Here is a 1,153,433-nt window from a genome sequence, read left to right as displayed (position 1 = left end):
GCCTTTGGTATACTCTTCTGCAATTGACCACTTTGCCTTCAGTCCATGAGTTGCTTGCGGGAACCGGACAGGAATTTCTTCAAAGGAGCACCTTCCAACCGTCTCAGATCACACATGTTATAGCACCGCTGTCTGCAGGAAGGTCCACTATCGTCCGGCTAATGGTGGAAGATGCATCAGAGGATATGGATCTGAACCATCCGCACCGCTACCAACATGTGCAGTAGCACTTTTTGGGCATTTCTATGTGCAGAATGGAGTTACCATAACAAAATCTCTTGTACTCAAATAACCGGACAGACTTAAAAATACTACTTTATTATCAGTTCAATAAAGTAGGGAAACCTAGCGAACAACAAATCGTAGGCAACACACTCTCAACTATATTTCAGTTACACAAAGGCGTTATACGTTGATGTACGTCAGCTATGATGTCATCCTACATGACAAGCCTATCGGATGGAGGGATTGGTTAGGGCAACATATCTACGTATAGTCTCTATAAGTGTTAGTAACATCATTGGCTTCCCCTCATCTGGTAGGCATGCCTTGAACTTCCCTCTACATAAAATACATATTATAGCAGCATAACAGCAGCGGATTGGCCCCTACAACAATGTATGCTCACCATTGCATAGGCCCCCTGATTGGTTGGCATGTTCTCCCAACCTTGGACACTCGGCTAGTTAGCAGCACGTAAGCAAAATGAAACCCAGGTGCAGAGAACAACGTCAGACTACTGCTCACTTGCCCAATTAGTCTACTATCTCTCATCAGCCAAGCCTTCAGCAAAGGCTCCTCCTTTTTACTTGACCTTGCTGGATGTACTCTTCTCTGGAACTTTAAGGGAGTTAGGATACATCATTATCTTCATGTGGAGCTTATGAATATGCATTGTTTTCTGGTCTTACACCACGTGTGAAGAGACCACAGTTTTTTCAATTTCACCTTTTATTTAGTGCTATTTGATTCAATTATGTCAGGTGTCATTATCCTCTCCCGTCTCTGGGGACTTGGTTGTCCCGTCTCTCATATGCTTTCTGCATCTTTAATCGTCAATACTTGGCATTCACAAATGTTCACTCATTTAGTTAATCTAAGAGAAATATGTCCTGCGCACATTGCTTATCCTCGTTGACTCCCCCTGTACCCTCCAGTTGCTTCTGGCTGTGGCATCCCTGATCTCTGGCCAACAGCTATTCTTTGTTCATGCACAAATGTGCATTTCTAGCCTCTGTCAGCTCTGCAGCCCTGGTCTCCCTTCTTAGATCCATTTGCTTACTATTATTCAAAGCCAACGTCCATCTTTCCAACATGGCTGCTTTAACCATGTTATATTTTCTATTGCAGCAAGCTTCTATGTGACTCATCTACCTTGCGTTTCTGCGTATATACATTCACTACTCATCTGGTTACTTATCTTCTTTGTATATATGGTTTCTTCTCACTTGTATGTAGACCTACTCTTGTTTCTTCAGTTATATCTTCATTCTTTAAGTATCCTCATATCGTTTCAGTGTGTCATCATCTCCTTTTCTTATGACATCACTTTGCACCCGTCAGGTTTTCTTTACAGCTCCTCGATATTCAGCGGTACCTTTAGATCTCCTGCTACCCCTTCAGTTCGAGGATACGTTCGGTACAGTGGTCTGAGTGCATAACATCTCTCATACACCCGATGCAGTATTGGAATGATACCGGGTGTCATGCACAGTGTCTTCTTGTTCTTCATCCAATATGTCGGAGGTGAGGGGGTGGGTTCTATCAGTGACATACATATCTGCTTTTCTACACCATGATTCGCAGATCCAGGTGTATTTTAGTAAGAGGCAACAAGATTGGCTAGTTGAAAGACAGCTGCCACTCTGATTGTTCTGTGGCACCGGGGCATTTTCAAAAAGGTCATCTTTGTGGCCATGGATTTTTCCTGGGTGCTACGGGCCTGCACTGCAAAAACTTTCAAAAGAGCATACTATAGCCATCTTTGCCATCCCTGCACTAGCATGAATGAGGGGGGTCTCCAGGAAATTATGTTTTTTTTCATGAGACCTGCAGAACCGAACCCTGCAGACTGGGTACACGGGGCTTATGGTAGCCTGTAAACCATAGCCACAAATGACATGCACATAACCAAACATTTTGAACGAGTCTTATTTTTAGTTAACATTTAATGTAATGGCCAAGGCAAAATAAAGCTTGTGGGTGAGGGCAAGACTAAAATCCAAAATGCTTATGGTTTGTTTACATTCATGTAAGGCCCAAGAAAAAACAATATTCTCACAGACCAGAATTCAGAGGGAACCACACACACATTTGCCAGTTAGGTTTCCTAAATCATTCATATCTCGGCCACCAGAATGCACTTCTTAGGAAGTCTCAGGTTGCGCTAACTTACATCGAAAATCGGTTCTTGTGCTCTGTAATGTGTTGGCACTCAAACTAAATTAAAAGTTAGCATAACCAACTAATGGCAATGGCACTCGTGTCAGCAAATCCAGAGTGGGAATCAGGTTCAGTCCCCCCTCCCTACATTAAAGTGTTCGATCAACATATAGCAGAGGCATTTCGGCACCTCGTCTGTTAACCACCTGAGCTGTATTACCAAATAGTGATATGAATTAATGTTATACTTATTTATGCTATATCAGTACACCCTTACTGTTACTCTTTGTCAATACTATTCACTGGGTTAATGGGCCTGCTGCAGACATCTGTGCATGCTGGGTTACAACACCACAGCTGATCAGAGAGCAAGCGGTCCATACGGAGTAGCCCAAACGAGGGCCGTCCGATCTAAACTCAGATGTAGTCATGAAAGGAATGCTGTTTATTAGCTTTCTGGCCTGGATGTTTCTACAATAGCCATGTGGGACTTTTCCACAGGAATCTGCTCTGTTGGTTCACCTGAGGAAGGCAACATCTTTCTTCGGGGCATGGGAACTCTCCCCAGGAGGTCCCTGGGAAAGAATGCTTCAAAGGAAGGCCTACATAACAAAGCCACACTCACCTCACTGGAGTTCTTTTGAAGAAGGCATATGTGAAAAGGGAGTGGAGGTAGAGTACCAAAGGAGAGGTTTAGCTCCAGAGGGGGGTACCACCATCTTGGATTCTGCTATGTCTCTCTAAACCTCCTGCCCCTACCCACTCTGGGTATGCCACAAGTTAGTTATTCCAAGCCCTCCTATCATGAAAACAGCATTCACAAAACTACCCAGGGAACAAACCTAACATGAGCCCCAAAGCAACAGGGCATCTACAGACCCTTCATTACTTTAAAAGAATTCCTGAATTAATTGTAATCTTCTTGACATTAATTTTTAAATGCCCAACACCAGACAAGGTTTTAACTGGAGAATGAACAGAGAAATTGCAGGACATAATTACATAATATTTTAATCCCTCTAACAACCTCCTGCTAGTAAAACAACATCAATCTGAGATACATGTTAATGATTACGCAAACAAAAGGTGCATGCCTTAGATTTCAAAAGATAGTGTTGCTATTCATTGAGAAATGTCCCTAATTTGCTTAATAATTTACCTTCCCCCTGTTCAAGGAATGGCTCCTCCCTAACACCTAGGTCTATACACTGTCCACTCCCCACCATACCTGAGACTAGGTGATCTGATCCCCACTGTTTCCTCCCGGGGTTACTTACAGATCCATTCCTGACAATTACCCTCTATTGTTGTTAGATTCCCACTCCCTTGTTTACCTTCTCCCTAACCTTCTTCTCCCTCCTATGATTGTTAAGCACTCTGTTGGTTCCCGAACTAGGCCCAAGGAGTCTAATATATTTCTGTTTGGCTGTCTTCTCCAGCTGGGCACCTATGGGAGGTAAAATATCATCTGCTATAAAAAAATTATGAAGGCAATGAACAATTCCTGTAGTAGCTCATCATAATAAATATGATCCTCACAATTATGCGCATGTAAAGCCCTAAGATCAACTTGATCCCATGCCCTCTCATTTCTTCACTAAACCATCTCCTGAGAACATCTGGTCTGATCTTCTGGACACATAAAGAAATGGACAGGTACCCTCTTCTTTGTTGACGGGGGGCCTGACTCTCAAGGGTTGAATAAATGTACAGGAAGTTCTGTTATCAGATTGTACTAATGGAAACATTCCTTAGTAGACTGTAGTGTTTTGTGTCAACATTTCCCGAGCGTCTCAGGGTGAGGTAGCCTTGACTCAATCCCTCCTTGCTGTACACTGATCTTCTGGACTCCAAGTCTAGATTATTATTAAACAAACTTGCTCTCCCTCTAACCAAATATGTTTGAGTGGAACAGCCCCACACAACCAAATACATGTGTCTACAGTCTGACCAACCTTCGGATAGATGCGTTTATGAAAAATCATCATGGCGTCATAAATAAAAATGAAAGATACTAATGTGATCCCAGCATCTTCCACTGCATCAACAAACCCACTATATTCATGAATGTTGACTGACTTCCATCTGCCCTGTTCCTCTCTTCCCCGTAACTTAGCTTTGTTTCTGTAGGATATTGTGTAGGCTAAAAATTCACAATTGCCGGCCAGCAAATAGCTTTGGCAGATAGTCTCTAAAAAAGAAAAACATTACAAACAGTGGGATGCTCCTGCTGTACTTAGGCCCTTTGAAGAATCCAAAAATCTAAAGCCTGTGACACTGAAGCAAATTCTCATATTTTATTTTCATACATTATTTAAAGACCTAAAAATAAATCTTAACAATAGCCCTTAACTCTGAACTGGTTTGTATGTGAATAAAATTGCACTGCAAATCATATGTTTCTGGGGCTATATCGGATTTAAATGAAAAAGGAAAACAAGCGTATTACTGGAAGTCATTATCTAAGCTTAATCTTCTCCATAACTGAAAAGGTTTGTAAAAAGGCAAAAATCCATATGGTCTCTTCTTAGCCACAGGCATTTGCACTGGAATCCTATGGGTGCAGGGGAATTCATAGAGTGAGCACTTGGGTGGATGCACCCAACCAATCAGACTGCTCCTAACGCAGGCTGCACCTACAGTGTATACCTGTATTCAAAGCAAGCTGAAGGCTGCTCTTGTGTGCACCGACACTTCTCCAGCATCCTGATTGCCAGCTTACCTTCTCTTAACTCTCCCAGATCCTCGCTCTATGAATCTTTGTCATTGACAACTTCAACTTTCCCACCATTTGAAGTTTTTCTGCTCATCTGACTATAAAAGGGAAGCCAGTGAAGCAAAAGGCTTCTTCCGATCATATGTTGTCCACCCACTTCTACCATCCTTTTTCCCACAATTATTTTTTGCCCCCCAATATTTGACTATACTGGTTCCTGTATGATACGGCAGAGGAGCCGGAAGTGGAGCGCTATCTTCTTGCACCACCGGCCGCAGTCAGACCCCAGCCCAACCCCCACTCTGATGTTAGTCAGGGTGAGGGCTGAGGCAGACCCCTACCTGAAGATGGGGCAGTGGTCCGAAGGCAGAGCACCTCTTTCCTGCGCCACCATACCCAACTGTACTGTGGTTCAAGTATGAAAGAATGTCCAACTAAGGTTCTATAAAATAGGATGCTTCGATTAAACAAAAAATACAAACACACTAATCAAAAACACTATAACCTACCCCTGTAAAAGAACACACAGGAGAAGCAGGCTTTGTAAAGAAAGGGAGCTTTCTGTGTCTGAAGACGGGGGTGCACAGGCCATGATTTCAGCAGCAGTGTCAGTTTACTGAAGATGCCTTTCAGGAAGGTAGGGGTGGGGTCTTACTAGTCACTATGACCCTAAAAGGCAGGTCAGGGGGACATAACCACTTTAGATACCTTTAAATGCGTGTTCTTGGGGCTCAACAGCATCAAGCTAAGCTTCTAGGTATTTTAAATGGGTCGATTCAGCATCAAGACATTTTGAGTCGAATGTTCCCTATAGATTGCAGGAGTGCAAACTGTCATTTCAGCTCAAGATGATCCAGCAATGTGGTCCTGCCCTGCGGCAGTTATCAGCTTGAATCAGGTAAAGACACCAGGCAGGTTGTGGCTTCATTCAGCATCTCAAATCGGTCAATCGAAGAGGTCCAACAATGCGATGCTGTTCTGAGATCAGCTCGAAAATGTTGGAGCACGGTCAGCAGCGTGACAGCTAAACGGTGGATCGAAAAATAGCGAGTGGAGTGGTAAAGGCAACTCAGGTTGCTAGCAGTGTCTTGAAAAGGATCTCAAGATTCAGAGCTGTTTCTCAGGGTCTCCAAAGACAAGGAAAGCCCTTTGTTCTGTCTTTCCTATGAAGGAACGTTTGTAGAGAGCACCTGGTCCTGTCATCTCCAAAGAGTCGATTCCTGGGTACCAGTGGTCTCAACTGTAGGCGTTGGCCAGCCACCAGATTACCCCAAATTATCCTCTAGAATGGTTGCAGGAAAAGGAACGCTCTTTTCGAAGAGGTCTTTTCTGCACCTCCTGGAACAAGACTTTGGAGCAGACTCTACTCCCAACAAAATTCCAGATGTTCTTCCTCTTCAGATGTCCAAACATGATTCCTGGGGGGTGGTCTTAGACATTTAAATCCCTTCTAGACTTCTGGAAGGGGTCCAATCCTGGCAACTGTTTCTGAATCTTCTGCCTGGTGATGTCCTACACAGATTGCTTTGCCTGCAGGAAGTGGTGCAGGGGTACAGGAAGGTTCAAAGCCCTAAGAACTTCCAAGAAGGTGTAGGTCTTCTCTTACTGGAAATGTTGCTCCTTAGATACTCATCTCAACCCCCTGTCTGCCTACACCAAAGAATTCCTTTTAATTACCATCCTAACGTGATTTCCTATGGCCTGGAAAAGATTGTGTTTTGAAGCACTGGACTCACTATGCCTCCTGGGGCAGTTCCTATCTTCATGGAAGGTGACAATCCCTTCATAGGGAAGACAAAGGATTTTGCTGGGGCAGAGCCCACATTTATATTTAGTTTTCGTGGAAACTCAGTCCCAGAACACACAGGAGGCCCTGACAGGAAGGTCACATTAAACCAAGCTGACAATAACTTGACGCCAAAGGATATTGGGCAGTATAATTGTGGATGCCCAGCGGCCACCTTGTCATAACCAGTCATGTCTCATGTTTAGTTAATAATCAGGTTCTGGGAGCACACAGCAATGCAGGAATGCATATGTCACTTTGCTATGCAATCTGGCTAAACTACAAGGCAGCCCTGAGAGGTGTAATTCATCACAGCTAAGATTGTTTCTATGTCTTTTAGCAACTCGGACCCACATCAGCGGTGATAAACAAAGCAATTAAACATTATAGCCAATGTGAGAGCCCACCCCATCAGAGTACAGTGGCAGACGGAACAGAAGAAGCAATAGAAAGGCTGTTGGTAGAGATGGTCCATACAATGTCAGATGAACAAGAGGTAAGTGGGTGATGTATGGTGAAGGAGAAAGTAGCTGGTACAAAGGCGAAAGGGACACACACGCCAACAAGAAGGGAGAACCTGAAAAGCTACTGTAGATGAACCAGAGAAGTAGCAGGACAGGCTATGATTCTTTCGGCAGCCATGGCTTATGAGAGCTTAAACTTGGTCTTCAGGAGAGTCCTGAAGCTACTGAGCAAATGGGCCAACTTGCTGTGGGGAAAACAAAAGGATGGTCCTAGGAGATGGACGCAAGGAAAACCTGACAAGGGCTACACTGCTTGCCTGGATGAAAGGTATCCCCACCCATTTTTGGAATGCATGGGTACCATTTCCCTTAAGGGTGACATGACACCACATCTCTTTTGAGACAGAGAACGGCAAGTGATCCCTTATGCTTGGGAGGACACTACAGACCTCATTAGGAGTCTGCTGGTCTGGAAATAAGTGTGCCAGTAGCAACGTACCGGCACCCTTTCCAGACTGGCAGACTACAACTCTGCCTGCCGGTGCCCATGCACCCGGCAGGTCTGACCTGCCAAGCGCATCGGCCCCGCTAGGCAGGGTTGCCATAGAAGCACCAGCACTGCTGACAACGGTGCCGGTGCTTCCGTGCACCCATTCCTGTGGAGTCCTATGAGACGCCACAGGAATGGGGCAAAACATTTCCCGGCGCCTGATATCCCGGGCCACCGGGATTTGCAATGTCACGGTGGCACCGGGAAGTCAGGCACCAGTAAAATGTTACGGGTCTGGTGGAAACCCGCTGGAAGCACCGGCAGGGCTACCACCTGACTCGTAATGAGGCCCTATATCTCTTATGAACAGCCCCGGTGGGTGGAGTTGTCACAGAAGCACCGGCACCGTTAGCAACAGTGCTGGTGCTTTCGTGTGCCCATTCCCATGGAGTACTATAGGACTCCACCATGGGAATGGGGACTTACACTTTCCGCCGCCTGATATCCCGGGCCGCTGGGACTTGTAATGTCCCGGTGGCACCGGGATATCAGGCGTGGGAAACGGTGTGAGTTTGGTGGCAACCCACCAGTAGTACCGGCGGGTTACCGCCAAACTCATAATGAGGCCCATCTTGGATTAGTGAACTGGGGCACTATACCCCTGGATTGGGAAGAAGAGAACCATGCCCTATCCTCCTCCTCCTAGCTGGATTATAAACAGTGGGCTGGGTGCTATGTCCCTGTGACTGTGAGTTTCAGAAAATAAACGGCTGGGCACTTTGTTTCTTTGGCTGTGAGTTTGAACCAAGAGGCAGCTTGGCACACTACTCTGAGACTGTTTGGCTTAGAAATACTCCTGGCCTTTCCTTATTTCACCCATCCTGACACTATTTGCTTACAATGTTCTTTGTTGTAGATGAACCCCAAATGGCATTTATTCCAACCTAGATTCCTGAGAGGGGCTGAGGTTTGACTAGCCACACAGGAAGACAACCGCTGACAGCTCATTATGTGACCCATCCTGATAGTGCTATGTTAGACCTGTTCCAAACAGGGAATTTTAACTATATTGTACATCAAGGTTGTCCAAAATACGAGACTGTTAAATAAATTAATCGGGTCCACGGACCCGACAAACATTGAATAAATAAATAAATAAACCGGGCCGTGCGTGGCGGAGCACTGTTACTGCCTCTGGTGCCCCAGTAACAGTGCTCCGCCACGCATGGCCCGGTTTATTTATTTATCTGTTCAATGTTTGTCGGGTCCGTGGACCCGATTAATTAATTTATTTCTGCAATTGGGGGTATCAGAGGCAGTTACAGGCCCGGTTTTTGTTTTCCCAGAATGTTTGTCGGGTCCAAGGTTGGGTGATATTGTAAGCATATTTGTTTTATAAAAAAGAGCTTTAGTGTAAGTGCTATACAATAACATATTATCATTTGGCCTTGGACGTCTGCTTCCACTCATAGTAATTTGAGAATATGGATCTATACACAAAGATATTAATGATACATATGGTGATCCATTCTTGTATGAAATGTGTTCAATGTTTGTCGGGTCTGTGGACCCGGACTCGAGTAATTTTATTTCGGGGCCGTGGCGGAGGACTTTACTGCCTCTGGTGCCCCCTGGACCAGTCACCTATGGTAGCAGACATACAGGCTGCAATGGATCTAGTTGCAGCTCACTAATTTTGCCTTCTGCTCCTCATGAACCCCCATAGTTGCTCAATCTAGTGGTGTCATCAGGAATCAAATTTAGGAGGGGCACAGAGGGGGCCAAAGGCAAAAGTAGGGACCATGGTCAACATAGATACAGAATATTTACCTGGCACCACTTGTCAAAACTATTATCTGCATAGTGAAGTACCTAATCACCAGTGCCATGGAAGTGGTTCGAAGTGGAATTGATATATACTTTGGGAAAGAAGTATTGTGAAAGAAATTGCGCCTCCCCACTTATATAATGACATTATGTGTACGGGTTAATAGCCTTGCCTTTAATTTGCAGCACTACAAAGCTGGAAGACTCTGGCCACAAGCACGACGTAACAAACAATGCCAAGTGTCACACTGAAAACATGTGCAGTGTTAGTAGAATTATTGGACTTCTTCTTAACTGTGCTGAATGCGTTGCAAGTTACTAATGATGCAATAAAAAAAGTCCTTCATACTTTTAGATTGTGCTCGCATTGCGTTTCTTCAATTGGGTTCACCTTTGGGTGATCAATTTTCCACATTTTATCTTTTGAATGGGATTATGCTTCTTTCATTACCACAGAAGTAATGAATGTGTATTACAGAGATAAGTTGCCATATGTTTTGGGCACACTGCACAGGCAGCATCAATCATTAACAAAGAAGTAATGAATGTGTATTACAGAGATAAGATGCCATATGTTTTGGGCACACTGCACAGGCAGCATCAATCATTAACAAAGAAGTAATGATTGTGTATTACAGAGATAAGATGCCATATGTTTTGGGTACACTGCACAGGCAGCATCAATCATTAACAAAGAAGTAATGATTGTCTATTACAGAGATAAGCTGGCATGTGTATTGGGCACACTGCACAGGCAGCATCAATCATTAACAAAGAAGTAATGAATGTGTATTACAGAGATAAGATGCCATATGTTTTGGGTACACTGCACAGGCAGCATCAATCATTAACAAAGAAGTAATGATTGTCTATTACAGAGATAAGCTGGCATGTGTATTGGGCACACTGCACAGGCAGCATCAATCATTAACAAAGAAGTAATGAATGTGTATTACAGAGATAAGATGCCATATGTTTTGGGTACACTGCACAGGCAGCATCAATCATTAACAAAGAAGTAATGATTGTGTATTACAGAGATAAGCTGGCATGTGTATTGGGCACACTGCACATGCTCAGGCAGCATCAATCATGCTTTGTACAGGACAATGCTGTCCTAAATTGGGAACAACCAGCATAGACATGTTGCAACAGAGGCATATTTTGGGCACAACCAGCATGCTAATGTGTTACATCAGTGACAGTGCTATCTTATAGTGTGGACACATTGATCATTAAAATGTGTTGTGTTCTACAATGTTCTTGTCTGCTGTTGGTGACATGGAATGTACATGTTCCCCTTTAGAACTGATTGTAAACTTATGGCTTTTTGGCCACTTTCCCTGCTGTAAAAAGCACCATTTCAGCCCCATATTTTGAAAAACATCTTGGGGGGGGAAACCCCCAAACCCTCCCTAGATCGTTATAGCTCCCTCACTACGCTTGGTCGCCACCACCGTTTCAGAAAATTATCAACACATACACACTGGTGGACGAAATCACAAGATCACTGTCCCTGACACCAAAAGCTATCTTTGGGACTGCATGGCTATCACTGCCTTTGATGCTGTTGTGTCAAAGATCACACACCATCGATTTTGAATATACTGCTTCGGGTTTAGTGCGATGACTTTTGGCTCGCCGGCCCACCGGCCCACCGGGTGACAAAAAGTTCATGCTTCGGCCCCACATTCAAAAAGGTTGGACACGCCTGTTGTAGATGAACTGCTAGAAGATGTAGGTGTTTTTCCCTACCTTGATCCCAGAGGCATTGTTGAGTCAAGAGATCCTTTTAAGGCCGGAATCCCCATTAGAAGAATCGTGACATTTTATTATTTGACCAGTTTTGACACAAATTAGGACAAGCCCAAAGAGGGAATTCCTGTTTTGTTGTAGATATAACCCTGGACCTTATAGATGCGTAGCTTATCCCAACCAACTCCCATGTTTGAAAATGCTAAGTTTGAGCTTTTGCTTCTTGTGTCTTGTGTTCTGTAGGAACTCACCTTTTTTTGGGACCATGTGTATCCAGGATGGATGTGATCTCTTAGTCTGGATGGACTGTATATAAAATGGCACTGCCCAGGCTCAGTCTTCCTTGGTATCTATAAGATGTACACCGTCCAGAAAGGACCATGGTAGACCTTAAGCCACTCACAAGTAGATAATATGCAAGAAACATTCATTCTGGGTGATCGAAGGCCATTCCATGGATTTAATGTATTTCTATATCGTGTCTGCAGCCACAGAAACCATTGTTATCTACCTGTTGGCTCTTATGGACAAGTTTCTTCTTGATAACATTCAATATGTTGTTGCATGTTTCTAGGTGTTGTTGGATACATGTCATGGGATGCTGTGCTGTTGAAGTAATGCCATCACAATGTTATGATATTTGGCGTACACACTTAATTTGCCTGTGCCTAGATGCAGCCACTGGATCCTCCGGTGTCAGATCTGTGTGTGCCTGTTGGGTTGCTTATGCCATATGCCGATCTCCTCAACTACTGGTGCATGTACACACCTTATGTTGATTGCTGACTGGTGCTTTCATGCATCCTTGGCTGCATTGGCACACGCAATATCGGAGATAAGAGTATGTAAATGCACAGTTCCAAGCAAGAACCACGTATGATTATTAATAAGGCCGGCCAGTGTACCCCTCATTGTGCACAAACCATTGTCATGATCCCAGTTATTGCTTCAAGTGCATGCCAAAGATCTGGCCGAATCATGATGGACTGTTCTGCAAAAAGAGCTCTGAGCTGTGATATGGAAGGTTTTGCATGTGGCTCCGTTGTTGTATCATTCAAACTCTTATGCTGTGCACGGGTATATTTCTCGGTGCCAATTCTTTACTGGACCTCTAAATCACTTTCAATCCACCCACATTTTATGGCTGTATGTTTGCACCATTCACAGTCGTCTATGAAGAAGTCCACCCATTACCCAACTTTAATTCAATATCCATTCAATCGATCTTTTGAAAGTGCACTGCAAATTAACTTTTAATCAAAGGAGGTCATTTTAAATGGAATGCAGATTGCATGAGGGAGCCACCAAAGTTTGCACTTCTCAACATTTACAAAGCTGAGTGTAATTGTTAAAGTGTCAATGCAGGCTTTTGTTTTTCACTTTTATGCTCGCCTTTGTAAAAAATAAACACTGTCTGCAAATTACACTTTTCAGGAGGTGTTTACATTGGATTCCTATGAAATCTTGCTGCTTGCTCATTAGCAGGTGCAAATTAAAAGCGGATTCTATAGGAATTCACTCGTTTTACGCCTGCATGAAAACCTCGTGCAGACGTAAAACCTTCCAAAACAGATAAGATAAGCGAAGAAGAGATGCAAACTCGGTTTTGTTCCCGTCATACGCCTTGCGTCAAACTACGGCGTACATGGCTAACGACTTGCATTTACACCTTACGTTTGTACTCCACAGCAATTAAAATGGCCCCAATATAGTACTCATAATAATGGATCATACAGCAATGACTCGCCAGATAGTCAAAATGGCCAATCTCAATGGTGCACTGTTTTGTCTTTTGCAAGGATTAAAGGCTGGACTTGCATCACAGAGATGTGACCGTCTCTGAAATGTCGATGTGTTCGATGACAGGAGCAAGTAGTTTACCCAGACTTGGTGTGACTTTGCATCTTAGCTTCTGTCCGTTATAGAAATAAACTACATGTGCTGCAATGCAGAGTCAAAAGATCGCTTGGATCAAGAACTCTTGTAGTGGAATCCCTTGTGTGTTATGTTTCAAGGGGAATTCCACATTCGGTTCTGAAATTACGGTTGGTGGTGCTCTCGTGTGGTGGCGCGGCTGGGTGGTAAGTCTTCAATAAACCTTCTTCCTAGCAACCTCATTCGCCTCCATCCTAACCACAAACTCACATCTGAAATGAGAGAACTTGTGATCACTGCTGGGCGAGTCACAGTATTCACAAAGTTATTTAAGCAGGTGCATTGCCCTGCTGAGCTGGTTTGCTATCTCTACAACCATTTAACTCACGTACTCATGCTGGCTTGCGCCATCTGGTGATTTATGAGCTCTCACACATTTTCTAGTTGCCGTTTGATTTCTGAAATTCTGTATTCTGCCTGTGGTGATGAATGGCCTGATTACTTCTGGTAATCCTCATTATGCTGGACTCCCCCATCACAATGCTCATATATAAATTGATTGTGTGTTCCTAAAATGACAAGAGTATTAGACTAGAACATGCAGGGAAGAGCCGCTGATATACGGCTCCAATGCACATTAGTATATAAAATGCCAATGTTGACAGCCACAGTAGTATAGCCAACTGATGGGAACCTCGAGCACTGACACAGTGGTGCTTTGTCATTTTAGGAATACCGGGGATCCAAATACACAGAAGAACCTCCTGTTTAACAATCACTCACCAAAGACAGGTAAAAAGGGCTCTCTCTTTCTCTGTATGACTGATGTTGGAAAGATACAGCACAGAAAGGGACAATAGTAACACACCATCAATTTATCCCCATATACCTTACAAGACAATAAAGTAGGAGGACGGACAAGTACAGGAACATACCTCCCCAAGACACTCTTGAAAAATGAACCCATGGGGCTTCAAAGACCAACACAGGTAGGAAGGAATTACCTAAGAAATATGTGTATCCAAGTTCCACACACTGGCATTATTGATCTACCCGTAGTAAAGCACTTTAAGACTGATGACACCCCCATCTGTCTATCTTTTTAACCCCATAGGGCCCGGGGATTGACCCAACAAGCCCAATTGAAACCTGAAGATATCCTTTAAGCATCCATGGAATGGAGACTTGAAAAGAAATCAGATATCGCACGCAGAATGCAGTACTAGCAGCATTTGTCCTGAAGAAAGCGGCCCTTGACTAGATCCACTGAAACCGGTTGACTGTTATTTAAGTAGTGTTGGATTGATAATCCAAACTCCGATACCCCTCATATATTGATGCAAGGGCTTGTTAAAGAAATATATCATAGCTATCCAAATGTAACACAAAATAAACTATCTGTTAAATGGATGTCTAGTTTTTAACCACTCATCGAACTCATTGCTCAAATAACTAATATTGATAAGACACACGCATTGGAGGCGGTACTAATAAAGACAAACACCGACCACCAATAAATGCGCACTTGACTTTTTAAGAGCACAGGAAAGTAGTGAGAGAGGAAAGGGCAAGGACCTCTACACCTCATTTGTAGGTGTCACACCAGCGCACACTAGGGCTGGTTCTGACGGGCAAAATAAGTATTGATAGGGACTTAGTTGTAGGAATAACTTTTTAACAAAAATTCTAAATGAAAAGCAGAACAGATTTTAGGTAAATAACTTGGTCCTGTCCTTAACACCAACGCCTCTTGGCGATAGCACAAATATGGGGGGCTACAAACTAACACACCACATCGCCTAGCCTCTTCAAGGTGGAAAAGAGCACCAAAAACACTGTCCTGAATAACCAAACGCTCACCAGCCAATTTTCTATTGACTTAAAGGAAGGGCCCTGGATAAGTCTCACAGCCCTATTCTGGATTAGCTGGATTAGCTGGAAGGGTCATAGAGAAGAAGAGGGTAGATTAAAGAAAAGGCTATTGCAGTAGTCTAGCCTAGCGAGAACCAGAGCTCTAGAGACATTAAGCTCCTGGGGGAAAGGAAGAATTCCTGGAGGAGGTGAAGTTGAAAGTGGGACTTCTTAGCAAGGTCCTGAATGTGAGGGATGAAGGAAAGAGAGGAGTCAAAGATGACTCCAAGGTTTTTTGGCTTCAGATGAAGGAGAAAGGGGAGAGACCATAGACGATGGCCAAAGTGAGGGACATAAAGAGGGAGCAGGAGTCCCAATAGGAAGGATCTCAGTCTTGTTTGCATAATTGGAAGTACACCAGGACTGGATAGCAGATAGGTAGTCAGGAATGATGTAGGAAGTAAGAAAAGGATCAGAGGGAAGTTTGAAGAACAGTTGTGTGTCATCTGCATAACACTGGAAGTTTGGGGAGAAGGTGGAAATGAGGAGTACAAGCAGAGCAAGGTAGTTGTTAAAGAGCCAGGGAGAGAGGTTGGAGCCCTAAGACACGCTGCAGGTGGAGATAGAGGTGTGGGAGGAGAAGAAGCCCAGAATAACCCGGGATGGACTGTCACCGAGGAAGGAGGTCAACCAGTCCAGTGCCCTCTCCGAGATACCTAGGGTATCGTGGAGTTGTTTTATGAGGATGGAATGGTTGGCCGTATGAAATGCAGAGGAGGGATCAAGTAGAATGAGAACAGCTGGAGAGTTGGAATCAAGAGATGAATCACAATGTGGAGAAGAATAGTTTTCATGCCTCTGTATGATCGAAATCCAGATTGATGGTCATGGAGGCAACCAACAAGTTCAGTGTGCTGGGTCATTTAGGGGAACACCAGTTTCTCCAGGAGTTTCCCAAGGAAGGGGGTAATAGATATGGGGTGGTAGTTGGCCGGACAAGATGGTCGGCAGAAGGTCTTCTCAGGAGGGGGCACACAAGGGAGTGCTTGGGGGAGGAGGAGAAAGATCCAGAAGCAAAAGAGCGGATGCAGTAATCAGCAGATTCAGGGGCAAGGGAGCCAAATTGTCATTAATGGTTCTGGAGGAGCAGGGGGAAACCTGTTTGGAGGAGACCGTCATGGAGCTGATGTCTTTGGTGACCTCATCAAGTGCGATAGGAGAGAAGGAGGAGAGAAAGGCAGGAGGAGGATGGGAGGCCATAAGAGGCAAGGGGGTGGGTGGAGGGGAGGGGGATGTGAGGGTGCTTAGGATGTTCTGAGTCTTTGCAGTTAATTGTGTGGCCAGTGCGTTGCAAAGGGCCTGGGAGGGAAGAGGTGAGGAGGAGACTGCAGAGGGGTTGGCTAGTTCCCTGCAGATTTTAAAGAGTTCAGCCATGTTGTTGGATGCACTAGAGACGCAGGCCTGGATGTGGGCCCTTTTCTTGGTGCGGAAGGAGAGTCTGTATTGCCTTTGAGTAGGAGACAGGCCAGTTTGTCAGAGGTTGAGCATGAGGTCTGCCACTTAAGTTCCACAGCTCTGCACTTGCGTTTCAGGGCTGCAAGTTTGGAGTTGTACAAAGTGTTAACGCTTAGAGGCTTATTACAGGTATGATATATGATATGATATGATATGGCATTTATAACGCGCCTATACACAGGTGTTTCAAGGCGCGACGAGGCAGGGAGGGGAGGAACAAGGGGAGACAGACAACGATCCTACTAGGCCAGGTGTCATTCAGATCGCGCAAGTGCAGGGTTGGGGGAAGGGGGAAAAGTACAAGGGGAAGGGGAGGGGGGGAAGTGCAGTACAAGGTAAGTGGCGTAAAGTAATAAATAAATAGGGCCAGCTGGTGGCAAGTGCAAGGTAAGTGCAGAACAAGTGCTGGAAAGGGGGGGGGCTGAAGGGATACAGAGACAGTCCCGCAGTGCAGAGGGGATTCCAGGGCATCAGTGCAAGTGGAGAGTGGCTGGGCCCAGGACCGAGGCCGTTAAGAGTGGTCCAGTTGCAGAATCAGTGCAGTTTCAGTGAAGAATATTTGCTGTTCAGCAGGGGAGAGGGAGAGAGAAAGCAGAAGCAAAGAGGAAGGTTTTGAGGTGCTTCCGGAACCGGAGATGGTTCTCCTCAAGTTTCAGGGAGGCAGGAAGGCTGTTCCAGAGGGAGGCCCCTGCCGTGGAGAGAGATCTACCCCCAGCTCGTTGCTTCGAGAAGCGGCTGACCCTGAGGGAGTTGGAGGCGGATGAGCGAAGGGCTCGGGAAGGAAGATATTTGGGAAGAGAGAGTTGAAGGTATTTAGGACCAAGGCCCCAGAAGGCCTTGTGGACAATGCAGAGGGTTTTGAACTTTATCCTCGCAGCCACTGGGAGCCAGTGTAGAGATTTCAGTCCTGGAGAGATACGGTCCCTGGGCTTGAGGCCAAGGACAAGTCTCGCAGTTCTGTCCTGGATGAGTTGCAGAGGGCGGAGAGTGGAGGCAGGCAGATTAAGATAGAGGCTGTTACAGTAATCCAGCTTCGAGAGAACCAGGGCTCGGGAGACAGTGAGCTTCTGGGGGAAGGAGAGGAAGGGAAGAATACCTCTGAGGAGGTGCAGCTGGTAGTGTGACTTCATAGCGACGTCAGAAATATGAGGAGAGAAGGAGAGTGTGGAGTCGAAGATGACCCCAAGGTTTTTTGCATTGCAGGTAGGAGCAGGGAGGGGGCCAAGGGAGGCAGGCCAGAGAGCTGCAGGGAAGGAGGGAGTGGGTGTACCGATGAGTAGAATCTCAGTCTTACTGGCATTAAGGCAGAGGTCATTGGCGGCACACCATTCCTGGATAGCAGACAGACAGTCAGGGATGAGGGAAGGAGAGGGGGAGGCTGAGGGTAGCCTGAAAATGAGCTGGGTATCGTCCGCATAGCACTGGAAATTAGGGCAGAGAGCGGCGATGCGGTGGGCAAGGAGTGCCAGATACTGGTTGAACAGCCAGGGAGAGAGATTAGATCCCTGGGGGACACCGCAGGTGGAGAAAAAGATGTCGGAGAGGAAGGACCCCAGTTGGACCTGGGAGGGTCGATTTGAAAGGAAAGAGGTCAGCCACGCCAGAGCCTGACCAGTGATACCCAGGTTTTCACGGAGACGGTTGAGCAGGATGGCATGGTTGACAGTGTCAAAGGCAGAGGAGAGATCGAGCAGAATGAGAACACACGGAGTGTTGGAATCGAGGTTCAAGAGCAGGTCTTCACGGATGTTCAGGAGAGCAGTTTCCGTGCTTCTGGCAGCTCTGAAACCAGATTGATGGTCATGAAGACTACCAACAGATTCAGCATGGAGGTTAAGCTGGGAGATGGCCAGTTTCTCCAGGAGCTTGCCCAGGAAGGGAGTGATGGAGATAGGGCGATAGTTAGCCGGGCAGGATGGGTCGGAAGAGGGTTTCTTGAGAAGAGGGTGCACAAGGGAGTGCTTGAGGGGGGAAGGGAAGACTCCAGAGGCGAAGGAGTGGTTGCAAAAGTCAGCCAGGGCAGGAGCCAGGGAGTCGATGTGGTCCTTGATAGTTTTGGAGGAACAGGGGTGAACCTGTTTAGAAGAGACTTTCATAGATCGGACTTGTCTGGAAACCTCGTCAGCAGAGAAGAGTGGAAAGGCAGAGAAAGAGGGAGGAGGGGCGACTGCAGAAGGGCCAGAGGAAGAGCCGGGAAGGGAGGGAGGGAGGTGAAAGGAGGAGAGCGAGGACAGGATGTCCTGAGTTTTAGAGATGAAGTGAGAGGCCAATGCAGTGCAGAGGGCCTGGGAGGGGACAGGAGAGGTAGAGACTGCAGCAGGGTTGGCCAGCTCCTTGCAGATTTTAAAGAGTTCGGCCGAGTTGTTAGATGCCGCAGAGATGCGGGCTTGGATAAGGGCTCTCTTCTTGGTGAGAACGGAGAGCCGATACTGCCTTTGGAGCAGGCGGCAGGCCAGTTTGTCTGAGGATGAACATGAAGCACGCCATTTCCTCTCTGCAACCCTGCACTTGCGTTTTAGGGTGGCGAGATCCGAGTCATACCAGGAGTTACATTTGGCTTTGGGCTTCAGGCGGATTCTCATGACGGGGGCAAGGATATCAAGAGTAACAGATATAGCAGAGTGGAGCATGGAGAGGGCTGTGTCAGGGTGGGAGTCAGCCGAAGGGGCAGGGGGGGGGCGAGAAGGTAGCAGCGAAAGCCTCAACTGACACACGCTTCATGGGTCGGATGACCGAGAAGGTGGGTGGCAGTGAAGAGGGTGGCTTTGCCTGTGGGGTAGGGAGGGTGAGGTGGGAGGATAGGAGAAAGTGATCACTCCAGGAGAGAGGAGTGGAGAGAGGGACGGAGAGGGGAAGGTCAGAAGAGATCAGAGCATCAAGAGTGTGCCCAGCAGAGTGAGAAGGCCCAGACGGGAGAATAGAGAGTGAGAGAGAGTCGCAGAGGTCACGAAAGAGAGCAGTGGGGGGACTCGAGGCATCAAGGTGGATGTTGAAGTCGCCAAGAAAGAGGAGTTGAGTAGTTGAGGACAGGAGTGAGGAGGAGAGGTCAGCCCACTCAGAGAGGAAGGAGGAAATTTGACCAGGTGGCCGATAGATAGTAGCCACGGTAAGGGAATGGCTAGGAGAGAGAGAGAGTCGGCAGACAAGACATTCAAAAGAGGAGTAGGTCTGCGTAGGAGTGACAGTGGCAGGAATCCACTCAGGGAAGATAAGGGCAACACCACCCCCTGCACGGTTAGGCCTGGGCATGGAGAGGATCTTGTAACCGTCAGGTAGGAGTGTGTCAAAGCTGGTGGCAGAGCTGGCTGTGAACCATGTCTCAGTGAGACAGAGGACGTCGAGGTCCAGTTCCTCAAGAAGGTGACAGATATCAGAGGAGTGCTTGATGGCAGAGCGAGAATTTGGAGTGGCAATGTGGAGAAGGTTGCCCTCCTTGAAGAACTTCCGGGGAGGGGTACAGATCAGAGGTACGCCCTGCGGAGGTGTTGAAGAAGGAGGTGAAGAAGGAGCACGAGAGGGGGCAGGGAGGGAGGGTAGAGGCAAGGTAGCCAAGGATAGAGGAGGGGGGACAGCAGGAGAGGAGAGGAAGTTGATGAGGTGTGGGAAGCGTCTATCAAAGAGGAGAAGGTTGGCCTGAGGGCCTTGGACCAAGATGGTCCCATTAGCGTAGACATTGATGATGGCCTTAGAGGAGCGGAAGGGGGCCAAGAGGACATCCCAACGGGTGCCACCATTAATGGGAGAGGAGGAGAAAGGAGAGAGCACAGAGACCATATGAAGGGTCCATAGGTCAGGCGAAGGCACGAAAAAGAGGATGTCAGTGAGAGTTTCCTTAGAGCAGGCACTGGTGTAGGTGTCAGCGATAGGGAGGCCTGGGTTGGAGACCAGGATGTCCTTTTTAAACTTTTTCCTACCAGATTTAGTGAGGAGAGCAGGATAGTCAATGGAGAAGCAGTTAGAGAAGATAGGCGAGACAGAGAGCACCATGGAGTAGGAGGGAGGGGGGAGGGGGGGAGACAGACGAAACGAGAGCACGCAGACAGGAAGTGAGCGGCAAGCACGAGTTACCACAATTAGCGCAAACAAACAGTAATGCGTATTAGGTACCGGGCCACCTAAGTTTGAGAATCCTGCGAGGGGAGAAAAAACACCGTAGTTTACCACAGTTCAGAGCAAACAGTAATGCGTATTAGGTACCGGGCCACCTAAGTTTGAGAATCCTGCGAGGGGAGAAAAAACACCCTAGTTTACCACAGTTCAGAGCAAACAGTAATGCGTATTAGGTACCGGGCCACCTAAGTTTGAGAATCCTGCGAGGGGAGAAAACACCCTAGTTTACCTCAACTGTGAATACAGTGAGGCAAGGCCCCATGCGGATGTAACCAGGAGTAGGAGGGGTGGGCCGGGGAAAGGTGGATCCTCATGACTGGGGCAACATTCTCAAGGGTGTTGATAATAGCAAGATGGAGGTTGCTGAGTGCGGAGTCTGAGGTAGAGTCTGTAGTGGGGAGAGGGGGGGCTGAAGGTAGATGCGAAGGCAGCAACTGACATTCGTTTCATCGTACAAATATTCGTGAACGAGGATGGCATTGCTGAGGGTCGAGTGGTCAGAGGGTCGAGAGAACCTAGGTGAGAGGAGAGAATGGTCTGACCAGGAGAGTGGGGTAGTCAGTGGGGAGGAGAGTGATAGATCGGTGTGGATGAAGGCATCAAGAGTGTGTCCATCTGAGTGGGTAGAACCAGAATGCGAGATTGGAGAGGGATAGTGTGGTGCAGATGTCATGGAAGAGCGTTTACGCCGTGATTGAGGAGTCAAGGTGGATGTTAAAACCGCCCATGAGAAGGAGTTTAATGATGGTAGTGAGGAGAGAGTAGGAGAAATCAGCCCATTCAGAGAGGAACAGGGTAGTAGAGCCAGGTGGCCTTTAGATGGTGGCAATGGTCAGTGAGGAGGTGGGAGAGATGACCAGCTTGCAAACCAGACTCTCAAAGGAAGAGTAAGGATGGGTGGGTATGAGGGAGGAAGGAACCCACTCAGGGAAGATAAGAGTGACGCTTGCACGGTTAGGCAAGGCTTGGAGATGATCTTAAAGCCATCAGGGACAAGGGAGTCAAACGCAGAGACTGAGCTAGCCTTGAACCATGCCTCGGTAACAGCAAAGATATCGAGGTCCAGGTCTTCAAGAAGGAGGCAGATGTCAGCAGAGTGTTTAATGACAGAGCGAGCATTAAGGGTGGCTGGATGCAAGAGATCGCCACCTTTGATGGTTTTCCGAGGAGGGGTACAGGGGTGTGGTACACCAGTCAGAGAGGTGGGGACAGAGAGAGAGGAAGAAGGAATAGCAGGAGTGGGGAGGAAGTTAATGAGGGACGGCAGGCACTGGTCAAAGAGGAGTAGGTTGGGTTGAGGACCCTGAACCAAGATAGTGCCAGCGTGATAGACATTAATGATACACCTGGATGATGCAAAGCCCACCAACAGGATTTCCCATTTAGTTCCACCATTAATGGGTGAGGATGTAAAAGTGTAAGAGGAGAGGGAGTAGCGATGAGATGAGGAGTCCATAGATCTGGACAGGGGACAGAGAAGAGGATGTCAATAAAGATCTGTCTGGAGGTTGTGCTGACATAGGTTTCTGTGATAGGCAGGCCAGGGTTAGTGGTCAGGGTATCATTTTAAAGCTTTTTTCTAACAGACTTTGTGAGAGAGGGAGGATAGGTGATAGTATAGAAGTTAGAAAAATAGGGAAGATGGTGAGTGCCATAGTGGTGGAGGAAGGAGGAAGAAAGAGGAGTGACTGCACAGCACAGTACAAGCACAAACCCACCAGGCAGTTTAGGAGCCAAGGGAAGCAAGAGGCAGATGCACTGGAATAGCAATCAGAGCATAAAAAACATACATAGGGCACCTACATTTGGTTTTTGATGCAAGGCACTCTATACACACAAAACGAAAATAGCAGTCCAGATGTAAGGGCCCCTGCATTCGGTTTTTGATGCAACGCATTCTAAACACACAAAACGAAATTAGCAGTCCAGATGTAAGGGGCCCTAAATTTGGTTTTTGATGCCAAGAACTCTAAACACACAAAACGAAGTTAGCAACACAGGTGAAGGGTGCATTCGAAGAATGTTTTGGCTAGGCAGGTATTCATAGGCATGTAGCACAAGGTGGTGATGACTCATGCTATGTGGGAGCAGGAGGGAGAAAGTTCATGAAGGAACACGCCAAGGTGTCAGAGATGTTATAAAAACACACACCAAGCTTTGAATTTTCAAAAGGACAAAATGTGTTGTTGGAAGGAATGAGTGAGATTAAGTAAGGCAAGGAAGTCAGAGTGGTGTAGGCCCACCTTGGTCCAGCAGTTGTTGGGATTAATAAAGAGGCAGTTCCAATGCTCAGTCCTCCTCACTGGTATGTTGGCGGGCTCATTGAGTTGCAGGGGCCCAAGTTCTTGAGTTAACAGGCCGTCCACCCGGGGGCTGCTCCATGCTTTGTGGGAGAAAAAAAGGAGGGGGAACTCCGAGCTCTCCTCTGCCCTGACAGGCGCAGACAGGGTCCTTGGTATGGGCCGGCTTTCACCTGCTGGCTAGCCCGATTGGGCCTAAAGTGTAGGCAGGGCACCATCAGATCAGGGTAGGCACTCCAGTGTTTCCAGATACGGCGGCGGCCATGCTGGAAAGGGATAGCCTGCAAAGAGAGGCACTGTGAATTGAAGGCACACAGCAAGGAAATCTTCAATGGAACGCTGCTAATAGTGTTCACAGGCAGCTACAATATAAAAAAGTTTGCGTCCGACATTTTGCATTAATTATTTGAAAAGATCTGTACAAATGCTCGGCTTCAGGTGGGGGTGCTGTAATACCCCTTAAAGCACAACAAGGCTTACCTTTTGATGTCTTGTGGTAGTTGGGACTCATTGGCTTCGTGGTGGAGAGGTAGGCCAGTGCTTGCTGGAGGGCTCCGGTGCAGGAATGGTGGCAGGGGAGGGCTTGGTCCTGGGTCTAGAAGTAGGCCTTGTGGATGGGCTGGCTATCCTGATTGGGCCTAAGATGTGAGCATGGCCCAATCAGATCACGGGAGGCACTCCAGTGTCTCCAAATATGGCGGAGGCCATGCTGGAAAGGGATAGCCCGCAAAGGGAGGCACTGTGATGTGAAGGCACACAGGAAGGAAATCGGCAATGGAACGATTCCTATAGCGTTCACAGGCAGCTACTAAATAAAAATGTTTACGTCTGACATTTTCGCATTAATAATTTGAAAAGATCTGTGCAAATGCTCTGCTTCAGCTGGGGGTGCTGTAATGCTCCTTAAAGCCCAACAGGGCTTACCTTTTTCATGTGTTGTGGTAGTTGGGACTCCTTGGCCTCGTGGAAGAGAGGGAGGCCAGTGCTTGCTGGAGGGCTGCGGTGTAGAAATAGAGGCAGGGGAGGGTTTGGTCCTGGGCCTAGAAGTAGGCCATGTTGGTGGGCCGGCTTTCACTTGCCGGCTAGTCTGATTGGGCCTGAGTTGTACGCAGGGTACAATCAGATCTGGGGAGGCAGTCCAGTGACTCAAGATACGGCGGCGGCCATGCTAGAAAGGGATAGCTATAAAGAGAGGCACTGTGAAGTGAAGGCACACAGCAAGGAAATCGGCAATGGAACGCTGTCGATAGTGTTCACAGGCAGCTACTAAATAAAACATTTGCATTTGTCATTTCACATTCATTATTCGAAAAAATCTGTGAAAATGCTCCGCTTCAGCTGGGGTTGCTGTAATACCCCTTAAAGCCCAACAGGGCTTACCTTTCGATGTTGTGTGGTAGTTGGGACTCCTTGGCCTTGTGGTGGAGAGGGAGGCCAGCTACTAAATAAAAATGTTTGCATCTGACATTTCACATTCATTATTTAAAAAGATCTGTGCAAATGCTCAGCTTCAGCCTGGGGGTGATGTAGTACCCCTTAAAGCCCAACAGGGCTTACCTTTCGATGTCGTGTGGTAGTTGGGACTCCTTGGCCTTGTGGTGGAGAGGGAGGCCAGTGCTTGCTGGAGGGCTCCAGTAGAGGAATGGAGGCAGGGAAGGGCTCCTGCAATTCATACTGCAGTTCATTGTTTCAAGATAATTCACAAACATCCTTTCATAAAGATTAATAATCTTTCTTTCACTCCTCTCAAGGTTCAAAAGTGTTCACAACTCGCTTTCATTTCGTTCATTATTCAAATTGCCTTATATCTGTTTTCATTCAAATAGCAATGCATGTTTCCATGTAAATCGTTGTCCATTACTTAGTTTCTATGTCCGCCTGCAAGCCCGGTGTTCCCCCTTCTGGTTTCACTCATTGGTCATTGCTTATGTGTTTTTATAAGGTCTTCTGCTGCCACAGGTTCCTTTCTTCCCATGCAGTACCTCATGTCTTCACAGAGTGGTCCTCTGGGGCTGGCGCTCACCCAGCAGTGCTTCTTCTGCGACTCAGGACTCACACGACCTGTCTCCTTCCTACAGTTTGCCACCGGCCTCCCGCGTCATGTACCTTCGCTTCCTGCTGCATAAACTCTGCACTTTTCCATTGGTCTTGAGCGCTCATACTGCCTCACCGCTACACCGGAGAGGTCTACCTGTACCCAGCAGTTTGTGGGTGTTCTCCTGCAGCTGACCCCAATTGAATCTTGATTCCGTCTTTTAAAGCTCCCCTCTCCATGCGTATTCCAAAAAGGACTAGACCGCTCCCCACTAAAGCAGTAGTCATGCTTTACTCTTTTTGTCCTTCTCGTCTCAGTACCTGGCTGGGGTTAATATGTGTCTGCATTAACAAAGTGAGGATGGGTTGCTCTAGTTGTCCTCTTCTTCGCCCAAGTAGCCAAACAAGGTTGATATGTGTCTGCATTAATAAAATCAGGATGTGTTGCTCTAGTTGTCCTCTTCTCCATCCCAGTAGCATACTGGTGTGCTTTTGGGAATGTTTTAGGGGAAGATCAGGGAAAGGGCTGACAAATGCCTATGAAGGCTTGAGAGGCTTGAGGGATAGAGGTTTTATTGTGATAGGAAAATGGGGAGTACTATGTCTCACCTAAGGATGTCTTCTCCCCACTCCCCAACTCTCCTCCACCCAGGTGATTGTTTTTCGCATATCCAACCCCAGGGTCAAGATCCAAAAGTGATGGCCTTTCCCTGGCCATCCGAGAAGAGCCTAACAGGCAAAAAGAAGTGAGGATTCCCTCAGGTTCCTCACAACTGCTCCTGCAGCCCTTTCAGACTGGCTGAAGCCTAGTAGCCCTCTTTCTCAATAGCCAAGCCGAGAGACTGATATGCACACATTCCTAGGGAGACGAGAGAAGAAACCTCAGGAGAGGAGGCACCAGATCCAACAACCCCCTTCTCAGACCATGCCTAACTCATCAAGGCTCGGAACAAGTATCTTCATGACCAATATGGAACAACTAGGATAAGGGAAGCATACTCTTGTTTGAACTTTTCTAGGACCCACTTGATGAGAGGAAAGGGGGTAAACAACTAGAGCATTTCCTCTGGCCAGACTAACGTCAAGGTGTCCATGCCAAACAATATAGGCACTGGAGCTAGCAAGCATAATATTTCCATCTTCCTGTTCCCTTGCATAGCCATCAGATCTGTCAGGGGCCATTTTTCCTTCACTGTGAGAGCAGAAGTGCAGCCATTTTTAACTCACTGCCGAAACTGAAGGAAAACACTCATGTTAGGCAATGTTTGTGCTGACACTGTGGCTTCATATTTCAGCTAAACAAGCCTTGAGGGGAAGTAAGCATGAGAGAACGACAGTGTTTGACATATGGCAGTCTGTGTTTGACATGGGAGAGATAGCGCAGAATGGATTGTCTCGATCAACAACACAAGGTCACTTGTGTCCTGAGAGCAAGGTAGATATACTTAAAAAACCAGGTCAGGCCCAACATAACCCACTAAATTACAGTCCCAGAACTAATACCCCCTTCCTCCTCAAACGTTTAGATCGGGTTGCCTACTTGCAGATAGACCAGCATCTTAATCTACATCCTATTCTGAATCCCCTTCAATCTGGATTCAGACTGGGTTTCGGTACGGAAACGTCATTGCTGGAGCTGAAGTCCAGACTATTGGGTCGTATGGATAAGGGTCTCACATCTCTTCTTATCTCTTTGGATTAATCTGCAGCATTCAATCTTGTGGATCATGCTATACTTACAGATCGACTCGCGGAAGTTGCAAACTTCTCTCCCTCCGCAGTGCGTTGGGTTGACTCCTATCTTGCAAACAGGATAAGTAGAGTTTGTGCCAACAAAGCCATGGCTCCCCCATCCTAATCCAGTATGGGGTCCCGCAGGGAGCCAGCACTTCTCCATGCATTTACAATATCTTCATGGCCCCGTTTTTGCCCACCTGAAACAGGAAGGAGTCATATTCTCCAACTACGCCGATGACAACGAGCGTGTTAAGCCCCTCACAAGTTCTCATAGTCAATACGAAATTGAACTCAATAGAATCTTCACCATCATAGAGACCTGGATGATGTGCAACAATCTTGCACTAAACAGAGGGAAGACAGAGTTTATGATTGTGGGCTCGCCAGCGACTCTGGCTAATCTGGACCCAACCTACAAGCTTTTTCAACTTGGGGAGGTGGCTATTGCACTTCAACCTAAAGTAAAAATTATCGGCGTTTACTTTCGATCAGCTGCTAAAAATGAAAGCCCATGTGAGAAACACGGTATCCGCTGCTACCTATTACGTCAAGTTACCTGCACATCTTCGGCCATACATCTCACAAGCTAACGCTGAAACAATTGCACAAGCCATAATAGGAGCGTAAATCGACTATTGCAGTAGTCTTCTTGCAGGAATGAGCAAAGCAGCCATTAACCTACTCCAAGTAGTACAAAATGGTGGAGTAAGAGTCATTACTGGGCTTGCCCATCAGGTTCACGTCACCGATGCTAGACGCTCTCTGCACTGGCTCCCAGTGGAGGCTCGTATCACATTTAGGCTTGCAGCCATAACCTTTAAATGTAGACTGGGCATTATGCCATCCTACCTGCAAGGCCACATTAGGGAGAAACCTAGCTCTAGAAGCCTGAGGTCGAGCAATCAGAATGATCTATTCTTGCCAAGATGCAAAAACAAGAAGGCACAGACGGGTGCTTTTTTCAGTGCCGCCCAGTTGATACAGAACTCTCTGCCCTCCTCCCTTCGAGCTCATTCTTCTCTTTTCCCCTTCAAGAAAGATCTCAAGACCTTCTTATTCCACTGATCAGACTAGGGAGTTGCTAAACTGTGCCTCTGGCTATCAAACTTCCGCATTGGCGGTGGCTTTCCTCTCTATGTTTCTCATTCTTGTCTGTCTTTGTCTGCGCCCTCACGCCTCAGGGTTCATAGATGTGCACGACACTAATCTTCAAGCATAATTCTGAGAACCAGACAGTATGTGTGTGTGATCATTTATTTCTGTGGCACCCTTCTGCAAAACTCTTCTTTAGAATCGAGAAACCAAGATGTGAAGGAATTGACCTAACTGCCAGTGCCGTGTTGGTCTGAGATATTTTCGAAGACGAGCTGACAATCTGCTGAGGAGGGGCTGGAAGCAGCTTCAACAGTGGGGTGAGTATCCGTGGCTGCTTCCCCTGCTACTGATGCAAGCGTTCATTTTATCCTGCCATTCTCTCTACAAAAAGAACACAAGGCAGAGTCTCGGTTCTGAACGGGATACCCAGGTTTTAAAAGGAGAAGTTTTGTTACATGATTATTTTGGGTTTAAAGTTTTTTGAGTTTGTATTTTCGTTCTCTCTGGAGCATTGACGCTAACCCTCCCTAAATTGTCTCTGGGCCACTGTGGCAACACTTCCCTTGTTGTCTCTGGAGCGATATTTTCGCTAGTTTATTCCCGTAATGAGAGAATGGGTAATTCCCAATCACATGCACACTGTGTTTAGTGTCCAGCTGACCCCCTGCAGCCAGGATGGCGATAGGCTGTGGCCCAGAATCAGTTAAATTTGTTATTAAGTGGAATGCAAATTTCACCACAAGACAGGGGATGAAATAATTACCACAATCAGATTCCTTTAGTTCAGTTAGAACAACCTGCTGTGAAGCTGTTGACACTGCAACTAGCTCAGTTTGACCGACCACAAAAACAAGACCCTGCAAGACCAGGTACACAAGGGGCAAGGAGGGGAGGGGCACCAGACCTCAGAGAAACATTGCCCATTCAGTCCAAGACCCCAATAATAGCCCCCACAGGGTTCTGAATGTCACTATTGCAAAGAGTTTGGACACTGGATGCACAATGTCCTAACCGCTTTACCCCATACATGCAAGTCCCTGCAAATGTATATGGTTGGTCTGGTCAGACTCTGAAGACACCCTGGTACCCTTTGCCATTTACACAGCAGCCACAAGGGCCCCCTAATCATCAAGGGCCCCCTGGTAATACTAACAAGGTGCGAAGGCAACCCCAATATCAGCCTAGCCAATTAAATCAACACACAACCCTTTTCCCAAATGGCTACTCAGACTTGTCATGTTCACATGAGGATGCCCCAGGACCATGCGTTATTGCATCTATATTTCAATTTGATACCTCCAATCCTTCACTCACAGCTAGATTAAAGAGACGCCGCACAAGTCTCTTAGTGGACACAGGAGCATCAGAAAATTGCCCTAAAAGCACACAACATTCCCTTAGCACATTCAGAGAAAGCTGTATTTACCATGGCAGTAGAAGGTGTACCTACGTGCTTATCCGTAACCATCCCAACTGCGTTGTCCCTGAGGCCCTCTCACCACTACACAGGCATTCCTGCTCAGCCCAACTAACCCTAGAGATCTTTTGTGTATGGACTGCCTCAGCGCCACTGGATGATACAATGTACTGCAGTCCACACAGCTCATACATTTATCCACCTCAAGACCCTGCTTTGATGGTAATTCTACCAACAGCAGTATAAGCTTATACTCTAGCCACACATACTGAAGTATTTGCCATACTCCCTTACTCCTCAAGCAATAAAGGAGTTGAACCTATTATCCATGACCTTTTGACACAAGGTATACTTGTCTACACTCTCTCTCCCTGCAATACCCCGGTATTGCCTGGGTGGAAGTACAGAGCAAGCAATTATGTCAGGCATCAATGTTTACAGTGTGATTGACTTATGCTCAGCATTTCTCTCAGTACCAGTACCTGTTGTACCCCAGTATTGGCCTTCGTCTACTGGGGGGAGAAGAGCAAATACCAAAATTATCAAATGACTTGGACTAGGTGCCCCCACTCTAGTAGCAACCTTTCAAGGATTTTGCAAGCTGACACAGTATCTCTTTGCTTTCTGGGGAATTCCACATGCATTCAGTATGTTGATGATTTGTTACTTTGCTCCCCTGATCAAGAAGCAGCACAGAAGGATGTTCATTATTTGTTAATTAAATTGGCAAACTCAAGCCACAGGTTGTCTCCATCAGAGATGCAGTTGAGTCATTCTGAAGTAGAATACCTGGGACACATCTTAACGCCTACTCAATGGGCATTAGCTCTGTCCAGAGTAAGCACCATAATGACTATTTCTCCACCACACACCTAAGCTGGCTTGAGATTGTTTCTTGGATGTCGTAGGGTATTGTCTGGTTTGAATTTTGGGAATATGCTTTTTTGGAACAAAGTTTGCAAAATGCATGTAAGGGGGATGCCCCCGGTGTGAACAAATAATTTTGAAGCATTCGAAAATGCATTATGCATTGGCCCGGCATTGGGTTTACCATGTTATGATAAGATTTTTGTTTTTATGTTATGACAAGATTTTTGTTTTTGTTTATTACTGCCATGAGCGCTCAGACATAGCGTCTGGAGTACTCACACATAGTCATGGGGGTAGGCATGCCCCATTGCTCACATTTCAACACCTCTTGATACTGTGGCTCAGAGTTTTCCAGGTTGTTTGAGAGCAGTTTTCCTTAACTATTAGGGTCCCACACGGTGTGCATTCTTTATTGCTACAGAGCAGAACACAGCACCTTACACAGCAGCGTTTATTGCGCTATGAAGAAACACTTTTTACTGGTCCTTCCATCACGTTACAGTGTGTGGGCCTTCTTAATATTGCCACATTGTTGTCAGCATCCGCACAGCCTGATGAAGTTTACATGACTGTCTGACTTGTTTCTCAATGTACTACCCTCAGAACTGCGGTTCCCTTGGAAGAATGGTACACTATTTCGGTGGACTGATCATTCATGTGTCTTTCTTCCTGCAGTGCCCTCTTGTCCGCTCTTTCTGTTGTTGAATTGTTGAATGATGAATTTGTTGTTTTAATTGCTCAGGTGACACACGTTCCCACCTCAGCCGACATTGCTGAACCCTCCATCTTGCATCCGCTGTATCCGACACCATATACGTAGATAGTAGATATGCATGGGACATACCTCATGATTTTCGCAAAATTTGGAGAGAGCGGAGGGTTCTAACCTCAGAAAGGACACCTATTCTTAATGGCCCCTACATTGCAGCCCTTCTTGATGCTATCTTCTTGCCCACAAATATTGCAATTGTCAAATGCTTTGCACATACAAAGGGGGGAGACATGGTGTCCAAAGGTAATCAAGCAGCTAACAACACAGCACGGGGAGTGGTCCTAGGGATAATCCCATCTACATGAAGCACCCCTGATACCATGGCCAGTATCTTATGTGAGCGACAGTCATGTGTATGTGACAGACAGTTTGAGCAAGTTGAAAATGATGGCCACAGAAGAGAAGGCCAGGTGGGAAAGGAAGGGAGCCGTGATGATACAGAGGGGATTTGGAGACTGGGAGGGAAACCTATAGTGCCTCAAAAGTCACGTTTTCAGTTAGCAAGATGTGTGCATGGATTAGCACAGGTGAATGAACATGCCATGGTCTCACAGGTGTTTTCAGCATGGTGGGTCCCAGAGTTTGCAGCGGCAGCACGTCCGACTGTCCACCAATTTAATCTGGGGTGGAGACCAGAATGTCCCTTTTGGGATAGCACCGCCCCCAGCTGACCCATTTCGGGGCCTCTAAATTGACTTTGCCCATTTGCCACCATCTGTTAACTCATGCGCCTAACTCCTTGTAGTGAGTGACATATTCAGCGAAGGGGTGGAAGCTTACTCCTGTAAGAGGAATGACACTCAGACAGTAGCTAAATGCTTGTTGCAAGATTGTATACCAGGATGGGGAATTCCTGTCTCCATAGATAGCGACAGAGTCTGCCATTTTTGACAATGCTTTAATATCTTTTATTTGTAAAGCAAATCCATGGAGCAGGAGCATTCTCATCTCTCCCATTATCTGACAATTCTATGATGCAGTACTTTATTTCCTTGATCTCTGCCCACCAGTCGCTTAATTCTCAGGTCTCTGCCTACTTTCAAGAACAGCCCACGAAGCCACTGCATGATGTACAGCCTGAAGAATTGCCTTTGTTTGAGTGCACTCCCGAAAATCTCTTTTGGAGCCCAAGAGACATAAGGAGCCCTCTGCCCTTGCATCACCACCACTAGCGCCTTAACAGACTGTGCCCAATCTTTGGCAGGTAAAGGACTCAATAGCTACAACATCACATTATAATTTAGGAAGCAGGCCATAGATAGGTACACAGATATTGGAAGACAGTGGTCTTTTAGCTGAACTGTTATAACCATCCGCAAGTGTCAAATGTTAGCAGCAAAATGGTGGGAAAAGACTGTGTAGTTGTCCTCCCCAGCAGGTGGAAATAAATAGCAGTGATAGGGATATTGTAGATTTTCCTCAAAGACATAACATTAATCAAATTGCCACATAGAACTGTACTTGCAGAGCACTAGGTGCTACATATGTTGCATCTATTCCATGTCATAGATTACCCACTGGTTGTATTAGCTAAATGGTCAGTGCATGAATAGTATTGGGATTGTGAACCGTCCCTTTTGGGAATTTCTGCCAACTTTGAGAAGGGAGGCTGAAAAGACAACTGTGGGCACACAAACTCTTTCAGACAACACCACACGATCTGTAATACGCAAAGGAAAAACTAATTTTACCGCACTAACCAAATGCCTTATCCACAGTTTATGGCATATGATCCCATAACATATTGCCCACCCTACCCACATGCTTATAGTCAGAAGATATATGCAGAATAAATGTACTCAAACAGAGGACAATAGCTCCTTAACATAGCAGCTTCTGGCACAACTACACCTGAGGGGCCTATAGCCTATATGCTCCACAAGGTAAACCCGAGTCAAGAGCAGGTAAGGATCTGTGGCACCAGTAGGCCAGTCACCCTTTAGGGGAAGGAGGAGCGATAGGAATAAAATAGAAAATGACGGCCTGTCAGGTTACATTAGCCATTTCATTGACAGGGATCATTATACATGTCCGTGTTCATTGTGCCCATGCCAATCTATCATCTTTATTAGAGGGTAATTAATAATTGAAATCGGCATACATAACTGCTTTTGAATTAAATATAAGTGATTGCTGGATATGCAGTCACCTGCTACACTATTCTGAAGACACTTATCCTCTTGTTGCTGTTTCTGACCTAGCACTATTGAGCTATTCAAATTTAGTGCTGGGACCCACAAATGTGACTACCTCTAAGGGCCAGAACAGATTGTCCAGCACACTTAAAGTACACCCTGCATACCACTTCTGTCTTTGTTTAGAGATAAAAGAAGGGTGAGGGAAGATGCTGCATAATACAACAGGGTGTGCCTTTACAGTGGAACTGCTTGCAAATGCACTGCCTTACTGACAGGAGACAATTGGGGGAACAGACAGGCTTGAATACCAATGGACCAAAACCACAGATCCTGTCTTACGTCTACGGAAAGGGCAACACTGGTTTAAGAATGTGCACGCCTCTAATGTCATTAAGCAGTATTCTTATAATGATACTAACAGTACCATGGACATAGTGAAGGGCAATGTTCCCCTCACTAGGTTAGTGTGGCAATATCACTGCAGCATGAACAACACTGAGTCATATTCTAACCTGTGCGCCCGAAATACCACTAGCCTTCCACTACCACAAGGGGTGTTTTGGTTCTGCAGGACAAGAGTGCATAAGGCACTACCTTCCCCATGGGTAGGATGATACACCCTCACATATGTGATTGATGGGTTGTGGGTGTTTTAGGTTTCCCCTCTTCCCCCAGTAAAATTAGAAACACTTACTTGCTGCATAAGAGGAGCGAAGACGATGCACTTGAAATTGTGGATACTTGCCGCCCACTAACATCTGGGGAGATTGTAGGAGGTGGAGTAGCGTGCGTATTTGCCAGTTTTGGAAGTTGCACATATTCCACTGCACAAATTGGTACTGCCCTCTTTACACTCCAGGCAATGCTTACGCTAGTAACCAATGAGACAAGTTAAATGCTGGATGTTCTGGCTCGGGAACAGGGGGAAAGGGCTATGGTTCTACAACATAGATTAGCCCTTGACGTGATTCTGGCAGCACAAGGGGGAGTCTGTACACTCATTAAAGGAAGTTGCTGTGCTTACATATCAAGTAACGAACAGCATGTAGACGACCACGTGGCACACATCAGGGAACTTGCCCACATCCTCACAGACCACTCTATGGATTGGTGGACAGCATTGACAAGCATGTTTGGTGGATAGGGCTCATACATTGTCATGTTTCTCCTAGCAGGCATACTTATATTGGTAATAGTTTGCTTGTCTTTCAGGCTTACATCAGCCTGATGAACTAGTAGCTTGAACAACATTACCACAATTGCCTTGCACATACTCCCTGACACAGGAGTAGGGAGGGTGGATCATGATATTAGCCAGGAAGAATATCTTAGACTGACTAAGATTGCAGACCAATGTTTTATAGTGCCAGGGGCCATTTTGCCTTCACCATTAGTACAGAAGTGCAGCCATTTTTAGCTCACTGCTGAAACTGGAGGAATGTTTGGGCTGGCACTGAGGCTTCACATTTCAGCTAAACAAGCCTTGGGGTGAAGTAAGTATGCAAGGCCGGCAGTGTTTGACATGGAAGAGATAACGCAGAAAGGATTGTCTTGATCAACAAGACGAGTTCACTTGTGTCCTGAGAGCAAGGTTATGTAAACTTCCCACTATGTAGTAAATCGCATGCAGTGACTTATTTATCGCAAACCTTGAGGCTGCGTCTAGACATTGTTAAGGATTAAAAGCAAAGAGAACAAAAGATGAAATATGCACACATTCTTTGCTTGTTATTGCATATGTTTGCTATAAATAATGCATGCAGTTTTGAAGAATAGAAGGCATATGAAATTACACTCATCTGTGCGCATAATTCGGAGAACCAAACAGTGTGTGTGTGAGATCATTTATTTCTGCGGGGCCCTTCTACCAAACCCTTCTTCAGAATTGAGAAACCGGGATGTGTCAAGGAATTCACCTAACAGATCTATCCATGGAGTCACAAACTGTTTGCAGATCTGCTCAAAGGGTGTTTCCGTCAAGGAGTACCCTAGAGATGAGAGGAACACCCTGGTCAATGTGTCCGCTTTGATATTCAGTCTTCCTTGAGTATGCACTGCTAAAATGTGCCAAAGATGTTCTTCTGCCCACTCAAGGTTACGATCTGCCACCTTTGACAGAGATTTGACTCTCGTAACCCCAAGTCTGTTGAAGTAGGTTTTTGTCACTACGTTGTCCATGTGGATCAAAACTCTCTTCTCTTCCCGGAAACTTGAAAATGATATAATTGCTTTCAAGACTGACTGAAGCTTCTAACAATTTGACAAATTCTGGCTTTCTCCTGGGGACCTAATACCCCGCATTTTGTAATATATCTGGCATGCTCCCAAACCGTTCCTGAGGCAGTGAGCGAAATTTCTTGTGCCAGATTCTCTGTCTCAAGCCATCATGCCATTTGAATATTCAATTGAGGAGTCATCCTGATGGCTGACGCATAATTGCTCAGCATCAGTGACCACATTTTCTGTCTATGGTTCACAAGAGCCTTTAAGTGATAACGGGATAATGGTACCACAAAAACCATTGCTGCCTTATCCCCCTGCATTCTGAGCCAACTTCTGAATGGCACTGTTCAGAGTTCTTTCCCTTGGTAGAAAGACCTCCCCCAAGTCTGTCCACAATCTGCCATCTTTTGTAGGTAAGGTCAATAACTGGTGACAGATGGGACTTCCACTGATTGATTATGAATCCCATGTCCTCCAAAAACAGACACATTCTTGCTTTAACATGCATAGTCTATCGGTACCTAGTACTACAATTCTTTTGGCCTTTAGCAGCAACCCCTCTAGATCTAAGGATAGTATAGTGCCTGCCACTAGTTCTGGGGACACCATAGGTTGAAAGATGAAATCTGTTTGTACTCTCCAGCAAGTTATGGTGATCTGGGGCACAGCTTTTGCAATCACTGTAATGCCATAAATTAACATGTCTGGATTTACAGGGATGCCTTGTACCACCACGTCACACGTCATGGCATGTATCACGAGCATTGCTCTCATTGAACACATGCCAGGTGTCACGCAGATGATACCTCTGTCTGTGAAGAAGATTGTCATGTTCAGCTTGCTATGCAGGTCTCTGCTGAGCTAGTTTACAGGAGAGCTCTCCAAATACAGGAGGTGAGCCTTTATGACCTTACCCCCTACTTTTACATCCAAATAGTTTGTGTAGGGAACCGTTAAAACAACCCCACAGAATCCCTGCGCATCAAGAGTTTTTCCTGACAATGGGAAGTCACCTTCACTGAAGCACAACTTCTCGGCTCCTGAGTCCACCATAAAGATTAATTGTTTGTTCCCTATTTCTGCCCCCACCAATGGTTCCACTTCTGGATTTAGGGTCATTGACAGGACTGGACATGCAAGGGCTCTCTGTGGGTTGTCCTAGTCTGGGTATGTGTCTTTCCCCGGGAATGAAAAAGGGGTTCCCCCCACCACTGTAGTGCCTTGAAACGGGGCCACTGTGCCATTTGGTGTGCCTCCAAAGGCATTCATGTTTCCCGCTTGCTGCATGTGTGGGTGGGGCTGATATTGCTGTACTGCCTGTTGCTGGTGTCACATTGGTTTGGGGCTGGGTATCTGCGGGGGCATCTGTGTGTAAGCCTGCTGGATCTCATATGGTATTGAGGACCTCCTCGGGGGTGGTCCCTGGGAGGCTCCACGCTGTGGGGGGCCATAGTTTTGTTGACCGTAGTTATACCCCATACCTTGTCTACTCCGACACTCCCTTGAAAAGTGTCCCCACTTCCTGCATGTCCAACACTAACCCACGCCTTCTCCTCTTGGTCCCATGCCCCCGAACCCTTCTCCTCTTGCCCCTTGAAAACCACCTCAGCCTTGCTGCTGTCCTCCTTGCCACTGTGGACCAGAAAATTGTCCTTGCGCCCCTTCGGCCCACATCGCTGCTATCCTAGCATTCGTAGCAGGATGGGTGTACCCTTCCTCTTCCGTCTTTGCCAGCGCCGATCCTGACACCACCACAGCTACTTTGGCTAATCTATTTTGTACTAGTTTCACTTCCTCTGCCTGTTGCCTCTGAATTATTTCTTTCTCATGCTCGTTTATTCTCCTACAATGGTGAACTATGATGCTTTGAATTTCGGGCCACACCTTTGTTCAATCCCTGCTATTTTGTCTAGCGTTTTCTGCACTTCGCTGGGTAGGCCCTGTTTCACTATGAAATAGAGAAAGGGGGTGGACTGGTCTCAGGCGTTGCCTGTTTCTGCCCTCCACATATCTTTGACCCTAAGAATAAACTGCGCAGTGTCCTCATTGTCCCCCATTGTGCACTGCATGATGGACTCTGAATCTGGAGAGTCTGGGAACGCTCGCTGCAGTGCATCCCATACCCTAGCTCTAATCTTGTTGAAAGAGGCTCAGTCATTGGCGTTGTTATTTATTGTTACTCCTGGGTACCCTGCTTTCACCCATACATCCTCAGCATGGTCCTCCAACAGCTGGTTACTCTAGCAAATCCCAGCTTCGAAGCTAGCTTACAACTAATAGACTAGCTATAACCCTTCTTCAGATACAGTTCCCAAGCATGTTTCTGCTTTGAATCATTACCAGGAAATATGTGTACAATTACTGTGTGCCCCGTGTGCACTACTGTATCCTCTATGTGTAAACATTGTCACCCTTTTCGTTGTTTTTCACAAAATGGTCTAAATATGATGTAATATTTACCACACAAAAAGTACTAACACAGCATTGTTTCAGACGTTGGTTTTGTGACTCAGTACTGTACCAAGTATTATGCTATCTGTATTGTTTTCATTTGATGACGCATGAGTACTAAAGATGTTTGCCCAGCCATAGGGCATGACCTGCTAAATAAAGCAGTTTCTTGTGCATAAAATCGTCTTCCTAAGATATGTGCATGATTAAATCCATAAAAAACTATTCCACTATGGGATACTTAGCTTACTTTTGAAGCTTGAATATGTAATGAAACTGATACAACGCAGTAGACACACAAATAGGATAGTAGTGTCTAGTTATACTTCCCTTTTTCCTCACTAATGCTGTCCGACCAAACCTCTCACACAACCTTTCGATCCACAAGCTCTCCACCCTCGGGGTGCATTGAGGTGCTTGCTCTGCATCTCCCTCCTCCTCATCGTCATCCAACTCGCTCCATTCTTCCTCTTCTTCTCTGTGTGACCGTACATTATTGTTACCCAAGCTATCTGTCTCTCCATCCCGCTCTATGTGAACGTCCTTATGGAGCGTTGTCTTTTCTAAATAAGAAGTCTCCTGACTTCCACTCATCCCCCGTTGATGGCATGGGTACCTCTGCTTTTGCCATGTTGCATGCTGCTGGGAGTCTGGCTAACTCTGTTTTTGTCGAGGCCAGTGCTACTTCTAGGTCTCTTGGGCTCACCACTGTGTGTGTGGTTACTTCCAGAGGAGAAACATAAGTTGGGGGTGGGGCTGTAGACACATATGTTGGGGTCAAATACCCCTCTGCAGGGCAGGTTGCTAGGGGATATATTCCTTTTGTCCCCACCGAGTTCTTTCCATTTTTCCCAGAGTCTGCGTCTCTGTCTCTGTGGTGTTTTGCTCTTTCCCCTTTGTCATCCTCTGTATCCTCAAACATTTTCCAGAGGTTCAATACTTCCTTTCTATTCTGTATTGGTCTCCCTTCATATTTTGCTGTCAGGAAGGTCGACATATGGACCAACACACTTCTGTCGAAGGAGACCTCCTCTGGCCAGGAGCTGGGCATCCCTCCTCTCCTAGTTTCAGTCACCCACTGGTTGTGGTATTTCTTAATATTCCCGCATTACAATGGCAGGGCCTTGCACATGTGTTCTATGGGTGTCTCAACCCCCATTGTTGTGTCTCCTTTGTCTCTAGTAGTGGGGCTGCACCTATGCTATGGTGCCACAGTTATACAATACAAAAGGCAGTTCATCTCCATTTCGATCCCCCAGCCCTTTATCCCCCGCTAGGGATTTTGTTCACGCACACCACACTCTCCTCTCATGCCCACACACAATACGCATATGACCCTCATGGGCCTCCTCCCTACACCTTAAAATACACTAAAAGAAACAAACTAAAATAACAAACTAAAACAACAACCACTACTATTCCCGAGCTCTCTACTTATATGGAGCTCCTATGTATGTCTCCTTTTCCCTTATAGTTAAACAATAATCGTGGTGCAACCTTCTCCCCTCACTCGGGGAGGTTCCTGCTCTTCCGTTTTCCTTTTCCTTATTATCCTTAAAAACATAATAAAACACTTAAGAAAAATCACTAAAATCCACAGGCATGTCACACTCCCACTATCACTCTTCGTGTGTTTACACTACTCCCACTCCTACGTACAGCCAACCCTACTTTGTTTTCCCTTGCAGGCTATACTCACGTGCGCGTGTTAACGTGAACTCCTCCGTTCACGGGGTTCCAACACCAGCTTGCACCTCTCCCTGGGGCTGCACCCCGCTACAAAGACTAGGCAGGAATCTGCCAAGACAGCACGCGTTTTGGGACTGGTCGCTCTAGGTGGGCACGGCCCTTCCAGCAAGGTCGCCTGGATACCTCCAGAGGTACGGAGGGCACTGGGATCACGTCGGCACGGTAGCCAAATGAAGGCAAATCCCTGCTTATGCTTATGCCAGAGAAAATACAACGCCCTAGGGAAAAACAGCCAAGAGTTTGCTTGCAAGGATAACAAGGTGTAATGATAGAAAGTAAAGGGGTCAGCAGAGGACTCTGCTGCTCGAAAGAGCATTCTGCCTCCAAATTGATTGTTAGTACATTATGAACGGCCACAGCGTCACTAAGGACGTCACATATAGGGTCTAAACCTGTACAGCTGATTGGTAAGACAGTATACATGGTCCTGCTCCATAGTGGACACCCGACTATGATTGGTTCTTGTATCAGCCATCTGACTGTATTCACATGGGTCAGCTGGGCTCATCTCTTCAAGGACTGAAGGTCAGGCGCTTCTCATTTTGCTGTTTCAAGGCTGTTTCAAGGCTACTCTTTGTGAGCTCATGATACTGCTACATCATTATGGCATGCACCTGTGAGGCTCATGGACTGGCATCAGGGGGGAGGGAAGAAATACAGTCAGGCTGACCCACACATTCTGTGCTCTATCTCTATTGCAGTCCTCGCACCCAATGCCCCCACCTTCGTTTGGATCTATAATTGATCCCCCTTTGTACTTCGTACTAGAAAGGGTGCGTTTATGGGAAGAGGTGACATGGTCATGCATGTTCAGGTTGTTTATGACCATTTGTTTCATTGCGGGTGGGCTGGCGTCACTCACTTATCGGAGAATGCAGGGACTCTTGGACAAGGTCAGAAAGGGGTGCTTTCCGTCCTGGTGGGCTGGGTGGGGATTAGAGGTCTGCTGTTGGCCTAGTTGTGATGACCGGGCATGGCGAGGAGTCTGGTGCTGTCTCACGATCTTGCAGGGTGCTTTTCTCATTGTTATACTAAATAATGGCAACAGTCAGGGACCAAGAGGAAGTTTCTGTGGGAATTAGCTGCGCAGGCTCAACTCTCCTCAGCGTTTTTTGGTATTGTTCATGTTTCTCCATCGGGCCTACGTTAACCGTGCAACCATGTAGGGCTACCTTTGTCTTCCATAGACTAACTTTACATTTTCTTCACATTCTACATAACAGCAAGCTGCATGCCCATGTCAAAATTTACTACAAGCAGGTTACTTTATCACTGTTTCTTTAATTCTCTGTCTTAGAGATACAGTTAAAAACATATTTACATATTTACATAGACTCACATATCTTTATGTGCTGGTACTTGCAGTCTTTCATTTACAATGTGGACCTAAAGATACAATCAAACCCTTTTTGCTTAACATGTAGTTAGAAAGAAGTCTTATATATTGTCTGGTTGGTTTATCATGCAGTTGTATGTAAATCAGCTCTATACAAGAGAGCACTATTTAGAGCTTGAAAGCCAAACATGAACCACTATGTGTACCTTTATATAAAAGAATATAAAGAATACAATGAAAACATACAATATCTTTAGCCTCCTCAGAGAAAATAGTGAACATCAGGAAACAACCCACAAAGTCTATGATGTTTAATCATAGGCTTTGTTTATTATTAAATTGAAGACTGGGCTTAAATCCCAGCTTCACTATTTAACCAATCTGGGTGATCTTGGGCAAATCATTTGCCTCGCTGTGCCTGTACTACCATAATGGTGAGTCCCTAGAAATGATTACATTCACATCATACTCTACTGAAAATAAACATTGCTCGTGGCTTGATAGACATAAGTGTTTGACTTATATTAGTGATCATTCATACATTGACCACCACATCAGTGCTCCCTTGGTGTACATATGGAAACACCATTTCAAAATCATGTCCCTCTTTTCACTGAAATGTGAATTGAATAATATATTGCAATGCTTATTGGCATCTTTGTTTTAGATATTTGTATATTTTTGAATAAACAGCTACATGCTATCCTTGGGCATCTACCCTCATCGTTTAGAACCCCCAAGTTGTATTTGTTACCTATTCTATGCAAAGATTATGGCTACGTTAAATGACAGGTTACATATGGACTGTTGGGGCAGAACAAGTTATTATGTTTGTAAAAAAGAAAGTGACCAAAAACGTAAAGGTTAGACATGGAGGGGTTCAGATGTAATAATCATGGGGAAGCATTTTATTGTGCAGCCCATAAACAGAACTGTCTCCAAGTGCTTCAGGGTGTCCTACTCTGCTGTTGACACTCTGCTTTATTACCCTGGAGTGTCCAATTTTAGTATATGCGCTGCCGAAAACGAGCATGACCATAGAAGAAAGACTGATCCAGTCAGGAGTCAAAAAGTATTACTTGCAGGGGAGTGCTAAAACCACTGAGGTCTCCCCAGTTAGATTGCTACGTTCTCATGTCATCTTGTAATGCATTTATATCTTTTTTTTGCTGATGTCCCTTGCTTGCTTTGCTATTTATTTATTTATTTATTTATTTATTTATTTAATATGTTCACAGCCAACAAAGGCTTTACATATATTTGACAAAACAGCAAAATCCAAATTTATCACAAAAAACAGTTTCTATAAAAACAGAATGCCAACAGACAATTTTTTAAGAATAGATTAAACAAAGTCATAAAACTTCATCATATGAAAGATAAGATTCAAATTGTTTCCATGTAAAAGAGATTCCCATATTTCATTCATGTTCTGCGAATTGCTAGTGTTGTCATATTCTTTCAAATATTTCGTTCTTAAGGAATTAAGACTCTCCCATTGACAAATAATATTTTCCGCAGATTATATTGAAGATGTACCGCACAGTCTACATAGCCTTTGATCCCTTACAATACCACATTGTGCACCCATTATTTCTAATGTGTTGCACATGTTGAATTTAAATAATAGATAACGTCTGATGGTATTGCTGTCTGGGAAGGGAGCTTGATATTGAGGTTTTCTAGAAGCATTTGACCAGTACTGTAGGAATATACTGCTATTTACTTTTTTGCAAGCTTCATCACATCTCTTTCTTTCCCATATTCATGTATCAACACTTTCAATAGCTGAGCAAAGATTTCGGCATCCTGAATAAAATCCTTAACATTTTTGCTTCAAACTTATTCATTTCAGTTTTAAAATGTTTGCCCCAAACCTCAGCAGCATATATAAATCTGCATGTTGACACTCTGATTTTTTACCCTGGACGTTCCAATTTTAGTATAGGTGCTGCCGAAAACAAGCATGACCATAGAAGAAAGACTGATCCAGTCAGGAGTCAAAAAGGATTACCTGCAGTGCAGTGCTAAAACCACTGAGGTCTCCCCAGTTAGATGTTTAATGCTACGTTCTCTCAGCACACTTGGGTTCACTTGCATCTCAATGGCCTTCTGCAGCAGATAATGGAGCAGTGTGTGCCCATGTGGTTATTAAGCATATGCTTTCAATGTAACCCAATGTCATTTTTAAATGCATTGTCATCTTGCAATGCATTTGTATCTTTTTTGCTGATGTCCCTTGCTTGCTTTTTTTGTAATGCCACCTCCCATGATGTTTTCAAGCATCAAAGGTTGTGATGTCAGTCACTCTCTGAAATTCAATTTTGTTTTAATGCTGCAACCTGTGATGCCACTGCATATGCACGTTTTGTTGTCCTTGTATGTCTTTTACTGCATAAGATCATCCCTAGCACCAACAAATGCTTATAGGTAAATACTCAGAGTATTAAACAAGACTTCTTCCCTTCAACACTGCTAAGACCTAATCTCCTCTTTAGTACTCTCTCGATCTGACAACTGTCCCAGTCTCCTCTATGTCTTTCCCAATTATGCTTTTTCACCTCTCGACAAAGTTCTCAACATTTCTGTCCGTACAGTCTTCAAGCTTCCCAGGTTCGCCTCGACCTCCCAGGCCCGTTGTCAGATAGGCTGATTTTCCATGAGACTGAGGGCAAAGTATAAACCCATTCATATCATCTTCAAAACTATACACAGACATGCCCCACCCTAACTATCGGCCCATCTCACTCCCATTTCTCTCCCTCGCTTCCTACGATCATCCTCGGCTCACTGCCTTGCCACCTCTCGTGCCCCTTGAGCTTCCTCTCATTTCCGCTCTCATCCTCTCCTCTCTTCCTTACTCTGGAATGCTCTTCCTCCCCTATGCTACACTACTCCCTCCACTTTAATCCTGTTTAAATCCAACCTCCTAGCTCTCCTCCTTTCGGAAGAACCACTTGCAAAGCATCCTATGCCACCACGTCTCCCTGTCCTCCTCTTCCCCAACCTCTCTACGACAACTGCACTTATCCCTCACCATTTCATCTTAAAATGTAGCACTTCCTCCACTATCCTGTTCCTATATTGTGCTCTACTGTCCTCGTCCCTGGTCCATGTTTCTTCCTCCCCTGCATCATCTTGTCTTATCACCCCACCATTAACCACATTGTTAAGGACACAGGTCCCCCGCTCTATAAATCAATGTATAAATGTTTTGTAAGCATTTTGGTGCAAAAAATGCTTGTTTTCCCTGTAATTTTCAGTATATAAATAAATGTGCAGTTGGGGTATTCCACCCAAGCCAGCCCTGGGGCCAGATTACAGAAACTTTGCACCGGTGCAAGTGCAAAGTTTGCACAGTAGTGGCACTAGGGAAATGTTTCCTTATATTTTAAAAAACACTGGGACACATAAAAATAAAACATTGCACCTCGACAAGTGCAGTTTGGCATATTAAAAGCACCAGGGCAAAAATTGTCCTAATGCAATAAAAATGCATTTTCACTACATTTTTTCCACCACAGCAAAGTTTGTCCTAGTGCTAATACGGAATGTTATTAGCACTAGGACAAACTTTGCCCTGATGCAAAAATGCACCCAAAATGTATCATTTTAGCACTAGGGCAATTTTAGCCCTGGTGCTTTTAATAAGGTGCAATGGTTTTTAATGTGTCCCAGTGTTTTAACAAATAGGGAAAACTTTGCCCTAGTGCTAATACTGTGCAACCTAGCACTTGCACCGTGACAATGTTTCTATAATCTGGCCCCTGGAGGGCTCCCTCAGCTGCACGACGGAGTCGAGGGAGTGCTCAGGTTTTCTCTGGGGTGGCTCTGGCTCATCCATAATGGGTGGAGGCAACGGATGTATGTGATTTCTACGAAAATATTTTAGCTAATGGAAGATTCACCGAACTTGTTCTACTTTGTTTTTTTTGTATAATGCGGGGAAGACCCCTGCAACGACCCCTCACACCTGCGTACCCAAGCTTATACCCTTACCCCACACCCCACCTATTATGCACTATACATATACGACTTTACCTATCATTTTCGGTGAAATAAATTCAGTGAAATATGATTAGGTAAAATGGTCTCAGTGAAATCTATGGTAACGGGAGGCAACAGCATCTCTCAATTGATCACGTCACTTCTATGTGATGGTGACTAACAACCACAAGAAACCACAATCTCTGAATGGCCAAATGAAAGCAAAGGCACCTCCTGCAGGCATTGCTTCCGCTTCTGCCGACATCCCCGTCTAATTGGATGAGTAACTTTTAAAGGCAGGAGGATCACGTAGCGTTCTTGCAGACAGTCACACGCTACAAACCCACCAGATCCCCTTTCACTGCCAGCCACAACTTAGCGTGACACTCGTCTCCAACTTTCTCAGTGCGGTGTCCAACGCATGACCCCTACCACTTTAATAATGGATTGGTCGGTGTCGCTTGTCCGGTGGCAGGGCCAACTCACTATATTTCCAGCTTGCTTGGCAACAAAAGGATACCAGGAAGGAAAACGAACCTGTTTATCTATGCAAATGGACACCCTTCACTGACACCTGTCATCAAAGTGAAACTATAAGCTCACTGCAATGTCAGGTTTAAAATAACCGCTTAGCTTTATCATCGTTTAGGAAATGCTTGCACGGGTGCCAGCGTTTCAAAGTTTTTTTGTTTTTTTTATATGGTATATAACATTAGTCAATCTACAATTACTCCATGAAATGTGCAAATAGAGGGGGCTATGCTAAGAAGGGCTGGATATAGCAAAACAGTACATTCCACTGAGTTGCTTCGAGATAATTGGCAGGTCCTCAGTCGATTGTACTTCAGATTTCAATGGCGCTCAGCAGTGCGTATTGCAGATGGAAACATTGGCTATTTGTCTGCTTTCCACTTAATGTTTCCTCGCCCCAGTCTACGCCATATGAGGGATGTCAGCCGCAGACAGACCCTTGGTTAACAAGCTTAAAAGAAATGACCTTTTCCCCCTTTTCCTTATTTAGCTCAGCCTCCCCCCAGAAGGCTGGATATTCATACCAATGTCAGGCCATCCACATCCTGTCAGAGGTGGACTGGGAACCAAAAGTAGCCCTGGAAAAGTGTTTTAAAGTGGCCTCATATTACACTGTGCGAGTAAGCGCAACACCTCTTCTCCTACAAGCAATTTATGGGAGAAATGAGTCTAAATAGTTAGTTTTAAAGCTCATTTGTCCCTTTATAGGGTTAGTCAAAAATAACAAGAACTGACATACAGTATTTGTTAAGAGAGAGGAATAACATATTGGAAGCTGCATTACAAATGCTTTACTTCAAAGGTATGTGGGATGAAGAGTGATGGGAGGAAGAGATGAGGGGTCCATGGGAGAGGGACAGTGACGTTGATTCACTAAAATGCCAGGGGTAGCAGAAGTGACATCACACACCTGATGGCATCACAGGAAGTGATGCCAGATGACCTTAGACCCGATGATGTCAAGAAAGTTACATTGTGGTGTGACCTTTGTCCTTGATGACATAACAGATATACCAGAGAAAACTGATCTAAGCTCATGATTAATAAAATAACACATATTTATATAAATACATTTTTGACTGGTTTAGTTAGGAACCATTATTTCCCTTGGGTGTTGCAGTCATGTGCTATTGGTGGGGACATGATATACCAGGGGTTTACACTTCCAAAACAACATATGTCAGGCCACTTCCACCTAATGGCAATTATAACCTCAAGCACCAGGTGAAAATCACTATTTAAATACAGCCCTAGATTCCATGTTGCTGCTATATTATACCAAATGTAGACTGTGATACACAGATGATGCTATCTTATCCCTGCTATAACCTTACAAGTCAGGTGTAGGGCCTCATTACGACCCAGGCGCTCCCATAATGAAGGGTGCCGGTACGGGACCGGCACCCTTCATTACGGGAGCACCTATTACGAGGTTCCCTTTGTGGGACCCGGAACAGACGTCTGGTAAAACCAGACGTCCTTTCTGGGTCCTGCGAGGGGAACAGGGAGCTAATAATGGGCCGTTATTAACGTGCCCGTTATTAGCTCCCTCCCCATTCCCATTGAGCCCTATGGGGGCTCAAATGGGAATGGGGAATGGTTCCTTCAAGGAGGAATTACCGGGTCGTCCAATGTTGGAATGATCCAGTTATTCCTCATTGAAGGAACCCGGTATTGGAGGCAGCCATGGCGCTAATAGCACCATGGCTACCTCCATACTCGTAATGAGGCCCATAGTCGTTAAATATACTGTATAGCCTTATATGTCCAGTTGCTAGCACTCATTTCCAAGCCTAGCCACAAATTTACCAGAAGAGCTGTTCACCCGCAGATAATGCCTCTTATTCCTGGTAAAGCCACCACTTTGAAGCTGGATCCTCACAAAATCAGCTGTTGTTATCAAATGCCAACTGCAGCCTGAAATTGCTCAGCAATGTCCTCTGTGATGATGGAAATGCTTTGGAGGGACGGGGTCTCCTCGTCCTTGTCCCACTATTCAGCTATTCTGTGTTTTCTGTTTGTTTTCTGCACAGGACTCTAGTCTGGACCCCTAGCAGTGCAGTTCTTCATCTTTATTTCGTGGAGAACAATACCCATGAGATAGCCCTATGGCACCCATGGGTAAGGGTACCCCCTGGTACCGTAGTGTGTGTTTTGGGGCACCTGTGTGTTGCCCCACAGAGCAGGGTATGAGCTGGTGGCATCTACATGCTGATTTTGCAGAAGCTCTGGGTCTCCCCCATTTTGGGAAACGCAGGCCCTGCCATAGGAATCAATGGATTCCTTAACAAGGGTAAGGTGGTTACTGCCACTGCCTTCCCTTCCTGTTTATAAAAGTTCTGAGAAGCCCTGGCTCTGTCCCCCTTCCCCTGATTGGATGTTGGGCAGAAGGACCATGAATGGCTTTGGGGCTGCCTTTCCCAGAGATTTCTTGTTTTGGGTACACCATAGGGGTGGGACCTGACTGAATGCAAAGGGGAGTCAGCACATATTCTGTGTTGTGGGTGTCTGGTTTTGGTTGTGTATTTATTATTTGTTTATTTATATATGGTGCTGAAAGCCCGCAGGCATTGGGGCGCCAAACACATCAACACAATAAGACAAAGGGAGACGGGACATAGATCGGAGGGGCTAAGTCAGATCACAAATGATGAAATGACAGTTACTTGAAGAGAAAGGTTTTTAACTCTCATAGGAATCGCATTAAGTTTTATTCTTGTCTCAAGGCCAGGGGGAGAAAGCTCCAAAGTTTGGCTGTAAGGACAGGGAAAATGTTCCCAGTCCATTGGTCCGTTTAAAGCTTGGAATGGTAATCAGCGCTTGCGTGGTTGAGCGCAGAGTTCGTCTAGGCTCGTAAAGGGTCACAATTTTTTTAAGGTAGGCTGACGCATCCCATGTAAGCATCTGTGAATGAGCACTGATGCCTTGAAGTGGACCATTGCATACCCCGGGAGCCAGTGTAGGTCTTGTCAACTGCTGGAGATATGTCCCCGTCTAGATTTAGTTTTGATAATGCAGACAGTGAATGAAAAAGAGAGGTAACTAGGAATGGATTTAAGCCTTGCCTAGGATGACCCAAATATCAACATTTCTGTCTTGTTTCCGTTCAGACACATCGGGCCTCATTACAACCTGGGCGGTAACCATGGCGCTATTTGCACCATGGTTGCCACCGGTAAACTACCGATTCTGCCATGGTGAATGGCGGAATTACCGCCCCATTCCAAGGTTTGCGGGGCGGTAATTCCCCATTCACCATGGCCCTTCCCCCTACCCATTTGAGCCCCAATAGGGCTAAAATGGGAATGGGGAAGGCGGTAATTACGGTACTGCAAATTGCGGTACCATAATTACCTCCAAAGTCCCTTTGCGGGTCCCGTCCTTAACGGCTTGTAAAACCAGCCGTTAAGGGAGGACCCGCAAAGGGACCTCAGATTTGGGCGGTAAGGGATTTCCGGTACCGGTGCCCTTACCGGTGCCGGCAATCCCTTTCCGCCCGGGTCGTAATGAGGCCCATCCAGTTTAAGTGTCACATTGCCTTTAGTCCTGCCTGAGCCAGCAGTACCTGAAACTGAATGAATACAGTGTATGCCCTAAACGGCAGGCAGTGGTCCCCAAAACACATCCACTGTTTTGGGTGACTGATTTTTAGGTGAGTGGCCTAAATGCCTGGGAGCCTGATTGGATGCACTATGATGAATACACAGTGTGTGATTGGCTGACTGAACCTAGCCCAGCATGAGTGAATGGGGGGTTTTGTGTATATCAGAAGACCCGTCACCTCTGTGTCAAAAGCTTGGAGTTTTTCTGGAGGCATATCCTGAATCTAGCTGGATGAAGAAGTCTGCTGCTGCGACTCTTCTCAAAATCTGAAGGCTGCTGTGCTGATTCAAGGACTGATCAAGAGAGGACCTGGACAGGCAACCTCTTCCCGTAGCTAAGATGGGACCTTGTGCAACTGCTGCTCTTCACTAGACGTGTCTGGGAAGCCAGTCCTGCGAGTCTGCAGTCCTGCAGAAGTATCTTCATGGGTCCTGAAGAAGAGTGACCGGACATCTTGAGCCCAAGAAGTCCACCAGAGTTGTCCTGGGTCTGAAGGCTGTCGGGACTGCTGGGAAGCCAGACTGCAGTCTAACACCCAGAAGAGGTGGCACCCTGGCATAGTGCTGCTGGATGCCTAGAGCTTGCAAAGTTCCAACATACTGAAGACATTTTCAAGAGTCACTGCAGACCCAACATCTCTCCATTTTTCCATGGCTAAGAAAATCCAGTGTTGATGCCTGAGGATAAGTGCACGCTGGTGGATTTCCCAACACTCCACATTGAGGAACGAATCCTGAAGGTCCAAACTTGGTAGTGTCCCACAGAGAAGTGCAGTGCTTGGGTCCAAGTCACCAGAGGCCATCCTGTCACCAGTGCTTCGGCTGCAGCACAGAAGAAACAAACAGCGGCAAACCGAGAACCAACGAAAGCCAACACCTACTTCTTTCACTGCGCCCATCACCAACAAAGGTCATCGACGAAACCTAAAAGGCCAATTCTCACCTCCCAAGCCTGGTTGAGGTCTACAGTGAGTTTCATCTTTGTGGGATATCCATAACAGGCATAGTAACCCAAGCAAGGAGACTGCCGCGACAAACCTTCACTGCGGCCTTTCCGAAACGGCTTGATTCCCACCTCCTACTCGACAGCAACGACCCTGTGACTTCTTCTTTCAGAGGTGGTCCATCCTCATGGGGCATCATCGGGTAAAGCTGAGAGACTCCACCACTTTGCCTTCCAAGGCACCGAAAGTACTGTGTGGAGGAAGAGGGGCTTCCTCCAGCAGGAGTCCATCCATGGGTCTCAGATTCTTCTGGGGCCCGGCTCCCTTGTTGTTTCCCAGGTATTTTGGGGTGATGGGACCTGTGAAGAGAAAAGCAGACAATTAATGAACATATATGGACTGGGCATTAGTATAAAAGAAAAGTAGAACTCACCTTTTATTTTTTATTTTTTTTATTGTATTTGGTTTATTGTCTTATTACAATTAGAAACAAACCTTTACAATTTAATACAAAATTACAGTATTACATTCTTCGCATTTCAATTTCCATTAAAACAATAAAACACCAAAAAGTCTAATCCCTCCTCCCCTATTCTTGGGTATGTCCAGTGTTGGCGGAGATCCAATAGCTCCCATTTTGGGAGTGATTACTTCCTCCTTTCCCTACCTGAACTTTTCCCCATAACTGGGGTCTCCCTTCTTTTTCCTTGGTTATTTATAAAAGATTGGCTCAATACCTAGGATTTAATTTTCCTGTGACTGGGAAGACTTCTTGTATTTCGTTCAAGTACCGCCCTTCTCACCCTACCCTAGTGGTGATTTATCTTTCTCTAGGAGGTGTAGGGATCTCAATAAGTTTACCACCGCTGCTGTCAGCTGAACTTCCTGACCGATATCATTCTGTGCCACATATTCTCTGATGTTAACCACTCAACCCTTTCACAAATCTTCCTAGCTTTGTAACCCTTCTGTCCCATGTTCCTCCACATTCCATTAATAGATGTCTGAGGGACTGATTTGATGGCACTACGCACCCCTCACAATATGTCATTGCTTGCTGCCCCTGTTTCCGAATGTCTAATATTTCCCCAGTTGGAAGAATATTCAGCCTGGCCCTAAGAAAGTTGTTTCTAATCTTTTTGTTTGGGAATTTGTCTAGGTATCGTGGGAGTGAGCCTAATTTTTTGTCTATAACCAGGAATGTATTCTGTGGACATGACAATCTTACTTTCGCAGTGGTTCTATCCAGTCCATTAGCTCCAATTCCCGTTTTATCTTTAGGGGGTTGGCAACCAGTGTTTTATGTCTTGCACCTAATTTGGCTAGCACAGTTTTTACTTTTAATTCTAACCCCTGCAGGCTGTTGGATTTTAGACTACCATAATGTTTTTTAATATCCTCGTATAGAGAGCCTATTTTGGGATTTATAATCTCTCTATAGAGGGAGAGCAGTTTCCATTCTGCCAAACAGCCTAGGGATTTTAGTCCGAGTTCATATCGCAAGTGCCAACCTGGAGTACTGCATGGGAGATTTAGTGCCCCCTTCCAAATTCTACCCTCCAATTTAGACCAGTTTAGTTCCCACAGTTGTGGTTTAGCTTCTAAGCCATACAATAGTATGGGAACTATTTTAACCGAATAATATTTTATCATCGGTTGAATGGAGAATTTACAGTATCTGAACGGGATTCTTATCAGGTGAGGGATTAATGAGAGAGATTTAGTGAGGATGTCCATTTCTACTTTGTATATTGCTGGGCTTGCATAGATCTTATAGCCCAGATATATTAGGTCTTCGACTTGCGGTATTATTTGTCCTTTAGTATCCAGTGTTTAAAGTGTATCTTCTTTTTGGGGTGTTTAAATACCAAGATCTCAGATTGTTTTGGATTTATTGTTAAGCTGTTTTTGGTGGTGTACTCGCCCAACTCATTCAACAATCTTTGCAGCCCAATAGCGGTTCTATCTAGCAGTACGATGTCGTCGGCGTAGGCCAGCCAGAATATCTTCCACCCATTTAACTCCGGACTGGCCAGAGCTGACAACATTAGATGTTCCCCTACGTCTGCTAGGAATAGATTGAAGAACATGGGGGCTCCCAAGCATCCTTGTCTGGCCCCTCTTTCTACTGGCACTGTAGCTGACAAATTACCCTTTTCATCAAGGCGTACTTTCACTGTGGTCCCTCTATGAAGTTCTCTTATCATTGACAATAATGATTCCGGGATACCTTTTCTCGTTAATTCCCCCCATAACTTTGATCTATCAATCTGATTAAAGGCCTTAGAAAGGTCGGTCCAGGCTCCGTATAATGGTGTACCTCCTTTAGTTATGGCAGTTTCACTAAGCAAGTTTAATATAATCCCGTTCAGTGCTGTCGATAACCCTTTCCTAAATCCTGTCTGACAACAAAATAGAACCTTCTCCTTTACCTCCCAGGCAGAGAGCTCATTCATTAGCAACCTCATAAATATTTTGCTCTCGATATCAAGGAGGGCGATAGGTCGATAGTTGGAAGGATTTGTCCAATCGCCCTCCTTAGAGAATGGTATTACCAATGCCGTTTTCCAGGACGGAGGGAAACGCCATCTACATAGAATCTCATTAAAGAGCTGTTTTAGTAATTTGGCCCACAGTGTTGGGTTCTTTCTAAGTACCAGGTATGTGAGACCATTTGGGCCAGCTGCTCTTGATAACGAGGCCTTATTTATTATCTCCGCTATCTCCTCCTCCTCGAGTTGTAACACCCACTCACTTTCTAACAGTGTGTGTTCTGGCTCCTCTTGTACTCCTGCAAAAGCTTTTGTGAGATGTTCTATCCACTCCCTTTCAGGCACCAGGTTACACAAAGAGCTATTGGACTGAGGATCTAGTTCCCGTATTATGGACCAGAAGTTTGTTGAGTTTGATTCCGAGACCAGTTTTAGCATTTGCCCCCTCCTCTTTTTGGTGGAGTAGAGTTTTTTGGTTTTTTACCCATGCTTTGTAATTGTTTCTAATTGTTTTTATTTCCAGATTATATGTTTTTTGATGTAATTTTAATGCCTTTAGATCTCAGATGCTTTTTCTCAGGCTTCTCTTTCTTGTCCAGATTTCCTCATCAAAACTGTGGGTATATTTATGCTGTGCCTGGTCTAGGGGGGATTTCGGGGGAACCAGCGACCAGATGACATTAACACATTTCTCTGGTTGGCAAAGCTCTTGAGTTATTTGCTCTGTAATATTTTGTAGTTTTTTGTTTAGCTCCCTCCTCCCTTAACCATATTTCACCAGCCGTAGCTTCCCTTGTATTCCCATTATCTCTTGATTATGTACTAACTTTATAGATTCAGAAAAGTCTGTGAATGAGAGCTCCAGTCTTCAGTGGTCGCTACCCCTTTCATGTTTAACTTCTAATGAGGAATCACAGGAGAACAATCCCTCACTTAAAAAGATATAATCTAGCATAGAGGCTGAGTCGCCTCTGTGCCATGTCATTTGTGGGTCTTCACTTCCTCGTGGTACCTTGTTTAGCATTTTAAATTCCCATGCATTAGTAAATTCTAACCAGGCCTTCCCCTTATTCTGTAGCTTTTGAATCCCTCCTGTCCCAGATTTTTTGTTCAGGTATACACACTCTGCGTTGAGGTCACCTGCCAGCAATATATTTGCTCCTTGCCACTCCATCTTAATCATCCCTATTAGTTCTGTTAACTTTTGCAGGAAAACCTGGATTTTGGAGGATGCCGGATTGCAGTATACATTTATCGCAATCACGACAGGGTTTTTCAGGCTTGAGGACAGATGTACTTTACATGCTAAAATACCTATTTCATCTTTCCAGACAGGAACGACATATTTAATAGAGCTGTTTATACAAGCAATAAACAACCCGCTCGCTGGACGACCTTTTGCCTTTTGATTGGCTGGCAGACAAAATGTTACAAACCCTTCAATTTCTATTGGCTTTACCAGCCACGTTTCCTGAAACATAAGTATGTCCATCTTTCCAAAAAGATAGTCTCTTGTATCCTTTGCCCTAAATGTGCTGGAACCACATGTGTTCCAGCTCACCATATGGAACCCTTTTTGACTAAAGGCTCTGAGTACCTAGGCCCATACTTTTTAAGACTTGCGATAGAATTTCTGGAAAAGCTGCCAGTGGCCCTCATTACGACCCTGGCGGAAATCGCGGTGCTAAATGCACCGCGGAGCACGGCGGAAAGCTGCCGATAGCGCCATGGAGGTTGGCGGATTTTCCGCCCCATGCCGACCTTGGCGGGGCGGTAAATCCCCATTCCCCATTTTACCCTTCCCCATTCCCATTTTTGCCCCATAGGGTATAATGGGAGTGGGGAAGGCGTTAATTGCGCCACCGTAAAATACGGTGGCGTAATTAACAACATGGTCCCGTAGCGCCATGGATTTCTCCGCCCGGAAAAACCAGGCGGAAAACGGCTCCATGGCGCTACGGGAACTCGTAGTAGGGCGGACGGGTCCGCCGCGAATAACGCTGGCGTAAACCCACTCCGCCAGGGTCGTAATGAGGCCCAGTGTCTTTTCCTGTGTTGAAGATCTTTCAACAGAGCCAATGCCCTTGATTCCCCCAGACCCCTGTGGACCTCTTCCGTATCGTTGCGGACATCCCCCTTGTGTGTCCTTCGGTTGATTCTGTAGAACGGGGATGGTGTTTGGTGAGTTACTATACACTGCTATTCCTTGTTGTTCTAGATGCCTAGTTGCTTTCAGGATTGCGGTCTGTGCTTTTTTGGAGCTCAGTCCTATATCCACCATAAATGAGTTGTTCCGGTCTGGGAATTTTACACATTCAATGTCGTCTGTGGAAAATGCACAATGATGGAAAAGTTTGAAACCAAACTAAAACATCAAAAAAAAAAACAAAAAAAAAAAAGGAAGAGGCATCTGTTTTTTTAAAATATAGACAAAATCATGGATCTACTCAGGGATTTAGGTTTTACTGATTTGGCTATGATCTTCAACCATAATTTTGGTATTACAATACCCGTGGAGTGGGAGTTTCATCTGGGTTATCTGTTTCGTTTCCCTGTGTCTCCATCTTCTCGTCATTTTTTCCCTCCACCAATCCCTCTCTTCTTGACTTCCCTTCTCCCATTTCTGTCTCTGGGATAGTTTGAAACTTTCCTTCCCCCAAGCTCATAGTCACTAGTGGTGGAGTATCCCTCTGGCCGTTTACTCGCTGTTTTGGATCTTCTTTCTTTGGCCTGTTTTATATTAATACTTTCCATAGCTGTACCGTCACTCCTAGTTTGATCAGTTGCTCCCCCCAACTGTCGACTCTTCTGAGTGAATGTAGGGCCAAGCCTCAGGGGTTTGTCTCTTTGAACTTTGGGAATTACATCTGGTTTTGCTTGTATTTCAGTTTGGAGACCTATACTCACTATCACAAATTCAAGGTAGCTGTTTGGATTCAACTGTTCCGCACTTTTAGACCTTATCTGATTGTGGCTGGGGCTTTCTAGCTTGCTGACTTCTGTTTCCAAGCAGATCTCCATATCTTTCTTCAGTTATTTTTTTGTTTTTATTATCTTTCCTTTTCCTAATCACTTTGATTATTTTCAGTATTTACACCTTGATTTTTCAGTATTTTTTGATTTATAGATTGTTTTTCTTGTTTTTTTGTCAAATGAATATTGGTTTCCATTTCGATATTCTTTCCCTTCCGTCTTTTCTTTGTTTTTCTTCTCCTTCTGTTGTTTTGATTGCTTGCTTCTGTCCATTTTGATTCGTTTGGTGTTCCCTTTGTTTTCGCTGCCTGGTGTTTGTTGGTTCTTGCTTGTGTTAACATCTTGATCTTCTAAAATTTGGACCGTCCTCAGAAGTTCTTCTATTGTTGATTCTGACAGAGGAGTGTCTTCAGGTATTGTGGAGTTTACCTCGCCAGTTTGACTTTCTTCTTCTCTCTGTTTTGGTTTGTCCCGCCAAAGTTGCAGGATCTCCCGGAGCTGGTTTCTCTCCTTCTCTTAATTCTTCCCATTTTCCACCATTAAGGCGTGGAGGAGGTCAACATCTTTACTTTGCTTTGCGTTTTCTCTTTTGACCTCTAATATAGATGGTATCAGTGTTACATTATAAATATTAAACAAATGGAAGACAGAAGGGCAACTTAATAATGCCACGAGATTCGTCCCCCCTAATCTGGCCTACGAATGTTTCAAAACTTAAAGAATCTCGTGACATCCATGTCTGACCTCCTAAGGACTTAGAAATTCACCAAAAAAGGAAAGTTATACATATTAATACTTGACACCACCAGGTAAATGTAAATCGACACATTATTTTATTAAATTGACATATTAAATAGTTCAATTCTTTCAAAAACAGAAGATAAAATACAATGAATATCACTGACAGGTAAAAACCACATTAGGAATCACAAAACCTTACATACATGTGTTAAAGTGCAAAAATGAACTTGAAATGATCAGGAGATTTTTTAAGACTTTCTGATACAGACAACTAACTTCATTGACAAGTTATAAGAACAGAGTGAAAAAACACACCCAATTACGAGAAAGGAAGTTTTGTTTTTATGCTGAGCTCAAGGATGGTCCCTACTGGCAAGGTACCAACTCTCTATATCGAATGCCTAATTTAATGAATCCGTCTATGAATTAGCTGACGGTTCTAAACAGTTAAATATAACCTTTTAATATTTAAATGTTGGTGAATGTACAACATAAACAAAACCCTACATGTTTCATTCTCAAACCAAATCGTGTAAATATGAGAAATTCATCAGGGGTAGAGCAGAAAAACAACAACAACAACAGCCAAAGATTGGGGTTAGATTGCAAAAGCTCCAAAAAATCTTTTCGGGTCTTTTCAGATTGGGTTCTTTCGTGGTGAACCTCATTTGCCTAGGAGGAAAAACATGGAAAAAAGGGGGACAGCTGTAAGTGAAAGCTGTACACACTATGTTAAACTATGTTAAACTCGATAACCAAAAGGAATAACAATTAACAACTTCTGGGAGCTTACCGTCAACACTAACACATGGACTGTGACGGGACGGGTGAGTAAAGGTATCTTCTTTGTAGATACAAGCAGAACTAGAGGTAATAATAAAACAACGCTTGAGAGATAGCTAATCACGAGATACATATTGAAAAAAGTATTATTATAGGGCAGAATAATGGTATGCATTCTAGCACCAACCCTTCATATCAATGGATTTATTATCACGTCTTAAACCAATCTGCATAATGACTTATATTACCAAGTTAGTAATTGCTATACTGAGGACCTCTGGATATACGCCTGGCCTAAAACCTGGTGCGGAAATTTTTAAACTGTAATCTAGCCATGCACCATTTAATCCCAAGTTTAAATGACCGTGTCTAAAAGAAAGGTCAAATATCATTATTTACCTTAGGTGCGAGGCAAATGTTCGTTCTTTTTCGCCAGAAAACCAAACTAGGGTTTTAAGGTTTTAAGACTGTGGAATTCGGCTCCCAAAGCTGATGAAAATAAGCTAGAAAAGACGCTTGGTACCGCTTGGTTAAACCACAGCCTAATCGGCGTAGTGGACGTTCATTATAGTCTTCGTGGGTAGACTCCTAAATGAAAAAACACACAGTCATACCCATTAGGCCCGTATTAACCGTGTGCGGTCACCTTCGACTCTCTAGTTAGAAAAGCACTATAGGTACTTACTTCTGTGTCCGTTAGGGAAGCTCTCAGGCGCTTGTTCCTGGGTCGCAAAAAATGACGCTAGGCAGACTTGCCGACGGATATGACGGCTTACAAAAGGCCGGACTATAATAGTGCAAGTGTTAACAGGAACCACCTGTGTACATCGTGGCAGGCTGCCAATCAAGAGAGAAGGGACCCGTATGTGCGCGGCGCAAGGCTAAATTGGTGCACTAGTAACAGCCTTCATGTTGACAAGGTCTGAATTGAGCTGAAACGCTGGAAGTGATTGGAATCGCTACAGGTGACTGTTCACGGTACGTGTTACTGATTAAATCTGCACTAAACAGGTGCAGGGATCATGGAGGTTATATGGCTTCCGTATTGAAATACTGATCTGATCGACGGCTTTGTTCCGCCTGAAGACATTAACACAAAACCTCTGTGCACAACAAGACAGGCTGTAAAGTAGGTAAAAAAACAGGTAACAAAACACCCATATATGCGCAGTGCGAGCCTAAATGGGTGCACAGGTCGCGTCTTCGTCATGACATGCTCTGAACTGGGCTGGAAAGCCAGAAGCATCTAGTATTTCTACAGGTACATGTACACAACAGGGTTAACAGATGGTGCCTGCACCCAGCAATAAAGGATGTAAAAATTGTAGTAGCTAGGTGACTACAGTTTTAAACGCTGTTCCAATCGATAACTTCATTCAGTCCTACTATTGTAGTATTACACAGAAAAATTAGCCAAGTTTCTTTGGTTTGTAATCTCTTAGTAACAGAATCGCCTTCCGTGCCTGCAGAGATGTGCAATAGCACAGTCCATCTCAATTCCTCTGCTTTATGGTCCATAGCAACAAAATGACCTACCATAGGAGCTAACATCACCTTATTCTTTATGCAACTTCTGTGCTCGGAAATCCTTATTTTAATTTTACGCTTGGTCATACCTATGTACATCTTTTTGCAAGGGCACCAGACCGCATATATCACGTTGTTAGAGTTACAATTGGTGAAGGTATTTTGGGACCATAACTTTTTGAGGCCGATGTCGACTTTCAGGGTTCTGCTAGTAAGCTTACAATTAGTGCACTGACCGCATGGTGCATGGCCCGACATTTTAGGGAGGCCCCACATTTCGGTAACACTCTTTTGCCGAGATTGGCCTCTAGAGATGTCATTCTTCGTGAGGAGCTCTTTAAGGTTAGGTCCTCTTCTGAACGCACACAAAGGGGGGTCCACCGGGCAATCGCCTCCCTGCAGAATGTGCCAGTTCTTTCTAATAATTTTGACAACATGATTGGCTGAAGGATTAAAAGTGCTCACAAACACTAAGTTTTTGCTATCTGTGGGCTTGTCCCGATATTCTAGAAGCGCGCTTCGATCGTTATTCGAGGACCTTTTGTACGCGTGCCTAATGATATTTTTAGGATAACTTCGCGCTTCCAATTTAGACCCCAGAACTAGCGATTCTTGACGGAAAATGTCCCGTGTGGAGCTGTTCCTCTTAAGGCGCAGAAATTGGCCGAAAGGTAAATTTTCTCTCGTATGTCGAGGGTGGCAACTGCCAAAGTCAAGTAGTGAGTTGCGGTCTGTAGGTTTATGAAAAGGTTTGATTTTCAAAACATTGGACACGCTGTCAACCCAAATCGTAACATCCAGGAAATTAAGTTCCTTTCTACTATGAGTAGAGGTAAATTTCAAATACCGATTTTGTGTATTGATCCAAACAACAAACTGTTCAAACTGGGCTAAAGTACCGTTCCATATGATTAAAATATCATCGATGTAGCGTCGCCACAAACCCAAATTATCAAAAAAGGGATTTGTGGGACTATAGATGCTAGCCCTTTCAAAGCTTTCTACATATAAATTTGCTGCTGAGGGGGCAACAGACGAGCCCATCGCTGTACCGTGAACTTGGCGATATAACTGGCCATTAAATCCAAAGTAGTTTTCGGTTAAGGCCATTTCGGCACACTACAGAATGAAACTGTTGGGTACTTTACCCGTTGTTCTTTTGGTTAAAAGGGTCTCTTCCAACACCTGTAATGTTTCTTGCTGTGGGATAGAAGTGTAAAGTGACACTATATCTAAACTGACCAATAGCTGTTTTTGAGGATCGAATTGCATGTCTTCGACCATGTTAATCACTTCAGTAGTATCTTGTACAAACGAATACATGGCTGCAACGTACGGTTTAAGATATCTGTCAGCAAAGCGCGAGAGTGGTTCTAGAATTGCTCCAGTACCTGATACGATCGGACGTCCCGGAGGGTCTACCATTGTTTTGTGGATTTTAGGAAGAATGTAAAATTTCGGTACGATAGGGTCTTTCACTTGTAAGAAATCACACTCTTGCTGACAAATCCAACCATGTTCAAGTGCTTTCTCAACTTTGTTGGTAATGAGTGAGGCTAGACGTTTAGTAGGATCTTCGGTGATGGGTTGATAGAAACTGTTATCATTCAACTGTCTGAGGCATTCGTCTATATAATCATTTCTATTTAGCATAACAACCGCTCCTCCTTTGTTACATTAATCATGTTTTTGAGGCCGACCATAGACGCATCACATTTTGCCATTTCATTCGTAAGTTCCAACAATATCATATCCCTGCTTGGGATTGCACCTCTGCTCTTAACAATTCAAAAACCGAGACCAGAGAATTTAGGATGAAAATTTAGGGACACCAGTGTTGCTCCACTTGGTAATGTAACTTCTGCTGTTTACCCCTCTCTTCCCTCTGTAGGTTCATTGTTTTGAGCAGTTATATCTGTACTTATCTTCCTCCCTTCCTTCCTCTTCATTTCCGAAATTACTGGTCCCCTGTTCCTCCTCTACATCCTCTCGTGTGGCCTGTTGCTGCAGCTCTTCTTCCAGAGTGTTTCTGCTCCCTCTGCTGCTTATTGCTGAGCAAATCCAATTTAGATCTGGCTGTTCTACCAGCTCGTTCAGGCTTCTACTTCTTCTCTTCCTGAAGTATTCTTTGATTTTTTTTTTTATTATGTTCTTGGTAGTACATGTGTATTCCAAGCCCCTTTTCCAATGATTTATCTGCTCAATTTGACTCTCTTTCTCAATAGGCTCTTCTTCTTGCCTTATCGACTTGGGCCTTCGTTTTAGCAGATTGTTGGCTGGGGTTTCGGGTAAACCACCTATTAAAGGTGTCCCTGTTGTAGTGGAGTGTTCCACAGGTTCCAAATAGGAGCCGTCCTACTCTGGTACCTGTGTTTGGTCGAAATGGGCTGTGCTCCTTAGTTTCATTTTTGCTATTAATGATATTCTTATCCAACTAAAGAAAGCCCAAACCGCCCCAAATTCGTATGTACTTCTGTTGTCGGGAGTGATGTATACGTAGTTTATAGGGATAAGGTTGGAAAGTTTCCCAGAAATGTTGCACAAAATATCAAATGTGCCAAGGTAGCTGTGTTACAGATGGGGATTCGTAGGGAAGCTCCAAGGCACAAAGGCCCTCAGTCCCCTCCACCCCACAGCTTTTGTGTCTTTAGCACAACTGGTAGGCTTACACAAGTAAGAAAATCCAAGGTAGTTTTTTCCTCCCAGTCACTGCCTAGCAGTTTTAACAGTGGGCAGAGAGAGCACTCTATGTGGCATGGGAGCTCAAAGACATATAGCCCACAGTCACTCCCATGCAACACGTGCAATCTGCTGTTCTCCGCTCGTGAAAAAGAAAAAATGCTGTGTCACAGTGTCATTTAAAATCAAATTCCCTCAATGAGCAAGTCAGTCAGCAGCCTGCAAGCTAGATAATGCTATACAGCACCTTCTCAACCCTACACAGCCCTTACTGCAGTTATGTTGTGATCCTTTTTTCCTCCACCCATTCGTTATGACTACAGACAGCAGGAAGCAATCGTTTTAGTTATAGTTGTTATGGCTGCAGACAGCTGTAGACCGGAGGCAGACAGGCAGCAGTGGCAGCAGTGATGGCACCCGCGACTCCCTGTGACTCCTGCGACTCCCGTGACTCTCCCTCCAGCATGGGCACGGGTGCGGGCGCAGGCACGCTGTCCAGGACGTGCCCAGGATGCACGGCCTCGAAGATTCGAGGAAAGGACCTGAATTGCACACAGCTCACTCCGACTATTATTTGATCAAGCCGCACCTCGCTGAAAACAAAAGACAGAAAGAGGCCGCCTCTGAGTCAACTCACCTTTTATTGCCCAGGGGGGATGTGGGGGGCATCTCCATACAATGTTGCATTTTGACTCTAAAAAGCATTCTGCCAGTGTTCTAAAGAAATTGCCTGCATCTCAACAACTGTAGTTTTGAAGTTAAACAGTGCTTAGTAATTTTGGTGCATATTATTACAATAGCCAGTTGGTGCATTATTGTTGAAGTTAAGAATAACTGTGGTACCACGTAGTACTGTATATATTGTGTTAACTGTTGAAGTAGAGTTTTCTGAGTACAAAGTGAGTTTTATTTATTTGTATATATCCAGCCAAATCTTATGTTATTTAATAAAAGGGGTGGTACATAATGTAGCGTGTAGACATTTTGTTAAGGGGTTTAGGGATTCACTGTACCAAAGAACCAGCCTGCATCACCTCCCTGTGAGTCTCAGCATTGGTTGCTCGTCCACTACTGCCATTTGCAAGACTTGGTAAGGGTGCCTCTGTGTCTACATCCCAACCAGTACCCCTTCCAGTCTTTAGATCCTCCAAAACCATCTAAAGCTTCCTTTGCATGCCATGGAATGTGCAGCCTAACATGTCCAGTTGCTGCCACCATATGTCAAGCGCAGCCTCATTGCCCCAAAAATGCCAGTTAGTGCCCTGTATGAATGGTATCTCCCCCTATGCAACCTACAGCCTCATGTCCAATTGCTGCCACATGGGAAAAGCTCAGACTCAAATGACCTAGTAACACAGTTCAAAGCCTGTATGCCTTACATTCAGGATTCAATCACCAGATAAAATTGCATGGGCCAGGCACCTACCCGAAGCGCGCTTGGAAGGACCTTTCAGCTCTGACCTGATGTCCGTCACCGCTCTGGTTCATCTTCATGTCATTCCTCTGGGCAGCATCAATTTCCCAGCACTGGTCCCACTCGGTCACCTGGTGCTTTTGGCTGTCTCCAGCAGCGATGCTGCTCCCCACACACCGCTCAAGGCTTCACCTCCTGCACCTCCTCGCCTTGCTCGCAAAGGTTCTGCTCTCTGGAAGAATGCTCCAGGGCTAATGCCCCATTTGATCAAGTTGTCCCCAGGAGTCTCTGTGCCTGAAGCGTGACTTGATCCTATGCTACAAAGTGCCACCGCCCCTGCGGCCAGGCCCCCATTGTTTCTACTGTTTCATCATTACCAAATATTTGGGAATGTGCAAGGTGTGGACGAGCAACAGAAAGTCAAATGAAGGCACTCGCCTCTTGGATTCTTTCTTCTGATGCCTGTGCTCCTCTAAGATTCCCACATGACGTTCTTTTGGGGCTGCCATTGTGCCGCTAAACGATTCTATGCTTATGTCAACTGATAAATGTGGCTTACTTGCATTCATAGGTGAGTGCTCCAATAAGGCATTTATTTCTAAGCAACTCACAAGCTCGCAATCGGTGCCGTGCTGACCCTAAAACTTAAACATGCCAGTGTACGAAGGCAGCAGCTGGCTCCAAAATTATACTTGGCTTGAAGCAACCTAAATAATTTCATCGCCACGATTCAAATGGGCTCGAGCACACCCAAATGCCTTTCAGTATTAAGGCGTGGCAGTATTCTTTGCATATATTTATAGAAATAAATTGCTTGTCATGCACAGAAATGTCCCATCGCAGACGATTTTGTGAGATCACAGGGAAATATTGGCTAAAATGAAAATGCAATTTTCCCTCATGACTGCTATCTAGAAAGTGTTTCCTTACTAGCAGGGAACACCCATTGTGTCCATTTCATCTCTCCTAGAGGTGAAACTGACAGGAGGTCATTTTCCGGAAAGGGTTGGGGGGAGGGTAGAGTGTTCATCATTATAGAATGAGGTTTGGACATCGGACGGTCCATAGGACAATTGCAGCCATGTTTTTGGCACAGGAGTCCCATTAGCAGCCTGTGGTCTGGCCTGCATGTTTGCATGCTGACACGTCTGCTGGGAGACAGGAAGCCACCGCACTGGTGGCGCGTCCACGCAGGATCTCATTAGTGTTTAAAAAGCTTGACAGGTGGGGGCAGAATAATGAGTTCTGCATTGGCACCTCTAGGGCAGTCAGAATAAGGGTAGAGCTAGAGACCTCTTATGCTCTCCGGCTAGGGTGTCCTTTGGGAGGCAGCTCTGACTACACATGGGTGCCGAGGGCTTCCGGATGTTCGCAAAGTAGCAGAATCGGAGCACAAAGGGCACGTTCATCCAGGAACATGGAATCCCATGGAGCGAGCCTGTCTTCGAGTTTTCCAATACTGTGTGTATGGGAAGAGTGCACACCTCAAGTAAACGAGCTGTGTTCCCACCTGTCTGCCAAGCAGCTAAATGATAACTAATGTAAAACGTTATCTTCTCTCAGGCTAGTGCATGACAACGTATTTTCCCTTCCGATGAGGGGTCGCAGAGAAGAAACGTATGCAGGAAGATAAGAACTTTTTCCAACCTAATGTGTAGCGATTATCAAAGCCTCTACGAAACGCATTGCAGCTGAGTGAATGCTTGGGGAGTTGAAAGAGAGAGCTTGGAACTTCACAGGTGATAGATTGGGTGTTCTGAGGTGAAAGGTTGGGGCTGTGCAGGAGACCACCTTGGCTGTGCAGCTGAAACCTTGCCTTGCCATGTGAAAGCTTGGGCCTTCGCAGATGAAAGTCTTCCTTTGGCAGGTAGGGTTTAGTGCTGCAGATCTGATCACCTGTGCTTTAATTTTTCCTGCCCATCTCCTAGCCAACAAACAATAAATGTCCACACCACAAAATAAACATACATTCGAATAAAACAGAACACCCTAACTGGTTCAATTCAAAAATAATAAACACAAAAGGCTTTTCTTTAGGGTCCAAACAGTAGCCATACGAAGTACCCAACACATGAATAGCACTGATGAGTAGAGTGTTCCCTTCTGCATTCTTGCCCTCCCTTCTGAACACGAGCTCAGGTGCTGCTGTTCCCATCAGTCATTCACTCGCCTGTACCATCAATGCTCACTAGACTCAGTTCATTGGATTTTCTGATGCTTCAGAATAACAGCCTTGGTGCTGCTGTCTCCATCCTGCATGTATTGCCCTGCCCTGCCCCCTTGCTCTGCCAGAAACTCTATTTGTATTACTAAATAACATGAAGAATAAATCCTACTGCTGGTTCATTAACAAAATATATTTATTGCGCTTGTAGCTGTTACGAATATCCTCATTTGCAACTTGCTGTACACACGGGGAAGAGTTTGCATTTGTTGAAGTAAAGAATTAGAGTGAAGTATTTAATTAGAATAGAGTAATTAACGATCTGTTGCGGGCACCAACGGACGCGCTCTCTTTGGGATATGATAAAATCCCAGTTCTCAGTTTCACAGACGACGCAGTACTAATATCACTAACCACAATGGGACTGCACCGGCAGCTAAGCATCTTTGAGGGCCCCTCTATTAACATCCAGAAGACCAAGGCCATGGCCTTTAGAGGGAGCAGGGCGACGATGAATCTGAAATTTAGACTTACCCTAGGTGATGGTCTGATTGAACAAGTACATGCCTTTGACTGCCTGGGTGTAAGAATGAAGGATGATTGTACGTGGCCTGAGCAACTGGGCAAAGCTGGGCTGGTGCTTGCTAGGTACAGTGGTGCCCTAGCCAAGTTCACCAGAGGGTATGGGGGGTTTGAGGGGTAATGCTAGAGGCATACAGCTGCCGGGTTCAGTAGGCTGCACGTTACGGTACAGAGTTGTGGGGTTGGACTAACATCAGACCCTTGGTCGTAAAATACATTCCCGAATAATCTGCTGGGCCTACCGATCTGTGCTCCAAATCTGCCTGTCGGACTTGAACTGGATCTTCTCCCCATTGGAAAAGCATGTAGGACCAAACCACTATTCTATTGGCCCAGGATTTGGACCAGTGAAAATCTGTCGAAGTATCAGCATGGGTTAGACGACATGCTCTCCCAGGAAGAAGGCATGTCTTTACCCTGGTTTGCATTTTTGAAAAAGGAATTTCAGGCATTTGGCTTAATTGACTATTGCACATCCCTAATGCTATCGGTGGAGATTACAAAGCCTGTATCACCCATGCTCTTAAGGTGGCAAGGGAGCTGGAAATCAGTGCAGGGGTGGTCCCCCCAACCCCCGGTCGGTTTTCAAGGTACTGGGCCTTAAAGCATGCCATGGGGTATGAGGATTACCTGGGACAAATGCAACTCAAGCAAATACAAAACCTATTCATCAAGGCTCACATGGGCATTTTACCCATGGTCGCCTTGAGGAGTAAATGCAACCATAACGTAATTTCGACATGTCCATTTTGCTTGGATGCGACTGAAGATATGGTGCATTTCGTCCTGCTATGCCCATACTGCGGTGATCTGAGGAGAGGCTCTTTAAAGCACCTCCTGATTGACCGTGGAATACATACTGTGCTGTAGGTCCTGTCCTTATGCTTAGCAGCTAAAGACAAGGCCGTAGCATTTGCTATGGGCTGGTACTTGTTGAGGGCCTGGAGAAGAAGAGCTAAATGTACTACCTAGCCCAAGGAGGCTACCAACGGTTATTTGTATCTGTTTTTGAACTTTTGCGTGACAAGTCCCACTTCCTGGTTCCCATAAAACAATGTGTAAAATAGGGCATACCGTTTAATGAAACCGATTGGCCTCTGCTGTGGAATATAGATTCTTTGATTGTCTAGTAACTGGCAGAAGCAATTGCACATTTGCACTTTGTAAGAACCCGCTCGTTAATGGCTTAAAACTGTCAATCTTAATTTCAGATTTGCATTTTTGCACATTTCTGTTTTCCTACTGCCCCTCCCTATGTCACGGGCTGATGCAAGGATTTTTGGCACCCTAGGCAAATCATCATACCGGCAGCCCCTGAATCCTAGTCCAGCATCTAGCATGTGCCAACAATCTTGTGCAGTGTGAACACCAGCCCTACCCTTTGAGCTTCCCTCTGTTAACATAAGTATTGTATGTGTCCCAGCAGTCACTGTGGGATGCTTGGACTTCAAGCTTCCTCATGTTAAACAGGTACAGCATAGACCAAATTAGAGCAAGCTTCCCCCACATAGAAAGGTTCTAGCGTGGGCATCAGCTGTACAAGATCCCCTCCTATGGAATTAGGTACGCAGACGACTTTAAGACAAGAGTTAATACTCCAGCCTTTAGAGAAGGCCCTCTTGTCGCAGGGTTCTGACTGTGCATTGCTCACTGACCCCGCCTGGCACTTACCACCAAAACAGGCATCCTGTTGTCAGAATGTCACGATGTAGTGCAGTCCACATGGGGCCACAAGAAACGAGAATAAAGCACAACATGTGTGGGGGGTTTTCCGGTGATGCAGTGGGAGTTACCCATAGACACATGAATGGCCTCACAAGGAACGGAGAGCAGACATATTCTGAAACTGAAATACACATTCACACATGGCGTTATGTGGGAGTGGCAGATAGCTCTTTTGTCACTCCTTGTCAATGAAAAGTGTTGTGTGTGAGACTCTGCACTTGTTTGGCACTTGCCTGCTCACGTAAGAGCCGGATGTCACAGACTCACTTAGACATCCTCTTATCTAATGATACAGGTTTTCCGAGCCTGGGAATAAAATCAGTCCCGCGACCCTTGTCAAAAGCAAGATTTGCCTTTGCAAAGACTGTGCTCTGCATACCCCTTGCTCTTTCCTGCCCATGCCTGCAAGTCACTGCGACTGGAAGTGAGGTGGTCAGGCCAAATCCTAGCCTATGCCCAGGCCCGGCTCCACCAGGGGGCCTAGGGGGGCCAGGCCCCCCCCAAGGCCACTCCCTGCCCCCCCCTAGAAAGGAGGCCTTCAATGTGGGACCCAAGGGAGTGTGGAATGTGGGGTGTGGGGGGGCATTTAGAGTGGTGGAAATGGAAAGAAATTGGTGGGGGATCCCACAAGGGCCGGGTGGGGGCAGTGGTTTGGGGGGACGGTGCCCGAGGAGGCAGGGTTTAGGGGAGCGTAGTTAGCAGTTGACCTCCTATAAAGGAAATGTCCAAAATAATAGTTTTAAACAGCGCTATTACTTTCATGCTGCTTCTTTTCTAAACTACATATCAATTCCACTTTAAACCACTTCCATGGCACTGGTGATGAGTTACTTCACTATGCGGAAAAATAGTTTTGACCAGTGTTGCTGAGTAAATATTCTTTAAAATGCACAGTTTGCATCCCATTTTTTTTTAAAAACTTCCCCTTCGGTACTATTCAAACGGGGTGATTTCTGTTGCTATAAGCAAGGTTTTCTTTTACTTGAACCACACCCGGCACAGCTCCTGCAGCTCCCCTCTGAAAGCAGTTGGGTGGCTGCATCATGTGTGATAGTTTCAATGTTAATAGGGGTATTTATTTATTCATGTAATGTTTGTCAGATACCTGCATATTTATTTATTTATGCAATGTTTGTCGGATACAGGTATTTTACAAACATTACATAAATAAATAAATAATCTGGGTCCATGTATCCGACAAACATTGCATAAATAAATAAATGAACCGGGTTGTGGCTGAGGACTGTAACTCCCTCTTGTGACCCCTTGCACATGGTCACCAGAGGAAGTTATAGTTTGCTCACGGGCACTTCCTTTTTTTTCCCCCAGCTCTGGCTCTGGCCGTATCCCGAGATCCAGCTACACATCTGGTGCCGGATCTTGGTTCTGGCGAGAGCCGGCTCAATCCCAGCACTGGGCATTTCACTCGAAGGGCCTGATTCACAGAAGTGTTTTAAAATTGCGCAATCCCATAGCAAAGCGTTCTGTGAATCAGGCCCTAAATGTGCAGCAGGAACCTCTGAGAGATTATCATTCTGAGAGGCTGCACTGCAGGAGGCCCAGCCAGGATTTGTTTGCTTGCCCTGGACAATGATCTATGCCTCACAGACATGAAAGCACAAACAACCAGGGAGATGAAGGGCCATTAAACACCACTAAGTGAAGAAGCACACTTACTCAAGCATACTCAATCACACTTACTTAGACAGGCCTACAACTATTTTCTCAAACCTAAAATCACAAAGTTGGTTTCTGTCATTTAAAGCATGTCTATTTTGTTGTGGGAATATAGCATTTTTTCACATCATGCTTTATTAAATGTTTAACTATATCAAACAATAAATGAAACATGGGGGTCATTATGAGTTGGGCGGTAAGGGATTACCGGCACCGGTAAGGAGACCGGTGCAGGTAATCCCCTAACGCCCAATTCCGAGGTCCCTTAGCGGGAACCGTAAGGGACGTGTGGTCGGACCACACGTCCTTTACGGGTCCCGCTAAGGGACCAGGGCGCTAATAACAGGCTTGCTAGTCGCGAGCCCGTTATTGGCGCCCTAACCATTCCTATTGAGCTCTATGGGAGCTCAAATGGGAATGGGGAATGGTTTGTTCAATAGGGATTTACCGGTCCCTCCGGGGCGGAATGGACTGGACAATGGACTTGAACAAGACCGGACTCGGTCACGGTATGGGAGGCAGCCATGGTGCTAATAGCACCATGGCTACCTCCTATCTCGTAATGACCCCCATGATGTTGCTTTCACACAGATGTCTACAGAAGGTGCATCAATCAACTGGGGTCCTTTACAAATTACATTGAAAATATATATTCTGCTGCAATAACAACTTAAGTATAAGTGAAAAAATAAGGTTGGTAGTAACAAAATGTAATTCTGGACCGGAGAGGAATAAAATCAAAAAGTTAAAAAAACAATGGGGGCCCTGGGAGTCCCTCTGTCGGACATTAGTCCCAGTTACGAGAGACTTACCCGGAGTCTTTAGCTCACTATCTTTCACAGATGAGAAATATCTAAATCATATCAGTCTTTGCCCTGCCCTAGGGCAGTCCAGCACTGAAATACTAAGCAATTCTCCTCTGAACAAGAGTACCAACAGCAACCCCAGACACGTGTTTCGGTCTAGTTGGACCTCATCAGTAGGGTGGAGCTGTGTCTCTCTAAGAATAGTGAGCAAGGGGTCCACGTCTGGATTCCCTAGTAACTTAGGGTGAGACCCAAAGTTACTTAATATGCAAAAAACAAGGGGGGACCTGGGAGTACCTCAGCCGGACATTAGTCCAAGTTATGATAGACTTACCCAGAGTCTTTAGCTCACTATCTTTCACAAGGAGAAATATCTAAACCATATCAGTCTTTGTCCTGCCCTAGGGCAGTCCAGCACCGAAATGCTAATCAATTCTCCTCTGAACAAGAGTACCAGCAACAGCCCCAGACGTTGACCCTTTTCTCACTATTCTTAGAGAGGCACAGCTCCACCATACTGATGAGGTCCAACCAGACCGAAACACTTGTCTGGGGTTGATGTTGGTACTCTTATCAGATTTCTTTTAAATTCTCATTAACTTTTATGCTGGAGTTTGTAGGCTATCATTCAGGATGGGGAAAATAAAGCTACAATCATAGTGGATCATTTTCCAAGTCAAGCGAAGTGGAAAAGGTTGCGCTAAAAGCATTTATCACAACTTTTTGTTCACTGCAGGAATTTGGATGGTGTGGTAGGCGAAGTTGGAGAGCAAATCGAATTTAACAAGTTTGCCTGCTCTTAAAGGTCCCTTTGCCGAATCCGATTGGTTTTCCACCAGAATGTATTTTTATGTTGCTGCAAAACCAATGGATTCCTATGGAATCCACCAGACTTTTTTACACTTGTAAAAGCAGGCAGATTCCAAAAGAAAACATTGTGGATGGCTCCCACAATTGTTAATTGTGGGAGGTATTTACACTTTTCCAGACACATAGAGGAAAAGGGAAGATCAAAGGCGATATTTACCAGTGTTTTATGCTTTAATTTACCAGTACTTGGTGGAAACAATTACAATTGCATGGAGGTGTACTTTTGCAAAAAACTGAAAACAGGAGTGGTGCAATTTAGGATTGCAAACAAAATTACTCCCTTACTTTTTTTCATCAACACGTTTCTACAATGATAACCTTGTCAGGTTGGTTTATCATGTGACTTTTTAAAGCAATTGTATAAAATTTAGTATTATTTTAGATATTCAAAACCAAATTTCAACACATATTTGTACCAACTTGAGATTGGAGGATGCGTAGTCAACTATCTAAATTTCAAGCAAGTTTCAAATTCTGACTTTCCCGTTTAACCAAAGTGTGCGATCCTGGGCAATAATGTAATCATTCAGTTCACAGTATAAGCTATTTCAAAAAAGCCTCACTTGCGGTTTAAGAGATGAGTAGCGCATGTGTCAGGACCTGCCAAGAACACACACGCACCATTCTTTGAAAATATCAGGCCACATATATTGAACAAAATTGTGAAATTGAATAGCAAATCAAAGTAAACACATCAAACAAAAAGCCATCATGGACAATTGCATATTTTCTAACCAGCATGTAAACAGTATGAACTAGACAATGATGTACAGGGGGATGGCAGGGAGGAAGCACCTCTCCTCCCTGCCAAGCCCAACCGGGAGCGATACAAGGCAGCTGGAAACCCCTTAACCTGCACTGTCTGCCTATTGATCGCACTCCCCCAACCCTAAGTTCTCTCTCCTACATGCTACCACTGGTTTATAGTCAAAAAGTCGAAAAAATAATGTCGAATAGCAAAAATGTCGAAAAAAAAATGTCGAATGTAAAAAAGTCGAAAACACATACATATAGTAGGAAAAGTCATAATTTCGAAAATAAAATGTCGAAAAAAAAAATGAAAACCCAAAACACTCTTTTTTTTTTTTTTACCCAGATAGTAACATTTATTATGGGGGGGGGTCCCCCCATCCCAAACCCCTACCCCAACCACCCCCCATAGATATACCTTTAATTATTTAAAAAAAATCTTTAATATAATATTAAATAATTAATTAATTATTTAAAAAACCATCCCAAACCCCTATCCCCAACCCCCCCCCATCCTCCCCATCACCTCCACCCCCCATGGAAATACCTTTAATTACTTTTAAAAAAAAGTTTAATAAAATATTTATTATTAACACATAAAATCGAAAAAAGTCGAAAAAAATTCGACATTTTTGTAATTCGACATTTTTATTTTCGACATTTTGACTTTCGATATTATTGTATTCGACATTATGACTGGACACCGCTACCACTCCCTTGTGCACTCAACTCAATTAAAGTGTTCTTCAAAAATGTAACAAAAAAATAAAATGTTTTTCTTCGAAATGTCATTTTGTAAGAAACAAGATGTCCTATTCCTTGCTTCAGTATTCTGGAGAGGGGGGACTGTCTTTTACAACTAGATGGCGGGACAAAAAGCACCTCCTTCTGGGCCTGCTGGGAGTAGCCACAGTGTTTAGGATGGCATTGTTGGGCACGCACCAACTGAAATGGAACAAAGACTGGGGGCCTCGCTGCCCAATCCTCGCAGAGGAAGAGGCAGCATCACCCTTGATTCTCCGCAGCCAGGCCAAGAAAGACATGGGGGGCTCATTAAGAGTCTGGCGATAACCGTGCTGGTACTACCGGCAGGTTGCCGCCAGACCCTTAATGATTTACCGGCGCCAGACTTGCCGGAAAGACTGGGGTATTACAACCCGGGCGTTCCGGAAAGCCAGGCGCCGGTAAATTGTAAGTCCCCATTCCCATGGAGTCCCGTAAGACTCCATGGGAATGGGGACCAGGGAAGCACCGGCACCGTTGTTAACAGTGCTGGTCCTCCCGTGACGGTCTGCCTACCGTGGCTGATGTGTCCGGCAGGGTCTGCCTTGTCAGACACAGCGGCTCTGGCAGGCAGTAGTTTGCCAGTCCGGAAAAAAAAGTGCTGGTAAGCTTACCGGCACCATTATTTCCGGACCGGCAAACCTGTAATGATGACCATGGTGTGGGTTTTTGGGTTAGGTGGGATTGGAGGTAAATGGGAACGGCGGTCAGGGGGACCTGACCTGATGGAAGGTGATTGGGTGTGCAAGGTGAAGAAGTGGATATAATAGAAACGGGAGGAGCAGATGACAAGTGAAGATAGGTAGATTGATGTTGCAACACTATTTTCCTAGTTTCTATTTTGCTCTGTGCTGTTTTTATAGAGTGGTGCCACAAAAACAACGGTTTTGTAGGAAAAAATAGTATTCAAGGTGCATCGAATGTATGCCAAACAAATGAATAAATTGAAGTGCTCACACTCGATTACATGAAAAGGAGGGCCACCTGGCTCGGCGTACCTAGCCCTAAGGAAGAACACCCTGACCCTAACAGGGTGCCTCTCCCTGGGTTGCGCGTGATGTAACGCCTACTAAAAAGATATAGAGGAGAGTACTGTCCCTCAACCTTCTATACTGGTGGCGGTGTCTGAGAACAGGCACAAATAGTCCAACAGGGACATCTAAAAGTGGTAGACTTCAGCAGGTTGGGCAGCATGCAACAAAACTCTATATTAGATTTTGGGGCCGCTAAATTGTGTGGATACAACCTACCAAACAGGTCAACTGCTTATATTCCATTCAGAATGTATAACTTTAATGGTTCCCGTAGGACATTGTGGTTGGAGTTTAAAGCAGTGCTGCTGGAGACACCACTGGAGGGTGCAATAAAATCAAACACAGCCTAAGGGCTGTAGGGCTAAAAAAATGGCTCTTGTAAAAAGGGTGGTGTAGCTCGCTCTATTAAGGTGAGTGTGCTACAGTAAGCAATTTATTTAAGAGTGCAGTCTCTAAAGTTGGTGTGGAAGAGATCACGGATAGGTCATGAGAGCCCTCATGACCAAGGAAGGTCGACCGGTTTCGATGGCACGGGAAATTCAAACCATCTTCTTCAGGACCGTGACTTTGAAATGCAAGCTAAATTGCCAGATGTTCAGGTAAATACTGAACAAGGGGATGCTGGTGTCTCCTGAAGGGAGACAGAAGGGAGGGGGAAAGAGAGAAAGGGGCAATCAAACAATATTGAAAAACAAACACCAATAGTGTGCAGAATAACGGGCGGTGCTTGTCATGCGTAGAGTAGAGCATGTCTAGACAACAAAAACTGCAGTGGTCAGAAGGTTACAGGAATGGTAAAGGTGCCTGAACACCTGTGTAGGGTCTCTACGCCAAGAGTGGAGGAAGTCGGGGACACGAAGGTGGTGTAGAGGGGGGCCGTGAACAAACGAGTCTCTCCGGGTAACAGGCTATCTAATGCCTGGGTAGTGAGGGTCAGCAAGAAATGCTGGTGTGGGAAGTGGTGCAGTATACACTGGGTTGTTTAAATCATCATGCCGGTAGGAGGAATAAAAAAAAACCCGCACAATTGGGTGAAAATGTGCCTGAAAGAAAACAAGCAGACCACACAATGTAGTTTGGAAGGGCTCAAAAGCCTTGGCTCCGAACACTCGAGGCGTTTCCTAGAGCCAGCCGCGTCACTCCGACGCCGCCGCCGCCTTAATTAGTACGAGCACGCTGCTCGTTCCTTTTTATAGGCGATGGGCCTTTTTCCTTGTAGAACGCCAGTTTCGAGCTGTACCAGCTCGATACAGCACACAGATCTTCCGGAGCCCAGCAGTTACAGCCAAATAGGTATGGCACCTTCCATAGACACCATGGCTTTAGACTTTAGACCATACAGCCATGGTTTGAGCCCTTCCAAACTACATTGTGTGGTCTGCTTGTTTTCTTTCAGGCACATTTTCACCCAATTGTGCGGGTTTTTTTGATTCCTCCTACCGGCATGATGATTTAAACAACCCAGTGTCATCCCTCGCCTCCTAAACAGACCTTGTGTTTAGAGATTTCGGCGTAGAGGTAGGTTCTTCCTACTTGCACCATTTTGGGACAGCTCCCCCTTCTCTTGTGGACCACACAGAGGCTCACGCCCTTTGTATTATATACTGCACCACTTCCCACACCAGCATTTCTTGCTGACCCTCACTACCCAGGCATTAGATAGCCTGTTACCCGGAGAGACTCGTTTGTTCACGGCCCCCCTCTGCACCACCTTCGTGTCCCCGACTTCCTCCACTCTTGGCGTAGAGACCCTACACAGGTGTTCAGGCACCTTTACCATTCCTGTAACCTTCTGACCACTGCAGTTTTTGTTGTCTAGACATGCTCTACTCTACGCATGACAAGCACCGCCCGTTATTCTGCACACTATTGGTGTTTGTTTTTCAATATTGTTTGATTGCCCCTTTCTCTCTTTCCCCCTCCCTTCTGTCTCCCTACAGGAGACACCAGCATCCCCTTGTTCAGTATTTACCTGAACATCTGGAAATTTAGCTTGCATTTCAAAGTCACGGTCCTGAAGAAGATGGTTTGAATTTCCCGTGCCATCGAAACCGGTCGACCTTCCTTGGTCATGAGGGCTCTCATGACCTATCCGTGATCTCTTCCACACCAACTTTAGAGACTGCACTCTTAAATAAATTGCTTACTGTAGCACACTCACCTTAATAAAGCGAGCTACACCACCCTTTTTACAAGAGCCATTTTTTTAGCCCTACAGCCCTTAGGCTGTGTTTGATTTTATTGCACCCTCCAGTGGTGTCTCCAGCAGCACTGCTTTAAACTCCAACCACAATGTCCTACGGGAACCATTAAAGTTATACATTCTGAATGGAATATAAGCAGTTGACCTGTTTGGTAGGTTGTATCCACACAATTTAGCAGCCCCAAAATCTAATATAGAGTTTTGTTGCATGCTGCCCAACCTGCTGAAGTCTACCACTTTTAGATGTCCCTGTTGGACTATGTGTGCCTGTTCTCAGACACCGCCACCAGTATAGAAGGTTGAAGGTTGAGGGACAGTACTCTCCTCTATATCTTTTTAGTAGGCGTTACATCACGCGCAACCCAGGGAGATGCACCCCGTTAGGGTCAGGGTGTTCTTCCTTAGGGCTAGGTACGCCGAGCCAGGTGGCCCTCCTTTTCATGTAATCGAGTGTGAGCACTTCAATTTATTCATTTGTTTGGCATACATTCGATGCACCTTGAATACTATTTTTTCCTACAAAACCGTTGTTTTTGTGTTACCCCATGTGATCCCGTTAACGGTTAAAAGGACAAACACGGTCGTACCGTGCTTAGCTTTATAAGCTCTCCCTGTTGTTTTTGGATTTATAGAGTGGTGCACATTTATTTTTGTCCGGATCTGGGAAGACATTTTCTTCTGGATCAACGATCTGGGAAATCTGGATTAATATCAGCCCTTTCTTTAGAGTACTCAAACGCCAACACAGAATAGAAATTGGGCCCCCCTGATCACAAACCTGGCCCACCCAGATGAACATTCCTGGAGCCGGGCCTGCCTATGCCACAGATCCAAAAAGTAGTCTGTTTAGGCATTTAGGTAGATATTCTTATATATATCACGTGGTATGTCATACTCCGCCAGCTTCAGCCAGTGCCCGAGATCGACCTCAAGTTGCACTGGCATCTCCCTATAACCAAGACGAGCGCATTGTCCCTGAGGCATCCTCCCAGCCCCAGGGCTATCCTGCCATTGTTTTCAGAATCAAACAAATGCAGATAGCAAGGAGTCACAGAAGCATGCGCTGAAATGCCTGCCATGTTAGATCCGCCTACAGAAAGAGCGTGTGGCACTTCCCACCTTCCATAACCATTACCGCCCAGTACTGAAGCTCGGGTGCCATGAGTGGGTTCATACAGGATGATGAGGATCAGCCTTCTGGTGGTTTACTTTCATGCCACCAATGAATCAGACAGGAGCACCAACCTTTACATTTACCTGGAGGGTGGAGAGAAGCTGAACCGAATGGCAATCTTTGACCCAGGTGATGTCATGGGAAGTGGCATCAAAGGAAGCGACGACACAGGTGCTTGCCTTTGGGTAATGAACTGGCTGGGCAAAGATTTTTGGGTGGTAGGCTGCTTTCCATGAAAACTAAAAAGTGCTGGATAGAAAGTTTTAAATGAATCATAACCACTAGCCTTCTACTGGGAAATCTTACATACCACACATTGGTGGTAGGACCAATACTGGTTTGTAACTGGCTGATCCCCTTCTGAAATGGGACAGATAGAGTACATAAAGTGGAGTGGAAGGCTGCTAGCAGCAATAGTGTCTGTCTTTTTTGTAATTATTGAAAGGTTGTTTTACACAGCCAAACAATAAATAAATTAAATAAATAGTAGTTGTCTACATTAATTGAAATCCTTGCATTCATCACTTTTGCAGTTCAAATGGGCCACTCAATTGGAAGAAGTTGCCCTATAAAATCTTCCTTCATGACTTTTCTAATAAATCAACACCTATTTTTCAACTATTTTTCACGAGAAGACCTGGCTCTTCCAACCACACATCGGTGTAACCTCGAGTGTGGCTATCTTGCACACATCTGCATCAATCTATTGGGTGGTGATAGTTGTTACTAATGTGTACTTGATGACTTGTCAAATTCTCGCTACCAGTGCTTTGTTCTAGGACCCGTACAGCATTCTGTTGCTCCTGAGCTAGGTTTGCGTTGTAAAAATATATATTAATAATAATAATAATAATAATGATGATGATAATGATATGATAATAATATTCTCAGAAAGGTAAATCCACAGAATACTTATTAGATTCAAACTCTGTCCAGTGCGCCTGCCGCTAGATAATCTCTAAAACGAACAATTAATAAAACGCATTGGTTCATCAGACTCCGTATTTAATACAATATAATGATTTCTTCATATTGTTCGCGGTCTTGCCAACACGTGTTTCTACCTTAACAGGCTTGGGTCTTCATCAGGGCTGGTACATAACAACATCAATACAAATTAATAAGTGGTTCAAAGTAAAAATAAAGTAGTTAGTTTAACAAATTCTAAATGAAAATTATACCGACCAGATAGTGGATCAACACAGCAAGGGCAAAACAAAAGAGAAAAGGAACACAATAAACCATGTACACAATACGTTCATGTATGTGGGCATATATATTTCATCAAGATTGCCTACATGCCAATATATTATGCTCCCACCAATGTGGTTAAATAAACAGTATCTTGAAAACAAATAAACACAACCCTACCCAGGTACCGTAAATTCATGTGTCCACCACCAACTGATATTTGTGAATTACCAAAACATCTTCAGAATAGATTGTTGGAATATAATTTGTAAGGTGCCTCGGTTGCCTGGTGCACCTTCCTCAGCGATCTGTGTGAAATTTGTGGGTCACAATTTTGTATCCTGAATGTGCCTATAAATCCTTTAATGCTTCCAGGGCCGATGCAGTGAGTAATATTGAGATGGCTCATGCCTTCCTTTATGGAAAGGGACGGGCAAGTATTTAACAGCAATGCTAGTGGGTATAAGCACTAGGCAAGCTTTACTATGACCCCCACCTGGCAAAAGTGGGAACAGAAGGCTGCACTCACATGTCCTGTTTGTTGGGAGAGAGGGCAGAAAAAGTAAAGCAATGTGTGGAAGTAAGCGGACCTCCGGATTAGTCCAGCAACTCCCATGTATAAAATGAGTTTCTCTCCTCGTCTTTCCCACTCACAAACTATGTAGCAGAAGGAAACCAAATGGCGATTCCCCTGAGACTGATGGAGGTGCTAAGATTAAATGAGACTACCAAACACCTTTCAAGCTGAGGAAAGGCCCCTCGCACAACCAAATATTGCAGCACTTAATTCATTTGACTGTTTTGTTATAGAGTACCATTTTTATATACTTTGGATATTTATTGAATGCAGACTTAGCTTTGATAAGCAACAGAGCATTGCACATCAGAGGTTAATAGAATAAACTTTAGGAGCAAAGGTACAACTGGGCTGTGTCACATTACAGTTAAGCAACAGGAGCAGTAATGAGGGGTGAGGCAGGGCTGGCTGGGGGTAGGATTGGGAGTGTTATGGTGCGTGAAGAAGGTGTTCCTTGAAGAGGGGGGTCTTGAGCTCTTCATGGGTGAGAGTTTAATTCTGGTGAGTGGGAGGTTCCAGAGCCTGTGGGTGTAGATCGAGAAAGCCTGTTTAATGTTATTTTTTCTTTTTTTGCATTTTTGCCACTCTAATCTGAGCAGGCCTTGGCTTTTTGTAGAGGGTTGGCCATGAGACCGTGGTTCACAATTGATAGTACCATGAACAAAGATCAAGCTAAGGGGCCATTATGCATGTAATAGGCACCATAGTACATTTTCCCTGTGAGGACGAACACCTCCCGCACCCGCGCAGATGGCACTGCTGGATTCAGACCCGGGAAGGAAGGGATCGATGCAGCTCTATCATTTTGGTGAAGAGGTGAACATGTTGTTCCTCTCCCAGCTGAAAGCTAGAGTTGGCAATGAATATCCAACATGATCCCGAGTACTGACACCACATTTTCATCCACAGCTAAACCTAGGTTTGATTGATTCCACGAATAACAGGCTTGGTTGAACTCCGTCACGTCCAAAGACAATTTTGAGCAACAACTCCCCAACGCCCCCCCCCCACCCCCACCCTACCTGTGTCCCTCTGGGTACATCCCCTAGATACAGCTTTTCTGCTTCCCAGTTAGGTTTGAGGTTTATAAATCCCATACATACATACATACTTACAAAGGTGCTACATCTTGAGGTCTCCTGGGTGTTTAATGCTGCAGAAATGATATTTATGTGTAGGTCATTCAGGGTAGTGAATATTCTGCAAAATCACAACCGAATCAACGCTGGACCATCTGCGATGGACCAGGTGCTAGGCTAGACCGCAAATGAGAATGAATACGCCGTCCATCAACACAACACGAGGGACCCTCTGCAAACGCACAAGTTCAGGAGCATGGGATACAACACGCAGGCAAATTCCATAGCATGATGCACGGTGAAAGCCGTCCACCCACAATTATAGACACTGCAAAAGGTTGTGAATGTAAGCATTGCCACACGTGTCACCACTTCGCCATATTATACAAAGCTTTGCTCAAGACACACGGGCAGCAACCAGTGTCAATAATTCATATATGTGGCCAAGGGGGCAAAAACACACACACACTGCGCAAGCTGACTCCAGAGAGAAAGACACATTTTATGTGGACATGTAAAAAGGCACCATGAACAGCCCAAGGAGCAAGTCACCATGGTGTTTAAACTATATTGACAGAGTCTGGCCATAAGCCATTGTTGACAAAGATTCATTATTGATGGTGCTCCCCGTGAAGAATTTCAGGACCCTGGCGAGGATGCAAGTGCTGCAAGGTGCTAAAGTGTAACTGTTTGCACATAGACACCGTACAGGGAGTGTCCACTATTATGCTTCCAAGATAAGACAACCTGAAGAGAGAATGGGTGGTTGCGGTGACTACAGGTTCTGGCATGCTGATCAGTTTAGTTGCGTGATTGCTAAACTACTGGACCGCATCATGTTCACCTTCAATGTCCAAAAAGCTGACCGCAAAGAACGTATGTATCAATTCCAAGCCATGCAAACAGGCAGTGGATACATGAAGGGCAAAGTGATCCAACTGCATGTAGACAAGACCATCCAGCTTACAGCAACAAGTCACCAGAGAGTACCTTTCCACATGCAAGCCAAAGGAGAAGAGCAACCCCTGCCACTGGTGGGTCAGGCATGATCATCGCAAAGGTACATGGCCTTATATCATGGGTTGCAACCACAGTCATCAACAAGAAAGGCAAACACCTCTGACAAATTGGCATCACTGTAAACCTAGACATGCCCAAAAAAAGTGATTCAGAGGGAGCTGTATTTTGTTACTACTATCAATGGTATCATCACCAACAGGACCAGTGTTGAGTTACCATTTTCTTGTACCTTGACCTGATGGTGAGGTACCAGCGCCTGAATATGAGTAAGGAGTTTCGGTCAATCACCACGTTCTTCACTCACGTGAGCTTTAGAAATGACTGTGGACTGAATTGAGGCCTGTTGTCATTAACAGAAGCATTCCAAGGTGCAAACCGTAGTGCCGTCATGGCACTGCCGGGCATAATAAACAGGGGCAATGGAATTCTGCTATACTCCCACATAAAGAATGAACACATGCAATGGCTAAGAGTCATTACCCAGTGGGTAACCAAACAAGGACTGATCCTGCACAGAGACAGATGTGAGTTCCTTACACACTAGAATCAAGGATACCCCTCTCCTCGAGGCGTTGGTCCATTGCACATCCTTGGGGGTATAGCCGGGTACTGTGGCTGTTTCATCCCCCGGCACGCAGCCTTATTTTTCGCACCTGCTAATTCCACTTCCCTGTGGTTCTTTCCTCTCCATCCTGGCATTACTTTGATTTTCCCCAAACACTTTTTTTGTCATTCTTCTCCGGAGGGCAAGTTTGCTTTGACCTCTTCACTGGAATACCATGGGAATAATTTGAATCCTGACGTTTTCAATTGCTAATTGTAAATGCGCCCATTCAGGCGCTCCCTCCATGCTAACACCTCTCTCCCGCATCCCACAAGCTGTGCACAGTTGGCTTAAGACCAGGACCCTGGACTTTATTTGAACTTCCTGTGAAACTATTCTATGAATAAACCACGCAACCAGGTGGTAATTCCATTCCCGGCGTTTTCCCGCGCAGATGTCTCGCACGTCTTCCCTCTTGCTGAGAAGCGGATCACAAGTTAACGCGTTTTGCATATGGACCCTCAGTAGGTGTCTGTGGGGTGCACAGGTCAGGTGGTCCCATAAGTCTCTGCTTCTAGCTGTAGCTATGATTCAGTTGCTCTGGTCAACACCAGGCAGAGGAAGTCTCCAAAAAAGTTGCAGCTCGCCATGTGTGCTCTTTATCACGTAAACTACGCACTGCAGCTGCTGTGTCAATAAGGAGGTGTGTAGGTTTGTGGGAACACTCTCCACTGTCAAATCACAAGAGGAGCTTTTGGTGTTATTTGGAATGCCACAAATCACAATTCACCAAAATGGCTGTCAGTAAAACGTGGTAGTAAAATGGCAGTAATTCAATTGGCGCCACTTTGCCTCTATTTTTTTGCACTGCCAAATGACAAGTTTAGAGTGAAAGTGTTGCACATATCTCCTGCCTGTTGCTTTAGATATCTCCTGCACTTTAGTTACACTGATTGGAGGAATTCTAAGAAATCCGCCTGGACGCCAGAAATGGGATTAACTCTGTTATTACACCACTGGTAAACTGGCGGTAAATCTGCCCAACCAAGTTGCAGTAACCGCAAACAGGTTTGGTGGTATTTCAGTGGTAAATATCACCAAACGCCTCAGATTCTGACCCATAGGAGGTCATCCTGATAATGTTGAATAAGATAAAAAGTGCATGTATTCTTGGCCCATGGGGAAAAATAAATGTTAAAGTTATACATCCTGGATCCCCTGACAGACGCCCTAATAATGTGCGTCATATGGTCATAATCTTAACTGAGGTACACACTCATCAGAATCAAGGGCCTCACTATGAGTTTGACGGTGCGGTAATTCAGTGGTAATACAGTGGTAGAGTTACCGAATTACTGCCAAATTACTGTACTGCTGAAATATGGGTTTTGAGGTACGGTGGAGGAAAAACAGCAAAATGCTGGAGGTCATTCCTCTGCCTTACCACATAAAAAAATGAATCGCCGGAATTAACGCCAGCGGTAATTTCACCTAAATCCCCAAAGAGCCGTATGGACTCCAATAAATGGGGACTAGCAATGCTTACCGCCACTTGTGATCCAGCAGTAATTCCACTGGACCAAGTGGCAGTAATGGTAAATTCATTTGTCAGTGTTTCAGCAGATTTAATGCTAAAATACCACCAAATACCACCAAACTTGTGGTGATGCCAAAATCTCTTTTGTGAAGATAACGGGCCTCATTACGAGTCTGGCAGCAAGTGAAAAAAGTGGCAGTTACGGAATTACTGTTACTTTTACCACTCTTTTGAAATAATGGTAACTGAAAATGGGCACTAATTCCTCTGGCAGAATTATCCCCGCTGGAATTACCACTGAAAACCTGCGGAAATTCTGCCGGCGCATTACAAGCCAAAATACTGCCAAAAAGCCAACAAAATGGGGCTGAAAAAAAGAGTGCAGTTGCCTCCACCCACAAGGTGGAGGTAAATGCATACAGGTCATGCAATTGAAGCAACAGGTGCAACTAATTGCCCCTGAAAGGGTATGTAAGGGCCACAACTTGCCTAAATACACTTCCCAACACCATACAGTCACAAGCAGTTACAAACCACGAGATCCAGGACCATATGCTCTACACTGAGCTGCAGAAGCACCACAGAGCACAAGCAGCAGGGAGAGTTCCCTGGGTCAGGCCATCCCCCTAGGCACTTAATTATGGGCAGCTGATAACACTATACATAACACTATACCACCTTTAGCTGTGCCATTAGTACAGAAGTAAACAGCAGCCGCTATATCATGACCAATTGTTAAACTTGCTCCTACTTCTGTAACTTAGCCTATCCACATTGCATTAGCAGGTCACTCTGGCTACCCCAAGACCCTGTGGCTGATGACACCTGCCTGGAACCCACACACAACACGGGAGGAGGCCTGCAATCAGGCACATATTAGGACCAGGCTCTGCATGGAAAGAACCTTTGGACTGCTGAAGGGACGGTCCCAGTGTCTCCATCAGACAGGAGGGGTACTGCTGTACAAGCAAGACAAGGTGGGCACAATCTTTGTTGTGAGTACCATACTGCACAACTGCACAACCTGTGCATTAGGATAAATGTTGCCCTGCCCCTGGATGTCGACAACCCCCTGGCCCCCGAGGAGGATGCTGGTGACTGTGATGAAGGCAGAAACAGATGTCTAATTGGGCAAAAATTGATTGAGAACTTCTTTTGAGATTTGATTTCACTTACCTTACACACATGTATACAGACACATAGTAAATCTGTCACACCCACTCTAAGAGTGTATGCATGATTTTGTTTCTATTCCAAAAAACACCTGTGACCTCCCACCTCTCTCATCCCAAACAGCCCTGCTCTCCCACCTACCTCAACCCCAACACCTGTGGTCTCCCACCTTGCGTTTTCCCATCATGAGTGTCACATGTAGTCCAGTGTCATTTGAGTGACCTCTTGGGCATTGCAGTTTGCTCTGCCTTCGTGCATGCTGCTTTTCATTGTAACTTATAACAGAGGCTACCAGGCAGTGAGCCTTCTGAGGGGGTGAATGAATTAGAAGGCTCCGGCTCCTGGTCCTGGATGTGCTGCAAGGTGAGGAGCAGGGTACTCTGCTAAGATGCAGAGATTGCCTCCCTGAGCTATATGGCCCTATCCCCCACAACCATGTTTGATGCCATTCCTGCTGACAGGTGATGGTACTGCCTATGCATGGCCCTTGCCATACGGTGGGATGATCCCTTTACAGTAATCCCTGATTGCCTGCAGGTGTTCTGCTGCTCTTCAATATTCTCAATGAGCACCTGGCACCGCTCGATATTATTGAGCCTTCTCCAGATCCCTTCTAAGGTATGCTGTGGCACAGGGCTGGGGCTGTCGCTCTGGTGCATGCCCCCCAACCAGCCTGCATCCACTGGTCCAATGCCACCATCATCGGTCACTATGTCTGAGCCCTGATGCCGGTGGCATAGGATCAATGGAACAGGTGAGGAGTGGATGTCAGGGGGCAGGAGAGTGGATGCCAGTGTCATCCCATGGGTGGCTGGGATGGAATGGGAGTGGTCACCTGTTTCCACAGGGGCCTGCAGGCTAATCGTGTTGGCAGCAGGTGGCTCTGTGGCATCTGCAGTAGTGTCGGGTGGTGGTGGCACAGCATCGGCAGCAGGGTTGATAGTGGCCACACTTGATGGGATGGAGCCAGTCTTGCTGGTTTTTGCAACTGGATGCTGGTGCCAGATACATTTTTGGTAGTGGTCTTCTTCCGGTTGCCACTGGTGCAGGGGAGGAAGCACAGGTACTTGCAGCTGTAGTTGTGGCCTCAGTGCTCCCAGTGGCATGTCCCATTGACCCCAATGTACTGGGCCCAGCTTCATCTCCCTGGGTGGGTTGTGTACCCGTTGGGTGATGAATGATATGCAGTTACTCATCATGCAGACTGCTACGTGGCATAGCAAGACACACATGACGTTTGGTGGATGCTGACCAAGACTAATGGGCTAAGGATGGGTTCACGTGCAGGTGACTGTCTACCCAACTATTGCTAACTATTGTCTCTCAGGTGCACACATCTTGCAGCATGTGAAGGTTGATTTTCATGTGGCATAGTGTTTGCTGTGAGGTTCCCTATGTCCACTGCTTTGTGGAGTCACAATAGTACATGGATAGTTTATCAGGTACCACACACAGCATCTGCGAGGTAGGACATGGGGATTTGCCCCACAATTTATGCAGGTCCTCATTTATTTATTTATTTTTATTTATTTTTTTACATTTGTAGAGTGTGCTGCAGCCCGAAGGCATCGAGGCGCTAAACATGAAAGTGTACGCAGGCAAGATAGTGGATACATAGATAACATGAGGTACTTAGTTGCAGAGTCAGAATGTGGTTACATGTGCCGTTGGCATGCAGGCAGAAGTCAAAGCAGGTGGGTCAGACAAACAGCCTGGTTTTGATGGCTTTGCGGAAGGCAAGAGGCCTTGCTTACATAATGTTTACATGTGCCGGGTAAGTTATTGGTTTCCTGTGTGACTCGATTGTCATTTGTGTGTTGTAGGGATGCATGTAGGCAGAAGGAGTTTCAGTTGAGCGCACAGCCAAGAGCTGTCCTGATAGGTCCATCTCCAGATTGCACAAGGTCACATATCCATTTCTGCAATGATACTTTTCTATTTTAAGTCAGGGAGAAATGGTGTTTTGAATTGCACATGCATGGTGTTGCCCTGGCATTGCTACCATTGCTGTTGGCCTGCCAATTGTGGCCATCTGACTATGCAGCCAGCCACAAGCCTAGGCTAGGCAGTCAGGTCATGCAGTCACACTAGAGAGGTGACATGCCTACTCACCATCGTCTGGTTGACTGGCTGCTCTAACTTCCGCTCCTGCAATCCCGACAATGCCATCTGGAGAAAACTGCTGGCCCGTTCCTCCCAGGGACAAGGGGGAGTGATTCCACTGTGCTGCCTCCTCTGCTGTCTTCCAGTGAATGGACAGTAGGCTGCGTATCCTGCGTTCAGGTCATTCCACCGCTTCCTGCAATCTTCAATGTGACAGGACTCAGTGCCATCCGCCAGAGCCTTCACCCATATTTCTGTCCAGATGGCATTTTTCCTCTGGACAGAGATTTTTCTATGGTGTGCCCAAAACAACTCCTTAGCATGGCTAACAACTTCGTCTGCAAGGACCCGGAGCTCCGCCTCATTAAATGTGGGTTTTCTCATCCATAATTCAGACACTGTTCCCATGTTTTTGTCAACAGACATTTTAGTCACTCCTTCTGGGCTTTGATGGTAACAGTAAATGGGTGATTCAGATTGTATTGTGTTTTTAAAGATGGCCACCACAGAGCTCTCTGTTTGCAGCATGGTGCTTTTCCTCTCAGTAGTAATTCAGTCGGCAGAATTACCATTCGGTAATTTCTCCAATTTTCCAGTGGTAACGGTAATTTCCAGTGGTAACGGTAATTCCATCCAAAATTGGAGGAATTACCGATCCAAGATGATTTTCAGCTGTAATTCAGTGGGACTAAACTACTGCTACCATTGATGGCTGGTGTGCGCCTCCGTCCACTCATAATCTAGCCATAATTCCACCCGACAAAATTCCTTTTAGCGAAATTACCACTGAACTCACCCCCCAACTCCTAATGAGGCCCAATGTCTTACCCAGGGTAGCACAATATCACGTGGAAAAATGGAATGTATGGCACTATTCAGTTCTATCATATTTGGTGAGTTCAAAAGCAATACACTTTGAAGAAAGAATTACCAAAGCTTGTGTAATGAGGCACTAATCACTCCCTAAAGGTACAACACAATGCAATTCCAAAACACGCAATGCACAGCCTTTTAACCAGAATAGATGTGTAGTGTGACATGGTGAACAAGCAGTCACACCAAATATTTGAAGCACTGCGTGACACATCTTTCTTGCATAGGCAGCTTGTAGCTATATCTCTAGGGAAAAGATATTCTTCCAAGGAAGCGTTATAATTCTTTTTTTTTTGTAATACAATTTTATTTACCGTATGGCAATTAAAGTGGCCTTAGTAAATACAGTTTCAAAACAAGCCACAGCACATTTCCCAAAGCAAGATAAAATGCGGAGCAGCTGATGGTACAGTTAACTCGGTATTATGGAGGAGGCTAGAAGCAGGATTATGGCATCTTATCAGAGAGACATGCATATAAACCACGAGGAGACTAGGGAAATTACCATTTGCTGCAGGTGGTTCCTTGTTCGTGCCCAATTTTTCAATTTACCGGGCACTAAAAGGGTCTTACTGGGCCATACAATTGTCTCGGCCACCAATGAAAAAGTGGCCCACAGTTGCAAATGGCAGTTCATTCCTTTGGTGACAGTTTGAGTAGTACCCAATGGGGAGTTTTGTGATAACATGTGATGCTAATTGTGCATTTATAAGGATATTTATTCTGCAGCACTGGTCAAAACTATTAGACGCATAGTGAAGTAATTCATCAAAATGGCCCGCATTGGCCAAACAAGTGGCCCATTTTGACCAAAACAACTGGCTCACACCAGCATTTTGCGTTTTTTGGTTCGGCCATGGGCCTATAGGCCAGTCCGCGCCTGGGCACTAATAGGGAGACAGGACTGCATACAGGAGGACAGAGAGACAGGAAAAAAGAAAAGGGGGGGGCGGGGTTGAGTTAGGTAAGCAAGCAGCCCAAACAGGCAGTCCTAGAAGCTATTGAAAAAAGCCCAGATATCCTGAAATGAGCGCACAGAGGTTTTTCTTTTTAAGTGTCCCTTTTTCTCTGGCAAAAAATGACAATCAAATACTTTTTAGCAGTAATCAGTGCTCGATGAATCCACATACTGTTCCCATAACCCAGGTTCAAATGAGTAGGAAGCCCACCCAGGGCAGCCATGATAGAGCACCTCAGAAATGCGCAATACGCGCCACACGTTCCCAAACAAACCTCCAAAAGTCTTCTATCCAATGACACTCCCATAGCAAAGGCAGAAGTGTGCCCACTGTTCCCCCGAGGCCCCAAATACATGTATTAATTGCTTAATGTACACTTTACATCCTCCTGGGAGTCCAATGGAGGCAGAGTATAATACTCTGTTGTGTTAACCCCGGTTTGGAGAGTGTGTTTGCCCTGGAAGCAAGGTAACGTACAGCAACACGGGTTCAAATCCCGGTCCCGTGCTTACTGACTGGTTTCCGGTATTAAGTGTGTCATTCAAAAAAAGATGAATTAACCTCGAGTTCAGATACTCTTGATTTTGATGCATAGTGACGACCAGCAGTTCATATCTCACCAAGTTCCATGTTCCATCCAGCCTGGCTGCTATCGACAAGTTTGTCTCTCATATCCGTTTTAGCCCCTGACCTGAATAAAGTGCAGGCTGAAAGGGAGGCATCATGGAGTGTCTGTATGAAGAAGGGGCTTCCCTGAACATCACATCTGAGACTATGGTCAGTCTCTCGCAATGGTGAGATAGCTTTTGATATCTGTGTACCTCTCTCTGGGCTAACTTGGATTTGAACTTCAGCACTTCAAGCGATGGTTATGTGCTGTACACATTTCAGTTAATTCATAATACATGGCAGCAAATGTAAAGTAGCCCCTAAATGGCTGGTCTGGCAGCTTGAAGATATCACCCCCATACTAATAAAGGGAAGTGCACGGAGTATACTAGTGAGGAAGAGGAGAAAAGAAGCGATAAGTCTTAAGACAGGGGTCCACGGGGCAACGGCTAGTTGCCCAAATGACTATGATGCCAAGATCCCCGGGGATTGTTCCAAAGTAGCTGATACCATGCTTTAAGCAGAGCACACATTTAATAAGGAACAACATCAACACGAGATTTAAGAACGCACCCTTTAGTGCAAGGTTGCTTAAGGTGATGAGCCCCCCCCCCACACATTAGGCTGCATTGAAAGGGGCACCAGTGAAGACAATGCCATCGTTCGATGGCTTTCCTGAAAGCCTGAATTTCTGGAATGCCACTAATACTATGTGGCAGAGAATTCCGCATTTGGGTACTATGCCTAGAGAAGTCTCCTGCCCATCTTTTGGAGACCGGAGGCACGGCTTGAGCCAGTGGTGTGGATGAACTCAAGGTTCTGACAGGAAGGTGTCTTTTTTTGATTGAAGGAATGCTGCTGCTGTCCCATCAGTAATGCACAGCACATTCAATGCCACCCTGCACCAGACTCGGAACCAATGGAAAGGCACAATTGCAGAGGAGATACAGTTATTCACCCTGATCTCTCGAGCAAATGCGCAGCTGTATTCTGAACCCTGTGCCGCCCTGCCAGTAGGTATACCCTTGCACCCATGTTGTGGTTATTTGCAAAGTCCATTCTAGACAGAATAATAACCATGATGTCCGTGTATTTCTGTGGGGATGCAAATAAAGGGAAGATTGCTCAAAGAGTTTTGAGGTATAGACTGGAATGCATGACTATTTTTTATTTATTTATTTAGTTGATTTAATCAAATTAATGATTTTTACAAACGAATCGAAATCAAAACGAAGTGAAGAACAAAGAGTAGAGCTGAAGGCTGAAAGCTGAGAAGGAAAGGGAAACTGAAGTGAAACCGAAGTGAAACCGAAAAAAAAAAAAAAAAATGAATGTTGAGTAGAACTTAAGTTTTCAGAGAGATAGAATAAACTTCAGAGTCTGTGTAGTAGCGATAGTCCAGGTATTTCTTTCTCCGCTCATCAGACGTGTCCACCACATTTCTTCTTCCCTGGTATATGATGCAGAAAGGTGTGGTAGCAGAAATTTCTCACCTATGGCTCTGGTTCCTGGGCAATTTAAAAGGAGATGGCGTATGGTTTCTACGTGTGTCTCGTTTTTGCAAAAACGACACGTGTTCGAGTTACTTTGTCCTCTGAGTTTTAAGATCTCATTTGTCGGCAGTAGGTTCAGACGCGCTCTCAAGAACACGTTTCTGGCAGCTTTATTTAGTAGTTCGGAACAATGTTTAGTTTGCTCTGATAGGGAGGCAAATGGCTGACTGATTTTGCTTTAGATGCATTGTTCAAGGTTTCAATCCAGTCGAGCTCACTGATTTTCCTTTTTATTTTTAGCGAATTGCCGATGAGATCCTGCTCCGAAGAGTTAATTTCCACAAGCTTCTTTTTACGAGCCATTTCCCAAGATTTTAGCACAGAGGGGGAAGATGTCAATAGTTCCGTGAGTACGATAGCTAGCACATGAGGACAGTCCAAAAGCAACAACTTCCTATACAGTATCATCGATTTAATTTCCATGGTCCCTTCCAACGATAATAGGCCAAGCTCTCTTCTGATCAAGGGGGCCGATGTTGACTTGGGGAGACCTAGAACAGTGCGCCAAAATAGACCCTGTAACTTCAGCCACAAGTTTGTAGGTGTGTGAGGGAGGGCTTCTGCAGCATAGGTGAGGGATGGCACCACCTTCATCTTGTAAAATTTAATCAAGGGTAACAGGGAAACCACCGAACTTGTTGTCCAATGCCCGGCCTTGTGCCGCTAGGTTTTTTACTTTGGTCATTAAGCAACTTTGGAGGGTTGCGTTTATACTCGAGCAGTCCAGTGCTACTCCCAAGTATGTGATATTTGCGACTTTTTCCAGTGCTACCCCATCCAGGTACCAGGCAAGTTTTTCCTTTGGTCGTTTGTGTTTTTCCATTATCAGGATCTTGGTTTTGGCTGTGTTTATAGTTAGATCATTCGTTTGAATATATGTCGCCAGATGGTCAAGTTGACGGTGGAGACCAATAGGAGTCAAATCCATTAAGATTAGGTCATCAGCATAGAGTAGTCTCGATGTTTTCGACTTGCCCATAGTTGGTGGAAAGGAGCGGATCGTTTGCTCCGAGGCTTTGAAATCGCTGAGATAGGCAATGAAGTGTGACGGAGCAAGGGGGCAACCCTGTTTCACTCCGCGGTCAACTGGGATTTCAGATGATAACAAACCAGCCTGAGTTAGTCTCACTTGCACCCTTGTTTCTTGATGTAATGCTTGAATCAGTTGGAGGAGTTCAGCCGGGCATTTCCAAAGACTCCGTTTTCTCCACAGGCGCTCACGGTTTACTTGATCGAAAGCTTGCGCCAGATCTATGAACGCTAAAAACACTTGTGGGCCTCCTCCCAACACCTTACTTTTGAGTGCGCTGAGAAACATGATGTTAGTGGTTGTACCGCTGTTTTTTGTAAATCCCGTTTGAAACGGGTCAGCGCATTCGGCCTCCCTGGCCCAATCCTGAAATTTTTGTAGTAATAGAGAACCAAACACCTTACCGACCGTATCCAGAAGTGCGATAGGGCGGTAGTTTTTTGGATCTTCTTTCCAGCCCTTTTTGAATATCGGGACTATGATAGATGTTGTCCATGAAGACGGAATTTGCCTTGCCTGTTTGCAGCGTTTGAAGATTTCACTTATCAACACAGCCCACTGACTTGGATATTTCTTTAGGTCGAGGTTTGTTATTCCGTCCGGGCCGGGTGCTTGCGATGGTTTCAGTCTATGCAGGACTTTGAGAATCTCAGATTCACTGCTCAAATCTATCCATGGTGCTAGTTTTGTAGTAAGTTCGAAGAGGCTTGACGGTGCAGGCGCTTTGAACAGATTTGAATAGAATGTTATCCAAGTTATTTCCCCAATAGGGTTTGATGGTAGAATCTCGTGAGGCGACAAAGAAGATCTTAAGAGTGCCCAGAACTCTCGGGGGTGGTGGCCGCAGACAAGCTTCAACATGGCTTCAGCATCTTGTTGGTAAAAATTGCTACGGTGGTGCCTGAGCCATGATTTGTAAGATTTCTTTTCTTGATTCAAGGTTGCCTGATTTTCAGGTGAGGGAAAAACACCGAATTTTCTTCTGGCTCGCCTTACTGATCTCCGTCTTAGGACCAGTTCTTTGCTGTATTGATGTCTAGCACAATCGTTATTTTGTCTGAGGCCAGCAAGTTTAGCTCTAAAAGGAACCAGAAGTGGTTGATAGTCTGGTAATTGCGGGTCACTCAGTAGGTTGTGCTCATTTTCAATTGCCAAATATTGAGCCTGTTTCTTTAAGATCGAGGTTTCTGAGAGTCTTAGGCGATTTTGCTGGTTATTTAACTCCACTTGTGCTGGCGTAACTGAGTTCACAAGCCTTGTAGTCTTCCATTTCAATACAAGCAGGTTATGGTCGCTAGCCGAGGACCTACGTACCTCGAACGAAGTGGTCAACGCTGCCAAGAGCCTGCTTATGAAGATGTGGTCGAAGTCCGCTGAGGAGTTACCTCTTTCCCAGGTGGGCGGCCTCTCACCTCTGGGGAATAAATCCTCAGCACAGAGCAGATCACGAGATGACATCAACGACAACCAAGCCACGCCACGTTTGCTTCTTAAGGTCGAAAAAAGAGGAAGGTCACCGGCTGAATCATGTGGTAACCAGGTGGCATTTAGATCTCCGCAGATGATGAGCAGGGCCTCAGGACACCCTACTCGTGCTTCATCGATTGAGTCCTCAATCAGTGCTATGAAGAGTGAATCAGTCATAACCGCGGGATTTCAATAAACATTGAAGATGATTAAAGATTGTTTTTTGGGCTTTCCCTTTTCACCTCGGCATCAATCCAAATAACTTCCGTGGCCAATAAGTGAGTTGTCACTCTCAGAGTGTTCTTTAAGTGTAGGCCGGATCCACAGCGAATTGCAGTTATAACGCCTGATGACGGTCGGCCAAAAGGTCCTTTAACAGCTGGAGCGAATGTCAAATCGTATCTGTCTATGGAGGGGCGTTCTATCATCCAAGTTTCTTGCAAGCAGATGATATCTAAACACCCCAAGTTTAGGTCTCCTTGTTTCGTTAGATGCTGGAATCCACGAGTATTCCATGACCCCAAAGAGAGATCTGGTTTACCAGTTAGTAGTGTAGAGGCAAGTGGTGCAGACAGACGCTCAACGAATTGCTATTTGTTCTTGTTTATCGTCAGTGCGTTGGGCAACCATGCCCATTGTTCCGCTGGTGGAACTTGTTGTTGAAGTTCATGAGTGCCGGTCTCTTTGCCCCCCGGTAATTGATGTATGGTCCTTACGATTCTCGACCTGGGTCCCTGAGGACATCTTCCTATACCCAAAGGATCCTTAAGGGCAATTCCGTCTATCTTTGTGGCCATTTTGGGACACTGACTCTCCTCTTTGCCACTGGTGTTCAAAAGAGAAGACCGGGGGGAGGCATTCTGTAAAGCTGGCTCATTGTGTGTAGAAGTTTGTCTGGATCCTCTCTCCTCGCCAGGTCTTGAGTGCGATTGTAGTTTATTACTCCTCGTGGCTGCGATACGAAGTGTAACTGAATTAGTCGATTCTGATGGTTTCCTGGGGGGGGGGGGGTAAATAGAGCACTCTCTTCCAATTCAAACAGGTCAAAGCCCATTTTTAATAGATGTTCCGCCGCCTCGGAGATCCTCACTTTGGCCCAGTTCGTTTGCACGTGCAAGTAAGCGCATGCCATTTTTCCTTGATGAAAAGGTTCGACCCTGGCAAGGTCGTTTGATTCGACTTTTCTGAGCGATGGTACGCATTTAAGAAGTTGTTGCAGGTAGCTTCTATTCAATATCACGTACTTTCTGTTATTTGGCAACTGTTCGATTTTGAAGTTTCGTTTTGATTTAGAAGCATGTGCCATTGACCCTCGCCCTTTGTTTTCACCAGATTTAGAGTGGTGCAGCTTTTGCTTATCTTTCGTATTTGTAGCTGGGGAAAGTCGATTATCCGAAAACCATTTGTCCCGGGTGGCGTGCACCCCTTTAGTTACAGAAGGGGAACTTGGTCTTAAAGGAGAATCGTTTCTTCTAACCCCCGGTCTTAAGCGAGGATTTTCGGAATTGAGATCTCCCCTTTCCGCTTCTTGGAAGTTAGTATGGTGCCGTTTGGGGCTACTGTCCTTCAGCGGACGCACCCCCCAGCTACACTTTTTTTGAAGCTTCTTACAGCGACTTTCCAAAGTACAAAAGGGAGAGGGCTCCTTGTCCATATGATGAGAGTTGTTAGTTGATTCCTGATCATCAGATAGTGTGTAAACACTACAATTCAGTAAGTCCTCATCTATCGCATGCTCAGATTCCTTATTTACAGGAACGCTATCTAGTACATTGGACCCCGACTTCAGACTTCGGATTTCCCGTTCAGCCACTGCTTTAGGTGGTTCGCAATTAAGGGGGGTCTCAGAGCCACGGTTCCTTTCGCCTTTGTCTTTCCCCGACTGTACTTTGTTAATAGTCGGTTGAGGAGAAAAGAACTTGATAGTCATTTGCTTTTGGGTCGTGAGGTGACCTTTCGTTACAAGAGTAGCCTCCTTTGCTTTCCTGTCTGGAACAGACCCCTGGTCTATTGTGATTACATTCGGTTCATCACATATTGCTCCATTTCCCTTAGCCTTGGTGGACTGTGGCTTGGTCTTTATCGGACCCTCACACAGGGGCACGTGGCTGACAGTTGTTCTTAGTTCATCAAGTTGGAATTGCGAACTTGGGGCCAAAGTCTGGGAACTAACATCCACCAAGAGGCCTTTCGTTGATTGTGTTGAGGACTGACCAAACCCCTCGTCTTTGGCGCCCTTTTCCATTTTGTTGTTCAGTGCGTTGATATAGCCTTCCAAAAAAATTAGACGGCTATTCATCATCGCTATGATGGAGGTATGATCTCTCATTGAGTCGTTTATTGACTCATATAGTTTGCAAAAAGGAGCCATGGCCAGAGTTACAGTTGACATAATGAGTCTTAGATCAGTCTTTTTAGGCGAGGTGTCTTTTGTAGGCTTTCCTCCATTCTCATTAGAACTATGGGGCTCGTTGAGCTAGATACCGTTTGGGTGCTCCCAAACAGCGGGCCAATGGAAGGACTGGGGATCCCAAGACTCGTTTGTGCCACCACTGCGGGGCCCTTTTCTTGCATAAAAGGCTCAATGGGGACCGGGACTTTCCCTTGCGTAGCTAAGCAGGGCACCTCGATAGACCCCTGATCAAATTGATCCGGAGTCGTAGGTGCTGAGACGCTGATTTCTGTGTCGTTTACATGAGAGGAAATGAAAGCAGGATCTTCAACACCACTTAAGTCGATGATAGTGGACACCGGAGATCTTAAACATGCCTGTTTTTGCAATAAAGACTTGGCTGTCGATGGTGTAGCTGCTGAAACCACCGACCCAACCGGCAGTGGCCTGGCAAGGGGGCCCGTTGCTTCAAGGGCCGTAAAAACAGCTGATGATGATTGGGAGTTTGAGAAGTTGGTAGCTCTCTCCAGGTCGGTTGTAGGCTTGGTAGGTGGGATTTGCGGGGGTGGTACACCAATTCGGGGAGAGCCAAAATGCCCCCTGATATTTGCTTCCGCCACAGTTCCTGCAAAAGAAAAGCGTGCTGGTTCCAGTGAAAAGGCTGGACGCAAGTCAGTAGGGCCTCCCATGACATTTATGGGAGCATTTTGATCCGCTGTTACTTCTAAAATCTCCGCATCCGAAAGTTCCTCTGAAAGTGAGACTTTCTTTTTTAGAAGATTTGCGAAGAATCTGTTGTTTACCGACAGATGTGTTATATCGTCCTTCTGCTGGTTATGCTGAAGATGTGACAGAGCACAGGAATGTCTTGGGCGCTGTGTTTGCTGGGCTTTTAACCCCAACTTTTGATGTGAATGTGCACATCGTTTCCTGCGAACCGGTCCTCCTCTCTTTTTTGGATACAAGACATGTGTGGAGACCTGAGCTGATTTGATTACACTATCGGCTCTTGCAGCCCTTATCAAAGGGTCGAACAGCCCCATGTCAGGAGGAGCCGCTTCAGTTGAAGCCGCTCGGTTCGCTCCCTCCAGCGCATCCACCTCTAGAGGATGCGCCCCTAATTGAGCTTCGCCAACATCTGGGGGGGGAGGATGCAGGGTCGGTGCCACTATAAGGCGGTTTGCGTCCAAACTTATCTGAAATGGCAGATCGTCCGCCAGCGCTGCCTCTCCACTGACCTCATCGCCCACCTGAAAACTAGGGCTTCGAGCCCTTGGGCGTGATGAACACAGAGGGTCAGCGGGAGGTAGCTTGTCGCCCGCCGCCCCCTCTTCACCCACCAGACCCACCAGTCCCTCCTCACCTGCGACACACGGCGCTTCCTCTCCTCCGAGGGGGAACTCCGCACACGCTTCACACGGCGGGGGGTGACTGGCGGTCGCGGGGGACTTCTCCATTGGCTGGGGACAGGCAGGAAGACAAACAGGTGGGCAAGCAGACGGTGAAGACTCCCGGGCATCCAGCTGGCGTGCTCCCGGGTCCTGGTTCACTGCTACAGAGGGTCCGGGTATGATGAGGGCCAGCCTTGACACAGAAGAGTCTGCCTCGGAATCCGAGTGAGGCTGATTGAGCGCAAGGATCATCTTTGATTTGGCGCTCTGCAATCGGGGACCCAGGGTCTCGGTTTGTAGTGGTGTTGACTCCGGGTAAGTGGCGGAGGTCGAAACGCCAGCCAAAGTCAAAGTCTTTTTGGTCGCCGCAGCGGCAGACACTTGGGACACTAGGGGAGTGCGGCTTTTTCTGCTGGCAAGCCGCCTTGCCCTAGCTGCCATAGACTGCAGAGATTGCCACTCTGCAGCCACTCCGCGGCCGCTCCGCGGGAAAGAGGGGTTTTGAATGAAAAGTCCAACCCTCTCAGTAGTAGGCACTGAAAACAGACTCCAAAACACAGGAATCCAACAGGAACTCGTAGAATGCTGTAGAGACTGCCACTCTGCAGCCACTCCGCGGCCGCTCCGCGGGAAAGAGGGGTTTTGAATGAAAAGTCCAACCCTCTCAGTAGTAGGCACTGAAAACAGACTCCAAAACACAGGAATCCAACAGGAACTCGTAGAACGCTGCAGAGACTGCCACTCTGCAGCCACTCCGCGGCCGCTCCGCGGGAAAGAGGGGTTTTGAATGAAAAGTCCAACCCTCTCAGTAGTAGGCACTGAAAACAGACTCCAAAACACAGGAATCCAACATGAACTCGTAGAACGCTGCAGAGACTGCCACTCTGCAGCCACTCCGCCACTCAATGCATGACTATTTCTACTTCATTGGCATGGGAAGTAGGGACTAGGGCATGGGAGGGGTTCAGAAGATCAGATAGAAAGACAGGATGTCATGATGGATTGCCTGTGATCATGAGTTCATTTTTGGGGGTGATTAGCAGTAGGGTACACTCAGTAATGATGGTCTTGGTATTCCGAACATTAGTTGAGTGTCGTTGGCATCATTATGGCAAGGGAGGTTGAGTGATCTCAGGAAAGAAGGGGCGAGTGAGATAGATTTTAAACAGAATGAGGAAAGCGAGGTACATTGGTGTCCACCAAACAGGCCCTCTTTTAGACCGGAGGTATGCGTTTGTCTGGTGATCTTCTGTGACCTATTTTACAGAAAGGCAATTATCCATTCTAGTGCCTAGTTTCTTATAAGTTAATCAAATAAGGGGGAGCTAGATCTATTTTCATCAACTAAGTTAAAATCAACTGAGAGGTCAAGCAGGATGCATGCTGCCACATTGCCCTGGTCCCCATTTGCTTTTATCTCATCCTATATCGACAGCAGAGTAATTTGGTTCTGTGCTGGATCTGAAACAGGCTAGTGGCGAGTAGAGAGGCGGATAATCTTCGGTAAAGAGCATTCGCGTTATTAGATGTTTGTGAGACAATTCCCGATGAGAAATGAGCATTGAAAATAGCTCTAGTTGCCTCACCCACTATTGGCAATTAGAGAAGAGCATTGAAGATAGACGGAGGTGGGCCAAGGGTCGGACAGTAATCCTGCGGTGGTTCTTCCAACGACTAGTTTCTGAAATTGATCAAAGAACAGTCGGTTGAATGTTGCCAAAGTCGCCTGCACTGGGGAAAGGAAGTGTGTAGAACTCTGGGGAGAGTGAAGACGGTACTAATTTGTTCATCGTCCATCAAGGGTAAGTTGTTTCAGATGGAGGAGGGTGGGTACAAAGTTGCAGAGAGATAATATAGGCGCTATGTATGTTGCGAGGGCAGGTGGATTGCGAAATTCTGAGATCATTTTGAAGGCCTCCCTCTGGGAGTTCTTGGCCATTGATAATCAGTCTGGGGAAACCCTAGATTTGGCTTTCTTAATATCAGAGTGGTATCCTCCACTCTGTTTCATGTAAACGATTTTAGCCACTATTTTGGTTGACTCTCCATTTTTGCTCAAAGTGTTCTATCAATACGTAGGGATGTGTTTAGCTCTTCGTCGAGGCACACACATTTGATAGACTTCCTCTTCCAATTCCTGCCTTTGAAAGTGGCGTTTCGGTTGATGGATTATGTGAACCATTTATCAAAAGCCCCATTTCCTCTTGGTGGGTCCCTTAGAGTAGAATCTGCTGGTCCAGTCCAGCAGTCGTATCAGGTCAAATCGGATGGTAATAGCTCTCCAATTTCGATAGGTACCATTAGGTCCATAAGTTTGTTGGGGGCGTAGGGGCAGTGAAATACCAGAGGAAAAAAGGGCTGAGTAGTCATCTCAAGCAGGGTGTTGTTAGGTCTGGAAAAGATCTGGGGATACGCTATGCCGAGACTGTCAGGACTCAGAGCTAGATAACCTTTTGGCTGTAGCCCCTGAGCTTCTATGCAGGGCTACAACCAAAAGACCCGGGGATATAGCCCCTAAGCCCCACACTAGCAATGCCTGAGATCCCAAGGTATGTTGGGTAACGGTAGGGTGAGTGCAAGATTGGGGGGCAAACTACCTGCTATGTGGGTAGCTTCAGTACACATCAGGTGTAAATCTACACTTCCCAGGTTTGGTACATGTCTTTTAGAGGAACTATTTTGGAGTGTGTCCAGCCAAATACAAAGCTGTTGTAGTGTATGGCAAGGTCACTGGGAAGAGAGTCTGCCAATTGTTCTCGAAATTATCTTTGCAGCTCACCTGCCTGTAAATATGTAAGGAGGATGTTGAAAACAAAGGTATAATCCTCTAGGTGATTAACATGGATGCACAGGAAAGTGCAGTGATATCTGGTGATGAGACTTTGGAGAGGGCTTTCTTGTACATTAGCACCATTCCACACACTCTTTCTAACCTGTTATTCAAGATAGAATTATAGTCAGAATAGCTTCCTGAACAATGGGCATATAGTCTTCCTTAAGCAAAGTTTCCATAATAAACAGCATTAGTTTTCATCTTCCAAGATAAAGTTGCAAATTTGGGGAGCGTGGCCAGGGTCCATGCAGTGAGGACGTGCCTGGCATGAGCTCCTGTTCTGATCCTGCCAATGATCCTGCCTGAAGTGCAGTTTTATGGGCCACTACACGGAACTCGATTGAGGTTGCCGCTACATAGGGCTACTCATGTGGCGTTGTTCAGGTGCATTTTGAAGCTCAGGGGGCTGAGGAAACCGTGCGGCTTCAGCATGCCCACACGATCCAAAATGGCAGCCGCGCCGGCTCTGAGGGAGAAGCAGTGACGGACCGGTGACTGGAGCTCCCTCCTGTGCCCCTGCCCTGATCTGGAGCTGCACTGAGGCGGGAAGGTGAGCCAGGAGACCCGCATTGGAGGTCTGTATCCTCCCTGGTGACTGTCACTTGTGCAGCGACGTAGACATTCCTCTGCTGGGCGCTTGGTGTGAGGGGACCTGGAGCCGCGGAGGAGTGCTGCGACGACCATCGAGAAGCCGGTGCTGCAGGGGCGGGGGTCGCGCAATAGTGCGTATGCTATCCTGGCACCCTCCCTTACCCCGGCACTCCCTGAGGAGCTGCAGTGGCTTCGGAGGCTGCCCTTGCATCCATCGAGGCATCCGACCATGAGTCTTGGAGTCAGCGCATATGAATGCTGATTTGCTGAGGGGATGCATTCTGTCCAGAGTGACATTGGTTTCTGCAAGCCTTTGGCTGGGGCCATGGAGGGCACATGGCCTGATGCAGAAGGGTGGGCCACTTTTCCAGATGGCAGTTATTGAAACTGGTGGATTCCGACTTTATTGATGATATATGTTACCAGTGACTTGGGTGGGAGAACAGTACACCCATAGGTACAAATTGAAACAGAGTGCCTCCACCTGGAAATCTCAGTCCACAGTGGCTATGCGTTTGGGCCCCCCCTCATGAGAGCTGACATTTGCGGACTGATCAGGGAACTGTGCCCTTTGTTGTTTCTGCTTCCCCTTCTTGTCTGCAGTGTCGCCTATGCAGGCTGTCTGGTGACATATGCACCCTGGTGCGGGGGCCAGGAGGGGCTACCTCCCAGGATACTGTGGGCTTGTGACTCACATCTAATTGCTCTGGCTGCTTGCTGGTGGAGTGTAGGCGCAAGTTGGGTGCGGGCCCCCTAATATTTGTTAACTTGTGCTTGCTAAAGGAGGGTGTATCCTCGCTTCCATCACCATATACAAGTCCCACCTGCTTTTATGGACTGTAATTGTGCTGCGGGCCGAAGGGGGTGCACCCCAAGTGCCTTCCGCTATGCCAGTCACTAAGCAGAAGGGAGGCAGCAAGGGCACGATGATGGAACCCTTCGCAAGGCAGGGGAAGCATGAGGACCCTATCTCTGCTAGGGAGACAAAGCAGCCCGATGAACTGGCAGCACAAAAGGCTCCCAAGAAGACAAGATCCTGGCTGCTTTCGCAGCCTTGCAATCATCCCTAGAGAGCAAAGTAGAGGAGGTGAAAGTAGATGTGCAACTCCTGAGCAAGGAGTTAGTGTCCCTGGGGAGAGGGTCACGGCTATAGACTCACTGCTGCAGGAGACAGTGACTACTGGAATCGAGGGTGAAAGCTTTGGAGGTGAAGAATGCTGCACTGAAACTGTGTGCCGAGGATGCAGAGGGAATTTCACGTAGGAATAACATTCTGGTGCTGGGTATGCCTGAGTGTGCAGAGGGCTGAGATCCTACATCTTACATCGAGAAATTAATACTGCAAGAAGTTGGCCCGGGGAGGCTGTCCCAAGGCTTCACCATAGAGAGGGCCTGCTGCTCGCTGCAGAAGAGACCGCCTCCGGGATTCAATCCACGACCCACAATCCCTAGGGTCCTTAATTTTAAGGACAGAGAAGTGATACTGCAGTATTGCAGAGAGGGCAGTACGATACAAAGGGACAATTTTAAGATTGCAGAAGGTGACTGCAATAATCCTTTATGGATGTGAGACAAAACCTCCAAAGACCCAGATATTCTGGACCAAAATCGAAGGGATCTATTGGAAAAGAGTCCTGAATTTGCCAAGAAGTCAGCCATGTGTCTCATTAGATACGAGTTGGGCCTCCCGTCTTCATACATGATGGCTAACTGGAAATTCTTGGCTTTGTACAGAAAGTTAATCATGTTACCAGCTTCACCTTCGATATCATCTAAACTTGCACGGTACATGTTGGAATCTGAGCATGCATATCCCCAATTGTGGCAAAAGCTTGTACGATCTGTGATGATTGCAACAAATATATCGGAACTCTTATTGAAAACTAATCCAAACAAAGTCAAAAGTAACCTAAGGTGTTTGGATTGGATTAATACATTAGACTTATGCAAAAAATATAAAGTATGCAAAGATAATCCCTTGCAGGTCAAGAAACTTAAAACCACGGAAATGTACCTTCTCAAATTTCCTCACTCAAACTTGCGAAGCACTTTTTTACACTTTCGCTTGAATTTGTGTCTTACCAGAGATCTGAAACACCGACGACTGCAACTACAGTCTAGTGAGAACTTCTGTCGATTTCGTTGCAATCAACAGTGCATTGAAACACTCATCTGTTAACCGAGTGTCCCACCCTAATTGACCAGCGTATTATGCTATTTAAACCTTACCTGGCAAATGTAACAATTCTAACCTCAGATGATCTTTGGAAGAGATTGTATCATACAAGACTAATACATCTGCAAATAGCTATTGTTAAATATATTCGCTTACTTGACCTAGATTCATCATCATAATGAAACTAATGTGAAAGAGCACTTCATATTTTTGTCTTTTGCCCTTTACCTTTTTATAATTAATATCTTCTGTTATTCTCTTGTATTCTCTTATCTCATAACTTATTATCTCTTCTATTCTCCTCCTATTTTTCCTCTCTTTTTTCTTTCTTCTTTTTACTCAGATATTTGTAACTTCATTTTTTACTAATATTTGTTTAGTTCTGTTTTCGTATTTTATAAGCATTTGCTCGTTTTTATCATATCAAAGTTTAAGATCGCATCATTATTGTTTTTACTTTGTTTTTCTTTATTACCTATGTTTACTTATCTGATGTTTATTCTTTTACGATTTATACTGTTAAATGATTTATTGAAAAGTTTTTTCAACAACTGTAACAATCAAAAAAAGAAATAAAAAAAAGATTGCTATGTATCCTGATTATACGCCACTAGTCCAAAGGAGAAGGAACATGTTTGTTCCTACAAAGGAGAGGCCTTGTCAGCTGGGTCTGAAGTACCTGCTTGTCTACCATGCCAGACTGAAAGTGCTGTATAAAGGGAAATCGCTCTTCTTTGAGAGCCCAAAGGCAGCAAATTTGTGGATGGATCACAATTTTATGACGAACAAGGCTGCGGACGATGGATCGGATAACAGAAGGATGCACCCCTGAGCTACTCGATTTGAAAGATGTGTCGCCAGACACTGAAAGCACTTGAGACTTGCATGGTCACCGCTGCCTGGGGAGACATTTTGCAGCAGGAGTGCAATGCCACTGCTCATGGCGTGGAATCTCTGTCACCCCCGGAATAGTTAACACAGCTGGTACCTGCCCATTGCTGGTACTTTGAGCCCGATACCCCAATAGCGTGGATTGGCCTCGAGGGTAGGGGGGCTCCCGAACGGCTTGATGCTATTGAGCACTGTTTTGGCCCTATTACTGTGGGCTCACTGTTCTTCTTACAATATGCTTGGTTACTCTGGTTTGTTGAGGCTTACATTTGGGATTTTTGGAATTGGCTGGTGGTGGGGTTGGGGCTGCAGAGGTTTGGTTTCTGTACGAGGGGCATGAGTGTGGCTATTGTGGGTTTACTGTCACAAGAATTGCTATTTTGGAGGGGGAGTGTTGGAAACTCCGTTTGGAGAGAGTTCCGGGTGGCGCGCATTAGAATTTTGACCTGGAAAGTCAGGGGCTGCGCTCCTATCTGCGTAGGAACCGTGTGCGATCCTATTTGCGCAGGAAAAATATATCGATTGCTTTATTACAAGAATCACACTTGTTGCCTGAGCAACAGGGAAGAGTTGTTTCCAGGTGGGGCAGCGGGGACTGGTTATGGAGCCACTTATTCGAAGTTCACTAGAGGGGTACTGGTGTGGATAGATGTGATGTTTCCATTCCGTCTCCTGAATGTGAAGGCTGACTGAGAGGGCCGGTGTGTGTTAGTGCATGACTTTGTGGAATACCAGGAAATATGTATAATGAACTCCTACTTCCCTAGCCATATAATACCGGCCCACCTACGCTCATAGAGTGGCCAACTGACCCTAAAGAGGAATGCCTTGTTCCTTTGCGGTGGGAATTTCAATTACGTTTGGAACCCATCTCTGGATAAATCGATCCCTGTGCGGGCTGGCCTTCGCTGGCTTCGGTGGCCCTTTACGTTGCTTTGATGGAGCTATCGCTGGTGGACATATGGAGGGAGCTGAATGCCGACACAAGGGGGTATTCCTATTATTCTGCCCCTCATGGGTTTTATACCAGAATCGATTATTTGTCTGTGGGGGATGAGCACTTGGCAGAGTTCTCGGGTGCAGAATATATGGGGCGCTCCATGTCGGACCACTTTCCGTTGATGGTATGCTGGGACAACAGGGGACCTAGGACTCCTGTTCCGATGTGGCGCATGTCCGCGGAATTGCTGCGGGACGACGCCATCAGAGACAGCTAGAGGATTTCCTGGTGGTCTTCCTGGAAACTAATGTGGGCAGTGTTGACAGTTGGGGGACTGTGTGGGAGATACTGAAGGAGGTGACTAGTGGGGAGGTAAGTGCTAGCGCAGGGGATATTAGACGTTTGCTGCAGTAAGACCTGGGGGCTCTGGAAGATCGGATTCGCACCATCGAAGAGAATATGATTGAGGTTTCTTTGGTGGAGGCAGACCTTTCGCGTTGCAGACCCAATGTAGGGAGGCATTGGAAAAGCTATACAAATTTGAATATTCACCACAATTGGCACATGCGCATGTTGAGGGGGACAAATCAGGGCGGTTATAAGTGTGAACCTTGCAGGACTGAGCAGCTTTGGTGCACAGTCACACTTCTATATGAGCGTGGCACCCCTGGCAGTCTTAGACAGCGATAAATTATATTTTTAGCACATTCCATAGTCATCTCTATAAGCATGACGCTCTGGGTTGACTCAGAACATTTGAGCTGTGCGCTTTCCCAAGTCCTGCTGGCACGACTCACTATTGAACAGGCCGCCGCCCTGGAGATGCCTTTGACAGAAGACGAGTTAGGCAGTGTGATCTCGTCCTTGACATCCGTTAGGGCACCAGGGTGGGATGGGCTCCCTGCAAAGTTTTATAAGGCATACAGCCGCACCCTTACCCCTGTGTTTCTGAGAGTGTATGAACAAGCCTATGAGAAAGGATCGCTCCTGCCCAGCATGCAAGAGATGCTGGTGGTCCCAAAAAGTCTGCGGAACACTGTGAATCGTATTCACCTCTGGCTATGCTGAACCAGGACATCAAAATATTAACTGCACTGTTGGCTGGGAAACTGCGCAAGGTAATCAGCACCTTAATACATGAGGACCAGATGGGATTTATGCCTGGACGGAGCACTGCTTTGAATCTCCATCACTTGCAACATATAATTGTCCGGAATAAACCCCAGGATGTGCCGTACGCAGTGGCTCGCTACATGCTATTAAGGCGTTTGATTAAATTGATTGGGAGGGGAGGTGTGTGGAGCTGCAGGGCTTTGGGATTGAAGACGGCTTTATTTGTTGGGTCATGTTACTATATACACAACCAGTGGCCAGGGTGAAAACGGGGAGGCAGATATCAGACTCATGGGATATACAGAGGGGTACTCGCCAGGGATGCCCGTTGTCACCTATGCTTTACATATTAGCATTGGAACCCCTGGCAGTGGATTTGCAAGAAGAATTTTCAGAGGCTGCCATTGAGGTGGGGGGTTCTAGGCACCTCATATCTCTTTACGCAGATGACGTTCTCCTATATCTGTGCGAACCGGACCATAATTTACCCATCATCTTAGACGTTTTAGATGAATTTGCCAGGCTGTTCCGCGATTCCCTTCAGTAGACAGAAGTCGTGCCTCTTCCCTTTTGCTAGACTGCGGTGGTATGATGTCAGGGACCTACCGGATCTGGGACTGAAGTGCAAGGTGCACACTTTTAGGTACTTAGGTATCCATATAGCACACATGCCTGAGGATATGTATGCCAGGAATACTGTTAGGGCTGTAGAGGGAGTGAATTACCACTATCTCTAATGGGATGGGTAACCCTGGTGAAAATGATAGTACTTCCACGGTTACTTTACGTTTTCATGAACATTGAACATTTTTACATTGGGGCTGATTCCTTTCGCGGCCTCCACACTATGCTCTAGGGCTTTCTCTGGAGTCACGGATGGCAAAGGATTGCGTTACACACCTTGTGTACGAGATACCAGGATGGGAGAGGGCAACTGCCGCGTTTGAAATTCTACTACTTAGCTGCGCAGCTCCGGTATGTGGTTGACTGGCTGTCGGATGAGCCTACTATGGAATCAATGTTGTTGCTGGCACTGTTGCGACCAGTATGGATTAAAGAGGCTTTATGGGTCCCAGACTGCTTCATAGGTCAGCAGATGCTGCTGGTTAGGTTGGGCCGACCAGTATGGAACAGACCGCTGAGGATGCTGAAGGTACGACATTCCTACTAACTGCATGTCCCCATAACAGCAGATGCATGCTCTAATGTGAATGAGCTGGCGGTTGCCAGGAAGTGTGAGGAGCTGGGGCAGACCACATGGGGAGACATGTACAAACATGGGGCTTTCTGAGATTTGGGGGATCTAGAGCAGACGGAAGGTCTACCCAGAGGTCAGTTTCTGCAATACTTAAAATTGGTAAGGCTGGCCAAGTGCAGATGGGCAACCTGGCCTGGTGAACCGCAATCTCCAGTGCTGCTAGCTTAGATGTATGAGATGGATGATGGCTGGTGCCCGGTGTTCTGGCTGTATGAGTGCTTGTTGAACAGGTTCAGTGTCAGGAATGTGAGACTGAAGGAGCAGTGGGAGGCGGATTTTGGACGGGAGCTTACTGATGCGCAATGGGAGAACGCATTGATTTTTGTCAAAAGGGCGTCACGCAATGCATGGTTTCGTCTCTTGCAACTTAATGTGCTCCACCAAACATGCATGACACCTAGCTGAGTGGCCAGGTTTGAACCTAAGGTGTTGCCTGTCTGTCCTTGGTGTGGCGCTGATGAAGTGGACCTCATACATATGTTTTGGCAATGTGCGTTAGTACGTGTTTTTTGGCTCTGGATAGAGATGGCCTCTGTCGGTGCTGCAGTCACGCAATACCGATGGCACCCGATTGAATGCCTGCTGGGTGCATATCCCAGACCAGACAAATATAGGCATGTGATCAAATTGATGGATCTTGCATATGTCCTGGCAAAGCAGCACATGGCAATGTCCTGGAAATGAAAGAAGGGCTCACAACATAGTTTATGGTATAATGACTTTGAGCTCTGGAGAGTAGCAGAAACAACGAGAACCTTCAGGGAACATTGGGGCCTGGGACGCACTCCTTCTTGCGATGTTCCACCCGTCAGATGATAAGCCCCCGTGAATGTTGGATGATGGCCTCTTTGGACTTTTCTTTACTATTGTGTGACATTTATGTTAGACTACGAACCCCACTCAATTGAGCAGTGTTTACTTCTGCAGGGTCGTCTGGGATGGGCCGCCTTGGCGGCCCAAACTGAGCCCGGCGAATCCACTGTACAATGTTGCCTTGTAATGCCTCGTTTTCCATTCATTTCTTTTGTTGTTTTTATTTTGTGTACTGTTGCACTTGGTTATTGCAATGAATGTTACTGTATTTGCTTTTTAAGGCGTGATATACTTGACTGAGTAGTAGATGTTGTTTATATATAACTATTAATTAAAAAGAAATACAAATAAATTAATAAAGTTGCAGATTTGGCGCTTGTGTTTTCACATAGCCTGCACGTTAAGAAGGGAACGAATTGGAGGTGTTTCGGGGTAGGTAGCCTGTTATTCTCATGTTCTTAAAGCCCATTTCCTCACCCAACATTTTAGAACTGGTTAAGGAATCTATAGGAGATTTGTTGGGCAGCCAGTGATGCCTGGAGATGGGCGTATTCTTAGTAGAGTTAATTGAGGGGCAGCTAATGCTGCCTGGGGATGGCTGTATTCTTAGTAGAGTTGATCGAGGGGCAGCTAATGCTGTCCGGGAATGGTTGGATTCTTAGTAGAGTTGGTTGATGGGCAGCCAGTGATGCCTGGGGATGGGTGTATTCTTAGTAGAACTGATCGAGGGGCCGCCAGTGATGCCTGGGGATGTGTGGATTCTTAGTAGAGTTGGTCAATGGGAAGCCAGTGGTGCTTGGGGATGGGTGTATTCTTAGTAGAATTGAGTGAGGGGCCGCCAGTGATGCCTGGGGAAGAGTGTATCCTTAGTAGAGTTGACTGAGTGGCAGCTAATGCTGTCTGGGAATGGTTGGATTCTTAGTAGAGTTGGTTGATGGGCAGCCAGTGATGCCTGGGGATGGGTGTATTCTTAGTAGAACTGATCGAGGGGCCGCCAGTGATGCCTGGGGATGTGTGGATTCTTAGTAGAGTTGGTCAATGGGAAGCCAGTGGTGCTTGGGGATGGGTGTATTCTTAGTAGAATTGAGTGAGGGGCCGCCAGTGATGCCTGGGGAAGAGTGTATCCTTAGTAGAGTTGACCGAGTGGCAGCTAATGCTGTCTGGGAATGGTTGGATTCTTAGTAGAGTTGGTTGATGGGCAGCCAGTGATGCCTGGGGTTGGGTGTATTCTTAGTAGAACTGATCGAGGGGCCGCCAGTGATGCCTGGGGATGTGTGGATTCTTAGTAGAGTTGGTCAATGGGAAGCCAGTGATGCCTTGGGATGTGTGGATTCTTAGACAAGTTGATCGAGGGGCAGTCAGTGATACCTGGGGATGGGTGTATTGTTAGATAAGTTGATCGAGGGGCAGTCAGTGATACCTGGGGATGGGTGTATTCTTAGTAGAGTTGATCGAGGGACAGCTAATGATGCCTGGGGTGGTGATTCTTAGTGGAGTTGATCGAGGGGCAGCCGGTGATGCCTGCCAATGGGTGTATACGTAGAAGAGTGTATGAAAGGGCAGCTAATGCTGCCTGGGGGATGTGTGGATTCTTAGTAGAGTTGGTCAATGGGAAGCCAGTGATGCCTGGGGATGGGTGTATCCTTAGTAGAGTTGGTCAATGGGAAGCCAGTGATGCCTGGGGATGGGTGTATTGTTAGACAAGTTGATCGAGGGGCAGTCAGTGATACCTGGGGATGGGTGTATTGTTAGACAAGTTGATCGAGGGGCAGTCAGTGATACCTGGGGATGGGTGTATTCTTAGTAGAGTTGATCGAGGGACAGCTAATGATGCCTGGGGTGGTGATTCTTAGTGGAGTTGATCGAGGGGCAGCCGGTGATGCCTGCCAATGGGTGTATACGTAGAAGAGTGTATGAAAGGGCAGCTAATGCTGCCTGGGGGATGTGTGGATTCTTAGTAGAGTTGGTCAATGGGAAGCCAGTGATGCCTGGGGATGGGTGTATCCTTAGTAGAGTTGGTCAATGGGAAACCAGTGATGCCTGGGGATGGGTGTATTGTTAGACAAGTTGATCGAGGGGCAGTCAGTGATACCTGGGGATGGGTGTATTCTTAGTAGAGTTGATCGAGGGACAGCTAATGATGCCTGGGGTGGTGATTCTTAGTGGAGTTGATCGAGGGGCAGCCGGTGATGCCTGCCAATGGGTGTATACGTAGAAGAGTGTATGAAATGCTGCCTGGGGGATGTGTGGATTCTTAGTAGAGTTGGTCAATGGGAAGCCAGTGATGCCTGGGGATGGGTGTATCCTTAGTAGAGTTGATCGAGGGGCAGCTATTGATGCCTGGGCGTGGTGGATTTTTAGTAGATTTGCTTGATGGGCAGCCAGTGATGCCTCGAGATGGGTGTGTTTTTGGAAGAGTTGATCGAGGGGCAGCTATATTGAAAAGGGGGATCAGAGTGAAATATTAATTGACTCCAGGTAAATTGGCCATAGGGGAATTAAAGGAAGTGGTAAATGTATGACACAAAGAGTTATTGCATGTCAGCGCGACATGGGAGACGGGATCCCAGCAGATGGGTTGGTGTCAATACTGTAGAGAGATGTGGCTTGTGTTATTGTGGTGAGCAGGTTTAGCGATTAAAAAGCGACACGACTGTCTGCCAATGTAAATTTTGGGACATTGGGTTAATACGCGATTTCGGGTGGCGGAAAAATTGTAAGCCGAGTTTGCCGGGAAGCCAGAGACAATACCGGCAGGTAGCTTACCGGCAAAGTCGTAATGACCCCCATAGTCATAGTGTGCAAGGTATAGTCTAACATATCTATGCAATGCCAAGTATTGGCAAGCGCAGTTTCATATGCCCAAGAGCCACCATCTTATAACAGGTATTCCAGGTACAATGAACCTATGTCAGGTACGGCCTTACACTCACAAGTCCACAATCATTCACTACATGCAGCCTCAGATGCCAACCTGCTGGGATCTATCGCCAGATAAGGGGAAATATAACATGTATACATAAGGCGCAAACTCACATAGAGAGCTGCTTCCATCATATGCTAAATGCAGCCTCAAACGGCTCATTTCTGCCATCATATGCCAGGGATAGTCATCATCACATGCAAGGTACAGACTTGCATGGCACAGTGCTGCCACCATATACCAAGAGCAATCTCAAATAATTCCTGTGCCACGTGCCTGAAATGCCCAAGTACAACCAGCGTAGGGCATCTAATGCTTTGTGTCAGGTGCAGTTATGTGCCAGGCACCGTCTCACATGCCCATGGCTTTTATGTCCTTTCAAAGAACCTTCTTTTGACTAAATAGCCGCCTGATGAAAATGAAACTCAGTAATGACTATTCTTCACATGTAATACTTTCATAGCCATGTTGTTCCTGACATGCTGTGTTAAGGGTTCTATGTCATTCTATTGCCAGGGCGTTTTTCGCTGATGTTTTTGCCACCAAGTTTTTTTTTTTAAAGCTCATCAACATTTTTTTATTTTATTTCTCCCATCCTCCCCTTCCCAGTTATTTACCACCTATCCCCTACCCCTATCACATATATCACTTTACCCTCCCCCCCCCCCGCATTTTCGTGATGACTTTTTTCAGCCATGAATCAAATGCAAAAAACTCGGTGAAAAAACCCTGGCGATGAATGAACGTGGTACTTTTTTAAGAATGCCAACTCGCTGACATAAAGACAAAGTTATACGTTTTCGATTGATGATTTGTTTATGCCAGCCACCCTTTTCCTTTTTTTTGTCAGGGGAGGGAAATCGTTGCTATTGTTTGCATTGTGCTACTTTTCCTTGGAAAGAGATCTCCTCCGTACCCCTATTTTCATGAGTTGCTTTTTACAAGAATCTGGGTTGAAAGCCCACACTCATGGCATTTTCAATAAATGTCTCTATTTTATTCGTTCTTTTTACACAATTAATATTTCTTTCGACACATTTTTTAATTTATTTTTGGGAGTCTTGATTCTAATTAGCTTTGGGTTTACCCCCCTCAAGTGGAAATTGTCGGTATTACACTTTACCTTAAATGATTGTGCGATTAGTAAACCCCTTAGATTCTGCCTTTATTTAAAATTGATTTCCTTTTCTACTGCTTTATTTCGTCTATTTTCCAGTGTCATCATCCCGTCCTGATACTCCCATCATATACCAAGAGCAGCCGCAAATGCCTCAGTGCTGCCATTTTATGCCACAAAATGGCTCATATGTCATTGTATGCAAGTTGCAATGCCGCAGCGTTGCCATCATGTGCTGGGTGCATCTTCACCTGTATTGTCTTCTTATGCCAGGGAAAGCCCCATATGACAGGTATATATTTTTTAAATATTTAATGCACATTAGATCTGGGATGCCCAAGATTTCCAGGGTAAAGATGACCAAAGGCTGAGCCAGCTCAGTTAGCTTGGCTATTACAGCCAAACACACGCCGAGGCGGCAAACCAATGTGTAAGCTTTCGGTTCATCCAGTACAGTACTCTCACTGGACCCATTCCTGGCATCCTGCTTCCTCGCTCCACACAGCAACATAGCTCTACCTAGCGTCCTGGCTCTCCACCAACACAAAACTCCTACTTGAAGGACTGTTTTGGTGAGGAGCAGTAAAGAGGTTTTAGTTTTGCAGATATGTGTGGTTAACTATGGCCCAACAGCTGCTTGAAAATATGGGTGTTAAGGGTCGGTACGCCACGTTTTGGCGCCGGCCATTTCGGCGCATAACTTTCGGTGCCTGTTATTTGGCGCAAGGGTCCTCTAGACGCAGCTCACATTGCAGCCAATGTGTGAAGGGCCCTCGTGCCAAATGTATCATATATGTCATATGTGGGGTTCTGTGCGAGTTTGACCCATATTAGAAATATGTTGATTTCTATCCCCACCATAGATGGCCCTTGTTCTTAAGTAGTGTTTGAACTGCTTGAAGCACTAGGCCCACCTGCACTGAACATGTCTTTGTTTTCTCTATTTCCAGCACGGCTAGACAAGCCAGAAACAACATATTTGGTATATATAGCGTGTGCCCAGATCTCGCATGAAATATGTTATTGTTCCAAAAAACACCCGTCCAGCACCGGCGAACTGAATTGTGTTTGCAAAGTCACAAGAAATGGCAAGAAATCCAAGCACAAGTCTTATATGTTCCCCAGTGCACTACAGTAAGGAGAGCATGGTACCAACGTGGGCTAAAATACAGTAAATGCCCATCTGAATTAAATTTTATGTCTCCCAAAGCACTATTAACTCCATGGCTTTAGTGTTTACACAATGAGCTTCTATAAGTGTAAATGGATTAACAAAATCGAATGACTGTAATTGGTTATTTATAATGCACTTAATACCCAGAGGTTTCTAAGCGCGGACGCGCGGATTGAACCCGCGTTACTGCGCATCATCTTGCTTCCAAGGCGAGCACATTGCCCCTGAGCTATCCTCCCGAGCTCCTGAGTGTTTGTGAATGGGCCTGCTGACAGGGGTGTCAGTGCTTTGCAATATCTGCACAGAAGCTCAACTCAACTCATGCTGCTACTACTCAGATCTATTGTGTATTCTATTTACCAAGACCAAGCCGTGCAACCCTGCATGCCCCAAGAGCCCCCTAGCCTCCATGTTGCAACCCTCCACTGAGGAAAATGATGCCCAGTGCTCCCTCGACACTCACCAGAACCCGCATGGGGAACCAAGACACCCAGAGGGAGCGGCAACAGGATAAGCAAGGCAGTGGGGTTTTTGCATGTTCTCTTTACCTCCACGCCCCTCTTCCTTGTCCCAGTACTCCTCTATGAGTTTCTGCCTCCCATACAGGATGTATACGTCCCACTTACCCACAATCCTGAGTTATTTTTCTCCTGTCTCCGAAAGGGACTGACTCTTCTTGGAGCGGGGCTCTGGGGAGCGACCTTGAGAGCCCTCCTGGGCAGGGTCTCCGGCGGGACGGATGTGGTCGCCTGGTGAGGTGGTGTTTCCTGGTCTCCCTGCAGGGATTCGGGTCCGGTTGAGCGTGGGTCCACTCCTTTGACCCTCTTGCCAGGCTTGTGGGTTCTTGGGCAGCAGGCTGGTCACGGCTGGTTGTCGGCAGGGAGGTGTGGTTGGCCCTCGTCGTTCCTCACGGCCTGCTGCTGCAGAAACCCTGGTTCCGGATTGGTGGGGAGGGAGTTTGTATGTCCTCCCCGCTGCTTCTCTGCTGTCGGCTGCGGCTATGCCTGGTTGGGGCCAGAGCCCCGTCAGGCCTTTCGCTCCTGTCTCTCCTCTACTGCCTGTGGCGCGGCAGCCAGGATATGTTAATCTGTCACCTGTCACAGACGTTCTTGGCAACACAGTGGTATGATCGGCTCTCCCCATTTCCCGCTGCCTGTTGCTGCTGCCCTGGCTCTGGATGGCATGGGGGGTTGTGTGCCCTCTCTGCTGCTTCTGCTTCTCTGCTGTCGGCTGTGGCTATGCCTAGTTGGGAGTGTGGCCCCTATAGGGCCTCTTGCTCGTGCAGCTTCTCTGCGGCCTGCAGTGCAGTGGCTGGGAGCTTGTTCCCGTGTGGGGCAGGCGGGTTGGTGGGCCCCTTCCCATCCTTGGGCCTACTGCAGGGCTTACTGGTCCATGGGAAGGCTGGTTTGCATGTGGTGCTGACTTATGCAGCTGCCTTCTCTTGTTGTCAGGGCTGGAGGGTTGCTGGGGGGCAGGGGCGTGCTCGCTTCTCCTCGGTTTTTCTGCTGGCACTGGCTTTTCAGGTGCTGTGGGGAGGGGGGTTATTGTGGCCCTCCCTGTATCTCTGTTGCCGGCTGCGGGTCTCGGCAGTGGTGACCGTGCCTGGTTGGTGTGCCACCCCACCACTCCTGTTGTCGTGGGCTGGCACCGTCCTCAGCTCAGGGGGGGTGTTGTGTGGCACTGGTGGGTTCTCTTCCATGGTCTGGAGGTCAGTCTTCTTATCCCAGGGGGCCGGGGTGAGGGGGTGCTTTGGTTGTTGTGCTATTCCTGCTTCTCTGATGTCTGCTTGTCGCCTGGGTTGCAGTTTGGCATGGTGGGTGGGGGACTTCTGCCCTTCCTTCCTTCTGCCACGGGGGCTTGGTGGGGCCTCCTGCAGGGTTGGGTTTTGGGGCAGGCTGCTGTCCCTCGTGGCCTGGGGGATGGGCATTTACTTCCGTCTGCCTTCTGGATGCTTCGCCTACTGCTGACTCTGTGCTCCTATACTGTCCCCGCCCGTTTTTTCCCCTCTTGGTGGTTCCTGTGGGATTCTTGGTCACTGTGCTCTTGCTCCTTCTCCTGTGGTGTTCTCACCCTGGTGGTTAGCTGCATGTAGGCTTGGGGTGGTCTCCTCTGGTCCTGCCCACCTGTGGGTTTGCCTTTGTTTCTAACTCGGATGGGGGTTCCATGCCTACGGTGAGTGGTCCTGTGGGTGCTGGTCGGTGTCCAGCGCCGGAAGGTCGTGTCCCCTTTGCTTCTTCCTCGTATTCCTCCTCTGGCGGGTGTCCCTGGCCTGTGGTCCGGTGATTGTTGTCTCTCCAGTTTTGGCATTGGTGGGCATCTCAGAGGCTTGGGTGTGGAGGGAGTGGAGGGTCCTCCGCTCCCATCTCTGGCTGTTTTGGCCCACCTCTGTGTGTGCCTTCCCCTATTCTAGGGGTCCGGGTCATGGAGTTGTGCGGCTGGTGGGTCCCTGCCTGCATTGTCCCCCCCACCCCCCGTTTGAGGGTGCATCTACTTCCTCTTTTGCTAGTTGCATATGGCTGGTCTATTGCCGGGTTTGGTGTGTGGCTATTGGGTGTCTGGTAGGCTGTGTAGCTGCCTCTGCTCCACGGTGGACCTGGGTGGGCTCCTGTCCGTAGCTCTGTGCTGCCTTCTGTGGGTTTTGCGCTGCAGAGGCGGTCCTGGGTGTTTCCTGCATATTCTCATGGCTTTGGCAGATGATTCCCCTGGGCTCCTGTCCTTTTTGTTGGCACTGGTGACCCGCCGTTCACTTTCTTCTTCAACAGTGTGTGTGGCTGTTCCTTGGCTGTGGGGATCTCTGTTTCCGATCAGCTTCCTCTCTGTCACTGGGTTGGTGGACCTTTGGACAGTGAGTGGTGGCTTCCTTTCAGCTTCCCTTTGTTGGTTTCCCTCCTTGGTGTTCAGTGGGAGCTGCGGTTGCAGGCTGTTCTGGGTGCTATGCATGCATGTGAATGGCTGGGCTAGCTTCTTATCCCACAGGCTGCGTGCCCTCTGTGACTGGGCCCTGGATGCGTTCTGGTGGTGGCCCTTTGTTGTTCCCATGGGGGTTGCCCTCTTCTTGGCACCTCAGCTCTCTTTGTGTCTCTTCCTCCTTCCTTTGGTACTGGGGCTGTCTGGTGTTGGTTCCAGATCCTCCTTGGAAGTCGTTCGACTCTGGGGGGTGTCAGTAATTTTGGTAGTTGGTGGCTCCTTTGCCTTTCTGGGGTCTGCTGTTCCCATTCCTTGGCCCCTGGTGCTTGAGGCGGTCCACAGGTATGCTGTCCTGTACCCTCTGCTCCGGGTCTGTCGAGGTCTCTGGTTGTTGTTCCTGTTCTCTGGCCCGGCCCTGGTCTTGGGGCTTGGTGTTGCTCTGACCTGGTGTCGGTCCTCCTCCCCTGGCTGTGGCCTCTTGTGTCCCGTCAGTCTTCTCTGTTGTCTTCCGGAGTCCCTGGGCTTGGGCGCTTGTGCTGGTGGTGGTTGGGGGTGCATGGCTTCGGCTGGTTCCTGGTGGTCCTTCCTCTGGCGGTGGGTCCTGGCTTGGTTGTTCCTCACCTGGGGTCCTTTGCTGTGCTTCTGGGTGCTTTGTGGTTCTCTCTCAGCCTCTGGGGTCGTTCCGCGATGCTCGTGTCCTTTCTTCCGCTGTGGCCCACATGTGGGTTGGGCCGCTGCTTTCTGTGGTGGGGTGCTCAGAGGCCCTGGGCCTCTGTCTCCAGTTGCCCCTGGAGTTGGTTCCTCTGGGGGTGTGGAGGAAGGGGTGCCGGTATACCCCAGCAGGAGGTTTCCTGGTCCTCGTGTGCTGGTGTTGTCTGCTGGGTAGTTTTGTTGGTCTGTGGGGGTCCGGCCTTCTGGTGGGTCCTCCTGTCTCCCTCTCCTGGGTCTCTGTTCCCCAGTTTGGTGCTCGGGGTGGTTCCCCTCCCTTCTGGCCTCTGTCAGTTCGTACCCTCTGTCACTGCACTGCTGGGGGTGTGCCCCACCCAGGTTGCATATTTGCCTTGCCTCTCTGCAGGTGAGTTGGGGCTTTGTGTGTTCTGCTGGTCGGCCTGTCTCCTGGCGAGGAGTGTTGTTGGCCTGGGGTCTCTCGACTGGGGGCTGCTTCTTTATGGTCTCTGGGCGACCTTGTTTACTGCTCTTCGTTCCTCCTGGTGGGTTCTCCTGCGGGTGCTGGGATTGGTGGGCCTTCTCGTTGTGGCCCTGGCTTCCTCCCGGCTTCGCCGGTTTTGGGTCATACTACTTGGGGCCTGTCCCTTGGTTTCCGGTTCCGCTGTCCATGTCTGTGACTCTTCATGTCCGGGGTGTTTTCATGCTCTTTGCTCTGCGGTTCTTGGCTGCTGTTCTTCCCTTTGGCATTGCAGGAGTTGTTCTGGCTCTGCTTTGCATTCCCCTGTTTTCAGCTTCTCCCTTTTGGTTGGTCCTGCTTTGTGGTTCTTGATTGTTGCCTGCTGAGCCTTCACACCTTCCTTTGTTTTGGCGGGGGGCCTCTTCTATTTCTATCTTGGTCTGTTCTCTCTGCGGTTTCCTTGGCTCCTTGGCAGGTCTGGGGTTGGTCTGCTGGGGATGTGGTGGCCTTTTGGGCTGCTGTTCTCTGGGTTCCTCTGCGATTTCCTTGCTGAGCGGCTTCCTGGCCGTTCTCTGGCCATTGTCACTAGCTGCACGTTCCTTGTTGGTTACCAATGGTTGGTTTCCCTGTGGTCGGGGTGTCTTGGTAGTGCTCCTTTACCTGTCTCTTGGTTCCTTTGCGGTTCCTTGGGGTGTTGTTTCGTTTGTTCTCTTGGGACCTTCCACTTCTTTTGGCTTGGGTATTCCTCATAGGTGATTACTGGAACGAGGACGAGGGACGTGGAGATAATGCTCTGATTACTTACTGGTAAAATCTTCACTAGTCCTAGAACTACTCTTCCTCGTCACAGTACTGCCGACCATCTGCACCCTCCCGTGGTGTGGGCAGTCCCATGATTAGTCTGAGCTTGCTATGAACTGAGGATTGTGGGTAAGTGGGAGGTATATACCTCGAGAAAAATAAGGGGAAAAAGTTCCTGTATGGGAGGCAGAGCCTCATAGGTGAGTACTGTGACGAGGAGGAGTAGGACCAGGATTAATGAAGATTACCAATAAGTAATCTGAGCATGAACTCACCCCCAGCACATGGCACCACCCCCTTAGTGATAATTAAGAAGAAATTGCCATGTAACCAACAGATGATAAGCCAGGCAAGAAAATAACACTAATGCAGGTTTCCTATGCCACAACATTAACATGCCTGTCCTGTAAGTATCATACAACATCTGTGCTTCGGGGATTGTAGGTGCCATACAGGGACGTGCTAAGTACAAGTCAAGAATTAATAGAGAACTGAAATGTGGCATGTTGTCTGTCAACGTTTGTTGTAGAAAACAAATAAGCTTCTTATGTTTCATGTTTGTTTTCATGAGTCTGCATGGCGGATAAGCATCAAAACTTCCTCTGTTTATGCAGAAATTAGATAACATTCCTTTAAGGATTCTGCAATACAATATAGCTCTTTTTTTGCATAATTCAAGAAGATAAACAATTTTTTACTGCTTTACACATAGTAGTTCTAGGTCGATCACTGCAAATGGAATAAATGGAGGTCCCATTTGTCTAAGGCCATTAGAGGGAGGACATGTCCTATTAGTACCCAGCGTGGGTTATTATAAATGTAACAAATGCACCGATTGGTGCATTTGCGAGCCTTACCACACGGTCAGCCCGCACACGTTGCTGCGTGTCCCTCGCACCGGTCTTTGTATTATTTTTTTTCTTCAGGCCACCATGGAAGGGAGAAGGGACTACGTTTAGGCCCTTCTCTCTGTTCCATGGCGGCCATTTTTTTGGTTTACTTTTTTTTCCAGTTACTTGAATGGCTACCACAGAAAGGGAGAATGGACTATGTTTCCCAGTCTGCCGCTGCCATTTTTATTCCTTTTATTTTTTTTGGCTGCGAAATGCAATGTGTCTCGCAACGGAAAGAAACTGCATTAATACGCCAGTCTAACGGCCCGGGAGACTAATGGCAATAAGCCCCTCGCCGGCGGGCCATTACCGCATATGGTAATGCCTCCGGGGCCTTCGTTAAGGCCCTTGCAGCTGTAACTATGGGCCCCAGGGGCATTACCTTATGCACTAATGGGCTGCCGACAAGGGGCTTACTGCCTTAAAAATGGCATATTTCTGTGCGCCAAAGCATACTCGCACCTAAAGATCCCTGCGTCCTGTTGGCTGCGTTCAACAGGGCACGCTGAAAGAGGACCTGCGGCAAAACAGCAGCGCCAAAACCGCAGCCCCTAAACGTCTCTTTGTGTAGTTCTTAACTGTGGTGCAATACCACCTGGGGGCCACTTCTGAAAATTCATAATGTGTTAAGATGGCAGGTGAAGGGTTTCATATTTTCAGGCAAGTAGTACAAGGAGGATCAGCAGAGCTCAGCTTTTTTTAAATCATGATTCAGGGGTCGATTAGGAACCAAAAGAGGCCCTGAAAATAATGTTCAAAGTGGCCTCACATTACACATTTTCAGCTAGCTGAACCCTTTTTATATGAGAACATTTGTAAAGGAAATAGGTTTTCACACAAAAGAGACCCACTGTGCAGAGGCCTACTGGGAAATCTGCAGAGATCCCTGTAGGCCAATCCACCCCTGCCCGAGCCTGTGTCGCTCAATGGTGCTGACACCATATGCCAAGTGCACCTGAACTGTCTTACGCCAGTTGGCATGTAACATCATATGCTAGGTGTAGTCATTGTATTCAAGGCACAGGCTCACTGGCAGATATCCTACCTCTGTTCAATCTGCTCTGTGTCACTTTAGTCTTGCCTTAATGGGTTTGGGGACTGCAGTGAGGCTGGGGAAGTAGTGTTGCACCCACCACGGGGTATCATCCCCACTCTCCTGCTTGGGTGTAGGATGTACTAGAGAAGGTGGACCCTTCCAGCTACCTTCTCCCCAGAACACAAGCCTGAAAATCGGGTACACCATTGTGCCCTCTAGGTATGCAGTGACTGCAAGCATCACTGGGGGAAGAGGCGAAAGGACGCAGGTGGAAGCCTGCAGCACGATACGGGCTGCTCGCCGAACGGTCATTAGATGGTGTTCTTCTTGGCTTCCTCCTTGTTCATGGTTCTCTCCTCACGCTTCTCTGTGCAGAGGATGGAACAATGTCCACATCTTTTCCCTCCACTTCCCTCTCAACTGCAAGCAGTGAACAGGAGGTGGCTGTGGGGGAACACCAAGGGGATTTTGTTCCCACTCCCTGTCCCGGAAGAGGGGGGACAAGAGATGGGAAGTCCAGAAAGTAGACCTTTACTTTATGTCCCTGGCAGTGCCTCTGCCTCTGTGAACTCGAACCCATGCTATGAAAGAGCAATGCTATTAGTATCAAAGAGGGCACTGCCGCTATGCTGTCAGGTTGCAGATTCCTTTATGTTCTGCTGGGCGGTGACTTAAAATTTGGAACCTGTACCGCAGGTTGTATCCCGCTTTGTGGAAGCCAGGCTTGCTGCGTTAGATTTGTTTATTTATGTGCTGGAGAAGTGCATAGACTGGCAGACCTGCACTGCTACATTTACAGCACCCTTTTCAACTGGAAGACCATGACATGATGATCCGTTTAGGGTTACTTGGGTTGTGGTATAGCAATGTAACGTGAGATGATAACAAAATAGTTCTTAGCAACACGCTTTGGTATTCTGGTGGAGATGCAGAGAGAGTATAAGCTTTGCATGCTATACCTGAATATGGCAACACATATTCCAGCCAGTCACAGACAGAGGTGGGCTCTGTAAGGTACATCGACTGGCCAAGCTCAAGGCGTGACACTGCTGTAGTCCATGTGTGTTTCGTAGTCAGTGCAACATAATTCAGAACAGTCAAAAACATATACCTGGGCGGTCCAAATTAAATTTTAAAATATATATATACATACTAGCAGGTGCTCCTACTTCAGCCCTAGTTTAAAGTGTACTTAATGAAGTAAACGAATGCTTCGTTGTAGTCAATATTGCTAGTCTTTCCTGTAGGTGCTAGTGTGAACAAATTGTCTTTGTTTCCAACTTTGGAGCAAGCCACATAGAGCTGACCACGAGAAAAGCATGAGTCCCGTAAATTAGTTCCAGGTACTTTGAGTTAGAGCGCTGAGATTGCACAGCAACATTATTGGTGTCCTCATCTACATTCAAAGTAGAAGCAACATCAACATGTTAATGTTAAAGGACATTTGTACCGCGCACTATCACCACCGGAGTGGTCCCCTGGCGCTCTGGCGGCTCTGAAAGAGGAAGGAGCGGGGGGTTAGTGGGAAGAAGCTGGAAAAGTGCAAGAGAGCAGTGATGTGCTGTTGGCGGCCTCAGCCCGGTGGGTCCGTTGCTGCGCCTGGGGTGCATTCGGCCGGTAGTCGTCGTGTACTGTTGTGCGAGTCTATGTGAGTTTTTTGTTTTGTTGTTGCAATGTAGTGAAGTTTGTGCGGTTTGTTGTGCTGAAGGTTTGTGGTTGTGTTTGGTTTGGGGTTTGAGAGGTGTATGGAGGGGGGGGGGTTGTTAGTGCAGTTGGTTAATTGGCATCTTTATCCTGAATTGAGGCGCTGGGCTTACGTAATCTCCCCATGTGGGGGTCGGGAGCACCTTGCGCCTCTGTTCTGATCTGGATCCGTCTGGCCTTCAAGGTCCCTTTCACATCTGGTCCCCTCCTCCCCCAGCCTCCCTTGCAGCGCTACCTGTCTTCCCTTCCCACTCGTAGGGCTAGTGCCCCTGTCAGTGTCCACAGCTCTGATAGTGTGGTGATTGCCAATATCCCGGCAATTCCACCACACTGTGGTACCTGGTGACAACTAAGGTGCGTGTGTGGGTATTGGGTGGGAATAAGTGTGGGTTGTTCAGGTGCTGTGGGAGTTTCTTCACATAGGGAGTTGTTCACGGTCTGTACTGGGAGTTGTCCATGTCCACTCCAGTTTAGTCATCCCTTTTCCTTTCTGTTTCTGTTTTCAGTTTAAGTCTGTGGTGTTTTTAGTAATTTCCTAAATTTTAGGTGATTTTTGGTGTTTCTTATTTCTTTTGGGATGTTGTTCCAGGTTTTCACGGCTAAGTGGTAGAAGGAGGTGCCTCCAAGTTTCTTCTTGAGGTACGGTTTTTGTTCCAGGCGGATTTCGTTGGTCGACCTGAGGAGTCTTGTTGGCTTGTAGATTGTTATTTTCTTTTGTAGAAATTCTGCTCCTTGTCCACTGATTGCCCTCTTCGTTAGGCACATTGTTTTGAAGGTGATGCGTGTTTTACTGAGAGCCAGTGTAGTGTTTTTAAGGCAAGAGTGATGTGTTCTCTTCTTAATAGTTTGAGGAGTAGTCTTGCTGCTGCATTTTGGATCCGTTGTAGTTTCTTCACCCAAAGCATAAGTGCTACCTGTACAGTTGAAGCATATAAGCTTTGTACTGTTGTGATGGCATACATTCATCAACTTCCACGCCAAAATGAAGTTTGTGTAATTATCATGAAAGATTTACCACGATGTGATGGACAACGTCATTGTGGACACTATTGAAGAAGCATACACCATTTCCCGTCACCCGCATTACTGCAAAAGGACAGACTTTGTATCACCCGCATCACTTCAAACATGAGTGCTGCTAATGTGAGCTATAATGCTGATAGTGTGGAAAGTTTAGGAACAACAAACTGCAGAAGTTTTCATGAACTGTTGAACTTTAGGGACAAGCAATGTAGGACCACGGCAGAACCACGGCGCAAAGAACCATTTGGCAGGGGAAAGCATTGCAGAATGCTAAAAACAATCTGAAAAGGGTATATTTTATATTTGCTACATTGTGTACACCATGGAACCCACCCGCATGCCAAATTTAAGGTTTGTAGCATGTTGGAAAGTATGATGAACATTTCGAACAGACACACAGATACACATTAAAGTATTGCAGACCGCAAAAGTTAGAAAAATGTATATTGTATAATTTTACATTGTTAACACCATGGAACCTGCCCACATGTCACATTTCAGGTTTGTGGCATGTTGGGAAGTATGCCGAACATTTCGAACAGACACACACATCCACACATTTACCTTTTTTATATAGAGAGCTGGCTTCGAATATCTGTTTGGAACAGTTGCAAGCACACACTTCCCCCACTAGATGGCAGCACAGTTGAAAGAAACTTCAGCAGGTGGCATTATGGTTGAAAGTCTGATAATTCAGTACAAGGGACATGGCTTGGTAAGCGTATGTTATTTTGTGGATGGCGAGCATAAGTATATCCCTAGAGTTTGTTCCAGGTGTGTATTCCAAAACGTCTGTAAGCCATGAGGACTCTACGAACAGGTAATCTCTGGGCTCAAGTACCCAATATGTAGATTGATTAACCAAAGTAAGACACTGAAACCTTCTCCTGGAATAAGAGCTACACGATATCCCAACTACTAGGCTAGTGCAAAAGTACCTTTACTCGATTGGGTTGTATGAAAGCAAGATCTTGTGCATTGAAAATAATCAACAGTTTGGTTTGGCCATAGAAAATACACAGGTAAACTCTGCAAAAGTGTGTGGCATTCACCCAGATGCGGGCCAGGCAGCCCCAAAGCCATTCATCAAGTAACACATACTCTCTCCTGTACTGAGCAACGTGGGCTGATTCTCAAAGAGGTGGTGCAGTGAATATGCATAATGAATGTCATTGAGTGCTCGTCCCAGACCTGGCTCCAGCCTGCGCTTCGCAAGCTCAAATCCTGCGACAGAGCTGTCTCAGTCCTTCATCAATAAATGCAGTACCTTTAAATTGGCAAAAAATGATACCTAGTACTACAGTGCTTAGAACAGGAGAAATCCAGCAACTGCTATTATCATTTATTATTATAGTTATTATTATTATTATTATTATTATCATCAAATTGTATGAGTCTTTGGGGGTCATTATAACCTTGCCTGTGCGGCAATAACGTGCCGATAATTCGTTTACTGGCACATCACTCCACCGGCAAAGTACATGTTTTCCACTAAGGTTCCTGATTTACCTCCAGCTAGTAGCTGGAGATAGGTCAGGTGCCTTACCGGCAAAAATCACTGGTATAACCGGCATCAGCAGCAAAAGAGTTTCCAGAAGAGAAGCTGGTCTTGTCCTCAAATGTTCCCTGCCTTGGCATGGACTTTTGGGGTAGCTCTTGTTGCAGAGTGGGGGCAGAATTTCAAAGTGCATTGGGTTGTGTCCACCAAGACTGACACTTGTATAGCTGACTATGTTATAGGTGTTTGCTGCTTTCTGAGATGTCTAAACGTAGGAAGGTCTTTGCTGTGGACAGAGAAGGTATCACTTCAAATGGCGGGTTTCCTCCCGCCTTACATGTGCCTCTTACGGTGGATGTCTGCTTAAGATAGATAAGCTTCCTTGAAGATTAAGCGGCTCTCCACAGGGAGTCAGTGTATGCAAATATGCCCTCTTCGAAACCCACCCAGATGACATTTCCATAGTAAGGTAAGAATATGATTAGAGCCTTCATGATGGGCATGCAAGGCCAGAGTTGTTTTGCTTCCCCAGCCTGGCATGGCCCAGTGGGGATGCAGGCTGGGGAACTATAGGTCGGAATGTGCATAAGGTGCACTCCTGTGCCTCCCTGCACATTTAAACTGATTGGGGCATTGAGCTTGGTGTGCTCTGGCTCCTCCACACATGTGCAAGAACAAGGTAGCCCCCCCAGTTTCCTGTTTCATTGTGCGCAGAGGGCTTTCACGACAGGCGGTGTGAGGATCAACGTATGATGAACGTATGTGTTTATGCTTGCATGTGTGGGTTTGTGTATAAATGAGGGAGTGTCCAGTTATGGGTGGGTGCTCATGTGAAGGAGCGAGTGAATATTGTATGGGTGCGTGTGTGAATGAGCCAGTCAATGTTGTATGCATTTTCATTCATAATAGCAGTTGCTGGATTTCTCCTCTTCTAAGCACTGTAGTACTAGGTGTCTTTTTTGCCAATTTAAAGGTACTCCATTTATCGACCTCAGAAGGTTGAAGGACTGAATAAGCCCTGTCGCAGGATTTGAACTTGCAAAGTGCAGGCTGGACCCAGGTATGGGACGAGCACTTCATTACATGTTATATATATCCTCATTCTCCTCGATCTCTCCTCTGCCTTTGACAGTCAACCATTCATCCTCATGAAACGACTCAGTGACACCCTTAGCATCATTGACCAGGCACTGGACTGGCTGACCTCTTTCCTCTCTAATCGCCCTTCCCAGCTGCAATTGGACCATTTCTCCTCCACCACCCTCTCTACCTGTGGTGTCCCCATGGCTCTATCCTATAGGCTTGGCTCTTCAACATCTATTTCGCCCCCTCTTGCTCACCTGATTTCCTCCTTCTTCCCTCATTTCCTGTGTTATGCCAATGGCACACAGCTTTCCTTCAAACTTCCCTCTACTGCCCCTTCTTCCTCCTCTCTCATCTGTGACTGTCTGTCCACCATTCAGGCATGGTGTGCAGAGAATGATCTCTGTCTCAATGTCAGTAAGACAGAGATCCTCCTCATCAGGACCCCTGTACCCTCTTTTCCTCTTAACCTACCCTGAAGAGGGAGTCTTTGGGCCCTCTACCCCACCATATTGTGAGGCCAAAAACATGGGGGTCATCCTTGACTCTGCTCTCTCCTTCACCCCTCACATCATGAACCTTACCAAAAAGTCCCACTTTCAGCTCCAGCTCCTCAGAGGCGTTCTTCCTTTTCTCACCTTCCCCCAGAAGCTCAATGTCTCCAGAGTGCTGGTCCTCTCCAGGCTGGACTACTGCAACAGCCTCTTTCTCAATCTCCGTCTCTCCACCCTTTGCCCCTCCAGCTAATCCAGAATAGGGCTGCAAGACTTATCCTTGGCCTCACACCCAGGGACCGTGGGCCTCATCACAAGTCTGGAAGTAACTCTTAAAAGCGGCAGTAATGATAATGGCGCCGTCAATACCGCTCTGCCGGATCATGAGCCGGCGCACATACCGCAGAATGTAAAAGCAGGCGGCTCTATTACAGCTGGTGCCAAGCCAGCGCTATTACAGCCGCCCACACGAGGCACAAACACAGCTGCATCACAAGTCCATCTTCGCCGGTATTAGCGCTAAAAACCGGTGCAAGTACAGCCAAAAACACAGCACAATTACCTCCAGCATCCGGCTGGAGGTAATGAACACAGGCGGCAGAAATCAAGGCACAAATGCAACCAATACACTCCAAATGGCTACATAAGGCACACCCTCACTCCAAACATTGTTGTCCACACCATGCTGCCATCCTACTGAGCAAAATCCCCAGAGAAGTACCAGTTGCGGTGGTAGTGGATTCAGACTACATCTTCAGTGGGCAACGATACACTTACCATGGTAGAAGGCAACGGGCATCAGAGGCACGCATGGCTCTCAAATTCATAGATATTTGGTCCAACATCCATGACAAGAGAATGAGGCGCAGTACAATTTTGATGGTAAAGGTAAGGGCACATAAGTAAAACCGAAAATGGGCAGACGGCAATAGAAAAACAGATGCTGTCTTCTGCTATGAACCTGCACTGATGTGCCCACTGACACATGATCAGGCTAAGGCCACTGCTTTAAATGGAAAAAAAAGAAGTGCAGGCACTCACCAAGCTACGAAGCCGGCCATTCAGGTGCAGCGATTTCGGCTCCAGTCATTTCGGCGCGGCACCTTGGGCACAGTGTCTTTTAGACACATCCTGTTGTTTGCAGGCAATGCCCAGTGAGATTAAATTATGTGCCAAGGAGCACCCACTTTGGTAAAGCAGTGTATCTGAGACCTTTTCACACAAAGTCCAGTTTGTTGTTATGCATTGTGTTAAGAAAATGTGAATGTCTATATTAAATGAGACTTTATTTTTTGCGTATAAAACTAGCAGATATCATAGCCTTAAATGCAGCTTTAGAAGGGAAGTTTTATTACTGCTCGCTTTCATTGCCTAATAAGAAATTTGGTAGGTAACTGGAGCTGTTTGTGAGTTTACAGACAAAAACGTTGAATCACAACTCCAAATTACTTAAACATTTACATATTAGAATAAGCACTGCTAATAACAGAGAAACATATTTAAAAAGTAATTGCCCAGGCTTTCCAAATCAATTCCTGATCCATCAAAGGAAAACAATGGTAACAGGTGAAGCCCACTTAGCCAAACAGTGTGCCGTGCCTGAGTGCTGAGAGCGAAGTTGCGACATGCTTGTCTCCCCTTGTGTTCTGCAGGATGGGTCCTGAAGGAGACATTATGGGCACTGGTGGCGGTGGATAGAGGAGGAGGGAAGAGGCGCTGCTTTCCCCAGCAAAGGCTGCAGAAGCCTATCCTTTAGCAAAATAGCTGAGTACTGGTACACCCTTTCATTTATTGAGAAGTGCAGGCACTCAAATGCTCAGAAATAAGAAGTGCACTTACTGAGCGCCGGGTAGGGCTGGCCCATTTAAAGCACTGCCGGTAAGACCAGTGGATGGTGTATCACAAAAAAAGAAGGCAACCAAATGCAATTGACATTACAGAAATAGAAGGACTCACCAAACAGGCAGGAAGTGATTGTGAACGTGCCGGCACAGGATAAAAGCATTGGGCCTCATTACGACCATTGGCGGCTGCGGTATGAACGGTGCTGGTAAGGTACCGGCACTGTTCATACCTGGCCGCCACATTACGAGCTTGCTCGCGGGTGGCGGTATGCACGACTGGTCTGGCCATTAACGGGTCCATTGTTAGCATCCTCCCCATTCCCATTCAGCACTATGGGGGCTCAAGTGGGAATGGGGACGTACCGGGTACCGGTCACGAAAATGGAAATTAACGGGCTCGCAAAAGTCGGAATGGCCCGGTAATTCCATTTTTTCCATACCCGGACACAAGTTTGGAGGTAGTCATGCCGGTAATGACGGCATGGCTACCTCCAAACTCGTAATGAGTCCCATTGTCTTATTAACAGGGAACAACATCATTAGAAAATTTGGAGTACTGTGGAAAAGGTTGCGAGTGAAATGGCTCCTAGTGATTCTGAAAAACATGAAACGTGACATCTTCCACTGGGCACATGAGATAGGAGAGTTCGGAGGACCAGCCTATAACCAATTGGCTGGTGGCCCACTATGTGGAAAGACTGGAACGAAAAGTTGAATAACTCTACAGCTTGCTGTAAACATGACAGGGCGCACTCGCACAAAAGAAGAGTGTTAGGCTATGAGAAAGGTTCCAGCGTGCCCTGGCACTACATCCACTTAGATTTTATTGGTACAATGCCAACAAAGGCCAGGGGTAACAGCTACGCCCTACTTTCAGTGGAGTGTTTCAGCAGAGGCCAGAAGCATTTCCTTTAAAGTGCTTCTTGGCAGCAACAGTTGTAAAAAATCTCACCCAAGAAATAACATGCAGGTTTGGGATATCACAGAAAATAACATCTGACAAACAAACACCTGACAATGACATTCACTTCACTACCGACCTGATCCAACAACTTTGCGTAGCGCTCAAAATAAACCAGAAATACCACATTCAATACCACCCACAATTGTTGAGGATGGTAGAATGACTCAATCAACAACTAAAAAAGAAATGTACAAGTGAGTGGAGGGCAAAGGGAACAGTAAGATGTACAACCTCACTTTGTATTACATGCCCTAAGATCAAGGAAACTCTCAGGGACAGATTATAGTCCCCTATAGTGCTATTCGGCAAGGGTATGATGGGTATGAAGAATCTATGCCTACCCCTAACACTAGGGCACACCAAGGATTATGACGCCAACAAGAACAAATACACGTAGCAGGATGTGTTACAGGGCCTGTGCAAAATCACACAGGTGGTCTGGACAAATCAAAACAAAATAGACAAAACTGGCTAAACACTGAAAGAGGCACTTGCAAGACATAACATACTACTTGCGAAATATGGCAATCTTGAGAAATAAACAACGTGCAGGTAAGGTGGGTACAGAAGTGAAAAGGACCATACATGATAACGGACATGGTGGGCAATGGTGGGAGACTTGATATACACCATAGATTTATGGGATGACTCAGACATCATCTTCAGTCAAAGAGAGTAAAGAAGGCAATAGAGCAGGAACAAATCGCACTACTGTATTGCTTATATAGACTGCCACACATGCACTAATTGATCTCTCTTGCAGCAATGAAGATTTGCTTGATGATACTGGTGCGAAGCCTGTTGGGATGGTGCGATACATCTGACCGTGACATCATGCTTATTAAGTTGACAAGGGGAGAAGCAGTGGCATTGAACATAACAAAGTGTTGAGTAGGTGCACATTGCCAAATCATAGCAAAGATAATTTCCAGTTTCTAGCAAATCCTGCATATACTCCCTCCTCCCATGAGCCAGCTTGAGCCCCAAGGACATCACCGCTGAGCAAGGCATGCATCATGTTGCCAGGTATGGCCATTTGGGCTTGTTCTTAGTTGGCCAGCTCTTTCCAGCCATTAAGAAGTGAAAAAAGCACATGTCTTATTTCTGAATGTGCCTGTTCTTTTACTAATTGAATTGCTTGCTGTCTCTGACCCACGTGGTCCACCGGACCTGTTTGTTCCTTGCCCCACTCACTGTGCTAAGATGCGTGCTACTCAACCAATGCAGTGATTAGCTGCAGCTTTCCTCTTAGCCTATTTGGGGAGCCGTTAGGCGAATGCTGGCCCCATCCAAAGGCCCACACCTAAGACCCCTGTCTGGGCCTGGGAGGGCCCCCATACCACCACCGCAGCACCTCACGCTCCACCACCTTCATGGACAATCCTCAAGCATGCAGCCCGTGACACCCAAGAATTCAGACTCCCCAGAGCCTTGTCCCCCCACTGCGGAGCATCAGTGAGTTCCGCTCTAAACACCAGATGCCCACTCACTAACTCCTATATGTTTAACAAGCTGTGCCATAGCCAATCCACTGTTTTCACCTAGAACTTCTATACCGCCTTCATCCTTCTGCATTTGTGTACTGTCTGGGCAATTTTAAAAGTAGTTCTGCTTAAACAACTGCACCCCCCCCCATGTATTACATTTCTATACTGTTTGAGCAGTTTTTAAACTAGGTGTGTCTTCAACAACTGCTACCGCCACCCCCCACTCAGTATTGCATTTGTGTACTGTCTGGGCAACTTTGAAACTAAGTGTGTTTTTAACAACGGCAACCCCCCATTTTGTATTGCATTTGTGTCTGTTTGCTCCCCTTTCGGCTACTAGGCCATCTGGCGAGTTTTTGATCTTTCTGTGCAGCCTCTCCTTCTATCATCCATCCATGTCTCTCTGACACTCCTATGTCACTCACTATCTCACCTATCTATTCTAACTGCTTCACTATCACCTATCCTCCTTCGCTCACAAAGTCTGGAAGGAAAACATTGCAAAATGATTTACTGACCACTTAGCTGGGTCTAGCCTACCCATTGCAGATATCTCGGTCTGCACAACTTCCAGACAGACTGTTACTGACATCCTCTTCTCTGTCCCATGCCCAGATCTCTGGACACCTCATCTTATCTCTACTCTCTCTCCTTTCCTATCCTCATCCATTAATGGGGGCACTAGATGGGAAGTACTCTTGGCAGGATTCTCATCATCCAGGTGTATCATTAATGTCTATCGCAATGGCACTATCATGGCTCAGGGTCCTCAACCCAAACTTCTCCTCTTTGTTCGGTGCCTGCCGTCCCTCATCAACTTCCTTCTTGCTACTCCTCCCTCCTCTCTCCCTTTCCCTCTTCCTCCTCTGATTGTTGTACCACACCCTGTAGCCTTCCTGGGAAAACATTCAAAGGCAGAGACCTGCTTCAAGTAGCTCGCTCTGCTTCCAAACACTCTGCTGACATCTGCCTCCTCCTTGAAGACCTTGATATCCTCGCTCATACCGGGATGCGGTTCAATGCCAGCTCAGTCACTGCTTTTGACTCCCTCTCCCTGATGGCTACAAGATCATCTCTAAACCTCATCCTAACCGTTCTGGTGGTGGGGTTGTCCTGACCTTCCCTGAGTGGGTCCCTTCTTCTCTCGTGCCCACCCAGCCATACTCCTCCTTTGAGAGTCTGGCCTGGAAGCTGGTCATCTCTCCTACCGTCTCCCTGACCATTGCCACTATCTATAGGCCACCTGGCTCTATCACCCTGTTCCTCTCAGAATGGGCTGATTTGCCCTCTTCTCTCCTGACATCTTCCTCTAAACTCCTTCTACTAGGTGACTTCAACATCCGACTTGATGCCTCAAACACAGCGTCCACTCTCTTCCGTGACCTCTCCATTATCCCCTTGGGTGCTACCCACACGGCTGGACACACTCTTGATGCTTTTATCCTCACAGACCCTTCTCTCTTTCCCCTACTCACCACCCCTCTCCTGGTCAGACCACTCCCTCATCTCCTCCCACCAGGGCCCTCTCATCCCGCTAACCGCACCTCTCCCTGCTCTGCCAACCTCATTCATGGACATCCTCCTGATGAAACGAGTGTCAGTTGCTGCCTTTGCATCCACTTTCATCCTACCCTCTCCTCCCTCTGCAGACTCTACCACTGACTCTGCTCTCAGCAACCCACATCTCGCTATCTATAACACTCTCACCATTCTTGCCCCAGTCATGAGGATCCACCAGAAACATGCCACCAAGCGTAACACCTGCTACAACTCCGACCTAGCACCCTAAAGCGCAAATGCAGAGCCTTAGAATAGAAGTGGCAGACCACAGGCTCATCCTCTGACAAACTGGCCTGCCACCTTCTCCAAAGGCAATATATTCTCACCATGTGTTCCAGGAAGAGGGCCCACATCCAGGCCTGTGTCTCAGGAGCATCCAACAACACAGCTGAACCCTTTAAAATCTGCAAGGAATTTGCAGATCCTTCCGCAGTCTCCACCGTGCCTCTTCCCTCTCAGGCCCTGCACTGCACTGGTCATCCACTTCACTGCAAAAACTCAGGACATCCTGAATACACTTTCGTCCTCCCCTTCATCCCCCCATCCTCCCGTCCCCCTGCAACCTCTGTCCTCCTGCAACCCCTGTCCCCCCAACCTCCCTCAGCCTTTGTCTCCTACTTATCTCCTATCACATTGGACAAGGTCACTAGGGTTGTCTGCTCTATGAAGGTCTTCTCCAAACAGTTCTCCCCCACTATTCCAGAACTATTAAGGACAACATCAGCTCCCTTGCTCCTGCACTTACTGATTTCTGCAATCAATCTCTTGCTACTGGGTCTATCCCCTCTTCCCTCAAGAACCCCCTTGTGTCCGGCTAACTACAGCCCCACCTCTATCCCTCCCTTCCTTGGGAACCTCCTGGAGAAGCTGGTCTTACCCTAACTGGTCCAGCATACTGACCTCGTTGGTGGCATACATGACCATCAATCTGGATTCTGAGAATCCAGGGGCACGGAAACTGCTCTTGTGAACACCCGTGAAGTACTGCTTGCATCTCTTGACACTAACTCTCCCGCTGTTCTCATTCTACTTGATCTTTCCTCTGCATTTGATACAGTCAACCACTCCATCCTCATAAAACGGCTCCATGATACCATTGGTATCTCAGAGCGTGCACTGGAATGGTTGACCTCCTTTCTCACTAAGCGCCCCTCCCAGGTCATCATGGGCTCTTTCTCCTCTCCTACCTCTATTTCGACTTGTGACATCCACAGGGATCTATCCACCTTATACCCCTCTTCCTCCCCTCTCTTCCAGTGCTATGCTAATGACAGCCAACTCTTCTTCACACCTCCCTCTGATGCTCTCCCTACTTCCTCTACCATCCCCGACTGCCTATCTGCTATCCAGTCCTGGTGTGCCTCCAATGATCTGTGCCTCAATGCCTGCAAGACTGATATCCTTAGTATTGGGATCCCACTTCCTCTTTCCTCTCTTCACTTTGGCCACCCTCTCTGAGCTCACCTCCTTCTCCTTCATCTGAAACCAGGAACGTTGGAGTCATCTTTGACTCCTCTCTCTCTTTCCTCCCTCACATCTTGGACCTTGCCTAGCAGGCCCATTTTCAACTCCACCTCCTCAGAGGCATCCTTCTTTTCCTCACTTTTCCCCATAAGCTCAATGTCTCTAGAGCTCTGGTACTATCTAGCCTGGACTATTGCAACAGTCTCTTCCTTAATATACCCTCTTCCTCTCTCTGCCCCCTTCAGCTTGTCCTGAATAAGGCTGCAAGACTTATCCTTGGCCTCAAGCACAGGGACGGTATCTCTCCAGCCCTGAAGTCCCTCCACTGGCTCCCGTTTGCTAAAAACGATCATATTCAAAACCCTCTGCATCATCCATAAAGTTGTCTGGGATTGAGGGCCAATTTATCTACAACTTCCTCTCACCAAATACCTTCCTTCAAGATCTCTACAATCCTCTGGCTCCAACTCTCTGTGTGCCAGGTGCTTTTCTAAGCAGACCTCTCTCTTCGGCTGGCTCCCTCCTCTGGAACAGCCTCCCCCTCCTCTCCGTCCTGAGCTGAATCTTCTCAAATTCCAGAAGCTCTTCAACACTTTCCTCTTCACCTCCTCCTTCCACCTCTCAGTTGCGTGCTTATACCCACAGTCGCTGAGATTGGTGGCCTGGGACCTTATGTGTCCTTCCGGGTTCGGGTTGCCCGCCCAATCGCCCTCAGCCTGCGGCCCATCCCAGCACTTGCCTTCGGGCACCCACTACCTATATTCTCACAGGCCTGCACTTAATTTTGGTAGGTGATGACTTAATTCCAAGCGATCTCGGCCAGGCACTTACTGCTGCGCATAATTGACTGCTTGGCACTTCCCTCTGGCGAACTCCTAGCACTTACCACTCCCCTGTCCCTTCTCTCTCTCTCCCTTCTCTCTCTCCCTGCACTTGCATGTTCTGAATTCTCACAAGGCCTAGTAGGACCACCCCTCTCTTGTTCATCAATTCTATTTGCCTTTTGTTCCAATGTTCCTTCCCCTTTGCCATGTGGGCGCTTTAAAACACAATTTCTTGTAGTATAAGCGCATCACAAATGAACAATAAATAAATAAATACCCTGTGGACCACTGAAAGGGTAGGACCACGCCCCATTTACTTAACATCATGTATGCAGAAGACCTATACAAATACAATGACCTCACTGCCGGCCTGAGTCATGGGCAGTCTATGCAGTTTCCCAGGGCCAACGCTGATAGGGGGTGGGGCAAACACAGCAGTTGCCACATGTAACTGATATTTCTGCAGGAGCAATGGCATGAGACCTTCTTCCACTTCTTAGCTCCCTGTAACCCTGAGGCCCTAGACACAACTCCTCTCCCCCTCTTCCTCAACGGCTCAGCAGATATGATACTGCAGGTCCCACTGGGGTCTGGCAAATACTTAACTGCTTTGTTATGACTACAGCCAACTATCCTTATCAAACATTATCTGTTGTTGCATTCCAAGTGTTAAAAGCTTATTTACAAAATCCAGAGGCCACTTTTTCAAACTGAATTGCATTCTGGCACTTGTAGTTCTCCATCCAACATACGGAAATAAATGCTACAATCAAAATGTTTTCCTTACTTTGCTTGACATATTTCTACAATGATTTAAACATTAGGACGAGTGGTTTATTATGAATTGGGTACATTTCAAGTCCACAAAATAGAGTATTATGGAAAAACAAACACATATTTGTTCCATCTACGGCTTGGAACATATATGGTCAAGTACCTAAATTGCAAACTAGTCTCTAATCCCAGTTAAACAACTTAAATTAATTGTGTGATCCTGGGCATATCGTTTTCTCTTACTGTGCCCTATCTGCTAAAATGAAGTCCTTAATAGTAGCTCACTCCACATTGACCAGTACTCATAAAACACCTCAATCATGTTATTGCTCCATATTCTACAATAATTATTATAATAATGATCATTAATATTGTACATTACAAAGTATAAACTGCCTCATGGCTTACTAATTCCAACTTCTTGTAAAGAAACGTCCTATGATCTCCTCCCCAGTACAAAAAGGCTCATATCAATTAATGTGACATACTTTCCTTTGATGCACTGTCTGTATGCAATGTCAATTAATATGCAAATTATGTGCATCTCTTGGCCCATGGGCCTCGCAAACCTTGATACAGGACTGTCAAACTTGTCACTTAATTTCACAGGGAGAAGCAAGTTCAGTGTTCTTTTTTAAAATGAATAACTTGGATGAAAAAAGTAGGTTTGGGTCTATTTGACCTAAACATTTCTCCTAATCACATTTGATTGAATTTATTTGACCTTTTATTCAGTCTGAAATGCGGGGGGGGGCACCATCCCACCCACTTCCCCTCAACCTAAACTATACCCTTACACAAACCCAAATATATATATTTAATTAAATGTGATCAAAAAAATGTGATCAAATGTTTTAGGTCAAATGTTTTTAGGCCAATTATGCTAATACCAAAATGTATATTAAAGTGTATACAACAAAGAAAATCAAAAGAGGGAATGAGCGATACAGCTATGGATAAAACAAATTGGAACTGCGCAGCATGGTAATGGACAGTGCCCTTTGTAGACATGAAAAATGTAAGCATATAAATCAAATACTTACTGTGAGCAGGGGTCAGAAGATCATTTGGCCCCTCTGGGACTCTCGCACTAATTAACCTGCAATGAAACAGCTTTCAGGCCTGCATGGACTTTTGAACACAAACACACGCAGCTAAATTTGGAACTATAAGAGAAACTCCCATGACCACGTATGATCTGTGCACGGTTCATGACTCACATTTACAAAGCCCTGTAATAAATAGGCTCCTTTTTCAAAAATACTAATGTTGTGGGCTCCCCCCGGATCACCGGGGCGGACCAGTCCAGACGTCGGGACCTCCCGACGGGGCTCCAGGAGCTGCACTCACGCAGCTCGATATGCGCAGGGATCACCCCACACAGTCCGGTTCACCGGACTACCGACATGTGCTGGGGGCACCCAGCACAATGGAGGCACGGACCTGGGGTCACCCAGGCTGCACCACACCAAGTAGGCCATGATCACGTGGCAAACCCCGGCCCCCAAAGAATCACACGCAGACACGAGTTGCCGATTCCTGGGACTCTGCTGCTCTAGTCCGTGCGTGCCAGCAGAGTCCCTTTTATTGCAGAGGCGTCATGACGAGGTCATGACGCTCTCTGCCCAAAAGAACTAGACCAACACACCACATCCCTCCTTTATTATAACTAACCAAAACTCACCCCACTGCAAACAGAAACTTCTACTGGGTTGCACGTGGCACATTCTAGTCCGCGCACCCACAGTGCCCCTACATCATCACAGCACACATTGGGTGCATTCCAGTCCGAGCACCACTAACGTTCAACACGGCAAACAAATGGGGCGTGTTCCAGTCCGCACCCCACGGGGCCCGACGACAGGCTCTCCAGACTCAGAAGATCCCCGGATCAAACTGGCCACTGGCGCTGCTGCAGGACAAGAAGAATATATTTTCTTCATATTCCTCCTTTCCCATATCATATAGTACTTCTCGGGGACCCTCTGCCACCTGGACCGCCGCCACCTTGGGGGTCTTCCTCCCCTAAGACTCGTTTTCCCCCCTCATACCCCGCCATGCTGGCTGGAGCTGGGGCAAGGCACACCCGTGCAAAGTGATCTCCTTTCCCGCACCTTCCACAGATGTGTCCTATCGCCAGGCAGTCCTGCGGGTGTGGAAGGTCCCACCCACACTGATGACACATGGTGGCATTGGGGTCTCTCCTCAGCCAGTCTCCCCTCCTCATCACTCTTCCTCCTGGCCACTTGCCGACAGCGGACACCTCCTCAACCTTCACTCGCTGCATGGGGCATCCATCTTGAGGTGGTGTCTAGAGGAGTCCATAACCGAGGCCCGCACCTCCGCCAGTTCCTGGGCCGGGCCGAGCTCTAGTATTCGATCGAGGGTGAGCGTCGGTCCCTCAGGACTTGTTTGCATAAGCTGCAGCCATAAATGTTCTGCGCTCTGATCTCATCCCCCTCGAATTTTCCCAGGACGCAGGACAGTGCAATGCCACACAGCCTCCCATGGAACGCATCAAGGCTCTCCCCTTCTTTCTGCTTTGCACACCTCATCCGGAAACGTTCGTAGTCCCGGTTGACCATGGGACGAAAATACTCATTCAGGGCTGTAACGGCTGCATCATACAACTGACCTTGGGGCCTTAATATCTTAAATAGCCTCTGAACAGCCAGTCCAGCGGAGTACAGGAGTGTTGGGCATTTCGCTGCATATTGATCTCCATCGCCTCGAAGTATAGCTCTACATTTTCTACCCAGGCTGTCCACGGCGAACCCATAGTGTCAAAATGGGGCAGTGGCGCAAGCTGCCCTCGACATATGCCCTTGTTGTCATCTTCCGCCATGGTAGATGCTGGGCCGGATGCCTGTTGCGGCTATCGTGGTTGGATGATTTGAACTGTTCAGCGACAGTGCCCCCCCCGGTGCCTTGACCCCTCGTGGGGAGGTCCTCTGTATTTCTTTTTCAGTGCTCCCTGTGTGAAAACAAAATCAAAATATCGAGGCTGAGTACCCCAAAAGGAAATACACCGAACACAGGTTACAAAAGAACATACAAAGTACTTTATTTTATACTGAATCCAGTTACAAAGTTCGGAGGCATGTCTGGTTTGTCTGTGCCAAATGTCATTAAATACTATACTTCCAATGCCATGCTTACAGTACATAGTACATGCCGGCGACCCCTCCTGTGGTGCCGGACGGCTAAATTCCAAAAATTGTCTATCACTGCGGAATAATGCCCTAAAGCGGGTAGACAATTTCACAGGCATATCTAAAATTCTTGGTGTTACCTGGTCAATAATTGTGTCTGCAGATACAATACGCCAAAATTCAAATTGTCAGGATTAAATTAAGAATCGGGTCATGACTCACCTGACCAAACCTAAGGAGGTCCGATCGGATTTCAAAGAATCTTTTACCTAACTAATCTTACCTCGTGTATGGTGATTTCGACAAATCTGCCTGCCTCGATAAGTGGACCCTCGTCAAGCTGCCGTCTTGGACCACACACTTATCGTCCAAGGATCGGGTCGTGCAGCGCTGCTGAGGTGTCGCGTCTCGTTCAGTGGGGCCCCTTATGTCACACCGTCCGATCCCGGTCCGATAGCGTGCGTCAACCTTCAACAATCCGGCATCAATCTTGAGGGTCCCTATTCGGGCGCCAACTGTAAAAACAAAATCAAAATATCGAGGCTGAGTACCCCAAAAGGAAATACACCGAACACGGGTTACAAAGGAACATACAAAGTACTTTATTTTATACTGAATCCAGTTACAAAAAACAGAGCAAAATTAGATAGTTATCGGCCCTCAGTACAACACAACAAACTCCAGCGTGGTTCAGTGTGTTCAGTGAGAGACGTTGTACATTGGAATGCATTCGCTTTTTATACACTTGGTGGGCACGATGTCCAGCCCCACTTCGGGTTAATATTCCACTTAATACATCACCGATCTAGGGTTCGTGCCAAGTCTCGAACAACCGCATATAAATGGTTTGCCTTTAATACATGTATCAACAAGCCTATGCAATAACTGTGTATTCTTAGATTTTCCATGCAGGCCTTCTCAAACATTAATACAATGTAGTTAAACAGATGTTCTACGTTCAGTATTTGAATACATTGTTTCAACATATGCTCGTGGATTAGTTTCATTGCACGAGTAGTCCTTCTACAAACAGGTCAACGAAGGACAAGTTCTCAGTTCACGACCTCAAAAAGTGGCCTGCAGGTAAGTTACATATTAGCTATGTACAGAGGTCAAGAGGGCCATGTTGTATTCTGGAATGACATCGTCCACCATTTTAACTCACAGTGACTTTTATAAAGTGAATCCTAAAATAGCGGATTGACCTAAAATGGCGGCTTGCATTAATTTAAGGTCAGGACCTTGCAACACAGATTCTTTTGCAAGCGACTTTCGAGCAGCTTGGCGTAGGCCAATATTCATATATTTATTGCAATAGGAGGCACAAAATGATTTCTCTTTTGACAAACCCTCCTTTTGGCCTATGCCAAGTGCTGAAAACTATTTTGGATCTCCTTGAAAATAACTCCATGCATCATCGTCCATGCACCCTGAATCACTATCGGAAATATCTATTGCCATAAGGTCATTTGCTTAAATATCTTTCAACACATATTCTTTGGAAGTTTTATCCGGGGCATACACTTTATGTCCTATCGAACCTATCGCTTGTGCGCAACATCCCCCTAGCATCGAACACATACCAGGCAGACACTGAATACAGCAATAAAGAAAGTACCTTCCAACCCCAAGATCGCAAGAAGTCCCAGAACCAAGCGCTTAGATCCCAGTTTCCCTCGGGAAAATGCACTTCTGAATTAAGGACGTGCAGATTCTGTATTGCCTTGAAGATAGTTGGGGAGGAATCTGGTACGAAAACACAGCAAGCGGACCCCACTAATTTACACACTACACCACGCTCAGCCAGAATGACATCTAATGCCATTCGGTTTTGAAGTGCTACTAATCTGATCGCCTTTTGTTCTAACGTCATATTATAGAGTATGTCCGTGGTCCGGTTGATGGTTCTCTCCAGTACTCTCGCTAGTTTTCTGATATCTTCTGAATTCGCTATCTGCCCCCAAAATGGCACAACTGATTTAGCTATATCTCCCAAAATTTGTGCTGGGGTGTTTCCATTCTCGTCCCGCCATGGACGAGCCTTCGAAACTTATCTTGTAGTAACTATAAACACCCCAGGTAGCAGGATCCCTAAATAATAGGTTCCCTGACAATCCCTGGGCAACCATGGGAATGCTACATTACGGCAGACAAAGTAGACAGGTTTGCCTACATACAAAGGTCTGTTTTCCCCAGTCAAATTTGCAACGTTGGCACAACCTAGAAAATTTCCCATTGACTGAGTTCCATTCCTCTGTATGCAAAAAGAAACTGAATGCGGGCTATGGTTAACAGTGTAAGAAGGAGTCATGGCATCTTTATTGCCTATTGGAGCCATCTTAAAGGAAATCAAAGATTGGAAAGGACGAGACAGTTTATCAGATGGCCTAATAGAAGCAACATTCGGTTTACTCCTGTTTGCGAAAAGCAAGCATCCCAGGGGAGTCAAAACACGTTTCTCAAAACTATTCAAATTGGTGCCATCAAAGTTCCCTGAGATGCTATCATTCCATCGGCCAAAGAACAGTGCTCTAAGAGAAGCATAGCAAGCAGTTATCAAAGGTAAAGGATGAATATACCAACCTAGCCCCTTATCCCCGTGTTGCGGTAAATGTGAGCAGACCCAACAGTTAGATTTATTAAAAATGGCAAACGTAGCATTCATGATAAGCAGTAGAGTGTTATTGTGGTACCTTTGTCTGTGCTGAGAATCCCTAGGGGATAGAGTATGCAAATGTACAAAGGGAGACGGAACAATAGGTGCACTTTCAGTAGGCAACAAAAGTTCTAAAGAATGAGTTTCCTCGAGCTACCACAATCCTAAGGCAGCGACTATTAAAAAAACAAATATCATTACTAAAATACAGCAATACATTTTCGGGGGCCCAGGCATTTTGTCCATTGTCCCAGTTGGTGACCCCCTTATTTACAAGTCCCATACGAGAGGTAGCGGTAGAAGGCATTGTAGTCTTCAAATGGATACCCCAAAGTTCGTTGCTGGCGACCTCCTGGTCGAGCGACTTCTTAGTCCTTCCACAACCCTAACCAACAGAATCCCCTTTCTTAAATTTGGGCAAAAACAAGCCCTCGATGATCCTTTTCTTCTTCAAATGCACAGCCGAACCATGCTGTAAGTCTATCAGAAGCACAGCAAAACCGTGCCGTAAGTCTACCTGATGCACAGCAAAACCGTGCAGTAAGTCTATCAGATTGACAGCAAAACCACGCCGTAGGTCTATTTTCGTGGACGTAGATTGTACCTTACGTTTCCCGGTACTGATTGATCCGGAAACAATATGTCGTCACTTCCTGCTGGAAGCAACGTGTCAGAAGCAAGTGAAGGTGCTGAATTCGAAATAGCAGTTTCCGGATGCAAAATTTATAGAGAGTGTGGAGACAAAATGGCAGCTTCCCCATGCCTCACGGGCTCAGAGAGATTCTCCAACACACTCTCAGTGCTACTTACTGCTTTGGGATTGTTGGTTGCAGTGTCAGCGAGGGGTTCTGTTTCTTCTGTAACGTGTGGCACAGAGTGAGGAAGTTTCTTAACGTGGGACGCGTGGATCCAGTTCTTTCTCCCAGCGACTCGCACTGCTGTCTGGGTGACCAACAGGACTTAGAATGGCCCACGCCAGAGAGGCGCGAGGCAAGAGGAGTGCTCAAAAGATTTGATGAGCACCCAGCTTCCAGGCCGTATGCTGTGGCCTGGGCCCTCGTATCGCACAGGTAAAGCTTCTCGTACCTGGTGATAAATGAAATACAGGTTTTTAGTCAACTGGCTACAATAATCTGAAAGTAATACATTTTCAACATTTCTTAATGAGTTACATTTAGGAAGGTTCCAAATATTGGCAGGGCTCCCCATTACCACCTCAAATGGAGAGAGCCCAGTCTTAGTTTGAGGGGTTGTGCGCATGGATAACAACACGATTGGTAAGGCGTCCGACCATTTTAGTTTGGTGCCGGCACACGTCTTAGCGAGCTTGTTCTTGATGATACTGTTGTGTCTTTCTACTAGTCCGGCGCTCTGAGCATGTCTGGCCGAATGGAACTGTTTGTCAATTTGTAATGCCGTACATATCTGCAGAATTACAGCAGCGACAAAATGTGGACCGTTGTCCGACCAGATAACTCTTGGCAAGCCGAACCTTGGAAAGTATTCCTTTAACATGATTTTTGCAGTAGTCATAGCTGTAGCATCTTTAACAGGGAAAGCCTCAACCCATTTACTAAAAGCACAGATAACCACCAGTACATATTTCTTATTATCGCATCGTTCCATTTCAATAAAGTCAAAGTGGATCACTTCAAAAGGGACAGAGGGTGGCCCAAAACTACCCCTTGCAGTTACTGTCCCCTTTCCCACGTTGTGTTGTAGGCAAATCATGCATTCCTGGACGTAGCGCTGGGCAATTTTCGAAATTTTGTCATTTACCCAAACTTTCTCTAACATTTTTGTCATCTTCTGGGCACATACATGCGTAGGACCATGGGCCATGATGACCATCATCATGACATATGCGTCAGGGAGTAGCCATTTTCCTTCTGCTATGTCTACCCAACACCCGTCATCGTCAAGTTTCCCCAAGCGTTCAGCCCACCTTTTGGATTCTTCTAACGTGGCATCAGCTTGGATATCCCATACAGACCCAACACCCTCATCCATTGCATAAGCATCTACAGACTCCCTTGAAACATACATCTCCGTAAGGAGATCGGTAGCAGTTTGCCTAGCTATCTGATCAGCGAAAGCATTCCCTTTCCCTATATCATCTGTAATCTTTCGATGTGCTGCACATTTCATAACTGCTAACTGAGTAGGGAGCACAAGCGCTGAGAGTAGTTGTACTATTAGGGAGCCATGTTGAATTTTGGTGCCATGCGAAGTTAGGAACCCTCTCTCTGACCAAAGTCTCCCAAAGTTGTGAACCACCTCAAAGGCATACTGACTGTCAGTATATATATTTACTGCAAGCCCTTTGGAAAGTTCACAAGCTCGGGTCATTGCTATAATCTCTGCGGCCTGCGCAGAATTATGCGTGATTCTCTTAGTTTCCACAACCGTGCTCAATATAGTGATCGCATAAGCAGCTGTGGATGTACCATCCGGAAGTTTGAAGCAGGAGCCGTCACAAAACAGCTCTCTTTGCGGATTATCCAAGGGAATATCTTTCAAATCAATTCCACCTTTTGTCTCTTGTTCGGTCGTATACAAACAATCATGTGGCACTTCATCGCCGCAAGTAGTAGCTTGCGGGAAAGGTAGGAGTTCAGCCGGATTAAGAACACAACACCTCTTAATTTGAATATGAGGAGAAAACAAGATCAATTCATATCTTGCCAACCGTGCAGAAGTGAGGTGTTGCGTTTGAGTTCGGTTCAGTAGAACATATACAGAGTGAGGCACCATCAGGGTTAGATCATGGCCTAGGACCATTCCCTCACTCTGTTTTACAGACGCAGCAGCAGCAGCAACAGCTTGCAAACATCTTGGCAAAGCGCTTGCTACAGGATCAAGGGCGGAAGAAAAGTTACCGCACGGCCTCTTCTTCCCTCCATGTTCCTGCGTTAATACAGCCAAAACACATCCATCACATTCATGCACAAACAACACAAAGGCCTTTTCATAGTTTGGTGTGCCCAAAACTGGTGCAGAGCATAATGCAGTTTTAAGCAAGTCAAACGATTGCTGGTGTACCGCGTTCCATGGCAATGGCAAAGAAATGCCCTTCTTTGTCAAAGCCAACATCGGTTTGATCACTAGTGAAAAATTTGGGATCCACAACCTACAGTAAGAAGCCATACCTATCAAGGCTCTAACTTCCTTCTGTGTATTTGGGACGGACATGCCAGAAATGTGTTTTATTCTTTCAGGTGTCAATCTTCTTCCCTCCTTTGACAGGAGATAGCCTAAATAGGCGACCTCCTGACAACAATATTGACATTTTTTAAGCAAAGCTTTGTGACCACGTGTCAGGATTCCGACTGTGCTTAATGCAGGTTTGGGGCATTTGGTACACACCACGCACAAAGAGCAACATCCAGGGCTAGGGAAGAACAGGCAGTGGTCCAAGCATCTGTATTTTAGGACTTTGTTGTGCCCTATTTGTAGAATGCAAGCCTGGAGGCAGCAGAATGCAGCATTCGGCATCAGGACCAAGAAAGACTTCAATACCCAGCATGCTCGCGCCTTCGCGAGCAAAAGAACTACTTCGGGACAACGCCCGAGGACCAGCGCATGCGCGCGACGCGCGCAAGGATCCCTGCTTGTGCTAAAGGAGTTTAACCAGAGAAGACGTGCAGATCGAGGGCTCCTGCAGGCAGCGACCCGCGGGGCCAAACCCCGCCTGTGAATACTGCAGGCCCCGCGCACCATGACAGATAAATGCATTCCTTTCTTGGGCTAAATTAATGTGAACAAGCGACCGCTAACGGAACGCTTACAAAGAATAACAGTTACTTCCAGCGTGCGTCTGGAACACGCTGGTTGGGATTCAGCGTTGGGTGCACACGTCGGGAGTGGGGTGAAGCCTAGCACTGGAAGAGATTTCAAAGTCCGTCTTGGCGGAACGTTCACCCGGTGCCGATTAGTTTGTGTGAAGTAACACGGCCTGACTATACTCAGAACGAATGAATGTGTGATTGTGCCGTGTGAGGAAACACGGTTGTTGACATTACACTCATACCTTTTTTTGGTTTTCTTGTAGCGGCGCTCCGCTGTAGTGTGCAGCAGGAACTCGTATTGCGCCGTAGTGTTACGGCAAGAACTGGGGCAAGCCGCATACCTCTCAGCTGCATCACACGAAGCTAAGTGTCTCTTGAGTTATTCTATGACTGTGTATAGTAATACTTGTTCTAGGGGTGTCTGTGTGAACAGCTCAAGAAGCGTGATAGGAACGCTTCTACCAGAGTAACGTACTATGTGCATCAATCACCATTGTGTATAGCGTGAGACCCAACAGGTCTCTGAGGTTCTTGCTGAGTGTAAGAGTGAGTGTAAGGGCGGAGTGCCATCGATCTCAGGAACCCCACAAGGGGACAGCATGACGGACCTTTCCCTATAACCCCCTTTACCTACCATTCCCTTATCCCTTCTTCCCGGTTACCCTAACTTCCCCCTACCTATCCAATCCAGCGGACCCTAACCCTCTTTCCCCGGCGGGTTACGGAAGCCTGAGTTTATTACCAAGCCAGGCACCAAGACCCAACGGGGAGGCAGGTGTACGTGCTACCTCCGCGCAAGGTTGAGTGTCTGACACCATGCTTAGCTAGATGGATAAGTAATAACACAGTGCCCTCCTTACAGGCACTCTCAGAGTCAGCAGCTAGAAGCAAATCATCAACGTACTGAAGCAAAGTACAGGTAGAGGGCAGTTGAAGGGTATCAAGTTGTTCTTTCAAAGCCCTACTATAAATGCTAGGACTCTCTGTGTACCCTTGAGGTGCACGAGTAAATGTGAACGAGCGTCCCTCTAAGGTGAACGCGAACAAATATCTACTATCCTTGTGTATAGGAATACAAAAGAAAGCATTCTTCAGGTCCACAACACTAAAGTAAGTAGCTGTAGCTGGAATCATGGTTAGGATTGTCGTTACATCAGGCACAATTGGAAATTGTGGAGCCACGACTTTATTAATGGCACGTAAATCAATTATGAAACGGAATGGAATTACATTATCGCCTTTCTTGTACACGGGTAAAATCGGACTGTTACACAAACTCCCTGAAATTTCTTCAATCACCCCGCGATGCACAAAATCGGAAACAATGCATTTCAAAGCTTGCTCGCCCTCAACTGAAATCTTATACTGAGGAATGCGTGGCAGCTCAATTCCATGTTTCAAAACTATCTTGACAGGTTCAGTCTATAAAACACCGACATCATTGTCGTCGACAGCCCTCAAGCTCTCTGGTACATTAATGAATTCTGGAGGCAAAGGTCTAGTCAAGAATTGCGAGACAGAAAATTGCTATGGTGAAATCGTCAAGCGTACTCCATCAGGAGAACAATAAATCACTGTATTTAATTATTTTAACAGATTCAACCCCAGCAAGTTCTCTCCGCAATCCGAAGTCAACAGAAATGGACAATGGTTCGTAAAGGGACCCAAAGAAATAGATACCGGCAAAGAAACCGGACAAACAACTGGTGTACCAGAAAACCCTACAGAAACATTGGTTTGCCCTGACAGTGGAATGTTTGGAACCCGTGAATGATCGATGGAACACTTCTGTGCTCCAGTGTCTATCAAAAACTGATGTTTCCTATTTCCCACCACCATTTCAACGTAGGGACCTTTCTGATTGACGGGAATAGGTGTAGGTTCCAAACCCTGCTTCGGGCAATCCTAATGAAACAGAATATCATCAAAAGGAAGCTCTTCAGATAAGTATACAGCGGAAGGATGATCAAATATGTTCCTGGTGTCCACACTCGGAGTCTGATTGTCCTGCGAGAAAGGTTGCTAAGGGTCCTGTGTAAACTGACCTCTACCAGGGCCCCCTACACCCGGGCGACCTCTAGATCGCCTACCCATATTTCCAAATGTATTATTTGACCTTTGTTGAAGGACGGCGCATTGTGCTCACCAATGACCCTCTCAACGACAATAAGCGCACTGGTTAATGTTCACAGGACCCAAGGGCACATTCCCCTGCGGGACATACTGACCTCTAACCTGAGAACTACCCCCTCTGGGGCCTCTAACAATTTGCTGCAATAGCACTTTAGTTTTCAAATCGCCTTTTTGTTTTTCAACCCTATCTTTTTCATTATTGACACGGTTCTCGTAGTACTGAGCCATGTGCAGTACTTCTGATTGTGATTTCGCCTGCCAAGCACTCTCAGAAGACATCATTTGTGACTGGATGTCAGGCAGCAATCCACGCACAAATTTGTCTACAAATAATCTTTTCCCAGACTCTGTGCCTAAGTCTTGTCCACTGAAATCCGAGAATACCTGTTCGAACCGATTAAAGAACTCGGTAGCACCCTCAGACTTTCCTTGGACACAGGCCGTAAGTTTGTCCCATATAATTATTTTTTCTGGAATTATAGTTTTTAATTTTGCAATCATTTTATCAGGCAAAGTTAGTATCACCTGAGGCGGTCTTTCACCAGCTGACCTTTCTCCATCGAGTCTAGTTATATTCACCCATGTATCTCCCAACCCTGATACGTCGTCAATAGTTCTAACTTGTTTCCATAAATCTACGGACAAGAGTACAGGAAACAACAAATCAATGTCGCCTAGGGTGAACACTGAGGACTGCAAAATGGACTCTATCTCTTTATAGAACCATGTCAGATTTTTCCTAGTGTCGGGAATGGATTGTCTAATAGTTTTTACTTCCTGTCGTGAAAACGGGATGTGAACAAACTGCGATACATAATGTGCGGGTATGTCCACAGCAGGTGTACCTGCTGCAACATTAGCCGGAATCTCAACCTTTGGGACAAATACCGGAGGTACCTCTCTCATAGGCAACTGAGATATAGGCAACTCTGAACGCTTACTAAGCAACAGAGCTAAGTCGAGCGCTAAAGCAGTCGAAGAAGTGTCAAGTGAAAAAGTTCTTTTGTAAATACTCAATAACTCTGTGGGACAACTAATCTTCCTTTTTACACACTCTACCATTACCGGTATCACTTTCCTCTGCATTTGTAGCGTATATTGACCATACGTGTCATATACTTCAACAGGAGTTATCGACATATCCGAAATCCATCTAAGTGCATCTTTCGTACAAATTCGTGCTTCCTCAGATATCAATTTACGACAAGGAAGGAACCGTTTCTGTACATACATATTTTCCTCCTCGTCATCCTCATTCTGTAACTTTTCTAACTCCTTTCTATACCCAAATAACCTCTCGACATGCTCATTTACCTTTTCCACAGTGTCTCTAGAAAACGCTAGAGTATTTAGATCCCTTAACCCTTGCTGTAGATCCGCATAATTTAATCTTCCCCACATTATACATAACTGAATCCCTAAACCTTCAATAAAAACATTTTTCTCAGGAAAATTATCCATATTACAAAGTGTGGCAAAAACGCTAGCTTGATCATCCTTCTCCATACAATGCTTGGCCCATGCAATTAACTCACGTTTCTTCCTCGGTGGTACAGTATTGCGAGTGACAACCTTTGACCCTGCACCTCGATCGATTACAAGCGGCTCAGGACCACTTGGAAGAGAGGGAGCAGGCAAATTCGATGGAGGTACCGTAACTGGTGCGATAAAAAGAGGTGGGGGAGCTGGAGGGAGGGGAACATTAGGAGGAGCAAGAACAGCAGGAACACCAACAGGTGGAGCAGGAATAACAGGAGGAAGAGGCAAAGCAGCAGGAAGAGGAACATACAGAGGTGGCGCAGAAGCACCAGGCCTTCGTTCATTTAATAATTTGTCAATAAACTCATCAGAAACATGAAGATCTTTAGAAGGATAGATTTTCTGAATACCGAGTGAAAAAGCCCTATCCATATTTTTAGTCGCGTCAGACTGTTTGTCCTGATCATATAACAACGCTTTTTCAGCGTTCGTTTTATGACGGCGCGCATGTTTCTCTCTACTCTTAAGTTGTTGCAACGCTTCTTTTTTCCAATTCTGCAAGACATCAAATGCTGCAGGTCTAGCCTTTTTCTTTAATAGAATTGACTCTAAATACTCAATACGAGGGATTTCAAAACTACCATTGATTGGCCACTGAAGTTCGGAGGCATGTCTGGTTTGTCTGTGCCAAATGTTATTAAATACTATACTTCCAATGCCATGCTTACAGTACATAGTACATGCCGGTGACCCCTCCTGTGGTGCCGGACGGCTAAATTCCAAAGATTGTCTATCACTGCGGAATAATGCCCTAAAGCAGGTAGACAATTTCCCAGGCATATCTCAAATTCTTGGTGTTACCTGGTCAATAATTGTGTCTGCAGATACAATGTGCCAAAATTCAAATTGTCAGGATTAAATTAAGAATCAGGTCACGACTCACCTGACCAAACCTAAGGAGGTCCGATCGGATTTCAAAGAATCTTACCTAACTAATCTTACCTCATGTATGGTGATTTCGACAAATCTGCCCGCCTCGATAAGTGGACCCTCGTCAAGATGCCGTCTCGGACCACACACTTATCGTCCAAGGATCGGGTCATGCAGCGCTGCTGAGGTGTCGCATCTCGTTCAGTGGGGCCCCTTATGTGACACCGTCCGATCCCGGTCCGATAGCGTGCGTCAACCTTCAACAATCCGGCATCAATCTTGAGGGTCCCTATTCGGGCGCCAACTGTGAAAATAAAATCAAAATATCGAGGCTGAGTACCCCAAAAGGAAATACACCGAACACGGGTTACAAAGGAACATACAAAGTACTTTATTTCATAATGAATACAGTTACAAGAAACAGAGCAAAATTAGATAGCTATCGGCCCTCAGTACAACACAACGAACTCCAGCGTGGTTCAGTGTGTTCAGTGAGAGACGTTGTACATTAGAATGCATTTGCTTTTTATACACTTGGTGGGTACGATGTCCAGCCCCACTTCGGGTTAATATTCCACTTAAAACATCACCAATCTAGGGTTCGTGCCAAGTCTCGAACAACCGCATATAACTGGTTTGCCTTTAATACATGTATCAACAAGCCTATGCAATAACTGTGTATTCTAAGATTTTCCATGCAGGCCTTCTCAAACATTAATACAATGTAGTTAAACAGATGTTCTACGTTCAGTATTTGAATACATTGTGTCAACATATGCTCGTGGATTAGTTTCATTGCACGAGTAATCCTTCTACACACAGGTCAACGAAGGACAAGGTCTCAGTTCACGACGTCAACAAGTGGCCTGCAGGCAAGTTACATATTAGCTATGTACAGAGGTCAAGACGGCCATGTTGTATTCTGGAATGACATTGTCCACCATTTTAACTCACAGGGTGACTTTTACAAAGCGAATACTAAAATGGCGGATTGACCTAAAATGGCGGCTTGCATTGATTTAAGGTCAGGACCTTGCAACACGGATTCTTTTGCAAGCGACTTTCGAGCAGCTTGGCGTAGGCCAATATTCATATATTTATTGCAATAGGAGGCACGATATGATTTCTCTTTTGACACCTGGGTGGCCAGTACCTTCCGGGGTACCGATGATGGCAGGGGTGTTCAGACTGGACAGCCTGCTGGGGCCAGCACTGGGCCAAACCCACGCGCTTCTTGCCGCGGTCAGCCCTTCTCCTGGCGCACACTGGTATTGGGCTTCACTGGTACTTCCTCACTTGTCCCTCTCAGCGGGCACACGAGCACTCCAAATGGAGCCGCTACCCCTGGGGCAGACAGTCAAAATGCAGGCACCAGGATGGATTGTCTGGGATACCCTTCTACCACTACTGTTGTCCCGTTGGCTTCCTGTGCATGCAAGGAGCAGGCAGCCTGATTGTTCTTCCTTCTTCACCGCCGTGGCCTGGTTCATTTGGCCACTCCCCTTTTCGTGAGCGAGGTGGAGATGGCCCGACCCGCTTCCTTTGTTCCCTGCAGTGCTAGGGACACATGCAGGCCGTAAGCGGGTGTAGCACTAAATGGAGGGTGTCCCCTGCTACACTGGCAAGAAGGGGAAGCAATTCACAATAGAAGACAGTGGTCAAGCCAGCGGATATGAAACTCAGTTCACTTAAAAGGACATGGAGTCATCAATAGCATGAGAACAGGAACCCTCAGTCATCGCCGCAGATCAGCCCATACAGACCACAGTAAAGACTTTACAAAGAAAGAAGAATACATTTTATTTATTTCAATCAAATTACATTAAAAAGTTATTAAATCATTTGAAATTCACACGAGGAATTAATATACAGAAATATAAAGTGCAATGTGTAATAAAAAGTGCTAGTCATAAAAGGAGGTTATGGACAATTCAATGCCTCATGGCCAAACAGGGGAAGAATGACAATAATCCCTCAGGTGGATATTCAGTTGCCAAAATCAGCATTATCCATTGGGGAAAAAAATGCAATCTCACCAACGGAAAGAGCCAAGACAACTGGGCCAAAGTGGATATAGCAATTGAATTCAGTTAATAAATTGATAAGCTTAACCCATCACATAGGCGAAAGAAAAAATGGAACAGTAATTTAGTCCTAAATAAAGCAGTCCAATAGTGTGAAAACACTACAAAAAACCTCACAATCATAAAACCATGCACACAAAGTCTACCATAGGATGCTGTACGTCAACTACTGTAGTGGCATGCACAAATTCACATACAAACATATAGAAAAAATGTAATGAGCATGACACCAAAGCAAAGTAGTTTTGATGGAAGAAACATCTAACTAGATTGCAGATGATGTCCATCTTCATCAGGACGTAGCATTCTCATATGCATATTCTTGAAAGTTTGTCTATGATTTGTTTTAAAGACGAATGTACAAATTGGTGAATGTTAAAAACATTAAAGACGGTGTCACATAAATAGTGATTCTACCTGAAAATAGAAGAAGAAAAGAAAGCAAACATATAAACAATACTGATCGTCTGTACATATAAAGCGAGTGATCTGAGGTTCAACCCAAGGGAACCCCTCCCATGCCAGTCAGATCAAACATGTCAAGTAACTGAGGGGGGAGAACATTTAATTACCATAATCTCAACTGCTGAAAGGGCAAAGGATCCGGAGGCCTGTCTAAAAAAGTCCAGGAGGTTACAATCCGGCCATGCCAGCAAAAAGATCACAAGTAAATTGGATCTGAAAATTAAAACATAATGGATTTACAAAAACTGAAAGCTAAAAAATGGCCACATATTGGTCATTAAAATAATCTGAATTCAAGAAAGACCTAGTGAAAGAATAAGGGAACCATATACACCAAGTGAAAGAAAGGTTCAGTGGAAAACAAGTCATAATGAATAATAAAAATGAAATGAGATTGGAGACAAAAAAAGCCGGAAAATGTTAAAGGAAAAAGTAGAAAAGGAGTTTAAGAAAAACACATAATTGTATAATAAGGATATTATAAGGTCCAAAGAAAAGAATCAGAGTAAAGCTAGACACAACTCCTGACCAAAAATGCCCTGTCAAGTTGTTAATGTGCCACCTTCAAGTGGCATGCCAACTAAAGTAAATGCAACCAACAATTGCTCACCTTAAAGCTAAATAGAATCCGATTTAGCCAGATTTAGCCAGCGGCACAAGCACCTGTCCTTGTTTTTCAGTAATGCCTAGGAGTTAGAATCGGGTTTCTAAATCTCCATGGACTCCCAATAGGGTAATTCACAGGATGTCAACCAGTGTGAGTCTTTATCTAATGAATAATAAAGTAAGACAAAATGCATAAGTAAAGTGTCCAGAGTAGACATAAAGTCTACAGACAAGGTAATAACTTCACGAGATTTGGTAAGAGTCACGTAGGACTCAACTGGAAAGTGCTGCAGCAGCATCACTAATGCACCCACCCACAGGAAAAACCTGTGTCATCTCACAGTTAAACATATGCATGATCAGTGTGGAGACTTGCACAAAAAGGACTTGTTCCGCCCGCGAGAAAGGCTTGTGTCATCTTGCAATGGAACTGAGTCAAATCAACATGAAACCCCGCACGAGAAAGTCTTGTGAATTGCCTAGTTTTCAATCTAAACTCCAGCAGTAAAGAGACCGCCCATGCTCAGCGTGTTCTAACTCTAACAGCTTACCTGAATCGGACGTCTACAAGCGAACGGCAAAGCAAAGCTGGTCAGGTTAATCAGGCTGCCGCCATACGAGTGTGGCTCTATTTAAATCAAAATGGGGGCGTGGCTAATAGGACGTAACATGCGATCCAAGAAATGGAAACAGCACGGACGTATCAAGTCTAAAGTCACGTGCCTCAAAAACGGCTAGAGGAGTTGATAACTACTAAAGACAAAAGGGCGTGGCTATAGAAACTTGCTGGATCAGCGATGGTGGCCCAAGGTATACGGCAGAAATAAAGTCACGTGTAACTAAAAGCACAAGTAATCCCTAAAAGGTAAGAAAAATGAATAAAATAAAAGGAAATAAAATAAGGTGAAAACCTAAAGACCAAGAATGAGACTGCTTTACCCCTTGAGTGCACCAGGCACCAAGCAAACCAAGCATATTCTATTTAGAGTAAACGGAAACATCATATAGCTAAACATCTCGTATATCCACACATATGTTTATATACACACATATGTGTATACAAATACATATATACACATGTGTGTACCAGTGAATCACTGGTCACCGAACGATGGAAAAAGGCAAAGGTGGCAGAAAACGGTGGGAACAACGGGTGGAAATGATGGTACCTACAAATGGCCATATAGTTAAAAGGGCTGTTTATTAAATAGCGTATGCCACTCTTCTTGGCCATTCAAGCCCACTATATGGCTCTGTGTATTATATATCCACCATTGTTCTCGTGCGGATAATTTGGTGGCTACGGCATAATGGTCTGGCCCCATAACCCGTTCAATGCACCACCAGTGTAAATCATCACACCCATGTTGGCATTCAATCAAATGCGCAACTAGGGGGGACGAAAGATTGCGAGTCCTTATTCTTGATTTATGCTCCGTGATCCTCAATTTAATTGGTCTAGATGTTTTCCCAATATATGTCTTATTGCATGGGCACGTTACAGCATAGACCACATTTTTAGAATTGCACGTAGTGTGGTCCCTGAGCTTCCAGTCTCTATGGTTGATGGTAATAATTTTTGAAGCTGTGGTAGAGACACACTGACAGCAATTGCCACACGGATAATTGCCAGTAACTTTTTCCATGCCCCACATTTCAGTGATGGTTTTGGGTGCTTGAGTAGCTTGCAATCTATCAGCCTGCGATAACCAACTTTTCAAGTTCTTACCTTTTTTGAAAGCATACATAGGTTGTTCCAAATTAGGCATGTTCATTGGTAGCAAATGCCAATGTTTGGCAATTGCTTTCTTAATTTTAGCATGGTGGGTACTGTACAATAGTGTTGCGATCTGTCGTTTTACGAAACAGATCAACCGTAATAACACCATCCTTAGTTTTCAGTTCAAGGTATAGACACGCAATGGATGTGCTGTTGACAGACATAGTGAACTTAAGATGATCATTCAGCAAATTAATCCAAGCAAAGAATAATAAACCCGTAAGCGGGTGTAGGCCACACCCCACTTTGTCTCTGTAGAAATGATGGGGAGTGCACGCCACCCCTTCTAGGCACACTGCGGGCGAGTTGAGCAGATGCCCATCACCCGTTCCAGGTTTTTTTTTCTTTTTTTTTCTAGCCCGAACATATTCACCCGTCGGCGGCCCGGGCCCAGTGGGTGTGCTCCCTGCTCCGATGAAGTGCGCAGGTGAATCACAGGCCGGAGCTCTAGTCTCTGCCCCCTTCCTTTGTTCTCGGCCTGGGCTCCACGCGGCTCATGCCGCAGGCCGAACCTCTCTGGCTCGGCAGATATGTGCTCCCCTTTCTTTCCGGGCAGGGCGGCCGCTCCACCTCAGCGCCGTCGCGGGCACCAGGCGACCAGTGTAGCAACACCCCCGCAGGTCCCTGGGCCACCCGCGACGCTGCTGCCACCATGTGCTTCCGCCACACAGCCGCCGACTGCGGCCGCGTGCGCAGGTCCTTTAATCCGCCAGCCGCGAGTGCCAGCAGGCGGGCGCAACTTCCTCGTCGCCAATGTTGTGGGCTCCCCCCGGATCACCGGGGTGGGCCAGTCCAGATGTCGGGAACTCCCGACGGGGCTCCAGGAGCTGCGCTCACGCAGCTCGATATGTGCAGGGATCACCCCACACAGTCCGGTTCACCGGACTACCGACATGTGCTGGGGCACCCAGCACAATGGAGGCACGGACCTGGGGTCACCCAGGCTGCACCACACCAAGAAGGCCACGATCACGTGGCAAACCCCGGCCCCCAAAGAATCACACGCAGACACGAGTTGCCGCTTCCTGCGACTCTGCCGCTCTGGTCCGTGCGTGCCAGCAGAGTCCCTTTTATTGCAGAGGCGTCATGACGAGGGCATGACGCTCTCTGCCCAAAAGAACTAGACCAACACACCACATCTAATACAACTTTTTTTCTTGCATTTGCGAGAGGAAGTGCCAGATGAATGAAAGCAACATATGTGGTTGAAGATTGGTATGTGTGCAAACATAGCACTGCTGGGCTGGCAGTGAGGATTTCTTTCAGGAAATGTACAGAAGAAAGGAGGGGGGCCTGAAGCACCTGCAGCACCCCTACTTCCAGCGCGCCACTGCAATAGTACTGATGTGAGTAGCAATAGTGTGTCGTTGTATTGGTCGAGCGCTGAAGAGGTTCAGAATAGCTCTGCCATTAATTCCCTGCTGTTACATGACGCCTCAAGCAGTAGCCGCATACGCGGGATGACTAACAGTAGTGATGAGGTTCAGTAGTTGACACACTAGAGAAAAGTTATAAAAAGCTGAGGAATGCGGAACTACGCAAACAAAAAACAGCTCGACCTGCAGCAGGAAGCTTAGCTGTGCTTCCTCGTGTCCATGTGCTACCTGCGTCACGAACTTCGCAGAGATAAGCAGCAAACAGCAGGTTGCGATAGGCTGATCCGGCCATGGTGGAATGCGTGCTACATACCTCAAGTGAAAAGTACACCCCTCCACAGAAGGCCAAGGAGAGTCCAGCACAACCGGAACATCCTGCAGGTAGTGTGTCATCAGGCCGAACCCAGGTGCTGAGGCTGCTCTGCCATTGGACTGCTGATCCCGGACATACAAGAGCTCCCTCAAGAGCATTTGCTAGGGCCAATCACGGAAGGGCATGCACTGCAACCAAACATCCTGGAATGGGGGAGCCTACCAGGCAATGTGTACAAAAGCCCTAGGAAATGGAGGGGCAGAGCTGACCCAGCACTGCCACAGGAGCCATCTTTGGCCCATAACCTTTCATACTTGGATTAGGACCTCTGACGGCTTTGTCACATGCAAAGGCCTTTAGCAAGGGATTTAACCCCTTAACCATCTCACTGAACGTGGATTCTGGAACCTACAAGAAAAATAATATTTGATGTTTTCTATAGCACAAACTCCAACTTTCTTGCCGTTTCATAGCGCTGTAAATAACAGATGCCCTATTACCCAATTTACAGTACTCGGTTTATTGACATCAGAAGGATGAAGGGCTGAGTCGGGAGCGGGAATAGCATCTGTGAAGTACAGCCGCATAGCTCTCAACCCTTCAAGCCCAAAGAGCAGGTGACCATACACTTCATTCTTGTGGGTGAGAGTCCATTGAAGTAAATGGACACATGAGGAACTTGACGAGTGGGTGAACACTTTCCCTGGCAGGTGACACCTGCCAAAACCGTGTGATTGAGAGGTATGCAGGCTGGCCCATTATCACCCCGACGGACTTTACTACATGAGTTATCCTCCTGGGAACAACCCGGACTGCCTGTACAAAGCCTTTGCTTGTGATATGATATGGCATTTATAACGCACCTATACACAAGTGTTTCTAGGCGCGACAAGACAAGGAGGAGGCAAAAGGGGAGGACAAAAAAATTATCTTACTAGGCATTGTGTCATTCAGATCATGCAAGTGCAGGGAAGTGGGAGGGGAGAAGTGCCAGAGGGGCGGGGGGATGGGAGAAGAACAGGTACATAATAAGTGAGGCCAGCAGGTGGCTCATAAGCGCAGGTAACTAAAAAGTGCTGCCAGCAGGTGGTTAATAAGTGCAGAGAAAGGTACTGTAGGGTTACAGGTACAGACCCTAAGCGTTGGGGGAGCCCAGAGGCAGTGCGAGGGCAAGTGGATAAGCAGGAGCCTGGGCCCAAGTTCAGAGGGTAGCCAGGTGACCAGTGCACGGAGCAGTCAGGTCAGGGACATCAGCAGGGGAGACGAAGAGAGAAAGCTGAAGTGAAAAGGAAGGTCTTGAGTTGCTTCCTGAACCAAAGGTGGTTCTGCTCAAGTTTGAGAGTGGCAGGGAGGCTGTTCCAGATGGAGGCCCCAGCCAAGGAGAGAGATATACCCCCCACTCTCTGCTTGGAGAAGCGTCTGACCCTCAGAGAGTTGAAGGTAGATGAGCAGAGAGCTCGAGAAGGAAGATGTTTAGGAAAAGAAAGTTGGAGGTAGAGAGGTTCCAGGCCCCAGGAAGTCTTGTGAACGATGCAAAGGGTCTTACTTGATCCTTGCATCCACAGGGAGCCAGTGGAGCGATTTCAAGCTGGAGAGATACGATCCGTGTGCTTGAGGCCAAGGACAGGTCTCACAGTCCTGTTCTGGATAAGTTGTAGAGGTCAAAGAGTAGAGGCAGGCAGATTTAGAAAGCGGCTGTTGCAGTAGTCCAGCTTAGAGAGGACCCAGGGCTCTGGAGACAGTGAACTTCTGGGGGAAAGTGAGAAAAGGAAGAGTACCTCTGAAGAGGTGCAGATGATAGTTGGACTTCTTAGAGACGTCAAAGATGTGAAGAGAGAAGGAGAGATGACACCAAGGTTCTAAGCCCCACAAGAAGAAGGAAAAGGGCCCAGGATGGACAGCCAGAGAGAGAAAGGAAAGGGGGTAAGAGGTGTCCTAATGAGGAGGTTCTTGGTCTTACTGGCATTAAAGCAGAGATCATTGGTGGCACACCACTCCTGAATTGCGACCAGACAGTCTACTATGAGAGAAGGAGCAGAGGTGGCTGAGGGTAGCCTGAAGGAGAACTGGGTGTCATCCACATTACACTGAAAGTTGGAGCAGAAAGAAGCGATTCAGTGGGCAAGAGGTGCCAGGTAGTGATTGAAAAGCCAGGGAGAAAGGTTACACCCCTGGGGAACACAACAAGTAAAGAGAGAGGTGGAAGAGAGAAAGGACCCCAGTTGGACCAGGGAGGGTCGGTCAGTGAGAAAAGGGATCAACCAGGCCAATGCCTGATCAGTGATACCCAGGTTGTCTCAGAGATGGTTGAGCAGGATGGTATGCTTGACCGTATCAAAAAGAGAGGCGAATGAGGAAAGAAGGACGATTAGAGTCAAGGTTGGAGAGAAGGTCTTTATACAACCTCTACATACAAAATATATCTGCTATAACATTGTGCATCCGAGCACTGTGCCTGGCCTCTACTTCCCACTCTTACTCTTAGACTGAATCAATCACTACCCCGAGCTGGCGGTGTGCTCTGGCACCCAGCCTGAGCACTCAGCCCTCACTGCCCATATAAAGCCATTGCTGCATACGTCCTGTACATGCAAAGGTCTCTTCTATAATATTTTGGATTGCCGTTACTCAATCACTACCCAGAGATGGCTGGCATAGGGAGTGTAAGGGGGCCGGCTATAAATTGGTCTATTTACCTAGAGCCATGCTGGATCTAGACACCCCTGGTGGCCTTCTGGCATTACTTTCCTCCAACCCTCAGAGCTCCACTCAGCTCACCTTGCCTGCTCAAGATTCCATACCTCCATTGCAGATCTCTTTAATTCTTGACCCATACCGAGGCTCCAGCTATTGGGAGGAATGGATTTTGTCCCCTTTCCATTGCCACTGGTTCAAGTGGTAAGAATTCATGTGTCAAATTCTCAAATACACAGGGAGCTTCCTTCACTCTTCAATCGGCTCAGCCAACTAACCACAATAGTCTTTGACCAGCAAAAGGACATAATGTTCATCTCCAATATTTCTGCCACCCACTTTGTAACTACTAGAGGATTGCGAGCAGTGGAATGCTGTTTTTAACCTTACACCTTTCTCCTTTAAAAGTGGCAGCATCATCTCACAAATGTTTTGTAAGAATTTAATGTGTCTGGTGTTATCCGGTGCACCTGACTGTCAACTTTGGTGATATTTACGGTTACCAGTCAAATGGTCGAAAACATTTGGTCGACAGACAATTTGGTCGACACCGTTTGGTCGAATGCCAAATGGTCGAATTTTTTTTTTTTTTTTTTTTTACCCATTTTTTGGGTTTTTTTGGGGGGTCCCCTCCCCGACCCCCTTTTTTTTCTTTTTTATTTTTTTTCCCCACACGAAAACCCACAAAACACATATATATATAAAAAAAAAAAAAATTCGACCATTTGGCATTCGACCAAATGGTGTCGACCAAATTGCAGTCGACCAGTTGGACACCGATATTTACAAGTGCAAAAGTATGAATAAAGGCTGGTTATGCACAAATAATGTGTGAAGGAGGACCAGGAGACACAGCAAAAATTAGGGACATGCTGGGCTCACTGTGGGTGTTATGTTAGGTTATTGATCCGATTATTTACTGGTAATATTAATGACTCCTTGTCCTGCTCTTCCTCGTCACAGTACTTATTTATGCAGCCGTACCTGAGTTTGGAGTATGGTGGATGGTAACAAACAATTATTAAAGGCACATCTGACCTGTGTCTATGTGTCATACATAAACCAGCTCTGGGAGCCCAGGCCAGGTGTGTAAGGGCTGTATGTATTCTAGTTAGACAGTCTGTCCCTGTTACTGGTAAGTAAAAATATCACAGTGTAACAAAAACCCTGGGCAAGGGGAAGAAACACTTGCCCCTAGATGTGTGGCACAGCGTATCATCATTAGCGCAGGCGGTTGAGCCATGACTTGAGTGTGATAGTATGCATGCCCACATCTTTACAATAAGTAACTTAGATAGATCCCTGCATCGGTTGTCTACAATGCATCCTGCCTGACACCATTAGCAGTCATATTTATTGTGGAATAGTTAGAAACCTAGAAGCATAGATTTGTATCCAAACCATCCTGTTACTTTTTAATAAAGGTGTTGAACTGCACTTGTGTCTCTTGAGTATTCTCTTGGTCCTTCATCACAGGATACTAGGGTCACCTCATTTCCAACAGCCCCTTGCCAGCAGGGGTTTCATTGCCTGCTTTTGTCTTATAGACATGAGTCTGGTACTAGTGTTTTAGGTCCTCCAATAACTTGCCCCATTCTTGTTCCTCCATCAATACTTTCACTAAGAGCACTCTAATCAATTAGGGAAACAAGAACACAGTAATCCCCTGCACAGTGTAAACTCACCGTTCATGAAAAGCTACACTTGAAACAGCGAGTACAAGGCAATACTAGTAGGTTAGGTGGCAAACGAAGCAGCTTCAACCAAACCTTTTCTTCTGCTGTCTCTAGTTGTGCCTCCAAGCAGTTTTTAATTTGTTCCAGCGTTTGCCAGGTTCAGCCCTGGCACATCATTTATAGCCGGGGTTGAGCAAAAACACTTCTGAATTTGCATTCGTGAGCTCTGGATCTGTCTCCTGCTGACTCCCACTCATGCCCCTCCCTCCCTTCTTGAGTTTGCAGTCAGAGAGGGTCTGCAGTTCTGCTCCGGTTTGCCTCGCAGCAGTAAATTTAGTGAGAAAAGATTTACATCATGCTGGACTCAGCTGTATCTGAGTGCAGACATTTAATTCGAAAGTCGGCGCCCAAGATCACAGGGACAAAGAGGTTTCAGAAGTGTGAAAGGAGAGGAGAGAGATTATGTACTGTGGAGCTATATGGGGTAATATGAAGGACAGGACCTGCGTTTCCAGCAGTTGTTCACTGGTGGCGAACTTTGCTATTTGAGCATATGTTCCTTCTGAGAAAAAAACTTTACAGAACCAATTCTTATATAAAAGTGTGCATGATGACCCCGATGAAGGCGTAGGTCTTTGATGGAATGTAATTGACATAGCCGAAACTTGAGTTGGCCAAGCATTCTGCTTTTTTTCTATTTGGTATTTTACTGGTTGGACTTAAGCTCCCTATTTGATGCATACTGTTGATGGAATGTAATTGACATAGCCGAAACTTGAGTTGGCCAAGCATTCTGCTTTTTTTCTATTTGGTATTTTACTGGTTGGACTTAAGCTCCCTATTTGATGCATTGTGCATCAGGGGCAGTCATTTCTTAAGCATTTAGCTATTGATAAAGAGAAGCAAATGAAAGCCAGGATTTACCATTGTGCGTCTTATTTGTCAATTTTATGGTATAGGAATTGTTTTTTAGTTGTAGTAATTTTTTGGGAGGTGAATATGTGAAGATGCAATTGAAGAGAGGGTGAGGTATTCAAGTTGTTCGTGACAGAAAGCAAAGTGACCATTTCAAGTGTTTATATTGAGGTATATGTGTTCAAGGATTTGTTGTATTTCTTTATGTTTACATTTCCTGAAAATGGTGTGTTGTAGACCATTTTGCGCAGTTGTCGTTATTTTTTGTACATTTATTACTGTATTGTCATAGAACGGAATACATTTTTTTTCTGATTAAATACAAAAATATTTTGCAAGGGCCATTGATTTTGTCGATTGACTGCTCGGGGCTCCCAACAGGGACTTTAATGACCGTGATGCACTCTTGCCCCCTTAACAACTTCCTCCATCCTCTGTTTTCTGCAGCCTGGCAGACAATAAACAATTTCTTCTAAAAGGATTGAGCCAGGGCCTCACTTCCTTCAGCAGAACCATGGCACGATATGTGTAATGGTGCTAACAATTACCCTTAATACATTTTCTAAACAATTTGCTAATGTATAGTTACAAATAAATGACATGAGGATGCTTTTTACCATGTTTTTCAGAGTTCCATACAGTAAAAGGATTACCGAAATGAAATTCCTCAGGTTTACATATGGCCATTACTTTGACATTTTTGCTTTAAGAAAATGAGTTCAAAGCCATATAAGGTTGTTTGCATATGTGTTATGAGAGCTTTTTGTTAACATTTTTGATGTGTCCACGTGTGCTCTATTGCTGTAAATAGGAAAAGACCAGCTAAGAATCTGCAACTCTTATTTAAATGTTCATCCACGACTGGATAACTGAATGATTTAATTTAGCAATCCGGGAGGACAAGTTGACCAATATAATGATGGTGTGGGGTTTGCAGAGGACTCAAATGTATGAAGGGATGTTCGGAAAGGTCGAAACACTTGTTGGCAGGCAGGAGCACAGCAATCACCGATAAAAAATTAAACAGGGACTTGAAAGTGAAGAGTTTACTGAGATCTCTTATTTGCAAGAATCAGAAACAATCACGGTTGTTAATCAAAAGACTGTATATTGTAAAAATGTGAATATTTGTCTTTGCGCAGTGGATAAGCCAGTGTTCTGTAGGATGTGAGGAGGTTTGCAGGCACCTGATGCATAAAGGGAGCTCTGCAGAGGACCATGATGTTGTGGCTATTCTAGGGGAAGGTAGCCCATATTGTTACCTTTATTTGTGGCAGTCTGGTAGCAGAAGGAAATAATGTGGGGCGTTTGCAGAGGACCTAGATGCATGCAGGGAACACTGCAGAGGCTCATGCTGTGGCTACTTCATGTGAGGGAGCAGGCATTGCCAAGGCCCATATTGTGACTATTAAATGTGGTAGTCTGGGAGCACAACAAGTGGGCAGATTTACATAGGACCTTAATGCATGGAGCAAGCACTGCAGAAGCCCATGCTGTGGCTATGTTACAATGGGGAAGATTGAATTGCCAAAATCAATGAAGTGCCTATTCTACATGAAGAGTGAATGTACTGCTGCGCCACATGTTATGCCTGTTAGATTACAGGGATACCCGCACCGAGAAGCCCCAGTCTATGCACGTTCCTTACAAGCAGAACTTGAACTGCAACTGCTTATACCACTGTGTCTGTTCTATATGAGCGGAGCATAGGCTGCATAGGCCCATGCTCTGATTGTTTTACAGGAAAGGATCAGGCACTACAAAAGCCCATACTGTGAAGAATATTATGTGTGGTGCGATTGCTCTCCTGAGGCCCATTCTGCGCCTGTTTTACTTGCGCAGAGCTTACACTTGGGACACACATGCAGTTTTACATAATGGGACCTTTCACTGCTGAAGCCGTTCCTATTGACAGTTCTTTGTGACTGGAGTTTGAACGGCTAAGGGCAATATCTGAGGGAAGGTTGCACTGCTGAAACCAATCTGCAACCATTCTCTGTAATCGAAGCGTGCACTGCTCAGTCCCATGCAGTGCCTATTTATTTATTTGAAAGCTTGCACTGCTGCTTACAGGTTCTCTAATGAAGAAGGTTAGCTTACACCAGTGCAGCCCACAAGGCCCTCTTCTATTTGAGGGAAGGCTTCACTGCTGAGGCTGATGATGATTTCTTATGTGCAGGAGAAGCTTGCACTACTGAAGTTCATGGTTACTTGTTTGAGAGGGAAACACTCACTTCTGCAGCTCATGCTGACATACACTATTTAAAATAACATGCAGTGCTGCGGCCCATTCTGTACCCGATCTGTTTGAGGATATGTCCTTCTACTGAGGCCTATCGTGACGTTCTCTGTGAGAAAAGTTCATGATGACCCATTCCGCGCGCGCGCGCGTGTGTGTGTGTGTGTGTGAAACTGTAATGCTGTAGCTGTTATGCTTACGTTACTGTTGCACATGATGTGACTAGTTGTTTTGTCATTAAAACCTGCAGTGTGCTGGCCGTAATGTGCCTGTTCTGTGTGCGAGCGAAAAATGTGCGCTTATGCCCTACCATACACACTGAGGTCACCGCAACATACCTTGAACAAATGTTCAAACTGCTTTAGGTGTGAAATGGACAGCCAGGCTCACCCCACCACCCCCCACCCCTACAAAAGTCAACTGTCACAGCTTCCACCACCCCATTCACACACGTGTCAGGCAGGATTTAGGCTGATCACATTAGCTATCAAGGAAGAACACAACAGGTCAAGCTGAACATTTCTGTGTGAAGTGAGAGAATCATTCAAATTCTTGCACTGCTGTTGAATGTGTTCTACATGTGTGAGACATCCAGATTGGTGATGCCCATAATATGCCTGGTCTATGCAGATTGATCTGCTGTACCTGCAACTTTACCTATTATTTGTGAAGAAAGCTTGCATTGCTGCTGGCTGGATGAGTTCTACATGTGTGAGAAGCTGGTGTTGCTGAGGCCCATGCTGTGCCTGTTCTATGCAGATTGATCTGCTGTACCTGCAACTTTACCTATTATTTGTGAAGAAAGCTTGCATTGCTGCTGGATGAGTTCTACATGTGTGAGAAGCCGGTGTTGCTGAGGCCCATGCTGTGCCTGTTCTATGCAGATTGATCTGCTGCACCTGCAACTTTACCTGTTATTTGTGAAGGAAGATTGCAAACTGCTCTGTTTTATGTGCATGTGACCCTTTCTATGCTACCTGGTTCTCTACATAGGAGTTTGCATTTATGTTGCCCGTACTGCATTTGTTTTATATTCCCTTCATAAGTGCTAGTAAAACCTATATCCACGTAGCTTTTTCTTTAGAAAATTATACTGCAAAAAATCATTATACCCATATTTCCATATTTTTTCATGAATCTGAAACCCCCTCAAAACCTCCTGTAAGAAGAGAGTCTTGCTCTCTTCACTCGCTCATGCGATTTACACCTCCATTTTTTCAAGTTCAACAGTTGTCACTGCCTTTACTATGATAACAATGGTTATTCTTTTCTCAAATACCCAAGTTTCCAAGCTCCAATGTGTTCAACACCTTCCTGACCTCTTGTAGGTAGAGTCGTATAAAGCACTGGTGGCCAAGAAAGGAAACTGTTGAGCCCTTGCATTTTTTTTTACACTGACTACAGCTCTGCATCATTAAGCCAAGTGGTGCATGTGATGAGTCCAATGGACTCATCACTGTTTTCGTGGCAGTGACTTCCTCCCATGTGGACAGGGGATGGCAGCTGCTACCTGATCCTGACCCTGGGGGCGGCTATTTGAGGGAGGATCAAATGGGAGGAGACAACCACCGCGCAAGTTGGTGATTATCGCACAAAATGTGGTATTCCCTACTTTCCCCTAAGAGAAGACATGGAAATCCAGGCGGTTACTCACGAACGCAATGCACGCATACTGGTGTGGCAAGAAGTGAGGAGAGGCGCAGCAGGAACACTTGAAGGACAGTGGAAGCACTGGGAGTCGTGGAGGAGCTCCTTGAGGTACGGTCCTGCAGAGAGGCAGTGTTCTCTGGTCCAGGCCACAGATGAAAGCCAGCAAGTGATCGCAGAGTGGCAGGAAATGCTGGGGGGAATGTCCACACAGTGTGAGAAGCAAAACCAGTGAGTAAGCTTCATCACAGAGGCACGCCAAGAGTAAGAGAGGCTGGAAACTACCGGTAAATCCACCCGAAACCTTTGTGGGCCCCGGGGTATACCAGCATGCATGCAACCGAGTGACTGAATGGTATGAGATTGTTAATAAAGACACTACTCAAAAGTGGCTTGAATGCAGAAAAAAACCTAACACCAATTCAATATCCAATAAGAAGAATATTTGAATGCAGCCAAGACAAAGTGCAGCAGCAAACCCCAAGCAAGTACAGACGTATGAGATGCCAGTGTGGGGAAAACTGAAGCAAGTGTTACCATAGGCAAATACACAGAGCACCTCAGGGTATATATATGCTACTGTGGTATAGTGAAAAGAATAGTGGCACAAATAAGAAGTCCTAGCAGGCAAGTACACCAGGCAGCTGACATTGTGAGAAGATACCTGGCTGGGGAGTATAGCAGGGAATTGAAGAAGCCCATGAAAGTAGTCCTGGCAGGCAAGTATACCAGGCACCTGAAGTTGTATAAGGATTCTGACATTGTGGGAAGATACCTGGCAGGGGAGTATACCAGGGGATATAAGAAGCCCAGGAAAGAAGTCATGGCAGGCAAGTATACCAGGCACCTGAAGTTGGTTAAAGATGATGACATTGTGGGAAGATACCTGGCAGAGAAGAATACCAGATGATCTGCTAAAAAACCTATAGAAGGATTCCTGGCAGGCAGTTTTATACCAGCACAACATAAGTTCCCACAGTACGGCCAGATAAGGTGTTTTGTGAATCAAAATTGGGAGTTCAATCAATGGTGTTCAAACCTTGATGAACAGGCTGAACAATAAAGGGCCAAGGATGCAGCCTTGTTTAAATCCACTGTCAATGTACATATATTCAGTGCATGTCCGTCTGTTCCTGCTGCTAAAACTCTGTCCCAATGGGTACATCTGTCGTTCCTTGCTAATGTTGGAAAGGGTACGTTCGTCCCAAACCCCCAAGCGTTTTCAGATGTGGTAGAGGCCTGGAAGTGTGCAGTAGTGGCTTTGAGAGTCTACAGGGAGGTTACAGGGAGGTTACAGGGGGAGTGGGTGTCACCAGGGGCTATAGTGCAGGAGGGTGGTGTATGCTTTAGCTTTAAAATACATTGGGACTTACATATTAGCAGTCATATTGAAATTGAGGCCTAGCTTTGCACTGCAGTCAGATTCGCAGACTGAGCCACACACATGGAAATAATTGTATGCATGCAGGAATAGGGAATAGGTTGTAGCATGGTCACCGGTGAGAAAGGCCAGAGCTGCAGAGATTCATAGACCTTTCATTGCCTCATGTTGCCAGCATTCTTATCTCAGAAGGAGTGCATTCCTGCAAGGCTACAAGCGGTTTGAGAGCTCTCTGCGTAAAGTGATCCCACGAGAAGAAGGGCACAAGCCTCTGACCTTCCCTGTCCTAGCTCTAAGTAAAAGCACCCAGATGCCCCTGTCCCAAGCCCCCCAGCATTCCAATGTACAGTCAGTCCCAGACCACCGACCATAAAACTGTTAAATCCCCAATCGATCAGAAAGGATCAGAAAGCAGGGACCAGTTGCCTTCACCAGAGTCCACGTGATTTGTGCTGAAAGGTGCCGGGAGGGGTAAAACAACATAGCCAAAACCAGGGTGGGGAACTTTGGATGGGAACCGACGTGCCTGGAACCGAGCTAGTGTGTGCGATGCAATGACCTTGAAGTATCCTCTTAGCTCTTGTCTGAAGTACCAGGTGGACATTAGGTTAGAGATAGAGCCTGCATTGTTTTTCTTCACGTAATCACCAATTGGGTGTAGCTTCATGCAAGATGGCACGCAAGGAGGAACCCACGTAGAAGAAGATGGACAGACGGACTGGGACCAACAGCCTGGTATCCCTCATGAAGTAGGTACCCTATGTATAGGGTTTAACCAACCAACCGGTTGGATTTGTACATTATGTCATTTAACTCACTGATGATGCATTGTGCCTTCATAAAGTTTTGCTGGTCTCTTTTCTCTAGTGGATTGCATTTTTTCTGGTGTGAGCTTTGAGGGGTTTCTCTACACTGCCAATCCTGTAATCCAAAATATGTGTGATCTAAATTAATGGGACCAGTAACACAGAATCTACCCCATTGTCTGTTAGCTTCTGACACAGTAGGCAATGATTAACCGTATCAAAAGTGGTGGTCAAATTGATGAAGCCAGCATACAGTTGTTGAGTTGGGCTCCGGTTACATCTTTGTACAAAGTACGATTCTGAAGTACATAGCCTTAATTGAAAGTAGAATGTTCACAGCAAAATCCTGCTTGTGAGTGGTATTATGTGGTTCATCTAACACCAGCATTCCAACTGCCGCAGCACCCCTTTAAAAAATAAACCCCAGAGTTGTTTTTCTAAATTGTTCTCACCAAATGTCCTTTTCATAAACTCCTAAATTTGCCTGGTGGTTACACACTGTTTAAAGAGCAATTCTAGCCATGAGTCCAAAAACATGGGATTGGCAATGTGGCTTTAGAATGCATCCAATCAGGCCCTGCTGCTTTGGAGTAGTGCATGTCTCTTATACGTAATTGAACTTTCTGCGAGGTGTAATCCACATTTGCTCTGATGTAAAATGTGGCACTTAGAAGGAGGTTTTCTTTTTCCAGCTAGAATATCCACCCACAAAATCCTCAATCATTCTACTTAATATTTGCAATTTCAAGGTGTCTATGATGGTTGAGGTTACTCTTATCAATTGTCAAATACTTAATTCTATTGTTTGTATTAATGGATTCTTGCATGCCTCTCTACTTTCTTTAACTTTTTGCAGACTATAGTTTTATAATCTCTTTTTTTAGTCATAATAGTAATGGAAATTAGCTTCCAGGATTTTTCACTGCATTCCCAACCATTGACCATCATTAAGCCAATTTGGCTAAGCACTGACAATACATCTATGCCCCTCTTGTTTATCATCTGATCACATGATTCCCTCAAGAAGACAGAATAAAGGGATTCCCTTTTATCCAATAACATATTTTCTAAAACTGCACACATTATCGCTCTACAACCGTCAGTAACCACAATTATGTAATTGAATCTTCCACTGCATCTAGCAGGTTTCCCAATACCACTTTCCCATATGGGTGTAGGAAGTGTAAGGGTGCAGAAGCAGACGTGGAACACAAAGGTGGCATGCTTGTTGGCATAAACCTTTATTTAACAGAAAGTAAGAAAAAACCTGCCTGTCCTTATAACGACCGCTGATGCACCACAGGGCAAACATTAGCCCATGAACTCGCTATCCAATTAAAGTCTTTTACGAAAGAAATGAATGCCTGTGCATTGGCTAAAACATCATTGACAGTTCACTTATAAGCTGCTGTATAGGGTACGTGGTGTATTGCACAATATATACTATGGACCATAATCTGGTGAGACAGCCTGTGTAGTCTTAGATAAGGGTCATGCCCCAAGGGCGTCTCATCCGATGCCCCATTCCTCATGCACAGGTCTTTTCCATGGTGTCCTGGGCCAAGTCGTCTTTCCCAAAGGGAGTGTGTTTGAGCCAGAGTGTTCAAGGGCGGGTTGGTTCGTTTTGGGGGGACTATCGACATGGTTTGGCAAGTATGCCTTCATTTCAATCGTGCAGTTTTGTGGTTGCTTGAATCTCACGCCCATGCCCAGTATGCCATTGGCCGCTCTCGACTGTCTAAATACAATTTGCATTGAGTCAGTGTTGGTAACTCCATGGTGGTCGAGCCAAATGCATCTTGCAATATCATCTCTTATTACAGATGTGCAGCCGTGCACTGCAGAAAACCAGTGGATGCATTTGTTGATAAATGACTCTCTGGTTTCGTGGTGGTTTTGGGGCAATTTGGACACCTTATCCGCCATGCCACCCTCAGCCCCATTGTTAGCTTGCTTGACCTTCCCGGGGTGCGAACTTGGTTGAGCAGGTCCAGCAGGGCTATAAAGATAGAGGTTAGATTTGACAATGCCATTCCCATTGGTTAACTTGCCAGCCCCACAATCTGTGCTTATCTCACCTTCTACCCACCAGGGAGAGTTCTGCAGGAATGGGGGTACTGGGAGTATCTGTATGCTTGGGTTTTGTATGGGGGTTGCAAGGGTACCTGCAGTAGTTGGGACCAAGAGATCACTTTCTGGCAGGTTACTTTTTGGCCCAATGGTCACTTCGCTTTCCATGGTAGGCCCTGTTGGTATGAGCTAGTTTAGTTACAGCACCAGCCTCCATGGCCCCCTCCTTATTAATAGGTAGCTCCATCCTGGTTCCCCTCTACCTTGGAGTTCTATGAGATAATCTTAGAGTTCTGCTAAAACCATAATGCACTGGCAGCCACTGATCGCAGCTGCCCCCTTATTATCAGGGAGATAAAATATGGGTGCACCCGGGATGATTAGTGGGTTAAACTGCTGCTAGAAGCCAATGAACTGCTCTCAACACTCCTGGTGTGCCCTTCGCACACATGACAGCCATCAGGCTCCCTGCCCTCTTTTTCCATGATGGGACTAGTTCTACCGGGGGATCAAGGAGAAAGGAGAATAGTGCATCCTATCAGTGTGCCCTGCACAATGACATGCAGGTCCATTTGGTCTTGCTTAGGGAGGTTATCCAAAGTCCTCCCCAATCCCTCATGAGTTCGGCTTGCGTCATCGTAAGACATCATATTCAGGGGAGTCAGCCCTAATCCCGTGGGGGCCACCTCTTTGTCATCTGCCCCATTGTTTGTGATTGGCATAATTGACAGAATGAATGGGTTGACAATGGCGGTGGACAAGCACTTGTTAGGGGTCAAGGCTGCCTTGGGGACCTTTGACGTCATAAGGTCTGTGGCACCACCTGTGTTCTTCTGTATGTCAGTTCCAATAACAGAGCACGGATAGTCAGAGGTGCCCACTGTACTATTCCAAAAATCTGTGCCCCAGCTTTCGGGGTCGGTGTGAGTGCCTGTGCCCCTACTCACAAGGCCTCAGTCAATTATGTGATGCTTGCTCTTTACATGTTAGTCGTTGTTGGCTTCCTTAGCATCAGTGTCTTTAGTTGTTTCTTTTCGTGGATCCAGGACAATAAGAGAATGCATGGTATCGAGTAAATTGTGGATTTCATTCATCAGAATGTTAGCCTCCCCCGTTGGTCTAGAGGGGCTTTGAGGGCACTTTTTAGTTATGCGAGGTGGTTGGACTTTGTTGGGATTTTCCTTTTGACTATTAGGATTTTCCTCTTTGGAATTGCGGTCAACATGATGACTGATTGAGGTAGGACGGAGCTGAATAACTGGGCAGTGGGCAGTAAGCAGTGAATAGGTACATAGAGCATGCTATAGTGCATTATATCATTGAGAGAATTCAGTCTTTTTTAGGAATGGCACTTTCAATCTTCTTGACCCGCCTGTCCTCCCTGCGTGGACCTAGCCTGGGCCTCTCACCTGCTCTGGCAATCTACAAACCGTGGCAGCCGTAAAAGGTCATCACATTGGCCAGTCCGACCCGGGGCCCAATTCGGCTGCTGCTGTGATATCACTCTTCCGTGATATTACAGAGAGTGGCCTCTGCCTTCCTGGCGCTGAACACCCTGCAGGTGCTAAACACCTGTGCCCTTGCCGCAGGCTTCACCCTGTGGGCTGGGTTAGTGCCAGAAGTAGTCCAGGGGGTATGGCCAAGCAAATGCAGGTCCAGAGAGTCCCAAGGAACAAAGCCTCCCTGCAGGTGCTCAACAACCGCTCCCCTGCTGCGGCTTTCACCCTGTGGGCCGGTGCGCGCCAGAGTGTAGTTCAGGGGGCGTGGCCAAGCAAATCCAGGTACGTAGAGTCCCAAGAAACAAAGCCCCCCTTGCAGGTGCTCAACACCTGTGCCCTTGCAGCGGGCTTCTCACTGCGGGTGGGGTGCTGACCAGAAGTAGTCCAGGGGGCATGGCAAAGCAAATCCAGGTACAGAGAGTTCCAAGGAACAAAGCCCCCCTACAAGCACTCAACACCCATGCCCTTGCTGCAGGCTACACCCTGCGGAGAGGGTACGGGCAAGACGTAGTCATGGGGGCAAGGCCACGCAAATCCAGGTACGCAGAGTCCCAAGGAACAATGGCACCTTCAGGTGCTCAGCACTACAGCCTTTCCCACAGGCTTCTCCCTGTGGGCTGGGAGTGGGCCAGAAGTAGTCCAGGGGGTGTGGCCAAGCAAATCCAGGTATGGAGAGTTCCAAGGAACAAAGGCCCTCTGCAGGCACTCAACACCTGTGCCCTTGCCACAGGCTTCGCCCTGATGGCTGAGTTCGGGTCAGAAGTAGTTTAGGGGGTGTGGCCAAGCAAATCCGGTTACGGCGAGTCCCAAGGTACGAAGCCCCGCTGCAGGCGCTCAACACCTGTGCCCTTACCGTTGGCTTCACCCTGCAGGCTGGGTGTGGGCCAGAAGTAAATCGTGGGGGGGGTTGACTAAGCAAATCCAGGTACAGAGAGTCTCAAGGAACAAAGTCCCCCTGCAGGAACTCAACACTTGTGCCCTTGCTGCGGCCTTCACTCTGCGAGCTGGGTGCGGGCCAGAAGCAGTCCAGGGGGCGTGGCCAACAAAATCCAGGTACAGAGAGTCCCAGGGAACAAAGTCCCACTGTAGCCACTACACACCCCCACCCTTGCAGCAGGCTTCACCCTGTGGGCTGGGTGCTGGCCAGAAGTAGTCCAAGGGGCATGGCCAAATCCAGGTACAGAGAGTCCCAAGGAACAAAGCACCCCCTGCAAGTGCTCAACACTCACTCCCTTGCTGCAGACTTCACTTTGAGGGCTGGGTGTGACCCAGAAGTATTCCAGGGGGCGTGGGCAAGCAAATCCAGGCACAGAGAGTCCCAAGGAACAAAACCCCCCTGCAGGAGCTCAATACCCATGCCCTTTGCCGCGGACCAGACCCTGTGGACTGGGTACGGGCCAGAAGTAGTTTAGGGTGTGTGGCCAAGCAAATCCAGTTACGGCGAGTACAAAGGTACAAAGCCCTGCTGCAGGTACTCAACACCCATGCGATTGCTGCTGGTTTCACCCTGCGGGCCGGATGCGGGCCAGAAGTAGTCCAGGGGGTTCACCAAGCAAACCCAAGCACTGAAAGTCCCAAGGAACAAAAGCCCCTGCAGGGTCTCAATACCCGTGGCCTTGCCGCAGGCTTAGTGCGGGTCAGAAGTAGTCCAGGGGGCATGGGCAAGCAAATCCAGGTACGGGGAGTCCCAAGGAACAAAGTCCCCCTGCAGGAGCTCAACACCGATACCCTTGCCACGGGCTAAACCCTGCGGACTGGGTACGGGCCAGAAGTAGTTTAGAGTGTGTTGGCAAGCAAATCCAGTCACAGCGAGTCCCAAGGTACAAAGTCCCACTGCAGGTGCTCAACACCCATGTCCTTGCTGCTGGATACACCCTGTGGGCTGGGTGTGGGTCAGAAGTGGTCCAGGGGGCCTGGGCAAGCAAATCCAGGTACAGGGAGTCCCAGGGAACAAAGGCCCCCTGCAGGCGCTCAACACTCAAGCCCTTGCCGCAGACTTCACCCTGCTGGCTGGGTTCGGGCCAAAAAGTTTAGGGGGCATGGCCAAGCAAATCCAGTTACGGCGAGTGCCAAGGTACAAAGCCACGCTGTAGGCGCTCAACATCTGTGCCCTTCCCACTGGCTTCACCCTGTGGACTGGGTACGGGCCAAGTAGTCAGGGGGCGTGGCCAAGCAAATCCAGGTACGGAGAGTCCCAGGGAACAAAGGCCCCCTGCAAGGTCTCAATACCTGCAGCCTTTCGGTCTTCACCCTGCAGGGTGGGCACGAGCCAGAAGTAGTCCCGAAGGCATGGGCAAGCAAATCCAATTACGGTGAGTGCCAAGGTACAAAGCCACACTGTAGGTGCTCAACACCTGTGCCCTTCCCACTGGCTTCATCCTGTGGCCTGGGTACGGTCCAGAAGTAGTCCAGGGGGCGTGACCAAGCAAATCCAGGTACAGAGAGTCCCAGGGAACAAAGGCCCCATGCAGCTGCTCAACACTCAAGCCCTTGCCGCAGGCTTCACCCTGCTGGCTGGGTTCGGGCCAGAAGTAGTTTAAGGGGCATGGCCAAGCAAATCCAGGTACAGAGATTCCCAAGGAACAAAGGCCCTCTGCAGACTCTCAATACCTGTGCCCTTGCCGTGGGCTACACTCTACAGACTGGGTACGGGCCAGAAGTGGTCAGGGGGCGTGGCCAAGCAAAGCTAGGTACGGAGAGTCCCAGGGAACAAAGGCCCCCTTCAGGGTCTCAATACCTGCGGCTCTGCCACAGGCTTCACCCTGCTGGCTGGGTGCGGACCAGAAGTAGTCCAGGGGGCATGGGCAAGAAAATCCTGGTACGGGGAGTCTCAGTGAACAAAGGCCTGCTGCAGGCACTCAACACTCAAGCCCTTGCCGGAGGCTTCCCCCTGCTGGCTGGGTTCGGGCCAGAAGTAGTTAAGGCGGCAAGGCCAAGCAAATCCAGTTACGGCGAGTGCCAAGGTACAAAGCCACGCTGTAGGTGGTCAACACCTGTGCCCTTCCCGCTGGCTTCATCCTGCGGACTGGGTACGGGCCAGAAGTAGTCCAGGGGGGCGTGACCAAGCATATCCAGGTACAGAGAGTCCCAGGGAGAAAGGCCCCCTGCAGGCGCTCAACACTCCAGCCCTTGCCCCAGGCTGCACCTTGCTGGCTGGGTTCGGGCCAGAAGTAGTTTATGGGCCATGGCCAAGCAAATCCAGTTACAGCGAATGCCAAGGTACAAAGCCACGCTTTAGGCACTCAACACCTATTCCCTTCCCGCTGGCTTCCCCCTGCGGGCTGGGTGCAGGCAAGAAGTACTCCAGGGAGCATGACCAAGCCAATCCAGGTACAGAGATTCCCAAGGAACAAAGGCCCCCTGCAGACTCTCAATACCCACAGCCTTGCCGCAGGCTTCACTCTGCAGAGTGGGTGCGGGCCAGTAGTAGTCCAGGGGGCATGGGTAAACAAATCCAGGTACAGGGAGTACCAAGGAAGAAAGTCCCCCTGCAGGCACTCAACACCCATGCCCTTGCCGCAGGGTTCACCCTGCGGACTGGGAGTGGGCCAGAAGTAGTTCAGGGGATGTGGCCAAGAAAATACAGGTAGGGAGAGTCCCAAGGAACAAAGGCCCCCTGCGGGCAGTCAACACCGGCACCCTTGCCGTGGGCTGCGTGCGGGCCAGAAGTAGTCCAGGGGGCATGGCCAAGCAAATCCAGGCACAAAGAGTGCCAAGGAACAAAGCCCACTGCAGGCGCTCAACACGCAAGTCCTATTAAGGTATTTGTAAAGTGCTTCATTGCTTCCCGAAGCTTGGTGTACGCTCAATATCATAGAGGGAAACAAGGTTAGGGAGCAGAGAAACAAGGGAATGGTGAACTAACAAAAGGGAATTGTCAGCAATGGACCTACAAGTAACCAGGGGAGGAGGCAGTGGGATCAGATCACCCAGCCTCAAGTATGGTGGGGAGTGGATGGTATATTACGGACCTACGTGTTAGGGAGGAGCCATCCCTTGGAGAGTAGGGTCTTGAGTTCGTTCCTGAACTGTAGAAGCGAGGGAGTAAGTCAGATGATGATGGGGAGGAGATTGGGGAATAGAGAGAGAATGCCTGTCTTCTAGGTTTTTCCTTCCTACACTGGGGGAGTTCAAGTCTGCATATGTCCTTACTTCTGGTGGATCGTAGGCCTCTGGATATGCTGAGTATTTCAGTGAGGTAGCTTGGGGACTTCAGGGTGACAGCCTTGTAGATGATGCAGCAAGATAGGAAGATAATACAGGCTTGCAGCGGGAGCAAGTGCAATTTGATGAGAGTCGGTGTGATGTCAGGGTGATGTGGCCTTCCAGAAGGGCATTGACACCATCCAGGTGGGAGAGGACCAAGGCTTAGACAGCAAATCTGTAGTTGTTTTATGGGATGAAGGGCTTGATTTTCTGCATGAAAGAAAGTTGGTACCAAGCTGTTTGTGTCTTCTTTGCTATGTGCTGTTTGAAGGAGAGGTGTCTGTCGATGTCAAACCCAAGGGGCTTGGCACAGGTGGGCAGCTTGGGTGTGAAGCCATTGAGGTGCATAGCGGAGAGCCAGGTCTGGATGTTCAGGTGTTTGGTGTTGTTGTTGAGCAGTAGGAATTCAGTCTTGTACATCCCCAACTCGATCAACAAGAGGCAGGCCTTGAGCCTGTGGGTATCTGCGATGGAGAATATCTTGAGGTAAAGCTGCATGTCATCTGCGTCTTGGTGGATGTGGATGTTGTGGAGCGAGGGGCGTTCAACACATTTCTGTCAGAGGTGTTTCTGGGGGGTTTAGTGGGCTATAGCCCCATGTCTTTTGGTTGTAGCCACTGATAGAAGCTCAGGGTCTACAACCAAAAGGATAGCTAGCCCTGAGTCCTGACAGTCCCGACATTATCGAAGCCCCAGATCTTTAGCAGACCTAGATCCTTGCAGGACCCCACAGGCGATAGGTAAAGCTGGTGATCTGGAGAAATCCATTTATACAAATTGGTGTCTTTTTGCAAGATACACTTTGTACCAGCTGAGGACGATCGCGCTGATCCAGATACGGCGATGGAAATTGTCAGCGAGTGTCTGGTTGTCCACTGTGTCAAATGCTGCTGAAAGGTCAAGGAGAACCAGGAGGCAAGGATGGCTATCACCAAGGATTTTAATGGCATCGTCAATGAACTTTCTGTGGTGCATCTGTGTCTGAAGCCAGATTGGTAGAAGTGAAGGGGGTTGTTGGCTTTGATGTGTTGGAGGAGTTGCGTGGCTATGGCTTTCTCAGGGATTTTATCTACAAAGAGAAGATTGGTGATGGGGCAGTAGTTGCTAAAGTCATCAGGGTTCAATGTTGGTTTCTTGAGAAGCGAGATGATTTGTCCGGTTCTGAGGGTTGATGGGAAGGTGCCTTAAGTTAGGCACCTGTTGATGATTGCCCGATTAGGAAGGAGTGCTTCAGTCAGAGGTTTCTTGTGTACGGGTACAGGGAGGATGTCACCTGCATATGATGTGGCCTTGAGGGATGCTAGAATGGCAGTGAGGTCTTCCGTAGAGACTGTCTTGAAATTTGGGCCGGTAGATGCAGTTTTATGAGAGGTGATGTGTAGTGTGCTGTCAGTTGTAGCACTGCTGTCTATGTGTTGGCAGCTCATGCTGATCTTATTGATGAAGAAAGAGTTGATGGCCATCGATTTCTTGAGGGAGTGCAGTACGGGTGGGCCAGGCAGAGGGATGATGCAGTGCTTGATGGCTTTGAAGAGGGCTCTGTTTGCATTATTGGCCTTGACTATGGTGTTTTGGTAGTAGTTGACCTTGGCAGTGGCGATCAGTCATCTGTATGTAGCATGGTGTTCCTTGAGCAGAAGGAGGTCGGATCCCTTTCCTAATGGTATGTATGAATGAGTGTAAGTAAACGTTGATATGTAAATTGTCCCTTGGTTTCAAAATGCCATTATGACTCAGCGGGGCACAGTACTGGTGAGAATAACCGCAATTTAGCAAAAGGGAGGTGTCCTACTGACACCGCACCTGCCCGGCCTATCCGCGATCCCAATGGAGGCATCTGTACCATGCCAGTACAAACCGCATGTCTGCACCTTGTGAACCACCTATAACTAATTGTGGGAGTGGACGTTTGTCCGTTGCACAAGAACGTGCATGCGTATCTCTTCCTCTATCTCCTGGTAACACTGCGCCTGTCCAGCAGATGCAAAGAAACATCTGACGAACTTTAGGTAGTTCGAGGTGCCCACCCACGTCCTACAGCAAGCTGTACACATAAACATCCCACCTGAAACACTTGTGTATAGGCGCATTATAAATGCCATATCATATCACATCATCATCATATCATCATCCTATCATATCATGCCTACTATACCCTACAAACACCCAGCGTGTCCCAAAATGGTCGGCGCACGTGTGTAGCACTATTAATCACTGCAGAGATCCCAAGGGTGTGCATAGGACACCTATGCACATGCGCACAAAGTATCCCACCCAAAATGTGACCTGCTGACAGCCGTCCCAATCAAGAACATGTGCGACATCACCATGGGACCGCACCCACACTATGCGTGGGCCCTTATGTCACGGACACAATCCAGACCCTCGAACAGTGGAAAAGTGCAATGTTCTGCGATCTACAGAATGTAATTGGGAAATTACACGCTTACAAACTCCCCACAATGTGCCATTGCACATGTATGTATTTGGTTCAACGATGTAGGCCTCTTTGCCTGTTGCAAGGTTTCCGCAGCAGCCCTACAAAAGGTCACACCCCAGAACTGCTCTGCATTATGTTTGTAGCTTTTCAGAACAGATTAGCAGCCTACATAGCTGTGAGCTGCAACTGAGTTTGCAATTGCAATTTCTGCTATGCTACATTACCATTTCAAGTGATGGCAACCATCGCAGTCTGGCTCACTACGCATAGTAATGGAGAGAAGTATTAACGCTCCTTCCTGTAAACCACACCCTCAGTACTGATAATCCCCACTATCCCATTCCCATGGGCAGCATGCTGACAATGGTAGTATGTAGCACATGCGCTTCCCCAAGTACCGTAAGGGCCGTGCCCCAGTAAAGCAGTAACAGCCCTTCTTCCCTTTCCACTATCTTCTTTCCAGCAACCCCTCATTCGGTACTGATAAATAGTCACACACACATCCACCAATCACAGTAACAAGCTCTCCATGTAACACTATCATTTCTGAACAACATTCCTCTGCGTAGACACCACACCCAGAAATGTTATTGCGCAATCCCTTAGCCTCCACAGTCCCATTTCCATGCCTGCCATCCTCAAAAGCCCCGGATGTGGCTTTTGTGCTGCGTGCGGGCATGGGGGAATAAATTGCAACCAGGGTAGGGGATTTCGTCTTCAGTGGTGGCTCTGAAAAGAGCCTTTAAACATTTTTTTTAGATGCTTCTAGAGAAACACCTGGATTTTCGGTTTTTATAGGGTTTTCTATTTTCTTCTCCTCCTCACATTCTTACATTAAACTTTTCAACACCTCTTGCATATGGGCAAACAAAAGAGCATCACCAATGCTGGACAATGAAATGCCATTTGCATGGAAATACACCGCATTTCGAGAATGAATGCTGTAATTGTTGCAGAAGAAAATCCCACGAGCGGACAAAAAAATCACACATGCTTCTGTTGATGAGACTCTTTCCAGCCTCTGGCTGGGAACAACAAGCATTAGGATAGTCCCATACTCTTCTTGGTGGTATGGCAGAGAAAACCACCTGGGCAGTGGGAAAAAGCCTCTTCACTGGCTTCATCAACCTCTTCAGTTGATGGAACAAACGTGAACAAGCCATGTAACCCAAATGCATGCCACCATAATGCACAACGACAATGTGCATTGTACCGAAACTGGCCACTTGTCTGCAAGGGACAAGCATAACGCCGAAACTGCGGACATGGACAGCGCACGACAATGCGTCCACTCCTTCCAAACCGAAATTGCCATCAATGTGTCTTCCATGGGCATATTTGTGCAGATCTACCACAAAGGCATCATCCAAAATCAATACAATGTGTTTCTCCATGTCAGCCCTCCTCACTACGCAGAGTAGTGAAAAATAGTTTTACCGCCCCTTCCTGTGAACCACACCTTCAGTACCTGATTGTATAATCCGCACAGTCCAATTTCCATTGACCCGCATGGTGAGAAGCACAGACTGTGGCACGTGTGCTTCCCCAAGTACCGCGAGGGCCGCGCCCCAGCAAAGCAGTAGCAGTCCTTCTTCCCTTTCCACTATTTTTTGTCCAGCACTACCCCATTGGGTACTGTTAAATAGTCACACACGCATCCACCAATCACAGGCAAGACGGCAGCATCTAACACTGTCATATGTACTGTTACACATTCAGACTGCAAGTGTCATGTGAATAGAAAGCACCTCCAGTACAACGTTCAGTAACACTATCCAAGACTTCTGTATCCAGATTCATCCACATCGCCAGGAGTTGGGGGAATACATTTCAACCAGGGTAGGGGATTTCGTCTGTAGTGGCGACTCTGAAAAGATCCTTTTCTTTCTTTTTTTTTCTTTCTGTTTTTTTAATGTGCTTGCACAGAACTTTGCTTGTTTTTGCTCTTTATCTCAGTTTGTGTTTCCTTTTCCTCCTTACTTTTTGACAGGATTCTCTTCATCGCTTCTTGCACAGTGTAAAACAACATAGCATTGCCAATGGCGGTCAAAGAAATGCCATTTGCATGGAAATAGTGCAAATTTAGCTCATTAATGATGTGATAGTCGGTGGAGAACATCTCAGCACTGCACATGAACTGACACATGCTTCTGTTTATAAGACACTTTCCAACCTCTGGCTGGGGACAAATTACACCGGCATGGTCACATTCTCCTATTGGTGGTATGCTTGAGAAAACCACCTTGGCAGTGGGAAAAATCTGCATCACTACTTTCATCAACTTCTTCAGGTGACGGATCAAACGTCCACACGTCCCTCCATCTCTGCCAACCTCACTACAGAGTATTGGGAAAAAATAGTACTGCCCGTTCCTGTGAAGCACACCCTCGACACCTGATTGGATAATCCCCACATTTCTATTTCCATGCCCACCATGATGAGGATGGCAGAATGTGGCACGTGCGCTTTCCCAGCTACAGCAAAGTCCACACACCAGTAAAGCAGGGGCAGGCCTTCTTCCCTTTCCACATTTGTTTTTCCAGCTCTCCCTCGTTAGGTACTATCAAATAGTCACACAGGCATGCAGCAATCACATCCAAGACCCCTGCATCGAACACTATAATTTCTGTACAGCACTCCATATGTACCGTTACTCACAGTACACGTCTTGTGTGCTTTCAAACCACCTCCAGTTAAAAGTTTGCCAAAAGTATCCATGCTTTCAGCCTCCAGATTCACCCAAAGCGGCACCCACCACCACTAAGTACAGTACAGTAAGCAGTAATCTGTGCAATGCACACTACCCAAGCACATAAAATATCCGGTTCACCCCTATCCACTTCTGTACATACAGTATTTCAACACAGCACTCAGTGGACACACTGCAGGAGTGTTCACGCCATAAGCTCCAGCCATGGACTAAAAACTGTAGGATCTGCTAACAACCACCACACCCATGGAACCAACAAAGTATGCAATGCTCAGAAACCACACACAGACCGCAACAATGATATGATATGATATAATATGGCATTTATAACATGCCTATACACAAGTGTTTCAATGGAAAACCTACATGCAAGCAGGCCACATAGTTGTCGGTGCAAGGGATCCAGCCATGCATCCAAGACGCTAGGACCTCACCACACACAACACACTGTAGTCCCCCCTTGTTTAAATGCTCATGTCATCTGCAATGCACTCCCCAGCTGCAATTGAGCCTGCCAACTTTCACTCTAGCCACATGTTTGCATGCATGGCTGCATGATGCTGAATTGGGTGTGGTGAGCGGTATGTGGGTGGCTGTGTACATTGTCCATATTTGAAATTTGTGTTGCTGAGGACTTCCTTTCATGGCACAATATCTTAAAGCACTTCCTACAGCAAGGGTCTTATAAGGGGGACACTATAGCAAACGCAACTCTCCTCCTGCCTTACTGCTATTAAAAACTGGATGTCTTCCCAATTTCTCTCTCTTAACCCAGACAAAACCGAATTTTTATTCTTTCCCTCTAACTCTCTTCCAACTCCCTCCCCTCCCCCATTCATTCACTTTTCTCCCTCCAATCTTCCTATCTCTCTTCAAGCTCGTAATTTAGGAGTTGTCTTTGACTCCTCTCTCTCCTTCTCTCAACATATTTCCCTTACTTCCCGCACCTGTCGCTACCACCTCTTGAATATCCGCAAAATCCGTCCTTCTCTTACCTTCCATGCCACTAAACTCTTAATCTCCTCCCTCCACTTCTTCCCGCCTCTTTTACTGCTCCTCCCTACTCTTTGGGCTTCCTACTTCTCACCTTGCCCCTCTTAAATCCATCTACCACTCTGCGGTTCGAACCCTCTGTCTACTTACCACCCATGACTCCATCTCTACCTCTCTCTCTTCCCTTGGCTGGCTTCCTTTCCATTCCCAACTTAAATTTCAATTTCTCTGCCTTGTCTTTAAATCTCTCTATGGTCTCGCTCCCCCTTATCTCTCCTCCCTTCTCTCCTTCTACTCTCCCTCCCATTCCCTTCGTTCAGCTGACCACTTCCTTCTCACTGTACCTCCCTCCCCCTGTGCCTCCTCTCGCTTCCGCTCCTTCCAACTCCTAGCACCTCTACACTGGAACTCCCTTCCTCTTGCCATCCGCTCTACCCCCACCTTCACCTCCTTCCGCTCTTCCCTTAAATCTCTCCTCCTCCATTCTCCTCCCTGAATCACCTCCCCCCTCCTGCTTCCCCCCTCTCCTCCATATTCTTCCCCTAACTATCCCCCCTCTCACCCTCCTCATCCCTCCTCTTACCATTTTTCACCACTTCCCTCCCATCTACTCCCTCTCCCCTTCCCAACCTAACTCCCTTAGTTAATTGCTCTTTTCATTGTTTAGTCGACTGATTCATAATGTATTTGCTTCTACTGTTATTGTTTGTTTATGTAATTTGTTGTTCAATTGTACAGCGCTTTGGCGTAAAGCGCTTAATAAATCAATAAATACAAATACAAATGTAGCTCCCTAATGTGCAACACGTGTAATAACCTACACCATATGGTAATGTGTTCATATGAGCTCACTTCTGCTGTTCTACCACCTCTAAAATGTCCTCCACAACTATTCTTTGAAGGTCTCCACCCTCGGAGAGATGCAGAGGTAAAACTGCATGGCTGTATTATGTTGTGGTGGCTGTGGTGAAGGCATAGGCTCTTGGGTGCATGGCCTATGGCCTATGACCTTTTGCCATGCTCCCAACAGTGTAGGCATTGCCCACACCCAGCACAACATAACAAAGCCATGCAGGCGAACATGTGGCCAGGTACCACAATCTACAAATGTAACATAGGCAGCAACACATCTACCCAACCCCCGCACCATAATACAGCGATGCATGCACACATGTAACAGTTAGCAGAATCCACAAACATACCACAGGGTCTGGCACCCCTACCCACCTCTATTCACATAGCATTGTATTACTGCCAACCCAAGCACAAAATCTTCACAACAGTGGCCCTGCTCCCAGCACTGTAATAGGTGTAGAAAACCAATACCTCATGGTGCAGTACAGTAGTCTGCACTCCGCACAATGGACAGTACCGAAGCCCATAAAATATGCAGTTCAACCCTATACACTTCTATGCACACAGTACTTCAACAATGCACCCAGTGGACACACTACAGGACTGTTCACTCCATCAGGTCCAGCCATGGACTACACACTGTAGGATGTGCTAACAATCCGCACACCCATGGAACCAACAGTGTATGCAATGTTACCAAACCACACACACACATGGCAACAATGTGAAACCTACTTGCAACCAGGGCACATAGTTGTCGGTGCAAGGCCTCCACCCATGCATCGAAGGGCCTACATCCTTACCACATACAACACACCATAGTACACTGTATATTAAAATGTTGATGTCATGTGCAATGCACTCCCCTTCTGTCATTGATCTGCCATCAGTCACCACAGAAAGAGGTCGCCGCACCAGCTATCGTGCCGTAACGCAGGCTGCCTGCATTCACAACACAAGGTAGTTGCCTGTGGAGTTACCCTCGAATTGGCATAATACGCACGGATACTGCAGGCACACCACCGTCTTCTTCCACCTAATGAGATATATCAGATGAACCACTTGTTACTCCCCCAGCCTTTCCATCCCTTCTTTCCACCACCACATGGTGTAAAGTATGTTTTCCAGGACCTTCTGTTGCCGCACTGTCCTCCGACACACCATGGCAGCATTTCCCAAAACAAACATTTTGACGCATAGCACGTTTCCCTCCAGCCAACCACCGGCCGCGTCCAATATTCGCCGACATCACGGCGTACTGCAAGCCAATGAGACTTTTGTCTACAGAGCGAACAGGGAAATGGGTCCGCGGAGCCAGATATCACTCATTTTTTGAGATGTACATTTCAGTTCTTTGCAACAAAAGTACTGGTCGGATTTCCACCAAACACACAAAAGCACACTTTCGGAACCAAGCCCCCGCTCCTGCTGCATATTTGGTTAAAATCCGTCAAGCAGTTCGGCCTGTAGGCGTGCACAAGGTTTTTGCCCATTTAGTCTATGGAAAATAAAAATGTTTGGGACCCCACCTATAACTTTGCCCCCCCCTTCCACGAAACCTCAACCAACTTTCCAAATAAATTCAGTGGGACCCATATACTTTTTGTTTACAATGTTTTAGCCAAATTCGTCCAAAGGGGAGAAAAGATATAAGCCGCCCAAAAGGTGGTCTCCCTATGGGTTTAGCAACTTAACCATAACTACACGCCCGCTATTGCGGGCCATGTAATATATATTTTATAGAAGCTTGCTTAATTGGACATTCCTTTTATTTTTGACTGTTATACTTTGTTGTTTGGAGTGCTACTGGATCACATTCATACCCCTCTTAGGAGTGTAGCCTTCCCTCGGCCCACGTTAACACACCAGATAAAGGAGGCATATCTATTAACTGTGCCTGTTGTACCTATATGATTGGAATCAGACTTGTGTTTGTAGAAGTATGAGGGCTGGGTAGGCACTTTTTTACCCACTCTTCATCCTTGTACTCCTTCAGGGCAGAGGTCAATCCGTCACAACATGGCACGCGTTCCCATCAACAATCACATGCCAAGTACTGCCATCACACGCCACATACCCAGGTAGAACGGGCAGATCCATCAAATGCCAAGGCACTCCATCCATATGTTACCTATTTTCATGATATGCCCATGAACTCCTACCATAGACACACATGCACTATCACTGCCACACAAACAGATAAGCACTTTTTCAGGCACACACAGCTATACACATACCCCCTGCACATTCATACATACATTCATGCATACAATCCTACTAAGCACTGTTAGGGAGATATTCCTAAAACCTTGTAGTCAGGATCTTTAGGTATGTCTGCCTTACTTAGATATCAAGGATTCCCTTCCATTTCTGGAGGTTCTCTAAGTGGTTGCATGGCAGAGGAGCCCAAGGAGGAGGGTGGGATGGTTAGCAGGTACAGTGGAGACTTTTAAAAAATAGAAAATAAGAGCATGTCCACTATAATCTTTTATAGAATATGTATTCTTTATATAGGACCACAAATTCCACACCAGCGGACCCTACCCCTCCCAGCCTCTCCCACCACCACACCACATCTCCCCCTGATACTAATACCAACAACAACAAAACAGCACCTGCGCTAGGTATCACCATATTGAAGAGGCTCAAGGCCAGAACCAGCTCCAACCATCAAGTGCCCATATCCATCGCAACTGTTACTTCCCCAGCCTCAGCAACAACCGCGCCAAATATCCGCAAAATTAGAACTCCCTATCAAAATAATAGTAAACCCTTCATAAGGACTCAGAAATGCACACATCAGCCCAACCCAAACACATTACCACTCCATCATACCACCCCTAAAATCAAAGGTGCACTTATTAATGCACGATCATTAGGAGCGCATGCCATTGTAATCCATGACCTCATAACAGAACAACAACTTGATATGCTAGTTATAACAGAATAGTTTTACAAAGGTAGCGGGCGCCCCTCTCTCGCAAGAACAGACATGATAACCTGTTCAGTGGTTATTAACCACTTGAGAGTTCGCAGCCACTGCTTTTACTCACTGTGCCTTTCACAGATGGGTAATATCCATTTGCATATCAGTCTTTGTCCTGCCCAGGGGCAGTCCAGCACCAAAATACAATGGCAATTCCAATCTGAACGAGAGTACCACCAGCAACCCCATACACGTGTTTCACCCTTGTTGGGGATCATCAGTGAGGTGAAGCTGATGCCTCTCTAAGCACAGCGAGAGGGAGACCACGTCTGGTTGCCCCCAGGAGACCTAGGGTTACCAATCCCAGGTTCCTTAAAAAATAGTTTTACAAAGGTAGCGGGCGCCCCTCTCTCGCAAGAACAGACATGATAACCTGTTCAGTGGTTATTAACCACTTGAGAGTTCGCAGCCACTGCTTTTACTCACTGTGCCTTTCACAGATGGGTAATATCCATTTGCATATCAGTCTTTGTCCTGCCCAGGGGCAGTCCAGCACCAAAATACAATGGCAATTCCAATCTGAACGAGAGTACCACCAGCAACCCCATACACGTGTTTCACCCTTGTTGGGGATCATCAGTGAGGTGAAGCTGATGCCTCTCTAAGCACAGCGAGAGGGAGACCACGTCTGGTTGCCCCCAGGAGACCTAGGGTTACCAATCCCAGGTTCCTTAAAAAATAGTTTTACAAAGGTAGCGGGCGCCCCTCTCTCGCAAGAACAGACATGATAACCTGTTCAGTGGTTATTAACCACTTGAGAGTTCGCAGCCACTGCTTTTACTCACTGTGCCTTTCACAGATGGGTAATATCCATTTGCATATCAGTCTTTGTCCTGCCCAGGGGCAGTCCAGCACCAAAATACAATGGCAATTCCAATCTGAACGAGAGTACCACCAGCAACCCCATACACGTGTTTCACCCTTGTTGGGGATCATCAGTGAGGTGAAGCTGATGCCTCTCTAAGCACAGCGAGAGGGAGACCACGTCTGGTTGCCCCCAGGAGACCTAGGGTTACCAATCCCAGGTTCCTTAAAAAATAGTTTTACAAAGGTAGCGGGCGCCCCTCTCTCGCAAGAACAGACATGATAACCTGTTCAGTGGTTATTAACCACTTGAGAGTTCGCAGCCACTGCTTTTACTCACTGTGCCTTTCACAGATGGGTAATATCCATTTGCATATCAGTCTTTGTCCTGCCCAGGGGCAGTCCAGCACCAAAATACAATGGCAATTCCAATCTGAACGAGAGTACCACCAGCAACCCCATACACGTGTTTCACCCTTGTTGGGGATCATCAGTGAGGTGAAGCTGATGCCTCTCTAAGCACAGCGAGAGGGAGACCACGTCTGGTTGCCCCCAGGAGACCTAGGGTTACCAATCCCAGGTTCCTTAAAAAATAGTTTTACAAAGGTAGCGGGCGCCCCTCTCTCGCAAGAACAGACATGATAACCTGTTCAGTGGTTATTAACCACTTGAGAGTTCGCAGCCACTGCTTTTACTCACTGTGCCTTTCACAGATGGGTAATATCCATTTGCATATCAGTCTTTGTCCTGCCCAGGGGCAGTCCAGCACCAAAATACAATGGCAATTCCAATCTGAACGAGAGTACCACCAGCAACCCCATACACGTGTTTCACCCTTGTTGGGGATCATCAGTGAGGTGAAGCTGATGCCTCTCTAAGCACAGCGAGAGGGAGACCACGTCTGGTTGCCCCCAGGAGACCTAGGGTTACCAATCCCAGGTTCCTTAAAAAATAGTTTTACAAAGGTAGCGGGCGCCCCTCTCTCGCAAGAACAGACATGATAACCTGTTCAGTGGTTATTAACCACTTGAGAGTTCGCAGCCACTGCTTTTACTCACTGTGCCTTTCACAGATGGGTAATATCCATTTGCATATCAGTCTTTGTCCTGCCCAGGGGCAGTCCAGCACCAAAATACAATGGCAATTCCAATCTGAACGAGAGTACCACCAGCAACCCCATACACGTGTTTCACCCTTGTTGGGGATCATCAGTGAGGTGAAGCTGATGCCTCTCTAAGCACAGCGAGAGGGAGACCACGTCTGGTTGCCCCCAGGAGACCTAGGGTTACCAATCCCAGGTTCCTTAAAAAATAGTTTTACAAAGGTAGCGGGCGCCCCTCTCTCGCAAGAACAGACATGATAACCTGTTCAGTGGTTATTAACCACTTGAGAGTTCGCAGCCACTGCTTTTACTCACTGTGCCTTTCACAGATGGGTAGGTCTCCTGGGGGCAACCAGACGTGGTCTCCCTCTCACTCTGCTTAGAGAGGCATCAGCTTCACCTCACTGATGATCCCCAACAAGGGTGAAACACGTGTATGGGGTTGCTGGTGGTACTCTCGTTCAGATTGGAATTGCCATTGTATTTCGGTGCTGGACTGCCCCTGGGCAGGACAAAGACTGATATGCAAATGGATATTTCCCATCTGTGAAAGGCACAGTGAGTAAAAGCAGTGGCTGCGAACTCTCAAGTGGTTAATAACCACTGAACAGGTTATCATGTCTGTTCTTGCGAGAGAGGGGCGCCCGCTACCTTTGTAAAACTATTTGTTAAGGAACCTGGGATTGGTAACCCTAGGTCTCCTGGGGGCAACCAGACGTGGTCTCCCTCTCACTCTGCTTAGAGAGGCATCAGCTTCACCTCACTGATGATCCCCAACAAGGGTGAAACACGTGTATGGGGTTGCTGGTGGTACTCTCGTTCAGATTGGAATTGCCATTGTATTTCGGTGCTGGACTGCCCCTGGGCAGGACAAAGACTGATATGCAAATGGATATTTCCCATCTGTGAAAGGCACAGTGAGTAAAAGCAGTGGCTGCGAACTCTCAAGTGGTTAATAACCACTGAACAGGTTATCATGTCTGTTCTTGCGAGAGAGGGGCGCCCGCTACCTTTGTAAAACTATTTGTTAAGGAACCTGGGATTGGTAACCCTAGGTCTCCTGGGGGCAACCAGACGTGGTCTCCCTCTCACTCTGCTTAGAGAGGCATCAGCTTCACCTCACTGATGATCCCCAACAAGGGTGAAACACGTGTATGGGGTTGCTGGTGGTACTCTCGTTCAGATTGGAATTGCCATTGTATTTCGGTGCTGGACTGCCCCTGGGCAGGACAAAGACTGATATGCAAATGGATATTTCCCATCTGTGAAAGGCACAGTGAGTAAAAGCAGTGGCTGCGAACTCTCAAGTGGTTAATAACCACTGAACAGGTTATCATGTCTGTTCTTGCGAGAGAGGGGCGCCCGCTACCTTTGTAAAACTATTTGTTAAGGAACCTGGGATTGGTAACCCTAGGTCTCCTGGGGGCAACCAGACGTGGTCTCCCTCTCACTCTGCTTAGAGAGGCATCAGCTTCACCTCACTGATGATCCCCAACAAGGGTGAAACACGTGTATGGGGTTGCTGGTGGTACTCTCGTTCAGATTGGAATTGCCATTGTATTTCGGTGCTGGACTGCCCCTGGGCAGGACAAAGACTGATATGCAAATGGATATTTCCCATCTGTGAAAGGCACAGTGAGTAAAAGCAGTGGCTGCGAACTCTCAAGTGGTTAATAACCACTGAACAGGTTATCATGTCTGTTCTTGCGAGAGAGGGGCGCCCGCTACCTTTGTAAAACTAGTTATAACAGAAACCTGGCTGCACCCGGCTGCAGGCCCACTATTAACCATTGCCATCTCACAAGGGTTTAGCATCCTTAGATCAGACAGGAAAAACCTCCAAGGAGGAGGAGTGGCTATAATAGCCAGAGACACACTACAACTAAGAGGCTGCCCACTATAACAACTAGAGGGCTATGAACTCCTACTAGTCAAATTCACGCCCAACCCAAAAACTACCACAAACTTCCTAGTGGTCTACAGATCACCTAATAAAAAAATCCAACCCCATCCTGGATATCCCTTACTGCTTCCACCCATTATCAAGCCTAAAACTAAATGTATCGTGCTAGGGGATATCAACCTAGGGTTCAGTGACCCTTCTGACACAGACGCCTCTGCTTTCCACTCAGCAATGTCAGACATGAACTTTGTCCAAATGATGAATGAACCCACTCACTCCAAAGGCAGAACACTGGACTGGATCCTCACCCTGAACTCCCAAATCACCATCGACTCCGTCATCCCGGTAGCATGGTCAGACCACTGCGTCATTAGTTTCACCCTGGAATGTAGCAGCACCGATCTCACTAGCCCCAAACCGTTTGCCACTTTTGAATCCAGGAATATTAAAAAGCTCTCAGCAGATAACCTATTCCCAGTCCTGAGCTCAGCATTAGCCAATGTCATACCCAACACTAACAATCCTGACTATCTAGCAGGATGCTACCAACAAAGTCTTACTCAAACCATAGACACTCTCGCCCCTGTTACCACTAAAAGGAGGAAACCTGACAAACGCTCTAGCTTCTGGTTTGATGAAGAACTAGTCTCCCTTAGACGAACAAAAAGATCGCTTGAACACATTCATAGGAAAACTAACAGCCTAGATTCAGCAAAGGCCTTTGAATTGCTAACAAAAAATACAAATTAGCGATCATCTCACACAAAGCCAACACCTTTAACCAGCATATAGCAAGTGCCAAATCAGACAGCAGAGAGTTATTCTCTATCCTCAGAAAACTTGAGAATCCCGGCCAAATAACAGCACCCCATAATACCAGTAAAACCTGGTGCACTACAATCCAAGATGACTAGCCTCTAAAATAATGCTCTTACAAAAGAAAATAGACAGCAAAAAACACTCATTGCTGACAAAATATCTCCGACTATTGCCAACATCTCTACTCACACCCCTTCATGCACCCCCTTTCATTTCACCCCAGTCACCAACAAGGAAGTATTTAATCCCATAACCAAACTCAAAGCCTCCAACTGCAAAGAAGACAAATTCCCATCCCAGCTAGTTAAACTATGTGCCCATACCCTTTCACCCATCATCACAGAATTTGTTAACGCCTCTTTCAGTACAAACATAGTCCCTGCCAGCATCAAAAAAGCTTGGGCAACACCCTTCTAAAAAAAAAACCCTGGACCCATCCATCCCCACCAACTACCGACCAATAACTACTGTCCCTTTTCTTTTGAAAATTATCGACAAAATAGCCCTCTCAGTTCCAAAACCATTTACAACATAACCAATTACTGGGGGACCGTCAGTCAGGCTTCTGCCCCAATCACATTACGGAAACAGCCTTACTTGACTTGAAGATCCAAATGGATGCTTCCAGAGAATCAGGTAAACTATGTCTACTTATGCTACTAGACCTATCAGCAGCTTTTGATTTGGTCGACCACGACAAACTCTGTGCCACCCTAGCCAACAACTTCAATCTATCTAACAATGCCACTAACTGGATCAAATCCTTCTTTGCAGATAGGACCTCAAGAGTGGCCATTGGCAAAGCATCAGCTGATCCTCTACCAGTCCCTTTAGGCATCCCACAAGGGTCCTGCCTATCCTCTACACTTTACAACACCTACACCAAGCTACTTTTTGCAGCACTGGATGCTATGGGTGTCATCTACACCAATTTCGCAGATTACACACAGATCCTTATCCCCTTAACAGGGAACTACAAGCAAGACACACTCCTTGTTAATGATATCTACTCACTAATCCAAAACTGGATGGCTAACAATAGCCTTTGTCTCAATGATGACAAAACAGAGTTACTCATACTAGGATCTGGATCCAAAATTGCTTCCCTACAGCAGGCCTATTCATCCTTCATCATCGATGGCACTACTATCCCAGTACTTAAACAAGTGAAGACGCTTGGTGTCTACCTAGACGCCACCCAAACTATGACCAAACAAATCAACACCCTAGCCTCCTCCACCTCCTAGACATCCAAACTCATCTCCCTTAGCCGCAAATTCCTCTCAGCAAATAACTGTGTCACCCTAGCAAGAGCTCTCATACTTTTGAAACTTGACTACTGTAATATCCTCTACCTAGGCACTTCCAACACCACCCTAGAAAAACTCCAACTGATGCAAAATAAAGCCCTGCGAGCAGCACTAGGAATGAAAAAATCCGACCACATCTCCAACATCAGGAGAACTAACCACATTTTCCCATCAAAGCAAAAATACTCTTTAAATCCCTCATCATCACCCATAAATGTATCAACAACAAAGCGCCAAAATATCTCCTCAATGCAGTTACCAAGAAAAACTACACCAGACTCCTCAGATCCAATAACAGCGAAAACCTCGATATTCCACGAAAAAAAAGAGAAAAAGCAGGCGGGAGAAGCTTCAAAGTACTTACTCCTAGGCACTGGAACTCCCTTCCCATCAATATCAAGAATGTAAATTCATGCCCACTATTTAAAAAATCACTAAAAACCTGGTTATTCAATCAATTCTAACATGATTGATCATAGAACCAGACCAGTGCAGACCGAATTTATCTGCCCCCTGTATATAATTGTTTATAATACTGTTCATGTATCATGTCCTGTTTTGCTCTGTTGCACTCCAAGTTTGTATTTTTGCTGTGTTTTACTCCAAGCCTGTATTTTTTCATTGTCTGTAACTATGGCGTGATACCTCAGGGTCTGGGCGTATAACAAATGTAATAAAATAAAAAATAAAATAAAATAGGAAAATGCAAGAGAAAAAAACACTATACTAACAGATGAGTAAACTCTGTCAAACAAATACGTTTTCAAGCGATTCAAAGAGTTAAATGAAAGGGTCATACCTAGAAGAAAGCATGCAGTTACAGCCAATTAAAATGCTTTTACTATCTAGGGCAGCAGAGGCCAAGGTAAACGGGTGTGCAGATTAGGGCAGTCTTTTGCGAAGATGAGTCGCCTTTTGCAAAAATGTCGAAACAAGTAGTTTCTGGAGTTCAAGCCACAGAAGACTCTTGGTGAAGTAGAGGTGTCCCCCGGATGGAGATCAAACTGAGGCAATACTGGAGGGTCAGCGATGCAGTACCCTGGGTCCTAGAAGCAGTTCTTCAGCAGGCAGTATTGAAGTGGCATGTTGTTTGGCAACCACCAAGGGATCCAGTGGTGATACAATAGTGCAGGGGGCCCCTAAAACCCTTGGGAAGAATGGTTATTGAAGGTTCAGCCTCTTCAGTGTCCAGGGTCTGAACCAGAGGCAAGGAAATGTGAAGAAGCTGTGGTCTGAGGTAGACGGCAATAAAGGGTTACTCAGTTAGTCTCTGGCTCAGGATTCAGCTTCTGAGGATTATTAGAAACCTGTAGGTGTCTCACCCACTAGTCCCAAGGGATCTGTCCTGCAGGTGGCCAGAATACAACCATCGCTTTTGGATTCAGTTCCCGGGGTGGATCAGTGAGGGATGATCACCTGGGTGAGGGGTCTATAGGGAGCAGGAGAGGGACGTCGGATGGTGAGACACGCCATGCCCTTACCTGTATCACCTTTCCCCCATCCTACCAGGTAGGATACTTAGGAACTCAAACCCCACATTTTCCCGACATGAACACTCTCACAGACAGGTCACTATGAGAAAAAACACACTCACACCCGAGCCGTATACCCAACATGTCCCAATACAATGGTCAGGCAGGGTAAAGCAATTACTGATCATTACACATATCTGACTTTCATTACAATCCCCACACGGATAAAAGGCGGACGTGAGTGCACACTCTGAGCAAGGCAAATCACATGAGGAAGCAGAAGTTCCAAGGCTGTAGTTTAATACAAGGCGAAAGATGGCAAGACAAAAGAGGATCGCAAGGAGGGAAGTGCCCTTGACCTTTTCAACGAGAGACTGTTACTTTCATGAACCTTCAAGAAAAGGAAACGTAAGATCAGGAATGAAGGCTGAAGAATCCTGCATTGTGTGTCGGAGGTACCCAGGGCTCTGCCTCATCGATGGTCTAGGCGGGGAGAATCGCTTGCCGCTGTTGTACTGTCCTTGGCTCCTACAACAAAGCAGCAGCAGTGAAGTCAGCACAGCCGTTGAGATGGGAAGACTGATACCAAATCTGTGTTGAAGCCAAGGTTGCAAGTGGCAACACTGTATTAAAGATAGTGAAAGCTGAAGTGTATGTGGTGGTCGACACAAGCAAAACTGAACAACAGATCAGTGATTGAACTTTGGACCTAAGATACGATACCTTAGACAGAGTGGTCCAGTACCACGCGTGTGCTCATTCGAAAGTCTCTGTATGGTATCCAACTGAAAGGTTTGTTTGTTTGTTTGTTTGTTTGTTTGTTTGTTTATTTATTTGTATCGCGCACCTTACCCAGGGGCAACAGGGTGCAGGCAAAAGATAATTCGAAGCTTACAATGTTGCAGAAATATACACTTTGAGGTAGTGATAAAGATAATCAGAATTACAGGAATAAGAAATGTACAAAACTTCATGCAAACAAAGTCAATATCTATGCAGGGGTAAATATACAAATATGTGCAGGGCTGTTAAAGGCGGGTACTCCTGAGAGAAATATTCAGGATTACACGAATAAGAGGTATACAAATCTTCATACATAAAAGGTCAATATCTATACAGGAGGTAAATGTACAGATGTGTGCTGTAGGACTGATAGAGGCGAGGGCGAAGTCGCGAGCAAGGTATCACTATCTATGCCTAGGTATAGAGAGTGCAGCTACATACAAGGGTTATTGGAGTTAAGGTGACTGATGAGGTGTCTTCTAAAGTGTAAATATGGTTGGTCAGCTCTTAAGTTGTGTGGCAGAGAATTCCAGAGTATGGCAGCTTTCACCGGGAAACTGTTCCCACCAATGGTGGAGAGTTTGAATCTGGGAATTATCAGGCGGTTGGAATTGATAGTTCTTGTTTGTCGGATGGAGGACTTTCTCTTTACCTTGTCCATCAGGTAGCTGGGGGTGGCATTGTTGAGGGCTTTATGGGTTAGGGAGGCCAACTTTAGTTTGATTTTGTTGTCTGTGGAGAGCCATTTCTGTTGGCGTCTGGTGGTTGAGATATGATCTCTCTTATTAATGCCGAGGGCAGCTCTCAAGGCATTGTTTTGTAGGATTTGAAGCCTGTGGATAATGGCTTTGTTAGCGCCACTATAGAGGGCATTACAATAATCGAGCCTGGATAGTATGAGTGCTCTTGCCAGGATCAAGCAGCTGTCATTGGATAGGAATGGTCTGCCTGCCCTTATTAATTTGCAGGTGTACGCAGTGGTAGATGCTAGTGAGTTGACCTGTTTAGTGAATGACATTGTGGCATCTAGATAAAAGCCGAGGGTTTTTACTTCCCTGGATACTCTGATGAGATTGCCATCTATGTTGAATTCGGCATATTCAAGGCCTAGTTTGTTGATATTAGCGGGGGAACCTAAGATGATGAGCTCTGTCTTGTCATCATTCAGGCATAGACCATGCGATGCCATCCATGCCTGAATGATGAGATATACCCTATTCACCAACTCTCTGTCCTTACTGTGATCCCCTGAAAGTGGGAGGAGAATCTGAGTGTCATCAGCATAGTTAGTGTAGGTGACACCCAGATGGTCCAGATCGTCGAACAGGGGTTTGGTGAAGATGTTATATAGTGTGGGGGAGACGTAGGAGCCCTGCAGGACTCCACAAGTAATAGGAGAGGGGTCTGCTGCTGCTGAAGGGGAGAAGACTCTCATGGTTCTCTCGCTCAGAAAGGATTCAATCCATTTGATAGCTTCTGGGGAGAAGTGAGCAGCTGAGTCAAGGTGTCTGCAGAGGACCTTGTGGTCGACGAGGTCGAAAGCCGCGGAGAGGTCGAGTAAGAGGAGAAGTGCTGTCTTGCCCTTGTCCCTCAGATCATCAATTTGGGTTTTCAGATCGATAAGGGCTGTTTCCATGCCGTGTAGTGGGCGGAAACCTGATTGTCTGGAGCCTAGTAACTTGTGTAGCTCTAGGTATTTTTGAATCTGGACATAGGCAACTTTGTCCAAGATTTTCAGTAGGAAGGGTACCGTGGTGATGGGTCGGTAGTTGGTGGGGATGAGGGGATCAAGCGTCTGTTTTTTGAGGAGGGGGAGTACCCAAGATTGTTTTAAGTTGGCAGGGATGCTGCCTGAGGAGAAAGAGGCGTTTATGAGTTTAGAGATAAAGGGCGTCAGGTCTCTGGCTGCGTCCTTTATTATGTGTGCGGGGCAGATATCGCCTTTACAGTTTGATGGTTTAAGAGAAAGGATGATTTTCTCAACCTCCAGGGTGGTGGTTTTAGAGAAGGTGAATGAGTTGATGTGTGTACTTGGTGAGGCATTGGGCGGAGGTATGGGAGGGATAGTGAGGTTTAGGGAGTCTTTTTTTAGTTGAATTTAATTTTGTAGGGTGTTTATTTTATTTGCTAGTGCTTGTTGGATGTCTGTGCACCAGGTCTGGTTCTTAGTGCAGGTGTCGGGTGTGGCAATGGGTGACTCAAGTTCCTTCAGTATGGAAAAGAGCTCCTTCATACTTGAATTGGATTTGGCAATGCGGATGTTATAGGAATTCCGTTTGGCTAAGCAGATTTCAGCTTTGTAGTGACGAGAAATCGTGTCAAGGATGGCTTTCTTTTCACTGGAGGGGCATAGTTTCCAATCAGCTTCACATTTTCGCTTTTTTAGGCGGAGGGCTTTGAGTTCGGGTGTATACCATTTGTTTAAATGGGTTTTTGGCTTATTGGTGCGAAGTTTGAGTGGGGCAATTTTGTCCATGGTAGTTAACATGATTTTATTGTATTCGTGAACTAGTGTGTTGGAATCTAGATTGCCTGGCAGTGCGTTTAGGGTTGGAAGGATAGCTGGGATGATTTTTTCTATTGAGATATTTTTCTTGTTTCTTGTGAGGCAGGGTGGTGCCAGTGACACGGTTGTGGTAGGTGATCTAGAGGTCAGTAGGTTAAAAGAGACCAACGAGTGGTCGGTCCAGGGTAGTGGTGTGGTGGCGGTGATGACCGCTGAGCAATTAGCATCAGCAACCCAGTCTAGGGTTCTACCCTTCAGGTGGGTGGGTAGGTTGACTTTTTGAGAGAGTCCGAGTGATGAGATCGTATTGGCTATGGTAGATGCATGTATGTCTGCTGGGTCGCTGAACCCTAGGTTGAGGTCCCCTAGTAGCAGTAGTTGTGTGGTGGTTTTCGCATTGTTAGAGATAAAGTTGTGTAGATCTTCCTTGAATGTTCCAAGTGGACCTGGTGGTCTGTAGATCAGGTGGATAGTGAGGGATTGGGTGTGATTTATGGGGAGTTTGGCAGTGAGGGATTCACACGATTGCAGAGTTTGGGTCGGGGCTAGTCTGAGAGCTAAGCTTACTTTGGATATGATGGCGATGCCACCGCCCCGATTACCTACCCGGTCCTGCCTAGATATAGTGTAGCCGTCTGGGATGGCCAGCATTAGAGATGGGCCTGCTGCATTGTGGAGCCACGTTTCGGTTAGAGCGATGAAGTCTAATTTATCTTTGATAATTAGGTCTGCTATATCAAGGGCATGTGCGACCAATGATCTGGTATTGAGGAGAGCTCCTTTGTAGGAGTGTACATCTGTTTTTACCGAGATGTTTGTATGAGTGATAGGCTTGGACTTGGTTGTGGGGATAGTGGTGCCTTTGGTGGACCTTTTGGCTTCGCATTTGGAATCAGACAGGGATCTTCGGGGCGGCTCATAAAGTTTAGAGAGTCTGGCGTGAAGTTTGTTGTTTCTTTCGGTGGTAGGGCAGGGGTGGGAGGCAAGGGTTATGGGTCCTGACTTGCAATAATATCTTGGGTAGGAAGGGTCAGGATAGTACCTAGTTGTGTAGGAGTTGTGGGTGAGATTAGAGCCTGGCTGGGGAGGGGGGGCTCCTGAGCCAGTCTCCTGGATGGGAGTGTCTGGGGATGCGGGCGTGGTCATTGCACAGAAGATGAATAATATGGTTAGCATTTTCTGCAGTACTGCGCTGGCGTTGTGTGGGAGTGGGAGTAGCAATGTAGGTGTTATCTGGGAGATGGGGTGGGCAGGGGCGAGAAGCAATACAAATACGTATCATTCAATTCAGGCGAGGCAGTAAAGGTGCAATATGCAGATAGGGTAGTAACACCTAGATTAAGTTTGTGGTCAGGGGGTGAACTTTGGGTTGCAGTAGGAGCTCAGTAGTCTCTGGGAGGACATGGGTGGCTATGTAAACAGAGCATGTGCAGGAATAGTGGTAGACAGCGAGTATGCGGTGGGGCATCATCTAGATTCAAATAACACAATTTGGCAATAATACAGTGGGGTATCACCTAGATTCAAATAACACAATTTGGCAGTAATGCAGTGGGGTATCACCTAGGTTCAAATAGCACAATTGGCAATAGTGCAGTGGGGTATCACCTATATTCAAATAACACAATTTGGCAATAATGCAGAGGGGTATCACCTAAGTTCAAATAGCACAATTGGCAATAGTGCAGTGGGGTCTCACCTAGGTTCAAATAGCACAATTGGCAATAATACAGTGGGGTATCACCTAGATTCAAATAACACAATTTGGCAGTAATGCAGTGGGGTATCACCTAGGTTCAAATAGCACAATTGGCAATAGTGCAGTGGGGTATCACCTAGATTCAAATAACACAATTTGGCAATAATGCAGAGGGGTATCACCTAGATTCAAATAACACAATTTGGCAATAGTGCAGTGGGGTATCACCTAGATTCAAATAACACAATTTGGCAACAATGCAGAGGGGTATCACCTAGATTCAAATAACACAATTTGGCAGTAATGCAGTGGGGTATCACCTAGATTCAAATAACACAATTTGGCAGTAATACAGTGGGGTATCACCTAGGTTCAAATAACACAATTGGCAATAATGCAGTGGGGTATCACCTAACAGTCCTGCACACGGGTTATGCATTTGGTTACTATTTCCTGGGGTTTCCTGGGGTGTCACAGACACACATAGTGCTGGAGACAATGGTAGCTGGGAGTAGTGCAGTAGTGAAGGCCAAAAGTTACCTAGAATAAGGTGGGCATAGGGTATTGCAGACGGCAGATTTAGGCATAAACAGGCACAGAAACAGGTGGCAGGTGGCAGCGTTGGCTTACCCGGAGCGGTAAGTGCAGAGTTCCTGGCCCCTGGCTCCTATGGCTCCAAACAGGCACCCAACAGGCCTTAGTGTGGCCTTCGTGAGGGCCGGCGTATCCGCCTGCCGGCGGATGCCCGAAAGTAGAAGAAGGCGGTCTCAGCCTCGTTTCGGCGCCGCGATGAGCCCGGCATTGGGAGGTCAGGCAGGCCTCGGGACCTGATCAGGCAGGTCTCTCGGGACCTCCTCGTCGACGCTGGCTGCTTGGGCGGCTTCAGGGAGGGGGAGAGGGCTCCTGCCCTCTTCCCTAGGCAAATAGTGAAGAATGGGGGAAACACAGGCACCCAACAGGCCTTAGTGTGGCCTTCGTGAGGGCCGGCGTATCCGCCTGCCGGCGGATGCCCGAAAGTAGAAGGAGGCGGTCTCAGCCTCGTTTCGGCGCCGCGATGCGCCCGGCATTGGGAGGTCAGGCAGGCCTCGGGACCTTATCAGGCAGGTCTCTCGGGACCTCCTCGTCGACGCTGGCTGCTTGGGCGGCTTCAGGGAGGGGGAGAGGGCTCCTGCCCTCTTCCCTAGGCAAATAGTGAAGAATGGGGGAAACACAGGCACCCAACAGGCCTTAGTGTGGCCTTCATGAGGGCCGGCGTATCCGCCTGCCGGCGGATGCCCGAAAGTAGAACGAGGCGGTCTCAGCCTTGTTTCGGCGCCGCGATGCGCCCGGCATTGGGAGGTCAGGCAGGCCTCGGGACCTGATCAGGCAGGTCTCTCGGGACCTCCTCGTCGATGCTGGCTGCTTGGGCGGCTTCAGGGAGGGGGAGAGGGCTCCTGCCCTCTTCCCTAGGCAAATAGTGAAGAATGGGGGAAACACAAGCACCCAACAGGCCTTAGTGTGGCCTTTGTGAGGGCCGGCGTATCCGCCTGCCGGCGGATGCCCGAAAGTAGAAGGAGGCGGTCTCAGCCTCGTTTCGGCGCCGCGATGCGCCCGGCATTGGGAGGTCAGGCAGGCCTCGGGACCTGATCAGGCAGGTCTCTCGGGACCTCCTCGTCGACGCTGGCTGCTTGGGCGGCTTCAGGGAGGGGGAGAAGGTAGCAAAAGAGTGAAAAGGAATTGTGAAATCGAAGTTATCCTGCAATGGATCAAGTAAAATCCTGTGCACAGTTGAAAGACTTTGATGTTAATAGCGTAACGAAAGTTGATGACAAAGTGAATGAAGTTGGTCCAAGCCCGGGCTGAGGGAGATAAGTTGAGAGCTTTTGGCTAAAGCAATTTGTGTTAAAAAGTTAATTGGTCCGAGCCCGGCGGAGGAAGACTAATTGAACAGTGTATTAAAAGGATCCGAGCCCGGTTGAGGGGATCCGGGGTAAACAGTGAAACACCCAAGAAATTGGACAAGTAGATATCCTGCGAGCATTTTGTTAAAGTGGATCTGAGCCCGGCAGAGGGGGATCCGAGGTGAAGTGGATCTGATCCCGGTAGAGGGGGATTCGAGGTGAATCGTGAATATCCTACGAGCATTGTGTTAAAGTGGATTTGAGCCCAACTGAGGGGGATCCGAGGGGAATAGTGAATCACCTGAGAAATTCAGTACTTGTGAAAATCTAAGAGGAAAAGAACGTATTGTTTGTTTGATGCATCAGGACCTCTGAAAGAAGAGATTTTGAGACGGAAAGAGACTTGGGCATGCAAGGCCCTTATGCTAACGACTGAACTGTATCCTCATGCTAGAGAAGCCAGAGACTGTGCAACACTCGAGTATTCCACCTTGTCCTGTGCTGAAAACATGTGAAAGGTAGGCCAACAGCCTGAACATCCTGGCATATCATTTTGTGAACACTTCTTTCTTTTTCGTAACACTGTTACCCACACTATTTGTATTTAGAGGTAAGGATTGGCAATATGTTTATTAGTATAGGCCCTTTTATTTTGACAAGACACCACTAGGACTGTGTTATTATTATTTGATGGTCGTAGCTTGCTCCCATCTGTAGATTTGGCATTAGATAAGCATTTTTCCAACCCTTTTTGAAGTTCAATAAACACCTTTGAACTGTGGTCACTTGTGTCGTTTTACTGTTGATACCATGCCTTCCTTACAGGATAGGTTCAACTTGAGAAAAGGCTTGGCTGGTATGATTACTGAAGATTCACCCACGGAGAAACATCAGAGAGGAGACAGTCATGGAAGAAAAACACAAAGGCAATTTGATGTTACAGCTCCAGTACAGAAAGGTAGCACATGGCCTTCCCAGACTTTGGCGATTGAACAAGGGTGCTTGCCCGATGTACTGCAACTGCAATACCAAATAGTCTGGTTTGAAGAAATATAGGTCCAGATGGTGCGAAGAGTTTTTAGGGTCCTGGTAGCGAAGGGAATAGGACTACTGGATCTTGCAATGCAGACATGGCCAGGAGCTTCTGGGGGTCTGGGCCTTCAAGCAGGAGAGGTAATCCAGTTGTCCCTACCGGATCCAGGGAAAGTAGCAATGCAGTCATCCCCTTCTGGTCTTCTACAGAGGCAAAGCTTCACCATCAGATTTGGTGGACGTCAAAGGATACTGGTACAGAGCTTTAGATCTTCCTGAAGAATCAGTTCTTTCAGGAGTGCACGTTAGGGTTTCGAACAGTAGACAAGGAGAGTGGGTAAAGGTGTTTGCTTTTATACCACTGAGGAGGCAGTGAGTAAATACAGCATCCAATCACACATGATGCAACATTCAAACAGAGGGATGGTGAGCCAATATCTGACCATTGACAGCTGTAGCCCATATTATTCAGCACAAACTCACCTAGTGAAATGTCCACATGGACAATGGTCACACGCAATGTTATTCCTGACCAATTCATAAGGTCCATTGTTGTTAACCAACACCATTAGTCTACCCTTAGGCCTACCAAGTTTGTTGGTTGCCTTAGTTTTTTTTAACTCAGTTAACTCCACCATGTCTAAATCTCCAGATTATGTTCATATTGTTTTTGCTTGTTGCACACTAAGACAACTCCAATTTCGCTCTTGGAAAATATTTTTCCCAGGGTTGATGTTGTAACATATGCTCTTGAATTCCTGGTCATATGTGGATGGACACCTGGTTTAAACACTTGCTACAGCAAGGTACACCTATCACTTAGGACTTCATCAAATGCATGGATCTTATCTAGGTGACATGATGAAGTCACTTAAATGAGACTAAGTAATGGGGCTGGTCTTGCCTGTTTCTGTAAAGACCAAGGAGGTTGTATTTGCCCAAGTTCAAAAACAAAGGGCAGACCCTGCCAAATTGTCAGCACAAAAAATGTATTTTACTCTATAAAAAAGGAAGACTGAGTTGGCCTTAAGAGGAATGCTTTAGAGATGTACAATGTTTCTCCGGCAGCAACTGCCTTTGAAATGGCTACTAGGGTTCCTCATGAGAAGGACAATGGCCCTCATTACGACCCTGGCGGAAATCGAAAAACGATGGCGGAAATGCAATACCGCCATCGAATAGCGCTCGGTGCGATTATGACCCGTCACCGTAAAGTACGATGCCATTAGCGACACCGTAGTGAACGCCAACGCTAACTGCACCAAGTACGCGCACGCGCGCCATGCCAAACCGTAAATACCACCATGGTGCAACGGTATGCGAATTCTGACCCTAGCGGACATGTACCTAACGCCATCAAGCATGGTGGAAAGTACCATTCCGCCATGGTGAGAAGTACGGCGTCGCGAATCAACCGTAAACGGCCCTACAGAGTGCCTGTACACCACTCCCTGGCCACATTGCACAACTCCTCGTAGGTGCAATGAAGTCACACAATGCAACCAGTGAAATGTACAAGTCACCCATGCATGCCAACGAACAAATGAATGTAGGGGCTCCAAGTGCCTTGTGAGTGGCCATCCATATTTGCCATGGCACCATTTCCGCACTGATGCAGCACAGGCATGTGAAGGTTCAAGTCCAGCAACATGAACAGAAAAATGAGACAAACAAAAACAGGCCCCCCCATCGACTGACACCAGTGTAAGGCAACATTCAAAGCAGTATCCTGAGTGAGACTGCACCAGCCCTGTACTCCTGCCAGTAAACAAACCAACCATCAGCATAAGCATGTACCACACAAGTTGGCAGAGTGACTGAGCAGCCAGGCTCATCTCAAGAGGGGCCAATGGGAGCTGCAGGGCACAGATGGCACGAATACAGAAGCTATTCAAATGGACATGACCTCAGTCTCCCTCCAAGAAACGCACGCAAACACAGGCACCTGTGACCAGCCATATTCTGATAATCACATCATTCCACCAATCCACCTGGCTGACCGGCATCTGTTACACAAAAGCTAATCCCCCGCCCCTGAGCATGACATCATTAAAACAGTCATAATGGTAGCCCCTATCCGTGACCACACTGGGCTCCGTAGGCAAACGCGCCCAGTACAGTACCACGCAACTATACCCAGAAGCCGGAACCCAATGCAGATCTTCTCACAATACATCGCTCCACAAATAGGAATATGCTACATTACTTGCAAAGAAGAACGCTACACGGTTAATATCAGAATAGAAATTTAATGCACAACAAAATCACCAAGCCCATACAGCCATTAGGTCATGAACTCCAAAATATATTTCATTATTGTGGGCTGCATCCGCAATAAATGACCAGCTTCTTCTTGTGTGACGCCCTGTTCCTTCATGGTACACAGGGGCTACATTCACGTTCAAAAAGGCAACATGGAAGCGCCTAGAACCGCAGGGCCGTCCCATTAGGTAGGCACTAGTCCAGCTGAAAGGTCGATATGTTGCTCCTAGCCACTAGTACTGCGTAAGGGCATGTGGCCCATTGGCGATCGTCCCATAAGATCGTAATGGTGCTCCACTGATTAACACGAAGCAGCAGGTGTCGGGAGTAAAAGCCATCTGCAGGAGTGGCATACAGATGGCAGCGGCAAAAGGGGAGGAGATACCTGTCACCCAAATGAAATGAAAAAGAACAGTATGGGCATCAGAACTTCATTTGTATTACTCACTTCAATGATCACACTAAATCTACAGCCATATGCATGCTAGCCCACTCCAAAGGATAATTCCCACCCAAAAAGCACTTGCGAATCATAACTATATTAATCGAGGTGAAAACACTATTACAAACGAGTGTTTGTGTGCATGCGTCTGTTAAAACAGAATCCATTAGATGGGATTAGTAACGTGCATAGACACAAGTGTTTGAAGGCGCGTCGAGACAGGGAGGGTTCAACAAGGGCAGATAGACGATGGTCCCACTATGGCAGCCCTGCATCACATAGCGCAGGGAAGGTGGATAGATTCCAAAAAGCCCTGTACATGGCAAACTCTCAATTAAATCATCTGTCCATGCATCCATACATCATTCCCTCATCCCGGTATGAAAACGCCTGATTATTTACTCACATAACATGTGAAATTTCCATTGAGTCTGTGCGTAATGCAGTCTGCAAAATCCACTGTGCTCCAGCCCGTAATTCCAGTGTTGTGAAGTGACATGTATTTGGGAACGTCCGGCCTCATCGTCCACTACGCTATTGCGCATCCCATACTATTCATATCAATCATTGCATTCTCGCCATGGCCCCTGTCCCAAGGACATTGAACAATAGAACGTTATATTTGCAGTCAGATCTGTGGGCATCTCCTCGCCGCTAGCTGAAAACCGAAAGCGCCGTCCTTCGAATTCCTCATTTGCAACATCACGTCGAAAAGGCATCTGTGACCGCTTGAAATCACAAATTCATCCATGTAGTGTGGCAGTGTGTGAAAATGGCAACTGGCTCCACTCACAAATGGGACGCCCCGCCCGTCGGTGAACCTCGGTACAGTGCTGCATGAGGGTCCACCGTTAATCGAGTACTACATTCCACTGACCCTTCACAAGTTTGTTCGCGACTGCAAAGATAGTATGTGAAACAATGGGACCATAGCAGAATGAACATATGAACCAATATTTCACTGCCATCGGGATCAAATACATGATTGTAATAGCAAGATGCCATTCGTCGAATTGCAGCGTTGTGTGCGGGACGTGCTCGCCCAAAGGGGATTGCAGCTTGCACAGGTGGAATGAATCACCACAGGTGGAGGCTATACAGCCTGAAAACACATAAATTGCACACCCAACCCCCTCTCACAACCACACCCACTCCAAAATGCTACCGGCAGGACTAGCGATGTTGGCCCTGGGGGACCTGATAGCACTGCAAGTACTCCAACTTCAAGAAGAAGACGAACACCAACTACTACAACAACCGGCCGCACAGAGGAGACGCAGGAGGAGGAGGAGGGCAAGGCAGGGACAGCAAGGCCCGCCAGCACAGCCACTACCACCACGCAGGCAGCCCGCAATCCCACGCCTCCGAGCACATCCGTTCAACCTCACTGCTGAGCAGATCCACACCCTCTACCGTTTGGACCGGGACACCATAACCGCCTTTGTGGACATGACACAGGCTGACCTTGTCAGCATGATAGATAGCCCAACCGCCATCCCACCCCTACTGAAGGTGGTGTCTGTACTCCACTTCCTGGCCACAGGCACCTACCAGCACACAGTCGGACAGTTGCATGGCATTTCACAGCCAGTGTTCTCACGGACACTATTGCAAGTGCTCGATGCCCTCCTGAAGCACGCAGACGACTACATCTCTCTACCACGCTCGGAGCAGGAAATCACGAACACAAAAGTGGGATTCCATGCACTTGGCGGCATACCGGGTTGCATTGGTGCCATCGACTGCACCCATGTGGAATTGGTCGTCCCACATGCCATGGAGGCCCAGTACCGCAACCGAAAACAATTTCATTCTCTTAATGTACAAATGGTGTGTGACTCCAACAGGATCATTACACATTGTTGTGCCTGATTTCCTGGATCAACCCATGATTCTATGGTCTTGAGGAACTCTACAATACCACGCTACATGGAGCGACACGCAGAGAACAGATCCTGGTTACTCGGTGAGTCTCATTTCATGCATGATAATGTGGGGTATGTGATGCGGCAATGACCTGGCAGGAAGGGGGGGGGTGCGTACATAGCAATGTCATTCCACAAACATCCTTTATTGTCCACATACAGGTGATGCCGGGTATCCACTGAAGAGATGGCTCCTTACACCACTCCGGAACCCACAGAACCAGCATGAGGAGGACTACAACCATGCCCACTCACGTACCCGTGTAGTCCGAGAACAGGCATTCGGCCTACTGAAGACCCGTTTCCGCTGCCTCAGCAGGTCTGGCGGGGCACTCCTGTACCGCCATGAGAAGGTTGCAAAGATGGTCATGGCATGTGTCATGCTACACAACATGTGCGTACGTAGAAATGTGCCCATGCCCCCTGACGCAGAACTGCAAGCACCTGAAGATGGTCATGATGAGGGTGGGGATGTGGCAGCACCTCAAGGAGTCCGCGAGGCACAGGAGGGCCGTGACATTCGTCAGATTCTCATAGATTCATGCTTCTAGCACTCACGCCTGGTGGCTGATACATGGACACGGGACTTGTGGCACTGTGTGTGTCTGGAACATGCACAATATGGACTGTACGCCTATAAAGGCCTCGTACACAAAGATCAATGTCCACACATCTCATTGGATGATCGTGCATTGTTTATAGCATATGTGAAATTATGTTACACACCCCATCGACCCGCCACCCAAGTGAGCCCAACACACCCCCTCCACCCTCCTACCTCCCCCCCGAACACCAGTGTCCGAAGATGCTCATTGTCAGTGGGCAGACGCTATTGCAAGCCCCCTCTCCGGGTATCAGGGGCACCCCTGCCTGTGGAGCGCAGGTTCCTCCCAGATCTACGTTGGGGGCTGCCCTGGACGGAACTTGCAACGGATGATGTCTCTGCCTGCTCACGTCCATGCATGTCCCTAAGGGTTTGTGAGAGCTCAGTGAGCACACGGCGCACAGCGGCAAGTTCAGCACATACGTCTTTGGACGTCGCATGCAGTTCCCCCCTCAGGCTCTCGGTGCTTCTCTCCATTTGTGCCCTTAGTGTCTCTGTACTTCTCTCCATTTCTGCCCTAAGTGTCTCAGTTGATGTTTCTATGGCTGCCTTAGTACCCCCACATTCATCAGCATGGTCCTTGAGGAGCGTGGCCAGTTGCTGCTGTTGCACGATCACCTGGTCGAGGGACTGTTGCCTCTGCTGTGCCATGGCCATTTGCGGTGGTGTCACAGAGGGGCTGGTCACCTCATGTTGCCTTGCCACAGGGCTTGTGGGGGATGGCCAGTCGTCGTCTTGTGGGTGCCCCTGCGTGGTATCCTCATGGTGTATGGGATGAAACAAACAGGGGGATTGAGACAGGTCATGGATGGATCTTACTTCGACATCCCCGTTTTCTGTGTCGGAGCATGCTGCCATTAATGCAGTGTCACCTATGGTGCTGCTGCCACCAGAAGCAGTGCCTTCTGTGACATCCATTGGGGGGACCTGTGGTGGTGCTGTTGTGGGCATGCTGGCTGCTGGGGTGCCTGTTGAAGTTCCCTCCTGTGTGCTGCCACTTGATTTGTGCTGCTGCCGTGTCTTGATCCGTGCAGCTGAGGTGGAGGGTCTTTGGCCGTTGGTCTTGGCCCTCTTTGCAGGTGTGCTGGTAGGGGTGTCCTGGAGCTCGTCGTTTGAATCGGACCCTGTGGTGGAGTAAAGGAGGGCGAGCGTTATTAATGGGTCTGTGGAAATTGGTATGGCAATGTATCACATGCATTGGGGTGGTACCTGAGGGTGATTTGGGTCGGGGCCTTGGAGGTGGTTTCATTTTTGTGTGGATTGAGGATGCAGTTGTTTTGCAGCCTGCAGTTAGGGTGTGCCTGCTGCACGTGTAGAGGGTGTTTTTAGGATTTTTAATTATTTATGTATTTAATGTGACTTTTAAAGTGTGCTATCAGGCCAATGTATGTGGACGTTCTCCTGGACATGTGTTTCTGTTGCACTATGTGGACACATGGTACTTCACATGATTGGACATTGTGGATTTAGCATTGTTTTATTTGGCCCACCTACCTGATTCTTCAGATGTCTGCACTCCTTTCTCCATCCCTCCGACTCCCTCTATACTCTCCATTCCAATGGTGGAGGCACAGATTACTTCCCAGGGGGTCAACTTGATGGGTGATTCCGATCCTCCCCCGGTAGCTGTGGCAATGTTACGGTTTGCGGATAGTATGCTCCGTACGCGTATCCGCAAGTCGTCCCATCGCTTTCTGCATTGCTGTGGGTTGCGGGGTGCGGTCCCCACCGCACTTACCCGCTGTGCCACCAGGGCCCATATGGCCTTCTTGTTCGCAAGTGCCGTCCTGGCCATTTGCGTCGAGAAGACGACGGCAGCATTCTCCTGGAGGGTCTCTGTGAGCACGGTGAGTTCCTCAGGGGAGAAGTGGACCTGCCACTTGCGGTCGCACGCTTTTTTCGCTACTTTTCCCATTTTTATTGCTTTCACTAGGGTGGATGACGGGTTGGGATGAGTCTCAGGGTAGTATTTTTTATGGTTGTGTGGGAATTCTGATTTTATAGGTGTACGGCGTGCTGTTTCCCGTTCCGGGACCATGTTTTTACTTCCGTTTCCGTATATTTACGGTCACCGTACTTTCCGATTGCCGCTCATTGCGGTGACCGCTAAGATGGGTGGCGGAATTGCACCTAGGGCGCCGTACGGCGGCGGTGAGGGGCGTTTTGGGGACATTTCCGCCATCGCGGACTTTGCACTTCCGCCATGGCGTGGTGCTCGTGCCCGATGGGTCGGAATTAGCCGCACTTTGCTCCGTCGTGCAATGGCGGAAACGCTATTTACGCTATGGCGGTCAGGTCAGTCACTTTCCGCCAGGGTCGTAATGAGGGCCAATGTGAACTTGATTCCCTGATTGGAGCGAACACAGTGTTTGCTCCCAAAGCATCTTTGCACAGCTGGCAGCAATCTTGCACTGCTAGGGCTCACATAAGGAAGCTGAGCGTGAGGAACCAAACATTTAACAATGTTTTTGAATCAGAAATGCACAAATAAACTTAGCATTCTCAGCTGCAGACTCAAAAATGGGTGAATCTTAAATGGCAGCTAACCTTCACATTGAAACATCGGACTGTGGACCTGCATTGTAGCATTCACACCAATTGAAAATGGCTGAGGTTTTTGTTTGCCTGCAGCATTTTAGCTAAACACAGAACTCCCAAGAAACAAAATCCCACATGAATTTAAACAATTACAATGTCAGCGGGAAGACCCACTTGATTATAAAATGGGACACAAACTTTAGGATAACATGTGCAGCTCAACCACAGTGTGTTGGTAGATGCCGCACCGACACTACCTTGAGCAAGGGGGATATGGCAGTCCAGATTTTAATGAGGCTGACAATGTCATTGTGGATCAGGTTGGAGAGATTTGGGAGTTAAATTTTGAATCAAAGTAGAAAGCAGGAAAATGTGTGATGGTGTTGTAAGGAGGCTGAAGGAGAAGAGGAGGTGGCAGAGAGGAGGTGGGTGTGAGTGAGAAGGAAGTGGTGGAAAAAAGAACGTCAGAGAAGTGAAGTAGAGTGAAAGAGTTAATAAGGAAAAGACAGCGAGAACAAGTAAGCAGAAGGTGGAGGACAGTGAATGAAGTTATAAGGAGTTTGAGAGAACAGCTAAGGAGGAAGATGCAGAGTAGGGCGAAATGAGTTATAAGGAGGAGGCAGTGAGGACTATTATGGAATAGTAGTGTCAAAGAAGGTAGTGAGGCGAACAACTAATAACCTGCGGATAGGTGAGCCTGAGAATAATGGTAAAACGGTAGTCGCAAGAACTGTAGGGGGAAAAAGAGGAGGACAAGTGGTCGTGATACCAAAGAAAGCTAAGTAGAAATCCAGTGAAGAGCTTAGCTTGAAAGAAGCGTTATTGAGGAGGAAAGGAGAGCTAGAGATGTGAAGGAGAGGAGGAGACCAAATACAAGGAGTACAAAGCATGGGGAATTGAGCTAATACCGTGGTTAAGACCCAGGTACCTGGAGAGACTCCAGCAGGGTCTGCAACACGAAAAATGGGATTAAGGTTGGCAACCTCAGCGGCCTCTGCAAACATTGACAATATCTTAAAGAATCTGATGCCTAGCCCATGGTCAGATGCACCATGCCACCAGAAATGGAGGTGCCCGGATCATATCAAAAGAAGAACGACATGCTGAGAAACCTCTACAAAAACCAAATATCTAACCTCAAGAGCCAAGAATTAAGTGTTGGACTTTTTTTTCACCACCAAGTGTCAGAGACCAAGTGTGAGAGGGAAGATCGGATTAACTATGATCTTCTTAAAGAGAAATCCTGATTTGCTCATTTTTTATTTTTCCCACATTCAATGTAATCCCTTAACACTTTTGTTGTTTAATAAAGACCTTTGAGCTTTGAGACCTTGCCTTTGGCCTGTACAGGGATCTGTAACTTAACTTACTTATTTTTGCAAAGTCTTTCTTTAACTACCTACATTTAGGGTTTTTGGGTTGCCATAAGTATGAGGTGGACGTCACATGTCCTAATCCTCAAAGAGTAATGCTAAAACATCTGTAATTACCGCTACCACATGTTCTACAGCTCGTCCAAACTATGAGTTTCATTGTTTAACACCTGCTTTTGTGTGAGGTGGCTACCTCTACACAAAAGCAGTATTCCATGCAGTATTGACCATATGCAGAAATTACCACATACAGTAAATACCAGATGCATGCAATCCTATGCACCTCCAAAATGGGGAGTAACAGGAAGGTCCACATGACTTGGAATCTTGCAGACATTTTGGGTACCCAGTATCTGCTCAATTTGGTAACAGTTAATGAATTTGGTGGCATTATCAAAGGTAATCCCACCAAATTTATAATCAGACCCCATATGTAGGGCACACTACTAGTGGTTCCAAACCCCCACCGGGGACATACAAGTATGTGTTCTAGTTTGACTCCAAAGTGGACATGGGCTATAGTAAATGATCCAGTGACCACCCTCGACCATCAATCATCCACAAGCAATGGCCCCACATTGATTGTGGAGCAATCTTTACATCCTATCAAGTTGCCCAAGCATCATTTGGAATCTTGTGGTTGACCCTAAGTAAATCTCCATGCACCATCCTAAGCTATGAGGACCTGGCCCACTTGATGTCATCTCTGCATTCTTTGCACACCCAGTCTGCTAATTTCCTGTCTCAACCTTTAGCATTTCTTTGTCAGAGACATACATCGCCTCAAAGCCAACTATTAATGTTGATCCACACCCTGGTTCTCTTCCAGGCTATCTTCATCATCGCCCTCTGGTCCTATCCTGCTTTGCTAAGCAAGAGATTCTGAAACTCCCACCAAAAGAGCCAGCATGTTTTAACTGGGTGTAGGTGTCTGATGATGGGCTCCTTCCCATATTGCTAGATCTCGGAATGACCCTGCACAGCTAGGAGGACACTTGCACATCAATTTAAGACGTAGGCTCATCGTGACTAGTGCTATCACTCAACTACTGAATCTAGTTTGCAATTGGGCAAGACCAAATAATTCCCAAAGCAGCATGTGGTCCAGCTCAATGCGCCACCCTCATATTTCAACTGTATCATTTACAACTCCGGCCAAAAAACATGCCAGGTCCAGGAATTCCCAGATCAGATGAAAATAAATGTGCCATCTGTCACCCCACAACCAACACACTGCATTGTATGTGTCAATCTGGGGCGAATTATAGCAATATGGGATTTATAGTCAGAATGTAAGGTATGCGATGCCATGGATTAAGGGCTACTCTCCTGGTCACCATGCATGTCCTCGTCCAATTATTGTCTGGAACTTCCATTCCCGGGCCCGTCCTCCCTTGGTCATTTATCAGCCTCATCTCTTTTATTCGGGAATATTGTGTAGATATTGGTGCGTATCTTCCTGGATGCCTCACCTTTAATATAAAGGATAACAAGGGCGGGGTCATTCCTCAGGCACGTCTTGCCATATCTGCTTAACGATTTTGATCAGCAGTTCACATAAAGCACGTTCACAACATTATGAGTTCTACTAATTCAACAATAAATATAATTTTCACACTATAAAAAGATCCTTCAGAGATTTCGAGGCAGCTGGACTGTGTTCACCAGATCGCCCACATCAATCCCCCATAGACTGGCATCACCCCTGAAGCTGCAAATGTACACTACATGTGGCTTGACACCTGCCCAGAGAGCACCACATTTGTGATATATACTGTTATTTTTCTAGGAGATCTGCCTGTACCAGTCCCCTTCTCAGCTGGACCAAAGTGCTCATGATCTTCTCACGAGCCTCACACTCCCTGTCAATCATTGTGTGTGGTGCTGATGTTCCAAGCGGCACTCCCCATAGATGTAACAGATACACATGAGAAAGTAGGTGCATAATTCCGGGACTTGCAGTCCACTGTGTTTTTGTCCCAGGCTGAGATATTTTATAGTCACGCTACAGACTTCAGCTGCCAACGCAAATTTAGTGTTGAGTGAGTTGCAGCTGGTGAAAAACTCCTTAAGTGGTTTGGACTGGCTACTCACAGATATATAATCTTGGGTTCAATAATGATTTCCACTATGGATATCCGGCCTGACCTTGTAACTCGGTGCTGAAAGCCCTTCTATACCTTCCTCTCAAGACTTGAGTCTACATTATGTTAGAGTTAAATGCATCAGTTATATCTTATGCTGTTGACTTAGGCTCTAATCAATATCAGGAGGCAGCAGCACGGTCTAAATAAGGCTTTACTGCTTAAGATACAGAACAAGTCAATAGTTAAACCTTTAAGCATATTTATGACAAGGGACACTGGCCGGCCACCTCACTCACTCACCTCAGCCTTCAACAGAGTCTCTATATATAACACTCATTCAAAGCACCCACAGAGTATTCCAAACATTCTCTGTGTTCACAGACACACGTCATTTATTAACTTTCTATCTCCCATTCAGTGTGGCCAGCAGGAGAAGCAAAGTGGGCATAACAGATCTCCTTTCCTCACACACACCTAAACCAATCACAATCTCACTTGAAGGAAACTCCAAGCATCTCCTTTCTTCACATGACAGTCACACACAACATGAACGCAGCATTTTCCTACCAGAACAAAACCTTCTACGAACATAAATACATCATACTCTCATCACAATTAAAAAACAGTGGATACCTGGGCTCCATGCCGAAATATGATGCCAGGCAAATCTCCTGGCATATGGACTTACAAAATCCATGACACACCAAACATATACGGTGAGGAAACAAAAGGAAGCATGCAGCTGCCTTAAATGTCCATGCAGCTTCAGAGAACTCACAGAGAGAAGGCACTTCAAAGAATTCCTTCTCATAAGCAGATGGAGCTAGGACCTTCTTCATACTCATGCTGCTCACACATGGTGGATCACATGTGCCATGGAGAAGAAGCACAATCACACCAGCATGTGTCACCTAACAAAAATAAAACACCTACGCCAGGTCTGCCCCACCCGGGAACCTTCAACTTATATCACGCCTGGATTATCCATTCCAAGACCCACACCGCTCCCTATGGTGTGACACTGCTACTGGCAGGGGAAGGGAAGCCATCCAAATACGCCTGCCAAACATAGTACCACTCAACAACCTCAAATAACACTGTGTAAGGTGAACGCTCCAACTCCACCCAAGCACAAGTTTCATCAAGTCAAAAAGTATGTAGAACACATATGAGCCATGCATCATACAAACACCAACCAAAAAAGTGGTTCACTTGCAGCACTTGGTAGAACACTGACACCACCATATCATACATATACTCATGACATTTTGTACATAGCTCAATGTCCCTTTACACAAACCGCCAATTGGCAATCTAAAGGCAACTAAACTCTTGCACAGTAAAATCCTGTAGTGCTGCATTCCTATGAGACAGCACATTAACAACTTTGGCAAGTTGAGTCACCGTAAACACACATACGGGTTCTATTTAAGGGGATGGTTACTCTCTTACCTCTTAAGTGAAGCACTAAATTAACTGAGCAAGATAGGTGTGTACTGTGCACTTACTAAACATCTTCTGTAAGCATATTAATACACTCCATCAAAACAAACCACTTTAATAATCTCCAATCAGACAATCCTATCAAGTACTCTTAAGGATTGAAAATGCGCCGTTAGACTGCCCAAATGGAAACAAAATACTGAATGGAATGTAACCTAAATCACATTTGTAAAACTGCAATCTGACACAAAATTAATTACCATTAGGGCCACAACACTGACTCACTCAAACACAACAACGGTCCAATGACCATCAATCAACAATCAACAACAAATGAATGTCAGAGATGGCCTCAGGAACACCTCAACTCCCGAAGACAGTTTAAGGGATTTTATTGAAGGTTCAGCAAAGGGGTTCACTACGGGCCATCCCTCTCCCCCTCTAATCTCATCTAGTCGGCTCCCTCTCTAGCTCACGGGTCCTTCAAACCCAGTATAGTCTATAGAGATCTGTAACCCCTACTGTTTACTAACTGCCTCGCTGGCCCTGCCGTTCTATTCTTCTTCTCCCTTCCTTCCGGTCTCCTTCCTTTCTTCCTCCAACTCTCCTTTGTTTACCTTATGTCTCTCCAATGTTCTCTCTCTAGTCCTACCCTCCCCTCCCCTCCCCTCTCCACACTACTCCCCTCCCCACTCCAGACTACTACTCTCCCCTCTCCAAACGACCACTCTCCCTTTTCCCCACTCCTCTCTACTACTCTCTCAGCCCAATGCTCTTCACTACTGTCTCCTCCCACTGATTTCTATTACACCTCTCTCTGCCACAACCTCACCCAACAGTCACATTCCTGTCACTCTATCAGTCACCCTTCTCAACAGCTAACAATCACACCTCCTTACACTCTTTCTTCTTCTCAATAACTCATCTTGCATGCACACTCACACCCAAGTACCAATTTCTACCACCAACCAATACCGCACCTTGTACAAGACTTCAGCAATCCTCCTCTGCACTCCTCTGCACTGTCTTTCCCCAGTTTGGTCATTTGGTCATCCTCTTCTCTTGACCTCACTGGAACAACCCACCCATTCCTGTTTTCTGTGCCCCATTTTATCCTCCATCTTCCCCCTCCATTGGTTCTCTGCCTCAGGTCGTTAGTGTGCAAATCACTGGCTCCTCTCTCGATGGGCCGGATTACAGGTTCACAAGTTCATATAATGGATGTTAAGCCATGCACCCTTTTACATGCGGGTCCATCAGCATTTGGAAATGGCGGCACACTCAACTTATAATCAATTGTAGAGTTTGTGTCATGTTCAAATGTATTCTCCAAATTACCGGTTTGACATGCGGATTGCTCTGTGGACCTGCTAAAGGTAACGTGAGGGTTGCAGTCCGGTTCTTGCAGTAAGTCTGGATTGCTGGTGCGGAAGTCAGACAAGCAAGTGACAGTTGGCCACCAATGTTTGGAGTTGTTGGCGACAGTTGAACCCAGACCTGTAAGCTACTATGCCTCTTCAAAAGCCTTGAAGCTGCGAGGAGCACAGCATGGAAGTGAGGCATACAAGTGATAGTTCGGCGGCAGTGCGGAAGTGCGATCTGACTAGGGGTAAACCTTGTCCACTTTTCCCTGTCCACACAATGCCTACCTCTAACTCCCCTAGATACAATCTTTTCAGGGGCCCAGGCAGAGAAGAAAACAACTCCACCCATATCTCACGTTACGGCTTATTTGTCGAACAGAACGATACTCGTGAATTGCGGTCATGTCTCCTCCCAGTAAGTCTAATTTGGGAAAAATTACTAGCCACTTTCCTGTGGTTTAAATTGCTGATACTGAATGGGATTGTATTCTCTTCTTATCTTCTAATTTAGAGAATTCTTCTATAACGGCCAAAAAGAATCTTATGACCAGAAACTACAATCATCCCTTGGAGTGGTTGAACATTCTTTTTTATAGCTATGCCAGAGCCTGGATAATGAGGCTCAAAAAGGGGCTCCAAGAAAGGAGATTGATTCCATTCTTGCAACCCATGTGCCATTTCAGGGCTCGACTGTCCAAACACCTGTCACATTTAATACTATGAAAAGAATTGGGTACAGTAAGAAGAGCGGTCAAATTTATGCCGGCCACAAACCACTGTCTGCCTGCAGTGCAAAATAATTCTCATCCAAATTCCCTTAGATCTCTAACGAATATGGCAACTTACATCACCTTAAAGTCGTTAGTAAGGATGAATGATGAACTGAGGCCCAACTCACGGTTGCTAGCAAGCATCTTTAAGTGCCTAGCAATCACAATTCTGAGTTGCACTCTATATTAATGGATCCAGTCTTGTATGCCCATTGCTTTCCTTCCTCCCTTGGCCCCTCCAAGTAACCTCCATGCAATGCTTTGGACCTTCCTGTGCATTTACTGGCCACCGAAGACAACTTAAGTGAGCCTATTTAGTTTATAAATTACAGGGCTTTGGTGACTTGGGCAGAGACGAATACCTATTGTCACCATACAAAGGCAACTTGGAAGAAATCAAAAGTCACTATCACCTCAAGGGCATAAGAGGAGGCACTAAAAAAAATCTTTGCTCTCTAAATCCAGACTGCTCAAATGTTATGGTCATACCTGAGGAATCTGCCTCCTCATCAATAGTCGACTAAAAACTCCTGAAGTTAGAGAAAAAAGGCATAAAGAATGGGCGAAGGGTTCAAAGTTGAATTCACCAAATTGAGTATTCTAGCCTATCCTATCATTGACTGTTCATCTTGCTCCAGTTGGAAGGTCAAACACTTTAGAAAAATCAGCCAGAGAGTTCAACCCAGCATTTTCCTGCCCCTACAGCCGATGAGGACTTGGTGGAGGTTGGGTCCTTAATAAGTCAAGAGGAGAATTAAATCGTACTCACCACTGCACCCTTAAAAACAGGATGTAGAATTCGACAGGTTATTGATTCTATATCTACCTCTAATCGTCCGCTTCCAATGGGTACGGTACAGACATTATCAGCCCTACCCCCGCCAGATCCCTACTCCTTTCAGGATTGGTTTTCATTCTATGAATACGTTCTCTCTGACAATGACAGTTCCCCTTCTCATAGTTTTTGAAGGGATCTTTAAAGACTCTGATGACATTGCTTCGAATAGAGATTTCATCTTATTTTTATTTTCTTCTACTCCAGCGTTGAGGCTTGTTATAAACCAAATAAAGGCTGATATAAACCAAGTAGAATTTGTTGACGGTGTCAGAATACACATGTTGTGCTTCATTTAAACTTCAAACTGATTTTTAATCTAATTCTAAAGGAAATGGAAACATTCTTACGAATGGGCTTTCGCGTGTATTCTCTTGGCAAGTACCAGTTGATTTCTTCCACTAACTCTGGTTTCTCTATTCCAAGTGGTGAAATCAGCTGTAATGTTTCCAAAGGGGAACTAGAGTGGTCTCTGTGCCGTTTTCAAACAAAAGTTAACCTCTATTAAATGATGATTGATTGCCTCCCTTACTAACATCAAAGTGGTAGGGTCACACCACAATCTTTGGCCCTACATTGTGTGATTTAATTTCCTGGAACACAAGAGGTCACTCTAGCTTTCCTAATCCCTTGAGTACGTCTTGCGATGTAACACAATTTGAGATTTTTGCCTTGCAGGTCTCTGGCTAATTGAAATTCCTATCTTGTATGGTATTCCCTATAAAGCACAAAAAGGCCTCTCGGGCCATCCCTTATGGAGGCTTATTGACTGGAGTTAAGATGTCTTTCTGCCTCTTAATAAAAGAATGGGAATCAGAGTCTGAGAATATTTTAGCTGTCATGTTGTCATGGAAAATGGTTCCTAATTGTATGGATTTTCATATTCTGTTATTGAATGTTTATTGGAATCCCAGATGAACAGTGACATTGTACTTTATTAATACCTTGGAGAATTTCCTACATAGTTTGTACTCCTCCTCTGGCATAGCCCCAATCTTTTTAATGGGAGACTTTAACTGTTGTGTTCCTTACTTTCATCTTAAAAGGCAAACACAAATGATGGTTTTAAATGAGGAGAGTGCAGACAGGAGGGACCAATTTTGGAGTGAGATTATGACAACCTGTCAATTACACTAACTAAATGGCAATTTTTTATTTATTTATTTATTGCATTTATTACTCGCCCAAACCCTTGGGTACCACGGCGATGTTACAGACAGCTTGGTTAAAACATTTCTTAGAAATTGCCAATCGGGCGCAGTGCATTTGAATACAAAATAATCATACAGGAAGACATTTAATGCAGGGCTTCAGTACAGTGATATTTCCTGAAGCATGGAAGGGGATTTTAGTCTTGGTTAAATAGCCACGTTTTCAGGGATTTCTTGAAGCCTGAGAACGTTTGCTCATTTTTGATGGGGAGGGGAAGAGTGTTCCAATATGTGGGTGCGAGGTATTGGAAACTACTGCCTCCTGCCTTGGTTGTCTTGTAGCGGGGGATGGCTAGGAGTAGTTGACTGTTAGATCTGAGGGGCCTCTTTGATACTTTTTTGGTGATGGCGTGGTTAAGGTAGATGGGGACACAAGAGTGGATGCATTTGAATGTGACGCACAGGGCTTTGAATGTGACCCTGGCTTTGATGGGGAGCCAGTGATGGTTTCTTCTAATATTTGAGATGTGATCTGACTTCCTTAATCCAAGGGCCGCCCGAAGGGCTTTATTTTGAATAAGCTGTAGTTTGTTTAGATTGGCTTTTGAGGTACCCAGGTAGAGTACGTTGCAGTAGTCGAGTCTGGATAAGATTAAAGCTCTTGCCAGCGTGATACAGTTGGTGGGTGTCAAGAATTGGCGACTGAGAGCAATAAGTTTTGCGGTGTAGGAGGTAGAGGAAGAGAGGGCGTTAATGTGCTTGTCATGGTGAGGTTGGCATCTAGGTAGACACCTAGTGTTTTTACTTGTTTGAGTACTGATATGTTTGTGCCATCGATGTTGATGGATGAGTAATCAGCATGTAATGCTTCTATTTTGGATTGGGAGCCCACAATGAGAACCTCAGTCTTCTCATCATTGAGACATAGGCTATTTAGTGCCATCCAATTTTGGATTATGGCATATATTTTGTTGATAGTGTCGGTGTCTTGAGTGTAGTCTCCCGATAAAGGGATGAGGATCTGGGTGTCGTCTGCAAAGTTGGTGTAGATGACACCCATGTCGTCTAGCGCTGAGAAGAGGAGTTTAGTGTATGCATTGTATAATGTTGGTGCGAGACAGGAACCTTGGGGGACACCAATGGGTACTATGATGGGGTTGGCGGCTTCTTTACCTATGGCGACCCTGGAGGTGCGGTCAGCAAGAAAAGATTTGATCCAGGTAGTAGCTTCGGTGGAGAAGTTGAAGTCTTTCGCTAGTGTGGCGCACAGTTTATTATGGTCTACTAAATCAAACGCTGCGGAGAGATCGAGTAGGAGGAGGATGCAGAGTTTTCCTGAGTCTCTGATGGTATCCATCTGGATTTTTAAGTCAAGGAGTGCCGTTTCTGTGCTATGGTTGGGGCGGAAGCCTGATTGCCTCGTGCCAAGGAGGTGGTTTTGTTCAAGGTGAGTTTGGATTTGGTTGTATGCTAATTTATCCAATATTTTGAGGAGAAATGGGACAGTTGTTATTGGCCTGTAATTAGTGGGCACAGTAGGGTCTAGGGTAGGTTTTTTCAGGAGAGGGGTGACCCAGGCTTCTTTGATGCTAGCTGGTACTAGGTTAGTATTGAAGGATGCGTTCACGAAGTTGGTGATAATGGGGGTGAGGGTGTGGGCGCAGGATTTGACTACTGATGCGGGGACAGAATCTCCTTTGCAGTTGAAGGCTTTAAGTTTGGCGATGGTGTCAAACACTACATTTTGGGATACTGGTGTGAAGTGGAATGGGGAGCTGGTGAATTCCTGATGTGGTCGATTTAGATTAAGGAGGGCAGGTTTGTTGGCTAGTGATTGTTTTTTGGATGTGATTTTTATTTGGAGTAGTTCAATTTTGGCTGTTAGTGCGTCTTGAATAGTGGTGCACCATTCCTTGCTGGGGATGGTTGGGTTTAAGGCTGGGGTAGGGTTTTCCAATTCTTTTAGAATGGCAAATAGTTCCTTGGTATCTGAGGTCGCATTGCTGATCCTATTATTATACGCATTAGATTTGTAGGTAATAGTAGCTGTTTTATAGGTTTTGTTTATTTCTTGGTAGGCTTTTTCTGCCTCTGCAGTAGGATGCTTTCTGTAGGCATGTTCACACGCGCGTTTGGTTCTTCTGAGGGCGATAAGATCATCATTGAACCAGAAGCTAGATCGCTTGTCTGAGCGTTTAGCCTTGGTGGTGAGCGGTGCTATAGCATTAATGGTTGCAGTGAGGCAGTTGTGATATATGTCTGCTAGGAGACAGGGGTTGTCACTAGTGATCGAGGTAGAATCTAGGATTTTTGAAAGAGGAGGCGTGAGGTTTTCTGGCGTGAGTTTGCGGGCGTTTCTAGTTTCATAGGTAATCATGGTTTTAGGTTTCTTTTGTGTGGGTTCGGAGGGATTGATTGTAAATACAATGTTATGGTGATCGGTCCAAGTAAGAGGGGAGATGGCCTCAATGGTTATGGGGGTATTAAGGGAGAGGATCCAGTCAAGAGTCCTGCCTTTGATATGTGTGGGTGCATTAACTAGTTGGCTGAAGCCCATGTCCTTCAGGGCGGAGTGAAGTGATTCTGCTTTGGCATCTTGGCTGTCATTGAAACCTAGGTTAAGGTCACCCAGGATGATGTATTTTGAGCTAGGTTTTATTAGTGGAGCTAATAGCAACGGAATTTCAGTCTCTGGGTGGTTGTTGGGGCTAGGTGCTCTATAAATTACTATTAAATTAATCGTAGTTTTAGCATTTATGGGAAATTTTACGAGTAATGTTTCATACCCTTCAATACTTTCGATGGGACAAGAGCTAAGCTGTAATTTAGTCTTGACTATTATAGCAACACCGCCTCCTTGTGAGTGGGTCCTATCTGTTCTAAATATGGTGTAGTCGGATGGGATTGCCAGAGTTAGTAGTGGACCTGATGCTTGATGGAGCCAGGACTCTGTGACTACTAGTATGTCGAGCTGTGATTCCATAATGAGGTTGTGAACTTCTATAGCATGCGCCCCTAAGGAGCGGGCATTGATAAGCGCTCCTTTAAAGGTGGCTAGTAATTTATTGGGGGTGTCCGGGGCTGGTTTGGAAGTGGTGTTGGGTTTCTGGCTAGGAGTATGGTTTTGATGAGGGGGAAGTACTCTGGGCCTAATTTGTTTGGGAGGTGTGTATTCATATTTGACTGGGTTGGGGTGGTTGAAAGTACGAGACCTTAATCGGAAGTGTCTTGCTACACCTGTCACGGGGTTAGAGAATTTTTCAGTATGGCTGTGGTGAGGTGACTCTGCAGTGGGCAATATGTGTGAGATTGGATCAGGGCTGATAGCATGATGCTTGATGGTATTCAGATAGGTCCTAGGGGTAAGACGTGCGCTGTTTGGGAATGGGGGAGTAGAGGGAAGGAACGGTGTAGGACATGGGATAGGGTGATGCCGGGGGCATGCCGGCTTGCTGAGACCGTTGTTATGGGTCCACGGCGATATGCCTAGTAGACATACTTGGCAAAGATGATCAAGTGTCTCCACAATTGATCATATATTTTTACCTGCGAGTCATTGTTGCCCTATATTAAATCCTTCGTCATCGACGATTCCTTAGCTAGTGATCATGCATGTTTGATACTACAATGTTCTTTACCTATAGCCATTAATAAAAACACAATATGCCGAAGGATGTGTCTGGCTCGAGCCAAAAAAAAAATGTCTATTGGTCCAGAAGAAGAATTGCAAAATGTAATAGTGACATACTTTTTAGTATTAAAATGGCAGCATCATTGGCTGCCAGAATCTAGACCCATGATCATTTACAAGCCTCGCCAACATGGTTGCTCAATTTGTAACTAATAGTGCCACTGCAGGGGTTCAAGGAACCTTTGCCATGCACCACACATTTGACAAAGTGGTCCAAGATAGGAAGATTGGTCCTTAAGGGAAAGTAAGCTTGACTGCGGCATATCTGACTATGATAGATTACAGAAATCAAAAACATGTAAACAGCAATATAGGAGCTGGATAAAATCGTATCAAATTAATCTCGCTGTTCGTGACAGTCAACATATGTTAAACAAAAGAGGTGATGGCTGGAAGGTTTGGAATTATTCCTAGCCTCTGGCATTGCTCTGGACAACCCTCCAGACCACCGTTCTTCGTCTGCCAAGCCATTACAAAAGGGAAAGACCATATGCAAATCAGTCTTGGTCCCACCCCAAAAGAGGCAGTCCAGCCCGAATTGTTTGGTCACAGCAGTTAACAAGTATAACCCACAGACACTTTGGAATTGCATTAATAATGCAGATATGAACCTTGTACATATGAATTCGACACTAAATAATGTAATTTCCGATTCCTAATGGCATGACTTGCTTGTGAGGCAGTTCACTCACATCAACCCAACTCAATAAGAATTAGTTATATAGTGCCTATATTTAAAAATGTTCACTATACCGACCTGGCGAACTATCGTCCAATAGTCCTTCTGGATGCCCCTTCAAAGATTTTTGCGGCATTACTTAACTTGACTTAACTGCCTGGTCTAAATGTATTAGTCGCCCCTGCAAATTCTAAACGGGCTTTTGCCAACATTGTGGAACATCCTTAGATGGCCTATTAATTAATCATTTTTATTTTTTATTTTTTCATTAGCACTTTGGTTTACAAAATTTGAAAACCTCTGGCTATTTTATCACTCAACAGTTTTGAGAAAAAGAAAACAAACAAGTGCAAGGAAAAGAGAAGCAGACTGCAGAAATAGGCAATAGCACTTAAAGAAAAAGTAAAAAAGAAAAGCAAGGAATGCAGTTCCTTAAATTGTAGAATAATAAAATCTGTCACAATGCCAACTTTGATGTAATAATTGTCATTCAGGGTCCTTTGTGACGTTTCTAAAATGAATCCATTAGACCTGTAGGATGTCAGTCTTGTATTTCCTTTTTTTTAAGGTTCTAAGAAGGACTGGGTCTGAGTGTCTTTCGCAGTATAGTTTTCACGTTTCTTCATTATCACCATGATACATTTTGACACTGCTAGATTGATTCTCGTTTTCACCCCTTGAAGCAGTATGGGCCAACAAGTGTCTATCTCTCTCAATCGGTATTCTTTCCAAATTTCACCCAGGTATAGGTGTCTTCCATGTGTCAAATCCGGACATTCCAGTGTTAAATGTTTCATTGATTCAATTGTATTTAAGTTTTTGCACAGTCGACAGTACTTTGCTTTGTTGCTGTCTCTTCTCTGGTACGGATTGTCTCTAAATGGCAGGAGATTTAAACAAAGTCGTAGGTAAGTATTCATCAGAAACCAGTTCGGAAAAAGGGTCAGATATTGTGGCAGTCTGTTCAATTTATAGGGGATTGCCCAAAAGTCATTATATCCATGAAATTTCAGAATTTCCTCTTGGGTCTCTATCCAGTCATATGTGAACATCTTTTTCTTTACCAGGTCTGGGTTATTCTGTAACGATTCCTCTGTTTTGTTCAGATTTGCTAGAATTGCCCTGCATATTGTTTCCCATTCTGCGAGGATCGCCTCTGTATGTTCTTCCACGGCCTTACAGGACCAAGCTCCTTATCATGACTTCAGTCGATCTTTCTTGTGCATTCGACTGTGTGAATTGTGCTATTTTATGGAATAAGTTGTGTAAGTGGGATATTCTGGGGAGGATCTTAATGCTACTGGTTCTCCTACACACTGATGCCACATTTCAAATGAGTGTGGAAAATGCAGGCACTATGAGCACCAGGGACCAAACTGGGACATATGCATTTTCCAATTCTGTTATTTGCAGATGAGATTGTCCTATTCGACAAAAAACACAGATTTGGTTGTCATAAGCCCTCGAAAGCCTGAACATACACATGAAGGAACATGGATTCAGGTTGAATGCACTTAAATCGACTGCCCAGATAACTTCATGATCAAATGTTAAACAAAATGTTTTCTGGTCAATAGATGGTGTATCCTTAATTCTAGATCCTAGATCAGGAGATCCACATTTCGCCGAAATAGAACAGCCCAGATAAGGAATACTTGTAGGTACATTTAAGACCAAACTTACTCCACTTTACAAATTCACAATATTTATTTTAAATTCTGCAAGTTTTCATTGATACCTTTAAGGGATTCTACAATCGTAAAGTTCTACCGTCTATTCCATATGGCCTAGAACTTCAACTGCTTGATTGGGAAATAGTGCATATTATTGAAGGTAAATTCTGGAAAAGATTGTTGGGTTTGCCCCTTTCTGTGCCCTTTGTATTAATTAGGCGCCAACGTTGGGCATCATTATGAGTTCGGTGGTGTGGTCAAAAATGGTGGTAATGCAGCGGTAACTCTGTTACCGCTGCATTACCGCACTGCTGAACTATGGGTTTGGAGGTAAGGTGGAAGAAAAACCTCCAGCAAAATAATGCAGGTAATTATGTCACCTTAACGTAAAAAAACAGCCATTTCGGCAGAATTACCGCTGGCGGAATTAACACTGGTGGCCATTCTGCCAAAATCCCCATGGACTCCATAAATGGGGACTAACACCACCATACCGCCACTTGTACTCCGGCGGTAATTCTGCCAGACCAAGTGGCGGTAAAGGTAAAACCGTTTATTGGTATATCGGCGGATTTACTGCCGAGATACCACCAAACTCATAATGAAACCCTTTGTCTCCAATCTTGGTAGTCGTATATATTTCCATGCAAAAATTGAAATTATTTATGAAAATATTAGACCCCCTGATGGATTCTCTTTTTTCAGAACTAAGTATCTTAATGAGGTCTCAGCAATCTTCATCTTTTAACAATTGCATTAATGATTGTGACAAGCTCCTGGCTGCCATGCACCTGTGGAGAGATCTCTTACTTGAAAATCCTGATGCCCTTAAAGAAAAAATAAAACTTTTTGACTGGTGTAAGGACCACGACATTATTCCTAAATATAAACTCTTCCATGATTTATTTATTTTTTTAAAACATTTTTATTAATTATTCAAACAAACAATACAAACCAAACTTGCAGTGTATGCAATAACATTTCAATTGTTCCTCCTTCAATCGTGTTCACTGCTTCCCCTGTCCCACCCCCCATTACAAGCCTACTTCTACTAATGTTCTATTCCTGCATCCAGTGATAGGGTATTCTCTTCTGTGGGATCCGAGGGGCCTTGTATTGACCCAAATAGTTCTGCTATCAGTAACTTCCAGGCCATCAGGGTCTCAGTCTCTTCCTCCCCCCCAGCGCTGCTAGCTTCTTGCCATACCATAGTTTCCGCCTCTGCCCATTTCTGCAGATCTTTCCACCATACCTCCAATCGTGGCTTGTGGCATGTCTTCCACCCCAAAGCAATTCTCCTCTTCGCAAGCGCATATGCCAGATCCTTCAGTTTGCTCACATGCCTAAGTTTCCGCAGCCTAGGGAACCCCCCTAACAGGCAGGCCCACACAGTGTCCACCACGATCTTAATACCCTTTCCCGCCAGTTTGCATGCGATCTCACTCCAGAAGCACTCAATAACCGGGCAGGACCAGAACATATGCACCATGCCCACGTTCTCCTCATCACATTTAGGGCATGTTTGCCATCCCGCATTTTTGAACTTGGCTATTCTCTGGGGTGTCAGATACGCCCTATGTGTAATATACAACTGCATCTGTTTAAGTCTTGCGTTCCTCGACACCTTCTTATGATACCCTTGGACTCGCTCCCACATCCCATCCTCCATCGGGGTCCCTACTTCCTCCTCCCATTCTAGTCTCAATTGCACCACCTCCTTCCCCACTTTGGACATCATCATCTCGTATATTCTAGATATCTCATGTCCCCCCTCTGCTATGTCATATATTGTGTCTATTGTAGCATCTGGTTCTTCCTCAAGCACCGGTTCGGGCCACATTCTCTTATAAACTCTTCCATGATTATTGGAAATTGAACAGTTCTTTCAGTGTATTGCCTATGTACGTGACTAGATTTCCAAGCCCTGGCTTTCGAAAAAAAATGTTCATGAGATTCAGATTTAATCTACTTGGGACCCTAAAGACCCTAAAGAGATGGGGTACCATTAGAAATATATCTCACAAGAAGAAGCTATTGTAGATTATGCAAACGGGAAACTATAAGGCATATTATGCTTAGCTGTGGGGCAATCAATTTTTAAATGATATATTACATTGTTTAGAGGATTTGTGTATTTCAATGAGGCTCCAGCTTGAGAGAAATGTTGGTTGAAACTATTAAATGGCCATCACATTTCATTGATTACTTGTTCACTGTCTTATATCCATTCATACTTTTTAGGTGACAATGTTTATAATGCTTAAATTACTGGGTGCTTCTGTGCCTGCATCACAAGAATGGATTGAGCACCCTACTGTCGACCTTTCCTGCCTGCGAGCATCCGACATCTGCAGCTACCTTCAAAAAGCCATTACTAGGGTGAATGCGTGCGCAAAGTGCAGCAAGGCCGAGTGCAAGCAGCAGTTTGGCAGTTCGGGAGGTGGATAGGGGTGGGGGCACCCTCTCTTCTGAAAAACCTCATAAAAAGTGAGTGTGCTACGCTGTGCCGTTTTCAGTGTCTGGAGCTGTGGAGTCCTGGCCCGGGGTTCCGCCCTGTGCACTGGGAAATAATACCACTTATGAGATCAATTGCGGGTGATCTGGCAGAGTGGTTACAAAGTGGAGCAGTTGGAAGTCTGCAGGCAACAACCGACAACCATCATCAGAGTCCATTTATCATCTTTTCCCCAGCCTTTCCCGGCCAGCAACAATGGGTAAGCAGTTGCCTGAAAAGGGGCATTTTGCTAACGCGGCAGGAACCCATGTGAGAAAGGCTGCTATTATTTCCCCTGTGACTCCTGGTATCGTCAAACACTGCCACCTTGTGTGGGGAGGGGAACGAAATTGTTGACAACAGGTTTTGGTTTTAACGCGGCTCAAGGTGAATATCACCCAACAAGGAAGCCTCATGATGGCAAACAAAATGCGGAGCAATAACAAATACTACCATTTGAGAAGTGGGGTGAAAACCCACAGGCAGAAACTATGGCTGCTAACGCGGGACATCCTGAAAAAGGGTCTCGATCCCAGGATCTAGGGAAAATCACTCCCTTCTTCCCCCATTTACAAAACCAATCGTACAGCCAAGCTATTCAACTGACCCGTGCAATCTTGGATCTCTCAATGGCAGGGGTAGGGTTTGATTCTGACACTGTGTGTGAAATTTCCAGTCCAGATCTGCGTGAAGTCGAACACAGACTTAGCACTGCTATACTAACTGACTGCATTAGCCTCGAAAACCAAATAGAGGAACTCGAAAGAGTTAATGAAAGGCTAAGCATGTCGCCTGGCCTTTTCATAACATCACTTCCGCCTCTATCAATCAATCTGCTGACCCAGTTTCCGTCTCCCTGGAAAGGTTGGATCGTTCCTCCCTTCCCTTTCAAGGAGACGATTGCTCTTGCAAAGATACCGCCAAACTATGTATGAGCACACTTGTCACCTTAAATATCGTACTGCAATCTTTTATTTTCCTCACCGATATGGTGGCCCACGAAGTTAGGGCAAATTCCGACATTCTAAATGACATTCGGGTATTACTGGTATTACTAACACAGGGCAGACTCAACAAAGTCACGGGAGCCACAAAGGGCAACATCAAGGGCAAAGAACAAGAAGCTAATTCAAAGAATGAAGAGGAAGAGCACTCCTTGCCCACTGCTGCATCTAAGACAGCCTTGACAGCAGGGCTAGAAACCCCCTGGTGAAAAGCCCGATAGTTGTCAGAAGGCATGGGTCGCCTCCTTTTCTCACAAGGAAAAACCTAAAAACATCAAGGGGACGTCCAGGTCCAACAACAAAGGGTCAAGGACATTACAATGTTTCTGAAGTGCAGACTCCAACTTCAACTACCAGCAAGGATAGGCCAGGTGAAGGGCCTTCAGTACAACCAATTACAGCATCTGAGAGCAGGTCACAAGCAAACCTAAACCAGCCTTTAATGATCCACTTTGCAGGGGCACGGTCGAACAAGAAATGCAAAATAAATAAAAGAAGCGAAGAAAGTCGGTAGGTTAGATGTGTCTGTTACATCTGGCACCTGTCTATATATCCCGTATCTCGTACCCAAGAACCTATGCTGCATATTCGTGACAGCAATCCAGTGAAGTTAAGACCCAGAGCACACATGGATGACAGAGCAAGTGACTTCCATACTGGTTTATCTGATAAAATGGGATCTACTAGACTCTCGTAAAGGGAACAGAGTTAAATTTGATACTATTTCATTCGTCTCCAGAAACAACGGGTTAAATAGAAAGAGCCATGGAGAAGTATCCTTTAGGAACAGAACAGAGCAGAGGCAGCCAATCATCTTTGCGTCAGTATTTGATGAGGAACGAAATCTCTCCCTAAATAGTGCTAGAATAGTGGCCCTACTATCATCGTTTTCAGACCTGAGTTTTATTGCATCGTCAGACATAACATTTGTGCACCTTTTTGAAAAACCGGCAGAGGGAAATGTGCTGTCTACTTCTTCTCTGAACTAATTGACAAATTAGTTTACGACCATCAAGAAGACGTTTTGCTAAAAGGGTTTGAAAGCTACTACTCTCAGTACACAGATTAGCTTTTTGAGCATCCCTGCAAAACCTGACTGCAACCTGTTATTTTGATCACCATCAAGGGAGGCAAATTAACCATGACCATCCATCTTTGGATGGTCGCGGACCAACTTGGCTGATTGATTGTCCAGTACTTGATGGATTTGTATTGAACATCAAACCTGAAAAAAAGCCCACCCGTGGGAGACCTATGGGAGGTCTACTAACTGCCACAAAGAACACCAAAAATCATTCATTATTGTGTTGGAAGTCTTTGTCAGAAGCACTGTTGGCCACGGAAATCATAGATCGGAGTGGGGAAAATTAGTTACATATTCTTTTATTAAATATCTATTTTAATTCAATTCGCTCAGACATAGAAACCCTATCAAATATGTATTTTAATTCAATTCACTAAGACATAGGGCCTCATTACGACTCAGACAGTAGAGGGTTAACAGCGCTGGTAGAGCTGCCAGTGCCGTTAATCCTCTACTGCCTCATTACGAGGTCTGCTCGCGGGTCCCGCTAAGGACGTCTGGTAAAACGGGCCCGTTGTTAGCATCCTCCCCGTTCCCATTGAGCCCTATGGGGGCTCAAATGGGAATGGGGATGTACTGGGTCCGGGTCCCGGGAATGGGAATTACAGGGCCCTCCAAGGTCGGAATGGCCCGGTATTTCTCCATTCCAGGAACCCGGACCTGGTACCTGGTATGGGGGTAGCCATGCCGCTAAAAGCGGCATGGCTACCTCCATACTCGTAATGAGGCCCATAGAAACCCTATTAGGGGAAATTGTGAACATACTGATAAAGTGGCAGGCGCACCATCAGGCCAGCCCAATCCTTCAAGGAGGAGATTCCCATATTGACTGTAATCTTTTAGAGGGCGATTTCGATATACTTGATGAGAACCAAGGTTCCCTAATGCCAGTCACCTATGGCACAAGGAAACGGAGCACGTATGGCAGGCAATGGTCATCCTTCCTCCTCCGATTTTATTTTGCAAATGAATGCGCTATCTGATGAGTAATCAAAAAAAGTTCCAACATGGTATAATTCAGTGGCATCATCTACAATAGACTATTTGTTCATAAAGAACTTTGAAATGAAGAAGGAACCCTCTATTTGTACAGTAGGAACACCTCTTAGTGGTGTGCACAAAGGTAAGTAAATCCGGGGATCTGCAACATTTAGTAGTAATGGAAAAAAAGAATAGACTATCACAGCTAGGCAACAGTAAGAAAGCCAACAGTAGATTAAGAACCTGGTGGGAGAATCTATTTTACAAGGAACAAGTTGCATACTCTCTTGCCAACACATTTCCAACTCTAATATCCACACTGGGGAAAGCCCCCATTAAACAAATTGTTTTCCCAAGTGCTCCCTTTCTTTCTGGCCATAGGAATCATGTTGATATAGAAATCAAACAAGAAAAGTGAGTTGCGGAGAGCAATTAAAATGGTGCAGGAAAGAGCTTCATCATTAAATAGGGAAGAAACAGCAAACGTATAGAAAACATTGGAACAGAATTATTATACCTGGTTTAAATTTCATAAAATCCCCAACATATAATAAAAAATCTGATTCTATAAAAATAAATGGTAAACAAAGATGCACGTTCAATTTGGAAAATTCTGAATAACACCAAGGGTGCCCAACTGACTGTACAATCTTGCTGCGTGTCGCAGGAAACATGGGTCACATACTTTACCAATAAATTCAAAGCATTTACAGATGATTCAGGGATTCCTGAAATCAATGCCTCAAAGGTACCTGTTTGGATCCCTTAATTTGATAAAAATGGATGTCAACGCGGTAATAGGGAAGCTGAATAACTCCCGAGCTAGTGGACCGGATGCAATACCTAACAGAATATTTAAAGATGATCAGTCACTTTGGCCGGACATCTTGTTTAAGCTTTTTTCCCCATATTGCCACCGGTGAACAATGTCCTAGTTTCTGGCAAAAAGCTTTTTTTAACATTTTTTAAAATGGTATAGTTTAATTTTTAAACTTTTCATTTGTCACAGTTTCTAAGAAATTTTCCATTTTATGCATTTCTAGTTTATGGTGTCTTTGGGCCTCATTACAAGTGCATCGGTCCGGACTTAACGCTGCCGGTATAACCATACCGGCACCGTTTCCGCATCCGCCCAATAATGACCTGCGGACCCAGAAATAGCACCACCCTCAACCGCCACCGCAGGGTTTAGGCTCCCATAAACTCTGCCTGCACGGAAACCCCTCCGTTACCAGCAATAATAAACACCGCGAGCATCACAACTAGCGCGGACATGGAAACACTGCCTCAAAAATGGCATTAAAACCGTGATCACGGTGTCGGTACAGCCGCCACCACGAACATGACGTTAAACAGTGCCTGCTGACCTGAATCAGGGCACAGGTGCACCAAATGAGCCCAGCCGGACCCAGCAGGCCACTGGGAGCCTACAAAAGGGCCACACCCAGCCCAACACAAAACAGAACCATGCAGGCAGCAGCTCTAGTAGCATTGGGACTGGGCCTACTCAACCAACAGGCAGCACTGCACATGATGGCAGTAATGTTGCAGAGGAGGAGGCGGAGGCGTAGGAGGCGCAGGCGGCAACGAGCTAACCCTGTACCCATGGCAAACCCCATTGTCCAGCCGGCACCACCTCGCAGGCAGCCTGCAATACCACGCATCAGGGCCTCACCCTGGAACCTTACCACAGGACAGATCCACACACCATACCGGCTGGACCGTCCAACAATCCTATACATCACTTCCATGATAGAGGACGACATCAGCAGCCACATAGACACCCCCACCACCACCCCACCTCCCCCTCCTGAAGGTTGTGTCTTTTCTTCATTTTCTTGGCACCGGCACCTATCAACACACAGTTGGTGAGCTGCACGGCCTATCACAACCCTGTTTCTCCTAAATCCTGGTACAGGTACTGGATGCCCTGTTGCGCCATGTGTCAGAACAGATAGCCCTTCCCCGTACCCTCCCCCAGGTTATTGCCACCAAGTTGGCCTTCCATGCCATAGCAGGCATGCCAAATTGCATAGGTGCAGTTGACTGCACCCACATTGAGCTGACAGTACCACGTGCAATCGAGATGGTGTTCCGCAACAGGAAACAGTACCACTCACTGTATGTACAGATGGTATGTGATGCCACGCAAGTGATGACACATTGCTGCGCACATTTCCCGGGCTCAACCCATGACTCAATGGTACTGCGGAATTCCACATTGCCACGGTACATGGAACGCTATGCTGGACAAAGCACATGGCTATTGGGTGAGTACAGTTGCCAATGCACCGGCCCTGTCAAAGTGGTGTGTGTGTGTCCAGGGCCATGAGCAATGTGAGTGTGCCGCTGTGACTGCACATGCATCACCCCCGCGCCCATCAGCTGAATAGACAGCAGAACCCAAACATCACAAAGCAACACATGACAGGTTGCCACAGTGTCCCCGTACACACCCTGCCACATGACACACACTGCCTGAACTGCCGCTGGCACATACACCAGGAGCCACTGCAAACACCCACCCACAATATGCAACACTGCCCTCCCAATGCACATGATGCCTGTACATGAGACGTCCTGCATCGACTACATCATCACGGTGGACTGACCCTGCCATGTGTGCACATCACTTCACAATGCCATACTCACAAGCCAATGTCACCCGCAGGGCAGAGTACACATGCACACCAATGCGTTGGTCAATGTCCAGTTGCCAACGTCCTCTACGATGGTCAAAGAACAGAACCACCCACCGGTCCAACCACTGCATGCCACATAACCATGAATGAACAATGACACAAGATTGCACTGCATCTGATGAAAACATGATACCACAAACACTGACATGTCCCCCCCATCTACATCCCATGTAGGTGATGCTGGACATGCACTCACGCCATGGCTGATGACGCCTGTACGGAGGCCAAGGAACAGGCATTAAGAGGCGTACAACATGGCACATGTCCGCACACGTGGCATGATTGAGAGGACATTTGGACTACTGAAGGCCTGGTTCCACTGTTTGAGCAGATCTGGCGGATCACTGCAGTACAGCCCAGTGAAGACAGGTAAAATCACGCACGTTTGTGCCATGATGCACAATCTCTGCCTGCGCAGGAACATTCCAATGCCCCCAGACGCAGATGATGAAGATGGGAATGGAGACGGAGATGGGGATGGGGATGGGGATGGGGATGGGATGGCACAACCACCTCCTGGGGGTCCACTGGATGGACAACGAGCACGGGATGCAGTGATTCGCATTTACTTTTGAGAGACAGCACATTCACAGCATTGCATGGATATGGTGATGCCAATAAATGAATTGTTGTACTGGAAATGAAATGATGGATGTCCACTATGTATGTTTTTTTTTAAATGATGATATATTGATGAATTAACAACAGGGAATGAGGTGCAATGGTTAGGGAAGCTGTACACCCGTGCCCACCCACCATCCAAACGTACCCACCCCCAACCAGGCCCCAATACCCAAACCCCCTAATGGTCCTCCCGCACCTCCCAAACGTACCCACCCCCAACCAGGCCCCAATACTCAAACCCCCTAATGGTCCTCCCCTACCTCCCAAACGTACCTACCCCCAACCAGGCCCCAATACTCAAACCCCCTAATGGTCCTCCCCCACCTCCCAAACGTACCTACCCCCAACCAGGCCACAATACTCAAACCCCCTAATGGTCCTCCCCCACCACCCAAACGTACCCACCCCCTCACACCCTCTAGTCCACATGTGTCCTGCAGTGCCCGACACACATGCCATAATTTCCGTGTGCGCTTATGTGCTTGTGCATCCTTGCCCGAGAGCCCTGTTAGCCGACTCGAGCGCCTTCTTGGACTGGCAATGGTGGACCTGGATGGGGTGGTGGTATTGGATGGGACAGAATCTGGAATAGGTGGCATATGTGCAAGATTTGCCTGTTGGCCAATCAACATGGACTCAATCATCCTCGAGGTGTTGTCATTGCCCTCCCGCACATGGCGTGCCAGGGTGACTATAGTGCTGGCAAAGCGTCCAATGGACCTTGAGAGACAACGTACAGATGTGCTGTAGCACTCTCTCTGCAGCCTAGATTCCTCAAGCTGCCTCTCCACCAGCTGGGTGAGGGTAGCCTGCTGCTCCTCCATCCGCTGCATGCAGGAATTTACCTCTACCACCCAGGGGGTAGGTGACCTCATAGGACTGTGGAGTGATGTGGGACTGAACTCCAGCTGATGGAACGATTCCAAGTCATCCAGGGTGGGCACCTCCCCCTGTGGCCCTGTATCAGACTGCACTGCCAGGACACTGTTGTCACTACATGCTGCCTCCTCTGCAGTGCAGATGCTCTCTGTGGTGGGTTGCATTGGCATGATGGGTGCCCGTGGAGGCAGCGTGGAGATGGTGGAGATGTTGGTGATGGTGGCCGGCACATGTGTTGCAATTGCTAATGGGGGCAGAGATGCCGAACTGCTGGCAGCATCCGCCTGGGCAGGGGCGCTGGCTTGCACACGTGCAGGAGCTGATTGCCTTGGCTGTTGTGCAGTATCACTGTCACTCGATAGGGCTGTGGGGACACAGAGGGCATGCATTTAGTTATGTGGTGGTGCCTGATGGGTGCATCAAATGCATCATACAGGTTGATCATTAAATAGTAGAATTTACATGCATCTGCTTGTTGCCGTTAATGCATTGTAGTGATATGGGTCACCATCTGGTTCATGATGGGTCCTTTGGCCCAGTCATGCACTGCCTGGGGGAGGGTTGTTAATGGGTCCTTTGGCCCAGTCATGCACTGCCTGGGGGGGGGGGTTGTTAATGGGTCCTTTGGCCCAGTCATGCACTGCCTGGGGGGGTTGTTAATGTGTCCTTTAGCCCCGTCATGCACTGCCCGGGGGGCAGAGGGTTGTTAATGGGTCCTTTGGCCCAGTCATGCACTGCCTGGGGGGAGGTTATTAATGGGTCCTTTGGCCCAGTCATGCACTGCCTGGGGGGGGGGGTTGTTAATGGGTCCTATGGCCTAGTCATGCACTGACTGCGGGGGGGGGTGTTAATGGGTCCTTTGGCCCAGTCATGCACTGCCTGGGGGGGGGGGTTGTTAATGGGTCCTTTGGCCAAGTCATGCACTGCCTGGGGGGGGTTGTTAATGGGTCTTTTGGCCCAGTCATGCACTGCCTGGGGGGCGGGGGGGTTGTTAATTGGTCCATTGGGCCACTCCTGGCCTCAACATATGCTCATATGGCATTCAAATTTGCGCACTTACCAGCATCTGCAGGTGGACTCACTCCTGCCTCAGCATCCCCGATCCCATGGATGCCCTCAAGGTGGAGGACACTGCTGCAGCGCTCCTCCCATGTTTGCAGCCTCAGTGGGGAAGGGGGTCCTCCACCTGTCCCACTGCTGCATTGGCGATGAGTGGAGATCAGGTTCTGCACCCTCAGCCTGAGGTCGTCCCACCGCTTGTGGCAGTCCTTTACGCTCCTCACAGTCACACCCACAGCGGTGCACTTGCGTGCTGCTTCCGCCCACACTTCCTTCCTCCGCTGCTGTGTAGCATGTCAGTGATCGGCACTGAACAGCATCGCAGCATGCTCCACTATGTGCTCGACCAGAACAGTTAGCTCCGCCTCGCTAAAGCGCTGTTTGCGCTGCCTCTGGGCTGGAATCCTCGCAGACATGCTGGTGGTCCCTTTTGGCTTCTCACAGTGTGGATTTTGCTTGTGCTGACTCTGGATGGCAATGGATTGTGCTTTATATGATGGCCGCCTCTCTGTTTCCTATTTTGGCGATCATGGTATTTCCGGTTCTGTGTCCATGGCGCCGGGGGCGGAAACGGGTTTTACGCTACTTGTGGCACTGCTATGTCCATTTCCGTGGGTTTTTCTGTGACGGCGTTTACACCGTTTCCGCGTCCGTGTGGTGCGCGCGACTGACAGCACGTAATCGGCCGGTCTTTCCGCAACCTTGCAGACGCGGAAACTTTGTAACCGCCGCCGCGGAATCACCGCAGTCCGGACCAGGGAAGTTGTAATGAGGCCCTTTGTCTAGCTTTAGTATTTCTTGAAGAAATTGGCAGATCGTGAAAATCAGTTTGTTTGAATTGCCATTGAGCATATCGTCCATCTTTCTTCTGCCTCCATGTTCTGTTCTGCGATCTTATAGAAGGCACCGAATCGGAGTCTTTGTGCTGTAAGGTTGTCGCATTCCATCAGGAGATGGTGTAATGTTTCTGGTTTCTGTGTCTCTGGACAGAATCAGCAAAATTGTTCTGTGGACGGGATTAGCCTCGTTTTTGCTAGGTAAAAGCAGAGAGGTATGGTGTTCATTCGTATTTTCAGGTATATTGCTTGAATCTTGTTATCTGGGAAGATGGTCAAATAGGCTGGAAGCTCATTGATTGCTCTTATGTCCGTTTTGCATTGTATATTCAGGCTATATTTTCTTTTGTGGTTATTTGTTTTTATCCGTAAGCATTTCGTGGGAGATTTCTTTGTCTATCATATGTCGATCAAGTTTGTCTTTCCATTTACGAAGGATTGTGTTGTTCATTGCGCGGGTATGATCTTAAAATTTTGATTGACTGTGTTTTTTTCGTCCGCTAGCAGTTTACGGTATAGATCAAGATGTTCCCATGGGACGATCGAGCTGATTGATTGCACTGCTACTTCATGTCTTATTCTGGGCATTGGAAATGAAGGTGGGAGTTGCAGGATCTTGCGCCAGAAGCAAGCTTCTAATTTTGTCCAGTTATATGTGGTGGCGTTCATCATTGCTTCAGTTCCATAGACAATAGTTGGGATCACTTTTTGCTTGTAGTATGTCGTTATGGGTTTGAATGAGTATTTTCCGTACTTTCGCTGTATTACACATCCTTGTCTCGCTAATGATTGGATTTTTCCTTACAGTTTCGTAATCCATTCCTTTTCTGATTTTGATTGGTTTATGTTGATTACCAAATATTTGAATGTAAATACTTCGTCTAGCTGATTACCCTTTAGTCGGAGTGTTAGTTGTTTTTCCTTCTTATAGTGCATTTTGGTCGGTGGCATGACTTTCATTTTCTTTGTATTGATTGTGAGTTCATTGAGATCCATGTATTGGCCTAGTTGTGATAGACTATTTAGAAGGCCGGAAGTTGTCTTATCCAGTGGGATGATGTCATCCACATACATCATGATTTTCACTGGTGTTGAGTTGATCGTTGGAGGATTCAAGGCATCTAGTTATCTAGTTGTAAGTGGGTCTTAATATCTGCTGTGAAAAGGTTATAGAGCGTGGCTGCTAGGGGACAGCCCTGTTTTAGACCATCAGAGGTGGGGATATTCGCTGTTGTTTGTGCTTCTCTGGTAAGTCTTATTGTTATTGCAGTGTTTGAATAGAGTTGTTTGATTGGTCCCAAGATGTTGTTTGGGCATTTCCATATTTCAAGTTTGTCCCATAGTTTTTGCCTGGAGATGCCATCGAAGGCCATGTGCAGATCTATGAAAGCCGCATATATGGTTGTTTTTTTTTCCGATTGCTTCATGCTTAATCAAATTCAGTAAAAGTAAGTTGAAGTTTGTGCCAACGTTTGGAGTGAAGCCAGTTTGTCTGGTTGCAAACTGGTGTGTCATGGTTGCCCATTGCTTGAGTTTTTTCAGAAGAATAGATGCAAACAGCTTCCCCAGAGGATCTAGTAGTGCGATTGGGCGAAAGTTTGCTGGGTCATCTCTTGGACCTTGTTTGTAGATGGGTACTATTGTTGCAGTTTTCCACGTCAAGGGTATCTGGTTGAGGTTGTTTATTAGTACCAGGATGTTGCTCATAAGGTTGGCCCATGATTGTGGGTCTTTCTTAATTATTGCATTTGAGGTCCCATCAGGACTTGGAGCGCTGGATATGTTTAGTTTTTGTATCATATCCAAGATGTCTTGGTTGTCGCAGAGTACTGTCCACTTTGTCTCCTTGATCAGAGGTTTGTTGTCCGTTTCTGAGTGTCGGGCTTTATATATGTTCGGGTAGTGTTGGTGTCATGACCATAGCCCCTGGCCTGGGAACTCGGGGTCTCTAGCCCTCGCCACAGTGTTCCTGCAAGGCCCCAAGGGCCCAATCATGTCCCCCTCGGCCGTCCCGGAGCCAGTCCTGGCGCCTTTGGCGCCAGGCTCATGTGGCAGGTGGAGTTTCCATTGGGGAATGGACCAACATGGCTGCCCTCACAAGGTTTGGCGTGGAACTGCATCATGCAGTCTAGCATCTAGGGCGTGGTCCGCCCTGGAGGCCCCTGGGATACCTGCTGGCTATTTAAGCCACGCCCGAGCTGGGGCACGCACTTCGCGTTGTTCTGCATTTGCAGCGTGACATTCACCAAGACCTGCTCGCAGCATCCTTGGCCTGCATCTACAGGGAGTAGAAGAACACCATTATTCCTCCTTACCTGTTCAGCATCCAGCCCCTCAATCACTCCGGAGTCTTCCCTGGAGCTCGTCTTCTTCTGCAAGCAACTTCCTAGAGAGGAGAGACAAGAAGAGGACAATTAGTAAGTGCTCGTCTTCCGATTCCATTGCCTTCAGACGCTGCTTACCTACTGAAGCTCTCCTGGTATTCAACAACATTCCGGACATCTTACACACTACGCTCCGCTTCCATCTGGCCGCATTTCTTCCAGGAACTTCTCGGCGACCTGCAAGGAAGAATATCACAGGTTAGCCTTATTCAAAGGACGCTTATAGCGCCGCACTTCGTGCATTCTCTTACCTTCTCGAGCACCGCCCTCTCCATCAGCTCGACGTCTCCATCATCACTTCTGCATCTACGAGAGAAGGAGAAGGTTAACAGGGCAACAACTATTGTGGACACACATTCTTTTAGAACTTAAGACTTAGTGGACTCCTGGGCGCATGCCAGTGAAATAACTTGGCCAAAATGCGCCCAGCCACAACGCGCCCCTGCACAGAAAGGTAGGACAGAGAGCACACCTTATTGACATAGAAGGTGAGGAAGGCTCAAGGGGGGTCTCTAGGGGAACACTTGGGAGGCCGGCCCCGAAAGGAGGTGATTGTGGCTAAAACTGAACTCCTGTGTTCCAGAATAAACCCACGGCAGCGCGAGTCCCCGGAGGAGGTGAATCCAACCCAGAAGCGCTCCAGTCCAGTCGGGTGGCGTCCCTGTGGATACAAGGTGAGCGTTACAGTTGGGTCCATCGTTGTTCTGTCACGTTTCCAGTGAGTTTGTGTTGGTTAGCTGAGTTGTTATTCAGTATGTTCCATAACTCTCTGTTATGATATGATATGGCATTTGTAACGCGCCTATACACAAGTGTTTCAAGGCGCGACGAGGCAGGGAGGGGGGAACAAGGGGAAGACAGACAACGATCCTACTAGGCCAGGTGTCATTCAGACCGCGCAAGTGCAGGGGTAGGGGGAAGGGAAAAAGTGCAAGGGGAAGGGGGAGGGGGGGCGAGTGCAGGTCAAATAAGTAGAATAGAAATAAAATAATAAATAAATAGGGCCAGCTGGTGGCAAGTGCAAGGTAAGTGAAGACAAGTGCTGGGGGGGGGCTGTAGTGATACAGAGACAGTCCCGCAGTGCAGGGGTTGCCAGGGAGGCAGTGCAAGTGAAGAGTGACTGGGCCCAGGACCGAGGTCGGTGAGAGTGGCCCAGTTGCAGAATCAGTGCAGTTTTGGTGAAGAATTTAGCAGGGGAGAGGGAGAGAGAAAGCAGAAGTGAAGAGGAAGGTTTTGAGGTGCTTCCGGAACCGGAGATGGTTCTCCTCAAGTTTCAGGGAGGCAGGAAGGCTGTTCCAGAGGGAGGCCCCTGCCGTGGAGAGAGATCTACCCCCAGCTCGTTGCTTCGAGAAGCGGCTGACCCTGAGGGAGTTGGAGACGGATGAGCGTAGGGCTCGGGAAGGAAGATATTTAGGAAGAGAGAGTTGAAGGTATTTAGGCCCCAGGCCCCAGAAGGCCTTGTGGACAATGCAGAGGGTTTTGAACTTAATCCTCGCAGCCACTGGGAGCCAGTGTAGAGATTTCAGTCCTGAGAGGTTGTGGGTTGTGTATGTTTCTAAGACGGCCCCTGCGCAAAAAGCTTTACTAATGCCCATCTTCAAAAATGGTGACAGAAGCAATCCAGTGTGCTATCGCCAAATTGCTTTGATCGATATCTAAGATATTTGCAAATCAGTCCATTACAAGGAGGTTTCAGGAAGGGTGTTTGAAACCTAACAAGTGCCTTCACATTTTCTGCATGCTGGTGGGATCTTCGGGAAATCCTTATTTGTGGTGGCAATTGATTTATCAGCCACGTTTGATACTATTAACATCACAAGTTCATGGCAAAAATTAATGAAATGGGGCATCAACCAGGGTCTTCTACGTATGATTCATATACTGTATACGGGGAATTCCATCAAAGTCAGACTTTCTAGAGAAATACCAATACGGAGAGGAGTACGGCAGGAATACGTTCTAGCCCCTACCCTCTTCAACCTTTATTTGGCTGATTCGTGGTAGGAAAGTAAAACACAGAAGTTTTGCGCTCCTAAATGGTTGGATCTTACAGTGAATATAATAGCTTACGCCGACGACCTCATTCTGCTGGACTACACTTCGGCAGGACTGCAACATCTCTTAGATGGTGTTAACAGTTTTTTGAGCGACAATTGGTTCACAATCAACGCTTCCAAATCTTACGTAATGACTTGCACTACCAGGGTAAGAAATAAATCATACGTATGAAGACTGAATAACATCCCAATCAAATGGGTAAACTCGCTAAGCTATTTAGGCTTCATTATATCAGTAAAAGCCCAACTTAAATATGAAAAGAGATAATGGAGGGGGAAGACCCAATCTTGTATCTCTTTAATGAAAGTGTTAAAACGTATATTTTGCGCCTACTCTTTAGGACCATTAATAGAGTTTTATACATTAAAGGTCATTGCAATGATTCTGTATGGCTGCAAAATGATTGCATTTAAGAAAATAATAGGAAATATCTGGATTGCCTGGAAGTTAAGATCTGGAAGGCAACCCTTCAACTACCTAAATCCGTTTCAATCAGCATAATCAGGCTGGAACTTGGGTTGACCTCTTGGTGGGGACAATATATAAAAAGGAGTGTATCGTATTTAAAGAAATTAATGCTCTCAGAGAAACCCATGTTGGGGTCCTATCTGCATGAAGATCTAATGAAGCTTCCTTGTGCCAGCTCCTTTCTCACTAAATTCCGTAAGAGATGTTGCTCCTTTGGACAAACAGTTGATTTTTAAGCCTTGGATTCAGATTATGTAAGGAAAAAGAAAACAATCTGTTGGGATAGGAGTCTTGATCTTGAAGATCCAGTAAGGTTAAAGCTGTTTAAAGAGCAAACACAGTTCTATCTCCCATCAGTCATACCAAGATCATACTTTTTGAAATTCCCATCTCAGAAACATAGGGAATGGTTTATGAAGTTCAGTTTTAATTGCCTTGCAATGCTAGAGGTAAAAGGGGCAATCTTCTTTGAGCTTAACATTCTAATGCAGCAGGGAGAGAGTGATTTGAATCAATTTTGGGATGCATAATTCAATTTGGACCTAATATCAAGATCCTACATAGATGATCGAATTCAACTATAATCTGTGTTCTTTTTTTTATTGAGAGTCCATACATTTGATTGGAAATGGTTTTAATTAAAGGGATAAGCTTTATTTTATGATGTTATGAGCTTTGTTGTAATCGTTCAATCATCTCTCGTTTTACTTTTGTACGAAACATACGCAAGTTTGTGATCTTGCAATTTCGTTCTCTTTTATTTTGATAATTGGTTTGAAAAGTTTAACTGTAAACTGAAATACACCTAATAATAACAAATAAATGACCAGGCCTTCTTGGTAATGTAGTTCTACAGGACAAGCAAAGAAACTGATCAGCATTGTGCAATACAGGTATGGGGCAATAAAAGGTGGTACTTGATTTGCATATCCAGGCACTGGTAGAAGGGACAGACACTGGGGCACTGTCAAATCCCACACCATTCCTCTGAGGCTGCACTGGCTCTGGTGAACACTAGGGTAGGCATTCCACCCCAGGGTGAGATTGGTCCACATCCCCTCTTGATACGTCCAGGTCCCATAAAACAACAAACATATACAAATGTGAAAATACTTGTAAATTATCATTCAGAGCAAAACACAGAGATGAATTTATCTAAAAAGTAGACAACAGCAATGCGTGACAAGTAACAAGTGGGAAACTGGACCCACGGACAGACATTAACAGGAAGTCATGGCAGAGTTAGGAAAACTATGTAGTTTCAGTAATTACAGTTAAGCCTACAAGAACAGGCCCAATGTAATGTCTCAATATGAAAGTTCCCAAAATTGTTCAAGAAAGTAGGTTAGAATGGCATTTGAAGTGCAAATAATTTGCAGAAATGGAACATAATTGAAGCTTGCCAAAAGCCACTTCAATTCAATAGAATGGGCAACATTCTCCAAGTCGATCTGCACAAACATGACACTTGAGGCAGCTTTAGAAGCAATGATCACCAGTTTACATCCGTGGCAAACTGTTGCAACCTACATAGTGCCGTACATAAGGAAGCACCAATGAGCTGGTTGGCAGGTCCTGTGGCAGTTCCAGGATTGCTGCCCAGCTCGAGGAGTAGGAACCCCAAGAAGCAGAGTGACAATGATGCCACACCATACTCCACACATTAGCATTGCTACTCAACGTCTGTCTTAGAGCAGTGGTTGTTTGGATTGGTTATCATGTTCATTTCTTGGTGTTCCCCGACCTTTGGCAACATCTCCTGGAATCTGGCTTTTGGATCTCCCCATAATTGGATATGGTTTCTCGGTTCTGCGTGTATGCTTTCCCCTGTTCTCGAACTCGTATTACGCTCACACATTGAATTACAGACTCATATCTCTGTTTTGGTAGATTTGGACCTTTGGCTTCCTGACTTTGTTTTCATCTCCCACAGAACACAGGGAATGCTTGGATTCTACGCCTGCTGGGACTCTATCCCTCAAGGACCCTTGTCTACACCTCTGAGCAAACAAACTCCCTGTAACTTCTGGATTGACTTACCCTTCTATCCAATCCCATTAGTGTACCGTCCTTGTGCCGTCCAGGTCAGGGCCCAACACCTTGGGGGTCATTCCGAGGTTGGAGGTAAGTATTGGTTTTTACCGGCATGGCGGAAAGAGCGAGTCCGATCTGGTACCACGCCGCTATTTACAGGCTATTCCGACCTTGCGGGCACGAGCTTTCCGCCATGCCGGTAAATCCCCTAGCGGCATACCGCTAAAGGGCCCGTTAAACCCCTTACCGGCATGAAGCGAGATGTTCTTCCCAACTCCACCATCGAAGCTTCGCCGTCCGTAATTAGCGGTGACCGTAATTTACGGATACCGTAAATTACGGTCACCGCTAATTAACGGATACGGAAATTACGTCATCGCACAGGAACGGGAAGGAGCGCGGCGGCCATCTTTAAAAACACAATCCATTGCCATCCTCTCCAGGCAGCACCCTTGGGACGAACCTGAACCTCGGAAAAGGCCTACACAACCGCCAGCTATGCCCAAAGCCCCGAAAAAGTCAGCGGACCGCCTCCGCAAGCAGCGCTTCAGCCCCGAGGAGCTGCAGGCCATGGTGGGCCACCTGGAGGAGCACGCAGACGTAGTTTTCAGCAGCGACATGCGCAGAGAGGCAGTGGTCCGGAAAAAAAACATCTGGGCAGAACTTGCTCAAAGGGTGAGCGCAGTAGGCACCACCCCCCGAACCCCCAGGGACTGCCGCAAGCGGTGGGACGACTTGCGGTTGAGGGTGCGGAGCATCCTCGCAGCCAACCTCAGCCAGGCACTGCTGACTGGAGGTGGACCAAGTTCACCAATGAAACTAGCGCCATGGGAGGAGACATGCGCTGCATTGATTGGCACAGAATCAATCGAGGGCGTCAGTGAAATGGAGTGTGGGGCTTCGTCGTCTGCTGATGGAGGTGAGTGTCCAAAGTCAACACCGCCAATGGCAAATACATGCTGAATACACTACCAAGCCCCGTCCAATGCACCTTGTCATACTGCCCTCCACCGTTTCTGATAATGGCAAGAAAACTGCCACCAAGGGACAAGTGCTACCACATAATGCCCACCAACCACAGTGCAGTAACTAGCACATCCCAATAAGCACACTGTGCAGCAGGCTTGGCAGTGTGCGAGTCAGACTGCACATGAACAGGCCAGGATTAGTGACTCCCACACCTGCGTACATATCCGACACATCCGTAGAAACCAGTGATGTAGTAACGGCCAAAATGCCACCAATCCAAAATGACTGAAATGTGAATGCTGCCTTTAATGACATTAGCGTCTCACACAACCACTCATGTTGTACCTTTGTTCTACACCCACAGGCAGTGAGCATGAGAGCGATGAGCCTGAGAGAAGCCGTCCCACCATATCCAGTGCCAAAGGCAGGGACCACTGCGTACCGGCCAGGAAGGACAAAACCACCACAGCTCCTCCAAGGCCCATTGAGGTTGCACCACCCCCATCCCTCACTGCATCAGCGCCTGAAACAATCACCACACCAAGGTCAGAGGAGTCCAGCATCTCTGGGGAGGTGGCAGCCACGGCCCCTCTGCAAATCGTGGACAGCCCCTTGTCCATCTGTGGGGCGTCAGAGGAGGACTCCTACCCCACTGTATACACCCCCGAGCCCTGCAATGTCCCCCAGGTGTCGTGCAGGGACTCTGGGGAGGGTGACACACCAGTCCGAAGTGCACGTGGCGATGCACCGGGAGACGCAGATCCCGTGCCCAGTACCCCATTCGAGGCCCTGTCAGGGCATGTCAACCCAATACCCAGCAGGGATGATACGCCATCCCAGGAAGCACTACGTGCAGGACAACTCACTGCCCTCATCACTGACTTCAATGAGGAAAACCGCCAGGGCAGGTTGGAGTTACTCGAGGAGCTCAGGCAAATGCGTCAGGTGTTCACGGAAAGCACCAACCGTGTGTGTGAGGCACTTGGACGCATTGCAGACGCCCTTGTGGCAGCACGTCCCATTCATGCGACTCAGCAGGAGGACACCCCCTCAACCAGTCCCCACACCCCGGCAAGCCCAGCGCGCCGCTTGCTGCGTTCTCAGCGGCGCAGGAACATGCCCCCCCGGGCACCGGGAGCATGGATCAATAGACAATGCTGCCACATGTGGCCTCAATGTGCCACACGGGACTACTATTGCTGAGTTGGGGGGAAGGGGGGTGAGGGTGTGCATGGAAGTTGGGGGGAGGGTGGTGAGGGTGTGTATGGGAGTTGGAAGGAGGGGGGTGAGGGTGTGTATGGGAGTTGGGGGGAGGGGGGTGAGTATGGGAGTTGGGGGGAGGGGGGTGAGGGTGGAGGTTTTGTTGTTCACGTGTGAACCTACAAATACAATACACCGGTTGTGCATAAAAAATATCAGAGTGGACATTGATCAATGTGCATGTGTCTTTTAATGACTCACTGTGCATGGTGTACATGTATCCCCACAACTAGTGCCCTGTCATCCTGACACCCTCAGCTGACTTGAGTGTCAGAAATATTGTCCAATCAATGATTGCCACACGGCACATCCCTCCTGTGCATCTGCACTGTGATGCTGCCCTGCCAATTCTTCATCCACCCCCTCATCATCATCTGGTGGTAGCAGTCCCAGGTCAGGGGGCAGTGGCACGTTCCGACGGATGCACATATTGTGCAGCTTTACACATGCCATGGTGATCCTGGCCACCTTCTCGTGGCTGTTGATGAGTGCTCCACCCGAACGGCTGTGGCAACAAAATGGTGCCTTCAACAGGCCAAATGTCTGCTCTATGGCCACCCGTGTACGGGTATGGGCTCGATTGTAGTCCTCCTCATGCCTGTTCTGTGGGTTGCGGATAGGGACAATGAGCCATGGCTTCAAAGGGTAGCCACCATCATCTGCATGGAAGGGGAATGAAGGTAAGTGTTTGCACATTGATGGTGGCGAACTGTAGCAGTCTTGCATGGCAGCTGGTGATTCCTGGCCATACACACATGTCCCTGGTTGCATCAACCCCATTACTGGCCCGGCCATGTGTCCTGTGCCATGGAATGATGGAGGGGTAGCTTCTTCAAGATGGCTTATGGTGTGCACTCAAATCTTGTTGCACGTGCACCGTATATGCGTGCAGCAGTGTTGTCCTGAATTCATTGATGTGTTGGGTCCTGTGAGATTTGGTGGCAGGGGGTGTTGACTGTAGTCAGTAGCATACTTGTCTTACTGCACTGATCAGTACCATGTTGACTTGCACCACTACTATGGGTGTGCGGAACCAGTGACACGCTGCTGTATCCCTGTTGGGCTCACTTCTATGCACTCCCAGGGACGTCTGTCTTGTGTGGTGGGATGCAGGAGGCTGTGAGATAGTGCATATGCAGTGCATGGTGCAGGATGCCCTTACGGTGTCTGAGGTCCGCCGATGAGTGGTGCTTGTGTTGTGGTATTGGGCCAGGTTACCTTTCGGACAGGTAGTGTTGTATTTTCTACATTCTAGCATCGCTGTGAGGTTAGGCAGTCATGTGCCATATCGATTCCTTTGGGGCACTTTGTTCTGTGGGGTGCACATCGTGCACCGGCGTCAACATTCCCACACAGGTGTAGTATGCACCCCCCCTTTCCCACCAAGTTGGGGTATGCATCCACCCTACTCAAGGCCCCAATGCGCTGCCATGGCCCAATCAGGTGACTCACCAAGCTGCCAGGCACGTTGTCCAGCATGTTGCTCCATATAGCGTGGTAGCGTGGTGTTCCGCAGGACCAGGGGGTCATGTGTTGATCGGGGGTATCGGGCACAGCAATGTGTGATGGCTTTACTGGCATTTCATACCATCTGGACGTCAATGGATTGGTATTGCTTGCGGTTGCGATACGCCACCTCCATTGCATGTGGAAAGACCAATTCCACGTGGGTGCAGTCGAGGGCACCTATGCAATTTGGCATGTCTGCCAGTGCATGGTAGGCAACTTATGTATCCAATATCTCCTGGGGTGTCCGGGGTAGGGATATGTAGTCCCTTGTGTGTTTGATGAGGGCATCCAGCACTTGGTTGAGTATATGTGAAAATATGGCCTGTGGTATGCCATGCATGTGCCCCACTGTATGCTGCTACGTGCCTGTGGCAAGGAAGTGGAGAACAGACACTACCTTGAGTAGAGGGGGAATTTCAGTGTGGATTTCTATGAGGCTCACTATGTCGTCATGTGTCAGGTCCACTATGGTGGTGATGGTGTCCCGGTCAAGGCGGTACAGGGTGTGGATCTGCTCTGGTGTGAGGTTGAAGGGGGAGGCTCTGATGCGAGGGATTGGGGGCTGCCGGCGTGGTAATGGTGGCTGCACTGGTAGGGCATGCTGGGCCTGTCTCACCCTCCTTCTCCTCCTGTGTATCCTCTGTGGTGGGGGCTGTGGTTGTTGTTGTTGCTGTTGTTGTCGTTGCTGCCTTGCAAGCAGGGCCTCCAGCTCCAGTAATCCTGCTACAATTGGTATCATCTTGGTGTGGGAGGGGGTGTGGTGAGTGGGTGTGCTCCTTTTGTGCTGTGCCAGACTCCATTGCCTCCACCTGTGCTGGTTGAGTGCACCTGTGCCTCTTGGAAACACTGCTCAGGGTTCTTAACACCTCCTCGGCGATGCTGGTATTTACTCCATGCCGGTAAGGTACTTTGCGACCTTGTAGAGGCCGTTTTTTGCATGTCCGCATGACTTGGGATCAGCTCCGGTTTACGCCATACCGCTAATTTCGGCATGGGGTGTCGTGCGCGCGCCACGAGACCGCTATTTATGGCCTCGTACTTTACGGCGCCGTAAATAACGGTCTAGAGGGTCAGAATGGCCCGTAAAGGTAAACGATGCCGGTAATCCTTTACCGGCATCGTTTTTCCCTTAACACCCAACTCAGAATGACCCCCCCTTGTCTTCTTTGCATTTCCCCTTGTTAGGGAAACAGGTTTTCTTCCTCTAGACCTTTTTTTTGTATCCCTAAGTCATTTTTCTGATACTAGCAGGTAAGAGCAGGGAGGTACGGTTAACAGAAATAACTTGATAGTATGCAAGACCTTACTACAAGTCCTGTTTAGGATGACACCTTGTTCCACTATTTTTTGCAATTAACCTTTAGCAAAGTTGCTATTATGTTAGAGTCAGCCATTTGATTTATCCCTGGCACTCAATGTACTCTATGCTTATTGTGCATTTAATGCTCATTGATGTTCTCCTCACATATATTTACAAAATGTTCTTATGATTAATGCCTGATACTATGCTTGATTTTTCATATTGGCTAATGAATAAATGAAACGATCACTGATTCCATATATGTTTACCTTCCTATTTAGGATTTAGTCCATGTTCAAACTGGAAACAGGAAACTTTGATTCTGTTCAAAATTAAGACTGCCATAACTAATTGCCCATTCAATTGGTTAATTATGACTTAAATGTATTAGTTATAGCATTCCACTAGGAACACCCCTCCGTTAGAACATTGATATTATAGAGGGCCTCATTACACGGACGGCGGTAAGGGTTAACGGTCACCGTTAATGGTACCGGTGACCGTTAACCCTTACCGCCTTACTACGAGGTCCCTTTGCAGGTTGGAGACTTTAACGCCTGCTTTTTGCAGGCGTTAAAAACCATCCCGCAAAGGGACCAGGGAGCTAATTACGGTACCACAATTTGCGGTGCCGTAATTAGCACCTTCCCCACTCCCATTATGCCCTATGGGGCAAAAATGGGATGGGGAAGGGCAATGGGGGAAGGGGGAATTACCACCCCACCAACCTTGGAATAGGGCGGTAATTCCCCTTTCCTCCAAGGCGGTGCCGGTATTTTACCGGCATGGACCAAGGTGATAATAGCACTTTGGTCCACCGCCGTCTGTGTAATGAGGCCCAGAGGCATTAGGAAGAGTACTCATTCACGTTGTTCTTTTTTCCTTTGCTGCTCGGAGGAGGCCTTTGGGGTTCCCTCCACCCTTCCGCATATGCCCTCTCAGTAAGCTGTTATTCAGCTCTATGACGTGGGCTGGAGAGAAGGTCTGCCACCTTCCAGGAGCCATGTTGCCCGTACACAGCTCAAACACCTTCTCTCTCTGTATACAACAGCCATTCATGTGATGGCCTCCGTTAGAGCGTATGTTCAATCATTTGGGCCCTAATCAGGCAGGGAAAATGATGTCTGAGCTCCTGGGAATGGTCACCTGTCTCTAGGAAAATCCCTTCACCCAAGGCAATCCCTTGTGGCTCCTCGGAGCTTGAGTTTCCTGTAACTCTCTTTTCAAGGACAGACTTGCACAAAAGGCAAACAAAATGACCCTCTTCACCTCAAATGAAAGGCAGCCCAAATTGTAACTGAGGTAGGGTAAGGGCACTAGCATGCCTCGTCAATTAAGTGAGCACAGACTAAAGCATTTTATAATTTCCACTTCAACCTATGTAAACGCAGAATTGGCGCCATTTTAAACAGTGCAGCATAAATCACTTATTCCTGTGACCATTTTAGATGGCATCAACGGATGAGAAAAAGACACTGTTGAACTGGTACCCAAGTGCATGGTACCGAGGGGGCCCCCTCACAATGATAAGCGGGAGCCGGGGTTTTGCACACAACCTTCTTTATTAACATCAACGATGTGGGCATGCTAACATCTCCCCCCTTTTTAACATGCAAGTCCATTATCATTTGTCCTTACCCCATTTCTTCTATGAGGTGAAGTGGTTTCATGTGGCTCCTCTGAGGGCGCCTTGACTTGCACGGAGTTACCCTCTCAGTGGTGTTTATCTCAGCGATTACCTCACTTTCAGACTCTTCACCATCTCCGTGGTATAGTTCTTCACGGGTTCTGTCCTCTTCACTGTCTCTGTCCCTTTCCCAGCGATCTTCCTGGTGGGACATCACGCTTTTGAAGTGCGAGCTGTTTCTTGTCACTGACGAGCAGTCACTCCTCTGTGCCGTGACCATCATGCCTTTCGTGTGCGTTACGATGAGGGAGGTAGGTGGCCTCCTCCTTTCTATTCTTTGGTTGTCTGAGCCATACTTCGTCACCTGGTTGCATGAGATTTTCGCTGGCACGTCTCTTCCTATCAGTGCTTTCCTTCGTCTTCGCCTTGCTCGTTTCATCGTTGGTGCTTGCCTCTTGTTCTAGGGAGGTCGGTTGCTTTGGCCGGGGGTCCTCCGGTAACATCGTGGTGATTGGCCTCCTAAACAATAGGTCCACGTGGCATATTCCCGTCGTGCTGTGGGGCGTGTGTCTATATTCCCTGAGCAATTGGTTGAGGGCCTGCTCGAATGGTTTGTTTTGAATGTGGGTAATTTGTAGAGTCCTCTTGACGCAGGCCATGAACCTCTCAACCATGCCGTTTGCTTGTGGCCAACGAGGGGTTATTTTGCGGTGTTGGAAACCCATGTATTTGGCAAACTTTTGGAAGTTGTGGCTTATGAACGTGGGGCCGTTGTCCGACTTTATGACTTTGGGACTTCCGTATGCTGACAGCATTCGGTCAAGTGCTGGGATGACGCTTGATGTTGCACTGCTTTCAACAATCTGTGCATCTGGGAATCGTGAGTGTTCATCCATGAGTACTACTACATAAGTGCCGTCACTCAGAGGTCCGAACAGATCTACTGCGAGTTCTTCCCACACCTGTTTTGGTAGTGGTGACGTCTGTAGTGGGTTTGGGTGTGGAGGTGGAGCCACCTAGGCACAGATGTGACATCCTCCCACGATGGTTTCTACCAGGCGGTCAAGTTGCGGGAACCACACCTTTTGTCGAAGAAGACGCTTCGTTGCTGCCACCCCTCGATGTCCTTCATGGGCCAGGTGTACTGTTCGTTCTCGGAGGGTTCTTGGGACCATCACCTTGCATCCTTTTAGCAGTATGTGGTCATCCACCACCGTTAGTTCGTCTCTGACTTGGTCGAGCCACTTGACATCTTCCCGCGTCGTGTCTGCCCCCGATCTTGCCTGTTTCCTCATGAGGGATTTCTCATCTGTCCGCAGGCAGTGCCTTACTATTCGGAGAGCTGGGTCTAACTCCGATTGCGCAGACAGTTCTGGCCATCCCACCAGCAGTGGTTGGAGGTGGTGAATCACGTAGTTTATATACGCGTCTGCAATGGATGGTTGAGACGCGGTTGAGGCCGTGGGGTGACGGGTTAGATAGTCCACCTGGTTTTCTTCCTTGCCAGGGCGGTGCTTGATCGTGAATTTATAGTCTTGTAACCGCAAGTCCCATCTGGCGATTCTTGGCGGCATTCTGGCTTTGGGGTCACCATAAATGGTGAGCAGTGCTTGGTGATCTGTGAATATCGTGAATTTCTTGCCGAATAGAAACAGATGGAAGTACTCGCATGCCCAAACCACTGCCAGGCATTCTTTTTCCGCTTGCGAGTACGCCTGTTCCGTGGCGGTCAAGCTCCTGCTGGCATAAGCCACTATGTAGTTGTTGCGTGGCTCCATCGGGTCTGTTTGGGTCAGTATTGCACCGAGTCCTACTGGACTGGCGTCCACGATTATTTTGGTGTCCCAGCGGGCGTCGAAGTATGCCATGTCTTCCGCCTGTGAGATGGCACTGCGGATCGCCTCGAATGCCTTCTGGCACTCCTTTGACCATACGAATGGTGTGTCTTTGCACGTGAGCAGGCGTAGGGGATTGCTCATGGTGGCGTAGTCCTTCAAGTACCTGGAGCAGTAACTGGCCAAACCCAAGAACGAGCGCAAGTCCGTCATGTTTTCAGGGTGTGTGGCCGAGTTGAGTGCTTTGACTTTGTCGGGATCCTGTCTCATTCTCTTGTCTGAAAAGATGTGGCCAAAGAATCTTAGTGACCCTCTTGAGAATTCGCACTTTGATTTGTTTAGCGTTAGTCCCGCTTCCTCTAATGCCTAACACACCCTGTGAAGAGCCATGTCGTGCTCCTCTTGTGTTTTGCTGTACACTAGGACATCGTCTGAATAGTTCAGACAATTCGGGACATGTCGAATCACTCACCGAATCTCCTCTTGAAAAATGTTCCCGGCAGATGAGATGCCGAAACTCAGGCATTTATACTGAAACAGGCCCAGGTGGGTTATGAACGTGGTGATGTATCGGGATTCCGGTGCTATTTCAATTTGGTGATATCCTTTTGTCAAATCAAGCTTCGAGAAGATCCTTGCCCCGTGCAGAAGGTGAATCATGTCTGTGATTCTGGGTGCTTGGTGTCTCTCTTTCTCAATGGCCATGTTGGCTCTGCGCATGTCGACACACAGGCGTATGGATCCATCTGGTGATTTCTTGGGCACAGGGACGATGGGTGATACCCAGGGTGTGGGGCCTGATACGGGTTCAATGACGTTCATTTTGATGAGTTTGTAGAGTTCATCCTCCACCTGTCTTTGACTATTGATAGGAATGTCTCGATAATATTGAGCCACAGGTTTGACAGCCGGGTTTATGTGGAGGTGCACTTTACGATTTTTCAGTTTGCAGAGCCCGGTGAATAGTTTCGGGAAAGTTTGTTCAATTGCCTCTGGTTTGGCAAAGTATTTATGGGCCATCAGCTGGTATAGGATGTGTACGAGGCCGATGTTCACGGCAGTTCGAAAACTTAGAATGCACCCGCTGTTAGCTTCGGTTTTTAGGATGTGCAACAGTATTTTTGCTGTGTGTTCCTTGTGGGTACACCATGCTGTGATCGTGCCTTTGCACGGTAGAGGCGTTGTGGCGCCATAGGGATATATGTCCACGTCGGCTTTCTTGATTTTTGGTGGCGGTGTGAGCGACTCGTAGGCTTGTTCGCTGATGATATTGACCGTCGCTCCGGTATCTATTAGAAATTTGAGCGGGGTGTTGTTCACGTGTAATGTGAGTATGGGACTGTGTTGAGTAGCTGTGGTGTTGTTGTTTAGAGCCCACACGTAACCCTTTTTCCTTTGATCTTCCTCCGACGATGAGGTGTCGCTGCAGGTGGGGATCTCATCTCAATGTACCTCACAAATCACCTTCTTTGTGAGCGTGTGGTATCATCAGAGGGACGTCTGTCCTCCCGGGTGTAGAGGCTTTTCCGATCTCTGTCTTCTCTTCTCGTGCTTTGGCGGTCGGTCTCCCTTCTGGATCTAGGTGGGCTTGGGTGGCTGTATCTGCGCTTGTCCTGCATTTGGGGTTTCCCTGGTGTGTGTACAGGTGCATTTTTGCACATGGCTCTGTAGTGGTCCATGCCCCCGCATGTGGCGCATTGCTGTCCAATGGCAGGGCATTCCCCTGCATGAGGGTATTCATATCCACATTTGTAACACTTGGCCTCTTGGCATTTGCCTCCTTGAGTGGGAGTAGCATATAATTTGTTGATTGTGTCGGGGTTTTCTGATTGCTGTTGTATAGAGACCTTGCCCAGGTTGTCCAGTTGAGAGTCGACTGCGGCTTCCATGCAGGCTAGCGCCAGAATTTCTCCCAGGGACCTCTGTTTCTGTAGCAGTTGTTTCTGTAATGGTTGTGAGAGACATCCTGCGATCACTTGGGATCTGAGGGCTTCTCCGTTGGAATATTTGTGGAATTCACAGTGTTTTAGTTTAATGCGAAGACGCATGACAAAATTGTCTATGGATTCTCCCTTCTCTTGTCTGGTCGTGTGAAAGATATGGCGCTCATAATCAACATTCGCATGCGGCGCGAAATACTCCGATAGTTTGGCATGGAGTTCACCATATGTCACTGTGTCTACGTTTAGTAACTCACCCGCAATGTCTCTCACTGGCGGCCCCACTGCCATGAACAGCGTGTTCTTCAGTCTCGCATCATCCGTTAGACCTATGGCACCCACATAAAATTTGAAGTCCCGGAGCCATATGGCCCAGGGAGGCCCTAGGTTCGAGGTGTCCCGTATTTCAAATGGGTTGGGCATGTGCATGACTTGTGACGCACCCTCTTCATTTTGCGTGGGCTGGTTGTTGCCTTGAGACACATCTGACCCCCTTGATAGTGGTGCTGTGGCGCCTGCCCCTCCTGATGATGACGCTGTGGCGGCATCCTGGTCCGACATTGTGGCTTTTCCACTGGGACTGTGTTTTATATAGGAAGTTGTTGTCTGTTTCTTGTGGTGGGCTTGTACTCTTCTCCGTTGTTCTTAGGGGTTGACTTATAGTGTTCTCTTCCCTTGGGCGTCCGCCTCCCCGCCTTTGTCTGGCTGACTCTTCAGTCTCCTGACACCATCTGCTATGCGTGGTGGGGAGGAGGGTCTTTATGGGCTTCCGTGTTGCCTGTGCTGTTGGGGTGGGGCGTGAGGCATTCGCGGCGCTTACAGCTCGACGTGGCCTGCTTTTCCGGGGCCTGTCGGCCTCTGCCGTGGCTTCGTGCAGGTTCGCCTCTGCTTGCTCATGCCTCTGCAGTCACGGGGTCTCCCCGTGAGTGGCGGGTGGCTGTGTGCGTGCGGCGGCCACTCGCCACGCTCGATGAATGCAGGCCCTTCTGCGTGCACCCGTGCTCCAGTGTCTGTGGGCGAGCGTGCTGCTTGGTCGAGGTGCGCCGATGCGCTATACTGCCCGACAGCAGACCTCGCAACGGCACGGATGGGTGTCGCTGACCCTCGTCGCCATTGTTGAACTAGTACCCAAGTGCGTGGTACTGAGGGGGCCCCCTCACAATGATACACGGTAGCCGGGGTTTTGCACACAACCTTCTTTATTAACATCAAGCAGCAACTGTTGCAACCCCGTCCCGCCCCTCCCTATCCCCTGCGTCATGTCCGGTGCGTCTCACGCCCGGGCCGCAACGGCGGCCCGCCCACATAACGATGTGGGCATGCTAACAGACACCATTACTGCACGATGTAATAGCCACTCTGCACAGCACAGCATATCCGAGAAACCTTTCATCATTATGATGTTCAACACGTTACTCAAATAAAAGCTCACCAGTGCCAACATTTTTGCACGCTTGCATAGCTCTCAACCATTTGCCTCGCAAAGGCGGGTGAAATCACCCGATTTTGTTTTTGGCGGGTGAGACGCCCATTGGAATGAATGGGAGTGCAGGAGGCTTGGCGGGTGAGTCAGCCCTTTGCAAGGCGGGTGACACCCGCCAAAAGCGGGTGAGTTGAGAGCTATGCGCTTGTTTAGATGCTGCATTTACAGCATTTTTTGTGGAGCTGCAATCACTCTCTGAAATACAGCTCTAGCTAGCATTGCAATGAGGGCAGCTTGTCTTGTGGAAGCAACACTTTTGGGAGTCACAGGTGTCCCTGGCCGTGCCAGCCTCTTTTTTCTTCAGCAGGTTGTACCTCACGGTCCATCAATTGAAAAGTCAGCGTTCTCTGAACAGATTGTCACCAGTTTTTTATCTTTTTCATGTGACCTAAACTAGAAACAACATCAGGAGGCGGCAGCAGCAAGATCTAAAGGTGGATATATTTGTTAAGATACTCGATTAGTCAACAGTTAAACCTTTAGGGACAGTTATGATGGCGACCTCACTTACTCATCTCAGCCCATGACACATTACATAGAGAACTGTTTGAAAGCACCCACACTGTATTCCAAATATATTCCGTAGAACATGCAAACAGGACATAAAGCGTCTCCTTTCCACACCCACATGCGCACACACACGCACACACACCTCAACCAATCACAACCACACTTAAAAGTAGACAACAGTATGTGTGGGTATATATTATATGTATAGTTATAGGTGAGAGGAGTGACTTCATTAGGATAGTTAAGGTGGGAGACTTTATCCAAAGAAAATGTGAAAACCTATTGCTAATAACCTCAATAACTTTTGACTTGCAGGAAGGATTTGGCTGATAATTTCCAAACAAACGCGCCCTCCACGCAAGAGCGGAAATGCTGGGGGATACTCGTTAAGAAATTAAATTTTATTTAAAAAAGCAAAAGCAAAAAGACGCTGTTTTCGCCCCACTCCCATTCATTTTCCCATAGAGAAAAAGTCAACATTTTGGGAAGCCGACGCGCAAAAACTGCTGGACGGAATTGGACCAAATGAGAAGCAACTTGGGCATGAAGCGTTGACTCTATTTCCAGGACAGGTTTGGGGTAGATCCGTCCAGGAGATTAAAACATTTTCAACAAGGAAGGGGGTCCTCCTAGCTCCCATGGCCCCCAAAAGGAGGTATATCTCGCATTGTGCTTTGCTGCAGTGACAGTGAGAGGCTTTTCAAAATGGAAAGGAAGCCATTTTTTTTACTTGCTGCATGGATTTGGATGACATTTTCAAAATAAAATGTTTGTCAAGCTGCCCCTCCACCCCAAAACTACAAACCTTGGGGACAATACATTATAAAAGGAAAATGTTATAAAGGAAACAAAACACCAGATTTGGACCAAATGAGAAACAACTTTGGCACAAAGCGTTGATGTAATTTCCTTGACTGGTTTGGGGTAAATCCATCCAGAAGTTTTTAAAATATTAGACAGAGAACGGGGTGTCCTCCGCTCCTTAAAACCTTTATATCAGTATTGGTGCTTTGCAGCGGAGAGAGGCTAATAACTTTTGACTAGCAGGCTGGATTTGGATATTTCTAAACAAAATATTTGTCAAGGCCCCTGCACCCCCAAATTGGAAATATTAGGGAAAAATTCATAACAAAATGAAAAGGATATTAAGAAAACATAAAAATGCAGTTTTCAGACTACGCTCATTCATTTTCCCATTGAGAAAAGGTGCAGTGTTTGAACAGCCGTAGCACGAAAACTGCTTGGCAGTTTTGGACCAAATAAGAAAATATTTGGACACAAAGGGCCTCATCACGACCCCAGCGGTAAGCCTTAAAAGTGGCTGTACTGGATTTTCCCCCGCAATTACAGCTCTGTCGGATAATAGGTCGGTGCAAATACCACTGACTGTATTACAGCCAACGGACTTACAACTGGCGCAATTACAGCTGGCGGAATCAGCACTGATAAAAGGAAGCGCAATTACCGCCACATCATAAGTCCCGACACGGCTGAATTAGCACCGAATTACAGCGCTAATACTGCCGAAAACACAGTGCAGTTACCTCCAACCTCCAGGTGGAGATAAATGCATAAAGGTGCCACAAATTAAGCCAAATGTGAACCCAGTCCACTCACGAGGGCTACATAAGGCACACGACTTCCCCAAACATAGTTCCCAACACCAGGCTGCATCATGCCAGTACACATTTGGGAGATGGGATATGCAGCTGCTCATGCTGTGCCTGGAACTACAGAGGCAGGATAACCAGCCCATGGCACAGGGTGCATAGAGGAGGATGAGGAGGAAGAGGAGAAGAGGACAAACAAGGTGTGCACACTCACCGTGGACCCTCACTGACAGTCAGTTGGTAACCCTGTACCGCCTCAAAATGGAGACCATACGTGAGCTGCTCACCACAATCCAGGGGGGCATAGAGAGCAGGATCAACATCAGGACAGCTGTGCCCCCACTGCAAATATTAGTGCCCGTCATGCAATTCCTAGGAACTTCCAGCACCTCTGTGGCCATGCTGCATGGCATGGCACAACCAACATTTTGTGATGTGTTAGTTCACGTGCTGGAGGCCCACCTGCGGCATGTCTCACGCTGCATCTCACTGCCCACCACACCAGCACAGGTGCAGGCCATAAAGACACAGTTCCATGCTTCCGCACACATGCCAAATGCCATCACATCCCTGGACTGTACCCATGTAGTGTTGGTGGCCCCCTCCAGGCCCACGAAGCGGTGTACTGCAACAGGAAGCACTAACTCTTACTGAAAGTGCAGGTCATCTACAATGCACGAGGCGATAGATACTTGCACATGCAGTGAATCAACACACATGCCATGCAATGAAGCCCTATTTGCATGCACATGATGCCCTTCGCCCTGATGCCATGAAAGGCTACAGCCACTAAATACGCAATGGGGGTAATTCATAGAATCCAGCGCACAAGTGGCGCACGCGGCTGGCGCACAGTGTGCGCGTGCGAATATCTGCGCCAGCCGCGTGTGCTAAAATCCATTTCCGCGCACAGCATATTCATGGATTTTACCTACCAAAACCAGCCGTGGCGCACAGTGGCGCAGTGACCCTGCAGCAGTGCCAGTTACGCCCCCAAGACCGCCCCTCGTGCAAGGAAAAGCCATCAAAATCCCCAATTCAGTGCAAAGGGCCGCGCTAACCCTGGACCAGTTTACAGAGCCACCAAACAGCAAAGCCAAGTGGGGAACGTGTATTACTGGGGTGCGCGTGAAGTTTCACATTGGAAAGGGCCTGTGCGAGTGGGGTACGTGTATTCCTGGGGTTCGCGTGAAGTTTGGCACGCGAAAGGGCCCTGTGCGAGCGGGGTAAGTGTATTATGGGGTTCGCGGGAAGTCTCACACGCGATTTCAGCAGGGTACGTGCATTATGGGGTTCGCGGGAAGTCTCACACGCGAAAGGGCCCTATGCGAGCGGGGTATGTGTATTTCAGGGGTGCGCGGGAAGTTTCACACGTGATTGACCTGTGTACGTGTATTTCAGGGGTGCACGGGAAGTTTCACACGCGATTGGCCTGGGTACGTGTATTTCAGGGGTGCGAGGGAAGTTTCACACGCAATTGGGCTGGGTACGTGTATTTCAGGGGTGCGTGGGAAGTTTTACACGCGATTTCAGCAGGGTATGTGTATTTCAGGGGTGCGCGGGAAGTTTTATACACGATTGAGCTGGGTACGTGTATTTCAGGGGTGCGCGGGAAGTTTCACATGCGATTTCAGCAGGGTACGTGTATTTCAGGGGTGCGCGGGAAGTTTTACACGCGATTGGGCTGGGTACGTGTATTTCAGGGGTGCGCGGGAAGTTTCACACGCGATTGGCCTGTGTACATGTATTTCAGGGGTGCGTGGGAAGTTTCACATGCGATTGGCCTGGGTACGTGTATTTCAGGGGTGCGCGGGAAGTTTCACACGCGATTTCAGCAGGGTACGTGCTTTTCAGGGGTGCGTGAGAAGTTTCACACGCGATTGGCCTGGGTACGTGTATTTCATGGGTGCACGGGAAGTTTCACACGCAATTTCAGCAGGGTACGTGTATTTCAGGGGTGCGCGGGAAGTTTTACACGCGTTTGGCCTGGGTACGTGTATTTCAGGGGTGCGTGGGAAGTTTCACACGCGATTGGCCTGGGTATGTGTATTTCAGGGGTGCGCAGGAAGTTTTACACGCGATTTCAGCAGGGTACGTGTATTACTGCGCTGCGCATGAAGTTTCATACGCGATTTTGCTGTCAGAGCGGAGAACGCATATTTCAGGGGTGCGCGGGGAGTCCTACACGTGAATTGGCAGTGTGGGTCCTCCCAGGTGTCCCCTCTACCCCTTCCACGGCCCCTGCAGGCAGCCCACACCACAGGGGACTACCCTGCACCCCTGGTCATGTCCCGCAGGCAGCCCATCCACCATGGGCATGCCCCCCAGCCAAGCCACATGTCACGTTGCAATATGATCACCAACTCATGTCTCCTAGCACCCCCACCCCCCAGCAGTGAGGGGCACCTGCCAGCAGGCCCCCACTCAAATCCCCCAGCCCCCCATCATTGACAGGCACCTGCCAGCAGGCCCCGACACATGTCCCCCAGCACCCCCACCCCCAGCAGTCAGGGGCACCTGCCAGCAGGCCCCCACTCATGTCCCCCAGTCCCCCCCATCATTGACAGGCACCTGCCAGCAGGTCCCGACACATGCCCCCCAGCACCCCCACCCCCCAGCAGTCAGGGGCACCTGCCAGCAGGCCCCCACTCATGTCCCCCAGCCCCCCCACACCCCCATCATTGACAGGCACCTGCCAGCAGGCCCCGACACATGTCCCCCAGCCAACACGTCATCACAATCTAGATCCCTGGCTCTTATGGCCACCCAAATCCCACCCCACGCCACCCCAGTCCAAACACCCAATCAAGCTTTACATCCACTACAAATTGAAATCCCCATTACATGATAGATCACAAATAAGCAGTATGCGCATGAGTACAAGCCTGTCAGACCCACACAATGGCAACACATGACTGAGAAAACCCACATTGTGACATGCATGAAACCAAGACCACACATTGAAGTAAGAAACAAAAATGTATTCAAGTCAAAATGAAGGGAATGAAATAAAAACACACACTAATGCCAATAATAATCAAAATGCAGCATGTCCCAAAAAATGATAAATAAATAAAATGAGAATCCAAATGAATCCAAATGAAAATGTGTCCAAAGTCACCGTCCAACAAAGCAAATCCAAAGGGAAAGAAAAGCGTAATATCCATTGCTCCATGGTGAAAAAAAAAAGATGAAGGAGAAAAATCCACTGTAAAACTATGTACAAATAGCAAATCCAGGGTCCATGAGCCCAACGACATAAATGAAACCTACAATGAAACCTACCTAATTACTAGCTATATACAAAAATGTGGGGCATAGTCCATGCGCCCCAAATGAAAGAAAAAAAATGAAACTTAACACTAATGAACTATATACAATGGCGGCGTGCAAGTCCAACGGCTCACTTGTTGATGTCATGGGCCAGGGCATCATCGAACTCCTGTTCAATGTCTTGGAGGTGGGCCTGTTCTCTGGCCCCGAGGTCTCGCAGGGATAACACCCATGTCCACCTCCAACTCCCTGCGAATTCCCTCGAGGCACTCAGCCCGCCTCAGCGCCCTGCCCATGGAGTTCTTCGCCCTGACCATTGTGAGCCGCGCCTCCTCCGCCCGCCGCCGCTCCGCACCTATCTGCTGGCCCAACCGCTGCCACACGGAAGACACTCCCATTCCAGGGTCCTCCTGCCCTCCGGCCGATGCCTGCCCCTCTGATGTAGATGGCCCTGAGCCATGATGCCTGCCACGTTGAGCCTGCCGCTGCCTCCGACGCAACTGCCTCTGCCAGCACGACGGCATCCAGGCTGATGGAATCCACCGACGCCGTTGTGCACGTGCCCGGCCCGATGATGCCGGCACATCCTCCATCTGCTGGGGTCAAGTTGCTGGGGTGTCCACCCCTGCTGGACCTCCGACTCCTAACTGTGGCAGGGATTGGATCCCCACCGAGCTGGCTGCGTTGGTCAGGGCAGGTCCACAGGGGGCCCTGGTGGCATCTGGGCCGGAAGACGGCATGGAGAACGACTGGCGCATAGTCTCCACAGAGGAGGAGAGGGCCGCCAGAGTGGCCGACACATGTACAAAACCCCCGACCATGGACACTCCCAACTGGGCCACGTTGGCACGCTGCTCTTCGTGATGACGTACGTTATCCCCCCAGGAAGCACGCACATCATCACGAAAGTCACGCGTGCGCAACGCGACACCAATCAGGACCTTCTCCATACAGCCAGGGGTCCCCTCGTCCGCAGGTAGAGGAGTGTCAGATGACATGGACATCCCCCCTACCTGCGGACGGGCCTGGGATGGGGCATCCCTGCTGGTGCATGGTGGTGCAGTCACAGTGTCAGGGACAGTGACATGCACAGGCCCCTCCACGGCGACCTGTGCTGCCTCCTGCCCCTGGACTGCACCACTTGCACCAGTGGTACCACCCCCACCAGGCCCCATGTGCGGCTCAGTAGCGCCCTCCTCCTCCTCTGTGGAAACCACCAACCTGGATGGCTCCACATCGTCTTCCGCCATTGCAAGCCCCTGTGGGGGCTCACCCACCCCTTCCGCTGCAGCCGTAGTGGCAGACGCAGCACCAGTCCCCTCACTCCCGGACGATGGTAATTTCTGGGAGGGTGACTGGGCCTTGCGTCGCCGGCCGGTGGGGGCATCACCGCCACTTTGCTCCACAGCGCCGTCTCCGCCCTCTTCATCACTTGTCACTGTGTAGAGGGAGACATAGAACACAAGCATCAGGGTACTGTACAATGGTCCCCTAGACAGGAAGCAATATCAGATGAGTGACACTGTCAAACATCACTTCCATCATGTCCCTCCACAACACATGTGTCAGTGCAGGCAAAACACATGCAGTAACTGGCATGGCGCATGCTATGAACATTAGCATACATGGCCAAGGGACTCTTGAAACATACAATGCTGGTTTGAAACTCACATGCATCATGGGTCATGCCTATCACATGCACACACTTCACTGTAGTTTCATCCATCTGGCCTCTTACACCCCAGACACAGTGGATACAAGGATGATTAGGCTGCATTAGTGAATCTGAACATTGTCACAGACATGTGTCATACATCCATGGCATTTACAAGTCACAGACACGCAAGTCAGACACACAGAGATGGACACCATACATGTCCATGACAGCAGCACCCATCTCTCACACCCCATCCATGTCCAATAACAGAGACAGGCATGCATTAATGTGTGCATTCCGCATGTTGCATTGTAACACATGCACCTACCATGTGGTTCACACATTACTGGTCTCACATGCATGACCATGATGTCCCCGCACACACACATACGTACATGGCCTATGTCACACATACAGGCAAGGATCAGACAACCAGCACCCTGCAACATGCCCTGTCTCACACAGCAATGCTTGGCCACTTACCGTTCAACTCCAGACGCGTCTGCCTCTGAAGGATCTGGGCGTGGAGCGCTGGGCCTACGTGTTCCAGGACCCTCATCTGGATGGTACTCATGCGGCCCCGGCCCCCCTCCACAAGGTGCCGGGCCTTTATGAGGGCCCTGGACCTCAAGTCCTCCCAGCGCTTCTTGACTTGCTTGATGTTGCGGGTTGCCACCCCCTCCGCGTTGATGGCAACCACAAAGTCGTCCCAGATCCTATCCCGTCCTTCCTTGTTGGTGCGTGATGTTCCGAAGAGGGCATCATAATGCCCCAGGACATGCTCCACCAGGACACCAATTTCCTTCTGACTGAAGCTGGTGGCCCTCTGCCCCTCTGGCTGGGGGTCGCCAGTGGTCTCAGATGGTGTTTGCCCCGACATGGCGACCCCGAGGCAGGCGTGGGTTGGCAACTGTGTCCTGGGGCTGGGCTGTGGAGCGATGGTATCCCAGTCAGGAGTCTTATGTTCCAGCAGGGGTGGACACAGCAACTGGACCCCTGCAGATGGCTGATGTGCAGGCACCAAATAGCAGGGCACATGGGCAGCAGGCAGTCAGGCAGCAGCAGATGGCAGGTGGGAGCGTGCTCAGGGCTCTGGGGGGCAGGAAAATGGCCTTCAGGGCAGGAACGTGGTCTTCCGTGTGTTTTTGCGTGGCCAGCTTGATACGGAGTGATTTGGCACGTGAAAAAATTGCCCGTCAGCGTGTAATTTGAGGAAAGGCACTTAGTGCGTAAGCACGTCAGCATACGTACACGATTTCATTGGACCAAAGGCCCTTAGCGCGTAAGCGCTTCTGTGACGTATCGTGCATGGGTGTTGCCCTTTCGCGTGTAGAACTTCCCGCGACCCCAGGAATACACGTACCCTGCTGAAATCGCATGTGAAACTTCTTGCGCACCCCCGAAATACACGTACCCTGCTGAAATCGCGTGTGAAACTTCCCGCGCACCCCCGAAATACGAGTACCCTGCTGAAATCACATGTGAAACTTCCCGCGCACCCCCGAAATACACGTACCCTGCTGAAATCGTGTGAAACTTCCCGCACACCCCTAAATACATGTACCCTGCTAAAATCGCGTGTGAAACTTCCCGCGCACCCTCGAAATACACATACCCTGCTGAAATCGCATGTGAAACTTCCCGCGCACCCCTGAAATACACGTACCCTGCTGAAATCGCGTGTGAAACTTCCCGCACACCCCCGAAATACACGTACCCTGCTGAAATCGCGTGTGAAACTTCCCGCGCACCCCCTGAAATACACGTACCCCACTCGCACAGGGCCCTTTCCCCCAGGAATACATGTACCCCACTCAGTATATGCGTGCTTTTTATTTGTGCACACTTTTGTAATGTGCAGGGACGCTTCCGCCTGCCTTCGTGTGGCGGACGTGTTTAGGCCTGTGCGTGTCTTTGCCCGTGCCTGGGTTTGCCCTATTCGATTCCATGAATACGTGTGGTTCGCGTGCGTGTGGGCGTTCCGTGTACTTCCCAGCAGTACTTCCCCTGTTAGGCCTTCTTTTTCACGCGTTATTCCCCATTCCGCGTGTTACGCCCCCTGTTCCACCTACTTTTGTTGTGTGCGCTGCGCTAAGTGCGCTTTCCCTGTGCGCTTAGCGCACGCTGCTTGGAGACGTGTGCGCCAGCGTGCGCCATGCACGCATTTGGCGCACAACCAGTAGGAAAGTAGCACAGCGCTTTCCTTGAATCGCACGCGTGCGCTTGCTTTCTCACGCTTGCGCCTCCTTGTGCCTGCTTGCGCTGGGATTTTCGGCGCACGTTTGTTCCATGAATCGGCCCCTGTGACTCATGGCTCTGCCTTTCTACTTGCAGGTGACTCCAGATACCCGCAGTTGTCTTGGCTCATGACACCTGTGTGGGATCCACAGACACCAAAGGAGGTGACGTACAATCACGCTCACATCAGGACCCGTACCTGTACAGAGTGTACCTTTGGCCTCCTGAAGGTCTGTTTCTGCTGCCTGGACTGTACAGGGAGGGCACTAATGTATAGCCCAGAAAAAGTGGGGAAAATAGTGCTGGTGTGTGCCATGCTGCACAATATCTGCCTCCAGAGAAATGTCCCTCTACCCACTGATGTGGACATGCCACCCCGAGAGGATGAGGACACAGTGCCTGTGGCAGAGGCGTCTGTACGCATCTGTAGAGATGATGTCAGAGCTGGACGAGTGGTGCGCCAGGAACTGATGGCCAATTTTTTTCTAAAATGCCATGGCACATACCATGCACCACTGTGTACCCACACACATTAAGGATTTAACACAATGAAACAATGAGGAATGTACTTGCATTAATTCAGTTGATTAATGGTTTAATGCTGTAGTGCGCAAACTATCCCCCTTCCCCACCCAACTACACCACCCGAACACAATATCCCCCTCCCCCACAACATCACCCCAAAACACTATCCCACCTCCCCACACCGCCACCACCCGAACATGCACACTGTGGGGAACAACTAGGATAGTGTTGATTGTGTGGCCTCTTCCCCGTCAGGGCTTCTCGAAGTGACTTCAGGCCCAGATTGCACTCGAACTGGTGACTTGGGGTGCTTGGCAATGACCTCTCTGTAGGAGTAGTAGAGCTTGAGGATATGGACCCTGGCACCCGGATATGTTGCAGAGTCAGTTCCATGCTCTGCTGCATGGACTCTGCAAAAGCAGAGATGCCTTCTGTGAGCACCCTCACATGGTGACCTACACTGTCAGTGCGGCAGTTGTTGCAACCGCCTGTGCCCGGTTGTGTTCCATGCTGCGCACGATCCTGCATGTGGTACCCTGCATGCAGTCCCGTATGGCCTGGAGGTGGAAACAGTGGCTGTTTGCAGTAGTCTCCATTTCAACTTGCTGCCTCTCCATGGTGTCCAGCCTCTGCAGGATGTTGTGGCTTGGTGTTGGCTGGGAAATGTGTTAGCACCTACGTGGTGAGCCAGGATTGAAACAGAGAGACCCATATTAGGGGGTGACCATGTCACCCTGTGGTGTCTGGGCCTGATGGTTGTGTGGCATGCTGTCAGGGCTGTGCGATTCGACAGCATCCTGTGGCTGTAAGGTGTTTTCCTCCAGACTGTATTCATCACACTTGCCAGCAGGTGTGTCATCAGTCACAGGTACTGTGGCCGGCTGTTTGGGTGCAGTTGGAGTGGTGGTGCTCCCTGAGGCACGTGGAGTGGGTGCAGGTCCTGTGCTGTTGCCAGCAGGCCTGGTCTTGCTGGGGCCAGGTGCAGCATGCTGTGGCTTGCACTTGCGCATTCAGGTGTTTCAGTGGACGTCGATGCCCTGGAGGCACCAGTCGCTGACAGGCCTTCCCCCTAATCCTCCTCAGCCTCTTCCTGAGCTACCTGAGAGCATGTAGAGTACAAACTAAATGCTGTCAGGCATTGGCATACGATTCACACATGCAATTGATCAGAGTGACACCCCACCCATGTGGCCAGGTGGGCATGGATGTACATGGCCCATTGCATGTGCCCACGGCAGTGTTGGTCTGCTCGCAGCTGTGTGCGCGTGACCCATGGCCAAGTGACCTTTGGACCTTGTGCGGCCAAGGTGGGCTGTCCATGCAGGTGCAGCTGACTGGGTCAACCAAGCATGCAAGAGGCCCTGCAGGGCCATGCATATTGTGGCATACTCTCATGGTTATGTGCTGGCATCCAGGACCAGCCTTTGGTTTAGCAGCACTAAACGATCGTATGTGCTTATGCCCTCACAGCCCCTCCCCAGGCGATGTACACCTGGTGGGAGTAGATTTCATTGCATAATCTAGGGCCATGTCTCAACGGGACGCTGCTGTGCAGCAAGAAGCGGTGCTGTGTTTGGTTTTGTGTTTGGCTCGCTGTAGGTGCAGGGAGTAGGTGCAGGGAGTCGAACACTGCCATGGGGATCGTCTGACATACCAGCATGGGTCTGACCGACTGGACCCGGCACATGTTGGTGTGACGACTGCGCGGTGTCATGGATCCTCACATGATATACTCATGCTTGCACGGAAAGCGCCAACAGGGGAGTGGGGTGCTTTGCACTTGGATAGGCCGCTTGCCACACTTTCACACTCCACACCAGTTCAGGAGTGCACTTGGTGGCCTCTCCTCAGCCTGCTGTGGAGGTGGGCTGATGTGTCACCCCATCAGGTCATCCGAACTGTCCGGGCCAGCTGCTCGGTCTACTGGCATGTGTCCCTGTCCATTGGTACATTTTATGCTAATGTGCATTGTGGGGATGACTCACCTCCGCCTACTCCCTCAATCCCCTCCATATTGAGGATGCTGCTAGCCTTCTCCGCCCATGGTGTGAGGGCAAGGGGCTCTGTGGTTCCACCTCCTGTGGCCATGGTCTCCTGCTGGTATAGGGAGAGGAGGCCCTGTACCCTGATCTTTAGTTCATTCCAGCTCTTGCTGCAGTCTTAAGGATCCCATGGGACCATGCCAACCGCTGTGACCGTCTGGCTTATTGCCTGCCAGATTGCGGTCTTACGCTGCCCCGATATTTTCCTCTGTCTGCTCCCGTAAAGCACCTCACAGTGCCCTACCACTTCATCAGTGAGGACTTGTAGCTCCCCCTCACAGAATTTGGGATTCCAGAGCTGGTTTTCGGGCACCTTCCCTCAGGTCCTGTTCTGCAACATGATCCCAGTGGCTTTGGAGTTCGTACAGCTGCAGGAATTGGGGAATTCAGGGTGGATTCTGTTTTTAAAGATGCTTTCCGTTCCGGCGATGACGCTATTTCTGCCAGTGCTAATTGTGCCAGCGCTATTAGCGCCGAATATTGTCCAGCAGTAATGGTAATTGCGCCAGTGTTTCGGTGGTATGCACTGTTTCAGCATTGATTCCGACAGACGGTATTAGCGTTACCGTCAAAGTGGTGTGTCCATTCATGACACATTGTGATCCGTGGCAAATTGCGCAACAGGACACAGCAGTAACGCTAATTCCGCTTGGCCGAATTAACGCTGGAATACCGCCAGACTCATAATGAAGCCCAAAGCATTGGGCCTTTAAGTGCTACAGGCACGGCTGCCGCCGGTATCCATTTTTTTCGGCACCCGCGAATGGGCAATTACCGGGTCATGCCATGTTTGGCAGACCCGGTAATTGCCCATTCGCGGGTGCCGGCATTAAGGGACTCCCATCCCCATTCAGCCCCATAGGGCTGAATGGGAATGGGGAAGGTGGCAGCACTGGTAACGTTAACAATGGTACCGGTGCTACAGTCCTGCTCTGCTCGTGGGTGCAGGTATGGCCACGAGGACAGACCTGGTGGCTGCAAAGGCACCCGCAAGCAGAACTCGTAGTATGGCAGTACGGTAGCAATGGTGCCAGTAGCGCTACCGCGACTGTTGTTGCCTTACCACCATACTTGTAATAAGGCCCATTGACTTGATTTCCTTGGCTGGTTTGGGGTAAGTCCAGCCAGTATATTTTAAAATTCCAACATAGACATGGGGGTGCCCCCTGTTCCTTAAAAACGTAATATATATCGGCCTTGGTGCTTTGAACCAGTGAGACTGAGAGACATTTCAGAAATGAAAAGGCACAATTATTTTTTGCTCGATGCAAGTGATTCCTACAATATTACTGGGAGAAGCCGCAAATGAAAGAACTCAAAACTATACTTACTCTAATAAAGAAGGATGCCATCAAACTTTGGAATGAACTCCACCACGACTTTACAGATTCTAATAACGTTCTCGACATCAGGAAGAGACTCAAAACTATAATGTTTGTGTAGTCACTCCTAGGGTAACAATGATTGTTTTGTAAGACAGCGCTTAGATGTCCTGTTCGTAGGCACAATATAAATTCCAATAGCAATCCCATCAGGTTAGAGGTTGGCGATTTGGGGGTGTGTTGGGGAGCAAGTTATGGGTAAAACATGTTTGGCTAATCAGTGAACGACCATGTGAATCTCATGAGATTACATCAGCAACACAGCAAGATGCGCTCAGACAAAAATGCGCGTCACACGAAGCTAGTGATAGGGGGTAATGGGAGAAGGTTAGGGAGGAGAAAAAGCAATTGAGTGGAGTGAGGGGACCTGGAAAAAAGAAGGGGGGCATGTGTTGAGTGCCTGTGAGAATGTGGGAGACTTTTTAATTCTGAGCAATTTTCTAGTTATCGTGGAATTGCTGTGATTGGAAATGATTACTATGAAATTATCACTGGAATGAGGTGCTAGAAAAAAAAGGCTAAACACCTACAGTGCCTACATCTACTGGGCGGGGGCAATGGTTGTTTGGTAACAAATGAATGGTGTTAAATGGCTAGTGGCCATGGCTAGTGGGCCCAAAATGAAGATATTGGTGCAACACGTACAGAGTACATGGTCGAAGGCCATAGCTAGTGGGACCTTAAGAAACTATGCAACATGCATGCCGTGTTACGCTCACCTGGTTTCTGCAGTGGCGTTTGGGCATGGTTGCAGCCCTCCCGGGGGTGAGGTTGCTCGGGTCCGACTTTGCCCTCTGCGCTTATGTGGTGACTGGACTGATGGTAATAGGTGATGCTGCTCGGGTGATGCTGCCTGGTTTCAAAGGTAAGTAAACTGGTCCAAGCAGCAGTGAGCGTCACGGGAGTGCACAGTAACGCAAAGCACAAACCTTAAGGATGGAGCAGCTTATATAGCTGAGCTTCTGAAGCCACGCCCACCAGCTTCAGCCTGCCTGCCACACCCTGCCACATCCAATGAGTCAGCACATGAAGACCAGGTCTAGGGAGTCACACCCGATAAGTCAGCACATGAGGATGTTCTCTGGAATAAAGCCTTTCAGCTCCTGGAAAGTTCTTGTAAAATAAAAGCACTCCTTCACTGAAATAAAGTAAAAGCACTCCTAAACTGAAATAAAGTGTTTCTGCTCAAATCGCTATATGAGCCTGACGCCAAAGGCGCCAGGACTGAGTCCAGCCAGGGCCTCTGTGTTTATGGGTCCCAAAGGGACATAAGTGAGTCAAGTGACCCATTGCCCCATCACTAGATGGTGTGGTTTTTGTGTTCTGGGGCCTGTGGCCATGACAGCACTCCCCCTCAAGGCCCCTCTCATGGGTGTTTTCCCCCCTGGCCCTGGTTTAGTGGAGTTATTGCGGTGGAACTGCCTGATTAATCGTGGAGCGTGGACATGACCAATGGGTTCCCAGGTCCGATCTTGCGGTCCATAACCTTTCCAGTCTATAAGGTAATATAACTTAGACCGGACCATCTTAGAGTCTAGGATCCTTTTAACTTTGTATTCTGGTTCTCCTTCAACTATTTCGGGATCCGGTGAAGTATCGATCCGCGTACCTGGGCTCAATGGTTTTAGGAGGGAGACATGAAACACCGGGTGGATCTGCATGTGGGCCGGTAATTCTAATTTCATGGCCGCAGGATTGATCACAGCCTTGATAGTGTAGGGTCCCAGATATCTGGGACGGAACGCCCGTGGTCCTTTCAGGGGGATGTTTTTGGATGCTAACCAAACCTTGTCTCTGACTTGATAGATGGGAGCTTCCCTTTGGTGTCGATCCGCAAACTGCTTCTGTTTTTCTTTGGTTCTGGCAATATGCTCTGCTGCTTCCTTAAAAACCTGGGTGATGGTTTTGTGTAAGGTCGTTACATCAGGCTTTTCTAATGGTTCGAGTGGGTCGAAAAAACGGATGTTCGTGGATGTCGACCGTACTCTATGTAGAATGGCCTTTGTCCCGTACTGGTGTGAATGGAGTTGTTATATGTGTATTCCGCTAGCCAAAGTATGTCCTTCCAGATATTCTCGGTTTGTTGCAGCATACAACTTATGTATTGCTCGAGGGTCTGGTTAGTCTATTCGACTGGCCAACGGTTTGGGGGTGATGGCTTGTAGATAACCGGAGGTCGAAGTTTGGCAATTTTATAACACCTTTTCCAGAATGCAGAGACAAAGTGAGTTCCTCGGTCTGATAGCAATATTGATGGGAACCTGTGTAGCCAGACGATCTGTTCCAAAAACACGGTAGCCAGAGTAGAAGCAGTTGGGAGACCTTTCAGGGGAAGAAAGTGGGCCATTTTGGAAAACAGATCTACAACGACTAAGATGGTATCATATCTGTTACAGGAGGGAAGGTCTGTAATAGAATCCACTGATAGCATATGCCAAGGTGCTGGGGGTACTTCTAAAGGACGTAGCAGACCTGCAGGACTTTGTTTTTGGGACTTGTGTTGTGCACAGGTGCCACAGGTTGCGATGAACTGGACAATGTCCTTTCGCCAAGATGGCCACCAGTAATTTTTCTTTATTTTAGCTTGGGTTTTGGCTATTCCCGGATGCCCTCCTACTAATGAATCGTGATAGTTTGCAATGATTTGATTCTGTAATTTCTTATCCGGGATGTACAATCGTCCTTGGTAGTATGGTAGGTTGTCCACGATCGTATACCGGTCTCCCTTCCCTAGCCATTCCTGTTGCACTTGTGGACTCATCAAGTGTTGCAGGTCAGATTTTAAGTTGTCTAGAGTGGTGTTTGCGGCAATCATGCCTTGGATTCATCCTTCTGGGATGATGGCCACGGGATCTAGTGTAGTGAATGCCTCTTCTCCCTCACTCATGCGAGACAGGGCATTCACTTTTACATTGCATACTCCGGGTCTATAGGTGATGACAAAGTCGCATTCCACAAAGAAGAGAGCCCAGCGGAGTTGGTGTGATGATTGCACTTTAGTGGTCTTCAGATATTGTAGATTGTGATGATCCGTGACGACGGTGACTGTATGTCTAGCTTCAAGAAGATAATGTCGGGGCATGGCCAACTGCGAGATGCGATAGACGTGAGCCTCTCGAGCTCCCGCTACCGCGGCTGACATCCTGATTGTAACGCCTGCATATCTGCACCTGCCGACCTTCAAAACACACCCCCGGTGTGTGACACCTTGGGGCACATCCACACCAAAAATCGGCACATATCGCACCGAGGCGGCGGAAAAGGAGGCTGGTGAAGATTGGCCCCGTCGCTGACCTGCAGGCAACCAAGATGGCCACCGGAATCGGCCTAATGGGCGAACTGTGATAGGAGTGGGACGGCCCTGCAGCGGTCGTGGAACGCCGACCCACCAGCCTGTAGCCTGCCAGATCTGAAGCGCTGGGTGAGGTGGTGGCCCCCCAGGTGCATTGACTGAGAAGGCAGTCGCGTCCTGAGGATTGAGGGTGTGAGGTCGCGAAAGAGCCAGGACGGAGAACCGAGGGACCTCGGCGCGGAGGGATCCGAAACGAGAGCGGCCCGTCCGGGACCAAAGAGGAACAGAGGGGCCCAACTGAGACATTGCTGATCCAGCACAGCGACCTGCCGGTGAGTGCTCATACCAGAGCCCCCCCACGTGAAGCCCAGCCCCCCCGCTCGCCCGACCAGGAGGCAGCCCGACCAGCGCCGGGCTCTCTCGCCTCAGAGAACACTGCAACGTGTGGGGAGCTCAGGAACCACCCAACCCCCACCCGGAAGAATTACTACGCGGCCTGCCAGCATATCCACGAATGCTGGGGCATAACCCTCTCGAATGGATGCATAAGAGCGGCAAACAGGGGGGCGGCAGTGTGAACAGTTGCTGAGTAGAACCATGAGGCCATCCACCTCACACGACACCGCGGCCCACCATTGTTCAGGGGGCCGACAACAGGGAGCGAACCACACCGCACCCCCCCTCCTCGGAGCTGAGGTAACCCCACTGTTGTGACATAGAGCTGCTAAGTGGGGATCGACCTTCGCAATAAGCCTTGCGATCAGAAAGTCAGGAACCTCGCTACAGGATCATGCCCGCAGGGCCTGGCAGCAAGCATGGGAAATGAGAAAACGAAGAGACCCACCATACAAAATAGGATCGACCAATACACTGTTCCCCCATCACAGTCCCCCGAACATCAACCGCTGCCCTCTGAAGACACAGACTCGGCACACACGCTCTCTTTAAGGGATGTCATGCTGCCATAGCGAAGTCCCGCTCATCCATGGAGCAGAAGATAGATGGAATAAGCCTGAATGTATCCCTCCTCAGACATGACTTACAGAAGCTATCGGCACGCACTGGAGAAGCAGAACAGCACATTTCCAACACGGAGGATGGCCTACACAGTGTGCAACAACAACACCAAAGAGTCTCCGCCAAGCTCAAGACTCTGGAAGCTAGGGTCGAGGAAGGTGAAGGAAGGTCCAGGCGTAACAACTTCCGCATACTCGGTATCCCCGAGAAAACCGAAGGTCCATGTATGGAACTTTTCCTGGAACAGTGACTAACAGACCTGTTTGACCCACAATCTTTCTCCAAATTTTTCTCTATAGAAAGAGCACACTGCATGCCCACAGGTAGACCTCTGCCCGGAGCTCCCCCATGAACTGTGATAGCGAAGCTGCTAAACTACCGAGATCGAGATGCACTTCTACAGCAAGCACGAACCAAGGGCACAATCACCTTAAATGGATCCAAGATAGCCTTCTTCCCCGACTGTATGAGGGAGGTACAGAAGGCTAGACAATACTTTGGCAAGCTCAAAAGACAACTGCAAACATTAGGAGTTAAATACGGCCTGCTTTTTCCTGCGCAGCTGAACATTTATCATAAAGGCACAACAGTCCACTTTGACGACCCTGGGGAGGCATGGCGCTGGGCGCAGTAGCACATAGAAGGAGACTGGTCCGCACCCCGACGTAATAGGGGCAGAAACCCCAGACCAGCAGCAGACCAATGTCGAGTGCCGGACCAGCCACCATTACCGGAGCATCCAGCGAACGTTGAGGACGAACCCCCGCCCTGATCCCCACTGAGGGCTCAGAACCTACCAGCAGGCACGAAACCACTCTATGAACAACGCCGGAGGGTGTCCGCAGTAACCTACATAAGGCGTTCCACATACTCATAATGCGGTAAGCGGAGGCGTACTACCCCCCTTGCACTTGGGGAACCCCCCTCAACTTTTTACTTTAACTTAATCAGGGACTGTTAACGCTGACACCCTACTTCTTTTGAGTGTCAGCAATGTTTGGGCGACAGGTACTTCGTGTTGGGGTGGAGTATGGGAAGGGGGAGGGAGGGGCTAGTTGGGAAGAGTTTTTTGTTGCCCCAGGACCAACGAACCCTTGCAGGTTTCAGGGGTTATTATGGTTCTTGGCTAGTTGGGACCACAGCATGCTCGGACAGCAATTCAATCAGCATCTTTCATATGACCTACATTACATCACCATCCACCGGGGTCCTATCCCCGCAAGACATCTGCCCAACCCTCTATCAGATTTGCTAGATGGCATCTGACCAACCTCAGTTGTTATCGACTGAACGTCCCAAGTCCCCCAAGGTGCTCACCTGGAACCTGAAAGGGATGGGCTTTGCGATCGAAAGGCACCTGGTTAAGCAATTATTCAGTAGACACTCCCCCGAAGTGGCCCTGCTAACAGAAACACACCTAGCGGGATCACAATGTACTCTCTTCCACAGAACCAATTATAGGACCGCCTTTCATGGGATCCAGGGGCACCCTCATCCTTATACACAAACACATCCCATTTGCCTTACAGGAATTAGAACAGGACCCTCGGGGTCACTTTGTGCTAATCCTAGGAATGCTCTGGGGTGAGAAATTTAGGTTTGTCTCAATTTACTCCCCACCAGGACTGGGGCAGGAACTGCTAGATGAATTGACTACCCTCATGGGCAAACATCAACCTGATAATTGATTTCTGGGTGGTGACTTTAACGAGGTCATGTGTAACATCATAGACCGCACCCATCTCAGACAACGCAACCCGAATACCCCCACGAGGCTGTCCAACTTGGTATCCGCCTTAGGTCTTTGCGACGTGTGGCGGGAACTACACCCGGGAACTAGAGTTTACTCATTCCACTCGGGAGCCCATGGTTCCCTCTCCCGGCTTGACTACCTCTTCCTTCCGCATATAGACCTCTTCAGAGTACTGTCGGCAAACTTACTCCCTCTGGGAGTCTCCGACCACTCACCTCTGACGGTGGAGATACGGTTGCAAAGTACAATCCCCCCTAAAACGGGGAGGCTGAATAACTACTATTTGGGCTTCCCCGAGCTGGTGGACCGCCTCACTGAAGTCTCCACCGAATACTTCGAGATTAATGAGACTGGGGAAAACGACCCGGTAGTGATATGGGAGGCCTACAAAACCATGTTGCATGGTGAAATAATTTCCTGGACGGCGAACAAAAAGAGGGAGAAACATCGGAGGATAATAGAGGCAGAAGAGGAGGTAACCCAATGGGAGAACGACCACAGCCTTGATCCAACCCAGATCCGACCCAAACATCCCTCAAATGCGCCACTGAGCGCCTCCGAAACCTAATGCTAGATAATGCCAAACAAACCCATTGGGAATCCAGAGCAAGAGTATACGAGTTTGGGGATAAAGTGGGCAAACTTTTGGCCTGGTTGGAGAGGAGGGATGAGGGACAGCGCTGTGTCCGGGAGATCGTCACTCCACAGGGAGAGAGATGTCGTTCGGACGCTGAGATAGCGGAAGCCTTTGCCCAATTTTACGCTGCACTGTACCAGGCCCCAACCTCGTCACTAGATCCAACCCTCCTAAATGACATAACAATACCAACCCTTTCAGCACAACAGAGGGCGACACCGGACTCTGACCTCTCAGAAGCTGAAATAGTTGAAGCCCTAGCACAACTGCAATCGGGGAAAACTCTGGGTTCCCGTTGAAATCTGGCAAAAACTAGGCGGGAACACCATAGCGCCCCCCTGCATAAAATGCTGCTAAGCGCCCGGGAACAGGGCACCCTCCCACCGGACCTGTGCAAGGCGACCATTGTAGTTATCCCTAAACCCGACAAACCCCAGGAAAGATGTGCCTCCTACAGGCCGATCCCGTTAATTAACGGTGAAGCCAAGGTCCTGGCCAAAACTCCTAGCCAACAGGCTCCAACCTGTGGCAGACACTTTGATACACCCGGACCAATGTGGCTTCATGCCACACAAGTCAACTCGAATGAATCGGTGTTGGCTTCACCTGGAATTAGAACAAGCCCCTATCATAGACACCCCACTCGCCCTTTTGGCAATTGATTTTGAAAAGGCCTTTGACTCGATCCGATGGGATAGCCTTTGGGAGATCATGAAACGCATGGTGTTTGGAGATGGTTTCTTGGGATGGGTAAAGCTGCTGTATATGAATATCCAGGCAGAGGTCAAGGTGAACGGGTGGATTTCCCGATCCTTCCCCTTGGGCATTGGCACGCGACAGGTTTGCCCCCTCTCCCACTCCTCTTCGCCCTCGAGCGCGGCCTGGACGGGATTTAGATGGCCTGAGGGACATGAAGACCGAACCTCCCTATATGCAGACAACCTCCTGGTATATCTGGGCGAACCGGCCCGGACCTGCCCTATAGTAACTCAGATGCTCATCCGTTACGGGGAGTTCAGAGGATTGAGAATCAATTGGAAGAAATCTGTATTCAACACGGCTTCAAGTACCTGGGAATGTGGATAACAGCAGATCTTACCAGATATGTATTGCACAATCTTCAACCGATCATTGACCGGTTTGGCAATGATGTTCACCACTGGAAACTTCTCCCTCTGACCCTCATGGGTAGAGCCACAATTTTTAAAATGATGGCCCTACCGAGATTCCTCTTTGTCCTCCAGAATGCCCCACTGAAGATCCCAAACTCTGAATTTAGCCGGGTCGAGACCCTTCTTAGGGAGCTTATATGGGGTGGAGGCCAATCACGTATAGCACTAACCACACTTCAAAGGTCAATTTGGGAGGCTGGGATAGCGGTGCCCCGCCTCCAAACCTATTACTGGGCCTCACAACTTGCGGTGGTCAACGACCTGCTTCACGGGGACCAGGAACTACTCCACATTAGGGCTGAGGTGGAGGCCATGCAGGGCGCAGATCCACTACATCTGTTATACCGATCCCCCCAGAGACCCCCTCTGCCAACTATGACAGATACCACTACTATCTGGAGACAGGCACACGGGTTTGTAGGGTGGGGAAACAGAATAACCGTGGCACAACCCCTATGGCATAATTGCAACCTAAAAGAAATTGAGAAACTCGAACGATGGCCACGCTGGGTGAGGACTGGGATTCTAAAAGTAGCAGATATCCTGAAAGACAGGAAACCAACCTCATTCGAAGATATGCAGTGCAAATTCCAACTCCCGGATACCGAACGGTACCACCAAATGCAACTAACCCAGGCCCTGAGAACCCATATACCCGCAGAGTACACGGTCCCAGACTACACACCGATAGAACGTAATATGCTACCAGCGCACATCCCCACCAAATGCACATCTATCCTCTATAACGCTATCACATCCTTTGCCACCCCTGAACTAACGAGCCTAAAAACCAAATGGGAAAAAGATGTAGGAGAGATAGACCCAGAGGACTGGATCCAGGTACTAATGCACCCACGGGAAGTCGACATCTCCTCTACGCTCAGGCTGGTGCAACTTAAATTCCTGCACAGAGTGTACTACCCTAGAACTACATTGTACAGCTGGAAGAGACCCACAAACCCGAACTGTCTCCGGTGTGGAGATGAGCAGGGAACTTTCTTTCATATCCTGTGGTCATGCCTCCGGATCTGCACCTTCTGGGATGCTTGTTGTACTGAACTGGCCAGAATACTCACTTGCACTATACAATTGGACCCAAGGGTCCTAGTCCTGGGAGTACCAGATGCGACCAAACTTAATAAATGGGAAAAGCTGCTTTTAAACACAGCTGCGCACCTAATGAAGAGCAATATTGCACAAAAATGGGGAGTGCCGGAGCCCCCGACATTGTAACAGTGTGTAATGGACATGGACACATGCGCTATGATTGAACGTCGGATATATAACGCAAGAAGCTGTCCAACCAAAGCCTCTAAAATATGGGGGATATGGGAGGAGGGTGGGCCTTAATGGCCATGGACAATGGTGATGATAACATGAATAGATAAACAGAAGGCCAAGGGAAATGATCTTGGTGATGGTGATACTAATATTAATGCTAACTTATGATTGGAAATGCTGGTCCTTGAATGCTTTTATTTCTCTTTTTATTGTTTTCATTGTGTGGTTGTTTTGTTGACTATGTTATGAAAAACAATAAAAAATGTTTTATCAAAAAAAAGAAGATAATTTCTGCAGGCTTTGAACGCTGCCTTAATTGCTAGCAGTTCTTTATCAGTGATTGCATAATTCAATTCAGGGGCTGAAAACTTGCGAGACTAGAATGCCACGGGATGCAACTGACCTGTTTAGGGGTCTTGTTGTGACAGGACTGTTCCCATTGCTATGTTGTAAGATCAGTTTCGACCACGTATGGTATTTCTAGTCGAGGATGCTGTAGAATTGGTGCTGTGGTAAATGCTTGTTTTAGCTCCTGAAAGGCTTTCTCTGCCTCTGCGGACCAATTAAATTGTTTATTTTTCCGTAGTAAAGAGGTGATTGGGTGGACGATCTGGGAGAACCCGGGAATGAACCGGAGATAAAAGTTGGCAAATCCGAGTACACTCTGTACTCCCTTTATGGATGTCGGTGAGGGCCAGTTAAGGATAGCGTCTACCTTGCGCATGTCCATGCGTACGTCCCGTGGGGTGAAAATAAAGCAGAGGAATTCCACCTCTGTCACATGAAACAAGTATTTTTCTAATTTGGCATATAGCCGGTGTTGCCGCAGTTTCTCCAAAACTGTCCGGACATGGTTGACGTGGTCCTCCTTGGTGGTGGAATAGATAAGAATGTCATCAATATAGACAAGAGCGCAGACGTCCAACAGTTCGCGGAGCATGCCATTCTTGAAAAATTGGAACGCTGCCGGGGCATGACATAGTCCAAAGGGCATATAATATTCATAAAGACCATATTTCGTGCGAAAGGCCATCTTCCACTCACCTCCTTTTTTGATTCTTACTAGATGGTAGGCCCCTCGTAAGTCTAGTTTTGTATATATCTGAGCGTTTTTGACTTGATGCAAGAGCTCAGGGATAAGTGGTAACGGGTACCGTTTTTTTACCGTGATCTGGTTAAGTGCTCTGTAGTCAATGCAAGTTATCAGGTCTCCCTCCTTTTTAGGCACAAAAAAGAGGGGCGAGGATGCAGGGGACTTGGACGGATGAATGAAGCCATTTGCCAGATACTGATCGAGGTAGGTTTTTAGATGCTGGTTTTCCTGTTCTGTTAGGGCGTAAATCTGGCTGCAGGGAACTTGAGCTCCAGGTACCAGATCAATTTGGCAGTCATACGGTCTGTACGGAGGTAGGGTGTTTGCTTGCTCTTTTTGACAGACATCTCGGTAATCCAGGTTTTCAGGTGGTAGTGAACTGGTGAGGCCCAGTATGGTTCTTTCTTCGACGAACCTGGGTTGGTGAGAACATTTAATGAGAATCCCTTGCTATAACAGGTGTTGGCACAGTCTTGGGGAAAGGTCAGAACTCGTTTACGCCAGTCAATCCTGGGATTATGGGTCTCCAGCCAGGGCATTCCCAATATCATCTGGAACTGAGGAGCGCCGATGAGATCGAAGGTGATGTCCTCTTGGTGACCATCCTGACACAGAAGCATGACCTTCTCTGTCTAATGTGTCACTGGGCCGGATGATAGTTGAGATCCATCCACTGCTGTGACGTTTTCTGAAACCTGCTTCTGTCTGAGAGGAAGGCCTGTCCGGGTAGCCAGATCTTGGTCCATGTAATTTCCCACAGCCCCACTGTCAATGTATGCCTCAAGGCATGTATTTTTGACGGTTGCTTGTGGTTTACCAGGAGCACAGGGATGACTAGATGTGAGGTCTGTATAGGTTCCTGTTTTCCTTTTCACCGCTCGACAAGTGGACCCCTACGCTTGCCGGGTGTTGGAGTTTCCTGAGTCCTGTTCTTCTTCTTCACCCTTGTCAGTTGCTCCAACTGCTTTCCTGGGTGATTTCACCAGGCATTAGCGGAGATAGTGACCTGCCTTACCACACTACAAACAAAGCTATTGCTGTCTCCTTTTCTCCCTTTCTGCCTTGGTGAGTGGGCTCTAAAGGCCTCTGATTTGCACTGGCTCAGACTGATCGTGTGATTTGGTTTGATTCTCACATGGTCGCACGTAGACCGACTGCCCCTCCTTGGCCTTGGCCCAATCCATCTTCCGATCCTGCAATCTATGATTGAGCTGCACTCTCAGGTCGATGTATTCAGCATATCTTTCCGGGGGATTTACTACATGAGCTAATACGTCCTTTAGTTCCCCTCGCAAGCCTTGGTAAAAGAGCATAGTTCTTTTCTCCTCTAGCCAGTTAGTTTGTGCTATCAGACGATTGAAGGAAGTGATATATGTTAGTAAGTCTTGATTACCCTGCCGTAGTGATAAGAGTTCATTGTCCAGACCCGCCCCTTAAGTATGCCATGCAAATAGTTTCTCCATTTCATGCTGGAAACCTCTGAAGTCTTGAAGCAAAGGATCATCCTGGTTTACCAAGGGTATTGACCAGTCCGCTGCACTACCTCCCAAATACGAGAGTACAAATGCCACTCTCACTTGATCGTTGGGGAATGACCCAGGTCTGCACAAGAAATGTAGGCAACATTGATTCATAAACATGGCATACTTATTCGGATCACCTGTGAAGCCTTCTGGTGGGCCCAGGGGCACCCTCCCTGGAAGAACCACCTGTACTGGCGTGGGCTGTGGAGGCGTGGCAGGAGGGGCAGTGGGACCTGGCCTGCCTGTGTCTGGAGCATTTGCCTTGCTAGTTCATCTGTCTGCTCCCAGTTCACAATTAGATCGCTCTTTAGGGCATTGGTTTCCTGTCTTGAGGCATGAACTTCAGCCTGTTACTCTCCCAGTAATCGGGTAATCTGGTCCGTTTCATAAGTTTCCATAACGCCCAGGCAGAGATTCGAAGAGGCTTCGCGTTCTGTTATGCTCACCTGGTCTCTGCAGAGGCGTTGGGGCACGGATGCAGCCCTCCTGGGTGTGGGGTCGCTCGGTTCCGACTTCGCCCTTTGTGCTTATGTGGTGACTGGTGGTAATAGATGATGCTGCTCGGGACTGCTCCTGTTGATTAGTTTTGGCGAGCACTCCGTCCTGCTGCTTCTGGCAGGGGCGCTTGTATGATCTGGATCGAGTTCCATCACTGGTCCCTTGCACGTGGTAGTCCAGCTCTGCTGCGACTAAGCCACTAGGTAAGTGTTCCTGTTCGCCTTTGTCTTTCCTCGTCTGTATTGTTGTATTGTAAAGTTTGTTGTCTTGTATTGCTGTCCGTTCCACTTTTGATGTTTGCTCTTTTGCTTTCTTCCCTTGCAGGTGATGTTGCCGGCCCGGCAGAAGCTGCGGAGCTCGAGGCGGCAGCCGGAGGGAATGAGGAACGAAGCTTATCTTTCTTCTTCTTCACAGGGTCCGAGTTTGTGGATGCGGAGTGCAGTGCTGCAGCATCAGGATCACTGGATGTCAGGAGATGAGTCTGCATATGAAGCGATGAAGCACCGGTTTCCTGGAGGTGAGTATGCAGGAGAACGCCTGGTTTCAAAGGTAAGTAAACTGGTCCAAGCGGTGGTGAGCGTCACATTGCACGCGAGTGCACATTAACGCGAAGCACCGGCCTTAAGGATGGAGCAGCTTATATAGCTGAGCTTCTGAAGCCACACCCACCAGGTTCAGCCTGCCTGCCACGCCCTGCCACACCCTACCACACCTGATGAGTCAGCACATGAAGACCAGGCCTAGGGAGCCACACTCCATGAGTCAGCACATGAGGATGTTCTCTGGAATAAAGGCTTTCAGCTCCTGGAAAGTTCTTGTAAAATAAAAGCACTCCTGCACTGAAATAAAGTAAAAGCACTCCTAAACTGAAATAAAGTGTTTCTGCTCACATCTCTATATGAGCCTGACGCCAAAGGCGCCAGGACTGAGCCCAGCCACAGCCCCTGTGTTTATGGGTCCCAAGGGACATAAGTGAGTCAAGTGACCCATTGTCCCCATTACTAGATGGTGTGGTTTTTGTGTTCTGGGGCCTGTGGCCATGACAGGCCGTGGCTGAAAACTATTGGTACAACATGTATAGAGGCCATGGCAAAAGGCCATGGCTAGTGGTCCCTGAGGAGACTAAGGTATAGCCAAACCCTTGAAATTCAGTGAAAAACCATTAGTTAAGAGACAGTTAAGGTGATCCGATTAAACGCCGCAAAACCCAAGATATTCAACACTTGCATATCAATCAAGTACACCTGGGAGAGGAAAATGCATCACACAAACCAAGCAGTGATAGGGGTAATGGCCAGGAGAGGACCAGGGAGGAAAAAAAGCAATTGAGAGGAGCGTGGGGACCATGGCAAGAGGAGGGGGCACTTGGTGAGTGCCTGTGAAGACAAGGAAGAGTTTGGGATTTTCAAGAGTTATCAGGGAAATATCGGGGGAATCCCACATGAATGGGTAGTTCAATTCTGTGGTATGCCTAGTTCGTTGCCATTATCGGCGGATTATCGGGGGACTCCCACAGGAATGGGGAGAGAATGGGGAAAAAAGTAATTTTATACCTGGAGTGATCACATCTCCTAGGCAGGAGGTAATGGGTCCCTGTGCCGAAGGCCATGTCTAGTGGGCCCCAAAGAAACCTATTAGTGCAACATGTACATTGGCCATGGCCGAAGGCCATGGCTAGTGGACCCAGAGAAACCTATTGGTGAAATATGTACATTGGCCCTGGCCAAGGCCATGGCTAGTGGGCCCGAAGAAACTATAATATAACAAACACCTTGAAATTCAGTGACAAAACCTAAGTTAGGAGAGAGTTAAGGAGATCAGTTTTAATGTGAAAAATACATAGCAACAAAGCCTTTGAAATTCACTGAATAATTCCTGGGTTAGGAAAGAGTTATGGTGATCTGATTTAACACAACAAAAACCCTGAAATTCAGCAATCCCATTTCGAGCAAGTCCACCTTACCTATGCACCCCCTGTTGCTCAGCGTATGACCATAATGATTACATCACTGATGACATCACTCATTAGATCATACATGACATCACTGCTGGTGTCATTAAATAGATCATGCATGACATCACTGATGTCACTGGTTTGATTCATTATATATTGAAATATGACAACTCTGTTTTTTAACATAACATATATGTACATGGAGGAGATAAAGGATGCAATTGCATCAGGCTAGAGGTGGGGGGGAGAGGAAACTGGAGAGTTGGGGGTTGCTGGGCAGCCAGTTACAGTTTGCAAATTTTAGGATTATGGGGGAATACCAGGGGATCTCGTGAGATCCCTGCAGCAATAACGCAAGACACACCGGAAAAGAAAACGCGTCACATGAACCAGAAAGTGAAAGGGTGTAATGGTAGAGGGCCAGGCAGGGAAAAGCAGCAGAAGGAAGTATGGGTACCAGGAAAAGAGGAGGGGGCACTTGGTGAGTGCCTTTGAGGAATGGGAAGAGTTTTTGATTTTCAAGCATTATTAGGGGAAGAATTGGGGCATGGGTAGTTCATTCTCGTTATATATGTAGTTTGTTGCCGTTATCGGGGAATCCCGTGGAAATCGGAAGAGAGTGAAAAGAAAGGAAATTTTACACCTAGAGTGAACACATCTACTAGGCAAGGGGTAATGGGTCTTTGTGTCACTGGCCATGGCCAAGGCTGGTGGGCCTCAAAGGAACGTATTGTTACAACATGTACAGTGGCCACGGCTGAAAGACATGGCTAGTGGGCCCCAAAGAAAGCTATTGGTGCAACATGTACAGTGTGCATTGACGAAGGCCGTAGCCACTGGCTATGACTGAAGGCCAGGTCTAGTGGGCCCCAAAGAAACCTATTAGTGACACATGTACAATGGCCAAAGCCAAGGCTAGTGGCCTAGTTAAGAGAGAGTTTAGGTGATCAGATTTAACATAAAAAACATAGTAATGAAACCTTTGCAATTCAGTGAAAGAAACCTTGGTTAGGAGAGAGTTAAGGTGATCAGATTTAACGCAACAAAAACCTTGAAATTCAGCACTTGCATTTGAAGCAAGTCCACCTTAACTTTGTGCCCCTCTGTCGCGCAGCATAAGACCACAATTATAATATAACAAAATGACATCACTGTTGACATCACCAATTTCATCATACATGACATCCCTAATATCACTCGTTTGATTCACTACATTTTGAAATGTGACAACTCTGCTTTGTTACATACCATATATGTACATATTATAAACTTAAACATTACATTGTAGTTTGCCCTTGTTTCTTTAAATGTAACACACAGTATACAATTATGTGATATAAGTAACTGATTTTATTTGTGTGTTAACAAAAACTTTGATGCATAGATTCTATACTATCACAATACACATGGGCACGTACTCTCTTTAATATGAGTTTTCTTTTATAAAACTTGCTATCTAGAAAAAAAATGTGTTTATGTAATTTTATTACGGAAGGGGAATACTAAATTTAAGTGTGAGCATTGACTATTTTTAAAACACTTACTATTAAACATGTTTCTACTTCTACCTATCCTTCTTATTTTGTTTTTCCTACTACATCCACTTATTATATTATATTTGAAATACCTGTAATAGATGTATCGGGATCAAGTACTTTTCTTGCAATGAAGTATTGTAATTGCTCACGAATTCATGAAATTCAAACCATTTGTAAAATGTTACATATTAAATTCAATTACATATTTTTAAAATAAATTGTATAAGTTGATAAGTACTAGAAATGAATGCTCCACACGTAATCACATGATACTTGTGTAGGACTGTATTGTTCCATGTCATGTTATTATTAAGTGTATTAATTAAAATATATATCAGAGTGGGTAACAAAATAATTTTAACTTATATAATCAGTAATGTCATATATGAGGTAATTATTGATATCATCAATGATGTTCTGTAGGATGTCATTAGTGATGCCATCAGTGATGTTATTCATGAAGTAAATAGTGATGTCACCATTGATGTCATCATTGTGGCCAAACGCTGTGCAACAGAAGGTGCAAAGTTAAGGTGGACTTGCTTCAAATGAAAGCACTGAATTTCAAGGGTTTTGTTGTGTTTAATTTGATCACCTTAACTCTCCCTTAACCAAGGTTTTTTCACTGAATATATATATATATATATATATATTCATTGAAAAAGCTTTAGTTAAGGTGATCAGATTTAACGCAACAAAACCCTTGAAATTGTTGTGTTTAATCTGATCACCTTAAGTCTCCCTTAACCAAGGTTTTTTCACTGAATAGTAGTGGCCATGTAGTTATGGTTAAGTTGGTGTTTCCATAGGAAGAGCGGCTTATAACTTCGCTCCCCCTGGACGAATCCTCACCAAACTTTGCAAAAAAAGTATATGGCCCACTCTGAATATGTTTGCAAAGTTTGGTGAGGATTCGTCCAGGGGGTCCCAAAACCTTTTTTTTCACATAGACTGAATGGGAAAAAACTCAGCCCGAACCGCTGGACGGATTTACACCAAATTTGCGGCAGGAGCGGCGGCCTGGTCCCGAAAGCGTGCTTTTGCAAATTTGGTGTAAATCCGTCCAGTAGTTTTTTTTAAAAATTACCAAAATGTAAGGCAAAAAAATTAGTGATATCTGTGTTCGCTTCGCGGACGGACTTCCCTGTTCGCTCCGCGGACAGCACCCCGATTGGCCCATGGCCTTGCGTCATGTCCGTGTACAGCGCGGTGAAATGTGGATAAAAAATTGTATTTAATGCCCTGTGTTGGTGTGTAAGAGTGTTTGGGGAGGGTGGGGGAGTATGAGATAGGTTCAATGTTTTGTTTTTTTATGTGTTAGACGTTTTTGTTGCGTTCGATTTGTCCGCGGAGAACATGGCTGTTCTGACATTTTGTAAATAAACTAAATGGTGGGGTGTTTAGAGGACGGAGTATGTGTCATTTTTGTTCGCAAGGAAGGTAAAAATGAGCTATGAACACTCGCGGTGTACTTAATTGTTCGTAAATACACAAACTGGGGATGTCCTCAGGACGCTGTCCGTATTGTAATCTGTCTAGTTGAATGTGTTCGAAGAACACTCGCGGTGTCCCGAAATGGTTGCAATTACACAAAATGGGGGTGGTCTGAGAACGTTGTTTGTATTGTTCGTTGTCAGGGTGAAAGTGTTTTAAGACCACTTCTTTTGTCCGCTAATAGTACAATTTCCTATGGGCGTCAACTGACATTTTGCCCACTAAAGAAACAATAAATCCGGCTGGTGTGTGCCGACATTATGTGATAATCCTATGAATGGCGCTATTGACCTGGCTGACTTGCTTTTGCGACACTGAATCATATCTCCCGCCCCTAAGCCTGATATTATCAAAATATTCATATTCCCCGCCTCGCTCCGTGACGTTACAGGGTGCGTCATCAAACGCGCCCAGTCCTCTCCAGTCCTAAGTGACTTTACACAGAACCCGGAAGACAACACATATTATGTCACAACACAGCGCACCACAATTCGGAATATGAAACAGTGATTTAAAAGCAAACAGCAAGATTGTAAATTTTGTAAAGTACATTTATTAGACATCAAATGTTTAGAGAATATTCAGCAATTTGCATTTGTCTTTGTTGTCGATCCACAAAAGTTCATGTTGAGGCACGCGATGTTCCTTTGCGGTACAGAGGGTGTTAGATCAGCTTACAACTCAGTGTGCCACAATTCGGAATATGAAACTGTGGTTTAAAAGTAAACAGCAGGATTGTACATTTGGTAAAGTACATTTATTTCACATGAAATGTTTAGTGAATATTCAGCGATTTGCTATTGTCTCTGCTGTCGATCAGCAAAAGTTTATTTGGAGCCACGCGTTGTTCCTTTGCGGTAGATAGGCTGTTGGTTTATGATAAAAGCAGTAAATGGTTGCTCTGACAATCGGAAGGTTGCTCCAAAAACGAGCCATTAGACCACCCTATTGGTTGGTATGTTGTTTGTAGCCGCTAGTACTGCGTAAGGGCATATTGGTCCTTGGCGTTTGTCCCATAAAATGGTGAGGGTCATGAAGTTGCATATTTGGACCTGCACCTGGCAGTTGAAGACCCCATCCGCTGGAGTCTGTAAATCGTGACATAGGCAAAATGGGGCCACATACCTGTTTTAAAAAACATAAATTAGTCTCACCAGCCGATCTTTATTAAAAATCATCATTTTATTTATTAGGGCGTGAAACAATTTGCTATCGAAGATAGTGCAACGGAGTATGTTAACAATAAAATAATAATATTTTCCCATTCATATAGCGCTAAGAACCGTGAGGTATCTAAGCGGTGCTTATTATTAACCACGGTGTGTGGTGCTCATTTATCGACCACGGAAGGATGAAAGGCTGAGTTTGGCCTTGCCGGGATTCGAACTTGCGTTAGCAAGCTGTGCACGGATGTCAAAGCGAGCGTTGTACTCGCTGTGCCACTTGACAGGCTACAGTGAAGTGGCACAGCGAGTAGAGCGCTTGACCGCCTATAGACCGGTTAAATTATTTATATTAACCCACCCTGTGTCGTCTGCCTTTTTCAGAGCCCTCTAAACAACAGGGGATCAATTCGGCGGTGATAGTGCGCGGTAGAAAACATTATGCCACTTTCAACGAACAAGTTCAACTTGAGCGGTCTTTAATGCTACGCTATTGTAATTATATTTGGTATAAAATAATCTAAAGGGTTACTTACAGTACAATTGCAATTTCCATTGTCTACGAGTGGTGCAGTCCCAAAATACGACTCCGCGTGTGCCAACGACCTTTCGCATAGTGATATAATATATAAAAGTGGTTTTGTTTCATAAATTTCACCCTTATCTTCTCTTACGTTTTAGCAACACTCCTTCAAGAGAAGTCTTTCATCACAATCTCTGTCTGTCAAGGTCAAAACACAATACAACCTTATAGTCCGCTTCGTGAGCCTCTCCGGGGCCCGAGAAAAAAATGGAAGCATCTGACCTTCACTGTGAATGAGCATAAATTCTTACTTTGCAACATTCTGTGTAAAGCCATCTGTAAGAAGTTGGTTTTTGCACGCCATGTTTGTATATTGTTTGCGTGATATTAAAAAAAGTTTGTTTAAGGGACGTTATGGTTGTAAGTACAGCCAAAAGACCCCTGAAAATCGCAAGTTATGGTAAGATATGAAAAATAACTCGCGCCACCACAGTGCACTGCTAAGACTAACACCCAGGACATCAAAGATGACATCGCAAATGTCATTGATGAAATCACTGATGACATCACATGTGTATGTACTTTTCATGGAATTTGTGTACTAGGGATTTTTATTATAATGTTGCGAAAAAAGTGTCAAGGATATTGCAATAAATATCATACCGTTATTAGTGCTTTGAACGATGCATTGATATAAATAGCATTGTATTATGGGATTCTATCTAGTATACTGAGCTACTAATGGAGAAACATAGCATTGTGTGCAGAGTACAAGATGAAAGTATAATATTTGTAATGTTAATATGTTGAATAATGAAATGATAATTGTCCTGAAATGTTCGAAAATTCACAAAATGGGGGTGTTCTGAGGACGTTATTCGTATTGTGTGATTGCTTAGCTGTATGCAATGAGGGAATGGCACAGAGAGTAAAGTGGACACCGTCCGTGGACACCGCGGCTGTTCATGGACAGGGCGTGCTACATCCGGGTTTTTCCAGGAAATCCAACATGGAAAGAAGACTGTACGGATCAGCCAATCAGATGTCGAGGTTGTGGATTTGTGTTGAAAGAGACTGTGTGTGGTGAAGATGGCAGAAGTGGAGAAAGTCAGGGTGTTGGTGCTCGGAGATATGTTTGTGCATGGTTTACAGCAGTACGCTGAATGCAGGCATATTGCAAAGAACTTTGATGTGAAAGGAGTGGAGGTGGTGTGGAGCACTGTGCCTGATTGCAATGTACAGGGAATTGTACAAGTTTGTGAGGATATGGCCACGATGAACAGTCCGCATGTGGTATTTTTTCACTATGGTGCTTTCCATTTGGGCAATGTCAGTGCCCCTACTTTGTTGGCTGATTTGGAACGCTTGGTTCAAGCTGTAATGAAGATCCTTCCAAATGCGAAAGTAATTTTTTCTGGATTACTACTTAGGGCAATATGGGACAATAGTTCAGTTTTTTGTCCTCAGCAAAACATTGCTAGGTGTGTCATCAACCGAGGCATGTGTGCCTTCATGCTTAGAGCTGGTATGTTCTTCTGTAACAATGAGAATATTGATGCCAGTAATGCTGTTAATTTGAAAGAAGATGGCATTTCTTTATCTTTTACGGGAAATGCCTTTCTATTTTGGAATGTAAGGGTTGCTTTGGAGAAGGTTATGTAAAGATTTTAGGAGTAAAGTAAGAAAAAAAAACAAGAAAAAAAATACAAAATAACAGGTGTCTGTCAAGCATCTGTAAAAAAAAAACGGCTCTTTTCAGAGCCAACTTCAAAGGGGAAATGGGGCACACTATTTAAATGTACATTCACCACGCTCAGATTTTCTATGTGTCCGCGGATATGGCGGTAGTCCGCGGACATGAAAATCACTACGAGGGGGTTAGTATGTTCTATGTTACATGTATATGAAGTCAGGGATATTATGGTTAAGTTGTGCTACTAAAAACCTATGAAATTCAGTGAAAAAACTTTGTTAAAGGGACGTTATGGTTAAGTTGTGCTACTAAAAACCTATGAAATTCAGTAAAAAAAACTTTGTTAAAGGGACGTTATGGTTAAGTTGCGCTACTAAAAACCTATGAAATTCAGTGAAAAAACGTTGTTAAAGGGACGTTATGGTTCAAAGTAAAACCGAAAAACCCCTGAAATTCGGCAGTTATGGTAAGATAAGCAACCATAACTCGTGCTGCCACCGTGCACTGCTAACACTAACACCCAGGACATCAAAGATGACATCACAAATGTCATTGATGACATCACTGATGACATCACATGTGCATTTACCTTTCATGAAAAGTCTGTACAAGGGATTCTTAGTGTAATGTTAATAAAAAAAGTGTCAAAGATTATTGGAATAAATATCAAGTGCTAATCAGTGCATTAAGCTATGCATTGATATAAATAGCATTATATTATTAACTTCAATCCAGTATACTAAGGTACTCATGTAGAAACATAGGCATTGTGTACAGCATACATGATGGAGGTGTAATATTCATAAGCTTGCCATGTTGAATATTGAAATGATAACTGTTTTCATATTAGAGTTTTGCGTACAGTGAAACTTGTGATAAGTAGGTAATAAAACCCACTTACTACATAATTGCATTATTATACACAAATCACAAAGAGGCAACACCACATACAAATATGAATATATACAAGGGAATTGAAGTAGGAAAAAGAAACAGCAATAGTAGCAGAAAGTGTTCATAACCTAACTGATTACCTTTACGGAGAGAAATGATTGCTCTGTTTCAAAGCTGTTACTTACCCTATCTATATATATCACATGATGTGTCTGGACCCTAAGGAAAATAGTGTGAGTACAACATATAAACATATGAGCATATACAGGGAAAGTACAGTAATAAAAAAACATCAAAAGTATCAGAAAGTGCTGATAAATCTACTGATAATTTTAATGCACAAAAAGGATTGCTGTCTTTCAAGGTTGTGACTTCTCCTAAGTATATGTTTCATATGATATGACTGGACCATAAGGGAATTATTCGAAGAACATACTTGAAGGATAAGTCTACGAATATAGTAATTTACAATTTTTAGTTCCTGACTGTTACTGAAGAAAATCATGTGGCCTAGATATGTCAGGAAAGTAAAAAAAGGGAGAGCCAGCCACGTGATTTCATCAGTGATGTCATCAATGACATTTGTGATGTCATCTTTGATGTCCTGGGTGTTAGTGTTAGCAGTGCACGGTGGCGGCGCGAGTTATGGTTGCTTATCTTACCATAACTGCCGAATTTTAGGGGTTTTTCGGTTTTACTTTGAACCATAACGTCCCTTTAACAAAGTTTTTTCACTGAATTTCATAGGTTTTTAGTAGCGCAACTTAACCATAACGTCCCTTTAACAAAGTTTTTTTTACTGAATTTCATAGGTTTTTAGTAGCGCAACTTAACCATAACGTCCCTTTAACAAAGTTTTTTCACTGATATATATATATATATATATATATATTCATTGAAAAAGCTTTAGTTAAGGTGATCAGATTTAACGCAACAAAACCCTTGAAATTCTGCCGATGTGGGAAGCGATAATCATCTTAACGCGGCACCCCCATGCTGATGACGCCTAGGAATGATGTGTCATTTATATAGCGCTTACTCTTATGCGCTTAACATAGAACACATACACACACAATGAGAGTTGGTATTCATTTATCAACCTCAGAACGATGAAAGGCCGAGTTGGTCTTGCCGGAATAAGAACCTGCGACATGCAGATCACACACAGATTGCTGCAGAGAGTGCTCAACCCACTGAGCTATCCTGCCAGCCTCTAATTTTGTTTGTCATTGTGAATCCCATCTGTTATGTATGTGCTCATGGGGTTTGCAACATGGGGGATACTGAGTTAAAATGATCATCTCTTCCCACATCTGCCGAAATTCAAGGGTTTTGTTGCGTTAAATCTGATCACCTTAACTGTCCCTTAACTAAAGTGTTTTCAATGAATGTCAAGGGTCTTGTTATGCCATTGTTTATGCAAGGGCCACTAGCCATGGGCTTCGGACGTGGCCACTGTACATGTTGCACCAATAGGTTTTGTTGGGGTCCACTGACCAGGGTTTGTGACACATTTTCATTCCCGAGCGCTTCTTGCATTATTACTGCTGTAATCTTGCGGGATTCTCCCAGTATTACCCCAAAAATGCAGAAATGTCTGAACTGTAACTGGCTCCCCAGACTAACCCAAACTCCCCAACTTCACATGATGTCCTCTTCCCCCTGTCCACCTCTAGCTTGATGTGATTTCTTTGCACTTTTCATTTTTGCATTCCACAGTATTACCACAATTTCACACTTCATCAAAACAGTCAGTGGTTCCATCATGAGCACAAACAGCCAGGAAGACGGGGGTATCCTTGCCTATTGCCTATATGTAGTTTGAATCCCTGTGATGTCCTTTGGTTTATACTGACCAATACCTTAGGGGACCGCTATGGCCCTGGTGGTAGCCTCCTACCCCTACTCTCTCCAACAGCCATCTGAGAAATGGTCAGGACTCCAACTCGAATGCCTTCTCAGCAGTGAGGGCCACCATCGCTTTAACCAACAGATGTCATCAGATTCACCTCTCCCACTATCACATTTGCCTAATATTCTTCCACGTGGACTGGCCGAGGACACATCTCACCAAGTCCAGGTGGACTAGCAAAGTCAGCAGCAACTGCATTATGTTCACTATCACTTTATCCACTATTTCAGCATTGTTATTCATGATAATGGTGAATAAGAGATTCGCTGTGAAGGGTACATTTACAGTATCAGGAAGACCCCTATATTGGACAATTCAGTGCTGTCCAGGAGGAACTTGGCTCCGAGGCATTTTTATAAACCTTACTATAGTAGATAGACTGGAGAGCCAACTTAACATCCTACGATTCAAATGTTAATTTAGGGCCTGTACTCACATCATCTGAACGATGTGACTGTGTCCCCTGCGCGGCCCTTAAGGTGTGTGAAGTTTGACTCATGTGCCATACCCCATCACCTGTTATGTGTTGTGAGGGGTCAGAAATGAGAGGCAGACACAAAGTTGTACTGTTTTCAACATCAGACATTTTATTAACTCAAAAGGGTTTGATAAAGGATTTTCTATCCCTACCCTAGAGAGAGTTTCCTTACCTAGGAAACTAAAGCTAAAGATCAGTCTGAGTCTTATCGTCAAAATTATATAAACAGTCCTTGTGTCCAAACTATATCTAACCCTCACACTCAAACAATTAAACAGTGCACGGTAAATGTTCCGAATTTTACTTATTGAAAAGTGTATAGAAACGCAAATATGAAAATTTAACAAATAATGTGTAAGTCCAGGAGGGGTTCCCTTCCCCTGGATTATTTCATGTAGGATAATCAATGTGTTTTCTAAAGTCTGAGGCTTTAAGAGTAGCTGAAAAGTCTCTTTCATAAAGTACTTTCTTAAGGAAGGCAAACAGTGTCCTTTTCCAAACAATACTTTCTCAGAAAATAGCAGAAATGTCGTTTCCCATAACACTGAGCAAAATAGGTCTTTTCAACTTTACTTGAGGATGGCAAACAGTGTCTTTTCCCAAACAGTGATTCCTCAGCATTGGTAGAAATATATTTTCCCACAATATTGGTTGGAGGATAACAAAAGAAGTCTTTTCAACTTTAAAGCATGGCAACATTGTATATTTTTCACAACTACTTCAAAAATGACAGGATGGCAAAATGTCTCTTTCACACTACTTTTCCAAAGAGGGTTTCCTGGTATATTCTCCTGCCAGGAGTTTGTCCTTTGATTCTTTAGTTCACTTGGTATATTCTCTTGCCAGGTATCTTTCACTGTGTCTCTTTCATAGGTTTTATGGATTACCTGGTATACTCCCCTGCCAGGAATCCCCTGTTCTGGAATTTGCAGATCCCCTGTTGTACTCTTCTGCCAGGTATCTTTCTCCAAAAAGAGTTCACTGTCTGATGCGCTTTGTTCTCCAGGTCTTTCTACAATGTTCACTTTATTTCTAAGTATAATACAGTTACACACCTTCACTGCTTATACCTCTTTTACTTCAGGTTTCACTTGTTCCAACTTCCCCCACATTGACATCTCATACATGGAGTTTGGTACAAGTTCTTTCTGTTAACCTTTTCAGTATTAACATGCTTGGCTTGTGGCAATGCGTGTTCCAAGTTTCCCCAACTTGACATCTCATATAAGGAGATTTGTACAATCCTTGCCTTTCCACTCTATTTGGTTGGTATTCAAAATGACTATTCAATTGTTCGTTAGTTTGAAAACACGTCCCGGGACCCACAACTTCTGCGGACCGACTCATCAGTCTGACGTGTGGCTGCAGCGAAGTGCTTTCTATGGAAAGGCTACCTCAGACCCTCTTTTGGTTCCTGCGTCGGCTTTCCAACTCCTCACCGATGGACCCAGGGCAAGCCCACAACACTACGTTTCTTGGAGCCTCGCTGCAGCGGTCTGCTTTGCAGCGGTCCTCCCGCTGCTCTCTCACCGGATTCCCGCTCCTATGGTGTAGTAGGCCTCCAGGCGGTTGCCTGTGGGCGATTCGCTTTCCCAACCAGGCTCATCTCCGCATCTCTCCTTCTGCTGTTGGTCACGCTTCCAGCTTCACCTGCTCTACAGCTCTCCTCTCCTTTCCTCCACTGAAGTTCTTCATCAGGTTTAAATGCCCCATGCAGCTGATTATCAGTCTGACAACTAGTCCACATGTTGTGTTTGATTTTCCTTTCATTCCACTTTGACCCCTTCCTCCTTTTCCTCGTCTCAGTACTTGAGGCTTTATGGGAGTGGGATTCCCTAGGAGTTTCAAACCTTTTAATGTGACATTGCTTTACATTTGTGTTTCCATCAAAAACATTAGAGACAGAATATTTTATGTTGGTGTTATGCTCATATGAAGTATGAATGACATTTTGTTTAGAATGTTTGACAAGGAGGGGTTTTATGATTTCACAACTAGAGGGATTTGAATATTGACAATATGCCTTCAGGAACTCTGGAATTATAGTCTTCATCAAATGGAAGAGGAGCCTACCACGTCCCTCCTGATGGGGTCACCACTTCTTCCCAACAGCCATCCCCTCCCATGTGATCCTCCCTCATAATACCACCCCAAAGGTCAGGATCAGGTAGCAGCTGCCTTCCCCTGGCCAGATGGGAGGATATTTTAGGCTGGGGATCAGTGATGACTCTGTAGGAGTCCTCACAGTGTTGTGCAGGTGAAGGTTGATATAGGGAATAAGCGCTGGACCCCCACAATAATGGGGACATAGGTCCACATTGATAATTCTGCAACTTCTGCCCCTTTCAGAAATCAGATCCCAAATGTTAAATGCATTCTGTAACCTTGGACTTGCAGAGTTCGACATAGTTTGATAACCCTCAGAAGGTTGCCAGGTTAAAGTTAAAGAGAAACATTAGCAACACTACCATGCAGAAAGAGAAGACAAGCATGGAGGAGACGCAGGTCCTGCTAGCTCCACTCGTGGGACCAGGCTTTTGCATTCCAGTCTGCATGCACGACTCTCGCAGATACAATATGGGAGACTGAATTTTAACGTCTTGGTCCACACTGGGAGAAAAAAAAGGTGAAGTGAATTAAACACAGCTGCACTCATGAAGCCCTGGCAGCTCAGCTGATTCATGGTAGGGAAAAATAGCATACCAAGCTGGAAGTCTTACTGAATGTCTGACCTACTGATAGGGAAGGAACTGCTATAAAAGCCCATACAGGGAAAATAGTAGTGTGTACGTTTGGCATAGAGGCCCAGTGACAGGAGTTGTAGTTGTAAAATGAGTTGAAGATTAAGTAGTTAAAGGTGCTGGAGGAGTTATCGGTGCATGAGAGGGGAACGCAGACGGGTTTGGAGAAGGTGAACATCTAGGACGAGGGGAGAAAGCAAGAAAGGTTGGAGGAGGTAAGCACCCAAGATGGGAGTGCAAAGGCAGGTTGGTTGAAGGAGACGAGAAGAATTGGGAAGTGTGTGAGGGGGGGCAATGGGAAGTCCTTTGCTGGCATACAGAGAGTGCCCCAACCAGGCACCTAGAAAGCCACCTGACAAATCTCGCCTCTGAGGGACACCTTGGGACCTGCTTAAGAGCCTATCGCTCCTATAAGAGTACCCGAGACAACTTGGGGAGTGAGTATACCCAATGGCCTAATGGGGGCCGCCATTCACTCACCAACATATTTTTCATTGGGGCAACTTTTTACGAGTAGCTAATAGACATCAAGAAGCTGGCTTCATGAAAACACACATTTAGTTAATCTTCCTTAATTGGGTAAATCCCTGCTTTTGATAGGTTTTAAACACTTCAACAATCTCCTTGGTATTTCTTATGCTTGCTCCCATGTTTGAGAGCATCTCGAGTACATTGCTGCTGCCCGCTCCAGGCCAGCACCTACATTACTCTCTACCCGTAGCCACATTTTCTGGCCATCATATAATTCCCAGTGAAATTGATTTCCTATGAAACTGATTCCTCAAGACTATCCTTAAGTCTCCACATTACAACAACCACTTGCGTGTCACGTGTGTTGTTATAGTGGTCATCCACATATCGTCTTAAGTATGCCCCGACAATAGACATTCAAATGTCCCTAATGTCAGTCTTGAAAGCATTCCATATCATACTCACCCCTACTTCCCTCTCCCAATAATGATCGGGGTGCAAGTAGATTCGCAAGCTAAAGAGTTCTCTAAAAGCTGCAGTGACCACCACTGTATCCAGTGTAAAACTCCATCGAGTCCCGCTCTGCACATCCTGGCGTGTCTGCCATACTCTCAACATCAAGGAATGGGGGGGCGTGGCTAGCAGCGCGATGAGGAGGACGTAGCCTTTTGTCGCACCCGCGATCGCCGCATGAATCCTGATAAAACGCCTGATATCGCTAATTGTAAAACTTTAAAAACTACCTCTATGCTTAGAGGGAACCGTGGTGCTCACTCGGTCCAGACGGTGAAAACATTCGAAAGCCGGGCACGAAGATACGTCGAGGCGAAGGTGGACGGAGAATCGCCTGGCGCTTTCCCAAAATGGCCGCCTGAGTGAAGAAGCGTAACGAACGGTACACACTGGGTGACGAGGTGCCGCGACGGTTTCGGCCGAGGGAAAGACCGCGGAGGGAACTGGTGTGCTTCTGTGCGAACCTTAAGCGGCGACCTCACGACGAACCAGACCCGGAGCTGAGCAGAACGACGGGGGAGGTGGACGACTCGCCCCGGCCCTAAGGACCCGGGCCCGGGTCAAGGCGATCGAAGCCCTGCAACGTGTGTCCCCGGAACCCCCGCTCCCCTCCCCCCGGGACACGAACTGGTTTCCCCACCCGTCACATTTGTGAAGAGGAGCCGGGCCTCGTCGAGAGTTGCTCCCGGGCCTCCCCCACCAACCGCTCAAGTGCACAGTAGATCCGGCAAATCAGCCACTCGAGGACCGGGGGGCCTCGACGAATGGGAAGGTCCGGAGTATAGATCCTGGAAGAACACACTGGGCCGAGACACCAACCCATATATCATTTGGGCTGAGGCATCCGGCACGTCGTGCCTTGTGCTGCAGAACCAGTGCTCGCAGAGGGGGCCCCCTGAGAAGGAGAAGAACCGGCAACACCGGCCTAGACGTCGGATGCCTCCCGCACTGAGACCACAGCCCCGAGACACAGGGCACGGGAAGTGGGAGTGGTACACCATCGGGAAGAACCCAGCGGTGCCGTGGTTGGAGAGCAAGAACGTTTTACATTCCGAACCCACGGTACACACCCTGACACACGTTAAGGGCCACAAAGCTGCGGATGCCCGCTGAGGGGTGACACCACCTGGGCAGGCGGTGTGCCCAACCACACCACCCCTCGCCCGACTGAGACGGGACCAACCCAGCGGACGCTACCGAAGGCCCTTGGTAAGAACACTGTTATCGAGCTACTGCCCCAGGGTCGGGGTGCGACCATGGGTAAAGAAAGAACGAGGAAGCCCAACATGCAGAACAGAATTGAACAATATACTGTGCCCTCATCACAACAGATGGACTCCCAATTGCTACATCCCGACGGGATGGAAACTGAACACGCGCTCTCGTTTAAAGACGTTATGGCGGCCATTGTGGACTCATCTATGGAGCAGAAGATAGATTGCATAAGCCTCGACGTCTCCCTCCTTAGACACGACCTCCAGAAGCTGTCAGCGTGTACTGGAGAGGAAGAACAATGGATCGCGACGACAGTAAACGGCCTACACAATGTGCAGCAACAGATCCAAGGAATCTCGGGCACACTCAAGACGCTGGGGGCCAAGGTGGAGGAGAGCGAGGGAAGGTCCAGACGCAATAACGTTCGCATCCTTGGTATTCCCGAAAAAGAAGAAGGGCCCTGCATGGAACTCTTTTTGGAACAATTGCTAACAGATCTGTTTGACTTGCAATCCTTTTCAAAGTTCTTTTCCATCGAGAGAGCACACCGAATGCCCGCAGGCAGACCACTGCCTGGCGCTCCCCCACGCACCGTGATCGCGAGATTCTTAAATTATCGAGACCGGGATGCACTGCTACAACTTGCAAGATCCAAAGGTACAATTACATTCAACGGATCTAGACTAGCCTTCTTCCCTGACTACACCAGGGAAGTACAGAAAGCGAGGCAGTCCTTTGGGAAGCTTAAGAAGCAACTACAGACATTGGGAATCAAGTACGGCCTCCTCTTTCACGCACAATTGAAAATTTATCACAGAGGCACGACGGTCCATTTAGATGATCCTGGAGAAGCGTGGCGCTGGGCGGAGCAGCACATTGAAGGAGACTGGTCCGCAACCAGGGGTAACAACAACAGAAACAGGAACCCCAGACCATCACCGGAGCAACACCCCAGGCCGGACCGGCCACAACCACCAGATCCGCCAAAAGAAGGGGGAGATGAGTCACTGCCCTGAACCTGCTGAGAGCCTTGCCCATGGGGTACCCACCTTGTGGTCATTGTCAGTACGAAGCCATGAGACTACTAAAGGCGATTTCACACGTTTGTAATGCGGTAAGTGGGGGATCGCTGCCCTCCCACTTGGGTGTTTAAGAGGGGGTACAACACCATCACAGCCCCCCCCTTTGACTTTCTAGTTAAACTTTAATAAGGGCAGTTAAAGCTGACAATCAACTCCTCTTGATTGTCAGCAATGTTGGATCGACAGGTACTTCAAGTTGGGGTGGAGTATTGGGAGGGGGAGGGAGGAGTTAGTTGGGGAACTTTGTTTGTTATTTCAGGACCGACTCTCCCTCGTAGTTCTCCAGGGATGGTCGAGTTCCTGGCCGGTTGGGACCACACCACACAGGATCAGCGCTTCAGACTTGGATCTTTATCTTTCTCGCACCGCATGCTCACACGCCGGGGCTTCACCCTTAGGGGCAGCCTGCCTATCCCTCTTATACCTCCACCAGATGTCACTTGACCAATCTCACCCACCCATGTCTACGCGCCCCAGCTCTCTCAAGGTTCTCACCTGGAACGTGAATGGGATGGGTTCCACGATCAAAAGACGTCTGGTCAAGCAGCTACTCTCCAGATATTCCCCCGATGTGGCTTTGCTCACTGAAACACACCTTGCGGGGGCACACTGTAAATGTTTTCTACGCACCAATTACAAGACCGCCTTTCATGCGAGATACACCATGGGATCCTGGGGCACCCTTATCCTTCTACATAAATGGGTCCTGTTTGTTCTACATGCACTAGAGCAGGACCCTCGTGGACGCTACGTGATGGCGCTTGGGACACTCCGGGAAAAAACACTAGGACTTGTTTCCATTTACTCTCCACCTGGGCTGGGCCAAGAACTTCTTGATGACCTGACCTCCTTGTTGGGTGAGCACCAATCAGACAAGTGGTTCCTGGGAGGGGATTTTTATGACGTCATGTGCAATACCTTAGATCCTCCCCACGAAGCTGTTCAACTTTGTGTCTGCCCTGGGTCTTGGTGATGTGTGGCGGGAACTGCACCCGGGAACCAGAGGCTACTCGTTCCACTCCAGGGCCCACGGCTCCCTTTCAAGGCTTGACTACCTATTTGTTCCACACACAGACCTGTCCAATATGCTCTCAGCGGACTTGCTCCCCCGGGGGGTTTCGGACCACTCTCCTCTCCTGGTGGAAAGGCGACTGCATGGAGAGGCCCCCCCTAGAACATGGCGATTGAACACTTACTATTTAGGCAGCTCGGATTTGGTAGACCGCCTCACAGAGGCCTCAACTGAATACTTCGAGATTAATGGTTCTGACGAAACCGACCCAATTGTGCTGTGGGAGGCCTATAAGGCCGTGCTGCGGGGAGAGAGTATCTCCTGGACAGCGAACAAAAAAAAGGAGAGGCTTCAGAAGATAACTGAGGCAGAGGAGGAGGTAATCCACAGAGAAAACGAGCACACCCTAGACCCTACCCCACAGACCCATAGGTCCCTTCAACGCGCCAGTGAATGCCTCTGAAACCTTATGTTAGACAATGCCAAAGAGGCCCACTGGGAATCCAGAGCCCGGATATACGAGCTTGGGGATAAAGCCGGTAAGCTGCTGGCTTGGCTTGAGAAGAGGGATGAGGGTCGGCACTCGGTCCGTGAGATCATCACCCCGCAGGGGGAGATCTGTCAGTCAGACGCCGATATAGCAGAAGCCTTCACCCAATTTTATGCTGAATTATACCAGGCCCCGGAGCTACCGCTGGACCGGACCCTCCTTGATGAGGTGGTGCTCCCCTCCCTATCGGATCAGCAACGCGAAATGTTGGACTCTGATCTCTCTGAGGCCGAACTGGTAGAAGCCCTGGAACAGCTGCAACCGGGGAAGACCCCGGGCCTAAACGGATTCCCTATAGAGATATGGCAGAAACTGGGAGGCAATAACGTATCACCTCCCCTGCACCAGATGCTGCTGGCCGCGTTAGAGCGGGGCTCCCTCCCGGACGACCTATGTAGGGCCACCATAGTGGTCATCCCCAAGCCTGATAAACCCCAAGAGCAATGCGCGTCTTATAGGCCGATCTCGCTAATCAACGGCGAAGACAAGGTCCTGGCCAAGCTCTTGGCTAACTGACTACAACGGGTAGCGGACACACTTATACATCCAGATCAATGTGGCTTTATGCCTCATAAATCAAGCAGGATGAATCTGCGCCGACTCCACCTGGCGTTAGAACGGGCCCCCATCCTTGACACCCCATTGACACTTCTGGCAATAGATTTTGAGAAGGCATTTGATTCTGTCCGTTGGGATTGCCTTTGGGAAATCATGGCCCGTATGGGATTTGGGAAAAGCTTCCTAGGTTGGGTGAAATTGCTTTACACAAACATCCGGGCAGAAGTCAAAGTGAACGGATGGACCTCCCGGGCCTTTCCCTTGGGTAGAGGCACGCGGCAGGGCTGCACCCTCTCCTCTTCGCCCTCGCCATTGAACCACTGGCACTGTGGCTTCGTCAAAGCGGAGCATGGAAGGGATTCAAATGGCCCTAAGGGCATGACGACCGCATATCTCTTTATGCTGACGATCTTCTCCTGTACCTGGCTGACCCAGTTCAGAGCTGCCCCATAGTAACTCAAATGCTAGTCACTTACGGGGAATTCAGCGGGTTGAAAATTAATTGGAAGAAATCCGTAATGTTCCCGGTGAAGGGGGGGAGCAGGCAGAGTTACCGGGCTGTCCATACCGGCTGGAACGGCAGGGCTTTAAATATTTGGGGATTTGGGTAACACCTGACCTCACTAGATACACAAGACACAACCTCCAGCTGATCATGGATAGGTTGGTCAACAACGTCCACCACTGGAAACTCCTCCCTCTGACCCTCATGGGGAGAGCCGCGTTGTTTAAAATGATGTCATTGCCAAGATTCCTTTACGTTTTGCAGAATGCCCCGCTTGCGATCCCTACCCCCGAATTCAATCGTATAGAAACCCTTATTAGGGAACTCATTTGGGGGGCAGGCCGCTCACGCATTGCACTAAGTACCTTGCAGAGGTCAGTCTGGGAGGGTGGGATAGGCGTACCCCGTCTCCAGACTTACTATTGGGCTTCACAACTCTCAGTGGTCAACGACCTGCTTCACGGGGGTCGGGTGCTACCTCACATTAGGGCAGAAGTGGAACCCATACAAGGTACGGACCTGTTGCAGGAACTGTACCAACCTACGGGTAGGCCCACCCCCGCTCACAACTAAGGCTCACATTACTACGGTCTGGAGGCAGGCACACGTGTTTGTTGGGTGGGAAGACAAAATAACAGCAGCACAACCCCTATGGCACAACATCAATCTGAAGGAAATCGAGAAATTTGAACCATGGCCAGGCTGGGTAAGAGCGGGAATCCTTTGAATCAAAGATGTCCTAAAAGATGGGAAACTAACCTCATTTGAAGACATCCAGTGTAGATTCCAACTGCCCAACACCGAGCTGTACCACTTTACACAACTTATCCACGCCCTCCGAACCCACATGCCCCCAGGTGATTCAATCCCTGACTACACTCCGATCGAACGCAATATGCTACCCGAGTATATCCCCAGCAAATGCACATCCACTCTCTATAACGCTATCACCTTCTTCGTGACTCCCGAGCTAATGGGATTAAAGGCTAAATGGGAAAGGGAGGTGGGGGAAATAGACCCTGGGGACTGGATCCAGGTCCTAATGCACCCACGGGAGGCAGCCATCTCCTCCAGACTTAGGGCCTCATTACAACCCAGGCGCAAAGCGAAAAACGATGGTGTTAAAGGATTACCGCCATCGTTTTCCGCTAGGTCCGATTAAGACCCGTGACCGTTAACTACGATGCCATTAGCGGCATCGTAGTTAACGCTGCCGCTAACTGCACCAAGGACGCGCGCACGCGACCCCCCACACCGTAATTACCGGCATGGCGGAAAGGTACGCGAATGCCGACCCAAGCGGACATGCACCTAACGCCATCACCCAGCCCGTTAAGTACCTTACCGCCATGCCAGTAATTACGCCATCACGAACCAACCGTAAAGGGCCTTGTGCAGTGAATCCAGCTGCCACAGGTGCACAGAATCAGCACAGGTGGAGGCAATACAGACTCAGGAAGTACAAAAAGAGCACACCCAACCCCTTCCCAGACTCAGTCACACTCCACAATGATACCAATAGGACTAGCAATCTTGGGGCTGGAGGACCTGATAGCAATGCAAGTGCTACAACTACAACAACAACAACAACAACAACAACAACAACAACAGGCTGCACAGAGAAGACGCAGGAGGAGAAGGAGGGCAAGGCAGGCCCAGCAAGGCCAACTAGCACAGCCAGTACCACCACGCAGGCAGCCCACGCATCAGAGCCAGTCCATTCAACCTCACTGCTGAGCAGATCCACACCCTGTACTGTTTGGACCGGGACACCATCACCACCATCGTGGACATGACGCACAACGACATTGTCAGCAAGATAGAAACACCAACTGCCATCCCACCCCTACTGAAGGTAATGTCTGTACTCCACTTCCTGGCCACAGGCACCTACCAGCACACAGTGGGGCACTTGCATGGTATTTCACAACCATTATTCTCATGTACACTGATCCAAGTGCTCGATGCCCTCCTCAAGCACACAGACGACCACATCTCATTACCACGGTCTGCCCAGGAGATTGCAAACACCAAAGTGGGTTTCCATGCACTAGCCGGCATACCTGGTTGCATTGGTGCCATCGACTGCACCCATGTGGAATTGGTGGTCCCACATGCCATGGAGGTACCGTACCGCAACCGTAAACAATTTCACTCAATCAACGTGCAGATGGTCTGTGACTCCAACAGGATCCTCACACATTGTTGTGCCCGATTCCCCGGATCAACCCATGATTCAATGGTCCTGAGGAACTCCACAATACCACGCTACATGGAGCGACATGCAGGCCCAAGATCCTGGCTACTCGGTGAGTCTCACGTCATGACCTTGGTATGGCAGAAAGGGGGGGGGGAATGATGCATATTCCACCTGGCAGAAAGGGGGGGGGATTATTCATACTCCACCTGGCAGAAAGGGGGGGGGATGATGCATACTCCACCTGGCAGAAAGGGGGGGGAATGATGCATACTCCATCTGGCAGAAAGGGGGGGAATGATGCATACTCCACCTGGCAGAAAGGGGGGGGAATGATGCATACTCCACCTGGCAGAAAGGGGGGGGAATGATGCATACTCCGCCTGGCAGAAAGGGGGGGGGAATGATGCATACTCCACCTGGCAGAAAGGGGGGGGGGGAAATGATGCATACTCCACCTGGCAGAAAGGGGGGGAATGATGCATACTCCACCTGGCTGCGACTAGCAGAGATGATCATACCCTAAAGCAGCACTAACGTAATCTCACACCTGTAGACATTATGCCTGACCGAAGCAGCCCCACCATGTCAAAGAAGGTGTGTTCCAACCATGACACAACCATCTGCAAGTGCATTGTACCAATTTGGACCATTGACTCCAACGAAATGCACCTACATGCACGTCACTATACACCATCTACTGAAAGGCCTGTCCCACATAACAGCGCACAAAGGAGGCACATGACGGACAGAAACACCACAACACCACAGCACAGACAGCAAGGCCCACTAAATGTCCCTATCAACATCCGGATAGTTCACTGGGGTCATAATGATGCAGACAGCAATGTAGCAATCATGTGAGCATTGACATTACAGGACATGTGCCAGGTCACCTAAACATACGGGATGGACGGACACAATGGATGGGCACTCACAAGGCACTCGACCACCCTGCATATATGGTTTGTTGGCATGCAAAACTGTCCATGAGAGCCATGGACATATACCGTTTGCATAGCGTGAATCCATCAGCGCAACTGAAAGTGGTCCAAAGTAACAGTTCAATGTGCATGTTGGCACGTCATGTTCAGAATTAGATGTAATGACTGACACATACATTGTTTCCTACATACAGGTGATGCTGGCTATCCCCTCAAGAGGCGGCTCCTTACACCAGTCAGGAACCCACAGAACCAGCATGAGGCGGACTTCAACCGTGTCCATGCACGTACCCGTGTGGTGATTGAGCAGGCATTTGGCCTACTGAAGGCACGGTTTCGCTGCCTCAGCAGGTCTGGCGGGGCACTCCTGTACTGCCATGAGAAGGTTGCAAAGATTGTCATGGCATGTGTGATGCTACACAATATGTGTGTCAGACGGAATGTTCCACTGCCCCCTGACGCAGAACTGCAACCACCTGACGATGAGGATGATGAGGGTGGGGATGGGGCAGCACCTCAAGGAGGCAGCGATGCACAGGAGGGCCGTGAAATGCATCAGAATATCATTGACCAATGCTTCTAGCACACACGGCTGGTGTGTGTAACATGGAGACGGCACTTGGGGCACTGTGTGTGTCTGGGACATGCACACTGTGGACTGTACACCAATAAAGCACACATACGCAATGAGCAATGTCCACACATTTGATTTGTGCAAATCAAAAAAGTGTATTATCAATGTGCATAGGTCTGAAACACCCAATCCCCCATCCCCCTCCCCCCTGAACTCCCCAACACACCCAATCCCCCCTCCTCCTCCCCCCTGAACTCCCCAACACACCCAATCCCCCCTCTCCCCCCCATGAACTACACCGTGTGTCCATGATTGTCTGTATGAGTTCACTTATTATATTCCGCACCGCGGCTAGTTCTGCACAAATGCCCTTACTTGCTGATTGGATGGCTGCCTTGATGTTCTCAGCACATCTCTCCATGCCTGCACTTACGCCTCCACAATCAGCAACATGCTGCGTCAGTAGTGAGGACAATTGTTGCCTCGTTGATATTTTGTCCAGCGATTGCTGGAAATCAGGGGCAATGGAGGTTGCAATTGCTGGCCCAATTGGATTACTCCCCTCCTCCCCTACTCCCACTGTGCTGGGAGCGGCTGGCCATGTATCTCCAAGGGATAGCCCCTGTGTGTCGTCTCCGTGCAGGCTACATGGAGACGGGTGTGGGGAGTGAAGGTGGGCGTTGGGGGAACCTTCAGTGTCATCCTCCATATTCCCCACGTCGCTGTCGGAGCATGCTGCGACGGCAGCAGTCTCCCCAATGGTACTGCTCCCCGCTGACACATTGCCCTCAGTGGGCAGCAGTTGTTGTGTGTCTTCCGTGGGTGCTATCATGACACTTTCGTCGGGGGTCATTGCTGCCCTGGGCTGTCTTTCAACAGGGAATTTGGCCTGGTGTGGTTTGGGAATGGGTCCAGCAGAGGTGGAGGGTTGTTGTGCTCTTCCCTCTGTCCTGGGCTTCTTGGCTGGGGTGGTGCCACTCTCGTCCCTGCCGGTGTCCGATTGTGAGCCTGTGGTGGAGCAGAGGAGGGAATGTGTTATTGATGGGTCAGCGAACATTGAGCAGGCATGAAGATTGCCATGGTTTTGAAGGATAGATGGTGGACTTTGTAGGCTGTGACATACAGGTTGTCTCCCTTTTGGGTCGGTTGAGCATGCAGAAATGTGTGTGTCTGCTGTGGAGTGTGCATGCTGCATGTGTGCAGGGTGTGGGTCTCCTGCTGATGTGTTGTGTTTCCCATATGGAGCGACATTGTGATTCCCATGTAAGTGTAATTCAGGGTGTTTGCATGGCTGAATTGGAGGCACCTACCTGTGTCTCCTGATGTCGGGGCTCCTCTCTCCATTCCACCAACGCCCTCAATGCACTCTATGCCGATCGTCGAGGCACAAATCTCCTCCCATGGCTGCATCTTGATTGGGGAGTCTGCTCCCCCGCCAGTTGCCAGGCCCAGGTTTCGATTGGCTGACAGTATGCTCCTTACTCGGAGCCGGAGGTCATCCCACCTTTTGCGGCACTGTTTGGAGGTGCAGGGGTGGTACCTACGGCACTGCCCCGTTGTGCCACAAGTTCCCATATTTCCTTTTTGCGGGCTATGGCTGCTCTTGTCATTTCTGGCGAGAAGACGATGTCCGCCTTTTCCTGCAGCATTTCTGCCAACATCGTTAGTTCTTCCCGACTGAAGCGGTCCTGCCGCTGCCGATTGCAGGCTTTCTTCAGAACTTTGGGCATGTTTAGGTGGGGAAATGGGTGGGTAATGGGTTTTACAAGGTCTGAGGGTCAGGTGTGGTGTGGTTGGGTAGGATGGCAATGGATTGTGTTTTCAAAGATGGCCGCCGTGCTCTTTCCCGTTCCGCCGCGATGACGCTACGTCCAGTTCCGCTTATTTCCGGTGACCGCTAATTACGGTGACCGCTAATTACGGTGACCGCTAATTACAGTCATCGCAATGATGGGTGGCGGTAGTGCCCCTTGCGCTGCGTACGATGCCGGTAAGGGCCGTTTTGGGGTCATTTACGCCATGGCGTAGTTTACATTACCGGCATGGTGTAGTGCTCGTGCACGATGGGTCGTAATGTGCCGCACTTTACGGCATCGGACCAAGGCGTTAACGCTTATTACGCCATGCCGGTAATGTTGGATACTTACCGCCTGGGTTGTAATGAGGGCCTTAGACTGGTGCAACCTAAAATCCTGCATAGGTTGTACTACCCTCGCACTCTTTTATTTGGCTGGAGGAGGGTAGTGAGTCCGAACTGTCTTCGCTGTGGAGAGGAGGAAGGCACCTTCTTTCATATCCTCTGGGCATGCCCTCGGATCCGTGACTATTGGACTGCATGCTGTACGGAATTGTCCAGAGCCCTTACTTGTCCTGTTGAACTAGATCCGAAGGTCTTAATATTGGGAGTACCGGACATGTCTGAATTCAATAAATGGGAAAAACTACTATTGAACACTGCCATGGCCCTAGTGAAACGCAACATTGCCCAAAAATGGGGAGCGCCTGACCCTCCGACACTGGAACAATGGATACTTGACATGGACTCATGTGCCATGACGGAGCACCGAGTCTATCGCGCAAGAGGATGCCCGAATAAAGCATCCAAGATATGGGGGAAATGGGAAGAGACTGGGCCTTGATGTCCTAAGCAGTGGTGGTCTCCACATGAACAGAAGGTGGGCGGGATGAGTGGCCCGCGACCCACGGCGATGTGAGATACCAAAATATCATGTAAACACATGACTGGAGAAGCTGTACTGGAGTGCTCTTAATGTGTTGTCCCCTTTTTTTTCGTTGTTTTTGGCCCCCCATTTGGTGGCTGTTTTGGTTATGTCAAAATTCAATAAAAATGTTTTATCCAAAAAAAACATCAAGGAGTGGTATGACAGTCCCGGTGACAATCTCTCAAATTGGACTACACAACCAATAACCTCATGGTTCATCAATACACAATCTATACCCGAGGATGAGTCATAAACAGATGACAGATAGGTATATTGTAACTAGGTCTGACAAATGTCCAGCACACTTTCAAAAGTTCATAAAAAGCCATGTATTCTTTCCAGGTCGCGGACTGAGTTTGTGCATGCAAGTCAGTATGGTGTTAAAGTCCCAGCTATTATAATAGTAAACGCCATCGAGTCCTGGAATATTATAAACAATTCTCCTACATGGACAGATTGTCTGATTTAGGCCATACACATTCGCCAGTACCACCTATTTGCCCCTATAGGGTACCCTTAAGTACCACTTGTCACCCATCCCCTCGCAATGATACTTTTCTGTAAACAAAACTAGACTGATTTCTGCATTAGCATTAGCACTGCCCTACCCTCTGAACTAGACTTGTAAAACCTAGCTGACCCCCATTGCACTATGCTTTTCTCACATTCATTTATTGTAAGAAGTGTTAATAAGTTGTACTTCAAGCAACAGAAAGAGGAAAGTCCACAAAAAGAACACAAAAGAATAAATGTGTGCAAACTAACACACAGTCAATACAGAGCGGAGGATGTAACACGTAACATCGAGTGCCCGTCAATTAAAAATGGCAAAAGAGCAACGGACATACAATAACGAGATGTCATGAGCACTGCTCCCGAGAAGCCAAGTCAAGCCCAGCATCCCCGGAAGCAGGCTCACGACCCTCGTCCCCGGCTCCAGCAAACCCCTATTGGGGCCCTTTGGACCATGTCCTGGCGCCTCTGGCGCCAGGCTCATAAGGAACCTCAGTCCCGGTGCCAGAGGCGCCGGGCTCATAATTCTTGCAAAGGTGCTTGGGTGGACCTACCTGTAGCAGACCATGCTGCATACTCACCTTTGCAAATGCTGGCAGGATGAAGTCCCCAGCCTTCTCCTGGGAGGAACTATATCCTGAACTGGGACTACTTTCTTACCTGGGTGGGGCTGGTGCCACTCCTTAGCTCTGGAACACAGGAACTCTTTTACCTGGGCGAGGCTGAGGAAGAAGACACCCAATCACTCCAACACTATTTAAACCACACCCGATTGGGAAAACGTGCTTTGCGTTATTCTGCATCTACAGCAGGACGCTCACCTAGTCAGCTCCAGCATTCCAGTGACATCTCCAGCTTCAGCTCAGCAACCTGTGGAAGAAAGACACGAGAACTATACTTACCATCCAGGAATCCAGACACCGGCAGAACCTGCAAGCAAAAGAAACATACGGTTAGCAAGTTGCAACACGTTCGCAGCCGCGCTCGCTTACCTGATCCATCTGTGCTTTCACGGATTCTTCGCGGCCTTCTCTTCAGCAGCCTAACGGCACCTGTAAAGACAAAGAACATTGTTAAGTAGGAATCGGGTGAAGGCGGCCGCATTTACTTTTCTTACCTGCTTTTGTGCGCGTATTACGATCTCTTCAACCGCAGCAGCCCCGGCACCTGAAAACAAGAAAAGACATTATTTAAGTGCCATTAAAGACTGCAAGAAAGCCTAACACTTACGTGTTTCCCCACGTGCATCTGCGACTGGGAAAACGCCTGCAAGGTCCCGACACCTGCAAATAAGAAAAGAACATTGTTAGAGGTGCTATAATAAGGTCACAGATCATTATACTCACATACTTCGCACGTGCAACGGCAACGGACGAACAACGCCCGCAACATCTCAAGACCTGAAAACAGAAAACAAGGGACATTATTGAGGTGTCATTGAAATTCCCATACCTACGTACAACCGCACGTGTCGCGCTCTCAGTGACCACGCCCTCAGCATCCAGGCACCTGAAAAAGACAATGCAAAGACTTCATTAAAGGTGCCCATCTCTTCAAGACTATAAACTCTTTATACCTACTGGCATCCGCTCGTGCAGTAACGGCGGCATCACCTTTTGGCATCTCAGCACCTGTGCCACTTCTAAGGCCACAAAAGACTTTGAGGACCTCCAGTGACGTAACTGGAACCCACGCACCCCTGCATAAGTCGCAGGATGGAGAGCCCAGCATTTATACGCCTAAGGTGAGAGCTCAACAGGACATTTGACTTTCGGAGAGTTGGCGATTAGTGAGGAGGAAGTCCAGCCAAGCGGTCATTAACCCTTTTTTCTTCCGCCTGCAGAAACCTTACCCTGCACGCCAGATGGTCAATAAGAGGAAGCCCAGTCCAGAGAGTCATCCGAGCTCTACGCTTCTCAATTGAAGAGACTATAACAGTTCAGCCGGGACCAGCGCCTCCGTGGGAACCAGGTGAGCTTTACAGAACGCGAAGCCCTCCAATAACCTCCTACCCAGGCGCTATGGAAACTTTCGACACTGATCAACTGGCCCAGTTACTAGGGGAATTAAGAGCTGAAGTACATGCTGCCCGCCAGGAAACGAATGCCCTGAGGAGGGAATTGATTATGTCCAAAGAACGAACTGATGACCTCGCCAGACAGTTATTACAAACACAAGCGGGGCAAACCCCTCTACCTAATTCAGGAGGGACCTATACCCCGGCGGCTTCAGCCAATCCTGTTCAAATCAATCTGCCCGGAAATGTGCCTTTGGCTCCGCCCGAACGCTTCTCTGGTGACCCTAAGAGATTTGCGGTGTTCATAAATCAGTGCCGATTGCACTTTCTTTGTAGACCAGCTGCTTTTCCGACTGATCAGACTAAAGTAGCCTTTGTGCTTTCGTATTTTAGCGGCAGCGCCGCTGATTGGTCGATCCCTCTGGTTGCACAGGATGACCCGATTCTTCGCAATTTCCAGGCCTTCCAGGCCAATATGGAAAGACTTTTCGCAAGACATTCCCAGGGGCAGGCCCTGGACAACGAACTCCTTTCCCTACGGCAGGGCAATCAGGATCTTCTGGCTTATATTGCGTCATTTAACAGACTAATCGTTGAAACCAGATGGCCCGAAGACAAGAGGATCACGCTTTTCCACAGGGGTTTGCGTGGCGAACTCAAAGACGTCCTAGCCCAGGTCGTGAATCCCCCTCAAGATTGTTCAGAGTACATTGATTTAGTGGTCCAATTGGATCACAGACTACAAAACAGAAAGGCAGACCGCTCCAGGTTCGAAACTCGAGTATTCTCTAAGCCACTAACTCACACCAAAGGAGTTGAAGCCGTAGAACCTATGCAAATAGGGGTCGTAAAGGGTCCCCTAACCCAGAAAGAACGCGACAGGAGACGACAATTGCAGCTATGTCTCTATTGTGGAAATTCAGGACATTTCCTCCGAGATTGCCCGGTGAAACCTCCGAAGAAGACAGTGGGAGCTTCTGATAAGAATTCCGAAAAGCCCGAGCCGGGAAACGACCTCGTCCGACAAGTGTAGAGGTCCGCTTGCCGAGCGTAAAAACCAGTTCTTTGACCTTGCACTTCATAATGTCAATGGTCCTCATAAATCCAGAACGACCGGATCATTTGCATGCCATTAAAGCATACATTGATAGCAGAGCGATTGGAAATTATGTAGACCGCGAGATGGCTTCCAGGATGAACCTACCCCTTTGTCCTAAGGTAATTAAAGACGTCATTACCACAGTGGATGGTACGGAAATAGCCTCCGGACCGGTAACCCATACCACCACAGAAGTGACGTTATTAGGCCAAGATGGTCATCGGGAGGTAATCGTGTTCGATGTGATCAAGGACCCTCAGTTCCAAATAATTCTGCGGATCCCTTGGTTGGAGAAACACAATCCTCAAATTGATTGGCGAGCAAAGACGATACAGTTCCCAGAGTGTGCACCTACTTGTTATCCTCGACCCAGTATTCGCCTAGCGGTAGCAACATCCGAAGGACCGCAATTGCCTCCAGAGTATCAAGAATTCCAAGATGTCTTTCAGAAGGAACAGGCTAATACCCTGCCTCCCCACAGATCTTACGACTATCAAATAGACCTGATACCCGGAGCCACTCCCCCTTGTAGTAAAATTTACGCCCTTACCGAGCCTGAAAATCTTCATTTGCGACAGTATCTGGACCAGTACCTGGCCAATGGATTTATCCGCCCATCAAAGTCTCCTGCATCCTCGGCTCTGTTCTTCGTACCTAAAAAAGAAGGTGACCCTAGAACCTGTATTGATTATCGTGCCCTGAACCAGATAATGGTAAAGAACAGATACCCCCTACCTCTGATTCCGGAACTCCTTGACCAAGTTAAGAACGCCTGCATTTATACAAAGCTAGATCTCCGGGGAGCCTACCACTTGGTACGGATTAAAGAAGGCGACGAATGGAAGACGGCATTTTGCACCAAGTATGGACTATTTGAATACCAAGTGATGCCCTTCGGACTATGCAATGCACCAGCCGCTTTTCAGTATTTTATGAATGATGTCCTCAGAGAACTCATAGATGTTTGCGTAGTCGTCTACATAGATGACATCCTTGTGTACTCATCTTCAGAAGCAGATCATCGGAAACATGTTAGAACCGTCCTTGAAAAACTCTGCCAACATAAGCTTTTTGCTAAGCTCGAAAAATGTGTTTTTCACATCACGGAGGTCGAATTTCTAGGCTTTATTCTGACACCCAAAGGAGTCCACATGGACTCGAGAAAGGTAGACGCTATCATCAAGTGGCCATCACCTACTTCCGTGAAAGGTGTCCAAAGCATGTTAGGTTTCGCCAACTTTTACCGCAGGTTTATTCCAGAGTTTTCACGAGTGGTGCAGCCCATCACCGCCCTCTTAAGAAAAAACAAACGTTTCGAGTGGTCAACAGAAGCAGAACAAGCCTTTCAAGAGCTAAAAGCCAAGTTCACCTCCACACCCATACTGAAACACCCACGCCCAGACCTCCCTTACATCGTTGAGACCGACGCCTCCAGCTTAGCAATGGGGGCGGTTCTATCACAGAGAGATCCGGAAACTAACCAATTGCACCCCGTGGCATTCTGGTCTCGCAAGTTCTCTGCACCTGAAATTAACTACACCATCACAGATAAAGAGCTTTTAGCAATTAAGTCCGCTTTCAAGGCCTGGCGGCACTATCTCCTTGGAGCCAAACACACTGTCACGGTAATCACCGATCATCGAAACCTACAATACCTGAAAACCGCCAAAGCTCAGTCCTCCAGACAGCTTCGCTGGGCACTTTTCTTTGCTGAATTTGACTTTGTAATTACTTATCGCCCCGGCAACAAAAATGGCAAAGCGGATGCCCTTTCCCGGATTGGAATGGGAGATAATATTGTCAATCCTGAACCTGTGCCAATAATTCCAGAACAGAGAATCCTGGGCCTGATTTCTTCACAATCCATCGAAGATATCGAAGCAAAAGTTAAACAACTTGTGACCCCTTCGGACTTACAAAACTGGCAACTGAAGGGAAAGGACTTCATCATAAAAAAAGACCTGCCTTATTTTCAGGGACGACTATTCCTACCACATGCCGATTTACAAAAACAGGTAATCTCTTGCTACCATGATTCCTTGATGGAGGGCCACCCAGGCATTGCCAAAACCTCGGAAAAAGTCAAGAGACACTTCTGGTGGCCGTCATGGAGAAAAGACATAAAGGAGTTTGTGATGTCCTGTGGTGTGTGTGCCCAAAACAAAGGTCAGAAGGAAAGACCAGTGGGTCTCCTGCATCCGCTAGACATCCCGCCACATCCCTGGCATACCCTCTCCATGGACTTCATCACCGATTTACCCTCCTGTTCCGGATGCAACACTATTCTAGTAATTGTAGATTTGTTTTCTAAAATGGCCCACTTCGTTCCACTAAAGGGCTTACCTTCAGCTTCAGTTCTAGCACGGGAATTCCTTGAAAATATTGTAAGATTTTACTACTTTTGGCGAAGCTGCTGTCGTTTAGCTCAAATCGATGTGAGACTTTCAACCAGCCATCATCCCCAGACCGACGGACAAACTGAGAGGACAAACCAAACTCTGCAACAATATTTACGTTGTATGCTACAGCAGTCGGAAAGTACTTGGAAAGATATCCTTTGTATAGCCGAATATGCTTACAATAACTCGATCCATTCAGGAACCGGAAAAAGTCCCTTTTACATTTTATATGGGATTCATCCTCGAACCTCCAATCTCGACCCGCCCCAAGATCTTGGAACGCCTGCCGTGGATCAACTTCACAATGCTATCACTCAAGCTTTCAAAGAAGCGACAATCCACCTACAACAGGCTAAAGAACGGTATAAAAGGGGAGCAGACCAACACCGAAGAGACGCCCCTCAATACCAGGTTGGAGATCAAGTTTGGTTATCCACCAAACATTTATCACTTAAAGGACCTCACACCTTCAACCCAAAATATATGGGACCATATCCAATTACAGCCATAATAAACCCAGTGGCTGTCACATTGGGTTTGCCTTACCACATGAAAATACATCCGGTGTTTCACGTATCTCTACTAAAACCTATGCAACCTGGAACCAGACTGAATAAACCTCCAGAGCCTATTCAAGTAAATGGAGGACCTGAATTTGGGGTTAAAAACATACTGGACTCCAAGATAATCAAGTCAAAATTATACTATCTGATCGACTGGAAGGGTTACGGACCTCAAGAACGATCATGGGAACCCTCTGACCACGTCCATGCTCCTCGTCTAGTCAGAAAATTCCACCGAACTTTTCCCAATAGGCCAAAACCTCCGGGGAAGACAAGTTTGGGATGGGCCTTGAGGGGGGGTGCTGTCATGAGCACTGCTCCCGAGAAGCCAAGTCAAGCCCAGCATCCCCGGAAGCAGGCTCACGACCCTCGTCCCCGGCTCCAGCAAACCCCTATTGGGGCCCTTTGGACCATGTCCTGGCGCCTCTGGCGCCAGGCTCATAAGGTGTCAGGACCCGAGATTGGAAACATTGGTATCGCTGGCGGTTCCGCCGGTGATCGGTCTAGTCCTCACCCAACATGGCGCCCATCATGACGCTGAGCTTATATAATCCGGCTCCGCCCACTTTTCGGCGCGTTGTATCTGTTATTTCACTCTCTCTCAACGCTCCGACTTTGGATTATCGCCTACCTGTGTATACCTCCTAGTCCTCATTTCCCCTGGTTCCTTCCCTTTATCCCTATTCCTTACCTTTCTATTATCTCCGTATTCGCTACAGTTTTTCTCTGCGCCCACGAGTGCAGCTGTTACATCTGTTGCGGTACCCTTCCGCTTCGCTATTTCTTTCTTTGCTCTAAACTTCCACTTACCTTACTTCAACCTGGGACTCCGGCCGCGAGGGTGCTTCTCGCACTGTGTTTCCGCATCCGGAAACAGGAGCTTTCTTACTGGACTTGCTATCGGCTGTTCCTTCAACCCTTCTGACTGGTATTTCTTTCTTTTACAAACACGGAAGCGCTGTGCTGGTCGCCGCGGCGTTTCTCAAGCCTTTGTTACTTTTCTACCTTTGTCTATCTTCTCGGCGTAATACCTTCTGGCAAGTTGTTCCTTTCCGTTTCACCGCAGGGGGTTAGCGCTGCTTCAGACTACTTGAGACTTTGGTACAGTAGCCCTTTCTAATTACTGTTTCCCTTTTCCCTTTTCGATACTTTCCTTTTCTACCCTTATCTCAGGGTCAGCTACCCCTTTACTCCGTACCTTGCTTTTTTTGCCTCTTTGATTCCTGCCTTCAAACACACTATCTACGTCATCACCCCTGACATCTTGGAACTGCAAATTATAGTTCTGAACCATCTAAAGGACCTACCTTACGAACCCATCTATGACTAGGGTTTTTTCCGCCTTCGGGCTTTTTCCCCAGAACTGAGGCTGGCCCCCTGGGGTTCCCCGGTGATAGGTCCACTCTTCTGTCACGGTGGCCTCCGGAGGGGCCAGACCTTATCTTCACGAAAAGAAGGCCAGAACACAGAAAAGCAGGGTTCCAAGGACTAAGGAGAAGCCAGGCAAGTTTGAGACCGATCCTTGTGTACGTACATCGGAGGAGTCAAGTGAGGAGAAAGGGGAGGTGGACTCGGAACAGGACAGAATACAACGCCTGAACCCTAACATGGCTTCCTTGGAACAATATCAAGAGCTGGTGGCGGTAATGCAGAACCTCACAGTTGAAGTCCAAGCTTTGAGGACAGAGAACATAGCACTCCGACAGCAGGTAGTCCTACATAGAGACGACCGTGGAGATCTACCTGCGATGCCCCTTTCCTTTGGCAAGTACAACGGTTACCCGGGAGGAATGAAGGAATTCCTTGATGCCTGTGGTGTGTATTTTGCCTTCCGGACCCATGCCTATGAATCGGCAAGATCTAGGGTTGGAGTCATCATTGCCAACCTCACAGGAAATGCTCTGGCTTGGGCCACTCCTCTTGTTGCCAGAAACGGCCCTTCTTTGATTGATTATGATCGTTTTATAGAGGGCTTCAAGGAACGATTCGGCAGACCAGAGGTATTATACTCCTCCTTAGAAGCTATCCTGGATGTCGAACAAGGGAACACAGACGTCCAGACTTACATCACCCGCTTTCAGAGACTAGCAGCTAAGGCAGACTGGCCCGATTCAGCTCAACAAACTATATTTCGGAGAGGACTCCATGACGAGCTCAAGGACGAGTTAGCTCGTGTAGCCCGACCAGTATCTTGTCAGGAACTGATGACCTTAGCATTACAGATTGAATTCCGATTAACAGAAAGACGACAAGAAAGAAGACGATTCAGGAACAATCCTCAGTCTCTCAGTCTACCGAACCCTTCTCCAACAACCCGGACCAATGCCCCTTCTGAAGAACCCATGCAAGTCGGAACTACCAGGGGACCCCTTACACCGGGAGAGCGTAAACGAAGAAGAGAGACCGGGTTATGTATGTATTGTGGTTCCGCCAAACACTTATTGAGAAACTGTCCTGAAGTGCCACCCCGGAGGAAGGAAAACTTCAACCCCCGATTTACAGCAAGGGAAGTCTCGGGGGAAGTGCCAAGTACCCTTGCAACCACTCAAGAACCATGAACAACCCTGAGGAAAACAACCTGATGGTTTTCCAAGTCACGTTATGGTTATCTCTTTCGAGTTCCATTGAGGTACTTGCTATGCTGGACTGTGGAGCTGCAGGTAACTTCATGGATGCTAACTGGGCTATAGAACATCACATAGCTACCAAACGTAAGATAACTCCCATTCCGGTAGAGGGTGTAGACGGTCGACCCCTGTCATCCGGTCCTATCACCACAGAAACAATACCACTAAGAATGGAGATGAGCCATCACTGGGAATATCTGGTCTTTGATCAGATCAGAGCAGCCCATTTCCCTCTGGTCATCGGTATTCCATGGCTAAGGAAACACAATCCCCACATTGACTGGAAGGCTAATAAGGTGAGCTTCGACTCACTCTTTTGTAAATCAACTTGTATGGGCAACATGGTTTCCTCCACTCATCCTGAAACGGAACCACTTCCTACACAGAGTTCGACAATCATCGCCTCAGTTCCACCTCGATATCACAAATTCTCTGAGGTATTCATAGACATCCAACCTCGTGATCTTCCCCCTCACAGACCAGAAGATTGCAGCATTGACCTAGTACCTGAAGCAGTGATTCCTTTCGGGCGGATGTACCCTTTGTCACTCCCAGAAAGGAAGGTCTTACGAGAATATCTGGATTCTAATCTCCAGAATGGGCTCATTCAAGAGTCGAGATCTGCCTGTGGAGCCTCCTTATTCTTTATACCAAAGAAGGACAGCTCCGAACTGCGTCCATGTATTGACTATAGAGGGCTTAAGAAGGTGACGATCAGAGACCGGTATCCTATGCCATTAATCCGAGACATCTTGGAGGCGGTGCAAGGAGCCGTATATTTTACCAAACTGGATCTAAGAGGCGCCTACCATCTCCTAAGGATAAGAAGAGGCGACGAGTGGAAGACCGCGTTTCGCACTCCTTTCGGATTATTCGAATACCGGGTGATGCCATTCGGCCTGGTCAACGCCCCCGCTGTCTTTCAGAGGAATATGGATAAGGTGTTCGAAGACATGTTGTTTGTCTCGGTGGTGGTGTATCTGGACGATATCCTGGTATACTCTCGGTCGCTAAACGAACACAGGTCACTGGTGAGAAAGGTACTCCAACGTCTTCTTGAACACCAGCTTTTGGTTAAACCGGAAAAATGCAAGTTCGAGACCACTTCCGTATCCTACCTAGGATTCGTTTTGTCAGGTGAAGGCATAGAGATGGACCCAGCAAAGGTTAAGGCTATCATGGAGTGGAGAGAACCCAGCACTATCAAAGAGCTACAAAGCTTCTTAGGGTTAGCCAACTTTTATAGAAGATTTATACCAACCTTCTCCAACCTAGTGCTTCCTCTCACATTCCTGCTCAAGAAAGGAGTCAAGTTTGCTTTGGGAGATGAACAAAGAAGAGCTATTCAGACTCTGAAGGAACGTTTCTCCTCCGCTCCCATTTTGATACAGCCGGATCAGACCATACCATACATCCTGGAGACGGATGCTTCGATAGGAGCAGTAGGTGCCATCCTATTACAGAAGGCAGCTGATGACTATGAACACCCAGTGGCGTATTTCTCGAAGACCCTCACCAGTAGTGAACGGAACTACTCCGTCTTAGAGAGAGAACTCTTAGCCATCAAGTTAGCCTGCCAAGAATGGCGACATCTCTTACAAGGCGCAACCCATCCCTTCGTAATCAGAACTGACCATAGCAATCTCCGAGTTCTACAACAAATGGAGTGCACCAATGCCCGACATGCCCGGTGGGCATATTTCTTCCTACAGTTCGACTTCATAATAACCTATATTCCGGGCACAGAAGACAAGAAGGCAGATGCCTTATCAAGAAGTATCGGGAACAGTTCAGGAACCTACAATGAACATGACCACATTTTCCCAAATCTCAAGGTCCTAGCTTCCACAGTCTCTTTTTTCCGAGATCTGATACCCCATTATCAGTCCGGTGCAAGTCTACCCGCCACAGTCATTCAAGGCAAGGATGGACTGTACTATCATGATCACGCCCTTTTCATTCCCACCAAGGATCTCCAGAAGCTCGTCCTTTCATGGTGCCATGATACCCCCTTGTCGGGTCACCCGGGCATCAGAAAGACCTATGAACTCTTGCAAAGAGGCTTTTGGTGGCCAAAATTAAAGGCTGATGTATATCAGTATGTTACCTCCTGCTCAATCTGTGCCTCTAACAAATACCGAACCGGTAAACCGCTCGCACTCCTACAACAACATACCTTACCGTCACGACCATGGGAACATATTTGCACAGATTTCATCGTCGATCTTCCCCCTTCTGAGGGCATGACAGTGATTATGGTCACAATAGATTCATTCAGCAAACTGGCCCATTTTTCAGCATTTAAACAAATCCCTTCTGCCTCGGAGACAGCTGATATCTTCCTTCGAGATATAGTCCGTCTACACGGTCTACCCCAGACCATTGTATCTGACCGGGGACCTCAGTTTACATCCAAATTCTGGGCTTCGCTTTGTCAGGCCCTGGGCATCAACAGAGCTCTTTCTTCGGGATACCACCCCCAGAGTAACGGACAGACCGAAAGGTTAAACGCAAACCTGGAACAGTACTTAAGGTGTTTCTGCAGCACACAACAAGAGAGATGGCATTGTTTCCTTTCCCAAGCTGAGTTCGCCTATAATAACACCCTGCATACCACTATCCAAATGAGTCCTTTTTTGTGCACTTATGGATTCCATCCCAAACACCTACCAGAGTTTAGCTCTCTAGCCCCTAAGATCCCATCTCTGGACGGCGTGATACAGGAACTTCAGGAAGTTCATAGTCTCGCCAAGAAAGCACACCAACTCAGTCAACAATCACAGAAGAGATGGGCAGATAGGAGCAGAGCTTCCAATCCTACATGGGGACCAGGACAACTAGTCTGGTTAGCTACTAGATTTCTTCCTAGATGGGTTCATTCCGGAAAATTCTCTCCCCGTTATCTTGGTCCATTTTCCATTCTCCAACAGGTCAACCCGGTTGCCTTCCGACTCAAACTTCCTGACTATCTCAAAAGGGTTCACCCGGTGTTTCACGTCTCTTTGCTCAAGGAGTACAAGGTAGACCCGTTCCTTAGACCCATCCGCAAGAGTCGAGCCCAGGTACGTTCCATTCCAGAAGAATACGAAGTGGCATACCTAGTGGACTCCAGATACCACAGAGGTTGGCTCCAATACCTGGTTCACTGGAAAGGCTATCCTCTGGAAGAGAGGTCTTGGGAACCAGTAAGCCATGTTCATGCCCCTAGGCTCTTGAGAAAGTTTCATCGCCTTCACCCGGGCAAGCTGGGGGGTACCCCGAGAGGAAAGGGGTATACTGTCAGGACCCAAGATTGGAAACATTGGTATCGCTGGCGGTTCCGCCGGTGATCGGTCTAGTCCTCACCCAACATGGCGCCCATCATGACGCTGAGCTTATATAATCCGGCTCCGCCCACTTTTCGGCGCGTTGTATCTGTTATTTCACTCTCTCTCAACGCTCCGACTTTGGATTATCGCCTTCCTGTGTATACCTCCTAGTCCTCATTTCCCCTGGTTCCTTCCCTTTATCCCTATTCCTTACCTTTCTATTATCTCCGTATTCGCTACAGTTTTTCTCTGCGCCCACGAGTGCAGCTGTTACATCTGTTGCGGTACCCTTCCGCTTCGCTATTTCTTTCTTTGCTCTAAACTTCCACTTACCTTACTTCAACCTGGGACTCCGGCCGCGAGGGTGCTTCTCGCACTGTGTTTCCGCGTCCGGAAACAGGAGCTTTCTTTCTGGACTTGCTATCGGCTGTTCCTTCAACCCTTCTGACTGGTATTTCTTTCTTGTACAAACACGGAAGCGCTGTGCTGGTCGCCGCGGCGTTTCTCAAGCCTTTGTTACTTTTCTACCTTTGTCTATCTTCTCGGTGTAATACCTTCTGGCGAATTGTTCCTTTCCGTTTCACCGCATGGGGTTAGCGCTGCTTCAGACTACTTGAGACTTTGGTACAGTAGCCCTTTCTAATTACTGTTTCCCTTTTCCCTTTTCGATACTTTCCTTTTCTACCCTTATCTCAGGGTCAGCTACCCCTTTACTCCGTACCTTGCTTTTTTTGCCTCTTTGATTCCTGCCTTCAAACACACTATCTACGTCATCACCCCTGACATCTTGGAACTGCAAATTATAGTTCTGAACCATCTAAAGGACCTACCTTCCAAACTCATCTATGACTAGGGTTTTTTCCGCCTTCGGGCTTTTTCCCTAGAACTGAGGCTGGCCCCCTGGGGTTCCCCGGTGATAGGTCCACTCTTCTGTCACGGTGGCCTCCGGAGGGGCCAGACCTTATCTTCACGAAAAGAAGGCCAGAACACAGAAAAGCAGGGTTCCAAGGACTAAGGAGAAGCCAGGCAAGTTTGAGACCGATCCTTGTGTACGTACATCGGAGGAGTCAGGTGAGGAGAAAGGGGAGGTGGACTCGGAACAGGACATAAGGAACCTCAGTCCCGGCGCCAGGGGCGCCGGGCTCATAATTCTTGAAAAGGTGCTTGGGTGGACCTACCTGTAGCAGACCATGCTGCATACTTACCTTTGCAAATGCTGGCAGGATGAAGTCCCCAGCCTTCTGCTGGGAGGAACTATTCCCTGAACTGGGACTACTTTCTTACCTGGGTGGGGCTGGTGCCACTCCTTAGCTCTGGAACACAGGAACTCTTTTACCTGGGCGAGGCTGAGGAAGAAGACACCCAATAACTCCAACACTATTTAAACCACACCCGATTGGGAAAACGTGCTTCGCGTTATTCTGCATCGCAGCAGGACGCTCACCGAGTCAGCTCCAGCATTCCAGTGACATCTCCAGCTTCAGCTCAGCAACCTGTGGAAGAAAGACATGAGAACTATACTTACCATCCAGGAATCCAGACACCGGCAGAACCTGCAAGCAAAAGAAACATAAGGTTAGCAAGTTGCAATACGTTCGCAGCCGCGCTCGCTTACCTGATCCATCTGTGCTTTCACGGATTCTTCGCTGCCTTCTCTTCAGCAGCCTAACAGCACCTGTAAAGACAAAGAACATTGTTAAGTAGGAATCGGGTGAAGGCGGCCGCATTTACTTTTCTTACCTGCTTTTGTGCGCGTATTACGATCTCTTCAACCGCAGCAGCCCGGCACCTCAAAACAAGAAAAGACATTATTTAAGTGCCATTAAAGACTGCAAGAAAGCCTAACGCTTATGTGTTTCCCCACGTGCATCCGCGACTGGGAAAACGCCCGCAAGGTCCCGACACCTGCAAATAAGAAAAGAACATTGTTAGAGGTGCTATAATAAGGTCACAGATCATTATACTCACGTACTTCGCACGTGCAACGGCAACGGACGAACAACGCCCGCAACATCTCAAGACCTGAAAACAGAAAACAAGGGACATTATTGAGGTGTCATTGAAATTCCCATACCTACGTACAACCGCACGTGTCGCGCTCTCAGTGACCACGCCCTCAGCATCCAGGCACCTGAAAAAGACAATGCAAAGACTTCATTAAAGGTGCCCATCTCTTCAAGACTATAAACTCTTTATACCTACTGGCATCCGCTCGTGCAGTAACGGCGGCATCACCTTTTGGCATCTCAGCACCTGTGCCACTTCTAAGGCCACAAAAGACTTTGAGGACCTCCAGTGACGTAACTGGAACCCACGCACCCCTGCATAAGTCGCAGGATGGAGAGCCCAGCATTTATATGCCTAAGGTGAGAGCTTACCAGGACATTGGACTTTCGGAGAGTTGGCGATTAGTGAGGAGGAAGTCCAGCCAAACGGTCATTATCCCTTTTTTCTTCCGCCTGCAGAAACCTTACCCTGCAAGCCAGACGGTCAATAAGAGGAAGCCCAGTCCAGAGAGTCATCCGAGCTCTACGCTTCTCAATTGAAGAGACTACAACAGTTCAGCCGGGACCAGCGCCTCCGTGGGAACCAGGTGAGCATTACACGAGAGTGCGACGACAAGAACAATCATACAAAAAGTAGACAATAGCCCGACAGGACAATACCAAAACGCTCCTCAAAGCAGCAAAACAGGGTTATGGGCCTGGCTCCCGAAAGCACTCACACTGCACCGTAAGAAATAGCCATGCTTGCGGTCAGAGACAGCGACAAGTGACCAGACTGAGGAGCAACCAAAAGAAGTAACTCTATGCTCTTGGAATACGCGAGGACATTCACATTTGACGGTTCCAGGGGGACCAAATTTTGGAGAATTTGATATCATATGTCTCCAGGAGACATGGCTGCAACAAACGCCAACGATGGAAGGCTATCAGATCATTCTAGCACCAACCGCTAGAGGCTGTAAAGGGCAACCAACCTCAGGGCTGATGACGGCATGTCGAAATGGATGTGGAGTATCAATTGAAAAAACAATAACCGCAAATCAATCAATTTTGGCAGTAATACTCTCCTGGCAAGATCCAAAGAAGCAAAAAGCAGAGATCACAAAAGCCATTTTAGTCAACATCTATTGGAATCCCGCAACAACAAGTGCAAAAAAACATATTGCACTGTGCGAGGATGCAATTGACGTAGCCACGTCTGGACATCTAGTGACAACAATTCTCATATGCAGAGATTTAAACGCAATCTGTAAAGCAACAAAAAAATGCAAGATCAACCGTAGCCCCTCATGCTATAGAACAACGAGGCAAAGAATGGCTCAAGTTTGCCAGCTTGCGTGGGCTGCATAATCTGGACGATGCATTTCCGCACGCAAACAGATTGCCAACGTGGGAGCGTGCACTCTCTGCATCTACGATTGATTACATCTTCGTCTCACAGCCGTTACTACATATTACGAAAGACTTCAATGTCCGGCGCACAACAGCAAGTGATCACAATCTGCTAGAAACATCGTGGCATTTAGTGAACAATAATAACACTAAAACAAGCTTCCAAGTCGAGCCTGATGCCCAAAATATTCGAATTAAAATAAGCGCCAAGGACATCATCAAAGTGACAACAAAATACAAAGCAGCTTTACATTCAGAATCAGAGAATGCAGTTGATTACCAACCCTTGCTGATCCCGCACAAGTGTCGTAAAAAAAGAAGTGGGAATGCAACAAAATGGGACACAAAACATGCATATAATAAAGAGTTAATTGAAAAAAGGTGTGAATATAGAAGAGCATTACGAGGTGCACATAAGAACACGCCAGTAGAAGTGCCCAAAATCATCAAAGGCATCAAGACAAGGTATAAAGCATGGGTGAGGGCGCATAGACACACACTGTACCAGGCTGATGCAGAACAAATCACAAAAGCACTCATTACGAATAATAGCAGAGGCTTTTGGACCGTACTAAGAGACACAGGGAAAACGTTAAACAACCAAATTTTGAATAACATCAGTCAACACACGTGGAAAAAGCACTTTGAAACAGACTTCAAAGCAGCGACAACGGACAACAGCAGTGAGCAACAATTGGAAGCAGCAAATTGGATCAACCTAGAAAGCAAAGAGGACATTCTGGACGTAATTAAGAAGTTAAAAAATTCAAGAGCTCCAGGCCCAGACGGCATCTCCAACGCCGAATTGAAAACATATCCAACGGAATGGGCCAGTCTCATGAGCACCATCTTTCGCCGCTGCACCGAATCTAGATCAATACCCAAGTCATGGACAAAAGCGATAATCATACCGATTTATAAAAAAGGCAATTTAACGGATCCAATGAACTTTCGTCCTATAGCCCTATTAGACGTCATAGGCAAGGTGTACGCCTCACTATTAATGAAGAGATTTCAAGTGTGGGCTGCTTCGGCAGAATGTAATGACGACTTCCAAGCCGGCTTAAAAAAAAACACGGGCACCACGGGCAACATCCTAGCCTGCAGCATATTAAAAAGTAAAGCCCTGCAAAATAGGTGCAGTTTATTCGTGGTCTTCATTGACTTCACTTTCGACCGAGTAGAGAGACCACTCTTATGGAAGAAACTAAAGGAGTGGAATTGCCCCAATGACATCTTGGCTCCGATACAAGCTCTTCACCGCAACACCACAATGAGAGTGCGACTCAGTCGTGAACGCGAACTGTCAGCCGAAATCAACAGCACACGTGGAGTGAAACAAGGGTGTCCGCTGGCTTCCGCTCTTTTTTTGACCTATATCGGCGATATGCAAGAATTTGGGAAAACAGTAAGAGCTTTTCCGCCGAAACTTGGAACAACGGAAATTGGTCACCTTCTGTATGCTGATGACCTGTATGCTGATGACCTTACCATATTCGATCAGACGCAAATACGGCGACAACGCAAACTCAATGCTCAACAACAGTATGCTATGGACAACCTCTTACAAATCAATATAAGCTAAACAAAAATCATGATCTTTCAAAATCATAATAAAAAACCTAGCAACTTCAACTGGCAGCTGGGTCAAACAAAAATTGAGACTGTGAACACGTTCAAATATCTTGGAGTACTCCTGGACAGTTCATGTCAAGAAGCCACAATGCAATCCGAACTATACGCGAAGATGAACAAACTAGCGGCAGAAGCAAAGGCCATCAATAGCAAATTCGGAAAGTACTCACTCGTGCCAACATTAAACTTCTATAAAATGAAGGTTGTGCCGGCTGTTACATATGGGACTGAAGCAATGCCTGCGATCCCTAAGCGAATATGGGCAAAACTGGAGGCCTTGTTCTGGTGTAAAATACTGAAACTACCCAACTCTACATTAGGGGCAGCCATTCGTCGGGAACTAAGTCTCCAGTCATTAGAATGCACAGTGACCTGCAATACCATCATGCTTTTCAGAAAGACCAGAATGGACAGCAGCAACAAGATATTCAACATGATAAAACGCGAAAAGGACACCAAAAGTTGTGTCATGCTGATGGCATGGCAAGAAGAAAATCTTGCAGTGCTACACGAAATTGCATCAGATGAAGTGGAACTTATTGGTAACCCAAATAAAGTTGTATGAAAAATCAAAGATGCAGATTGGGCAAGGACAATAGATACGTCTGCAAAGTTACAGCTCACCTCTCATTTGCCACCCAACATGCTGAAAAGAAATGAGTTGCAAAGTTTTATAAAGCAATTTCCGAACAAACAGGCTTGAAACCTAATCTTGCGAGCAGGACTTAATTTATTAAAAACAAATTAGATATTACACATCAGAGGACAAGCCCAAACAAACAGCTGTAGATTCTGCGACAACACTTTATATCCCATAAAAGAGACTATAAGACATTTACTTATGGTATGTCCTTCTACTGCAGACAACACTACTTGCGGCAATTGGATGGTTTTGACATCCTACATGAAGAAAACACATGGAGGTGCAGACTCATTGGAGGCGATAAAACTACCTGGCAAATTGCTACGGCTAAAATGTTAGAACACATTGAGCAAAACCTACTTAACGGCAACGTCTGTGAACAAGCAACAAATCACGCGCAAAAAACTGCAAATGAAACTGCAACACTTAGATAAGCATTGATCCACTGTCAGGAATCGTCAAGAAAGTATTGTATTGTAAAAATCTGTCTTGATTAAACAACAAAAAATAAAAAAAAAGAAGTGTTTTTTTGGAGTAGGGCAATGTTAATCTGGTGTCTGCCGTTTATGCTGCTTAATCTTGTTGTTGATCTCCCTGGCATTCCAGGCCACCACTCTGACCTCCTTCTTGCCATTAGCCCAGTATTATTGGAATCAGATACTGGTCCAGCCCAACATCTGCATTCATTGACTGATTAGTCTTTAAATAGCAATACAAGCATGATCCTCTGTAATGCCACCAATTTCTGAACATTAGTCTCAATCCCACCCACATCTGCCTCCTCATTTGACAGACAATCTCCTCCAGTACACCCCACTGAGAACTTCAATAACAACAGTGATACAGTTCGGGTATACTTTCTCACAGTTTCTTCTATGCAGGGCATACGTTGTTGCCTAGTTTGGTGCTCTATTTTAAAATTTTCATTTATTTAATAGTTTTTTTTATAACATGGCTAATACCATACCTGACTTTGGTTTCTAAGCGCGGATCGGGATTCAAAACTTGGTTGCTCTGCGTTGTCTTGCTTCCAAGACCAGCGCCTTGCCCCTGTGCTATCATCTAGTGCCTGAGCTCCCCACTTCAATCCCCTGAATGTGAATTTAAGGGAGCAGTCCCCATCTCACCGATCACACCATTGAGCGTCTTAATGCAATGGGAAAGGCATTGGATGGAGTCGCTGGACCAGTCTTCTCCCGATCTGTTGCTTCTAGCTGCTTCCACTAGAGATCTGGCTCTCAATAGATAGCCTCATTCCCTTGCACCACAAAAGTCTCCACCACAGAGTGAGCAGCAGGCTTACGCATTGCAGTGGCTCTCGGCACCAAGCTCAGATGCCATGTCACCAAGTCAACAAGTGGTTTGGCAGGTCCCATTGTTAATCCCTGCAGAATGTGGTCGGCAATGCCTGTCTCCATGCCATACGTACTGTATTGAGGCACTGGCCAATTATCGTATTCCACTGTGCGCAAGGGAAAGCCTGGAAGGAGGCAGCTTGTAAGAAAATAAGTGCCAGGGCCCAAATATTTTCTAGCACGCTTGTGACACGGTTGCCGGGAAGTTCCCCACCATTGCTGCCACCTCCCACAGCTGCTCCCAGAAGTGTCGACACATTTGGGGTTAAACTACAGCTTGCACATGCTCACTGGAGTTCATGGATGCCCTGGCTGTCAAATCTTCAAAATCAATCTGAGTCTGAGACAATACGTGCCAGGCCCCAGAAATACGCGCGGGGGTTGAGCCCTGGCAAACATCCCCCCACAAATTAAGTACTGGAAGGGGTAGAGGCAGGGACACACTGCACTGGTCCTGTCATTAAAAAGTGAGTACCATTTCCCCTTACGCATCCTAAGTGACAAACCCTCTAACCCCAGCCATTTCATTCATCACGGGTGTTTTTATGTCCCGTCTATAAAATCCCTCATTCAAGTGTGTCTCTGCTCAGATTTAACAGGAATGAGAAATGACGGGCAGTCAAACTATTATTCGCCACTCGACACGCGGAAGCATTATCTCATCATAGCTGAACAGCTGTGCATTCCACACTTCCCAGTGGCTGGGCTCACCCCTCATAGAGCTACAGTGCAACCCCAGTAGGACCTGTCAGAGAAGCCACACGTGGGAAGCCCCCCCCCCCTCCCCTAAGCACACCAAAGGTGTGCTGGTCGGCAGGGGACATCGTTGTATACAACCAGCACATCATTTAAAACTGTTGGGCATCCGTGTAGAGGAAAAAGAAAACGTGGGAGAAAGTCATGCAGCCGCTCAGGGCAGGTCGTACGTGTCTGACGGGTTGGGCAGGGCACTGTTGGGCATCCGTGTAGAGGAAAAAGAAAACGTGGGAGAAAGTCATGCAGCCGCTCAGGGCAGGTCGTACGTGCCTGACGGGTTGGGCAGGGCACTTGCGCGTGGGAGGAACAGGATCGGGCGTTGCCTACAAAGGGAGCGTGTGTTAAAACAATGCACTGCAGCTTGGCAACAAGCGTCGGTCCCATCGCTGTTCCGTGTGACACCGCATAAAATTGGGAGGGGACGTACTATGAAAAACTTAACCTCATAACATGGTAGATGGTCGTGTTGCTGGCACTGATTTTCAACTAGTCTGTATATCTGCTCTTTTGGCAGGTGGTCTCTCCAGGGAAGAGGTAGGCAACCCCATTCCCCAGACAAACAGCAACACTGCAGGCTGGTCAGTGAAATGCAGCGTCTTAACCAGCGCACACTCAAATCACTGGACCGTGAGTGGGAAGCAAGGATAACAATATAACGTTCTCAGGTTATAGCTGCTGCCCCGCATTTTTTTCGATACTTGTAGTTCATCATGTTAGCCACAGTCATCCATATGGTTACAGCTAGTGCCCACATACATGAAGAGCTGGCTTCACCAGGAAAGCCCCCAAACAGACGGGCCCGCGTCATTACCTCCCACGCCAGCTGCTCAACAAATTCATACATGGATCCCTTTAGATTTCCCTGCAGGACTCAGCGAGGGGGGCGGGGGTTAATGTTACTTTACCTGACTCTACTCTCCTGGTCCCAGTGCTTTAAGTGGTTCGGGGACAGCTGGTGCCAGGCCCTGGCAGTCTCCAAAAAGTGGGGCTGATCCGGGGCCCTACCGGGCCCCGTCCCACCACAATTTTTGAGGGAGCATTATCCTGCCACGGCCGCAGCCGCAACGGGAGATGCGCCCCCCATGAAGTGAGGCGAGCTGACTGAAGTGCCAGCCATCCACATCGTCGCTGTAACTGGCTGGCACTTCTGTCAGTCACTTCCTCTGGTGATCCCTCTCGCAAGGTGGTACCAGAGGAAGTTACTGTCTATTTGTTTCCCCAGGTCGCCAAGGCGTCTTTAAGCCTCGGCGAACCTGAGGATTCCATTAAATATTTCTAGTTTTATAAAAGATGACTTGAAAAGTACTCAATTCAAGCCATCTTTTATAAAGCTTTGCCGACGGACAAAGACGTCTCTGGCTTTGTCCGTCAGCAAAGCTTTATAAAAGATGGCTTGAATTGTGCACTTTTCAAGCCATCTTTCATAAACATAGAAATGTTTAAAAAAGATGATTTGAAAAGTATGCAAACCATAAGGTAGGCACACAAATATATACATGTTATATATTTGTGTGCGTACCTTACTATGGTTTGTGTAGTTTTCAAGCCATCTTGAAGTACACAAAACATACCATGGCACGCAAACAAATATATAAATATAAGCATTTATATATTTATTTGTGTACCTTATGGTTTGTGTACCTTTTTAGGCCATACCCACCACCCAAGCCACACCCACAAATGAGGCCCACCCCCCGATTTCTTAACCCACTTGAAGCCCTGCCTGGTGTTATGTTATGTTACTTTGCATTTATATAGCGCCTTATGTACCATTGGTATGGTCTCAAGGCGCTGGTAGGTTGAACGCCCTCGGGAACTGAAGTTCAGGTCAGTAGAAAGAATTTAGAGAGTCAAAAGGAGCGTGTGAGCACCGGATATGTGTGCAGCTGGTGTGGCAATCGTGTGATAGCTGCTTCTTAGCTGTAGGTGTGGGGGCTGAGAGATCAGGAGTATGTGCTCGTTCTAGCAGGTTATTATCCAGACCGGTTTGGCTGCGTTAGGCCTGAGGAAAAACGCCTAGGCTGGAGGCTGTGTGACCAGCAGTGTTTAGTTAGGGTGATGGGGAGTATGAGGCAAATGATGGTATGAGAACAGCTATACCGAATGGTGTCATAGTACCGCTGTGTTCTATTTGAGTTGTGGCTTAAAGGAGAGAGTAAGCGTGGAGATGTAGATATGGTGGTTTACCTTAGCTGCTTGAGACCAAGCCCACTCCAAGCCCTCCATCCATTCCATATACTCCATCCGTTGCATGTACTCCGACTGTCCATTCATTACAACCGTGTCAAGCACTCAAAGCCGTTCGTTTCAATGCCCTTTCAAACTATTCCATGTAAGTCACGTTATTCTATGCGTTCCAATCTGTTCCGTGCACTCCGATCCATTTCATGCACTCCAATCCATTCCATGCTTTCCAGTCCGTTCCATGCACTCGCAACTGTTCTGTGTCCTCACATCCGTTCCATGCACTCCACTTCTTTCGAAGCACTCTGGTCGGTTCCAAGCGCGCCAGTCTGTTCCATGGACTTCAACCATTTTATGCACTCTAACCATTTATGCACTGCTGATTTTATTCGTTCTATCTCGTATTATCCTTTCTCCATGCATCATCGATCCATATACGTCCTCTTCACTCGTTCCGTCCACTTAACTGATTATACCCATTTCACATGTTCTATCCACTTCACCCGTTTCACCCACTTTACCGGTTCCATCCACCTACTTCATCCGATCTACCATTCCACCCGTTCCACTCATTTCACCTATTCTACATCAGTTCACCCATTCCATCCACATACTTCGCACGTTCTATCCACATATTTCGCCCGTTTCTTCCATCTGTTCCACCCGTTCCTTCTTCATGTTTCACCCGTTCCTTCCACATATTTCACCCGTTTCATCCACATATTTCACTCGTTTCATCCACATATTTCACCCATTTCATCCACATGCTTCACCCGTTCCATCCACATGATTCACCCATTCCAGCCGCATGCTTCATCCGTTCCATCCACATACTTTACGCGTTCCATCCACACGCTTCATCCATTTCATCCACATACTTCATGCGTTCCATCCATATGCTTCACCTGTTCCCACCGCATGCTTCATCCGTTCCATCCACATACTTCACGCGTTCCACCCCCATACTTCATACGTTCCATCCACATACTTCACCTTTTCCATCTATATACTTCGTCCGTTCCACCCAGTTTGTCTGTTCCACCCAGTTCACCTGTTCTACCTGGGTCATCCGTTCCACCCAGTTCATCCGTTCCACCCAGTCCATCCGTTCCACCCAATCCATCCGTTCCACCCGGTCCATCCGTTCCAGCCAGTTCATCCGTTCCCCCCAGTTCATCCATTCCACCTAGTCTATCCGTTCTACCCAATCCATCAATTCGACACAGTTCCTCTGTTCGACCCAGATTCATCCGTTCCATCCAGTCCATCTGTTCCACTCACATACTTCACCTGTTTGAATTTCATACTTCCTCCGTTCTGACCATATTTTTCATTTTATCCATCCACTTCACCCGTTTCATCCACATACTTCAGTCATTCTATTCGATATATTTGACCTATTTTGTCCACATAGTTCACCCGTCCCTTCCTCGTACTTTACCAGTATCGTCCAAAAACATCATCCGTTCTTCCAGCTACTTCTTCCGTTCCTACCACCCACTTCCATCCACATACATCCTCCGTTTGAACCGCACCTGACACCCGCTCCGCACTCTACACCCGCTCCGCACTCTACACCCACTCTACACCCGCTCCCCGTGCCGTATTTTACACTCGCTCTTTGCTCCGCATACTACACCCACTCCGCACTCTATACTTGCTCCACATTCTGCACCCGCACCGTAGCCGCACCATACCATAAGTCCGCTCAACGCTTCACATCTGCTCAACACCACCGTACCTTACATCTGCTCCATACCCTAGGTCCGCTCAACACTCCACATCTGCTCAGCACCATCAGACTCTACATCCGCCCCAGACCCTAGATCTGCTCAACATCATACATCCGCTCCACTCAGTTATCCATTCACACCCTACTTCCGCACCAGTAATCTATATCTGCACCACCAACTACGCATTCATTCGCTTTGCACACCCATCCACTCTGTGCACTCATCCACTCTGCGCACTATCCACTCTGCGCACTCATCCACTCTGTGCACTCATCCGCTCTCGGCACTCATCCTCTCTGTGCACTCATCCGCTCTGCGCGCTCATCCGCTCAAGCCACTCATCTGCTCTACGCACTCATCCACTCTACGCACTCATCTGCTCTACGCGCCTCATCCGTTCATCCGCTGTGCGCCCTCCTCCGCTCTGAGCACTCACCCGCTCTGCACAATCATCCGCTCTGAGCACTCATCCGCTCTACACACTCATCTGCTCTGCGCACTCATCCGCTCTGCGCACTCATCTGCTCCGCGCACGCATCCGCTGAACCTACTCATCCGTCTACGCACTCATCCGCTCTACTACGCGATTCATCTGCTCTACGCGATTCATCCGCTCTACGCAATTCATCCTCTCTGTGCACTCATCCGCTCAACACACTCATTGGCTCTACGCACTTCATCCGTTCATCCGCTCAAGGCACTCATCCGCTCAAGGCACTCATCCGCTCTGTGCACTCATCCACTCTACGTGTTTCATCCGCTCTACGCGTTTCATCCGCTCTGCGCACTCATCCGCTCTGCGCACTCATCAGCTCAACATACTCATCCACTTCACTGACTTCATCAGCTCCACTTTGTTTGTTCACCCTTATTATGCGTTTCATCTGCTCTACGTGATTCATCTGCTCTGCGCACTCGTCCGCTGTGCGGATTCATCCGCTCAACGCACTCATCCGCTCTGCGCACGCATCCGCGCAGCGCATTCATCCGCTCAACCCACTCATCCGCTCAACCCACTCATCCGCTCTACGCACTCATTCACTCTACGCACTCATCAGTCCTACGCACTCATCCACTCTATGCACTCATCCGCTCTACGCACTCATCTGCTCTACGCGCTTCATCTGTTCATCCGCTCTACGCACTCATTCGGCTCTACGCGCTTCATCCGTTTATCCGCTCTGCGCACTCATCTGCTCAACACACTCATCCACTCTACGCATTCATCCGCTATGCGTGCTCATCCGCTCAACGCACTCATCCGCTCAACGCAATCATCCGCTCTTTGCACTCATCCGCTCTATGCGATTCATCCGCTCTACGCGATTCATCCGTTCTACGCGATTCATCTGCTCTACGCGATTCATCCGCTCTATGCATTCATCGGCTATAAACTCTTCATACATTCATCCGCTTTGTGCAATCATCTGCACAACGCACTCATCCGCTCTATGCATTCGTTCGCTCTGCGCACTCATCCGCTCTACGCGTTTCATCCGCTCTATACGTTTCCTCCGCTCTTCCTGTTTCCTCCGTTCTACGAGACTCATCTGCTCTGCACACTCAACCGCTTTGCGCACTCATCCGCTCTGCGTGCTTCACCTACTTCACCAACTTCATCAGCTCCACTTTGTTCGTTCACCCTATTACGCGTTTCATCCACTCTGCGCGATTTGTCCACTCTGCACACTCATCCGCTCTGCACACTCATCCGCTCTATGCGCTTCATCCACTTCACCAGCTCCACTTCTTTCGTTCACCCTTATTACGCATTTCATCCGCTCTACGCGATTCATCTGCTCTGCGCACTCATCCTCTCTACGCACTCATCCGCTCTACGCGCTTCATTCACTTCACCGACTTCAACCTGCTCCACTTCCCTCATTCACCCTTATTATTATTATTTTTTGTATTTAAAAAAAAAAATTTTAATTCATTTTAATTCGTTAGTCCTTTTTAGTCAACCAATAGAGATTATTAGTTTTCGATCTCTCGCTCGGATCATGATGCTACATTGCTATTTATGATTTAACATTATCCAGTTTGAGTTAGGTAGAGTTTGGGGTCGGTTTTAGGGGACGAGCCAAGTTTTTAGTAGTTTGCAGAAAGACATGAGGTCTTCAGTGAGTCGGATGTGGGGTGGGAGTGTGTTCCACAGCTTGGCGGCCAAGGCTGAGAAGGATGATCGATCCGCCTAACCTGAGTGAGTTTGTTTTTGGTATGACTAGGAGGCCGGCTGAGCTTGATCTTAGAGTACGTGCTGGCTGGTAGGGTTTTAGTTTTTCTTGTAGATATTGAGGTCCAGTTTTATGCAGTGCTAGGTGAGAAATGCATAGGGTTTCGAAGCTCACCCTTCGGGCAACCGGAAGCCAGTGCAGAGTTTTAAGGGCTCTGGAGATGTGGTCTCTCGGGCGAAGCGCTAGTAGCAGTTTGGCTGTGGCGTTTTGTGCTCTTTGTAGTTTAGTCAGTTGGTATGCATGGATTACAAGGTAGAGGGGGTTGACATAGTCCAGTCTTGATATAACAATTGATTGAACCTCGGAGAGTCTGTTGGGAAAGGAGAGGTATGGAAAAATGCATCTAAGAGTTTTAAGGTGGTAGTGGCAGGGCTTTGAGATGTTGTTGACTTGGTGCGAGAGTGTTAGGTCGGAGTCTAGGGTGCATCCAAGATCTTTTACTGAATTAGAGCGGGTCGGGGAATTGCCCATGGCAGATGGCCAGGGTAGTGGGTGTGGAAGAAGTTTGGTGTTGCCACATACCATGATTTCGGCTTTGGAGGGGTTTAGCAAGAGGTGGCTTGTGGTCATCCAGATCTCTATGTCGAGGAGGCAGGAGGCAAGGTCAGGTCGACAGTTGGGTTTTGAGTTCAAGATTTTTAGAATTAGTTGAGTATCATCAGCATAGTTGTAGCACAGGATGTTGTGTGAACTCATTATTTGTTGGAGAGTGGCCATGTAGAGATTGAACAGGAGGGCTGATAGGCAAGCTCCTTGTGGAACGCCTGTGTGGACTGGTCGGGCTTGGGAGGAATAGGTGGATAGTAGAGTTATTTGGTTCCTATTTGTGAGGAAGGATGCTATCCATTTGAGAGCGGTACCACGGATTCCTAGGGAGTGGAGGCGGTCAAGGAGGATTGAGTGGTTGATTGTGTTGAAGGCGGCGGATAGGTCAAGAAAGATTAACGTGGCGCATCCGACAGAGTCTGCCATTTTTTTAAGGTCATCCCAGATTGAGGTTAGGGTGGTTTCGGTTCCGTGTCAGGCTCTGAAACCTGATTGAGCGGGGTCTAGGAGATTGTTGGCTTCGACAAAGGAATTTAGTTGGGAGTAAGTAGTTCGGTCGATGAGTTTGGCAAGGAATCTTGTGTTTGAGATGGGGCGGTAGTTTTTAGGCTCGGGAGGGTCGAGGGAAGTTTTTTTTTTATTAGTGGTTTGACGTGAACCGTTTTGAATGCATCTGGAAAGATTCCTGAGGCAAGGGAGTCATTTATGATGGTTCTTGCGTGTTCTCCTGCGCAGGTAGATGCAAACATTTCTTTGAGGGTTGTGGCCGGGCACGGGTCCAGCAGAGAGCCAGATGGTTTGCGGGCAGAGAGAAGTTTGAGAAATTGGTCAGCTGAAAGGAGTCGAACGTTGGTTGGGTAGTGGTTGCAGGCGATGGGTTGGCCCATATGGAGGGTGGGTTGCCTGGTGGGTGCAGGAGAGCTAGTTTGTTGGTTAGAGCGTTTGTTCTTTCGACGCTGTGGTGTAAAAGTGGGGAGAGATTGAGTCACACAGTGATTGTGAGGGGGTCGGGACGGTGGTGGTGCATGATGGTTTGGTGAATTCAGTGATGATTTTGTGAAGTTCTTTGCTGGGGTTTTTACAGTTTAGGATTCGGGAGTTGTAGTGGGCTTTTTTGCTTTCCAGATTTCAATCTTGTACTGATGAAGGTGCATGGCCAAGGTGGCTCTGCTCAGGGGAGTTTTGTCTTTCCGCCATTTGCGTTCTAGGTATATATAGTTGTTTACTGGTCTTCAATTCAGGTGTGAACCATCTAGGGAAAAGGCCACGGCGGGCTGATGGTTTGCAGGAGGCTGTGAGCTGCATTAGTGAGGTGTTGAGCCATGAGTCAAAGGTGTCAGGGGTTGGTTGATTATGGAGTAGGCAGGTAGGCGGGGGAGACTGGAGGAGTGCGTCGGCTAGGTCAGGAAGGATTATTAGATTCTTCCATCATTTGTGTAGATTCAGAGGTTCAGGTTCGGGTATGGGAAGCGGGTTGGGTGAGTGCATGGCGAAAGAGACAATGAAGTGATCGGACCAGATGATAGGAGTATGGGGATTTAGATGTATCCGGTTGTGGGAGCTGAAGATGGCATCAAGAGTGTGTCCTTTATATTGAGTCGGGCCATTTATGTGGGGTTGGAGGTTAATTGCGTCTGGGCCGTCAACCAGAGAGTGTGTCATAGGGTTGGTGGGAATGTCGAGCCATATGTTGAAATCTCCTAGAAGGGTGAGGTTGGGATGGTTTAGTTGGAGGGTGGCAATAGAGTCTCAGAGGTTGTTTGAGAATTGTCTATCATAGCCAGGTGGTCTGTAGATTATTAGGAAGCTGAGGGAGAACGAAGGGGAAAGGGATAGTTTGACGAGGAGTGATTTGCATGAAGGAATGGAAGGTTGGTTGTCGATGATTGAGGCGTAGAAGTGAGACTTGAAGGCGAATGCTATTCCTCCTCCTCTAGAGGGGCGGTTTAGTGGGATGAGGGAGTAGCAGGGGGGGAAGGCTTCATTGGCGATAGGGGCAAAGTCATCAGAGAACCAGGTTTCGGTGATGAAGACCAGGTCTGGTTTGTCAGAGGCGAGGAGGTCAAAGATGCTGTGTCTGTATTTTGCTACGGATCGAGCATTAAATAGTATGCAATTCACTTCGGTAGAGGAGGTTGCTGTCGGAGCTGCAGAGATGGGGGTGGGGAGAGGGTGGAAACCGGAGAGCGAGAGGGGTGGGGTGGATGATGGTTGATGGGAAGAGAGGGCGAGCAGAAAAGTTGGTGGGTTTCTGGTGGGAGTGGAAGGACACGTGTGTTGGGATGATTGCGTTTGGCACGGGGGAATTGAAGGTGGGATGTGGGGTGCTACAATATCTACACTACTTAATTTTATTTGTTTCTTCTACAGTGTCTCTGCTCCTTCAATCTGCCTCTCCCAGCCTAGTCACAAAGGTGTCCCATCAAAGCTTCCAAAAAATAGTTTCGAAATACAATAATTTAGAAACAAAAGCGTCGAAAAAATTGTTTGCGAATGCATTTTTTTTATGTAAATGTTTTTTTTTTATTTCGTATAGTAAACTTAGTGGACCCCCCCCCAAAAACAGCATGCATTCGAAAAAACAAATTTCGATGCTTTTCAGTCGAAACTGTTGTATTTTAACACTATGACTGTCGAAAAAGTGACTATAAACCGTCACAAAGCCAACTCTCAAGTACAGACGATCAATTTTTAAGGCCAAATATTAAATTTGGAGAGGCGTGCATTTCTTGTCTTTTTTTCCAGTACCATTGGATTTATATCTGTTATACAAAAACATAGGAACTGAGAGATTTGGCATAAAGCACTGTACAAGAACATACATTAAAATACCCTGCTGGATAGCTCACAAGTTAAGAGGTTGCATCTAAATGGGGCCGGCCCACATAACATTTTCTCATTTTTTAATCCTGTGGCTTGGCTGACTCAACCCCACAACCTTTCTAGGTTGATAAATTGAGGACCATTAATAGACATAGCAATTGTTATCACAGTGTTAAGAAGCAGGAGGAATCCTCTGAAAAACTCTGCCAGGAATTGACAGCTGCCCATGTCCTGCAACTGCGGCAAGCTCAAACACCACTGCACCTGCATCCTTCTAATTTCCTCTGCACACTTTTGTAGAGAAGCAGATGCACATGTCACTCATGGAGCCCACCCCTTCACCTCCGTCATATTTGAAGAACAGCAAGAAAGCACTGTGCATGACACCTGGTATCATCCCAATACTGCACCAAAGATATGAAAGATGCTATGCGCTCAGATTACCGTACCAAATGTACCCTCAAACTGATTTGGTAGAAGGACGTCTGCCGACACAAATGGACATAGAACTATAAGTAATGTCTGACAGGTGTAAAGTGACGCCATGAAGAGAAGCGACGAGGGCGCACTGAAATGATATATGAATACTGAAAGAAAGAAGATGTGACTGAAGAAACAAAGTAAACGAATATGCAAATATGAAGAAATCACATACACTGAGAAGATAAGTAAAAAGAGATGCAGTACATGTATATACACAGAAACGCAAGGTAGATGAGAAATATAGAAGCTTGCTAACCGTAGGAAAGATAACACAGGTAAAGCAGCCATGTTGAGAAGATGGATGTCTGTTTCGTATAATAGTAAGCTAAGAGCCCCAAGGAGAGAGATCAAGGCTGCAAAGCTGACAAGCACTAAAATACAAATGCGTGAAAGAATAAAGAATATTTGTTTGGTTCAGGATCACTGATGCCGCAGCAAACAGCAACTTCAAAGCAGAAAAGGAGTCCAAGAGGATAAGCTATGTACGTAGGACCTATTTCTCTTAGGTTAAGCAAAGGAGTAAACATTTGCGCCAAATGTTGGACAATCAAAGATGCAGAAAGCATATGGAAGATGGAGCAAACAAGTCTCCAGAGGCTAAGGGGAGTAATAGCACCCAGTATAAGTGAATCAAATAGCACTAAATAGGAGGATAAGATGGACAAAATCATGGTCTCCTCACACGTAGTGCAAGATCAGAAAACAAGGCCTATTCATAATGCTCCAGACGAACATAACAATGTACCTTCACTCCCTTTAAAGTTCTCAGGAATAGAACAGTCAGCAAGGTCAATTACAAAGAAGAGGCCTTGGCTTAGGGCCTAACTGATGAAAGATGGTAGGCTAATTGGCCAAGTGGGCAGCTGTCTGAAGTTCTTCCTCACACCTGGGTTCCGTTTTGTTTATGTGCTGCTAATGAGCTGAATGTCCAAGGTTGGAAGAGAGTGCCAACCAATCATGTGGGCTTATACAATAGTGGACTATACATTGTTGCAGAAGCCAATCCGCTGCTATTTTACTATTATCTGTATTATACCTTGTTAGTGGTAGTTCGAGGCGTGCCTACATGATAAGGGGCAGCCAATTATGTTACTAACACCTAAATAAACTATAGCTATACAAGGCATAAATAAGTCTTGCAAAATTGATTAGTCAAGACTGCTAAATAAAAATATTTTGATTAGCAATTCAACATGTATGATTAGCAAACTTGTTTAGCCTTACTTTCAATCAGGGCCAACGCAAGGCATGTTTCCCCTGTACGGTAGCAGAGGGCCTAGGGACCTCGCAGGCTTGTTTCACCACTGGTGCTATAATGAGCATGCCTTTTGTTGGACATGTGACCGGAGACACCACTACCATTCGAATTCAACAGGGATTCCCACTACTGCCTCGCAAATAGTCAACATACACTTATCTATCGGCAAAGCCTTCTAAATGGCAAGCTCCTTATTGGTGGTGGTTCATTGATGAACCACTGTTTCTGACAAGTGTTCACTTTCCCTTCACATGATGTGCAGAAGCAAGCATGATTCTGTCAAACAATGACTACAACGAGGTGACCTTATCATACAATACCTTTTTTGTGTGTCTAAGTCTAAAACGTACATTTCCCAAACTCATAGGATGTTTTTTAGCTTCACATTACTTTGCGTTCTTGTAGTTTTCCATTCAAGAGTTAGTAAATAAAGCTACAACCATAGTGTTTGTTCTCAACATGGATTTATATATTTTTCAACTTGGATGATGATTTTTTGTAAGTTTCAAAACATCTCTACAAAACAGTGCTCTTTAAAACTAAAGTACTATTTCTATCAACTACAGCTGAAAAGATATTTGGTTAAGGGCCTTATGTTGCAGACTGGTCTCAAATCCCGGTTTCACAATTCACTAAAGTGTGTGATCCATGGCAAATCATTTGATCTCACTGTGTTTTATCTGCAAGAATTAGAAGTGCTCACAAGCCATTCAGTTGACATGTGTCTGCTACACAAAAAAGGTAATTCAAGGTACTGCTTCATATATACTAATGATAATGGCACCTGTTAATCTGCAAAGCAAAGTTATGTGTCGCTTGGCTTAATTATAAAAACGTTTTGTAATGTATCTTACCATCATCACATTGAGCATTTAAGGCTACATATGAGCTCATTTTCTGTGGTATTGCTTCCATTGATGTCAATACATATGCAAATTAGGGAAGGCTTCATGTATTTCACAGCCATGCAAATTATAAACCTGGTAACTTTCAATGGAAAGCAAAGTTCACGTTTGTCATGAAAGTTCAATGTCGGCATACATATCAAGTTCCCCTCACAGGGCAAGTGCATTCATTCTAAAATACTAGCATACACTTTGCATGCTTGGTTCGGACTATAGAACCTGGTAAAATGGGTTTACCATAATCTTAGCTTTTGGTGCAGTCATTGAATTAAGATGGTGTCCAAATCTGGTAATATGTACAACACCCACAACAACACATACCAGGGCACTGCAGCTTTGCATGAGCAATGCAGACTTTCACATACACACAGACCTCAGCCTTACATGTGCACACCTAGCCTTAGATACGCAGCATAGCTTTTCAGGCACACAAACTGTAGCCTTTCACATGCATGCACACCAATAAAGCACATGTACCCATTCAGCCTTTCACATCCTTTCAGATTCATGCACACAATAGCCTTTTGCATGCGCACATGAAACCCTATCATGTTTAAGGCCATTGCAGTCTGAGTGGAAAGGTGGACAGCGAAGAGAGGGGAATTAGACAATTGATTTAGGAAGCAAGATGTTTGAGAAAGAAATAGATGAAAGAAGAGCCTCTCAGAAGAGATCAGGAGAGATGGACAAGAGAGAAAGTCGTAGGGTCGGTGGATGAGAAAAAAGTGAGATAAAATGGGGGTAAACCATCAATAAAGGGTGCAAATGTGCGCAAAAAAATTATGAAATCGACAAATGCTGGGGAACAGAGGTGGAAGCAATGACAGATCAGAGAGAAAGGGCTAACTTGTTTAGTACCATCCTGACTCCCTCCAAATATGTACTGTGGAAGACAGACAAGCTCCCATACAGTCACCCATATCTGGAGTTTCCATTAGCCAAAGCGCTCATTAAAAGTAAACCTTGGGGTCAGCCTGCAGCCTGGATCTCTGCTTTCCTTTGTATAGGCCCTGTTCTTTCCTGGAGATTGGTACAAAGAATAATAAACATGCTCATCTTCTCTGAAATGACATCGCAATTAGTGGGACATGATTTATAAAATGAAAAGCAATTCATCATTATTGTCTAGTGAATTGCGATGCAATACCAGTTATTTTATGCCTGGGTATATATGTTCATTTAACCTATCCCTTCACCCAATAGGGTTTTACTTTTTGCCAAGTAGGATGACGTTATAGCTGATGTACATTGACGTAGAAAACAAACAGATCAAGGTTCAAGCAGCAGAGAGGAGCAGGACAATGATTCAAGACAACCCCGGAAGGCTCAGTTGGGCAGACTATCGTACAGGGAGGCCCCTATACCCAAAAAGGCCGAATCCAAGAGCTTGGTGGAACGTCACTCTTCAAGCTAGAACAAATCTCTTCAAGAGACAGCTAAACAGTCTTGAATAGAAGGTCGGTGCTAAAAATAATGGAGAAAGTTGACAAGCTCCACCACCTATTGACAGATGACTTTGCTCTTGTAGAGCCCTATCATAGGGAACATCGAGCCAAGGCATACCTGCATATAAGATCAAAGGTGTTAAAGGTGTTAAGTGACCTCCCTCAAGAGGTGTCAAAAGATCTGCAGCGCCTAGGGTTTAAATTACAACAACTACAGACTTCTCCCCAGGCTTCAGAAGAGCCTGGAAAAGAAAAGAGGGGTTCATCGAGAACAAGAAACGACCATCTAAGATCAAAAGTCGCTCGCCAAGACGGCAGAAGGGATGAACCAAAGAGGAGAATAGATAGAGAATGGAGGGAACAACCAGCCGACCATGCTCAAAATCGGATCTATAGAAATCACTCAATTGTGATTACTCCAAAAAAATCGGCAGATCGACACCAGGATGGCCAACAAAGGAGAGCGGGGGCAACATCCCTTAAGACAGAAACAAAAGAAGCTGGGGATAACAAACCATGGAAGTGGATCACCGATACATTCGGGCGAAAACAGAAGGACTAGCAGTGAACCCATGATGCCATCATCTACAACAGGCAGACGGAAAAACTGTTGGCTCATTCCAAAAAGACCATCCTGCAGATGGCATCATGGAACACAAGGGGCCACCAACATCTCACCAGACAGAGTGATTTAAACCTAGGCTTATTCGACTTGCTGTGTCTGCAAGAGACATGGTTACTGGAAAAACCAGCATTGGATGGTTTCACAATCGAAGTTTCGCCAGCATCCAAGTCCACGCTAGGCAGACCATCAGCGGGTTTACTGACCGCCATACGCATGGGCTCAGGGATTTCCCCGAAGGGAAAAATCTGAGAAGAGTACGGCATGTTGGCCACTCTAACCACATGGCACTACCAAGATCTGGACCAAGGCTCTTGGGCTAGTGCTGATCTAGCCATTATCAACTTGTATTGGAATCCGGATAGAACCTCAACCAAAGACTTCTGTAATCTAGTAGCCAACGAAATTGATGAAATCAGAGTCACCCGCAACGTCCACAATATCATCGTGTGTGGAGATCTAAATGCAAAATGCGGGGTAGCTGCATCAGATGACAGCACCCCTGCTAATTTAGCGATAATCGATGAAAGAGGCCGAGCCTGGTTAAATCTAATGAACTCAAGAAAGTTATACAATGTTGCAACACTCCAGGATTGGGGCATCCAAATTCCAACTTGGGAAAGGGCGAAATCGGCCGCTAACTTAGACTACATCTTTACTACAGAAGGCCTGATTCCGTTTTTCTTCGCCTTCAAAGTACAAAAAACGAATGAAAATGACCACAACCTCTTGCATATGTCATGGGGCGGAGCTTCTCGAGAACAATTCTACTACTCTGCCGATATTGAATCCAACAAGCAGCAAAATCGACTACGGCTAACGTCCGAAAACATAAGAACTTTCAAGGGCAAATTACGTAGAAAACAAGGACTCTTATGTAGAGACATGACAGAGACAAGACCCGAATATGTCTCTCTACTGGCCCCCCACAAAGGGAGCTTTGCCGGAAAAATACAGACCCACCGAAAACATACTCACATGTACAACTCAATGGTGGTAGTAAAGCGGAAAGAACTAAGAAATTTAAAAAGACTGGCACTGAAATCCAATACCAAAGAATCTTGGAGCACCTACCATCTCGGAGAAACGACATACAAAACCTGGCTAAAGCAACAACGCCAGACGCTATATCAGAATGACGCGGAAGCCATGCAAAACGCCTTAGCGTTTAGAAACACGAGATATTTTTGGTCGCTCCTGAAGAGCGCAAATGGCCAGAATGCACAACCGCTTACAAATTCGGTTGCCGAGCAAAAGTGGATGTCTTATTTTACTGAACTCTATTGTCAGCCCTCTACGGTGGTGTTACACCTCTCAGCTAGGAACGAAGAACCCTGGATTGATCTATCAAATGTGGCAGACATCCTCAGAGTAATTACAAACTTAAAATCTTCAAGAGCCCCGGGCCCTGACGGCCTGACAAATCTAGACCTGAAGAAGCATCCGAAAGCCTGGGCCGGAGTCATTGGCGAGTTATTCAACTACTGTGTTATACAGAATCAAATTCCCAAGACTTGGACGGAAGCAGTTTTGGTGCAGATTTTTAAAAAGGGGTCAAGAGACAGTCTGGCAAATTACAGACCGATCGTCTTACTCGACATCATAGGGAAGATCTTTGCGTCTCTTCTGTTGCGGCCATGTGGGCCATGAAATCTCCGGCTTGACATGTTCCAAACTGGCTTTCAAAAAGGCGCCGGAACATCGATAAACCTCCTAATTCTCAACATTCTCAAAGCAAAAGTGAAAGGGGGCGTCCAAAATCTATATGGCCATGGTAGACCTGTCCCAGGCCTTTGACATGGTGGACCGCACCAAACTATGGACCAAGCTAACAATCTGGAAGTGTCCCAGACCGGTACTAGAACCGATAATAGCTCTGCATACAACAACGTCCCTCCGAGTCTGCCTAAACCAACAAGGAGTTCTCTTTGACCAGATCTACACGGAACGAGGAGTAAAACAAGGCTGCCCCTTAGCACCGGCTCTGTTCATAGCCTTCATCGGTGACTTCCAAGAGTCAGAAAAAAGAGTCCGCTCCTTCGTACCGAAACTGGGTCACTGCAAAGTGTCTAGACTGTGGTACGCCGATGACCTGATCCTTATGGATCACACGGCTATAGGTCTGCAAAGACAACTGACCAATTTAACCACATACATGGGAAGTAACAATCTTCAAATCAACAACAAGAAAACCAAAATTCTGATATTTGCCAAATCGACCAAAAAAAAACAGAATATGCCATCTTGTAGTAAAGGACTTCAAATACCTGGGTGTCCTGCTCGATAACTCCACAAACGACAATTCCCTTCAGGACGCACTATAGGGTAAAATCAAAAATTTTGCGGCTCAAAAACGTGCTGTGGATCAAAAATTTGGCAAGTTCTCTTGGACACCAGCACTCCAGTTTTACAAGGCTAAAGTAGTGCAAGCAATAACCTACGGTATGGCGGCCAATCTGAATCTGCTCTCAGAGATCTGGCCAAAGTTAGAGGGATTTCTGTGGAAATCAGTATTGGGCTTGCCCAAATCCGCCCCCATGCCGGCAATTCGGCGTGATTTGGGCCTCTCCTCTCTAGCCTCGGTGGTGGCTCAAAGCGCAGTCCAGCTGTATGGGAAAATCCTGTCTCCAAGCTCGCTTCCAATTTTTCAGGTTGTGGCATCCAAAATCGAATAAAATATTCAAGCGCAATCCGAATTTATGGGCGGATGCTTTATTCCAAATTTTTCAAAACATTATTGCTATACAATCTATTCCTGCTACATGGAGACACTCCATAATTATTCCAATATTTAAGAAAGGTGATTGTCAGCAGCCTCAAAGCTACCGCCCGATTGCTATATTAGACGCTCCAGGCAAACTATTTTGTCGGATTATTTTGCGAGAATTCAACGATTGGACATATCAGAAATCCAAAAGAGATCCTTTCCAGTCTGGGTTCATTAAAGGAATCGGCACTGCTCCAAATATGCTTACACTTAATTTGATCAAGCATAAATATGTGAACGAAAATCGTAATCTTTATATTGCCTTTGTTGACTTTAGCAGTGCATTCGATTCTATCGATCGACACTTACTATTTCAAAAACTTCATCAACAAGGGTGTCCTTCTTCAATCCTTACATTAATAAAACTTTTCCATTCCCACACCTCTTTGCAGGTAAGATTATCCCTAGAGGGGCTCCTCACAGCTATTATTCCAACAGAGCGGGGCTTAAAGCAAGGGTGCACCCTTGCAGCTACATTATTCAATTTCTTTCTGTTAGATATTGGCATGAAATTTGAGACTACAATCTCCGATTCACCTAAACTAGGTTCCCAGAAAGTGACATGGCTACTTTATGCCGACGATCTCGTTCTACTGTCATGCTCTCCTTATGGTCTTCAAAACTTGTTAAACAAATTGCAAGAGTATGTGCTCGAGAATAATTTAACCATTAATCTTGGAAAAACCCAAATTGTTGTATGCCACAAATCAGTAATCAAAAAAACCTGTAGATTCACATGGACCTTACACAATCAAGAGCTACTTGTAGTGCCTCACTACAAATACCTGGGCCTCCCATTTTCGGGAACACTGAACGACGATACATATTGTGTCATACTTGATGCAAAAAATCGTTCGCTAATATCACAAGCCAAAATTTTAATGTTTAAATATGGCAAATTCACACTATCTCACGTAATTACCTTTTTCGAGCAAAAGGTGACTCCAATTCTAATTTATGGAGCTGAGACCGTAGCACCAAAGTTAAGATCCTTTTGGGACCGGCTTGAATCTCAATTCTGGAAAAGCGTGTTGAGACTGCCTCAATCGACCCCAATTGCAATGATTCGCTATGAACTGGGAATAACTTCCATGTTTTGTCAAGTCCTATGGAAATTTTGCTCACTTTATCGGAAATGTTTAATTGGTGCCTCATCCCATAACATTTTGTGTGTGCTAGCTAACCATTTGATAACTTCTAAATTGAAACTCCCAAAAAAATGGTCTAAATGTGTATTAGATATATTAGTTAAAGCAGACATTACAATAGAATTATTGTTGACGAATCCAACTAAGGCAAAATTAAAATTGTATCACCATGACTGGATAAATACGCGCCAACAATGCCTAGAATATGTGGATTGTGAATTAGTAAAGCACTCGCATAAAAAAATGCGCAGCCCAGAACCATATCTAATCAAATGCCCTTCAAGCTATATGAGAACCCAGCTGATGCGTATCCGGCTAAATTTGTGTCCAACGAGACAGATCCTGGGTAGGAGGCATCTGGTGCCCCAAGATCAAACTTTTTGTAGACATTGCCTCAATCACCAAACAATTGAGACATTGAGACACTTAGTGGTTGAGTGTCCAGCTTTGAAAAATGTGAGGTACAAATTCTTCCACACAAAATGTAATTTTTATATAGAACATTCGATCGAAGAAATTTGGTATCACCTTCTGACCAATGCGAATCCCTCTGTTCAAATTGCATTGGTCCAATTTGTTAATCATGTGATCTCTGATCAATTAAGCTGAGTATGCAAGATTTGTAACATTTGTAACACTATGTACTTGATCATTTCCATTTTTATCTTTTATATCAAATTAATGTTTTTACACCAATCCTTTTTTTTTATTTTTGGATTCATAATGTATGAAATACTTGCTGAATTATTGTTGATGTAAATAATCTGTTTGAAAGGTTGAATTCTTCAACCAAATCAATAAAAAAAAAAAAAAAAAAAAAAAAAACTTGTAAACCTTTAGCTGCATGGGTGAAAAAAGTTCTGGAAATGCTAGAAGAAGTCGCCTGCTCGGAAGAAACTCTACTTACGAACCCAGGACGAGTAAAAGCGAAACTTGAGTACCAGGATTGGATAAATACCAAGGAAAAAATTCTGCTATACAAATCTCTAAAACATCTGCCCCCGGTGCACAATAAGTTGAAGGTCCCATTGAAGTACTGTGAAAAATTCCCAGAGAAAGAACTTAGGAAAACTTTCATGTGCGCACGACTGAACCTGCTTCACACGAGGGAAATTCTGGCCATCCGAGCCGGTTCGACTAGATCAAACTGTTGGCTATATGGATCTACAGACCAGGCAGAAACCATTCAACATCTTCTTATGTCTTGTCCAGCACTAACAGTAGAAAGACATTCGTACTTGGCACCACTTACTTCAGACCCTTCTGTTTTGGATGAAGAAACTGGCTGGTTTCGATTAATGGCAGGCGATTCTGCGAAATGGTCTCGGATGGCAGCCAAATTTCTAGTAGTGGCACTCAAAAGAGCCAACTACGTGTCTGCAGGAGTCGGTCTTTAGCCTAATGACCCCTTCTCGACCGAAAGTGGTGTCCCAAAGTACCAAACTAGTACCTCTAATGGAAGCATTGAACTTTTTTTGTAAAAACCGCTTTGGTTAAACACAAATAATAAACATTTTTTTTTTTTAAAAAAGAAAGCCTTTGTTTAACTGAAATGTATTTGAGAGTGTGTGAGCTATGATTTGTTAAGCTTGCCAGAATTGCTCACTTTATTTTTTTTTAAAACTTTTCTTTATTAGCATGAAAAGAGAACAGATAAACAACACAGTGCACAGAGCAGATGGTATTGCAGTTGCATGAATAACATTACATATGTTTGAGGATGACAATTAGGGGATAAGCCCTCGGTTTCACGATTCAGTGTGTTTCCGGAATAGCCGGGCTTACTTCATCTGGAGGGGGAGATGATAAAAGTTCTAGATCCTCCTTACTGTTCAGGTAGCTGCAAAACTCTGTCCATACATTCTTGGGGTGAGAGGTCAATGGGAGGGTGTAAATGTAGTCCTCCTCACACGTTTGAGTACAGGTGAGGGCCTTTAGCCACATCTCAAACGATGGGGGGGAGCGACGCTTCCAACACTGCAAAATGCATTTTTTGGCCACCATAGTAGCAACATTTAGGAATTTTGACATCTTCCCTGCCTCAGGCTCGTCCCACACTCTGAACAGGGCAGCCAGAGGTGCGGGAGAGATATGGGTCGTTGTTATCTCTGAGAGGGCTTCCATAATGGCTTTCCAGTATGGGCCTAGTGCTTCACAAGTCCAAAACTTGTGGATGTGGTCAGCATCTGTGGATTTACATCTAGGGCACGTATGAGCCTGGTCGTGTGCAAACCTTCCCACCCTGTGTGGCGTGTAGTATAGGCGATTCAGGAGCTTATATTGCATACATCTATAACTGGCATTTAGGGAGGCCTTACATGTGTGCGTGCACATCTTTCTCCATAGTGCATCTGAGAGGGGTAAGCCCAGTTTGCTACTCCACATGACACGCGCCGGCTGCGGTGCATCATCAGAGTTACCCATCAGCATCTTGTATAACGATGATGTTATGCCCCTGGCCCCCGCCGAGTTAGTTATGTATTGCATTTCGGGCAAATCTGGGGGTTCGTCGGGATAGGAGGGCCACCAGGCGCAGATTGCTGCCCTTAACCTGAAATACTGGAGCAGTTCCAGTGCAGTGACAGAGTGCCCGGGTCGCCATGTCTGTGGGGCAATGAACTTCCCACCGGGGTATAGGTCGGACAGTGCTCGATAGTCCAGGTCGTACCATTGTCTCATTAGGAGTTTGTCTGAGTAGGGCTGAGGCCCAGGAACTGCCAGATTGCTAGCCATTTGTAGTACGGGTGGTGACCAGGGTGTGTTTGAAGTAATCGTGTCCACACTGTAATTGTAGCTGCTACGGGATCAGCAGGGGCTTCAGTATGGAATGTGTGATAGAGGTTGAGGGAGAGGGTGTTGACTTCTTCACTTGCTAGTTTCTCGAATTTCACATGTGGGGGAGGATCTGTGAACGTATACCAGTGTGAGGCGTGTTGAGCTTGTGCAGCGGTCCAGTATTTGGCAAAGTCTGGGGCAGTGAAGCTCCCTTTCTCATATGGAAGAGTCATATGTTGCCACTTCTTACGCACCACGCCAAAATGCCACAGGAATTGGGTACATACAGTGCGTAGTTCCCTGAAGTATCGCCTCCCGGGCCAGACCGGCACATTTACAAAGATGTAGAGCAGTTTAGGGACAATTACCATTTTGATTAGGGACAGTCTGCCCGATAAGGAAAGCGGGAGGTTGCGCCACTTCGACAGCCGGGCCTCCACAAGCTGCGCCGCAGCCGCGTAGTTGTCAGCTAATAATGAGGGTTTAGGTGAGGGATACCTGGACTCCGAGGTATCTGATACCCCCACGTGACCAGCGGAGGGGGAATTCACATTCCGGCCGGGAGGTTGCCACTGTGAGCGGGAACATTTCAGATTTAGTATAATTTATGGTGAAGCCCGAAAATGTGCCGATTTTTGTGATAGGGTCTAAGTGAGCAGCCGGGTCTCTTATATATAGGAGTACGTCATCCGCATACAATGAGATTATCTCCGGGGTGTCTTGCAGGCGTATACCCTTTCGTGTGTGTTTGTCCCTGACGCTGTCAGCCATGGGTTCAATAGCAAGCGCAGAGTATTGGGGGAGAACGGACAACCTTGATGAGTACCTCTGTGGAGCGCGAAGGGGGACAAAACCTTAGAATTGATAAAGACTCTGGCTACAGGGTCTGTGTATATAGTAGCTTGATATACGACATCATTCGTGGGCGTATTCCCATTTTGTGGAGTACCGCACACATGTATTGTCACGACACCATGTCGAATGCCTTCTGGGCATCAAGGGTAACCGCTACTGCATTGGCGTTGGGGTCGATTCTGGGCATGACGTTAAACAGTCGGCAGATGTTAAGGGCTGTGGACCTACCACGAACAAATCCACTCTGATCAGGGTGAACTAGGGGGGTCATTATGGGGAGGAACCTGCTTGCAATGATCTTAGCAAAGATTTTCATGTCAGTGTTGATTAGAGACAGGGGTCTGTAGGACCCGCATTCATCAAGCGGTTTGCCCTGCTTGGGGAGAACGGTTATGACGGCCTCACGCATAGACTGGGGAAGAATAGCCAATCTGAGTGATTCATTCCAGGCTTCAAGGAGTCTGGGTGCAAGGATGGCTACTTGCTCCTGATAAAATTCTGAAGTGAGACCGTCTGAGCCTGGTGCTTTGCTCTTCGGGCAGCTCGATAAAGCTTTGGTTATCTCGTCGAGGGTGAATGGAACATCTAGCTGATCTCTGGTAGCGCGGGAGAGAATAGTCATGGCGATGTGGTCCAGCAGGAGGTCCGCATCGTGTGGGCTGTGTTCTTGTTGGGGGCCATATAGGGTTGTATAGCACGCGGTAAATGTTTCAAGGATGTGTTGGTCAGACCAGCTCAAGGCACCGGATGTGTCTTTGATTCAATCTATACGGGTTCTGCCACCCTCTGTGCGGACCAGTCTGGACAGCATCCTCCCCGGTCTGTCCCCTTCACCATATTTCCGGGCTGCCATGGGACAGGCATAGTATTGTATCTCCCTCCGGGCGTGGGCCTCAAACGTTTCCAGTTCCGATCTAATTTGTGCCATTAGGGATGGGGAGGGGGCAGAGGTGTACTGCTTTTCGAGGTCTTTTAGCTTCACCTCCGACTGCTGTAGGCTGTTTTTAATGACTTTGAGGACCCCAGCCTCCCTGGAAATACACATCCCCCTGATAAAGACCTTGAACGCCTCCCACCGGACCCCATCGGACGTATCCTGTCTGTTATTGCATTCGAAAAAGGTGGTGATATCTGCCAGGATTGCAGCTTTGAAAACTATATCTTGGAGGGAACTCCGGTTTGAATCGCCAGGCTGAGCGGGAGGGTTGGTCGTGTCCCAGTGTAATTCGCATTGTTACTGGGGAGTGGTCCGAAAGTGTGCACGGCAGTATCTGTGTATCTGTGGCCTTGCCCACCATTCCACTCGATATGAGGAACAAGTCTATCCTAGATAGGCTATCATGTACTGATGAGTAAAAGGTATGGTCTCTCGTCTGTGGTTGGAGAACTCTCCATACGTCTTTGAGACCTAGTGCGCCCATGTGTGTGTATAGTCTGTTGGCCACACGCGGGGTGGCCCGTCGGGCAGTCCCAGATCTGTCGAGCTCATTGTCCAGGATCAGATTCATGTCTCCCCCCCATATGATTGGAACCCCGACATATTTCACAAGTATGGTGAAGATTGCATCAAAAAAGTCTGGAGCGTCGAAATTTGGGGCATATGTATTTACAAGGAGGCATTCCATACAAGCAAGTAAACAATGAAGTATTACGTATCTGCCCTCAGGGTCAGTGCGACTGGTGCGCAGCGAGAATTGTACTGATTTGTGAACTAGAGTCAGTACTCCTCTGGACTGGGTGGAATATTTTGTGTAGTATCTGTTGACACCCCAATTCGGGGCGAGACATGCCGCTAGGCGTCCCAGGGCATGTGTTTCTTGAAGGAGGAGTACCTGCACTCCGTGCCTCTGGGCATAGGCAGTTATCCTACAGGCTATGGGGAAGTTACTCAGCCCCCGGGCATTCCATGTCATGATGTTAAGTGACATAGTGCCGTATTATGGGGCATCCCAGCAGCGATATTCATCACCATTCAGTATCTTGCGTTCAACTGCAGTACAGACATATTGCGTTGTAATCATGTACCCCTTTTTCATGCCGTTTTCCTTTAACCAATTTCCCACATTGCCTCCCCCAACCTCACTGCCCGCCCCCAACTTGCAGTGTAGACACCCCCACCCCAATATAGGCACCAAGAATTCCCCAAGCCCAGGTGGCTCTGGGTGCGCCAAAGCCACCACTCAAACAGTGGTCGACGGGCAGCACCCAACGTGGGTGTGCCTCTTCGGTGGCCCAACTGGGGCACGAGAGCAGTGGCAGCCAAATGAAAATGAACAAGAACATTGCAACTGCAGTGAGGTGCGCTGTTGCTCTGTGGTCGGCATCTTAAACATAGAGACGGACAGTTAATGCTGCCCAGCATAGGTTTCTGTGGTGGTCGTATCTAATATCTGGTTCCAGGAACTGATGTGTTTACCAGCAAAAATAGGATGTGGATGCAGGCGTGATCAAGACAAGCGGCCGGCTACAGGCACCGGGCAGAAAGGATGATGAGTGTCTCCAGTCTTAAGGCATGGCCGGCAGCCAGGTCACTTGTGGCAGGGGTCTATATTTGCTGCATGAAGAGCAACGTTGCCATCATCGCATTGAAAATCAGGGATCACCAGGTAAAATGGGCATCTTCGGGCATGGTAACCTGTGAATATTCGTTGATATCACATTGCCATCAACACATTGTAAATCAAGGATCGATAGAAATGGTGGGCCTCCATGAGGTATGCAGCACGTGATCAGTTGTCGTCGCCGCGGCCGCCCTCCGGACCCCAGAGTGGAATTTGCAGCTCGATGAATTTCACCGCCTCGTCAGGGACAGTGAAGAAGTACAGTTTGCCATTGTAGGTGATTTTGAGTCGTGCCGGGAAAAGGATGGCATATAGGAGGTTACGCTCCTGAGCAACTTCTTGACGCCAAGGAATTGACGCCTCTCCTGTTGCACCGCTATTGAGAAGTCTGGGAAAATTCTGATGGTGTGGCCTTCAAATCATAGTTCTCCCTTCTCACGAGACAGCCGGAGAATGAGGTCTCTGTCGCGATAGTTAAGTATTCTGGCAATGACAGGCCTAGGGCTGTTGCCCGGTTTAGGTCGCGGTGATAGAGCACGATGAGCTTGCTCCACTGTGAAATATGGCAAAAGGGCCGGATTATCTAGTAGGTCTTTGAGCAAATTTTCTATCGCGTCCTTCATCCGCCCTTTAAGAGCATTCTCAGGAATACCAATGATGCGCAGGTTGTTCCTACGGGAGCGAGACTCCAAGTCATCACATTTCGCTTCGACAATCTTCATGTCTCGCGACAGGGAGGCCACAGTGTCCCAGAGTGCGTGTATTCCATCCTCGTTGACGGAGATTCTATTTTCGGCCTGCGTGATCCTGGACGCTGCCTGATCCACACGGGTCTTGAATGAGGCAACATTCGCGTTTATGTCATCTAATTTTTCGTGGAAGGAGGCAAAGTTTTTGGCCATAGACTCCATCAGTGTGGTAAGATCTGACGCTACCACCCCTGATTGGAGATCGGGGTCAGGATCCTCCTGTAGGGTTGACACGTGGGGCGCCTCAGTCCGCGGGAGCGATTTAGCAAACTTGTCCATTGTGCCAGCTTGGCGGCGCCCTTAGAGCGGCCTGACATTGCAGGAGAGAGAAGTTGGGGTGTGGTGCAAGCACACAGGAGGAACAGGTGGTGGTGAGGGAGGTGCGGGCCTCGATGAAATTAGGGGTTTCGAGCCGATATCCCAGTGCCAGCAGATTATGTGGGACACAGCGCGGGGAGATAGCTGAGATGGGGCTGCAATGGGATGCACGACGCCAGTCGTGCCGCGGCAGCCAAGGATGGTTGAAGAGTGTTGGGCACAGCTAGCAGTTGAACGTGCCCATGATGACTGTGCCGAAGTAGCTCCCCAAGTATTTAGACCGTCTGTATTGTGCCAGGAGGGTCCGAGCCGCGCCGCCCAGCACCAGGGCCCGCCAGGCGTGGGGCCAGGAATAGTTCACCGCTCCGTATTGGGCCAGGCGCTGTGAGGCCGCACCAAGATGGGGCCACAACACGGAGTGTGGCTTCGTGTGGTAGGCAGGCAGCTGCCCTGTTCAGGCAGTATATAGTTCCAGGGGTTTGTACCCAGCTTAGGGGTTGCCAGGGCTGGGATGCAGCGGAGTCAGCGAGTCTGGGAGCAGCAGAAATGATCGTGAAATGGGCTGTGATGGACTACGTAGCTGGGCTTAGCAATGGACCTACGTCCTCACAGTTATTCACGGCAGCCGAGGGCACCGCCATGTATATCACCTCCCGCCTCTCACCTGGTCCGCCGCAGGAGCGGCATCGCCCTCCGGATCCTCATCGCCAGTGATTGCGGCGCGGAGCCGCCAGGCACGGGCCCGGGCACAGCAAGAAGCAGCCGCACCACCGCCGCCCGCGCAGCATCCCGGCGGCCACCAGCAGTGGGCCCCCGCAGCAGTGATGGGTCCCCCTCTCAGATGATGCAAAGTCCCCACAGGACGGGACTCAGGGGCCGCCACCGGACAAACGCAGAGACAGGAGCGGGATCCTAGAGTCAGGCAGGTTAGGCGGGGGGAAACAGGAAGTGAGACGGGCTCCGGAGCCGGGGAGCGCGCAGGCCAGCCACCGCCGAGGGCGCCGAAACAGGGTCACAGGAGGGCAGATCCGGCCCAAATTTGCACAATGTGCGCCGTACAATGGTGGGAGCAACCCTGCTAGGGGACGACCATGCAGAGTCTTGAGAACCGCAGATGTAGGCGGATAGGTGCCGAGGCCACACGGAGCTGGAAGGCTAAGCAGCCATCTTGGGCTGCTCCACAGCTCCACCAGAATTCCTCACTTTATTGAACTCATAATAAAGCAGTATTTTGCCATATTCATTGAGTCTGTCCAGTTATTTGTGCCTGAAATCAGTTATTATGGTAATCCCATCTAGCACTTAATACGCTCCAGGTACTACTGCACACTTTGTCACTGCAAAGTTTGCTGTTCTTTTTTGGTTTTTCTCTGGTTGTTCCATTATGCGATGTTCTGAGCTGTAAGGGACCTCACACAATTTGCTTCCCATTCGCCAAAATTATCAGTAAATAAGTCCACCTAACTCTGCAGAATCTAGTGGTCGCAAAGTGAGATCACTTCTAATTAGCTCGATAAACTGATAACTTGAAACGAAGATGCCCAAATCCTTAAAACACTGGTGAGAAGTAAAGCTCAAGGCCTCTTTAAGTCTGTCTGGTTATTTGGGACTGAAATCAGTTATTGTGGTAATTCCGTCTAGCACTTGATATGCTCCAGATGCTACTACACATTTTGGTAGCAGAGCATTGTTCAAGATCCAGACCCTCAGATTCTTGACGTCTTCCACCATCAGCTGGAAGACCGCAGAGTTTCCTGTGGAGAGTGGGAAAAAAAACATGTGTAAAATGAGACGGTCGTCAAGTGCCCCTTCGAAGAAATTCCTGTCCGGTCCCCACTGGCGCCCCGCAGGCTCGAAGTGAACAATGGACGTAAGTGGAAGCATTGAAAGTGGCAAAAAAAAGGGGAGGGATTGTATTGTATGTTAATATAGTTCGGGGAACGAAACAGGATTTGATTAAGGAGACCTAATTTCTTAAACTTAAGGAGAATAGAAGGGACTGCATCAAACTCCAGAACAGAGTATATTTAAGGGATTCCTGCGGTTAAGCCAAAGGAGGATGCGCGACAAACTCCAAAATGGAGTAAGATAGAGATGAAAGACTTTTTACTGGATAGGTAGAGAAAGACGATTGTAGAAATTGTTGTGCACATTTGTTCAGGGTTTTTTAAAAATATGAATGGACAAAGTTGATGCGTTTTTTTATTGGTTACGATAATATAATATATATATATATATATATATATATATATATATATATATATATATATATATATATATAAATATATATATATATATATATACATATATATATATATATATATAATCTCGGGAGGATAGCTCAGGGGTAACATGCTCGCCTTGGAAGCAAGATGATACGGAGCAACAACAGATTCGATCCCCGGGTCCGCGCTTAGAAACCTCTGGGTGTTAAGCGCGTTATAAATAACCTATCATAATATAGGTTGCAGGTTGAAACCATAGAATGATAGTAATACATTCGACCAGTTATCAGACCCTAAAAAATAAGCGCTTGGCGCCAATCATAGGAGGGTTGCAATTGAAGAAAAATAAAATATAGAGTAAAATAAGATTCTTAGATTATCAATAATAAAAGCAGGATAGTAAGAATCAATAGAACCATAAACAAAGAAGGAAAAACGAATATTATTGTGTAGGTTGGTGATTGTTGGGCGATTGATGGTTCTTGCACGAAATTGATTGTTGTGGTATAATTTATCAAAATAAACCACAGCATAAAAGAATCGGTAGGTATTGACAGTTAAAAATGAGTTGTCATTATGGGGGACACCCCCCTTTTATACGTGTGCAAAACATTGCCAGGGTATACACCCAAGATTAGAAAATACCATGCTGAGTGGGTAAAAGGCACAGCTGACAAAATGTTCATGCCTTGACATGCCTTGACAACCATAGTAAATCTCAGTGGCAACGCACTCGTCTTGGAAGCAAGACGACGCAGAGCAACACAGGTTCGAATCGCGGGTCCACACTTAGAAACTTCTTCAGTACTATGCGTGTTATAAATAACCAATTATAATTATAATTGTAATGCCATGGCCACAAGAAGCGTCACTACTGAGAACCGTATTGAAACACATGACAACATACTTACATGCTGCGTACTTAAGTAAGAAGTTACAGAATAGGTTAGCTGTTTTAGAGCTATGGAAAATGTATCAGAGCGAGAGAGAAGACCCGCCCGAGGAGTGGATGCTTAATCAACATAAAAGGGGGTTGCAGCGCCCACAGCTCCTCTTCCTCCTCCTGAAAACAATAGTACAACTGAGGACAAACAGATATTTTATCCTCTAAAGGAGTTAAAAGCAGCAGCGGGATATGTTAATCCGACATATGCGCCCCCTGCTTTTAGTAGTGAAGACAAAATAGAAGAAAGCAAAAGTAAAGAACATAAATATATGTCTACACACGATGAACATAAGGAGAGTGATAAAGGAAGGGACAGAGATAGAAGAGGAAGCCAAGAGACAAAAAGGAGAGAAAGACAGAGCTAGTGGAGTAACAATAGTACAGAAGGAATGGATGGGAGAACAGATACTACACAAATTAGATGGAAAGGGTATTGACGATGTCAAAGAAAGAGAAGAAAGAGAGGAATGGGAAAAGGAGGAAAAGGAAGAAGAAAGGGTATACAAAGAAGAGAAGGAAAACGAGAGGAAGCAAAAGGAAGAACAAAGAAGGTATGAAGAACAGAAAAAAGAATTAAACAGAATGAAGGAGAAGAGATGTGAAGAAATCGAAGCACAGAGATTGTAAAGAACGTAAGTTGCAAAGAAGGAGAGAGGAAGAAGAGAAAAGGGAGATGAGAAGAAGGGAAGAAGACATGAGAAGGAGTAGGGGACAAAGGCTGATGAGCATGAGGCAGAAGGCATAGGAAAAAGGATTGGGGATCTATATAGGCAAATGAGGGAGAAAGATAGTTATGAGGCTAGAGGGAGTATCGAAGGATCTCGACCGAAAGAAACAAGAGGCAGATTGGATGATGTAATGATGGACAAGCATAGAACGATGTCCTTAAGCAGACTAAAACTTGATGATTAGGAAAGGGACAACAGTCATACTAGTTGGGGTATAATGATGTCATATGAAGAAAGGTAAGAAAACGACAGAGCGCGAAGAGAGGGTGCATGTAGCTTTTTCAGTAGATCCAAGCGGTTTATGGTCATAAGACCGAAAAAAAAGGCTGAAAAAAAAAAGTCGATTTTTTTTGTAATGACGTTTTTTATTCGAAATGGGGGGGTTCCCCCCCCAACCCCTCTTTTTTATTTATTTATTTTTTTTACCATTTATTTTTTTTATCCTGGACCCCAAAATAAATATATAATTAAAAAAAGAGAAATTCGACTTTTTTTTCGGTCTTTTTTTTCGACCTTATTGTTAGTCGAGATTTTTTTTTCAAGATTTTTGACCGACCACCGATCCAAGCATAGAAAGAGGGATAAAGTGGTCAGACTTGGAGGACCCAAACCTACACCATATTCTGAACTACCACAAACATGCTTGCATAGTGCAGGGGATATATCCCTGCCTTATGTGAGTAGATTAAGGTCATCACCAGGTCGAAGACAAACGGGCGAGACTAGCCCCACCTGGAAGACAAGCAGCGTAGGTGAATACAATAGTAGACCAGGATTTACTCAATTCCCATTATTGGAGAAAGGGGGACAACAACCACAATATATACCATGGCCACAAATGGATGAAGAACATTTGGAATGTAAATTACCTAGTTTCACTGCAGGTGCGGAAAAATGGATTTATGAGTTATAAAGAATGACAGCGGGAATTAAGTTAGCAGTGGATGACGTAAAAGGCCTACTGGCAGCTATTCTATGGGAGAGAGCTGACAATATTTGGAGTTGAGCTGGATATGCAAGTGTGACAGCGCAAAACACGACACATGATGGAACGCCATTTAATAATTGTTGAGCAGACATATGGAGGGCGCTTAGAGTACACTATCCTGCCACATCAGACATGGGTGCAATTATGACAAGGAAAATGGGAGAGGATGAAGAACCTGTTGCTTTTATTCCGGAGATTCAAAAACGTTGGCGTCTTGAGATGAGGGAACCATGGGATAGAATAATAACATTATTTTACTATATTTTATGTCAGGGATTGCCCGAGCCATTGCAACACAGATGAAAAAACAGGTAGGGATATAAGCAAAGCCAAGGCTAGAAATACAGTTGACTTGCTAGAAATACAGTTGATTATCGTACATAATTGTTGAGTGTTACAAGAGAAGAATAAGAAAAAAGCTGAGAATAGAAAGCAGGAGGAAGGAAAGTTGGTTCAGAAAAAACTGTCGAAAATTGCATAGAAGGAGCAGTATTGATAAGTGGCAAAGGTGTGGCCATAGAAGAGTTGCAACCAGTGCAGCTGAGCTTTGCTGGTTACCCTATAGATCATGGTGGGTATAATTTATGGCCATGAGGTAGAGGGAAAGGATCTACAGGAGGAGGATTTAAGGGAGGACAGCCACAGCAATGTTAGAACTGTGGGAGGACAGGCCATATGGCCCACACATTTAGAAGAAGAGGGGGTTTGCAGCAGAGCTGGCAAGCTCCAAGAGCCGGGATGGGCTATTCTCCATATTATAATACAGCACCTCAGGAGTATTATACCCAAGATCACACGCAGTATCAGACACATGCACCGCAAATACAGCAAATGCAGCAGATCTGCTACAGCCAGATCCACCACAAGGGCAACCACAGCAAGCACCTACGCAAACACAACCAATACAGACAACAACAGACAGAACCACAATGGAATGTGAATACAGAAGTCCAACAAATACCCGCACCCAAGTTAGGGAGTGTTAAAGTAGTTGGGGGGGAATCCTTTTATGGGTACAGGCATGGATTTATACCCACAATAGGAAAGCCCACTGAGCGACTTGATGTGTTTAGTACTATCTGTGACACCAGACCCACAAGAAGAAGTGACGGACAGGGTAATGATAGTAGGCAAGACATTTTTGTTCCTTGTAGACATGGGAGCAACCCGCTCCTGTGTTTGAGAGGGAAAGTACCCAATGGCTGGCATTTCCATGAATGCGCAGGGATTCTCTGGGGCTATGAGATTGGTTCATTTGCTGACAAATTACCAATTTTGATAGGAAAACATGATGTATCTTCTATGCCACTATTATATTCACGGCAGACACGAGTTAATATATTAGCATGTGACTTGATGGCAAAACTTAACATGACGATCTCTTTCACTTATAAATGGATAGTGTGTTCCACTCCAGGAATACACTAAATGCATGTAAGAGAATTCATATTAGCATTTACAGGCCAAAAGGCATTACGAGGGGTTCCTCTTGACCCAGAAGTATTTTTGTATGGAGTAAATATGTTGTTGACATGGCTTCATAGACTGGTAGGTAAATTATTGAGAATACCTGACAAATTTTTGTTAAGGCGAGAAATACCTATGGATGATGAGGAAGGACAGGTTATCCCCAAGGTACTAAAAGCAGCAGTGGTAAGAGAGGAAAGGGTGGCTGTTCATGGGACAGATGATGAGGGAAGAGGATGGAGAGCAGTGATAGGTCTAAGTGAAGGATATAAACTAACAGACTTAGCAGATGAGGCATTGTTCAGAGATGATTATTCAAAGGATGAGTTAGTATTTTTCATAAGTCTCACTTATTGAATTCAAGTTCAGAACAGGGAGATACCACAGAGAATGGCATTGTTGAAAAAGAAACAATAATTTTTCTAGGAAGATTTAGAAAAGGTGCCAAGCATATTATTATCCGGCACGGCGCACTGGGGCTTTGCTGGTAGACTTATAGCTCCTGATACTGTGTGCCCAGTCTTTGCGAGATACATCCTGCTGTGTGCCTGCTGCGCACCACGTTTCAACACTTACCAATCCAGCGACGCTGGGAAGGAAAACTGAATATACATCTGTGGGGAACACTGAACCATTGATAGGCAAATTGCTCTAAGCTTGGAGCGGCCCATCAAACGCTACCCTTGAGGTTGCAACAACCATCCGCGAGGAGGGAAGATTTGCAGCTCTGTAATCTACGATTGAACTAATCTCTGAATCCACAAGTTACCGGACACCCTGAATCGTTCCCCCGTTGCCAATAATGACTGAAGGATCCAGAGGGGGTAAAACACCCGGCACCATGGACACATTTGAGAGATCGCCCCCCCTGGGCTGAGCCGGGACAGTCGAACCAACCCCAATCCGATCCAGCCCTCCCGACCCCGAGTCTCCTAAACACGCCAGACCTCACAAACATGAAGGACGCAATGGTGAAAGGATTTGCTGCGGTACACGAGAAGTCAGATGACATTACGGCTAATGTGGTGTCTATGTGATCCCAACCGGCCTAGGAGGGGGCCCAGATAACCGAGGTGGATAACAGAATCAGGACCAATGAGGACAACATGCACAAGCTGCAGGATACGGTAGAAATTTGCCAAGAACAAATGTGAAGACCTTGAGTCGCGCTCTCGAAGGAATAATATCCGTATAGTTGGGGTCCCAGAGAAAGCCCTAAATGAAAACATGGAATTGGGTGTGGAAAACCTGCGTAAGGACCTTTTGGTACAATCAGCTCTCTCCACCTTCTTTGCTGTGGAGCGGGCCCACCGGGCTCTGTCCCCCAATCCTATGACATGAGATTTCCCCAGACCTATTATCGCGTGAATTCTGAGCTATCATGACAGGGACCATCTTCTTCACCTGGCCCATAAAATGAAGGAATTAAGAGTGGGCTCCCAAACCATCCAAATATTGACCGACTTCTCTATTCTGATGCAGCAGGAGCGGCGCCAGTTTATTGGGGTAAAGAAGATGCTCCGTGAGAGAAATATCCAAAATGCTATGCTATTCCCGGCGCGACTAAAGCTCCAGTTCTGGGGAAAACTGTACTTTTTCATGGTCCCGAGCAAAGCCGTGAAGTTCATTGAGGCACAAATTCTGATAACCAACCCTGTTGAAGAACCTACGGAATGAGGAAACTTTCGCTGATTTATTACTATTGTCTGACTTCATGATCTATGATCTCTGAAGTAACATGAGTAGATGGCAACACACATGTAGTACATGCTACCTTGATACACTTCATATAGAGGATGTGAAAGTCCTGCTATACTGCACTATGCCATGCGGCAACGGTGCACCCCATTGCAATTGCTTGTGTAAGTTGTGGGAAATATGCCCCCTTGGCCAAGATGACGCAAGTTACTAGTTGGGAGGAGGACGGGGGCAGACACACTGCTGGGTTGGGGGTGGCAGTGAGGGTGGGGGGAAGGAGACAAACTGCCCCAGGGCCACATCTTAGGACCCGAAGTCTGAGCGCCTGTTGCGCAGTACGAGGGACGTTGTAGGAAAAAACGTTAAAAAGTCTGGCAATTGAATACACAGAGGTTTTGGGTAAACACTACATAACAAAAAGTTTGAGATGTGCATACAAGGTATGCTATGATATATCACAACAGGTGAAGATACTTTGTTGATATGTCCGGGGTCTTGTGAACTTCACTAAAACATGTAAAATCATATCCTATGCACAAAGACAAAGAGCTAATGTCTTGTTCCTGCAAGAAACCTATGCCAAGGAGGGAACATGCCGCCATCTCGGGAGGATAGCTCAGGGGCAACGTGCTCGCCTTGGAAGCAAGACGACGCTGAGCAACACAGGTTCAATCCTCAGGTCCGCGCTTAGAAACCTCTGGGTATCATGTGCATTACAAATAACCTATCATATCATATCATATAATATCATATCAATGTAGCCCTCTTGTGGGGGGGAGGAATAGATCCTTCACCTACAACTCCTCTCAGTCAAAAGAAGTGATGATACTTATACATAAATCCTTGAAATTTGTTGAAAAAAAGGCACACGTTGACCCTGAAGGGAGATAGTTGGTGGTCCATTGTATACTGGAAGGTATGGAAATGATACTGGTAAACAAGTACTGCCGCAACACTGACTCACCAGAGTTCTTTGACCAGATAGGGGAAGTCCTGTCTGGGTATTTTGGAATACCCCAGTTATGAGGTGGTGACATGAACCGGATTCTATATTGCTCACTTGACAGGACAAATACCGCTCCTCGACCCCAATCCAGAGCCGCCCGCCGACTGCTGTCCCTCGCACAATCGCTTGAGCTAATTGAGGCATGGCGTACAACACATCCACAGACGAGGGAATACACTATTTACTCTTTGGTTCATGACATGCCATCCAGAATAGATTTGTTCCTTATATCTGGTTCACTAATGGGGAGAGTGCTGGATGTAGACATTAGACTGTGTACGCCATCAGACCATTCCCCAGTGGCATTATCACAAAAAATTGGGTAATGGACACACTGGTTCCATATGGAGTTTCAAGCTTGCCGCTCTGGAGGACATTGTCTTCCGATCAGATATCAAAGCCGACATCGAGACCTTCTTTGCCTCCAACACTGCCGGCTCCTTGTCCCATGATATTAGATTTCAGGCCTTTAAAGTATACATCAGGGGGATGGCAATATCAAGGGAGGCTGGGATTTTTAAAAATATTAGGAGGGACCTAGAGAAATCCAAAATGGCTCTTAAGATCCTTGAAATAGAATACTCCAGATCCTCCAAACCCACGGTACTAGCACAAATACGCATGGAGCTGCAACAATTTGAAACCCACGCCACCAGAGAAGTCCAGAATTTTTACCGCCCACAGGCGGCGAGGAGATATGGAGAAGGGGACAGACTAGGGAGGACTCTGGTGAGAGGGGTCCAGGCGGATAGGGGGATGTCTCAAGTAGACTGCGTCCTTGATGGGCAGGGGAACATTAAATGGTCAGAAGCGGAGGTGGGGTATTCCGCGACTTTTACCGAACATTGTATGCTGCGGAGCAACCACACGGAGAGCATGCCATACGCTCACTACTACATAGCACCCCTTTGTCCTGTCTCAGCACCAATGCCATGGAAAAACTAGAGAGCCCCGTTACACTGGAAGAAATTATGGCAGTCCATATGGCACCTTACCTAAAGGGAAAGCTCCAGGTCCTGAAGGCCTGACTTCACAGTTCTACCAGGAATATCGCCTGCACTGGCCCCCAACCTTCCTTTGGTGTGGTGTGGGAGGAGTCCCTGAGAGATTCCCTTCTGCCTGAGTCACTTCAAGAGCCCGTAATAACGGTAATCCTTAATCCCGACAAGCCTAGCAATGAATGCGGCTCGTACAGACCACTGTCCCCTATCAATTGCAACACTAAAATCTATGCTAAGGTATTGGCCAACCACCTCCTCCTGTTAATGGCACATCTAGTCCACCCCGATCAGGCCGGATTCATCCCCGGAAGATCCACAGCACAAAATATTAGGCGGCTGTTTAATATTATGGCCAGAATAGACCCAGGGACTAGAGCAGTGGTGGTAACGATAGATGCTCAAAAAGCCTTTGACATGGTATCATGGGAATTCTTGCTGGCAACCCTGGAAAGGATGGGGGTGGGACCGAACATGGTTCGATATATTAAGTTACTATATACACAACCACTCGCCAAAGTCCTGGTTAACTCATGTACATCCGAGCCATTCCAACTCTCCCCTATCCTTTTTGCCCTGGCTATTGAGCCCATGGTGGAATATATCAAGAAGCATCAAAGCCGGCGTGGGATCCGCTTAGCCGGCCCTCCCGAGATCATATCCCTACATGCTGACGATGTGAAGCTATTCGTTAGAGACCCCCCATACTAGCTTGGAACTCATCCTCTAGGACATTAAATGAATTGGCAAATTCTCTGGTTTGTTAATCAACGTTTCCAAATTGGAAATGTTCACACTTACAAATGATACCTAGGACTGCCAGAGATCCCTATCGCTACGTTGGTCACCCGACCATATTAAATATCTGGGGGTGGAGATGTCTAGAATTCGGGCCTCCCTACTACATAACAACTATGATGCAATCAGGGCCCACGTGGAAACTAAACTTAATAAGTGAGGTCCCTTCCTCTATCCCCAGCTGCCAAACCCTTAGATCAAACTGACATTGCTCCCCAAGATGCTATACATATACGCTGACGTCCCGGTTTGGCCAGGGAAACACTACTTTGCCAGGATACACGGGCTCGTCGCACAATTCTTGTGGCATTCTGGTGCAGTTCATAAGAAATGGGTGGAGATGACGTTTCTATACGAGAAAGGGAGGTTCACAGCACCAAATTTAGAATTATACTGGACGGCTATCCAAGCACAATTTGCCACATTCTGGTAGCCTATGGAACAACCCCTTCCCCATGTCAAATTAGAAGCATTGGCTGCAAGCAATTCTAAAGACACTACTACTAGACCAACAGTATAAAGACGACTGCCCATACGACCCATTCGCTTTCACACTACGTGCATGGTGGACAATATTCACCATCTCTGGTACAGATTGCCCATACTATGAATGGCTCCCCCTGTGGAAGTTCCCTGAGTTAAGGCCAACATGGTATAGAGCAGTTCAGACGAGGTGGGAAGAACTGGGCTACAGAGCACTGACAGACCATTTCCCAGTGGGAAATGTATTACACCCTCTACCTGGAAACCTGGACAGGGGAGAGTGGGAGGGGATCATCTCCAATACTACAGGATCCGCAATGCAGTCTCAGCTAGATGGCCTGAATACCCCTGTAAGCCCCCTGAGACGTTCACTCTGGCCTACATTGCTAAATCTGGGGATTGTAGATGCATCTTCTCCATGCTGTATAAAATGATGCTGGACAAAACGGCGCCACTCACCTCTCAAGCACACAGTGGGTGGTCCCGAGAATTGGGCATTGACTTAACTGACAACCAATGTAGAAACGTGTGCATACATACCAGGAAAGTGTCAATAAACTTCAGACTTAAGCTCATGCAATTTAAACTACTGAATAGATACACCTGCTATGTTGACCAAAATAGCCCAGCCGATAGAACACCACTGCCCCAAATGTCATCATACCTCAGCTGATTCTTTACTCATGTTCCAGGCCTGCCCCCGGCTGAATGGCTTTTGGGACACAATTCTAGACAAAATGTCCAGAGTGATAGGCTCTACGCTTGAACGTAGCCCACTAGGGATACTCTTTGGTATATGGCGACTATTCAGAGTAAAGGACACCGTGCATTTGTGAGCATGGGTTGTATGGTTCCCAAAAGATCTCTGCTGTTAAAGTGGAAAGATAAAAGCCACCCTACAGTGAAGGAATGGTTGGTTGCACTGACCTGGGTCCAAGAATGTGAAGACCTATATATTTGTACACTTTCTTCCTCATCCAGGCCCCGTGATATCTGGGCGGAATTCCGATCCTACTTGGCTGTTGTTGCTACCACAGATTAAGACCAAAACGATCTGTACTGTATACCTGAATTGACAATGTTGATGCTAGTAAACACAAGACCATATTCTGACCTTAATGTATAATTTTGTGTAAATCGTACCTGCTTGATCTCCAAATGTTTCTGCTGTATTGTAAATTGCCAGTAAAAATAAAGGCTTAAAAAAGAAAGAAAAAGCTGCAAGTATTACAGTGGGATGTTCATTGAGCATACCTTATTCGCCATTTTGGAGAAACCTAAGACCACATTGACTAGACAAAGAGTGTCAGGGTTCGAAGTATTTATTTCAAACCCAGCAATCAAGATTGTTAGATGTAGAGTAGTGAAGCCAGCGACATTTATAGCAGAAACGGTAGGGAAGGAGGACTATGTAGACGACTGCACAATGCATACTGAGTTCTGTGATGATATTCACTATGTTAGAGAACATTTTCTCGGAGGGGGTGGGAATTCTATTCATTGATGTTCTTCAACAATTGACCAAATGACAGGAGAAAGACCTACTGGATCAGCAGTAGTGAAGTTAAAAACTAATGGTGAATTTGAAGTAGTGACCAGTGCAAACTTGCCTTCACATTGCACAGCAGAGGCTGCAGGATTAATGGCGCTTATCGCTGCACTCGAGATATGAGGATGAGGAAGTGACAGTGTATTGTGACTCCGCCTATGTGACATCAACCGTACACACAGGATTTTCACACTGGAAAAGGCGGGATTGGCACACCAATGCAACATGCGCCGCTATTGGACAGCTTCACTATCCTGCGCATACAACCAGAGAGAATCTTGCTGCCATGATTTCAGAAGACTGGTTTTCACCAAATTTGTTAGAACACGTCACACAGTTTATTGTGAACTGCATTGTCTACCAGAAGTTCACAGCAGGGTATAACTTGCGAACAGTGGGAGGAGCAATACCGAGACCCAATGGTCCTCTTCAGCATTTACATATAGATTATCTGGACGTGTTGCAAACATGCAATGGCTACAGATACATGTTAGTGGTAGTATGTCCCTTTTCCAGATTGATTGAGGCAGGTCCATGTACGCACCCGAATGCCAAATGTGCTGTCAAGTTTCTCATACGTGAGGTTTTTCCTAGATGGGGTGTGTGTGAAGTCTTGTGGGCTGATAATGGGCTGCATTTTGTAAATTAATTGTTTGATCAGACAGCTCTTCCATTAGTTATCAAATACAAGTTTTTGTCTGCCTATCACCCACAGGTGAATGGTATCTGTGAGAGGTTAAACAAACTCCTTAAAGAAAGGATAGTTAAAATCAAAATGACTGAAGAAGGGATGGCTACATTGCCAAACCTTTGCTCTATTTGTCCTGAGAAACCAGCCTGGCTCTGATCACCACCTAACTCCTCATGCGTTGAGGACTGGACGCTGCATGAGAGTACCTCTTGCTCCTCCCATTCAGATAAAAATGGATGCTCATAGTTTAGCAAAAACATTAGGGGATGAGATGCATGATTATTTGACAAATATGACCGCTAGTGTTTCTTTTATTTCTCAACACGTAAAAAATCGGAGGAAAGGGTCAAAGAAGATTAATGAAGACAGCCAAACAGTTGATCCTATAGACTTGCTGAAGCAACCTGGTTTATAGCCTTGGGACCAAGTACGTGTAAAGAGTTTCGTCCGCACTTGGAATAAACCTGACTTTGAGGGACCGTACATAGTGGAAGGGGTCACTGCTACTGCTGTGAAACTCGACGTAAGAAGATCTTAGCTGCACTTGAATGACGTAAAGCTTTACAAAGGAGACACCATTACCCCTTCTGCACCCGCTGACAGTGAAGAAAGAGAAGAAGTTCCACGAATGCAGACCAGATCGGCTTCCAAGAGTCAACAAAGAACGGCTGAAGAAAAAACAATTTGAACTATTAGTTATTCTCAAGTTTGAAGGGAAGAAAATACCACTCTGAAGTGTTCAAGAAAACTGTTCCAGTTAGGTTAAAGAGACAATGCGTTAAAACAAAAAAATAACACAAAGACTGCACATGACACTTTATGCTACACACATTTCTGTTTTCTGCTTTGGCACATATACTTAGATCTTATCCAGCTCTAGTGAGATGATACGTTGATATTGTCACTTGTTTCAGAAATCCTATAAACAGTCTTATTATTTTCAGGATCATCATTGCAATAATATTACAATTTTTGTTATAAAAGTGTGTTTTATAAAAGTGACAGAAACTGAACGATTAAATTAAAGAAAATGGGAATTTTCCATTTCATCAAAGACATGTTGCTAGCAGGAAGACCAATTGACACACCAAATGCATTAAGACATCAGAATCATTTTGCAATCTTTTCTGTGGCCACATGTTGTACAGTGTTTAGTTTTTATTTCCTTATTATTATGGTATTTCAACAAATGATATTCTACAATACAGATGGAGTGTGTAGCAATGAGACATCTATTTCTATTCCTAACAAAAGCACAAGTGATGTTTTCCCTGATATTTCCAAACAAATTATCTGATTTAAGAGAGATGCTGGGTAAGATCATGAGGATATAAATTCATATATTGATAATTTGCCCCATTTAAAGATTAACATGGGGTACCAGCACATGAAGTGGGGAGGAGAACATCAGATGATAGCTGCTATGTGTGTTCTCTCATCCCTTATGCCATAAGCGCAGCCAGAACATTAATTGCAAGAGAAATATCTATATATGATGCGATGTGTCTCAGCCATCTAGCAGCATGCACAACAAGAGTATGATTTGAATGGAGATGGACAACCCTACGATGGATGTAGAAAAAAGAATGTTCCCTTATGAAGATGAGTACATAAAAATGCAGAAAATGGAAAAAGACCCAGGTTGGAAAAGTCGGATGCTCCTATATTCATTCCGTGGTATGACTGGTGAACAGATAAGGATTGCTGAACAAAAGAAACTGCGGTGGGCAGACGCATGGGAAACACCAGGATTGCCAGGATGGTGCAAGAGGCCTCAGCTATTGGTATATGGACGAGTTGCCACCAGAACAGAACAGGCAAGATTGTCTCGGAGGCGGCCTCTTACGACGCACAGTTCCTGCGTATGTTGTGTAGAGGTGCGGCTTGAGACGGCTTGAGACGGCTGGGTTCTTTCCTCGAACTGTGCGAACTGTGTCATCGGTAGGCTCGGGCGGACTGGCTCTAGTGCTGGGTGCTGGGAACGGAGCGGAGTCGGGAGTACGGAGGAGTACGGAGGACGGTTATTGGAGGCTATTGGAGCACACGCCGTAAGGAGAGCCGCCAGGGGTGACTGGTTGTGCACACCCGGTCCGACGCCCGCCGCCCGATAGCGCAGCCCTACACGGAACGCAGAGGGCGCACTGGGTGCACTGTGAACCGGCGCCGGCGACGAGTCGAGCGAGATCTCCCCCCCCGGAGGTAACTGGCCTTACGGCAAGAGGTACGGGGAGGGGTGTTGGCGCCTGCGGGTGTTGCGCTGACCTGTGGGGCGGCTCGATTACAGCCTGGTGCCCGTTGCATCTTGGGGCGCTGTGCGTTATGGAGGTATACAATGGAGCCCATTGTAGTTGACAAGATCCCCGGGGATTACCGATGACCGAAACCCACATAAGGGTTTAGGTCCTACTGGTAAACGGAGGTCACTACTAAGGAGTGACCTGTATATCTGGATATTTTTTTGTATGCGAGAATAACTGCTGGGCGCACTTGCACAGGCCTGACTAGGTCATTGGCTGAACAAGGTGCCCCCTCAAACTGCGCATCGAGGCTATCTCCCTATTGTAAGATTTTGTGAGTGGGGTGACAGTTCCTCTACAGTGATAACCCTGAGCACGTGGATACTTTCTCTGGCGCGATTATCATTGTATCTGCGTTCCTCTGCTGATAAAGATTAGTGGCATCAGAAGCTGAGCCTGGTAGAATTCCAACTTATCAGGAGACTGTGGGGATCTTCCCTTTGATCCTGTAATTGGCCAATTCTACCTACTGGTGCCAGGTAGCCTACTTATCCCAGAGTGGATGGCTCCCCATAAAAAACCTGCACCTTCCAAATATAATCTAAGGAAAAAGACACATGAACCAGACTTGGGTCCTATAATGGAAGAGCCTAAAGGCAGGAGAAATAAAGCCAAGAAGGGAACCCCCGTAGATCAAGGCAAGATAACGGGTTTTTTCCCCATAAACATACCGGCTGAAAATAATTCTACAACCCTTGAGACGCCTATGAATCAAGTGACCAATACCTCCAATTTGGTCAGCTCACAAAATTTTGAGGATATTGACAACAACTCCTTATTGGATTTATGCCTGTCTATACAGAGAGGCATGACACCTCAGATAGTGGTGCACTCGGAGGATATGGAGTCTTTGACACCGGAGAACCAGAGTGAAAATCATGGCAAACGACTCTCTCAAGCTGTAACAATGGAGAGGCTATCTACATCACCTAACCTAGTTATTGATACTTCATCTGATAATGGAAGAGAGACAGTCAGTAATTTTCATCCGGTAGCCCAGGAAATTGCCGAATTACAAGCTTCCGTGGCTTCCTTACAGTTTGCATTAAAAATACTGCTGAAGATGTCGGGTCGCATATTGGCAAACACAAACACATTGATGAGTGACACTGAGCAAAGACGGAAGGCGGCCGAGGACGCGGAAGACAATCTATCTGAAGCTATTATAATAGCAAACGAGATGCACGAACAACAACTCCCTGGCCCCCATACTGACATAACAGCTCAACCAGATATACCAATGACCCGTAAGCAGCGGAGGTTGGCCAAGTCAGCGCTAGATAGGGCCAGAGTGAATACTCAAGAGCTCTTACCTTTTGAACTAGAGAAGCCTATTCCTCGCTCTAAAAAAGGGGAAAAAAGAGCAGCTCGAGCAAAGAAGCGAAGGGCTGCAGGAGATGGTTGTCTAACTAGTTGGTTGATCGCGGAGACCACTGAAGCCCCAGATGGGGCAGAGGAACTCGAAAACTCAACAATTGAATCTATACTTGAAGATGATGGCACTCTAGAAAGGCCCCCGAAGACAGCGCATGAGCTTGATTGTCTCCATAATACAGCTCATAACTCTACAGATTTGGTAAAAGAGTGTGACTTGAAGTGGGGGAATCGCACCTGTATTATTAGAAATTTATATCAATCTGACATAAGCGTTTGGCTTTCTCGCTCCGAATTCTTAAAGAGATTATTTTCGGTACCCCAACTGAGAGTTTTGCAATCGGAAGACTTTCAATTTCTTGAGCCCTTGTCAGGATCCCATCCCAAGGTATCAGCCCTGCATTGCAAATTTATATCGACTGCCCAACTATTAAGGACCTATAAAACAGAGCTGAAAACTGTTGACATTGAGATAGATGCTGAAGTGAACTATAATGAGCCTAGCAGCTCTGAAACCGAAAATGCTATAGATGGGCCCGTGGACGCTTGCCCTATTTTGCCATCAGGAACCAAGATGGACAAAAATGATGTACAATCCGTCCTGAAATGGTTGACGGAGGCATTGTCTAAGGTGGTAGAGAATCATTGAAAATTATCGTTGGCTTCTTGGAATTGTAGGGGTTTTGCCCACCTTTTAAACAAGACAGGCCCTATAGCTCAATTATCTCATTACAACTGTATCTGCTTGCAAGAAACCTTTGCAATGAATCCCCTATTTTTAGATGGATACAAGGGTCACCAGGTATTTGCCAAACGAGGCGAAAGAGGTAGACCCTTTGGGGGGTTATGGATTGGAGTATCCAATAGACTAAGTTCAAGGAGGATTCTCGGGAGCCAAAATGACCAACTATTGGCTGTTGAAATAATATACAACATTAAGAAGACCACCGAGAAAGTCTTGGTGGTGTGCTTATATAATCCTCCGGGCGCTATGTGTAGAGAATTAATACAAGAAGGGTTACATGAGCTATTGGCCAGTTGGTTAACCATTGAAGGAAATATTAATGTTTGTGTGGCTGGAGATTTTAATACCCATGTGCTTGGGGGAGAGAGGAGCTTTGCTAATCCTAAGCTCTGTCCCAGATGTGTTATGGAGCATGATAAATTAGAGGATGAAGGACTTGATTGGGTACACTTCTTTTGTAAGTGGGAATTTGAGATGTTAAATGGACGCACCAAAAGTGATCATCCAGGTAAACATACTTGGAACAATGGAACTGTGATCAGTACCCTAGATTATATTTTCGTGTCTCCAAGTCTGTTGCTACTGATTGATGATATGATGGTAATATCAAACATATGGAGTGATCATGCTATTTTGGCGTGCTCATTTGACATCCTGGAAACTCATGATCGAGTGTGCACTATGGGAGATCTGAAAATCAACCATGCAGGGACATGTATCCGCTGGTCGGATAAGAATATCTCTCGCGCTGAGGAAGCCCTACATAAGTATGGCTATCTCAGTGTCGAAGACTTTAAGAAAATGACCATAGATGGAGTCGAGGACTGGATATACCTGTTCTCTGAACAATATGCCGCAACCTCGGTTGGGACTATGCTCGGTGAGCAGGAGAAATGTCCTACCTATGACAGATTTATTCGAGATACTAAAAGAACTCTGAGGGCGGAACTAAGAAGAGCAAAGAAAACGAGTACGACTTGGGATATATATAACACTGTGTCCAAGGAAATAAAGATGAGATATAGGAGGGTGATTAAAGCAAAAAGAAGCTCTGATAGAAATAGAGCTTGGCAAAAGCTAATACAGACTATTTGCTCCCGTAAAACTAGCAGTATATGGGCTCTCCTTAATGAAGCAAGAGGGAATAGGACACGGCAATTAGTTAATCCTATTTCCAGTGTGGAATGGACTGCGTTTCTGGAAAAACGCAACATAGCGATCAGAGTCGAGGAGATAATCCCCTTGGGTAATATACCAACGGACCCTGATATTGACATTTCCCATGACTCCATCCTCTCTATGATTAAACTGTTGAAGTCCTCTAGGGCACCTGGTCCCGATGGGCTCCCTAATATTGTAATAAAAAGTAGTCCAATTTTTTGGGCCACCCTAATGAATGTACTGTTCTCCAAGATTTTGAGGGCAGGGGTACTCCCGAGCTCATGGCAATCAGCCATACTAATACCAATATTTAAAAAAGGTAATCGAATAGACCCTAATAACTATAGATTACTTTCCATGTTAGACAGTACAAGCAAAATATTTGCGTCACTCCTGCTGAAAAAACTACAGATATGGGTTGACCGGGCTAAAATCTTAAGTAAATTTCAATGTGGTTTTAGGCAAGACTACTCAACTAGCCATAACATTTTTGTTATGGACCATTTACGAACTAGAGCCTTGCAAAGCGGACAACCACCCCTCTATGCGCTTTACATAGATTTTAAAGCGGCCTTTGATTCTATCCCCCGAGAAAAACTATGGCTGAAGTTACAAAAGCTTGGCTGTCCAGCTGATCTACTATACTACCTAAGATTACTACATCAGAATACCAAGGTTAAATTGAAATTAGATCGAGCAGGTCATATGACGGAGGAAGTCATACAAAATAGAGGAGTTAAACAAGGTTGTGTGACCGCTCCCCTAGTATACAATCTGTATGTGCATGACATACCGTCATCTTTAGCCTTGGCAAAAAACTGTCCTCCCAATATTGGTAAAACTCCATGTTTGGTACTCGCATATGCAGATGACTTAGTGATCTTCGACCACACAATCAGTGGTATACGTCGTTCAGCCATAGCTCTCTGGGGATATTCTGAACAAAATGGGCTTACAATTAATGTTGAAAAAACACATGTGATGAGATACACATGTAAAAGGTCCGCTCGTGTCTCTCTATGCATTGATAGAGTTGTAATTTCTTATGTCCCTGAATATAAATACCTCGGGATTGAATTTGAACCCAGAGGTGACTACACGAATTGTAAACGCAATCGGAAAATAAGAGCTGCCCAAATTACTGCCCTATTTAAAAGCTTTACAATTAAACAGGGTGGTTACACATTATGGGGATCTAGACACCTCTATATACAGGTTCTAGCGCCCATGATGGTGTATGGATTGGAATCACTAATTAAGATGGATCTAAATTGGCTACAAATTATTGAGGGAAAATACTGGAGGAAGATACTAGGACTCCCGGTATGCATCCCTATGGCTCTCCTTAGACTCGAGTTGGGTCTGATATCATTAAAAGCACAGATATTAAAGAAAAGAGCCGGATTCTACTTAAAAATGGTGAATGGCGCGGGTAATGCTCTGCTAACGACATTTGCCCTGAATAATAATAATGAAAACACCCTCAGTGAATTCAAAAAACAAATGGAACAATTGCTCAAAGAAATTTGTTGGAATCATCGTGTAGGGACTTATACGGAGGCTATGCAATCCTGTATGGGGAGACGAGTTGAGTTATGGGATTGGCTAGAGAATTACGAACATCTGCGCAAATTAAAAAGGTATAGGTTCATGGAAACTAGATTATATACTTTCAAGAAACCACAGAAATACCTGATGCTATGCCCGTCCCCAAGATTAAGGAGGTTCATACTTCTATTAAGAATGGAATATCTTCCCATTAAGATGACCACTGGTATTATGGAAAAGATACCCAGAGAACAACGCTATTGTCGCCTGTGTAAGAATCAGGAAGCTCTAGAGACAGCTAAACATGTACTAACCGAATGCCAGGGTATGATGGTTGACATAAAATTACACTTAAGTATGTTTGTGCATAATTGGGAGACTACTGGAGACATGTTGTTCTGGAATCATTGTGTAAACACTAACAGTATGCATCTGTTAACTGCACTCTATTCCATTTGGATAAGAGTGGAAGATGAGCTGGGTATATCCATATGAGGAGAGCTAGCCATCGTACTGGATAGAACTATGGGATAATACAGACCAGTATATGTATTTTAACTGTCGACATGATAAGAAATAATCAAAACTATACCCATGTGTAACTATGGTGTGCTATTTCACGAAGAATTTTCATTTAATTTTAATTTTATGTTTATGGTGTTTTGAATTTTGTACTGAAAGTAATTAAGATGTATATGTGTAAAGTTTGAATTTTTAAACTATATCACATTAAAGATATTATTATTATTATTATTACCAGGATTGCCAGGATGGTGCAAGAGGCCTCAGCTATTGGTATATGGACGAGTTGCCACCAGAACAGGATGCGAAGAAGGAATTTTAGCATGCAGTGCACACCTATTGATGACAGCACCAGTAACAATAGTGCAAATAGTGAATGATAAATGTCTAAAGGGATGGGCCAAGTATTCAAAATTATTAACATGGGTTGAAAATGAAGCAGGACCTGTGTCCAAACTACCAATGAAGAATGCAACACCGTGGTTCTGAAACAGGAGTCTAACCATTGTTGCAGAAAATAAAGGATGGAAGCAAATAATTGATGTACCAGGAATCAATGGAGGAATTGCTGTGCTAATGGACCACTATTGGGCCTGTGGATCTAAAGCTTATATACAGCTACCTACTAATTGGGGAGGAATATGTTCTATATTGATCATACATGTTCCTGCATTGGTGAGTCCCCAAAGTGATCTCCACATAGAAAGCTTTTTGGAGATGGATGCACAACAAAGGGAGAAGAGGTCGCTCAATCTCACCCAACAGAAGAGAGGGAACTATTTTTTGGCAAAATCAACAGAAGCTTATCATGACATTCCATATGAGCACAAATTGTTCAGTAGAATGGCAGTAATCATGCCAGGAATTCAAACTGCAGTGAATGCCAAGTGGTTAAAAATCACCAGGTGGGAACTGCTACAAACAATTAACATGGCAATAAAAGGATTTAATGTGATTAGAGAAGAACTGAGGGCCATTAGACTCATGACCCTCCACAACAGATATGTCCTGGATTTCATTAGAGCAATGGAAGGAGGCGTATGCACCAAGATCAGGCCTCCTTGCTGTACATACATACCTGCCCATGATGGAGAAAATGGAACCTTGACAGAAGCAATAACTATGCTGTCAATCCTGCATACGAAAATGGTGGAAGAAGTAGAGGAAACCGACTTGAAGATTGGTTTTTGTGTCTGTTCTCATGGGTTCCAACCTGAATGGCAAATGCCTACAAACCACTGGGAGCAATACTAGTGTTGGTATTGCTGTGTGTTACATCTGCGGTCCCAAGGCTGGCCTGGTTCCAGCTCACCCTGCGTCTCTACATGGCCAAAAGACTTGCTTCACCTTATTTGCAGCATTGGAGGTTGCCCTCGAAACAAAGTGTCCCCATTTCCGGGCATCGAATTCTGTGTACCGCTCACGTGACAAATCAGCTGTCTGCTGCACGTTCACGTAAGCCCCGCCCCCGCTGAGACCATTTAAATGCTACTCTTGCTACTGAGAGACGCTTCTAATTAAGCGTTACTATATCGGTGAAACTCCTTGTTAGTAGACCCTTCTGCTACGACTTTGGACTTCCTAAAATGACTGCCTTGCCTGTTCCTTTGCTACAAGTCACTCCTGATTGACACGGACCACCCTCTGACTTCTCTCCTCTTATCGTTCTGGTTCGTCGCTTATTGGATTACGAAGTTGCCGTTACCAGCAGCTCCGTTGAGTCTGCATCTCCCTCTCCAACTTCTAGGGATCGGACCACTCTTGTTACACGTCGTGAGTCTCTTGTTGCCGGCGTCCAGCCATTGCCATTCCGCTTGGCAATTACATTCTGTTACGAGCATAAGAAAGTGGGTAAGCTCCCTCAATACTGTTCTTACCTTACCTGTTCTTGATTGCATATTGTTGACTGAACGAAAGTCTAGGACCCAGCCCTTTTTCCTCTCTTTAACTAACTTTGTGTAACCAACTCTTCATTGAACTCTCAGTGGAATTGAAATCATCAGTGTGTGTGTTTGGGGACTTATCGTGCAAATCCTGGACGCTCTCCTGTTCTTTTGCACCAACCCGGCTCTAGCTGCATTCCGCGTGCCGTTCGGTGAGAAACCCCTTTACTAATATTCTAATTTTTTTATTTTATACTGTCGTTGTTTTTCCCTGTCCACATGGCACATTTCACATGCTACGGGGTAAGCATTTTCCCTTGTCATCTCCTAAGGGTCTTCCTGTATTTGTTCATATTTAGTAATTAGTCCTCCTTTTCCTAGGGTTTGGTTCCTTCAGTTCATTCAATTTCCATACTGTTGTCAGCTCCACTTCAAGGCGCTAAGGTATTTCCACCACCATTAGGAACACTGAGTTTGGCATTGTTTTTTGCTACTATAATCAGTTCTTCTTTCCTTTACAGCCTTGGCACAGCGGTGTGGTATCCCGCTCTTTTGGGTAATCAACACCTCTGTCTGTTATTTCTTAAACAGCAGAACGGTTTATTGCATTAAAGCGAACCTTCAGGTTGAGGGGACCCGGTTCTGGTTGCTTTCCTGTCTTGGAAGGTTACACCAGCATGGGCTGAATATTTCCAGAGCTGCTCCCCCTCATCTGTTGATTAGGGATCAGAGCAACGCGCCGACCAGTTCAGCTAGGTGGTGAGTAACACTATGGGCCTCATTACAACCCTGACGTTAAGGGGTTAACGGTGCCGTAAAAGGCTGCGGAATCATTAAACCCTTAACGCCCGATTCACACTTTAACGCCTGCTTTTTGCAGGCGTTAAAGTCCAACCCGCTAAGGGACCTTGGTGCTAATTACGGCACCGTAATTTACGGTGCCATGATTAGCGCCTTCCCCATTCCCATTGAGCCCTATGGGCCAAAAATGGGAATGGGGAAGGGGCCATGGTGAATGGGGATTTACCGCCCGCCAACCTTGGAATGGGGCGGTAAATCCGCCATCCACCATGGCGGAGTCCGGCATGGACCATGGTGCTAAAAGAACCATGGTCCAATGCCAGGTTGTAAAGAGGCCCTATCATTCTATCTTATAAGAATAATCATAGGACAATGCAAGAAAACAGCAAAAAAAGCTGTTGGGATGAAGCTAATGATCGATGTGAATGCTGTGACTGATGAGCACACACAGACCGAAAGCACCACCCATGAGCACCTGAAAGGAAGTACTCTGGCACCCCCAGGAACACAGTTTTATGACACTAAGGATCATTAGAACTATGTAGGACATTGCGTATTCTGTCCACCGACCAGGGAGTTTTTCCATATGACCTGGAGTATGGATGAAGATGTAAGGAATGCAGGCCACCTGAGGGGGTGACAAAGATATGGATTGTGAAGAGACCACAGTGTGAAAAGAAGCTGAAGAAGACTGAGGAGGTGGTTGAGGACTTGACCAGAGGGGGGAATGTAGAGAAGCAGATGTACACGTCACTCATGGAGCCTACCCCCTCACCTGTATCATATTGGAAGAACAGCAAGAAACCACTGTGCATGACAGCTGGTACCATCACAATACTGTCTCGAAGATATGAAAGATGTTTTGCACTCCGACAACCGAACCGAATGTACCCTCGAACGGATGTGTTAGAAGGAAGTCTGCAGACACCACTGGACATAGAAGAGCTATAAGTAAAGTCTGACCTGATAGGTGTAAAGTGATGCCATGAAGAGAAGAAACAAGGGTGCACTGAAATTATATATGAATACTCAAAGAAAGAAGATGTGACTGAAGTAACAAAGTAAACAAATATGTGAATACGAAGAAATCACATACACTGAGAAAATAAGTAAGAAGAGATGCAGTAGATGTATATATATAGAAACGCAAGGTAGATGAGACATATAGAATCTTGCTAAACGTAGGAAATATAACACAGGTAAAGCAGTCATGTTGAGAAGATGGACGTCAGATTTGTATGATAGTAAGCTAAAAGCCACAAGGAGAGAGATCAAGGCTGCAGAGCTGACAAGCACTAAAATACAACTTTGTGCAAGAACAAAGAATATTTGTTTGGCTCAGGAGCAAGGATGCTTCAGCAAGAAACAACTTCAAAGCACAAAAGGAGTCAAAGAGGATAAGCTATGTGCATAGGCTGAAAGGTTGAAATGAGGATAAGTAATGTTTCTTCACATAACAATACTTTATTCACTTGGTCATTATGTCTTAGAATGCCGCCATAGCTCGCTTGTTATATTGTTGGACATACATATTACAAAAATCAAACAACTTTCTGTTAGCAAGACACTTCTGGCCTGAACTCTTCATCTGAACCTTCACTGTCTCCAGAATATCCCTCTGATTTACTATTGTCTTACCCCATTGATGAATCATCTCTAATCATTTTGAAGAACGAGTTGCTCGTTACCTTCTTCCTTTCATTTTCAGTTGTTATAATAGGTCCTTTCCTTTCAGTTATCTTCAATGAGTCAGTGTGAAATGGAGCAGTGTCATTGTCACGAGCTGGCTGGTGCCCTATTACTTTGTCTCTGCGCATCAGTTGTCTCCATCGCTCTTTGCTGGCAATCAGCATATTGTTTCCTATGTTCCTTACTATGGTAATAATTTTCTCGAACCTCTTGGTCTTTGATACAGGAGTCCTTGGTCATCTTTAGGTGGGTTATTGCATGCAGATCTGTCTCCCACATATGGAAAAATAGTCGTGCTGTGTGGAGTTTTACGGTAATCTGATAGATCATGTGTTCAAAATGCTTGTGTGTCAGATGGGCAATGCGTAGTGACTACTTCATGTTGGTCATGAATCCCTCCACGGTCCCATTTGCTTGAGGTCACAAAGGAGTGACGAAACCCAACATTTTGGAAATCATTGCTCGTAAAGGGGGGGGGCATTATCTGTTTTCCCTATGTTTGGGACCCCATAGGACGTAAATGTCATGTCAAGCGCTGGGATGAAAACTGTCGCCAAGATGGATGCTAGAATGTGAACATCTTGCAACCTGGATTATTCATCCAGGATTCCTAAGGCATACATACCTCCTGGTGTGGGACCAAATAAAATAAATCCCTACTGCTTCCCCTACACAGCCTGGCAGAGGTGTCATGTGTAGGGGCTCTGTCTGAGTGAGTGGTTGTACCGCTTGACACATCACACATTCTGCAATGGTAGACTCAATTACTTTATCCAATCCGTGGAACCATACCCTTTGTCGCAGCATCCATTTCATGGAAACCACTACTCTGTGACCTTTGTGAGCTATTGCCACTACTTGTTTTTGCAAATACTCTGGGATGATAATACGCTATCTCGTAGGAGGATATTCGACATAGCCACTGACAGAACATCCTTCACCAGAGCAAAAGCTCGTATATGCTCTTGATACACACGTCCTGATTTCTTGACGTGTTTCCATTTGCCAGAGTCAATGCAGCGCCTCACAAAGGTCAACAGGGGGCTCCTCTGGGTGTGATGTTCGATGACTGACAGTGAAAAGCAAGTCAGGCTTTGCCGCTTGTATGTTGTAGTTAATGTACCTGCCAGTGACAGATCGAGTTTTTAGGCATTATTCCATCGAATAGCTCCAGAGAAAATCAGCTGGGTTTGCATCCTTGCCAGAAATGTGTAGCCCTGAAGTCTGAGACCCCATCTTGTGATCTTTCGCAGCATTTTTGCTTTGGGATTTCAAAATATGGTGAGGAGCACCTGAAAGTCAGTAATAACAGTAAATGGCTTGCCAAATATGAAAAGGTGAAACTGCTTGCAGGCCCAGACAACAACCAGGCTTTCTTCTCAGGCTGCGAATAAGCCTGTTTAGTAGCTGTCAGACTTCTGCTGGTGCAAGACACAATTCCTATTGGTGGGGAGGCTCCTTGTTTGTACTGAGCCAGTATTGCAACCCAGACAGGGCTGGCATCCGCCGTGATTTCAGTCTCACAAGATGGGCCAGAGTAAGACATGCCGCCGGCTGAAGGCATCTGATTCCTGATCACGTCGAAAGCATTCTGGCACTGTGAAGAATATGAGAACTGGTGGTAGTGTTTTGTTTGGCATCGCATTCCACTAGAACTTACTTGATTATTTGCCTGACTGCAACATCAAAAGTCACTGGCAGTGACTGCAAGGCAGGAGCTCTAGGAACCGGCTCCTATCTGCCTTGTTTATAGGGCACTTGCAGTGTTGAAGCAGCATTTGTTTGGCTTTGCATTCTGCTGGAACTTACTTGATCACATAGTGGTATTAGTCGGCCATTGATGGTAGCAGGTGCAAGAAGGCGAGTACCTGGGCATCTAATAGCAGTACCTGAAAAATGCGTAATACTTATACACAAGTCAAAACTGTTGGCCTTGCCAATGATTTTTTAATAAGACTTCAGCGAAGGAAACGCATAGTGCTTATAAATCGAGTGGTTGAAGCAGGTATCAGTCAGCGCCGCTGACTGATACCTGCTGCTCCACAGAGGAGTTTTTACTCGCTGCCAGTGGATTCTGATTACAAGATTGTTGTCTAATCTAACAGCGGCTGTATGCACGCCTAAACGTGGCGCCCCAGTTGGCCTGTGGGCACCCTACGTTCTTTTTGCACCTTAGCAACACAATTAAGACTTGCCCTGAAGAAGGAAACCTTTCCGAAATGCATTGGCTATAGTATTTGTTTGTACATGTGTTGCGGCTACTTTCCTCTCACTAAGTTTCTTATTAGTGACAGGTTCATTTTTTGGATAAAATTTCATTTTGGAAAACCAACAGAATTACTTCAAGCATTCATTATTTCTTTGACTATTTTTTCATATATTTAAGGACACGAGAAGGTTCTAAACCAGATAACGTGATGCCCCTGTAGGGGCCATACTGAGAGCGGCTGTGTGACCCTGTATTTTTACATGGTCTCCTGCCTTCGTTGAATAACCAAACAACACCTTAAAGCTTTGCTTCCTCCTCATAAGTCATTTCTTCTCATCCATACACTAATGTAATAGTTTTGGCTTATAGGTGGCTATGCCACCTAATAGCCCAAAATAAAAATTGCCAGTAAACAAAAAAAGGTGTTGAGGGAACATCTGGCATTCAGTCCTATTCACCCATCTTTGACACTGGCAGGATAGAACCAGCAGGCATAACAAAGATTAGTATGGCATAGCTCAATAAAACCATCAATAGATCCATTACACATGAGGGTCTTGACTTGCTATTTATTCCTTAGGAATGTACTTCTGCTACACTAGGAAGCAAGAGTGACTGAAAATGGGTCTTCTCTAGTAGCCCGGGCAAGTGTCACCAGTAACCCCTACACCAGTAATCCCTCATCGAATAGAGGAAATCCACCTTGTAACTCTATAGAAGTGGCAATCCACAGAATATAGGCAAGAAGGATCCACATAAAATAGACATTCACTGTAAAATAAACTTTCATAGAGAAGAATGCCACTTGATAGAACAGCCATATTGCACTATTTCATCAAATATTACCATTACGGTCAATCGCATCTTGACATAGATGTTATAGAGATACTCGAGAACATGCAATTTGCCTCATCACATATTGTGAGAAAACGGAGGGTGTTCTCACTCCTAAACCCCTTGGATCCTTTGCGCAGGTGGCCAGGGAAAGGCCATTACAATTGGATCCTGACCCTGGGGGCGGAGAAGTGAGGGAGGATCACCTGGGGGGAGGATCCTTGGGAACTGGGAGTGGAGCACCCTAGAAAGAGACATGGTATCCCCAGTCACTAGTGACAACCAACCCAAGCCTTCCTCAACCTTCATGGGTTATTGTGCGTCAGCTCCCCATGTTCCTTCACACATGACAAGTGAAAGTACTGGGACGAAGAAGAAGCAACTAAGAGCAATGAAGACTCTGCTCTTTTACCACTCTGGCACCGGGGTGAGGAAGATGCCTGCTGAGAGTTGTAAGAGACATGCATGTCCCTTTAATTGTGGTCAGGCAGGGCTAATTCAACATTCACACCTACAGCCTGTCAAAGGGCTGCAGATGTATAGAAGGAGCCCAATTCAAGGTGTGAAGAGCAAGGTGGAAGAAGAGGCTGAGTCGAAGCAGCAGCAAAGAGGCTAAGAAAAGCAGCAGGAAACCGTGGCGTAGAAGCATGCTGAAACACTGAGGTCTTTCGAGGGAAATGACCTGTGGAAGTGCGGCATGAGAGCTGAAGTTAATCAAATGCTGGGAAGGGAGCAGTGTGGAGAGGCCGTCCCTTTTCATGCAACTGGAAGTGCTCATTCCCCTGTGTTCAGAAGGTGAAACAGGAGTGCCCAAGGAGCAGAAATTTGAAGCCTAATCTGGAAAATCAAGGGCCAAATGATCCACGCTGCCGGGAGGTCATTAAACACAACAGGTGATTTCTTAGCAAAGGAGAAACCCGCTATGCAAGTGTTTGAACTTCCTGAGAGGAACACATTTTATCGGAGTGGTCGGGTATGAATGATAACACTTTTTCGAAGGTCTCAGAGCATAGGGTATTCCATTCTGAAGTAAATAAAGAAGAATTAACTTTGCGAGAGGAATACATTGTATCCGAGTGGTCGCGTGTGAGAGATGACACGTTCTTGAAAGTCTCCAAGCATTGGACATTCCATTTTGAAATTAATAAAGAAGTATTGCACAGCAGGCTGAATACCAAATGCATTTTGAATGCAACCATCACCTATTGAACACCAAACCTACACCACGGGTAAAAAGGGAAGGTGTTTTATAAGTACAATCTGCGTCCTAAAACTGAATGAAACCTTTACAAGTATAATTCCACATTTATTGAATACCGAACTGAATGAAATCTTCGCAATTGAAGTCAAAAACTGCATGTTACAAAGAATTACCTTTTTAAGAGTTTGAAGTTACTTTTGAATATAATCAATATGCATACCTCATCCATCAACAATATAAAAAGAAGAGTCATGACTGGCAACGACTTTTACAGAGAAAAAAGGCCATTTTGGTGTGGCTGAATTTAAGTCTTGGGGAAGGGAATCCTGAGGCTGGAACTATTCCTTTGGTACTAGGATTTGTGTTACTTGGAACTTGAGGAAGGGACCCCGAGCACTGGTGAAAAGTACATTATTCTAAGTTCAAGAGAGGTAACTTTAAGACTTTTTGTTAAAACTGTTTCATACTTAGGGAAGGGAGCTGAAAAGAATCTGCAAGCTGGTAGAGGATTGGAACTTTGTGTTGGACACTGTTTCTTTTGGTTGCATTGTATATATTAGTTGTGAGGGCAAGTATAGGTTTTGGACGCAGACAGATTCATCAGTTGAACCTGTTGACTCAGACTTCCCTTAGTTTTATTTAGGTAGAGAAATCCCACTTTAGCATAGGGCAAGTTTGGGCTTCTTCCATCCAGACATTTACGTTTGTAAAACTATTTGTTTTGAATTTTGAATATATTGTCTGTGTCTTTTTTCATTATGCATTCACAATATACACTTCTATTCTGACTCCATAATTGATTTTTTCATTTCAAATGATGGTGAATTTGGTCGCTTAGGTTAGTACTGCCACTATGAGTACATCACAGGGCTAGGAGACAAACATTAGTAATCTATCGATGCCAAAACTGTAACTCGTTTGCATGTGATAATTTTTAAAAATCAACTAGTGAGACCAATTATTTGATAGCACCTGACAGACTATGGATAACTTCACTTTTACCAAAAACAATGGAGCTTATAGAAGGGTATATCTAGCTAGCAACCAAGGGGACAAATGTAACAGTGAGGACGAACATAATTGGCTATGTATTCCTTCATTTCTTTACACTATTGATGTAAAACGTCCCTAACACAACAATCACTAAATTAACCTGAAATAGTCATGGTTTCTCTTGGAAATGAAGGCCTATTTTCCAGGTAAAGTGAGTTCAGCATGATCTACCAGCAGGAAACGTGGATAATAGGTGATATTCCGATAGATGGGGGAACCACGATACAGAAGCTGCCTACAAAGGGGGCATCGCATGGGCGGCTTACTTAGTGTAACTAATTTGTATATTTTGGCAGGATTGACATTTTCTTGTAGGCATCTCCTTGTCGATATCATAACCTGGAATGCCCCCCTGTGATGCTCTTGTTTAAGATGTGAAACGGCCACATTTATTTATCAACATTTATTACTGACCGGGCCGTAGCATCAAGAAAGTAATGTTCTTGATTGTTAAAGATGTATTGAAGGAACACGCAAATACACACATGGTTATACAAAACGGTGACCTCAACGCTAAAATCCCTATCACATTAGCCACACATGAGAAGTTGCACAACTCAATACCTAGACAAACCTCCTGTGATGCGCATGGAGTTGCTTGGGCTAACTAATGTCCATTGACTATTTGTTTCCCACTCCTTTTTTGCATATGAGCACGATATGAACATTATTGCATGAGAAGACAGGGATCACTATCCCGTAATAGCTCATATTGGGGTAGGAGTAGCCAGCATGCCTACAGATAGTGCAGGACCTCTTGAGGTTACTAGAAATAGGCTCAAATGGACTCCACATAACATGCTTATTGTGAATTTAGGACTATATGACATCAAAACAAGACACCCCAAAAACCTATTGTATAAATGGTTGCAACATTTGGGGGTCAACCATAATCTGACTGATATGAACACACTGGGGGCCCCATTATGACCTAAGCGCTAAGTGTATAACGGTGCCGTAAAAAAAGGCTGCAGCGCCATTAAACACCTAGCGCCTAATTACGAGGTCCCTTTGCGGGACCCGACCATAACGGCTGGTTTTACCAGCCGTTAAAGTAGGGACCCGCAAAGGGACCTTGGTGCTAATCACGGTACCGCAATTTGCGGTAGCGTAATTAGCTCCTTCCCCATTCCCATTGAGCCCTATAGGGCAAAAATGGGAATGGCAAGAGCCATGGCGGCAGGGGGAATTACCGCCCTACCAACCTCGGAATGAGGTGGTTATTCCCCATTCGGCCATGGCGGACTCCGGCGTTGACCATGGTGCTAATAGCACCATGGTTTAGCGCCGGAGTCCTAATGAGGCCCTAGAAGTTCTACCTACAGCTTACATGACGAAATACTATGATTCCATTGGGGACATTGTTAACTTAAATGCCTCTAACAAGAAAATGTGCAATAGAAAGACCCAATTCACATGTAAGTCTCAACAGAAACATCATGTCAATATGGAAATAGAGGATGGCAAAGGGAACTTGAGAAGAGACCTCACGCAGCTCGGACAATCACTTATGACTTGTATTGAATATACTACGGCAGTGAGGCAAAGAAAGGTGCTTTATTCCAATCGCCTCAGAGCTCATCGTCAAAAGAAAATACAGGGTCAGTGACAAGCACTAATCACTATTATAGGGACAACAAAGTTCAGGCCTTTAGGAGACCTGTTAAGCCTTTTGAGATCTTATCAGTCCCCAGAGGTGGTGCTACTAAAGAGGGCCGGGTTAAGTCTATGGGCAAAACAATTGTTAGAACCTTAAGTACTGCAAAATGGTTCCTTCTTATTTCAACGAAGAAAATTACTTCGATGTAATTTACTTCGTTGAAATGAATTTGCCCACCATCTCCCTCTTCACCTTCACTACCACCCCCACCCCAAGCCGTTCTCCACCCCCTTTTACCTCTTACCAGACAAATACTTTTAAAAAAATCAAAGTATTTTTGAAGCAATTTCCACAAAGTGCATTACATCGAAGTAATTTACTTTTTGGAAACAATGGGATATGCTGCAAATGACATCATATTACCAAATGTAAGATGGCATAAACTACGTTTTTGGGAGCTAATTACTATCATTACCTCACTGATAAAATCCCATTCCCCACAGGCTCATGGACTCTGCGACTCTGAATCCGCCCTGATGGGTGCAAATTCTTCATGTCCTGTTTAATGCCATTAGCCCCGAAAACTGACGATAGAGTATTATCGTATCCGTCTTTAAAAAGGGACTACAAACAAAATGACCCCAAAAATGAAAGGATTTTAGCTATATTGGATGCGTCAGACAAAGTATTTGCCTGCGTACTCCTTATGAAGTTGGCCAACTGGGCAGCAGCATCCAACATTATATGCTTTAACCAGATAGGTTTCGGAAGGGCAATGGCAATTATATCAATAATAGCTGCTCCCGGCATAACATACACAGTTCTAGCATATCTTAAAGGTCAATATCGGTGGGTAATTCTTAGGGTCACTTATGCCCCCCTTCTTAAATATCCGAATTATCACTGATCGCTTCCCTGTGGTAGATCCCTGTGACTTATTAATGGTCACCACCCATCGCTTCCAGGAAGGGGGCCTAGGTTCTTGTGACTTATTAATGGCCATTGAAAAGGCTAAACGTATAGGTAACTTCTTTTGAATTTGTAAGGTATATTTGTATCAGATGGAATGAGAGGTGTGCGCGGTATAAGGACATTATCTAAGTTCCATCAATTAGACGGGCCCCTAGGATGTGTCTTTGTAGACACATAATTGTCAACATTGTTCCATTGCAGAGTCCCTGTATTAGCAAAAGATTGTGTAGTAGCATAATTACAGCACCTACTTTCAGTTTTAGCTGAAACGTTGAGCTGGTAATGAACTGTTTATTGAAACTGGAACCGCCATACCCAGTGTGAAGGGAAGTGGGGCTGGAAAGAAGTAACTTGAAATTATTATGAATGTTTGCGATAGTGGAAGGTGAAGTTAAAATGATAGCTTTTGTTGAATTGGAAGGGCACACAGAGGTGCACTTTGCCATTTGGACAGCAGAGTGCAACCCAACACTGATAAATTGCATCAGCTAAGTATGAAAAAATCCCTAAGCATTTTATAAACGTAGACGCGTGCCCTTGTCTGTACAGTGGAATATTCATGGTGGGTACTTCAGCAGACACTATGGGCCTCATCACAAGTCTGGCGGCAACCCTTAAAAGTGGCGCTAATGGAATTAGCGCGCCAATACCTTGGAGCTGGAGGTTAATGAACACAGGTGACTGAAATGAAGCCACAGGTGATCCCAATCCACCCCGGAGTGCTACAAAAGGCACATCCCTACCCCCAACACCATAATGCCACTAGCTACTGTGAGCTAGGACAGGCAGCTGCTCATGCTGTGGCTGGAAGTAGAGAGGCAGGCCAATCAGGCCAGGGCATAGGGAGCACAGGAGGAATGGGGGGAGGAGGAGAGCCCAGGCAAGGCGTGCATAGAGCTCCAGGGTTAGGCCCGCACCCTGGACCCTCACCGACAGCCAGTTGGTAACCCTAAACCGCCTCAACAGGGAGACCATAACAGAGATGCTCACCACAATACAGGTCGACATAGGAAGTAGGATCAACATCCGAACAGCTGTGCCCCGACTGCTGAAGCTAGTGTCTGTCCTGCAATTACTCGGAACCGGCACCTTCCAGCACTCAGTGGCCATGATGCACGGCAAGGCACAGCCCACATTCTGCACAGTGTTGGGCCAGATGCCCGAAGCCCTCCTGCGGCAAGTGCAATGCCACATCTCACTGCCTACCACCGCAGCCCAGGTCAATGCCATGAAGGCATAGTTCTATGCCATAGTTCTATGCCGTTAACAAAATCCCAAATGTGATTGCTGCTCTGGACTGTACCCATGTTGCACTGGTGGACCCACAGGCCCACAAAGCAGTGTACTGTAATCGCAAGCACTACCAGTCCTTGAATGTGCAGGTGACCTGCGACCCCAACCTGTGCATCACCCACTGCTGTGCCTGCTACCCTCGTTCCACCCATGATGTCATGGTCCTATGGAACAGCACACTACCACGATACATGAAGATCAAGGGTTGCTGTGTCCACAATCATAAAACATTTACATGGTCTGCTCCACCGATACTTGGAAAAGTGCCTGCTGGAAATGTACTTTGTTCATCTGCTTTGTTCAGCGGATCACCGTTTAGTAGTATTTCAAGTTTCTGTAAATTTGTGGGACTGCAGTTCCTTGCTAAACCCAATAATACAAATATCAGAAAAATAGACCTCATTAAGAGTCTGGCAGTAACCCTGCCGGTGCTACCAGCGGGTTGCCGACGGACTTGCAAGATCTACCGGTGCCTGGCTTGCCGGTAACACCAGGGGATTTCAACCACAGTGTTCCGGGAAGCCAGGCACCAGTGAATTGTAAATCCCCATTCCTATTTGAGTCCCACAGGACTCAATGGGAATGGGGACCACGGAAGCACCAACACTGTTAACAACGGTGCCAGTGCTTCCGTAAAATTCTGCGGGCGGGTGTTATCCCACACGTCAGCCCTTGGCAGGTGGGACAGCACCCGCCCGCAGAGTCGTACTGTGCCGGTCTGGTAAAAATGGTACCGGTAGGCCTACCAGCACCGTTGTTATCGGACCGGCACAGTCATAATGAGGCCCAATGTGTTGTTCCCCGCTATTAGCCAGGCTTGGAATCTAGAACAAATATCAATGGACAGTGCTCTTGTGGTCAAAAGGCTCAGGCCTGCTGGTGATGGACAGTGTGACAGTCCTGGGCTGTCCTGGGCTTTCTGTTAAATATTCCACTTACCACTCCCAAGACATGGAAGCAAAGAAAACATTGTGAGTTCAGTCGTTGTACATCTTTTGGTGACATGGAAAAATATGGATTAATTAAATCCATTGAACTTCTGCAATCTAGAGGAATGCAAATAGACTTGAAAGCCACTGACATGTATGTAGGAATAGCAAAGGCCATGCAAGAGCAGTTCCCACACATAAAGCATCAATATGATATATGGCATGCCACAAAATCAATGTCTAAAATAATTACAGCTGCTGGTAAAATAAAAAGGCTACAGAAAACATTTTAAATAAATTGGTCACAGTCTATCAGCAACCATCTTTGGTGGAGCTAAAAAATGTGTTATGGATCTGTAGATATTCTGCTTGAAAAATGGCATTTAATGCTGTACCATTGGTCAAACATACACTCTTGGGAAGAAAACAAACATTTCCATGAATTTGCACATGGAACAAGGAGCAGGGGCATTAGAAAAGGTGGTTTGTGCCAGACTCGACTCCTCACACAGCAGCGGAGAAAATTGGATACGAAAAATCGTTTTCAGGACACATGTGGGGAATGACCAAATTCTGCCATACTGGAGATTTGGAGATGTTCCATAAATTGTGCCTAAAGTACAGGCCTAAAAGGTTGCTTTTTGGTATAGACAGTATGGAGGCCAGAACAAGAATGGCAGTGTTTGCACACATGGAGAACACTGGGAGGGAACAGGCAAAAACTGCAAGGACTTTCAGGATGCTTTGTTACAACAAGGAGTTTACCAAATGAAGCAAACAGTGGGTGGCAAAGTCAATATTCCAGCAGATGGATTTTGAATTTGTTAAAGATCTGACATTGAATGTGCTGGCCATGCAAACACATGAATTGTTCCAGATTCTTTTTCCAGGGCTCAGTCTATGCCACAGAACATTGCAAAAGAGGGCTGTCCTCCCAAAAATGAACTTGTTGAAAGGTTGACTTGTTTGGAAACTGTTTTGATTGTACAGAGAATGGAACAGTATATGACTTGCAATTGTCCCATCATTTTTTTTTAATTACTTTTTGTGAAGTAATCTACTAGATAGGTATTAATAGTTGTATTATTCTTTTTTTTTTTTAGTTATAAACAATTCTTATTTCAATTTCAACATAAACAAACACACACATTATTTTCAATAACATTTCAACTCCCTTATCCCCCTCCCTTCTTATCCTCCCCCCTATCATCAGGCATACTGGGTTTTGCTCCACTGTTCACATGCTTCCATCAATCTGTGGAGCAGCAGTAGTTACTTGTACAGAGCTCACTACTTGTTCCTGGGTGTCTCATTAAGAAGCTGACATATATGCGATAAGCTCTCTCCACACTCCAATCCCACCTTCCCCTTGTTCCTCTGATTTGCTTGCCGCCTCCTGCCACACTGCAGTCTGTGCATTAGCCCATTTTAACAAGTCCCTCCACCATACTTGCGCTACAGGTCTTACTTGCACTTTCCACCCCATCGCTATCCTCTGTTTCGCCTGCTCCATCCCTCAGCTGACAATGGTCCTCCCAGATCTGTTTCCCACTTCTGTCTTAACTGGTCAACGTCCCTTCCTACTCTTGACATTATTAATTTGTATATACGCGACACTTCATGTCCTCCTTCTGACACATCATAGAATGCTTCAATAACCTCATCTGGCTGTAAGGTAACATTTGGCTCTGGCCATCTCCGTTAGAGGTTCCTCAAAAGTCTGGCATGCGTAATGTATTGACCTTTATGCATTACGGTATCTGCTAATAATTCCTCAAATGATTGGGGTTTCCCATTCTTAAGTATATCTCCCACTGTAGCTACTCCCATTGGTTCCCAGTTATTCCGGACGTTCCTCCTCGTCTGCTCATCTCCCCTTCTAGCGCCACCAACAGTATCCGTGGGGAATATATTGTTGCGCTCCCCAGCCACTTTCTGGCTCTGCACCACATGGTACATCCGAGACGCAGCAATAAATGCTTGCTTCGTTTATACACGTCCGGTAACCATATCACTTCCCTCAGGAAGAACAGAGCACCCGCTGTCCCCAACAGCTGTAGTTCCGGCATTTGTTCATCTGACAGCCACTTGGCTACAAATTGTAGTTGACTAGCCATAAAGTATACCTCGAAGTTAGGTAGATTAATGCCCCCCTGCTCATATGTATTCTGAAGTTTCCACAATGCCACTCTATTCCTAGTGTTATTCCATATGAAGCTCCTGCATGTGCTATGTAATTTATTGAAGAAACCCTTTGGAATTGCAAATGGGACATTAGCAAAATTATGTAGGAGTCTCGGCAGTACCACAATCTTAAGCAGAGCTACTCTCCCTATCAAGGACAGCGGCAGCTTCGCCCAAAAGGACATGCTTTTCGCAATTCTGCTCACTGCCTCCACCGTGTTATGCTTGTGTTCTTCTTTGGGTTCATGATATACGTCTATTCCCAGGTGTCTAAAGGTTACTAACTCCCATTTTAATGGCAGCACTGGCAATCTGTGTATGGGTCTCCCTTTATACACCCCCAGGTGATAAAGGCTTGATTTTTGGGGGTTAACCGTTATCCCAGACACTAGGACATATCGCTGCAGCACTTCCAGGACATACTGCAAGTTTACTTTCGGGTATATCAGATACAAGAGCATGTCATCTGCATACAATGAGATGAGGTACCTCCCGCCTGTTGCGCTTATCTCCACCTCCCCAAATTCTTCCCTTAGCTAGATTGCTAATGGCTCCAGCGGTAATATATAGAGCATCGGAGACCACGGGCATCCTTGTCTCGTACCTCTACTCAGCTGCCATTGCTTGGAGATAGTGGTGCCCATCTTCACACTCGCCATAGGTACATTGTAGAATAACCTCACCCATCCTATATATGTGGGTCCCATACCAAATCCTTCCAGAACTGCTAATAGCCAGGGCCACTCAATAGAGTCGAACGCTTTAACAGCATCAAGTGACACCACTGCTACTTCGTGTGCATCCTTGTTATTGTGATCTATTATATGATGCAACCTTCTCAAGTTATTAGTAATGATCCTACGTGGTACATATCCCATCTGGTCTGGGTGGATTAGCTTCCCTATCACTGGTCTCAGCCGCATTGCCATTACAGCCGTAAAGGATCTTCCCATCCTAGTTCAGTAGGGACAGTGGCCTATATGATCCACATTCCGTCTCTGATTTATTAGGTTTCAGAAGGTGGATGATTATTGATTCCTGTAATGAACCAGGTAAAATACCTTGTTCCAATGCTTCATTCAACATTGCTAGTAGCGGGGGGAGAATATCCGCTCTATATTCCTTGTAAAATTCACTGGGTAGCCCATCAGTCCCTGGAACTTTACTAGTTGGCAGCTCTTTAATCACATTTTCTAGCTCTTCGATCGTGATCGGGGACTCTAACCTATATCTCTCTACCTCAGTCAGTTTGGGGAGATTTATCTCTGTCAGTACTTCTTGTATGTCCACCACCTCCTCCTCCGTGACTTCCTTAAATAAGGGTTTTTAATAATGAAAAAAAACACATTTACTTCCATCTGGGTGCCTCTCATCCTGCCGTACCTCCCCTTACTGCACAAATAGGTTGTATTGCAGTTTTGCTTTTATACAGCCAGGCTAGCAGTCTGCTGGGTTTATCCCCCTCTGCATGTTGACGTTCCACATATTTCTTGTAGCTTAATTCACACAGCCTTTCCCATTGCTCTTTGCATTTTCGCTAAAGATCGGACATTTCTTTGGCTTTTGCAAAAGTCCCACTACTCTCCCGCATTATAGCTTCCAATTTGCTCTCTAGCTTTTGTAAGTCTCGCAATATTTTCTCTTGTAGCCCTTTAGATTTGGCCATTGCCGCTCCTCACATCACCACCTTGAAGGCCTCCTACAGCGTGCGCGCTGAATCTATGCTACTAGTGTTATGCTTAAAATATTCCTGCCCCTCTATCCTTAAGTGTTCCCGGAAACTGGCATCTTTCAGCGCTTCCACCCTAAGTCTCCAGTTTGGGATCTCGGCTGGGGAGGGCATTATTCACCATGTGGTAACCAAAGGGCATGATCAGACAGCACTCTCGCTTTGTATTCCGCATGCAGGAACTCATGTACTATCTCCTCACCTACAAACACATAGTCCAGCCTTGTGTAAAAGGTTTGAGGGGCAGAGTAGTGTGAATACCCGCTATCTTGCGGGTGTAGTAGCCTCCAAGTATCTCCCAATTTGAGCATACTGAATACTTTCAACGCTTTAGCAGCTGGGGAAGGGCTAGTAACTTTACCATCTGATCTATCTTTGGTCGGGTCTAGTGTACAACTGAAGTCTCCGCCCAATATCAGCACGCAATCTCTATGTGGGCCAATCTTAGGATACAATGATATAAAATAAGCAGCAGTGTTTTGGTTCAGGGCATACGTATTGCTGAGACATATTTCTTTACTTTCAATCATGCCTCTAACAATAACAACCCTGCCTTCATTGTCTCCGATTGTCTGAAGGACCTTGAACAGAACTTTAGGGGCAACCCAGATCAGGACCCCTCTGGCGTATGCAGAATACGCGGAGCCAATTGTCTTCCCACTCCATTTTCTAGTCACAATGTCCAATTTCTCTTTGGTGAAGTGTGTCTCCTGTAGGAGTGCTATATACACCTTCTGGCATTTGAGATACGTCATAACTGGATTTCTCTTTATATAACTGTTCAACCCTCTGATGTTCCAGGTCACAATTCTAAGATCCCCCATACTCATATATCGATTTGGAATCTGTCTCCACTTTTACTCCTCCCCTTTTTCCTCCATACGCCAGTGTAGGCCCCCAACCCCTTAATTACCCCAACTCCCATTCCACCCTTTACCCCAACCATTCCCAACTGTCGCCCAGCTCCATCCCTGGATCTCAGGGTATCCCCCATCTCGTTCCTTTCTCAGCCTACTGCTGGTACTCAGGGCGCAGCAGGAGGATACCGAACTACCAGTATCCTAACAAATCTAGCTACCGGGGTGATAGCGTGTTTCTGAGTGCTGTTGATTATGAAGCAGCACCTTTGTCTCCTGCATTTAGCCAGCATTGTGCTGCACTATGATATTAGTATACAACTCTCTAGAAGGACCAATATCCTTGTTTCGACTAATTAAATTACGATTCTGTTGTATGGCTACAAGTCTTTAACTCAAATGTTACCCAACAATGTTCATTCTAGCACTGTCCATTCTGTGCACGGATCCGGCTCCGCAGGAACCCCATCTCACTTATCTTGTCCCCTTTCCACCTAGTCGTCGGCACCCGCTGGCCAGTTCATCATATCCAGCCATGTCGTTACATCCTCTGGGGTATCGAAAAAATGAGCTTTATCTTTAGGCAGTACTTTCAGTTTTGCAGGATACAACAGCATACTTGAATCAAGTCTCATGCAACTTTCTTTTAACCGACACATAACTCAGACGTTGCTTCTGTACCAGGAAGGTGTAATCCGGGTATGCCGTGATGGTCGCCGATGCTCTGCTTACAGTCCCTCCTTTGCGGAAGTACTCCAGTATCTTCTCTCTATCTTCATAATTCAATATCTTGGTGATGATTGGCCTCGGAGGGGCACCCGGTGGTGGCTTTTTGGTCAGGGCTCTGTGCGCTCTCTCCACAGTGAACCCCTGTGTGAGCGCTCCAGCGCCTATTTCTTGCAGCAGCATGTTTTCTATATAGTTTATCGAGTCCGGATTTTCCACTTCCTCCGGTAGTCCTACAATGCATACGTTATTTCTGCGTGCACGTCCCTCTGCCACCTCCACTCAGCTCTCCAGGTTACACATTTATTGCTGCAATATGGAGACTTTCTTGGCATTAGCGGTGCAAGTAGTTGTATTAGCTTTCACCTCTTTTTCCAGCCCTCCCGTACTTTCAGATAACACTCTAACATCCTGTCTGAGGAGGTTGACGTCCACATTGACGGCATCAATCTTGGACTCTAGCACAGTCTTCAGTTCTGCAATGGGGGTGTCAATCTTGGACCCCCACGATGACTTCAACTCCGCAATAGCTGTTAGGATCTGTTGATCATCACATACTGGAGTTATCTCTCCTTGTGTGCCTTGCTCCGGAGTATTTGCGACCTCTGTTGCTTGAGTCGAATTGACAAAAATGTCTATTGATGGCTGTTTGGTTTTGGTTTATTTAGTTTAGATGCCATTTCACCTCTGTTGTGTTGCACTGATCGGTTGACTTAACCTGCAATGTCTCGCCCAGGCCTATATGTCCTCCTGTAGAGTTCTGTGACCTTCACATTAGTGTGACCCTATTCAGCCTTCCGTCAACAGAGTCATGCAGGTACAGACCATTTTTGTTAGTGTAGTCCCGTGTCAGCTATGTGATTCGCTACCACCCGCTGCTATGTCCTTACTTCATCTACATCACCTATGTTGTTTGCGGGTATTCCCTTCTGCTGTGCGTAGGCTCCGGTCTTACAGCTTGTTTCACTGTGTCGTCTCCACTGCTGGAACCACAAACATTCCAAAGGGATAACACCACTGCAGCTGTCTCATGGAACTTGCAATATGCTGACGTTCTGGTCATCAATTAATACAGATGCTGGGGTCTTCCAGTAGTCCTTCTTTCCTTCCCCGTAGCGCACTACACTTCACGGCCCCACTACTCATGCATCAGCTAGTTACTGCAATGACTCTACTTATCTTTTCTTGACTCAAGCATCTGGTGGGCTTGTCTCCATTCGGAATTTGGTCCGGGCACACCCGACACCCACTTTCCGTCAACCGACTCTGTGCCAATTTCCGCCTGCTGTATCTGGAATACACAGATTGATTGTTGTGCACAGGCATTGATGTTTTAACCTGTGCTTCGTTACATTGTTAGCGGAGCTGCCAGTTCTTATTGTCTTGTGTTGGTCCCTGTTCAGGACACTATTATTATTGACTATGACTTTGAAGGAAACATTGCCCCTGAGTTCCATGCACACATTTCTACTATGTTTCCCCAGCTCACCGTTCACATGGATGCGTCCTATTTGCTCCTATATTTCGCCTGGTGTGGTTAGTGAAACGAGTGCCCCTGTGGAAGAACAACCTTGTTCTCTGTGCATTCGTCAATGTCAGCGCAGGCGGGGGCTCCAGCGGTTGTTCTACACCTGCCGACTGCTACTTTGTATCCAGATCATTACATCTCCTTTGTGTGCTTCGGATAACAAAAGTTTGGTCCCTTTTAACTTCGTTCGGGGCACAAGCGGGCTCGGGTGTGTCCAGATGCCGCTGTGATGCATATGGACAATGTCCGCAACCAGGCTCGTGTCAGGCCATCTCCACAATATGTTTCTGTTATGTACTGTGCGCTGATTTGATTAACTTTGTAGACTATGCGTTCCTGTTACTGCGATGTGCAGTAACACTGTTTGTTCCGTGCCTGCTAAATGGGAATCTCTTTGTTCGCATCGCAGTCCTGCTTCATATCTATGTGCCATCTCTCCTCACCATTCGTGTCCCAGCAGTACCGAGCGTGTCATTCGGATGCACTCCTCCGGCGATGCGAGATGCAAATGGCCGTTGCTACACTCTGGCAGTGGGGATCCGTTCCGCCACCATGCTCGTGATCTCAATGGGGCATACTGTGCTTATTTTGTAAGAGGAGTGTGACAGTCCCAGCGTCCTCCGTTCAGAGGGAGAATATGTTTCCTGCAGCCACGTTTATCTTGTGGTATCACCGGTCAGCCATGCACGCCGTACAACACTTTTTTATTCATTCTGCGCCCCGGTTTCTTGAGTTCTCCCTTTGCGGGTGCCATCTTGTTTCTACATCCGTGATTTCTTCTCCGCTTTATTTTCATTTGTATCTTCGTATTCACATCAGGTCCCTCGCCTCCAGTCCCATCAATATGATCCATGCATATTCCTACAGCAGCTGTGTTATTTCTGTTCGAAATGCACCAGTCTCAGCATACGTGCAACGAAGGATCATGTAGGATCTGCAGGAGCATTGGTGAAACACAACCTATACCATGGCCACTTAGCCACGCCCCATAGTTGTATTATTCTTTACCTTTTTTATTTCCCTCAAGATCATTGATTTATATTACAAAAATAAAATGTCAATCTGGTTATTTCATGTATGTACATTTCTTTCAAACTCATTCTAAAGTCGTTTTTGATGACAAGCCTACATAGAGACTTTTTTATTCTCAAACAATTTGTAAATAGTCTCGGCAAATGATTTATTCAGAGAAATAGAAAACCACAGAAAGTAATGCAATTACATAATTGAATATTTTAAATACAACAGATGCAAGACGTACCATTAAAATTATTAGAATATCTTGCACACAGGACATGGATTGACGGAACAATAACTATTAATTGGGTTCCATGAGGAGTTGTATTGGCTTGCTAGGGGAGGATAAATGTTTTGCAACAGCCCAGTGTTCATGATCTATACCTTTATCATTTACCCTATTTTACATACACCACACCATATGGTATTCTTCCATTGCAAAATATCCTTGATGCCACTTCATCCTACGATTACTTACAATAATGTATCATACCTATGTTAAAATGTTTCGCCATCCCTTCACTCTTTACTGACTTCCCTTTCCTTACCTGGCACGCATTGCCCTTCGGGTAATTGCTTGTAAATGTCCTGCTTCAATTGCCCTTGTTCACATGTACATGCCAGATCACATTTGCCATTAATGTTATGCAAGACACAAGGTGAAATTATGCTTGGGCAGTTGATGGTAATTGTAGCTATAGGGACTTCTCATAGACAACACAGTGAAAGACGCTGAATGGACTAGACATTTAATTTGCATGCATATTGCACTCTCTTGTAAAGTTTGTTGCATATTTGAATTCATGGAAGCAAAGGTAACTGCATGGGGTGTCATCCATGGATATGGTGATGAAGAGAGTGTAAGTCTGACCAATAATATGTATTTGTGTTGTGCACGTAGCAGAAGCGCTTTCCTTTGAAAGACTTACATTTTTCAGAAAGGGGTGAAATGGATGGCATCTCAGATGCAGACATTCTCACATCCTTTTACAGGAAAAGCTTTAAGGGGACAATATTGTCTATTATGTGCATAAAATATGACCTTTAATGGTACTATTATAATAATATGTACTACCTGACTGTTACATCCTTCTGCACGTGTTATTGACCTGTGCAGAAAAGTGAGTATCACAATCTACCATAATTGCATTTATGGTTATTACTGGGGGGTAATGCCAAACTATATATTTGTAATGAACTGACAATAGTTCAAGAATCTCAGCAAAAAATTGAAGCAGCTTGGAGACTAACTTTGTTGGCAAGTAGGAATCATGCTAAGCTGCTGCAGATTGCAAAAGATCAAACGTTTATGTGCCCTAGTGTTAGCCAACATTAATATCACAGGCAAAAGTATATGTGTTAAATTCATACTCTGCCAATGTGCAATATGAACATGCATCTGTGGCCTTTGCTCATTTTCATCTTACTGTGGAGGCCCACATGTGGCGGACACCCAGGCGCGCCTGCATCAATGCAGAAATCAAGATGATTGCTGTAATAGATCTACACGGAAGCCAGTAATCATTTAAAAACTGGACACATTCTAGGCATGCTGGAATTTTTGTGATGTCATCTTTTTTTTTGTATTGTTGCTCACTGCATGTGTGGCCTTGGGTGTAACAATCTGCCCCACCTGGTGCGGAATTGCTCTTTTGCCCCACTTCCCAGTCCGCCCATGCCGTCTTTATATATTAACCCACCGCTTTTCATTAATCTATATCCATGCATCTGTATTTCATGCTGTAACCATCTCTATAGGTCAAATATGATTACTGAAATGAGTTTGTGTGCTTTAAAACCACACTAAAGGTGGGTAGCGAATATCTACTTAGCTAACAGCAATACATACCAGGCATTGGGCACTAGGTGCATCTAGGAATGTTACAATAGGTTGCGTAGTCCCAACAGTGAAAATATTTAACCAATGGACAGAATTTCCAAAGTCGTTGTATTGGAGTCGTAACCCTAAATTACGAGTGTAATCCAGACATGGAACCCTTGCTCACTGTTCTTAGAGAGGAACAGCTCCACCTCACTGACGAGGCCCAACCAGGCTGAAACACTTGTCTGGGGTTGCTGTTGGTACTCTTGTTCAGAAGAGAATTGCCAGGCATTTCGGTGCTGGACTGTCCGTGGGCAGGATAAAGACTGATATGTAGTGGAAATTTCTCTTCTGTGAAAGCACGGTGAGCTAAAGACTCTGGTTGAGACTCTAACCCGGTATATAGGCCGGTAGTAGAGAAACTTCCAGAACCCCCCTTATTTTTGCATATTAAGTAGCTTTGGGTTTTCACTCTAATTTACGGGGGTAATCCAGATGTGGAACCCTTGTTCACTGTTCTGAGAGAGGCACAGCTCCACCTCACTGACGAGGCCCAACCAGGCCAAATCACATGTCTGCGGTTGCTGTTGGTACTCTTGTTAAGAAGAAAATTGCCAGGCATTTCGGTGCTGGACTGCCCTTGGGCAGGACAAAGATTGATACGTAGTGGACATTTTTCTTCTGTGAAAGCACAGTGAGCTAAAGACTCTGGTTGAGACTCTTACCCGGGATATAGGCCATTAGTAGAGAAGCTCCTAGAACCCCCCTTGTTTTTGCATATTAAGTAGCTTTGGGTTTTCACCCTAAATTACGAGGGTAATCCAGACGTGGAAACCTTTCTCACTGTTCTTAGAGAGGCACAGCTCCACCTCACTGATGAGGCCCAACCAGGCCAAATCACATGTCTGGGGTTGCTGTTGGTACACTTGCTCAGAAGAGAATTGCCAGGCATTTCGGTGCTGGCCTGCCCTTGGGCAGGACAAAGACTGATACGTAGTGGACATTTCTCTTCTGTGAAAGGATGGTGAGCAAAAAACTCTGGTTGAGACTCTAACCCGGGATATAGGCCGGTAGTAGAGAAACTCCCAGAACCCGCTTGTTTTTGTCAAGGTGGGAAAGCCTGTTTTAAGGATGTTTAAAGTGGCCGACGTTGATCGAATAAATTGGTCCATGCTGTGATTTTTCATTTCTGTTTCTGGGATTGCCCTATTTCCGTATAGCCCAGTCCAAGCCTGTGTGCAACTCGCCAAGGCGCATCTGTGAAAGAATCCGTAAATGTTGTGGGACCAGGTGCCTTGATACTGTTAATAGAAGTAAATATTATTTGGTGGTAGTGGAATACTTTAAATATTTCATTCTGTTTTACAGCACAGCTTGCCATTAAAAACAGTTAATATTGTTCATTTTTGTGGCATGTGTCCCAAAAAACAAAACCAACCCGTGGTTCACTGTGAACACAGAATAAAGGGTCTCATTGTTATTTGCCCTTGAAACTATTTGAAGGACACAATGTGTCGAATATCCACAAAGAATAGAGAAGATTCACTATATTGAAAGCAGACAAAGGTACGTTACGTTTTTATTACTGAGATTTGACTTTCGAGGCGATTGGTCATCGTTCACATAGAGTGAATGGAAACTCAAGACATAATGTAAGCATACCTTTTCATACTATTTCGGCGAGTGATGATGGCATGTGTGCTGTATGCTACATGATTAATGATGTGACGGATCAATGTTGAATTTAATGCAAAGAATAGACATCATAATTGTAAAATAAATTGCTCGTTAACATTTATGGACTGTACATATTGTATTGTAAACCAGGAACTGAGGTATATATTTGCATTCTCCGTTATTCATAGTTCTATTCTGCTGATGTGCACCTGTCATGGGTTCAATCTTCCACCTGACGGCTTCTTCAAGCGCATTTGGACAATAATCATCAACAACGCATCTGTGATAACCATTATCTGGGACGATCATCAGACACCAATCTCTCCTTTCGTTGTTGCATCAATAAGAAGCAACATGGCAGCCTAAAGGGTCTGAGAACATGCAGCTGCAGATGTGAAAGTGTTGTATTTGAAAGGGAAAGTCTCCTTTCTTCTAAATAAGTAACAGAATGCCATGTGCCTCGAAGAAACATTGGTGATGGAATGTAAGAACTTTTCTATGAAGAATGAAAAGACTGAACAGAATCGGCATTATAAGAACAGCTTTCACAGTCATACAAAATATGCAAACCATGCAATGTTATCTAGCTGTAACCTCTCTTGGAAAAGGTTATAAATGTTTTTGTGGACATAATCTCCTCTTTTGAGCGTTATGTAAAAAAATTAAAGTACTTGTTACGATCCCAACTATTGCTGTTTTCTTCTAAATATACATTTTTGAATCCCTTTTGTGAAAAGAAACAAAACTTTAGCATTTTGTGTGCATGTGTATGTTTATGTTCCTGGTTCTGCATCAGGTAACGTTAAGACGTGGGTGATGACAGGGTATGTTTGTCTACGCTGCCCACGAACGTCATTAAAAAAGGTGGAGCATATTGTTCTGACTAGTGATGTCAGCTTTATGGGCGGGTGATCTGAATTACTGCCGTAAGGGCACTTGGACTTAGGGCGATGGATCAAAGGATAAGATTAGCACAACATGTCGGTACCTGATCTGTCGTTTTCGCATGTGTAAAAGTGAGAAAAACTAAGAAAGATGCATTGGACATTTTTTTTAACATCAATGTATGCTCAAAAATATATGCCTGATCGATTTGGCCAATAACATTTCTGAGAAAACTACCCCTTTCACATATACTTTGACTTTTTGATTAGCTATAACTTTAGGGTTGTAAATAGTTGCCTTATGCTTGGTGATTAACCTATGGTTACATTTTAACAAACAATACATCAGATTTGTTGTTAATTAGGGATTCTGATCTTGCCATTTCCTCAGTCGAACCAGTTTTGTGATCCGACCACTGTTTAGTCTATTTTCATCTTATCTTAAGCTTCATAGATCATTCCTAAGATCTCTCCAATTACAGCTTTTCACCAGAAATGGGCTGGTGTTGACATGCAGTCATTGGTAACTTATATTAACACTCACTACAGTCCTACAGCTGCAGCAGATGTGTCTTTTGATAAACTCTTTGGAAAGGGTGGGTGATACTGTAGCCCCTCTCAAGAAGGTTCAAATTCGGAGACACCCGTCTGTGCCATGGTTTTCAGATGAACTTAAGGCAGCCCGGCTGGGGCTGAGACAAGCTGAGCGCAGATAGCGTCTCACGTATGGTTAAATTGAAAAAGACTGCTTATAAATAGTGTGCCACAAATTATCGTGCCTTAGGGAGGCAAAAAAAGTTTATTTTACTAAAAAAATGGATTCAGGGGGGGCGTGGCCAACTGCGAGATGCAATAGACGTGAGCCTTGCATGCTCCCGCGGCTGACATCCTGCTTGTAACGCCCGCAAACTAGCACCTGCCAACCCCCAAAATACAACCGCTGGTGTGTGGCATCTTGGGGCACATCTACGCCAAAAATCTGCGTGAAACGCACCAGGGTGGAGAAACTGGAGGCCGGTGAAGAGGGGCCCCGATGCCGACCTGCAGGCAACCAAGATGGCCGCCGGAGCCAGACTGGTGGGCGTACTGTGAGCGGGGATCGAGGCGGCCCCGCCGTGGTTGCAGACCGCCGACCCACCAGCCTCTGACCTGCCGCAGCGAGGAGCTCGGGCGCTGGGTGGGGTGGAGGCCCCCCGTGCGCGCAGACTGAGGCAGAGGAAGCCCGCACATGATCGCGCCTGGGGCTGGGTGGCTGCGCTCCGAGGAGTGAGGGTGTGAAGGAGCGAGGGAACGAAGATGGAGATCCGAAGGACCCCGGCATGGCGAGATCCGGAATCCGAGCCACCCGTCTGGGAGCGAGGAGGCGGGAGGGGCCCAATCGAGACAGTGCTGATTCAGCGCGGCGACGGCGGATGCTGCCCCACTGGTGAGTGCTCATATCAGAGCCCCCTGCGTGTGGCCAGCCCCTCTGCTCTTCCGACCGGAGGGCACCCCGGGCAGCCCGGCTGGGGCTGAGACAAGCTGAGCGCAGATAGCGTCTCACCTATGGTTAAATTGAAAAAGACTGCTTATAAATAGTGTGCCACAAATTATCGTGCCTTATGGAGGCAAAAAAAGTTTATTTTACTAAAAAAACGGATTCAGGGGGGGCGTGGCCAACTGCGAGATGCAATAGACGTGAGCCTTGCGAGCTCCCGCGGCTGACATCCTGCTTGTAACGCCCGCAAACTAGCACCTGCTGACCCCCAAAATACAACCGCTGGTGTGTGGCATCTTGGGGCACATCTATGCCAAAAATCTGCGTGAAACGCACCAGGGTGGAGAAACTGGAGGCCGGTGAAGAGGGGCCCCGATGCCGGCCTGCAGGCAACCAAGATGGCCGCCGGAGCCAGACTGGTGGGCGTACTGTGAGCAGGGATCGAGGCGGCCCCGCCGTGGTTGCAGACCGCCGACCCACCAGCCTCTGACCTGCCGCAGCGAGGAGCTCGGGCGCTGGGTGGGGTGGAGGCCCCCTGTACGTGCAGACTGAGGCGGAGGAAGCCCGCCCACGATCGCGCCTGGGGCTGGGTGGCTGCGCTCCGAGGAGTGAGGGTGTGAAGGAGCGAGGGAATGAAGATGGAGATCCGAAGGACCCTGGCATGGCGAGATCCGGAATCCGAGCCGCCCGTCTGGGAGCGGGGAGGCGGGAGGGGCCCAATCGAGACAGTGCTGATTCAGCGCGGCGACGGCGGATGCTGCCCCACTGGTGAGTGCTCATATCAGAGCCCCCTGCGTGTGGCCAGCCCCTCTGCTCTTCCGACCGGAGGGCACCCCGGGCAGTGCCGGGCTCTCTCGGCCCGGAGCGCACCGAAGCATGGGGGAGGCCCAGGAGTCACCCGGAACCCTACCCAGTGGAATTACAACGCGGCCTGCCAGTGCACCCACAGACGCTGGTGCCATAGTCCTGCTCAAGGAACACAGATCTCCTGCTACATCGACCGGGGCCCCCGGCCGCCGGGAGCAGCGTGGGGTGAGCCACGCATAATAGCGGCAAGTGGTGGGGTGGCGGGGCGGACTGTCGCCGGGCTGAACCAAGAGCACAACCACATCGCAGTCCCCCCCACCCCCACTCAGAACAGCCTGAATAGTATTGAAACACACAGGGGTACACAGGGGCGAGAAGTGGCACAACAGGGCCCGGAACCCACGGAGAGAACAGCAACCTCCCGGGGTGGCAGCTACCGCTGTCAATGACCGAGAGTGATGGGACACTGGCCTGGCACTGCAGCAGCAATTAGAAGAGCGGCAGAGAGAACCGCCACGGACCAGGGGCCGAATGTTGGAGGCAGAACTCTTATAATCCCCCGCCCTCAGTAAAATTTAGCCTCCACTGAAGGGACACCGGGCTTCCTTGGGGAGAACAAATCGTACAACAAAGCACATAGCCCGCTTAAAGAGCACCAACCCCCCGTGAGGCCAACAACGTGAGCGGCAAGGGGCGAGCTGACCACCACAGCTGCAAACAATAGCGCGACACCGTGGTCCGCTATCGTCCTGTGGCCGAAAATAGGGAGAGACCCACACTGCATCCCCCTCCTCAGAGCAGTGGAACCCCACTGCTTTGACATAGTGCTGCCAAGTGGAGACTGACCTTCGAAATACGCTTTGCGATCAGCAAGACAGGAAGCTCGCTACAAGATCATGCCTGCAGGGCCTGGCAGCAAGTATGGGGAAAGAAAAAGCTAAGAAACCCACCATGCAACACAGGATCGACCAATACACTGTTCCCACATCACAGCCCCCAAACTCCAACTGCTGCCCTCTGGAGACACAGAAACTGCACACACGCTCTCCCTAAGAGACGGCATGGCTGCCGTAGCGGATTCGCGCTCATCAATGGAGCAGAAGATGGACGGAATAAACCTGGATGTATCCCTCCTAAAACATGACTTACAGAAGCTATCAGCGCGCACTGGAGAAGCAGAACAGCGTATCTCTAACACAGAGGCTGGGCTACAAAATGTGCAACAACAACTCCAGGGAGTCTCAGCCAAGCTCAAAACTCTGGAGGCTAGGGTCGAGGAAGGAGAAGGGAGATCCAGGCGTAACAACGTTCGTATACTCGGTATCCCCGAGAAAACCAAAGGTCCATGCATGGAACTTTTCCTGGAGCAGTGGCTAACAGAACTCTTCGACCCGCAATCCTTTTCCAAATTTTTCTCTATAGAAAGAGCACACCGTATGCCCACAGGTAGAGCAGTGCTCCTCCACGAACCGTAATAGCAAAGTTGCTAAACTACCGAGATAGAGATGCACTCTTACAGCTGGCACGAACCAAAGGTACAATCACCTTCAACGGATCCAAGATAGCCTTCTTCCCCAACTATACGAGGGAGGTACAAAAAGCGAGACAATCGTTTGAAAAGCTCAAACGACAACTTCAAATATTAGGAGTTAAATATGGCCTGCTTTTGCCTGCTCAGTTGAAAATATATCATGAAAGGCACAACGGTCCACATTAACGACCCAAAGGAAGCATGGGGCTGGGCAGAGCAGCACATAGAGGGGGACTGGTCGTCACCTCAAGGTAACAGGGGCAGAAACCCCAGACAACCAGTGGACCAGCGGCAAGTGCCGGACCAGCCACCACTACAGGACCTTCCGACGTACGTTGGAGATGGACCCATACCCTGATCCCGACTAGAGGCCCAGAACCTACAGGCAGGTACGAGACCATTCTATGAACTACTCCGCAACGTGTCCCGAGGGACCTACATAAGGCATTCCACATACTTACAACGCGGTAAGCGGAGGCTTACCACCCTCGCATCTGGGGACCCCGCCCCCAACCTCTTTAGTTTAACTCAATCGGGGATTGTTAAGTTGACACCCTACTTTTTTTGAGTGTCAGCGATGTTTGGGCGACAGGTACTTCGTGTTGGGGTGGAGTATGGGGAGGGGCAGGGAGGGGTTAGTTTGGAGGAGTTTTTTGTTGCCCTAGGACCGATGCATCCTGGTAGGTCTCAGGGGTTACTATGGCTCTTGGTTAGTTGGGGCCACAGCATGTTCAGACAGCAATCCAATCACCATTCTTCGCACGATATACATCACATCACCAAAGACGGGGATCTTACCGCCACAAGACATCCGTCCAACCCTCTAACAGACTTAATAGATGGCACCCGCACAATCCCAGTCGCCATTGATTGAACGCCCCAAGTCCCTCAAAGTGCTCACCTGGAACGTAAACGGGATGGGCTCTGCGATCAAACGACGCCTGGTTAAACAGTTACTCAGTAGACACTCCCCCGACGTGGCCCTGCTAACGGAAACATACTTAGCGGGATCACACTGTACTCTCTTCCAGAGAACCAATTACAGGACCGCCTTTAATGCGGGATAGACAATGGGATCCAGGGGCACTCTCATCCTTATACATAAACGCATCCCATTTTCTTTGCAGAACTTAGAACAGGACCCTCGGGTCGCTATGTGTTAATCCTAGGAACGCTTTGGGGCGAGAAACTTGCTTTTGTTTCAATATACTCCGCACCCGGACTGAGGCTGGAACTGTTAGATGAACTGACTACCCTCATGGGCAAACATCAACCTGATAAGTGGTTTCTGGGAGGTGACTTTAACGACGTCATGTGTAATATCATTGACCGCACCCATCTCAGACAACACAACCCGAACACCCCTACGAGGATATCCAACTTTGTATCCGCCCTAGGTCTTTGCGACGTGTGGCGGGAACTACGAGCGGGTACTAGAGGTTATTCATTCCACTCAGGAGCCCACGGTTCCCTCTCCAGGCTTGACTACCTCTTCCTTCCGCACATAGACCTCTTTAGAGTATTGTCGGCAGACACACTCCCCAGGGGAGTCTCGTACCACTCACCTCTTTTGGTGGAAATCCGGTTGCACTTTATAACCCCCTCTAAAACTTGGAGACTGAATAAGTACTATCTGGGCTTCCCCGAGCTGGGGGACCCCCTCACTGAAGTCTCCACCGAATACTTCGAGATTAACGATACTGGGAAAAACAACCCGGTAATAATATGAGAGGCTTACAAGACCGTGCTGCGGGGAGAAATAATTTCCTGGACAGTGAACAAAAAGAAAGAGAGACTCCGGAAGATAATAGAGGCAGAAGGGGATTTAACCCAATGGGAGAATAAACACATCCTTGACCCAACCCGTCAGACCCAAACGTCCCTCAAACGAGCCACTGAGCGCCTCCGAAACTTAATGTTAGATAATGCCAAACAAGCCCATTGGTAATCCAGAGCAAGAATATACGAGCTTGGGGACAAAGCTGGCAAAATGTTAGTCTGGCTAGAGAAGAGGGATGAGGGACAACGCTGTGTCTGGGAGATCGTCACCCCATGGGGAGAGGTGCCAGTCGGACGCCGAGATAGGGGAAGCCTTCGCCCAATTCTACGCCGCACTATACCAGGCCCTAACCTTGCCACTAGATCCAAACCGCCTAAACGACATAACACTCCCAACCCTGTCAGCACAACAGAGGGCGACACTGGACTCTGACCTCTCAGAAGCCGAAATAGTTGAAGCTCTAACACAACTGCAAACGGGGAAAACTCTGGGCCCTAATGGGTTCCCGGTCAAAACTTGGCAAAAACTAGGCGGGAACAACGTAGCACCCCCCCTTCTTAAAATGCTACTAAGCGCCCGAGAACAGGGCACCCTCCCACCAGATCTGTGCAAGGCAACTATTGTAGTTATCCCTAAACCCGACAAACCCCAGGAGAGATGTGCCTCCTACAGGCCGATCTCGTTAATCAACGGCGAAGCTAAGGTCCTGGCCAAACTCCTTGCTAACCAGCTGCAACCTATGGCGGACACTCTGATACACCCGGACCAATGTGGCTTTATGCCACACAAGTCAACTCGAATGAATCTGCGTCGGCTTCACCTGGCATTAGAATGGGCTCCTATCATTGACACTCCACTGGCCCTTTTGGCAATTGATTTTGAAAAGGCCTTCGACTCGATCCGGTGGGATAGCCTTTGGGAGAGCATGAAACGCATGGGGTTTGGAGATGGTTACCTGGGATGGGTAAAACTGCTCTATAGGAATATCCAGGCAGAGGTCAAGGTGAATGGATGGACCTCCCGATCCTTTCATTTGGGCTGGGGTACGCAACAGGGATGCCCTCTCTCCCCCCTCCTATTCACCCTCACGATTGAACCACTCGCTCTATGGCTCTGCCAGAGCGCAGCATGGATGGGATTTAGGTGGACTGAGGGACATGAAGACCGAACCTCCCTGTACGCAGACGATCTCCTAGTATACCTGGGCGAGCTGGCCCGGACCTGCCCTATAGTAACTCAGATGCTCGTCTGTTATGGGGAGTTTAGTGGATTAAGAATCAATTGGAAGAAATCCGTATACTTCCCGGTGAAAGGTGGAGGGCAGGCCAACCCACAGGATTGCCTGTACCGAACGGAGCAGCACGGCTTCAGGTACCTAGGAATCTGGATAACAGCAGATCTTACCAGATATGTATTGCACAATCTTCAACCGATCATTGACCGGTTTGTCAATGATGTTCGCCACTGGAAACTTCTCCCCCTGACCCTCCTGGGTAGAGCCGCACTTTTTAAAATGATGGCCCTTCCAAGGTTCCTTTATGTCCTGCAGAACGCCCCACTGAAGATCCCAAACTCTGAATTTGACCGGGTGGAGACCCTTCTTAGGGAACTTGTATGGGGTGGAGGCCAATCACGTATAGCACTGACCACACTTCAAAGGTCGATCTGGGAGGGCGGGATAGGGGTGCCCGGCCTCCAAACCTATTACTGGGCCTCACAACTCGCGGTGGTCAACGACCTGCTTCACGGGGACCGGGAACTACCCCACATCAGGGCCGAGGTGGAGGCCATGCAGGACATAAATCCATTACATTTATTATACCAATCCCCTCAGAGACCCCAGGTTTGTAGGGTGGAAAAATAAAATAACCGCGGCACAACCCCTATGGCACAATAGCAGCCAAAAGAAATTGAGAAACTCGAACCATGGCCGCGCTGGGTGAGGGCTGGGATTCTGAAAGTAGAAGACATCCTGAAAGACGGGAAACTAACCTCATTCGAAGACATGCAATTTAAATTCCAACTCCCAGACACCGAACGGTACCACTACATGCAGCTGACCCACGACCTGAGAACCCATATACCTGCAGAGGCCACTGTCCCAGACTACACACCGATAGAATGCAACATTCTACCAGCGTACATCCCCACCTAAAGCATATCCATCCTCTATAACGCCATCACATCCTTTGCTACTCCTGAACTGACTAGCTTAAAAATCAAATGGGAAAGAGATGTAGGAGAGATAGACCCAGAAGACTGGATCCAGGTACTAATACACCCATGGGAAGTGGCTATCTCCTCTAGGCTCAGGCTGGTGCAACTTAAAATCTTGCACAGAGTGTATTTCCCTAGAACTGCACTGCATGGCTGGAAGAGGGCATCGAACCCCAACTGTCTCCGGTGTGGTGAAGAGGAAGGAACCTTCTTTCATATCCTGTGGTCATGTCCTCGGATCCGCATCTTCTGGGATGCCTGCTGTAGTGAACTGACCAGGATACTCACTTGCACTATACAATTGGACCCAAGGGCCCTAATCCTGGGTGTACCAGACGAGAGTGATCTCAATAAATGGGAAAAGCTGCTCCTAAACACAGCAGCGGGTCTAATGAAGCGTAACATTGCACAAAAATGGGGAGTGCCTGAGTCCCCGACGCTGCAACAGTGCAACAGTGGGTAATAGACATGGACACATGCGCTATGATTGAACGCCGGATATATAACGCAAGAGGCTGCCCAACTAAAGCCTCCAAAATATGGGGGAGATGGGAAGAGGGGGTGCCCTGATTCCCACGGACAATGGTGATGAAAATTTTGAATAAATACACAGAAGGTCAGGGAAATGATCTTGGTAACTGGTGATACGAATATTAATGCTAATTTATGATTGGTCCTCGAGTGCTTTTGTTTTTTCTCTTTGTTTCCTCAGTTTGTGGTTGTTTTGACTATGTTTAAAAAACAATAAAAAAAAAAGTATAAAAAACAAACCGATTCTGCATTCAGCCAACCTATAGACCTTTTCTCAGTAGTCAGGTCACTTTTGTCATCAGATAAGCTGACCAATTTCGTAACTCCAACTCACGGACTCTGCGATTCCCTAGCCCCCTTTTTCATATCCAAAACGGAGTCTATTTGGGCTAACATCTCTTCATCTTCTGAAGTGATTTGCTCCACGGACACAGTTTATACCTCAGTGGTAGCTGATTCCATGGCGAACTGGTCGCAGTTTCCTTTATTTACAGAGGAGGCTGTTGAGTCTGCCATCGGCCAGCTTCATTCTGCAGCCCCACCTGATCCAAACACTCAGTCTATTTTTAAGGAGATTTCTCTTGGTATTCTTCCTTTGATTAACCAAGCCATTAATGCATCTTATCAGTCTAGCTGTATCCCGGCTAAACTGAAACAGGCTAACATTATTCCTTTGTTGAAGAAGCCTTCTATCGAACCTTCATCTCCTGCAAATTTCCGCCCAATTTATTTGTTAGCTTTTTTATGAAGTTACTGGAGTCATTGGTCTCTCCCCTTCTTTCTTCCTTTCTCGAGTCTTCTTTTTTTTTTCTTTATCCTTTCCAATCTGGGTTTCGGCCTGGGCGAGGTACTGAGAGTGTTCAGCTCTCAGTTATGGACGATATGGCTAGACTGACAGACAAGGGTGAGGTTGGTGCTTTGATATTGTTAGATCTATCTGCAGCTTTTGACACTGTCGACCACCCCACCCTGCTGTCCCGACAGTCTTCAGCCGGTCTCAATGGCACAGTTCTAGACTGGTTTGCCTAATTTCTAGCCGATAGGAGTCATCTCTATCTCCGCTTTTCTCTCTTCTTCCTTTTCACTTTCCTGCGGTGTTCCCCAGGGTTCAGCTTTGTCAACAGTGCTTTTTAATCTGTACATCCAGCCTCTTATGGCTCTTGTCATGTCCTTCGGCCTCAGGTGTTATTCATATGCCGATGACACTCAAGATCCTGGTCCGTTTAGATCTTGACCGGACTGAGGTGTCATCATGTCTATGTCTGTGTGGGGGTTGGATGAGCCACAATTGGCTGAAGTTCAATGGAGACAAGGTGGAAGTCTTGGTGGTGGGTGCCTCCCCTGGTCAGTCACTATAGGTACCGTCATTATGTCCACCATATCTGGGCAATTTCGCGGTTCCAGTACTGGCTGTGAAAAATGCTGGGGTGATTCTCACTGCCACCCTGTCTTTGAATCAGTAAGTTGCAGCTCTCTGTAAAGCACAATATTTCAAGCGTAAGATCCTGCGGAAAGTTTTACTTCCCTCCCAACATTCCAGACCGTGATCTTCATTCCCGGTCATCCGGTTTTCTTGTTGGTAGGTACTTCCTGTGTTCCAGGATTGGTGGCCGAGCCTTTTTGGTCGCTGCAGCCCAACTCTGCAATGCCCTTCCACTGCCTTTAAGGCATATTTCTAATCATCTTGAATTCAGACGTCTTTTTTTTTCACCACTTTATTTGTTGTTTTGAATAACACGCAAAGAACAAACAGTAACGATATCTTAAAAATTTAACAATACATTCAGGTAGTAAAATTCATAACATTTGCAAGATACATGCGGCACCATATTTGAACTAATGAAAATATAGAAATCAATAGCAGTCACTAAGTACCATTCTATACCCAGTTTACCAACATTTGACGCACCACAAACAAGACAAGACAACATTAACGTGCACAACAGACAACTCCAAATAACCAATAACCAACCCAATAAATAATGTAACAGACTAATCAACACATGGTTTCAGACTTTCGACCATACAATTCATCAAAAGACTCCCAAAGTCGGGAATAATAACCCTCCTTACCCTGTTTCAAAAACATAACTTTTTCATAGTGCGATAGGGTCTGTACATCCAATAACCATTCCTCCACTTTTGGTTTCTTTCTCGACTTCCAGACTCGTAATATTTGTTTCGTCGCCACAACCAAAACTCTATTGATCCAGTCTGTTCGTTCTCTGGCCCTACTCCCCCTTCCTCCGTTTGATAATAAAATTGTTGAAGAGAAAGTACGTGGAAGTTGTTCCGCCACCATATGTCCAATATATCTAAAACATTAGACCAAAATTCAGACGTCTTTTGAACATTTTCTGTTCTAAAAATATAAATAACTTACCAGTTCATTGATGTGTTTTCAGCTGTTACGTTGATATCCCAGCGCCAAGATGCCTTTGGCAATTGTGCGCTCTATAGAAAAAATCATTAACATAACATTTTGAAAAAAAGCCAACTCTTTCCCGACTATTTAATATTAACTGTTTTCAGTTGATACTGTGACACTCAACTCTGAGGAGACCATGGGGAGGCGGTGGCCGGGTGAGCAGGGAGGGTTGTCTGGGGAAGACACTAGCTATGGGATGAGCCATCTGGAGGTGCCACATGTGGGATCCCCCTCCCCCACACCCCACCGAGCTACGCCAGTTACCCCTGGAATGCATCAGCAAGCAGCCAGAACTCACCCATTCAGGGAAACTACTCTGGTATAGCCCACTAAGAAATGTATTGTATGAGAAGTAAAGGGGGAGTGACTTATAACACCACATTCAGAGAGGAGTGGTGGCTGCAGAAGGAAATTCATATAAAATATGCTTGTGGAAAGGTTTTCAAGTACTGTATACATTGGAAGTCAACTGCCTGCTCCAGGCAGAACCGTTAAATGCACTCCTGAAGCCCAACAAGTCTGCAAAGACACGGAAATACACAAGGCGACAGGCACCACACAAGCTTTATTTGAGCAAGCAAGTGCAATTCGAGAAGACATTGGAAGCCTTCTCTAATTGCAGTAATATGTAGCTGCGGTGATGCCTGAGCATGATCCAAAATGGCGGACAACCTGTTTGAGCTGTCAGGCACGGTACAGTAGCTTGAGCCAATCTGAGTTACTATGAGCGGTACAACACCTGATTACATGAGGAGGAAAGGCACATGCACAGAATGGGTGGAAGGTGGAACAACTCAGCCCATACCAATCACACAACTCTGGGCCCCTGGCAAAAGTGACTCACCAATAAGAACTATTAAGGGAACAATTAGTGCTATATCCTTAATATGATACAAGTCATAATCCACTATGCTGTGTGGAAGTTAGGACAGTGTTCCACAGAGTTCATGATGTAACAGAGAAAAGGAGAACTACAGGTAGACAACGGGAAGCTGCCAGGCTACGCAGGATACACGGTGTGAGAAAGAAAAGGCCAGAGCAAAGTGGCTATAGGGGGCTTTGACCCAGAAGCTGGCAAGGGCCAGGGGATACTGAAGAGCAGTGGCAAGAGTGTATCCAGCTGGGCCACTAACCCAGATACTGGTGGTATTTGCAGTGCCACCAGAACTGAGAAGAAGCTTTGTAACCTTGAAAACATGTGGCTCCAGCCCAGGAAGGCAACAGTGGCTGGTGTTGTAAATACTGCACTAGGACAGGAACAGAACTGTACAGTTTTGCCCCGGTATGAGTTCAAGGAGACACCCCACCCTCCTGGGCAAGTGGGTAATGTGAATGGTTTGCCTCAGTAGGAGTGTTACATGACTAGAGAGTCCCATAGGAAGGCTCATCTTATGAACCAACGGTCAGGGCCAAGTAAAGAAGTGCACCAGGACACTTAAAACATTCAGAGTTAATTGATGGATGCATTCCTGGGTGTGACTGCCTCAGAACCTTTCAGAAGTAATGAGGGAGTGTTAGTTCAGTACAACTTAACACTGCAAATACAAGCACTGGAATTACTGCCACTCATGTTGAGGATACAGACTGCAATACCTGAAACTGCATTCCTGAGGGGAACACAAGGCTCTAAAGAGTTAGACTAGCACAGAGTTGAACGAGATACTCATGCCAATCCATTTATTTCTTTAAAGTGTTCATAATTGTGTGATTCATTTGTTGGGATCAGCAATTCATTAATTATATATGTGCTCCCTTGACCATTATAAGTTGATTCAGGTTACATGACAGATTTATATATAAGCTCTGGACTGATAAGTTTAGAAACTGGCAACTTTGCATTTACTGCTTGCAATTACTTACTCGCAAGTGAGATGCTCAATGCTGCATACCTTTGTTTTATTATGCAGTTGACAGACTATAATCTCAACCGTGAAACCATCTCTTTTGCATTGTTACATTATCTGTGTTTCTTAACGAGGAAGGCTACATCAATGTTCATAACAATTAACTTACTGGATGGCCTCTCTTCATCCAGATCAACTCTGCATAAGATCAGAACAGTGCTTGGGCCCAGGTATGCTTGCTCTCCCAAAGGTCAGAAGCAGGCTGCCTTGAACCAGGTTTCCAAAATAATGACTGCTTCATGGGTAGTCAGGATCAATAGGTTTATGTCGAAACCCTGTAATGTTTCAGGATCCAATAGTCCTTTTTAGTTTTGGCTATTAGATGGCACTGAAAGAGCTACCTTTAAGCCACAACTATTGTCATTAAAATGAGAGCTTTAACATAAAAGCTTCAAATAGGGGCTTTGAATGAGGGTCTCTAATGCTTTTCAATGCAGATGACATATGAGGATGGATTTGGGTTGTTTCGCTGCATGCCCCACCCATTTAACGCCCATCTCCAAGTGAAATCTATATGATTTTCCACCCATCTCACTCCAAACCACACCCTTTTTGCACTCTTTGGCTGGTTTTGTATGGTCTGCTGAATTTGTCAGCCATTTTTACTTCCAAAATGGCGGGCATCATTTTTTAATGTTAAGAAAAAGTTATTTGACTTTATTGATGCTTTAAAAAATATTTACTTTAGCTTTGAAGTTCTGTTATTATTATTATTTATTTAATATGCATATAACAATTACAGTTTTTCATATAAAACACATAAAATCACAAAATGTTCCCAAAGTGTACTATACGTCACACGTCTTAGTCAATCACAAGTTAAAAATGTCACTATAAAAACATCAATACACCATTTGATAATTCTGTTAAAATATCTAAAATCTTCACATAAAACTTCATCAAATAAAAAATGTAATTCATGTCATTGCCAGCCATAAGACTCAACCACATTTCAGACATATTGCACTTATACGTATTGTTATTATATTTCATTAAGTTTTTCCTGCGTATATTATCAAGGCTTTCACATTCACATATTATGTGATGGGCTGTTTCCAATGTATTTACCCCAAATAATCTACAATATCTAGCGTCTTTATGAATACCATTTTTTGCACCTAGTATTACTAATATGTTACAGATATTGAATTTAAACTTTAAATACCATTGAATCGTGTTGCTGGAAATGCATACTTATAAGTGGGTTTGCCTTCCCTGGACATCAGATGATTTAAGAATGGACCACTGTTTACTTTTTCTCCCAGGTTTACTGTCATCTGTTCATAGTCTTGTTCACAGATAAATCCTTTTAATTTCTGCTTAATCTGCGCAATAAAGAACAGCAACCAGATTTCATTATCATTTTTTGGCCACTTGTCAAATACCTTTCTCCACCTGTTTATGGTAACAAAATTCATTTTGGTGGTTGAACAACCAAATTGTTCCATAACCTTTATCACAAATGTGCCATTGGTAAGTTGGTTCAATTTCACATATAGCATAGCTGTAACGCTCACCTGGCTCCCACGGAGGCGCTGGTCTAGTCTGGGTTGCTGTGGCCTCTTCAAGCGTGATGCGCAGAACTCGGACCACCGATTGAACAGGACCCCCAAATCTTGCTTGTCTGGCCCGTAGGAATATCCTTCTGCAGATGAGAAAGGAGATTAACTGTCTGCAGAATAGTTTGATTGCTCCCCCCTTCCCCCCCTTTGTTCTTCTCTGACTTCCTCCAAAACCCCCGGTTTAAGCTCACCTTATGGTTTGGAAGGATGAACTCTCCATCCTGCTTCTGGTGCAGGGGCGCGCGTTCGTCCAGTTACTTCACTGGTTTTCAGAATGGCGCTGGCAAAATCCACTTGACTTTTCTGAGCGATATGCCGCAAGTATGAAGATTCAAAAGTTCAAGTGTGAGCCTCTTTTTATGTTGTCTTCCTAACCTGTGCTCTGTCCTTTATTTCAGGTGCAGAACGAAGGCGATGCGTTGAGGGGTTAAATTGCCGATGGTAAAATCAGGTGAGTTAGTGATGAGGGCGACCCCTCTAAATGTCTTTATAATTCCCCAGTAATGTCTTTTGTCCTTTTCCCATAGGGGCCGGGGTGCGGTACCTGCCAACGAAGCGGCGCCGACCCGAAATGTGGAATGGTTCACCAAGAAAAGCCGGTAAGTATTATGGCTGAAAATTCGGCTTTCCTCCTGTGTTCCCTCTGCTCACCTTTTGTCTCTTCTTCTCTCCCCTAGGTGCAGAGATGTGGCGACCGATGCTGACAGCCGCGATGGAGCCGGGAGATGTCTCGAGGACAGGTGAGTGAAGCGCGGCGCTGCAGCGAGCAACGCAATGCTTTTAAATGGAAGTCTTTCTTCAAGAATGCTGGTGTGAAGATTCCGGATGCAGGTAAGAAGTTTGAATAAGTTCTTGGTTTTCACCTTTCTCTTCTCTTCTTTCCTTACAGGTGTTCCAGGTTCGAGGCGGGCGTGGCTGGAGTCCAGGTGCAGGAGCAGACACGGTGAGCGTTCAGCTGCTGGGATGCAGAACAACGCGAAGCACGTGTGGCTGTCCGGGCGTGGCTTAAATAGCCTTGGAAGAAGTCCTAGGTAAGTATTCTTCCACAGCCCCACCCAAGAAACAAAATAGTCCCTTCAGTAAAATAGTCCTTCCTAAGCCTCATTTGGCTTGGGTCTTCATGCAGCATGGTCTGCATCAGGTGAGTATGCAGCATGGTCTGCATCAGGTAAGTGCACCAAAAACTTTCCTTTATGAGCCTGGCCCCTATGGCGCCAGGACTGATGTCCAACATGAGCCTGGCGCCAAAGGCGCCAGGACAGAGTCCAAAGAGCCGCTATAGGGGGCCGCTGGGCTTTTACCCGGGGGCATGATGCCTGCTCCCGAGGGTGCTGGGCCTGGCCTGGTGCTCCGGGGGTAGGCATCATGACAATAGCCACCATTAATTCAATACGACTATTCACACTTATCAGTCCACATTCTAGCAATATATATTCGTTTGAAAGGTTTTTTGGCATCCTCAACAATATCCTCAGTACTTTGGCTTCAAATGCTTTCAACTCTTTCTTAAAACAACTTCCCCATAGTTCAGCACTATATAGTAAGCAAGATACAATTTTGGCAGAATATAGTGTGGCGACAGTGTTCACTGAGAAGTTTCCTTGGTTACCAATACATTTTCTTAGCGCCATAGAGGCTATCATACATTTACGCTTTGTATCACACCAGTGTTTTTTCCAGTTAAGCTTATTATCTATAACCACGCCCATATACTTATATTCATTCACAACCTCAAGTTGTCTCATTTCAATCATCCATTTTGTTTTTTGATTTCTAATCAGATGTTTGGAGTCAAACTTCATTACTTTTGTTTTTTCAATATTAATAACCCAATCATTCTGCTTTGCAAACTTTACTTATTTATCCAGTTTTACTTGGAGGCCCTTTGGTGTATAGTCAATCAAGACTGAAGTTATGTTGTACATTTTAATGTATTTTGTTTTTAAAATAAACAAGTAAATGTAATAGTTACGTTTTGGTCTACAATGTCTTCAAAATGTTCATATAGTGATTTGTGGGGTGTTGGTCAAGAGTTTTTGATGTAAGCAGCACCTGATTGGCTGTTTACTGCGGGATGTCAGTATGATGTGGGTGGTTCATCAGTCTGTGTGTGTTTACCCAGGGCAGCCATTTTCTTTCAGCATCAGTCAATAGGTCAGGATGTTAATTTTGTTATATGGTGCATGCACTCACTCTCGCCATGCTGGGCGCAAGGATGGAATTCTAAAGAAATGTCAATTTTGTTTATCCAGCCTGAAGAAAATCACAGCGGATGTCCCTGCTGCAATCAGCACTGGATTTTCTAGTGGCCCAGGCGTGAGATTTTTTTGTTAAGGTAGATAGAATCGGAATTCACATGATTACTTATCACAGAGGTTTTGCAATGTGGGTTTCCAACTATTTATCGTTTCACCTGCCATGCTGCGCCATCACAACAGTATGTTCAGCAGGACACGTGTGGTTCATGCTCGTGGCTGTGCTGAAAGCTTTTCAAGCTGTGTCTGAACAGATGTCCGGATGGCTTGAGGTGACTTTTTAGACACAGGCCTCTGCCATTTTAATACAAATGCTTTTCAGCCTTTTCTAAAGAGGTATTGATGGCTGCGCTGGGGAAGAGCTGGGCGTTCATGCCCTTGTCATCCTTCTGTACTAGCGCTTGGCCCACACCCGTGTGGATGGAACGGGTGAAGTGTGTAGTTGGAACTGGTGAAGTGTGTGGTTGGTATGTGTGGAGTGTGTGGTTGGAACGGGTGAAGTATGTGGATGGAACGGGTGAAGTATGTGGATGGAACGGATGAACTGATGTAGAATGGGTGAAGTGGGTGGAACGGATGAACTGATGTAGAATGGGTGAAGTGGGTGGAACGGGTGAAATGGTAGAACGGATGAAGTAGGTGAATGAACGGATGATGTGCTTGGAACCGGCGAAGTGGGCGGAACTTGTGCAGTGGATGGAACGAGTGAAATGGGTGGAATTAGTTAAGTGAATGGGACGTGTGAAGATGAAGTATGTGGATGGATGATGCATGGAGTAAGGATAACATGGAGTAAGGATAACATGGGTAGAACGAACGAAAGGAGCAGTGTGAAGATAACGTATGTGTATGGATGATGCATGGAGAAAGGATAACGTGGGTAAAACGAATGAAAGGAGTAGTGCATAAAATGGTGGAGTGGTTAAAATGGTTGAAGTACATGGAACGGATGGGAGTGCATGGAACGGGTTGGAGTGCATGGAACGGGTTGGAGTGCATGGAACGGATTGGAGTGCACAGAATGGCGTGACGTACATGGAATGGTTTGGAGGGCATGAAATGCCTGAAACAGCATTGAAAGGAACGGTCTGAGTGCTTGAATCGGTCATAATGCACGGAACAGTCGGAGTACATGGAACGTATGAAGCTCATTGCTATTGGAGTGGGCGCGATCTCAAGCACTTAAGTAAACCACCATATTCACATCTCCATGCTTACTCTCTTCTTTACACCACCACTCAAATAGAACACAGCGATACTATGACACCATTCGGTATAGCTGTTCTCATACCAACATCCGCCTCATACTCCCCATCACTCTAAGTAAACACTGCTGGTTACACACCCTCCAGCCAGGCGTTCTCCTCAGGCCTAACGCAGCCACAATCGGTCTGGATAAATCCTGCCAGAACTAACACATACTCTTGACCTCTCAACCACCACACATACCGCTAAGAAGCAGCTATTACACAAATGCCACTCCAGCTGCACACATATCCGGTGCTCACATGCACCTTTGACTCTCTCTACTCTCTCTACTGACTTGAACTTCGGTTCCCAAGGGCGTTCAACCTATCAGCGCCTTCAGACCATACCAATGGTACATAAGGCGCTATATAAATGCAAAATAACATAACATAACACCTATCATGTATTTGCTGAGTCCATTGGCGTGTGCAGAGCCATGAATCAACCCGTCGTTCTCGTGCCGTGTCCATGGAATCCTGCTGATGAATTAATGGCTTGCACGTAGATGTAATGCCCTGGCCCGGGAGCAGGCACGCGGGCATTGTTGCGCAGGTGGCTGTTTTTCAAAGGTCAGTCGTTTTCTAGTCCTTAGTTCTGAGGAAATTGAATACAAAAAAGCTGCGTTAAAGCAATCGCAGATGTCCGAGCAACAATTCCTTGCCTCTAGAGTGTCATACAAAGGGTTTCATGGCCATGTGGCCCAAATGTCCGGCCACACCCTGCTCTAATATTCATCATTTGAAATGTGGAATCCACCGACTGAGATATTTGTCCATTCTCTTGAAAAAACACCTTTTATTTAACGAGGCACCCAGTAGTGTTAAATGTGTGCATTTTATCTTGTTACTATATTAAATAGCATGTGCTCTCACCCGAGTACATTACACCGAACTGTACGTTATTAGGACAGTACAGATCACTTTTTGGCCCTGTGCTTCTTATAGGTGGATGACTACAAAGTGACACGTGGTATTGCTAAAATATAATGGATATAGTGGGTACATTATTCTGTATAATACTGACATGATGATTAGAATTGTCCTCATTAGCCACTTTGAAGTTAGGGAAACGTGATGGTGTGTCAAAAGGCTGTCTTTTCTGTTGAGGGACTCCCTTGAGCTTCGGTTTCTGTTGGCACATGTTTATGTTCAGAGGTATCCTTCCTTTCCTCTCCTTCCCCCAGAAGCTCACTGTCTCTAGAGCCCTGGTTCTCTCGAAGCTGGACTACTGTAACAGCCTCTATCTAAATCTGCCCGCCTCTACTCTCCGCCCTTTGCAACTCATCCAGAACAGGACTGCGAGACTTGTCCTTGGCCTCAAGCCCAGGGACCGTATCTCTCCAGGACTGAAATCACTGCACTGGCTCCCAGTGACTGCGAGGATCAAGTTCAAAACCCTCTGCATTGTCCACAAGGCCGTCTGGGGCCTTGGACCAAAATACCTTCAACTCTCTCTTCCTAAATATCTTCCTTCTCAAGCTCTTCGCTCATCCGCCTTCAACTCCCTCAGGGTCAGCCGCTTCTCCAAACAACGAGTTGGGGGAAGATCTCTCTCCGCTGCAGGGGCCTCCCTCTGGAACAGCCTTCCTGCCTCCCTGAAACTTGAGGAGAACCATCTCCGGTTCCGGAAGCACCTCAAAACCTTCCTCTTTGCCTCCGCTTTCTCTCCCCCTCTCCCCTGCTAATACTGCTGAAACTGCATTGAATCTGCAACTGGGCCACTCACCGTTCTCGGTCCTTGGCCCAGCCACTCTCCCCTGCACTTCCTCCCTGACAACCCCTGCACTACGGGACTGTGTCTGTATCCCTACAGCCCCCCTTACCAGCACTTGTCTGCACTTACCTCGCACTTGCCACCAGCTGGCCCTTGTTATTTATCCTGTATGCTGTATGCTAATAACCCTGTACTGCACTTTCCCCTCTCCCTTTCCCCCTTGCACTTTTCCCTTCCCCTCTACCCTTTGCACTTGCGCAATCTGAATGACACCTGGCCTAGTAGGAACATTGTCTGTCTTCCCTTGTTCCCCCCCTGCTTCGTCGCGCCTTGAAACACTTGTGTATAGGCGCGTTACAAATATCATATCATATCATAGACACCATCATGATATGATAAGTCATTTATAACGCGCCTGTACACAAATGTTGCTATCATCAGATGCTATGTGGCACTTCTTATCATACTCCTATTTCATCCACACCCAGTACTACTGGGGCGACAAGACAACTTTTAGAGTGTCTTTTCAAAGTCAAAAAAGCAAATGATTAATGAGAGTGCTCATCCTACCATGTTCCTCAGGTCTCCACACTGTCAATCAAACATGGATACGCAGGGACAGCTTGACACTGTTTTAATGAGGTACATGTTACAATTGCTCTCCCTTACATAGTGGCAATTTTCAAGAAGAGCTGTCCATTCCGAAGGCTGTTCTTGTGAATATAGCCAACACTGCAGAAACACGTGCTGTGAATGTCAGGATTTCTAATTGTTTTCAATTACATTTTTTATTTCCCAGTTTCAATTTCTCATCAGCACAGATTGTGCTCGTTTTAGACAGTGTGGTATTAGCAGCCTGTTCTTAAGTAAGATCTTCAAGCTATGCTTCTGTCACTCAGACAGTTGTCCATTAGTCTCGCACACCACCCTGCCATCAGTGAGGGCACTGCTTAATTTGTGGGGCCATTTGTCAGGGTTGAGCCCCAGCAGTGCTGGAAATGGACCAAATTTATTGGAGGAACCCCCTCCTTCCCCTTCACGGTGGGTGGGCTGCAGGGGTGGTGGGGGGGATGTTTGTCGGAGTGGGCGGGACTGGGGACAGATTGTCAGTGGTGTGGGCATGACTGTGGGGCAAAGCAAAGTTTCAAATGATCTGTGTGCCCTGAATATAGGAGGCCGGCTGCTCTGCATAAAAACAAAAGTACATTTTGGGAACATAAGAATGACCACCAATTTATTAAACATGTGTGAGCTAGTAATTCAAACGTTCATTTCTTCTGAGCATGCAATGCACAATCGGTATGGTGCTAATTTCTTCTGTCAGAAGTCGCCCTGACAGTAAAATGTGGGCAAAACATGAGACATATGCACAGCTTGGGACGGTTTCATTGGTTGAGCTTGGGCTGTTGAGCAAAGGAGACTTTCAGACACAGTCTGTGAAGGCGTTGAACATCAAGCACTCTGTTTCTATGCGTGCAGCTGAGTGGCGATATGCAACGAGTGCAGTAAACCCCGGGAACATGAACAGTATCTACCCCTGACTGCTGCTTGCCCACGGCAGTCATGGGCAGAGCGCTTCCTCAGATTGGTGGGGCGTGAGAGGGTACGGGGGACTTTGGACTCGTGTCTACCACGCAAGACAGTTTTTGCTGGAGCCAAGCTCCATCTTGTTCTGGCCCAATTCCTCCCCTGAGCGCCAGCATTTATTTCTGAGGACCTGCCCTTATTTTGTGAGTCTCGGTTTTATGATGATGTGTTTTTTGGCAACCTTTTGTTCTTTAACTATCAAGACAGCCGTACTCACAAATTGCAACACTTACCATGTGCCTATGCACCACAGGCCAGCTCATTGTTCTTTTTGCACCCGATGAGCCACACCGGTTATGCTGTTTATACCCATTTTCCGGAATAAACCTACACCAGAAGGTGCCAATGCTGGGCGCTCAAATTGGCCATACCAACACACGGCTAGAATCAACCTGCATGAAGTTGGCGCTTCTCTGCTACTGTGATTGCCAGTAGAACTGCCGGAGTAGGGTGGGTGGCTCGAGTGTATGGTATGGGCAGCAGCCGAGCATCATGGTCTCATGTGTAGCCAACTAGTTCAGCAGCGCGGCATGCACATGCCTTTGCTATTGGGATGCAGCACTCAATATTTCTCTCGACTTGAGCCTCTTCAGGGCCTTGTTCAATAGGGCAATGCCCGTATCTTATTAGGTGCCTCTAAAGTGCCACCTATGCGCTGAAAGTATTGTACTAGAATACGGCTAAGGCAACATTACATATGAGGAGAGACACAAAGCTTTTAGAGTTGATTGGTGATTTACCCACCCCGTTGACTGCCGATGGCCCTGCGAATCCCTACGCTGAGTCACACCCACTTCCTGCCCCTTCCCCAGCCAAAGCAGATCCTCCTGTGATCTCTTTTGCAAATCCTTCCCTGCAGCCCTGTTAAATAGAAGCATTGGCAAACCCAACAGTTTTGACTTGGTTATAAGTATTAGGCATTTGTCAGGCACTGCTATCATATTCCTAGGTACTCGCACCATTGTGCAGCTGCTACCATTGATGACCAGTTAATGCCACTACAGTAGTGCCTGGCAAATGCCTTTCTCATGCATACACAAAGGCCAAAACTGTTGGCATTGCCAATGCTTGTTTCCGATAGGTGGTGGAATTCGCCCTTCAGCCATTGTTTTTTGTTACTCTAGCCATTTGGTATTTGGGTCTTTTAAAGTGGTACATTTCTTTTTCATTACTGTAGGCCGCTTCAAATTTCCTATTCTCTGCCTATTTTTATGCCCAGACATTATGCACTTTAGCAATTACTTTTTTAGGGTTGCGGGAAAGCAAGAAGGACTTCTGATTTAGCATGTGTGGGACTCAAGCATGAGGAGCCATTAGTCGATTTCCTCAGTATGACAATTTGAAAGAACCAGCCTGTATTTGGTCAGGCTGGTATTTTTTTTAATGTCATATTTATTAAAGAGAACAGCTTCTTATTATTGAGGTAATAAGTCCTGAGGGTCTGATAGCCATTAGTACCCGGCCCGTTAGACCGGGGTACTAATTGCATTTTTTTCTGTTTCGAAACGCTGCCGTTGATATTATGTTATTTTCTATTCAATTTGTTTGAATACATGTGTTAATAATTTATCACATTTTGAAAAGTTGCTTATATTTTGTTTAATATTGGTTGAAATGGTAACTAACAGCCTTGAGGACGACCAGGTGTTGGTCGAAACACGTGTCGGCTGTCTTGCACACTTATTAAACACAATTTGTACTAAACAAATGGATTAGTGATTGAATGAATATATTTGGCATCCAATTTAAATAGGGAGAGTGCTGACATAACCAGACCTCTATTAATTTTTGGGTTGAAACTAGAACTATGCGGTTGAATGACTTGCTGGGCGAAGGTGGATTAACCTTCGTTTTGGACCCTCCTTACCTCTCTGACCACGCTGGTGGGGATGGCGGCGTCTTCTCCCACTTACAATCGGGCTGCGCTTAAAATACTCATGGATTTGTCTATGTTGTAGGGTGCACATTTTTACTTCAGTCCTCTGCCTTTGTTCACTTGCTACCAGTTTCTCTGGGTTCTTTGCAACAGGTACATCTTGCAGTTCCATCGCATGCATTGTATTTTTTGCACCTAGGTAACCCTTCAGGATGAATGCAACTTGGTGCAGATTTAAACCACTACGGGGTGGACTCGTTTGAATAGGCCTACAGGGCACCATTTAGTGAGTTCCTATGATTTGTGGTGGGGTGTAATTTGACCTCATAGTTTTTAGAGCCTTCCAAATCATAAGTGTAAGACCTGTACCTGGTAGTAAACTCTCCACATTTATAATGCGAAAGGGAGGGAAGAAAAGGGACTCCTAAATGGTTAAGTATATAGCATATCCTGCCTGGCATCACTTTGCTACTTGGGTTAAACATATACCTCTTAGGACACAAAGATAAGGCAGTTTCCTTTTTGTACGAGTTCAAACGTGTGTTGTTTAAACGATAAATCCCGTTGGCAATCCACTGTTAGGACATCCTCTAGGTTGGTGTTAGTTCTATCCAATGGACTCAGTCAAAGATGCAGCCCACCCCAGGGAAAGCATGAGGACACCCCTTTGGAGAGCTCCAGGTTCAAGACCCAGCCGGAGAAGGATGTATACTAAGCAGGATTTGAGCCAATGGGGAGTCATGGTAATCCAGAATAAGACACAGCGACTGCAGCCCAGTTTGAGAAGGCCATTCAAAGGGTGGATTATGTAGATTAACTCCCATAAATGCACAGTCTCAGCCAATTCCTGCGTTAAGCACCACTATACCCATTCAAAACAATGTGTCTCAGCATAGGAAGAAGGTGGTGTGTGGCTGAGGGGCGTGACACACAGGGCCCTAGTTATGATTGCACTGACCCACAAGATAAGACTATTTCAGTTTATTCTCCCATTAAGCTCTCGTTTCATATTTTTTCTCCTTATCTATGTGCTTGGCAAGCTCAGACATAAGTTCCCAGTTGATCCTCTGCAGCCTGCATGGCTGACAAGTGAACTTGCGTCATCTGGATTCCTGACTTTCTACAATTGTTTTCATTTGCATGTGTCAGCATATCATTCACTGTACGCTGCATGTAAAGTATAGCAGAGCCCTCAATGTGAAAACAGTGGCTCTAGGGGCCCCATATACATTCCCGCTACCTTTCCTCCTCTAGTACTTCACCCCTTATCCTACAGCTGAATCCCATGAAAAATTGGCCCGACTGTCGCATAGTCACTACCTTTTTTTTTTTTTTGAACAACACATTCAAACATACATCAAACAAAACCAGAGCAGCACCATGATGGACACAATATAAGAAGTTCGTGTTGACAAGAGGCAAAGAGCAGGCCAAAGCATAAACACAGACCAATTGAGCTGCACATCCCACCCCTCCGATAACCTTCATCACACTGCTTCCTCCCATTTGGGCCCGATCTTCTGGAATTTGGTCGGGCATGCCCATGCGTTATTGATTCCGCTTTCATATGGCATACATATATCCATATCTGATACCCATTTGCTATACCTGGGCACATCTGGCTTGCCCCACATCATGGCTATGTTTCTTTGAGCCAGAATGGCTGCTGTAGATATCAGCAACATGGCAAAGCGACCATGGGAATGAGCACCCCAGATTCCTAACATCATCATCTTGGGCTCAACAGGCACTAGTTCCCCCACCACCATAGTCTCTATATTTTCAATAAACCCGGAACATTTTCTCTATACCCTGTTCGACCAGCATCCAACATCTGCTATTACTGAAAAGTTCCTTAAAGTACATGTACTGCTTTGCTCCTTTGTCTCCTCCTCAGAGTACGGTCTGCTATTGGGCCATCCTACCTACTGTGCTTGAACGCCACAACAAAAGGCAAGAGATGAAATCCAACCTATATGTAGTGGGTGGGTGGAGGAACGTGGGGGCTGCAAAATGCCACTACACGCAGACCCAGGGAAGCCCTGACCACTATTCCAGGAATGTATCTGTGGCCAGTACTTACAGTGCCAGTTGCTCTGGATTCTGCTTGGAAAGACTCGGTAAGCCCAGGGATGGGACTAGGACCTGATATCCAGGTAATGAAACTAGCGACAACACAAGTAAATGAAAAGAATATTTTTACCCATGGAAATGGCCCACCAGGGAGAAGCAACAGGAAGAATGAGGAGCCGGCCAGCTAAGGACAGTCCTACAATGAGAACAGATGATGGCAACCCAGGACAGTTAAGGTGGAGTAGTTCCAACCCACCTCTCAACCAGGCCAGGGAGACAGCACAGCAACAACTGAAACGGTCCAAAGATTGGGCAGCCACCAGCCGAGAGGACTGGGGTGAAAGGAAGAAAGGGGGTGGGGGACACACAAGTAAGAACGTGATAGCTTCCTAAACCTTAAGGAACAAAGGACAGGGGAAGGTGCAGGAAGGAAAGAACCAGAAGACCAGTCTTCTTTGTCCATGCCCCAAGTCTGGAACCTCCTCCCAGTCAATATCGGACTCGCCCTGTAACTTCTACAGTTCAGGAAGGAGCTCAAGACCCTCCTCTTCAAATAATGTCTCCTCCCTAGCACCTAGGTCCACACACCTTCCACTCCCTACCTGCGACTGGTGATCTGTTCACCACTATTTCCTTGCCTGGTTGCTTGTAGGTCACTTGCTGGCAAATTGCCTGCCCTCACCTGTCCTTAGCTACCCAATCCCTTGATTCTCTGCTGCCCTCACTGGGTTCCGACCACCCTCCCTGTGATGGTAAAGCGCTCTGTTGCTTCACTGAGCTAGGCCAATGCTCAATAAAAACCCCAATAGTAAAAATGGAATATGGCCAAACCAGGTCCTTTCATGGAGCAACTCCACTTGACAGCAGTCCTCCAGCCATTCGGGTGAGAATGGGACCAATCTCCCCTAAAACTGCCTTTTAGGGCCTCATTCGTGATCCACAGACAAAGGCATGTCTCCACTAAATTGCTTGTGGGCTGCTAAGGCAGCACATCACAATGAGGCTTGCAGTTGCAGGGCGACTTGAGTAGAAGTCCCACTGGCAACAAAAACAGCAAACTAGGAATCCGGCAAAAAAAGAAAGCAAGCGCTTCAGGATACCCACAAGGGTTGGCCAATGCACTTGCACAGTTGTGCATTGCACAATTACTCAATGCACAATTCTTTTCAATCAATGCAGTGTTTAAAAAAAAGCTAAGTTGAGAAAGCAAGCATAACAATTTATGAGTTTGCTTCACTAGATACGTGGCTCCATACTAGACTTTGGAAGTGGAAAACATTGCACAGTGTTCCATGTTTTGTGGGACATATTTTGGCAGGAGATTTTGCAGGGCTGCTGCTTACTCCATTGCGCATTTCTCAGAGTAACCAATTTCACTTGCAAAGATGCTTGGGACTCTGGCTCTGGGATTCAAGGAATGTGCATTCTTGGGTGCATGCCACAGCTTGACAAAACAAGTTCCATCTTGCAGGCCCTCCATTCAGGAGGCTGAACTTTAATAGCTCCCGAGTCACGATAACAAACTCCTGGTCAGAGAAATTGGCGCCCATGAGATACCTCCAGCTCCTGCTCCATGAATTCCAATGTCGACCCACGCACAATAGCGATCTAAATATTTTAGTGGGGCAATGGGTAATATGGGAATTTAACCACACTATACAAAAAGTAACTTCTATTTTGATGGCCCTTTGTTTTGTTTTTGTGATTGCCATTTTCCAAGAATCAGTAAATGTCATTGGATAATTTTTTATGCATTTGTAAATGACGCATTATTACTAAATGACCATTCTGCTGTTTTTTCATCAGATTTCGTAAAAATGTTTTTGTCCAATATTCTTACAAATCTCACTTTCATTAACTGCACGGAATTCTATAAAATATTCATTAACATGCGTTACACTTTATCTCATGTATTATTCACTATGCCACACTACGTTTTTGAAGACTTTTTAATAAATAAAAAAAAAACTAGTAACCCATTGCATCCCAAATGTTCTTGTGTGAGCAATCTAAAATTGAAAACTGTCTTAATAACATTGCATAAAATACTTCAAGTTCACAGACATGCTCCTTCCTAGATAGTAAGTATATTGGGCTTAAAGGTTTGCTCTATCCGTGTGTGTGCGTGTGTGTGCGCGTGCGCGTGCGCGTGTGCGTGTGCGCGTGTGTGTGTGTGTGTGTGTGTGTGTGTGTGTGTGTGTGTGTCTCTAAGGCTGCAAGTGCAATGCAGGCCTTTTAGTTTGGCTACATAGTCTGTTTGATTCGCTTCCGTTTTCCCCCACCCCCATATAGGCTCTCATTTGCTCTAATGTAGCTCTGGAGAGGAAACATGAAAAGACATGGAGGGCGAGTATACAGCGTATCTGCTAGTCCCTTTTCCTCTGCCAGAGCATTCTGGTTTTCCAGTCTCAAGCATTGCCTGGCTCCCCCTTTATGGTCCGGCTGTCTTCACTCTAGGGTGTTCCACAGCTGGGTGTACAAGCCATAGATCTTTTGGATTGCCACTGCTCACTGCCTGAACCAGCCTTCTGACCTAGTCAGTCCTGCAAGCCAGCGCTACTACTCTTTGCAGCAACCCTCCTTCATCCACACACACCCAGCCACCAAGTGCTCTGCTCTATTGTTCATACTGCAGTGCTGTGATGCGTGTTGTGCTGTCCTGGAGATGGAAGAAAATAAATTCTGCCTCTTTGGAAGAGGCACTTATGGCACATCAGGTAGTCAGTGTATTCTTGAGAGGGGTGATGTTCTTGATATTGCACAATATGGAGCAGAGGTGAACGTATAAATGTTGACAGTGTAAAAGGAAGCACCATAACCCATTCAAGCTGGTCTCTGGCCGCGGTGGCCTCCCCTAGCAGCCGGATCTGGTTTATGGCCTTCATTTTTATTGCCCAATTAAGGAGCTGTGTTGGATCAGAATTTCAAGTGTATCTAAGTGTGCCCTCTCTCCCATAGCCAGTAAAGCAGTCCGCTTTCATACAGTTTAGTTCCTTTGAAGAAGAGTAATAGGCACTGAACAGTTTCACACCAGTCATCTTTTTGTTCTCTCTACTTTTTAGTTTGGGCTATTCGGTGGTGCTGAAAGCACTACCTTTAAGCCGAAACTATTGTCATCAACATAAGAGCTTTAACATAAGGGCTTCAAATAGGGGATTTGAATGAGGGTCTCTAATACTTTTCTAATGGAGATGATATATGAGGAGTGATAAAGTGTGGTTAGGTTATTGAATCCCTCCCAATCCCTCCCCCTAGCCATGCTAATCCCTATGGCTAGGGGCAGGGAACTCTTTCAGCTCTAACATGGAGGCAGCCATCTTGGATACTGTCTCCAAGGAAGCATCTGGAAACGAGCCAAAACTAGCAGCCATCTTTGAATGGGAAAGATTGCATGCATCTTGATTTGCAATGAGGACAAGTTCAGTTTGTTATCTGTGTAGGTTGTGGTTTCTCTTCTGCACATGCATGTCAATGGCTTCCAACAAAGCTTATTTAATAAACATTAAAACAAATTTGACGTGAAATATTGCAAAGATAGGCAACGCAGACCAAGATAGCTTTTTTATTTGTCATCCATGTATTATTAGTGTTGTTGTCTCTCTTCTACCTGTGACGGTTTCTCTTCACCTTGTTAATGCTATTTATATTCAATCAAGCGTATTTAAACAGAAAGAAAAAGCATAAATTACATTGTTGGTCCCAGACATGAGTTGCATAACCCTCTCCCCACTCCTACTGGAAGGAAGACGCTGCCAACTGTCAGACCCACTCTCGGCTGCGTGGGATTGGGGCCTGAACACAGAAGACTGGCCTGAGGCACTGTGCATCCACAGACACAACCATGGCAGAGGTTGAGCCACGAGGTGGCCTCAAATGCCATGGTGCATCTGCTGGTCGCTTTCCGGCCGTCTCTAAAGTGGGGGCTCACACTTTCTGTCTTAGGTGGGATAAGAGGTTTACACACATGCCCTGGAGCAGGGATGTGTCAGGAGAGAAGAGCACAGGTAGGTGGGAGGGGAAGTAATGGAGCCTGAATTCACCCACTGGGTGCAAGAAATGAGCAGGAGCGGACATGAGTCACGGTTTGAGACTGGCAGAGCTTCCCATTACAGTGTGCACCTGGTCCTGGATAGACAAGGCAGAGTCGAAGCTCCAAAGGGAGGCTGGCACGATAGAACCCAAGTTGCACTTCCCTGACTGAATGATGGATGCAGGTAGGCTATCCTTATACCTCTTTCCCACCATTAAGAACTCAAGTTCTTTCATTTTGTGACCATTATATTTCTTAAATGCATAGCCAGATATTGTATTATATATATTACATTACTGAAGACGTTTGAGGTCAACAATATTACCAATATCTTGCGGTTCAAAGGCTATGTCTTAGGAATGCTAGAGGGGAGAGACCTGATCAACACGAGATATCACACCCAGCACTCTTGCTATATTGTGTTATTCAGCCATTTCTCAGATCTAGATACTGTGTTAGTCCGTCATATGCCTATTCTTGCCATATTGTGTTAGTCAGTCATTTCTCACATCTAAATAGATTGTGCTCGTCAGCCGTTATCCCTATTCTTGACATATTGTTTCAGTCGGCCAAATCTGACATCTAGATAGATTGTGTTAGCCAGCCATATCTCAATTCTTGCCATATTGGGTTAATCAGCCATATCTCACATCTAGGTAGTTTGTGTTAATCAACCATACTTCTCTCCCAGGCTTACTGTGTTAGCCAGCCATCTCTCGCATTTGGGCATACTGCCCTGATAATCCACTATTTCCAGCTGTCACTGCATTTACTGTTCTGCCCCATTTAAAATCCCTCTCCCCATTCCAGATGCGCTAGCCCCTGTTGCATGAACTCTAGGTGCCTTGTGCACCGGTCAGACCCACGCAGGTCTAGTCCCTCCCATCTACTGTGATATCTCAATCACAGCCACCCAGTGTCTCCAACCCACTGACACACACACACTGCCACCAACTGCACACGCCTAATCCCACATACGCAAGCAGCTCTTGGAGATTCCACAATGCACCACATTCACACAACACCAGCCTCCTCACGCAGCACCATCCTCAAATGCACCAGTACACTCTCCCAGAATCACCCACTACAGATCACACCTCTCCCTCCATACACCAAATATTATCCTCACACCCTCATTCTCAAACCCATTACAACACCTACCCGGAAACATGCAAGCGCACGCCATCTACCACCACACACTATCCCACTCCCACCTCACATGACCTACATCCTCCACCCTCAGTCCTGAAGCCACTTCACACCACACACAACCTCGCTACCACTTTAAATCCTACACACCCACCGACCCTTCACCACCACCACTCACTGCACACCCTCCTACTCAGTGACCAGAGGAGCTACCTGGCCCACCCAGAGTTGTCCACTGCATACCTCCCACCGGCACCGGTTCTCCTCCAACCCCCTTGCTTACCATCCCTCCCTGAGAATCCATAACCTCCCTCATAACCACAGCACCAACCCTCCAACTCCCAGACCAGAGGGGCACCCTGGCACACCCAGAAACAACTGGACCTTCCACAGTTCGTTTCCTTCCCGGCTCTTCGCTTCCCTGTCCCCGTTGCCTCTTTCCACTTCCCCGCCAGTAGGACCCCCCTCTGCCAAAGCATTCCACCATCCAGCGTCCAACTCTCAGACCAGAGGCGCTCTCTAGTGCTCCATAAAACACAGACTGTCCACTAGCACAACTCTAGCACCTTCTTTCAGAAATGCACCTTTCCCAAACCGTACCCACCCCTATCCCTGGTACCTTCTGCTACAAACCCAGAGACCATGAGACACCGGCCTCACCTCATCCCTCACACGAGGGGCACATGTCCCCGAGCACCCTTCAGAATGACACCCTCCTCACACACACTTGACCTGCCCCACTCTTGCAACAACCATCCAAGAGGAATCATGGTGGAACTGCAACAGCTTTGGCCTGGCCCAACCCTTAACTTGTCCAGCATTACCTCCACCCCACTCACCCGATCAAACCTTCCATGGTAAACTCTGCTCACCCACCAACCACCATCATCACCACCACGCCTACCACCCCAAATTGGCGTTCCCTGACAAGCTCCTTCACCTCACTAAGCGTGGCACGTCTTGCCCTTTCCCGAACCATCACTTCAACTCCCTTTCCCGCAGAACCACCACCCTTCACCTCTTGAACTACCTCCCCCTTCCGGCCCCCTTCTGTGTAGATGATGTCCCCCTGTTCTTCCCTATTCTACCCTTTCCCCCCCCCTTCCCCAGGCCTCATGCACCTTCCTGTTACAACCCTAGCCACACACTTCTGTACTACTGACCACCCCTCCCCAGCCTTTCACCAACACCCAAGCCGCTCATCCCACGCCACCACTGAGTCAGAGACCTGCAACTGCCCACCCCCTCTTCCCAGTCTCTAGCAACCTGCAGCCCTTTATGCACCCACTAAAATAACCCCTCCCCCTAACCACCTCTGCCCATCCTATCTCACTGAACGCCCCAACCGACTGTCTTCCCCACTACCAACACCCTCCCTCTGACAACCCCAGCCCGGCCAATCCCGGTCATCCTGGCAAACACTGCTGCCTCTAGCTCTGACAAAGTCACCTGCCTACTCTTCAATGACCACTCCATAGCCAAAAACAAACAGAATCTTTAATCTCCTAACCTCAGAGAACTCCACTCTTATCTTCATCACCGAAACCTGGTTCTTGGACGACATCAAGCCTATCGCTCACAAAGCATTTCCACCTGTCTATTCACTCATTGCCCACAACAGACCTTCCAGAGGAGGCAGTGAAGCCATCCTGTGCAAACCACACATCTCTATCACCTCCACTGAAACACAACCCAGCCCAGCTAAATGCGAATCACTCCTAGTCAAACTCGCCTGCCTACTCTCTCACACAGCTACCTACTGGTGTACAGACCCACAGACTATTACAGACACTTCACCAACAGCCTATGTGACTCTCTGGCAGCCATTCTAGTCACCCACCCGGCACTCACCTTATTGGGAGACTTTAACATCTGGTTTGACACCCCCAACAACTCTGTGACTCTACCACTGATTGACAGCCTGGAGGCACTCCACCTCACCCAGCAACACAAACTACTGGCCACACCATCAATGCTATTTCCAGCTCCTCTGACCTCATCTCCACATCCACCCCCAACCCCTCATCTGGACAGACCACTCTGCCATTCCTTCTCCATCCTCACACCACTGACAACTCCCCCTCCCCATCCCCACCCCGAAGCCATCCTCCGCCCCTACATTTCAGATCAAATGCTGGAACAAGGTCAAGGTACTACCGGACCTGGCCGAGCACTACTAAGGTTCCTTCCGTCACTCCCGACCACAACTAGTCTGCTACCCATAAAACTCTGACTCCTGGCTTAGTGACTCCCTCAATCCCCTAACCCCTTCCAAATCTGCTCCTTCCCGCAAGTACCCACACCCAAATCGTACACCGCCAACCTGAAGACTCTCAAAACAGATAACTGCTCTCTTGAGCACAAATGGCGAGCTTCCAGAACACCGCAAACCAAATCAGTACTCGGCCACCACCACAGAAACTACAAATCTGAGATCTGAAAGGCCAAAAAAGTCTACTAGAACAAAAGGATCCTGAACTGCCAGAGCAGCAGAAGACAGCTCCACAAGATCATCACCAAATTCCTGAATCCGCCCTGCACCGCACCCTGACTGCCTTCTCACAAACACTCTGCCATTTCCAGTCTGAACAATTCCACAAAACAGCCCTAGACAGGACGGCCACCATACACTCCACACTCGCCTCTTGTCCACCTATTCTACATCTACTATACCAGATCCCAGCCTGACACACCCCCAAGAACCCTTATTTATGCTCCTTCAACCCCATCTCGAGCAAGGAGTTCATGAAACTACTATCAGACAGCCGACCCTCCGGCTCACTGCTTGATCCTTGTCCCCCCTCGCTCCTCCAAGAAATCTTCACCTTCACCTGTGCAGGAGAACTGGCGAGATCCATCCCCAATGACTCCCTCACCTCTGGCAACTTCCCAGATGCCTTCAAAACTGCACATGTCAAACCTCTGCTTAAAAAAGCATCATCCCTCAACCTCTAGAATCGAGACTTTGGTGAAGTTGAAGCGATGGGTCAGTTTCTGTGTGGAGATAGGTTTGCTATGTTGTTGGGCTGCGTTCAAGAGGTTGTCTTTCTTTTTGGAAATTTTGTTCTGTAGGGTTACTACTTTATTGGATAGTGCTTTTTGAATACTGGTACACCAGTTTTTGTCCTTCACGCAAGTGTCTGGGTCAGGTAATGGAGATTCAGGTTCTTTGAGTATTATGAATAATTCTTTTATGCTTGAATTGGCTTGCATGATTCTTTTGTCGTATGTGTCATGTTTGGCTGTAAGAATTTCCTTCTTGTAGAGGGAGGATATATTGGAGAGATTGATCCTGTTATCGTCCGTTGGAAGTTGTCTACAAATAGCTTCACTTTTTCTTTTTTCTAGCCTTACTGATTTGAGGTATGGGGAGCACCAGGTGTTTAAATGCTGCAGCGTTTCGGGACAGAAAAAAAACAAGTGACCAAGAAAATGGCCGCCGGGTAGGGAAAACTGAGTCTGTTTTCCATTTCCATGGCATCCATCGGGAGTGGATGCGCTGGGAACAGAAATGTTCCTAGCGTGTCCGCTGCCGAAAAAAGGAGCAGAAGCTAACTGGGGTTGGGAGGGCGGAAGGGAGGGAGGGGAAGAAAAAAGGGCCCCACTCCGAGTCTCCACGCGGCTGGAGGCTGCCATCGTACCCCACCGGGGACGAAGGAGCAAGAAGGTAAGTGGGGTGGGGAGGGCAGGGTTGGAGGGAGGATAGGGAAAACATATATATTTTTTTAAAAGCGTTACCTGAGTCCCCGGTGGGGGGCGAAAGCACCCTCTCAGCCATGGGGAGGCTCGGAGCGAGGATGGCCCCGCTTCGAGCCTCCTCACTGGCTGAGGGCCTGCCACACCCCCTGCCGAGGACAAGGAGGCTAGAATCCCAGCCGAGAAGTGAAGATTCTCGGCCGGGTAACGACCCAGCGAGAGCCTATCAGAATGCGTGTTGCATTCTGCTTGACTCTCGCCGGGTACTCATTTGTTATATTCCTCAACTAGGATGGAGGGGTCGGTGGAGTCCGGCAGAGAATTGAGAGTAGTAAGTATTAAGGGTGTTAATTTCTTGCTGTGATGTTTTTTTTTAATTCCTGGTGGGCATAGAGTGGGCCATTGGGTTGTTTCTGGGGGACAGTGTTATGACTTCTAGAGAGAATCCTATGAAGTGGTGGTTGTTAGGGAGAATTCTCATTCTATGGCTAATTTCCCTTACCTATAGAGTCCCCCAGCAGCTTTGCTGCATTTTAAGGGTTTGTTTCTTTCTCCTGCTAAGAGTGAGACTCTTTTTCCCCACTCTTAGGCCTTTTTGCTATGTGTGTTCTAGGCTATTATTTTGTGTTTAATGTCTATGGGATTTTCTCAACCCCATAAGAACCATCTTTATTCACATGGGTTACACAGCACCCTCAGTGCAGTGACACAGGGGTGTTGTAGCGACCCCCAAACATAGACTCCATACCCTGGGACTGACTACTGTCTCCCAGGACATGTAAAGTCCCAATTGACTTTACTAGTCAAATCCTATGAACTAAACCAGTACAACCCATCTTACTATGGAGGTGCTGGAAAGGGTTAATAGTTTTTCCCTTATGTTCATTTTCGAGAGGGTGCCGTACAGTCCCTCTCTCCAAAGTTTCTGGCTGGTGGCAGTGGTTACTACCGTAAATATTCTACCGCAAATATTTCCCTATGGGATTTTCCCATTGTTCGAGGCTACCACTTTTTCTGACAGCCTCTAACATACCGCCGGTGCATTTTAATATTGACTCTGGTAGGTTTTATTTGACAGAACTTTAATATAACTTCTTTCTCATGTCTTTCTCTAAACTCCTAATCCAGGTTGAGGATCCTTTGTTTGTCCTTTTGGCGGGCTTCTGCCAAGAAGCGCTCCTTTCGCCACTGAGTCTGGGGTGGGTCCATTGTGTGGGAGGGGGACTAGGACCCCTGGACAGGGTTGCCTCCGCAACCCATGTCGCACTCTATCCTGATAGGCTGGAGGGTCTCCCGCCAAGATGACCACTCCACTGTGTGAGTGACAGCTAGGCTGCATCAATGGGGATCTTTTTGCATAAAAGCAGGGTCCTGAGGACTGGAAGAGCAAGATGTCGCCACTGGAACTAAGAAGCCGAAGAGGAGAGAAGCCAAAGACATCTGCAACGATTGAACCACCGGTGAAGCCCTGCTGCAGCATCTCACCACTTTTCTCCACACGTCGAGAGAAGATCTTCATCTGCAAGAGCCTTCTTCCCTTGAGCTGGTGGGGCCAACCAGTTTGCCCATCGCCTTCCCAGACCTGCCCTGGTCAAATCTCCCGTACCCTGTACGCAGAGGCCGGATAGCCAGGAACCAGTCCACCCGACCGCGATTTAAAGGAGTGTACCTTTTATTCGTCAGGCAGCACCGCGGCTGGTTTCATACCTGGGTAGTGTAGAAACTCGAACCTTCCTCCACAACAAGAGCCTCTCTTCCTCTGCTGGATCACCCAAACTGCAGGAACTACCAGGAACAACTGCCAGCGCAGGAACCACTTCTTCATTTAAAGGTACATTGTTCCGCCAGGCCGCCCTTTCTTCGCGGTGGCACTAAAGGTTTTTTAAATCCTTTACCTCCCTGTTGGGTTGGCCGCCCCTCTCTCTTAACATTGTCTTTTCAACTTCTGCATCCACCTTTTCAAATTCGTTAACCAAAGACTTGACTGCAGCTACAAGAACATTTTGCTCCTGGGCCCTTGCCCTGTACCACTGACTCTGGCACAGGCCTACTGACTCTGGCTACATTTGTTAGATCTGCCTTCTCTAGATTGATTCTCAGCTAGAACTGTGGGGTGCACCTATTTCTTACAACTGCCCTTTCCTTCCCTTTTTTAAACCCTGTGAAATGCCATTTTGCTCAGTTTTCATTTAGGTATTGCCTATACTGATGCACTGTCTTGCTTAAAACTCGTTCACAAACTTATGGGAAGTGTTGCTAGGGTGTGTAAGAAGGTATTTCTGAATAACTTGTGTTTTCCCTCCCCTGTGAGAAATTGCTAGAGCATCCCTTGTGTGTGGTTTTCACTGTGCCGTTTTGCTCAGTTTTCATTCTGGTTCACTTGGTCTACAATTTAACTTGGGAGTGTGTATATTTTTCCTTTGACTTAATTTAACTTGCTAGATGACTGTGATACATGTGTTTTATTAGAAGTGTATAAAATAAATATATAACTACTTTTTAATACAAAGCTTTGGTCAGTGTTTCCTTGTGCCACAGTACTGTAGGCCTATTGTGTAAACCCTGAATACTGCTCATCTCCCTCTTGAGATAAGTCTGACTGCTCAGCCACAGCTACCAACTAAATCTTTGTGGTACAGACTGATACCAAAGGGGATTTATTGCTCTCACCTGTAGTCTTAATCTTCTGTAGTGCTCCCTAAGGGAACTGCACAGGATTCTGCCTAACAGTGGTCAGTCCAGGATTGAGGGTTGGTGAATGTGATGGTAGCTGTGCAATTGTGGTCAGCCACCCAATCAAGGGTTCTTCCTTTATTATGGGTGGGAGAAGTTACTTTTTGATTGAAGCCTAATTCAGTGAAGGAGCCAGCGATTAGGTCTGCCTGCTGGTCTTTGGGGTAATTGAATCCTAGGTTGAGGTTGCCTAATAGAAGAACTTGTAAGGAATTCTTTTAGTTGTCAGAGAGAATGGTAGTTAGGTCCTATTCAAACGAGCTGATGGGGCCAGGGGGTCTGTATAATAAGTGGATGGTAAGGGTATTAGAGCCGGCAATTTGGCAGTCAAGGATTCGCATGATTTAACATCAGAAGGAGCAGCTAGTCTCATAGCAAGGTTGGTGTACCACATCACTTACCTGGGGCAGGGGGCGCACCTGTAGGTCCCGGCACGCCCCATCCTGGCGATTCTATCCCCGATACCGGCTGGGGGGACCGCTGCCTTTTGCGGCACTCGCCGCTTCCGGGTTTCCTGTGTATCTGGTTTCACGCATGCGCAGAAGGCCGTGTTTCTGCCTTCGCGCATGCGCCGTCCACAGAGTGCTTGGGAAGCCGCAAGCTTGCTTCCCAAGCCTCGTTCTGGGCACGGCAGCACCCGGGGACTGCACGGCTTGCGTTCCAAGCCTCCCGGGTGCTGCTGGCCCTATTGAAGGGCCTGTATATTGAAACTCACCGCGTCTCAACGCGGTTTGTTTCCGGATCACGTCCTCGCCCCCGCAGCTCCTGCTGCTGCACTCACCTACCTTAGCCTGGTTTCTTGCTTCCTTCCTGAATTCCCTGCTGGTTCCCTTGGGTCTTGTTCCTCCTTCACCTTGGTCTCCCCTGGGTTCCCTTCTGGGGTCCAGTTCAGTCCTGTTCTTCTCAGCCATTGCTTCTGGTCCTGTCCTGCCCTGCCTTTGCCTGCTGCCATTTCCAAGAGCCTTTGCAGCACTCAGTTGTGGACTATCGTCCCTGTCCTTCCTTTTGCCTGCTGCCATTTCCAGGAGCCTTTGCAACTCTCAGCTGTGGACAATCATCCCTGCTCTGCCTTTTGCCTGCTGCCATTTCCTGGAGCACAGCAGCCCTCAACTGTGGACAAACATCTCTAACCTCAGCCTTTGCCATCTGCCATTTCCTGGAGTCATTGCTGAAGTATTCATCTGAGGACAGTCATCACTGTATCAAGAACCGCCTTCCCTGACAGTGCTTGCACTGTCTCAGCGTCACGTAAATCAGGGAGGTGCTGGTTCACTCCTGACCCTGTTGATTCCAGGGTGAGGGTTGTACTGGTTTCTCACGTCACACCTTCTGCATTCATCAGTCGGACAGCCTGGCGACCTCACCACGATCTACTACCGGAAGTTCAGGTATTCAGCGCCCACAAGATGCTTTCCTTAACAGATTGAGATGCCTGCCTTCCGACTCCGAGATGGATGAGGCTCAGGAACTTCGGGAAGAGAAGCGAGTTCTTCGGGCCGAGATGACTGCACTCCGTCAAGAGAACATTGGTCTAAGACAGATGGTGACACAAGGTTCTGGGGTTGCGCTTCAGGGTGAATGAGTTATGTCCCATACCGCTCCTATCAAGTTTGACGGTGATTCAAGACGTGTGGCAGAGTTTTGCAACCACTGTAAGATACATTTCCTCTTTAGAGCCTCCTATTTCAATTCTGACAAGCCCAAGATTGGATATATACTGGGAAATTTGACCGGGAATGCCCTTGCGTGGGCACCCCATTGGTGTCCGCCAATAGCCCCATTCTTAAGACTTCGCAGCCTTTGAAAAAGCATTCTTGGAGGTTTTTCCAATCACCGAATCTGGCTTTCGCAGCACAGAACCAATTGATGGACCTTAAACAAGGATCTATGGACATTATAGCCTACATAGGTCGCTTTCGTCAATTGGCAACCGATTCTCAGTGGCCTGAAATAACCCAGAAAACTTTGTTTCAAAGAGGTTTGAGAGATGAGTATAAGGACGAGTTACTGCAAATGCCAGAGCCAGACACGCTCCAGCAACTTGTAGAACAGGTTTTGTGCATAGACCATAGATTGGCAGAACGGAGGGGAGAGAGACGTCGAGCAGAGCGGATGTTCTCAAGATCACCCAACACTCAGACCGGAATTTCTGGGTCTTTGGACCCCGGCCCAGAACCCATGCAGTTGGGAGCCATGAGGGGTCCGCTGTCCGAAGCAGAACGGAAACGCAGAAGAAGTCTGAGACTTTGTTTGTACTGTGGGGCCACCGGGCACTACTTGGGTTCCTGTCCTCTACGCCCCCAAAGGAAGTCGGAAAACTAGAAGGCCTGTCGTCTGTAGGAAAGGCAACGACAGGTCCTTACTCGTACCCAGTCCTTTCCGACTCCAGTTCCTTGCTCCAGCCCCTGCAACCGGCTGTCCTACTGGTTTTGAAGATCAAGCTGATATGGTTAGACAAAGAGGCGGAAGTTCTTGGCCTATTAGACTGTGGGGCTTCCGGAAACTACATAGACGAAGCATTCGCAGCATGTCATGGCATACATTTGTTCGCCCGGAGAAGTGTCCTGCCCATAGAGGTGATCGATGGGACCCCTTTATCTTCTGGGCCAATTCGTCAACAAACCATGTGCTTACATATCCTGATCAAGGAACATGGGGAAAGAATCGCCCTGGATGTCATCAGATCACCCTCCTATCCAGTGGTTTTAGGATTGCCCTGGCTTCTTAACCACAATCCAACCATCAATTGGGGAGTTCGCACCTTGAATTTCACCTCTGCTTATTGCCTCCGTAATTGTTGCTCGCCCGGCGTGCCTCAGAAGGATATCACCTCCATACCCCTTACGAGGAGTACTGGTCCACCAGGGTTTTGTTCACTGTTGCCAATCCCTCAGGAATACGCCGAATTTCAGATTGTGTTTTCCGAGCCTGGGGACATACCTCTGCCACCTCACTGAACTTTTGACTGTTCCATAGATCTGGTACCTGGTTCTGTGATACCCCATGGGAAGGTATATGCCTTGTCCCTAACCGAGAAGACGGCCCTACAAGAATACCTGTATGATTGCATCAAGAAGGGATTCATTGCGCCCTCAAAATCACCTGCTGGTTTTCCTTTATTTTTTGTGAAGAAGAAGGAAGGAACCCTACCACCCTGTATCGACTATCGTCAACAAAACGACATCACACGAAAAGATAGATATCCATTGCCTTTAATTCGGAATATCATGGAATCTCTTCGAGCGGCCCAGTTTTTTACCAAGTTGGATCTGCGAGGCGCCTATCATTTAATTCGAATTAAAGAAGGCGATGAATGGAAGACGGCTTTTAAGACTCCTTTTGGGCATTACGAATACCGGGTCATGCCATTCGGGTTATGTAATGCCCCGGCCGTTTTTCAGCGCTTTATGGACAACATCTTTAGCGATTTGATCGGAATATCTGTTTGGGTGTACCTTGATGATATTCTCATTTTTTCTGCTTCCCTGAAACAACATGTGGGACACGTTCGGGAGGTGCTTCGACGGTTGTCCCAGAACCAACTGTACGCTAAGGCAGAGAAGTGTTCTTTTCATCAGAAAAGAATGGAGTTTCTGGGTTATGTGATCAGTGGCACAGGTATATTCATGGATCCAGCCAAGGTACAAGCCATTCAGAACTGGACTCAACCTTCCGACCTGAAGTCCCTTCAACGATTCTTGGGATTCGCCAATTTTTATCGGCAATTTATACCACATTTTTCACAACTCACGGTTCCTTTGACTCAACTAACCAGCAGCAAAGTACCCTTTCTTTGGAATTCGCAGGCCAACAAGGCTTTTGACACCTTGAAGCGAGCTTTCAGCACTGCACCCATTTTGCGTCATCCTAATGACGAGATGCCATACATCGTGGAGGCAGACGCTTCCGATTTTGCTATTGGTACTGTTCTCCTGCAGAAGGAATCTGGAACCGACATGGAACACCCTGTGGCATATTTCTCCCGCAAGCTCACTTCTAGTGAACGGAATAACGCAGTAATTGAAAAGGAGTTGTTGGCCATCAAAGCTGCATTTGAAGAATGGAGGCATCATTTCCTTGGGGGACGGCATTCTGTGGAAGTACGCACTGATCACCGTAACTTACAGTATTTGAAGTCTCTTCAGTGCCGAACCTCTCGTCAAGCTCGGTGGGCTTCTTCTTCTCCCACTACGATTTTCATATTACGTACATCCCCAGTGCTCAGAACTTAAAAGCCGATGCTTTTAAGGGAATGCAGGGATATGCCACTAATATCTCCAAAGCATTTTCTATTCACACTTTCACCTCATCTCCAGACAATTCTACAGGACACCATATCTGATCCAGCTCGGGAAAGCCTCCTGAGGCAATCTCAGATCACTGAACGTAATGGGTTGCTTTTCTATCAGAACAGGTTATATATCCCCACAACCTCTCTTCGAACTCTTGTACTTCATGGGTTTCACGACTCCCGAGTGGGTGGACATCGTGGGGTGAGAGCCACCCGAGAATCGATATCCAGACAGTTCTGGTGGCCTGGATGGGCCGATGAAGTTGACCGGTATGTTAAGAGCTGTCCTGTGTGTGCCCAGGTTAAGACACCTAGGAAGAGACCTCTGGGGTTGCTTCATCCCATGGAGATACCTCCTTACCCATGGCACACTATTGCGGTTGATTTCATCGTTGAACTACCCCCATCGGAGGGATATACCTGTATCATGATTGTGGTGGACTGTTTTACTAAGGCTGCCCATTTCGTTCCATTTTCTAGGATACCCACTACATCTCAGATGGCTTTGGCATTTCTTCAGGATGTGTACACGTTACACAGATTACCAGAAAAGATCATATCCGACCGTGGATCCCAGTTCTTGTCATCTTTCTGGCGCCAATTGTGTGGTCATCTCGGCATTCACCGAGCACTTAGTTCTGGTTATCATCCTCACACTAATGGCCAGACTGAAAGAACTAACCAGACACTGGAACAGTACCTTCAGTGTTTTGCCAATGACACCCAATCTAACTGGAAGGCGCATCTGGTTTTGGCTGAAGTCTCCTATAACAACACGGTTCATTCTGCTACCGGTCTGAGCCCGTTTTTCTGTTTGTCTGATCTGCATCCCAGGCTGGTGTCCTTTTGTCCCATGCTACCCAGTGCGGTTCCATCTGCTGATCATCTTATCACTACCATCCGAGATAAACACTCCTTGGCACGCAGAACCCTGGCGGAGGCACAAGAACGCATGAAGCAACGGGCTGATAAAGGGAGGACCCTGGAACCCGCTTTCCAGGTGGGGGATTTGGTTTGGTTGTCCTCCAAGAATCTGCCAGTGCGTAATTTACCTACCAAGTTGGCTCCCCGCTACTTTGGCCCGTTCAGGATTACTAGGCGTTTATCGTCTGTAGCGTTTCGTTTACAGTTGCCTGAGTCCTGGCGGGTACATCCTGTTTTCCACGTTTCCCTTTTAAAGCCATACTTGGTCGACACTTTTGGGCGGTCTCCCCCTCGTCCTGCTTCAGTTGTTGTCCGGGGTACCCCAGAATTTGAAGTGCAGGAGATTTGCGATTCGCGCATAAGATGGGGGGTTCTCCAGTACTTGGTGGACTGGAAGGGCCACCCTGCCTGTGATCGCACTTGGGAACCACGTAGTTATGTGCATGCTTCCCGTCTGGTTCGAGAATTCTATCACCGTTTTCCTTGGAAACCTGAGGCATCTGGCCTTCCTGGGAGGGGACATAGTGTTACCACATCACTTACCTGGGGCAGGAGGCTCACTTGTAGGTCCCGGCGCGCCCCATCCTGGTGCTTCTGTCCCCGATACCGGCTGGGGGGACCGTGGCCTTTTGCGGCACTCGCCACTTCCTGGTTTCCTGTGTCTCTGGTTTCGCGCATGCGCGGAAGGCCGTGTTTCGCCCTTCGCGCATGCGCCGTCCATAGAGTGCTTGGGAAGCCGCAAGCTTGCTTCCCAAGCCTCATTCAGGGCACGGCAGCACCCGGGGACTGCACGGCTTGCGTTCCAAGCCTCCCGGGTGCTGCCGGCCCTATTTAAGGGCCTGTATCTTGAAACTCACTGCGTCTCAACGTAGTTTGTTTCCGGATCGCGTCCTCGCCCCCGCAGCTCCTGCTGCTGCACTCACCTACCTTAGCCTGGTTTCTTGCTTCCTTCCTGAATTCCCTGCTGGTTCCCTTGGGTCTTGTTCCTCCTTCTCCCTGGTCTCCCCTGGGTTCCCTTCTGGGGTCCAGTCCAGTCCTTCACAGCCATTGCTTCTGGTCCTGCCCTGGCTTTGCCTGCTGCCATTTCCAAGAGCCTTTGCAGCACTCAGTTGTGGACTATCATCCCTGTCCTGCCTTTTGCCTGCTGCCATTTCCAGGAGCCTTTGCAACTCTCAGCTGTGGACAATCATCCCTGCTCTGCCTTTTGCCTGCTGCCATTTCCTGTAGCACAGCAGCCCTCAACTGTGGACAAACATCTCTAATCTCAGCCTTTGCCATCTGCCATTTCCTGGAGTCATTGCTGAAGTATTCATCTGAGGACAGTCATCACTGTATCAAGAACTGCCTTCCCTGACAGTGCTTGCACTGTCCCGGCGTCACGAAAATCAGGGAAGTGCGCATTTGTGGCGTTGGGAGCTGGTTCACTCCTGTCTCTGTTGATTCCAGGGTGAGGGTTGTACTGGTTTCTCGCGTCACACCTTCTGCATTCATCAGTCGGACAGCCTGGCGACCTCACCACGATCTACTACCGGAAGTTCAGGTATTCAGCGCCCACGAGACGCTTTCCTTAACAGTTGGTTTTAGCTATTATGGCTAAGCCTCTGCCTCTGGTCGTTGTTCTGTCAGCTCTAAGTATTGTATAATCCTCTGGGGACTGCAAGCATGATGGCTGGGCCGGCAGCAGAGTGAAGCCAGGACTCAGTGATGGCTAGGAAATCATATTTTTCTGATTGTATAAGATCAGCTATCTCAGTGGCGTGTGGCACTAAAGAGCAGGCATTTATTAAGGCCCCCTTGAGATGTGGGGCTGCCTTTACTTTTGGTGGTGATAGTGGAATCTGAGTGATAGTTTTACTTTAGAGGAGTGCATTGAGTGGTGTGTTCTGTCGGCAGTTGATTAATGGGTGGGAGTTCCTAATATTAGTATTTGTAATGGACCTGGCCAGGGGTTCAAATAATTTAGGTAGTCTGAATCAGAGTCTTTGATTTCTAAATGTGGTACTACACAGGTTGTCCGTTTTGAGGGTGTGCAGGATGTGAGTGTTAGAGGTGTGTGTCCTTACTAGATTAGCATTATTGTGTGGCGGTGGTCTCAGAGGGTCGTTCGTGAGTGTTGGTGTTTGCTCCATCATGGCTGAGCAGGGTATGGGTGAGAGGTATGGGTGAGTAGTGGAGGTCATAGCGATCAGGTTGAAGATGGTCCTTAGTAGGACTGTGTAAATACCTGTGAAATACATATGGAGGTAGCACTGTGTAGAATACTGCCCGTGGAGCATGGATAGGTGAGGTGCTTTAGTTCAATGGACTAAGGTGCAGGTTGGCAGAGAAGAGAGGTTCTAATTGCTGAGGTCCGCGACACAGATTTAGCGTTGTAACCTAATTCAGAGTCCTGCTAATAGTAGAGAGAACAAAGTAGGCTAGTTCGGAACACTAAACATAGCAGAACAGGCTGGTACGAAATGCTAGGGCCGGTCTATGGCACAGTACATTGCAGAGTAGGCTAGTTCAAATGCTAGGGCATATGGCACAGGACATTGCAGAGTAGGCTAGTTCAACTGCTAGGGCATATGGCACAGTATATTGCAGAGTAGGCTAGTTCAACTGCTAGGGCATATGGCACAGTACATTGCAGAGTAGGCTAGTTCAAATGCTAGGGCATATGGCACAGTACATTGCAGAGTAGGCTAGTTCAACTGCTAGGGCATATGGCACAGTATATTGCAGAGTAGGCTAGTTCAACTGCTAGGGCATATGGCACAGTACATTTAGGCTAGTTCAAATGCTAGGGCATATGACAGTACATTGCAGAGTAGGCTAGTTCAAATGCTAGGGCATATGGCACAGTGCATTGCAGAGTAGGCTAGTTCAAATGCTAGGGCATAGTCTGTGGCACGTAGTGGACCTGTGTTTTGGGATTGTACTTATGCTTGTGCGCGTCTCTGCCGGTGTCCCTCCGTGGACAGCCGCAGACAGTCTATGTGCCTTTGTAGTCGTGCCTTCGTGGGTCAGGTTGCCGGCTCGCGCCTTCCAGTGCTTCCGGGTAAGGCAAATAGGCACTGCAGGCCAATCCGGAGCCTCTGCAGCGATGGATGTGTGTTGTGGATGTTGCTAGGCAGTTAAGCTGCTAATAACTCCTACCATTGAATGCACATAACAGAACTACCGACCGGTATCCTATCTAGCAGAACTAGAAACCCATGCGCTAATCAGCACTTATAAACTTAATCACTGACCTGCAAATATGGACTACGCTATCAAACCAAGAATTGTCTCACTTGCTAATCCTTACGAAGAACTATAGCAAGAAACGGCCTAGCGCTTATGTGTTGCTAATCCCAACCATTTGGGTACATCCAAGTAGAAATACCTACCAGGGATCTAATTTAACACACAGCCGACCAAGGCGAGCGCTAGCAGATATGCAATAAGAACATGAGTTTTGGGACTGAACCCCCCCTGTCTCCACCAATCTTCAACAAACAATGTGACCCACCAAGATACAGGAAGATTCCACGCCCTTAACAGGGACTGAAAGCTGAACAGAAACAAGGTCCCCTTGGAAAAAACACAGACACTCAAACACACCACTAGGCTAACTCTTGCCTCTGCACCAACAAACAATTAGAACGCAGCTAGACCCCTCATATAATTTGACCTAACTGCACACATACTTACACACCGCCACATTCACCTCAATAGCCTTTAGAACGCAGCTATACCCCTTGAATTTGGGCTATCTGCACACATAACGTCGCCCTCAAGCACCAGCGCCACCAGAATGCAGATACCATTACCATTGATCTCACTACAGACATTCTACTTCCCTTACACAGCCAGAACACCACAGCTAATGCTAGTATGCAGCTACACATCACTGGCTGCACACATACTGAGTGCACCCATCCACATTGTACTACACTATTCTCCACTGACCTGCGGTCCCCGAGGGCATTCAACCCACAGCGCTATGGAATCATAACAATGGTAAAAGGCGCTTTACAAATGCCAAATGAATTATAAGTTACTCACTGTAGTGACTAGTGTTCTCCTATTCCACAGTCCCCTTTCCTCCATACTATATGGTTGTCCTTCGCTAGGGACGGGAACTGAACCTTCTATCACCAGGAAAAATTGTCTTCCCTTTAAATTTAGATGCGTGCCGGGGAACGGCCCTGGGAGCATGCGCTCTCCTTACTCCACCCACCGGTGCAACTCCTCAGTCCCCTTTGACGCGTCGACAATATTATGATTGCCTAATGACACAGATGTTACGGGGAGGATGGTGGGACGTATGGAGGAAAGGAGACTATGGTCTAGCAGTACATTAGTCACTACGGTGAGTAACTTATAATTACTCTTATGTTTCATCCCCTTTCTTCCATACTGTATGGGCTATTACAACTGAATGCAGCCCTGTGGAGGAGAGTTACCCCTCAAGATTACAGATTCTTCAACACCGCCTGGCCAAATGCTGCGTCCGACCTGGCGCTGGCATCCAAGCAGTAGTGTTTGCAAAAGGCATATGGGGAAGCCCACGTTGCCACTTTGCTGATCTTCTGTCATGGCATGTGTCTTTAGAAAGCCACAGCCGTGGCCTTGGCTCTGATGGCATGGGCGTGCACGTTTGCTGGCAAAGCCCTGTGTTGTCCCTCATATGCCTCCTTGATGGCCATAACCATCCACCTAGCTATAGAAGACTTGGAGGCTTGATAGCCTCGTTTTGACCCTCAAAAAGTGATAAACAAGGCATTCGATTTACAGAAGCTTTTTGTCCTGTCCAGGTAAAATTGTAGAGCATGCCTCACGCCATTACAATACCTTCTGAGCCTCATCCTTTGGATCTGCAAAGAAAGTTGGGAGAAGTATCTCCTTGTTAATGGGAAATGAGAAAACTACCGTAGGGAGAAAAGCAGGATGTGTCCTCAGCACCACCTTGTCCCTGTGAAATGTGGTATATGGCTCTTAAGCCACCAGGGCCTGAATTTCGCTGAACCGGCATGCTGAAGTAAGGCCAACTAGTAAGGAAGTTTTAATGGTAACGAGCCTGATGTCTGCCGATGCCATGGGTTCGAAAGGCTTTTGTGCCAAGGCGCCTAGCACCACGTTAAGGTCCCAGAGCGGTGTGAACGTTTGACTTGAGGGTACAATCTAGTCAGACCCGCCAAGTGTCTTTTAAACACCGGATTAGAGGAGGAGAAGAAGATGGTGCCTCTGGAGTTCTTGTAGGCCCCTATGGCCGTCAGATACATGCAGCAGGTATCTACCTGCACACCTGAGTAGGCTAGATGAGCAGCGAAGGATAGAACATCATCCAGTGAGCATGTCAGTGGATCAATCTGGTTTGGCCTGGCCCAGTGACAGAACCTCGTCCACTTACTCTTGTACTGGAGTCGTTTCCTGACCCCTGTATGATAGCCAGGTTGTCCTGTGACAAGTGGCGGTGCTTCAGGGCGACCTGTTCAGGAACCATGCTGTCAGGGCTAACTTCTGTGGACTTGGATGAACCACTGTGCCCACCATGCTGGGAGAGTAAGTGGGCTGGACCCACCGGGAGATGTACCGGGGGCCGATCTGCCAGCGGGAGGAGTTCCGAGAACCAAGAGCTTGCGGCCACCATGGCGCTATCAAGATGAGCTGAAGACTCTGTGAACCCCTGACTTGCGGATGACCCTGTGAATCACTGGAGTGGGGGCGGGGGGTGTGGCAGCGTATGCATGCATGCCGTTTCATAGGATTTGCACCACACCCCCCAGAGATCCCCTGCCTTGCCCCAGCCAGGTATCAAACTTGTGGCATCTCCTGTTGCTCGTGGTGGCGAATAGATCTACCTGAGGGTGGCCCCATCTGTCAAAGATCCCTTCAGGCCCTCGTCGTTCAACTGCCACTCATAGGTGTCGATCCCCAGCCTGCTGAGTCTGACCGCCTCCAAGTTGGATTCCGCGGAAGGTTGACTGTTGATAAGTACATGTTGTTCGACAGTGCCCACTCCCAAATGTTGATGGACAGCCTGCAGAGCGGAGGGGACCCTATATGTCCCTGCTTGTTGATGTAATTCATGCAAGTGGAGCTGTCTTTCTGGATACAGACCAACCTGTTGCTGATAATGGGGAGGAACGCTTTGAGGGCCAGCCAGATGGCCATCATAACTAGACGGTTGGGTTTCAGCTGTTCCTGCCTGGACCATACTCCATGGACACTGGTTGTCCAGTGTAGCCACCCCCACCCTTCTACGGACGAGTCTGCGGTAATGGTGATCTCGGGTAAAGGCTGCCTGAACGGCCTGCCTGTTAGCAGGTTGGTCTCTGCACTCCACCAAACCAGGTCCTGGTGGGAGTGTTGTGGTATGCTGACTAGAGCCGCCTGGGAACCAGTCTCCTGATTCCAGGAGGCTGAGCAATGTAGATGCAGCCTCCTCATTTTGAGTCTTGTGTGTGGCACAGCGAAGAGACAAGCTGCCATTTTTCTGAGCAGGTGCTGGTACCACCATGCTGAGATCACTGGCCTGCAGAGAAAATGCCTTGTGGCCTTCCTGATTGCAGTGATCTTACCTGCCGAGGGGAAGATTCTCTCTGTATAACAGTGTGGTCCAAAGGCCAATGTGAACAGCCAGCGCTAATACGTTAGGAGTGTGAAAAAGGCAGCGTTCAACTTGAAAATTTGAGGGTGCCTGGACCAAGAACGTAAGAAAGTGTAATCAGTGAACTGCGCCAATTAACAATAATACAACAACAGTTAAGTTATGTTTTTTATTCCATTCCACAGCCTGACATGTGTTTCGAGCAAAGCTCTTTTTCAAAGGCTGTACATAGTTTCCAATATAAAGTCAATAACATATTCATTATTGTATACACATCATATCAATTGGGCAAACACCAAGGGGTTGAAAAGGGAAAATGGCCAAAAATGAATGTGTATTACATAACATTGTTTAAATCATTACAATATTGCACAACCATTATGATTAAATAACATTAGATGATAGTGAAAAAATTAAAAATTCGTACAGTCAATTACCGTTTTACAAGGGGCATCCATCCGGTTCCAAAACCAATAAAAAGGATGACAAAACAACATGGTAAGAAAATAAGTGCGTGCGGTGATCAAACAACCCTAGATGAATTAATGGGCTGAATCAACTAAAATGAATCAAGACTATCAAGGTATATTTACCGATGAACCTTGTCCAAGATGAAATCTGTACAACAAGAATTAAAACCAAAGGTCATAAAAATTACAAATTGCCGTAGCTATTAACAATCTGAAAACACAAATCTTTTCCAATATATTGCACTTACCACTAGTAACAATTTTATTTTAGAGGAATTACCTTAATATTACTTGCAATTGCAATGACAATTAGAGGCAATCTGCAATAATCCACATTCGAAGGGGAATTGTTGCCCACGAAGATGCAATAATCAACCAATTCAGGATGACACACATATCCAATGTCAGTAGATAATTGAACAATTAGCAAAAAAGAAAAAGAAACAATCACGGAATTAGGTGAAAGCGCATGATTGAAAGGCAGGGACCGTATCAAAGGAGCATGCGGACCGCTTACCAGCCTTCCAGCAACAACAGTATCCAAGGGAGAGCGCGCGCGCGTGATGCAGCTCGTGTAGTTAAAGAGGAAAACTAGGTCGCGAAAGCATCAACGTGACAGAACATCCAGCGGCGGCCATATTAGGTGAGGGAAAGGAACGGCTATAGTCAAGTGACATGTTACTGAGCCTTAATTTAACGCTTGGATCAACGAATAAATTGTGTGATTAAAGCGAATCTGCTGGCGCTATTACATGCATAATTTAGGTGTTAATACAAAATAAAATTAGCACACTGAAAAATAGTGCATCCTGGTTGTGTAATCAACCACACACACCCATTGGTGCTACTAAGCCTGGGTTACCACTTGAGCCTACAATTTGATATAGTAAATGATGCGAATCATCTGGCGCAATTATATATATTATTAATGTGGTAAGAAGAATAAAAGTTAGCGCTCTGAAAAGATATGTCATCCTAGGTTGTGTAATCTACCGCACACACCCATTTACTCATCACGGGGCATAATCACAGTAAAGTTAGCTCCCATTAAGATCAAAAAATAAAAATAAAAATAAATAGCATAAAGAACACGACAGTCGAGTATAGCTACCTGCAGTGTCAATGGCACAAGCAACCAATCTTACTAATTGCACCCAATATAACCATATATTCAATAACAAAAAACCTGATAGGAAATTTATACATGATCCAGTTATACATTAGCCAACACATAAGTCAACGACTATATGCAACCCTATATGAGTCAGAATCAATATTTAAATTCAAATTTATTAATGTGATATAGTTTAGTACAAACGTACAAACTTTACACATATTATATCATAAAAGAAAAGTAAAAAAGAGAGAGAGAAATAAAAAAAACCCATCATGGAATATTTATACAAATATACTAAAAACAAATTTACAACTATATAAAACCATTCTGTGTACAAATAAACACCTTCATTCAGCTCGGATCCTTAACTGCAAATTAGAAGAATGGTTATACATATTGCATATTACATACTATATGACTCCAGGGGCCACTCTAGTACTCAGTTGCATGCAAACGAGAGCTTCACGCCACACCTGAAAAAGTGCTATTTGCAATTTAGAGTTCAGAGTGTTAATACACTGTACCCAAAAATCTATCTGCTCAATGAATTCGGGGTTATGGACAAATCCCCCTAAGTGTTTAATGCGATTTGTTCTCATCCTAGAGCAGAGTGTTAAGACATGTCGAGCAGTTTCATTCTCATTGGGAAATTCACATATTCTACAATACCTCTCAGTTTTGGCTAAGCCCAACTCCTGACCCCTGGCCGCCAAAGTTGGCAAATGGTTGATGCGTAAGAGTAAAATAAAGCGCCTCAGTTGGTCCGACAGACAGAGATTTAAGTAGGGTTGCGCCTTCATAAAGGTATAAAGTACATGCGTAACAAAGCTATAGGTTTTCAGGCCTTCAAGGTGCGTATAATTACATTGCCAGTCCCACAAATTTAGGTGGTTACGCAACTTGTTAAACAGGCATCAATTTTCTCTGCCCCATTCTGGTACCCAACTGATTTCTTCACACAGGTTATTCAGCTGAGTTGCAAATTTTTTCAGTTGGCCTGCCTCCATATCCCTGCTAATACACATGAGAAGGCTGTTAGTAGGGTTATTTTTAAGCCGGATGTAAAATTCCATCCGCTTTTTCAGGACCATAGCCTTAAGAGATCTAATTCCTAGTTCCAGTCTGATCATGGCCATTGGGATGCATTGTGGGAGGCCAAGGATTTTCCTCCAGAATCGACCTTCTACGAGCTGTAGCCATCCCAGATTCATATTAAAAAGAGGGTCAAGGCCATAGGTAACCATAGGGGCCAAACACTGAATATACAACTGGCGTGCAGCCCATATTGAGAAGCCACTCTGTTCACGTGTAAATTTGTGTATGAGCGCGGTGAGTTGTGCTGCTTTTGCACTGCGCGCCTGAATGCATGTGAGATAGTTCCCCTTATGATCGAATTCTACGCCAAGATATTTATACGTAAGGGTGTATTTGATTTCAGTCACATCAATCATCATGCAAGGCCTGGCCACTCTTCCTGCCGAGAACAGTAGCAGATTTGTTTTACTGGTGTTTATAACAAGTTCATTGGCCTCAGCATACCGCCATACCTGCTCCGCGGATCTTAGGATCCCACTAAAGGTGTGATCTAGGATCACTAAGTCATCCGCGTAAGCCAGTATGGGGCAGTGACTAGAGCCAATCTTTGGTGGACAATTATTGATCCCCTGTAAACACTCTGGCACATCAGAGACGAACAAGTTGTACAGGGCAGGAGCTGTTACACACCCCTGTTTTACCCCTCTGGTCTGGAGAACGGGTTTAGTCGCAGCGCCTAAATTATCCAACCGCACTTGTATCGTGTTGTTCGTATGCAATAGTTCTAAATAATAGAGTAGAGATTCCGGACAGCCCAATTTTCTTAATTTCTTCCATAATAAGGATCGATTCACTGAATCAAAGGCTGCCCTGAAATCTATAAAAAAGTGCATATAGCGGAGGATTGGCGCGTGTCAGGGCTTTACTTCTCAGTGCATTCATCACAAACAAATTGTGGGTTGTTGAATAGCCTGCTCTGAAACCACTTTGGAAGTTATCCAAAATGCCCTCACTCTCCACCCATTTTTGTAGCTCATTGAGTAGAAATGCTGCAAACAGCTTACCAGTGCAGTCCAACATAGACAATAGTCGATAGTTCTCAGGTTCAGTTCTATTGCCCTTCTTGAACACTGGTATAAGGATTGCTGCCTGCCAAGATGATGGTATTTGGCCTGCCTCCATGATCTTCCTATAAAGAATTTTGAGGAGACAAGCCCAAAAAAGGGAGTTATTCTTCAAGACCACATTAGAGAGGCCGTTCGGCCCCGGGGCTCGAGAGGAATTTAGTTTTTCAATTCTACATTGTAGTTCTTCAATTGAGACCACGAAAGGCGGGATTTTGGGTTTCGTAGAGACTGGAATATCAATATTACTGCTAATACCACCATTACGCTTTTCCAAGTAGGTGGTCCATTCGATATTGCCTATAGGTTTTACCATGTATGAGGACTTTTTCCCTTTTACTTCCCCTAAAATTGACCAGATTTTCCGAGTATTTCTGCTACAAAGAGTGCTGAACGTATATTGCCAACTGGCCAGTTTCTTCAACCTTTTGTGTGCTTTTAGCCATATTCGATAGCCATTTTTCAATTCCCTCATTTTTGTGGCTGTAGCCACTCTGGTGAGGGGGCTATTTCTGACCCATCGAATATCGCTTCTAAGCTTACGCTTCCTGTCTCTAATGGCCCGGTCATAAGTAACCTCTTTCATAGTCTTACCCACCATCGTGCACACTTTATAGGACCCATGACGAACCGAGAAATCACTAATCCACTTCTCAATTTGCTCAGGAGACATTTGATTACATTGATCGGTCAATTTTGGCCCCCAATCACCTGTGGCCATAGTGGCCTTTGATATATTCTTCTCCGACCAAGAAATGCGGTTTAGGGAGTGATTACTTGTCAAGTGACCCAGGTTAATCCCCCCCATCAACGGTTCAGAAACTACCATGCTCATGATCAGTGGATTGTGATCACTCCATTCAATTTCTTTTACCACCATATCAGAAAGAATCTAAGCCACCTCCCCGCTAGCAAAAATATAGTCAAGGGTACTTCCAGATCTTCCATTACTCCAGGTGATCTTACCAGGCCTGTCGCTGCAGGTCCGCCCATTAATTATTTCAAGATCACAACACCCAAAAAAGGCCAACCAACAATCACCCTCCTTATCCGCAATTGGGTGTTCCCATACACTATTCTTGAATAGAAGCGGGTTATTGCCGGTGCCACCCCACAATTAATTCGACAGTTTAAATCCCCAGCTACAATAACAAAAAACTTCTCATTGTTTGAATTCCACTCAGCAAACAGTTCATGTAGGGCTTCTTGAATGTATTCTCTTGACTTTGCCCTTGGCGGATTATAGATTTTAATTAACAGCATTTTTTCCCATAAGCCTTTTATACTAAGGGACACTTCTACCGCACATATATGATCACTGTTAACCCCTGGAATCTTTTTACTTAATATCTTGTTTGTTACTCCAATGGCTAGGCCCCCAAATGGGCGCCCACGATCTCCTTTCTTTGCCAAAGTATGATGTATTGTATATCCATCCAAAATCGTAGGGGTCATCAACCAAGTTTCTTGCAACAGTATGAATGGATATTTATTTATAAATGCCAGGGAACCCTTATCCGAAAGGAAGTGTTGGTGGCCATGCGTGTTCCAGCTCAAAATAGAGTAATCTCATGGCTGCTGAAGTACCATAGGTAACGAATCAGCCAGCCATTTCAGAGTGTTCTGAATGTCGGCTAGCTGAACCTTCTTTGTAGGTGGTTGGGGGGGTCTGCCATCCTTATTCTTAGGCGCCACATAGTCTTTGCTGGGAAGGGAAGGATCTTCCTTTTCTTTACTAGCATCGATTTCCATACCAATCTGCCTTAGGGATTTCTTGTAAGACCGGATCAATTGCGCCGATGCTAGGACACAGAAGTGAAGGGCTGTGACATTGGGGTTACGCATCTCCAGTGGTTCAACAAAAGAGAAGTCTTCCGAGCGTATTACACGCAGCTGAGGAATTTTGTGTAACTTGGCCAGAACTTCAGATCTTGTCAACCACATGTCTCTTTTTTCTGGTTAATATTTTTGATTATGCAGATTTTACTTGCATAAGTGTCCTCGCCTTTGTTAGTGGCAATAGATTCGTATGACTCCTCATCCACAACGTCCCCATTTTTGCAAGGTGTAGAGCATTTAGTAGATTCTCCAATTCGGCTAGTTGAAAGCTCAGATTCCGCATCTTCATGGGCCGTACTTATGGAGTCGTGTGTTATGTCTGGAATAATCCAGTCATTTAGGGACCCTACCCCTTTTTTTGCTCGTTTCTTATTTTTCCGGGCCCTTTTTTTGCTTTTTTGGATCGTGCAGCCGGGGGGATAGTTGCCGGTAAAGGGGAGGCCATTTCCACCACCGCGTTTTTGGCGGCCTCCCTTTTCTGTTGTCTACGCTGTTTTTTAGTCAGTGGTACTCTCGTACCCGCCTCATCTCGTTCCTCTGGATTAGCTCCATCAACCGGGGCCTCGGGCACAGGGGCACCCTCCATAGTAAACAGAGTTAGCGGGGCAGGCTCCATATTTCCGGTCGGGTGAGGCTGCCCAAGCTGGATAATGGAGTTTGTGTGGATCCTTCCACACAACTTTAATAGAATTTTAAGCGCAAATTGAACAGATGCCATAGAGGCCTGCAATTCCGCTATGGCTGTGCCATTAGAGCCTTCACTGCCCCCCTCGGCCAAGTGTTCTAATTCTTCGGGGTCAACAAAGAGATTGGGGGAGGCAGATAATCGCCCCATCGTTGGTACAGCTGGCGAAATCGGTGTAGGGTGAATGGGGAGTATGTCTGATAGGTTGGAGGACGAGTTGCCTGTTTGTTTGGGGCTAGGGATAGTCCTATCCCTTTGGTAGTCCCTATAGGCAGGGTTCAAAACCTGCGCTTCAACCACTATTGGACTTTTCCCAGCAGACATTGAGGGTCCGTTTAAAGTTGCCATTGATTTTTGGATGGACAAACACAAGTCCAGTAGTGAGTTGTTATCAATGTCATTATAGTTGGTAGAGTCTAAGACACCACTGCCGTTATGAGAGGGGGAAAGAATCTCTTTTTCTAAGACTGCAGTGTCCACGGCCGGTGTTACTTTAGGGATATTCTTCCCAAACATGGCTGGGATAGTTCCTTTTCCCGGATTGCCACACTCCCCGTTTTCATTTGCTTTTTTTGCTTGCTTGGGGGGTTGCTTTGTCGCTTTTTCCATATTACCTTTACTCAGGTTATACCTAGATTTCTCTGATTTAGTTTTGGTCATTTTGTTAAATGACGCCGTATATTACAGTAATGGCGTATATAGGATTGACCAAGTGTACGTTTACCTCCGGTGCACGTTACAGCTCACAATGTAAGTGAAATCACTGGTAGGGATCAAAGAGGAATATCACCCTCCGCAGTCTCCCTTCGTGGTTACAGCCACTGAAAACGTTACTGTTACGTTCCTTACCGTTCTTCTTTTTTTTCCCAACACTTTATTAGTTTTCTCATAAACAATAATAATAAGAGAAACAATGTTTCACAGAGAGTATAAGCATGAAACATACAAACTGACAAATGCATCTTAAACAGTTCATTTCAAGCTGAAAACCAACCATAGTGAAACAACCATCAAAGAGAATCACAGCCACACCAGACAAGACAAGAAAAAAAAAAAAAAAGAGGAACCCCACTCTCTACACCTCGAATACCATTACCACCAAACAATGCAATATCCCCATCAGCCATACAGGTCCATAAAAGGACCCCACAATTTCAAATAATCTTCATCCTTATCTTTATTATGGAATGAAACCTTGTCATACTGCGCCAACACATGCAATTCTGTCAGCCATTCATCAACATTAGGTTTCTTCCTTGATTTCCAAACCCTGAGAATCAACTTAATAGCCACCATAATGGCCCTATCAATCCAGCAAGAATGACTCGCAATTAGACCTCTCCTATTTTTACGTGAAAGTAAGATGACATTCACTGCCGACCTCCGCAAAGTTACATCAAAAATCAAATCAATTCTATCAATCACTGCCGTCCAAAAGTCCAGCACTCTCGGGCAATCCCACAGTAAATGCACCAAAGTACCTCTATCCCTGTTACAACACCAACACAAATCATCCGGTCGGAGCCCCAATCTAAACATCCTAACAGGTGTCCAGTACACTTTCCCAATCATTTTTTGTCGAATTAACCGGAAGCCCATATCAGGACCCAAATGCAAATTAACCTTTAGAATGTATTTCCAAACTAATTCAGAAATCTCATCCAGAACATCATCAGACCAAGTAATTCTCAATCTAGACCATGCCTCCCGAAGTTTCTCATTAATAGGCATAAATTGCATATAAGTACGCACTCCATATTCCGGACCTTCCAATAAGGTAGCAATCTCCGGTTTATTTCCAATAGACCCATCAGCCAAAACCAATCTACAAGTTACCAAATTTTCAAAAGCCAAGTATCTATTCAATTCACTTCGCCGCAAACCATGTCTGTTCACTAATGCCTCAAAACTTAATAACCTATTCCCATCCAACACATCTGCCAATTTCAGGATACCCTTATTAATCCAACTTGGCCAATTCAAACATTTATTATCAATCTGCAAAACAGCATTGTACCATATAGAAGCATCTCTACTGAATCCGTAATTCATATCATTATCCCGAAACCACTCCCTAATTACATGTCTAGTAGCCACAATCGGGCGCAACTTCAATCTCTTAATCGGCAATTTATCCATACTATATATGGATCTCAAGTCAAAGGGAGCACAGACACCCCTTTCCATACGCAACCAAATTGGTTCATTCACCGCTCTATCCCTAAAGTAATATGAGCTTTTTTTAAGTACAAACGCGTTATAGTATTTCATCAAGTCAGGGAATCCAAAGCCTCCATCCTCCACTCTTTGCACTAGCATGTATTTCGGAATCCGAGGTCTCTTACCAGAACCCCACAAGAAAGAAGAAAAAAGTTTCTCAATCTTAAGTAACTGTTTCTTATACAACAACAACGGGATGGATTGGATAACATACAAGACTTTTGGCAAAAGAACCATCTTAATTGCATTGATCTTTGCCCACAGGTTCAGAGTCAATTTCTCCCATCTCCTAATTAACAATGACATTTGCGCATGTACCAAATTCAGATTATATTGCTGTAATTTCTTCAAGTCCCCAATAATATGAATTCCTAGATATTTAACCCCCTCTGGAGACCATTTACAATTCCATGTGTTCAAAACCGTATTCACACGCCGACCAGACAAAGGAAAAACCTCAGTCTTGTCCCAATTCACTTTGTGTCCCGACAATTCACCCACTTCTTGAAACATTGATTTTATTACATCTCCACACACTTCCGGATTTGATATCATAAGGAGCATATCATCAGCATACGACAGAACTTTCACTTCAACCTTCCCAACATTAATACCCTTAATAATCTCACATTGTCTGAGATAAGTAACAAGAGGTTCCAACACCAAATCAAACAAAAAAGGAGACAACGGACAGCCTTGTCTCGTGCCCCTTAACAACTGAAATGGATCTGAAATCACCCCGTTAACCAACACCCGGGCCCTAACATCATTATGAATACAATCTACCATCTTCATAAAAACTGGGCCAAAACCCATTTTCAGTAAAGTGAATTCTAGAAATTTCCAGTTTACCCTATCAAAGGCTTTTTCAGCATCAAAAAAACCTATGACTTCATTTGTGTCCTTCCCAAATCGGTCATCAACCACATTTAACACGGTTCGAATATTGTCATAGCCATATCTCCCTGGGATAAAACCCACCTGTGACCCGTCAACCAGATCTCTCATACAAAAACCCAATCTGTTAGCCCAAATTTTTGTGAAAATTTTAAGGTACACATTTAGCATTGAGATAGGCCTATAATTCCCACATCTAGTGTGATCTTTATTAGGTTTTGGGATCACCACAATCAGTGCCTCTTTCATGGAATCACACATCATACCCAATACTACAAAATCATTATAAAGGTCACACAACACAGGTGCCAACTGAACATCAAATTTTTTATAAAATTCTGAGACAATACCATCTGGACCCGGCGATTTTCCATCATTCACTTGCAATATAGCCAAACTAACCTCAGCAACCTCGATTGCAGCATCATGAGAGGTACGTTGTTCCTGAGTCAGGCTTGAGAGTAAAATTTTTCCAAAAAATGTATCCAGCCTATCAGAAGCCGGGTCTCCATCTTCCCCATACAATGCCTCATAATAACCCTTAAAGTAACTACAAATATCGCCATTTCTATTTAAAGTAACCCCCCCATCAGTTTGGATAGAAGTGACACATGAATCAGACACCATCTCCCTAAGTTTATACGCCAATAATTTGCCATTACGATCACCCGATTCCCAGGACTTCTGTTTCGAATAAAACAAACTCTTACTTGCCAGGTTTTGAATATGGGTCCCCAATTCCGCCTCCAACTTACGTAATTCCAGTTTGGATTGTCCTGAACCATTGGTAGCACAGACTCTCTGCAAATTGTTTATCTTGTCCTCCAAATCACCAATCAAACGTTGTTTTTTTTTCTTCAGATGAGCAGCTCTACTAATCAATTCACCCCTCAAAACCGCCTTAAAGCAGTACCAAACAGTCTTAATACTGGCCGAGTCTAAATTTTCATTAAAGTAATGACCTATGAAGGTCTCCAAGCCCTCTACAACCAAAGTATCCTTCAGCATTTCAGCTTGCATCTTCCACCTCCTCGTCTTAGTACTCTTACTATCCAAAATCAGTTGGAGGTCCAATAGAGCATGATCTGAGATACCTCTCTCTAGTATGTTTGTCGAGATTGTTTGATCACTCAAAGTCATACTAATAAAGAAGTAATCAATTCTGGAGAAAGAATCATGAACAGGCGAATGAAAGGAAAACTCTTCTTCACCACGATGGAGTTCCCTCCATATATCAATAAGATTGTATTTGAACACAAATGCCCTGAGTTCCTCACTAATCCTCTCATTATAATACCTACACTCTGATCTACGATCTATTTTACTATCCATCACTAGATTAAAGTCACCACCCAACACTAATGAATCACCCTCCATACCATCCAACAAAAGGCTCAATTGATCAAGAAAAGATACAGCTGGCGAGCATGGCGCATACACAGATCCAAATGTCATTTTTTTCCCATCTAGGAGCACATCAAGTAATAGGATTCTACCTTCCCCATCCATAACTGTCTTTTCAATCTTAAACAACAAGCCCTTCCTAAACAAGATACTTACCCCTCTAGATTTAGAATCATAACAATTCGAGACCGCTCTAGAATATTTCGAGTTGGCCAAGTATTTTTCAGTTTGTTCATCCAGATGAGTCTCTTGAAGAAAGACTATATCAGCACCACTTCTCCACAATCGTGCTAGAACCTTGCGTCTTTTCACAACATTCCCAATCCCCTTAACATTCCAAGAAACAAAAGTTAACGCAACCATAACTCCCAAATTAGAACAGTATCATAGGAGCAGTAACCATCAAGATCAGAGGCAGAGTTCCAAAAAAATAAAATAAAAACAAAGTGCATAGACACAACAACAACCAGACATTTAAACGAACAAACAGATAGCAAGTACAATCTTTGCACAAAAAAAACACTCCGATAAGCAGCGGACCTAACACATTTCATATTATGTACATCGAGTAAACCATTCTGAACCATACCCACCAGAGACGAATCTCCAACCCAAACCTTATTTATAGTAATTCACAATAATATTCCACCCCCCGAAATCAATCCAGCTTATGTGAATTCCCTTTTTACCACCCCCCCCCCACAACGTAATCAGGTAAAAAAAAAAAAAAACTCAGTACACCATATATATACAATTCCCCAACCACAAAACCAGAGTCTATACAAAGGCAACTACTAGACCCCCATAAACCCAATAGACCATTCCCCATTTAAACCCCACAGTCAACATGAGTCAAGTGGTCAATGAAATCAACATGTTAGCCCGCAAAAATCACAGTACTACACCCCCATCCCCCTATGAGACCGGACACGAGGGTGTGAAAAGAGATCAGTTTCCAAGTAGACCCATAGAACACATAAAGCATTCAACCCATATTTAATTTGACTCTCATAACAGCTTCCGGCAAAAAAAAATATAGAAAAAGATGGAAGAGGGAATGAGTATAAGCAGCCGGAAGTCATAGAAACACCTCTAAAAAAAAAACAGAGCGCTGAAGGTGTATGCCTCCAAGAACCTCTCGTATTCAAAGGAAAGTTATGTGCTACCCCTTTCTTTAAAATATCTGCAACCATATAACTCATCCCTCAGGGGTACTGCAGTAACAATAAAGTCAATCAGGATGAAATTTCAGCATTCCCCCATCCCCTTCAAAAGATCAACAACAAACCACATGTACCCCATATACAACAGCATCCCAGAGATGAACCAGCAGGGAACATCGCAACTGTGGAATTTACATGAAATGTATAATGCAACTAATCATAACCACTTAAAGAAATAACTCGGGGCCCTTGAACATACTTATTATAAAAATGCATGCAAAACAGAAAAACATCAGTCCCATATCCAGTTTCCCAGCTGCAGCTCCATAACCAGAATATTCCTCAAAGCCAACACGTTCGTATTGGGTGGTGCCTGAAAGCCAGTTAATTCCTCCATACCACCTTAGGTCTTGTGAGAGTCTCCCAGAGTCTCCCTCCTTCCGATGTGACTCCGGTCCCTGTAACGAAGTTCAGCAGAATTCCTGAAGGGGGTTCTCTGGGGGTTACGATGCATCCATTGTCATTATAGGCTATGACTGTGGCATTATAGGCAAGTTACACACAATTAAATGTAGCAAGGCATTTAAGGGACACGTGCGTTTTCAAGTTATGCTATGAGCAGGAAGCACCAGTGAGTTCGTTGGAGGACAGCTACGGGATGCATGAGCCGACGCAACTCCCCGTAACAATATTATGGAAATACATAGGCTTACCAAGTTCCGGAGAGGAAAAACGGGGGCTCCACATAACGCGAGCACATGCGAGTGGACGATGGACTGATCCTGACGGGCTACAGGCTGTAGGTGATCCAGCCGAGTTCCGCTTCCATCGCACCACCCCGATCACGACTGTACCATGTGAGCCACGTTACGTCGTACGCAACGAAAACAGGACAAGGTGCCTTACTCTAAATTCCCCATCCAGGAAGGCAACTCCACTCGTATTCCGGGAAAAAGGTACATGTAAATAACGTTCGAAACCGTTGTAATAACGGAAAACAGGCGGCGGCCATTTTTGTCCATTAAAAACAACAGCAAAGTAATAATAATAAAAAATTATAAGATATGTGCAACTAAGCATCTGTCAGCACCACAGACTAATGTGTGTCAGACCGACCCTTCCTCCTCCTCAGTCTCTCCCTGGCCCCCAGACCAGATGAAGTGCCTTCCATTGGGTCCAAATCTAAGCCAGTTAGGAAATTCTCAGCCAGTTTGCTCTCATTAAATGAGTGCAGTTGACCATCTACCACAATCTTCAGGATTGCTGGATAAACCATGTAGTATTTCAGGTTCTTCTCACGTGCTTCAATCTTAGCTCCAATAAAAGTTTACCGTTCTTCTGATGCGCTTTATATGCGTCCTGGTGGGAATATAATCTCCAGCCCACCGCGGCCCACAAGTGACCACTTGTACTCCCACTTCTCCGCACTAGAAGTGATGTTTTGTAGTGTAGGTCGCTGTTCGCTTCTGCTAGGCTCCGCCTCCAAATTAGTCTCCAGTGAGAAAATACTCGCAGGCACCACAAAGGACCACTTGTCCTCCCACTTGTCCGCCATCAATTTAATCAATATGATTAAAGCTGATTAAAACCATACATTAATACAAAATTATCTGCAATATAGGGTAAATCATAAGAAAACATGAAATTCATGATCGGAATTAAGTCCACAATTGACCAATCTATGTTTACAAATAAGTCTTGCTTCCAATTGTCTGAGCCTGAGTTCCATATTGCCACCTCTTTTGGAAGGACGTATTTGAGCCAACCCAATACATTTTAAGTCCTTGAAGTCATCCAACTGGTGTAGAGTCTGCCAATGTAATGCCAATGGATATTTAGCATCCTGTTTATTCAAAGAAGCCAAATGCTCACGGATCCGAATTTTGAGTGGCCTGATGGTGCTCCCAACATAGAATAAGCCACAAACACATATGATACAGTACACTACAAACTTTGTGTTACAATTAATAAATGAGTTAATTACATGCTTGCCTGTTGTGCCAAAATCTAGAGCTTCAGATTCAAATGTGTGTGAACACATGTTGCAACTCCCACATTTATGAAAACCAATCAAGCGCCCTTGATCTAACCATGTTTTGGCAGTGGGTGCTGGTGCCATAAAGGACGGGCATAAGAGATTTTTAAGAGTAGGAGCTCTACTAAATACTATTGATGGGTGTGGTTCCAATAGTTTGGTAAGATCCTTGTCAAGATGGAGCAAGTGCCAATGACGTTTGAGTATAGCATACACACCATTACTGTCACTGTTGTACCGAGTGATCAATCTAATTTTATTAAAAGGCGTATTAGCTGAATTTGTTCTAGTTTTGGGTTTAAGTAAATCAGCCCTCTTCATACTAGACACTTCACGTTCAACCTTAGTGAGAAGATTTGGTTGGTACCCACGTTGTACAAATTGGTCATGTATAAACAGTTTTTCCGCATCAAGATCTGCATTGAGAGAACAATTCCTTTTAGCTCTAATGTATTCACCTTTCGGAATATTGTTGATAACAGAACGTTTGTGAGAACTGGATGAGTGTTAAACTGCATTAACCGAGGTAGGTTTACGAAAAGTTTTAGTGATAAAACCCATAGGGGACACCGAGATATTCAAGTCAAGAAAGTCCACAGAATCATTAGAATAATGATGTACTAATTGCAAACCCCAGTTATTAGCATTCAGAATATTTACAAACTCACTTAGTTCCACTTCATTGCCAGTCCAAATCATAAAAACATCATCAATGTATCTTTTCCAAAGATATATCAAGTGAGAAAAAACTTTGTTCTGAAACACATATTGTTCTTCAAATTGGTGCATAAATATATTCGCCACAGAAGGAGCAAAACTAGCTTCCTTTACAATCCCAATCAGTTGTTGGTAATATGTCTCATTGAAAAGGAAAACATTATTTTGCAAAGCACAAAAAAGAAATTCTTTGATCATTTCAATATGAAGATGATATGATGCTGATTTGTGTCGGAAAATGTAGGTAATGCTGGCAATTGCTTTCTGATGATCAATAGAAGTATATAGTGATTTAACATCAAGTGTGACCAATAATACTTCAGAAATATAAGGCAATTGTGCAAGAATATCAAGAATATGCATAGTATCTCGTATGTATGTGGGTGTGGAGTGGACCAGTGGTGCAATACATTCATTAACATAAACTGATATTGGTTCCAAGATTCCACCCTGGCCACTGATGATGGGTCTGCCTTCAAGTATCTTATCAAACGGCTTCTGAATCTTAGGCAAAAAATAGGCAGTTGGCATTGTTGGTTTGTCAGAGAACAGAAAGCATTTTTCCACATCAGTAATAATTCCTAGTTTGTACCATTTGTCAATTAGAGAGTGAAATTTATTGCGTATATGTGTGATAGGATTATTTTTCAAAATGGCATAACACCCAGGAGAGTTCAAATGGTCGAGTGCTATAGAGATGTAATCTTCTTTATCCATAATTACAACATTTCCACCTTTATCAGCCTCCTTAATCACAAGTGAGTCATTAGATGCTAACTTGTGAATGGCGAAAAGCTGTGCTGATGATAGATTGGAATATGTATGATGAGAACGAGAAGAACAACGATCAAACAATGTGTGGAAATCATTAGTCACAACCCGATGAAAAGTATCTATGACATTATCATCTGAAAAAATAGGAGTGAATTTCGATTTGTTTGCAAATTCTTTAATTGTCAAATTACGATGCTGTATATCTAATTCTTTCATGGTATCAAGAAGATTAGACTCACTGTCAGACATTGACTCTTCCTCTCTGCCCTTGTATCCCAAATTAGCCCCAGCAATGTCAAGGACTGAGTGTAGAGTAACTGAGTTCTTGAGGTTGATAGAGGACCCCAGATCGTATAGCATGTGCATGCGTGCTGAAGCTGTGTGACGTACTGCCTCTGGCGACTCTGCTCCACAAGCCAGTCGTCGAGGTATGGATAAAGGTGGTGACCCTCTGCCCTGAGCAGGGCTGCTACCAAGTTCATTATCAATAAAGCTAATGGAAAATAAGTCAAATGAGTCCACTGCGCTTGCAATAAACACAGACAAGATAACTAAGGCTGCAGGTGACTGGTTAGTGTGGGTACATTGCCTGTGTACACCACAATGAAAACATATGTTGAAATGAAAGAGTTCCAATCATTCGGCGCCAATTGTTAAATTCTAGTATGCTTCAGTTGAAAAAAGTCTTTAATGTACAAATGATTCAGCCCGTTTCGAGCATAGACGTGCACTTCATCTGAGGCTGATAAAACAAAACATCAATTCAGATGTGCATCAAAATTAGTTACAATTAAACAACCATAGCAACAACCGTCAAATGGGCTGGGGGAGGAGAATACATCAGCAATACCACAGATATCCATAACAACCGATTCATAGAAACAGGATTGTGGTCATTGTCCCAAAAGGAACATTTTCAGCAAAGTCATCAATATATATCAAACCAAATTACATAGATGAAATCCACAAGTATATCCAACACAGATATCATTACAAATGATAATCACAGTGACAAAAACAAATAAGAAAAGAGAAACAAAAACAACATATGTTAATAGGCTTGCTTTTGTTAAAATATGTATGCATAGTGCGCAAAAGGGTGAATGTATGCCAAAGTCATGGTGTACGTAATACATTTGCAAGAAATACCTTGATAATGAAGAGATCTTGTCAGATCACAAATTGTACCAGTCAGGTATGGCAACCTGCTGGAACTCTGTCGGGTGTGCGTAACACTAAATCCGAAAACAAACGTAAAAATGAGCGACTATTAATACTTAGTGTAAATCATCAATAAATGATGAAGAAGCTCATTCTCAAATCGACTGATGTATAATGAAATGATAATTTATATTCGTACCGCTCTTGCTTCGCGGTTGCGGAATGAAACTACGTAAATTGTGAATGTTGACAGTTCAAATCATGAAAAATACCAAATTGTGGTCGCAATCGCATTAGTGGTAATGGTCAGTTGTCATCCCATAGAGAAAGAAGGGAGAGATAAAAGGACAGAAACAACCATCAACCTCACATTGCCATATCTTGACTTCATCTAGCTCTAGAATAAACCTGCAGGCGGGCCGTGGTCCTAGGGACTGTGTGACAATATGCTTACCTTGGTGGTCGGCTGTAGCCGCACTGAATTCTCAACGCTGAAAAAGAGTGTCTCGCGCTCGCGTATAAAAGAAACCGTTGACTAGTGTGTGCAATACAAGGAACAAACACAGCAAAAAGGCGTCGCCATCGTAGGGGAGTAACGTATCGAATTGGCTGTTGCTGATGCTGATAAGCCTGATATGTTGAATCTAATAAATGTGCATTTTACAAATACAATTGCTGATTCCCAACGGAGCGATACCCCTAGGTACTAAATTCTGAATGATATATAAAGAACCCGTCAGTAAATGAATTCTCAAGATCAAGAAATTCTTTAATGGATAACCGCTCACTATAAATTATATCTGATAAGCCATAATTGATATGGCGAGCAAGGTCCATGGTGTATAATTATATGGTCAAGACTTGTGCGTGACATTGACCCTGTTGCGCATCCATGCTCTAATATGGAATTCATTCTCCAAAGCAAACCATAAGGACAATACTGTATATAGACACTGGCCCTATTGTCACCTAAAAATCATTGTACAAGGGCATATATGTGGTATATTATTTACTCTTCGCACAACCATTTGTTTTATAAAAACACTGCAAAATCATGGTCAAAATTTAAACCACAGTAAACCGTTCTATATTTGCAAATTAGCCTGGCTTATAATCTGCGTAACATCAGCATTAAATTACCCCCATGTGGGGGCGATGTAACCTTTGTCAAAACAACAAAACTTGATGTCTTGTTTGAAATCCATTTGATGACATTTTTGTCAATGACTGGCTAAGGGGTATTTTGCATCTTGGCTGGCAATGGTAGACAGATGCTCCCTCATTCGTATCTTAAGGGGTCTAATGGTGCTGCCAACTGGGGAGTTGTGCCAGTGGGCGGAGTCAGGGGTGCGCACGCTGCCAGAGGGCGACTTACAATTTTTTCAGGTGAAAAGGGTTGTTTCCCCTCCCTAGCGAGGGACTCCCATACAGTATGGGCGTAGGAGTACATAACATAAATAGCACTTGCCGGTACGTCCATCAGCAAGCATGTTGCATGACCCTAGGGTGTTTTTTAAAGGCCCTAAAAGTATTAAAGGCCCAATGGTTCTAGCCTGGTTGCAGCAGGGGGTGATTGAGCTTACTCAATCCCGATCAGAGCCAATTAGTGTTTCATATTCCCCAATATGGTACAGTTCAACTAAATCTCCACTGGCCGGAATGGATAAGCAGGATTCTGCAGGTGCAAATGTATCAGTGAATCATGTTAATTGATTAGCAAGCTAGATTAATGTGCTATCCAGCTTTCAAATTTAAGAACTTATCGATTTATTGAAAACTGTCCTTTATAAAGCTAGCAATGAAATCATGAATTTGCAGTTCAGCATTGCCTTATTAACTGCTAAGCGTGTAGAGTTAGAGGGGAATTTGAAGAATAGACCAGGTGACTTTGTTAAATGGGATATCATATTGTGCCTCCTTTATTGTATATATTGGCCTAAACCCAGTCGCTCTGCGAAGAAATCCGCGTAGCAAAGTTCCGATCTTCGATCGATTTAGCTGCCATTTTAGGTTAATCCGCCATTTTGATTCTCGCTCCAAAGTCACCCTGTGTTCTAAAATGGTGGACAGTGTTCTTCTGTTTGTAACTTGGCCGTCCTGACCTCTACATGCAAGTTAATGTCTAAACTTCCTGTAGGCCAAATGTTAGGGTCATGCAATGAGACCTTGTCCTTCGATGACCTGTAGATCGAGGATTACCTGTGCCAACGATACTGATTCACAAGCAGATATTAAGCACAATGTTGTTCAAATACTGAACGTGAACACTTGTTGAACTACATTGTATTAAACATGTACTAAGGCTTAATGTTAAATCTGAAGATACACTGTTGCCATTGTAACCTATTTGTGTATAAACTAGGAATAATCCATATGCATATAGATGAATAAATTAGAAGTGAACTCGGCACGAACCCCTAGCCCGAGGAATCATTAACCTGTAGATGGGCTGGACATCATGTTAGAAATTGCATAAAAAGAGTGAATGTTCTGATGTACAGTCCTACTCACTTCTCACACCGAAAGGGCTGGTATTCGCTGTGATGTACTGAGGGCCAGATAGCTATCTGATACTTTGTTCCTTTGAAAACTGTTCAGTTATAGAATAAAGATCAGTGTATCTCTGTAAGCCCGTGTTTGGTGTATTTCCTTTTGGGGTACTCAGCCTCGATATTCTCTTTTTGCTTTTACAGATGGCGCCCGAATAGGGACCCTCAAGATTGATGCCAGCTTGTTGAAGGTTGATGCGGATATCGGACCGGGATCGGACCGTGTAAAGGGGGCCACTTTCTTGGATGAGACGCGACACCTCAGCAGCGCTGCACGACCCGATCCCTGGATGGTGAGCACACGGTCCGAGTCAGCATCTTGACGAGGGTCCATATATACGCAGACTGGGGATATGCACACAGCTCCATTTCGGACGATGCGCCGGCCACACAGCAATAGCAGCCGGCTGTCTGGAGTGCTGATTTAATCACCTCCCTTTTGCTCCCCCAGGTAAGCTTCTTGCTCCTACTCCCAATATGCCACAGACCTGGCTCTAACAACGGACAGCACGGAAAGCAGCTCAGTGGGTACCGCCACACGGCCCCTAACAGCTGCTCCCCCTTCTCATCTCCCCATGCAGCTTGATGACCTGCCTCCATTTTTTGACACAAGCATCCATGGTGTTCTATCCAGTAAGAACACAGTGGGGCTCTCAAACCACCCCATCTTCGGGCTTCTGTTCTAAAGACATCCGCCCAGCCCACTACTTTGAATTGAACCTACACAGCGGATCAGGTACTTCTCTCCTGCCCGTGATGGTACGGCACCACCTTTTTTGGATGAATTATTCACCAACCCTATATTTTGCCATACCGTAGTCAATTCACGGGTCTCTTTCTGTACATATATTTACCTCCTTTAGCCAAGTGCGCCAAGTACAGCTTCGCCTTCCAGCAATTTGCCCCCAGGTTCCTTTGCCTCCGCACCATTGGAAGACGCTCCATACTTCATTTTGTCCAGGTCAGTGACTGGCCATCACAAGCAATTAGACAGTGTATGCTCTCTACACTTTCCACCCTTTGGGGGTTTTTAATTTGTTTTTATCACATGCTAGTATCACAGTTTCTTGTCACAACACCTAGGTGAACAACAACACTAATTACGTCCTCACTTGATTCCTTCATGTAGGGAGACCCGGTCCAGGCCCTTGAAGAAGGCTCTCCATGCCGAAACGTCACGGGACACTACACCATCTGGGCAAGCTATCCCTGTCCCTACACACCATCTGATCTACATTTAGACGTAGACCAAAGGCTTGGTTACCTCCCAATATCCAGTACACCTTGATAACAACAACTAGGATGTACCTGTGAAGACTAGCTCCAGTTCACTGTTTACAAATTCACTTCTTAAGTGCTATGTGATCATATGGGGGTTATTCTATAGAAACATTAATTAAATGTGACATGTATAGAGGTTGTCCCCAGTAGCATTCGTTGCTAAATAATTGCCCTGCATTTATGTATATGTATTGATATATCTCTGTTCATTTATGAGTAATGTGAATTTATTTCTATGTTTGCTTTTTCTGTCCTCTTGTTTTTCCCAATATGTCTGCCAAATGTTAGGCAGGTGTTGTTCAAAAAAACTATAAAATACTATGGGAAACCAAACCCATGTTCATTCGACATCAACTAAATAAACAAGCTAATAGTCACTGTATATATGTTTTATTGCTCACATTTCCATCAAGCATAAGTATACAGCTTTTTTGATACTTGGTATGTTAAATGGTACAATCTTTGCAGTAAATGTGAATGCAGAGTGATAGTCATTAGAATTTGTGTGGCAGGACGCCACCCTCATGTTCCAATATACATATATCAAGGCAGGCAGATTTGCCGAAATCACCAACCATGAGGAGATCTTCGTTAGAAAACTTTGTAATCCAATCGGACCTCCTTAGGATTTGATCAGGTGAGTCGTGACCCGATTCTTAAGTATCCTGATCAGTTGTTTTGGTGCATTGCACTCACGAGTTCAATGACTGACCAGGTAACACCAGTATTCTGATATGCCTGGGAAATTGTCTGCCTGCTTCAGGGCATTATTCCGCAAGGACAGACAATCTTTGGAAAATGGCCGTCTGGCACTAACGGAGGGGTTGCCGGCATGTACTATGTACTGTAAGCACGGCATTGGTAGTATAGTATTTAATTATATTTGGCACAGACAAAATAGACATGCTTCCGAACTTCAGTGGCCAATCAATGGTAGTTTTGAAATCCCTCGCATTGAATACTTAGAATCTAGATTATTGAAGAAAAAGTCTAGACCTGCAGCATTTGATGTATTACAGAATTGGAAGAAAGAAGCTATGCAGCAACTTAAGAGTAGAGGAAAGCATGTGCGCCGTCATATGACGAATGCCGAAAAAGCATTGTTGTATGACCAAAATAAACAGTCTGAGTCAGTTAGGAATATGTATAGGGCTTTTTCACTTGGGATCCAGAAAATGTATCTTTCTAAAGACGTTCATGTTTCTGATGAACTCATCGATAAATTGTTAAATGAACGAAGGCCTGGTGCCACTGCGCCACCTCTGTATGTTCCTCTTCCTGCTGCTCTGCCTCTCCCTGATTGAAAACTATAATTCCTGAGAAGAGAATGATTTGGGACAAGCTTACTGCCTGTGTCCAAGGGAAGTCTGAGGGTGCTACCGAGTACTTTAATCGGTTCGAACAGGTATTTTCAGATTTCAGTAGACAAGACTTAGGCACAGAGTCTGGGAAAAGATTATTCGTGGCCAAATTTGTGCGTGGATTGCTGCCCGACATCCAGTCGCAAATTATGTTCTCCGAGAGAGCTTGGCAAGCAAAGTCTCAGTCAGAAGTATTGCACATGGCTCAGTACTACGAGAATCGTGTCAATAATGAAAAGGAAAGAGTTGAAAAGAGAAAAAGGTGACTTAAAAACAAAAGTATTATTGCATCAAATTGTTAGAGGCCCTAGAAGGGGTAGTAAGCAATTTAGAGGTCAGTATGGGTCACAGGGAAATGTGCCCTCGGGTCCTGTAAACATTAACCAGTCTGCTTATTGTAGACAAGAGGGTCATTGGCGTGCACAATGCCCGATCCTCCAGCAGAGGTCAAATAACACATTTGGGAATATGGGTAGAGGATCCAGAGGTCGCCCAGGTGTGGGGGGTCCTGGTAGAGGTCAGTTTTCACAGGATTCACAGCAATCTTTTTCGCAGGACAATCAGACATTGAGTATGGATAATAGAAACATTTTTGATCATCCTTCTGCTGCTTACCTCTCGAAAGAGCTTCTTTTTGACGACATTCTGTTTCGTTAGGATTGCCCGAAGCAGGGTTTCAAACCAATGCCTATTCCTGTTAATCAGAAAGGTCCCTAAATTGAGATGTTAGTGGGAAATAGGAAACATCTATTCTTGATAAATACAGGGGCACAGAAGTGTTCCATTGATCATTCACGGGTTCCAAACATTCCACTGTCAGGGCAAACCAATGTTTCTGTAGGGTTTTCGGGCACACCAGTTGTCTGTCCGGTTTCTTCGCCGGCACCTATCTTTTTGGGTCCCTTTATGGATCGTTGTCCATTCCTTTTGACTACGAATTGTGGAGAGAATTTGTTGGAGTTGAATCTGTTGAAGGAATTAAATGTGGTAATTCATTATCCTTCTGATGGAGTGCATTTGACGATATCACCACAGCAACTTTCTGTCTCTCAATTCTTGACCAGACCTTTGCCACAGGAATTTAGTGATGTTCCGGAGTGTTTGTGGGCAATTGATGATAATGAGGTCAGTGTCTTTCAAAATGAACCTGTTAAGATTATCTTGAAACATGGAGTAAAGCTGCCACGTATTCCCCAGTATAAGACTTCGGTTGATGGTGAGCAAGCTTTGAAATGCCTCGTCTCCGATTTTGTGCATCGAGGGGTGATTGAGGAAATTGCAGGTAGTTTGTGCAATAGTCCGATTTTGCCCGTGTACAAAAAAGGCGATTATGCAATTCCTTTTTTGCTTCATAATTGATCTACGTGCCATCAATAAGATCGTTGCTCCACAATTTCCAATTGTGCCTGATGTGACGACAATATTAACCATGATCCCGGCTTCAGCTACTCATTTTAGTGTCGTGGATCTAAAGAACGCTTTCTTTAGTATTCCTATACACAAAGACAGTGAGCCTCATTACACGGAAGGCGGTAATGGTTAAAGGTCACCGTTAATGGTAACGGTGACCGTTAACCATTACCGCCTTACTACGAGGTCCCTTAGCAGGTTGGTGCTTTAACGCCTGCTTTTTGCAGGCGTTAAAAACCAACCCGCTAAGGGACCTTGGTGCTAATTACGGCACCGCAAAATTGTGGTGCCGTAATTAGCACCTTCCCCATTCCCATTATGCCCTATGGGGCAAAAATGGGAATGGGGAAGGGCAGTGGTGGAAGGGGGAATTACCGCCCCGCCAACCTTGGAATGGGGCGGTAATTCCCCTTTCCACCAAGGCGGTGCTGGTATTTTACCGACATGGACCAAGGTGCTGATAGCACCATGGTCCTCCGCCTTCCGTGTAATGAGGCCCAGTAGATACGTGTTCGCGTTCACCTTAGGGGGACGTTTGTTTAACTTCACCCGTGCACCGCAAGGCTACATGGAAAGTCCTAGTATCTATAGTAGGGCTTTGAAAGAGCACCTTGATAACCTTGAGTTGCCCTCTACTTGTACACTGCTTCAATATGTCAACGACTTGCTTTTAGCTGCTGACTCAGAGAGCGCTTGTAAGGAGGGCACTGTGTTGTTGCTTATTCACTTGGCTAAACATGGACATAAAGCTTCGCTTAAAAAATGTCAATACTGTTGTCAGGAGGTCACCTATTTAGGCTATCTCCTGTCAAAGGAGGGAAGAAGGTTGACGCCTGAACGGATAAAACTAATTTCTGGCATGTCTGTCCCAAATACACAGAAGGAAGTTAGAGCCTTGATAGAAATGGCTTCTTACTGTAGGCAGGGGATCCCCAATTTCTCACTAGGGATTAAACCAATGTTGGCTTTGACGAAGAGGGGCATTTCTTTGCCATTGCCGTGTAACTTGGAACACCAGCAAGCATTTGATTTGCTCAAGACTGCATTGTGCTCGGCACCAGTTTTGGGCACACCAAACTATGAAAAGGCCTTTGTGTTTATGTGCATGAATGTGATGGATGTGCTTTGGCTGTATTAACGCAGGAACATGCAGGGAAGAATAGGCCGTGCGGCTACTTTTCTTCCACCCTTGATCCTGTAGCATGCGCTTTGCCAAGATGTTTGCGAGCTGTCGCTGCGGCTGCTGCGTCTGTAAAACAGAGCGAGGGAATGGTCCTAGGCCATCCTTTAACCCTGATGGTACCTCAATCAGGAGATGTTCTACTGAACAGAACACATACGCAACACCTCACCTCTGCACGATTAACGAGATATGAATTGATCTTTTCACACCGCACATCAAAATTCAGAGGTGTTGTGTTCTTAATCCGGCTGAACTTTTACCTTTCCTGCAAGGTACTGCTTGCAGTGACGAAGAGTCACATGACTGCCTTTACACTACCAAACAAGAGACAAAAGGTAGAATCGATCTGAAGGATACTCCTTTGAACAATTCACAAGGGGAGCTGTTTTGCGATGGTTCCTGCTTCAATCTTCCGGATGGTACATCCACAGCTGCTTATGCAATCACCACATTGAGCACGGTCGTGGAAACCAAGAGAATCAAGCATAACTCTGTGCAGGCCGCAGAGATTATGGCATTGACCCGAGCTTGTGAACTTTCCGAAGGGTTTACAGTAAACATATATACTGACAGTCAGTATGCCTTTGGGGTGGTTCACAACTTCGGTAGACTTTGGGCAGAAAGAGGTTTCTTGACTTGACATGGTACAAAAATCCAACATGGCTCCTTGATATTATGGTTACTCTCAGCACTTGCACTCCCTACTCAGCTAGCTATCATAAAATGCGCAGCGCATCAGAAGATTGTAGATAATGTAGGAAAAGGGAACACTTTTGCTGACCAGATAGCCAAACAGACAGCCACTGATCTCTCTTCAGAAATGTATACTTCAAGGGAAGCCACAAATGCCTGTCCTTTGGATGAGGGTATTGATTCCGTAAGGGATATCCAAGCCAATGCCACATTAGAAGAAGCTAAGAAATGGGCTGAGGGTTTGGGAAAACTGGATGATGATGGGTGTTGGGTGGACAAAGTTGAAGGAAAGTGGTTACTACCTAACACATATATTATGATGATGGTTGTTATGGCTCATGGTCCCACCCATATATGTGCTCGAAAAATCACAAAAATGTTGCAAAATGTGTGGGTAAATGACAAAATCCCTAAAGTAGCTGAACGCTTCGTTCAGGGGTGCATGATTTGTTTGCAGCATAATGTGGGAAGGGGCACATCAACTCCTAGGGGTAGTTTCGGTCCACCTTCTGTCCCCTTCCAGGTTCTTCATTTTGATTTTATTGAAATGGAGTGTTGCGACAATTTCAAGTATGTATTAGTTGTCATCTGTGATTTTAGCAAATGGGTCGAAGCTTTTCCCGTCAAAGATGCCACAGCTATGACCACGGCAAAGACTATGTTGAAGGAATATTTTCCAAGATTTGGGTTGCCGAGAGTCATCTGGTCGGACAATGGTCCACATTTTATCGCTGCTGTAATTCTGCAGATATGCGCAGGATTACAGATCGATGAACGTTAGAAAGACACAACAGCATCATCAAGAACAAGCTTGCTAAAACGTGTGCCGGCACCAAACTAAAATGGCCAGACGCCTTACCGATCGTGTTATCTATGAGAACAACCCCTCAAACTAAGACTGGCCTCTCTCCCTTTGAGGTGGTTATGGGTAGGCCAGCTAATATTTGACATGTTCCGTTCTTTACGAGACATCAAAAATGTACTTCTCTCTGACTACTGTGGCCAGTTAACTAAAAACCTGTATTTGATTTATCGCCAGGTGTGAGAGGCTTTACCTGTATGGTACGAGGGCCCCGGTCACAGCATACGACCGGGAGATTGGATCCTCACGAAATCGTTTGAGCTATCTTCTTGCCTCACACATCGTTGGCTGGGCCCCTTCCAAGTTTTGCTGGTCACACAGACTGTGGTGCCGGTAGCAGGCCGAAAGAATTGGATACACACGTCACACACCAAGAGGATTTCACACCCAGTGCCACACGATACAGAAGATGCAGAACCCCTCACCAATGCTGTAACCAACGATCACGAAGCAGCAACCAGCATTGAGAGTGCATCGGAGACTCTCCCTGAGCCTGTGAGGTCTGGAGAGACAGCAATTTCATCTCCACACTCTCCAACTGTTTTGTTTCTGGAAGTTGTCCCGAATCTTGCTTCTGATCATTCACCACTTCCAGCGGGCAGTGACGACACGTTGTTCACAGATCACTCAGTACCAGGGATCACAAGGTACGATCTGCGTCCGAGGAAGTAGACGTACTGCACGGTTCGGCTGTGCCATCAAGGAAAATCATTAAAGGGCTTGTCTTGTTGGCCCGATCATTTGTACATAAGGGGATTCTGTTGGCTAGGGTTTGTGGAAGGACTAAGCAAACGCTCGGCCTGGAGGTCGCCAGCAAATAACATTGGTGCTTTTGTTTGAAGAATACAATGCCTGCAACTGCTCCTGCACGCACAGAACAGATAAGAAAATGTGTGACCATCTGCGAAAATCCAATATGTGGGCCCCGAAAATTGCTGTCTTGTGATAATGTTAGTTGGTTTTACAATAGTCATTGTCTTAGGTTTCTGGAAACTAGAAGAAGTACATCCGTTTGAGAATTTGTTGCCTACCGAAAATGTACCTACTGTTTCTACTCCTTTCGTGCATATGCACACTCTATCTCCTAGAGACTCTGAGCACAGACAGAGTTATCACAACAACACACTATTACTCATCATGAATGCTACACATGCCATTTTTAACAAGTCTAATTATTGGGTCTGTTCACATTTACCGCAACACGGGGATAAGGGGCTAGGTTGGTATATTCATCCTTTACCTTTGACAAATGCATGCTATATTTCTCTTAGAACACTATTCTTTGGCCGATGGAATGATAGCATCTCGGGGAATTTTGATGGGACTAACTTGAACGAGTTTGAAAAACGTGTTCTGACGCCCCGGAGATGCTTGCTCTTTGCATATAGGAGTAAGCTTAATGTTGCTTCTATTAGGCCTTTTGATAGACTGTCCCGTCCTTTTCAATCTTTGATCTCTTTCAAGATGGCTCCTATAGGCAATAAGGATGCCACGCCTCCTTCCTATACTGTTAACCACAGCCCCGATTCAGATTCTTTCTGCATACAGAGGAATGGTACTCAATGTGTGATTTTAAAGGTTGCGCCAACGTTGCGAATTTGACTGGCGAGGACAGACCTTTTTATGTAGGCGAACCGGTCTACTTTGTTTGCGGTAATGTAGCATTTCCATGGTTACCCAGGGATTGGCAGGGAACTTGTTATTTAGGGATTCTGTTACCTGGGGTATTCATTGCTAGTACTGTAGAGATTTCAAAGGCTCGTCCTCGACGAGACAAGAATGGTGACACTTCAGCACAAGTTCTAGGTGATTTAGCTAAATCCTTTGTGCCATTTTGGGGGCAAATAATGAACTCTGAAGATATCAGGAGACTAGCGAGAGTACTGGAGAGGACCATCAACCGGACCACTGACATACTCTATAATATGACTCTAGAACAGAAAGCAATAAGGTTAGTAGCACTTCAGAATCGGATGGCATTAGATGTCATCCTGGCTGAACGTGGTGGGGTATGTAAATTAGTGGGGTCCGCTTGCTATGTTTTCGTGCCAGATTCCTCCCCAACTATCCTCAAGGCAATAAAGAATCTGCATGTCCTTATTTCAGAAGTGCATGTTCCCGAGGGAAACTGAGATCTTAGCGCTTGGTTCTGAGACTTCTTATGATCTTGCGGATGGAAGCTACTTTCGGTCTTGCTGATTATTTTAGGTATTCTGTTGTTTCTTTGCTGTTGTATACAATGTCTTCCTGGTATGTGTTAGATGCTAGGGGGATGTTGCGCACAAGCGATAGGTACATTAGGACACAAAGTATGCACCCCAGAGAAGGCCTCCAATGAATATGTGCTGAAAGAAATCTTAGTATCTGATCTTATGGCAATTGATATCTCCGATAGTGATTCAGGATGTATGGACATTGAGAGGTGGAGTTACTCGTAAAGTGATTAGAAGTAGTTTAGCGCTTGGCTTAGGCCAAAAGGAGGGTGTGTTAAACAGGATATCATATTGTGCCTCCTTTATTGTATATATTGGCCTAAGCCCAGTCGCTCTGCGAAGAAATCCGCGTAGCAAAGTTCCGATCTTAGATTGATTTAGCCGCCATTTTAGGTTCATCCGCCATTTTGATTCTCGCTCCAAACTTACCCTGTGTTCTAAAATGGTGGACAGTGTTCTTCTGTTTGTAACTTGGCCGTCCTGACTTTTACATGCAAGTTAATGTCTAAACTGCCATAGGCCAAATGTTTGGGTCATGCAATGAGACCTTGTCCTTCGTTGACCTGTAATCGAGGATTACCTGTGCCAATGATACTGATCCGCAAACATATATTAAGCACAATGTTGTTTAAATACTGAACGTGAACACTTGTTGAACTACATTGTATTAAACATGTAGTAAGGCTTAATGTTAAATCTGAAGATACAATGTTGCCATTGTAACCTATTTGTGTATAAACTAGGAATAATCCATATGCATATATATTAATAAATTAGAAATGAACTCGACACAAACCCCTAGCCCGAGGAATTATTAACCTGTAGATGGGCTGGACATCATGTTAGAAATTGTATAAAAAGAGTGAATGTTCTGATGTACAGTCCTACTCACTTCTCACAACGAAAGGGCTGGTATTCAATGTGATGTACTGAGGGCCAGATAGCGATCTGTTCCTTTGAAAACTGTTCAGTTCTAGAATAAAGATCTGTGCATCATTGTAAGCCCGTGTTTGGTGTATTTCCTTTTGGGGTACTCAGCCTCGATATTCTCTTTTTGCTTTTACAACTGTGGGAAATTATATAAAGATAGGTCAGCAGAGCTTCAGGTTAACTCTGCACCCCCATTTAGGGATAGAAAGGAAATCCCCCATGGAGGCTACTTTAACTGATAAGGAGGGTCTTTTCACTTAAAACATGGATGTTCCTTGAGTGGGGAGAAACAATCAAAGGACATTTATGAGTATACACAGAGGAGTCAGAGTGAATCAATCTATGAAGATTGAAGACAAACATGCTTACAGATATGGTTAGTTTGGATCCTTCAAGCAGTAGAAAATTATTTTTCCATGGGGGTGAGCTGGCACAATTTACACTTGCCACCTAGGCAACACATGTGGTGGTTGTACCCTAGCCAGGTTCCTGCCTACATCCTGGCGGTAAGCTATCAAGAGCACTGTGATTGGTTCCCAGAGTTATGTGACTGGATGTTCATTTTAAAGTTTACTTTTGCCACCTCTGTCATTCTGAGAGGATCCTGTGCACCATATGAAGGGCTTGCCTGCAAAACGAAGTTCCCTGGGCCTACAACACTCATGACTCTGCATGCAACCTGGCTGGAAGCCATCTGCCGCACAGTTATTGGCTCTCAGAGGGTCACGTGACACCCTCCCTCTCTTATTATTGGGTCTCCCCTTGGCTTCCAGCCTGGTTGTCTACTGCCAAGGGACAAAAGCAGCAGAGTGTAACTACCTGTTTGGGTATGGTTTTGCCTAGGTCCAGAACCCTTGTTCAAACCTGGCCGTCACTATGCCTGCCCAATGCCTGACACCTGCTTACACAAATAGGATCCTTCAACCCCTCAGCTATTAATTCAATGCAGAGCTTCTGTTACCTCACAAGACGAAGGAACATTTCTGTTTTGGACCAGTTAACTTATTTTTGTTTATCAGTAGAACCATTCTAGCCCAACTCAAACTTACACCTTCTTCTCAGATGACTTTCCCCTGCTTCTCTTTTCGATCACCCCCCTATCCTCTTCTCATGGGCTGCAAAGTTTCTTCATTTGTTGGAATCGGATCTATGTAATCACTGCGCCGCCCGTAACTGCGATGGCCGAAAATGCTGATGCCAGATATGGTGCAGCGATCATATCGATCACTGTGCCTGCTTCCCTCAGCCTGCATTACCTCTCCCAATCCTCCCACCCCACTTACCTTTAGGGCGGCGCACTTCTGTGTGTGCCGCCCGCACTCTGTGATCCCTGCAGCGTCAGCTCTTCGCACTAACATGGGTTAACGCTGACGCTGCAGGGTGCTTTTCTTTTTTCTTACGTGTCCCCCGCTTTCCAAAATGGTAAACTGGGGACACCCCCGCAACCCCTGACTCTCGTTACTGCGCCCAAGTAGAGCGGGGGACACCACCACAACCCCTGCTCTGCTTGGGTGCAGTAAATGTCACCCTCATTTTGTGTGCCTCCAAAGTGGCAGTGACTGCGGGGGGGCACAAATGAGGGCGACATTTTGGTGCAATACCGTTGGAATATTATCTTAAAGACAGGGGGCAGACGGTCCAAATGGGAAGTTCTTTCATCCAGCAGCTTTCTAGCCTAGGGCGTCCCACAATATTGTGCTCCTTCTTGAATGTATCTGCCGATACAAATAATAAAATGGGGTTCCGAATGCCAGCTATAGGCACAAAATACTCAGATCCTGGTGGATTCCATAGCAAACATGGCAGTAGAGTGGTGGAGGAATGCCTAGGTGTGATAAACCAGGGGCAAAAGAGCTGCCTGTGGCTAACAGTGATAACACTGAAGTATTATTGCTGTTTGGCTCTGGTGATACCACCCTTTCTTTCCCGTGGTCTGTTAGTCTAAGTGCCCCTCCCCGTGGAGGTAGTTAAACACCTAGGGGCTACATTTGACAGCCAACTGTCCTTTTCCCCCACAAGTCGATGCAGTTGTGAAAAGTGCTCACTTTAATTTGTACGACATTAATCTGTGTAAGCAACTACCGGAGAAGAATTTTAAAATACTAGTTCAAACAGTCCAAAAATCACACGGTTCTTGCAATTCTCGGCCCGAAAACAGAGCATATTTCGCAGGCTCATCTATCATTCAGTTGGCCGTCAATCAAAGATCAAATACTTGGACCACAATATTCTTATTGAGTGACTGAGGACAATCGGGAATGTCTCAGCCGGCGTATCAAATGATTCACATCTTTTTTGTCAGGGGGTTTCTTATCAAATGCCTTGCCGCAGCACTGTGGAGTCCTTCAGGGGTACTCCCTCTCATTGTTATTAATTTATATCAACCATAACAAATAATAGTTTAAAAAAATGTAAAATGTATATCTTCACGCTATAATGAACATCGTACCAAGGCACAAGGTCAGCTTTCAGTTATACGCGGATGATACTCAGGTGTCCCGTAGGCTAAATGATATAGAGGAATCTTTTGTTACAGGTGAGCAGTTGCCGGAGGGAAGTTAGTGGTTGGATGGCTACTAATTGGCTCCAACTCAATCCAAACAAAACCAAGGTCATCCTGTTGGCCAGAAGCATCTTTTAGGTTAGAATAGATGCCTCCCATTTCGCTTACTTCTGGAATCAGAATTGAAGTATGCTAACCGGATTAATATGTAGGCTGCATATGGCAGTGACCTGGGTTGTGAAGGTCAAATTGGAGCAAACGTGCATGCAGTCTTTTATAATATGCAGCTGCTACTGCAGGCCTTTCCATATTTACCTTAGAAGGACCATGCGGCAGTGGTAGGAGTCCTGGTAAATTACCAATCTATTGGCCCGGGCTCCTGCCAAACAAATATATCGGCTGCAGAAAACACAAAATGCAGCAGTCAGATTGGTGTTCAGAGTTAAGAAGTCCACACCAATTTCAGGGCTTTGCCCATCAATCCATTGGCTGACTGTGGAGGACAGGATAAAGTTTAAGATCGGATGCATCGTATTGAAATGTCCCAATCATTTTACTCCCTCTTATCTGGTCTACAAGCTAAACGGTTAGCAATCATCTCAGCTCCTAAGACCAAAGTATGCGTGTCTGCTGACTATCCCCCCCTCCCATGGCCCCCGCATTACCATGTGTGTCTAGAGGAGTCTGCAGATTCTCAGTGTTTGAACCAACATTTTGGAATAATGTTCCATTAGAGATCAGGAAATTAGCATCTGTGTCCAGGTTTGGAATTTTCTTTCAAACCTATTTGTTTAAATAAGGCTGAGGATAATTTAACTGACTAATAATTAATGGATTTGCACCAAATATGTTTCCATCTGGGCACAAAAGGAACAAGTTACTTACCTGTAACTGTTGTTCTCCAGCATGGGTCTGGCATGGATTCACATGCTCATGAATATTCCCCGTCGTCAGGCTGGGAATCCTCGGTAAAGAAAAATCAGTATCAGTTTCGTTTCTGATCTGTCTTTCGTAGTAGTAACCAATCACTGATCTCTGCGTCATACTGACCACAGCCAATGACTGCCATCTCCCTAAGCCCCGCCTCTGGCAGCCATCTTCAGATTTGGTAGCACGTGAAGTGGCAGTATGACCAAGTGAAGAGCCGCAGAGGGGTAGGCGGGAGGGTTCGCATGTGAATCCATGCCAGACCCATGCTGGAGAACAACAGTTACAGGTAAGTAACTTGTTCCTTCTGCAGCATGGGGTCTGGCATGGATTCACATGCTCATGAATAAAAGAATACATAGCAGTACACATATGCACAACCACGGGAGGTGGCAAAGGCTCAACATTAAGCATTACATCAAAACTCAACATTAAGCAATTCTTACCTCCTCACCAGGCTCACCTAAGGCGAACAGGTTGCGCAGCACTGCTTGGCCGACCCTCGACTCCTCCCTGGAATCCCGATCGACGCAGTAGAATTTCGTGAAGGTGTGCGTCGACCTCCACGTAGCAGCCCTGCAGATGTCCAGCAAGGGCACACCAGATAGGAACGCCGTGGTAGCTGCAATCGCTCTGGTGGAATGGGCTCTCGGACGGCCAGGCAGCACTCGTTTTGCCAACCGATGGCAGTACATGATACAGCCGGAGAGCCATCTGGAAATGGAAGCCTTCGAGAGAGCCTTCCCCTGATTGACAGGTCCAAAGTTCACAAAAAGTTGTGACGTCTTCCGAAAACACTTTGTGCGGTCCGCGTAGAACTTCAGTGCTCTAGCCACATCCAGCGAGTGCAAAGTCCTTTCAGCCGGCGACGAAGGCGACGGGAAGAAAACAGGCAACACCAAGGGTTCGTTGAGGTGGAAGTCCGACAGCACCTTGGGCATGAAGGAGGGGTGCGTCCTGAGCACTACCCTTGTGTCGTGAAAAGTCAAGTACGGGGGATTGCAGGAAAGGGCCTGGATCTCTCCCACCCGTCGTGCGGAGGTGATGGCCACAAGAAACGCTGTTTTCCACAACAAGAACTTCAAGGGAGCCAAGTGCAGAGGCTCGAACGGAGGTCCCATGAGCTTGGTCAGCACCACGTTGAGCTCCCACGTCGGGGCCGGGGCCTTCACTGGCGGGAACGATCTGAACAGTCCCTTCATGAATTCTTTCACCAGACGATGAGACCACAAAGACGACCGTCCCGTGGTTCTGGTGTATCGGGAGATCGCAGCAAGATGAATCTTGATGGAAGCGTGCGCCAGTCCAGCCTTGGCCAGCGTCAGCAGGTACGGCAGTACTTGGGGAGCCGTAATCCGTAGAGGGTTAATCTTCTGTGCGTGGCACCAGACAGAGAACCTCTTCCATTTGTGTCCATAGCATTTAAGAGTTGAGGACACCCTGGCCTTGGCAAGAACCTCTCTGCAGTCGGCCGGTATGTCGTAACCTCCAAACTCTAACGCTGCAGGAGCCAGGCCTGCAAGTTCAGCGACTTCGGGTCGTGATGGAGGATGGCGCCTCCTTCCCTGGAGAGAAGATCTGCGTCCACTGGCAGTTTGATTGACGGGGACGCTGACAAGTCCAGAAGGTCCGGGAACCATATCTGCCTCGGCCACGCAGGTGCAACGAGGATCATCCCGCACCGTGACCCCTTGAGCTGGTTGATGAGCCGGATCAGCAGCGGCAATGGAGGGAACGCATATAGGAACAGGCCCTCCCAGGGGAACGAGAAAGCATCGCCCAAGCTCCTCGGCTGGGGAAACCTGCTGGCGAACCTCTGGCGCTTGGAGTTCGTCGCCGTCGCGAACAGGTTGATCTGGGGTGTGCCCTACCGTCGGAAGAGGCGGTCCACTAGATCCTGTCATAGTTCCCACTCGTGGCACGAGCGCAGCTCTCTGTTGAGCGAGTCGGCGATGGTGTTTTTTATTCCTGCCAGATGAAACGGCACCAGAAACATCCCTTGGGCAACGGCCCAATGCCACAGATCCTGTGCCTCCTTGGACAGGGCTGGGGATCTGGTACCGCCCTGCTTCCTGATGTAGAACATGGTGGTGGTGTTGTCGGTGAAGATCCTCACCATCTTGCCCTTGAGGGAATGGAAAAAAAGGACCTGAGGGCCCAGAACACCGCGCGGAGCTCCAAGATGTTGATGTGGAGAGACTTCTCCTCCGAGAGCCAAAGGCCTCTCGCGTGAAGATCTCCGGAGTGTGCTCCCCAACTTTCCAGGGAGGCATCCATGGTCACTGTCTTCTGGTGGCCCGGGGTCTGGAAGTCCATGCTCGCCGTCAGATGCACGCGGGTGCCCCACCACCATATCGCTCGTCGAGTGTGATCCTCTCCTCGAAGCTGCCCGTCGTCTGGATCCAGCGCGCGTCCAGGAACTCCTGCAACGGGCGCATCCGGAGCCTGCACAGGCGGATGAGATAAATGCAAGAAGACATCATTCCGAGGAGGGACTTGATGGAGCTCACCCTGACCGTGTCCGCGACCAGCATCCGCTGCACCTTGCCCAAGATGGCCCTCGTCCTTTCCTCCGACGGAGAGGCCAGAAGCGACACTGTGTCGAGCTTGGCTCCCAGAAACAGTGCGTTTTGCGCAGGCACCAGGTGGGACTTGGCGTAGTTTATGGAGAATCCCAGGTCCGTGAGTAGTTGGACGGTCCTTGCCGTGTGCTCCACGGCAAGCTCCTTCGTCTTTGCTCGGATGAGCCAGTCGTCCAGGTAGGGGTAGACGTGGATCCCCTCTAGGCGCAGCCGCGCCGCCACCGTTGCGAGGCACTTGGTGAACACCCTGGGTGCTGACCTCAATCCGAAGGGAAGGGCTCTGAACTGGTCGTGACGCCCTTGGACCACGAATCTGAGAAACGTTCGGTGTCCCTTTAGGATGGGGATATGGAAGTAGGCATCCTCCAAATCCAACGACGACAGGAAATCGCCCTCCTCCAGTTAACCCAGGACGTGTTGGAGAGTGACCATCCGGAACTTCTGTGCCTTGATGAATTTGTTCAGTCGTCGTAGATCCAGGATGGGACGCCATCCTCCCGTCTTCTTCACGAGGAAGTATCTTGAGTAAACTCCGGAGCCCCAAAGCCTCTTTGGGATGAGCTCGATGGCGCCCTTCCTGAGCATCGCCCTTACCTCCAATAGAAGTTGAGGGACGTGATGTTCCTTCCTGGCCACAGGGGGGACGCGCGGGCACCTCTTTAGAAACTCGAGCGCGTGACCCTGAGCCAGGGCGTCCAGCACCCAACGGTCGGTGGAGATGGACTCCCACACACTGACGAAGCTCGCCAGCCGGCCTCCCACCGGGGTGCTTCGGTGGGGGCCCGACCCCACGGACGGTTCAGTCCTGCTTCGATGAGGCTTTGCCGCCTTATCCTCCTTGGCGACGACGGCGGGGTCCGCCCGACTTGCCTCGTCCCCTGTAGGCTTCCTGTGACGACAAATGAGCCGCTTGACGATAGGTGGAAAATCCGCCGCTGGAACCTTTGGAGGCACCCCGTTTGCCTCCGCCGCTCCGAAAGTGCGGCCGTCGTTGCTGGAGAACACCAAGAGCCCGGGCCGTCTCCGTGTCCGCCTTGATGGCTTGTAGGGAATCGTCCACAGTTTTCCCAAACAGGTTGCTCCCGTCGAACGGCATGTCCAAGACTCGGGTCTGCACGTCCTGACGGAAGTCAGTAGCCTTGAGCCATCCACGCCGCCTAAGGCACACGCCGTTGCCCAACTGGCAAAATCCAGTGTCAGCGATGTCTGTCGCTATAGTAATGGCGTGGTCCGACGCCACTTCTCCTTCCTGCAAGATCTCTAGGGCCTCCGCCCTCTTGTCGTCTGGTAGGAAGTCCAGCAGGGGAGCGAGTTTGTACCACAACTCCCTGTCGTAGCGGGCTACGATAGCCAAGGCGTTGGCAGCCTTAATCGTCGTCGCTGCCGATGAGATGACTCTGCGTCCCATCGTGTCCAATTTCTTTCCCTCGCCGTCCGGCGGGGAGGTTGACGTAGAGGCCGCGCCCCCCCCGCTTTCTTCCTGGCCGCCGTGGAGACGACTGAGTCTGGGGTCGGCTGTGCCCGAAGGCACAAGGGGGCTGCGTCCGGGACCCGGTACTTCTTCTCGTACCGATCCCTTCTAGCCGGCGTTGTGGATGGGTTCTTGAGGAGGGAGAGACCCTCATCCCAGATATCGTCCAGTAGAGGTACAGCGAGGACCATCTTCCTCTTGGTCTCGCGCCGTTGATAAAGGAAACCTTCCTTCTCTTCCGGGCAGAGCTGGAAAATCTCAGATGCCCTGGCGATCATGGCGTGAAACGATCCAATCTCGTCGGGCGGGGAAGCCCAGGTGGGAGGTGATGACGGGAGATCCTCGTCGTAAACCTCGTCGTCTGTACCCGTCGCAGCCGTGTCAGTCCCCGTATCATCCCCACGTGTCGTGGACGGGGAGGAGGGCTGAGCAGGGCACGATGGTTGAAAAGGAGGTGGAGGATGAATCCTTCTCTTAAGAGGAGGGCTCCCAGAAGGGCCTGGCTCCGGGTCCCCCATCAGGAGCGGTTCCTCCGTTGGTGGCAACGGCAGTTTCGTCCTTATCTCCGAGCATAAGGACTGTATAGCCAACAAAATGGCCGCCGAGTTGTCTTGCGGCACTGGTTGAAGGGGTTTCCGACGGGCGATCAGGAGCCCCGTCGGCACCCTCGACGTTCTCGTCGTCTCCCACGTCGGGGTCCCTCCCGACAGGATGGTCTTCCTCCACGCCAACGCCGTGGCCTAAGACTTCGATCAGCTCCTCCTCAGAGGTTGAGGCCGAATCCACGACGACCTCCTGCCACCCCTTTTTCTTCTCCGTTGGAGGTTTCACGGGGGTCCTGTCGATGGGCATGAAAGAGGACTCCCTCCGCGGTGGCAGGGAGATTCTGGGCCCCGAGGTCGCCACCACTGGTGTAGCCTCCACAGGCTGAGCCAGGGCCGCCGCAACTGTCTCGATAGAGGCCTTGGCCGGATGGATCAAGGCTTTCACCACCTTAGGTGCGCTCACCGCCTTCTCCTTGGGGGGAGGGTCACCACCTCGCTCCCCCTCCGATGGGGCCTTCGAGCATGACCGGGGTCTCTCCAGGAGCTTTGCCGGGTGCTCGGCCTTCCTCTTACCCGAGCCAGAGCGTTGGCTCGTGGTTGATGGCGCCGGGGAGGATGCGCCCTGCCTGGCGCCCGTAGAGCCCGACCGTTCGGCGCTCCCGGTGCCAGCGGACTCGCGGTGCTTGGCCTTCTGTTGGACCCCCGTCGCCGGGGTGCCCTCAAAGGTCTTAGAAGACCGCTCGGGCTTCTTCTTCTTCTTTTCGCCTGACGGGCTCTTTCCTTCCAGCCAGTTGGCGAGACGCTAATGGCGGTCCTTCATGGTTCGCTCCGACATATTGCTGCAAAACGCACAGTCCTTCTCCACGTGCGTCTTGTCTTCATGCAGGCAGTAAAGGCAAAGGGAGTGTTCATCCTCCTTAAAGACATTCTGAAGCTGGCATCCAGGGCAGACCCTGAACAGCTTTCCGGGCGTCGAGCTTCCCTTCTCCTGGGCCATGCTCGAGAAGGGCCTGAGAAACTTCTGGAGTCCTCCAGAAGCGTGGCTCGACGAAATCTTCACCCTTGAGGGGCGTAGAAGAATCTGACACGGGTCCCCGTTGATCGGATAAAGAAACGGTGGAGCTTGAGGCTCTTTTGACCGAAAAAGAGAAAATGTTGCTAAGAAAAAGCGCGAAAAAAGCACTAACGCTCGAGAGCAATAGCACGAGGATCCCAACACTTGAACGTGCGGTAAATATCTGAAGATGCCTGCCAGAGGCGGGGCTTAGGGAGATGGCAGTCATTGGCTGTGGTCAGTATGACGCAGAGATCAGTGATTGGTTACTACTACGAAAGACAGATCAGAAACGAAACTGATGCTGATTTTTCTTTACCGAGGATTCCCAGCCTGACGACGGGGAACATTCATGAGCATGTGAATCCATGCCAGACCCCATGCTGGAGAAATGTACTCATACTCTGTTGCTCATATCTAGTACTAAGGATATGCTGCCGGTGAACAAATATTCCACCACCCGCTAGGGTGGCAGACTATTTCACAATTTATGTCGCCTGTGGAAAACACTCCCAATTTCAGAAACAGTACTACGTTGCAGGTGTTTCAGTTTTGTCTTAAAGAGTAATATTCGTCTTTTCATGTGCCTTAATTCTTGTCAACGAGAATGTCATTATGATGAATCTGCTTGGGGTCATGCGCCATTTTTAAAAATATAGGTTTTAGTATTTTGTCTTGTTTTATTCTTTTGACTGATTAGAAATGCTATGTATGTTTATTACCTTGAAACTGGTTTGTGTGGTGATCAGCTGCTCTTACATATTTGCACTACTACTACTAGTTTCTCAACTTTTTTTTTCTAACCTCCATCATGCACCTGGATTTCAATCCCTTCCTGCTCATCACTCTTTGCCTTCTCTTCTCCCAAAGCCATAAGCTTAACGGGGTCCAATGTCTGCCTCATTCCCGACCCTCCAACCCGCGAGACCTGCATCTCCCAAACACAACTCTCCCATTTTACCAGGATCTCCAACATCTTATCATCCCCACCTACCAGACACCACCTGCTCTTCTCCTTCACCTCATAGCACTCTTACTTGGCCATTGGAATGCACAGTATGTCTGCAACACATCTTCCTACATCACTGACCACTCAGTCACTCATCTTCAAATTTAACTTCTTGCATTTACAGAAACCTGGATCTCCCTTCATGAACCTGCTACACTAGTGACTACACAATGACACTGCTACCTTCTTCCACTCACCCTGACCTACTGGGAAGGCTGGCAGTGATTATCTCCTTATTAATAAGGGCATTAACACTGCCCCATACCCTTCTGACATCACCACTTCCTCTTTTGAATATGCAAATATTCAACTCCTCGCCCCTACCGCTCACTGTTCTATGGACCCCCCTGTCCTCTTAACTCTCCCTTCCCTGATCCGAAACTTCTCATAGTCACTTCCTACTGATGTCCCCAATTGTCAGTCTGAGGGATCTTTTCTTTTCCCAGCCCTTCGCAGCTACGGGCCTTGAACGTAACTCCCTATCCGACCACTTCCTACGACCAGCCTACCCACTCTGCTGGGAATTTTCTTGATCTGGTCTTTCTCGCTACTTCACGCTCCTCGTTTGACCTCTCCATTGACCTCTCCCTCTGATCACACCAGTGTTCAACATCTCTGTCCCTTCACCCTCTAACTCCTCCTCTTCAAAGGCCAAGAGGAAATTTAGGCAGAACTTTTTTTATCCTTACCTTGATGATTTGAGGACCCCTCTCGCGCGTCTCTCCTATTCATGCCTCTCCCATTGACCCATGCTTTTTCTGACTTCTACTATGCACGCATGACTCCCTTTGATCAGCAGTATCCTGCTCGTCCATTCACGCCTTCCCATCCTAGCCCTCCGCCCCTGAAAATCTTAGTTTCAGAACCTCAAAACAAACATGCGCCATGACCTATGATGCTAGCGCAAACCATGGACCCCCACCTTCCTCTAGCCAACAAAATATCCCTTGCCTACGCACTGGGCTCTGCCAAATATTCTTACTTGACAAACCTAATCTTCTCCCTTTGCAATCACCCATGCAAACATTCAGCTACACCCTTAAGCTTTGCTGAGACCTCCCAAGCCAATATCCATAATCTCCTCCCTTTCTGCTAATGATTTTCCTCATTACTTTTCCTCTAAAATTCCAGACACTCACACACCCCCTCTCTCCCACCCTCATCTGTCCACTACCTATTCTACTATTGACTATCACCCCTACCTTTCCTACAGTATTTGCACCAACCCTTCCAATCCCAAACCCATCTTGCACTGCTAGCGACCCATTTTCTTCCCAAATAATTAGTCTCAATCCCCTGCTCCTTAAGCTCTCCTTCCGCTTGACTCTTTCCTTCCTAGTTCGAATCTGCGACTGCTCTACCCCTACTGAAATACCTCTCTGATTACCTAAACGTCATGGCCCAGTTTGCCGCCTCCCCATTAGTCAAAAGGTCCTTGAGTGGGTGGTCTTCAATTGGATCAACAAATACCTTGAGGGAAATGGTCTTGGAGATCCACTTCAATCCGGCTTCAATAGTTAAAAACTCCACCGAGACTGCACTCATGCATGTCTCCACATTTCTCTTGGATGCTCATCCCCCCTCTCCCTGTCAGAGTCAAACAAGGATCTGTGTTGGAGCCCTGCTCTTCACCCTCTATATCTCTGTCCTATGAAGACTTATCTAGTCCATTTGCTTTTATTATCACCCCCTTTACTAATAGCAATCAAATCCGTTTCTCCTTTTCCTCCTTCACCTCAGCCATCTCAGATTAGAACATGTCTCACTACAATTGTTCACTATATGGCTCTCCACTGCCTCATGCTGAACTCTTCTCTCTCCTTCCGCCTAATATTCTGGCTCCCTCCTCCCCCCCGCCACCCCCAAGGCTTGCAACCTTGGGGTCCTCTTATTGCAGCTGCTGAGAGCTACAATTCCTGCTGCTTGTATTAAGCTTCCCACCATTCAGAATTGTGTACATTTCTTACTAACCATCCTGAGAACAATCTAATCTCCGCCCTTGTATTCAGCAAAGTTGACTGCTGCTCGAGCTTACTTTTTGGCCTTCCCTCTCTACTACTTCCAACCCCAACTTTGATTCCCGCACACTCTACAATCTATCCAGTTCCTTCCCCACTTTTACCTACTGACAATATGTTGTTGGCTCGCCATGCAGAACCACTACCATTGCAAGTCCATCACCTAGTCTACAAAGCTATCAATGGTCTTACTACTCAGTACGTGTCTGATTGTATCAGTCTACTTACCATCTTATTCCCTCTGCTCTTCCTCTGCATGTACCCTCACTGTCCCATGCAACCACTGTGCCTCCTCTCACTAGCGCTATTTCTCCCTACTTAACCCAGCCGACTGGTATCAGCTGTCCATCACAATCGAGGCCAGCTCGACTGTGGATCTCTTCAAAGCCCAGCTTAAACTTAACTTACTTGCTAAAGAGGGAGCTAAAATGCCCTTTCCCACATCCTCCCTACCTCATCACTACCTCCAGTAATGCTTAATAATGTGATTTTGTATATTTATGCAGTACTCCTCTTTAGTTGAATCACTCCCCTCCCCCCTCTGGTTAATGTTATCTTAGTAAGTCATCTGCGGAGCGGGCCAGGAGGGGGCTGTTCCTGCTATTTTCGACAAAGAGCTGCAGGAGAGGTGTAGTCAGGCTTGCTGAGGGGAGGATCTCTATATTTATTGGCCCACATGGCCAGTGTAGCAGGGCCATTTGTGGGCTGTACACGCGGTTCAATGAGGTTCACTGCAGTCTGCATAGTACACCCAAATAGTTGGAATATTGAAGGACCAGTGGACTGGAGGATTACTGGAATTATTTTACCTCCAGTCTCCTGTGGCCCCGGTGCCCCACGGGATTTTATAGGGTATTACGGGCACTACGTTACCGTAGAGCACACTGAATACCGTTTCACCTAATGAGATTTCACTGAATATATTTCACCGGAAATGGTATATATGTAATGCACAATAGGTGGGGTGTGGGGTAAGGGTAGAAGTTAGGGTAGGGAGGGGCAAGAGGTGGCTGCAAGGGGTCTCCCCCCACATTAATAAAAGAAAAAGTAGAAAGGTAGATTTTATTTATAGGTTAAATGGATTTGGTGAAATCTCCATTAGGTGAAATATTTTCAAAGAAATTACATACATCCCCGGCACTACACTTCCTTTGGCCACCGCTAAGCCCTGCTTCTACAGCTTCGGATAGACGAGTCCTGCCTGGTTCCAGATTTCGGCTGTACTGAACCGCTGAATTTTCTAATTCTGTAATAAGTAGAAAACATTTGGTCCCAAGGAAAATGGTACACATGTATTAATCGCATGTTGAACTGTGTGGAGCCAAACTGAATGAATTGTAATTATGTTAGCTATAAACACACCTGTGCCCGACAATATTTGATTGCTAATTTCTATAGCAAGGGTAACTGAGTCACAAAGCCCCCACCAAATTAGGAAGTCCTTCCTGTTCCTGCCTCCAAGAGAGCAGCCATCTCAGAAGTTAATAACTTAATTACTTAAACTAGTGGACGTCCACCCCCTTGACTGTAATCAGTATATCACTGGCCAAGATATTGCTTACAAAACCCATGAATTGTAAGTCTCAAATCGGAGTTACTGCAAATAAATGAAGAACACCAGGCACAAAAACAAATATATTACAAGAGTTTATTATCGCTTCAGAGCAGTCTCAAGTCCAGCTATGTCCGTGCACAGTCATAGAAGTTGAGCAATGTACATGGGGGCAGGCAGCCTTGAATACACTTCAAATCGGCCTCGGCTGCTCAAATAATACATACGTTATGACACACGTAACGTGGGCATTTGCCATGGCAACACATGGTACCTCTCTATGCGTCGTCTCTGTATAATTTACTGTGTGCAGAGCAAGGAAGTTCACTAAGTTCCCATCACAAGGCGGCAAGGAGACATTCCTTCCCTATCCTTATCTGTTTGTTTTCCTTGTACCAAAAGGGCACCTCACCTTTGGCCTTGGTAGTCTAATTAGGTTTCTTTTCATAGAATGTGCATGGTACATCAGGTTTCCTAAACATTTGATCACATAATTAGATGCAGAAAGCAGGAGATGGGAAGACTCAAACAACCCTTTATTTTCGTACATGTCTCCCCAGTCAAGGCTTGAGGCTGGTAAGTAAATTCCATTAGCTAAGCATTCCTTTACAGAGATGCATTCACCAGCCTTTTGGGCGTTGTTCATTTTCTGCATACAACATGAAAACCCAATTTGTGAGCAAAGAAACCAAAATGGAGTCTGGATGGCGCACTTCAATGTGTGCGTCTAGGCCAACATAAAATAACACAGAATGCATGCATTTTCACAAACCCTACTTTTAGCCTAAGCTAACACATTGAAGTCATACATTCATCATAATCACATATCGATAGCCATAAATTGTACATCTCTACATCCTGCATGTTCAAGGCATTTGTTATATCAACAGAGGAATAAGGTACAGGTTTCAATTTACCCAGGGCTCTAGAGCAGCAGTTACCTAGTAAAGAACCTAGAACCGGTAGGCACTGCATGCAACAGAACAAGATTATTCCAACAAAAATGGCAAGTGCAGAGAATATCTTACAACCCCATGTTCTAAACAGATTCCAAGCCCATGTCGCAATGTTCCAATCTCCTTCATTGACATGATTTTCAGAACTTGGGGTATGTAATCTTTTGATAGCCTGGAACACAGTAGGGTAGGAGTCTGGATGTTAACGCAACATGCTGACCCGACCATTTTGCAAACGCCTCCAGGCTCAGCTAACATAACATCTAAAACCATTCTATTTTGAAGAGCTACTAACCCAATGGCTCTTTGTTCCAATGTCATATTAAGCATTATATCAGTGATTTCATTAATGGTTTTCTCTAATACTCTGGCCAATTTTCTAATGTCTCAGGAGTTTATTATTTGTCCCCAGAATGGAATCATGGATTTTGCTATATCCCCCAATATCTGGAGAGCTGTGTCATCATCGATCCCTCTCCTGGGGCGATGTTTCAGTATTTCTGCTGTTGACGTTATGTATACTCCTGACAGCAGTATCCCCAAGTACCATGTCCGCTGCCAATCCTTGGGTAACCTTGGATACGCGTGTTTCCCACAAAGTAAATGGGTCCCCCGATGTATAAGGGCCTGGTCTTGTTTATCAAAGTTGCAGTGTGCATACATTTGTCAAATGTACCCATGTACCAGGCACCTTCTTTCTTTAAACAAAATGGTACTGTATCAGGATCATGGTTGATGGTGTAGGATGGCGAAGTTGCCTCCCTATTTGCTATGGGAGACATTCTAAATGAAATCATTGATTGGTAGGGTCAAGATCTCTTATCTGTATATTTGCTAGAGGCAACATTGGTTGTGCTTTTATTCGCAAAGACAGATCATCCTAGAGGCAGTAATACTTGTCGGTCAAATTCATTGATGTTTGTCCCATCAAAGTTACCAGTGGCACTATCATTCCATTTACCAAAGAACAGATCTCTAAAAGAAGCATAACAAGCAGTTGACAATGGGAGTGGATATATGTACCAACCTAAACCTTCCTCACCATGCTGTGGGAGGTGAGAACATACCCAGCAATTTGTTCTGTTTAGGATAGTGTGTGTATCGTTAATTATTCATATAAGGGTGTTGTTGAGATACCCTTCCCTGTGTTCGAGATCAAGGGGATGAAGAGTATGAGAGTGCTCAGAGTGGAGACAAGGTAGTGGAACTGACCGTAGGTAACAGTATGCTGAGAGGCAGTGAGCTTTCCAAAAACCATAATACCGGTATCAGTGTGAGCATAATAGATGCTACAATAATTATGATTATGCATTTGTCCCTCGTGGACCATAGTCCCTTAGACGTGTATTTTAATATTTTTCATGCCCTTGTTTATACGTGCCCCAAAGAGAGGCATAGTACGTTAAGAAGCCTCACTGAAACAGGCTCTCTCAAGTTCATCCGTGGGTGGCACATGACCATGTGGCCAATCTTGCTTGCACTCTTCTTGTAGCTGAATCAATGTCAAATCCAAGCCCCCACCCCCCTTGCTCCAAAACAAACGTTTCTGCATGTATGGGGTGGGGGGAGGGAAAATCCTTGGTTTCTTGTGGGTGCAGTATTCTTACCACACTTTCCCCAACTACAAAATGTCATCCTCTAGCTAATTCCGTGGTCATAGGTTGTACCAGGTCACTCCAGGCACAGAATGATCCATGAACAAAGGATCAGTATCCGAAGAAAGTAATGAAAGTGTAGGACGATCAGGTTGCTTGTTCTCAGGACCAGAACAGGTGCCATCACTGAAAGGCACACACTTGGTTTCAAGATCTCAGCTCTCCTCCTTCACCCATTTGCCATAGGGTAAAGGCAAAGGCACTTGCTTCAGGTGTGCTGCATGAATCCAGTGCTTATTCCCTTCAACTCGAACAGCCGTCTGAGTAGCCAGTAGCCCAAGATAGGAACCTTTCCAGCGAGCGGCAAGACTTGACTTCCGCCCAAAGTCTTTGATGAGGACGTAGTAACCAGGTCGAATGCAGTGACCAGGCCCCACGTATTTATCAGGCAATGCTGTACGAACCTGTTGGTAAATCAAACACAGATTTTGAGTTAACTGGTCACAGTAATCAGACAATAGTGGATACTCGATATCTGACAGTTTCTTAGGTCTGGGTGCGGTCCATACATTAGCAGATCTCCCCATCATTATTTCATAGGGAGAAAGTCCTGGTTTTGCCTGGGCAGTGGTTCTCATAGATAACAGTGCTAGTGGTAGGGCATCAGGACATTTCAGTTTGCTGTGTGCACACACCTTCGCTAGCTTGTTCTTAAGTGTGCAGTTATGGCGTTCAATTAAACCGGCACTCTGTGGGTGCCTAGCGGAATGGAAACCCTTCTTAATCTGTAGCACCTCACATACCTGTAGTGTGACAGAGGCAATGAAATGAGGCCCTATTGTCGGACCATATTACTCTAGGTAACCCAAATCTTAGAAAGTATTCTTTTAGCATGACCTTTCTGGTGGACATGGCAGTGTTATCTTTCAGAGGGGTAGCCTCAATCCATTTGCTAAATGCACACATGACTACTAACACATACTTGTAATTTTGGCATCGCTCCATCTCAATGAAGTCAAAATGAATCATTTCAAATGGCATGGAAGGACCAACACTACCCTTAGGTGCTGGTGTTCCCTTTCCAATCCTAGACAGATCATACAGTTCTAAACTAGTCGTTCTGTAATCTTGGGAATGTTGTCATTATTCCATACTGGGTCCAAATGCTTACAAATACCTTTGGCACGAATGTGAGCTGGCCCATGTGCCATGGTAACTACAGCTGTTACATAAGCATTGAGCCGCATCCATCTTAGTTTCTCATGATCAACCCAACAACCCTCACTAGCCAACCCTGCTGGGCCAGAACCCCATAGTTCAATTTCCTCGGCTGTGGCTTCGGCCGAATTTCTTTCATGCTACTAATGCCCTCTTCCATCATCCCAGTCTCAGCAACCTACCTAGCAGTGTCCAACACATACATTATTTATTGCATGTCTGTGGCAGTTTGTTTGGCTATTCTGTCTGCGAATGCATTCCCCCTCCCAATATCGTCAGTCTCCCTCTGGTGTGCTGCGCTTTTCATTATAGCAAATTGTTTCGGCAGAGCCAATGCTGATAACTGCACTATCAAAGGACCATGTTGAATCTTACTACCAGGCGATGTTAAAAATCCCCTTCAGCCCATAATAGCCCTAGGTTGTGAGCTATTCCAAAGGCGTACTGTCTGTCAATATAAATATTCACTCCAACTCACTGTGATATCGCACACACTCTAGTCAAAGCAATTATTTCTGCAGCCTGGGCAGAGTTGTGAGGAATTCTCTTGCTTTCAATAATTGTGTCTAAGGTGGTAATTGTATAAGCAGCGGTAGAAGTGTCATCTGGGAGTTTGAAACATGAACCATCACAAAATATTTTCCCTGTCCGGCGATGGCAAGAGTGTGTCACTCAAGTCAATTCTTCCTTTGGTGTCTTGTTCAGTGACAAAGGCAAATCGTGGGTCGCGTCATTAGTATGGCCCTTGTTTAGAGGAGGTACAAGTTCGGCCGGATTCAAAGAACACCATCTGTTAATTTTGATGTGGGTGCAAATAATATTAGCTTGTATCTCGTGAGCCAGGCAGAAGTGAGATGCTGAGTCTGCGTTCTATTAAGTAGTACATCTACCGAGTGAGGCACCATCACAGTTAAGGAGAGACCAAAAACCATGCCTTTACTCTGTTTAACCGAGGCAGCGGCAGTGGCGGCAGCTTTGAGACATTTCGGCAAAGCGCATGCAACTTGGTCGAACGTGGTGGAAAAATAGTCGCATCGCCTGTTCCTTCCTCCATGTTCCTGTCTCAAAGCAGCCAAAGCACATCCATCTCTCTCATGTACAAACAAAAACTCCTTGCTATAATTTGGTGTGCCCAATACTGGTTCGAAACATAGCGCAGTTTTGAGCAAATTAAAAGCGTTTTGACAAACCGTATCCCAAGGTAGTGGTAAACGTAACGCAACAAAGTGGTAGGGTAAGGCATTGTCACCTTTCTTATAAACAGGGCTATTGCATGTGGTACAAGAGATTTCTTCTATCTCGCTGCAATGTATTAAATCAGAGGCAATACTTTTAAGTGCTTGCTCACCATCAAAAAAACTTTATACTGTGGAATGCGAGGCAATGTAATACCGGTTTTTAAAACTATCCGCACTGGTTCAACATCTAGAATTCCTACATCATTGTCATTTATCGCCCACAAATGTGTAGGTATCTGGTGCAACTTGCTGGGTAAAGGCAAAGCCATAAATTGTGAGGTAGAATTCAGCTCGGGAGAAATGGTTGAGTACAATTCATCTGGAGAGCAGTAAATCACTGTGTGCAATCTTTTCATACATTCAAACCCAGCAGATTTTCACCGCAGTTGATTGTCAACAAAAATGGACATGAGTCAGTGAAAGGCCCTAACGATATCGGCACCAGTTTAGAGACTGGGCTTACTACTGGGGTACCAGAGAACACTATTAATACGTTTTGTTGCCCTGACAGGGGAATATCTGGAACCTTTGTATGGCCAATAGAGCATTTTTGAGCTCCTGTGTCCACCAGAAAAGTGTGCGCCCTATCCCCAACTTTCATTTCTACGTAGGGTCCTTTCTGGTCTACAAGGATAGGAGTAGGTTCCAGACCTTGCTTCGGACTGTCCTAGCGGAAACAAAATGTCATTGGATGTAAAATCTTCCATAAAATATCTGTGTTTAGTGTTGTCAAAAACGTTTGTGCTTGTAGTATTTTGCTGCCCATCTTGGTTCCCCATATTGCTGGTTTTGGGAAAACTGATTTCTAGTCGGTCCTTTCATGCCATTCGCTTTCTGCTGAAGGATTGGACAGTGTGCCCCCCAGTGGCCCTCCTGCTTACAATATGCACATTGGTTTATATTTACAGTCCCCCTTTGCGGGGTAAACTGTCCCCTTTGTTGAGTATTCCCTCCATGTGGTCCTCTTGCAATCTGCTGCAAGAGCACCCTAGATTTGAAGTCAACCTTTTTCTTTTCAATTTTCTCCTTCTGATTGTTCAGCCTATTCTCTTAACATTGGGCCATATGTAATATTTCGGATTGCAACTTATCTGCCATGCACTTTCAGAGGCCGTGATTTGAAACTGAATGTCGGGGAATACGCCACGTACTAATTTATCAACAATCTCTTTCCTGGTTCTGTGCTCAGATCCTGTCGTTAGAAAACGTGTGTTTATATATTGCCATAATATCTGCAGGACAGCATCATTTCTTTTTAAGGCACTTGTCTTGCAAATATTCAACCATAACCTGTAATACTTTCCTTTGCATGGAGGAGGAATATTGACTAAAAGTGCCATGAATGTCAATAGGTGAGATAGAGGCATCTGTAATCCATTTAAGTGAGTCTCTCATGCAGATGTGCATTTCTTCCCTAACAATTTTTGGTGGGGTTAAAAATCTCTTCTGAACATAGGATATATATGGTACATCCCTATCTAATATTAATTGGTGCAGCTGATCTAGTTCCCATTTAAATAATTTTGACATGTGCTCGCGTATTTTAACTGACGTGTCTCTAGTGCAAGACAAGAAATTAAAATCCTGAGCTAAGTATTGTCCCATTTGTTCTAGTAACACCTTTTGTTCCGGAATACCTCTGATCTGTCAAAGAGCTTAAAGCGGCATTTTAATCGCCTTCCTGCATATATAATTACACCAATTGCTGCAAAGCCTTTCTCCGTCCTAGAGGTACCACTCTACGGGTCACAGTTTCCTGGTCGCTAGGCGCTACAAGTAGTGTGTCAGAAGTGGCAGAGGTTACTAATGGCAAAAGTAAATCCCGGGAGGTAGGGGGTGGTGGCCAACTGTCAGAGTGTATGTCAGGTGCTGATAATGGTGGCTGTGCTAGTGTGGCAGGTGGAGGAACATATGGAGGAGGTGCGGTAGGAGGTGGTTCGCCTTTCATTAAATAGTTTATTTATTAATTCATCAGATGCATGCAATTCTTTTGATGGGTATATTTCCTGTACCTTTAATTGGAACCCCCTAGCCATTCCCCTCATAGCCTTCTCTTGTTTCTGTTGATCGTGCACTAATGCCTTTTCAATTTGGGTAATGTGTCTATGTGCAAGCCTTTCTTTCTTCTTTAATAGTACGGACTCTAAATTCTATATTCTAGCAATTTCAAAACTCCCCAATTTAGTTCACTGAAGATCTGCTTCATGCCTGGTCTGGCAATGCCAAATACTGTTAAAGACTATAGCTCCTAATCCAAACTTAGCGTACATCTCGTAGGTAGGTGACCCTTCCGGCGGTGCCGGCTGACTATGTTCCAAGTCATTCTGCTGTCTTCCATTGCAACAAAGTATTGCCCAACAGGTTGACAACTTGCTAAAACCAGGCATCTTCCAAAAATACTGGGTATGACCTGGCAATTATTCTGCACAAAATATTACAACAAAACAAATATTCAAACTGTTTCAGTTTGAAACAAACTCAGCTGATCAAACCAAAATCACTCCCCTATCAATGCAAACAAGACCTTCGTGGCTGGTGATCTCCCAAAAACAAAACGCTGCATGCAGTTCGGGAATCTCGCTGTGACAACCTCTGGGCGAAGCGGCGAACAGAGATCACAAGTAGCAGACTGCGAGAAAAAGCATCTCCTATGTGCAGGGGCGCCTGATACTCACTGGTCTCAGTCTGTCCACTTCACCCTCGCAAAGAGATGAGTCGTCATCAAAAGATAGCCCACGATCCGGGCGCCATTTGTAAGTCTGAAATCTGAGTTACTGCAAATAAATGAAGAACACGAGTCACAAAAACACAAATTACATGAGTTTATTATCGCTTCAGAGCAGTCTTAAATTCAGCTGTTTCCGTGCACAGTCAGAGAAGTTGAGCAATGTACATGGGGGCAGGCAGCCTTAAATACACTTCAAATCGGCCTCGGCTGCTGAAATAATACATACTTTATGACCCATGTAACGTGGGCATATACCATGGCGACACATGGTACCTCGCGCTGCATCATCTCTGCATCATTTACTGTTCGCAGAGCAAGGAAGTTCACTATGTTCCCATCAGAAGGCGGCAAGGAGACATTCCCTCCCAATCCTGATCTGTGTGTTTTCCTTGTACCAAAGGGCACCTCGCCTGTCGACTCGGTAGCCTAATTATCTTTCCTTTCCTAGAATGTGCATGGTACATCAAGTTTCCTAAACATTTCATCACATAATTAGATGCAGAAAGCAGGAGACGGGAAGACTCAAACAACCCTTTATCTCCGTAACAACCCTTTATCTCCGTATGTGTGCCCAGTCCAGGCTTGCGGCTGGTAAGTAAATTCCATCAGCTAAGCATTCCTTTACAGAGATGCATTCACCAGCCTTTCGGGCTTCATTCATTTTCTGCATACGACATGAAAACCCAATTTGTGAGCAAAGAAACCAAAATGGAGTCTGGATGGCGCACTTCAATGTGTGCGCCTAGGTCAACATAAAATAACACAGAATGGATGCATTTTCACACAATAAATTACCATTTGCACTACCGCATAGGCATCCATCGCCAGATGTGTGTGTCAAGGCAATGCCACATAAACGTGGGTTTGTGGACCATTTGCAAGCTTTTAAAATAAGCCGTACTACTCAACAAGAAGGAGGGCATCTATTTTGGCTACTGGTTCAAATCCATTTCACCAAGTACAAATCTCCTATATCCACCCGCTCTCCATTGAAGCATGTGCTTGCAATGGCGATGAAAAAAAGAGGGCACCACATTCTGTGTAGCTGATGGGCATGCACTTTGAACCCACGTGCCTTTGGGAGGATTTTTAAGTTCTTGAGTATGCATGGACAAATTAAGTACCTGCTTCTAGAACTACCGCCAACATTAGCTGCAAGAATGACTACTCTGAGAATCATTGAGGATAATTTTAGTAGCATTTGTGTTATCTTTTAAAAACGAATGTCTTGATCATTTCAGAAAACTCTCAAGGAAAATTGAGTCTGTTACAAATGTGGTTGCCTCCCTTAAATCGAAGGAAGAATACATCAGTCTTGAATATTAGGCTTGGTATAATACAATACGGTACCAAGCAATAGATTGGAGTTTCCAAATGATGCAGATTGCCAGCTTCAGAAACAAAGTCAATAAGGAGAAATTATAACCTTTTTAAAGCTTATCCACCTTCTCTAACCAAACTTATCGATTCACAAAAATTGCCCAATGCTGGTAGACACTCTGTTTCAACGCCTACAAAGAACAGTGAGGTGAGGCAGCAATGCGTTGGGACCCCGATTCCCTACTTGTGTGGGTGGTTACATTGCAGAGCGCTTAAAGGACCAGAGTCTTTGTACCCCATCTGCTGACTTCGCTTTGGGGGAGGGGCGGGGGTAAAAAACTGCTAAATAGCCTGCCCACTCATGGAGCGACACAGAGTGAGGCAGGAGCGTTGAGCTGCGCTGCGCTGGGATCGTGGATCTCCCGCACAATCCCCGTTGTCAGATACCCTCACCTGCTAATCCTATTGCGCAGGACTTCGACTTGTTTGGCGTACAACGACTGCAGAATGTGAGACCTGCCTCCTGGTCAACAGCGACCATTACGTAGTATTTGCATTTGTGGTTTTATACACTGTGGCAAAGCGCACATTCTTTCAACTCGCAACGTTGTGCTTCTGTCTTAAACTAACGTTAGTACTTTTCACCGGTCCCTCTTCCCTCTCTCCTCCTCCTCCTCTCTTATCTCTAGTTCTGCAACTTCGCAAGTGCTTTATTACCTACGCACTTAAAATTCTTTTGACATGCCAGGTAAAGTCCAGCATCGTTCTAAGTCATTGCCAAGCCGCATTAAAAAACCCTATGGATTACGCACTGGAAAGCCAGCTGGAGCAAATGAGTGTGTACCATCACCGGACACTGGTGGAGAGTGTGGTGCAACCACTATAGCCGATAAGGAGGCTCAGCTGGGTCAGAAACGCACTATAGAGGCATACTATCCAGCAAAACTGCCAGTTCCACCAGCTCTACTACCAACAGTTGTGGAAGCAACTCACCTACCCATGGGGGATGCGAGCACCTCCTCCCACGACCTTGACAAGAATTCGCTCATTCAGATGTGCTACACTCTAGAAGCCAGTTTGACTGCTCTGAATGAAGGTGAAATCAGGGCAATGTCTCTACCTGTGGCACCTGCACTAGTTGAACTGGACTAGGGCCTTTGTTTAGGTCCTGCTCTGCCTAACTTGGCAAATAGATTAGGTGTGTAGTCCCCTCCCTCTTCCCATCTCTTCCCTCCCCCAGGTTCCTCTTTTCCACCCCCCTCCCTACCAACACAGTTCCACCCAAGTCAGCCGGTTAATCAGATATCAGCGAGCCCTAACTTGCTTTATGAAACTGGAAACGCCCATGCAGACTCAGTGCTTACCGACACTTACAGCACGCATGAAACCTCTAGCAGCCTACAAAATAAGAGTATTGCACTTCACTGTTAAGATCTTGTTAAGGCTCTGCAGGGCTATGCATGAGGACCTTAAAAAGAAAAGGTCTGCTATTTCACTTATTAATGATTTACTGTCCAATCAAAAAGGTGCTGCCGCCCCCCGCTTCGAGGAACTTGAACCTGGAAATATTCCTACATCTACCATACCTTCTTCTCCACCATTGCCACAACCCACTCAAGAGGCTCAGAACACAGATGCCAAACCACTAAACATAAGCAATGCAGAGGCGAGCTCTTTGACTCCTCACACCTCTAGGAAACAACTGAGATTGGCTAAAAGACTACAAGCCAAAGCTATCAAACAGTCCAGAACTAGACCACTATTTCCTACTCAGATCATTTCTCTGGACTCTCAGCCACTCAATTCAACCCTGCGCCCAGAAAATAATCTGATGTTCAAGAAACAGCAGGCTAGAGTGGTACGACGAAAGAGGAGGTTTGCCCAGACTGTGGGAACCTTAACGAGCTGGCTTGCAGTGGAGGTTCCACCAAAAGACTCTACTCCTACTGATCGGCCTCCTGTGCCCAGCAGTGATAAGTTTGCTAGAGAATAAGATCATTACGAGCGAAGAAACCAGTAATCATATGCTGGTATCACACAAGACTGCCTCACAACAAAGCCTGAGAAAGACCACAGCAGTCACCCTGGACCTGAAAAAACTCACAATTGTCAATATAGATGAAACCAAAGGATCTCGCCAATTCAATCGTTCCACACTAATGGCGTTATTCAACAAGATACCCTCACTAAAGATCTTGAATTCTGGGGACTTCGAATGTATCTAACCCCTTCGACATCAGAAGCAAAAGATGACACAGATCCACTGCTGCCTACCGGGGACAGCTGCACTCATTAGACCGCATCAGTCATTGATTCACCTGGGCTTCCTTTTGTATATACCACCAACTACTGAAGAGAAGACCCCATGCTGTACCGAGTGCAAGCGATCATGGGCTGGTTCCAGATCTCCTACCCCACAAAACCACCTTCCGGTTGGTGCAATGATTAACAACGCCCAGGGGTGGGAATGGCTTCAGCGAATGATCCTCTGCAAGAACATGACTGAGTGAGATAGCACCATATTGTGCTGGAACACCAGGGGTTTCAACCATTGCTTACATCAGTGTGGGTCACGGGACCTCCTCACAGTTTGTGATATTTTCGCTATACATGAGACATCCGTAACCTTTGATATTCAAATTGACAGCTATGTTATTTTTCAACCGCCTGCCCTAAAAAGAACTAGAGGCCGTCCAGCTGGAGGCCTCATTTCAATCCTATATTAATCCACTCGGGCTCCCCGGGTGGTAATGATATGGCAGTAGAAGTATCTGCTCTTAAAGAGGACGGGCCTGCCAGGGTATGTTAATTGCCAACATCTATGACTCCCCTGGTACCTCCATTTCTTATGTTTGACGATCTGGACATTACAGTGTCATCTTGGTCTTGTGCTCTGACTAATAACTTAGTGATCCTCTGTATCGATTGGAATGCCAGGAGTGTAGAAAAGGATGGGAGTGGGGTATAAAAACACAAACGTTTGATCATTGTACAATGTCCTGTCAAACATCTAATGCCAGGGGAATGCAGTGGATGGGATTTTTAAAGGAGTGGAATTTGACCCTGCTAAATGGTTAAACTACGGGTGGGTACAGCCGGATAGCTCAACCTGGTTACTAGGGACATGGCCATTACTGACTGTGTTGGAGCGTGTTGCTTCCTTAAAAGTGGTCTTTAACGTCTACAGTGATCATGCCACTCTTTCTCTGGCTATTAAGACATCTGCTGACATTGTGGAGCCCAGTACGTGTGGGAATTTGATGTCTAATCATGCTGGCAACTGTATTAGGTGGACTCAGAACAAGATCACTAAGCTGTGTGCCTCTGCCTTTCCCTTGGGGTTTGTGGATTGGCGGAGTCTCAGAGGTAAAAACGCAGAGGCCATCGAATTCTGGCTCCATAAGCTTTCCCACTCTATTGGCATTTGCCATAGAAACCCTACAATAGCTGGTAGAACAAAGGCAGATAAACCGCTTGATATAAACATCCGAAACCACAAACGCAGGATGCGCACGTAAATTAGAGCCTTTTTGGTGCATGGTCAGCCGTGATATATGGAAAATCTTGGCATCTTCCAGGGGAGAGAGGCTGACCAAGATTTGAAATCCCATATTGGGTGCCAACTGAGTAAAGCACGTCACTACTAAATTCTTTAAGGCATAGACATCTGTTTGGTCTGTTTGGATGGACTGTGGCCCTTACCATTGAGCCGTAGGATGTTAGATGCTATCCTAAAGCTTAAAGTTTCCAACACGTCAGGCCGAAAAGGTCTGGATAATACAGTCCTAAAGAACAACCCTGACAACTGGTTTCAGGTACTCTTAATTCTCTCCTCACAAGTCTGCAGAGAATGCACGATCCCACTCACATGGCGGCAGGCGGTGCTTATCCCAGTTCATAAAAAAGGTGAACGGACTAAAACCAACAACTACCGTCTGCTGTCCATGTTCGACATGACCAATAAAATCTTTGCATCCTGGTACTGAACGAACTTCAGAAATGGGCGTCCGATAACTACGTACTTAATTTTGCCCAAACCGGCTTTCACGCTGGGTTTGGTACTTCCCATAACATCAGAGCTTTGGATCAGCTTATTCAGTCCACTCAGAGTAATAAGGATACCACATTGTACATAGCTTTGTGGTCTTTAGAAGCAGCTTTCACCAGGTTAATAGGGACACACTATGGTCTAGACTTAAGGACTTAAAATGTCCAGAGTGGATTGTGCACATACTGATCCTTTTACACAACAACAGTACTAGAGTCAGGTTGGATAACAGGGGGTCGGGGGGGGTCTCTGATTCTATTCCCATAAATGTGGAGTTAAACAAGGGTGCATAGCGGCCCCAATGTTGTTTAACGTGTGTATATATAGGCAAGCTCCTCAACTGCTTGCTTGCAAAAGCAAACTGTCCCCCCAAGATTGGAGATCTGCCGATGGTGGGCATGTTGTACGCCAATGACTTAGTCCTGTTCGATCAGACCTATATAGGCATGAAGAACATGCTTAATGAATTTTCGGCTTACGCCCAACTACAAGGCCTGACAATCAACCGAGAGAAGACTAGCATAATGCTAGTCTCTAGGAAAAAGGTCAACAGGGTTAAGATGGACACTCTAATTGGCACCATAGAATATGCCCTGTCCTATCCCTACTTGGGTTTGGAGATAAATGCCCTGGCCGACTATAGCCATATAATAAGAAACAAAATTAGAAGAACTAAACATCTAACTCTCCAGGCGTGTTAGTTTGCCAAAGGTCGAGCCGGATTTTTCATAAAAGGGATCATGATGTTGTACAGACAATGCTTTGTTCCCACTACACTGTACGGCCTTGAGGCTCTTGCTATGCAGGGTTTCACTTAGCTAAGCAAACTGGAGGGTTTCTTCTGGCAAACCACCTTGAGCCCTTCATGTTCTATGGAATATTAGCGCCATTAACTGGGCTTAACCTCATTGTGTGGAATGGCAACTCAGACGAGAGGATGGCTATACAAAGTCTCAATCTGGGGCGGCTTCTAAGCTATTGGCCGTGGATATCAGCTCCAACACACCTTGCCCATGGACCGACCACCATCTCATTCATTTCCACATCCCCACCAAATCCAAGTCCAAGCCAAACAAACCGGTAGCCCCCCCCCCCCCCAACTATGGCCAGATCATCCAGGCTCCTCACCAAGCAGAGGATACTCCCCCCTCCTAGAGGTATCATCAGCCCTGAGGCCCCCCCTTCTCCACTGACCCTGCAGCTCTGGTAGACATATATAACACTACCATCAAATTAGCCATAGACACATAGCAACACTAATGAAGAAAAAAGCCAAAACTAGGAAACACGCAAACTCATGGTTCAAGCAAAAGTTGCTAGACCTAAAATCCCAGAAGCGAATAACGCTCACCACATGGAAAACCTGCTATCACACTCCACTCTAGAGGCCTACAAAACACTTGCCGCGCACTACAAAAAAGGAATCACCTTAGCCAAATCCTCCTCATACAACGACAATCTCCAATGTGGAATCAGAGTCCAAAGAATGGTTTGCAATCTACAAGGAGCTTGCGTCCCCACCAACCATCACCCAGGAAACAGTAAAAGATGATACATGGTGCAATAACATTCAATCAGCGATGCTACATAAAATAAACACCCTCCAGGATAAAATAAAAGCCCAGCTCAACGCCCTGCCCAAAGCCTGCATACCAACCACCTCAACCCCTCACCCAGACAACAAAGACGCTAAATCCTTCTCCTTCAGAGAAGTAACAGAAACAGACATCCTGGCCATCATGAAATGCATCAAACCCTCCTCCTGCAAAAGAGACATATGCCCAGCAGCACTCAGACTGTGCAGAGCCTCTAGCCACGCTTCTCACAGCCTGGATCAATGCCTCGCTCTCCTCGGGCATCGTCCCCTCCACACTCAAAGAATCTTGGGTTTGCCCGCTACTAAAATAAAACTTGATCCTGACCTACCAAATGACTATAGACCCATAACCACCGTCCCTTTTCTTCTAAAAATATTGGACAAGGCTATCTCCAGAACCAGCACCTTTTGGAAGACAACAAAATCCTGGATAAAAGACAATCGGGTTTCCGGCCATGCCACGGAACCGAGACGGCCCTACTCGATTGAAAAATTCAGATCGAGCAAACCATGTACAAAAGGTAAACCTGCGCTGCTCCTGCTCCCAGATTTGTCGGCAGCCTTCGATCTTGTAGATCACAAGATCCTCTGTAGGCACCTCAAGGATGCAGCCCACTTCTCCCAAAAAGCCACATCCTGGATCACCTCCTTCCTTGAAGGAAGACTCATCAGAGTATTTTCTGACCAGGTGAGTGCAATCCACAGCCCCTTCAGCTGCGGAGTCCCTCAGGGATCCTGCACCTCACCCACCCTTTATAACATTTTTACCCTCCCACTGTTCAATGACCTGGAGGACAACGGCATAGCCTATAGGAACTATGCCGATGATACGCAAGTTCTACTCCCACTCACCGGCTCATACGAACAAGATGGAGCCACACTCAACAAGACCGATGCCTGGATGGCGGCCAACGGCCTATGTCTCAAAGGAGACAAGACCGAAATTCTAATTGTAGGTCCCAAACAAGTCCTTAAACTGGATAGTAAATACACATCCAACATTGATAATACGACTATCACTGCCTCAGCGGCAGCCAAAACTCATGAGTTTACATAGATTCCACCCTTTCTATGTCACAGCAAGTTAGCGCCATCGCCTCATCTGACGCGCTAACACCGAAGATCATAAACGCCGTCAAACCCTACCTCTCCCAAATAAACTGCCTTTCCATAGCCAGAGCTACGGTGCTAGCAAGGTTGGATTACTGCAACGTCCTTTTCCTAGGTACATCATCCAAAAACTTGAAGGCACTCCAAAGCACACAAAACAACGCCCCCAGAGCGGCCCTCACCATCCACAAGAGGGAGGACATCTCCCAGGCCAGGCGTGACGCCCACCGGCTCCCAGTTAAGGAGCACATTCTCTTTAAAACCCTTTCTATCACACACTCTTGCTCATCACACACAGCAAGCACCCCATACCTTTCAGAAACCATCCACTGTGCCACCTCTAACAGACCCAAACGGGCCCAACACTGTAACCAGATCGCAATCCCAAACTTCAAAAGATCCAAAGCAGGATGCTCTAGTTTTGCTGTCCTAGCTCCAAAGAACTGGAATTCAGTACCACCTGGAAAGAGACGTCCCTCACAGCATTCTGCAAGGCACTGAAAACTCACTCTTGCGCTAGCCTCGACACCAAACCAATATGTTCCACCTGTAACCACTGTCCATGTTATGCCACACTGCCTAAAACGTACCAGTTACCTGATTTTGTTTATGTACTGTTGCCACTGCAAATGTATACCACCATGGTACGAATGCCATACCACTACGTAAACTGCGCACTTTATAAATTCAAATAAATAAGTGGCACTGGTGTGAGAATTACATCCACCTCTCGAAGTTGAAGGGTTATGAAGCAGTCTCTCATGCACCGCTACATGAGGACTCGGACCTATTTGTTACTGTGCCCTGATTCTGCATTAAGAACTTTCTTGTTGAAGCTTTGTACAAACCAATTACCAGTACTTTCTGTGATAGGATCTCGGTTAGGCTTCGCTGCTGAAATCAGGCACCGTCGCATTTGTGGTCTCAAAGAAAATGTTAAAACTGCCAGGTACATGCTTACACAGTGCACTAAATTGGGGCCACTATATATGTGCAATCTTGGTGGTCTTGTGCACAGTTATTATATCCAACTCCTTCTGGGATTATTGCTTAAATGTAGACAGCATTTCTGCACAGATAGCCTTGTATCGTTTATGGCTGCACATTAAACCCTTGATGACTGACGTGGTATGCTCTTTTTCTAAACTGCCTTTAAGCTGTAGAGGCATGGTATGGTAAGAGGTGTAGAAAGAAAATGGCAGATTTAATTAATGTAATGAATTGATTGAAAGAAAGTTCTTTGGAATTTTCCGAAATACTTTGAAAGAAGGTAGGCAAGGAATGAAATCAGGTTCTACACTATAATAAATCATATATATTTTATAATATTTTAGGAATGGAAAGGTCACGTGTGTTGCATGTTCTTAGAGGTATGGATCTAGAGACTTTGAAGATTTTTGGATCTATGGTTTATATGAAGTTAGCGGCACAGCTTGAAAAACTTGACCATCGTAAAGGCATGTTGATCCAAACTGAAAGACGGAAAGAAACAATTAATTTGATTGATCTACTTGACTCCATTTATGTAATGGTATGTGTATTCTATATGAGGATTTCTGAATTGCATTACTTTTGATTGATTTTTACAGTTTAATGGTTTGGTTTGGTATAATTCAGGTTATTTTGATCTCGTTTTGGATAGCCTGGACTGTATCAATGTGATGGTACGTTTGACTGATTGTTTTGCTATGTTGAATTGTTTTAACTGATTTCTTGACATTTTGTGTAAAATTCAAATTGAAGTAAACCACAATAAAGAATGATTATACCAGTGTTGTAGATAAGGGTGGTGTTTATCACTGGAAGTGGGGTACTAGTGGTCATATGAGTTTATAGCAGGTCATTCCTTATGGACAAGGTCACTAAACTGCCTGATGATACCAAAGAAAGACCAGATTTCCTTACTAATAAATTCATCCATTGGATCAGGTCTGTGAAAGGTTGCTATGGAATCATAAGAGATAATATCAGTCAAGTCATTGGGTACCCAGATCCAGAAAATCGTATGTATGATATCATTATGGTTACTTTGGTAAATCCTAATATGGCAGAAGGATTGCTGGCCGTTGACTTGCACTGTTATCCTTCCATAGGATCATCTATAGTGCTTAAGAAATGGACTCAGGAGATGGCTGCTCCCTGACTGCGTGGGTTTGATACCTATGAGAATAACAAAGTAATTAATACTGGCACCCCAGAATGGGTAAAGGTTTATCTTTAGAAAACCTCAACAAAAGCTAGCCATAAACCTTGTGGAACACATCAGGTCGTTCCACTAAATCTGCGGATCAAGACTGGAAAGAATACATTGAAACTTTTAATATAAACTATTTTCGAGAGACCAGGGGCATTAGAGAGTTTTCCATCCCTGGATATAGATGATCTGCGAGTGTGCAGTCTTTGGCAGTCACTCTTCACTTTCTACTGTTCCTGGGAGGTGCTACCACTGCTGTGGTTCTACAAGACCCACTCCATACCGCGGAGCGGGCCGCGGAGTGTGCAGTCTTTGGCAGTCTGTGCATGGCTGAAATGGCGAAATCGCCGGATATTGGGTTCCCACAGGATTTCAATCAGGACCCGAGGGAAGTAGACGAGGGTCGCTTGCTCAGAAGTGCCTTTGCTCGAAACACCTTAAAAATTCAAAACCGCGGTGTGAAAAGCCAGCTCCCACATGCTTTGACCCCGTCGTACAAAGCAAACAAAGCGGTGGCTTTACAAACAACTCACGCCTGCCCAAGGCACACAGACATACTCCAACACTCTACGGAGGAAAACGCTGCCACGCAAATCAGCCCAAAGCGAATAAGCATGGCAGAAGTGGAGGGAGCTCAGCAGGTCATACCTGATTCCACGCAGCGGATACAAACGCAGGACCTTTCAGCGCACCCGCCTGTGTGCCCGCCCGTGCCCTTGCAACTGCAGGCTCCCCCCCAACAGCTCCAGGCCCCGGTGGCCTCCGGAGGGAGGACCGAGTCCTGTGAGCGGGTGGGGGGGGTGCTTGCCAACGAGCGGCCGGAGATCCAGCAGCGACGGCCCATTCCAGACGGAGAGCACGACTCCAACTACCCGCATTCGGCGGGGACAGCTGGCCAAACGGCGTCGCTCGAGCCGAAACAGCCGCGACACATTCAGGGGGCGGAGCCAGGACCCGCCCATCGGCACTCGGCAGAGGAGGTCATGAGGGAGGAAATCCCAGAAAAAAGGGTGCTCACGCCCCCCAATGAGGAGGCAGGGGGGTCATCAAACCCTCAGGAGTGTCGGGTCCAAGAGCTCTCGAGGCAGGGATCAGAGGCTTGCCCGATGCAACTTAGAAATGAACATACACTGCAAATGAAGGCACAAGTGCACTTTAACTTACTTACATCAGCCCCTCTCAGCCAAGACTGTTCCCCCTCTCGGCCCCGGGCAGACAGTGGGGGCCCAGAGAACGACGTTATTGTCCTCCCCACGAACAGCCCAGAAATTACCAACTCTTCACCAGCATACGAAGGTGGGGCACCGAATGCAAAAAAACGAGGCAGAACCGACGGGGGGTCTCCGGACACGAGAAAATTGAGTTCACGCTTTAGAAAAGAGCCTCCAAAAAGGAAAAACAAAAAAAAAAAAAATCGGCCCTGAATCCTCAGGCCTGAATCCTCAGGCCGTGAAAATCAAGACAGGCTGCCAAGCAGCAAAAAAAACATGGAACCCTGAATCAATAAAACCTTCAATGGCAAGCCTTGTAACAGACTTCCTTCAGGCCTTTGCTCCAGATTCTAAATCCAGGCAAGAGGACCTCACAGATGAAGAAATCTTGGAAGCTATAAAATCTTGCCAACCCCCGGATAAACAAAGGAAAACTGGATGGGGCCAAGTTGTGCGCCCTCCCGCATCAAGTCTGGAAACGGGCGCCCTAGTCCCGAGCCTACCTCCACGGGCCCCACCTCCAGCACCCAATGAGACGGCTCTCCAATCTCGTCTGGTCCCAGTGCCCGCAACTGAACAGGGTCCAGTGCTCTCCAGACCAGCGATTGAGCACTGCGTCCCGGACAAGGCGGCTTCCTTAGGAATTCCGACAGCAGAATTTCCACTAAGCCCGCGGAGCAGCGAGAAAGGACCACTGAACCCAAATTCACCGGAAATTACAGTCATCCCGACACTGCCAGCTACGGGGGGACCACAGCTTACCCAGGAAACGGCGATCCGAGCTCAAGGGTCGGCTGGTGGCCTCATGGGTCAGTCGCCCGACATTCCACTCCAAGAACATCGCCACCAAGTGAAAGCAAACCAGCTGGCCTGCCCAAGGCCAGTAGGGGCGCCATCGGTGCATATCACAAAACCATGACCCCTGAACCGGTCCAGCGGTGGTCTTGCAGAGCCACCATCTACGCCGGTAGTGAGACGCCTCTTAAACGAAAGTTCCGCCTCAACACCAATTCCCAAACAGCGCCCCCTGTCAGTGGGCTCTCCAATCGACTCATCAGGCCAAAATAAAAGGGACCTTCTGTCCATAATGTCAGCAGTTACAATCGCCCTAAACCCCTTCACTAAACTGTATGAAGGCATCAATGAAAACTTAAAGGATCACACCTCGATCCAGGCCTCCATGCTTGCAAAATTGACCTTCTTGGAAGGCTACATCACAGCCCTAGACGGGCAAATAAAAGCCTTGAAGCTAAACGCGGACCGTGGTACCACAACAGTTGCGCCCTGTCTGACATTAGCCCCAACGGTGAACGTAGTTGAGTCATCAAATCCATCTCCACAACAAAGTTTACCATCCTCCAGCATCGCTCATTGTCAGCCGGAGGGACCAGCTCCTCGAAACTTGCTCAATCATGAGGTCATCGTTATAACAGACGAGACTCAAGAAACGGCCCAGCCCCGAAACCCATCGGCGAGGCCAGAGGATGGCTCCTATCCCATCTTCTCAACAGCAAGAGCAGAAAAACAGAACCAAGAAGGGAAACCTGCAACTCAAAAAATTTCACCAGCAAAACAAACAGCTATACGTGTTGACAAAAGCTCTACGAATCCCGGAAATCAAATTCAAATGATGGCTGTGCCAGTAGGAAAGCAAAAAGGAACCGTCTCTTCTCCGCGCTCCACAGAAGACTCCTTAGCAGAGAATGATTTGATGGATCTCTCTCAATATATGGATGACCCCCAACCCGCTCGGCTGATCAAGGGGGGGGTTAGCGACTCTGGAGCCACCCCACCCGATAATCCTGGGCGATCTGGGAAACTTACAGGAGATTTCAGCAACCAAAGACGCAGGCAAAGATGACAAAGGGCACACATCCCTGACACTGGAGGACTGCAGGAACAATCGCCCTAGACGGCGAGCACGCCCCTCCAACAGCCCGCCAGGTCGTAGAGCAGTGTCTTTCGCCTCTCCCCGAGCGAGAGACGCGTCGGGCAGAAACAAAGCGGCCGCCAGTGTATCATCGGTCCAGCACGCGCCAGGGGGGGCGCCAATCAGAACGCCCCTCAAAGAAAGGGGAACACCATGCCTCACCATCTACCTTAAAAGAGCAAAGGGGGGTGCGCCAGTCGATCCACTATTCTTCAAGAACAGAGACTTACCGCAAGGAAACCAAATCTTCGACTGTATCTCCAATAAAGTTGAAACAGCACAGAGACAATAAGGACGACATAATTCTTAACCGAAGAGGGCTACTTGCACTTTTCAGTCTGATCCCAAAACTTCGTGACATAAAGTCGTCCGATCTAAGATAGTGGATCCCTACCACACACATGATAGAGCTAAAGTGAATATCCACATTGTTTCCGAGAGAGTGAAAAGGGAAATAGTGCGAGCAAAAGAGGACTTGGCCGCTCTAGGATACATCATCAATCCCCAAAGTTCAAATTCAAACCAAAGGGTTGCGGAACATCTTGAGAGAAACTCTGTCAGACAGGAAAAAACCAACAGAAAGGAAAAGGGACAAGAACGTAAAAGAAGCGCGGGACAAGTTCAAACTGGGGACACTCCCAATGCAAAGCCTCAAGACACTGCCGCGCAACACCGGCGGGACAAACCAAGGTTGCTCAAACTGATCAAAACCGTTGAGCGCCAGACAGCTAGGTCCCCCAGGACAATCTGTAAACCACCTGAAGGGGTCTTGACACAGTATTCAGTGCAGAGAACCGGGTCAAACACGAGAACAACAACACAAGCGGGACCCTCCAAGGCAAAGCAAAGCGACAAACGACAGGGGTTGTGGGCCTGGATTCCCAAGGTGCTGTCCCAAACGAACAAATAGCAACCCGCAAGTCGGCTGGAAGGGCCTCCAGACCGTCCGACGGTCGACCACCACGTAACACCCCTCCACTTTTGTTCCTGGAACACCCGCCGCCACTTACATCTCACTATGACGGGAGATGCAAATCTAGCATCCTTCGATATCATCTGCTTACAAGAGACTTGGTTGGTCCAAACACCTGCGCTGGATGGATATGACATAATTTTGGCCCCAGCCAGCAAAGGGCTTTTGGGTCGCCCGACGTCGGGCCTATTAACGGCCTACCGGCAGGGAATTGGCCTAAAACACAAGGCCACACTTCTAGCAAACCTTTCGATCTTGGCAGTTCTACTTGATTGGATTGAAAACTCTCATTCCAGACCTTCGCAAATTGCGATTGTGAACACGTACTGGAATCCGGCTGCTATAAACCCATAATCCTACCTAACGATGATGGAGAACCTGGTGGAAGAGATTCAAGCAACGCACCAGGTCCTAGCCATCATAATCTGTGGGGATCTAAACATCAAATGTAGTGAGGAAATCATAAAACCGGGCAAAGACTCAAATCGGACGCCAGCAGCAAAAAGAGGGCACCTTTGGGCGTCCCTAATGTCCTCAAGAAACCTGGTAAACTGAACTCGGTCTTCCCAAATGTACATCGTCTGCCAACTTGGGAGCAGGGTTTCCTTAACGCTACTATCGACTACATTTATACATCAAGACAACTTTTGGGGAAGGTCAAAGCATATGAAGTACGCAAAACAACAGCCAGCGACCACAATCAGCTCACGATGTCACTGGCTTCCCGCTTTTCACAGCCCGCGCCGTATGTTCTGGAAGTGGAAACAAACCAGCGCGGAAATGGACTGAACTTGACAGCACGTGCAGTTGCAGCCCTGCAGGCCAAATATGTCCGGAAGGATAACACCGAGAGTATCGAAAATCTGGATTACGTTCCTCTACTGGTACAATACAGGTCGAAAACAACCCAGCAGTCTTCCTCGAGCATTCAACCTAAACACTCTTACGATGCTGCTCTTGTGGCCAAAAGGTGTGACTTTCGCAGGTTGAAGAGACAGCTGGGAAACCAGCCCCAAAACAAAGACCAACTAAGGGTGGCAACAGTATCCTACAAAAACTGGGTAAAAAATCACCGCCACCGGCTCTATCAGCAGGATGCGGAATGCATGTTAAAAGCCATCTGCGGAAACAAGGCAAAGGGGTTCTGGTCATTGTTAAAATCTCCGGCCCCTTCATTCAACAATTCAACAATCAACGCCATAGCCGAGCAAAAATGGATCTCTCACTTCGCCACAGTTTTCCAAGCACCGGCAACAACTTCCCCAGAGGCCGCAATGGGGGACAATCAGGCGGCCACGGACTGGCTAAAACTGGACGATCAAGCTGAAATCGGAGACCAAATCAAAAAATTAAAGACCTCGAGAGCTGCGGGCCCTGATGGCATCTCTAACATAGACTTGAAAGCAAACCCAATTGAATGGGCTTCGATGATCGCGTCGATCTTTACAAAATGTGCGGCGCAGAAAGCCCTGCCGCAGTCATGGACCAAATCCATCATTGTCCCGATCTATAAGAAAGGCGACATCACAGATCCGCTAAACTATCGTCCCATCGCATTGCTAGATTGTATTGGCAAAGTCTATGGGAGCCTGCTCCTGAAACGATTTCAAGCTTGGGCAGAGTTGGCACCGTGCAACGACAAGTTCCAAACTGGATTCAAAAAGAAGATGGGTACGGCGGTGAACATTCTAACCATCAGTACCCTAAAAAGTAAGGTCTGGGAAGGGAAACCTCGAATTTTCGTTGCTTTCATCGACCTCTCCCAGGCCTTTGACTTAGTGGACCGGAACCGACTATGGCAAAAACTAGAAGGGTGGAGTTGCCCCCAGGAGCTTTTACAGCCAATTAGAGCCCTACACTCGGACACCACCTTAAGGGTCCGACTGTCACAAAGGGGGAACTTATCAGGAGAAATTTCGACTGAACGGGGAGTAAAACAAGGCTGCCCCATGGCTCCAGCACTGTTTCTGGCCTATATCGGTGACCTTGGGTCATCAGAAGATCTGACACGCACTTTTCCTCCACAGGTTGCAGAGGTGAAAATAAGCCATCTACTGTACGCCGATGATCTCATCTTACTGGACCAGACACAGATCGGCCTCCAGAGGCAGCTTTCTAACCTTCTCGTTTACATGCAGGAAAAAAACTTAAGAATAAATAAAGAAAAAACAAAAATTCTGATAATGGCAGCTGGGCACAAAAAAAACATCGACAAATTCACATGGCGCTTGGAGGAGCACGAGATCGAAAGGGTTACCGAATATAAATACTTGGGTGTACCAATTGACAGCTCGAGACTCGAGACCTCTATGCAGGCATCTCTTCTCAACAAAACCAAGAAGCTGGCTTCTCAAGGAAAGGCAATCGACATCAAATTTGGAAAATTTTCCTGTATCCCAGTACTAGAATTTTACAGGAAAAAAGTTGTGCCGTCTATCACCTATGGGGCTGAAGCCATGCCATTGATTCCAGCAAAAACTTGGCAATATTTAGAAGGCCTGTTTTGGAAGTCGGTGTTGGGCCTGCCAAAATCTACATCCATCGCCGCAATTCGCCGCGAGTTGAGCCTCCTGTCTCTAAAGACAACGATAAATATCAACACACTCAGGCTATACAGGAAATGTATAACGGACGACAGTGATCACATCTATGGTCTCCTCAACAAAGAAATCCACTCTGGGAAGGTGAAGATGCTGACAGACTGGAAAGATTTCAACAAGGCCCAACTGGAGTCGGTGGAGTGTTCGGATTTCGATCTCAGCACCAATCCCACGAGAGTCTACCAGAAACTAAAAGACCTAGACTGGATTCAAACTCAAGACACAGCATTTAAGAACAAACTTCTTCTTCACCTTCCCCCATGTGTCAACAAACTTAACGAGCCGATGAAATACCTGCAAAAATTCCCCAGCAGGGGGGCTCGAAACGCGCTCTTGAGAATAAGACCAACGAAATCAGGCACATCAGAGGACTAGTGGACTCAAGCAAATGCCGCCTGTGCGGAGCGGAGACTGAATCAATCAGACACCTGCTGCTGGTCTGTCCAAAAACTGTAACTCTGAGAGCATCCTACTTCAAACATCTAACCGGGAACGACAGAGGGTGGGACGAAGACACCTGGTGGCCAAGACTGATGGGAGGAGACCGCACATCGTGGCTCCTAGCAACCACAAAAATCTTGGAACACACCATGAAATTGCTAACAGCCGGAGGGGCCCACCCTGAGTAGTAGCAGTGACCTTGATTCTTTCTTTGTTTTTTGCAGCAACTTGTCTTTGTAAAGTTCGCTTATGGAACATATACAAATAGAAAAAAGAAAAAAAAAAAAATATATAGATGATCTTACATTCCGGCACAAAAAAGTATACATGGTCTACCAAGTGGGGGTCTTACTATTTGGTGTCCGACCAATCTTAAGATTGATTGCGTTGAATGTGCTAATTCAGATGTTCTTTGTGTTTTCATTTAGATGGAAATTTGCAATTTATTTTGTGCAACAGAAATTTAAAACCATGAGTGGATGCTGATATGTTTGTCCTTTAGATGTTTTTAAATCTCTGTGATTCAGTGTGAAGATTTTGGGAATTTGGAAAACAAATAATTATGGTTGTTGATTTTAATTCTCAATTTGATCATATACCACCAAGTCAAAATCTTGGAAGAGGTGGTTATGATTTGGTGGATCTCAGATTTAGCATCCTTGTCAATTTAATGTTATTATAGAGATGCTGCTAAATTAGCCAGTGTAATTATGCAATTGGGCAGGATAGCTGGTAATGGTAGACTACCAGGAGGTTCTTCTGTTTTGCTAACTTTCAGAAAGGGCCCCTCTAGTTCTCATATTGACTACAAACTAGTTGGTTTAGAATGTTGGCATCTATGTTCTGAGTTGGTTGCTGAAGCCTGGTTAAGAAAGTGACTACGATTCTCCTAATAATTACCCCACTACTGCTGATTTTATGGAAAAGCCATCCTATTCGCACCTGGGGAAGGGCACTCAGCCAATCAGTTGGCTGGAACAGTGGTCGAGAATGCACATTCTCTGCCCACTGTTTCCAGCCACCAGAGACCCATCCCTGCATGGCACCATCTTTTTTATTTTTGAATGTAGGGAGGCAACAAGGGAGCCTCTCTCGACGTTTGCCACCCCAGCCCTCAAAAACAATCCATATACTTTCCCAACCTTCTCCCTCTCTCTAAACATACCTGCTCGACTGGAGCTTTGTGCTCCAGTCCCGGCGCTCCTCCAGTCTCCCGGCCGTCGCTATAGACATGGTAAAGGGACTTAGTCCCTTTTCTCTATGGCAGCGGCCATCATTTTTTTCACCTCAGGAGATTGGCATTGCTTGCATAGCCAATCTCGTGAGGAAACAAACCATTTGCACCCTGGAGTGCAAATTATTTCACCGCCGCTGTGGGGGTGGACAGCTGGTAATGGCCCCCACCCCTCATAGGCTACATAGGCTCGGGCTGGCATGTCGTTACCGGCCAAGTCCACTCCCCCACAGTGGTGCTGAAAGCCATAATAATACGGATAACAGAGGTCTCGGCTGTTGGCATTAGACAAAGAATTAAAAGAGCCAATTTGGACTTTGATCATATTTTACCTTATATTTATTCTGAACTGGTACAGATTATGGAAGATTTTACCATGCAATTGCAACAAAATAATGTTGATGTAAATAGGGAACATGAAGATATCTCAAGGGCTGTTGCCCCCACAGAGGTTATTCCTGGTTTGACGGCAGGCTAAACTAAATCTAAAAGACACACTGATGGCCAAAATGATAAAAGGTCCTAATGAGAAATCAAGGAGGTTAAGGAAGGATTATAAAAATGTGATAGAGAAAAAGAAGAAAAGTGGTTAATAACTTTTGGAGTGCCCTAAAGGGATCAGCCAGTGTCAAAAATCAACAAGCTTTCTGGGGCATCATTGCTAATAGCAATATGAATGGTCATTGTGTCCCATCTAATAACATTCAAGCACTAGCCTGGAATAATCATTTTCAGGGCCTATATAGCAATTTTAGTTTTGGTTATACAGGTTTCAAGGCTGATGAGTTGGGAAAGGAATTTTACAGTGGATAAAGGGTGGCACTGTTCTCATTAAAGCGAGATAAAACGCCTGGTATTGACAATTCCCGTGGATTCTGTTGATGAACCACTAATTTGGATCACCATTTTGGCACAATTTGTTAATGCTATAAAAGGTAGACGGTTTACTCCTTAATAATTGGCTTAAAGCTCAAATGGTACCAGTTTTCAACTAAGGTGAAAAAAATCTTTCCAAAAACTACTTCTTGTTATAGATAACACAGCGAGTAGAGCGCTCGCTTTGATGTCCGTTGCAGAGCCTGTTTACGCAGGTTTGAATCCCGGCAGGGCCAAACTCAGCCTTTCATCCTTCTGAGGTCGATAAATGAGCACCACACACCGTGGGTAATAATAAGCAGTGCTCAGATACCGGAGGGTCCGTAGCGCTATATAAATGCAAATTATTATTATTATAGCTGATAGATAGTATAACCAAGATTTATTGCAATACCCTGCTAACTAGATAAGGTAGCATGTGTTTCTGAAACTAACCGTTTATCAGAATTGCAAGGAGGTTTTACACAATGTAAAGACATGACGGAGCAACGTTTCCTAATTTTTGCTCAGATGGAAAAATATTGTGTACAGAAAAATATGTTTTTATAGCTTCTTTTTAAAACTGCCTTCGACAGAGTAAACAGGAACACGTTGTTGGTATTGGAATTGCTGGGTAAATCTGCCCCCTTTCTTTCAGCCATTAAAGATTTGCATCAAAGTAAGTATGCTCAGGTTAGATATGGACAGAGGAGAAAGTGTATGGATGAGTTTGAGGTCAATGTGGGAGTAAGACAAGGCTGTGCACTGTTGCCAATACTATTTTCTTTGTATCTTAATTCCCTAGCTGAAATGGTACAGCTGTTCGATTGTGATGAACCTAAACTGGAGAATCAAAAGATTGACGTTGTGTTGATCTCTCAAGTATCAGTAAGCAACTGGAATATCTTGAAGGATTCTGCAATGACAAATTAATAGAAGTGAATTTGCAAAGACAGTGACATTTGTATGTTACAAGAAATGTATAAAGAACGTTGCCTTTTAATTCAATGGGGAGCCAATTCAACAAAGGGGACCAGTTTGAATATGGGTGTTTAATTGTTGGCTAATGGCTTCTGGAGCAGCCAAAATGCTCATAACAGCTGTGTACTTAAACAACACGCAGGTTCTACTTTGAACCGCTCAAGAACATTTGGATGTCGGGCAATATTAGAAACATTAGAAGTTTAGAAGTTACATCCATGCCCAGCTGCCATTTATGGGGCTGAATTATGGGGATTTGACCCACTCCAGGCAATTGAGATGAGAGAGAAGTGCTTTTAAAAAAAGTCTATTTTCCTTACCAAAGTGTGTCCCATACTGTTTCCCTTTATTGTGAAGTTGGGCGATTACCAATACAGTACGAAGTGTGATACAAGAATTTAGTTTTTGGGTAGCACATTAATTCTGGGCCTGAGTTGACAGTACACAGGAAAGCTATATGGGAATCATCTAAACAAAATGAAGGTCGCTTATGTAAAATGGCCAATGTTAATTAGGTCACTTCTAATTGGTTCAGGACAAATTCATCTGAGGCAAGAGGACAGTTTGCCTTCAAGTTCTATGTATAGCAGTGCTTGAAGCTGTATGAGGAATGTAATATGTGCCATTTTATGTCTGGACCAGGGCTAGGACCTATGACTATTGAATATGAATGTTTGAAAGCTACCTGGGGCTGTGAACAATATTTGGGTTGGATCCCTTTCCCCAGGAAACGTGCCCTGTTTATCAAAAGTAGGTTCACACTTGTACCTTCAGATACGCCCCATTATGTAAATCTGTGCCTGAAACAATACATCACTTCTTGTTTTTCTGCTCTATTTACAATAAGTTTAGGATGCAAGTTTTGTTACCATATTTTCTCTCAAATGGCCCTGTGAATTCTTAAGTTGCAATGTTTTTTTTAAGTGCCAAATGTACAGGACGTAGTTATAACTTTGTTGGCTTAGCACAGAAGATAGACTTAATTGAATTTATTTTTTCGACTTATCCCTTTGAATATCCGTTATATTTTATGAGGTATATGTTGTTCAATTCATATTGTGTTGCTTTTATGGAGATATGAATTTGTCTATATGAATAAAGATATGTATGAATTAATTCAAGTCACCTGTTTCGGATATATATTTTTGTTCTGTTTTGTACCCGATGTATGTCCCACTTCTTTTCTTTTTGTTTACAGTCTCAAACTTTCTCACCACTTGTTCTAATCTTTGTGCTATTGTACAGTCAACATTCCTAGTGCGGAATGCCTCGGATATCTGTAAGTGTGTTATTGCGAGTTACTTCTCATCGAATTTGTAATGCTCGTTCCTCAAATAAAAATTACTCACAGGGGACACTTTACTGTGAACGGACCCAGTAGAGTGAAAAATGTCCCTCATACTTACGTTCATTTTGTTAACGCTTTAACGGGTACAGCGAGGAAGCCAGGGCAGCACATTTTAATGGCTAGGAGAACAAGACGGAGACGTCATTGTTTGAAGTTTCGTGAGGGTGACTGCGTGGCTATCACTTGTAGATCTCCTTTAATAGTTGAGCACATCTGAAGGTCCATAAATAACTTCAAGATGCAGAAAAGAAAAACAGAAGCAGTCTCCCCTTTGACCTTCTTTATAGACCAGTAAGTCAGGCTGAAAAATGAAAAAGGGCACCAGTTCTAGACTATCATATTAGGTCTGGGAAATGCATGGTACCCACTGAAAGTAAAATATTAACACAGACAAAAAGAGTAACGGTACCGAATACATATGCACCATATTTTACATTGTCGAATCACCATGGCAAAGGGCTCGACAAAGCGAGAGCTTGGAAAACAAGCATTGACAAAGCCAATAGTTTTGGCATTTGTGGTTTACTGCATGTAGCATGGAGGGAAGGAATGACAACAGAGAGGTGGAAATGACAGCATGGGAGGAAATGAAGGGCAGCATTGGGTGTGAGGGATGCACTGCGCTGCGAGGAATACAAAATAAATACCAACACGAGGAGGAATACAAACATTCAAAGAGATGAAAGGTAGGCCAGGAACAGTACACAGGAGCATTGTACAAAATTTGAAAGAAGGCGTGACAGACCAAACGGAGGGGAATATTTTAAAAATGGATACTCTCAAGTGTGTGCCCGTCTATTCAGATGTTAGGTTTGAAGAAACTGCATGGACACCAAAGCATTTATTTCAAAATGGCACGCAAAGGAAAATCTGTGCTAACAATGCAGGAAAAAGTCATGCCCCAATTCATGGTGCGTACACAAGCGAGTCGTCATGCAACTTTTATTCACCTATGTAATATAGTATTAGATTTCACTAGTTTAAATTACACCATTTAAATTTGAATTCATAATTTTGTCGCATGAATGCCAAAAACATGCATTTCAAAATGGCAGCCAAAATAAATGTGCATACTTTACTCATATAGGCAAGATGGCAAGACAAATAATTACATTTTTTCATACAAGTTTTGCAAAATTCTTTTTATAGCACCTTTCAAAATGTGCAAATAAACTCTTTAGCATATATGGTATAAACAAGAAGGCATCAAGCCTGCATGCCCACCATTTTTGTTGAATGCGTGCATTATAAAGATGTCTTACGGGTAATCGCATACTCCAATAAAACACTTTGGATCTTGACACTAACAAATTAGGGTCCATTCTCCAACAGCAGGCTGCCCAATCACACTATTCGATGCTACCTCAGAGTACTTCGAGTAACGGTCGACCAGACATTGCAAAACGCCCCCCACTAAAGCGCTACCCGAACAGACCCAGGAGTACCTGTAGATTAATTCTCCCATTCGCTGGAAATGGCAGGTGCGTTATAGGCAATGGTTGTAATTGGAATGTTGTGTCAGGCTACCGGCACACCAGCGACTCCTTAAACTGCTGTACCAAATGCCAATTGAAGCATGGTCACCAATAGTCACTTTGCATGAGCTGCTACGCTTGTGATTTCTCTCTGTGGCCCTTGTGCACCAGATGAAACAAACCTTTTCTTACTCCCAGCGGCCACAACCAAAGAATAGGAATCCGCCCTCTACACTTCACTGGTGCTTCACTTGCCAATACTCCCACCATCTCTCACTGAGGTTCGACTTATTAGGCCACCCGTGCTAACAAACCAGAGGCCCATGACAGCATATTGCCTGCAAAGGCCACACTCCAGTCCTCGATCACAATTCCTTCACCTGTTCATACTGCATTACAGTCCCTTCACTTTCCTCCATCAGTAACTATGCAACCAAACAATCTGCAACTATGTTAGAGCTCCCTGGCATGTTTTCCACAACACAATCATGATCCTGCCCCCTTTAAGACCCAACTGGCGTGGCGCCTCGACACTCCAAACCTCTTGGGCTCAAATATACTCTTTACGGGGTTTCTGGTCTCCACACAGAAAGGACTTGAATTTCTCAATTCGCCAATAAGAGGTCAGAGTCTCGCAATCAATAATGGAATACCAGTGCTCAGGTCATTTAGCAAATGCAGGGATTGTGCCATTACAGCCTTTTCAACAACATGCACCTGGGTCAGTACAGCCCCCAAACCTACACCACTAGCATCGGTCAGCAGAACATATAGTTTCCTAGTAACAAATTGTCCCAAGGGCTCAACCAAACTTACCTTCTTTACCATTCTTTCACATTTCCTGTTGCATGGTGCCTCCAAAGCATACTCCACTCCTTTTCGAAGAAGTCTTCTCATCCCAGCCACATGGCTTGCAAAGTGCGTTATAAACATTTGATAAAATTCCATCTCGAGGAAGGATGCCAATTCCTACTTATTATGGGAAGCTTTAAGGGCTTCTACAATCTCCCTCTTTGCTTGCATCCCTCCTCCTGATATGTGGTGACCCAGACACGCTTTCACATGAGCTGAAGAGAGACTACTTTCTGAATGGACAAACCGTACTTTGGGAGAATACCCAGTACCTGTCCCAAGTTCTCCTCTTGGCTCCATCTCACTGACCCCACCAATCAGAGTATCATCCTGCAAGCAATGCACATTAATTACTTTTTGAAAGGCGCTAAAGGCAGACACTGGGTCAAACAGGATACACCTCAACTGAACACTCCATGAGTTATGAAGTCAGTCAATGTTTTGAGCAGTTGCTGATATGTAGAAGGCAAATCTAGTTTTGTGAAATACTGGCACTTTCTTGTGGTAAAAACCAATTTGTTTATCTTGGTTAAAGTATGCCGTTGCACCACAACATTGTTGTTCAGCTACTGCAAATCTATGCAGCCTCACATCCCTGTTCGCTTTACTTGCCCATTTGGCTTCACAAGTTGCGATCATCACTCAACTGCATTTTTCCTTTCTAGTATGCCTTCCTGACAAAACTTAAGTTCCTCACACACTGCGTCTCTTAAAATTAGGGGAATGTGTACTTTGGCGACAATTGGTTTAGGCCGTTCCTTGAGCTCAATCTTGTTGATCATTCCTTTGAGACACCCACTGTGTGATTGAAAGACTTCTGGGAAACTATACTCCTCAGGCACTTACCACTTGCTATTACTATCATAACTTGTTCTCACACATTGGCGGTCCAACTTAATTGCTAATCTTTGTTCTCTCCATCGCAACAATGAAGCCCTTTTAACAGACACATACACCTCGCATCAAGCTTTCCTGTTCTCAAATGCCAGGGTTGTTAGAGCATGTCCCACTAGTTAAATCTTCCCCATGTTGTAACATCCAAGCATGCTGTCTCGCTTAGCCAACTCCTCTACACGTCTGTACAACATGTGCACCCACACATCTTGTGATATGAAGTTTTACGCCTGAATCTACCACCATTTCAATTTCGATTCCATTCACACACATTCCTGCTCAGGGACACTCCCATTCCCCATGCTACCTTTCACTTACTCAGAAATTGGGGACATCAATTGCATACATGGAGTGCCTTTCAGCAATATGTAATCCTGCAGATCATAGTCCTTTTCTTTGTTGTACCCTTGCGAGAATGAGCCATCCCTCAATTGCACATGACTCACACAGCCCCTCTTGTTAATGTTTGCCTGTGCTGCTCCCTCAGATAGACCTGCAACACCCAGAGCAATCCTCTACCCTAGACACAAATTACGTTCTTTGCAGGGCAACTATTGGCATTGACAATGTGATTGTTACCATATGTATAGCAAACACTCCCACCATTGCTTGAGGTTTCCTTACCTTTTTCCCCCTTTTCTGTAAAAATTTCAATTTGGCCTTGGCCTAGCAGCTATTCAAAAGACACCCTCTGGAGACGGCCACCAGGGGGCGCACGGATGAGTCGCCTCTCCGTGTGAGCGCTCTACACAGGGTCCGGAAAGTGGCAGTGAGCCCCCACTTCGAGACCCCCCCCAGAGTTGGTTCTTGAGCGAGAGACGTGGGACGGTGTCCCCCCCACATCAGAGAAAACCCGGAGAAAATCGGAGGCGGTATCGTGGTGAAATCAACATCGGCGCTCTGAGGCCTTCGGCGCGGCGTGCGTCCTGCAGAACTTCCAGTCCAGGCCTGCGTATACGCGGGAAGAGCCGCCTTCTGTGACTGACCCGGCGCACTTCTTGGAGCTCCGCGAGGAACCTGCTGTGCACTACTGCTCAGTGCGGCTGGGAGCCCCCTCTTGGGGCTCGCTGACACCCCCGCCGTGGCACGGTAAGCGGATCCTTCGTCCCCCCCTGCATCGCGGGGCAGCTGTCCCCTCCACTGCTGGTCTTTGCCGGCCTGTCCTCGGCCTGACGGCACGGTGGGGCCTCATCCTCCCCCCTACCTACCCTTCAGGGGGGCCCTCTCTGGTGTTGCGGGAACGGCACTCGCTGCCTGAGAGGTGATACGCTTTGGCTGCGCAGCCGGTGAGGATGGTGAAAGAGGACTCTACGAGTACATATTGGAACAAAACTCGAGAGGCCCTGGTGGCTTGTGTCCGTATCAAGAGCTGGTCCTTCGCGCGGGTGCTAACGTTACATCAATAGGAGGCCGCTAGGACGTTTTTCACCCCGCCAAGTGCTTTGGGGTGCCGCCCTTCATGGACCCTAAGACCAAGTTGGCGAAATACACGTTTTCACCAATTGCCAGATCCCCAGGGCCCTCCTCGATTTCTACAATGTCGACAGCAGGATCCGAGGCTGCCGCGACCAAGGCGGATGTAGCTGATTTGCTTGCCGAACTGAGGGGCATGCGAGCAGATATTGGTAACAGGATAGATAAGATCACGCAGAGGATGGACAAAATGGACGACAGGCTCGAGCAGGTTGAGCACAACCAAACATCTCTGAACGTACTGGAAGCACAGATGGATCACCGCATTGCAGACATATCGAACAGAGAAGACGAATTGCGCCTTAAGGTCGATGACCTCGAAAATAGGGAGCGTCGTAACAATATTCGAGTCTTTGGTCTTCCTGAGAAAGAGGGTGAAACCGAACTAGACCTGAAGCAATCGTTACACACTATCCTGAAGCTCCTCTACAACGATGACTCAATTGAAGCACCTAAAATTGACCGAATCCATAGGGCTGGAGGTAGATCGGGGGCCCCCGAGATCAGTCCTGGCTCGATTTCATAACTATGCGGACAGAGCACGAATCTTGGACAAGGCCAGAAACGCCCCACAATTGTCCTTGGAGAACTCCGCCATTTCTCTCTACCAGGACTTGTCATCCCTCACACTAGCAATGAGGAAAAAGTGCTCTCCGATCACGAAAATGTTGAAAGATAAGGGTGTCAGGTACCGATGGGGGTACCCATTCTCCCTCACCTTCGAATGGGAAGGCTCGACATTGAGACTTGTCACGGAGAAGGACATTGCTGACTGTACGTCAGATCTGATAGGTTCGCCGGAAGGTGCCCCCTCTCATGAGGATCAAGGAACATCTGGTGGTGAGTGGAAAATCAAGGCTTCACGGCGGAGGAAGATCCCAGGTTCTAGGAAATTCAGAAAGATGAACACCTCCCAGGACATGGAACACTGACAAGGTGCCTGAAGTGCTTTGGCATACCCTTGGGTAAAAGGTAAACTGGACAAATTACTCCGCCGAGGGGGTTACGAACTCATGCATAAGAGTCAACCTCCTGCTAAGAGACTTCCATAGATGGCCTCCAGGTCACTTTCTCCAAGTGTGAGGTATCTTTAGCTCTGTGTGTCTCAGACGCTCGGAATGTGATATGGCGTAATACTCACATTGCGCTAGCTCCTGGGGGAGGGTTGATGACTCTGTTATTGAACTATTGTTAGGTGCACACAAAAGTTGGGGGCTCACTGATATAAGTGACTTTATTATGGTAGGACCGCCTGTTTTGCGGTCTCCACTGGTGGTCCGAGTTCGGCTCGGTGATGTCAACCTGGGCGAATCGGGCGCCGAATGTGTTGGGGATGGGGTGGGGGAGGGGGAGGTTGAGGAACACACACTTTGCATCAATCTTGATCCAACAGATACGCAGACGCACCTTGGCCACACTGAGGTCTATGGTATGCATCAGACGATTTGGTCGTCGGCCTCCGTGGGATTTTCTGGGATCCACTCTTATAATGACGACCCATGCATAACGATGGCCGGCAGGATATGTGCCGTGGCACAGATGGAATGGCCGCCCACGATCACTAACTACATCTACGATGGCACTCGCACCCCGTAGGGACACATTACGCATTTGCACACTCAACGTCAAAGGCTTGAACTCTCCCACAAAACGATCAATGGTGGCCAGGGAATTCAGAAGATCGAATGTAGACATCTTATTCCTTCAAGAAACGAGATACCGGAGGGGTGAGGAGAGAGCCATCCCGTCACGGGAGATTGGGCTCGCCTACTGGAGCTCGGGTATATTGAAAAAGGCAGGGGTGGGAATTCTGGTTCGCAAATGCATCCGAATGACAATTCTTGACATATGGACGGACACTGAGGGTAGGGCGATCACGGTTGTGGGTAATATAGGGGGCATAACAATCACTCTGGCCACGCTCTACGCACCCAATCAAGGGCAGAATCGTTTTCTTCACAAAATATCTGAAAAGGTCTTTAACATGGCTAAGGGGCACACGGTCCTGGGCGGGGACTTTAACACATGGATGGACAGCTCTATTGACAGGCAGACCAGGGCCGACGCATTAGACCCGCCCAACACTCGAACTGAGGCTGAAATTAAGTCTACCCTTGATCTTTATGGCCTTGTAGATAGCTGGCGACATCTACACCCGTTGGACAGAGGTTTTACCTTTCACTCCCTCCCCCACGACACACTCACACGCATCGACTATATATTTCTCTCCAACGATCTTCTACCTGTGCTGCAAGCTGCCACTATATATCCCTCCGCATGGTCAGACCATGACATGGTTGCAATTGATATATCTTGGGATGAGCTGTCACCCCGCAATACCAAATGGAGGTGTAACGAATCCCTTTGGACTGACCCGGTCTTTAAGGAGACCTTTGAAAAAGAGATCGAGCAATTCTTTCCCACTAATGATACAGGGGAAGTAGGGAAGGTAGCTGTGTGGGAAGCAGCCAAGGCTACTTGGAGGGGAATCCTTATAAGCGAAGGGGCCCGAAGGAAAAGGGAACGTGCCCTGATAGAAAGGGGCATTAGGGAGAAGCTTGCCGTGGCTCAGAACTTGGCGCAGACCACCCCGTCTGACAGACCTAGGTATTTAACTGAGGCTAAACAACTCAGAGAAGAATTGAGGATTCTTATTGCTAGCAAAACAGCCCAGACCTTACAGTGCCTTAAGCAAAAATATTACGAGAAGGGGGACAAAGCAGATGCTCTGTTAGCAGCTCGCCTCCGTGCGCAGAGAGCGGAGAGATGGGTCGATCGAATTGAGAGGACTGATGGCACTCTGATAGATACGACGGTCACGTCCCCGAAGGACATACAGGAGGCATTTGCCTACTTCTATGAAGATCTATATATGTGTGACCCCCCTCCCCCTGTAGGAAGCGTAGACGCATATCTTGAGGGAGCGCGTCTTCCCACCCTCACAGGTGCGGAGGCCGAATCCCTAGATACTCCGGTCACTGAGGAAGAAGTGGAGAGTGCCATTAAGAGGCTGAAAATAGGGAAAGCCCCAGGGGATGATGGATTTACACCGGGTTTCTATAAAGCATTTTCCACCCTCCTTGCCCCCTTCCTAGCATCCCCGTTTAACCATATTTTCAATACAGGTCAGGCCCCCCCGTCCTTCTCTCAGGCCCTCCTGGCTGTAATTCCTAAGGAAGGTCGAGACCCCAAATACTGTAGTTCTTATCGACCCATCTCGCTTCTTAACATCGACGCTAAGGTGTATGCTAGAGTCATTGCGGCTCGGCTCGAAACATATCTTCCTAGATTGGTACACTCTGACCAAGTTGGCTTTGTTCTTGGCAGGCAGGGCGCAGATACCATGCGGAAAACACTCCACTTACTACACGAGGCACAGGGAATGAGGGGGGACCCATCTCTTTTGTCGTTGGATGCTGAGAAGGCTTTTGATAGTGTCTTGGGACTTTTTAGAAAGAGTCTTGGTGTCATATGGGTTGGGACCGAAACTCTGCCGCGCCATTAAAGCATTGTACACCTCCCCCACGACATCGGTGGCAGTGAATGGAGGATATTCACGCTGGTTTCCCCTTGAAAGAGGTACGAGACAGGGTTGCCCACTGTCAGCAATATTGTTTGTGATGTCCCTTGAACCATTGGCGCAGAAACTAAGAAGTGACGGTAGAGTTAAGGGCATCACGGTGGGAGACAGGGAGTACAAACTGGGGCTATACGCGGATGATATCTTGCTTCACTTGACCGACCCCTTAGACTCGATCCCAGCTGCGCTTGATATAATTGAGGAATACGGTGCATTGGCCGGCCTAAAAATCAACACAGGGAAGTCAGTCCTCCTCCCGATTGATAAGAGTAGGGATTCCGAAATCGTACGCTTTGCCCCGCTAGGAGTCCAAGTCAGCCTTACTACCCTCCGTTACTTGGGCATTAATGTCACCCGTGACCTTGACTCCTTATATGGAGCTAACTTCCCACCACTGTCACATGCTCTACAGAAAGATAGCCAACGGTGGTCCAAGCTCACAATCTCCTGGATGGGCCGTTTAAATGCCATAAAGATGGTCTTTCTCCCTAAGATATTATATTTGTTCCACATGCTCCAGGATGCCCCCGGAATACTTCATGGATGTGCGAAAAATGTTTTTGTCCTTCCTGTGGCAGGGCCAGAGACCTAGAATTCCAAGACCCTTACTCCAGCTCCGCAAAGACAACGCGGGAGTAGGCCTCCCGGACATGGAAACATATTACAGGGCGGCGCAACTTAGAGTTCTTGTCCCACACTTTAGGCAACGTTCGGAACCCCAGTGGATAGCGCTGGATAATTATCACCTTCGTCCCTTTATTGTGCCCGAATGGTTATGGGTCCCCAGATCCCAGTTGCGTGAAAGAGTCAGATCCCACCCTATCTTAGGTACGTTATGGGCAATTTGGAAACCAGGCAGGAAAATGATGGGAGTCACGACGTGGCCATCTCCCTTGGGTCACCTTTGGTCACCAGGGATCCGAGACGCAATCCCAGAACCGGGAAGCTATGAAACGTGGTACCAAGGGGGGCTGGAAAGAGCGGGCCAATTATGGCGTGACGGAACCTTTATAACCATACAAGAGCTCCAGGAGGCGCTTGGCATAGGCACGCTTTCAGTTTTCCTGTATTTGAGACTCAAAGGGGTAATGACAAGGTCAATCTGGAAGGACCAGCTGCAGAGGGATCTTACCCCATTTGAAATGATCCTTGATCGATGTACGGGCTCCAGTGGTCTGATAAGCGCTATGTATTCGGCCCTGATCGAGACTGATATCTCCCCCTCATTGGTGCTTAAGGGCAGATGGGAAGCAGATATGGGCAGACAAATCTCCGAAAAGCTGTGGCTAAACATCTGCAGACGCACTGCGAAATCCTCAATATCCTGCCAGTACAAACTGCATGCCATAAAACCTTTGTATAGATGGCAGTACGACCCGACCAGGCTTGCCAAAATGTATCAGGGGGTTAGCCCATATTGTTGGAGGGGCTGTGGGAAGCGGGCTGGTTACTGGCATATGTGGTGGGGGTGTGCCATGGTCCAGACCTACTGGTCAGAGGTTCTTAGCTGGATCAGGGATCTGGACGATGAAGAAAGGGTGAAGCAGCCAATGTTCATCTTGTTTGGTCTGATCGAAACAGGGGACGAAGTTGTAAAAGCACCTAGGATGGTACAGGGTCTGCTGATGGCTGCACGAGCCTGCCTCACTATGGTGTGGAAGAGGCCCAAGCTCCCTAGTAAAACTGAATGGCTTGGGGTTGCCCAGACTCTCTATAGAATGGACTACCTGACCGCCGCTTTACACGGAGATCTTACTGATGTCGAAAGTGCCTGGTCTGAGTTCAGAGCCAAGCATGCCTTGTAAAGACAATGTGTGCAGTATATTGTTGCGATTTGTGCCAATAATGATAACAAACGAAGATTTTTGTTGTGGCGGCTCCTTGGGTCATGTTATGTGTCCTGGTCGGATATCATATTTATACTCGAAGCTTTCTGGTGTTGTCTCATTGTTTAATGGAGTTTCTCAATCACGTATTTGGAGATATTAGAGAGGGGGGGAAGGGGGGGGCGAGACTGGGTTTTGTTGATCTTATTCACTATACTGTTTAATTTTCAGGAACTACTGCACATGATATATGAAGATGGTACTTGCCTTACATGCTCCCTCTACTTATTTACTGAAGAATTTTGGATGTAAGTGACTGTTGAACTTGTACAAAATCAATAAATCTTGAATTTTAATAAAAAAAAAGACACCCTCTGCTTGAGCATTACAATCCCTTTTCTCTAGTTCTGCAACACATAAAACTCTGTGCTACATCTTCGTGATGGCTACCACTCCGAGGAATGAGTGGTCCTTGACTTTCAGCTCAGGCCTGATTTTTCCTGTGGCATAGCTACCATACAGTTGTCCCCAAAGGGTTACTCATCATTTTCTCCAAAATTACAAGCGAGGGATAGATGTCTAAGTGTACCAATGTAGTCCTCCACTTTCTCATGTTCAGCTTCATCCTGGTGATGAAGTAATAGCGTACCAGGATGGTGCTAGTTTCCTTCGCAAAATGAATATCCAACCTTTTAATCCTGTTCTCTAAAATGTGAAAGCTTCCTCTTTAACTCTGCAGTTAAAGGGGTTTTCCTTCGTATATGCGCTCCCCCTCCCAACCCAAACAATGGCGAAGAAAGGTGGACTTGCACTCCTGGCTGTAATTGGGGGCGTATACCACAAGCAGGTAATTGAGGAACCCTTCTTTTCCATCTCATCCACTGAATTTTTGGCTTCCGATGAGTAGGGAAGAATATGGTGGGTGCAGGGATGTTCAGCATTGTGATTGGTGACATTTCTCGCCCGAGATGTGGCACAGTGCATTCTTGGGAAAGCTATTTGATGATAAAACTAACTACTACAAGCAACTAACAACAAACCATAAATCAATCATCTTACCAGCACCTTCTGGCATCAGGCATGCCACATGTTGTAGCCCCCCTTTGGGCCCAAAGAACAAGTTACTTTCTTACCTGGTAACGTTCTTTCGATGGGATGGTCTGGCGACGTATTCCATATCTATGACAGTAATCACCACAGCTGTGCTGCTTCAGAAAATCTTTCGGCGTCTGCGTCGATGTCGATACGCCGCCCTCGAGGACCTCCTCAAACGGCTGACGTCACTGGATGTTATAAGTAGGACGCACGACGCCCGTAGCCTCAGTTGTAGTTTTTTCCCAGAACGTGTGGCACCAGTCTTCTGCCAGTCTGACCACACAAAGCCTTGCAGAAACGTAAGCTGCAATTGCATAAGAAATTCTGTAGCGGGGAAGGCAGGGAGGGAGTGATATGTAATACGTTGTCGGACCATCCCATCGAAAGAACGTTACTAGGTAAGAGAGTAACTTGTTCTTCGAGGGGATTGGGTCCTCCGACGTATTCCATATCTATGACAGACTCCCAAAGCAGTACCAATGCAAGGAGGTGGGAAAAGAATTTAGAATACAGTAATTTAGAATGCCAATCAAATTGCGGAGCAAAGGACGGCCTTTCCAAAGGCCAGATCCTGCCCAGGGAAGGAATCGAGGGAGTATTGACGTACAAAAGTATGGACAGAAGCCCAGGTGTTACGCGAATAGGAACACCCCTCTTTATCTGTAGGGCAGTAGAGGCAGCCATACCCCTGGTAGAATGGGCCCGCAAGCCGACCGGTGGGTCCTTACCCGCCAAGCGGTAACATTCAGAAATTGCCAGAATAATCCAGCGAGACAAAGTCTGCTTAGTCACAGCTTGTCTCAAACGCTTTCCAGCGTAACCAATGAAGAGTTGATCATCCACTCTGACCCGGGACATGCATGAAATATAAAATCCCAACCAGGCACCTGGAAAGGTGATGGAGGGAACACATTAGTGAGCCCTTTTAGAAACTGAGAAATTAAAGGGATTTTAAAATAAGAACACTCTTCAGACGAGCGCTTAAATATGGACAGCGCCGCCAGGTAACCTTTAACGGTACCCACTTGCAAGCCCCTGTGGGCTAAAGAAAGGAAAAAAGACAGAACCACAGGAATGTCACATGAAAACGGATCCACATTCTTAGCCCTGCACCAGTCGCAGAACTTTCTCCAACAGCAACGGTACAGGGACTTTGTTGCGGGCCTTCTGGCCGAAAGCAACACCTTCATCATGTCTTCAGGCAGGTCCCAATCCTTATACCTCAACCTTTCAGAAACCAAGCGTGAAGGTTGAGGGATCTGACCTCTGGATGGAGAACCTGACCCCCCTTCCGTGAGAGCAGATCGTCTCGGTAGGGAAGACGATGTGGAGGGCAGATGGACAAGTCGAGAAGGTCCGGGTACCACGCCCTACGGGCCCAGGCCGGAGCAATGAGGATCATCCGGGAACCGAACCTCCGTAACCTCCCAGTACTTGCGGAATGACGGGGACTGGAGGAAACGCGTACAAGGACCACTCCACCATGAACGCGTCTCCTAAGGCTCCTCTTGGAGGAAATTCCCGCAAGCAGAACCTTTCGCACTTCCGGTTGACACTGGAGGCGAAGAGATCCAATAGACGTGAATCCCCCCTTTCCTGAGATGCGCTGCCACCACTACCATGAGCTTGGTGAAGACCCTCGGGGCGAAGGTCAATCCGAACGGCAGGACCCGAAACTGAAAGTGCGAGTCGCCAACCGCGAACCTCAGGTACTTCTTCTGCTTTGGATGGATCGGCACATGAAAATAAGTGTCCTTGAGGTCGAGAGACACCAATCAGTCCTGAAGCTGAAGGGCCTGGAGGACTTGAGAAAGAGTAACCATCTTGAACTTGTCCTTCCTGAGGAGTTTGTTCAAACCGTGCAAGTCCATGATGGGTCTCAATCCCTCGTCTTTCTTGGAAATCAAAAAATCAGGGGAATACCATCCCTTGTTCCTCTCCGCTACAGGCACCAGTTCTATGGCGCCTTTCTCCAGCAGGGCTTGAACCTCCTGCACAAGGAGCGGATCTGGACTCTGCAACAAGAGATTCCCTGGTGGATTGTCTTGAGGCCTCTGCCGAAAGGGAAGACATTAGCCGTGGGCTATGATCTCCAGAACCCACACATCTGAAGTAATGGCATGCCATTCGACAAGATGCAGCGCCAGCCTTGACCCAACCAGCGAACCATGGGACATGGCCTCATGACTGAGCTGAAGAGACTGCGGTGTTGCCTGAGGGCAAAGAGGAAACTGCCCGAGCGGCCTTGGCACCTCGAGTACCCTGCTTTCCACCTCTGGCACTCCTCGGTAGCCCCTTTGACTAGCAGCTCCTCTCGCTTTACCAATGGATGAGTAATAACGAAAGGAACCTCCCCTCCATTGCTGTCCCCTAGGACGAAAAGGCGGAGGTTGGCGAACTGCAGCGCCCAACGACTTTGCTGCAGCTTTGGAGGTCTGCAACCTCTCAAAGCTCTCGTCAGCCTTGCTGCCAAAAAGATATTCACTGTCAAAGGGCATGTTGAGGAGCCGGGCCTGCACATCAGGAGCAAACCCCGACTTCTGCAACCACGCAAACCTGCAAATTACGGTGCTCGCCGCCATGGACCGGCTGACGCAATCTGCCATGTCTAAACCCGACTGAACGGCCTCACACATGGCGTCCTTGCCATCCTGGACTATAGCAAGAAAACCATCCCGTTCATCCCCTTCGGTAATATGTTTAGCCGCTAAGGAAACAGTTCCACAGAGTGTGCGTGAAACGTGACAAGGCACATACGGAGTTGGCCGCCTGAAGAGCCATACCCCCTGAAGAAAACACTTTCTTCGCCCAACCATCAAAACGCTTGTCGTCCCTATCAGGAGGGATGGTAGGATACGAAGCCTGCTTTGCTGGGGCTGTAGCCGCCTACACCACCAAAATCGCTGGAGTGGGGTGCTTGGTCAAGTAGCAGGGGTCGCTACTGGCTGGGCGGTATTTTCGCGGTATAGACTTGCCCATTGCCGGGAGACTCTCCGGAGCAGTCCAAGCCGCCGCCACCCTCCTCTGTAGAGCCATATGGAACGGCAATACCGGGTCAGTTGGTGGACCTTGGACGAGGATATCCGTGAGGTCATCCTGAAGAAAATCCCCTGGCGTCGACACAGGCCTCGAGGGCAGAGCCCCAAGCGTGTCCCTCGACATCCTGGGTGCCGACGACTTCCTAGGAGGCGGAGCCTCGAGAGAGTCCGTCGCTGACCTCGGCACCACAGGCGTCGACGTCTTCCTCGAAGACGTCACAGGCTCACATGGTCTCGAGGACCGGAACCTGGAACGGGCATGACTAGAACGATTCCCCTTGTCCGAGCGGGACCGCTCCCGTGAGTCCGTCACCGACATCTTGGACCTGCAGTCCCCGCACTTCTTGAAGCCCGGACGCGGGGTGGAAGAAGAGGCAGACATCTCGAAGGACTTTTACTACACAAACGAACAGGTTTGAAGAACCAACAGGAACTCCAAAGAGTCGAGGCGCACCGAGATCTCCAAAGCGAACACATTTGCGGAAAAAACGGAACTGAGGCTATGGGCGTCGTGCGTCCTACTTATAACATCCAGTGACGTCGGCCGTCGGAGGAGGTCCTCGAGGGCGGTGTATCGACGTCATCGACGCAGATTTTCCGAAGCAGCACAACTGTGGTGATTATTGTATAGATATGGAATATGTCAAGGGACTCAATCCACTCAAAACATCCTTATGTGTGCTGCACTTTTCCTCTGCTTTATCCAGTAGGCACACAACTTCTCATGGCCAGGGCACCAGCAGGAGCCTTTTTTCAGTCACAGCAGTCTCTGATGCTACACCTAGATACATGCTGCAAGGTCCTTTACTCATTGCTCCTCACAAACTATCCCACCTCCATATGCGACCTTGCACAGTCTGCCTGCCCCTTTTGGCTGTGCATCAGGGTCCACTGCACACTGTCTCAACGATCACAAGGGTTCTTTTACTGATTTTATTGATCTTCGTATGGCCTTCGATACAGTGCCAGTGCCTAGGCTTTGGGATGCCCTTATTAGGCTTAACATTATGATGCCCCTGTTAAGAACCATCCAAAGCCTTTGCACCAGTAAAGAAGCGGTCATAAGGTGGGGAGTGGATGGAAACGCCTCCTCAGCAGTGCTTTCTGGTCCTAAAGTTGTTTATAAATGGAGCATTGAAAAGTTAGGGACCCGACAGATGCCCCACACCAATTCTGACTATGGATAGGGTGCCAGTACTCATGTTTGCAGATGATGCAGTGTTCCTCTCCTTAATGCCTGCATGTCTCAAAGCACAACTAAACACGTTTGTCGAATGTCGTGGATCAAATGGGCTATCAATTTTTCAAAAAGGAAATCTCTGGTTTTTACTAGCAACAGATGAAAGGGCAAAAGGCCTCCAAGGCTCGAGACAAGTGAGGGGCCCATTGAGCAGGCTGAGCTGCAGGATTATTTGGGCCCGTGGGTTAAAGAAGACTCCAGGTGGGATGGACAAATAGGGTGGGAATTAATTACGCTGGTGAGTTATAGCGGACCCTGGCTAGGTTCAAAGGGGAGCACAAGCATGGGGCGGTTAGGGTTTCCCTGGCAGCATACAAGATCCAGGCTAGGCAGGCGGCCCTGTATGGTGCATACATAGATGCTCGAAGCTCTCTGTAATGGAAAGTAAGTTCTTGAAGAACATCTTGGGTCTGCATTCTAGTGCACCTAATCTTCCGGTGTATCTGGAAACGAACAAGCTGCGTATTGATTCCATTTGTAAGGCTAGGCCAGTTTACTACTGGGCCACTACAGTTGAGTAAACATAGGGAGGCCCTCGTTGATATGTCGCAGGACTCTGGAAGGTCACTGCCCTGGCGTGCAAATATGAAGAAGGGGCTTTCAGGGGTTAAGTGAATTTTGGCCTAGGCCTGAGAGTATGGATGGAAGCAGTGAACAGGCCATTAGGCAGGTTTATAGCACCAAGACGGAAGCCGATGCCCTAAATAAATTGGCTCAATCCTCCCAGCTAACTAGATATTGGGCTTGAAGCGCATGTTCAGCTATGAAGCCTATTTGGACAGTGTCGGCCCCAAGCAAAGGCGAACACTGTACATTAAGCTGCGTCTTGGTCTCTTGCAAGTTGCAGGCCTCTGTAACAAATGGAACAGCGAGGTTACCGCAATGCGCCCATTTTGCTTGCACCAATCCGAAAGCTTCTTTCATTTTGTAAGAACTCGTCAGCAGTACTTAGACCTGAGAAGGAAATATCTAAGGCCGCTCTTCAGAGCTAGCCATGTCAGGAACACGACAGACGCCATAACATTATGTAGCCTCTCTACAGACAGCTTGGCAGTTCACTCGTCAACTCATTATTTGGCACGAGCCTGGAAGGGAAGGCCGTTCAGGATACCAAACTCGAATTCTTAAGTGGGCTGTTAGCCCCGAGGGAATTATCAGAAGTGGAATTCTATTAATCCTGCTAAGGCAGTGTGCATCACATTGGGAACGATTATATCAATAGGGGAGAGCTGACACAGCGTCGTATGCGTTTCAACTACTTTTGACATTTTAGTAAATTGAGATGGCCAGAATGACTTAATATCTTAATTATGTTTTATTGTGACGGTTTTAAACGGATGATGCGCTATTGTATTATTGGTTTATACTGGAATTATGTATCATTTGTCGTGGAATATGTATTGTGCTATAACTGTGATAAGTAAACATGTGATTTGCACTGATTTGCTTTTTATGTATTGCTACCGAAATTAAGCTGAACCTAACTGATGGGTTCTTGTGCAGCTTCAGACAACACGTAGGAAAAATGAAATATATGCGGATGGTTGCCGAAGGCAGGTGGTGGCTTCAAATCAACCTCATTAGACCTCCCAGGGACCACGTTTCCTAGAGCAGGACATGCAGATCACATTTGGGGCTTGAAGCGCCAGCGTGCTCATACCTCAAAAGCCTCTTTCTTCAATACTATTGATGTTAAGCAAGTGAGGCACTAATGCTGGAGAATGAAGTCTATTTCTTGCACTACCAAATTCTCTCATGATGGAGCCCCCTGCACCAGCAAGGCATGGCTGACTGCACAACCTCCAATCAGCAGAATGCCATAGCCCTCATTCTAGGACAAACCATTTAATTAAACTTGATCTCACGGCACTAGCTGCATATACCGTTATCTGTCATCCATCCGCATGCTACCATTGTAATGACATCTAAGGGACAGAGGCACAATGGCAGCATTGAAGGCACAAGGCCTCACCACGCGGGGATTGCCCAAACACGAGATGCAGGGTCTGTGTCAGAAATATGCACTGAAGGAAGTAACATTTGGCATTCAACTTTAAAGGAATGTAAATAACTTTAAGAAAGTCAGAAACGAAACTGCAGCTTCACTTGTAAAATAAAAAGCCACTCTGATAAAGATTCTATTGCAAAGGATACCAAAAAAGAAGACAGGCACACTAAAAAAACACAGAAGGTAAAGAACAACAAAAAAGGCGTTTCCCAGTTTCTTAAACTGGAACTAGCAGATGGGCTGCATACATTAAACTGAGGCGGCGACAGGATCAGCACACTGGGCAGCCATAAAGGCACCCACTCTAGATCTGATCTGGGCATGAAACAATCTACTAACCTTTCAATCTATTGAACCTGTCCTATGGACAGATCACTGTCTGGTATCCTGTACACTTGATATAGCCGCTCCACGGGTTAAGATCCCTACGGATAGAATCTGGCAATGCTCGCTCATGGCACACTGCTGACACTTCGGCTATGATTACCTCGGTCATTGCTACTTGCAGGATATTACGCTCTCCCTGCTTTCCCAGACACTGCATGAGGCCGCCGATGTGGTGGCTCCACTGCACCTTATCTAACCTCGTAGATTACCTTCTGAGCCCTGGTTTTCTGACACAGTGAATGCAGCACGGATCAAGTTAAGACAAGCCGAGCGCAAATGGCGCAAAGCCCATGATCCCATATTTAAAGGACAGTACAAAGCCTGCTTTACAGCATATATGCTGGCTATTAAATCCGCCAAAACGATATATCCAACTAAGAAGATTGAATCGTCTTTATGCCAATCCAAAGCCCTCTTTTCTGTGGTTAATGTCCTCTCTTCCTCTGTCAAAGTGACGCCTAGCATTATTCCCACTCAGGATTTATGTAATGCTCGCTCTCATTGCTTACTGGATAATCTTGAGACAATTCGCAATAATGTATCTTTATTATTGAGCACTCCCTCAATTACTGGGAACAACATTCCACAGATGACAGATTCTGCCGACTTGATGAGATGGTCGTCTTTCCCGATTTTCTCAGAAGAGACAGTTTTGGCAGCTATTCATAAGCTTGAGTCTTGCTCACCGTCAGATGCTGTTCGTCTTACTATTATGAAAAAGATCTCCCCCGACATCCTTATGGAGATTACAGCGGCTATTAATGACTCCCGTCAGTCTGGACTGGTGTCGCCGGAGCTCAAATCTGCAAGGGTTATTCCCCTCTTGAAAAGGTCTATTCTGGATCCCTCTGTTCTATCTAATTTCCACCCCATTTTTCTTCTCCCTTTTCTCACTAAGCTCCTCGAGTCCCTAGTGTCACCTTTACTCTCCACTTTTCTGGAATCCTCTCATCTTCTTGACTCTGCTCAGTCTGGTTTCAGGCCTGGCAGGGGTACAGAGTGTGTTTTGGTGTCTCGCCTTGCCCAGATGGGTATATCTGGTCCAGTGCTGGCCTGGTTCACTTCGTTCCTGGCGGACCGCACCCAGACCCTTGCCATGCCCCCTCTTCTTTCTGCTCCTTGCCACCTCAGCTCCGGGGGTCCTTCAAGGCTCCTCCTGGTCTCCGATTCTCTAACATCTATATTTGTCTCATCCGCTCCTTTGGCATCAGGTGTTACTCCTATGCAGACGACACGCAGATCCTGATCCGTCTAGATCTTGATTAGGCTGAGGTGTCATTGTGCCTGTGGAGATGCCCATCTGCCGTAGGGGAGTGGATGAGCCACGATTGGCTGAAATTGAACAGAGACAAGAGGTTCTGGTGGTGGGTTGTCGCCCTAATCCTTCACTTTGTGGGTCTTCTTTCTGGCCCTCCTCTCTTGGTTCTCTCCTGGTTCCAGTGGCGAAAGTAAATAAATCTGGGTGTAGTTATATCTGCATCCTTATCTATGAACAACCAAGTTGCTGCTGTTTGTCGGATGGGCCATTTTAATCTGAAAGTGTTATAAAAAAGTGCTCCCTATGATGCCTGCCCCTCTCCGTATGCCGGTGGTAGCAGCCATGGTGCTGTCCAGGTTGTTGAATTACTGCAACTCCCTGTATCTGGCTGATCCGGCGGTTGCAGCTCCTACAAAATCTGGCGGCCCGTGTTGCTACTAATACGCCCTACAGGGCTCATATCTCACCGGTTCTCCGCTCTTTTCAATGGCTCCCGGTCGCCCAACGCATCGACTTCAAGGCATTGTGTATTGTGCACCAGACACTACATGATCAGGGCGCAGAATTTCTCAGTGCCAAGTTTACACGCTACTGCCCTGGGCGCTGTCTGTGTTCTACCTCATCCGGGCAACTCTGTGTACCATCTTTTAATCGTGTGCGGATTGGCAGCCGTGCTCCCTCCATAGCAGCTGCTCAGCTCTGGAATGAGCTCCCGCTAGGTATAAGGAAAATGTCTAATCATCTTGCCTTCAGAAAGGCCATCAAGACTTACCTGTTTTAACAGGTCTTATTCGGGTGTGCGCTTTGCCCTCTAGGGCCAAGATACCTTTGAGGGAGCGTGCGCTTAAAACATAACGTAGCCCACACACTAAGTGTGGCTATAAATTCATAGGTATGGCTTTTTTATTGTAAAGAGTAGTTTCCCACCTGGCCACTGTAGCAGCAAGGTTCCCAATAAGTTGGGAAGGGGCTAAGTGAAACTGAATAGTAACAAGAAGTACAAGTAAAGAACCACACTGATCGTGTTGTGATTTAACACTGACCCGTATTTATGTGCTTTTAAATAACCGATTTCTAGGGGTAAAATTTGGTTTTAAAATAATATCAAGCAAAAACAACCAGAGCCTCACAATACAAGAAAAGCATCAAGAGCAGTAAAACGCAGTGGTGAGATTGACATTGGTTTGTCCGTTTTTTAGCAATAGTGTGTGGGTCTTTTTTGATGCCTTATAGACTTGCTTTCTTATACCTACATCTCAACGCTACTCTAATAACCAGAAAAATAATCTGCCTGCAATTTGAACTTGCAGCATTTTTTGTATCACATTTGAAACCGGAGGTCAAGCTGTGTGGTACTCTTGGTTACCATTGGATGAAAAGTATGTTAAATTGAAATAGTATCACAAACATTGCTTTGAACAGCGAGAGTTAGGCGTGGAGTTACTGGGAGTGTTGGAGGTGAATCTCTGCTGCTTTCCCGACTGCTGCTATCGTTTGACGCTGCTCCTTTTAACCTAAACTCTGCCTTTCTTATCTACAAAAACGGCGCCGGGCGCGAGAGTTAGGCCTGGAGTTAGTAGGCGCTGGAAGGAGTTACGAAGGAGGCAGCAGACTTATGTCTAACTCTGGCCCCAGGCGCACAATCAACGGCGGAAGCAACTTCTTCCAGAAGAAGCTATTGCGGACCCATCACCGCCAGATAGTACAACATACACAGATACTACAGAAGATCCTTCTGATGGTGTCCGCAAAGGCTTAGCGACTTGCAACCACCAGGCAAGCCTCTACTTGCCCCCACTGACACCATCCATACTGTCAGGTTCACCTCCCCATTCTCAAATGCTCAACAATAATGTGAATGATGGGCCATGGGGTCCAGTCTTAATTCCATACAAGACCATGAATCACCCACCAGTCTGTGTTGTTCACACAGTTTTGGGATAAAAAACTAGTCTTAACCCCACTATGCAGAAACTGAGCTAGAATAAGTCACCAACGATGTTAAAGGGCGAGAAATTAAATTTGACACTTCATCGATTCATAATGACAATCATTACACAGCCCTAGAGACCCCTAGGAACTCAACAGCAAGTATGCATAACCCCAAACTGGCTGTATCAAAGATTTCGAACAATCCTGGGCTAGAACCGCAGATTTTAATTATTCCGACCCCCAAACTCCGTACAACCTCACTGACAGAGAATAAAACATCAGTAATCCAACATTCTCTGGGAGAGCTGAATAAATCGAGATTGAAGGTAGAACGACTTTCACCCCCCCAATGCACCGTTTGTCAGCAGAGTCGACCAGGCGGGCATCTACTAGGAATCTTTCCAACCTCCTAGTAACCCATGAAGGGGCTTCTCGACAGACCCCCTTTGGCCCAAATTTGAATAGTGTACCACCGCTAATACCGCCATCGGCGAATGCCGAAGAACCAAGTTGGGATTTGTGCAACATGATCGTGGACAGTGATCACACTAATGCGACCCCCCCCCACGCTTACTGATCACAATGTTGGAACTGAAAAACATCCTCATGGCTACGTTGCCTATTTCTTTAACGCCGTTCCTCAAACTGTATGAGACATACAGTGATGCTATGAGAGACCAAGCTACTAGTTTAGCACTAATTCATACCAAACAATTACTATTGGAAGCATTCACAGTCAAAGTGCAATCACAATTAAACTTGGAGGCGGAGCAATCACCTCTCTGGCATGCTAGGCTCTTTGACCTAGCTAGAGGTGACCATATGGACAGATCCACCTTGATGATAGCTCTCCATGAAACATGAGGCCCTGCGCCTAGATCACTCTTGTTCAAGGCGGCTAGGCAGAATTATATGCAGTACCCTTTGGGAACACCACACACAATTAAGACTACAACTGACAGTACAAATTCACCTTTGGTACTACACAGTAAAAGTGGTAGCGATGGCTGATTAGCCAGACATATCTCAAGAGCAAGTGAGCAGTATCAATAGTTACAAAAAGGACAGCAATTACTATGATTCAAACAAACACTGACAAGGTTTCTGAGTAAAAGAATATACATTTATTTACACATCAGTTGTATAACATTTCACTAAAGTAAAGCAGTTTAAAAAATCACACTCTTAATACACCAAACCACTCCCAATATATTCAAGACAAGTTAAGCTCACAAATGAAGTGGGAGCAAAATGGCACTCCAGTAATTTAAAAGGGAGGGAAAGACAAAGTTAGGCAGAAATTGAGCAGTACCAACAGGTAAGTAAGCAGGGCAATCTAGAATGAGGAACTACAGTGATGGAATCAAATCAAAAAGGCTTAGGGCCAAAGTCAACAGGACAAAAGTATTTTGCTCAAGATCACACAGTTCAGGGTAGTTCGCGGTTAAGTCTTTGCCAAGAATTCCGGACGAAGTTGGTCGGCAGAAAAGTTAGTTTAAAGAGTAGAGAAGGACAAGCCCTCGGATTGGAGAAAGATTTCACACACTTTCATCGCAGCTGGATGAAACGAACAACCAGATTTGCACAGTACCTTTAAATGGAGATGCTGTAGCTGAGGCGGATGTTCCTGGCAGTTCCTGCAGGCTCACAGTTCCTGAAGCGACTGTCAGACTGACATGAATTAGGAAGACTGGAGGGTCCTGCAGTGCCCAGGGAAGAAACTACCAGCAGAGCAAAGCAACGAATAAAAGGTGCCCTCCTTAAAACCAAAGCAGGGTCTGACATTCCTGGCTATCCGGCCATCTGTAGCTCAGTACAGCGAATTCGACCAGAGCGAGTCCTGGCTTGTAGTTTGGGCGAACTGGTTGGTCCCACCAGCTCAGGGGAAGAAGATTCCTGGAGGATCTACTATGTCTTTGGAGTTTGAAGATTCTGACCTTCAGCCGGGCTTCACCGGGCGGTTCAGTCGTGGTAGGGGTCCTCTTCCGTCAGCTCCTTGTTGGTTTTTTCGTTCCAGTAGCGACTCTGCCTTTCCACACCCAGAGACCTGCTTTTTATGCAGTTTTCCCCCATTAACACAGCCTGGTTTTCAATCACACAGCAGGGTGGCTGTCCCGCCGGGACAGTCACCACAGCCAATAATTTCAGAGTGCAATATGGGTCTCCAAGGAGACCCTGTGCAGGGAGTCCTAAACCCCTCCCTCACATCCTGTCCCCCCCAGACATACAGGCGCCTAAGGAGGGCTTCTGCGTAGAAGCCCGTAAAAAGACGGTGAACAAAGGAATCAACCCAGGTTTGGCGCACAGAGTAAAACACAAGAAAGACTTTTATAAAAAGAAATGGCGAATAAACCCAGCCGGAACCGAAATAAAACATATACGGTCTAGCGGGTTTAAGTTCGAGGCTGCCTAGATAGCCTAAAACAATACCAAGGTTATTTAAGATAACCACGGTAGGAAAAATAGGGTAGTTACCACTGCCACCAGCCAAGTCTTGATGAAAAGGGAGCGAAACAATGCTCCAATAGAAACAGACAAAAAGGCATAAGTATTAACCCTTTCCAGTACTCTATGTGAGATAGGGTGTACTGGTTTTACAGAGGCTACTGGTTTTACAGAGGCTAATAAAGTTAATGGCAACTTTATATGTTCTGGGAGACCATAGTCAGTCCCGGAAAATGGAGTCTGAGTTGGGAAGTCTAAAAGACAACCCTGTGTCACTGCACTGAATTTGCTGTGTAACACACAGTAAAAGGATGATGCCTGTGGAGTAGGTGATGCTCGACAGTCTATGAACACAAAAATGTTAAACACACAGCAAAACACATGTAAGAGTGGGGAAAAAGGCTCACACTCTTACCAGGTGGAAAAATAAAATCCTAGAAATCAAGCAAAGCTGCTGAGGGACTCAGTAGGTAAGGGAAATTAGCCATTCTGGAGAATTCTCCCTAACAAAGGCGCAACTCGAAACCTACTATGGATACCCGTGAGTTGATACCATCAAAATGCGAGCAACACTGTCAAGGCCAGACAAAGGCAGACTTTTCCTCCCCCATTCAGTTGCCATACAAGTAAAAGACGGACCAAAGGTGTCATTTACTACTCATCCGATGGTCTCTGGCTCTAACAACTGTAAAACCATTAGACAAGTTCTGCAGACAGAGGAGATGTTGACTGATCAGGTGATGGGAACTCTAACCCAATCAACAGTAACACTCACAAAGAAGATTGGAAAAATACCAATCCCGCCAGCCATTATTGGATGGAATGGTCTCGCTCTTCAACAGTCGAAAGAGACTCGGCCGGTAGTCGCTAATGAAGATATTAAAACAGCAGATGCCAATGCTTACCTATGAGACACAAGCCAAACAACTGACAATAGAGTGAAAGAGCTGTTCGTGATATTCCAAAATCCTCAGGCGACATACTCCACCGCGGGCACCGCCCCAAAGAATCAAACTAATAAGAAAACGAAAATTCTAACAACCAAGACCAAATTTAGATCCAATGGTTCAAGATCTTTTCTTAGAAACCTTAAATTACCAACACCTTAAATAGCTCCACTGCCACGCGGCTCCAGAGTATCCGCGAAGCGTCAAATGGTGCTCAGGCAGAACTAAATTACACCATCATGGAACCCCCATTGGAAGATGAGGGTGACACTATGGAGGCCTTCATGGAACTATCTATTAACACAATTGATGAGGCATCGATAGACTCCACGGAATCATACCACCGGGATGAACTGTCCTGTGAGGATATCTCGGACACAGATCTCCTCAGATCACCAATTGAGAAGTTTATTTTAGAAACAACACCTGCACAGGACATTCTAGCGGCATCGCGAGGTGACCAATTTCTGACCGTGGATCAGAAACGAGGCTGCACATTAATCTCTAAGGCCAGGAAAGTGAAGGCCATCGATAACCATATCTTACCCTTTGGATTCGATGGAACTATATCCTCGTTATCTAAGAACAGAATAGAGGCAACTTATGGAAACTACACAAACGTGACTATCAACCTCGATACTAGAGATGGAGCGTGTAATAGAAAAGTACTGAAGCAACGTAGCGTGCACCGACCCAACCAGCAAACCATAATCAATCCCCATGCACAGCAACATGAATAGCAGGTCCGCGTATTTCTTCTGGGGAACTTTGGCTTGGCGCAAATGTTCAATGGCTTTTGTGAAAGCCTGCGAAATGGTAGCGTGTAGGGTCTTGATGGCTGGCATTTCCAGAGTCGTAGGAAGGTCCAGTTCTGACGTGCGTGGGTGTCTGCCATACACAGTAAAAAATGGAGTCTGCCCGGTACTGCTGTGTAGTGAATTGTTATAGGCATACTCTGCGATCCACAATAAGTCTTTCCAATCCGCTTCCACTTGGTGAAGCATGCAGCGCAAGTATTGTTCGAGCGTCTGGTTCGTCCTCTCAGTTTGACCATCCGTTTGGGGGTGATGGCTAGTGGACAGTCGAATGTCTATTTGGGATTTGGGCCATCAAACAACATTTCCTCCAGAAGTTGGATACAAATTGGGTACCCCGACCCGAGATCAAGACTGACGGGAACCCATGTAGCCATACCACATGTTCAAGGAAGGTTTTAGCCAGACTGGATGCATTTGGTAGTCCTTTAAATGGTAAGAAATGGGCCATCTTGGAGAACATGTCTACAACCACTAGGATGGTGTTATAACCTTGAAAAGAGGGTAGGTCGGTGATGAAGTCGAGAGACAACGTGTGCCACGGAGCCGGTGGGATGTCCAGTGGTTGCAGGAGCCCAGCTGGTCTTTGTTTTGATGATTTATTTTGAGCACAAATACCACAGAAGGTGATGAACTGAATAACGTCTCTGCGCCATGTTGGCCACCAGTAACTTCGTTTCACCTTGGCCAGGGTTTCAGAAATTCCCGGGTGGCCTTCCATGAGTGAGTCATGATACTCCGAGATAACCTGTTCTTGAAGCTCTTTTTCAGGCACGAATAGCCGATCCCTGTAGTAAGGTAATTTGTCCTTAACCCTATAGTGTTCTCCCCTCGAATTCCATTCATGTATTTGTTCCCGAGTCATTAGTTGTCGGAATTCTTGCAGCAACTCGTCTTGAGTCATGGTGGTTGTAATGCCTAAGAGCCTGTCACCCGGATGTCCAGTGGTTGCAGGAGCCCAGCTGGTCTTTGTTTTGATGATTTATTTTGAGCACAAATACCACAGAAGGTGATGAACTGAATAACGTCTCTGCGCCATGTTGGCCACCAGTAACTTCGTTTCACCTTGGCCAGGGTTTCAGAAATTCCCGGGTGGCCTTCCATGAGTGAGTCATGATACTCCGAGATAACCTGTTCTTGAAGCTCTTTTTCAGGCACGAATAGCCGATCCCTGTAGTAAGGTAATTTGTCCTTAACCCTATAGTGTTCTCCCCTCGAATTCCATTCATGTATTTGTTCCCGAGTCATTAGTTGTCGGAATTCTTGCAGCAACTCGTCTTGAGTCATGGTGGTTGTAATGCCTAAGAGCCTGTCACCCGGAATGATGGCCACGGGATCAGGTGTATACACCAGCTCGTCGGTGCCCATGCGTGAAAGGGCATCAGCTCTGCCATTTCTGACTCCAGGCCGGAACGTGATCACATAGTCATACTCCGCGAAGAAAAGGGCCCAGCGTAGTGGTCGAGAGGCTTGAGCCTTCACACTCTTCAGGTACTGTAGATTTCGGTGGTCGGTTATCACAGTCATAGTGTGTTTGGCTCCCAACAGATAATGTTGTCAGGCCTTGAAGGCCACTTTTATGGCCAAGAGCTCTTTATCAGTGATGGCATAATTGAGCTCAGGTGGTGAGAATTTACGTGACCAGAAGGCCACAGGATGTAGTTGGCTGGTGTGTGGGTCCCTTTGCGATAGCACGGCACCCATAGCCATGCTGGAAGCGTCTGTCTCCACCATATACGGAAGGTCTGGCCGAGGATGACGCAAAATTGGAGCAGTAGTGAATTTCGCCCTGAGTAACTGAAAGGCCTCTTCAGTCCATTGGAATGTCTTGTTGCACTTCCTTAACAACGAGGTGATCGGGTGTACTATTTGCGAGAATCCTGGGATGAATCGGCGGTAAAAGTTTGCAAAACCTAGCATGCTCTGAACTCCTTTGAATGAACTTGGGGCTGGCCAATTGAGGACGGCATCGACCTTGTGCATATCCATTCGTATTCCTTTTGGAGTGAGGATAAACCCCAGGAACTCTACTTCTGTAACGTGGAATGAACATTTCTCAAGTTTGGCATAGAGATGTTGACAGAGCTTGGTAAGCACGGACCATACATGCTTAACATGATCTTGCTCTGAGGCCGAATATACTAGGATGTCGTCTATATAGACTAAGGCACAGACGTCAATCGGCGCTCTCAGAAAATCGTTCATGAAATATTGGAATGCGGCAGGGGCATTGCACAGGCCAAATGGCAATACTTGATATTCATATAAGCCGTATTTGGTACGGAACGCCGTTTTCCATTCGTCCCCTTTTTTAATGCGCACAAGATGGTAGGCCCCTCTAAGGTCCAATTTCGTGTAGATGTGGGCATCTTTGACTTGGTCTTACAATTCCGGGATCAGGGGTAGGGGGTAGCAATTCCTGACTGTGACTTGGTTCAATGCACGGTAGTCGATGCAGGTCCTCAATTCTCCTTCCTTCTTCGGCACGAAGAATAAGGGAGACCCTGCTGGTGACTGAGGGGCGGATGAAACCGTTGGCCAGATATTGTTTCAGATAGGACTCCAAATGTTGGTTCTCGGGTTCAGTGAGTGCGTAGATACGGCCACAAGGAATTTGGGCACCAGGTATCAGATCAATCTGGCAATCATAAGGTCTGTGGGGTGGCAAAGTATTAGCTTGTTCTTTTTGAAACACGTCTTGAAAGTCCTGATATTGGATTGGTAGGGTAGCAAGACACTTGTCGCCCCTTCCTGAACGGATGAGCCGGTATTCTTACTCTTCCTTCCTTTGGGATAGCAGGTGTGTGTGCATTCCTGGGAAATAACCAACTCTCGGGCACGCCAGTTGGTCCGTGGATTATGTGCGACCAGCCACGGCATCCCTAGGACTAATCAGAACTGCAGTGCTTTGAGGAGGTTAAAAGTGATTGATTCTCGATGACCATCCTGACATAAGAGGGTGAGATCGGTGGTACATTCGGACACGGGACCGGAGGCGATTTCAGTGCCATCTACAGTGGTTAGTCTCTGTGGTGGGCTTAGAGCAGTGTGGGAGCCCCATCTTTGCTGCAAGATCCTGGTCCATGTAATTCCCCCACAGCTCTGCTATCAATGTAAGCGTCTAACGAATGCATCTTTGATGGTTGTTGATGGGTGATCAGGATCACAGGTAAAGCAAAATGGAAGTTCTGTAATTGGATTTCTTCACTCGACGATTGCACCCCTACAATTGCCGGGCTTGGTAGTTTTCCGACTCCTCACTTAGTTTCTTCTTGTCTGTGGCTACTACGGTTCTTCTTGGTGGTTTTACCGGGCACTCCTTGAGGAAATGGCGTGCCTTTCCGCAGTACAGGCATAACTGCTGTTCCCTCCTCTTGTCCCTTTCTGCTTTGGTTAGAGAGGGTCTACCCCTCCTAGTTGCATTGGTTCTACGGAACTTTCTGTTCCCCGCTGGGCATGATCTTTGGGGCGCACGAACATGGGGCATGCATCCGGTTTACTTCGATCCGTTCTCCGATCTTGCAACCTATGGTCAAGTTGAACTACCAGATTAATGAACTCGGCACAGTCCTTGGGTGGATCCACTACGTCCTTTAAATCCCCTCAAAAGCCCCGGTGGAAAAAGGTGGTTCTTTTGTCCTCTGGCCATTCTGCTTCGACCACGAGCCTATTAAAAATAGCTATGTATGTCAACAGATCTTCCTTTCCTTGACGGAGGGACAAGAGTTCATTGTCTAGGGCCTGTCCATGAGAACGACGGGCAAAGAGCTTTTCCAAATCCTGTTGAAAGCCCCCAAAATGTTTAAAAGCGGATCATGCCGGCTAATGAATGGTACCGACCAGTCTGCTGCACTGCCATTCAAGTAGGACAACACAAAGACCACTCGCGACTGGTCATTGGGAAACGCCCCAGGTGTGCACAAAAAGTGGTGGCGACACGGATTCATAAAGGTCGCGCATCTTCGAGGATACCGCGAGAAACGCTCCGGTGGAGCTAGTGGAACTGCCCCAGGAAGGGTAATCTGGACCGGATTGCTCGTGGGAGTTGGCATTGATGGGCTAATTCCAGGCAAAGGGGCTTGTCCGGTCTGTGATTGAAGGAGTTGTCGGCTGAGATCATCAGTTCATTCTTTGGACACAATTAGTTCTCTCCGCAAGGCATTGGTTTCTTGTCGGGCTGAATGTACCTCTGCGCGTAACTGCCCCAACAACTGACCCAACTGGTCGGTTTCCGAGAATTCCATGCCGGGCGCCCGGGTGTATTATAATGTTTGGGCTTCGCATTCTGTAACGCTCATCTTGTATCCACAGGGACACCACCTGATTTAGCTGGATTGCTTCTGACTTGGGTTCACCTCCCCCGGGTACTTGTTCTGCCGTGGATCTATTCTGGAAGACAGGAGTTCTGTTTTAGCCACAATCTCCTTCTCTCCAAGCCCACCTCCCAAGTGCCCCCCAGCAATACCCTTAGAGTCTTCCTCACCTTGTATGTTGATAAGGTGCGCTCTCCGTCCTGCTGTTCTGTGCAGGGGCGCGTCGTGGCTGGGCACCTTACTGCCAAGTTACTTCATTGGCGTGGGCCCTGGAGTCCAGTCCTGCTGCGACTCCACTCTTGAGGTAAGTCTATAGTTCTTAAAGAGTGTGTGTCCGTAATAGTAGTTGCCCTGTTAATCTCCTTCTCTCGTAGGTGCAGAAGGGATGATGAAGACGTCAAGCTGATGGAGAGGGCGGTGCTCGAGATGGTAAGTGAATGTGCGGAGCGCGGCGCTATAAGCGTCTTTGTAATTGGTGCGGAGCGCGGCGCTATAAGCGTCTTTGTAATTGGGCTAACCTGTGTTATTCTTCCCTTGCAAGTCGCCGAGAAGTTCCTGGAAGAAGTGCGATCAGATGGAAGTGGGACGTAGAGTGGAAGAGGTCCGGATCGCCGTCAAATACCAGGAGAGCTTTGCTAGGTAAGCGCAAGTCTGAAAGGCGTTGGAAATGGAAGACGAAGGCTTACTAAAATTGTCCTCTTCTTTCTTCTCCTAGGATGTGGCTTGCAGGTGAGGACGGGCTCCAGAGAAGACACCGGAGCGATCGAGCAGCTGGATTGCTGAACAGGTAAGGAGGACTAATGATGGTGTTCTTCTCTCCATATAGATGCAGGCCTGGAATGCTGCGAACAGGTCATGGTGAACGTCACGCTGTGAGTGCAGAGCAACGCGAAGCTCGTGCTTCAGCTCGGGCGTGGCTTAAATAGCCTACAGGTATCCCAGGTGCCTCCAGGGCGGACCACGCCCTAGATACTAGACTGCATGGTTCAGTTCCGAACTGAACCTTGTGGGGGCAGCCATGTTGGTCCATTCCCCAATGGGAACTCCATCTGCAATATGAGTCTGGTGCCAAAGGCGCCAGGACTGGCTCCAGGACAGCCGAGAGGGGCATGATTGGGCCCTTGCAGGAACACTGTGGCGAGGCCCACAGACCCTGAGTACCAAGGTCAGGGGCTATGGCCGTGACAAAAATAGAGGGGGCAAATGAAAAGGCAAAGACCACCAGCGCTTGCACAGATGCAATGTAGGTTAGTTGCAGGCCGTGGGTGATTGTATAGTGTGGGTGTATTGCCCTACACTCCACAGTATAAGAGAAATATTAGATGAGATTATACAATCACATTGCGCCAAACATGATCAATTTAATGCACAATTGTGCATCTTAATTGTTTGCAAGATCAGCCCGACACGTGTTTCGAGACTTGGCTCGTCTTCTGAGGCTGAGATAAATGAAATTACAAAGTTTTGAACATATATTAATAAAAATCAGACAGTTAATAACAATCTGATGAACACCAGAGACAACAAACCCAATGTTCATCAAGGGGTGTCATAAGCAAGAGATACTCATATGTGCATAACCATTTAAAACATAAATGCCATCTGCAGGACAATCCCATTGCTTTAATTCCTCCCATAGCATGTCTCGGTCTACCGAGACAAAGGCCTGTTTTAGATCTATATTAGATGAGATTATACAATCACACTGCGCCAAACATGATAATTTTAATGCACAATTGGCAGCGATTAGAGCTCTCGACTCCAATATACGTTAGTGAAAGTGCGTCTATCGGCTAAGGGCATGGTAACGAGGAGGATCGAAACATCAAGGGGATTGAAACAGGGCTGCCCCCACGCTGCAACATTATTTACCTTATACATATTGGACATCGCAGCCTCACAAAAAGACATGCGTGCCTTTCTGCCCTTGTTGAATGGTACCCCAGTACCATGGCTGATCTATGCAGACGATCTTGTCCCATTGGACAAAACTCAGATAGGGCTGCAGAGATGGCTAGTTAGATTTACTGCATATGTCGAAACCAACAACTTGACGATTAACACAGAAAATCTCAGGTCATGATGTTTTCAGCAATTCAGGGACACAAACGGAAACAGTTTGTAGTGTTTCTGCATGCGAGCCAACTTAAACAGGTAAAATCCTACAAATACGTCTGAATTCCAGCATCTGCAAGCAAGACTGCGAGGATATTCAGCAAGCGAAAACCCCATTGCTAGCCCGACAGGGATTGATACTACACAAAAAGTTGGCAAATTTTCCATGTGTCTGCTACAAACTTTTTATCGCCAGAAAGGGATCCCCATTATTGGCTACGAAGCCCAGACCTTTCTAAATCTTCCCTACCACATCTGGGATAAATTAGAAGGCTCTATTGCCGAAAAGTGCTCCATCTACCCAAGTCATTCCTGATACACAGAATAGGTCTACAATAAATACAGTCTTTAATTTTATGGAAATCATTAGACCTCTATCGAAAAACTATAGCTGAGGATATCACTGCCATCCAAATATTGAGAACAAAATCATCCATCTCAAACAACTCCATGTCAAATAAATGGAAGACCAGATGTGTAGAATGGATTAAGGCATTGGAGACTTCAGTGGATACACTTCAACAAAACCCCTTGGCAATAAAAAGGAAAATCCAAAATGAAGATTGGATACAGAATTTGAAAGCCTCTAATCGGTTGTCTAACAGTTGTCCAGTTGAAGCCCGAAAACAATCAACTGCAGGCATATCTTCAACGTTTTCCTTCCCCAAAGCTTTGCAAACTTTTTTTTACAATTCAGGCTCAACGTACTCCCTACACGTGAACTCCTCGGCCATAAGAAACAATTGGGACATTTACATTTCTGCAGGACATCCAAATGGGAAAAACACTACAATGCGAAGCCTTGGCCCAATTAAGATACAAATACACCATCTGCCTTTCTCGAGCTACTATTCTGCTCACCCCAGAAGAAAGTTGGAACTCTATATTGTTAGGTGAAGAAAAGACAGTGATTTTTACAGTCCTTCAATTCTGGCTTGAACTTTAGAATTCTATGACCCATTAGTGCTCAATGAGAAAAGATAGTCTAACTTTTTTCTTCTTCTTCTTTTCTCTCTACTACTCATCCTCTGACAATCCACATCTAACTTTCTTTATTTTGCTTTTCTCCAGTTTTTTTTTTTTAATGTATTCTACTGCAGATTCTTCGATCCTTGTTTTGACTTATGGTGCTTCTTTCTCGGATGTATTTTTGATGACATTTTCACCAATAAAAAAAGTTTGTAAACTAAATTCATTAAATAAAAAAATAAAAAATATTGCTTAGAACACGCAATGCATTATGGGCAATCCTTTACATGGACGAAAGGGAAGCTATGCCTGCCTGGACACAATACATAGACCCTCTATTGGAACTCCTCGCTAACACAGACATCAACATACACCAATAAAAAGATGGCACACATCTATAACTAAAGATGTATTTCATTAACAACATTCATTGTCTCAAGCACGGTTTTTCCCCCATAAAGCCAGGATGTCAAGTGCCTAACTAAGCTCAAACCAGCAAAGACTTAATTCTCTGAGGAAACCTCACCGCCTACCTATGCCCATGCACAGAAGTGGCAGACTGACAGGAAGCTTAACCGATTCACACCAACTCTGTTCCAATGCAAAATCCGTTGGCTCTACCATCGACTCCCCTCATATTCAAACAAACATTGGCAATGCCAACAGTTTGGGCTTTTGTGTAGGCATGGAAAAGGCACTGGCATAGTTGTATTAACTGGACATTGATGGTGAAAAATGGGGCAAGTACCTGGACATCTAATAGCAGTGCCTGGCCAATGCCTAATACTTATACACAAGCCAAAACGGCTAGCTTTGCCAATGCTTGTTTTTAACAGGACTTCAGGGAAGGATACACAGTGCTTATAAATCGAGTGGCTGAAGGCAGACATGGCAAGACATTTTTATTTCACCAGTAGTAGGTTTACAACTCCAATTAAGTTCTTAACTCTCAGAAGACTGCTTTGAAAATACACTTGCAGGCACTTTGAGTGCAACATTTGATGGTAAAACATGATAAAGCTAGCTCAAAGAGATCCCAGAAGGATGTGTTTTGCACAGGGAAGGGCAGGCTCTGGGTGGGAATGGCTATAAGGATTAGCATGGCCAGAGGCAGTCAATGGGTGGCCAAACCCCCCCAACCCCCAAAAAAAACAGCCTTTGTGTCCCTCCAGATACGCCATTCCTCCTCATCTCTACTCTAATGCAATAGTGTCGGCTTATAGGGGTTGCAGGTGCCACCCAATAGCCCAAACTAAAAAGTACACAGGAATCAAATTTCTGTGACTGAATGTTTTTCATAGTCAAGAAGTGAGCACGGAGCAATCAGAAATGTGTTTAGCTCATTTGTCAGACAAATGGTGCCAGCTATTAATGACGACACCCTGAGCAGAGCATGAAAGTGAAACTAATTCACGTGGTGAAGTAAGTCATAAGTAGTTCCCATGCATGTTAGAGGTAAGTGGGCATCAAGCATGAGAATCAGGCGAAGGGACCCAGAGGTTAGTTACCATGATGAACAGGTGAAACGGATCACCCAAAACACAGGCATTACCCGACAAGCCACACCTCAGGGGCAGAAAGGCGACCCCTGCATGATAAAGGCATGCAGTCGCCAATCACACAACCAGGAGATCCACTGTCTCCCCAGGACCTCTCCATATGACCAGGCAAGCCACCTCACCCCTCCCTTGCACACGACCGTAGAAGCCGAGTGCACGCACAACTAGTTTTAACATAATCTAAGTGGCCTCCAAGTGGTCCGACTCCAGCCTCATGAGAGCGATGGGCCTTGCGTCCTAAACCCTTATTTGCCTAGTCACTCTTGGGCATACCTGGAGGACCTGAATGGGGCCCAAATCTTCTGAGCATAATGGGCCCGCAAGGAAGTATATATGCACCAGGCTTTTACATGCAAAGACGAGCAAGCACCCCTTACCACTGCAGCCCATGGAATGTTGAGGGATGTCACAAAGCATGTGAGATGAGCGGCACACAAGCAGATGCAACGGTAAGCAGCAACACCATGGCGGGCCTGTTCTTAGTTGAGTATGGACCTAACAAACTGTTTTGTAACATACCAGAACAGCAATGGTAATCCGATCCCATGCGTGATTTAACATGAATGCGACTGGATAGTGGGAACCGTGTAACACGATAGTGCCTTTACTCAGAAATGAGTGCCCATGCCCGGAGCATGACAGTACAGTGATCTGCTAAACCAGCTTTTAGGAAATATTTCCATTAGGTGCAATTTATCCTCCATTTATGGACCCCCTCGCCCCCTACAAACTATTTGCTTTCATTTGGCTTACCTAAACTGACTTTTTCCAGTGCAGAACAGTCTTCAGCTGCACTCCCCTGGGCTTTTGCTCTTCTGTTATGAGGAACTGGGAAGACATGCATTACTTACCGTAAAAGCATTTCTGATGGTTGTATCTGCTTATATTCACATGCTGTGCATAGTCTGAAATCCAGTGGTCATTGCGGAGTATTGCATCTTGTTTTTCGAAAGTCAAAAAGGGGACGTCGACATAGGCGTGTCTGTAACACTATCCCTAAAGTGACGTGTAGTGTACCCAGGATCCCTCACGCGTCGAGGTCCCTCTGTTTGTATTTCTTCTGCCATGAGGGAGCCTTATGACTAACGTGAGTGAGTACAGAAAAGAGAGAAAGTAATAAGACGTCTATGTTCATTCCATCCGAGCGGGGAGGAAGGGTGGGCGCATGTGAATCTAAGCAGATACAACCATCAGAAATGCTTTTACGGTAAGTAATGCATGTCTTCTGATGTTTGTTAATCTGCTTAGAATCACATGCTGTGCATAGACTAGCGAGCAGTACCCGGAGTTGGAAGTGGGTGGTGAGAAGGAACAGTAGAAAAAAGGTGTCTTAGTACTGCTTGTCCCACCTGGGAATCTGATCTAGAGAGAGCATCTAGAAAATAGTGTTTTGTAAAGGTGTGTACAGAACTCCAGGTTGACGCTTTGCAAATGGACTCTAGGGGAACATTTGCAATGAACGCTATGGATGACCCAGTGCCTCGAGTAGAGTGTGCTCTAGGCTTGAAGGGCAGTTCTCTCTTAGCAAGAGTGTATCAGTGTGATGCACTGGACAATCCATCTAGAGATAGTGGATTTGGAGTCTGCATCCCCTTCTCTTCCTGCCGCCACTAAGACAAAGAACTGATTAGTCTTTCTTAGTGGACGAGTTCTATCCATATAAAACCTAACTGCCCTGCGCACATCGAGTGTGTGTAGGCTCTTCTCCCCCAAGTTTAAAGGGTTTTGAAAGAACGTTGGTAGTTCTATGGACTCGTTGACATGAAACTTTGAAATGAATTTCGGTGCAAACCTAGGGTGTGTGCGTAGAACCACCTTATCTTTGTGAACTGTTACAAAGGGATCTAGGATAGAGAGCGCTTGTAGTTCACTGACTCTCCTAATGGAGGTGATTGCTATCAAGAAAGCAGTCTTAAGAGTGAGGTCCTTAAGGCTCGCTTTATGCATGGGCTCGAAGGGGGAGCCCATTAGCCTGGTTAACACGACGTTCAGATCCCATCCGGGAGCTGGGTTAGATATAGGTGGGTGAATTCTTTTCGCTCCCTCCATGAAAGCTTTAATAACTGGAACCTTCCACCACGACACCTTATGTTGTGACGTAGTGTTGGCGGAGAGTGCAGCTAGGTGAACTTTAGAGTTAAAGACTAAACCTGAGTCCAGCAAGTGAGTCAGATATAAAACAATGTGTGGGAGAGCAGTCAACGGGGTTGATGCTCTGAGTTACACCAGATGACAAACCGTTTCCACTCACGAGAGTAGCAGTAACAAGTGTTCGGTTTCCTAGCCTCCTGAGAATGTCCATGCATCTCTGAGGGAGCTGCAAATGTCCAAATTCTATGACCTTAGGAGCCAGGCTGCCAAGTTCAGGGTCTGTGGGCATGGATGCAGCGTTCGGCCCCTGTCCTGTGAAAACATGTTGTACGGGCAGGGTAGTTTCACTGGAGGAGACAGTGACATCTCCATCAGATGAGCGAACCAGGGTTGGCGGGCCCAAAATGGGGGCTACCAGTATCATGGTTCCTGGTGCATCTTGTGCACTATCTTGTTGAGAAGGGGAGTCGGGGGGGGGAGGAGAGGGGGGGGAAGCGTAGACAAATTTCCCTGACCCTGTTATTCAGAGGCTGTTCCCCTTGGAGCAGTTCTGGGGGTACCTCGATGCGTAATCTTGGCATTGGGTGTTCTCCAGAGTTGCGAACAGGTCTATCTCTGGGAAACCCCATTCTGCGAAAACGTTGGAGACGATGTCTTCGTGTAATCACCATTTGTATTCTGCGGGTAGAGGGAAGTCTCTGCTGAGTCCGTCTGCCAGAAGATTGAGTTCCCCTGGTACATGTGATAACAGGCACATGTGTTTGAAAGCCCACTTCCAAATGTTCTGGGATGGCTTGGACAGTCCTGGAGAGTGAGTTCCCCCTTGCTTGTTCAGTGTGACGAGTACCAGGCATAAAGTTGGGGCAAACGGTGAAAGCTTGGCATGCCTGGCATAGACACACAAACACCCACAGTGGGGTAGAATCAGGGTGGGATTGTACACGCACACACCCCCCTAATAGATAACTTCCTTTAGTTAGCTGAGCATAGTTACTTCCTGTTATTTAAGTCACTTCCTGTTCATTGTTACCACTTCCTGTTGCCAAAAAGGAAGTGTATGGGAATTCATGTGCTCTCTAGTGTTTGGGGGGTGGCTGGCTATATATGCTACGCCCCAGATTCTTCCAGTGCTTTGTGTTGCTTTCTGTAAACTGCATCAGCAACACTCTCACCGTGCTCCTGATCCGTCCGCGTGCTTCAGCTACTGCTTACCTGCTCTGGATCTTCCACCGCGCACTCGTCGAGCAGCAATCTTTGTGCGGACACGGGGTTACACATGCATCGGCATCTGCAAAAGAAAGGAAGAAAATTACTCTGAGCACAAATCGGCAACGCCGTACATTCTCACCGGACCATCGAGGTTCTCCCTGCTGCGCTTGCATCCTGGCTCATACCTTGAGCGCCCATCAGTCTACTCCTGCAAAAGAAAGTAATAACATTACTTGGTGCGCATAATCCAGTAACGCCACGCACACTCCCCGGACCTGCAATTCAGCAACGCGGCGCATACTCACCAGGCCTTCAAGGTTCAGTTGCTGCGCATACTTACCCAAGGTACAAGTCTGTTTGGAAACTCCCTGCTAGTGAAGTAATGTGAAGTCAGAACAGCGGGACATCTGAACATTGGCAAAACAGACATTGCCCATCACACCTACGCGAGTAGGACTACGAATTCCTCCCAATAGAACCGCATCCCTGCGGAGAGTAGGGTGGAGTGCACACCTAACTAAGAACCAAGGTGAGCCTTTTGGGGAACATCTCAGCACATTCCTAGGGAGGAGGGAGGGAGCCCCAGGGGTCAAGGTAAGCCAGATCTTAGTGTGTATCTCTTTGTTTGACAGGCACCACCTCCAAGTAGGAATAAGGGAAGTGTGTATTCAGGGTCAAAGGGGTGTTCCATCGCTCCTGTAGAGATACAGGGGAGTGTGACATTCAGGTAGTACATGGCCATGGTGCTGTGTGTGAGGATCAGCACTCTTTCCTTGTAGGTGTCTCTGGAAAGCCTTCAGTGCTTTGAAGACCGCCAACAATTCCAGCAGGTTTGTGTGTTTGGATGCCACACTTGGGGTCCAAACTCCACGTGCAGTCTGATGGGATAGGTGAGCCCCCCCCCATCCTATGCGTGATGCGTCTGTGGTTAGAGTGGCGTCCACTGCGGGGGTGGCAAAGAATTTCCCCGCCATGAGGTTTTCCCTAGACCACCACCGCAGCGAGAGAACCAAGGCTTGCAAGACAACCACTAGATCCTCCCATTGTCCGCTGGCCTGAAAACACTGGCTGTTGAGCCCCTCTTGCATTGGGCGCATGCACAGGTGCGCGTGAGGAACCAAATAAATACATGACGCCATCATTCCTAGCATTTGCATGGCTTTGTGTACCGTCACCTCTCGACCGGCTACATATTGAGGACCTGAAACAGCATGTTTTGGACCTTCTCGTTGGAGGGGAAGACGAGGCCATCCTTTGTTCGAATTAGAGCCCCTAGGAATTGCTTGACTTGGCTGGGGTCTAGACTGGACTTCTCGTTGATGAAGAAGCCCAGGTGGAACAAGAGGTTCCTTTTGGGTATTTGAGAAGCATGTTTCGTAAGAATCCTCTGTTATGAGCCAGTCGTCGAGGTAAGGATAGACCGGAACGGACAACCTGCGCAGCTGTGCCACTGCCAGTACCTTTGTGAATACCCTTGACGCTGAGGCTATGCCGAAGGGTAGCACTTTGAACCGATAGTGTTTGCCTTCTATCATGAACCTGAGGTATTTCCTGTGCGCTGGCAACATTGAAATATGAAAGTATGCATCTTTCATGTCTATTGTTGCCATGTAATCCTCCTGTGTGAGCAGGGGGATTACTTCCTGCAGAGTTACCATCCGAAACTTTTGAGGTTTTACAAATTTGTTCGCTGGGCTCAGATCTAATATATGGCGCATGGTTAGATCCTTTTTGGGTATAAGGAAGTACACTGAATAAATGCCCTACTTTACCTGTGACAGAGGCACAACCTCTATGGCTCCTTTTTTGCAGCAGCGATTCCACTTCCTGAAGAAGGATGAGGTGGTGTTCTGGTGCGAGACGTCTTCCCTTTGGAGGAAGTCTGAATGTCGGGGACCGGCTGAACTCGATACAGTAACCGTGGGCTATTGTTGACAGTACCCAACGGTCTGTGGTAATTCCCTCCCATGCTTGCAGAAAAGATGTTAACCAGCCCCCGACCGGAGATGCATGGGAGGGGACCCGTCACGATGCCTGCCCCCAGACATCAGGAACAGACCAGTCTGCCCAGAGTACTGGCACCCATGGGGACCTGTAAGGCCCCAAAGGATTGCCTAAGGGCTTCGATGGCGCCAGGCTCATATTGCCTTTTCAGTTATCAAGTGGTGAAACCATGTACAGCCCACCGTGAGGCTGTTTGAAGGGATAACTTTATTTAAGGGACTATTTCATTGGGTGTGGTACAGGGACTACTTTACCTGGGAACTACTTCTGGGAGGCTTTTTAAACCACGCCTGGAGAACAGAACACACTTCGCGTTATTCTGCACTCCTGCAGCGTAACGCTCACCGTGCCTGCAGCTCCAGTCCAGCCTTCAGCCACGCCCGTCCTGTTCTTCACGATCAGAACCTGCAAAGGAAGAAAAGTAAACAGATTAGAACAAGAGCCTTACCAGATTTTCCATCGCAATCATCCGGGAGTCTCCGCACCTGCAAGGAAAGGAACACCAGTTACCCGCGCTATACAAGATAGCATAAGCGCCACGTGATACTCACTGATGCTCCGTTCGTCCATGCGATCCAGCGAGGCATGCTAACGTGATCGCTGCCCGGAGCAGCCGCATCTGCAAAAAACAAGAAAAGATAACAGGTGAGCTGCACCTCGCTAAAAGACATTCAACCTCGTGCCGCAAGATACCCACCCGAGGCAGTATTCACTTGCGGTCTCGTGAATCACCATCACACGTACTTCGCTCCGGGGAAGTGCCGCACCTGCAGAATAAAGAGGACAATTGATTAATCACGCAAATGAACAATATCGCATGCTAAGACTTTTTTTTCTTCGCTTCGTGCAAATGCTGAAACTTACCTTGACATTTACTTCATTTCTCTCGAAGAAGAGACACCTGTCTTCAGCAATTTTGCAAGGGAAAAAACTATAAAGAAATGGTACAAGAGTGGACTATAAGACAACCAGAACTCTAAAGCATTGCATGCAATTTAGGATTGGCATAAGATTCAACTCTGAGTCATTGTTGTCTGGAACTCTGCCATAAGATTACGGAATCAGTGAAGTTGACTGGATACCCAAGACTCAACGCACCGCTGCATACAGACGCAGGATGGAGAGCCCATCCTTCTTAACAATAAGGTGAGACACAGTAAAGAGAACACAAGGAGGTTACGGAAGCAGAAGTAAAACCTCCTCCTATCGGTCAGCTAACTTGCCATTTTTACCACTCTAGGAAAATCTTCCTATGTGCCAGACAGAGGAAACTAAGTGGCCAGGTGCAGTCGCTCATCACTTCACTACGAGTCACGCTGGTGGGGACTGTTGCAGTCCAGCTTCGTTTGGTGCCCCTGTGGACTCCAGGTGAGCGCAACAGGACCTAAATCTTTGGGTCATTTGGTGGTGGTGGCTGGGGAGCCTCTAGTAGTAGGGCCCAACCTCTTCCTTTGCCACGACAATGTCCTCTTTGAGCATACTGCGTGTTATAACCACTGGTTCCCTGAGGGGAGGGCCAGTTGCTGGCTGAGGTGTATTGCTGTGGAGTTTGTCATTGGCCACGAAAAAAGCGGCTATTGCCATGTCCGCTCTTATTAGGGAGTCTCGTGATTTGGTCCAGGGTCTTTCGTGCTCCTCCTTAGCTGTTTCCAGTGCGTCATCAACCACCTTACCAAACAAGTTGGAATCCTCAAGGGGTTTGTTGATGAGGGCCGACTGTTTCTGGCTTGAAACCTGAGTTTCTGAGCCATGCATGTCTTAAGGAGTATGCCCTGGACTAAGGAACGGCCAGCCGTTTCCGCAGCATCTAAAGTATTCTTGATGATGCTTTGGTTCACTTGAGTGCCTTCTGTGACGTGGCCAATAAGCCGGTACGAAAGGGTTCAGGGACTTCTTGTAGACCTTCACGCAATAGGCCCCATTGTGCATCAGCGTAACTAGCTAACAGACTAGTATTGTTGGCAATACGCGTGGTGAAAGCTGCAGAGGATGTAATCCTTTTCCCTAGAGCATAGAGCTTTTTCCCCTCTTTATCGGGAGGTGCCTCACTGGTGGACAGCGGAACCCCCGCCCTCTTTCTCGTGGTGGTCACCACCAGAGAATCTGGTATGGAATGACCCCTAATATATAAGGGATCTGAGGGCGAGTGGCTAAAAAGCCTTTTGATCCGTGGGTTCACACCTCTAACTAAGGCAGGTGTAGATAAAGAGGGAACGAGGCATCTCTTGATGGAGGCGAGGAGAGGTATGGCATGGCTAGCAGGTGGCTTTACTTTGATTATTCTTTCAACAAAATCGACTTCTGGGGTAGCCGCCCGTATCGATTTGAAAGTGTGCTGCCGCCTTGCGTAGCATGGCATTAAATGTGGGTTGATCGTCGACAGGTGAAGGGTCTCTGACAGGCGTAGTCTGTGGAGATGCCCGATCCAAAGCATATGGGTCAGTTAACGCCCTTGGGGACTGCCAGGGCTGTGGCTTGCACATGTCGGGGTCTCCTTCAAAGTCCCCTACAGGGTCTTGTATATCCTTAGTATTTATGAATTCATCCTCTTCCTGAAAGTGGGGATCCTCTTCAGTGAGGTCATATGTGTATCTCTTCCTCATGTGGGTCGAAATGTCTTGGGAATTTGGCTCTAGGGTCTTCAGGCAATACCTCCCTTGGCCTTTTAGGTGTAGTGTGTTCAGAAGTGGACACAAACCTATCCAGCCTGTTCATACAGGATTCAAATCTCTCCCTAGTCTGGTGGGATGTCCCAGAACGGTTAAGTGGCGGAAAGGCTCTTTTCTCCGCCTCTAGGCATCGAGATCTGTCCCATAAAGTGGAGGAGATACCCCTGTCGCCCTCTGAGAAACTTTCTCGTGGGCCCGACGGTGAGGAAGTTCTTCTGGGTCTCTCTTTCGACCTAGGGGGAGGTTCCGGCGTACCTTTGCTAAATTTCGGCGTGTCCTTGACCTTTTGAGCGGGCTTCAGTGACTCCTTCACCAGCCGTTTCTGAGAGTCCTGGGAGACTATCCTGGCTAAGCATTCCATGACCATCTTCTACGTCGGGGGCTGGTCGTGAATAGTTTTCGGCGGAGCCAGAACCTTGCCGTCAACGGACGCCTTCTTCCGAGGCGTCTCTACGGAGGCTGTTTTATAGGTAGCGCCCTTAGTACTAGACAGCCCAGTCGATAGGAGCGCATGCGGCTGTAGGGAGGGCTGCCGACCCTTACGGTCGGTGGAGGCAGCCGGCTGTCTCGGTGTCTCTGTTGGCGCTGAGGACTTCTTCGATTTACTCGAAGAATGGCCGTGGGTTGTGTGCTTAGTGACTTGTTTTTGTCCGTCAGCGTCGCCGCTGCCCCACCCCAAAAGCAGGTCCGGAGCCGTGCCCGTCAGGGCTGGGGACAGATGCCACAGAGCGAGAGCGCTCAGCTGGGGGGTAAACAACCTCCGATACGAAGGTGGAGTTATCACTATCTCCCTCGTCACACACGGCGGCAGCGGGCGGGGAATCAGCCTTCGACATCCTGTAGGCTGCCCACCTTTTGACCCTGCGTTCCTTCAGAGTTTTTAGTCGAAGGAGCTTACAGGCCGAGCAACCGGCCTCGTTGCGGTCGAGGGGTAAGCAGCGGTTGCACCGCTTGCACTTGTCCTTCCACAGGAATTTGGCGTTACACTGTGGGCAGAATCTAAAAGGAGTCCTCTCCATAGCTGAGGACGTAATCAGTGATAACGAACCGGAAGGAAAGGGGGGAGAAAAGGAAAGGCATTCTAGAAGAAACAAAAATGCCCATCCCGACCCCCACTCTCCCTACTGTGTAGGCCGGCAAGGCTGGGCCACGTGGTCGGCAGCGCCGATAGGATCACCGCTGAAAACCACTGCCGTCGAAGATCTGGTCTCAGCGGGGAAGTGGAATAGCCGTCGAAAGAGGGCTGGAGATGATATGATGACAATAATTAACAAAATCGACCAAGGGTCAAGTTAATGGCAATGTCTCTTACGAGCTCCGCTTAAGGCGACCAGTATTCTGGGCGGAAAAAAACAATCTGAGGGACCTCGACGCGTGAGGGATCTTGGGTGCACTGCACATCACTATAGGGATAGTGTTACAGACACGCCTATGTCGACGTCCCCTTTTCGACCAAGATGCAATACTCTGCAGTGACCACTGGATGTCGGACTATGCACAGCATGTGATTCTAAGCAGATTAACAAACATCAGAAACTATGCTTCCCTTAGTCTTTGACTATGTTGCCATTTCTTTGGGTACCGCGCATAGGGGTCCTTTTGTTTTATGGCCCTAGCCACCCTCTACAGATTTTTTGGCGATAGTACAAGTGTGCCTAAGATGAAATGGTGGCAGCAGCTACTTTTAAAGTATTTTTACTTCTTTTTAATGAACCAAAACTAGTTTACCATGTTTGGCTCAAGACTGTGGCCAGTGTCAAAAATTACTGTGCCACAAAGTCTTTGTTCTGTCCTTTGGCCATTTTGTCCCTTTGCCTTCCCCCAGGTCGAGTGACACAAGTATATTTTATTTGGGCATGTAGCCTCCCGCGAAAATCACATCTTTCGCAGGCTCCTGCATGCCACGTGGGCTAGTGCTCAGGAAGAGGCTTGGGACTGTCTGGTCCCAATCCACACTACTGGTGCCAGTATTTCTTGTATGCCTGAAACCACAGTGGGCTGTGATTGGCAAGAGAGCAGGTCTTCCATTCGCTATCCCAGATTTGAGCGTGAAACGAATCTTGGATAGGAGAAGGGGCTCTGCATACATTCCAGATCAATGACCTGAAGTGCACACCGATATACAGAAGGAGCCGAGTATCCTGAAATGAAAGAGCAGACCTGTGGAAGCGCCAGACATGCTGGAAGGTTTGGCAACTTGACCCTGCTGTTGTCCCGTCTGACCCCTGCTTTTGTATCGATCACAGAAGGCCTGCAAGGGTGCTTCGACCCTTTGCAGTGGGAGCAACTACTCTGGGCACCTCCAGCTTACCCTCGAAAAGAGCCTTTTCGGAAGTGTTCCTGGGCCATCCAGCGAACTGGCCAGCTCTAACCCGGGGTATCGTATAGGAGTGACACTCGAGGCATTGGGATTCGCTAACTTGTGGTCCTGGGCTCTCTCCTCCCGCCAAAATCCATTGTCCTAGCTCCTCTGCGTCACGATTTATAAGAGTGTGCCATGCCGCGAGCATTTTGATCCCCGTGTCCCCCTTCTGTGGCAACGGTTGTTGCAGGATCCTTGCATACCTGACCCCTGTGCCCCGAGACGTGCTGCACTGGAACTGGCCTCTTTTCTTCACTGAGAAAAGTGTCATGATCCCAGTCACTGAGCATAGTCCTCATTAAGGCTATGCAGGACACACCAATCAGCAGGTCAATTGTGAGTGTTAGCCTGGCACATATGGCATTTACACCATTCACAGCATCTACTTCCATAGACTCCCGTGATGTTCAACAGTAATTTCATACACTTAAAATGGCCGCCGCAAAACCCATTAACAGGTAGCAGCACAGTTCTATTCATATTTGCAGAGGGAGTCACTTAAGCCCTGCCTCCGCTGGAATGCGCGATTTGCGTCTGCTCCGCTGACAGCGGGTAACGCTACCAGCGTTTCTTCTCACAGACCTGAGAAAAAGAAGATGGAGACATTAGTTTTAAGAAAAGCTATAGAGTACCATAGTTCACAGAAGAGACTTACCCAACAGAAGTTCTCTCTGACGCGGTTATATTCAGTTAAGAACATTTATTCGCTCGCAGTCGCAGCATTTTCATTCGGAAGTTTGAGCAGCCACTGCATCTTCCGAAGGTTTTTTCCTCAGCTTTGCGAAAACCTGCAGACAACACAAGAGATATTTATTTAAAAAACAAACTGATGAGTTTAACAGAGAAGACGTTTAATAAACGTTTACGTACCTGAAGGTCCTTCAAGTTTTCATCTCACAGTTGTTACCACGCTCCAACTTGAAGGCTGCAGTTACTCTGTATTGGCGAACTTACGTTAAAACGTTTTCTCATCCTGAGTAACTCCTCAGCCATCCGCAGCCATAATTCTTTTCCCAAATTCCTAGAACCTGCAAAAGAGAAAAAAGACAAAAGTTATTAGAAAGAGAGATCACTCCAACGTAGGAATCAATTCAAGCCCTTAAAGATTACAGTATCTTCATATGTTTACTTACCCAAAGACTCATTCTTAAAAGAAAAGACATTTCAAGACAAGAAGCTATAGAGTTCATCAGCAACCCAAGTTACCATTGTTTCTCAATCTCAATGCGCCCCTGTAGAAAAGCAGGATGGAGAGCTCCACAATAATAAAACACAGGTGAGAAGGGAATTCAGCCCTAAAGTTAGAAGGGAGTTATTTAAGAGAATAAACATCTCCTAGTATTGTCAGTTAATAGATGTTATCGCATTTCTATTGTCACAGAAAAAGAATCCTAAAGGCTCCAAGGTATCAGGTCCACAGGCTGGGAAGGTATTACGCTCCCGAGAGTACAAGTAAGCGTTACAAAAAGGCTGCTGTCCCACTAAGAACGAACGTCCCATCGCGCAGCCGCTGAGAGCTGGAGCGACATGTAACTGCAGGGGTTAAACCTACAAGTAAGCGACAGGGACTAGACTTGCAAAGTTTGGCCCGGACTGTGTCGAGGGTCAGTGAGTACTTGCATCACTTACCGGTGGCCTCCACTAGCACAGCCATGGCTCTTTACGCACGAGAATCCCCGAATAGATACTCACCTTAGCTGGGCTAGCCGGCACTCCGGAGCTATTCTAGGACACTTTACCTCAAGTCCCTTCTTGAACTGCTACTGCTCCCTGAAGAGGACCCGCTTTTGCTTTTACGTACTGCTGTAATTTTGAGCACAAGGCTCCCCACTTCGTAGGGCTGGAATGCATAAGTTAGGGATCAACTGAATAACTGCCTAATGCGATATTTGTGTTAACTTATCTCTTCTGTTGAATGTTGTGTTCTCCGCCTTATCCGCATTAGGTGAAACGGTATGTATATATGGTAAATAGTGTAAGGCGTATGTGGTAACTTAATTATTACTGTGGTTTATTCATGTTTCGTTACAAGGCTTATAACACATTTATTGTTGATATACACTTGTCTAAGAGTATTCTGTGGAGTTTTACTGTGTGCTCATTGTGAGCTTCCGATCACTCTCAACCTGTCCGAGACTTAGTCTTGACCGCCTGCCAAACTACCGTAGATGGGTCTGGTTTGTCTAGAAGGTTCCCCTGTACCACTAAACCAGAGTGGCCTTCTAAACTTCTGCCCACCAGGTCAGAGTTTAGAAATCCATCTGAAGACCAGCCACAGTGTGTGACGTAAGGCACAGATGCTGCCAGGCGCACAGACGTTTAAATAACATTGCTCTTGACTCAGGTGCCAGTAATTCAGCCCGCAATATGAGGACCAAATGCAGCAACCCCGGAACAGTTCATTTAACAGTCGCCGCAGCACCAACAGGCAATCAATTTTGCGACAAGCACAATACAAATGATTTTCAAACACTGCCTCAGTTGAACAGAGGGGTAAGCAGCACCCACCTTCTGACATATGTCAATCAGTCACGAGTATCTGCAACCGACAAGCTCTGCGGCTCACGAGCTCAGCAGCTTGATCTCGGGAGAGGCACACCTCGACGTCACTTCTGCCCAAACATGAAAATAGCCCAAGCTGTACTTACAAAAACAGGCACAGAAGAAAAATATATAATTTCAATTAAAATACACTTTTTATTAAAATGTGTGTAATGGATCCTTTTTTACAACAAAATCAAAAAGATGCAAAAAAAAAATGGCGGAATTTGAGGAGTTACTTTTATCAAAAAGTAACATTTTAAGTTTGGATGTGATATACCAACATAAAACTGTAAACATCTACATTTCAAGATGGCGGCTCTGTAGGAAGAAAAATGGCAAATTCAGCACGGTAAACAGTGCAAAAAGGGGTGTGGTTTGAGGGAAGATGGGTGGGAATGGGAGGAAAATCATATAGATTTTCCTTGGAGATGGAAGTTAAATGAATGGGACACAAATCCATCCTCATATGTCATCTGCACTGAAAAACCATTAGAGACCTTAATTCAAAGACCCTAACGTCAAGCGCTTATGTTAAAGCTCTTATTTTAATGACAATAGTTTCAGCTTAAAGGTAGCGCTTTCAGCGCCAACTATCAACCCAAACTAAACACAGTTTCAAGAAGACCCAAGGAGCAGCATACCAGCTTGCACTCTTCTGCAAAGTCAAGCCTTTCATACCGGCTCCGAATTTCAGAGCAGTTGTCAAAGTCCTCTCTCAAATGGACAGTAGCAATGCCCTACTCACGGGAGTCCCAGAAGCCTCCTTGGACCCTCTGAAAGCAGTCTGGCATGCTGCAGCACGGCTCATCCTAGGACTACGGACATTCCACCACATTATTCCCATTCTTATGGAGATTCAATCACTACCCCTTCAAGCACCCATCATGTTAAAGACAGCCTGCATCACCTACAAAGCAGTGGCAACCAGACACCACTCTACTTTGCCAAGACTCCCCATTTCCAGAGGACAGTGCACCACAAGATGCCACATCAGCAGAATGGAAACAAAACTGCAACAGGACAAAACAAGAAACCACCCTTTTCCTCCTATGCACCCTCTCTTGAAGGTTACCAATGCATATATACACAACAGTTCTCCTCCATTCTACAATTCAGGAAGGACAGCAAGGCCCTACTCTTCAAAGGGCATCTTGCAAGCCCCCCTCCCCTTAGCCATCCTAGCTCCTCCGATACCCCTGGTTCAGACTTGTAACCACCTGGTTGTACTTTCCTCCTTAAATAGACTTTTCCCACTGTCTAGTCACCAGTCTTCCATTTCTTCCTCATCTTGTCTTTCTTTCTTCATTCTTTTGCACTTTGTCTGCCTACTCTATTTCTTTGGTCTCATTTTTACCATTCAATCCGGTCAAAACTTAAAATGCTAACTTCAGCGAATGTTTTTTGAAGAGGTGGTTCGTTGATATAAACAGTGGTGTGTGTCATCATAGGCATTTTCAAAGCAGCAACAGCCTCACAGCTGGAAGTGAGGTCCGTAACAATTAAACAATCATTGCATAATTCAATGTCACTTTATATTTAATTATTGTTGGGGGTGTATTTGATTAATTTCGAACAAAATGTACTAGTGCAATGTTTGCAGAAAAAGAAAGATTGCACCCGTTTATAAGTAATAAAGGTTTTCAACTGGTGATTATTTAAGAACAGCAGGAATCCCAATCTTAAACTCTGTGGATGCTTTTTGTTTTGATGTGCAATATTTCAAAATCAACAACAATATAAAATCCCAATAGTTTATATTATTAGCAGCAATATGTGTTTTCACATAAAATACAAATGATCCTATACAAATATTAAGTTAGTTACACAGAAGCCAAATGATCTTCTTGCGTTACCTTGCAGACTCACAAGAACCAAAAAAACTATGAGAGGACACGGAGGATCTGAAAAGGCAAATAGCTACAAACTATGGACAGTGTGTATGTGTAATTACTAAAGTTGTTCTTTTTTTATGTAGCCACATTTACATTTAGTGTACAATGCACATCACATCTTGATTGAAGAACATTTGTTCAAACTAAAATAAATGGTTTACTTTTTTCATCATGCTACAATTCGTGAATTGGCAATTTTGTTTTGAAAAAACAATTAAAGTAGTGCCCAAAATACAATTAACTGTATATTTCATTTTGATAAGAGTTCTAATGTACTAAAAATGCAGTAGTTTCCCCATGACAAGAACTGACTTGCACTTGCCAAATTAAGAAGATTTATGTCTACAGGACCGTCAAGACAAGATTTGTGGGGCCCTGAACTGAATAAATCGGCATCTCTTAAATGCAAATCGATAAATGACAGTCCAGCACAAAGCATGCAAAATGAATCAGGGTTTTCTAGAGAAATTTAGCCTACAGGTGGAGGCAAAACATATACCTCCTTGAACAGGACATTCTAAGAGAATAGACATGGGTTCTTCTGGTGAAGCACAGTGGGAGGATCCTTTGGAAATCAGAAGGGGAATCTGTGCAGATTTAGAGTTTGCTGGCAAAATCGCTCCAAAGAAAATTATTGTCTGAATAGCCACCATAAAAACGAAACTGTACTGGGGCAGTAAAGCACATGTATATTGCATGTTCTTGAGCTTTAGCATTTCTGCTGCAGAATGAAACCCTTACAAATCAGTTACTGGTGAAAACTCGAAAATAAAATTAAGGATCAGTTTTATCCTTATAAATACTTTACAATAATATAGCATTAATGTCAAGCCAGGGATACGTCTCTTCAGTTATTTCACGGTATTCAAGAAGGCTGTAAAAGGATTAGTCCAGCACCATGGCTGACAGTGCATTGAGGTCCCTCATATACGGGTGTGAAGTCAATATCTGTTCAATTTTTTGTCTTTGCTGGAAATCTGGAAATATTTTCATAAGTTTACTTTTTAAAGATGTAGTTTCTTCAGCAGTTCTTGGTGGAGGAATTGTTACAGTATTCAGCATTTTTTTAACTAGCGGAGTACAGTGATGCAGAGGGTCTGTGTTGTGTTTGTGCTGGGGTGGACAGCCCCCACTGGTAGCAATGGCAATTGGATGGATAAGAGGAGTCCCAGAAATATTCATGTCAGTGTTCATAAGAGGATTGCTGCAGAAAGGGGTAGAAAAACAAACATTTTTATGGTAAACATTTTACATAATGACCACACTTGATATACTACAAAAAGTCTTTGAAGCATTATCACCCCCAGCTCAGGATGTACTATTTTGGAGCTGGCCAGTGTCCACTCGTTGAGAACTTGTCAAGGAAACGGTATCGCTCATCGTGTTGAGGGAGTAACATGCACCTGCTCAATTATGCCGCCACCCAACCAAAGTGTTTACCGGAAGACCAGCGCAGGAACTAAAGGGCACTGCCTGTTCTAGGAAAAGAGTAATGGGTGTCAGGATGGATGAGACTACCATACTGACCACCATACCTCAACAGCTACCTACAACCAAACAGCATGTCTTTGGATGGCAATATTTAAAAGGTTACGTTCCCAGTCTGTCCAATTCCGACTGTGTTCTCCGACAGACTATAATACCTGGAAACCAACACCCCTCTTCCTCAGTCACATTTCTGTCATGCTGCCAGTGACTTGCAAACTATAAGCACCAACTATACGCAGTGTCTCCTAGCTCCCAGATAATACCAAAGAAGCTCCATATTGTATCTGCCTGTATCATTAAATCCCCAATTCTGAATATGCACCCTACACACCAATGCAAGAAGGTTTAAGTGTTACTTACCTGTAACTATTGTTCTCCAGTATGGGTCCGGCATGGACTCACATGTTCATGAATATTCCCCATAGTCCGGCTGGGAATCCTCAGTAAAAGAAAAAACATTTTCACTTTCACTCTAAAACTGCATTTCTCCCCTAAAGCAATCGCCGTCCTCTGGGTCATACTATCCCCATCCAATGATCGTCATCTCCCTAAGCCCAGCCTCTGGCAGCCATCGTCAGATTTGGTAAGCAGGTAAAGTGGCATGACCAAGAAGAGGGGCCAGAGGGAGGGTTCACATGTGAATCCATGCCAGACCCATGCTGGAGAACAATAGTTCCAGGTAAGTAACAAACCTTTTCCAGCATGGAGTCCGACATGGATTCACATGCTCATGAATAACGAATATGCAGCAGTACACATTACACAACCATGGATGGTGACAAGGCTCAACAGAAGCAATCAACACTTGCCCCTGGAACAGACTCACCTCAAGCAAACAGATTGCATAGCACTGCTGGGCCGACTCTGGACTCCTCCCTGGAATCTGTTGACGCAGTAGAAATTTGTGAAGGTATGCATGGACCTCCACGTTGCAGCCCTGCAGAAGTCGAGCAGAAGCACACCAGAAAGGAACGCCGCCATTGCAGCGATCGCTCTGGTGGAGTGAGCTCTCGGACGGCCCGGCAGAGGCTGTTAGTCAGCCGATGACAGTGCATGATGCATTTTGAGATGAAAGCATTGGACAAGTCCTTCCCATTATTCACAGGTCCAAAGTTCATAAACGATTGAGAAGTCTTTTGAATACTCTGTGTGCCACGTAGAACTTCAAGGCACAAGCAGCGAACGCAAGGTCCTCTCTGCTGGTAACGAAGGATTCATAAAAGAATTCAGGCAACACCAAAGGCTTGTTTGAAAGTCAGATACGGCTACTTGCAGGACAGGGTCTGGATCTCACCCACTCGTCTGGCTGAGGTGATGGCCACAAGGAACGCCGTATTCCGTGAGAGAAACTTGAGTGGGGCCTGATGCATACGCTCAAAAGGTGCCTTCAAAGGCGGGAAAGATCGAAAAATCCCCTTGAGAAAATCCTTGATGCGTCTGTGGGACCACAATGAGGATCTTCCCGGGGATCTGGTGTAGCGGGAGATGGCCGTCAGGTGTACCTTGATGGATGCACGAGTCAGACCAGCTTTTGCCAACGAAAGCAAGTAAGGAAGAATCTGTACTGCCGTAACCTTCAGATGGGTAAACTTCTGGGACCAGCCCCATGTAGAAAAACGCTTCCACTTATGGCTGTAGCATTTTAGTGCCAATGATGCCCTGGCATTGGTGAGGACCACCCTGCAGTGCCCTGGGCAGCTCATAACCTCCAAACTCGAAGGCTGCAGGAGCCATGCCTTCAGGTTCAGAGAACCTGGGTTGTGATGAAGGATTGCGCCTCTCTAGTACCGGCAACTTGACTGGAGGCGACACTGTCAGGCTGAGTAGGTCTGGATACCAAATCTGCCTTGGCCATGCCAGGGCGATGAGTTTCATCTTGCACCAACACTGTCGGAATGTGTGTTGAACACAAGTAGCAGGAGAGGAAACTGAGGAAAAGCATACAGAAACAGACCTTCCCACAGGGAGGAGAATGTGTCCCCCAAGCTACTTGGTTGGTGGAATCTGCTGGCAAACGTCTGGCATTTTGAGTTCTCCGCCGTGGCAAAAAGATTGGCTGTCTGCCCCATTTGACAAAAAGATGGTCCAGCTGATTCTGAAGAAGTTCCCACTCGTGGCATGAGCGCATCTCCCTTCTGAGGGAGTCAGCGATGGTGTTCTTGACACCTGCCAGGTGGAACGGGACGAGGAACATCCCCCGTCAAATGGCGCAATGCCACAAGCCCTGAGCTTCCTTGGAGAGCGCTGAGGATTGAGTGTCCCCTTGTTTCACAATGTAAAACATGGTGGTGGTGTTGTCAGTGAAGATCCTCACCACCTTGCCTTTCAGAGAAAGTAGGAAAGACTTGAGAGCACAGAACACTGCCCGTAACTCCAGGATGTTGATCTGCAGGTCCTTATCCTCCGGAAGCCACAACCCTGTGGCATGCAGAAATCCAGTGTGCGCTTGCCAACCTTCCAGGTAAGCGTCCGTGGCGACCGTCTCCTGGTATGGCAGGGTTTGAAATCCCATCCCCTGGGCAATGCAGGAGCGTACAACTCACCACTCCCTCACCTGCCGGAACTCCTCGTTTGGGGGGTCGGGGAATCTTGTCCACAAAACTCTCGGACACTTGTATCCAACGGGCATCCAAGAAATTCCTGTAGGGGTCGCATTTGCAACCTGCACAGACCGACGAAGTAGATGCAGGACGACATCATGCCCAGCAATGACTGGATGGCCCGAACCGTGGCCGTCTTCGCAGAGGACAGTCACTGCACCTTCCCTTGAATGGCTGCTAGCCTTTCCACTGAGGGGGAAGCCAGGCAAGCCACTGAGTCTGGCGCCGTGGAACAGCGTGTTCTGCAATGGCGTTAGGCAGGACTTCGGATAGTTTACAGGGAACCCCAGCTCCATCAGCAGCCTGACTGTCTCCTTCGTGTGCTCTTTGGTCAGCTTCTGGGAGCAGGCGTGTATCAGCCAATTGTCCAGGTATACATTTATGCCCTGCAGACACAGGTGGGCTGCCACTGGGGCCAGGCATTTTGTGAGCACCCTTGGGGCCGACTTTAAGTCGGACGGTAGGGCCTTGAACTACTAGTGTTGGCCTTGTACCACAAATCCTGGGAACTTCCGATGCTTCCTGTCGATGGGGACATGGAAGTACGCATCCTCAAGGTCCAAGGACATACCCTTCCTCAAGTTGGCCGAGTACGTGTTGCAACATGACCATCCTGAATTTTTGTGACTTCAGGCACTTGTTCAGACAGCGTAGGTCTAGGATAGGACACCAACTGCCCCTCCACCCCCACCCACCCCCCTCAGCTCCCATCTTCTTTCTGACCAGATAGTATCTGTAATAGACTCGGGAGTCCCTGAGGCCTTGGGAACATGCTCTATCGCCCCTTTTGGTAACATGGCTTGCCACACTTCTTCTAGGAGCTGAGGGATGTGCTGCTACTGACGGAGAACCAGTGGAATGAGAGGACACCTGCTTTGGAACACCAATGTGTGGCCCTGGGCAAGAGCGTCCACCACCCAAAGATGGGTGCTGATGATCTTCCACTCGTTGACAATCCTAGTCAGTCAGCCTGTCACCAGGGTGCACGAGTGTAGGCCCGACATCTTAGCCGGTTCAGGCTTGCTTGGGCGTCCTGCCCTGTGGGTGACTGCGATGCTTACCTCCACTCCCGTAGGCCTGGGAGCGCCCCCATGTAGGCTTCCGGCATGGAGAATCGGGGGTGGTTGCCTAGACAATAGGGAGTTTCCCCTGGATGATCTGCTCGATTTTCCCCTGGTGGAGTGAAAAGATGACGAGCGATGTTTCTGCAGTGTGCCAAGGGAACGTGCCGTCTCCGGGTCCGTCTTTATGACTTGAAGGGATTCGTCGACTGCCTTCCCGAACAGATTTTCCCAGACGAAAGGCATGTGCAGCACCTTTGCATGGACGTCTTGGTGAAAGTTAGTGGCCTTCAACCATCCCTGCCGACGAAGGCAAACACTGTTCCCCATCTGTCGGAAGCCCGGGTCTGCGATGTCCACTGCCGCCGTAATGGCACGGTCCGACGCTACCCCCCCTTCCTGGAAGAGGGAGAGGGAGAGGGAGAGAACCTCTGTTTTCTTGTCAGGAAGGAATTCCAGGATAGGGCGCAGCTTGCACCGAAGCTCCCGGTCATATCGTGACAAGATAGCCAGCGCATTAGCCGCTTTGATGGTGGATGGCGCTGAATAGGTGACTCTTCCCCATGGCGTCTATCCTCTTCCAGTTGTCTTGAGGGACAGATGATGCAGTTGGCTGAATGTGTTCTTGCGGCGGCCGACACTACAGAGTCAGGCAACGGTTGTGACCTCAAGCACCTTGGGTGCAGAATCCGGCACCCTGCACTTCTTCTCAAACATGTCCTGTTTGGGTGGAACAGAGCATGGGTTTTTCATGAAAGCCAGGTCTTCCTCCCAAAGGTCGTCCAAAAAGGGTACAGACATGATAGTCTTCCTCTTGGACTCCCATCGCTGGTATAGGAAACCCTCCTTTATGGTTTGCTCGGGCACCAACTGGAATAGTTCGGAGACCCTGGAGGATCAAGTGGAATGATTGCACCTGGAGAGCCTCTATAAGTAGCATCCAGGTGTGGAGATTCGCCCCCATCTTTGTCGGTCCCCGTGGTCGTGGCCATACCAGTGTCCGTGAGAGGGTCCGCTGGTGGAGTTGTGTCCCGACGTCATGGAGCAAGCTGATGCAGCTACGCTTCCTCATTTTACACGGGGGCTCGTCAGGGGCCTATAACGGGTGCCGGTGTTGGAGGCAACCTTTGCTGGATCTCCGTCACTAAGATGTAGAGAGTTGACAGGATGTCCATTGATAGGTCCCTCGGGTGTGGAGGCAATGATGAGCGCTAGGCCTTGCGTTGCCCTCCTCGTGGACTATATGGGCCGACGCTTGGTTGTCGTCCGTTGAAGAGTTGGCCATTGGCTGATCGTAAACCTTGAGCCCCCTCACCCCTTTCTGGGCACCCTGTACTGGGATGTGAACGAGTGCCTTGTCCTCTCCAGGGGTACCTGCAGCCTTCGCTGCTGCCTTCGGCGGCCATGTCACGCCTAGGAGGCAGGGATACTCTCTGTGCTGTAGGGACCACCATGGCAGGGTCAGAGCCACCCAATGTAGCAGTCACCCCCAGAGGATGTCGACAAAGCCGTCGACAGCATCTTTGGCTGCACCTGGTGAGCCTGCTGTGTAGTCTTTTCATCCTCCGGCTTTTGCTTCTCTACTTTGTCATGCAAATTGGCCGTGGTGGAGGACTTCCTCTTTGAGGAGGATCCCGATGGCAGGCTGGCTGAGGCAGCGATAGGGATCGTGGTCTATGCGACCTGGGACCCGCATCGGCACTGAACCCAGCAGAATCGGCCGTGCAGTGTTTGGCCTTATCTTGGACCCCCACGGATGGGGTTGTCCTCAAAGGACCTGGACCCTCTCCCAGAGGGAGACCGCTCTTCAGACCAGTCGGTGCAGTGTGAGGCATGAACCTGCTCGGATGAAGGATCAGTGGCCTTGCTAGACTTGAGCCATGCTGCCAGCCATATATACTGGTCTCTGTTTTCTTCGAGAAGCCCAGGCATATGTTGCACCCATCCTTGTTGTAGTCCGGAGGCAGGCAGTACAGACACTGGTTTGTCCTCCACAAAGACGTTCCTTAGCCCGCATTGGGTGCAGGGCCTCAGAAGGGTCCTTCCGTCCTTTTCCTCCTCAGTCATGGTCAGAAAGTGCAAAGTAGGCCCAAGATGGCCTTCCAGAAACTTCAACAACAGGCGCACAACTTCACAGACAACAGATCCCTGTTGCCGGCCGATGAAGATAGGAGCACAAACGCTTTGATGGAACAAAAATAGCTCAAAGAGCAACTCGAGGACCCCCAACACTGAAGCGTGCAGTAAAAAGCTGAAGATGGCTGCCAGAGGCAGGGCTTAGGGAGAGGGCTGTCATTGGATGAGGGAAGTATGAATCAGAGGGCAGTGATTGGTTTAGAGAAGAAATACAGTTTGAAAGTTACAGTTTTTTCTTTTACCAATGATTCCCAGCCTGACAACAGGGAATTTTCATGAGCATGTCAATCCATGCCAGACTCCATGCTGGAGAATTTAAATGCCCTCATGTGCAAGATTACGGAATGCCAGAACAGCAGTAAAACACACACTATTTCTGTCTTAATACAATAAAACACCCCTGTGTAAACATGCATTTCTGAAACCTGTGCCACACAATATTGTTCCCAAAGGCACAGCATTTGTCTATGGAAAGGTGGTATGGCTATCATGCATCACAGCTTCCTCATCTGTAAATATACACTACGACAGTCCCCGTTCCCCCTCAATGAAACAATATTGAGCAAAACTGCTGTAAACTGCAGCTTTGACAGACAGCCTCTGTTAGCCAACACCGGAAGCCAGCCCAATCACCCAATCCAGTTAGGTTTTTTAGATGCTGTTCTTTCATGCTACTCCTCTCAAGAAGTTGTCAATCTTAAGGATGTTAGCCAAACAGCTGTAGCGAATGAGATATTGGGCACATCCATATGGATAACAGGACCTGTGTGAATTGACCGTGGCATAATTGTTTGTGGCGGAATTGACCCTAGTCAATTTCGCTGCGAAACCAATTTTGCCACGGACAATATCAATAAATTCATGCCCTCCCACACTTACCTTTTTCTACACGTCTGCTTCCTTCTGACCCTGGAGCCATCAGTGCTGTCCCTCCTACGCGGTCATATCAGACGCCGCAGGTTCCACTTCCCATGTTCGGTAGTGATTGACCAATTTGATAAGATTTTAATTTATCGAATGGCACTGGCCAAATTCAGCCAGATGTACCATTTGATCAATCAAATTAGGTAATACCGGATAACATACTGCCAAAGTTTCTCGCGCTAAACTCATAGAAAGCAGATTGGCACTCAGGAAATGGGTACTTCCGACCTGCACCCATCGACACCACAGGTTTTGCATCTGCCTTTCCCACCGCTAATGAATCCTAACCCACTTCTTTCTTACAGAGCCAAGTGCAGAAAGGTCATCAATAGTGGCAGACGGGCCGCTATACAAGGCCAAAACCTTTGTCTTTGTTAATACTTTAGTAAGACGCAAGAGAACATATCTACCTTATTTTAATTACAATTGCTTTACATGCACAAATAAGGCCTTAAATCTCTGAAGTCTGCTTGAGAAGAACTCTGGCAGGTCCAATACAACACAAACTTTTATGTTACTATATGATAGAAGTAGCTACAAATCAAGGAATCTACGTTTCCCATGCACAGCCATAATGGACCTAGCAAGAACATGGCAATTGCTGAAAAATGGTGCAAGTAACTAATCCTATGTCAGTGCCTTATGAATGCCAAATTATAACCCATACAAAAGCCTAAATTATAGCATTCGGTAGTACATGTTTTTAACAGGACCTGGGTGCAAGAGCACATAGCAATAGCACTAATTTGTATTACAACAGTTGAACTGTGGGGGGACCTGGGGGGTCCCGAAAATGACAACCCAGAGCCTGGTGAGAGCCACTAGACTCAAGAGGACCTGTATTTTGAGTCATTGCAGCATGTCGTGCTGCAACACTGGGATCTCAAGCCATCGTGCAGTGCAGGGTCTCCCGAATCGATCTGAAACCGCGGCCTCCTCCTGGCTCTTCAGAGACACGATCTAAGCCCTTGAAGTCCCCTCACCAGAGTGCTGGACCAGATTAGCGACGAGAATCTGGCCAGCGATGTTCAGTCTTCTCCTGAAAAGGGCACCAAAACCACAGAGCTGCATCGAGCCGCAAAGAAACTCTTGCCTGGAACCTTCCCCATTGATGCCTGCTGCAAAATCCCTTTCAGTGCCCTATCTTCAGTCTTTATGAGAAGAAATTCATTGACCAGGTTTTTGGCTGCAGATCCTGAAACCTCCTCTGCTGCAAACTCTTCTTCTGTGCTGAGGTACTGTGTTGGCTGGGGTATTTACTTACCTTAAGCCTGTGTGAGCTCTGTATAGGTGCCATTACATTTGACTGTGTACTGCTATATCCCCATTTAGGAGTCGCTCCAGGTGTCCCAAATCTAGGTGCCATTACATTTTACTGTGTACTGTTGTATCCCCATTTAGGTGTCTCTCCCTCTATCCCAGTGTCCCAGATCTAGGTGCTACTGCATTATACGTTCTACTGAACGGCCTTCAGTCCCCCCCCCACTCTATCCAGGTGTCCCGAAACCCGCTCAGACATCTACTGTTGTACCTAGTTGGACGTGCCGCCCCCCTCCCCCACTCAGTCACATAATCTGAGGTTTGCAGCAGCACACTGTGACATACCATCAACGCTCACCTTCTGCCCCCACCCAGCCCCCTCCGGGCCCCTCTCCCACTGCTCAGACATTTGTTACAGGGAGGCCACGAATAGCGAAACCAAACAATTGCATTGGACCAAGAAAAATAATTTTGCAGTCAAACTCAATCCAATCACAGAGTATGTATATTTAACACCACGTCTGTGGACACAGGCACGGTCACCCATCCATGCACCCTAGAATGCACTTATGGCTATGCTATTCCGGTCTAGCAGCTCACATAGCCGTCCACACTGAAACCCCCAACTTACCTCAAAACCGCTGCCATTAGTATACAGCGATAACCTAGGAAAAGAAATTCGGTCTAGCTGGGCACACATCGAATCTACAGTACTAGTTCTCTAGCCTAAGCCACCAACAGCACCCTCCCACACGCCTGACCTCCGGGTTGCTTACTGGAGCCTAGTTAGCCCACCTACGTCCTAACAATGGCAAAATGCACACCTGCATTTTTAATTTAAACTCTTGGAACATCCTACACACGGACTGCGGTCACGAAGTACCTTCCAACCACAAATTGCATTGAGGCCATACACATGGGGAAAAGGCGCTACATAAATGACAAATACAATACACTTAGTTTTAGAACTCATTTGCACACAAAATCAAGGCATGAACGCTCAGAGGTCTACCAAAAAGAACACCGAGAGGCTGTATCCAAGACAAACTTTGATGCTACACAATAGAATTCTCTAAAAATCAAGCAATAGATGCCCCCAATTAGCCCTCCACATTACTGCAATAATGGGTATAGTAACACCTGGAAAAAAGTGCCAGGCCCCAGGCAAATGAGGTCAGTGCCAAACATATCTGTGTGCATGTGTGTGTCTATGCACAGGTCAGGGTACACTTCTAGAGCTTTTACAGCAGCATTCTATAAACCTAGCTCCAGCTTGCACTGCTGCCCTAGCCATTTACAAAATGGCTGTCCCTGCCTGCAAGCTATATATATATATATATATATATATATATATATATATATAGCGACTGATGTGAGTGCAACTTATTACGTTTGTGGTCACTGTGGGCTTTTTGCTGCATTCTGACATTTTCTTCAGATATCTTACCAACTTGTGTAAAAGTTGTAAATGTAAGAGCACAAATCAGTCAACACCCCATGTTCTTCTGAGACACAGCCCAACAGCGCCTCCCCTCCTTCCTCTCTTTTGTAGTCTAAATAGCTGTTGATGGTTGCAGTGGCGCCTTCCCTGGTTCCAGGAGATCCCTCCTGTTCAGCTGACACCTTGTGCATATGCTTATCCCCGACACCCCCACACAACCGTTGGCAAGGCAGCATTTAAAATACAAATGAATAAAGCAAGGTTTTTTGCTCTGGTTGCATCATTTGGCTGTGGCACAAGTAGGGAAATTCCCTCAACACTATTAACTGGCAAAGGGCCAGAGTACAAAATCGAGATTGCAGTCTTCTTGGAAAATACATCATAGCACCCCCAGCCCCAAAACCCCTGTCACTGCCAACACAATGCTCTTCACCATTCTGCAGCCGTCAGACCTCCCCAACCCCCTTTTTAGGCCACAGTGTTGCACATGACATGCATTACTTACTGTAATAGCGTTTCTGATGATTGTATCTGCTTAGATTCACATGCGGTGCATATAGTCCGACATCTAGTGGTAACCGCAGAGTATTGCATCTTGTCTTTCGAGGATCGAAAGGGGACGTCGACATGGGCGTGCCTGTAACACTATAGTGTACCCAAAATCCACCACACGTCGAGGTCCCTCCGATTGTATTTTTTCTGCTGTGAGGTAGCCTTGTGACTGAGTGAGTACAGAAAAGAGCATAGTAAGATAATAGGATGTCTATGGTCCTTCCATCAGAGCGGGGAGGAAAGGTGGGCGCATGTGAATCTAAGCAGATACAATCATCAGAAATGCAATTACGGTAGGTAATGCATGCCTTTGATTGCTTGTTAATCTGCTCAGAATCAAATGCTGGAAGTCCCAGTGCCTCGAGTAGAGTGCTCTAGGCTTGAAGGACAGTTCTCTTTTAGCAAGAGTATATCGGAGTGTGATGCAATTGATAATCCACCTTGAGATGGCTGATTTAGAGACAAGATCCCCTTCTCTACCAGCTGCCACAGAAATGAAAAACTGATTTGTCTTTCTTAGTGGTTTAGTTCTTTCCAGGTAATACATGCCTGCCCTGCGCACATCTAGCGTGTGAAGGCTTCTTTCCACCACGTTAGTGGGATTGTGGAAGAAAGTCAACAGTTCCATAGACTGCAGAAATGGAGGATGAGTGCGCAGAACCACCTTCTCTCTGTGAACTCTAACAAAGGGTTCTAGAACCGAAAGGGCCTGTAGTTCACTGACTCTCCTTATTGAAGTGACTGCCACTAGGAAGGCTATTATGTATGCAAGAGCTTTGAGGCTCGCTTTATGCATAGGTTCAAAAGGATACCCCATAAGTCTAGTTAATACCACATTTAGGTCCCATCCAAGAGCCTGGTTAGAAATGGGGGATTAATCCTTTTAACCCCTTCCATGAAAGCCTTAATAACTGGTATCATCCACCACAACACCTTCTGTTGGGACGTAGTGTAGGCTGAGAGTGCAGCTAAGTGAAATTTCAGGGAATAAAAAACCAGGCCCGAGTCCATTAAGTGAGTCAGGTAAAACACAATATGGGTAGGTGAGCATTCAATGGGATCGATGCTCTTGGAATTGCACCAGATGATATATGGCATTTATAATGCGCCTATACACAGATGTTTCAAGGCGCGACGAGGCAACGGAGGGGGAACAGAGGGAAGACAGACAACGATCCTACTAGACCAGGTAACATTCAGATCGTGCAAGTGCATAGGAAAGGGGACGGGGAGAGTGCGGGGGAAGGGTGAGGGGCAGTGCAGTACATGGGATAATAAATAACAATAAGTAAAAGTATGGCCAGCAGGTGGCAAGTGCAAGTGCAGACAGCAGGTGTCAAGTGCAGGTAGTGGGACTATAGGCATACAGAAACAGTGCCCAAGTGTGGGGGTTGCCAGGAGGGTGGTGCAGGGGCATGACTGGTGCGGGAGGGGACCTGGGCCCGAGATCAGAGGGCGGTCAGTTAACCAGTGCAGTTTCGGTTTCAGCCAGGAAGTCAGCAGGGGAGAGGAGGAGAAAAAGCAGAAGCAAAGAGGATGGTTTTCAGGTGCTTCCGGAACCAGAGATGATTCTCCTCAAGTTTCAGGGAGGCAGGGAGGTTGTTCCAGAGGGAGGCCCCAGCCGAAGGAAGAGATCTACCACCAACTTGTTGCTTGGAGAAGCGACTGACGCTGAGGGAGTTGGAGGCGGATGAGCGAAGAGCTCGAGATGGAAGAGTGTTTTGAAGGTATTGAGGCCCCAAGCCCCAGAAGGCCTTGTGACAATACAGAGGGTTTTGAACTTTATCCTTGCTGACACTGGGATTCAGTGCAGAGATTTCAGGCCCAGGGAGAAACGATCCCAGGGCTTGAGGCCAAGGACAAGTCTTGCAGTTCTGTTCTGGATGAGTTGCAGAGGGCAGAGAGATAAAGCAGGCAGATTCAGAAAGAGGCTGTTTCAGTAGTCCAGCCTAGAGAGAACCAGAGCTCCGGAGACAGTAAGCTTCTGGGGGAAGGAGAGGAAAGGAAAGGAAGAATACCTCTGAGGCGGTGCAGCTGGTAGTGTGACTTCTTAGAGACGTCAGAGATGTGAGGAGAGAAGGAGAGTGTGGAGTCGAAGATGACCCCTAGGTTTTTAGACTCACCGGTGGGAGCAGGAAGAGGACCAAGAGAGGCCGGCCAGAGTGACAGGAAAGGAGGGTGCCGATGAGGAGTCTTACTGGCATTAAGGCAGAGATCATTGGCGGCACACCACTCCTGGATGGCGGACAGTCAAGAGAGGAGAGAGGGAGAAGAGGTGGCTGAGGGTAGCCTGAAAATGAGCCGAGTGTCATCTGCATAGCACTGCAAGTTGGGGCACAGCGCAGCAATGCAGTGGGCAAGAAATGCCAGGTGTTGGTTGAACAGCCATGGAGAGAGGTTACACACCTGAGGAACGCCACAGGTAGAGATAGAGGAGAAGAAGGACCCTAGTTGAACCTGGGAGGGTCAATCAGAGAGGAAAGTCGTCAGCCACGCCATGGCCTGACGGGTAATCCCTGGTTATCACGCAGGCGGTTGAGCAGGATGGCATGGTTGACCGTGTCAAAGGCAGAAGAGAGATCAACTAAGATGAGGACACAGGGGTTGTTGGAATCAAGGTTGGAGAGTAGGTCTTCACAGATGTTCAAGATAGCAGTTTCCGTGCTTCTGGCAGTTCTGAAGCCAGACTGATTATCATGGAGACAGCCAACAGAATCAGTTTGGAGATTGAGCTGGGAGATGGTCAGCTTTTCCAAGAGTTTGCCCAGGAAAGGAGTGATGGAGATTGGGCGATAGTTAGCCGGGGAGGATGGGTTGGCAAAGGGTTTCTAAAGAAGAGGGGGCACAAGGAAGTGCTTTAGGCGGGAAGGGAAGACTCCAGTGGCGAAGGAGTGGTTGCATGGTTGCAGAAGTCGACAAGGGCAGGTGCCACAGAGTCAATGTGGTCCTTGATGGTTTTGGAGGAACAGGGATGAACCTGTTTTGACGAGACATTCATAGATCGTGCTGGTCTAGAAAACTCATCAGGGAGAACAGGGGAAATGCATAGAAGGAGGGAGGAGAGGTGGCTGAAGACCACGGCAGAGAGAGAACGAGGGCTGCCGAAACAACCACTAGATCGTCCCAATATCCGCTGGCTGTTGAGCCATTCTTGCATGAGACACATGCGCAACCGTGCGTGAAGAACCAAGTAAATGCAGGACGCCATTAGCCCTAACAGTCGCGTGGCCTTGCGTACCGTCACCTCTCAACCGGCTACATATTATCAAAGTTACTCACCGTAGTGAGTACCTTACTCCTAGTCCATAGTCCACTTTCCTCCATACTTGTGGAACCTTCCGTCCTTTGGGACGGGACCGGAGCACTTTTGTTAAAAAGTATAAAAAATTAAAATGTTTGTCCTTGTCTTTTTACGCGGGGTACCGCACACGGCCGTAACTCCGCCCTCCTGAGCTCCGCCCACGCATCGCCCTTCAGTCCTTTTCTATCGCCAGGTCTGCGACCATTTAAGCAATAATAGAGGATACTTATTAGAGTGGACAGAGAGCGGGCTTATGAAGGAAAGGGGACTATGAGTAAGGTAGTCACAACGGTGAGTAACTTTGATATACTCCTACGTCCCGTCCCCTTTCCTCCATACATGGCTGAAGGGCCAGAGGAAGAGAAGGGAGTAGAGGGAGGAAGGGGAGTGGAGGAGAGAGGACAGGATGTTCTGAATTTTTTAGATGAAATGAGAAGCCAGTGCCGTGCACAGGGCCTGGGAAGGGACCGGAGAGGTAGAGACTGCGGCACGATTGGCCAGTTCCTTACAGATTTTAAAAGAGTTCAGCCGAGTTGTTAGATGCCACAGAGACGCGGGATTGGATGTGAGCTCTCATTTTGGCGAGGACAGAGAGCCAGTATTGCCCTTGAAGCAGGTGGCAGGCCAGTTTGTCATAGGATGCACATGAAGCAAGCCATTTCCTCTTAGCCACCCTGCACTTGCGTTTAAGGGTGACGAGCTCCGTGTCGTACCTGGAGTTGCACTTGGATTTTGGCTTCAGGCGTATCCTCATAACAGGAGCAAAAACATTGAGAGTATCAGATATAGCAGAATGGAGCCTGGAAAGAGCTGTGTCAGGGTGTGAGTCAGCGCAAAGGGAAGGGGGGTGGGGGGGTGAGAAAGTGGCGGTGAAAGCCTCAAATGACACGCGCTTCATGGGTCGGATGACGGAGAAGGTGGGTGGCAGTGATGGAGTTGGCTTGGCCTGAGTGTTAGAGAGGGTGAGCTGGGAGGAAAGGAGAAAGTGATCACTCCAGGAGTGAGGAGTGGTGAGAGGGATAGAAATGGGAAGGTCTGAGGAGATCAGAACATCCAGAGTGTGCCCTGAAGAGTGAGTTGGGCCAGAGGGGAGAATAGTGAGACAGAGTTGCAAAGGTCACGAAAGAGTACAGAGGAAGGACAGGAAACATCCAGGTGGATGTCGAGTCTCCAAGAAGGAGGAGTTGAGTGGTCGAGACCAAGAGGGAAGGAGAGGTCAGCCCACTTAGAGAGGAAGGAGGATATCTGACCAGGTGAGCGATAGATAATTACCACAGTAAGGGAATAGCTTGCAGAGAGAGTCTGCAGACGAGGCATTCGAAAGAGGAGTAGGCCTGCGTGTGAATGACAGAGGCAGGAATCCACTTGGGGAAGATTAGGGCTACACCCCCTCTGGAGCGGTTGAGCCTGGGCGCGGAGAGGCTCTTGTAGCCGTCAGGGAGGAGAGTGTCAAAGCTCGTGACAGAGCTGGCTGTGAACCATATCTCGGTGAGACAGAGGACTTTGAGGTCAAGTTCCTCCAGAAGGCGGCAGATGTCGGAGGAGTGTTTGACAGCAGAGCGAGAGTTTAGAGAGGCAATATGGAGAAGGTTGCTGTCCTTGAAAGACTTCCGGGAAGGGGTACAAATCAAAGGTACGCCCTGCGGAGGTGTAGAAGGAGTCAGGGTGGGGTGGGGGGCAGAAAGAGAAGGAGGAGAGGGCAAGGTAGCCAAGGAGGATGCAGCAGGGGGAGGCAAGGAAGCCGTGGAGGGGGGATAGGGGACAGCAGGAGAAGAAACAAAATTGATGAGGAAGCCTTTATCGAAGAGGAGGTGGTTGGCCTGAGGGCCTTGGACAAGACAGTACCATTCACATAAACTAATGATTATCTTAGAGGAGTGGAAGGAGGCTAGGAGGGCTTCCCACCGTGTGCCACCATTAATGGGAGAGGAAGAGAAGGGAGCGAGCAGAGACCATATGTAGAGTCCATAGGTCTGGCGAGGGAACAACAAAGAGGATGTCGGTGAAAGTTTGTCTGGAGGAGGCGCTGGTATAGGAGTCAGCGATAGGGAGGCCTGGGTTGGAGACCAGGATGTCCTTTTTTAAACGTCTTCCTACAAGATTTAGTGAGGAGAGCAGGATAGTCAATAGAGAAGCAGTTAGAGAAGATCGGAGAGACAGAGCACCATAGAGTAGGTAGGAGAGAAGAGGAAGGGAGAGGGAAGGGGGGAACACTAGGGAAGCACACAGGGCAGGGTGCAAGTAGGCGAGAGAAGTTGAACAATACGACAGACGCTCCGATTTAAAATACTATCACGATACAATTTTTAAAACCGGATAAAAGCACACCTAAGTTTGAGATTTTGCTAAATCAGGTCAGGTTTGCAGGGTGGAGTGAGGTTCAGAACCAACCCCGGCTGCACTTACCTGCCATAGTCACAGATGATTGATGGCTGGCATCTGGCTTCCACTGCGGACACCTGCAGACACTGGCAGGAGCAGCCAAGTGGGAGCCACCCTTTACCTAGGCGCAGGGGCTGCCGGGTAGAGGGCTGCCCAGGGATGGTCAGCTATGACCAGGAGGACAACCAATCAGGACGGTGGGTGGGCTGGCTGGGAGACAGGAGGGAGAGAGAAGGAGGAAGAGGCTGCATGGGGTTGGGGAAGGGAGCACAAGCGCTTGAAGCGCAACAATCATCAAAAAACAAAGTTAGTTATGGGGGCACCGGGCCCAAGGTGCTCCAAACCTGCAGGATCACAACACAGGCCACGGTCAGCTGCTCTCTCCTGCAACACCGACAAAGAAGCAAGCGGGGAGAGCAGGGGCCGTGTAGTCCAGAGGACTAACGACCAGCAGCTTCCATTTGCTGGAGTGGCAATGTCAGGTGTTAGGTTTTCTTGCTTCCCTAAGTATGTCCATGCATCTCTGAGGAAGTTGGAGGTGCCCGAACTCTATGACTTCAGGAGCCAGGCCGCTAAGTTCAGAGTTTGCGGGCATGGATGAAGTGTTTCCCCCTTGCCCTGAGATAGCATGTTGTATGGGCAAGGTAGTTTCATCGTAGGAGAAAGATATCTCCATCAGATGGGAGGACCAGGGTTGCCGGGCCCACATCAGGGCCACCAATATCATAGTGACTGGTTCCTGGTGCATCTTGTGCACAATCTTGTTGAGTAGAGGAGTCGGGGGAGTGTGGGGGGAGGAAGCGTAAACAAATTTCCCTGACCATGTTATCCAGAGACCGCTTCCCTTGGACTGGTACTGAGGGTACCTGGAGGTGTAATATTAGCATTGTGCGTTCTCCAGAGTTGCGAACAAGTCGTTCTCTGGGAAGCACCATTCTACGAAAACAGAGACTATGTCTTTGTGTAGTGGCCATTGGTATTCTAAGGGCAGTGGCGTGTCTCTGCTGAGCACGTCCACCAGAAGATTGAGTTCCCCTGGAACGTGTAGAGACAACAGGAACATCTTGTGTTTGAGTGCCCACTTCCAAATGTTTTGGGACAGTTTGGATAGCCCTGGAGAGTGCACCCCCTTGCTTGTTCAGGAAGTACATGACTGTAGTGCTGTCTGTGAGGATCAGGACCGTTTTACCCTGCAAATGTGTCTGAAAGGTCTTCAGTGCTTTGAATACTGCTAACAGCTCAAACAGGTTTATGTGGTTGGACGCTACCGTTGGGGACCAAATGCTGTGTGCTGTCTGCGGAATCAGGTGTGTCCCCCACCCCATGAGAGATGCGTCCGTCGTGAGAGTGGCTTCTACTGCGGCAGTGGTGAAGCCCTACCCACCACGGCAGAGAGAGAACAAGGGCTGCCGAAACAACCACTAGATCGTCCCAATATCCGCTGGCTGTTGAGCCATTCTTGCATGAGACACATGCGCTACCGTGCGTGAAGAACCAATTAAATGCAGGACGCCATTATCCCTAACAGTCGCGTGGCCTTGCGTACCGTCACCTCTCAACCGGCTACACATTATCAAAGTTACTCACCGTAGTGACTACCTTACTCCTAGTCCATAGTCCCCTTTCCTCCATACTTGTGGAACATTCCGTCCTTCGGGACGGGACCGGAGCACTTTTGTTAAAAAGCATAAAAAATGAAAATGTTTGTCCTTTTTATGCAGGGTACTGCACACGGGCGTAACTCCGCCCTCCTGAGCTCCGCCCACGAATCGCCCTTCAGTCCTTTTCTATCGCCAGGTCTACGACCATTTAAGCAATAATAGAGGATACTTATTAGAGTGGACGGCGAGCGGGTGTATGAAGGAAAGGGGACTATGAGTAAGGTAGTCACTACGGTGAGTAACTTTGATATACTCCTACGTCCCGTCCCCTTTTCTCCATACTTGTGGGAGATTCCCAAGCACACCTCACAGGTAATACGGGTGGATGGAAAACCCCTTTACTGGAACAAGTTCTGAAGAAATATCCTGGCCAAAAAAGGGCATCAGCCCTGGAGCTCAGGTAAAGCAGATTTGGCAATGGACTCCCAAGGGAAATACTTTGGAAGGCAACAGCAGTCGCTTTGCTCCAGACTAGATGTGCATGGATGCTCTTCGGTAGTCAAATACTTGAATGCTATAGGCCTCTGAAAAACCATGGAGCAAACCAGCAGGGATAGTTGATTTGGAAGCTGGATTCCCCTTCAGGTCTCTGAATGTGAGAGAGTTGTTAGGAGCTTGAGTTCATTCATTCTATCATGGTAAACTTTAGGGCTCGCCTGACGTTCAAGTTGTGTAAAAACTCTCAGCATGAGATGCCGGGTTAGGAAAGCAGACAGGTAAAGAGACAGAGTGGTTCAAATGAAAATCGGTAATCACGTTAAACAGGAAGGAAGGAAAGGGGACTATGAGTAAGGTAGTCACTACGGTGAGTAACTTTGATATACTCCTACGTCTCGTCCCCCTTTCTCCATACTTGTGGGAGATTCCCAAGCACACCTCACAGGTAATACGGGTGGATGGAAAACCCCTTTACTGGAACAAGTTCTGAAGGAATATCCTGGCCAAAAAAGGGCATCAGCCCTGGAGCTCAGGTAAAGCAGATTTGGCAATGGACTCCCAAGGGACATACTTTGGAAGGCAACAGCAGTCGCTTTGCTCCAGACTAGATGTGCATGGATGCTCTTCGGTAGTCAAATACTTGAATGCTATAGGCCTCTGAAAAACCATGGAGCAAACCAGCAGGGATAGTTGCTTTGGAAGCTGGATTCCCCTTCAGGTTTCTGAATGTGAGAGAGTTGTTAGGAGCTTGAGTTCATTCATTCTATCATGGTAAACTTTAGGGCTCGCCTGACGTTCAAGTTGTGTAAAAACTCTCAGCATGAGATGCCGGGTTAGGAAAGCAGACAGGTAAAGAGACAGAGTGGTTCAAATGAAAATCGGTAATCACGTTAAACAGGAAGGAAGGAGCAGTGCAAAACACAACCTTATCCCTGTGGAAAGTTACAGAACGGATGTTTCACGGAAAGAGCTTGGAGCTCACTTACTTGCCTCGCCGATGTCATTGCGATCAGAAAAGCAACCTTCCAAGAAGGGTACTTAAGATCGGCAGTGGCCATGCGTTGAAACGGCTTAGGGCATAACGCCCGGCGGAAGAGACCCGCAAAATGCCTTTTGATGACTGGATTAGTCAATGAAAACGAACAGCTGTCAGTGGACAGGAAGGCCGCAATAGCGGATAAGTAAGTTCTGCCTAACAGAACATGGATGCCAGAAACGGCCAGATGAGAGACACAAGATAAAATAGTGTCGACCGAAGGTTGTCTGGGATTTAGCCGTTTAGCTAAACACCAATGGCAAAACCAGAGCCATTTGCCCCTGTACTGAGCCCTTGTAAAAGGCTTCCTGGCCGCTTGGATAATGCACACATTGTCGTCGGACAGATCGAACCGTATTAGCGATCTGAACTCAGGCCGCCAATCTGAACGATTGTGCGGGGGGGTGCCACATCCGGTGAATGCTCTGGAGAAGCAGGTCGTGATTATCTGACCAGGGGAGTTCCGACAGATGCTGTAGTTCCAAAAACCAGAATCTGACTGGCCACCAAGGAGCCTGAACAGGAGAATGCAGTTTGATGTGCTCCTGAGCTTGCAGAGCGACCGATGGATCAGAAGGAATGAAGGAAAAGCATAAGCTTTCATGCTATCCCACGAGATCTCGATGGTGTCACCCAAGGAGGACACCCTGAGCCCATCCCTGGACGCATAATGAGGCAGTTTCTTGTTTGAAGAAGTTGCAAAGAAGTCCACCTCTGGAGTGCCCCATTGATGAAAAATGTTGGAGAGGACATTGCTGTTCATCTCCCACTCATAACTGTTGCAGACTGGGGACTGAGTGAATCTGCGGCCACATTGATGTGACCCGGTATGTGTACAGCCTGGAGCCAAACATTGCGCTGGATAGCCCAGTCCTGACTTTGTATGGCAAGATCCACAAGGAGAGAGGACTTGGTGCTGCTCTGTTTGTTGATGTAGAACATCGCCACTGAATTATCCGTGCAAACATGAACTACACTTTTGCTGTAAGGGAGGTATTCAAAATGGCCAGCATGGTCTGCAGAGGTTGGCCGTCATTTTGTCAACACCCGGTGCGAACTGCGTCACAGGAGCAAGTGAGGCAATAATCTCAGGGGTGTCAGTGGTATTGTTTGCCATCTTAGCCTTGAAACAAGGAACCTCGGCAGAGCCAGTACTGGCAGACCTATGGTGTTTACTCAACATGTTAGGGACTGCCCCAGAATTAGCTTCTAGTGGAGGATCCTCGGCAGAGCCGGTACTGGAAGGCCTGTGGTGCGTGACCGCCTACTTTTGCCCCCTTAACAGAACTGGTATCACCACAGCCGTGCGCGTGGGTAGGCTGAGGGATATACCTTACAACCAAGACACTCGATGAGGGGCCCTCAATTCTGTTGGTTTCCGATTTAGCCCCAAGGGAACCCTCAGGTTTAACCCTGGTACATAAAGGGGCCTCGAGCCGAGACTCTGTACAGTTAGCTCCAGATGCGGAAGCCTCAGGGCGAACCCTGGTATCCAGAGCCACAGAAGAACTGTGGGTCATATTCGACTCCACACTCTACTCTCCTCACATCTCTGACGTCTCTAAGAAGTCACACTACCAGCTGCACCTCCTCCGATGGATTCTTCCTTTCTTCTCCTTCCCCCGAAGCTCACTGTCTCCAGAGCTCTGGTTCTCTCTAGGCTGGACTATTGCAACAGCCTCCTTCTAAACCTACCTGCTTCTACTCTTCGCTCTTTGCAACTTATCCAAAACAGGACTGCAAGACTTGTCCTTGGCCTCAAGCCCAAGGATCGTATCTCTCCAGGATTGAAATCTCTGCACTGGCTCACAGTGGCTGCGAGGATACAGTTCAAAACCCTCTGCATCGTCCACAAGGCCTTATGGGACCTGGGTCCTCAATATCTTCAACTTTCCCTTCCTAAATACCTTCCTTCGCAAGCTCTCTGCTCATCCGCCTCCAACTCCCTCAGGGTCAGTCGCTTCGCCAAGCAACGTGTTGGTGGTAGATCTCTCTTCGGCTGGGGCCTCCCTGCCTCCCTTAAACTTGAGGAGAACCATCTCTGGTTCTGGAAGCACCTCAAAACCTCTTTGCTTCTGCATTCACTCCTCCTCACCTCTGCTGACCTCCTAGCTGAATCCTGAACCACACTGGCTACCTGGACACCCTCTGATCTCGGGCCGAGGTCCCTCCCCCGTCAGTGTCTCACACCTGCACTGCCCACTTGGCAAACTCTGCACTCGGGGACTGTTTCTATATCCCTACAGTCCCCCTACCAGCCCCTGACACTTGTGCCCGCACTTCCCATGCACTTGCCACGTGCAGGCCGCTACTCACATATTGTTATATTGTACTGCACTTGCCACATGCTGGCTGTTACTTATTGTTATCTTGTACTGCACTGTCCCTGCCCCCTTCACACACACTTGTGCGATCTGAAGACACCTGGCCTAGCAGGATAGTTGTCTGTCCTCCCTCTGTTCCCCTCCATTGCCTCATCATGCCTTGAAGCACTTGTGCATAGGCGCGTTATAAATGCCATATCATATCCTAACTGGGCTCAACCTTGGCCCCTAAAGGGGGAACCTTGGAAGATCCGGTTTTGGCAGGCCCGCTGTGGGGGCACTCGGAGTCGTCCCCGTTGCGCCTCGCCGAGCTGAGACCAAACAGGAGCACACGGAACTGGAACTTTTCCCCTCCCAGGGAGAACCACAGATATTTTCGATGCAGCCTCCATATCAGGAGGTGCATATACGCGTCCTGAAGGTCCACTACACTGAGCCCTTCCGAAGAGAGGACTTTATTTGGCAGGGTGTGATCATCTTGAATTCCTCTTGGGGAAGAGACAGGTTGAAATGGGAAAGGTCGAGGATGGTGCGCAGGCCAGCCTTGTTGGGATTGGGGACCGTGAACAGTCGAGAGTAGAAGCCCCCTCTTGTTCCCTGAGGGGAACAGGTTCCACCGCCCTGAGGTCTAGAAGCTTCTGAACCTCGGCTCTGGGGGAGGGTGTCCCGATCTGTTGGAAGGGGGGTTTGAAGGGTGGGGTAGGGGCAAGCGATAGCCTGCCCGAGCGATGGACAAAACCCACCGATCTTCGGTGATGGCCTGCCACGCCTCCAGATGAGACGAGATTCGTCCTCCAACCGGAGTCTCGTGCAACCGACAAAAAATATAATTTTGCAGACTTGTCGGCAGGGAGACTACCTGCTCCTGGAGAGGAGGCCGATGGCCGAGAGAAAAACCGACCACGCTGCTGTTGGACGGGTGCCACCCAACAGGTTCAGTCCTGTGCGCCCAGCTGTCCCGAAATCCCCTCAGAGAAGGATCGAAACAGACCCTGACCTCTGTGTATAAGGGGCCTTAGCTGGGACCTGTGCCAGGACCGACAAAGATTTGGAGGTTTGGGTGCTCGCCTTGGTCTTTGTAAACTCGTCATCCGTAGAGGAATGAAACAATTCCTTGCCAGCGAAGGGAAGGTCCAGAACTTTATCTTGCACCTTTTCGAAAACTTTGTCGCATGGAGCCACGCTTGGCGGGAGGTGTCAATTCCCACCAACAGGCCTCACGCTGAGGTATCCACATGGTGTGCCGCAGCTTCCAGGAGATCTTGTGCAAACACCCTGGTGTCCGACAAACCGGCCTTGAAGTCGTCTAGCCTATCCACAGGAATGCACTCCTGGAAATCAGCCAACTCATTCCCCAGCTTCACATTGGATGCCGCCAGGATCAGCTTGGTATTTGCTTGGCGAAGTTACAGTGCTGAGTTGACAAAGATTTTCTTGCATAAGGAGTCCAAAATCTTGTCTTACCTGGAGAGAATCTGAGCTGCAGCTGTAGAGGTCGCAGAGGCCGGCTTGGATTGATGCGCGGCCGCAGCTACCACCGTCGAGGAAGGGAGCAGACAAGACACCAAGGCCATCTCAGAGGTGTGAAGCCTGTAACAAGCGTGGATTCGCTAATTGATATGCAGCCCTGTGTGGGGCTTATCCCAGACCTTACGGGCCTCAGCCAAAACGTCCTTCTGGAGTAACAGGCTGGTACGCTCTTGTGGTGATAAGGTGAATGCTCCCGAAAGCACCCCTTCCTGCAGAGCGGGGTCCTCAGGTACTGGAATGTCGAGGAGGACCATCATATCTAGAACCCGGTCATGGAATGCTCTGACAGAGGTGGTACCACCACAGGAGCCGCTGGAGCCACTGGGGTGGAAGGTGGCACCGTAGGTTCAGGGTAGATTTCCTTGAAAAGACCCTTAAAGTACGCTTTCATAGGGTCAGAAAGCATGAGCCTCTGAAATGTCCCAAAAAAATCAAAAAATAAATAAATAAAGCTTCCTCCAATTAGGGTTTAGGCGCTGCGGTAGACAGAGGCCTCTCATATGGGGCATACCCCCACGAACGCAATGAGGATGGTTGCCAGGAAGGCCAACCACCAAATCAGGTGCACATAGACCAGCTGAGCAGAAGTAGGCGGAAGTGAGACAGTATGTGGCAGCGGCATCCGAGCACGCCAGTTACAAGAAGGGCGGAACAGATTTTTACATTCCACCTGAGGTGAAAAAGCCTGCTCAGCCCCAAAATTAAGATTCCCAGCACCCGCCGTCGAGAACGTAGGTGTAAGGGAAGAATGCAAAATGGCCACCGTGGACCATGAGGGGTGGCCCGCCATTTTGTCGATGCCTGAAGAGAACTGCGTCACATGAGTAGATGAGGCAATCGTCTCCTCAGGCTGGTCAGGGGACTTAAGTAACACCTTAGCCTTGACATAAGGATCCTCGGCAGGGAGGTCTCAGATGTTTGCTTGACATCTTAGAGGTGGTCCCAAAATTAGCCTCCAGAGGAGGAACCTCGGCCGAGCCGAGTTATGGTGCATGACCGCCCTCTTTGCCGCCTCGACAGAATCGGTATCTTCGCGACTGAGCATGTGAACGCTGAGGAATCACCTTTGCAGACAAGGTCTGTCAGTTTTGTCGGTACAGACCTTAGCCTCACTAAGAGGAACCTCAGGTTTCGTCCAGGTATGTGTAGCTCCCTAGTGAGGGGCCTCAAGCCATGGCTTGGTATAGAAAGCTCCAGAAAGGGAGGCCTCAAGGTGTGCCCCAGTGTCTGAATGGAAAGCTCCAGAAACTGAGACCTTGGAGCGAACTCCAGTGTCCAAAGCCACCGATGAACTGGGCTGCCGTTTAGCACCCAACAGGTGAACCTCAGAAAGTGATACGGTTTTGGCAGGTCCGTCGTGGGAACACTCGGAGAAAACTCTGGTACGCCTATTAGGCCTGCGAGGCACCTCAGGAGAAACCCTGGTGGTAGAGCTGCTCGAGCCCCTCCAGGACCGAGAAGACCCCGGAAAGGAGTCCCCCGGCTGGGGCGCCCTAAAAAGTAAGGAACTTACCGGGCGTCTCTTCTTTTCGTCGATGAAAAGCTGAAGATGTGGTGGAGGAACACGCTGAAAGACGTCTTCCCACCGAACAAGACAGCGTTGAAGTGCCCGGACGGAAAGGGAATCGCAGTAGAAGCACTAATCCCAGTGGTGTTCTGGCCCGAGACACTCCAAGCAGAGAGAATGGGGGATCTGCCAAAGGGAAGCGACATCCGCATGAAGAACAGGACACAAATCCCAGACGCTACGGCATAGACTGAGGAATAAGCAACCACAGAACCGGAGCAGGAGAGAAGGACAATGGGAACAAGAAACATTTTTCCCGGTGATGCAAGTGCGTCCAGCCGGACCGCACAGAGAATAGGACTTGTAAGTGGTTTCAACCCAGCACTCCACCTAAGTCAATGCCTAGCGTGAGATGCCCAGCTGGAACCCTCATTTATTTATTTTTATGTCAAAAGTTCTTTTATTTCTGGATGATGTACCCTTATATAAACGCCCCTCTCTTTGAATCCCCCCCGGTCTCACTAAACCAAGAAGTAGGTTTGTTTTGCAAAGTTAAAAGATTTATTTGAAGAATTGCACAATAAATATATCACACTTATGAATATGAACAATATCTAAATATCACACTATTATGAATATGAACAATGATCAGCAATGGGTGATATCACAATAATCAACAATCTCTGTAATCAATTAGGAATAGGAAGAATAATGTAGCAGAGAATAACTTTGTGAGGGTTCAATGAATGCAATGAGATGAAATGAATGCAGCACAGAATAAACTTGATATGAATTCAATCAAATACAATGTAAGCACTCTTTCCCCCTGTTGCTACTCAATCCCCCCCTTATATGCAGTATGAAGAGATGAAATGAGGTAACACAGGTTTCAGGAATAACAATCAACAATTGCATATTCAATCCCAATTCCCCCAGTAAGCTTAGCGAACAGGAATGATTTCAAAACAGCTCAAATGCTTTTGAATGTGATTTTGTAATGAATGGGAAAATGCTAAAATGACTTTAATTCGCTAAATTGATTCAGAACTAGTGAGAGTTGCTTTGGATGGGTTCAGGAAACACTAGCAATGTTGTTTGAATGATTGGCAGATGGAAAACAAAATTCAGAAGTTGAAAGCAAGAAATAGCTATTTTTATATGGAGTGAAATTGAGCCAAATGCAAATCGCGCCAAAATTTACAGCGCGCGAGAAATGCGATTACGGATAAACTATAAGTGCGGTTCTTAGTTTGTTTGAAAGCTAAGGGTGTTAGCTTCAAAATTACAGTAAAATGTTGTTACTAGCATGTACGGTTCAAAAGTTAGAGGTTTTAGTAAAGGTCGATATTTCTCAAAAGAGTCAAGATTTTACAAATGAGAGATACGCTGTTGAAGATTCGGAAGAAAGGTTTCTTAACACTAGGGAGTCTATGAAGATGCAAGATACCCAAACGGTCAGCCACCAGAAACAGGGCGCCTCCCCTCTGACTTTTGCCCGCCAAGACACTTGTCTTTCTTCAAAAATATATCAGCGCAAAGATGATTTATCACTACAATTATCACAGAAGTATATGGATGAGAGAAGGATTCAGGATGGACACAAGAGAGATTCTACAATGCAGTTCTGGTTATGTTGGAATGGGTTGGATAGGATTACTTAAAACTAAGAGATGACTATGGACAGTTCTATGCTAAATACTCACTACTATGGCTTTGGAATGGAATAGGCCCGTCAAGGATCTGGTCAAAGGTTTGGCTGGAATTCACTCACCACCGGACAGGTCTCTGTTGCTTGGTTCTGCTCTGAGCAAGGCACTCTGGTCTGCACAGCCACTTGGACTGGATCTGACGGGTTGGTTCTGGATACAGCTCTGCTCTACTGATCTGGATCCCGGGGTTCTAGCAAGGGTTCTTAGCCAGAAGCAGCCAAAACAGCACAGCCAGGCTGTTGAATTGGTTAGGCCCTGTGGAAGTTTGGGGTTAAACCAAGTTGCAAGATTTCAACGGCCAGCTGAAAAGGGTTCAGCTTTTTGGATTGGGCCTTTGCTTCAGGGTTCTGGAGTCTGGATAGTTCTGGAGTCTGGATAGTTCTGGATCCTGCAGAGCGCTTCGCCAGTCGATCAGTTGATGGGTGAATGTGTGCGTGTCTGTCCTCAGGAGTCCCTATTTATGTATTTTCCAAGGGGGTGGGTAGGCTGATTATACTATGCCCAACCCTCTAAGAATCTGATGGGTCAGAGAATTCCCTCTCCCCTGATTTGAGAAGGAAACAGTGTGTCAGAGTGACACTGTGGTCCAGAGAAAAACCCTCTCCTTTGTTTCTACCCAGAAAATCTATTTTTCATATTCATAAAAACATATTTCTAATATCAAACTTGTTAATATTACATATTTACATTACAGATTACTTAAGGTACGTTTCTGTCAAAGTCTCATCTTCCTACGAGTTTTGGTTCACAAATGACAGTTTTTCACGCTTTTGTTTGGTTACCCATTGTCGGATTTGTCAATTTTTTTTACATATATGCACATAACATCTGGGCACACTCCTATAAATTTTTGTATTCCTAACATAATCAAAATTGCTGCAATCTTAACATTTTCATGGTTCAGTCTCTGAACATCGCACAGATTCCAGATTAGTTTTAAACTGTGGGCGACCTTTTAATTTTAATAACCTCTAAATTCCGTATTTTTACGAGTTCAGCACAATTTGCTACAAGTCTTTTTCTCAAACATACAGTTACTTCAGTTTCAAATCCACGTTTTCAGTCTGGCCCGCATCCAAGGCTTGGCTGAGCCAGAGAGTAACATGCGCTTGTTCCTGCCTGGGCTGGTTTCTGCTGACGCCCCAAATTAGCATTTCCTTTCAGTTCAAGAAACCCATTGTCTCTTTACCAGAGCAGCAGAGTAAGTCTCCTCCTCTTCTCATTAGCATCCAAATGAGAGATCCTCTCCTTTTGGTGGGAAGGAAAAGGGTGGTAGGTTCTCAGTGGGGGAAAACCTCTGAAGTTTAGCTGAATCAGGGTACCTTACAGTAAATTGTGACATTGTTCTTTGTGAAATGTAAAGTTACAAATTTAAAAATAAGCAAACATATCTTCAATTCCAGTCTTTTTCAATATGAAAATTAAGTAGTGGCAACCTATATTGCCTTTGATATGAAGTCTATTCTTTCCCCACACTTAGATTTTGAGACACAAGTTTAACATGACAGGTTTAGAGATCGCCAGCTTCCGACACAGACGAGTAGCGATACTGCACCCATTTTCAACATATTTTCCAAGCAAGCATCTTTAAATGTGGATTTTCTTCTGATAAATGTACTTCTGCTGACATTGTATTTATGTGGATTCTTGAAGTAGAATGATGTTTAAGACCCAAAAAGGAGGTTGGATCTTGTGTGGTTTGTGAACCATGATTTTTGCAAATTTGACAACCAAGCAAAACAGATTTCCAAACAGCTCTGTGTTTCTCTTTGCAATGCACCATTACTTTCTCAAGCAGTTTCAATATCCTCTGTGGGTAGCCAAATGGTAGGTTTTGGCAGCGGTCTCCTGTGTTACCACTGAAATAGGCAAAGAGTGGATTGGCGGCCTATTCAGGTTTTCCTGCACACTTCTGGGTGATTGTTAGCACGCATAATGCTTTCCGGCAGCCATTCTGATGTTCCTGATGCAAGCAGTGCACAGGAATGTTGCAGGACATGGACTAGTGGGTTAAAACATCCCACAAGCCCCCCTCTTGCGATTTGGCGTTGATCGTCCATCAATGGGAATTCGCAAGATCGGGATGTCAGTCTCATCTCTTCTGATTCCACCAATGGCAAAGTTCATCATCTTTTCCTCCATCAGGGGTGGATCGATCGGTTCTCCTCGCCAAGTCCTGATGTGAGTAAGGAGCGATACTCTGGGCCCCTATGATCTTTCCTCCTGGTCCCCGGATAGTCCTACTTGGTTAGTCTCTGTGGTTTCCAATAACTATGGTTGACAAAGCGAAACCATATTTGTAGATATTTTCCCACCACTATTAATGCAGTGGGGCGGAAACATACATTTTGATAAATCAGGAGACATTTTTATATTGTAAATCATGGACTATATATGGAGTATTTTATAATGGAGCTGGAGTGACCCCCTCTGGGGTTCCTGAAGACTCCTCCAGTTGCTGCAGTGTATGCCTAGGATGGCAACACTTTAGTTGGTTAATATGGACCCACTTATCTTCCCCCTCTGCCAAACTGCCTTTAGGGATGCTGTTTTTGTAGGCGACTGGTGAGATTTTGTCTACAATTTCAAAAAGGACCCCTCCAGGTAGGCAAACGTTTGTGCTGTTTGGCCTGGTTCCTTTGGAAATTGTATAAGTAGACCCGGTCTCCTACATTGTATTCTTTTCTGATAGTCTTTAAGTCATAGTGGGTCTTCATGCTATCTGCAGATTTTTCTAGATTTCGCTGAGCATAGGCAAAAGCAAGTTGAAGGGGTTTTCTTAGATTTTCAACATACTCATGATTTGCGGAGGCATTGATCAATGTCTGCTCTTGGGTTCTGTAGTGCAGATTCTGGGGAAGCACCGTCCTGCGTCCAGTCATCAGCTCAAACAGTGACATTTTAGTTGCAGACGAAGGGGTAGATCTGATGGCCATTAGGACAAGAGGTAATCGAATATCCCAACTTGGCCCAGAATCTGCCACAAACTTTTTTAATATGCTCACAATTGTTTTATTATATCTCTCTACTGCACCACTAGAGGCTAGCCGGTAAGCAATGTGTAGCTTCCTTTTGACCCCAAGTATCTCCCACATCTTTGTCATTACTTTGCTGGTGAAATGGCTCTCTCTGTCTGACTCGATCCTTTGGGGTAGTCCAAAACGCGTAAAGATGTGGTTGATCATCAGGGCAGCTGCTGTTTCTGCCTTGCAGTTTGGGCCCGGGAGACATTCCACCCATTTAGTAAACGAGCATGTCACGGTCAATATGTACTTGTTCCCCCCAGAGGAGCGAATCACGGGCCCGATAAAATCGACTTGTAAATCTGACCATGGCAGTGTCATCCCCCTCTTTTGGAGAGGCGCACGATGTGTGAGGGATGTTGGCTGAAATTGTGCACACACAAGACACCCTTTTCAAGTATAGGTCGAGGTCCTGCCCCATGTGTGGCCAGTATGCAACCTCTCTTAAGATTTCAAGTGTTGTATGAAACCCCCTATGGCCGGCTGTGGCCGCATCATGGGCGTGACTTAACATCAGGCTTCGGAATGAGGTAGGGACCACCCACTGATCATGGTCAGCTAGGGATCTCCTGATCAACAAACCGTCTTGGATTCGGAATATTTTTTGGACATTTCATCAACACTCTGAGGTCTTCTTTCCCAATGTAATCGGTATCAGTCAGGGGAAAGTTCTTAGGGTCCTCAATGTGTTGATAAAACTTACCAATTATTGAATCCCCTTTTTGAGCCGTAATCAAATCAGCATCTGGGGTCTCCTTACTCCATTGTGCAGTTGAGAGTTCATTATGAGCATTTGTCTGGGACCTAGTGATAGCAGTGACCTGGATTTCCCCCAACAGGGACTCGATCTCTAGTAGATCCCCTTGGATGGCTCCGGTTTTGGCCAGCTGATCAGCTAAGTCATTTCCAGTTTTGTCTGGTCCCTCTACTTTAGAATGACCCTCAATCTTTTTCCAGAAGATGGTCATCCCATTCGAGGTGACCAGATCATCAATATTTTGAATTAACTTCCCATGTTTCAAGGGTTTGTTATTAGCACATAACATGCCTCTGGTTTTCCAGTTAACCAGGTGCTCCACGAACCCGTTCCGTGCATAATTCGAATCAGTGATTATGACCAGTTTGTGGATTTGATGTTGGACAGCAGTGAGGATGGCTTGATGCACAGCCATCAACTCTGCCACCTGACTACTTCGGGGACCAATTTTGTATCCAGCGGAGGGTTCTGGGGTCTCATTCACCCATGCATTCCCTACGCCGGCCACAAGTTCTTTTTTCCCAGTTGTCAACATGGTAGGAGCATCCATCCACAGACAGTGGGCATTCCCTCACACTTTTCTTCAAAGACTTTGGGCCTCATTACACGGTAGGCGGTAAGGGTTTACCGGTACCGGTAAATCCTTACCGCCTTACTACGAGGTCCCTTTGCGGGTTGGGGAATTTAACGCCTGCTTTTTGGGGCAAAAATGGGAATGGGGAAGGACAATGGTGGAAGGGGGAATTACCGCCCCGCCAACCTTGGAATGGGGTGGTAATTCCCCTTTCCCCCAAGGCGGTGCCGGTATTTTACCGGCATGAACCATGGCGCTAATAGCGCCATGGTTCTCCGCCTACCGTGTAATGAGGCCCTTTGTGTGGGGAATTGAGATATGCCTCCATGTTGTCCTTGATTTTTAGACTTTCGTCCTCGAGACAGTTTTCTCTGGCACAATCATGCAAGTCAGCCAGACCTTGCGTGAGGGGACTCTTCTTGTTTTGGCCATATCTGACCTCCACAGGAAAGCCTTGCATTGACAGAATCCAGGAAGTAATTTGGGAATTACTCACATTTTCTGGCCCAGATTCTGTCACTTTGGAGATATTGCAGAGGCTGGTGTGGAGTCTCCACTATGATGTGTTCCCCCTGGATAAACGGGCAGTAATTCTTCAATGCCCACACCGTTGCCAGGAGTGCCTTCTCACAGTTGTTGAATTTTTCCGCCACAGAGGATAAAGTTTTACTTGCATAGGAGATTACTTTATTGACCTTGTCATGCTTTTGGTATAATACTGCAGCCAAGCATGTATAAGAGAACCCTGTCTCCAAGAACAACTCCTTGTTTTTGACAGGGTAAGCTAGGCAAGGCGCTTGTGAGAGGCTTCTTTTGAGTGGTCTTACTGCCTTGGCTGGTTCTGGACCCCACTCCCACTTGACCCCCCTTCAAAAGATGAATCAGGGGTCTTGTGATCTCTGCGTAGTCCTCAATGAACTTTCTACTATAATTAGTCAGTCCAAGGAGGCTCCTCAGTTCCCGCAGAGTTGTGGGGTCTTTCAGTTTCTGGAGGGCTTCCACTTTCTTTTCCTGGGGACAGAGACCCCGGGGAGTAATCTCATGCCCCAAGAAATTGACACGGGTTCTACACCACTGTGCCTTTTGAAAGGAAAGTTTTGCTGTGGCAGCCCTCAACTGTGTCAGAACATAACGGATCTCCGCTATGTGCTCCTCCACAGTTGAGTTTTTGATGAGAACATCATTTACATAGGCCAGGTTACCCCCGTCACCCAGGTCGGACATGGCCTTATGTAGAAAAATGTTGAACTCATTGCCGGAGTTGAGGTATCCGAATGGAGTCCGGGTCCATGTGTACTGCTGCCCCCCAAAGGTCCTCCCTACTGACAGGTACAGTCCAGTATCCATTGGTCAGGTCTATTGCAGTGAATGCCTGTGACCCCTGGATCTGGACCAGTCCTTGGTCAATGTAGGGAAGAGGCCATCGGGAAGTATGGACCCATTTGTTGAGCTCCCTAAGGTCGGCGCAGTCTCCACTGGCCGTTTGGCTTCAATATCCCCAGCACCAGATTATTAAAGGTGCTGTGGACTGGACGGATTATCCCACCACGGGACTCAAGGTTCTTAATTATTTCAGTAAGGGACTTCATTGATGCGAGAGGCAAGCAATATTCCTTCACAAACACTGGAGTCATGCTAGGGTCCGTGGGAATTGTTGTCGTGTGGATGTCGGTGCGACCACAGTCATATGAGTCCACTGCAAAGAGATCTTGAAAATCCCAGAAAACTTGTTTCAACTTTTGCTTCTGCTCCAGAGTCTCACAGGCATCAGCTAGGTTGACTCTCTCTTCAACCATTCGCCTGAAGCCTGGAAAGACTTCTGGTTTTGCTATCTCAGCGGCCTCCTCCAGCTGGGTGGAGAAGTCCCTGGTCAGAGTGCTGATTTGGACTGGTGGCTTCAGGTGGGGAAGGAAGTCCTCACAGACCTGGAAAATCACCTCATCCCTCCGGAAGTCACAGGTCACATCTTCCTTACCATAAGGGCAGGAAGTGTACACCAGGAAGTTCCCCCCCATGCCAGGTAAAGATCCTGTCTGGTGTTGTGTTGTCATCACTATCACTGTCAAAACAGTCCTTGGGGATTGGTCCTAACAGTTAATTTCCTAAATTTATGGAAAAATGTCGGTCATCAACCGCCATTCCAATAATGGTGCCTGCGGCTAGAGGGATACTCTTAAGTCACTGTTATCCACCTCTATTGGAATGGTGTCATGTTCTATGTTGACTAATGGTGTTGGGTTTCCTCCCAACCCTTGCTGTTGGAGTGAAGCATTTAGATGAATATAGGCATCAGGGATTTTCAATTTGTCCTCTTAACTTTCACTTCCAGGGAGAATTGTCGGGTCCTTTCTGGGATGGTGACTTCCTCTCCAATCTGAATTTCAACTGCATAAGGCAGCAATTGAGCTGACCTAAATGCTTTCTCTGGATCATCAAAGCCCATGAGATTATCTGCTAATCGGGACCAAGCTTTGAAGTTTATTAGGTCCAAACTAATGGCAAAGCGATTGAGAATGTCACTGCCTAAGTAAAAGGCGGCAGTGACGTCTCGCACGATCCAACAATTATGGACTATGCTCTTATTGCCTATAGAGATTTTGAGCATACACCTGCTTGGCAGGGGAGGTTTGGAATTGCGTGTTTCCAGATCCATTTCCCATTTGTCTATCAGTCTAAATGTGGGAATGGCTGGATCATTTGGGAGTTGGCGGAACATGGCTTCGCTGATGAAGCTCTTACCGTTGTTCACACACACTCGGGCGAGAACAGAGTCCTTCCCTTCATTTAACTGAACAGGGATGAACAACTGTTCTCCAATTTGCTGAATATCAGCCAGGGTCTGAGCTGATTTCTCATCTTTCTGGACTATAGGAGTGGAAATGTCTGATTGTGGATTGGTAAAGAATTTCAGAGTGTTTCCTTCCAGTGTGGAATGCCACCTTAAACTGGAAGGAAGGTTGATTTTCAGAAATAGAGAGGACCCACCATCACCAGTTTGTTGTCCTACAGCTGATACTTTCACATCTGGTATTTGGTTGTTCTGGAAGGGAAATTCTACTTGGCCAGATTTTTGTTCAACCATGTGGCAGGTGCCGTTCAAACTAACATGGTTGACACTCTTATAATTTTATTGGTCGGCTAGTCTGGGTCCAGAGGACCTTGTTTACGCAATCTATTAGGGGTGACAACCTTCGCAGGAGGTCATTCCATAGTAAAAAAGGGGTGCCCTCTGGAGTTACAACTATGACCAGGTGCTTTACCTTGTGTCGTCCAATTTTAATGTCCAAATCTGCAGTCCCCTCGACGGGAATTTCCTTCCCGTCAAAGTTCTGAAGTTGTCCAGGAAGAAGGGTGAGGAATTTGGTAATTCTACTCCCTTCCTGAATTCAGTTCATCAAAGGCCTTTTTCGACAGAAGGGTAGCTTGGGATCCAGTGTCCACCAGTGCCAAACTTGTACCCTGTCCCTGTATTTCTACCGGGGCATAGAATCTTCCCTCTTTCTCCGCAAGGGGGAACAGATAATGTACATTTTTGGACAACTGGAGGGTTACTTTTCTAGTTTTGGACATTGAGAGAGAAGAGATTTGGGCAGAATTCTGTGGGGAGTCTAAGGAATCTGCAAAGAAAAGGTGGCAACTAGAGATGGGAGAAGTTCCGAGTTCCCCTGGTTCTGGGCCGCCCCCCCCCCCTTTTTGGAGACAGTCACCAGGATGGGTTTGAACCAGGGGATTTTCATGTTGTTGGTTCTGGGGTTGGATGATGGGCGGCGCTAGCGCAGTCCCCACATCTACCCAGTCTGGATTTGAATCCTTTGGGACCCATTTCTCTTTGGGAGGAGTTCCCCCATCTCTGAAGGAGAAGATCCTTTCCCCAGGATCCTCCGAGGATCCCTCTCCTTCAAATCGGAAGACTCGTACCTCCTCCACAAAATTGGTCTGTTTGAGTTCTTTGTTTCTCCTGCCCCCCCACCCCCCCCTCTGCTCCTTGGGTGGCAGACTTTCAGGGGCAGGAGATTTTGGTTCCGGTTCCTGGGTTTCCAGGGGCTTTTTACAAGTGGGGAAGGAAGCTTCCTCCAAGGCTTTACACCCCCCTTTCTCTTGTGCCTCCTCCCTGGGAACCGGAGGGTTGTTGGGGTGCTGCCCCCTTCATTGTTCTGGAGCACCAGGTCCGGAGTTTGAGGCATTCTGTGCCGGCATGCTCATCTGAGGGTTATGCCGAGCCCTCAGCATGCGACCCAGATCTTGTGCCATATTTTGGACCTGCCGCTCTAGCTGCGATACCCGCTCAGGCTGATACAGGGTTCTCATTTCTCCCCTGGGCTGATCCCGGAAAGGGTAGCTATCCCTTCTCTGATAATACCCTGGGTTTGGAAGATTTGGGTACCCCTCCACCCTTGGCCTCCCCTTTCCCGGATTAGGTTGTCTGAGCTCAGGAAATTGGGGAAAGAAGGATGGATTGTTCTGGGGTTGAACATTTTGTGGATACCTGGGGAAAAAGTTCTGCCCAGGATTTGGGGAATTTCTGCCCTCCTGTGGGAAGTGAGGAGGGAAGTTCCCTGGGTTAGGTGCTTGGTTGGACCCCTCCCTCCCCCCTGGGCAGGAGTCCACACATAACCCCGGATGGGTCTGTTCCCCTTGTAGCGGGGACTTATTTAATCAGGGGAGTGAGGGATCCCATTTGTGGGACTACCTCCTTGGCTCCCTGTCTGTGACTGGCCCGAGGGCCTTCTGGGCTTGGGATTATTCTGCTGTGCAGGCGGGTTTTTAGGCCCCCACCCCATCTCCAAATCCAAAATGGGGGCAACCTTCACCTCTGCCACCTTAGTAGCAGCAGGGGTGTTCGTTGTTTTGGGGCTTTTAGCATTATTTATGTTTTCTAGGGGCTTTTGTACCTTATAGATTCAGGTGGCCTGTTCAATGACCCAGTCTAGTGATCTTTTCTCATGAAAATCGCTCACTAGCTGGGTCATGATGTACTTTGGTAGAGCGTGGAAAAAAGTATTGACAAATTCTTTGCTGTCCGTGCGCACCCTTCTGGTAGTCTGCGCAAAGGCACACTTTAATTCCTGCACAAATTCTTGTGGGGCCTGATGCTCCCCACATTTTAAGTTGTAGGCTGCCTAGCGCGCCTCTTGGGGATTTCTGTGTACAGAAAAATGCTTCAAGATGTGGACCATCTTGAATGATTTTGGTCTTCCAGCCCTGCAAAGAAGTTGGAGTATTCTGGCGAGAAGGCTCATTTCACATACTGAATGCAGCTACTACTGTCTTTCAAATGGAAAGTTTCCATCATCTGCTCAAAGAGCTCCAAGTGCTCCCAAACAGAATACTTGGCGTTCTTATGATGACGCTCCTTATCGCATTGATTTGTTTTAAGGGGTCCTTAAGCAAGGCCCTTTTTGCCTTATTGGCCTTCTTGGTTCGGGTAACCCTGGTCCAATCTTCCTCTGACTCAGAGGCACTGCTCCCAGAGGTGCCCGTCTGGTCTTCTAGGTTCTCCCGGATTCTGCAAGCCTGGGAATGGCTGGCAGAATGTGGGGACCTAGTCTCCTGTGTCGCTCAGAGGAGTCTTCTGATTCCTCCTTGCTCTCAGGATTTTATGGGTACCCCCCCAACCCCCCCCACTGTCCTAACTGGGAAGAGGTTTTCAAGATGCCCTTAGTGGGCCTACTCTCATGGGGTTCCCCACTAAATCTTACAGTACTTGGGAACCCATACCCAGATGCCCGCCCATCCATTCCTGGGAGGTGCTGGTCTATGAGCCCCATACTTCTGATTGGATTGAAATCTGCCGTGCCCGCAGCCCTGGGCTCATGTGTGCCAGTGGACATGCGGGTGGCAGAGTCCAGGGACTGGGAGAGATGAAGGCCTCTGGTACTAGGGTTCCTGAGGTTATTTTCAGGTGTTTCCCTTTCCCAGCGAACCTCATCTCTATCAGCCCCTGCTCCCTGTTGCCATGCAAGAACCTGAGCTTTCTGTTCCTCAATTAAAGCCTTACTAGTCTCCATCAGTCTCTATTGCATGGCTACCTGCCTGTGGAGGCTGTCATTGTTCTCACATAGAGCCTCATTTTCTCTCTGTGCTTCCTGGGTTGTCTTGGAGTACTGGGCCAGTCTTTGCTGCAGGAGGGTTACCTCCTGAGTCCTGTCCAGACTGGCGTGTTCCTTCCTTGCCAGAGCATCTTCCACCCTCCTGGTATGCTCTAACAATCTTTCATGCTCTTTGTGGAGGTCACCCAGTCCCTGAAGGTGATTTTCTTCTACTTTCTCTTTTAAGTGACAGACTTCTTGGCCTAAGGTGTCCCTTTCCTGAGCAGGAGCCTGCCTCTGTGCCACCAGGTCGTCCCTGTGTCTTTGAAGCACACCAGCTTTCTGGCGCTCTTCATCAAATTCTGACTGGGTGTCCAGGTCTTGCAAGGTGACTACCTGCTCTGCGCATACCCTGTTGAAATTTAACTGTTGCTCCAGCTTTTTCTGGCTCTGCAGTAGGGAGTCCAAACTGTCTTGGTACTCCTTCTGCAAGGCCAGAATTCTGATATCCTGTTCTGCCTTTTCCTGTTGCAGGATAACCATGTCCTCTTATTTTAACTATATACTGCCTGCTTTCATTTTCTGACTTCTGGCTCCTCTGCATCCTCTGCTCAGAAGACTCCAGATCGGTTTGGGCCTTTTCTAATGCCATCAGTTGCCTACTTGCCAGATCTCGGCCTTCAGCATATTTATCCTGTATGGCTCCAGTAGATAAATAGAGATATGCCGCTATCTTGCCAATCTTATTTTGCAACCCTGTTGCAGTGATCTGTTGTGTGATTGCCTGCAACCACACATTCTGCTCCTGCTCCGTCGATTCACCTCTCACAAATAACTTATGCAAAAGGTGTTCTCTAGCCATCTTGATGTCTACCAATGTCGCCATTCTGGAAATATTAATTTCCTTCCTTCCTGACTTACAGAAGTTTTATTTTATTTTTGCAAAACAAACCATTTTCTTAGAGCATTCCCTTTTGAGAGGTGTTTTTCACAGTGTAACACATCGTGGTAGCCCAACAGGATTTATGTATCCTATTAGTTAGCACACTCTGTTAAGCTGCCACAAGTGGTATGTCTAATCCAGAAATCCTGCTACGAGCCCCCAATCTGTAAGTGGTTTCAACCCAGCACTCCATCTAAGTCAATGCCTAGCGTGAGATGCCCAGCTGGAACCCTTATTTATTTATTTGTATGTCAAAAATTCTTTTATTTCTGGATGATGTACCCTTATATAACACCCCTCTCTTTGAACCCCCCCTACTCCCCCCCCCCCCGGTCTCACTGAACCAAGAGGTAGGTTTGTTTTGCAAAGTTATAAGATTTATTTGAAGAATTGCACAATATATATATCACACTTTTATGAATATGAACAATATCTAAATATCACACTATTATGAATATGAACAATGATCAGCAATGGGTGATATCACAATAATCAATCTCTAATCAATTAGGAGTAGGAATAGGAAGAATAATGTAGCAGAGAATAACTATGTGGGTTCAATGAATGCAATGAGATGAAATTAATGCAGTACAGAATACACTTGATATGAATTCATGAGGGAACACAGGTTTCGGGAATAACAATCAACAATTGCAAGTTCAATCCCAATTTCCCCAGCAAGCTTAGCAAACAGGAATGATTTTAAAACAGTTCAAATGTTTTTGAATGTGATTTTGTAATGAATGGGAAAATGCTAAAATGACTTTAATTCGCTAAATTGATTCAGAACTAGTGAGAGTTGCTTTGGATGGGTTCAGGTAACACTAGCAATGATGTTTGAATGATTGGCAGATGGAAAATGAAATTCAGAAGTTGAAAGCAAGAAAGTTATTTTTATATGGAGTGAAATTGAGCCAAATGCAAATCGCGGCAAACATTTCACGCGTGAGAAATGCGATTACGGAAAAACTATAGGGAGTGCGGTTCTTTGTTCGTTTGAAAGCTAAGGATGTTAGCTTCAAAATGACAGTTAGATTTCGTTCCTAGCATGTACGGTTAGTAAAGGTCGATTTTTCTCAAAAGTCAAGATTTTACAAATGGGAGATAGGCTGTTGAGGATTCGGAACAAAGGTTTCTTAGCACTAGGGAGTCTATGAAGATGCAAGATACCTGAACGGTCAGCCACCAGAAACAGGTCGCCACCACTCTGACTTTTGCCCGCCGAGACACTCGTCTTTCTTCAAAAATATATCAGCGCAAAGATGATTTATCACTACAATTATCACAGAAGTATATGGATGAGAGAAGGATTCAGGATGAACACAAGAGATATTCTAAAATGCAGTTCTGGTTATGTTGGAATGGGTTGGATATGATTACTTAAAACTAAGATGACTATGGACAGTTCTATGGTAAATACTCACTACTATGGCTTTTGGATGGAATAGGCCCGTCAAAGATCTGGTCAAAGGTTTGGCTGGAATTCGCTCGCCACCGGACAGGTCTCAGGTGCTTGGTTCTGCTCTCAGCAAGGCACTCTGGTCTGCACAGCCTCTTGGACTGGATCTGACGGGTTGGTTCTGGATACAGCTCTGCTCTACTGATCTGGATCTCGGGGTTCTAGCAAGGGTTCTTAGCCAGAAGCAGCCAAAACAGCACAGCCAGGCTGTTGAATTGGTTAGGCCCCGTGGAAGTTTGGGGTTAAATCAAGTTGCACGATTTCAAAGGCCAGCTGAAAAGGGTTCCGCTTTTTGGATTGGGCCTTTGCTTCAGGGTACTGGAGTCTGGATAGTTCTGGAGTCTGGATAGTTATGGATCTGGATTTGGGTTCTTCCTGCAGAGCGCTTCGCCAGTCGATCAGTTGATGGGTGAATGTGTGCGTGTCTGTCCTCAGCAGTCCCTATATATGTATTTTCCAAGGGGGTGGGTAGGCTGATTATACTATGCCCAACCCTCTAAGAATCTGATAGGTCAGAAAATTCCCCTCCCCTGATTTGAGAAGGGAACAGTGTGTCATGATTTGTCAGAGTGACACTGTGTTTATGGTCCAGAGAAACACCCTCCCCTTTGTTTCTACCCAGAAAATCAAATCCATTTTTCATAAAAAACATATTTCCAATATCACAAACTTGTTAATATTACATATTTACATTACAGATTACTTAAGGTATGTTTCTGTCAAAGTCTCCTCTTCCTACGAGTTTTGGTTCACAAATGACCGTTTTTCGCGCTTTTGGTTGGTTACCCATTGTCGGATTTGTCCATTTTTTTTTTACATATATGTACATAACATCTGGGCACACTTCTATAAATTTTCGTATTCCTAACATTATCACAATTGCTACAATCTTAACATTTTTGTGGTTCAGTCTCTGAAAATCGCACAGATTCCAGATTAGTTTTAAAATGTGGGCAACCTTTTCATTTTAATAACCTCTAAATTCCATATTTTTACCAGCTCAGCACAATTTGCTACAAGTCTTTTTCTCAAACATACATATACTTCAGTTTCAAATCCACATTTTCAGTCTGGCCCACCTCCAAGGCTTGGTTGAGCCAGAGAGTAACATGAGCTTGTTCCTGCTGACGCCCAAAATTAGCATTTCCTTTCAGTTCAAGAAACCCATTGTCTCTTTACCAGAGCAGCAGAGCAAGTCTCCTCCTCTTCTCATTAGCATCCAAATGAGAGATCCTCTCCTTTTGGTGGGAAGGAAAAGGGTGGCGTGTTCTCAGTGGGGGAAAACCTCTTTGAAGTTTAGCTGAATCAGGGTACCTTACAGTAAATTGTGACATTGTTCTTTGTGAAATTTAAAGTTACAAATTTAAAAAATAAGCAGACATATCTTCAATTCCAGTCTTTTTCAATATGAAAATTAAGTAGTGGCAACCTATATTGCCTTTGATAGTAAGTCTCTTCTTTCCCCACACTTAGATTTAGAGACACAAGTTTAACATGACAGGTTTAGAGATCGCCAGCTTCTGACACAGGCGAGTAGCGGTATTGCGTCCATTTTCAACATATTTTCCAAGCAAGCATCTTTAAATGTGGATTTTCTTCTGATAAATGTACTTCTGCTGACATTGTCTTTATGTGGATTCTTGAAGTAGAATGATGTTTAAGACCCAACAAGGAGGTTGGATCTTTTGTGTGGTTTGTGAACCATGATTTTTGCAAATTTGACAACCAAGAAAAACGGATTTCCAAACAGCTTTTGTGTTTCCCTTTTCAATGCACCATTACTTTCTCAAGTAGTTTCAATTTCCTCTGTGGGTAGCCAAATGGTAGGTATTGGCAGCGATCTCCTGTGTTACCACTGACATAGGCAAACAGTGGATTGGCAGCCTATTCTTCAGGTTTTCCTGCGCACTTCTGGGTGATTTGTAGCGCGCATAACGCTTTCCGGCGGCCATTCTGATGTTCCTGATGCAAGCAGCGCACAGGAATGTTGCAAGGCATGGACTAGGGGGTTACAACATCCCACAGACTGAAGGGCGATGTGCGGGGCGCAGTTCAGGAGGGCAGGGTTACGGCCGCGTGCGGTACCCCGTGTAAAAAGAGCAGGACAACAATTTTCATTTTTGATGCTTTTTTAAAATTGTTTACGGTTTGACAAAACCTTTACAAAAATTGTTCTTTACATAAAGCAAAATAAAAACACATTTCTTATTTCAATCTATTTAAATTCATATTGTTCTAAAATCATATTAAACATTTAAACAATTTAAAAATGAGAGAAAAGGACATTAGTATTCTTTTCCAATGTCATCTCAGCTTTGTCTCAGACCGAAGCTAATATTCTTACACTAGACGCAAGAAATTACCACTACATATAACACAACCATGTTCTAGTCTTCAATACTAAGACTTCAGTATTCTAATCACATTACACCTTAGCCATGGCTTTAGGATTCAAATTCATTAAACAGTGTTAGATTATAAGTATTATATAATAACATTTTAAAAAAAAAAAATAGTTCATCCAATTTCACTCTTGAATTATAGAAACCATAATTCCTGAAATTCAGGCCCCGAGGTAGCAGTTCTCCTCCCCAATAGTATGGTTATTAAATCTCATCCATGTCCCCTTTTGTTTTACTGATCAAAGCTTCATCAATGATGACCAAGAGTTGAATCAACCTTAGCAGAAGCCGTTGGCTAGTCCCACACATACATCGCTCCCACAAGGACTGTTTCCAAGTGGTGGAATCGGTATACAAAAATGAGCCAAATATCACCCGCTGTGATGTAAAGAAAGGGCAGGTCATTATCAGAGGTTTCTAGCTCACTAGATTGTGTACAGCAACGACATCTGCCAGTTACGATATCGGCCGCATTGTCACCCTAATATTGGAGTCTTTCATTGGTCATCAGTTGGTTCAGTTTGAAACGTAGGTAGACCTTTCTGGCTACACTGCACGAAAAAATCTATGTAACGTGCACGTTCACCCAGTTTCCTGGTAAACTTTGCATACTCGTAAAAGACCTTGCTCTTACCTATTTTATCCAGCATGAGACACCAAAGGGAGGTTTGGAATGTCTTTTTACAAGCTGGTATACCAAGCACTAGTTCGTCTTTTGCAATCATGGTATCATCCAAAATTTTTTCCATTTTGGCTTTAAATCTCACGAGGGAGGGAAAACGCCCCGCTTTTAGCAGCTCAGCCAAATCTACATATAGGGACTGTTTGGGTGGCATCAACATTTTAATATAGCCATTGATCAATCGCCAATGGCATTTAACCGACAACAGCAGGATACCTAATTCGTGACAGATCACAATATTAGGGATAGACATCGCACCCCAAGGACCTTTTTCCACAATATGCCCTGTACACAATCAGAAACTCCTCCATATCAAATGTGCAGATGTCTAGAGCTTACAAGATGATGGGTTCTACCTTTAATAGGTAGAACTGTATGCAAGGCAGCAGAGAATTGACTATAACGATGATAAATGATCTTCATTTGGGATGTCAGTTGTTTCACTTTTGTGTTAATAACCTCTTTCCACAAGGCCGCAGAGTAATTGGATGCAAGCTGGTATCCCAAGTATCTTACTGATTGAACCTTAGGTATAACAACCTCATTAAGTGACCATGTGAATTAAGCTGTTGATCTCTTACCATCTGCAAATACAATAATGAAGGACTTCACTGGATTGACCTGAAGATTGTTCTTAAGGGCATAGTGCTGGAATGATAAAAGTTTTGCCTGCAGACCAAAGGGTGTGCGATCCATGAACAGTAAATCATCTGCAAAACCCAACCAATTTATTGCCAACCGGCCCATCTTAACCGGAAATATGACTGCATTGCACCAGGCTGACTCCAGATTGAAAAGAATAGCAGCCAGGTTACATCCCTTCTTAAGGCCTATTTCAGTTGGTATTGAGTCGGTCATGGCCCCCTCCTTTGTCAACCTAATCCTATTTGTATTTTCATGGAGAAGGGCAATCATGGCCACTAAATAACTCGGAATGCCCAAAGCTATCATCTTCTCCCATAGGACTGAACGTATGACCGTATCAAATGCGGATGTAAGATCCAATGCAGCCATATAGGGTGGACCGGTGCGAAAGGTTTTGGTTTGTGCATACACACGTGCCACAATGGTTGCATTTAACGGACATCCTATATATTTGCGAAAGCCTATTTGGGATCGTGGTAACATATCAAGTAAAACAATATAATGCTGAAGTGTCTCAAGTAGCAGATAGGTAAAGATTTTAGCAGATGCATCCATCAGGGCGATGGGCCTGAAATTGTTAGGGTCATCCCAACTCCCTTTTTATAAATAGGGAGGATAATGGCAGCACACCAAGACAGGGGGATAACTCCTGTTTGATAAATACTGTCATACTTAGTTTGTAATATCTTGCCCCACAGGACCGGGTCAGATTTGATCAAACATGGTGGAATCTCATCCGGCCCAGGCGCTCAGGAGCTCTTAATGATCCGTATAGCCCTGACGATGTCATCTACCGACCACAGAGAATTTCTCAGCATCAGATTTTTGAAGTCACGAACAAGGGTGCTAGCAAATCTAATTGGAAGTGTGTATTTATTCTGTATAAATGTGACCCAGGTAGCTGCCGCAACTGCAGCTTCCTTTATGGGTTCACCTGGTTCAGCCATGGCTCTCAACATAGACCACACCTGTCTAGTATCGTTATTGAATAGACGTTGGGCAACAGATGTTCCACCATCAGTTCGTGTTTCAATATCTTAGTCCTATTGCGATACCGTTGGTGAATTCTTTGTTTCAGTTGTTTATAGATATCCCAATCATGTTTCTCTGAACGCAAAGCTCGTAAATCTTTCCTTTTTGCTTTGCGTAGATTCACCACTGAAATGTTATGGCAGTGGCGATGACTATGCACTACCTTTCTCTCTTTCTGTAATAGTACCAACTGCTTTGTGTGTCCCCGGATCCTCATGTTGTTTTGGCGTTCATCCTTTAAACAACCTACTCGATCATCGGGGAAAATGATTAGAGGGTCATCCCTTAAACGGGATACCAACCTGTGGCATAATTTGAAGTCCCACCTCACTGAAATTGAGGGGCGATCAGGTACAACTAAACTTAGCACAGGGTTACAGGTAAAGCACCTTGTACACTCATTCAGGGTTAGGTTCAAAGCTAGATGGTCACTCCAGAGCAAGATCACAAGTAAGCATCCTGTCGATGTTACACAGGAGTGCGGTAGAGACAAAAAAGTAACCATCTGTGAGCGATAAGGCCCACGTGACCAAGTATGAGCAAACAACCCTGTGTTCGAAGGAACTAATTGGATGTCCCATGTAAGGAAGTAGTCTACCCATCTCTTCCCATTAAATCTTGAGGTCGCACCTACGTGGTAATACGGGAGACTGAGTACATCAACCACCTCCGTACAGGTAGCATTAAAATCTCCCCCCACAATGACCTTGATGCCAGGATCATGGGAAAAGACATCCTCAAGGATTTGATCTAGTTGGTTGGATACTTCAAGATATGATGTAACCGCTTTATTCCAGTAAAGACATATCACCAGGATTTCCCTCCTGGAGTTGCCAAGGAAACTTATACGAACTGTTAAAATGGAATACTCCGCTCTAATACTGAGGAGATTCTTCTGGCTTTGTCTATCAATACGGCTAGACCACCCGATGGGCACCCCAGTTCTCCCTTGATTGCAGGCTGAACATGTGTGATAACCATCAACCTCGAATTGCCCCAGATGCATAGTTACTTGGATTACAATAATCTCCGGGCGAGACTCATCGTCGAGGTGTGTGGTCCATAATGTAAAATTATTGAGACCACATACGTTCCACAACATAAGTGTCACCCCCGATCCCTTACTCCAATATTCTTCAGCTGGATTAGGTACCCGAGTCTGGGAGCCCCTTGAACCAGCAAAGGCTGCGGCAAAGATCAAAAATTGCCTGAAAAGCTCCTCGCTGAGTGGAGCAGAATCATTACCCAGCGCTCGCCCTGTGGGTAACACAGGCCTAGGTGGAGGTTGCTCCAAAAAGGTGTTGGCTTGTGCCTCTGTACAAAATATGAATGGGATCAATCCAAGCAATTCAAAATCCCATCTTTGGGACCAAATCAGTTTCATAATGATATGTGAGTGATACCCACATATCATCCTAGTATGGTTATTGGGGGATAGGCGGACCCAATCGATGTAATCGGATAGTTCTCAGGGATGCTATGACCCGATTTCCCATTAAAAGGTGCCTTACATTCCTAGCCCATGATCGATGGCATCTCCAAGGTCAAGATTGGACCTTCCTCGGTGGTACCAATCGTGCTATGAACCTCCGGCCCAACAGTACGGCCAGCAACACTCGGCTCATTCGCCAGAACCTTTTGGGGGAGCGTTGGTGGAACATCTGCACTCTCTCCACCCAGAGTTCCTGTAGGAATAGTGCAGGATTCTGCATACACTGCAACCTGGGATGGTACTAGATGCACTTTACCCCTCGTCAACGGATTAGCAGAGTTCGCACCACCCCCTCCTTTGATTGTGTTAGAGGCTTTTTTTATATACAAGGCGGGATAAAAGTTCAAAAGATACGATTGTTTGTGTTTGCCTAAACCTGGAGACACAATCTTTACTGGCCCCCCCCAGAAGCAGTGTCACAGATCCCTGAAAGTTGTCGACCATTCCTAAGATTTTTCTTTTTGCCATTCCCCTTGGCATCTGTCGTGGAAGCCTTGTGCAGTTCATCTAGGTTCAATAGCACCTTGGATTCTGGGTCTAGTTGTAGGTCAATTGCCTCTTCCTCAATTGGTGAATACGCAGGGGTTTTGATAGGAGGGGTGGGTTTGTCATTGTGTTTTAAAACATCATTCCCACCCTTTTTCACAGCCGCACTAAGATTCTTCGCTTGATGGTACTTTCTTTTTTGGGCCCTTGCAGCCAATTTTCTTTGTTTTCTACTGAGGACAACATTGGGGTATAACTCAGTTTCAAAGATGGGCATCTCCGCAACAGGGTGCCCATTGTGGACCAGTAGATCGACATCCAGGTCTATTAGGTTTGTGAGGTCGGATGGACTATCAGTGGGATCATTACATGGCTGTAAGCCCTCCTGACCCAAGTGACAGCTAGTGCCCAGTGCTACATACACTTCATTGTCATCAACAGGAACAGGTCTAAGTTCTTTTATTAACTGCTGTATGGCCGCTGCATTGGCTTTCACCACCTGCATGACTTCTGAGGGAGCACAGTCGCACTTACTCTCCCCCTTCGAATGAGTCACTGCAGCCAGAGCAGCAAAATACCTAATTTCCTCAGCTACCATCCTTGGATCAGCTAAGGTTTGCATTGCCAAGTCCGCTTTGTCTACGGTTTGTTTCTTTTTATCCACCGTCAAAGTAGCCACGGCATCGCATGCAAACAGAAAACCTTCAATCTTACTTATTTTGGATAACACCTCAACAAGTGCACCCTTCAAGACGGCAAGTTCACAATGGGTCTACTCATGGCCCCTGCCCAGCAGATTCAGGAGTCTAGTCATCACCGGGAACTCTTTGTCCAGGGATTCTAGGTACGAAATCTGGTGTTCAATTGGCTTGTCCAGTTCGAATGGCCATACCTCAGGGTTTTGGGAGGATACAAACATCGCTAATTCATGATCAGACAAAGATAGTGCTCCCATCTGAACCGGATTGGATATCAGATCAGATGGAGAGCTAGATTTTATATTGCCAAAATCATTACTAGAATAGTCGACCTTGTAAGTTCCCATTATACCACACCTCTCATCTTTTGAATTTTTGTGCTCCATTTTACTACACATGTGGACATTCTCCATTCCAGATCTGCTTTGTGTCACCGGGGTAGAGGGACCCAGAGAAAACCTCATACGTCTCTGCAACTCTGCCTCTATGACCGGAGCAATCATGGATACATCAGTAAACTTAAGTCTCATTGGCTCAATTCACACACGACTTAATAGTCTCCCTGAGTCGACTAGTACTTCAATTACAATCGGGAGACAGATTCCTGTCATATTATCACTCTTATTCATTTCAGTAAGCTTGTAGGTTTTAATTGGTGCAGGAACTTCAATCGACCCCTCCATGACTTGATCTTTCAGTGAACTAGCCATTGTCACACTTTCAGGGGCCTCAAACAGGCGTGACTTCCGCACACATCAAATGGGGCCCATCCTCACACATAGGAGACCCTGCTCTGAGGAGTGCCACATGCGAGCGAGAGCATAATGATACACAACCCGAGGCAGCAGAATGAAGCGATGCTAGTTCTCCATGGCACTCCATCGGTGACTCAGATTTTCCGGCCACTACGAAGGCCGTTCACCATTGTACGGTTAATCTCTCAGGGTCAGAACCTGAACCAGTAAAATTCAAACTTACCGACTGACGGCAAGAACTCTTTTATGCCTCTCTACAGTATTTGAGCAGTTAGATTAGTATCTCAAAGAGAGGCTTTACTGTGGGCATGTTAGTTGGGTCGTTCAATCACAGAACCTTATAGAAAGAAAAGAACGCCCCGTTCAAATGGACATCTTGGCTCGGTAACAGCCACAGCCCACCCAGCCCCTGATAACAAATACAGCTCAACAAAAGCAAGGCACAAACCCCCGTATTTACTTTAACTAGAGTCCATGCAATGTGTTGGTTTCAAGAGAAGGGATTTCGCCAACCTAGTGCTTCCTCTTGCCAACGAGCTTGCAAGGTACGAACAGGGTCCAACAAGGTCTCTCAGATTTGGAAACAGTACAACTTTAAACTGTTTTTTTCAGATTACTTGCTTCAATCAACAGCCCCTAGACTCTAATAATCAAGGAGCCACCTACGATAAACAAAGACTAACAGTTTAGCCCCATCCCCCACCCTCCATTCTCCCAGCCTAACAGCACAACAGTACTTTCGGAGTACTTCCAGGGTGCGCAGGGGCGGAGTCCTAGGTCCGCACACGGATCGAACTGAAAAAGAAGAAGATGGAAATAATACGCGAGTGTAACGTCAACGTATTAACAACTCCCTCCCACACACAAGCACAAGTCCAAAGTCCAGTCCAAAGGACCCAGTTCACGAGAAACAAGACTTTGAAGAACTAAATAGAAACAAATTGGGATTAGGTCTGTCTCTGATATTTACGCTGTGTTTCGTGGTCCAGTGTTTCGCAACAGGTTGACTTCCTCTTGCGCATAGGACATACTCTGTTCAAAAGCTATCTAGTCCCTGCTTCTGGAGAGCCAGTAAGGTCTCTTGGATCCTCCTTGTTCTGGAGGCCTCTCTGTAAATTGATTCCGCTGGTTATTAGCTCCATTGACAACTTCCCCATCAGGCAACAGATGAAGTGGCTGCACTGAATTAACCAGTGTGAATAATACACAATCTAGAAAAGCTGCAGAAGATTCTTGGGCTGCCTTGACGTATTGTGAAAGATATCTGGCATGTTATTTAAGTTTATCAAGTTAAAGAGGTTCTTTGTTATGGGTAATCTTTATGTAGTGAATCTGTCTGCTAGTCTTAGGTGTAGGAGTGCAGCTTGTCATGATGATGGACCAGAAGATTGTGAAATACATGGTCTAGTGCAGTGAGAGATGCTGACATTGTTTAGAATGTAAAGTAAGTGGTCTTGTATAGCACCCGTCTGCCACTATTTGTGGCCTTGCTGCACGTGGCTCTAAGAAAAGAGGGTTTGGGTTCAATAGTGGGACAGGGGAAAAGGCAGATGCGAAACCTCTGGTGTTTATGGGTACAGGTAAGAAGTACCCGGTTCCCGAGTTCCAATCTGTTTACTATGGGTTTGGCGGAGAAACTTGGGAGTACGTTATCCTTAGGGAAGAGCTCAAGATATGACAAACTACATAGCTTTAGGTCTGGTTAGCCACTGAAATTGGAGAGCGCAACAAGGCTAAAGAGGAGCTCTTAGTCATGGCTCAGTTCGAGTTTGTGCTAATGGCTAGGCATGTGGTCGCTTTGTGGGAGGGGGGCTTGTGTATATAGTGTAAGGTAGTAAGAGATCCTAGAAGAGAGTCGGTTAGTTGGAAGGAAGGCAGGACTAAGCCTTACAAGAAAACAACCTGCAACCCTACATTCCTACCACTGGCCATTTACAGACCGGCCGCATTTCTCTAGATCCCAATACCACACTGCTTCTCTCAAATAGATGTATTGTACCACTTGTGGAACAAAAACAAGCATCTACTAGATGGCTGATGAAGAAAATGGGTGGTGGGGAAACACATTGCCATAATCTGCTCAGATTTATGGGAGTCAAGAAAGTAAGGTTCAGTGGAAGAGCAGCTTGAAATTTGAGGACTACAGTCACCCATTTCACTTTCTTTAGTATGTTGGTTAGCAGGATGAGGGATGCCTCAAACTTCACTCTAGCATGCTAAGGTGCTATGCTCGGTGGCCTGCTGGGACCTTTGCCCATCGAGGGCCAGGTGTTCGTCAGGCATTGGTCGGGACAGAGGCCAAAATCTCTGCTCATTTGCTAAGTGGTCTATCCTGCAGTTTCCACAAGCCGCAAGCTTTATTTCACACAGTCCAAAATGACCCTCCGCCACCCCTCCTCCACCGCCAGCAACAGTCGCAACTTACCAGGCTTTAACGCAGCCCTAGACCTTTGATATTAGAGTGATGCTGCGACCCTGCATGGAACTTTTCATGACACAAGGAGCAGAACAGTTTAAAAGATGGAAACTGGAGTGTGGATTCCTCAAAAAATTCAATTCTGATGCTTGTTCATCTGCTTAGAATCACATGCTGTGCGTACAGTCTGACATCTAGTGGTAACCGTGGAGTATTGCATCTTGGCTTTCGAGGATCGAAAGGGGACGTCGACATGGGCGTGCCTGTAACACTATCCCCAACGTGATGTGTACCCAAAATCCCTCACACGCTGAGGTCCTTCAGATTGTTTTTTTTTCCCGCCCAGCTAGCTGGCCTCCTTGTGCGGAGCTCTTACCAAATTGCAATATTGTTTTATTTCCCGACCTCCGGTCGCATTTATATTATCGTCCCCTTGTCGACGATTGATTCCTGAACCACCGCCGAATACAGCTAAGAACAGAACTAGGATTGCTAGTGCTCCGGTTGGCGCTGCCGACCGCGTGGCTGGGCCTTCTGGCCGGCCTATACAGTAGGGAGAGTGGGGTCTCGGGGTTTCTAATCTTTTCAAGATTGTATTTCCTTCTGCCCTCTCTTTGCCCCTTTTGGTTCTGCCTTTGCTTTTAAATTCCTGAGCTTTAGACAGGACACATTTATATTTTGCCCTTCCTGTAAGGGAAAATTCCCATGGAAAGACCAGCACCGTCGGTGCAATAAGTGTCTTCCCCTCAATCACGACGAGGCGTCCTGTAAGGCCTGGAAGCTCCTATGTCCTAAGACTATTAAGGAGCTTCGAGTAAAGCAGTGGGCAGCCTACGCTATGTCGCAGGCCGAGGGTAGCTCCCTCGCCACCAAGTGTGATGAGATAAACGATGACCAAGGCTCCACTTCAGACGCCATTGACCTCACATCGGAGCGCTCTCGCTCCACGACGTCCGTCCCCAGCCCTGCTAGGCACAACGAAAGTCCAGCTATGGGCAATGTAAATCCCGGCGACAGGGAAGCACACGAAACTCACACAAAGTACACAACCCCCGGTTCTGCCTCGATGGGTCAGTCGAAGGTGCCAACGGGAACGTCAGATATTTTCATGGCACCCGCCAAATAGCGTGATCGGGAGCCCTCCCTGCATCCGCGACAGCAGCATATGTCCGGGCAGTCTAAGAGTAAGGGCACCAGCACCAAATGCCACGCCGGCGTTGAGACGCCTCAGAAGAGCGCGCTGATGCCGCTCAAGGCCCCGGTTGCGCCCAAATCTACGCCGCAACCGTCTACAGAGCCCAAACACCTCCCTGTAATGCCGAACATCAGCAAGTATGCTAAGATCATTTTGAGGCTGAAACAGAAAGACCGGGCTAGGGACGCGTCGAAAGACACGTCAAAACACCAGGAAGAGCGGAAAGATTACTCAGTGTCCTCTATCCTTATCCAAGTCTCTGGGTGAGACCACTAGAGAGGAAGATCATCAGAAAGAGCCCTTTCCTCCTCTAGACTCCTCTGGCTCCTCATCGTGGACCAGAGAGAAGTTTGAGAGTTGCATGAACAGGCTGGAAAAGTTTGTAGAATTGTCAAAAAGGTTTGCTCCTAAAAGGCCTTGTAAAGAGAGCCCTAATACCCCTATGGCTAAGTTTTTTTGACCTTACTAGTGACGGAGTTCCTATCGACCCATATCTACAGGATGACGATCCCTTTGATGGTCAGGTTGATCCTACTGATCACACACAGGGCTAGGGAGGGGGACCTATGGTATGCATATGAAAACAATACATGCAGCCCTCCAGATAAGGAGCGTATTTGGGCTTTTTACGCAGTAAAATAATGTAAAAACGCCACATTTTATTTTTATTTTCGTACCATTTACGCAGGCTGGCCACAGTACTTTTTTGAGAATTCCCCTATTTCTTTCCAGTAGATGGCGCTGCAACACATTTTGCAAATGCTAGCTGTGTGTGAACGGTACACCCCTTTTTGGCATAAGTCTTTTTAAATGCAGCACGTTGACAGGTACTGTGCCCGTTAACGTGTTGCATTTGAATAGAATTGTGCGTGTGGATTTGGTTTAAACTTTGTTCTTCCTCTTTCTCTTTTTCCCGTTGTCACCCTCTGCTTTTCCCTTCTATATTTCCCCCCACCCCATTTTCTTGCATTATTTGCAATATTTTCAATGGCAGTTCCAGCCCTGTTGGATTTGGCAAGGGTGGGATTGCACCGGTCCCAAAGTTTTAACAGGTAGGGCTGGATGTGTCATGGACGAGGGACATCAGTGGAGCCATGTGCGGGTCCCATTGTTGGAATAGAGAAGGCTGGGGTATGTCATGGATGATGTAGACTGATGCAATCCCTGTGTGGGTCACAGGTTTTTAATGGACATGGGTGGAGATAGTCCTGGGTAAGGAACATAGATAGATCCCTGTGCATAGGGGCGGCACCATGCCTCTGGTGCTTTGAGTAGGTTGCAGACGGAATGCAGCGCTCGCCGCAATGCTTCTGACTGGTAAGGGGTGTCGAGAGATACGGCTGGACCGGGGTGCATCAAGTGAGCTCCGTGCAGGTCCCAGTGTTGGAATAGCCAGGTGTGGAGCGTCTTAGGATCGAGGTGCTTTGAATAAATGTGGGTACCGCTAGTGGAATAGCCTAGACAGCGTCAGCAGGTCAGGATTAAGATGCATCCTTGGACCCCAATGTTAGCCAATCGCAATAGGTGCCTCATCCAGCATGGGAACCACAGGCAGATGCGGTTACTGGGCTAGAGTAAACTGCAGACAGTGCACGGCACCCACTGCACTGTCTCTTGGCGCTTTAGATAATAGGTGTTATTACCCAACTCAATGTGCTTTGCAACTTTGTAAAATGATGTAAAAGCTGCAGTGGAATAGTCTCTTACAATGAGTAATGCAGTTAGATGCCCCTACACAAGTAAGTTTGCCACTCCTCCACCGTCTCTGAAGTTGGTGCCCCTCCCAACATTTGAAGGGTTAGCCCCCGCCTAAATTTTAACCTAGGTGCACCCCTGGATGTGCGCACTTGAATTTTGTTAGGCAGAGAGGCGAGGGAAGCCTTTCCCCGAAACTGGCAGTGTTAAAGTTTTACTGTATTTGTGCAGAAAAATGTACTTGGAACAAAACGCAGTAAAGCTTTGAAGCTGTTACTTTCAAGAAAGACTTCCATCACCTCTCTGCATATTGCGCTTTAAAATATACTATTCGATAGTATATGTTGGATACGTTTTACTTGGAACAAACGCAGTAAAGCTTTGAAGCTGTTACTTTCAAGAAAGACTTCCATAACCTCTCTGCATATTGCGCTTTAAAATATACTATTCGATAGTATGTGTTGGATACGTTTTACTCTCTTGCAGAGGAGAAAACTAATTTTTACTCTCTTGATATTGCATTTACTCTCCAATTTGAAAAAGCAAGCGTAAAATACTCCCACCTCAAAATCTTATCTGGAGCACTGAATACAGCACTGAATACATGCCAGGAAAATGTGATCAAAGTGTTTTGTCAGCAATTCATACGCAATGGCTTTCCTAACAAGAGCTAAGAAGTAGACTTAAAAACCAGGGAAACATGGATCCTGGAATACAATGCCTAACAGGAGCCTGTGGACCAAGTCAGTACACCTCCACTTATTAAGCATTACACATTTCAGAAAACTTTAAGGTGTTGGTTCAGAAGAACAAGTTACTTACCAACTGGTAACGTTCTTTCGACTGGATGTTCCTCCAACGTATTCCTCTTCTATGACATGGAATGTCCACAGCTGTGCTGGTGCAGATGTTTTTTTGGCCGAGGGCGCCCTGCGTCAATGTTGTCGGGTCGATGTCCCTTGAAGGCCTGTGTCGAGGGCGACGTCATCGGATGTTATAAGTAGCACGCACGGCACCCGTAGCCTCAGTTCATGTTTTTTCCCTCATCACAACAGGTGGCACACGTGCCCATAATATGGCATCGACTGCACTTAGCCTTGTTGGAACGAAAGCTGTAATGGCATGGGAAATTCTTGAGTGGGGTAGGCTGGCAGGGCGACGAGGAATACGTTGGATGAACAGCGAGTCGAAATAACGCTACCAGTTGGTAAGTAACTTGTTCTTCGAGTGGATTGTGTCCTCCAACATATTCCTCATCTATGACAGACTCCCAAAGCAGTATCCATGCGTGGAGGAGGAAGAAGATTTGAGACATACCTAATTAAATGGCAAAGTAAAGCACGGCCTTACCAAAGGCAACATCCTGAGCATGGGCAGTATCCAGGGAATAATGCTGAACAAACCTGTGTATGGAAGACCACGTTGCAGCATCACATATGTTCTTTACCAATACACCCCTCTGCAGGACTGTCAATGTAGCCATGCCCTTGGTGGAATGAGCCCGCAAGCCCTCAGGTGCGGGTCCTTGCCAGCCATCCTGTGGCATTCTGAGATAGTGAGTATGATCCACCTATACAAGGTCTGTTTAGAAACAGCCTGGCCCACATACCCCACAAACAGCTGGCCGCCCACTCGGAAGAAAGTAAAGGGTGCCTTAGAAGAAAGTGCCTGCAACTTGCTCACTCTTCGAGCAGACGTAACTGCAACCAAGAAAACAGTCTTAAATGTCGCCAAGAGTGCAAAGGTTCAAACGGAGCACCAATCAAACTTTTAGACCAAATTAAGGACCCAGACCGGCACCAGAAAAGGCGATGGCGGGAACACATTTGTGAGCCGTTTCAGAAACTGAGTGAACAGTGGAATCTTAAAATAGAATCATTGCTCGGACGAGCGCTTAAAGATAGAAAGCGCTGCTAGGTAACCTTTAATGGTTCCCACCTGAAGAGCCCTGTGGACCAAAGAAAGTAAGGAGAGAACATTCGGAATTGAGCACTGAAAAGGATCAACATTCCTTCCTCTGCACCAGTGTCATGCCTGCCAGACCTGGCCTCTCCCCCTCGCTTACTCACACAGCTCAGAGGACAGCCCAGCCATTTTTCACACGCGGGCGCCTATTAGGCAAAAGATTCCATTAACGCTGACAGGCGCTTTAGGACCTTGCATTCCTTCCCGTCTGGCATACGATGTCATATGCATAATATCTATTGTGTTAATCTGAGGCGTTTGCGATTGTCAGCTGATGTAACGTCATCACGTTCTACGCTTACATCAGCTGACAGGTATTTAAATCTGGCGCTTCCAGGGTTCGGCGCTTCTGATCGTCGTTTATCCTTCACTTCGTTCCGGTGCTGCTGTTTGAAAACCCTTTCTGCAATTCCAAGCAGAGCCTTTAGTCAGCTGATTGTTCTCCGAGCGGCTGCTTCCTGACCGCGTTACCTCGCGGCATCTATTCTCCAGCGTTAAAGCCACTCTACTGGATTTCCGGAGCTGCCGCCCACGTCGCTTATTTACTGAGCTACCCGGCGGCATCTTATCTAAGAAACATCCACTTTCGTTCCGCCACCTACAGTGGGGGTGCTGAAGTTTTCTTACCGCATCATATTGCGGCCTCCATCGGAATGCCGTTTTTACTGACTTTCAAAACTGCATTCCACGGCTGTGTGATTTATTGGCGTCTTATCCTGATTTTCAGACGCTCATGTTCCGCCTGCTTCACGCGGAAAGATTTACGCCACAACATAAACTTCGGGTACCTGCTACTGACTATCTGGATGCAAAGGGGCATCTTACATAACATGATTAAGGTGAGAGCAGGGACCCTCAGCATATTTGTTACTCTTGGTCTATTACCAACTCTGTTCCCATTCCATCTAAAGAACTAAACCAGTCAGTGCTTATTTTGACTTTTGAGCTACATACTTATCCAGGATATTTTCTGCTCTGCACTTCCATCCTTTCAATCAAACAATTCAGTGCACTGGACTTTGTGGACGCTACCCTGTGTGCGCCATCCCGGACCTAGTGTGTCCCTCGTTCCATTCGTGTTAGCTTCCCTACTAACTTTCCTTTCCTTGTCGTTGGTTTGTTATTTTGTGTGGAGTTTCCGGCGTGACTTTCTATTCCACAGGTTAGTTAAATTAATTTAGCCTAATATTGACCCCCAATTTCTAAAACTCCTTTTTGTGTTTCAGTCAGCAGGCTGGTGGTTCCTTACATTAACACGCCCTTTCCACCGATTCCTCTCTTTCGACTGTCGAAGAGTGACATCAGTTGGAAGGTCTGAATTCAACGGACTACGCTGTACTCCGAGTCATCTTATGCAGACTCTGCGTGTATCCTTTGAATAGACTTCGTGTGTCCTTTAAATACTCTGGTATCCTTTATTGGTGTTAGTATTCCTGAAAGCTCAACAACCAGTCGCAAAACTTGCGCCAACGGCAACGGTACAGGGCGAAAGCAACACCTCCATCACGACATCTGGGAGGTCCAAATCCTCATATCTCAACCGTTCAGAAACCATGCATGAAGGTTGAGAGTCTTGACCTCCAAATGGAGAACCTGACCTTCCTCTTGCGAGAGAAGATCCTCTCTTTGGCGAAGACGAATTGGAGGACAGATGGACATGTCTAGAAGGTCCGGGTAGTACGCTTTTCTGGCCCAATCTGGAGCAATGAGGATAAACCGGATCCCAAACCGTTGTAACCTCCTGAGAACTTTAGGAATGACAGTGATCAGAGGAAACACGTACAGTAGTGGGAATAATCAGTCCGAACGCGTCTCCTAGAGCTCCTCTCTGAGGAAATTCACTCGAGCAGTAACTTACGCAGTTCCGGTTGGCACAGGTTGCAAACAGGTCCATCTGCGGGGTTCCCCAAAGGGGGAAAATCTCCTGAAGGACTTCCTGAGCAAGTTCCCACTCATGGGAGACTGCAACCTACCTGCTCAGAGCTTCCGCCACCATGTTCTCCTCTCCAGACAGAAGAACAGTCAAGGAGATTCCTTCTTGAATGGCCCAGAACCAGAGCTGCATTGCCTCCCTGCAGAGGGAGTGACACTATACCTCTCTTGTTGAGGTAATGCATGGCCATCGTGTTGTCCGTCATCATCCGGACTTTCTTTCCCCATACAGACGGAAGGAAAGCCTTCAGTGCTAGCCTGATTGCTCTCAGCTCCAAAAGATTGATGTGTAGTTTGGACTCCGATGGAGACCAACGACCGCTGATGGTCAGACCATTGGCATGAGCCCCCCCCACCCCGTGAGGGAAGCGTCCATCACTACTGTTACCTCCTGCCACGGTTGTCAAAAAGGCTCCCGCTTCATGAGATCCTGGGAGACCTTGACCAGAACATGAAGGAGATCCGACATCTTGCCTGAGAACTGGGACCATTGAGTCCGGAGAGCCCACTGAAGGGATTGAATTTTCAGCCGGGCATCTGGCACCAGAAAAATGCAGGATGCCATGAGGCCGAGCAACCTTAAGAATTTGAAAAAGATGAAAAACTCTGGGCTTGTTGAAATTTGGTGACCATCTGGAGAAAGTGTTGAGCCCTCAACTTGGGTGGCAAGCACATCCCCAAGGACGCGTCCAACACAAGGTGTCATATGCAACTTCTTGAAATTGAGGGAGAAGCCCAGTTTGTGAAGAGAGTGGCAGGTGACGCTGAGATGATCCAAGGCGTGTTCAGGAGAACACTCCCTGATCAGCCAATCGCCCAGGAAGGGGTAGACGTGAATCCCCCCTCTCCTGAGATGCGCTGCCACCACCACCATGAGCTTGGTGAAGACCCTCGGGTCAGAGGACAACCCGAATGGCAGGACCCGAAACTGTTAGTACGAGCTGCCAATTGCAAACCTCGGGTATCTCCTTTGCTTGTGTTACACTCACCTGGTATCCACAGGGACACCACCCGGCTGGGTTACTCGCTGCTATGCTTCTCAGCTTTGCCCTGATGTGGTCTGTGGGGAAGGTTCTGCCTGAAAATACAGGAGGACTGTGTTCAAGACTGACCAACTGGGGTAAGTATCCTCCCTCCACCCCCGTATGCTTTCAGTCCCTCTGGCGCCCTCTCCTCACCTTGTGGTAGAATTAGGCCTGCTCTCCGTCCTGCCTTCTTTGCAGGGGCGCGTTGTCTTTCATGGGCGAGTACGGTCCAGTTACTTCACTGACGCCGGCCCGTTTGATATTGTTCAGGTAGGTCTTATTGCTGTTCTTTAGTTTTGTTGCTATCCTGCATGCCTTTCTTTCATTAAAATGTCTCTTCTTTCTCCCTTAGGTATGCAGAGCTTCCGTGCAGCGAACTGGCTTGGTTGAGCCCCGCTGGTAAATGATGGCGCATTAAGAGCGCTATGATGCGGTAAGTAAGCGCTAAGCGCAGCGCTGCAAAGTCTTGCCTTTGCTAACCTGTGTTTTCCTTCCTTGTAGGTCGTGGTGTTCTTCAGCGAGAGTGGAATGTCCGGAGTGGTGCCAGCCGAGAGGCGACCAGCCAGGTAAGGCCTTTGAGCAGTTTGTAATTTGTAAATGTTTCTACAGCTCTCTTTAATGTTGCCTCTATCTTCCTCTTTCAGGTCGTTCTGTCCGGGAGGCGTGCAGATTCGAGGAAGGTGTTCAGTAGCTGCGAGTGTTTAAAGATGAAGACTGCAGGTAAGATGCTGCTGCTAATGATGTTCCTTTTGTCTCCTTGCAGGTTCTGCTTCTCCGAGGTTCGAGGGAATAGCTGGTGAGCATCACGTTGCAAGCTGCAAAGTAACACAAAGAATGTTCTGCAGTCAGGGTGTGGTTTATATAGCCCAGGTAAAGTAGTACCAGGGAAAGTAGTTCCAGACCTGCCACACCCAAAACACTAGACCGCATAGCTTGGTTCTTAGGAACAAAGCTATGTGGATGCCTCCATGTTGGCTGACAATACAATAAAGTAGTTCCCAAGCACATTGTTGTTCATGGTGTATGAGCGTGGCGCCATAGGCGCCAGGACTGGCCCCATGAGGGCTTTTGAAGAGGATGCCAGGCTCTAGAGGCCCGAGTCCTGACTCCACCTGGCCAATGGGTTTGCCAGAGGGTGTTTTGGGCAAGGGTCATGACAGCTTGAGATGGATCGTTGTAAAGACTGGAGGGGGGTATCTCAACTCCTGCTCTTTATATGGCAGAGGAGAGGCACAGAGGACCCCAGCCAAGTTTCTCCATTTGGTAAAACGTGGGCGAGCAATCAAGGCCTAGCTCTCAGGAGGTGATACAGGCTGGTTCTTAAGTACAGTGTAGTCCCCAAGCACCCACAAAGGAACATCCACACACTGTATTAGAGAAAAAACAGTTCTTTATATGAATAATGTTAAAGGTTATATACACAATCACAATAACACACTTTGTGCTCAGTTAATCTAAAATGGCAAATATATACACAGTTCTACGTGGTACCAAAGTTACTATGAGATTTCATTAAAGTGCATCAACTGTACTTAGGTTAAATGTCACACAAATCAAGTAATAAAGTGAACCAAGAATAGACGTAGGAGGAATTCAGTTGGTTAGAACAATTGGCAGAATACTGAGCCCCTACCACCAGGCACAGTTCTGTATGAGGATCTCCCCACATGGGCAACCTGTAAATAAAGCGTTATCGTACAAGCCCAGTCCATATATTGTTCACAAGAGTCCTACTTCCTTCTAAATAGTTCTACAACCACAATGTACTTGAAATAGCAGAGTTTGACGTTGGGTCGTTGACGGATACTTCTTGAGCAGCTCCCTTTAAGGCAGGAGTCACGGATCGTCGATATCCCACGAGGAAAAAGGGTGAACACTGTCGTTGCAGCAGTAGCTTTGGTTCTTGTGGTGCTCATTGCCGATCGGTCAAAAACGTCCTGCAAGCTGAGGCACGCGGTGCACCTCAACGAGTGTTCGTTGTCGCAAAGAGTTACTGAAGAACTTTGGCCCAGCAAGGGTGTCGAGTCGTCCGGCGTCTCAGCAGTCTTTGGGTGGTGGGAAACCACTTGCGGATTCTCCTCAGCGGCCTTGGCTTTCTGCGGCAGGACAAAAGCAGTTGTCGACGATGAGCAAGGGAGTCCTTGTTTCAATGTTCTTAGGAAAAGGAGCACTGCGGCTGCGGTCGGCAACAGTAGTGTTTTCTGCGGCGGTCCCAGTCTCCGGTCGGCAGCATTTCGAGGGTCTGATGTCCAGGGAGCTTTGGCAAAGATCACCTGGTGCACGATGGTCCCTTGTAGCTCGGGAAGAGGTCTCCTAAGCAGGTCCTCTCTTGGATCAGTTCCTTGAAGGCACAGCAGCTTTCAGATTAGCGAAGGACAGCAGCAGCGGTTCTTCTTCCAGTGGGCTTCAAAGTTAAGCATTAGTTTCAACTTCAGCTGCTGAACGATTTCTAGCAGTGAGAGGCCCCCAGATATACTGTTGATCTATCATTCACTCTGCTGGGTCACACTCGAGCAATCAATCATTCAGACGGGCTTATAGGCAGCCAATCAGACTAACAGTGCATTCAGGTCATTCTTCTCCATCCAGACACTCACAACACGGGATGTGGATTCGGACAAGTATTGCGCCATTCAACACTTCACACTGCACTCATACCAGTTTCAGGCAGGGCTGTCTCAGTCATTGTGTCAACCACCAGATACTAGACACCCACAACATGAAATGCGTATTCGTCACATACTGTCACACCGCCGAGCTCATGGCGTTTGTGGAGCCGCTGGCGACGCGGACTCTAATTCCCGTCTCGCCCGGCTGCATTCCTAGCCACGCCCCTTTTCTTCTGATCCGTCCTATTGGTTGTGCGTTCCGCGACCCAGAGTTTTAACCTGCTTCTTCCGGGTCGCGGACGCGTCGCAACGCTTCCGGTTTTCTTTCCGCAAGCTCTGCATTGCTGTGTTACCTTCTTGCTTCCTCTTCGTTGCTCGTTCCTTCCTTCGTTCGGGGTCCTTGTGCCCAGTTCGGAATCTCCTATTTTCCCCCCCTCTTCGCCGCTGCTTCTTTCTTGCTCTTTCCTTGCATCCTGCGTTTTCAGCCCTGTTCCCCGCCACCTTCGTCCTCCTTCCAGTCTGTGCTTACCCTCCCTCTGTCCCATCTTCCTTGAGTCCGGTTTTCTCTTCCTCTCTGTTATTTTCTACTCCCTTCTTCCTGTTTTCCTTCTTTACCCTTCACCCCTCCTTACCTGCCTTCCCGTGTGCCAGATCCCGGCTTGTTCTGGATTGCCTGTTGCTTACCGCTTGGATACTTCTGCTGTATTAGACTCCCGTGCACCTACCTCAGCCGGCTTCCGGACTGTCTTCGCCTCTGCTGTTCTACGCTCCAGCCTGGTGTTGTGCCACCTTCTGTCTGGACAGCTTCCCCCTTCAGGGGATTCCACCGCATTCTCCTTTGGATCCTCACGTCCAGCCTACTACTCCCAAAGTGTAACCTGGGATTCCCTTCTCCCGAGGAGCTCTGTGATTGCTCAGGGTTTTTTTGTGCCTAAGGGCTTTTTCCCCTCCTTGACGGTCCCGGTGGGGGGCCCTTGGTCACCCTTTTGGGTGGCACGGTGGCTTCCTTCCGTGGTCGTCCTTATCTCCATAAAAAAAAAGGAGCGATCAAGAAGAAAAGAAGGGTTCTTGGAAAGAAGACGAAGGTGAGGAGCCAGGGGAGGGTGGAAATTCGGAGTCAACGTTTTCTGACGAAGACATCACAGGTCCTGGTGACACATACGCCATTCACCCAGGTCCCACCCCACCGGCGTACCCACAACATACAGTCATTGGGAAGGCTCCAGCCAGTCTGGCCTGGACCTCCCCCACAACACCATATATGGAACTTCCACCCAACAGCCAGTTAGGGGGAAGGGACAGAGTCAGGGCTTCCCAGGACTTCGGGAAAAGTAAGGTAACAGGCGATAGAAGGCAAGAGGCCACAGGGGGCATCTTATTTCCTAACAGGAATTAACCGATTCCAATGGCAGGGCCTGGGTATCCCAAAATGGAGGACACTCAGAACACCTGTCAAATACAGCATGGAGTTGCCGCCAGCCCATACCTTGCTCTGTGGGCCACATACCGGTGCCCAAAAACATACACTAGGAGTACAGGGTTGTACTCCCACCCATGGGTGCCATAAGGGTATCCCACGGGTCCGTTCGCCACAACCAAAAAGAGGAAGAGCCGCACCGCCAGGAGTCCCCACATGCGGAAAACAAGACAGAACATACACAATAAAGCAATAAAGACAAGGATATAGAGGCCCTTTCCCTCCAATGCATTTCCAGCATCACAATCGGCACAGGAAAGTAAGCATCCTGCAGGTCCAATGACACCAACCAATCCTGAAGTTGGAGGACCTGAAGGATCTGAGAGAGTGACCATCTTGAACTTGTCCTTCCTGAGGAACTTGTTTAAGTATCTTCAGTGCAAGATGGGTCTCAGTACTCCGTCCTTCTTGGGAATCAAAAAATTTGGGGAATACCAACCCTTGTTCCTCTCCGCCACAGGCACTGGTTCTATTGCGCCTTTCTCGAGTAGGGTTAAAATCCCTTGCACAAGGAGTGGATCCGGAACCCTCAAAGAGTGCTTCCCCGGTGGATTGTCGTGAGTTTGTCGTAGAAAAGGAAGGCAAGAGCCATGGGCTATTGTTTCCAGAGCCACTCTTCTAGATGTTGAGACAGCCTGCCCCCTACCGGTAAACAATGAGAGAAGACATCACAGCGGTTTTGAAGCGGCTGCGGCAGCGCCTGATGGCAAAGAGGCTGCTGCTTGAGCATCTTTGGCACCTCTACCTCGTCCACCACGAGGAAACGTACGTTGGCCCATCTGATAGTCCATCCCACACACCCTTACAAATGAGGAAGAGTAGCGAAAGGCATCCCCCCTCCATTGCTGTCCCCTAGGACGAAAAGGCTGAGGTTGTCGAACAGCTGCGCCCAAAGATTTGGCAGCTGCTTAGGAGGTCTGCAATTTCACACGGCTCTTGTCAGCCTTGCTGCCGAACAGATGAGACCTGTCAAAGGGCATGTTGAGAAGACGAGCCTGCACATCTGGTGCAAACCCGGACTTCCGCAATCACGCAAACCTGCGCATCAAGGTGCTCGTAGCCATGGATCTGCTGACACTATCCGTAGTGTCCAACCCAGACTGAAGGGATTCACACATGGCATCCTTGCCATTCTTCCCAATAGCCAGAAAACCATCCCTTTCGGGAATATGTTCAGCCGCTAAAGAGATGCAATTCCACAGAGTGTGCGAAAACTTTGCTAAGGCACTGGTGGAGTTGGCCAATTTCAACGCCATACTCCCAGCAGAAAAACCTTGCGTGCCCATCCATCCACGGGCTTATCATCCCTATCAGGAGGGATGGTAGGGTACGCTGCCTGCTTCGAAGTGGCCGTAGCCGCTTGAACCACCAAACTCTCTGGAAAGGGGTGTGTGGACAGGTAGCTGGGTTCGCTACAGGATGGGTGGTAATTCTTTGTTAACTTGTTCACCGCCTGAATACTCTCCTGGGTGTTCCAAGTAGCAGCCAACCTCTTTTGCAACACCACATGAAATGGCAACACCGGGTCAGTGGACGGACCTTGATCCAAAATGTCAGTAAGATCATCTTGATCAAATTGCACCGGAGGCCTGGCCCAGCCCAGGTATTCCACAACTCTCAACATTAATCTCCGATAAGGAGTCGGCATGATCCCCCAGATTCGGCTTACCAAACTCCATCTCAGGGGAAGTGTCAAGGCCACTGGCATCAATCAAGGACTGACACAGATCCATTATCTGACTCTTCAGAAATGGGACACTCCGGAACACAAGGAGTACCACACGGAAGACTAATAGGACAAACATCCACCTGGGACCTTTCTTCGTCGTCATAAATGTCTTGGAGAGACTTGAAGTCCTTCCTGGGGAGAGGAGTACACCTCTTCTCAGCTACAGTCTTCACAGACTTAAACATAGCCTTTCTCGGAGGGTCCACAGTCACAGGGACCTTCAATGGTAAATTCGGGCCAGATGGCCTTGAGGGAGTCAACGTCACCAATGGCGGAGACGGCTTCGAGGGCCTGACCGGTGGCAAAGACCCGAGAGGCGCACCCGACTGGCATGGTGCCGATGGCGTCGACACCTTCAAGCGCGTTGAAGATTTTGCAGGTTTCGCTGGAGACGAAGACCGCAACCTGGACCTGGCACGTCTCTGGTGATCACCTGATGCCTTGTCCGAACGGGCCTCGAAGGCTCCCGATGTTTATCACACCGTCCAACCGGGGCCGAAGGCACGCTTGTATCCAGCCGAGACCGTTTCCTGCTGGCTTCGTCAGGAGGCGTGGACGGAACTGTGCCCTGGGACTGAAATAACTTCAACATCTGCACCCGGAAAGCATCCAACTCCTCCAGGGTCGAGGATTTGGTGGGGCAGATCACCTTTTTCAGTGAGGCGTCGTCCGAAGAGGACGAGTAAGGCGAACAGTGACGTCGCTTCCTGGACTGCCTCGACAAAGAGGGCGAGTGGCACTTAACACTGCAGGACAAGGAGCGCTTGGACTTCTTGCGACGAATAGAGTCCCTTCTTGACTAGTCGGTCGAAAGACCAGCCTACCTTCAATTTCCCATTACGTTCTCGCAAGGCTTTGCCAGTCAACGACTGGCACTTCAAACAGTCATCCGTAGCTTGGCCCTCGCCCAGGCACCACAAATTCGATGCAGATCCGTGATCAACATCTAGGAGCCACATTCCCGACATTTCTGGAAGGCAGACTGCGGGGTCGTCAGGGTAGAAGAAGAAAACATAACACGGTAACAACAGTAACCACGAAGCACGTAGAGTTTTACGAAGCAAACGCGTTTGTGGAAAAAACGGAACTGAGGCTCTGGGTGCCGTGTGTGTTACTTATAACATCCAATGACGTCACCCTCGATGGAGGCCTTAGAGGGACATCGACCCGACGCCATCGACGCAGGGCGCCCTCGGCTGAAAAAAGTTCCAAAGCAGTACAGCTGTGAACATTACCTGTCATAGATGAGGAATACGTTGAAGGACACAATCCATTTAAAGTATGGCGATGAGCAGCCACAATGTTCGAGAGAGACGTGTCCAAGGCAGGTTTCTTTGATAACCAAGATGTGAGCATGACACCTATGATTCAGAGAGCACTGATCAACATATTCTAGACTTAGTCAGACGAATGATGCAGAAAGAGTAGGAGGCGCGTGCTTTCAGTACGCCAGATGTTGAGTGCTAGCTGGAGATTCGTTTTGAGAAATAATAGTGTTTTAAGAGTTCAAGTAGGTATTTTCTAGTATAAAGTTAAAAAATAAAGTTTTTTTGCTGTGGAAAGTTTGGGCAGGTTGGCTAGACGGTACATCTTGGATATGGCATGGTACAAATATGTATGATGTGTCACTAGTCTGAGAAATGAGGAAGAGAATGACCACCAGATCAGGAACTGGTGAGTCATTAGACAGATACTAAAAAAAATAAAAACAAGCATTGGCAAAGCGTGCAGTAATGAGAGCACACAAAAAAAATAAATGGTAACAAGAAGGAGAATAAAAAATAAAAATATCTTGAAAGATAGAAAGCTAGGTCAGTACACAGGAGAATTGGACAGCGCACAACGGGTGCTGGGGGGACAGGGGGGGGTGTGGGGGGAGAAGGAGCAACCACGCAAGGAGGGGGGGGGGGGGAGAAGGAGCAACCACGCAAGGAGGGGGGGGGAGAAGGAGCGACCGCGCAAGGAGGGGGGGGAGAAGGAGCGACCGCGCAAGGAGGGGGGGGAGAAGGAGCGACCGCGCAAGGAGGGGGAGAAGGAGCGACCGCGCAAGGAGGGGGGGGAGAAGGAGCAATCATGCAAGGAGGGGGGGGGGAGAGAAGGAGCGACCGCGCAAGGGGGGGGGGGAGAAGGAACGACCGCGCAAGGAGGGGGGGGGGGAGGAACGACCGCGCAAGGAGGGGGGGAGGAACGACCGCGCAAGGAGGGGGGGGGAGGAACGACCGCGCAAGGAGGGGGGGGGAGGAACGACCGCGCAAGGAGGGGGGGGGAGAAGGAGCGACCGCGCAAGGAGGGGGGGGAGAAGGAACGACCGCGCAAGGAGGGGGGGGAGAAGGAACGACCGCGCAAGGAGGGGGGGGGAGGAACGACCGCGCAAGGAGGGGGGGGGGAGGAACGACCGTGCAAGGAGGGGGGGGGGAGAAGGAGCGACCGCGCAAGGAGGGGGGGAGAAGGAGCGACCGCGCCGGGGGGGGAGAAGGAGCGACCGCGCGGGGGGGGGAGAAGGAGCGACCGCGCAAGGGGGGGGGAAGGAGCGACCGCGCAAGGGGGGGAAGGAGCGACCGCGCAAGGGGGGGGGAAGGAGCGACCGCGCAAGGGGGGGGGAAGGAGCGACCGCGCAAGGGGGGGGGAAGGAGCGACCGCGCAAGGGGGGGGGAAGGAGCGACCGCGCAAGGGGGGGGAGAAGGAGCGACCGCGCGGGGGGGAGAAGGAGCGACCGCGCGGGGGGGAGAAGGAGCGACCGCGCGGGGGGGGAGAAGGAGCGACCGCGCAAGGGGGGGGAAGGAGCGACCGCGCAAGGGGGGGGAAGGAGCGACCGCACAAGGGGGGGGGGGGGAGGAGCGACCGCGCAAGGGGGGGGGGAAGGAGCGACCGCGCAAGGGGGGGGAAGGAGCGACCGCGCAAGGGGGGGGGAAGGAGCGACCGCGCAAGGGGGGGGAAGGAGCGACCGCGCAAGGGGGGGGAAGGAGCGACCGCGCAAGGGGGGGGAAGGAGCGCCCGCGCAAGGGGGGGGGGAGGAGCGCCCGCGCAAGGGGGGGGGAGGAGCCACCGCGCAAGGGGCGGGGGAAGGAGCCACCGCGCAAGGGGGGAAGGAGCGACCGCGCAAGGGGTGGGAGAAGGAGCAACCGCGCAAGGGGGGGAGAAGGAGCAACCGCGCAAGGGGGAGGGGGAGAAGGAGCGACCGCGCAAGGGGGAGGGGGAGAAGGAGCGACCGCGCAAGGGGGGAGGGGGAGAAGGAGCGACCGCGCAAGGGGGGAGGGGGAGAAGGAGCGACCGCGCAAGGGGGGGAGGGGGAGAAGGAGCGACCGCGCAAGGGGGGAGGGGGAGAAGGAGCGACCGCGCAAGGGGGGGCGAAATTGCAAGGGGGAGTGAAACTACACAAGAGGGGGGCGAGCGTGCAAGGGGGGAGAAGAGCACACGTGCAAGGGGGGAGGAGTGACTGCAGGGGAAGGAGCCACCGCACAAGGGGGCAGAGGAGCCACTGCACAAGGCGGGCAGAGGAGCCACTGCGCAAGGCGGGCAGAGGAGCCACCGCGCAAGGGGCAGAGGAGCAAACGCACAAGGGGCAGAGGAGCAAACGCACAAGGTGGACAGAGGTACTGCCGCAAGGGGGGCAGAAGGACACTGCTAGGGGAGACAGTAAAAAGGAGAGAAGGTGTAAAGGTGAGAGGAGGGATGTGTAAAGGCATGAGGCTGGATGGTGCAATGGAGGGAGGAGGGGCAGCGCAAGGGAGATACAAGTGATGGCAAAAGGGTGGTGGGATGAAGGGACAGCACAAGGGGGACAACACAATGGTGTAGAGTGTCATCTGTTGGTTGTATGTATAATTGCAGCGTTTGGTCGTGATTATCCTATATGATTTAGTACAAGGACACCTGCATTATGTTGTCGGTGGCACAATGGTATGACACAGGTAGTGGCAATCCACCTACCTTAAAAAAAAAAAAAAAAGAAAAACAGAACTTCAAATAGAAATAGGTTGCAGAAGGAGAACACTGGACAGTGGTAATGCACCTCTCCAATGAACTTCATTTACAGATGGCCTCACACATTATTTAATGGAGAGGTGAATTACCACTGACAACATACAGATGTCCGCTTAAGAAATCAGATTTCTTAGGAGGACATCTTTACGCAGTGGTATGGCACCTCTCAAAAAATAAATTGCCTGTTTAGTAACAGTTTCCAGAAAGGGAAAACCTACATGTAGCCCAAAAGGGGCCAGGAAAGTATCCCAAATATAGCCAAACTCCCTCTGGCTATGAAAAATCTGAACGCTACACAGCCCCAGCTTTGAAAGTGACAGACACAGGGCATGGCACAGAACTGATTGCGAGAAAACTAAACAAGCCAATATTGGATTACATCAGCGTAATAGAACAAGAAATAACATTAAGTGTATTGGACGAATATGAAACCACATTTACAGTCGTCATGCCAACCACAAAGTCAGCTTTCTGGCACCCATTTAATCTCTTCTCAGTAGCAATGGTGTTGGTGATATTTTGGTGGAATTCCAAAACCAAAAAATAAAAAACACTAAACTGGCTTGAGTAGGCTGTGAAAGGGCATTAATGAAAATGCCAAGCCTATAACTGAGCGTTCAATAAATAAGATGCCTCAATGCAGTCCCCAAGTTGAAATAGAATAAGAATGGCTCACTTAAATAAAAAATAAAAGCTTTACATACGTTACAGCATTAAAAAAAATGATGACGGGCAATTACATCTCAATGACAAGAAAAAACGTCTCAAAGAAAAACTTTAATGCATAAAGAAATAAGTTCTAGATTAAGCAGGCAACCAGACATTCACCTGCAACCGCCCCAGTTTTACAAACTATCCAGTACTAAACCACCTTCTACTTTCCTTCTGGCAATTATTACGCATGAAGAACTGAAAGAAATAGCTCAATTGATAAATGCCTACCTCTTTCCGAGCCATGCTCTGAAAAAAATACATGTGCTCTGAATTGTTTCAAAACATCCCTTTACATGGGTGCTATGACAGAGGTTGGTAAAAAAGCTATTGTCCCTCGCTAGCTGCCATTAAAAAATCCCAAATAACCTATGCTAACTTCTGTCGTATCTATCTTCTAGCCTAATCTTCCCCACATTATCTTTCTTGCCAGCTGTCCCTTTCCTCTCCATTTGCCTACACACTATTTTGCACCCTTCTATATATCCCTCTCATTCACTACCCATCTTGTGCTCTACACAGTTCTACTTGTCTCTCTTCATATCCTCCTCACCTCCAGTCCCTTTCCCCCTTTTCTGCTGTACCATTCACCTCCATCGTTATTTATCTTGCCTAACACTTTTCCTTTTGCAGACTTCATCATTTCAGAGTGTTAAAGGTCATTCTTTGGCTTGAACAGTGCACAGATGGCAGTCGTTTTTAAAGAGGGGAACTTAGAACCATCTCAGTTTTTCTACTGTAAATGTTTGACATTCTCAGGGGGTAGTGTTTTGATGTCTGGATCGGATGTGAAAGAGCAGGGTCACACCAAGTATTTCTTTTTGAAAAAAATTAGTAATCTGGCGGCAGGGACCCGTTACGTTTACACTTAAATGTTTGCAGTGGGAACCATGTTATGTTAGAGTAATTTGCACTGCGGGGAGATACCCAACTGATTAAAGCCTCAGCAAACCTCCTCGACCCTTTCCCAACTGCCTTTATCAACACCTCCTTCAAGTCTGGCCACGTCCCAACGGATCTCAAGGAAGCCTGGGTTCGCCTGCTCCTCAAAAACCTTCCTTGACCTAACGGTTCGAGGGAATTATAGGCCCATTACCACCGTCCCTTTCCTACTAAAAATCTTGGACAAAGCAGCCTATCTGCAAGTCCAGAACTTCCTGGAAGATAACGGTCTCCTCGGCCTGCGGCAGTCTGGCTTCCGCCCACAACATGGTACTGAAACGCCCCTTCTAGACCTAAAGAATCAAATGGACGATCTTAGAGACTCAGGCAAACCTGCCCTCCTATTGCTCCTTGATTTATCGGCAGCCTTTGACTTGGTGGAGCACAAAACCCTCTGCCGCCACCACGCCACTGCAGCCAACTTCTCCCCAAAAGCCTGTGCCTGGATCAATCCTTTCTCCAAGAGAGCTAGGAAAGTCTTCTCTGGCTCAGCCAGTGCCACCCCTAGCCACATCAAATGTGGAGTCCCTCAAGGCTCCTGCATCTCGCCCACTCTCTACAACCTCTTCACGAGGCCTCTGTTCAGCATCCTTGTCTCCTTGTGCATCTCGATTACCAACTATGCAGATGACACACAGGTGCTTATCCCACTCACCGGCAACTACGAGGACGACATGATAACCCTCACCACCATATAATCCACTAACCAGTCATGGATGGTGGATAATTGGTTGTGCCTTAATAGTGAGAAAACTGAAATCCTCCTAATCGGCTCACCCACTACCTTAGGCAATCTGGATCAGCAGTATCTGTCCTTCACCATCAACAATATTCCCATCAAGGTATCCAATAATGTCAAGATGCTTGGAGTTTACCTAGACTCGGATCTGACCATGGACAGGCAGGTTAAACGCCATTGCCTCCTCATTGGCCTACTACTCCAAAGTTCTTAACGCAGCCAGACCCTTCTTATCCCGCCGAAATTGCCTTCCAATCGGTAGGGCAATATTTGGATGAAGGCTTCATTACTGCAACGCCCTCGTCGTAGGGATCTCCTGTAAAAACCTGGCTAAGCTCCAATTGGTGCAAAACAACGCCCTTTGGGCTGCCACGGGTACATCGAGGAAAGACCACATTTCTGAAGTGGGGAGGTTGGCTCACTGGCTCCCAGTCAAAGAGCGAATCATCTTCAAAACCCTCTCCCTTACTCATAAATGCATCCATGATCTGGCACCACCTTACCTTGCCCAAAGAATTGTTAAACACACATCCACATGACCTCTCAGAAAGGGTTATTCTAACATGATTCTCATTCCCAAGACACTGAAAGTCCGCGCTGGGGGCTGAAGCTTCCCCACGATGGCTGCCTCACACTGGAATGCTCTTCCTTCTCACCTAAGAATGATCGATTCCCACCAAGCATTCCGCAAAGCAATCAAAACCAAGCTTTTTGTCCAATTGCTTGTCTAATTCTTATATGCTCTATTATATCTGTTGTAATATTGATTATTTGCTCACCTGTCATGTATGAAGTCACCTACCTTATTGCACCTGTACCCAAGAGACCTCCTCGGTCACCTGTATCCACTTAATCAAAATGTCTTACAAACAGCATGGAACAAGGCTTTTACTCTTTCCATTAAAGTTACAACCACATTGAACATGAGTCCCTAAAAGTACATACTAAAATAATATCACTCTGCTAAGTGCGTCTAGAGCACAGGAAAAAAGTGCATTTTATTCTAGCCAGTGATTTAAAAGCACAGAGAGACGCATTCCTGGTATTCTTTTAGCAATTCACTGAAACAGCCCATCAATGGTAGTTTGATCATTCCATTTACACACATCTGAAGTCAACTTGACAAGCCCAAAGTAAAAGATAAATTTGATATTATAGACATTTCATTTTGTACATGCAACCAACACTTTGTCAACATGATTTCAACCAGTTCTTTTTTTAAATGCCCCCCCGCCCCTCATTAGCCCACCCCCCATGCACATATACAGAAGTGAATATGTAATTGGTCAAGTACAAATAAAGTGTACACGTTTAAACAGGTGTCTACGAATAGACTTATTACTGTAACCAACACATCAAATTGAATATTAAGGATTTGACAAGGAGTGCACTCTTACAGTACCTGTGCACCATTTAATAGGTGCGGCAGCACCTGCACCTTGATGTTTAGACTAGTGCAACAGGTGCCCTCCAACAGGGAGGAGTGAGTGACAAAGGCATTCTTTCAAGCACCTAGGCATTCAGTTGCTCTCTGTAGCAGTGTTGGCCGTGGGTTTGAAAGCCCAGCAAGTGCATACCTACAATAGATTGTGGACCAGGGTTCAAAGCTGGCATAATCCTTATCAACTGGGCCAACACCACATCATTTGGGTGACCCCAAATCTATTAGGGCCTAGGACTTCATCAGCCCGACACACCTTGTATTGACATTGGCTATGCTTGGAGTTCTAAAAGCGGCAGTCACAACTTGTTTTCACTTATACAATATGTTTAAGACTTTCACATATGTCCAGCTGTTCATATGGAAGGAAATACATTTTTCTAAGATGTTTAATCACAGCTGTGTTTACCCCCTTCTCTAGAGCTCATTGCAAAGGAAATTAAAAACTATTCCACTAAAGTAATATTTCAGCTAGGCACACCATACCCCTCATTTCTTCAATGTTATTTTACAAACAAAGTCTGTGTGGGAGGGTTTGGTGGGCATTTTTTATCTATCAGGACCATTGCAAGTGTCACGCAGATTACACTTCAGCCTCCCACTATAGCACAATCAAGTTCTACAATACTGACAAATCTTGATGGTCGATTATCCTGTACTGTGGGTGTGCTTTCCCATTGGTGCGTCAAGCAATGCCACACTGCTTGAAGGAAAATCCAGAAAGATGAGCCATTGCTGGGTTGGGCTCCCTGTGCTAGCTACTAATCTGGGATCATGCGAGTATGCAGTACAGGGATCATTAATTCAGGAATCGCAGGGACAGAAGTGCAGGTAGCCGGTAGAGAAGCTCTTGATGTCGAATGAATAACTAAGGTTTGCACCAGCCCAGGCAGAAAGTACTAGCCGATATGTAAAGGCGCTAAACCCCTACAAATGACCAAAGCACGTGGAGGGCAATCTGCAGGAGGTTATCTCCATATAATAAGTGCAGCCCTGCCCCACTGCAGTGGACGCACATGCTTAAGCACTTACTGGCAGAAGTGCTGCATTCATTTTAATGAAGAAGTCCGATTAATTTTAACAAAAAACAGCATTGGATATCAAGGGACTTCAAAACTGTTCCTCTCCATTGGTGATACACATAGGACAAAGCCGTTGCCCTTAAGGCCAGAAACTCTAGACCATACCAACTGAAAATGTATATCAGCCACAAAATAAAACACAATCCATACCAAAAAGGTGTTGGCGGAGGTGGTATTCAAAGTCAGCTCTCACGACTGTTCCTCATTCGGAGGACCATGCTGTATTCACTTACTAATCCAATGCTATGCGATTGAAGCCTGTAGAAGCATGGAAGAGCAATAAACCATTGACAATTGCCATCATGCACTTGGCTCAGGCAAAAACATGTGCATGGCCATGGCTGTTTAAATCTAGCGCCAAACTTTAGCTAGAGTTGGGAGGTGCAGTTACTTACTCTTCAGGGATATTTGCAATAGCAGGCCTCCAAATAAGGATCGTACCAGCCCTTTTTACGCATGAAAATCTTGCAAATACGACCACTTTATTATTTTCCTGTGTACTTTTATGCACAAGTGTAGAGCAGAGGGCAGCACAAAGGTCAGGTTACGCTTCTTTTGAGAATGACTATTTTCTAACAAATTATGCTTTTTTCCAGTTAAAGCAAACCAGTATTACACAATTGTATTTTTCAGAGTTACGGTGCTGTGTACATAATCATGCGGATGAAGATCATTTTTACACGCATCATTTAATTTACAATCTAATTATAAAAACATGAGTATGCACGGTCTAGTTTACATCCATTCAAACTTGCAGTCAATGGGGTAATTACTATAAATGGTCAGGGGCAGCAGAGTCTTTGCTCAAGGGCGAGTGATTGTCATTACACAAATCACAGATGTTCTAACCTTTCAAATCATCAAGACTAAAATTAAAAACATCCAAAACCTGACTCTCCAGGAAGTGCAAGCACTGTTCCAAAACAAACAAAAGAAAGTTAGATTTGTAATTGAAACAGAAACTCAGCAAAACCTGTCGCTGTGGTAATCCATAGGTATTTAACTTTATGTAGCGCTTCATAAATGGTTCATCCAACATCTAGGCACTGTGATAATTATACCTCAGTCGATACTCAGTTTACCTACCTCTGAAGGATGTTAGCCAATAAAAAAACTCAGCCGGTTGAGTACTTGTTGCTGTGATCTGTGGGTGATCTGTAGGTTGCAGGTTCGAAACCTGGCAAGGTCAACTCAGACTCATCCTTTGAAGGTCGATAAAGGAGAACCAACTTCGTTTTGGTGAGAATTGTGATGAATATGTTCTATGTACAGCGCTTTGCCAAAAACATGATAACCATTTGACCATGAGATTAGGTATAGGATTTAGCATGGAGTCATTACCTCTCTGCACTCTTGTATCATAACCCTGGCATACCATTAGGTAATAACGCTAGGAAATTAGGACTTCGATTAAACATTAAAAGACAATTCTGCTGTCGAACCTCAAAACACAAAATACAATTCGTAATTGACTAGGTTTTTGTGTTTTCAATATTTACACAGGAGATCAAATGGCCAGACCTTAGAGAAGTAATGAAAGGTGTATTATGCCTCAATGCAGAAAGCTGCCGCATGGTAATGATTGCCATAACGTTTTTGCACACATCGGCTGGATGTCACATACATTTGACTCTCTCGCAAAGAAGTCATTTTTACTCTTGAAATCACGTTTATTCTCAAGGTTTCAAAATGGGGAGTAAAATACTCCCACCTCAAAATCTTATCTGGAGCACTGGGTGACAGGGAAGAAAAAAATAAATCAAACAGAGGTTGCTCAATGAGACAAGGGGTCTCGTTGACTGGCAATAGGGACATTACTCACTTCAAAACACAGGTAATGGGGTTTACTGATTCAACCAATACACATTGCATTCAATGTAATTGTATTGACCTTAAACTCTCAGGGATACATTGAATATAATAAGTAGCTATTTGTTTCTGTAGCACAGTTTAGTGTGGGTGCGCCAAGCATCACTCAAACTAAAGCAAGGGCTACCCTGTCTATTTTATTTATGGTGGAATTAAATGGTGCAAAGGAATGGGAGAAGGAAAACCAAAGGGGTCATTCCCAGTTCTTGGATCAATCAGACCTGGGAGTCAGGAAGGGGAAGTATTTGTATTGGTTTTATTTGTATAGCGCAAACCAGGCCCGGAGGCTACCGGGCGCATATCTTAGCAACAATGGTTACATAGTATTCCGACATAGCAAGTAACATTTAAATTGACATAGTAATCAGCAGCATTGATATTTTGTACATATATACATAGGTGATCAAATATTCACAGTGCAGCTTGGACCTCAGATGTGACTAGCCAATGTTTGGCTTTGTATTTGAAGAGATTCAGAGAAGGAAGGTTTCTGATAGTAAGGGGGACAGAGTTCCATAATTTGGCTGCCAGAACTGGGAAGCTGGATCCACCGGCTGTTTGGAGCTTGTATTTAGGGATCATTAGGTTCTGGTTGATGGTGGATCTTAGAGATCGAGATGGTGTATACTGCGTGAACCGTGAGGAGAGGTAGATGGGGGCCAGGTTGTTCATGCATTTGTAGGTTAGGGCAAGCGATTTTAGAGAGATCCTTTGGGTGACTGATAGCCAATGAAGGTTCTTCCTGTTTTCCGCGATGTGGGCCGATCTAGGGATATTCAGGGCTGCTCTAATGGTGTTATTTTGTATGACCTGGAGTTTGTCTAAGTTGCCTTGATTGGTGTCTTGGTACAGTGCATTACAGTAGTCCAATTTGGACATGACCAGAGTTCTAGCAAGGATTGTGCAGTTATGAGCGGACAGAAAAGGGCGGCATGCTGTGATCAGCTTGCAGGTGTAAGCAGCGGCGGCCGCAACTGCATTCGTTTGTCTGTGGAGGGAGAGCATGGAATGGAGGTAGATTCCAAGCGTTTTGGTATCTTTTGAGACTTTTATGGAATTTCCATCGATATTGAAGGAGGTGAACAATGGGTTCAGCTTGTTAAGTCTTTGCTGTGTGCCTAGGATGAGGAGCTCTGTCTTGTCGTCATTGAGACAGAGCTCATGTTGTGCCATCCAAGTTTGGATGACGAGGTATATGTCATTTAAGGCTTTCGAGGCTACCGTGTAATCGCCCGGGATGGGGATGAGTATCTGGGTGTCATCGGCATAGTTAGTGTAGGTGACACCCAGATAGTCAAGCACATCAAACAAGGGTTTAGTGAAAACATTGTAAAGGGTAGGGGATACACAAGATCCTTGGGGGACTCCGCAAGGGACTGGTGCGGGGTTGGCGGCGGCGGTGGGGGAGAATACCCTCATCTGTCTGTTATCCAAGAAGGATTGAATCCAGTTAGTGGCCTTGTCAGAGAAGTGGGCGGCCGTTTTCAGGTGGTGTCCGAGGATTTGGTGGTTAACCAAATCGAAGGCTGCTGTAAGTCTAATAGTAATAGCAGGGCTAGTTTGCCTTTGTCTTTAAAGTCCTCAATTTGGGTTTTGAGATCTAGGAGGGCTGTCTCGGTACCGTGCTTAGGTCTGAAGCCGGATTGTCTCGTGCCTAGTAGATTGTTTCCAGGTAGTTCTGTATATGAAGATACGCTGCTCGATCTAAGATTTTTAGCAGAAATGGGACCGTCGTGATGGGCCTGTAGTTGGTTGGGACCTCCGGATCTAAGGTGGGTTTTTTTAGGAGGGGGATGACCCATGCATCCTTCAAGTTGTTGGGGACCACTCCTGATTGAAAGGAGGCATTGATAAACGTACGTGGTGATATACGGTACGAGGTCATGAGCTGATTCCTTAATGATCTGGGCTGGACATGTGTCCCCTTGGCAGTTGGAGGGTTTTAAGTTTCAGATAATTTGTTCAACTTCCATAACAGAGAGCGGTGTGAAGCTGAATGGCGCCGGGGAGTCAGGGGTGGTTATTTTAGGTGGCAGGGTGTTGCTGAATGTAGGAGTGTGGAGGGAGTTTTGTTTGGCGTTAATTTTGGATTGCAGTGTGGTTATTTTGTTGAGAAGTGCGTTTTGTATATTGTTGCACCAAGTGCTGTCTTTGGTACACACGTCAAGGACAGGGGAGGGGGATTCTAATTCTTTGAGAATTTTAAATAATTCTCTTGTGTTGGATTCTGCTTGGGATATGCGTGAATTATAGGTCTCTTTTTTAGCTTGAAGGATAGCTTCCTTTTAGTTGAGAGAGGTGATCAGTAGGGAGGCTTTGTTAGCTGGGCTGGGATGACTTTTCCAGAGGGCTTTGGCCTTACGCTTTTCTTTGCGCAGCACGTTAAGCTCCGGAGTGAACCAGGAGTTTAGGTGGGACTGTTTGGCTTTGCGAATTTTTAGTGGGGCTATGCTCTCAATGGCTTTGATCATCAAGCTGTTGAAGGCGTCTACTAAAACAGTGGGGTCCTTGTCCTTATGCTGAGAAGCGAAAGTGTTCAGGCAAGGGAGGATAAGAGGAAGCAATTTCTCCTGGTAATATCCTTTTTATTTCTGGTGGGTACAGCAGGGGCTATAATAGGTGTGGGCTGGGGGTTGGAGGCTGGCAGGAGGAAGGTAATAACATGATGGTCAGACCAAGCACAAGCATCGTTGGAGATGACATTAGTATTGCAATTTAGGTCAGCTAACCAGTCGAGCGTTCTACCCTTGTTATGTGTGGGATCACGAATGCGCTGCTGGAAGCCTAGATTGGAAAGGGTAGTGTCAACTTCAGAGGCCATGTGGTCCTTGGGATCAGAGAGGCCGAGGTTGAAGTCACCTAATAACAGTATCTGGGAATTCGGCTTGGTATTAGCCGACACGGTGGAAGCAACATCGTCAATGAATGAGCCCAGTGGACCTAGAGGTTTGTACACAAGATGGAGTGTTGCTGTGTTGGTGGGAGAGAGAGAAAGTTTCACTGATCGTGATTCTGCGGAGCTGAATTGTGTGTTGTTGGCAGCTCTCATAGTGATCTTGTCTCTATGTATGAAAGCGACTCCTCCTCCTTTAGACGCGTTGGAATGACGGTCATTTCTAATAATAGTATAACCCTTTGGTAGGGATAAGGCGAGGAGTGGGCCAGAGGCATCATGTAGCCAGGTTTCGGTAATGGCTAGGAAGTCAAGGTTATGGACAGTGATGAGGTCAGCGATGTCAAGGGCATGGGCCGTAAGGGATCTTGCATTAATAAGGGCTCCCTTTAGCTCTGAGGTGGGTGGGGCTGGGTGGTACAGGTTTGTTGGGCTGTGAAGGAGCGGAGTGATTGCGCTGAATACAGGGTGGTCTGGGCAGTCTGGATCTAAGTGTGATATTCCTATGTTGTGGTGTGCATGGGAGGTTAGGTGTAGGTTTGGTTGCAAAGTGCTTGAGCCACAGGGCTGGGTCGTTAAGTTAGGGGTTCGAGGGAGGGTCCGAGCAGTGGAGCATGGTGGAAGGACGAGTACGTTGGCGGTTGTGATGTGTCTTAAGGATAGTAGCAGGGTAGCTGCTAGACGTAAAGGATAAAGATCCTAAGATGACTATGTGGGTGAGGTAGAGGCTAGTATAGGACATCGACTGCATGTCGTGATTAGTTGGTTCACAAGTAACTTGTGGTGTAGTGCCAGTACTTGGTAGTAACTGTGTTTGCACTAATGCAGTGAGGCTACAATTATCAGTAGTACGAATATCATTTGGGCTTAGTACTAGGGCAACTAGATTCAAATAATGCACATTAGGCTGCAAACAGCAGTCTACAGAAATCATTTGGGCTCAATGCTAGGGCATCTAGATTCAAATAATGCACATTAGGCTGCAAACAGCAGTCTACAGAAATCATTTGGGCTCAATGCTAGGGCATCTAGATTCAAATAATGCACATTAGGCTGCGAACAGCAGTCTACAGAAATCATTTGGGCTCAATGCTAGGGCATCTAGATTCAAATAATGCACATTAGGCTGCGAACAGCAGTCTACAGAAATCATTTGGGCTCAATGCTAGGGCATCTAGATTCAAATAATGCACATTAGGCTGCAAACAGCAGTCTACAGAAATCATTTGGGCTCAATGCTAGGGCATCTAGATTCAAATAATGCACATTAGGCTGCAAACAGCAGTCTACAGAAATCATTTGGGCTCAATGCTAGGGCATCTAGATTCAAATAATGCACATTAGGCTGCAAACAGCAGTCTACAGAAATCATTTGGGCTCAATGCTAGGGCATCTAGATTCAAATAATGCACATTAGACTGCAAACAGCAGTCTACAGAAATCATTTGGGCTCAATGCTAGGGCATCTAGATTCAAATAATGCACATTAGGCTACAAACAGCAGTCTACAGAAATCATTTGGGCTCAATGCTAGGGCATCTAGATTCAAATAATGCACATTAGGCTACAAAGAGCAGTCTAAAGAAATCATTTGGGCTCAATGCTAGGGCATCTAGATTCAAGTAATGCACATTAGGCTGCAGATAATGCAGGTTAGACTACAGTCAACAGAGCTGCAGGAACATTTGGGCTCAGACAGAGGCTACAGTCAGCAAGTCTTACGTGTAATTCGACTCAATGCACTGAAGTATCAACTATGAAATATTAGTTTAGGTGGATAGACCTGTGGTGACTGCAGATGAGCATACGGTTAAGCAATAGCGGAGAGAGCAGTGTACACAGAGGCTCGTGGGGGAAGTAATGACAGGCATAAAGGGAAGAGCAGGTGAAGAGTACAAAGTGCGGCACAGGTGCGGCACAAAAAGTTACAGAACCGAACGAGCACCAAGAGGCAACAATCAGCAAGGTGCTGAGACTCGTTATGTGGTATGGATAGCTCACGTGTGCACTGCGGTGCAAGATGGGGGCGTGAACTATGCAAGAGCGATTGTTTGTAGCTTTGCAGCCAGCGTAAGGTAGGGCAGGAGTACCTTAGAGTTGTCGGCGGGATGGGCAGCAGGACATGGCCCTTGGCCCAACGGCTCAGGACAGGCTCAAGACAGGAGCCGAGCCTTGTTGGGTGTGCCTTAGTGGGTGTTGCCGGCGTTCGCCTGCCGGCGTCTGGTTGGCTCTGAAGTAGCGAGAGCAGGCCAATCGGGTCGCAGGGGGATGTGCCTGGTGAGGGTTCGGCCCAGCCAGCCATTACCCTTTTCGGCACGGCCATCTTGGAGTGGCTAGACCTCGTGGCAAGTAATGGAGGCTAGCACTAAGATGGTGTGTGCAGGCTTTAAACAGTGAAATTACACTGCTGGGGCACAGCGGATGCACTTGGGGCAGTTACAGAGGGCAAATAGGCAAATTGCAGCGGCATCCGTTGTAGCTGGCGATTTTTCAATTTTTTGGGCAAACGTGCCCAGAGGCCTACCTTATGGCAGGTGATGCCCCCGACCCTCTCCAGAGGGGGGGGGGGGAACTGCTCCTGCAGTGTGGGGAAGGCACCGGCTCCTCCGAGGAGCGCAGGATAGTTCTTAGTTAAGAGAGCTGTAAGTGCCCTGAGGTGACTCAGCTACTATGCCAATCCAGTATAGGATGTTAGAGCAGACAGACCATCTGATTCAAAGTACCATTCTGATGAAGTCCCAGATTCACGATACCACGGCCTGAGTAATGGGTGAAAGATCAGGATTTTTGCCCTAATAAGAATGCAGGGTAAGCCAGCTTGAAGAGTTAAGTCTTGTGCAGCTTTCTGAATATAGGGAGACTTAAGATTTGGTGTCCAGGGGTACGTTGTTTCAGAGAGCAGAGCCGCTGGGGCTAACAGACCCCAGACCAAGCTCCCTTTGTTAATGAGCCCCTTATTAGGGTAGAGCATGGGACCCAAGGGAGGTTATATTTTGCAGTGAGTGCTCTGAGGCAGATAGGCACACTGACATTCATAGATTTTCTTAAGATGCACAGAACTTTGCATTTGATCCTATATTTCAAAAGGAGTCCTGGTACGGCCTTCGAGGCAGGAGAAATGCAACCCAGAGGGTTAAGAATAAGCACCAGTGGGCAGCTTTTTTATAAATAAGTTGCAAGTTCTAGATGGGCTACTTTGGGATACCAAAGCATAGACTACATCAATAGTTGACGAGATGGACACTACTGCTCTCATGACTTCCACCTTGTGTTGCGTGTTGACATTGGGGCAAGACTCATTTAAGCAAGTGGAGATGGTAGCGAAAGGTTTTACATTGCTGCTTGATCTGTCTGTTGGAGAATATAGAAGAACTCCATAGAAAACACATAGGTTCTTGACTTTGTTAGCAGGTGGAATAATACCGAAGGAGTGAGGGCAATTGAGGGAAAGGGCAGCAGGACTGTTGAGCCCCACTTACGAAAAAAACCTCTTGGCAGCACTGAAGCACAGGTGGTTGTCAATCATCTAGTCTTGCAATGTCATGATACAGCAAAAGATGGTCTGGGTATTATATGGAGTGTTTGATAACCTGAATGTGATCGGAGTATTATCCACATACAACTGGGAAGGGGTGGAAAAGGATTCTAGGATATCAGCTAACAGTTTCACATAGCTATTAAACAGCAAAGGAGAAATGCATGGGCCTTAAATGACCCCTCACTTGAAATGGAAAGATAAGGTGCAGAAAATGACTAGATTTAACCGCAAAACCTCTGTCTTGTAGAAAGGGGATCCATTTTAAGGTTTTGCCTGTAATAGCAAATGAGCATTGCCAACCCAGTAGCAGGAGTTGGCGAAGGACAGTGTCAAAAGCCCGAGATAGGTGAAACAGAAAAGCACAAGAGTTGGATTCCATGGAGGTCTAGCGAGTTGTTTAACATGAAAAGATACCCCCTACAGAGTCTCTATCGGCACATTTGTATAAAGACTGAAGGGGAGAGATGCAAGAACCTATCCTCGTCTAAAACAAGTGTTTTCATTAAAGGCAGCTGTGGGATCCTTGGACACAACTATTAGCCGACTGAAGATCCTCGGGATGAGCAATATAAATGCCAACAAAATACAACTTCGAAGACAACTAAAAATCGTTCTAGAGCATCTGTAAATCTAGTCCAGTAATCTTTTGTTAGCATTCTCGGTTTATTTTGCATCCATGAGCCATCAAACCAACACAAACACAACATACTAATCACATACACAGGGATAAACACCAACTGATCAAACATTCACCCAATAAACCCATATAGTGCAGCTAAAAGCAGTCTAATAAGCTGTAAATTATTGGTTACAAAATAATTCCTATAAATACAAGGTGCAAAATGCATAATTAAAAGTAGTTAATATCACAGATTAATCTAATCCTTCAAAGGTGAAAACTAAGAAAAGTACTACATGGTGATGTTTTAAATAAATTAAAGCGTCTATGCCATGTTCCATTCAAAAAGTTATAAACTTCAAAGATGGCCACATTCTCAGATATTGATGTACAATATCTCCAATTCTAACCTAGACCTAATAGCAATTGCTTTAAAACATTTATCTGTGCTATGTTTGAGGTTTTTCTTCAAGGTCAAGAGTTTCTCTGATCAGCTGAAAGAAATGATAACTTACTCACTGTAGTGACTAACGTACTCCTAGTCCATAGTCCCCTTTCCTCCATACTGTATGTATGGGCGTCTCTCGCTGGGGATGGGAACAGAAAATTCTTCACCAGAAAAAAAAAAACGGTCTTTCCCCTTTAAATGAAGTTGCACGCAGGGGCGTGGCCCCAGGAACATGCACTCCCTTGACTCCACCCACCGGCACCACACCTCAGTCCCCTCTGACGCGTCGGCTATATTACAATTGCCTAATAACTCTTATTTAACGGGGAGGATGGAGGAAAGGGGACTATGGACTGGGAGTACGTTAATCACTACAATGAGTAACTTATTTACTCCTACTTCCCGTCCCCTTTCCTCCATACTGTAAGGGCGATTACCACCGAGTGAAGCCTTGGGAGGAGAGACGTCGCAACTCCTAAGAAAACAAGTTTTTCAGGACCGCTGGGTCAATTTATGTATCTGATCTGGCACTGGCATCCAAGCCAAAGTGCTTGCAAAAGGCTAGAAGTGGCAGCCTTGCTGATTGATTGCCATGGCACGTGTCTTTGGGCTGCCGTCGCATTGGCTCGGAGCGCATGAGCATGCAGGTTTGCTGGTAACTTCATGCGCTGCCCTTCGTAGGCTTCCTTGATGGCCAAAACCATCCACCTAGCAATCAAAGCATTGGAAGCCTGATCCCCTGACTTTGACCTACCGAAAATATTAAACAAGGCATCCAATTTGCAGAAGCCCATAGTCCTGTACAGGTAAAATCTCAGCGCTCTCCTGAGGTCAAGACAATGTAACACCTGTTCTGCTTCATCCTTCGGATTTGGGAAGAAGGTTGGAAGATTTGGTGGATGAGCATATGTTCAGTACCTCAGCAAGGATCCCCGTCTCTGTCTGTTCTTTTTGCAGCTGAGAAATACCTAGGCACCCCACCACCCCGGCTAACCTTTCATGGAAAGCCCTTCCAGAGGAGCTGTCTTGATCATCCTCGTCACCTGCGTCTTGCAGATCCATGGAATCGGCTGGCGGCGTATTTGGGGGAGCTGCAGGAGGCTGTGCAGTCGGCTCCGTGGGCTGCAACGGGGCCACCACCGTTGGGACCGGGGCTCTACCGTAGCCAATGGCTGTACTGGAGCCCGCAGTGTTTGGACTGGTGCTGGCTGCTGCTGGAGCATAGGCAGGATCATGTCTTGAATGATACCCCTAAGAAGGTTGCCCATTTGGGTGGATTTCATGAGTGTGAAGAATTTGTCAGAAAAACATTCTGGAGTCGGTACAGCCATTTGGGATGGCCCATACTGCCGAGTTCTCTCTGTGCCATGCCTGCTCTGAGCATAGGCCGTGTAACGCCCTTGCCCCAAAGTGGTCGGGTAGGAGGTGCACCATGCAACCATAGGAGACCATGCCACTCTTGGCGTGAAGTTGGGCCTTTGGTGCTTGTTGGAAATGTGCGCTTTTGGACGAGCCGCCATTTTGTCTGTCTGCACGGCCATTTCGTCTTTTACTGCACCACCTGCTGTATGTATGTCATTTACTGTACTGGCTCTGGCCTCTGCCCGTTAGCTTGAGCGTGTGTAGGCTCAGACCTGCCCTGCACCTCAGGTGTGGATCTAGGAGGCTATTCGCCCTCGGGAATAGCGTGGGTAGTGCTTTCTGTACTGCGTGTAGGCGCCCCGTAGTAGAGCAGAGCCTCCCGCAGAATTACCCAGTACAAGTGCCATGTGGCCCCTCAGCACCGGGACCTGGAGGATCCGTGGACCCCTTGGCCGTGTGGCCAGTAGCTCGAAGAGCCTCCGTACCCTTTCTGGTAGTAGAGCCTAATTGGACACCCCTGCTTGTTCAAGTCCCTGGGAAGGAGTCACCCTTGCGGGATGCTTTAGAGAACACAATACTTAACTTAGATTTGTCTTCCTACGTACATACTCCTTGATATGCTCCGGTGGTGATGTGGAGAACAGCTTCCGCCACCTGGCTAGTCGCTCTCTCGGCTTACCAGTTATTGGCGGCGTCTTCAGTGCACTTGTGTTTCCCCAGCGTCTGCGCTCCTGGTCCATCTATTAGCAATGAGCCCTGTAAGTTCTTTGCTTCCCGACTTGCTGCCCGTAGTTTGAAAACAGCTAACTTCTCCCGACCTGGCAATTGCTCGGCACACCATATCTGTTGGTCTCCGCACAGCGCTCTGTGCTTGCCTTTGGTGTCCGCACAAGACAAGTGTCTCTCCAGTCTCTGGCTCCCTCGTTCTGCTTCTCCCTCTCCCCTGTGTTACTTGTAAATGTCCTGGTCTTTTCCTGCAGTTTCAAAAGACTAGAATGCTGCGTTGGTTTGCAGCATCTAGTTATCTGCATTGCTCCATCCCAATTCCTCGTCTCAGTACTACAAAAAGGGGTCAGGGGTTAAAAGAGGATTTGGGCTAGAGAAACCAGGGAAATCAGTATCTATGTTATAATAGGGCATGTTTGACAGTTGCAAAGGCACTTGGTGATCACTAAAAGGTATGACTGAAGGGTTATGTTGATACAGTTTCTGTCTTCCTGGAGCTTGTCCTCTCCCACGTGGTCCTCCAGCAGAAAGCCACCCACAAGATCAGAGTCGGATACCTTCTCGTTTTCTCTGGCCCCATAAGAAAGGCTTCTTTCCAGGGAATCAGCGGTGAAGCCGTCCGATTCGTCACACTTGTTACAAATCGGAACAGATTAGCCCCTGCTCGAAGACTATGTCCGCACATTGTGATGCCTATGGGCCTAGGGCAATGAAAGTAATTTAGGGCCAGGATGTAACAGCCAGCTCTAGCTGGGACCCAGATTGGTTGTCAGTTGGGGCAATAGAGATAGTCACTGGATTTTCTTTGGGGATCGGGTTAAAGAGAAGGGTTCCTTTACAGCTTCCTGACACAAGTGTTTGGGGGGTTTCGGGGGGGTGTTCTTAGACAATTGCACACTGTTATATGATACAGTGTTATGTAATGTGCACTGCAAATAAGGTTTATATTTGAAGTAACTCCACTGATGTGGGAGATGTAAAAATCCAGTTGTAGAAGGACATGGGAGAGTGAAGAGGGCAGTGAAGCTGTTGGCCCGTTTACCCACAGCTTGCATGTGTTTACTGGAATAAGCACATTTTTCATTATTGATAAGTACCTTCATATCAGTGGCAATGAGCTGGCCAGGTCCCCAGGGTGCTCTGTCAATCGCCTCTGCTCTCCGTTTGGTAGATCACCTGCAGAATCGCCTGATTGGAGTCTTGATGTGAGCAGCCACCATTCGGCCACCAACGGCATCCTGAAAAGATACATTCCCTTCTGGTGATCGTACGTGATCCCTAGCTCGTCAATGCTGACTTGCGAGCACCATCCTCAGCTTTGTGGACTTAACGAGTGTTCATTCTCCCATTGCGTTTCTTAGTTCACAGGGGCGTTCATAAACTATCCTGGCGTATACTGCTTATTGGAAGTTCTGCTCCGGTGTGGAAACGAGTACTCTGAAGTATTATCACATACTGACTGTGCCGACAGTGCACAGGAAGGAACTACAAGCAAGTGCTTTGGGCATCCCTATTGGAGTATTAGTTACTGTTGAGATGAGAATTTGCTGAAAGTACAAGTTGTTCTGCTACCGACAGTACCTATTATGCCATTGCTTTTATATTAGAGACAGCTCATAAGGCATTTAGTGAACATTTGCAGAATGAGCAGTTTGCCAGCTGCTTCCCTACCCACTGCAGATGCCCAAACAGTAAAACGGGAAACCTGGAAGGACTTCCAGGACTACATCCTCGCCATACACGGCTCATCCTACAGCTTTGACTGGCGACTAGCACGTCTCATGCACTGCCTAGGATTTGAGGGTAGACTCATCTTAAAACGTCTCCCTGAATCAACCAAAGGCAGGGTAGGGTGTTAATGGATGGAGGTGAAGTGGGGAACTGCTAAATCCACATGAGGTCATACTGCGGAAGGTACATGAACATAGAAGAAATGCGTCAACATACGTGAGGTACTATTTTGGAATACGGGAGCAAGTGTTGGGTGAATCCATAGAGGATTTTATAACAGGACAGAGAACTCGCCAACAAGGGTAACTTCGGGACATCACATGATAAACCTGCTGGACCAGTTCATGTTGAGAGTCACGAAGAGATTTGGACTGAAGGGGAGCCCAGCCTCAGGGAGGTCTTTGAACTGGTGAAAAAAATGGAGAGAAAAAGCTGGACAAAAAGGACAAACAAGGAGAGGCTAAGTTGTGTCGCTGTAATTGGAAAGGGGTAACAAAACAAAAGTGCACATATGAATAGTACAGTCTTAAGGAAGAAAATTACCCAGAGGAGGGTTTCCAGAAAGTGTTGATGATTGCAAGGATAAAGTCAGATTTGAAAAGGAGTTTCAAGTGCGGTAGCCCCTTTCATTTTGTGAGCAATGCATTATGTCCCAGACTAAAGGCACATGTGTGGGAAGCAAGGGATTTTGTCAGATGCTGGAAAAACCTCTCTTAAGAGTGGTGTCAGAGAAACTGTTGAGCGTGAAATTGATGAAGGTACTTGATGGTGTGAGTTGGTCTGCAAGTCAAGTCAGCTCAAAGGGAAAGAGGGGCGAGAAGCCCCATGCTGTAGTGCTTGTGAATGGGGTATTGATGTTGGTAGGCACGGGCTCCAACTAAGGTATGTTGGATAGTATGGCGGGGGAAGAGAAATTCAAAAGTTCGAGGTTGGATAACCCCTTGGTCAGAGCAAATCTCTATGGCGGATCTCAGATAGAAATAATAGGGGTAAGTGAAGGCAAAGTTGGAATGAAAAGGGAAAATTACTGTGGCTGATGTCTATGTTTCAAAGAGAGGGAGAGGTTTGTTAGGCAGGTGAGATGGGAAGTGTGGTGGACCCCAGTGTCCAAGGTCACATTGCAGTGGTGAACAATATTAGGACTGCTGTGCCAGAAGAGGTACATAAGGAAGTGTTTTGGCAGGGATTGGGGTGAAGGGACAACACCACTGCATGAAGTTGAAGGAGGGTGCGAAGCCGATGGAGGTTAACGTTAGAACTGTGCCAATTTCCATGAGGAAGGAAGTAACTTTGGCATTAAAGAGGTTGGAGAGCAAAGGGGTCATCAAACCTGTAGAGGCCCTCTGAACTGCTTTCGCCTATTGATGTGGTGCATATGCCTAATTGACAGGTCCAGGTGTATACAGACCTTAGGGGGCTCAACAGGCGAGTTGTGGTGGACCATTTCCCACTATCAAACATTGGGGAAATGCTAAGTATGGCATCTGGCGCTAAGGTGTTAAGCACACTATCTTGCTTCAGGAAACCACCAGGTGATGTTACACCCAGCTTGCCAGGATCTCACCACGTTTGTGACCCCAGAACAGACCTTTAGGTACAAGAGTATGCCATTTGGCCTGATGTCTGCATCAAAGGGTCCTGCATCAAATGCTTAGGGGAATGGAAGGTGTGGTGTACTTCTAGATTGACATTATGGTGATGGAGAAGGATATGCATGAACATGACCAGAGGCTAGGTAGGGTGTTGGCAGTATTGGGAGAGGCTGGCATGATGCTCCGGAAAGGGAAATGTAAATTTAGGGAGCAATCAATTGACTATTTGGGGGACAAGCTCAGTGAGAAAGGGCTGGAACCAAGAGGTGAGTTGGTGAAAGCCATAATTGAAAGTGGAATCCCCAGCTAACAAACAAGAAGTCATGTCAAGAGGGTCTCTTGTCACCAAAGGCATTTATGTTGCAAATGAGGCAGCATTAAAAAAAGGTATTTGTGCCAGAGAAGGGTCGTTTATCACAAATGGTTCTAAACCACGCCTGAATCTTTGACTTTTTTTAAAAATGTTATTTTATGGCTTATATGGTTTCCTCTTGAAAAACCTTTTGCGCATTTGTAATATAAATGTACATACAGGCATTTAAAACCATAGAGATCAAGAAAAGAGAAAAAAAAGAAAGTACTAGATAAATAAATTACATTATTCAAGAAAGAAAAAACGGAGAGAAACGGAAAAGAAAGAAAAGAACAAAATAAAAAATACAATAGTTTCATAAAATCAACCCAAAAAAAGCCATTGTTTAAGGATTACTTGGGAATGAGACAATGTCTTCATTCTCTTAATTGTTACAATGCAACTCTGAAGTTTCTTAATTTTGCAGAGATTAGTAGCAGGAATTTCGTCAGAGCAATTATGATATTAGGTTTCTTTCCTTCAAACAATTCATAACTAGGTGTTTGATTGGAGGAATAGCAAATTGTTCCTTACAAAGGTCACAAACAAAAGTTGGCTCTTGACCATTGAGGGTAGCCTTGACAAATCTATGAACACATATTTAAACGCAATCTCAGATATTGCTGGTGCAAGAACCAGTTACGAAAGATTTGAAGATATCGTGGGGGATTATTGAGCGTTCTCTAGGCCGACCAAAATTCATCCCGATATTTATATATCAGAGTACATCTTCCCGAGTATCGATCCATTCTTTATGGTAAAGCTTCTTCTTGAAGTTAACTGGATTTTGGAGCAGTGATTTCTCAGATTCGTTCAGATCTTCAATTATTTTCTGGCAGATATCCCTCCACTCTTAGAGGATAATTTCTTTCGGATCTACCATGGCCTTTAGGATTTTAAAACCTCCCTTAGGGTGGTCTACCAGGCATTTTCTAAAGGAGATTCCATCTGGCAATAGATTTTAAAGATGTTAACGCCAATTCCCTTCTAACAATCTGAATTGGGATGCTTTTCGGTAGGCCCAATACAGAATTCCAGAAGATTCCCTACAGAAGAGACCAGATATCTTCGGTCAACGTGAGTGAGGTTTCGGCACTAAGTCAAAATTGGCACGACTTTGGCTCTATAGAAAGCAATTGGAGGCAGTAGTGAGAAATTGAAAAACTTCTTTAACAGAATTTTCCCTTGAGGTGCAAGATGTTTGGCTTTTTTGCAAAATGCAGCTACACGGGGTGCTTCACATCTACTGGTGTTGATATTGACTCACAAGTAGGTGAGCACATTCACTTTAATTGACTCTCCCTTAGAGAACCATGCAAAGCGTTTTCCTCTTCTTCGCCGATCGTCGCCACCAAACACCATTACCCTTGATTATGCTGGGTTTATTATTAAGTCATTTGCTTCGATATATCTTTCCAAGGCGGATATCTGGCTTAGTAACCCAATGGGCATTTGGTCAATGATCACAATGTTATCAGAGTATAAGAGTCTACCAACATCAGTATTTGCTCTCTTCGGTGGAAAGAAGCGTACCTCCTCAAATGCATCTTCAATATCTGATAGAAATAAATTGAAGAGCTTCGGGACAAGTGGGCATCCTTGTTTTAGTCCCACGTTCGTGGTTATAGCGTCTGACAGATGCCCCTCTTGATCTAACTTCACTCGGATAGAGGTTCCCTGGTGAAGGTCTTTGATGTGTTCAAGTAGCAAACTAGGGCATCTCCAGTTTTGCAGCTTTGCCCAGAGTTTCTCTCTTCGTATGGAGTCGAAAGCTTTCAACAGGTCAATGAAAGCCATGTAAACCTTACCTCCATTTTTCATTACGGCTTTGGCTTTCAGTAGATTGATTATGAAGATGTTACATCCTGTTCCAATTCCCGATTACCAGGGGTCACTTAGCTCATTGTCCTTACTCCATCTGGTTAGCTCCTTTAATATAATAGAGCCAAAGACTTTACCAGGTGTATCCAGGAGCGCAATCGAGCACTAGTTGACTGGATCGGATCTTAAACCTTTTTTTAAAATTGGGTCAACTACCACCGATTTCCACGAGGCCGGGATCTTAGCGGTCTGTACTATGCCCTTGAACAAGTGGTTAAAACACTTTGCCCAAAGTACCGGATTCTGTTTCATGAGGGCGTTTGTAAGTCCATCCGGGCATGGAGATCTTGAATTTTTTTAAGTTCTTGATAAGGTGTTCGATTGTTGAGGTCCCTATAGCGAGTGAATATTCCTCTTGGACCATATCCGGATCTCTAATAGCAGATGATGATTGCAATGACTAGTTCTTTATCAATTTGCATTTTCTGATAGTTGCCAGGTCTTTGCCAAGATCGGATTGGCCAGAAGGGCATCTCGTGGTGAGTCTAATGCATTTATAATTGACCATATTTCAGCTGTGTTCTTGGTCTTGATGTGGTCCAACATTCTTCGGGCGTCTTGATTCAAAATCGTCTTTGTGGAGCGTCAGCCAATTATGGTATTTGTTTTAACTTGTGGATTTCCACAAGCTTCTGTTTCTTCATCTGCCAATTGCTTTCCTAAGTGCTCTTCTTTAAAAAGAATCTGGTGATCAAAAATGTGTTGGATCATTTTCTGTCTTCCCTTCGTCCCACTTTGATTTACTGCAAACTGTTGTAGTAAAGGGCCATAATTTATGCGCTTGTTTCCTCCTTCACAGTTTGTTTGCAGAATTTCTCTTGCCAAGTTCTTAGTCAAGCAATCAATGTTTTTCGCTCGAATTAATAGTTTGTTGCCAGATGAGTTAACAGCAGTTTTGTAATCATAGTGTGAGGGTAAGTAGGCGGTGCTATTGTGGCAGACCAGTTTTAGTTGATTATGATCACTCTAATCAGCAATAACAACTTCCAAGGTTTTTAGGATCCCACTCATGTTGGAGGAGACACATATATAGTCCAATATTTGGGTCGTTACTGCTTCCCTCCAAGTTGCTTGACCCGGAGAATCCCCTTTTATCATGCCATTCAATATTATGCAATCCTTACACTGCATAATAGATTTCCAGCTTAATCCCCTCTTTTCTTTGTTATTACTGGTAAATGAGTTATCAAGGATAGGATTATTGGCCTTATCCTAACATATACAGTTTAAGTCACCTACTAGCAAGAGCATAGGATCGTTCCATTTTAGTCTTGCTTTATCAATTAGATCTGCAATGTCATCTCCAAAGGTTTTGTTTCTTAGGTCTGCTGGGTTCCAATACAGGTTTAAAAGTATCAAAGGTCTTGATTTGGTTAACTGGGAGGCTGGAAGTTGTATTTCAACCAGCTGGATGAAGGCCGTAGGATTAGCAGAATCAATCAATGTCCAGCCAAGATAATTTTTTACAGCCACCAACAAACCACTACTCGGTCTGCCGGTTAACTTTTTATGAGCCAGATTTAACAAAACTCAATAGCCCTCCATCGGGGGATGGAGGAGGGGGGGGGAAATCAACCAACCAAACCTCTTGGAGACATATTACGTCAACTTTTGGGAGTTGGCTTAAATTTTCACAAAACAGATGCGAATAGCCTGGTGTATTCCAACTCACGAGAGACCATTCCAGTTCGTAAAATGGATTATGGCATTATTGGTTGGGTAATTTATCTGCCAATAAATGTGCTAGCCATCTCCAGTTGGCTTCATCCCCCTCACTACCAGCTTTAGAGTTGCGTCGTGTTTTTTCTTGACGTTCTCTTTGTGGTTTGACTTTTATAATAATGTCCATCACTTGCTCTGTCCACTATCTTTCTGCAGTTTAGACTTTGATGATTTTATAGGTTGATAATCCCTCATATCAAAGCCTAATGGTCTCAGCAGTTTGAGCAGGTGGTGTTTGGTCAGTTTTGAGATTAAATGTACTACCACTTTGTCAGTGCACCTCTCCTCCGTAAACTCTAACCGCAAGACCTTTTGAGGTCACTAGTTCAAGACTTGGAATATGATGTAAGAAGCGCACTACATTCGCTCTATTGAGCACCAGTCCATCATCAAAGAAGCACATTCTCTCAAGCGAGATTTTTAGACTGTTGTGATTATTTCCTTCCCCGCTCGCTGCTTACTCTCTTCCAACAAGGCAAAGGCTGCTAGAGGTTGTTTCGTTTTGCATTTAGGTGGAGGGTTTAGCTTCACTTTAGAGCAAATACCTCTGTTTTGCCAACTTACAGATTTCTCAGCCTTCTTGGTACAAGGTTCCATTTCCTTGCCAGTGGCTTGACATAAGTTATGTGCTGGCAAGCCAGTTAAACCAACTGGCTTCCTTGATGGTTCTTCATGAGCACGAGTTTCGCTGGTGAGCTTAATAGTTTGCTGTTGCTCTTTCTGTTTCCATAGGGCCTAAATGAGCTCTTGAATTTGTAGTTTAATTTCGTCCTCTGCAGCTGGAGGTTGAGGTACATTCAGTGAAAGCTTATCCTGTTCCAGTGGGCGCTGTCCTCCTTGTGCAGCGTCCTTATATGAAAAGAGGGGATTTACTATTTCCGTCAAGGTTTCATTATCATGGTCAGAGGATTCGGATCCCGCCTCTTCAGATAATGTAGACTCGTTTGCTGGTTTGTGTTCCTCCTGGTAGTTATTTTCTTCATCTGAAATGCTGTAGGTGGACAAGTCCATTAGGTCTGGTTTACCAAGTTAATCGCCCTATTGTTCATCGCCGTGTTTGGCAGCGTTCCCGTTTTCTTCGCAGGGTTTGTCAGATGGTGCCTGCTGTACTGGGGGCGTAAATAAAATCTTTACAAATACGAGGCTTCTATTAGACTTAATTTTGGCTGGCTTGGCTTTTGGGTTTCTTAGCAAGCGTTGACTTGTCGCTATTCCTGGTTGGGTGTGCTGTTCCTTTTTTGATTTTATGTACATCTCCATCTGTTGGTCCTAGCTTTTTGTCTTTGCCTCGGTTTTTTACGAAGATTTGGCACAGCTTAGGATCCTGGGCTTCAGATGAGGAAGGTATTTCCTTCCCGTGATCAATAGAAGAGGAGACAGGATCTTCTGTAAGAGACACTTTGTTTCGCTCCTTATTTGCATCCAAAATCGACACCTGTGTGCTATTATCTGACATTGATTTGTGCGTAGTCTTGTTGTCCGACGTATCGCGGGATAGATCTCTCGCTTCGGGAGCCCTAGTAAGGAGGTCAAAGGGATTAACATCGCAATCTCCCTCCATTGATGGATTGTTTATGCTCACAGATGAGCGTGACAATCTTTGTTTTTTCTTTAAAGGATAGTTCCGGGACTTTTTTTTTTATTGTCCCTACGGGTCGGCCATGTGTTTGTAAGCATAAATCGGTAGATCGTAGGAAACTTTCCTATGGACCTTACCCGACTTTTCGCCCATTATCGCACTCGAAATCAGCCTCCATTTTGTGATAATCCTATCATTCCGCCGCATCGACCTGGCTCACCTGCCTTTGCGGCACTAAATCAAATCCCCCGCCCCTGAGCCTGACATCAGCAGACGCGTACTGCCCATTTCAAGCACGTCTCGTGTCAACAATCGCTGCGCCTCAGCTATTGACGTGTTGCCATGGAAATGGCAGGACGCCTCTTTCCCCAATAAGTATAAACAGACCGTTTCACAACACACAGCAGCAGATTTTCGATTCCATTCCTCTCTCTGTGTTACTTTGAGTATTCTGTGACTCGTTTCAGTGCTCTGGTCAGCTACCTTCGCCGCTTGTAGCCCGTGTGAACACCTGTACCATCTCTGTAAATTATTTTACTATCTTTACCGCACAATGGCCACAATAATGCCGTATATGTACGAGCCCGAGTACACCGAGGAAGAACTACTGGAAAGTCAAGCACGCGAAAACGATGGGGATTCGGACGGCAGTTGGGAGGACCAGTCAACGGATGAAGAGCCTGGACCATGTCGCATGGACGGCGTCTCCACCTGGTGCACGTGCAATCGGTGCGAGCTAATGCCAACTGAGGAGGAGAACTGCTGCTGCCGTGAAAATTCCGGGTGCTTGGCCTACATTTCGGAAAGCGAGCAAAGTCTGCAGGAAGGCGAGCAAAGTCCGCAATGCATCACCGAGCTGCCAGAGTTCAGGGAAGCCTGCCTCTCACGGACCGTGTTGAGGATGATGATGGTGCTTATGCACGAACTTCGCGGCACTGTTCGTCCGCGTAATCCGAGTAACGAGTAAGTATACTCTGTTTGTGATGTCAGTGATGCCACCACTATTTCATGGTCGTCTCCCACATATAAAATTACATTTACATATCATTCGAACGCATGTAAATTTGTTCCATATAGTGCATTTTCTAGATATAATTTTTTTCTAAGAAAAATGACATGTGTTACCTGAATCGACATTGATAAGAAAGTTTGGTCAGTTTAATACAGTTTGCATCTTTTTTTTTCACAGGTGGTACAGGCTGGTGGCCTATCGTTGCTTCACTTGGTGGCTTCACGGGAGGCTCGGACACCGCGTTCGGAGAGTAATACCTGCCTGTGCGGTACTTGCCATTAGACAACATTTCCCCAGTGACAGTGGACAATACCGCAGATTTTCCCTCGATGTGCTGCAACCTCAACTTTACAATGTGTAATGTTTATTATTTATGTTTAATTAAAATCTAAAATAAAGCCCAACATATATTTTAACAATGGTTGTTTTGATTTTTTAAATGAATCTAGTGTATATTCTCCTGGGAGGGTGAGGTATTTATAAACTCACCCCCCTGCATTCCATGTAGTAGATCCTGCAGCCATCCTCTTACATTCAGTTAGATGGCCTCTCCTTGGTGAGGCCCTGCGGCAAACTGGTCTTGTCTGCACGACCACCGCCCCGATCCACCCCCCGCCCTATCAAAGGCAGTTCGCACCGGGGTACTTGTGCTGGCAAGTGGAGCTGTCAGGGAGCGATAAAGGCCAAGAGGTGCCAAAGACCATGTACACTTCAAAGTGGTCTATAGAGCATGGGTTGTTGTTCCCATGTCTACCTACAGACCCCGTGTCTCCTGCCAAGCATCCCCCCTCACGCTGGACGGCCCCCTGCAATCCACATAAGTGTGTCTCCATTCACGAGTCTTCCTGTGTCTTGTCTGCACGACCACCGCCCCGATCCACCCCCCGCCCTATCAAAGGCAGTTCGCACCGGGGTACTTGTGCTGGCAAGTGGAGCTGTCAGGGAGCGATAAAGGCCAAGAGGTGCCAAAGACCATGTACACTTCAAAGTGGTCTATAGAGCATGGGTTGTTGTTCCCATGTCTACCTACAGACCCCGTGTCTCCTGCCAAGCATCCCCCCTCACGCTGGACGGCCCCCTGCAGACCGCATAATGCCACGACATATACACGTCATTCATTCACAAACACACCCCTGTTTCGAATTCTTTATAACCCACTTCATATTTCTAATGAGAACTTCTTTGCGCTTTGCTAGTCAACCCGTGAAGGTGCTGGTTATCTGCTCTTCGTCTCTGTGAACTTCCGTGACCACTTTGAGCAAACTCGTCAGTTTGCAACCTGTGAACTGCTCCCTGTTCTACGACAAGAAACTACTCTGATCCCTGCATCTAACTGTTTGTTCGTCAAGGTAAGTCCATGTACCATAATCATTTTGCGTCCAATTTTTTAATTTATATCTATTTGCTAGTAGTCATCAAATTGCATCCGTGTTTTCTTTTCGTTCACGACAGTACATGCAAGGAACTAGTCACATGTTCTGAGTTTAGTCAAATTACTTTTTCTATTTTTTGAAAGTTATTGAAATACTTATCCGCATGTGAATAACGTGTATAGTTCCAAGAACCAAAACGGACCTTGCATTGAACCTTTTATGTGTCATTTAATGTTTTAACACATTGGTATTCATAGAGAATTGTTGATCTTTACTTTTCAGAACTTTCCATAATGCCTGCCTGTTCCATTGGCGGTTGCCCTTCGAAGACCCATAACAAATCTGAAGGTACTATAATGCATGTTTTCCCTAAGACAATAGATCAGATAAGAGAATGGGTCCGATATTGCGGATATCCAGCCTCTGAGATAGAAAGTAGAGTCCTAGAAGTCTTTGCGGACAAGAGGGGTGATCGATACCGCATCTGCAGCAGGCACTTTAGCCCAGACATGTACTCCACATCATTGCTAATAAGGACGAAAACACCGCGAGCGAGGCGAAAATTGCTCTCAACCGCTATTCCCACTCTATTCGTCCACATCCCTCCACTGGTGAGTCAAGTTTACGTATTTATCTCTCGGCATTGCGGTAGTGTGTAGCATTAGCTAACAATAATTTCCCCATTTATGTATCCACTCAATATGAAGGCTGAAGATTCTCCATCCGTGTCGTTATTGCAGTCATCAGCCACTTCAAGCGCCTATCGGGTAATCTTACTTAGCTATTCTGACACTGACTTGTTTTAGGCATGTAAATCAATAGTTTTAATTGATCGTGTAATTATTTTACCTAATGGTACACCACAGTACTCGTCCTCTAGTCTTTGTTTTCAGTTATAATTATTGTTATCCAAAATAATGCAAGTACTGTCTTTCAGGGAGATGCTGAGGAGTCCAACGCATTGACGACAACCGTAGATGTCACTCAGATGCTCGAGGTACGTTTCCGGACAGTTCCATCGATGGAGATCATCAGATCTTGCATTCTTGTAGCGTGATTGTTACACACAATGTTTCTTTCGTTTTTAGCCATTGGTATGTCCTTCTGTCGTCGCCCTCCTATGTGTCTTCTTTTTTCAATATTGTGTTCATTACTAATGAAAGTCCTATGTTTCAGGGAGTCGATGGAGCATTAGTCCAAGAGGAAGGGGGAGCATGCAGTTACGGGTCGGCGCAACAGCTTGCAGAAGTGTGCACCGCAGTTACAGCGTCCCTTGATGTTCTTATGCATTTCGAGGTATGGATACTGACAGATCAATCATGCGAGATCAAATGACGTGATTACATCCGCTATACTTCCTTCTTTATTAACGCAAGTACTATGTTTCAGGGAGCTGACGGAGCTTCTTCAACAAGAACATCACCCCTAGTAGTTGATGCAGATCTCTGGGTGGTGACACTTCCAACGATGGAGCAAATCGAATCATATTTAGATATCCATTATTTATTTTAGACAACTGATCATTTGTGCAGGTCTATTTAGATGAGCCGTTGACGCCTGCAGAAAGTTTATGTTCTTTTAAACAAAATACAAAACCATACTAATGCAATTACTGTGTTTCAGGGAGTTGCTGAAGCCTCATCTTCAATAATATCATCAATGGAAGTCTATGCGGAGCCCGAGGTATGGATCTTGACAGTTCAATCTAACTAGATCAACAATGCGTGAACTATTGTCGTTTGAATGTTCTACACAATGCGTTCATTCGTGTTTTGCTATTGAGATGTACGTATGGGTATTGGTCCCCAAGTACATTTTGTGTTTTCAATATTATTATACATACTAATGAAAGTTCTATGTTTCAGCGAGTCGATGGAGCCTCAGTGAGTGATGGATGTGCTTATCATGAAAGTATAGTCGTTGCAGCGCGAGAGGAAGTGGAGACATGCACACACGAGTCGGAGCAACAGCGTCCAGATGTTGAAGTTCGAGGAAAGAAAGTTTCAAAGAAAAGAAAGCAAAAGAAGGTTAGTGTCCTGTTCACTATATTATGTTGTCTTTCACTGTCAATAGTTCAATACTGTAAGTTGTGTTTAAACTGAACATCCCTTTTCTAATCTGTCCTCTAGTTGCGAGTGGGTGTAAGAACTAGATCTACACAGACAGTGAAGCGAACGAGAGATGTTGCTTGTCAAACCTTTTGGCAGGGACTTGAGACTGGAGATGCATCGTGCCAATGGGAAGAATATGAAGTGATTGACAACGGAGCTATACCACCACCAGCCATTGATAGTGAATGTCCTCCTGGTAGTTTGGATGCAGTCGTAGATCAATTCACAGAATCCACACCCGCAAAAAATAAGAGCACGCGAAAGTTGAAGACATTGTTTTTTTCTCCCATCTCCGGACAAGGAACAGATGTTGCAATGGAAGAGAATGAAGTGGACGACAATGAAACACCATCAATATCACTCAGCATAGCGGAAGACGATATCAGAGATTGTACCTTTCATGCGAGTGACATGTCCTCAACGTTACAGGCCGAACCAGCTGGGATGCAGAGTGACAGTATAAGGAAAGAGGCCAAATTCATTGTATTCGATAGCTGTTTGATGGATATTATTATGATGATGAAATGTGGGCATTGGGTTGGTGGGGAAGTATGTGGGGAGCCATTGATTAATGTGACTCGTGCAATTCGAGGCACTAACCTTAAAATACATGCCACCTGTACACAATATCATCCGTTCGCATGGTCTGCACAACCCATGCTGGGGCAACTGCCAGCAGGCAATCTACTTTGTGCAGCGGCCGCACTTTTTAGTGGTTCAAGTTTTAAAAAGTTACAGTATTTCTTTCAGTTTGTGGGAATCCATTTCATTGCGAAAAGTCAGTTCTACAAATACCAAACTGATTATCTATTTCCAGCCATCAGCGAAGCTTGGAGAATGGAAAAAATGTCAATGGAAAGTACATTCGCGGGCAAACGCTTCAGGCTAGCCGGTGATGGACAATGCGACAGTCCAGGATTTTCAGCCAAGTACTGCACCTACCACTTTCAGGACATGGAAAGTAAGAAAATTGTGAGTTCGGTGGTCGTGCAGGTGTCACAAAGTACATCCTCAGTGGCCATGGAGAAAGTTGGCTTTGTAGCATCATTGCAAGAACTAAAATCGCGGGGAATGGTGATCGACCTGATAGCCACGGACAGACACGTTTCAATTGCCAAGACAATGAGAGAACAGTACAAAAATATAAATCACCAATTTGACGTTTGGCATCTTGCAAAATCAATCAATAAAAAATTGTCGGCTGCAGGAAAAAAAAAAGATATGCAAGGTATTTCACAGTGGTCCAAGTCAATCAGCAACCATCTTTGGTGGAGCTCAAAAACATGTGAAGGGTCGTTGGAAATTCTACTGGAAAAATGGCGGTCAGTAATGTTGCACTGTAGCAACGTACATCGATGGTCGACAAATGAGCATTTCCACAAATGTGAACATGGCCATTTGTCCACAGAGGAGGCACGGAAGAAGAAGTGGTTGATTCCTTCATCACCCACTCACAAGGCCATTGAAAAGATTGTATTTGATAAAACTATAACAAGAGATTTGAGGGGACTCACGGAATTCTGCCACACAGGAGATTTGGAGGTGTTCCACAATATGTGCCTAAAGTACAGGCCCAAAAGATTGCATTTTGGCATGGAAGGCATGATAAATCGGACTCTTCTAGCGGTCTTGGCACATAACCATAATGTTGGCCGTCAACAAAGTAGGACGACCGGAACTTTAGGGACGCTTCGCTACAATAAGGCCTTCACTAAAAGAAGTAAACAATGGGTGATCAAACCAGTGTTTGAGGATATGCAATATGAGTTTATTGAGAGACTTATCGTAGATGTCCTCGATAGGCACATACATGGAGTGGTGAACGAACCTATGCAGGGGACAACTGCATTGCCACCCAACATTGCCTCTGTTCCATGTCCACCTAAAGCAGAGCTCATTGAGAAATACACATCACGGTTTAAATGATTGTAATTCGATTGTCTGTTCTCTCGAGTCTCCTCATGTTGCAGGCCCATTGCAATTAAACCAAACAGTAATATAAATCATTTTTACAAAAATTATAGAATGTTTCCGTATTACAAACACATGGCCGACCCATAGGGACAATAAAAAAAAAGGCACGCAGACAAGATGCCCTTACACTAACTGGAGCTAACTAGAAATGTGTGCTCGCTCAAAGTGAAGGTCAGCTGCTTTGATGTTTTGCTCGGGTGGCGGAACGGCCCACGACCCAATATAAGGTTCTATTGTGATTTGACCTTGACAGGCCGGGACCATCCTGAAAGACTAAGAAAAGATAATGAATAAAATTTCAGAAACGAAACGATGAGCCACGTTCATTAGAAGAAGTAACGTCGGCAAAGAAGGAGTGGTGTTTCGGGTCTGCCCTACACAGAGACACAATGGAAAATGCAAATATAATGTAAGTAACTTTTGATGAGTTTATACCGCAATTTCATTACTATACAGTGGCTTTAAAGACGGGTTCAGTTGTACTTGTTCGTTCTATGTGGCATAGTGTTTTCTACCGCGCACTATCTGGAGGAGAAACATCTGCTTTTACTGAAGCACCTCAAAACCTTCCTCTTTGCTTCTGCTTTCTCTCTCCCTCTCCCCTGCTACAACTGGTCCACTGTCTGCGACCTCGGTCCTGGGCCCTTCCACTCTCCACCTGCACTGCCTCCCTGTCAACCCCTGCACTGGGGGACTGTCTCAGTATCCTACAGCCCCCCCTTCCCAGCACTTGTTCTGCACTTACCTTGCACTTGCCACCAGCTGGCCCTATTTATTTATTATTTTATGCTACTTACCTTGTACTCCACTCCCCCCCCCCTCCATGCCTCGCCACGCCTTTAAACACTTGTGTACACCCAGTAGCGCTGTCCTCGCTATGAAATGAATAATTTTAATAAGGATCTGATGGTGAGACTAATTTCATTTTTTATGTTTTTAGGTACATCATTCACTACTGTCTGTGTCACGAGTACCAGACACCGGCGGACGGCTTCTACAGCCGCCAGTTGCTTCTCCGCGTGAACAACGTTACCACCCTGACCATTTTATGGGACGATCGCCAAGTACAAGTATGCCCTTACGCGGTACTAACGGTTAGATGCAACATACCTACCGTTGTGGTGGCCTAGTGCCTCGTTGTTGGAACAGCCATGCGATTATCAGTGCGACAGAAGAGCTTATTTTTATCGTAAACCAACACCCTGTGTACTGCACACGAACATCGCTTCCCTCAAGACGAACTAATTTGGATCGAGAGCAAAGAAAAATGCAAATCGCTGAATATTCTCTAAACATTTGATGTCCAATAAACGTACTTTGCCAAATGTACAATCTTGCCGTTTGCTTTTAAACCACGGTTTCACATTCCGAATTGTGGTGCTGTATTGTGAGATGCTCTAAGACCCTGTGTACAGCAAAGGACCATCGCGTTCCTCAATACGAACTTTTTGGAACATGAGCAAATAAAAATGCAAATCGCTGAATATTCTCTAAACATTTGATGTCAAATAAATGTACTTTACCACATTTACAATCTTGCGGTTTGATTTCAAAGTACAGTTTCATATTCCGAATTGTGGTGCGCTGTATTGTGAGCTGATCTGTGTTGATTTCCGGGGTCTGTGTGGAGTCGCGTAGAAGACGCCTGGGCGCGTTTGCCTACGCAGCTCAGTCACGTCACGGATAGAGGCGGGGAATATGAATGTTTTGATAAAGTCTGTTTCAGGGGCGGGGGATTTGATTTAGTGCCGCAAAGGCAGGTGAGCCAGGTCGATGCGGCGGAATGATAGGATTATCACAAAATGGAGGCTGATTTCGAGTGCGATAATGGGCGAAAAGTCGGGTAAGGTCCATAGGAAAGTTTCCTACGATCTACCGATTTATGCTTACAAACACATGGCCGACCCGTAGGGACAATAAAAAAAAAGTCCCGGAACTATCCTTTAATGACTGGATCGAGAATATTATGAAGAAGTTGAGTTACACCAGCACAACTATTCTCCATGTTTTTTTCAATGGCGGTGACGAATCCTTCAATGAAAATCATTTTGGAGTGTACTATGGCCAGCGTAGTTCACTGGTCTTTAATTGTCTCTTGCATTGCTTCGTGTAACTTCATGTAGGGGGCTAAGATGTTTGTTAATGTCGAGACTAGGAGAAAGTCATTCTTTTTCAAACTAATGGGGCCATTCATGTTTTCATTTTCATTTTCTACCACAGACTGAGTTTGAGAAGACGTAGTAGCTGTTTTTTTCCTTGGAACTATAACATTCTCTCGTTGGCATCTTCCAAGTTGGTCAATAATGTTCGTGCACTTTGTTAACGAAAGACAGCTGCAGCAGGCTGTTTCCTAGCCAAGGGAGTAAGCCCCCTTACCTCTTGGGGTGCTAGTGCTTTGTCATTTTCCACCTCCATATTCAAAGATTTTTCCAATAATACCTGATCAGGTAAGTCAAAGTCATTGGTAGCGTATCCCGAGGGCGGTGTCTCCGGGCCCTCCTTGCTGTTCTTAGACCCTGTTGCAAAGAAAAAGCTGCGCCCTCTGGGTCGAACTTCAAGGGCCAGACTCAGGGGTTTCTAAATGCTATGGCAACGAGCCATGGGATTGCTTATAGGTGTAGTTTGCCTCATTTGGCTGCCCGTTCTTCTTCCCGGGTCATTTTTATCGCTTTCCAGATTAGGGTTAAAATCCGAGAGGTCCCACTTCGTTTCTTCCCAATTACATTGACTATTTGGGGTACTAAATCAGTTCCTGCCAGGTTTCCCAAAGACGCCTGTTTGAATTTCTCTTTAAAAACGGTGGAATACACAAAGTCCAACTGTGCTTTTCTTTTAGCAGTGAATTTTGCATTATTGCTTATGGCAAGATTTCTCAAGGCAGATGCACCCTTGTTGACAGTAAGATTCGTGGGATCTTGTATTTTCTTAGCTAGCCCAACCGTTCTCTCATCATTGTTAAGGGCCAGTATAATTTGGATCTCTTTTTCATTATGTGCAGGATCAGGTTGTTTTAATGCGTCGTCGCATTGTGCTGCTTTGGGAATATTGTCTTGGGAGACGGTATCAATGTAGGCCCCTCGATGGGCGTTTCCTCAGGTGGGTCGAGCCGTTTGGGGGTTAGGGTATTCAAATGGCTCCTAGTAGAAGCGCTCACTTCCACTACAATGTTTTTGGGACAAAATACAGCCCCAGGTAGGGGGGAAGCCTCATCATTTGTGCTCGACTCAGGTGGGGTTATAGCAGCCTGCAAGGTTGCTGGGTACCCCCCTCCATCTCAGCTGGGCCAGTGCGAGTGGGACCGGTCCTCAGAGAGGAGGGGGACGCTGAAAGGCCCTCCTCCCCAACTAATTCTGAGCTGGACTCCTCCATGAGCAAGCAAACAGTAAGGAGGGGCCCTCCTCACCCAGCAAAGCACACGCTTACCGTTTGTTAGAGGGTAGCTGTGGCATTGTTCCTTGCCGTTCCTTCCACCGTAGGCCGCACACCGGACACCAGACAACTGCAAACGCTCCACTACGCTTTGCTCAGGGGGCAGGTTTTGAACCAAGAGCGAGCGTAGCTGGATGTGTGTCTTGGTGTACCAGTGGCAGCAGAAGTAGGTGGGTAATGTAGGAAAACAAAAGATACAAATGAATAGGTCCAAGGATGCTAGGCTCAGAACAACACCTCCACATGTATTATCAAACTCTGCATTGCTAAGGAAGGAATCACTCTTCAATAGTATGTTGTAGAGATAAATCTCATTTTTTTTATATTAAAGTTGTGTGCAAAAAGACATAAATCCAACATTTAGAGAAATTAAGACATCAAAATGGTTTGCTAAAACAGAACAATCAGACAAAAAAACAGAAAGATATTTACGACACACAGTGCCAAAAAAACATTTTTTGGGACAATCTCCAAATTGTGTGTGTGTAACAAACCCGACTCCTATTAGGATTTGCCAAGAAATTCACATATTGCAGTGTACATATTCTAGTCAACATTTGTGGAAAACACATAGAACAATGGTGGGTACACAAAATTATTTTTCTTGCGTAAACAGCATTAATGTGCTGTAGTTTTGGGGGGAGTAGTGCGCCTACACCAGGTGTTTCAGCCGTTTCTAGGTGGGCTAGGTGTGCCTCATCTTTAACACGGCCTTCATCAGGACGGAGTTCTGTGTAGATTGACGTCTGTGCTGCAGGGGAAGGAGACTACAGTCAGGGGGTGTCTGAGCCAAAATTATTTAGTTTGAGTGAATCACGTGTGGTTGATGTAAAATCAAAAAGCACATAGCTTACCTATGGGTTAATAGATTTCACAGGCGCTAAATTTGAGATCTGCTAGCCGCATGGGCTGGTCTCTGTATGGTCCTGTTGCAAATAACAGAACGAGAGAAGCAAAGGGAGGTTGAAGCTAAACATGTCCCTGTTTAAAAAGGCATGAAAAAAAGTTTTTTATTATATGCAGGGAAAAAAGTCTTACCTCTCGCTGGAGGTCGAAAAATGCTGATCCAGGGTGGTATCAGTGGGAAACAGACACGGCTTGCACAGCTAAAAAATATATATGGCTCAAGGTGAGTGTGGTTACCTAGTAACAACTGTCTCATATATATAGCAGTAAGTGCAGGGTTTATTTTAAAGTACCTGTGAGGGTTGCAGCATGGGCAGCCTGTCTGCCAAAAAAGTATGAGCTGGAGCTCTTCAGGCTGCTGTGTCACAGTTGAGACTGCAGGGGCCTGACTGCAAAGCGTTGGTAACGCTGTTGCTAGGTCCCTGCAGTATTTATATGTCAGCCATCTTGGAATGGACCTAGGATCGAGTGAGAAACAAAATGATGGATTGTGCTCCATCCGGGGGGCACAAAAAAAGCTCAATCAATTATGGGTGTGATTAGTGTCACCGCGTGTCTAAAAAGTTAATTTAGACAATATTGTTGACAAACGGTTGTCATGGCAACCGTAAGCATTGCGGGGTGGCATTGGTTTTTTATACTCTGAGACAACATAGCTAATGGCCCCATGAGGTTGTGATTACCGAAAATACTTCATTTCAATATGTTGTGGCATGGATCACAAAATGTTTATGTGTCTCAGGAATCTCAGCAGAGAAAAACCATAATTAAGTAGGTGGACAGTTTGTATTGTATTACTAACAGCCCGAGAGGGTGAGAATTAGGGCGTGTCGCCTGGAAACTTAATACATAGTTTCATAATGACAGAAAACATTTGGAATTAACAAAGAAAGTATAGTTTTTCATGTAGGTGATTTCATACATTGACCAAAAAATAAATAAAAAATAAATAAAAAAAAAAAAACACTGTCATAATGTCTACTGACTTCTGCATTTCATGAAATGAAAAATTATCATAGTGTTAAGAAGTTCATAGCTCACATTCAATCATTGGGCACATGTCATTACAGGAAAGACTTCCATTCAACTGACACATTTAGACCAGCCTGAACGGAGTTAAGTCTGTGGACCCACCGTTGTTCTAATTGGGTCAGCGTTTTGTTCAGATCCCCCCCACGCTTTGCTGGTTTCACTTTTTGGAGGACAAACCATCTTAGATCAGTATCACTATGGTTCTTACTGATAAAATGCTCTATTAGGGGCTGGTCTGCTACCTTGTTCCTGATACAGGAACGATGTTCAGAGATGCGCATTTTGATGGCACGTGTGGTTTTTCCTATGTAGAGGAGTTTGCAAGGGCATTGTATTACATATATGACACCCTTCGTGTTGCAGTTTGTAAAATCTTTCATTGTCCATTTAACTTGTGCATGTTCGAAAGATTTCTTTTGTAGGGTCAAAGGGCATGCCACACATTGACCACATTTGTGATGTCCAACTATCGGAGGTAAATCCCATAGTGTGTTCTGTGTTTGTGGGGGTGGCTCTATGAAGGTGTGTACTAGAGCGTCTCTTAGATTTCTGTTTTTCTTGAAAGCAAAACATGGCACATTGTGCAGAGTGCCGGGGTGTTTCACCAAATGCCAGTTCTTCTTGATGGTTTTCTGGATCAATAGGCTCAAGGGTCCAAAAGTGGTGACATACCAGTCTTCCCAAATCTTTTTTTGGTTTGTTTTCCAAACAGATTTCTCTAGGTGTATGTTTGGCTCTCTTTTTGGCTTGGTTGATGGCCTTTTTTGGATAGCCTCTCTCTGCAAGTCGTTGGGTTAGTCCTTCCGCATGTGGATGGAATTTTGCCAGGTCTGAACAATTTCTTCGTATACGCAAAAATTGTCCGTAAGGTAAATTGTACTTTAATCCCATCGGATGATAACTTTGGAAGTGCAACAAAGTGTTGCGGTCCGTGGGTTTTCGAAACAACTCAGTTTTTAGTCGATCCCCGGTCTTGTAAATATGCAGATCCAAGAAATCTATTTGGTGGTGGTCCCAATGCATGGTAAAATTAATGCGAGTATTTCTTAAGTTGATCCAACTGTGGAACTGTTGTAGTTCCAAAGGTGTCCCCTGCCATATAATAATCACGTCGTCAATGTATCTCTTCCATAATGAGATGTTTCCTAGGAAGGGGTTGTCTGGCGTGAAGACATGGTTCTTTTCGTAGCAGGCCATATATAGATTGGCAATGTCCGGGGCGAAAGTAGCGCCCATACTCACACCTTTAGTTTGTTTGTAGATTTGGTTCTGGAACAGGAAGAAATTTTCAGACATTGCCAATCTAGTGCACTCAAGGATGAAATTTGTGGGGGTAGAATCTAAGTCTTCTCTGGTGTTCAGGATGTCACGAATGGCTTCTAGACCTTCTTGTGGTACCGATGTACAATGTAATGTAGTACACAGTTGAAAGCCTCTGGGTTCCAGTCCAGCGCAGTCCTCGCAGCACACCAGACACTCTAACACTGAACTTTTTATATAGACTCCTCTTCGATCTCGCCTCCATATATGGACTGTTTGGCTATTGATGGCGCTTTCTCTTTGTGAACATGGCTGAGACCATCTTAGAAAACAACCTCTGTTACAGGTTGGGCACGCACGTTCATCCTGAACACATCTCCTGTGCCAGTCAGAATTGTAGCCTGAAAACCATGGGATACTGAAAAGTCCACCACAATATATTATTGGTACTTCCAAGAGTCAGGAAACTGGTCAGACATCTTTCCAAATATAGAGTTAAGGTTTAACCACAATCAATAGGCATGAGATCCCAGAACCCCCAAAAATGCTAAAAACCTGATCTGACAAGTCTAATATTGAAGAAACTCAACACAAGCAGCAAAGAAGAATCAATTTCTGTATGTAGATTAGGTTACACAAATGACTACATTCATTACAAAGTGTAGTTACAACCTGAATATAGAAACATGAGAAAGAGCCTAGGACACCTTCACCTCATTGGATGAATAGCAAAATTGCCAAAATGAGGTGGATGGGCTGCACAAACGATGACTTTCTTTGAACTGCCATTTTAAAATGATAGACAATTAGGATGACAGTGTTCAATGCCGAGGAATCTATGCACAATCCAATGCTGGAGGGGGCACACTTGAGCAGCTGTCATGATACCCACATTCTAAAACAGTTCATAACCATCATAAAAATTCTTGAAAATAAATCCTTACCAAAGCTCTCCCATTTTATAAATTCCCCATAACCCAAATTACCTGCAATCTGCCAGTGTTATGTGGTGGCTGGTCCTGGTCCATAGTAAAAGGAGCAGTTGGCCTGGAGGTGGGATCACAGTGGCTGAGGTGTGCAGGCTCGGCTGAGCTAGAAGCACATGCTCCTCCCCTAGTCATTGCAGGCTACATACCCAGCCCCTTGGGCATGGCGACCTTGAGCAGAACCCAATCCTAGTTCCGCATAGTGACCTTGTGAAAATGATATTTAGTGATCAACAGTGTGGCCTTGCAGCTGCAAAGGCAGTGTCACTTAAGGAGACTAAGCAAAGGAAGGTGGTGTGGAAAGCTGGGGCACTGATGCAGTGGGTGATCAGGGCCATCAGCCCCCTCTGTGGCTTTGCAAGGGAGCTGAACTGCACTCGTAATGGATGCTGATGGTTCCCTGCTGAAATTACACCAAGACTCCCTCTGTCTTGGTTGGCGCCCCCACTGACACCAGATAAAGCTGTGTGGAAGTGCCTGAGCAGCAGGATTGGGGTTCTTGGGGTCTGGACCAAGCAAGCATGGACCAAGCAAGCATAAGGAGGGATTGGTACGAAGGGCTGCCCTCTATGCTCCCTGCTATACATGTACTCATGGGTTTCACAGACTGCTCCTCTGTATTCAATGTTAAAATGAGCAGTACATAGAAGGCAGTGCAGTGGGTCAGTATATAAGCAAAGGACAAAAGCACTTTCCACTATGCTCAAACAAATGGCCCACGACTAAAATATAGACAAATTGCTATTATAGAAATTAAAGTAGAGGGTACAAACCATATATAGGCAAACCCGAATATTCCTAGCTGCTAGGCGAAGATTAGTGGAACTGTAACTCCTCTGCATACTGCCATTGGGTAATGCAAAGAAACAGAAATGGATTGATGACTATGCCCAAAGAAAATAACCAAAAATGTCTTAAAGTCAGGAAGTCACCACAAAACACAATAGTCATTGTCAGATTCATTGGAATGTGAGAATGGTATGGAGACATTAGACTCCCTATTTTTTATTTTTTTTAAAGTCTACAAAATGTAGTCATTGGCACCTCTCTGTGAGAATAAACACGTTGCATTGACCTGTTCTTTGGGAAAGGTACCCACTCGAGAGTCTGCAGCCACACTTTAGCTCACTGTACCTTTCACAGATGGAAAATGTCCATTTGCCTATCAGTCTTCTTCCCGCCCACATGGGCAATACAGCACCAAAATGCTTTGTTCTCGCAGAGGGTCACCTATGACAATATTTTTTGATTGTTTAAGGGCTTGGGTTTAGTCACCCTAAGTTTCCTAGGGTCAGCCAAACGTGGACCCTTGCTCGCTGTGCTCAGAGAGGCAAAGCTTCACCTCACTGATGAGGCCCAACAAGGCTGAAACACGTGTCTGGGGTTGCTGTTGGTACTCTTGTTTAGAAGAGAACTGCCATAGCATATCCGTGCAGGACTTGCCATGTGGCGGGACAAAGACTGATATGCAAATGGATATTTCCCTTCTGTGAAAGGTACAGTGAGCTATGTGGCTGCAGACTCTCGAGTGGGTACCTTCCCAAAGAACAGGTCATTTAGCCGTGTTCGTTCTCACAGAGGGGGGCCTATGACTATACGTTTTGACAGTCTACAGAACGAACCGAATATTGGACACTTCCCTAAAGATTGGAAACAGGAGAACAGGTGGAAAAGCTCTGCGAGTGAAACTGCAGAACTACACATCAGTGACATGGGTGAGGAGTCCCTTAGGTACAGAGAGTAGCTGCACTTGGAGGCGGACTTTAAAAGTCAAGTAAAAATAAATAAATGGAGACTTGAAGTTGCGTTTCTGGAACAACTATAATGACAAAATGGAGCCTTTTACTAAAAAGGCTTGCACCTTGAAATCCTGAGTTACCCGAAATTATTGCAGCAATTCCTGGTAAAAGTGAAATCACTATCCGAAGAACAATTATGTCCGCACAGGGTCAGTGGATGTCTGAAGTGACAGGCAGTGGGTTAAATGACAGCCCTCGGGCGAGTATCACAAAAATGTATGTTTTGTTAGTAAGTTAAGGGGTTTCCAGTCAACTGGGGTTTCTGAGGAATGTAGACAAGGATTCAACATGCCTGCAGGATCTTTCAGGGATTTCAGTTACTGTTCAGTATCAATAATGGATCAAAGTTGAAAAATGTCATATTAAGAGACATCTAAAAGATTATGGCAATTTAACTAGGCAACCATCAAGGAATCCAACAGCACACCTTATCAAGATGTGTGCAGACTAACATTAAAGCGAATAATAAGCTATGTATCATGACATGGAATCAAAGCGGTTATGCTTTGCCAAATAATGCTATATGTTAATTGGCACTCAATCTTGTCATACTGCTGGAGATTGACATATCTAAGGGGTGCATCACGATGGGGAGTACACACTGCATAAGCTCCTCGTATGGCTAGTGCTAGAGGAGTGGTTAGATACATTTACAACTCCCTGCAGTTAAAGATGTTCAATATAATGACCAATAAGGAAGGCGAAATTGTTGCGGTAGCAGGGGAGATGTGGAATGAAACGTTTATGGCCAAAGGCGGACACCCCTGAATTTGTAGGGGACAAAATGGCACATTTATACTTCTAGAGGTATGCTGGTTAAATAATGTGGGCAAGATACTTCAACTATGCATGACAGGTGGAGCTGGACAGATAAGTCAGTGCTCCGGCAGCACTCCCTAGGTTTGCTTTTCAGTGGAATAAACTCTCAAACTATTGTGGATTCCAAGACATCTTGAGCATACTTCATTAAAACACCAAGTACCTCATGTACCATTCCCATGTACATTATCAGCACTGCCGTATGGACAAGATCTTGGTGTCCCAGGCAATTCTTAGACAAGCATTCAGATGCATCATACACGCTACAAGTACTGGAATACTCAATGGTCCTGCTTACAGCATTCATTTCACCTTCTCCAAGAAACTGCAGACCATGCCGCTACAAAAGAAGAATACCTCACTGATCATTTCAGAGATCAGAAGAAGCTTTATTTCAGCTCAAGGCCATTAGAGAAGCACATACAAACATTAAAAAAGAAACTGAATAGTTACCGTTAAACTTACTACAAAACCATAATACAAAGTACCTCTGCTAGAATGTACATTTATGACAAATGGTTTAAGTTACTTACCTGTACCTATTGTTCTACAGCATGGGTCTGGCATGGATTCACATGCTCGTGAATATTCCCCGTCAGGCTGGGAATCCTCAGTAAAAAGAAAGAAAAACTGTTTCACTTTCACTTAAAAACTGTTTTTCTCCTAAAAAGCAATCATACTGCTCTCATCCAATGACAGTCCTCTCCATAAGCCCCTCCTCTGGCAGCCATCTTCACATTTGGTAAGCATGTAAAGTGGCAGTATGACGAAGAGTCGCAGAGGGGTCGGAGGCAGGGTTTGCATGTGAATCCATGCGAGACCCACGCTGGAGAACAATAGTTACAGGTAAATAACACACAGGAAAGCGGTTTTCCACGAGAGGAACTTGAGTGGGGCCTGCAGCATTGGCTCGAAGGGCCTCGTCAGAACCACTGAGTTCCCATTCCAGGGCAGGAGCCATCACCGGTGGGAAAGATCGAAAAAGTCCTTTGAGAAATTCCTTGACTAGTCGGTGTGACAAAAGTGACGATCTTCCTGGAAACATGGTGTAGCTGGAGATAGTCGCCAGATGTACCTTGACAGATGTGTGCGCTAGTCCGGCCTTGGCCAAGGATATCAAGTATGGAAGAACCAGCTGGGCTGTGACCCCGAGAGAGGCAATCTTCTGAGACCCACACCACATAGCAAAACACTTCCACTTGTGACCGTAGCACTTCAAGGTCAATGATGCCCTGGCCTTGGCAAGGACCTCCCTGCAGTCCGCAGGCAAATCATAACCTCCAAACTCTAGGGCTGCAGGAGCCAGGTCCTCCGGTTCAGCGATCGTGGGTCGTGATGAAGGATTGCGTCTCCTCCTCTGGTGAGAAGATCCGAAACAACTGGTAGCTTGACCTGAGGCAACGCTGACAGGCTGAGAAGGTCCGGTTACCAAATCTGTCTAAGCCACGCCGGGGCGATGAGCATCATCTTGCATGGACACGGTCTGAGTGTATTGATGACTCGTAGCGGGAACAGAGCAAACGTGTACAGAAACCGCCCTTCCCACAGGAAGGAGAGCATGTCCCCCAGGCTCCTCGGCCAGTGGAATCTGCTGGCAAACTTCTGGCATTTGGAGTTTGCCGTTGTTGCAAACAGATTGATCTGGGGCCTGCCCCATTTGACAAATAGGCAGCCCACCTGATCCTGACGAAGCTCCCACTCGTGGCAGGAGAGCAGCTCCTTGCTGAGGTAGTCTGCATTGGTGTTCTCGACTCCCGCCAGGTGGAGAGGAATGAGGAACAACCCCTGTCCGACGGCCCAGCACCACAAGTCCTGCACTTCTCAAGTGCCCCCCCGCTTCCTGATGTAGAACATGGTGGTGGTGGTGGTGTTGGCTGAAGATCCCCACCACCTTGCTTTTTAGAGACGGTAGGGACGCCTTGAGGGCCTAAAACACTGCCCATAGCTCCAGGATGCTGATATTAAGATCCTTTTCCTCCGGCAGCCACAGGCCTCTGGAGTGGAGACGTCCTGTGTGCGCGCCCCAGCCTTCAAGGGAGGCGTCCGTGGTGACCGTCTCCTGGTATGGGGGTTCTGAAATCCTGTGCATTGGGCGATGTTTAAGCAGACGCCCCACCATCCCATCACCCAATGGAACTCGTCATTGAGAGCGATCTTGTCCGTGAAGCTTTCAGACACCTGTATCCAGCAGCCGTTAAGGAATTCTTTTAGGGGTCACATTTCCAACCTGCAGAGCTAGACGAGATAGGTGCAGGACAACATCATGCCCAGTAACGACTTGACAGCACGCAACTTGTCAGTCTTCTTCGATGGCAGCCATTGCACCTTTCCTTGGCCTCTCTGAGGGCGACACCAGGCGGGACACTGTATTGAGCATGGCGCCTAGGAACACTGCGTTCTGTGATGGCGTTAAGCAAGACTTCGGATAGTTGATGGAAAATCCCAGAACCGTCTGTAGTCAGACGGTCTCAGAGCGTCTGTCGGCCAGCTCCCGGGAGTGGGTGCGAATCAGCTAGTCGTCCAGGTACGGCTATACGTGTATGCCCAGTAGATGGGCAGCCACTGGTGCCAGGCATTTCGTGAACACTCTGGGTGCCGACTTCTAGTCGAAAGGAAGGGCCTTGAACTGGTAGTGCCGTCCCTGCACCACAAAACGCAGAAACTTACAATGTTTCTTGTGTATGGGGAGGTGGAAGTAGGCGTCCTCCAGGTCCAAAGAAGTAAAGAAGTCTCAATTTTCCCAGATGTCCGAGCATGTGTTGCAACGTGACCATCCTGAACTTTTGGAATCTTAGGTATTTGTTCAGATGTCGTAGGTCTAGGATGTGCCTCCAGCCCCCGGTCTTCTTTCTAACCGAAAGTATACGGAATAGACTCCAGAGCTCCAGAGCCATTGGGGAACAAGCTCTATTGCCCCCTTTTCACAGCATGGCCTGTACCTCTTCCAGGAGCTAAGGGATATGCTGCTCCTGACTGGTAACCGGAGGGATACGCGGACACCTGCGTTGAAACTCTAGGGTGTGTCCTTGGGTGCGAGCGTCCAGCAGCCATCTGTCGGTGGTGATCTTTCTCCACTCGCTGACAAACTTTTGCGCGTGTGGGGGCCTGATGTCCCAGTCGGTTCAGCTTTCTTCGGCGCCAGCATCCTGCCCTGTGGACAATGCTCTCCTCTGTAGGCTTCCCGAGTTGTGGATCTGGAAGGTTGACGGGCGATGTGGGGAAACCTTTTGAAGACCTGCTAGACTTTCCCCTGGAGAAGCGAAAAGAAGAGCAGTGCTTCTGGAGAATACCCAGCGCCGTCTCCGTATCGGTGGCCTGGAGGGACTCATCGACTACCTTCCCAAATAGGTTCTCTGCGTCTAAGGGCATGTCCAGCACCTTTGCTTGGACTTCCCGACGGAAATTCGTTGCTTTCATCCAATCTTGGCGACGAAGATGAACCCCATGCTGGTGACATCCAATGCCACTGTGATGGCGCGATCAGATTCCACTTCCCCTTCCTGGAAGAGAGCAATTGCCTCCATCTTATCGGTGGGGAGGAACTCCAGAATAGGCCCCAGCTTGTACCACAACTCAGTCGTACCTGGCCAGGATCGCCAGTGCGTTTGCCGCCTTGATAGTGTACGCCATGGTGTAAATCAGCTTCTTTCCCATGGCGTCCATCCTTTCTCCATCTCTGTCCGGAAGAACCGAAGAGGAGAACGGGTCAGCTGACCATTTCATCATGGCCACCAAATCCAGCGATGGCTGCGACCTCAGGCACTTGGGTGCAGAGTCCAGCACCCTATATTTCTTCTCCAGCCTATCCCATTTGGCTGGAGCCGTGCAAGGGTTCTTCATGAGGGCCAGGCCCTCTTTCCAAAACATTGAAAAAAAGGGGCACTGCCGTGATAGTCTTCCTCTTGGCCTTGCGCCTCTGGTACAAGAAGCCGCCCTCCTTGGTTTCCTCAGGCACCAGCTGCAATAGCTTGGAGGCTCTGGATATCATGCAGTGAAATAATCCCACCTTATTCGGTGGGGACACCCTATGTGGATCAGCCAAATGTGCAGATTCACCATCCGCTGCACGGATATCCTCGCCATCATCCGCCATCGTGGCCGTATCCGTCCCCATACCAGTGTCTGTGTATGCTGGGGGAGAAGTGACCCAGCGTGGTGGCGGAGGTTGAAATGGGGGCTTCGGATGACGCTTCCTCTTCTTCGCTGGAGGCTGATCAGGGTCCTGTGGGACCACAGGTACTGCATCCTCATCTTGATCTGACAAGGTGTGCAGAGTCTACAAAATATCCAAGGAAATGTCCCTCGGCTGAGAAGGCAGAACAGGAAAACTAGGCTCTGCGCCGTCGGCCTCCTCAAGACACTCAAGAACCGTATGTAAGGACTTGTGGTGGCCTTGATGGTTTGGGTGACTGCCTGGAAGGGCTGTTTCGAGGCCTCCTCCCCCCCCGCCGAGGGTCTTGAACCGGGACCTGAGCCAGTTTCCCCTTCTGGCATGCCTGCAGACTTTGCCAAAGTCCCTTGGGCAGTGCCGCGCCTTGGGGGTACGGACACCCGAGCTGCTGGGGCTACCCCTCGCAGATCAGCATCCTTAGCTGTCGTGGCAGTCGCAGTCATTGACGGGTTTGCCAACAAGGTCTTAGTCTGTGCCGGATGAGCCTACTTGGGCTGTTCGGCCTTCTCCTCCGTCCACGGCTTCTCAGATTTCTGATGTAGTTTTGCCAGGGTCGATACTTCCTCTTCCAAGAGGAGCTTGATTTTTTCGGCTGGGAATGGAGGCGGAAGGTGATGTCGATCGCGCCCCATCTACTTTGCAACCCACTTCTGTGGCAAACAGGGTGGACTCTGACTTGCGGCTCCTGGCCTCATCTTGGACCCCCACAGATGAGGCATCCTCAAATGACTTAGAAGACCGGTCCTCAGACTGGCCGTTCCTGGGTGAGGCATGACCCTGCTTAAAGCATGGGTCAGAGGCCTTGGCGTTAAGCCATGCCACCAGCCTACTACCCCTGTTCCTTGTCGTCTTCTTGGAGAAACCGAGGCATATCTTGCTCTCTACCTCCTTGTGGTCCGGGTGCAGGCAGTAGAGGCATTGCAGGTGCTTGTCCTCCACAAACATTCCGTTGCCCGCATTTGGTGCAGGGGCTGAAGGAGGTACGTCCCCTCCTCCTCCTCCTCCGTCATGGTCGGAGGGCATGAAGTAGGCCCAGGGGCCTTGTAGAATCTTTGATGATATTCGCCCTTAAGGGGCGCGTAACTTCATTGACAACGGATCCCCGCTGACGGCAGAAGAAAAGAGCACACAAGTCTCTTTGAAACAAAAATAGAACTTTTATCGTCAAAAATGAAAAAACATACAAATAGCTCAGAGAGCAAACTCGGGGACTCCCAACACTGAAGCGCGTAGTAAAAATCTGAAGATGGCTGCCAGAGGAGGGGCTTAGGGAAAGGACCGTCATTGGATGGGGCAGTAGAACCCCGAGGACAGTTACTGGTTTAGAGGAGAAATGCAGTTTTTAAGTGAAGTTGATTTTTTTTTCTTTTACTGAGGATTCCCAGCTTGACAGGGAATATTCATCAGCATGTGAATCCATGCCAGACCCCATGCTGGAGAAGCAGGAGTTCTTGTGTATCCGGTTGCTAAAGGTTTGGGCTTGAGGGTGCGTTGTTTCAGCGGGGCATAGTGGTTGATATTGGTTCTGAGGGTGGTATTGAATTATTGAAGATACTAATCACAGTCCTGTTTCAACAGAGGTAGATCTGCTCATCTAAAGTAGAGTTTGGTGAGATCTTCTGTGAGGGCCTCCACTGGGAAGTTCTTCAATGATCTGGAGGGTTGTATTCTGGGTTTCAGATGGGTGTGCTGGACTGGTGACTATTTAGGATATTATTTCAGCCTGAAGACTCGGTGTTAAAACGTAGTCAGATGGGAGACAATTACAAAGAAAAACCATCTGGTCTGAATGAAATGGTTTACATAACTGCTGAACCTTCATAAGCCCCCAGTCTTAACGGATTCCCGAGGACTGTAACTACCTAATGATGCACTGGGTTTGGGCAGTTTTCCATTTGAGCAAGAATAGTTCACATTCAAGGCTGCAATCATCATTTCTAGGATTTCTATTCTGAAGATTTCAAAACGTTATAGAATTTGTCTGAAATCCATATCTGAATATTGACAATTACCTTTAAAAGAATGTATGCAGTCTTCCCTGGCTAGCCCTGGTTATGAATTGTGTTGCGTTTGGAGCACATTTGGCACACCCATGACATCAGGTATCTAAAAACAGTTTCTAACAGTTGAAACAGAAGAATTGTGTGAGGTTGATATCATGGAAGGAGAGAGACAACCAATTCAATTTTATTAATGAAAATGTCAGGATGGTTTAACACCCAACTGGCCCCAAGCTACGGTGGGGTTGCCCTACCTAAAGAAACTAAGGATAGTCAGTCAGTAAGTTGAACTGAAAAGTCGGTCTGTGTCCAAAACCTATGCTTGCACTCACAACAAAGCCAAAATAATGTGGTGGGATGTCAACCATAAACTAAACAGTGTTCCAAAAGTTAGTTCTGAGCCATTTCCAGCTCGGGTGTAGTCTTCAGCTTCTCTTCCCAGAGATCAATATAGTTCAGCACAATATTCAAGTAGCCTTCTCTTGGAGTTAAAGTCAAAGTTCCACACCTTTGTAAATGTTAGGATGCCCTCCCACAGTCAATATAGTTCCAAGACAGCAGGTCTTGGGGCTCCCTTCCCCAAGTTCAATACCGTTCCAGGGCAGCAAGTCTCAGGGTTTCCTTTCCCCAAATTCAATGGAGAGAAATGTCACAAAAGAAGTACATTGAAGTGTTCTCTTTAAACTGAGTTTCAACAATTTGTCACAGCTCAGGATTCCCTTCCCCAAGTGTCATATGCAACAATGGGGATTTTCCATTTTACACAATGACAGGTTTTCTTGTTAGCATATAGGGGGTTCTCTGATCTTGGCGCCATTGTCCGACCACGCCGTCTACCCGGTAGAGGTCACGCAACCAGGAGCCTTGGATTCTCATCCTGCAGTTCATTATTCTTAATATATAAGAGTTCTCTGTGAATTTCAACACGCGAGTCGTTCATTCACTTTAGCTTCCCGTTTTCTTTCAGTTCATCATTACCTGTTGCCATATTTGCTATTTACATTCAATACAGCGGTTGTGCTGTTTTCATTTAATTCTGTAGTCAATAGTAGAGGTTTGCTGATAGTAAAGAATGTGAGCAGAGTATGTATGTTCATTCAGTTTGGCATTCAATAATAGTATTTTTCTTAATTTCATGACCCGTGTAGCTTCCCTTTTATTAAATGTTATTTTGCTCACACTTTGCTATTTCCCACAAAGCTCCCCTTTTCGTAGCAGGCTTTGTTTCTTAATACAGAGGCTTTTGAGAATGTATATTTTGATACGCTATCACTCTGTTACATAGTATTCCTCAACTTCCCTTCTGATCAGCATTGCTCGAGGATGGTGAACTCATTTGTCGCACAAGTTACTTTGTATTCACTCGCACCTTTGATATACCGGTTTTCTTATTACTTGAAATTCAATGGTTGTGTTCTTGGCCTTCCGCTGGCTACACTGAACGTCTTTTTCCTCCATGGACAGGGCCTTGCCACGGGCCCCTGCAACACTCATGGGTTCTCTTCTTGGACCCGGGGAACATTATTAAGGACTTCAAAAGGGATCAGCACGCCTCCTGGTTCCTGTCTGTTGACTTCACCAGCTCCCTGGAGACACAGCTCCATCGCAAAGCTTCCTCACACAGCCTTACTTTGCAGGCTCTCAGTGTTTCGTACTGCACCAGCTGGCCCTGGGCAACTCTGGCGCCTCTATTGCTCCACACTCGCTCTCCTTCCTTCCTGCTGCTTATCTTTCTCTACTCTTCTCAGACTTCAATAGGTTGCAAGTGGGCATAGTTAATTTCAATTGCCCGGCTTTGCCTGAACCTATTAGTGGAACATGTCTGTTCTGCATGCTTGTGTGCCTTTCTAGTCATCTTCCTTGTCTCAATACCAAAGTGGTGAAAGTGAGTGGCGTTTAAAACTCCCAGCTGCTTCTTCCTCGTCTCAGTACCAGAGTGGGGAGAGGGTGCAATGTTCATTACTCTGTTTCTTCCTCGTCTCAGTACGGTCAGGTACTCCAAGATGGGAAAAAAGGGGAACTGCTCTACGGTAACCCACAAAAATCAGGCGAGGGGTAAACTGGTTATCACTAGGATGAGGGGGACCTAAAGTTCTCACCTAAAGGTATCTTACTCCTAGTCCTTCTAATCTGGGTTGACCAGATCTGTCTTTTTTCCAGAGAAAAGGGGATATGGGGAACAATATCCCATAACCACCTCTGGGGTAGAGGTTCCTGTCTGAAATGAGAATGGGGAATACTGTGTCTCACCTAAGTGAATCCCACCTCCAATCCCCAAGGACCCCCGACCCAGGTGATCCTCCCTTGCTGGTCCACCCCCAGGGTTGGGATCCAAAAGCGATGGCCCTTCCTTGGTCACCTGCTTGGAGGATCCAAGGGGAGTAGATGTGAGGTTTCTCACACTTCCCATCTCCCACAACTTAAAACACTACCCGCTCTCAAACGGGCAATAAATCAATCCAGTGAATGATTGCATAAGACTGTTTAAGACAAGTTTAAGACGTCCACCAAATTGTAAAGGCCCATTTTAGAAAAGAAACCATCTTCATGGATGTATTTTAATTTTATTTTTCATTTCGAACACGCTGAAAACCAGTGAGTGGTTTCTAAGCGTGGGATCGCGATTGAAACCCGTTTTGTGAAGCCTTGTCTTGCCTCCAAGACAAACAGGTTGTCCTTGAGCTATCCTTCCTCCCCATACACAGTTAGGGTTTAGATCGGGGGTTGGAGCTGCCAAGCAATCCTTAAATTAGTATTTATTGTTGGCGCATTTAGTTTTGTTAGAAGGGAGAGCAGATTTCTTTTAGCCTTCATGGACCCGAGCACAGCCTTTGATAAGATGAATAGGGCAAAGCTACGGGCCATGCTTGGGGGACATGAATAGCCCAGAGTCGGTATTGACTGTTGCAAGCAATACACAGTTGTGTACAACATTGGATGTAAATCTTGGGGTTCGCCAGGGATGCGTTCTGCCCCGGTTCCATTTACTATATATATAAAGGTCTTTGGGAAGCTCTGGTGGATACTAAGGCTGGCTTTCCTAAGGTAGGGGGGTAGGGGAAGATCATTTCCATTATTGGCTTGCACAGATGATACGGTTATCATTTCTGAAACCCCCATTGCCCTTTACAAGATAATACATACTTATTCGGATTCAAGAAAAATTTAGACTTAAAGATCAACATCGATAAATCGGCAGTGATGGCTTGTGGGAAAGGCAAAAAACCAATTACGATGAATGCTATGTTCTGTAATGGAGCAGTTATCCAGAGAGTCCAGGAATTTGATATTTGGGCATTCGATATTCTACCCTGGACTCCGGCAGAGCACATGTGTCCAAACTAAAAATTCACTATGTACAAGACTTGGGTAGCCTTTCACGTTTTATGGCCATGTGCCTAGGGTGTCTCTTCAGGATGATTCTTTTTTTTTTTTAATAACACATTTTATTGATTTTGTAACAATCCTACAAGATGCAAACAAGTCCCCCCTCCCCCATAGCCTTGAGTAGGCTCGTCGAGCCGTTCTTGTTGTGCCACTTCATACTCATCCTTGTAGCTGTATAGTTCTTGCTATATTCCCTAATACACTACCAAACTCCCTCCCGCCTCGTGGCTTGGGTTCCCAGGTCGCACCCCCTTCCCATTTTCCCCAGATCTTGGCAGCCTTTGTCGGGCACCCCCGTGCTGTATATATTCTGTGTTCCTTCGCAGCACAAATGTCCATTTCGGCAGACCATTGAGCCAAGGTCAGACACTCCAGGGCTCCCCATTTCTGTGCAATGTCTCGCTTTAGCAAACCCAATGCTAGGAAGATACCCTCCCACTTGTTCAAGGTGTTTTCATATGGGACCCCTAATAGCAGTGTTGCAGGTTCTAATGCCACTGTGCGACCCAGGATCCTGGTCAATGTCTGGCAGCATTGCGTACAGAAGGTCTTAATCCAGGGGCATTCCCAGAGGAGATGGATGAAGGTGCCCTCCTCTCCCCGGCATCTCAAGCAGTTGGGATCAGTAGCCGGCCCTCAGCTGAACAGGGCCATGCAGGGATAGTATACCCGGTGGAGTATTTTAAGTTGTACCAGTCGGATTTTGGAATCTATTGCGATTTTGCGCTGGTGCATAAGGACTTGGATCCAATCCTCTGGTTCTACGGTACCAACATCCCTTTCCCACTTAGTTCTGAGGCGAGCCAACTCCGGAGTAGCAAATGCATTTATGGCTTTATATAAAATAGATGTGACTTTAGTGGGAATGTATTGTGTAAGTAGGTTGCGTTCCAGGGGTTTGCAGTCTGGTGCATCAGTGAGTGCCTGCCGGTGTCCACTGAGGGCGTGTGTCAATTGTATAAAGCGATAGCGCTCGGTCGCTGGAATTCCAAATTTCTGTTGCAGTGTCTCAAATGGGAGAGTGGAACCGTCGCCTATGACATCACCTACTGTGGTTATCCCGGCCTCCACCCACCGAGCCCGTGCAGCAAGTTTCTGCACTTCTGTGAGCATATAATTGTGCCACAGTGGTTGCGCCAGAGTTATCCTATTGCCCCAGCCTATGTGGCTATGTGCCTGCCTACTTGTGACCGCGATATGTGTTATCGTTTGTTGCGGTCTGGGGAGGGTCTAGTACAGTGTGCCGAGTGGCGGGGTATCTTGGGTGATGGGCATCTCTGCTCCAATATGTGGATGTTCACGGTCCCCATGGAGCAGATCATTGACCACTGTTAGCTGGCTAGCCCAGTAATAGGACCCAAGATACGGGACTCCAATACCCCCCTCCCAGATGGACCTTTGTAGCGTAGTAAACGCAATACAGGGTTGCCCACCTTTCCATATCAGTTTCCTGAGGAGGCGTTCCACTCGGATGAATTCCGAGTTCGGTATCGCAAGTGGGGCGTTCAGCAGCACGTACAGGAAGCGCGGTAGTGCCATCATCTTAAAGAGCGCCGCCCTACCCGTAAGTGTAAGAGGGAGGAGCATCCAATGTTTCACGTCCTCCGCGAAGCGATCAGTTAGTGGATGCAAGTTATGAGACACAGTCAGAGGTTCCCAGAGACCCATATACCCAGGTAGCGAAAACCCTCCCTCTCCACTCGATATGGGGCGTCTCAGGGAATTGTCAGGTCACCCCCCCCCCCCTCTTTACTGGAAAAAGAACTGATTTTCCACAGTTTACTTTCAGACCACTGTAGTCACCATAGGCCGTCAGCATCCGAGTTATCAGACATGCATGGTTCGGGTCACTCAGGTAAATTAAGAGGTCGTCCGCGGAGAGAGAGACCTTATCTTCTCGTCCTTCCGGCCATCGGAACCCGAACCATGTGGCAGTCTGTCGGAGCCACTGGGCCAGTGGTTCAATTTCTAGAGCAAAGAGGAGGGGGGGATTGAGGGCAGACCAGCCGCGTGCCCCTGCCCAGCGGGAAGGTCCTGGAGGACCAGCCGTTTAGCCGGACCTCTGCTTGTGGAGCTTCGTATAGAAGTTGAACCCATCTGAGAAAGGTTTCTCCAATGCTCATGCGCCCAGAGGCTTTCTCATATCACCAAATTAAACGCCTTCTCGAAGTCAATCGCAAGAAGGGCGAGTGGCGGATCGAGAATTGGGGCACGTTCCAGCAATAAGCAGAGTCGGCGTAGATTGAAGCCGCACTGATCGGGGTGGACTAGGGAGGATATGACCAACTGAAGACTGGTAGCTAGTACTTTGGCTAGAATTTTCGCCTTGCCATTAATGAGCGATATCGGCCTATATGATGTACATAAGTCCGGGGGTTTACCCTGTTTAGTAATAAGCACAATGCTGGCCCTTTGCAAGTCCAGCGGAAGAGTGCCCTGTTCACTGGCTGCAAGGAACATTTTGTGGAGGGGTCACCATCTTATTGCTGCCCAGCCTCTTCCATGTCTCGACTGGGAATCCGTTAGGACCCAGCGTATGCCTCAGAGGTCGGGAGAATGAAATAATCTAGCCTGGATAAGGATGCGTGGGCCCCCGAATGAAAGGAGAAGCCTTGATCTGTGGAGTGGAGTTCCCTCCACACATCACTTAAGCCTAACACGGATTTAAAGGTCACCAGTTTGTGGGTATTTTTGGATTGCGATTCCAGATGTGCAATATTCGAGACCGGACCCAGATTACATCATAAAAATCCCCTCCCCCCAGGATCCACAAATCAGATTGCTGTTGTGCCAGTAAGGTGCTCACATCTCTCAAAAGACCCTCCCCCAGCCCGGGCAGGGAGTATATCGCAAGTATGGCTAACGTCTCCCCCCAAAGTGTGCCCTGTAACATCACAAACCGACCACAGGGGACTTGTTCCACTGCACGCAGTTCGAACGGGAGACGCTTGTGCAAGAGGATCAAGACTCCCCGGGATCCCATGGTGTACCCTGCATGAAACACTAGGCGATAATTGGTTCTACTGAAGAACTGCCAGGTCGAGCCTGCTAAGTGGATCTCTGTGACGAAGGCCATGTCAGGCGCCTATTAAGGAATTGAACAATGAGCCAGCGTTTGATGCTCGAACCCATGCCATTTACATTCCAGGTGAGAAGTTTAAGGGACTTGTAGCGTTCAGTGGTTGTCATTGGAGTCAGTGCCTTCTCCATGGAGGGTCTATGGTGGTTCTGTGTTGGTATTTATGTCAGAGAGGGTGAAATGTTGTGCATGGTGAGCGACTGGTGCGTTTGCAAGTGGAGACACCGCGGTTGAGCGAGATGGGAGTATGAGTAGCAAGTGCAGAGTGAGTGGTGGCATCTTGATTGGCAACAAACTGGTGTAACAGCCCAAAAAATAAACAGTGTAGAAAGACATCGTTAAACAATGCGTTTCCCTCTCCTCCCCATACTCCACCCCAACATGAAGTACCTGTCGCCTGAACATTGTTGACACTCAGAAACTAGAGCGTCAGCTTAACAACAACACTGTTCGTCCTCCGTTGAGTAACAACGTACAAATCCGACCTGAGGTGTGGGGTCCTAGGTGGTTGCTGCGTCGGCCACTGACTAGTATGTTATATGACGGGGAAAAGAGGGTACAGAAGATTCCACAGTTCCCAGACTGGTATGTTGCCCATTACAGTACGGTGGTGACTAGGGGCAATCAGTGCCTTTTGAGCAGTGGCATCCAGGGCCACAATCCCAGCTGGGTCCAAGCCTGTTAATACAGGCGATTTGAGGAGTGTCCACACACTAGTGCGTTGGGGTGCATCTTCCGGATCGGATTAGTCTGCAACGTGCACCCTTTGTTTACGGATCAGCTCCCTCCGCCGGATCAAGGTGTTCCTGCAGCACAGGGTGCATTGGGGGACGATCGCTGCACAGTCCGCTGCGGGGTCTACCCCCGGGCCCGTAACCCCTGCCATCCAGCCCCCCTCGATATGGGTCTCACTCCATCTCCAGGCTTCCTGTGGGTCCGTGAAGTGCCGAGGGCTGTGTTGACAGTGTGTGCAGCGGACCGCCCCCCTGTGATCGATGTTCGGGCATCCGCGCGGCACACAGGGTCGCAGCGGACCTTCACAGGGCACAGTTCAACACCGTGCAGCCCCGATGGAAGCGGGCATAGAGGTCTCTGCAATTCGTCAGGTCCGGACAGCCCCGTTAGTTAAAGCCGCCAAGCCGAGGCGGCCATCTTGCAGGCACCTTGCGGCATCACCGTCTCTGTCCATAACTCCCAGAGGATCAGGATTCCGGAGCTTAAATTTGGTATAGAGCTGCCACAGGGTATTACTTTGCTGCCGTTTCAGAGGACCGGGATAGTAATGCAGGATGTTGTCGGAGGCTGGAGGAGCACTCGGGACTCATGTCCTCCGAGTTTGCATGCTGGTCATGCTCCCCCCTTCGAGATGATTCCTAAAGTATACAGAGCACAAACGAAGGCAGCAACTAATTGCAGGAAATCTGTTGGGTGTAGCTCCCCCAGCAGCTTTACAGGTGCATAAACATTGTAAAAAAAAAAAAAAAGATTTTTCGGTCTTACCTTTTCCGCAACCAATTTTGCTGTACACACTGATTTGGGCATTGGTCATTAGGCAGATTGTGATTTGGCCCCCCATTTTCCATTCGCTTGGTATTTGGGCCAACGGTAAAGCGGGCCTAAACCAGTTCATTATTGAATCATTACTCGTGGGGGGTGATGAGATCCACTGGCTTCAGTATATATGGAAAAATATTTCTTCTTTGAATATGCCTTCACTTGTTCCACCAGGTATTTTGTTGTATGCAGAAAAAACCTTTTACATGTCCTCACAGCATTTTGGTTATAGAGCAGCGTGAGTCCAATGAATTGCAGGTAGGAGCTAATAGATTGATTGCATCCATTAGTCAGGTGGTCTTGTTGCAATTCTATCTTACTTGGAGTTTAATAAATATGATTGGTGGCCGATTAGTTAGGTTTGTTTTAATTGTCTAAGGCTACGTGCTCACACGGCTAGTTAGAAAGACTCCCTTGGCAGCAAGAGCTGCATGCGCTGGAGGATGTCCTGCATTTTGTAATTTTTTGCCCTGCTTATGACAGAATTAGACCAGCATCGAATCTTCTGTTCCTTAGGCATTTTAACTTTAGGCAGTGTCACCCTGCTATGGTATTTTAGTTACAACCAGACTCCCTGTATGGTGCTTGGGCTAAGTTAATGTTTTTAAAGAGGGCTATGTTTCTTAGGAATGCTGCTCTTAAACAGCCAAGTATATAAACAGTTGAAAACTTTAAATTATTTGGTACGATTGATTCTGCTTTTCAATGTTTGCTAACCCAGCAATGTATATATGTAACTGCTATGCTCTTTGAATTGTGTGCATTTTAAATTGTTTGATGGATTTGGCTTTATCCAAATAAACATTTTCACCTAAAAAGAAACCGCAAATACGTTTTAAAAGTGCAAAGATTTAAAAAGAATAAAAAAAAAAAACAAATGAAGTAATGTTTTCAATATCAACAGTAGAAATATGAGAAGTAAATAGTTCTTAAGTGCTGACCAGTTGTTGCTTCAGATATTTAATCACTTACAGCTGAAAGGAGACCTTTGATGGGGCGGGAAGAAACCTAGGATTGCTCGATCTACATTACAACGCTCAGTATGGAAGGAGGACATAGGACTGCCGAATATACTAATGGGCTAGTCAAATGACGGGATTTGATTGGTTTCATGGCAACTCATTTACCCCACATTAAGGCCGAACAGGCATGGATGAAAGGGTATGCACCTGTCCAAACACTATACCAGGGTGGACATGATCTTGCCCTACTAGAGGTAACTTGATATATTAACGTATGGATGGACGTGACTTGAGGCATTATGTGGGGCAGGACACCAACGCTTGCACAACCTTTATGATGAAACTCCCAACTACACGAAATTAATGCGAATGGTGCGTTTGGTGGATGGGCTCACCGTCGTATCCTTACTGTAAAGGACGTGTTGGAGGGGGCGGGGGTTTCCCGCAGCATGGGATAAATAGCAGGAATGGTATGAGTATACGAACGGGTTTGCTTTCGTACTCCCAGAACTCTTGGATTAGGTCAGTCAAATGTGCTCATTTGGTATTGTTATGTTTTAAATATAATAAAATGTGTAATTAAAAAAATGAAAGCTGGATGGAGAACCACATTGGACTGTTGTGACCCGGGAGCTTATGGTAGCAATGACAAGAACACAGATTTTCATTTTTGGTTGATTGCGCAAGTTCGCTTTTTGAGAGCGGATTAATATCAGTTTTACAGATGGACTTTAGTGAACTCAAACATTAAGAGATACGAGCCAAATCTCAAAACCAGCACCTGCGCTAAGAAGACATTGTTCAGAAAATGTTTGCGCGCAATGCTGCGAGTTCTAAAGCTGAAGGTATTTAAATCTATGTATACAAATATTGTTGGTGTTTTTCATTTAGGAATTAAAAGCCACCTATAAGCCAAACACATAGTGGCTCCAACATGCTGGTTATGCACTAAAACTATGTAGCCCCACTAGACAAAGCTAACGCACCATATAAGGGTGCAGAAGTAAACGCGGAACACAAAGATGGCATGCTTGTTGGCATAGACCTTTATTCAACTGAAAATGGCGGCAAACCCTACCTGGTCCCTATAACTAATAGGGTTTTCCCCGCCTCAAACAAAACTAAGGATAATGTCGGAATGTCCGTCAAAAGTAAATAGTCCACTGTCCTATGACCAAAACCTATTTCCGTCCCTTACACTTCAACCAACAGAAAACCTGTAACTAGACGGCACCCTGCTTATAATAAGGACTCCATCCTTTAGGATGTTTAGGCAGTTCATAAATAGTGGGGGAACAGGGGGTACCCTTCTTACCCTAGCTGTCACCAGGCTTTAATGTGGTGTTCCCCATAGACGGGAGGAGGTCTCTCTATAGACCTTCTCAGATGACTTATAAAAGTTCCAAGATCTAAAACAATATTGGGAAGGGGTCTCCCTTCCCCAAGCCTTTCTCAGGCTCACTTTTCCAATAGTCTTATTTATCAAAGTGCTATCTTCTGCCAAAGGATAGATCTCTCTTCCTCTGATCTTCTCGTAACTTGTGCCAAAGGATCTCTTACCCTAGACTTCTCTTGTGGCTTGTGGGTCGCAAAGCTCTGTAGGGTGGATTTCTTAAACCCGGTTCACTATCCTGCCAGGTCTTTCCTCAGGTCTCTTTGGGGCGCTCATTAATACTCTGCGTTTTCAAATGGTCTCTCTTCGGTCCCACAGCTTCTAGGGTCTCCGACTTCCCGGTCCCCCTCTGGGTACCTTTACACTTGGCCCGTGAGGGTTCCTGTCCCTGGCAACACTGGGTAAGCTTCTGAGGCTTCCCCTGGGCTCTTGTGGACATCCTTCGGCTTTCTCCACCTCCACCACTTTGGATCCTCCCTGCGCATCAGGTCTCACTTGGATAGCTTGGTACCGGACAACGGGTTCTCCACAACCAGGGAGGTTGTGGCTCTTCTGGGTCCCTGCCTTCCTACTGCAGGCGTTGGAGTCTCCACTGCATCCTCTCTGCGTTGCTCTGCTCCCCAGCACAAAGCTGCTCCAGGGCTGGATGACTGAGTCCTTTGTTCGTTTTTATGTCGGAATATCTTTCTTGCTTTCAATATCTAGTATGTTGGAAACGGCTCTGCGTAGGGCTCTACCATAGCCCTGCTCTTCCTCGTAGCAGTACTTTTGGAGTCATCCATATTCACTCTTCCTCGTTACATTATCTGCCTGACATACACAGTTGCTATCTATGAGGCGATTAGTAGAAGAAAGTCAAGAGCACACAAGGGTGTCTGAGCCCTATTTGTATGGTTGGGTGAAATATGTTTGACAGCATGATGGCGTACATACCCCATTCTCCCTTGACAGTCCTCACTTCTCCCATAGGGAGGAACCCTACCCATGGGATCCTCCCACTGAAGACCACCCGCAGGGGGCCTATCGGGTAGCAGCCTCCCCTGCCTGGCCCTATGGGAGTGAACTAAAAAGGCCATCTGCTTCACTTCCACTTGAATTTTAAATTAAATCTTTATTCAGTTTTTAATAAGTGTAATCAATCATTTCACCAGTAATTCTACTTTAATGATGACGGCAGAAGAATTTAGCAAACCCTTTGATGAAATGTTGGTGTCTGGATAGCTCAAATAGAAATATTATTCCTGTTTCCGGAAGAGGTGCTGGTTGCTGCTCAAATAAGAACACAAAAGATTAATAAATGCAAACAGATATGGATCACTCGTCTGCAGATATGGTCAGTTTATACTAGCATAATGTACACAAGCACCTGCAACAAAAGGTTTTCATACTTAGAATATGACAAACATTTCACATAGTGAAAACGTATTAACCGAGGTTAGAGATGGTCACCTTCCATTCTATTCTCCACCACAATAGCAGATCGATTCAAAGAAAGTGGGAATGATAGACCACGAATGAAAATGCTTTCCTATGAAGCCATACAGATAAAATGATTTTGGCTTCCTTTCATGAACAGATTAAAATGGTGATTTAAACACCCCAGTTTTCGTTCAGAGTTGAAAGCCAGAGCCCTCGATATGGCTAAAATCAATGCTCTCAAGTAACATAACCCATCACTACCCTCTGCAGCATAACTCAATGTTCTAGAGAATTCTTTAATTTCTTGCACACTGTCATCCAGCTGCATAGGACACCAAGCTTACCAGTGGCTCCTAGCAACAGACTGCGAAACAGGAGTAGCATTTTCAGTTGCCCTGCCAAAAAAATCGAGGCTTCATGCTGCAGAGGTCAAGTCTGACTTGCTTTTCTTTCCTTCTCATTACCCCCGCTTTCGTTCTTAGTGGTCCCTGGTGTACTAATTCTAGATCTTGTACACACATAAGAGCATGTTCTTAGGTAACCTGTGCACCCCAGGATAAAGCAAAAGATCTCACTTGGTGAACAAAGGCAAATTAGTAATGTGATTGATGAGAGAGAAGGAGGCTGGATCCTATGAAAAACCCTCAATCATATCATATTAGGTTCAGGCACAAAGCTTCGGAATGCCCACCGTATAAAAGAAATAGATTGGACACCCGGTTCCTACTCTTGAAGACGATTGGTATGCCCCCCAGAGAGCAAAGTCACTACTTCTGAACGGACACACTGAATAAAAATTAATTATCTGATAAAGAGGAGCATAGTGTACTGCCTAAAAGACAACTTAGACTGTCAAAAAGGTGCACAATATGATATGATTGTACTCCGTTTTGGTAAAAGAGTAACCATTGCAGGGTGAAATTAATTATCTGGCTGCTCTATTAGCAAACTATCGAAGATAGAGAGCATCTTAAAGAGTACTTTGAAAATCACTTTGGGATCTAAAAGAATTAAACCTACTAAGAAAGAATCCCTTTTAACCTCCCATTAGGCATCCCGAAATTTGTATTGCAAATTGCAACTGCCTGGGTAGCACACACTGCTGAAAAAAAGAAAAAGAAATAAACGTACAAAAGTTGATAATCAAGTAAAACTAACATACATAAAGCCACTTTGAAGTGATTTCTCAGAATACAGATTTCGTTTTTGAGACCACAATTCATATTCTACTTTCATTAAAACACAAACAGGTGCACGCATATCCTATGCAAACACATTTACTTTTCCGGTTATCCTTGCAAGAATGGTAGAACAAAGTGCTTCCAGGTTTGGCATTCAATATAAAAATCAAAGGTTAACACATCAAGGGAGAATGAAAATCAGGTGGGCAAAAATGAATACCCCTGACACTTTTCATATTAGTGAAAGTGACAACACCAGGTTGATGTTTGGGTCAACAGCAGGGTCTGGATTTACCAATGGAGAGTACCTATTCTTTGTCTAATCTGTATATGCGAACCACCAGAGCATGATTAAAACTAGAAACCAGGCGTTGCATCCAATCTACTTGTACATTGCCATGGACCGTTGAAATCACTGGATACCACAAAACATTCTTTATTAAGAAGTGTGAATGGGAATCTTTCCCACCACAGCCCCGTTTAAAACATCTTGCAATGTTTCAAAAACAAATTTCAAGAATATGAGCTCTTAAAACATAACAAAACTGTCCCAGTGAGTTCTTCACATCAAAATACTTCAGGCAGCAGCAGAAGCCAAATTCTTAATACAAATTTGCTACAGTGGTTCTATCGCCCCATTATTTAATAGTCCAAGTGATTTGCATTTGATAATTGCAGTTCTCCAGACATTGGTTATTTTATAACCTTTGGCCAAATGTTTTACGCAGTAGCAAAAAGTTCCCCATGTATGCTAATCGTCTACCAATCATGATAAACCTATTTTAGATATGCCATGTTAATCTAAGTACAACTACACTATCAGATTAGACCCATGGCTCAATGTATAAAAGTAATTAAGTCTTGAAAAGGAACAACATTTCTTCACTTGCTAGGATGTTAAACCCATTTCATAAGTGCATTACAGCTGACCTCTTTCTTTGATCAAAACCAGTGAACGTTAAAAGGCTTAAGTTGAAAAAGCCATTTACAAATGTTATCAAAGTCCCAAAGTGCTTAAGATGGTTTTGGAATCCATTTGCTTTTAAATGTTAAAAAGATCCTGGCCATAAGTGAATTCACAAACAATCGTCAGTGCTTCCTTCACTATCCCCATAAAGTCCATTACAATAATTTGTGAACAATGTTTCTTGGGAACGTGAAGAGTAGGTTAGAGTCCAATTCAGAAACAGAAGAAGTTCACTAGCACAAAACAATCTGCAAACGGGGACTTTGAAGAGAAAACATTAACAAGTAACTCCTCGTGGGTGGGAATCCACACGGCTTTCAAATCTTGTTCCAAGGAGGTATCCTGTATGACACGAGTAAGCCATGGTTTCAACCCAAGTGTTCTAAACGGATGGAGACCCCAACTTCACCAGCCAGGAAACGTACATTTCAGCCTCAAATGGCTCACCAAGATGAAAAACTACAAAACATAACAAATGGATCTTCAGACAACAGCTTGTAATCACACGACTACTACTGTTTACATATATCCACTTTAAAAACATGCAACATACAAGGATGAGCGTCTTTTGACAATCTTAGTTTCAGTGTTGCCAACTCAAGTTCCAAATCAAGAAATCAGAAGATTTGCAAATCTGTAGATTTTTCAACACCCCAAAAGTAGTCATAATGATCCTTAAAACAAATACACCACTAGCACTTAATGACCTACCCACTTGGAAATACGAGAGGTGGTAGGTGAGAGTAACCCTTTCCCAAAAACACATACACAATGCAAAGAGCATCTGGTATAAATTAGCTAGCTTACTGAGCCATGAGCTATGTTTTAAGGTTATGGGTACTCCAATTGAAAAAGGTTGGTAGGCTCTCTATGGTGGCATTAAACAGAAGATCCCCCACCCAATTAGTAAACTTATAACCTACAGATACAAAATGAAATTATAGGTGTGTGGGTTTCAAGTCATTATAGGCAACAAATCTTCATCTCTAGTTAGGTTGCCACTACTATGTGCATTTACACATATACAAAGAGTTGCTATCCTGGATTTTCCTCTGTACCCCCGTTACAAAATGAGTTACTTATTAATAGACAATCAACTGCTTTGCATAATATTGCACAATGAAGGTTTGCAAAAAAAAATACCATTGGTTTAAACGTAGTTACTTCTGACTGAGAATTGCCTGCAGCCACAGAAATCTATTCATACACAGATCACTTAAAACAAAGAGGACAACAGCCTTCACTATATTTGATGACGTGTGGCCATTCTCTTTTTACCAAATACAAATCACACGCATGCTTTTCCAATTTCCAACCATGCCTTGAATTAAATTCAGTATAACCTCTAGCACTATGTTTTAAGGTTCCAAGAACCAAAATATGGAGGAACAATGCAATTTGTTGCTGGGAAACCGAGGACACTGATGGTGAGGCACCAATGAATGCAGAGAACTTCTGCGTCTTTCAAATAGTGGGGCTCTCCTGTTGATGTGATTATGATATGATATAGGTTATTTATAACATGCTCAATTCCCAGAGGTTTCTAAGTGCAGACCCGGGGATCGAACCTGTGTTGCTCTGTGTCGTCTTGCTTCCAAGGCGAGCACGTTGCCCCTGAGCTATCCTCAGAGATTGCATTGGCTACTAATCCCATAGTCATTCCCAATACCATGGCACCACTTGTTGCACATATTCAAAACCATTTCTCTACGTTGCCTCATCCAAGTACTTCCTTTGGGTAATTCTATCCCTGGTGACTGTGCACGCCCCAGCTCACCGTTTTAGTAAACGGTGGTATGCTCCAAATTTATCATACTGCATTTAGCAATTTCAAAAGGTTACATTGGAAATCTGGCGAACCTGAATTAGCAGCATTTAATGAGTAGAACAAAACACTCACATACCCACCTCACTAAATCCAAGTAAGCATATTTAACACGCTGAACCATCTGACAAGTGTGGATTTAATACTTGCCTTCACCAGACAGAACAGATCTAGGAAACTCCCTAATGCAGCCATTTCAACTATCATCGAACCGTTACTTTCTTAGGCACATATGTATAGAATGTATGTTCCCTTCAACATACATGGAAAACTATGGAACTGGTTGAACCTTATTTCGAGCAATAATTAAATGCAGTTTGTGGTTTCTGTAAGCTGTTTAAATATGGAGCTGATGAAACCTAAACATGTACATATCAATTGCTTGGGGTAGCATATCACTGCTACGGCCAAAGAATTGTAAGTGGTTTCAACCCAGCACTCCAAATAAGTCAATGCCTAGTATGGGATGCTCAATGGAAACCCTTTATATATTTTTATATCAAAAGTTCTTTTATTTCTGGATGATGTACCCTTATATAATGCCCCTCTCTTTGAATCCCCCCGGTCTCACTGAACCAAGAAGGTGGTTTATTTTGCAAATTAAAAGATTTATTGAAAGAATTATATATATATATATATATATATATATATCACACTTTTATGAATATGTACAATATTTAAATATCACACTCATGAATATGAACAATGATCAGCAATGGGTAATATCACAATATCAACAATCTATTTAATCAATTAGGAGTAGGAATAGAAAGAATAATGTAGCAGAGGATAACTTTGTATGGATTCAAGGAAATGCAATGATAGGAAAGAATGCAACACAGAAATAAAACTTGATATGACTTCAATCAACGACAAGGTGATCACTCTTTCCCCCTGATACTACTCACTCCCCCCAATATGCAAAATGAAGAGATGTAATGAGGGCACACAGGTTTCAGGAATAACAATCAACAATTGCAGTTTCAATCCCGATTCCCCCCAGCAAGCAGAGAGAAACAGGGCTGATTTTAAACAGGTCAAATGCTTTTGAATGTAATATGAAGTGATGGAAAAAATGCTAAAAATGGTTTTAATTCGCTAATGGGATTCAGAACTAGTGAAAGTTGCTTTGGATTGGTTCAGGTCAAAACTAGCAATGATTGTAGAATGATTAGCAGATTGAAAACGAAATTCAGAAGTTAAAAGCAAGAAATAGCTGTTTTTTTACATGTGGCGATTACAGCAAAACTATAAAACTATGGGTTTGCTTGAAAGCTGAGGATGTTAGCTTCAAAATTACATTTGAATTCCGTTCCTAGCACGTACGGTTCAGAAGTTAGAAGTTTTAGTGAAGGTCGATTTTTCTCAAAAAGGTCAAGATTTCAAAATGAAAGATGCGCTGTTGAAGATTTGGAACAAAGATTTGTTAACACTAGGGAGTCTATGGAGCAGCAAAATACACGGACAGCGCAGCCACCTATCCAGAGGCGCCTCCGGATGGTTTCTATATGCCTGAGACGATTGCCTTTCTCCAGAAAATATATATTAGCGCCAAGATGATTATCACTACAGTTATCACAGGATTATGTTGATGAGAGAAGAATTTAAGATAGACAAAAGAGATTCAATAATGCAGTTATGGATGTGTTGGAATGGTTTGGATGAGATTACTTCGCTAAGAGATGACTATGGGCAGTTCTATGCTAAATACTCACTACTATGGCTTTGGAATGGAATGGGCCCATCAAAGATCTGGTCAAAGGTGTTACGCTCACCTGGTATCCACAGGGACGCCACCCGGCTGGGTTACTCGCTGATATGCTTCTCAGCTTTGCCCTGATGTGGTCTGCGGGGAAGGTTCTGCCTGAAAATACAGGAGGAGTGTGTTCAAGACTGACCGACTGGGGTACGTATCCTCCCTCCACCCCCGTATGCTTTCAGTCCCTCTGACGCCCTCTCCTCACCTTGTGGTAGAATTAGGCATGCTCTCCGTCCTGCCTTCTTTGCAGGGGCACGTTGTCTTTCATGGGCGAGTGCGGTCCAGTTACTTCACTGACGCCGGTCCGTTTCATATTGTTCAGGTAGGTCTTATTGCTGTTCTTTAGTTTTGTTGCTATCCTGCATGCCTTTGTTTAAAATGTCTCTTTTTTTCTCCCTTAGGTATGCGGAGCTTCAGCGCGGCGAACTGGCTTGGTTGAGCCCCGCTGATAAATGATGGCGCATTAAGAGCGCTATGATGCGGTAAGTAAGCGCTATGCACAGTGCTGCGAAGTCTTGCCTTTGCTAACCTGTGTTTTCCTTCCTTGTAGGTCGCGGTGTTCTTCAGCGAGAGTGGAATGTCCGGAGTGGTGCCAGCCGAGAGGCGACCAGCCAGGTAAGCCTTTTGAGCAGTTCATAATTTGTAAACGTCTCTACTGCTTTCTTTAATGTTGCCTCTATCTTCCTCTTTCAGGTCGTTCTGTCCGGGAGGCGTGCAGATTCGAGGAAGCTGTTCTCAGTAGCTGCGAGTGTTTAAAGATGAAGACTGCAGGTAAGATGCTGCTGCTGATGATGATGATGTTCCTTTTGTCTCCTTGCAGGTTCTGCTTCTCAGAGGTTCGAGGGAATAGCTGGACACGGTGAGCGTCACGTTGCAAGCTGCAAAGTAATGCGAAGTGTGTTGTCTTGCTCGGGTGTGGTTTAAATAGCCCCAACAAAATAGTCCAGGTAAAGTAGTTCCTAGGCTACCACACCCAAAACACTAGACTGCATAGCTTGGTTCTTGGGAACCAAGCTATGTGGATGCCTCCATGTTGGCAGACAATACAATAAAGTAGTTCCCAGCACATTGTTTCTCATGGTGTATGAGCCTGGCGCCATAGGCGCCAGGACTGGCCCCATGAGGGCTTTTGAAGAGGATGCCAGGCTCTAGAGGCCCGAGTCCTGACTCCACCTGGCCAATGGGTTTGCCAGAGGGGGTTTTGGGCGAGGGTCGTGACAAAAAGTTTGGCTGGAATTTGCTCGCCACTGGACAGGTCTCAGGCGCTGGGTTCTGCTCTCAGCAAGGCACTCTGGTCTGCACGGCCTCTTGGACTGGATCTGACGGGTTCTGGGTTACAGCTCTGCTGGACTGATCTGGATCTTGGGTTCTAGCAAGGGTTCTTGGCCAGAAGCAGCAAAACAGCTCAGCCAGGCTGTTGAATGGTTTAGGCCATGTGGAAGTTTAGGGGTTAAAATCAGGTTGCAAGAGGGTTCAGCTTTTTGGGTTGGGCCTCTGCTTCAGGGTTCTGGAGTCCGGTTCTGGATCTTCCTTCAGAGCGCTTCGCCGGTAGATCAGTGATGAGTGAATGTGTGTCTCTCTGGGTCCTCAACAGTCCCTACTTCTCCATCTTCCAAAGGGGTGGGGAGGCTGATTATACTATGCCCAACTCTCTAAGGATCTGATAGGTCAGAGAATTCCCCCTCTCCTTATTTGAGAAGGGAACAGTGTGTCATGATGTGTCAGAGTGACACGGTGTTTAGGGTCCAGAAAAAATCCCTCTTTGTTCTTACCCAGAAATTCTATTTTCCCAAAAACATATTTCCAATATGCACAATTTGTTAATAATACATAATTACATGACAAATTGACTAAGGTTAGTTTCTGTCCAAGCCTCCTCTTCCTACGAGTTTTGGTTCATAAATGACAATTTTTCACGCTTTTGGGAGGTTACTCAGTGTCAGTTCTGTACCAATTTTTACACATGCATGCACATACCATCTGGGCATATTCCTGGAAATGTTCATGTTCTTAACATAATCATAATTGCTAGAATATGAACTTTTTCGTGGTTCAGTCTCTGAATGTCGCACAGATTCCAGATTTCTAAACTGTGAGCAAACTTTTCATTTTAATAACCTATAAATCCCATATTTTTACCAGTTCAGCACAATTTGCTATACGTCTTTTCCACAAACATACAGTTACTTCAGTTTCAAATCCACATTTTCAGTCTGGCCCACCTCCAAGGCTTGGCTGAGCCAGAGAGTCACATGGGCTTGTCTTCCTGGGCAGTTGGTGTCAGTCACACCCGAATTAGCATTTTCTTTCAGTTCAAGGAACCCATTGCCTTTCCCAGGGGAGCAGAGGAAGTCTCCTCCCCTTCTCATTAGCACCTCCAGTGGGGGAAAACCTCTTTGAAGTTTTAGCGGAATCAGGTTACCTTATAGTCAATTGTGACATTGTTCCTTGTGAAAAATTACAGTTACAAATTTAGAATAAGCAAACATATCTTCAATTCCAGTCTTTTTCAACATGAAAATCAATGTGTGGCACCCTATATTGCATTTGATGGATGTCCCTTCTTAGGCATATTTAGCTTTTGAGACACAAGTTTCACCTGACAGATTTAGAGATCGCCAGCATCTGACAGAGGCGAGTAACGGTATTGCACCCATTTTTGACATATTTCTTTCCAGCAAGTATCTTTAAAGTGGATTTTGTTCTGATAGAATATCCTTCTGCTGACATTATATTTATGTGGATTCTTGAAGTAGAATGATGTTTAACACCCAACAAGGAGGTTGGATCTTTTGGGTGGCTTGTGAGCCATGATCTTTGCAAATTTTACAACCAAGAAAAACGGATTTCCACACAGCTCTGTTTCTTTAGCAGTCATTTTGCTCTGTGGGCAGCCAAACAATGGGTTTCGGCAGTTGTCTCCTGTGTTACCACTGACATAGGCAAAAGTGGATGGTGGCCTATTTTTCAGATTTTTCCTGCGCACTTCTGGGTGATTTTTAGCGAGCAGTTTCGCTCTCCGGCGGCCATTTCTGATGTTTCTGCTGCAATCAACGCACAGTAATGTTGACCCAGAATAGCTTTACACCCAGTACATTCAGGAAATATAAATATTGGTTAAAACATTTGTACCAATAAGTGTCGACCATTTTTGCATATAATGTTGTGCCTGATATTGAGTTTGTGTCTGCAGACCAGTTTCACGGTACATGCAAATTCTAATTATTCTTTTGTACTGATGGTAGTGCATGCTACTTGCCCCATAGACTTATTTTTGGACTTCGGATTAATGCACATACAAGTAAATTTGAACGCCCTACCCCCATGGACAGGTGCGCTTTAAGTCTCCACAAAATCAGGAAATTGTGCAGCTGTTCGATTTTCAATAAACCAAAGCAAATTTAAATGCTGTTTTGTTTCTATTATCAGCCTTGGCTTACATTTCAACACACTGCATGGGGACACACATTAAAAGCAAGAGTTGCATTTCACTGAAAACTGTAGTATGTTTGCCAACGATATAATCAATGGGACACAGCCAAAGGAAAGCCATCCATTCCTGAAGTAGAGGCTTCCTAGTCCTCAGGTCTAGAGGAAAGTCATTTCCACAGCAACCCCCTAGGTAAAGTGTACAGATCTGATACAGCTAGGATAGATTGCCTAATATTAAGTGACCAAATGTGTAAATTAATTAAATTAATGAATATCTCGGCTGCACGCAATCTCGAACACTAAGAGAAAACTCAATCCACATTGAAGCCCACCTAGTTAATTTTTCCAATTTTATCTTGATGTAATGTACAATTAAACTGCTGATAAGTTATTTTAAAATAACCTGTTACTATCCAACCAACTAAGAAATAAATTAACAAATAGCCTGTTCTATTAAACTGAAAGGAATCGCCTCCCTCATCCACCCTCGCAACAGAAAGGCAGGCAGCCAGCTCTGGCATCCATTAAGCCTCAGTCGCAGTTAGTGTTTAGTTAATTTTAAATGTAATGGAGCAGTAAGAATATTCAAGAATTATCATCTTTCTCCTTTAGTGTCCTCTCAGGGCATGCATTTATGAATTTAAGGAAGAGACCCATAATACAGAAGGAATAGGTTACTTAAGTTATTCTGGTTCTCCAGCATTCGTGCCCTTCATAGATTCACCTGGTTTGAATATTCTAGGTCAGGCTGGGAAAAATCGGAAACAGAGCAGATTAAACAAACCGAAAACTATCAGTCACTTTAGTGCTCTAGTACAGTTATTTTGGGTCATACTTCCCACAGCCAATAGGAACACCTGAATTAACTCTTCCCCCGTCGGCCATCTTCAGATTTGGAAAGCGCACAGGAGTGGCAGCAACAGCCAAATTATGAGCTATGCATGGTAGGTGGGAGGGATGCATGTGAATCTATGAAAGATACCAATGCTGGAGAACCAGAGTTACAGGTAAGTAACTTATTCCTTCTCCAGCATTGTATCTTTCATAGACTCACATGTTGTGAATGGCTTATAAAGTAGTATTAATAAACACTAAATATGGGTGGAGGCAAACTCCCAGCACAATTTACCACTGGAGACTTACTAATCTCACGCAAAAAGGATTCTCAGAACAGACTGCTTAACTCTAGATCCTTCTGCGTAATCTACTGCCGACACAGCAGAACCTGGTGAATGTATGCACTGATCTCCAGGTGGCTGCATGGCAAATGTCAGGCAGCAGGATCCCAGAGAGGAAGGCAGTGGTAATAGCCACCGCTATGGTGGAGCGAGCCTGGTCCTGCCTGTCAGTGGCCTCCTGGTCTGATGGTAAAATGAAATGCAGGCTGCAATCCAGGTCCAAAGGACACAAACAATTGATCCATAAAATGGAATGACTTAGTATGTGCCACATAGTTCTTGAGGGCGCAGACCACATCCAGCGTGTGCGGTGCTTGCTCCGCTGGAGACAATGGAGTGCCGAAGAACACTGGCAAAACCATTGGTTGATTCAGATTGAAGGAGGACGGCACCTTAGGCATAAATGTTGAGTTAGTACAAAGTACAGCCTTCTCCTAGTGAAATGTCAACTACGGCGGTTTGCAGGAAAATGCCTGTATTTCAACACCCCCCCACTCCCCCTGACTGGCCGATGTGAATGCCGCCAAGAAAGCGGTTTTCCAGGAAAGGTGCTTGGTGGATGCCTGGTGCATAGGCTCAAGAGGCGGTTTCATGAGCTTTGAGAGCACAACATTCACCAGACAGTGGGACCACAGGGCTGGAATGCATTCGGTATGGTGTTAACTGGAAATTGCAGCCAGGTGCACTTTTTTTCGAAGAATGCGTCAAGCACGACCGAGTCAAAGATAACAAATAAGGCAAAATGTTTTGTAGCCAGATGGCCCGAGGCCTCAACTGCTAGCTCCTGCACCACACCTGGACGTATTTCCACTTGCTCTTGTAGCACTTCAAAGTGGATGTGGCTCTCGCCCGGGTCAGGATTTCTTGGCAGTCTAGTGGAAGGGACAAGTATCCAAACTCTAAAAACACAGGAGCCAGGCCATCAGATGGAGTGAGGCTGGGTCGTGGTGCAGTACTGCCCCAGGGTTCCTGAACAGGAGAGCCTTGTGTGAATCCACTTGAGAGGAGCAGCTGACAAGAGGGCGAGGTCAGAGTACCAAAACGGTCTCGGCCATGCAGGGACCACTAATATCAGTATACACTGATCTAGTTTGAAGGTGTGGAGGACTCGAGGCACCAGCGGAATCGGAGGAAATGCATACAGGAACTTCCCTCCCATGGAAATGCAAAGGTGTCCCCCCAAGCTCTCCGGATGGGGGAAATCGGCTGTGGAAACTCTTGCACCAAGTGTTGTCGGCATTGGCAAAAAGGTTGATCTCTAGTGTGTCCCAAGCCTCGAACAGGCAAATTTGATCTTCGTGCAACTACCACTCATGACAAGAACACAACTCCCTGCTGATGGGAGTTTGCTAGAGTATTCCCAGTCCCTGGCAGATGGAGGGGAATGAGAAACATTTGGTGCTGCAGTGCCCAGTGCCAGAGGGTCTGAGAATCCTTGGATAGCTGTGGGGACCTGGTTCCCCCGTGCTAGCGGATATAAAACATTGATGTTTTATTATCTTTGTAGACCCGCACCCCTTTCCCTGCCATGAGGGGGAAGATAGGACTTTAGGGCCCAGAAGATCGTCCACAACTCCAGCAGGTTGATGTGCAGGCTCTTTTCCTCCTCGGACCAGAGGCCTCTCGTGTGTTGGTCCCAACATTTCCCCCCCACCCCCTGCCTTCCAGGGAGGCATCCGTAGTGGCGTTGGCCCGATGGTCCAGCAGCCTGAATGGGGCACCCTTCATCAGATGTTCCCTCACAGACATCCAGTGAAGGCTGCATTTGAACGCCTGCGTTAGGGTAATCGATCGCTCCAGGACCCAGATGCCTGTATCCATCTGTTGTACAGGAATTCTTGCACCTGCCACATGCAGCCTGCAGTGAGTGATCAAAGGGATGCACAATGACATCATCCCCAGCAACGACTTGGAGACTGGGGTCATCTGGGCACCGTTGAGGCAGTGTACCTTTGCCAGCAGCAATGCCACTCTCTCATCCGAGGGTCTGGGTGGTGCATGTCGATGTGTCGAGTTTCGCTCCGAGGTACAGCGCCTGTCTTTATGGCACTAGGCGTGACTTTGGGAAGTTTATGGAAAATCTAAGCTGTTGTAGACACTGGATGGTGGATGCGGTGCTGACTTCTGCCTGCGGGTAGGAGGGGGCTCTCACCAACCAGTCGTCCAAGTATGGGTGTACGTGGATGCCCCTCCGCTGTAGGTGAGCCACCACTTGTGCAAGGCGCTTGTTAAACACCCACGTAGCCGAACGCAGGCCAAAGGGCAGGGCCTTGAAATGATGGTGTACTCCTGCCACTACAAAGCGAAGGTAGCGCCGGAATGAGGGGCGAATATGGATGTGAAAATAGGAGTCCTAGAGGTCGAGGGATGCTAAGAAATCTCCTTCCTGCAGCTGGGACAGCACCTGTTGCAGCGTCACCATACACAACGTTTGCACCTTTAGGAATTTGTAGAGCACTCTTAGATCCAATACGAGTCTGCAATCCTGTGATTTGTTCTGCAGTGCCTTTTTCCTTACCAGGAAGTAGCAGGAGTAGACTCCTGTAGCCAACTCATTCATTGGCACCTTCTCCACTGCCCATTTTGCCAGTAGTGCATCCCCTCTTGCAGCAGGAGATGCCGTAACCTCTCTGGCTCGTGTGTGGGTGGAATGTCGAGTGGAAAATGTACAAACTCCAGAGAGTGGTCCTGCTGGAGAAGGGATAGCACCCATTTATTTGATGTGATATTTTTCCATTCCTTGATGAATCTAGACAGTCGTCCTCCCACTGGGTGCCAAAGCGGGAGGACTGGCCCCTGCGCTGGTCATGGTTGCTTGCCAGACTCGCCCCTTGATTGGGAGGAACCACAGCAGTGCTGAGAACCTCTGTAGGATTGGGACTTCCTGTGCTGGTCCCCCAAGGAGTATGGTGACTTGTACGAAGAGGATGACTGGTAGGTGGAGTGGGTTGTCCCGTGAAGTTCTGCCGTAACCTGCTTTTCCAGAGCGAAAGGACTGGCGCCTTTGCTGTAGCGTATCCAGGGAGAAAGTGGTCTCTGTGTGTTTTAATAGATTTCAAAGCCTCATCCGCCATCTTCCCGAACAGGTCTTTGCTGTCAAAAGGCATGTTTATGACTCAGGAATGGACGTCTGGCAGAATGTCTGTGGCCTTGAGCCACCCCTGTCTGTGAAGGACCACCCCATTACCAAGCAGGTGAAATCCAGTGTCGGCGATGTCCACTGATACCGTGATGGCATGGTCTGATGCCAATTGGCCCTCATGGAAGATGTCCATAGCCTCCTGCTTATTGTCATCCGGCAGAAACTCCAGAATGGGGCCCAGTTTATACAATAAATCACGATCATATCGTGCAAGAATGGCCATTGCGTTTGCAGCCCCGATAGTTGTGGCTGCGGTGGTAATGACCTTCTTGCCGAAGGCATCCATGCGTTTACCTCCTTGTCTGGGTGAACAGAGCAGGCAGATGACAGGTTGGGGGACTTCTTCCTGGCGGCGGCGACAGTATTTTTTGTCAAAAATGTCTTTCTTTGCAGAGGCCATTGTGGGATGCGTCAAGGTGACCAGACCCTCCTCCCAGACATCCTCCAAAAGAGGAATGGCCATAACCGATTTCCTGCGTTGTTCTGTACTCTGGCACAAGACACTGCCCTTGCACTGAACCTCCGGGTTGAGGATGAACATTTTGCTTGTGCTGGCCACGAGTGCATAGAACAGCCCGACCTCATCTGGGGGAGTCTCTAATCGGGATCTCATCAGGTTCCACATCAGTCGTGATGAAATCTTCAAACTCATCACTGTGAGACGTATGTATTGAGGCCACATCGTCTAGATGGTCTGGACCTGTGTCTGTCAATGTGTCTGACAGTTGCTGGGGTATTGACTGGCATTCAACCCTCCTCGGGAGTCATGGAATGCCATCCTCCTCCCTGGATGGCCCATGGACATCTGCGGGAGGCCGTTGATGCGGGACTAGGGCTGGAGCCGGAAACCTCTGCTGTAATGTAGCCACCAGTGTAGTCTGGGTGGATAAAATGTCTAATGGCATGTCCCTCTGTGGCGGCAGTGGTGGAGTTGGCTTCACTGGAGGCAATTTGTTACCCAAAGGGGATGATGCAAGGGTGGCAGGACTGGAAGCCTTATAAGGCTTGCCTCACAACGTGGAGACCTAGGCTGCTTCCTAGCAGATAGTGTCCTGCGTTGCACGGAAAAGGGAGATGACATTACCGCCTCTACATTCTATTCCTCTACCTCTTCAGAGGAAGAGAGACTTGGCTCCACTACGATGGTCCCTTCTCGGAGTACTGCCACTCCGAGGTTCGAGTACGATACTTGTGGTAGCACAGCTAGCACGGACACCGTGTTAGTGGCGGTGGAAGAAATGCCCATCACAATTGTGGTCGTAATCATACGAGAAGATAGTTGTGCCCGACTGGGTCGTCGACAAGGGCACCACAGTCAACAAAGTTTTAATCTATGCGGTAGCCTGCTTGATCGTCGTCTGTTTCGTTCATGGACGATGCAGATGATTTTGGCATAAAAGATCTGGAGGAAGACTTGAGCATCGACGAGGACTTACTTGGCACCATTTTCAAAGACGTTGACAGGGTAGTTTTAACCGTTGACGGCGAAGAGTGACCACTAGACTTTGAAGTGGACTTGCCGGATGAGGACGCCCCCTTCAGGCGCTGGAAAAGGCCTTGGCTGCTCTTTTTTTTTTAAGACCCACTAGGCACTGATCTTGGGTGATGACCTGTCCTTGTGAGACAATATCAGCTCGTCAGAATCTTCACTGTGCTCCTTTCTGCTGCTGGCATGGACTTCATGCAACCTAGACCTCTTAATGGAGGTGGTTTGTTGGGCCATCCTACCCAGCCATAGAGGGGCATGGCTCCATACTGAAGCGGAGTCAGAGGCCCAGTCCACATCCTCGAGCCACTCATCAAGACGCCAGTGATGATCCTGTACTGTCTTGTTGGAGAAAGACTGACAGATCTTGCAGTCCTGTATTACATGATGCAGGTAGAGACAGTCACCATGATGGTCTTCAATGTAGACAATTTTCAGCTCACAGCACAAGCCCTGAACGCACAAGCCCTGAACAGGCTCTTCCTCGTAGACTGTGCCATGAGGTAGGCCCAAACTACACAGACCATAAACATCTAAGATTACCGGTGGTGGGAACGGTCCACGGACTCTGCAGTGTTGCCATCGGCGCCGGTTGTCGACGAGCCGTCAAAAAGTTGGTATTTTTCAACAAATTTGTATTAAAAATCCATTTTTAATAAAGAAAACTTGGAGAACATTTGAGGGCTGCCAACACGAACGTGCGGTAACAAATCTGAAGATGGACAACAGGGGAGGAGTTAAGGGAGGTGTTCCTATTGGCTTTGAGCAATATGGCTCAAAATGACTACTAGAGCACACACGTGGCAAAGCTTTCAGTTTAAGTATAAACTGCTCTGTTACCAAGGATTCCCAGCCTGACAGGGAATATTCACAGCATGTGAATCTATGAAAGACCCAATGCTGGAGAACAAATTCAAAACTCTTCAATATCATGACATTTTCATAACTATTCATAAAGATTGAATACCATCCCAAACAAAGAAGGGAGACAGGAAAGAAGAGTAGTTGAAAGAAGATAAAAAAAGCAAGCATGAAGATTACCAAAGAGGTTTCATTAGGGTTGCTTGACCAATAGACGAAAGCGAGCCAGAAACAGATCTGCACTCCATCTCAGATACTGGGATATTCAAGAAGGCCTGCACTAACTAACTTTCTTCTTTTTGAGTGAGCTCTAGGTTTGGCAAGCAGGTACTTGTTGGTAAGTCTCGAGACGAAGGGTGAGCGCTTCCACAAGTCCTTAATGATTTTAACGGGGCAGTCATCCCCTTGGCATCTAGAGGGTTTAATACCTTTCAGGATCTGGATAACATCAGGTACTGAAATCGGCTTGAAGTTGAATAGCGAGAGGTTTTGCGAGCGCGCGGACAGCTCAGCAAAAAGGTAATCCGGGGGGCAGCTATTCAGGGTATTATTCTTCAGCTGAAGCTTTTTCTTTAGCGGGGTGATTTTATCTAGTAGGGCATTTTGTATGTTAGAGCACCAGGTGCTGTCTTTGGTGCCGTTAGTAGCTGGGGGGTACAGGGAATTCTAATTCCCATAAGATTGCAAAGAGTTCACGTGTGCTCGAATTTGCTTTGGCAATTCTTGTTTTATAGATAGAGCTTTTTGCTAGAAGTATTGCGTGTTTGTAGGGCTTTGCTAAGGAGGTGAAACTGGCTTTGTTGGATGCAGAAGGGTTATTCCTCCATTCAGCCGCTCATTTGTTCGCATAGAGTGCTTTGAGGTCAGAGGTGAACCAGGTATTGCAATGTGCAAACGGTTTGGCTGTACGTTGGGTCATGGGAGCCACTGTGTTGATGGCCAACACAAGGGGAAGATTGAATTTGTACCATTATTGCTCCACATTTACTTCATATGACTACTAAAATGACTGCGCCACGAGATTTACAAGAGAAACTGGACCATTAGAATTCAGATATGCTCCTTTTGACAAATAGGTTTGGTGGGGATCAAGCTTTAAACCAGAAGCCACAATCTGCCAAAAACACAGTACCTGGTCCGTTGTACTTTTTGGAGAGTTGAGACCTGTCCCTAGAGGCAAAACCTGGTCCACTTACTAGAGTAAGTCTAATAGACTGCATCAAGGTGATGGACTGGTTCTTCTAGTAGGTGTAGCTTGCCACAGGTTAACTCCTCAGGAACGAGGACGCTAAACCGTGAGATTGAATGGGCGGTTGATTAACTAGATTCCCTCACCCCAGACCTCCCCCAACTATTAGAAGGGGGTGAGACAAGGGAAGAAACTATGTGGGCTGGGGTAGGGTAGGTCAGGGAAGAGTTGTGATGGAAATCTGAGAGGCGGGTGTATAAAAAGAACTCCCAAAGACAGAGTGGTGGGTGATGTTAGGAAAGATTTTCTTTTTGCATCTTTCCCTTCATAGTTTTTTTTTTTTTGTTTTTTTGTTTTTTTTTTAATGTTTTTTTTTTTTTTTAAAATGGAACCCCATTCTTCTCGCTCTGTTTTTGATCCAGACCTGACTTTTTGAAGAGAATTAAAGCCTTCAGCTTCACTTCCATTTTGTTAATTTTTTATGGGGAAACTGGCTAGTCCTTCAGACTCAAATAATGAACAAGGGCACCTGGCTAAACCCTGATAAACCCAGGTGGGCGTATATTTTTATATAATCACAAGAATCAGGGTGAGAAATGAAACTTGTTATACTCCTACACAAAACAAACCGTATCTTTCAAATGTTATCAGAGTCAATCAGAATTTTTGACCTCGAGTTTTTTTAATTGACATATATTTCTCAAGTGTGAAAAGAACAAAGCACCCAGAGACACTTTCTATTTACACTTCTGTATACAATACAAGTGAGTACAACCCAGTCAATTGCGCTGGATTTAAGTGAACAACCAACATGTTTTGCTTTTGTTGATCGACATTTTTAGCTTTACAAATACAATGTGAACACAGAACAGAATACATTTTGGTGAACAGAAAACAATCAGTGTACAGAGTGGACACTGAGTTTGTGGAGAAATCGTCGACGCTATTTTGTTTCGGCCCAAGGTGAAGCGGTTTGATGGAGCTTGTGTGGTAGGCTTTATTCAGGACGTGCGGTAGATGGTGTAGCCGTGTCCTGGGGTCTCTAGCGTAGACTATCCTTTGCTATGGTAAGTCTCAATTGTCCCCACACTTATGCATCACCAGCAACTAGATGGTCGTAATCAGAGACTGGCTACCTCCGAGGACTAGAGCCTTTGATACCCTGTGCTTAGTAATTTCCTGGCAGGATGACTATTTCCTGTATAGAGGTTCAATTCCCAGAGGGTATGTTTCAAAGACTGAAAAGAGGCTGCTGTACCGCGTCGCTGCGATCAGCTACAGCTCTGCCCGTCACAAACAGTTCTCGCAGCTGGAAATCGTCATCCATCCACATAAGTGGTGCTGATTCTTTGACCACGACTGAAAGGACACCTATTATTGCCTTCAACGGGTGATCATTGCTGGAACTGACCTTTCCATCCCATGAAGGGACCAGAAGAGGTTTGCATTTCTTCATCATCTGGGTTGGCATCTTGCAGTTGCAACCAACTGGAAGAGCACTCGAACATGTAACCCCTCAGCACCTCTCACCCGAACAAAGGACGTAAGGCTGTGCTCCTACTACCCCCAGACAATCCATTGTGACTCTTGAGAAAATCTGAGTCAGGGGGTAAGTAAACATAGCAAACCCCCAGTCCCCGGTCCTCCATAAGATAACATTGGGCGCAAAACCCCCCTTGGCTCTCATCTCCCTCTTACTTATCTTTGGTCGTCGGACCTGGTTCAAGTATCCTGCTCCTTGCTTCACCTTGGGTCTGGAAGACAGGAGAACATACATGTATTTGTTGAACTTTGAAAAGAGTTTTGAATCCCCACCAAAAGTCCATTGCATCCCTGTATCAAACACCTTCCCGAGAGAAAACTTGTTTTGGAACCTGTTGCTTTTGGGCACTATACCCCATATATCTTAGTGCTGGACTTAGTAAGTAAAGGGAATTGTACTTGTGACTGGTTCTCATCATTTGTACCTACACCCGAGTACTTGCCCGTTTCACATGGTTAGTCATTTAGTGATGTATTATAAGTGAACCTATTGGTGAATGTATATATTTGTGTTACATGGTTTTGTGTGATATTATACCTACTAGTTTAATTTCATGGTGTTGTCATAAAGGCCTGAATAAAAAACTATTTTTTATAACAGACTATAGGCTGAATTATTGTTTGTTGTTCTGTGGACTCACTGAGGCCGATGACCACGCTCACACTAAGACTAAGCCCGGACTTCTCTCCACACTACCTTTATTGGGTTTTTGTAAACTCAGTCTCCCAGCTCACCATAACTAGGGTGGTCTCCTAAAACCTACCCACCGGGTTGATTTTAGAAATCCATGTTAACAGGTGACCTAAGTATTCCAACTCTAGCTTTAGCGACGTGGGGACCTGAAAAAGAGTAGAGTGTGCCGAAGTCTCCAGACCACAGTGAAGAGAGAGCAGCAACTGTGCCTCCCTCATACAATGCCTTGCAGCAGGAACCACCAGAAAACAAGAGGCCGTCGGCCTGGAATCCTTTAGAACAGAAAAGCCAGTGCTCAATTGGCTAACTAGGATTATGCAGCCCGACTGACCAGAATCCTGTATTTCATAGAAAAAGCCCAGCCCAGGATCTTTACCCATCTGAATCCAGTGCTGGTGAAACGGTTGCTGTGAGACAGGCATGGTATCAAGAGATAACAGAACGATGAGTAGATTTTTTTCAATGGTCAGCATGGGATAATGCCTAACTTGCCCCATCTCGAAGGGTGGAATGTTCTGTAATGAAAAGAAAACTAAGGGAAGAGTGCCACACAAAAGCAAATTACTGTCCGTGTCAAAACCTATGCTTGACCTCACTTCTGCAGAGTAAGATGGTGTATGGGATTTAACCAACTCAATAGTGTTCAAAGTAAAATAAATGTGATGAAGGAGCTATTCTGTAGCTCCCTTCCCCAAGTTCAAGGCACTTGGGTGTATAAAGTTCCCGGTTCTCAAGAATTCACTTGATAGTACCTTGTCCTCAACAGGATTCACCTTTTGAACGGGTATCCCAGGCTTGCATTGCCCCATGTTAGACCCTCTTGGTTGTCCTCCAACTAACAAATGTTCACCTGGTTCAATGTTGCTTCCTTTTCAAACACAAAAGTTCAAAAAAAAAAAAATTACTGGGAAAAGGTCACATCCCTTGGATTCTTGCGGGATTCCCTTCCACACTTCAACCAAAGTCCTTTTGACTTTCAGCTTCAATACAACAGGCCGCTCCTTCCCACAGCTAGGACACCCCTGATTGTGGCGCAGCTGACAGACCGCACAGTCCACTCATTACTGGTCGCTCAACCAGGTAACTTACTTTACTTGAGCTTTGTCCTTCTTGTGGGGTCTCTGCGGCCCTCCTGGATAACCTTCCTGCCTGGGGGCCACCCCAATGCTTCAACACTCCTTGCTTAGTTGACATTCCTTTTTTTTTTTTTTTTTTTTTTTTAATAATCAGGTTTGGGAATGATGCTCCCCATTTTAGATCTCTAGTTCCCTCCTATTTCAGGGCTGCGCACAGCTCCACTTTTCACAGAAGCTTCCAATTCGCTTGCATAGTCTTTCGACAAGGGGTATTCCTATTCGCGACATATCATTCCTTTTAGTCAGTTTGACTCTAGTGCCTTTCACTATATGCGGTCGAGCGGCATAATTGCATCATGCTCGCTTTAGTCAAACACACCGGACTTTCACAACGCTTGCCTTACCGGTTGCGTTTACTTCCTTTCACAGGCAACGTCCTTGCAGTCCGAGGTCAGGGTCTCCGTAAGTGCCGCTGAGACACTTCTGGGTCCTCGTCCTGGCACAGGGGAACAAGCACTTAATATGAAAAGAGTTTAGCCTGGCTCCCTTCTCTGGACCTTTTCTTGCAGCTGAAGTGGCAGGCTTCTAGCCACGCTGCAGTAGGGCGCTCCTTCATGCAAACCCTCAGCGTCCTGGTTTCCCCCAGCTGGTTCTGGGCAGCCACAGCTCCACAGCTCTCCTCCCAACTGCTGAATGTATGCCCTTTTTATATTTGCCTGAGTACTAAAGGCTGCAGGTGGGCATGGTCGATGTCAATTGCCTGACCCCGCCTGGCCTCGTAAGTGTGCCAGGTCCAATGAGGATGTTAATGTGCCTTGATCTGCATCTTATTCGTCCCAGTACCATATTGGTGTTACTCATAGGAAGTCTGCATTCCCCTAGACTTCCTCCTCTTCGTCACAGTACCTCAGTGATTATCAGGGGGGGGCGCGGGGGGGCATAAGAAGAGTGCGTCTTAACGCATCCTATAACGGCTGGGGGTGGGGGGGTTGGATAGGTCACTATCAAGGAAGTGGGGATACCATGTCTCACCCTCGGGTAATCCCTCCCCAATCTCCGAGGACCCCCTACCCAAGTGATCCTCCCTCACTTATCCGCCCCCAGAATCGGGATCCAAAAGCAATGGCCCTCCCCTGGCCACCTATGTAGACGATCCCCAGGGAGTAGGTTGAGAAAGACCCTTCGGTTTTTCACAATTGCCCTTCCTACATTACCTGAAAAGCAGTTGAAACTAGAGTTGTGTATCCGAGGCCTGGATTCAGTCAGTAGTACAAGGAAGGTTAGATGTGGAGGCTCGCGAAGAGAAGGTGGAAAATGGAAGCAGTCTTGACCTTTGTAAACACCTCGGGGGCGCAGCTCAGATAAAAAGGGAGAGCTTTGAACTGGTGGATCTGGCCAAGAGTTATATCTGAGGAAAGATTGATGCAATCACCAAATTGGGATGTACATCTAAGGGGTCTGTGCTTTCAGTGCATTGCAAAATTTCCAATTCGAAAAGTCAAATTCAAAATATGTGCTGCGGTGAAATCGCGCAGGATTTCAGGCGCTTTCCCTTACCTCACCTCCCACCTACGCCTCCGACTTACCTGTTGGCGGCACACCTCGTTGTGTGAAGACTCCAGAGCTCCCTGCGACTCCGGTTCCCTTCACTTATGTGGTTGGGATCCAGCGCCACAGGGTCTTCTTGTTTTTGTACAACTTTATGTACATGAAGCAGTGGACACCCCTGCAACCGCCGTACTATTGTAGCGAATAAGGGTGCGGGGGGACACCCCCACGACCCCTGCTCACTACAATGGTACCGTATGGTGAATTTGATCGAAATCTTCGGACAACCAAAATTCGATTAAATCTAACATAAGTTTTCTTTTTTTGTATTTTTTGTTGTTGAGATTTTTGGGTACTTCCAATCTAAGCATACTGGAGACCCAGGCCAGACAGCCACCTCCCCCCACTCTATACAGTGGAGCCAAAATCAGCAGTGTCAGTAACCCTCTTGAAACTCTCATGGGTGATGCCATCATTGAATATGGGAAGTTCTGGAAAGATTCTCATTTCTGTCTTTTCTTTCAATCGTCCACAACTGTTTTTCACCTCCATTGTTCACTACAACTTGTGGGGCAGGGTAATTTGAATTCAGAGCTAAAGAGGATCCTGGGATCAGAGACCACTTGTTTTCATTGAGCAAGCAAATGGTGACCTTCCACTGGTATCAGATTTTACATGGGCATGGCGCAGTCAAACCTTCAGCTTTATCGATGGAGGTAAACAACACTTTTGGTCTTCAGTCTTTTCCTGGATTGAGTACATGGGAAGGAGTGGTCTACTGGATGTCCAGAGAGATTGTAAGCCGTGAAGACTTGGAACACCTGGCTTGTTTTCTGGGAATTGACCAGCTCTTCGGGATCATAATGGTCAACAGTGACATTGCGTTCAATGTCTGCCGCCTCTTAGTTAAGGGCTGCAGTGAGGTGAAAGAGGGAGTAAAAAAGGTGGGATGGGTGGGAACTTTGTACTGGGCATCAGAATTGCCTTGATCAATTTCCACAAGAGCCTCATGCCTCAGATCAAGTGGGAGACGCATGCCTCTTGTTGTGGAAGACACTTGGATCATGGGCCAGTTGCTTTGCACCCATCATCGCAGAAAAGAACTCTTTCCTGTCACGAGGAGATTACTGGAAAACTCTGCAATGTACTAGCATAGATGCGCATTACAGGCTGCCATAACAACGTAATTCCTGGCTGGTCTCGGATGGAGGGTGCCATTTTGGTATACTTATCCAAAACTGTACAGGTCTGTACCCACCTTTTCGATGAGTCTATGAGCCAGGGCATGTGCTAGCTTTGAAGGCAGGGCCCCTGCCCTGAGCCACAGCTAAGAGGACAACTGCTTATTGTGGGAATGGATGAGAAGTGAGGCACACACCTAGTCTGCTTGAGTCTTAATTTGGCATCCAAAAGCTTTTTCCGCAGATAAAGTATTGTGGGGTTGTCCCACACACTTTATGCTTTCTTGAAAACACCAGGGTGCGGGAGGATTCGCATCTGCCTGTCATGCCAAAAAAGACCTCTGCCTGTACTCCAGACTAACGTTTGGGGTTAAAGAACAAATAGGTTCATGAATTCCATTAACGGTATAAGTAGCTCCTGGAATTGATTTTGGCCCTCTTCCTCTGCCACTATGGATTCCATTTCTGTAGGAGGCTGTGGATAGCATAGTCAACCTCCCCTCATGCCTCCAAGGGGTCATACCCACAGGGAAGAGGTGGGCAACAGACAGCGGAATAGGTTGTCTAGTCATTGCTGGCAGTGACACATTGCTGGCAGTGACAAACATCTGCTGAAAAGCTGGAGAGGCATGTCTTGGAAGAGGCAGCTGTTGTGGTGGCTGTGGCACCATCAGCTGCAGTGTAGGAGATGGCTGTATTGCATCTATAAATATGTCCCCACAAGGACTTCATGGCCAGAGCCATCAAACTGTTTGAATTTACAAGAAGAGAGTCTCCTCTTGTCACTGGATGATGTAACCAGGGGAACCCCCATCTATGATAGGGCTGTATTGATGGCGCTTATGGCACAAAAGGTACTGGAATGGGGCACAGCATGGAGTAGACAATACAGGAAAATGCAAGCCACGAGTATGGTTGTTGCATCCGTTGAGGCCCCACAAACGCAGAAAGCCGGCATCACCTCGCCTGTGTCTAATCCTGCTTGTAATCTCTGTCAACAAAGGCTCCTAGTCAAGGGTTTACTTTAGTCCATACTTTACTGGCGTCCCTACTAGGTGATAGGACTGAAGACATTTGCACCTCAAAATGATCATTTTCAGTTCAAATATACAGGTGTGCATGGGTGGAGCTGCAAAGTTAATTATGAACAGTAAAGAGACGGTTGCACCGTGATGAGGGATAAATTCAGAAAATCTCAAAAAATGGTTATTGGTGTTACAATGTTAGTTATTTCACTAAAATTCTGATGTAAGCCAAATCAAAATTCTGTAAGCCATCAAGTGATTATATCGAAAAATATTTAGATGTATTCAATTGTAATTAAAGAAGAAAACAGATCAACAACTTATGTGTTGGGTGGTATTCCAAAAAGAAAAAACGTATTTAGACAATTCAACCAAATCACACTTAAGCAAATAAACAATATTCAAGCAATAAAAAAGTTAGGGACAAGAATTTTTGTTGAGAAAGAGAAATTTTTTGGATTAGAAGGAAAAATATAGGGACAGGAAAGAGTTAAATATGGCCTTCTAGTCCCACCCCTGCTCCCTGGTCCTTCACATGTTGGAATCGCCAGCCTTTCCTGAGCGGTTTGGCAGGTGGAGGGGAAAATGAAGGGAGTGACGTATGGCGGAAACAGGACTCTGAACTGCGAGTACAGTAGTCACTATGCGAGCAAGTTTTCCATATTCATACTTTGTCACCTTTCCGCCATACTGTATGTGCGATTACAATGCACCACCCACTTCTGAGAAGAGGAAAGGAACAAGTTACTTACCTGTAACTGTTGTTCTCCAGCATGGGTCTGGCATGGATTCACATGCTCATGAATATTCCCCGTCGTCAGGCTGGGAATCCTCGGTAAAGAAAAAACCAGTATCAGTTTCGTTTCTGATCTGTCTTTCGTAGTAATAACCAATCACTGGTCTCTGCGTCATACTGACCACAGCCAATGACTGCCCTCTACCTAAGCCCCGCCTCTGGCAGCCATCTTCAGATTTGGAAGCACGTGAAGTGGCAGTATGACCAAGTGAAGAGCCACAGAGGGGTAGGCGGGAGGGTTCGCATGTGAATCCATGCCAGACCCATGCTGGAGAACAACAGTTACAGGTAAGTAACTTGTTCCTTCTCCAGCATGGGGTCTGGCATGGATTCACATGCTCATGAATAAAGAATACATAGCAGTACACACATGCACAACCACGGGAGGTGGCAAAGGCTCAACATTAAGCATCACATCAACTCAACATCAAGCATCTTACCTCCTCACCAGGCTCACCTCAGGCGAACAGGTTGCGCAGCACTGCTTGGCCGACCCTGGACTCCTCCCTGGAATCCCGGTCGACGCAGTAGAATTTCGTGAAGATGTGCGTCGACCTCCACGTAGCAGCCCTGCATATGTCCAGCAGGGGCACACCAGATAGGAACGCCGTGGTAGCTGCGATCGCTCTGGTGGAATGGGCTCTCGGACGGCCAGGCAGCGGTCGGTTTGCCAACCGGTGACAGCACATGATACAGCCGGAGAGCCATCTGGAGATGGAAGCCTTCGAGAGAGCCTTCCCCTGATTGACAGGTCCAAAGTTCACAAAGAGTTGTGACGTCTTCCGAAAACCCTTCGTGCGGTCCACGTAGAACTTCAGCGCTCTAGCTACATCCAGTGAGTGCAAAGTCCTCTCAGCCGGCGACGAAGGCGACGGGAAGAACACAGGTAACACCAAGGGTTCGTTGAGATGGAAGTCCGACGGTACCTTGGGCATGAAACAGGGGTGCGTCCTGAGCACTACATTCGTGTCGTGGAAAGTCAAGTACGGGGCCTTGCAGGAAAGGGCCTGGATCTCTCCCACTCGTCGTGCGGAGGTGATGGCCACAAGAAAAGCTGTTTTCCACGATAGAAACTTCAACGGGGCCGAGTGCAGAGGCTCGAACGGAGGTCCCATGAGCTTGGTCAGCACCACGTTGAGCTCCCACGCCGGGGCCGGAGCCTTCACCGGCGGGAACGATCTGAACAGTCCCTTCATGAACTCTTTCACCAGACGATGAGACCACAAGGACGTCCGCCCCGTGGTTCTGGTGTATCGGGAGATCGCAGCAAGATGAAACTTGATGGACGCGTGTGCCAGACCAGCTTTGGCCAGCGTCAGCAGGTACGGCAGTACTTGGGGAGCCGTAATCCGTAGAGGGTTAATCTTCTGTGCGCGGCACCAGACAGAGAACCTCTTCCATTTGTGTCCGTAGCATTTAAGAGTCGAGGACGCCCTGGCCTTTGCAAGAACCTCTCTGCAATCGGCCGGTATGTCGTATCCTCCAAACTCTAGCGCTGCAGGAGCCAGGCCTGCAAGTTCAGCGACTTCGGGTCGTGGTGGAGGATGGCGCCTCCTTCCCTGGAGAGTAGATCCGCGTCCGCCGGCAGCTTGATCGGCGGGGACGCTGACAAGTCCAGCAAGTCCGGGAACCATATCTGCCTCGGCCACGCAGGTGCGACGAGGATCATCCTGCACCGTGACCTCTTGAGCTGGTTGATGAGCCGGATTAGCAGAGGCAAAGGAGGGAACGCGTAGAGGAACAGGCCCTCCCAGGGGAACGAGAAAGCATCGCCCATGCTCCTCGTCTGGGGAAACCTGCTGGCGAACCTCCGGCACTTGGTGTTCGTCGCCGTCGCGAACAGGTCGATCTGGGGTGTGCCCCACCGTCGGAAGAGGCGATCCACCAGATCCTGCCGTAGTTCCCACTCGTGGCACGAGCGCAGCTCCCTGCTGAGTGAGTCGGCGATGGTGTTTTTTATCCTTGCCAGATGAAACGGCACCAGAAAAATCCCTTGGGCGACGGCCCAATGCCACAGGTCCTGCGCCTCCTTGGACAGCGCTGGGGACCTGGTTCCGCCCTGTTTCTTGATGTAAAACATGGTGGTGGTGTTGTCGGTGAAGATCCTCACCACCTTGCCCCTGAGGGACGGAAGGAAGGACCTGAGGGCCCAAAACACTGCACGGAGCTCCAGGATGTTGATATGCAGGGACTTCTCGGTCGGGAGCCAGAGTCCCCTTGCGTGCAGATTTTCGGTGTGCGCTCCCCACCCTTCCAGGGAGGCATCCGTGGTCACAGTCTCCTGGTGGGCTGGGGCCTGGAAGTCCATGCCCGCCGTCAGATGCGCGCGGGTGCCCCACCACCGTATAGCTCGTCGGAAGCTCTCGTCGAGCTTGATCCTTTCCTCGAAGCTGCCCGTCGTCTGGATCCAGCGCGCATCCAGGAATTCTTGCAACGGGCGCATCCGGAGCCTGCACATGGGAATGAGGTAGATGCAGGAAGACATCATCCCGAGGAGGGACTTGATGGACCTCACTTTGGCCGCGTCGGCCACCAACATCCGTTGCACCTTGCCCAAGATGGTCCTGGTCCTCTCCTCCGACGGGGAGGCCAGAAGGGACACTGTGTCGAGCCTCGCTCCCAGAAACAGTGCGACTTGCGCGGGCACCAGGTGGGATTTGGCGTAGTTCACGGAGAATCCCAGGTCCGTGAGGAGTTGGACGGTCCTTGCCGTGTGGACCACGGCGAGCTCCCTCGTCTTGGCGCGGATGAGCCAGTCGTCCAGGTAGGGGTAGACGTGAATCCCCTCGCGGCGCAGCTGCGCCGCCACCGGTGCGAGGCACTTGGTGAATACCCTGGGTGCCGACCGTAGTCCGAAGGGAAGGGCTTTGAACTGGTAATGACGCCCTTGGACCACGAACCTGAGGAATTTCCGGTGCCCCTTTAGGATGGGAATGTGGAAGTAGGCATCCTCCAAATCCAACGACGATAGGAAGTCTCCTTCCTCCAGCTGACCGAGGACGTGCTGGAGGGTGACCATCCGGAACTTCTGCGCCTTGATGAACTTGTTCAGACGTCGCAGGTCTAGGATGGGGCGCCATCCTCCCGTCTTCTTCTTCACGAGGAAGTATCTCGAGTAGACTCCGGAGCCCCGAAGCCTCTTTGGGACGAGTTCGATGGCGCCCTTCCTGAGCATCGCCTTTACCTCCAGGAGAAGTTGAGGGGCGTGAAGTTCTTTCCTGGCCACGGGGGGGACGCGCGGGCACCTTCTTTGAAACTCGAGCGCGTGGCCCCGGGCCAGGGCGTCCAGCACCCAACGGTCGGTGGAGATGGACTCCCACACGCTGACGAAGTCCGCCAGCCGGCCTCCCACCGGGGTGCTTCGGTGGGGGCCCGACCCCACGGCCGGTTCAATCCTGCTTGGACGCGGCCTTGCCGCCTTGACCTCCTTGGCGACGACGGCGGGGTCCGCTAGACTTGCCTCGTCCTCTGTAGGCCTCTTGCGACGACGAGCGGGCCGCTTGACGGTAGGAAGCGAAACCGCCGCCGGAACCTTTGGAGGCGCCCTTGCCTCCGCTGCTCCGAAAGGGCGTCCGTCGTTGCTGCAGAACTCCAAGGGCCCGGGCCGTCTCAGTATCCGCCTTGATGGCCTGAAGGGAATCGTCCACTGTCTTCCCAAACAGATTGTTCCCGTCGAAGGGCATGTCCAGGACTCTGGTCTGGACGTCCTGCCGGAAGTCCGTAGCTTTGAGCCATCCACGACGTCGAAGGCAAACGCCGTTGCCCAGCTGGCGGAACCCAGTGTCGGCGATGTCCGTCGCCACGGTGATGGCGTGGTCCGAGGCCACCTCACCTTCCTGCAGGATCTCCAGGGCCTCCGCCCTCTTGTCGTCCGGCAGAAAATCCAGCAGGGGAGCTATCTTGTACCAGAGCTCCCTGTCGTAGCGAGCCACGATAGCCAAGGCGTTGGCCGCTTTAATCGTCGTCGCTGCCGACGAGATGACTCTACGTCCCATAGCATCCAATTTCCTTCCCTCGCCGTCCGGCGGGGAAGTCGATGTGGAGGCCGCACCCCCCCCCGCTTTCTTCCTGGCTGCCGCGGAGACGACGGAATCCGGGGTAGGCTGCGCCCGGAGGCACAGGGGGGCCGTGTCCGGGACCCGGTACTTTTTCTCGTACCGGTCTCTTCTAGCTGGCGTCGTGGAAGGGTTCTTGAGGAGGGAAAGGCCCTCATCCCAAATGTCGTCCAACAGAGGCACTGCGAGGACCGTCTTCCTCTTGGCCTCGCGCCGCTGATAAAGGAAGCCTTCCTTTTTCTTCTCCTCAGGGCAGAGTTGGAAAAGCTCGGAAGCCCTGGAGATCATGGAGTGGAAAGATCCGATCTCGTCGGGCGGAGAAGCCCTGGCGGGAGGCGACGACGGAAAATCCTCGTCGTATGCCTCGTCGTCCGTACCCGTCGCTGCCGTGTCAGTCCCCGTATCATCCCCTCGGGTGGACGGGGAGGAGGGCTGGACGGGGCGCGACGGTTGAAAAGGAGGTGGTGGATGGATCCTTCTTTTCTTGGTAGGGGGGACACCAGAAGGTCCCGGTTCTGGATCCCCCGACGGGAGAGGTTCCTCCGTCGGTAACGGTAGCCTTGTCCTTATCTCGGAGCATAAGGACTGTATGGCCAACAAAATGGCCGCCGAGTTGTCTTGCGGCGCTGGCAGAGGGGAATCCGACGGGCGAGCAGGGGCCCCGTCGGTATCCTCGACGATGTCGTCGTCGTCACCTGCGTCGGGGTCCATTCCGACGGGCTGGCCTTCTTCCACGCCTAGGGCGTGGCTTAAGACCTCGATCAGCTCCTCTTCTGAGGTTGAGGCCGAATCTACGACGACGCCCTGCCCCCCCTTCTTCCCCACGGAGGGTTTCACGGGGGTCCTATCGATGGGCACAAAAGACGACTCCCTCCGAGGAGGCAGGGAGATTCTGGGCCCCGAGGTCGCCACCACTGGTGTAGCCTCCACAGGCTGAGCCAGGGCCGCCGCGACCGTTTCGATAGAGGGCTTGGTCGGATGGATCAAGGCCTTCACCACCTTAGGTGCGCTCACCGCCTTATCCTTGAGGGAGGGGGCACTGCCACGCTCCTCCTCTGCCTTAGAGCTCGACCGGGGCCTCTCCAGGAGCTTCGCCGGGTGCTCGGCCTTCCTCTTACCCGACCCAGAGCGTTGGCTCGTGGTTGATGGTGCCGGGGAGGGTGCGCCGTGCCTGGCGCCCGTAGAGCCCGACCGTTCGGCGCTCCCGGTGCCAGCGGACTCGCGGTGCTTAGCCTTATGTTGGGCCCCCGTCGCCGGGGCGCCCTCAAAGGTCTTAGAAGACCGCTCGGATTTCTTCTTCTTCTCGCCAGACGGGCTCTTACCCTCCAGCCAGTTGGCGAGACGTTGATGGCGGTCCTTCATGGTCCGTTCCGACATGTTGCCGCAAAACGCACAGTCCTTCTCCACGTGCGTCTTGTCCTCATGAAGGCAGTAAAGGCAGAAAGAGTGTTCGTCCTCCTTAAAGACGTTCTGCAGCTGGCATCCAGGGCAGACCCTGAACAGCTTTCCGGGCGTCGAGCTTCCCTTCTCCTGGGCCATCTCCGAGACCGGGCCTGAGAAGCTTCTGGAGTCCTCCGAAGTGTAGCTCGACGAAATCTTCACCCTTGAGGGGCACAGACGAATCCGACACGGGTCCCCGTTGATCGGATGTAGGATCGGTGGAGCTTGAGGCTCTTTTGACCGAAAGAATCGAAGTTTTTTGTGAAAAAGCGCGAAAAATAGCACTAACGCTCGAGAGCAATAGCACGAGGATCCCAACACATGAACGTGCGGTAAAAATCTGAAGATGGCTGCCAGAGGCGGGGCTTAGGTAGAGGGCAGTCATTGGCTGTGGTCAGTATGACGCAGAGACCAGTGATTGGTTATTACTACGAAAGACAGATCAGAAACGAAACTGATACTGGTTTTTTCTTTACCGAGGATTCCCAGCCTGACGACGGGGAATATTCATGAGCATGTGAATCCATGCCAGACCCCATGCTGGAGAACTGACTGATCAACACAGTTAGACCAAATGTGAGCTCAGACCCAGGCAGTAATATATACAAAAGGCAGACTGCAAAACACATGATCCTGGTTTATGGATAATGACCAAAAGGTAGGACACTGAAAACACACACATGCAGTCATGGTTGTAAGCACATGCAAGCCCTTTGGGAGATCGAGCCTTTGGTCCTTGTAAGCTTTCAAAAAGCTTACAACCATTCACCTAGCGATAAAGTATTTGGGTGCCTGACTTCCTGGGGAGAACCCCCCTCCCAAAGATAACGGACAAGGCACCCGACTGCATGATGACATTTTGTATCCTTGACAGAGCGACATAACTTCAGAGCTCTGCTGATGTCCAGACCATGTACAAATCTGTCCACCCCAGACTAGGCTTTAGGTGTGGGGCACGAGGGGTGGGGGGGGGAAATTCTACGTACCCATTTGTTAGCTTATTTTGGACTACAACTCCCATGCACCCACACCATTTACTATCCTGGATAGGGTTCAATATGTAATCCATAACCACTGGCAATCCCAAGAATGCAGACCTCTCTCCCCAAGTTCAGGTGAAAAGTAGACACCATCTTCGGGAGAAAGAATGGAGGAGAGTGCAGAACAACATGGTCTTTCTGAAGAACTGTATTGTTCGGCAGCAACCAGAGCCTGGATCCAACGCACTCTCCTGGCTGACGCAACAGCGACTGCCAGAACTTTCAAGGGGACCAGTTTAATATCTATGAAGGGTACTGGCTTAAATGCTTATGAGCCAGTGCCAAAAGGACCCTAAAGACAATTCATCTACACCCCTATGGCTGCAAAGCAAGTCTAACAGCTGTCCTCTTGGGCCCCACCCCCTGACTTGGACAGATGGGCAGAACACAAGTTGTCAAGCGAGGATCACAATGGGTCCACCCTATTCTGAACTGCCTAATGGCAATACTGAGGGAATCCGTATATATGTTTCAAGAAAAAGAAATAATAATAAAGTAGAATTATTCGAATTTCGGCTGTACCAAAATTACATACAGTCGATGCAGAGCCATTATACTTAACAAGGGGAGCAGTGGTTGTTGGGGTGTCCGCTGCTCCCGGTAGGTTAAAGTAAAACATTTAAAAAAAGACCCTGCAAAGCAGGTTCCCATGCACGTAAGTGAAGGAAACTGGCATTGCAGGGAGACAGGAAGTAAGCAGCATACAACAAGCTGTGCCGCTAACGGGTAAGTAAGGGAGTGGGAGAGGAGTGGGTTGCCAGAAATTATTTTCTTCTGCAGACATTTCACATTCGATTAATTAATGGACAACCAAAACTAAGATCATTGTAGCCATCATACTGCGTTGAGGGGCATACATGGGCTGTAGCCTGCCACCATGCCTAAGGAGGCCAGAGCAAAGCCAAGGCTGTGGGTCTACAGTCCTTATGCCGCCGACAAGGGGATGATTGCTAATCGCACCCCCAGTGTGTCCTGAGTGCAAATAGTTCAATTTTGTGTTACTGGAGATTGGCTCGGGCGCGTATTGCGGGAGCACAATCTTAGTTAAAATAAGAAAAAAAAACACAAGCAGGGACGTAGTCCCATTTCTATTTTCATAGCGGCAGCAGTGGGCAGAAGGAGCATCAGGCAAGTGGGGAGGGAGGTTGGGAAAGGGTGCGGGATATATTTTTGGGGGGGCAGTGAGCAGGGTGGAGACGTGGAGAGGAAACAGGGAGAGGGCTCCTTGTTGCCTCCCCACAGTCAACATGGTGCCACTCTGAGAAAGGCCTCGGTGGCTGTAAAATGCAGGTGGTAAACAGTGTTCTCGCTTGCTTTCCCAGTCACCTGATTAGCTGAGCACCATGTGTGAAATGAAGGTAGGACATTCATTACTCACTGTAATCATATTTTTAATGCTTGCATCTGCTTAGATTCACATGCTGTGCATATAATCTGACACTGAGTGGTATAGCATCTTGTTTTCAAAATTCCTACTGTGACGTGTAGTGTACGCATGAGCCGGCACGCTTCGAGGGTCCCCCCCCGGTTGTCTTTGTTCTGCCATTAAGGAGCCTGAAGAGAAAGCTTGAGTGAGTACAGAAGGATGCTGCAAGATGCCTATGTTCCTTCAACTCCAAGTGGGGAGGAAGCTTGGGCGCATGTGAATCTAAGCAGATACAAGCACCAGAAATGCGATTATGGTGAGCAATGAATGTCTGATGTTTGTGAATCTGCTTAGAATCACATGCCGTGCATAGACTAGCGGACAGTACCAGGCGATGGTGGGGGAGGGGGGATGTTGGACGGAAAAGCGTCAAAAAGAGGTCTTAACACCACCTGACCTAACTAAGAATCAGTCTTAGAACGTGTATCTAAGCAGTAATGCTGTGTAAAGGTGTGAATAGAACTCCAGGGAGCCGCTTTGCAAATATCTAGAGGAATATTTGCAATGAACGATATAGTAGCTCCTGTGCCTCGAGTGCTCTAGGTGTAAAAGGTAGAACTGTCTGAAAGAGTAACACATCCAGATACATTAATGAGGGGGTGCTCTTGAGCAGCCAACAAAATGGCTGCTTGAGCTGGGAGCTCCGGTCCCCCGAAATCCTTTTTTTCATATTAATCCTGCTTTAATCCATTGTTACGGCATCACAGTGGTCTTGGAGAAAAGTGGACAGGTTGTAGACCAAGAGGCGTAGAGTCTGCATTATAATGGTTCCTGTGGGTGGCGTGTTGTGACTCTAAAGGGCGGGCTGTCGAGTGAGGCGAGGCCTGGATAACGCACCCTTGCAGACAAGCAGCCTGGTCTGCGCGTTCCCGGGGCTAGTGCCGCCTAGTGTGATCATTGCAGTGGACGGCAAGCTTAATTGAAGCTTGTCACAATATCCGTCATTCTGCCCTCACCGTTTCGAAGCAAGCTGAGGCGACGCAGCCGGTGGGTGCAGCGTGCCCCGCATCCCCTCTGGAGCCAGGCAGCCTCTGCTCTGCTGCGTGCGGCTGCCGCCGCACTGCCGGTGGCAGCCCTGCATCAGCGTCAGACATCCTGACAACCTTGCCGTGAAGCAACTGGACAAGACATTAGGTGGTGGGGTCCGCACCGGATCACGGTCCTGCCAGGACCCGGTCTGTTGGGGACTAGACTGAGTTTGTGCGGCCCCATAATCGCTGCCTGACCCAACAACGGGTTCCCTCATCTTCTGTTGTGGGCGAAGCACAGTCTCATTGTTTAGTTCGCTCGCCCTTCTTGGTTTCTGAATAATTGGGGCAGCCATAACATTAGTGCGGATTTACATCGGTGCCCGCCCTGTGGGGCACCCCAGACCTCTCCTGGTTGGATCCCGCATTGCTGCCTTGATTCTCCCACACTGTGCCCCTCGTGGACTTTGGTAGGGCTTCGCCATTGGGGCCGGCGGCAACTTAACTACAGGACTCCATTGTATTATGCGCGCTGGGGGCGGTGCTCCGGTGACTGCAGGGATGACCCGCAGCCCTTCCACCGCTCAAACAGGCTTGGAAGTCCTCGCCACGAATTCTGCTGACTTCCTACCAACCGCCATAAACAGTCGCCCTTGTGCGCCGATGCACTGGGTGAGTGCTGTGCGCCCCCGATTATTTCCAGAGCCTGTGGGCCTTGTTCTTGTACATCATGAGAGAATGTGGTTGATTGCATCTATGCAGACCTCAATATGTCTGCCCCCACACAAATGCTGTGACTCACAGTGCATGTGATTGATCGAGGATTTCAGGTCGTCTTGCACCACTATCTTGTCCTTCGCTTCAGCAAATTTGGCTTTAAACGCTGCCTTGGATGGAGGGTGTGGATCCAGTCACATCACCTCTCTAAATTGAGCCTCTTCATGACTGAAGACAAATGATAAGTACCCATGAAGAGGTCAAATAAATGTTCTTGCATGCTGAAGAGGTCTCCTGAGCATCAGGCTCTAAGTCGTTGAGGACAGTGTACAGGCAGCCATAATCCAGTACCCAAGGAGCCTTCGTCTCCAGCAGGTTGATAGGCGTTGCACCACAGTTCCCAGATGAAATCAGTACACGTACCTCTGCATCAGTGGTGGCAAGCAATCCGTATGGTGGCACCCAGCATGCATACTTAATTCGAAGCAACATGATGGCAATGATCTGCCTGATGGAGCATCTGCATTATCAGAAGACTGCCATCCTGGCTCTCCACCATTTTATGAGGAAGCAGGCCAGTGAGACGAGGTAGTGTGCTCGGAACTGGTCCAGCACAGAATCCCGAGAAAGCTGGTGGTACCCATGAGCCAGGGCTCAGTACACCAAACTACCTCAGGCCGAACCCAGGAGAATTGGTGACCTTGGGCCAATATTTTGCATGCAGGCTCCCCCACAGGTCAACACCCAGTAACAGAGCCTGAGCCCCTCAGAGTTGGTACTTGTAATAGAGCCCAATGACCCCTTGGTGTAGGTGAAGGTACCATCCTTATGGGGTCACTGGATGCTTTCTGGTAGAAGTATCTATGTGACCCTTCCCAACTGTAGAGCCCTGAGGGAAGAAATCACAATGCTGGGGGAGCCCTGGTAAAAATAGGGGTAGTTACTTTCTCTTTTTGAGATTTCCTGCTGGCGAAGGTCTGGAGGAAGCCTGGAAATGATGTGCCGCCACCAGGAGAATCTATTCTTTTATGCTCACGGTGTTAGCACATCACAGGCTGCAGAGGAGACCTACAGGTGGTCAGGTCCGAGCACTCCAAGTAGAGCATGTGGGGATCAGACCCCAGCAATGACTCCTCACAGGACGCACACCTAGAGGACCTGCACCAGAGAAGAGGACAAAATTGGCAGAAAAAAAAGGGGGTGGTGGCAACAAAAAAGTTGTATGGGAAGAAAAGCTACTGGAGAGGCAGCAGGGTGCTGCGCTAATGGAGCATGGGTAGTCACGCGTGGCTGTACATTTAAAAACGGATCCTTTTGCAATGCAAATGGCTCAGGTCCCCCTCATCGGAGGAAAGGGGGTGTGATATAGAAGTGTCACATTCTATGGACGGCCACAGGCTGGTGCTTTGCTGAATTGCCACCTTTTCCCACAGCCACTGGTCTGAATAAGCTGTACTATTTGTTTGTGAGTTCTGTTCTGCATCTTGGCTTCATGCCAGAACTCCAATACTTCGATGTCCACTGGCTTTCGAGACGATTTGCAGGTTTACACATACATGTCTGTGAAGGCCTTCTCTTAAGCACACTTGGTTCAGAACATACAGTTCAGCATCTGGCATCCTGAAATACCAACTCTTTAGCCTGCTGATGCAGTACTCAGCAGCATTCTGGTCTCAAGTCGCTGGTTGCAAGCACCGCGAGGGAATGAACTGTGGGGAATGAATCCCTGTTACAGTTCACAAAGTTGAGTTTCTAGTGGTGGGAGTTGGTGAAAGATCTCCTCCCTCACTCTTGGGGCGTAACTGTAGGGACATAAATTGTGGCATAGATCAAATAATTTCAACTGATGGTGTGGGCTGAGGCACTCAAAAAGGAGTGAATGAATCCAGACAGGAAAAATGACAGCCAACTGGCACACAACGGCTGACCCAAAGCTCCAGGGCATAGTCAATTTTTTAGCGAAAAAACCCAAAGATGCTACCCAATGCTCATCCACAGTCTGAAAGTTTTAAAGGACTGGCTGTTGTGGGGAGGTTCCATATAAGGGATGCATTTGTACGCATCAATGTTGCAGTGCATCCTACTCTTGGGACAATATACAAGTTATGAGGACAAATCTAACTGAATAAGTATTAACAAGATGGTGTTTTCAACTTCCAGATAATGATAGTAGGGGGACACTCACACGAACGCTGGAAAAAAATCCACATTGATAAATACCCATACACAATTGGTCATGCATCTCTAGGATATTATGCTTTGCAGATACCTCTACAAGAAAATGGTGTAGCAAATGGCTTCCCTTAATTATATGCCCTAAGGTTCATATATCAGATTCTATCTGTTGGTCTCTTCCACACCAGAAACATTGACATGAAAGTATTGGGACAAATCAAGCCCCCAACCCCTTTCCCGGTGAGGCTAGGGAGGCTCTGCAATACCCGCCCTAGGGATGGAAGTAAGTGGGACCTCACTGAGAGAGACTCCCTTTGGGGACAAAGAATGCCGTTCCTGTGAGGAAGTACCTAAACTATGTCACATGATGGCCCACATGGAACCATCTAATATCCAAGGTAGTGTCAAGTCCTGAGACTTGGCTGAAGAGAAAGCCATTTTATGACATCACAAGAACGAAAATGTCTCTTTAAATATAATTCTCCATCACTGGGACGAAGAGATTGGCGAAAGAGTGAGGTATGCATATACAGGTAGGGGAGGCGCCCTAGGAGCTGGAGGAGGCAGCATACGTAGCACTGGAGAAAGTTTCAGAGCCCCAATGTTCAGAAGTGCTCTGAACACAAGAAAAAAAAGCTGGAAGCCGAGCATGTACAGAAAGCGAGAAGCAGGGGCGAGTCGAGTCCAAAGTGGGATGGTGTTGTGACCACAAGGATGTCGTAGTGGGAAGGCTTCCCGTCTAACAATGCTGGCAGTGTACAGAGCATGAATTGGCAAACGCCCCGGTGTCCCATCAGAGAAAAGAGCGAGAGAACCAATAGGAGAAGACGCGAGCAGAAGAGAGCAGACAGAGAAACAGAGCGAAGGAGAAGGTTGCACGCCACAACAGGTGCCGTGGAGTTCCCCCAACAGACTAAATGTAAGGGGGAGAACTAGGAGGCTGAGCGGGGCTCATTATGCAAGTACATAAACTCATTTCAGTACAACTGATGAACTCATAACATTAAATCTGATTAACTTGAACAGTGATGAAATCAGAAGGATCATAAATACTGAGAAAGGGATCAATGGAACGTGGGTCTCAATATCGTACGAAGATAGGGAATCACCCAGTTACTCAAAGAACTTTGAGGGGGAACGTAACAGAAAGATTACAATAAAATGAAGGGCAGAGAAGCGTCAGGAATAAATGATATACAAAAAAAGACTACACAAGAAAGGTTGAAGCCTAACTAATCACACAGGAAAATACACTTTTCACAGGTACCCAGAATATATTAGCATGAGACAAAGGATTCAACAAAGACCAAAGAAAGTAATAATTAAAGAGGAAAGGAAAGCCAAAGGTTTGGAAAGCGAACTACAGGAACTGGTACAAGAAATAACAGAATATTCGAACATTGAATATTAACGAGAAAGATTAAAGTAGAAAAGTGCAAGAAGCATTCATCAGGAGAAGGCAGTCATTCGCCTGACCCGAGTTTGTTAGAATAGTTGTAGGGTCAGTTAGCTCTAGTTTTTGACAGCCGACTTATTCCTTTGGACTTTTACTGATGAGCACCTTCTTTAGTAAAATAGGTAGGGAATACACCATTGCAATAGGCAATGATAGGCCTTATTCATGTTCTTTAATAAGCACATGTTGGAAATGTCCTCAGTGCTCGTGTCCACATTTTGTCTCACCGTAGTATTTAATTGAGATTCATATAATATAAGTGGTTTTAGTTCAAAACCAGCAGACATTATATAGCACAGGTTCAACGTCAATGATGCATGGAGGTGATGGTGTTATTTTTGGTGGTATTCTTTCAATAGTGAAGACATGACTAACTGACGAAAAGCAGAACTGGATAGGTCTTCAACACTTGGTTACAGCCACAAAGTATCCATCAATCAATCAATGTCCTAAGAGGACAATAAAATGTCCATACTTATTAGAAGATGGTGATTTGTGCAATTTCGTGCTTTCAAATAAAGAGGTCAGACCACATCAGATCTGCAGACGTTCCCAAGAACTGACTTTCGCGAACACAGGTGATGCTTTTGCCACAGAACACATTTAATTCCACTATATTCCCCCCCATTAACATTATTAATAGATCTCTCAGAAGTGTCGTGCTCAAGGAGCATGATTGAACCGAAGATCTGTCCGATTTGCTGTAGCAGGATCTATAGCATGGACACGGTCTTGGGGTGACCAAGTGCAGAAAGTCTTATAGCATTGCTTCTATAGCACAGCTAAAATAGCGTGTTATTCAAATTGAGGAGAAGAGCATCTCCCTTGTTGATACCAATTTGTTCAATTTAATTGTGTGTTTAGCACCCATGAAACTCTTCCCCAAACCAATATATTAAATATTGACCAGCAGTGAAGAGAGTGGACAGGGATGTCCCAGGGAAACCATAAACAAAAACAATACCCAACTGTCCCGTCTGCCACACTCTACCCTCCCCGTAGGTGTCCTACCTCAAAATAAACAAAAATGACATAACCATCGCCATTGTCTCAAAAAGTGTGTCCTCTTACCTGAAAAAAGCAAAATACAGGAGGTCTTGTCCTGTCCTGGTCCCCTACCATACTAGTGTGCCTCCTTCTGGAACCCAACAAAAATATAAGTAGCAGGTGTCCTGCCACCATCCCCAGGATCGCTTCACCAGGCCTCCTGTGAAGGCAATGATCCTAGATGGACTTATAACCTCTCACAGTGAAGTGCGCCTCTTCCACACACAAGGACACACAAGGAAGTAAGCCAGTGCTAGGAACATGGCTAGAGCTGACAGTAGCACTCTTCATGCTGCATTAGGACAGTGTAGCACAGCAGCCAAGCTTGGCTGTGCTTGCAGAAACAGCAGGAGCAGCACTGCAGTTGGTACAACATGTGTCACTGTGAAGGGTTTCTGCAATGTGCCGACTGGGGGGTCTGCAGAGACCCAATTGAGATATAAAAATCACCTATTCAATGTTATATCACACCAGTGGACCAGGATCCTTGCATTCCACTAGCACATCACAGAAGCGGAAGATCATTTTTAATTGTGCCTTTAGGTAAACTAGCATCTCATTGAATCCATACACAATAAAGCTATACAAATTAAGCACCATTGCTAGCAAACATTTTTACCCATCAGGAGATGGTACATTTTCAAACTTAACACACGATTCTCTCCATCGACAGTCCAGATCAGTGTTGAATGCAAGAATGTATTTGTTACGTCTTACTTGCTATTTGGGATTTATAATCATGATTGTGCAGGTGATGGGGTGGCAGGGACCAGCACGAAGGACTACGCCCACCCCCATTAAAAAAATGCAACTTTTCAATTTTATGTTGAAAGGTTAACACAACTAAAACGTTTATTTTATTCCAAAACTCTGGAAGTTCACATCAAATTGAGACAACTATATACCGACAACTCCTGGGTCATTTAAAGTAAAACACCTGAAATATGTTAACATGGAAATTATGTTTTACCTGAAATTCGGGTGCTGAAAACGTGGCTGGTGAAAATGCATCTGTTGAAAATTAGGCTGCTTTAAATGATTTTGGGGGCGCTTACGAAGAAAGTCCTGCAGTTTGGGTCCATGCCGCCCGAGAGGATCATCAGGCACCATGAAAATGTCACCAGCAAACGTGTATGGCAAGATTCTAAAACAGGTTAGTAGAAATAATGGGTTACAGGAGCAAACTAGTAATTTAAATTCCCAATTCAGATTACAGAAGTAGTATGCAGCCATCAAATTTATTTTTTAACCCGAGAAGAAAAATATTATAAAATGAGGCCTTAACTAGGTGTGTATGTAATTTAATTATCTGATGCAGTATGTAGAAAATATGTTTTTACTTTAGGTCAACTGAAATAAAGTGGGCAAGTAATGCATACTCTGCAGTGCAAGACACCAAAGACCATGTATAATGCAGGAGCCTAACTGAAAACACCAAAAACCTTTCAGGTTGTTCAAACCTACCATAGACAACCACTCCCAAACCGCTACAAACTAAAATATTCTACTGCACTTAATCACTGGAGTCTAAGAGGAATACATATGAGAAGCAATGCGGAAAACACAAACGTGTTGCTTCTTCTGGGTATCTCTCTAAAATCACTGTAAATACATTTTTCAGGCAAGGATTTTGCATACATTCTTTAGATACATTATGCACTTTGACCTTGTTTTACGAAAAGAAAAGAAACATGTTAATTTGCAAACAAACCCACTCTAATCTCATTGGGGGAAAAAACTCATGCTTCTTAATCAACTGAAATTCAAGAACTTGAAGCCTAACACTGACATTTTAATTCAGTTAAAATGATCTCAGATCAGTTAAACAATAATACAAAAAAAAGATTCTTGCTGTAAAAACGGAAACAACCTTCCATGGGCACTTACTATTTTGATGGGCAGAAGTGTATTGGCAGATGGTAAAATTGAGTATCCATACCTGCACCAAACACCTCAGAAAGATGCAAAGCAATTTAAACATGGCTTGGAAAGTAAAGAGAAACATTGAAACAGATTTTGAATACATTTTAACCAGCAAGAATTGTTCTCCAGTATTGGGGTGTTTTATATAATCACATACTTTGAATATTACCAACACCTCAAGGCTGGGAACCGCCAGACTTTAAAACATAATTGAATACACATGAAAATGTGTCTTTTTGCCACTGAAAAAACCCCATGTCTGGATAGACTAATTAGCTGTATATACTCTGTTTTCATCTAGACCTGTTCACCAACTACCAGAAAAAGTCCTAAGAGTTCTTCAATTACCTTCAAGCCTACAAACTGAAATTAAGCTCTGCTTCCGACAGATCACAGGCCCAGGATCCGGTGCTGAACAAGTTGGTCCCACCATTGCAATATATATGTATCGAGTAACTAACTAAGCCATCTTCTTTTTCATTGGACTGTTTAAGACAATGCTGTGTTTCAAGGTCTAATTGTTTATGCAAATTTGGCATTTACCAAATGCAAAATCTTTGCATTGGATAAAGCTTCTAGGAATGGGAATTTATGTAGCAGTTTGACAGTCAATTTTTCTAGCTTGAAAGAAAAATGTGGTTGAAACGCAGAGACGCTGCCATTTGCATTGCTTTTACTGCTTCATTCCTGTCATTTAACAAATTAACCAATTGTTCAAGGATACACGTGCACACCAATTTTGCTAAAACAAGCAAGCTATTTTGTAAAATTCCTTGGCACTGTTCTGAATCCAAGGGCAGCACCTCAAACCTGTACATGGAATCCAAAGAACCAAAACATGCATCCTTTAGATTGAGCACACAAATCTCCATGCAGTAACGGAAATCTCATTTGACAGCATCATCATTTGAATGTTTTCTTTAGGGTGCACTGGTTAAATGCTCTTAGATCCATTATAGGTTAGTGACCTTTTATCTCAATCAGGAAGTATCAGGACTACAACCGCTACCCTGTCTAATAGTTTGCATCTATCTAAATGGCATTTTCCCCGTCTCATATGGTAGGTTTCCTAGGTTATGCAGGTGGTTCACCAGTACCACCTTGAAGGTGCAAAGGTAGGAGGTTTCTAATAAAATTCCAGGGCATGACTGAACACCACTATCACCACCACCTACCTGTCCCATATTATGGACTTTAAAACTGGTGTATTGTGGATGTGAGGGTAGCACATTTGAAGTTGCCCCATTTACCAAACAAAGAGGAAGTGTGCATTTTCACCTTCTGTTGAGCCCCCTAACAAAGTCGGCAAAGTTGTGGGTCAAAGAAACAGAAGATTGCTAGGGACAGGAGAATATGCTAAAGAATGCAAAGCAGAAGGCAGGGTTGAGTGGGAAGCTGATGGAAACACATTGTGGGAAGGTAGTAGAATTGCAGAGATGCCAAGTGTTTCCCAACATACTCTAGTGTAGACAGAGCAAGAGGCCGAGATGCAGATGGGCACCAGTCAAACAAAGATGCCCAGTCTGCAACGGGTTCTGGAAACACTACACAAATCCATAGTGGAGACTTGGGAGCAGGAAAGAGAAGCAGTTTTCCCAAATACCCGACACCGATTTGAGCAAGGGAGCAAACCCTGCACACACTGCTAGGGAGAGACTGCAAAATGGGGCAAAAGTAGCAACAGCATTAGGGAGAATTGTGGCAGGTGGTACTTAAGGTTGGACAAGAGCATGTACCCTGAAAGGGAATACAAATGATAAATCTAGAGAAGGGTATTGTGGCAGTTGTAGTTCAAGCCAACCAAGAATTAAGGCAGCAGTGCTGACCAAATAAGGTTAATCAGAGAAGATCGGTTTTGTTAAGTTGTGGGACAAAATACTGAGCACAGAGGCACTCAGTGTAACACTGAAAAGTGAACTAAAGAGAAGCTACCGATTGGCAGTTGTGGTAAAACTGTCCCAAAGATTTAGCCAGGGTACTGACCAACGTAACTAAGTCAGAGAAGAGAACTTTAAGAGTTGAGGTTCTTTTACTACATCCACACAGTGCTGGAGCACTGGCGTAGAAAACCAAAATCAAAGAAGAACTGTACAGACAGTACTAGCTGGACATCGATCACTTGCTCTTTAAGGTCAAAGACTGATAAGAACCTAGATACCATTCAAAGACCATAGAAAACAAAGAAAACCCTGGTGTAGTGGTGCAGGTTCACGAGACACCAAGAGACTGATCTAAGAAACTTTCAATTCAAACTATACAGACTGATCCTGAAAAAAAAAAAATGAGCAAGTAAGATGGAGCTAGAATCCACCCACTAACAAGAATATATACTTTTTATAGTCTTCTTCATTTCTTTGAAAAAGCTGCACTTTTTTTGATTGAGCCCATCTCTGGATTACCTTGTGCATGCCAGATATGCCGAGTGCAAGGAGACTAGACTCCTCTACAACTGCAGATGAATGCATGTACACATGGAAGATGCTTGATAAGAGGGTGGTACTTCTGAGAGATGAAAACATATCCCTTCCACTGTACTTTATTGTAGATTAGCAAATCAATGGCACCAACCTGGAATTATGTTTCTATCTGAATTGAAGCCAAGTGTCAGTGATTGTGCCAAAAAGTTGAACTCAATGCAAGATCTAAACTTAATGGTTGTACTTCAAGGGCCACATTCTCTAAAATGTGCAAAATATGAGCAAATGCTTATATCATACAGAAGGTCAAACCGACTTCATCACAAACCACTTAATCGAAAAAGCGTTTGCATGAAAATGAAGACTATTTTTTGTACTATTTTTGCTGTCTAAAAAAACGAAATGTGGCTACTAAATTTCTTTTCATGACACGAAGCACACATACAGTCTGCTTAATTTTGACCATAATAAAACATTTGTAGATCAACCAGTTTTCTTCACTCCGAATGATCTAAGCAGCAAAATTGGTTCAAAATTAATTTGCTACTTTTTTTGCACAAGGGCAAGGTTTTTCTAATCAGACTCTTGGTTTCAGCCACAATTGCATTCCCAATAGCACAACATCTTTCATTCCTATGACACTATCCCTCCAAGCCTATCATTGCACACATGAAATCGGATGGGAGTTCTACAGCCTCAAGGATTTTCAGCCTCAAATTGAGACAGTTGATATTGGTATACCAATCCCTCTCATAATGGGACAACATAGCAGCTGTGTTAGATGCCCATGTCACTACAGATGCCAACTGGACAACCTTTTGTCCTAACAGCATCAGTTTTCCGATCGCTTTCACAGGACAGCAAAGGCAGATTCCTGAGAGGCTGCAGCCAAGGCCGGTACCTTATATATTTTTAATCTGACGTACTCTCCAACAGTGGTGCAGCTACTGGGGCCCTAATCACTTGTTCCCCAGCTTCTATTTTTTTTTACGATACATGTTAGGGCAGAATTCCCTTTTTGGGGGTTCTCCTGTCAATTTATAGGACCACTAAGCTTTGTTTTGATCTTTGACCTATTGTAGTGGTCAGAAGGACATCTACCGAGTCCCCTTTACCATAATGGAATTGTGAATGTTAGCATGTCCGCACCTAGACGGAATTGAGAAATGTTAGCATGTCCACTCTTAGATGGAATTGTGAAAGTTAGCATGTCCGCACCTAGACGGAATTGAGAAATGTTAGCATGTCCACTCTTAGATGGAATTGTGAAAGTTAGCAGGTCCACTCCTAGATGGAATTGTGAATATTGGCCTGCGCCGCATCTAGATAGAACTGTGAATGTTAGCATGTGAAAGTTGCATTTAGAAAGTGTGCCCTATAGCCTCTCCTTGAATTTTAGAAATGTGCCCAATAGCCTCTCTGGTAAATGGAATTTAGAAGTGTGCCCAAGATCCTCTGTGAAAGTTGCATTTAGAAGTGTGCCCAATACTCACTCTGTGAAACTGCATTAAGAAGTGTGCCCAATAGACACTCTGGAAAGTTGCATTTTGAAGTATGCCCAATAAGCTCGCTGTGAATTTAATAGTGTCCCCAATAACCACTCTGTGAAAGTTGCACTTAGAAGGGTTCCCAATACCCCCTCTGTGAAATTTAGAAGTGTACCCAATTACCTCTGTGAGAGTTACATTTAGAAGTGTGCCCAATATCCCCTCTGGTAAATTGAATTTAGAAATGTTCCCAATAGCCTCGCTGGAAAATTGATTTTAATAGTGCGCCCAATAGCCTCTCTGTGGAAAACTGAATTTGGATATGGGCCCAATATCCTCTGTGAAAGCTGCATTTAGAAGTATGCCCATTAGCCACGCTTTGAAAGTTGTATTTAGAAGTACTACCAATAGCATTCTGTGAAAGTTGATTATAGAAGTGTATCCAATAGACACTCTGGAAAGTTGCATTTAGAAGTTTGCCCAATAGCCTCTCTGCGAAAATTGCATTTAGAAGTGTACCCAATAGCCTCTGTGAGAGTTACATTTGGAAGTGTGCCAAATAGCCTCTCTGATAAATTGAATTTGGAAGTGTACCCAATAGCCTCTGTGTGGAAAATCGTACTTAGAAGTTTCGCCCAGTAGCCTCTCTGGAAAGTTGCATTTAGAAGTTTGCACATTGAAAAAGCATATAACCCATCATATCACACCACCACGCTTACTCTCTCCTTTACATCACCACTCAACTAGAACACAGTGATACTATGACACCATTCGGTATAACTGTTCTCATACGAACATCCGCCGCTTACTCCACATCATTCTATGTAAACACTGCTGGTCTCACACCCCCAGCCAGGCGTTTTCCTCAGGCCTAACGCAGCCACATCCGTTCCGGATAAATCCTGCCAGAACGAACACATTCTCCTGATCTCTCAACCACCACACCTACCGATAAGAAGCAGCTATTACACAAGTGCCGCACGAGCTGCACACATATCCGGTGCTCACACGCACCTTTTTGACTCTCCCTACTCTCTCTACTGATCTGAACTGCGGTTCCCAAGGGCGTTCAACCTACCAGCGCCTTCAGACCATACCAATGGTATATAAGGCGCTATATAAGTGCAAAATAACATAACATAACATAACATAACATGTCTTATGGTAGGGCCAATGCATCCTATGACAGTTGTGCGCACCCAACTTTAGCCATAGGGTTATTATATTACCATACAATGGTTTTGTGGACGAGGCTAGTGGCTTCTGTAATTAAGTTTTGGCTTCCACAGGGGTACAGCCAATGTCACTACATTAGTAAACCAATGAAAAATGATGGTAGGCATTAGGATACTATGATTTTTTGAAGTCCTACTTTCGGCACCAAACCAAGCACAGACTGACGCCAAGCTCACTGACGGTTTTGACACATTTAGAATGGTTCCTTGTCCTAGAGAGAACCATAAACCATGTTGTTGGATCTGTGTTGATGTTTTAAGGGCAAGTCTTATTGAGTGGCCATTGCAATCTTTGTGTCTGCCTTGTGTGCAATTGGATGACTGGCTCAGGCCTGCTCAGCCCATGAGTGAATGGGTATATGTAGGGGAGACCATGACCATTCCTCAAGTATCCTGGTATTCTGTAGGTGCACTTCCGTGAAATGCTTGAGGGCTTTGCTAGGAAGCTGTGCCGCTGGATTTGTAGGACGAGTCTTGGCCATATTGGCTGAGCACTGTGTCCTGTACCTTGGCACCAGTTTCTTTTGGCTCCTGGGCATCCTACTGGGCTGTGCCTGGGCATTGTCGCTGGATGGAATTGGTGTCCCTTCTGGGTCCATTCCTGGGCTGTTTTTCAGCTGTCTACCAGTCTTGTCCCACTAGTTATAGCGCCTCAAGGTAGGAAGCCTCAGCCGTCCAGAAGGACGATGGGACACTTCTATTCAGCCTCTGCTCTTCACGTAGGCCAGCCTGGGTCACTGCCACTGTTGCAATGTTGTGGAACAGCTTTCTGCCGGCTGTTCCTTGCCCTCAGAGCCTATCATCTGGAATGGGTTACCTATGTTTTCTGTGCGCCATTTCCATAATTGCTTTCGCTCTTGGCTGGTGGGCCATCGTCGTGCAAAAGGCTTATTCTTCTTTTGGGTCATTGCTGATCCATAGTTAAAGTACCTGGGTGACCAAATCCTGCAACCCGCCCAGCAAAAGAAGATTTGCACTTACTGAGTTGCTTTGCCTTCCCTGAGACAATGCTTCCAAAACTGGCACTCCCGGGGCCCTAGGATGGCAAATTATAATTCAGATGTACCCTTAAGAGAGGTCCCCTGGATCAGTGGTAGTGGGTTTTTGCAGGTCCCCTCCTTCAGCAGTACACCACTGCCTTTCATTGGCCTGAATCCCGCTGTGCTCCCTTTATTCCTGGGGCGTCTGGGCCTCAAACCTGGAACAGGAAATCAGAGTGAGACCTCTTTTATCCTCTGGGGTTGGTTTCTGCCTTTTCCACACTGGGATAGACCAGAGACTTTTACCCATAATCACAGCTGTGCCCACTGTATTTTTCTCATTTATTCCAATGAGTTACTTTTACTAACGCTACAAACGCCTATAAAGTGACTTTGGAGGGTACATCCCTGTGCATACATATTTTTCCTGGGTCCTCATTGCGTCCCTTGAGCAGCTTGCTACAGGAGACTAATTTGAGCCCATAAAGCCGATTTATTGTATTACTATTTGCATCACTGGACTTTCCAAAAGTGTAAGGAAGCATTATGGGTCTGGTATCATAAGAATCATTTTATCCTAACTTTTGGCAGTGTTGGTTAAGTGTTAAACTCTTTTGCTCCCTCTAGGTGCTGCATGCAATGTATGGTGTCCATTTTTATCCAAGGTTCTGCTATATAATAGATGTGAGGGGAAATACTAGGACGATTTACGTGTGGCATTAGTTCCCATTATGGCAATTTCCTGATTTCATATATACACCGTTTTACTAGGTCTTATATTTAACCCAAAGTAAATAGTCTTTGTGTGATTAATACCAGTGTGGTGTATTCTATAGGGAATAACTGTACTTCTCTGGCGAGTTAGGCCTGGCTGGTCTGCAAAGCTACCACTTTAATAGAGTTGGAGCTTTTGTTTGGAAACCCCTTCTTGCCTTTAGGTTAGATGGTTTTAAATCCCTCCCAGAAGGCTGTAGATAAATCCTTAGTTAGACCTTGGTGATTATGTTATATGCGCTTAAGCCGGATTATAAATGAATAACTAGTTCAGAAATGTCATTACACCATGTGTATTTATTATTATGCATACATCACATTTGCTGGTTTTTGGTATATCCTCAGAAGTATTTAATGTATCCTAAATTCAAAAATGCCTTCAAAGTGACATTAACCCAATGGAGCACATGCTTGTGTTTCACCCAATCCTGGTCTTTTTCAAGGCATGAAAATGTATGCAAACCTCATCCAAAATGAGTGCTGAAATAAATAAAGACATGTAAATCTATACAAATCTCATCCAAGATTATGATGTTGCAATCAAAACCTTTTCAATTCTCATCAACATTAGCCAACTATACATAATCGATCGTCTCACTCATCCATTAATTTCATTGTAGCATATGCTTCAATAATATCCTATGCATATAGGTTTTTCAAGTTGGTCATATTTGTCATTATAAAGATTCTGTTGTCTTCGACACGTTTTTATTTTCCAATACTTACAGAGGGAAAGGAAGCAAAAGAAAAAGGGGAAATCTAAATTACAATTGTGTCTGCGTCAAAATAACTGTACAAAGATCCCCCCCTAACAACTCCCAAACCGAAAAGCTGTCCGAGGACCATGCACATCAAACCCAAATTAAATACCACCCTCTCCCTTGTCATCTGACCCAAAATGTCACATTGTCAAATAGTGAAGGTGTTTGAGGCACATTTACAGGCCTCTTTTTTGGAATACAGTACACCTACCAAAGGTCTTCACCATCAAGCCTTTGCTGCAGGGGCTACACAGTATAACCTATTCTACTTTGGGGTCAGCACAAAAGGACCACAGGGACTACATATGTGAAATTGCCTCACAATCTCACAGATTGCAACTAAAACAGGAAGACTATGTTCCCATCTTTTCTGCAAGCATTGGAAAAAATAATTATCTTGCAGGTCCTTCTTCTAACAGCCTCCTTGCTCTCTGCCAACAGCGACTGTTCGTCAATGTCAAGACTGACAACAGACCTACATCTCAAAGACCTTGACTCCCACAAAGACTATCATTTTCGTGAACTCAGCAACGGACTCCTATGGTGCACATTCATTTATGGTGTTTTTCGTGCCATCAGCCCAGGTGGCAAATCTTGCACCAAACTGGCTACACCTCTGCTAGCAATGGGTGCCTTGAGTTGGAGGATCTACCGATGCAGACTGCTTTATTGCATGGTCACCTTTGATGCCAGGAGCAATGACAAAGGTCTCCTGCTCATCTGTTGAAGACTCCCTAAGAGCCATTAACATTCCATTTGGCCAAGGATCGGAGGAGGTCTTCAGGAACCAGATCCATCAACACCCTCAGAAGTATCGCTTTTGTCTTTTAGTCATGCTCAGGGCAATTTTCCACCATCACCACCATTCTCTTTCTTGCAGTCTCATTTCTTTCACTTTTGAGCTTGTAGCAGAGGGGCAACAGTCTCCACCTTTTGTCGTTCCTGGTCTTAGAGCTCAAAAATAACAGAGTTTAAGCTCTTCCTTCATTAGTGTGGCTGCAGTAAATGCAAAACTCATGAGTAACCACACAAAGACAACTGGCACTCCAAGCAAGTGGTCTTCAAGTGGGATGTTAGCTGTTCGCAGCGCAGCTTAGCAACAGTAAACGCTATTCGTAAGCTTACACTTTGGAACTGCTAAAAGCTGTCATTGCGGTTTGGTGGCCGCGTGTCAGCTGTTTGAAAAGCATGCATTGCCACCAACGGGTCTGCTTGGTGAGTTAGAGAAATGTGTGCACGTAACAGACATTGAAACGAGTGCTTGACACTGTAAAATTGCGTTTCTTGAGGCGGCATTGAGAAGCAGGAGTTACGCGGTTTGCAACCTCCAAACGAAGTAATATTGCACGAGGTGTCTGTGGGAACTCAGTGTTGGAATACTGTTATAACCTCAAACAGCTATGGTTTGACCGGAACGTTCGTGGATTCGACACGTGTGGTCGCTCTACATGTTAGGATCGGAAATGAAATGTAGGATTGCACAAGGGAAGCGCTACTCCCGCTTTGATGTCAGCTTCAGTTAAGACGCAACGCACAAGTTTATCGCATGCTGCTGCGCTTCCTCTTCCAGGTTCCTCTGATACGGATGAGGACCTTGTGGAGTGCGCACAGCAGTGCTCGATTGGGACAATTGCGGCATCGGAGGTTTCTGGTGGTTTGGAGTCTTAGTCACTTTAAAGCGAAGATTAGAATGCACCTCTGAATGGTTTGACAGCTGGTACGGCTGGTACAGATGAAATGAGGGGGTTAGAGCCTTCCTTTTCCTTTATGGATTCGCCACCTATATTTGAGCCTGGTGAAATTGCACTGCTTACTCTAACCCAACACCTAGATGCTTCAACTCAACTCTCTAATCACACAGGTTCCTGGAATCCTACTACTGCAACAACGGATGGGAGTAATAGAGTTACATCTGGGCAATTAATGTGTGACAGGGCGGGTGAATCATCGATTCTTATGGAATTGAGAAAACAGACACATAGTCTGAATCAAATAATGATGGTACTAACTGCTATGCCCGAGATGTGTGTAAAAAGCATGGCAAAAATTAACCCTGTGGCAATGGGGGGGGTGAGCACCCAAGGAACGGTTCCGACTGTGATCTTACCTGAGTCACTAGAGACTGGGGTAACAGAAAAGGGGATAAACATGCTTGAAATTATTGATCTTGGTGATTTGGGGTCCAGTTTATTGGATTTAAGGATTCCTACTACTGCAAATGACTCAGCGCTTCAACAGAATACTAAAATATCTATAAAAAAAATTGGAAAGAAATAGACGTAAAGAAGCGCAGGTGCAAAGGGAAATTAACCTATCCTCTCGAAGGTTTTTGAGGGATAGTAACCTGCGCAATGAATTGCAAGGGAACCTAACTGAGGGTGATGCTATACTGGTTAGGGACTCACCGGAAGAAAAGCAGGAAACAAAGGATTCGCCATCAACGGCCTTGCAAGTTAATTAGTGAACAGTGCAAGGTTATTAATCAGCATGGATATTCTGAGGGTGAAATGAATCTGTCAGAAGTGTTAAAGAATAAAATAGTTACTGACAGAATAGATATGAATTTGAAATCCATAGTAATGGGCATGATGGATATATTTGATATCCATAAGAATCCCGCAGCCCTCTCTCGTACAAACACTCCGACATCCGAGGTTGTTGGCTCTTCGGCAGCTCCAACTTTTTTTGGGGCAGCCCCTTCTGCTGATGTGAATAAAGGTAAGCCAAATAAGGACGATCAGGGAAAATCCAAAAAACGCTTAATAAACCCAGACATAAAGTATAGGAAGTGTGGGAACTTAGGATGGGCAACCCACTATTTCAGCGAGTCAGAAGAACAAGTTACTTACCAACTGTAACGTTCTTTCGACTGGATGTTCCTCCCACGTATTCCTCATCTTGTGATAATTCGTTATCTCCAGCTTCGCTGCTTCGGAAACAAAATTCTCAGCAGAGGGCGCTGTGCTCGAGGTCGTCGTGGCGTCGATTGTCCCTCAACGTACTCCATACTCTTTCGACGTCACCGATGGTATAAAAAGCTCGAGCCGCGCCCGTTGCTTCAGTTCTGTTTTTTCGATGATATATATATGGGATACATTACTCACCGTAATCGTATTTCTGATGCTTGTATCTGCTTAGATTCACATGCTGTGCATAGGCCGACATCTAGTGGAAGCTGCGGAGTATTACAGTTTGTTTTCCGAAACTCGAAAATGGGCGTCGACACAGGCGTGCCAGTAATACTATCCCTAGTGTGACGTCCACTGTACCCAAGATCCCTCACGCGTCTAGGATCCTCAGATTGTATTCTTTCTGACATGAGGAAGCATGAGGAGTAGCGTGAGTACAGATAATCCAAGCAGATAGACAGAAAGGTAAGACTACAAGCAATCATGCGCCTTCTCTCGGAGGGGAGGAAGGGTGGGTCGCATGTGAATCTAAGCAGATACAAGCATCAGAAATACGATTACGGTGAGTAATGTATCCCTTCTGAGGCTTGTGGAATCTGCTTAGATCACATGCTGTGCATAGATTAGCGAGCAGTACCAGAAGAAGGAGGTGGGATGTGAGAAGGGTCATGAGCAAACAGGTGTCTTAGAACCGCTTGTCCCACTTGTGTATGTGTCTTGGAATGAGTGTCAATGCAGTAATGCTGAGTAAAAGTGTGAATAGAGCTCCAAGTAGCTGCTTTGCAAATGGTGTCGAGGGGAACATTTGCAATGAAAGCCAGAGTGGCCCCAATGCCTCTAGTAGAATGGGCCCTTGGCGTAAAAGGCAGAGTCTTTTCAGAAAGAGAGTAACACAGCTGTATACAGTTGATAATCCACTTCGAGATAGCGCCTTTAGAGACGCGATCCCCCTCTCTGCCTGTAGCTACGGAGAGAAACAGTTGATCTGTTTTCCTTAGCGGTCTGGTTTTATTTACATAGTAGAGGACCGCCCTACGCACATCAAGGGTGTGTAGTTTCACCTCAGCTGAGCTTTGCGGGTTCTGGAAGAAAGCCGGAAGCTCGATGGACTGGTTTACATGGAACTTAGATATAAATTTAGGTGAGAACCTAGGGTGTGTGCGTAAAACCAGTTTGTCCTTGTGGATAGTAAAGAAAGGATCCTGCACTGACAGAGCCTGAATTTCACTGACCCTTCTTATAGAGGTAATGGCTACTAAGAAGGCCGCTTTATAAGTCAGGTGTTTGAGACTACTTTTATGCATGGGTTCGAAAGGGGGGCCCATGAGTTTAGCTAGCACCACGTTGAGGTCCCAACCTGGCGGTGGGTTCGAAATAGGAGGGTGAAGTCTCTTTACTCCTTCCATGAAGGCTTTAACTACTGGTACTTTCCACCACGATACTTTGTTATGGGATGTGGTGTAAGCCGAGAGGGCTGCCAGGTGTACTTTCAGAGAGTTAAAAACCAAACCTGCGTCCAGCAGGTGGAGCATGTACGTTACAACGTTGGAAGGAGTGCAATCAACTGGGTTGATTTGTTTATTCTGGCACCAAATAACGAATCTCTTCCACTTGTCAAAGTAACAGTGCCTTGTGTTTGGTTTCCTGGATTCTTTTAGGATGTCCATACACCTCTGTGGTAAATTGAGATGGCCAAACTCTATGACTTCAGGAGCCATGCCGCCAGGTTCATAGAGTTGGGTTCCTGGTGCACTGTTAGACCTTGTTGATGGGACAGTAGGTTGTACCAGGCTGGGAGTTTGATGGGCTCGCACACCGCCATCCTGCGTAGGTGTGGAAACCATGGTTGTCTCGCCCACATGGGAGCAACTAGGATGAGCGTCATCGATTCCTTGTTCATCTTGTACACCACCTTCCTGATGAGAGGAGTTGGTGGAAAAGCGTACGCAAACATCCCTGACCAGTTCATCCACAGGGCGTTCCCTTGGGAGTCTGGCTGGGGGAACCTGGATGCAAATCCTGGGCATTGTTTGTTTTCGCTTGTGGCGAATAGGTCTATAGTGGGGAAACCCCACTGAGAGAAGAGATTTTCTACGATATCTCTGTGAAGGACCCATTCGTGTTCTTCTGGGAGGGAGTCTCTGCTTAGGGCATCCGCTAGGGAATTGAGCTCCCCTGGAACATGTTGTGATGACAGGAAGATGTTCCGTTTGAGTGCCCATATCCAGATTTTCTGGGCAAGCTTGGACAGATTTGGCGAACGAGTCCCTCCTTGTTTGTTCAGATAGAACATGGCTGTCGTGCTGTCCGTCCGGATCTGTACCGACAAGTTTAGCAGATGGGGCTCGAACGCCCGAAGCGCTCGGAATACTGCCAGAAGCTCTAGCAGGTTGATGTGGTTCTTGGCTACTGAGTGAGACCAGAGACCCTGAGCTGTGTGGTGGAGATGATGAGCTCCCCACCCAGTCAGGCATGCATCTGTAGTCACCACTGCCTGTACTTCGGGATCGTAAAAGGGTTTTCCCCTTGCGAGATTTTCTCTTGTCCACCAGTGTAAGCTCTGTACGAGTGTTGGCGAAACGACCACTAGATCGTCCCACTGACCACTTGCCTGAGACCACTGTTTCGCCAACCATTCCTGCATGGGACGCATGCGCAGACGCGCGTGGGGGACCAGGTAAATGCATGACGCCATCATGCCCAGTAACCGCATTGCTTTGCGTACCGTTATTTGTTGACCTGACTGATAATGTTGAATTTGCAGTAGTATATTCCGGATTCTCTCTTCCGAAGGGAAGGTCAACCCTTTCTGAGTATCTAGGATTGCTCCTAGGAACTGTTTTGAGGTGCTTGGCACCAGACTTGACTTCTTCTCGTTGATGGAGAAGCCTAATTCGTGGAGGAGGTCGATAGTCCTCTGAATGTTTGACCTGCAAATTCCTGGGGTTTCCCCCGTTATGAGCCAGTCGTCCAGATAAGGGTACACTGGGATTGCCTCCCTGCGTAGGTGTGCAGCTGCCACCGCCAGTACCTTGGTGAATACCCTTGGTGCTGAAGCTATCCCGAAGGGCAGTACCTTGAATTGGTAGTGGCGACTGTCTACCTTGAAGCGCAAGTATTTTCTGTGTGCTGGGAGCATGGAAATATGAAAATAAGCATCTTTCATATCCAAGGTTGCCATGTAATCCCCTTTTTTAGGAGGGGGATTACCTCTTGTAGCGTAGTCATACGAAACCTTTGGGGCTTGACATACTTGTTGGCAGGCCGTAAGTCCAATACTGGGCGCATTGTTAAATCTTTCTTTGGCACAAGGAAGTAAGTTGAATAGATACCCTTGTTTACCTGGTGTCCTGGGACGAGTTCTATCGCGTCCTTTTCTAGCAGAATGGCGATCTCCTCGAGAAGGATCTTCTGATGTTCTAAGGAGTGTATTCTTTGTCGTGGAGGGTGGTTCCGGGGACGCTGCAGTAATTCTATACAATATCCTCTGGACACTGTTGACAGCACCCATCTGTCTGAGGTGATCCCCTCCCAAGCCTGGGTGAAGTTGGAAATGCGTCCCCCTACTGGGGTTGCGTGAGAAGGGACCCTGAACTGAGCGTCACTGCTTTGGCGGAGGCGTGCCACCTCCCTTGTTGGGGCTGCCTCTGCCTCTTCCACGACCTCTCTTGTTACCCTTGCTGTAACTTTGGGTAGACTGCTGGTTGTTGTTCCATTGTGTACCCTGTCCTTGGGCATAGTTGCCTCTTTGTGAATTTTGGCCGCGTGGGCGACGAAAATTACTGTTCCCCCTCTGATTAGGGGGTTTGTTGGTAAGCTGGCCAAGGGATTTGAGAGTCTCGTACTCGTCCTTGGCATTTTTAAGTGCGTCTTCGACCGCTTTCCCAAACAATAGATCTGGTTCCACCGGCTTGTCTATTAATGAAGCCTGTGTTTCTGTTTTGAACCCCGACTGCCGTAACCACGCATGTCTTTTGATAACAGTACCTTCTGCTATCAATCTTCCTGCGTTGTCTGCAGCGTCGAAAGTTGCTTTTAATTCGCAACCAGACACGGCTCTCCCTTCTGCCGAGATCCGAGCCAACTGGCCCTTTAACGGTTCAGGAGCAGAGGCTATGAGCGCCGCGACCTCTTCCCATTGATGGCAGTTGTAACTTGCCAACAGGGTGGTGGAGTTTGCAATCCTTGCTTGGTAGGCGGACGTTGAGGCTACCTTCCTGCCAAACCCGTACAGTCTTTTGCTCTCCTTGTCGGGAGGAGCTTCCGACGACGATAAGGGTGTCCCAGCCCTCTTCCGAGTGTTGGTAACCACTAGGGAGTCTGGTTTAAGATGACCTCTTATATAAAGAGGGTCAGATTGGGCTGCCCGAAAAAGTTTTTCGACTCTGGGGTTGACGGCTCTGGTGAGGTTAGGATTCACCAGGGATGGAGCTATTCTACGTTGGATGGATTTAAGGATAGGGATGGTCTGAGCGACCGGCCTCCTCTCTCCCACCAACTCTTCTGCGAAGTCCCTTTCCTCCTGTACACCCTGTGTGTCGATGTGAAAATGTTCTGCTGCGCGAGCAAGAACTTCATTAAGGAGGGGTTGGTTATCAACTGGCGAGTCGGTAACTGGGGCTTCGCTTTCTACCGGGGAATCTACTCTGTAAATTTCCTGCTCATCTTCTACCTCCTCCAGGTCCTCATCCTCCGCATAGTATTCCGACCCGGTTCGTTCCTCCATAATTGTAAACTCCTGGTCCCCTTCAGGGAAAGGTTTCCCTTGGAATCTGGGGTGTGGAGTAGAGTATGGAGTAGAGTATGGAGTAGAGTAAGGCTGCACCTCGAAGGGGTCAGGTCTTTCGACTCGGGTCTTTTTACTTAGGGGGATAGGATCAGAGGAGCCTGAGGGTGTGGCCCCTTGAGGGTCATACGAAAGGAAATGTTCTGGGTTTTTGTCATAAAAATCAGCTAAGGAAGACATCCTTGACATGACCCTGTCTATGTCCTCACTGGACCATTCTTTGGAACAGGGTATGACTTTAGTAGGTAGCTTAGAGGACTTATAAAGGGTACTTTGCTGGATGTTGATGTCCCAGTAGATTTATGTTTATCTGTCTGCTTGGGGTGGAAGGATGGTCCTACAGGAGTGGAAGGCTGAGCTTTCCGCTGTTTCCCTCCCTCCCCGTGCGTGGAAAAATGTTTTCCCTGCCCCTTGGAGGCCCCAGAGACTTTCGACGCCTGGCGCCGAGGGTCGGGAGAGGTATCTTGTTTCGAGCGTGGGGCCTCACTTGTATTAACTGCGCTCTCGGTTTCTTAGAGCGCGGCCTGGGGGTGGAAGTCGTCTTCGTCTTCCGACGATCGAACTTCCGTTAATCTAGGGAGCGAGGCACTCTTGGCAAGAGTGGATGATTGCCTTGCGTCATGAGGCGATCTCGATCGAGAGCGCCCAGAGGACACCGAGTCGGACCGTTCTATCCGTGCCTCTTTCCGAGAAGTCGACATCGTCGAGGTTCGGTTGGACTTAGTGTGCTTAGTGTGTGTAGGGTGTGTAGCGCTTGCGTCGCCGGGGGTCTTCCCCATAGCCGCCCTGCCGGACAACCTTCCGAGGTCGGGGACCTGCGCTCGGCAGTCTTTCGACGCCGTAATGCCCTCGCCGTCCGAAAGTACGGCGTCGCTGCCATCGCTGAAGGCGCCCTCCGCTGCCATGGCTGCCTGCCTGGCGTGGTGGGCCCAACGCTTTGTCGAACGGTCCTTAAGTGTTTTAGGTTTAAACCTACTACACGCTCTGCAGTTCGCTTCGGGGTGGTCCCTCGGCAAGCAGAGGTTGCACGTGGCGTGCCTGTCGACCCAAGGGTATTTGCGGTTGCACTTGGGGCAGAATTGGAAAGGGGTACCCTCCATACGCACCTTGAGGCAGCGGGCTGGTAAGTGTAGGAAATATATAAGGTGTACCTATATACCAAGAGTGAAGAGTATGTACCACCCCCCACTCTCCCTACTTGCAGGGCCGAGGCCAGCGGCCTACTAGGCCCGGGCCGAGGCCAGCGGCCTTCCGAGGCCGAGATCCGTCGTGCAGCAGCCGACGGTCGATGTCTTCTCCAGCCGTCGTCGAGTGTCGAGGTCGACGTTGGGGTGGGGAAGGATGTCAATAAATAATTTTACTTCAATAATTAGCAAAAGTATGGCTAAGGCCAGGGAACTCCGCAAGATGCTTCCGACCAGTATGGCGGAAAAAAACAATCTGAGGATTCTAGACGCGTGAGGGATCTTGGGTACAGTGGACGTCACACTAGGGATAGTATTACTGGCACGCCTGTGTCGACGCCCATTTTCGAGTTTCGGAAAACAAACTGTAATACTCCGCAGCTTCCACTAGATGTCGGCCTATGCACAGCATGTGATCTAAGCAGATTCCACAAGCCTCAGAAATATATATATATATATATATATATATATATATATATATATATATATATATATATATATATATATATATATATATATATATATATATATATATATATATATATATATATATATATATGGGATACATTACTCACCGTAATCGTATTTCTGATGCTTGTATCTGCTTAGATTCACATGCTGTGCATAGGCCGACATCTAGTGGAAGCTGCGGAGTATTACAGTTTGTTTTTCGAAGTCGAAAAATGGGCGTCGACACAGGGCGTGCCAGTAATACTATCCCTAGTGTGACGTCCCCTGTACCCATGATCCCTCACGCGTCTAGGATCCCCAGATTGTGTTTTTCCTGACATGAGGTAGCATGAGGAGTAGCGTGAGTACAGATAGTCCAAGCAGATAGACAGAAAGGTAAGACTACAAGCAACCATGCGCCTTCTCTCGGAGGGGAGGAAGGGTGGGTCGCATGTGAATCTAAGCAGATACAAGCATCAGAAATACGATTACGGTGAGTAATGTATCCCTTCTGAGGCTTGTGGAATCTGCTTAGATCACATGCTGTGCATAGATTAGCGAGCAGTACCAGAAGAAAGGAGGTGGGATGTGAGAAGGGTCATGAGCAAACAGGTGTCTTAGAACCGCTTGTCCCACTTGTGTATCTGCCTTGGAATGAGTGTCAATGCAGTAATGCTGAGTAAAAGTGTGAATAGAGCTCCAAGTAGCTGCTTTGCAAATGGTGTCAAGGGGAACATTTGCAATGAAAGCCAGAGTGGCCCCAATGCCTCTGGTAGAGTGGGCCCTTGGCGTAAAAGGCAGAGTTTTTTCAGAAAGAGAGTAACACAGCTGTATACAGTTGATAATCCACTTTGAGATAGCGCCCTTAGAGACGCGATCCCCCTCTCTGCCTGTAGCTACGGAGACAAACAGTTGATCTGTTTTCCTTAGCGGTCTGGTTTTATTTACATAGTATAAGACCGCCCTACGCACATCTAGGGTGTGTAGTTTCACCTCAGCTGAGCTTTGTGGGTTTTGGAAGAAAGCCGGAAGCTCGATGGACTGGTTTACATGGAACTTGGATATGAATTTTGGTGAGAATCTAGGGTGTGTGCGTAAAACCAGTTTGTCCTTGTGGATAGTAAAGAAAGGATCTTGCACTGACAGAGCCTGAATTTCACTGACCCTTCTTATGGAGGTAATGGCTACTAAGAAGGCCGTTTTATAAGTCAGGTGTTTGAGACTACTTTTATGCATGGGTTCGAAGGGGGGCCCCATGAGCTTAGATAGCACCACATTGAGATCCCATCCTGGCGGTGGGTTCGAGATAGGAGGGTGAAGTCTCTTTACTCCTTCCATGAAGGCTTTAACCACTGGTACTTTCCACCACGAAACCTTGTTATGGGATGTGGTGTAGGCTGAGAGGGCTGCCAGGTGTACTTTCAGAGAGTTAAAAACCAACCCTGCATCCAGCAGGTGGAGCATGTATGTTACAACGTTGGAAGGAGTGCAATCAACCGGGTTGATTTGTTTACTCTGGCACCAGATAACGAATCTTTTCCACTTGTCAAAGTAACAGTGCCTTGTATTTGGTTTCCTAGACTCTTTTAGAATGTCCATACACCTCTGTGGTAATTTGAGATGTCCAAACTCTATGACTTCAGGAGCCATGCTGCTAGGTTCATAGAGTTGGGTTCCTGATGCACTGTTTGACCTTGTTGCTGGGACAGAAGGTTGTACCAGGCTGGGAGTCTGATGGGCTCGCATACCGCCATCCTGCGTAGGTGTGGAAACCATGGTTGTCTCGCCCACATGGGAGCAACTAGGATGAGCGTCATCGATTCCTTGTTCATCTTGTACACCACCTCCCTGATGAGAGGAGTTGGTGGGAAAGCGTACGCAAACATCCCTGACCAGTTCATCCACAGGGCATTCCCCTGGGAGTCCGGTTGTGGGAACCTGGATGCAAATCCTGGGCATTGTTTGTTTTCGCTTGTGGCGAATAGGTCTATAGTGGGGAAACCCCACTGAGAGAAGAGATCTTCTACTACGTCTTTGTGAAGGACCCATTCGTGTTCTTCTGGGAGGGAGTCTCTGCTTAGAGCATCCGCTAGGGAATTGAGCTCCCCTGGAACATGTTGCGATGACAGGAAGATGTTCCGTCTGAGTGCCCATCTCCATATTTTCTGGGCAAGCTTGGACAGATTTGGCGAACGAGTCCCTCCTTGCTTGTTCAGATAGAACATGGCTGTCGTGCTGTCCGTCCTGATCTGCACCGACAAGTTTAGTAGATGGGGCTCGAACGCCTGCAGCGCTCGGAATACTGCCAGAAGCTCTAGCAGATTGATGTGGTTCTTGGCTACTGAGTGAGACCAGAGACCCTGAGCTGTGTGGTGGAGATGGTGAGCTCCCCACCCCGTCAGGCATGCATCTGTAGTTACCACTGCCTGTACTTCGGGATCGTAAAAGGGTTTCCCCTTTGCGAGATTCTCTCTTGTCCACCAGTGTAGGTTCTGTACGAGTGTTGGCGAAACGACCACTAGATCGTCCCACTGACCACTTGCCTGAGACCACTGTTTCGCCAACCATTCCTGCATGGGACGCATGCGCAGACGCGCGTGGGGGACCAGGTAAATGCATGACGCCATCATGCCGAGTAACCGCATAGCTTTGCGTACTGTTATCTGTTGACCTGACTGATAATGCGGAATTTGCAGAAGTATGTTCCGAATTCTTTCTTCCGAAGGGAAGGTCAATCCTTTCTGAGTATCTAGGATAGCTCCTAGAAACTGTTTTGAGGTGCTTGGCACCAGACTTGACTTTTTCTCGTTGATGGAGAAGCCTAATTCGTGGAGGAGGTCGATGGTCCTCTGAATGTTTGACCTGCAGATTCCTGGGGTTTCCCCCGTTATGAGCCAGTCGTCCAGATAAGGGTACACTGGGATTGCCTCCCTGCGTAGGTGTGCAGCTGCCACCGCCAGTACCTTGGTGAATACCCTTGGTGCAGAAGCTATCCCGAAGGGCAGTACCTTGAATTGGTAGTGGCGACTGTCCACCTTGAAGCGCAAGTATTTTCTGTGCGCCGGGAGCATGGAAATATGAAAATAGGCATCTTTCATATCCAAGGTTGCCATGTAATCCCCCTTTTTTAGGAGTGGGATTACCTCTTGTAGTGTGGTCATACGGAATTTTTGGGGCTTGACATACTTGTTGGCAGGCCGTAAGTCTAAAACTGGGCGCATTGTTAAATCTTTCTTTGGCACAAGGAAGTAAGTTGAATAGATACCCTTGTTTACCTGGTGTCCCGGGACGAGTTCTATCGCGTCCTTTTCTAGCAGAATGGCGATCTCCTCGAGGAGGATCTTCTGATGTTGTAAAGAGTGGACTTTTTGTCTTGGAGGATGGTTTAGGGGACGTTGCAGTAGTTCTATGCAGTACCCATTGGATACTGTTGACAGCACCCATCTGTCGGATGTTATCCCTTCCCATGCCTGGGTGAAACTTGATATTCGTCCCCCTACTGGGGTTGCATGGGAAGGGACCCTGAACTGAGCGTCACTGCTTTGGTGGAGGCGTGCCTCCTCCTTTACTGGGGCTGCCTCTGCCTCTACCACGTCCTCTTTTACTACCCCTACCATACGTCTGGGTAGACTGTTGTGAGCTGGTGTTCCACTGTGTACCCTGGGTGTGGGAGTAGCTATTTCCTCTATTGGAATTTTGGCCGCGGGGGCGACGAAAATTGCCATTCCCTCTTTGGTTAGGTGGTTTGGTAGTTAACTGGCCAAGGGATTTGAGGGTGTCGAATTCTTCCTTAGCGTTTTTTAGAGCGTCCTCGACTGCCTTCCCAAACAGGAGATCACTTTCCACTGGTTTGTCTAAGAGCGCAGCTTGTGTTTCTGCTTTGAATCCCGACTGCCTCAACCAAGCATGCCTTTTGATGACAGTCCCCTCTGCTATAAGTCTACCCGCATTGTCAGCGGCGTCCAGAGTTGCTTTTACAGTGCAGCCTGACACGTTCCTTCCTTCCGCACAAATGCGAGCTAGCTGGCTTTTAAGGGGTTCGGGAGCAGAGTCTATTAGTGCTGCCACTTCTTCCCACTGGTGACAGTTGTAGCTAGCCAACAGTGTGGTGGAATTCGCGATTCTGGCTTGGTAGGCTGCCGTGGAAGCTACTTTCCTGCCAAAACCATAAAGTTTTTTACTTTCTTTGTCGGGGGGAGCCTCAGAGGAAGATAATGGTGTACCAGCTCTTTTGCGGGTGTTGGTTACTACTAGAGAGTCTGGCTTAAGTTGACCTCTAATATATAGGGGGTCCGACTGGGCTGCTTTAAACAGCTTCTCCACTCTCGGATTTACAGGTCTTGTCAGGTTTGGGTTGACAAGGGATGGTGTTATTCTGCGTTGAACAGATTTTAGGATGGGAATGGTCTGGGCTACTGGCTTCCTTTCCCCTATTAGTTCTTCCGCAAAGTCCCTTTCTTCCTGGACACCTTGTGTGTCTATGTGGAAGTGGTTAGCTGCCCGAAAGAGCAGTTCATTCAGGAGGGGCTGATTATCTATTGGGGAGTCAGACACTGGGGCTTCCCTTTCGACTGGTGAGTCCATTCTGAAAATATCTGGGCTATTTTCTGGCTCATCCTCGTCTTCGTCTTCGCCGTAATAATCTGATCCTGCAGGATCTTCTGGCGTGTCAATTTCCTGACCTTCTATAAGGGAAGAGTTTCCTTGGTCTGTAGGGAAGAGGTAAGAATAGGGTTGGACCTCGACGGGGTCTAAAGGCCTAAATGGTGTCTCGACCCGGGGTCTTTTATTTGAGGGGATAGGGTCCCTTGACCCTGAGGGAGAATCTTCCTGAGGGTTTAAAGCTAGGAGTTGTTCAGGGTGTCTTTCGAAAAAATTCGCCAAGGAAGACATCCTTGACATTACTCTGTCAATGTCCTCGCATGACCAGAGTTTTGAGCTTGGGGTGACCTTGCTGGGACTTTCTATGGATTGGCCCTGAGAAGACTTGGTCAGTTCTTTTGTAGTGGAGGACTGCAAGGGTTGTTTCCTTTGCTGTTTACCCCCTTCCCCGTGGGTGGAAGTGTGTTTCCCCTTTCCCTTATCTTTCGACGCCTGGCGTCGAGGATCGGAGGTGGAATCCCTGTCTTTCGAACTAGCCTTCGAAACTGGCCCCTCTTTACTCCCAAGTGATGTACCCTTTTCCTGGGGTGCAGTCTGGGGGTGGAAGTCGTGTTCGTCTCCGGACGATTGATCTTCCGGGATATTAATTGTCGAGGCACTCTGTGCAAGTGTGGAGGCTTGCCTGACGTCGTGCGGCGACCTCGACCGGGACCGCCCAGAGGACGTCCTTTCGGACCGCTCCTTCTGTGCCTCTTTCCGAGGTTTCGACGACGTCGAATCTCGGGTGGATTTTTTGTGTTTAGCGTGTGTATGTGTAACGCTTTTGTCGCCGGGGGACTTCCCCATAGTCGCCGGGACGGACGACCTTCCGAGGCCGGGGACGTGCGTTCGGCTGTCCTTCGACGCCTTGGTGCCCTCGCCGTCCGAAAGTTCGGCGTCGCTGCCGTCGCTGAAGGTACCCTCCGCCTCCATAGCTGCTAGCTTGGCGTGGTGGGCCCAACGCTTGGTGGAGCGGTCCTTAAGAGTTTTTGCCTTAAACCTGCTACAGGCCCTGCAACCCGTCTCGGGGTGGTCTCTGGGTAGGCAAAGGTTGCACGTAGCGTGCTTATCTACCCAAGGGTATTTCTTATTACACTTGGGGCAAAACTGAAAGGGCGTACCCTCCATACGCGCCTGTGGGCAGCGGGCAAGTGTGTGTAGGTAATAAGGTGTCGAGTGTGGAAGTGTACCACCCCCACTCTCCCTACTTGTAGGGCCGAGGCCAGCGGCCCAGGCCCGAGCCGAGGCGGAAGCCTCAAGGCCCAATCCGTCGGGTATTCGACGTTGATCTCCTCCCCGGTTCGGCGTCGAGATGTTGATCGACGAAAGGTTGGCCAAACGGGGCAAATTAGAATTAGTTTAGAGTGAAAATATGGCAAAGCCAGGGAACTCCGATGAAGTGCTTCCGACCAGAATGGCGGAAAAAAACAATCTGGGGATCCTAGACGCGTGAGGGATCATGGGTACAGGGGACATCACACTAGGGATAGTATTACTGGCACGCCCTGTGTCGACGCCCATTTTTCGACTTCGAAAAACAAACTGTAATACTCCGCAGCTTCCACTAGATGTCGGCCTATGCACAGCATGTGATCTAAGCAGATTCCACAAGCCTCAGAAATATATATATGAGGAACACCCAGGCGTGTCCCATGACCGATATATTCTTCGTGAGAGGAAAGTGTAAGAAAACGTAAACTGTACTGTGGGGTAGGATGGGAGGGTCGATGAGGAATACGTGGGAGGAACATCCAGTTGAAAGAACGTTACAGTTGGTAAGTAACTTGTTCTTCGAATGGATTGTGTCCTCCCACGTTTTCCTCATCTTGTGATAGGCTCCCATAGCAGTATCAATTTTTGGAGGTGGGAGTACTAATTTCAGTTTTCGTGGACAGAATGCAGAACTGCCTTTGCAAATAAACCCTCGTTAGAGGAGGCATTGTCCAAACAATAATGTTTAACAAAAGTATGCATTGTTTTCCAGGTTGCAGCTGCACAAATATCTGCTGCTGGGACTTCCCTTTTTAGAGCCGCAGAAGTAGCCATTCCCCTTGTAGAATGGGCACGAAGCCCATCTGGTGGTTCTTTTCCCGCTAATCTATAGCATTCAACTATGGCTAATATGATCCAGCGGAAAATGGTCTGTTTTGTTACAGATAAGCCTAATTTATGACCAGTATAACCCACAGTTGGTCATCTTGTCTCAATTTAGCCATCCTTGAGATGTAAAAACTAAGAGCCCTCTTGGGATCTAATCTGTGTAATCTCTCCTCTTCTTTGCCCAGATGAGGAGGAGGATAAAAGGTTGGTAGTACTATTTTTTGTGACAAATGGAAGTCCGAGACTACTTTTGGCAAGAACGAAGGTTTAACTTTAAGGACTACCTTATCTTTATAAAAAAATCGTATATGGTGGTTTGCATGAGAGAGCCTGAAGTTCACTAACCCTGTGGGGTGATGATAGGGCCACAAGGAGGACAGTTTTTAGAGTCAAAAGCCTCAATGGACATGAGTGCAGAGGCTCAAAAGGTATGCAAGTCAAGAATTTTAATACTAAATTTAAGTGCCAAGTTGGTACATGAAAAGGCACTGGAGGGTATACATTGGTAAGCCCTTTTAAGAATTGAATTATTAACGGTATTTTGAAATATGAAACCTCTTCCGAGGAGCGCTTGAAAACGCACAGCGCAGCAAGATATCCTTTGATCGTTCCTATCTGGAGCCCCAGATTAGCTAGATATAGTAGAAAAGAGAGTACCATTGGGGTGCCACACTGAAAAGGGTCCACATCCTTGTCTTTGCACCAGTTACTAAACCTGTTCCAGCGACATCGGTACAAAGACTTTGTTGCTGGTCTTCTGGCCGAAAGCAAGATTTCCGTTACATCAACCTCTCAGAAACCATGCGTGAAGGTTGAGTGTCTTGACCTCTGGATGGAGAACCCGACTTTCCTCTTGCGAGAGAAGATCCTCCCTTTGCGGAAGACGTATTGGAGGGCAGATGGAGATGTCTAGAAGGTCGGGATACCACGTTCTCCTGGCCCAATCCAGGGCAATTAGGATCATGGTTTTCCTGAACTTTCTCAACCTCCTGATTACTTGAGGAATCACGGGGACTGGGGTAAACGCGTACAGCAGTGGAAACTTCCACTCCACTACGAATGCGTCTCCCTGAGCTTCTCTGAGGAAATTCCCGTGAGCAGTACTGATCGCACTTCCGGTTGATTGCGGTGGCAAACAGATCCACTTGAGGGGTTCCCCAAAGGGCGAAGATCTCCAGAAGGACTTCCTGAGCCAGCTCCCACTCGTGAGAGACCGTGCTCTGCCTGCTCAGAGCGTCTGCCGCCGTGTTCTTCTCTCCGGCTAGGTGAATTGCCGACAAAGATTCCCTCTAGTATTGCCCAGAACCAGAGCTGCATTGCTTCTCTGCACAGTGGTAGTGACCCTACTCCTCTTTTGTTGAGGTAGTACATAGCCACCGTGTTGTCCCTCAATATCAGGACATTCTTTCCCTGTACAGAGGGCAGAAAGGCCTTCAGAGCTGATTGCCCTCAGCGCCAACAGGTTGATGTTTAGTTTGGACTCCGATGGAGACCAACGACCGCTGATGGTCAGATCGTTGGTGTGTGCTCCCCACCCCGTGAGTGAGGCGTCCGTCACTACCATTATCTCCGGCCATGGTTGCCAAAAAGACTCTCCCTTGAGAATGTTGTTGTTGCAAGCCCACCATAGAAGATCCTGAGCAACTGCGCTCGGGACTTGCAGAAGATCCAACATAGTCCCTGAGAACTGGGACCACTGAGTTCTGAGTGCCCATTGAAGGGATCTCATTCTCAACCTGGCCTCTGGTACTAGGAAAATGCAGGATGCCATGAGGCCGAGCAACCTGAGAAAATCGAAGGCCGGTAGATGTTGGGCATTCTGAAACTTCGTTACCATCTGCTGGATGTGGAGAGCTCTCACTTCGGGAGGTGAGGCTTTTCCCGATGAAGTGTCCAAGACTGCTCCGATAAACTGGGGTTTCCGGGATGGTATCATGTGGGACTTCTTGAAATTGAGGGAGAAGCCCAATTTGTGGAGGAAGTGGCAAGTGATCGAAAGATGTTCCTGAGCTTGTTCTGGAGAACTTGCTCTGATCAACCAGTCATCCAGGTAGGGATATATGTGAATACCTCCTCTCCTGAGACTTGCTGCCACAACCGCCAACAGTTTGGTGAAAACCCTCGGGGCAGAGGTCAACCCGAATGGCAGAACTCGAAACTGATAATGAGAATTGCCAATCGCGAACCTCAGGTACTTTCTGTGCTTTGGATGGATTGGCACATGAAAGTAAGCATCCTGAAGGTCCAATGATACCAACCAATCTTGGAGTTGGAGAAAGAAGGCTCTGAGAAAGAGTCACCATCTTGAACTTGTCCTTCCTGAGGAACTTGTTCAAGTTTCTCAAGTCCAAGATGGGTCTCAGTCCTCCGTCCTTTTTTGGGATGAGAAAATATGGGGAGTACCAAGCCCTGTTCCTCTCCGCTACAGGTACCAGTTCTATGGCACCTTTCACTAGCAGGGTTAAAATTTCCTGCAACAGGAGCGGATCCGGAATTTTGGCGGAGTTGGCTCCCGGTGGATGATTCTGAGGCCTTTTTAGAAAGGGGAGACAGTAACCTTGGGCTACTGTTTCCAGTGCCCAAGCACCTGAGGTAATGCCCCGCCATTCCTTCAGATGTTGACAGATCCTGCCTCCCACTGGTGTTTTGTGTAACAAGGCCTCAGAGGGATTTGGAGGCGGCTGCAGGAGTGGCTGAGGGTACAGATGCCACTCCTGAGGATGATTTTGCACCTCTTCCTCATGCTCCACGAGGGAAGTTTCTTTTGCCCCTTTGAGAAGCCTGTCCTCTTCCTCTACCAAAAGAGGAGCAGTATCAAAAAGAACGACCCCTCCAGAAAGATTAGCCGGAATAGGGTTTGAGAGGTTGGCGCAAAGAGGCGCTAAGTGATTTAGCTGCCGCTTTCGAGGTCTGAAGTTTTTCTAGGCTTTCATCAGCCTTTCTGCCAAAGAGCCTCGAGCCATCAAAGGGCATGTTGAGGAGTCTAGCTTGCACGTCTGGTGCAAACCCCCGACTTCCTCAACCACGCAAATCTGCATAGCACAACGCTTGCAGCCATGGATCTGCTGATACTATCAGCAGTATCCAGTCTAGACTGGAGACATTCCCCCATTGCCTCCTTCCCGTCTGACTATATTCAGGAAGCCTTCCCTTTCCTCGCCTTCCGGAATATGATCAGCCGCCGCCGAAATACAGTCCCACAGGGTATGGGTAAACCTGGCTAGGGTACAGGTGACATTTGCCGACTTAAGTGCCATACTGCCTGACGTGAAAACTTTACGTGCCCAGGCATCAGTTGTTTTATCCTCTCTATCTGGAGGGATAGTTGGATAAGCAGTTTGTTTTGAAGTAGATGCTGCCTGAATGACTAATTTCTCTGGAGTCGGATGTTTATTCAAATATTCAGAATCCGTTCCATCTGGTCTATATTTTCTTGGAAAAGTGCTATCTGCAGCAGCAATAGTTTCTGGTTTCTCCCAGTTTTTCTCCACAGTCCTTTGAAGGGCCCTGTGAAAAGGGAGAACAGGATCTTTCTGAGGTCCCTTGATGATTATATCCGTCATGTCATCTTGTTAAAAAATGGGTGAAGTATTACCCCAACCCATATATTCAACTACCCTGGTCATAAGACCCCTGGTACCCAGCATCTGCATGCTCTGCAGGATCAGGTTTCGCGAACTCTAATTCTGGGGATGTGTCAACTCCACTGGCAGAATGTAGAGTATCACTCAGGTCTCTCATTCTAGATTCCTGGTCAATAAGTTCCTCAGGAACTTGTCTTGTACCATAAGTAACTCCCAAAGGAGTAACCTCGTCTTCTTCTGAAGCAGACTCTTCATAGATTGCTGACATAGATTTGAAAAAGTCTGACCTGGGCAAAGGAGTGAATCTCCTTTCTTCCTCTTCCATCTGCTTCGAAGGAATTGGCCAATCCCTCAAAGTTTTCGAAGGTGTCTTCGAAGTTTTCGAAGATGACTTTGATAATGGCGTCGATGATGCATTTAGCTTTGGCATCGAAATTATCGATGTCGAGGGCGTCAACGAAGTTGTCGAATGTCTTTGACGACTTGTATTTCTTGCATGGCACTGGAGAAGTGCTCGACTCTCCAAGAGTCGACGGTTTTACGTCGACTCTAGGTTTTTTGGATTCCTCGACGCTACCGGTCTTAGCCATGGTAGCCTTGGACTTCCCTTTGTCGTCCAATGGAGCGACTTTAGGGGTATGGCTTTTTCGAGGGTCTTTCCAGGGGGTCGGGCCGCATTCTCGAAAACCTCCATCATCTTTTTGCGGAATTCTTCCCACCTACTGGGAGAATCCGATTTAGTCGGACAACACATTTCTTCGGTCGACTCTGAAGAAGAAGATGATGATGGAGATCTATGTCTCCTCTTCATTTCTTTCGATGACGAAGAGTGTCTCGATCTACTCCTAGATCGAGATCTCCGAGTGCCTATGGCGATCCGATTCCTTAGAATCAGTCGCTTTCTTGTGTCTTTTTGACGAAACCTTTTTTGAGGCCTCCCTCCCCACCGACAGTTTCCCTCTCCTCTCACAAAGAGCTTTTTCAGTCATAGATTGGCAGGACCCGCAGTCGTCGGTTCGGTGACTGGACCCGAGACACCAGAGACAAATCCGGTGGCGATCGGTGATCGACATCCTAGATCCACAATCTGCACACTTTTTAAACTGAGTTCTGGGTGTCGAAGGTGTCGAAGATGACATTTTCTTCACAGAAAATAGAAGCGCGCCGTTCTCGATAGCAAAGCGATCGGAAAAACGGAACTGAAGCAACGGGCGCGGCTCGAGCTATTTATACCATCGGTGACGTCGACAGAGTACGGAGTACGTCGAGGGACAACCGACGCCACGACCTCGAGCACAGCGCCCTCTGCCGAGAATTTTTTTTTCCCGGAGCAGCGAAGCTGGAGATAACGAATTATCACAAGATGAGGAATACATGGGAGGACACAATCCATTCGAATGCTATTTCACTTGCCGTTATTGGCAAGGGTCTCAGTGACAACAAGACAGAAGGACCCGACTTTTTGGCTGAGAACCATTTCCTCTCTGAGGATTTTGTTCGAACTGTGATAAAGGATATACTGAATCAGAAAGCTGAAGACAAGATGACTGCATTGGGTGTTTCCATAAATAAATTGGTTGTAACGAACTTAACACCAGATGCAGTTATCATGCCGCAGTCAGCTCGTATAGTTGAAAATAGTAATGACATTTTGACTAATGGGAAGGAGTTTAATATGTACTTCAAAGGATGCACGAAAGAGATCTTACATCCACCTGTGTTTCCAAATGATCCGAGTTTAATGTATTATGTATTTGACACAGGTGGAGCACATTCTTTGAACAGACCTTATATACTAAGTCTATTTGGTGACATACCCGATTTGAGTTTGATAACATCATCAGACATAAAACAGGTTGACTACATAAATCCCTGTAGGTACGATTATGTACGACTGGTGATTCCTTCACTGCTAGTGCGTGCTTGGATCCTAAAAGAAGCTGGATCTTTACAAAAGAGGATTTGACATATGCAGTTATCAGGATTTAAGAATGGTGGAGGTGCCATTGTATACCGAATCCACATTGAATAAGACCATGAAATCGGTAAGAGAGGACGGAAAAACAAAGGTATATGATGATGGAATCATCCTAAAGAGATGCAAGAATGGCAATCTCTTGCAGTTTCATTAAGAGAATCAATATCCCAATTAAGAAACATGGGTAAACCTCTTTAGCGATATTGTAACCTTCAAACTAGTGTCATGGAACTCTAGAGGCCATACGCATTTAGTTGTGAATAACAAAGTATGCAATAGGTTGGAGAAATTTGATTTTTTTCTTATTCAGGAATCTTGGGTGTGTGGACAGTTGCTGTGGGACGGGTATGTTATATTGTGTTTACCTGCGAGTAGTGGATCCAGCGGTCGGCCCAAGGGTGGAATTGCCTTAGCATTCCGCAATAATCAAGATAATGTACTATTAACTGAAAAGCACATGAATACTTCAGCATTAATGGCTACCTTTCACATTAAAACTAGGAACGGCACTGTATCCTTAATGTTGATTAATATTTACTGGAACAGTGCTGATTATGCAAATAATATGCTGGAACAATTGAAGAACTCAACATTATGATTGAGGATTGGCTGGACCTTATGCCAGGTGGTTATATAATCTTGGCTGGAGATCTAACTGCTGATTGTAATCAAACAAATTGTGAGACGGAATGGGCCCTAACCTCACATGGCGACCATGGAGTCAAAACCTGTAACAAAAAACACTGAGGAACCCTATGGTTACTATTTGCTAGATCATGGGGTATGGTAAAGCAGTATAATGATAAACCAACATGGAATGCAAGAGGGGAGTCATCAATTATTGACTTTATGTTTGTCAGTGAACAGATAAATGAAATAGCAGAAAATCTGATAGCATGATCACTGTACGGACTAAGTTGTACTATGTTGTCAATCGACTTAAAGTTGGAGAAATTGCCTTACGAGGGAAATGTGTATTGTGTGGAAACATTGGTTAATGTAAGGGGCAATAGGGTAAAATGGAATCCGGTAGAGACTGCTAAACTGAATAATCTGTTGATGCATGATTTTACACAAAGAACGCTGGAATCCAAAATAGAAACATTCTGTTGACTCTTTTGGTGTTCTATTGGAGACGAGTATGTCCACGTTTTAAAAAACCAGTGACACTAGGAATCTCACAAAAAGAAGTCAGACACGACTTTGATTTGGCAATAAAACATAGATCACAGCTGAATAAAGAATTATGTGGCATGAAGAAATTAAATCTGTCTCCACTAAATGCTAAGGAATACATTTGAGGGAGTCGGCAGCAGTATAAGAATTGGCTGATTCAACATCGAGTTACCCAGCACCAAAAAAATGGTGAGGCAGTGTTAAAAGCAATGAAGGAGTCGAATTCTAGAAATTATTGGGCTTTGATTAATAGTACTGAGGTATCACAAGCCCAACTGATTCTAAATCCCATAAGTGAATCGGTATGGTGCGACTACTTCAGGAATTTGTATTGTCCTGCTACGTCTTGGATGGTTCCAGTTAATGAAAAATCAAAATGGGTTTTGGATGTGTCTATAGAAAAAATAAAAAATAAGTAGGATGGTAAGAAAAGCTAAACCGTCCTCTCCTGGGCCGAAAAATCTGTCTTTTGTAACTTTTTTTTAAAAAAAATCGTTTTTGTGGTCACGGATTCCCTAATATTCAGAAATGTAATTGAGACAAAGTCAATGCCCGAATCATGGAAAATGTCGTATGTGCTTTTGATCTTTAAAAAAGGCAATCGTCTGAGCCCTAAAAATTATCAGCCTATATCGCTGATGAATGTGGAGGCTAAGATTTTTGCATCTATAGTTTTGGAGCAGTTGATAAATTGGATTGATGAACAAAGTATCCTTGATATAAGACAGTTTGGGTTCAGGAAGGGGATAGGGACAGACGCTGGGGGTCTCCTTGTTTCCTATCTGCAACATAAAGCACGCAACTCAGGACAACTTCCACTGTATGCTGCATCGGTGGACCTTTCTGCTCCCTTCGATATGGTCGATAGACCTATACTCTGGCAGAGGCTTTTGGCATTGAATATCGCTAGAGGCCAATTGGACATATTGATATATTTATATTCCAACACAGCGATGAAAGTGAGACTCAGTAAGGATGGGTTGATGTCGAAAGAAATTAAGTCAATGAATGGCCTCAAGCAGGGGTGCGCCCTAGCGGCTATTTTATTTAATCTATATGTGTCTGGTGCGAGAGAAGTTTAGTGGCACCTAAATTAGGAGCAACAGCAATAAAATGGGTCGCATACGCAGATGATTTTTTGCTTTTTGATCGAACTAAGATTGGCTTACAAAGACTTATTGATGCTTTTGAGAAGTTCCTAATTGAAGTTAAAAATAAATCCACATAAAACGATAATTATTAATTTGGGACATACTAATAGGAAATGTGTGAAGCCAATATGGTTCGTTGAGGGGGCAAGGATTCATCTGCAGAAGGTATTTCGATACCTGGGTTACTCATTCTCTAGTAAAAGGACTAAAAGCTTTCTTAAAAATTGTTTAAAGATGAATGCAATTGAGGCTGGGAGTCAAATTAGAGTAACTGAAAGGAGATTTGGAAAATTCACAATGTCCGCATGTAGGGATTTTTACGTTCCGATGGTTATGCCAAGACTGTCATATGGGCTTGAATTTTTTCCACATATTTAAAAACTATTGAAGCTCTAATTTGGTGAAAGGTCTTGTTTTTTCTGCCGAAATGCATACCAATGGAAGCAATTCATTATGAGTTGGTCTTGGCTCCTTGAAAAGCCTGATGGAATGTAAAAAGATTTCCCTATGGAGAAAATGTGTACTTAGCGATAGTAACACTATGCATACGTTATTTTGTGTAAATGTGACTGAGGAATTTATGCAGAACCTTAAAACTGATATGGAAACTATACTTATAAATGTTGGTGTTACAATGAAATGTCTTATTGAGAAACCATCAAAGGAAACATTTTAATCAAAGGATTCGATTGGGTTAGCAACAATGCAGTTATCTTGAATTCTAAGTTGTACTGCCAAATTTTATCAGCCTGGAAATGGTACCCAGAGCCAAAGAAATATCTTGTAAAATATCCTTTGCGTCATCTGAGGAACAGTACGATGAGTTTTAGGTGCAATGTTCTAAATTCAAAAGAAAATTGTTTTATGTGCAACTTAATCCCCGAGGACCAGAAAGTATGTAGATTTTGTTTAGACACTGGGGATACTGAAAACTTTGATGCACCTTTTACTAATCTGTCCAACGTTGAACAAGGAAAGGATGGATTATTTCTCGAAATTCTTTTGTGATACATCAAATGGTCAAAGGGATCGGATTTGGTATGAAATGTTACATGGCTTATCAATGTCCTTAAAGATCAGGGTTCAATCCTTTCTGATGAATACTTGTAATGTTATTTAGGGGGTTGTCAATACGAGTGGTTGGGATTATTGAATGGGGAATTAATTTTAGCCTGGTTGCTAAGAATTAAGTGATTTTCGCTCTGATTATTTTATTTTATTGTTTGTTATGTGCTTAGGCATTTGATGTGATTTTTTATAGGTTAAGGAATTTAGCTGGTAAAATTGAAATGAATGTTGTGTTTGATGTTTTAACAAATTTTATGAGATTTTGTAAAGGTTTATATAAACCAATAAACAATAAAAAAAAAGTACAACTGTAAAGACTTCATATAGCTGCAGCCTGATGGGAAACAACATTTGAACTCATGCCATGGGCACAGTGTCAACAAAACATTTGTATAAAGGAAAATCAAAAAATATCAAATATCACTACATGAAAAACCACTAGCAGGCCGTTATCTCTTCTTAAAAGGAAATAATCTGGAGTGTAAGCTGTGGCTTGGATCTTAGATCATTACAACTGAGAACAGTTGGCTGAATTTGATGTGCTCATAAAGGGGTGTACACCCATCTATGGAGCATATGTGGAAACTATTGCCAGCAGGGCCAAACTGTTTTCCTAACAAATAATTTTAAAGTTCTCGGTCTGGGGGCAAGCAGCGGTGGGAATATTTCTACTAGCTCCAAGCCTGAGAGGTAGGAATATTTAGGACACAGGGTTTGGCATTCCTCAGCGTTCTAGTCAACAAGGTAGAAGTAGCAACTGCTGAGAGGTGGCTAAAAGAAAATATTTGTGTTTTAAGGCAAGAAATAGAAAGCGATATATATGTGTGAGGGGGAGAACAAATACCGTAATAATAAATAGCACAGGCACCATTAAGCCAATCCACCAAGGAATTTAGCAATAGAATACAATCATCAAAAACGGCAATTACTACAACTATGTTTTACCAGTGAATGCATCCTCACAAGAGACGAGGAGAATGTACAATTCTCCACAATACTCTTAAAATATATATATTATTTTAATCGCATTTAACGCAAGAAGACTGCACCTGTGTCCTCAGAAACACCACAGATTCCATCAGTTTACATTTTAATTAGTTGGCACAGAATCCTGGTCAGCAAGAGAACCATCTTCAGTTTATATTTAATGTGCACAAATGGACCAGTCATTTTCTTCAGTGTGTTCCGTCGGATAGATGCATTCTTTTGAAATGGCGCCAAGCATTGCCTAGATCATAACATCTTTACACAGACACTGTTGGGTGCTCGTGCTTCATCATAGGCACCAGAAAGTGGTGATGAAGTAGGAACATATATGGAGTCGCTCAAGCATCCATAACTTCAATTCCACCCAATCCCCTACACTCTAGAGCCCAAAAGGGACAATTTAGCTGCCTTGACAAGCAAGGCAAGATGGAAGTAATCACAGTTTTCCAAACTATTCATACGATAAGGAAACTGTGGAAGGAATATACATCAGAGACCATAATCAAAGGAAAGTTTATTCTTCAAATTCATACTTTACTCCAAAAGATTACTCATCTTTAAAATAATTCTGAAGCAGTGCCAGGACTCTGGGTGGCAGACAATAGATTAGGTATCGACACCATTAACCCGAAATTGCTGCAAATAAACAGTCCAAAGTACACAACCTTTCATGTCATGATATATAGTCCAGGTAGTACATGGCTTTCCATACCATATAGTCTAGACAGTAATGCCCGACAAATATGCAGAAAAGACCAGGTGTTCATCGGATGTCGCATGGAATAAGGAGCTTTAGGAAACGTATTGATAGCGTGTTGCAAGTCTTGATACACAATTATATTCCTAGAGATCGTTTGTGGTAACAGCCATGTGATTCTGTGAATGAGCACAAGCAACAAACAGCTGGTTGTCAATCTGGTAATACTTGAACTCAAGGCATGCTATTCCATGCATCAATGGTAGGACGATGTGGAGGAAGGAAGTGCATGCATTTTGTGGGAAATTTATAGCGTGCTGTAAGCCCATAGGCATCGGGGTGCGAGGAGCTCGTTAACATGATGAGACGAACATCAAGGAGACGAGACAAGGGAACTAATTGCCTGAGGGCGAGGCAGGCTTATTTGAATGACAGGGTTTTTATGGATTTCCTAAAAGTTCTGGTTCCCCCAACACAATGGTGGGCAGTGAGTTCAAAGTTTGTTGATTTGACTGGGAAAGACCTTCCCAGGCCATTAGCATGCTTGCATTTTTGGCATTTGATTGGTTTCCTGTTTGCAGACCGCAGCGTTCTTGAAGGCCGGTACTGTGGGAGTAGCGATTCAGGGTGCTGACTTTAAAGTCAACGTGTTCCTCTATAGGCAGCCAATGTAGGTGTTGTCTATGGGTTGAGACATGTTCCCGCCTGGTAAGTATATTAACAATGCGTAAGCATTGTTCTGTAGTATATTAAATACTAGATTTGGAAGAAGGGAGGATTTTACTGAAGTGACAGTAATTTAGTGAGGGATTCAAATACATAGAAGCTCAAAAGGTACGTTCTTCATAATGTCAAGGCCAGCTTGAAATTCCCAAGTCGGAACATAAGGATTTAGAAAATAGGAGTTCACCAACTCTTTGACATAAAATACATAACTGAAGATGGGCAGGGGTTATCTTAACATCCAGTACATCAGATTAAAAAAAATTAACAGTGCGCCTCTTAAGGTCATTCATGGTCAGCGAGAGCAAATAACTGGAAAGAAATGAGGTAACCAACAGGTCCAAACACTATCACGTCCAAACTGGTAAACTGTTTATATCTACAGGCATAAATTGTTTTCGTTGAAGGCTCAGAGGACAAACCTCTCACTTCAAGAACATTGTTAGACAAACAGACCTTTGTCAACCTCAGACTTTCAATAGCCAGGTATGATCAGACTTGCTAGTTTTGGATGAAGCATAAAACTCATCTCAGGATCCCCCTTTTCCGTGCCTTCTATTGAGGATCCTACATCAGAAGCCTGCACAGAGTAGAAACACTATCAATAAGCATGGTTACCTTTACCAGAACAGTCAGAGGAACCAGAGGAAAAGCATCCACAAAGCATACCCCACAAGGACACTTAATTGTGACTCAAGGCCAACAAATCAACTTCAGGATGAGACCACAATGCAAAGCTCTCGGTACATGCTCCACATGTTTCGAATAGCATCTCATTAGCCATTTGCTGCAGGAAGAACTTGCTTTCCTTCTGCCACACATTGAAGACTTCTGGCTCTACTTTTTGGTTTCCATTTTCCACTTCGCAACATGATGCCCATCTATCAAATCCTTCACATACCAAAAGCTGTGGGTCCCTGCTTAGCGCAGCTCTCACATGGAGCACATGGTCTCCTGTCTGCCAGGGGTGTGCACTAGAATGTAATGTTTCCTCCATGAGAAGCCCCTGGCAATGAGACAGTCCACGGAGCTCAAAAGCCTATCTGCATGAAAAGAGACAGCACACATTATTCCACTTGTTGGAGGTAATGGATTGCAAAAGTCAGGATGTGCAAAAGCCTCTCCGAAAGATAGACGAAATTAACTAGCAATAGCCTGATGGCCTTGCTGTTGTTGCAAAGTATTGATGTAAAAAAAACGTTTTATTAATCTTACCGATCCGACTGACAGATCAAACAGATGGGCCCCTCAATCAAAGAGGGAGCTTTCCATCACAAAGGTAAACTATTGCAGAGGCTGACAAAACAGCACTCTGGAGTACACTAGATCAAGACACACCTACCAGGACAACAGATTCCCTAATGTGGAAACTTGTTGAAAATGATCTAAGTTCGCAAGCCAATCCTCAGGATTCACCCAAAACTGGGACCACTGCAAACTCAAGCCACATGCCCCACCTTTCTTGCGGAACCTGAAAGATGGAAAAAGGCTGTGGGGCTACCAAAGAAAAAAACTCTGAAGCCTGTAGATGTGGGTCCGGATGTATTGGACCTTATTAGCAAATGGCATGGCTTTCTAGATCCGGGAACCGAAGATCACTGCAGCAAAATTGGATCTTGGTAGAGGGCAACATACAACTCCTTAAAGTTCAGTGAGAACCTACATGAATGAGGAAACGTGCCCACCTGAGGTGGGCACAAAACTCCTCTTAGGGCCATCAGCCAATCCTCCAGGTATTGAAAGACCTGGAAGCTCTTCTTACTCAAGGGGACAGCGACAGCTTTTGTTTTTTTTTTTTAACTTTTATTTTTTCCGGCAGAGGTTCACAAGGCACATACAGCAAGGCAACACATTTGTATGACATATTATACTTGAGCAACACAGTAATCATAATACAGTAGACATAGCAATAGCACCAGGGCAAGTCTTAGGCAGAGGATATAGGGTCTCATGGTGTAGGGGGTGTCCCTTGTGAGGCAGGGGGCGAGTCAGTTGTGGGTGTAGTTTCACTTTGGTTAAGATAGGTGTTAAATTCAACCCAGATGTTCTTGGGGCGGGAGTGGGCTGGGAGCGTGGACAGGTATTCCTCCTTGCAGTTTCGTGACCAGGTAAGCAAGTTCAGCCATTTCTTAAAGGGCGGAGGGGAGGAACTTTTCCAACTCTGGAGTATGCATTTCTTGGCTATCATACAGCTTATGTTTAAAAATTTAGCCAGACGTCTAGTGTCCTCGGTTTTCCAGACTCCGAAAAGAACTGCTAAGGGATCAGGGTCGACCACCGATTCGATAATCTCGGTGAGTATATTTAGGATGCTATCCCAGAAGTCAGACAGTCTATTACATGACCAAAACATATGTAGATGGTCAGCTCCCTCTACTCCACAGCGCGGGCAGGGGTGCACCATGGTGCGAGTGAACTTCGAAGTCCTGTGCGGGGTATAGTAAAGCCTATTTAGGAGTTTGTATTGCATGGCCCGGTGACGGAAATTGAGAGAGACCTTTTGGGTGTGTAGGCACATTTCCTCCCAGACCCCATCGGGTATTTCTAGGCCCAGTTCAGTTGCCCAATCGTCGCGTGCCCTGAGCACTGGGATCGGGGTGATGTCTTGTAGGATCTTATACAATGAGGAGACGACGCCGCGAGCGCCGCCCGAGTTAGTGATGTATGCGATCGCCGGATTATCAGGGGGCTCATCTGGAAATGAGGGCCATTTGGTGCGGAACGCAGCTCGGAGCCTATAATATTGGAGGGTCTCTAGAGCGGATCTGGTGTGCCCCTGTTTCCATGTTTGAGGATCAATGAACCTGCCTTCCGGATAGAAGTCCGATAATGCCTGGTACCCCAATGCGCCCCAGTGACGGGCAAGAGCAGTGTCATGCGTGGGTTCCAGGCCCGGGAACGCCCAAACCGGGAGCCACTTATAGTAAGGGAAAGGGCCGGATGTCAGACACAACAGGCGTGCCCAGGCATATAGGGTCGCGCTGATAGGATCTATGGGGGAGTCAGACGTATAGTGCTGATGCAGTATGAGGGCCATTATGTTAGTGCCGGCGGCTGCCAGTCGTTCCAATTTAACATGTGGGCGGGCAGGAGAACCGGGGTACCAATGAGTGGCGTGTTGGGCCTGGGCCGCAATCCAATATAGCAGCAGGTCCGGAGCAGAGATTCCCCCTTGTTTGTATGGAAGCACCATATCGGTCCACTTCTTGCGTACGGCACCGGAGTGCCATAAGAACTGTGCGCATAGTGCATGTAGTTTAGAGAAATATTCCATCCCAGGCCACACGGGTATGTTGTTGAAAGTATAAAGGAGCTTAGGCAGCAAAATCATTTTAATGAGGGAGAGACGACCTGTCATGGATACTGGGAGGGTGCGCCACCGTAAGAGCTTGGCCTCGACTAACTGTGCTACAGCTGAGTAATTATTGGCGAGCAGGGTGGATTTGGTTAGGGATATTTGAACACCCAGATATTTAACACCATCCGGAGACCAACGGAGGGGATATTCGGTGGTGGGTTGTGTGGTGGATTTAGTGAGAGGGAAGATCTCAGACTTCGAATAGTTAATTGTAAACCCGGAGTGGGTGCCAATGCGAGTGATATCCCTCAGTATAGGGTCGAGATGGGCCGAGGGTTCCCTGATATACAGCAGAACATCATCAGCGTATAGAGAGATGATTTCAGGATCATCGACCAATCTTATTCCTTTGCGGGCGTGGCGTGAACGGACATAGTCCGCCATCGGCTCTATCACTAGTGCAAAAAGGATCGGGGAGAAGGGGCAACCCTGTCGGGTGCCCCTGGAAAGTGTGAAGAGGTCAGATGTCAGTGAGTTAGCTCTTACTCTTGCAATAGGGGAAGTGTATAGTAACTTGATGAACCCGATCATGTTCGGGCCTACGCCCATAGTTTCAAGTACCAGCCACATATAGTTCCAGGAGACCATGTCAAAGGCTTTTTGAGCGTCCAGAGTGACTGCTACAGCCTGGACATCCTGGTCTATACGGGACATGACGTTGAACAACCTTCTGATATTGTGAGAGGTAGACCTACCGGGGACGAAGCCTGCCTGGTCCTCGTGAACCAAGTGCGTCATGATGGGCAGAAAGCGGTTCGCTATGATCTTAGCAAAGATCTTTGTGTCAAGATTCATAAGGGAGAGAGGTCTGTAAGACCCACATTCATCATCAGGTTTACCAGGTTTGAGCAGCACCGTGATGACTGCTTCACGCATGGAAGGGGGCAGGATGGAGACGCGTAGTGCTTCGTCCCAAACCTCGAGCAGCCTAGGGGCCAGAATAGCGATGTGCTCTTGGAAAAACTCAGTGGTAAGCCCGTCAGGACCCGGGGCTTTACCTTTGGGTAGGTCTGAAATGGCCGTCACTATCTCGTCCAATGTAATCGGGAGGTCCAGTTGGTCCCGGGTATGAGAGGATATCTCAGTGGTGGGGATCTGGTTCAGGAGCTCGCGCATGTGTTGTTCGGTGTGTTCGGCAGGTTGGGAGTAGAGGGATCTATAAAATTCTGCAAATATGTCTAATATACGTTGGTCCGCCCATTGTGGGTTGCCATGTTGATCTTTGATGGAGGTAATCTGCGTCAGGCCAGATTCCCTTTTTACCAGTGTTGCCAGTGTTCTCCCGGGTCTGTCCCGCTCCCCGTACTTCCTGGCGGCCTGTGGGCGGCTAAAGTATTGGACTTCGTTGGTAGCAAGTGAGTTATATATCTGAAGTTCATCACTGATTTGGGCAAGTGTACCGGGGTCAGCAGCCGTGGAGCATTGCAGCTCCAGTTGTTTCAGCTTCGCTTCAGAGCGCCCGAGGGCAGCTCTTATTGCTTTCAGAACCCCAGCCTCTCGGGAGATAGACATTCCCCTAATATAAACTTTAAAGGCATCCCATCGCACCGCGGCTGATGTATCTTGAAGAGAGTTGGACTCAAAGAAAGATTCAATGTCAGCTAATATTTCAGCCTTGAAGACAATATCTTTGAGGGCCTCTGATTTAAAACGCCAGGTGCTAAACGTCGGGATGGGCATCCCCAGTTCCACCGAGACTGTGATTGGGGCATGGTCTGATAGTGTGCGAGGCAGGATCCATGAGCCCCCAACTCTGCCCATAATTTCCCTTGACACCAGGAACAGGTCTATCCTAGACGAGCTGTCATGCACAGACGAGTAGTAGGTGTACTCCCGCCGCTGGGGGTGCAGTGTCCTCCAGACGTCACAGATGTTCAGTGTTTGTATATGGCTGCGTAACTGACGAGCAGCACTGGACAGAGCTCTGGTAGCAGTTCCCGTTCTGTCCAGGACAGTGTCCAGAATAAGGTTCAGATCTCCTCCCCATATAATTGGTACTCCCGCGAAGCCCAGCAGTACGGTGGCCACAGCGTCAAAGAATCCAGGAGAGTCTATGTTTGGGCAGTAAGTGTTGACTAGAAGATACTCTTTATTAACCAGAGTGCAGTGTAATATAACATACCGTCCCTCAGGATCTATGTAGCTTTTATGCAATATAAATTTGATTGATTTGTGGATCATGGTAAGTACGCCCCTAGCCTGGGAGGAGTAAGAGGTGAAGAATCTGGCGGTGCCCCATGATGGGGCCATGGTCTGTGGGATGTGACCATTGCAGTGTGTCTCCTGTAGAAATAGTACCCTACAGTTATGCCTATTAGCATAGGCCATGATTTTGCGGGCCTTGGTGTGATTACTTAATCCCCGGATGTTCCAGGACATTATAACGGTAGACATCTCATTGGTAAATATCTAATCGCACAATGCACGCCTCAGTGAACATCCCATGTCCAGTGACAGTGTGAGCCCAAGAAGTTGGGATTGACAATGCACTTGCTGCCTTTCAGTACGCGCACCGCAAAACCCTGTGTGCCTTTTTGAAATAACACCCCATTCCCGCCCGCCACCCTCACCACCGATCCAAGATTAGTAGTGTGAACATCACCCTCCCCGAACTGTGCGCAGCTGAGCCATCCCCAACTTGGCTCAGACAGTCCGAAAGCCCAACAGGGGCTAACCCACAACAGAGGTGTATCCAAGAACAATGCAATCGCAGTGGGGTGCGCCGTTGCCGTGCAGGCACGCTTGGAACCAGATGGTTCCGTTACAAGACGAGCAGTGTCGGCGGTCACGCAATGTATGGTCCCGCCTGTTTAGGTGGGAGACAGGGGTCAATACATGCGTCACAGCAATTCGGTTACAATACAAACATTTACAGCAGTCTCGTGGTGGATGCCCCCCTCATCGCCAATGGGACACAAGGGCCGTCGCAGAGGCATCAGGGCATTGCAATGTGAGTAACAAGTGGCGATGATTATTAAGGGGCAGGCCGGATCAAAAATGAGTTGGCCCCATGGAGTGTGTCACCGAGGTGACCATTGTAGTGAGCATACCAGAACTATGTGTAATGATGAGTACTGATTCCAGATTAGTAGGGGGTGCCAGCAATGCTCAGTGTGATCCCTAGGCCTCATGTAAACAGAGCACCTGAAAGGCACGGGGCACGGCTGTGCCCCAGTGGGATGAGTTGACACCACGCAGCCGTCAATTTAAGCATAACAATAACAAAGGCAGCATGTGCAAGTCGGGGCATGCCACTGCAACGGGCGGATTACTGGGTCGGACCCCAGAGCCCAAGGGCGCCCTCCCCAGACAGTCAGGGCCAAAGGCCGGGGCGGTTGGTAGCCTCAGAGTCCGGCAGAAAGGAGTGACCAGCACCTGCCCTCGGGAGCCAGGCCGCGACATAAATGCATGCAGTAGCAAACCACAACATCACAGTAAACAGAATCATGCTGCCAGTAACATATCACCCATCAAGGATCAGCAAAGTCAGTAAGATCCGTTGGGCCACACAGTGCGTGTTCAGATGCCACCAGCTTGGTCGTCCTCCGGAATGTGGAGCGGTATTTGAATTTCGATGAATTTTACTGCCTCCTCTGGAACGGTGAAGAAGTATAATTTGCCGTTATGGGTAATCTTAAGCCGTGCGGGAAACAGGATGGCATATGGGACGTTGCGCTCCCTGAGCAGTTTCTTGACGCCGAGAAATTGACGTCTCTCCTGTTGCACCGCCACAGAGAAGTCCGGGAAGATTCTAATGGTATGGGCCTCCATTCGTAGGTTACCCTTCTCCCGCGACAGGCGGAGGATGAGGTCCCTGTCGCGGTAGTTGAGAATCTTGGCTATTATGGGCCTAGGGCTGTCGCCCGGTTTGGGTCGTGGTGATAGGGCCCAGTGAGCTTGCTCCACCGTGAAATATGGGGAGAGGGCCGGGTTGTCCAACAGGTCCTTAAGCAATTTCTCCACGGCGTCTTCCATCCGGCCTTTGAGAGCATTCTCGGGGACCCCGATGATGCGCAGATTGTTCCTGCGGGAACGTGATTCCAAATCATCGCATTTCGCCCTTACACTCATGTCACGCGACAAGGAGGCCACAGTGTCTTGGAGCGTGTGTATGGCATCTTCATTGGTGGAGATTCTGTTTTCGGCCTCCGTGATTCTAGATCCCGCCTGATCTACACGAGTTTTAAGTGAGGCAACGTTTGCATTGATGTCGTCAAGCTTTTCGTGAAATGAGGCGAAGTTTTTGGCCATCGATTCCATTAGAGTGGTAAGATCTGGCGCCACAACCCCAGGAATAGTGTCATTATCAAGCTCCTCTCGCGGGGGCGACATGTGGGCTGCTTCAGCTCGAGGAATCGCCTTAGCGAATTTATCAATGGTACCCCCTTTGGCAGTTCCCCTGGAGCGGCCCGACATTGCAGGAAATAGGGGCCTGGGTGCTGAGTGGTCGCGCCGCGGGGGGGAGATGGCAATGAGGAGGAAGCGAGCCTCTGTGCAGTGGAGGGTCCGCAGCAGGTGTAACAGTGTCAGCAGATTAAACTAGGCGTAATGAGGGCAGCCAGTTATTATGTGACATGCAGCTAACCGACCATCCAGTTGGTTGAATCATGGAGGGGTCCCAACCTCAGGGAGCCCAACCGCACAGCCACCGGGAGGCCCTCGTAAACGTGAGCAGCTCAATGGGTTACAGCCCCGCGGGGATCGAAGTCGTTATCAGGCAGTCCGGGGGGGGAGGGCTCCTCACCTGTAGGCCGCGGCTCCAAGCGGGAAGAGCTCAGCACAGGAGCGCAGCCGTGCACCGAGCGGCCCAGCAGAGTCGGAGCGCCCGCACGTGGGGCACCCGCAGGCAGTCAAAGCGGGATCCACGCCACGGGTCCAGAGAGCAAGGGAGGGCCGCGCAGGCCTCCGCAGCGACCCGGCATGCTCCCCTCAATCGGCGCAGGGTCGGAGCGCCCCACCGGCAGGGCGAGAAGCCGCCACACGCGAGGGGCGGGAGTCCCCGGCAGCCCGGGTCCAGTCGAGAAGGCTGCGGATGTGAAGCGGGCGAGTTTCCAGATCAAGTGGTGGGTCTGGAAGCACAAGTTCCGGGGCATCAAGCGGGGGCTCGCAGCGGTCACCGCGACACCCCACGGGCCCAGAGTCGGCCACAACGAGGCACAGCGTAGTAGTCAGTTGGGGGCCTTAGGGGGTCCGATTCGCTTCGGGATTAGATGAACAGATAGCCCAGGCAGTCAGCAACGCAGGGGGCCAGATGAGACTGAAGGATTATGGCAGGAACCGCCGATGTTGCCGGATAATCAGCGGCCAGGCACGGAGCTCCAGAGCTAAGCAGCCATTTTGTAGGCTGCTCAACAGCGCCCCCCCCAGCGACAGCTTTTGTGAAGACATACAGTGCCAATACAAGGCTGAAAGGCCGTGGAGTAAACTGGCAATGAAGACTACTTCACCAATGACAAATCACAGGTACCACCTATGGCTCTAAATGATGGACAAAACACGCCAAATGCATTTAAAGAGCACACTTCGAACCACGAGGGGCATTTTACAGTCCTAATAAGTCATGCTGGAGGTTCAGGAACCTCGACCATTCTCCAAACGTGTTTAACTGGCAAAGATCTAAGATATGTGGGAATAGATATCCTTCTTGGGCACAATGATGAAACTCAAAAACCAGCCCTTAAAAGGCTCCTGGAGAACGACAAATGCATGAATAAGAACTGCAGCCTTTTGGAAAGGAAAAGGTGGGAAAGAGGTGCAGGGAGTTAAAAAGGAGGTGATGGGCGATACTGAAATGGGAAGCAAGTAGCATGGTCAGAGGTAATCTGCTCCCATCAAGACAACTAACAGTTATCTTATATGGAAAATCCAACTTATTAAAAAGGGTTTGAGGTGGAAGGCCACAAATGCAAATTGCCACATGAAAAGGAGAGACCTGAGCATCTGCCCAAACTAGCAGACAAACACTACTGCTGTCCAGAACCTTGAAAATACTACAAAAGAACAAACAAATAAGACTAAAAGTGAGTAGTGAGAATTACCCTACAAGTTTTACATTTCTCCAGCAAGCCATCGCTCTGGGAACAAAAAGAACTTCCCTATTAGAGATGTTAATGTGTTTGAAGAAGCACAAAAAAAGGCTTGCACATGCATCCAGGTGTCTCCTAATCACCCACCAGAGGGACTTCCTGAACAATCAACCATGCACAGTGCACCGAGGATCGGCTTAGCTGCATCTATGAAATATGAAATTAATGTAAAAGATGTTTCAGGTACTCGTGAGATGTTGAGGTGCCTCAACCACCATGATCCAAAAAGTGTGCTATTAAGGTAACTGGCCAGTGCACAGTTAATGGGAAATGTTGGCTCCATTCAAGTTCATAGAGGCAAACGCCTTTCTCCTAAAGGAGCTGTGAAGGCATCATGAAGCAAGACACAGAAAACAGATTCAAAGTTTAAACAAAAGTAGTTTCTAAACTTAAATGTCAGGATGGTTGAAGGCCTAACTTTCCCTATGCTGAGGTGGGACTTCCCTACCTAAAGAAACTAAGGAAAGCCTAGAGTCAGTAAATTCAACTTAAAAGTCTGATTGTGTCCAAAATCTATGCTTGACCTCACAATTAAAGCTAAACAATGTGTAGGGATGTCAGCAATTAAGGAAACTGTTCAAAATAAAGTTCAGAGCTTCTTCCAGCTCCTGGCTTACTTTCCAGCACCCCTCCCCAAGTTCAAGACAGTTGCAAAAAGTCTCTGGGCTCCCTTCCCCAAGAAGACAACATTGTTCCAAAAAGGGGGCCTTGAGGTTCCCTTCCTCAAGGCAGCAACAAAGTTCATAAGGTCTCAGGTTTCCCTTCTCCAAGACATCAGCTTGCTCAGCTCGCCGGCTTGTACTTGGTCTCTGTCTCTCAATATTCAAAAAACAGTTCCAGGTTAACTTTACACGCCATCTGATTTCCTGACAGTTCAGATTGTTTTATTCTGCTTCACTTCAGCAAGCTCTTTCATACAGTTGGAATTGTTCTATGCATGTTTCTTTGGCTTTCACAAATAGGGTATCCCCCAGTCTAGGTGTAGTTGTCGGACCACACAGTCCACCCATTACAGGTCACACAACCTGTCCCCCCATTCCCCTCGGCTTGCTTGCCCGCACAGGTTCTTTGGTAACTGCAGCTGTGTTCTGGTTCACAATCCAGTGGCTTTCTTCTTGCCAACCTTTTGGTTTTGCCACAATACGTTTTCCACTTGGCAGGTCTCTTGACTTTGCCACCAAGAGTTTTTTCATACAGTTCACTTCGTGGTGCTCTTTTTTTCCTTCACCACATTGCTCTCACACTTCATCAATATTAAATACTTGCTTTTCACTGCATTTCATAAGATTTGTTATTTGCTTTCATTCTATTGTATGTGTACTTCACACAAACATGTAATCTGTTCATAGATTAATCAAAAGCTTTCGTATGCTTGTCAAAAGATTACTTTTTAGTTCGGTGTTCAATAGTTCAAAGCTCTAATCCTTTCACAGTTCATCGTATTCGTATTATTCATCACAAGCCTTCCTTTACTTTGGGTTTACGGTATATTGCACAGCATCTTTCGTTCATTCAGCATTCACTTTTGCCATATAAGAGCACCCAAGTGCACCCCAGTTCGAGTGTTCCCTTCTGTTCACTCACCGGTCCCTGGAGTCTCCTCCGGGCAGCCGCTTTCTCTTCCTCTGTGCCGCATACGTGTTTGCATTGGATTGCTAGTCCCGCTCGCACTTCGCTGCTCTCTACGATTTCTCAGCAGCTCTGCTCGCTTCCCGTAGACACTGCTGGTAGCTTGCAGCTATCCGATACATGCTAGGACCTCCAGCCTCTGCTGCGGGCACCGACCAGTGAGGCTTCTACCACTCTGGCCCTCACTGCCCGCCCAGGCCTTGGCAGCAAAGCTCCTTCTGGATACTTGCCGGCATCCTGGTTTCCCGACAGGACCCTACTTGGCTGCCACCTCCTCCACAGTATTTCTCCTCTTTCAGGCACACAAATGCTCAGCTGGGCCTCACGCCTGCTGGTCTCTAAGTTCTCCCTGTCGGCTCCATCTTTTATGCACCTGCAACCATTTGACAAATGTGAGTCCTCAGAACCAATTGCCTGACCATAGTTGGAGGAGTATTCTGGACATGCCTGACCCTTACAACAGTCCGCAGGCCTCTTGGTATTACCCAAATTGACCTTTTACAATTGACCTTTTGCACAATTTACCCAATTATAGTGGTCCTAATTGGCCTTCTGCACAATTGACCTTTATATTATTTTAGTTATTTTATGTATGTATTGGGCTGGTGTTGGATTATAAATATAAGGGGATTGGGTGAGAGAATGCAGGGGGTTTTGGATTGGGTGTGGGTTGCTGGGGGTTTCCCGGTCAAGTGGCACAGCGAGTAGCGCGCTCGCTTTGACATCTGTGCAGAGTCTGCTGACGCAGGTTTGAATCCCGGCGGGGCCAAACTCAGCCTTTCATCCTTCCGAGGTCGATAAATGAGCACCACACACCGTGGGAAATAATAAGCAGCGCTCAGATACCTGAGTGTTCATAGTGCTATATAAGTGCCAAATTATAAATGATTATTATATGTACTAATTGACCTTCTAAATTAGGTCAATTCTCCCGAGGTCAATTGTGAAAAGGTCAATTAGTAGACAACCGCCTCTTCCTTGTCTTAGTACTATAATGGTAGCATGTCTCACCTGTGGACCTCCTCGTCTTCACCTTCTTCCTAGTGTTCCTAGATTGACGTTTTCTGGTGTTATTCTGGCCAGAGGGAAAAGGGTAACAATATCCCATGAATGCAGCGGAGACCAAGGGTTCATCATGGAATGGAAATGGGGGATACCGCGTCTCACTCAAGGACATCCCCCTATCATTCCCAAAGTCTCCCCTACCCTGGTGATCCTCCCTCGCCTCTCCACCCCCAGGGTAAGGACAACCAAAGAGCGTAGGCCCTTACCTGGCCACCTGAGCAGAGGATGATGGGGAGAAAGAAGCGAGGACGCCGACAGGTTCCTCACAGAGTATAGAGATTTGGATTCCCTGCCGAAAAGCAGCATTGGGAATTCATAAGTGCAGGTTTGTGGGAAATGTCTTACAAAATGTGGTGCAGATGACAGCTTTTTCCTAAGTTAAAGAACGGGTTTCAGAAAAGCCCCTCCGAAGCTAATGAGGACCTAGATAAGCACCACCCTCCAGTAGGTCTGCTAGTTTATCAATCCTGGTAGAAACCAGGTCAGCAAAGTCTATCAGCTGCCCTGAGCATCTGGCAAAACAGTTGAAAAATCAGATCTAGGAAGGCCATCCCAGGGGGTGTGTCCAGCCCACTAGCACCCTGCAAAACAAGGGCCAGTTAACATCTACCTATCAAAATGCAAAAGAAGTCAAGTTAAAGTCTTCAGGACAAAGGCACCAACCTGGGCATTAAAGATGGCACCAGAAGGACCCCAGCAGGTGCCTCTGCTCAGAAATCTCTGATGAGGACTCCCAGCTGCGCCAGAGCCAGACACAGCAATGAAGACAAAGGCAGTCATGAAGGGCAACATTTGTCCTGCTTCTTGTTGCTGTCCAGCAAAGGAGAAGCAGGGTACAGAGCAGGAGGCATTCTGCTGAATAATTGACAGCATTGATTGCCTGAAAACCTGAAGGTCAGACAGGGAAGATCTTTAAGGATAGTGATGGGCTCCTCAGTGCTGTGTTGCCATGATGGAGACCTTCTAAACAAACATTGGGACTCTGTGGCAGTTAAGATTTCGCAATCGAGTCTCCACCTGAACAAATGCAAAGGTTGAAGACTTTCTGAAAGGAAGGTGTCCACTAGATGTATAACGTTTCCTTCCCTAGCAATCGATTATGACTGGATTTGAAAACTGTCAAACTGTTTCTGTGACCACACTATTCAATAACAAAAAGGGACTGTGGACTTGGATCAAACCATGAATGAGTGGTTTGATCCAACTCAAGTTTGATCAAGTTTGAGTTTGATGAAACTCCAGAATGAGTGGTCCCACACCTACTCACCATTTCAAGCTTCAGAATCAAGGCAAGACCTTACAGGTGCCTGCTAATGGACCATTTCTAATCCAAAAAGACTACTTAATTTTTGATTTTACTATCCAGCTTTCAAAACATTCCTTCCAAACGGTGATAACTGCTGATTTGGAAATCTACTCTATTCAGCTCTATCCAAATATCTCTACACATTAAGGGTGACAAAGCTTGATGTACTAGGATGTAGAATTTGCAAATATAGGGCGAGCTGTTGCGCACGACACAAGATGGCTGCTTGAGTCCGAGGCTCTGCAGCTCAGAACCCTCACGCAGCATCGCATACACACTTGCCGTGCATAATATTAATCCTAAACAGCAAATTACCGAAAAGGAAGCCCACCTCTCCTTTCTGATTGACTTTGTTCACCGCTGACGCATTGGCTGCTGCGCACTTCCTGCCCATGTTGTGGCACCTGGCTCGCTACACAGCCTGAGCGGACGGGAGGTCGGTGTCCACTTGTTCAGTGTGTGCGGCCCACGGGGGACTACCCACCGGCGTTCCCATCTACGGAAGACACTACGCCCTCACCACTGAGTTACCCGGCGCCTGGGCTACTCACAAGGGATCCGGAGCTGGTTGCATTACCGGCACAAACCTGTCATGGTGAGTGGCTCTGCGCTTACTGCACCTTTACCCCAGGCTGCCCGAGGTGCTACTTCGAGTTCCCTACTTGCCTTCCTCCGTGATCTACTAATGGCGGCTCCTCTGGTGCGGCTGGGCTGCGGCTGGTGTGCGCTCTACAACTTCTACTTGCTCCTCATGCCTGCTTGCTCCTGGCGGCCCCCTCGCTGTAACTGTGCCTCAGCTGGGGCTGCACTGGAGAGTGTAGTCAGGGCCCACATACACTATAGCGCCGGTGGCCGGGCTGCAAGCTGTCCCCCCATGCAAAGTTGCAAATGTGGTTGGTTTGGTTGGTATGGGGTGTTCACTCACCTGATTGGGAGGGGGGTGGGGTGGGGGCTTGGAGGGGGGGGGTGGTGGGGGGGGGTTGAGGGACGTTAAACCAGAAAAGCTTAACATATGCGATGGGGTATCGGGTGTCCCACCACCCACTGAAAGTTCCTTTGCAGGGTGTTTTACACTGGCCAACGCAGGGCCTAGGACCTACTGCTTGCAATGGCCGGATGGCGGTTGATGCTCTTATTTGTATGAGCTTGAATGTCAGGGGTTTGGGCAATCATGTCAAAATGCAGAGGTTACAGTTATATACTGAACGGCACAAGACCTGCTTTCTTTTCCTACAAGAAATACGCTATGGCTGCGGGCTTTGAAATGTTCACTAAAAGTTGGCGTACAGGGCGCTTCTACACACGCTACTCCACCCAAAACCGAGGTGTTATGATCCTTATTCATAAATCATTCAATACGTACATAAAACTGCATACGCTGATCCCCTTGGGTGCTATGTTTTGGTACAAGGCACACTGTCTGGTCTGGAGGTGGTTATGTTGAACATATATGGGCCCAATGTATATGGCCCCGATTTCTACTCAGGTAATAGACCTACTGGCAACGTATCCTCTTGTGCCCATTTTGTGGGGTGAGGACTTCAACACCACAGTTGACCTTAATCTCGATAGGTCTGGAAGCAGAGTCCAGCAACTGCCTAGGGCAGGTGGCTATACTTGAAGGGTAAGCCAGGCTGGGGACGGAGGACACCTTGAGACTGCTGCATCCCCAGTCCCATGGGTTCTCTTTTTATTCATCTGTGTATGAATCACACTCCAGGATCGACAGGTGGCTAGTTCCTATCTTTTGCCAACAAAACACTAACCATCATCTCTCTCATATCCAGAGTAGATTACACCAATAACCTATACCTGGGTATGTCTGAACGACTTCTAAAAAAACTGAAACGCATCCAAAATGCGGCAACCAGACTGCTCCTCAAAATTCCCAGAAGAGAACATCACTCCTGCGCTAAAACACTGCAATGGCTACCAATAAAACAACAAATCAAATTCAAATCAATGTGTATTACGCACTGAGCAATCCAGAATCAAGGCGCAGAATTCCAGAGAGACCAATTACACCTACACCACCCAACAAGAACGCTCAGATCAAGCAACAACATTCGCCTGGAATCAAAACCCTACAACAATAGACAATTCGGAGGATCCCCTTTCTCTCACCTCACACCACAAAAATGGAACGATTTACTGAAGAATATGCGCAACACAAGAAACCACCTACAGGAAACTGCTCAAACCGTGGCTCTTCACTGCATAACTAGAAGAACGCCCACAGGGGCACACATCTGGCAACAACGATGAGTGAATACACCAATCCCGGAGCCCCAACAATCTATCAAATAAAAACAAAATCTAAGGAAGACATTCTACGATGTATCAAACTACAAAATGAGAGCTAGCCATAACAAGACATTAATGACTGAATACATAGTGAGATCAAGACGGAAGGTAAAGGATGACCCATCAATAGTACCCTGACCTAAATCACGCCTGCGCCCAGCAGACCACCGTCAACAGACAACGAGGAAACAGGGGGCGGCCAATCCACAGCACCACACCAGAGGGGGGCGGGGGGGGGGGGACTCAACATAATCGGCCCTCCAACGAAGGATCCGTACTACACAAGCAGAAAAGCGCCATATAATCAAACTTAACAGTTAGCTGGCCAAGAATTGTAACAAGCTACTAAGTGTACCACCAGGAATGCTACTTAATTAGAATAAGATCGGCTAGAACTAAGCCATACAACCCACTAACCCAACTTCAAATCGCTGCATACCCAATTCACCCGAAGACCCACACAACCATTTCTTGCCCAGTAAACCGCACACACTTCAGCACACCGCAACAACACAAACAAATAAACCGCATCAACAGCACACATGGTCTTGCTTCGATCCAAACGTTCTTTCGATGGGATGTTTGGAAAATTTTCAGCAGAGGGTGTCCTGCGTCGTTGGCATCCGGGCCTCCGTCGAGGGTCGACGTCACCGGATGTTATATATAGGACGCACGACGCCCGTAGCCTCAGTTGTAGTTTTTTCCCAGAACGTGTGGCACCAATCTCCTGCCAGTCCGACTGCAGATAGCCTTGCGGAAACGTAAGCTGCAATCGCATAGGAAATTCACCAGAGGGGCAGGTTGGGAGGGCGATGTGGAATACGTCGGAGGAACATCCCATCGAAAGAACGCTACCAGTTTGGTAAGTAACTTGTTCTTCGAGGGGATTGGGTCCTCCAACGTATTCCATATCTATGACAGACTCCCAAAGCATTACCAGACTATGGAGGTGGGAAAAGAATTTAGAAGACCAAATCAAATGGCGGAATAAAGAACTGCCTTACCAAAGACCAGATCCCGCCCGTGGACTGAATCCAGGGCGTAATGTTTGACAAAATTATGTAGAGAAGCCCATGTGGCTGCTTCACAAATATTCCGAATAGGAACACCCCGCTGAAGGGCAGTGGAGGTAGCCACGCCCCTAGTAGAGAGAGCACGTAATCCTACCGTAGGGTCCTTACCCGCCAGACGGTAACACTCAGTAATAGTGAGGATAATGCACCTGGACAAGGTCTGTTTGGTAACTGCCTGGCCCAAACGGTGTCCAGTATAACCGATAAAGAGCTGATCGTCCACTCTGACCCGGGACATCCGTGAAATATAAAAACTCAGAGCTCTCCTAGGATCCAACCTATGGAGCCTCTCCTCTTCCTTGCCAGGATGAGGAGGAGGATATAACGCCGGAAGAACTACCTTCGGTCTAAAATGAAATTCAGACACGACCTTCGGCAGAAAAGAAGGCTGCACCCGAAGGACAACCCTGTCCCTATGGAAAACAGCAAAGGATGGCTTGGCTGCAAGTGCCTGATATTCACTCACTCTGCGAGCGGAAGAAACCACAACTAAAAACACTGTCTTGAAAGACAACAGTCTCGAAGAACAAGAGTGCAATGGCTCAAACGGAGCACCCATCAGAAACTTCAAAACCAAATTCAAATCCCAAACCGGCACCTGGAAAGGGGACGGCAGAAACACTTTAGTCAGTCCTTTTAGAAACTGCGAAATCAAAAGGTATCTTAAAATAAGAACACTCTTCAGACGAGCGCTTAAATATTGACAGCGCCGCCAGGTAACCCTTAATGGTACCCACTTGAAGGCCCTTGTGGGCTAAAGAAAGCAGAAACAAGAAACCCACAGGAATGGAGCATTGGAAAGATCAACATTCTGTCCCCTGCACCAGTCGCAAAACATATGCCAACGGGGCAGGGACTTTATTGCTGGCCGCCTTGCCGAAAGCAACACCTCCATCACATCATCCGGGAGGTCCCAATCCTTGTATCTCAACCTTTCAGATACCAAGAGTGAAGGTTGAGAGTCCTGACCTCTGATGGAGAACCTGACCCCCCTCCCTCCGAGAGCAGATCCTCTCTGTAAGGAAGACAGTGTGGAGGGCAGATGACAACTCGAGAAGGTCCAGGTACCACACTCTCCTGGCCCAATCCGGAGCCACCAGAATCATGCGGGTCCCCAACCTTTGCAACACTTGAGGAATAACAGGGACTGGAGGAAACTCGTACAGCAGCGGGAAGGACCAATCCACCACAAACGCGTCTCCTAAGGCTCCTCTCGGAGGAAATTCCGTTGAGCAGAATCTCTTGCACTTCCGGTTGACACTGGTGGCAAAGAGATCCACTTGCGGGGTTCCCCAAAAGGCGAAGATCTCCAGAAGGACTTCCTGAGCCAAATCCCACTCGTGAGAGACTGCTCTGCCTGCTAAGAGCAACCACCGCTGCGTTTTTGTCACCGGCCAGATGAACTGCTGAGATCGAAAGACCTTGTTCGATGGCCCAGAACAAGAGCTGCATCTCCTCCCTGCACAACGGGAGCGACCCTGCCCCCCCCCTTTTTTGTTAAGGTAATGCAAGACCGCTGTGTTGTCCGTCATGATCAGGACACTTTTCCCCCGTACAGTTGGCAGAAAAGCCTTCAGGGCAAGCCTGATGGCTCTCAGCTCTAACAGGTTGATGTGGAGTCTGGACTGGACCGAGACCAGAATCTGCACCGGATCCGACATCTTGCCCGATAACTGGGACCACTGCAGTTTGAGGGCCCATTGCAGGGATCTCATCCATAGTCTGGCCTCTGGCACCAGAAAGATGCAGGATGCCATGAGGTCCAGCAACCTTAAGAAGTCGAAAGCCGGGAGACACTGGGCACTTTGAAACTTGTCCACCATCTGCACAATGTGATGAGCCCTGACCTGGGGAGGCGAACACTTCCCCAGGGACGTGTCTAGCACAGCACCGATGTACTGGAGCTGTTGGGAAGGTGTCAAATGAGACTTCTTGAAATTCAGGGAGAAGCCCAGCCTGTGGAGGGTGCTGCAGGCGAGACCGAGAAGATCCAACACTTGCTCGGGAAAGGGTGCTCGGATCAGCCAGTTGTCCAGGTAGGGGTAGACATGAATCCCCCCCTCGGGGCGGAGGTCAAACCGAATGGAAGGACCCGAAACAAAGTGTGAGTCGCCAGCCGCAAACCTCAGGTAATTCCTGTACTTGGGATAAACCGGCACATGAAAGTACGTGTCCTTGAGGTCGAATGACACCAACCAATCCTGAAGTGGAAGGGCCTGGAGGACCTGAGAAAGAGTAACCATCTTGAACTTGTCCTTCCTGAGAAGTTTGTTCAACCAACGCAAGTCCATGGCAGGTCTCAGGTCTCAATCCTCAGTCTTTCTTGGGAATCAAAAAATATGGGGAATACCATCCCTTGTTAGTCTCCGCCACAGACACCAGTTCTATGGCGCCTTTCTCCAGCAGGGATAGAATTTCCTGTGCAAGAAGCGGATCCGGACGCTTCAAAGAGCTTCCCTGGTGGATTGTTGTGAGGCCGCTGAAGGAAGGGAAGGCAGTAGCCGTGGGCTATGGTATCCAGAACCCACACATCTGAAGTAATGGCACGCCATTCTCAGAGATGCTGTGCTAGCCTGCCCCCAACCGGTGAACCATGGGACATGGCCTCATGACTGAGTTGAAGATGCTGCAACAGTGCCTGATGCGGCTTTGGCACCACGATTTCCCCGACCACCATGGGTACTTTTTCACTGCCCCCTTTGACTGGCAGCCCCTCTCGATCTACCAAAAGGAGTAGTATCGAAAGGAACCTCCCCTCCATTGCTGTCCCCTAGGACGAAAAGGCGGAGGTTGCCGTACTGCAGCGCTCAAAGACTTTGCTGCAGCTTTGGAGGTCTGCAACATCTCAAGGCTCTCGTCAGCCTTGCTGCCAAACAAATGAACACAGTCAAATGGCATGTTCAGAAGCTGAGACTGCACATCTGGGGCAAAACCCGACTTCCGCAACCATGCAAACCTGCGTATCACGGTGCTCGCAGGCATGGACCGGCTGACACTATCTGCCGTGTCCAACCCTGATTGAAGGGATTTGCACATAGCATCCTTGCAGTCTTGCACGAGGGCTAGAAAGCCATCCCTTTCTTCCCCCTTGGGAATATGCTCAGCCGCCAAAGACACAGTTCCACAGAGTGTGTGTAAACTTTGCCAAGGCACAAGTGGAGTTGGCGGACTTCAAGGCCATACTCCCAGCAGAAAATGCCTTCCTTGCCCAACCATCGAAGCGCTTGTCGTCCCTAACAGGAGGGATGGCAGGGTACGCAGCCTGCTTCGAGGAGGCCGTAGCCGCCTGCACCACCAAACTCTCCGGAGTAGGGTGCGAAGATAAGTAGCAGGGGTGACTACTGGATGGGCGGTATTTTTCAGGAACGACCTGTTAACTGCAGACAGACTCTCCGGATTAGTCCAAGCCCCCCTCTTTTGCAAAGCCATGTGAAACGGCAACACTGGGTCAGTGGACGGACCCTGATCCAGGAAATCAGTCAAGCCATCCTGATCAAACTCAGGCAGACCACCCCAAGTACTCCGTCACCCTCGACATGAGACGCCGATAGGAAGACTCAGCATGCGCCCCCAGTCCAGGCCGGCCAAACCCCACCTCCGAGAGGTGTCGAGGCCACTAGCGTCATGTAATGACTGACAGAGTTCCTCCATCTGACTATGCCCAGACAAAAGGTCATCAGGGACGTCAGGATGCACAGGCAAGCCCATCTCCTGATCAGACAGTTCATCCACCTCCGAAATTTCTTGCAAAGGTTGGAACAAATCCAATCTAAGAGGAGGAACAGACCTGGGCTCAAAAACAGACCTCACAGACTTACTGCGAGCCTTCCTCGGAGGTTCCACAGCCCTCAGGGGCACCTCCGGCAAATCCTCCACAAACGGCGTCGAGGATATCAACCAAGGCGCCGGCGACTTCGAGGGCTGAGCCTCGAGATCGTCCCTCGATGGACACAGCGCTGATGGCGTCGACACCTTCTTCAAAGGCTTCACAGGTTTCAACGGTCTCAATGGCGTCGAGGACCGGGACCTGCCTCGGGGTAGTAGAGGAAGATGAAGACATTGTACGAAGAGAAGAATCGAGCGGGCTGAGATTCCGAAGCAAACACGTTTGCGGAAAAAAACAGAACTGAGGCTACGGGCATCGTGCGTCCTATATATAACATCCGGTGACGTCGACCCTCGGCGGAGGCCCGCGAGGGACATTGGATCGATGCAGGACGCCCTCTGCCGAAAATGTTTCAAAGCAGCACAGCTGTGGACATTACCCTTCATAACTATGGAATACGTCAGAGGACACAATCCCCGTGAACCATACTTACACAAAAGCTCAGCACACAGTGGAAAACTAACTGAAGCCGCCAACAGCACACCTTTTTTTCTCACTCATTTTCCTACTCCCTCTTCACCCGAGTAACCTAACGCCCCCTACCCCCTCACCACCCCACACTCTTGTTAAAGATCCACCTGGGCGCCAATTCCATTGGTGACGGTGCGCAATATAAATACCTTTAACATTAACATATTCTGACCATTCTCTGATCACCTCGATTCTGGCTTGGGGCAAGACTTGTGTCACTGGACGCCATTGGAGGCTTAAACCACATGCACTACTGGATCTGGTGTTTTGAGGTCCAGCTGGGGGAATGTATTGATGACTATTTTGCCTTTTATGCTGCACTCTATGCTAATAACGGCGAAGTGCCCGGCCCAGACAGACATGTTCCTAGATGGTCTCCCGCTCTCAATGCTCTCTGATGAGGATAGAGATGCCCTGTACTCCTCCTTGAGCGTGGTGAATTATTGCGAGCCATCGACACCTTCTGCAAGGCTCTTATTCACCCGATTCAGTCTGGGTTCATGCCTGGCCGCTCTATGGCCCTAAACCTGAGGCGCCGGTTTAATATCCTGGCCCAGGTGGACCCGGGGGTGAAGGCGGTGCAGCAGCGCTGGACGTCCAGAAGGCCTTCTGGCACTTCCTCTGGGCGGTGCTTGAAAAAAGCAACTTCAGCCCCCGATTCAGCTCGTGGATACGGCTGCTCTACACACTGCCCGTGGCAAGGGTGTGCACTAAGGGCTTGCTCGCACCACCTTTTGACATCTGCAGGGGGCCCAGACAGGGTTGCCCGCTCGTGGGGGAGGGTGGTTGGCTCTCAGGCTCACCAGAGATCATATCGCTATATGCAGATGATGCAACACTATACAGAGACCCCGAGGTGAATCTCGCTCCCATCATGTGCGACGTCCACCGTTTCGGGCTGGAGTCTGGACGCTGTGCCAAGTCAGAACGGTTCCCTTTAACAGATGCCACTACAGCCCTGCATGACCTCATGGGATGTGCCTGGTACCCCTCTCAGGTTAAATATCTCGTGGTCATAATCAAGACATCAAGCATCACTGTATGACCGAAACTTCGTATCTGCAACAACTTATACAAAAACTCTGCACTTGGGCGAAATTGCCTGGAATGCTTCATGGACGGTGGCGCTCCTTAAAATGGTCATATTGCCACAACTGTTATACCGCTTTTTAAATGTTCCAATATGGCCAGGTGCAACTCTCTTCGAGACTCTAGTGGCTGTAAACTGCTTCCTTTGGCATGCTGAGGCAGTAAGACTCAAATGGGCCATGCTGACGAGACCATACAATCAGGGAAGACTGGCTATCCCAGACTTTGAGATATAATGGTTGGCGGCCGAGGCACAGTACGCAGCTTACTGGTTCATGGATGATCCGCCCCTCCCACGTGAAGAATGAGCGATACGCGGCTGGACCTCGTGACATCCGCTCCTTGGTCCTACCGCCATTGTGAAAATACCGATGGGCGCTAGCCTGGCGGCCACCACAGTGCTGACATTGGGTAAAATATGGGAGACTGGTAGACAACCCTTTTCCAATTCACAAGAAGTTACTGCTATGGAACCTTTGCTCAGAATTCACCAAGATGAACAGAACGGTTGTGAATATCTGGGCCTCCGATGGCCATTCCACCATGTGCAATGTTTTTGATATAGGCTCCTTCGTCAAGTGGCGAGACCTGCTGAGGCATCCCAGCGGGCACAATATGCGGGACTGCGCTGTGCGGTCAAGGAGGCATGGAGGGAGTTCCCCACACTGCCCCAGATTAACCACTCATGGCCCCTATTATGGGAGGTACTTCTATCACCGGGAGAGTATCCAGATGGCATAACTTGCTGCAGGACCGGGCTAACAAACCACTGTCCAAGCTTTGGGAGGCCTGGAGCCAGGATCTGGTTATTGATATTACTGATGAGGGTTGTGAGGTGATGTGTATGCAGACTAGGGCGGTTTCCCTTAATTGAATTAGTCTGACCCTGCAAGGTATTGCACATATTGCACAACACCCCATCTAGATTGCACCTTTTGTCCCAGGATCACTCCCCCCGCTCTGCCCTAGATGCCACTCAGATGCTGCAGGCTACTTCAACATGGTCTAGGCCTGCCCCATGATTACATAGTTTTGGGGCGGGGTCGGTGCTTCTGTATCCGAGATGTTGTACTGTGCTATTGTACTGTGTCCTATGAATTTCCTCTTTCACAAGTTTTCTTCACTTCGGGATCCTTGCCGTGCGCTGCATACTACTGTTGTGGCTTAGACCCTCTGGCCCCACCGTGGAACAATAGGTCTGGGACGTTACTTGGGTATCAGATCTGGAGCAGCGTTGGATCTCCGTGCAACTGGTCTGTAGCAGGACTCTTGACATCTGCCCCCCGCCCCAATCCGTGTGTAAATGCAAACACTTGCTGATGACGGACCTGGAGACATACATCCTCCCGATCCCCCTGGAACTTGACAAATTCCCAGCGACAACGCTGCATGTTCTTGATTCAAGCAGCGGCCCTCTCTCATGCAGCGGAATGTATTATTTTGTGTCAATGTGTTTATTGCTACGTGGTTAGCGCCTTGTTTACTACTGTTGGCATGATTGCCCTTATTGCAATGTCAAGCAGTTAATAGTTTTAAAAAACAATTAAAAAAAGAATTTGAAAAGATGGTAGACTGATTGATAGTTTGATTAAGGTGAAATGAGCACATCTTTATCAAGAAAAGGTGCGTTTAAAATCAGTTCTCACAGTAGAAATTCATAAACGTTGGCAGCTGTATAGACCTGAATTTCACTTGCATGTCTTGCTGAGGGTGTTGGCAATTAAAAAGCACATTACAAGTTCCGGTTTTAAACTTTATTTGTAAATTGGTTCAAATTATACCCTTAAAAAGCACAACATTGCGTTCTCTAAATGCCAAGAGTACATGATTAAGTGGAGCTTCCTTCAGAGGCTCTTCCAAAACATGGATACATGTGAAGAGGATTTCCTATGGACTGCTGCATTGAACACCTAAAGCATTAAAGATGCATACCAATATCCGGTTTCTGTAAAGTGTAATGGGTCTGGTTTCAAAGCTTCATCTTGGCCCATAAAAGGATTATGTTCATTTTATAAGTACCGGTGAAAGGTTTTTCATTTAGGCAAGTAGCTTTTCCAATTGCAAGGCCCCCTGGGTCTGTGGGGGTTTTACCTACAAACTTTGACTAATTTCAAAGGACAAAGGACTTCTCGACCCAAGGGCCATACCTCAGGAGGAGGGATGGCTGAAAATTCAGTCTCAAATAACCAAGAGAGATGTATATTATTTACATACTGGCACACATCAGCAATTCCAGAATCATGACAGAACTCTTTGATAATGACTGAGCATAGCTACCAGAAGAATAATTGACAGAAGGGGTTTATCAGTCCATTAAAAAGGCATTGCCAAGAAGAACAAGTTACTTTCTTACCTGGTAACGTTCTTTCGATGGGATGGTTCGACGACGTATTCCATATCTATGACATGTAATCACCACAGCTGTGCTGCTTCGGAAACTTTTTTCGGCGTCTGCGTCCTGCGTCGATGACGTCGATGCGCCGTCGTCGAGGACCTCCTCCAACGTCCGACGTCATCCGATGTGATAAGTAGGACGCACGACGCCCGCAGCCTCAGTTGTAGTTTTTTTCCCCCAGAACGTGTGACACTAGCCAACTGCCAGTCAGACACAAAGCCTTGCGGAACGTAAGCTGCAATCGCAAAGAAATTCTGCAGCGGGGAAGGCAGGGCGGGAGCGATATGGAATACGTCGTCGGACCATCCCATCGAAAGAACGTTACCAGGTAAGAAAGTAACTTGTTCTTCGAGGGGATTGGGTCCTCCGACGTATTCCATATCTATGACAGACTCCCAAAGCAGTACCAGAGCAAGGAGGAGGGAAAGAATTTAGAATCAAAATTTAGAATAGCCAATCAAATAGCAGAGCAAAGGACCACCTTGCCAAAGGCCAGATCCTGTGCTCGGATGGAATCAAGGGAATAGTGACGTACAAATGTATGTACTGAAGCCCAGGTGGCCGCATCACAGATGTTGCGAATAGGAACACCCCTCTGCAGGGCAGTAGATGCAGCCATACCCCTGGTAGAAGGGGCCCGCAAGCCAGCCGGTGGGTCCTTACCCGCCAAGCGGTAGCACTCCGAGATGGCCAAAATAATCCAGCGAGACAAAGTCCGTTTCGTCACAGCTTGCCCTAAACGCTTTCCAGCGTAACCAATAAAGAGTTGATCGTCCACTCTGACCCGGGACATGCGTGAAACATAAAAGCTTAAAGCTCTCCTAGGATCAAGCCTATGGAGCCTCTCCTCTTCCTTACCAGGATGCGGAGGAGGATAGAATGCCGGAAGAACAACCTTCTGGGCCAAATGAAATTCCGTCACTACCTTCGGAAGAAAAGAAGGACGAACTCTAAGGACAACCCTGTCCTTGTGAAATACAGTGAAGGGTGGCTTAACTGAAAGTGCCTGTAACTCACTCACTCTGCGAGCGGAAGTAACCGCAACTAAAAACACAGTTTTCAGAGTTAACAGCCTCAAAGGGCAAGAATGTAAAGGCTCAAACGGAGCACCCATAAGAAACTTAAGAACAAGGTTTAAATCCCAACCGGGCACCAGGAAAGGTGACGGAGGGAACACATTAGTGAGCCCTTTCAGAAACTGTGAAATTAAAGGGATTTTAAAGTAAGAACACTCTTCAGACAAGCGCTTAAAGATGGACAGCGCCGCCAGGTAACCTTTAACGGTACCCACTTGCAAGCCCCTGTGGGCCAAAGAAAGTAAAAAGGACAGAACCATGGGGATGTCACATGCAAAAGGATCCACATTCTGAACTCGGCACCAGTCGCAGAACTTACGCCAACGGTACCGAGACTTTGTTGCTGGCCTTCGGGCCGAAAGCAACACCTCCATCACGTCTCCAGGGAGGTCCCAATCCTTATACCTCAACCTTTCAGAAGCCAAGCGTGAAGGTTGAAGGATCTGACCTCTGGATGGAGAACCTGACCCCCCTCCTGTGAGAGCAGATCGTCTCGGTAGGGAAGACGACGCGGAGGGCAGATGGACAAGTCGAGAAGGTCCGGGTACCACGTCCTCTGAGCCCACGCCGGAGCAATGAGGATCATCCGGGAACCGAACTTCCGTAACCTCCGCAGCACTTGCAGGATGACGGGGACTGGAGGAAACGCGTACAGCAGCGGGAACGACCACTCCACCACGAACGCGTCTCCTAAGGCTCCTTTTGGAGGAAATTCCCGCGAGCAAAACCTTTCGCACTTCCGGTTGTCACTGGAGGCGAAGAGATCCACTTGAGGGGTCCCCCAAAGGGCGAAGATCTCCAGGAGAATCTCCTGAGCCAACTCCCACTCGTGTGAGATCGTGCTCTGCCTGCTCAGAGCGTCCGCCGTCACGTTTTCGTCTCCGGCCAGATGAACTGCCGAGATCGAAACTTCCTGCTGGATGGCCCAGAACTCGAGCTGCATCACTCCCTGCACAGAGGAAGTGACCCTGCCCCCCCCCCCTTTTTGTTGAGGTAGTGCATGGCCACTGTGTTGTCCGTCAGGATTAGGACACTCTTTACTCGCACAGTCAGCAGAAAAGCCTTCAGGGCTAGCCTGACGGCCCTCAGCTCCAACAGATTGATATGGAGTCTGGACTCCGACGGAGACCAATGACCGCTGACTGTCAGCCCGTTGGCATGAGCTCCACAACCCGTGAGGGATGCATCCGTCACGATCGTCACCTCTGGCCAGGGAAGCCAAAAAGGAGCCCCCTTCATCAAGTTGCCTTCGACGGCCCACCACAGAAGGTCCCGGGCGACCGAGGGCGGCACCTGAACCGGGTCCGACATCCTGCCGGAGGACTGCGACCATTGCGTCTTGAGCGCCCACTGCAAAGATCTCATCCGCAGGCGAGCCTCTGGCACCAGAAGAATGCAGGATGCCATGAGGCCGAGCAGCCTCAAGAACACGAACGCTGGGAGCGTCTGGGCATGCTGAAACTTGTGCACCATCTGCTGAATGTGAAGAGCCCTCACCTGGGGAGGAAAACACTGCCCCAGGGAAGTGTCGAGCACTGCTCCGATGTACTGGAGCCGCTGTGTTGGCGTCAAATGGGACTTCTTTAAATTGAGGGAGAAGCCCAGCCTGTGAAGGGAGTGGCAGGTGACGGACAGATGATCCAGGACTTGCTCGGCAGAGCTCCCCCTGATCAACCAATCGTCCAGGTAGGGGTAGACGTGAATCCCCCCTTGTCTGAGATGCGCTGCCACCACCACCATGAGCTTGGTGAAAACCCTCGGGGCGGAGGTCAATCCGAACGGCAGGACCCGAAACTGAAAGTGCGAGTCGCCAACCGCGAACCTCAGGTACTTCTTGTGCTTGGGATGGATCGGCACATGGAAGTAAGCATCCTTGAGGTCGAGTGACACCAACCAGTCCTGAAGCTGAAGGGCCTGGAGGACTTGAGAGAGAGTAACCATCTTGAACTTGTCCTTCCTGAGGAGTTTGTTCAAACCGCGCAAGTCCATGATGGGTCTCAATCCCCCGTCTTTCTTCGAAATCAAAAAATAAGGGGAATACCATCCCTTGTTCCTCTCCGCTACAGGCACCAGTTCTATGGCGCCTTTCTCCAGCAGGGCTTGAATTTCCTGCGCAAAGAGCGGATCTGGACTCTGCAAAGAGAGGTTCCCCGGTGGATTGTCGCGAGGCCTGTGCCGAAAGGGAAGACAGTAGCCGTGGGTTATGATCTCCAGAACCCACACATCTGAAGTAATGGCTTGCCACTCTACAAGATGCTGCGCCAGCCTTCCCCCAACCGGCGAACCATGGGACATGGCCTCATGACTGAGTGGGAGCGGCCGCGGCGTTACCTGAGGGCAAAGAGGCAACTGCCCGAGCGGCCTTGGCACCACGGGTACCCTGTCGTCCACCTCTGGTACCCCTGCATTGGCCTCTTTGACTGCCAGCTCCTCTCGCTTTACTGAAGGACGAGTAATAGCGAAAGGAACCACCCCTCCACTGCTGTCCCCTAGGACGAAAAGGCAGAGGTTGGCGAACTGCAGCGCCCAACGACTTCGCTGCAGCTTTCGAGGTCTGCAACCTCTCAAGGCTCTCGTCAGCCTTGCTGCCAAACAGGTGTTCACCGTCAAAGGGCATGTTGAGGAGCCGAGACTGCACATCAGGAGCAAACCCCGACTTCCGCAACCACGTAAACCTGCGTATCACGGTGCTCGCCGCCATGGACCTACTGACGCATTCAGCTAAGTCCAAACCCGACTGAACGGACTCACACATGGCATCCTTACCATCCTGGACCATAGCAAGAAAACCATCCCGTTCGTCCCCTTCGGGAATATGTTCAGCCGCTAACGCAACACAGTTCCACAGAGTGTGTGTGAAACGAGACAAGGCACAAATGGAGTTGGCCGCCTGAAGCGCCATACCACCAGAAGAAAACACTTTCTTCGCCCAGCCATCAAAACGTTTGTCGTCCCTATCAGGAGGGATGGTAGGGTACGACGCCTGCTTTGCCGGGGCTGTGGCCGCCTGCACCACCAAACTCTCCGGAGTGGGGTGCCTGGTCAAGTAGCAGGGGTCGCTACTGGCTGGACGGTATTTTCGCGACAAGGATCTGCCCACCACCGGGAGACTCTCCGGAGCAGTCCAAGCCGCCGCCACCCTTCTCTGTAAAGCCATATGGAACGGCAGTACCGGATCAGTTGGGGGACCAACATCAAGGATGTCCGTCAGATCATCGTGCACAAACTCCCCTGGGGGAGCAGACCATCCCAAGTACTCAGAAACCCTAGCCATAAGGCGCCGGTACGAGGAATCGGCATGAGAGCCAGGCTCAGGCCTACAAAACTCCACCTCCGGAGAGGTGTCCATTCCACTGGCATCATGCAGTGACTGTCTCAAATCGTCAAACAGACTATGGCCCGAGACAATTTCATCTGGAACCTGACTAGGAACCAGGCCATCAGAATCCTCATCCGCCTCTGAAATATAGTCCAGGTGGCGAAAAGAAGGCACCCGAGAGTGCTTGCTCTTAACCAGAGCCTTTCTAGGGGGTTCTCCCGTGCCACGGGGTACCTCCGACACGAAAGGCGTCGAGCGAATCAGCGCTGAGAGAACCGGCATCGGCGCCGAGAGGATCGGCGTCGACGTCGACATCAGATGCAGCGCCTCCAGCATCGGCGGCGTCGACACAGCCCTCGAGGCCGGAGCCCCGAGCGTGTCCCTCGACGACTTGAGCGTCGACGGCTTCGACGACTTCCTCGGAGCCGGAGCCTCGAGAAAGCCTGTCGACGCCCTCGACGCCTCAGACGTCGATGTCTTCCTCGAAGACCTCACAGGTGCACACGGTCTCAAACGCGTCGAGGACCGGGACCTGGAACGGGTACGTCGAGAACGAGTCCCCTTGTCCGAACGGGACCTCTCCCGTGACTCGTGCCGACCACTCTTGCGAGCGGTGTCTCTCGACCTCTCACGACCGACCCCACTCGGGGGCGCGGACGGCTTAGTACCCTGCGATTCAAGAATCGCCAGCATTTTCTTCCCGAAGGAAGCCCATTCCTCCGGCGTCGCACGGCTGGTGGGGTAAGCGACGTGCCGGGCAGAGTCCTCTGAAGAGGACCTGGAAGACGACCGGTGTCGGCGCTTCCGAGAATGCCTCGAAGAGGCTGAGGAGTGGCGAGACCGACTCCTAGAAGGAGACCCACGAGACTTCCGACGATGACGCGGAGAGTCACCCCTCGAATCATCCGTCGAAAGCCCAGCAGACTTCGACTTCCTGGGCTTGGACACCCGACCTACCGACAACAACTTCTTACGTTCGCGTAAGGCTTTGGACGTGAGCGACTGGCAGTCGATACAGTCATCCGTGTCGTGGGCCTCCCCGAGGCACCAGAGGCAGGCGTCGTGCGAGTCCGTCACCAAAATCTTGGACCCACACTCCCCGCACTTCTTGAAACCCGGACGCGGGGTCGAAGACGAAGTAGAAGACATCTTCACACAAAGGATTTTCACAAAACGAACAGGTTCGAAGAACCGAGAAGAACAGAACTCCAAAGAGTCGAGGCGTGAACCGAGAATCACGAAGCAACACGTTCGCGGAAAAAACGGAACCGAGGCTATAGGCTTCGTGCGTCCTACTTATCACATCGGATGACGTCGGAGGAGGTCCTCGACGACGGCGCATCGACGTCATCGACGCAGGACGCAGACGCCGAAAAAAGTTTCCGAAGCAGCACAGCTGTGGTGATTACATGTCAGATATGGAATACGTCGGAGGACCCAATCCCCTCGAAATGTTACATTGGGAGCTTCCAATATCGACTATCACTTACTGCAACTATTAATCATTTTCTTCATTGATCTGCCTACTTACATTTTATTATATTGTGCTTCTGGCAGATGCAGAAATATTCACACAGACATGTACAATGCATCTCTTCATCCTCTCTATAGAGAAGAGTGCAATTTGTGTCCCTATAAAATACCCATTTGGATTAAATAAAAGGGGTTAAACGATGCAAATGATTAAATAATTCAAAACTGAGCATTAAAGTGATATCGGGAATATCAACATGAAAGCCATCAGTATCAAAGCACTTTAGTCAAACTAAACATAGCATTCCACAATTGAAATTTCAACTAATTGAACTTGCAGAGAAATATTTTAAGCGTCAAAGAAAAAACTGCAGTCAGCAGGCAAACGGTCCTCACAGCGTGCTGGCTCGCCAGAGCGTGGGAGCGAAACACAAGTCAATTGTTAAGTTAACGATAGACATGGATGGCCTCCAGAGAAAGATGCACCGCCAACAGAGCCAAGCACTTTGTAAAGACCCTTGGGGCTGATTTCAGGCCAAAAGCGAGAGCCTTGAACTGATAGTGTAGCCCCTGGACCACAAACTGCAGGAACCTGTGGTGTTTCCGGTGGATGGGGTTGTGGAAGTAGGCGTCCGCAAGATCCAGCCGCCACAAAGTCGCCTTCCTCCAGTTGGCACATACTGCAATGTGACCATCCTGAATAAGTACTTGTTGAGGCGTCTCAGGATCAGCCTCCACCCTCCTGACTTCTTTTGGACCAGAAAGTATCTGGAGCAAACTCCAAAGTCAGGCTCTATGACCCCTTTCTTCAACATGGCGTGGACCTCCTGCAGCAGCTGAGCTGCGTGCTGTTCTTGTCGAGCCACCGGGTGAATACAAGGACACCTGCGTAGGAACTCCAAGGCGTATTCCTGTTCGAGAGTGTCCAACACTCATCTGTCGGTGGTGATGGTCTTCCACGCACTGGTGAACCTCGCCAGCCGGCCTCCCATTGGGGTGTACAAGCGGGGCTCGGGCTTATTTCGGGGTTGGAACTCTGCCCTGTGGTTGGCGCGGTCCTCTACTGACATATGCCGGAAATCGACCGCTGTAGGACTCAAGTCATGGAGTGGGAAGGCTGCTGATAATGTTTGGTATATCCCTGCCAGGTTTTCCTATTGAGGAACGCAACGACGACCAACATTGCTGCAAGGTACCCAGTGAACGTGCCGTCTCCGTCTTAATTTGCAGAGAATCATCGACGGTCTTGCCAAATGCGTTCTCTCTTTGGACTAAACGTCTGGTCTGAAGTTTGTGGCTTTCAGCCATTCATGCCGACAAACACTGTTGCCCAGTTGACGAAACCCGGTGTCCGCGATGTCCATGGCTCCCTCCTGGAACAGCACAGAGCTTCTACTTTATACCATAGTCCACCGATCATAGCAGGACAAAACAGTGAGGGCATTAGCAGCCTTAATGGTGCTGAGAGCAGTATAGATGATCCTTTTCCCCCCCAGTAGCGTCCAGCTTCTTCCCCTTTGGGTCCAGAGGCACCAAGGACGAGGGTCACTGGTTCACAGAGCGTTTCCTGGCCACGGCGGAGACCACACTCAGTTGAAGGCTGGGACCTCAGGCCCTTGGGGTCCAAGTCTGGAACTCTGCTGCATTTCTTCTCAAGCCTGTCCTGCTTGGGTGGAGCAGTGCTTGGATTCTTCATTAGGTCCTAGCCCTCGTCCCACACATCGTCTAGCAAGGGGACGGTCATGGTCTTCTGTTGGTAAACGAATCCTTCCTTTTTCATCTCCGCCGGTACCAGTTGGAAAAGTTCAGGCCCTGGTCATCGTGTGGAAGGAACTTACCTCATCCGGTGGGGAGGCCCTGTGTAGTTCATCCGCACTCACTGGTTCCCAGTCAGCTGCTACAAAGTCATCAGCTTCGTTGGTGTCCGGCGCCGCCGTAACCAGAGCCCGTGTCAGTGTGCGTGGCTGGATCCCCAGTCAGGTCAAGTCCCACGGTGGCGGCATCTGTTGCCGCCTTGGACCAGCACTGTCATTTGACCTGTGCTTGCGCCGGGATGGGCTTCCGGGAAGCGGTCATGGGGGACTCCTTGACAGAGCAGGGCCCGGTGTGGGTGGCAGTATCCGTTAAATTTCTGATACAAGTGTGTGCAGCATGGTCAGAATGACCAAAGACCTTTCCCTGGTCTGAGGTGTGGAAGGAAAGAGGTGGAGGCTTCGGACTGGTGCCCCCACCTGACCCCCACCGCCCCCCTTCGTGGTCGGAATAATAGTCTTCGGGCAGATTGTCGTCACCCTCATCAGAGCTTGTATAAATCTGTACCGGTCTCACCAGGGCAGCCCATGCTTCCATACCCTTCTTAGGGTCCGCATGAGTCTTACCCTTTCCTCTCTCTGGAGGCTTCTGGGGAGAAGAGGCTGCTGTCCTCATTCGAGGCACCTTCGCCTGAGCCACTGCAGCTGCTTCACGCTGTGGTGGTAGGGTCACCCGTGTGGCAGCCGTCGTCGTGACCACCACCTTCGTGGCCAGCCCCCCTTTTGGCGAAGTAGTGGTCATCGACGGGCAGGAGTTTTTGTCAACGTGATTAAGACCGTTATGACAAAGTTGTTTCAGTTGGTTGAGCTGCCGATGCCATCGCGGAGGGTGGTAGCAAAGGGCCACCTTTGAATTTCTCCGTCACCTTGCCCACCGATGGTAAGCTGAGCTTTGAAGGAGTCAAGGACTCTCTCTTAGAGGGAGCGCCCCTCACCAATAGGCTCTCAGTAGAAGTAATTGGTGACAGCAACCTTATCCTTCCCGAGCTGGGACCCGCAGCAGCGGCAAACCCAGTGAGATCAACACAACGTGCAGCCTTTCCTTCTTTTGGAGTCCCAAGGGTGGGACTTCGTCAAAGGAACTCAACCACTTTTCAGAGGGAGGGAGTTTGTGCGACCGCCGGTCCGCGGGGAAACAGGACAATGCCCAGAAGCAGAGTCAGAGGCCTTGAGCCACGCTGCCAGCCTGCTGTAGCGATCCTACTTTGTCTTCTTCGTGTTCGTGAAGATTATGGGGCCTCTGTCCACAAGCACCACTCAGGAAGATACAAATAACTCCCATAGCGATCCTTGAGGCCACAGGTTTTTTGAGTGCCGGAAATGCCAGGTACCAGGAACACCGGAACCCCCCCCCCCCCCCCGACCGCTGCAAGGCAAGCAATGGGTAAGTACAATGGCACGTGAAACAATGAAAACAGGGCATAAATGAATACCAAGGGGCTTACCAAGATGGAGGGGTCCGGGTTCTGAATAGTACAGATGGAATGGAGGTGTTATGTGCAGCTGCAGAGTGCGACAAGCAGCAGCGGACAAGGTGTCACACTGGAAGGCAATTGAGATGATATAGCACTGCAAAACCTGCGTGGGCAGGTAGAGTTGGAGATCCGTATGCAGTCCGTGAAGAGTTCCAAGGTCGAGACCAGCCGAGTGCGTCGAAGCCAAGCACAATCCAAAGGAATCCAAAAAACAGTCCAAAGAGTCCTGAAACAGCGGAGCAATACGATGACCAAGAGCTTGACAAGAGGAATCCAGGAAAACAGTCTGTAGTCCAGTACCGTGACAGAAATACAAGAAGACGCCGAACAGTGTTCAAATGGATCAGCTGTGAAGCACTGAATGAGCGTATCCTCTCAGGTTTTGAATGGGCAGAGGAGTGTCATGTGGCCCTGTCACACGACGCGTGATCCGGAACGTTTCCTCGTCACTTGACCCAAAGTATCAATACGCTGCTGAGTCTTCCTGGAGGCGTGACTATGCAGCGGGAGGAGTCGGCGGCTCCTCCGGCCGGCTGCGAGACGCCAGGGTAGGTGAAAGTAACAGGTTAGTATGCCCATATCCAACATGATGCCTCTGTGTGCCCTTCCTGTATATTATAACCCGCCGCCGCACTGTCTAAGAGTGGAGATGTGGAGGTAGAAGGGGAATGTGGATCAGAACCAGAGAGGGAAGGAACGGTAGACCTATGGGTGCTCGTCCGCGGGGTGTGACCAGCGGACAGCGTAACAATATTCTTAAGCATGCGAATCCCTTACAGACCCCATGCTGGGGAAGTATTCATTCCCTGGATTTACTTTAAAGATTTACAACCTTAATTCAAAATTCAACAAGTCACCCTCATACTTGCACTAACCCATCTTCCCAACCTTCAGCCAATTTTCCAACTTTGGCCCCTTGACTTACAATTCCTAAAAACGAGCAGAAATACAGATCACTAATGGCCAGTCAGACTTCTGCCCACCTGTAATCTCCACTCTTGTGCAGCTACAGCGTCAAATTAATTCTTACAACCATCATGAACCAACCTTTTCAGGAGGATTCTTTCTTAGAGCATGGCATAGTGAGACCATTGCAAGAAACCCATCCTAAACCTTGCACTGTTGACTGGGAGACAAAAACCAGTTTATAAAAAGAAAACTAAAAAAACAAGCCTACTCTTAAACGCTGTAAAGCGTGCGCGAAAAGAGCAATGAAAGTCTACATTTCTGTGAGCTCAGTTAGCAGACATGAGTTTTTCCATGGGTGCGATAGAAGCAAATGGGCTCACTGTGGAGGATAGCTGTTGTATTGTTCGAATTACAAAATTACATGAGCAAGTGGCAGGTGTTCCGTTGGTCGATTTGGAACCTTCGGAGGGGGCCGAAGTTAGTGTCTCTCCTGTAAAATGGGGAGTCCCGCATTGAGAGTTGATGAGTGAACAAACCGAACATGCATGATTCACCAATGGTTCAGCCAAATATGTGGGGACTGAGCGACACTGGAAAGCAGTAGATATAATCCTAAATGAAGACAATATTTACCACATCAGGGAAAGAGAAGTCAATTGTATGCAGTGTATCAGGCATTGAAGCAGGAAGCGCCTGGTTATGTATACACAGACTCATGGTCTGTTGCGAACGGACTAGCTGTTTGGCTGCCAACATGGCAGAAGAATGGATGGAAGATTCATGCAAAAGAGCTATGGGGAAAAGTTGTGGCAAGATATTGCCTAAATGTTGATGCATAGTACACTACCCGTGTATCATGTAGACGGCCATTGCGCAACAGACTTATTGGAACATTGGTTCAATACTGTTGCAGATGCGATTGCCAAAATTTCAGTCATGGACACGAGATCTGAGAAAGCTGATCTGGAAGGGATTGCTAACTGGGCACACCAGAAAAGTGGGCATCTTGGAGAAAAGGCTACTATCAGGTGGGCACAAGATCGAGGAATTTGCATTCCTTTAAGGATCGTGAAAACCGATTTTACACTGTCCGGTGTGCCAACATCAAAAATTGATCTATTCCACATGTAATTAAGCGTACATTGAAACCAGGTAAATTACCTGGACAAATTTGGCAGATCGATTATATCGGTTCAATGCCGATTAGCAGAGGATGTCAGTATGCGTGTATGATTGTGGACACTTATTCTGGATACTTGATGGTGTTGGCATGCAAGAGTCACACAATTGAATACAATTAAATTGTTCGTTCAAGTGGCAATGTATTAAGGAGTACCTTTACAGATTCAAACTGACAATGGGTCACATTTTAAAGGAAAATTGATTCATGACTATTGTCGGAAAAAGGGCGTGGAATGGATCTTTCACGTCCCGTATCAACCCGAGGCTTTGGGATTGAGAGAATGGCTTGTTAAAAGAACTGTTGTGGAAAAGGGTGAAAGTAATCTGAAAGGGTGGTGTGAGCTTGTTTTGGATGGAGAAAATATTGAAGAACAGACCAATTGCCAATGGTGAGATACCATTAATGCTTATGTGAACGCCAGCCTTACAAATGAAGCCAAACAGAGTTTGAAACATTGATGTACTGGGAAATGTCACCTGGGGCTCGAATTCCTTATCGAGCCACACCAGAGTCTGCAGGGGTGGATTTACATGCAAGGGAGGAGATTAGGCTTGAGCCCAGAGGAATCAGTGTTATTGACACAGGAATTGGAGTGCAAATTCCAGCGGAGCAGATGGGATTAATTGCACCTAGATCTTGATTAGCATTGAGAGGAATCCAGGTATTGGGAGGGATTGTTGATGCGGACTATCAAAGAGAGATAAAAGTGATTTTAATCAATAGTGGAGAGAACATGTTTCCTTTCAATAAAGGGGATTGGGTGGTGCAGTTAATTATTGTACCTGTGAAATGGTCTATGGTGAGAAAGGGAGAGCCACCCACTATGGTAACTACACGTGGGGATAACATTTTGGCTCATCAAACAGAATGGTTCTGGGAGTAAAGGTTTGGGTTGAGAAGCCCAATGGTCTGCCGGCTCCGGCAGATGTGATTGCAGCAGGAGAGGATCAAGTTGTTCTTGTAACGGAACCAGGGAAGAGAAAATTGAGTCCTGTACCTGCTGCCAAATGTTATTTACGTGAGTGATGTACTTCACTGATATCTTGTTTTTTCTGATTTATTTTTTTCTCCAGACCGTATGTGTGATATTTGCGCTTGTGGATTTGAGTGGAGTGCATTCGGGAAGGTCCAGGGACATGCGAGAAGAGGTGGCAAATGTCTCCATCCTGCAACTATATTCGAGAATCTGGACGACGACTGATTGCTTGGATGTCACCACATTGCCTGAGGCTGCATCAATTGCGTTGTATCGTGGCCTCTTCAGGAAACGTCATGGACATGGGCGTGATGTTTTGTCCCCTTCTGAGATGGCTATGTCTTTTGTGTGGCATGGCTATGCTGCGATTGTCGAGCAGCCTGACAATATATGTGTCTTCCTGGCCCGTCGGGTGTTGAATATCTCGCACGTTTGCTTTGCTGATGTTCGTAATACTGCAAACTTGATTTAAACGTGTCTTGTGGCCGTTCCAACGCCGGCGCCTGTGTTGGGGCACATTTTCGGAGTGCTGCATAACGATTCTCTCATGGAGGATTCGGATGTCGGAGGCTCTTTTTCTGTATATGAGTACTGGAGGAATACGACACGTATTATCACCTACGATATTGCTCCTGCTGAGGTTTGTTATTTAATGACTTGTGATTCCCAGCAAATTGGCAAATGTCAACGATTGCACTTGAATGATGATCGGGGAAGCACTGATTTTGAAAAGCTTGTGTACTCGGTCTACGAATACTTGTGTTGATGTCTCTAAAATAATGTTCTGTAATGTTACTGCTTTCACTGCTAGTCATCTGAGCCATGTGAAACTTCCTACAGGTTGGTTATTCTGCTGTGGTCACTTTACAGATTCATATATTCCTGCAAACATTTCTGGTGTCCCTTGACGCGTCTTAGCTTAATGAGGTTTCCTTTGCAACCTGCTGTTCGTCGGTCTACGCAATTTATTCATCATATTGGTCTATCGCCTGACTGTGATGCTAATGTTCAATTTGGTGTCCAAAGCAGAGGCTTTGGCACTTGCTTTTTTCTTTAGTGGGTGTTTGGGGGGTTGGGGGGGGGGTGTTAGCTGTGGGGCTATAAAAAATCCTTAATCAGACTTGCTTGTTTAGTGGTTAAAGGGCTTAATGAAACTTCAAGCGTTGATGGAGCTGTTAGATAACAGAACATTTAGAAAGGCTATTTTACAGAATAGGGCTGCTATTTGTTTTTAAAACATAATTTGGGTTGCAATGCCATAGAAGGGATGAGCCATTCCGATTTGGAAGATCGCTCACGTTCTATTGAGAAACACATTGGTGGGTTGAGGGACTTCAAGTCACTCAAGATCAGGGCGGGAGCAGGTGGCATCGGGTATTTTCATGGATTCCACAGGCATTGCGTTATATTTTTGTTTGGGTTTTTGCTGCGCATATTTTTGTTGTGGTTGCATTTCTTGCATCCCAAATTCGATGGGGATGTTGTGTCGGTTTCAGAAATTGTCTTTTCGTTCATTGGGATATGGCAGTTGATTGCCCAAAGGGTGGAGTGTAACGGGTGTGCGAAAATTAGCTAAAAAACATGGCGCGGGTGCACAGCCATTTTGGAAATCACTTCCAAACCGCAATGAACGTCTACGTTTCTGTGAGCTCAGTTGGCAGACATGAGTTTTGCCACAGGTGCGATATTATATTATGTAGCAGATGAGCTCACTGTGGAGGATAGCTGTTGTATTGTTCGCTCAAGGACGAGCCGAGAAGGGAGTCAGAGCTGTGCAGCGATAAGGGGTGCTGGGAACGAGCGCGCAGGAGACTAGCTAGGTTTTTCCACTTCCCGCTGGATTTTTTCCACTCTGCTTCCCATACTTGTTGTCTGTCCTTTGGCCGGGGGCAGTCTGCAATCCATGAGGAACAGGGATTTTTTCCCCCATAAGAGGAGAGGTATTCCCGATGAGAGATCAGAGAATTGGAACCCTGGGTGTTGAAATCTCGCTGAGAGGGAGGACGTTCCGCTCCAGACCCTGTTGGCACGTGTGATCTCTCTGCCTACCTGCCTCAGGACTGGATAAGGGCTGGGATGAAGTTTTCTCTTTCAACTGCACCAACATTGATGTAGACCTTGTTTGTAGCTATCCTTGTCTGTGTGTCTATGTATAACCAATGGCATTTACCCCAATAAGTTATTTGAATGCTTATACTTTGTATGGTCCAAGTCTGAATTATTGCCTCCCTGACTCCAAGAACTTTTGGTCCGTGTAATAAGGCAAGTGGTTTTAGGGTCATTACACGTGACAGAAAAGCAAAACAAGCGCTCCTAGTCTTCCAGCTACCACAAAATCTCAAATGATGCAGCCTCTAAAATAGATCAAGGAATAAATGGGCGTTAAGCTTAAACACTGTTTCGAAAAGGATGCTCACCAGCTTCCAATCAGGCTTCAGGCCTTCACCTCGAACGCAGGCAGCCCTTGCACACATCTGCAAGCATCTACTGATCAGCCTACCCTGCCCATCCTCCAAAATATGTCTGCAACTTTCAACACATTTAAAATATCCTCCATGACTGTTTGGGCATCAAGGGCTCTGCGCTTGAATGCCTGGATTGTTTCTTCCCTGAGAGATACTAACAAGTACTTCTTATCCAGCTTTAAACTAAGTTGCAGAAGTCACAAGCTCCAGATGTCGACCCTGTCTGTACAACTCTGTTTTCCCCCGAATGGGTTAACAAATTGTAGGCTACAATGAACCTTGGGTTCCTAAATATCCTGTATAGAACTGAGCTTTGGCAGTCTCTTCCCACATAACTTTGTTAAAATGGAAATCAAAATTGATGTTAAGTGTCTAATTGAGAAAGGATTTGCCTCATGGGGTTGCTTTCTTTTAAGGTAACTGAATATCATTTTGTCTCCAATGTTGCTCTAGGCACCCATTTCTGCAATTGTTTTTACTAGCTCTACATTTCACCTAGGAATGTATCTATTACTTAGGTCATGTATTGTTTTTTCCATTTAGTTATGCGTTACATCTGTATGTTTACAGTGTGATTTTAAGCAATGTGTCTTTGCAATGTTTCACTTTGAATACTCTGCATTTGTGCTAAATAAATGGCATGATCTGTGATCAGCAATGTATACAATATCGTGGACACCTAAAAGCTTAACATTGATTGTTTGATATAAATACTGGAATAACTAGGGTTTAATTATCCAACGGGAAAACCCTTCTCTTTTTTTATTATATGTATTGACTCTCCAGTTCCTGGGTGTGTAGGGGTACCTGCCCTTTTTTAAGACATCCTCGAAAAGTTGTCGGCAACTTCCAATACAATTAAAAAAATCCTCACTAAGGACCTCCATGATGGTTTGGACATCATGGGCTCTGCGTCTGAATGTATAGATTTTTTTCTTCCCAGGAAAATCCCAACAAGTACTTCTTGTCCAGCATCAGAATTGGCTGCATGCGTCACAGGTTCCTCACTGTCCATTTGCCCACACCAACCACGTCTATACATACATTGAACCACTAGTGGATATCATAAGATTCTTCCATGTGGATTTACACCTAGCTAGAAGTGAAGAAAAAGCTATGCTACAATGAATCCGTTTTCCTACAGTCTCACTTATTATTATAATTGTTCTTCATACCAGAGATTGGTTTCTAAGCAGAGGATCAGGATTTAAACCTGTGTTGTTCTGCGTTGTCTTGCTTCCAAGATAAACGCGTTGCACCTGAGCAATCCACCCTCCTTATTACCTCAAAACAAACGGAGGATGAAGTTTGATCTGAACAAGGACAAAACAAAAACACTTGCTTCATCCTATGGGTGCCACACCCCCACCTCCGTTTCTATGGCCTCCTGAATTAAGACCTCTACCCCTACAAGTCAGTCCAAAACCTGGATTTCATCTTCAACCATAAGTGTCTGTTCCATTGCCAGATCAATCAGCTCATTGTGAAGTCTTCATCTCAAGATGGCTCATAATAGGATTCCCATAGGAATGGCCTCCAGAAAGGGCCTCTCCTGAAAGCACTTAACCTACCGAGAGTGGACTATGAGAACTCCAGTATTGGACCTTCTGCCATCGCAAAACCTAAAACAAGCTCTAAGGCAAGGCTAGAACCTAAAACTTTATAAATCACTGCCATCACTTGGTCAACTACAGTTGCTTCTCGTGTACGCATATTAAACATCTTTACTTCACCCACATAGCGATACAGGAGCAGGGCCTGTCACATCAAAAGGTAGCATGTGGCAAGACTGCCGAGAACTTCTAAATCTGCACAAATAACCATCACCACATTTTTCAAGAAATTATAAGTTACTCACTGTAGTGACTAACGTACTCTTAGTCCATAGTCCCCTTTCCTCCATACTGCATGGGCAAGGGACGGAACATTTTTCACCAGAAAAAACCTTCCCCTTTAAATTTAGAGGCGTGCGGTGCAGGGAGTATGCGCTGCCCTGACTTTGCGCTCCGGCGCCACAGCTCAGTCCCCATTGACCCGTCGACTATAGATTTTAACATTGCCTAATGACACCAGTATTACTAGGTGGGAGGTTGGAGGGACGTATGGAGGAAAGGGGACTATGGACTAAGAGTACGTTAGTCACTACGGTGAGTAACTTATAATTACTCTTACGCCCTGTCGGCTTTCTTCCATACTGCATGGACGATTACAACGGATTGTAGCCCCAGGGTGGAGAGGAGCCCCTCCTTAAGCAAACAGGTTCCTGAGAACCGCCTGTCCGAAAGCCGCATCCGATCTAGAGCCAGCATCCAAACAGTAATGCTTGCAGAAAGCTGAGGGAGAGGCCCAAGTGGCCGCCCTGCTTATGAATTGCCAAGGGACATGGCGCTGGAATGCGATGGCCGTTGCCTTGGCCCTGACCGCGTGGGCATGCACGTTGGCCGGGAGTGGCTTGTGTTGGCCCTCATACGCTGCTTTGATGGCCGAGACCATCCAGCGGGATAGGGAAGCCTTGGAGGCCTGAAATCCTGGTCTTGAGCCTCCGAAAGTGACGAACAGGCCGTCTGATTTGCGGAAGCCCTTGGTCCTGTTGAAGTAGACTTTCAGGGCACGCCCGACATCCAGGCAGTGCAGCACTCTGTGCATCGTCCTTAAAAACGTAGGAAGGACTATTTCCTCATTTAAGTGGAAAGCAGACAGCACCTTGGGCAGAAATGCTGGGTGCGTCAGCAGGACCACGTTGTCCTTGTGAAAGTTAGTACATGGTTCTGAGCCTGGATTTTGCTGACTCTACACACCGAGTTGAGAGACTAGTAAGGCCGTCTTGATGGTGACCAGCCTGATGTCCACGGACACCATTGGCTCGAACGGTTTGTGCGCCAGGGTGTACAAGACTATGTTAAGGTTCCACACCGGGTGCGGTCTCTTGACGGGCGGGTAGAGAACCGTAGATCTAGTATGCGTTCCTGGACATCTGGGTTGAAGTTTGTTGCCCGGAGCCAGGCTGTCGTCCTCATGTCCGTGGCGATACAGATGGCACGCCAGAGGTGTCAATATGGGTCACGGTGGATTCCATGACGTCATGTGCCACCAGCTTGGCCTCGGCTAGCCCCGCCTTAAAGCGGGATTGGTTCTGGGTGGGGAGTTCATGGAGGAAGTCCGCAATTTCCCACCATAATCTTTGGTTGGTGGCAGCCAGCATGGCATCAGCGTTGGCCTGACGCAGATGTAAGGAAGCACTGGAATAGAGTTTCTTGCCATACGTCTCCAAAATCTTCTCCTCCTTGCCTAGCAGCGCCGTGGAGGCTGAGGACGACTGAGGTTTGGAGTACAGTGATGCTGCAGCGATCACCAAGCAGCGTGATTGAGGATGGGCCAAAAGCAAGAGTGTATCCCCCCCTCCATCTGCCTGTACTTGGTGTCCAGGTGTCGACTGACCGGCTGGGCTAAGTGGGGTTTGAGCCAGCCCTTTTTGGCTAGGGAGACTACATCGGTCTGCATAGGAATCCCCCATTTGGCAGAGGGGCGTCGTGTGAGGGCTTCTGCCAGAACCCCCTCTGCCGGCTGCTCGACCTCGGGTTGTGGGTAGGCCCAGATACTCCGCCAGGCCAGCAAGACGTTTATGGAAGGCCCTGGCTTAGCTCCTCCTCCTGAGTCTGTGGTGCCACTAGCATTGCGGGAAGGACTTCCCTGATGGCGTCTTTGGAGGATAACTCCCATCCGAGGTGACTTCATGAGGCTGAGGAACCTCTCGAAGAAACCCTCTTCATTGACTGAGGCGGTGGCAGAGGGTGCTGACAGGGTAGCAGGAGGCTGCTGGAGCCGCTGCATACCCGGCCCATACAGACGCAAAAGGAAAGCTGCCCAGCGCAAATGAGGGGTAGACTGTAGGACACGTACCGGGTTGAGGCCAGTCCCAACTGGACACTCGTTCTTCACCGAATTCCTGGAATGGTGTCGGACTGGTGACTCTATCTGGTGTGGCGGCCATTTTGTCGAGCTGCCTGCCACGTGCCTGCGACGTGTTGCTCGGCCCGCCTCCTCCAAGACTCTTGCGTGTGGATCATGAGGCCTAGCCTGCTCCTCGGGCCTAGGGCCGGTAGGTGTGAAACGCTCGACCCGGGGGTCGATAGAGCTACGGTTAGGCACCCCCTCAGACGTATTGCCAGTATTAGGGCGTAGCCCCTCTGCCATGGTGCCGGTACAAGGGCGGAGCCCCTCGGGTGAAGACATGGTAAAAGAACCTTCCGGTCCCTCACCACTGTCAACCGGAGGATCCGAGGATCCCTTGGCCCAGAGGCCGGTAGCTGCAGCAGCCTCGGTGCACGTGCTGGTAGAAGAACCTGATCGGTCCCTCCCACACAGGAGTGTCCCTGGGAAGGAGTCTCCCTTGCGGGGTGAGATGGTGAATATAGGCCCTACCCTGGGCCTGGTTCGATGCTTCTCAAAGTTCTTGAGGTCCTATGGAGGAGACTTCTGGAAGGAGTTCCCTCAACCTGGCTAGCCTGTTCTTCAGCGCTTTCAAGCAAAGCGAGTCACACGCTGAACAAGATTGCCAACCGTGGTCTGGGCCAAGGCAACATAGGCAGAGGGCGTGGGGGTCAAGTTGGGAAGAGCCCGTTGCAGGATGGACACCTGCTGAACCCTGTGGAAGTTGACATGCGACGGTGAGCACCGTGACACCCGAGGACAGAGTACCTGAATGATAAAAAGAAAAAAAGACAGAAGTATCCGCGCGTGGAATTACATGGCCGAAGCCAAACCCAGGAGCAGTGGTGAATTCGAAAGGGGACTGAGGTGTGGTGCCAGAGGGCGGAGTCAGGGCATCACATGCTTCCTGGGCCGCACCCCCACGCGCCTCTAAAATTTAAAGGGGGAGGTTTTTTTCTGGTGAAAAAGGTTCAGTCTCCCATCCCTTGGAAGGGACGCCCATTCAGTATAGAGTAAAGGGGACGGGATGTAAGAATAATAGATGGGAAAACATCTGCTTACCATTCAAGCCCCATCCCTCTAAATCTCAGACTGCCTAGCTCTGACATGAAGAGACCCACAAGGGCATTAAGGGATCGATTCCTCTGACACTATAGACTTCTATTTACCATCACCTTCAATTGATGTTCCCTTTCTCTTGGTAGGCCTCCAACCAATTCATCTTTTCCTTTTATCTTCACAACGTACTCAGTTTCTGACTTCTGCTCCTCTTGCTCACACGCTGAAGTGACAGCTGGATTGCAGGGGCGTGTTACACCAATACAATCAATGTAAAAAAAAAAAAGCTCAGTGCTGAGTACCATTTTGCTTTAGAGTATGGTTCTAAATACTAGCAACTGTTGAAATGACAAAGGAAATTAATCTTTAGGGGGATTGCTGTTCTTATTCCATGCTGCACTCTTGTTCACAACCGGTTGGGATAGACTTGCACTGCCAGGCTGGATGATGAGCATTTTTTTTAAAGATGCAGTCTAGGTTTCTGAATGGGGCTGCACATGTCGCATCTCCTTCCGAGAACGCCATAACCCCTAAAGGTCCAGCTTCTCCAACTGACACCTTGTTGTGTACGATTTTCACCAGATCATAAAAGTTGGAGCACAGCAAATTTTCCAGGGTGCGGGGGGAATAGAAGTGGGGGGTGTTGTGAAGGATAGACTGCATACAAAACTCCAGATAAGATTTTTGAGTAAAATTAATTTTTAGGGAGTAAATTCCAACAGATGTATTTTATAAGTGAGTAAACATATTTTAACTGTAAAACGAGAATGTTTTTGTAATAATTATTCGTTTGCACCTGGTTATTCATAGATAGTAAAAGATACAGGTTTACTTCTGATCCGGCCGTAATAATAGTTTCTACCTGAAGTTCAAGGTTCACTAGTGCTCCAAACATAAGCATGGAGCTGTGCGGGTGAAAGAAGAGGCACATGGTTCTACGTGTTCGTTTCCTATTTTTTGTTGGAAGCATTTTTACTCCCTATTTTTATTTTGGGGAGTAATTGCCTATTTACAATGAGTACAAGCGGCCGATACACCTCTTATCTGTAGGACTGACCGCATGTATTGAGAATAGGAATAAACATGAATTTAAAAATATTTATGACTTAGCTTGCTCGTTTGGTCATCTTCTAAACCTGGGTGTCAGGAGTAGGGTTGGCCTAAGGCCAGGTACTATTGGAGTTGTGGGGCCAGGGACCTTGAAGAAGCCCATTTCCAGAAGGGTACTGTACTTTAAAGGGCTGCTATGCCCTTTCTGCAGACAAAATGCGGCTGCAAACTACAAATCCCAGCGTTTGACTCGCCAGGACTACAATCCCCAGCATGCTTAGCGGGTTCGGGAGCCAATGGGAAGCCGCGCTGGGTGTGGCTCGCGAATGCCCATGCGCAAGCCCCGAGGCACGGGGCTTGTGCTCGAGACGCCGAGGAGAGAGGACGTAAGCCCAGCAGCTCCCCGGAATCCATACGCGAGGGGCCTAGAGCCACAGGAACAACGATCCGGCCCCTCGCTGACACAAGATAAGTGCCGCTCAGCCCAGGCAGAGTCTGGGATCCTTGGGGAAGCGCAGGGGGCATAGCCCGACCCCTCCCAGAGCCCCTGCGCATCACGTAAAAGCTAAGTGGGCGGATTCACGGGAAAGTCATATTTGCTAAAGTGAAGGAAGGAAGTGTGCATGGTTTCACGTGCATTCGTCTCATGGGAAAACGCCGGAAGGGCGCATGAGATGAAGGAGCACTAGCTTGGGGAACCCGGTCTGAGGGAAGACCGTGTTTAGGGGCAAACTGTAAACTTGGGGCTTGATAAGCCACGTGCGGCAGCGCACCCTGAGATTCGTGGAATATTTATATTACGCTGAATGCGTGTTGAGAAAGTTGTGAGAGAGTGTGAGACCAGCGGAACGTAAGACATACGCTAATGCTTGTCCTTTGTTTTCTTTTAGTTTGAACCTGATTCGAACCTGAATCTCGGACTGCAAGGACGTGGCACAGGACTTGACAGCCTTTGCAGGACAGGACTTCAAAGACTAAAGCAAAAGCTAAGTATGCTAGTGCATGTGACTGTGTTCATGAAAATGTAAATGGGCTAATGTCAACAATTGTTTGTTGCTAATCCTGGTATGCTGCTGCAGTGCTCAAAGGAGCACCTTCATGTTTGTTCTAAGGGTAAGGTGAAGGTGATAACACCTTTACATGTAAAGGTGTTACGGCAGTTCCATCAGCCAGTTTGAGGAAAGTGTGCAAACATCGTTTACCCTAAAATCTCCAATCCCATCCATAACCTCTTCCCAACCCTCAATCCGGTTATCCTAAAATCCCTCTACCTATCCACTCATCGAGATCCTAAACCTCCTTCCCCGCTCTGGTTAAAGAGGTCTGTGTAAGCTCTGTCTTGCAGGCACTGAAACCATTGAGGGGGTGGTTGGTACTGCGTCGCTCCTGCGCCTAGGACCTGAGCATCTCTGACAGAAGCACAAGCCCACGTAATATTCGGGCGCCTGAGTGGTGTAGCCAACCCCCATCACCATTATGGAAGAGATCACCAAGGTCTTGCAGGACCTACAAAGCGAACTAGCGGCGTCCAGACAGGACTATGCCACGCTGTCAGCGCAGGTACGTAGTTTGGCCGCACAAACAGCACCTTTGCCGGGTCAGGCTCCAGTACAGGTGCAGGTCACCCCAGAGCCCATGATTCCTCTGGCTCCACCTGAGCGGTATGCAGGAGACCCGCAGAAATTCTCTACCTTTATTACGCAATGTCGCCTCCATTTCCTTACGAAACCGGCAGCGTTCCGGTCCAATCAGTCTAGGACTGCATTCGTTATCTCCTATCTCACAGGAGATGCTGCAGCATGGGCAAACCCCCTAGTCCAAAAGGACAAAACTATCCTGTATGATTGGGACGAGTTTCTCAGTGAATTTGAGAAAATATTCAATCGTAGGGCTGCCACCCTGTGTAAGGATCGGGAATTGCTGACATTGAGGCAGGGAAATAAGGAACTAGTGACGTATGTCACTCAGTTCAACCGATTGGTAGCCGAAGCCGAATGGCCACGCGACAAATGCATGTCCCTATTTTATCAGGGATTGAGGGATGATCTGAAAGATCTTATTGCCCAAGTTGACCCCCAACCCCGAGAATGCTCGGATATGATTGATCTGGCGATGCGGTTGGATCATCGTCAGGCGGAGCGACGGGGGGATAGGAAGAAAGGGGAGTCACGTCCAGCGGCAAGGTTTGACCAATTTAAAGGGACACAAGGGTCAATGGACAAGTCCGAAGGAGACGAGCCGATGCAAATTGGGTCGGTTCGAGGTCCCCTATCAAAGGGAGAAAAAGAACGAAGGAGACAAGATGGTGTATGCATGTACTGTGGAAAGTCCGGACACTTTGTTCGTGAATGCCCCACAAAGCCCAAGATTTAGGGAAACGCCTCGGCTCGTCGGTAGTGGGGGTCACCCGGTCGAGCCTGACTGATTGTAGGGCCCCAATAGAAGGTTGTCCCAATTTTGCCCCACACATTTTGGTAATGGGGTATCTTGGTTTTCAGGGTATATCAAAAGAGGTCACCATGTTGATTGACTCGGGGGCAACGGGTAACTTTATAGATATCCAGTTTGCGGCCAGGTTGGGTATTCCTATCCAGCAAAAGGCAAAACCTGAGCCCGTACGCGCGGTTGATGGTACACCTCTATGCTCGGGACCCATTACACAACACTAATTTAGTGACCCTGAGTTGTGGTATTGGGCATTGGGAATACATTGCCTTTGACTTAATTGCTGCCCTGCAGTTCGGCCTTATCTTAGGGTTACCTTGGTTGAGAAAACATGATCCTCAGGTTTGTTGGACCTCCGGCTTGGTAAAATTTAGCTCTCCTTATTGTCGGGAACATTGTGAACAGCCGGTGGCCGCGGCCCCGAAGCGTGCTTAGAAGAACTACCCACAGAGTACTCAGACTTTGTAGACGTCTTCAATAAGAAAGCCGCTGAAACTCTGCCCCCACATCGGCCATTCGATTGCCGGATCGATCTTGAGCCAGGGGCAACGTTACCATGCAGCCGTATATACGCCTTGACCGAGGCTGAAAACAAACACCTTCGGGAGTATATAACAGCCAACTTACAAAATGGCTTTATTAGACACTCTAATTCGCCGGTATCTTCTCCCTTGTTCTTCGTACCGAAGAAGTCCGGGGAACTCAGGACTTGCATAGATTACCGCGGGGTGAATCGGATAACCATCAAAAACCGTTACCCACTTCCACTCATCCCCGTCCTTCTAGATCAGGTTAGGGACGCGGTCATCTATACTAAGCTGGATCTTCGTGGGGCTTACCATCTTGTGCGGGTGTGCGAAGGTGACGAGTGGAAAACCGCCTTCCGAACAAAATTCGGATTGTATGAATATCAGGTTATGCCATTTGGTCTCTGTAACGCACCTGCTGCCTTCCAGCATTTCTTAGATGAGGTTCTTCGGGAATATTTGGACGTATGTGCCGTCGTATACATCGATGACATCCTCATTTATTCCCATAGCCTAGAAGATCACGTCCAGCATGTGCGCGCTGTCTTGCAAAAGTTAAGAGAGTACCATCTATATGCCAAACTAGAGAAATGTGAATTCCACCGTACTACCGTGGAATTCTTGGGGTACTACCTTACTCCGACAGGCCTACAAATGGATACAAAAAAGGTGAGGGCCATTCTTGATTGGCCCCCGCCAGCCAATGTCAAAGACGTACAATCCTTTCTGGGATTTGCAAACTTCTACAGACGATTTGTCAAGAATTTCTCTGAGCTGGTTACTCCGATCACGAGACTTCTGCGCAAAGGCTGCCCGTTTATTTGGGACGCCTTGGCTGAGCAGGGATTTCAACGGCTCAAGAAGGCCTTTACCGATGCACCGGTATTGAAACATCCGGACTTGTCCCAACCATTTGTGGTGGAAACGGACGCTTCCAGCTATGCGCTGGGAGCCGTTCTGTCCCAACGCAAACCTCAGACGGGCCTCTTACACCCAGTAGCCTACTATTCGAGGAAACTGCTTCCAGCAGAAGTGAACTACATCATAGCAGATAGGGAACTATTGGCCATAAAGGCAGCCTTTGGTGAATGGCGGCACTACTTGATGGGGGCACGTCACACAGTGACGGTTATTACCGACCATCGCAACCTTCAGTTTATTAGGACTACCAAGACCTTGAGTCCGCGTCAACTGCGTTGGGCCCAATATTTCGCAGAGTTTGATTTTATTATCACATACAGACCTGGAACGAACAATCGGAAAGCTGACATTTTGTCCCGCTATCCAGACAAGGTCTCTGAGGAAATAGAAACTGTACCTCGGCCAATAGTTTCTCCAGCACAAATAGTGGGTTTAACCGCCGACATTTTTGAGAGCATCCAAAAGGAGCTTTCCATTCATGACCTTCATCAATGGTGCAAACTGGATCCCAAGCACACCATTAAGGATGGGCTCCCGTATCATGGGCATTCTTTGTATTTGCCTACTATACCCCTACGGGAAAAAGCGATGTTGTGGTGCCATGATTCCTCCCTAGCGGGTCATCCCAGTAGGGCAAAGACTCTAGAATTGGTAGCAAGACATTTTTGGTGGCCAAGGTGGCGGCTTGATGTTCAGCAATATGTGCAACAGTGTGCAATTTGTGCCCGGAATAAAGCCGACCATCAGAAACCAGCGGGCCTCTTACGTCCCCTGCCAACACCTACGACACCATGGCATACAGTCACTATGGACCTCATAGTCGAGCTCCCACAAGTGCAAGGCTACACCTCCATACTGGTGGTGGTGGTAGACGCCTTTTCGAAAATGGCTCATTTCATTCCCTGTAAAGGGGTTCCAACAGCCAAGGAAATTGCAGATTTATTCTTGCAAAATGTGGTTCGCCTTCATGGCCTTCCATGCCGTATAATCACAGACAGGGGTCCGCAGTTCACTTCCAGGTTCTGGCGTGAGTTTTGCAACATCATTGGAATGGAAGTTCGATTATCCTCGGGTTATCACCCTGAGACGGACGGCCAAACCGAACGTGTGAACCAAGGACTAGAACAGTTCCTGCGTTGCTTGGCCGCGGGACAAGAGACGACCTGGGTTCAACACACTTGGCTAGCAGAATTGGCATACAATAATGCTGTTCACTCTTCCACGAAACGATCCCCGTTCTTCTGCTTGTATGGAAGACATCCACGGATTTTACCTTTATCCATCGCAGCAGAAACGGAATTGCCTACATTGGCAGGACAACGGATCGGAATAGAGCAGGTTTGGAAGGAGGTGCAGGATAAACTCGTAAAAGCCAAAAATACATACAAAATGTATGCCGATAAACACCGACGTGCCAGCCCAGTGTATCATAAAAACGATCTGGTATGGTTGTCCACCCGAAACTTACGGTTAGAAGGGCCCAGAAAATTACAACCCCGCTACCTAGGCCCATTCAGTATAGAAAAAGTGATCAATCCAGTGGCGGTTCGGCTAGCCCTGCCACCCCAGATGAAAATTCACCCTACTTTCCATACGTCACTGTTGAAACCAGCCCCGCCTGGCGCGAGCATCCAAAAAACACCCCCAGTACTCATACAAGGGGAACCCGAGTATGAAGTTCGAGCTATTCTGAATTCAAAAAAATTGAGGGATGGCCAAGTCTATTATCTAATTGACTGGGTGGGGTACGGGCCCGAAGACCGCTCCTGGGAACCCTCACGCCATGTGCATGCCCCACGGTTGCTGCGCACTTTCCACAAAAACCACCCTGAGAAACCAAGAGGACCTGCTTCTGTGGGAGGGGGAGTGCTGTCAGGAGTAGGGTTGGCCTAAGGCCAGGTACTATTGGAGTTGTGGGGCCAGGGACCTTGAAGAAGCCCATTTCCAGAAGGGTACTGTACTTTAAAGGGCTGCTATGCCCTTTCTGCAGACAAAATGCGGCTGCAAACTACAAATCCCAGCGTTTGACTCGCCAGGACTACAATCCCCAGCATGCTTCGCGGGTTCGGGAGCCAATGGGAAGCCGCGCTGGGTGTGGCTCGCGAATGCCCATGCGCAAGCCCCGAGGCACGGGGCTTGTGCTCGAGACGCCGAGGAGAGAGGACGCAAGCCCAGCAGCTCCCCGGAATCCATACGCGAGGGGCTTAGAGCCACAGGAACAACGATCCGGCCCCTCGCTGACACAAGATAAGTGCCGCTCAGCCCAGGCAGAGTCTGGGATCCTTGGGGAAGCGCAGGGGGCATAGCCCGACCCCTCCCAGAGCCCCTGCGCATCACGTAAAAGCTAAGTGGGCGGATTCACGGGAAAGTCATATTTGCTAAAGTGAAGGAAGGAAGTGTGCATGGTTTCACGTGCATTCGTCTCATGGGAAAACGCCGGAAGGGCGCATGAGATGAAGGAGCACTAGCTTGGGGAACCCGGTCTGAGGAAAGGCCGCGTTTTGACACCCGGTCTGAGGGAAGACCGTGTTTAGGGGCAAACTGTAAACTTGGGGCTTGATAAGCCACGTGCGGCAGCGCACCCTGAGATTCGTGGAATATTTATATTACGCTGAATGCGTGTTGAGAAAGTTGTGAGAGAGTGTGAGACCAGCGGAACGTAAGACATACGCTAATGCTTGTCCTTTGTTTTCTTTTAGTTTGAACCTGATTCGAACCTGAATCTCGGACTGCAAGGACGTGGCACAGGACTTGACAGCCTTTGCAGGACAGGACTTCAAAGACTAAAGCAAAAGCTAAGTGTGCTAGTGCATGTGACTGTGTTCATGAAAATGTAAATGGGCTAATGTCAACAATTGTTTGTTGCTAATCCTGGTATGCTGCTGTAGTGCTCAAAGGAGCACCTTCATGTTTGTTCTAAGGGTAAGGTGAAGGTGATAACACCTTTACATGTAAAGGTGTTACGGCAGTTCCATCAGCCAGTTTGAGGAAAGTGTGCAAACATCGTTTACCCTAAAATCCCCAGTCCCATCCATAACCTCTTCCCAACCCTCAATCCGGTTATCCTAAAATCCCTCTACCTATCCACTCATCGAGATCCTAACCCTCCTTCCCCGCTCTGGTTAAAGAGGTCTGTGTAAGCTCTGTCTTGCAGGCACTGAAACCATTGAGGGGGTGGTTGGTACTGCGTCGCTCCTGCGCCTAGGACCTGAGCATCTCTGACACTGGGTGAAACCAGATTAAACAGATAAATATCCTTGGAGGGGGTTGATGGCATAAGACAACGAGGTTCAAGAGAAGAACAAAATACTTACTCCTGGTAATATTCTTTCTCCCACAAATTCCTCAGTTTGGATATATCCATATCATGCTTTGCAGTCTCAAAATTCTTTTAGAAAGCATAGAGCGATGTGCGGCATCAAGTCGATGTCCCTTGACGGTTACCGTGCCTGCGACCGAGCAGGATGGGGATGACAGTATAAATAGCATGCACTGGGCCCGTTGCCTCAGTTACTAATTTTTCCCCCCATTTCTGCTCAGCAGTCTTGAGCAATAGATGCTCTCAACGCCCATGCAGCTTATTACACAAATTCACCCAGAGTCAGAGGGGTCGGCTAGGAGGGCAATGAGGAATCTGTGGGAGGAACATCCATCAGAAAGAACATTACCAGGTGTAAGTAATCTATTCTTCTAATGGATTGTGTCCTCCCATGGATTTCATATAGACTCCCATGGCTGTTTTGTAGATGGAGGTGGGAGAAGTGAATTTTTATATTATTTTTTGATCAGCCCGTAACATTGTGCAGAACCGCTCTTCCAAATCGAGTGTCCTCGCTCGACAGTATTTCCAAGCAGAAATGCTTTGAAAAAGTGTGGAGTGAGGACAAAGTTGCGGCATTGCAATTGTCCTTCACTAGTACACCTCTTTGGAGAGCCGAAGTGGTTGCCACTTCTCTGTTGGAATGGGCGATTTGGTTCTCAGGGACATCTTTGCCCACAGTGGAGCAAAGGTTTGTATAGTCATGGCTTGGCCTGACTTGTGGCTGGTATAACCAATAAATAATTGGTCATCATGTCTGTCTTTTGCCATTCTAGAAATGTACAAGCTAAGAGACCTCTTTGGGTGAAGCCTGTGTAACTACTCTACATCCTTAAAAGAGTGAGAAGTTTGTTTATTTATTTATATAGCGCACCAATCCCGGAGGTATCTAGGCACATTACAAGTACATTTCAATTTCCAAGTTGCACATATCAATAGTCATTATATACAAAAATACAGCAGGGAACAGACAATATAATACAAAAGGTAAGTAAGTTTCAGTAGTTTACATAGCAAAAGAAAATATTTTGATGGGATAGGACATCCGCAAATGTCCTAGAGAACATCATAGGTCCTTGGTGACTAGCCAACCTTTGGTGGTTTTCCTAAAGCTCAGGAATGACTGGTCTGTCCTCAGAGAAGTACGGAAGGAGGTCCATAACTGGGCAGCCCTAACAGGGAAGCTGCTACCACCTGCTTTATTCAGATGATTAAATCTTGGGACTATAAAGCAAAAAGAGTTGGTAATCCTCATCGGCCGTGTTGAGGATTTTCTGACAATTGTTTTCATTAAGTATTGAGGGGCAGAGTTAATTAGGTATTTGTGGGTGAGGGAGACAGTTTTGAACTGAATACTCTCCTTGATGGAGAGCCAGTTCTTTCGTCTAGCCTCTGAGACATGTGGTCTCCTAGGAATACCTAGGGCCGTTCTAATTGCATTATTTTGAAGTATTTGGAGTTTGTTGAAAATGTATTTGCTAGCACCTAGGTAGAGGGCATTGCAATAATCAAGTTTTGAGAGAATTAAGGCTCTTGTTAAGGTGACGCAAATCTCAATGGAAAGTAAAGGTTTACAAGCCTGCATCAACTTGCAGGTGTAAGCTGTTGCTGAGGCAATGGCATTAACTTGTTTGCCTAGGTTAAGTGTTGAGTAAGTAGAAACCTAGAGTTTTTACCTCTTTTGCCACTTTAATGTCAATACCATCGATTTTGAAGGATAGGTATTTGTTGCTGAGTTTGTTAATGGTTGGCCGGTGCTCCTATGAGCAGGAGCTCAGTCTGATCATTCAGGCACAGGCCATTTGAGGCCATCCATGCCTGAATGATTAGAAAGATTTTGTTCACGAGGGCCAGGTCTGTATCATAGTCTCCAGTAAGTGGTACAAGGATCTGGGAGTCATCTGCATAATTTGTGTAGGCAACACCCAGATGGTGAAGGTCATCAAAAAGTGGCTTGGTGAAGACATACATCGCAAGTGATACGCAGGAGCCTTGAGGTACTCCACATGTTATTGGTGTGGGGTCACCTGAGGCCGAAGGAGAGCACACACTCATTGACCCGTTAAGAAATTATTGGATCCATGCTGTGGCTTCCTGGGAGAAATGAGCTGTAGTGGACAGGTGTTTGCTTAGCACTTTGTGATGCACTAAATTGAAGCGGGTGATAAGTCTAGTAAGAGGGCAAGCTTCTATTGTCTTTAAGTTTGTCAGTTTGATTCTTCAGATCTATCAGGCCCGTTTCTGTGCCATGTTGTGGTCTGAAACCAGATTGCCAAAGCCCTAGGAGATTGTTGGTCTCCAAGTACAACTGTATCTGGAGGTAGGCTACATTGTCTATTATCTTAAGTAAAAACGGGACTGTTGTAATCGGTCTGTAGTTAGTTTGTATAGTAGGGCCCAATGTGTTAAAAAAAAAAAGAATTAAAAAAAGAATTAAAAAAAAGTGGTAAGACCTATACATCCTTAAGGTTAGTAGGGACACTGCAAGTTAGAAATGAGGCATTGATTAGTTTGGTAATAAAAAAGGCAGCCAGGTCTCTGGCTACTTCTTTGACTATCTGGGTTGGGCAGTCATCTCCCTGGCATCTTGAGGGTTTGAGCGAAGCAATGATATTTTCCACCTCTTGGGTAGTGACTTGGGCAAATTTGAAGCGCGGAGGGGGTTTAGAGGAGTGATCTTGGGATCTGTGATAGGAAGCGGTTTTATGAAGGTTCAACTTTTTTTCTGATATTTTGTTTTGGAGGAGTGAGATTTTGTTGGACAGTGCATTTTGGATATTAGTGCACCATTCTTGATCCTTCGTACAAGTGTCTAAAGGGGGGGATAGGGGCTTCCATTTCTCTTAGGGTAACAAAGAGTTCCATGGTGCTAGTACTAGCTTTATTGATCCTATCATTATATGTCTCATGTTAGGTTAGTAGTATTTCAGCTTTGTATTTAGCGGAAATTTTCAATAGGTTGCTTTCATTATCCTTGGTAGGGAGATTTTTCCACAGGACTTCCGCTTTTCTTTTTTCTGCCCGCAAGGCTTTCAGATGGGGTGTAAACCAATAATTCAGGTGGGCTCTAGGTTTACCTTTGCACATTTTGAGCAGGGCAATAATATATGTAAGGCTTGTGTGATAGTAGAATTATGTAAATCTACTAGCAATGCTAGGTGAGAAGTAACCGGCAAAGGGTTTAAGATAGGGAGCAGATGTGGCATTAACTTGTCTACTGAAATGTTCCGTTTATTCCTGGTGAGGAGTGGAGGAGCTGTTAGATTAGTCCTGAAGGACGGTATACTAGCTTGTATAGTGAAATACAGTAAGTAGTGATCTGTCCATGTCTGAGGTTCAATGGAGGCGATCGTTGTCTCGCAATTAAGATTGGCCCCCCAGTCAAGGGTTCTGCCTTTATCGTGGGTAGGCTGATTAACCCTTTGCGCAAGGCCTAGTTCAGTAAGTGTGTTCGACAATGCCGAGGCGTGTTGGTCATTGGGGTTGTTAGGACCAAGGTTGAAGTCTCCTAGCACTTGTATTTGCCAAGTAAGTTTGGTATTTGCAGATAGTAATTATAAGTGGCAGAAACTGGTCCATTTGCTTTTATACTGGGCCCAGGTAGCCCTGTTTGAATCCCAGATTCGTCTGCAAGAGGCTGAGGTGCCTTAGCGGTACCTGCTCAGGAACCACACTGAGGGCTAGTTTATGTGGCGCGGGGTGGATGACCCTGCCCCCCCCTGCTGAGCCAGATGATGTGCTGGGCCCGTCGAAAGGTGAATCGGAGGCATCTCGGAGAGGCTAAGCAGCTCCGAGAACCATGGCCTGGCCGGCAACCATGTAGCTATTAGAATGATGTTCAGCTGGCAGAACTCCTTGATCTTGCAAATCACTCTGTGAATCAGCGGAGTGGGCGGGAAGGCATACACCGTCATGCCGTTCCACTGAATCCGAAATGTGTCTCCCAGGGAGCCGGGGCCCTGTCCCTACTAGGAGGCGAACTGAGGGCACGTATTTTTGTGCCAGGTGGCAAAAAGATCCACCTGGGGTAGACCCAATCAGTTGAAGATCTCCTGAATTACGAGGTAGTTAAGCTGCCACTCATAATTGTCCACTCCCAACCTGCTGAGCCTGTCCGCCTCCAGGTTGGATTCCCCCAGGAGGTGGACTGCCGTGAGGTAGATGTCTTTTTCCAGGGCCCACTCCCACATGCTGCTTGCCAGTCTACACAGAGGAGTACATGCTGGTCGAGTTGTCCGTCTGGATGAGGACAACCTTGCCCCTGAGAAGTGGAAGGAATGCTCGGAGCGCTCGCCAGATGGAGTTCAGCTCCAATCAATTGATGTGGTATTCCTGCTCCTGTCGAGTCCAGGTGCTGTGGACCGAGAGATTGTCCAAAGTGGCTCCCCAGCCCTAGAGTGAGGAGTCTGTGGTGATGGTGACCTGCAGGGTGGGAGGCCTGAAGGGCCTGCCCGTCCGTAGTTTGCATTGTCTGGACCACCATGTCGGGTCCGGGCAGAGAGATGGAGGACCGTTGATCATCTCGGATTGAGAGCCCCGCTCCTGGTTCCATGAAGCCGCGAAGTGCAGCTGAATCCTCCTTATCCTCAGTCTCGTGTGTGGGACGGCTAACAGGCCTGCCGCCAAGAGACCCAGGAGATGCGGGTACCGCCAGGCCGAGGTCACTTCTCTACAGAGGAATTGAGTGGTGGCCCGCCTGATGGCCGAGATCTTGTCCTCCGACGGAAATATCTTCTCGGAGCACATGTCCCAGATGAGGTCCAAGAATGTCAGTCTGTGTGGGCTGCAGCTGCGACTTCTTTAGATTCAGCACAAAGCCCAGATCGTGCAGTGTGTTCAAGAGAGCATAGGGTGGTGAACCGCTTCTGGAGATGTAGCCCTGACGAGCCAGTCGTCGAGGTATGGGGAGACGTGGAGGCACTGCGCTCTGAGGAGGGCAGCCACCGTGTTCATGAGTCTGGTAAAGACCCTGGGGACCGAGTTGAGGCCAAAAGAAAGGCCCTGGTATTGGAAATGGTAGCCCATGATCCTGAACCGTAGGAAAGAACGATGGGGCTGCCAAATCGGGACATGTAGGTACGCGTCCTTCAGATCCAGGGAGCACATCCAGTCACCCTTGCACAATGTCTCCGCTATAAAAGCTGGCGTAACCATCTTGAATTTGAATCAGAGGTTGAGGCTGGAAAGGTCCAGCACAACTCAGGCCCGCCTGGCTCCTTCTGAATGGTGAAAATCCTGTAAAAGCCTAAGCCTCGCTGGGACCTCCTCCACGGCCTGGCTCTCTACGAGCGACCGGATCTCCGCCAGAAGAGTTGCTGTCCCAACTTGAGGGAGTGGAGCGGTGGAGGGAGGAGAGGCTGGGATGGGTAGGTGGTACCCAGTGGTTACTACGGAGAGGATACAGGGAGCCGCAAAATTCTTGTGCCAGAAATGCGCCTGGAGAGCAAGCCTGTCCCACTGGAGAAACGTGGATCCAGAGGGGTGTGCCATGCCCTCTTTCCCTCAGAGGCTGTTGGAGGGCCCTTGCACACGGCCCCCACCCCCTTTTTGTTGCTTGCGCCGATTTAGAGTCGGCGAGCTGTCGCCTGCCTGGTCCTCCGTTTCTGGCAGCCATGGAACCCTCGTACATACGTCCCTTGTCGGAGCGCTGCTGTGACTGGGTGTACGATTTGGGTGTGGTCTTTGTCAAGATGGATAAGGACTTGGCCGTTTGTGAGCTGTTTTTCTTTTTGTCTAGCTCATCGTCCGTGGTGGAGTGGAAGAGGTCCCCCCCCCCCCGTCCCCCTCGAACGGCAGGTGTAATATGCGTTCCTGGACATCCGGGTTGAATTTCGTCGCACGGAGCCAGGCTGTCCTTCTCATGTCCGTGGCGATACAGATGGCACAGCCAGAGGTGTCAATATGGGCCACAGTGGACTCCATGAGGTCCTGCACCACCAGCGTGGCCTCAGCCAGTCCCGCATTGAAACGGGATTGGCTCTGCATAGGGAGTTCTGGGAGGAAGACCGCAATTTCCCTCTGGTTAGTGGCAGCCAGCATCACATCAGTGTTGGCCTGACGAAGATGCAAGGACGCGTTATAATACAGCTTCTTCCAGTACGCCTCCAAGATCTTCTCCTTGTCTTGTAGCGCCGCAGAGGAGGCAGCTGAGGCTTGGAGTATAGTGATGCCGCAGCGATCACCGAGGAGTGTGGCTGAGGGTGGGCCGATAGCAAGAGTGTATCCCTCTCCATCTGCCTGTGCTTGGCGTCCAGAGGTCGATTGACCAGCTGGGCAGAGTGGGGCTTGAGCCAACCCTTTTTGGCCAGGGCGACTACATCGGTCTGCAGTGGAATTCCCATTTTGGCAGAGGTGCGTTGCGTGAGGACTTCTGCAAGGACCACCTCCACTGGTTGCTCGACCTCGGGTTGAAGTAGGCCCAGGTACTCCGCTAGCCCTACAAGACGTTTGTGGAAGGCCTTGGCTGACGAGGGTATGTCAGGGTCGTCCTCCTCAACCGTATCCTGTGGGTCAGGAGGATCTTGCATCGGTAGAGTAGCAGGAGCTGGCGGCTGGGGTGCGGGGACTGGAGCCAGAAGCTGTGCAGGAGGCTGGTAGGGAACCACCTGAGGAATCGGCTGGGGGGCCGGAGGCAGAGGAGCCTGATGGAAGCATTGGAGGGAGCACGTCCCTGATGGCATCCCTGAGGATAACCCCCATCCGAGGGGACTTCATGAGCCGGAGGAACCTCTCGAATAACCGGTCTTCACAGGCTGGAGGAGGGATAAGGGATATAGAGTGGGTAGCGGGAGGCTGCTGGAGCCGCTGCATACCCTGCCCATACGGACGCAGCAGGAACCTGACCTGCGCAAATGACGGATTGGCTGTAGGCCACATACCTGGTTAAAGCCAGTCCCACCTTGACACTCGTTCCTCGCCGAACTCGTGGAATGGTGCTGGACGGGTGATGATGTCTGGCATGGGGGCCATTTTGTTATCTGCCTGCCACGTGCCTGCGCAGTGTTGCTCGGCTCACTGGGCCCAGCCTCCTCCAGGACTCTAGTGTGGATCACGAGGCCTACACTGCTCCTCTGGCCTAGACCCGGGGGTCGGTAGAGCTGCGTTTAGGTGCCCCCTCAGACTTATTGCCGGTACTAGGGCATAGCCCCTCAGACATAATGCTGGTACAAAGGCGGAGCTCCTCAGATGAAGATCCGGTACAAGAACCTTCCAGTCCATCAGCACTGCCACCGGGAGGATCGAAGGATCCCTCGGCCTGTAGCTGAAGCAGCCTCGCTGCACATGCTGGTACAAGGAACTGAGCGGTCCCTCCTGTGCGGGCGAGTCCTTGGGAAGCAGTGTCCCTTGCTGGGTGCAAATGGAAAATAGAGGCCCTACCATGGGCCAGGATCAATATTTCACAAAGTCCTTGAGGTTCTTTGGAGGCGACTTCTGGAAGAGCTCCCTCCACCTGGCTAGTCAGTTCTTCAGAGACCGCGATGACAGGGCGTTGCACACTGTACAAGCTTGCCAACCGTGGTCTGGGCCAAGGCAACGTAGGCAGAGGGTGTGTGGGGCTGAAGTTGGGAAGAGCCTGTCGCAGGATGGACACCTGCTGAAAACTGTGGAAGTCGACAAGTGCCGGGGAGGAACGTGACGCTTGAGGACCGAGTACCTGAATGATAAAAGACAAAAAAAAGACAAAAAGAAGTATTCGCGTGTGGAATTACATGGCCGGAGCCAAACCCAGGAGCGCTGGTGAATTTGGTGTGTTCCTGTCGACACAGAAAAGTGAACTGGGGTGTGGCGCCGGAGGGCAGAGTCAGGGCAGTGCATGCTCCCAGGGCCGCACCACCCCCGTGCGCCTCTGCATTTAAAGGGGAAGTTGGTATTTTCTGGTGAAAAAGGTTCTGTCTCCCGTCCTTTGGAAGTGACGCCCATACAGTATGGAGGAAAGGGGACAGGACGTAAGAGTATGAGGTGATAGAGATTGCTTTAGGCAGATCTTCTGCGAGGCAAAGTGACAGCGGTAGCTGGAGATTAAACACATCACTGTTACTGGATACAGCCTTCACAGAAAACATTACAAATTAGTGTTTTTTTTTAATGTAGTAACTATGGATTTATTTAAAGTGTGGGATGCTCTGAAATCCATTATAACGGGTAAGATTAATAAAGTTACTCCCTGTAGTGACTACCTTACTCCTAGTCCATAGTATCCTTTCCTCCATACTTGTAGAACATTCCGGCCTTTGGGACGGGACCACTTTTGTAAAAAAAAAAAAGCATCAAAATTTTTGAATTTTTTTCCTTTCATTTTTACACAGGGTAGCGCACGTGGCCGTAACCCTGCTCTCCTGAGCTCCGTCCGGCACATCGCCCTTCAGTCGTTTTCCATCGCCAGGTCAGAGACCTTTTAAGCAATAATAGAGGATACTTATTAGAGGGGACGGCGGCGCATGGAGGACAGGGGACTATGAGTAAGGTAGTCACTACGGTGAGTACATTTATTATACTCCTACATCCCATCCCCTTTCCTCCATACTTGTGGGAGATTCCCAAGCACACACCATAGGTAGTACGGGTGGATGGAAAAACCCTTTACTGGAATAGGTTCTGAAGAACAGCCTGGCCAAACTGGGCATCAGCCCTGGAGCTCAGGTAAAGCCGATGGGAGGCCCACAAAGCAGCCTTGGCGAAGGACTCCCAAGGGACATACTTAAGCAGTAGCTTTGCCAAAGACTAGATGTGCATAGAGATGCTCTTCGGTGGTTGAAAGGTCTTGAATGCTATAGGCTTCTGAAAACATGAGGCAATCCAGCGGGGAATAGTTGCTTTGGAATCTGGTTTCCCCTTCAGGTCTCCGAATGTGAGAAAGAGTTGTGAGAAGCTTCGGATGTTCAGGTTGTTTTAAAACTCTCGGCATTAGATGCCGGGTTAGGAAAGAAGACCGGTAAGGAGACAGAGTGGATCAAATGAAAATCAGTAACCACCTTAGACAGGAAGGAAAGTGAGGAATGGATGTTCCACGGAAAAGAGCTTGGAGCTTAGTAACTCGCCTCGCCGATGTTATTGCGATCAGAAAGGTAAACTTCCAAGAAAGGTACCCAAGGTCGGTAGTGGTCATGGGTTCAAAAGGCTTATGGCATAACATCCCGGTGGGAAGAGATGAAGAGACCGGCAAAATGCCTTTTGATGACTTGACTAGTCAATGAAAAGGCACATCTGCCCATGGACAGGTAGGCCACAATAGCGGATAAGTAAGTTCTGCATATCAGAACATGGATGCCAGAAACAGCCAGATGAGAGACAAAAGAAAGAACGGTGTCAACCAAAAGTTGCCTGGGATCAAACTGTTTAGCTGAACACCAATGGCAAAACCGGAGCCATTTGCTCCTGTACTGAGCCCTCGTAGCTTCATGGCTGCTTGGATAATGCAGCCATTGTCTTTGTGAACCGTTTTAGCGATCTGAACTCAGGCATCTGGCTGCCAAGCTTAACGATTGTGAGGGGTGCCACATATGGTGAATGCTCTGGAGAAGAAGGTCATGAATCTGCAGCAATTTGATCAGGGGAAGTTTCCGACAGTTTCCGACAGATGCTGTAGTTCCGAAAACCAGAATCTGGCTGGCCACTAAGAGGCTGAACAGCAGAGTGCAGTTCGATGTGCTCCTGAGCTTGCAGAGAAACCGATGGATCAGAGGTAATGAAGGAAAAGCATAAGCTTTCATGCTGTCCCACGAGATCTCGAGGGCGTCACCCAAGGAGGACGCTCCGAGCCCCTCCCTGGACACAAAGAGGCAGTTTCTTGTTTGAAGAAGTTGCAAAGAAGTCCACCTCTGGAGTGCCCCATTGATGAAAAATGTTAGAGAGGACATTGCTGTTCATCTCCCTCTCGTAACTGTTGCCGACTGGTGACAGAGTGAATCTGCGGCCACATTTATGTGACCCGGGATGTGTACAGCCTGGAGCCAAACATTGCACTGGATGGCCCAGTCCCGACTTTGTATGGCAAGATCCACAAGAAGAGAGGACTTGGTTCCTGCTTGTTGATGTTAAACATCGGCACTGAATTGTCTGTGCGAACACCAACTACACTGCTGCTGTAAGGGAGGTATTCAAAATGGCCACCATGGACCAGGTTAGGTTGGCTGCCATTTTGTCAACGCCTGGCGCGAACTGCGTCACAGGAGCAAGTGAGTCAATAGTCTCCTCAGGGGAGTCAGGGGCATTGTGTGCCATCTTAGCCTTGAAACAAGGAACATCGGCACAGCCGGTACTGGCAGATCTAGGGTGTTTACTCGACACGTTTGGCACTGCCCCAGAATTAGCCTCTAGTGGAGGATCCTCAGCAGAGCCGGTACTGGAAGGCCTGTGGTGCGTGACTGCCTCATTTTGCCCCCTCAACATAACTGGTTTTCACCACGACCGTGCGCGTGGGAAGGTGTGGGAAGGCTGAGGGATATACATTACAGCCAAGACCCTCGAAGAGGGGCCTACAATTCTGGTGTCCAATTTAGCCCCAAGAAGGGGAACCCCAGGTTTAACCCTGGCACATATAGCCACCTCGAGAGGGGCTTTGAGCCAAGACTCTGTATAGTTAGCTCCAGATGCGGAAGCCTCAGGGCGAACCCTGGTATCCAGAGCCACAGAAGAACTGGGCTCAACCTTAGCCCCCAAACGGGGAATCTCAGAAGATCATCCAGTTTTGGCAGACCCGCTGCAGAGACCCTCTGAGGAGTCTCCGGTGCGCCTCGCCGAGACCAAAAGTGAGCACCCAGAACTGAAAATGTTCCCCTCCCAGAGAGAACCGCAGGTATTTTCAATGCGGCCTCCATATCAGGATGTGCATGTAAGCGTCCTCAAGGTCCACTACACTGAGCCAGTCGCCCTTCCGAAGAGGACTTTATTTGGCAAGGCGCAATCATCTTGAATTTCTCTTGGGGAAGAGAAAGATTGAATTGGGAAAGATAGAGGATAGTGCGCAGGCCAGCCTGGTTGGGTTTGGGCACTGAACTGTCGAGAGTAGAATCCGTCCCCTTGCTTCCCAAGGGGAACAGGTTCCACTGCTTTGAGGTTTAGAAGTTTCTGTACCTCGGCTCTGATGGAGGGCGCCCGATCTGTTGGAAGTGAGGGTTGAAGAGTGGGGGGTGGGGGGGGCAAGCAAAAGCCCTCCTGAGCGATGGACAAAACCCACAGGTATTCGGTGATGGTCTGCCATGCCTCCAGATGCGACGAGATTCGTCCTCCCACCGGAGTCTCGTGCGACCGACAAAAAATATAATTTTGCTAATTTGCTGGCACAGAGACTACCTGTCCCTGGATAAGAGGCTGATGGCCGAGAGACAAACAAACCACCTTGCAGTTGCTGCTTTCGGCGGGTCCCGCCAACCAGAGCATCCGTTTGGCACGCACACCGATCCTTGAAACCCCCCTGAACCTAGAGAAGGATCCAGTCTGGGACCCTGACCGCTGTGCATAAGGGGCCTTAGTCAGAGCTTTCGCCAAGACTGATTAGGATTTGGCGGTCTGGGTACTCGCTTTGGCCTTTGTGAGCTTCTCATCGGTAGAAGAGAGAAACAATTCCTTGCCATCAAAAGGAAGGTCCAGTACTTTGTCTTGCACTTCCTTTAAAAACTTCGTTGCATGGAGCCACGCCTGGCGGAAGGTGTCAATCCCTACCATAAGGCCTCGAGCTGAGATATCTATGTGGCATGCCGCAGCTTCCAGTAGATCCTGCGCCAGCACTCTGGCGCCCGACAAACTGGCTTTAAAGTCATCTAGCCTATCCGCAGGAATGCACTCCTGGAAATCGGGTAACTCTTTCCACAGCCTCAGATTGGCTGCTGCCAGGATGAGCTCGGTGTTCGCTTTACGAAGCTGTAGAGACAAATTGGCAAATACCTGCTTGCCCAAAGAGTCCAGAAGTTTATCCTCCTTTGATAGGATTTGGGCTGCTGCCGTTGAAGATGCAGCGGCCGGCCGGCTTGGAATGGAGGGTGGCCGCTGCCACCACCGTTGAGGACGGGAGTGGACAAGCCGATAAGGTTATCTCGTCAGAGGTGTGAAGCTTGTATCGAGCGTCAATTCTTTTGTTGATGTGGAGCCAAGCGTGGGGTTTATCCCAGACTTTGCGGGCCTCAGCCAAGACATCCTTCTGAAGGAACAGGCCGGTGCACTCCTGATGCGACAAGGTAAAAGCTCCCGAAAGCACCCACTACTGAGGAGTGGGGGCCTCAGGTACTGGAAAGTCAAGGAGGGCCATCATATCTAGGACCCGTTCATGGAATGCTCTCACTGAGCGGGGCTGCTCATCGCTGTCCTGATCCGCTTGAGGCTCATCCAGCCAGGCAGGGACAGATGCTTGGTCCAACACGCATACCACCTCAGGTTTTAAAGTATTGTCCCAGTCCGTCAGTGTCTCCTCTATAGGAAACAATGGGGGCAGAGGAGGGAGAGATGGAGGAGGTCCAGAAGGAAGCAGTGGAGGGAGTGGCACTACTGGAACCCGCAGTGGGACAGTCAGGGCAGAAGGTGGGACAGGAGGCTCCAGGTACATTTCCCTGAAAAGACGCTTGAAAAACGCCTTCATAGGGTCAGAGTGCATGAGCATCTGAAACATCCCAAAAAAATAATAATCCTCAGCAGAAGGTTGTGGCGCTGGTACAGGCAGAGGCCGCTCGTGAGGGGCATACCCCCATGAACACAGGGAGGATGGATGACAGGAAGGAAGGCCACCACCAGCCGGGTCCACGTAAATCAGTGGTGCGGAAGCAGGAGGTAGCAAGACTGTATGAGGCAGCGGTGTCCGGACGCACCAGTCAAATGAAGGGCAGAACGGATTTCTGTTGCTTAAAAGGTCTCAGACCTGGTGATAGAGAAGGCCTGAAGGGTGATGGTCGGAGCTCAGGAAGGCGGGGTTACGGCCACGTGCGGCACCCCGCGTAAAAAATAAAAGGACGTCAAAAATTCAGAATGTTTGATCCTTTTTTATTTTTTAAAGTGCTCCGGTCCCATCCCGAAGGAGCGAATATCCCACAAGTATGGAGGAAAGGGAACGGGACGTAGGAGTAAATAGGTTATACAGTACATAGGGTAGACAGAAGGAAAAAACTGTCAAAGTTAGAAGGGGATCTCAGTCTAGCTGAACAGGCACATGATAATCCTGAAGTCAGGATTACAGAATGTGTTGATAGAACTAGATGCACACTAGATCATAAGTTAAATTGTGACGCAGAGTACATGCCTTTTTTAATGAGACCAGCATATGGGTAAAAGGTGGGCTCTCGATTGTTCAATCGCCTTAAGAATAATGAAGACAAAAGACAAGTCCTGTCAGTAAATGATGCAGGGAATATGGAGACAAAACAAGGAGACCTGTGAAGCTTTTTGGGCAAACTCTGAAAAGCTATATTCTTCCGACAAAACAGTGTGCCTGCAGGAAATAGTTGAACCTCTAGAAGGCACAACGATCCCTAAAATAAAGATAGATGAAACCGAGCATCTAGCAAAGGAAAACCTCCAAAAGGGATAATTGAAACCATGAACCTCAAGTGGGAAAATGTATGGGACCTGATGGTCTACGCATAGAAATTCTAGAAAATATTTAGTCTAAAACTGGTTTCCAATCTGTAAGAGGGTATATACATAGACATAACAAGGAGAAGCATCTTCAATGCAATCTGCTTTAATTATTGTGATTCAAAAGCAAGGACAAAATCATGCAGACTGTGCAAATGTTAGGCTGATATCCTTATTAAATTCTGACATTCAATTATTTGCCAAAATATACATATGAAGATTAGGCACTATTCTCCCCAATTTAATTAATAAAAAAACAAACTGGTTTGTAAAATGGGTGTAATGGCTAAATCATCTGTAGAGGCCTGTGCAGCAGCGAGTACTGATGCAGAAAAGGCATTTGATAGAGTTAGTTGGAAGGCTCTATATGTAGGATTGGTTGTGGGCCTACCTTTTTAAGTCTCTTTGATGCCCCATATAAATAAAGAAGATGCTCAAGTGTCAGTGAATAGGGATACTTCAGCTGTGTTTCCTATCAGAAGGGGCACAAGGCAGGGATGTTGTTATCCCATTTGTTGTTTGATTTGTTTACTGAACCCTCTAGCTAACCTAATTTGTGGTGATCCAGTGATTAAAAGGTGTGGATTGTGGGAGTTGTACATCTAAAAATCCTCCTTTAGGCAGATTTGTTAATTATATTGTCTAACACCAAAAGGTATTTCCGAAAACTGTAAGGAGATTTTAATTCATTTCGAAAAGGTTTCTGAATTTAAAGTGATTACATCCAAAAAAGAAATAACCCCTACCCCCCACCCCCATGACTTATTCTAGCCACAGAGGACTGTTTGGAGGTACTAGACTGTAGTTGGCTGATAGTGGATCCAAATATATGTCAAATATCTCATAACATTCAGTTCAAACTAAATGAAATTAGAACTTTATGTAAAAAATGGGAGCCACTCAAATCCACTCTCTGGGGGAAAATAAACGCAACTTTGTTGTGTTTGGATCCAGGGTGGCGGGGGGGAGGTAGAGAATAAAGCACAGATACCTATGGAAGTGTTGGACTGGGGGGTGAAGGGTGTGAAAGAAAATAAAAAAAGGTTTATAAAAGCAGAAAATTAGTTAATTTCCTTCTTTGAGCTGCATGTACTAATGGAAAAATCAGACTGAACAGCAGATGAAGCCAATAATAGCATGTAAAAGTTCACCTTTCTTGAATGATCCGCTTCCATGCTGGAGATTCAGTCACAAATTCTCTGAAATTATCATTTGTTACGATAACCCCTCCTGTTTTTTCTGAAAGATGTAGCAAAAACCTGCACAAAAAAAAAATGTTCTTAACAAGGATCAATAAATAGATGCCGAATTTAACAGTTTCAAATGCAAAAACACTGGGGATGTGTTTCAAAAACCCTAAGCTTAGAAAAACATGCACTGTATACCCATAAAGTCAATGATGAGATGTGGCAGTAAACAAACCTAGCCCTTTTCTTGAGTCAGGGAAAAACACAGACAACATCCAAAGATGATCAATTGGAAGCAACAAACAAGCATGTTTTAGAAGCATAATTAAGGCAAAATAATGCTACCGCATTAGATTTATGCAAGGTTAAGACATGCATTTCATTCTATCCACAAAATGCATAATAATGCAAGGGGTAAAGGTATTTTACAATGTGACTGAGGTTAACAAACGTTGGAAAAATCTGAAAAATGTTGGCTGTTGCCTTTTGGTTTGGGAAGCATATCAAACAATGCATGAGTGGACGATGGCAAAAGCACTGGGAATCCATTAGTGTAAGTGTTGATGTTAGAAGTAGTTGAGTTTTTTTTTTTTTTACGAAACAGCTGGTAGTATATAGTTGGCTATGGATAAGAACTGAAAAATTATAAACATTCAGAAAGGTGTGAATACCTGATTTGTAAACGAGTATGGAAATTAAAGTGCAATTTATGCACCATAGAGACTACTGTACTTTTAGTCGATTGTCACCCTCATTAATGGGACATCGTCTGGGACAGACGGGACCAGAGCATATTGTTCAGTAGAATTGGATTTCAAAAAGGAAAGCAATAGGACATATCCGCATCCAGCAGAAGGCCACTGGAAGCGTCCTCCGTACAAACCCCGAGGGCATGAATGCCTTCAGGAGGACCATATTCTGAGCTCACAGCAATCCAGATGCAGGCCAACAGGCAATGGAACCAGGGGGAAGGTCCCACAAAGAGGACTACAAGGTGTTCGGAAGACTTTAACGATTTGGAGTTTTCCAGTACAATTGGACTACTCTGGACAGTTGATTGTGAAACCAATGTTCACCCTTAGAAGAGGGTAATGGAAAGATCACAAGAGATTTCAAGATTTAGGTGGGAGGATGACACCACTTAAGTATGAAGGAAGGGCAAGTGCTTAGTTGCTGTAGATAAGGCTCAGAAGTGAAGAGAGCCCAGAGCTAGCCAATCATTGTCACTCGCATGATTACAACCAGAAGAAAGAGTTACTTACTACTGGTAACGTTTTTTCGATTGGATGTTCCTCCCACGTATTCACCATCTTGGATATTCATATCTTGCCAGCTTTGCTGCTTCGGAAAAATAATTTCTCGGCAGAGGGCACTGTAACCCATGTCGTGGCGATGTCCCTTGAGGGCCTCCGTCGAGCTTCGACATCATTGTTAGTACAAATAGCTCATGCAGTGCCTGTTGGCTTCAGTTCTGTTTTTCTGTCGAAAAATGGCTTCATCTACCCTTTCAACCCCAAAGTCGGGGTTTAAGAAATGCTACGATTACGGGTCGAAGATGTCTATAACAGATCCGCACTGCATCTGCCTATGGTTTCTGGGTTCTGGGCACTGTACCAATGACTGCAGATCCTGTCAGTCCATGACAGAAAAAGCTCTCCGGGAACACATAGGTAAACTGATGAGGAGGGAGGCTTCGAAGACTTTGAAGAAGGAAAGGTCCGGGGAGTCTAGAGACTCTACCCGACGTAATAGATCGAAGAGGTCCCCGTCAAGGAGTCGATCAAGGCAGTCTTCCACTTCTTCATCGAAGAAGAGACGCCATAGGTCTCCATCTGATTCCTCAACCGAGGTGATCAGGTGTCCGACAAAGTCTGATTCCCCATGTAAATGGGATGTCTTTAGAGTTGAAATGATGCACATTTTCAAGAATGTAGCCTCAACCCCCTTAAAAAAAAATAATAATAATAAATCGCGGAAGAGCCATGCCCCGGTCGCTCCTTCGGACAAATCAGGGAAGTCTAAGGCTACTTCGAGACCGAGCAGGTATACATCGAGGGAGTACTCGACCCGACGAAAAGGCGTCGAAGGTATCGACTGGAGAACCGAGTCAGTCTTCGATACTATCGAAGCAGCACAAAGCGTTGAGGGACTCGACTGTTGACGCCAAAATCGAGGGTGATTCCGAGTAAATAGACCCCTTTTTCGAAGACATCTTCGATGCGGTCAACAAACTTCGATCCCATCTAAGCCTGGCCCAATTCAGGAGATAAAAGACTTCTTGCAGTCTATGTCCTCTATATATGAGGAGGAATTGGCCTCTGATGAGATTTCTCCATTTGGAGTGCAGTTTGGCGCATTGATCAAGAATCTAGAATGAAAGACCTTTGTGATTCCCTTCAATCTGCTAGTGGCCTTGACACTTTGCCAGAATTGGAGTTGGGCAGGCCTGAATGACCCCTCAAAACATGCAGATTCTGGTTACAGAAATCTCATGAATAGGGTTACGGAATATATGGGGTGGAGCAGAGTTTACCCAGTGTATGAGCAGGATGATATAACAGACATCCTATACCAGGGACAGTAGAAGGATCCAATTCTGCCCTTTCAGAAAAGGGTTATGGCTAATTGGGAAACTCCAGAATCTGGCCTGCAGTGACCAGAAGTTTCTCTAGGAAGTATCGACCCTCTAGCAGCGACCGAGACTACCTCACAAAGCACGCTACACACCCAAGAGCTATGACACAATCCATTCAAAACTATGTTTTCCAAAAGATTTTGGGAATATCAGCTATTGCCATGGCTCATGGTCCAGTGAAGAGGGCACTATATTGTGATCCAAAGTAGGATGGGGAGTCCGAGAAGGAAGATCGATCATAAATAAGGAAGGCATCAAAGTGGCTCTTGACTATGGGTGGGATTTTAAAAAACATGTATAAACGCTATTGGCGTAGGCATCAATCTTCTACAGAGATTGAAGAGGTCTACTAGATGAGACATGTGAATGAGCATGATCTAGGGTGCAAGGAAGAGGAAATTGGGTAGCTGCCTACAATAACAGAAACCGGTCCACTTGGGTGAATTTTGGGGTTCCCTCTACAATTTTCAACGAAACCAAGCCAAGGAGAAGATATTTTTACCTTCTTGGTGAGGTGTTAAGAGATCATTGATAAGATAACTTGGATTGAGAAAAAATTGGTCAATATCAATCAATTGAAAAGCTGTCCCCCTCGACCAACCTGGAGAATGATTAAGGAGCCATCCGAAGTCAGGCTTGAAGAAAATTCTGAATAATTAAATATAAAGAACAGAAAAAAGGAAAGGAGCAATAAGAAAATTAACTGGTAACCAAATTAGAGAATGTCTGGATGGAAATCTGCAATGGTGAATAAAGCCACTTTGGCCTGGAAGGTAAAAACTGCAAACAACCCCCATCAAGCTTGAAGACCTGAGCGATGCTTTTTCATTGGAAGTGCAAACACAAGCTTTTGAAGTGGACCATAACATTTCATGACTCTGCCTGGACTTTTGGTTCTGGGACCAGGCCTTGCCAGCAAAACAAATGCTCCCCATGTACAACTTCCATCGATCTCTGACTCAGGCTAAAACTGTATACAACAAATAGGCTCCCTGCTGAAGTCTGCCTTCCATCTGACCTGATCATCTAGCCCTTCGAGAAAGAAAAACATCACACTTGGGAGACTGGGTCCATTACAATGTGCTGACGCCCTGGCACCTCTCCTAAAAGCCTTCATTAATGCCTCATTCACAACAACATGTACTGTCCAGTCAAGCCTTAAAGAGGCGTGGGTGTGCCCACCACTAAAAAACCTTCCATAGATCAGACCTCTCCCAACAACTACCGCCCCATCACTACTGTCCCGTTTCTCCTAAAAATCCTGGACAAAGCAGCTCACAATCAGATGCAGCACGTTCTCAAATCAAATTCCATCCTCGGTAAAAGAATCAGGATTCCGCAAAGGCCATGGCACAGAAACCGCCCTTCTAGATCTCAAAAACCAAATAACAGCAATTATGGACATAGGTAAGCCAGCCCTCCTCCTACTTTTGGCTCTCACTCGCCTTTGATCTGGTTGATCACAAGATTCTTGCATCACATCTCACTCATGCTAAACAATTTTCCAACGAGGCCTCCTCATGGATCTCATCCTTCCTAAACGGAAGAGCCATGAAGGTTCTCTCTAACCAGGCAAGTACAGCTCAAACTACCATCCACTGCGGAGTCCCTCAGGGCCCTTGCACGTCTCCTACCCTCTACGACTTGTTCAGAAAGGCACCCCTTGACAAACTGCTCACCCTTGGCATAGCATACACCAACTATGCCAATGATATGCAGGTACTCCTATCACTCTCAGGCTCTTATGACCAAGACGCTGCAGCCCTCCATCTGATTTACAGCACCATCCATGCCTGAATGGCGGCAAGCTGGCTTTGTCTCAATGGAGACAAAACCGAGATTATCATTATTGGAACCAAAGAAACGTCATCCAAACTCATTGATCAATACTGTAACTTCACCACTGATAACTCCATCATCCCGTCTCCTCTGCAGTAAAGACACTCGGGGTTTACTTAGACTCCACTCTATCCATGACACGACAGGTTAGCGCCATAGCTTCTGCCTCCGCCCACACCACCAAGCTAATAACCGCAGTAAAACCCTTTGTTTCCCAACAGAATTGCTAGTCAGTAGCCAGAGCCACCATTGGGGTTACATTAGATTATTGTAATGTACTCTTAGCAGGCACATCGGCAAAAAAAATCTAAAAGGACTCCAAGTCATACAAAATAATGCCCTTAGGGCTGCACTAAATATCCCCAAAAGAGACTACATCGCCCAGGCCAGGAGAGCTGCTCACTGGCTCCTCGTAAAAGAACTGATCACTTTCAAGACCCTAACGCGCAAGTGCTTAACCCTCTGAGCCCCGCCATACCTATCAAACTATTGCCAGAGACACCTCAGCACGACCTAAAAGAACATGCCACACCAACCAACTGCGTATCCCGCCCATCAAAAGGGCCAAATCAGGTGCGATTGGTTTCCCACATATAGCACCAAAACTTTGGAATGCCTTACCCAACACACTCAGTGCTGAGACCTCTGTTCCAGCCTTCCGGAAAGGGCTAAAAACAACACTCTTCAACTAAATCAGCTGTCTTTCCACTCCCAGTTCCCACTCCTCATTCTCCATCTCCCTTCTGTTTTTTGATGTAAATATAAATGTATTATGTAAGTAGAGCAAAAAAAAAAAATGCCTTTTGAATTTGACATCTGTAATCCTATTTTTGCATCTAACTTTTGAAGGGAATGTCCTAGAGACATAATTAAAAAATAAATGTTTCTGGATGAAAAGATCAGCTGAATGTAAAATGATATTATTTCGATGTTTATGCAATTATATGAATCAGGCAAATGTGGACATTCTTGCACAGAAAAGTAAAGTGCCAGTAATTCATATATCCTAGCGTTTGCAGCAGCAAGCACATTATTTTGAGCTGGGGATGGAACTTGTGTGAAAGTATCGGAGCAAAACACAAAAATCTATATCATAACTACCATAGTTCATGCTAAAATAAAATAAGGTTTAACTTACTTACCTGTAACTATTGTTCTCCAGTATGGATTCACATGTTCAAGAACATTCCCCGTAGTCAGGCTGGGAATCCTCGGTAAAAGAAAAGTTTCACTTTCACTTTAAAAATGTATTTCTCCTCTAAACCAATCACTGTCCTCTGGTTCATATCCCCATCCAATGACAGTGCTCTCCCTAAGCTTCAACCCTGGTGGTCATCTTCAAATTTGTTAAGCACATAAAGTGGAAGTATGAACCAAGAAGAGCCATAGAGGGGGAAGGAGGGAGGGTTCGCATATGAATCCATACTTGAGAACAATAGTTACAGGTAATCATTCAATCTTCTCCAGCATGGTGTCTGGCATGGATTCACATGCTCAAAAATAATGTTTACACAGAAATACATATACACAACCACCGGAGGTTGCAAGGCTCTACAGACACAATACACACTCACCTCTGCAACAGACTATCTAAACAGGTTGCACAGCACCGTTTGGCTGACTCGGGACTCCTCCCTGGAATCCCTGTCGACGTAGTAGAACCTTGTGAAGGTATACATGTAGCAGCTCTGCAGATGTCTAGCAGTGGCACATGTTAGGGAGAATTCTCTGTTTAGGCTGAATTTCCCTACCTAGTGAGTCCCCCAGCAGCTTTGCTGGATTTCTGGGGTTTAATTTTTTTCTCCTGCCAAGAGTGAGACTCTTTTACCCTCACTCTTGGACATGTTGAAGTGTGTTTTCTTGGTTAAACCTTGTGTTGAATGGGCTATGGGGTCTCTTACTCCATAGGGCCTCATGTATTTTTGTGATGTGGGTCACACAGCACCCTCTGTGCCGTGACCCAGGGGTGTCCTAGGGACTCCCCAACATAGACTCCATACCCTGGGACTGACTACTGTCTCCCAGGGCATGTAAAGTCACCAAAGACTTTGCTAGTCTTGAATCCTGAACAGAACCAGTACAAACCATCATATTGTGGACGTACTGGCTGGGGCAATTCGATTGCCCCAGGGTCTGTTAGTCGAGGGGGCACGTCTCCGTCCCCCCTGATCGAGTTTTGGCTGGTGGCAGTGGAAACTACTTTTTATATTCGACCGCGAATATTTCCCTATGGGATTTCCCATTGTTTTAGGCTAACACATTTAATTATTTATTTACGGTAGCCTTAAACATACCGCCGGTTTATATATTTATTTTTATAACTCCGGTTGGGACTTTTTGCCAAAACTTGATTCTAAAATGGCGTTGGTGTTCGCCTCTGTAACTCTGACCCAAAGTGGAGCCCTTTGTTCCACTTTTGGCGGGCTTCTCCACAGAAGCCCTCCAAAGTGGTGCCACTCTGTCTGGGGTACTTAGGAGGGGTGGAGGGGGATTTAGGCACCCTGGACTGAGTTACCTTGGTAACTCAAGTCGCACTCCGTCCTGATTGGCCCAAGTGGTGAGCCGCCCGGCTCACCACTTAGCATGGTTGAGTGACAGCTAGGCTGGGTGAATGGGGGTTTGCTGCATAAAAGCAGGGCTTTGGGGACTGGGACTTCAGAAGTCGCCACAGGACCAAGAATCCGACGAGGGAAGAGCTGAGCCGACCTGCTTCGACGACACCACCCGGTGGAGCCCTGCTGAACCGTCTCACCACTTTTTCCCGACGACCGAGGAGAACTCTTAACGGAGTGACTCCTTCCCTTGACTGGTGGGGACAACCAGTTTTCGCCTTCTTTCCGTTCTTTGAGGTATCTCGTGGCCGCCTTGCCTGTGCCAAGCACCCCGGCAACCGGAATACCACACTTTACCCCCATACCGCGAAAGTCGGCACCAACCCTTTAACCGGAGGACTCCGCGGCTGGTTTCTTCCCGGGCAGTGCAACGACCCTCTTCTTCTGCTCTTCAGCGAGAACTTCTTCTCCCCTGACCGACGTCGAGCCCTGCTGCCACTGCCTGGAACAACTGCCACCGCTGGAGGATCCTTTCCGCTTAAGGTACTGTGTTCTGCCTGGCTTCCCTTGCTACCGACTGTACGGGGTAGATTTAGTCCCCGGCTTTCGAACCTGGGAGTGCCTGGGACACTTTGGCTAAACTTTCTGAGCCACTCTAACCTCTTTTTGACTCTTTGCAAGACTTTGAATCTCTAACTAACAGTGTGATCTTGGGCACATTTTCGCTCCGGCTACTCTAAGAGTGGGCCCTGCCTAGTGACTTTTGCTCACCTGTGACTTTATTCTTCTTTAAGCCTATTGCAAGTGCTCTGGACCTTAGAGTGGTGTGTCTAACCCATTTCTGCTTTTTCTCTCCCTTTCTTGGAAACTACTAGAGTGTCATCTAACGTTAAGCACTCACCTCTGTTTTAATTAAGTGGTGTTTACTTAGAGTTGTCTAGATAGGAGAAAGGATTGAATCTACTTTCATTATAACTGTGTTGAAGTGCTTTTACTATATTTTTGCTAGAGTGTTTTTAACTTATGTGTATTTTAAATAAATAACTATATACTTTTGAAACCAAGCTCTGGTCAGTGTTTGCTTGTGCTATTGTGTTTTGGTACATATTGTGTATACTTTACATACTGCCTAACTCTTCTTGAGAGAAGTCTGACTGCTCAGCCACAGCTACCAGGTAAATCTGGGTGGTACAGACTGCTACCAAAGGGGTTTACTGCTCTACCTGTAGTCTTAAATCTTTTGCAGTGTTCCCCAAGGGAACTGCACAGGTTTCTGCCTAACACTGGTGTACAGCGGTGGGATTTGTATTGAGTATACATTTTATTGTGCTTTAGATACCTTAGTGCAACTAACCACAAAGCTTAGCACTGAAAAAGTAAAACCTCTAACATGTCAGTTATAGAAAGCTATAGTCAAGAGTCCCTTGCAGCCAAAACTGCTGATTGTTTAAGAGTGCTCTGTAAACATAAGGATCTCCTGACTAAGGGCAAGAAAATGGAGCTGATTGAAAGATTGTTAGCTAACCAAAGTCTGGGTGATGGTTCAGAGGAACCTACCACTCCAGCGACTGTAGATGACAGTGTTGAAGTTAACATGGAGCAAAATGTTGATGTTTCTGAGGAAGAGTCAGAAGAGGAGGGTGAGGCTGTTGTAACTGTCCCCCCTAGGCCTCTGCCTGCTCTACCTGCTGTACCTACTGGACCTTTACCAGGTCCCACATTTAGTCCTCAGTACTTTGAACTGGAGAAAATGAAGCTAGAATTGGAGTATAAGAAACTTAATGCTCAAACTGACAAAGAACTAAGGCTAAGGGAAATGGAGCTCAAGTATGACTTAGAAATGAAGAAATTATCTGTTGAGAATGTTTCTCTCTCTGGCTCCTCTAGAAGTTCCAGTCCTAAAAGACCCCGGATGCCTAAAGAATTGGTTGGTATGTATGAGCCTAAGTTGGATGTGTTGGATTGGTTGTCTCTGTTTGAATATAATCATGGGCTCCAGAACATCACAGGAAATGACTTACTCACCTGGTTGTTCTCTAGGCTTCCCCCTGTTGCAACTGATGTGGTAATGGAGATGGGGGAGGAGGATAGGAAGGACTATGAATGTGTGAAACTAGCTTTGATAGCTAGGTTTGGGAAGACCCCTTCCCAGTATCTTAAGAGGTTTAGGAGCCTCAAAAAGCATGATGGTACCCCTTGGGCTACCTGGGTGAATGAATGTTTGAAAAACTTAGAGGGATGGATTAAGGGTTACAAGGTGAACACTTATGAAGGTATGAAGAATTTGTTTATGTTGGAGACTATTTATGATGCCTGCTCTCCTGAGCTCAGACAACACTTGGCTGATTCCAGGGAATTAGATTCCCGGAAGCTAGCTAAGGCTGCTGACTTGTGGGTTGCCAACAGGGCCACTCACAAGGATTCTGGGGTAACTCAGAAGAAGGATGGGGAAAAACAGTCTAAGAAGGACTCCAAAGAGAATTCTAATACTACAAATTCCAAAGAGGGCCCCAAACAAAACTATAAGGGTAAGCCACAAGGGAAACCAAATCAGGCTAGTGTACCTTCTGGTCCCAGACCAGAAGGAGGTCAGAACAAGCCTCCATTCCAGCGAGCCTTTGGCTCATGCTTTGTTTGTAAGGCTACTGACCATGTGAAAGGAGATCCCAGATGTAAGGGTAAACCTTCAGGGGTCCAGCTTGCCTCCTTAGCCTTCGCTCCCGAAGAGGAAGTACCCATGGCAAGTGGAAACTTTCTATTACTAGCTGATGAACCCACTGGAGTCTCAGCTAGTGTTTCTTTAGTCTCTCTGGGGTTGTGGGAGCAACAGAATTTAGATGTCTATAACTCTATCCCAGATAATACTAAAGAGTATTATAAGGACAGTGTCCAGGTGAATGGTCAGGAGACTCCTGCCATTAGGGACACTGGAGCCAGCATAACTGTGGTGGATGAATCATTTTTCAAGGCAGAGGATGTTGCTAAGGCACCCAAATGCCTCACCAAGTTAGCTGGTGGGCCTGTGCAGATGTGTCCCCAGTTACCAGTTCTCATCCAATGTAATGATATGGCTGTAAAAATACCTGTCAGTGTACAATGTGAAGTGCCAGGTAGGGTTCTGTTGGGTAATGACCTCAAAGCTCTTGGAGTTGTATCTCATACCCCCAGACCTCCTAGCAAAAGGTTTCAGGAACTCACAAAACCTGCAAGGGAGAAAACCCTGAGAGGGTTATCTCAGGAGATGATGACAGAAATCACTCCTCTACCACTGGAGCAACTTACTGCAGTAACTACCAGATCAGGAGCAAAGGGGCAACCCAAGACTCCTAGGAAAAAGCCAGCAGCAAGCACTCCAGTGCTTCCAACAAGGACTTCCCCTAGGTTGTCCAAAGTTACACCTGTAACTCCACCTCCAGCTGAGGCTGAGAGGGAGGTACAACCCTGTGTGGTTGAGCTAGACTCTGAGGAAGAGCTAGAAGGAGGCCCCAACCTTATTGGAGATTTGGACCCTGAGGACCATCCTGAGCTGCAGTCTTTACTGGCAGAAGGTGGGCCTAGCAGGGCAGCTTTTCGTAAGGGGCAAAGAGAATGTCCAACTCTGGAGGGTCTCCGCCACCAGGCAGCTTCTCAAGCTGATGGGCAAGAGCCTGGGAAGTATAGGTTGCACTGGGAAGATGGCCTCTTCTACAGTGAACCCACTGAGTCTGAACCTGGAGACTACAAACGCCTTGTAGTCCCACAGGAAAACAGACAACAGTTCTTACAACTAGCCCATGAGATACCTTTGGCTGGCCACTTGAGTTTCAAGAAGACCAAGGAAAGGCTCTCACTCTACTTTTATTGGCCAAAGATGGGGGCCGAAGTAGATAGATATTGTAAGAGCTGCCATACCTGCCAGACTTCTGGTAAGGTTGGTTCCAAGAATGTGGCACCTTTAGTGCCTCTCCCAGTTGTGGGAGTCCCATTTGAGAGGGTAGGGATTGACATTGTTGGTCCCCTTGATCCTCCAACCTCCTCAGGCAACAGGTTTATCCTTGTTGTAGTAGACCATGCTACTAGGTACCCGGAGGCCATTCCTATGAGGACTGTTACAGCTCCGGCTGTGGCTAAGGCCCTCCTTGGTATTTTTACCAGGGTTGGGTTTCCTAAGGAGGTAATCTCTGACAGGGGGTCAAACTTTATGTCCCACTACATGAAGGCCATGTGGAAAACCTGTGGAGTTACCTACAAGTTCTCAACCGCCTACCACCCTCAGACAAACGGGTTGGTTGAAAGGTTTAACAGAACCATGAAGAGCATGATAGGTGCTTTGGAAGAACCCCTTAAGAAAAAGTGGGACCTTCTACTGCCATGCCTTCTCTTTGCTTATAGAGAAGTCCCTCAGGAGGGAGTAGGTTATTCTCCCTTTGAGCTTCTCTATGGCCATCCAGTCAGAGGTCCATTGGCCCTGATTAAGGAGGGGTTGGAAGGTGCTCCTCCCCTCAAGCCAGTCAGAGTGACTGACTATGTGATAGGTCTCCGGAGGAGAATGTCACACATGATGGCAGAAGCAAGTGACAACTTGAAAGCTGGTCAAGCCCTGGTCAAACATTGGCACGACCAGAAGGCTAACATGGTTGAGTTTACTCAAGACCAGCTTGTTCTAGTTATGCTCCCCACAAGGCAGAGGGCCTTGCAAGACAAATGGATGGGACCCTTCAAGGTTGTGGGAAAACTTGGAGAGGTCAACTATCTGGTGGATCTGGGCAGACCCAGGGAAGCTCCTAGAGTCTTCCACACCAACCGACTAAAAGCCTACATCTCCAGACCTGATGTAGGAGCCTTGCTCCTAGCTTCAGCTGCAGAGGAGGAAGAGAGTGAATCTCTCCCTGATCTCCTCAGAGGTGTACCTTTAGATGAAAAAGTTGAAGGAGTCAATCTCTCTTCAGACCTGACACCTGAGCAACAAGAGGAGTGCAAATCTATGTTAAATCAGTTTGCCTCCCTGTTCTCACTGTCACCAGGCTTGACCCCTTGGGGCCAGCATGAGATACTCACTGGTGACTGTCTGCCAGTCAAAAGCAGAGGATACAGAATGTCAGAACATATCAGAGCCCACATCAAAGGAGAGGTCAAGAAGATGCTTGATCTCGGGGTAATAGAACCCTCTACTAGTCCATGGTCTAGCCCAGTTGTGTTAGTACCAAAGGCAGGATCCAAAGACTTGAGATTCTGTGTGGACTATAGAGCTCTAAATGCAGTCACCAAGACTGATGCCCACCCTTTGCCCAGGACAGATGAGTTGGTGGATAAACTTGGTGCAGCCAAGTACCTCAGCACATTTGACCTGACGTCAGGCTATTGGCAAATAGCCCTGACAGACCATGCCAAGGAGAAAACTGCATTTTCAACCCCAGTTGGCTTGTACCAGTTTAAGGTCATGCCTTTTGGACTGAAAAACGCACCTGCCACATTCCAAAGGATGGTGAACCAAGTTCTGGCTGGGATGGAAGATTTCTGCATGGCATACTTGGATGACATTGCAGTCTTCAGCCACTCCTGGGAAGAACATGTGAACCACCTAGGCCATGTGTTGCAGGCTCTGAAACAGGCCCATTTGACAATCAAAGCCAGTAAGTGCCAGATTGGTCAAAGTAAAGTGGTCTACCTTGGACATGAGGTAGGAGGTGGAGAAATAAGGCCTTTGCCCAGCAAGATTGAAGCTGTGCAAAATTGGACAACACCAACTACTCAAACCCAAGTGAGAGCTTTTCTAGGCCTCACTGGGTATTACAGGAATTTCATTGAGAACTATGGGACCATAGCTTCTCCACTGAATGTAATCTCCTCTCCCAAATTCCCTAAAAAGGTAAAATGGAATGAGGAGTGCAATCAGGCCTTTGAAAAACTGAAGAGAGCTCTTTGCCAGGCTCCAGTATTGAGAGCTCCTGACTACCACCAACCTTTCATTGTACAAACTGATGCTTCCAATGTAGGTATAGGTGCCGTTCTAAGCCAACTGGATGAGAAGGGTAGGGAGCACCCCATTTGCTTCATCAGTAGGAAACTGAAGGATCCTGAGACAAGGTGGGCAACTATCGAAAGAGAATGCTTTGCTATTGTGTGGGCACTGAAGAAGTTTAGGCCATACTTGTATGGTTCTACTTTTGTTATTCAGACTGACCACCAACCCTTGAGATGGTTAATGCAAATGAAAGGGGAAAATCCAAAACTATTGAGATGGTCAATCTGCCTGCAAGGGTTTGATTTCACCATTGAGCACAGGTCAGGGTGTCACCATCAAAATGCTGATGGACTCTCTAGGATGTATATCATCGACTAGAGGTATGAGGTTCATCCAGGAGTGGATTAAATCCTCCTGTCCCTTAGTCTGGGGGGGGCGAGTGTTAGGGAGAATTCTCTGTTTAGGCTGAATTTCCCTACCTAGTGAGTCCCCCAGCAGCTTTGCTGGATTTCTGGGGTTTAATTTTTTTCTCCTGCCAAGAGTGAGACTCTTTTACCCTCACTCTTGGACATGTTGAAGTGTGTTTTCTTGGTTAAACCTTGTGTTGAATGGGCTATGGGGTCTCTTACTCCATAGGGCCTCATGTATTTTTGTGATGTGGGTCACACAGCACCCTCTGTGCCGTGACCCAGGGGTGTCCTAGGGACTCCCCAACATAGACTCCATACCCTGGGACTGACTACTGTCTCCCAGGGCATGTAAAGTCACCAAAGACTTTGCTAGTCTTGAATCCTGAACAGAACCAGTACAAACCATCATATTGTGGACGTACTGGCTGGGGCAATTCGATTGCCCCAGGGTCTGTTAGTCGAGGGGGCACGTCTCCGTCCCCCCTGATCGAGTTTTGGCTGGTGGCAGTGGAAACTACTTTTTATATTCGACCGCGAATATTTCCCTATGGGATTTCCCATTGTTTTAGGCTAACACATTTAATTATTTATTTACGGTAGCCTTAAACATACCGCCGGTTTATATATTTATTTTTATAACTCCGGTTGGGACTTTTTGCCAAAACTTGATTCTAAAATGGCGTTGGTGTTCGCCTCTGTAACTCTGACCCAAAGTGGAGCCCTTTGTTCCACTTTTGGCGGGCTTCTCCACAGAAGCCCTCCAAAGTGGTGCCACTCTGTCTGGGGTACTTAGGAGGGGTGGAGGGGGATTTAGGCACCCTGGACTGAGTTACCTTGGTAACTCAAGTCGCACTCCGTCCTGATTGGCCCAAGTGGTGAGCCGCCCGGCTCACCACTTAGCATGGTTGAGTGACAGCTAGGCTGGGTGAATGGGGGTTTGCTGCATAAAAGCAGGGCTTTGGGGACTGGGACTTCAGAAGTCGCCACAGGACCAAGAATCCGACGAGGGAAGAGCTGAGCCGACCTGCTTCGACGACACCACCCGGTGGAGCCCTGCTGAACCGTCTCACCACTTTTTCCCGACGACCGAGGAGAACTCTTAACGGAGTGACTCCTTCCCTTGACTGGTGGGGACAACCAGTTTTCGCCTTCTTTCCGTTCTTTGAGGTATCTCGTGGCCGCCTTGCCTGTGCCAAGCACCCCGGCAACCGGAATACCACACTTTACCCCCATACCGCGAAAGTCGGCACCAACCCTTTAACCGGAGGACTCCGCGGCTGGTTTCTTCCCGGGCAGTGCAACGACCCTCTTCTTCTGCTCTTCAGCGAGAACTTCTTCTCCCCTGACCGACGTCGAGCCCTGCTGCCACTGCCTGGAACAACTGCCACCGCTGGAGGATCCTTTCCGCTTAAGGTACTGTGTTCTGCCTGGCTTCCCTTGCTACCGACTGTACGGGGTAGATTTAGTCCCCGGCTTTCGAACCTGGGAGTGCCTGGGACACTTTGGCTAAACTTTCTGAGCCACTCTAACCTCTTTTTGACTCTTTGCAAGACTTTGAATCTCTAACTAACAGTGTGATCTTGGGCACATTTTCGCTCCGGCTACTCTAAGAGTGGGCCCTGCCTAGTGACTTTTGCTCACCTGTGACTTTATTCTTCTTTAAGCCTATTGCAAGTGCTCTGGACCTTAGAGTGGTGTGTCTAACCCATTTCTGCTTTTTCTCTCCCTTTCTTGGAAACTACTAGAGTGTCATCTAACGTTAAGCACTCACCTCTGTTTTAATTAAGTGGTGTTTACTTAGAGTTGTCTAGATAGGAGAAAGGATTGAATCTACTTTCATTATAACTGTGTTGAAGTGCTTTTACTATATTTTTGCTAGAGTGTTTTTAACTTATGTGTATTTTAAATAAATAACTATATACTTTTGAAACCAAGCTCTGGTCAGTGTTTGCTTGTGCTATTGTGTTTTGGTACATATTGTGTATACTTTACATACTGCCTAACTCTTCTTGAGAGAAGTCTGACTGCTCAGCCACAGCTACCAGGTAAATCTGGGTGGTACAGACTGCTACCAAAGGGGTTTACTGCTCTACCTGTAGTCTTAAATCTTTTGCAGTGTTCCCCAAGGGAACTGCACAGGTTTCTGCCTAACAGCACACCAGAGAGAAACGCTGTCATACCTGCGATGGCGCTGGTGGAGCGTGCTTTCGGCCAGCCTGGCAGTGCCCTGTTATCAGCCGATGACAGTGCATGATGCAGCCGGAGAGCCACCTGGAGATGGATGCCTTCTACAAGGCCTTTCCACGATTTACAGGTCCAAAGTTCATGAACTGAGAAGACTTCCAAAAATCCTTTGAGCATGCCACGTAGAATTTCAAGACACGGCAATGTCCAGCAAACGCAAGGCCTTCTCCGCCGCCGCCGATGGATTCTGAAAGAAGACGGTTAACACCAAAGGTTCAGTGAGGTGGAATGCTGATTGTACCTTTGCATGAAGGTGGGGTGTGTACGTACTACCACCCTTGAAGCTTGGAAAGACAAGAAAGGCTGCTTGAAAAACAGGGCCTGAATCTCCCTGACTCGCATGGCCAAGGTGATAGCCACAAGGAAAGCAGTCTTCCACGAGAGAAACTTGAGCAGAGCCTGATGCATAGGTTCAAAGAGCGCTCCCATGAGCTTAGTTAGCACAACATTGAGTTCCCAACCTGGGACAGGAGGCTTTAGCGGCGGGAAAGTCCTGAAGAGCCCCTTGAAGAACTCCTTGAAAAGCCTGTGGTACCAAAGCAAAAGTCTGCCCAAAGACCTGGTGTACTTGGCTATGGCGGCGAGATTCACCTTGAGAGGCGCAAGCCCGCTGTAGCCAAGGAAAGCAAGTATGGTAGAAGTTGCAGGGCTGTGACACACAGAGGGGGCAATCTTCTGAGTCCGGCACCACACAGAGAAGCCTTTCTACTTATGTCTGTAGCACTTCAATGTTGAGAAAGCTCTGGCCCTGGCCATGATGTCCTTACATTCTGCAGGTAAAGCATAACCTCCAAACTCTAAGGCTGCAGGAGCCATGCCATCAGGTTCAGAGACTCCGGGTCGTGATGCAGAATCGCTCTCCATTCTCTGGCGAGAATGTCCTGGGACATCGGCTGCTCAATGGACGTGGCAACTGACAGACGTAGTAAGTCCGGATACCAGATTTGCCTCAGCCACACCGGGGTGATGAGCATCATCCTGCAGTGGCACTGCGAGTGTGTTCATCACACGTAAAATGAGTGGGAAAGGGGGGTGGGTGCACGTGAACCGTCCCTCCCACGGGGAACGAGAATGCGTCCCCCAAGCTCCTCGGTTGAGGGAACCTGCTGGCGAACCTCTGGCACTTGGTGTTCACTGCCGTCGCGAAGAGATCGATCTGGGGCTGGCCCCATTTGCTGAACAGAAAATGTACCTGGTCTTGGTGAAGTTCCCACTCATAGCAAGAACGCAGTTTCCTGCTGAGCGAGTCTGCGATGGTGTTCTTGACTTCTGCTACATTAGATTAAACAGGAAGAGGAACATGCCTTGACAAACGGCCCAGTGCCACAGGTCCTGGGCCTCCTTGGAAGGCACCAGTGAGTGGGGCCACCCCTCTCCCCCTTGTTTCCGGATGTAGAACATGGTGGTGGTATTGTCTGTGAAGATGCTCACACCTTGCCCTTCAACACAGGGAGAAAAGACTTGGGGTACCCAGAATACGGGCCAAAGTTCCAGGACGTTGATGGAGGTCCTTCTCCGGTTGCCAGCATCCACTTGCATGTAGCTGTCGACTGTTGCCCCGTACGGCTCTCACCCTCTCCTCCGAGGGCGACGCCAAGCACGTCACTGTGTTGAGTCGGGCACCTAGAAACGGTGTCAAGCAAGACTTTGGATAGTTTGGGAGAACCCCAACTCCATCAGCAGATGTACGGTCTTCAATGTGTGTTCTATCACCAGAGCGCCTAAGCAGGTAGGGGTATACGTGGATGCCCTGTAGACGCAGATGTGCCGCCACCGGGGTCAGACACTTTGTATACACCCTCTGGGACAATTTCAGGCCGAAAGACAGATCCCTGAACTGGTAATGCTGACCTTGAACTACGAACCGTAGGAGCTTGCTGTGGTTCTTGTGAATGGGGATGCCGCTAGGCACCCCCCAGATCCAACAACGTCAGAAAATCACCTGGCTCCAGATAGCCAAGCAGGTGTTGCAACGTGACCATCCGGAACATTTGGGACTTCAAATACTTGCTTAGACGACGAAGATCTAGGATCGGCCTTCGCCCCCCCCCCCCCCGGTTTTCTTTTGCACCAGAAAGTATCTAGAGCACACTCCGGAGCGCCGGGGGACAAGTTCTATTGCCCCTTTCTGTAACATGGCCCGCACCTCCTGCAGAAGTGGTGGCCTGTGTTGTTCTTGCCACTGAATCGGCGGGATGCGAGGACACTTGTGTTGGAACTCCAAGGTGTGCCCCTGCCCGAGAGCATCCAGCACCCATATGTCAGTGGTGATCTTTTCCCACATGCCAACGAACCTCACCAGCTGGCCTCCCACCGGGATGCCTAGGTGGGGGCTTGGGGCCATGGTCAGTTCAGGCCTGTTTGGGGGTCGAAGATCTGCCCTGCAGGCGGTGCCTCTGCTGTCCTCTGCTGCATTGAGTGCGACCCTAGTACGCTTCGAGAGGAGGAGCGTGGAGACTGTTGGTACAGCTTCTTATATCCCTTGGAGGATCTTCCTGGTTTATCTCTGGAAGAACAGAAGGACAGCAGTCGCTGCTGCAAGGTTTGCAAGGAGCGTGCCGTCTCTGTGTCAGTCTATCACCTGCAAAGACTCTTCAACTGCCTTTCCAAAGAGGTTCTGCCCGTCCAACAGCATATCCAGTACCTTAGTCTGAACGTCCGGGCGGAAGTTAGTTGCCTTCAACCAACTTTGATGACGCAGGCACACCCCGTTACCCATCTTGCGGAAACCTGTGTCCACCATGTCCACTGCGATGGCATGATGCAAGGCCACCACCCACTCCTGAAAGAGCTCCAGTGCCTCGACCTTCTCGTCAGCAGGAAGTCCAGAATAGGACACAACTTGAACCATAGTTCCCGGTCATATCGTGTCAAGATTGCTAGGGTGTTAGCCGTCTTGATGGCAGAGGATGCAGTAGAAATTATCCTCTTGCCCATTACATCCAGCTTCATCCCCTCCTGGTCCGGAAGTACCATGGATGCAGACGATGGGTTCGCTAAGCGCATCCTGTCTGCTGCCAAGACCACCAATTCAGGCGAGGGCTGAGCCCTCAAAAAACTGGGGGCTAAATCAGGGACCCTGTACATCTTTCACCAGCCTGGCCCGATTGGTCGGGACCGTACTCTGGTTTTTCATTAGCACCAGGCCCTCCTCCCAGATGTAGTTTAGGAAGGGAGCAGACATGGTCTTTCTTCTCAACTCACACCGTTGGTATAGGAAGCCTTCTTTATTGGTCTCCTCAGGGGGTTAACTGAAACATTTCTGAGGCCCTGGATATGACGGAATGAAAGGATCCAACTTCGTCGTGTGGGGGAGGCCCCATGTGGTGGTGGCAGAGGAGTCGGATGATGGCTAGGACCAGCGCTTCCTTTGGCCTGCTGTCACGATGCCTGCCCCCGGAAATCCAGACCAGGCCCAGCAACCCCGGAAGCAGGCATCATGCCACTTGAAACATGCCCCAAAACCCCAGTTAGGGGCTCTTTGGCTACAGTCCTGGCGCCTATGGCGCCAGGCTCATAAGAACAAAGTCAGTCCTGGCGCCATGGGCGCCAGGCTCATTACAGAAATCTTACCTGTTGCAGACCATGCTGCATACCTACCTGATGCAGACCATGCTACACGAAGCCACAAGCCAAATGAGGCTTAAAGGGCCTACTTTACCTCAGGGACTCCTTTCCTCTCGGGTGGGGCTGTGGAAGAATACTTACCTGGGACTTCTTCCAAGGCTATTTAAGCCACACCCGGACAGCCACACGTGCTTCGCGTTATTCTGCTTGCTGCAGCGAAACGCTCACCGTGTCTTCAGCAGCTCCAGTCTTCAGCCACGCCCGCTTCAGCCCTGGAACACCTGGAACAAGAAAAGAAGGAGAAGGAGAAGAGGTCAGAACAAAACCCTTACCTGAATCCTTGATCCAGCACATCGTAGATCTGGAAGAGAGAAGCCTTCTCAGGTGCATTGCCACGCACCTCGCAGAGTCGCGCTGAACTCACCAACCGGGGCTGCATTCCTTTACTCCATCGCGATTCCAGCATCTCCAGGCCATTCTTCAACACCTGGGGGAGACAAGAACAGATAGGTGAACAAGGGCAATACAAACCACCCCCAAAGACTTACCCGATTACCACAGGGGGGTACTCACCTCATCTCGGGTCGGCGCCGTCAATTCCGCATCACCGCCGCACCCGGGGCCCCTAAGGGGAAAAAACAAGGACAATACAACCTAACCCCAAAGACTTACCGGATTTGCCACAGGGGGGTACTCACCTCATTTCGGGTCGGCGCAGTTAATTCTGCATCATCGCTGTACCCTGGCCCCAAAGGGGAGAACCACAATAGACTTACCAGGATCTTACCAATTGCCACTTGGAACTCTTCTGGTAGTTTAAATCCGCAACCTGCAAGGAATCTGGCAGAGTGAAGATCAGACTTTTGAACTCTTACGAACAATTGGACTTAGAGTCAATACTGGAACTCACCAATTCCTCCACGCCAGTGAAGTAACTGGTCGTCTACGCGCCCCTGCGCTCGACGCAGGATGGAGAGCTCATCTTTCCAAATCTTCAGGTGAGATTAAGAGGGAACTTCAGGAGTGTTCTGTGGGCAGACAAGGGGAGTGGGAAGGCGGGTTAACGCTCAGATTACGGGAGGTTAATTCCCTTTCTCCATTACAGAAAGATATTCGTACGAGTCCAACAAACAAAGCTAAGTGGGTCTGTCCAGTCTATCATCTCGGCTCTACGTGTTACTCTGGTGGAAGAAACAGCGGGCCAGTCCAGATCAATGCCCCCGTGGGAATCAGGTGAGCGTAACACCTGCTTTTGCAGGCGAGCTTAACCTCAGGGGCTCCTGCATGTCCCGTGAAGGCATAGGTCCTGAGGCATCCTCTGGTGGATTTCTTTGACCAGTGTGTGCAGGGTTGTTAGAATATCCAGCGACACGTCCCTATGTCTAGGGGGTGAACGAAGCCAGCAGAGTCGGGTATGGGCCTCTTCTTGCAAGTAGGTGACCCTCCCCCCTCGTGATCATCCTGCAGATCATTGTCCTTGTCAGTACTCTAGTAAATCTGCTCCAGTTTGTCTAGGACAGCCCCCTGATCCACATACCGGGGAAGCTTCTCCGGAGGGATCGTCCGTCTCTCCTTCTCAGAAGGCTGCTGGATCCGTGCAGCCATCGGGTCCATACCTGATCCCGGAGTGGCTGCCGCCTCCATCACTGCATCAGCACCTGTATCTCGCCTCAGAGGTATGGACACCCATGGAGTTGCCACCATCTCCTTCGCAGACCCACTCTCCTTTAGCGGTGGTCATCGACTTCCACGACTGAGCTCATCGCCACTTTCGTTGACGGTGCCGTCGTCGACTCAGTTGACCTGGCATTCTGCAACGTCTTTGTCAGCTTTGACGAGTCATCCCCAGACTTGTCCAACGCCAGCATATCTGCGGACACAGTTTTGCCAGGTTTGGGGACTTCCTCTTTGGCGAGGACTCTTTCGATGTTAGGCTCACCGTAGAGGTCGCTGGTGATCACCTTCTGCCCGACTCAGGACCCACATCAGCAGTGAATCCAGCGGCGCTGGCATCACGGAGCTTGGCCTTCTATTGAACCCCTGCGAGCAGGGCGTCCTCAAAGGATCTTGACCTCCTCTCGGAGGGAGTTTGCTCCTCGGACCGGCCGGTCATCGATGAGGCATGACTCTGCCCCGCGGCTGAGTCGGTGGCGTTGTTCCGACTTGAGCCACGCCGACAATCTGCTGTAGCAGTCTTTTTTGGTTTTCTTCGAGAAACCACAGAACACCTCGGATCCCTCCTCATTGTGGTCCGGATGCAGGCATTACAAGCATTTATGATGCCAATCTTCCACTAAGACGTTCCTTAATTCACACAGTTTAAAGAGGCTTCGACTTTACTCCTTCTTCTCACTGATGTTGAAGAGGTGCCAAGTAGGCTGAAGGCCGGGCCTTCTCGAAACTTCGATGCGATCGGACGGTGGATCTTCGCCGGCAGCGGATCCTCGCTTCCGGCCTCTGTCCTTCATCAAAGATATTTAAGCAAAACTGTCAAAATGTTAACTATTTTGGATACAAAATGAAAAAACATGAAATTGCTTGGGAAGTAACTTGAGGACAGCTCCCAACACTGAAGCGTGCAGTACAAATCTGAAGATGGCCACCAGAGGTGGAGTTTAGGGAGAGGACTGTCATTGGATAGGGGCAGTATGACCCAGAGGACAGTGATTGGTTCAGAGAAGAAATACAGTTTTTTAAGTGAAAGTGAAACTTTTTTCTTTTACAGAGGATTCCCAGCCTGACGACGGGGCATATTCATGAGCATGTCAATCTATGGCCAACCCCATGCTGGAGAAGAACACATTATTGGATTTGTCTAAGTGAGAGCAATCTGATGAAACGATTAGTAACATGATTGAGTGTGAGCAATATGATGTTTTAGAAGGTTACAATGGTTTAATGTTGAAAACTCCAAAAATGACGCAACATCAAATGTGAGGGAAACAGGATTCGAAGTTACTCCCATCATACTGCCCTCATAAATATTCAGAATGAGCATTGGGGGGGGGTGGAAGGGGTTTGTGCGATGGCACTTGTGGAACACTGTTCAATCACATACATTGACCAATTAAATTAGGGAGATCACATCTGTGAAGGGAGTCATTTCTGATATATAAAGGTCCAAACCCTACTATTCCGGAACTCTCACTCATTCACTTGCTGGCTGATGGAGGGGGAAGGAGTACAGAAAGGAGAATTGATAACAGAAAGGAGAAAGAATAGATTGCTTTCCTTTGGACACATTTTTGGATTACCAACAGCAGACTGTAAGAGAGGCCAACCTGAAGTTAAAGATTAAGACCTTGCTTCAGTGGACATGCCAAAAGAGAAAGAAGGAAAGCAGACTAAAGGGCAGTTGATCCCAGCTTGCTGTCATCAGCCCACCTGTTCCTAGAGGGAAAAGAGTTGAACCATTCCTTAAGAAGGTGCTCACCTGTCTGGAGAGTGCCAAAAAGAATTCATATGCAAGTATAATGCTTGCAAAGAGAATTCAGGAGGGGAAAATACTCCAAAAGGGGAATAGTTTAAATCCCAGGCCCATGTTATTTGTAAGTGCTGAAAAGTGGGGGTATATGCACTTTTCAAGTTAGGATATATTTTAGAAGTGTATGTACTTTTGGAATTATAAATTTGATAAGACGAGGCCCAATGGTGCGTGTACTAGTAGATCTCCTAACTCCTCCTTTGTATAATAAACACAGAAGTAGTATCCTGGGAGCCAAAGGGATATCTCGCTGTTTGCATACTGCGAGGGGATGGAAATGAGAGTCGACAAGGTACTTATATTCGTAGTTCAAGACATCTTTATCAAATAAAAATGGGTGGGAAAAACTCTATACTAAAGAGGAACTTCCCTACCTAGAAACCAAAACTAAAGATCTGTCTGTCAGGATGTCAGTAACTGAAAAGCCTTCCTTGTGTCCAAAACATACTATCCTGACCGTCGCACTATAAAAGAAAAATAAAGGGTGCAAGGAAATTTCTTTAACTAGATCCTGGGAAAAAAAAGTTCAAAAAGAATAAGTGACTAACGAAAATGTTCTCCAAAGTTAAAACCCTGGGATCCAGAGGGTGGTTCCCTCCCTTTGGATTCTTAAACAAGGTGGCAAAAATCTCTCGTTAGCCAACAGTTCCTTTAGGTCTTCACTAGACTCACAAAGTTATTTTTCAAGCAAAATGTACTGTAACAGTCTTTCTGTAGCAGTTCTTGTAACTCTGCAGATTCCCTGGTATACTCACCTGCCAGTAATCTTTGTACAATTTCAACTGCCTGGTGTACTCGCCTGCCAGAACTTCTTGGGTATTTCACAGTTCATTGATATACCATAATAGCATATCCCATAAGGTGCTTGGTATATCCCTCAATGGTAATATTTGCTCAAACAAATTTACTCAAACTACACCCCCACACTTGCAACTGATGCATCTGTGCTTGATTGGGGGTTTGTAGATTTTATGTTCATTCATCCCAGGGATTTTTCTGTGGCCTTTCTTCCCGAAAATGTTTTGCCAAAAAAAAAGAATAAATTTAATATTTTTCCCCTCCAATCCTCCCTCACCAATGTATTCCCTTATACACCACCCCGCCCTACCCCTTGTACCCCTTGTATGCCCCCTCACCCCATATTTTGCCATGTTTTTTTTTCAGCAAAACAATTTGACAAAACGGTGATGAATGAACGTCGTACCCCTTTGTACTGTCTTGTCAGCATTCAAACATTCTTCTTTTTGGGCGTTTTGTACTTTGCCTTGACTGCATTTAAAGAAACTGTTTAAAGAAACTTTTCTGCATTAGCAATCTTGTACCATTCAATCACGTGTTGGCGCGCTTGTCATAAAGCTCCAGGGGTCCCCAGGGACTTTGGGCAGACCCACCGGCTTCTCCCAGCATCTTCGATTCTGCTCTTGCCTGTGCGGTGTGGCTTCTTCACCATTTTTCCAGTTTGAAGTGTGCAGACATTGTCCCAGCGTCCTTCGCGGCTCTGCCATCACACGCCAGCTTTCCCTCTTGGCCCAAAGGTGAAGAATGCAGTCTCGTTGAGCAAGCTAACCTCCAGCATCTCCATGGCCGCTCCTGCTCACACGCAAAGTCTCTCCTTTCCCGGCAGCCTTCTCCGCGTCGCCAACCCGGTCGGTATGCCCCACGTTCTGGAGCCTCAGCATGGATGGCAACATCTTTTCCTGCACTGCTCATCTCCAGAGTGCGGTTGCCATATTCAGCTCACTGAAGGTTTGAAAAAACGAGTCGGCATGTTGTATTTCGCGCACCTGTCACTTTGCACAAACTCCCTTGTCGTCCTCGTCTCAGTACCTGGGTGGTTATGGTAGCTTGAGTCCATGACTGTCTTTGGGGTTTTAACTTTCAGATTGTTTCTCTCATACATTTCACGTAAAAGTACATCTAAACCAAAAGGTGTGATCTGTGAGTTGTGGGTGTTTGGTTGAAAGGTGGAGGCCTGACTAGAATGATCTAGAGAAAAGGTTTCCTGGCTTCCTCTATAAAGGGGAACTGTTGGCTGAAAATAGGCCACTAAGGTATTGGGTGCCAGAGAAGTCTTCCTCATGGGAAAGGGGGGAATACTGCGACTTATCCAATGAAGTCATAACATCTCCCCGGTAGTGGTCTCCTACCATGTGATCCTCACTCATTCTCACCCCCAGAATCAGGTAGCAGCAGCTGGCCCATGGCCACATGGGAGGAGGTTCCTGCTGGGGAATCCATGATGACTCCAAAGGATTCATCACAAATACCTAGAAAAATAATGTTATGGCAGTCTTCTTGGTTACATCACCAAGCAGAGTCCTGTTGCTGATCCATTCAAGACAAATTAGAATGGGTTAACTGCTACCCAAGTCCCATCTTTAAGTAGCCCATTTAAAATGACAAATGTACACTTCTACATGGTAATGCGATCGAAAAACCACTGAAGGAAATCCAGCAAATATTTGTATTTTGCGAGTTAATCATATGCAGGAATGTTAAGTAGCGTGTCTTGCAACTGAGTTTTCTAGAATACGTTTTGAAATGTTGACATCTTCAATCAGTGGGGGGAATGTCTATTTGCAATGATTAAGAAGTATAGAGATTTAGATAGACAGGGATGTTGTGATTCATTTGGATTCCTATGAAATGACAATTTTATCCCAAGCTCTCACACACTGTTCAATGCATGGCAGATTTGTTTGCGGGATAAATCAAGTGTACATATGGGGATCCTTTTACTTTAAAAGTCTATTTTTCAGTTAATACAATTTGACTATTTAAGCAACCATTGTATGGATCTTTATTCATTGTAGTCCTCAACATTGGAATTTCATAAATGCTTAATTTGTTTATATTTGAATTGATTTACTTATTTCTATTAATAAATAGACTTTCTGTGCAACCCTGTGAAATTGTCGCGCAAGGGGAGGGAGCCTGTACGAATCAATTTTGTTTATCCCATGTTCATAAAAAGAACCTTATTCAATAAATAAAAATTATGCGGGCCCGAGTTGTAGCCCGATTAAAACATCCTATACACTGAAGCACCATCTTGATTGGTGGAGCATTCGAGATCTTGACCCACTGGGATTAGGAAGCAGCAAAGTGTAGTTGGGTGTCCCTCATAAGAAATCTGGAGTGAGGATCCGCCAAGATGCTGGAGGCCATCAGGCCCACCAACCTCTGGAAAAGAAAGGTTTGGGCTCAGGATCTGGAGAGAAAATGATTGCAGATTTCCGACTATACTTAATCTTGGGGTAGGGGGTCTGCTCGATATCCCATGAGAGACTGATGTAGAAAAGGCATCCACATGAGAAGCACCTTCTCCAGAGTCACTGCTCTCAACCAGTAATGCAAGTAGGGGCTAATTTAGAGGCCCCACTGAAGGAGGGATACAGTGACTCCAGCCATCATTTTTATAAACACTACGACAAAGGCAACCCAAAGGGGAGGACTCTGAACTAGTAGGACTGGTTGATTGTGGCAAACCAAAAGTACTTGTGTTGAGGATTACAAATGGGAATGTGTAGGCAAGCGTCATGTAGGTCCAGTGCGCAAAGCCAATCACCCCAGCTTGGGAGAAGCCAGAATCTGTGCTGGGCAGTCATTCTTAATTTTTCCACTGGAAAATTAAGATTCAAGTGGAAGGGGTACAGGATGGTCCTGCCCCCCCGGAACCCCCAGTCTTTCATAGGAATATCAAAGAATGAAAGTTGATGGTGGAGAGGGGGATAAGGTGGAAGACAGGGAAAGAGGCAAAGAGGACAGTTGTGGCAGATCAGAGTGCATCCAGGAGATCCAGCGTCATCAACCACTAAGCTGTTCGATGAAAGGTGATCCCACCCACCTCCCAGCCCACCACCTACCATGCCCCCACCCCACTCCACCCAGAGTCTGCCGTGAACCAACAAAACCTTGGTTTTATATCCCACTGGAAACAGAGGCTTTAAAGTTCATAGTCATTGGTTGCAGAAGACCTTTTGATCTCTGCTCTGTGTAAAGGCTAGAAACCGCACAAGCCACCCAAGCTGCAGTTTTGGTCCTTGTAGACAAACAAAAGCAGCTAGTTTCAAGCAGCCTTGATATTGGCTGTTAACTTTTGTAGTGATGGTACACCTCTGCCTTAGAGAGTACATCATCAAACATGGGGTGGCAAAGGGCCTTCACATGAAAGGTAAGTGCTCTGACCTTCTCGGAAGCCTTCTTTAACAGTAAAGTGGCTCACAACGAAGCTACCATCCCGATATCTGGCCCTGAGCACACACCTCTAGCAGCTGTGTGGATGTGTGCAATGGACTTTCTCAGCTGGGCCAGCTAAACATTGATCCTTTTTATCAGGGGGTATATCCATGGCAATTCTCCCCTCACCCCCTCCATCTCCCCCTCCCCCCCCCCATTTATTGCAGTTGTGGGTGCCCAGACTGGCATATACATTTGCCCAACTTAGTTACAAGGCATAAAAGTAGCATCACATAGGAATTTTGAATACAAATGTGTAGGTTTGCTAATTAATTTGTGTAGCACAGCTGGCTATTTTAAAATACCCTGTTCAAGAAAACGCAGCTCAACCTGCATTCTACTAGGCCTCTCTCCTCACCTTTGTTTGTTCACTTAAAGGTTTTAGGGGGTTAATGGAGAGTGCGCAGCTGTCATTTTCAACTCCTCTCAAAAGTCCCAAGGAGCTGTGCGAGAGCGTTAGCCAAGAAAAGTGGTTTCTTTTTCAAATAATTGCAAACTAGCAGTAGCCAAGATAATACTTTTATTAAGCTAACTGTAGTCTGTTTTTCAAGGACCAGTATGTGTTGTGCAGTTCCATTCCTAAAAATGTAAGTTGTAACATAATGCATTATGCCATTACAGTTACTTTAAAAACACTACATTTTTCATGTTTTTCAGTAAAGCAGTTTAGGTTAATATATCTAAATATTATAGTGTGAACTATATCTAAATGTGAAGGAAAGGGGCATAGTATTTGTGAGCACAATGGAACACTTGAAAAGGAGAAATTACCGTAATGTTCCGTCTATGTATTTTTCCCCGCAGATTCCTCATCCAATAGATATTCCATGCAGCAGAGCTGGGTGGAATATCTATCAGATGAGGAATCTGCGAGAGAAAAGCAATCCATTGAATGTACATTATTGCACAGCATGCTTTTGATGGAAAACCTAGTTCTGCGACATTGAAATAGATCTGTGCCTGGTACTCAACCCTTCACTTGACATTCTCTCTCAACCTGTTGCTTTAAACCAGCTACTCTGAAAGGGACAGTCTGCAAACTACGTATTTCCACATGGGTTGTGTTGGGAAGGGGACAGCCCCGTCCCACTCCCGTAGGCCCTTTAAGTGAGGCGAGATGCATTCAAAGCACTATGATGGGCCGGGGGGGAGGGAGGATAGTGAGAGGGGCACCTTCCCATCTAACAGGACCTCATTTGAATGAAAACCAAATATGACATGCATTACTCACCGTATAGCATTTCAGATGATTGTATCTGCTTAGATTCACATGCTGTGCATATAGTCCGACATCCAGTGGTAACAGCACCTCGTCTTTCGAGAATCAAAAGGGGACGTCGACATGGGTGTGCCTTTAACAGTATCCCTAACGTGACGTGTAGTGTACCCAAAATCCCTCACGAATCGAGGTCCCTCCGATTGTATTTTATCTGTCATGAGGGAGCCTAATAACTATCGTGAGAGTACATAAAAGAGCGAAAGTAGTAAGACGTCTATGTTCCTTCCACCCGAGCGGGGAGAAAGGGTGGGCGCATGTGAATCTAAGCAGATACAATCATCAGAAATGCCATTACCGTGAGTAATGCAGGTCTTCTGATGCTTGTTAATCTGCTTAGAATCACATGCTGTGCATAGACTAGCGAGCAGTACACGGAGTTGGAGGTGGGTTGTGAGAAGGAACAGTAGTGAAAAGATGTCTTAGTATTGCTTGTCCCACCTGAGAATCAGACATAGAATGAGTGTCTAGGCAATAGTGTTTTGTAAAGGTGTGTACAGAACACCAGGTGGCCGCTTTGCAAATGGACTCTAGGGGAACATTTGCAATGAATGCTATGGAAGCCCCAGTGCCTCAACTAGAATGTGCTCTAGGCTTGAAGGGCAGTTCTCTCTTAGGAAGAGAGAAACAGAATGTGATGCAATTGAGAATCTACCTTGAGATGGCCGATTTAGAGACAGGATCCCCTTCTCTTACAGCTGCCACTGAAACGAAAACATTATTTGTCTCTCAGTGGTCTAGTTCTTTCCAGGTAAAACATGACTGCCCTGCGTACATCTGATGTGTGTAGGCTTCTTTCAGCCACGTTAGTGGGCTTCTGGAAGAAAGTGGGTAGCTCTATTAATGGTTCACATGCAACTTGGAAATAAATTTAGGTGCAAATTGAGGGGGATTGCGCATATCCACCTTATCTCTATGATGGACTGCAACAAAAGGGTCTAGGACGGAAAGGGCCTGTAGTTCACCAACTCTTGTTATAGAAGTGATGGCCACAAGGAAGGCTGCCTTATATGCAAGATCCTTGGACTTGCTTTATGCATAGGCTCAAAGGGAGACCCCCATAAGTCTAGTCAATACCACATTTAGGTCCCATCCGGGAGCCGGGTTTGAAATTGGGGAGGGACAGGGGGGGTGAATTCTTTTAACTCCTTCCATTAAAGCCATAATAACTGGTACCTTCCACCATAACACCTTCTGTTGTGATGTGGTGTGGTGTGAGCTGAGAGGGCAGCTAGATGGAACTTTCAGGGAATTAAAAACCAGACCAGGGTCCAGTAAGTGAGTCAGGTACAACACAATGTGTGTAGGAGAGCAGTCAATGGGATTGATGCCCTTGGAGTTGCACCAGATAAAGCACTTCCATTTACTGGAGTAGCAATATTGGGTGTTAGGTTTCCTCGCCTCTCTAAGTATGTCCATGCATCGCTGAGGGAGTTGTAGGTGCCCAAACTCTATGAACGCAGGAGCCAGGCCGCTAAGTTCAGGGATTGCGGGTATGGGTGAAGTGTTTCTCCCTTGTCCTGAGATAACATGTTGTATGGACAAGGCAGTTTCATTGGAGGAGACGGGGACCTCTCCATCAGATGAGAACCACGGTTGGCGGACCCACATGGGGGCCACCAATATCATGGTGGTTGGTTCCTGGTGCAACTTGTGCACGATCTTGTTGAGTCGGGGAGGGGAGGGTGGTTTGGGGGGGGTTAGCATAAACAAATTTCCCTGATAATGCAATCCAGAGACTGTAACCCTTGGATCGGTTCTGGGGGTACCTGGAGGCGTAATCTTGGCATTGAGCGTTCTCCAGAGTTGCAAACTAGTCGATCTCTGGGAAGCCTCATAGTGCGAAAACATTGGAGACGATGTCTTCATGTAGTTGCCATTCATACTCTATGGGCAGTGGGAAGTCTCTGCTGAGCACGTCCGCCAGAAGATGGAGTTCCCCTGGAACGTGTTGGGACAATAGGAACATCCTGTGTTTGAGAGCCCATTTCCAAATGTTCTGGGACAGCTTGGACAGCCCTGGAGAGTATGTGCCCCCTTGCTTGTTCAGGTAGTACATTGGCGTGGTGCCGTCTGTCAGGATCAGGACTCCCCTGTAAATGTCTGAAAGGCTTTCAGTGCTTTGAATACAGCCAATAGCTCCAACAGATTTATGTGGTTGGATGCTACTTCCGGGGACCACACGCCATGCGCCATCTGCTGAAGCAGGTGAGCCCCCCCCCCACCCTGTGAGAGATGCTTCTGTCGTGAGAGTGGCTTCTACTGCAGGGGTGGTGAAAGCTTTCCCCTTCAAGAGGTTTTCCCTCGACCACCACTGCAGAGAGAGAACGAGGGCTGGCGAGACCACAACCAGATCTTCCCATTGTCCGCTGGCCTGACACCACTGGCTGTTGAGCCACTCTTGCATGGGACGCAGATGCGCGTGAGGAACTAAGTAAATGCAGGACACCATCATTCCTAACAGTTGCATGGCCTTGCGTACCGTCACCTCTCGACTGGCTACATACTGAGGGATCTGAAACAGCATGTTCTGAACGCTCTCGTTGGAGGGGAAGAAAAGACAGTCTTCTGTCTGAATTAGAGCCCCTAGAAACTGTTTGACTTGACTCGGGTCTAGGCTGGATTTCTTCTTGTTGATGGAGAATCCCAGGCTGAATAAGAGGTCTATCGTCTTTTGAGTGTTGAACAGGCATGTTCTGTAGGACTCCCCCGTTATGAGCCAGTCGTCTAGGTAAGGGTAAACTGGGACGGATTCTCTGCGCAGGTGCGCTGCTGCCACTGCCAGTACCTTCGTAAACACCCTTGGCGCCAAGGCAATGCCGAAGGGAGTACTTTGAACTGATAGTGCTTGTCCTCTATCATGAACCTTCAGTATTTTCTGTGTGCCGGCAACATTGAAATATAAAAGTATGCATCTTTCATTTCCAATGTTGCCATGTAATCCCCCTGTTTCAGCAGCGGGATTACTTCCTGTAACGTGACCATATGAAACTTTTGGAGGTTTGACAAATTTGTTCGCTGGGCGCAATTCTAGAATAGGGCGCATGGTGAGATCCTTTTTGGGTACAAGGAAGTACACTGAATAAATACCGCGTTTACCTGTAGAATAGGGTTCACTTCTATGGCGCCCTTTTCCTGCAGGATCTCGACCTCTTGCAGTAGGAGGCGCCAGACGTCTCTTGATAAGAGTTCAACAACGGCATGGCTTGACTGGCAGGAGGCTTTTCCTTTAGTATGTCCTCTACAAAATCAGAGTCCGGCACAGTCTCCTGTGTGGCGATCTGAAAATTTTCAGCCACATTAAATGCCATCTGATCATCCACAGGTGAGGCTTGGCAAACTGGAGTGGTAAGGGGGAATCCATACACAGAATGTCAAGTTCTGGGGTAGGAGTAGGGGACGCTCCAGGTTGATCATCAACCGGATGGCTGTCTACCCAACCTTCCAATGGATCCTCAGGATCACCAGTAGGGTCTCTGAAGAGAGAATCATCCTGTACATAGGGGCCCATGGGGACTTCGTCATCAGTAAGGTCATGAATATCTTCTTCATGAGGATCCTCAAAGGTCCTCTGAAACTTGCCCATTGGCGTAAAAGGAAGATCCTCACGTGATCTTTTGGAAGCAAACTTCTCTGAAAAAGTAACAAACTTCTCCAGTCTGTTCATACAGCCCTCAAACCTCTCCCTGGTCCATGATGATGAACCAGAGGAGTTCAGGAGAGGAAAGGGGTCATTTTGACTACCTTCCTCTCTAGAGCATTGAAATGTGTCCCCTAAAGTGATGGATGAAGACACAGGGCTCTCAGACTAGTCCTTTCGAAGCTCTGGGCGTTCTGACGTGTCTCTAGGCGTCTTTTTCAGCCGTTCCTTCTGTCTCAAAGTCTCTTTCGACTTTTCCTTATGTCTGACGGCCAAAGCGATCCTCGCGATATTATCGCTGATGCTCGGGGTAGTAGGGAGGTGTGCTGGTTGAGCCGGAGGCTGCGCAGTGGATTTCAGCACCACCGGGGCCTTAAGCAGTTTCTGCGCTTTCTTCTGAAGCATTTTGACAGCGTGTATTTTGGTGCTAGCGCCCTTTCCTTTGGACTGCCCAGACGAATGCCGCCGATGCGGTTGCAGGGAGAGGGCTGCCGTTCATAAAGATCAGCGGACCCCGTCAAAGTATTCGACGAGCCCGTTTGCGCTTTGGAACGCTTAGACTGGACCGCCGAAGCCGAACCTTGGATTGTGTGTTTTGTGTGGGAATCTTGTGCGTCCCTGTCACCAGGATGCATCTTCCCCATAGCAGGACTCACGTTGTGAGTATCGGGGCTGGGGACGGACGCTGCGGATCGAAAACTCTCTGCCCCCAATAGCCTCCGAAACAGAGCCTTGGTCATTGCTAGTCCCTTCATCACACTCTGGGGCAGGGGAATTACTTTCAGCCTTCGACATACCGTAGGCCGCCCACCGCTTTAAAACAGCGCTCCTTAATCATCTTCGGACATAGAAGTTTACAGGCCGCTTCGTTGTGGTTAAGGAGAAGACAATTGGACCGACGGTGCTCTTCCTTCCACGGATATTTTGCCTTGCACGAAGGCCAAAATCTAAATGGAGTCCTGTCCATAGTGCATTATTGATGTGGAGATGAAAAAACCCAGGAAACAAAGAGGGGAAAAGGAAAGACATTCTTGAAAAGAATATAACCACCCTGACCCCACTCTCCCTACCGTCTAGGCAGGCCAGAGGGCCTGGCCCTTGTCGTCGGCAGTGCGGACCGGATCACAGCTGTCGAAATTTCGCACACGTCATCAGCAGTCTCTGGCGATGGCACAGGATTCAGCTGTTGAAGGGAGTGACAATGGGAATAAACGACCAAAGGTCAATAACGCAATGTCTTATGAATAGCTCCGCATTAGGGCGACCAGATAGCTGGGCGAAAAAAACAATCTGAGGGACCTAGACGCGCAAGGGATTTTGGGTACACTACACGTCATGTTAGGGATAGCGTTAAAGGCATGCCGATGTCGACGTCCCCCTTCGATCCTTGAAAGACAGGATGCAATACTCTGCGGTTACCACTGGATGTCAGACTATATGCACAGCATGTGATTCTAAGCAGATTAACAAGCATCAGAAAGTCTAATTAGATAATATAGCCCAACGCGTGAGGAACAATATTATTTTGCATAGATATTAGTAACCATAGGGAGCAGGGAAGGCCTGCGCCGTAAAGGCAGCATTGCATGCACTATGCCCAAATTCACGAGACCACAGAAATCCCCAGCCATGCCTGAGCTCCCATGAGGACAGCTCACAACCCCAACCGCCACAATGCCTTTTATTTTTCCAACGATGTTGCAAAGATGAACAAGTTACTTACCCCTGCTAACGTTCTCTCGATTGGATGTTCCTCCCACGTATTCCTCATCTTATGATAATCATCTCTCCAGCTTCAGCTGTAGGTCGACGTCATCCTAAGTATAAGTATAAGTAGCGCATGCAGAGCCTGTTGGCTTCAGTTATGTTTCTTCCCCCCATCTCGAGAGGAATTACCAGGTGTACCTTAGAGTGTATGCTCACAGAAAGCGTAAAGTGTAAGAAAACGTATATTGTACTGCAGGGTAGGCTGGGAGGGGTGATGAAGAATACGCGTTACCAGGGGTAAGTAACTTGTTCTTCGAATGGATTGCGTCCTCCCACGTATTCCTCATCTTATGATAGACTCCCAAAACAGTAATAATTTGGGGGTGGGAGTAGGAATTAACATTTTTATTCCAATCATGGACCGAATGAAGGACTGCTTTTGCAAATGGTCCTCCCTGACTGGAAGAGAAGTCCAGACAGTAATGTCTTACATAAGTATGAATAGATGACCAAGTGGCTGCTGAACAAATGTCTGATTGGTACACCTCTTTGAAGAGCAGCAGAGGTTGCCATGCCCCTTGTGGAATGTGCTCCTTTCCCACTAATCTGTAACGTTCACCAATAGCCAGGATAACCCATCTGGATATGGTTTAATAACAGCTAGACATAATTTGGGTTCAGTATAGCTAAGGAATAATTGGTCATTTTGGTGAAATTTAGCCATTCTGGATATGTTAAAACATAACCCTTTTTGGGTCCAGTCTACGTAATCTTTCCTCCTCCTTCCCCGGATGGGGAGGTGGATAGAAAGTGGGTAAAGTAATCTTTTGCGACGAGTGGAAGTCAGAGACTACCTTTGGTAAGAAAGAAGGTATCACCTTGAGAATAACGTTGTCTTTATGGAAAAATGTATGAGGAGGCTTACAGGACAGGGCCTGCAACTTGCTTACCCTGCGGGCTGAAGTTATTGCAATAAGCAAAACAGTTTTCAATGTCAACAATCTTAATGGGCATGAGTGTAGAGGCTCAAAAGGAATGCATGTTAAAAATGTTAACATCAAATTGAGTTCCCATACAGGGACATTGAATGGAAGTGGTAGAAATACAATCAGGAAGGCCTTTTAGGAATTGAACAATCAGAGGGATCTTCAAATATGAATCCTTCTCTGAAGAGCGCTTGAAAAAGACAGCACTGCCAAATCGTTCCAATCTGGAGCCCCAGATATGCCAAATGTAACAAAAAGGAAACCACCATGTGTGCGCTGCTGAACTTACAACGGCAGGGATACAAAGATTTTGTTGCTGGCCTTCTGGCTGAGGGCAACATCTCCATTACGTCACCTGGAGTGTCCTAATCCTTATACCTCAGCCTTTCAGAAACCATGCATGAAGGCAGAGTGTCTTGACCTCTGGATGGAGAACTCAACTTTCCTCTTGCAAGAGAAGATCCTCTGAGGAATCAGCATTGGAGGGGAGATGGACATGTCCAGCCTGGCCGAAATCCGGAGCAATTAGGATCATGGATTTCCTGAACTTTCTCAACCTCCTGATCACGTGAGGAAAGACGGGGAATGGAGGAAACGCGTACAGGAGTGGAAACTCCCAGTCCACCACGAACACGTCCCCTAGAGCAAAACAGTTTGCACTTCCGGTTGACACTGGTCGCAAACATATCCACTTTAGGGGTTCCCCAAAGGGTGAAGATCTCTTGAAGGAATTCCTGAGCTAGTTCCCATTCCTGGGAGACTGTGCTCTGCCTGCTCAGAGCATCTGCTGCCATGTTCTCCTCTCCGGCTAGGAGAACTGCTGTCAGGGAGATTCCTTCTTGAATTGCCCAGAAACAGAGCTGCATTGCCTCTCTGCACAGTGGTAGTGACCCCTACACTACCTCTTGCTGAGGTAGTACATGGCCACTGTGTTGTTCGTCATTATCAGGACCTTTTTCCCCCCGTACAGAGGGCAGAAAAGCCTTCAGTGCTAATCCGATTGCCCTCAGCTCCAAAACGTTGATATGTAGTTTAGACTCCAATGGAGACCAACAACCGCTGATTCTCAGATCGTTGGTGCGGGCTCCCCACCCTGTGAGCGAGGCGTCTGTTACTATCGTCATCTCCAGCCACGGCTGCCAAAAAGATTCTCCCTTGAGAAGGTTGTCCTTGCAAGCCCACCACAGAAGGTCCTGAGAGGCTCTGCTTGGAACATTCAGGTGGTCTGACATGCCTGAAAACTAGGACCATCGAGTCCTGAGAGCCCATTGGAGGGATGTCATTGTCAAGGGAGCCCCTGCATGTTCCTGGTGCCAGAATGCCATGAGACCAAACAACCTCAAAAGAAATCGAAGGCCAGAAGATGCTAGGCACTCAGGACTTTGGTAGTCATCTGCAAAATGTGTTGCGCTCTCACCTCGGGTGGCAAGACTTTTCCAGAGGAAGCATCCAGGACTGCTCCAAAAAGTGAAGTCTTTGACATCTGTAATTGAGGGAGAAGCCCAGTCTGTGGAGAGAGTGTCAGGTTACCCTGAGATGTTCCTGGGCTTGCTCGGGTGAACGAGCCCTGATCAGCCAATCGTCCTTGTAGGGGTAGATGTGAATCCCCCTTCTCCTGAGACTCGCTGCCACCACCGGCATCAACTTGGTGAAAACCTCGGGCGGAGGTCAGCCCGAATGGCGGATGAGAACTGCCGACCGCCAACCTCAGGTACTTTCTGTGCTCGAGATGGATAGGCACATGAAACTAAGCATCCTGAAGGTCCAACGACACCATCCAGTCTTGGAGTTGGAAAGCCTGAAGGATTTGGGAAAAGGTAACCATCTCTAACTCATACTTCCTGGGGAACTTGTTCAAGTTTCTTAAGTTCAAGATTGGTCTCAATCCTCCATCCTTTTTGGGAATCACAAAGTATGGGAAATACCAACCGGTGTTCCTTTCCACTACAGGTACATGTTCTATTGCAGTTTTCTCTAGCAGGGTCAAGATTTCCTGCACAAGGAGCGCACTTGAATCTTTCAGAGCATGGCTCCCCAGTGGATGGTTCGGAGGTCTCTAAATGAAGGGGAGGCAGTAACCTTGGGCTACGGTTTCTAATACCCAAGCATCCGAAGTAATAGCTCGACAGTCTGCCTCCCAGTGGCTGCTGGTAAAGACGCCCATGCTTGAGCGGGCTTTGCACCTCTCCCTCATCCACAAGGAGGGAATCTTCTTTGGCCTCTTTGACCAACCATTCCTCTCGCTCTTCCAACTGTGGAGTATTAGCGAAAGGGTCTACCCCTCCAAGAAGGTCCACTGGGGCGAAAAGGCCGAGGCTTCCTAATAGCGGCACCCAGCCTTCGAGGTCTGCAGCTTCTCAAGGCTTTCATCAAAAGGCACGTTAAGGAGTCTAGATTAATAAAGTTACTCACCGTAGTGACTACCTGACTCCTAGTCCATAGTCCCCTTTCCTCCATACTTATGGGACATTCCTCCGTCCTGTGGGACGGGACCGGAGCACTTTGTAAAAAGCATCACATTTTTCAAAAATGTGTCGTCCTCTTTTTACGCGGGGTACCGCACGCAGCCGTAACCCTGCCCTCCTTAGCTCCGCCCAGCGCATCACCCATCAGTCCTTTTCTATCGCCAGGTCTATGACCTTTAAGCAATAACTGAGGAACCTTTTTAGAGGGGATGGCGGGTGGGCGTATGGAGGAAAGGCGACTATGGACTAGGAGTAAGGTAGTCACTATGGTGAGTAACTTTATTATACTCCTACGTCCCGTCTCCATTCCTCCATACTTATGGGAGATTCCCAAGCACTCCTCACAGGAATTATGGGTGGATGGAAACCCCTTACTGAAACAGGTTCTTAAGCATTGCTTGACCGAACTGAGCATCAGCCCTGGAGCTCAGGTCCAGACAGTAATGCTTACAAAAAAGCCGATGGGGAGGCCCACGCAGCTGCTTTTGAAACAGACTCCCAGGGAACATATTTCTGGAAGGCGTATACCTGAATGGTATGCGCCTCCGAAATACAGGCCGCGATCCACCGAGAGATGGCCGCTTTCGAGGCCTGCTTTCCTTGCGGATTTCCAAAGGTCACAAAAAGCTGAGGCCGGTTGTGGGAAGAATACAGGCAATGGAATCGACTGATTCAGATGAAAATCAGAGACCACCTTAGGAAGAAAGGCGGTATTCGTTCGCAGGACAACCTTATCTTTATGAAAAGTAAGGAATGGATGCTCAACCAACAAGGCCTGAAGCTCACTTACACGCCTTGCCACAGTCACAGCAATCAAAAAATACACTTTCCAGGAAAGGTACTTCAAAATCACAGTAGCCATGGGCTCAAAGGGCTTATGACACAAGGCTGTAAGGACCACATTCAAATCCCACCTTGGATGCAGATTGCGAATAGGAGGATAAAGATGCATCAGGCCCGCAAAGTGTCTTTTAATGACTGGGTTAGACAGTGAAAAGGAGCACTGGTCAGTGGACAAATAAGCAGCAACAGCTGATAACTATGTCCTGCAGGACAAGACAGATGTCAGACTGCCAGATGTGCGACAAAAGACAGGACCATGTCGATAGTAGCCTCCCTGGGGTCTAGCTGCCTAGCTAAAATACCAGTGACGGAAGTGTAGCCATTTACTTCCATACCGAGATCTTGTTAAGGGCTTCCTGGCTTGAATAATGCGCATGTTGTCTGCAAAAAATTGAAGCGCTCTAAAGATCTGAACTCAGGCGCCAAGCTGAACGATTGTGGGTAGGGGTGCCACAGCTGTTGATCGCTCTGGTGAAGCAGGTCGGGAACCAGTGGAAGCTTAAGCGGCGGGCACACTGATAGATGCTGAAGCTCTGAAAACCAAAACCTGGCTGGCCACCAAGGGGCTATGAACAGCAGGTAGCAATTCACTGTGTTCCTCAGTTTGCAAAGCGCCCGATGGATCAGAGCAAGAGGTGGAAAAGCGTAGGCCTTTGTGTTGTGCCATGGAATTTCAAGAGCATCCCCAAGTGAGGAGGCTCCGAGCCCGTTCCTGGAGGCATACAGCAGTAGCTTCTCATTTGTAGATGTCGCAAAGAGGTCCACTTCTGGAGTGCCCCAACAGTGAAAAATGTCTGAGAGGATTTCTGTGTTCAGTTCCCACTCGTCGCTGACAATTACTCGTCGGCTGAGGGCACCACAGTGACATTCAGCTGGCCTAGGATGTGAACTGCTACCAGCCAGATACCATGCTGTATGGCCCATTCCCAAATCTGAATGGCAAGATCCACAAGAGGAGGAGACCTGGTACCCTCATGCTTGTTGATATAGAACATGGACAACGCATTGTCCTTGCGGACACGGATCACCTTGTTGACAATGCCTGGTTTGAACGCTTTCAGTGCCAGGAATATCACCAGAAGCACCAGATAATTTATATGGAGCGGTCTGTCCTGTGGCGACCAAAGATCTGAAACTTGAAGATGATCCAGCGTCGCACTCCAACCCAGAAGGGAGGAGTCTGTCGTGTCAGTCAATCGCAGGCAAGGGTCCTGGAAGGGAGCACCCACTGACAGATTGCTGAGAGACGACCACCACAAGAGGTCTGTCCTCATGAAAGATGGAACCAGTATCATTTTGGAATCTGGATCCACTGCTTTAAGCCATGAGCTCCGAAGAGCCACCTGCGTCCGCCTCATCTTGAGACGAGCAAGAGGCAGAGCCAGCACGCACAAAGCCATGAGGCTCAGAAGCCTCTGGAACCACCAGGCAGACATGCTCTCCGACTGCATGAACACCCGACACGTGGCGAACAGATCCGCCATTCTGTCCCCAGTGAGGTACACTCTGCAATCGATCGTGTTCCAACGAAAACCCAGGAAAATCAAGTCGTGAGAGACTGCCATGGAGGATTTCTGCCAGTTCAACGACAGCCCAAGGTGGAACCGGAGCTGGAGGAGAGACTGCAGGTTGCTCGAGGCTTTCAGTTGACAGGGACTACGCAGCAGGCAATCGTCCCAATACGGATACACATGGATCCCCTGTAACCGAAGATAAGCTGCGATGACCGACATCTTCGTAAAGACACGCGGTGCCGAGCTGAGACCAAACGGGAGCACACGAAACTGGAAATGCTCCTCCCCCATGGAAAATCGTAGGTATTTCCGATGCGAGCTCCAAATGAGGATATGCATATGATCATCCTGAAGGTCCACCACTCTGAGCCAGTCGCCCTTCTGTAGAGAGGACTTTATCTGACCGCGGGTGATCATCTTGAATTTCTCTTGGGGGAGAGAAATGTTGAACGGGGAAAGATCTAGGATGGTGCGCAGGCCAGCCTGGTTGGGTTTGGGCACTGAACAGACGGGAGTAGAAGCCCTCCCCTCGCTCCACTAGGGGAACAGGTTCCACCGCCTTGAGATGCAAAAGCTTCTGGACTTTGGCTCTGAGGGAGGGCGTCCCCGACTGCTGGAAGGGAGGATTGATGGGTGGGGTAGGGGGAAGGGGCAAGCGTAAGCCCGACCGAGCGACGGACAAGACCCACCAGTCCTCTGATTGTCTGCCACGCCTCCTAGTGAGACGCAATGCGCCCTCCCACCGGGGTCTCGTGGGAGTGCCAAAAACCCTCATTTAGCGGGCTTCTCAGAGGCAGGACCCCCAGGTCCTAAGGAGGAGGCCAACGACCGAGAGAAAAACCGGCCTTGCTGCCGAGAGTTACCAGATCGAGGATCGACTCAGTGTTTTTCGATCTATAAACCCCCGAAAACCAGAGGAAGACTAAGGCTGCAAAGGCGTTCTCTGAGCCCTAAAAGGTGGTTTTACCAGAATGGACAAAGATTTGGCTGTCCGAGTGCTGTCCTTAGTTTTAGTCAGCTCTACGTCCGTTGACGAATAGAACAGTTCTTTGCCATCAGAAAGGCAGGTCCAGAAGTTCATCCTCTATCTCCTTGGAAAACTGTGGCGTGAAGGCAAGCCTGACTAGACGTGTCCACGCCAAGCATGAGGCCCCGAGCTGAGGTGTCGACATGATGCGCTGCAGCCTCAAACATATCCTGCGCCAGGACTCTGGCATCTGAAAAGCCAGCCTTAAAATCATCCAGCTTGTCCGCAGGAATGAACTCCTCAAATTCCGACAGACCTATCCGCTATCCACCGCTGTAGATGATGCTGAAGCCGGTCTGGATTGAAGCGTAGCGGCCGGCACCACCACTGTGGAGGAAGGAAGCAGGCAAGACGCTAAGGCTACCTCCTCTGCCAAAATGTCCTTCTGAAAGAACAAGCCGGTGCGCTCCCGAGGATACAAGGTGAACGCCCCTGAAAGCACCCCTTCTTGCGGAGGAGGTGCCTCAGTACCCAGTCATGGAACGCCCTAACAGAGCAGGGCTGGTCATCGCTATCCTGATCCACTTGCGTGTCATCCAACGCGTCCGGATCGATCTGCGTCATGTCTGGCTCAGTCGAAGACTTGTCTATTGGAGACAAGGGCGGCAGAGGCGGAAGGGCTGGAGGTGGGCCAACTGGTAGAGGTGGGACAGCTGTCGGAACAACCGGTGCTGTGACTGGAACCATCAGGTCGGAACCCGACCCTGGAGGGCAGATTTCCTTAAAAAGTCCTGTGAAAAATTCCTTCATAGGGTCGGAGTGCATTAGCTTCTGAAATTGCCCTTAGAAGGCAAGGACGGAGGAATGTCCCATAAGTATGGAGGAAAGGGGATGGGACATAGGCGTATGCACATTCGGTGCAAATCCAGACTTCCTTCACCAAGCAAATCTGCGAATTACAGTGCTTGCTGCCATTGCTCTGCTAATGCGTTCAGTATAATCCAAACCCGACTGAAGAGACAGCTTGCCATCCCTTACAATGGCCAAGAAGCCATCCCTTTCCTCCCGTTCGGGAATATGCTCAGCCTCCATAGAAATTTAGTCCCATAGAGTGTATGAAAACTTTTCCAAGGCACATGTGGAGGCTGATTTAAGAGCCATGATCCCCGCAGAAAATACTTTTCTTGCCCAGGCATCTACCCTTTTGTCATCCCTTTTCGGTGGGATGGTTAGATAAGCTGCTTGTTTTGAGGTAGCAGTTGCTGTCTGCACAACCAGGCTTTCTGGGGTAGGGTGTTTCGTTAAGGCGGGCGAGAGAGAGAGAGAGCGCAAGGGTGCGCGCGAGAGAGAGAGCGCGCAAGGGTGCGCGCGAGAGAGAGAGCGCGCAAGGGTGCGCGCGAGAGAGAGAGCGCAAGGGTGCGCGCGAGAGAGAGAGAGCGCAAGGGTGCGCGCGAGAGAGAGAGAGCGCAAGGGTGCGCGCGAGAGAGAGAGCGCGCAAGGGTGCGCGCGCGAGAGAGAGCGCGCAAGGGTGCGCGCGCGAGAGAGAGCGCGCAAGGGTGCGCGCGCGAGAGAGAGCGCGCAAGGGTGCGCGCGCGAGAGAGAGAGCGCGCGAGAGAGAGCGCGCAAGGGTGCGCGCGCGAGAGAGAGAGCGCGCAAGGGTGCGCGCGCGAGAGAGCGCGCGCAAGGGTGCGCGCGCGAGAGAGCGCGCGCAAGGGTGCGCGCGCGAGAGAGAGCGCGCAAGGGTGCGCGCGCGAGAGAGCGCGCGCAAGGGTGCGCGCGCAAGGGTGCGCGCGCGAGAGAGCGCGCGCAAGGGTGCGCGCGCAAGGGTGCGCGCGCGAGAGAGAGCGCGCAAGGGTGCGCGCGCGAGAGAGAGCGCGCAAGGGTGCGCGCGCGAGAGAGAGCGCGCAAGGGTGCGCGCGCGAGAGAGAGCGCGCAAGGGTGCGCGCGCGAGAGAGCGCGCGCAAGGGTGCGCGCGCGAGAGAGAGCGCGCAAGGGTGCGCGCGCAAGGGTGCGCGCGCGAGAGAGAGCGCGCAAGGGTGCGCGCGCGAGAGAGAGCGCGCAAGGGTGCGCGCGCGAGAGAGCGTGCAAGGGTGCGCGCGCGAGAGAGAGCGCGCACCGAGAGAGCGCGCAAGGGTGCGCGCGCGAGAGAGAGAGCGCGCAAGGGTGCGCGCGAGAGAGAGAGAGCGCGCAAGGGTGCGCGCGTGAGAGAGAGAAAGAGAAAGGGTGCGCGCGCAAGAAAGAGAAAGGGTGCGCGCGCGAGAAAGAGAAAGGGTGCGCGCGCGAGAGAAAGAGAAAGGGTGCGTGCGCGAGAGAAAGAAAGGGTGCGCGCGCGAGAGAAAGAGAAAGGGTGCGCGCGCGAGAGAAAGAGAAAGGGTGCGCGCGCGAGAGAAAGAGAAAGGGTGCGCGCGCGAGAGAAAGAGAAAGGGTGCGCGCGCGAGAGAAAGAGAAAGGGTGCGCGCGCGAGAGAAAGAGAAAGGGTGCGCGCGCGAGAGAAAGAGAAAGGGTGCGCGCGCGAGAGAAAGAGAAAGGGTGCGCGCGCGAGAGAAAGAGAAAGGGTGCGCGCGCGAGAGAAAGAGAAAGGGTGCGCGCGCGAGAGAGAAAGGGTGCGCGCGCGAGAGAGAAAGGGTGCGCGCGCGAGAGAGAAAGGGTGCGCGCGCGAGAGAGAAAGGGTGCGCGCGCGAGAGAGAAAGGGTGCGCGCGCGAGAGAGAGAAAGGGTGCGCGCCATGAGAGAGAGAAAGGGTGCGCGCGCGAGAGAGAGAAAGGGTGCGCGAGAGAGAGAGAAAGGGTTTGCGCGCGAGCGGGCACGAGAGAGCGGGCACGAGGTAACGAGAGAGAGAACGTGAGTAAAGATGTGTCTGCAGATGTGTGTAGAGTCTTGGGTCTGCCGAGAGAGGAACAAGGAACCCGGTGGTGGCATACCCAAAAGCTGGATGGGGTGGGCAGGATGCCCCAGAAACAAAACTGATACCGCCCGTACTATAAGCCTGAGTCTATTCCAATCAGCAGTACAAAGCAGGAATCTGATGCGGAGCAGAGAATGTAAAACTGAGAAGCAAAGAGACAAAACCGTTGCAATGCATAGACGTACCAAGAGAGGAACCTGGGGGACTGGGAGAAGCAGGAGGCCTGTGAGTTATTGTTTTCAATCAGACAAAACTCCGTTCAGTTACAAGTACAAGTCCCTCTGCAAGAAGAGGCACAAGACCACCTGCAAGAAGAGGCACAAACTATAGACATGTCTCCTTTTATTCCTTCTGCCCCTAGGTAGACCAAGACCAAGTGGTCAAGGGCCCATGGCTGTGCAGGCATCTATGGGTGCCCCTCCCTCATATGCGCAACCTGTGATGAGGGAAGGTGCAGTATATGGGGGAGACTCAGACATTTTCCAAGCTCCCCTCAGACAAGTGCCTTCTGGCCATGAGGAAGGAGAGCAACAGCAGCCAAGCCTTGTCAGGGTACATGTCCCCTGGACACCGGGACATAGGTGAACGATTTTCCGAAAATTAGAGGGGAGCACCAACAATTTGGAAAGGAAACGCAGACAGTTCTGCAGTGTTCTAACCCCTTATGGGCAGATATGAACCAATTTAGGAGAACAGTAATGTAACCAGAGATGAGGTAGAGGTTAACAAAACGATTGGCTTGGCTAGCCCTCGATCCAGGCACAGGGTACGCCGTGGTGCAGGCAAAAGCGAGGATAGCGACGACTGTTACGGATGCCTGCCCAAAAAAGACAGTTTAGGACAAGATCTCAAACTGTAAGCAAAAATCTCCAGCAGATTAGACAAGTTGAAGGTGGGGTTTCCTCAACCCTCCGGAATTTACTAAGCCAGAAAAAAACACTCAGGAGGCTATAGCAAATTCATTTATTTCCGAGCTAAGAATGTGTTTATAGACTGGCAGACCAAACAGCTGGCAGAGCTGGTGGCAATTGCAAACCATTGTGTTGCATGCCAGGAGCAGAAGACCAACCTTGCAAATGCAGAGTGTACAGGGACATCTGCAGAGATTAGTGCAAATTACCTTAAATAAATGTACAAGGGGGAGCAGACCGAGGAAAAGGGCCAGATGGGTTAACAGACACAACAGAACCAGCGAGGGGGATACATGGGACAGACTTAACAGAAGTGATCATAGAGACAGTTATCAACAGCGGTTACGGACAGCACAGGCCTGACAGGGAGCATGGCAGAACCAATCCGGCACGAGGGCTGCAGTGACAAACTCATTAACATGCAGCTATTGAAGGGCCACTGTAAGAATGTGTGTCCATTTAGACCACAGAGGCAGTTTCAGCAGTGGAACATGGAACCCAGCAACGTCCAGATGTCACAGCAGGGTGGATAGGTCCAGGTGCCAGCTTTGCCCAGATTCTCAAATTCGAAATGCTAATCCTTTTGTTCAGGGATGGGTATAATGGGCCACGGAGGGACCAGAATGGTTTGTGACAACAAGATGGAATATCCCATGACTCCAGTAGACCAAAAAGATCTGTATGTCTGATGTCAATTAATGGTTTACCTCATATTCTGTTCTCCAAGGAGACAGTGATGGCCCTCTCCAACACAACGATTATCCAACCGGTAACCGAGCCCCTCATGGTTTCATTAGGGCCCATTACTGACCAATATGCATTTCACGGCCACGCCACCTGAACAATGAGGTGCACTATATACTGCATCTCCAACAAATGTGTGCCCTCGGACAACACCGAAGCGGTCATGGCAACTCTCAGAGAAGAGCAGGAGGAAATGCCTGGGGAAGGGGATAAGCAGTGATCCATTGACCTACAGGCTTGGATTGATTTAGTACCTGACTGCCTGTGGGCCACTCATGACAATGAAGTAGGATATATACATACAGCCAGGCCTCCAGATAAGGTGCTTACGAGGCCTTTTGATGCATTAAAATCCTGTAAATACGACAGCTTTGTTATTTTCCTGTGTAAATCCACACACATGTTTAGAGCAGAGGGCAGTGCAAAAGTCAATTTACTTACAAATCAGAACGCTTCTTTTGATTGTTATCTACATGGATGCAATTGCAAGCCATTGATAAAAGCCTCTGAAACAAAGTATTTCTCTGAAGCCTTTCAAAAAAATAAAATGCACACTGGTGTATTTCCATTCAGATTCTGCTGTGTTAATGCTCGTGGGAGCAAACAGAAGCACTGTGCATATTTATTTTCCTAGCATTTTAGAATTGTATAATTAATAAAATGGAAAAATAAGGTGCAATTGAGAATTAACATTTTTTTATCAAAGAACAAGTTACTCTCTTACCTGGTAACGTTCTTTCGATGGGATGGTCCGACGACGTATTCCATTTCTATGACAGTAATCACCACAGCTCTGCTGCTTTGGAAAATCTTCGGCGTCTGCGTCCTGCGTCGATGACGTCGATACGCCGCCCTCGAGGACCTCCTCCGACGGCACTGGATGTTATAAGTAGGACGCACTGCGCCCATAGCCTCAGTTGTAGTTTTTTCCCAGAACGTGTGGCACCCTTCTACCAGACTGACCACACAAAGCCTTGCGTAAACGTAAGCTGCAATCGCATAAGAAATTCTGTAGCGGGGAAGGCAGGGAGGGAGCGATATGGAATAGGTCGTCGGACCATCCCATCGAAAGAACGTTACCAGGTAAGAGAGTAACTTGTTCTTTGAGGGAATTGGGTCCTCCGACGTATTCCAGATCTATGACAGACTCCCAAAGCAGTACCAATGCAAGGAGGTGGGAAAAGAATTTAGAAAACAGAAATTTAGAATGCCCAAACAAACTGCGGAGTAAAGGACCGCCTTGCCAAAAGCCAGATCCTGCCCATGGATGGTATCGAGGGAGTAGTGACGTACAAAAGTATGTACCGAAGCCCAGGTGGCTGCATCACAGATGTTACGAATAGGAACCCCCCTCTGTAGGGCAGTAGAGGCAGCCATACCCCTGGTAGAATGGGCCCGTAAGCCAACCGGTGGGTCCTTACCCGCCAAGCGGTAACACTCATATAGCCAAAATAATCCAGCGAGACAAAGTCTGTTTCGTTACAGCTTGTCCCAAACGCTTTCTAGTGTAACCAATGAAGAGTTGATCGTCCACTCTGACCCGGGACATGTGTGAAATATAAAAGCTTAACGCTCTCCTAGGATCAAGCCTATGGAGCCTCTCCTCTTCCTTACCAGGATGTGGAGGAGGATAAAACGCTGAAAGTACAACCTTCTGGCTTAAATGAAATTCCGACAACACATTCGGAAGAAAGGAAGGACGAACTCTAAGGACAACCCTGTCCTTATGAAACACAGTGAAGGGTGGCTTAACTCAAAGTGCCTGTAACTCACTCACTCTGCGAGCGGAAGTGACTGCAACCAAAAACACAGTTTTAAGAGTCAACAGTCTCAAAGGGCATGAATGCAAAGGCTCAAATGGAGCACGGATCAAAAACTTGAGAACAAGGTTCACATCCCAACCAGGCACCAGGAAAGGTGACGAAGGGAACAAATTAGTGAGCCCTTTCAGAAACTGAGAAATTAAAGGAATTTTAAAATAGGAACGCTCTTCAGACGAGCACTTAAATATGGACAGCGCCGCCAGGTAACCTTTAACGGTACCCACTTGCAAGCCCCTGTGGGCCAAAGAAAGCAAAAAAGACAGAACCATGGGAATGTCACATGCAAAAGGATCCACATTCTTAACCCTGCACCAGTCGCAGAACTTACTGCGATGGCAACGGTACTAGGACTTTGTTGCTGGCCGTTGGGCCGAGAGCAACACCTCCACCACGTCTTTAGGGAGGTCCCAATCCATATACCTCAACCTTTCAGAAACCAAGCGTGAAGGTTGAGGGATCTGACCTCTGGATGGAGAACCTGACCCCCCACCTTCCGTGAGAGCAGATCGTCTTGGTAGGGAAGACGATGTGGAGGGCAGATGGACAAGTCGAGAAGGTCCGGGTACCACGTCCTCCGGGCCCACGCCGGAGCAATGAGGATCATCCGGGAACCGAACCTCCGTAATCTCTGCAGTACTTGCGGGATGACGGGGACTGGAGGAAACGCGTACAGCAGCAGGAATGACCACTTTACCATGAACGCGTCTCCTAAGGCTCCTTTTGGAGGAAATTCCCGCAAGCAGAACACCTCGCACTTCCACACTGGAGGCGAAGAGATCCACTTGAGGGGTCCCCCACATGGCAAAGATCTCCAAGAGAATCTCCTGAGCCAACTCCCACTCGTGAGAGATCGCGCTCTGCCTGCTCAGAGTGTCCGCCATCTCGTTGTCGTCTCCGGCCAGATGAACTGCCGAGATCGAAACTTCCTGCTGGATTGCCCAGAAGCAGGGCTGCATCCTCCCTGCACAGAGGAAGTGACCCTGCCCCCCGCTTTATGTTCATGTAATGCATGGCCACAGTGTTGTCTGTCAGGACCAGGACATTCTTCCCTCGCACAGTCAGCAGAAAAGCCTTCAGGGCTAGCCTGACGGCCCTCAGCTCCAACAGATTGATATGGAGTCTGGACTCCGACGGAGACCAACGACTGCCGACTGTCAACTCGTTGGCATGAGCTCCCCACCCCGTGAGGGACGCGTCCTTCACGATCGTCACCTCCGGCCAGGGTAGCCAAAAGGGAGCCCCTCCATTAGATGGTCTTCGACGGCCCACCACAGAAGGTCCTGGGCGACCGAGGACAGCACCTGAACAGGGTCCGACATCCGGCCGGAGGACTGAGACCACTGGCCCTTGAGTGCCCATTGCAAAGATCTAATCCGCAACCTGGCCTCTGGCACCAGAAGAATGCAGGATGCCATGAGGCCGAGCAATCTCAGGAATTTGAACGCTGGGAGACTCGGGGCAAGCTGAAACTTGTGCACCATCTGCTGAATGTGATGAGCCCTCACTTGGGGAGGAAAACAATGCCCGAGGGACATGTCGAGCACTGCTCCGATGTACTGGAGCCTCTGAGTTGGTGTCAAATGGGACTTCAAGTTGAGGGAGAAGCCCAGCTTGTGGAGGGAGTGGCAGGTGACTGACAGATGATCCAGGACTTGTTCGGGAGAGTGCGCCCTGATCAACAAATCGTCCAGGTAGGGGTAGATGTGAATTCCCCCTTTCCTGAGGTGCGCTGCCACCACTACCATGAGCTTGGTGAAGACCCTCGGGGCGGAGGTCAATCCGAACGGCAGGACCCGAAACTGAAAGTGCAAGTCGCCAACCGCGAACCTCAGGTACTTCTTGTGCTTTGGATGTATCGGCACATGAAAATAAGCGTCCTTGAGGTCGAGAGATACCAACCAGTCCTGAAGGCGAAGGGCCTGGAGGACTTGAGTAACCATCTTGAACTTGTCCTTCCTGAGGAGTTTGTTCAAACCGCGCAAGTCCATGATGGGTCTCAATCCCCAGTTTTTCTTGGAAATCAAAAAATAAGGGGAATACCATCCCTTGTACCTCTCCGCTACAGGCACCAGTTCTATGGCGCCTTTCTCCAGCAGGGATTGAATTTCCTGCGCAAGGAGCGAATCCGGACTCTTCAAAGGGAGATTCCCCGGTGGATTGTCTTGAGGCCTCTGCTGGAAAGGAAGACAGTAGCCATGGGTTATGATCTCCAGAACCCACACATCTGAAGTAATGGTGCGCCACTCTGCAAGATGCTGCGCAAGCCTTCCCCCAACCGGCGAACCATGAGACATGGCCTCATGACTGAGCTGAAGCTGAAGCGGCTGCGGCATTGCCTCAGGGCAAAGAGACAACAGCCCGAGTGGCCTTGGCACCTCGAGTACCTTGCTTTCCACCTCTGGCACTCCTACGGTGGCCCCTTTGACTGGCAGCTCCTCTCGCTTAACCAAAGGACGAGTAATAACAAAAGGAACCTCCTCTCCATTGCTGTCCCCTAGGACGAAAAGGCGGAGGTTGGCGAACTGCAGCGCCAAACGACTTTGCCGCAGCTTTGCAGGTCTGCAAACTCTCAAGGCTCTTGTCAGCCTTGCTGCCAAAAAGATGTTCCCCGTCAAAGGGCATGTTGAGGAGCCGGGCCTGCACATCAGGAGCAAACCCCGACTTCCGCAACCACGCAAACCTGCGTATCGCAGTGCTCGCCACCATGGACCGGCTGACGCAATCTGCCATGTCCAAACCCGACAGAACGGCCTCACACATGGCGTCCTTACCATCCTGAACCATGGCAAGGAAACCATCCCGTTCATCCCCTTCGGGAATATGTTCAGTCGCTAAGGAAACAGTTCCACAGAGTGCGTGAAACGTGACAAGGCACATACGGAGTTGGCCTCCTGAAGCGCCATACCCCCTGAAGAAAACACTTTCTTTGCCCAGCCGTCAAAACGCTTGTCGTCCCCATCAGGAGGGATGGTAGAATACGACACCTGCTTTGCCGGGGGCCGTAGCAGCTTGCACCACCAAACGCTCCGGAGTGGGGTGCTTGGTCAAGTAGCAGGGGTATTTTCACGGCAAAGACTTGCCCACTGCCGGGAGACACTCCGAAGCAGTCCAAGCCACCACCACCCTCCTCTGTAGAGCCATATGGAACGGCAGTCCGGGTCAGTTGGAGTTGGTGGACCTTGGTCGAGGATATCTGTAAGGTCATCCTGAAGAAAATCCCCTTGGGAGAAGACCAACCCAAGTAATCTGTGACCCTGGACATAAGGCGCCGGTACGGAGTCCGCATGAGTGCCAGGCTCAGGCCTACAAAACTCCACCTCCGGAGAGGTGTCCAGGCCACTAGCATCGTGCAGGAATTGCTGCAAGTCTTCAATCTGGCTATGGCCCGAGAAAATCTCATCCGGTACCGAATCCGGAACCATGCCATCATCAGAGCCCTCATCCACCTCCGAAATAAACTCAAGCTGGCGGAAAGAAGGCACAGGATGCGGAACAAAGCCATGCTTGGCCTTTGCCAGAGACTTTCTATGCGGTTCCACCGAGCCCTGGGGAACCCCTGTCGAAACAGCCTCGAAAGGCGTCGAGTGAATCGGCGTAGATGCCGAACGCGGCGCCGACAGCATCGATGGCGCCGACACAGTCCTCGAGGCCGGGGCCCTGAGCGTGTCCCTCGACAGCCTGGGCGCCGATGTCGTTGACGACTTCTTCGAAGGCGGGGCCTCGAAAGAGTCCGTCGACGACCTCGGCGCCACCGGCGTCGACGTCTTCCTTGAAGACACCACAGGTTCACACGGTCTCGAGCGTGTCGAGGACCGGGACCTGGAACGGGCATGCCGAGAACGATTCCCCCTTGTCCGCGCGGGACCTTTCCCACGAATCGTGACGACCACCCGAGCCCAAAGGCGTACGAGCGGTGTCTCTCGACCGATCACGACCGACCCCACCTCAGAGGCGCGGACGGACCAGTGCCCTGCGATTCGAGAATCGCCAACATTTTCTTCCCGAAGGAAGCCCATTCCTCCGGCGTCGCGTGCTTGGTGGGGTAAGCGACCCGCCGACGGGCGGAGTCCTCAGAAGAAGAAGACGGGGAAGACAACCGATGACGGCGCTTCTGGGAGTGCCTGAAAGAGGCAGAGGAGTGGCGGGACCAACTCCGGGACCGAGACCCACCGGACTTCCGACGACGACGTGTAGAGTCGCCTCTCGAATCGTCTGTCGAAAGCCCCGCAGACCTCGACTGCCGTGGCTTAGACACCTAACCTACCGATAACTTCTTCTTGCGCCCCCGCAAGGCTTTTGACGTGAGCGACTGGCAGTCGACACAGTCATCCGTGTCATGGGCCTCCCCGAGGCACCAGAGGCAGGCGTCGTGCGAATCTGTAACTGATATCTTGGACCCACAGTCCCTGCACTTCTTAAAGCCCAGACTCAGTGTGGAAGACGAGGTAGACATCTTCACGAAGAAAGACTTCAAAATACGAAACAGGTTCGAAGAACCGATAAAGAACAAGAACTCCAAAGAGTCGAGGTGCGCCGAGGTCTCCGAAGCGAACACGTTCGTGGAAAAAACGGAACTGAGGCTACGGGCATCATGCGTCCTACTTAAAATATCCAGTGACGTCGGCCGTCGGAGGACCTCGAGGGCGGCGTATTGACGTCATCGACGCAGGACGCAGACACCGAAGATTTTCCAAAGCAGCACAGCTGTGGTGATTACCGTCATAGATATGGAATACGTCGGAGGACCCAATCCCCCTCGAATTATGCTTTTTTTTCAGTGAAAGCAAACCAGTATTTCACAATTGTATTTTTCAGAATTCCTTTGCTGTGTGCATAATCAGGCAGAGGCAGATCATTTTTACACTTCTAATTTAATGGACACTCTAATTATAAAAAACTGTGTAAAATGAGGACTATGCACGGTCTAGTTTACATCCATTCAACCTTGCAGTCAATGAGGTACATTAGTATAAATGGTCAGTGGCAGCAGAGTCATTGCTCAAGGCTGAGTGATTGCATTACACCAATCACTGGTGTTCTAGCCTCTCAAATCTTCAAAACTACAATTAAAACACCCAAAACCTGACTCTCCAGGAAGTGCAAGCGCTGTTAAAAAAAATAAATGAATGTTACATTTGTAATTGAAATAGAAACTCAGCAAAACCTGTCCCTGTGATAATCCAGATCGGTATTTAACTTTATGTAGCGCTTCATACATGGTTTGTCCAACATCTAGGCACTGAGATTATTATACCTCAGTCGATACTCAGTTAACCAACCTCTGAAAGATGTTAGCCAATATGATAGCGCAGCCGGTTGAGCCCTCGTTGCAGCAGTCTGTGCCTGACCTGTAGGTTGCAGGTTTGAATCCCGGCAAGACCAACTCAGCCTTTCAAGCTCGATAAAGGAGTACCGGCTTCAGTTTTGTGATCATTTTTGATATATATGCTCTATGTACAGTGCTTTGCCAAAAGCGCTATATAAATAACCATTTGTCCATGAGATTATATATATAATTTAGCATGGAGTCCTTGCCTCCCAGCACTCCCAACACTGTTGTATCATAACATGGCATACCATTAGGTAGTAATAGCTCCAGGAAATCAGGACTTAAACATCAAAAGACAATTCTGCTATCAAACCTCAAAACACACAATACAATTAATGTTTGCTTTTACTATGTAATTGGCTAGGTTTTTGTGCCTTCAACATTTAAATATATACAGTAGAAATCAAATGGCCAGACCTTACAGAAATGATGAAATGTGCGTTCTGTCACAATGCAGAAAGCTGCCGCATAGTAATGATTTCCATACAGTTTTTACACAGGTCGGCTGGATGCCACATACATTTTACTCTCTTGCATAGGAGAAAAGCCATTTTACTCTTAAAATCACATTTACTCTCAAAGTTTAAAAATAGGGAGTAAAATACTCAAACCTCAAAATCTTATTTGTAGCAATGCATACAGCTGTGCTGAAACAAACAAAGGTTGATGCTTCAAGAGGTTGCCACCACACCTCAGAATCCCTTAAAATCTGCGGCCGAAGTAAGCATTACAGCAGTCATTGAATCACTCTTAAGCTACGGAATCATATTCCCTACTTTTAGTCCATGTAATACTCTGATTTCCAGTGAAGAAGCCAGGGAAGCTTGTTTACGGTTTTGTTCAGGACACAAGAGCCCTTAACACTGTGGTAATACCTTAATTTACGGTGATGCCAAATCCAGCCGCCATACTGTCCTGTATTCCGCCAAAATCAACTCACTTAACAGTAGTCTACCTCGGTTCAGCTTTGCTTGTGGTGCCCATACACAAGATTAGTCAACACATTTAGCCATTTTCACCATAGAGGAGTCCAGTACACCGGGGCCTGCTTGCCCCAGTGGTATAAGAGTGTCCGACCCTTTTTTCACAAAAACGAAAAAGATCTTGACGATATTAAGCTGCCTAAGGAATTGATGTTGGTGCAATATGTTGAGGATTTACTGATCGCCTCACCATCATACGAGGCTTGTAAGGAAGACACTAAAGTGCTATTAACATCATTGGCAGTGAAAGGGAACACAGATACAAAGAAAAAGCTTCATTTGTGCACCCATGCAGTCAATTATTTAGGTAATGATATCATGGAGGGATATCAGCTGATATCCTCCACCCGAAAGGAAACAGTTTACAAAATCCCTAAGACCCGACTATCCCCAAAAATACCCTCATTTGTGTAAATACACAAATGAGAGCATTTTCAGGGATAGTCTGTTACTGCCAGCAGTGAGCCTTGGGCTATGCAGAGATAGTTTAACTATGTCAATCCTATATCCGCCTCCACACTGTGGCTGCCACGCCAGCCCAGACTATAAAAAGGGGTTAATTTTGTATTGCCATGAAAGGAACAGCATTGCTCTAACCGTCCTCACTCAAAAGCATGGGAGTCATCGTATGCCTGTTGCTTATTATCGTAAGAAGTTCAATCCAGTCACAGCTGGGATGCCGTCCTTTTTAATACCGGTGGCTGAAGCTGCATTAATTTTGGAACAGAGAAAACTTTGTATTAAGATCAACCGTGGAAGTGGTCCTCCACATGCAGTGGTATCCTTAATGCTAAAAAAATGAAGACTCAACATATTGTTTGTAGAGCGAGTAAATAGGAGTTACTGCTTTTGAATTCATCAACCATCACTTTAACCCGGTGCACCTTCTAGAACGCAGCCTCCTTTACCTGCACCACAAGACGGAGAGACCATCATGAGTCATGTGTATGTCACTCAGACACAGATTGCCTGGTGATGCCTAGAACAGATCTTTCCGAAGCACAGTTACCAGATCCAGAATCAGAATATTTTGTGGACGGTTCTGGTTTTAGGGACCAGCGTGGAAAGGCGGTTGCGGGGTACGAAGTTTGTGTCCCAGGCGTGGTAGTAGAGCATGGAAAGTTACTCTAAGTGAAGTCAGACGAGAGGTTGGCATGCACACAATGTACAAGTCAGTAAAAAAGAGTGAGTAACAAACACACAGTTTGACAGTGAGAACGTGAAAGGTAAACCCAGTGGTGGGTGGACTACTGTGTTGTTTCACTGTGATGGGCACTTGAATATCTATTACGCAAGGCCTGGCTATAGCCCACTTGTGAATTTGTCAAAATGTTTTAATTGAACCAAGATTTACTAAGAAATGAAAATGTTTCAACATGCAAGGTTTCAATGTAGCAACAGGGCATTTTTTTCCCCAAATAAAATGTAGCGGGTCATTCCTAAAAATAAAAAACACATCAATCCCTTGCCTCCAAAATGTGAAGAATGGAAGACCGAAATGAGTAAATTTGCAAATTTAGAATTTTGCATAAAAGATAGAACTACAAAATACAAATATGGAATATGCAAATCTTACCACACACCTAATTTTGCACAAATCTGCATGAATAACTTTGGGAGCTATAACTCCCAAGAACTGAATACATTCTTTTACAATACAACTGTTAGGATCTATCCATTTTTTATAGCAATGGTCATGTTGGACCAGTTCAAATTATAAAAAGGACCAGCAATTATAGATGTGCTATTCATTCATAAACCGTATTGATTCCAGCATGAGGACTGAAAACTAGTTAAGCATCTACCATCGAAGGTTAACCAAGAGCTGCCATCTTGTTTATTGTGCATCTCTAATAATTAGGTATGAATCTGGCATGTTAACATACTGGTGATGCTGCTCATGCAAGATACTTGGAAAAACAGCTTGAGACAGTTTGAAGTTACAAAGGCAATACCTATCATCATGAGAAGCGATTCTTGATCCTAGTACCATTCTTGCAGGTGTAAGTGACAAAATTCCCAACTCTTGAAGCTGCTGAAGAAAGTGCAGTTCTGTAAATTAAAAAGTATATACTTTTATAATGGCTTCCTACAGACCTATAACTTAGAATCAAACAGTGTCAGTCATCAAGTAAACAGAGATTTGAATTTCTGTCCCGATTAACATTACATCTGTGAATCTTACTTCAAACAGAATTACAAGCAAGGTGTCCACTTTGAATCTGCTGATAAATATCAACACTCTGATGCCTGTCTGTTTCAACCCATATGTTTATAATCCAAAACAAACGTCATGGGGTGGAAGAACAGGTACATTTTCTACATGATTAAACATCAAACATCAAACATCCTTTGCCATATTGCCCCCCTTTCCAAATATGGCACGGCTCATTTGTTGCGAGCACACAAGTCATTTCATGATGTGTTTTATCAGTTTCTGCTGTCACTCACTTTTTAGGAAAGGGTCTGGTTGGCTCTAGGATTGGAACCTGCCCATGCTAAGCACCATTTATAGGTTGGAAGGTTTGTTCTGGTGTCGCAAGATCACAGGAGTGGTTAGGGGTTTAGCCAGGACCCCAATTTGGTGCGTATGAGAGGTGGGTTTACTCCTGGTTATCTTGTCTGATTCGGTATCAATAATCCTTCTAACACGGTAGTTAGTGCGATACAGGTTCGCTTTTATTGATGGTTTATGAAAGATTCCACTTGATACAATGATTAGTGTGTAGAACACTGTTATGGCATTTTATGCCTTGGTGCGGTCAGCCGACACGTGTTTCAACCCAAACGGGTCTTTCTCAAGGCTGAACAATATTCAAAAAGGTGCAAAGTGATATGTGGTAAAAGACATTTTGTGACCAGCATGTTTAATTAACAAACATTAAACGTGGTGGGTGATGTGTGGTGGTGGTGGGAAATTTAAAAACATTGCATAATTATACATTGCATTTACAAGTTGGATTATTAACACAGTAGACAGAAGAAAAAATGGGGAGAGAGAAAAGAGAGAGGTTAGCAAGAGCGGTGGGGAGGAGGATGGGCGGAAGGAGGATTGGAGAGATAATTGGTCTTCTTACCAAGTATGTCATGCTGCGGTCCCTGGGTGGGGTTCTTGTTTTATTGTGGGTGGCTGTCCTTATGGCAGTCTAGCTCCTATTGGGCTCTGAAAATAATTCATGAAATAGTCCGTGGTTACAACTGGTATATGATTATGATTTGTATAGTTCGAAGGGGGTGGGTTGAGCCCTTTCTTAGGTATGGCGAGTTTCAGCGAGGGTTGGATCGAGGTGGCATTGCTTACCTTCGTCCGAGTAGTGTCTGTGATGCGTTGCTCCCTGCGGCTTCAGTGGTGAATGAATGCCGCCATGTTTAATATACTTGCGCATGCGCCTACCAGCCATGGTTGGACTGGCGGCGCATGCGTGAGCGTGTGGTGTCCCAGCGGGTGCTACTGCGCGTGCGCGAAGAGATAGTGTTCTTAGGAGGCAAATTGCGCATGCACGGGTGCGAGTTAGCGATACTGAAGTGTGCACATTTTGATGTTTTTCTGAATGGGCCATGGCCCGGTGGAATGGGGCGGTATTGTTGGAACCTAGGAGGGCAAATTCCAGGGGGATCAGAATGGAAGGGTGTAAGTGGTGGTTTGCTAATTTCTGTTATGAGTGGATAGCTCATTTAAAGTGTGATTGAATAAGTCATTACGGATGGTCAGTCGTGGCTTGCCAAGAAATTTGTCGATGTCTGAAACTGTTATTCGTGTTCGTCGGTCGGGCCAGGGTGTGATGCCCATTGAAGTATATCATGGTGGAGGCAGATTTGGTGGTTGAGAGGGTTTACAGAAAGACATTGAGGTCGTGATCTCTGTTAAGACCATTTTTAACACATCTAAAGTGACAGATAAGTCGCGCTTCTTCTTGTCTGAGTTTCTGGATTCTGTCTCCTCCTCTCGGGCCCAGCCTGACGATTTTCAGTCCGATGAACCTTATTTCACTTTTGTCGTTCATTTGGTGATACTTCTGCCAGTGGTTGGCCAGCGGTAGTTTAGGATCTTGCGAATGTATGCTGTTCATATGTTCCCTTATCCTGATGCGAGCTTCTCGGATGGTGCTGCCAATATATATCTTGTCACATACGCAAATCAAAGCATAGATCACATACTTACTTCTACAATTGATGTGCTCCGTGATTTTAAATATTGGGCAACCTGCGAATTTGGCACAGTTAGTTTGTGTCGCATATTTGCACATTGAGCAAGTTCCGCATTTAGTGAAGCCTATTGGTGTTTGCTTGCTGAGCCAGTCTTGTGCCATGATGTGTTTCTCCGCGAGAAAGGAAGGACTAAGTAGGTTCCTGAGAGTTGGTGCTCTTTTGAACGACATGCTTGGATATGTCTCAAGCTGAGGTTCGATATGTTCATCCATACGGAGTAGCTCCCAGTGTTTGGTCAAGATTTTTTGGAGGGCATGACTGTCTTGGTTGTATCTTGTGACAAATCTAATCTTGGGGTTGCATTCCTGTCTTCTGGGTTTAGGTGTTAACAGTGTAGATCTTGGAATGTGTATAGCTTGTTCTCTTGCCGGTGTCAGGCTTTGGGCGGAATAGCCTCGGCATCTAAATCTGCGATCCAATAGGTCGCATTCTTCTGTGAAGGATTTGTCTGTGTTGCAGTTCCTTCTCGCTCGGATGTATTCACCTTTTGGGATATTTCGTATAACACTGTTCCTGTGGCAACTTTGTGCATGAAGGGTTGAGTTCACTTCCGTTGGTTTACGAAATGTTCTGGTTGTAATTTTGTTGTCTTCAATCATAATCTTGAGATCCAAAAAGTCTATTTGTTCCGAGCTGATATGGCTAGTTAGTTCAATGCCATAGTTGTTAGTATTGAGGTAATCCATGTATTGGTTTAGTTCATCTTCTGTCCCTTTCCATATCAGGATGATATCATCTATGAAACGAGCCCAGTTGACAATTAGGCTGGTGTATTTGGTTTCCTTCATTGCATGCTCTTGTTCGTAGGTATGCATGAAGCAGTTGGCTAATGCTGGAGCATAGCTGGCTCCCATAGCGATCCCCTTGATTTGCTTGTAGTATTCACCGTTGAAAATAAATATGTTGTTGTTGAGTGAAAATTTCAGGAAGGATTTGGTCATTTCTACTTGATCGAGGTGTGACGCTGACTCGTATTTGAGGAGGTACCCCATACTCGATATTGCAAGTTCATGGTCTATTGATGTGTACAGGGCCTTGACATCTAAGGTGGCCATTAAGAAATTCGGTTCCCATTTGATTCTGGAAAGTATCTCCAAAGTATGCATGGTATCCCTGAGATAGGTAGGGATCTTGACGATGAGTGGCTGTATTACATTGTTGATGTATCTTGCTAGTGTTTCAGTAATACCGCCAATGCCACTCATAATTGGTCTTCCTTCTGGAATGGTGTCAAAGGTTTTGTGGATCTTCGGTAGGAAGTACAGCGTTGGCATAATTGGATGATCCGTTCTGAGATAGTCATATTCATCCTCTGTAATGAGTCCTATCGCTTGATATTTGTTTAGGAGTTCTCGGTGTTCCCTGAGAATCCTGGCTTGGGGATTGTTGTCCAGTTTCTCGTAGTTGCCCGGTATTTGGAGGTGGTTCAGGGCCATTTTGATGTAGTCTGTTCTTTCCATAATAACTATATTGCCTCCTTTGTCTGCTTCCTTGATCACGATGCTGGTTTCTTTTTGTAGATTCCTGAGTACCGTTTGTTCCTCTTTTGTTAGGTTGTCTTTACTATTACTACCTCTGGTACATCGATCTTCCAATTTGTGGAGGTCATTGGTCACAGCTTGATGAAAGGTGTCTATGTAGTTCTCCGCACATAGTTGTGGATTGAATTTGGATTTGCTTTTAAGCTCTGGGATTTTCATGGATACACTCTGAATCCCTAATTCTTGCATGCATTCTTGCTTGCTCTTGTTGTTCTCTGCAAGCGTGCTTAGGAGGTGGATGTCTTCAAGGTCTCTGATGGTGAGCAGGCTGGGTTTTGGTACCGTTTCTGGTGGTTTGTAAACCGTTGTTTTGGTTGCGAAGAATTTTGTAAGTTTGAGGCGTCTAGTAAATTTGAATAGATCTATTTGTATGTCTACAAAGTTGTTCTTGCTTGATGGTGAGAAGGACAATCCCTTATTGAGTACCCTTATTTCCAGATTCGTGAGTTCTTTGTGTGACAGGTTCATGATCAGATTTTGTTGTGTTTCTGTCCCACAGTTTTCTGTGATTGTGACCTTGTTTGTCTTTGTTCGATTTCCTCTTCCAGGTCTCCTGCGTCCTCTGTCTGTTCTTCCCCCCCTTCTTCTTCTTGAGGGGTTCCTGTATTTGTCAATGGGGTTGCGAAGGATACCGATTTTTTGTTGCTGTTGGGTTGTGATTTCAGGCGACTTGCCTTCTTGTGTAGTTTTATTTGGTCTAAAAAAGACCGCTTAGCTGTCTCCTTTACCGGTAAATTTGATGATTCTTCCTGATCGCTATCAATTTCTGAACTTGCACCCGAGGTGTTTGGGGTACTTTCTTTGGACTTCTGTTGCTGTTGGTTCTGATCATATTTGGGTTGGTAGGTGAAGACCCGATCTTCCCTGTAGTCTTTGTCGTCTCTGAAGAATTTGTGCAGCTTTCTCATTTTGACCTCATCTTGATGGGTTTTGAGTATTCTATACATGGTTTTGTAGTTCTTCTCCTTGGTTGCTTTGGGGGCATCGTATATCTCTATTTCCTTTTTTAACTCTTCTAGTAGGATCACAATTCTTTCATGTTTTCTTTTTGCGTGTTCGATCAGCAGTTCTATCATTCGTAAAGAGCCTGTTATGAGATTTTGTTCCCATTCATCTGCTAAATCTGAGTCGAGTGGGTCATCGAAATCCGGAAAGATAATTATCCTGAGACCCCTCGGTATTTTCTTTTGTGCCGCATATTCCTGCATTGTTGTTTTCTCCCAGAATTTGTTGATTTCTTTTTTAGATAATTTCTCTAGTCTCATGAATTTGTGCTTCAGATCTTCTTGTAGATTTGAATCTCGGAAGGCGTTATCCGTGGATCCTCGTGGGGCAAATAGCGCTCTGATGTCTTCGTTCCTTGACATCATGTATTCTGCCATTCTTTGGCTGTTCCCTTTTTCGTGTTGAATTTTTTTGGAAAATTTCAGGCGCTGTGAGCAAGGCTGGTTCCCTAGTAGTGAGTAAAGGGTCTGGTTGGCTCTAGGATTGGAACCTGCCCATGCTAAGCACCATTTATAGGTTGGAAGGTTTGTTCTGGTGTCGCAAGATCACAGGAGTGGTTAGGGGTTTAGCCAGGACCCCAATTTGGTGCGTATGAGAGGTGGGTTTACTCCTGGTTATCTTGTCTGATTCGGTATCAATAATCCTTCTAACACGGTAGTTAGTGCGATACAGGTTCGCTTTTATTGATGGTTTATGAAAGATTCCACTTGATACAATGATTAGTGTGTAGAACACTGTTATGGCATTTTATGCCTTGGTGCGGTCAGCCGACACGTGTTTCAACCCAAACGGGTCTTTCTCAAGGCTGAACAATATTCAAAAAGGTGCAAAGTGATATGTGGTAAAAGACATTTTGTGACCAGCATGTTTAATTAACAAACATTAAACGTGGTGGGTGATGTGTGGTGGTGGTGGGAAATTTAAAAACATTGCATAATTATACATTGCATTTACAAGTTGGATTATTAACACAGTAGACAGAAGAAAAAATGGGGAGAGAGAAAAGAGAGAGGTTAGCAAGAGCGGTGGGGAGGAGGATGGGCGGAAGGAGGATTGGAGAGATAATTGGTCTTCTTACCAAGTATGTCATGCTGCGGTCCCTGGGTGGGGTTCTTGTTTTATTGTGGGTGGCTGTCCTTATGGCAGTCTAGCTCCTATTGGGCTCTGAAAATAATTCATGAAATAGTCCGTGGTTACAACTGGTATATGATTATGATTTGTATAGTTCGAAGGGGGTGGGTTGAGCCCTTTCTTAGGTATGGCGAGTTTCAGCGAGGGTTGGATCGAGGTGGCATTGCTTACCTTCGTCCGAGTAGTGTCTGTGATGCGTTGCTCCCTGCGGCTTCAGTGGTGAATGAATGCCGCCATGTTTAATATACTTGCGCATGCGCCTACCAGCCATGGTTGGACTGGCGGCGCATGCGTGAGCGTGTGGTGTCCCAGCGGGTGCTACTGCGCGTGCGCGAAGAGATAGTGTTCTTAGGAGGCAAATTGCGCATGCACGGGTGCGAGTTAGCGATACTGAAGTGTGCACATTTTGATGTTTTTCTGAATGGGCCATGGCCCGGTGGAATGGGGCGGTATTGTTGGAACCTAGGAGGGCAAATTCCAGGGGGATCAGAATGGAAGGGTGTAAGTGGTGGTTTGCTAATTTCTGTTATGAGTGGATAGCTCATTTAAAGTGTGATTGAATAAGTCATTACGGATGGTCAGTCGTGGCTTGCCAAGAAATTTGTCGATGTCTGAAACTGTTATTATAGCCACGACTGACCATCCGTAATGACTTATTCAATCACACTTTAAATGAGCTATCCACTCATAACAGAAATTAGCAAACCACCACTTACACCCTTCCATTCTGATCCCCCTGGAATTTGCCCTCCTAGGTTCCAACAATACCGCCCCATTCCACCGGGCCATGGCCCATTCAGAAAAACATCAAAATGTGCACACTTCAGTATCGCTAACTCGCACCCGTGCATGCGCAATTTGCCTCCTAAGAACACTATCTCTTCGCGCACGCGCAGTAGCACCCGCTGGGACACCACACGCTCACGCATGCGCCGCCAGTCCAACCATGGCTGGTAGGCGCATGCGCAAGTATATTAAACATGGCGGCATTCATTCACCACTGAAGCCGCAGGGAGCAACGCATCACAGACACTACTCGGACGAAGGTAAGCAATGCCACCTCGATCCAACCCTCGCTGAAACTCGCCATACCTAAGAAAGGGCTCAACCCACCCCCTTCGAACTATACAAATCATAATCATATACCAGTTGTAACCACGGACTATTTCATGAATTATTTTCAGAGCCCAATAGGAGCTAGACTGCCATAAGGACAGCCACCCACAATAAAACAAGAACCCCACCCAGGGACCGCAGCATGACATACTTGGTAAGAAGACCAATTATCTCTCCAATCCTCCTTCCGCCCATCCTCCTCCCCACCGCTCTTGCTAACCTCTCTCTTTTCTCTCTCCCCATTTTTTCTTCTGTCTACTGTGTTAATAATCCAACTTGTAAATGCAATGTATAATTATGCAATGTTTTTAAATTTCCCACCACCACCACACATCACCCACCACGTTTAATGTTTGTTAATTAAACATGCTGGTCACAAAATGTCTTTTACCACATATCACTTTGCACCTTTTTGAATATTGTTCAGCCTTGAGAAAGACCCGTTTGGGTTGAAACACGTGTCGGCTGACCGCACCAAGGCATAAAATGCCATAACAGTGTTCTACACACTAATCATTGTATCAAGTGGAATCTTTCATAAACCATCAATAAAAGCGAACCTGTATCGCACTAACTACCGTGTTAGAAGGATTATTGATACCGAATCAGACAAGATAACCAGGAGTAAACCCACCTCTCATACGCACCAAATTGGGGTCCTGGCTAAACCCCTAACCACTCCTGTGATCTTGCGACACCAGAACAAACCTTCCAACCTATAAATGGTGCTTAGCATGGGCAGGTTCCAATCCTAGAGCCAACCAGACCCTTTACTCACTACTAGGGAACCAGCCTTGCTCACAGCGCCTGAAATTTTCCAAAAAAATTCAACACGAAAAAGGGAACAGCCAAAGAATGGCAGAATACATGATGTCAAGGAACGAAGACATCAGAGCGCTATTTGCCCCACGAGGATCCACGGATAACGCCTTCCGAGATTCAAATCTACAAGAAGATCTGAAGCACAAATTCATGAGACTAGAGAAATTATCTAAAAAAGAAATCAACAAATTCTGGGAGAAAACAACAATGCAGGAATATGCGGCACAAAAGAAAATACCGAGGGGTCTCAGGATAATTATCTTTCCGGATTTCGATGACCCACTCGACTCAGATTTAGCAGATGAATGGGAACAAAATCTCATAACAGGCTCTTTACGAATGATAGAACTGCTGATCGAACACGCAAAAAGAAAACATGAAAGAATTGTGATCCTACTAGAAGAGTTAAAAAAGGAAATAGAGATATACGATGCCCCCAAAGCAACCAAGGAGAAGAACTACAAAACCATGTATAGAATACTCAAAACCCATCAAGATGAGGTCAAAATGAGAAAGCTGCACAAATTCTTCAGAGACGACAAAGACTACAGGGAAGATCGGGTCTTCACCTACCAACCCAAATATGATCAGAACCAACAGCAACAGAAGTCCAAAGAAAGTACCCCAAACACCTCGGGTGCAAGTTCAGAAATTGATAGCGATCAGGAAGAATCATCAAATTTACCGGTAAAGGAGACAGCTAAGCGGTCTTTTTTAGACCAAATAAAACTACACAAGAAGGCAAGTCGCCTGAAATCACAACCCAACAGCAACAAAAAATCGGTATCCTTCGCAACCCCATTGACAAATACAGGAACCCCTCAAGAAGAAGAAGGGGGGGAAGAACAGACAGAGGACGCAGGAGACCTGGAAGAGGAAATCGAACAAAGACAAACAAGGTCACAATCACAGAAAACTGTGGGACAGAAACACAACAAAATCTGATCATGAACCTGTCACACAAAGAACTCACGAATCTGGAAATAAGGGTACTCAATAAGGGATTGTCCTTCTCACCATCAAGCAAGAACAACTTTGTAGACATACAAATAGATCTATTCAAATTTACTAGACGCCTCAAACTTACAAAATTCTTCGCAACCAAAACAACGGTTTACAAACCACCAGAAACGGTACCAAAACCCAGCCTGCTCACCATCAGAGACCTTGAAGACATCCACCTCCTAAGCACGCTTGCAGAGAACAACAAGAGCAAGCAAGAATGCATGCAAGAATTAGGGATTCAGAGTGTATCCATGAAAATCCCAGAGCTTAAAAGCAAATCCAAATTCAATCCACAACTATGTGCGGAGAACTACATAGACACCTTTCATCAAGCTGTGACCAATGACCTCCACAAATTGGAAGATCGATGTACCAGAGGTAGTAATAGTAAAGACAACCTAACAAAAGAGGAACAAACGGTACTCAGGAATCTACAAAAAGAAACCAGCATCGTGATCAAGGAAGCAGACAAAGGAGGCAATATAGTTATTATGGAAAGAACAGACTACATCAAAATGGCCCTGAACCACCTCCAAATACCGGGCAACTACGAGAAACTGGACAACAATCCCCAAGCCAGGATTCTCAGGGAACACCGAGAACTCCTAAACAAATATCAAGCGATAGGACTCATTACAGAGGATGAATATGACTATCTCAGAACGGATCATCCAATTATGCCAACGCTGTACTTCCTACCGAAGATCCACAAAACCTTTGACACCATTCCAGAAGGAAGACCAATTATGAGTGGCATTGGCGGTATTACTGAAACACTAGCAAGATACATCAACAATGTAATACAGCCACTCATCGTCAAGATCCCTACCTATCTCAGGGATACCATGCATACTTTGGAGATACTTTCCAGAATCAAATGGGAACCGAATTTCTTAATGGCCACCTTAGATGTCAAGGCCCTGTACACATCAATAGACCATGAACTTGCAATATCGAGTATGGGGTACCTCCTCAAATACGAGTCAGCGTCACACCTCGATCAAGTAGAAATGACCAAATCCTTCCTGAAATTTTCACTCAACAACAACATATTTATTTTCAACGGTGAATACTACAAGCAAATCAAGGGGATCGCTATGGGAGCCAGCTATGCTCCAGCATTAGCCAACTGCTTCATGCATACCTACGAACAAGAGCATGCAATGAAGGAAACCAAATACACCAGCCTAATTGTCAACTGGGCTCGTTTCATAGATGATATCATCCTGATATGGAAAGGGACAGAAGATGAACTAAACCAATACATGGATTACCTCAATACTAACAACTATGGCATTGAACTAACTAGCCATATCAGCTCGGAACAAATAGACTTTTTGGATCTCAAGATTATGATTGAAGACAACAAAATTACAACCAGAACATTTCGTAAACCAACGGAAGTGAACTCAACCCTTCATGCACAAAGTTGCCACAGGAACAGTGTTATACGAAATATCCCAAAAGGTGAATACATCCGAGCGAGAAGGAACTGCAACACAGACAAATCCTTCACAGAAGAATGCGACCTATTGGATCGCAGATTTAGATGCCGAGGCTATTCCGCCCAAAGCCTGACACCGGCAAGAGAACAAGCTATACACATTCCAAGATCTACACTGTTAACACCTAAACCCAGAAGACAGGAATGCAACCCCAAGATTAGATTTGTCACAAGATACAACCAAGACAGTCATGCCCTCCAAAAAATCTTGACCAAACACTGGGAGCTACTCCGTATGGATGAACATATCGAACCTCAGCTTGAGACATATCCAAGCATGTCGTTCAAAAGAGCACCAACTCTCAGGAACCTACTTAGTCCTTCCTTTCTCGCGGAGAAACACATCATGGCACAAGACTGGCTCAGCAAGCAAACACCAATAGGCTTCACTAAATGCGGAACTTGCTCAATGTGCAAATATGCGACACAAACTAACTGTGCCAAATTCGCAGGTTGCCCAATATTTAAAATCACGGAGCACATCAATTGTAGAAGTAAGTATGTGATCTATGCTTTGATTTGCGTATGTGACAAGATATATATTGGCAGCACCATCCGAGAAGCTCGCATCAGGATAAGGGAACATATGAACAGCATACATTCGCAAGATCCTAAACTACCGCTGGCCAACCACTGGCAGAAGTATCACCAAATGAACGACAAAAGTGAAATAAGGTTCATCGGACTGAAAATCGTCAGGCTGGGCCCGAGAGGAGGAGACAGAATCCAGAAACTCAGACAAGAAGAAGCGCGACTTATCTGTCACTTTAGATGTGTTAAAAATGGTCTTAACAGAGATCACGACCTCAATGTCTTTCTGTAAACCCTCTCAACCACCAAATCTGCCTCCACCATGATATACTTCAATGGGCATCACACCCTGGCCCGACCGACGAACACGAATAACAGTTTCAGACATCGACAAATTTCTTGGCAAGCCACGACTGACCATCCGTAATGACTTATTCAATCACACTTTAAATGAGCTATCCACTCATAACAGAAATTAGCAAACCACCACTTACACCCTTCCATTCTGATCCCCCTGGAATTTGCCCTCCTAGGTTCCAACAATACCGCCCCATTCCACCGGGCCATGGCCCATTCAGAAAAACATCAAAATGTGCACACTTCAGTATCGCTAACTCGCACCCGTGCATGCGCAATTTGCCTCCTAAGAACACTATCTCTTCGCGCACGCGCAGTAGCACCCGCTGGGACACCACACGCTCACGCATGCGCCGCCAGTCCAACCATGGCTGGTAGGCGCATGCGCAAGTATATTAAACATGGCGGCATTCATTCACCACTGAAGCCGCAGGGAGCAACGCATCACAGACACTACTCGGACGAAGGTAAGCAATGCCACCTCGATCCAACCCTCGCTGAAACTCGCCATACCTAAGAAAGGGCTCAACCCACCCCCTTCGAACTATACAAATCATAATCATATACCAGTTGTAACCACGGACTATTTCATGAATTATTTTCAGAGCCCAATAGGAGCTAGACTGCCATAAGGACAGCCACCCACAATAAAACAAGAACCCCACCCAGGGACCGCAGCATGACATACTTGGTAAGAAGACCAATTATCTCTCCAATCCTCCTTCCGCCCATCCTCCTCCCCACCGCTCTTGCTAACCTCTCTCTTTTCTCTCTCCCCATTTTTTCTTCTGTCTACTGTGTTAATAATCCAACTTGTAAATGCAATGTATAATTATGCAATGTTTTTAAATTTCCCACCACCACCACACATCACCCACCACGTTTAATGTTTGTTAATTAAACATGCTGGTCACAAAATGTCTTTTACCACATATCACTTTGCACCTTTTTGAATATTGTTCAGCCTTGAGAAAGACCCGTTTGGGTTGAAACACGTGTCGGCTGACCGCACCAAGGCATAAAATGCCATAACAGTGTTCTACACACTAATCATTGTATCAAGTGGAATCTTTCATAAACCATCAATAAAAGCGAACCTGTATCGCACTAACTACCGTGTTAGAAGGATTATTGATACCGAATCAGACAAGATAACCAGGAGTAAACCCACCTCTCATACACTTTTTAGGAAAGATTGCCATATGCAGCCTCCACTTTTACAAGAAAAGTTGTATGAGCACTTCTAAAATTATGTAGAGACTCTGGGCGGGTGGAGCTAGCTCCCCCACCTCTCCCAAAAGGCTCTAGGCATGTTCCTCCAATTTATCAAACACCTCCACAGACATGAAAAGAATACAATGTGTAAGGGTAACGGGACGGTTCTAAAACTTTTTAAAAACTTCCCTGCAGCAAATATGCAAAAATGTCACCAACATGCACTCTTCAAGTACTGTAAAATGGCATGCTCAAGCAAATGCATTGGATACAGCTGTTTTATAAGGTCAGGCCACACAGATTTATATTTTGTAATTTGAGAGCAAGTATAACCGTCACGTAGACACCACCCCAAAGCACAGCACAAAATACAGAGGAATGCACAAATGAAATTAGACAGAAAGACTGCAATGTACCAAAGTGTAATGGAATTGGCTTTCCTTAGAAGCATCCCAGAATGCCATTAAAATTGGAGATAAAACAATTATAAACTCCTGACTTTATGCGACAAACCACTTGTTCCGTCGCTCCTACCTCGCTGTATAAGTGAGAAGCCCTTCATTTTACTGGGTGACCGAAGCATTACAATTTAATTTATTTCGAACATATAATTTTCCATGAAACTTCCTTAAAAATCAAACAATATTGTACGAAATACCATGAATACTAATGGGCCATCTAAAGAAGTTATAAAATAGATCTCATCTAAATGATAGCAGGTTTGTTAATATATACATTTAACAGATAAATAAGTCACCCATGAATGCAATTGCTAAAATCAAACAAATCTTTGACTTCATTTGGTTAGGTAATGTCCTTCTTAAAAGAGAAAAGACTATCACTATTAAGGGATGGGATGAAAAGTAAAACGAACACTTTGAACAACTGACTTCAGAGAATTCAATCTCCAATAATCTTTCATCAGTTTGACGCATCAGCATGAGATTTTTCAAATAATTTGTTTTCGACTGGAGTTATAAAAAGTTACAAGTCAGTCAAAACAAATTTCGACTTCTGGCAATGATTTTCCTATGGGAATATGGCAACATCAGCCCATATTGCTGGATGTGTTTTTTTTGTCAAATTTGTTTTGAAAGCAGCAGAAAGTGTAGGAATACATGCCTTTGTCGATTTAGTAGAAATCTGTCTTGTATTTTTTTTTTTTTAAGCCAAGAGCATGGCAGTGGGGCGGTGACTCATTGAAGGGCAACATGGTACCAACATCTTCTTTAGATCTACAGGCCTTGCAAATTCCTGAAAATCCCACTAGACCTGCAGGGCGAGTTCCTTAGTTTACATATTCTAAGAGAAATGCACTCGCCCCTAGGCGAGTGGTGACAAAATATTTACCAGTGCATTTTGTAAAATGGTGCATGCCGCCATAAGCAGACTTCATATTTGGTGCATTGCTACCAAGAATGAACAGTGAAATTGTATTTGCCATTAACTGGAAAGTGTGTTTGCAGTCAATGGAAAATATGTTTCCAACATCCATATGCACATCAGTAAGGTCGAGCATCATGCAAATTGTAGTGGCACCTCATAAAAAACTGCTCATCAATGTTAGTGGGCTAGTCGATTTTGCAAGCCCTGATCTACTACCGCCCCCCCCACCGACCCCCCCCCCCCATCCCCAAACACCACCAGTTTTGGAGCAGTAGCAGTTCATCACTGCTTCCAGGGAAGTATTCAGAAAGCATCCTGGAGTATTTCTTGTGATTACACTAGTGCTCTCATTTAAATAAAAACAGCCTATACACATACTTGGATGTTGTTGGATGATCTGCCAGAATTAGCTATGGATGTCTCCAGGATGGAGTCAACGGATGACACCAGCACGATTCCAGGAAGATCTTTCTTTTTGACTTTGGAAGCTGTGCACACTGAAGTCCTTCAGTGCTGCCCCTCCAATCAGCAGAGTTACCAAAGTCAGTGGGATTGCACGGACAATAAAGTACTTTAGCTCTGGCCAAAATCCAGGGATAATTTCTGAAGTGATTATCTACAGCCAGGAGTGCATGTATTTTAAAGGGGGTTGGGGAAGGGACTACAGCTCTGGAATCTAGGAGCCATTGACACTGCATTGCTGCTGGGTACCAAAACGGCTGAAACCTTTGCCGGAAACCAGGAATTTTCCACTTGCGACATCATATAAGGGATCAACATCGTAATATTTCCCTTAAGCGACAGTATTGGAAGATGCTTGAAAGTCCTGAAAGAGGATGTCGAATCAATCCTGCATAACTTGGCACCCCGAAAACGACCCTCTTGGCAAGCTATAAACATGAACAAAAAGGAAGGACTACTTGGGTTCAAGGCTTGGTAAATGAAAACAAGGTATTGAACATCCAAGACAGTCTCCACTCGTATGTTGAAGTACAAATGTTCTCCCAATATTCAGATTTATCACATTTGCATAAGATTTCTCAAAGACGGGTGGAGGGCTACAATAGCCAGGAATTCATAAAAGGCCTTAATTCGGAAGAAGGATGAGGCAATAAATGTGTATTGGACATGGACCACACGGTCCTCCCAAAAAGGAATCAAATGCTCAGCCTCATGGCACCCCCATGAAGCTACATGACTTCAGTACTAACTAAAAAAAACAATATTGCTAGCTTGCTAGCTATCAGAGGCCATCAGATTGATCACATTCAAATATTTCGAAATATATATAATTCAACTCACAATTTTTAGTTGAACACAAAACTCTATAAAAACACATTCATATAGAATATCAAAGTTAAAATACAATAGATAAAATCTAGGATTAGTCAAAAGCAGAAGGAAGATCAATATATTGCCAAGAAAGGATTTGCCCAGCAGGAGTGCAGTCACAGCTTGGGGAAATTGAATACAACATGCTTGCATAAAAACCAGTCAATCAATGACCACAGAGGACAGGGGTTACTATTATTTTGCACAAAGATCTTTGCGCCTCAATTCCTTTCCAAACCTGAAGGCATACGTGTTTGTGAAATAAATGGCAAATGGGATTCCTCTCACGTTTGCCTTTCTATGTACTCCCAATGATAGACAAGATACATTCCTGTTAAAAGCTTTATAGCATTTGGCTGGATGGACCGATGGCTAGCTCAGGACTGAAATTTGTTAATGAACACAAGAAATAGATAATTCCTCTAAATCACTATTTAGGAGTGGGTACAGCGTCTCAAAAAGGTCAATTCTAAACAAGATATGGGGCTAGGTGGTAGCTGAGGAAAGGAGTTTCCAGATAAAGTAGACTACTCTCAAGTACAAGGCGCATATTCAAGAATCAACCTTATACTTCTATGTAAGTATGCCTCATGGATAAAATTAGCAAAGCTAGTACAAGGTGTTCAATCCATCTCGGAGCATATCCGTCTCAGTTGAGCTACATCTAGGACAGTAGCATTCAAACACTTTTATAATGAGCCACCACGAGTAAGACAATGTTTCAGATTCCCACTAACGTATAACTGCTTACATTTTCTAGTAAATACTTATGTTTTCTATTGAAAGCAGTCACTGGAATCCTGTTTTAAAAAGCCTCACGCCTCGCCCTGGACATCCCTATGGTCCCACATATGAAGGCCACTAATCTAGAAGGAAGATATTCAGAATCTACGTAATTGCAATTGGGGGGGAAATAGATCCCTAGAGACCCTATGCATCAGAGATATAACAGACCATTGAAAACCGCTTCCAACGGAATTAGGCAACACAGTGAAAATAGGATGCATTTAAGGCTGTTAAAAGGTAAAACATGCAGTCTCCACAAGAATAAGGGCTTGAGCCAGGCTACAGAATTGGACCTCGAGAAGAAACTTGAAAGCATGCATGAGGCGCACATTATTAACTTAGCCAGAATGGTTCCTCAAAAACTGCAAACTGTCAACTAAATGTATTGTAGACTAAGAGCAAAGGCCACACAGTAAATTAGTTATTTTAATAGGGTTTCATACTGAGCAAAATCACAACCGTAGTAGTCTCAGAGTGCCTACTGTTCTCCGTGTAGGGGCATGCTCAGCCTCCAGGGTTATCCAGACCTCGGCCTTCAGCAGGAAAGAAAACGAGTGGGGGAGAGAAGACTATAGGCATGCAGGAAATAGTGACACACAAAGGGAGGTAAGGATGCAGAGTGGGAAGCATGTTTTGTGACAGCATGGGTGCATGTCAGTTCTATTAGATTAACAATGATTCTGCAAATGTATGGAGGCACATATGTTCTAAAGTGCTGTGATAATTTGGTTGCGTTTCCAGGGTAGACTTGGAGTTGATGTCAGGTTATTATAAAGAGGTTGTTTCATGTCCTGTTGTGATAAACCTTTAGTTCAAGGTGAGCAAGTATCAAAATAAAAGAATACTTCGCCTGAGCTCCTGATGCTGGACGGGTTTGTTAACTACGTGACAGGTGGAAGTGTGACCAAAAGGGATAAAGAAAGAAGGCTCCCATGTCTGCCCTTCTATATGTGGCAGACTGGCACATTTCTGTTATGTTAATATGCTTTGACTGTTACCATGAGGGTATGTAACAATCTCTGTGCAGCGCTTTCTTTATGCTACAGTACGGCCACATTAGAGGACCGAGAAGCAGAAGCAAGGGAAGCTTTCAGGACTCACAAACCCGAGGACCAGTGCACTCAAAGATCAGCATTGAAGGGCTTCTCAACGAGCCAAAGTAAAGAGAAGGGTCTTGAAACAGAACTGAATGTGCCTCAAAGTTCAACTGCCAGCAAGAGAATTGGTGGCCCGGGCAGCTTGTACATCTGAAATCATTGGAGGAATAATATTTGGGAGGGGCTACACGAGTCAGGCATGGGAATTTGCCATGTTCGCAACTCATGAACATAACGTTTCCTCTTGACTTTGTACACTGCACGAAGTCCCTGCCACAGCAGTTGCCCTTACAACCAACTAGAATTGCACTTTTGTGCAGTGTTTAAGGACATGAACATGGTCTTTGGCTCAGCAGCAGTCTGACTTTAAGCCTTCCACAGGGCCATGGTGAGCCTGGGGTTCCATGTCGTTCCATCGCCCGTTTTTATTTCGCGGCACATTTAGCGGCGGATTGTTTGCCGCAAAAACTCATCGAATTTTTTTTATGGGGAGGTTAACCACCCAAACCCCACTTCCCACCTATTTAGAATCTAGCACCCCAACCCCCCAGAAACATATCCCTCTACCCACCCCCCATATTTTTCAATGTTTTATTTTGCGGCAAAAAATCTGCGGCAAAAAATGCAGCGGAAAAAAAAACGGCGATGAAAGGACGTCGTACCGAGCCTGGGCACGTAGAAACCAGCTTCGATAGACTGGAACTAAATATGGGCACATTTACATGGGAGTGGGAGGAGGGTTCAACCATGGCTGCCCAAACCCCGGGAGTGGCCATTCTGAAGGCCCACTAGAATCTTTATAGGAATGGATATAGCGGTGAGGAAAGAATCATTTTAAGGTGAGGATGGGCGTTTATTTGAGATTATGGCAGCATAATATAGTCGTTAATTATAGCCTTTTGTGACCTGGACTGCAGATTGTGTCCTGTTAATAGAAGGCAGACTGCGATTAAGTCAAAACAGGGGTTTCAAGAGGTTACATAATCCATTTCCAGGTCCATCTTCTACTCCTGTGCATTTTATTTATTTACTTGTTAAGGGAAGTGATACCTGCTGCTTTAAATCTCCTTCAAGGCGCTTAAACATTTGACATTAAAGCAAAGCGACATAACGAAACCTCACATAGTATAACCCCATCCAGCTAGTGAACATGGACATCAACATGTCTCAAAAAGAATAAAAAGAAAAGGGGAAAATAAATGCATAAAAATGCAAGTGAACAATAAGGAAGGTAGGTAAAAGCATTTACTTTTGGGACCACCACACATAGATCCCTTCAGACAAAACATTGCATGTGCTCCTGCTATTTAGAAACTTGAAATGGCATAGCAGAATAGAACCGTGTAACATACCTCACATAAGCAAGTGTAGCATTTCAATGCAGGTAGAGTATAGTCAATATACCCAGAAAGGAACACTTTGTCCCTTTTTGGCAAGAGAATCATGGCTCATTCTTATAAGACACATGTAGGTCCCATGCACCGTAGGTCTGTGGGATCAATGCCAGATGCTCCTGCGTTGACGCTGGAGACGGACGCGGTGAGGGAGTCTCGGGTGCCTGGCCGTGAGGAAACGCAAGTGCAGGACTGGAGCTTGGTCGGCGTCCGGGACTGAGGCAGTCTAGTCAGTGCAGGCCTGGAGCCAGAGGACAACAGTAGGCGGATGAGGCCCCGCCTGGCCTATGAATGGGAGAGAAGCCGTCGCAGCATGGCACTGACAAACCATCCAGGACGCAGACAACGTGGAGTATACCCAGGCCTATTGAAAAGAATCATCCAGGAGAAAACAAGCTGACTGAATTATCACAACCTGAAGGAAACAAGGAGGAGCCTTGTTCTCACAATTAAGTATTATATGCAGGATGGCTACTAAGCAATAAAGAAAGATATTCAACTGAACCAGATGTGGGAAGTGGTCGTTAAGGTATCTGCCTCATTACAGTAAGATATATTTCATACTGTGCAATAAATGTTATGTTAATAGGCATTTATAAAGCGCCAAATCACAACCGTACAAGTCTTTGAGCGCATAGTATCGTCTGAGGAGCGGCATACTGTGCCCCTGCTGGAGGAAAGAAAATGAGGGAAGGGAAAATCAGAGGATGAAAAGCAGGAAATAGATGCTTCAAACACACAGGGAGGTATGCAGGGGGAGTGGGGCGAGGGCAAAATGTTATGTTGTAGCCTGGGTGCAGGTCAGTCCTATCAGGTCAGGTGTCTACAGCTTGTGGATATACAGATGTTTTGGACTAAAAATACCATGATCCTTACCCATTAAATATACTTGATAGCGATGAGGGAGGTGAAGTCCAAAACATCGGACTCCTGTGCAAAGTGTGGTAAATTGAAGACTAACACTGTAGATCAGGTCTCGCGTGTAAACAATTCTTTGGTCACCACCATAAATGATTCTTATCCCGGCCCAGTTTTCAAGATGATTTTGCGCATATTTTACTGAATTTTGGCAATTTTATATAATTTGTTGAAATCTTACAGCTGGGAACGTATACGCATGTCCTGCTCCCATTTATAAACAATACTTTATTTTAGACAAATGCAAAAACTCCAAACGCGCCTAAAATGTCCCTATGAATGGCTATGCAGTTTAAAAAATGTCAACAAAAAACTGCTGTTGGACGATTAAGAAAACATTAATATAACACAGCCACAAGAGGCTGGCCTTCTTACCTGTAGTATTTCCTACACGCTTTGTTCTCCACTGTGGAACAAACACTGTAACGTTTCTGTGTCCTTGCTTCCAAAAGTGCTCCACAGCTAGAGCAATTCCTCGACAAGAAAAATACTTGTCAAGACCATGGCTACAAAAAAGAAATAAAGTGCATTAGGATGATTGTGCCTAGCACAGTGCAAACAAACAGATCGAAATACTATGAACAAGGAATTATTGGATGCGTCATTTTGTAAAATTGCTGCTAAAGCTTTAATGTAGTTGGAGGTTTGGGCGCCAACTCGTTTTCACCATCTAGAACAACTCTGCTTACTAGGTCCATCGAGAGTCTTGGAGATAACTTTTCCCTGATGTGTGGTGCCAAGTACGTTTTTTCACTGAACTCATACAAACTTCCATGTATAGTTCACATGGCAGCTCTTCAGTTGGGATAAATCATAGTAGAGTTACTTACACAAGTGCTCACCCATGCCTCTGCAAGATTGCATTTTTTTGGAATAACTGACATGGCATGCAGTAAACTCGGAAGTTGAGGCCCCACATTGATTTAAACTGAACAAGAACCTTTAGTTACTTTCATGTTTATATTTGCAGGGGTGTGTGCTCCATGCATTTCCTGGCAGGCTGATCTTGTGCATGCGCTTTATTTCCCTTTCCAAGGAATTCTGCATGTGTGCTGGGAGTCACAGCGTGTGAGGGGAGGGAGTATGATCCATGGGAATGGCATGGTGAGCAGGGAGGGAGATGCTACATCACCTCCTTTTGTTGGTTTAATAGAGTTTGCACTGTTTGAACTCGGCAGGTGTACTCTTCTTCCTTGTTGGGCAATTAGGATGACCAGGTGTGAGCTGCATTGAGGGGTTGTCACTAATGGCAGGCACTGCTGATTCTTGTTCATGTTCTTGTGTGCTAGTAACACTGATTAATTTTTTCAGTAGGTGGTGGACTTGCAGCCTAGTGTGTAGTTTGGATCTCTTCTGATGATGGTCTTTGCATTATGGGGTGTGATTCTAACTAGGATGGCTGTGTGTGACGTTGCTTTTGGTCAGAATACTAGATTGCCTACAGGTACAAGGCCACTATGCATACGTTCCTCAATTGGCCCCCTCCTGTGACTATGGAATTCTTATGTGTTCCAATGAACATTTGGGGGAGTACTTGAAAAACATGCGTGTCTTTCTGTAGTGGACACTAAGTTAATCAACTTCAATGCAACAGAGCAAGATTTGATAAAGGTGTTGATTTGTTGATCCCTCATTCATTGTATAGCAAGTATAACCACCGACGGAAGTATTCGAGTTGGTCCATGCAGCCTCTAGCAGGGCAAAGGCTGCAACACCAGCAAGTTACTGCTCGAAGCTAATACATGCTGGACGGCATTATGGCAGGGTACAGTGACTGGTCTAGTCTAAAGCCTGCTCTTCACCATTTGGTTTATTCTTTCCACTAGTCCATTTCCCCTTCGGTGATTTAATGGTGCCCTCCCGTGATGAATTCCATTCTTCTGGAGAAACAAGACCATTTCTTGGTAGGTGACTTGTACCCAGTTGTCAAGAGGACATTATACCTGGAAACATCTGCAATACATGTCAGTCAATACCATGATTGGGCTGGAGTGGAGGATGTGTGCTTCTAGCCATTTGGAAGTACAATCCATTGGGAGCAGTGCGAATCAAGTTTCAGGCGACATGTATTCCCAGAGGTCCAATAAAATCAATGCCAAACGTTTCCCAGTCCATTCTGTTCTACTGGTGGCATGGGAAAAGGGACGGTACCCAACAGGAGGAGTTTGTCCCCCTACTTGACAGGCTGTATTGTGGCATTCCATGTGTATCCATACATGGCCACCAGTACTTTTCTGCACAAATGTATGGGGACTGGTGAAGCTGAGGTTGCAGCTTAGATATTACAGAGAAATACATACTTTAAAGCATTTTTACTTGTAAAAGCAATCAAACAATATGTAGTACTTTGCATAAATATACTAGATCTAATGTGATTTGTAATAATTGTGGGCATCAGTTCCTTTCAGAACACTAAAATTAAAGTTGCCCAATTCATCATGTTCCCCTTTTTCATGACAGCATAAATACAAAATCTTCTTTGCATTACCCGTTTTTCTTTTGTGTTTTTAAGTAAATCCTACAATTTAGCACATTTTCTCTGCTTATTTTGTCCAACGTTAATTACATATTTCAGTAGACCATTTACTTGAGCAAATTACATTTAAGTACTTGACAGTCATCTATTGCAGGAAAGAGGTATTTCCTATTGAATTAGGAGTTCCTGGACAACAACTATAATCTCAAAAATTCATGAATTAAACATTTAGGTGAATGTGGATCCACTAGACAAAGTGTACATGAACTAAGGCAATTTTCACGCTGTAACATTGCAAATAGGTTTAGCCGACTGACAAAGGAGGTACTTCACAGGTACTTTGCAGTGTTAACCTTAGCCACCCTCAACTATAAATAAGCTGTACTCCAGGCAAAAAAAGATTCTTATAATAACCGCATTATGTCAGCCCAGTCCAATACTAAGGAACTCTTTAATATCCTTAAGGAACTCGAGACACCTGCAGCCCCCCTGACTCTTGCTCCAAAGACCACACTTGGTGCACCAATATTCAGTCAGCACTCCTGGGTAAAATTGCTACCCTCCAATCTAAAATCAGGGACAAACAGAAATCCCTACAGCTTGACCAACCACCGACCACACCTACACTTAATACACATTTAACCTATCCGCATAAACCTTTCTCCTTCTCCCCACTCACTACTCTCGATGTAGAAAACATCATAAACAATTTAAAACCTTCCAATTGCCACGGCGACCCCTGCCCAGCACCTATTATCAAGGAAGCATCTCATGAGCTAGCCCCGTTCATTACAGCATTCATAAATGCTTCTTTCAAGACGGGTATTGTCCCTGACAACCTAAAGGATGCATGGGTTATCCCACTCCTCAAAAAACCCTCCCTTGACCCTAATATCCCAACTAACTTCACACCTATCACTACAGTCCCATTCCTGCTCAAGATCCTGGACCGCGCAGCCTACCTGCAGATTCAGGATTACCGCAAACTAAACAATCTAATCAGATGGTGTCACTGAAGGACAATGGGAAGCTAGCTTTTCTCCTTCTCCTCGATCTCTCTGCGGCTTTTGATCTGGTCAACCACCAAATACTCTGCCAGCATCTCAAATCCGCAGCCCACTTCTCCGACTCTGCCAATGCCTGGATCCACTCATTCCTGAGCAATAGATCCATGAGGGTCTTCTCACCGCTGGCATCAGCAGATCCCTCCCCTATTCACTGTGGCGTTCAAGGCTCGTGTGTATCCCCTACGTTGTATAACATATTCACCAAGCCCCTCTTTGATGTGCTTGACTATCTGGGTGTCTCCTACACTAACTACGCAGACGACACCCAGATACTCATCCCCATCACAGGAGACTACACAGCCGACACCAAAGCCCTTAACGAGGTTTACTCGGTCATCCAGGCCTGGATGGCACAGCACGAACTTTGCCTTAACGATAAGACTGAGCTCTTACTTTTAGGATCAAATCATCGGCTCAACAAACTAGACCAAACCTACAAGTCCTTCATTATAGATGGCAATGACATTAAAGTCTCCAAAGATACTAAGACGCTAGGGGTCTATCTTGACTCCTCGCTTTCTCTGAACAGACAAATAAATGCAGTTAGGTCAGCTTCGGCCTATACCTGCAAACTTATCACTGCCTGTAGACCCTTCCTAAATTCCACCAACTGTATCACACTCGCCAGAACTCTTGTTAAGGCCAAAATCGACTACTGTAGTGCTCTCTTCCTAGGGACCAGTCAGTCTAACCTTAATAAATTGCCAACTGTACAAAATAATGCCTTAAGGGCAGCCTTAAACATCCCGAGACGCTCTCATATCTCCTCCGTCAGATCGGACTTACACTGGCTCCCGGTAAAACAGAGAATTGCCCTGAAAACCCTAGCTTTGACTCACAAATGTCTGAGCAACAACGCCCCACCTTACCCGTCTGCTCGCTTCTCACGTCACACCTCCACTCGACCTACCAGAGCAGCCCAAACTCACAGCCTCATCGTGCCTAGATACAAACTCCAAAAAGCTGGTGGGGTGAGCTTCCCCGTCCTGGCCTCCAAACTCTGGAACACCTTGCCCACACCTATCAGAATTGAACCATCATTCCACTCCTTCAAGAACAATGCTAAAACATGGCTGCTCTCCCAAGACTCATGAGACCTTGACACAGTCCAGACTCCATGTGGGATACAGGACTGAATATACATTTTCTCTCTGCTCTGTCCCTGTATTATACGCTGTTAATGGTACCCCTCGGTATATTTTTGTAACTCACTGTAACTACTGCTCTTTGTAACATGTTTAAGAGTATGTACATGTATATATATGCTGTATATTTTTGTAACTTCTGTAACTACTGCTTTTTGTAACATGTTTAAGAGTATGCGCCCGGTTGCCCCTGGGCCTGGTTTTTTGCGCTTTATAAATAAAATCAAACTTGATTCCAATACAATGTATCAATGGTTTGCCTCAAACTGTAATGTCTAAAGATGCTGAAATGCACCAGATCAATAAAATAGCTAGAAGGCAGTCCTGAAATAAATGTGTATAGTATTATATGCCCCCAACAGACTATTTTATCAGCTTCAGGTGTGGTATTTATTTCTTCTAAAAACTTATTGTAGTCTGGGACAAGTTCTTTATTATCAGAAATATTTGATAAATGGCCTCCTCAACATGCAAGTTTGGTTTTGAAGGAGTAGATTGGGAAAGTTTGATCTGCATTGAATTATGTTACTTATTTAAGTGCCTGCTGGGTAGGAGACATTGTGAAGCAGCAAATCATCTTTGAGAACCTTCCACAACTCTCTAATGGTGTGTGATGAAATGACTACTGTCCAGCAGGTGTTCAAGGGCGAGTAGTGGCTAACCTGCCTAACTCAGCCATCACACTTACAAAACTGTGATCCCACCAAACAAATATGAAATAGGCACAGTCAAGAGATATACATTTAGTGCTGCCTCGGCGTCCGCGTAGTGCCGCAAAGGCAGGGATACACTCTGCACCATAGGGACCACCCTCGACAGGTCGCCACCTACCGCCACAGTCACAGAAGAGTTTGATGAAGTGGTCGACGAGGTCTTTGGCTGTGCCCGTTGAGTCTGCTGCATGGCCTTCTTCTCTTCCTCTTGTCTTGGCTTGGCTTTTCTGATTTGTCCAGTAACTTGGCCGGAGTGGACGACTTCCTCTTTGAGGAGGAGCTTGATGGCAGGCTGGCTATGGAGGAAGACTGCGATGGTGATCGCAGCCCATCCAAACCGGGGACCCGCATCAGCGACGAACCCGGTGGAACCGGACTTGCAGTTTTTTTTGGCCTCATCTTGGAACCTAATGGGTGGGGCATCCTCAAAGGACTTTGACCTCCTCCCGCAGGGAGGCTGCTCTTCAGACTGGCCGGTGCTGGGTGAGGCATGACCCTGCACTGAGCACGGGGCAGAGGCCTTGCTCGACTTGAGCCATGCCACCAGCCTGCTATACATGTCCTCCTTTGTCTTCTTAAAGAAGGCTAGGCATATCTCACACCCATCCTCGTGATCCGGGTGCAGGTAGTATAGACATTTTAGATGTCTGTCGTCCACGAGATGTTCCGTAGCCTGCATTGGGTGCATGGCCTGAAGAGGGCCTCCTTTTTCTCCTCAGTCATGGTTGAAGGGCGCGAAGTTGACCCTAGACGCCATCCCAGAAACTTCGACGAATAACCGCCCTTGAGGAGAGCACAACTTCACAGACAACAGATCCCTGTTGCCGGCCAATGGAGATAGAAGCACACAGGCTCTGATGAAAAGAAAAGGAAAATAGACATTTTATGTAGAAAAATTTGGAAAAATTACAAAATAGCTTAGAGAGCAACTGGAGGACTCCCAACACTGAAAAGTGCAGTAAAAATCGGAAGATGGCTGCAACAGGTGGTGCTTAGGGAGACGGCTGTCATTGAATGGGGGCAGTAGGACCCAGAAGGCAGGGATTGGTTTAGAGGAGAAATACAGTGTTCTAGTGAAAGTTAAACTGTTTCTTTTACCGAGGATTCCCAGCTTGACAACAGGGAATATTCATGAGCATGTGATTCCATGCCAAACACCATCCTGGAAAATTGTCCTTTCACATGGACTTTTTTTTTATGTCCAATTTATGTGCTTTGGGAAGATAGTTCTAATATTCATGCTCTCTCCCCCTTTCGATCTCTTCTACATATACACACTTCGAAAACCCACAACGTGCAGAAGAATTCTTTGCGGAGAGAACATATGACAAACGTAGAGCTCACTCCATGCACTTTGGTTCTATGTCAGCCATTACTACACTAAGCATATGCTCTGGGTGCCACACGATTGTATCATATGTTGAAGGGATGTGCAATGTTCATTTGATGAAATTGATATACAGTTGCTGAAGCAGCTAGCAATTGTTTTTAAAGTATTAGGTGCGAGACTACTTTTATTATCCGGACCAGAAGTTCCTTCCTAGTAAACCCATACAGCCTGCAAAGCTACAAAGTGAGATCAGGCTGGTACAAGCTTCTGTGGACCTAGGACAACAAAATTGTGCAGAGCCAACATGCTATGTGCGGATACAGCTTTTGCCCATTTTACATGAACAAATATTAATATAAATCCACATTAGATAAAGACTTTCTATCCCAAAAATCCATATTCGGTACTACTGAATCAGTTTCTTTCAAAAGGAATTAATAGACATGTGCTAGTGCGTGCTACTATTTCACTGTAGACTGATCAGATTTGAATCCCATTCAAAGCCTTGAGGTTAACCACAAATAAAGGAGAAACGGATATTGACAAGTAGGTAGAGTACAGTTAAATATGTTCATATTACAGGTCGGAATGGATTTCAAGTGCCACAAACATAGAAAGATATGGTTTGTTCATACAAAACAGTCCCATGGAAAAGAATACAGCCAGTCGGGTTGGCGAAAGTATAGAGTCCCATAGTTCATGCATCATTGTCATCAGCATACGAAGATGGCAGCAGGTAATGCATGCTGCCCGAAAGGCCTTATACAAAGTAATGCACTGTTAGTGGGTGGGGTGGGGTAGGGGTGGTGTGAGATAAGGTCTTCGGATAAATAAGCCCTAAAAGTGGAATTATCCTGGCATCAGGTGTTTTCCAGTAACGTGGGCGTCAGTTCATACCTCTGGCATTGGCACCAAGTGGACACATTGCACATAAAATTGGGTACAGATTCTGCAAATGAGTGCAGGGTTACTGGATTGGACCAGTAGTTGTTTACTTTGTCTTGCTTTCATTAATTTCTCAGTGTACTGAGTCCAGTCTCTGGTCCAAACAAAAGCGTGCAAGCCAGCCGTTATACACTTTAAAGACTACCTGTAGCAACAGAAACATATTGTATCCTCATTGGTAAACAAAGGAGGGTGGATTCTGGAGAGCATCATTTAGAGATGAAAACAAAACAAGCGTAATGGCACCATGCTTGGCACCTATGCATCAAGTAGGACTGCACTTTGGGCAGTGCAACCAAATGAATGCAATAAAGAGGAGAGCAGGCTGCAGTTTAGGTGCGTTTCATGCTTGTAAATACCACAATAACTACAATTTAGGACCCCAGCAATAGGTAAATTGTGTCAGAGAATGCCTTCACATTCGCTGCGCAGTAAGGTGATAAAGTCTCTTGATACCTACATAAAAAATAAAAATTGTACAGCCATTATTTCGTCAGCCACGGTTCTGAAACACACGTAGAACACAATTTTACTAGAACAGCTACTTATACCACATTTGACAATGAAGTACCCAGTAAGGTAGGTCAGGCTTTCCTGTCAGATACTACAACTGGTCACAAGCAATAATGCAAACTCACTGAACTGAAACCCTTGCTGTACTGCATTGCCTTCAAACAGCAGATGTCGATGCACACATTAAACAGGTAAAACAGGCGCTGGGAGATGCAATTACAAATGTGGTGTTATTGGATTATTCAGAGTGACTTGTCAGTTATTAGACATGATCAAGAGGCAGCAGCTAGTGTCTTGATGTTACAGCTCGTTTGGGAACAGGGAAGGGGAATTTCAGAGTAGAATGTAATTTCCTGGTCAGAACAGATACCTGCACTATCACTTCACCAGGCAATGCCAGGTGACCTTGCTTAGCTTACTGAAACGACGATCCAGGTCTTAATTCCCATGGCCACCAGATTTCTACTCTTGGGTTTTGCATGATATCCCAAATATACCCACAACATCTCCAATGTTTTCTCATGACCTGTATTCGTGCGGAACCATGCACATAGTAAATGACAATTGAATCAGAGAAGATGTATCAGTTCCTTAAACTCATGCTTATGAGTTACGTGCTAGTCCTGAAATACCATTGTACAGTAAAACTGTCATTCTACAGGCTTCATTTATGCTCAAGTATCACAAATTAAGTGCTTTGAGCAGGACCCTCAAAACACTTTCAACCATTGACAAGTTTCACAATCAAGTCTGCAGTTTGTCAACGGGTCATATCTAGGGCACCTGGTTATGACATGTTAAAAAGTTCAAAATGAGCATAGCGAATGTAGTTACTGTGGATACACAAGTAAGGTGACTTTCTATTCAGTGTAACCATTCAGTTAAAGTTGAGGTTTTTAAGCCAACGAAAGAAACCACAGAACTAAGTTACATAAAACGAAGTCTCTTTTGTAGCACATTTACACAATATTCCCATCGAAGCCCAAAGGAGCAGCGACTCTTGGCTCATGGAGCCAATGCGCTATAACAGATTACAGTCGGACGTTGACACTACACTGAGGGGTGTGCAGGCATTGACGCTTACGGTTTTCCAAGGTATCACAGTGGTAGCTGGCAATGTCCAGTAGCTAACCATCAGACCATTTTCCACTTCACAATCCACGTGGGATTCCCACTCTGAGTAGCTTTTTGTACTATTCAAGGCAATACAAATGGCATGAGAAATAAAGTTCTGAAGGGATTATGAAGAATATCTTTCCAGATCAGAGTTCTGCAGATGGTTGGAGTTTGAAACCTCAGTTTGGTTTGATACACATTTTAATCTCATCAAAGCTATATGTGGAACTGCTGGGTGTCACGTCATTGAGGTGAAGAACGTGGCACAGAGTACCCAAGCAAATGCTGTTGGACACACACATACCTGTGATATACAGAGAGCCCCCCTGCTCCGCGTGTATTCTACTGCCAGCTCAACACCGGCAAACCTGCTCAGCTTCTACAAGACCCCGAACAAAGCTACAGAGATGGGACCTTGTTTCAGTCAGTCACATAATTTGCACAATCCATCAAAAACCTATTTGTGATATCCCAAGAGATGCCCTGTGCTAGATCGGAGTCCGGTGCATGAGGATTTGTGCTTTGCAAAATCTGCAACAAAACCATGACAATTCAATTACTTCAGTTTGTCACTAGCAAGCAGGACAAGGGAGTATGACTCAACTGTTTCCATACCATTTGTGTTCAAAATCTCCTCGCCTCACTATTGCATAAACTCGCAGAGTTTCAACACCTTTAAACCCAGCAGCCCTTGACTCTAGGTCTCATGGATTGTCCGGTTGTTGAATTCACGGCATAGACAACTCAGAGCTCCAGCTGCTTCTTGAATATAGACTCCCTCAGCTGACTAGCTTTCTGAATTCAGCCTCCACTTCAATCCTTATTTGTATACGGATTTATGTTGGTAAGTTCTCCCCCTCCGACATAGTTCTGGAGCCACTACCTCACAACAGACTTTCTGGGTAAGGGTAGATTCCACTCCTTGTACGATTTCATTGGTCTGTGTGAACCAATCCATCCCCCAAAAAGAAACCAGATGTCCGCAGGAAGTGAGACATCTGCTTTTTAAAATCAACCAACACATGATTTGCCATTTTTATTTAAAGAAGCCCTACCATTAGGGAGGACCATCTCTTACATATTAAAATACAATTTGAACCCCACACTTTCAATCTACTGTCCGAAGCTCAGACCCAGACTTCCCTCTGGTGTTGAGTGAGAATTCAATTAGGTATGCAAACGGATCGCTAATAGAATTTAGGAGGCTAAAATATGAATACGTGAATGTGGGGATGGTAGAGTGACAGGTGGGGCTGTGTCTGGAGGGAAAAGGGGGCGGGGGAAATCGCCTGGATGCAAGAGAAATAAGGTCTCAGCTGCCAATTGTGTGATTCATTCAGCAATAAACCCTGACAGACCGGTGCTTTACCAGGTCAGGTAATGCCCCAGGCCAAGTTACAGGCCAGAGCAAGGAGAAGACATTAACCCAACACCAGGGCCAGGAGGGTGTATTGCCATAAGCATCCAGACATGTTTACCAGGATGCTAATAGTTTCATTTATTAAGTTGAGGAATGGCATTGTATGTCTGAAGCCCTGGGGCATGGGGAGACGACATCAGGGTTCGAAAGTAAGATGCGATGAGCAGGAGCTAAAACAAGCTCAAGTTTATCGAGCATCACCCAGTCGGCAGGACCTACCGCTGGGGAACCAGGAGCAAGTCCCTACGCATTACAAATCTAATTTCCACATATGAGATGCACCCCATTTGCTTATAATGTATGCACTGTTATATTTAAATATGTCCTAGTTGCGTCCTAATTATTCTTTACTTAATTTCTCAAACATTCAAAGTTGATGTTACATATACATGTTTGAAATGCACCAGTTTGCCTTAAGAGCCAAAAGAAGATCCTGGTAGTTGTTGGTTTTAAAGGTAACCAGGCTCTCCTAGGGTCGAAGGAGGAGCTAAATGGCTGCCAGCTCCCAACAATTTTGAACTCTGCAGCTGGATTGCTCGTGTTCAATGTTCAAAACTTTTATTTGACATTTAACTGGCAAGTAAGTTTCCCTGTGCCTTGCTGGCTTTTGGGTGGCAGCATTGCACCAAATATGAACTGTGAATATGGAGACCTGCATCATTATACAAAAAGCACTGGTAAATATGTCGTCACCCGTCACCATGGGGGTGAGTGCATTTCTCTTAGGTAGAGTATGGAAACCAAGAAACCTCACCCTGTAGGGTCTAATGGAATACCCTAGTCTGGAGACCGAGCCCGTAACGTCTCGCTGTACAGTGAAGTGTATTTATTTTGTAAGCTGTTCTACTAGACAACCTTAAAACCCTCTAGTGTAATACAAAGTTCATGTAGAATTAAGGCAAAGTGAAAAGAAAAAAAAATTTAATTTGACAAGTTTCAGCTTATTGAATGCTACTAATTTTACCAAAACGGGTAGTCAGAAATGTTCAGAAATTCTGCAAAACCCCTAGTTTTTTCTGGAAGTTTGACATTTCTTCTGATGAATCTTTTTACATCGTTATCCTCTTAATGGTGTAACCCTGTGAACACTTTAAGCTCTGCTGCTTGTTTATTCTCACTCCAGAAACCTGGAACCACTTAAACTTTTTGTTCATAGTGGAAATCTGCTCACAGTGCTCTAACAGGTTCTAAGATGGAGCATTGGTTTTACTCCTCTGCCGGGAACGGAGCCTTGTTCCACTTAAATCTTTTATGTCTCATGCCATTTTGTTTTCCCAATAGGGAATGCTGTAATACCAAATGCACACCCATTTCCACTATTTATCCGAAAGGCACTTTTTTACTCTGGTGCGTTTTTCTGAGCTGAACTACTGGTTCAAAAGGTCTCCAGTTGGATAACTGCTTGTTCTGATTTTTTTCAAATTGCACCACTCGGAAGGTCCAACTTTCTTTGGTTGAGGTCAACTTAAACTCTGTTTACACCTGCTTTTTGGAATATGCATTTGATAAGTCGTTTTACATGCTACAATTGTTTTATGGGTTAAGAACGTTTTCCCTTAACAGGCAAATAACCCATTTTGTAAGCGGATGTGAAATTCAAAATATTGTTTATAAAACATTGTACTCCTATTCGGCTCATACACTGTACAAATGTCATTTTTTCTAAGGTGAATTTTTGATAACTTGCTCTTGTATTGCTTTTTAAGTCCTTTTTATAGGTTTAGTTTACACCTCCAGTTTCCTCTGTTACTAACATTTTTTTTAATTGGTTTTATGTTTAACTTCATTACAATAAATGCACAGGTGCTGACATTTTCATGCCTTTGCCATTGCAGTACCCAATGTGATCAGTCACCGTTTTTGCTGTTTGTGGTTTGGGTAAATAGACGATTGTCTTTAAGCAGTCACTCTGAACCAGACAATATTCATAAAAACGCAATTTGTTTGAGAGAACCTACAAGATCCATTAGCTTTAACTTTACTGTAGTTTCTAGAGTCGGGCTAGCTTTCAAGTTGATGACCTGTTCTTGCACGAGCGGGAAGATGAGCGTGCAGGCATTCCAAGACTGTGGGATTGCTGTTCTCACTTGATTTTTTCCAACGGACAGGTGCGCCTAAGGTAGAAATGTGAAGACCTGGTCTCACCCATTTGGCATGGTAGATTTAAACAGAGGATACTCTCCATGCTAAACTCGGGTTTAGCATCAAATGGCTTATGGCACCACCTGACTGGCCCCCCCTTAGCTATCCCACCATCTACCAGCAAGGTCAGGGAGGGGGATTTGTCACAGTACATACCTACATTCAGAGTACATACGTAAAATCAAATACAAGGTCATCTTAAAACAAACACCATGTGGAAAATAAATAACAGACATTAAAAGGAGATGGATTACCCTGCAGCTTACACTGCATGAGAAGGCAAGACTTCAGAAGCTATTCCCGACTCACCACAATGGCGTGCAGCATCAATGGGCCTTGCAGAGAGGTCAGGTGTTGGAGTTTTGGGCCTCCTGCAGTGGCACTCGGTCTAAACTGCTTGGCCAAATAGGGTGAGAGGGAGGTCTTGGCAGTGGCAAAGCACTGCTCAACAATACAGACTGGAAGAGAAGCCACAATGACCACCTCTAATATGGGGTGCGTTGGCCTCCCTCGGTAAAAAAAAAATAATTAAAAAATAGCACACAATAAGCATGGGGGCCTTACGCATGTATGACAATGCATTACTTACCGTAAAAGCATTTCTGATGGTTGTATCTGCTTAGATTCACATGCTGTGCATAGGTCCGACATCCAGTGGTCACTGCGGAGTATTGCATTTTGTTTTTCGTAGTCGAAAAGGGGACGTCGACAAGGCGTGTCTGTAACACTATCCCTATAGTGACGTGCGTTGTACCCACAATCCCTCACGCGTCGAGGTCCCTCTGTTTGTATTTTTCTGCCCTGAGGGAGCCTTTAGACGTGAGTGAGTACAGAAAAGAGACAAATATAGAAAAAGATGTCTATGTTCCTTCCATCCGAGCGGGGAGGAAGGGTGGGCGCATGTGAATCTAAGCAGATACAACCATCAGAAATGCTTTTACGGTAAGTAATGCATTGTCTTCTGATGTTTGTTAATCTGCTTAGAATCACATGCTGTGCATAGACTAGCGAGCAGTACCCGGAGTTGGCGGTGGGTTACGAGAAGGAACAGTAGAGAAAAGATGTCTTAATACTGCCTGTCCCACCTGGGAGTCAGATCTAGAGTGTGTATCTAGACAGTAGTGTTTTGTAAAGGTGTGCACAGAACTCCAGGTAGCCGCTTTGCAGATGGACTCAAGGGGAACATTTGCAATGAACGCTATGGAAGCCCCAGTGCCTCGAGTGGAATGTGCTCTTGGCTTGAAGGGTAGTTCTCTCTTAGCAAGAGTGTAACAGAGAGTGATGCATTGAACAATCCATCTAGATATAGTGGACTTTGAAACTGCATCTCCTTCTCTTCCTGCTGCCACAGAGACAAAAAACTGATTAGTCTTTCTCAGTGGTCTGGTTCTTTCCATGTAAAACATGACAGCTCTGCATACATCTAGTGTATGCAGACTTTTTTCTCCCAAGCTGGAAGGGTTTTGAAAGAACGTTGGTAGTTCTATTGACTGGTTTACATGAAATTTCGAGATGAATTTTGGTGCAAACGTAGGGTTTGTGCGTAGAACCACCTTATCCTTGTGAACTGTTACGAAGGGGTCTAGTACAGAAAGAGCCTGTAGTTCACTTACTCTCCTAATGGAGGTGATAGCTATTAGGAAAGCAGTCTTAAGAGTGAGGTCTTTAAGAGTTGCCTTGTGCATGGGTTCGAAAGGAGGGCCCATGAGTCTAGAAAGTACCACATTTAAGCCCCATCCGGGAGCTGGGTTAGCTATCGGAGGGTGTATTCTCTTTACCCCCCTCCATGAAGGCCTTGATAACTGGTATCTTCCACCACGACACTTTAAGTTGGGAAGTGGTGTATGCAGAAAGTGCCGCTAGGTGGACTTTAATAGAATTGAACACTAGACCTGAATCCAGTAAATGGGTCAAGTACAGAACAATGTTAGTGGGAGAGCAGTCAACCGGGTTGATGCTCTTACCTTTACACCAGATGACAAATCTTTTCCACTTGCTAGAATAGCAGTGGCGAGTATTAGGTTTTCTGGCTTCCCTGAGGATGTCCATACATCTCTGTGGGAGTTGTAAATGTCCAAATTCTATGATCTCAGGAGCCAGGCTGCTAAGTTCATGGTCTGAGGGCATGGATGCAGAGTCCTGCCCTTGTCCTGTGACAGCATGTTGTACGGGCAGGGAAGTTTCACTGGGGGAGATAGGGACATTTCCATCAAGTGAGCGAACCATGGCTGCCGGGCCCACATTGGGGCCACTAGTATCATGGTAACCTGCTCCTGGTGCATCTTGTGCACCACTTTGTTGAGAAGGGGAGTCGGGGGGGGGGGAAAAGCGTAAACAAATTTCCCTGACCATTGAATCGACAGACCGTTCCCCTTGGACTGGTTCTGGGGGTACCTGGAGGCGTAACTTTGGCATTGTGAGTTCTCCAGAGTTGCAAACAGGTCTATTTCCGGGAATCCCCATTGCGTGAAGACGTCTAAGACGATGTCTTCGTGCAATTGCCATTCGTACTCTTCGGGCAGGGGGAAGTCTCTGCTGAGTTTGTCTGCTAGCAGATTGAGTTCCCCTGGTACATGTTGTGATAGTAGGAACATGTTGTGTTTGAGAGCCCACTTCCATATATTCTGGGACAGCTTGGACAGTCCTGGAGAGTGAGTGCCCCCTTGCTTGTTGAGGTAGTACATGGCTGTGGTGCTGTCTGTGAGGACCATCACTGTCTTTCCTTGTAAGTGTTCCTGAAAGGCTTTCAGTGCTTTGAACACCGCTAGTAGTTCCAGCAGGTTTATATGCTTGGCTGCTAAGCTCGAGGTCCACACTCCGTGAGCAGTCTGATGGGATAGGTGAGCCCCACATCCTGTAAGGGATGCGTCCGTGGCAAGAGTGGCTTCCACTGCGGGTGTGGCAAAAGTCTTCCCTAATAACAGGTTTTCCTTTGTCCACCACCGTAGCGATAGAACCAAGGCCTGCGAGACCACCACTAGATCGTCCCATTGTCCGCTGGCCTGACACCACTGGCTGTAAAGCCACTCTTGCATTGGGCGCATGCGCAAGCGCGCGTGAGGTACCAAATAAATACATGACGCCATCATCCCTAGCAAGCGCATTGCTTTGCGTACCGTCACCTCTCGACCTGCCACATAATAGGGGATCTGAAACAGCATGTTTTGGACCCTCTCGTTGGAGGGGAAGACGAGGCCGTCCTTTGTTCGAATTAGAGCCCCTAGGAATTGTTTGATTTGGCTGGGGTCTAAGCTGGACTTCTTTTCGTTGATGGAGAAGCCCAGTTGGGACAAAAGGTCTACGGTCTTTTGGGTATTGGAGAAGCATGTTTCGTAAGAATTCCCTGTTATGAGCCAGTCGTCGAGGTAAGGGTATACCGGGATGGATAACCTGCGCAGGTGGGCCGCTGCCACTGCCAGTACTTTCGTGAATACCCTTGGTGCAAATGCTATCCCGAAGGGTAGTACTCTGAACTGGTAGTGTTTGTTCTCTATCTTGAACCTGAGGTATTTTCTGTGCGCTGGCAACATTAAAATATGAAAGTATACATCTTTCATGTCTAGTGTTGTCATGTAATCCCCCTGTGATAACAGTGGGATTACTTCCTGCAAGGTCACCATACGAAACTTTTGGGGTTTGACAAATACAGGGCGCATGGTTAAATCCTTTTTGGGTACAAGGAAGTACACTGAATAAATACCTTCTGTTACCTGAGATAGGGGGACAGCCTCTATAGCTTCTTTTTTCAGTAGCTCTTCTACTTCTTGAAGAAGAATAGTGAGGTGTTCCGGTGTCATGCGTCGGTTCCGTGGGGGTCTGTATTTCGGGGAACCATTGAATTCGATGCAGTATCCGTGGGCTATGGTGGATAATACCCAGCAGTCTGACGTTATTCCCTGTTCCCGATGTTAGCCGGCCCCCGACCGGTGATGCATGGGAGGGGACCCGAATCTTCGGGTCATTTGTTGGTATTGGGCGTGGGACCTTTGGGGCTGGAGCCGCAACCTCTTCCTTTGCCACGACGTTGGCCTCTTTGACTGAACTGGGTGCTTTGGTTAGAGGGCCAGTTGGTAGCAGAGTAAAATTGCTGTTGGCTTTGCTGCTGGCGTTGGCCACGAAAGGAGCGTCTATTGCCATAGCTGCGTCTGTTAGGTGGCCTAGAAATTTGGTCAAGAGTCTTGATGGTATCAAACTCTTTCTTCGCATGCTCTAGGGCCTCATCAACTGCTTTCCCAAACAGATGTGTTTGTTCTATGGGCTTATTTATCAGGGAAGCCTGGGTTTCCGGCTTAAATCCCGAATTGCGCAGACAGACATGGCGTTTGAGAAGTATTCCCTGAACCAGGGAACGGCCAGCCGTCTCTGCGGCATCTAAGGAGTTCTTTACGATGCCCTGGTTTACAAGAGTTCCCTCTGAGATTATAGCTAGCAGGCGTGAACGCAGGGCTTCTGGTGCGTCCTCTGCTTCGCTGCGCAGCTTGCTCCACTGTGCATCTGCGTAGCTAGCTAGTAGGGAATTGTTATTTGCAATCCTAGTTGAGAAGGCGGCGGAGGTTGTGATTCTCTTCCCAAGTGCATAGAGCTTCTTGCCCTCTTTGTCAGGTGGTGCCTAACTAGTGGATAGTGGTACCCCCGCTCTTTTTCTTGTATTAGTAACTACAAGGGAGTCCGGAATAGAATGTCCCCTGATGTACAAAGGGTCAGAGGACGAAGGGCTGAAGAGCTTTTCTATCCGAGGGTTGACCCCTCTGACTAAGGCCGGATTGGAAAGGGAAGGAGTTATTCTTCTCCTTATAGAAGCCAGGAGCGGAATAGACTGACTAACCGGGGCTTTTTCTTTAATAACTTTTTCTACAAAGTCTATGTCCGGAAGAGTCTCCCCTGTGTCTATTTCAAAATGCGCTGCTGCCTTGCGCAATAGTGCATTAAGTGAAGGTTGGTCATCTATGGGGGAGGTATTTCCAATAGGTGAATCCTTGGGAGGAGAAGGGTGAAAGACATCAGGGTCTGAGTCCACTGATGGGGATTGCCAAGGCTGCACTGATGGGGATTGCCAGGGCTTTGAGGTAGCTGTATCTTCTTCAAAAGCTCCTGCACTAGTGTAAGGGTCTTCTTCAAACCCCTCTTCCTCATGTTCTTCCTCTCCACCCAAACACTCCTCATCTTCCTGGAGGTATTGCTCCTCTTCAGTGAGGTCATATGCGTCTGTAGAAGGGGGAACCAGCCTAGGAATCTTGACCCTAGGGTCATCCTGGGTCCATTCTCTTGGTCTTTTGGGTGTGGGTGGGTTTTGGCTACCCAAAAACCTTTCCATTTTCTCCATACAAGAATGGAGTCTTTCAAGGGTCTCGTGGGGAACCCCTGAATAGTCTAGAGGGGGGAAATCAGTGTTTTCACCTTCCAAACGCTTAGAACGCTCCCACAACGTCGACGAAAGGTTTCCGTCGCCCTCAGAAAAGCCCTCCGGTAGTTCAGAAGTGCCCTTAGATGAAGGGGGCAGTTCCTGGCTACTCTTGTGCTTTTTCGGCATTTCTATAGCTTTTGGTGCGGTATTCGACGTCTGTTTCGTCGTCCGCTTACGTTTGTCTTCGGAAACAATTCTCGCCAGGCTCTCGACAACGAGTTCGTCAGTAGAGGGCTCTGGTGTCGACGTTGCCTGCGTTACGCGTTGTTTCTCGACGGCCGCTCTATGGAGCGTTACGTCGGATGTTTTTGAGGTAGCGCCCGTGTTTGATGAAAGCCCAATCGCTGGTCGCGGCTGCGTTTGCTGGTGGGGCTGGAGACCCTTACAGTCTGAGGTAGACGCCGGAGTGCCCTGCGTCCCCTTCGGCGCTGATGGATCCTTCGTCCTCGACGAAGAAGAGCCGTGGGTTGTGTGCTTAGGCCTATGGGGTCTATGTGCGTCCTTGTCGCCGGGGTGTTCATCCCCATAAGCAGGGTGTGAGCCGAGCCCGTCGGGGCCGGGGACGGACGTCGAGGAGCACGAGCGCTCCTTCTGGGGGTTAATGACTGCCGTAACGGACGTCGAGTTATCACCCTCCTCGTCACTTTCTGTAACAGCGGCGGCGGGTGAGGAAACTGACTTCGACATAGCGTAGTCCGCCCACCTCTTAACTTTCCGTTCTTTAAGAGTTCTTGGTTTCAAGAGCTTACAGGCCGCGCAGCTGTCCTCCTTATGATCGAGGGGCAAGCAACAATTACAGAGCTTGTGTTTATCCTTCCAAGTGTATTTGCCCCTACAGCGTGGGCAAAACTTAAAAGGTGTCCTCTCCATAGCTGAGGCAATAATAACTGGTGACAACAACCCCAAGGGAAAGATAGGGGAGAAAGAAAAACATTCTCAAAGAGAAGATAGAAGTTCGAACCCCCACTCTCCCTACTGTATGTTGGCCGGCGAGGCCAGGCCACGTGTTCGGCAGCGCCGAAGGATCCCCTCCGTCTCTTCCCTCCGTCGAAAACTTGCTCGGCGGAGAAACAGCTTCACAGCTAACGTCGAGTGGAGGGATGTTTAACAATATAATAAGTATAATTAAGGACCGAGGTCCGTAGTAAGTATTTGCAATGTCTCTCTAGGAGCTCCGCGTAAGGCGAACAGAAGCTGGGCGGAAAAAAACAATCTGAGGGACCTCGACGCGTGAGGGATTGTGGGTACAACGCACGTCACTATAGGGATAGTGTTACAGACACGCCTTGCCGACGTCCCCTTTTCGACTACGAAAAACAAAATGCAATACTCCGCAGTGACCACTGGATGTCGGACCTATGCACAGCATGTGATTCTAAGGAGATTAACAAACATCAGAAATTTAGATATATGCTGAACATTTCCTAGGTGATGCAGCGGTATGAACTTTTGTTTTCAACAGTAAATACTGTGTGGATTTCTAGGGGTATATGGCAAGCATGATCACTTGATGTTATCAATCGAAATTTCAAAATAGTGAGTTAATTTATGCAGCCAAACGTCTTATGTACTATCAGAGTGGGTTTCATTGACAATTGCAGGCCTCCAAAGTTGGTTGCACACAGGGACTGCGACAATGCCAGCGGAAATGTGCAAGAACTGACGTTTTGTGGAACCTGGGCAACAAATTGATCCCCGACAGCAGCCCAAAAACCAAGTAAAGGCAAATGCAATGTTAACTAAGATGCACATTCAATTCTTAACTGCTTAATCTTTCCTCACTACCTACTATTTTCAGGAGATTGAACGTGAAGAGAGCTGGGTGCTCTTTCGTTCCCGATTGTAGCCTAGAAGACTCTGGTTAGCTTCCCACCAACAGCGATGTTTGGCTCCCCAGTCCAACTAACATATGACAAACATTATGACAGATCTATACAACAATTACAGAATAAGTGTACATAAATAATGGACAAAATGACGTTTGCATTTTGTGTGGAAGTTAAATTTGCGGAAACGCTATGTACTAGGTCCTTACCCCAGTGGTAGTTCAGTCACTGGGTAATGCAGGATAAGCAGGAGCTGCATTTAGCACCCGATTATCCAATCTTAATTTCGATCCCTATACTATTACTGCACCTAGAGTACCTGGTTGCGTGTTAATGAATTTCTGGGTAAGTGCATGGAACTCGTGCTGTGAAATGAAACAATACCATGTCGGGTACACCCCGCCCAATTACCAAAGAAAAAAGCGGCACTTCCCATATCTTAACACTTGTTTGCATTTCCCCTTCATAAAGACTATCGAGAATACGTGAATCATTACTTAAATTTCTGGCAAGTGACCAAACCAATGAGGAAATGAATCTGGATTTCAGCAGCTCTGCAACGCCATTACAAGAACTGTACTGTGATGCAGCGCTCAATCATAGTGTGCGGGGCTTTTCCTTAAAAGACGACTCAGACAGGACATTGGAAATGGTGATATTACACACTGTACACAATGTTACTTCCTGGTCTTTACAAATAAATGGCAAGTTCAAAGAGTGCAGGGCTCCTTTTTAATAGTTTTGCACAACGTATAGAATTGCTACATTGGCAACTACACAGACAATTCCAGCGAAAATAAGTCAACAGGACAGTGCTACAAAGAATGCGTGCTGCTTGGTGCAAATTGTGCCCTCTTATTGGGCACACAAAATGAGTACAAAGAGGCGTAGACAGGGCTGAGCGGGCAAGACCCACCCAAAATCTGTAAATACACACTTTGCAGCGCTGTGTGGGCATTTACAGATGTTAATGTCGCTGTGGTGGGCCCCACTAGATTAGCTTCAGGCCCCACTTGTTGACAATCCTGGCTACACCTCTGATAAACCACCTCTTTACCTTACTTAAATGGGAGTCTTATTAAGAAAGTAAACACCAATAGCCAAGTTCTCTCACTTTTTAAAAGGCACTGGAAGTAAGAAACGTCAAAGTGCTTCGAAAATTATAAAGTGAACCATTGCAAAATAGGTTACAGCACAATAGTGCACTGTAATGCTGCAAGCAGCCCTGCCGTTCTCTGCTCAAACAGGCCACCCTAAAAATATCCTATTTACTTTTTTATACGTGTCCGATCAGAATCCTAAAGGCTGCTTACAGAAATCCTACTTCTGGCTTAGAAAAGTCATAGGCATGAGGAAACTGTTCATCGCAAGAGCTTCTAAACATATTTGTTTTGTTCTCGGTTTTTCCACTAGTTTGTAACACATACACAGAGACGTAAATGCATTTCTGTGTTTCGCCACTGACGCAACTCTTCCCGGACCACCACCAGGAGCATGCATGCAGCTGACCAACCAGGCATTTGCCCAGTAAGGATAATGGAACACCCGTCCCTGTTCCGGAGCGAGATGACCCTAGAAACTGCAATAAAGCTAACCCGTGTAAATTCTCTAAAAAAAAATATTAAAAAAAAAAATACGTTTTAATGATTGTCTTTTAAGCAAGCACTCTTAATCAGACATGATATGGTATTTATAACGCGCCTATACACAAGTGTTTCAAGGCACGAGAAGGAAAGGAAGGGAAACAAAGGGAGGACAAAAACAATGATCTTACTTGACCTAGTGACATTCAGATCGCAGTGGAACAGGGAGGGGAGAAGTGCTAGGAAGGTTTGAGGGGGAAGATGGACAAGTGCAGGACACAGAATAAGGAAGCAAGTAGTGCAGCCAACTGGTGGCAAGTGCAAGTGTTAGAAGTGCAGACAACAAGTGTCTAATAAGTGCAGGAGAGGGGGCTGTAGGGTTACAGAAACAGACTACAAGTGCAGGGGGATCCCGAATTCAGAGGGTTGCCAGGTGATCAGTGCGTGTATCAGACAGGAGATCAGCAGGGGAGAGGAAGAGAGAATGCAGAAGTAAAGAGGAAGGTCTTGAGGTGCTTTCCAAACCAGAGATGGTTCTGCTTATGTTTCGAGAGGCAGGGAGGCTGTTCCAGAGGGAGGCCCCAGCCGAAGAAAGATCTGCCCACAACTCGTAGAGAAGCGACTGACCCTCAAGGACTTGGTGGAGCGAAGAGCTCAGGTAGGAAGATATTTCGGTTGAAAGAGTTTGAGGTATTGCAGTCCCAGGCCTCAGAAAGCCTTGTGGACAATGCAGAGGGTCTTGATCCTTGCTGCCACTGGTAGCCAAGAGATTTCAGTGTTGGAGATATACAAACCCTGGGCTTGAGGCCAAGGACAAGTCTTGCAGTCCTGTTCTGGATACGATATATGGTACAGCATTTATAACATGCCTATACACAAGTGTTTCAAGGCGCGAGTTGGAGAGGACGGAGAGTAGAGGCAGGTAGATTTAGAAAGAGGCTGTCACAGTAGTCCAGCCTAGAGAGAACCAGAGCTCTGGAGACAGTGTACTTCTGGGGGAAGGAGAGGAATGGAAGAATACCTCTCAGGAGGTGCAGCTGGTAGTTTGACTTCTTAGAGAAGTCAGAGATGTGAGGGGAGAAGGAGAGCGTGGAGTCGAAGATGACCCCTGAGGTTCTTAGCCTCAAAGGTAGGAGCAGGAAGAGGTGCCAGAGTGAGAGGAAAGGAAGGTGCTGGTGAGCCGATGAGGAGGATTTGCGTCTTACTGGCATTAAGGCATGGATCATTGGCGGCACACCACTCCTGGATTGCGGACAATCCGGGAAGAGAGGGGGAGAAGAGGCGGCTGAGGGGAGCCTGAAAGGGAGCCGAGTGTCATCAGCATAGCACTGAAAGTTGGAGCAGAGAGCAGCTATACATTGGGTGAGAGGTGCCAGGTGCCAGGTATTAGTTGAACAGACAAGGAGAAAGATTTGACCCCTGGGGAATACCACAGGTAGAGAGAAATGGAGGAGAGAAAGGACCCAAGTTGGACCTGGGAGGGTCGGTGGGAGAGAAAGATCGTCAGCCAGGCCAGGGCCTGATCAGTGATACCCTGTGATATCAGGTTATCACAAAGTCGGTTGAGCAGCATGCATGGTTGACAGTATCAAAAGCAGAAGACAGAGGGTGAGGACAGAAGGATGGTTAGTGTCAAGGTTTGAGAGCAGGTCTTAACAGATGTTCAGGGGAGCCGTTTCTGCGCTTCTGGCCGCTCTGAAGCCAGAGTGATGGTCATGGAGACAAACAACCAATTCAGTGTGAAGGTTAAGCTGGGAGATGGCCAGCATTTCCAAGAATTTGCCCAGGAAAGGAGTAATGGATATCTGGCGATAGTTAGCCGGACATAAGGGGTTGGCTGAGGATTTTTAAGTGGGTGCACAAGGGAGTGCTTCGAGGAGGGGGGGGGGGGGGTCAGTGCGAGGGGGGGGTGCGAAGGTTCCAGTGGCAAAAGAGTGGTTGCAGAAGTCAGCCAAGGCTGCAGCAAGGGGGTCAATGTGGTCCTTGATGGTTTTGGATGAAAAGGGAAGAACCTGTTTTGACGAGACTTTCATGTATCAGACTTCTCTAGAAACATTGTCAAGGGTAAACAAAGGAAAGGAAGAAAAGGGAGGAAGAGAGGCGGCTATCTCGTCCTTGGCACTTAAGGGGTTATACCTGAAGTGTTGAGTGCAGACCGGACAATCCAGTGTTCTGTGGATTAGGGGGGGGTTCACAGTGAAGTGCAGTGATGGCACATCAGTATTTGTAACAGACCGTTATCCTAAAGTAAAGAATACGCCAGTCCCCTGCACACCAACTAAATTAAATGAGTCAAAACTGTGCCAATCTGAGATATTTACAATATCCAAGTTCAGTATAGTGTAAAAAGTTCAAGTGTTTTCTTTGTAAAAAGACTTGATGCAAGTAAAATAAAGTTTATCATTCAAAATATAACTGTTGAAGCCACTCAGTTACGTCCATTGCTAAAGGTGTTTTGGGATAAGCAGATCCCTTCATCAGGAGCATAGATCCCTTCATCAGGAGCATTTTCTCAAATTCTGTCAAATCTCAAGTAAAAAGACTGAATATTTCCCCTCAAAATGAATAAAAAGTGCATGAAGAATATCAGATCAAAAATCGATTGCATGAAGTATTAAATTCATGGTTGAAGTATTGGATGTATGATTCTCTCTGTACACGAGGAAAATCTACAGAAAAGTATCACTAATTGTTTAAGATTCAAATAGAGCAAATACCAAAAAAAGTTAAGAAAAAGTACCTTGTGATAATGGTAGTACTCCTATAGAGGATGCGCGAGAGTTGATGTTCGAAATAATAAGACAAAATACAACTCACCAGAAAGGATAATAAACAAATACCACTCGGAAGGTACAAGTCAATATGTGGTTGGAGAAAATTGGCACACCAATTTACAAAAAATAAAATGAAACCCGTACAGGATGTAAAACGTCAAAAATGTCTGTTGTGCGAACAACAGTTACAAAGTTAAAAGTAAACAGTTACAAATATAGCTGAATTTGTAATGAATATGGAGAGCCATTGTGTGCAAAACAAAAGAAGTCAATATATCATACGCGCATGCCAACTACTCTTTACTGTTGAGGAATTTGCCAAATCATAATCTCAGATTGATAAGGAGATCACAGAATTTAAACAACAACTTTCCATGTTTAAATCCAGTGATGCATTACAGAAAATGTTAGAGGATATTATTATCACCTTAGATTCATTTTGTAAGGACATCGAACAGCGCAAGACTTTCAGATGGGGTACTTTAGATTACTCACAGGATATAGTATCCACTTGCAGGAATACTACCAACAGAACAGACTAGCTAAAGTGAAAAAAACCTATATTTAAAACTGTTCCAGGACAACAGTGAGCAGAGTAGTGATGCCGCCAGTAGTGGTGGAGAGGCCAGACAACCAACAAATATAGAAACATCAGTAATTAATTTGGAGTCAGTGAGATTTTACCCGCAGGATTGACACCACCCCAAACAACCTCTTCAAGCGTTACCTTTTTTAGACCCCTCGCCCCAAAAAAAGGCCAAAAGAAACCAAAGAACAATATCTACCAGCTAGTCATGAATATATCGAGCAAACAGTTAACTAGTTCATAAATTAATCTTTTGAATTTTGGTCTTTTACTCACACCAACTCAGAGAACCTCGTTTTTTGAGGAACGAATAAACGCATTTAGATGGTACACAATACGAGATTTAAAGTTTGTTTTGATCTACAACCATTAGAGGAAGACGCCTCTATTATTTATAACTATTTGGAAATGAGATCCAGAAGTACTTTTAGTTCACAAGTCAATAACCTATCAATTGATTTGTTTAAGTCTAGGATGACTAGCTGTCAACTGGTTTCCCTGATGTTATGTTGGTATCCCCGCTTCCCTCCTCTAACTCCTCACCTGGAGTATCTGAGTCCTCCTCCACGGGGCTGAGAGACGGATGAGCTTGGTAATCCTTTTCTTTTTTCCTTTGCTGCTCGAGTCTCCCGCAAGAGGAAGCCACAGTGAGAGCAGTTAAAAACGCCCTGGCCGTGACCCCCTCCCCGGAGGGACAGAAAGAGGAAGAAAAGCCAAGTACTGGCAAAAAAAACCCACTGATAAGGGACCGGCAGGCTTCCAGATGGCAGCTGGGTTCGGAGGATGTAAGTAGCAGGAGACCCAGAACGGAAATAGTAGTACCGGTAGATGACAAGAGATGCACTCCTGAAGAAAGCTGAAGGAATGAACTGCCGGAAGCAGTTTGCAGGAGGCGGCAAACCGGGAGAGCCCCGAAAACCGAAGGCAGAGGAAAACAAGAGTGGAAGGGAACCAAGAAAGGGGGAGGCAGGAAAGAAAAAAAGGAAAGCAGCAAGCGAATGCTCAGAGGAGCAAACAACAGCGTATAGCAAAGCCGCAGCAGCAAGGGAGCACAGCTGACCGAGAGCGGTTGCAACGCGTAGGACTGAAAGGGAGGCGTGGCTAAGTAGCGCTACGTGCACTTGAACGGAGAAAGACTAGACCATCGATGCACGTAGCTGCTGAGCGTGACAGGACTCAGGAAGTCCAAAAACGTACTCTGGGCCACAAACGCCAGCCGGGAACGCGTTGCGTGACGCGAGCGACCTACAGTCCATCAACTATAGTAAAATCCCAACGCAACATCAGAAGACAACAAAAAAGGCTTATTAAAGATCTGGCAAATGACCACACAGTCACACTTAAACCTGCAGATAAGGGAGGAGCCATAGTTATAATAGACATCTCCTTTAATACATTAAAATGTCTCGCATGACTAAGATGAAACCACACACATCGAACTTGATAGTGACCCAACGAACACAGTTCAATAACTCATGCAGAGTGTTCCAGAAGTGATCCATTCCTGGTCACAAGCATTGTCGAGAACAAAGAAGCTTCTTACACAACAATTTCCTAGTGCACCAGTCTTTTATGCATTAGCCCAATGTCCACAGAGATCCAATTAAGCCACATTTTAGACCTATTGTAGCAGGAACAGATAGCATTTTTGATCCGTTGGCTAAATACTTGTATTAGTCCATGAAACATCTACCTGAGGCGAGATCACATTCTTTAAGTTTCATTACTGAACTTCCACATAGTAATCTTTTCCCTTTGGATGTTCAAAGTTAGCATACTTCAATCCCACACAATGAAGGAACTGATGCACTAGAATGGTTAGCATTATAACAGGATACATTTTATCGAGTTAAAATCATTCTCTACAATATTTCCTTTCACATTAACACATACTACCTACAGGTATCAAGTACCAGCCATGGCACCTGTATATGCCAGTATATCCATGTATCATTTTGAATACACCTTTATACTTAACCATGAGCTCTGGTCATCCAAATTATTGACAAGAAAGATACATAGATGATGGTACAGAATTGTAATTTTGTTGGATATCTGAATGCTTCACACCCCTGTATTACATTTTCTTTGGAAATTGACACCTACACTGCATTGTTTAGATACACAATGCAATATCTACCAATATCTATAGGAAAGCAACTGATAAACAATACTCCATTAGTGGATTTGTCAATCTCCACACCTAAAAATAGCTTACCATATAGCCATTTCCCCTAGATGAAGGTGAATAGTTTCTGACAATGATACCTAGAACAAAGAACGTGAAAATGTCAGACCAATTCCATTCAAGAGGTTATCCACATACTATTGTTAATGAATGTCTATTGAAAGCATTGAATAAGAATAGGCAGGACTTGCCGGTACCTAAACCTAGAACAGATTCTTTTCCTTCACATGATCAAAGTCTATATCTGTAGAAATGGTTGAATGAATAAAAAAAAAAAATTTAAAAAAAAAAACACATTGTATATTTGAGCTAATTTCAGCTGTACAAAGATTTCATACAGCAGACAATTTCCTACAAATTTACCATTCAGTGACACTATAGTGAAAAAGCGGAGCAGAGGAGTCCCCCGCACCCTTGTTCACTATAATGGCATTGGGGGTTGCAGAGGTGTGCCACGCTCCCAATAGGATAAAGTTTTTTTTTTAAAAAAGGACCCCTGTGCCAGTAAATGAAGAGAACTGGCGTCAGAGGGACGGAGGAGTCGGCAGCACACACAAGGGTATTCCACCAACAGGTAAGCAAGGGGACGGAGGGGAGCAGGTTGCCAGAAATGTCCATGTGAGAAAAAAACTAAAGTCAATTTAGTTCAAATAACCTTCTGTTTTTTCTTTCGCTGACATTTCGAATTAGACTATTTCATGGACAACCGTCAAAGTCATCACAATTTTAGGACTGAGGAAAACATGGAAGCTTATTCAATTGGATACCTAGTCCAAAACTCCTTCGAGTGCCTATAAACAGGGTAGCACTTTGTGACCAATTAATCAAGGCAGAAAGAGCCAATTCGAACAACCCCTTTTACAGAAACCAAAATCTGGCACATACCCATGTCTTGGTTGTGATAACTGCAATAATATAAAAGAGTGACCAAATAAGACACCCACAATAAATACGAAAGATTAAATTACATCACGATGCTCCCTGTATCACACGCAACGTGATGTATGGCTTATGTTGTCCTTGTGGGTAATAATACGTAGGAAAACCTCCTGGAAGGTCCGGGAATGGTAGCCGGAACATAAAATCAAATATCTGCACTAGTAAACCTAAATCACCTATTGCTCTGCAGTTCAAGGATCACAGACACATTATTGCAAAATTGAGGTTGATAGTTCTGGACGTAGTGCACCAACCAGCCAGTGTTGTGGATCTGACTAGAAAACTAAAACAAGACTTATTCTGGATCGATAGACTAGACTATGTACCCTCTCTGAACGAATTAGGACTTTCATCTAGGAGCATACTTAGGATTGCTTTTCTTCAATTTTGGTATAATTACGTTCTAGTCTTGTTATGAGAAGACCAAATTACCATCTGGTAATGAATGTTCTTTCAACTGGATGTGCCTCAAACGTATTCCTAATTTTATGGTAACTCCTTCCAGCATGACCCGCTTTGGAATTTTCTTTCAATAGAGGGCACCGTGCAACGTCGACCGATGTCCCTCCATGGCCCCACTCTGCTCTCGAGGCTGAATTCACCCATGGTATATATGGCACGCACTGCACCAGTTAATTTAGTTCCTAGTTTTTCCTCTTCAGGTATCAAAACACCAGCATTCGTGAGGTCAAATGACCAGGCACTTAAGAAAGGTGTAAAGCACAGAAATTCTACTGAGGGGTAGAATGGGAGGGGAGATGAGGACTACGTGTGAGGAACATCCAGTCGAAAAAGAACATTAGCATGTGTGAGTAATTTGTTCTTCGAATTGATTGTGCCCTCCCACGTATTCCTTATTTTATGATGCATTCCAAAAGCAGTATTGTATTGAAGGTGGGAATAGGAATTTATTATTTGTAATTAATACTGTAAAGCACAGCCTTCCCAAATTCAGCCTCCTGTCCCGACGCAGAATCCAGACAGTAATGTCTCGTAAAAGTAGGCAGGATGAAGTCGAGGGTAAAAGGTTGGTATGACTATTTTTTGAGAGGTGAAATACCAAAACCAACATAAAGCGTAAAGTGGGTCTGCACCTTGCTGACTCTGCCTGCAGATGTTATGGCCGTTAAAAAGAGGTCTTCAATGTTAGTAACCTTAAGGGACAAGAATGAAGATCCTCAAAAGGAGCCCACATAAGAAATTTCTAAACCAGATTGAAATCCCAAACAGGCACTACAAAAGAGACTGTAGGGAACACACCTGTGAGCCCTTTCAAGAATTGAATCACAATGGGGATTTTGAAATAAGAGGTCTGCTCATGCATGCTCTTAAAAATGGATATCGCAGCCAAATATCCCTTTACAGTGCCAACCTGGAGCCCCAGATTGGCTAAATATATCAAGAAAGATAACACTATTAGGTATGTTGCACAGACAAATGGTCCACATTCTCATCTCTGCATCAGCTGCAGAACCTATTCTAATGGCAGCGATACAAAGATCTAGTTGCTGGCCTTCTGGCCAAAAGTAAAACTTCCATCACGTCTTCCTGGAGGTGCCAATCCTTATACCTCAACCACTCAGAAACTTGCTCAAGTATCAAGTTCAACATGGGTGTCAATCCTTTGTCCTTTAGGGGTGGGGGGGGGGGTCAGGGGTTGGGAAAGGGTACCACCCTCTGTTCCTCTCCGTCAGAGGTACTGGCTCTATGGCACCTTTCTCTAGCAGGGTGGAAATCTCCAGTAAGAGGAACGGATACAGAGTTTTGTGGGAGCGGCTGCTTGGTGGATGATCTGGAGGCCTTCTTAAAAAGGGGAGGCAGTAACCCTGGGCCACTGTTTGCAAGGCCCAAGCATCGAAGTAGTGCCCTGCCATTCTTCCAAATGGTGACTGAGCTTGCCTCCCACCGAAGTCCTGTGGATTCAGGTCCGAGAGTGGTTTTGGGGCAGCTGAGCAGCCACTGCCTGGACGGACTTCAAATCTCTTCCTCGTCCACCACGAGGGAAATATCTTTGGCCTTTGATTGGCTTGACCCCTCGCTCTTCCAAATGAGGAATAGTAGCGAAAGGGCTTACCCCCTCCATCCCTGAGCAGTCTGATGGGAAAGTTGAGGTTGTCTTATAGCGGCACCGAGACTTGGCTGCCGCCTTGGAGGTCTGTAATTTTTTAAGACTCATCAGCCTTGCTGCCAAAAAGGTGTGCCATCAAAGGGCATGTTAAGAAGACTGGACATCCGGTGGACACCCAGACTTTCATAACCACACAAATCTACGTGTTACTTCCTTTCCCCTGTTCTCCCCCAACAAGGTTTCTAGACAAGTCCGATCTATGAAAGTCTCGTCAAAACAGGTTCTTCCCAGTTTTTCCAAAACCATCAAGGACCACATTGACACCCTTGCTCCTGGCCTGTACGACTTCTGCAACCACTCCATCACCACTGGAGCCTTCCCTTCCTCCTTGAAGCACTCTCTTGTGCACCCTCTTCTCAAGAAAACCTCAACCGACCCCTCCTGCCCGGCTAACTATCGCCCGATCTCCATCACTCCTTTCCAGGGCAAAAGCTGGCTATCTCCCAACTTAATCTTCACACTGAATCTGTTGGTTGTCTCCATGACGATCAGTCTGGCTTCCGAGCAGCCAAAAGCACGGAAACTGCTCTCCGGAACATCCATGAAGACCTGCTCTCAAACTTTGATTCTAATCTCCCCTCTGTTCTCATCTTACTCTATCTCTCTTCTGCATTTGACACGGTCAACCATGCCATCCTGCTCAATCATCTCCGTGATACCCTGGGCATCACCGATCAGGCCCTGGCCTGGCTGACCTCGTTCCTCTCAGATCGACCCTCCCAAGTCCAACTTGGGTCCTTCCTTTCCTCTATCTCACTCTCTGGTGTTTCCCAGGGTTCTACCTCTCTCGCCTGGCTGTTCAACCAATACCTGGCACCTCTCGCCCACCGCATTGCTGCTCTCTGCTCCAACTTTCAGTGCTATGCGGATGACATTCAGCTCGTTTTCAGGCTCCCCTCTGCCATCTCTTCTCTCCGACAGTCTGCTATCCAGGAGTGGTGTGTCCCCAACGATCTCTGCCTTAATGCCAGTAAGACGGATTATCCTCATCGGCACACCTGCACCCTCCTTTCCTGTCACTCTCTGGCCGGCCTCCCTTGGCCCTCTTCCTGCTCCCACCTGTGCGGCCAAGATGCTCTGGGTCATCTTCGACTCCACACACTCCTTTTTCTCCTCACATCTGACGTCTCCAAGAAGTCAAACTACCAATTACACCTCCCCGGAGGTATTCTTCCTTTCCTCTCCTTCCCCCAGAAGCTCACGGTCCTTAGTGCTCTGGTTCTCTCTAGGCTGGGCTATTCCAACAGCCTTTTTCTAAATCTGCCCGCTTCTACTCTCCGCCCTCTGCAACTCATCCAGAACAGGACTGCAAGACTTGTCCTTGGCCTCAAGCCCAGGGATCGTATCCCTCCAGCACTGAAATCTCTGCATTGGCTCCCAGTGGCTGCAAGGATTAAGTTCAAGACCCTCGGCATTGTCCACAAGGCCTTCTGGGGCCCCAATAAATCCAACTCTTTGTTCGTACATATCTTCCTACTCAAGTTCTTCGCTCCTCCAACTCCCTCAGGGTCAATCGCTTCTCCAAGCAACAAGTTGGTGGTAGATCTCTTTCTTCGGCTGGGGCCTCCATCTGGAACAGCCTCCCTGCCTCTCTGAATCTTGAGGAGAACCATCTCTGGTTCCGGAAGCACCTCAAGGCCTTCCTCTTTGCTTGTGCCTTCTCTCTTCCTCTCCCTCTCCCTTGCTGATTTCCTGACTGATACTGCACTGGTCACCTGCCTAACCTCTGATTTCGGGCCCAGGTCCCTGCCCGCCCAGTTGCACACCCGCACTGCCTCCCGGCAACCCTTGCACTTGGGTCTGTATCTGAAACCCTACAGTACCCCTATCTGCACTTTTGGACACCTGCTGTCTGCACTTACCCTTGCACCTGCTGGACACACTTCTTGTTATTGTTTTGATCCCATGTACAGCACTTCCCCCTCAACTTTACCCTGGCACATTTCCCCTCCCCTGCACTTGCAATCTCAATGTCACTTGGCCTAGTAAGATCATGGTCTCGGTTCTCCCTCTGTTCCCCCTGCCTTGCCTCGTCGCGCATTGAAACACTTGTGTATAGGCGTGTTACAAATGCCAGATCATAGCTAGCCACTATGGCACTGCTAAAGCTATAAGCAGAGTCCCACCCTGATTGGAGGGACTCGTAAATTGCATACTTTTCAATCTTTATATTAGGGAAGCTCTCCCTTTCTTCTCCCTCAGGGATATGATCAGCTGCCATCGAAATCACGTCCCACTAAGTGTGGGTGAACCAAGCCAGGGCACAAGTGGACAACTGGCCGAAAAAATACTTTTTGCTAGACTGTTAAGCGTTTGTCGTCCCTGTCGGGAGGGATGGTGGGGTAAACTGCTGCCCTAGACGTGGAAGCCTGCACAACTAGGCTCTCAGCGGTAGGATGCCTTGAGAGGAAGTCAGGGTCAATACTGGATGGCTTGTACTTTCTTGTCAGAGCCATATTAACAGCTGGGTTAGTATCGGGCGACTCCCAGTTTGCCACTCGTTTGCAATGCTGAGTGAAATGTTAAGATAGGGTCTTTTTGTGGACCTTTGTCTAGTATATCCGTCAGGTCGTCCTGCTCATATGCAGAAGCAGGTCTGCCCCACCCAAGATATTCTGTGACCCAGTTCATTAATTGTCTGTATGAAGTTTCAGCATGCTCAGTAGGGTCAGCTGTAGCAAAGTCAATCTTAGGGGAGGTGTCCAGACCATTTGTGCGCTTCAGATTCTCATATAGGTTTCCTATCCTGGACTCGGACACTAGTGCCTCTGGAACATTAGGTGTTCCATATTCCAGGCCAAATTGTGGCGTGTCTTGGTCTGAGGGTTCTGCATCCTCGAAAATAGAAGAAAGACTTGAGATTTTCTTGGGCAAGGGCTTAAAGCTTTTCTCCATCTACTTCGATGGTTTTGACACAGAAGGTATTGCCCTCGACGGGCACGACCCAAGACTGTCTTCGAGACTAGAGGAATGGGCCTCAACGGTTTTCGGCTCGGGCTGAGGGATTGCAAGCTTTAACCTGCTTTTATGCCTTATCGGCCTTGGTAGGCGCAACAGGGTTGTGACCCTTCACCAATTCCGTGGAAGGGGCTGCAGACGCTTTTTTAAAAATCTTGTCTTTTAAAGACAAACAGCTCCCATTCAACTTTTGAGATTGTCCTACTTGCGTAGGCCATACTGCGGGAGGAAGAAGACTGATCTGTGACTCCTCTTTATTTTTTCCTCCACTGCGATGGAAGCTGCTTAGAGATAACGAATACACTATCTTGGCGCCAACCCACCCCTCAAACTTTGTTCGAACAATCTTTTTTTCTAGGATGTCGTGGAAGGGGACTTTAGAGGAGGCCTACCCGCAGCAAGTTTTCCCTTTCTTTCCTGGAGTGCCTTTCCTGTCAGATTGACTGGAACCAAAGTCTGCCATTGTATGCTCGAGGGACCATAGGCAAGCGCAGGGAGGGTCGGTGATAGACATCTTCAAACGCTCGCGATGCACTTCTGAAGTCCAGTCTTAGGGGTCGACATACTCCCAATAACTGTCGAAACAGGACAGAAAAACTGCACTACATCCGAAGCAAAGCCAGCGGAAAAACAGAACTGAAGTAACGGACGCGGCGCATGCTATGTATAACATGGGTAACAGTAGTAGGATAAGTACACCGCATGTGAGTCAGTCATGTGTTCAAGAAAAAATGTTGCCGGAAAATACCTTAAAATGATTTCTCATAAGGTTAGAAAGATACTAAAATCGAAAAAAACTAATTTTGAATGGATTGTGTGCTCCCACATATTCCTAATCTTATAATAACTATAAAAACTGCAATTATGATCTCATTGTTATTGTCCTAGAGTTTTCATGTGCACATAGGGTGTGTCAAGGGGGAGTGGCCACTAAAATCAAGACTGGGTTTTGCTTCAAACAAAGTTGGCCAGCCTAGCGAGCCCACACAACCCAACACAATAGGAAACATTTTAATATAATAATCCAAGAAAAAGTTATTAAGCAATCAGTGTCCGTAGGCCAGACAGCAAACAGGATGAATGTGAACAGTGAGCTGCTACAAAAATCAGATCCTACCAGACTTCCAGATGTGAATAGTAATGGTCCAATTAAATTGCTGAAATGTGTCAAGTGCTCCACCCACTACCAAAAAAGTGAACATGAAATTGAAGGGTAAGTCCCCATCAACTCTGTTGACCATTTTTGATCAATTGTCACTGCACAAGCAGCAGCGCACTCCAACATATCCATCACACAAGTTCATTATATATTTTTTTTAAATACAATTTTACATACAGAGGGAAGTCCTCATTATCAGTACACTAAAGATATAGGGTGATTGTCATGGTCCTACAGTTAAGATGAAACCTAATAGCCATAGAATATGCAAACTTTTTTTATTAATTCAGTTTGTCATTTGTTATAGCGCCTTTCATCATAATTATGGTCACAATGCAGTTTTGTTTGGCCGCCTCGGAGAGACCAGAGTCTACAAATTAAGGAGGTGCTTTTATGCGTGTGTGCATTTCCGCCATTAAAGTTGGGACGGGGTGGCCAAGACCGTGAAAAGTTGCCCATATCTAAATGGTGTGTATGGGTGCAGCAGAGGTATATTATTGAATAAAGGGGAGAGATTGTGTTTAAGGAGATAGATTTGTGGGAAGCTACAGTTCAAAAATGTTGTCATTAAAAGTAGCTTAATTCTTACAGCAGAGGTGATGTGCAATAGTGTGTTATATGTGGGTGCAGGGTGTGGAGTGCACCGGTACTTTCTGCTAAGTTGTGAAGGTGCGGTGTGATAGAGGAGAAATCGGTTAGCTGTACAAACAAGGTCTACATCCTGGGTTCCATCTGTGTACCTTGCACAATTAGGCTAAATGTGAGCTATGGCCACAAATGAGCTAAAAGCGAGGTACAGCTACCATACACAATAGGCTACACTAAAACCTTAAATTGTTTGATTATCTGTATAACCAGGTTACTCACCGTAGTGACCACCTTAGTCCTAGTCCATAGTCCCCTTTCCTCCATACTTATGGGACATCTCTCCGACCTGTGGGACGGGACCGGAGCACTTTGCAAAAAGCATCCCAACATTTTTCAAAAATGTGTCCTTCCTCTCTTTCTTGCACGGGGCCTGGCACACAGCCGTAACCCCACCCACCATGACTCTGCATTGCCCATCAGTCCTTTTCTATCGCCCGGTCAGAGCCCTATTAGCAATAACAGAGGATCCTTATTAGAGGGGACGGCGGGCGTATGGAGGAAAGGGTACTATGGACTAGGAGTAAGGTGGTCACTACGGTGAGTAACCTGGTTATACTCCTACCTCCCGTTCCCTTTCCTCCATGCTTATGGGAGATTCACAAGCATTCCTAACAGGAACTACGGGTGGATGGAAATACGCCTTACTGAAAAAGGTTCTTCAGCACAGCCTGACCAATCTGAGCATCAGCTCTTGAGCTCATGTCAAGACAATAATGCTTATAAAAAGCAGACGGGGAAGCCCAAGTAGCTGCCCTAGCGATGGACTCCCAGGGGACATATTTCTGAAAAGTAACCGCGGCTGCCTTGCCCCGCACCAGGTGTGCATGAATACCCTTAGGAGGCTTCAGCCCTTGGACGGTGAAAGACTCCGTAATGCCGGCGGCGATCCACCGGGAAATAATCGCTTTAGATGCCTGCTTACCCTGAGGGTTACCAAAAGTCACAAATAGTTGAGAAGAACTCCTAAACTCGGATGTTCTGTCCAGATAGAATTTAAGAGCCCTTCTGACATCGAGACAATGCAGAACCCTTTCTGCTTCTGCGGTAGGGTTCGGAAAAAAGACGGCAGGGAGATCGACTGATTCAGATGGAACTCAGATACCACCTTTGGCAGGAAAGCAGGATTTGTTCGTAAGACAACTTTATTGTTGTGAAAGACTAAAAAGGGGTGCTCCACCGACAAGTCCTGTAGCTCACTCACCCGCCTCACTGACGTAAAGGCGACCAAAAAGGACACTTTCCAGAATAGATACTTGAGGTCCACCGTAGCCATTGGTTCAAAAGGCTAATGGCATGCCGCCGTCCGGACTACATTTAGATCCCACGACAGGTGCGGACTACGAATTGGAGGATGGAGGCGTGTCAAACCGCAAAATGCCTCTAAACCACTGGGTTACACAGAGTAAGAGCATTGGTCCGTAGAAAGGTAAGCGGAGACCGCTGAAAGGTAAGTTCTGCATGACGGAACATGAACACCCGACTCTGCTAAGAAGGATACGAAGGACAGCACCGTGTCAATTGTAGCCCCCCTTGGGTCCAACTGTTTTCCAAACACCAAATGACAGAACCTGAGCCATATGCTTCTGTATTGGGACCTAGTCAAGGGTTTCCTGGCTGCCTGGATAATACGCATGTTATCCGCAGACAAGTTAAGATGTTCTAAAGACTTGAACTCAGGCACCATGTCGCCAAGCTGAGCGATTGTGGGGAGGGGTGCCACAGCTGCTGCTCCTCCTGGTGAAGAAGATCGGGAGTCACTGGCAACCTGATCGGCGGAAACACTGACAGGTGTTGAAGTTCTGAGAACCAAAACATGGCCGGCCACCACAGGGCTATGAGTAGAAGGGAACAGTTCACAGAGTTCTTCAGCTTGCAAATTGCTAGGTGAACTAGAGGCAGAGGCGGGAAGGCGTAAGATCTCATGTTGTGCCATGAGATCTCGAGGGCATCCCCCAGAGAGGAGGCTCCCAGACCCCTCTGGAGGCATACTAAGGAAGCTTCTTGTTTACCACCGTAGCGAAGAGGTCCACCTCCGGTGTGCCCCAACGCAAGAAAATCCATGAGAGGATCTCCGCCTTCAACTCCCACTCATAGCTGGCCACCGTCAGCCGGCTGAGGGCATCCGCTGTGACATTCAGCTGGCCCGGGAGGTGCACTGCAAGCAGCCAAACACCCTGGAGCACAGCCCACTCCCAAATCTGGATGGGCAGATCCACGAGAAGGGGAGACTTGGTTCCCCCTTGCTTGTTGATGTAATACATGAAAACCACATTGTCCGTGCGTATGCGGACCACATTGTTGGCTATGATCGGTCTGAACGCCCTGAGCGCCAGGAAGATCGCCAGACGCTCTAAATGATTTATGTGGAGGAGCTTGTTCTGAGGCAACCAGAGATCCGAGACCTGAAGAAGATCTAACGTCACACCCCACCCCTGGAAACCCTGCAGCCACCTACAGGTTGCTGAGCGATTACCACCATTCCAGGTCCACTCTCATGGAAGCCGGAATCATTATCAGCTTGGAGTCCGGGTCCACAGCCTGACGCCAAGAACTCGGAAGAGCCATCTGAGTCCGCCTCATCTTGAGACGAGCAAGAGGAAGAGCCAACACGCACGAGGCCCAGAAGCCTCTGGAACTACCAGGCCGACATGCTCTCCAACTGCGCAAACATCTGACACGTGGCTAACAGATCCGCCATTCTGTCCCCGGTCAGGTACACTCTGCAGACGATCATGTTCCAGCGAAAACCCAGGAAAATCAAGTCCTACGAGACCGTCATGGAAGATTTCCGCCAGTTCACCGATAGCCCAAGATGGAACAGGAGCTGAAGGAGAGACTGAAGATTGCTAGATGCTTTCAACGGGCAAGGACTGCGTAAGACCCAGTCGTCCAAATACGGATACACATGGATACCCTGCAGACGAAGATAGGCCACAATCACCGACATCTTCATGAAGACACGCGGCGCAGAGCTGAGGCCGAAAGGAAGCACACGCAACTGAAAGTGCTCCTCTCCCAAAGAGAAACGGAGCTATCTCCTGTGTGGATTCCAAATCAGAACATGCATGTACGCATCCTGAAGATCCACCACGCTGAGCCAATCGCCCATCTGCAAGGTGGACCGTATCTGGCTGGGCGTGATCATCTTGAATTTCTCTTGGGGTAGGAAAAGATTGAACTGGGAAAGGTCTAGGATGGTGCGCAGGTCAGCCTGGATGGGTTTGGGCACCGTAAAGAAGCCCTCCCCTCGCTCCCCAAGGGGAACAGGTTCTACAGCTCTGAGGTCCAGAAGTTTCTGAACCTCGGCTTTGAGGGAGGGCGAGCCCGACAGCTGAAAAGGAGGGTTGAAGGGTGGGGTAGGGGTAAGCGGAAGCCCGCCCGAGCGACTGACAAGACCCATCTGTCTTCGGTGATGGTCTGCCACGCCTCCCAATGAGATGCAATGCGTCCTCCCACCGGGGTCTCGTGCGAGCACAGAGAACCCTCATTTTGTAGGTTTATCGGTGGTGTTGCCACCTGAACCTGAGGAGGAGGCTGAGGAGCGGGATAAAAAGTGAGTCCGTTGTTGCTATTTAGCTCCTGCTTGTATACTAGAAGTACATGATAAGCTTGACACAAATGGCTACCAGGAGCTACTTTTGGCTCGCCAGGCCAACTGATGCCAAACAAACATACCTATGTTACATTAACTCTGCATTTGGGATGATCTATAAACAAGCATTAGAACATATCTATCCGAGATTAAAGCAGAGGGGGTCAGAAGCAGAGCGCACCCTCTGATCACGGACAGCCAGGCAGCTCTGCAGTGGCAGGGAGACGCTGCTAACATAGAACGTTGAAGCTGTCGGTGTGAAGGATCGACAGGGACTGACTGGGCAGAGAGGTGTCTTGGCCGGTAGGCGTGCCACACGGCATTGCTCACCCGCAGTTTATCAGGGCGAGTCAGTGCGCAGGAGGACACGGAAGTGGGGAACACACTGGACTGTCTGTGGATGTGGGCATTGCGTTAAGTCAGCACTGGCACATGAGAGCTACACGGACAGGTGAGGGCATGTAGTGAAACCGCTTAGTAACTATGATGTGAAGGGCGCAGCTGGATCAATTTTAACACATGAGGAAGTGGTGAAGCTCATGAGGGAGTGAGGATTCACATGAAGCAGCAGCTCTTTCTGGAACAGAAGCATGCTCAACTTTTTCTGCATAACTGGTGAAGCACTGCAGCGACAACCACCGCTTGGGATCAGTGCAGGAGGAGCAGGTACTTTCTAGCGTGTTATATGGAAGGACACTGAATTGCATTGGTGGCTACATACTATTGATATTGGTGGAGCTGTAGTGAATTAGTCATCGAGTCTTTAATACCTGTTCTAACATTAAACACAATCCTGCAAAGTGAGTCGCTATGGTAAAGGGGCAACAGAAAATGCAACATTATGTGGGGGTGAAGCTCAAGCTAAGTCAGCATGCAGTGGGGCCATCAGTGGAGGATGGAGGGAGATCCATTAAGGACACATTAGGTGTTACTATGGAGAGCTTGCTGACAGCAATACAAGATTCTAGATCATCACTGAAAGGCAAGATTTAGGCGGTTGGGATGGAGTGAGGGCAGATCTATGAAACGTCTGCAAGAGGGTGATGGAATTGGAACAGAGTGAGCACAGTGCATGATGAGCTGTCCGTATTAAGGAACCAGGTGAAAGGATTAGCGAGGTTGATGAGAACCCTGGAATCAAAAGCAGAGGATGCAGAGGCCTGCTCTTGCAGATGTAGCATCCGTCTGGTGGGGGTACCAGAAGGGGAGGAGGCCGAGTGCAGAATTGTACATGGAAAAGTTGATTTTAGAGACATTGAAAATCAGAAGCCGCTCCAGACTCATTAAGCTAGAGAGTGCGCATAGGGTGCCGGGTCGACCCACCTACCCCCAGGAGGCTGAGCCATAGTGGCTAAACTGCTCCATTTTGGAGATCGGGATGCAATTCTACAAGAATCACGCAGAGCAGGTCGATTTGAAGTGGGCAATGCAAGGAATAACATTTTTCCTGATTTCACACAAGAAGTTCAGAAACAGAGGAGGTTATCCTGATGCGTCACTTACAGGAAGCGAACTTGAAATATATGATGCTCTTCCCGGCGAAGCTAAAAGTGTTGGATTAAATAAAGCAACTCTGCAGGAGTCAGGTAACTTGTTGGACACAGGATTGGCCCACCCTGAGGCACGGAAAACGGGTCTGAGAATGGAGGCTGGGACAGATGTTGCAGCCTGGGATTGGAGAAGACAGATCGACTGAAGATTTGGTTCTCTTGAGGTTATTTCTCTGGGAATGGGGCAGAAAGTTGTCAACTCATTTGTTAGATGGGTTGTTCGGGGGCAGGCCGGAGCATTGATTAGCTTCCCTCCTAGTGGCTCGGGTCTGATGTCCGGAGGAGGTATGACAAGGGGGAGGGTACAGAAGGGTGGTTTTGGAGGGGGCATGGGGGATGGAGGGAGGATCAGGGTGGGATGGGTTATGTTACTGAGGGGGAGGACGGAGGGTGGGAGGGATTCATGGGGAGTTCTGGTGTTTACCTATTGCTATTATTCTCATATCCAGTCAGAAAGGTATGGATTGCACAAAATATGGATACAAAGATAATACCCAGTGGGGAGGGGGGGATGTTGTGGTGGGGATCTCTTGAGACCAATGGGGGAAATCGCACGTTACGAATATGCACCTCGAACGCGCAAGGTTTGCGAAAGAGGGTGAAGATGGCTCAGGTAGGGCAATTTGTGAAACAGCAGCAGATACAACTAGCATTACTCCAGGAAACCTCTCTGAAAGGGGGGAACTTGAAGATTGGAGACTCGGTGGGGGGTGTTTGGGTCTTCGTATTCCTCCTTTGCTAAAGGGGTATTGATTTGGATAGCTTCATGAGTGTCCATAGTGGTGACTGGCACCATCTGGCACACTGAAGGCAGGATGATGGCAATATTGGGTACCCTGGAGGGGGCAGCATTTGGTGGAACAATATTGGTCCGGTATGTTCCTGTTGCATAACTTTATTTCGGCATGGAGCCATGAAAGTTTACACAACAATGTATACATCAGATGAACATTCCCATTTTTCACAATGATCAAATGTAAAACACTAAACCAGGTAAAACTACAAACCATGGCCTTCTAGAGTTTTAGGTTGACTATTCGATCTGGATGAACTTCAGCAAACGTCAGTGACCTAGAACCAGAGGAAATCCCACCCGCCTTAGCCACCAAGGGGGATGGCATTTGCACCAGACACTTTTGAATTTTCCTCCATGAGAATTTCATTTTTGGACCTCTCTATCTATAATGAATCTGGTCATATACAATTGGAGCTATATAGGAAACCAACGGAAAGAAACACCACATTGCAATTTTCCAGCCAACATCCCAAAAGCCTACTACAGAATCTTCCATATGGAATGTTCTTACGGCTTCGGCGGAATTGCTCCAATATGGGTAACTTCAACAAACATGCACAAGTCTTGGAAACTAGGCTTATTGAACGAGGGTACTCCAAAAAACTAGTCAAACAGTCCAGGAAGCGAGTACGGTATACAAACCGTGAAGTACTCCTTAACCCGCAGACTAAGATTTCTGACCCAGAGCAATTGGTATGTGTTTCTACCTTTTGCCAGTATAGTTATGCGATCAAAGGTATCATTTTGAAAAATTGGAAAATCCTGAATTCGACTACAATGAAACTTCAAAAACCACTATTTGCCTTTAAGAAAGGAAAAAACTTGAGACAAAAATTAACTTGTGCCAATCGATGTCCACCAAAATGTCACTTTATCAGAGACATTAATTTAAACCCAGTGGTAGGGCATTACCCTTGTACTTCGTGTACGGCTTGCAAATATTCAAGGAAAATGACCACCTTTGTGGGGGAAGGAAAAACATGGGACTTACGCACTTTCACCACTTGCAAAAGCAAAAATGTGGTGTATGCGATCCAGTGTCCTTGCAACAGGTTATATATAGGAAAAACATCAAGAGAGGTCCACGTTCGCATTAACGAACACCGTTCAAAGATTTGCACTCGGAACCTTAATGCGCCCATGGTTCTTCATTTTGTGGAGACAGGTCATAGTGTGGAAGATCTTATGTGGTTCTGCATTGAGAAAATTGCCACTAGTGGACTGGCTCAAACCAGGAACAAGCTGACATATAAAGAACAATTGTGGATTTTTAATCTTAAAACGTTAGATAGGGGGCTAAACACGTTGGACCCTTGGGAGTTCAACTCATGTTGACTCCCATCCCCCCTTTTCTTCCTGTGTGTGTGCCTTTTTCTGCATGTGTTTCCAACATCACGCAGCAATTGCTTCTGCACCACATCATAATATCTATATTGGTTTTTCTAGTACGATGGGTCACAACAATAAGTGCAATGGCTAACTCAGTTCTTGACCAACTTTGTTCTAATTATATGTTTGTTTCATTCAGTAAAAGCACTAGTTTTTAGTTAGCTGTCCCAATACCCGGAATACCTGTAAAGTGGGACTTTTGGATTACTAACTTTTAGCCTTACTAACAAAAATAAGTGCAATAATTTAAAATTTAGTTTGGGCACATCATGCCCAAATTGCCTTATTGGTAATCTCATTGCACTTAGCATATGAAACACCTTGCACCTGGGTTTCTCACCATTACCTTTTAACTTATTTTCATGCCAGCTCAAAAATTAAAATATTGTTTTGACTTGATTATATTCCAACTTCAATCAATTCATATTCAGTAAATGCACCGTCGTTTGCCTGGCGGTTCAAACAGTGGAATGTTTAGCATAGTGAGACATTCTAACACCACTTAGAGGCTCTTTGGCGTAGCACATAGTGCACCTCCCTTTTGTTTTCTCAAATTAAGACGGGTGCCTTTAATTACTACAGGACTTTTCCCACGTGATCGTCTTCTGTAGCAATCACATGGCCACGTCAAGGAGACCCGTTTAACACCACACCCCCACGCCTGTACGCAATCAGTACATTTGCGTGAGATCTAGAGCCGCTTCGGAGAGATCCTCACTTTTGCCTGCATACCACCGACATCGGAAACGAGTCCAAATCGGAAGTATCCTTTTGCAGCATGCTAGGCTCTGTCCAGCGTTCGGTAGTGGTAAGTAATTGAATTCAATTTCCACACCTATGCGGTACGAATGTTATTTCTTCTAGCCTCCGTTTAATTTAAAAATTTAACAGCCGCAAAATGGAAAGCCTGTTCGTTTTTGTAAACTGTATGTGTTTCTATTTTAACACAACCGTTTAAATACAGCTATTATGACTGACTGCTAAACATCAGGCTCTATAATTAATTTAAAAACATTTATTCTCCCCCCCTCCCACTTTTTTTGCACAGATAACAATGGAATTTTGATCCGTGCAAGTTGAATTTTTATCTACTTCGATGGCACACGTGGCACTTGTAGTCTTGGTACTGGAATAACTCCGACACCTGGCCCGGGGCGAGTGGTTGGTCCTACTATGGTGCTCTAGGCCATATACAACTGACATGCAGTTCAATTAAATACTCTTTAACTTATCATGGTTTACATACATTTTTTAGATCTGGAATCCTTCTGAACTCGTTTTGAGTCATATTTGGGGCTCCAACCATTGAGAGCATTTGACACTGGAAATCAGGTTAGCATGATTGTGCCGGCCATTGTGTCTGGGTGTTCTGGTTCTCCATGGTGTTGGTGTAATTTCACTTTAGACACAGTGTCTTTCTTGGTGCCAGGGCTTCACATAAAACCCCCCCCCCCCTTTTTATACTCTGGAACAATAAGAGACACCTTGGGACTGATCACTTCTTGGTGACTAGTTAAAATTTTAAAAGTGCAATTGAAGAATTGTATTTTGTCAGTTTGAGCCCGCTAGTTTAGGCAAGTGCATCATTGCATATAATTGTTGTATTTTTGTTTTGTTTTTTTCAGTTGTTATATTGCAATAATTGGTTTTCCTGATGAAGACGTTGTTTTAATTATCCTCAAATGTCGAAACCGGTAGAAGAACATCCGGGGATGGGATCCGTCATTTTTGTTGAATGCACCCACTCCGCGGAATAGAGCACATTTTGGACAATTATTGTGCTATTACATATTGAATGTGGACGAAATGAAATGTCAAAGATTATGTGGGGCTAATTAATGAAGTGCTACTACACATATATATTGCACCAATTGTTTGGTCCAAATTTCTATTGTGAATGAATGAGGTTGATTGATTTGAGGTACAAATGATGGTTTGATTGCTGAAGAATGTTGGTTGTGTTAGGTTGTTTTAGAATCTGGTGCATCATGCTTTCCTGCAACATTTATGTCATTTAATGTGTATATTAATAGATGATTAATTCATTGAAAAAATAATGTATCTTAGTAAATAAAATTTGATACCTTTATAAAATAAAAAAAACCTCTGGACACATTTTTCAGTATACCCCATTTGCACCAGACAGTACAGAACCCTGGGACAGAGAAACCCCCAAAAACAGACTTACTTCAATTGCGCTTTTTGCCAGGTGGTTGCATGTCCTATTGGTTCTCAGAATATCCCAGAATACTCCAATCACTCATTTTAACTCGACAGAGTCAGAAGCGTCCTCCCCCGTTTTAGAAATCCTAATGCAATCGATAATTTGGTCCTTTGTTACTTACAAAGTGGCACCCCCTTACAGTTTGTAGCCAGTGAAAGAGCCGCGTTGAAGACAGCTTGGGGACTCCGTGTAAAAATATTGACCTAGCTGCAGGAAGACTTAGGAATTCGCAGACACTTTGGGGGGTACAGAACAGTGCAAGAACCCTGATGGAGCAGGGCAAGCTAATGGTGAATTGCTGAATATCCCTTTCCCTCCTTGAGTTCTTGCGTCCCATCGCCAATCCTAGTGTTCCCTTGGTTTATCTTGGGGGAGTTTACTTAAACTTCTTCATCAAGAAGTATACAGAATCTTAAGTCATTTTAGATGTTCATGTGTCTCTTCTCTCGCACCTGTATAGTTAAGGAACCCCCTGCATCAGCTGCCTTTCCAGCTACTTCAGTGAAGGACAAGAGTAGTTTCTTGATTAGCGTAAGTTTGACCAAATCTATACTATAATTGCAGGAACACTCCTTTGATCCTGCCCCCCTACCCCTTATGCTAGGTGCGATGGCAAGCATTTCATTAGGGTTAGTTACTGGGCAAGAAGTACTAGTCAACATGTATGCATTTATTAGCCCAGGATCATGTGCGGACTCCCTCCAAGCAGTGGCAGGGTGCATTGGGGGCACCCCCCCACAAATTTTAGGAGAGGGTTTCAGAATTTCGTTCTGCTGAGTGCCAATAATAATAGGAATGTGGGTTAAAACTGGGGGTGGAACTGCTAGACCGAGGACACTGGGAGCCTTTCCAAGAACAACTGTTGGGGCTGGTGAACTTGTGCAATAGGCCAACTGACAGCGAGTCCCCCCATCTGCCCCAACAGGCATTTGAAACATTCAGGAGCCAGATCAACAGCAATAGGACATATTGAGGTATCGGATACTTCGGTGGCATTGATATTGTCAAGTATGGCAAATAACCCCCCCCCCACCTTTACCTTGCAGGGTCCAGGTCTAGTTCCAAGCCAGGGCCAAAAAAAATGCAGGAAGAGGGCACTCACGCCTGCAGGCCCGCTATCAACAATGTCTGACGCTGTGGGTGTATCAGCAGGGTTGTCCGTGATGTGGTCCACCCCACTCAAACCCTGAGTCTTTTAATTCCCCTTCCTCCTCACCTGATGAAGACGAGAAGTCCAACTTCTTTCCACGAGGTCGACGAGTAAAAGTCCTTCTCTCCTTGTGTAGATAGGGTCGGCCTCGGGAGGAAGCCACCGCGACCCTTTGGGAATGAATTCGCGGGGACTCCCCCCCCCCCCCCCCCCCCCGCGACAGACAAGTGCGGCAAGGGGAAAAGCCTAACGGCACAAAAACCCCTTTGGAGTGTAGGTATCCGACGGTGCGGAACGAGAGGAATATCCTAAGCCAGCTGGAATGCGGATACCGGGCAAACTGACGGTATGGAGAGGCAATCAAGGTAGAGCAGGGGGGGGGGGAGGCCAGAGAGAGAAACTACAACGAGTAAGGAAAGATGGAAGAAGGGAGGAGAGCAACCGTGCCAGAGTACAAGAAGGAGCACCGGTAAGATATAGGAAGGACAACAGGAGGAATATAGGATAGGAGCGGAACTCCGCTAAGCGAGTGTACTGTGGAGCGCAAGCAACGAAGAAGAATTCAGAAGTTGCAACGCGCCGAACCGCCGAGCTTGAACAGAGAAATACACACAGCGGCGGCCATGTTGGAAAGGACTAGAACGTAAACAGCGCTAGTGAGCACAACGTGGCGGCACAGTCTGACGACCGCCATGTTTCCACCTCTTCCATAACCGCCAGAACCCAGCGGTTGTGACAGTATGCCCCCCTCGAAGTCGGGTTCCCCCCGGCTTGCCGGGATGTAATCTGTGAAACTTACGTAGCAAGAGGGGAGCATGTACATGGATGTCAACCTCTGGAACCTCGGTAGCTTTATCAATGATGTTAACCACCTCCTTGGCTTCCTCCTCACCTGAGTCTTCTGGCGAAGTGTCGTGGCGGAATACCTTTTTTCCAGTCTTCTTTTTAGAGAAGAGGTATGGTCGTCCGCGGTGGGAAGCCACCCTGATTCCCTGCCAAGCAGGGAAGCAAGAGGCTTCCTTCCCGCAGGGACCGGGTAACGAGGGAAAAAAGCGGATGCTTAAAAAAACCCTCGGAGAACAAAGTCACGATCCTGTAGAATTAGTGAGCGAAGTGCAGCAATTCAAGAATGGCAGGATCGAGGGTCTTGAGCAGGCGATGGAAAGCGAAGCAGGTCCTTGGAAGAATCCAGTAGTGAAAAATGATGGAGAAAAGGAGGACAAGGGGCACAGAGAAAACCAGAAAGAGGCGAGGCGCCAGGGAAGGGAAAGAAACCAAGAAGGCGAACGGCGAGGTGACGCCGACTGGAGATCAAAGGGTAGCAAAGCTGGAACGAGGAAAAACACAACGGAGCAAGCAACTCGGAAAGAAACAAAGTTGCAACGCACCGAACCCGGAAGTGGGCGGTGCTTAAATAGTGAAGCCGGGAAAATGAAAAGGAGAGACTAGAGCGGCAACCTGGGAAAGGAACAGGGAAAAGCAATGGATGACCTAATGGCGCCGCCAACGCCAGGCGTTCCATAGCTTCCACCGGCGACTAGACGCCGGCGGCATGACAGTATGCCCCCTTCCAATGGGATGTCTCCCCGGCTTGCCTGGGAAGAGACGGTGAAACCTCTGAACCAAAGACGGGGCATGGACATGGGAGACAGGTTCCCAGGAATCCTCAGAATGGGGGTAACCTTTCCAATGGATGAGGTATTCCAGGCGCCCTCCCCGAAAGCGGGAGTCCAATATGGAGGCCACCTCGTACTCTTCCGGGGGTAGAGTAACCGGAGACGGAACAGCCGGAATGGAGCGGTGATAGGGATCTGGCTTAAACTCCCTCAAGAGAGAGGAATGAAAAACAGGATGTAAGCGGTTCATGTGTTTGGGCAAAGAAAGCCGATAGGCAACTGGGTTGATCCTACGTAGGATGGGAAACGGGCCCAGGAATCTGGGAGACAACTTAGAGGGGTGAAGCCAACGTGGGAGGTATTTAGTGGATAACCACACCTTGGTTCCCTTCTGCCAAGTGGGGGAAGGCAAGCGCTTGGGGTTAGTCTGGTTACAATAGCGCTGACTACTTGCCCGAAGACTATTGATGGCAGTCATATGGGCTTCTTGCAAAGAAAGGAGAAGGGAGTCTACAGAAGGGACCGTAGAAGGGACAAGAGAAAAGGAAGGAGTGAAACTGGGATGATACCCATAAGAACAGTAGAAAGGGCTAAGACCAGTGGCACTGTGAACAGCGTTGTTGTAGGCAAACTCTGCAGTCGAGAGTAAACTAACCCAATTGTTCTGCTGGTTGTTGGTGAAGCAACGTAGATATTGCTCAAGAGTAGCGTTTGTCCTTTCTGTTTGTCCATTGGTCTGGGGATGGAAACCAGACGATAGTGCACGCTCAATCTGCACGCTCAATCCCCAGTCTCTTACAAAGTTCTCTCCAGAAGTGTGACGTGTATTGGGATCCTCTGTCTGAGATGATCTTACTGGGGATTCCATGTAAACGGAAGATCTCTCTTGCAAACACGGTTGCCATCTCTGCTGCCGTGGGTAACCCAGCCAAGGGTGTGAAGTGGGCCATTTTAGAGAAACAATCGACCGTGACCATGATACAGGAACATCCTTCTGAAGCGGGCAGTTCTACAATAAAATCTGTGGAGATAATACTCCAGGGTCTCTTCGGTACCTCACTCTGCTGTAGGTAACCAATGGGTCGTTGGGTAGAATGCTTGGATCTACAGCATACAGGGCAAGAGCGGACATACAAGTCCACCTCTTTCAACATGCCTGGCCACCAAAAACTCCGCCGAAGGAGTTCCAGAGTGTTCTTCGCCCCTCGGTGACCAGCTACAAGATCATCGTGACACCATCTTAGTGCGGTGCGTCGTGTCTGGGAATCAGGTAGGTAGAGACAATGTTTCTTGAATCCCAGGCCATCCTGTATGGAGATGTCATCTGAGTGAAGAACGGTATGAGAAATTCCCTCTGATTGTGTGCCTTTACGTACCTTCTCCAAAAAGGCATCTACGGTATATACGAATCTTACGTCCGGTAGCAGTAGACTGGGAAGTTCCCAGTTCGTTACACCGGAACCTAGCCTCCGAGAGAGTGCATCTGCAAGAATATTCTTAGATCCCGGGAGATAGGTCAATAGAAAGTCGTACTGGGAGAAGAAATGGGCCCAACGGGCCTGACGTGAATTGACGCACTCCATACTTTGTAGGACTTTGAGGTTCTTGTGATCCGTCCTTATTTCAAAAGGGTGTGTTCCTCCCTGTAGTAGATGACGCCATTCTTCGCAAGCCGTCTTCATGGCCAAAAGTTCCTTCTCAATAACAGAGTAATGTGATTGACTTTCATTCAAAGTTTTGGAAAGATAGGCTATTGGGTATTCAAGACCAGCATGTTCCTGTAAGAGGACTGCACCCAAGGCAGCTGACGAGGCATCAGTCTCAACAATGAATCTTAATCCTTGGTCGGGTTGCCGAAGGATGGGTGCAGAACAGAATTTGTCCTTTAACAATAAGAAGGCTTGATCAGCGTCTTGAGTCCAGGAAAAGGGTTTGGACGTTTTCTTGAGTAGACTAGTAATAGGGAGAACCGTCTCCGAGAATCCCTGTATGAATTTACGATAGAAATTCGCAAGCCCAAGGAATCTTTGGATGTCCTTAACAGATTCCGGAGTAGGCCAATGCAAAATAGCTTCGGTCTTAGTTGGATCCATGCGGATGCCTTCCGCAGAAAGAATAAACCCAAGGTAGATCACCTGAGAAACTCCAAAGACACACTTCTCTATATTGGCCTTGAGATGGTGGTCCTGTAGCCTTTTAAGAACCTGAATGAGATGAGTGTTATGGATCTGTGCGGTCTTTGAGAATATCAAGATGTCATCAAGGTAGATTATGACACTGTGAAAAAGAAGATCAGAGAATGTTCTGTCCATAAAACACTGAAAGATAGACGGAGCATTAACCAAACCGAACGGCATTACTCGATACTCGTAATGACCGGAGTCCGGAACGCTGTCTTCCATTCGTCCCCAGGATGGATGCGTAAAAGATGGTAGGCTCTTCGAAGGTCGATTTTAGTGAAGATCCGTGCTCCCTGCACCGCCTCTAGGATATCCTTCATGAGAGGCATGGGATAACGGTCTCTTACTGTAACTTGATTTAGGCCCCGGTAATCAATACATGGTCTTAATTCATCTGTACCTTTTTTCGGAACAAAAAACAAAGATGCCCCCGCAGGCGAATGGGAATGTTGAATGAGACCGTGTTGTAAATTTGAGTCCAGATAGTCCTTGAGAACTCTCTTCTCCTTGAGTGAAAGAGAAAACATGCGGCCAAACGGAACCACTGCATTGGGGACCAAGGTGATATGGCAATCTTCGGGTCGATGTGGGGGTAGTTCTTGAGGACCTTCTCCCTCAAAGACCTCCGGATAATGAAGACACTCCTTAGGAATATTGTTCACGGATCGAATATCAGTCAGGGTAAGAGGGTCTGGAAGAGCATGGATAGTAGCAGCCACGGATTGTATTGAGCAAGACTTCTTGCAAAAGTTAGAAGAAAAAGACAGTTGGTTCTTGGTCCAATCAATCGTAGGGTTATGTTTCCGGAGCCAGGAAACTCCCAGGATGACAGGGAAGTGAGCAGCTCGAATCAAGTCGAATTGGATGGTCTCAGTATGATGGAGAATCTTCATGTTCATAGGTGCGGTGGCATGAGTGATAAGACCGGAGCTTAGCGGTGTACCATCAACGCCCTCAACCTTTTGATCTTCCTCCTTCTCCAGACGACTGATACCGGTCTTGTCGGCCCAGACGACATCCATGAAACATCCAGCTGCTCCGCAGTCTAATAGAGCCAGGACCTCGAATGTCTGATGTAGGTGGTTCAACTGGACTGCAATGACCATGAGCCGATTGTCTTCGGAGGAGTTGATGGTAGGTGTTATGGACAAAGAGACATAGGGACCAGGATAGCCCCCTCGGTAACTGGTCCCTACTAGTTCCGAGGTATGGCGTTTCCCGACCTGCGGGGGGGTACGTCCGAACAGTCCCTCAGAAGGTGGGTGTTGGAACCGCAGTACATGCATAGATTGAGGTCTCTGCGCCGCTTCCGTTCTTCGGGGGCAAGCGGTCCCCTGGTAGTTCCGATCTGCATGGGTTCGTCTCTTACCGGACCCGAGGGAACGGAAAAGGACGTAGCCGGGTTGGAGGTAACGGAAGAACCACGTTGTCTCCGCCGCTCAGACCGTCTTTCTGATAACCGAAAGTCCAGCTGGAGTACCGTGGCCCAAAGCTCCGTGAGCGTAGAAGGGCGGCTAACCCTAGCAAGTTCATCTTTAAGGTCTTCTCTGAGGCCTCGACGAAAGATTGTGTATTGGGCGTTCTCTTGCCAACCCGCATCAGCCGCCACCCTTTTAAATCGGGAAATATAAGACAAAAGGTCCATGTTACCCTGACGGATATCCAGTAGCTGTTCACTGGCTAATATGGTAGTCTCTTGTTGTTCAAACGCAAGTTTGAACTGGGCGGTAAATCCAGCATAATCCTGAAGAAGAGGACTGGCACTGGTTACTATAGGGGCTGCCCAAGCCAGGGCATTCCCGGTCAAATTAGAAATGAGGAACCCTATGCGGGCTTGGTCTGAGGCGTAAGACTGAGGTCTAAATGTGAAATAGATCACGCAAGCCTCCATGAATTCTTTAAATTTGTTAGGTGTTCCGTCGTATTTGCCACAGGATAGTGGCATAGGAGGGAGATCACTGCGTGACTGCTCAAAGCGGTCTAACCTCTGTCTAAGGGTAGTGTTCTCCGTCTTTACTGCCTGTAACTCTTGAGTGAGATTATGTACAGCAGTTAGCAGCTCTTGCACCTGCTCAGGTGAGGCCATGGTTCTTAACTGTGGGCGTTGCAAACTGTCAACCTCTGGAACCTCGGTAGCTTTATCAATGATGTTAACCACCTCCTTGGCTTCCTCCTCACCTGAGTCTTCTGGCGAAGTGTCGTGGCGGAATACCTTTTTTCCAGTCTTCTTCTTTTTAGAGAAGAGGTATGGTCGTCCGCGGTGGGAAGCCACCCTGATTCCCTGCCAAGCAGGGAAGCAAGAGGCTTCCTTCCCGCAGGGACCGGGTAACGAGGGAAAAAAGCGGATGCTTAAAAAAACCCTCGGAGAACAAAGTCACGATCCTGTAGAATTAGTGAGCGAAGTGCAGCAATTCAAGAATGGCAGGATCGAGGGTCTTGAGCAGGCGATGGAAAGCGAAGCAGGTCCTTGGAAGAATCCAGTAGTGAAAAATGATGGAGAAAAGGAGGACAAGGGGCACAGAGAAAACCAGAAAGAGGCGAGGCGCCAGGGAAGGGAAAGAAACCAAGAAGGCGAACGGCGAGGTGACGCCGACTAGAGATCAAAGGGTAGCAAAGCTGGAACGAGGAAAAACACAACGGAGCAAGCAACTCGGAAAGAAACAAAGTTGCAACGCACCGAACCCGGAAGTGGGCGGTGCTTAAATAGTGAAGCCGGGAAAATGAAAAGGAGAGACTAGAGCGGCAACCTGGGAAAGGAACAGGGAAAAGCAATGGATGACCTAATGGCGCCGCCAACGCCAGGCGTTCCATAGCTTCCACCGGCGACTAGACGCCGGCGGCATGACAATGGATCCTAGGTTCCCAGGTATCTTCCGAGGAAGGATACCCCTTCCAATGAATAAGATATTCAAGGCGACCTCTGCGATAACGTGAATCCCGGATATGGGAGACCTCGTATTCTTCAGAGGTGGGAGCAGGTAAAGTAGGGAGACTGGGGGTATTCTGTTTCCTGTTCCCTGATTTGAAGGGACGTAATTGAGAGGCATGAAAGGTCGGATGTATGCGACTAAGATTGTTAGGCAGTTTGAGGCGATAGGCCACTGGATTGATCCTGGATAGAACATCGAAGGGACCAATAAATCGGGGGGATAGTTTAGAAGGGCGTACCCAGCGGGGTAAAAACTTAGTGGATAGCATGACTTTGGATCCTCTTTTCCACTCCGGTACAGGTCTCCGGTGTTTATCCGCTTGTAGTTTGTTACGGGTATTTGCCTTAAGAAGACTTTGATTGGCGGTGTTATGGGCTTCCTTTAATCTAGATAAAGAGTTTTCCAAGGATGGTATGGGAGTCTCAGACCAGAAGGTAGGTACTATGGATTTAGGATGGTACCCATACGTACAAAAGAAAGGGCTGATCCCCAGTGCGCTGTGTACTGAATTGTTATAAGAAAACTCAGCTGTTGGTAAGAGGGAGACCCAGTTGTCCTGTTGTTGGTTGATGAAACACCTCAAATACTGCTCAAGAGTGCCGTTTAGCCTTTCTGTCTGCCCGTTGGTCTGTGGGTGAAACCCAGAAGATAGAGCCCTTTCGATACCCAGTAGTCTGCACAAGGCTGTCCAGAACTTTGAGGTGTATTGGCTCCCACGGTCAGACACGATCTTATTGGGAAGACCATGTAATCTGAAGACATCTCTCATGAAGACTTCCGCCATAAGGGAGGCCGAAGGTATTCTGGGTAGGGGGTAAAAATGAGCCAACTTCGAGAAGGAGTCCACAGTTACCATAATACAGGTACAGCCCTGGGAATTAGGTAGGTCTACGATGAAATCTGTAGATATGTGCTTCCAGGGTCCTGGAGGAATCGGGTCTTGTTGAAGCAGGCCAAGGGGACTTTGTGTGGAATGCTTGTTTTGCATACAGATAAGACAGGTCTGGATGTATGCCTGAGTGTCGGCTCGCATACCAGGCCAGTAAAAAGATCTCTGCAGTAATTCCAGGGTCCCTCGTAATCCTCTATGCCCGGCTACCCTTGAGTCGTGGCACCACTGGAGAGCTTGTATTCTGAGGTCCTGTGAAGGAAGGATAAGCCTTCCTCGTGAGAAGTATAGACCGTCCCTCAGATCCACCGGAGTCCCCCCCACTTGCATGAGTGTCTCTTCAGGGGAAAGAGAACTTTCTCTCACTTTTTCCAGGAAAGACGATACGGCGGAAATGATCTTGATATGAGGAAACATGAGTTCTTTCTCGTATCCTAGAGAGGCCTCATCTCTGCGAGATAATGCGTCCGCAACCTGATTTTGGGTTCCGGGTATGTATGTTATGAGAAAATGGAATTGTGCAAAGAAATGTGCCCATCGGGCTTGTCTGGTTTTATAGCACTCTTGTTGGCGTAGGATCTGTAGGTTCTTGTGATCAGTCCGTATCAGGAACGGGTGTAAGCTTCCTTGGAGAAGATGTCTCCATTCAAGACAAGCCAGTTTCATGGCTAAAAGTTCTTTTTCTATCACGGAGTAGTTCTGTTGGCTAGGGTTGAGGGTTTTAGAGTAATAGGCGATGGGATGTTCTCGACCCTGACTTGTTTGTAGAAGAACGGCGCCAACTGCACCCGCCGAGGCATCAGTCTCCAGAATAAAGGGGAACAGTTGGTCCGGCTGTCTCAGTATAGGGGCTGAACAGAACCTCTTTTTCAGGCAAATGAAACTCTCTTCGGCTTCCCTGGACCATTGAAATGGTCTGGAGGCTTTCTTCAGTAAGGAGGTGATGGGCAAGGTGAGTCGGGAGAATTCGGGAATAAACTTCCGGTAAAAGTTGGCCAGACCCAAAAATCTTTGGATCTCTTTAACCGATGAAGGGGAGGGCCAGTCTAGTATAGCTTCGACCTTCTTGGGATCCATGGCGATTCCCTCGCTGGACAAGATGAAGCCCAAATAGGAGACAGAGGACTTAGAGAAAGCACACTTTTCCGGCTTGACTAGTAGATGATGTTGCAGCCTGCGTAATACTTCTTTCACATGACGGGTATGTTCTTCGGGTTGACGGGAGTAAACCAGAATATCGTCTAATTAGACAACGGTGTTTTGACCCAAGAGATCTGAAAATATACGGTCCATAAACCTTTGAAAGATTGATGGAGCGTTGACCAAACCGAACAGCATTACTTGATATTCGAACAGTCCATAGGGAGTGCGGAAAGCCGTCTTCCATTCGTCACCAGTTCTTATGCGGAGCAAATGATAGGCATTCCGTAGGTCGAGTTTGGAAAACACTACCGAACCTTGGACTGCTTCCATGATCTCAGCGATGATGGGCATAGGGTACCGGTCCTTGATGGTAAGTTTGTTGAGCCCTCGGTAATCGATACAAGGTCTTAGGTCTTTGGAGTCCCTCTTTGGAATGAAGAATAAAGATGCTCCTGCTGGTGATCTGGACGGTCGGATAAGCCCATTGGCTAAGTTGTCATCTAAGTACCGTCTAAGGACTTCTCTTTCCGACATTGAAAGGGGATACATCCTACAAAACGGAACCAGAGCCTGAGGGACTAAGTCTATCCTACAGTCCTCCGGTCTGTGAGGAGGAAGTTCCATAGGTTGTTGGTCTTGGAACACTGTGGCGTACTCCTGGAAACTGTTTGGGATACAGTGGATCGTGCTCCTCTCTGGGGCACACCCCGTCTTGACACTTTCGAACAAGGGTCCTGGAAGACACTTCTCCTGGCAGAAGGCCGAATGAAAACTTAGGAGATTTGCCGACCAATCGATGGTAGGGTTGTGTCGTCGGAGCCATCCAATCCCCAAGATGACTGGGAAATGAGCTGCTCGGATTATGTCGAAGTACAGTACTTCGGTGTGTTGTTGAATGGATACTCGTACTTCCTCGGTGGTATGGGTGATGAGGCCGGAGCACAGAGGGGTACCATCTACACCCTCTACCTTCTGGTCTACCTTCTTGGCTATCCTACGAAGGCCTATCTTGTCGGCCCATAAGGTGTCCAGGAAGTTACCAGCTGCTCCACAATCCAGCAGGGCCAGGGTCTCTATTTCCTTTCCTCTGAACTGAAGCTGGACGGATAACACCATAAGACGTTGGTCCTCCGAGGGTTGAGCAGAAGTAACGGAAAGTGTTACGTAGGAACTGAGAAAAGCCCCTCGGTAGTCCGTCCTACCAACTACCGAGGGCGTTCGTTTCCCGAACGTCTGGGAGGTACATCTGGGCAGTCTCTCAAGAGATGAGTGGAGGAGCCACAGTATAGACACAGGTTGCCTTCTCTTCTCCTTTTCTTTTCTTCAGCAGTCAAGGGCGATCTGGTTGTTCCTATCTGCATAGGTTCTTCCCGGGTGGATGGACGAGCAGCAGGTGAGGAGGTCGATGGGTGAGTCTCGGGGTAGGAACTGACGTTACGGTTCTTTCTCTTTTCGTTTCTCCTTTCAGACAAGCGGAAGTCTATTCGTACCACTGCTCTTATGAGATCTGAGAAAGAATCAGGGCGAGGGATTCTAGCGAGCTCGTCCTTTAGCTCTTCGCGCAAACCCCTCCTGAAGATGGTATATTGAGCCTCTTCTTGCCAGCCGGCTTCAGCAGCTAGTCTTTTGAAGGAGGATATGTAAGTGAGTAGGTCAGAGCCACCCTGACATACATCCAACAGGTCTTCACTAGCCTGGTGAGCGCTTTCAGTGCGAAGAAATGCCTGCTTGAGAAGATCTTTGAATGCTACGTAGTCCTGTAATACTGGGTCGGACCGGGACACCAGTGGGGTAGCCCAAGCTAGGGCATTTCCAGTCATGTGAGTGATCATAAACCCCACTTTGGCATGATCAGAGGAAAAAGTGTTCGGTCTGAATGTAAAATGAATATTGCAAGCCTCCAAGAATTTTGACTTTTTTCTCAGATCCGTCAAATTTTCCCGACACCAAAGGCAAAGGTGGTAAATCAGTGACTTGCTGTTCTCTGGCGGTGACTCTCTGTTGGAGAGCGGTATTTGCCGTTTGAAGTGCTTGAACTTCCAGGTTTAAGTTTTGTACTGCCGCGACCAATTCTTGAAGTTGCTGGGGAGTTGCCATGTCTGTATTTTGGCGTTGCAAGCTATCAACAATGTCTGACGCTGTGGGTGTATCAGCAGGGTTGTCCGTGATGTGGTCCACCCCACTCAAACCCTGAGAGTCTTTTTATTCCCCTTCCTCCTCACCTGATGAAGACGAGAAGTCCAACTTCTTTCCACGAGGTCGACGAGTAAAAGTCCTTCTCTCCTTGTGTAGATAGGGTCGGCCTCGGGAGGAAGCCACCGCGACCCTTTGGGAATGAATTCGCGGGGACTCCCCCCCCCCCCGCGACAGACAAGTGCGGCAAGGGGAAAAGCCTAACGGCACAAAAACCCCTTTGGAGTGTAGGTATCCGACGGTGCGGAACAAGAGGAATATCCTAAGCCAGCTGGAATGCAGATACCGGGCAAACTGACGGTATGGAGAGGCAATCAAGGTAGAGCAGGGGGGGGGGCGGGGCCAGAGAGAGAAACTACAACGAGTAAGGAAAGATGGAAGAAGGGAGGAGAGCAACCGTGCCCGAGTACAAGAAGGAGCACCGGTAAGATATAGGAAGGACAACAGAAGGAATATAGGATAGGAGCGGAACTCCGCTAAGCGAGTGTACTGTGGAGCGCAAGCAACGAAGAATTCAGAAGTTGCAACGCGCCGAACCGCCGAGCTTGAACAGAGAAATACACACAGCGGCGGCCATGTTGGAAAGGACTAGAACGTAAACAGCGCTAGTGAGCACAACGTGGCGGCACAGTCTGACGACCGCCATGTTTCCACCTCTTCCATAACCGCCAGAACCCAGCGGTTGTGACACCCGCAAACACTGTGCGGGACGCCAACACCCGCACCCTTGGTCCCCGCGGGCTTTAGCCCTGGCAGGGAAGGCTGCCCAGGGCAGAAAAGAGACTTGAACAGCACCCTGCAGGACACCAACACCCGCACCCTTGGGCCCGGCAGGTATGTTTCTATGGGAGGAGGGGATTTTAATTGTTTTCTGGAACACAAACCGGACCTAAAGGGAGACTGGGCTCAGTGAAGGCCCAGGCTTCAATCTGAGTGAGTCAGGTCTCGGCCAACTTGGATCTGGTTGAATTATGGAGGGAGACACAGTCAGGAAAGGGGTTACTACTGCTATTCTAAACCACACGATTCAGATTATCGCTTCGATTATTTATTCATAGGCAAGAACATTTGTGTTGGTTTGCAGATGTTGAATATCTTGGGAAGGACCGGTCTGATCAATCTTCCCCCCCCCCACTTACCGTGACAGCAAGGAGATAGTATCAGAGACCGGCGATCTCACCATGCAGGCTCCGGGCGTTAGCACTGGAGGATATAGCCTGTAGCACTAAGCTGCGGGAGAAAATTACTACGCTTTTTTTATTGAATGAGGGAATCGGCTGATTTATGAACACAATGGGAATCAGGTAACGTGGAGGGGCTTATGTATTACATTGATAGCCTGGGTCCGGAGAATGCCGGAGGATTCCCTGACCAGAATGGAAAAACAGATTCAGCACTTATGAGGAGGGTTGGCAAAAGGGACACAGGTGGGTGAGGAAGTAGCTAGGGAATTGAACACCTATCAGACTACACAGAACTTTCTGTCCAAGTTTGAGAACGGCCAATATACTATCAAGGTGCATGGGGACGGGGACAAAGCGGGTCATTTGTTAGCATGGCTCTTATGACGGGAACACCCAAAGTAAATTTCCTAAATTCGGGACCAGATTGGCAATATAGTGGTATCCCATCAGAAAATGCATGAGGTGTTTTGCTTGTATAATACACAACTGTATGCAAGTGGAGGTATAATGTTGCAGACTTGAGGCAACCACTGGCGAGTTTCCTTAGTATTGATCAAGTCCAGGTTCAGTGGCGGTACCTACTCTGATCTAGAGGCCACAAATCTGGTAGACCTAGTAAAACTGCCCAAATTAGTATGAGATCTTAAGGAAGAATTGGAGTTTAAAATCTTGCACATGACTAAAGCCATACAACAACGAGTTTTCAGTTGAGTTCAATCAGACGTTTTCAGATCTTTTGGTGCCCCAACTTAAGAGTGTTTACGACAATGCATTCCAGAGGTTCTCTGCTGCAAACCATGCGCGAAGTAGTGACCGCGGTCCTGCTCAAGGGAGACAAAGACCCGAAGAAATGTACTTCGTATAGGCCCATTTCATTATTAATGTTGATGCTAAAATCTTGGGGCAAGTGCTAGCAACTAGGCTGTCTAGGGTAGGACCCTATCTGGTACATCCTGGGCAATGTGGTTTAGTACAGGGATGTAATAGAACCATGGACCTGCACCAATTACATCACGTCATGCATCAGATACAAGGGTAAGGAATGGAATTGGCCATTTTATCACTAGATGCGGTCAAGGCGCGTGATTCTGTGGAGTGGGCGTGGCTATTTAAAGTTCTGGAGGCCTTTGGATTCGGAGCGGGAATGATGGGTTGGTTAAAACTTATATACTGGTCCCATGGCATGGGTTAAGGCTGAAAATTTGGTGTCTTCGAGATGGGGATTAGAAAGAGGGACTGGACGGGATTGTCCGGTATTACCCATTTTTTTTTTCACCAGCACTAGAACCACAGGTAAGTACTTGCCAATGTACATTAGGAAGCTAGGGCTACAGGTAGGAGGGGTGCTGCATAACGTTTTGTTATACGCAAACAATATATTATTATACCTCAACCATCTGAAAAATGACCCAATTGTATTGGAAGTCCTGGACAACTCAAATTAACAGGGATAAATCAGTGTTATTCCCCTTGGCAGCAATTTGCGAGAAGCAGAAGAACAATTTACAGATTGAGGTCTCAAATGTGAGTTGGAATCATTTGGATGTCTGGGGGTTCAAATATTATAAAGGTGGAAGACACCTATATCTAGATGCTTGACGGGGAGAGTGGCACTGTGCAAAATGGTGGCACTCCCCATGCTTTTTTTTTACATATTCAATTAAATAAGCAAGTTACTGTGGAATACAGAGAAACACTGAGTAGCTCCAAGGACTTAACAGCGTAGATACATTGATGGGGGGCAGAATGTGCCAGATTTTGAAATGTATTTCATAGTGTCCCAATTGCAATCAGTGGCTAGGTGGGATTCCTCAGCAGAAGGGGAAATATTGGGTCTACTGGGATGTGTAGCACTGCATCAGCAGGGTAATGAGCTATTGTGGCATCCCATGGGAGTTAAGGGAACTTCTAATGTCTTCAATGTAATACGGGACCTATGGAAAAAGTTGCTGAAGAAGTTAACGGTGAGAAGCCTTTATAGTACTGAGTTACCAATAGGGTTTGATGCACAGATCATGTTATATGATGTATCATATGTCATTTATAACGCGCCTATACACAAGCGTTTCAAGGCGTGACGAGGCAAGGGAGGAGGAACAGAGGGAAGAAAGAATGATCTTACTAGCCCAGGTGACAGTGAGATTGCGCAAGTGCAGAGGGAGGGGGCAGTACATACGATGAACATTGGTATATAAAATAAATAAAAATAGGTAAAAAGTGCAGCCAGCTAGTGGCAAGTGCAGGGGTAAGTGCAGACATCACGTGTCAAGAGCTGGAAGAGACTGTAGGGATACAGAAATAGCCCCCAAGGGCATGGGTTGCCCAGGCGGCAGTGCATGTGTGCAGCTGGCAGGGGAGGGGACCTGGGCCCGAGATCAGAGGGTAGCCAGGTGACAGGTGCAGTTTCAGTCAGGAGTTCAGCAGGGGAGAGGAGTTGAGAAAGCAGAAGCAAAGAGGAAGGTCTTGAGGTGCTTCCGGAGCCGGAGATGGTTCTCCTCAAATTTCAGGGAGGCTGTTCCAGAGGGAGGCACCAGCAACTCGTTGCTTGTAGATGCGACTGACCCCAAGGGAGTTGGAGGCAGATGAGCTTAGATCTCGAGAAGGAAGATATTTAGGAAGAGAGAGTTGAAGGTATTGAGGCCCCAGAAGGGTTATCCTGGAAGTCGCAAGGATTGGACGCATTGGAACCGGGCTATTATAAAGTGATGGGTTATCCATTCGCTGGCGGGCAGCTGATTACATTTGATTAATGGAAGTTGGCATTTGGTATGTTAACTGGTCACTTTGTTGCATATGCAGGGATATGTAGGAGACTAGCCGAATTGTCGGACAGTATCCCAGAGGAGCCAGAGACGAGCTCACTGAAGCAGACGTTAACATTAGAAGGGGGGGCGGGGAGGCACAGGATTACTAGACTGTATGCTGCTCGAGAAGCGACTTGATCAACAGAGGAGTTTGTGATCAAAAGTAAATGGGAGCAAGATGTGGGCTATTCTATTACAGAGAAACAGGAAGGTTTCTCAGAACGCACATTTCCAATTACATTTAATTATCTACACAGGGTACAACATGAACCCAGCCAAACTGCATAAATGTAACCCTTCAGGATCACATGAATGCCCATGTTGTAAAAAGAGTCAGCTTGCTTTTGGCATATGATAGGGAGCGCCCAGTGATCAGTAGATATTGGAGGGAGTGATGGATCGTCTAAACTCCTTATTGAATAGTACTCACAAATGCTCCCCTACAATCCGTTTATTCGGTTTGCTACCTGGGAAAATAATACCACAAAACTCAGGGCAGGATGGCTCGCTTTCTGATGGCCTTAACCAAGCGCAGAGTAGCAATGTCCTGGAAGAACGCCTTGGGTCCAACAATCGGGCAGCGGCTGCACGAGGTACAGAGGAGGGATGGCGGAAATGGAATGTCTAAGGAGAAATAAACATACGGATGAGGAACAGGGGGCAGAGATCAACTGGGTCAATTATTGAACGAACTGGCTTCCTCCCCAGATCTAAAACCCCCATCAGACAAATTTCAGGAAAGATTAGGTTGGATGGAAGGTAGCGCGCCGTCTCCAGATGTGAATATGGTATTGTCAAAGGAAAGGCGGGGGTCAATATGGTGAAGGAATGTTACTCCTGGTACTGCCTAGGATAAACTTAATGCGCAATGGAGGGGAAAGGGGTTCAAATGAAAGGGATGAAGTAACTAAAGTGGGTAGTGTATATGTGTGCATTATTGTAGAGGAGCGGGATTTCACTTGTCAATGTTAATGATGGATGTGCCTGGATATGGCATGTTTCAATTTCTGGAAAAAAGTCTTTAAAAAAGCAGAATGGACAAATTGTTAACATTTGTGGAACCCAGTGTACTAGCTCCTGCATACTCAGTAGTAGCTCCTGCTCAATGGTTAATGCCGGATACCCAGTAGCTGCTTTTAGCTACTACTAATCGAATCTGAAGGTCTATCCCTTCCGGAAATAGCTTCCAACAGTTGCCAAAGTTCAAGGGTTTTGTTACATTGAGCCAACACCTTCACATGACCTATACAAAAGGTAGTTACATATTGGGTATAGGTTACAATAGGTTTTCTAAAAATACAAAGCATAAAAAAATATCTTAAAGCATTACTCACATAACCGAGCACTAACAAATATTTCTCTGAATATTTAACAATAAATACAGGTTCTGGGCTAGCATAAACTCATGAAAACAATTACTTTATAAAACCTTTAAAATTGACAAGCTAGAATGCACCCTGCTGCACTCATGATCTGGGTATCTATGAATAAGTAAAACGTCTGGGTGGGGCAACATTGTAAGAAATGTCACCACATGCTCTTGCGTTTGGTTAGCTTCCTTCTAGCTAGCCACATATTGGGCTAAATCAGATTCAGTCCATCTGCAAAAGTAATAAGCACCTTTTAGCAAACTGATGTTCTATTTTAGGTTCGGAACGAGCCAGCATGCTCTTAAATACGTTTAGTGGTGGGCATAACGTATATAATAGTTTGCAGCTAGCACGAATGACATGAACAAAGCAGTTCATAAATGTTCACTCCTTTTCATAGAAAGCACAGGGTTAAAGAAATGTAAAATGCGGGGCACATACCTGAGAGGGATGCATTTGATCAAAGACAACTTGTGAAATAGTCTAATTGACTAGTACTGCCTAATCTAACAATTGCCAAAGTGCTGTATTAGTTGCAATAAGCGGTTCCTAAAACCTTCCCAGGGAGGGCTCAACATGTGCACTCGCCACTAGCTATTGGCTAGTGCTAATGGTGTGCTGGGTTTATGTGCAGAATTGAGGTGGTGACTGACTGTATGACTGGCTAGTAGCTTGAAGTATGACATTTTAACCCCCACTCCCACCTTTCCCCGATAATATCGGGGTAGAACCATAGATCCTCCTTTTCATTGGCACGCTGGAACAGCTTAAGGCGATTGAACCAGGATGCCTTTCTGGCCTTAGACAGGCTCATAATCTTACTAGGCTGTTCCCTATATGCATATCCAAAGGGGATAGAAGCCCATTCACATACCCATGATGAAAATGTTTGTAAAAGCCAGCTGAGAATCAAGGGGCCTTATTAGTAAATCAGAGTAAAGAGGGCAGAAGGGTATCTAAGCAAACAATGGGGATCCGAGGACCTTGGTCTCCACTCTACACAGACGGGACGTGTTAGAGCCCCTTTAGGTCTACCCCATAGGAAGGAGGAGGACTAGCATTAGTTTGATAATTTACAAGAGAGCTAATAGTGGGCTGCTCCAGATACCAGTTAAAAAAAAAGGGTAGCAGCAGACGTTCAGGAAGGATAACTGATTAACCAAACCTGTGAGACCCCATGAGCCATTTGTAGAAAACCCCTTTGTTAATTTTACTTGCTACTTTAAAAAAAAGTAAAGGCAAGAATAAACTAACTTGCAAACTATACATATATCACTGTGAAACATACTAGGCTACATCGTTTAAAAAAATAAAATAGAAAACGCACATTTGCTAGCGCTGTACAGTCCCACAGTACAAATCGTCTTCTTTCCCTGGATTTCGAAATCCAGTTTTTGCTACTGAAATTGGACGTGTTCCCACATGAAAGTATTACAAAACTGCCCCTAAAATTAAACACCCAATGCTGATTCATCTAGGATTGGACACATCGTTATGACTGTACAAGTACATTCAAAGTAAGAAATGTCTTTTAATATCCTTTTCTCCAGTGCTTATGTAGATCACAGACTCATTGACAGACTTAACATCTTAGAAACCATTAATAGACACATCAATACAAACTTTGATTTAAAATATACTAATTTACAACATCATACATGCACGACAAACGCTACTATTTATATATTCTTTTTGCTATTGTCCAAAGGCAGGGTGTGCTGGTCAAGAATGGGACCACCATCTGCTACATGTTTCAACCCTATGCATCTACTAGGTCTTCTTCAAAAGGAAACCCTTTATTTTCAGGGGATAGGGGGCTCAATAGTATTCTGCAAGAAAATAAAGTCTGGATGATCCCCTTTTCGTTTGGAACACTTGGTTGTATATACAAACATAAAAACTCACATGACCAGTAATATTACTAGGCCCTTCCTTGGTCAAAATGCATCCTGAGCCCACTTTACCCGAGTGCGCAACCCCTGGAGACTCTCGATTGCGTACAAGAGTGGCTAGCCATTTGATAAGGCGTAAGGTTTTACTCGTTTTACCAGCACCTTTACTTTTTATTTTTTAGCGTTTTGTATGCTTTTGCTTCTGTTGCTCTCCCCACTCTCCTCTTGCCTGCTTCCTGTCTACCCGCACTGGTCTTTGCTGAGTCATCAGCGCACACTTGAGAAGCCAGGGACGGGTGCAAGGGTGCCTCTTGTTTGCCTGGTGCTAAAGTCGATGAGCCAGCCTAGAAGATCCTCCAAAACAAGACTCTGGTAAGGTGCCTCTCCAGTTGTTTGTGTACAGTAGCCCAGTGCATCAGAAAGACACAAATTCTCACACATCTTGCACCACTAGACAACCCTGTGCCAACTTCCATAAGAATTACAAAAATCACTGCATGCTGCTCCCGTTTAATCCATAACATAGGTTCATTGTTCTGCATTGCAACTACTTTCGTACAGCATCATTACACTATTTTATCTCCTATATACTTTATGTACATCAGGCAATATTTTTCAACATAGAAATACTCCTGGCCGTTAGCACAAGGGCGAACGAGAAGAGACTTTGCAACATATAGAACCACAGGAACATATATCAGGACCCACGGCTCGAATATAGCGCTCCGCACAGCAGAACCTCACATCACACAAAGCAGGGCTGAGCAGGGGTAGAAAGAAACTGAACAAGCAAGCAATATTGCAAACTAAACCCTCTTTTCATAACTTAAGACTGAAACGACTGAACAGACGACAGGACAGACAGACCCCACATGCACCTGTTGCAAGTCTTCAGCAACGAAACAGCAGACATCTGCAATCTGCGTCACACCATGAGCCAAACACCAATCACCACCGGTATTAAGATGCACTGTGCAGACTGATCAGTGTATGGTCAGTGGCCAAGCAAAACACCACCAAGTGAAGGTGGTACAGATGAACTATTCCTCTGAGAAGCATGTCTAGCAGAGGAATTAGCGAAAGACTGTAGAAAACCTACAAACGACCAGACGAATGCAAATACCAGCAGCAAATCAGACTATACAAAGTTGCATTGTTAGAAGCAAAGAAATGGCACTAAACTGAAAGAATAAGCACAGCAATTAGCCAACAGAAGGAAATGTTTCAAATGCTTATCAAAGAAATTTAAAATGTCTAATACATCTCAACCACTACATAAACAAAAACATGCAGACAACCCATTGTCACAGCTACCTCAGATGCAACAAGTTACCAGATACAGAACAACCAACAAGAGAAAACTCACAACCACAGAACTCAATACATTCTTTTTTTAAATTCTTTATTTAGTATTATTCAATAAACATTACAAACAGTACAGAAGCAAAATGTGAAGTTAATCTATCCAAAATAAAATGTCAAAATCACAAACATATTTCATGCCCACCCTTAAGCAGATGGGAGAAAAAGGAGCTGCTAAAACCCACCTGAAGCACAGAGCGGGATCGAGAACGTTTGCGAGCCCACCGCCGGAACACCACAAAATAGCGAACGGACCATGGAGGTGCTACTGCAGCATCGTAGGGGGACTGGTAGCGGGGAGCCTCAGCTGCAAGTAACAGAAATAAAAGGCGCCCCGGCCACCCTACAGCCTGCCTAATTTCTTTCTGAAGAACGCTTTGGGACCGCTGCCCGGCCGCTCTTTCAGGACAAGAGGCGCTCCTGCGGCACGGGCCCGTGGAGGGAAAACGCGCCTAGCCCTCGTGGGATACCGAGGAACACTGTAGCCTCTGCTGGTGGAATGGGGCGAGACCAAGCGGCCCAGCTTGACAGGCAGAGCCGTGGTGCGTGCCGCCGTGTTCCCTGGCGGTGGCTTCTCCTCGGCCTCCGATTCCCTGCTATAGGAAGTATACATCAGTCCTGGAGCCCTCTGGTGCCTCAGGGGGGGCCGGGGGGAGAAGCTACTGTCAAGCCACATAACAAAACCACTGAAGGATAACCTGCACGCTGTTGCTCAAGGAGGCCACTTGTAATGGCGGGGGGTCACCTGGTGAGTGTGTATTCTGATTGCTCATTCCACCCCTCCCCTCCCCTCCGACCCTGGCACCACCCCCCTCCTCCGGGCCAAGCTCGAGCTAGTATCCCCTACCTGGGGCGCCACGGCCCACAGCAATATCCCCTCCCCCCATAAGAACAACAGCCTGCCTGCGCAGACCTTGGGCGACCACAACTAGGGGCTGAGCTCCCAGGACCCACGAGGCAAGCCAAATCATGAGTCCTACACCGCCAGCAATGGCTTCCATCTAGACCACCCCGGTGTGGCTTGGAGGCCCTTGCCTTCCTTTATTGCAATTCACTCCTCACGCTTGCCGGGGACAGAGCTCGACCGGGGCTCCTTTGGGGGCCCCAGCCGCCCACGCAAGACCCAAACTGGTGCAACCCCTTGCCCTCCCTACTCAACTAATAAATTCACGCCGTGACTGAAAAGGCATTGCAAGCAGCATTGAACATGCTTTGGACAGTCCTCCTCGCCCTGCCTGAACCAGCGGACAGTGCTAAATCCCATCCTCCACTTGGGCCCTCAGCGTCAGAGACCAAAAAGCTCCCCCTAACGGACAGTGGAAGCAATGTCCAGGCAGTGAAAACCCAGACATCGCCACCATGCTCCTTTCAGCAGACAAGGGGAAAAAGCTCAAACCCCCTAAAATAACTCCTCAAAAAGCGGATGATAGAGGATCATTAGCTACCAAAGCGGATATCCTAGCCTTTATGTTGGACATTAAGGCAGAATTTATATCGTGCATCGCGGAGCTCACCATGAAATTAGTACAGACTGAACAAAGGGTCACAGAGGCAGAAAAGACTGGGGGAGAGGGAGGATCGCTCTCAAGAACACTCTGTTGCCCTGGTGGAGGTCCAACGCTCGATCCGAACTCTGCAGGACAAATGTGAGATTCTCGAATTCAAGCAAGAGTACCTCGAAAACAGGGCCCGACGCAAAAACCTTCGTATATGGGGAATTCCATCCTCAGTTCCAGATAAAGACCTGGAGAAATACGTGGGTGACTTTTTCCAGTCATTACTACCACAGCTAGACAAGCCACAGCGGATGCTGGACCGTACCCACAGACTGCGCCCTCGACAGGGGGTGGACTCAGACCCCCCCCCTTCCCCAGTCCTTCCCCCCACTGACGTGAAAACAAGGGTGCACTTCAACACCACTAAAGCAGCCATATCAGCAATAGGCCGATCCCGGGACAAACTAACCTTTCATGCCCCCCCCCCCCTCGCCTCCAAATATATCAAGATCTCTCCCTCCTAACTCTGCAAAAGAGAAGAGCCCTCCCTCCACTGATGCTCTCCCTCCAAGACCACGTAGTCCGATACCGGTGGCTGTTCCCAACAGCCCTTAAATTCTCCTACAAGGGTACCCTCCGAAGGATCAGCCACCTCGAAGATGCAGAAAAGATCCTACACCCTGACTCGCCCGGGGGTTCAAACAATCCGGCACCAGACGGTTCAGGAAGCGAGACAGTCGACTCCCTCCTGAAACCAAGGCGGGCATTCTGGTCGAAAATACAAAAGGAACCGGAGGGTCAGATGATCCGCTGTGGGGCTGGCGAACTCCGAAGGGCGCTGGAACCCAAGGTAGTGGGGGTAACTTGGCAACTGTTATGCGGCTCAGACTCGACTCCAAGGGGCTCTCCCCCATCACTCATTCGAAGACCACATGCGACCAGGGTATAGAATTTCCGGCACTGAAGCACGGATCTTCAGGAACATGCTGTGGGCTGCCCACGGCCCATGCCCAACTCCAAGGTACATGAAAATCAAAGCTTCCTTGGAGTGGATCTCAGATTTCACTATCTGTCCCAACCTGGTTGGCTGGGGTAACAAGTTTGGCCCTGTTGGCCAGGAGACATGCCGGACCAGACATTTCAGCTCCCCAAACTGTTAAAGGTTTGGCCTCCCGTTGGAGGCCAAGGTTAAAATCCCAATCACAAGGTGACATCAAGCCAATGATACCCCCAATAGATGGCTGACTCGTACCCATCTCAATTACCCCGCCCGCGTGGCTCAGAGGCTTCAGATTCAACCCAGAGTCATGGAACATTGAAGTTTGTCTCACTTAATATTAGGGGGTTGAACTCCCCCGCCAAACGCAAATCCATTTTGGAGAGCCTGCAGGACGGAGAAGCCGCAGTGGCCTTTCTGCAGGAGACCCATCTTCTTCCAGTAGACTTCGCACGTCTGCACAACAGACACTTCCCGCTTCAATTCTTGGCGGTACCACAAAAGGGGGGAAATAGCAATCCTTTTTGCAAGAGGGTTGAATCCACAAATCCTGGAGACTAAACATTGCCCTGAGGGTCGCTATGTGGCAGTGAAATGTCTGCTACTTGGACAATTGTACTCGTTCATCTCGGTGTGCGCCCCGAACGAGGGACAAACTGCCTTTTACAAGACTTTAAGCATGCTCTCCCCCCCTTTGTGGAGAGCCAAATTATCATCCGAGGGGACTTTTTTAACAGGGTTCCTGACCCGGCAAGAGATAGATCGTATCCTCCTTCCTCCAAAGATTTCAAACTCGCCATCAGCCTCCACCACCACTTCAGGACCCTAGATGTGGTGGACTCATGGCAGGTACTCCACCCCACTAAGATGGATTTTTCTTTTTACTCTCATGTACACAGGACATTCTCGAGGATCAACCTCTTATTGGTATCTCCACAGATCTTGGCCTATGTTGATGAGGTATCCATCGGATCCAGGATACTATCTGACCACGCTCCTATAACTCTGGCCCTTCGGGCGCATTACCCAGACCCAAATCCGCAACGCTGATGGAATCTGTATGATCCCATGCGGGGGGGGGGGAGCTGATTGCGTTTATGGTATACTGCTCCTTGCGCAAACGACAAGCCCATTCCATCCTCAAGCAGGAAGTCCGACAAGCTGAAGCAAATCATAAACGCAAAGGCTGGTCCCCAAAAACCCAGCGAGCCATACAAGCCACCCGGAAAAAACTAGAAGCCCACTATGCGAAAAACACAGCACATCTACTAGCCAAATCAAAATATTATTACGACAGAAATAAAGCAAACAAACTTCTGATGGCGAAGCTGGCTAAGATGAAGAGGAAAAACACGATCATTGGGATCCGCGACCAACAAGGCGCGGTCCAATACGCGGAGCAGGAGAAACTGCGACTGGCAGCGACCCACCTGTCCGAGGCAATGACTCATCGCAGGACCAAGGTGAACAATGGGAATACTTGCAGAAGGTGGCTCTTCCCCAGCTGAAAAACTCCATCCGAGAGGGCCTTGATGCCCCGATCTCAGGTGAGGAGGTCAACGTGGCCATTAAATCCCTCGAGCCTCTTGCCCTGACGGATACTCAACCAAGTTTTATAAGATTTTCCGGCCCCAACTGACCCCCCTCGCTGGTCACACTCTTTAACACCTTCAGTGAATCGGGCTCTGTGACCCCTCTTCCATGCAGGAATCCATCACCATTCTTCTACTCAAGCTGGGCAAAGACCCCAGGGACAACACCTCCTATCGACCCATTTCCCTCTTAAACATAGATGCAAATATCTACTCCAAAATCCTCACAAATCGCCTGACAAATGTTCTGGCCAACATAATCAGTCCAGACCAGACGCGCTTCATTCAAACCAGATCCACAGGGATAATATGTGGAGGGCCCTGAATTTAATCAGCATCGCCTCTCAAGACTTCCGGAAACTAGCGCTCCTGGCCCTGGACGCTATTAAAGCGTTTGACTAAGTCAATTGGGCCTTTATGCGTCTTACCCTGGAGGCATTCCGCTTCAAAAAATGGTCCTGGCCAACTATAAATCCCCAAAACTCTCAGTGTTAATGGCTCCCTCTCTAGCCCAATTCCCCTAACCTGGGGAACAAGGCAAGGATGTCCTTTATCCCCGCTCTATTTGCTATGGTTTTGGAGGCCTTTGCTCAGAAAATCAGATTAAACTCCAAAATTAAGGGCCCACAAATTGGCCCCTCACAGCATAAAATAGCTCTGTACGCAGACTACGTTCTGCTAACCATTACAGAGACTGGTACCTCATTGAGATATGTTCTCTCTGAAATTGATAGTTTCGGGAGGGTAACAAGCTTCACCATTAACTTCGATAAATCCAAAGCCCTGGGGATAGGCTTAGAACCAGGTTAGCGGGAATTCCTCGATTCCGTCTGCCCAATCGAATGGAACGAAAAAATGATTCCCTATCTGTGGGTCCATATTCCCGCATGCCCGAAAGGTGTACCGGGTAAATTTCCCCCCCACTCTTTAAAGAACGAGAGAGACTTGGATCGCTGGTTAACAGAAGAGATCTCACTTATTGGGCGCATTACAGCCTGTAAAATGAAGCTCCTCCCGAGTGCCTGTTCCTCCCTGCCGGTCGCAATCCCGCTCCCCCCGCTTACAAAGCAAGATGTTTCGGTTCATCTGGAGGAGTAAAAAGGCAAGAATATTCCAGAAAACAATGATGGGCAGCAGCAAATTAGGCGGGTTGGGGGTCCCTGACTTGCGGGGGTACCAAGTGGCAGCACAGTTAGCTCACACTCAAGCTTGACTTATGGTCTGTGAGCGTCCAAGATGGGTGGAGGCAGAACAAACTCGCTGGTCACTCCCCTTGCACTTCCTCCCACACATCTCTCCCCCATTGCGCCGGCAATGGGAAAAACTGTTATCCTCCACCAAACATATTATCCTCCACCAAACATACCCTGTGCATATGGGACTGGGCCTTGAAGCGTAGGGGTATCCGGAGGTGGCTGGCCCTCTCCTCCCCAATATTCCATAACCTGGCATTCTCCCCTGGGGTCCAACCCCTGAATTTTAAAAACTGGATTGCGAAGGGTCTTGAAACCCTAGGACAGCTTTGAGGGGGGGCCAACCTCGCACATTTGAGCAATGCAAGTCGGCCTTCAAACTCACGGAAGCGGATAGATTCCCCTACATTCATGTAAGTCACTGGTGCTCCCACCCTCAAATGCTTCAAGGGGCGACATGCACCCCCACTTCCCTTGACCTTACCCTACACAATCTACCTTTGTGGAAGAATGTGATGACAGCCCTTGTAATTCCCTGGTGTTTCTGGTCCATAAGAAGGGCGACGAGGGCGTGCCCTACCATTTTATTATCGATTTATTTGAGAGAAATTAACAAAATAGTGGCACCACGCTTTCCAGTCATACCGAGTATTGCTAGTACTCTGACCTCGATTCCCAGTACAGCCGAATGGCTTAGTGTGATCGATTTGAAGAACGCATTTTTCTGCCTACCTATTGCACCAACATCTCGGTATTTGTTTAGCTTTACACTGGGCCAGAGACAGTATTGCTTAACCAGAGTCCCACAGTTATATACGGAAAGTCCAGCCCTCTTTAGCCAGGCGCTGAAAGCCCGATTGGACAAACTTACGCTACCAACAGGGACATCCAATATGGAGGAAGGTTGCAGGGAAGCGACATATGGTACTGTCTCACAAGGCAAAACATAATCACAAAGTGTCTTTAGCAGAAATGCAGTATGTACAGCGACAAGTTGACCATTTGTCATGATTCCTCCCCCTCATGTCCCCAGCCCTCCAAGATGTCAGGCTGGAGTCAGGCCACGATCACCTACATGGCCCTCAAGGGCCTTTCCATCCCTCCAAAGACCCACTTGGAGTCAGACTTGGCGCTTCTGGCACCAGACTCACTCCCATAGGATAACACTGGGGATTGGACTTGTAGTGCTTTGATGGGGACAAGATGGACGCCCCCCACATATTTCGGTTCCCAGAACTGCATGTGCAGTCTAGTCTTTTGGGTGTGTTTCAGCCCAGAGACACCTGGGATACCCAGAGACTATTTAAGCCACGCCCAGGCTGAGAAACATGCTTCGTGTTTTCTGCACCTGCAGCGCGACACTCACCGTGTTCGGATCGGTCTCCAGTAGGCCTACATCTTTCTTCTGCGCTCAGCTCCTGCAAGAACAAGAACACCGTTAGGAACAGCCTTACCTTGCGGCGCTTCTGCACATCATTCATCGCTTCTCCTGTTCTGCGGACATCTTCGGCGGTGTCATTCCCATCCGGGCACGCCGCTTCCTAAGGAAAAGGGAAAAGAACAGGAAAAAAGGCATTAGTAAGCATTCAGCAAATCTTTGCTTGTTTTTAAAGACTGTACAAGCTTCAAACGCTTACCTGAATCCTAGCCGCTCTGGGGGAACTCTGCTCCGTCTCCGGAACTTCTCATCCATCTGCAAGAAGGAAAAGACACTCTAGGTTAGTGTGGAAACATCTGGAGGCGCCGCATACTGCGTTTACTCACCGCATTTCTTCTTCATAACCGGCATCCACGCTGAAAACATTGCGGCACCTAAAAGACACAGAAAAAGAACTCCGTTCAATACAAATACGAAAGGGTCGCATCGCGCTCTCACTCACCTTCAGTGCTACTCATCTCAGCAGCATGTCGCCATCCCCGGACGCCGGCCATCATCTAAGGAAGGAAAGGAACGAAGTTAGAGAACTGTTCAAAAGACTCATTATACTTACCTGTCGGACTCTTGCCAGTGAAGTAACTAGGCAGCAACGAACCCGCATCAATTAACGCACCCCTGCGCTGAAAGCAGGACGGAGAGCACACTTTCCAAGAAAGCAAGGTGAGCTGTGGATCAAAGGGAAGGGTTGGACCCCGGGGAAGAAGGGTTCAAGCACACAGAGACAATAGGGAGTTAAACTCTACCAATCCTGTGTTTCAGGCCCAGTCTCCAGTCGAGTAGACTCCAGGGAAGTGTTCGAGGTCGTAAGAGGTCAGAACAGGCTGAGTGACATCCCTGTGGATACCAGGTGAGCATTACACTATTTGGGCTTTGTCTTGTCAAAGTAAGGGCGGCCATTGTCAACAGACCGAGTAGCGTTGATTCAGGCTATGGCGACTCCCAGAACATGTAAGGAATTGCGAAAGGTGTTGGGAATTGTCATATTGTAGGCACTGGATACCAGAGTGCTCAGTAAGAGCTAAGCCCCTGTTAAAAACATTGAAGGATGAGAAACACATACCCTTCGAATGGAACAATGAGATGGAAGAGGGGTATGTGGCGTTGAAGAGTGCCTTATGTAACTCTCCAGCCCTAGGTGCACCCAATTATGACAAGGTATTTTACCTATTTGTTGATGAAGTGGATGGCTGTTCGATATCAGTATTAACGCAAGAACAGGGTGAAAGCAAAGACCATGCGCTTATTTTTCCACAGGATTAGACGCGGTAGCAAGGGGACTACTCCCTTGTATGAGAGCAGTAGCAGCAGCAGCAGTACTAGCATTAAAGCAGAGCACTGGCATTATACAAGGAAATGGAAGCGATTGTACAAGTGTCTCATGCTGTGGACGCATTATTGAATAGAATGCAGACACAGCATTTGACATCTGCCAGACCAACCCAGTATGAAATGTATCTGTTTTGCAGGAATGTAAAAATTGAAAGATGTAATGTGCTTAACCCAGCGTCATTGTTACCCATTCCAACCAAGGGTGACGGCCCAAGGCATGGCTATGTGATAAGAACAGAAGAGGAAAGAAGGGGAGAATAGATTTACAGGATCAGCCCTTAGAGAATGGTGATGGGATCTTGTTCTATGACTGGTCCTGCTATAAGCTGGATACAGGGGAGACAGTGGCGGGATATGCAGTAACAACTAGGGACAACAGTCGATATGGGGAAGGTACTAGAGAATTCGGCACAAGCAGCTGAGCTACACGCCTTGATACAAGCATTAAGAAAAACTGAAGGGATGTGTTTAACAATTCATACTGACTCGGATTATGCCCATGGGATTGCAACTAACTTTGGGAAACTGTGGGCGGAAAGGGGATTCTTAACATCACAATGTACAAAGGTGAAGCATGCAGTGCTGATAAATGAGCTATACTGCCCACAAGGGTGGCAATAGTGAAATGTGCCACACATCGGAAAATAACAGATGTGTCCCAAGGAAATGATATGGCAGACATGGTTGCAAAATTTGCTGCGGAAAACTGTGGGAATGACAAAAGGGAAATGTTTTTGTGTAAAGGGAAAGAAAGAGGTCGGACAGAAGAAAATTATGTAGCTCAGATGCAGAGAGAGGCGACAGAAGAAGAAAAGAATTGGCAGATGAAGTGACATACACCGGAGAGACTCGAGAGCCTAGGTAAATGGGGAAAGGGAAAGATGGATCTGGCCAAATGCTTATCTTTCTGTTGTGGCGAGTGTGTACCACGGACAAACACATGTGACTAGAGCCGCCATGGAACAGACTTTGAAAGCAGTATGGGATAACGAAAACATTAGTCAATATTGTAGAAGATGGACCACACAATGTGAAATATGTATTCTGTACAATGCGGGGAAAGGCGTACCGGATCCCAAGGGTCATAGCCGGCTGCCTACTCAACCATTCAATGCTGTATATATGAACTACATACAGCTGGAACCGGTGAACAAGTTCAAATATTGTTTGGTAATGAAGTGCGGGTATTCTGGCTGGGTAGACGATTTCCCACTAAGAGGAAATGGAGCGACATCCACTGCAAAATGCATATTGAAGCATTGGGTTCCTTTGTACACAGTCCCTGTCTACCTATGGTCTGACAATGGGCCACACTTTACAGGGCAAGTGGTTGAGCAGGTGTGTAGAACTCTAGGAATTGATCAAATATTTCATTCTGTGTACCACCCCCAGTCAGCAGGTCTGATTGTCCTTCAGTTCTCCACTGGCACGTTCAAACTGCCTAAAGCTTGAGCAGAGACAGGCCTGAAATGTCCCGATGTGTTACCATTAGCGCTGTTGAGCATGAGGGTGACCCCAAAGCATACGCATGGCCTATCCCCATTCGAAATTGTGATGGGCCGCCCACCTAGTATTTGCACACCTGTTAGTCCTGACCGACTGTTCAAACATGGCCCGCTTTGCAACAATATTATGTAGCCCTGACTAACAGATTGCTTTCTATGCGTGCACAGGTTGAGGAAGCTGCCTCAGTAAAATTGGTGGGGCCCGGCCACAATTTGAAACCCGGCTAGTGGGTTGTCATCAAGGCATTCAACTGCGCCAACGGCTTGCAATCCAGATGGAAGGGTCCTTACCAGGTCCTGCTAACCACGCAAATTGCTTTAAAAGATGAATGGAAAAGCTCAAGGGTATCATGCGAACCATGTAAAAAGGTCACCCGCTCCTACAGTGAATAACCCACCAGAAGTTGAAGCAGAATTGAAAGACACTGACTTGAATGGTTCCCCAACAGATGTGCTAAAGTATACTCCGAGGTCTCGAGAGGTGTATGCCCAGTACTAAATTGTAAGAACTGTGAAATTAACATTGGTTGGGATAGAGATATGGACCAATAGCATGGCACGGTCTTACTGAAGACATCAGGCAAGTAGCCTGAAAGGCCTCCGGCGTCCCTCCTGGACAATGCACAACGGGACATGGGACAGATCCGTGAAAGGGCCGCTGGTGCACCCTGCACGATTTAGGGTACAAAGACACTGAGCTTAAAATAGAGTTGGGAACGTAAGCCGTAAAAGTGAGGCTGCTCAGTAGGGTAGAACGCTAGGTGCCAGGACCCAGCCAAACCACAGAACTTAACCTGCAAGTGTCAGCGTAAACTCAGGTAAGGTGGCAGAAGCAATGACAATTGAGATGGAAATGCAGGAATTAGCTCTGCTTGCCCACCCACAAGCACGGATGAAGGTGGAAAAATCTGGGTGTACGACTACGGAAAAGGCTGTTTTTTGTGCAATAGTATTGTGGTGTTAACAGGTTTGGGTGCCCTAGTGTGGTGTTTAGAACATCCGACAATGTAGGAGTTAAAAAATATGCTTCCCATACCTACTCCCAAAAATAGCACTGGAATTGATTATGTATATAGCAAGAACAAACATGAACATGATGTCCATGAAGATAAAAACACATATGAAATTGATGAATGAAACACAGAGGGCGTTGAATGTGTCGAAATGCTGGATATGTAGCCATATACCCCGCCATGCTGAGGACGGGATACCCGTCTATGCCTTAGCAATGACGGAATATGCAAGTTGTGCGGTGTTGGCAATGAAGGTTCTGTATCTAAAAAGACTGATGGTGAAGGACAGAGTGTGCCAAACGGGAAGATGGCCTGAGAATAGCAATACGTCCACTTAGGTTTATAAATTAATGAAGGAATGGGTGACCCGGGCAGACACAACCAATCGGGACACAACGGGCCAGGCTTTACCGACTCCTTTCCGGGTAAATAGGGAGTTGTTTAAGAAGACCATCTGTTTTAGCGGGGCTGGGGGAAACATAGATATGGGTTGCTATGTTACCTATGACTTTACAAAGCTCAGCAGTGGAATAGGCCAGGCTGATGGATATCCATGTGTGTATAATAGAAAGGCTTACTTGTGGCTTCCCCGGAATTTTTCAGGAACCTGTTATATTGCAAAGGTGGTGCCTGCAGCCATGATCTATACCCCTAGAAGAAATGCATGCCAAGTACAGGCATAAGAGGTAAATTAAGAAAGGAGGTCCGGTGGTGGACCAGACAGATACAAGTTTGGAAATATTTATTGATATAGTAAAGGCAACGACACTCCTTGCAGGGATATTTATGAACTCCCAGGAGGCGCGCAGACTGAGTAGAGTGGTGGAAGCAATGATTAGCGAAACGACTGATTTTCTGACCAACATTACATATCAGATAAAAGCCATATGGTTAGTTGCATTAAAAATCAGGTATGCTTTAAATGTGTTGACAGCAGAAAGGGGTGGAGTCTGCATCATGGTAGGATCGCAGTGTTGCGCATATTTATCTGATGCAATGAACGGAGTGTTATCTTGTATATCAAAGCTGCATAAGATTGCCGAAACCATTAATCACGAGACTAGGTCAGGTGAAAGTTGGTGGATATCATTGTTGAAGGATTGGGGATGGAAATTGTTGACCCCGCTGTTTGTAGTGGCTGGCATAATATTATTGTGTTTTTGTGTGCAGTGTTTACAGAGGTTTGTAGGGAGTTGTGTAGATTGCTGTGGTAGAACAGTGAATAAAATAATCCATACAAGGCCAGCACATGTGGCTGCAAACAGAGTATAAGCGGGTAATGTGGCTGAAAGAAATGGAAGACTTAAATAAGATTGATATACATTGATCTTGCTCAACATGAACAAAAGGGCCGCTTTGTAGATTCTGAATAGGAGGATTGGCCATATTGCTTTAGTTGGTGCTCATGTTTTAGCAAGATAAACCCTTCTCGGAAAGCTTCGACACTTAGGAGGAAGGACTGATAGCTTGTGACTAAGGCCCTTGTTATTCCAAGAAGAGCAGAGCAAGGGTGGGACGCATGTCTGTCACGGAAGATACACATTAATTATGCAACCACACAAGCGATTTCCCTGAACTAGGCCACCTGAAGTTGAGGTAGGTGTGGTGTGTGTGCCGCTGTAGAGATAACTGTTGAACCACCAGAATGTGTTTTTTTTGTCTGGACTATGTGCCAGCTATTGAATGCAATGCTAACCAAATCGTGTATAAGTTGTATGAACTTTGAATTCTTAGCTTACTCCTGCGAGTGCGCAGGGAGTCATGCCCTTTCGCGAAAGCCTAAACTGAATAAATGGATGACTTGACTTATTTGGTCTGAGACTTATTGGTGGGGTCCCTTGTACCAGGTTAGAGTGAGCAAAAGGTGTATCCTCAATTCCACCAGTAAGATCTTTGAGATTTTGAAAAATATAGAAACACCCAAGATGCTTACGCCTCGTTTTGATCCTACTAAGGAGGATTGTGAAGTAGTTCTAAAGGCCTTTAGTGCTAAAATTCAGAAGGCCAGAAACAACATTATAGCCTCCAAGGAAAAATTATCTGGGGAAGTCAGAGCACATTCTCCAGTTGCTTCTAGACACTGCGAAGTGGCTAGCTTCAGCTTTGTCCCAGTCGCAGAAAAAGAGATGCTTTCAGTTCTAGGCAAGATGAAACCAACCTCATATAAGTTATTCTAGACAACTAAGAACTATTCTCGCCTGTACTCACCAAAATAGTCAATGCCTCGTTTCAAGAGCTTAGTTCCCAGGGACATAAAGGGGACCATCACACCATTGGTAAAAAAGGAAGGGCTTGATCCCAAAGATTCAGGAATCCTACGCCCTAGTACCAATTAAAATTGTATTCTTAACATTTTGGATAAGTTAGCAACGGATCAACTTCAAAAGCACATTTAAGCCCGAGGTACCTTGCATGAACGACAATCAGGTTTCCAGGTGGCCCATAGCACTGAAACTGCTTTGTTAGACTTGAAAACACACATGCTGGAAATTGTGGACAATGGCAAGGCAGGGATTCTGATGCTGCTAGACCTTAGCGCAGCTTTCGATTTGGTGGATCACCAACTTTTGCAAAAGGCTCTGGACAATATAGCAGGCTGCTCTCCAGCGGCGTTGGCATGGTTGACCTCCTTTATGGCAGATCGTAGTGCCCGAGTGCACTGGGGGATACATTCTCTGAACCTACGCCAATCATTTTAGGAGTTCCATAGGGAGCAAGAATTTCCCACTTGCTTTTTAATTTATATATGAGATGTCTATGCAACCTTTTGGAAAGCGGTGGCGTATTCTTTACAAATAACGCAGACAATACTCAACTGATATGCATGAGACAGAATTGGATGTGCCTAAATGGCTCCAAGACCGAGCTGATGATTTTTGGCTCACGTCAGGCTAGAGCAAAATAGGGCGCAGAATATGAAGCCGTTGTTATAAAAGAGGCAATCATTCATGTCTCGCCTCAGGTTAAAACACTGGGGATGATGATGGAAGCATCAGTGGGATCTGAAGCGCAGGTGAAATACCGCCACAATAACAATGCTTATTATTTACACCTGTTCAGAGCCATTCGCCCATTCCTCAATGAGGAAAATACAGCCACGGTTGCCAGGGCAATTATGTTGTCCCGACTGGATTAAGGCAACGCCTTGCTCCTAGGGGCTTCTAAGAAAGAAATAGAAAGTGTCAAGTTATGGAAAAATCACACCATCCGTATAGTGAAAGGTATTAAGAATAGAGAGCATATCACGGAAGGAAGAAAATGGTTGCATTGGCTGAGAATAGAGGACAAAATTATTTTTAAATCAATGACTATAGTTCACAGATGCATTCATGGCACAGCTCCTAAATACCTACAGAACCAATTTTTGAAATATACTCCTTTACGGTCACTACGATCAGAAGATCAGGGTCTCTGAAATGAGCCGCGCTTCTGCCGGGCTACAGGCAAGGGTAAAGCCTTCCCAGTACAGGCAACGCAATACTGGAATAAGTTACTGCTCTCCCTCCGGTTAGAAACAAATCTTTTGACTTTCAGGAAATCCTTGAAAACTCATTTGGTTAAATGTGTTGGTCTGTTTGCCAATTTTAACCTTCTGTTTTAATCTGTGAAAAAGATTGTCTTGTTTGTTATTTGTTCCATGTCTCACGCACCCTGATGCCTGCGGGCTTTCGGCGCGATACAAGCATATAAATAAATAAAATAAATGACCATGTTGCAGCATCACAAATGGATCCAATAGGTACTCCCCTTTGAAGGGCTGCAGAAGAGGCTACACCTCTGGTAGAATGAGCTCTCAAACCCTCTGGCAGGTCCTTACCTGCCAATATGTAACATTTTGACATACCAAGTATAATCCACCTTGACAAAATCTGTTTCAAAATAGCTTGTCCTAATTTTCTTCTGGTGCAGCCAATAAAGAGTTGGTCATCCACTCTTAGTTTGGAATATCTGGGCATGTAGAAGCTTAAGGCTCTTCTAGGGTCCAATCTATGGAGCCTCTCTTCCTCATTACCGGGATGCGGCGGGGGTAAAACGTCAGCAGAACAATCTCTTCATTTTGATAAAAATCAGATACAACCTTGGGTAGGATGGAGGGTTTACCCTCAACACAAGGAGGTCCGAATCCTTGTCTCTCAAGCTTTCAGAAACCATGGTTGAGAGTGATGACCTCTGGATGGAGAACCTGTCCCTCCCCGTGAGAGAAGATTCTCTCTTTGTAGAAGACGTATCCGAGGACAGATGGACATATGCAGAAGGTCCGAGTACGACGTTCTCCTGGCCCAATCCGGGGCAATTAGGATCATGCGACTTCCGAACCGGCTTAACCTCTCGATTACTTGAGGAATGACCGGGATCGCTGGGAACGCGTATAGAAGTGGAAAATCCCAATCCATCACGAACGTGTCTCCTAGAGCTCCTCTCAGAGGAAATTCCCTTGAGCAGTACCTTTCGCACTTTCGGTTGCTTCCAGTCGCAAACAGATCCACCTGAGGGGTTCCTCAAAGGGCCAAGATCTCTTGAAGGACTTCCTGAGCTACCTCCCACTTGTGGGAGACTGTGCTCTGCCTGCTCAGAGCATCCGCCGTAGAGGTCTCCTCCCCGGCTAGGTGAACTGCCGATAGGGAGATTCCTTCTCGAATTTCCCAGTACCAGAGCTGAATTGCCTCTCTCCACAGTGGTAGTGACCCTACAACCTCTTCTTGTTGAGGTAATGCACGGCCACTGTGTTGTCGGTCATTATCAGAACATTCTTTCCCCTGACAGAGCAGAAAGGCCTTCAGCGCTAGTCTGATTGCCCTAAGCTCCAAAATGGTAGATGTGTAGTTTGGACTCTGATGGAGACCAACGACCGCTGATTGTCAGACCGTTGGCACAGGCTCCCCACCCTGTAAGTGAGGCTTCCGTCACTACTGTAATTTCTGGCCATGGCTGCCAAAAAATGTTCTCCCTTCAGAATATTGTCCTCGCAGGGCCACCACAGAAGATCATGCGAGACCCTGGCTGAAACCTGAAAACAGTCCGACATCTTTCCTGAGAATTGGCACCATTGTGTTCTTAGAGCCCATTGAAGGGATCTCATTCAGGTGGGCTTCTGGCATCAGAAAATAGCAGGATGCCATGAGGCCAAGCAACCTCAAGAAATGGAAGACCGGAAGATTCTGGGCAGTTTGAAATTTGGTAACCATCTGAAGAATGTCTTGAGCCCTCGCCTTGGGTGGCGAGCCCTTTCCCAAGGATGTGTCGAGTACAGCTCTGATGTATTGGAGCTGCTGGGAAGGTGTCATCGGTGACTTCTTGAAATTGAGGGAGAAGCCCAGTCTGTGAAGGGAGTGGCAAGTGACTGAGATGATCCAGAGCTTGTTCAGGAGAACGCGCCCTGATCAGCCAATCGTCCAGGTAGGGGTAGACATAAACCCCCCCTCTCCTGAGATGTGCTGGCACCATCACAACCATAAGTTTGGGGAAGACCCTCAGGGTGGAGGTCAACTCAAATGGAGGACTCGAAACTGATAGTGCAAGCCGCCAACAGCAGGTACTGTCTGTGCTTGAGATGGATTGGCACATGAAAATAAGCATCCTGAAGGTCCAATGACACCAACCAATCCTGTAACTGGAGTGCCTGAAGGATCTGAGAAAGTGTGACCATAAAGAATGTGTCCTTCGTGAGGAACTTGTTGAAGTATCTCAAGTCCAAGAAGGGTCTCGGTCCTCCTCCTTATTTTTTTTATCCCCAAAAAGGACGAATACCAACCCTTGTTCCTCTCGGCTACAGGTACTGGTTCTATAGCACATTTCTCTAGCAGGGTTATTTCTGGAATCCTCAAAGAGTGTTTCTCTGGTGGAGTGTTGTGAGGCTGCGTTATAAATGGCAGTAACCTTGGGCTATTGTCTCCAAAGCCCAAGCATCTGAAGTAATGGCTTGCCATTCTTTGAGATGCTGAGACAGTCTGCCCCCCCCACCAGTGATTCGTGACGCAAGCTCTCAAAAGTGGTTTTGGAGCAGATGCTGCAGCTGCTGATGGCAAAGAAGCTGTAGCTGGCTTAACACTTTTCCCTTGTCCACCACGAGGGGTTTCTTCTTTGGCCTCTTTGACTGGTCATTCCCCTTGCCTTTCCAAATGAGGAGTAATGATATGATCGCCCCCTCCATAGTTGTCCTGATGAACGAAAAGGCTGAGGTTGTCTAACAGCAGCCCCTAAAGATTTGGCAGACGCCTTGGAGGTCTGCAACCTCGCAAGGCTCTCGGTCAGCCTGTTTGCCAAAAAGGTGAGACCCGTCAAATGGCACGTTTAGAAGACGAGCCTGCACGTCCGGTGCAAAGCCAGACTTCCGCAACATGCAAATCTGCGCATTATTGATGCTGTCCACAGTGTGCAATCCAGATTGAAGGGATTCACGCATGGCTTCTTTGCCATCCTTTACAATAGCTAGGAAACCTTCCCTTTCCTCCCCTTCTGGAATGTGCTCCGCCGCCTTGGCTATGCAGTCCCACAAAGTGTACGAAAACTTGGCTAAGGCACATGTAGAGTTGGCCGACTTCCGCGCCATACTCCCAGCTGAAAATACCTTCCACGCCCATCCATCTACACGCTTGTCCCTATATGGAGAGATGGTAATGTACGCTGCGTTGTTTGATGTAGCTGCGGCTGCCTGGACCACCAGACTCTCGGGAGTGGGGTGCTTGGACAGATAGCCGGGGTCGCTACAAGAAGGGCAGTATTTTCTTGCAAGGGATTTGCCCACCGCATGGATGGTGTCCGGGAACTCCCCATTTCTGGCCACCCTATCTTGTAAAGACACATGAAAAGGTAAGATTGGGTCTGTAGGTGGACCTTGGTCCAGAATATATGTAAGGTCATCTTGGAAAAATTGAACCGGAGGTCTAGGCCAGCCTAGATATTCCACCACCTTGGACATTAGGTGACGATAGGAAGAGTCGGCATGCTCTCCTGGCTCTTGCCTACCAAACTCCATTTCAGGCGATGTATCAACACCACTGGCATTATGCAGAGTAGCAACAAGGTCTCTCATCCTGCTCTCCTCCGACATAAGACATTGCGGTACATTCGGAGTTCCAGACTCAAGGCCAAAAGGGGCATCCTTTTCACCAGATCTTTCTTCATCTTAAAAAAATGAAGTGATTTTAAAAAAAAAAACTCCTTCCTTGGCAAAAGGGTACATGTTTTTTCAGGAACACCAGAAGGCTTTGGTTTGGCACCTTTTTAAGGTTTCACATGATCTGTAGGCTATGCAGAAACCACCAGAATATTTGGCGTTGCCGGTTTTGGTGTCGACATCGACAGTGGCGTCGATACTAATGGCGCTGATGGCAGCGAGGATTCGACGGTTTCCTTAGAAGATTTTGACTTCGAGGGTTGTGGCGGCTTCGACGGCGTCAAGGACCTTGAACGCTCGTCATGTCTCGGGTGACTTTTACTCACCGGAGTAACGAGGGTTCTCTATGAACCTTCCTTCGACCACCCGGGCCTCAAGGGCACGCAAGTCTTGGTACGGTACCGCTCTCTGCCGGCTTCCATAAAGGGTGTGGACGGAGGCTGGCCCTTTTCAAATATTTCCAGCATTTGCAAGCGGAATACCTGCCAATCTTCAGATGACGAATGTTTGGTGGGGCACACATTTTTTGGGGGTTTCGTCCGACAAGGATGAGGAGGATGGCGACTGATGGTGCCGTCTACTCAAATAGCTTTGTCAAGGACGAGTGGCATGAACCACTACGGGACCTCGATCGCTTTTTGTCACTCTTACGTCGAAGAGAACGATCTCCGGAAATTGACGGTAGAGAAATGATCTGTTTTAGTTTTACAGGGCAATTTCCCTACCTGTAACTTCCCCTTTCGTTCTCCCAGGGCTTTTCCCATCATAGCGTGACACTTTGCGCAGGAATCAGTGTCATGGCCTTCTCCCAAGCATCACAGGCAAGAACGATGCGGATCCGTGATCCACATTTTCGAATCACATTCCTTACACTTCTTAAAGCCTGTGCGAGGAGTCGGGTGACATCGTCGTCGATTTATTCGAACTGCATAGCAAATAATAACTAGCGAGGCACGCCGAGTCTCTGAAGCACACACGTTTGCGGAAAAACTGAACTGAAGCCAACGGGAGCCACGCGTGCTACTTATACACCCAATGATGTCACGGCCTTCGAGGGGACACCGACTCAACACCATCGACGTCCTCTGCCGAGAAAATTCTTTCTAAAGCAGCCGAAAGCTGGACGTGATTATCAAAGATGAGGAATACGTTGGAGGACACATTGAAACCAAAGGTGGGGGAATCTGCTTGCCTTAAATCCTTTCCCCTGATAGTGGGTGGGGGGGGGGGGTGGGGAAAGACTGTAGATCCTTAGCCTATTTAACTAATAATTAAATGAATTCTCCTTGGCAGACCACCACAGGGGGAATTTTGTTAAAATTCGAAATCAACAAAGCTCATTCCCAGTGTGTGGTGAAAACTAAAGACTAATTTTATTGTGTAATCCTATTGGTCAAGCATTCCCCAACACAGTTTTTTAAGCAAAAGGGGAAGGGTGGGTATGGGGGATCCAAAATTCGCAAATCATTCCAAAAGTGTGGCTGAAATCATAATTGCCATATGCATTTGTACCAATCTCTAAACACAACTGCTAGCTTTCGGAATTGCATAGCACCACCTATGTAAATTGCTTGTGTTCATTGACCAGTTTGATTATTTCTTGAAGTGCAATCCGTAAAGTATTGTGATACATATTCTTCCCAACTAACTTGCGCAATTTATTTGTGGAACAAAAAATGTCATTGTGAGCCACAAGGAAGTTGGCGTGCATCGTTTAGGGTGATCTCTATTACCTATCTTCCAAATAAATACAAATATATTTCCTATGCCCCCACACCCCTGGTTCTTGGCTCACTGTGGGCGGCGGGGGGCAGGGGGTTGCATTTGTGTGCCTCTATATGAGAAAGGCCAGGCCTAAAAAAGCTTAAGCGAGTATTGCAGGGCACCTTGATTGGTGGTGGGAAGGAACTCACCAGGTTAAGGGTGGTCTCAATATAGTGCAACACACAGATGAGTCAATCCCACATGTTGCACATGTGAATACAGCACATTGCACACAGGGAAAATGGAAAATGGTCTACCACTGCTGGGAGTGGCCATTGTTTGGTAATCAGGGTAAAAAATAAATAAAAAGCTAGCAAATGAGTTATCCTCTGTCTCTTGCCCAACCTTATTTGGAATTCCAACCAAATGTACTCAAAAATATAGACTGCATTTGGTAGTCCAGTATGAGCTGCAATCTAAAACTTCTCAAGCCTCCACTTCCTCTTGATCGCCCAATTGTAATGAGAACACTGACAAATGCTAAGCTAGACTACTGCAATTCTCTTCTGATGGGCATATCGAAACACCAGCTTCAGAGACTGCAGGTCGAACAGAACTCTGCAGTGCGACTGATCTTTGCGCTGCCTAGGAAAACGGCCATTTTGGAGTATCAAAAAAGCCTTCATTGGCTTCCAGTGCAGCAGAGGATTCTATTCAAAATCCTATGTTTGTTCTTCAAACGTATCCATGGCTTTACCCCAGGCTACCTGTCATCTAAGATTGCAATTCACCATCCCAACAGTTCATTGCAATCCATTGGACAAGGTCTCCTAGTGGTCCCTTTTTCTAGGACCACTACTTGGGGTGGGTGGGGATCAAAGGGGGGGGGGGACAACATTTCTCTTACGGGTTCTCGCGCTTGGAACATCCCTCCACCAAATTGCATCCCTGACGATTTTTAGAAAAAAAATCTGAACACATATCCGTTTAAATTAACTAAAGGAGGTGATTAATGTCTGTATGACCTTTGATCAATTTTTTCCAACTGCGCTGAGATGCAGATTCTGCCAGGTTCCCGCTGGGATATGCGTGTTGCAAATCCAAAAATCAAATCAGGGGGTTGTTGATGCACTTCCAGATTGCCGCTTTCCATCCTCCTTTTTAATATGTTGCCTACACTTTTTTTTTTATGTTAAAGGACATTTGTACAGCGCACTATCACCACCGGAGTGGTCCCCTGGCGGTCTGGCGGCTCTGAAAGAGGAGGGGAGGTTGAGTTAGTGCGATGAAGCAGGACAGTGCAAGAGAGCAGTGATGTGCTGTTGGCAGCCTCAGCCCGGTGGGTCCGTTGGCCGGTCCTGGGGTGTTTGCGGCCGGTAGTCGTCGTGTACTGTTGTGCAAGACTATGTGTTCTTTTGTTTTGTTGTTGCAATGTAGTGAAGTTTGTGCGGTTTGTTGTGCTGTAGGTTTTGATGGTGTTTGGTTTGGGGTTTGAGAGGTGGATGTAGAAAGGGAAATTGTTAGTAGGGTTGGTTAGTTTGTGTCTCTATCCTAGTTGAGGTGCTCGGCTTGCATAGTCTCCCCTGATGCAGCCCTGTCCTGATCTGGGTCCGACTAGCATACAAGGTTACTTACTCCTCTGGCTCCCACCTGTAACATGCCCTCTCTTAGCTCCCCTTATCCTCCCTTCATACTCCTGTGGCTAGTGCACCTGCCAATGTCAACCTCTCAGGTAGTGTGGTGATGGATAGAATCCCGACAATTCCACACCACTGTGGTACCTGACGATAACTAAAGGGCAGGCGAAAGTGTTGGTGGGATTGTCTGGGGTAGTTGACTCAGTCTCTGTGCGTGCCGCCTGTGTTCCAGTCTATCCGGTGTCACCCGTCCAGGTGCCGTGGGAGCTACCCTCCTGGGTCGGTGATGTTCCTGTCTTTTCCGGTTTAGTCATCCTTTTTCCGGTTTTGGTTTCCAGATTTAGTCTGTGGTGTTGAAGAGCCAGGTTTTTAGTGATTTCCTGAATTTTAGGTGATCTTCAGTGTTTCTTAATTCTTTTGGGATGATGTTCCAGGTTTTTGCAGTTAAGTGGTGGAAGGAGGTGCCTTCAAGTTTTTTTCTCAAGGTATGGTTTGAGTTCCAGGCAGATTTCGTTGATTGATCGGAGGGGTCTTGTTGGTTTGTAGACTTATTTACTTTTGTAGGAATTCTGCTCCTTGTCCGCTGATTGCCCTGTGCATTATTATGCACATTGTTTTGAAGGTGATGCGATGTTTTACTGGGAGCCAGTGTAGTGTTTTTAGGGCTGGACTGATGTGGTCTCTTCTGGATACTTTAGTCTTGCTGCTGCATTTTGGATCCGTTGCAGTTTCCTCAGGTGGTATTCTGGTATTCCGAGGTAAAGGCTGTTTGCATAGTCGATTTTTGACATGATTAGGGCGACGATAGTGTGTGTTTTGTGCGTGAAGGAGAGGAAAGGTAGAATTCTCCTTGCCGTGTGGAGGAGAAAAAAGCATTTCTTCACTTTTTTTTTTGATCAAACACTTTTATTGATTTTGTTACATAATACACAAAAGGAACAGTGACCCTGAAGTGGTCCAACCACCAATAACATCACAAAAGAAAATAAGGTCCGTCTTTCAACAACTTAAGGATATGCTAACAATTACTTGTACACTCTTGCATTGCAATTACATTCTGGCCACCGGCCTGCGTCATACAATAGTCTTATTGTGCGTTCTCCCACTTTTCCCATATTTTCCCCGCTTACCCAGGGCATCCTCTGGCCGCATATACTCTTCGCTCCATCGCAATGCATGCATCTACATCATCTATCCATTGTGCATGCTCAGGGGTTACATCCGAACCCCATAGCTTGGCAATGTTGCGCTTGATCAGTGCCGTGGTGGTTGCAAATAGTAGCTTGTCAGTGCGAGACATCTCACCCTCGTCCTCGACACCCAGCAACATCAATTTCAGATCTCTGGGCACAGTCCGACCCAGTACCTTACTAAGTGTGTCGCAGCAGCGTTGCCAGTATAGCGGGATGTGTGGACAGCCCCATATAATGTGGAAAAAGGTGCCCTCTTCCTGGTGGCAGCGCAGGCAATTCGGGTCTGTGGTTTTACCCCATCTGTACAATGCGACCCTTGGATAGTAGACTCTATGCAGTATTTTGAGCTGGACAAGGCGTAATCTGGCCGAAATGGCAGTTTCCCTCGGGTACATTAGGATTGTTATCCAGTCTTCAGGCAGTATTTCTCCCACATCCCTTTCCCATTTATATTTTAGACTCGATAGCTCTGGTGTGGCAAACGAGGTGAGAACATTATACATCACTGAGGTGATTTTGTCGTCTATGCTATCTAGTACCAGGTTCCTCTCTATGGGGGTGCAGTCTGCCATGTCCTGCAGGTCAGGCAAGTACCGCTGTAGGGCATGACTTAATTGCATATGCCAGTATCGGTCAGTGACAGGGAGGTTGAATTCCTCCACCAACCTCTCAAATGTCACAATTCCCCCGTCCCGAATCACATCTCCCACTTTTGTTATTCCCGCATTTATCCAGTTCCGCCATTTTGGGAGCCTGTCCAGCTTATGTGTTTATGCGCCTCTGCCCAGATTAATGCCCGGTGAGCAGCCATTGTTTTGGTGGTGTTGCTATTAGTTTTCTGGTATAGGGACTCTAGTGGGGTTATGCTCGCTCCATCCAGGGTATCAGATTTAATGTGAGGTAGCGAGGGGTTGCCGTGTAATAGGTTGTTTATTACTGCCATCTGACTCGCCCAATAGTACGTCTGTATACGCGGCAATCCTATGCCTCCCTCCCAAATGGAGCGCTGCAGGATGTGGAGCGCTATTCTCGGGTGTCCATTGTTCCACAGGAGTTTCCGGAGGATTCTGTCGATTCTGTGAAACTCCCGCCTGGGGATGTGTAACGGGGCGTTTTGGAGTATGTACAGGAATCTAGGTAGTGCCATCATCTTCAATAGTGCTGCTCTCCCCAGTAGGGTCAGTGGCAGGGCGTTCCAGTGTTTGACGTCCTCTGCAAAGCGGTTTATGATTGGGTGGAGGTTTTTTTCTACGTACTCGTTTAAGTTAGTCGTTATCTGAACCCCCAGGTAGCGAAACTGGTCAACTTCTATACGAAAGGGGCAATTCTGTATCCCTACGCTACCCATCTCTCTCAGTGGGAACAGTGTGGATTTCGACCAGTTTACCTTCAAACCACTAAAGGATTCAGATTCCTTCAGTAAGCGCATCACTGCAGGACAAGAGGTTATGGGGTCTGATAGATACAGGAGCAGGTCGTCCGCATACAGTGAGACCTTATCCTCCCAATCTTCCGGAAGCCCTTCCACATTTGTGATTCTCTTAGCAGAATCGCCAACGGCTCTATGGCAAGCGCAAAAAGCATTGCAGACAAGGGGCATCCCGGTCGTGTCCCCTTGCCCAGTTTAATCGGCTGCGAGAGCCACCCATTTACTCTGGTCATGGCCTCTGGGGACTTGCATAGCAACTGCACCCATCCCAGGAATTGGTCACCAAAAACCCATTCGACGCATTATTTCCCACAGTGCTGGCCAGTGCACCGAGTCGAAGGCTTTCTCAAAGTCTGTTGCTAAAAGCGCCAAGGGACCCCGCAGGAGGGAGGATTTTTCGAGTGCAGCGTGCAGTCTGTGTATGTTCATTCGCGTAGACCTCTGGGGCATAAAGCCGCACTGGTCTGGGTGTATAAGTGACAGGATAACTTTCTGCAGTCGATTTGCTAATGCTTTCGCCAGGATTTTGGTCTCAGTGTTGATTAGCGAAATCGGCCTGTACGAACTACATTTCTCTGGAGGCCTATCTGGTTTGGGGATCACTATTATAGTTGCCCTCCTTAGGTCTGGGGGAAGCTGTCCTTGCTCCCTCGAATGTGTGTACATCTGCAGGAGATATGGGAGTATCGCACTTGGTTCTATCCTTTTCCATGTCTCCACCGGGAAGCCGTTCGGCCCCAGTGTTTTCCCGGGATGTAGTTGTAACATGGCCAACCCTAGTTCCTCTTCAGTAATGGTTGCCTCCAGTAGATCTCTCTGTGTGCCCGTTAGGCTAGGAAGGGTGATCCCGTTCAACACGGAGAGGTGAGTGGGGGCTTCCGGTGACCCATAGAGCGTTGCATAGTAAGCTGCAAAGCCTTCTGCAATAGCCTGATCTGTCCACAGCGGTTCCGAATTGTCGGGTTTGATCATCCTGACCTGTTTGTGCCCTTCATCCCTGCGCTCCAGCCAGGCTAACAATTTACCCGCCTTATCTCCAGTCTCATATAGTCTGGCGCGCATCGTGGTGTGCGCCCGTTTAGCGTCGTCTAGGGCTACATTGTGCATTTTTGTTTGGTCAAGGACCAGTGCTCGGTTCTTTTCAGGCAGGTCTCGCACTAGATGTGCGCGCTCTGCACGTTCCACCTGTTCTTCAGCCTCTTTTACTTTTTGCATTTGAGCCTTTTTGTGCGCCGTTGTCCAGGAGATAATCTCTCCCCACAATACCGGCTTATACGCTTCCCACAACAGTCCTGGGTCATCAATTGACCCTGCGTTTAGTTCAAAGTAATTGGTTGTGGTTTCTTGAATACGCTCTACAAGCTCCGGGAAGCCTAAGTAATAGTTGTTAAGGCGCCATGAAGGGGAAGGGATTGGCCTTGACGTTGATAGTTCTATTAGTAGGGGCGAGTGGTCAGAGATGCCGCGTGGAAGTAGGGTGGCGCTAAGTACTCTATGTACCTCTGTGGTTGGAACGAAAAAAATAGTCCAGTCTAGAGAGGGAAGCATGGGCGCCCGAGTGGAAGGAGTATTCTCGCCCCTCGGGGTGAAGGTCACGCCATACATCCCTCAGTCCCAATGCTGATGTGAAGGTGGCTAGCCTTGTGTGCGTGTCGGGATTCCTGCCCCTTAGGTGTGTACGGTCCATACCCAGGTTCATAACATCATTAGAATCACCACCAAGGATTAGTGTGTCTGAGGAGTCCTGTACTATCAGGGGAGTTATCTCTTCTATGAGATTTGGCAACAGCGCGGCTGGTGCATAAACAGCTAGTATTGTTATGGTTTGATTCCATAGGGTTCCTGTCATATGCACGAATCTGCCTCCTGTGTCCTGTGACACTGGAAAGTGTAAGCGGCAGCTTCTTATGGATCAGTATGAGGACCCCTCTGGAGCCTGAAGTAAAACCCGAATGCAGTGCTGTGCGATAGTTACCGCGTTTAAATAGGTTGCATGTGGTGCCCGCCAGGTGTGTTTCTGTGAGCAACGCCACAACCGGCACTTGCCTGTTTAACGCTTGGGTGACCAGTCTGCGTTTTATCCCACTACCCAGCCCATTGACATTCCATGTCAGGAGACGTAATGATTTTGTATCAGATCTAGCATTCGTCATCTGGTTGGGGGGCGGGTTACTGTTGGGCAGTATATGTAGGATTCCGGGAAGATGCACGGTCTGTTGTTTCGCCGTGTGATGCGGGTTCGTAGGAGTGAATATTTAGTGTTGTCGGACCATACATGAACAAAAATAAAGACAAAACCCAGAACAAGGGGTAAGAACTCCCCCTCCCCCCAACTCCATCCCTCGTTCCCCTGAAGGCATCTACTGCCCCAGTAGTGTTACCTAACCCCCCCTCCCTATACTCCCACCCAACCTGGAGTATCTGTCGCCCGAAATTTGAACAGAACAAGTAAACCTCAACTAAGCCACTCTCAGTGGCACATGAACTTTCTTAGATTTCACAGCACCTGTCTGTGGTGCTGTCGCGGACTTCTTTGGTTTTAGTCTTAGCTCGTGGGGCGGGTGGCTGTTCGGCCACTGGCCTGGTTGTATTCCGTGCGTAGATCGGCGTGGGGGGTGAGATATTTTGTGGTGCTCCTAGGCTCAGTAGCTTTGGCTTTCTGCCCAAGACTGCTCCCAGTTCATATTTCTTCCCGCAGAGGATTTCCTGGTTGTAGACGCTGCTGTTGGCCCTGCTCTGGTGGACGTTCTGGGCGAGTACTATTGCGTCTATCTCTCCTTCTTCCCTCCGTGTTCCAGTCCCCTTCTATGTGCCGTTCGGCCCAGTTCCACGCCTCTCTGGGGTCGGTGAAGTGCACGGTCGTGCCCCCATGGAATATCTTGAGTTGGGCAGGGAAGAGCAGTCCATATTTGACACCCACTGATTGTAGATGTTTCTTGAGCGGGTCAAATGACTGTCGTGCTTTCTGTACCTCCCTGGTGAAATCGGGGAAGGCGGCTATTTTGGATCCGTTGAAAGTGACCGTGCCCTTCGATCTTGCCAGTTGGAGTGCTGTGTCTCTGTCTCTATAGTTCAGAAACCTGGCAATTACTGTGCGTGGTGGAGCTCCTGCGGTCACTTTGCCAGCTGGGATGCGGTGGGCCCGCTCGATAGAGAAGAATTTAGAGAATGCCTCTCCGTCATAGATATTCGTCAACCAGTCCTCAAGGAAGAGTTCCATGCATTCCCCTTCGGCTTTTTCCGGCAGGCCGATTATGCAGATATTATTGCGCCGGGATCTACCCTCGCTATCGTCCACTCTTGCTTCCAGGGTCTTTATCCGTGCTAGCATACTCGCCACTTGCCCATTTACGCCTCGCAGGCCGTCCTCGGTTTCAGAGATTCGTGCCTCTGCCTCTCCCGTACGGGAGGTCAGCTTCTGCAGATCATGGCGTAGCAGGGACACGTCTGCACCAATGCTGTCCATCTTTTTTCCATCGAGGTCCTGGAGTTGGTGCTCATGATATCTCTTAGGGAAATATTTTCCACATGGTCCGGGTCGACCGGCGGTGGCCTCTCTGGTGAGCGGGGTGCTGGCATCGCTGCACACTGCTCGATCCTGCTCTGTGTGGATGTTTTCCTGGGCTTCTCCTTACCCATTCTCTGCTTGTTGTGGTACTGTTGCAGTGTGCTGGTGTCTGGTCCCGGGGGTGGGGGGTCCGGCAGGTGCTGGGGGTAGGCACTATTGGTGGTGCTGGGCCCGCTGCGACCGGCGGGTATTTATGCTTGTGCTAGCTTAACAGTTCCCTTGTCCAAACAATGTCTATTAGCCACACTTTCAGCAGTTCTGTGGGCCAAGACGGTGTGGTGCGTGATATGCTTGTCGGTCAACGCTTTACAGCACCCACCGGGGCCCTGTGGTTCTATCCCCTGGTAGCGGCCACAGCAGGCGCCGGTAGGGATCGCGGCTCCATCTGGAAGTCCTTTGCCCGTGGGCGGAGGGAAGGCGGTTCGCTAGCACTCTCTATCCCACCTTCCCCACTCCTTACCACATCGCCGGATGTTCCAGGCCTCGAGTAGCGGGTCCACGTCTCCGGTTGTAGGGGGCGCGCCAGTCGGATCACCAGCTGGTGCGCCGTGCGTCTTCTTCCGCGCCAACACTGACATGCCAAGCTTCCCACTCCGGGCCCTCTTCAGGCCCCCGGTTCGAAGGGGTTCTCGCCAGGTGGGCTGGACCTGCGACCACTGCAACGCCCCGCCACCGCGGTCAGGATGTTCACTGCAGAGCCCGGTGGAGCGTGCCCCGGCCGCCGGCCGACAGTAAGTGCGCGCTCGCAGTTATGGCGGCCATCTTGGGCTCAGCACTTGTCACGGTTCCTGCAACTTCCACTCGATCTGGACGGCGATTCCTTTTACGGATTTGCGTCGGAGCACCGCGATTCGGTGCAGGAGAGTCTCACACACCGCTGGAGTATTTCAGGGTTCAGCTCGGATATATATTTTAGCAGGATAAGGCCAGTGGCGCGGGAGCAGCACGGGCTCACGTCCTCATCGGATGGCTGCTGGCCACGACCCCCCATTTCTTCACTGTTGAATTTATTTGTGGTTCCAGGGTTAGGGTGTTGTCCATTAGGACTCCCGGATTTCTACTACCTTCGATGGTGTTGGTGTGTTTCCCATTTCCATAGGCCACGGGATGGTGGTTTTGTTCTCTTGGTCTTTGGATACAATCATGATTTCTGTCTTTCCTGGACTGATTTTCAGGTTGTTGGCATCCATCCAGTTGAAGACTTCTTTTAGACAGTCGATTAGGGTTGGTCAGCATCGGTGTCTTTGATTTTGTAGATGATCTGAGTGTCATCTGCGTAGTTGTAACCTGTAGTAATGTATTTTTTGAAGATTCTGATGACCAGAGTCTGATAGATGTTGAAATATAGTGGAGATAGTGAGGATCCGTGTGGCACTCCACAGTCGGTAACTCGTGGAGTGGATTTGAAAGGTTTGATCCATACGGTTTCTTTTCTGTCTGTTAGGAATGATTTGGTCCAGCGTAGTGCTGTGTCTGTTATGCCTATGTCTTCTAGTCTTTCGGTCAGGGTGTCGTGGCTAACTGTGTCAAAGACTGCGGAGAGGTCGAGCAGAATAAGGGCTGAGGTAGTGTTTAACACACAAATGTTGGCCAATGGAAGCATAAGGGGACCTTTCTCCATAATATGCCAATTCTTCACAATGATTTTTCTTTTTATGTGAACGAGGAGTGTATGTGGCCACAAAACTAAGAAGATCTTTTGTTTATTTGTTCTATCCCCCTAGGAGAGCCAGCATTTTATAAATAGCTCTTTTATTGGCACTCAGATTACCTTCATCGGATGCCCCTTTTTGTTTTTTCTACAAGTTGTCTGCCTCTTTTTCAAAATTCTCTCTGCGCTGCTACGCTGCAACCATAAAAACTGTTCAAATAGTTGTCCTTGCCAAACAATGAGGAAAACAGCCAGGTACCACTTGCCCCAAAGCTGTACCTTCTATTTGCGTGTAGAATTGTGATTTGAACCTGAAAAACGTTAATTTGACATCTGTGCACCACGTATGGGACAAGCAAATATCTTCATCTAGTGTAGTGATATTTCGTTATGTGCTCATGGATGGTCTTTTTGTCCCATTTCGCGGAATCCTAGGAATAAAGATACAATCTTTAAACCTGTAATATACTGATTTGTTACATACAAGGTCAGCCACAACGTTACATAGGTGTATTGTCTGACATACAATTTCATATTGTGTAGGTGCTGCTTATAACATGGTCGGCATATTTTGATATAAGGTGCCAAAAAAGTCTTGCTTGTTGTAATAAGATGGCTTTTGGGGCATTTTGTAGCTGGTGTAGAAAATGCCTGTTCTAGGAAGTTGCTTTGGCCACCAAAAAAAATACCACATTCCTGAGCTGAATGAAAACCAATCTCCTTCAGTGTACCAACCTAATTTTTAATTTCAATTTGAAGGAACAATCTTTTGTAGGACTATGGCCCCTCCTTTTTCATCTGGGTATATAACCAATTCTCTATTGTTTCAAATTTTTGGGAGGGGTTTCGTCCCTTTTACTTCTTGCGAGAGGCTCAATCCTAGTTTAAGAAAATCATTGCTTTCTGCTGAAGCATTAGTAAAAAAGGGGGAATACAAGTGGATTGGGTAGTTTACAATTTGTGGAGAATGCACGATTATGTAAATTAATTTTGTGTGACGTATTGCTGCATCTGCTGATGGTTACAATATTTGACGTGACACATGGATCGGGCGAGCCACAGCAAAAATACAAAAGCACTAGAGAAAAGAATGTAATTAAGAAATTCATGCCTTACTTGTATTAACATATGTTTAGTCTTCATAGAATGATTGTTTGGATCAATTGTAGTCAGATACCAAGTACGACAAAGTAATTTTGTCCACATGCACAGGCCCTGCAGTATTACACATCTAGATTTGTAATTAAAGGTGATTAATTGAAGTAGGCACTACAATTCAGTAAACACTTAGCAAAACTTCTGAAAAAATAAATTTCATACATATGCTTAAATTTAGTTTTCGATTTGTTTTAAGTATACCTTTCCATCGGACTAAAATCCAAGGATCATGTAGTTTCGGGTTTATGAATAACCTTCTGGGTATTCATTGTTTGAACTTGAAAGAAAGAGCAAGTGAAAGATTCAAATTTAGTTCAGTTTTGAAATAGCATCAATACATTACACTCACTGGTAACTTCTTGGTGCTTGGAAACTTGAGCTCAATTTGTATAGTAAACTTAAGGTATATCAGTCAAAAAATATAACAAACCTTTGCCGACAGGCATGAAGCATAAAGTGTTTACTCCCAGATATTTCAAATTAAAAAAAATGTTGCGAGGGTGGTTTGTTGACATTTCTTTGGTAAAAAGCATTGGCTTCACTTTTCTCACTGCACCAAGCTACATAGTTGCAAATGATTCATGCAGAAAGCCATTCGTCAAAAAAACAACTATTAAAATAAAGATTTGTAACAATAAAGAACATGCTTACCGCATTGCAACATTGCTTCCATCTATAATTATGTGTTTCAAATCCGATTTCCCAGGTTCATTTTGCAATTCCAGCTTGTAGGGGACTTTTATGATGTTAAAAAATCTTTGGCTGCCGGTGACTGAAGGATCTGTAGCTTTAGATCCTGCAACTGTTTCTGTAGGAGGAGGTATGGGAAATTGCTCACCTCCAGGAAAGGAACGATCAGTATTTACCTCAGGCACATACGGATAAAATACTTGACTCCCCGAGGGATCAAGAGCATTTGGTCTTACCATACCAACATATGGGGTGGTTAAAGGGCAACTTTGACTCTCAGTGCCTGAAGGGTCAACACGATTTTGTCTTTCAAGATGTATAGTAGGTGCAACCACATTAAACCTTTGACTTCTAGTGGCTGAAGAATCTGTTTTTTTCTTTCCGCTATTTGCATTTTCAGGTAGAAAAGTAGATTTTTGATTCACTGGAGTAGGATTAGGAAGACATTTTGTTGGACTAGCTTTTGTATGCAAGGAACTTGGATTATTACAGTTTAGCTGCTGGCGAGTCAGTCCATTATTCTGCGGGTTAAATGGCTCTGGCGATTTCTTTCTCAAAGTGATTGTTTTGGTCACAGCAGTATCTTGCAGAGGGGGGCTTGAACTACCTCTTGCTATAATGTCAGAATCTTTAAACATGTCTTTCTTCACCAATTCTTGTACACTAAAATTAGAATGTAAACTACCATCAACCTCAAGTGAATCATTTTTCCCAGTGCAGTCTGTCTGGCAGAGAGAGTTGGTAATTGTGGAAGCAGAACTAACAGAGAAATTGGTTGCCACTCTTACAGTTCTCTTTGAGGTCTTCGGGTTGATTGGCTGGCAATCAATTACTTCATGCATGACATCAGGTTCCAATTTCCCTGTGGGATAACCCAGTTGATCTCGTTTGCTTTTTTCTGTATTGACAATTGCTGAATTATTTCCTGTGTGTGACATATTCATGTTTGCACCGATATTCCGCAAAACATTAGAGGAGCCAGTTATGCAGGACACTGCTGCTTTTGTCTCTTGTACCTTTTTGTGCTCTTTTTCAATTTCATCAAGGAGCTTGAGGGGTTCCTCAGACTGTCCAAACTCTCCAATGACCTTTTCTACTATTTCTTTGGAATAACCCATGGTCTTGAAGAAGTTCACAAGAATATTGTATTCCCCTTCTTCAGTGACATCATAATCCTTTACAAAGATGACTGAATCGTCCAGGTCAGTGCAGCTGTCAGAAAGCAGGTCAACAACATCCACTACTGTGACTGCACCAAAAGATTCTCTCGAGTCCTCATTCTCATTTTCAAAAGAAAATTGTTTCTTGGTCAGTCTTTCTTCAAAATCTGAGCAGCGCCTTTTACAAGAGGACCTTTCTCTGGGGACACCAGACTCTTGAATTGGAACCACGTCATTTACAGAAGCAATTTTATTTTGTGCTGAATCAGAAAGGACAGTGTCCATTTTCTTTGTTAGCTCTGACACTGGGGTACCTGCTTTGTTTCGCTTGTCTTCCAAGGAGGACTGCTCGTCCTGTTTCAGTCTAGCATTTTGGGTACAGCTGTGCTGGACTATTTCAAGGTCTGAAGAATCAGTAACATCTTCAGGTTCCAAAGACATTGTGTGACTTGTAAGATTGAAAAGTTCCTCCTTTAACGAGCTGGGCAAAAGTAAAAGATCCATTGTATATTTATCAGCATGCGTTTCAACAAAGCATTTAAATGTTCGCTTCACTGATGATTCAATTGTGCTTGGTAAACTCAAATTGCTCTCAAAGAGATGAACAAACTGTTGGATGCGACTCTGAGCCAGAACAACAGCTTCCTCACTTCCATTTATGCTAAGGTTACCAAGTTCAGACACCGACACATCAGCACATGTATCATAAATGATGCCATCAAGAAAGACATTTTTCGCACCAGCAAATATGCAGTGCATTTCCTTTGGATACGTTAAATTACGCTGGAGTGCAGGTTCGCAAAGGCCTTTAATATATTCCTGGAAAGGAGACAAAACAAATGCAGTTTTAATATCTTCTAAACCCACAAACGGTAAAAAAAACTAATTTTATTTTCAACATTACATAGGCAGTTATAGAAGTGGTTAATCTGGAAGAGAAAAAAATATATATGGTCAAAGCGGTGCCTGGGCTGGGGGGTGGGAAGGGAAGAGTTAAAAGGGTTACAAACCACTGGGTTCGGGTATGGTGGGGGAAGCATGAGGCGGACGATAGAAAAAATAGTCATTTATGAGGAATGCAGTCTGTTGGCTTGGAATGTAATCTGGAGCTCTCCCTGGTATTGCAGAGATCTTTGTTTTAAGCACAGCTTTGTTTCAGGCACAGAGCGTCCAGAGTTTCACCCTAAGCTAGCATGGCAGAAGAAGAAAATAAGTTCTAAATATGAGAAACACAAAAACAGTAATTGTTGCAGACTGAAAACACAAACCGATATATTGAGTCTGTTGTATTAGTTTAGACTAGTAGGGCATATTATCCCACACTGGTGTGCTTAGGTAGAAAAATCCATCTTGAAACAATGTATGCTTGCCTCTAAAGCGGGAATATGGTTTTGCATTACTCAATTACTGCACAGTGGACTTTGTTAAACTAGATCTACTTTTATTTGCTCTCTAAACTGAGTTTCGATGCTTCTGCATTAGGGTGTGGTTAGCCGGAATACTGAAAAATCGGAAACTGATGGTAAAGGAGTGGGTGCAGAACCCTTGCCTTGGTGTGCAGAGTGCTACTTTCCAGCAGTCACACGAGCAGTGTGGAGGGGCATCTTGGACTATTGCGCAGGGCATCACAAACGAGCAGGACACAGAGTTCTGAAAGAAACTATTGCTTTTCTTACCTTGCGAGAATGGAATGCGGCAGATCTAGACAAGTGCCTGCCCCTTATAAAGGGAGTCCAGCTCACTTCAGATTTACACATTCATAACATGTAGGTTTCCAGAGGAACGGCACAGTTTTACTGCCGATGACCCAATAAAACAGTTCTGACACTTTTGATATGGATCGCATGATTCATTTACAAGGTAGCTTAGAGACTCATGGTTCAAAGGTGCACCAAGAGCAATGGGACCCTTTCTTTGAGAGGCTAGCCCCGGCCAGACCGGTTTACTCTCCGGGACTGCAAGCACTGCAGCAATCCACCCCTTTAATGTACCCCAAATATTGGGGGCTTGCAAGTCATCCCCTGTGGCACCCACTCAACCCTCCATGAGATTGTCTTCTGCTATTGGGGCGAGTCTGGTGAGCGTGAGGAGGTCAAAGTGGAGGGTTGCTGGGACCGCATCGCTGGGCTTTGATACGATGGAAATCCCTGAGGTTTCATGCTCTTCCCTAGAGACCAAGAGAAGAATGTTAAATACCGGCGGGTCGGCAAATCCGATGGGATCCTAAAGTTACCTTCTGGATGGAGACATAAGACAACCAAGGCAGAGAAAAAAAAATCGCAACTGCTTCCCGATATGCATTTGTAAACCGGGCTTTCGCTGATCTATTAACTCGTGCGAGATTTGTCACCAAAACAGCTTTTAAAAAATTGGATGCATTTTAATTTACCCAAATGTTTCTATGGTCGAAAACCTCTTTGAATGTACTATTGTGGGCTGGTAAATGGAATACTGCCCCAGTGGCAGCCTTGTAGTTTAATGCAGGGTTTTTAAAAAAAAGGAGCATGCAGTGATGAGTATCACAAGTGCAAAGAAAACACGCATTAGTAAAGCTCACAGTTTGGGCTTTTGTGTAGCTATGGGATAGGCATTTGCTAGGAACTGATAATGGTACTACCTGGCCATAAGATCATAATAACTGGAAAATAGAATAATTACCTGAGCATATGTGGTCAGTACATAGCAAATGCAGAACTAATACCTCAAGCCAAAAATGTTGGCTTTGTCGTTGCTGGTTTTTCACAGGATTTCAGTGCATAGAAGAGATATTAATCAAGCGGCTGATGTCGCTATTGGTCAAGGCATTATTATTAAACCACTAGCCTTTTACAGCTGCATTTAAGCTATTAACTCTCAGCAGACTGCCGAGTTCGAAATTGAGGGGAGCCATTTAGCTTCTGTATAGGTCCTGGAAGAGGCTGGTTAGATGGACATCAACTGCTACCAGGAGCTACTTTCGGTTCCTCTGGTCAACTGATGCCGAACAAGTAAAATATGTGCATTTGGGGCAATCTATCAAAAATAAAACACCCAAACACATCTAAACGACAATGAAAGCATAAGGGGTCATAAATAATGGACAAAAGGATAGCTTTGCATCTTAGTGTAAGTATGCTCCTAGTTACTGCTGACTAACCTGGAGGTGCATTTAGCTCCTGCTTGGGTGAGAATAGCCATGTGCCGTGAAAGGGTGGGTAAATAACCAAACACCCACAAGCTGTGTCCCCCTTTTCATATCCATTCCCTCTTCCCTGTACTCCAATGCAATAGTTTCAGCTTATAGCCACCTAATAGCCCAAATTTTAAAAAAAAATTCTGGTTTGTCCCATCTTCTCAGTAGGACTACGGCCACATCGGATCAAAGCACTCACTTTGGACCATCCCGTAGTTAAGTGCCTACCCAAACCACAAGCCCCACCTCATCAGCACCCTATTCCAGTGTTTAACATTTCGGCGCCGAAGCAGGGAGATTTAAAAATAATAATAAATAAGTAATCAAATCCACCCCACCCCCTCCCGGAATTGACCAGAGGCGCGTACCAAATTTTTCATTTCACTGTCCAGGGTGCTGCCGCCGCCAAGGCTGGCCCTGCGCTGCCTCATATTTCAAATTGTAGTGTTGCGGTAGAGATTGCAATGTGGGAAGGAGGGCTTCAGCACTACTGCAGAGGAAAGAACCTCGCTAAGAGTTCAAAGAAAGGGTCGGCTTGAAAAGGGGGCTACACCAGTTGCAGGTGAACATTGGTGATCAAGGAACTCCTTCTGTGGAACTGGGAGCCTACAATTGACATCACTGCTTGTTGGCCTACATCATGCATTGCAGAAGTGCCACAAAAGAATATCAGGAGCATCCTGGGAGCGTTTCTCGGTCATATGCAGACTTTCTTCTATTATCAATAGCCTTCTAGCAACAGAGGCACACGGGGCTGAATGAGGTTTACCTTGCATTCAATGAAAATCGATGTCTTTAGCTGTGTTCATACTTTTCTTTCCCAGTGTGCCGTTTCCAAGAGTAGCCCAAATACATGTTACGAGATTAAGAGTGCTTAAACATATTCGTTGTTTCTTGAGCCAACGTTTTCTGTTTAAATTTGAAATGCCTTATGATGCATGTTTTCGGGATGTGTGTAATAGTAAAAAAAAAATATATATAAATAAATAAATAAAAAAAATAAAAAAATAAAATACCACCAGCATGTAATTAGTTCAGTGGCTTCAGCAAAATCTATTCTCCTTTGTTGTGGATGCGCATATGCGCAGAACCCGAGCGATCAATAGAGGACGATTCACTCTGAAACACCAATAAATTATTGGTGTATTTTTGCTTTTGTTAAGCGATTGCCCAATGTTAGGGTGTATAACCTGAAAAAGCCACGTCAATATATTGTAGAAAGGAATTGCATGCATTTGCAGTGAGAGGGATGGCCTAATAGAGTGAAATATTACAAAGGTGTGAGGGGGTAGAGTTAGAACGTGGAAGATGAGGGGCTTTACAGGTCGAGATAGTACAAGGGGTAAGGTGGTTGAAAGGCTGGTGGCAAGACAGGGTGAACATGCAGAAGGTGATAATGTGGATATGCTTAAACTATGCAGAGAGAAAAACCGTGCAGGGGCAAAACATAAAGGCGAATTGTGAGATACGCAGAGAATAGAAGGGTGATGCAAAGTTTAAAATGGTGTAGACAAGACTGTTCAGCGGTAAGATGCTGATATTGTGCTTAGCGGGAGTCCGCGCAAAGCGTGAAAGAGATGTGTAGCATGTAAAATACTGTCACAAAGATGCAGGAGAAATGAGTTCTCAGAGTTCCGTTGTGCAGCTGATGTTGGGTGCCCTTCCCAATATTCATCTGTTGTGCTAAGTAAGGAAACGATTCTACAAAGAGGCAGCTGTTAATTATGTACAATTAGACACTGCGACACAGTGCTTGGCTTTAGTGTACCTTTTAGGAGCTGGTCTTGAAGGTGACGACGAGGGCGCCACAAAATGGAGGAGGCACCCCCGATAACCCAGGCAGTGTCTCCCACACGACCTCCCCCCTCTCTGGAGAAGGGGGAGGCGCCGGGCACAGCGCGGCAAAAGGAGGAAAAGCCCGCGAATCTGGCAAGCGCGGCAAAGCGCTAACAAAGCCCGCGAAAGGGCAGACAAAGGAAAGTGGGAGGGGTCTCCCCCTTTATAACAAGTGGGATCTGCAAAGGAAGCAGCATCCAGACTCGTCGCAGAGGACTCGCACCCGGGAATATTCGCGAAGGTGTTTTTCGTTCCCACCCACCAACCCTACGAACAAGACAAGCAGACATGCCTGGTCGTCGACGTCGCAGGACGACGAGGCGATGTGGCGGTGTTTGGCCGGATAAACGCATGAGACAGACTCTGGAGGAGCCAGGAGAAAGCAAGAAGGGTCTTCGCTCTTCTTAGACCCAGTACCCCTTGGGAGCCTAAGCGGCAGGGGCGTTGGGGAGGAACAACTAAGGCTCAGCTTCCCCCAAGGAAACGGCACTCTCCCCGCCCAGGAGCACCTGCAGGGGCAGGAGAGGCTCGGACGCAAAGGTTGGGAGAGTTGGGCCTACTCGGAACACTTGGGGAAGAAAAGGGGGAAGCGGTCCTTTTTTGGACACGGAGCAGTCGTCGCATCTTAGGAGTCATTTTCCACAAATGTGTGCAGTGTGATTTTTGTTTGGTGTTCTTGTGGAATAAATCTGCGGCTCTTTATCCCAAAAAAAAAAAAAAAAACCAAACAGGTCTCATTTTACACTTTTCTGGGGGGGAAAAGGAAATGAGTTTTGGGTATGATGGTTACCAATGGACAGATGCCAGGGTTATAAGGTGGATGTTTTCTTGTTCTCACATATGTGTTCCTGGGGTGTTTGAGGCACTGAGTATCGACACCGGACGCTGCACCTTTCATATTTGATCGGGAGCATGTGAAGGATTAATGGAAATGGCTGCGTCTCATCTGTCACTTCTAGGATTTGCAAAATACTACATTTCAAGCCGTCAGGCCATTTTCTGGCTTTGCTTACGTTTGGCCCTTGGAGCCAGGCCATAATCCCTCTCTCTGAGCTACTCCGTGAATTCCATGTGTCTCCAGGTTCTGATTTCTAGAAGTGGTGCTGCTGATCATTATGATCAGTGCAAATGTATAATATATATTTCAAACTTTAAGTTTAGAAAAGAAGCACAATTAATGTTTGAAACGACCCCAGAGTTCATGAGGGCTCTCATGACCCAACACAAATAACCCCAACAAGAGGAAACTGATATTGCTTCATACAATTGCTCTCACGCGCACTTATGGTGAAAGTGTGTACACTTTTAGAAGAGCCTCTTTTACACCCCCAGGTCCCCCCAGCCTTTTTTACTTGTACCTGTTCCCAGGCTTTTCCAATCATCAAACTGTTAGTTGCTCCTTCTTATGCGACCTATGGGCAAGAATAAACTAGTGAACACAGAAGAAGGAAGACACACAGTTGACCTGCTCTCAGGTCTTTCCAATTACACCCAGGCAGCCACAGAATCCAATAAAAGTTCTGCACTTCGCTGTTAAAAAAACGAAATTGGGTCTGCCTACAGTATCGAAGACAGTCTACAAGATTGAAGATTCAATAAATACCTTAGCTTTTCGTGCGCGAGTGGTCCTTCAAACTGAATACGTTAGTCACCAGCAGAATAGTCCAGGGGCAGCCCTCCTTTCTATTCTCTGCTAGACAGACGCCACCACACACGTCACCTAGGGACAGACACTCCAGTTAAGGACAGGGTGTTTTCCTTAGATACAGGCACGCCAAGTTGGGTGTTCATCCCCGGCCCAACTTCCCTGCCCCCCCCATCCCTCTCCACTCTGCTTCGAGTGGTCCAAAAACCATTTTTTAAAATCTAGATTACATTTGAGTCACTTTTGTCCTACAAAACCGTTGTTTTTGTGATACCACACTCACTTCGCAGAGTTACATGGACCTTGCCAGAATCTGCTAACTGGGGAAGTAGAGGACGAAGAAAACTGAGAGGAAAATCCGAGGGTCTGGTATTGATAACTTTTCCCTCTCATAAACCAAAGTTGGAAAGGCTATACATAATTCAAAGTGGTGAAAAGTCTCCGTGCCTGCTAGGATACCATCCGTCTTGCACAAGGATGAGCCCTCTGTGTGGACACCTGTCTAGTGGCGATTGTTTGGTGCAGTGATTGCTAAAAATGGTGTCTGATTCATAGAAAGAAGCATAGCTGGTACCAATATATAAAAAAGGGAGATAGAGAAGACACTGGTAATTATTGACCCATCTCGTAATTGGACGGGATGGGGAAGATCTTTGCCAGGGCGATCTTGGAACATTTTCAAGAGTGGGTTATAGAAAAAGACCTAATTAACCATCTTCAGGTGCGGTTTAGATCTGCAGTGAGTACCCTATACCAATATTTTCGCCTATTACTCATTTTGCAGAAATACACAGTAATCAGAAAAGTCAAGGTCTTTGCGGTCTTCGTTGATTTAGGGACCACATTCGATGCAGTCCTCAGGACAACGCTGGCAAGTAGCGGAAAAGAGGATTATCCCCGAACCACCCAACCAATGTTATTCGACAAATATACTCAGCAAACAGGGCCGTAATCCCTTTGGTGTTTATGAGTGGCCGGGGGAGTAACAAGGTCCTTCAGGGTTGAAAGAGAAGTGAGGCAGGGGCGTGTCCTTGCCCCACTCCTCTTTTGCCTCTTTATTAACAAAGTGGTTGTCAAATTGGTAGATAATTGTATCACAAACGTATTTGATCCACCTAGAATGGGACAAGCCGTCTTTCCAGCGTTATCTTCACAGTTGACGCTGTATTGTTGGCCACATCCCCAACGGGTTTGAGAAGCTCCCTAAATTGCTTTACCAAATGTCAACAGTTGGGATTAGAGTTTAACAAAAGCAAGACTAAGATGATGGTTTTTGTACTAAAACAGTCTAAACGTCACAAATTATGGGTCGAGATTGATGGCCAAAGACTATCTTGGAGTCAGATTCTCAGGGTTCTTGGTCCACTCAGATGACCAAATCATTGACCACCCCAGAGAAAAACAGAGGCATTATTAAATTTCATGCACGTCATGATGGAGACGGTGGTGATGGGGGCAGGGGGTGACGCCTGTTGAGATGGATTTCTGAACTCTGTCCTGGAGGGGCAGAGGTTCAGAAGGCCAGCCTAGTTTCTTGGAACAGGGTAACCTCTGGACAAGCCAGACCAATCAGGGTAGCGATCGCGCCGGTCAAGACTAGGTCTCAAGAGGGCTGAGGGTGACTGAAAGCCCGCAATGAGCACACAAAGCAAGGACACTTACAAATTACTCCAAGCAGGTGTTATATTAGAAATATAGACACATTTATTACAAGGCCTTTGTAACATTGACCGTAGCGAGAAATCACAATAAAACTCAAGTAAACCAACACATACCAATCCAATACAATATATATACAAATACAAACGAGTCTAACGAGTTAGACGCACGAAATGTGTAGACCACCTAGATGGGGAGAAAAACAGGCAGTGCGAATAATAATTAGACCCAGTCCGCCTTCAGAGGCACCTAACTAAAAGGAAGTCCAAGCCCTACGAAGAGTGGACCCTTGTGCTCAAAAGTACCTGCACACGCTGGTGCCAACGGGCAAAAGGGGAGTCTCTTCGAGGGAATCAGGCAGTTTAGTTCGATGAACAAATGAAGATGAACAGAGCTCCGTGACTCAAGCGCAGCCTCCACTGGGGGCAGAAGCAGAGCGTGAGTACGGAAAGGCGTGCTGTTAGACACAGCGGGGAAAAGCGATGGGCTACTGCAGGAGGGTGACCAGTTCCTAGCGATGCTACTCACCGGTCCCCGATGCAGGCAGACCCCGGCTTCTCCGCGTCAGTTTCAGTGCTGGCAGGTTCAGGTACGAGCAGGGGACGTCTCGGCGTCGTGTAGATTCCGCAGCAGCAGAATTTGAGAATGTCCCAAACGCAGTGAACCCGCACAGTTTGTTACCACAGCAGGGCAACGGAGCGGCCATGTGTATTTCAGCCCAAGGTACACTACTCACTTCAGACCTGGGAATGCCAAGTGTACGAATCGTGTGAGAGTGACAAGGACTCTTAATACAACACAACCTGACGGCGGTTACAGAGCAAGACTCCTGGGTAGGCTGGTCAGTCTGCTGGATGGCCCAGAGACACTTCCGAAGGCTTACGTGCAGGAGATGGTGAAGATGCCGAGAATAGTTGTCCCCACTATTCCAAGGGTCGAAGTACCAGTACAGGCCTTCTCGTTCGATCCGAGGTAGAAAGGGTTTCACAAAGCGACAGCAGTGCAGAGGAGCAGTCCTTCAGCGGGTCACCAGCGATTCCTCGGTTCAGCCTCGTGATTGCAGGATACTTGGCTCCTGTATTCCTTTGTTCATGAGAACTCAGGAGATCGACATGGTAGTGGCGTTTCCAGCCCCCTCTTATCCACGGTTCCCTTTGCGCCAAAACGGAGGGGACTCAATGGGAGATCCGCTCATAAAACACTCACACCATATGTGGACCTATCACGGACCACGGGGTCCCAGGCATTCACACCATCCTAGACTCTCTGGCGCCCAGGATGTGTATTGGGACCAGACATCCCAGCCCCCATCCTGGAGGCACACACAAGGCCTGTAGAAGCCCACGAAAGCATCTGTGTTTCGCGGGAAAGTACATGCCCAAATAAGGAAGGCCCCGGGTCGGCTCGACCTAGGGGGAGGTGAAGGGGGCAAGACGGTCAGCGGACAGGACAAAGAGCCTCGTGGTCTGGCCATTTTGGAAGCCAGGTGAAACAGGAGATGGGAGAACCTCTACTTCGCTGACAAAGAGGAAGTAACAACAATAATAAACGTAAAGTGTGTCAGCGGAAAAAAACAAGTTATGGAGGAACCCGTCTATGGAACTAGGAGGGGGGCACCCAAATTCAGAACCACAGATCAAACCATACCAAGAGCAAAGAAATTTAGAAACCATAAATGTTTTATTTGTATTTCATTATATGTTTAAAATATACATATTGAATCATGTTTCGAGCTCATGATCTGAATAATACCATTTAATTAGAAAATTGAAAAACACAGTACTTTTCTAAAAACAAGACTGATAATTCAGTCAACGCTAACTTGATGTAGCCAAGCAGTCTGAACGTCATGTCGGTTGAAGGGGATCATCCAGCTGGCGGTCAGAGGATACGGCCACATTTAACAATATAAGAACCACCGTAGCTTACTAGACAAAATAATGTTGGTTACTTCTGAAGTTAAGACCAACAGAAAAAAGAAGGGGTGCCGTGCGTCAACTACTATACTGTCATGACCTATTGAATACACTGGGTCCGACATGTAAATAGACAGTAGTTTCGATGGTACAAGGCATCTAAGCTAATTCACAATTGATGCCCATCTTCTTCAGGACGGTGCACTCCCATCAGATGTATGCCTTAGGATTTTATAATGTGGAAAACTGCATGTGTAAGGCGATAATGCGTTCAGCTGTAAAGATTTGTGCAGGCTGAATCCATAATTTTGCCATTATCTCAACCTTGAATGCTGGTCACCTTTTCCCGAATGTAAATCCTGAGAAATAAATGTAGGCCAGCAAAACCAGTTCTCTATGAAGTAGAACTGAATAAGGATAAACAAGGCGAAAAAGACATTAATCAATGATTTCAGAGATTCATTGAAATCCCGGGGGCATGGATGTATGCAATTTCAAGACGCTAACATTGTTTAGTTAGTTTTTGGTGTGCTCATTACGCCACGCCGAACAACATTCCATCCTGATAGGACAACTTTTTGCAGACGCCTTGATGTCATCTGTCGCCTGCAACACAATGTCAAGATTAATGTCTTTTTCGCTGACACACTTTACGTTTATCATTTTGGAAGCCAGGCCACCATTTTAGGCTAAGCGTAAGAAACGCGCTTAAAACGCCAAAAGGAGCTCAAAAACACAAAAAAACGATCGCTGCCACCAATCCCGTCCGTGATTCACTTGCACAGTTCATTTACAATCCAAAGAGAGTATCTAGGGCCTGTAGAAGACTAGCGACCCAAGAGAGCAGTAACTTAGCTTACAGTGCCCTCTTATGCTATGTTGCGCGAAAGCTGCAACATGATAAAGAAACAACGTTTCCCGGTACTGACTGTCTTCAGGGCATGTCAGTTTCCCAGTAAGAATGGAGCGAAAGCCCAGAGGAGTGCAGCAGAAGGCTGCACTTCTCTGGCAAAGTCTAGATCCTGGTGAAAACAACAGCAAAAAGTTTAGGGGTTGCCACATGGAAGGAAAATTACCCACCATTAAGAAATCTTTCCTAACAACGCCCATCAGATTTATAAGATGCAAGCTTTGTCTTCGGCCTTATATGGTGCAGAAATCTGGGGCTATGTCAACAGTGGATTATTGGCCATTTTCCTGGAAAAGTTGGCCATCTCCCAGCTTAATCTACACACTGAATCTGTTGGTTATCGCCATGACCATCAGTCTGGCTTCAGAGCTGCCAGAAGCACGGAAACTGCTCTTGTGAACCTCCGCGAAGACCTGCTCTCCAAACTTGATTCCAACACCCCCCGTGTCCTCATCTACTTTATCTCTGTTCTGCCTTTGACACGGTCAACCACGACATCCTGCTCCACCGTCTCCAGGATAACATGGGTATCACTGATCAGGCCTTGGCTTGGCTGACTGCTTTCCTCTCCGATCGACCCTCCCGGGTTCAACTGGGGACCTTCCTCTCCTCTATCTCACTCTCTACCTGTGGTGTTCCGCAGGGGTCTAACCTCGCTCCCTGGCTGTTCAATCAATACCTGGCACTTCATGCCCACTGCATTACGGCTCTCTGCCCCAACTTTCATTGCTATGCGGTTGACTCAACTCATTTTCAGGATCCCTTCAGCCGCCTCTTCTCTCATCTCTGACTGTCTGCTATCCAGGAGTGATGTGTCGCCAATGATCTCTGCCTTAATGCCATTAACACTGAGATTCTCCTCATAGGCACACCCGCTCCCTCCTTTCCTGTCACTCTGTAGCCGGCCTCTCTTGGCCCTCTTCCTGCTCCCACCTGTGAGGCTAAGACCTCGGTCATCTTCGACTCCACACTCTCCTTCTCCTTCTCTCCTCACATCTCTGACGTCTCTAAGAAGTCACACTACCAGCTACACCTCCTCAGGAGGTATTCTTCCTTTCTTCTCCTTCCCCCAGAAGCTCACTCCTTCCCCCAGAAGCTCACTGTCTCCAGAGCTCCGGTTCTCTCTAGGCTGGACTACTGCAACAGCCTCTTTCTAAATCTGCCAGCTTCTACTCTCCGGCCTCTGCAACTCATCCAGAACAGGACGACTTGTCCTTGGCTTCAAACGCAGGGATTGTATCTCTCCAGGACTGAAATCTCTACACTGACTCCCAGTGGCTGCGAGGATCCAATTCAAAACCCTCTGCATTGTCCACAAGGCCTTCTGGGGCCTGAATACCTCAACTCCCTCTTCCTAAATATCTTCCTTCTCAAGCTCTTCGCTCATCCACCTCCAACTCCCTCAGGGTCAGTCGCTTCTCCAAGCAACGAGTTGGTGGTAGATCTCTTTCTTCGGTTGGGGCCTCCCTCTGGAACAGCCTCCTTGCCTCTCTGAAAATTGAGGAGAACCATCTCCGGTTCCGGAAGCACCTCAAGTCCTTCGTCTGCCTCTGCTTCCTCTCCTCCGCTGAACTCCTCGCGGAAACTGAAACTGCACTGGTCACCTGGCTACCCTCTGATCCCAGGCCCAGGGCCCATCCCCACCAGTTGCACACCTGCATTACCCCCTTGCAACCACTGCACTCTGGGGCTGGTTCTGTATCCCTGCAGTCCTCCACCAGCACTGGACAACCAATGTCGGCACGTAACCTTGCACCTGCCACCAGCTGGCCGCACTTATTTATTGTTCCTATTTATTGTTTCAATTTATTTACTTTTTATCCTACATACTGCACTTCCCCGCCCCCTCACACTTTTCCCCTTCCCCCACACCTCCCCTACACTCACGCGATCTCAATGTCACCTGGCCTTGTAAGATCGTTGTCTCAGTCTTCCATCCGTTCCCCTCCCATGCCTCGTCACGCCTTGAAACACTTGTGTACAGGCGCGTTATAAATGCCATATCATAGCCGAGAATAAATTCCTCCAATCAATGCTGAGATTGATGGTGAGCACTCCCAATGCCCCCTTACTTATCGAATGTGGCATATCAATTAAGGAGCAAGCAAACCTGTCAATTACTGGGTAAGATGCTGGACAACACCTGAATTGGGCAAACACAGGGAAGCCCTTGAGCATGTCTTAAGCATCTCAGGCGGTTGTCCCCTACCGTGGGTTACCCGCGTTAAGAATGACCTACTTGCATTAAATCGGGCTTCAGCATGGAATGACCCAACAGCATTGTCTAGAGATTATAAATGTAAGGTTAAAAGGGCAATGAAGTCGCTCTCTTGGGACAGACTGAACGAAGGGTGTTCCAAATTGCGCACTGGGCTAATGCATTTAACATTCAAACAAGACCAGGCTTCAAAGAATACCTTGACTAAATCCAATCAAGTTATGCACAGGCACTGTATATTGAATTCCGGCTCAATACATTGAAAGTAGCTACATACATGATAAATTAGAGTGGACATTCGTCGGCTACATGCCCAGCATGTGGATACTATGAGACAATAATGCACAGTTATTCTGAAAATGTTTGAAGGAATGCGAGTTTTGCATTTTCTTCCGCTAGTTAAAACTGCACGCATACGTAGTGTTGGTGATGCCATCTCTTTCTGTAAAAGCCCTAAAAGTATTAATACTATGTATTGTGTTACTTCAATTCAATGTCTGTCTACTAACAGCTATATCTTGGTGCCATAAGATTTATAGTATCTGTCTATCGATTTTTATGTTTGGAAAGGGTCAAGAGCCGTAAAAAAATTAATAGGTCAACAAGCATGAAAAATTGATTATGCACATAGCACTTTACTAATATGCGATACCTCTAAGAAGGATGGACGCTATAAGTAAAGGAATGTTTAATTCCTTTTCGATTCTTGTACATTGCCATACTTTGTTCATTTCTGCTTTTATATTCCACAAGTTTTCATCTTGTACCCGTTTAGGTATATGTTGTGTTTTCATTATGTGTTTGAATCTGAAAACAAATTGCTGAATAAAGCTTGTGAAATGAATGATAAGAGAAGAGCGTTAACAGTGTTCCTAAACTGAAGATGTTCTATATGATGGGTGGAGGATTTGAAAGCATTTCAAAGTTTTATAGCAGTGTAAGAACAATCTCTGCCCGAGCCAAATGCTTGTTTGATGCTCGGCATATTGAATAGTTTGGATGCAATAGACTTGAGAATACAAACGTTGGGAAATAATTTTAGGCAATGTTTGATGTACAGTGGCAGTAGCCCATAGGTGGATTTACGCGCCAACATAAAAGTTTAAATTTGATGCGAGACAACAGGGAGCCGTGAAGTTGCCAAAGAACAGGGCTTATGTGTGAGTTAGGGTATTGGTCACTATCCTAGCTGCTTTATTTGAGTGATTGTAGCAAGTGAATTAGATACTTAGGGGTGAGAGGATAAAGAGTAGAGAGTCTATCTTGGACTAGATTATATAACTGGTTATAGTTGCACAATTAGTCTCCGATAATAGGGGCCGTAATTGGCATAAGAAAATCAAATACAAATTTGCTGAGATAACAATAGAGTTTTTGAGGTTTCATAGACCGGGCTGAATCAAATATGAAACTTAAGGTTTCTACTTTGTTAGAGGGGCAAATAGGAAGACCTCAAGGCGTATCTCTTGGTATCTTAGAATAGTAAGTGGTAAGAAAGTTGCTGAGGAAACGGAAACGTTCCGTTTTCTCAGAGTTGAAGCCTAGCTGTCATCCAGTGTTCGAGACTACTGAAGATGGACTGAATAATGTAACAAATCTAGGGTTTGTCGTCCCTTCTTCCCATGGGGAGCCACCCCCATTGAGAATAAAGAGTTTCTTGCTCCCGAGGGTGCAAGCAGGATCCCAGAGAGTGCGACTACCCCTTAGGGAACAAGGACTCACAGTCTATTAAAATCTCATCCAAATCAAGGGGTTCTCTGCCTATATGGGTGCAGAAGAAATTGTCAAAATGATAAAGCCTTTTTTCCTATCTAACAATGCTGATAGGAAACCCTACATCAGTAGGGTAAAACTACCCTGTCTCACGACGGTCTATAAAATCCTGCAATCAACAGAACATCGTCACTCAGTACAAAGACCCATATACAGACCTTTCAATCCTCACCTGGAGAGAGAGAGGCCAGCTGACCTAGAGTCAATCATCTGGCGGTGGAGACTGGCAGAGCGGACACCGCCATTATCGCGCAGAACTTGTGCTGCCTGGAGGTGGGACCACAGAGTGTATGTGGTGGCCGAGAAGCCTGCAGACCTTCACGGAGCCCAGGAAGGCTGCAAAAACAAAGTTTTCCACTCACTTTCCGAGAGTTGTTTGTACCTTTCGAACATAATGGTTTGCATGAACCAAAAGTTCTAAAAATGTTACCACCAAAGGTTCGACCACCAAATGTTAAAATAAAAAAATAAATAAAAAAATAAAAAAGAAGTGAAAGGGAACTGGCACCGCAGGGACCCAGTGTGAAGAAGGTAAGTGGGGTTTGTTTATGTTGGGGGTGTCGGTGGGGGTGTGTCATGGGCGTGTACGTGTGTTCGCATGAGAAAGGTGCAAACGTTTGGTAGTTCGCACCTTTCTCATGCAAACTTTCCGACCGCAGGACATTCAGCTGCGGTCGGATCACGTAGCTCCTCCCAAGAGATGCTGATAGGAGAGAAACCGGCGAGCCTACAAGAATGTTGCTGTCGGAGAAAGCCAGAAAAGATACCAGCAAACCCAGGAGAAGGCTGCCACTGGAGGATGCCAGAGAAACACCAGCAAGCCCACGAGTGCCACTGCTGGAGGAAACCAGAGAAAAGAGGTACCAGCGGCCCACAGAGAAGGCCACTGACTGAGAATGCCAGAAAGCAGTCTGCCGCCACCAGAGCCACCATCCCTACCATGAGAGTACCAGAGAGCATCATGTGCGCGATATGGGCATGACAAAAGTAGGAGGTGGACACGTGCAGCAGAAAACCTGGGGGATGGGAGGGAGAGTACTACAAGAACCGCTAATCCAGAAGCAGTGAAGGTTATCAGAATGCTAGTTGCCGACCCCACGTGAGCCAGGGCAAACCTATAAATGAGACCGATATTAAGTCTGAGAAAATCCCAGAGCAGGGTGTAAACTAAGGGGCTAGAAGGCCTAGTGAAAGTCGAAAGCGACCAAGCCAATGGTGCATGGTGATGCTAGCAATTAGTGTCTGATCAAGCGGCAGCAGGACATTTTAAGAATGGCTAAGAAGGATCTGGAGCACCTAGTCTAACGTTGCTCTGGCCAGAGCAGTGATAGAAAAGCCTGGTACTAACTGGCTTACACAATTAGCCACTGAATCAGAGGTAGAAAATGAAAGCATATCTCAGCAGCTGTATGAAACACCACTTCTGTTCCCATCACTATCAGAGGAGACATTAGCTTAGCTGGCAGTTGTGGAAGGATGCCCCTCAGAAGAGCCGGCAACCAAAAGGAAGACTACAGCAACAATGAAGGCTGCAGCCTTAAAAGCAGCGTGAGGAGGCGGTGAAAAGAATAAAATGATAGTACGAAGGCTTCCACACCAAATCCAGAGGGATCACTGGCACTTAAACCTATGGCGGCAGCTCCAGGATGGCAAGGGGTGTCATTGTTACTGAGCTAGTAACCCTGAGCCAACACCAGCGCTTGAGGCTGGCTCGCAGGCATGACATCAGACAAAGGTATTTTCATGCAGTTTACAGGATTGGGGTGCTAAGGGACAGCAGCTTGTGACTGGGAATGGTAATGCATGAAACCCCAGAATAACATGGATGTCAACTCAATGGTGGAAGGGAATGCTGTGGCACATTACGCAGCATGTGAAAGATATGGGAGAAATAATTGGTAGATATATTCACATTGTTGGAATTCGAGCAGGAAGGCCGTGATTTAATAGGTATTCAAGAAGGAACAAGATAAGATGAGAGATCAAAAGGTTAGAAAAGAGAATAACCAACTGGCTTTCAAGATTCTGCATGTTGGCTTCCATTATGGTGGAAAGGTACCCAGATGATGCGGGGGTACTGTGGGGATACAAGCAAAGAATACATGGTACCTACTTGACATATGGAGACGAAGTATGGTTGCAACATGACCAGGTTTTCGGTTATGGATGCAGATCTGGCCCACAATGTCATTGTGACTAAATGACATCCACCCTGCAGCAGTACAAGGATGACTAGTGGCTAAACCACCTATTCAGCCCTTGCACCTCTAAAAAACGAAAGTGATTCTGCTGCCATCTTTCGCAACAGACTTACTCTGTCACTGGGCACTTTTTTTAAAAAAAAACACTTGATTGGCATTTAATAGAGCTCAAAACCACATTCCTCGAAAAACAGGTTACATTCGGAAGAAAGTTGATCAGCCTTCACTCAAACTAACACTTCTCTTGTCTCCCCCTCCGCACACAATCGCTAGCCTCTTCCCAAAATTCTGTAGCATGTCTTTGGTCCCTCTTGGCCATAAACCATCAATTGCCAGTGGGGTGCAAACCTCCAGTCATATCGTGAAAGCAAATGTGCCTCTCTGGTGCCCAGATCAAAAGTTACTGCTGCATTTTCTTAATTGTTCAATAAATCCATCATTCACCACTAGGTTTCCCCCAATAATTCTTCCACACTGCCCACCCCCCAGTTCGTGCCAGTGCACAATTCAAAATTTCCACCGTTACAAACAGTGACAGCCATCCATGAGTCTACAGGGGAAGTGCATCAGATTGGGGAGAGGGGGCACAAGTGGGGGGGGGTCAAGCACATCCCAGACATTTACATCCACACTGTCCCCTCCCAAGGCCCCACCTTATGCTGCCCTACACCAGGCGGCGGATTCAGCCAGTGGCCACCTTCCCAAGTCAGCCCGCCAAGCTTCTATTCTGGGTCCACCAGGTGGCTTCCAAACCATGGCTATTCGTCGCTTAGCCAATATACAAATAAGATCTTTCATGCGGGTTATGTGGTTCACGTGCCTTCCACTCCTAGGGTATAAAAAGCCTTAGCGGACCAAGTCTGCATCATTATACCTCCACTAGCAACACTGGTCATCACCCCCCCTGCCAAAACCTGCTGATAACTGGGCAATACCAAACATGTGGAAAAGGCAGCCACTCATGTTCGCATCTCGGGCAATGCAAAGCTCCGGCACCCATTTTGAAATCCTGTTAGGGGTCAGGTAGGCTCTGTACAACACATACAGCTGAATAAGCTTAAATCTGGAGTAGGTCACTGCGCACAGCCATTTTGCATCTGTGAGCTCTTGTCCAACATCCGGCTCCCAATTACCACCCACGCACTCTATGTTCCACTGTTCTGCACGTAGCCAACAATTCGTATAATATGGAAATCGTATGTCCACCCTCAGCTACGTCATACAGTGTGCCTATTACATGGTCTTCTTCTGCACCATCTTTAAAATCTGTCCATCTCTTTTAAGTGCTTTTCACCAGAGTCTGGTACATCAGAAACGGTCCCCTGTGCATGCATGCCAGTGTGTTTCATCAGCGTTACAAAATCTACCACTTTCCCCATCTACTTGCAAGTACCCTATTGTGGCTATGCAGTGTGTCTCCCAGTTCCTTATCGGTAATACCATGTCTCGCCCATTCCCCGTGAAGCCCAAGAGCGGGATGTTTGAAGAGTATGCGTCCCCAGTCCCCACTAGTTTCCATACCCTATGCCATATTGTCATACCCAGTTACAGGAGCCAGGGTGTTGTTGCGACATCCAAGTTTGTTGCCCACAGGACCTCCCTTAGAACAGATTTTCCTGTTAACTGTTGCAGAAGCGTCGAGTCTCCCTGCAAAGCGCTTTGCACAATTTTACATCTGCCACTTCCCCATAAGGATGTCAACGCCTTCGAGTGAAGTGTACAAAAAACGTTTTGTCGATGTAAATTAGTGGTATAGTAGGTTGGGTAATGTGATCATCTTAAGCAAGGCAGCTCTACACATCACTGACAGAGGCAAACGTTGCCAAAAAGACATTGACCAATAAACACCCTCCAGGACCGTCAGCATGTTAGGTTTATGGGCTGCAGTCATGTCATGCATGACCCTGACCCCCAGGTAACGAGCCACTTGTCACCTCAGCCCCAGATCAGGTAGTTCATCCTGGCGCAACCACGCAAGGTTCGCAAGTGGGAACAGGCAGGACTTCTCTCTGCTTACTTGGATGTCAGAGCTCTCCAAACTGGTCTAGTATGTGCGGTAGGTTCTCGTCCTGCAAGTGTACGTAAACCAGCAGGTCATCAGCATACATTGAAATTAAGTGCCGAACCCCACCCACCATTATCCCAGCCTCCTCATAGTGATTACGGAAGTGGCTCCAGACCCAGGATAAAAAGCATTGGGGACAAAAGGCAGCTTTGTTTAGTGCCACTGTGCAGCTCCCATTCCCCAGATATCGGTCTTCCAGTCCGTACTCTGCCCAGGGGTCCCGCATACAGGAACTCCACCCAACTACGGAACCTCTCCCCCACCCCGAATTGCTTTAGCATTGCATGAAGCCAATCCCACCTATCGTAATCAAAACGCTTTAATTGCGTCCAAGGAAGCCACCGTGCAGTCCATCCCAAGTCGTCTAGCGCCATACATCACATGGTGTAACCACCATAAGTTCCAGGCAGTGCTCCCATCCCAAAAAAAAATAAAGTAAAAACAACAGCCTTGCATCATAACGTGTGCTCGGGCCAATGTCAGGCGCAGCAACACTCAGAACTGTTGTAGAACAGAGATGGTCAGGGAGAAATCAACCAAAATCTTATTTCCAGCCCTGAAACCAAAGACCCAGTGGCCAAACACTCACTGGGGCCCCACTGCTTCTCCCGCCACTTCCTTCCACTTCAAGGGCAGCACACAGCAGCACTGTGCCATAAAACGGGCATCCGAAATAAAGTCTGAGGTGTTTGAGAAACCAGCACAGGCCACAGCCTGCTTTGCACTGTTTCAGCTTGCCCCATACTATTGGAACCTGCCTACTAGAACACAAAACATTGCCCTATGTTGCTGTCTTGGGGCGCCATACCCCCAACTTCGGCGTCACACAATCACAGGGCATTACTTCTTTGCTCTGGCAGCTGCTCTACACCCATGGCGTCCATCCAGGAATGAGCAGCGGCAGTATCCTCGAAAAAAGTGAGATTGTCCATTGTGCCACACCTTGAGCTTTGCAGGATGTGAGCATGTAACGAATATTCGCCCTTCACAGTCGTTCTTTTGTGGGACCAAACATGGCCCTACGCTTCGGGACCAGTATGGTGTAGTCTGGATATATCACCAGCTCCGCCGACGCCCGCACCATGCTTCCCACTGCTCTAGAAAAAGCCAGGATATGTTCTCAGATCTTTGAAATTCATAATCTTCCAGTTAGGGGCCTCGGGACGGAGTGGGAGGCGGGGGAGGTGATGGCACCCAGAGCCCATCTCTGGGCCAGTGACCTGTGTGCTCTCTCCACCGTCAAGCCCTGTGTCAACGTCCCAAGGCCCACCTCCTGCAGTAGTAGATTTTCCACGTAGGTAGTCAGGTCGTTTCCCTCCTCTCCCTCAGGCAGCACAATGATCTGATGTTATTCCTTCTGGCCAGTCCTTCCGAGTTCTCCACCCAGCGTTCCAGGACACTGAACCTGTTCAGCAACTCTCACACCTGCACCTGAGCAGTCGTGATGTTGGACGTGTTCTCTCGCACTGGTGTCTCCAGCATCCCAATAGGACCTGACAAGAGTTTGCATGTCTTGTCTCAGCAATCCTATGTCTACTATAACCGCATCCACCTTTTGCTCCAAGCAGGGTTTCAGGGATGCAATCGCCTCAAGGATGTGCTTCTCCTCCCGTTGGCTCACCGACTGTGCAGGCCCCATCCCTCTGGAACAGCAGACGCCATTTCCATGCCCGTTCTGACAAGCATATGCTTCTGTCATCGTTGTTTGCTTGCACTTACCCTGATGGTGCTAGTCAGGCCTATGGGCGCAATGCAAGCGTCGGGTAACCAGGGGATCAGGCATGGCCCAACAGGCACCGCAGTGGAGGTGCTATTCTCCCCAATGCGGGTCAGGGCAGGCATAGTGAAGCTCTCTCAGTAAGGGCAGTCTCACCACATAAGGACCTTCGTCATCAAGAGCGCGGTGGGGCGGGGGGGCCTTGCCACACGTCACCCTGTTCTGTGCCCAGAGAGGATCCCTCTTGCGGCAGTGTATAATCTGAAGGCCCACGGCAACAACCCAGGCCAGCTAAGCAGTACGATTGGAGCAACAGCCTTAAAATCACACCACTGTTAGCCTCAGGTCCCACTGGATGCCAGGGGGTTGAGGGGGAACCTCCTCCTCCTCCTGGGGGGGCACTGGGCACTCCATCCCCATGCCGCAGGTCACCGGCACCACCACGTCCATCTCTCTGCAGCCAATGCAGCGTTTATGCCCAGACAGGGGGCCACCAGCTCCAGTGCCTGTCCACCCAAAACTATCCGCTCCTGGGGCACCCACCCATCTTCAAGCCTCCACTGGTGTCCTGGCCTCAGCTGGAAGTTAATCCCAGAGAGGGCTGCAACCCTATTAGCCACTTCACAGGCAAAGGATGTGAGGGGGAGCCCACAAGCCCCATGCCCTCAGACAGACACGTCAGCGGGCCTCGCTCAAGACCACCGTAGCAGTCCATCCTGGAAGATCCCCGATTCCCCTGACCCGGCCAATATCTTCAGGGAGTACCCAGGGGCTGATGAGCCGCCCCACACCCTCTGCAGACGCACTGATTAATGTCCAGAGGGGTGCACTCTCAAACCCCAGGCACCGTAGATAACAGGCACCCTCCGATATGCTGCTCCCCTTTTGGGCGTCACTGCCAAGAAGACACCGCCTCCACTGTGTGCGGCCTCTCCAGAGGTTTTTTTCCCCACCTTCCCTAATGTCTCCCCTCAGCCTCGCAGCCGGTATCAGCCACCAGGGGGAGGGGCAGGATCTGGCAAAGCCAGACTCTCCTGGTGGTCTCCCCGCTCTACCATCTCGTCTCAGTGTCCCACCGCGCTCTCAGATCCGGCACCAGGACCTAGTTATGCTCCGTGCGGTGGCCAGCAGAGCTCCAACCTGGCAGCACTGATGCGCTCCGCTGGCTCACCAGTTTGCTCCGCCTCCTCCACTCGGGCCCAGACACCCTTCGGGCCATCTGCTGTGGCCACCTCCCGCAGCACTATGCGGCCTGCTGGAAGGCTGAAGCTGCCATTTTGCCTCCTGGATTGCTGCGTCTCAATCGGCTACTTCACCACCAAACGCATTTTTTCTTGGCGGCCACTCAACCGCTCCAATCAGGCAGTCATCGCATCCATTTTCTTTGCCGCCTCAGCTCTGAATGGGCAATTTTAACAGTATTTAATGAAGGATCTAGCAGGAGTCCACGGATGAAGCAGCCTCGCTGCATGGCTGCTAGTCACGCCCCCTGGTTGGGCACTCTTCTTCCGCGCTCCCTTTTTTTTATGGTGTTCCCCAAGGTTCAGTACTCCTTTCTTTTTCCGCCTCTATACTGCGCCTCTCTGCTCTCATTTCTTCTTGCCATCTCTCCTTTCACCTTTACGCTAATGACACCCAGCTCATCCTCTCTTTCTCTTCCTTTGATGATTCTGTCTTGCATTCCATGGTTTCAAACTGTCTTTTAGCTGTCCAGAACTGGATGTCCTCATTTTCAACATCACTCAAAAACTGAGGTTTTGTTCTTCCCTTCGAATATTTCCCCCACTCCACCCTCCCTCTTTCCTTTCTCTATCCACTCTTTCCTTTTCACTTTCAGCGTGCAATTTGGGCATCATCTTTCCCTTTCTTTTTCTCTCGACATTTCCTCCATTAACCGCTCATGCGGTTATGCTCTTTTTAACATTAGTCGTGCTCATCTTTCGTTTCACGCCACTAAACGTCTTCTCTTTTCCCTGGTCTTTTGCCCTATCGACATTGTTCAGGTTTACTGCTCGGTCTCCCTTCCGGTCATCGCTTCCCTGTTCGTTCTATTTATAACTCATCTTTCCCCCACTTTCTTTACCACCTTAGGCCTCGATTACATCACCCCTACTTTCAATCTCACGACTTCCTTTTGAATCCAGTCTTTTTTATAACTTTCTTTCAAGTGTCTTGAAATGCACCCATGGCTTAGTCCCTCCTTACCGTTTCCCTCTACTCTCGTTCTATGTCTCCTCACGCCCCTTGCGATATCAGAATCCATTTCTCTTGACTGTTCCTAAGCCTCCTTGTGCCACGTCTCGTTTCTGTTCTCTTTTGGCTCCCAAACACTGGCACGCGCTTCCTCTTACACTTTCTTCCTCATCTCTTTGTATTTTGCAAACTAATCTCATCTTACCTTCTTTCGTCTTTAGCCTCTTAAAAATCTCAGTTTTTCTCTGCTGATGTAAACTTCTACTCATTTATCAGTTTGGTTTATTTGTGATTCTTTTATTGTTCAGCACCTTTAGCGAAAGGTGCTTTATAAATGTGATAAATACAAATACAAGTGATCCCAACCATTAAGGTTAAACAAGCAAAGTCAAGAGATATACCCTTGTTCGCCTTTTTTTGGTAACAAGGGCAGGCTATACTCTTAAGGTGTGTGAATGTGAACAGTGCAACCCAAACAGCAAAGTAAAACAGTCCAAAATAAATGAATGTTCAATCAAGGTTCTGTTAAAATAATACATATTTTAATATTTTAATTAAACACACCATATGCAATAATGACTAAATGGGGAGGGGGAGTGGGACAAAAAAAAAAAAAAAAAAAAAAAAAAAAAAAAAAAAAGCCTCTTTGGAAAACACTGAATATGCAGATCTGGAAAGATGCAGCACTCTGGGTAATGAAACAGGGGTGAAAGTCAATCAAAAACCACAATGTTGATAAAAGGATATGTTCTTGTGTGAGAAAAGGGATGGGGGTGACCCAACGAGTATCTGGAGATGATGGGGGGTGGGGGCATTAGAAGATAATACTTTGTTGCTGTTCGAAAGCATCGAACCAGGCTTTTTGGCAATGTGAAAGGGATTCAAATCAGGTTTGGATGTGGCGAGTCGCAGTGATCTAGAAGGAGAGCAGGTGCGGAATCATTTTCAAAGTGAGGCCCATGGTGGCTCAATGCGATGTTCTAATGAAGATGCTTGATTGGGCCACCAGGAACAGTTTGATGTTCGATCACGGGTCGAAGACGAAGACGCTAGGGGTTTGATGCGCTTGGTTGAGTCGTTGTAGTGAGATTCTAGTTCAAGTCAAGGGAACGACGCACTCAGCTGGCGTGGAGCGGGGGGGTCTAGTTAGAGGTCACAGCGATACGAAGAGTTTTTCGAAGCGTCAAAAGCAACACCACAGGTTCTATTTTAAAGGCATTTGAACGCGGGCAAAAAGTAGGAGACCAGGTGCTTGGCTTCTTCCATTGCTGCGAGTCCCAACCCAGGTGCTCAGGGACAATATTAAGTCCTTGTTGTCATTCTTGCAACCACTGGGCAGGCTGGAATACACCTTAAGTGGTCATTCATCTGTAGAGAGGTCCTGGGTATCGGTCTAGCGGGCAGAGAGGCAAGTCTTGCCACAGCTGCATATTGCAACCATTAGTAAAAATAAATCTGCATTACATAATTGAAGGACAACACATTTGTTACAGATCCTTCCGGAAATGTAGACTGAACGTATTTCACTCACAATAGATGAGAATAGTCTATACACATCTATTCCACACTAAAGGTATGGAAACAGTAGGAGTAAGCTTCTTACGGCTATGGATTTGCCACCTGAACGAATATTTGGGGACATTTATTTTTTTTCCTGACCCAACTGACATAGCACAATCATCGACCTGCACATTTTCTGAATTCATACAATTTGTATACACTGTAATGAGCCGTTTGAGTAATCGAGGGGTATAAGCTAGAATAACTGTGTTGTCTGCATAGATGAGGGCTAGTATACAACTATTCCCAATCTTTGAAGAATCAACATTGGTGTTAAGTAGGGCACGTGTGTAGATGGTTGATGTACAAGGAAAACAATATTGGGGCTAATATGCAGCCTGCTGGGCACCAATCTTCACTGCAAAGTAGGGAGTGAATTGGCAATTGTCTCCAGTTTCATCAGAAGCTCTATCGTCGTGATGTAATTCAGTCAATATGGACAATAGGGCTTCAGGGTAATTCATGTATCTGAGTAACTGCCAAAGTTTACTTCTATTCACTTGGTTAAATGCATTACTCAGTTCCAGGAATGCAAGTTACATAGCTATAGTGAGCTATAGGACCTGCGCATTTGTAACCAAGCCAATGCAAAAGCCAAGTTGAATATCACTGGGGAACATGCTTGTCCCTCATCCACTGTTCCAGTTTTGCCAATAAAACCCTCCATAAGAATTTAAATTGGGAGTCAGGGAGTGAGATTGGCCTCTATGAAGACGGAATCCCTCGCCTACCTTTTCAAAAAAATAGGGTAAATAATGGCTTGTTTCGGGGAAGCTGGAAAACAAAAGTTCATTGAGCATAGGATTAAAACACAGTTGCCCAAATATCAAATCAGGTGTCTGAACATCTCTGCTGGAATGCCATCAGGCCCAGGCAGGCGTCTTTAAACTTGCTTGTGGATCGACGATCATACTTCGGCATATGTAATGACTCCTATATTACTATTCTATTGAGGTTTCTGTTGTCTGGCGCGTGGGGCTAAAATATCAGGTTGCCCCAATTCATCATTTATCTTTCCCCAAAGGTGATTCTGTGAATGATTGGCTTAGCGATAAGCGCAATGCAGTGCATTCATCATTTGAGGAAGGGGTGGATATGATCAGATTGTCAGGAAAAGGGGCATTTATGTCCGAAGCAGACAGTCAGCCTTTAGGTTGCCCCAAGTTCACCCCGATAGCTTTCAACTTCCATCTGGTGCACTTCAAAGTTTAAGATAAGTGTTACTATGACAGATGCTTACCAATGGAATGTGCAGTATGAAGCACCTATTTTTAAATGTTTAGCAAGTTGGCAGACAGGCCACTACAGCACAAGGCATAAAATAAGCAGCATCGCATAGAAATTTTCTATGCAATTCTGTAGGTTTGCTAATTAGATTAACACTTGTGTGAAAAGGTAGCTATTTATGTTACCCTGTTCAATTAAAGCAATGCTCACTCTGAATTCCTCTCTGGCTCTCAAAGTTCTTGCCACCCTGTTCAATGTTCACTGCAAGTTCAAAAGGGCTAATGTAAAAAGAGTGCAATAGTAATCATCTCCTTCACTCCTACATGCCAAGGGCCAGTGTGAGAGTGCTGGGCAATATTTCCTTTTCATACAACTGAAAACTAGAAGACGTCTGGTTGATACTTTTATTAAGAAACTATATCCTCTTTGGCAAAGACCTGTATATGCAACTTTATAAAATAAAGGGTCATGCAATTCCATTCCTAATAATTTAAGTGGTTGCATAATGCATAACTACAGTACTGCTTCTGTAAAATATTAAATTGTCTCCATGGTATACAGTAAAGTTTAGGTTAGTTTATCTAAATCTCAACTAGATTGTGTTTGTGGGGGAAGATGCATCACATTGATTAGTGAACACTTTTGTACATGAACATGTACATGATCACAAGACCATCTGCTTTTAAATGGCAAATCTAGTTCTGTGACCTGCTGGTTGCATTTATCTGTGCAACTGGTGCTCAACACAGGAGCGGTTTTATACCAGTTATCCTGAAAGTGAAATAGCAGCAACTACAATTCTCCACCTAGTTTGAAGGCTAACTAGAGGTTTATACAAAAGAATGATCAATAGTTCCATCCAGACTGTACACTGTTTTCAGAGCCTTTTGATCATATTTATTTGTTCCCATTAATGCAGCTAACCTCTTACTTTTTACAGACTCAGCCAAAGCTTGCAAAGATCACTTGCCCAATCACATAGTCGAGTAGATTTTATGATGGGCGAGTACCATTTGCAGGGGATGTTATAAACTTGTGTAACATTTACTTTTTTGCATTATATGTCAAATAGGTTTCACTGCGCATAGCTGTCAGCAGTGTGCCAAACAGAGTGGGCTTGTGATAACATGCACCATTTTACAGAAAGTGTATTTATATTTTTTGTCACCCGTTGCTTTGGGTCGAGTGCATTTCTTTTAGGTCGAGTAGATAAACTAAGTTACTTAACCTGCAGGTGGAATTGTAAAGAAGTTGCAAGGCCCAATTCGTTTCACTAATATCTTACTTAGCGGTACACAAACATGCTGTATCGATTTTTGTTTTGGATGCAAGTACTTCTGGTGACATTAAAAATAGGAGTACAACATTGCTAATCAAATGGGCGTGTTTGCCAACCAAGAACATTTTAATTATCAAACTCTGCTAATCAATTTTGTAAAACTAATTTATGCCTTGCAGCAGAGTGCTAGAAGTTAAGGCCATGCATTATATGGATGACTACTCATTGGTTTGGAGGAGGAGAAATGATGAACATGCTAGAATATTAGTTTAAAAAAACTTGCAAGGGAACTAGGGATCCCTTTGGCTGAAGAAAAGACAGTTGATGCTCAGATAACACTAACATTTTTCGGCTATATATGGACACAGTCGCGGGTGTGAGCAGGCTCCCGAAGTCAAAGTTGACATCTTTAAACTACCCTTTGGTGTAAATTTGGGTAAAGAGAAAGCCACCCACAAGGAACTGCAAGCATTGTAGGGCAAAGACTGTTCTCTAGGTTATGGCCGGATAATTCTTGATATGCCAAACTATTATTTGGAAGATGAGGCTTACCAGTCTTAAGGAGGCATGGGCTTTTTTCTTCTGATCATTGCAGAGGCAATGAATGAGCACCTGCAGGTAGCGCGGACAGATGAGGGGAAACCAATAGGGGCATGTCCTTCTACCTTGACGTAAGCAAGCAAAACAATCAGTGAAGACGAAAAGAAATGGTTAGGAACTAAAGGAGGTGGGAAGAACACCACCACCCTCGGTGTAGCAAACGACAAGGGTGCCTTTACAAAGAAAAGCGTCTTTCCCCTTTTAGCTTGTCTAAGTAATGAAGGGCACTACGCTCAGCCCTGGACACAGACCCAGTGCATCCAGGCCAGTACTCCGACGGACAAGCTTGGGGAGTTGTAGCTGGTCAAAGACTTCTGTAAAAGGGGGAAGGTATGATATGGCACCTGTACACAGGTGTTTCTAGGTGCAGGAATCTAGAATATAGATATATAATATCATCTGCAAAAGGTGAGGGGATAACGCCAGTGTGATGCTGGGCCCTGGATTGATACATGCACTACTCAATAAAATGCCAGCAATACATGAACAACCGGATACACGGACATTTATTGAGATACGCCAGTGCGTTAAAAGAGTTACAGGTGTAGACGCACATACCAGCAGGTAAAGACTGGTATACAGAGAACTCCCAAAAAGGTCCAGCCCAATAAGCAAGTTTTATTTAGGACTTCAAGGTTCAATTCAAAATGCAAGTTAGCAAACAACACCATCTCCCAGCAGTACGTTTTTATTTTTATTACCAATTGCACTGTTAAAGTTGTATTTGCACACATATATGGAGCTTCGGGAACTCTCCTCAAAGATCCCAAAATAGAAATACTCCAATACACGGACGATACTCAGTTGTACATGAGAGTAAATAACACGGACATAATTTGTCTCCGCAATTACCGAGCTATCATCCAATTCTGGTCGTTGACTGCCTACCTGAAACTAAACCCATCCAAGGCAGAGTTTGTCCTCATCAATCCACCCACTAAAAACATCTTGTCCAACAATGGCTCAATGATGGCACCTAGAAGGATTTGATCCACAACGCAGCAAAATCATTAGGCTTTACCATTAACAGCAGCCTGAAACACATGGCCAAGAAAGCCCAAACGCCTGGCTCCAACTCTCTACTCTTTGCAAAACCAAACCCATTTATTCTGCCGTAGGACTTCCGAACCATAGTGCAGGCCCTTGTGGTCTCACCAATCGAAGGGGGTTATGCCCTACGGACAAGGCTCCCAGCTGCTCACTTGGCTCCCCTAAAAGCAGTCCACCACGCTGCAGCAGATATTACAGGTGCACAGAAATTTGACCAAAACATCCCAATCCTACGCAAACTACATTGGCTTCCTCTCCACTACATGCAACATCTACAAAGCAGTCCAGAGTAAAACATCAGTGTACCTGGCAGCTAAGTTCCACATTTTGGGTGGCACACGCTCCTCACGCAGCAAATCGACTGTCTTAAATCAAAACACGTCCGCAAAGAGGACCTGCAAACAACCCTTCTAACTGTCAACCACGTACCCACCCTCTGAAACTCTATCCTGGAATGCTTCACCCCTACCCCCTACCAATTCTCCACTTCAGAGAATTGGTCACCACCTGATCATGGACTACTTGCAATGGACACACAACTCAGCTCACAGTACTGCGCTACTGTTAAAAGATGCCTGCCCAAATACTGGCTACCCACACTCTGTACAGTATTTTAACCAAATAAAAACAAACTGACATGAAACTAAAGTAAAAAATGAATTTGAAAAAAAAGAAAATCAAGTAAAGAAAAACACACACGGGCTAGGATGCCTTGGTAACAAGACATCAGGGACTGAAATTGAGGCAAGCCAGTTAGCTCCTGCTTCTAGCATATTAGAGCCCGGTTAGTTTGGAAACAACAGCTACCAGGAGCTTTGCTCTTAGGGCCAACAGGTGCCTTCCAAACACGTAAATGTGACATTAGCTGATTATTTGAGAATGTTCAAAAAAAAAAAAAAAAAAAAAAGAAATAAAAAAAAAACCCACACTATATTTTTTCTAAAACATCTAATACATATTTAAGATTTAAGCTAAATGCTTCATACAAAATAGACAAAAACAAAAGAGGCCTCTCTGCCAGCTCCTGGCTCCCCTGCAGTAGCTCCTGCCTACAGGGTGATGCCCGATACTCAAGTTCAAACCCTGTCACACTGTATAAAAATATACCATTTGCCATCTTCACCAACGACATCCTGACAGATCTCCACAAGACCGACCTGGCAATGTATGCGGACGATGTTGCAGTCATCTCCCAGTCATTCAGCCAAAAGGAAGTGGCCGAAGAACCTGCAAGCTTAATTGGATACCATCTCGACGTGGTGCAGCGACTGGCGGATAGAACTCACACCAGCAAGAGAACTGGCACGCTGTTCACCAGAAGAAAAAAAAAATTCAAAAAATAAAAAAAACAAAATAAATATATAATCAAATCAAGGGCACCCGCACACCAGCCTCAGTGAAACCAGCCCTACTGTGACAAGTCCACACAGACCAAGAAGAATCCTAACCCACGACTACATACTCAATCCGAGAAGATTGAGTAATGAGGCTCCAGCCTCGGTATCCACAAATCGCAACTGATGGATAAAATATATCAACAAGAAGAAGACAGACAGCTGGAGGGACAGCCTCTTTGGGTGCTGCTCCTGATTGAGACGGTATAAGGCTGAGAGGAAGGTGGATGCGAGGTGTGATGAGGAAGTAAGTGCGAGGGAGGGGACTGGAACGGGCCCGTTCCTTCTATGTTATTTTGCATTTATATAGTGCCTTATGTATCAAAGCACTGGTAGGATGAACGCCCTCGGGAACCATAGAGAGAGAGAGAGAAGGTGCGTTGGTGCACCGGATATGTGTGCAGCTGGTGTGGTACTTGTACGATAGCTGCTTCTTAGCGCTAGGTGTGGCGATTGGGAGGTCAGGAATATGTGTTCATTCCGGTGGGTTGATACGCAGACTGATTTCTGGCTGCGTTAGGCCCGAGGAGACACTTAGGCTAGTGGTGTGTGCTCAGCTAGCTGTGTTTAATTAGGATGATGAGGAGTATGTGGCGGGTGTTAGTAGGAGAACAGCTATACCGAATGTGTCATAGTATCGCTGTGTTCTAGTTGACTGGTGATGTATACGAGAGAGTAAGCGTGGTGGTGTCGTAGTGGGTTTCAGTAAGGTGCTTGAGATCGAGTGCTCATCTGTACCATCTGTTGTATCCGTTTTATTCACTCTGATCATTCATTCAGCTCCGTCTGTTCATACATTACATCACGTTCATCATTTAGTTCACTAGTCTTTCCAATTCATTCCATCGTTCGATCCTTCATCTAATGATGAAGTGTTGGCTCTTAATGCCCTTTGTTTAACATCAACCGTCCCTCTGCTTGCCTCGCGTTTTGTTGTAGTGGGTGTCTTACTATGCGTTAGAGACATTCTTGCATGCAAATTTAAACACTGAAACTCTCCAAAAGCAGGCCGTAATTCCTGCCCGTTTGTAAAATGGCGAGGTTGTGTCTTGTGTACATGAGTACACTGTTTAGCTGCAAGGCTTTCCGTGGCGCATGGCAGCCGGGGTAGGTGTTAATTAGGTGTCCTTCGGCCGTAGCCGTGATGCGGGGGTAATCAGGTTTGAGTTTGATACGAGGGATGAACATGAAGGAGGAACGTCTGGAATGAACACGGGATGGCTTGGAGAGCCGTGCTGGGGGGCCGCTGTGAGTTGCACCATAGCATATGTTCTGCATCAATCAGACTGTGTTTTAAACTGGTATAGAGGGCCCTGTTGAAACATTGTATGGTTATGGGAGACATTCCAAGGTTGTGAGATTTGGGTCTGGTCTGCTTGCTGGCTCCGGGAAGGCGTCAAGGTGAAGCCCTGGCCCAGGGCTCTGTGTCGTGAATGATTCAGAATTCGGGTATTTGTAAAGTGCTTCTGCCCACTAGGCGCTGTAAAGAATTACAGTAACCAATGCATGCATGGGTTTGCTTTGGTGTTCCCGGGGTGGCCGCCATGCTGTTGGAGGAGGGTCAAGGGGGGGGTGTTGTTGTAAGGACTATGTATGTGCTTAACGCAAAAATGGGGGCGGGAGGGTGGTACTACAAGTACTATCATGCACTGCAATGGGGCATAAAGTACCCCATTTCCACAAGCCCCCAGTCCTCCATTTCACAACTAAGTGAATTTTTAATGTGAGTCACATATGCAAGGAGCTCGAGCGGACACTTAGCACTTACCCGTTTTGGTTTGGAAGAGGGGACGCTCGCTCCAGTTTGTCCTATACAACCTGGGGATTCAATAGGGTTGACAATTTTGGCGACTGGTGATGTGAAATGTGTGGAAGGAATAACATAGGCATGCTCATTAAATTCCTTCCAACCTGGAATCCAAGCCCCTCCCCCACCCCCAAAAGACTTGACTGCTCTTGCTCCCAATGATTGCATGTTTATGTGCCAGCCTCAACTCTGCGCTCACACATGTACTGCTTGCAAGAGTGAAAACAGTCACAGAGATGCGAGGAAGCAAGATAGGGTGAGGATGGCGAGACAAATGGGGATTTAGATTATGGGGAACGCGGTACACCTTTGGTTGTTCTCCGTTACATTATAGAGTGCGCCATGGGGGATGCAGTGTTTGTCAGGGTCTGGAAAGGGAGGAGATTGGAACGGGGAGCATTGAGGAGCGAAATCCAGAGGTTTGCCTTTCATTGTATTGTATTTGTATTTTATTTATATTTTTATATAGCTCCTTAAACCAAAGCGCTGTACAATTTAAAAACAAAGTGCGGTACAAAAGAAGGTTAGGCAGTAAATATCAATCCGGTTAGCAAACATTCGGGGATATTGAAGAAGGTGGTTTTACAAGGACAGACGAAAGAGAGTAAACCGTAATTGAGCAGAGAGAGGGTGGAAGAGCATTCCAGTGAAGAGGAGCAAGAAGATGAAGATTGGAAGCGAGACTGGGCACATGGAGGACGGGGAACGTTGGGCCTAAAGAGGGAGGAAGAACAGAGAGAGAGATGAGGTATAGAAAGATACAAGTGCAGCAAGGTAATCGGGGGCATGTCCATAGAGGGAATTTTTTGAGTTGGGAGTGAAAAGGTAACCAACCAAGCGAAGCAAGTGAGGAAGAGATAGACAGATGAATAGAAGAGTTATAGATTGGTTTTAGACGGGCAAGACGAGAGCTCGAAGACCAAAAAGAGTGGTGGAGCAGTAGAAAAGTCGAGACAAGATTAGGGATGAAATAGCTTGGAAAGTGAGGAAGGGACGAACTTTATGAATATTGTGAAAATGGAAACGACAGGAACGAGAAGAGAAATATGGTGGGCAAAGGAAAGATTGAAATAAAAATAGAGACCAGGATTACGAGTTGTGGGAGAAAGAAGAATTACAGGGAGAAAAGGACATGAACCGGGGTGGAGGACGAAGAGGAAGAGTGGAGCAGGGAAGAATAGGACCTCCGTCTTCCCTGCATTAAGAGTGAGAAAGTGAGATGCCATCCAGGGTTTGATAGTAGAGAGACAAGCTGTGAGAGTGTGGTGTATTTCTGAAGTGAAGGAAGAAAAGGATAGAAAAAGTTGTGTATCAGCGTAAAAGTGATTAGACCAAAAGAGGAGATTATGGCAGCAAGTTGTGAGGTATACAATGAGAAAAGGAAAGGACCCACAACTGAGCCTTGGGGTGCTCCGTGCTCAAGAGGGAAACACAAGAAGGTCTTACCTGCCCAAGAGACGTAACAAGTTCTATAAGGCAGATAAGAGGAGAACCAAGAAAGAACTGAACACTTAAGACCAAAGGAGGTAAGAGATTCCAGAAGCAGATAATGATCCACTGTGTCAAAAGCAGCAGATAAGTCGAGAAGAATAAGAAGAGAAGAGTGTTTGGAATAACAAGCTGAGAGAAGAGAGTTAAGCACACAGATCAAAGCCGTCTCAGTAGAGTGAAGCGGACGGAAACCAGGCTGAAAACGGGGAAGGAGAAAGATCGGTGACAAAGAATGAAATCTGAGAATATACAAGATGTTTTAAGAGTTTAGAGAGGTAGGGTAGAAGAGATATAGGACGGAGGATTAGCAGTGGTTTTTTAAAATTAGGAATGATAGTTGCGCGTTTAAAGGATGTAGGAAAAACAGAGGTACAAAGGCAAGTGTTAAAGAAAGACAAGAGAAGGTATAAAAAGAGGATAAACCTTAGGAATAAAAGCAGATGGAATTGGATCGGTAGGAGTTGCAGTGGGATGAGCTTTGGCTAACAAGAGTAGTACATCAGTATTGGAGACGAAGGCAAAGCTGGAGATGAAAACAGAAGAGGTAGGAGGAGAAGAAGGAAAAGGGGTTGGGGGGGAAGAGAAGTTTCAATGTCTTGACGCAGAGAGAAAACTTTTGAAGAAAAGAAGTGAGTGAAGTCAGAAGCGGATAGAGTGGAATTAAGAGAATGATCAGGAGAGGGATGGGCAAACCGCCGTGTTAGAGTTTGGAAAAGACGCCTAGGATGGGCAGGTGTGAAGATCTGAAAAGTAGGCACATTTTGCAGACATTAGAGCGTTGTCATAGAGAGTGTGATAAGAGAAGTAGGCGTAGTGAATAGATGCAGATTTTGATTTGAGCCACTGCCTTTCAAATCGGCAGAGAAGACGTTGCATGGTGTGGAGATGAGAGGAAAGCCAGGGTTGAGAGGGTTTGCGAGTACGGTGAAAAGCAGACAAAGGATAGAGTTGATCGAGACTAAGCAAAAGATGGAGAGCAGATGCTGCCTCATCAGCATTAAGAGTAGAAAAACCTGATGAAGAGGGAAGAATAGTGGTGCAAGTGTTGTGAAAGAGCGAGGAGTTGAAACTGCATAGATCACACCAAAAGAAATGTTTTTGGAGGAAGAGAAGTCAGGGAGATCTGAGGAATAGAGGATAGAAGTGATACAGAGAATAGAGAATGGTCAGATAGGTAAACAGGTAGAGCTAGTGCTGAAGAAGCAGTGAAAATAGAAAGAAAGATAAGTCTAGTGTGGAACCAGAAGTGTGTGCAGGGCGGAAGAGGTGAAAGAAAGTGGGAAAGAATGGAGAGAAAAGGAGTGGCCGACTGTACGGAAGAAAGATGAAGATCGAAGTCCCCTAGTAGTACAAGTGGAGTTGGACTAGGTAGGATATGGGACAAAAGGTAATCAATATTGTTGCAGAAGGAGCCAAGTGGCCCTGGAGGATGATAAACAATAAATGAAATAGCATGAGTAGTAAAAATGTTATAGATGAATTCAAAGGAAGAGTAGACTGGTGTAGCGACAGACACAGGAACAGAGGAATAACAAGAGCGATGGCGTTGCACCATCCGCGACTACTAGCTCGGGGGACATGAGCAAAAGAAGGCAGAGAAGAAGTTAAAGAGGCAGCAACAGTAGTGTTATGGGGTGAGATCCAGGTTGCAGTGATGCATAAGAAATGAAAAAGTAATCTCAGAAGGAAGTCCAGAACTGCAGTTGTTTTATTGCATAATGACCTGGTGCTCCAGGTCAACAGCAGCAGAGGAATTCGTGGTCAATGGATAGATGAGGTTAGAGTTAACACAGGTGTTTGTAAACCTGGCGTCTGAAGGCTTTCAGGAAGGAGATAATTATGGTTTATCTTCGGGCTGGGTTCACCCGGAGCGGCAAAGAATGGCCTTTGGGGGGGGGGTCGCAGGTGGAGGGGGGGTGGGGTTCATAATAACTATACATATATGCAAAAAGACATTTTTATTCCTTACTTGTCCGCATACCCCTGCCCATTTGGGCCCCACCGGGGCTGGGGGACATCATAACTCTGAGAGAAGCACGTTCCACTGCTACGTACCGTGTGGGTTATACCTGTATGGGGCCAGTCCATTTCATGGTCAGAGGGAGCACCAAGTTGGTTTTAAACGGTCTGGTCTTCCGCCAATATCGGATGGCATTCATTGTTGGTCTCAGTGTTAGGGGCGTTCAACAGAAGAAAAAAAAGAGGATGTATGTTGCGCAACTGGTCTCTGGGGCACAATCAGTTAATGTGGGTGCCTGGATCCTACAAGGTTGCGGGATTATGAGCCCATGGCAAACGTGGGTGAATTTTAATGCAGGAACCATGGGGTTGGAGTCCGGGTGTGGGATGGCACAATGGCGATATGAGGGGTCTAGCAATAAGGAGGTTGCCGTGTCAGGGATCTTTGGTGTTGTGAGAACGCTAGGAAATGCTTAGATGAGCCTATATGTGGAGGTATGAGGTGGTAGGTGCAATTTATCAGGGCTACTTTGTAGGCAAACTTTATTCCATGCGCTTAGAACAGTAATCCATAACAGCCATACCGCGTTTTTGCGATAGAAGAAATACAATATTAATTATGGGTCCCTGGGGCAATACTGCTGTTCTGGCCAGCACAGAGGTTCGGGGCAGTGTGGGGGACGCACAATAGATGCAGCATGTTGTGCAGTGGATGGCAAAACTTGGTGGCGTCGCATGGGCGCGTAGTGCGCGACCACGGCTAGGGCAGCCGCAGGCGGTTAATAGGGAATGGCAAATTCACTTTGCTGGGAGTATTTGTACTGTGCATGCAGCGTTACAGTGCCTGCACATTCGTGCACTGCGGTGCGTTCCCCTTTTCGGTCCAGTGTGCTCATGCCCGAAGATGGATGCATTTCACACATCAAACACAGTTTTCCTGCAAAAATTAGGCACCTCAGCATGTGAAAATAGTGAACATGACCGAAGCAGTTTTATAAAATAAAAATTAAAATTTAAAAAATAAAAATTCAAAAAAAAAGGAGCTTAGCAGCGGGTGTTGAAGTGAGGCATACGGGCACGCACTGGAACAAAACAGACATTAGCATTGAAACAGTGCGCCACAAGAGTCGACGCTTGTGAGGCAGAAAGATAGCCCCGCTGGTTGGGTATTGCTGAGATTAAGGTGCAACCCGGGTGCACTTGTTTGAATCCTTGTGAAGCAAACTTGGACCCGTCCTTGCTAGACAGACTCAGTTATTGTGTTGTTTGTAGTGCTTGCAAGTCCGATGTTTTTAACAGAGTACTGGCATTGCTGATTTGCTTCCCAGTCTTGGTGGGGTTCCCAACGTGACCATGTATCCGGAACTGCCATTTTATCATGTGCATTTAGATGTCCAGTAAAACAATGAATTGCTATCGTTAGTGATGTTGAAAATAAGAATTTGTGATGCACTTTCCCATGAAAATGAACTAGACTCCAATCTACCCCTTTTTATTTGGGGAATGTCTTTCCCAGCTTTTGAGGCTTGGGTGCTGCAGCACGTTTGGTTCCCCATTTCATGCCGGCACGTTTGAAAAGACAAACAGTTATGCATATTGTTTGTTTGATTATTTGTAATGCACCAGAATACCCTAAGGTAACAGGGTGCAGCAGTTACATGAATTTGCGAAGCTTAGTTACAACAACAACGATATATACAAGTACATACACACAGTAATAGTAATAACAGGATTATATACATATATACAGGTAAACACATGTGGGTACAATATGTACAGTTGGCAAGAATATGAAGAATATGAAAGACTTATCGACTAGATGTGTTTGAGGGATTACGTCTTCAACCATGAAAAAATCTTAGATCAGACATTTTGATAAGGTAAGTCCATTCCGAGAGTTGGCGGTAGGGAGTTCCACAGTTTAGCCGCTTTCACTGGGAAGCTGTTGCCCCCTATAGTGGAGCGTTTAAAGTTGGGGACAGAAAGGCAGTCTTTATAGGCTGTTCTTGTGGGTCTCATGGAGGACTGTATGAAATCTGTCGATCACGTAAATCAGAGCAGCGTTATTAAGGGATTTGTGAGTAAGTGACGTAGTTTTTAGGAGAATTTTGTCTTTGATAGAGAGCCAATTATTCTGTTGGCTGTGTGCTGTGATATGGTCTCTTCTAGAGATGCCCGATGCCGCTTTAAGAGCGTTATTCTGAAGAGTTTGTAGTTTGCTAGTGGTGGCTTTGGAGGACCCAAGATAGAGAGCGTTGCAATAGTCCGGGCGGGACAGTATGAGGGCAAGTGTCAAGCAGCTGGTGTCGGACAGAAAGGGTTTGGCTGCACGGATCAGTTTACACGCGTAAGCCGTGGAAGAGGCTAGGGAGTTTACCTGTCTGTTGAAAGAGAAGTTAGAATCCAAATAAAAGCCTAGCGTTTTAACCTCTTGTCCTACCTTGATGCTATTGCCATCAATCGTCAAAGATGAATAGGCAGGGCCTAGTTACTTTAAACTGGCAGTAGTACCCAGGATGATGAGTTCAGTTTTATCATCATTCAGTCATAGTCCATGTGTGGCCATCCATGCCTGGATGATGATGTACACTATTCCCCAAGGCCAAATCCTTCCCATAATCTCCAGAAAGCGGAAGGAGGATCTGGGTAGCATCTGCGTAGTTGGTGTAGGTGATACCGAGATGATCCATATCATCGAAAAGGGGCTTGGTAAATATATTGTACAGTGTGGGGGAGACACAGGAGCCTTGTGGCAAACCACAGGTGATCGGTATGGGGTCTGCTGCAGCTGTAGGTGAAAAAACCCTCATGGTTCTACCGTTAAGGAATGATCTAATCCATGTGAAGACCTCAACAGAGAAGTGTGCTGATGTGTGGAGGTGTGTGCATAGGACAGAATGGTCGACCAGGTCGAATGCTGCAGAAAGGTCAAGGAGGAGGAGTAAGGCGGCTTGGCCATTGTCTATGAGCTTATCGATCTGTGTTTTAAAGGTCAATACGAGCCGTCTCAGTCCCGTGTTGGGGACAGAAGCCCGATTGTCTAGCTCCTAGTAGGTGATGTTCTTCCAAGTACTTCTGTATTTGTACGTAGGCAATCCTTATCCAAAGTTTTTAGAAGGAATGGTACGGTCGTTATGGGTCTATAGTTTGTAGGCGTGGCTGGGTGAAGTGTGTTTTTTTTTTAGTAGTGGAAGTACCCAGGATTGTATTAAATTAGTAGGGTTAGAACCGGGGGGAAAGGAAGCGTTGATTAACTTTGTTGTGAAAGGGGAAGATGTCACGGGCAGAGTCTTTAATGAGCTGTGCAGGGCACAAGTCTCCCTGACAGTGGATGGTTTCAGTGATAAAATGATTTTTTTCTACTTCAAGTGTGGTTCCTTTAGAGAAATTGAAGTGAGTGGTTTCCCTAAAGTAGGCTTCTCAGGTGGTTTGGACGGGTGGGGGTCATTCAAGGAGGCTTTTTTGCAGGAGATTTTGTTTTGTAGGGTAGCGATCTTATTGGCGAAGGCATTTTGGATTTTTGAGTACCAGTTTTTATCTTTAATACAGGTATCTGGTGGTGCTATAGGGGTTTCTACTTCTAAGGATGGAGAATAATTCCTTCATGTTTGATTTGGCTTGGGATATACGGGAGTCGAAGGAGGTTCGTTTTGCTAGGTATATTTCTTTTTTGTAAAGGGCAGGTAGTTTAGTGAGTTTGAGTTTATTAGCTGCTGATGGGAATTTTTTCTAGGTGGCCTCGCAGTTTCTTTTTTGCTGCCTTAAGTTTTTAAGGAATGGTGTATACCATTTATTCAGGTGCATTCTGGGCTTACTAGGTCTGAGTTTCTGAGTTTAAGGGGGGCGATTAGGTCAAGCGAAGTGGACATCATTTTATTGTATTCTTAAGCCAAAGTCTCAGGATCCAAGTTGTCAGGGAGTGCGTTGAGTGTGGGGAGTAATTTCGGGATAAGTCTCTCCACACTGATGCTCTTTTTGTTTCTCGTGAGTGTGGGTGGAGCCCTGCTGAACGGCAGGGGTGGGGGTCGGATAGTAGAAAGCGTGAATGATACCAGATGGTGGTCAGTCCAGGCTAGTGGTGAAATGTCGGTGATGTTAGCTAGACAGTTGTAGTCAGCCACCCAATCGAGTATTCTACCTTTGGCATGTGTGTTCCATGCTTCTTTGGGTAAATCCTGATTCAGAAAGGGTATTAAGCGTAGTGCTGGCAAATTGGTCTTCCGGGTCATTGAAGCCCATATTAAAGTCCCCAAGGGCGAGTACTTGAATGGAACTTTTAAGGTTGCTAGATAAGATGGTGTTAATGTCCTCATCAAATGTGCCTAATGGGCCTGGAGGGCGACAGATCAAGTGGATGTTGAGAGTTTGGGCATTGGTAAGGGGGACCTTGACTGAGAGTAGTTCGCAAGAGAGGACGTTGATAGTGGTTGCTAATCTCATGGTAAGACTACATTTGTGGATAATAGCAACACCCCCTCCTCTGGAGTTGGGTCGGTCTTGTCTCAAGATGGAATAATTATCTGGGACTGCAAGCATAAGCATAGGGCCTGCTGCCGGATGTAGCCATGTCTCCGTGATAGCAAGGAGGTCGAGGTCTTCTTTGAGGATCAGGTCTGCAATTTCTGTTGCATGAGCTACTAACGATCTGGCGTTAATCAGGGCTCCCTTGATTTGGGGGCTTGCAGTAGTTATAGTGGGAGGGTGGTCTTTACTGTGTGGATGCTTGGGGTAGGAATTCGGAGAGGAGTTAGGTTTTAGGGTATTTAGGCTGACAGTCGTGGATCTTAGTCTCTGCGTCGTAGGCATAGAACGGGCGAGTGGCTCAGATTTTAGCTAATCTAGCTCTGAGTCTTAAATTCCTGTCTAAAGTAGGGCGGGGGAAGCTGGTAGGTAGCGCTGGATGCGAGTCATTTATATCTAGAGGTGAACTACTAGGCGATTTAATGTTAGGTACAGTTGAGTACATAGTGATATGTGAGTGAGGTGACATGCTAAGCAGTGCCATGTTATTTATAAGGAGCAGGAGGCAGGCGAGCAGGCTAATGACCAAGGGAAACATGCTAAGTAGTTATAGCAAATGTGTTCAGATATAAGGATGGTTAGTCTAACGCTTAGGAAAGGTGCTCGGGCCTGGCCCGATGCAAGATTGGGCTCTCCCTGGACAAAATAGGTCAGGGTGAATCCTTGAGGTGGGGTGAGGCACAGGGGGCTCAGGCCGCATAGAATGAGTGGTGCTGGCCGTGAGTCAGCCGGCAATTGTATGACGAGCAGATTCGGGCTGGGCAGTAGCGAAGCAGAGGACGTAGCGCAGGGCAGGGGGAGGTACTAGCCTCAGTCAGATAAGTAGGAGTATGGGTTCAAACTCAATACCCTAATGGCGTGTGCCTCATGCACACGCAATAGTAGAGTGGCAGGCCGACAGAGGCACTAGCCACATATTGGCCGTGCTGTGCTAGCATGAGAGAATTTAATCATTTCAGGATGAAAAGAGTTGATTAGGATGCACATGGGCAGCACCTGGAGATAAACTAGAAGCAGATGGCTAAAATGCAGTGGAGAGCCTCAGGGACAAAATAAGGCAGCACCTTGAGCAGCAGCAAAATCGAAGTAGAGCAATAGGCCAAGATGTAATAAACAATATCTAGAATCTAGGCTAGGTTAAAATGAAGTAACAACAACTAGAATCAGGATAAGCACAAAGGGTAGAAAAGCAGTGAGCAGATCAACGCATGTATCTTACGTATAGCGCAATCAATTAATGAGTGTAAAACATACAAGCGCTGGACAGCTTACAACAGGGTGGGCTAACCAGTCCCAGGGGAGGTTTGCGGACTTATAGGTAACAGCTGGTAGGCAAGCATGGATAGCAATCAATCAGAACATCAGTATGTCGCAGTGCTATGTATGATGCTATGGGACAAATAGTGCAGGCGGTAATCGGCGAACGGGGATAAGAGAGTGGCAGTGTTAAACAGGTGGGCGGAGGGCTAAGAGGGCATGCAATGGTGGCAAGCAAATTAGATAAGCAAGCATAATAGGTATTATACATGCATAGGCAGCAGTTAACGGTGGCCAGCACGCATGCTGTGAAGTCGCACCTCAGTGAAGCTCCTGTCCGCGATCCTTATCGCCGCCTGAATTAAGCTGTTAACGCTAAGCGATCATCACGGAAACAACATCTGCTGAAGGAAGAACCTCCTTTCACTGGAACGCTTCAACTCCCGGTTAAAAACGGAGTTGGCAGAGCCAGAAATGAGCCAAGAGAAGAAGCACCCCCATGCTCCCAAGATGTCGGAGTCCCGTGTGGCTGCCCGCGCTTTCAAGTGAGCTACGTGAACTCAGCTCCCACACCGAGCAACATCCAGGCAGTTATCACCTGCTGGGAGAGGGCCCTGTTTCGGCACTTGCGACCCGACCTCCGAAGAAAACGGGGTCCACAACATCGGAAACAAACGTAATAAGGAAGCGCCTCTACCCACCAAGATGGCGGCGGCCTACGGGGCTCCCTGTGCCTTCAAGTGAGAGGCGTGAACTCGGCTCCCAGCCTAAGCAGTAATTGTGCTTCTACACCTGCTGGAGGGGAACCCTCGTCCTGCGGCTGCGACCCGACCTCTGAGGGAAATCGGGGTCCGCGACTTCGGAAGCAAGGGAGATAAGGAAGCGCCCCTGCACACCCAAGATGGCGGACTCCAACGCGACCTACAGCCACACTATGTGAGCGACGAGACTGTGGGAAACCGTCTCCGCTTGCTCCTCCTGCAGGTCCTGCTCATCGCTACAAACACTTGGATCGGCGCTGCCCACTGAGCCGGTCGCTCCCCTGGTCCTGGGAGTGACATAAGCACCGGCCGCATACGAAAGACTGGGCGCAGGAGACTGTACTCCACCGCGGCGCTCCTCCGCAAGGCCCACAACTGGGTTGAATTGGCTAGACCACACAACAGGCAGGTCTCGCAACCATACAGGTGCCCAGAGGACAGTGAAGGCTGCACGCTGCCCCTAAGGAAAGTGATGTCGCCACCCAAGCCCAAATCCAAAACAGCAACAATGGACTCTTTCACGACGGTAAGGCCCAAGCAGCTGCCGCAATCTGACCCCGCGGCCGACACCGGACCTTCGAATCCAGAAGCAGCGCCCGACAACACACAGGTCCTCCGGGCCATAGCAGAGCTCCGCACCTACATCGAAAACAGGATTGATGAAGTAAAATCGGACATGCAGCTTATGCGCCAGGACGCCCGCAACCTAACGGAGAGAGTGAACACTAATGAAGCTGTCCTACAAGAAAATGTAGAAAAACACTACAGAACTGAAAGCGCAAGTCCGCGACCTAGAACAAAAAGTAGCAAGGCTGGAAGCGCGCTCCGAGGATGCAGAAGGACGCGCTCGGCTCAACAATATCAGGATCCTAGGTGTCCCCGAAGACATGGAGGGCCCGGACCCGACAAACTTCATAGAGACAATGCTGCAGCAGGAAATTGGTGCGGGTAAACTCTCACAAGGTTTCTCGGTGGAGCGGGCCCACAGATCTCTTCAAAAGTGCCCACCACCAGGCTCGCACCCGCGACCGATTATAGCCAAGATCCTCAACTTTCGGGACAGGGAAATAATACTGAGGTATTCCCGGGAAGGTGGAGTGATTAGAAAGCAAGGCTCCACAATAGTCATGTATCCTGACTATACCCCTGCAGTGCAACGCGCCAGGAACTCCTTTATTCCAGTGAAGGCGAGACTGCGGACACTTAATCTTAAATATATGTTGCTCTACCCATCTCGCCTCAAAGTCCTTTATAAAGGAAAAGCAGTCTTTTTAGAATCCCCAGCGGCAGCAAACATGTGGCTCGAGCACAATAACCTGGCGGACGACGACGAGGAACCTCCTAAAACGGACAATAGATGAAGAAACCGGACTCACAAATATTGGCGTCAGACCCCACACTAAAGCACAAGGCAGACCTTTATCTTGCACTTGGGGTCACAACACACAGATAGCTGTATCGGACAGGAGCACCGGAAACCACAAGCGGACATGTTAATGGCCCACCCCTACGAGACATGTGCAGGTCATATTCCCGCACAACGCCCACGCCGGAAAGCCTGGAGAGGCTCAGAAAGCTTGGGAGCCCCTGAGCGCTGCACGTTCATTGCAACTGCTGGGGGCAGTTTGCAGTTACACAGTCCGACCTACTGGTTTGTTGGACTGTTAGTTAACAAAGTTGACTGTTTAAGCTGCGTTTGTTGCCGCAGTAGTTTTAGTTTGACGCTACAGCCTTCATGCAGAACGAGGAACAAGGAACGGCGGCCAACGAATCGAAGACGCAAGAAAAGAGGTGAGAGGGCGAGAGTCAAACGGAGCCTCCCGGGGGGGGGGGGGGACACCCTATGCATGGCAATGCAACTTTGAATACTAACTTGGAATGTGAGGGGGTTGGGGTCCTATCTGCGCCGGAACAGGGTCAGGTCCTATCTCCGCAGGAAGAAAGTAGACATTGCGATGCTCCAAGAGACTCACCTCACAGTGGAGGACCAGACGAGGCTACAGGAGCACTGGGGAGGTCAAGGACAGGGGGCCCCGTATTCCAAATTTGCTAGGGGAGTGTATACTTGGATTAACCCTGAGGTGCCCTTTCAGGTGTTAGGGACTGAAGCAGACACGGAGGGGAGATATTTGATACTGTGGGGAGTGCTTGAGCAAGTAGAAATCTGCCTAGTCAACACATACTTCCCAAACCTTGGTATTCCGTCCTACCTTGCTAGGCTGCAGACGAAACTGGCGAGAAACAGAGACAGCCTTTACATATGGGGCGGGGATCTCAACTGTGTGAGGGATAGGACCTCAAAGGTGCTGAACAACTTGCTGGAACAACTAGACCTCGCAGATGTCTGGAGGGAACACCATCCCACAGACAGGGGATACTCATTTTACTCCTCCCCACACAACCTCCACACGAGAATCGACTACATGTTTATAGACAGAGCACACCTAGCTCAGGTAGAATCGGTACAATACATGGGCAGATCGATTTCGGACCACTCTCCCCTGTTAATGCACTGGGCTCTGAAGGGCCCTAGACCCCCTATCCCGCTATGGCGAATGCCCACGGATGCTCTGAAGGACCCAATATTTAAGGAGGAGCTGGGAGAAAAACTAGTAGAGTATGTCACCAAGAACAGTGGCAGTGTGGAGCGCTGGAGCACAGTATGGGAGGCCCTGAAGGTGGTAACGAGGGGAGAAGTTATTGCCGGGACAGCGGGAGTCAAGAAAATGCTGAGGAGGGAATTGGAGGAGAGGGAGGAGGAAATAAGGCTGGGAGAAGCTAATAGCGCCGGAACTAGAGAGGAGGAGGAGCTTTTGCAGGAGGCACGGACGAATTGTCACCAGGCGTGGGGACGGCTAGCAAAATTCGATTACGCAACACGTACCACTAGAGCACACATAAACGGGGACAAACCAGGTAGGCTACTGGCCTGGCTGTGTAGGCGAGAGCACCCAAAACACCCAGTGACCGCGATAAAAGACAAGAAGGGAGAAATAAGAACAACCCAACACTCAATAAACACCAAATTTGCTGACTTCTACTCCACACTGTACGCACATGACACCCAAGTACCGCTGACAGACATACAAGACACCCTGGAAGAGATAGGACTCCCCAGGCTGAATGACCAACAACGAGACTCATTAGAAGAGCCCCTTACGCCTGAGGACATCACAGACGCTATTAGATCCCTGTCCACATGCAAGACCCCAGGAACGGACGGGCTCCCCCCGGAGTTCTACAAAGCATACGAGACGACACTAACCCCACTACTACACGAGGTATTCCAGGAAGCCTACGAGACGGGAACCCTACCCAAGACCATGAGAGAGACGCTAATAGTCCCGATACCCAAACCACACAAACCAACTGATGAATGCGACTCTTACCGACCGATAGCTATGCTAAATTACAACAGTAAGATACTGACCACTATCCTGGCCAAGAAATTATCCAAAGTGATAGGAAGTCTGGTCCATGAGGATCAGAATGGTTTTGTCCCTGGTCGCAACACAACTGCCAACCTGAGGAGACTACAGCACATTATAGCACACACAGAGGGTGGCCAGGAGCACATGGCAGTATTGTCTTTAGACGCCATAAAGGCATTCGACTCCATCTACTGGGAGTGGCTGATAGAGGTGCTAAGGGAGTTCGGATTCGGGGAAGGATTTGTGCGCTGCATCAAGGTACTGTACAATGACCCAAAAGCCAGAGTAAAGACGGGCAAATGGGTATCAAGAGACTGGAACATACAGAGAGGCACTAGACAGCGCTGTCCCCTTTCGCCCATGCTCTATATTTTGGGGCTGGAGCCAATCGCAATTTATATAAGGAAGCAATTCTGGGACGTTGGAATACGAGTGGGAAGGGGGCACCACGTTATCTCACTATATGCAGATGATGTCTTGATCTACCTGACAGACCCAAAAAACAATGCCCCTACAATTTTGGAAGTGCTACACAGCTTTGCTCGTTACTCAGGGATACACTTCAGCAGACAAAAGTCATGCATGTTTCCACTAGCGGGCTTGAGGGGGGTAGGAGTAGACGACCTACCGCAGGTTGGGGTGAAGTGGCAGCCCGATATGTTCAAATACTTGGGGGTCAGGATCAGACATACACCTGAACTCACGCACAAACAGAACACACTGTCGGTAACTCAAGGGCTCCACAACTCGATGAAATTCTGGTGTAGGCTACCACTCTCAATGATGGGCAGGGCATCAATAGCAAAAATGATCATACTGCCACGATACCTATACTTCTTCCAGACCATCTGTCACTACATCAGACCACCTTTTTTCCGAAAATTAGAAGCCCAGATCAGAGACTTCATATGGGGAAAGGCACGTCACAGCCTGGCACTGAATATCCTGACCCTTCCGCATGATGCAGGGTGCATACAGCTCCCGGACTTTGAAAGGTACTATCTGGCAGCCCAACTCAGTCACATTACCAAATGGCTGTCGGATGAGGTCACCAACGAAACCGGCTTACTGAGTGATCTCGTCAAACCCATATACCTCAAGGAAATAATATGGGCGCCTCGGGATCGAACCGATAGAGCCCCAATACTAGCCGAATTGGGTAGACAAGTATGGGAGAGAGTTAAAACCATCACACACTCGAGGAACCCTTACTCCCCGGAAATTCCATTGATGGCAGGCATGAGAACGACACCAGCTGATGTTAATACGCTTAGGCAATGGGAGGGTCTGGGTATATACGCCTGGGGGGACATGTACGAGGATGGGGAATTTAGAGAGTTGGAATCACTGCATGAGATAGAGGGCCTACCTATGGGGCAATTTCTATGGTACCAGAAACTTAAACACGAGGCGAGGGCGAGATGGAATGACTGGCCAGAGGAACCAACAATGACCCCCCTAGTGACAGAGATGTACAACATGAGCGACGGGTGGAGGCCAGTGTCGAGAATCTACGCGCAGCTAAACGACAGGCCCAACCCCCGCGGTGCCATACTAAGGGCCAAATGGGAAACGGACACTGGCGAGGAGATCTCAGACAATGACTGGGGAAGGGCACTGCAATACCCAAAGGCAGTGTCCAGAAATGCCAGGTTCAGGCTAATCCAAATAAACGTCCTATATAGAACATATATGACCCCAAAAAGGGTAGCAAGCTTCAAACGGCAAGCGGAGGCGCACTGCCCATGGTGCACTAATGATGAAGCAGGCCTAATGCACATGTTCTGGGGGTGTGCAAAGGTAGGCACCCTTTGGGCCAACATCAAACAGGCATGCATGAAGGGCGGAGTAAGCAGATATGAGTGGACAATGAAGGAATGTCTGCTGGGCATGTATCCCAGGTTAAGCAAAATAAAACACATTGTACGGGTGATGGACATGGCATGCATACTGGCAAAAAGGGAGATAGCGATGTCGTGGAAGTAAAAAAAAGGCCCACAATACACGAGATGGAAGAGGGAAATGGAGCGATGGACGTCCGCAGAAACAGAAGCATGGGGTATAGGGATCGCCGGGGATGAGGGCGATACTAACGCTAAATTTGATGCATGGAAGGCCGTGGTGAGAGACATGTTCCTACCCTCCGATGACATGCCCCCGTGAACCAACTGGCGGGACAAGTGGTGCACAGTCACAGAAGTGCGAGGCCCATAATGAAGTAAAGAGGGAGACGCGACACGATAGGGTAGAGAGTCAACCCCACCCGCCCCCCACCGAAGAGATATGGACAGGCCACCAGTTGGATCCAAGATAACGTAGTCGCCACAATCGTTCAGCATGAGGACAGTTCAAGTTTTTCAAATGTTGTTGTTTTGTTTAGTTTGTTGTTACTTTTTTAGGAACCAATCGAACACGTTTTGAAATTGTAAAATGGCGCAAGAAATCAGTGGGAGGGGGAGATTGACACTGGTGTAATGCTAATTTCAAAATGCCAATAAAAAATATTTTAAAAAAAAATAGGCAGCAGTTAACAGACATTTACAAGTGCCAGCCGTTAGGACCGGGATAAACATATAGTGTGTTCGACCATAGGCCTTGCGTACTGAGGTTGCTGGTAAGTAAACGCGCAGTCAATGACGAACAAGCTGCCGCTGAGCCAACGCTAGCACCTTCATAATCATTACAATAACAAACAAGGACAGTTCAGAATAGTAGCAGGGCATTCATAATATTAGCAGTAGCAGCACGATAACAGCTCAGAAATAGACTAGTTTGGTACCAATAAGGCATTTTAGCGATAGTATCCAGTATTTAGCAATTCAGCAGTAATAGTTCGAGGATAGGTCAGTTCACTAGCAGCAAGGCATTAATAGGTCAGCGATTTGCTAGTTCAGTAATAGTATGGCAATAATAAATAGATCAAAAATAGGCTAGTCCCATAGCAGCAAGGTAGACATAATTTGACATCGCCCAATTTAATAAAAGTAGTGCATTAACTGACCAGGGGTAGATTAGTTCAAAGCAGTAAGTCAGTAGGAGACCCGAGTAGGCTAGTATGTTGTATGTTGGTTGTAACGTGTGTTGCTCTGCGTGGTCTTCCTCCCAGTACAGCCCCTTGCCCCCCCCCCCCCCCCAGCCTCATAAGGTGAAACTGCCAACATTGGGCTCCCCTGGCAGTAAATGGGGGCCATAAGAGAATTGTTTAACAGTCCACATCTGGTACCTTACCTAGAGTATATGAAAATCTGTATTTTAGAGCCCCCTGTAAAGCCCATGGATTATTTGGTGTGCAATTGCTTCAGACAATCCACCATTTCAAACTGGTATTTAAAAGGAAACCATTTCATTGTGGCGGCTTAATGATTCCCAGGACAATATCTCCCCTCTCAGCAGATGGCGCAAAGGAGAGGGAAGGCCTGCATGGCGAACAGTAAGGTTTGTAGTGCGATATGGCAGCACAGTCGTTAAATGTGCAAAGGCAACACAAGGATCTGGGTTTCTGGTTGTTCGGGCATTAGACTATTGGAAGGGGGCGTTGGTGGGGACAGAGGGTAAAGGGTGCTTAAGGACAAGGGGTGCGTTGGGCCCAAAGAGCCTAGTAGCCAAACGAGGGGGGTTACGCGTGGCAGCCTTGCCCCGCTCCACATCTGGAGACTACAAATACCAGAATGCAATGAGGTTAACTCCAGGATGGCCTTTTGGTTGGTTTCCTGACTGCATCAGATGGTCTTGTGATTGTGCACAGAGTAGAGAGTTTTGCAATAGCTATCTGCAGACTAATGGTTCATTTAAACGCAGGTGGCCAGCAAGGAACATGGGGGACTTAGTAATAGGCGCGCCACATACACAATAACTACCCAGGTGAAGTGTAAGGGCGCTCTCCTTGAAACCAAACAGGTACACATGAAAGGAATGGGGGTTTTAAGGGCCTGGAGGAGGGCGGGAGAGGTAGACTTGGGCATGTATCTGGGGCTTTCGGTGCATTACACAAAGGAAATGACCGTTGGCTTTCTGAACACGATTCCTTAGATGATTCATGACGCATAAGGACCCCTGATTTAAGCGAGGAATGCAAGTATGGGGACAAGAATAACTGGGATGCCCATTGAATCAGGATTACATAGGGCAGTGGGGCCATTGCATTGTGAATGCCCCAAAATTGGCAGGCAAAAGCGCAATTAAATCGGGAGCCCAAGCAACGATAGCGGAATCAGAAAATTAAAAATAAATAAATATTTTGCAACAACTTAACTTCAGTTGTTATACCCAGACAGTCATGGCAGGGTGCATACCATCATAAAGGGACTGAGGAGTCCAGGAGGAAAGTGAATACTAAAATGGGAATATTTTTAGGGAGTAGAGGCATGGGCTGGATAAAACACACTGATTACATTGAAAATGCCTGGCAGCTTTGGGGCAGATAGAGCACTTGTCCGATGTAGGTGTGGCAGTTATGTTATCGGACATAAAGGACGCGTTGGAAAGAGTGGTTTGCAAGTGAGCAGAGGTCGGGAGGGGGTGAGAAAATCAGGGCAATGAAGGGCTAAAAGCGGGAAGGCTGTCGCACCATTCACTATCGCCACCACCTACAAGCAGAAGGCCCTCCTGGCAGGGAGCACAATGGTATTTAGTGGCCCCAGCACGCCCTCTACACACAGGGCCCTCCAACGAGGAGCCCTATGGTCAAGGGCTGACCTCAGTTCAGCATGCCACCGTCTACAGACAGAGGCCATTCCTGCTAAAGAGCCAAACCCACTTGAGCTGCAATTTCTGAGACGCCTTCACGCAGGAGTGAGGGACAGGGATGGGGATCCCCAGCACAGATCATCACGCTGCCGGCCGAGTCCTGAGGGCCAGTTTGATTGAGGCAGTGTGGGAGTGGATGTGGTACGGGCGAGGGGCTATAGGGACATCTAGATTCTGCCGGTTTGGCAACCAGGTGTCTGGAGGGTGGCAGGGGTTGGGGTGGGGGGGGGGGGTCACAGCCTGCCGGCGAACAGCAGAGTCATGGCAGTCACAGGTTGGTCCCTACAGAAAGCACTGGCAGATACCGCAAGGGGACTGCACGGCCATCAACTTAGAAAGAACGACACCCAGGAGTATGAGACTCACAGTAGAGCCTGTGTAAAGGGGAGGGCAAGAGCGCTTGGAGGACCTTCCAACCCCAAAATGCGTGTGTGTGGGAGCGTATCAAAGGAGAATTAGAGAAAACAATGAATCTGAAACAAGGGGAGAGAAATGAACAAAGGGAGTTGGGGGGAAATGGGGCTCTGGCAAGTAATAAGGAATCTAAGATTGGGGTAGGGAGGGAATGGAACCTGTAAAAGAGGGACGGAAAGCAGCGGGATAGGAAGGAATTGGGGAATGGAAGGGATCAGCATATGAAGAGAATTGGGAATACAAAAATACAAAGGATGGGGACATTGGACTGCAGTGGGTATTGGGTCAAAGAGCAAGGACTGGGAAGAAAAGGGGAGGAGCGTTAGGAGCTGGTTAGGGGATAAAGAAGGGGAAGGTAATGGCTAACGGGAGCCGGGGGGAAAGGAAGCCAAAGGGGGGCTCAAGGACACTAAGGGGGGGGGGGGGGGGTAGGATGTCACGCTCAGCGCAGAATCCTGAGGCGTATCCGAGAAATGTAACATGTAAGATGACGCTTGACTTTATGTATTTTAAGTAAAGTTTGCTGTGGCAATTTCAACTTACACTCAGCCAACTGGTCCTGCCTCTTATTTGGGGATCGAGGGGCGGGGGGGGCACAGAGAATGGAACGTGGACATGATGGGGTTAATGACTGGAGTAGGGGGGGCCCTGATGGGGGGTGTCAGCGCTATGGTATAAGGAGACAGATAAGATGGAGGACACTTTGCTGCACTACAGGTAAGAGGCGGTGAGAGACCAGAGATATCCAAGAAAAAAGGGGAAAGAACAACCAGGCCTCCAGATAAGGTGCGTACCAGGCCTATTTACGCATGAAAATCTTTATTATTTTTCCGTGAACATTTACATACAGGTTGAGAGCCGAGGACAGTGCAAAGGTAAGGCCACCTCTGAAACAGAATGCATTTCTCTGAAGCCTTTCAAAAAAAGAAACTGCACACTGTGATATAAGGAATGGTTCCTTTTTCGTTCAGCTTCAGCTGTGCTGATGCTCATGGAGCAAACAGAAGCACTGTACATATTTTCCTAGAATTTTAGGATTGTATAATTAATAAGATGGGAAACTACGTTGCAATTGAGAGCCTGCAGACTATCCCTCCCATACCGTGCACCTGCTGACTGACTCCTAATTGAAAAGGACTAATTTTGTCAAAACTACATGTTACGATTCTAGCGCCCGATCTGTTAACTCTCCTTACTTGCTGCCATACTACTATTGCCACACCTCATCTAACGAACACCACTCTCACTCCCTAGCCTTCCACTATCCTGCTACGAGCAAATATCCATGTGATGTACGCTTATGACTACGCGCTCCAATCTTGCTTGCAGCACCTTGCCCAGTTTGATGAATGCTTAAATGCTGCACCTTGCCCAATTTGCTTATTTGGTTGTTGCACCCTGCCCAATGTTCTGATTATTTGGTTGCTGCACCCTGCCCAATTTGCTGATTTGGTTGTTGCACCCTGCCCAATTTGTTGAATGCTGCACCTTGCCCAATTTGCTGATTATTTGGTTGCTGCACCTTACCTAATGTACTGAAAACTCAGATTGTACACCTTGCCCAATTTACTGAAATCTCTGCCCAGTGCCAAGCCGAAGCATGGCTGCGGACCAGCCTTGCTCATCAGGTTCATTCATCATGGCAAGGAATGGCCTCGCCCGTTTATGGTGTGCCTGCCACCACCCCCTCACCTACCCCTTTCTTACCAAAAGCCTCCCCTTTCCCTGCACCAAACCTCACACATCAGATTATTACAACAGCGAGACCCCAGGTGTCACCGTCTCAGACCCCCCTCATTCCACACGTCCGATATCTGGACCTATAAAAAAAAATCATCAAGGACTGGCCCTCACCATACCCAAAAGTACACCATAACCCCTGCGCTATCTATCCACATACCCACCTCGCAAACACCCAAAACACCACAGATTCTGAATACACCAGTCGCAATGCTGACTACACTTCAGCAATCCCATAGTCCACCTTCGCCTACAAGGGTGACCCTGCCCACTTCTGCCTACCCAACATTACGCACAAGTGGAAATAACTCAAAAAACCTAAAGGACCACAATACCAATACCAAGAAAGCTGACCACACAGACTCTGTACTACATCTGAAATGTGTCCTCATCAATGCAAGATCTATCACAGCACACGCATTAGACATTGCAGAGCTTATCAATGCTAATGATTTAGATATTCTGGCAGTCACAGAAACTTGGCCCCATACAGCCTCTGGCTCATCCCGACCACTAGCCATCCCAGAGGGATACACTATTTATAGGAAGGACAGAACTACAGCTAAAGGAGGCGGAGTAGCTCTCTTAGCTAAAAACACCTTTGATATCAGAAGAATTCCCTATCACCTCGGGTGAAGTAATCACCTTAAAAATTGAACTTACACACACATGTACCTGCACTATCCACATTGTCTATAGACCTCCAGGTCCTTTAGCCACCTTCGAAGACGACATATCTCTCCTAGCCCTAAATATGAAACCACAATCCAAAGCCATCCTCCTAGGTGACTTTAACCTCGGCCTGAACATTCCTGTAGACACCCATGAAGGCTTCCTAGCCCAAGGATTCTCTCACTGCATCTGCTCACCGACCCACGAGAAAGGACGCACACTGGATCGCAGACACTGTGTCACTGACATCCTATCTAACACTCCTTCACCATGGTCTGACCATAATACTATAATAACCAAACCTACTAAACCTCCTATACTCCACTCTACGTCACCAACCAGAAGCTTAAAAAATATCAACCGTGACAACATGCTCCCTCTCTTATCATCAATAACAAACTCTACTTACCCAGATGCTGGTCCGTCTCTATTAGTCAATCAGTATAAAAAATCATTGCTAATAGCCATTGAAAATGTTGCTCCATTGAAAGCCAAAAAAGTTAAACCACAATACAAAACCTTGCGAGCGACCAAAAGGACAAAGCAACTAGCTAAAAACACCAACATCTGTAGATAAAACCCTCCTTCAGACACTAGCCAATAATTACAATAAAGCCATCATCAAAGCCAAAAGTGGCTCATATAATCAGAGAATTCAGAAGGCCCAATCAAATTCTAGAGAATTATTCGCCATTATCCATGAGTTGGAATCACCAACCCCGACTGACCATTCCATCAAAGAACAGCAATGGTTCACTAATGTGCAAAAGGCCCTACCAGACAAAAATCACCCTGATGCAAAGAAAAAAAAAAAAAAAATCCACACCTTAACTTAGACCTTGCCCCCCAAACTACACCTCTGCCTCAGAACCACACGCGACAAATTCACGCTCAAGCATGTGTCCCTAGCCGAAACTAGTAACATCAAAGGTCTAAAACCTTTGAGATGTAAAAGCCCTGCCTTGTTCATAATGTGCTAATGAAATAGCACCTTTTATCACCTCCATCATTAACAGTTCATTTGCCACCAATTCAGTACCTGATAAGCATGGGTATTTAAAAAAATAAAAAACAAAAAACAAAAACAGCAAACTACCCTTGACCCGAACATCTCAACCAATTTCCGACCGATCAATACAGTCCAATTTTTACTAAAATCGTCGACCGTGCAGCATACCTGCAGATCCAATAATTCTTGGAAATTAACACACTTCTAGGACGGAGACAATCTGGGTTTAGACCTGGACATGGAACAGAGATGACTCTACTGAATTGAAATTGTATTAATAATCGCACTCATACACAAGTGTTTCAGAGCGCAACAAGGCAAAAGACAGAGGATATCTCTGCATCCTTCTCCTACTAGACCTCTCTGCAGCTTTTGATTTGGTCAATCACAAAATCCTATGCCACCATCTAGAAACTGCGGTACACTTGAAGCCATCAAATGGATTGAATCCTTTTTGTCCAACCGCACAATGAGAGTCTTCTCTACTTCATCAGCAGCCTCACCAGTCCCAGTAACATGCGGCGTACCGCAAGGTTCCTGCGTTTCACCAAATTTGTATAATGCCTTCACAAAAGTAACTATTTGACAAAATGGGTATTACATATACCAACTATGCAGACGATACGCAAATACTCATAACCATCACAGGTTGCTATGACACCGACAACCGCAAGGCTTGGATGGTGCAAAATGAATTATGCCTCAATGATGGCAAGACAAGAGTTAATCTTAATAGGAAACAAAACAAAGCTAAATAACCTCCCAAAATAATACAAATCTTTCAATATCAATGGCAATACTATCAATGTCGCCAACTAAATAAAAACCTTGGGAGTCTACAATGACTCTTCCCTCACCCTTACTAGGCAAGTCAACACCATTGTCTCATCGGCAGCCTATACGTCTAAATTTACTAGACTGAGTAGACAGTTCCTCTCAACTAATAACAGCATCACTTTAGCAAGAACACTGATCCTTTCGAGGGTAGACTATTGTAACCTTTATTTGCAGGATCTAGTACTAGAAACGAATGCTATCAGAGCTGCACTGAACATACCTAAGAATGAGCACATCTTTTAAACCAGACTACTTATTCACTGGCTTTCTGTCCAAGACAGGATCAAATTCAAAATGCTTACCCACCCCCACAAATGTCTCGCCAACAATGCACCAGCTTACCTCACCAATCAAATTGTCAAAACTCAGTACAACAGACCTACTCGAGCTTCATACGCTAACCTCGTTGCTACACCCAGATATAAAAGACGGAAAGCAGGGAGAGTGCGGGGATTGGGGGGGTCCAGCTTCTCTGTAGTAGCAGACAAACTGTTGAACACCTTGCCACCCCATCTAAGAAACGACCTCTCTCTCTGGTCTTTCCGAAAATGCTTGAAAACCAAACTTTTCAGCCTAGACTCCCAATATTGATTCAGGAGACCTAGATTAGACAGTCCACTCTCAATTAACTACCCATCACCACAATGAGGTTCGGAAGGCACACCTACACACCCATCATTGCCTGGCTTCAAGTTCAATCATACATGTTTTTATTATCTGCTCACCTGCACTCTGTTTTTGAATATCTGTAAACGTGCACTCTAAGTCTGTAACATGTCAAGCTGTAATTGTAAAACCTGAAGTTTCTCTCACGTAACCAATTTAAGATTTGCGCCTAGATGCCTCTGGGTTATGTGCATGTTACAAATGTCAAAATAAACAATGTAATTCACACTCCAATTAAAATGATGACTACACACAGTATAGTTTACATCCATTCAACCTTGCAGTGAATGGGCTACATTACTATAAATGGTCAGTGGCAGTAGAGTCTTTGCTCAATGGTGAGTGATTGACATTACACCAATCACAGGTGTTCGAGCCTCTCAAATCTTCAAGACTCTTATTAAAACATCCAAAAACGGACTTTCCAGGAAGTGCAAGCACTGTTCAAAAACAAACTAATTAAAGTTACATTGGTAATTGAAATAGAAATTCAGCAAAACCTGCCCCTCTGATAATCCAGATAGGTATTTAACTTTATGTAGCGCTTCATAAATGGTTCGTCCAACATCTAGGTTCTGTGATTATTATACCTCAGTCGATACTCAGTTAACCAACCTCTGAAGGATGTTAGCCAATTAGATAGCTCAGCCGGTTGAGCACTTGTTCCTGCAATCTGTGCATTATCTGTAGGTTGCAGGTTCGAATCCGGCAAGGCCAACTCAGCCTTTAATTCTTTCGTGGTTGATAAAGGAGTATCGACTTTGGTTTGGTGATAATTGTGATAAATATGTTCTATGTACAGAGCTATATAAATAACCATTTGACCGTTAGATTAGAATTTAGCATGGAGCCTCTGTGCACTGTTGTATCGTAACATTGCCACACCATTAGGTAGTAATAGCTCCAGGAAATGAGGACTTGCATTAAGCTATCAAACCTCAAAACACACAATACCATTCATGTTTGCTTTAGTATGTAATTGGCTAGGTTTTTGTGATTTTAACATTTAAATATATAGAGGAGAGATCAAATGTCCAGACCTTAGAGAAATAATGAAAGGTGTATTCTGTCACAATGCAGAAAGCTGCTACATAGTAATGTTTTCCATACAGTTTTTGCACACGTCGGCTGGATGTCACATACATTTTACTCTCTTGCAAAGGAAAAAAGTCATTTTTACTCTTAAAATCACATTTACTCTCAAAGTTTAAAAATGGGGAGTAAAATACTCCCACCTCAAAATCTTTTCTGGAGCACCGAGTACAACCATCTGAAGGGACCAGAAAGTCAAAAGCGACCTAGCCTTGGGTTGTGGCTCATGAGATGAGGGTTATCAGAAACTAGACCGGTGTTAGCGATGCAATCACTCTTGCAACAGCCTCTCAGTTCAGCTCCCCTCCCTCTTGCTGCTCGGTCGCGCCCACCTCTGTTCGAGTGTCAACAGTTCTCACTCCATGCAATTTACACAACTGAAACCCACACACAGCAGTAACCAGAGCCTACTGTAATGTGCCAATTCCCCTTGCCTGTCGAGTTGTGCACCTAGTCTCACACACAACACTCATTCACTCCCAATCTTTTCAGTCGGTCAAGATCATCTACATACAGTACCCACTCGTCCATTCCCCGGTTCAGAAAACCTTAGCTTGACATGTACAATTCCTCATTACGCATATAAAGACGAGTAGCATAGTGAATATGCACCATTAGAATTGGATCGGGTCAAAAAAGTCACACTGCGCTAATACTCCGACTAAAGTAATTAGGGTTCATACAAACACGTACTTCTCATGCTTTCTTTTTCTCCAAACGAAGAACATCACACGTTTCTCCAACATCTCGCTGATAAAAAAAGTGAAGGGGAGTAATAGCTTGTTAAGTCTATTTTTGATACATTTTTGCAGTGTTCTTTTTTGTAGTATTATATAGCAACTAAAGCCACTGAAATATTTACGTTATACTTAAATCAAGTGACCCAAGATTAGCAATAGATACATGTAGTAAATTGTAAGCAAAGCAACTGGTCACCATGAGTAATTAAAAAAAAGCATCATGTTGCATTATCCATCTGACACCACTGTAAATTTCTTTCACATCTGTGACTGCATGTTTGCAGTTGCATTTGACTTCGCCTTTTAAGTGAAGGGATTTTCCAAAACTGTTTGTGGCCCGCCCTTTACAATCTAGGATAAAGAGATCAGGGAAGGCTGGCTTAAAAATGAAAGTGAGCATAGAACAATATCATTTTTCTTACTCTACAAACTGTGTACAGGCATAGTAAAGAACGCACACCAGGAAATTGTTGCAAGAGTCCTACAACATTCCCCTAAATTAAATAATCACAGCATATGCCAAGTTTTCACCCATAACGGGAGACATGCATTTGTAAAATGATATACGTTTTAATAAAAATGTTTTAGGAAATAAAATCCCCACCCCATTTTGGAAGATGCTGCATGCATAACGAACATCAGTTTAAAGAAACTGGTATAGAATGCCAGGCTGGTGATAGGCAAGGATTAGCCATAACATACAGCGTTGGATCCAATAACATTAGCAGTTCAGACACACCTCAGCTATAAGACTGCACAAACACTTCATTGTGTAATATCAAATGTTCCCAGGTGGAGTTTTCTGCAGCCTGTCTTTCCATGCAAATGATTGCAATATAAATAACAGTCCTTACGTGTAAACAGACTAATATATCCTTTTGCAGTAAATTTCTAAATTTGAGTTTCAAATGCCACGTAATTTCTTAAAGGATAACTGTAAAATAACTGCAACTTGCTACAAGATTCACACGTGCCCAGCTGCCCATCATACACTCCGAGTAGCCTCAAGTTCCACTCAGACTTAGTTCGGTTAAAAGCATAAATGTTCAAAGAGAGAAGAACGACGAGTTGGGGACAGAAAGGTTCAGTTTTTGAGTGGATAGTGCCTTTGTCAAGAAAATAACATAACCTTGACATGTCTACACTGCAGGGTTCACTTTTGGCTCCCCAGGCCAACTGATGCCGAGCAAACACCTATATGAATTGAACTGTTTGGCAACACATGAAGAAAATGGATTAAAAACAAATAAATAAAAGCTCGCTTTAGAAAGACCACTCTGAGCCGCAGAGCTGTCTTTCTAAATCGAACTGTCAGCTAGGCAGAGCGAGACCCAGAGGAGGAGCCGCGGGACTGTCAGGTGAGTCAGAGTGTCAGGTCAGTGAGAGTGAGACCGTCAGTCACTGTAAATTCCTGCCATCAGGTATGGACACAAATATATAGTTATATATTTGTGTATGTACCTTACTATGGTTTGTGTACTTTTCAAGCCATCTTTTATAAACATAGAAATATGTAACATATTTCTATGTTTATAAAAGATGGATTGCATAGTACACAAACCATAGTAATGTATGCACACAAACAAATGCTTCCATGCATTACAAATATATAAATGCTTGCATGTATTTATAGAATTTGTTTGCGTACCTTACTATGGCTTATGTACTTTTTTAGGGCACGCCCATCCCGCAAGCCACACCACCAAATGAGGGCCCGCCCACCCCCCGCAATTTCTTACCCCACTTAAAGCCCTTGCTATATGATCACATATTCAGCGCTGGCCAATGCCCGGCTTTCGCCGGATCCAAGATCCAGCATCATATCTGTTAGGGAGAATTCTCAAAAATGTGCTACTTCCCTCTACCTTAGAGATCCCCAGCAACTTCGCTGGATTTTTTTAACCTGGAGAGATTGAGACCCTTTTTCCCCACTCTCTCATGTATTTTATGCAATGTTATATATACACTGTTTTTTTTAGGTTAGGGAGTCCAACCAACTCCATAGGCATCATCTTTTACAATGGTATCACAAAGCACCTTCAGTGCAGTGACACAGGGAAGTCTTTCAGATTTCCCAAGGTTTAAATACCTTCTCTGGGATCAACTACTGTTTCCCAGAACAGTGGAGTGAAATTGACTTCTTAGCCCTGTAAATTTCTAGACCCAGCACACCCTATTTTACACTAGAGTGCTGGAGGGGTTACTTAGTATCCCTATGTCTAGTAACTCATGTAACAATCAAATGTTACCCTTCCTCTCAGAATGACTGGTGGCAGTGGTTTTACAATGAACTACCATGATTTAACCCAACCGCGAACTGTTCGCAGCTCCAGCAACGTTAAATCGTGGGAGCCATGTTTTTCAAGATGACGTCTGAGCCTCCTTTTGTTAAAATGGGTCCTGGTCTTTTTTCGCCATTTCTTTGCGGAAAGGTCCTTCAAGTTTTTCTCTGCGCGCCAAACCAGGTTTGGTCTCTTTGTTCATTCACCTTGGACAGGCTTGAGGAGTGAAACCTGCCTCTGGCTCCAGAGTGTCTGGCATAGGCAGGAAGTGAGGAAGGTGCCCGAAACTCCCTGTGCTTAGCCTCCTAGGAGACCCAAATGCACGCTGTGGTGATTGGCTGGCTGACTGTCCGGCAAGGACAGTCACGCTACTGATTGAGTGGCAGCTAGGCTGGAATGAATGGTAGAGAACTTAATAAAAGGCAAGTCTCTTGGCTTGAGAAGGCAGAGTCGACCACTGGATGAACTGAAGAAGAGCTTGAAGAGGACGGCTGCTGCAACTCCTGGACCGTTGGTTTGCCCGGAGAAGCCCTGCTGCAGGTCCGAATCGCCAAGTTCGCATCGACAGAGAAGCCTTGCAAAGGACGACTTCTCCCTTTGAGTTGGTAGGACCAATCAACTCCCAAGTAAGCCACCTGGACACCCATCTAAGAGATGGTTGCATTTTCTCAGAGTGCTGCAGGAAAATGTAGAGCCAGGGAGAGGGACACCAGATTGTGTGCGTTGCTTGTAAGCTGGCCGAAAGCTTTTGGAAGATCCTCCGGACTCGCATGAAGCAAGACTGACCAAGCCGGACCCCCCTCAGTTGAGTGCGGGACCTCAGATGTGAGGAAAGTCCACCTTAACAGTCAGGAACCGCGCTTATTGTCCCCCAAAGTCCTCCCGCTTGTCCCTCACGACTGAGGCCCAGGAACAGCGAGATCTGCAGAGCTGTACAGGAACAGAAGTCTTCAGCTGCATCTTTTTCTTCTTCACTAAGGTACTGTAAAACTAGCTTAAGAGAACTTACCTCTTACTGTGGAAGTGCTTGTAACTTCTGCAACTCACAAGGCTAATCAGCTTGTGGCCCTACATGTATTCTTCTTGTTCTCAAAAACTCCTAAGAACTTGTGCAAAGACCTGTCCATTTACGTACCTGAAGTGCTACATCCTATACAAAGACTTTGGCCTATTGACTTTGGCTTAGCCTATTGAATTTAATGACTCTTCTAAGAGCTAACTGAAATATAATAACATTTGCCTTTTACTTACTTTTCAAAGAGTATTCTGTATGCCAACAGTAAGGTATTAATGTCACCAGCACCCTTGTTACTGAAGTCACCTGTGGGTGTAGGTTGTGTCTGTGGGCCATCCCAAAAGGGCCTTGTCTGATCCAGAGTGAACAGTACTGAAGTATATTTGTGTGTTACTAGTCTATTGCTACCTTCTGACGAAGGGTTTATAATTGACTGATAAATAAATGATAAATGTTTTAAGCAAGAAACCTTGAGTGTAAGAGTTTATTTGAATACCTGTAAATCTTTGTGTAACTCCACTACAGCTCACATTTCCCCTCTTGAGATAAGCCTGGCTGCTCAACACACTACCAAAACTGTAGTACAAGCTTATACCAAAGGTTGGGTTGCCTATACCTGTAGTCATAGTTGTTTGTAGTGTTCCCAGAGGGTACTGCATACAAACTTTGACTAACAATATCTCTAGCCGGATCTCGGGATCCGGCTGATCCGGCTTGCCTCTGCCTCAGCCGTGGCCAACAACCCACTCAAAGCCTTGTTAGAGACTTTTCGGTAGGCCCTGTCCCTCAGAGGGAAGGGGCTAGGGCGCACCGAAAAAACCTTTTCTCAATGTCCCTATGTTTATTAATTGATTGTCAATCAGTGACCAGAGGGATAGGGAGAAAAGTTTCCCTGTGCCCAATAAAGAATAACACAACGCCGGGCCGCACACACACAATACAAGAACAGCAGGGGACTCCATTCACAGGAACAAACACACACACACACACCAACTGAGTCCCCTGCTGTTTACATATTGTGTGCAGCCGGACATGTTGCTCTTCACCAATGGCAAATAATGGGCACTTTGCCTCCACCCCAAGTCACTAGGATGCAAATTTATCGGTCTGATACTTAGGTTTGCATGGACGTGAGCTGGAGGCAAAGAGCCCTTTGATGCTCCCCTGCAGCTCTGGGCCCTGCACCAGCTCCCTTGTTGTTGGGGTTGGAGGGGGGACTGTAGGGGTGCAGTGCTCCCACTGGTACTATCTGCGGAGGGCCAAAAGGGGTATAAAAATTGAAACAGTCGGGCTGATTCCAGCGCTCCTCACCGAGTACAAATGGGATATATGAAAGGCAGCGAAACTAAAGTCTATTACCCTTAGACTGCAAAGGGAAGCAAAACTTGTATAGTATCTATTAGACCTTGTGGTGTTTCGCGCTTTTGCAATGAATTTTATTGCTTCAGTTGCTTTTGTGGTTTCAGAAACTTGTAAAAAATAAAAGAAATTGAGCCAGTTGACTACTTAGCCTTGGTTTTATTTCGATAACTCCATTTCAAACTAAGAGCTGTTGCATCACAGCTTTTGATTATACAAATTGCAAATTCAATGTTGTTGTCACTCAAATTCTAATTGTTGAAGAATGCTGTTGCTTCACAGTATTGGCTTCCTTATATTCAAAGACTTGTTTGTATACAAATATAGATGCTGTTACTTCACAGTCAGATATAATTTGTTGCGAGTCCAAATCCTCTTGGTCTAAACCCAGTTCAATGATCTTGTTACATAGACACAATTGTTACGACTCTTGTTACATCACAGAGATAGCTTCCTTGCATTCAGAAGCTTTCTTGCGTACAATTTTAGGTACTGTTTCTTCACAGTTTGGTGTGGTTGTTGTGAACCTATATCATCATAATGTAAACCCAACACGTGTTTCACCGTCTGGTGATTAGACGGATCTTTAGGGGGTTTTAAGTTGGAAATAATTCTTTAGAAGGTTACTGACTTGCACATAATAGGTATTGCTGTTGATATTGTGAGGTTAAGCCTGATAAAAAAAAAATCAAAAGAAAGAAGGGAAAAAAAGAGAAGAACACAACAAAAAGGAAGAAAGTATTACTTTTTGTTTTAGAGAAAAAAAATCCAATTGACTCGGTTGGTTACTATTCATTAATTGCTATTTCACTAGAAATATGGGTGTTTGTAAAGGACTGATTTGTTTGTTGTTTACTTTGCGGTAGACTAAATATTTTGGAAACACTTACTAAAGCAGCCGTTTTCTGTTAAGTAAACTAGTACATTCTAAAATTGGTACCGTCAGTGTTGCCTGTAGCTGCTTGCAAAAGAGGCCCTGTGTAAAAACACAAATTGTGTTTCTTATAGATGGTGCCTGTCATTTGTCATTTTATAACACGGCATAACATTCTGGTGTGCGATATAGATATCTGTATCATATATACGGAATTGTGCTTCTTACCTCGGTGTAGAGCGTAAAAATAGAAGAGAATAGGTACGATTTCTTCTTCGGTACGATAGCCGTGTGTTGGTATTGTGAAACGCTGCCCGTTATGACCCGGAAGAGTATGCACAGGATCTCGCGCAAAAGCGTGTAGATCACGCGAGTGTGTTCGTAAGTATGAGTGATAATAGGCGCCATGTTGGAGCGGAGTGACGGCTATGGTGGACTTATATGTTTGTCGCTCTATCTCAATATTATTGGGAACTGGATTATTATATCCCCAAATGAAAATATAATTTGGGAAGTACACTATAATGAAGAAAAATGTATACTGATAAAAGCGAAAGGAGAAAGAAATCTCAAAAATTCATGTATGTACACATCATTACCGCATGGTGCGCCAGAATGCTATTAGAGAAAAAGTCATGTACTGAGGATTTCTGCTTGGTAGATGTCTCTCATAATTGATAGTCACACTTCAGACTTACACAAACACCCATTATCTCATGGTAGAGTGTTATTTTCGAGGCTAAGTAGTGCAATTTAGAAATGAAAAGAGTGGATAAAAAGGCAGACGGAAACAATTTTGTGTGTGCCAATAGCTCAAACCCAAACACGGCTGCATTGTAAGTTCTCACCTTGAGGAAGATAGATTATAATTAATGTTATTACAAGTTTTGCCAAATAGGCCCATACATACTCGGAGCCTGTTTTAACTGAAAAACAGACAGAACTTCGTAAACATTATCTAGTTCATTTGAACAGTACATATACAAAACAGTTTCAAATTCACTGTAAAAAATGGTGTAACTCATGGTCCATTGCAAAAGCGCGAAACACCACAAGGTCTAATAGATACTATACAAGGAGGGCCAGAAGGGCTAGGAATTCAAATGCCAGTCTTGCTACTCTGAAAGCCCAGCAGGGCTGGAAAAGTAGGTCACCTGTGTAGGCGAGTCAAGTGTTAGTCTGGTGTTTATGAAAGGCGAGCAGTGCTAAAGGAGGGGGTTAAAATGATATGCTTGTCAAACAGCTTAATAACAAATAAATGTGTCTATTCTGCTGACAGCAGTTATTAGGAAATTAAACTGTGGGTTCATGGGTGCCAACTTTTGATTTTCACTGCAGGGACAGAAATACTCCAGCCCTGAATATATGAAAGCGACCACCCCAACCCATGCCCTGACTAACCACATTTTATAGCACTTTTTCATAAGGAATTGCAAAAAGTAATACAATTAACAACCAGTTTTTAATATAACCTCTCAGCAACGGTCACTCAACCTGCTGAGCTACCCTGCTATTCTTATACTGTAGAGCTGTTTATGGATCCCTTAATGTTATAAAAATCACTGCATTACCAACAGCATTTTGGGTGCAGCAGTGCCCTGGAACTGATGTACAGTGTGGCGTTAGGAAAGAAGCAGCATGACAGATATTGCACCATTTTTAAACATTTCCTTAGTTCAACTACAGGCTCCGCCCTCTCGGAACTCCGCTCACTCCAAACTCCGCCCCCAGCCCTTGTGAGTAATTCTCAAAGTACGCATATCTTATGCCGCCCTGGCACCCGCAATTCCTTGGGCTGGCCCTTGTTGTAACTTTGAGCTACATCACATATTTAAAAGCAATTCTCAAAGTACGAAAAACATGAAAGCCTCTGGGGTAAACCGAGAGGGACGCAGATAGGGTCTCAAGCTTCCATGGAGCGGGGCCCACAGCTTAATAACCTTTAACTTTCTGCCCTGTGTGAATCAAACTTCCTCACCCATCCACTTTCATTTTCGTTTTGCTAGTTGCTCCGAAACACCCCCACCCTTGCCCAAGCCGTCATTTCTTAACTTAGCTCGGCCTTTCACGACTGGCCATTTGTTGGAACAGTGTCCACAGGCCAGGTCAGCCTGCCTTCTCACCTTTGCCTTACGCACCGCCTGGGCTGTACCCCGGAGATGTACCCAGATACGTTGGGCCCCGTTGAACCTTTGCTGGAGAGGGCCCTGCGACCCCAGCACGGTAAGCGAGACCTGGAAGAGTTGCTGCACATGATGTCGCCGAGACTCCAGTTGCTCGACTTGAGCTTCAGGGGCGGTAAACTCATCCTGTGTCTCGAACGCTGCCATCGCATATCTGTACACTGCATTCAGCGCCTGCCACGCAGCGCCATGATCGCTGCGTGACAACAACTTCAAACCTCAAACCCCGACTCCGCCCACAGTGAAGTCACCGGATGACGCGGGGCACGTGACGCGGAAATAATAAAGTGAATCCCTGCCGAACTCCTTCGTTTTCTTTGTAGATGTTTTTAAGCACACAGCACCAGAATCATACGCGGCCGTTTCTAGACAATATTGCGGCCAGGGCGAAACACAAGAAGCACTGCGCTCTCCAAAGTCATTAAGTCATGCCAATATAAATACCTTCTTATTGACTCGTACTTAAAACGAAGTGGACAAAATATACAATAGAAACAGAAATTAATTTTCATTATTGTATGTTTATGTTCATCGCCTAAATGAAGGCCCTTTTCCTAGATGTTGCTGCCGCAAAAGCATCTATTGCTGTGTTAACGATTTTTTAAACAATTTTGGCCAATATGTCTCTTCAGTTAGTGAAACCACACTCAAATGCTCGGAAGATCGGTGAGAAATAAGAGTAAAGAGGTTGTGGTGAAAAAGGAGGCAGTTCCCAGCCATATTAAGTACATTTATGTTACAAAGAGTGATTTGACACTACTTCAAAGCTCTATGGGTGAAGACCATGTTCATAACCCTGGCATCTGTCCATTCGTATCTAACATATCCATAGCCATAGCTCTCAACTCACCCGCTTTTGGCGGGTGTCACCCGCCAAAGCATCTACACACCCGCCAGCTCATCTGTTTCACCCGCCTTGGCAAAGGTGAGAGCTACGATTCATATTTTTGCAGGGACCCGATTTCGAGATCCCGAAATCGGGTCCCGGCGCGACTCTTCCTGCGCGAATGGAGGCGTGAAAAGCAAGTGTCATGCTTTTCATGCCCCCATTTCCTCCCCCTTCCCCTCCCTGGCGCTCTCCTCCAATGAGAGGATTGTGCCTGGGAGCATTCCTCCCCACCCCCCTCCCGTAAAAGATCAGCGACATAGAAGTAGGACTGCCGTTTCATGTTTTTACGGCAGTCCTACTTTCATGTTTATGGCCTTTCTGGGTTTTCACCCGCCTTGGTATCAAAAAAGGTTGAGAGGTATGCCATAGCTCTCAACTCACACGCTTTTGGCGGGTGTCACCCGCCTTGTAAACAGCTGACTCACCCGCCAACCCTCCTGCACGTCCATTCGTTTCAATGGGCCTCTCACCCGCCAAAAATAAAATCGGTTGTTTGCACCCGCCTTTGCAACACAACTGGTTGAGAGCTATGCATATCCATAGCTCATTCCCTTTCCCCCCAGAAAAGTGTAGAATGAGACCAGTTTGTTTTTTGGCATAAAGAGCTGCAGATTTATTCCACAATAACAGCAAACCAAAACCACACTGCACACATTTGTAGAAATAATTATTCATGAGATGCGGCGACTGCTCCGTGTCCAAAATAACCTGCTTCCCCCTTCCTTCCCTAAGCGTCCAGAATAGGCCCAACTCTCCCAACCTTTGCGTCCGAGCCTCTCCTGCCGCTGCAGGTGCTCCTGGGCGGGGAGAGTGCCGTTTCCTTGGGGGAAGCTGAGCCCTAGTTGTTCCTCCCAGACGCCCCTGCCGCTTAGGCTCCCAAGGGGTGCTGGGTCTGAGAAGAGTGAAGACCCTTCTTGCTTTCCCCTGGCTCATCCGGAGTCTGTCTGATGTGTTTGTCCGGCCAAACACCGCCACGCCACGTGTGGGTTACTGCCCGCCGTGGCTCCCCCTTCCTCCTACATTTCCAGGATTTTTGTGCAGATATTCCAAAAGAATAGATCCATGCCCAACGGGGTCAAGTGCACCCCATCCTTGTGAAAGTAGTTTTACAAAGGTAGCGGGCGCCCCTCTCTCGCAAGAACAGACATGATAACCTGTTCAGTGGTTATTAACCACTTGAGAGTTCGCAGCCACTGCTTTTACTCACTGTGCCTTTCACAGATGGGAAATATCCATTTGCATATCAGTCTTTGTCCTGCCCAGGGGCAGTCCAGCACCGAAATACAATGGCAATTCCAATCTGAACGAGAGTACCACCAGCAACCCCATACACGTGTTTCACCCTTGTTGGGGATCATCAGTGAGGTGAAGCTGATGCCTCTCTAAGCACAGTGAGAGGGAGACCACGTCTGGTTGCCCCCAGGAGACCCAGGGTTACCAATCCCAGGTTCCTTAACAAATAGTTTTACAAAGGTAGCGGGCGCCCCTCTCTCGCAAGAACAGACATGATAACCTGTTCAGTGGTTATTAACCACTTGAGAGTTCGCAGCCACTGCTTTTACTCACTGTGCCTTTCACAGATGGGAAATATCCATTTGCATATCAGTCTTTGTCCTGCCCAGGGGCAGTCCAGCACCGAAATACTTGTGAAAGTACTCTGGGGATTTCAGATTAATCAGCCCATGCCTGATCTGCCCAAAGCCCCTGCAGAACTTTGCCATTGCGCAGTTCAGCTTCTTCCTGGATTTTTCCACTGCTGCGTGCTTATCTGCACCTCTCCATTCTGGCCTCGGGATGATTTCAGACCAAACAATTTCTGTTTCCCCCAGTTGTCCTGCTAGTTCCTGTAATGAGAACATCATTTCACGCATCAGAGCCCCCCTCCCCAAGCTTGTGAGGTCGTTACCCCCTAAGTGGATAACCAGTATGTCTGGCTTTTGCTCATTGCTCAACAACCTCTGCACTTGCTTCTGCAATTGTGCCCATTTCATCCCCGGCACACCGTGCCAACCTATCCTGAACTCACCCACCATCAGCTTTTCTTGTTCCTCTGTCCAGCTTGACCCTGCTCTAGACACAAAAGAGTGTCCTACCACCCACACCGATCTCTTCCTTCTTCAAGCAGGCGCTGGTGAATAAAGAAGGAAAACACTTAACCTTACATTTTATCGGGCCTGATATACCTCTTGAAACAACCAGATTTCCACCTCCCAATCAGCTTGATCACCATTTCCCCCATGCCAACAGCTGCTGCAGATGTGGCAGCCCTTATCCGGAATGAGTGTGTCCCAAAAACCCCTCCCGTCTCCCCAATTCCTTCTAATGCCAGTTCCATCACTCTTTTAAACTGGAAGCGACTTAGAGCTGAACCATCCTGGTGGATGAGCAGTGGAGCCTCTCTTACCGAAGGCGGTCTCAGCCTGAGGTATCCTGACACCTCCCTGACTGGGCATATCGTGCTCCCTGCGATGAGATGTAACGACACCGTGCACCCTTTGCCCTCCTGATCCGTCTCTGACTTTTTTAACCATAAAGTCACTTGCAGTTCTGAACAGTGTACATCCTAAATTTGTAAAAACCTAGCCCCCTTTGCACCTTTGTTCTCTGACACCAGTTCACTTATCCTGAATGCCCCAAAGAACGCCAAGGTAAAAGCAGCTTTAAATAATGCCGCTTCGTAGTCCCCGTGGCAGATTTGCCCTAGACAACATACCACCTTCTGTAACTTGATTACGTCAATGGGCCTCCTCTCATCCCTTCCCACTTTTACCTGTCTGGCCCACCCTTTCATCGCCATCCCAATATAGTGTTCCTTAGTAGGGTCGTTCTCCCCCCTCAGTTTACTGAAGTGGGCGATAGCTGCTGGATGGTGAGCCATCCAAGACCTTGTTTTCCCTTCACGCCACCCCCAGCCCACAAAGGCCCTTACTGGCGATTCTTGCTGGTTTACTCCTAGTACCTCTCGTTTGAAATTCAGGTACCGTTCCCAGCAAGCCTTATACCTCCTTGTTGTGCCTGGTGCCAGAGCCGTCTGGATGAGGGTACTCAGATTACCCCAATCATGTCCCACCACTGAGTTTTGAACAGGGACATCACCTTCTCTGCTCCTGGGCAGCTCTCCCCGAATTTCTCCCACTGTAAACGAGAGAGAGCATCAGCTGCCGAGTTCAGTACCCCGGGAATGTGCCTGGCTCGCACCTCAATATTTCTTGCTAACATGCATCTCTGCAGCTCCCTTAGCAGACGCAAAACCCTTCTGCCACTGGCGGAAACTTGGTTAATGATTTGGACCACCGCTAAGTTGTCGAACCAGAGTATGATTCTGCTGTTTGACAGCTGTTCCCCCCACAGTTTGAATGCTACCACGATGGGGAAGAGCTCCAAAAGGGTGATGTCCTTAGTGACCCCTTTCCGATGCCATTCTTTCGGCCATGCCACTCCGCACCACTTGTTGTCAAGGATTGCCCCGAACCCCAACGCTCCCCGATGAGTCTGTGAACAACTTGCGCCTCTCCTCGCTGTTACCCTTGCTACGCCAGGTTAACACCCCATTAAAATTGTCCAAAAAGGTGTCCCACATGTCCAGGTCGTCCCGTACCTCTGACCCTAGCCTGACGTGTTGACCTGCATGCTGCAGGCCGACTGTTTTCAGTTCCACACTCCTTGCAAATGTTTTGCCCACCGGGATGACTTTCCCTGCAAAATTAAGTGAACCTGCCAGGACCTGGAGCTCCCTCAGGGTTGCCTTCTTCTTCCCTCTCAGCCCCTTGATGATCCCTCTCAGTTTTGATACTTTGTCCTGTGGCAGCCTGCATTCCCCTTTCACAGAATCAATCTGTATCCCCAAGAAGGTAAGACAAGTCACTGGGCCAGCGTTTTCTCCTTGGCTAGAGGAACCCCCATGACCTCCAGCCTCTCAAATGTGCGCATGAGGTTTTCGCACTTTAGACACCTCCCCCCGATAAACAGATAATCATTGAGGTAATGGACCACTGCCCCTTCTGGGCATTCTTGCTTCACCGTGAACTCCAGAAAGGTGCTAAATGCTTCAAAATAGGCACAAGAGATGGCACACCCCATCGGTAAACATTTATCATAATAATACAGATTTTGCACCTTAAAACCCAACAAAGGTTGGCTTTCGGCATGAATGGGTAGCAACCGAAATGCTGACTCTATGTCAGACTTCCCCATAAGGGCTCCCTTCCCAGCCGCTTTCACCACTTCTACTGCGTCCTCAAAAGAAGTATAATGCACTCTGGACCTTTCCTCGCTAATCCCATCATTGACTGAGTGCCCTTTGGGAAACGAGAGGTGATGGATCAAACGAAGTTGCCCCTCCTCCTTCCTGGGCACCAGGCCTAGAGGTGATACAACTAGATTTGGCATTGGGGGTTGCTTAAAAGGCCCTGCCACTCTGCATAAGGCCACTTTCTGGGCCACCACTTCAGGCAACCCCAGTGCCGAACGCAGGTTGCGCGCCTCCGTGCCCTTTTTTATCTCTGTACATGGGATTTAAACCCCCATCTGAAACCTTCCCACAACATTCTGCCATCATTACAGTTATGATAAACATTTAACCACAGAGTCATTGCTTGCAACTTGATTGGGTTGGCAGCCCAATTTTAATCAAACCATTATATCTTAGTTTCGGGGTCGCTTTTGACATTATGTTGTCCTCCTCATTCTTTTTTGACCTTGTCTTTCCCTTTTGGACTACTCCTGCGCTTCCCCTCGCTAGAAGCGGTGCAGCGCTCCTTGCCGCTGGCTCCGCGAGGGTGCCTAAATCAGCAAGCTTTACCAAAGGGGTAACCTTCTTCTGAATTGACCCTCCAGCATTCTGCTTGCTCCCCCTGGTAGCTGGCTCTGCTGTTCCAGGAGGAGTGCCCGCGAAAGGACGCCCTCCCCCGCCGGGTGAAACCCCCTTGCCCCTCCAAACCTGTGGCTTCTCTACCGTGGCATTTTCGCTTCCCTCCCCTGTGAGCAGCAATTTATCCAAAAACCCGCCCACATCCATTTCATCCCAGGATAGAGCTGGCCATACCTGCATTTTCAAGCGGAATGCCCGATCATATTGTAGCCAACCTTCTCCCCCCCGTTTCAAATAAATATCCTGGATGTAATGACCATATGCCAACATTGCTAAAGCATCCTGAGGGTATTTCTCTTTCATTATTGAAGTATATACTAAAAAAGCCTTTAACCAGTTATGCATGGTAGCCTCTGTTTTGGGTGTTTCCTTATCCCTCTTTTCCTTTTCCTTCTCAGATAATTCTTTCAACCCATTACCCAGAGGCTCCATCCCCACTAGCTCAAGAATTTCTATGAATTCCTTCCTCCATACCCTCTCCTTGACTGATATTGGTATGTGCCATGATAAAGAATTGACCGCCACCCTAATCGGGGCAAACCCAGGCATTGTTCTCCCATATGGCGTCATTGTACCCCACACTCCGTCGTGGCTGACAATGGAAGTAGGCCCCGGGGGTAACCCTGTGTTAGTCACACCCTGCCCCCACCATGTGGGGGGCTGGGCTGTCCCCCCAGTAGCTAACCCCAGCTGATTCCCCGTGCCACCCCCAATTACTGAACCTGTGCCAGTCACCGGTATGGGCTGTTGTATTTGTGGGGTTTGCTGAGGCCCCCATTACTGCCATTAACCACTGTGCCTACTCCTTGGTTGAGTGGCTGCTGTACCCCCACATTCAAGCTTGCTGGCGCTGGTCACACTCCCAGCCGCTGGCTCCCTGTCCCTGAAACCCCCATGCTGGAATGGCTCGTTGGCGCTGTCCATACCCCCAGTCCCTGGTTCCCTGACCCTGGGATCCCCATGCTGGGGAGGCTCTTGGTTGCTGGTAGCCCCCCGGGCCCCCAACCCTCGAGCCCGTTGCCAGCCCGCTTTGTTGTAATACAGCAGCCCCATTTCCCAATTGGTTAAATGCATTTATGTTCCCGCTCAACATTTGACCATTACCCCCGGTCCCCAAAGCTTGCATACATTGCATCACCATACCTTTCACTGCTTCCAAGGATGTGGGACCTTCTTCCCTCGCAGCCACCGGTCTGGTTGCAGGCATGCTGGGTGCTCCCTGTCTCCTTGGTGCCTCCACAGTTTCAGGCGCCGGTACGGCCACAGCCTCCTGTGTCCTTCCCTTGTTTCTTGCCCCGGTCACTCTCGCTTTTTTGCTCTTGGCCGCCTGCTCTTTGCTCACCACGGCCCTTTGAGTCATAACTCTCCTCTTTCCAGTTGGCTCTTCCTCTTCCTCCTCACGCCCCTCTCCTTCCTGCTCCTGCATATCTTCCTCATTCGGAAACATCAATGGGGAATCAGGGCACTCGCTTGTCCCTGGCTGCTCCTCCTCAGGCTGTGTAGCCAAAGCCTCCATCCAATTGCAGCCGTGCTTGGCCACCACCAGCTTGGCCATGGAGATAAAGGCCTCTAAATCCATGTTTGTCGCTGTTGTTTGGCGTGAGCTGCTTTTTAGGCACTGCTTGCCTGTCTTTCTTGGCCGCCCGGGCTATGCACTCAGCCCCCTCGTGCCTCCCGCTAGTGAAGAGAAGCAGGCTTGCCTGTGTGAAGCTACCCCCGCCGCACACGTGTTCCCCCAGTCCATCGGTTCCAATGCTGCCTGCGAGGCAACAAGCGAAATGTCTGCTACAATGTTATTTAAGGCACCACCGGCGACCTCAGCCGTACGACTCCTCGACCCCTGATGCCCTTTCAGCCACCGATCTGTTGTTGATTCAGGGTGGTATGGCTGTAGGGTCAGTGCGAGCAGCTCCCCGCCGTGTGACACTGCTGGGCCCTGGGCGCTTCCTCTGTCGGTGCTCCGATCGCCTTCTTGCTGTGCCAAGGTGTCTCTTGCTCCCGTCCCGGGTGCCGGATGCTATGACGCCTCCGCACCGTGGAACGCTGCAGCTCCGCAGCGCAGCTCTCGTTGCTGCCGAAGGGAACAGCTGTGCCTTCCGGCATCAGCGAGATCCTCGGTCTCCCCGCCTCTCTCCGGCACTCTGCGGCCTCTCAACCTTGCCGCCGCGAACCCGCTCTAGGCTAGAGGTGCCGCAGGAGTCTTCTTCTGCTCTCCTCCACCTCCGGCAACACGGTGGCCCCTCGATCACTCCTCTGTCCCAGCAGCTCCTCTTCTCCCACCGGCGCCGACTCTCTCCCGAAGTCTCCTGCCGCTCGCTGGACTGCATGAAACGCTGCTCCTTCCAAAACAAAAACGAAAAGCTCCTTCCACAATTACCGGGCGGGGGTCCCTTGCGGAGGCTGGATGCTGCTTCCCCTGCAGATCCAGCCCGTTATAAAGAGGGAGACCCCTCCCCTTTCTTTTGTCCACCCTTCGCGGGATTTCCTTGTGTTTTGCTGCGTTTCCTTGTTTTCGCGGGCTTTGCTGCCGTTTGCCGCGCTGAGCCCGGCGCCTCCCCTTTCTCAGGAGGTCAGGAAGGGGACACTGCCCGGATTATCGGGGGTGCCTCCTCCATTTTGTGGTGGCTTCGTCGACACCTTCATACATGCCAACATTCAGACGCACCTGGGAGGGAGATTTCCAAAGTGAAATTGGGAGGCGCACATTTCCCCATAGGAATGCATTGGGGCTAAAGTTATTTATTCCACTCAAAAATCGAGAGTCTCCTGCCTAAATCGGGAGGGTTGGCATGTATGCATGTTATGGGTGACACACCATGCATACACGCCAACATTCCAACACACCTAAGGGAGATTTTGTGTGAGAAAGTGGGACTGGTAATTTTCCCCATAGGAATACAATGGTGCTGGAATTGTTTTGGGTGGGAGAATGTGAAAAATAGTGATGTTTTTACCCTGAAAAGTCGCCTAAATCGGGAGAGTTGGCATGTATGCATCAGGTATGACACAGGCCCCTTTAAGGGAGCTCCGTGTAGCAGCAATAGGAGGAATGAAGGCGGAAACATCAGTTAAGAATAACGTAGGTACAAGACGAGACCTGTCTCTGTGTCATGCTTTGCCAGTAATGTATGCATGAGTGAAGGCCAAAAACTGGTGACGAGGGAAGGCGGTCATCACTGTACAGTATTACCACCGTCATCCACATCTGTTCCGCTCCGCTACACTCTGTAGTCGATAGTGCCAGTAACCTGTCAGCTACGCTCCACAGCACGTTCATCACTCTGCGCTCCACAACGTTCGTTGCCCCTGCAATCCGCAGGCAGCCATCATCCGCCACACGATGCGCCCGCCACACATTCCTACACAACCACTACAGAGGCAGGTCGATCACTGTTTCCGGGCGCACAGAGAGTCTCTTTAATCTCCACGAGGCTCATGTGACCTGCAGAGGACACAGCGGCATTTTTTTCCCATAGGTATGAGTTTGCGGGAAGAAAAGGAAGAACTGGGCATTAAGGTGTGTGTATTTCCCACCGTACTGGGGATTTAACAGGAATGTTTTTATTTCATTTCTAAAGCTCATGAGGCCTTTCCATATCAGCGTGCATGTAGCTTTCTTGGCCTCATCACAACCAGCTAGACCTTTCCAAAATGACTACACCACAAAGCAATGAACTGTCCTGGGCCTAATGATGCCTGATGCTGCTCTAATTGGCTGCCCTTGCTGACATAGCATCCAATCCTGAAGCCGGCATACGAACGCCGACCACCCTGCCCAAGGCCCAACTACTAAGGCTCCTGTTTGTGCCAGTCAGGGCCGAGAAGGGCCTGGGGGGGGCCTTAGCCCTCTTCGAACTATGCTCCACCCCCCTGACTGATTACTCATCCACTGTACCTTTCATGTCTTCTTTCCTCGCTGTAATTAGGACTCCTCTTCCTTCAGTGAACTTGTGACTACTATCTACTCTGAATTTAGGTGTGTTTCATTCCCTCTGTTCCTCCATTTTAACAATCGGATTTAGGTGTGTTTCAGTCTAACTGTGAACCTCCTGCATTTCACTGTGTTGTTCCTCCTTTGACGTCTCCTACTAGGCCTCCTGGTGAGTTTAACTACAACTGTACTGGGAAGCCACTCCTCTTTTCTTTCCTGTCCAAACCTGTGCCGACATATGGCTCTCTCCATATCTCCAATATTCTCTAACTGTTACACTATCACCTACCCCCCCTCTCACAAATTCCGGTAGAAAAAAGCACAAAAAAGACATCTTGAGTGCAAACCCTGGACTTCCCATCACAGACAGCTATGTCAGCGCTTTCTCAAGAGAAGTGTTCACTGATATCCTCTTCTCTGTCCCCTCCACAGGTCTGTGGACCCCCCATCTCACCTCTACTCTCCTTCCACATGCTCTACCATTAACAGTGGCAACAAGTGGGAAGTCCTCTTGGCCGGCTCTTGCTTTCGCTGCTTCGTTAATGTCTATCAGACTGGGCCTATTTTGGTTCAGGGTCCACAACCCAAACTCTTCCTCTTTGATCGGACCCTGCCTTCTCTAATTAACTTCCTTCATTCTCCTGCATCTCCTCCTTCTACTCTCTCTCTTCCTCCTCTGACTGATGTACCACGCCCCTGTACACCACCTCAGAAAACTTTCAAAGGCACCAACCTTCTCCACCTGGCAACTCTTAATGCCCACTCAGCCAACGAACACTCTGCTGACATCTGTCTCCTTCTGGAAGACATTGACCTTGACATTCTCGCTCTTACCGAATATATTTTATATTCTTAACTCTCTGCAGACTACTTAGAAAAAACATTGACAGACCAAAGTTTAATGTTACTGCTTGATAGATTTAGCTCAAAGATGTCCCAAGAGGATGTGTTTTTTGGCCGGGAGGAAGGAGCCAATAGTGGGGGTGAATGGCCATGGGTCCCAAAATGAGCAGTGAATGGGTTGATAAATAACTAAGACTAGAGAGACTGGTGTATAAACCCACTGTGCCGACTGCACACTTTTATACAGCAAAGAAATGCTGAAATCACATTTAGAAAACTTGTGTCCAGAGACTTTTCGAAACAGTATTGTAATTGCATGGTCAATCCAAACATTTCTTACATTTTGGTTGAAAAACATCTATTATAAGTACAGGCAGATGACAGATGCCAATGCATTTCCGACCCAAATAGTCCTTCTTCAGTGTGAAATCTGCATAATGTTGAAAAGAAGAATGCAGAAGAAAAAACAAAAAGAAAACAAGAGAATAATGCAAGAATAAACAATTTCCTGATCAATCTTGACCAATCTATAATTGTATGGTTTCAAACAAAACACTCTCTCTAAAAAGTAAAAGCACAGTACCTGGCCTGTACCATCCAAAAAGAACACATCAACCAAATAAATACTGTAGAGTAAAATCATCTGCAAAATATAGAAAAAAGGCCATTTGTAAAAAAAAAACAATCAAAATGAGGTGAATGGAAATAGATCGAGAAAACATAGTGTTATGTAATTTTAGTTTTAGCCAGGCTTAGGGCATGGTGAATGAGCGGTAGCCTTTAGGCAAGTACATAGTGAAATACATTGAAATATATTCAGGCCATGAGCATATATTAACAATTATGAACAGAGTTTCTCATTCAGTTTGAATGTCTGGTCTTTGTGCCAGACTTATCTATAGTTTTGGAACACACAGGTACATTGCAATAACAGTACGTTTGGACGGCACTCCAATTGTCTGGTATGTGTTCCATTTGTTCTGTTTGTTTTGGTAAATAGTTCGAAATGTTCCTATAAACAATAACAATGTCCTAAAGGCTACAATGGACTACAAACCTGATGGGGTTTAGAGATAAGTGAGCAACTTGCCTTTAGCAACTTGCTAAGACCTTGATCAGCCATTACATAACTTTTTGAGAGGAAGAGTAGGCCTCCAGTCTTAGATATCATGCTATAAAAAGCTGACTTCTGGTGGGGGAAGACTCACACAGGGAGAGCTATTCGTGAAGCTGGACGAGGCAGGCCAGAGTCTGGAAGGACCCTGTTAGCAGACTGGAACCTCTCTCTCCATTCACGCCTACAGAGAAGGCATGGGTATTATCTCTCCTTCTTTCTGTTTGGATTTTGAAGCACCTGAATTTGCATTTCTTGAGTTTTATGAGGCTCAAATAACTTTTCTTTTTGCTTTTTGAGATGAACTATTAGTGTTGACTGAGTGGGGCACTGTGGTTAATATTAATTCTAAACCTTCCAGCCATCACCTCTTTGTTTTTGGTATGTCACCCCGAGTGGGACGGGTATGCCCAGACGTGGGTCCTGTGCCTGCTGGGCCTAGAGACCCAAGCTACTCCTCACTGATGAGGCCCAACAAGGCCGAAACATATTTGGGGATGCTTGTGGTCTCGTGCAGAAGGGATGTGACCTAGCAGTTCGGGCTGGACTGCCCCCTTTGGGGTGGGACCAAGTCTGATTTGCATATGGTCTTTCCCCTTGTGTAATGGCTTGGCAGGCGAAGAACAATGGTCTGGAGGGTTGCCCAGAGCAATGACAGTGGTTAAGATTAATTCTACACTTTCCAGCCATCACCTCTTTGTTTTTGTTATGTCACCCCGAGTGGGACGGGTATGCCCAGACATGGGTCCCGTGTCTGCTGGGCCTAGAGACCCAAGCTACTCCTCACTGATGAGGCCCAACAAGGCGAAACATGTTTGGGGATGCTTGTGGTCTCGTGCAGAAGGGAATGTGATCTAGCAGTTCGGGCTTGACTGCCCCTTTTTGGGTGGTACCAAGTCTGATTTGCATATGGTCTTTCCCCTTCTGTAATGGCTTGGCAGGTGAAGAACGATGGTCTGGAGGGTTGCCCAGAGCAATGCCAGTGGTTGAGATTAATTGTAAACCTTCCAGCCATTACCTCTTTGTTTTTGCTATGTCACCCCGAGTGGGACGGGTATGCCCAGACGTGGGTCCCGTGCCTGCTGGGCCTAGAGACCCAAGCTACTCCTCATTGATGAGGCCCAACAAGGCCGAAACATGTTTGGGGATGCCTGTGGTCTTGTGCAGAAGGGATGTGACCTAGCAGTTCGGGCTGGACTGCCCCTTTTGGGGTGGGACCAAGTCTGATTTGCATATGGTCTTTCCCCTTCTGTAATGGCTTGGCAGGCGAAGAACAATGATCTGGAGGGTTGCCCAGAGCAATGCCAGTGGTTAAGATTAATTCTAAACCTTCCAGCCATCACCTCTTTGTTTTTGCACTGTGGATCCGCCAGCTAAAATGGCGGCTTCTAGTTAAGGCTCAGTACAGAGCCGGCATCTAATTCTGCTGCAACGAAACCCGACAGTTGGCTGGACTACTGGCGCTAGCCTACCCTGCAGCTAGGGTTGCTCTGATCCAGTGGGCCGAGTTCTGGGCTTACAGGCCACCTGAGTCCAGCGGCACAAATGAGGACACCTCTGCAGCAGAGAGCACTGTGACTGCAGAGCATGGTGCGAGGCCTAGAGGGGAACTCCGCTTTGGAACCTGGCGGAGTGTAATTGAACTGTTACTGAGGCACTGGCTGGCACCTGCTAAAATGGAGGTTGGCCTGCTTCGGTGGAGCCCCTGATGCTGCCTTACTGTCACGCTGAGTGAGGAGGCTTGGAGCATGGTGCAGCGACAGTGCAGGTGGCAGATATACGCCCACTTGTGGCCGCTAATCCATTAGCGGCCAGAATACGCAAGGCGATGTTGCGTATGGATGCCGGCTGGCCCACGGCAGTGAAGCCGGCATTGCTCATGTCGGATGCCTGAGAGGGAGCACGTTACCTGGCTGCTTTGGGGGTCATGGAGGCGACTCACAGTGGATTTGCAACGCAGTGATTCAGTTAGGTGAGTGTGCAGCAAGGCATCTTTCCGGGCCGGCTCGTCAAACAGCGACAGGTCAATGGACCACTTCATCATACTGCTCTATGGCCCCTGTAGCGAACAGATGCTTTAACATTTAATTTGAATGGGCAGAGAGGTTATCTTTCATGCATTGTGGCCTAATACTCCTATCTGCTCCTTCTTGTGCCATACTTTTTTTGCGGACACTCTGCTGTCAGTACCTATATGCTTGGACAGAGGGGAGGGGTGAAACGGTAAGTGTGGAACAGCTGTGTGTGCACTGCTGGAGGGGTGGTTACTGACGGTGTACCTACACACTCTTGCTGGTTTAATAAGCCCTTCAGAGAGCTCGAGGGGCGAGTGCTGGTGAATTGGTGAAAGCACTGCCCCCCGCTGCGCCAGACCCATACAATGGAGGAACTGTACCCAACATGATGAAGGGTGGAGGTGGCAAGAAGCGTGGGAGCAAGGATCATTTTGCCAAGGCCACCCCTAGGTCAGCTGACACTACCATAACATATATGGTGGCACTGGTTTTCTCGCTGAACCCGCACACCACGGTGCCCTTAAATATGCACCAGGGTATGGACACCATGCAAAAAGATTTGTGTTCAGTTAATGATAAGCTAGATGACATCATGTCCAATGTCACATCAATACATGCCCGGCTGGAAATGGAAACACAAAGAATCACAGCGGCAGAAGGCAGGATAAGTGTGACAGAGGACGACATTGTGGAATTACAGAATACTGTGACCTCTCTCTCGAAGAACTTGAAACTCGTGAAGGCCAAACGTGAGGATTTGGAGTTTATTGCCCTCATTAAGACCCTGCGGTTTAACGGCGCCGTAAAAGGTGTCGGTGCCGTTAAACCCTTAACGCCTTACTACGAGGTCCCTTTGCGGGTCTAGACCAGCCGGTAAAGTAGGGGCCCGCAAAGAGACTCTCGAGGTAAGTACGGTACCGCAATTTGTGGTACCATACGTACCGCCTTCCCCATTCCCATTATACACTATGGGGCAAAAATGGGAATGGGGAAGGGCCATGGTGGCATGGGGAGTTACCGCCCCGCCAACCTTGGAATGGGGTGGTAATTCCCCATTCCGCCATGGCGGACTCCAGCATCGACCATGGTGCTAATAGCACCATGGTTTTCCGCCGGAGTCCTAATGAGGCCCTATGTCCCATAGGAATGACTTGCGCTTCATCAGGATCCCTGAGAATGTGCTGTATCGCAATATGTAGATCACAGCGGAGGAGCTGCTTAAGAATATACTCGAGGACCCAGAACTGTCACTGCACTTCGCAGTGGAGGGGGCGCATAGGGTGCTAAGGCCAGACCCAAGCAGGGGGATTCCTCGCGCCCCATCATAGTATGCATTTTAAACTACAGAAGTAGAGACCGCATACTACCCTGCGCCAGGTAACTGAAAGAGCTGCGATTCGAAACCCACAGTGTTCACATATATCTGGACTCCATCGTCGCAGTGCAACGAGAATGACACACTTTTGCTGGAGTTAAGAAGCTGCTGCGGGAAAGAAATGTGCCGTACTCCATGCTGTTCCCGACGAGACCCAAGTTCCAGCACAATAACAAAGTTTACTTCTTTACAGTCCTGTCTGAAGCCATATCTTCATTGAAGCCCAGATACCACTGCACACACCTCACCCGGGTGGCTTGGCCGCCCCCTGAATTCCATTTGTTTTATTCTGCTCACTTATGGCCAGCTAACATATGTTGATTGTAACAATGTTATTGATCGGTTTGATTGCTAAAATAAGTGTTCTGTTCTGATATCTGGGGGTCGCCGTCTCTGCAAGGCAACAGTGGTCCGCTATGCAAGTGCTTTTGTTCGTTGGAATGTTGAGGTTTTTTTTGTTGGGTGGCACTGCTGCTGTTCGGGGAGCATTCAGGGTTGGTACGGGGGAGTTTGTGGGGGAAGGTGTATATTTAAAATACACTTGGTGGTGTGGGATACAGACCATAGACGAGGTGAGCTTTTGCACCTTTCAAGGTATATTATGCTCATGCTCACATGGCACAAACTGGGAGCTGAAACAAGCAGTTACACTTCTTAGCTGGAATGCCCGAGGACTGGGTAACTCAATAAAAGCCCCTAAAAAATAATTGTTTACGCTAACAGAACGGTGGCGAAAATACTAATTTTGCAGGAGACTCATGCCTAGGGCCCGCAGGCACTTAGACTCGCTGTATAGGATGATTTTACCATAAAAAAAATTGTCGAAATGACCAAAAGTTCTAAAAATGCTACCACCAAAGATTTGAACAGCAAAAGTTTGAACCTTTGGTGGTAGCATTGAAAAAATAAATGGAGGCTGCGGGGGTGTCCTTCGCATCGCCCCGCTCCCTATACTTTATGGTATAGTGAGCAGGGCTGCGGGGGACACCCCTGCAGCCTTCCGATAAAAAAAAGAAATAAAAGAAAAGGACCCTGCAGCGCCCGTTCCCGATCACGGAAGTGAAAGGGAGCGTGAAGATGAAGGTATGTGGGGTTTGTTTATGTTGGGGGTGTGGGTGTGAGTATGTTTGTGTGTTCGCATAAGAAAGGTGCAAACTTTTGGTAGTCTGCACCTTTCTCATGTGAACGTTTTGCCCGCGGTAGGTTCAGCCGTGGGCAAATCACTTGGATTCTAGACTCACGCCCAATTGGGGGTCGCAGTGCTACTATATGTCCTATTCTACAAAAGTGATGCGTGTCCTTACACTAGTAGACCAGTCTTTGCATTTCACACACCTGGAGACTAGGGCAGACACTGAGGGGCGCTACGTACGGATGGATGGCATATTAAATAGCAGGGAGGTCCTCCTGGTTAACGTGTATGTTCCCAATGCAGATGAGCCGGCCTTCTATGAGGAAGTGTTCCGACTGAGTGCTACATTTCTGCTGGCAGACATTATTTGCCGGGGGGGTTGGGCCTCAATACTATATTGGACACAGCACTCAACTGTACCAGCACTTCTAACAGGCTACTCACCAGGGCGGCCCGAGCTATCCTTGCAGAGCGCAGACGCTGGTTCTGCTGGATGCATAGAGGACACTGCATGCTCAGGACAGAGAATATAAGTTTTACTCCTCAATTCATGACATGAATTCACGCATTGACACACAGTGATATCTGGCACATTGCTCAACACTGTAGAGCAACGCATGACCCTGACTCGCACTCTCTCTGACCATGCACCTGTGCTACTGACATACCGACTGGTGGTGGAGACTGGGGGTCAGCCCCCAAGGTGATTCAAACCCTCTGCCCTACTTGATGCAGCCTTCTCATTGAATTTGCATGAGCATGTGACGTCTTTCTTTGAGAACAATGTGAGGTTGGTTTCTTCCATGGCAACATTGTGGAATGCATTTAAAGTGTATATAAGGGGGGTGGCCATGGCCACAGAGTTCAGGGTCCTCAGGACCATACGAAGGAAATTGAATAGCACAGAAACATTGCTTCGGCTATTGCAGCAACGATGCGAGCGCAGTCCCACAGCAGAGCTACGTAAAGACATTAAGACCATGTTGGATGCATTCAGGGACCTGGCATATAGGGAGTTGAAATGTATCGATAAACCAATGCTAGCTAGGCGAAAAGGGAAGGCGGATAGGCCAGGGCGCACACTGGCTCGATTGGTAAGGTCTAAATTTGGTAATGCACGTATACCAAACATTAAGAGGCAGGATTGTTCGGTGGCGCATACTAGTGTAGATATCAATCATGCTTTTTATGACTTTCACTCTGCATTATACCAGCCGAAGGAGCAGACTACAGCTGTTCAGTTCAAACAATACTTGAATGGCATATCGACCATGCTGCTGTCCAGGTAGGCTAGCAAAGCCCTTGAAATACCACTTACGATAGAAGAGATTAAAACTGTTATAATGGACCTTCCAAATGGTAAGGCGCCAGGCTATGATGGGCTGGGAGTGGAATTCTACAGGGAATACCGGGACCTGGTGGCCCCTCACCTCTTCCAGATGTGGGAAGAATCTTTGCTGCGGGAGCAACTACCAGAGACAGGAGGCTATCATAATATTGCTGCTTAAACCTGACAAACCGGCACAAGAATGTGGCTCGTATAGAACGCTGTGCCTAATAAATATAGATGCCACATTTTTTGCCAAAGTATTGGCGGTCAGACTATCCCCGCTGATGCCTCACATGGCAAGTCCTGACCAATCGGTTTTATACCCGGCTGCTCCACTGCATTAAACATTTAACAGCTTTATAATATTATGGCCAAGCTGCCCTCTGACTCGTCTGTGGTGGCAGTCTGTCTGAACATGCAGAAGGATTTTGATACAGTATCGTGGCCGTACCTGTTTCTAACACTGTCCATTTATGGCTTCGGTCCACGGTTTAAAACATGGATCAAACTATTGTTTGCCCTCATAATTCAACCTCTGACACAAATGGATTGTGATGGGCCATGCGCTCCCTCCGCTATCTGGCTTTGTTGATAGCTCGCTCCTCTTCCTTGACGAAAATGCTGAACTATGAGGCATACCTCGCAACCCTGAAAGCTAAGCTGCTGAAGTGGGGGAACATCCCCATACCCCTGGCTGGGCGGCTGTCCTTAATAAACATGATCGTTTTTCCAAAGCTACTTTTTATGTTCCATAACATACCAAAGTGGCCAGGCCACACGCTCTTGCAGGAACGTACTCAGCAGTGCACCGCATTTGTTTGGTCTGGTGGGCAGGTTCTCATGAAGTGGGACAATTTGGCTTGACCCTATGAAGTGAGGGGTCATAATGCCCCTGATCTAGAGTTGTACTACCTCATGGCACAAGTGGACTATGCAACCCACTGGGTGGTGGACAAGACTGACCCACCACAAGTCTGCCTAGAAAGGGCTTGGGTACACACCTCCTCATTGCTGTCGTTACTGGCGGGCAGACCATATCGCTCTATTCACCCATTGGACCCGATAGGGGTGACATGTGACACATGGGGGAAACTCAATAGGCGGCTTGGCATTGAAGCCCTGTATGGTATTTTGATTTATACTGCGCAAAGCTACCACCCAAGGGCAGTCTCCAGGTGCTCAAGTGGCTCTGCAAGAAAAGAGGGTGGGTGTGTTAGTGAGGATAGGATAATAGGATAGGTTCAGAACCAGGAGAAACTGGCGTCTGTGTGCATTGTCTTGTGTGTGGGAGTTGGTTGAGAGGCCCCGCTTGTTGTAACCGTAAGGGTAGGACTCAGTGCCTTGGATGTGTGCTAGTGTTTTGTGTTGTGTGTGTGGGTCAGTTGAGGTTAGTGTGGGGTTACGGTATGACAAAAGGCTCCCACTATGTGGTGTGCGGATGCTGACACCTGCAATGAATGCTGGTATTGAGAGGACCTGGGGTGCTGCTGGTATCTTCTGTCTGGGGGATTTGTACAAGGTGGCCGCTTCGCTAGCTGGAAGGATTTGGGGCCCCACTTAAGCAATACTCTGCTTCAAATGTTCAACTATCTCTGCATGAAAGCGGCATACATGTCACGCTGGCCGACATTCCCTGAGGAACCGCCCATGCATGCCTGTCATACATTCTACTTCCCTCGCCGGGTAGGAAGAGCACCTCCACCCTATATAAGTTGGTGCATAGATACCTTCATAGATACCTGTGCAGTCACGAAGGCCCGCGCTAAATGGAGTGCAGATATACAGGTAATATTTACGGACCCACAACGGAAGGCTATGTGTAATTTATCGAAAGGGCCTCTCTGAATTCCAAGTATCGTTTGATACTCTTTAAAGTGCTTAATATACTGTGTTACTCCCCCTCCAGAACAGGGTTATTTTATGTTGTATAGCATAGCTATCGATCTACACAATTTTCCAGACACAAGAAATTGTCGGTTTTCAACATGAGACCCAAACAAACATAGATCCAACATATATGAATAAAGTGCAAAGAATCCCCAGGCTCAGCAGGGGAATCTTAATCAGTCAGTCATTTCTCTTGTCCAACATAGTGGTTTTTCATCTCTCTGCGCTTCTTTGAGAGCTGTTAAGAGTGGGCATGTATAAGAGCTGTAGTCGAAGACCCATGCTCGACAATAGTTGCATAATCCGAGGAACTGGTGCAGTTCCCTCACTGTTTTAGGTTGGGGGGGTGTTTTGGATTGTCTGAGCTCTTTTCGGGGCTATGTGTCTCCCGTATTTGGATATTACCTGCCCAATGTATAATATTTCCTTTTGACAGTACTGGAGTTTAGCTTTGTCTACTTTGTAACCCTTATTTTCCAATCCCGAGAGTATGTGTTCTGAGTCTTGCCTGCATTCTCTTTCTGTCTCGCTACAAATGAGTATGTCATTTACATATTTTAGTACTGTGCTGTTTGTTTGGACATTAGCTAGGTCCATTTTTATTACTCTGTTGAAAATGGATGGTGATTCGCAGTAGCCTTGTGGCAGACTGGTGTGTTTCCATTTCCGGTTGCAGTACATGAAATTAGTCAAATCTTGTGAGTCTGGGTGCAATGGTATTGAGAAAAATGCATTTTTGAGATCAATAACAGTGAATATAGCTTTTATTCTGGTTCACATGCAGCATATTCTCGACTGGATATGCTACTCACTGGTGGAAGAATGACCAAGAATTATAGAACTGGTGACATTGGGAATATTCTGATTACAGATCATGCGCCTGTGTCCATGGATCTGAAGTTAGATTTTGAATTATGCACATCATTTACCTGGAGAATGAAATCTTCAGTCTTATATGATGATGAAATAATTGAAAAGATTGTCTCTGAGGCTAACCACTTTGTAGAGGAAAACCACTCAGATGTGCTAAGTACAAAATTAATCTGGGAAGCTTTTAAGTGCACAATGAGGGGTGTAAATCTTGGCCTGTCCAGCGGGAACAGAAGGAAGATGGAAAAGGTAAGACTTGACTTGGATCTGAAAATCAAAGATATCTCAAGAAATTTGATGAAAGAACAAAAGAATTTCGATAAGAAAAAAGAGTTACGGAGACTGAAAAAAGAAATGGACATGATTCTTGCGGAGAGGGCAGAGAGAGATTTAAATCGAGTAAGGTGCTCATATTTTGAGAAGGGTGAAAAATGCGATCGATGGGTAGCATACAAGCTTAGACAGATGAATTCCGCAGGAGCAATTACGTTGATTAAAGACCCACATTGCTTGACCACACTTAATCAGATAGAGATTAATGATGTTTTTAAACATTACTACATTAACTTATATCGGAATGAACGTGGCATAACAGGTGTAGGGAAAACCTTCTTTCAGAACCTCGAAATCTCCAAAATTTCTAATGTGGGTAAAGTATCTATTGAAAGAGATTTATCAATTGATGAACTGAGGTGTGCGATTAACAAGCTGAACACAGGAAAGTCACGGGTCCGGACAGTCTCCCCGTGGAATTTTACAGAATACTTCCGGAGTCTGCACTTGAGGTAATGAAGGATATGTTAATTGCTTCAAAAAGAGACGGCTTGCTACCACAAACTACTAACCACACCACTATTTTAGTGTTCCTTAAGAAGGGGAAAGATGGGAACTTACTCTGTAGCTATCGTCCAATTAGCCTGATCAATACCGATAATAACGTTTTGGAAAAGATTCTGGCTATGAGACTCGAGCTTTTACTACCGACATTGGTTCATGATAACCACTCTGGATTTGTAAAGAACAGAAGGATATCAAGCAATATGCGAAAATTCATTCTAACAATTGCTCAGACCCAAGCTTGTATTGAAGATATTGCAGTTTTTTCACTTGATGCCGAAAATTCTTTTTCGACCGGGTGAATTGGGAATATCTTTTTTCGGTCTTGCTGTTGCTCACCACACAGGCCGGAGCGTTGGATATGGAGACCCGGGATGTTGGAGAACTTAGACAGAAGCATTCCCTTCAACCTCTCAAGCCTAGGTCCGTCCTGGACTAAAGCCTCCTCTACTTGAGGGAAATCTTTATTATGACGTGCCCCTCTGCTGGGTAGTAAACAGACAGAGGAGCCGATCAAACTAAAGAGCGGGGAAACACAGAAAACCAAACCACAATGCTGAAAAGGAAAAACCAACGGGTTAATAATGGAAGGTTGTGAGAAGCAGTAGAAACTCTGATTCACTATGCTTATACCTTATGGATATATTGAATAGGCCCTATATAAGAACATAAAAACCCAGAGTTACTTAAGAGGGAATGAAAGTAATCAGAACTAATTACAGAAGAATAGAAACTCAAAGGCTCACCCCCAACAGGAGCTTGAATAAACCCAAAGTCCTTGGAAGTCCAGAAACAACGACAGGATAAAATAACAAACAGGAAGTTAGTTAGGGAAAGTCCTGAGCGGCACAAGGGTCGCACTAGTGCCAGGTTGGTGTACACACAGCAGAGCGTCCAAAGTGCACTACAGAATCCAGAAAACAGTTCACTTAAGGACCAATGAGGGAAGGAAAATAGTAGGAGGCAGTTGATAAATGGCAGCAGTAAGTAGGCAGTAGTGGATGAATGTAGAAAGACAAAAGTTCCTTCTTATTTATTCCCCAAGGTATTTCGAGTGCTTAGAAAGTGGAAACAGCGCTTACCGGTATACCGAAGGTATTCAGCTTGCAGCGTTGGCAGGAAGTAGCTCTGAATGGAACCGTGCCGCTCATCTGCCGTTGGTAACCGAGACGCTGAAGTAAGCTGCACCAGAGGAAGAGTGCGTTGAAAGGAGTCAACGCAGGATCCAGAGACAATCCGGGTTCAGCAAAGTGCGGACTGAAGAAGTTCCGAGGTAAGATACGAAGGCAGTCCAAAAGGCAACCAGGGTTCAGCAATGTGTGGACTGTGACGGTACCAAGCAAATAGCGTAAGAAATCCACAAAACAGTCCGGGTCAGAGATTGGAAATTCAAACAAATACAAAAACACAGAGAGTTCAGAATCCAATAACAAACCGCGATCAGGATCAAAGGAAGACAATTCAGGAAGTGTAGATAAGAGTAACACTACAAACAGAAGCAGGATTCTGTAGAACAGCGTCCATTTTAACACGCACAAGGGAGGTGTGTTCATTGGGAAGGTCAGCTGATTAGACACGTGACCTCCTGCGTGTTGCAGAACGGATCATCGAAGCATGTTGCCATGGCAGGCACCAATGCCACCAGAGAGACTGATACCTTCTGATAGATCTGCCGATTAACCGGTTTCTAACATGACGCCAAGAGTGCTGCATGCGGCCAAGTGTAACACTTGCATGAAATGAATCTAAGTGAAAGTTATATCTCATGGATAGCTCTTTTATATGCAAACCCAACAGCTGATGTTAGAACAAACGGATTTCGATTGGAGCCATTTAATTCGGAGAGCGGTATCATATAGGGCTGTCCTCTATCGCGGCTCTTATTTGTTATGGCAATAGAACCCTTAGCAATTGCACTTAGGTGCGAACAAAGATTAAAGGGTGTTAGCTACCGAGGAATACTACAGAGGATTTGTAGAGGATTTGGTTTTATGCAGATGATCTCTTGCTGGTCCTGCAGGATCTTGATAACACGTTGCCCGTTTTGATTAATCTTTTGTCCAAATTTAATGAGGTGGCTGCATACAAAATAAACTGGACACAATCTGAAGACATGCCTCTAACCTAGGCATGTAATAAAGCTTCTATCATGGCACTGGGTTTTCAATGGTGTGAGAAAAGGTTTCAGTATTTCGGTGGATGAAAACATGAATGAACTTTGCAGAGATTTCAAGGTGAATTTGGAAAAATGGGTGTTATTGAACTTATCACTTTTGGGTAAAGTGAATGCCCTTAAGATGACTTCGGCCCCCAAAATAAATTACATTCTTAGCATGTTACCATTAAGGATTAACCCACATTATTGGAAAGAACTGGACAGGCTGATACAGACCTTTATTTGGGACAGGAAACCCCCAGGCTTAAACTGTGGAAACTTCAGCTGCCATTACATAAAGGGGTCTTGGGATACCCAATTATCGGGCATATCACTTGGCGTTTTCTGCTCAATTTCTTGTACCATTTCTGAATGATCACCTAGATTAATGGACTATAGCTGAGACAGGCCTTGTTGGCCCAATGAGACACAGGATCTGCTTGGAAAGAAAGTCCTGGCTACCAAATTTTTATGAGATACTTGGAAAATCTTGTCTGGCCTACTGGGTGTTGACGCTTTGAAATTGCTGAATGCCTCAATTTGGCTTAATCCCAGAATTAAAGACAAATGGAAGATTTTGTGTTGGCCGGAATAGTTCATTAGCGGGGTGAATTGGATCGGTGATCTTGGGAAAGATGGGAAATGGCATTAAAGGGGTGGATTTAAAAGCAAAGTGGGATATTTCTGATTTTTCTGACACAAAGTATAGGCGGTTGAAAAAGATAATTGGGAAAGTTTGAGTGGACTAATAACTTGGATTTAGATATCTTTACTGCCAGGACAAAGTTGGGATAAGGAGCTATTTCTAGTGAGATTTACAAGCAAATTGATGCCAAATACAAGGAAAATGACTGTTTAAGGGAGGAATAGGGTAACAGATTGGGCTACGTTGTTACGTCCGAAATGTGCAAGAGTATGTGTACAAATGTGAATCTTTGTTCGGTGAACCTCGGTGAGAGATCGAGGCAAATCAAAATACTAAATAGAGTATACTGGAGTCCTGAACATTTGAAAAAGAGGGGTATGTCTGATTCGGATGGGTGTTTGGGTTGCTCTTGTGAGGTTGGTACTTTAGAGCATATGCTTTGGAACTGCAATCGTGTGAATGTTTTTTGGTCGGAAGTTTACACGATGTGTGTGAGAGTACTTGGCGAGTCTATTGATCTTGACTTCAAGGCGATGATACATGGTTGTGATGATTTGATGGAAGAGTTGACGATGTCTCACAAGAAATGGCATCTCAGAGGAGCTATAATAAGTAAGAAAATGATCCTGAGTGGATGGATGTCTCGGGTTTCACCGTTAGCAGATGACTGAATTGATGAATTGTATAAGCATCTGGACATGGAAAGGACAATCTTCAGGAGATTGAGAAGGCCGTTGATTTTTGATAAAATCTCGGGGAAATGTTTGAATTTGTACTAGTTTCATGATTTCTAGACTTTTGCTGGGTGGGGGGAGGTTGTTGAAAATTGTGAAGAGAAAGAAGATTCAACCTAGGAATCCTCCCGTCCCCTGCACACTTTCAATTGTTTGGAAAAATCCAATGCTGTCATTTAAACAAAAAGTAAAGCAAAATATTGTTGATAACAAAGTTAGGCAAACAAAGGTATTGAGGACCAAAGGTATTTTATAAAGACAATGTGATTCAAACTTAAAAGAGTGTTTACAAAAGAAGAAACAATGTAGCATCAATTATAAACACCAAAAGTTAAAGGATGATGGAGTCCGATTAGATCAGCGATGCGTTTCGAGGATGCTTTTCTCTTCTTCATATGGCCAAAAAACGGACTCATCAAGGATGCGTGATCAAATTCACGATGTGGGTGAAAGATAAGGAAATTGTAAAGGGAAAGCTGTTAAACATCTGGGATTGGTCCAGTGGTTCCAGAAGTGGTCATCCGTTGATTCCAAAATATAAGTAAAATGTGCCCTGGGGTGCATACATTTATATTTTTTGTACTTTTTATCTGGAAATATAAATAAAGAATTAAAAAAAAAGTATGTGGCTTCTGCTAGTATTCCGCACAGGATAATTGCAGGGTTTGCTGCTACAGGATATTCTGCTTCTACGATGTGGTTAAGTGGGCGGAGATCTTGGATAAAACGCCATGCACCCCCCATCCGCCTTGCACACGGGTTACACTGCTGTGCTGCATGGAAACTCTGAGGGTACTAGAATGCCTCTTTCAATGAGTATGTCAATTGTCTCATATTGTCAGGTTCCTGGTCTACTTCTCCCTTCTCCTCACCTGATTCCTCGGAAGACAGTACCTGAAGAGCCGCCTCCAACTTCCTGTGGTCCTTCTTCTTCATCGAAATCTTGCCTTTGGGTGCTCGGACCTTCCGTTCGTGTAGATAAGGTGTGGCCCCTCCGGAGGCCACCTTGGCAGAGATGGAGACCTGCCCTCGGGGGATCCCAGGGGACCAGCCTCAATACCAGGGAAAAAGCCCAAAGGCAGAAAAAACCCTCGTTTTTTTCTTTAGATGGGTTCAATGAGATGGCACCGATTTCAATACTCAAAGTCCAAATGAAAGTAGATGATGCAGGATTCCAAAAAGGTTCCAAATAAGTGAAAGAGCAAATCTGCCAGATCTCCAATTTCAGGAAGGTAAGACTGGACTAAAAATAGAGGAAGAAGATAAACGGAAAAGGAAGGGATCCTGCAGGGAAGCAAAGGGAGTGCTAGAATCAGGAAGTAAACAAAAGGTTATGCCGAGTGTGAAAGGTAAACTAAGAAAGAAAGGGGAAATAGGAAATAAGCAATACCGTGCATGGCTGGAACAAACAATGAAAGAAAAGTAGGAGAGCCAAGAAAATGGGAAGGTCAGCCGAACGGGGAAAAAGCTCGGAACGGCTGACTGCTGGTAAAGACAGACGCCGCCGAGGAGGGAGCTCCGAACGGCCGGAAGGACTCGGTAACCGTTCGCAAACCAAGGCAGGTTCAGTGAGCTAGAAAGGATAGCGCAGCAGGCGCTGGATTCCCAGAAAGGCAGGAAATCGTAGGTAAGCAAACAAAGATGAGAGCAGGGAGTAAACAGCAAGCGGAAGGTAACGCCGATAGCAAGGAGCGGAATGGCAGACGCTGAAAGAATAGAGTCGATATTGCAGTAAGATCGAGAAAACCGCCAGAGGAGCGGAAAGGAAGTAAGAAAAAGTGAAAGTACGTAGAAAGATGAGGAGGAAGGAATGAAAGAAAACAGGCAAGAAAGGCACAGAAGGGTAATCTCAGAATGATAGGAACAAACGTTTCAAGGGCAGCGGAGCGCTGTAGATGAACAGATACAACACGCCGGTTTGTGGGCAGAGTTTGTATTTAAAGGGACTACCGCCATATTGGGTGAGGACTAGAACGTCTCACTAAGGAATTCTATATCTCCAACGGTTCCAGAACCTCCAACCGCAGTTCCTGACACATATATGCCCTCTTCCGCTTCTTTTGTTAGGGGGTATTGCTTAACTCTGGGTAGTATTGCACCGGGTTTCAATTTTATTTTTACTCCCCTTATGCTTCATATGTATCCCACGTCATAAGGACTTGTAGTCCATAAGTCGTTGGGTACTTTGGCCAGTTCTTTTTCCATAAATTAGGGTGGAGCTTTCAGCACCATTGCCATTCTTTGTGCTATTTGCCTGTATGTAATGTGCAGCCAAAAGCACACACTAATCTCTAGTATCATTTCTATCTCCCCTCTGTCTTCTGAAAAAAGTTCCTCATCTGTGACCTGAGTCAATCTGCATCCTTCTGCCATTGCGATTACTGCTCTCCACACTCCCCCCTGGTCATCCACTGTATGCACAGTGATCCAATCCTGTCGTACCACAACCCCTTCAATGTCTACAACCACTGACATTCCTTGTTCCTCATCTGATGGTGTTTCTGGTCTGAATAGGTACTCACCTGGTCTTTACCATACCTTCTCTGCAATCCCGGGTAACCATGCAAGGGCCATGCCTGTACCGTATTGGAATAGTTCGGGTCTGCTGTCTCCCTCTCTGTACTGTTTTACCACAATATGCCTGGACAAGTTGCCTCGCTGTAAGCATGTGTATCCCTAGCGTTGAGCATACTATGCCTTTGTCTGTGAATTAGATTGTCATGTTAAGTCTGCTCATCATGTCTTGATCTAATATATTTACAGATGCATGTTTTGAGTAGAGTAAGGGTAGTGACAGATCGTGCTCCCCGATAGATAAGGAGATGTTATCAGTAAATGGAACCACCTCTTGAGCCCCAGAGAACCCTTGTGTATTCATGGCATCACCTGACAACGCAAAATTCCCTTCCTGTATGCATGATCTGCTCTCCCCAGTGCGCGGTTCCTCCACATGGTTAGGTGTGACCGACAGGATGGGACACATCAAGTTCGCCTGTGGGCTGTCTTATTGGGGATATAAGGATAGTCCCTTCCCTGTGTAGAGGTTGTTTCCTACTATGGTGACCCCTCCGATCTTCTGAATTGATACTGTTGCTGCTGTGTCCATGGGCTCTGGGGATTGGGCAGGTACTTGTGTTAACTGCTGCGTGGGTGTTGTTCCTTGTGGCTCCATCATCTGAGGTCGTGATGCTGTTGTTGGAGGTGTTTGTTGATGTTGTGTCTGCGGTATTAGTTGTGTCTGCTGCTGCATGTTTTGCATCGATCCATGTGGTAAGTCTGGGATATAGTAGCCATTCTGCCCTCCTTGGTACCCCTGCTCTCCCCATCCTGGCTGGATCCCCTGTTCCTGCATGCTCTGGAAATGTGTCCCAATTGTCCACAGGCCCAGAACTGTGGGGGCTCCCTTGCCTGCCACGGGAATCCCCCTTCTCCTCCCCCTAGCCCTTGTTACATGTTTTGTGTGTAGCCCCGGAACCCTCCTACTTATTGGTGTCAGGAGGGGGGTCTGAACCCTCCTCCCCTTTGGAAGCCTCCACTCCCCCTGAAACCTTGTTGGTAACCGCCTCTCCCTATGTACCCTCCGCCCATGGGTGATGCATATGTCAGTAGAGTGCTGCGTGGCTTATGTGGTTGAAGCTATGTGTGTATTTGGGAGGTCACAGTTTGTGTCTGTTGGCCGGGACTCGTTATTAGTGCTCCTTCTAGTGTGTACTTGGTCAACTTCTTCTGTACTAGCTTAGCTTCATCTGCCTTTCTCTCTTCTGCCTTCTTTTTCATTTTCTGTTGCTATAGCCTGCATTGGTGTACTATGGTGAGTTGTATTTCCGGCCATGCCTTCGCCTCCATCCTACCAATTTTGTCAAGTTTTTCTATACTGGTTCTGGTAACCCCTGCACTAAGATGTGATAAAATATTGCTATCGTTTTGTCCCACGGCTCTCGAAAATTCAAGGCATCAAAGCTGTTGGATCTCTTGAATGTAATTAACAGGATCCTCATCGTCATGCATCTTGCGTGATGTGATGGCCCCTATATCAGAGGTGTCCGGGAATTGCATCCTCAGCGCCTGCCATAGTGCTGCCCTGCAATTTGACAATGGTGCTCTGTTGTGTGCTGTGTTGTCACTGGTTACCCCCAGGAACCCTGCCCTCTTCCAGATATCATCAGCTGCGTCACCCAGAATGGAGACCAGCAGTCCCTTTACGTCTCCCACTGCTAGCCTGTGTCCTGCCGTTAACCTTTCTATTTCATAAATAAATTTCCCAGTTCCTGCACTTAATGAGGGTAACCTGCATTTGATGTTTTCTTTATCAGTGTGCTTCCAGGGCACGTACTGTGGTCTCGTCCCTCCCCTTTCTAATAGCAGCATCTGTGATTATGCAGCCTTCTCTTCCGGTGTTCGGCTATACTGTCTTACCTGAATGGGTCCTCTGTCGTCTTCTATTTCTGCGCCTATGTCTACAGGTTCTATTGCATGTGCCTGCTGTGGAGTGTTGTGAGGCCCTACCACTCGCCCTCTAGAACAGAAATGTCCCCTTGATTGTGTGATCGTTGCCCCGTTCCTCCTGTGCCCGGGGAGGTCCCTGAGTCTGCTGCTGCACGGTGCCTGTGGGGCTCCCTCCTCCGCTGTATCTTGTGTATGTCTGTTGTGCTGCATACCCCTCTGTTCATGTGTCCTACACTCCAAAGAACTCCCTCCTTTAGTCCTTGTGAGGTAGAGCTTGTTAGGTCCCTCCCTCTCCGGTTGTATACTAATTGACCTTTTCACAATTGACCTCGGGAGAATTGACCTCGGGAGAATTGATCTAATTTAGAAGGTCAATTAGGACATATATGCGGGGAGAAATCCCCCGCAACCCCTCACCAAATCCAAACCCCCCGCAACTCCACACCCAATCCCCTTATATTATTTATAATCCAAAAACAACACAATACATATATAAAATAACTAAAATAATATAAAGGTCAATTGTGCAGAAGGTCAATTAGGACCACTATAATTAGGTCAATTGTGAAAAAGGTCAATTGTAAAAGGTCAATTTGGGTAATACCCCCTCTCCTCGTCACTATGATCATCGCGATCATCAGATTCATCATCCATGTTGCTACATTCATCATCCATGTTGCTTAGTATGTCAACAAATACATTTCATCACAGTACAGTACAGGGGTGTTTAGCGAAACCATAAATGACAATTTTTCAGTAACATTTTGTTAATTACATATCAATAAATAAACATTGCAATCAAATTCACCCCCCTAGACATACTAAGAAACTTTCAATTTATGCAAGCAGTAGAAGAATAAATAACAAAAGATAAAAGCACAATTTATTTTTGGACACAGACACACAAATACAGAACATCACACAGAGAACACCATACTAAACCACCAATAAAGAGGACAAAGAAGAAGGAGAAGAAGAGGTAGAAAGAGAAGAGAGAGATAGAAAGAGAAATACAAAAATAATAATAATAATAATAAACCAGTAAAGGGAGAAAGTAGCCCACTCCCATTATTATCCACATCTTCTATATTTAGTCTTATAAGGCATTGAATGGCCCCCATATTAAAGTGTATTCTTCCTCTTTTTCTTTTGCCTTGAATGAGAGTTTTTCATAATGTGATAAAGCTTGCAGATCTACTAACCAGTCTTCCACTGAAGGCTTCTTCCTAGTTTTCCAGACCCGGAGGATCAGTCGCATTCCCATTATCATAGCCTTATCCATCCAGTTATTGTATTTTATAGAGTTTTTACATCTATCCCATTGTAGGAGCAGGATTATATTCTCTGCTGATCTCTGTAAAACTATATTTAAAATAATTTCAACTCTATCAGTCACCTCATTCCAGAAACTTTGAACTCTTGGGCAGCTCCAAAGAAAGTGTAATAGGGTACCCCTTTCGTTTCCACACCCCCAGCATAAATCATCTGTTTGTAGTTTCAATTTGTAAATTTTGACCGGTGTCCAGTACACCCTACCTATTATTTTCTGTCTGATCATACGCAAATTTAAGTCTATTCCCATATTGGCACTCACTCTAAGTATACCTTTTCAATCTTTATCCGTGAAGTCAATATTCATATCAACTGACCATGCAGCTCTAAGTTTTTCCCATGCCACGACATGTTTGTTTTCCAATTGCATAAAGTTTATGTCTAATGTAGCTAAGTCGTCATGGTGTCTCTACCGACAGGCGGCTTGGTTTCTTGGTGCTTAGTCAAGTCTGTCTCCACCTCCGTCTTGCGTCTCTTTGTTTACTCTGGGCAGAATTTGCACTACTGCTGGGCTATAAGGTCTGCTGCGAGGGTATCTCTTGTGATAATTATCCAGAATGGGGGAGCAGTTGTAATGGGTGCGAGTTTGTATGAGCGACGGCCGTATTGGCATGGATTCTTCTTCCGGTTAAAGGGTCTTCTGGGACGGGAGGCACGTTCTGGTTCTCCCTCTTCACCTTGTATATGTTGATTGTAGCCTGGAAGATTAAGGCATACCCGGCACCCTAAGTGGAGAGCTGCATATGCTATTGCCATGTTCAGTGCTGCTTGGGTTCTGGAGCTCTGTTGTTGTGGTTCTCCCAGATGTCTTGGGCCAGCAACTGTCGCTAACTGCCTGTGATTGCATCCTGGGTTACACAGGCAAGATGGGTACTGCCAGGCGCAGATTCCTGAACCTTGGTCTGCTGTAAGTCAAAAGGGCAATACTCTTGAAATGGACTTGGAAGGAGCCGCCTGCGCAGGACATCTGGTAGCAGGATGTTATCTGGGCAAATGATAATGAAGAACTGTATATCACCATGATTCCGAGTGTTAGCCGCCCAAAAGAGATTTGGTCAGAGTTCTGCTTATATTTGGCACGGAATGTATGGTTGTAGGTGCTATGCTGACATTTCACTGATGTTGTATTCTGACTGCTTTGTTTATGAATGTCTACTCATGGCTCTCGCATGTCTGGTGCTGTAATGTTGATCATATTATCTCTATGTTTACGGTACGGTTTGTATTCCACTAAGTGTTGCAAAAATAAACATATTTTTTAAAAAACCTTGTTTTTCTTAAAATTCCCTGGCTTGCATATGCAGATGACTATTTAATTGTTTATGATGCATGCATCAGACTACAGTGTCTTTTAATGACTTTTGCAAATTTCTCAAAAGAAAACAGTTTTATCATTAACCCAGGTAAAACTAGAATCTTGGAATTCGCCAAGGAGGAAAAAAGCACAGTAAGTATAAATTGGATCTATGTAGTGTCATTTATTGGGCTTTTCAATAACAGGGCAACCGTCGAAAAACTCTGCGAACTACACTTGCCCAAAAGGCATTGTTTTTAACTAATCAAATGCTCAAAATTGATAGAAAATGTGGGTCTTTTTTGATGAAGCTAGTCATTACCTTCTACAACGGTAAAGTGGTGCCAAAATTAATATATGGTATAGAATTGTGGGTAATGGGAGCTTATGGCTGGTTGGATAAAATAGAGGGCGCAATTTGGGGAAACGGTTTCTGCGTTCCAAATGCTGTTCCGCTTGCAGCGATACCTACGAGTTAAAGGTTTTGTTACTGCAGGTGCGAGTCAGGTGAGGCTGCTGTGTCTTTTTCATAAAATGAAGGCCTCTTTGCAGGACTCATTGTATAGCGAAATAAGTGAATGTATGGCATGGAAGGGGGTTAAGGGGGTTTTCCCCCTTTCTGTGATATTTTAAGTGAGCATTGTGAAACATTGTTAAGTGGAATTAACCATAATTTGATGGACCTGGGAGAGAACAATCTTGATTGTTGTAACTCAACAGACCAATTGCATAAAGTGCCTGTGTATGTGTCATCTGTCTCACGAACATAAGAAAAGAGGAATAGTCGCACCATTTTGAAATCATTCGCACACTGCCATTAGCAATTATACTGCGTGTTAAATGGAATCGACAATTGAGTACTAATGAGGATGCTTTTTGCCGTTTGTGTAAGGACGTGAAGATAATAGAAACTGTGAGACACCTATTGATTGATTGATTGCGTTGCACTCTCTATGACGAGAATTGCGTGTTTTAGGAAATTGATGTTAGATGGGTCAACAGCGAAAATCTATGGAAGAGATGCTTCACTTCGGTGGGGATTGCAGTGGTTGTTTTTTTAATTCTTTGAAGCTAGATGTATTAAATTGAATGATCGTATTCTAAATACTTTTATGTATATGTAGGTTTTAATTGTTTCAAATACTGTTTTTTTCAATTGAATTACGTGTTTTTTTAACACTTTCTTTATTAGGTGCTTGACATTGCGACACGGCAGCTGTAACAACAGTATTAAGCATGGCAGTATCAACTTAGCAATGACCACATCACAAAACAATGATACATTTCATTGCATGAGCACGGAACATAGCACAGAGTAAGAAGGTACGTGGTTATAAAAAAATGGTTATCAGGTGCAAAAGGGATCGGGGGTAGGGGGCTTGCCTCTCCCAGTCTATTGTCAACGAGTGACTGCAGATACGCTGAAAGGGGGGCCCAATTCCAAGGGGCCTGCCGGAGGCCGGTTGTAGGGTTGTCTAGCGTTCCTCCAGATCTGATGCCCCGGTAATATCCCAGAGCCACTGTTCTATGGTGGGGCCAGCAGGTCTGAGCCATAACAGCAGTATTCAGTGCACCGCAGGAATCATACAAAAGCTATCAAGTTTGTGGTGGGGTCGCCGAAGCGACAAGAACTCATGAAACAGGCAGTTCATAGGGCACGGCTCAGTAGCACAGTCCAGCATCTCAGACACAGCATTACAAACCCTGACCCAGTACTTCAAAACATTGGTGCAGGCCCAAACCATATGAAGATAGTCTGCATTGTCTGAGTGGCATCTGGGACAGAGGGAGGAGTGGTCAAGGGACATGAGGTGCAGTCTAGCTGGGGTGTAGTGGAATCTGTCCAGTACTTTGAATTGGATTAGCTGGAACCTGGCCTTAAGGGATACTAAGCGTGTCTGCATGCACATAGTTTCCCAGCCTTTGTCAGTAATATCGATACCCAGATCCCTACCCCACACCCTCCGTAAGTTAGCAAGTGGTTCATTAACATGGTTATGCAGCAGTTTTGGCAAAAGTTGCTGCATGTAGGACCCAAAGCTTCGGTCATACTGTGAGGCTTGATGTCTCGTGATTATGACCCTGAGGTACTTAATCTCAGTGGGAGACCATGCCAATCCCATGAGATCACTTGGGACAGCCGTGGCGTCTGTTAAAAGGAACAGTTCGGACTTGGCGCAGTTGACACAGAATCCGTATAGGAGCCCAAAGTGGAGAACATCTTGCATGATGGGAGCGAGATTATTCTCTGAATCCCTGACGTACAGCAATGCATCGTCTGCATATAGAGATATGATCTTGGGGGAGCCTGAGAGCCTGATCCCCCTATGTGCATGCTTTTGGTGTCTCAGGTCAGCCAGAAGCTCAATGAATACTGCAAAGATGAGTGGGGGAAACGGGCAGCCCTGCCTGGTGCCCCTGCAGATGTCAAATGGGGATGAGAGCAGGCCATTAGTTTAAATCTTGGCCACCGGCAAGTGTAGAGTAGTCGTGTCCAAGAGATGTAACGGGGGCCAAAATTACACTTTTCAAGTACATCCCAGAGGACGCACCAGAATACTGACTCTAAAGCCTTCTGGACGTTAAGAGCCGCTGCAACCGCCCCCACCTCTGGATCCACTCCTGCAAGAATTTTTAATAGGCGCCTCAGATTGAGTGCCGTAGAGCGGCCAGGCACGAATCCGGATTGGTCCGGGTGTATAAGATATGGCATAAAGAGGGCGAGCCAGAGGCCCAGCACCTTTTCGAATATATTTTAACACTATTGATCAGTGAGAGGGGCTGGTATGAGCCACAGTGTGTTGCAGGTTTACCAGGTTTGAGAAGGACAGTTATCACTGCTTCCCTAAGTGTGGGAGGCAGCATGCCTCTCACACAGGATTCATCCCATAGGGCAGACAAGTGGGGCGTGAGGCGAAGTGTATAACTTTTATAAAAGTCCATAGTGAGACCGTACGGGCTGGGAGCCTTACCGGAGGGCAGAACATCTATGGCTCTAGAGATTTTGTCAGCACTCATCGGGCAGTCAAGTTCCTCCCTAGCCTCATTAGAGAGTACTGAGAGCTGGAGGCCTAAGGTCTAAGAATGCCTCTATGTCTGGGCCAGGTGCCATGTCATTGTTGGCATAGAGTGCCGCATAAAAGGAGCGGAACACCTCATTGACGTCTGATACAGTGTGGACAAGCAGTCCAGCAGCATCCGCGATGGTCGGGATGTGGCGGTGTCCCTCCTCCTGTCGCACCACCCCAGCTAGCAGTCTACCCGGGCACTCCTCTTCTCCATACTGCCTTGCTGCCCCTGGGCTGTCCAGGAATTTCCATTCCCTGTCAGCGTGGCCTCTGAAATTGTCTAGTGCGTCTTTTATTTCACCTAGTGTGGTAGCTGCCGGGTTCTCCGCATATTGTGTTTCAAGTAGCTTGAGTGAGGCTTTGCTGTCCCAGATGTTTCGGCAGATGGCCTTAATAAACCCTGATTCTTTAGCCATAGCCATACTGCAGATGTAGGCCTTAAAAGCCTCCCAAAGAGTAGTAAGGGAATCCACGGTGCCCGAGTTAATTTCGAAGTAGTCTTCAACACACTCCCCCAGCTCGGCCTCGAATACAGGATCTAGCAGTGCTTGGGGTTTGAATCACCAGGGGCGCCAGAGACATGCTTCGCCTCCCAAGCCAGAGTCAAGGTGACCAGGGAATGGTCAGAGTAAGTTCTAGGCAGTATATCTGCTCCCACTGACCAGTATGTCCCAGATACCAGCCACCGGTCAATCCTGGTGTGTGCATCATGCACTGTTGAGTAAAAGGAGTAGCCGCAGGACTGTGGATGTAACAATCTCCAGGCGTCTTCAATCCCCAGCCTAGTTTGCCCCTCAAGTATGGTCCGGGTGGCCCTAGATAGCTGCTGGGCCTTGCTGCCGGACCTATCTAGGTTAAGATCAACAATGGTATTAAAGACCCCGCCACGCAGGACGGGCACAAGGGGATACATTGCCAGTAGATCTATCACTTGGGAGGAAAAGTCGGGGTGATCGACGTTGGGCCCATATATGTTCAACATTACCACCTCTAAACCATATAGTGTATCGTATACCAGAACACAGCACCCAAGGTGATCTAGATAGGGGGCCTTGTGTAGGTATTGCAGTGATTTGTGAATAAGGATCATGATGCTGTGGCTTTGTGTGGAATATTGTGTATAAAAGCGATGCGTTACCCCAGCTTTTCACAAACCCATCACATCATGCAGCTAGAACATGTGTTTCCTGTAAAAAGAGGATGCAGGTATTGTGTCGTTCAGCGTGAAGCTGAAGTTTCCGCATCTTGACATGATTCCCTAATCCCCTAACATTCCAGCTCATGCACATCACGGTGTCAACCGCCATCCGGCCATTGCAGGTCATGGGCCCTAGACGGCCAGCAAAAAGCACCTTACAAGATGAACTTCAAGGGGTGGTAGCACACCCAAAACCCTATCGCACTTGTCAAGCATTTTCCATTTAACTTTCCCCAACCAACCGCCACCCGAGACGCCCCCTCCCAATCAGAGGAGAGAACACCCCATACCAATCCAACCAACAATCTTTGCAACATTGCATGGGGGACGGTTCGCAGCGTACAGCCCAGCCTTCAACACAGCAGTGTAGTATGTAACAAGTATAATATGCACAATACCATGTGGGTGACCAGTGCACAGGAGGACTACAAATATCCATGCAGAGTTAACCACAATACCAAAGTATGTATAGCATGTCCTGCGTCAGAGTCACAAACACAACATGTAACAACTACCAGTGACAAACAGGAAGGATAAGCAGTTCACCCGGGGAAGTGCTGCTCCAGGAATTTAATTGCCTCCTCGGGGATTGTAAAGAAGTAAACTTTCTCAGAGTGTTCAACTCTGAGCTTAGCTGGAAACAGCATAGTGTACTTAACTCCAAGGTTGCAGAGCCTCTTTTTCGCTGCAAGAGGACTTCCGTTCCTGCTGCATGGTGATAGAGAAATCAGGGTATAGATGAATTCTGTTACAACTCCTCTTTAGCCCTGACAGTCCGCAATAGTGCATCCCTATTGCAGTAATTCAGGACCCGGGCAATGATTGGGCGAGGATGGGCTCCTGGTTTAGGCTTTGTGGTCAGTGAACGGTGAGAGCGCTCTATAGCGAACTGGGGGGACAGCTTGGGACCGTTAAGAAGGGAGAGAAGAGTGCGTTTCTTCACAGTCTTCCATGCATACTTCAATGTTGTCCTCAGGAACCCCAATTATGTGCAGGTTATTGGGCTGGGACCGGGACTTCAGATCATACTTTTTCTTACTGACGGCCTGCACCTGCTTGGTAAGTGAGGTTACGTCAGCCCTGAGCGCAGTAATGTCATCCTCTGCTAGTCCAATTCTGGTCTCACACTCAGTGACTCGGGATTCAGTTTTGTCCATGCAAGCCATTATAGCACTGATTGCACCACTCATGTCATCAAGTTTAGGCTTGAGGGTGGTGAACCCCTCCCACATGCAGTCCATACTTCGCTGCAATTCTGTGGGTTCCCCAGTTGCAGGCGCGGTAGGGCCCTCTCTATTCTCTTCAGCTTCCCCCAACCCTTTAGGGGTCGTTTTGGTGAACATGTTCATGGAGTTTTGTTTTTACCCCCTCCTTTGGTCACTGCTGCACCCCGCGCTGAGATGGCAGGTAAGTAGGCAAATTAGTACAGCAGTAGTAAGTATAAGGTAAGGGAGAGCAGCAGTTGTGGTGGGTGCTGTGTCCGAAGACATACCCATCAATCAGGGTTTGGAGGGTGTATACTTTAGTGTCACTGCCCTAGTTGGTGATCATATATGGCTCATAGCACAGGAGGCCAGTGCTGCTGTGGCCTGTGGAAGTTTCAGCCGCGCAGGTGCCACAGTAGTAGGTGAAGCAGAGTATCCGCTTCAGCAGCCAAGCCACTGGGAGCAAGCAGTTCGCTGACAGCAGGTGGGAGCTGCTAAGTGTGCAGCAAAGAGGACAGTTCTGGCAGGAGCAGATGAGCTGCCCAGAGCGACACGTGGAGGAGGAGCAGGAGAGAGCACCAGTATCGTGTCAGCAGCGGTGAGGGACAAGGGTGCCCGTAGTGTGCGGTGACTCATTGTGTTGATGCCCGCACAGTGAGGTAAGCCTCCTGAGCCGCTATGGGTCTCCGGACATGGCGGGAACCTCAGGGTTGAGTGCGCGCATGCATCAGTAGGAAGTAGCAGGAACGGGCAGACCCCTGCGTCCTTCGCCCAAGTTGCCTGCAGAGTCTCAGGTCCATTCCGACACCTTCACAGATCGAGTGTCGTGGCAGAGGTGAGCAGGCCAGGCAGCGGTCAGAGGGCAGACAAAACATAGGCCACCCCGGTGCGGTGGGGTGGACAGAGTGCAGAGGCGGTCAGGGAGGCGGTGTAACCCTCTGGTTGCGTATTTCACACTTTCCGCTTTGTTGTGTGTGCTGCAAGAATGTGTGCTAGGTCCCGGGCTGCAGAGCCACAAACTCAGGTGGCCATCTTGCATAGGGTGTGACAGCGCCCCCGTATTACATGTTTTAAATAATGAAATGTCTGGCAGCTGTTTATCATATGTCTTTTTTATATGAATTGTAAAGGTTTTGACAAACCATGTACAACATTAAAACAAAAAATCGTCCATGAGGGACTACACTTTGTTCTGCTTGCAATTCTTTATTTTTCCTCATTCTGTTTTTCTGGGGAACCTTAGGAATCATTGCTAATAAATAAAGTCTCTTGTGCATGAGTTAGGTCTGAGTCTATCCAAGTGCAATAAAGGTGCTGATACAGCACTGTCCAGTGGTGTGCATTTACCAGCTGCAGGAATAGCGGCAACGGGAGGGGGTGCCCCGGGCTCGAGACTGGGTATCATTGATGTCCATAATACAGATGCCTAGGGTTAGAATTGGGGTGGAGGTGCTCAAAGGAGTACATGGGTGGTGCGCGATAAATACGGTAGCAAAAGCACGTAGGGTGCTGCCGCACAGTCCAAATCGGGTGAAACCCCCAGGTAAGTAGACCACGTGGGGAAGACCCAGACAGGCCCTACATGGTAGACCACCTAGAAACCTGCGTGGACACTTCACGGCAGAGGGTGGGGGTAGATTCATTCAGACTTTCTGTCCCCAGGAGACAGTAGTTGCTGGGAATGGAACCAGGCGATACATACAAGGTCGGCGAGCCCGTTTCACAGGTACACGCGGAAGACCAGGGTAACTCAATTCACAATGATATCTTCAGGGAGGCATGCTCAGAGCGCAATTGGTGGTTTCAAATCTCCATTTGGCAGGTGGGTCTGGGAAACAGGATGTGGGATAAAGGGGCGATCCAGGAAGAGCCAATCAGAAGGTGAGTTTTGGTGTCCCCAAAAGGCAACAAGTATACTGTGTCCTAGATGATGTCTACGAGGTCCCTCATTGGTTGGATGTATTTGTATTTATATTTTATTTTATATGGCTTCTTACATCAAAGTGCTTTATATAGCATTAAAAACATTACAGACAGTAGAATCTATATTTAATGAATGTCTCCTTTCTCATCAGTTTAGGATGTCTTGTGTTTTTCTTATGTGGTGCTGACCAATGGAAGACTGATAACGATTAATAAAGATCCGGAGGTCAGCACGATTACGTAGCGACTAATAACAATTAACTCATGGGGTGGCGTGGAAAGTAAGACGGCGCCACAAGGGGAGGTGGGGAACAGGTGGGATGGCAGGTCTGTTTGCTGCAATCATTTCTAACCAACCTATGTCTAGCTGTAGGAAACTGAGATGGCCTCCCCAATCAGCTTCGTGGGACACTCAATATCTCGAGACACTAATTGCAACTGTTTCTTACTATGCAATTATTGTATGCGCTGCATAAAAGACCTGACTGCAGTGGTTGGTTTTGTCAGCTCTCACCAATCAGTTCTGTTCCACTATGCTGCTTGATTTCTGCTTGCCCAGCTGTAATAAACAGTGGTTACTTCTTGTCTGGTATATGCTCCTTTTTGGACTACTTCTGGTCAATTACTGATTACTTGCCTGTAGAGGATCCCTGATACATTTTTGGAGACGCCAGCAAGATCCTCAGTTTTGTCGGCCAACTGTGGGTATTCTGCAGGTCTCGGGTCCAGCGACTGCAGACCAATTCTATGCACATCACTGAGAAGGGCCTGTAGATGCCAAGTTCGCAAAGTTCTGCCTAGTCCTGAGCGCCGTGCACACTCAGGAGGAGGAGCGAGCCAGCGAGGAAGGCTCGGTGCCGATAGCGCTCGCGAATCTTAAAGACACATAAGTGTACCAGTGCATGAACGCGCTGTATCTTGGTTGCTTGTCCACGAAGGGCGAGAGATCCATGTTTTATTGTGTTTAGGACGCATCCTCCAGGCGGGAGGACGATCTGCCATAGTAGTCGTATATTCGAGTGCACTCTACTCCATAGGGAGTGGATGTGTGTGTGTGGGAAAGCCTGCTTAGAGTGTAAAGGTACAAAGCAGGAGGCAGACCACATTAGACGGGAGTTGTGCGTAGTACAGGCGATTGTATAGTTGCATCATTTGGGGAGAAGGGTGTAACTTTTCATTTATTTGTTGAAGTAGCATACAGTTGTTGAATAGTAAGGGAAGAGTGTTTGTCACTGAGTAGTGTTCGTCCGTCTTGTGGCGTGGGCAGAGGTGGAAAGGTCAACGCCGAAAGCTACCTGGTGTATAATATCATGCTTGGCATTTTTGTGGTGGACGTCAACGTAGGGGAAGGGCACAGTCTGGCGTCAGCTTTTACCAATATAGGCAGGGGAGAGCCCGTGAGAGGGCCACTGGTGTCCTAACACAAAGTGAGTGGACGGGCATGTGGGGAGGGCCAGTGTGCATGACAGGTGTGTGTGGGTGGGTCTGTGGAGACTGCCAGAAAAAGAGAGTGTGTAGGGCGTATAAAGGGAGGAACGGTAAGTGTATGTGAGCGTGAAAAGTAAATAAGGGCGAGGATGTGGAAATAAGGAAGGAAGGAGTAGAAGGGGAATGGGGAGGGAGAAAAAGAGAAAGGGGAAAGAGGGACAATTAGGATATAATACAGGGGGAAATTAGAGACTGTGAATAATGGCATATCGGGATAGCCCCCTCAACCACATGTGTGAAAAGCTACCCCAATATGGCGATAAAATAATAAAATATAATTTCCAATGGGTTCAGGAAACTGCAGGACAGTGTTTCTATGCGGAGGGAACATTAAATAGTAAAATAATAGAACATGTTATCGTACTTACTAAGTAAAAAGGCTCAAAGTTGAACAGTAGACAACATATTTTGAGGCTCTGGAAGTTGTATGAAGAAAAAAAAGATGAGCATACAAAGCAAGATATAAAACAAGAGGATGTGACGGATCGACCTAAAGCCCTGCCTCCACCTTACAGAGTATACCCTGCATTGAGACCTGCAGCGGGGTGTAAGCGATATTCAATCAACACTACAGCTAAGTCAATGCCTAGTCTGGAATGCTGAGGAAAACCCTTATTGATGTATTTTTATATCTAGTTCAGTACTCTGGATGACAACCCTTGTATAACACCCCCTCTTAGAATCCCCCTGACCCCACTGAGCCAAGAAGTAGGTTTGTTTTGCAAATTAAAAGGTTTATTTGGACAATTCCACAATAAATATCTATCACACTTTATAAATAAATTGATAACTGATATCACACTTCAGAATATGACCGTGATCAACAATGGATAATGTTACAGGGGTACACTTAGTTACTTAGGAGTAGTGTAGAGGATGAGGTAGCTGAAAATGCTTGATGGTTTCAAGGAAATGCAAGGTGGAATAAAATGCAGTACAGAAATAACTTGTTATGATTTTAGAAAAAGGTAATATGATCACTTTTTCTTTTGACAATTCACTCCCCCCCTATGCAATACAAGAAATGGAAGGAGAGCACACAGTCTTCAAGAATCCCACAAATCACACTTTATAATGCAATACACAGTTCCAGTTCCCCCAGCAAGCTTAGAGAAAACAGGGATGAGTTTTAAACACAGGCGAATTACTTTAATGTGGTTTGCAAGGAAGTGAAAAGGTGCTAAAATTGCTTTTAATTCCCTCTAGAGGTTCAGGGTGAGTGAGATATGCTTGTTGGTATTAGTTCAGGCTCACTTTAGCAATGCCCTATGAGTTATTACCAGGTTGCAAACGGATTTTAACAAAGAGAAGCAACAAGCTGCTGATTTCTACAGATGAAGAATTCGGGCCAAATCGCAATTGCGGTAAATTTCGCGAGTGCGTGTCTCGCGATTACGGAAAAAGTATAGGGAGTATGAAGTCGGTTCTAGGTTCGTTGGAAAGCCTAGATTCTACGCTTTCAGAGGAAAGTTAAATCTCGTTCCTAGGACAAACGGTTCCAGAGATACAGACGATTTAATAAAGGTAGATTTTCGGATTTAAAGTAAACTCAAAATGACAGGTGACAGCTTGCAGCTGCAGAATTGACAGGTGGCAGTTGTGCAGCTTTAAAAATGACAGATGACACGATTTCTAGGAGGCTGTTCTACTTATGTTAAAATAGTTTGGATTAGATTATTTTAACTAAGAGATTGGTTCTGCACAGTTCTGCTAGGTACTCACAATATAAATTTGAACCAGGCCTCGTCACAGATCTGGTCAACACGTCCAGCTGGGGTTCTGTCAGCTCGGCGGGTCAATCAGGCACCGGTTCTGCTCACAGCGATCTGGGTCAGCTCTGCTCTGCTGGTCTAGCCTCTCTGGATTCTGGATGTAACACTGCTTTCTGGGTACTGGTACAGGTTCTTGCAAAAATTCTCGGCAAAAATTCAAACAGCTCGCCCGGCTGTTGAATAATTTGGTTAGTTTTGAGGCCTGCTGAAGAGGATTCAGCTGGTGGATTCAGGCCTCTCTGCTACAAATTCTGGAGTTAATTTCTGCTACAGGTTCTGGAGATTGATGGATTTGAAGTCTGGATCTCTGGATGTGAAGTCGTCGGTCAGCATGCTCCGCAGTAAATGGAATTGAATGTCTCTACCTGTCCCAGGAGTCTCTTTTTATGTGTTTTGGAAAGTGGGTGTGTGCGTTGGTCATAACTAAACCTGCCCCTCTCACTTATCATTGGCCAATTCCTCCTCTCTCCCTTGATTGGGGGAAGGAAATGTGAGTCAGAGTGAGGCTGTAGGTTTTATGGTCAGAGGAACCTCCCCTTGTCAGATTGCACACAAATCTATTTCTGACCCAAATACATATTTATCTATGTACCATTTTTCTAATATTATAGGTCCAGTTAACATATTTTCTGTAGCACCAAACCATCCGATCCCTGTCTTTGTACGATGTCGTGTCCACTGATGACAGAATTCTCCCCTTTTCATCCAGATAACAACCTCTAAACCTTTTCAGATTTTACACAAATGTGCACCAGGGATATGGGTTACAGATGATAAAGTGTCAGATTTTTAACATGCATACATTTGGAGTGAGACCCTATTTTCTGCTAGCAACCCCCCAGAATACACCACAGGGTCCTAACGCCTCTTAAAATGTTCACAGAAAAATCACAAAACTAATGATATTACTTATATAATTCTGACAAGTCTGCACTATGAGTTATCTATCTTTTTAAAATTATGCTCTGGTCAAAAAGGGGTGTGGCTTCCCACATCACAGGGTGGAATAACTGGTTTATCCACTTCCCCCAAGCCAGCTTGTTCACAGAGGCACAGCTGCCCCCCAGTTTCTCCCAAGAGGAATCTATTTTACGATGCCCCCAATATAACATTTGCCTGAGTCAAGGAAGTTGCATTGTTCTGTCCCTTCCAGTTCCCAGGTGCTCCACCCCTAATCTAATCAGAGAGGTGAACTCCTTTTGGCAAGGGGCAGCAGGATGCAGCTAGGCCTGGGAAGAGTGGCTGTTGATCCAGTTTCAACTCCTGTTGGGGGTAGTTGTCAGGCAGAATTCAGTTTCATTAAGCCAGGTTTCAGCTAAATGTCACTTTTTGTTCCCAGTTTTCTACATTCAAATCAAACTGACAATTTTTACCTATACATTAAATAATTACTTCCTTCAAGTCATTTCAGAATATAGTTTTACATTGTATTCACCTCTTAGCAAGTCTTTCCTTGGTCTGCTTTTGTTTCATTTGTTCAGTTTTACACAAAAGTCTGGTGGTTTTAAAATACCGGCTTTCTGATAGTGGTGAGTACTGGTAATGCAACCATTTTTGGGATTAAGAAAATGAATTCCCCACAGTTCTGAATTGCTTTTTGGCAATCAGCATTGCCATTCCCAATGGTTTCAGGCTACTGTGTGTGTAGCCCAGTGGTGGTTTTAGGCAGTGCCCTCCTGTGCTCACAACATAGGCAAAAATGGGTGGCAGCCTATTCTTCATGTTTTCCCTGTGCACTCTCTGGGGAGTTCTGGCCATCATGATGTTTTCCATGCCAGTACTGCACAGTTTTATGGTAGGGCTTAGATGCATGGGTAAAAACATCCCACAAGCCCCCCCTCTTGCGATGTCCATTCTGTTCTTTCGCTGATGCAACTCGCAAGATCTGGGATGTTCGCCTCCTCTTCTTCCAATTCCATGGATGGCACAGTTCAGTATCTTTTCCTCCCTCCAGTCGATCAATCAGTTCTCCTTGCTGGTCCTGATGGGAGGATTGGGCGGTACCCCGGGCCCCTCGGGTCTCTGCTCCTGGTCCCCGGTCGTCCTCCTTGGTCAGTCTCAATGGTTTCATCTCTCCTAGGATGATAAAGCAAAGCGGCAATACCTATTCATAGACATTTCTTCACCACTATTAATGGTGTGGCGAACATATACATTTATGAATCAGAAGATATGAACATATACATTTTCCTTTTTAAATTAGGAGACAAGAACATATATATATACAAGGATCACAGAATGTTATATGCTATATGTGGAATATTTTAGGGTTGGAACTGAATTACTCTGGAGCGGCCCCCTCTGGGATTCCAGAGGATTCCTCCAGTTGTTGCAGAGTGTGCCTGGGATGGCAACACTTTAGCTGATTTATATGTACCCACTTGTCTTCCCCTTCCGCCAGACTGCCTTTGGGGATGCAGATCTTATAGGCAACAGGGGAGAGCTTGTCTATAATTTCAAACGGTCCCTTCCATGTAGGCAAGAATTTTCGCTGTTTGGCCTGGTTCCTTTGGAAATTGTATAGATAAACCCGATCACCCACCTTATATTCCTTTCGGGTAGTTTTCAAATCATAGTGGGTTTTCATACTCTCAGCTGATCTTTCTAGATTCCGCTGAGCATGGGCAAAAGCATGCTGAAGGTTTTTCCTTAAATTCTCCACATACTCATGAGTTGTGGAGGCATTTGAGTCCTGTAGAGCAAATGCTGGGGAAGCACCATCTTGCGTCCCGTCATCAACTCAAATGGTGACATTTTAGTTGCAGATGAAGGGGTAGATCTGATGGCCATTAGGACCAGAGGTAATCGGATATCCCAACTTGGCCCAGAATCTGCCACAAACGTTTTTAATATGCTCACAATTGTCCGGTTGTAGCGTTCCACTGCTCCAGAAGAAGCAGGCCTGTAAGCAATGTGTAGTTTCCTTTTAACCCCCAGTATCTCCCACATCTTTGTCATTACTTCACTGGTGAAGTGGCTACCCCTGTCTGACTCAATCCTTTGAGGTAGACCAAAACGGGAAAAGATGTAGTTAATCATCAGGGCAGCTGCAGTTTCTGCCTTGCAATTTGGGGCTGGGAGACATTCCACCCACTTGGTAAACAAGCATGTAACGGTCAACATGTACTTGTGTCCTCTAGACGAGCGAATCACGGGGCCTACAAAGTCGATTTGCAAATCTGACCATGGCAGTGTCATCCCTCTCTTTTGGAGAGGCGCACGGTGTGTGAGGGATGATGGCTGAAATTGTGCACACACAAGACACCCCTTCAAGTATTGGTCGAGGTCCTGCCACATGTGTGGCCAGTATGCAACCTCTCTTAAGATTTCCAGTGTTGTGTGAAACCCCCTATGACCGGCGGTGGCCGCATCATGGGCGTGACTTAACATCAGGCTTCTGAATGAGGTAGGAACCACCCACTGATCATGGCCAGCTTGGGATTTCCTTACCAACAAACCGTCTTGGATCCGGAACATCTTTAGACATTTCATCAACACTCTAAGGTCCTCTTTCCCAATGTAATCGGTATCCGTCAAGGGAAAGTTCTCAGGGTCCTCAATGTGTTGGTAAAACTTACCAATTATTGGATCCCCCTTCTGAGCTGTAATTAAATCAGCATCAGGGGTCTCCTTACTCCATTGTGCAATTGAAAGATCATTGTGAGCATTTGTCTGGGACCTAGTGATAGCAGTGACCTGGATTTCCCCCAACAGGGACTCAATCTCAATTAGATCCCCTTGGATGGCCCCGGTTTTGGCCAGCTGATCAGCTAAGTCATTTCCAGTTTTGTCTGGTCCCTCTACTTTGGAATGACCCTTGATCTTTTTCCAGTAGATGGTCATCCCATTCGATGTGACCAGATCATCAATGTTTTGAAATAACTTCCCATGTTTCAAGGGTTTGTTATTAGCACATAACATGCCTCTGGTTTTCCAGTTAACCAGGAGCTCCACGAACCCGTTCCGTACATGATCCGAATCTGCGATTATGACCAGTTCGTGGAGTTGGTGTTGGACAGCAGTGAGGATGGCTTGATGCACAGCCATCAATTCTGCCACCTGACTACTTCGGGGACCAATTTTGTATCCAGCGGAGGGTTCTGGGGACTCATTCACCCATGCATTCCCTACGCCGGCCACCAGTTCTTTCTCCCCGTTGTTGTCAACATGGTAAGAGCATCCGTCCACATAGACAGTGGGCATTCCCTCACACTTGTCTTCTTCAAATACTTTGTGTGGGGAATTAAGGTATGCCTCCGTGTTGTCCTTGATTTTTAGACTGTCGTCCTCGAGACAGTTTTCTCTGGCACAATCATGCAAGTCAGCCAGACCTTGCGCGAGGGGACTCTTCTTGTTTTGGCCATATCTGACCTCCACAGGAAAGCCTTGCATTGACAGAATCCAGGAAGTAATTTGGGAATTACTCATTCTGTCACTTTGGAGATATTGCAGAGGCTGGTGTGGAGTCTCCACTATGATGTGTTCCCCCTGGATAAACGGGCGGTAATTCTTCATTGCCCACACCATTGCCAGGAGTGCCTTCTCACAATCGTTGAATTTTTCCTCCACAGAGGATAAAGTTTTGCTTGCATAGGAGATTACTTTATTGACCTTGTCATGCTTTTGGTATAATACTGCCGTCAAGCACGTATTAGAGAACCCTGTCTCCAGGAAGAACTCCTTGTTTCTGACAGGGTAAGCTAGGCAAGGAGCTTGTGAGAGGCTTCTTTTGAGTGGTCTTACTGCCTCGGATTGTTCTGGACCCCATTCCCACTTGACCCCCCCCTTCAAGAGATGAATCAGGGGTCTAGTGATCTCTGCGTAGCCTTCAATGAACTTTCTGCTGTAATTAGTCAGTCCAAGGAGGCTCCTTAGTTCCCGCAGAGTTGTGGGTTCTTTCAGTTTCTGAAGTGCTTCCACTTTCTTTTCCTGGGGACAGAGACCCTGAGGAGTAATCTCATGCCCCAAGAAATTAACACGGGTTCTACACCACTGTGCTTTCTGGAAGGAAAGATTTGCTCCGGCGGCCCTCAACTGCGTCAGAACATAACGGATCTCCGTTATGTGTTCTTCCACAGATGAACTTTTGATGAGGACATCATCTACATAAGCCAGGTTACCCCTCGCACCCAGGTCGGGCATGGCCTTATGTAGGAAAATGTTGAATTCATTGCCGGAGTTGAGGTATCCGAAGGGAGTCCGGGTCCATGTGTACTGCTGGCCCCCAAAGGTAAAAGCCAGTTTGTATTGGTCCTCCCTACTGACAGGCACGGTCCAGTATCCATTGGTCAGGTCTATTGCTGTGAATACCTGTGACCCCTGGATCTGGCCCAGCCCTTGGTCAATGTAGGGCAGAGGCCATCGGGAAGTATGGACCCGTTTGTTGAGCTCCCTAAGGTCGGCGCAGAGTCTCCACTGGCTGTTTGGCTTCAATATTCCCACACTGGATTATTGAAAGTGCTGTGGACTGGACGGATTATTCCCCGGGACTCAAGGTTCTTAATTATTTCAGTAAGGGACTCCATGGATGCAAGAGGCAAACGATATTGCTTCACAAACACTGGAGTCATTCCAGGGTCCGTGGGAATTGTTGTGGTGTGGATGTCGGTGCGACCACAGTCATATGAGTCTACCGCAAAGAGATCTTGAAAATCCAAGAAAACTTGTTTCAACTTTTGCTTCTGTTCCAGAGTCACGCAGGCATCAGCTAGGTTGACTCTCTCTTCCACTATCTGCCTGAAGCCTGGAAAGACTTCTGGTTTGGCTATCTCAGCGGCCTACTCCAGCTGGGTGGAGAAGTCCCTGGTCAGAGTGCTGATTTGGACTGGAGGCTCCAGGTGGGAAAGGCAGCCCTCATGGACCTGGAACATCACCTCATCCCTCCTGAAGTCACACGTTACATCTTCCTTACCATAAGGGCAAGAAGTGTACACCAGGAAGTTCCCCCCATGACGGGTGAAAATCCTGTCTGGTGTTGTATTGTACTCACTGTCACTGTCAAAACAGTCTTTGGGATCGGTCCTAACAGTTCATTTCCTAATTCAATGGAGAAATGTCGGTCATCAACCGCCATTCCAATAATGGTGCCTGCGGCTAGAGTAATACTCTTTAAGTCGCTGTTATCCACCTCTATTGGAATGGTGTCATGTTCTATGTTGACTAATGGAGTTGGGTTTACCCCCAACCCTTGCTGTTGGAGAGAAGCATTTAGATGTATATAAGCATCACGGTTTTTCAATTTTTGTCCTCTTTTAACTTTCACTCCCAGGGAGAATTGTTGGGTCCTTTCTGGGATGGTGACTTCCTCTTTAATCTGAATTTCAACTGCATAAGGTAGCAATTGAGCTGACCTGAATGCTTTTTCTGAATCATCAAAGCCCATGGGATTATCCGCTAATCGGGACCAAGCTTTGAAGTTTATTAGGTCCAAACTAATGGCAAAGCGATTGAGAATGTCACTGCCTAAGTAAAAGGCGGCAGTGACGTCTCGCATGACCCAACAATTATGGACTATGCTCTTGTTGCCAATGGAGATTTTGAGCATACACCTGCTTGGCAGGAGATGTTTGGAATTGGGTGCTTCCAGGTCCATTTCCCATTTGTCTATCAGTTTGAATGTGGGAATGGCTGGATCTTTTGGGAGTTGGCGGAACATGGCTTCGCTGATGAAGCTCTCACCGTTGTTCACACACACTCGAGCGAGAACAGAGTCCTTCCCATCATTTAACTGAACAGGGATGAACAACTGCTCTCCAATTTGCTGACTATCAGCCAGGCTCTGAGCTGATTTCACATCTTTCTGGACTATAGGAGTGGGAGTTTCTGATTGTGGATTAGTAAAGAATTTCAGGGTGTTTCCTTCCAGTGTGGAATACCACCTTAAACTAGAAGGAAGGTTGATTTTCAGAAATAGAGAGGACCCCCCACCACCAGTCTGTTGTCCTACTGCTATTACTGTCACGTCTGGAATTTGGCTATTCTGGAAGTGAAATTCTACTTGGTCAGATTTTTGTTCAACCATGTGGCATGTGCCGTTTAAACTAACATGGTTGACACTCTGTTTTAATTTTATTGGTCGGCTAGTCTGGGTCCAGAGGACCTTGTTTACGCAATCTATTAGGGGTGACAACCTTCTCAGGAGGTCATTCCCTAGTAAACAAGGGGTGCCCTCTGGAGTCACTACTATGACCGGGTGTTTCACCTTGTGTCGCCCAATTTTGATGTCCAAATCTGCAGTCCCCTCGACAGGAATTTCCTTCCCGTCAAAGTTCTGCAGTTGTCCAGGAAGAGAGGTGAGAGGAATATAGTAATTCTCCCCCCTTCCTGCATTTAGTTCCTCAAAGGCCCTTTTGGACAAAAGTGTAGCTTGGGATCCAGTGTCCACCAGTGCCAAAATTGTACCCTGCCCCTGTACTTGTACCGGGGCATAGTATCTTCCCTCCTTCTCCTCAAGGGGGCACAGATAATGCACATTTTTGGACAACTGGTGGGCTAACCTTCTGGTTTTGGACATTGCTAGCGAAGAGATTTGGGCAGTATTCTGTGGAGAGCCTTGGGAATCTGAAAGAAAAAGTTGGCAACTGGAGATCAGAGCCATTGTGGGTTCCCCTGGTTCCGGTTCTGGGCCGCCCCGCCCTTTTTGGAGGCAGTCATCAGGATGGGTTTGACCCTTGGGATTTTGGTATTGTCGGGTCTGGGATGAGATGATGGGCGGTGGTAGCTCAGTCTCCACATCTCCCCAGTCTGGATTGGAATCCCTTGGGACCCATTTTTTCTTGGGAGGAGTTCCCCCATCTCTGAAGGAGAAGATCATTTTCCCAGGATCTTCTGAGGATCCCTCTCCCTCACATTGGAAGACCTGTACCTCCTCCACAAAGTGGGTCTGTTTGGGTCCTTTGTTTCTCCTACCCCCCTCTGCTCCTTGGGAGGCAGGCTTTCAGGGGCAGGAGATTTTGTTTCCGGTTCCTGGTTTTCCAGAGGCTGTTTACAAGTTGGGAAGGAAGCTTCCTCCAAGGCTTTACACCCCCCTTCCCCTTGTGCCTCCTCCCTGGGAACCAGTGGGTTATCGGGGTGCTGCCCCCGTCATTGTTCTGGAGCACCAGGTCCAGAGTTTGGGGCATTCTGCGGTGGCATGCTCATCTGAGGGTTCTGTTGAGCCCTCAGTATGTGACCCAGATCTCGTGCCATATTTTGAACCTGGCGCTCAAGTTGTGAAACCCGCTCAGGCTGATACAGGGCTCTATTTTCTCCCCTGGGCTGATCCCGGGAAGGGTAGCTATCCCTTCTCTGGTAGTACACCTGGTTGGGAAGATTTTGGTACCCCTCCACCCTTGGCCTCCCCTCTTCCGGATTAGGTTGCCTGGGCTCAGGGAATTGGGGAAAGAAGGATGGATGATTTTGGGGCTGGAAAATGGGTGGATACCTGGGGAAAAAGTTCTGCCCAGGATTTGGAGAATTTCTGCCCTCTTGTGGGAAGTTGGGAGGGACGTTCCCTGGGTTATGTGCTTGGCTGGATCCCCCCCTTTGGGCTGGAGGAGTCCACACATAACCCAGGATTGGTCGGTTTCCCTTGTAGCGGGGACTTACATAGTCAGGGGTGCGGGGGACCCCATTTGTGGGACTACCTCCTCGACTCCCTGTCTGTGACTGGCCCGAGGGCCTTCTGGGCTGTGAATTATTTGGTGCAGGCAGGTTTTTAGGCCCCCCATCTCCAAATCTAAAACGGGGGCAACCTTTACCTCTGCCACCTTGGCAGCAGCAGGGGTGCTGTTGGTTTTGAGGTTTTTCGGCGCATTATTTTTATATTCGATGGGCTTCTGCACCTCATAGATCCGGGTAGCCTGTTCAATGACCCAGTCTAAAGATCTTTTCTCATGAAAATCTCTCACGAGCTGGGTCATTATATATTTGGGTAAGGCATGGAAAGACATATTGATAAATTCTCTGCTATCCGTGTGCACCCTTCTGGTGGTCTGCGCAAAAGCACGCTTTAATTCTCGCACAAATTCTTGTGGGGCCTGATCCTCCCCACATTGCATATTGTAGGCTGCCTTGCGAGCCTCTTGAGGATTTCTGTGCACAGAAAAATGTTTCAAGATGGCCGCCCTGTATGTGGACCACCTTGAATGGTTTTGATCCTCCAGCCCCGCAAAGAAACTGGAGTATTCTGGTGAGAAGGGCCACTTTACATATTGAATACAGCTTTGGCTGTCCTTCAAATGGAAAGTCTCCATCATTTGCTCATAGAGCTCCAAGTGTTCCCAAACAGAATACTTGGCGTTCTTATGATAAGGCGTGATGACACTCCTTATTGCCTTTATTTGTTTCAATGGGTCCTTAAGCAAGGCCCTTTTTGCCTTATTGGCCTTTTTGGTTCGGGTAACCCTGGTCCATTCATCCTCCGACTCAGAAGCGCTGCTCCCAGAGGTGCCCGCCTGATCTTCCAGGTTTTCCCGGATTCTGCGAGTCTGGGAATGGCTGGCAGAATGTGTAACGCTCACCTGATTCCCACGGAGGCGCAGGTCTGGCTTCGAGTGCTGATGCTTCTTCAATGGTGAAGCGCAGGACTCTGAAGATGGACAGGAAGGGCCCTCTACTCTGGCTTCTCCGGCTCGCAGGAATATTCCCCTGTGCGTGAAAAGGGAGTATTACCTACTGACTGAGTTATGCTCAAGCCTCCCACTCTCTTCCAACCCTCCACGATACCCTTCCACGATTCCCCGTGAAGTCTCACCTTAGGGTCTGAAAGGACGAGCTCTCCATCCTGCTTCTGACGCAGGGGCGCGTTGAACCCAGTTACTTCACTGGATTGAGGTTGGATGGGAGTTCAGGTAAGCTTGATTATACTGGTAAGGCGCTGTAAAAGTTCTGTTGCAAGTTCAAAAGTTCAAGCTTCAAATAATAATGTTCATTGTCTTTTTTCAGGTGATGAATGAAGATTCCTTTGGAGACTTCTTGCAACAAAGCGCTGATGTTGATGTCTTTTCCCCATAGGGGCCGGGGTTCGGAATGCCGGAGATATGGCGCCGACCTGAAGTGAAACGTGCAGTTCCAGTAAAGATCTGGTAAGTCCTAGATGAGCGCTCAGGTAATGTTTTTGAATTCGCTCATCTAATGTCTTTGTCTTTTTTCCCCATAGGGGCTGGGGTCCTGCTTGGAAGCAGCAAGACCCGAAATGAAATGGGAATGACCCAACAGGTAAGTCTTAGAAGGAAACTGAGCTTTTCCTATTCCCTTCCTTCTCTCACCTCTTATTCTTGTCTTTTTCTCTAGGCTTTGGGAAGTGGCTGTGTATCCGGATGATCGCTGCTGAAGATGGAGGAACCCAGGAAAGGTGAGTGAAATGCAGCGCTGCAGCGATCGTAACGAAATGCTTTTAAAAATGATGTCTTCCCTTTCAGGATCGTCGGTGATGTCTCCGTGGTGCAGATTAGCTGGTAGGTCTCTTGTCTCCCTTTGCAGGTGACCCATGATGCTGACAGGCGTGGCTGAAGTCCAGATGCAGGAGCTGACACGGTGAGCGTCCAGCTGCGAGGAGCAGAACAACGCGAAGCGTGAGTTGCTGATCGGGTGTGGTTTAAATAGCTTTGGAAGAAGTTCCAAGTGTGTATCCTTCCTCCGATCAGGTATGTATCCTTCCCGACCACACCCGGGTGGAAAGTAGTCCCACAGGTAAAGTAGTTCCTATTCAGGCCTCAAGAGGGCCTGGATGTGGCAGCATGGTCTGCATCAGGTAAGTGCACATTAAAACACTTGAACACATGTCTAGCTTTATGAGCCTGGCGCCCAAGGCGCCAGGACAGAGGTCCAACATGAGCCTGGCGCCTAAGGCGCCAGGACTGAGTCCAAAGGGCCCCAGCTTGGGCCTGCTGGCACTCCCCTGGGGGAAATGATGCCTGCCTCTGGGGTTGCTGGGTCGGACCTGGCTCCTTGGAGGTAGGCATCATGACAGTACCCCCCCCTCAAGGCCCCTCCCAAGGTTCTTCCCTCCGGGGGTTTGGGCTTGTTCGGAAATCTCTGGTGAAACCTTTGTACTAATCGAGGTGCGTGGACATGGTTACTAGGCTCCCACGATCTCTCCTGAGGTCCATATCCCTTCCAGTCAACAAGATAGAAGAGTTTCGACTTTACCACCTTGGAGTCTAAAATGTCTTTAACTTCGAATTCTAATTCCCCTTCAATTTGAACTGGATCTGGAGGCTTGGACAATCGGGTTCCTGGTTGTACTGGCTTCAAAAGTGATGCATGAAAAACTGGATGAATACGCATGTTGGACGGTAGATCCAGTTTAAAGGCCACTGATTTGATTATAGCTTTGATGGGATAAGGTCCTATGAATCTGGGATTGAAGGTTCGCGGGCCCTTGAGGGGTAAATGTTTAGTTGCTAGCCATACCTGGTCTCCTACTTGGTAAGGAGGAGTTTTACTTCGGTGCAAATCAGCGTTTTCTTTATACTTTTTCTTGGCTTGCTGTAAATGTGTTGCAGCTTCTTTGAAGGCTCGGGTTATTGTGGAATGCAGATGATTTACTGCGGGCATTTCCAGGGTCAGAGGTGGATCTAGATCAGAGGTCCGAGGATGGTGACCATACAAAGTATAAAAGGGGGTTTGTCCGGTTCCAGAATGCACTGAATTGTTGTATGCATATTCTGCGATCCAAAGGATGTCTTTCCAATTTAACTCGGATTGGTGTAACATGCACCGAAGATATTGCTCGAGAGTCTGATTGGTTCTCTCGGTTTGTCCGTCGGTCTGGGGGTGGTGGCTGGTGGATAACCGCACATCTATTTGTGCTAGTTGGCAACACTTCTTCCAAAAATGTGAGATAAATTGACTTCCACGATCCGAGACTAAAATGGAAGGGAAACCATGTATGCAAACTATATTCTCCAGGAATTCCTTGGCCAAGGTGGAAGCTGAAGGCAAACCCTTAAAAGGGATAAAGTGGGCCATTTTGGAGAATAGGTCCACAATTACAAGGATTGTGTTGTAACCAGCACAAGGAGGCAGATCTGTTATAAAGTCCATTGACAGGGTGTGCCATTGGTGCCGGTGGAATATCCAAGGGTTGAAGTAAGCCGGCTGGCCTTTTCTTTTGAGCCTTGTTTTGGGCGCAAATTCCACTAGACAGTACAAAAGACTTTATGTCTTTTCTCCAAGAAGGCCACCAGAAGTGGCGTTTGATTTTTTCCTCCGTTTTAGCGATACCAGGGTGTCCTTCCATTAAAGATTCATGATGATGGGCAATAACAAGTTCTTGCAATTCTTTACTTGGCAGAAACAACCGCTCCTGGAAGTAGGGTAAGTCATCCTTAACGGTGTAATGAGGACCCTTTTGACTCCATTCCAGTAAGGCTAAAGAGTCTAGAAGTTGTTTTACTTGCGTTTGGATATCCTCAATAGATTGCAATGAAGTTAAGCCTAAGATTCTTTGCTCAGGTATGATGGGCACAGGTTCTAAGCTCGAATTAGGTTCTTCCATGCCAATACGGGATAAGGCGTCTGCTTTTCCATTCTTGCAGCCAGGGCGATAGGTAATTACAAAATCAAATTCTGCAAAGAATAGAGCCCATCGGAGTTGTCGTGAAGATTGAGCTTTGGCCGTCTTTAAATACTGTAAGTTTCTGTGGTCCGTAATTACGGTGATGGTGTGTCTTGCCCCGAGAAGGTAGGGATGCCAAGCCTTGAAAGCAGATTTGATGGCCAGTAACTCTTTATTGGTAATTGCGTAGTTGATTTCAGGAGGAGAAAAGTTTCTGGACCAAAAGGCCACTGGGTGTAGTTGGTTAGTTTTTGGGTCTCTTTGCGACAGGACAGCTCCCATGGCCAAACTGGAAGCATCGGTTTCCACTATGTACGGGAGATCTGGGTGCGGGTGCTTCAATACAGGTGCAGAGGTGAATTTGGTTTTCAGGTCCTGGAAGGCTTGTTCGGCCTCAAGAGTCCATTCGAAGCGTTTGTTTTTCTTTAGGAGAGCGGTGATGGGTTGGACTGTTCGGGAAAATTCCGGGATGAATCTTCGATAGAAATTGGCAAAGCCGAGCATGCTCTGAACTCCCTTCACCGAGCTTGGAGATGGCCATTTGAGGATGGCGTCCACCTTTCGCGAGTCCATTCGGACTCCTTGAGGTGTCAGGATGAATCCGAGAAACTCAACTTCTGTGGTATGAAAAACGCATTTTTCGAGTTTTGCAAATAGTCCGTGCTGACGCAGTTTCTCAAGAACTGCCTTAACATGTTTTCTGTGATCAGATTCTGAAGAAGAGTACACCAGGATGTCGTCAATGTAAACAATGACGCAGACATCGATAAGTTCCCGAAGAACATCATTCATAAAGTACTGAAAGGCGGCAGGTGCATTGCACAAACCGAAGGGCATCACCTGATATTCGAAGAGCCCAAATTTGGTGCGGAATGCAGTCTTCCATTCGTCGCCTTCTTTTATGCGCACCAGGTGATAAGCTCCTCGGAGATCTAACTTGGTGTACACACAAGCGTCTTTCACCTGGTCGATAAGCTCAGGGATCAAGGGCAGAGGATAACGATTCTTTTTTTGGCACGAAGAACAGAGCTGAAGAGACAGGAGACTTGGACGGGCGAATAAAACCATTGGCTAGGTACTGATCTAAATACTGACGCAAATGCAGGTTCTCAGGTTCCGTAAGAGCATAAATCCTACTACAAGGTAGTTGAGCATTGGGTACCAGATCGATCTGGCAATCATAAGACCGATGGGGAGGTAACGTGTTAGCCTGTTCTTTCTGAAAAACGTCTTGGAATTCTTGGTATTCTGACGGTAGCTGTACAGGGGTGGAAGTTGCTGTGGCTAGACCCATAGCTGGATTTCTTGGATAACAAGTTGGTTCACAATCAGGAAAACTTATCTTCTTTGCTCGCCAGTCAATTCTGGGATTATGTGTTTCTAACCAAGGAATTCCAAGAATTACTTGAAATTGTGGGGCCTTGATCACATCAAACACGATTGCTTCCCGATGTCCATCCTGACCCACCAGTGTCACTTCAACAGTGGAATGCGTTACAGGCCCTGAGGCTATTTCGGTTCCATCTACTGTAGTAATGACATCTTGGGCTACTTTCGGGCGGAGAGGAAGCTTAATCCTGGAAGCCAATTCACGGTCTATATAATTTCCAATAGCTCCACTGTCGATGTATGCTTTTATAGCATGCAACTGCTGAGGCTGTTTTGGGTCCACGAGCACCATTGGCATGACGAAATGCGAGGTCAAAGAGTTAGTTTTCAAGCTCGGCAAGCGGACCCCTACGCTTGCCGGGCTAGGTCGTTTCCCGAATCAGGTGTCTCTAATTCATCATCAGTAGCTCCAACCACCTTCTTAAGTGGTTTAACTGGACAATTTCGAAGAAAGTGACCGGAAGTCCCGCAATACAGACAAAGTTGCATTTGACGCCTTCTCTCCCGTTCTTTCTGCGTTAAAGGTCCTTTAACACCACCGAATTGCATAGGTTCAGATACGTCGGTACTCTTGGAGGTAGCGTGGGGTTTGATCGGTGCTCGGTTTTCATACTTGAACCGATCTGCTTTTCTATTTTGAAGTCTGTGATCAAGTTGAACCACCAAGTCAATGTAGTCTGCGCAGACCTGGGGTGGGTTTACTATCTGAGCTAGAACATCCTTAAGCTCTCCGCGCAGGCCTCGATGAAACAATGTGATCCTTTTGCTTTCTGGCCATCCAGTTTCCACAACCAGTCTGTTAAAGGTAGCTATATAGGACAGAAGATCCTGATTACCTTGTCGTAAGGATAGCAGTTCGTTATCAAGGGCCTGTCCTTGAGAGTGTCGAGCGAACAATCTTTCCATGCTGGCCTGGAAGCCCTGAAAATTCTGGAGAATGGGATCATCCTGATTTACCAATGGAATAGACCAATCGGCAGCACTGCCACTGAGGTAAGATAATATAAAGGCTACCTTGGTCTGGTTGTTAGGGAAGGCTCCGGGTCTGCATAGAAAGTGTAAACGACATTGGTTCATAAAGACGGCATATTTCTTGGGATCCCCCGCAAAACGTTCAGGCGGGGCCAAAGGCATGTGTCCAGGTAGATTAATTTGTACCGGGTTACTCAAACCCATTGATGTGGAAATGTCTCCGGAATTAGGTAAAGGAGTGTGCCCTGCCTGGGCCTGTAATAACCTTTTGGCTAGGTCATCAGTTCTTTCCTTAGATAAGATCAGTTCTCTTTTGAGAGCGTTAGTCTCCTGGCGGGCTGAGTGCACCTCTGCCCGTAATTCCCCCAAAAGCTGGGCCAGCTGGTCAGTCTCGGAAGTCTCCATAGCGCCCGGGTGGGAAATTGTGGGTAGGCTTCGCGTTCTGTAACTCTCACCTGATTCCCACGGAGGCGCAGGTCTGGCTTCGAGTGCTGATGCTTCTTCAATGGTGAAGCGCAGGACTCTGAAGATGGACAGGAAGGGCCCTCTACTCTGGCTTCTCCGGCTCGCAGGAATATTCCCCTGTGCGTGAAAAGGCAGTATTACCTACTGACTGAGTTATGCTCAAGCCTCCCACTCTCTTCCAACCCTCCACGATACCCTTCCACGATTCCCCGTGAAGTCTCACCTTAGGGTCTGAAAGGACGAGCTCTCCATCCTGCTTCTGACGCAGGGGCGCGTTGAACCCAGTTACTTCACTGGATTGAGGTTGGATGGGAGTTCAGGTAAGCTTGATTATACTGGTAAGGCGCTGTAAAAGTTCTGTTGCAAGTTCAAAAGTTCAAGCTTTAAATAATAATGTTCATTGTCTTTTTTCAGGTGATGAATGAAGATTCCTTTGGAGACTCCTTGCAACAAAGCGCTGATGTTGATGTCTTTTCCCCATAGGGGCCGGGGTTCGGAATGCCGGAGATATGGCGCCGACCCGAAGTGAAACGTGCAGTTCCAGTAAACATCTGGTAAGTCCTAGATGAGCGCTCAGGTAATGTTTTTGTATTCGCTCATCTAATGTCTTTGTCTTTTTTCCCCATAGGTGCCGGGGTCCTGCTTGGAAGCAGCAAGACCCGAAATGAAATGGGAATGACCCAACAGGTAAGTCTTAGAAGGAAACTGAGCTTTTCCTATTCCCTTCCTTCTCTCACCTCTTATTCTTGTCTTTTTCTCTAGGCTCTGGGAAGTGGCTGTGTATCCGGATGATCGCTGCTGAAGATGGAGGAACCCAGGAAAGGTGAGTGAAATGCAGCGCTGCAACGATCGTAACGAAATGCTTTTAAAAATGATGTCTTCCCTTTCAGGATCGTCGGTGATGTCTCCGTGGTGCAGATTAGCTGGTAGGTCTCTTGTCTCCCTTTGCAGGTGACCCAGGATGCTGACAGGCGTGGCTGAAGTCCAGATGCAGGAGCTGACACGGTGAGCGTCCAGCTGCGAGGAGCAGAACAACGCGAAGCGTGAGTTGCTGATCGGGTGTGGTTTAAATAGCTTTGGAAGAAGTTCCAAGTGTGTATCCTTCCTCCGATCAGGTATGTATCCTTCCCCGACCACACCCGGGTGGAAAGTAGTCCCACAGGTAAAGTAGTTCCTATTCAGGCCTCAAGAGGGCCTGGATGTGGCAGCATGGTCTGCATCAGGTAAGTGCACATTAAAACACTTGAACACATGTCTAGCTTTATGAGCCTGGCGCCTAAGGCGCCAGGACAGAGGTCCAACATAAGCCTGGCGCCTAAGGCGCCAGGACTGAGTCCAAAGGGCCCCAGCTTGGGCCTGCTGGCACTCCCCTGGGGGAAATGATGCCTGCCTCTGGGGTTGCTGGGTCGGACCTGGCTCCTTGGAGGTAGGCATCATGACAGAATGTGGGGACCTGGTCTCCTGTGTCCTGTAATGTTCAGAGGAGTCTTCAGACCCCTCCTTGCTGCCAGGATTTGATGGGTACCCCCCCCCCCCCACTGACCTAACTGGGCAGAGGTTTTCAGGATGCCCTTAATGGGCCTACTCTCCTGGGAATCCCCACTAAATTGCACTGTGCTTGGGTGCCCATACCCGGATGCCCGCCCATCCATTCCTGCGAGGTACTGGCCTATGAGCCCCATGCTTCTAGCTGGATAGTAATCTGCCATCTCCGTGGCCCTGGGCTCATGTGCGCGAGGGGACATGGGGGTGGCAGAGTCCAGGGACTGGGCGAGATGAAGGCCTCTGGTACCAGGGCTCCTGAGGTTATGCTCAGGAGTTTCCCTTTCCCAGCGCACCTCGTCTCTATCAGCCCCTGCTCCCAGACCCTGTGCTTTCAGTTCCTCAGTTAAGGCCTTACTAGACTCTATCAGTCTCTCCTGCATCGCTACCTGTTGCTGGAGCCTATCATTGTGCTGACAGAGAGCCTCATTTTCTCTCTGTGCCTCCTGATTGGTCCTGGAGTACTGGGCCAGTCTCTGCTGCAGGAGGGTTACCTCCTCAGTCCCATCCCTACTGGCCTGCTCCTTTCTTGCCAGAGCCTCCTCCACCCTCCTGGTGTGATCTAGCAAGCCCTGATGCTCTTTTTGGAGGTCACCCAGCCCCTGGAGGGCCAGGTGATTTTCTTCCATTTTCCTTTTTAAGTGGCAGACTTCCTGGCCTAAGGTATCCCTTTCCTGACTAAGAGCCTGCATCTGTGCCGCCAGGTCGTCCCTTTGCCTTTGGAAGGCACCAGCTTTCTGGCGCTCCTGATCAAACTCTGCCTGGGTATCCAGGCCTTTCAGAATCAATTTATTGCTTTCCTCTTTCTCTCTGTCTAATCGAATTTGCAGGGTGGCTACCTGCTCTGTGCATGCCCTGTTGAAGTCCAGTTGTTGCTCCAGCTTTTTCTGGCTCTGCAGAAGGGAGTCCAAACCTTCTTGGTACTCCTTCTGCAAGGCCAGAAATCTGGTATCCTGGTCTGTCTTTTCCTGTTGCAGTATATCCATGTCCTCTTTTATTTTAATGATATACTGGTTAGTTGGAAAGCCTAGATTCTAAGCTTCCAGAGGAAAGTTAAATCTCGTTCCTAGGACAAACGGTTCCAGAGATACGGACGATTTAATAAAGGTAGATTTTCGGATTTAAAGTAAACTCAAAATGACAGGTGACAGCTTGCAGCTGCAGAATTGACAGGTGACAGTTGTGCAGCTTTAAAAATGACAGATGACATGATTTCTAGGAGGCTGTTCTACTTAGGTTAAAATAGTTTGGATTAGATTATTTTAACTAAGAGATTGGTTCTGCACAGTTCTGCTAGGTACTCACAATATAAATTTGAACTAGGCCTCGTCACGGATCTGGTCAACACGTCCGGCTGCGGTTCTGTCTACTCGCCGGGTCAATCAGGCACCGGTTCTGCTCACAGCGATCTGGGTCAGCTCTGCTCTGCTGGTCTAGCCTCTCTGGATTCTAGATGTAACACTGCTTTCTGGGTACTGCTACAGGTTCTTGCAAAAATTCTCTGCAAAAATTCAAACAGCTCGCCCAGCTGTTGAATAGTTTGGTTAGTTTTGAGGCCTGCTGAAGAGGATTCAGATGGTGGATTCAGGCCTCTCTGCTACAAATTCTGGAGTTAATTTCTGCTACAGGTTCTGGAGATTGATGGATTTGAAGTCTGGATCTCTGGATGTGAAGTCGTCGGTCAGTATGCTCCGCAGCAAATGGAATTGAATGTCTCTACCTGTCCCAGCCTCTTTTTATGTGTTTTGGAAAGTGGGTGTGTGCGTTGGTCATAACTAAACCTGCCCCTCTCACTTATCATTGGCCAATTCCTCCTCTCTCCCTTGATTGGGGGAAGGAAATGTGAGTCAGAGTGATGCTGTAGGTTTTATGGTCAGAGGAACCTCCCCTTGTCAGATTGAACACAAATCTATTTCTGACCCAAATACACATTTATCTATGTACCATTTTTCTAATATTATAGGTCCAGTTAACATATTTTCTGTAGCACCAAACCATCCAATCCCTGTCTTTGTACAATGTTGTGTCCACTGATGACAGAATTCTCCCCTTTTCATCCAGATAACAACCTCTAAACCTTTCCAGATTTTACACAAATGTGCACCAGGGATATGGGTTACAGATGATAAAGTGTCAGATTTTTAACATGCATACATTTGGAGTGAGACCCTATTTTCCGCTAGCAACCCCCCAGAATACACCACAGGGTCCTAACGCCTCTTAAAATGTTCACAGAAAAATCACAAAACTAATGATATTACTTATATAAATCTGACAAGTCCGCACTATGAGTTATCTATCTTTTTAAAATTATGCTCTGGTCAAAAAGGGGTGTGGCTTCCCACATCACAGGGTGGAATAACTGGTTTATCCACTTTTCCCAAGCCAGCTTGTTCACAGAGGCACAGCTGCCCCCCAGTTTCTCCCAAGAGGAAGCTATTTTACGACGTCCCCAATATAACATTTGCCTGAGTCAAGGAAGTTGCATTGTTCTGTCCCTTCCAGTTCCCAGGTGCTCCACCCCTAATCTAATCAGAGAGGTGAACTCCTTTTGGCAAGGGGCAGCAGGATGCAGCTAGGCCTGGGAAGAGTGGCTGTTGATCCAGTTTCAACTCCTGTCGGGGGTAGTTGTCAGGCAGAATTCAGTTTCATTAAGCCAGGTTTCAGCTAAATGTCACTTTTTGTTCCCAGTTTTCTACATTCAAATGAAACTGACAATTTTTACCTATACATTAAATAATTACTTCCTTCAAGTCATTTCAGAATATAGTTTTACATTGTATCCACCTCTTAGCAAGTCTTTCCTTGGTCTGGTTTTGTTTCATTTGTTCAGTTTTACACAAAAGTCTGGTGGTTTTAAAACGCCGGCTTTCTGATAGTGGTGAGTACTGGTAATGCAACCATTTTTGGGATTAAGAAAATGAATTCCCCACAGTTCTGAATTGCTTTTTGGCAATCAGCATTGCCATTCCCAATGGTTTCAGGCTACTGTGTGTGTAGCCCAATGGTGGTTTTAGGCAGTGCCCTCCTGTGCTCACAACATAGGCAAAAATGGGTGGCAGCCTATTCTTCATGTTTTCCCTGTGCACTCTCTGGGGAGTTCTGGCCATCATGATGCTTTCCATGCCAGTACTGCACAGTTTTATGGTAGGGCTTGGATGCATGGGTAAAAACATCCCACAGGGGTATACAAACCCACAGTGGGTGTCCCCAGATCGAGAGGGAGAGGTAAAGGGGAAAAGGAACATAGAAAAGAGCACACACAATAGTGGATGCGCTGTTCAATGAAGCAGAGCAAGTTATTAAAAAGGAGGTACGGAGAAAAGCAAGGGAGAGGGGAGACATGGGGGATGGACAAGAATGGACATCAGGCAGTATAGTATTAAAACTGGACGATAATACGGAAATAGGGGACGAGGACAGTATCATGTCAGAGGAGGAAGAAGAGGTGGAGAAGGTAAGTGAATGGGAGAACAAACAATGGACATCAGAGAGGAGAAGGGGATGGAAGCAAAGGAGGAGGGGAGAACGTCAGGAGGCAAGAAGAGACTGGTCAGGTATCCTCTGCAACTAGAAGGAGAAAGTAAAGATAGGACTGCCACAGGCGACCAGGGGGGAACTGGAGACAGGGCCCTGGGCAATGCAGATGCCATTGCTACATGAAGGGAGAGGGGATGCACACTATGTACCATGGCAGATGATGGACAGAGACAACCTCATTTATAGTTTGCCCTCCCTTATGGCAGGGGCTAGCAAATGGATATATACACTCAAAATAGAAACTGCAGGAGTGATGTTAGCAATAGGGGGCATGAAAAGTTTATTTGCAGCAATCATGGCAGAGTGAGGGGGATAAGATATGGGAGCAAGCAGGATACAAGTTGGTAAAACAAAGTATTAACACACACAATGGAACAGCCTTTAATAACGCCTTTAATAACTGTTGAGCCCACGTGTGGAAGGTGTTGAGGAGTATGTATTTGGACAGCTCAGATTTAGGAGCTGTCATGGCCAGTAAGATGAAAACAGATGAAGACCCAGTAGAGTATATCAAACAAGTCCAGGAGTTTGGACGCTGGAAACGCGAAAACCATGGGACGAATACATACCTTTATTTTACCATATACTGGCCAAAGGATTGCCAAAGGATGCCAAGGCTTCCCTAGACAATAATAGTAGGAATAGAGGTGAAGGGATTGCCAGAGATACAGCAACAATAGTACACTACTGTAAGAGGAAGCAAGAAAGTGAGAAACAGACAGCAGAAAATGCCACAGAGGCAGAGAACAAGCTGGTACAGAAAAAGCTTGCGCATTACAAAACGGAAGGGTCAATGCTCATACCCGACGCTGCCACATTGGCTCCTGCCCAACAGGGAGGATTTCCCGTAGGGAACATGCCCTGCTGGGGGATATATGTCACCACCATAGCTCCACAATGCACGGCACAGCAGCAGGGGTGATATCCACAAGGGGGGTATTTCCCACAAGGAAGAGGCTATGTGCAGCGAGGGGGCAGAGGAGGATATAGGGGAGGAGGATAAAGTTGTTTTGGACCGTGTTTCATATGTGGGACCATGGGGCATTTTACACGCACGTGTCCCTTTGGGCAGCAAACGCAAGCACAGGCATATCAAATAGCACAACCAAAAGGATTGTTTAATTCAGCCACATCAGCAGATACAACCCCCACAAGTGCAAAAGCAGCAAGGACAGCCACAGCCATCACAAATGCAGCCACAAGTGCCAGCAGGGCAGGTCGAGAGCAGACAAACACCACCAGGCGTGATGCTAGCGCCAGCAAAGGCATCAGGAAATGCACTGGTACTAGGACAGAATGTGGTATCCCACTACACCCAGGTCAGTGTTGTGGGAGAGAATCCCTTCTCATTCCTGCTGAACCTACTGCCCCAAAAGGAGAGCCCACAGGGAGTGCGAGTCCAGTACTCGCAGTAACTGAAGACCTCCTGAAGAGGAACCCGAGGTAGCAATGAAGATAGGACTGACAGAGTTCTCTTTCCTGATAGATAAGGGGCCATAAAGTCATGTATAAGGGAGGTTAGATTCCCGCTGTCAAACAAAGTAATGAACAATCAAGGCTTCTCTGGGGCAATTGTCATAGTTCCAGTATGAAAAGACTTACCATTAACGATAGGAACACAGCACATTGTAGCACAACCAATGTACTCAAAAGACACCCCCATTAACATACTGGGGAGGGATCTACTGAGAAAACTGAATGCAACAATATCTTTCACAGAAAAAGGGATGGTGTGCTCTAGGCCAGGCGTGTACTATGCTCAAGTGGTCACGCTCCTTCTGGCCTCTTATGCATACAGCACACTGCGAGGACAGGCCATGTACCTTTATTTATTCCTGTATGGGGTTCATATATTGCTGGGATGGGTACTGAAAGGAAGGCCTGGTATCAAATAGTGAAGACAGACACAAGTGATCACAGTTTACAGTTTGACTCTGGGGGATAGCTCAGAGGCAACATGCTCATCTTGGAAGCAAGACGACGCAGAGCAACATATGTTCGATCCCCAGGTCCGTGCTTAGAAACCTCTGGGTATTGTAAGGAACTCATGGTGGCAACAAGTAAGACAGACACAAGTGATCACAGTTCAAGGGTGTTTATTGAACAATGAATGCTCTATGCAGGTTAGAAAAATGCCTATTCTAAACTTAAATCTAAGATGGGAGCAAGCGTTGACCATCAAATGAAAAATAAGGCAGTCCTAGTGGCGTTGTGTCAAATAAAAGGGCCTATACTAAGAAACCTATTGCCAAACCTTACAACTAATACAAAAAGGGGCGTGGAGTAGTTCTCAAGAATAGAAACAAGTGTACTCAAATAATACGTCAGGATGCCGTAGCTTGGGTCTCTCTTCCCCACGTTTTGAGCAGGGGCTAAGGTGGGATCGTGGAGCACAGCACATTCTCAAGCTTTCACAGCATGAGATGACAATTCAGCTTTCAGCTATCAGGGCCGTTGATGGCCAAGTCTTGTTTCACTTGAACGTCTCTTGCCTTCGAAGACCTGATGTCTTCAAAATAATTAAAAAGTTCCTTTAACCAAATGAAAGTTCATTAGGCTGAAAATGGTTCACCTCTGGGTCCCCCTCTTCCAGGCGCTGACCCCTCACATATTTTATTCCACAAATGATATATCAGTTCCTTTCTCAAACAACTTTGGGTGATAGCTTCACCCCTGGATCTTCCTCGCTTGGGCTCCAACCCCTCTTGACGGCCAGTACCCTTCTGTCGGGTTTACTATGACTTTTTCCTTTTCTTGAGCGAGTTTCCCTTCCCTTGGTTTCTCAATGTCTTTTCAAACAGTTCATAGTGGACATCCCTCGGCCGGGTTCACGTCTGTCAACACACTGTTTTTTGGGACTTTTAGACTTTGCCCCTCCTCGCTGACATCCGTCGGTTGGGTTCACTCTTGCCGCCTCTTTTACTCACTGGCATCCCTCGGTCGGGTTCACTCTTGCCGTCTCTTTTACCCAGTTCAATGTTGGTGGGACTCGTTTCCCTTTCTTGCACACTGTTTGTAGATCAAAGTATTTAAATTGTACAGGGATTTTGCTTGACTCTCAGTACGACCACTTTGACCTATTTCGGTGGCCCTCCTATGTCCTTCTGGTATCTGTAGTTTCACTCAGATGGGGATTGATCAGAGTCTTTGGAGCTAGAACCCACGTGGTGCTGGTTTTCCTCTGCAGCTGGTCTCCCCTTAACACTTTTTACAGTTCTTTCACAGTTCATTGAACTTGGTTCAAACTTGCCACTTTGCGATTCTCAATTAACACAGCCCGGTTCTTATTGTTTCATCCCTCGACTTACTGGCTGTGTTGAACTGCTTGACTTTTCACTTGTCTGGAGTCAAGGCCGGTACCACGGGCGTGGGAGCTTCCGTCGCTTCTGTATATTGCCGTAAGTATGCCCTGTGTACCGTTGACATCTGCTATCTGCTGCGAGACACTTGTGCTATTGTTTGCGGTCTTAGGATTTCTTTCACAAAGGTTCCGCAGGTCTGGGACAAAAAGGGCAATGTCACTTCTCTCCTCGCTACCCTCTCGATTCCTGCTGCCTTTATCCTTCTTTTGAACTGCCACGTCTGGCTAGACGTCTTGTGGTGCTGTCTGCCGTGCTCGTACTGTGTGCTCGGGCTCCACCTATTATCCCTGTGGGGACGAGAAAGGGCCATCGGGTGTGCACAATTCCGGTTGATTGCCTGACTTTGCCTGATCCTTCTATCTCGCCATGCCAGGTAAACGGCTCTGATGTTAGTCCGTTGTCCTTTGTGTTGTGCGAAAGTGTTCGTGTCAGAAAAAGGGGAGGGGGGCAGTGATTTTGAATGTCCTACGTGAGAGGATGGGGAAAAGGTGCCAAAGGAAGGGGGATACTGCGTCTCACCCATCGGTCTCCCACTCCCACTCCTCAACGACCCTCCCATCCAGGTGATCCTCCCTCAATAGTCCACCCCAGGAACTGCATCCAATAGTGATGGGCGTGTCCAGGCCACCTGGATAACAGATGCTTGAGGTTTAGACAGGGAGGCACCTTCAGGTTTCTCACATTATTAAGTGTGTTATAAATAACCCATTACAATTACAATTAAAGTTCAAGGGTGTTTATTGAACTTCAATGGATTGATTAAATGCCTACCTAACCCTAAATCAAAGGATGGGAGCAAGCTACGACCATCAAATAATAATAACGCAGTCCTAGTGCAGTCTCTGTCAAAATAAAAGGGCCCAATAATAAACCTATTGCCAATCCTTACTTCTAAACACAAATGGTATGGGAAAACGATGTATGCGAACGAAAAGTGTGAAAAAAACGATATGCCATGATAGTTGAGCAGTTGGCCTCCCTTCCCCACGTTTGCAGCACAGAACAAGGTGACACACTCAGCTTTGCAAATACTCTGGCTTCTCTGCCACGAGGAAACATAGGTACCTGGGCCTTCTGTGCCAAAGTCTCTTTCCCAATAAAAGTCTCTTATTGCAGAGTTCCTGGCATAACACACAAGCACCAATGTTCCTTTCGCATTAGGATTTTCACATTCACAAGTTCTTGGGTTTACTGTTCACCACAGATCTCCCTGAATTGGGCTTGGACCCCCATAATGCAATTTCACATGTGGTCTCCCTCGTTCGGGCCCTGTCTTTGCTTTCATCTTTGTATTGACTTTCGACTGTGCAATGAGTTTTGCTTTAACCGTCGCAGGACCACTTTGATTCAATTCATCCATAAGTTTCACCTTTTAACTTACGCTTCTGCCACTTCTTGGCTGGGTATTTCACACAGAGACCTTCGATTGAGCACACCATTGGTGCCAGACCACTCGGTTACTTTGTATCGTACCTTCTCTGATTCGTCTTAAAGTTCAAACATTCATCAGCAATTGAGCTTTACTCACGTCTTTCTTCACATCCATTAAAATTCTTCGCTCTTGCGCTCTTCATACAATGTTGCTGCTTGCAACCTTGACTTCAACAAAGACCCGGCTTGCATTGGTCTCCCTAAATCACCGGCTGTGTTGATTTCTCTGGCGCTGATTTGATCCTGGAGGTAAGGACGGTACCATTGTGGCTGCAGCTCCTTCCGACTAGGCCAGTCATGTACGAGGGCCCCAGGTATCTCTGACACACAATGCAGGATTCTGCAGCCTGGTTTCCTGGCCTAACGCCTTTTAATCTGAAGGTTTCTGGAAAGTAAAGGATTCTCGCCGGAAAGGTCAAGGGTTTCTCCCTCCTAGCTCTCCCTTCTCGGTTTGCCGCCTTTCTCCCTTTGTTCAGCTGCCGCCTGGAAAATGCTGTTCCTTTGTGTGCTTTGCCTCGCTCAGAGTGTGCATTTGTGCTCTGTCTTTTATCCGTGTGGAGAAGCTTAATGGAAGTCAGGTGTGAGTTGTTAACAGTAATTGCCTGACTTTGCCTGGCCATAGTATTGGGACATGTCAGATACAATGTCCGTGCATGAGTCTGTTTTCTCCCAGAGCGGGCTGTCCGTGTGAACGTGTTTGTGTAGGGAAGGGGAGTTACAGTTCCCAGATATCCTACCTGGAACGATGGAGTAAAGGTGTTAAAGTGGGCGGGGGATACTGCGAATCACCATCAGGTGTCCCACTTAAACTCCCTGAAGACCCCTCACCCAGGTGATCCTCCCTTACTGGTTAACCCCCAAAGTCTGGATCCAAAGGCGATTGCCTTCTCCTGGAGATCCCCGGGTGAGACACCTTTTGTTTCTCACAGTACCAAGCATACAAGGGAAGGTATTCAGACTGGCATCAGAGTTTTTATTTTGGCCCCAGTGCCAGAAGGAAGATGCTAAGGGCACCATAGTAGTATTACAGCTCAAAGAGGCAGTGGTTTGCAAAGACATGGTGATCCTATGTGGGACAGATGACGATTACATGGAGTGGCGTACAGTGCTATGCATTGACCCAACACTGACAATAACAGGAGTAACTGATGAACAGCTCTTCTAGAATGGGGAAGAAGAGGGAGAGATGGTGTTCAAGCTACAGATTCCCTGACCAGTAAGAGTATTAGAGAAGGTGGTATCACAACCGAAACAACTAGTAAAAATGGACAGCAGGCACACATAAGAGCATTCTCATTTTCTACTTTGAGCAATACAATACCCACTATTTTATGAGCAGACGAAGGGATATACTTGACCCTCCACGCGTTAAGGCACCACGGCATAATACAGACATCCATGTCTCCGTGTAACACAGCCACATATCCGATAAAGAAATCAAGGGGGGGATCATGGAGTTTCATTCAGGATTTATGCCCCCTGAACAACGTTGTACAAGCAGAATTCCCACTTGTGCCAAATCCTGCCACAATATTATTAACATCCCGTCTAAGGCAAAATACTTTACGGTCATCGAACTGAAGAATGACTTCCTCTTCAATCCCATTACACCCAGAATCCAGGTACCTGACAGCATTTACGTATTGAGGGACAAGTTTTTAACACACTAGGGTACAGTCAGTCACCAAGTATCTTTAACAGGGTGAATCAGAAGGGCCTAAGCAACTTACAAATGCCAAGCACAGGGATACAATACGTTGATGATCTATTAGTGTGCAGTGAAACAGAGGAGCAGTGCAGGGCAGACTCAGTGCACCTCCTAACATTGTTAGCAGACAAGGGGTACAAGGAAGACAAGGGGAAATTACAGTACTGCCAGGAGGAGGTAGTGTACCTGGGGCAAATATTATCAGTAGAAGGACGCAAGATAACCATCCACTCCCTGCACAGTGAAAGAGATGCAGCAGTATCTGGGATTGTGCAATTATTGCAGGGTGTGGGTGTTTGACTATTCCACCTTCACAAAGCCTCTACTGCAGGCACTAAATGAGTCACAGAAGCAGAAAAGGGAAATACAATGGATTTCAGAGATGAACAAGAATTTTTACCGAACTGAAAGAGGCATTGGCCCATGCGCCAGTGTTGGCTACCCCCAACTACAAAGAAAAATGTTAGCTGTTTTCTCATTCAGACGGTTCGGTGATGACGGCAGTCCTCATGCAGAAGAAGCCACAAGGAAATAAGCCTCTGGGTTACTCCAGTGGTCTCCTCAACCCAGTGATGAAGGGACACTTCTATGAGTAAGCGCTTACGGATGCTTCATTTGCGATAGAAAATCAGAATAAGCTCCCAAATCGTTCAGCCATATTGACCCTTCAGAGATTCGAAGGCTTTCTTTAGATGTGCAACTTTTTCTATGTAAAATGTAACTTTGAAAGGGAATTGGCTATGCCGATTTTCAGTCATTAATGTATTCCAGCCCCGTAAATATTTACAATTTTTGTCTATAGTAACCTGTATAGATGTAGTGTGAACTGATCTTACATGACTTTTACAGAATTTACCCATTCTTTGCACCCCTGTCTGTATCTGCTGTTGCTACAATGCAAAAATGTGGCCCCCTGGTTAAACCCAAATGAGAAATACCAGTTACGGTCAGCCTCCCTCCAATTACCCCAAAAGAGATTTTTCTCAGTCTCTTACCTACTACTATTCTAGATAAATAAACTAAGCACTGTTCTTTGTTTCAGGTATCTCAGGTTCCACTTGCTGCCCAGACGCAGATTATTTAAAGAAGTACAATTTAGGCAATCTTGCATTTCTTAGACATTGTTGTACTATACAGTTTGTCCTACTCATAGAAAGTGTGAGACACAGGGGTGTATCTTTCTCATTCCAGTTGAGTTTGTCATACAACACTATTTTCAGTGTTGCTTTCATGCATCACTAGCTTAGGATGAATTGTGGCCGAACCACCTGAAATAATGGTAATGCCCAGACTGACTGACACCCATTGGTGTGGGTTCTCTGGAGGCAACCCCCCTCACATGATCAATCTTTACTCAGGTGTTTTGCTTGTCACCTCCACATATGCAACCACTAAATATGTCCTTTGTAGGTATACCATCATCTATACTACTTCAATAAGGTTTTTTGGTAACCTCTTATATAAAGAAACATATGTTTAGATATATCAGCAGAACACTTACTTATGGTCATGTGTATACAGAATTTTAACCACTGTAACAAAGCATCCAGCGGGACCCTGGGAGCAATTGGTTGGTTTTCAGCTATTAAGTTTCCCACAACAAAGTTGGACTGAATGTAGCGAAAATTCTCTGCTGCTTAGTGAGAGATTTTCAGATTTCAGAATCACACGGTAGTGGAGTAGGGGGACCCATCGTCATGCAGGCAATGCCATCAGGACATCTAGTGAAAGGGAGGGGGACTCCAGAAGAGCCCATAGCACTTATTTATTTTTTACTTTTATATAGCACGTCAAACCAACAGGCATCAAGGTGCTGAAAACTTAGGGTGGGTGTCGGGGGGGGGCACGGGGAGACAGGGGCGGAGTAAGGGAGGAGGGCTACCATTACAGTAACAATATTCTTTTAAAATTCCAGATCAAAGCAGCAGAGGTATCATGCCCTGAGGATCACAGTCAGTTGAACAAGCATGTTTTCAATTGTTTTCTGAAAGGCCAGTATCGAGGCTCGGTCCTCAAGTGGAGGCAAAGGTGGTTCCATAGGTGAGCTGCTGTGACTAGGAATCTGGATGCCTCAGCTCTGCTAAATTTGAATCGCGTGGTGGTCAGTAGGTCACAGTAGAGCGATCTTATAGGTCTGGAGGAATTGCTCTTAGAGATCCTCTGAGAAAGGTAGGGAGGTGCTGTGTTGGTGAGACAACGGTGCATTAGGATAAACTTTTGAAGTTGATCCTCTCTTTGATAAGTAGCCAGTGTGCAGTTTTTTCTATGGGCTGAGCCATGCTTACGTTTCAATAAGATCAGTGCAGCTCGGATGGCATTGTTATGGAGATTGCGTTCTGATGTGCCGGCAAAGAGGACATTTCAGTAGTCCAACCGGGAGCCAATTACCGCTCTGGATGTTTCCCATCTGTAAAAGGTACAGTGAGCAAAAAGCGTGTGCTGCAAACTCTCATCTCAGAACTGGTTATCATGCCAAGCTCCTTCTGGAGAGGAGCGCCTGCTACCTTTTTTTGAAATATTTGTAAGGAACTTGGGGTTGGTCACCCTGAGTTACATGGGGGCAACCAGACGTGGACTCCCTGCTCACTGTGCTCAGAGAGGCGCAGCTTCACCTCACTGATGAGGCCCAACAAAGCTGAAACATGTGTATGGGGTTGCTGTTGGTACTCTTGTTCAGAGAGGAATTGCCATAGCATTTCGGTGCTGGACTGCCCATGTGGGCGGGAAAAGACTGATATGCAAATGGGTATTTCCCATCTGTGAAAGGTACAGTGAGCAAAAAGCGTGTGCTGCAAACTCTCATCTCAGAACTGGTTATCATGCCAAGCTCCTTCTGGAGAGGAGCGCCTGCTACCTTTTTTTGAAACCGCTCTGGGTTTTGGTCATGCAGTCTTGTGGGGAGAGGAGGTGCTTGTTGGCGTTCAGTAGTTTAGTGGTGTGGGCTGTCGAGAATGCAATTGCATTGACTTTGTGTGTCATGCTGAGGCTGGAATCCAGGTAGATGCCAAGTGTTTTGACAGAGGGAGATGACTGGGATGGAGTAGGCATCAATGGGAAATGAGCGGAAGTCAGGATTGAGTTTGGTAAAACATGAAGGGGTGGGGGGGGCATTATCAGGATTTCCATTTTGTCATCGTTCAGACAGAGCTGATGTGCGCACATCCAGGCTTGGATGGTGTCATAGATAGAGTTGATGTAGCTGGAGTCATGGCCATAAACTCCTTAGAGGGGATGCAGATTTGAGTATCGTCGGCACAGTTGGCATAAGATATGCCCAGAGTGTCTAGAAAGTCGAAAAGAGGTTTTGTGTAAATGTTGTATAATGTGGGGGAAATGCAGGAGTCTTGAGGAACTCCACAGGGTACTTGGGTGGGGTGGGCCTCTGCACTTCTGGCATGGACACAGGCTGTTCTGTCTACAAGGAACAAAGCAATCCATTTGGAGTCCTCCGGTGAGAAGTTGCCTGCTGAGGAGAGGTGGTGGCAGAGAGTTTGGCGGTTGACCAGATCGAATGCTGCCGATAGGTCAAAAAGAAGGAGGAGGGCGAGGCTGTCAGTGTCGCGGATGTCATTTAGTTGTTTTTTAAGGTCAAGGAGGGTGGATTCAGTGCCATGGCCTGGTCTGAAGCCTGACTGGCGAGGGCTGAGGATGTTATATTGTTCCAGGTAGGCTTGAATTTGAATGTAGGCAGCAGAGTCAATAATTCTTTGAAGGAATGGGATGGTGGTAATGGGCCTGTTGTTGTTTGGAATGGTAGGGTCGAGGGTGACTTTCTTGATGAGGGGGGAGATCCATACTTCTTTGAGGTTCGGTGGGATGGAGCAGCTTGAGGAAAAGGAGTTGACAAATGCAGTGATGATAGGAGTGAGGGCTGCTGTACAGTCCTTCACAGGTGGTGCTGGGTAAGCATCACCCTGACAGCGTCATGGTTTCAGTCCAGCAATGCGATTGGCGATTTCAGATTTGGTGACAGGCTTGAAGCTGAAGGCAGTGTCGATGGCTGGAGGCAGTGGGGGCTGTGGCGGTAGAGTGTTAGGTGCAAAGGTAGGTGACTTGGAGAGGATAGTGACTCTCGTTTTTTAAAAATTTTTGATTGAAGAGTGTCAATTTTGTAGGTGAGAGCGACTTGAATATTTTGGCACCAGGAGTTATCTTTGATGTAGGTGACAATAGGTATGACAGGGGGTTCAAGCTCATGGAAGATGCAGAATAATTCACGTGATTGAGATTTGGCATTGGAGATTCTAATCGACAAAGAAGTTTTAAAATCCAAGATGGTGGCAGATCTTCATGTGACCTCAGGCCACCCTCCTTACAAACAACATGATCCTCAACTCAGAACCCAATCACTCAAGCACAGTCCCCAGTACAGCGGGTCCTCATTATCAGTAAGCAACTTCCAAAGAGAGGAGGCACCCAGCTATATAATGCAGCCGGCTCAGTCTGCCAGTGTGAGATGTTTGAGTCGGAGCTGGAGTATGGAGTTTGGTGAGAGAGGCGATAGTGAAGTACTAAGAGGAGAGCAGGAGGAGAAAGCTGGTTGATGGAGAGAGAGTCTGGACAAAGTTGGGGCTGGAGAGAGGTGTCAGCAGAAAGAGAATTATTGAGGTGAATAGAAGATTACAGAAGGAAGGAAGTCCTCATTGGGAGGAAAGATTTTGGTGTGTGGAAGAAGAGAAGTATAATCAGGATGCAGAGAGTCATTGAGGAGTGGTGAAGCATCAGAGAGAGAGAGAGAGAGAGAGAGAGAGAGAGGGAAAAAGAGAGAAAACGAGAAGGGCCAAAAGATTATAAAATGCTACTGGACTAGAGAAGAGGGGAAGTGCCTTTGCACCCCCTTACTAGTAACATCAGGGAGGTTCTAGCCAGCCAATTCAGTCCAGGGCATACATTAGCTGAGGAGGTACAGAGCTTATTGTAGAAAGGATCAGCAAGGAAGTGCCCTGGGGACACGAACTCGAGAGCAGGGAAGTTGTCAACCAACAGAGAGCACCCCAGAACCCTTCTCCAGGCCTGAAGAGTAATATGCTTCTGGGAAAACCTTCCCATGCTCTAGACTTGCTGGGGGAGAACTGCTGCGTAAGCCCAGCCCATTGTACTCAACTGACCGGTAATCCTGTGAAACCTGCAACCTGGGTTATCACATGACCAAGGTTATCACATGGACTGACCAGCAAGCGGTGAGCTTCTCCACACCTGGGACTATTGTAAGAGACTTGTTTTTGTTTTCTGAACAAAGACTGGGGGTGCTTGAAAGTCCCAGAATGTCCCTCACTGTAATAACAAGCTTTCCTGGGTGTATCCACACTGTTCCATTGTATTCCTATGGAAGTTCCTGTGGGTTGAGCGTGACTTTGGGTCTCGAGATATAGCTCGAGTCCGCAGTCCAATTGGGAGACTTCAGCCTCGATAAAGAATTTCGACGAGCCAATTAGAGAACTTGAGGTGCATCGAAAAGGTTTAAAGGTCTATAAAAACGCTCAGCTCAATTTGATGGTGGGTTGAGGAGTTTTGGTGTGCTTATGGCCAGTGCAATTTATAAAAGCCACAAAACATTCCTGTTGTACTGTTCCCTGCTTTTTTTTGTGCTCCAAGAAATTTTAGAAAATCAAAAAAGTTCCTGTTGTATTTGTTCTAGTACCCTTTTTCCCTTTGCGTCACCCAAAACATTAAAATAAGGAAAACAAAAGTTTCCTAACACCTTTTCTTTGTTTGATTTGTGTGTACCCTAGAGGTTTGACTGTGCTCTGTCAATTCCTTATCCTTACTTTTTGTGACATCCTTTTCCCTTTGAGTGAGTTTTGTGTGAATCCATTTGAAACCGTAGGCCTCAAACAGTAACATGTTGTATCTTGAGAAGGAAGTGCCGGAGGGAGTGCCGATGAAGGAGAGGAGGAGCTGGATAACTCTTCAACCTCTGTATTAGAGATAGTAGTTAGCGACTGCCAGGAATGGGGAGAAAGAGCTTGAGGAAAGGGACACAGTGGCACGGGTGAGATGATAGTGTCTGTAGTGGAGGTGACTGTGGCTATGGTGGTGGCGGAAGTGGCAGAGTATGAGCAAGAAGGAGGGGTTTGTTGTATTAGTCGCACAGTCACTGCAGGAGTTCTCAGAGAATATGGGCCACTATTTAGACCATGATATTGGTGGGAAGGTGGTGCACCCCAGTAACAACAGCAGAGATTGTTAGCTACAGAGGTGCAGGCAGAGGAAGCAAGAGCAGGATTAAATGGTGGTGCTGCAGGAGACTAATGAGCACCAAGGGAAGGAGTCAGAGATAGACGCAAGAAGATGGCTCAGGGCAAAAAGACTGAAGGGACATTCTTTGAGTATTGGTGGTACATGTATCATGATTCATTCATGTAAATGGCTGTGCTCTTCAAATCACCAGGGCCGATGGGTTAAGGTTGTGGCAGGATGGGCATGCAAGAAATTATGTTGCTCAACATCTATGGACCACATTTTGATTCCACTGATTTTTTTGCAGTTTTTGTGGGGCAAATCCTGCGCCTTGCGACAGACTCATCATGTGGTATAGTGATGTTAATATGTTATTAAAAAATGTGTTTGACAGATATTCCATGGAAGATCGTAGAATGTCTAAGTGCTTCCATCACTTGAGCCGTGTGGTCATGGTGATGTGATGGTCCGAGGTCTGGGATCACAATCACAGAACTGCTCAATAGTTCTATTACACCCCGAATCAGTCTGTATAAAAGGATGGACCTCCTTATAACAAATGATGAAGAGTTAGGTACTTCAACCAATATTGATATGATATTATTGGTTATTTATAGCACGCTTAATACCAAGAGGTTTCTAAGCGTGGACCCCGGGATTGAACCTGTGTTGCTCCGTGTCGTCTTGCTGCCAAGGCAAGCATGTTGCCCCTGAGCTAGCCTCCCAAGCTCGATTGAATATCACAGTTGAATTCTGTCTGGTGAGGAAATATGTATGGAGAGCTGTAGTTCATAATATTAAGCTGTAGAGCCTTCAGCTATTAGATCTACAGGACTCAGGGTTTAAGCATGTACTGAGGGATAGAAATGAATACATACTTTAAAATGTATTTTGGTTCCAGACTTAGTCAGTTTTGAATCTGAGAGGTCTTAAAATAGTTTCTGGGGTTTTTCTATTGGCAGAGGGCGGTATCAGTAGGTCATTGGATAGGACTATGGCTGGGCTGAAATCATTCATACAGGTCCTGAAAGAGTGCCATTCTCTGACTGGAATGAAAGATTGGGTTTCTGAGCTGGATCCACCTAGGGACAAATATATTAATGCTGCGACTGCCTAGAGAGGCATCTGTGCCTCACTGATGGCACCCAATGAGGAAGAAAAACATGCTCCTCCATCCTGTACAGCTGTACCCCTTCTCTGTGCCCCTCTGGATCCTACCCACTGCTGTATATCTGTTCTGTTGTATTCCTCTGTAAAGGGCTCTGTTATGTATCTGTGTTGTTGTATACCTCTGTAAAGTGCTCTGTTGCTTCTCGAGGCTAGGTCAGCACTAGATAAATACATTATTAATAATAATAATAATAATAATAATAATAAATAAATGTCCCTGAATGCTGTTGAGGTTCTATGTCACTTTTCACTTTTTGAAGGCCTCACATAAAAAAGACGGATTTATTTCAGTCAATTTTGTGCTCTCCTCAAAAAGCTGAACAAGCACATGGCACAGGGGTTGGTGTTTTTCTTTAATTCATGGGGTTCCAACCCCCAAACGCCCCTTTCCTCCTTGCCACCCCGCTCCCCCACCCCACCACATACACACACAAACACACAAACACTTTTGTTTTCCCCCTACCCTTCCCCTTCTCAAGCATCCATTTTCTCACACACACAGAGACACACACACACAGAGACAGACACTCACCTGACATGCTGCGACTCCTCCTCTGCATCTTGCTGTCCCTGTCCGCCCCTGCCCACATTCAAGTGCATTGCAGGGGCTAACAGTTTCATTTAGAAAGACCGCTC

At 46.9% G+C, this 1,153,433-nt stretch overlaps 1 protein-coding gene across 3 annotated transcripts; it reads right to left on the bottom strand.

The window, feature by feature from the left end:
- Positions 1-565,750: 565,750 nt before the first annotated feature.
- On the bottom strand, positions 565,751-1,076,370 carry N4BP1 (NEDD4 binding protein 1). 3 transcript variants are annotated; one of them, XM_069607045.1, is made up of 7 exons: positions 1,076,084-1,076,370; positions 1,009,674-1,011,691; positions 914,054-914,184; positions 894,285-894,381; positions 839,288-839,395; positions 735,936-736,109; positions 565,751-568,716 (listed from the first exon to the last, which is right to left on the bottom strand). In XM_069607045.1, exons 1-7 carry the CDS (start codon positions 1,076,288-1,076,290, stop codon positions 568,398-568,400), a joined length of 3,054 nt encoding a protein of 1,017 aa, XP_069463146.1. In that variant the 5' UTR covers positions 1,076,291-1,076,370; the 3' UTR covers positions 565,751-568,397. The 3 variants fall into 3 exon arrangements, with proteins under 3 accessions (XP_069463146.1, XP_069463147.1, XP_069463148.1); XM_069607046.1 differs by lacking the exon at positions 1,076,084-1,076,370 and adding an exon at positions 1,017,484-1,017,572; XM_069607047.1 differs by lacking the exon at positions 565,751-568,716 and adding an exon at positions 697,361-698,366.
- Between the last annotated feature and the right edge of the window lie 77,063 nt (positions 1,076,371-1,153,433).

This window comes from Ambystoma mexicanum, chromosome 1p (assembly GCF_040938575.1).
Source record: "Ambystoma mexicanum isolate Mex_15411 chromosome 1p, UKY_AmexF1_1, whole genome shotgun sequence".
NCBI lineage: Eukaryota > Metazoa > Chordata > Amphibia > Caudata > Ambystomatidae > Ambystoma > Ambystoma mexicanum.
Note: the sequence above shows the minus strand (reverse complement) of the source record. Positions and strands in the feature narration are given on the sequence as shown.

Excerpts from the sequence above, each read along its gene's own strand:
- N4BP1 (XM_069607045.1), bottom strand. The coding sequence starts at position 1,076,290 with ATGGCAGCGTTCGAGACACAGGATGAGTTTACCGCCCCTGAAGCTCAA. Across the intron at positions 1,011,692-1,076,083 it reads AGGCGGTGCGTAAGGCAAAG|GAATATATTAAAGGCCTTTG; the intron begins GTGAGAAGGCAG and ends TCTCCTTTCCAG. Across the intron at positions 568,717-735,935 it reads TTTCAGCACCCGAATTTCAG|CAATCCTCTTATGAACACTG; the intron begins GTAAAACATAAT and ends CCCTTTCTGCAG.